Source organism: Ambystoma mexicanum, chromosome 2p, assembly GCF_040938575.1.
Source record: "Ambystoma mexicanum isolate Mex_15411 chromosome 2p, UKY_AmexF1_1, whole genome shotgun sequence".
NCBI lineage: Eukaryota > Metazoa > Chordata > Amphibia > Caudata > Ambystomatidae > Ambystoma > Ambystoma mexicanum.
This window is the reverse complement of record NC_090923.1, coordinates 671,774,366-672,927,798: the sequence shown is the minus strand read 5'-3', so window position 1 is coordinate 672,927,798 and position 1,153,433 is coordinate 671,774,366. Positions and strand designations below refer to the sequence as shown.

Genomic DNA, 1,153,433 nt, shown 5'->3' with positions numbered 1-1,153,433 from the left:
TCTACCAATCTTACAATGGGTGAGATATTTTTGCACTGGTTGTGCTATCATGTAAGCATCAACAGCATGTCGAATCTCTGTCCTATGTGCTTCTAAGATCTGCTGTGAGGATCCATGTAAGAGAATATCGTAATCATTTTGATTGTTATTTCGTTGAGTGGGCTCGGTTGGAATGTGCTCCATGTTGTTTGCAGATATCACAAGACCAGTTCCAGTTGATTTGGCATGAGGGTCATGTGATGATGAGTCCGCAATATTTTTGCTGTTAATATTATCTTGACGAGCTAAAGCTTGTAGACGATATTTCCTGGAAACAGCATTCGAAGCTAGTGCCGCACCTTTCTGAGGGGCAATCAGAGTGCTAATGAATCGCTTGGTTTTGGTTGTACAGTCATTTTTAAATGTGACCATATTTTTGTTTTTTTCGATTTTTTTCATTTGCCCTACAACCTTTTTCTGGTTTATATCGGATTTGAAGGCTAATACAGCCAATTCTCTCTCTGTAGTGGTAGGCTCAGGGTTTGCGTCTTGTTTTTCTTGTATGTCCTTGCGTTTTTCTATTTCTAGCCCATTTGACCCCAGACTTCTAAACTTGCCTGCACCAAGTTTTATTTCTACTACACATTCTGTTTTTTTTCCTGAGATTGTACTTGAGAGCTTTTTTAAAAAGATGGGGGCAATGTTTTTTATGAATTTTAGCAGCTCCAAGTTCCACTTCCATTATTGGAGTTGGTGTGGTCCTCGTTTTGGATCCTTTTTTGAGGAAGATGGGAGCTATTCGTATGCTCTCTTTTGGATGTGGTAGTGTTTTAGCTGTGATTTGCTCAGTCGTCACTTTACTAGTTTGTGAGCCTGTAGATGTCATATAAACCGCTTTCCTTTCACCCTCAGTGTCATCCTTGGGGGATTTTTCTTGATTGTGTTTATTATCTGGAAACCTATTCTTGGTCATCATGCGATTATTGTTTTTTTTCCACATTTCTTTTTAACAGCTTTTCCTTTTAGTCTTTTTTGTCTCCTGGCTTCTCTTTTTCTTTCCTTCTTACCACTGAACAACGTGGTTTGTTGTGAATCACGTGTTTCCTCTTTTGTTTGATTTTCATCTCGGGCTAGAGAACTGGTGGCTGAATGTGTGTTTATTAGATCTTCCTCTTGAAAGTCTTCACCCACGTTGGCCAGTCTTCGAAATTCCTCTAAGATAGATTTGGATAATGGTGTGTCGTCCATCTGTAAGTTCTCTTCTACTTCACTAGCTTTATGATGCAGTTCCAGTTATTTCCAGTTCAACAGTTGTAGTTGCATCAAAAGCTCTTGGAGTGTGGTTCTATTTGCCACCTCAAATGTGTTTTTCAGGGCAATGAATCTTTGGATAGCAGAGAGGTCCATGCCCTGTTTTGTTGATTCCACTTTCAGGTCTTGTATTTGTTGCAGAATGTTTATGTTAATGAGATTACAACATCCAACCACCGCCCCATCCAATGAGGCTACCTCTTTTTTCAATTCGAGCAAGGAACCAGTTTGAGATTGGACCTCACCCTTCAGCAATTCAAAGACAGATACCAACAAATTTAATACATAGTTTAGTGCGCTCCAGGTGTGTTCAGTTGGACCAAGTGAAGCTTGAGCGATTTCTACTTGCGGGTTCTTGTCCTCAGGATGTACCTGTGGTATTAACAAGTTCTCTTCCTGTTCGAGAGGTGATGATTCTTGTGTTTTTTCCATGTTAGAAAAGTCCAACTTCTCCAATGGATGATCGCTTGTGTCAGGGTTCAATGATATTATTGCGGAACAACGTTGGGTTCTTGATCTTTCACCGGGGGTCAACATTAAGGCAATTTCATTTTGAGAGTTTCTTTCTCCGAAGTGCTCTTCAATTTTCTTTTGTATTTCTGTTGTGGTAACAGTGAATTGAAGCCCTTTTTTCCAATTTTCGACCAAAGTGAGTCCCTCTTCCTGTGCTCCAATCGTTCTAGTAGGTGTAGAATTGAAGGAGTCTATGTGGATCTGCGCTGATATTTGTTGTCTACCAGCATTGAATAGCGTATCCCTCTCAGTCGTGTCTGAGGGGCGCACTGTGCCATCATTGAAACAACAATTAAGTACGTTGGGCTCCTCCCATTCTGGGGCTCTGAGATCATCCTCAGTAGGATTACTCCAAAATTTCATGGCCACTTATATTTTCACCTATGAGTGCGTTAACCAGTTAGTGATTTGCTCTTCTTAGTACAATGGTAAAGATCTGCCTTTATAAAGGAATAAAATTCTTCGCCTGGTTGGCAGAATCAATGGAACCTAGTTCCAACAGTCTTCAGCCGCAGAAAATGAGAGTGTTTATAACTCGCTTCTTGTGAAATATGCGGAGTAACAATTAAGAGCCGTGCAGCTCCAAGGCTAATAGCCCGCAGTCACTGCATGTGGTCTCAGCAATATTCAATGCTTGTAATAAACATTATAAATGTAAGTTTCAGAATAGCAGCGCAAAGTAATAGGGAAAAATAATAAGAACACTGACTGAGTTCACTCTGACAGATCGCTGCAATATAATGGATTCCAATACAAGTGTGTAATTACAGCGTGTTACCTTATGATTGCAGCCGTCAGAATCGTTATGCTGGACTAAGATGACATCCAACTCCAGGTCCAGCAAATCAGCAAACAGCTAAACAGCAGAAAATAATGCGCCCTTGACGAGGAAAGGCTGAACGCCGCAAGGGCGTCACAACGTTCCTTTTATGCTCCACTTCCTGGAGGGGGCGGAGACAGCCAAGACCATGCTGTTTAAGGCTTCAGAGCCCAAATTCACACACTGCACACCGGGGCCAGGGTAACAGCGTTCTCCAGGTGTTTTCTCCAAATGCAGGTGTCTTGAAGCTTCTTGAAGTAGTGATTAGCTAAACAGCAGAAAATAATGCTCCCTTGACAAGCGCAGGCTTAACGCCGCAAGGGCGTCACAACGTTCCTTTTATGCTCCACTTCCTGGAGGGGGCAGAGACAGCCAAGACCACGCTGTTTAAGGCTATAGAGCCCAAATTCACACACTGTCCACCGGGGCCAGGGTAACAGCGTTCTCCAGGTGTTTTCTCCAAATGCAGGTGTCTTGAAGCTTCTTGAAGTAGTGATTAGCTAAACAGCAGAAAATAATGCTCCCTTGACAAGCGCAGGCTTAACTCCGCAAGGGCGTCACAACGTTCCTTTTATGCTCCACTTCCTGGAGGGGGCAGAGACAGCCAAGACCACGCTGTTTAAGGCTATAGAGCCCAAATTCACACACTGCCCACCGGGGCCAGGGTAACAGCGTTCTACAGGTGTTTTCTCCTAATGCAGGTCTCTTGAAGTAGCGATTAGCTAAACAGCAGAAAATAATGCGCCCTTGACGATGCCAGGCTTAATTTATCAGTAATTTAAAGTTCACCCAAAGGTCTGCCTTCCTTTGTGTCTCATCCACATGCATGCAGCCTCAATTGTGAGATATACTGTTGCAACTTCAATCTTTCCTTAACACGCACCAGCCTTTCATGTTGCTCGCCAACTCACCGGCTGTGTGCCTGCCTTTCTTGTCTTTGCGATTTTAATTCACAAGTCAATGTTAACACCACAGGCTTGGCCTCGCCTCCCCAACTCTGTCGTTCATCCGGAAGGGTCGTTGGCGCCCTTGAAACACAATGCAGTCTTCTTGTTTGGGATTTGGCCTTCTACGTGTATCTTTCATGGCTTTTCGTAGGCAACAACCTCCTGCAGGGATCTCCTGGGTTTCTCTACCCTTTGCTCCCGTCCCTCTGTCAGTCGCTCTGCGCCAGTAGGTTCGCCTTTGGCCCCAAAGTTCTGCTCCTTCTCGCGTTCCACCTTGCTCAGTGTGTCTCTATGTTCTGCCTTTTGTCCTTGTGGGGAGAGCTAATTGGTATCAGATGTATGTAATTAAAGTCAAGTGCCTGACTTTGCCTGACCCAATTAGCGGGACATGTCTAATGAGATATGTAAGGGTTAGCCTCTTTACTCTCAGTCGCCCTCTTCCTCAGCCCAGTGTTTGTTTAGAAAGGGGGGCGGAGTTGGGACGTTGGAGACTCCTACAAAATAGGATGGGTCATGGGAATGGGAAAGGGGGTAATATCACGTCTCACCATCGGTTGTCTGACCCCCACTCCCTGAAGAGCCCTCACCCAGGTGATTCTCCCACACTGGTCCTCCCCAGGGTCTGAATCCAAAGGTGATGGCCGTGCCCTGATCACCGGAGGGAGAGATCTCCAGGGACTAGTAGGTGAGACACACTTTGGTTTCTTACAGTATATATATATATATATTTATTGAAAAAACTTTAGTTAAGGTGATTAGATTTAACGCAACAAAACCCTTGAAATTCAGCAGAAGTGGGAAGTGATGATCATCTTACCTCAGCGTCCCCCCGATGATGACCCATGGGGTCTAATAATGTTATTTATATAGATCTTACGTTGTAGCTTTACATAGAACACATATAAATACAATATCACCCAATTAAAGTTTGTACTCATTTATCGACCTCAGAAGAATGAAAAGCTGAGTTGGTCTTGCTGGGATTCGAACCAGGGTCCTGCAGATCACAAACAGATTGCAGCAGCGAGCACTCAACCCACTGAGCTATCTTGTCATTGTGAATCCCATCTGATATGTATGTGCTCATGGGCTTTGCAACAGGGCGGATGATCATCACTTCCCACATCTGCTGAATTTCTAGGGTTTTGTTGTGTTAAATCTGATAACTTTAACTGTCTACGTTTTTTCAATGAATTTCAGGAGTTTTGTTATACCATAGTTTATTCAAGGGCCACTAGCCATGACCTATGGCCATGGGCACTGTACATGTTGCACCAGTAGGTTTCATTAGGGCCACTAGCCACAACTTTTGGCTGTGGCCACTGTACATGTTCAACCTATAGGTTTCCTTGGGTCACAATAGCCAAAAGCCAAGGTCTTTGGACCTGCCCAGTGAGCACGGCCTTTGGCCATGCCCACTGTATATTTTAATGCACTAGGTTTCTTTCAAGCCCTCTTGTGAACGGTAGGTTTTCATTTATGAAAAGTCTCTGTTGCAAAGCACCATGGGAGATATAGCTACATATTATTGGGAGAAGGGGCTCCCTCTCCCCGTCAAATATTTTAAAAACTACTTAACAGAATAACCCCAAACCTGTCCCGGAAATTAAGTCAACACTTCATGCCCAAGTTGTTACATATTTGTTCCAATTCCCTCCAGCGTTTTTTGCGCTTTGGTTTAATAAAATGTGGACTTTTTCTCTAGTTCAAAATGAATGGGAGTAGGCCAAACAAGTAATCCAAATCAAAAGTTATTAGCAATAGAGTTTTCGGGTTTCCTATGGCTCATACTACACCCCTTAACTATAGTGCGGTGACCGCAGCACTATTGAGGTGCCATGTATTTACCAACAAGGCCATGATTGTTAGTTGAAGTAGTGTTTCGGGGAGTCTGGAACTCATTTCATGGTCTCCTTTATCCAGTAGCTCCTTTCTGCCAAAAAGTGTTAGTTAACATGTACTAAACCCCATGAGTTTCTTATTTTTGTCTTGTAGTCTTTGAAAAAAAGAAGTACATTCTGAGTGCCAGTAGCTGAATCTTGACAGATCTAGAGATCAATGCCCTCCCATCCAACACTGGATTTTTCCTTGGCAATCCACATCACCGTTTACTGAGTGCGGCAAAAAGCAAATTATCACAAGACCCAGGGATTGGCCTTTGACCAGTCCTGCTCTCGGGGCTGTGTGCACACTGTCAATTGCTTTTATTTCTTCAAGCTGCCTTTGGAAGGACTCATCCAATATTCTGAGAATCAAATGTTTCATCTTTTCTGATTTCAATCTCCCTGGTAATCCCAGCCCTTGTATTTTGTTCCGTTTCTCTCGTGAATTCCAAATCTAGTTGACCCATATTTTTCAACAATTGTGGTGGTCCTTTTTCTTGCACCGTGACCCTGTCCTACCATAAGCGAGATTCTGTTTTTGGCCTCCTCAATTTTATAAGCGATCGCAGACAGTTCTGCGCAGGCTTTTTTCTTTTTTGCCTTACTGGGCGTAACATCTTGAGCCATATTATGAAGCATCGAAATGTATGGGGGATGGATCAGTGCTCATAGAGTCGCCTGATTTATCTGGTAGGTCATTGTCAGATATTGGTGCCTTGGAATGTTTGCTGCAATTTTTCTGGGTGCCTCCCATTGCTGGTGAGTCTTCAAGCGTCTAGTCCCTCTTCTTAACCACCTGCTGCCTTCCCTGCCACCCGTCACACCCAGTTAGAGTACCGTAATATGAAGAGGTGGATCTTGTGGCAGCCAGCGAGAGACAGATACAAAATATACTTTTCTTTTTCCGGGGGATGGGTAGCAGTCCCCTCGTTTCTCTGGGTAATAGTGTAGATATGTGTGAGGTTTCCCTGTTCCCCAGTGGCCGAGGCTAGGCTGGTCCAAAGTTTAGTCTTTCATCAACACTATCAAGCAACGATCTATGTCCAGCTTCAGTTGCAACACCCCATTCTAGTTCTTTATCCCAAGTAAGTGTGCCTGTTTTGCTGTAGCTGGGGGACCCCTTTAAATCTGGTCAAAGACTTTGAAACTCCAGGTCCCTATCCACATAGGGCACTGCGCAAATCAGACCCCCTGAAATGATGCTAAGGGCCATACTGTCACTGTGTTCAGGCCGCAGGTGCCCATTGAGCGATACATTTGTATTATATTGTCTCAAGAACACACCAGCTTTCGAAGACAGTTCAAAGGTTATTGTTTGTTTTGTAATGTAGGGCTTTCTAACAGCCACCGCTCTTTATAAGTAGGCTAGAAACGGGCGTTCCCTCACTAACCCAGGCATTCCTCCACCCTGGGATCGGTAACCCTTACTATCAGCCATAAGCATGATGGCCTAAAGCCAAATGCCTTATCCATCTAGGACTCCCTCAGGCAATGTGGTCCCTGCTCCAAATTCCCCAATGTAAGTTATGGGTTTGTGCCTCTCAGATACTCAGGCTCCACTTGATGTAAACCATTCGCGCTCTGCTGTTCCTCTCCCTAGATCTACAGCAAAACAAGAGGTGATGGCTGGAAGGTTTAGAATTAATCTTAACCTCTGGCCTTGCTCTGGGCAACCCTCCAGACCATCATTCGTAGCCTGCCAAGCCATTACAAAAGGGGAAAGACCATATGCAAATCAGGCTTGTTCCCACCCCAAAAGGGGCAGTCCAACCCGAACTGCTTGGTCACATCCCTTCTGCACGAGACCACAAGCATCCCAAAACATGTTACGAACTTGTCGGGCCTCATCAAGGAGAGAAGTTTGGGTCTCTGGGGCCAACACTGCTGCCTAGGAAGGAAGCTCTTTAAAAAACTCTGCAGTATAAATTCAGAAAATTGGTTACCAAAAAATGGTTAAACCATCATATATGTACCGCGCTGCGAACCTGCAACATACTGGCAATAGTTATATTGAGGCAATATGCCCCTCTGGAGGTAATGGCCCGCTGCCCAAGTTAAGGGCCCAAGCACAGCAAATATATATATATATATATATATATATATATATATATATATATATATATATTTTTTTTTTTTTTTGTAATAATTAAAAAAAAGAAACATACTTTTCCTTTGGCCCGACCGGGTTGCGGAGTGCTACTGAAAGCTGCAGTTCGTTTTCATTGTTGATGACTGTAACGTCATCAACATGAAACGGGACTGTGAACAACAACACTGCGGGGCCGGTGCCGTACAGGAAAGGTAAGTTTCTTTTTAGGGGACAACAAGACACCATTAGCACCCGTGTAGCAAACTACACGGGTGCTAAGGTGAGTGGTAAGGGGGATTGAGGAAGGGAAGCGCCTGACACGTAATGAAAATGCTCGGAACGCAGGCTTACCTTTGGGAATATAGCAGGCCACGTTCCGAGCATTTTCATTGGCTCCGGGCGCCTCGCAGGGTGCTAATGTTTGATAAAACGTGGGCAAGATCCTTCAATGTATCAGAGCTCTGTATAAACAAATAGACAATTTATAAAGACAGCCGTCTGTGAAGATAAAATACAATGCCATATTACAAAGCTTACATTAAATCTGAAGTGTTTAAGGTATAAACTTGAGACCAAAATTGGAAAGTTCTGATACCATCATGAAAATGGGAAGAGGAAAGACTAGATAATGTGTGTGGGTGGTGCAATGGCATGGCAATCAAAAGACAATTTATCAAGCAAATGCCAAGAGGAGAACCGAATTGCAAAATTGAAGTGTGCAATGTTATCATGAGAACATTACTCCCTTAGCTGCCAAGATAGGCTATGCCCAGTGGTTCACAAACCCAAGTAAAAGGGCAATTATTTTTTGGGCCTCATTACAAGTCCGGCGGTAGCCTTGCCGCTAAAACCGGCAGGCTGCCACTGGACTTGCTCATTTTTCCAGCGCATGTCTAGCCGGAAACACCAGGGGATTATGACCCCGGTGTTCCTCGAAGTCAGGTGCCGGAAAAATGTTAATCCCCATTCCCATTTGAGTCCGATAGGAGTGGGGATGATGGAAGTCTGTGGCGGGGAGCCGTCCCGCCTGCCAGGTCTGACCTGGCGGCCGGGACAGCACCCGCCCGCAGACTCGTAGTGTGCTGGTCCGGTAACAGTGCCGGTAGGCTTACCAGCACCATTGTTACCAGACCAGCACACTTGTAATGAGGCCCTTTGTCTCAGAACAAACCTACTCTTCTCGCTGCCTCCGTCTCCCTAGAACAGAAGTGTGGCATGGACAGAGAGATGCTGTCACGGCTGACTTTCCTCTCCGGCTCATAGCCGGCAACTCCTCAGTAAAACCAAAGAGGTTTGTGGTGCAACTTTCTGACCGCAGGGCACGGCCTCACAACAAAGGAGCACATTGTCCTGTTAGGGACCAAATGTGAAGTTTTACCAGCCGGCACATAGGAACTACAAACCTCAGGCTTTTGCTGTAAGCGGGACACCTGCGCCAAGCAAACAACATGTGAAGCAGAGCGGCACAGACAAACTAACTGCAGAACCCTGCTGGAAGAGGACAACTTGCCTGCCGGAGTCCACAAGCCCTGAGATGTATTCAGGACTGTTAAAGAGGGCTGGAGCCCTGCTTTGGAGCTGACAGGGGGGTGGGGGGGACAGGGTCCGAGTCCCAGGGATAGCAGCCGCACCTGCAGGGTCCACCAATAGGAGCCCTGGAAAGGGGGTACTCCCAACACGGCGGCGTAACAGTAAGCCTGAAAACTGACTTAGTACTATCAACAAAGTCAGCATACCTGAGAAGGGTTTCAAACAGCAGGCACACAAGGAAGATGGCTCCCATCAGAGAAAGAGTACCAATGCTCATATAAACCCCTGCAGGGTCCAACTCCCAAGCAGGAACGTGAAGCGAGTCATGGGGTAGCTTATGCCGACATTGCAGCTAATCCCAGACACACAAGGAAGGTGAACCGAGCCGTGGCGGTGCACAGAGCTTTCAGTGAAAGGTACACAATGGGGATTGATTTGCCTGAATGGATATGGAAAAAAGATTTGCTTCTGTAACCACACTGTTTAGACAATAGTTATTAGCACTTGGCAGGAAAAAAAGATACTGAGTTGACTCTTCCTCGAAACAGTGAATCAGAGATAATAGCTGGTAGTACTGTATAAAAAGGGGTAAATCAAAGCACCCAAAGATAGGCAACTGTGCTTTGAGTATGAGGAAAGGGGATGTGAATTGCCGCCCTTGGCATTGAAGAAACTACTAGTGAGTAAGAGGAAAAGACATGGGGATGTGGATTGTCCCCCTTGGCACTGGAACATTAGTCAACAGGAGAGGAAGTCCTTTCCCTTAACAGTAAAAAGAAACCCACCAAGTTGTCCCTGACTTGGTGGAATGTTTCATTAAATTAGGAACATTCTGCATAGTATTTACGTTACAGTGCAGGACTTGCAAGTCGCAGCTTGTCGCAAGAGGAGAAAGACTGCAAGAAAGAAGCCAAGTGCAACGTATTATTTAACCTAGTCGTTTTGCAGCAAAGCGAGGGTCAGATTAGGGTTTTGACACAGGACATTGGATATTATTTTGGACATCCTGATAATGGCTGGTCTATTAGTCAGTTTTGTTGAGGCAGGGAAACCCCTCATAGAGTTAGGGATAGTAAGGAATTGTTCCCAACCCTTTTATAATAAAAAAAAAACATTGGTAGAACCACCACCTGTGTCAGTATCTCCTTACTCTGGCCCCTCACAGTAGCCAGTTAATGTGAACGGAATCCTCCATGTGCTGCTGATTTTAATGTTGTTTTACCCTATTTGATTTCTTTTACATATGAACTGTTGTGGTTGTATTGTGCTTATATTGTATATTCTTTGATGCAAATTACTATTTTCCAAATAAAGAAAGATTAAAGGAAAGGAACTTGAATTCAAAGGTTAAGGCCATTGTCTTTTATTAGGAATAATAGATGAAGGATTGGGTGTAACTGAGGCGGGTCGATCTTTCTAAAGATCATGGTCATTGGTCCGCCCTTCTCTACCTTGGGCAGCTCCACCTTCTTGACAGGGAAAACAGTCACTTTTTGCATGTCTTATCTTACTGGACTGGTATAGCAGCCTTGCCACCCCTGATACCATGGTCATCTGAACAGGAGTCTGGCACTAGATGTTTGCAAATGTTGGACCCCCTTGTTTTCAGACTTTACGCCCCCTTTTCAGGCTGTCTTGGCCTTTGTTTTACTCCTCCACCAACTTAAAAGTTCCTCCAGGACTTTGGTCTATGTCTGGTCTCTTACTGCTGTTTTTTACTTGCCATTCCTACCCTTTCTCCCTTTTCCCATGTCTTCCTCTCTTAGGTCTGTTCTTGCACACCTCCTCTCTTCCCTACTTCGCTTTCTTCCGTTCCTCCTCAATGTTAGGCCACACCCTAATATCCTCCTCCTCTTCTGCTCCACCTCTCTTTGTCTTTTACCCTTGAGTTCCCCTTCACCTCTGCTCACCTTACTCGCTCTCTCTCACATTTAACTCTTCTTCCTTGATCTCCTCTCTCCTTTCTCTTTGGGGAACTTTCGAGAGTGCTTGGTAGCTACTCTTCTGGTCTACAGATTCAACAGGTGTCAGTACTTGGCAGGTAGTCTGCTAGCCAAAGGGACAAAGCATCCATCTGCCAATTTGGTTTTAATTCACAGGCTACCATTGCCAGTGAAGTTTTCATCTTCAACTATTCGATATTCATGTAAAGGCTTTGTTTCCTGATGTGTCTAGTTTTGGGCTGGTGAGTGCCTTTGAGACCTGCAGCAGACTCTCTCGCTGTGAGTTCTTGTTTCTGTTGGAAGGTTTATGGGTGCTCAATATGGCCACTGTGGGAACCATGTGATCATTTACCGAAACAGTGCTCTACAATGCTGACTACATGGAGGTCATGGGCTTGTGATGAAGAAGTCGGAAAGGAGGAAGAAAATAGAAATGTAAGCTCTGCAATTTACAACATTCGTGCAAGTCTTTGAAAGTTGCTAGGGGAAAAACAATGAGGAGGAGGACAAAATAGAATAGGTGGCTAGTATTGAAATGGCAGCAATAACCAGAAAAGAAAAGCATGGTCTCAGTAGGGCGCAGTTAAAAGAATGACCGCAACTGGGAATCTCATTCGGGCGGGGAAAGATGAGTAGTAGTTAAGGAGTTGTGATGTAAGCAGAAGCTAACTGCATTCATTGGCAAGTTTAAGGGTACTCATTCATAGAGAAGCAGGGTGGGTTGTTGATCCAAGTGGCGCGGAAGGGGAGTGAATAGGTCTGCACTGAGCGAGGAGATGAGTGGAGAATGTAGTGCTGTTATCATTTGGAGATATTGGGGGAGGGTATAACGCAAATACCTGCAGAAGGGATAAAGGTGATGCAAATTGACTGGGCAGACTCTCATAGGTAAGAAGATACTCTGGTTACCAGTAAAGAGTCCATCCTGTGTATGCAGTGTTTAAGAAGTAGAGCCTTGAGTCCTTTCCAGAACATGAGCAGTGACAGGGCCAGTTGAAGATTAGAGGGTATGGAGTTATTGATCTTTGGCGTGCTGCTTACAAAGACTTTATTTAGAATGTACTGTTTATTGAAGTTAGAGGTTTCTAGGAAAATAATCTGTTTGTGACCTGGTGTTCTGCTGCCTCCAGAGATCATGAGTTGCTCATTCAGGTAGTTATGGGCATTGAGATGGGTGGACATTTGTCAAATTAAAGGTTTTGAATGCAGGCTGAGTTTAATTTGGGAGCCAGTGAAGTGAGATGAAGACTGGGGTGATGTGATTTAATCAGTAAGTGCTTGTGAATAGTGTTGAAGCTGCCTGGTTTTGAAGAATCCAGGGGAATCATTGGTAGGCTGTTTGGTAGTGTAAAGATATCCCAGGGCTTTTACCACAGATTGGAGGTCTGGCACAGGCATGAGAGCCTTAATGTTCCTACGCACAGAGAGTTGAAATTGGGCACCTTTTGACCACGTTTTGATGGGTAGGACAAGATTTTTTATTGTTCGGGAAGAAGCCAAGCGATTGAATTTAATAAAGTAGGAGTTATTATGAGAATGGAAAGAACCTTTATGAATGCTTGATGTGTACTTAGTGGATGCTGCATAAAGTAATGGGAATTATTTTAAGGGTTACGTTTAAGATGGTGGTGTGCATCCACCAATGAGTTTCCCTTAAGCAGCCAGTGAGATATAGGATTTGTTATTCTGTGGGTATCTTGAGGAAATTAAATGTATAATCAACATACAGATGGATGGATGAATGTAGACATGTATTTTTTTTATCAGTTATCCTAGGGGATCTGTGTTGATGCTAAACATGGTAGGAGATCCATTCCTGAGGACTGCTTTAGGAGACGTTGGGCCTCATTAGGAGTTTGGAGGGGGTCCGAGTTCCGCAAAAGGGACTTACCAGGCCATTCGGACCTTGGAGGGCCCTGTAATTCCCTTTCATGGGACCCGGACCCGGTACATCCCCATTCCCATTTGAGCCCCCATAGGGCTCAATAGGAATAGGCAGGATGCTAACAACGGGCCCGTTGTTAGCATCCTGGTCTGCTAGCGGGTCCCGCTCTGCGTTCATTCCACGGCCGCCACATTCGTAATGAGGCCCATTGAGTTTTCCTGCTTTATCTGCAAGGTGTGAACCACTCAAGCGCGGTTCAATTGATGCTAAAGGAATAATTCATAGTGTCAAAGCTTCTGATGGTGAATTGTAGCAAATTCTGCAAGACAGTTTGAGGGGGATTACTAGAGAAGTCTCCGTTTTCTGCACTCAAGGGTGAAGCCTGGTTGATGTGTTCCCAAACCATCATTTTGGCCTCCTATCTGCTTTCAGCAGACTTAAAAAACAATATATAGAAGTAACTGGCCTGTTTTTAGGGTCATAACAAAAACACTTCGATACAGAGAAAAGCTGATGAGATGTGGCTAACTTCATTCACTGGGGAAGATAGAAGTGGATCCCCCACATAGGTTGAGTGTTTCAGTGCTGTGACTGTTTTTCAGAGACATTCTAGAGACATTGGGGAGAAATCCTGACCGCCAGTTTGGGGGTGTGTGAACAGCCGTGTTAACAAATGGATGAGTACAACAATAGTGGATATTTTGTCTAGACCATTCTGCAAATTCGGGACATTTTTCCTATGAGGGTGGAATATAATCTGGAAGAAGGGGGTGGAGGCAGACCTGACTACCTCCAAAACATTTTTTAGTCCTGTTTTTTGCAGATTCAATTTGGGCTTTGAGGTGTGATGTTTTCATGAGTTTATTTCTGTTGGGTCATAGTTGGCATCTGTAGGTTTTCATTTTTAATGCATGTTTGCTTTTTATTTTATAGTCATAAACCATAACAAACATTCACTTTGACATCACATATCGATGCTAATATCACTTTGGTATCTTGGATCCATATTAACCGATCACGTTCCCAACCTATTATTCAGACATAGAACATAATATAGTTCTTAATTCCCCTCTTCCCATTTGCACCAAATCTTTCTTGCTTTTTCGTGGAACCCTCTTCCTGTGTATATACGCTGTTCCATAAACCATGCAGATGTTTACTTCAGTAGTGTACATTGTGGCATGTCTGATAGTACAGGAAGATGTGTGTGTAGTGCGTGGGTGAGCCAGAGGTAATTATAATGTTCTGTGTGTGGGAGACCGAATCTGCGCCCCAGCTCTTCGAAAGGGGTGATTGTTTCCTCTGTGATCATGTCTCCAATCGTCAAAACCCCGGCTACCACCCATTTCGACCAGGCCGACATTTTGTCGATCTCTGGAAAGTTACCATTCTTACATAAGGGTTGTACTGGGGTCACATTTTTTTTCCAACCTATATGCTTGTGGGCATCCCTTCATATTGATGCAGTGTGTATCACCATCGTCTGGTGGGGAGATCTACCAAGGGGTTGGTATAGGTTCATGAGTGGTGACATATCCTGCAGCCCCAGGACCTCAGCTCGAACATGTGGCAGTTCCCGGCCGCTATTTTTTTTTTATTTTGCATTTTTAAAGCGCTCACACAGCCCGCGGGCATCGAGGCGCTGTTACAGGAATTGTTTGTTTTTTCAGTTGCGTAATTGTTTTTTTTTTGTTATCTTAGCTGCGTATTTATAACGTGCTTAAACACCCAGGGTTTCTAAGCGCGGACCCGGGGATCGAACCTGTGTTGCTTCGTGTCGTCTTGCTTCCAAGGCGCGCACGTTGCCGTTAAGCTATCCTCCCGGGGCTATGGAGGACATTGTTGAGGACCATCATTTGACTTGCCCAGTAGTACGATTGGAGGTGTGGTAGCCCTATAGCCCCTTCCCAAACAGAGCGTTGTAGTGTATGAATACCTATTCGTGGATGCCCCCCTCTCCACAGGAGACCACAAAGAATATCTTCTATATTGTGTAACTCCAGGTCTGGGATTCACAGAGGGGCATTTTGCATTATGTATGAGAAGCGCAGTAGTGCAAGCATTTTAAAAAGGGCCGCTCTATCCAATAGGGTCAATGGAAGCAGTGTCCAATGCCGGATATCGGCAGTGAATCGTTCAGTGACTGGGTATGGGATGCGGGTGAGATATTCAGAGAGATTCATTGCTGCTTGAATCAAGTAGAGGAAGTAATGATATCCAATACGGTATGGGCAACATGGGGGGAGTGCGTGATTCGCTCCTTTGATTGGGAAGAAGATCTATTTATTACTGTTAACCCGTAGTCCACTAAATGCGCCATACTGCTCTAACATTTGTGTGACAATTGGACAGGAGTGGGCCGGGTCGCTCAGGTATATCAGGAGGTCATCAGCGTATAATGATACCTTATTTTCTCCGCCCTCAGGCAATCGAAATCCCGCCCATGACTGCAGCAGCGCGGGAAGCGGTTTAATAGCCATTTCAAATAACAGTGGGGCCAGGAGGCACACTTGGCGCGTCCCTCTCACCAACAGGAAAGTTTTGGAGAGCCACCCGTAGACCATGACTTAAACCAGAAGAGACTCATATAATAGTTGGACCCAACCTAGAAAAGTGTCCCAAAATCCCATCTTTCGCAGAATTCCCCAGAGGCTCTCCCAAAGCACGGAATCAAAAGCTTTCTCAAAGTCACTGGCAAGTAGTGTAAGGGGTTCGCAAAGGACAGGCGCCCTCTCCTGCATCAGATGTAGTCTGCGAATATTCATGCATGTTCACCTGTCTGGCATAAAGCCACATTGATCCGGGTGAATTAAGGAAGGCATCACTGCTTGCAGTCTGGCTGCAAGTACCTTTGGGAAAATCTTTGTTTCACTATTGATCGATGAAATTGGTCTATAGGATTTACAGAGTTCAGGAGGTTTACCGGGGTTGTGGATGACCACAATATTAGCCTTACGCAGATCAGGAGAAAGGATTCCCTGTTACTTACAAATGAGGAACATTTTGTATAGGGGTCTAGCTATTGTATCCCTCCCAGTTTTTTCCATGTTTCGATGGGGAAGCCGTTAGGACCGGGATCTTACCAGAGTGTAATTGGGAGATGGCCATCGCAATTTCAGATTCTGTTATATCTTCATCTAGTGTATTTTTTGAATCTCGGATAGACGGGGAGAGTAATATTATCAAGCACAGTACTATCTATTTGTGCGGTCGGATTCTTATACAGTGCAGCAGAATAATATGTGAAAGCTTCAGCAATTTCACGGTCCCTTTGTCCTATCCCAGTTTGCTCCGTTTCTATTCCCCTAATGTGACGGTGTCCTTCGTCCTGTCGTTCAAGCCAGGCCAGTATCTTGCTAGCTTTATCCCCGGTTTCGTAAATGCGTGTGCACATTTCCCAATGGGCCTGTCTGGCATGGTCTAGGTCTACATTTCAAAGGCGTTCTCTGGCCGTTAGAAGGGACCGATGCGTTTCGGGCGACCCCATAAGTATATGCTTTGCTTCCCATTCTGCTGCCTCCTTTTCTGCTTCTGTTATTTTCTGCAGGTGCGTCTTTTTTTTAGCGGATATCCAGGAGATCATTTCTTACCAGAGCACCGCCTTCATCGCTTCTGGGCTATCTACGGTGTTGTTGTTGAGTTCTAAGTAGTCAGCCGTCTTCTCCCGAATATGGTTGATAAATTCCGGGAAGCCGATTTAGTAGTTGTTTGATTGCCATGAGGGGGTGGAGTGGGTCTAGTTGTCTTTATTTCTAGCATTAGGGGTGAGTGATCTGAGATTCCCCTGAGGAAGCAGGTTTGCAGTGACCGCCCTGTGTGCATCTGTTATCGGAAGAAAAAAATAGTCCAGCCTTGACATGGAGGCATGGACCCCGGAGTGATAGGAATAGCTGCGGTCCTGTGGATGAAGTTCACGCCACACATCACTCAGGCCTAGTGCAGAGGCTAAGGCTGCCAGTTTCATGCATATTTTGGGATTCCTCCCATGCATGTGTGTGCGTTCTAGTGTCACATCCATGACATCATTGAATTCACCATCGAGGACCCATAAATCTGGTTGCTGGTTCGTAATTAAGGGTATTATGTCATCGAGTAATTCTGCAGTGAGTGGTGGGGGGGGCATATACTGCCAGTATTCCTATGTTTTCTTCCCACATTATGCCTTGCAGCAGCACAAACCTACCTCTGGGATCTTGTTCAACCAAAGTTAGAGTGAAGGGAAGTCGTTTATGAAGTAAAATCAAGACCTCCCCTAGAGCCCATAGAGAAGCCTGCATGAACTACAGTGCAGTAGTGCGTTCTACGGAAGAGGGTGCTATTGTGCCAGCCAGATGTGTCTCGATGAGGAGAGCAATGTCAGGGGAGTGCCTGTTGCGGAACTGAGTAACTAGATTTCTCTTAATCCGAGAACCCAGGCCACTGACGTTCGATGTGAGGAGTCTTGGAGAGCTCATGTTATCCTTAGCCATTCTGAGTCTGGAGATAGAGGGTGTGTCTGATTGTCAGACGATACGTGGGGAGTACCGTATTTTTGTACACAGTGGTTTGGTTACGTGAATGTGTGGCCAACTCGGCCAAACTCCTATAAAAATAGGAACAAAAACAACAAATCCTCCCCCCACCCCATACTCTGCCCCAACCCGAAGCATTTGTCGCCCAAACATTTGGTGATAGCCAAAATAACCGGCCACCAGCATTGAAACTAAAACATGTTACACCCCAAAAAGATCTATGGTGTACTCCGTAGTCAAACTATAAACTGTATTAAGCCAACCAGTCAAACATGGGGGGGGGGTTCGTTGGATTGCGCAGTAATTGCCAAATGTTCAGCAACTCCATAGCCGTTCCATTGCAGAACATAGGGATTTGTCTGCCCATCAGCCAGGCCAGTGTCAGCGGTCAATTGCCAATCTTTGTCCGATTCACTTCGTTCAGGTGTTGTCTGTGGGTGTAGCTGAGCCTAGTTCTTGCATGTCCAATGGTTGTTCTGCAGGGGATCGCCCAGAGCGGGACCCAGGTTAGCTGTTCGCCTTCGACAGTCCCGGTCCCCAGTCACCTTCCAGATGTAGTTCGGCCTATTTCCAAGCCTCCCGGGGATCAGTAAAGTGTACTGTGGTGCCTTTGATATATTTTCAATTCCGCCGGGAACAGCAGGCCATATTTGACATTCATGGAATACAGGCGTCTTTTAAGTTGGTTGAAGGATTGTCTGGCGCGTTGCACCTCTCTGGTGTTATCCGGGAAGAAGGTGATCGGAGATCCCTTTGCCTGGGCCATTTTCAGTAATGCGTTGTGATCCCTGTAGTTTAGTATTCTGTTGATAACCGTGCGTGGTGCTGCGCCTTGAATAGGTCGTCCTGATGGCATGCAGTGAGCTCTTTCAAAAGAAAAGAAGTTCAAAATCTTTTAGGTGCAAATATGTCCACCGGCCATTGTTCAATAAAGAGCTCCATATTTGGCCCCTCTGCTTTCTCAAGCAGCCTCAGGATGCGTACCTTATTGCGCTGTGATCTGCCCTCTCAATCGTCTATATGGTCTTCCATTGCCTTCATGTGTGCCATCACTTTTGACATCTGCTGTCCCATTGTGTGGAGCCCATCCTCAGCCTCAGAGATGTGATGTTCTGTCTCTACTGTATGGGAGGATCATCCTTGGATGTTATGGCACAGAAGCGACACACCCCGACTAATGCCATCCATTTTCCCTTCCATGGAGGAGCGGGAGCTAGCTATGGCGGCCATCACGGCTTTTAGGGAAAGGCTCTCCTCCATTGTTGGACAGTATTGCATTGCGATGCTTGATCAGTGGGTACAATAGTGAACGTTGTCGCGTATTGATCCATTCTTCTCTGGGTGGAGGTCTTCTTTGATTTGTCCTTGACCATGGTGTGCATGTCACAGAGGCGGAGCAAGGCAAATGTTTGATTTATGAGGCCACTGCGGGTGCCCCAGCAGTCACAGAAACAGTCAATTACCTTTGGGGCATCAAATGTGTATACTGGGAAATATTATGTCCTTAGCGAGGGTGGTGATCGGTGCAATTCATGCTACATTTCCAGTTGGTCCAATAGAGCGTGTTATGAGGGGTCTTGCAGTCCCACAAATGCCCAGGATAGGGTTTCCCTCTGTAGTCCCGACAAAGCAGGTGTTATTGCAGAGTCAGTGTCGGCGGGTAGTGCAGACTATCTTGGTATCCCAGTATACAAATATGTTGGACGCGTATTGCAATCCACCGGGTGTAGCAAGCTTTCTGTGTGTGTACTGCAAGGTCTGGATGTAGGTCCCCTCCCAGGCGCAGCCTCCTTCCCATCATGGCAAAGAGGCCTGGGCCAGATGAGCCCCCCAGTCCAGCACGGCAGCAGCCCTTACCGGGTTAGTATGGCCTCTTCTCCAACAGTGACTGGGCGGTTGCACTTGGTCGCCGGACCGGCATCTTTGGTTTCCTCTGCAGCCTGTTTCTTTGTAGGGATCCGGGCCTAAGAAAGGGTTGTGCCAGGGGCCCTGCGGTCACACCGCAACTCTGGGCAGGGGCTTCCCTTAATGCAGCAGGTGCAGCAACAGGATTAACATCCACGAGTGTCCCAGGTTCCGAAGCATGGTATTGCACAAACCGCCTCTGTTCTCCTCACTCCAGCATGTAAGTTAAGTATCGTGAGTCGCTATGGTGCCAGAGGGTGCTTAAGTGTTGTTTCGACTGGCTCCCGGACTCGTGCTGTACCCGGATTCAGCCTCCTTTCCAGCAGGACCAAGTGTCCAGGCTCTGGTGCGCCCCCGACCTCAGCGCAGCAGAGGGTCTCTCCGGGTTGCATCTCTTCCAGCCGCAACCCGGCGGCTTCACCCGTTCACCGAAATGGCATCCCCCCTCACAACCACACCCACTGTGCTTACCGGGGTCTGGCCTGTGTTGTGCAATGGTCACCTTTCCTGAACACGTGATATGCCACCGAATCTAACACGGAAGGCTGTTTGTGTTGTTTCACCTGTCAGGGCTCCGTGCAGCTCTGCGGGTTGGCGGAAAAATGGTGGTTCGTGTCAGCTGATCGCTGCATTCCAAAAGAAAGGCTCCCTAATCTCAGCGGGGGACACACCGCTCTACCCCCCATCTGTTATCGCTTCACCAGCTGCAGGGTTGCACACTGATGGGCAGAAAAGTAGGATAAGAAGCAGGATATCTGAGGTTCCTACGGAGCTACCGACAAACACGCCCTCACTCTGCCATCTCGCAACAGCCTGTAGGTTTTATTTTTAAAGGGGATCTCCATCTCTATTCAGTTATGTGCAGAGAATGTCTTTCTATATTGATCTACTGAGAACAAAAGAGCGGTCTATTATTTTATTTAAGTATGATGAGACCATGGTATTGACCTCGCAATTTATTTTAGTGGCCTAGTTAGGACATGAAGCAATGTTCAAGATTAAGCCCAGCTCCTCTATGACTCTAACTTGCATGTGTTGCTTTTTTGGTTGACCAAAGCATTTGGACCTTTTGAGGTGTTAAAGGGAATAAGAAAATGATCTTACTAGCTATGGTTACTTGTGCCTGCCATAAGGATGAGGCCATGAGTTCAAGAATGGATCCTTTCTGTGTTTGATGCAGTGTTGAACAAGATCATTCTCCCGATTGAAGGTGTAGAATGAAGATACTTGGGCATGTGAGAAGTGAAACCTAAGGTTATATATTCTATGCTTATGATGTGATAGGTGTTGATGGTTGATGTGGTCAATGCACTTTTCCAAAAACACTTTATGATCCTTTGAAGTATACTAAAGAATGTTGATTCTAAGTGAGATCGGTGGGTAAGATTTTAACTCAATTACTTAACATAAGGAGGGGAAAGAATGTGAGTGAATCTGTCTGCACGTTGCCATTTTTAAAGATCAGAGCAACTCTGCCTGTTTTTTCTTTCCTTTCAAGCTCAATAATGTATAATCGCTGAAAGGGCAATGAGTCCAAAAAGGTCTTGGGGGCATGGTTGAGTAAAGATTCATTAAAGAAGAGGAGGTAGAGATTGTGTTCGTTGATATTTTTGACTAGCTTGATGTCATGTGCCAATGCTGGTATTCATTTGAAGAGGACGCAGCAAATAAACATTTACTTTGCTTTGGCCAATCTTGCATCTTGTAAGGTGTGTGATAGGAAGAAGTAAGAGTATTCAATTGGTATGTCAGTTCTTAGAATTTTTGGGGAGTGGAACTTTGGTTAGGAATGAGGGGGATGAGCTGAGTAGGGGTGTTATGCACTTAAGACATGAGTATTTACTCCCGAGTTTGATGTCACTCAGGCAAAAATGCAGCAGATGTGAGAATCTCTCGACCTTTGCATTGTACAGATGTGTTACACAGGTACAGATTAATGGATGGCTCCTGCTGATATGTACCTCAGCAAAGATCAATCAGTCATTAAGATGGGTTTTGCAAAATTAGAAAGTCTCCATCTCCCCACGTTATATCTGAGTATACTGATTTCACTGGATAAGGTAAAATAAGGGAAAGCTTCCCCCCTCTGAAAGTGCGATGCAGCATTGATTCTGCAGTGTTTGCATATCCACAAAGTCCTCTTCATACCCACTGTCCTTTGCAAACACACACTCACTTTCTGGAGGATTAATGTACCAGCAGTTGAAACATTGAACAGATTTATGTTGTGAAAATTGTAATGTTAGTATGATCTTCATGTGATAGTGTGAGGCGTTTCTGCTTTTGTGTACCAACAAGAAATGGTAACTTGCTTTTAAAGCAGATATATTTCCAGGCAAACCATAATAGAAATGAGGTTTGAATGTATTACTTGGTTACGTATGTTGGCTTAGACCTAAACTGTGCACAGTAGGACTGCCTTGCAGTCCATAAACCTTCAGTTTGGTGATACTATATTAAAACCCTTTCCTAAAACATCTTTGTCTAGTTACAATGAGAAATGCTTTATTGTGGGTCTTTCTCATTGTAAAATTGCATCCCATTTGTGTTATGTTATGTTGGCCTCAGCGCGCACATTGAATCGCGCCATCCAGACTTCATCTTGGCTATTTCGCGCACTTTCTGGGTTTTCATTCTACATACAGTAAAGGTTACAGACTCACAGCCTGGAAAGCTCTTAAACTTGTCTTTGCACAGAAATGCAAATAATGCTGAGCACATTGTTTGTCTTTAATTTAGGGCCTTGAAGAGCTGGCACAGGCGTAGATAATCAGTTGTTGATGTGCCTTCCTGGCTCCTGACTTTCTGAGGCTAACTGTGCGATTAGATGATTAAAAGGAGCACAATTCATGCCATGTATATTTCTGAAACCTGAACTACCGAGTCGAAATACAGACTGACCTTTTAGTTAGAAGCAACAAGTAGATAATGGGGCACAAGGAATGTTACCTTGTGCTAGGACATGATGAACTCCCACACTCTGCTCTGTTCTCAGACAGTAAATTGTCTGAAGAATGACGCAGAGCGATGCAGCACATGTTGCCATAGCAAAATGGCCACGTCTCATAGGTCATGAACTGTTAACACACGAGGAACTGGAACCGATTTGAAGCACTTTGAGAATGTATAAAACATGTCTGCTCCCCCATACCTTTGCTCATCTTCTCTATGGCTGTACACAGAGATGGTGGAATCTGGGTCCGCTTAAGCGGCAAATAAACCATTGTATATTTTTCTTGTGACTGGTGTGTCTTCATTTATTCACAGTAACTCAGATTTGGGAGTGACCGATAGCACCCAACGTGAGGCATCTTCCGATGATGACCCGTTGTGCTTTGCAAGGACGAAATGCGATGGACCGGGGGCACCTGCACCTAGAGAAGCGCTTCCTCGTAGACTGCTGCTTGCGATCTCTGCTCGCTCAGAGGTCATCATGGCAAGAGCACCGAACCGTATGCAATGACTGTGTTTTGTTTTTGGAAAGGCCACCAGCCACAAACAGGGTTTGTTTTCCATTGATGGGGGAATTTGAATTTGAAGCAGGTGACTGTGTTTCAAACTGACAGTACTTGATATTTGTTTTGGAAATCTGAAATATACTGTGCAGCATATTGGCAAAGTAATACCTGTTTTTCTGAAGTATGTCTGGTTTAAGTAAGTTGTCACCCTGTTGGGCAACGCTTGGTTGCAGGGGAAGACAACCAAATGGTTTGGAACATAGTCAACCGGCGCCACACGAAGGGTCACCGGCATATGACATGTATTTGAAGTTCGGTTTGGGAGCCATAGTGTTTAATAGTATTTGGCATCGCCAGACCAGAGATGAAGCGGAACTTCAATGGCCAGAGTTGGGGAGTTTTGAGATGGCTAGGATACAGCAATTAAAATCAGTGTTGTTGAGAAAGAAAGCGAGGCCTGCTGCCTTTGACGCCATTACGGATTGACAAAAAGAAGCCACCCAACGCCTCAAAAGTATAGAGAAATTTGCACGTAGACACAGACACATTACTCAAGCTGGGAAAGCTTTAGCTCATGACCAACAGAAACAAGAGGAAGCTATTAGGAATATGGATAGGGGGTTCCAATTAGAAGTGCAGAAAATATACCCTTCGAAAAGAATTGTATGCATCTGACAAATTGATAAAAAGAAATGACTGAATGAAAGGCGAACACCTCCTCCTACTCCACTGCCTCCATATGTTCACCTCGTACACAAGCACAGCCACTGCCAGCCACACTTTCTAATAATTTTCCTCTGCCACCGAGTGCACAAGATTTACTCCTCCTTTTGCTACTGACTACCTCTGCCACTCCACTTTTAGCACCTACAGACATCCCTAGTGATCAGAGAGCTGTGACTTGTAGTGCAGTACCTCCTGCATGGAAGAGAGGGTTGCGGAAATGGGCAGAAACATATATAGAAGATGGCGACGAAGCAGCCGCTTCGGGTTCTCTAGCAGATCATGGGGGTATTCCTGAACAGAAGGTGTTACTGGAACTAATGAGATTATACTTAGCCGAGGTTTGGGGCGATCTGTCTGACTTTGCTATTCCACAAGAATTGCAGGATTTTAATTTCTTGTCTTGTACTAGAGACACTTCACTGAAAGTGCACAAATACATGTCACAATTATTCTTCTTTAAACTAGAATTAGACCGCCTACACCAAATTAAGTTGAATAAAGATACCCAACAAGCATCATATGTACGGAAATGATTTTTGCCTGCACCGAAAATAGTGAAGAAATGTGCATGTGCACGAGAGACGCTTTTAGTTGGATCTCAGATCCCTCCATTTCTAGCAGACATTTTCCAGGCAAACCATAATAGAAATGATATTTAAATGTATTACTTGGTTACCTATGTTGGCTTAGACCTAAACTGTCCACAGTAGGGCTCCCTTGCAGCCCATACGCCTTCAGTTTGTCGATACTATACTAAAACCCTCTCCTAAAACATCTTTGTCTAGTTACAATGAGAAATGCTTTATTGTAGTTCTTTCTCATGGCCCTATGTTTGTTGTGCATTCTTTTTGTAAGCAGTGAAACCTTGTGATATTGGGCAACCAGCACATTTTGAGCTTTTCTGTTCTGTAAGAGGATTCTGCAACCTTTGGCTCTCCAGATGTTTTGGACTACAAATCTCACCACTCCTAGCCAGCTTAGTCAATGGTGAGGGATCATGGGAGTCATAGTCCAAAACACCTAGAGAGCCACAGGTTGCAGACCCCGTTGGGGAAGAATGCAATAAGCACGAGGAGGTAATGAGAATAGGTCTGGTGCAGCCTTGTAACGTTGGGAAATAGTATGTGGTGAAATTATGTCCCTTGCAGAGACAAGGGAAAGCTATGTTGACTTGTAGGTAGAATGGTCCATTAAAGAAAAGCATTGCAATCAGAGGTAAATAATATATTGTTATGTTACATGTTTTCGAAAACTGCTAAAATTCTGCCTCCTCTATGCCAAATGTATTTTTTCGATAGATAAATATGCTATTATAACTGAAAATATCAGTTCCAGGTCGATGTTTCGAATGCAAAAGATCGAATGACCAAAGGGTCGAATCAAAAGGTCCAAAAACCAAAGGGTCGAATTTTTTTTTTCTTTTTTGGGGGGTTCACCCCAACCCCCCTTTTTACTGGTAAAAACCACTTTTTTCCAAAACGGAAACCCCCCAAAAAATATATATAAAAAAAAAATTCGACACTTTTGTTTTAGGTCAAATTGACTCTCACCCTTGGCATTCGATCCTTTGGTACTTTAACTGGACACCAAAATATCTTGTTGTTTTGTGGGTTTTCTTATACTGTTTGTAAAGGGAGTGTTTATTCCTGAATGGATCAACTTTAAACATGGCAATATCATCCAGCTGGCCAGGCCACTTCCTCACTTCCGTAAATTGTGCTCATCAGACTGTTCCCCAATAAACATTCTTTCTGGATCCTTTGGGGGTCCTGACCACCCTCCCATGTTTCATCCGACCTAAAGATCTGGATGGTGTTATGAATGTACAGGTGCCTAAAATGTAAAGGGTTAATGTGCCTAGTAAGGAGTAGTTTAGGACTCAGGGGCACCCATGGTTCTGAATGACACTTGATATGAGGGCATATGCACAACTAGTAGGCAAGGTAAAGGGAAGGTTTCTCCATGAACCTTAGGATTACTCTCTTTGCCAACCTCCTCCCTCAACTTTTTGACCTATGGCTCAGGGTAGTGAAATAAGAAAGGCGGTAGTTTGTAGATATTGGCGCTTTATCACCATGTACTTCCGTTATAGTGATCTTGCCATCTCCAAAGATCAATGGCACATCTATTTAGTTAATTTTTTGATCAATGGATTTGAATGGTCGTGAACATACTAAAAAAAGGAAAGTGCCCTTGTTTTTTTTGGCTGTCAAGGGGAGACAGGCTAAGTGACAATAATCCAATCATCCTCTAGGTTTTTCATTGCTCACGTTTCTTCCTTATTTCTCTGTATTTTTCATTATAAATGGCCCCACTCATCACAGATTGAGGGATGTTTGATGTCACTCAGCTTCGATTATCCCTCAGCCCTATAAGGGGTAAGAGACTATTTGTCTACCAGGTAGATTAGTAAGTGGTTTATGAACTTTGTATGATTAATTTAATATTGGTATTTTGGAATTATCCAATACAGCCATAGTTTCATGAAGATCAAATGGTTCTCCTGTGGCAGCACCGGCAAGAGAACGGAAGATTAAATGATGGCATATGTGACAGATACTTTCAGTGCTCGTGCCAGACTCCTGCCTTATTGGGGCCTTGATCTGCATCAGAAGTTGTTCACGACTCCGGCATTGTAGGATACCATGGAGGTGCTGGCAATACTTTTTGGCATTGTTAGGAACATGAGTTATAGAGGCCCACGGAAAATAGGTCGCGGTTGGGGTGCAATCTGGGCTGAAAGCAAGATGTGTGGGTCTTTGCATTGTGTGAGGGTTTCTACTGGAAGCTCGTCCAATGAAGGGAAAGTATACCAGCAAGCACAAGAAGGTCTGTCCCTCCCAGTTAGGTCATTTTGGTATTAAGTAAAAGCAGAAGGGATTCTACAAGTAAGATCAAAATCATAAGGGATTTTGAAAACTGGGCCACAAAGGCTACTTACACACTTGTGATTGGTAGTAGGTATTTTTAAAATTTTAGAAGGGTAGAATGCTGGTTATCTACTCCACTACATTATTGCTAATATTTGGAACTGTATATTGTATATTCTATTTTTTATGCTCATGTATTCTCTCTACAAGAGAATAAATATATGTAAACTAGCCGTTCCCGGTATAACATACGCCGTTCTAGCATATCTTAAAGGTCAATATCGATTGGTAATTCATAGGACCACTTCTGTCCCCCTTCTTAAATATCGAATTACCAGCGATCGCTTCCTGGAAGGGGGCATAGGTCCCTGTGACTTATTAATGGTCATTGAAAAGGCTAAACGTATAGGTAAATGTCTTCTTTTGAATTTGAAAGGCATATTTGTATCAGATGTCATGAGAGGTCTGTGCGGTATAAGAACAGTATTTAAGTTTAATCCATCGATTACACTGGCCTCTATGATATTTCTTTGCAGACGCATACATTTGTCAACCTTGTTCATTGCAGAGTCCCTGTGTTGGCATATAATTGCGTAGTAGCATAATTACAGCACCAACTTTCAGTTTTACCTCATGAGGAGGCATTCACCCTACAGCGTTTTGCTCTTTAGACACTGAAATGCTGAGCCGATAATTAACTGTTCATTGACACTGGAACCGCCATGCCCTGTGTGAAGAGAAGTGGGGATGGAAAGAAATAACTTGAACTTACTCTGAATGTTTGCGAAATTGGAAGTGAATGTGACTGTGTCGAACCGTGCTCATTTAGTTTGTTAAAATGATAGCTGTTTTTGAATTGGAAGGGCACACAGAGGTCCACTTTTCCATTTGGACAGCAGAGGGCAACCTAACACTGATACATTGCATCAGATGAGTACGGAAACATACCTAAGCATTTTATATAATATAGATGCTAAACAAGAGTGAGCGCACTATTGATGTGTTTCTGTTTGAGTATAAAAGATACTATTTTGTGCAAACACTTGCTGGTTTAGTGATGAAACTGTGTAAGGAAGATAACATTTAAGGTTTATCAGACCATGGTAATAAGCATTGATACATATATACTCCCAGAAGGTGGACCCACAACAATATTGCTGTCCAATAGTAAGCTTGTCAGGTGCTCAGGCGTAGTAGTTTCTCTTGTAATAAAGTGCAGAGACCCAACTTTTTTCACAGACATGCTTCGGGGACAGCACTATTCTCTGCCACATAACCTGCCACAGCCCCATATGAGCATTTTAAACTGCCTTTGGGGTGGATGTTAGGTTCTGGCATGCAGGGTCTGATGAAACTCATGACACTTTGTCAGTCTCTCTCTGTCTCTGTCTTTCTCTTTGGGCATGTGTGTCATTGTGTCTTTCTGGCTGTCTATTTCTCTGTGTCTTTCTGTATCTGTCTGTGTGTCTTTTGTTCTGTCTCTTGGTCTCTCTCTGAGTATCTCTGTATGGCTGTGTCTCTATTTGTCTCTGTATGTCTCTCTCTCTTTCTCTTTCCCACTCTCACACTCTTTCCCTTACATTCTGCCTTTCACTCTGCCTCTTTCTCTGACTATGCCTCTCGCTGTGTGTCTCTCTCACTCTCTTTCTCGTGCTCTGTCTCTCTTGTGCTCTCTCTTGCGCTCTTTCTCTCTCACATGCTCTCTCTCTTTCACCCTTTGTCTGTCTCGCCTCTCTCTCCCGCGGTTTGTCTCTCTCGAACACTCTGGCTCTTTGCCCTTCTCTCTCTCTTGCCCCCCTTCTCTCTCTTGCCCCCTTCTCTCTCTCGCCTCAATCCTCTCTTGCCTAGCTTCACTCTCTCTCCTAGCTTCACTCTCTCCTACCTCCTTTCTCTCTCTCTTGTCTCCCTTTAATCTCTTGCCCCCTTCTCTCTCTTTCTTGCCCCCTTCTCCCTCTATCTCTCTCGTCTCCCTTCTCTCTCTTGCCTCCCTTCTCTCTCTCTCTCTCTCTTGCCTACCTTCTCTCTCTCTTGCCTCCCTCCTCTCCCTTCTCCCTCCTCTCCCTTCTCCTTCCTCTCCCTTCTTCTCTCTACTTCCCCCTTTCTCTCTCTGATGCAACATCTTTATTGTACGCCTTACAACATGCTCTGATCTTGATGATGTTGTGCATTACTTCAATAGCCTAGTGGCACAGCCATGAGGTTATGTAGTTGAGAACGTATTCTAACTTTCTTTTTATAGTATAGCAGTTTTAAGGCAGGGCCATCGCTCACATTTTCCAAGGACTCGATGACCCTGGTTGATCTCTCAAGGCTTGTGTCTCAATCTTCATTCTCTCTGAGTCAGGTTGGATGCCTAAAGTGCTTAGAAAAGGAGGCCCTACAATAGCCATAACCCGTTTTGTGAGTACACTCTGAGGCGCATCAGCTTAAGTCTAGTTGCCCATATTGACTGTTCTATTCATGGTTTGCTGTCTCTTTTTTGATATATTAATGCTAAGGTATGGGGTTTACCTTTTCTTCAGGTCATGTGGCAATCAACAGTTTTTAGTGGTATTACCAGGCATTGGATTTTTCATGGACTGGCCGCAGTGCCTGCAGTATTGCTAAAAAATGTAGCGGCAGTAGCTCATGTTCTGGCTAGCCGTGCTGCGCCCGGCTCCTGAAGGTTGAAATCCTTGTGGTTGGCGGTCTCAGACACGCTGTGCTTTCACAGTGTTTAGGTCACCATTCCTAGTGTCCGATGGCAGTTCGGCAGGACACCACAGCACACCAGAGTTGCCTGAGAAGGATTCAAGCAACTGCTTGAGAAACACATGGTGGTGCTGGGCGTTGGGGGCAAAGACCAGTGCTGGTGGATTTCCTCATGCAAGCAGTCATTATAGGCTGCACAGAAGCCCATTGTGCACTCAGCCATAAGTGTAAGGTGTTTATTGATTAAAATCACATTCTTGGCCAATGGAGTAGGAGACCCCCTGCAGGTTTCTGGCTCATTCATTGTTTGGTTCATGTGATACGTGAGACCCCATCACCATTCAACATAGAATGTTCTTTAACCATCTACTCACAGACGTTTATGGTTTCTCGGGGATTGCATAGTTTATTGTCACCCTGTTTGGCGGGTCAGGAATGAAGGTTACAACATCTGGTAAAGGGTGATTCTCCAAGATAAAAAAGCAAAAACAAATGACAGATGCTGAAATCTGTTATGGATTTGGCTCTGCTTCTGAAAGCATTGCACATATCCCAGTAGAGCTATCTGTGCTCACACACCTGGCACACCTTTGGATTCTGCATGCCCATGGGATTTTCGGAAGGCTCTTGGTGGTACAGTCCCAATTGCAGTCTGTGATGCACTCTGTCATTTATGCTGGCGCAGATATTCATGCTATCCCAGACATTGCTCTATTTGTGCCTGTTAGTTTGGTTATGATGGTGCTTTCATTGCTTTTAATTGTGCCTTCACCGAGGACTCCATTCCATCCAGATGGAGCGCTCTGTGCTTTGGCTCTTAATGTTTCGATTGGACTCTGATGATTGACCATGCTTCTTGATGGCCGTATCACACTTCTCACCCCTGCCATTCCCTTGATAAACTGTGCCATAGCTGAAGGCTTTGCACAGGTATTGATCAGGTAGCTTTGCTCTTTCTCGTGGAACTCTATCATTGGAGGTTTAGTGCAGACCTTGTTGATGCAAACTGCTTCTTTAGTCTCCCTTATGTGTTGAAGGTTTTGTTTGGTTCTTGGTTGGGTTATCTCCTTCAGTGTCCCACTGAACTCTGATCTTTCATTGACTGTTTAGTCATCTGTTTGTGGGTACCCCTTGGACACTCCTTTGTTGCTAAAGATTTAGTCTGGTGTTTGGTGAAGCAGTCATATGTTTCTTTTCCTAAGATTCCCTAAGACTGCTCTGTTGGCGAATCGTGGTGGTACTTTCTGCTTTTGTGGAGCTCTTAGTACCCTCTGCCCTTCTGATAGAGGTTTTGTGCGATTCTTGGAGTCACTACCTGCTTCTGCATTTCTTTTGAACTCTCCTCTGGCATTGAAGATTTTGTGCAGTTTCTACTGGTATGATGGTGCCTCATTAGGTTATGCCTGATGGATTGTTGAAAATTTAGTGTGGTTTCGCTTTGTTATTGAAGCGGATGGTGTTCTGGTGTTTTGGAGGGCTAATTAAACTCTACTCTGTAGTTGAGGATTTCCATCAGTTCTTGGTGAAGCTATCCCGGCTCGCACCCTCGGGTCTTCCTCAAACTTTGACCCCACTACTTGCTGGAGAGTTTGGCACGGCAGCCATGAAACTGTGGACTGGATTATGAACACGTGTATGATTTTAAAAAGAAGCAGAGTGAGGTCATCATGTTCAGTAGATTGTTTGAAGAGAATGTGTCAATATAACCCGTGCAGAACCTACATTGAGTTCCTGGTTTGCTGCAGGGGAGGAGGAAGGGAGGGGTGAGTCTAGGTGAAAGGTATTACAGAGGGAGGGAGGACTGGAGCAGAGCGTTGTGTAAATGTGGTTCAAAGCATCAAGGGACAAAGTGTTCTCGGAAATAGTGTTGAGGGATTGTTTTCATCTGAACATATTGTTAAACACAATTTGTTTTTCGGTTTAAAATTTCTCAGAAGCCTTCAGTATTTTAGAAGAAACGTTTTATCCGTGCAGTGGAAGAAATTAGTTCTGTGATCTGTTGAGTCAAACGTAAGGGCATTTTGACATTGTGATGCCTTTGGAGTTAAATGAACGTGTCCTGTTGCCCTGTAAACAAAATATCATGTTTATTATACTGCCCCTGGTTAGAGACCCTTTTAAGTGATGCACTAATTAAGACTTGTAGAAGTGCAAAGTAAAGTTCTGCGCTGTTGTCCAGTTTTAAAATTACACAAGAACCAGGTTTTGATACCTTTTACTGGACTAACTGATACAAACTATGCAGAGATGGAACACATTGTTAATTTTCTAAGTCCCCCCAGACTTCATCAGATGTACAGAGTGACATACCAGTCATTTCACTCTGCACCATCTGTAAGGCTGTGGGACTTTGAAAGCTAACGCTTTGTTCGATCTCTGGATAATATTTTCGTTTATCCCAATTAAAGGTATCACAACCTGCTTTTTTTGTAAGCCTTATAGACATCAGCATCGTTATTGCTGTCGAGTGCCCTCCCTAAGTTATTGCGTGAGGCGAAGCAGGAGCAATGGGCTGGGGGTGCAGGATGTTCACAAAATGACCCCTTCCTCCTCAAGATCTTTACGGTAGTTATCTTTTTTTGGGTAGGATCAAATAAGAGTCTATACCATGTCTGCTGTAAACCTGCTGCTAAAATCATATATTTGAACATAAGTCAACGACCTGTAATTGACTGTATTTTGAGCACTGTCCCACAACGAGGGTTCCTCATATGACCTGAGGCTCGTATACGTTTTAAACAAAAGGTTTTATTCAGACCAAAACCGGCGGGGTTGCAGTAAGGGTGTTAACCAAGCAAGCATGTGTGTAAAGGTTTAGGGAGATCAAAATAGGTCAGTGGAATGTTTGCATAAACTGTTTATTTACTGTAGGACCAAGGCACCCACTCCAAATGCTCTAACTTGTAGTTGTCCATGGTCTGGGTGAGCGTTCCTTGCACGATTTGCCAGTTCAGTGTGAACCCTTGCTCCTAGAGCTCTTTTGTAGAGGTTTCTGGAAAAAGCGGGCTTTCTTGGGCAATGGTTACATGGCTTTCAAGTGATCATTTTTCTTCCCCATCTCTCCTAACTAGATTGTCAGGGTGCATTCCTTATTCCTTATTCGAGCCCTGCATCTAAAGGCAGTGTTGGCTCTGATTTCTGCTGCCGGCTTGGGTCGTTCTTTTTCATTAGTTATCTCCTGATACATTTGCAGGCTCTTTGCTGGTTGAATTTCTGTAGGGAGTTCCCCAGGCTCAGGTCCTCCTAAAGCTCGCCAGGCACTCTATGAGCCCCTGGGATCACCACAAGTCCTCCTAGCCGGGATCAGACTCTTACTGGCTGGCTCAGATTCAGTTTGAGTCCTTTGACTTTAGTTTAAGAATTAGCTTCTCTGGATTGGATTCCGAGAGAGCCCTTTTTGTTTGTCACCAGAATCCTCCCTTCCCTTCCGTTCCTTGGTTGGGGTTGCATCTCTCCCACCTGATTCTGGACTGTAGACTATGGTTCCCAGCTGGGCTATGAATGTGTGTCACTCCCTCTTGCTAGTATTATTTTCCTTGGTGGGCTTTCCAGTCCCACCAGAATCTAGTATATGGTTACTGGTTTGCCAGTCTCTTTATTTCTATCTCTGTTTCTCTTGGGTCTTTAGGCTTTTACTGTACGAGTCTTTGGGCCGAGACAAGCAAGGCTTTCACCTTCATTTTCCCATGTGTCCTGGCTGCACCCAAGCTTTGGCCCCACTGTTCTCGCTTTTTTTCTTAGTTCCCCTTACAGCTTTGGGCTCCCTTAGTTTGGTTGCTGCTGAGACATTTTGGACCAATATACACTTCCACCACCTTTCTCTGTCTCTAGCCTTCCGCTGCCTCTGATGACCTCCTCCTTCCTTTCTCTCCTATTCCTCTCAAACCTCCTCCTCCATGAATTCCTCTCTACCTCCTCAAACTCTGTCCTGTGCCTGTTGCTCTCTCCTTCATCTTCTCGCCTTGTCTTGTCCCCTCCCAACTCTATCTTTTCACTTTTTTCCTTCTCTCTCCTAATCTTGTCCTACTCCAGATCGGTCCTTTGACTTCTGTGACAAATCACGGGATTCTGTCACTTCTCCCTCGGGGGCGTGGGGGTGTACATTTCCCTGTAAGGCTAGGGAGGTGAGCTCACTACACAATGCACTCCCTAGAGGTAGAGGCAAGCAGAACCTCACCAGGAGAGACTACCCTCTGCGGACAAGGACTCCCGCTCGAATGAGAACTCCCTAAACAACATGTCACCAACCTATTATCTGAAACATTTGATGGAAGACGAAACTAGAATCTGTTTCTGCCAGGAAAGCTCTTTGGTTGTACCTATAGAGCAAGGTGTATATGGTACTGAGAAGATGATTATTATTGGAGAAATACAGAGTCTAAAGCAAACAGAGACCTAAGTTAAGCGAGACCCTGGGAGGAAGAGCTGAAATATGAGAGTCCCAGCATATCGGACAGCCTGATGAAGTTATCCCTGAGTAATCCAGGTAACGGGGAGAACGGAAGACCCGGGAGTGTGACTGAAAATAATAACAGGGATACTCCTACTCGTCACAGTAAAGATGAAGTGCCATGAATATACAAAGAGAGTAAGAAACATTACTGGAACACTCATACTCATCCCATTAAAGATGAAGTGTCAATAATATACAAAGAGAGTGAGAATCATTACAGGGAGTCTCATACTCGTCCCAGTAAATACAAACTGTCAAAACTATACAAAGATAGTGGGAATCACTCCTGGAACCCTCATACTCATCTCAGTAGAGGCAAAGCATCAAGTGTATGTAAAGAGAGTGACAATCATTACTGGAACTCTCACACTCGTCCCAGTCAGCAGAAAATATCAAGGGTGCATAGAGAGGATCTTTGGTTTAAATAAAGAGAAAGGAAAAGAGATATCTTGTGGAAGGAAAGAGACAGTTGAGACCTTTAAGAACCCAACATCTGAACTGTATGATTTACTAGCTACAGTTGCCAAGAAATACCGAGGATATGCTATTGAACTCAACTAGGTGAAAATAACATAAATAGGAGAAGGGAGGCATTCCCCTGTGCCATAGTTGTTCAAATAGTGGTAGGGTCAGCATAGCTTAGTTTTGTACAGTGGACTCTAATTTTAATTTGGACTATCACGGATGATTGACGAGCACCATAGTTAGTTTGGTTAGGTAAGGGATACCCTAGCTTAGGTAAAGTTAGGAGTTTTCACCTTCCCTTAAAGAAACCATAATAGTGAGATTGGAAAACCTGAGTCTGTGTTCTTCTTCTGACCCGCCACACTTCTCATGTCCCCTTCTTCATCTCTCTTGGTCTCCAACACTATATTTTGCTTCTCTTTTCTTCCTCCTCCCACCCAGGCCTTCCATGTCATTTTCCCCACTCACATCCATACTGGTAAACAGTCCCAACCTTGCACATGGGTGCATTGGCAGTAGTTTTAGACAATGAGAATGTTGGTAGAAATACATGGGCTTGGTTATTTGCCTTAACTCTGGATTGGATGGTGGTAAAATAGCCCTCTCTTTTGTGGACCCACTGCTGTCTAATACTTGTCGCTGGCCCAGGCTCCGAGGCCATGACTTCATAAGGAGTGGAGGGGATGCCATCTGTAATCAGATTGCCCTGTCATGGCAGAGGCCTGATTCCGCCATGCTCCAACGGTGGGGCATGCAAGTGTTTTGCTCTCCCTGATCTGCTGCCCTAGTTTGTTTGTGGTTGCTTCTGTTTCCTGCCACTGCAATAAACCGCTGATATTGCAACTTCATCTGCAGTTTAGATTGTAACTCCCACCTGGCCGTCTCCCATTGTTCTTTTTCCTGGCAGGCGCATTTTATTCTAATTGTGTGCTTCGATTTTTTCTTTCTTCCCCCTGACAATCCCGCAGGAAGATGAAAATGATTTTACTCAAAAGGACCTTTCCAGCTCTCCCCAAATTAACCAACTAACAATTTGGTCCCCTTTCACCCTCACAACACTTACCATGATGTGAAACCACCCCAGAGGAGCCTAGAAGATCAGAAATCTTTAAAACATTTGATCTAATTCTTTTTCAAGAAACTTGGTTAACTTGTTTAGTGGGTACTCAATTTTTCAGCAGTTGGCCTTGGTCCCAGGGGTTGGTAGACCGATGGGGGGTCTTTTGGTGGCCTCTAGTAATGAGGTCTTTAAATCCTCTGTTATTATTTCAAACAGTACCCAGGGGATCCTTATGGTGAGACTGTCAAGAAGATATTCTATTGAATGTTCAAGTGGGATATTGGTAAATTTGTATTGGAACCCTGGTGTCCATTCACTATCTGAGTTCTTGCATGCCCTTTCTGATGGTTTACTTGATTGTTCCTTGCGATACCCGACGGATGACATTCTAATTGCCGGGGACCTCAATTCTCAATGTATTTCTACACTGGACCCTAGATCAGGTAACTTTAAACAGAAGTCCAATAATGGCAAAATATGGGTAGAGTTTATGCATGACTGGAATCTTTTTATGCGGAATGGAAATATTAGGGGGGATATTCCGAATGCCCCTTCTTGGCATAGAGGTCCCTCTTTCTCCACGATTGATTATTTTTTTGTCTCAAAAAATATTTTTGAGAATTGTTGTAGTTTGGTCGTGGGGGATGGGAACAATGATAACCATGCTATGCTGAAGGTGGCCTTGTCTTATGATTGTGTTTTTTTTTTTTATTTTAATGATTTTTATTGTTTAAATATTGAGTATGATACAGATGTCAACAATTTACAGACTTTGAATAAAACAAGAACCATAAAGAAATGACATAGTAAATGATTCTGGTCATTTGTAGAAGTGTTTCTATATAGCTAAGTCATTTGTTAAATCATTTGTTAAGGTCACTTGCTAATTTCATATGTACTATAGTAGTTATTAACCGCATTAACATAACAAGTAATCTAAAATTAATAGTAGTATAAGTCTGCAAAAAGTAACTTATATGTGATGAATATAGAGATTAAGGGGGAGACGTACCGGGAGACAGACAAGAGACATATAAGAATTAGAAGGGTAGAGGATAGGGGGGGGAATGGGTATATTGGATTATTTCATCAAAATTAAACTAATCATTTTGAATATTATTAAGTACAAACATTTCAATATGAGTGTGGAAATATATATAAAGATGCATATATATGGGTGTAGATTCATGTACCATGAGCAGTTGCATTAAAACAGTTAAGATAGCTGGTGAAGTAATACCATTTAGCATTATATTTGGGAATTGTGTTATGATTATTGGCCATGCACATTTCCAGTTTATGAGTGTTACAAATAGAGTTCCACCAGATTTTGGTAGAAAGCGAACTAGAGTCTTTCCAGTTAGCAGTGATGCATTTTAGAGCTATACAGATAAATAAATCATATAGTCTAGCAGAGTCAGATGGGAAAGAATTTGGAAACTACTTTTAATATACAACGAGCCCATAGGATTGGCCAACCCTCAGTCTCTCCCTCAGCTCGTCAGCCACCAAGAACGCTCATATTTTACCTTTTGGGATATTCTCAACTGCAACTTATCATCTCCACAGTTAAAGAACGCAAATCTCTAATCTGGCATGGCAGTAAGTTATTTATCTCACAGGATGTTGCCAGAAGTACAGCACAAAGAAGAAAGGTCTTTTTGGCGTTCCGGCCTGCTCTTAAACAACTTAATGTCCGATATGGCCTGTTCCACCCTTGCTCCTTTAAAGTTACATATGAAGGACGCTCTGCAGTCTATGATGATCCCGCTGACTTAAGGCTCTTCATACAATCCATCAAAAATGAGAGCATGGACACCTCTTCTCCAGCGGCGGCCTCTAATTCATCTACTACTTGAAACTGGATCTCCATCACATGACTTTTACATACATAAGTATCGAATTACCTAATGCTTTGAATTTACATTGATATTAACTATGTGGGGTGGGCGCTCTTTTGGGTCCATCTTCCACAGGTAGTCGCTTTTTCCTAGTTAGCGACTCGGTAGGCGTTTCCTATCCCCCATATACATCTCCCTCTAACTCCTTTTCCCATGTCCTGTTTGATCTCTAAAATTATTCATTCGCCAAGGTATACTTACCATCATAGCGTGATCAAACCCCTCTCTCCCCTCCCTGACCCCCAATGTTCCTTCCCTCTGTACAAATATTGGTGTAAATATAATTTCAATCGAATAACAATGGTATATGCTTTTTTCTGTACGATAGCCATAGGGTGTATGAATATCCAATTTACCCCAGCTAAATGATCTTTAAATGCATAACATGGAATATCAAGGGTTGCAAAAATCCTATTAAAAGATCCAAAGTATTATCTCACCTGAATAAATTTAAACCAACAGTAGCTTGTCTACAAGAGACACACCTATCTCTCAAAGAAACAATGAAACTCAAGTCTCTTTGGGTGAAAGAGGTGATAGCTAGTCCAGCTTTATCCAAGAAAAATGGTGTTGCAATACTAATTAGTAGGAAACAACCCTACAAAATCCTTGCTCAAGACGCAGACACAAATGGTAGATGGGTTTGGATAAAATTACAAATTGACACGACACAAGTATCTATTCTCAATATTTATGGTCCTACACAACCAGATCCATCCTTTTGGAATAATATCAAACAAATGATTTTGAAAAATGACTTCACTAACTTAATAATGTGTGGCGATGTCAATCAGGTTCTTGATCCTTTTTTGGATCGTAAATCCAACTGCCTATTTAAACCCAACAAAACACACAAATCCTTTATAAAATGTCTAGGGGAAACAGGACTTATTGACTCATGGAGGATATCTCATCCTTCACATATGGATTATACCTACCATTCCCCCCCACACAACACACTGTCACGTATTGACTATATTTTTGCTACAAAGACTTTATCTGGATCCATTATGATTGTGTTTTAACGGCCCCTCGCTATGATTAAGGGCTCTTTATTAATAATGCAGGAAATGTTATTAGAAAGTTTCCCAAAGGAGGTCAACTACTAAATAAGGAGCTGAGACTCAGGACGAGTCATTTATCTGTTCAGCAATTGTCTGAGTTCTGTACTCCTGGAGTTTTCTTGAATTTTCTATCTGACATGGCATCGGGGGAGGTTCCCAGGCAGAAATCTCACAAGTTGCATAAACACTCCTTTAATGTTCAAATTATAGCTCGAAAAACTGAATTGAGGTGTCAGAAATCTATCTTAAAGCGATCAGGCCTATGTGTGAAAGATTATGGGGAGGGACTAGTTAAGCTAAAAAATAATTATAGGAATTGGCTCCGTGCCCATAAGCATTTGGTAGTTCAACAGGATGCTGAAAGAATGCTCTGTGCCCTATCTCTTAGGAATTCTCGGAATTTTTGGTCAATGATGGGTTTGAATGAGGTAACTCATCACCAGAAGCAGGACTCTGTTATTCAAGAGGGTGTGTGGCTTGACCATTTTGCCAAGGTTTATGACTCTGAGGCTTCTATGTGTTCGGTTGTGGATATAATGGCCAATTGGTGTTTTGAATTTAACGTTCTGGACCTTGAATTGTTAATCAAGAAATCTTCGGCCTCAAGAGCGCCCGGTCCGAATGGTTTAACTAACTCGATTTTGAAATTGGATCCAGTTACCTGGACGAACGCCCTTAAGACTCTTTTTGATAACATCATTATCCAGCGGAGAATTCCAGATTCCTGGAAACAATCTATAGTTATACCTATCTATAAGAAGGGTGATAGGTTATTGGCCTCTAACTATCGCCCTATTTCTCTCCTAGATGCCGATAGTAAGATCTTTTCGGGCATCATTTTAGGGGAATTGGAAACCTGGGCTAAAACAAAGGGAATTATCCCTAAGCAGCAATCTGGTTTTAGAAAGGGCTTATCTACTTCATTGAATGGGCTTGTCTTGAGTTGCCTTGCTGCTAAGTCATTTATCAGGGGCGGCCCTGCCCTTTTTGGAGCTTGGATTGACCTATCCCAGGCATTCGATATGGTTGTGGTGAAAAATTGGATGCCTGGGGAATTCCTCCTGGTTTACTTTCCATTCTAAGAGAGCTGAACTCTAACAACTATATGCGGGTTAGACTTGGTAGATCGGGTTTGCTTTCTGGTCCAATTAGGATTACTAGAGGGGTACGATAAGGTTGTCTATTAGCTCCCCTGCTATTTATCCTCTTTTTGGCGGATCTATCTGACTGGTTGCAGGATATTGGTTTAATCTCTCCTTCCATTGGTAATGTAAAAATTAATTGGCTAGCGTATGTGGATGATGTAGTAGTCCTGGATTATTCACAAGTGGGGCTGCAACGTCTGTTGTCTGCGTTAGAATCTTATTCTAGGACCAATACATTAAGTATAAACCCCTTAAAATCCAAGATACTGCGAATTGTAGAGACCAAATAAAATAGTGAAGAACTTTGTGTGGAAGTTGGATCAGTCTCCGGTAGAGGTTTTTTCTGAATTAACTTATTTGGGAGCTGAATTGAGATCTTTTCCATCAAAGAATAATCTGTTGTCATCTATTGATCTAAAATTGGTGAAATTAGGTGCTCAGATGAAAAAAATGAACTCCAAGTTCGGCAAATTTTCTATCCTTCCCCTTATAAGATTCTATATTGGGAAGGTAGTTCCCATAATTTTATATGGATTGGATTATAATGCTGTAGCTTTGGAGTTAGAATGGGATGTAATAGAATCTAGGATTTGGAAACATACGTTGGGTCTGCCAGACTGTGTTCCCATTGTTAACTTGCGCTATGAACTTGGTCTCTTGTCACTAAGATCGTGGCTAGACTGGAAGTGGCTGACTCTCTACAAATTAATTCTAGATCCCCCCAAGAACTATGTCTTTGAGGAAGCAGCTATAGAGCTGCAATTAGGGACCAATGCTTTTCTGTACAGATTAAGGCAAAAATGTTTGGAGCTATTGTCTGGTTGTGACTGCGATGTCGAGTTGCTGTGGCAGAGCCCATCAAAAGTGAAAGAAAAAATGAAATTGGCTGATTGGATTCACACGATTGATGACATGCGAAGAACCAAAAGATCAGCCTCTTTGACACTGCTGGATAAACGTTTATCATTTGTGCCTGCTTATTTAAAGAAGTCCCCTAAACCTTGGTTTAGATCTACTTTTTTGAGATTCCGTTTAAACTTACTCCCTACTCTAGAATTATTAGCTATCAGAGATAAAGAAGGGGGGACTTTATCAATTTGTGACAGGTGTCCAAGTAATGAAGTCCAGTCTATTAAGCATTTATTTTCTAATTGTCTTGGGACCTGGAGTATCAGAGTCAGGCTTTTTGGTAGATTTATCTATGATGAGTCTCATCTTAACACTGATGATTTCTGGGCAAGATTATCTTCTGGCAATGAGACGGCTTTATCAATTGAGGTGGGAAGATTTTTAAGGGAATTGAAGTTAGTAACACATTGAACTTCTTGTGTTGATTTGTGTTGATTTGAATTTCTTTCTCATCTCTTCCTCTTCTTTTATGACGTGTGTTTTTATTTAAAACTTGTAAATTGATGGATGATATTCTCCTTTGTTTTAATTGTTTTATTTTGTATACTGTATGTTGAAATGTGTAAAAAGTCAACATTTTGGCTATTGCACTATAAATAAAAAAAATAAAAACAAAAAATAAACCACCCTTTTCCCTCCTACAAATATAATTTTAAGCACTTTTCTTTTCTGTGTTCCTGCTGGATTGATGGGGGAGGAAACACAAAATGGTGACTTCATTTTTTTAAAAGCCTCATGCTGCAATGCAGCATGGGATATATTTCAAATGTAATTTCGACTGGGGGTTCATCCCCTTTTATGTCAGTCTGTTTCAAAATTAATGGATGGATTTGCACCAAACCGAAACAGAGGACATCTGAAACTCTTTGTGCCCACCTTACTTCATATTTGGCGCAGGTTTGTCACACGGTTTTCACGGTGCACATGTTCAAATAAATCACCTTTTTCTCAATGGGACAATTAAATGGAGTAGGCCAAAAACTGCTTTTCTTCCTACACCTTATAACTTTTGAATCATATGAAAAATGTCCTCCAAAATGTCCAGTTTGGAGAGGCACTTGCAAGACAATTGTTGGGAATATTTCAAACAAGAATGTTATCAGCAATAGAATTTTCGGAAAGGTCAAGTGGATGGTGCATTGGGGGATTCCACAAAACAATGGATGTGGCAAGGAACCATCTTAGGGAGGGATACCTATGGGCAATATTGCAGTGAGAATAACTAGGGGCAAAACCATGGAGGACAACGTCACTTGGAGAGAAGTCTTGTTTGTCATGGAATGAGGTGGGCGTAAGTGATACAGAGAAAAAGGTCAAACTTGTGTCATCCTTTGAACCACACCAGAGGAGGCAGGCATGTTTGTCCCAGAATGCTACATCATAGTGAGGGCTAGAACCCGCACACCTTATATGTGTCAGTGTCGTCTGGCAGCGATACAGATCATAAGGAGAGGCTTGAAAATGGCATTGCCCTTGAAAACCTTGAACCTCTCCCTCTAATTCCCATGTTCTTAGGGATATATTGCTCTGTTCGCTCTTCAATGGATATAAGCCCAGGTCACGTAGTAACAGTTTCAGGACAGTTGACTTTATCAGCTGACTCGGGGCTTGACATCCTCCTTCTAGTCCTTAGCTACTGTAGATATGCCAATGGGCCCAACTGCCCCAAACTCCCCCCCCACCCCCCTATGAACCCTACAGTGGTCCTGCCAAGGTTTCTGAATTTCTGGTGGCCTGATCCTGCTCTTTCTCTGTGCTCCTGATAACTGTTGCTGTCACACTAAGCACCCTGGGATTTTAGGCCCTGTATTTGGTTTTTCATAATTAAAAAAAATAATTTCTGATTGGACCAATCACCACCAAATGATGTATCTCATTTCCCCCACCTTATGGCTTGTGAGTGCAATGCCGAAGCTATCTGAAATAGGGGTTGGGGTCACTGACCTAATCCTCCTCCTTAGGGATTGCCTGCTTTAACCTAATGAGAGGTCATAGACTGGAAGGGGGATTCTGACTCACATCTTGAGCTGCTTGCTGGTAGCTTGTGTCTCTCCCCTAATGGTCCTTTTAGGCTGGGTTTCCCAGGGTGGAGTTCTTGAGACTGGATCCAGGGCTTCACCTAGACTCACATGACATGGATGAAGAGCTGAGTCAGCCCTGCCATGATATAAACATGTGCCTGCATCTTTCACATTGATCCCTGGAGCGAACAGTTAACTCTCTGAAATCTGTCACCTGCTGTTCACAGACGAGAGCAAAAACATACACAACCTTAAAAAACAGACACCGTGAAAGAAAAGGTTATCCTTGCAGACCATTGAATGGTATTGTGATTTTTGTTCTTCCTACATAAAGTGTGTAGAGCCTGAGTGATTCACAGCTGTCCTTAAGCCAGGCCCAAAACCCAAATCTGGTTGAGATCAATCACACGCCAAATTTCTCACTTTGTGACGTCGGGCAAATTGAAAGGTTTATTTTTTGGTCTGTCTCTTAAGTGAGCTTAAGCACCACCTAAAAATGTTTTACAAAAAATTAAATGGGGTTCTTATATCACGCTTCATCCGGAAGAGGAGGTTAAAGTGGGCGGGAACGAAAGGGTACAACATTCCCTTTCATTTTTGGGAAATCAGTGATCGTTCCCTTACTTTATTTACCCCCGAGCACCGTTCCAAGACGGCAGTGATGGACACCTTTATTTATGTGTTTAATAACTTCTTTCCTACTGGGGATTTGAACCTGGGTTGTGTGGGTAACACTCCATTGGCACACCAGTCTGAGCTATCTTGCAGGTCCTGGCTTTCTGTTGTTCCTTTTATAGACATCCTTGGACATAATGCTCTTTGTCAAGCAGTCATAAAGCCCCTTCTCCTCACTGACATGTGCCTTCTGCAATTAGTCATGGATTGCTACAGACACAGTGTCTGCACAGGGGTGCGTGGCTTTAGGCCTAGGCCTGTCTCTTAAGAGGTGGGAATGGTGGGTGATTGGAAGGGGGAGGCTGCTTAAAGCCGGGGGACAATTACCAACTAATGGTGGTTATTTAAATGCTGCATTTTCTTTCTTTGTGTTCTCGCCTGTCTTAATAGTACTCTTGTAAACACATCAGTGTGGGTTTCAGTGGAGAAAAGGAAGACATGGTGTTTGCATTAAGGGTGGGTGAGTATGGGGTCACTAAGGAGTGGGGGCACGGGGACACTGGTGCAGGAGTAGAATGGGCAGGGTAAGGGAAACCTAGTTTCATTATGTTTTTTGTTTACACTTCGACCACTGTCCTGGAGTCCAGCCTCTAAGTGCAGGACTGGGTTTCAAATCTGTGCTTTTCGGTGTTGTCCTGCTACCATGACAAGCATGTTGCCCCTGAGCTATCCTCTCAGCCCTACAAGTGTACAAGAGAGTTCCAGATTGTCCTACACAAGAGCACTTAACGGGTTGGGGAGCAATCAAGACCTCCTAATGATATTCCTCTTCTTCAAGGAAGTTTACTTTGTACAACCGAGCTCAAGGGCTCTTGTGTTCACATCCTGGTCAGAAAGGCCAGCAAGCGTTTAATATAAAGTCTTTAATTTAGTCAAAATTAATGACAAAAGTATTATTTGTAATATTGTTTTTAGGTGCAGACAGCAAAGCTGTTATCAATTTATATGACTGTAGATTCTTATTTTGTCGTGAGGATTTGGAAATCCTTGGATATCATTTCACCTGCCTGTGAGAAACAAGGTTAAATGTCCCTAGTGGCTTTGCTCTAAATGATGCACTACCTGAGGTCGATGTGTTAGAATGGCTTTATAAACCAAACTGCTCTAAGGTGGGGGTAGCCCTTTTTTCACAGGGGGTATGCTGCCTATTTACCAGCACAGGTCTTGAAAGATCAACATATTCCTCAGATTTGTTGCACTTTTACTAAAACGGTTGCAACTGACTTACTCTCTTCATTCAGGCCTCATCATAATCCAAAGTTTCCTGGATTTTTAGAGCCGATTTGACCTAATTTCTTATACTATCTTGTCTAAAGTATATCTAGTGAATGATTTCATTAATTGGTTGGCAGACTTTTTGAATAAAAAAATCTGATAAAAAAAAGAATTTAGCCCCAACCCACATCATAGCCCACACCCTGGATGGCCTCTTCTTTTGATTCTAGTATTGGTATAGGCACTCCTCTACAACTAATCTGTTCATTTCACTTTCTTTATTGCAACCGAGATTTCAGCCTTTAAGGACCATGCTACCAAGCATCACACCCGCTACTGCCTCCTCGCTGAAATGGCCTCGAATAACCCCCCCCAGTAGATGTCTGATGCCATCTGCCTAAGTGATAACATGCCATCCCATGTACAGCAAGCTTTTGATTCCTTAAATAACCCTTACAAAAATCGAAACATTTAAAAATCCCAACCGTGGTATACCAAAGGCCTCACTGGAAAATGGGGAATTCACAGAACTGCAAGAAAATGGATTTTAAGTAAATTAAAATCGACAAATGCACTCCTAATTCCTGAAGGCCATAAGTAAATGATTCTGCCTGCCTGCAAAGAAACTATATTGTACTTTAGATGACACAGACATTTTGGTCAGGCTACATAAACTATAGCAATGGGACATACCTTTCCTCCTCTTGTATGCTAGCCGTTAATACAGTAACGGGTGAATAGAAATGTCTGTGCATGTAATACTTCGAAGGCAGTGCTCTTGCTCTCTGGCCGATCTAATCCACCTTGGGAGAATTTCTCTTGGCTCACAGCTCTTGGGCCACTACATGCAACAGTTATAGAAGGTTCTTGGAATTATATTTGATGCAACCTTGAAGTTGCATTTCATTATTCGTTTTCTTGTTCACTCCAAATAAAGAAGCCCCAGTCCTCCCTGAACATTTTATAACCACCCTGGTTACCCACTCCATAGCCAAGAAGTGCCAGATCTTATTTAACCAATCATGCAGTGTAGGGGCAGCATTGTTTTTCCATTTCTGGGCAATCACAAGTAGCGCTGCCATTATCAGGACTATGCATTTCTTGAAATGTGCCCTTCCTTGCGTTGCAGTTTTCTTGTCCCAAAGTCCCAAGAGGCACTCCTCTATCCCCACGGTTGAGTCCACCTTTATCACTTCCTTCAATACCGTGTGCACTTGTCCCTAAAATAGTCTCAGAGCCGGGCATTACCAGCAAATGTGCACCCAGTCCCCCCATCCTATACATCCTCGCCAACAGCTCAGGGATACCTCTGGGAACATAGACCCAAGCCTTTCTGGGGTATAATGCCACTGGGTGAGGACTTTGTACCACATCTCTCTTAATTGGATAGACTGAGTAAGTTTATTGATATTACCCCACAAAGTCTCCCATTCCTCCTGTGATATTTATCGGTCCAGAGTTATCTCCCACTTGCTCATGTATGTCCACTTCTTCCGCGTGGCCCCTTCTGTTATTAAAGCATAGAATGCTGAGATGAGAAGTGTGTCCCCTCAGTGTCATGTGATGTATTTTTCAAATGCTATAAATTGTCTGTATGCCGCTAACTTGTTGGGTGTTGGCTGTGTGCCACCCAGTGCTGCAGCTGGCAATAACGGAGTCTATCCTCCTCGGTGAGGTCAAAGGACTGCTTACACTCCTCAAATGTTTTGACTTCTTGGCCGTACATCAGATCTTTGAGCCTTAAACACCCAACCTCTTTCCACTTGCCAAAGATTCTCGCCGCCATCCCTTGTGTGAACTGGGGGTTCCCATATAATGGTGTAAATGGGCCCGTTAGCGTTGATATTCCCCCCTGTTGTATCAAATCATCCCACATCTCTCCTACCAGTGCCGTGATCCATGATGCCCGGATACTACAAGGTCGATTCCCCCTTAGCTAGCCATTATACTTCATCTCAGGGAGCCCCCACCACTGCTCTGTCCATGGAGATCCAAAGTTTATTTGTCCCCCAAGAGCCACTGTTTCAGCACCTGTATTTGGGCCGCCTGATAGTACTGTCTGAAGTCTGAAACGGCCAGTCCCCCCCTGCTCCTTGGGGTCATGAGAGTCCGCAAGGACACCCTCAGTCTTTTATTGTTACATATAAAAGCAGAAAGAAGCCGATTGAGTGATTTGAAGAATTTCCTATGTAGGGGAAGCGGTAAAGCCTGGAAATAATACAGAAAACATGGGAGGGTCGCCATTCTAATCGAGGACATCCAACCCATCCACGATATATGTAACAGGCTCGAACGTCGCCAAACTGCCTTAAGGGTGCTGAGTAATTGGGGATAATTGGCATTGTACAGTGTTGTCATTCAATTTGTTATGTGAATCCCTAAGTATTTAATGTTCTCTTCTGCGCACTGAAATGGGGTGCACCCCATTAACTCCCCTACTGTTTCCCTAGTTAATGTAAGGTTTAGTACCTCCGATTTATGTGTGTTTATTTTTAGTCCTGACACTCCTCCAAAAGATGTTACCTCCGAAGCCACCGCCCCCAAGGGACGCCGCCGGGTCCGAGAGAGCCAAGAGCATGTTGTTGGCAAATGCCATTGTTTTATAAACCCGCCCCCCAAATTGGTTGCCTTTCCCTCCTGGTGCTTCCTGTAAACGTTGCAGAAAGGGTTCTAAGAAGATAGCACAGTGCACGGGAGACAAAGGAAAAACTTGCTTGGTCCCCCTCTCTAGGCGGATGGGGCCAGAGAGCTGTCCATTAATGGACAGGCGCGGGGGGGGGGTTTCAATAGTTGGCTTGTATTTACTGGTGATAATGCTCTGCAAACCCCATATGTACCATGGTCTGAAAAAGAAACCCCTCCACCTAATTGAATGCCTTTTTGGCATCTAGAGCGAGCAACACCGGCTGGATCCCATGCCTATTGGCCTTCTCCACCAGATGACATACCCATCTTGTGTTATCGATTGTTTAACGTTGTTTAATGAATCCAGATTGATCAAGGACAATGATGCCTGGGAGTCTATCATCCAGTCTAGTTGCCAGGATCTTGGTATATATTTTAGCGTTGATATTAATCAGCCCTATCGGGCGCCATGACCCATAGCGTGTTGGGTCTTTGCCCGGCTTTGGGAATACAACAATTTAGCTAGTTCCATCTATTCTGTTATTTTCCCTGTCCTTTCAAATGAGTTATACAATCGCATTAAGTGGGGGGATGAGGATCATCCAGTATATTTAATAGAAGGTGGCCGTGAAGCCGTCAGCACCCGTAGCCTTGTGCAAGGGGAGTTTCCCAATAGCCACTCAAACCTCCTCTTCTGTGATATCCTCCTTCATTTCCTCCATGTCTCCCCTCGAAATCGTCGGGAGAGCTATCGCCTCCAGGTAAGCTCACTGTGGGTCCCCTTGAGGCCTGTTGGAAGAGTAGAGAGCCCCATAAAAGTGTTCGAAACACTGAATAATTCCATCCACGTCTACCACATTCCCCCTCTACTTCCCTCGTTTGGGCAGTGCACCTCTGTCTTAGTTGTCATGCCAGGAGTTTCCCAGCCCTATTCCCCCTCACATAATGTTGTTGCCTGGCTCTAAGAAGGCTCCTCTGTGCCTTCTTGGCCCTTAGTAAGTGTAACTGCCCTCGAATCGCTCTATATGTTTTCATCGCGTCTCTTGTTGAGTAGTTTCCCATTTTCAGCATTATATCCTTAAATTGTGTGTCAAAGTCCTCTGCCAATTTCCAACTTTGCATATCCCTAGAGGCCTCAAGTGCTATCAGTTTCCCCCTAACCACAGCTTTAAACCCGTCTCACAATATACCCGGGGAGGTATCCGACATAGCATTCTCTCTAAAGTAGGTCTGTAGCTTCTCGTCTATCGCTATCTACAAGACCGTATAGGCTAGTATCCATTACAGCAACAACCACTGCCAGAGCCCCTCCACCTATAGTTCATGTCCAACGTGGCGCCCAGGGGTGCGTGATCTGATAACGCGATCGTTTCCAGACACACTTCTTGGATTCGCCCCACGAACTGGGCTGATACCTAGATGTAGTCTATGTGTGATTGTGTTCTGTGTACATGCGAATAGAACGTAAATCCTGCTTCTGCACCTCTGCAGGTGTGCCAGACGTCCAGCAACCCATTCACTTACACTTCTCCTTAAGACCTGGGAACGGTGCCCCCTGGGGTGTATATCCCACTCTACATCTGTCTGCCTCTGGTGCCCAGGCTATATTTGTCACCTGTAAGTATAACATACCCCTCTGCAACATTTTCGAGTGCCGCCAAAGTGGCCCTAAGGGATCCTTCCTGTCCGGAATTAGGTGCGTACACCGTCTCTACAGTAAATATGTCTGCCTTAATGCAAAATTTGACAAAGAAGTATCGTCCTTGCTTGTCCTCTTTTGAATTTAAAACCACCATGTCAGGAATGTTTTTGAATGCTATCAGGACCCCTGCTTTCTTATCTTTTGCATTTGCCTGAAAGACCCAAGTGTACCCGCCAGTCTAATTCGTGATTTGTCTTTTTTGCATATATGGGTTTCTTGTCGAGAGAAGTCTGGTTCTCCCCCCTCATAAAGAGGTCCACCTTGCGTCGATTTACCGGTGAGTCCAACCGATTGATATTGTAGGTAATGATTTTAAATCCCATGGTTGTTCCCCGCAGTGCCTGTTTTTGTCACCTCTCTTTGGCCCCTTATCATTGCCCCTCATGGGGATTCCCTTGCGTTTGACCAACCCTTGAGTATGTGGGTCCATGTATCCTGCTATCAGTGCTTTGTCTCCCTTTCCCTCTTACCCACCCTTCCAGTCTTATCCTCCTGCCTTCAACTCACCTGTACAGCAGCTCCCCCTTCCATTTTCCTCCACCCCCCCTTCCCCTTGCAACAACCCAGGCTGGTCCATGGGTCCTAGAAACATCTTTGGGGAGTACCCAGACCATGCACCGGTAAACTACCTGGGTTCAACGAACTGCAGAGAGATTAAACTAGCCCTCTCCCAAAGATTCCAGTGAAGCCAACTTTCTCACCCCACCTGCCCCATTGTAACTACCTTTATTCAGCTAGCCGTGACTATCACCACAGCAATCCCCTTTTCTGTGTATATAGGATTTTCATCTCCCTTCCCCTATATCCCCCTCTCCACATCTAAGAGTCTCGAGCCCCCCGGTCCCCAGTTGGGCTAGACCCTCCTTTCATCACCCCTCTGTATGCAACGTGTCCGCTTGTTTTCCCCAGCCTCTTGGAGATGGGAACTGTATGTTTTCTCACATCACCATGGACCCCTCTCATTGCAACCTCCTCTGGATGATTTGGCCCCTATCCTCTTTGGCCACTGCCCTGTCACTGTTCTCGGGTGCCACTACATTGAGGCCCTCCTCGCATGTAGTCACTCTGCATTGTCTGCCCTTCCAGGAGAATAGCAAGCCAAACGGAAAAGTCCACTTGTATCGGACCTTCTCCCGGTTGAGAATCCTGGTGACCGGCCCCATCAGCCTCCTTTTGAGCAGAGAGGAGTCTACCAAGTCCTGAAAAGATGAACTTCCAAGCCATTATTAGTCAACGAGGTGTCCGTACATCCTGCCCTCAAGACTTCTTCTTTCTGTCCATAGGAAGTAAATGCTGCCAAAATGTCTCTTGATCGGGCTCCTGGTTCTCTCCTTGTTGGTCCCACCCTATGGATTCTGTTTGGATGGATTTCGTCTGGGGGAATTTCCAGGAGAAGGTCGACACAAAAGGTCTGGTTTGATTTCTTAAGCTCTTTGTCCACAATCTCTTCCAGGATAATCTTAAAGCGTATGTTTGCGCGCTGTCGCCTATTCTCAAGAGCCGCACACTGGAGCTCCAAATTGTAGAGTTTCATCATTTTTCCGAGAGCCAATTCTTGTAGCTCTCCCAGTTTCGAAAGCTCTACCTTGATTTCCTGTACTGCGCCTTTTAAGTCTAATTTCAGGGCGGAGATTAGCTCTTGAAAGGATTCTTGAAGGAGTTCTGTAAGACGCTTTTGGTGGTCTGCCAAGAACTGCATCAGTTCTTTATTAGTGATTGCCATGGTGTCACAAGCTATTGGTGTCTCGTCGTCTCCGACTACTGGTTGTGGAGATTGGGCAGACCTTGGAGCCATCTGCGCGTCTGCGTGCCAGCACCCACTAACCGTGCCATCTGCTCCCTGAGCGTTCGGCGAGGGGTGTGCTGGAGTGCACTTATTCCGTCCTTTTCCTTTGGCATGTGCCCCTCCAGAGGGTTAACTTCTCAATTGTCCTGTTCTCCCGCTACACACTGTCCCCACATCCAGCTTTGGCTCGCCTCCTTCTCTGTCCTCTGATCTTGCTGTAGTTGGTTTACTGGCGGTATCCTCCTAGATAGGGGAGGCACTCTCCTGCAGGGTACACCCCAGGTGTGCTTCACTCAGATATTGTGGCTGGTTGATCTTAGGCCCTGCTTCTTTGCTCGCTCTCTCTGATGGTAATTGCAGTATGTTGAGCATGCACATGCATTCCCTCTTCCGGGTTCCAGATGTCCCTATCGCCCCCTCCCGGGTGCAGTCAACGGGATCCCTCTAGACACCTCAGGAGGCTAGGGGGAAAGGGGTCCTCACTTGGATGTTTCCCCGCTATGGCAGCCCTCCACCGGTCCCCTTCACCGATTTAAGGGAGAGACTTTCTCTGTACTTCTTCCTCCTTCTTTGCAAGCCGGAACTGGATAAGTGATGCCGCTCAGCAGGAATCAGTTGGGGCCCGGCCCCATTGCAGATCTTTTTGGGCCTGGAAGTTGTCATCCACTGCGTGTCAGTGGATCCTCCCTGCCTACGTTTCCTGCTGCAGCGCCCTTCTCGCTGCGACGCAGGTCTGAGTTCTCGGCTCGCCTACTCCGACCCCCGCTGCATGTCTTCGGCAGTCAATGGCTCGCTCTCGCAGGGTGCACTGCCAGATCTGCCTTCCACGTCTCAAAGTCCGGGCCGGCTTGAGAGTTACTGCGAGCAGGGGGGCCTGTCTTCCCTTCCCTCGTCCTCAGCATCCACCTCCGGGGGCTCCCTCTCTACCACATACGAGGGGGGGGTTACATCTGCCCACAAGCTTCTCCCCTATATTTTCATGGGTGATGCTGCCTCTGAATGTTCTTTTGAGCACCTTTCAGAGCGAGTCGGGGCCGAGCTGCACTCAGCACGTTCCTACCCCTGTGGTCGGCAATCTTGGAATCCCAGACCATGTCTTAACGTGCACAGAATGCCCTCTATGCCCAAAATGTAACTCTCCGACAATGTATAGGCACCCAGCAACAGAAGTGTACACAGCCACTTACATAAGGACCCCTGCTTCCATTTCCATGGTTCGCAAACTCAACTGGTATTAATGACTCTTCTTTGAGGTTAAACAGCCCTTTCATTTTTCTGTGAGATAGATGGAAACAGAGAGATGGAGGGAAGCAGAAGGTGGTAATTAGCAGTGATACAATGGGGCAGACAGGGTATATTTGCATATAGGCTGGGTTTTGTACACTACAAACCTGATGCAGCCAATTGGTGTCCAACAAGGGGATGAAGGGGGGAATAATATGGACACAGTTAGGATAGACTATTAAAGGTATGTCTGGAAGGACATGGGGAAAGTGTCTACGTGACTCAGTCGGTGTATATTCCTGTCATTGTTCCAGGTACTGTAAGCAAGGCATGGCATTAAAGTAAGACTGACACAAGTGATCACAGGTCAAGGGTGTTCATTAAACTGTAAAATGAGTGAGGTAAACACCTAATCTAAACCTAAACTACGACCATCACATGATAATAATACAGTCCTATTGGAGTCTAGTCAAATAAAAAGGGCCTATCCTAAAAAACCTATTGCCAATCCAGAACATTTCTGTGCTCAATGGTTTAATGTACAAAAAATAATTAAAACAACTCAATAGCACCAAATATCAGTCTCAGATTTCACAGGCAGGTAGAAAGCAGTGTTTGCTCAAACACATTTCTTGGGGAGGCATGTTTCAGTTCGTGTGCCTTTGCAGAGAGGAGGCAGACGTTTATCTGACCAGGAGGAGAACTATTAGTATTATGGCTGTTCTAACAAAAACAAGTTTTCGGTTGGTTTAAGTTCAGAATTCTGACCATCAGGAATACAATTAATATCATGTTTGTTCCAACAGAAACAAACCAGCGGCTGCATGAAATTCAGCCCCATCAAGAAGTCCCAGATCGTTTAGTGAGCAGGGAGTCTTCGTGGTGTGGACAACGTAAACACAGCCGTTTTTCTAGGACAGAGGCAAGCATTCTGGTCCTTATACCCCTGAGAGGACAATTAAGTAAGTATGTTCTCTTTGCAGATTCTCCAGTCAACAAGGGAATCTGTGTGCAATTAATAACACATACAGAACACTACCCGCTGCATTGAACAGGGAAAGCTACTAAGAGTTGCAAAGTCTGTGCACTCCGATGGTCTGATTGAAGGAAATAGATATCTGTAGAATGACTGAGTTTGTGACTGATAGTAGATTGTTTGATTCGTTTTTTCGCCTCCTGGGGTAGCCTTATGAGAAGAGATGGGTCTACATATGGCATATATATATTTCAGTTTCATCCTGGGTTACCTGCTATCTGTACTGATGTAGGCCTAGCCAAAATTGAGGGGTGGTGAAGATAGAATCGCCCCTATAAGCGGCCGAAACACATGCCTGTCGTCCCTGTTTTGTTTGTATAATGCACAGTGCGGTTTATAGTGACATTTTCGAATGCCATATTTTCGAAATACGATTTTGTCAACACATTTTGATTTTTTTTTTAATTTTATTTTTGAAATGGGGGGGTTTCCACCCCAACCCCCTATTTTTTTTATTAACACTTTGTTTTACTTACAAAAAAAATAAAACCTATGAAATAAAAAATAATACATTCGGGATTTTTTTTGGGATTTTTATTTCCGACAAAATGGTATTTTGAAAATGTTTCCAAAAATTTAACTGGATACCCCATAGTGCATCAAACAAAATATATGCAAGTCTGAGGAGGAACACATTATCATGGTTTTGCCACTGTCATTTGGCCACAAGAAACCGAGTGGCCAAATAGGGTCTGAACTAGGGTCTGAACACTGTAATTGGGCAGCAGAAAAGCATTGAGGTGGTACGTCCAGACTGATGTCTGTGTATGAAGAAAAGTGAATTTGTTGTTAACTGTAATACTGCTGCTTTGAGCTTTTTTGAGTCACCTTTACTAACCCCATCACATATTTTTTGTGAACAATAATCCATCGAGAGTGGATATTAAACTGATATGTGGGGCTATTGAGATGTTTTAACATTTTTAGACAATAATACACTTTTTAATATTTTGTACATTAAACCATTGAGCACAGAAATGTTCCTGCAGGAAGAAAACGTTTTGAATGGAGTGTGACTAAGCGAGAATGACAATGGTTGATCTTTAGTCAGAGTCATGAGAAACACCTGTGTCTATCACAGGTGTTCTTTTTTTCTGGTTTAAGACAAGGCAATCATTGGGTTCCCATCCAAAATATATTCTTCACACTCATCCAGAACATATTCACCCTAATCCCTGATCGGTCCTACACTACTCTGACTGGTACAGCAGTCTCATGATCTCTTTAAGTCTTTAGGGAGCATGGCAGCACTGCTTTTAAACTGCAATGGCCAACCGCTTTTCTTTTATTTCCTTATTCAACTAACCAGTCCTATAGGCAGGGCAATTTCCGTCTTGTTTCGTCGGATAACCACACCTGATTTCCATATTATTCAATTTCGGTTTTCTAGATTCCAGAGACAAATATCAACTCCCCGTTTCAGACCCCACCGTACAAGGCATGACAGTATGTTGGCACAATTACCTGTGATCACCAATCCACAATTTTCCAATTGGTTCATTCTTCTGCACCTGCTCTGGCTGCCCTCCTTGGGCCTCCGGGCACTCCGGCCAGTTCCCCCTCTGATTTAATCGTCTCTCTTGGGCCCACAGGGATTACCACGAAGAGTGCCTGCCAGCCCCCAGACCTGGCCACAGAGCACCAGGAATCTGACATCTAACGGCACCAATCTTGTCGAGGAAAAAGGATCACTCGCGACTCTGGTGGATTGGGCAAAACTTTATTAGTAGAAGACAGTGACATCAAGAATCTAACAGCAACACAAGACACAAAGTGCAGAGCCCCCCTTCCCTCCTAGACCCCAAACCTTTATACCGATCAGGAAACCTACTTTCCCATAAAGGGGTTGTCCTAAAAGGTCAATGTTGCACACTAAATTCATCCTGCTAAGAAGTAAGCCTCATTATATCAGCCATTGACACCAGCTCCACTCTTTCATGTAATCCAGTGTTATGAGTGAGTCACCCTGTTGTAACTCATTTATTGGAGGTGCCTATACTCCTTAAAGATTCCCATGCACTTTGAGGCGAGCAAGAGCATTAGCGATGTGATGGCTTCCGCTCCCCTCTTCTGCTTTTCTTAAGACAGCGAGAGCCTAGATAACGCTTGTATATGCGAAAAGGGAAATGCGTCAGAAGCGAGAGATGCGAAAGCGAGCATTCCAACAAAGCAGGCAAAAGGCTTTCATTGCACAGACATGCACAGTACGTCCTACAGTGTCTGCCTCATGTAAGCAAGAAACGCTGTATAAACATGGCTAGTTCCAGGGCCTAGTCACTATAATACGTCATTGCCAAGCACAGTGACAACGTTTCATTTCCCGATTATCCTCCACAATACACACATATTACATTAAAAACAAACCTCCTGTATCCATCCTCCACATGCATCTACGAGAAGGAGCGGATGGTCCTCCCCTTCGATATGTAGATATTCTGCCTGACAGGAGAGGAGTCCTCAACAGACCCACAATGCGAACATGCTGACTGACAGGAGAGGACTCCTCTCCTGTCTGGAAGCGTGTCTATGATGCTAGCGCGCAATAATGAAAGCCAGCAGGGCCATTCTTCTGATGCCAGCAGGCGCTCATTATTCTGCGTTATATTTGTTGTGGAGCCCAAAGGAGCCTCTGCTAAGTGGCAGTCAGTGCATTCCTCAGTGAAAATAAAGCACACAGGGACTGTGCTGCATGCTGCTCAGAAGAGGAGACAGCTACTGGATTCGATGCTGTTCCTCTAGTTCAGGGTAAACGGTAGCTATGTTTGCAGAAATGTCAACAATTATATGATTCCTTGATGTAGCCCGAAATTCCTCTGGCCTACTGCAAAAACCCTACCACTTCTCAACTGGGAACCCTAAAGGTGTACCATCAACCCATCTTCATAGTAAATTCAAGGCTCTGCACAGTTCAGTCCCATCAGTAGAGGGGAAGGGGTTTGGCGTCCCCAAACATCACTTCTCTGTCTGCAGCTGGAGCCACATGTTATTCCTGACAATTTCCAAGGCTTGATTTTTCCATCACAGGTGTAATTTCTCTGTAATGTGATCTGTCTCGGAATAACTGACTGCAATGGTGACACAGCCTGTGCACACCTGGTCCTGTTTGCTGAAAACTAGGGACGCCCACAGTCTCCAGATAGGACCTTGTTCCATGCCCACTGCTTCATGGCACCCCGAGTCATGCACTGTACTTCACTTCTCCGAGAGATCCCTTTGCCTCTGGAATTAATAAGGACTTTAGCTTCCTGCTGGCAGCGTGGTTCTGGGCCCCCTTACCCGTAGACGCAGGCATCACAGCGACTCATGGAGAGGCACAGCTCAGCGCCCATAGGTTCCTGGGGGAATTCAAGCCTTACTAATGGGGGCCTTGGTAGCTTCAAAAACGTGAGTACTGGAGCTGATTCTTCAGGTAGCCATTCCTTATGTGCCCCTGCCAGTCTCCTCAAGTTCCCTTTTTATGACAAACTATTCAACTTTCCATTGTGCTTAAGCTTATGTCAGAGACCATTCAAAGATGGCCATGCCTCTACTAAAATGGCAGGTGGCTTTCTGGTTTGAGATACTTAAATGAACCTTTTATATCACCTCCTTCCACCGCCACCACACACAGGTGGCCTACGGTTCCACTCGGCAATGTGTAAGCTCAAGTCAAGGTAAGAGCCAGTGCGCATGCGCAAGGCACAGAATTCACAGTGCCCCAGCCAGCACATGTGAGAGCTGCTCACAGGTGCACCACGCCACGTGCAGCTCACTGAATAGATTGCAAACCTTCCACTCTCATCCTATGCACATCTTTTGTAGCACTCCCCAGTCTTCTTCACACCTGCGTTATCCACTCATCATGCAACAATGTAAAGGTGACAATTCAGTTTAACAGGTTAGCACTTTTTTCAGGAAAATGTCGCATTTATTGAGGACTAGATTTGGTTAAATCTGTGTATGGGGAGGACAACTATTGTGCAGGGCGTTACAAAACGGGACCAAAACATGTTGAAGGATACAACACAGCTTTGGAAGACTGTATAGGTTTTGAGCGTTCTTTTGGTTTATGACTAGAGGCATCGCCCAAATTAAAAGGACACTTCTGTAGGCATGGATTTGGGCACAGCGCATGCGTTTCTATAACGCTAATAAGATTGAATAGAAGGAGAAAGCAGTGAATGACAAGGACGTAGAGAAGCCGCGTTTTATATTAATCAAGCTAACCCCCCCTTCTCCCTTTGTCCCTCTTTCTATAAATCTGCATAGTTCTGTGAAGTTAATGTCTAAAACATAGAGGACGTTTGGGGGAAACCACACCTGTAGCAAAATAATAGGTCAGAATCTGAACACACTGTACTGCCAAAGACCCACAATTAATGGTCAGCACTTGAAATGGGTGTACACATGTCCATACTAGATGTTTCAGCATGAGAAACGTGATGTTGGTTATATGTCCCTATGAGTGAGCGGGATAATGAGCTTTAATTTCGAGGTCTATAAAATGTTGCAATAGGGATGACCTTAGAATTTGAAGCTCATCGTCACCCTGTAGGAGTTTCGTCTGATTGGATGGCCTTAGAATTTGAAACTCAGCGTCACCCTCTATGGGTTTCGTCTGGTTGGATGGCCTTAGAATTTGAAGTTCAGCGTCACCCTTTAGGACTTTCATCTGGTTGGTAGACTACTTGTGAGGCAGGAGGTTAGTACAATGACAGAAATAACAACACCACTGCCCTAGTTATGGGCAACTAATGATGTGTTGAGTGCGATCCACATTCCTTTGCAAGCCAGCCTGAACAGAGAGGGCTACTGCTCTTAGAAATGTGTGTTTCAAAGTAAATGCTCCAAGAAGGCCGGCTTTACCACAGGCTCCAAGAAAGCCTACTCTACGACATTCTAATGAAGAAAGAAGAGCTTCTGGGCCACATGACGAGTGCCAAATACATTACCCCTGGTGCAACCATAAAGCAGGTAAGGAAATACCGTGCAAGCATACATCGTGACTATTTACAATTACTGAATATATTATATGCAATATGTGACTATATATGTACATAATGTGTTCTACACACATCTGAAATGGCCTAAAAAGGACAGGAATAGATATGAAAACACAGGACCTCATTACGAGAATGGAACCCAGACCTGGTACATCCCCATTCCCATTTGAGCCCCCATCCTGGTCTGCTAGCAGGTCCCGCTAAGGATGCCTGGTTCTACCAGACGTCCTTTGCGGGACTCGCGAGCAGACCTCGTAATGTGGCAGTAGAGGGATAACGGGGCCAGCAGCTCTACCGGCGCCGTTATCCCTCTACCGCCTTCCTCGTAATGAGGCCCACAGTATTGTATTTGCAACGAAGGGAAAGAGAACATATAAATGATGACACAAATACGTGGGTACAGTAAAATGTGTATGTTGCATCCTGTGAAGACGAGCAGATGGAATATATATAATGGGCCTGCATGGATCTGAGTGGAATGCTGAGTGTTTCCTTCGTGAATGTTCTGTGAGAGTCATTTGGTGCCTGGAACTGCATGAGATGGTGTGCTCGGTTTGTCTTGGACTGATCTTTGTCCTTCTGATCAGTCAACCTTTACCTATAACCTATAACCCACGACATGAAACCAGAATTAAACAACTCAAAAGAAGAAGCTACATTTGGCAATAAGCTTGAAGAAAACCAATTCCTGCAATCAGCACTTTGTGAGGTGGCCGCCAGAGAGTCACACTGCCCCTCTAGTGAGGCACACCACCATCAACCATCCAACTAGTACTATCAAGGAGCTCCAGACCGTAGCATCTATCCAGGTATTTGTGTGTCACCTACTTTGTTCATGCTGGCGTGCTGCCTCCCGAGAGTGACAGGGGAAGAGCCCACCCGATTCAAGGTGAGCCAGCCTCCAGGAAGAAAAGACGGGGGAATGTCCACTCCATTCAAGGTTTGTCAGCTCTTCAGACAGGGTGGACTAGGGAGGGTCCACACCATTCTTTATATGGTTAGTCAAACCTTCATTGCACTCCAAACCTTCTAAGCGGAGAGTAACACTGTAACTCCACCCCCCCTACATATGGGAATGACATGAAGTGTCCACCCGCTTCCAAAAGAACAACCCTCAAGGGATTGAGGGCTAGAGAACAGTCAATCCCACTTTGAGGGACATTAAACCTCAGTCTAAGGTGTCGGTCAAAGGAGCACCCAGCCACTTATAAATGGACAAAATTCAAGGTGGCACTAGGCTGCTATCCATCCAACCTCAAATGTGATAAAGGTGTAGGGGTCAAGGGACATCCACACCACTTCAAAGGTCATGCAAGGACCAGCCTCTGCATCACTAGGATCAAGATACCATTACAAATCTAACAAAAGTAGGACCATCTTCCAGGCTCTGAGAAACAGAAAATGGTGTACAGTGCACATGCAAGCCTCAAGTGGTGAGAAGTGAAAAACACAAGCATTGTTGTACAAGGACAGAGAACAATGGTCTACAGATATAATTGCAAGTATGAGTTTTCTACTCATGCTTTTCTGTCACAGAACAGGAGACCATGACCTTTTTTGGCTTGTGGTCGCCTTTGAAAACCACAAGCCAGAGGTAAGGTGCAAGGGAATGGCTTGTGACTCTCGTTTCCATTCCAAGCTACCCCATTATTCCTGCAACATTTCTGCAGTGTTGGATAAAACTCCCGGCTTCATTGTAAAGCTGCATGACATGAGCCGCTCTGACAGGGGCTCTAGTGCTCTACCTTGCTGAATCTCTGCACCATTCACTTGATCACCTAGTCCACAGATGGACTAGGTGATCATGTAACAAGATCATGTGTCATCCCTTCTGATTTCCTAGGGGCGTCCCTTCAGGGGCGTCACACTTAAGGGCGGAGCAGTGAAGGGTGAAGGCCAGCCATTGACTAGCCTCTTTGCCTCTTCATCTATACTCTTTGCTTTTGCCTTGCTCCGTGCTGCATCTTTGAGTACCCCTAGCGTCCTAACTACTGTACTCTCTCTCCACACTGTGGTACTCACCTATAATGCATTCATTCCCGCCCCTCCTGCTGCTCCTCCTACTTCCCTTTCCACACACTTTATCCTATCACTCTACAACTTCCTCCCTATTATAAAACTCAAAACGTCCACTACTCTATCTCTCTTCTACCTCCTTCCAACAAACAAAGCCAATGAGCTAACCATACCTTCTCTAACATCTATCCACCTCGCCTCCCTTCCTCTGAGACTGAACTTCTCTACTCTTCCTTACCTCATCAACTGAATATATTGTACTCTGGAATGCTTAGTCTGTATGCAACAGAATGTCCTTTATCACTGACTACTTTCCATCCAGCTCCCCTCCCCTACACCTTCTTGTTATCACTGAAACATGGATTTCTCCATCTGCCACTGCCACTCTGGAGGCCCTTCATGGCTCCAAACTATCCTTCATTCACTCTCCTCGACTGATTGGCAAAGGTGGAAGCGTCGGACACCTACTCTCTTCCTGCCTCAATGCCTCACAAATCTCCAATGCCACGGCCTCTCCTACCTCTTTTAAATTCACCATCTCTACTATTACTCTGCCTCACTTGGTTCACATCATCACCATCTATCGACCCTTCTGGTCCCACTGGACCATTTTTTGATGATCTTGGGCAACACCTTGATTCTCTTTCCACTAAACATCACCTCATTCTATTAGGTGACTTTAACCTTCCCTCTTCAACCACTTCTCAGAAATCTGAACCTCAGTCTTTTCTTAGTGACCACGCTCGCCACTCTATTCATAACCTACCTACGTACCCGAGGTAACTATTCGGATTTCTTATTCAGATTTCTTATTAATCTCCACCTCTCTCTCAGCCAGTAATACTACTGTCACACCATCCATATCTGACCACTCAATTGTTTCCATCACCATCTCCTTTCCACCCTCTGACCTTTCCTCACCACTGACTAAAAATGTGGGTTGCCCCTTTTAAAGTGGTATAGCTATGGTGGGGGACTAATATAATGAAAAACAAAGAATCCAAAAAGCTGTATGATAAATCAGAAATTACATCCTCATAATTATTCTAGGCTGGTATCCAAAGATATCCTTATTGAATAGCCCTTCTGAACAAAACTTACTTATAAGAGCAAAATAGGGAAATCAAAAAAGAGAAACTTTGAAAGAATATAGTATTGTATATATTTTGACAATGAATACATAATCAAAAAGACAACTTCAGAACAGAGAACAAATAAAGTGCATAGTGATAAACAATACAAGTGTTGCAGCTGTGAAATCAATATGCAAATCCTGAGCAACAGAAAAAATACATTGCTAATTTAAATGAGTGTGCCTCAATACATCAGAAAAATAAATAAACAAAGCAAACAGTAAATGTCAATTAAACAAGTCTGCCAGTACATGAATGCTGAAAGATCAAACAATACATTTCAAATAACAAGTCTGCCTACGTAGAATTCTGCAGTAACTAGTATCCAAAACAATGTTGGAAGGTCCAGGATGTGATAAAATCAGGGAACGTAAAGAAAACGTTCCAACTATTAAGGACTTGGTTCATGTTTCGGCAGGCCACCTGTCAGCCTCGAAATCTGAAAAACGCCTTCCTCAGGGCAAAATGAAATGGAATAGTCCCTAGGGGAAGCAGACAAATACATAGTGAGTGTATTATGAAAATGAAAAATGTTTTGTTCTAAATTTCTCTCTTTTTCTCTCAGTGAGTTAGGTTAAGGCCTAAGAGCAACGAAACATATAACTTAATTTAACATTAAATGACTCCTGATTAAAAATAGATGTCTGGAACAGACCTTACCTAATGATACTAGGGGGAGTTCCCGGACTAAAATTACTCGACACAGGTCCACGTCATGGCAGGCAGGCGTGGCACATCAAATTCAGACGGTCTGGAACAGCGAGCAAATGCTCCCTGTGTGGACGAATGAAATGAAGCCATTGCATTGTAATAACCTGCATTAGAGTGATATGGAGGTAAATGAATTAGCTTAAGGGGCCAGTGTCCTACCTGGAAAATGAATCGGTGATGTACACAAATGGCCTGATTTAATCTTGCATCAAAGGGTGGAACAGCTCGAAAAACGGACTGCAATATACAACAGTCTGTGATCTGGCTGCATTCCAACAGTATTAATTCTAGTTATTTTTGTCCAACCAAAGTAGTTGCTGCAAATGCCACCACAAACAAGTGTTTAAAATTGAATTACGACTAGCAGATGCAAGTAAAGATAAACATAACTTACTTCTATTGCTGAAAGAAATAAATTCAATATCAGCAATGAGGTAACGGATCGCTACGTGTGCGGTATAGACTTCCGACGTACAGTAAGGGTCCCCTGTAGTCCTGATGACCTGAAATAACAAAACAAAGTGTTGGCTAGCACTATTCTGTCATGGGTTCATTCAAAAATTAGACAGCGGTCATAATTGGCAAATTGCGTTTTTGTTGCCAATAGAGTATTGTTGTAGTTCAGTTGCGTGAAATGTGCAGTGAACATAACCTATTGTGCCCACTGCTCATGCATGGCTGAAAAAGACCCCTATGCAGTTGCTTACCCGTGGTGCCAAAAATGCAGCCTACAAGGTCTGGCCGTGCAGCTTGGATGAAGCTGTGCTGTAGGAGAGGCTTGACGAGCGGCTGGATACTTCAAGGTATTTCCTGCTGGATGACGTTGCACCTGCTGATAGGATGGAGCAAGGTGCACCCTCCCATCAGTCAGTGTGCACGTTATGATTGGTGGCTTGGGGCGAGCCCTCAGTTTGTTCGCCTTGTGTGAGGCGGTATTCGCCAGTGCTGTATATTGTAGGTAAGTACGAACACATGTGTGAAGTGAAGTCCCGCTATCCTGGGTTGAGGCGAGACCTCTATTTAGTTTGCTTAAGGTGCGGCATTGACTGCTGGCTCTACATATTATCGGTGAATTCAGACACAGTATTCCCTGTTTGATGACGTGGCACCTGCTGATAGGATGGAGAAAATCAGACCCTCCTATCAGTCAGTGTGCACGTTATAATTGATAGCTGAAGACGAGCCCTCTGTTGGTACGCCTCAGGCATGGCGATGATCACCAGTGCTGCATGTAGTTCGTAAATGTGAACACTGGCGTCTTTGTAAGAGAAAACGCATGTGCTAAGTCACGCTATCCTAGGTTTAGGCGAAACCTTTGTTTGTTCGCTAGGGAAACGGTAATGGCCGCTGGCACTGCATATTGTCAGTGAATGCAAACACAGGCGTCTTCATGGGAATAAACGCCTGTGTTGAAGTACACCATCCTGAGGAGGAAAATGGGTAATGAATGACGTGGCACCTACTGAATTGATTGATGCACATCGCAAAGCTGCATATAGTTACAAAGATATGGTTTGAAAATGCATGTGCTTGCAAAAAATGGTTAGAAATGTGCCAAATGACACAGAATAAGTGACAAAAAACGGCACATAGCCACCAAAAGAGGACTGGTGAGCAGGTTATAGAAATGGTTCAAAAAGAGTTAAATAAATGGGAACCAAATCTCTGCCAATGGGGAGGGGGCTATTCTTTGTTTTTCACTTTCCTCACCACTTGCTTCACCTATTACTAAAAGGAAATGTAAACTGTCTGCCATTCCCCTTTCTCTCCGACCTATAGTTCTCACTTTTCTCTTTCACACCCAATGCCATAGCAATAGGAATTCCCTGGTTTGATAACACCTATCAAAACAAACGTCACGTGCAAGTGAATAGTCTTGGAATTTGTTTTTTGAATGAATAAATGTATGAAACAACAAAGTAAAGATAAAATGAGAAAATACGTAGAATATCAATTAAAGAAATACACCATGATTGCTACCTGAATGGTTCAATAAAACATGTTTCTGCTGAATTAGAAACATTGCACATATGAAATAATAATCACTCCGTGCATCATTTGATGTTAAACAACACAGAACAACATTTCTGTAAAGTGTGCAAAAAAAAACAAGTTGCATTACACCAACACATGAGTGTAGATAAACATTAAAGGCGATTGCTAAGATTGCAAAAAAAATCAATGAAGGCAAATGGCTTGGTTGATTTTAAAGGAAATGTCGTTGACTCTAGCCACTTTTCAGGCTAATTGGGTCATTGTGGGGGTGTTGTTCAGATCACCCGACATAGGCCATAGACAAGTGTTTCACCCATATCTAAACAGAAGTCAAGCAGGCCTGAGAGCATTTTGTTCCTTCAAGGTATGCTAGATTCTGAAGGATTTCACCTTTTTCGATTATGTTTTTACATTTTGAAGCTCTGACCCAAGCAGCAACAGCCCAGCCAGCAATTGCCACCTTGCCCCCTCTTCCCAGTCTGCCCCTGGCGCAAGTCCCTGTACTTCACCAGCGGTCAGTAATCTGTTAGGTTCCTTCATCCCACCTCACTGAATTGCAGGAGCATATAACCATCCATCTCTCACATGCCCCGGATACCACCCCGAATTCGCTCAGCTGGATCAGAGGAAGTGCCACCATACTTACCGGATATGCAAGGGTGAAGTCTACACAAAGGGTCCTAGCGATATGGGCAGAGATTAAACCCGCAACCGTTGCTGTCATCATATCATAAACCCAGCAAAACCACAAGGCTAACTGTTAATTCGGAAAAGTCATTTGTTCCTCTCCAGCCCAGCAGGGAGCACTCTGTGGAAGTGGGGGGCAGGCCGAATTGGGAGAGGTCATATGGGAGACCCCGGTAAGGTCCACAGTTTTGGACCAGGGTGTCAAGTCAACAGACCCGGTGGGGGTGCGTTGTGAACACAAACGGACTGGGTCCCCCCTCTGGCAGTAACAGGCAGACTACACTGAAAAGTGGGAACACAATGAAGGCACCAACGTCTTTGTAGAAACCTGGACAAGATTTATTACAGGAAGAGGAGCAGGCTCATAGTCAACGTGATAAGTTAGGCTCACTGGACACAGATGATTGTCTGCCCTGGGCAGTGCACACAAGGCAGGGCATTGATGGCAGGCATTCTAGCTAGGCACACCCACTGGAATTGAACCCGGGGTACTGGGGAGTACCCTTGAATTCAAGGGGGGCAGACGGGACCCCAAGGGAGAAAGGGAAGGGTTGGAGAGGGAGTTGGAGTTGGGGGCTGGTAGAGATGCTGATGGGGGAAAAGAGAGAGAGGCAGGTGCAGAGAGGCAGGGAGAGAGACGCACAGGGAGTGAGACACACGGGGAGACAGACATGGACACAGGGAGAGAGACACAAAGGGAGAGGGAGACAGGCACCAAGACACAGGGAGAGGGAGACTGTTACACATCGTGGGAAGTGGTCACTATGGGCTCGCAATCGGTTGTTTTGCAACCAGTTGTGTAGTAACATTCTCTACGCTAATCCCGATAATCCTTCTCAAGATGACTTCCGTTTTGAAAGTAGCGGTCTAGACTCTTCACGTTTCTCCGAGACGTTCCGGCTGGCTCACGTGATCCTTTATCAAACACGGAAGCCGGCGATTCCTCGCGTCGCTACTGTTCCTACAGACGCTCCGTGAGTTCGCCTCTAGGGATTTCTGAGCTCTACTTCTTACTGTCAACCTTTTGACTTACCCTGTAACCTATTTGTCTCTATAGTTCCCATCTCCAGGCTCCTGCTCCCAGTCCGGTCTCGCTTTCTCTCGGGATTTCTCATCACTTCCAGATATCCTTCGGCGTCTCGGTTTCGCCAAATCAACTTTCATCTTGCTGATACACCCGCTAGCTGTAAGTTACATAAAATCTGAATCCTGATCTACCTCTTTCAATTCAGATTCTGACCCAAGTCATATTTATTCCAGAGCTCTCATCTCCCGATCTCTTCTCCTTCGAAGCCTTAAATAATTCATCCTCTCATTCCCTCCGCTGGTGAGAACCTTTCACTAAGCCTTTCAATTCCACTTTTCATTCCCATCTCTCCTCTACTTCTCTGATCATTGTCCTCTCATTTCTCCAGACGAAGCCTTCCTGCCCACAGCCACTTGTTGAAGACAGTCATCTACCATCCGGATTCACAACACATCCAGATTCGACCAGGGTTTTCTTCCCCATTGAGGGTTTCCCTGGCTACCCTGTGCTCTCCCCTGGTTAATCTCACTCCGGGTCGGAGAGGGCAGGGCTGTCCTAGGGTAGCTTTCACAGCTGCACTTGATTGTTTCCTGGTGGTCTCCTCGTTCTGTCAAGGTGAGATTAATCACATTTCGCTTTCATTGTGGGAAACAGTATCGACTTTTCTGTCGTAGTTCTATAGCGTAACAGTTAGCGACGCCCAAAAGAATATTGACAGAAGAAGACCATTATGGAACAACAAATGCAGCAACTAATGGCCGCTATGCAGGCCATGTCTTTAGAAGTACAATCACTTAAGCAAGACAATGTACAATTACGACAACAGGTTGCTAGAGCTTTTTCCGATACCCCCCTGTCCACATTGCACCCGATAATGTATGATGGCGACCCCTACAAACTCAAAGAATTCCTAGATAGCTGTACGGTACAGTTTACACTTAAAACCCGTTTCTTCCCAACGGACAAAGATAAGGTGGGGTTTGTGATTTCTCACTTATCTGGGCCCGCTTTGGCCTGGGCCACGCCCTTAGTTACATCAAACAATGCTATCCTTGAATCTTACTCTGCCTTCTCTAACAGTCTAAAAGCCATGTTTGGGAGAAAAGAAATCACTGTATCCTCCCAAGAAAGACTCCTTGACTTAAAGCAAAGCGGAAAAGACCTATTAGGGTATATTACCCAATTTAAGCAGTTATCGTCAGAATTGGGATGGCCAGATGAGGGTCTTCTTACTCTTTTTCGTAGAGGATTAACAGACGAGCTGAAGGATGAGATTTCGAAGGTTCCTCGACCAGCCAACCTAGCAGACATGATAACGCTAACCATGCAAATTGAGTACCGGTTGCAGGAACGATCCTATGAACGAAAAAGAAGCAAGAGTACCAGATCCTTTAATGAATACTATCCAACAGGAAATAAACCTCACGTCCAAAATGAAGAGCCCATGCAGATTGGAGCAGTGAGAGGACCACTATCCACCTCTGAAAGAGAAAGAAGAAGGACAGGAGGACTGTGTATGTACTGTGGTTCTTCATTACATATTTTGAAGGATTGTCACCTGGTTCCTCCGCGACGTACCCCAAATCCTAAGTCGGGAAACTTCAAAGCCCTACCCCAAGGGGAAGAACGGTAGTGGCTTCAAATCCTACTTCCCCATACCGAATGGGAATGTCGCTTGACACAGCTACTTGCCAAACCATGGTGGTGGTATCTCTATCTATGATTCTTTCCGAACGAGTGTTGGCGGGTATACCAGCCTTGATTGACTGCGGGGCCGCTGGCAATTTCTTGGACAATGATTGGGCAACGAAACACGAGATACAGCTTGTTTCCAAATCCATCATTACTCCCATACAAGGAGTGGATGGAAACCCTTTGAGCTCTGGCCCGATCAAGGAACAGACCAAACCAATTACTTGTCTGATTGCCAATCATAAAGAAACTTTGGTTTTTGACCTCATTAAGGCAGCTCATTTCCCTGTTATCTTGGGTCTCCCATGGCTACGACTACATAACCCTTATATTAACTGGTCAGCGGGTACTTTATTCTTAGGGTCTGAGTTCTGTGTAAACCACTGTTTGTCCCAGGAGTCTGTGGGTGTTCACATTCCAACTGAGGTGTCTAATCTTCCAACCGGGTCCACCATAAACCAACTAGAGATCATCCCACTGTGCCATCAAGAGTTTCAGTCAGTTTTCGAGAACCCCAAATTTCCCACTCTACCTCCTCATAGGAGGGATGATTGTCATATTAACCTTCTTTCAGACCAACCCATTCCCTTTGGCAGGATGTATGTTTTGTCCCAAAAAGAAAAAGCAGTCCTTAAAGACTATCTCCAGACCAATTTACGCAATGGTCTAATTTCTGAATCAATCTCCCCAGCGGGCGCCTCTCTTTTCTTTATTCCTAAAAAAGACTCTGAGGAACTTCGCCCCTGCATAGACTATAGAGGTCTCAACAAGATTACCATTCCTGATAAGTACCCCATGCCTTTAATATCTGACATTATTGAGGCTGTCCAGGGGGCTTCTGTGTACACAAAACTCGACCTCAGAGGAGCTTACCACCTCATCAGAATAGCTCCTGGAGACGAATGGAAAACCGCCTTTCGCACACCATTCGGACATTTTGAATATCATGTGATGCCGTTTGGTCTTGTAAATGCTCCAGCAGTGTTCCAGCGATTTATGGATCACCTGTTCGCGGACATTTTGTTTCATTTTGTAATCATCTACCTGGATGATATTTTGGTCTATTCATCCAACCCGAAAGACCATGTAAATCATGTAAACATAGTCCTTGGTCGACTCAAGAAAAACCATCTCTATTGTAAAGCCTCAAAGTGTGTGTTCCATCAAGAACAAGTTACTTACCTAGGTTTTGTGTTATCGAGCCTGGGCATGTCTATGGATCCAAAGAAGGTATCCGCAGTCGTAAATTGGCCCAGTCCTTCCTGTGTCAAAGACATCCAGAGATTTCTAGGATTTGCAAATTTCTACAGGAAATGTATCCCCTGTTTTTCTGAAATTATTCTGCCTATCACTCAATTGCTAAAAAAGAACGTCACATTCTGCTGGAACGAAGCCGCCCAAAGGGCCTTTCAGACTTTGAAAGAAATTTTCACCTCTGCCTCTATTTTGATTACCCCTGATCAGACCAAGCCGTTTATAGTGGAGACTGATGCCTCTCAATACGCTATGGGAGCTGTGCTGTTACAACTCTCTGACCAGGGGGAAGAAAGACCCGTTGCGTATCTGTCTAGAACATTCAACGCAGCCGAACTGAATTATTCTGTTCTTGAGAAAGAACTGTTAGCTATTAAACGGGCTTTCGAAGAGTGGAGACATCTGCTCTTGGGGTCTTCCTTTCCTGTCACAGTTCGAACGGACTTTCTTCAAGAAGTACTGATTGCTACTAATCAAAACAAACTTCTATGTGAAAAAATTGCTACTACTCATCATCTCACTGAAGAAGGGGGCTATTATTTTCAGGGAGCTCAGGTTCTGCTTCCCACTCCATCGCTTCAGCAAGAAGTTCTACGAATGTGTCACGACTCCCGAGCAGCTGGCCACCGAGGTTACGCCTCAACCTTGGAGCTTGTTCAACGACATTTTTGGTGGCCGGAAGTAAAGGCAGACATACATGATTATATTTCAGCCTGCATGATATGCGCTCAGTCTAAGTCTCCTCGGATGTCTCCTTTGGGTTTACTTTCTAGAATGCCTATTCCAGACCGACCTTGGCAGTTTATCTCCACTGACTTTGTCTCGGACCTACCTCCTTCTGAGAATAAAACCACTATCATGGTCACCATTGATTATTTTACCAAACTGGCACACTTTATCCCGTTGGTTAAGCTTCCTGGAGCAGCAGATATGGCAAAAATCTTCCTTTCTGAAATCTTTTCTCGACACGGACTCCCAGATACTATTGTATCAGATCGAGGCCCCCAATATACTTCTCTTTTCTGGCAGAAAGTATGTAACATTCTGGGCATTAAGAGAGCCTTAAGTTCCGGTTATCACCCCCAGACCAACGGGCAGACGGAAAGATTAAACCAGACTTTGGAAGGATATTTAAGCTGTTTCATCTCTGCAGCTCAGGACAATTGGGTAGAGTTGCTCCCATTTGCAGAGTTCGCCTACAACAACGCCAAACATTCTGCTCTTCACACCAGTCCTTTTCATTGTTCTTATGGGTATCACCCTTCCTTTGTACCTACCGTTTCTGTCCCTGCTTCCATTTTCCCTGGAGTTGACAGTCTTATATCAGACATTCAAGAGGGACAGAAACTGGCCAGACTATCTCTTCAAGAGGCTCAAGATCGGGCTAAGAGGAATACAGATAAGCATCGTCGGGCAGCCCCTAATATCATCCCGGGAGATTCTGTTTGGCTGGCATCCCGATTCCTTCCCCGGCATCTTGTACCATCTAAATTGTCTCCTAGATATTTTGGGCCTTTTAAATTCCTCTCCTGGGTTGGTTCTGCTGCAATCATACTCGCCTTACCGGCTTCCTGGTCTCGGATTCATCCAGTGTTCCATTTATCTCAAATCAAATTGGTGGTTCCGGACCGTTTTCAGAGATTGGTGAAGCCTCCTCTGCCTCCGGTCTTGACGGCTACTGGATCAGAGTATGAAGTGGCCAGTATTTGTGACTCTCGTTACAAGAGGGGTAAATTGCAGTTTTTGATAGACTGGAAGGGTTACTCACCTGCTGAACGATCCTGGGAGCCTGCTTCTGCTGTGCATGCCCCCAAGTTGATTCGACGATTCTTTCTTCTTCACCCGGGTAAACTGGGTTCTCCCCCCAGGAGGAGGGGGTATACTGTTACACATCGTGGGAAGTGGTCACTATGGGCTCGCAATCGGTTGTTTTGCAACCAGTTGTGTAGTAACATTCTCTACGCTAATCCGATAATCCTTCTCAAGATGACTTCCATTTTGAAAGTAGCGGTCTAGACTCTTCACGTTTCTCCGAGACGTTCCGGCTGGCTCACGTGATCCTTTATCAAACACGGAAGCCGGCGATTCCTCGCGTCGCTACTGTTCCTACAGACGCTCCGTGAGTTCGCCTCTAGGGATTTCTGAGCTCTACTTCTTACTGTCAACCTTTTGACTTACCCTGTAACCTATTTGTCTCTATAGTTCCCATCTCCAGGCTCCTGCTCCCAGTCCGGTCTCGCTTTCTCTCGGGATTTCTCATCACTTCCAGATATCCTTCGGCGTCTCGGTTTCGCCAAATCAACTTTCATCTTGCTGATACACCAGCTAGCTGTAAGTTACATAAAATCTGAATCCTGATCTACCTCTTTCAATTCAGATTCTGACCCAAGTCATATTTATTCCAGAGCTCTCATCTCCCGATCTCTTCTCCTTCGAAGCCTTAAATAATTCATCCTCTCATTCCCTCCGCTGGTGAGAACCTTTCACTAAGCCTTTCAATTCCACTTTTCATTCCCATCTCTCCTCTACTTCTCTGATCATTGTCCTCTCATTTCTCCAGACGAAGCCTTCCTGCCCACAGCCACTTGTTGAAGACAGTCATCTACCATCCGGATTCACAACACATCCAGATTCGACCAGGGTTTTCTTCCCCATTGAGGGTTTCCCTGGCTACCCTGTTCTCTCCCCTGGTTAATCTCACTCCGGGTCGGAGAGTGCAGGGCTGTCCTAGGGTAGCTTTCACAGCTGCACTTGATTGTTTCCTGGTGGTCTCCTCGTTCTGTCAAGGTGAGATTAATCACATTTCGCTTTCATTGTGGGAAACAGTATCGACTTTTCTGTCGTAGTTCTATAGCGTAACAGAGACAGGCACAGAGACACAGGGAGTGGGAGACAGACAAAGTGACACAGGTAGATGGAGATGGATACTGGGAGAGGGAGGGAGACACTGAAACACAGGGAGATGGAGAGAGACACAGGCACACAGGGAGAGAGACAGAGACACAGGGTGTGAGAGAGAGCAAGGGAGACAGACAGAGGCAGAGAGAGAGACACACAGAGACACACACAAGACACACACACGGACAAAGAGCAGGACACACAGAGAGAGAGAGAGGCGGGGGCAAGGAGCCCTACTGGTGAAAAAATAGAGAAGGTTGAGGAGGAAAGGAAGGGAAAGATGAGGGAAGACATGGGTACCTGTGAAAGGGGCCTCCTGAGCTCTGCTGCCTCCTGTCAGCACACCACCACCACCAGCAACCAAAGAGCGAGAGAGCCCCCAGTCCTCTCTCCACAGGCATGGTCCCATCTACTCCAGGGCAAGCGCTCCACGCAGGAACACATGTGCAACTGGTTTGTTTGGCTGTTGCCAGGGACAGGCTTTTGTGTGGTTTCCAGGAGATGGGATGGAGGGCTGGGCATGCATTTTCAGGTATTTACAGGGTGAATCCCACCCCCACCCATTCCCACAATAGGGGAAACTAGATTCTGTGTGATTTCCAGGTCAGGGGAGATGAAATTATAGAGTGCAGGGTAATTGGTGTCCAGAGGGGAAGTTAATTGTAGGGTATGAGCAGATGAACTTATAAAGTGCAGGGTCTGGGACAAGTGGCTTTAAAGAGACTACCTCCCCAGTCATGATTGACACACAAGTGGAACTCATTTTGCAGGGCTCAGGGAGGACAGGACAAAGTGGGGATGGATATTACAGGGTAGGACAAGTGGGTAAAAAGTTCAGGCCAGATTGTTAGCTCTGGAATTCTGGTAGCTGTGTGGGGAACAGGTTTAATGATAGGGGTAACTGTTTTATTTGAGGTCCTTTCCCAGGGCTGGAGGAATTCCACAAGGGACAGAGTGGACAAATCCCAATGGCAGAAACTCAACATAGGGCCAGGGTCATATAGCAAGGCAAGGTCTAAACCAACCCTCTCCCTCTCTCCCCCTATCCCCTCCACCCCTCTTTTCCACCTCTCCCTCTCCACACAGGGGAACATTCAAGCACTTGAGCATAAAGAGCGCCGAAACTGTATTCCGGAGCGACTATACAGTCATATGCAATGCAAGGTGGGACATAAATTTGGAGAAACATGAAAGTCACACATATCCTTCTCTGAAGGACAGGAAACAAGACAGGAGGATTATGGGAAGGGGGGGGGGGCTTTATACCGCCCAGGATAAGGGGGTGACATCTCAAAAAGGTGGTTTTTGAAAAAGGGTTCCTGACCTGAATGTGGGACACCTTATAAAATAAGATCTAGGGTGAAGGAAAGGGACATGGTGGTGATTCTGAAATATTTTACATGTGCAAGCACTGGAAAATGAATTACTTCTGGGCTCAGCAAATGCTCCAAACAATAGCATAATTATTCACATGGCAGGCTCACATGAAGAAAAATGATTTTAAACATTCTCCAAGCAGGGTGGGAATACCACATATATGTATGGCCAATTAAGTCCAACATCTACAACCATTTACTGAAAACGATCTTCCCCCTTTAGTTGTATAACTAGTTGTCAGCCTCCTAAGCAGATGGGGCTCACCGAAGCACAAGACCCTATAAGAAACAGAGCAAATTACGTTAAATTGAGTGCTTTAAGTGCATCAGATATCAAGAGGGGCTCCAACAAGGGGATGTGTTCTAAGTATTCGGCATGGCCTAACCAGGGCCATGGGGCGGTTGGCTTAGGCAAGGGCTGCCTGCACCAAACAATACATCATGAGAGACATTGAAAATATGCTCCTGCACCCTGTATGGACATAGTAAAGTAATCTCTCTGGCATGGTTTGTAAGTAAATAACTGCCTATAAACAAATCACTATCACTCGGTTTATAACTAATTCACTCCTTTTATAAATACATCACAAATAAGAAAGTGGAGTGGCAAAACAGCTACAATGTGGGCTTCTGGCTGCTTTGCATGAACATGAAAGAGCATTTTGGAAACATAACAATAACTACAGATTTTTTACATTTGGCAAATAGGTCTGTCATAGAGATCCAAGCACACAGTCATTGTGAGTGTGTAATGTACAAAGGGCTTGGTGCTAATTTCATTTGTCACACACACCCATCATAACAGTAGCGAGTACCGCTTAGCCGCGTGGATTCCTGCTTCGCTCCTGTGCTCCTGTGCTCTGTTGGACTTTACTCTGGACGTTTCCTGAGGAGCCTATATTGGCGTTCACTGGCGTTCTTTGCACCGGATCTGTGCTCCCAAGCCCCTCCCCTCTCTTTGTGGCGATTGGCTGCTTGGTGAAGTCGCTCTTGCTACAAATTCCTTGCGCACGCGCACAGCGCGCGCGCACTCGGGCGAGTACCGGTTTGAGTACCGCTTAGCCGCGTGGATTCCTGCTTCGCTCCTGTGCTCCTGTGCTCTGTTGGACTTTACTCTGGACGTTTCCTGAGGAGGTGATACAAAAGTCCTTTTGCTCCTGGGGATAGAAAAAAAAACTTTATTGACATTTTTAACAAATGCAAGGACAGTGATACAGTGTTGTTTGTTTTGTCTTTTAGCCTATATTGAAGTTCACTGGCGTTCTTTGCACCGGATCTGTGCTCCCAAGCCCCTCCCCTCTCTTTGTGGCGATTGGCTGCTTGGTGAAGTCGCTCTTGCTACAAATTCCTTGCGCACGCGCACAGCGCGCGCGCACTCGGGCGAGTACCGGTTTGAGTACCGCTTAGCCGCTTTGCCGCATTGGCGCTGGAGGGGACCTAATTGATATCCTATTTCCTATCTCCTGTGTAAGTGTTTTTTCAAGTCCCTACAAAGAATATTACGTACAACATAGACCCTTTCCGGTGCTATATTTGAGGTAACTGGACGCTCAGTCGAGACACTGAAATGGCTACACGTAGCCGACCTTATTCCTTGAAAACTGATATGCCACCAATGCCAAATACCTGCCAAATACTAATTCACTCCTTTTATAAATACATCACAAATAAGAAAGTGGAGTGGCAAAACAGCTACAATGTGGGCTTCTGGCTGCTTTGCATGAACATGAAAGAGCATTTTGGAAACATAACAATAACTACAGATTTTTTACATTTGGCAAATAGGTCTGTCATAGAGATCCAAGCACACAGTCATTGTGAGTGTGTAATGTACAAAGGGCTTGGTGCTAATTTCATTTGTCACACACACCCATCATAACAGTTAAATGTCTTCAAACCATGAACCATGTATGCTCAATGAACAGTCTGTACTCTGGGTTGTGAGACTTTGGTTGTCCTGTTTCAGCAGAAGACAACTTCTCATTTCCCTAAATGCATTCCTCTCAGTTTGTAAATGGATTGCAGTGCACTTAGCAACAAGGCTGAGTCTCTTGACACACTTTCACCTTCCTATGCACATACAGGAGAAATTGTCTTGGGTGCTTACAAGTGTGAGACCAACGGAGCCCGGGTTCGTGGGTGGTTTTTGGAGACTGTCGGAGCTATGGCCCAGATAGCCCTGGCTCTCTTGAAGCCCTGATTATATTGAAGGTACAATAGACCCAGCACTGCCAAGAACTAAACAGTAAAAAAAGGGAGTTTAAAGTCAATGTGGGCTTTAATAAAACACTAACAGAGAGCTCTAGCCAGGGGGAAAGAGAGACACTTTTCCAAGTCTGACAAATCAAACTCTCTGTGAAGGTTGAATCCAATAAGAGTACTTACAGGCAAGCCATCTACTTTTGAATTCATGAGTGACGGGGTGGTGGTGCAGTCTGCTAAAAATGACATGGCAGGACTTAAAACACCTGAGACCAAAACCACTCCAGAGTTACCCCACTAGATCGAACAAACAGGAGATCGAATTGGAGGGCATGATCTATTGGGGTGCCGGTCTCAAAATGAGCTGCTAAAAAGATCCTTTCTGCCGATGCAAGATATCCTCCTACACTGCCAACAGGTGGTCTCTGGCGCACGTCTGGCATGGATACATGAGAGGGATGTTTATTATACACTAGTGTTATCAAACGGCGACTCCGTCCCTGAGGGCTGACCCAGGGCTATCTCCACCAGACCTAATGCTACCACAGCCTTGTGAAGACCCTTCATGCGTGTGGCGAAAAACTCCATGTGGATCTATCCACATCCTGTACAGGTACTGCTCCGATTCCAGCGCCGACGCATACAGGACAGTGGACAGGGCATCCCTTTCAAATCTGGTTAGGTCATTACCAGCTCCCCAAAGTCCCTTCATCCAATAATAGTTCGGGAGCATGAACATGTCCCTTCGATTGCTAAGTGGCCGCTCTGAGATAACTGTTACTTGCCACACCTTTGTGTTGAAGATGCCTGCGAGGTGGTGAAGCATCGTGTGAGTTCTTCTCCAGCTGTGAGGAGATGGAGGCCCGTTCAGTTGGAGGATGCTCATTGATGGTGGGTAAAGTAGTTTGAGGTGTTGCAATGGAGGGGAAGCATAAGATCAGTTACCCGGAAGTGAAATATGTCTTTCTTGTATATCCACATCAATCATAGGCACAGATTCAAGCTTTAAACATTATAAGGACACTTGATCATTCAGACCCTTCTGCAACGGCCAGTCTGCAAGGACCTGGTGTTACCTAATTTCACATGTGCTGGCGAGGCCATTGTACCAGCTAGTCACTGTCCATGTGCTAAATACTGGGTGGGTTCGTTGTTGTCGGTGATAGAAGATATGATGCAAGGCAGTGGCGGGGGCAGGGAGGGTGGTGGCCCCTCCCCTTGCTTCCCCTGGTGCGCAGCGCGCCCCCCAGCCTCCTGGCCCCAAAGGTTGCCTCCAGCTAATGACATAAGGAGCGACTCCAGAGACCAGCTGGTGTTGCGGCAGGACACATGTAGTGACTTGAAGTAGAAATAAGGTGATTCCGGTGGCAATGAGCCGTTTCTGGGATCATGATTGCATTTCATTTTAGGGATCTCGCTTTAGAAATGTTAGTGTAAGGTGTTACCGGAGGGTAGCTGTAAACTCAAAGGCACGGGCCGCGAGGCTCGATGTGGTCATTGCTACTGAAGAGAGGGAAGTCACTGAGAAGGCCACTTATGAGTTATGAGCCTGATGCATAAGAAAGCAGGGCTGGTGGTGATGCATTTGTTCAGTGGGGTCCCATCTTCGGGCTTCATCTTCGGAACAGTTTTTGCAGTGATCAGCTTCCATTTCATCAATGTTGCGTAATCTGCTGTTGCCGTTAGTGAGAGGATGGAGGCTGCCCTGGAGAGTGGTGGAGGGTTTACTGATGTTTGGACAGAGGCTGTATTTTTTCCCTTGTCATGTTGGACTGACAGCCTTGCTTTGGTCCGTGCTATTTTCCTTTCTGTTAAATGCGTATGTTATGCTGCTGGCTGATCTTATCCAGCGGCATGTTCTGATGTGTCCCCTTATGATTCCAGTCTTCATTACAGTCTTTCTCTTCGCAGTCTCCAGTGACAGCCTTCCAATACTACCCTTTCCCAAAAATGAACACAGAGGAACCCACCTGGCCTTGCCATAGTCCTTCCTTCATTTCTTTATCTGGTAACTATAAATAGGTCTTTCTCCCCACCCTCCACATCAAGGCCTGTTATTACACTCAGCTGGCACTTCACTCACGGTGGGGGTAGGGAGCCTAGTACTGTGACTAGGCAGACTAGGGCTCAGTGTAATGATGATTGGCACTAATCGGGCCATTACCTCCTCACCCATCTTACTCGTCAAAGACTCATAGGACTTGCCAAGCAATGTCCTCGCAGGTAAGAATGTCCACGCGACATTCTGCTGCACACACTGTGAATTTGATGTAACTGATTAGTGATACACAAAGAGAAGCGCGGAACCAAACATTGTGGATGGAATCCCTAAGCTTGAAGTACGTTGTGAAGTGGTGGGGACAGCTCAGGTCGCTGCCTGTCAAGTATCCTAAATTAAGGTACCAAAGGTCACAAATAGTGAATGACTCGACCGAAATAACTGAGTGCGGTCAAATTTAATTGCACAGAGCCCTGGAAACATCTAAAGAGTGTGTTCAGAGTCTTCTAGTAGTACTGGTAAGACCAAACCGTCTTGCTTTCTGTGAAATGAGGATATGACCTTTGGCTGGAGGAGGGCAGCAGGATGAGCATTGCCTTACCCTCAAGGAATTGTAGATAAGGTTCTTGTCTTAAAAATGTCCTAATTTCCTCTATTCCAGCAGAAGTCAAAGTGATGATAAAGGCAATTTTTGGTGATAGCATGGTGACGGCACGTTCAGATAGGGGCTCAAAAGGATCACTTTGAAGACACCTTAAACCCAGCGGAAAGTCAAGTGGGGGTATAAATGAGCAGGCATGTGCGTGCTTACCGATAGTAACTGTGTTCGTTCTGCTTCCCATCATAGTTTTGCATCCCAGTAGGGCCTACTCAATCGTTCATCTTGCCGATTTTGACAAATTGAATACCATTAAGTAGGATAATATGAGATCTCTTACTTTCCCTGCTTCAAAATGGAAACTTTGTTAGCAAGCAGTAAATAGAAAACAAGAGAATATTATTTGTTGTTTTTATACTGCGCCAGCTCACCACAGTAATAGTCTCAAAACACGTCAATCTTGTTCGAGTGAAGGTACGTTAAGTCCCACGCAGAGACAGTAGGACCTTAGTCTGCTTCGGAATACTTGACTGGAAAATGAAATAAGTGAGAGAGACATGTAAGTACAATCTGGTGTAGGGCATGAGAAGGTGATAAATAGGTGCAGATTGCAGTATTGTAAATGCATATGTAAACATCATACTACCTAACACGTTCAGTTGAGATTTGTTTTATGTTTTCAGGTTGATTTTGAATCTGCTTTGGTACTTTAAAAATCCACTTACTTCAACACAACCAACTGGTTCTTCTCAAGTAAGAAAGGAATGGGGACATCTTAGCATATTGTTGTAAAGCTGAAGATGGACTGAGCGGAGATGGCGTTTAGTTGTAATTTGGCAGCACGGACAATGGATCCATCTGTGGTCTGCATGCTTCAGGTGGGCTCCACAGGGATCTCCCGCATTTGCGCCGGAATGAAAGTCCATGCCGGCACAAATGTTGGAGCATTTCTATGGCGGAGAGGAAGGGAGGCGGTGGAAACGCAAGCTGCATTCCACCATACAAATGATTGAAAATGAGCCGTGGCGTGAATGGAAGGCGTTAAAGCCTTACTCAAGGTTTTTACTACTTCCATTTACGTTATGCCTCATTGGAACATGGGCCCCAGAGGGTGTGAAACAGAGATGGACACGGTGCAGGAGAGCACTAATATAACAGAATTCCTGTCATGTTGACGATCCCATAGTTACGTGGGGGGTGGGAGTTTGGGGAAGGGGAATGATGTGGGAGGAACGGGAAGTGATGGGAGGGGGAGGCGGGGTAAGGGCAGACCAGTTTGTATGTGAATAAAGAGAAGACGTGTTCCAGCAACTCTCCGCCTCCTGGTTCTCATTGCGCTACGTGCACGCACCCAGGCCTAGCCCACGCCGTGACACTGGCGATGAGGTGGGTGGCCTGCGAGGGCTCAGTGCGGATGGAGGCCACAGTGTGAAGAAGCAGCTTGCGGGTGTCGTAGGAGCGCCCGGGAATGCAGGGCAGCTCCACGTGAGGAGGAGGAGCCCAGGCGGCAGTACTCATAAGCTGCTAAGAGCGTGGCCATGTAAGCCAAGAATAAAGCGGCAGGCACGGAAAATCAGCTGGTGCCCCAACATTCCAGATGAAGCCTGAATCATGTGGTGACACAGGAAGGAAGCATCATCCAGGGCATCCCAAGGTAGGAAGGCCCAGGGACAGTGCACACAATGGATGGTGCTCGTGCCCAATGGAGGCGGCCATCCATGCCCTAGAAAAGGTAGGGGACAAAAGAAAGACCCCACCCAAGTCCCAGAAGGGCAAAGGAGATTAAGGAAGGAACCTGCATAATGCTGATGACGTGTTCCAGCATCTCTCCGCCTCCTGGTTCTCATTATTGCGCTACGCGCACGCACCCAGGCCTAGCCCATGCCGTGACACTGGCCGTGACACTGGCGATGAGGTGGGTGGCCTGCGAGGGCTCAGTGCGGAGGTGACCATCCAGCGCTGAGAAAGGCCAGGAGGTGGTCCACATTACACCCACTGCCGGGATCAGAAACCCGTAGCTATTCTGGACAATGTCGGGCCAAGACAATGACTAAGGTGCACAGGCACAGGGTCAAGGACAGCAGGGGCAAGGGCCTCAGGTGGTGGATCAAGTCCCATATATGCTCCTGGACATACTAGCGGCACAAATGCCTGGGGCTCTTGACGTCTTGGACACAAGTAACATGGGTCCCAGGTGGACCAAATGGATCAGAGATTTTGAACTATACATGGGGGCCACAGGTCCCATAGAAGATGTGCGACAAAAGTGTCTGCTGAAGCTAGCGATGGGCTCTGCGACATGTGACATCATCAATGAGCTACCCCCTGACTCCATGGACTCCCTTCAAGACTTGAAGGACGCGCTGGCTGCATACTTCACTCCCCACACCAATGTGGACTACGAGAGGCCTCTCTTCCACAGTACCAAGCAATGCAAAGGTGAGACCATGGACGCCTATGTCATGCGGCTCCGTACCAAGATGAAACACTGCGACTTCACCAACTATTCCAACACGGAGGCACTCAGATCCCAGATTATAGCGGGATTCGAGTTGCAGACATTTTGGAGAAAATTGCTACAAAAATAAAGAACTCTGGATGAGATCCTTGCACTGGCTAGAGCTGAACAGGCCATAGACTCCCAAGTTGAGACCATCAACAATCCAACCCCAGTAGAAAGCGTCCACCGGCTGCAACAAGAGAGAAGGACAGAGGAACTCTTTTGTTATAAGTGCGGGTTTGAATACCCGCATGAAGGGACCTGCCCAGCCATTGGTCAGCAGTGTGCTTCGTGTGGCGAAGAGGGTCACTTTAAGGCAGTCTGCAGACTATTTTGGAACAAAGGCAGGGAGAGAGCTAGAGAGTCACAGTCCCGACCCAAATCAAGGGCCAACCCCTTGGGGGGGAACCAGCCTAACATGTCTCCGCAAACATCGACAAACCAAGCACCTCTGGACCCAAGGGAAAGGGACTCCGGTGAGGACAGACAAGGAAGAGACAGGAGGGACAGAAGGAGGTACGTGATGCGTGCAAAACCAGAGCGCAGGTCAAGGCGCCACGTACGCTATTTGGTCGAACAGTCACCATCTGACTCCGATCCTAGCTCATTGGGAAGTGATCACAAGAAAAAGGCTTATGTATATGCGTTAGGTAACCCCACCGCCACAGCACATAGTCCGACCCTCATCAAACTGAATGAGCAGCCCACGGCGTTCCTCATCGACACCGGGGCCACAGTCAATGTAATCTCTGAGACTGTCTTCAAGAGCTACCCACACCGCAAAAGCTGTACCCGGGCATGGTAGACATATATGCCTATGGGGCCAAGACACCCCTCAAATGCCTGGGACAATTCGAGGGCATGTGCAGATACAAGGGACACGAGAAAAGGATCTCCTTCTACTTCCTGGCCACGGAAACGGACAGCGGATGTGTCCTGAGTTTCACGGCAGCCGCCGACATGGGGCTCATCCACATCCTATATAACATCATGGTCCACAAGTACATCGACCCCGTGGACATGATCGACAACCTCTACCCATGGATATTCAGAGGCATCGGAAAACTGAAGAATCGACCTATAATGCTGCACATAGATGACTCCCTCCGTCCCGTAGCCCAACACTATCTGGGAATCCCAGTCAACATCCAAAAGAAGGTGGAAGACGAGCTACACAAGCTACTCGAGCAAGACATCATTGAGCCAGTCACTGGGCCCACCACATGGGTATCCCCTATAGTGCCAGTGCCCGAAAAGGGGTTGGATGCCATCAGACTGTGCGTTGGCATGAGACGCCCAAACCAAGCCATACGGAGAGAGAGGCACCTGGCTCCCCGTATATCAGGCATGATTCACCTACTGAACGGGGGGGATCAAAAGTGTTCTCCAAGAAGGACCTGCAGAAAGGATATCACCAGCTCGTCCTAAGCCCAGACAGCAGGAACATCACCACCTTCGTCACGCATCTGGGCCTATTTCGCTACAAAAGGCTGAGTTTCGGTGTGTCCTCGGCTGCGGAAATATTCCAGGCCGAGCTGCACAACGTCATTAAGCAAATACCAAACTGCCTCAACTATAACAATGACATCTTGGTCTTTGGGGCGGATGCCAAAAAGCATGATGAAGCGCTAATGAAAGTGTGCAAAGCGTTGGAGACGGCAAACCCCACGCTTAACAAGGACAAATGCGAGTTTCGGAAGAGCACCCTGAAATTCTTCGCACATATATTCTCTGAAGCCGGCATGACCCCAGATCCGGAAAAGGTTGCCGCACGGCACCCCCGCCAACGTCTCAGAATTGAGGTCATTCCTAGGGCTCGCCAGTTACTGCACACGCTACATCAGAGACTTTGCGGTCGTAAGTGAGGCCCTAAGGCTCCTCACAAGACAAGATGCCACCTTCGAGTGGACAGACGAGTGCCAGAAGACCTTTGAGATCATCAGGGAGAGGGTGGCCAAGGCCGAGAATATGTCGTATTATGATCCAAGTCGCCAAATGGAACTGACGGTTGATGCCAGCCCCGTAGGACTGGGAGCCATCCTCGCCCAAGTGGACCTGAAGGACCCTGAGAGAACGCATGTAGTTGCGTAGGAGTCTCTCTGCCACCGAACAGGCATACTCACAGGCGGAAAAGGAAGGGCTCGCCATGGTGTGGGCATGCAAACACTTTCACCTGTTCCTATACGGCAAGTCATTCCGTGTCATCACAGATCATCGGGCACTGCTGTTCCTATATGGGAACCCACAGGCGAAGATGCCCCCGCGCATAGCCCATTGGGGTTTGAGGCTACAAGACTACGCTTTCGAGATCGTACACCAACCAGGTAAAGGGGAAAATCTGGCTGACTTCTTGTCCAGAAGGCCCCGGCAGGGGTGTAAGCCAGAACCCTCCGTAGTGGACAGATACCTCCGATACCTGATACACCAGACCACCCCTGAGGGACTTGACATTGGGATAATAGCTCGAGAAACAGAGGATGATCCTGCATGTCAAATCATCTGTGAGGGCCTCCGATCGGGCATGTGGAGGAGAGCCAGAGAGAGAGGGCGAGCCGCAGGCGATGTCGTACAGGGAGAAGTGGAACGACTGGTACAGTTGAAAGACGAACTCGCCCTATCAGACGAGCATCTGCTGTTGAAAGACTGCAAGTTGGTCATCCCACCCTCACTGCGAGTCAAGGTCATCGAAATGGCCCATGAGAATCATCGAGGGATGGTGTCAACCAAATGCATGTTGCGCCAGAAGGTCTGGTTTCCCGGCATGGACTCCCTGGTAGAGGAGGCTTTGAAATTGTTCCCCACATGCAGCCTCACCACACACAACCGCCATCCGGAACCTTTAAAAATGTCAGAACTTCCCCAGGGAATATGGGAGGCCATCGCCGCGTACTTCTTTGGGCACATTGAAGGAGGGAAGGCTGTGCTGGCAGTAATGGGCGAATACTCCAGATACCCAGAGGTACAGCTATATCCTCAATGGCGGCTCATCACGTCATACCGGCACTGGACTGCATCTTCTCTGCTTATGGCATTCCAAGGGTGCTTAAGACAGACAATGGGCCCCTGTTCACTGGGCACCAGTTTGTACAGTTTGCAGACTACCTGGGGTTCCATCACTGTAAGATCAAGCCCTTATGGCCCCAGGCAAATGGCATGATAGAGCGGTTCATAGCCAACCTGAAACAAGCTCTTCAGATCGCCAAACTCACGGAACAGCCATTCAAGCAGGTGCTTAATCAGCTGATGCGAGACTACCAAGGCACGCCTCACAGTACCATGGGGAAAACCCCTGCGGAAGTAATGTTCGGAAGAAACATTCAAATGAGGACTCTGCAAGCCCGGCCAAATGAGCCATGTGAAAACCACGATAGAGACATGAGAGAGCGTGATGGAACCGCCAAAGAGCGCATGAAAGAGTGCGGACCAGCTTTGCGGAGCCAGAGAACCCCGGCTTGAAGTGGGTGACATTGTTGCCGTACAACAACCTCAGACTCACAAACACATGTCGGCTTTCCAAGAAGAGCCGCTACTTGTCACACAGAAGAAGGGATCCATGATCACTGCCCAGAGCATGGAAGGATCTGTTACTCGGAACTCTTCATACTTCAAGGGAATTCCGTCCCTGGGATCTCGTCGACTGAGTGGGCAAGTGGTTCTTCCGATTGACTATGATTCTGATGACGCTTATCTGGTAGACCCAGGCGAAATGGATGAATCGGATCTGGAAGACTCTCCTCGGAGTGAAGCTTGTGGGAAAACTCCTGAACTTTCGAGTGCCCGTCCTCAAAGGGCCAGGAACAAGCCACATCGGTGGATTGAGGAAATGGGTTGATAACCCTCCTAGACACTCACCTCTTGTGAGGGACTTAAGTACTGCTTAAAAAGGGGGGAGATGTCATGTTGACGTTCCCATAGTTACGTGGGGGGCAGGAGGAACGGGAAGTGACGGGAGGGGGAGGCGGGGCAAGGGCAGACCAGTTTGTATGTGAATAAAGAGAAGACGTGTTCCAGCATTTCTCCGCCTCCTGGTTCTCATTACTGCGCTACGTGAACGCACCCAGGCCTAGCCCACGCCACGACAATTCCCAGCCTGTGTTGCTTTGACCTATTGAAAACCGTCTCCCTATGAGTGTTAGCGGAGATGTTTTGAATAAACATCCTTGGTTCTATCAACGGCTGAGTGCAGGAGCATCATTGGGGTGGCGTAATTGCTTATAAGAGCTAGAACACCACACATGGACCTCCCAGGCAATACTGAATAGATGACTTCGAGTCTGAGAGTTGGTTGTGATTGGTTTAGAATAGAGTTGAATGCATTTATTGACATACGTTCCTCCTGCTTTGTGGCCCATATGACCAATTGCATCGAGCTCTTTAATTACTTTTAAACTCGCGCGTTTTTTTTTTTTAACGCATAAGACGCTCCACCTTCATCTTTGTGCACTACTTACCGGTGTCCAATGTATTTTCTCGTCATGGCCTTTTGGGGCGTTGCAGGATACGGAGTCTATTGGGTATTGTGTGCCGTTTTTTTTTGTAGCCCAGTTAGACATACTGAACTTGGCCTCTGGAGGGCAGCATAGGATCATGGAATGTCCCGGCCTGACCGTGGCTGGGGCACCTTGAAAAGGTTTAGAAATCCCATTGGGAGGATTGCAGCAGCGAGGTCAGAAGTGTTATCAGCGACAGACAGATGACTTTGCGCTAGTTCCAAGTCCTCGGGGTGTATTAGGATGTCAGTCAGATAACGTTTCTTGTTTACCATCATGCAGTGGAAAGAAGCGTTCTCTTTTTAAACGCTAGTGGGCGTTTTTTCGCCCACTATTTTTATTCCCAATAGTATTATATTTTTTACAGATATAGACCATGCACGGAAAATCAGTAAGCACGTGTATACACGTAAATACTCCGTATTCGCGTAAAACAACCTTTCCCCATCTCCGCCTTAGAACAGACTGGGTTGTGAGTATTCGTGTGGGCTCGCGTCTGCTAAGAGGGCCCAAGAGTGTGATAATGCCGCGTGTGCCCAACTTTACAAAATGGTTTTTGCTGTAAAATCTAGATGCAGAGCCGCACCAGAAGTAGATTTTAGTGCACTCGGGCTGTGCAGGGTCACTTGTGCCCTTTTATCCACCTGTAGCTGACTTTTATGGTAACATTAGAGGCATAAGCATTTTAACCAAGGGTATTACAGGGTTTGGTGAGGACCAAGCAAAAAGGGTAGTAAGGCCCCCTTGCAGTGGCGTAACACAACATTTGGGGGGCCCCTTGCGATACATGGTGAGGGCCCCACCCCCCATCTCGGCAACAAATCATGGGTCGTGCCCCACTGTGGGTCGGGCTAGATTACCATGCTTGCGCAATACGTATGAACGTGCTGCTTCAGGGGTACACTGCACACTGTACTGGGAGAAGCATATTTATATATGTTTTTTTAATGCATTTTACAGCACACTTTCTGAGAAAAATTGGCTAAAAAGCCAGAGCGTTTTCAATTGTTTTGTAGGGTAACACCAGTCCACAAATCCAATACATGCAAGTCACCAAAAGTGCACAGGACCATTAATACATTTTATGCTTTGCTATTAAAAATGCCATGCCACAATGAACAATGTAAGCAATAGGTGAATAGCCAAGGCTATTTAGTCACACTCCTCTCTCTTCTTACATACATTCTTTTACATGGGATACACAAAAAGCAATTTTTATTTCACTTAAAAAACATGTTTTTTATGTTTATATCCACAGGTCTTGTATAAATCTGAACATAAAAGCCATACAAAAAAACAACTAATTCATATATACTCATTCATTGGCCAAAAATCAGGCCTTTGCACAATATTTTGCACATTAGTATCAACATTATACATTTCGTAGACACATAGATGAGACACTGATAATCTGCAGTGTCTTATTATCAAATTCTTTGCTTTGTTGTGGGGCCTGCCCTGCTTTTAGCAGTGCTGATAGTTGTTCTATAATCTGGTCGACACAGTGTGTTTCGGCTGTCTAGTCACCGGACTGCAGTGTTAAAGATAAGCAGCCTTCATCAGGATGGAGATGGATTAAGAAAGCACAGGCCAATGTGCGATGTGTCTAAACAGGGGGACAAACAAGAGGAGGTGACGTATTTTTTCGTGTAAGAATGTGTCACTATGTTTTAAAATTAGTTTTGAGCCAACAAATGGGTTGGCATCCTACCTGTTTTGGTAGAAGCCCGGTCCAATCCTAGCAGGGGGGAGCCCTACGTATGGAGTCCACTCAATGGAGGAAGTAAGCGGGACCCATCTGAATGATAAGGCAGTACTTAGTTATCCAATACAGTAAGGGTAACTAAAAACATTGTATATGAAAAATGTAAGTTTTACCCATCATACCTATTTACGGTGGGGATCTGCCCGATAGCAAGAAGAGGAATGAATCCAACAAGTAACTGGTCCAATTCAATGAATGACAAGTGGGACCTAGAAGTAAAAGGTGAGGGCTATCACCAAAAATGCAACCAACCGAAAATGCATTTTCTATAATTTCATCAATAAAGTCCGGCAACACATACCCCCAGGACATGGAGGATCACCTCTGTTAGGAAGTGCCATGGTACCCAGCATGAAGTAACTGATTTATGCTTGGCCATACTGTATTACACCATGTGTGCAGATTATTATTAAATATGGACCCTCATGTGCGCCTGCTCTGCAATAAGTCCAGTGACTGATTCACGTAGTCTAAAAATGCCCATTATCCCGGCTAGTAGTGTAAACCTAAAAGCATCATAAATCGCTCCGCTTCCGCTGTGCATGGTTGCAACGCTCAGTGTGTAAATGAGTGCGCGAGTACTTGCAGTATCTCGCACGGTCCCTGTGGACTCGTTGTAGTCGGGTGAACTACCCATAGTACATCGCTGCCCATGAGATGTAGGGAACCAGTGCCAGAGAAGTTTTGTAATATTTATAATATTGCACAGCAGAGCCAGGTGCTTACCTGTACTCATGGTTTTTGGAGACGAGTGGTCTGATTTCCTGGTTGCCGAGCAACCGCTCTAAACAAACATGCCTTATTTAAAGGGGCTACGAATCTGGCAGCCATCTTGGACTAACTAATGGTTTGACACGTGCTCAATGTGGGGTCTACTCTGAGTTCTGTGGTCGTGTCTAACTTTGCGCACCTATACACATAGTTGTTTACATACATACAATGATATTTGTACACATGTGCCCAAATATTGTGCAGTTCGATTTCGAACGTTTGTAACATTCTTGTTGATATACCAATCATTATACAGTCGATTTAGCAAATGCCGTTGGTACAAAAAAGTTTGGTAATTTCTCATATGGTGAAAAACGCTAGTGCATACACACATTATTGTTTTCATACATACAATGGTATTTATACATTTGATGTCATTTGTATCCATATATCATGCATGACGATCCCACGCGTTTATACAATTCTTGTTAATGTCCCAATCATGATGCAGTCGATACAGTGGATACAGTTGGTACCAAAACCATGATGGTAATTTCCCATATGGCACATTTGTCTATCTCCTGAGGCCGTGCAACATTGCATGTATATAATTAGGGATCTATACAGCAGTATGTAGATTGACATTATTTGTAGTCCACTGGATGGTCAGATGGGCACATGCACCATATATGTCTAGCTACACAGTTGGAGCCAAAGATCGTGCAATCAAGTACGCCTGATTAAAGGCAGCGCACTAGTACATGTACTAGAAGGACCAATGTCATAGCATAACATATATGTCTGCCTACACAGTTTTGTAATTTCTCATTTTGCCACGTATCTCTTACTCAGAAAACTGAATGTTAAGACATAACTTCAAGAGGGCGGCTAATACTGACTGAGAAGTGGCGCTTACCAAGCAGAACAGAGAAAAACAAGAAAGACTTGCATGCGTGACTATATTTGGACCAGCTAGTAATCAGATGAAAAGAATAATTTAAAAAAACTGCCTTTTGGTTAAACATCCTGATACTCTGAATAAAATACCACTGTTTGGCATAAATTGGCATTTCTTTTAAGGCAAACATTGGTACAAACATACAAAACAACTCAGGAAATCGAAGGTATGATGCTGCTTTGGGGTCTACCAGCTGTGAAGGGTCACCACAAATGTGCCGGCTGTGTAGCCTGCAACTTCACAGTTACAAAAAAAATTGTTCTCTTGCTCCCCCACGCCCCTGAAATTGTGGGCTATTATGGGAAATTATGGGCTATGTTGACTCGGCCTGGCTGACATACCAAGCCGTTGCCGGACAGAACAGGACACAGATGTTGAATGGCGCTTGTGTTCTTTGTTAACAAAGACCCGGCAATTACTAATGTAAAGCATTTCACTGTTAGTTTTTAGGCAGTTGAAATCGTAATGTGGGTTTAGTACTTGCATGCCATGGGAGTGACTGGGAGTGACTGGAAGGGAAGAGATGGGACAGGAGAGCACTCATTCTCACAGCTGTCCATAAGTGGGTGCTTTCAGACTTAAAGGAGAGCGTTAACTGCTTGTAACATTGAAGCTGTACTAAAATAGTCTAATTAGAATGCCTAAAGAAGTTAGATGCCCCAACACATTTGCCCCTCCCCCACCTCCTGTGAAGTTAGCGCCTCTCCCAACATTTGAAGGGTTATTGGCCTCCCAAAATGTAGGTTTTGTTGAGCCCCTGAACACAAGAACACACACCATTTACCATACACATACACACACAGATACCCAGCCACCCATACATTTAAGTGTGCACCTTTTCACCATACACTCACACACGCACATCCGGCCACCCACACATTTGAGTGTGCACACTTTCACCATACACTCACAAAGGCGTAACCAGGCCGCATCATGCACTCTCCAATTGATGCACATTACATTATATAGATACACACACACTAAAATGCACGCAAACACATTTAAAGAAAATACATTGTCTTACCTTTAATCCGTTGGTCCAGGGAACTAGGCCTTCAGCTCCTTGCAGCAGCCAGGAATGCTTGTCCCCGTCATGTGCAGAGGATCTGGAGCCCTCCGTGTCATGGGGTGGAGAGGAGCCCCATTCAAAAAGAAATGGTTTCCTGTAATAACGAGGTTCAAAGGGTAACTTTTAAAGCAAATGCCTTATTTCACACACGGCCCCAGCGCCGCTTTCCACCGTCCTCTGCCTGCCTCGCGCCTGTAGTCACTGAAATGTAAACACAGGTGCGAGGCAGACGTGAGACGAAAACATTCCACTGTATTTACTGCTCATGAAGAGCATTTATATCACTACATTTCTCTTTGAAGTTACTCTGACATAAAGTAATTATTTCCGTTAAAGAACCGAACCGGAACAGAAATAATTTCATTATGAAGGCAGAGTGACTTCAAACATAAACTATTTCTTTTTTAAATCATAGGGCAACCCTGCCCCATGACATGCAGGCCTCCAGCCTGTAGGCTTCCATATCATGGGGTGGGGGAGCCCTCGGACCTCATAAAGAAATAGAATTTTGTTCTGGTCACGCGGCATTCATGAAGAAATTATTTCATAATATCGCTATGGAGGCAGATTGACTTCAAAATAGCACAATACATTTTTTCAGTTTTGTATACATTTTTATTTTTTTTTTGTCTGAGGTGCCCCCTCCGAGGACATGTGCGGACCCCCTGCACCACGTTGTCTGTAGGGGCCCCTGTTAAACTAGTTCTCCCATGCTATTTTTTGCACAGCGAATGGGAGATATGAAAATGCTCCCTTTGAGTTTGTGTGTGAAGGAAATACATATGTTGATGAGGCCCTCTGGATGCAGCTGGGCTAAGCTAAAATCTTGCTGTTGGTCCATTGCACTACCATCAACAAACTGTGTAGGCTTAATTTGTGGAGACTGAACACACTCGCAAAGATCATGTAATTTTCATCACAATACCCCAGCCAGAAGCTTCCTGATTTCATATGTGCTTTGGCTTTCTCTAATGTACTATATCTGCAGAGGTCCAACTGGAGAATAGTGTTTGTCTATATAGGCCAGGCAGACTGAGTGCCCCAGACCCAGAGCTTTGAGGTTATTATTTCCTATGAACTTGATTGTTGTAGGTTTCTGAAGCCTATCCTTTTGTGGAAAATGCTCCATGTTTTGATGTCACTGTGGCCTAGAGTTTCCTGTATCCAGGTACAATAGCTGGTATTATAGCAAACGTTTGTGTACCACTTCATGTCTGACTCCTCCAAGTGTTTCCTTGCTTGCTTAGCTATTTTATACTGGCATGTCTGAAGCTAAAGGGGACAGGGCTATGAATGCATTGGCAGTCAGTTGGTGGTGACTTCACACAGCTTGCAGATAACCAACATCATGATGCTATATATATTTAATGCAGACTTTGTAAATGTTATCAGTAACTGAAATAGTCCCTCCCCCCCCAAAAGAATATAACACCTGGATACACCGCTATTATGCCCCTCATCCCATCTAGTGGTCACCAATCACATGAGAAATACCTGCAAGATGACTCCTATTTGCATGCTTCCTGCTAGAAACTGGAGAAGGCTGTTGGGTCTGCAGAGGTGGTCACAGACCGGATAAGGCCAGAGGTCCTGCAGGAAGCAGGCCGTCCAGGTCATTCAAGCAAGCTGCAGGGAGAGTCCAGGTGGCATGGAGGGGATCTGTGTGCATGACGAGAAAGGGGCACCATGAGAGCCACTGTCATGTGCCTCGTGTAGCCAGCCTTTACACTGCCACGTGGCTGATGGAGGGTGTTGTGTGGTGTTAATGGCAGACGGAGCGGACACTGGCTTAACAGCTTCAGCAAAAATACACACTATCGAAAGGGGGTGACGATAGCCCTCCCTGTGTGAGTCATGCTTTCCTAAAGCCTGGGATGATTGGCCCCCACCTACTCCCCTCTTCTGACAACCTTGATTTTAACAGATATACAGCATCAAGCAAATAAAACAGTCGGATTGTTATGCACTGTTAGGTTAGATTTCTCTCCTGCACCTGTCCTGGGATTTCAGAGGCCCTTTCTGGCAAAAGACATGCAGACCCTCTAATTTGCATGTGAATTGACATCAGAAGTGATGTCGCGGAAAAAGATATAATAAGGGGTGTCATCAGTCTTTAATACTTAGAGCATTATTGCTAGTGACCTTAAGAGAAGTTTCTATGTGTAAGGCAAGAGACTAATACATATATGAATGGGCACTATCATTGTATATGTAGTAACTATATCAAACCATGAGAGAGGATTTTCTCTAGTTAGCAAACACTTCTAAATGCTTCAATTCTGGAGACTCCCACACTTGCTAGAAAAGACACTGTAGGATCAAATAATGTACCCAGGATCACCCTCTTTGGTTAAGTGGTGGAATTGAGATTTACAGCCGGTGTGCGATTTGAGCATTTGACAAGATGTCTTCCCAGCTTCAGTTGATATAAGTATTAGTTAATATCTGGGTTTCAAGAGCTTAAATAATAATTCATTTTAAAGCAATGCCTCAAAGTACACAAATGGCATACGTAACTAACGGGACTATATATTCATTGTTATAGAACCATAACGAGGGAAATTAATGTTTAGATATTTACTTTCCCTATCCTGAACAGAAAATTTCAGTAGCATCTGGCAAACGTGTATGAAGATATCTAAATTTAGGTTTAAAGACTGTATTCACTGTAAAAGAAGATCAACACAACATTGAATTCTCCCATCCCATTTGTGCACCAACCATTCACACCTCTCTGGGGACACTAGCCCATACCCAGGCACTGCAATTACTATTATTCTAAAGCTCTGCTGATACAGGGTGAGAATTTAGGGGAAGCCACTGGGCTTTGTGCCCTAACTTTGAGCCAAGAAGGCTTTGGACAACTGATGTGGCAGTGTCAAAGTCAGGACTTTTCTCTGTCCCGCACAGACTGTGTGAGGGATGTGCAACACACAAAATACGGGACGGTTTACCACCAAACTTATATCTTCTATCGAGGGATGGTGAGAGTCAGAAAATGGATGCAGTCTAGGAAGGCCCATTTTATAAAATAATTTCGAATGGATTGTTTCCTCCCACATATTCCTCATCTTTGACACCTGTTGTCCAGCCTCAGCTGCTTCGGAAACATTTTTCGGCAGAGGGCGCTGTGCATCGATGGCGTTGAGTCGATGTCCATCGAAGGCCTCCGTCGATGATGATGTCATTAAAGGCATATATGCACGCGCAGCACCCATTGGCCTCAGTTCCGTTTTTCAGCGACAGCGATAGCTTCAAGCGAAATTCGGCACGTCTCGCATCTTGTGACGTCTTTGTTGAATATCTATTGATACTATGTCTTCATCATTGACACCGACGACTCCGAAGTCTGGTTTCAAGAAGTGTTGGGATTGCGGATCAAAAATGTCCTTCACTGATCCGCACCGTATCTGTTTGTGGTGCCTTGTAGCAGACCACGACACCTCCGACTGTTCGAAATGCCAGTCCAGTTCGAAAGCTTTGAGGGAACGGAAGGGAAAGCTGAAGGTAGGAAAAATCCCTAAAAAAATCTCCTACCCGATCCGTGAAACCTTCGACTGACGAGTCATGAGGCGACTCTCCTCGGAGGAAGAAGGCCAAGCGGTGCAGGTCGAGAAGTGGCCCACACCACTCTTCTTCGTCCTCGAAGAAATCGAAGAGAATGCACAGTAGGTCACCCTCATCGACTTCGTCGTCGGATACTTCCCCTGAAAGAGTTGCTTTCCCAACTAAGAAATCCACTCCAGCCGAGTGGGAAGCCTTCACGGGTGAAATGCTTCAGATTTTTGAAAAACAAAAAAGTCATGCTCCTACCGAGCCTTCGAAAGCAGCTGGAAAGGAAAGGAAAGGTCTCGTCCTAAATCATATGCACCTTCTAGCCTGGGAAAAAGGCCTGATCCACATTGTGAGCCTTCTAGGCCTCGATCCGATGTTTCATCAAAGGATCATTCGAGACATAAGGAAAAGTCGAGGTCGAGGTTGTCAACGCCATCGACACCTTCGACACCGGTGGTGCCTTCGATGCCCGCCAAACCCTCGACATCGACGCTGAAGCTTTCGACGCTAGCTGTGCCACCTTTGCCAGCTGTGCCATCGAGGCCGAGTACCCTCCTGCTACGGCGCCGATAAAAAAAGCATCAACGACTGCTGTGGCGTTGAAGCTAAATTTGCAGAAAACAGTAATTATAGACAAAATAGATGCTCCACTACCTAAGGAAGAATTCTTTAAATCTGTTACTTCGATTTTTGAAGAAGAGGAGCTGTCTGATGATGAAGCCCCATTTGGCCTACAAATTGGTACACACAATGTACCAGATAGTTTCATCTCAGAAGAGTCCAGAATGAAGGAACTCTATGACAATTTGCAAACTGCAAGTAGGGTAGATACCTCATCCAAACTTGAATTTGGGAAGCCGGAGGCTGGGGAGCATGCAGATTCATCCTACAGACAGCTCCTGTCAAAGGTGGTGGAATACATGGTTTGGAGTAGGCCTCCATTACCATATGAACAGAACGACATTACTGACATTCTTAACAAAGGTCCACAATCAGATCCCATTTTCCTTTCCATATGGCATTGCAGGAAAGGGTGGCTAGTAACTGGGAGACTCCAGAGTCCAATCCTGCAATTGATAAGAACTTAACTAAGAAATACCGCCCGTCCAGTAGTGACCCGACTACCTGTCAAAACACCCCACTCCGGAGTGTCTGATGGTGCAGGCAGCTACTACTACTTTCAAACAAGCAGCATACCCTACCATCCCTCCTGACAGGGACGACAAACGCGTAGATGGATGGGCAAGGAAAGTATTCTCTGCAGGGAGCATGGCACAAAAATCTGCCAACTCCACTTGTGCCCTCGCAAAGTTTACATACACTTTATGGGATTGTATTTCCATGGCGGCAGGGAACATTCCCGAAGGGGATGAAAGAGGCGGCTTCTTAGCTATTATTAGAGATAGTAAGGAGGCCATGTGCGAGTCTCTTCAGTCAGGTTTGGATTCTGTGGATAGAATCAGCAGAACCATGGCTACCAGCACCGTTATGCACAGATTTGTATAGTTGAGGAAGACGGGTTTTGCACATGTTGTGCAATCTAGACTTCTCAACATGCCTTTTGATGGGTCTCATCTTTTTGGCAACAAGGTTGCCGAGAGCCCTGAGAAGTTGAGGACCTCAAAGGCGGCAGCCAAATCTTAAGGCGTCGCTATTAGGCAACCTCTGCTTTTTCGTCCTAGTGGGCAACCTTCGTGGGGTAGATCTTTTTGCTACTACTCCTCATTTGGAAGGGCGAGAGGAATAGCCAGTAAAAGAGGCCAGAGAAGATTTCCTCATGGTGGACGAGGTAGAGGTGCAAAGCCCGCACAAGCAGCAGCCTCCTTACCATCAGCCTCTGCATCAGCTGCCACAAAACCACTCTGAGGTCTTGAGTCACAGTTCACCAGTGGGGGGAAGATTATCTCAGCATCTGGAAGAATGGCGAGACATTACTTCGGATGCTTGGGCTCTGGAAACTGCAGCCAATGGTTACTCCCTTCCTTTCATAAAGAGACCTCAGGACAATCCACCGAGGAACCGCTCTTTGAGGATTCCGGATTTGCTCCTTGTGCAGGAAATTTCAACCCTGCATGAGAAAGGTGCTATAGAACCAGTGCCTGTAGCAGAGAGGAACAAGGGATGGTACTCCCCTTATTTTGTATTACCCAAGAAGGACGGAGGACTGAGACCCATCTGATACTTGGACAAGTTTCTCAGGAAGGACAATTTCAAGATGGTCACACTTTCTCAGATCCTTCAGACGCTCCAAATCCAGGATTGGTTGGTGTCATTGGACCTTCAGGATGCTTATTTTCATGTGCCAATCCATCTGAAGCACAGAAAATAACTGAGGCTCGCAGTTGGAAGTTCTCATTATCAATTTCGAGTTCTGCCATTCAGGCTAACCTCTGCCCCAAGGGTTTTCACCAAACTGATGGCGGTGGTGGCAGCGAGTCTCAGGAGAGGGGGGATTCATGTCTACCCCTACCTAGATGATTGGCTGATCGGGGTGCATTCTCCTGAACAAGCCCGGGATCATCTCAACTTCACCTGCCACTTTCTTTACAGACTGGGCTTCTCCCTCAATTACAAGAAGTCCCATATGACACCTTCTCAGAGGCTCCAGTACAGTGGAGCTGTATTAGATACATCCTTGGGAAAGAGCTTGTCACCCGAGGTGAGGACTCAAGACATTCTTCAGATGGTTACCAAATTTCAGAATGCCCACAGTCTACCGGCCTTCGATTTATTGAGGTTGCTCGGCCTCATGGTATCCTACATTTTTCTGGTGCCAGAGGCCCCCCTGAGAATGAGATCCCTTCAATGGGCTCTAAGAACTCAATGGTCCCAGTTCTCAGGAAAGATGTTGGACGACTTCAGATTCCAACCAAGGTCTCACAGGATCTTCTGTGGTGGGCCTGCGAGGACAATATTCTGAAGGGAGAACCCATTTGGCAACCATGGCCGAAGATTACAGTAGTAATGGATGCCTCACTCACGGGGTGGGGAGCCCATGCCAACAATCTGACAGTCAGTGGTCTTTGGTCTCCATCAGAGTCCAAACTACACATCAATCTTTTGGAGCTGAGGCCAATCAGACTAGCGCTGAAGGCCTTTCTGCCCTCTGTCTGGGGAAAGAATGTCCTGGTAATGACGGACAACACAGTGGCCATGTACTACCTTAACAAGAGAGGAGGTTTTAGTGTCACTTTCACTGTGCAGAAAGGCAATGCAGCTCTGGTACTGGGCAATTCAAGAAGGAATCTCCCTATCAGCAGTTCACCTAGCCGGGGAGGAGAACACAGCAGTGGATGTTCTGAGCAGCCGGAGAACAGTCTCCCACAAGTGGGAACTAGCTCAGGAAGTCCTTCAAGAGATCTTCACCCTTCAGGGAACCCCTCAAGTTGATCTGTTTGTGACCGAGGTCAACTGGAAGTGCAAAGATATTGCTCCAGGGAATTTCCTCCAAGAGGAGCTCAAGGAGACGCGTTTGTAGTGGACTGGGAGTTTTCACTCCTGTATGCATTTCCTCCAGACCCTGTCATGCCTCATGTAATTCAGAGTTTGAGAAGGTTCGGGAAACACATGTAATTGCCCCATATTGGGCCAGGAGGACGTGGTACCCGGACCTTCTGGACATGTCCATCTGTCCTCCGATGCGTCTTCCCCAAAGAGAGGAGCTTCTCTCGCGAGAGGAGGGTTGGGTTCTCCATCCAGAAGTCAAGACACTCAACTTTCACGCTTGGTTTCTGAAAGGCTGAGATATAAGGACTGGGACCTCCCAGATGACGTAATGGAGGTGTTGCTTTCAGCCAGAAGGCCAGCAACAAAGTGTACTGTTGCCGTTGGAATACATTCTGCAACTGGTGCAAAGAAAATAATGTAGATCCTTTTCTATGTAAAACACCAGATGTTTTATCCTTTCTTCTATCCTTAGCTAATCTGGGACTCCAAATTGGTACTATCAAAGGTTACTTGGTGGTGCCGTCCATTTTTAAGCGCTAATCAGAGGAATGTTCCTATTTCAAAATTCCACTGGTGACACAATTTTTAAAGGGGCTCACCAATGTGTTCCCCCATCTCTTTTCCAGGTTCCAGTTTGGGAACTAAATCTGGTTCTAAAATTCCTAATGTGTGCACCCTTGAACCTCTGCACAAATGTCTTTTAAGATTATTAACCTTTAAAACCATTCTATTGGTAGCTCTGACTTCAACCCGTAGAGTGAGCGAGTTGCAGACAATTTCATCCAAGCCACCGTTTACTATCTTCCACAAGGATAGGGTTGTTTTAAAGGTCAAACCTTCTTTTTTGCCCAAAATCATTTCTGATTTTCATTTGGGTTAGAACATTGTTCTACCTTCTTTCTATCCCCTACCTCATCCTGGCAAGGAGGAGGAAAGATTACATAGGCTAGACCCCCGTAGAGCGTTAAGCGTTTACATTTCAAGAATGTCCAAGTTACGTATTGATGAACAAATCTTCATTGGATATACAGGACATAAGCTGGTTCAGGCAACCAATGTTACTAAACATACCTTATCCAGTTGGATAATTCTAGCAATATCAGAATGTTACAGGCTGGCAGGGAAAGAGGGGCATGGCTACATCTATAGCCCTGCAAAGGGTTATACCAATTAGAAACATTTGTGAAGCGGCAACGTGGTCTTCCATCTACACATTCACTAAACATTATTGCCTGGATTTTTCCCTTGGCCGGGATGGTACTTTTGGCAAGGCAGTCCTTCACTCTGTCCATGAAAATATTTGAAGTGTAATTCTCCTCCAAACCAAATACTTCTTTGGGAGTCTGTCAAAGATGAGGAATACGGGGGAGGACACAATCCATTCGAAGAGCAAGTTACTTACCCCTGGTAATGTTCTTTCGACTGGATGTTCCTCTCACGTATTCCTCATCGCCCTCCCATCCTACCCCTTAATTTCCTGTGCTATTACAGCTTCCGTTCCATCAAGGCAGAGTATGGTCACTCCCGTGTTTTGCGGGTATCTCTGCTGCTAAGGGGGAAAAAACAGAACTGAGGCCAACGGGCACTGCACGTGCTATAAATGCCTTCGATGACATCATCCTCGACGAGGGCCTTCGATGACATCATCCTCGACGAGGGCCTTCGAGGGACATCGACTTGACGCCATCGACGCACAGCGCCCTCTGCCAAATTCTTTTTCCAAAGCAGCTGAGGCTGCACAACAGGTTTCAAAGATGAAGAATACTTGGGAGGAACATCCAGTCGAAAGACCGCTACCAGGGTTAAGTAACTTGTTCTTTGCTGTACACGAACGACTTGCGAGGTTACTTATGTACTGCATCATTCTCAACAATAGCACCTAGTCACACAACAGTGTCAGTGGTCAAATGCATTTCACTAAATCTATATTAATAATAATAATGTATTTAAGTACACTGAAGTGCCCCCTTTAACCAAGTTTTCAGAAACAATGATGATTGCACAATTATTTGGATTGTTATATGTGCTGTTTTTTATTCAAACATGAATTCACGTGACGTTTGTTAATTATGGTACATTTGGCATTTTCCACTAATTAAACATGCAGACTTTCTTAAAATGTTATGCCCCATGTGGGTGCAACGCAAGTAACCATGTTAGCAAATGTATGTAGAAAGTTTAAAAAGAGGACAAATGAAGGAACATTAGCACATCTTTTAATATGTTGCAGTGACATCCTCATCGCAGCAACCGCATTATTTAACAATATAATAAAAGGCCAGATGTTTGTTTTTCCCTGTATGTGTGTCCTATGCGGTAGCTTTGCCTGTTGTCACCACTAGAGGGAGCTGTTGTCTTAGGATACATAAGGACAATGCCAATTCGCATAGCTTGGCCTGTTATAGTGGTCCAATTCCTTGTTGTCACCGCTAGAGGAAGCTGTAGGCATGGGATTGATAGTAATCCTAATGTGTCAATGAAAAGCTGCACTTTGGCCCGTGCACACGGTTTTGTACGATCGAACCTTTGTGGCATAGTGAGCGGGGTGTTGCGGGGCACACCCGCAAAAAAAAAAAAAAACGGGGCTGCAGGGGTGTCTCCCGCAACACCCCGCTCACTATACCTTACATTATAGTGAGCGGGGGTCTTGGGGCACCCATGCAGCCCTCTTAGTATGTAAGTGTGTTCGCATGAGAAAGGTGCAAACTTTTGGTAGTTTGCAACCTTTCTCAGGCCTGCACACTCGTTTAAGCTGTAATACAGAGATTGGCGGATTGTATCAGTTTAATAGCCCTGAGCACAGTAATTAATGAAGCAATAGAACCCGAGCGTCGGGGGCATTACCGAAGGCCCCGGGACATTACCAGAGTCGGTAATGCCCCGAGACGCGAGGGTTCTATTTCTATTAGTACCCCAGCCCACAAAAATTGCGTGACGGGGGCACTAAAAGCTTTTTTCTTTTGTCCCGAAACGCTGCAGTGTTTTGGGTGCTGCAGCGTTTCTGGAGAAAAAAGAAAAATAAGAAAATGGCTGCTGCCATGGAAAAGGAAAACGGAGTCCGTTTTCCCTTTCCATGGCGGCCATATGGAGCGGACGCGCTGGGAACACAAGTGTTCCCAGCGCGTCCGCTCCAGAAAAAGGATCAAAATGAAGGTAAGTGGGGTTGGGAAGGCGGGAGTGGGACCGGGGGGAAAGAGGGGAAAAAAAAAATTTACCTGCATCCCCGGCAGGGGACGAGGGAAGCCCCCAGCCGTGTGGAGGCGCAGAGCGGGGATGGCCCCACTCCGAGTCTCCACACGGCTGGAGGCTTCCCTCGTACCACGCCGGGAACGCAGGACCAAGAAGGTAAGTTGGGGGGCGGGTGGGAGGGAGGGAAGGGAATTTTTTTTAAAAAAAAATACTTACCCTAGTCCCCGGCGGGGGGCGAAGGCAGCCTCTCAGCCGCGGGGAGGCTCGGAGCGGGGATGGCCTCGCTTCGAGCCTCCTCATTGGCTGAGGGGTTGCCACGCCCCCCGCCAGGGAAAAAGGCCGTGGAATCCTGACAGAGGGATTCCCGGCCGGGTGGGGACCTGGCGACAGCCAATCAGAATGCTTGTTGCATTCAGATTGTCTCTCGCCGGGTTACTAATACCCATTACGGCCTGCCACTCTTTATTCTACCTGTTAGCACTTTCCAACATGCAGTATGCAGAGGACTTGGACATTGTGGACGTGTGCACTATTTGGAGCCTGTCCTCCATTAGGGTGGCAGCCATTGAATACAGGAGGATGGCGGAGTGCTTCCAGGAAGGCGTGCCAAGACCTCTCTGGAAGTGAGATGGTGGTGCCGGTGTTGGGGAGCAGGCTGGTGGGGAAATGGGCAGGGGGTGCCTGTTGAGATGAGAAAGAGGATTGACAGCCGGATTGGCCACTCCAGCCTCTGGAAATCTAGGCATGTACCAGGGGCTAATGTCCAAGCAGGCCCGGTGCTATGCTTGTTCATCCTTTTCAATTGAGATGGTCCTCAAGCCTCAGGGGGGCTGTCCTGTGACTCTAACACCGACAGTTTGATGGCTTTTCCTGCATGTTCAGTGAGTAATCCCCCTCACTATTGTGAGTGGGGCTTTAGATTCTATTAAAGATGTGCAGGGGAATATTATGCCTTAGCTTTCTTATGTTCTCATCCAGCAGCCAAGAAAAACATTTCCGAAAAACTTTTTACTGTGTAAGATTAACAGCTTTGAAAGGAGAATTGGGAGATGACCCCAGAACATCCAAAAAGCATCCAAAAAGCAAAGCTTCCAGCTCATGACCTGTGACAAACCAAATAGTGCCTCTTCCTTTTGTTCAGCTCTCAGAAAACCGCTCTTAATGTGTCTCCTCCGAACAGGTTCAGGAAAGCGAATGGTCCCACTGTCCATCATGTAGACCACGTGGAGTTCTCCAAGCCTTTTGCCACCTCGTCAGCTAACGTGAACCGACTAAAGACAAAAAACAAGCAGAAGCTTCAACTTGTATGTTCCCCTCGTAGGTCTAGTTACTTTGAAATTGCTTTGAAATAGTGGCATGTGAAGAAAAACAGAGTATTGATTACAACGGGGAACCCAACAAAAAGCAGCGTGGCCAGTTACTGATGGCAACAGAAAATTGGCTGAATAGACGGCATTGAAATGTAAAAATGCCTACTATCCTGCTATCCGTAGGAAAGGACACATAGGGCATCATTCACAGAAGCATTTTATAATGGCGCAATCCCATTGTAGAACGATTTAGGCCCCTAATATTTGGCGAGCATAGGCTACCATGAACATGAAATAGTTAACCTTGCACGGAGAAAATGGCGAGTTTAAAGCAAGGCATTGATAAGTGATCTTTTACCATTGTCATAAAGAGGAAGCATTCGAGAAAAAGAACCAGAACACCTTACTGTGAAGAAGGTAATGATCACAGAGGGGTGAAGGGTCCCTACCCGAGGAGGAGAGCCCCACTGGATCCGTTTTGCAGCCGGGGAGGGGAAACCGAACACTTTTCTTCTCTTGGAAAGGCATCCTTTATTTCTGATACACGACTATCCGCTGTAATGAGCTCCTGGCATAACGCTGTTGCTGAGATTTCCTCCTCAGTCTCTAGGCGATCTAGCAGATCTATAAAAATGACGTCATACAATGTACTTTGAGCCACTTAATTTATAAGCTGTGCACACACACTTGAATCTGTTCCTTTAAGTCCTCTTAAAAACAAGCATCAGCAAAGTCAACAGTCCCGCCTTTGTATAGGCACATGAACTGTAAGCCATTTATATCTGTGCTAATCCATGATGATGTGGGGGCCGGGGGAGATTCATACATTTCTCCCAGGCGACCCTGAGCATTAACATGGCCTTGCAAACGAACATGGGAGACTAAGGTTGATTCCTGCCAATAAGGTCCTCTGTGTGGAAAATGAAGTATTAGGGTGAGGGAGGCTTGGCCACTAGGCCAGCAGGACTAGAGAAATGCATTGGCCAAATAAGAGAAACACACTATGAGGGTGCATATGCACAGTGAGAGGGAGAGGATAGAAAATAGCCCTAAACTCCCTAAACACATGGGCTCTTAAAAGCCTACCTAGAAGGGAAAATAGCCAAGAAAACCTTTGAGCCCAGCTAGCCATTGGAATGCAGAATTTAAATACTTCACCCATACAACAGAGAGAAAACTCCAAGTTGAAAACAGGAAAGAGTCCTAGTAATGTGTATTAAAACTGAGGCGCATATTAGTAATTGAAATCGTCGATTGGAATGTGACGGAACTTGTTCATACTATTAATCGAGTAGCCCTTTCTCAAGCATCATCTAAAGAAAGGCAGGCATTTGTAATGTGGTCAATTCTGAGAAACAACATCTTTAATCCAACTTATTATTGAGCTGGGATTCTCATGATAACCCTACAAATCTAAAGTGGGTGGTCCTTTTACCGTGGCCATTTGATCCCTCACCCTGGGGACATATGTTGTGCATCTGTGATCAGATCAGTTGTTCCAACTTCAAAATGCTTTCACAAAACAACCTAAGCCTCTTTTAATATATATTAACATGCACCCTTAGCCCCCCACAGCAAAGGTACCGTAGAGAGAGGACACACTGATTCCATGGTCAGAGGAATCTATCTGAGAAACGAAACAAGAGGCGTTGAAAGCTCTGCAATTACAGGAACATGGTCATGCTTGTTCTGGGGAGGAAAAGACGTATAACTGAGAGGCAACAGAGGGGTGGAGACCCGTGTTCCTTTCTACATGTTCACATTTGAATCTGAACCCATTTTAAACTCTTGGAGTTTATTGTAGGAAGACAGATCATGGCCTCCCGGAAGGAAAGGGTGTCTCAAAACACTAACATTTGAACCACACTGGTGTATGCCCATTACAAAAAAAGTGTGTGGCAGGACAACCATCACCAATAAACCCTACTGCATACCTGCAGCTCCAGACCCAAAGGGAAAATAACAATTGCTACTAAAATCTGGGTGGGTGGAATGCGAGAATGCCCACCTCTGTGCCTTTAATAGAATATAAACCCACCACTAAGGACAGTGAGGGGGATTAGTCATTATATGTCAAGACTGGAGGGTTCCCATTATCCAAGTTTAAAGAATTGATATAAACGCATTTGTCACTTATTAGGTGAACGGTGATGGAAACCACAAAGAACTTGTCAGCGACCCGGGGCCAGATTGCAGAACCTTTGACCCAGTGCCAATGCAAAGGTGCGCGGTATTAGCACTGGACAAAGTTTGCCCTAGTGCAAAAAAGATTGGGGACCCATCAAAAAACCTTTGCACCATCACAAGTGTAATTTTGCATGATATTGGCACATGGGCAAAGTTTGCATGTGGCTCAAAAAATATTCCTTCAATGCATTTTTGCATCAGGATAAAGTATTCTCTATTTCTAACATGGAATGCTATTTGCACTAGGGCAAAATTTGCCCTGTCCAAAAATGCATTGAATGCACATGTTTTTTTAAACTACGGCCATTTTGTTCCCTAGTGCTGATATCCTGCAAAATTGCACTTGTCGTGGTGCAAACGTTTTTTTAATACAGCCCTAATGTTTTTGGCACTAGGGCAAACTTTGTGCTAGTGTTAATACCATGCAAAGCTTCTGTAATCTGTCCCCATATGTCCTACCTTTTATGCTAAATTGAGAAATGCCTGTTACACATTCCCATTCGGGCTGGTAAAACCTACTAGAGAAAGTACTGAAGGTGAGAACGATTCACTTGTCCTAAATCCTGCAATTACGAAGAAGTAATGAAGGGAGAACTATTAAAAAGTCAATAGTTTGTCCACCTCTGTTGCCAAGGTCTATTTAAGCAGGGGAAGGGAGCATGAAAAGCTGTTTTCTTTTACATTGGAGAATGGAACAAGTCCTGACAGCTGATGCAGACCCTTTTTTTGCTTCTTACATTGAAGAAAGAGGAGATTGTGCACCCATTAATGGAAAGAAACAACGTCTGCTAGAGTAGGAGTTAAAACGATGGAAGGTCGTGAGGACCTTCAGTCGTAAGGTTAACCTGGATCGTAGACAGGCCTTCTTACTATAAGCGACGTGGGTGCGTGAGCAACATCAAGCAGACGAGGAGAGGGATTACACAAATCTTGCATGAAAATGGGAGTGAGCAGCAGCTCCTCGCTCTTCTCTTCATTCATTTGAACTCCAGACAGGACTGGCAAATAGAAGTTGCACGGCTAATACTGATTGGTAACCTTCACACACGATTCTTGACCAATGCCATTAGGGCCAAACATTCCTGCTAGAGCAGCATTTTACTCCCACCTCCTGCAGCAGAGACAGCTGCACTGTGTAGACCATAACTGATGCATGGGCTTTGAGCTGGCCCGATGTAAAGGAAAGTAGAGGAAAAGGATTGGGGAAGCAGTCTACTACACTCTAATACTGAAGGATCTCTCGTGGAAATGGGAATGTGCCCTAAATCGACTCTGACAATCCAGGAATCTTACTATCACTTCAACGCGGTACATATATGCACACATGTGCAGTTAATGCACCAGAGTAGCGAGTACATCGTGAACTGGGCCTGTAGACTGCAATGCTCTTTAGGCCTCATCAGAAGGCCAAAACTTCTCTGTTGCGGCACTTAAAAGAAGCACGGTCGAGTTGTCAAAAAAATACAGCTTTTCCGTCTCTTGAAGGGGCTGAGTCAATCCACCAAGCAGGTGGAATGGGCATGGTTGTGCCGGTTATGCTTGAACTAAAATGGCGCTAGTGCGCAGTGCATTCTGGGAGCGCTCGGAGCCATGATGGATGTTTACTTCATGCCGCAGTGAAAAGCTGCACACATTTTGCTGAGTGTTAGATTCACGGTGCTGAGGAAAACATGCTTTCCAAACCTGGTATGCGGATTCAAGGACATTTCTGCTGGGAAAGCTAACTTTGTTATGGTTTGTTACTGTTCTCTGTGGAGCGTGTTTTTAGAGGAGGGAGGCACTCTGCTCCTTGAGGGTGGCTGTCGATTGACCCAGCTGGCAACCGACGGCTGCTCATCAACTGCGCAAGTGCCATTTCCAGAAGGTTCGAGAACCGCCACCCCTTTTCAGAGTGTGTATATATGCGGAAACCCAGAGGTGGTCAGGTGAGACTTCAGCCGGAGGAGGACGCTTATGTCCGGCATTCCTTTGAGCTGTGGTGCTCTCGGCCTGGCTGTTCCCGGGGTCTTCCAGCCGATTCTGGGCGAGATGAGGAATCCAGTTACGCTCACGGTGATGTATTTCCTTTTGAATTCTTTGTTTCTTCTGTGATTTATATCTATGTTACTGCTGTGAGTTATTTCTATGTAATTACTGGTTGCTTTTAAACTTTGAATAAATAGGCGTATAAGTGCTGATTATCTTCTAAGAGTGTGTGGTTGCGAGTTATTGCCTCTTTCTGCGTTCAAAGTATTGGCTCTATAATTGCATTTGGTGATTTATGTTTTTCCGTGCACTCTGGGGAGAGCAATACATTTTTGGCGTCACAAACAGGAAACTTGTGATGAGTTGTTCTGAGTATTCAAGAATCTGTTTGAACGTAGATCGGATTCGGTTATCTTGCAAGTGAAAGTAAGTGGGTAGTGAAGTTGTTTTTTTTCCCATTGCCGGTGTGTGCGTGCCTGTGGGAGTGATTGCAGTGTTGAGAGAAAAAATATATAGATATAAAGAGGTTTTGTTTTGTTTTGTTTGTGATAATGAGTAGTTTGTTCAGGAAAAAGGGCGTTACCGCTGGCGGTGAATGTTCTGATGTTGTTATTCCAGGATGGACTAAGAGTCCATATGATAAGTTGGCCCAGGCGTGGGCATGTGGTGCAGGTCTAAGTGAAACATGGGATCAAGGATTGGGAGATGCCGATCCGTCTGATGTAATGGTATGCTTGCAACAAGTTCCAGTAGAACGTGGCAGAGAATGTGCGGCATTAGGTAGGCGAGGTTGGTTTCTTTTGCATGCTTATAGGAAAATACATCAAATGAAGGTTGAAATGAAAAATTAGGTTTTGCGATTAGAGAGAGAGCTGGCTGCAGAAAGGCAGACTGCGTTAATGCAGCAGATTCAAATGAAACTGTTTAAAGATAAGGCTGACACATATCAGGCTGTGGCCGAGAGGGCAGCCGTCAGAGTAGCCCGGTATAAGTATAGGCAAAGACGGGGAGGGGTCAACAAAAAAAAGGTGGCAACTGTAATTGCTACTGGTGGTGTGGACTGGGATCCGGATAAGTGGGATGGTGATATTTTTGACTCAACCAGTCTAGAAAGTAGTTCCGCAAATGAGTCTGACCCCAAAATGGAAGTGAAACAGAAAACAGTGGCGGCTAAGCCCGTTAGAAGACGGCGAGACGGACCCCACCCGCAGAATCCTGCTGGCGGAATGGTGGATTTAACCACGCTGTAGGATTACACACAACAGGAGGTTGGGGAAATCATTACCCGTTTGAGGCAAAAATCAGGGGAAGCTTTACTGACATGGATGGTGAGATTGCTAGATGGGGGTGCTGCAGGGTTGTTGGTAGATTCTACGGATTACCGCGTTTTTTACCCCTGTCAATTGACACCAATGTACAGGAGGTCTTAAGGGCAGGACCGCCCCCTGACGCAAATGGTCAAGATACACAGGTGTCTTTGTTGCACCTGGTAGCCCAAGCATGTAACCGTAAATACCCCATTACCACAGATTGGCCTAGCGAAGAAACAAAGTGGTATACGTTGAGAGAAGCAATTCAAAAGGTCAAGAGCATGCTATGAAAGAGGCTATTCACATAGATGCTCCTGATCACATGGGAGCCATGGCGCTCTCAGTTTCAACTCGAAACATGGTGATTAGAACCGCGCCATCCGCATACAAAAGTGTAATTATGACTTTGCTCATAGGTATGATGAGCAAAGCTACTGATGATGCAGCAGATGCCAAAGGCAGGCGGCAAGATAGCAGAGACTCCTGAGTGTCCCGAAAAGACATGTTTTTGGCTTTGTTAAAAGATGGTGTGCCACACGAAGAAATTGATGGCATTGAAACCAGAGTAATGTATGAATTATACAAAAAATGAGGACTTGCAGCCAAAGAGCGCTATAAACAGGTTAAGAAACAGGTAGTCACCATGCCATAGGGGGATACATCACCTTCTGCTCCCCCTGCGGAAGAACAAGACGAAGGGTCTATGGGGACATCTTCCCCATACCAGCCAACATACGCTGATTTGAGAAAGGTGGTGAGTGCAATGTTAGAGGCAGAGTCGAGTCACACTCATTCGAAGTTTGACTAGGGCTTCGGCCAAGCTCCGGCGGCGTCTGCCCGCATAAAAGTTGATAGGCGGCCCCATGTTGATGTTAAGATTTTTTGGGGCCAGGAAATACACAAGGGGTGCGAGCATTGATAGACACCGGGGCGGAGGCCTCTTTGATTCATGGCAATCCAACACGATTTAAAGGCAAACAATTTACTATTACAGGTCTAGGGGGAAAGGAGACCCCCACAGTACAAAAGAAAGTGGAGATGAAAATAGGCAATTTGAATCAGCAAAAATACCAAGTGTTGATTGTCCCGATACCTGAATATATAATCGCTTTGACATTTTGGAAGGGTTAACCTTGGGACTTGGCGGTAAAACGTACCAGTTTGGGGTGAGTGCATTCATCTGTACACCCATTACTGTAGGCAAATTGAAGATGCCCCCAGTGCAAGTGCCGGTGGCAACCAAGCGGGTAGCAATGAAACAATACCACATTCCTGGGGGGCACAAGGACATTTCAGACACCATCAAAGAGTACGTGGAGGCGGGTGTATTGCACCCTATTACCACCGCATGGAACAATCCTCTCTGGCCTTTTAAAAAGGGAGATGGGTCGTGGAGGATGACGGTGGATTACCGGGAGTTGAATAAACACACTCCTCCCTTAGTGCCCGCAGTCCCAGATGCCATTACCTTGATTGAGAATGTCCAAAAGTTTGAGGGGACTTGGTATGCAGTGATCGATTTAGCCAATGCATTTTTCTCTATGCCAATTGCTGAAGAGTTTCAAGAGCAGTTGCATTTTCGTGGAGTGGACCACTTTCACGAGGCTACCTATGGGGTACATACATAGCCTGACTATCTGTCACCGGCTGGTTGCAGAGCACTTAGACATGATACCGTGTAAACCTGACATACCAATCTCTCATTACATTGATGATATTTTGATTCAGGGCAAGGATGAGCACAGTGTGCAAAGTCAGTTAGATGTCATTATGGAAGGATTGAAGAAGGAAGGGTGGGAGATTAACCCAAATAAAATTCAAGGTCCAGCTGAAACAGTGATATTCCTAGGGATTCAGTGGCATCATGGGCATCGAGAAATGGTGCCAAAAGCCCGACAGAAAATACTTGAATTCGCCACTCCAATGAACAAAAAGCAAGCTCAGCAGTTTATAGGGCTGTTTGGGTTTTGGAGACAGCACATTCCCCATTTAGGGCAGATATTGGCCCCCCTCTACAAGGTGACACGAAAGTAATATGAGTTTCAGTGGGGGAAGAGCAGCAGAAAGCCTTTGAGCTGGCGAAAGACACCGTGCAGCAGGTGCTTGATTTATGGCCATTGAAGGAAGGCGAAGTGAAATTAAATGTGTCTGTACAAGATAATGATGCTAACTGGTGTGTGTGGCAGAAACAAGATAGAAAACGTGTGCCATTGGGGTTTTGGAGCCGTAAGTTGCCCGATGCTGGTAACTCATACACTCCGTTTGAGAAGCAATTGCTGGCGTGTTATTGGGCCCTTGTTGATACCGAGCAAATGACGGTGGGCCATGATATATTAATGAGACCAGAAATACCAATGATGCAATGGGTATTGAGCTCACCTAAAACGCATAGAATAGGACATGCTCAAGAAGCCAGCATAATTAAATGGAAATGGTATATTCAAGACAGAGCCAAATCAGGGAAGGGTGGAGTGGCAAAACTACATGAACAAGTAGCCAACATACCGCCCTCAGATTACATAACACCGGAAGGGCCTGAAAAACGTGAGTCTCCCGTGAAATGGGGAGTACCTTACAGCGATTTCACCGTGGAGCAAACAGAGCATGCTTGGTTCACGGATGGTTCAGCTCGATATGTGGGAACTGAGCGGTACTAGAAATCAGTGTCGTACAATCCCTAGACAAAAAAGATGTTGACAACGTCAGGGAAAGGGAAGAGCAGTCAGTTTGCAGAGCTTTATGCAGTTTACCAAGCATTGAAACAAGAGACCCCTGGTCAATGTTATGTGTACACAGATTCATGGTCAGTGGCGAATGGATTGGCAGTGTGGTTGCCAACTTGACAAAAGAATGGGTGGAAGATTCATTCAAAAGAGTTGTGGGGAAAAGAACTGTGGCAAGATATTGCAGAAATGGTATCACAAAGTGAAGTCACTGTATATCATGTGGACGCGCATTGTGCCACAGATTCATTAGAACGTTGGTTTAATTCTGTTGCAGACGAACACACCAAGATTTCATCTGTGGATGCAGAGGCTCAGGAAGACGATTTGGAGGGTTTGGCCAAATGGGCTCATCAGAAATGTGGGCACCTTGGAGAAAAGGCTACTATCAGGTGGGCACAAGATCGAGGAATCAGTCATCCTTTAGAAGTAGTGAAAACAATCATTTTGCAATGTCCAGTGTGCCAACACCAACTGCATAGACCTATCCCTCCGATTGTTCGAGGTACATTGCAAAGAGGAAAATTACCAGGTCAAATTTGCAGATTGATTATATCGGTCCCATGCCAATCAGTAGAGGTTGTCAGTATGCATGCACTATTGTGGATAGATACTCAGGATATTTGATGGTTTTGCCGTGCAAACGTGCAACACAACTGAACACCATCAGGTTTTTAGATCAGATCATACTACATTATGGAGTGCCTTTGCAGATTCAAAGTGACAATGGGTCACATTTCAAAGGCAAATTAATTCAGGAGTATTGTCAGGAAAAGAGCATTGAGTGGTTGTATCACGTACCTTATTATCCAGCTGCTTCCGGGTTAATTGAACGAATGAATGGGTTATTAAAAGAACAGTTGCGCAAATCTGGAGATGGCAATTTGGCAGGCTGGCGTGATCGTGTGTTTGATGCGGTGCAAGTATTAAACAATAGATCTGTGAATGAGCATGAAACTCCTTTAATGCGATTAATGACTCCTACTTTACAGGTTCAACCCAATTCAGTCAGAGAAACACTATTGTACTGGGAAATTACTCCGGGTTCTTTAGCTCCCTATCGAGCAACTCCAGAGTCAGCAGGGGTAGACTTGCATTCCCATGAGGAAATCAGATTGGACCCGAGAGGGATGGTTATAATTGAAAAAGGGATTGGAATACAAATTCTCCCAGAGCATATGGGATGGATTGCCCCTAGATCTGGCCTAGCATTGAAGGGAGTTCAAGTGTTGGGAGGGGTAATTGATGCTGATTACCAAGGCAAGATTAAAGTCATCCTAATGAATAGTGGGGACCAATTGTTATCGATCCACAAGGGTGATCGAGTGGCCCAATTGATCATTATTCCCATTAAGTTGTCCATGATTAAGAAAGGGGAGCCTCCTACAGTGTTAACTACCCGTGGGGATCGCGGTTTTGGCTCTTCAGACAGTATGGTACCGGGTGCAAAGGTGTGGGTGGAAAAGCCAAGTGGCCCACCAGTGCCCGCAGATGTCATTGCATCGGGCAAAGATCAAGTAGTTTTAGTCATGGAGCCTGGTAGAAAGAAATGGCAATATGTGCCCGCAGACAAATGTTACCTGAGAGAGTGATGTACAACACTGATATCTCTTTTCTGGGTTTGCCTTGTAGATCCAGTGTCTGGCTGGTGTAATTGTGGTACTAAATGGACTCCATTTGGGAGAGTTAAACAGCTTGCTGCTACCAACGAAAAATGTCACATCTTTACCAGTGATCAAGGGGATACTGATAGTGATGAATAATGTTATCCCAAAGCAGCCTTATGCCGATGCCGAAAAGCCAGCCAGACCGAAGACATGGATTCGTGAAATGCGGCAAACACGTCAGGAGCAAGTGAAAACAACCTTGATACCAGTCATGCGAGAAGCATTTTCAGGACGGCAAAAACATTCTCCTATTATCACCCAGATGGAGAATATGTGGATATATCTGGCACAGCAGGTGCTCAACATATTGCACTTCTGTCTTACTGATGTGCCCAATGCTGAAGCTTTATTGACTACGTGCTTAGTAGCAGTGCCTACGCATGTTCCGGTTTTAAAGCATATCTTCGGCGTCACACACAATGATTCTTTGGTTCAAGATTCTGATATTAGGCAAGCTTTTTCCGTTTATGAGTACTGTAGGTTTTGCCAAGAAACCGATCGCAAATGGAGAAATTTGACACGTGTTATTACTTATAATATAACCCAAGGTGATGTATGTTATTTTATGACCTGCGATGCACAAGAAATTGGCAAATGCCAACAGATCGATTTAACCAAACAGCACAATCATACAAGGTTTGAGCAGCGACTGTGTTCGCGAGTGCCACGCACATGCACCAGTGTAAATAATACTATGTCTTGTAATCATACAGTGATAGCTGCCAGTCATTTGAATCATGTGAAACTTCCAACAGGATGGCTCTTTTCATGTGGCAACATCACATACACTTATATTTCAGCTAACATTTCCGGAGGTCCATGTGCTTTAACTCGATTAGGACTAATGATGTTTCCTTTACACCCAGCGATAACTCGAGGTAAAAGGTCCACTTTCGAATCTGTGGGTCTATCTCCTGATTGTGATTCACATGTACACTTGTTATCAGAAGCTGAGGTTCTAGCATTAACCTTTTCATTAGTGGGAGTTTGGGGTTTAGCTGCTGGGGGTTACAAATCTTTGATGAAATTAGCATGTTTAGTAGTCAAAAGCCTTAATCATACTTCTCAGGCATTAGAAGAATTACTCCTTGATAGTCAAGTTATTAGAAAAGCAACTTTGCAGAACAGAGTTGCTGTTGATTTCATATTGCTAAAGCATAATTTAGGGTGTAACGCATTTGAAGGTATGTGTTGTTTTAATTTAAGTGACCATTCACGATCCATTGAAAGTCATATTCGAGGTTTGAGGGATCTCATTTCTCAAGTGTCTCAAGATCATACTGGGAATTGGTGGGATTGGTTATTTTCATGGATACCTGATATTGGGGGTACACTACGTTACGCTTTTGCTTGCATTTTCATTATATTAGCTATCATAATAGCTTGTTGTTGTTGTATTCAATGTATTCCCAATTTAGTTTTAATGTTTCGTAGTTTTCAGAGACCGGCTCCTTTGCCACCGGGCTATGGAAGGTAAATATCCAAGGGTGGAATTGTTATGCTTGAACTAAAATGGCGCTGGTGCGCAGTGCATTCTGGGAGCGCTCAGAGCCATGATGGATATTTACTTCATGCCGCAGTGAAAAGCTGCACACATTTTGCTGAGTGTTAGATTCACGGTGCTGAGGAAAACATGCTTTCCAAACCTGGTATGCGGTCAAGGACATTTCTGCTGGGAAAGCTAACTTTGTTATGGTTTGTTACGGGTCTCCGTGGAGCGTGTTTTTAGAGGAGGGAGGCAATCTGCTCCTTGAGGGTGGCTGTCGATTGACCCAGCTGGCAACCGACGGCTATTCATCAACTGCGCAAGTGCCATTTCCAGAAGGTTCGAGAACTGCCACCCCTTTTCGGAGTGTGTACATATGCGGAAACGCGGAGGTGGTCAGGTGAGACTTCAGCCGGAGGAGGATGCTTAAGTCCGGCATTCCTGTGAGCTGTGGTGCTCTCAGCCTGGCTGATCCCGGGGTCTTCCAGCCGCTTCTGGGTGAGATGAGGAATCCAGGTACGCTCACGGTGATGTATTTCCTTTTGAATTCTTTGTTTCTTCTGTGATTTATGTCTATGTTACTGCTGTGAGTTATTTCTATGTAATTACTGGTTGCTTTTAAACTTTGAATAAATAGCCGCATAAGTGCTGATTATCTTCTAAGAGTGTGTGGTTGCGAGTTATTGCGTCTTTCTGCATTCAAAGTATTGGCTCTATAATTGCATTGGTGATTTATGTTCTTCCGTGCACTCTGGGGAGAGCAATACAGTGCCTAATCTCCATTGAAATTAAAATTATTCCCTTAATTATTGTTGTTGATTGATATAGAACTTGCTGTAGCTTATGGTAAGATTTGGCCATATCTGAGGGAGTTTAGCTGCCACCGGTACGCTTATCCGCACAGATCCATGCCAATCCACAGTGATGCAGAACAGTGTCACTGTGGACAGGAAAGGGCATGGTGTGAGTTCATGGTCTAGGAGATGGTTATGCATCAAGCACCATGTGTGGCCCCATTCTTCTGCTGTTGTCTGCAGTCACTTTTGCCTGCCACAAACCTCTGATCCCAAAGGTTTGGCCTCCAGGTACGTGGACCATATGCTGGGCCAGCCTGTCAACACTTGGCAGAGGCTGGAAGGCCCATCATCCTTAGCCTCCTCAGACCTGCCCAGTCCCTGAGCAGCCCTGCGGCATCAAGGGCTCCTCCGTACACCATTTAAGATGAGGACTCAGGTGGGATGAGGACGACTCTGCTGATGAGGGCCTGACCCTCGCCTCCCACCCAGGCCCAGCAGCCTCCCTGGATTCACCCACATCACTCCTATCTCAGAATTTAAGGCTTTAAGTGCACCATTAGCGCTAGGTCCCAAACTGGACAATCTGGGTTGAGCAGCTAGAACTGTATTTTGCTTGTATGAAGGAAAATGATGACTGAGCAAAATGATGACGAAGCCAAGTAGTCCGCCATGCTTTTCTACACGGGCATAGGCATGCTCCAAATGTTTAATACAATTGCCCCTCTAGACAATTCTTATGCTGCGGCAAAGGTGGCAATGGCTAATTCTTTCAGTTTGCAAGCCAATGATGACAGGCATGCCTAGCCGAACATGAGCCCATTGAGGCCTTCCACGCATGTTCTGACAACTGCTCCACCTGCACCCTCATCGACGAAACAGATGACGTATGTCCCCAGCTCATTCTCGGAAGTTACTCGACCAAGCTACAGCATCATACTGTTCTAGAATCTGAAGAGGTTTAAACACACTTTGAGACTGCGCCACCTCCTGTTGTCGTTTTGAAAAATAATTTTCCCACACTGTAGTAAAGTTTGAGCCAATTTAATCATTGATAGCTCTTACTGCCCATTTGACCATTGTTGACACGTGTTTCAGCCTCTCAAGGGCCTTTTTCAAAACAAAAGATGAATCTCAAGGGCAAGGTTATTGTACCAAAAGAATGTTTTCCTTTTCTCTAAATAACAAAAACAACACCAAATGTACGTATCATGAAAAAAATGACCACACACAAATAAACATAGTCACATATAATGAGTTATTCACAAAAAACGATTTGTAAAAGAGTACAAGGAAAAAATGGAGAAGGATGGAGAGAGAAAAGAGAAAATAAAAGAAAATTAGAGATTGTGCTATGAAATGCGCTTTCAAAACATTTCCACATGTATAAACCTCATAATTCAATTGCAATCCAACTTAAACCAATCTTTTTTAACATCATTTCAAAAATGTTGTTGTTGAAAATAGCAATCATATCAACCAGAGTGCACCTGCATAATATTATCCTTAACCTGCAGTATTGTAGTATAATTCACACACCACTGTTCTAATTTACCGCGTTTGTGCATCTGGGAAAAATATATATAAATTAACCTAATTGCGTAACCTCTATTCCACTCCCTTTCTGTGATCGATGTAGTCCACTGCTTATACAAAGTAAATATTCAATTCATGTATGAATAAATAGAGGCTTATCCGAAAAGTCACTTTCACAAAAAGTCATGGGTTAATCCCTGTGGAGCAAAAACAAAGGCGAGTGTGTTCAACTTCTTAACAAAGCATCATAGTTAGCGCTAAAAACCATTTCCAAGCCTTTTCTTAACTTAATCCTCGCTCGAGCAAAATATATCGCGTATCTAATCCCTATTTCATGCCATATTCTTACTCTTGAAACCCCCTACGGGCCGCGCACATTGAATGTATCTCCTCATCCCCTGTCCTCACTTACCGTTATCTCCCAGCTGCTATTCCTCGCGTCGGCGGGCAAACTGTTCCGAGACAGTGCCTAACGCGTACATAGATGTTTGTAGGTTGCCAAGGCAACCTCACTACTTAGTCCCTTGTTACTGTTACTCGCGTCGTATTTTATGGCGGCCATCTTGTAGTGGACCCAATAGCGGTGATCCCATATAATGTAGATGCCATCCCCGGTTGTTTAAACCTTCACATGTTTTGATTCATCTATGTTTGTATACTATTATGCCTGAATGCTGGATGAGTGTGTCTTAATAGCTCAATAAAGATCAATGTTAATATGCAACGAAAAATCTATAAGGATATCTAAAATTACGAATGCCAAAATAGCAAGTATTCTAATGCGTTTGTCAAGAGGTTAAGCATTAAGTCTAGTTATCAGTGTTCCCTGGTCTGCTACTGTTAGGCATATAAATTCGGGACTATATTGTCAAAAAAATGTCTTATTTACTCCTGACCCTAATTCGTGTGCGCCGCTGCGGCAAAGCGATTTAAACTAAGAATCTGTAATTCAAAAAGAAAAATTGTTGAAACTTTATGTTGCAGGGCATTATCCGATCTCCAAAAAGATAGGAACATAGTGATTAAGGAGGCGGACAAGGGAGGAAATATTGTTGTGATGGACAGGATGGACTATATCCGAATGGCTTCAAACCATTTAGAATTACCAGCATGCTATGAGAAGTTGACTACTAACCCTAAAAAAGAAATTCAAACTCAAATGGATGAACTGATAATCAATGGCACAGACAAGGATTGATATCGGATGTGGAAAAGTCAGCCTTAATGAACAAGTTTCCAACAATTCCAACTTTATATTTCCTACCCAAGGTACATAAGTCCTTTGAAAAAATTCTGGAGGGTCGGCCAATACTTAGCGGTATTGGATGGTTAACAGAAAGGATTGCTGAATACATCGACAATGCATTAAGACCTAGGGTATCAAAATTGAAAGCTTACATCAAAGATACCACTGACACATTAAAAATAATCAATGAAGTGATCTGGAATCCGCCATATATACTGGCAACCTGGGACGTACGCTCTCTGTACACCATCATTGATCATTCTGAAGCGATCAACACTATAGAATATGAGTTCAAAAAAGATACGGCATCACATTATCAACATGTACAAATGCTCAAGGAGATGTTGGCATTTACGTTGAATAATAACATATTCATGTTTGACGATTGTTTTTATAAACAAAAGAGAGGCATAGCGATGGGCACTAAACATGCCCCAGACTTAGCTAATCTGTTTATGGGGAAGTATTAAGAACAACAAGTATATTTGGATGAATCATATAAAAACAATGTAAAGTTGTGGATCAGGTTCATTGATGATGTCTTACTAATATGGGATGGAACCAGTGAGGCATTGAACAACTTCAAAACAAGAATGAACCAGAATAAACTTGGAATAGAATTCGTTGGTCATGAGAGTAAAACCGAAATTGACTTTTTAGATTTGACGATATTTGTAGAGGATCATAAACTGTCCACCAAAACCTTCAGAAAAGAAACAGAGGTGAACTCTACTTTACATGCACAAAGTTGCCATCACAAACCAGTGAAGTGGAATATCCCAACAGGGGAATTCGTTAGGGCCAGACGAAATTGCAAGCGGTCAAAGGTCTTCAAAGATGAATGTGAACTACTACAAGAGCGTTTCCAACAGAGGGGTTATTCGAAAGCATGTATCAAAAATGCACGTCAAAAGGCGACTAAAATGACATGGGAACAAACAGTGATGCCAAGAACGATGCCAGCGGGAACGGATATGAATCAGATTAACTTTACAACAACGTACAGTTACGAAAATATTCAATTGAGGAAGATCTTGAACAAAAATTGGCATCTATTGAAGCTTGATCCACATCTTACCAAACATATTGGGGACAAACCTGGGATGACTTTTCGTAAAGCAAAAACAATCAAAATGATGCTAAGCCCTTCACTTTTACCAGAAATGATTAATGAGACACCTAGAACATGGCTACAGGACAAACCCTTGGGGTTTAGGAAATGTGGGGGATGCTCAATGTGCATCTACGCTCACGAACCAACAACATTCTTCGAGGACAAAAGAGGAACACGAATGAGGATAAAGGACAACATTAACTGTCGCTCAAAATTTTGTGTTTACGCAGTAATATGTGTATGCAATTTAATATATATTGGAAGCACGATTAGGGAAGTAAGGACACGAATTCGGGAGCATTTTGGATCAGTTGGTAGCCAGGATCCGACTTTGCCACTGGCCCAACACTGGCAAACCGAGCATCAACTAGAAGATAAAAAGAATCTGAGATTTATTGGACTACAAAAAGTGAAGATGGGCAGGAGAGGAGGAAATTGGGAACAAAAATTGAGACAGACTGAAGCAAGAATTATTTGCAATTGGATTAAACAAGGACAATGAGATGGTGCATTTTTTGTGATGTAAATTTCAGTTTGAATTTGCCTAGGATTCTGTGTGGGGGGAAATGCATCATGTTAAAAAGTAAAAAGAAAAAAGGTTTAAAGGGGAGAGTTTTTTCAACTATGATGAAATCCATTCCATTATGTTTCAATGCAATGCTTACATATGAGTCTAGAGTATACGATGTTTGATACAGGTGGAATCCCGAAAGTCTGATGACTGAAGAAAGGAATCATGCAGCATGAACAGTAAGTCATGTACACTCTAGTGAGAAGCAACATAAAGATCCAACAATTTTTCTTTTTGAACTACAGATTCTTAGTTTAAATCGCTTTGCCGCAGCGGCGCACACGAATTAGGGTCAGGAGTAAATAAGAATCTTTTTTTTTTTTTGACAATATTGTCCCGAATTTATATGCCTAACACTAGCAGACCAGGGAACACTGATAACTAGACTTAATGCTTAACCTCTTGACAAACGCATTAGAATACTTGCTATTTTGGCATTTGTAATTTTAGATATGCTTATAGATTTTTCGTTACATATTAACATTGTTCTTTATTGAGCTATTAAGACACAATCATCCAGCATTCAGGCATAAAAGTATACAAACATAGACGAATCAAAACATGTGAAGGTTTAAACAACCGAGGATGGAATCTACATTATATGGGATCACCGCTATTTGGTCCACTACAAGATGGCCGCCATAAAATACGACGCGAGTAACAGTAACAAGGGACTAAGTAGTGAGGTTGCCTTGACAACCTACAACATCTATGTACGCGTTAGGCACTGTCTCAGAACAGTTTGCCCGCTGACGCGAGGAATAGCAGCTGGGAGATAACGGTAAGCGAGGACAGGGGATGAGGAGATACATTCAATGTGCGCGGCCCGTCGGGGGTTTCAAGAGTAAGAATATGGCATGAAATAAGGATTAGATACGCAATATATTTTGCTCGAGCGAGGATTAAGTTAAGAAAAAGCGGGGAAATGGTTTTTAGCGCTAACTATGATGCTTTGTTAAGAAGTTGAACACACTCGCCTTTGTTTTTGCTCCACAGGGATTAACCCATGACTTTTTGTGAAAGTGACTTTTCGGGTAAGCCTCTATTTATTCATACATGAATTGAATATTTACTTTGTATAAGCAGTGGACTACATCGATCACAGAAAGGGAGTGGAATAGAGGTTACGCAATTAGGTTAATTTATATATATTTTTCCCAGATGCACAAAAGCGGTAAATTAAAACAGTGGTGTGTGAATTATACTACAATACTGCAGGTTAAGGATAATATTATGCAGGTGCACTCTGGTTGATATGATTGCTATTTTCAACAACAACATTTTTGAAATGATGTTAAAAAAGATTGGTCTAAGTTGGATTGCAATTGAATTATGAGGTTTATACATGTGGAAATGTTTTGAAAGCGCATTTCATAGCACAATCTCTAATTTTCTTTTTTCTGTTATTTTCTCTTTTCTCTCTCCATCCTTCTCCATTCTTTCCTTGTACTCTTTTACAAATCGTTTTTTGTGAATAACTCATTATATGTGACTATGTTTATTTGTGTGTGGTCATTTGTTTCATGATACGTACATTTGGTGTTATTTTTGTTATTTAGAGAAAAGGAAAACATTCTTTTGGTACAATAACCTTGCCCTTGAGATTAATCTTTTGTTTTGAAAAAGGCCCTTGAGAGGCTGAAACACGTGTCAACAATGGTCAAATGGGCAGTAAGAGCTATCAATGAATAAATTGGCTCAAACTTTACTATAGTGTGGGAAAATGATTTTTCAAAACGACAACAGGAGGTGGCGCAGTCTCGAACTGTGTTTAAACCCCTTCACTTTGCAACCAAGGGAAGGAGGGGACTGGTCCTTCCCTACCAATTAACACACTAGCGCGACACCAGAGAAACTTGAAAGACACAGGTCGCTGGTTTAAAATAAGCCTCTACCACCCAAAACCCCAGTTAAATTTAGAACGTTTGTTCTAGAATCTGGCTTCACCCTGCAGCACATTCTGGAACTTGGTCATTCCCACAAGCTGACGGAAAGCAGACCAAAAAAGATGGAGGCAATCTTCAAGTATGTGACACTTATGCAGGCACAGGCTATTTCCAGAGGAAAGACCGGGAAAATCAGCGAGTGAAGTGACAGACACATCATGAATAATAAGAACACGATATTGTGACTACTGCAGTGGCAAGCTGACGCATGGGGCTGCTCTCCAGGCAGGGGAACCGAGTGTGTGAAATGTTGGCGACTAAACCACTTGACAAGCATCTTTCGACTTGCACACACGCCTCTCCATCGAGGACTTGAAGACCGTCAAGACAAGGGGTGTATCAGGTAGAGTCCATGCAAGATTGTGAGCCTGACGACTACGCTGTCTTCCTAATATCATCTCTGGGACCAGTGATCAAACAAAAGACACCAACCCAGTGCCTGTCGGACTCTCCCATGTCAGCCCTGATTGACACAAGCACATTCGTTAATGTTATGAGCAGTGCACATTTTCAACTCTTCCGGTCTAAACTCCAGTCAGATCCACGGGTGTCAAAATCTTCTGCTGCAGTGATTTGCTCATCCCACTAGAAGGCAATGCCCAAACAACCTTCCAACATTAGGATGTTGTGATGGAGAGCAAACTCTACACCACACCTGCCAACGCGGAAACGCTGATAGCTCTACTATGACTGATGACCTTGCACATGCACATCACATTTGGGGCACAAGAACAAAAAATGCAGACTTTCTTGGAAGCGTTCTGCGATCTATTTAGTGGAATTGGCTGTCTTTATTTGCACATGGTTTGCCTCTATATATATCGACAACACTATCCAACCTGTCATTCAGAAACACAGGAGGGTGCCTTTTCACCCAAATACACAGGTAGAAGATGAACATTGAAGATGCTTGTATCATTGAAAAGGTGTGTGGCTTCACACCCTGGGTATCGCCCATCGTTGTGGCCAGGCAACCAAAAGGACCCAGCCAAGTAGACATGTGCATAGACATGTGTATTCCCAACAGCGCCGTCAAAAGTGAACAATTCCCTACTCCAACACTCACGACCTCCTCACTGACATCCATTGTGCCATGCACTTTTCCAAGCTTGACCCAACAGTGGGATACGATCATATGCCACTGCACAAGCTGCACAAGGACAGTACATAACTACCATTCCTGCCCCATGTTGGCCTGCACTGCTATAAACGCCAGAGCTTCAGCGTAACCTCGGCTGACAAATTACCATTCCGGAGGGATCAACATCAGTGATTACATCCTTATCTTCGCAAAGACACTCACCAAACACTACCTCTGCCTAAGGGCCATATTACAATGACTTAAAGAACAGGGCCTTCCAGAACGGAAGGGGAATCGGCAGACCCACAGAAAATCAGGGACATCAAAGCAGCTCCGGCTCTGCAATATCAATCAGAAGGGAGAAGTTTCCTAGGCATAAAAAACTCCTGTGGTAGATTCATCCCCAACCTTGCCATGATGACACAACCATGGGAATGGGACCAACTCCAGTCTGCAACTCAAAGAAAGCATTGGCCAAAGACCCAAAGATGGCCTACTTCGACCCCACCTTGGCCACTGTACTGATCATGGATTCGAGCCCCCCCCCCAAGGTTGGGTGCTGCACTCACGCAGCAGACGCCCACTGGTGAAGTAACACCTTTTGCATTTGCAAGTAAGGCAGTAACACTGCACGTGCCGTGCTAATCCCAGATCAAAAAAGGATGGGCTTGCAACAAGGGAAGCTTGAGTGCCTCATGAGAGAACTCTGCGCACCCACAGTAGCTCCTCCTTCACGTGAGTTTTCTCCCTGAACTAGGGGTCTACAAAAAAAGCATTAGTCTGTGAGTCATGGCAAATGGAACTGCGAGTATCAAAATAACATGGTAAACTCTTTAGGGAGCCTTTTTTTCGGGTCGCTCTTTCAAAGCTGTTAATGTTGCACAGAAAACATATTTCTTTTCTTTGTTGCTGGATGAGTAGATAAATAAGATAAGCTTTGTGTTTTGACATAGGGCCTCATTCCGAGTAGGGCAGTAAGGGATACTGGGCACCATTAAGGAGACCGGTGGCGGTAATCCCTTACCGCCCTACTACGAGTTCCCTTAGTGGGTCCCTCCTTCAACGCCTGGTTTTACCAGGCATTATGGACGGGACCCGCTAAGGGACTTCAGAGCTAATAATGGGGACTTACCGGTCCCGCAAAGGTCGGACTACACCGGTAAGTCCCCTTTGAACGAGACCGGTGCGGTACCGTTATTGGAGGCAGTCATGGCCCAAATAGCGTCATAACTACCTCCAATCTCGGAATGAGGCCCATAGAATTAGGATTTCAGCTTCCTCGCTGGAAGTCATTTTATGTTGTGTGAAGGCCAATTAACCTGTACCCTGACAATCAACAGCCACTCAGCCTCGATCCCGATTGTTTTACCCTGGATTCTGGCACAGAATAAAGCCATAATATCGTGCTGTTGCTATGCGCACATTCCATAAGGAAGCATCCGTTTTCACAAACTCAATGCTGTGTCACTTTAAATGTGCATTTGCTGACCAAACACAGACCTCTCCAAAAGGTCTTGTATTATCAGGCACATGTTTTACCCTGCTTTCTGCTCTCTGCTCTCTGGTGTGGGGCAGTGAATATGATTGGAGATTGATGACGTTCAAGAGGGGTCATGTTCTATAGCCTCAATGATAAAAATAAGGTAATTGCCCATTACAATATGCTTTGGTAAACGTATTCTCCATAATAATCGATACGCCAAACAGCTGCCTCCCAAAGGAAGTCCTTTATCTACGTTGCACTGAATTCATTCTTCCCATTCCATATAATATATTGATTGAGTTATCAGATGTGTACCGGAGATACAGAATTGCACCAACTGAAACAGCTTGTACCTCACAAATAATTTTTAACAATTTTTCCACTTTCCTTTTGAATTTGAAAACCTTACACTACACCAACTCAGTGCAATTTTTTTGCAAACATTTGTAGGTAGGTTTTTCCAGCTGTTGTACCTGGGGCCACCAAACATCTTTTTGAAATGGGACCTCACACATTTTCTGCTGACCTTGGGTCTGAGCGTCCCAACTGCTTACCCACGCCCATCCCCAACACAGTGTTAATGGCAACCACTGGGACTTAGGCAGCCAGTAATGGCTCACTAGCCTGAGCTGACAGACCTGAGCATAGAGAGGGCCTTCAAAACTACATAGGGCCATTATGGGCTGTGTAAGCCCACTGCTGTGGCCATTAACACTGTTAGCACCTTGGCATCATGCTCATGGTGCTAATATGGGAAGTACAGCTTATGTTTCTTATGGCTGATGTGAACTAGCACTTGATCTCTTCACAGCCATTGGTGTTAAACCTCTCCTGGTACGGTGACCGTGTCAGAGGCGGAAGGGGACCCCTCTCAACCGTGGGCTGGAGGCCTACCATTGTGTTTGCCAGAATAAGTCCGGGCCCAGTGGTGAATTGGGTCAGATGCTTTTAGCGGGTGCCACCCGCTACTTAGGCAGCTCTCTCACCCGCCAAGCTCCCTATACGCCCATAGGAATCAATGGGCTTTCACCCGCCAAATGCAAAATCAGGTGTTTTCACCCCCCCCCCCCCCAAGGGCCATGAAAGGTTGAGAGCTATGTCCTACTGTAAAACATTCTGCCAATGTTTTCTCTCTTCAATTTCAGAACTGCCAGACCCATAAATCCTAAATCCTTGTAGTGGAGGACAGAACATTCAACCCACTGGCGCGAGATGCAGTGGCAAACCCAGAGCCAGGGGAATGGTTCTTGCTGCCGACCAGCAGTCCAGATGCTCATTCACAGCAAACACTGACATGGGCATTCACTGTATTGGGCCACCATTGCAAAACACTGGTGAACCAGTATGTGGCAAGGGTGCAGAGCTTAGAGGTTGCTTAATGGCTTCACACATGTGTAACATGGCCCCTAGTGGAGAGCAAGGTAGAGATTGGACCAGAGAACCAGGTGAGTCTGAGAGCCAATGGAAGGGACAGGAGGAATGGAAAAAAGGATGGGCAGGAGAGTGTGGGTTGTTTGGGTGAGGTCAAGGGATGAGGAGGCGGACCAAGAGATTAGGCGGCGGAGCATGGAGGTGATTAGCGCAGAGAGTCTAGAAGATGAGGTATTGGTTGGTGAGAGAAAGTAGCATGTGTGTGTGTGTGTGAGTGCATGTGCAGTGAGTATGGTGAATGAGTCAGACTTAGAATGAGACTAGTAAGTAATATTAAGTGAGCAAGGTGGCTGGGAGAGTGAAAGGGCACAGACATACGGCCAGCTGTGGCATGACCCTGAGCCACTAATGTGCAATGTAGCTGCACACTTGTTTTGAAAACAGGCCAATAATATTGACTTTAAAACTAGCCCTTTGGCTTAGACCTATGCCTGAATGTTGACTAGGCTAGTCAAAGCCTACTTGAACATTACTCGTCACACAGAAGGACGAAGAAGCTTGGTTCATGTATCCTCTGCTTCCAAAGTGGGTTTCTGATTGTATTTGTGCATATACTTCTCACCCAGAAGAGTCAAGGCCGTGTGTTCATGTAGCCCCTTGTACAGAAAGATACGACTTCGTGTGGCTCACTGAGCAGAGGGTGCAGGAACCATGTGCCCATATGCTCCCTCCTCATCATATGGGGGGCTCCATTCATGGATTGAGTTTGTGTCTGGACTGAGTTCAAATTACCCCCTCTTATAGGCTGTATTTATGAACTCTGTTCACTGACCAGGCCCTGTATTGTGTGCCCATGTACCCTCTCATTACACTGAAGGCTCAACACTGTCCACGTTCCCAATATGTAACCAGAAAGGCCTCTGCTGTGTGTTCATGTTCCCTCTTCTCTGTCAGGCGGACCATTTCTGTATGTTTATGTACTCTATCCTCACCCAGAAGTTGTGTCCATGGACATGCTCCTAACTCGACACTGTGCGATCATGTATCGTTTCCGAATAAAAGGCCCCAGGCTGTGTTTGTATATCCTGTCCACAAGCAAAGTGGTGGAAACTGTCTACTGTTGTACTCTCCTTGTCACAAGGCAGGGCTGCGGCTTTGTTCATGTTAACTCTGTTCCCAGCTCCTCCCTTCAGTGTTCTACAGGGAGGAACGCTTACATTTATCATTTGGTTCCCTTGGAGCAGGGGCTGGTCACAATGTACTCATACAGTGTATGTGTCCACTGTCTGATGTTTGCACACATCTCGTCTTTTCGTATGACATTTCATTTAGAAGCACTGCTCTGGGGCATTTATTTCCAAATGGTGCATATATTTTAAGAGATGCCTTTGTCATTGTTTGTTCTATTTAATTTAAACATGTCTGTAGGCCACAACTCTGTCCCCTTCTTTCACACTCCGAGTTTAGCAATGTGTATGTTGGTTTCCAGTGCTGCCTTAACACTGATCCATCAATAATGGGCCGGCAGTGGCTGCTCGGAGCACCACAACACCTTTGCACTCTTTATCCTTTTTGCCTTGCTGTAACTCTGTTTGCCTCCTTGCAAAGTCTATCGGTGGGGAGTGAAGTGTATGCTTTATTTACATGCTTGCCAGCAAGGTTGGAAATAGCAAGACTACCCTCTCCCTGTCCTTGTATGTGGTGATGCCAAGAAGTTCCCGAGACTAGGTAAGGTGTAGGTTCTGATCCCATATCTTTCTTCCCCTCTCTAACCTTTCTTTGCCTACTGGCCCTTCTAGTACTGCCCCTTTATCCTTTGCCTTTTGATGTGTGCCTTTGCCTGCATGGCCACCCACTCTTTGTCCCCTATTGCCTTTCCTACTTGCTAGGCTGTCACCACGAAGCCCAGGAGGTGGCAGAGTTTGCAGCTGCAGCCCTGGGCCATGCACATTAATGTGCCCGCCAGGATACCTGGCATAAAGCATGTAGAAGGCAATCTTTTATACTTGTTTTGTTTAAAGATCCCTTGAAGCGGGCATGGTTGGCGAATGTACAAAGAAACTTGACTGCAAACCCCCCATTAAAACATCACGGTGGGCAACACAGCCCCTCCATACAAGCTTCATCCAGGAGGAAATGACACTGCTTCCCGTTCTACCTCTTTTTTGATGGGACCGCCTGCCTATTGAATGAGAATCATAATTTCACTCCTCAAATGCAAACCAGTTACTGCTTACTTTACTGTGTGTCACTGAATGCTTATATTGCACACATCACCACCGTAGTGGTCTTACATCACCTGAACCTTGTCCGAGAAGTATTGTATTGTGACCTCTCCAAGGTGTCCCCAGACCTTAGTCTGTGGATAGTAAGGAGGAGGGTTGGGGTGGGATTCAGGTAAGAAAGGGAGGTTAGCAAACAGGCAAACAAGTACAGACGGACCAGTCTGTGCAAGGAACTAGATGTATTTGGTGGTGTGATGGACTTTAGATGTGATCAAGCTGGCCCATGTAATGTGGAGGATTTCACCAGAATAGTTTGTAAGAAACAATTATTGTGTCTGAGGAGAGAACTGTTTTGCCAAGACAGCTGACAGATTTGCTGCAAGAGTTGGATGTGTATAAAGGAATGTCTGGGGAAAACATGAGGTAAGCAGAAAGGCGGCGGGTAGAGGGGAGATGCAATCACCCTGAGTCCAATAGTACTAAATTCATAAGCTTTGAGTTGGGTATAATTCATCATAACTTCGAAGGTAGCTGGGGGCGCTGTTCCGCACGACAACAATGGCCGCCTGATTGTTGAGCTCCCGCTCCACTGAAAGATCCTTTGCATTAAAATCTGTCTCAGACCTGCCTGGTAAGCCTCGGACACAGGCATCGCTAGCCTGAATACCCGTGAACATCCGTTGGAATTCCTGGGCTCTGGCGCCCCGAGAGGCCCCAGATGGGAGGAGCCGAAGTCCTAAATCGGCTCCCGCTCTTCGTTCTAGAGCTGCGCCATTGGGATCGCTGGCGGATCTGGGGATCTGGGGAGACGGACTGAGGACTGGACATACGACCAAGGAGGTGCTTAGCCCGAAGGATCCTGAACTCTGGGGTCCGGAGAGAGACCCACGAACCATCGCCCTGCCAATTCACTCGGCGGGCGCCCGACCTGCATCGCGGTGCCCTGGGAACTGGAAGACAGCATCCGATGAAGGTGAGGTTGATACGAGGGAAACCGTGGGGGCCCCGGGATTTGGGGAATGCCGCTGCCTGAAGCAACTGTAACGCTCACCTGGCTCCCACGGAGGCGCTGGTCTAGTCTGGGTTGCTGTGGCCTCTTCAAGCGTGATGCGCAGAACTCGGACCACCGATTGAACAGGACCCCCAAATCTTGCTTGTCTGGCCCGTAGGAATATCCTTCTGCAGATGAGAAAGGGGATTAACTGTCTGCAGAATAGTGTGCTTGCTCCCCCCTTTCTCCCTTCGTTCTTCTCTGACTTCCTCCAAAACCCCCGGTTTAAGCTCACCTTATGGTTTGGAAGGATGAACTCTCCATCCTGCTTCTGGTGCAGGGGCGCGCGTTCGTCCAGTTACTTCACTGGTTTTCAGAATGGCGCTGGCAAAATCCACTTGACTTTTCTGAGCGATACGCCGTAAGTATGAAGATTCAAAAGTTCAAGTGTGAGCCTCTTTTTATGTTGTCTTCCTAACCTGTGATCTGTCCTTTATTTCAGGTGCAGAACGAAGGCGATGCATTGAGGGGTTAAATTGCCGATGGTAAAATCAGGGGAGTTAGTGATGAGGGCAACCCCTCTAAATGTATTTATAATTCCCCAGTAATGTCTTTTGTCCTTTCCCCATAGGGGCCGGGGTGCGGTACCTGCCAACGAAGCGGCGCCGACCCGAAATGTGGAATGGTTCACCATAAAAGCCAGTAAGTATTATGGCTGAAAATTCGGCTTTCCTCCTGTGTTCCCTCTGCTCACCTTTTGTCTCTTCTTCTCTCCCCTAGGTGCAGAGGTGTGGCGACCGGTGCTGACAGCCGCGATGGAGCCGGTAGATGTCTCGAGGACAGGTGAGTGAAGCGCGGCGCTGCAGCGAGCAACGCGATGCTTTGAAATGGAAGTCTTTCTTCAAGAATGCTGGCGTGAAGATTCCGGATGCAGGTAAGAAGTTTGAATATGTTCTTGGTTTTCACCTTTCTCTTCTCTTCTTTCCTTACAGGTGTTCCAGGTTCGAGGCGGGCGTGGCTGGAGTCCAGGTGAAGGAGCGGACACGGTGAGCGTTCAGCTGCTGGGATGCAGAACAACGCGAAGCACGTGTGGCTGTCCGGGCGTGGCTTAAATAGCCTTGGAAGAAGAAGTCCTAGGTAAGTATTCTTCCACAGCCCCACCCAAGTAACAAAATAGTCCCTTCAGTAAAATAGTCCCTCCTAAGCCTCATTTGGCTTGGGTCTTCATGCAGCATGGTCTGCATCAGGTGAGTATGCAGCATGGTCTGCATCAGGTAAGTGCACCAAACACTTTCCTTTATGAGCCTGGCGCCTGTGGCGCCAGGACTGATGTCCAACATGAGCCTGGCGCCAAAGGCGCCAGGACAGAGTCCAAAGAGCCCCTATAAGGGGCCGCTGGGCTTTTACCCGGGGGCATGATGCCTGCTCCCGGGGGTGCTGGGCCTGGCCTGGTGCTCCGGGGTTAGGCATCATGACAGCAACCCTCCCACTCCTACGGAGGGTTACCTGGGCTCCATATAGCCCCCGGTGGAACAAACTTGCCGGGCTGTGGCTGGCTCCCACTTGGAGATCCCAGCGCATGAATTAGGAGCCTGCTGGGAACCCCGGGAGTGAACCACACACCCTTCATCACATCCCACCCGGGGACCAGCAGATGCACGCATAGGCCGATTACGGCCTTGAGACTCCCATAGAATCTGCCATAAGCTGCCATACCGATAATACAATAAGTGGGAGGGCGCAGTCCACTCGGCCCAACTGAGTGGTCCCCCGGACGGTAGAGGTACACTCCCGCGTCCCGCTCCCACTCCAAGGCCCGATACACGCTGAACAAAACTGAGACAAGCGGAATACTCCCTTACCACGGCCGCCATAGCGGACACCACAACGGAAGAACCATCTAAGATGGGCAGGGGCTCTAAGACCCCGGGGAGCAAGAAGAAAGGCCCGATGGAGGCCTACGGGTAACCAAAACCCAACCACTGTGGCGGATCTGCATGCTGACGCCGATGAGGCCTCGAACCCGGAACCTGGCAATCAAGTGGATAAGCTAACGGCAATAGTGGATTCCTTTCTGTCAACACAAAGCTGGATGACATTGTTTCTACCATAGGCTCTCTTAAGGCTAGAGTGGAAAGGGAGAGTGTGTGCGTGTCACACAAGCTGAAAATAGGATAAGCACTAATGAGGACACCATTGCTCATCATACCCGAAACATTGCATTGATCAAAGAAAATTTTGTTAAATTACAAAACAAGTGCGAGGATCTCGAATCAAGATCAAGGAGGAACAATATCCGTGTAGTAGGGGTGTCGGAATCCTTTGGGAAAGGCCAGATGGAAGGACAACTGGAGGAACTACTCAAAACCCTGTTCGGGCGGGAAACATTCTCTGAGCATGTTCTGATCGAAAGGGCACATCGTACACTGGCCCCGATTCCTAAGCCGGGCGCCCGGCCACGCACTATAATTGCAAGACTCCTTAATTACAGGGACAGAGACACAATCCTGCAGAAGGCAAGAGAGGCGGGAACACTCCAGTTCGAAGAAAATCGTATCCATATTTATCCTGATTTCTCTGCGGGGGTGCAAGCAAGCAGGAGATCCTACGAGTCAGTCAAGAAGCTCCTGCGGGAGCGTCAAGTACCGTACGCCCTCATTTTCCCAGCCAAAATGCGGATCCAACACGCAGGCAGAGCACATTTTTTTGAATCTACGGCTGAGGCTACACGCTACATCGAAACCTCCATACCTCTCCCTCCTAGATGGGGCAGACCAGCACAAAACAACAGGCCCAGACCGGCGGACTGAAGAGGGAAAATAAACTCATGAGGCAAACGCAGGTACAACACAGGCTCTATCATAGGCCGTAGCTGGAAAAACATGTGTAACACTAATCGGCCCAGGCAATGTGTTTAAGTGGAGGCTGGGACCGAGTCGGCGGCCACGTGAAGCAACATGGAATATTCCACGAGTTTGGTTTGATGCATCGTCGAGTTGGGGGTGAAGATGATCAGGGGAGTTGGGATTAGACGTCACAGTCTTGGGCTGGCCCTATTGAGGCACAAAGTTGGTAACTGGGATTTGACATGTAAACATGTGGATGCATATGGACTGGCACTGACTAGAATTCACAAACATTATATAGTTGCTGTTCAAGTGGATGGCGGATATTTACTCATGATTCACGGTCGATGGTCTGAGGGTTAAACTGTTAACATGGAATGTCCGGGGGCTAAATAATCATATGAAAGTCAAAAAAATTGGTAACTACATCACCAGACATAGCCCCCAGGTGCTGATGCTTCAAGAAACTCACATGGTGGGGACCAGTAATATTCATATATTGCCTAAATGGGGCGCCCTAAGGTACTATACAGACTATTCGTCGCAATCTAGGGGTGTCATTACACTCATTCATCCAGGGTTGGGGTTTAGGCCGAAGAACCACCGGATTGACCCTTTGGGGAGATATGTTTTGGTATGGGTAGAGATCGCTTCACAGAGCCTTCTCCTAGTCAACACCTATGGGCCCAATATTGACGACCCCGCCTTCTACATAGAATTGTATCAGATAATTGTTTCACTTGAAATCTCAAGGGTCATCTGGGGTGGGGACTTTAATCTGGTCCTTGATCCGGTGCTAGATAGAGCTTCTAAGGTTGTCAGAGCTCCCAGTAAAGCAGCCCTAAATCTGGTACATATCCTGTCGCAAATTCTGTTGGTGGATTCCTGGAGGGAGCTACATCCTGATAGTAGAAGATACACATTTTACTCTACCGTCCATGACTCTGACTCCAGGATTGATTACTGGTTTATCTCTTCATCTATGACAACGGCACTGCAAGGGTGTGAAATTTTGCCTCGTACTATGTCAGACCATTCCCCAGTGTTGTTAGATCTATTGCTCCGGGGAGCGCCCGTGTCCGCTAGGAGGTGGAGAATGCCCGGTGGAATGCTTGCAGACTCCGGGGTAGTGGAAACACTGCATGTTGATATTGAAGAGTACTTTACAAACAATACGGGATCGGTTGACAACATTTCAACAGTATGGGAATCCTTTAAGGTTTGGATAAGGGGAGGTGCTGATATCTAGGTCTGTTGGTATGTTGAAAAGAGTGAGAACTGAGGTATCAGAGGTCGAAAGCAAACTTGATAGATTAGAAACAGACTACACGCGTACCCAAAATAAAGACTTATTGTCTGACATTCACACACACCTGCAAGAGTTTAATAAACTGGCCAGCAGAGAGATTCAATATATTGCGGCCCCCATAAGGGCTCGAAGATATGGAGAGGGGAATAAGGCGGGTAGATTGCTATCCAACTTACTCAAACAGGATAAACAACCCACCCTGATCACTAGTATTCAAACAGCGCAAGGCAATATACGCCTCACTGATACGGATATAAATGGGGAATTTGTGAACTTTTATAAACAACTCTATTCGAATAAAGATTTGAAATCACTCTCACTCCCTACACTCCCTGAGCGAGACCGTATGGTCATGGATCAACCAATCACCCCAGGCGAGATCATGGAAGCAATTAAAGCGCTGGCATCAGGTAGGGCACCTGGGTCGGATGGGTTGGGGGCCGAATTTTACAAAGAGTTCCACGAGGAACTTTTTCCAGTATTGATGCAGGTATGGGAAGAAGCTCTCGATAGTGACATTTTGCCCCCCACTATGAGGGAGGCTATAATAACGGTCCTCCCCAAGCCACGACGACCTCCACAGGACGTATCGTCGTATAGACCCTTGTCACTTATAAATACTGACGCTAAGATATCCGCTAAAGTCCTAGCGAACCGACTTCTCCCTGCTGTGCCTACCCTTGTACACCCTGACCAGAATGGGTTTATCCCCACAAGATCCACCGCTCTGAATCTCTGTAGGCTTTTTTGCATCATGGCACAGATAGACCCGGCGAGAAGTGCGGCAGCCATATCCCTCGATGCGGAAAAGGCATTCGATTCTGTCTCGTGGGTCTACCTCCTGGCGGTTCTGGAAGCATTTGGGGTGGGCCCCAACTTTGTAAAGTATGTAAGTTATGTAAGTTTATTATACACAAAACCTGGTGCACAAGTCCTAACTAACAGGACCATCTCTGATATGTTCCTACTGGGCAGAGGTACCAGACAGGGATGCCCATTCTCACCCCTGCTGTTCGCATTAACCATCGAGCCAATGGCGGCTGGGTCAGACTGAGACACACAAATCGAGGGATTCTGATGAAGGGGTCCACCCAGCTGATTTCACTCTACACACTATTGTATGTCAGAGAGCCCGAGGTAAATATAACACCCATAATGGAAGAAATATGGGAATTTGCAGAATATTCTGGGTACACTATAAACAAAAATAAACCTGAAATATTCCCACTTACCCTGGCCACTAGGTGTCCTCTCACCACAGGAGGGCTTAAATGGTCAGACCACAACATCAGATACCTTGGTGTTCTGGTATCCAGAGACAAACACACATTGTACTCAGATAATCAGGAAACTGTACTACGTACTATTAGCACGAAACTTCAGATCTGGGGACGCCTCCCAATCTCATTGGCGGGTAGAGTAGCGGTCCTCAAAATGGTGATCCTTCCCAAGTTACTATACCTCTTTGTAAATAGCACCATATGGCCGGGCAGAGTCTTTTTCACCAAACTCCGATCCATAGTGGTCACATTTCTCTGGGGCGGAAAAACGGCTAGAATAACCTGGGAAAAAAACAAGGAACCATATTCCACGGGAGGCATAGCCGCCCCTGACTTCGAGCTTTCCTATTATGTTTTCCAGGCAGAGTTTGCAAAACACTGGTATAAGGCCCCAGATAGTACACCCTATGCTTGGATAGAAGAATATACCACACACTCCACGAATATACAATCTGTCCTCTTTGATACAAAATACAGGGACACGTGAAAATATAACCCTGTAAACTGCACGGTAAGGGCATGGGAGGCAATATTCAAAAGACTGAACATTGAAACACCCTATAACCCGGAGATACCTCTGTGGAAATTCCCGGGCTTGCCTCCCACTCATGACACTAGCGTACAAGACTCGTGGGACCCTGACAGGGAAATGAAAGTGGGGGATATGTTTGTAGATGGGAAATTTGTGGAACTGAGGTTGCTCTTAAGGGCATTGGGAGATGGACCGCTCAAAACCCTCCAATACTATCGTATGAGGTCCGCATTTATCAGGAGGTGGCCGCTATTTCCGAACGAACCAGTGGTTCACCCGTGTATACAACTAATAACGACTACAAACGGTCTGGGGAGCTCCAGGCTGTACTCTCCGGTTCAGGCACACACCCCCACGCTGAATCGTGTTAGGGAGAAGTGGGAAGCAGATTTACAGATGTCAATTGAGGAAGAGAAATGGGCAAGGTATTGCATGCTTACTAAAAACGTCTCACTAAATTCTGGGCTGAGATTAATTCAATTCAAAATCCTTAACAGGCTACATTATACACCAGCCAGAGTTGCAAAATTTGCACCGGATGCCTCAGACTCCTGCCCTAAGTGCAATTCACCTCAGGCTGATGCTTTTCATATGTATTGGAAATGTCCGCTGGTGACAGAGTTTTGGAAAGAAGTGGCAGTATTGTTGGAAGAAATAACACAGATTCCCCCTGTGATGACCCCCCAGAAATACCTATTTGGCGATATTGGCAAATGTTCTGAAAAAATTCGTAGATTATTCAACATCACGTGTGCCATAGCCAAAAAATGCATACTTCAGAAATGGAAGAGTTCCGCCCCACCCAGTATGAATCATTTTTTGCAAGAATTGACACACATAAATGAGGCAGAAGAACAGTTTGTTATGATCCAACATGTATCATGCAGACCCAAGGACATCTGGGGCCCCTTCAGAGTCTATTTGTGCAACATGATTGAGAATGATAACATGTCCTTGTAACAGTGTAAATAGAATCAAATTAAGATGTGTTCTTGTTGTATATGCGAGTTGAAATGTGCTATGGTGCCGTTGTGCTTTTGTAACCACGAATAAAGAACGTTTTTAAAATTAAAATAACTTCTAAGGTAGCTGGTCAATATAGATAAGGACTGTAATGTCCATCTGTGCATTAGTGTTTCTTTTAAACCACTGGGCAATCCAGTCAATGCTCTCCTTCCCACCATAAACCAGCATTTTGCAGTAGAGCCTGAAAAGGCCACTCTGAAATCTTTCTGCTCTCATATAGGCACAGCCTAAACACACAGATATAGTATATATGATATCTATTCCTATGGTAGTGGCATGGATAGGGACTAAGAAAGCCTGGAAGCAGTAGTGCGACTAGTATTCATAGGTCAAGATATATGAAAACGAAAAATTGCAGAATACTCACTGGCATAATGGAGAGCTTGCACAGCAAATTAGATGCCTAAGTGACTGAGGATGTCTAAGTGAGATGTGCAGCATGTAAGCAATCTCTGTAATGCATGGCAATCAGCAAATGTAAGGTGAGGAAGTTATGGAATTTTATTAGGATTTGTACCGTGTACTGCTGCCATTAGCATGGCCTGCATTGTGTTCCCAACACCAGGCTCATGCAACCCGTGGTCGTCAGGACGCCGGACTCACAATGATTCAGGCGGACATGGAGCCAACTTGTAACACGTCTTCCTTTATTCTATCGCAGGTGTCCTTTATTCTGTTTCCTGTCCAGGCATTCCATGACAGTGAAAGTGGACTACACACTAGAACGCTACATCTCCCTCTATCATAAAGCAATACATATATTAAAGGCATGGTCTAGTAAACATTTTTATTGTCCCTACGGGTCAGCCATGTTTTTTTAAGCCTAAGTGGCTCGATTTTAGAAAACTTTCCTATGGACCTTACCCGAGTTTTCGTCCATTAAACGCACGCGAAAACAGGCACCAGGGAGCCGACATTTTGTGATAATCCTATCACTTGCCGCATCGCCCTGGCTGACCTGCTTCTGCGGCACTAAATCAATTCCCCCGCCCCTGAGCCTGTCATCAGTAGACTCGTACCGCCCATTTCCCAACGCCAAAGCACGTCTTGTGTCAACATTCGCTGCGCTTCAGCTAATGACGTGTCGCCATGGAAATGGAAGGACGCCTCTTTCCTCAATAAGTATAAACAGACCGTTTCACAACACACAGCAGCACATTTTCGATTCCATTCTTCTCTCTGTGTTACTTAGAGTAGTTTGTGACTCGTTTCTGTGCTCTGGTCAGCTACCTTCGCCGCTTGTAGCCCGTGTGAACACCTGTACCATCTCGGTAAATTATTTTACTTTGTTTACCACACAATGGCTACAATAATGCCCTACATATACGAGCCCGAGTATACCGAGGAGGAACTACTGGAAAGGGAAGCACGCGAAAACGATGGGGATTCGGACGGCAGTTGGCAGGACGAATCAACAGATGAAGAGCCTGGGCCTAGTCGCATGGACGGCGTCTCCACCTGGTGCACATGCAATCGGTGCGAGCTAATGCCAACCGAGGAGGAGAACTGCTGCTGCCGAGAAAACTCGGGATGCCTGGCCTACATTTTGGAAGGCGAGCCACGACCGCAATGCATCACCGAGCTGCCAGACTTCAGGGCAGCCTGCCTCACACGGGCTGTGTTGAGAATAATGATGGTGCTTATGCACGAACTTCGCGCAACTGTTCGTCCTCGTAATCCGAGTAACGAGTAAGTATACTCTGCTTGTCATGCCACTCCTATTTCATGTTCTTCTACTATATCCAAAATTACATCTACATATCATTGTAACGCATGTAAGTCGTTCAATAGTGTGCATTGTCTAGATAGCATTTGTCCGTGCAGAATGCCATTAGTTACAAGAATTGTCATTGACAACAAACGTTTATTAAACTTATCTTGGTCATTTAAAAACAGTTTGTTTCATTCCTTTTCACAGGTGGTACAGGCTGGTGGCCTACCTTTCCTTTACATGGTGGCTCCACGGGAGGCTTGGACACCGCGTTCGAAGAGTGATACCCGCCTGTGCCGTTCGTGCCATTAGAGAAACGTTCCCGAGTGACAGCGGTCGGTTCAGGGGATTTTATCTCGCTGTGCTGCAACCTGACCTGTATAATCTTTAAAGTCTTGTATTTTTGTGTCATGAAAATAAGATACAAAATAAAACACCACATATATTTTAACAACGGTTGTTTCAATTTTTTAAATGAATCAAGTGTGTGTCCATTCAAGGATGGACGTCAGACATCTGTGCTCTGAATGGGTGATGGTCTGGTCGCTGTGAAGCAGGGTGGTCACTATCTATCTAAGCTAACATAACATATTCTCGATAATGCATGCACTAAATAACACTTGTTCAAAGTCTTTCAGTAGGTTATGTCTCTATAAAAGTCACACATATATCTATACTAACAATTACCATTGGATTATACAGGCCTTAGGGTCTTGACCACTATAATACACCGGTTGAAGTGTGGGTCTGTGCTCACAAGAATCTCCGGTATGTGGCATTTGTTATTGATAAGCAACGATATACTATCAAAGGCGGTTCGCGCCAGTGGATGAGCGCTGGCATGGGGGGCTGTCAGGGGCGCGAAAGGCCAAGGTGCCAAACTGCATGTACACTTCAAAAGGTATCCCACGCCAAGGGGCCATCGGTCACATGGCCTCCTCAGACCCCGTGTCTCCAGCCAGGCCTCCCCTTGAAGCAGGCCGCCCCCCTGCAATCCACATGTGTGTCTCCATTCAGCAGTCTTCCTGTGCCTTATCTGCACGCCCCAGGCCCATCCATCCCACCCCCTCTATCAAAGGCGGTTCGCACCCAGGGATGCGCGCTGTCAGGGGCACGAAAGGCCAAGGTGCCAAACTGCATGAACACTTCAAAAGGTATCCCAAGCCAAGGGGCCATTGCTCACATGGCCTCCTCAGACCCCGTGTCTCCAGCCAGGCCTCCCCTTGAAGCAGGCCACCCCCCTGCAATCCACATAAGCAGTCCTCCTGTGCCTTATCTGCACGCCCCAGGCCCATCCATCCCACCCCCTCTATCAAAGGCGGTTCGCACCCGGGGATGAGCGCTGGCATGGGGGGCTGTCACGGGCGCAAACGGCCAAGGTGCCAAACAGCATGTACACTTCAAAAGGTATCCCACGCCCAGGGGCCATCGCTCACATGGCCTCCTCAGACCCCATGTCTCCAGCCAGGCCTCCCCTTCAAGCAGGCCGCCCCCCTAAAACCACAACATACATACGTCATTCATTCACAAACACACCCCTGTTTCTAATACTTTATAAACCACTTGATATGTCTCATGAGAACATCTTTGTGCTTTGCAAGTCAACTCCTGAACGTGCTACCTGGCAACCACTGAGATCTACGCTAATCTGCTCGTCGTCGTGCTATCCGTGAACTTCTGTGACCACTTAGAGCAAACCCATCAGTGTGCTACCTGTGGCCACCCACCTATTCTCCTGCAACATACTGCTCTGCTTGCTGAATCCAACTGTTTGTTGGTCAAGGTAAGGCCATGTATCCTAGTCATATTTCGCAGATTTTTAAATTTCTATCTATTTGCAAGTAGAGTACACAATAGTGCTCTGTTCATTGGTCTCATTGCTATTGACTTGAGTTTCCATTGCTATGCTATCAATAGATCTATTTATTTTCATCTGTGTCTATTGTCATCGAATTGCATCCTTCGGGGGTCCAGTCTATAATGTAAGCATGTTTCCTTCTCGTGCAAGACAGAACATCCAAGGGACGAGTCACATGTTCAGATTTTAGTCACATCATTTATACATTTCTGCAATTTATGCAAATACTAAGCCGCACATAATGAACTGGTATAGTTCCTGCGACCAGAACAAACCTTGCATTGATCATTGTATGATCCATTTACTTTTGTATCAAATCTTTATTCTTGAAGATTGTATAATAATGTCGATATTTACTTTTCAGATTTATCAACAATGCCTGCCTGTTCGATTAGCGGTTGCCCTTCGAAGACCCATGCGAAATCTGAAGGCACTACAATGCATGTATTCCCGAAAACTGTTGATCGAATAAGAGAATGGGTCAGACATTGCGGATATCCACTGGATGAGCTGGAAAGTAGAGTCCAACAAGTCTTACAGGACAAGAGGGGTGATCGATACCGCATCTGCAGCCAGCACTTTTCCTTGGACATGTACACAACATCTTGGGTAACAAAGAAGAATAAACGGCGAACGACACGGAAATTGCTCAAACGCTATTCCCACTCTATTCGTCCACGTTCCGCCACCGGTGAGTCAAGTGTCCGGATTTAGCTTTAGGCCTTGCGGTAGTGTGTAGGTAGCCGAATGTATTAATTGATATTGTAGGTGTTCTATCCCTTGTAATAATTTCGATATTGATATGAGTGTATAGTTTTTTGAATAATGACATTTATCAATATATTCTTTTTCGATTTCATAACCCACAAACGCAATGTATATATATGGGAACAGGGAACTGTGCTGTATTGAGCATTTTTCAAGTATTCTGTCACCTTACATGGTTATTTTTAATATTGGCATTTCATTATCAATCATTAATTTACCTTTACAACTTCTTGACTATCCCTTGAATCTGAAGCAAGAACATTCTACATCCTTGACGTGGTCGCAGTTATCAACCACTTCTAGCGCGTATCAGGTAATCTTACTAGGCTAATCCGCTACAGACTTGTTTTATGCATGTCAAGTAATAGTTTTATTCTATCGTGTAATTATTTTACCGAATGTTTGGTTAGTGCTTTCCAATTGATATACACCTTAGTTATCGTCCACTGGTGTTTGTTTTCAGTTATAATTAGTGTTATCCATACTAATGCAAGTACTGTCTTTCAGGGAGATGCTGAAGCGTCCGCCACATCTACAACATTTCTAGATGTTCTTCACCAGCAGGAGGTATGGATACTGACAGCTCCATCGAGCGTCATCATCAGAGCTGGAATTCTTGTCGTTTGATTGTTCTACACAATGTTTCATTTGTGGTTAGCCGTTTGATATGTACCTCTGCTGTCGACCCCAGGTGTGTGTTATGTTTTCACTATTGTAATCCTCACTAATGCAAGTACTATGTTTCAGGCAGTTGATGGAGCGTCAACCCCTGCACTTGATGCAGAGCCTGACATTCAAGTAATTCCAGGGGAAGTGGAAGCAGGACCATGCGTATACGAATCGGCGCAACAGCTTTCGGAAGTGCGCACTACATTTGCAACATCCATAGATATTCTTCAGCAGCACGAGGTATGGATACTGACAGCTCCATCATGCGTGATCATATAACGTGATTCCATTTGCTATACTTTCTTCCCTATTAACGCAAGTGCTGTGTTTCAGGGAGACGCCGAAGCTTCCACTACAATCACAACATCCAATTTAGATGATGCAGATCTAAATAAATCGGAGAAATAAGTCAATGAAATGTGATCATATTTAGATGTTCCTTGATTCTTTTAGACAATGCATCATTTGTGGTTATCTCTTTATATGTACCTGTGCGTTCGACCCCAAGTGTGTGTTATGTTTCCAATATTGAAAACCATACTAATGCAAGTACTGTGTTTCAGGGAGACGACAGAGCTTCCACTACAATCACAACATCCCATTTTGATGATGCAGATGTAAAGGAATCGAAGAAATAAGTCGATGAAATCTGCATACTTATATTTTCCTTGATTGTTTTAGAAAATGCATCATTTGTGGTTATCTCTTTATATGTACCTGTGCCGTCGACCCCAAGTGTGTGTTATGTTTCCAATATTGAAAACCATACTAATGCAAGTACTGTGTTTCAGGGAGATGCTGATGCCTCCTCTCCAATACAACCATTCATGGCAGTCCATGCAGAGCCAGAGGTATGGATACTGACAGCTCCATCGAAATAGATCATCACTGGTCGAATACTTGTCGTTTGATTGTTGCACACAATGTTTAAATCGTGTTTGGCTATTGAGATGTACCTGTGTGTTCGTCCTCACGTGTGTTTTATGCTAACAATATTTTGATACATAGTAATGAAAGTACTATGTTTCAGGGAGACGATGGAGCCTCATTCCGTGCTGTCTATGCGGATACAGAAAATATAGTCGTTTTGCAGCGCAAGAGGAAGGGAGGAGATGCGGAAACGAATCAGAGCTACAGCGTGCAGATGTTGAAGGTCGAGTCAAAAAAGTTGCAAAGAAAAAAAAAACAAAAACAGGTTAGTTACAAACAGTTCATAATTTAAAAAAAATGTTTGTGCTGGGGACTATTTTATGTTTTTTTCCAGTCAATTGGACTACACTTTAACTTGTGTTTAAACTGAACATCCCTTTTCCAATCTCTCCTCCAGTTACCCGTGGGTGTCAGAACTATACATACACAGATAGTGAAGCGAATGAGAGATGTTGCTTGCCAGACCATGTACACTATGGAGGAACTATTAATTGAGGCGAGGCGTGTTCAGGCTCGAGGTGCTCATGTCCAATGGCCAGAACATGAATTAACTGTGTTTGGAGAATACAGCAAAGTTGCATTGGACCATTGCTACAGTGCGACCGCACCACCACAAGAAGATGTTATTGAATGTATTGAAGATAGCTCTGAAGTAGTTGCAGATCAATTCACACAATCTACACCCGCCAAAAATTTGCCACCCAAAAACCTGTCGACATTTTTGTGTTCTCCCATCAATGTTGAAGTCGAAATGACAGGGAATGAACCAGCCGCAGCATCCATAGACGCATCAGAACTTGATATCAGTGATATTACTTTCCAATGTGTTGAAATCTCCACAACGTCACAGGCCGAAACAACGTTGACGCAGGATGACAGTCTAATGAAAGAGAGCAAATACATTGTATTCGACAGTTGTTTGATGGAAATTATAAGTATGCTGAAATGTGTGCATTCCGTTAGAGGGAAAGTATGTGAGAAGCCATTGATTAATGTGACTCGTCAAATAAAAGGCAGTAACGTCAAAATAAATGCCGCCTGTAGATTAAATCATAGGTTCTCATGGTCTGCACAAACGATGCTGGGGAAAATGCCAGCAGGAAATCTACTGTGTGCAGCTGCATCACTTTTTAGTGGCTCCAGTTTTAGAAAGTTAGAGGCTTTCTTTCAGTTTGTGGGACTCCATTTCATTTTTAAATCGCTGTACTACATATACCAACGTGATTATCTGTTTCCGGCCATTAGTGATGCTTTGAAAATTGAACAATTGTCTCTAGCAAGTACATTCGAAGGCAAACGATTCAGGCTATCTGGTGATGGACAGTGCGACAGCCCTGGATTTTCTGCCAAGTACTGCACCTACCACTTTCAGGACATGGATAGTAAGAAAATTGTGAGTTTGGTGGTCGTGCAGGTAACACAATGTACATCGTCAGTGGCCATGGAGAAACTAGGATTTATAAAATCAGTGGAATATCTACAATCAAGGGGAATGCACATCGACCTCATAGCCACGGACAGACACATTTCAATTGCCAAGACAATGAGAGAGCAGTTCCCACATATTAATCATCAATTTGACGTATGGCATCTTGCTAAATCAATCAGTAAGAAAATCTCGGCTGCAGGAAAAAAAAAGGTTTTGAAAGTATTTTGCAGTGGTCCCATTCTATCACCAACCATCTTTGGTGGAGCTCAAAAACTTGTGAGGGGTCAGTGGAAATACTACTTGAAAAATGGCGGTCACTGATGCACCACTGTACCAACGTTCACCGCTGGACAGAAAATGAACATTTCCACCAATGTGAACATGGCCCTTTGTCCCCAGAGGAGGCAGGGAAGAAGAAGTGGTTGATTCCATCTTCACCGACACACAAAGCCATTGAGAAGATTGTTTTTGACAAAACTCTATCAAGAGATTTGAGAGGACTGACAGAATTCTGTCACACAGGAGATTTGGAGGTGTTCCACAATATGTGCCTAAAGTACAGGCCAAAGCGCTTGCATTTTAGCATTCGGGGCATGAAACATTGCACTCTACTTACTAGCGGTCTTGGCCCATAACAGCAATGTCGGACGTGAACAATCTAGGACTAGGGGTAAAGTAAGGATGCCTCGCTACACTAAGGTGTTTTCAAAACGAAGTAAGCAATGGGTGATCAAACCAGTCTATGATGAAATGCAGTTCGACTTTGTGAAAGGCCTTATTGTTGCTGTGTTAGAGAAGCACAGATATGGAATTTTGGACTTTTCTGTGCAGAGCAGGGATCCATTGCCACCGAACATTGCGACTGTGCCATGCCCACCCGAAGCACAGCTGGTTGTGAAGTACAAATCCCGGTTTAAATAATTCCAATTCGATTGTCTTTTTGTAAATAAATGTTATTGTACAGTGTACCTGTAACCCTAACCCCTACCTTCACCATCATGGGTGGCGAACAAGCTGGGTGTCATCTTTGAATTCTCTCTATTCACCTCATATATGTGTATGTGTATATTTTTCTCATGTCTCATCTCATGTAAATGTAAATGCTGCGCACTGTTGCGCACTGTTAACGGAGGGGAGGCTTGCATATTGCAAATAATAAAACAAACAAACAAACAATAAATCTCACTTTTAACTCAACTCCTGTGGTGCTTTATACTTTCCCTGACCTTCCGCCAAAAATTAAATGTCTCCATTTGGGCTGCAAAGCTCGCAGACAACGGGGACAAAATTGGGGGACTTAGAACGCGGCAAGCAGACCGTGGCATTTGGGAGAGAAGCCAGTTCGCATTTGCACATTGAGGCGCACTACATAGAGGGATTCTAAACTTCAAGTTCTCACAGATGCCTTTACTACGTGATGTTGCAAATAAAGAATGCGAAGGACAGCGGCTTTGATTTTCAGCTCGCGCCCAGATGAGGCCCACAAGTCGCACTGGAAGTATAAGGGTCTATTGTTATTTTACCTTGAGACAGGGACCATGCCGAAAGAACTACATTTGAAGGGGGTACGCAATAACGTAAGAGACGATAAGGCAGAAAATTCAGAAACTAGACCGAGTTTCATTTTAGTTCAGTATACGAAAAATCGTTGTCAAGAGCACGGTCCGTTTTACAGACTGCATTACGAAGAGACACAATGGAAATTTCAAATATAATGTGAGTAAATCTTTACACGCTTTATACCGGAATGAAGATTTAATGAATGGATGCATGAATAAATGAATGAATGAAGAGCTAGGAAAAGCAAGGAAAACGTGTTCGTAGTGGGCATATGGGCATGCAGGTCCACTGGTCTCACCGATCTCGGTCCTTGGCCCAGCCACTTTTCCCTGCATTGCCTACCTGCACTACGGGACTGTCTCTGTATCCTTCAGCCCCTTCTCCCGGCATTTACCTTGCACTTGCCACCAGCTGGCCGTATTATTTATCTTGTATTCGACTAACCATGTACAGCACTTTTATTCCCCCTCCCCCCTTCCCCATGCGCGATCAGAAAGACACCTAGCCTAGTAGGATCGTTGTCTGTCTGCCCTTGTTCCCCACCTGCCTCGTCGCGCCTTGAAACACTTGAGTATAGGCGCGTTACAAATGCCATATCATGTATCATATCATTCCTCACGCATGTAGACTAACTGTCGTTTATCATTGTGTGTTGGCCTCGATTTATTTAGTTACTTTTCGCATTGATTTTAGAGCCGAACATACTCCATTGAACTATCCTTGCAAGCAAATAGTTTCTGATCGGCTGTAATAAATAAAATGAGTAATATTAATGAAGATCGGCTGGCGAGACTAATTATAATTTTTTTGTTTTCATAACAGGTATTTGCTCCCCTTCTGCTACTGCCATCGGTTTGAGACACCAGCAGACGGTTTCTTCGTGAGACACCTGCAGCTTCGTGTGAACAACTGGAGCACACTGACAATTTTATGGGACGATCGCCAAGGGCCCACATGCCCTTACGCTGTACTAGTGGCTAGAAGCAACATATCAACCTTTACGATGAACTAGTGCCTAGTTGATGGAACAGCCTTGCGATTCACCGTGCTTCCAAAGTGCTTCTTTTAACGAAAAGCAACACCCTGTGTACCATTGCGGATACAGATAAAAGAAAATAAATGGCTTTCGGAGTTCATATGGCAATTGCTGAATATTCTCTAAACATTTAATGTCAAATAAATGTACTTTACCAAATGTACCGTGTTGCTGTTTGATTTTAAAGTACAGTTTCATATTCCGAATTGTGGCGCGCTGTGTTGTGAGATGGTCTGTGTTGGTTTCCGGGTTCTGTGTGAAGTCGCGTAGAAGACGACAGGCCGCGTTTGCCTACGCAGCACAGTAACGTCACGGAGAGAGGCGGGGAATATGAATGTTTTGATAATGTCAGGCTCAGTGGCGGGGGAATTGATTTAGTGCCGCAAAAGCAGGTCAGCCAGGGCGATGCGGCAAGTGATAGGATTATCACAAAATGACGGCTCCCTGGTGCCTGTTTTCACGTGCGTTTAAACTCGGGTAAGGTCCATAGGAAAGTTTTCTAAAATCGAGCCACTTAGGCTTAAAAAAACATGGCCGACCCGTAGGGACAATAACATTTTTTACTAGACCATGCCTTTAATCACTCCATCTATTCGATTCATCTCGTGGGTCGACGCACAACGCTTTTAGACAGACTTCAGCCAAGGGGCTGCTCAGTTACCTCGCTGTCACTACTGTCTACAGTGTCCACTTCAGCGTCCATGTAATCACAGCAGCTGTTTGATGGATCACTTTCATCAGAGTCTTCTCCAGACGAGACCGCATCAGCGATGACCTGTCCGATCCTCCAAAAGAAAGAGGAGTTTTGAGTGATCAAATGACCTTAATTTTCCACTGACGCCAGAGTGCCCTTGATATCCGTCCCTCGTAGTGGCCTGGGATGGACGGCAGGCACCTCTTTCTGTGTTAGATCAGTTATGCGGTCCTATAAAGAGAGTGGAATCACTATTCTATTCTCCTTTAGTATTAACCCTTGCGTAGATGTGGACAACACATCCTTCATGAGAGCAAGTGTTTGCACATGTTTGCATCATCTTCTGCTGATCCTCAGCCAACTCAGACTCACCATTCTCCTTTGTACAACAGCACCCTGTGAGAATCTCCCTTTTGACCAGTGACAAGAGTGCATTGTTTCTTGTCTCTTGCACGATTTTCTGTATCGTCAGAGCTGCGGGGAACGCCTTGTCGAAGAGATAGTTGATGTATTGATCAGCTTTTGAGGTCTGCCCCTCCAGCTTGGCCGGAAGTGGACAATCTGGGGAGAAAATCATCCGGGCTGTTCACTTTCCCTGTTTCGTGGACATTATTGAAAGCATGCTCTGGCAGGCGAAGACCCCACAGGCTATGCGAGGAGGCATCTTTATGTTCGGTTTGCCATAGATAGTGGTGGGGGCCTGATGATCTGTCGCAATGTTGAACTTTTTCCTGTACAGGAACAGATGATAGTGTTCACAGGCCAACACCACAGCCAGACTTTCTTTTTCAGGCTGTGAGTAGGCACGGTCGGTGTTGGAAAGGCTTCTGCCGGCATACGAGACAATGCTCTTGGGCGAGCCGGAGCCCCGTTTGTATTGCGTCAGAATGGCACCTAACCCTACTGGACTTGCATTGACTGTCACCTCCATTACCAGGTCAGGGTCATTGTAAGCCATGCACGCGGCTGACGAGATGCAGGACTTTATTTGCTGGAAGTGGCCTCACACTCCTGAGACCAGAATAACTCTTGCCCCTTTTCTGTAAGGAGCTCCAGCGGCGTGCTGACCGATGCAAAGCCTTTGATATACCTTGTACAGTAAATGGTCATGTCTAGAAATGATCTCACTGCCGAGATAGAGGACAGAGTGGGTGTGTGGACCAGTGCCTTTACCTTTACAAGATCAAGTTGCAATTTATGACTTGAGAAGATGTGACCGACATTTTTTAAAGTGAATTTGCTGAACTCACAAGTGTTGAGGTTAAGGGTCAGGTTCCCCTGGTGCAATGCCATGCAGACCCTGCGTTTCGTGTCATCGTGAGTTTCTTGTGTGGCCTCAAATATTAAAATGCTGTCACTGAAGTTCACACACTGGTGTATGCGCTTGATGACCGGATGATTCTCATTTTGAAAGATTTCTGTGGTACAACAAAGCTTAACCGCTTGTATTAAAATAGTCCTACGTTGGTTGTGAACGTGTTGATCTATCGACTGTCGGGGTGTAATTCCAGCTGATAATAACCTTTATTTAGGGCCCATTTTGAAAACACTTTGGCTCTGTGCAACACGTGCATCATATCAGTCATTGTGGAATAGAGATCCCTTTCCCTTTCTATTGCTTGATTCGGCATCCACATCTCTATACAGAGGCATATATTTTCGCGGTTTTCTCTCTTGGGTACAGGCATGATGTGAGAATCCCACAGTGTCAGGCATTTCACATGTTCTATGATATCTTGTGCGAGTAGGGATTGCAGCTACTCCTCCACTTGCAACTGAGTATTTAGAGGAATGCCTCTGTAATGCTGGGCCGTCGGCTTGACTTGCTTGTTAATGTGCAGTTTGATTTGTTTGTTCTTTAGTTTACCCAAACCTTGAAAAAGTGACAGGAACGGTCTAGCACCTTGGGGCTAGAGGTGTAGGCCAACTTTATCCGATACTTGATGTGCACCAGACCCATCTTTATGCAATACTTGAAGCTTAGTATGCTTCCTCCAGGTACTTCACCTTTAATTCCGTATATCTGCGACCTCTCCCTTTTGTCCTTGTAGGAACAGTCCGACTCGAACATGCCTTTGCATGGAAGCGGCTTGTTTGACCCGTAGGTGCACATGTCAATGTCCGAGGCCTTCAGATTGGCAGGATGTTTTAGACTGGCATTGATCTCCTCGCTCATGACGTTAATGGTAGCACCTGTGTCAATGAGGAACTCTTGAGTGCTGCCATTGCCCTGCAGGAGCAGGGTTGGACTGAATTATGTCGCCATCTTATTGCCTATGGCATGTACATATCCCCTTTTTCTTTCACTGCTGGAGGAGGAATCCAACTCTGACGTCTGGGGGGATGTCTAAATGTAGCGCACATTGCGTCATGTAGACCTCCATTTGTAGTAGTCGAGCGTGGTTGATCAACAAGGTTAATAGCACCATCTATTGGTGCATTTTGGACTTCGGGGCGAGGTGCAATGACGTTTCGGGAGCTCTTACTGCTGCGGTGTGGGTCTGTCGAAGGCTCGGCCTGAGTATCTTCTCTCAGATTTTTGAAAACATATTTTGATGCTTCACACATGAACCTGAAGTGGTTTTTGTTGCTGCAACTGTCACACCTGTGGCCCATTGCTGGACATGCCCCTTCATGAACTACCCCCCTCCTGACCTTTCATGCAGGCCTTTTCAAATAACAAGCTTTTGTTTTCTGTCCAGTAAAATTCAATGGCACAATTTGTTTACATGACTATAGCTTCAAGTAGTCTTTTGTTCCACCTGTGCCAGGGTTCGATTCAGTTTGTTGTGTGCGCGCTTATAAATGTTTCAAATCTCAAACTCAAAACTCATGAGGAAAGTGGTAGACACACCTGTAACATTTAATTCGTTCTTTCTTGTGTGCCTTGTCAGAGGACTATATTTAGCACAGAGAGGCAGGAGCGGCGTGAGAGATGTGATCTTTCCCATGGACTCAGCTTGCCTTTCGATGGCCATGCTGGTCCTCGCCAGCATTGGAATGTCCTCCAGGGATCTCCTCTTCTGGAGTAGTTTCTTGCTAAATTCCACTGATATTCATCCGGCAATCACCTGGCAGCTGAGGGCTTCTTCAGTGGAGTAATTGTCAAAGTCACAATATTTCACCCTTTCTCTCTGTCTGATTCACCTTTTTCCTGAATGGTGGTGTAGAAATCATACCTCTTGTAATCAATATTTTGATGTCGAGTGAAGTAGTCATTGAGAAAGTCAATCACTGTAGGAGGCTGTGGTTTGAGTTGGCATCTCGTAAACCATGTGGTGCACAACGGGTCCCAACGTGTGCATTAATATACCCCTCAGGTTTCTGGGCTCCTGTACCCCCAAGGCATCAGTGTAGACGGAAATGTCCATGAGTCATCTAGCCCATGTAGGACCTAGACTGCTTATGTCTGTTGTATCGAATGGTGGCACCGCTTGCAGCTGCACATACTCCTGCTCGGCTCATGGTGGATGGGCATGATTGGGGAAAATAGGGAGGGAGTGACGAGCATGCACATTGTGGGCTTTTCCGATGACATGGTGAGAGTGAGTTCTCACCTCTTCTGGTCAAACTTGGATCCCCTCCTGCCCTGATAGACCAGCACGAGACTCCTAAGCCTGGCGTCCAGGGCACTCTTTCATGTAGGGGAGTACGTGCTAGCTGATGCTGCTGCAGCTCGATACTCTCGTGGAGTGGGTGGCACATTCTTTCAGGTGGCGCCTCAGCAATGGGCTGTAGTCGTCATGTCTCCGGGCCCCGAAGATGCGTTTTGAAAGCGGTCGGGTGAGGGCGTGCAGGCACAGACCCACACCCACGTTCTTCGTTGCCAATGTTGTTTCTCAACACTGGGCTCATGTAACCCACGGTTGTCAAGACTCAGGACTCACAATGATTCAGGCGGACACAGAGCCAACTTGTAACATTTCTTCCTTTATTCTATCGCACGAGTGAACTGCCGGAAACACTTACTGCTTGTTTCCTATCCAGACGTTCCTGGACAGTTAAAGTGGACTACACACATTTAAGACTAGAATTCTACAGTGTCAAGGCACTCTGGCTGAAATGAAAAAGAATGGGTGGTTATAATTAGTGGGGAAAAGGGGGAAGGTGTGGTTAATGGGTGGCGCTGTGGCAAATTCACTGACATGGCCCCGTGTCCATCAGAATCATTGTGAGTCCTGAGACCAGATTTTCTTTGTTACGTTACTCTGCTTATATTTATTTTTTTATTTTTCTATTTTTTATTGGTTTGTTCAACCTTTAAAAAAGAACGAGTTACAACAACAACGACTTCCCTCCCTCCCTCCCTCCTCTTTACGTTAACAAGTCAGGTTTATCTCACAGTGCTCCTTGGGCCACAGACTTTCTCAACCAGTTTCTCTACTTTTGCTTGAGCCCTCCCTTTACTTTCAGTTCGTCCAACCGGGATTTTATCACTTGAAGAAGGTTTATCAGAGCAAATAGTGCTGCTCTATTAGACCCCCTCAAAAACTACTGTCCACCACTCCTCAACACTCCTTGTTCGATGATCATTGATCACTGGGCCAAAGTTAAGTCCTCTTTGATGCTGGAGTTCCGGATATGACGTGATCAGATGTTTTAGGGTTTCCTTGGCGTTACTGCAAAAGCGGCACGTGAGGTCGAAATCGGTGTGCTTAGACCAAGTACCTAAGCGTTCTTTCGTTGGCAATGAGTTTAGCCTGAAGCGCATGTATAGGGCTCTTGCGTGCTGGTTTGGCATGCGAGTTAAGTAAGTGTGGCGTTGGCCGTAAGCTTTTGCTTCACCTGGAACCTTGTGCATCATTTTAGATTTAAGTCTTAAATCGCAGGTGTTAATCCAGTCTAATCTCCAGACCTTTCTCTTTGCCATATCTGGATTTTCTATTAACATCAAAAGAGTGATGTCGTACTCTTTTAGTAGATCTTGACAGAGATGGTTCCAATTGGAGAGGACAGTGTACTCTTTGTCTGTATCAGGCTTATACAGAATTCGAATATAGGCTCAGTAAGTATGTTACTCTGCTTTTGAACTGCTCCAAATCACCACCATAGTAGTTTCAAAGCACCAAATCCTTGCCTGATACATACTGTGCTTCTGCCTAGGTTCACCAGACCTTAGGTGCTAAGTTGAAACCAGGTATCTGAAACAATTCAGAACACAAATGGTTGGATGAAAACATCCAGAACTCAACAGCACACTGTATTTTGTAAAGTCAAAAAAATGACGTAAATAAACTCAAACCAAAAATTTGTCATGTCACGTTTTATAAAGAGTACCTTGTAATAAAAAGTTTATTGTAAACACTCCAATTTTAAAGAATACAATTATGGTGAATAGAAATAATTCCCAAGAGACAGTGTAATATTGAAAAATAGTACATAAAACACCCTAACGCCTATTGAACTACCTAAATGCAAGGATCCTAGTCTAAACTCTATGCGTTTCGAGACCATGTCCCATCTTCAGAGGTAATCCTTCACAATTCCTAGAAACAAAAAAAGTTCTACATGATCTGTTCACTGAGCATAGTTGTTATGAGACACTCTATAAAAGCACAAGTTTCAAGGTTATGCTACTTGGAATAATTTTAACTAAAACACTAACCTTTTCTCTAACGCCAATCACCAGATCTCCCTGTGGCCTTACAGACAGCTAATCACACGTTGGTCCATCACTTGCCTATCCATCTGCAAAACAGTATTCATAATATTCAAGGGTCCATTTACTCTAAGGACCGGGGAAATGTAAAATCCTTATGTGGGAATGTGGGAACGTACCTATAGTAAGGAACAGTGTAATCCCAGATCAACATTGATCCAACAGTGTAAGCATTCACCTTGGCTAGATGTATGAAATGACTGCATTCCCCACTTTCAGTTAAAATGTGATTTCATTACTTGTAGAGAGGCCATAGTCTATAGCATCATGTCATGGATCCTAAATTATATTGAGGAAGAAAGGTCCCTACGCAGATCTGTGGTTACCTGGAAGCGTTGATAAACCCAATCTTTCATTATTAATTAGTCTTCGTGTCTACACACAATATGTCAGCCTATATCGTGCACTCCTTTAGTAGTTCACTTTGTGCACTGTGGCATACCACAGAGGCACTATAACCAATTGCACTTAACACTTAAATCATGGTGGGTATACACCGTCCTCTGGTATCCAAATGCTTACCTTGTAATACAGCGTGAGACCGGGTCTCTGGTTTTTCCTGATGTAGCAGCACCATCTCGCTGGAAAGTCAGTGCCAGCCTCAAGACAAGGAGAGGCATCTGACGTCATTGCGGTCAATTCAATCAAGTAACGCCTGTAACTGGTAATGACAGCACTTCATTGTGGCTAAGGGCTTCCTATAGAAATCTATGATACTCATATTGGCTCACAGAATCGAGAAACAAACATCACCCTAAGGCAAAGTCAATATGTTTTGACACCCAACAGCCTAGAATCAGCATTTGAGCTAATTTGGCTAATCACTTCCTTGATTAACTCATTTATTACTTGAGACTTCATCCAGGTAATGATACAAAAAAGAGGCTCTTCTCTTGTAGCTGGAGATACTGGAACCTGAGGGAGTGCAGGACTTCAGAGAGTTAAAGGATTCTATGGCTTTGAACCCACTGGTTGGAGAACCATTCCATCTCTCATGTAAACATGGCGTTCACACACTGAAAGTATGCCCTGGCAATGCAGGATAACACAAATGTTGGATACTTTTCTGGTTCCATATGGGGAATATAGAGCTGCTAAGATATCCAGTAGAAGTAAGTAACATAGTACCTATCTGGATAGGTAGAGCATTCACAAACATTAATTCACAATAGCCATTGACAATCCTTTCACCAACTTTGTTCGATCCGGGGTGAAATAGCCAACTAGGGAACCACTACCTGGTGGAGAATCTGGTAAATTCTTTGTTCACCAAGAACAGGTTCACTGTAAAAAGTGTGAAAAGATGGATCACGTGCCCCCATTGTAGCGTTAATGCTAATCAGTTGTCCAGAATGCTCTACTGATAAATGAAATGCCAGTTTCTTTCTTTTCACTTGTAATTCCAAGTGAAAAAAAAGACTGAGGAACAGAGCCTTCTGAGAGTAACTGATCTGTACCCTTACAGAGGAATGTGCCCCAGGCAGCCACCCGCTGCACCCGTCCCAGGGAATCGCCTTGCACCCATGCCACGATATAGCATCTGTACTACTCCTTCAGGTACAGCGATTGACTAACTACCCTGCTATGATGATGTCAGTCCCTTGGGTTTGAACTGGGTCCCATGCACCACCTTCATGTCAGTTCTGTATCCGCCTCAAGATTCCTTTGATATCTCCCCAATGGTTTCTGATACACCAACCTGACCGCCCGACTTCCTGCACTTTTTCTAAATTGGAAAGATATAAAATATAAAATAGAAAGTACCAAAGATCGCCCAATGTTTTTATCACCTCCTCTACTTCAACATAGTGGGGCTGGATACACCTTGTCCATGTTAAGACAGTCCCACCCCTCAGCTGAGTTTCCTTTCTTCAGGATGTGAAGAATCCTTTTACTGGTGATATTGCTGCTTTTTGACGTAGGCATCTTTTCATAAGAAACCCAAGACCTTGCTCAACCCTGCTCAACCTCTGCCTTTATAGAAGCTCTGTACGCCTGAATCGAAGAGAAACATTTTGGATCGATAAACTCTGCAGTCTGGTCCCTAATGGTTTAAACGAAGAGATAAATTACCATTGCTATGTTTGAATTTTAGTCTTATACATACATACCTAGGATGATGCTTATTGTTGTTCCTGTTTTGCTTACACCACAATACAATTGACTAATATGTTCTTTAGATTCTGCACCACTTGGATTCCATGAAACCCATACATCAACCTCGCCTTATGTCCCGGACCCTGGTCTGGGACCCAAGGTGCCGCCACATTGGGGCGACACCACTTGTGACGAGGTTGTACTACACCTGCTACTATTGTTGACTCCTTGTAATTGCGAGCACCAGTATATCTGCAAATTTGTTGACTCCTTGTAATTGCAAGTACCAGTATATCTGTGAATTTAAAATGTAAAATATTGTACCAGCTAGTACTGCACATTATCTCCCAACACGAGTGACTTTAGCGCATCTCGTTGTAATTGGGTTTATGTCTGTTTTTGTTTCGTTGCTTATTTTACTTTTGATGTATTGTTTGTCACATTACCTTTTTCATACAGTACTCACTCGATGGTCTGTGATATTTGAGTATTTTTTCTAGTTCCATTAGCAATTTCATTTTTTAAGTTTGGGCTAAATTTTATTTTCAGAACATACATTACCTTGACATGCCCACAAATTATATTATTTATGTAATCATGCAGGCGGAGGCCTGCAAAACACTTCGACCGCGAGCATCGGCAACCCAATGCCGCTCGATGGTCACGTGTAGTATAAATGAGAGGTTGTCCTGGCAACTGCCTAACATGGCTCAGTGGAACTCGGTCCAGAGGCTACACACTGGAGCTTTTCTCCGCTCCAGATGTAGAAAGGTACGCGACGCGTTCTCAATCACTTTGAAACCTGTTGATGTGTAACTTTCTGTCGGTCACACAGCCCCACTCACCTCGATCTTTGTTTGTAAACAGATTTCGTCTTTAAACACACTTGTGTTAACATTACGGCTGCTTATTGCACGCCGCATCGCTGCACCCCATTCTCACTGTGGGCAGTGACAACGCTTGCTAGCACCCACGCAACACCATTGAGGTAATCTCAGTTCCCTTAACATATTTTTGTTGTCAATTTAATATATTTTTGTTGTCAATTTGGTTACCCCTAAACCACTCATTGTTGCATTGTATTTTTATTTTTTGTTTTCCACATTCCATTAATACTCTTGGACTTTCTACTGACTGGTATGTTGAAATTATTCTTATCATTGTATGAAATGGTCATATTTTCTATTGGTACATTATGTTTTCAATGTTTAACTGTCTAGACTGGCCCTGAAGAAGGAAAAATGTTCCGGAAATGCATTGGCTCTAGTCTGTAAAATGTATGGGTTGCGGCAAATGCTCCCTCACTAAGGAAATATTAGTGACAGCTTCATTTTTTGATAAATTTCAATTTGAAAATCAACCGACTACTTAATTACTATTTGTTGACCTGAAATCACTTCTTGATATTCTTAATGAGAATTACTCATGACTTGTTGCCCGGATCTGGGCCCCTTTTGAGAGCGGCTGTGTGACCTGGTATCCGTACCTGGTCTCTTGCTGTTGTTGTACTTTGAAGTCCGGGTGTCTCCAGACTTGTCGCAACCTCTACATTAACATTGATACGTAAAAGATTTTCAACCAGTGGTGCCCACTCACTTCCCTGTTTGATCCTTTAAGAGAAACCACCTTCTTTGCATTACCACGTTCTTCTGAAGCTAAAAAGTCCCATTGCAGCAGATTCCTCAGTGTGTCTGGGGATCAATTCTCGTCCCCCCTGAGTGTGTAGAATCTTTATCCTCCTACAGGCAAGGTCACGTGTGTCAATGTCTTAGAAATAAATGCAACACTGGGTGTTCTGGGCTTTATTCACAATACCATTGCAACGTTTTACACCACTAAGCAGGATACACATCACTTCCTCAAGCTTGTTCTCAATTGAGCTCTGAAAGCGGAAGCTACAAATTACCTTTGGATTGTTAGCCAACCATCAGTTGGCCGCCCAAAGCCAAAAAGCCAACATGATCAACAGGATGAAACAGGTTACCCGCAGTAGTCATTGGCAAAGCACAAGATTTGGCTCCTTCCTTGTGGTCCTGCGGGTGTGCCTACCATAGCTTTGTTTTCCACCATCCAACAGCGGATAAAGTGCTCTCTTTTCAGGACTGCTGTTGTATTTATTAGAGCACATTGCGGTTACAGTTGGCAAGGACTCAGAGTTTTGCCCAGGAAGCATTTTTGATTGATTTGTGGCTTACACAATGTTGCCATCTTCCTTGGTCTGGAACACTTTCTGTGTCAGTTTCCTGACCATTGGGCACAGTAGGCCGTGCGAGGCAGGGTAGCGTGTATACGTTATTGAGCCTCGAAGCCAGAATCATGTGATCCCATATTATTAGACAACACTCTGGCTTGTTGGTTTTGGAGCAGCAGACGTGTGTCAGTAGATTTTTGGGGGTGCCTTATTACATACTATCAGAGCAGCTACTACAGTAGTGTACATTGGATACCACTTTGCATACGGTATGTCACGATTGGTTCATCTAAGGGATGAATGATGGTGGCAAGTCAATCCTGACTCTGGGATTCGTGAATTTATTCAATTAAAGAGTTTCCCTTATCCATTCCTGAATGTCTATGATTTGATTTCCTGTTCCATCAGGGGATCTAGATCCTTTTTGCAAGTGTGTCAGACTGTGTTTGTCATCTATGTACACCTGAAAGGGGTGCTCATTGATGGCTATGGGGCCCATTGAACGGCTACAGGGAGAGAACATCACCTCTCAGGCGTTGGACAGAAAAGGTCCTAGTTTCATTTGTTGAAAACATCTTTCTAGATAATGTGCTGTTGAACTTCATTTAGTTCCTTGGACCCACTTGTAGGCCTGCAACTGCTGTACTACAGGGGACTTCCCAGGAGAGTGTAATTTTTGTTTGTATCAATTCTTTTAATGCCTTCTGACCTGCCAGGTGCTCCATTAATTATTTTTTATTTTGATATTGGATCGCTGTTGGAATGGTAGTATGGTATTCTTCACGAGGGCTTGTGCAGTGATTTCTTTCTGTAACGTGCACCACAATGTGCTGTTTTTCTGTCCTTTTGACGTTTTGTCGCCAATTCTTGGTGTAGATTTTTTCAAGCAGCTTTTTTTTTTTTATAAGTGTGACCTGAGGTCCATCAGCACCATTCTATTGGGATTTCATTTCTTCTGTTTTTGTAAAAACACTTGGACTTTCTTTACGTTATTGGGGCGAGTATGTTCAGGATTCTGTGCAATTCTTTGTCTAATCTGAATCGTAATTAGTGTGGGAAGGGTAGTTACTCTTGAGGGTCAAGGATAGCCGTGAAAGCTTCCTAGAACACTTCTGACAAAGTTCTGAGCGTTTTGCATATTGCAATGTAAATAGAGGATGGTTTGAGGCTCGTTAGGGGCAGTTTATAGGTGATCAAGGAGAGATACGCTCAGTTTTGCTGGATTTTATCTGAGGGCTCTATAAGCGTGTGACCTGCTGTATGAATGAGTTCATTCACTCGTTAGGAGAACTCGAGGTTTTGCTTATTGCTGATAATTTTTAGTTTGTAATAAAATAAATGCGGCTAAAGACTGCACCGTTTAAATCATGCAGCATTAATTCAGGAATCTGGCATATTGGCTACGTTGAGTGGATAATCCACGGAGGGCCATGGGCACCAATCCACCTTCTTTTTTCTTTCCTCTTTTTTTTAAACTACTTTATTTATTAATTGAAGGCATACCAAAACAATGCAGTGTTACATTATTCACTGATGGAACGTTATTGACTGGTAAGATATTGCGCATCACCTGCATTCTTGCTCTTCAGGGTGAGATTCGTCCGTAAACCTTCAAGTGTTTTCTGGTTAACCCCCCCCCCCCTTCCCTCTCTCCTTCCTCCACTATACCCTCTATTTCTCCAACGTTCAAACATAAACTTGGGATGTAGAGATCTAACTGAGTAAAGTTTTCATATGCGTTTGAGTCTTGGTTGTTACAAAGTAGTGGTTCATATAACGTGCATATTTCTGAGTAGTAGTGGCTTGAAATAATGGGCTTCTCTGTCCTTCACTAGGTCATGGAAGGGCGACCAAATTGTTAGGAACCTTAGGTATTTTCCGGAGTTGAGGGCGCATATGTTCTCCATGGCCATTACATTCCAGATCTTGACCCACCACCAGGCAGTTTGTGGACCTGTCTCGTTCATCCAGTTCTGTGCTAGGGACATTCTCGCTGCCGATAGCAGGTGAGTGATTAAGGAGGCTCTGGGCCCTGACATTGCATATATCCCTTCTATGGGCACTGCCAGCAGTATAGTTTTTGGGGACATTGGCAGTTCCGCCCCTGTAATGTCATTGATATGGCCTAATATTTCTTTCCAAAAAGTGTTCGCTTTGGGGCACGTCCACCACATGTGGATTAGGTCACCTCTCTCTCCGCATTTCCTCCAACAATTGGGTGAGTAGGACTTGTTAATTTTGTGCATCCGATAGGAGGTCAAGTACCACCTAAAGCATAATTTATATGCCGATTCTTTAATTGTGGTATCTGGAAGTACCATGTGCTCTTGTCCAGATTTGGTTCCATTCTTGCTTGGTCATGGGTTCATCTAAGTCTTTGTTCCAGCTTTCTTTATATGTGAACACGTCTTCCGATTGTGTATTGGAGAGTAATCTGTAAAGTCTGGTCACTCCCTTTGACGTTTGACCCTCCTGTAGGGTCAGTTCCAGGCCTAATGGTGTCCTTGTGCCCGCCTGCTTCACTGCTGGGTGAGTTATCCAATGCCTAATCTGTGTGTATCTGTATCGTTCTTTTTCTCCTAGGCCAAATTTCTGCTGGCATTCTGTGAAGAGCAGTGGGGTGCCATTATTGTATAAGTCTTGCAGGGTCCGTTTATCTGCGCCTGCCCATCCTTCCCAGAACTTCTTTTGAAGGCCCAGTGAGAACTCGTATTATGCATTAGTGAAGTGTTGGGGCCTAGCCCTCGTGAGATACCCTTCTTTTTCCGGGCTTTGTCCCAGTTGAGCAGGGACCATTCGGTCGCTTCCAGTAGTGGGGCCCCTTTCTCTCTGTCTCCAGTTTTCAGGTTTATTAAAGCTTTTAGAGGGGTTGACGTGGCCGCTTGCTCGATTTGACACCAGCCTTTGGGATTTTCGGGGTTTGCCCACCTTAACATAGGGGCTAGCTGAGCTGCAAATATATATCCGTTCACGTCCGGTACTCCTAGGCCTCCAAGAAGTGGTGGGCCAACATAATGCGTTTCTGGATCCTTGCTTTCTTCCCTTGCCAAATGACCTTGAGTATCGCGTTTTGTAGTTCTTTGATCTTGGCCGGGGTAATAGTCAACGGAATGGCTCCCACCATGTAGAGGAGTCGGGGAGGATAGTCATTTTTACTGCCGGGTTTCGGGCGAACGACGACAATTCCTGAGTTTCCCATCTGTGCATATCCTCCTGCAACTGTTTCCATTGGGGGTTTATGTTAATTTTGTGTAATTTGTTTGGATCGCGCGTTAGGCAGATTCCCAGATATTCCAGTGAGTCCTTTACCCATGGCACAGGGCAGTTCTTCTCCAGTTTCTTAATCACTTCCCTTTTCTCTGTGATATTCATTGCCTTGGATTTTGTGAAGTTAATGACAAATCCGGAGACCTCTCGGAATTCTTGTAGTTGTAACACATGCTCAGGGCATCGTTACTTCTGGGTCTCTCATGAAGAGCATGATGTCATCGGCATACAGTGCAATTTTATGGGTTGTCTGTCCGAATTTTGGTCCCCTGATTTCTGCATCTTGTCTAAACCGCATGGCGCATGGCTCCATTGCCATCGCGAATATCAGTGGGGAGAGTGGGCATCCTTGTCGTGTACCTCTGTGAACTTTAACATACTCCGTGCTTTGGCCATTAATCGTGAAGCTGGTGGACGGGATTTGGTAGTTTGCTAGTACCATTTTTGTACATTCTGGTCCACAGCCGTAGCCCTCCAACACCATTTCCAGATAATGCCAGTCCATACTGTCGAATGCTCGCCTTGCATCCAGGGCGGCTACCATGATCGCTTGTTGTGTCCGTCTCCCTGCTTCTAGTACATCTATTGCTCTTATAACGTTGTCCTGAGTGTGTCGGCCTGTGATAAACCCTGCTTGGTCATTGTGGATTATGCTCGGGAGGACCTTCATCAGTCTTGTTGCCAGGATTTTTGTGTATAATTTCGCATCAGTGTTTAGTAATGGGATAGGCCGACAGCTGGAGAACTTGTGGGGGGCTTTCCCTGGTTTTAGAGGAAGTATAGTCGTGGACCGTCCCATGTCTGGCATCATTCGCCCCTCTTCTCTGATTGTATTGAAGAGCCTTGTCAGTGGAGCTAGAAGTTGCGTACGGAAAGTTTTATAGTAGCCGTTGCTGAATCCGTCTGGGCCGGGAGCTTTCCTCGTCGGTAGTGCTGAAAATGTATCACTGATCTCCTGTGCTGTGATCGGGCTTCCTAGGTTCAGCCTTTCTTGTTCTGCGATCTGTGGCAGGGGAGTTGAGCGGATATATGAAAGTTGTTACTCCCGATCCAGGTTCTCTCTGCATAGGAGGACCTTGTAGAATTCCAACATTATTTCCAACTTCTTTTGTTCCGCTGTGTGGGGGTTGCCGCGCTTGTCGTGTAGTTGCGTCATGTAGTTTTGGGCCTTGCGTTTTCTTAGTTTAGCAGTGAGGAATCTATTTGCCTTGCCCCCGTGTGTATAATAGGACTGCTTTGCGTTTAAAAGTGTCTGGGCCACTCACTCTGCCATGTGGTTCTCAAGTTGAGCACGGATCTTCCTGAGTTCACGTAGGGACTTCCTTGTTTGCTGGGCCTTATGCTGGGCTTTGACTCTTTTCACCTCTTCATCTAGTTGTTGTGTTATGAGAGCTCTGTTCCTGTAATATGTTGCTGCTTGCGATATAAACTCCCCTCTAATCACTGCCTTCTCTGCATCCCATATTCCCCCCCTAGCTCACTTCCCCGTTATCATTTTCTTTAAAATAATTATTGATGGTGCTTTCCATATGGGCTCTTAAAGCTATATCTTTCAGGAGGAGTTCATTTAGTTTCCAGGGAGGCTTTTGCTTCCGCGCTCCCGCGTCCCAGTCCACCCCCACCATAACTGGGGCATGGTCCGAACAATATTCCACCCCTATTTCTACCTTCGTTATCTGGAGGATTAGCGTTGCCGATACCAGGATCATATCTATTCTGAAATAGCCTAGGTGAACTGCCGAGTAATGGGTATACTCTCTGATTCCCTCGTGGAAGAATCACCAAGTCTCTATGACCCCCAGCTCTCTAAAGAGGTGCCCTAGTGCCTGCCGATTCTTTTGGTCCGCTGATGTTGGGGGGGAGAGTTTTATCTAACGCTGGGTCCATGACACAATTAAAGTCCCCGCCTATTATCAATTGGCCCTTGCAACAGCTACCCAGTTGGTTTAGCAGGTCAGAGAGGAATACATCCTGCCGTTCGTTGGGGACATAGATGGCCAGGATTGTGTACACATGGCCCTTTATCGTCCCTTTGACCTCGAGGTATGTACCCCGCTGTCCCTGCGGAGTAGTTGTTTATTAAATTCTAGGTGTCGTCCTATCAGGATAGCTCTTTTTCCCCCCGCTAGAGGCATAATATTATTGAGGGAAGGCTCTATGGGCCATCCTCTTCTCATCTTTCGGGAGGAGGTGAGTCTCCTGTAGGATCCCGACTGATGTCTTCATAGCTCTTAACCTCTCCAGTATGGCTCTACGCTTTGTCGGGGAGTTCAGCCCCTGTGTATTCAGGGAAATTACATTAGACTCTGCCATCTTTTATCTGTGAAGGGTTGTCCCCCCATGTGGTCCATGCCTGGGTTAACTTGCTGTCACCCACATCTACTTTGTGCTGTTTTCTTCTACTCTGATTCTTTCGGTTGTAGCTTGTTCTGCCTTTCGCGACTCTACTCCCCCTGTCCCCCTCCCTTCAACCCCTCCCTTGCCTCCCCCCACCGCTCCCTCTTTGTGGCCCCTGTGACCGGGATTTCCCAGGTTCCCCCCTCTGGTAAATTGGGGCTTAGGGCCACTGTATAGGGCATTACTTCCGAGAGGTGTCCGAGAGCCTTGACTCGGTTTGGATTCCAAGATTCGTTACCTTGCTGCACCACCTTTGCAGGACTGTAAATGTGCGTGTATTCTTTTAGGGTGGTGTTGAAGGCTTCTTCAACAGGAGTCTCGAGTGTGCCCTGGGGGATCATTGTTGGGCTTCCTGCCGTGGTAAAGTATTAGCTGGTCCCCTAAGGTGTGGTTCTCTCCTGGGTCTACTCCTCCGTGTTGTGGACCACTCCCATGGTTTTACCTCGGTGGTCTGTTTGTTATGGACCCGGCCATTTTCTTCTCAATTTTGGTTCTCCTCCACTCCCATCAGTGCGAGGCCCTCGTCACACGTGCTGATTTTCCTTAGTCGCCCCTCCCAACTAAATGTAAGGCCGAAGCGGTACGACCAGCCATAGGGGATTTGTTTGTCACACAGAATTCTCGTCACTGGGCGCATTAAGCTTCGTTTGTGTAGGGTAGAGAGTGCCAGCTCCTGGAACAGCTGGATCGGGCTCCCGTTAATTGTCAGATCGGTGGTAGATCTGGCTGTTCTCAGGATCTTTTCCTTCATGGCATAGGATGTTAGCGCCACCAACACATCTCTGGGGCGAGCTCCAGGTTCTGTTCTTTGGGGCCCGACGTGGTGGACTCTCTCAAACCCTATTGTCTCCGGCAAGGTGTCTAGTAGTATGTTCCTGAAGGTTTGTTGTAGAGTATTGCGTAGATCCCCATCTGGGACCGACTCGGATAGGCCCTTAATTTGAATATTGGATCGACGTGATCTATTTTCAAGATCCTCTGCTTGGAGTTCAAGGTTATTCGTGGCTAGTGCTAATTGGTCCAGCAGCTGGCTGGCTTGTTTGGATTCTTCCAATAAGTTGGAGAGGCCACCTTCCATTGTGTCTACTCTCTCTCCCAGCTCATTGATCTCTTTCTGCACTTCTTGTAGTGAGGTTTTTAGGTCGTCCCGTAGCTGACCAATTTGGGTCTGGAATACCTTTGTCATTCTAGCCTCCATGCCTCTCAGACATGTCAGCAGGTCCTCCCTGTCTGTGTCTGTTGCGCTTGGGGTTGTATCTGGCATTGTCTCCGTAGAGTATTGTGGTGGCAGTGGTGTGTTTGTGTCTTGCTGTTGTTGTCGACTCCAACACCTGGCCAGTTGGTTTTCTTGGTTTTTGGGGGACTCTTTCACTTTTGGAGGTGTGCTATTCGTCCTGGCACCAGGCATCTAGACTGATCGCTGGTTTCTTTCCTATCTTATGTTCTCTGCCAGGTCTGTGCTGGCGCTGTGACAACCGAGTGGGTATTGGCAGGTTGTAGAATCCGGGGTCATCTGCTCGCCCTCAGGGCTCTGGCTGTTCTCTTCCGCTGGTGGGTTTGGGGGGGCGGGGTGCGGTCGCCCTGCTCGTTTGTGTTCAGTTGTGGCCCCCTCCCACTGTTATTTTGAGTTTATTATCTTTTATATTGCTGCTGGGAGGTTGTCCCCTGTCTCCTTGGGGCCTGACTGGCTCCAAGGGAGTGTCTGCCGAGCCTTTGACGCACTCCTGATCACCTTCCCATGGCCAGTTCCCGCTGGCCACCTGGTGTTGGTGTTTCCACCACTGGTGCATATCATGAGATGAGGTAGGGGCGAGATTCCTACCTTATAGCCCTGGTGTCTGTGGCTGCTGCTGGCTCTGTGTTCCACGTCTGGGCTAGTGTTTTCTGCGTCCTCTATAGGCCCCTTTGCGCCTGTTCCACTTCTTCTCTCATGATTGTTGTGGGGCTGCATTTTCCCCCCACCGTGTTGTGCCTTCTTTCGGTAGGCTTCCACTCCTCTATAGTTCGGGGTCTCATGTGGTGGGGTGTTTTATGTGCTCACATGTACTTTCTCACCCTTTACTGCTGTTATATTGTGCGGTTTCATTCTTCTTTTCCTACCGTGCTTGTTCAGACTTTTCGCTTATCCCTTGCTTGGGATATATTGCTTTGGTTGGTATTTTTCCCCTTACGCGGGGGACAGCATATTAAGGTGCGGGCATCTGGAGTGGGGTCCCACTGGCTGGCACGGGGTGTTTTCGCCACTGTGGGGTGGGCTGTGGTCTTGATTCCCAAAGGTTTGCTGCCTAGATTGTGTTGGTAATGGAGACGTTGAAGGCACTTTTCCGCAGCGCTGCTGCACTGGCTGCGGGCCTGTAATTATTTGTTTTCTAGCCTTGATTGCCTCAATTGAAGGTACGTATTGCAAGGAATGGGAGTGAATCAGTGTTATCTGGGTGAGTAAGCTTGTGTCAATACAGCTGTGACCTTTTTAACAACGTTAGTGGAGTGGCTTAGAGTCTGCTGTTAAATTCTTACTTGAATAAGTATTTGGTAGATTTCGGAGTGCCTTGTCTTATAAGGTGAGGATGTTATATGGCAGCTGCTTTGGGCCCCCTTCCTGCCGCGTGTGCTCGTTATTTCACTATGAGCATGTTGGGAAGGGGTGCGTTATATTGTTTTCCGGGACCAGCAGGCGTTTGCTTTTTGTTGCCGCAGATGGCATGGTGGGGGGGACTGCTGGGTTTATATGTATGTGTATGAGGCAGCAGGTGCGTGTTGCGGGCTTAGGCAGTGACCGTTAACCGAACACCTCTCTCAGAGTGTGCGCCGCTTGTCTTTAAAGCTGGAGGCTGTTGCCGATAGGGAGCAGCAGTTGGAATGAAGCCCCGATTGGGCAGACAGGGGTGGGGGGCGCAGCACTCTCCGCTTCCCGAGCGCTGTGCAAGTTATGCCCACGCCTCGGCTCTCCTTACCGGCAGCGCATGTGTGGTTTCGCAGTGAGGCTGCATGTCGGGGTGGAGGTCCAGGCTGTCTGCTCTGCCGAGAGGTCCATAGCCCGTGTAGGAGATCTGCTTTCCCTTCACCGCAGAGTATGCCCGTTATCCGCCATCTTGAAGTTGCCACCTTGGGGTCGGATGCTTTTCTCAAAGTCCTGTCCACCTGGCAGTATGCTGCGGTTTCTCTTCAAACTTCGTCATGGAGTGCCTTGGTCAAACTTGAAAGGGACAGACATGGTGCATGCGAAAAACAAGACCCTCAATCACTGCCAGGTGAGCTGCCAGTTGCGTTGCTCACTCACCTGCTGGCTTATTTTTACAGCACGCAGTTTGGTGACCTCCTATCTCTTATTCTGGCAAACCACCGGCTCTGTTGTGCTTCCTGGGGACCAGGAGCCCTGCGGCCCGAGGTGTTTGGGCTGTACTGTGCCCCCGGGCTCGGCCGTCTTCTCTCGTCACCTGTGCCGTTGTTCCCCCAGCTCCTCCGTGTGACCTCGCAGTCTGGAGTATTTGGGCTCGGTGGCGCTGCAGGGCTCAGTCAGTCTCCTTTCCCCTCTTCTGCCGGCAGGCGCACCACCTCACTGCGTGGTCTGAGGGACCTGAGGGTCACTCGGCCCGAGCTGTTGGGGCCAGGTGTGGGTGTCTTTTTTCGATGGGGCCTTAGGCTGAGTAGTGTGGGCACCCCGTCGCTCTTATTCCTATTACCCTATTCCCCCGAAAGAATAGTACAGACAGGTTTTTGTTTGTGGAAAAATTATAGGCCGTAGGCTTATTTATTTTCTACAGAAAATAACACCAAATAATAATCATAACAAACACAGAATAACACCAACTCGCTTTTTGGGCACTTCGTGTCCAGGGGTTGTAGATGCCCAGCCTTCTCCTCGGCTCGTCTTAGTTACCCTGGGGCATCCGTTCCTGGACACGTGCCGCCGCCTACGACTTTCTTCTACCGTGTACCGAAGAAAGTACTCGGCGTTCCTGTTCCTTGTTCTGTCTCCTTTCCTTGCCTTTTTTCTGCTGGGTGGGTTGGGTGGCAAAACGTTTCCTTCTCCCCCTTTTCCAGGCCCTGGGAGCTTACCCGAGTGAGGTGAGCTCCTTGCCTGGTTGTGCCTATCCTGCATTTGCTTGGGGTACTTATACCCCCCTGGCCCTTTGTTGTCCCTCTGGGGGGGCCGGACTTCCTCCTGCCCCCCTGTTGCTTTCCTCACACCTTTCCCCCCTCGTGTGGGGTTTCCCTAGCAACGCTGAGGGTGGGGGCGCCGCTTGGCTGCCCCTCCCCTTGTATTTCGCGCCGTTCTGTTTCCCCCACCCTGCGCCTAACCCCCCAGGCCCTCCATCGTGCCGTACTTTGTACTGCACGGGGCCTGGGACATAGGCTGAGTAGTGTGGGCACCCCGTCGCTCTTATTCCTATTACCCTATTCCCCCGAAAGAATAGTACAGACAGGTTTTTGTTTGTGGAAAAATTATAGGCCGTAGGCTTATTTATTTTCTACAGAAAATAACACCAAATAATAATCATAACAAACACAGAATAACACCAACTCGCTTTTTGGGCACTTCGTGTCCAGGGGTTGTAGATGCCCAGCCTTCTCCTCAGCTCATCTTAGTTACCCTGGGGCATCCGTTCCTGGACACGTGTCGCCACACCTGAGTGGGTGCCGCCTCGGCCGCTCAGGTCCCCCCAAAAACGTGCTCCTAACTGCATTCTCGCGCTGCTAAGGCTCTAAAAATATTATCTGAAAAATGCCCCATCCCTTTGCTGGATAGGTGTATGCCGTCTTGGTGGGGCCTCTCCGGAATGTCCTGTGATAAGCCATGCTTTATAAACTGGGGCCCTGTACTCCTACAATAACTTTCCACTGCCCTGTTTCCCACCTGCAATGAGCTATAGCCCTTGATGACTCGCACATGTTGCGCATCAATTCGCCCCTATTTGTTTTGGCCAGGTCACTACCCCCAAGGTGGATTACCTCAACCCCCCCAACCTTCTTTGCGCCTTTCGCTCCCAGGCCTCCTGCCCATGCTGAAGTGGCTGCCCCTGTTCAGAACGGGTGTGTCCCAAACTCCGCTGCATCCCACCCTGCTTTTGCAATCTCGCCCAATCCTTTATTGCATTTTTTATCCGTGTGCTATTTGTTGGGTCCGTCACCCCGGCCACCTTTGTGGTATATGCTACCGCAGACAAATGTGCTACTGCCCATCTTTTCCTTTTACCCTGGGAAAATGCTTTTTCAACAGAAATCGCACCGGTTGGCAATTGTAATTTCACCTACGTCTTGTCCTGTTTCTGCTATCACCTTATTCACATGCTTTTGTACTGCTTACCCGTTTTTGTACGTTCCTGTCCTGATTCTCTTTGACTCGCCCTGGTTCCTTTGGTTTTACCTATTTCTCGGACCTCTTTGTTGCTATTTTCGCTTCTCCTCCCGTGGCACCCATGCCTTTTCGGGTGTGGGCGTTAATTTCCTGCCATACACTTGGCCATATTTACCTTTTCCAGCCAATCCTATGGCTAACCCTTTCCTTATTTCCTGTGCTTATTCGTGGAACCCATGCCTTTCCCGGTATGGGCGTTATTTTCCCGCCAACGCCGTGGCCATATTTCCCTTTTCCAGTCGGCCTTGTGGCTAACCTTTTCATTATTTCTGATGTTTCTTTGGGGGACCCATGCCTTTCCCAGTATGGGCGTTATTTTCCTGCCATACATGTGGCCATCTTTTCCTTTTCCAGTCAACCTTGTGGCTAACCTTTTCATTATTTTCGGTGCTTATTCAGGGAACCCATGCCTTTCCCGGTCTGGGCCATACACCTGGCCATTTTTTCCTTTCCCTGTCAGCCTTATGGCTAACCTTTTCATTATTTCCGGAGCTTTATTCGTGGGACCCATGCCTTTCCCGGTGTGGGCGTTATTTTCCTGCCATCTCTGCGGCCATATTCTCCTTTTCCCGATGCTTATTCGTGTAAGCTTAATGGACACTTTGGCATTTCCCCTTTCCTGCCCTTCTTCTTCTGCTCCATGCTCCCAGCTATGCTTTCCCGCTATCTCCCCTGCCACCCCTTTTGCACCGTTGGTGGTCTGTTACTTTGCTACTCTGCCGTCCTCTCTGTGTCCCCTATTGACTGCCCCACCGGTTCTGTTCCCCTGACCTTAAATGATTCCTTGTCGTTATTATCGTATCCTGATGTTGTACCTGTCTTTGCTTCTATCATTATTTTCCCATTATGCCTGTTGCCCTCCCGACCCGTGGACCCTGTGGTCTCCTTTATCTTTTAATCCGTTAAACCCGTTTGAACATGTCTATTCGTTCAACGGCTGGGATTTGTAGGCCTCTCCTAGCTCAGTTTTTCATTACCCCTGTGGGTGGCGTCGTTGGCCTGATGCACTTTGCTGTACTACGATCTCCCCTACAATTCTCGCATCCGTGGCTGGGTTTGCCTTCCTTTCCCCAGTCACCTGGTATCCCATTCTTGAAAATTCGACCTTGCGCTGCCACCGTCCTTGTTGACCCATTATTTCCCCTAACACTCCCTTGGGCTGTTGGTAGTATGTTGTTCTGCCAACTACTCTGGGAACTGTACTGCCTGCTCTCACCACCTGATCCCTTGCTTTGCCGTACTTGTTCTTGTCTCTACTGCTATTCTATTATTAATCACTTCCGTAATCGTTTTGCCAATATTACCTTCTATGATATCTTCCCGCACTCTGCCCCCTGGTGCCCCATTTTAAAACATTGAATATGTACAGGTTGAATGTTTCTTCGTCCCACCCTATATCTGGGAAGCAAACCATTTCTTTCCTATATTCATGGTCATATTCTAACCATTCTTCCCCCCCAACTGCTTTGTAGACCTTTAAGACTCTCTGTTGGTATGTTACAAATGACACCCCGTCTACTGGGTATTTCTGCAAACTAACAATGGACAATCTTTGGAAAGCTACCATCCTATTATAAAAAAGTCCTTGCTACTGGTGTCCTTTTAATAATCCCTTCTCATCCTCCTCATGTCCCCTACTGATACGTTTGACGTCTCTTTTGACAATTCATTAATGAAAAAATATCAGTGCATTCTTTTCTCCATGTTTTCTCCTTCACATTCTCCTCAATATACCATGCTTGCGTCTTCATGGACCGGCCTTGGGTGTCCTTGCCGACTGAGGGGCCTGCCATATTTTGTCATTACTGCTTCTGCCCCTTGTATTGCTACAGTAGTGACCCCTCTCGGTGTCACCAGTAAGCTGGTGGTCGTTCCCTGGGGAATAGACCCTGGCGTACTTCCTTGTGCCACCCCCTGTGGTATGGGAACCATCGCCTGCACTTCCTACCCTTGCCCTTTTCTGTTCGTTATTGCTCACTACTCCCTTCCTATTCACTCATGCCTTTAAACGGGCCCCCTTTTTACCTTCACTATTTTCGTCTCTGAAGACGTTAACACTTGCTTTTCCCTGTGCCTCTTGTGCTTCTTATCCTTCCCTCCACAGGTTCTGGGCGACTTACCCTGAGCCGTGCTGCATGCCTTTAACCTTTTTTCCATTTTTCCCCCCAACTCTGTTATCCCTTTTCACAGTACCTTTCCTTTGCTTCCTCAACAGCGCCTCTGGCTGCTCCTGTGCCCCTCTTGGGTCTTCTCTCGACCTCCTTTGGCCTTGTGGCATTCTTCGCTGCTGCTGGAATCCTCTAGCAGCAAAGGCGACCTTGCCCTTGCCTTTTCATCCTTATTCATTACATCGAGCACCCATTGTGCTCCATGCTCCAAGGTTCTGGGCGACTTACCCTGAGCCGTGCTGCATGCCTTTAACCTTTTTATAATTTTTTCCCCAACTCTGTTATCCCTTTTCACCATACCTTTCCTTTGCCTCCTCAATGGCGCCTCCGGCTGCTCCTGTGCCCCTCTTGGGTCTTCTCTCGACCTCCTTTGGCCTTGTGGTATTCCATCTTCCTCTTCGCTGCTGTTGGACTCCTCTAGCAGCAAAGGCGACATTGCCCTTGCCTTTTCATCCTTATTCATTACATCCCGCACCCATTGTGCTCCATGTTCTTTCTCGATTTTCTTGGCCCATTCGCTGAAAACATGTTCTCTTCCTGCCCTTTCTTCTGTCATCCTGTGTGAATTGCCTCAGACTTTGCTCTGATTTTTTGCCTCCGAACTGTTAATTTCTTCTCCTCTCCTTCGAATAATGTGTTGGCACGCAAAAATCCTCGTGTGCCGAGTCGCCTGCTCCAAACATAATTTTTGTTTTAATCTTCACCCCCACCTGTGCCTTGGACCTGCGCCCTGGGGATATGTAGACAGTATAACGTTCGCCTGAGCTATCTCACAGGCTCTTGCCCCTTCTTCTGCCATCTCGTGAAACTTGCCCCCTCTTCTTTGACTATTGTGTGGGCCACTGATTGGCAAAATTAACTCCTCCGATTCCTCCTTCGAATGTTTGCTTTTCTTGCCTCTTCTTGCAGCCTGTGCCAATGTGTGGCCCCACTGGTCTGCTTCGTGCTTTTGCCTGCTTCCCGTGCTTGTGGCACATGAAGCGTTAATTGTGCCCTGCCCATGCGCTGGATTCTTGCGCTTTTTTGGCCCTTTCGTCTGCCATTTTTTGCTGATTCGCTTTTGATTGCACACTATTTTTAGAAAATTCAAATGTTTATAAATGGCTGAGTTATATGTGCCCCACCGCGCCTTGAACTCGCCACCTTCTGTTCCGTGACCCTCCGCTCTGCTTGTTGAGCCATAGGTGCCTATGCCCATCTCTGATAAGTAATTCTTGCCGTGCGGTGTCCCTTTAAGACTTGCTGCTGCTTCCTATCACGTGTGCTCTGGTAGCCACGCCTCTTTGCTTTCGTGCTCGTTCCGACTTTTCGCGGGCGTTACCACCCCATCCTGAACTATTACTTCGTTCCTTTCTCACCGTCTTCTGCTTCACCGACTTCCTCTGCTGCCTTCTTTGCCTCTCCGAACTGCCGTCCCTTCTTCTCCGTGCTCCTGCTGGCTTCGTGGCTCCCTCCCTCGCCTCGCCGACTGGCGTACCTTCTCCGTGCTCCTACTGACTTCGTATCTCCTTCTGTTCTCTGTTCCTCGCCTCCCGACTCAGTCACGGCACCTGATGCTCTTCCCGGCTCCTTTCCGACTGTCTCTCTCTTCCTCTACCGCCGCTGCCGTTACCTGGATCCTTCACCACCGTGGATTTCTTCTTCCACCGACCTGGACCGGATCACGTTCCTTCCAGTGCTGCGCCATCTATACGAGGTAAGAGAGTGAAAACGTGAGAAGCCCGTAGAGGCAAAACAACGTTTCCTTCTCCCCCTTTTCCAGGCCCTGGGAGCTTACCCGAGTGAGGTGAGCTCCTTGCCTGGTTGTGCCTATCCTGCATTTGCTTGGGGTACTTATACCCCCCTGGCCCTTTGTTGTCCCTCTGGGGGGGCCGGACTTCCTCCTGCCCCCCTGTTGCTTTCCTCACACCTTTCCCCCCTCGTGTGGGGTTTCGCTAGCAACGCTGAGGGTGGGGGCGCCGCTTGGCTGCCCCTCCCCTTGTATTTCGCGCCGTTCTGTTTCCCCCACTCTGCGCCTAACCCCCCAGGCCCTCCATCGTGCCGTACTTTGTACTGCACGGGGCCTGGGGCACTCTCTCTGCAGAGGTGGCCGTTCGCCGACGCGGGTTGCTTTGGGGTTGGTGCACAGGGGTGCCAGCAGATCCGTGGCGGAAGCAATCACCTCTATGTCACTGAGGCTCCCTTCTATGTGTCAGATAACTCGGCCGACCTGGCGGGGCCCGCCAGTGCACTACAGTCCTGCTGAATGTCCTGATGGACCCCACGGAAGTCGGGGCGATGCAGGGCCACTGTCTGCTTCTCCACTTCTCCAATTCACATCAGGGACCGCTGCCAGTGGGGGGTGCTCATTTTTGTGGACTGCAACAGAGGTTCGTTGCCCGCCAACTTCACCCAGGTGTGGGTGCCTCACTGCTCTCTCGCCACTCGCTGCACCGTTGGGGGGCAGTGGCTTCCTCTGGAGAGTTCTTCTCCACCCCCCGCTGTGGACCGCTGCTTTCTGGCGTGTTTTCGGTTTCTTTTGGTCTGCTTTCAACTCTTTTCAGTTCCCGCATGTGCGGGGCACTAGAGATGTCTTCTTTCCTCTCTTTTTGCAAATGATCTTCACTCCTTCCGCTAGGGGTACATCCGAGGTGATGATGTAATAGTTGACAAGCCTAGTTTCGATTGACCTAGGAATTTCTTATTTTTACTTAATCTTTGAGGTCACAGATGTTGGCAACATTTAGCACCTTCATGTTCCTGGGTTGTATTGGTTTTTTTGGATCTTTGGCAGTTCCTGTCATTTAATGTGAGGAAATGCCGGATGTATACGAATTGTTCGAACTACAATTGTTCGAATTACAATTGACCTTTGCACAATTGACCGAATTGTGAAGGTCAATTGTTACATATATGCGGGGGGAAACCCCCCGCAACCCCCCATTATATACATAAATATATATATATATATACATATATATATACATATATATATATATATATATATATATATATATATATATATTACCAAACCAATATATATATGTATATATATATATATATATATATGTGCGGTCAATTGTGCAAAGGTCAATTCGGACCCTCGACTTTCGGTCAATTCGGTAATTCGAACAATTGTGTTCGAACAATTTGGGTAATACCGGAAATGCCATCTGTCAAGGGCGTAGAATCCCTGTTTTTTATTTTCATTCAGTAATAAAATGATGAGGGTAATTCTATCTAAGAAACGGGGATCTGCTGACCAGCTCACCCGTTCATAAGCTCCACGACAAAAGCATAGTGTAAACCTGTGTCCTGCTGAGTCAGTACACTTATCTGCAGTGCCTGCACTCCAGTGGCACCAAGCAGGTTCAGAGGACACAGGTGCCCATTTGTCAAGCAACAGCCAAGTCACTGCAGCGCAGGGACTGCATTTAAGATATGCACATGTGTTCCAAAAACTACACAACTGTGAGAATGCTATCCTGATGGCACGTTCAGCTGTAAATATAACCCATTCAAAAAGGGAGTAGGTAAAACCTCCTTTGAACAACAGTACCAACAGCAACCCCAGACACGTGTTTCAGCCTTTTTGGGCCTCATCAGTGAAGTGGAGCTGTGCCTCTCTGAGCAGAGTGAGCAAGGGGTTCACGTCTGGATCACCCCATGTAATTTAGGGTGACCAACCCCAAGTTCCTTGGAAAAATACAAAATGGGTAGCAGGCGCCCCTCGCTAAAAAGAACATGGCATGATAACCTGTTCAGTGGTTTTGCCCACTTTAAGAGTCCGCAGCCATCGCTTTTTGATCACTGTACTTTTCACAAAGGAGGAATAGCCATTTGCATATCAGTCTTTGTCCCATTCACAAGGGCAGTCCAGGTCCCGAAATGGCAGGCAAACCTCCTTTGAACAAGAGTACCAACAGCAACCCCAGACACGTGTTTCAGCCTTGTTGGGCCTCATCAGTGAGGCAGAGCTGTGCCTCTCTGAGCACAGTCAGCAGGGGGTCCACGTCTGGATTACACCAGGTAACGTAGGGTGACCAACTCCAAGTTCCTTGCAAAAATACAAAAAAGGTAGCAGGCGCCCCTCTCTAGAAAGGACATGGCATGATATCCTGTTCAGTAAACCATACCTGAGTTAGCAGCATTATGGCTAACATCTCTCATAATTATCATTAAAATTTGTGATTAATTTGACAGCGCTGGGTACAATCGGAACATTGGGTGGACGGTAGTCAATGACCTTTGATTAATTTCTTTGTTTCAGGGTGAGTGATAAAGAGTAGATGGACTAGTTGTAGGCAGTTTTGTTTTGTATGTTAGTTATCACTTCAGTGCTTAGTTTTGTTTGATGGCATGTCTTCATTATGGTACTCACGCCATGCTAAGGACAGTTTGTGCCATCCTTGCTTCTGTTGACCTCTGAGCCCACTAGGCTACGGTTGCTGAGCGACTGGCCCTTAGCAAATGTACTGGCCTGTCGAGGCAGGATCTGTGTAGATGTATCTCTTGTAGCAAAGGAGATGGTTGGTGTGAAAGCTCTAATGGGAGGGAGGGAGCATCCTGTTGAATGGGTGAGTTCCTGGCTCCTGGGTGAGTTCCTGGTCCTAGTGACTGGGAAGGTTTTTAGCCACTTCAACTCTACAATGAAGGCATGGTTTTCAGACACTTCAACTCTACAATGAAGGCAGAATAGCAGTTCATAACTCCTTGCGCAAGAGGAGCAGCTCCATCCACTGCCCTTCAGCTTTCTCAGTAAGTACTCGGCTCGGTTATTTGCAGGTGGCGGGAACTGCCTACAGCCTATTTAAAGATACCCTGCCCATGTACACTGACCTCCCCCTATTTTTCAGATATCCCATGACAGAAACCAGGCAGGCACACTGCGTCCTTGCAAGGTTATACACAGAAAAGTCAACACTGGCATCTGATAAATGATTAACACTGGGGACACAGGCATGCAAGTGTTTAAACATTTCAATCCAACACTAGTTCTGCTCTTTTTTTCTATCTTTTACAGCTGTTAAAGCCTTTCAATTGAGTGTGTCCATCTCTTTGTTAGCATGACAAGTGAACCAAATACAAAAACATAACATGGGCAAAATGTCAAGTTGCAAGCTACTAACCATTAATAAAAAGTCACTGTACATCTCAATTCTATGCATGAACACAGCACACGATTTCATACAGGCCAAGAATCAAAATTCACTAGCCAATCGATAATGGTGAGTGCACATTTTGCACCCTGAAAGTTATCAAAGTGAGACCATGTTAGGGGTTACCAGGGGTCGCAACTGCGACCAATGAGGTCTCCCTTGCTACCTCTAAAAAAAATGTTTTTAAAAAGAAACTGTCATTCTTTTTCTTTTTTTTTAATGCAAGCTCCTGGCCTCTGGCCAGCGCCATGTGGCTTTTTGATTCTGCAATGGGCTGGATTTCTTGTTCAGGCGTCTTAAAAAAAATAAAAAAAGAACAGGGGTTCCACAAGTCTAACACTTTCAGCAGTGACCCTAAATAAGAAAGAATAGGAAGACCAAAAAATGTCTTTCTGGAATTCTATACAATAATTTCTAGACTCATTAAAGGTTTATTTCGGGCACACTTCAGGGGGTGAGCCACTGATTTACACCGTAATTCATGGATTATTTGCGCCGAAAAAAACAGGATTTGTGCGCCATTCTGCCCGCAAATGCCCATTTGTTAAACAGGGATTTGTGGGCAGAATGGCACACAAATCCCGTTTTTTCCGGCGCAAATAATCCATGAATTACCCCCTTAGTCTGCTCTTAAACACCTCAACTCAGCCTTTCATCCTTCTGAGGCCGATAAATGAGTACCAACACAGGTTTCGTGATATTGTATGTATATTTTCTCTATATAAAGCGCTTAAGCGTAAGTCTTTATAATAACACATTATTATCATTTGGCCATGGACGTCTGCTTGCATTCACAGTAATTTGGGCTTATAAACCCTGATCTTAATGATACATATGGCGATCCATTCTTGTATGAAATCTATATGACATTATAGTGATATCGTAACCATCTTTTTCGTAGTGTACTTAGGAACAATGCTATGTGATGCCACTTCCTATTTTGTCAAGGGATGAAAGGTCGTGTTCCATCGCTTCCCGCAATATCACTTCAGGGTGGGATCAAATGACATAACTTCCTGTGATGTCATCAGAGGTCAAGGGTCATGTGATGTCACTTGCGTTACCCCTGGAGTTGAGGTCAGTGTGCTCAACCTTTAATAATTTCTCAGTGTGGTTGAGTTTCTCTTAATATTAAGTTTATGTAACTTTGGGTGCAAACCCACTAAAAGAAGTGCCTCCGTGATGTAGCCCTATAATAGACAATCGTTCCAAGACCTTGGCTGTGAAGCCAGCAGTGTGGGCTGCACTCCCGTGACCACTACTATGTGGTGTCTCTTCACTTATACTAAGTGTATGTCCAAAATCAAGAAAATTAGCATAACCAGTTTGTTTTATGTAATTTGTCTGATTTTGTATTCATAGAATTCTGAGATAATAAATTCTCTATTCATGCAGATGGCGTTAGATGGGCCAATTCATTTTGGAAAAAACTTCCTTCATCAGGGCCTTATTCATCTGGTCTTCATATTCATAACACAAAACACTAATCACCAAAGTAAAACAAACCATTTTAGCAACCATATTGATTGTAGATCATAGATTGATATTGCACAAGTAAAATATTAACCATGTTCATTCAATGCGAACATTCCGTTATGTACACACAACATTTGTGACAACCATTGGAGTTACATCCCATAAATCGATGTTTTTTAAGCAAAATTGTCCCCATTCATTAAATATAGTCATCCCATATCACCAGGTAAATCGCCATGAATAGTATCAATAATGTGCATCAGTTATTTAAAAAAAATAAGTATTTTAGATGGACATACGGGTTGTGTTGGTCAATTGAATAGTTGTTCACATTATCACGGTAGCTGGAAAAAAAAAAGAGAGAAAAATAATACATCTAAATTAACACTTAGATCTGTATCAAATCAGGTCGAGTATATGTCCGATAATGCTGAAACTAACCTTTACTGTTACAATCGAGTAACTTCTGTGCGTGTGCCACATAGAAATGAAACATCAGGGGCTATGTGTGTTCGTAGGCGCTTAAACAATCTCTTGGACCGAATCTAAAAAGTGTTTAAAGTAAATAGTCACTATTCACAGTCAATATGTAGAGCCTGCAAAATTCTGTGATCTTGTAGTCTTGATCTTACCTTGTATCTTGGTAAAAACGCTGGGAAGCCGCGTGAACGCACGCTTCACTTGCAGTGGCAGTGTTGTTATAAGGTTGCTATAGCAACGCCATAGAGACGTGAAAGCAGTAAGTGACCATGGCAGCCATATTGTAATGTCAAAGCTAATCACTACGTGATGCCGTGCTGTGTGTGTTTCATGTATAACTGTAATAAGCAAAACTCAGCTGAATTTAAAAACCTAAAGAGTTAAGCACCAATTGGGAACAATAATAACAAAAAGGCAAATATCAAAGATTCTACGAGTTAAACTCGTTATTATAAATAAAGTATAATACTTACCATTTTGGTATGGAGTGCCGTATTAAGAGGGGCACTGAATACCAAATAGAAGTGTAATTCTACTATGATTCAATTAGCATGTACTCAAAGGTACCAGTGGTTATACTTGTGAAAACTATATTCGCTCATGGCATGTAGTATTGATACGGCGTCCCATGTTCAATAGCCACTAAATGGAAAAACGGAGTGTATTAAGATTCAATTAGCGTATAGTCATCTCTGATGAGCATATTCACGACTACCAACTACACAAATCTTTGTTGAGAAAGAATTAACAATTTCTATTTGTCAATAGTTATAGATTCAAATCATTGATAAACTCATTTACACCATATTCTGATCCAATATAGTTAATCAATAGAACTTGGGGGATTTGCCGTTATACTAATTGCTCATGACTTATATCTGTCAATGTGAAGCACACATCAGATAGAATATGTGTGGACATAATTCACGTCACTTCGGTTAATAGTTACTTGGCTTGGTGTAAGATGTTCAATTATAAAAAACAACTTAAATCAAACTCCTCGTTAATTCCATCTGGGGATAATGAGTCCAATTTGTCGATCCAGAAAGCTTCTTGCTGCGCCCTCGATTTTTTCATGTCTTTGTTTGATCCTTTAGTCGATTGTACTTATAGTACTGCAAACCTCAGTTGAGTAATGGAGTGTCCTTTAGCCTTGAAATGTCTTGCTACTGCTGAGGAAGGATTTGCATAGTGAGTGCATGATTTATGCTCATTGATCCTCACTCGTACTTTGCGTGCCGTTTCTCCTACGTAATAGATACCGCAGGGACACTTGATGGCATAAATCACGTTTCCAGACATGCATGTGGCGTGGTGCCTGAGCTTGATTTTGGCTCCTGTTTTTGGGTGCGTTATAGTGTCGCCCTTCATAACGTTATTACAATTGCTGCAGCTCATGCAGGGGTAAGTGCCTGGGTGTTTGTCCGGTTCTCTGATGGTACGTTTGCCTCTTGTGTTGACTAACATGTTGCGCAGGTTATTACTTCTTTTATAAGTGAAGACCGGAGGTTGTGGTAAGAGATCTTTTATTCGTGCATCGCTTGTCCGTATGCTCCACCTGTCTTTGATTATTTCTTTGATTTTCCTGCTTTGTATAGCATATGTTGCTATGAATACTAATTCTGGGTTTTGACGATCTGTCCATTTGTTAAGAAGCTGGTCACGTGTCCGTGCTTCTGTTTTGTCACGTGCTGCTTGTAGATCAGTTTCTGGGTAAACCCTCTCTTTCAATCGCTCTTGAAGTAATTACAGTTGTCTTTCACAATCTTCTGGGTCACTAACAATTAGTTTAATCATCAACATTTGTCCAAATGGTAGATTACGCAGAATATTTGGTGGATGAAAGCTCATGCGATGCAGGAGATTGTTCCGATCTGTTTGCTTTGTGTAGAGCGTTGTGTTTATTCTGTTTCCATTAATTACTGTCTGTACATCCAGATAGTGTATATTGGGATTTCCAATTTCTAAGATAAATTGCAGCTGCGTATCTATGCTGTTCAAGTAAGCTAAAAACACTTCGAAGTCTTTCTTATCTCCTGACCATACTCCAAAAATGACATCAATATAACAAACCCAAGTTTTCAAATATTGCTTCCATCTTGCGATTTCCAAGATATTTTTGCTTTCGAACTGATACATAAAGCAGTTGGCATAGGCCGGCGCCATGGTTACCCCCATGGCTGTCCCGGATATTTGTCTATAGTATTTTTGATCATACTTAAAGCAAGAGTGCATAGAAATAAATCTTAACAAGATCATCAGGAACTCTTTAATTGCTCCAATTTGCCCTGTTTGTAGCAGGAGAGTCTGGACTGCCTCTTGACCTTGATCAGGAGGAATCCTCGTATATAAACTCGCGACCCCTTTTTCCCATCTGAGGAGCAGGTGAGTGTGCCCCCCATCCGCGACCCCTTATCCTTGTTTTTTGGTGTTTGATTGCTGCCCCAGGCCCCGCGTTGCCCCGTGCTTCCCGGCCTCCTCTTCCTGGTTATCCCTCGCCCGCCCACCTCCCAGGCCGCCCCCCACCCCTGATTGGCTACTGGCAAGCCGCCTGGGTCTAGCGACCCGTTCGGTGCACCCACTCCTCTTTCCCATCTGAGGAGCAGGTGAGTGTGCCCCCCATCCGCGACCCCTTTTCCTTGTTTTTTGGTGTTTGATTGCTGCCCCAGGCCTCGCGTTGCCCTGTGATTCCCGGCCTGCTCTTCCTGGTTATCCCTCGCCCGCCCGCCTCCCAGCCCGCCCCACCACCCCTGATTGGCTACTGGCAAGCGGTCGCCTGGGTCTAACGACCCGTTCGGTGCACCCACTCCTCTTTCCCATCTGAGGAGCAGGTGAGTGTGCCCCCCATCTGCGACCCCTTTTCCTTGTTTTTTGGTGTTTGATTTCTGCCCCAGGCCCCGCGTTGCCCCGTGCTTCCCAGCCTCCTCTTCCTGGTTATCCCTCGCCTGCCCGCCTCCCAGCCCGCCCCACCACCCCTGATTGGCTACTGGCAAGCGGTCATCTGGGTCTAGCGACCCGTTCGGTGCACCCACTCCTCTTTCCCATCTGAGGAGCAGGTGAGTGTGCCCCCCATCCGCGACCCCTTTTTCTTGTTTTTTGGTGTTTGATTGCTGCCCCAGGCCCCGCGTTGCCCTGTGCTTCCCGGCCTCCTCTTCCTGGTTATCCCTCGCCCGCCCGCCACCCAGCCCACCCCCCACCCCTGATTGGCTACTGGCAAGCGGTCGCCTGGGTCTAGCGACCCGTTCGGTGCACCCACTCCTCTTTCCCATCTGAGGAGCAGGTGAGTGTGCCCACCATCCGCGACACCTTTTCCTTGTTTTTTGGTGTTTGATTGCTGCCCCAGGCCCCGCGTTGCCCCGTGCTTCCCGGCCTCCTCTTCCTGGTTATCCCTCGCCCGCCCGCCTCCCAGTCCGCCCCACCACCCTATCCTGGTCCCGCTCCCTCCCGCCTCCTGACCCGCCCATCGCGCCCTTCATCACTGGTCCTCCCAAGGCAGCCCCCTGCCCGGCAGCCCCCAGCGGCTAAGGGCCCCAAGGCCAAGGGCCGCTCCAACAGAGGCTGCTCCAGGAAGTGTCAGCAGGTGTCCGCAGGGGAAGCCAAGGAAGCCACCAGACACCGACAAAACCGTAAGTATTGGCTTGGGTGAGGGGTAGAGCAATTACTCTACTCCAGAAAGCTCCAGCCACTCTAACCTACCTTTGAATGGGCTGCAGCCTAATGTTAACCAGTGATTGTTAGCATATGCCACACTTAGATGGAATCTCTAATAGCCTCTCTGTGAAAGTTGAATTTAGAAGTGTACCCAATTGCATTTAGAAGTTGCGCCCAATAGCCTCTCTGAGAAAGTTGATTTTAGAAGTGTACCCAACTGCATTTAGAAGTTGCGCCCAACAGCCTCTCTGAGAAAAGCCGAATTTAGAAGTGCACCCAAGTGCATTTATAAGTGTATCCAATTGCATTAAGAAGTGTACCCAACTGCATTTAGAAGTTGCACCCAATAGCCTCTCTGAGAAAGTTGATTTTAGAAGTGTACCCAATTGCATTTAGAAGTTGCGCCGAATTGTATTTAGAACTGTACCCAATTGCATTTAGAAGTTACACCCAATAGCCTCTCTGAGAAAGCTGAATTTAGAAGTGTACCCGATTGCATTTAGAAGTTGCGCCCAATAGCCTCTCTGAGAAAGTTGATTTTAGAAGTGTACCCAATTGCATTTAGAAGTGTATCCAACTGCATTTAGAAGTTGCGCCCAATAGCCTCTCTGAGAAAAGCCGAATTTAGAAGTGCACCAAAGTGCATTTAGAAGTGTATCCAACTGCATTTAGAAGTTGCGCCCAATAGCCTCTCTGAGAAAGTTGAATTTAGAAGTGTACCCGATAGGATTTAGAAGTTGTGACCAATAGCCTCTCTCAGAAAAGCCGAATTTAGAAGTGCACCCAAGTGCTTTTAGAAGTGTACCCAATTGCATTTAGAAGTGTACCCAATTGCATTTAGAAGTGTACCCAATTGCATTTAGAAATTGTGACCAATAGCCTCTTTGAGAAAGTTGAATTTAGAAGTGTACCCAATTGCATTTAGAAGTGTACCCAATTGCATTTAGAAGTTGCGCCGAATTGCATTTAGAACTGTACCCAATTGCATTTAGAAGTTGCGCCCAATAGCCTCTGTGAAAAAGCTGAATTTAGAAGTGTACCCAATTGCATTTAGAAGTTGTGACCAATAGCCTCTTGAGAAAGTTGAACTTTGAAAAGTGTACCCAATTGCATTTAGAAGTGTACCCAATTGCATTTAGAAGTTGTGCCGAATTGCATTTAGAAGTGTACCCAATTGCATTTAGAAGTTATGCCCAATTGCCTTTGAGAAAGCTGAATTCAGAAGTGTACGCAATTGCATTTAGAAGTGTACCCAATTGCATTTTGAAGTGTATGCAACTGCATTTAGGAGTTGCACCCAATAGCCTCTCTGAGAAAGTTGAATTTAGACGTGTACCCGATTGGATTTAGAAGTTGTGACCAATAGCCTCTCTGAGAAAAGCCGAATTTAGAAGTGCACTCAAGTGCATTTAGAAGTGTACCCAATTGTATTTAGAAGTTGCGCCCAATAGCCTCTTTGAGAAAAGCTGAATCTAGAAGTGTACCCAATTGCATTTAGAAGTTGCGCCCAATAGCCTCTCTGAGAAAGTTGAATTTAGGAGTGTACCCAATTGCATTTAGAAGTTGTGACCAATAACCTCTTTGATAAAGTTGAATTTAGAAGTGTACCCAATTGCATTTAGATGTGTTCCCAATTGCATTTAGAAGTTGCGCCGAATTGCATTTAGAAGTGTACCCAATTGCATTTAGAAGTTGCGCCCAATTGCCTCTTTGAGAAAAGTTGCATTTAGAAGTGTACCCAATTGCATTTAGAAGTTGTGGCCAATAGCCTCTCTGAGAAAAGCTGAATTTAGAAGTGTACCCGATTGCATTTAGAAGTGTACCCAATTGCATTTAGAAGTTGCGCCCAATCGCCTCTTTGAGAAAAGTTGAATTTAGAAGTGTACCCAATTGCATTTAGAAGTTGTGGCCAATAGCCTCTCTGAGAAAAGCTGAATTTAGAAGTGTACCCAATTGCATTTAGAAGTTGTGGCCAATAGCCTCTCTGAGAAAAGCTGAATTTAGAAGTTCACCCAATTGCATTTAGAAGTGTACCCACTAGCGTGCCCTACTCAATCAAGTTGCGGCCATTAGTCCCTCTGAGAAAGTTGCATCTAGACGTGTCCCCAATTACATTTAGAAGTCGTGACCAATAGCCTCCCGGAGGTAAGCTGAATTTAGATTCATGCCTAATACCCTCCCTGTATAAATAAATTGAATCTAGAGGCTAATGTAGAAGCTAAAACGGCGAATAATAATCTAATACAAAGTTGATTCAGACTCATGCCTAATACCCTCCCTGTATAAAGGTGAATTGAAAGAAGTCCACCCACTAGCGTGACCTACTCAATCCTATTAGTATAACTAACAGTATAGCTGTGTAATGTAGAATCTAAAATGGTAACTAACTAATAATCTAATACCCCCTCTATGCAAATTGATTCTAGAGGCTGACCGAATATCTTCTCTGTGTACAGGAGAACTTAGAAGTGTACCTAATAAACTAATATCATCTCTGTCTACAATTGTATCTAGAAAGCACCAAATAGTCGTTGACCAGTTGAACCTGGAAGTGTGCCTAAAAGCGTGAGTCACCGATCTTAGAACTACAATCAGAAAACCCTCCAAAATCAACCCAAAGCTCGCACCAATCATGAGCGCACCCACTCCACCAGAGTCCCGTGGACCACCTCCACTCTCCGATCTGCCTTCCCTCCCACCCCCCTCCCATATCACCCCACCCTCCACCGCAATCCCGGCCATTACCCTCTCCAAACACCAAGCCAGGGGGGCACGATGGCGAGCCACTCACCCTAAGACCACTCATCCCCTGAACCCCACCGCTGACCCGCCAGCATTGCCCATACCCGCTCCCCTCGCTATCATACCTGGCACACCCCACCCTGCAATCACCCACCCCCCGCCTTGCCCTCATACCCCTGCCACCTTCCCCCCGACCGCACCCTTTCCCCTCCCTAAAAACTGCGCGCCTAGCCCTAGCAAGAACCGAAGCCGCTTCCCTCTTCCCCTCTGACCCCCCTACCCTCTCTCACACACCAGTCGCAACGAAACTATAGAGGAAACGTTCCTGGTCCCCCTCAACCTCTCGGCTCTCCTCGCCTCCCCTGTCTCGACCCAACACCTCTCTCCCACAATCTCCTCCTTCCCCCATGGCCTCTCCCTTCCTGAAACCCCTCTCTCTCGATTTCTCCTCGACTGCAACCGAAACAGTAGAGCTGATGAATAGTATGTTGAGCGGATGAGTGTGTAGACCGGATGAGTGTGTAGACCAGATGAGTGTGTAGATCAAATGAGCGTACTGAACGGATGGGTATACAGAGCGGATGAGTATACAGAGCGGATGAGTGCAAGGAGAACCAGAGTGTGTGAATATGTCGAGCAGACATGTAGGTGTAGGACAATCTTGAACGCCTGAAATGAACAAAAATGCATAGAACGGACCTGTCCGCACGGAATTGCGTGACATACATAATATGCTTTGGAATGCAGGGAATACTTCATACCACACCCCATGCTTACTCTCTCCCTTACACCACCACTCAACTAGAACACAGAGATACTATGACACCATTTGGTATAACTGTTCTCATATCAACATCTCCCGCTCACTCCCCATCACTCTAAGTAAACATTGCTGGTTTCGCACCCCGCCGGCCAGAGCTAACACATACTCCTGATCTCTCAACCACCACACCTACCGCTAAGAAGCAGCTACCACTTGAATTCCGCACCAGCTGCACACATACCTGGTGCGCACACGCACTTTTTGGACTCTCTCTACTGACCCGAACTTCGGTTCCCAAGGGCGTTCAACCTACCAGCACCTTCAGACCATACCAATGGTAAATAAGTCGCTATATAAATGCAAAATAACATAACATAACATAACATCAATAGTAAACAGAATATCTTGATCCTCCAATTCAATTTGGTTTAGTATTTGCAGGAAATGGGTCGTGTCCTTAACAAATGTCGGAGTTGCTTGAATGATAGGTTGCAGAAAATAGTCGATATATGTACCTAGCGGTTGCAGGATACTTTCTGTTGCAGCCACAATCGGTCTTCCTGGCGGGTTATCCATTCTTTTATGTATTTTTGGAAGGATATATACGTGTGGCATCTTTGGGTGTGATGTAAATAAAAAAGATCTGTTTTTTTCAGTGATCCAATTGTTTTACAATGCGTCATCCAGCAATGATTCTAACTCATTCTTAATTTCCATGGTTGGATCATGTGTTAGTAAAGTGTAAGTCTCTGTGTCAGCTAATTGTTTTAGGCATTCTTTGTGATAATCTTCAGAGTCTTGTATCACTATTGCACCACCTTTGACCGCCGGCCGGATCGTGATGGAGTTGTCTGTGAACAGGCTTTTAATTTGTGAGAGTTCTCCTCGGTACAAGTTACATTTTCTGGGTGTATTAAATTGTACTTTTGATAAATCTATGACTGGTATGTGAACTGGTGCACAGAAAGTGCTTTTCGGTTTAAATTACATATATTTGGTAGTTGTTTCAGGTATTGGTGCATTAGCTGTTTCTGCGAAATACGTCTTGAGTTTGAGTTTGCGCATTAGTTTGTACATTTCAACTTTCGTCTGGAACTTATTCGTGCTATGCGTGGGCACGAATTTAAACCTTTGTCCAATGTTTGGATTTCTTGCCTAGATAGGATTATTTTAGAAAGATTCACTACTAACTTCGATTCGTCTGTTGTCTGGGTTGCCTTCCTTGATATTTTTTTCTTCCCTCTCCTTGTCCTCTTCCTCTTTGTCCTAAAAACCACTCAAGGCTAAATCGGAAGGTTGAAGTTGTCTTGTATCTGCTTCTGAGCCGCTGGCCGATTGGTTTTCTGTACTTCGGTGTGTTCTTGATTCCATAGTATCTGATTCAGAGCTACTATTGTCGCTGCTTGGTTTGTGTGTTCTTGTGTTCTGTTGTGCGTATTTGTCTGCCCAGGTGTATATTTCATTATTAAGATAGTCGTACGTATCTCTCCAAAATTTCCTGACTTTTCAGGCTTCAAGGTCTTCTTCGTAGCTTTCAAGTTTTGTATTGATGACTGTAAGTATTTCAGTGAAAGGTTTGGTGTTGGTAATATCCGTAATTTCCTTGGACTCAATTTCATTTTCTAGTTGTTCTATGTTCCCTGAAAGTTCCTTAATGGTGAGCAATATCCTCAAGGGAGGATTTGTTAAGGATCTGCACGCACTTGTCAACAAAGTCTTTACTCTCTTTACATAAAGTAGGACGTAGCGGTATCCTGAGTCCTCTCGGAATTCTTTGAGCTTTGTGGTATCTGCTAAGAGTGACAGCATGCAGCTTTCTGTTGATTATCTTTCTGATTGAATGTTTGAGTTGTTTTATTTTATTTTGTGGACTGTTAGTTAGCACTATAAAAGACAATCGTTCCAAGACCTTGGCTGTGAAGCCATCGGTGTGGGCTGCACTCCCGTGACCACTACTATGTGGTATCTCTTCACTTATACTAAGTGTATGTCCAAAATCAAGAAAAGTAGTGTAACCAGTTTGTTTTATGTAATTCTTCTGAATTTTTATTTAGAGAATTCTGAGATAATAAATTCTCTATTCATGCAGGTGCTGTTAGATGGGCCAATGCATTTTGGAAAAAACTTCATTCATCAGGGCCTTATTCATCTGGTCTTCATATTCATAACACAAAACACTAATCACCAAAGTAAAACAAACCATTTCAGCAACCATATTGATTGTAGCACATAGATTGATGTTGCACAAGTAAAATATTAACCATGTTCATTCAATGCGAACATTCCGTTATGTACGCACATTTGTGACAACCATTGGAGTTACATCCCATAAATCGATGTTTTTTAAGCAAAATTGTCCCCATTCATTAAATATAGTCATCCCATATTACCAGGTAAATCGCCATGAATAGCATCAATAAGGTGCATCAAAGTTATTTAAAAAAAAAAGTATTTTAGATGTATATACGGGTTGTGTTGGTCAATTGAATAGTTGTTCACATTATCACGGTAGCAGAAAAAAGACAAAAGAGAAACAATTAATACATCTTAGTTAACACTTAGATCTGTATCAAATCAGGTCGAGTAAATGTCAGATAATGCTGAAACTAACCTTTACTGTTACAATCGAGTAACTTCTGTGCGTGTGCCGCATAGAAATGAAACATCAAGAGCTATGTGTGTTTGTACGTGCTTAAACAATCTCTCGGACCGAATCTAAAAAGTGTTTAAAGTAAATAAAAAGTCACTATTCACGGTCAATATGTAGAGCCTGCAAAATTCTGTGATCTGGTAGTCTTGATCTTACCTCGTATCTTGGTAAAAACACTAGGAAGCCGCGTGAACGTGCGCTTCACTTGCAGTGGCAGTGTTGTTATAAGGTTGCTATATCAACACCATGGAGATGTGAAAGCAGTAAGTGACCGTGGCGGTCGTTACTCCTGGCATTTTGGCTAAATGACGTTCCTGAGAGTCACCACCCAAATGAACTTGGCAAACCCTTCCATACGGCCCCACAAGGTGATCTCTACATTACCGAATACTTCGGATGAATGCACAAAATTGAATTTGTGGAAATGTCAAGGTAGTGCTTGTTAAGAAGGCTTACTTAGTTACATAACTGCATTAAAAGGCATACATACTTACATGTTGCTTCAAACAATTCCAATAAGTGCATAAGAGTGGTTACGTAGATTGGTGGGCAAGTATATGGTGCCAGCCACATCTTACACGGCGGCAGCTACATAAAGTTGTTAGGTCAGCATCGGTGGGCAAGAGCATGGTGCCAGCCACATGTTGCATGGCTGCAGCTACAAAGCAGTTGCATGGTCAAAATTAATTAGCCTACATTAGCTGCCAACCAAAATTTACAAGGCGGCAGCAACACATATATGCATGGTCAAGGTCAATGGGTAAATGCGTGGTGCCCGGCACAAAATACAGAGGAGATAGGCTACACAAGGGTGCATGGTTAGTGTCAACATAGAATAGCATGGGGCCAGTCCCGTATTGGACGGTGGCAAGTGCATACTAGTACATAGGTTTTCAATCAATGGGCACCAACCTGGAGCAAATCTCAAGGTATGACGGGCAGCTACAGACACTTACTGGGGTGGGGCAGATGACTAGGGGGGGTAGGTGGGGGGAGTACAAACAGGGGCGAGTGGGGGCGTGGGGAGTATAGACATACAGTGTCGCTGAGACATGCAGGGGGCGGTGGGGGGATGTTGAGACATACAGGGGGCAGCGGAGGGGTGGAGGGTGTTGAGACATACAGGGGGCAGTGCAAGGGTGGGTGGGCGTTGAGACATACAGGGGCAGCAGAGGGGTGGGGGGGTGTTGAGACATACAGGGGCAGCGGAAGGGTGGGGGCGTTTAGACATACATGGGGTAGCGGAGGGGTGGGGGGGCGTTGAGACATACAGGCGGCAGCGGAGGAGTGGGGGTTGTTCAGACATACAGGGGGCAGCGGAAGGGTGGGGGGGGTTGAGACATACAGGGGGAAGCGGAGGGGTGGGGGGTGTTGAGACATACAGGGGGCAGCGGAGGGGCGGGGGGTGTTGAGACATACAGGGGGCAGCTGAGTGGTGGAGGGGCGTAGAGACATACAGGGGGCAGCGGAGGGGCAGGGGGGAGTTGAGACATACAGGGGGCAGCTGAGGGGCGAGGGGGCATTGAGACATACAGGGGGCAGTAGAGGGGTGGGGGGCATTGAGACAGGGGGCAGCAGATGTGTGGGGGGCATTGAGACATACAGGGGGCAACGGAGGGGTGGGGGGTGTAGAGACATACAGAGGGCAGTGGAGGGGTCGGGGGCATTGAGACGGGGCAGCAGAGGGGAGAGGGGCATTGAGACATACGGGGGCAGCAGAGGGGTGGGGGGGCATTAAGACATACAGGGGGCAGCGGAGGGGTAGGGGGTCATTGAGACATACAGGGGCAGCGGAGTGGTGGGGGCATTGAGACATACAGGGAGCAACGGAGGGGTGGGGGCGTAGAGACATACAGAGGGCAGTGGAGGGGTGGGGGGTCGTTGAGACATACAGGGAGCAGCGGAGGGGTGGGGGGGCATTGAGACGAGGCAGCAGAGGGGTGGGGGGCATTGAGACATACAGGGGGCAGCAGAGGGGTGGGGGGGCATTAAGACATACAGGGGGCAGCGGAGGGGTAGGGGGTCATTGAGACATACAGGGGCAGCGGAGTGGTGGGGGGCATTGAGACATACAGGGGGCAGCAGAGGGGTGGGGGGTGTTGAGACATACAGGGGGCAGCGGAAGGGTGGGGGCGTTGAGACATACAGGTGACTGGCGTACCATGGTGGACAGTGGCAAACAGGGCCTTTGTTGTGGGCCTTAGGTGGAGCCAGCTTGTAAAGGTAAGACAAGACTAGGTGGTCATCTGCGGATGTGTGCCTGTTCACCTGCTCTGCGCGAGTGTAAGTTGTACCACGAGATTCAAACTAGCACCTGCAATTTGCAAATGGATAACTGCCCGAGATAATCAATCTGCATGTGAACTTAGAGTCACAACATGGATCTGTGTTAGGTATATCAGAGGATTCCAACTCACCTTGCTCGTATCCAGACACCTGGTGTCCCTGGCACACACTGAATCACTCCCTATTTGTTAACCGCTGTAAATATGTACATCATACATCATGTTTGATTTGGTGATCTATAATGGCACTCATAATCAACAAAGCGCGTATCCGAGCGAAAATTGAGTCTAAATAGAGAGGGCAGGTTCTAGAATTAACTTTGGGCAATTTGATGGAACCTAAAATAATCATGTCTTCAATTTCTGTCGAAATGCTAAAATATTTTGAGTCTACTGAGAGTGAGTTCCACAATGTATCAGCCTGCACATAAAATGAGGGCCATTGGCGTGGGTGCAGCCGTACCAGGGAACATAAATCAACAATTTACTGAGAGACCGAAGATATTTATTTCAGGTGTACGTTTTCAGGTGATGTTTGAGGTAATGTGGCATTGTTCCATAGATGAATCTATGCACAATGGTCAGAGATTTAAGCTTTACTGTCGCCTTGAATGGTAACCAATGTAAGCTCTGTAAAACTGAAGATATATGATGTTTCGGGGAATATTGGTGTTCATTTTTGCTGAAGAATAAATCAAGATGATTTGTTACATATTTGAGACCACCGAGGAATAATGAATTACTGTAATCTATTTGAGAACTGAAAATGGCATGCGCAATACGTTCTAGGTGATGCTTTGTAATGAAGGGTTTAATCTGAAGGGGAGCATGAGATATGTGGTGTTACTGACTATCTGATTGCCCGTATTGGCAATAGACAGCTTTGAATCAAAATGTTTTTACTTTATGTTGGAATTCTATGATATTCCCTAATAAGTCTGGTTTTGTACAGGATGCAATGGTCGTTTGTAGGTTGTTTCTAGTAGATACAAGGAAAGATCTGGTCTTGGAAGAATTCAGACTGAGACAGTTGTCTCTCATCCACGATTCAATTGGACCAAAAATAAAGTGGATTCTCTCCAGGACCTAGTTATATTTACCATGAATGTTAAAGACTAACTGCACATCATCATAGTTTTGAAAGGATACATTGTGGTTTAGCAACAGGCCATGTAGAAGTTTGATAGATATTCTAAAAAGGAGGGGGAAAGACTGGCTCCTTGAAATACCCCAAATTCAAGCAGGGCATCTTTTGAAGAAAATGGTCCCCAGTAAACTCTACTGATTCGGTTGCTAAGGAATGCTCCAATCCAATTCGCAGAGTGGCAGGTCATCCCAGCGACCTTGAACAGACAAGAAAGGTGAGTTGGGTTGACGAAGGTGTCAAATGTGGTCAATAGGTCTAAGATCACGAGCAATGCATCGTGGCCTCTATCAAGAATATAGAGGACTTTTCCCCTTATGCCTACCAGTGCTAATGCTGTACAACTATCTGAGTGAAAGTTTCCTAAGATATTGTTTTCTTCCAAATGTTCTTGTAGTTGGCTCATAGCAATTGTATCTAGTATTTTCAAGAGTAAATGCATGTTGACTATTGGTCTGTCATTAGAGGTTAGAGACTGAGCTAAAGAAGACTTTTTTTATTAAAAGTGGGAAATGTAGTCTTGGCTGAATAATAGTTGGCCACTACAGAATTCTACATCCTGAAGAAGGTGTGCAGAATGTAATATAAGTGTAATGAGCACCTCGATCATTCTCTAATCACTACTTATGCCTAAAAAAAGGATATTAACTATTCTCCTTAGTTGTAGATCTCCAGTTGAAGATTCACTAATTCACGCAGAGGATTCAACCATTTTTACCTCCATTTATTTCATTTGTTTTTTTCTGTTAAATATGTGGTCATCTAGGGCAGAACCAACATGTAGGACCAGGTCACTCGCACAAGCAGAAAAAATTACCCTGTACCAGAAAGTTAATAGTGTGGAAAGAGAAGCATTGGATAAAATCTATACTTACCTACTATTGTAAAATTCTTGCACTGACACTGTTTCCAGGAACTACATACCACCTGATTTTATGTATGTACAGGAAGCTGTCACAATGGCCTAAACACAGCATGTTATTATGTTCTCTGCACCTATGGGTGTATGGCATTGACTGTAAATGTGTATCTTCAGAATAACGCAATGTCTCAGAATAAGTAAAGAGACACACAAACAATTTCTTGCCATAGGAGGACCGCAAGTGTGCAAGGACCACCTTTGATCAACCCACTCGGCTTAATTGTGGGAGAAAAAACAACAAAGGATAATGGTCTAAAGTAATGTGAAAGGAGAAAAGTCTTTCGGAAAGAATGAGAAAGGTGCCATTCAAAATTATTTCAATTTTTTGGAGATTTCTGCTTCTTGCTCATTGCCATGCCTCTATTAAATGCAGATGCGTATATTCTTAGATATCTTTTTCAATACATGACAGTGCCAACAACAATGATTTTATTCTTTAAAAGGCATACATGTAATTTAAATATTTCTTCATTGATGCTAAGGACATCCAGAAAAATGCACAGGAAAGCCAAACTGTGCACATGTAAGACGTGTGTTTCTCACATCCCAGAGAAATTAGCAGGCCCAAAGACAGATATTCAGAGCTTGTGTACATCAAGGAACTCCACCTGTGCATTACAAACCTGTCATTTGTTTTAAATAATCGTATTCTGCATATGTTTTATTTAACTAGAATATTGAAAATGTATCATGTGAAGTTCCATTTTATTTTGCATTTCATGAACTTCACTTTGAATCACACTTTGTATTACAACTCCAAATGAACAGGCCCAAATATATTGCTGATGTAGCTTGGGATAACATAAAACATTTAACAAAATTGACTGTTCTAAAGCTTAACCCCATTTCAGGAATGCACATCACAAGACAGAGCACACACAGATCTATTGAGAGCTACCGAGTTTAAACTGGTTCTGAAAGCAAGGCCTCATAAAAGCACTGCCTTATGCTAGCTAATGCATAGCTTCAAAGAGACCTGTCAAATATATTGTTTCAGACCTTCTATAAAATCCATTACCTAAAAGTAATGGGATTGTTATCTCATTTCCATACAAAGGCAAAGGAAACCTTGCATTTACATGTTTTCATATTAAGAAGGAGAAGATGCATGGGATGCATCTGCAGGCCGAAGTCAGCATCTTCTTCATTAAAAAATGTAAGGAAAGGCTCCCTGTATGGCATTAAAAAGGAAATTGGAATTATTCAAAAATAATTTCTTTTGAAAGTGAGGTCCTATCAACATGTGGGTCCAGCTGCAAATCTTCAATAGAAAATGTCTTTTCACCCCATATAAAATCAGCATGCGGTGTCATGGAATTGACACTTATTTTAAGAGAAATGTTTATATGACAAAGACCTAGGTGCCGTGTTAGATATAATGTCCGATGTCTGCCATTTATATTGAAAATAAAGTGAAATTTCCTTAAAGCCCACTGAAAATTACACATAGGCAAATTGAAAGCGGTTCTGCATGCATATATTGACTGTTGCACACACATATATAGGCTGAAAGCGGCACCCACATGTTTATAGAAAATTGCCCAAACATATTCTGAGCAGACCGCGCACGTGTATGTTCAGATAAGAGTGAAACACCCACAAGAGCATTATTTTCTGAATCCAAACCTGCAGGAGCCAAATGCAAGCTGGCAATTGTCTAAATTTAACTGATTTGCACATAGCCAATACATTCACAATCCCACACTCATATATTGGAGAGACGGGGAAAGAATATGTGTTTTATCTGTTATTTGCTCAAGAAACGTTTCTCCTATACCATATATGTTTTGATACTGGATAAAATGAAGTGTTTTGAGAAAACAAATACAGTGGCCGAAAAGCCCCAATGTTATTATTGAAGAAATCTGTATTGCCTAGATAGAAGCCATCATAGAAGACATGTATTTAAAATGCCTAGTATCTTTAAGAATATAATGTATATGCAACAGAAATTAAGGTTTGTGTGAATTGATGCTAGCCTGATTCATGTAGACAGGTAAAACATTGTGTAGAGAAGCAGATGTACACGTCACTCATGGAGCCCACCTGCGCACCTCCGGCATATTGGAAGAACAGCAAGAAAGCACTATGCATGACAACTGGTATCATCCCAATACTACATCGAAGATATGAAAGCCTTTATGCACTGAAACAACTGTATCAAATGTATCCCCGAACTGACATGGTAGAAGGAAGTCTGCAGACACCACTGGACATGGAAGAACTATAAGTAAAGTCTGATAGATGCAAAGTGATGTCATGGAGAAAAGATACGTGGACACACTGAAGTGATATATGGATATCGAAAGAATGAATAGGTGACTGAAGTGACGAAGTAAACATGTATGCAAATATTAAGAAAACCATATACGCTTAGAAGATAAGTAAGAAGACAGGCAGTAGATGTATATACGGAGAAACGCAAGGTAGACAAGACAATGTAGAAGCTTGATAAAGTAGGGTATATAACGTGAGTAAAGCAGCCTTGTTGAGAAAATGGATGTCAGCATTGCATAATAGTATGCGAGAAGCCTCGAGGAGAGAGACCAAGGCTGCACAGCTGGCAGGCGCTGGAATACAGATCTCTGCAGGAACAAAGGATATTTGCTTGGCTCAGAATCAGGGATGCCGCAACAAGAAGCAACTGCAAGGCACAAAAGGAGTCAAAGAGGATAGGCCAGCTGTGTAAGACATATTTCTCTTAGATTAAGTAAAGGAGTGAATTATTGTGAGTGCCAAGTATTGAACAATCAAAGATGCAGCAAGCACATGCAAGACAGAGCAACCAAGTCTCCAGAGGCCAAGGAGAGTATTAACACCCAATATAATTGAATTAAATGGTTCTAAAGAGAAGGATAGAATGGACCAAATCATGGTCTCCTCACACGTGGTGTAAAACCAGAAGACAAGGCCTATTCATAAAACTCCAGGCGAAGATAGCAATGCACCTTCACACCCTTTAATGTTCCGGAGAAGAGAACAGTCAGCAGGGTCAACTAGAGAGAAGAAGCCTTGGCTTAGGGCCTAACTGATGAGAGATAGTAGGCTAATTAGCCAGGAAAGGCAGTTGTCTGACATTGTTTCCTCGCACCTGGGTTTCGTGGGTTTCGTTGCTTATGTGCTGCGAACGAGACGAATGTCCAAGGTTGGAAAAGAGTGCCAGCCAATCATGAGGACCTATTTAATGGTGGACCATTCATTGTTGCAGAAGCCTATCCGCTGCTATTGTCATTCTATTATCAGTATTCTACATAGTTAGAGGTTGGTTAAGGCGTGCCTACCAGATAAGGGGCAGCCAATTATGATATTAAAACCTATATGAAATATAGGTCTATGTGTCCCTTAACCAATTCCTCTGCCCAATATGTTTTTAATGTTTGCCACGTAGCATGATGTCATAGCTGACATACATCTAGGTAATGGAAATGTGCTGCGAGTGTGTGAGATACAATCTGGATGTTCACCAGGTTTCCCTACTTTATTGAACTGATAATAAAGTAGTATTCTGCTATATTCTTTGAGTCTGTGCGGTTATTTGGGCCTGAGATCGTTTATTTGATAATCCCATTCAGCACTTGGAACTCTCCAGGGACAATTTCACAATTGTTTTGTTGAACAATGGTTTTGGAACCTTTGTGGGGATTTCCATGTTGTAAAACTGGAAACCACTTTTTTAAATTTGAGTGATTTCTTTTAAATACATTTAGAGTTTTGAGAAACATACTGTCTGTTTTTCTTACCCGGAATTGTGGAGTGGGACTGTATAGTATATTAGTGGGCATGAAATCCATTGTGCCACCCTAACTGAATTTATTATTTAATATATGGTTTCAAACATTTCTACATAAGGTTGGTGTAGGTGTAGTATAGGTTTATAAAATCTGCCCTTTAATAGAGCCATGTGTTCGTCATAACCTTCCTCCCAGAACTGATTCTTAGTCCAGGGACCATATTAACCATCGGTCTTCGACCATATTCATCTGCTAATTCCTGAGTCACATTGTGGGACAGGGCCACCAATGTAGATTGTACCTTAGACTTCTTCTAGACAATGCTATGGTGCTGTGCATGTTTGTCTGAGCTGCCGCACTGAGGGCATCTCCCATCACTGTGTGTGACCACAGGCTGTTCGATTTTTGCCTGTCATGGGAAGGCTGTCCTATAATGTTATCTCCTCGTTATCTTTCATTGTATGGTGGGCCCTGAAATATTTTGAACCATCAGACATTCCTGGTCACCTGGATAGTTTCCCGAATTGTTGTCGTCATGCTACCTTTCTTAGCTGTGACAGACTTTCAAATGGGTTATGGAATTTGCATCCTGGATGCCTTTTTATCAGTCGTTAATCTATTTGTTCAATGATTTGGCTCCTATTGCTAGGCTTACCCTTTGGTTATTCACTCTCTTATTCGAAGTCATCTTGCTATGATCATGCATGCATACAGAGCGGGTGGGACAAAATGGTGCCAGTGACAGGCCGGATAAGAAGCATGGTTTACAGCCAGTGGATGTCTGTGGCATTGATCAAAATTGCTGCAGTAACTGGTATATTGTAAGTTCAGGTTTAGTGTGTTGTTGCACGGTACTCTGGAGTGTAATTTTGATTGTTCAAATGAAGCGTGAAGTTTACTGTCCCTTTCCTTCTCCTGGGTCTTTACCTTCTTTCTCCCGCTCAAGTTCCTTCTTACGTTCTTCTCCTTGGCATTAATTCATACTCCGGCACTTCACCTACGTCAATGCCTAGCCTGGAATGCACAACTGAAACCCTTATTTATTTATTTGTGTCTATAAGTTCTTTTATTTCTGAACGATGTACCACTTATATCATGCCCCTCTCCTTGAATCCCCCCCGGTCCCACTGAACCAGGAAGCAGGCTGGTTTGCAAAGTTAAAATACTTATTTATGGATTTTACAGTATATATCACACTGTTTTTAATGGGTATACAATAATCACCAATGGGGTGATGTCACACTAATCAATCTTTAACCATAAGGAGTAATGATGATCAAAACCAATGCAGCATAGAAATAATACTTTTGTGGGTTTGTTCAAATCAATAGCAATGTGATAACTATTTCCCCCTGCACACTCCTCAATCCCCCCAATATGCAATATAAAGAGAGAGAAGGAGAGAGAACAGGTTTCAGGAATGCAGAATTAAACAAAATATATCAATCCCAATTTCCCCCAGCAAACACCAAAGAGAAACAGGAATGATTGCAAAACTGTCAACACAGTTTTAAAGTTGGCTTTGAATAAATTGGGTAAAACACTGAAAATGGATTAAATCACTGACATTATTTAAATTCTAATGGGAGCCGCTTTATCTGGTTTCAGACACACACTAGCAATGATTTGAGAGTAATAAGCAAGTTGAAAACTTAATTTTGAGGTTGGGTGCAATGAAAAGCTATTTTACACGTTATAGATTTGCCAAAACGAAAAATTCACGGCAAACTTTTCCGAGCACGGTAAGCGCGATTGCGGAAAAACTATACATTTCGTTGCTAGCATAAAGTATGAAGAAGTTGTGGATGTTTTCGTGGAGGTCGTTTTTTTCAGAAAGAGGCAAATTTGTAAAACAAGGATGCGTGTTTAAAAATACAAACAAGGTTTCTTTACAATAGGGATGGACTATGAAGAAACAAACTACACAGATGCTCAGCCACTTGATCAAGGCAACTGCCAGCCGAGACGCTTGCCTTCTTCAGATGCAATATATCAGTGCAAAGATGATTATAACAATATTATTACAGAAGGACTATAGGATAAGAGAGAGAGTTCAGGCAAGACACAAAGGATTTCTAACAATACAGTTCTGGATATAATATAGATTTGATTTGGATAGGGATGACTATGGACAGTACATAGGCTAGTGACAATCCTATACTATGGATACTCATTACCAATGTTTTCAATGGACCATCAGGGATTCTGGTTCTGGTCAGGGATACTTTCTGGGACAGACTTCTGGGCACACCGGACTGGTATGGTTTAGCGATCAGCAAGGCGCTCTGGACACCGCACGGCAGGACTGGACAGCAAGGTGCTCTGGTCTACACTGCACAGCATGACTGGACAGGATCTGCAATGGCTCTCTTGTCTGCACAGCACGGCACCAGATTGGTGTTTAATCTGCCCTTGGTTATGAAGATGATTCTTTGGCAGGCAAGCAGTTACAGCACAGCCTGGCTGCTTCTTTGGGTTCCTCTTTAAGTTGAGGGATGGGTTCTGGAAGTTAGGCCCAGCTGAAAGTGGTTCAGCTATGCTCTGAGCCTTTCTGCTTGCAAAGTTTCTGTAGTCTGGAACAAGGAGTATGGATGGATCTCCTTCAAAGTGCTTCAAAGTGCTTCGCGAAATTCGAAAGTCCTCAGCTGTCTCTATTTATGTGTTTGATAAAGGGGTGGGTAAGCTGAATTATCCTAGGTGCACCACCTAGGTAGTCTATTGGCTAGAGTCTGCTCTCTCCCTTGAGTGGAGGAGAAAACAGAGTGTCATCATGATGATGTGGTTCATGATGCAAAACATCCTCCCCTTTGCCTTTTGCACATAAAATCTATTTTTGATATAATACATCTTTACATGTGTACAATCTTTATACCAATAACATACATAGATCACATATTTTGTGGAGCAAATATTCTTCCAAGCCTCGTTGCTGTGAGATCTTGGGTCTGGATTTGACACATTTTCACACTTTTTGTCGGGAACACAATATCTGATTTGTCCAAAGTTTTGTACATACGTGCGCATGGTATTTGGGCATAATCGTATGAAGTTTCATGCTTCTGACATAAATACAATGGCTACAAAACCAGAATTTTCACTGCGCCTTCTCAGAACATCGCACAGAGTTCTGGGTCCTCTTAAAATGTGCACAAAGAAATCACATTAACAATGCTGTTAATTCTATACATTTTACAAATTCACACAATCTTTCATCAGTCTTTTTCAAAAATATGCTTTCTGTGCTTTGTGAATCAACAAAAGTGTCTGTCCCCGCCTCCATCTCCATCTTGCAGCTCAAGAGCAACCTCCACCCTCTACCTCCTGGCAGAGGCCACTTTGACACTTTACAATCTGCGTATCCTTTCAGCCCAGGAAGGTCCATTGTCCACTTCTGCTGCAGCAGCCCAAGATCCCCTCCCCTGATTTAATCAACACAAAGGTGTAAGTTCCTGACTTTGGTGGGAAGCAGGATAGATGCCTTTTGTTGGGGGGAAGCTGGAGGGAACTGGTTTTAGTGACTGAGTTCAGCTTAAATTCACTGTCAATTTCTTACATTTTTCTTGGTTTAAAATAAAACTCGCAATTTTTAATCAGGCAACTAGAACACTGATTTAAGTATCTAAACCATGGAGATTAAATAGTTGCAACCTATATTACTTGTGATAACAGGTCACTTAATTTTCAGACATTTGATTTCAATTGCACAAGTTTAAGCTTCTGATGCAACTAATGACAGCTGTCATATAGGCGGCCGCCTGTACTGCACCCATATTTTGACAGATTTTCACAGGCAAGCACACTTTTTACTGTGGATTTTTTGATGATAGATTTCACTTTTCCTGGTATTGTTTGTTCATAATGATTCCTTAAATAAAGTGGCCGGTAACACCCAGCAAAGATATTGGATGTTTTGTGGTCTTTTGGACCAGTATTTTGTATTTTCAGCAACCCAGAAAAATTGATTTTAGAGCAATTTCTGTGTTGCTTTCAAGAAGGCACTGCCATTCATGCAGTTTCCATTTTTCCTTGGTAGGCAGCCCAGTGATGTGTTTCAGCAGTGAGGTCTCCTTTCCACTACTGACAAAAGGCAAAGTAGATTTGGCAGCCATCTTTTCCGGTTTCAAAGTGCAATTTTCATAGGTTTTGGCGCTCATAGGGCTTTTTGCAGCTATTTTGATGATTCTTGCACCATCAGCACACAGGGATGTCGCAGGGCAGAGCCTAGTGGGTTAAAACATCCCACAACCTGTGATGAGAAAATCTGGTGAGCAAGCCCTGTGGTTTGGGCATTGTGAGACGATTTCCATGCATTCCTTCATCTTGGATTTACATTCCTCATTGCTGTGACCTTTGATGAATCCTACAGATCCCCCACTAAATCCCTGCCTAAAGTCTCCTCCCAGGTGGCCAGAGAAAGGCAGACGCTTTCCTGTCCTGACCTTGGGGGGCGGTGTTCTGCGTGAGGATCACCTTGGAGGAGAAAATGCTCAGGAAAGTGAGAGGAATCTGTGATGTGAGACCCAGTATTTACCTTCCTTTAAGGAAAACATATCACGAATGTCAAAGTATATAATCACTTGCTGCCACAATAAACTAGCTGTTCGACATGTTGAACACCTTAATGTTGGTGAAATCAGCCTGACCTGTGGTATAAAAAGGAATAAAACCCCTTTTAAAACCCATAGAGCTAGAAAATTCTCTAATTCCATAGGGGATAATGAAAAGAAGTTTGTGAATAATAATAGCCAAAAGGCTAGAAAGCCTTATTCCTCTTTCCAAACAAGACGGATGAATAATGCGTGTGATACTCCTTCAATACATGTTGTAGAAAGCGGAAATGAAATCATCAAAGCAGAAAAGGTTAGAAAAATGAACTTTGTTGTCAGGGTCTTCAAGTACCATAATTCCCTCAGTCCTGGGATGAGGAAGAGGGATGCAGAGAAACACTGCTGTAAGATCTGTCAGCTAATTAGTGTAGATGACCTACACCTGAGGGAAACTGAGATGCTTTAAAAGCCCTTCAGGTGCAGGCATTGGAGCAGCAGGAGAGGAGAAAGCAGTGTGGGCTGTGCATGCAGTTGAAAGTGAAGCTGGAGGCGAGCAAAGGCACTGGGACCACTGCAAAGCCAAAAGCGGTGGTGGGTCCTGAGAGGGCCGTTGCCTCGAGATGCCCCTGTTTCAGAGGTTGCGCAGCAGGAAGCGTGATAAAAGGATGCTTGCCTGTTCAACCTCCTTTAACATATTTAGGATGTCTCTAGGCTAAAATCTGTAGACCTTCTCAAAAGGAGAGAAACGTGTGGTCACTAGCAGGGTTGTCCCAACAGTGAACAGGGCCCACATGACCAAGCCATTCCACTTCTTCCTGTCTTCATCAGCTGTTTGCCCAGGAGATTTTTCAAGGTTTGGTTGACGTGTTCTAATAAAGCATCTGTTTGGGACTAGTAAATGAAGGTGCACTGGGTTTGTATATTAAGGAGCATTGTATCCTCTTCATTAGGTGTGACACATATGCTTCATCTATCACTTGAGGAGAACCATCTCCGGTTCCGGAAGCACCTCAAATCCTTCCTCTTTGCTTCTGCTTTCTCTCCCCCTCTCCCCTGCTTGCTAAATTCCTGACTGAAATTGCAATGAATCTGCAACTGGGCCACTCTCACCGATCTCAGTCCTTGGCCCAGCCACTCTTCCCTTGCACTGCCTACCCGGCAACCCCTGCACTGCGGGACTGTCTCTGTATCCCTACAGCCCCCCTTCCCAGCACTTGTCTGCACTTACCTTGCACTTGCCACCAGCTGGCCCTTGTTATTTATCTTGTTATTCTACTATCCCTGTACTGCACTTTCCCCTCTCCCTTTCCCCTTGCAGTTTTCCCTTCCCCTCTACCTATGCACTTGTGTGATCTGAATGACATCTGGCCTAGTAGGATCGTTTTCTGTCTTGCCTTTGTTCCCCCACCTTGCCTAGTCGCGCCTTGAAACACTTGTGTATAGGCGCGTTACATATACCATATCATATCATATCACACTTTTCTTAGGGAACCCTTCTCTAGAGAAGGTGTTTAATGATTTGCTGAGTCGTGGTGTTCTATAGGAGGCAGGTCTCTTGGCCATCATGTGACATTATCAACTACCACCATCAAACACTTTTTGCATGCCTTAGAGGGGCTCAAGAGACCCATGATGTCTATCCCCCTTCATGATAAGGAAACTTCAATAACTGGCGGGGTTTGGATTGGAGCTTGACCCACATATACCCAAGGTGTCGCCAAATTTAGCAGGTCTCACAAGAGCACTTGCTGTGGGTAGATCCCAGCCCAAAAGAAGAGCTCAAGATGTATTCTTGAATTTTGCATTGCCCTGGTGACCAGAGGTAAGGTGAGTGTTGGCTAATTGTCAAAATGTGGTAACACCTTTTGCATTATTCTCCTCTTCATAGAATGGCCTTCGTTTACTCGCCCCTACCTCTACTGATACCTTTGGTCAAAGGCATTTTTAAGTGAGGCTTCAATATATTTGGTCACCACAAGCGGATCCTAACTTACGATTCTGCCACTCCCTTTCCCTTCATCATACAAATTCTACAGGATTTGCGCTGGCATAGATTTTCATACTGGTTGTGGATTACTTTGGAGTCTGCCTGATTTTTGGACTAGCAAAAAGCAGGCAGACTCCATAGGAATCCATTGTAAACGTGATTTGTCATGCGAACATGCCAGGCAGAGTTTACTTCAATTGCACACCGAAGTACAAAAGGGCAGTATACAAGTGTGTATGCCACCTTTTTACACTCACTTCTATACTCTGTCCTACAAATCTTGAAAATTCGGTTGCGGGACTTGTGTACACAAAAGTGCACACATAACGAGTTCCCGCTGCCGAATTACTCGAACTCCATTATGAGCTCCCTTCAGGGATGAAGGAGATGATCATTGTGGACAGTCGTTCGTAATTGATCCCACTGCAGGCACCATATGTCACAACCAAGGGATTGACAAAACACTCAAAGCCAACATCTATGTTTTAAGGGTTTCTATTACAAACAGCAGAAAGTAAGGGCTATTTTAACTCTGGTCACATGGTAGGATTTAAACAAAATATACACTATTCCGGCTTTTCATTAGGACCTTGTTCCCCAGACTTTGCCTCTCTCCTTAATTCTCTGCCTGTCTGGCAGACAAAAAGTAATACGTCTTGGGTTTTCTCTAATGCCCCACACTTCTTTCTTGGCCTTGCCTAAAGTGCTTAAATCTATCTCAACTGTCTCTTCTCATCGTTGCACCCCACCACCTCCTGCATGGTGGTCGTCTCTCATCCTCTGCCTGTTTATGATCTTCTGACCACCTCCTCCATAGAATTAATCTCCAGCGCCTCTCCTTAGTGCTCCTTTCCATCTCCACCCTCCTCCTTAGTGCTTTTCTCCCACTCTGCTCCTCGCACTCTGTACAGTTCCTCCACGTTGACTCAACATGAACTGCCCTTCATCTCATGTCATCAGCTCCTGACTACCACACCTCTCTGTCGTCCTTTGCACTTTTATGTATGTACAGGAATACCTTCAGGGCTCCCATCTGCTGGATCAGCCCCAACTGTGGGAACATGTTTTTGCATGTGCTGTGGTTGCAACGCTCGCTATGGAACTACAAACTCCTCAGCTGTGTCACATGGATTTGCATTCTGCCTCATAGCGGCTGCTCTCCAGAGGTCTGCCTCATCTTTGATGCAGTGGGCATGTGAGGAGTTCCTTGCCTTGCACAGGCCCGATACGGATGCTGGCAGACCAGGTTTGTGCATGTGGGCGCATCAAAGGTGCTGCAATGTGTTTCTGATGAAACTATTATTCTAGACCATTGTCTTGGGTTCTGCGGACACCTGTTGTCCACAGTCCTCAGGGACCTATATGTCGAATCCTTTTTGGTTTGCGAACATGTCATTTTTTTAAAATCAATGCAAAGGGCTTCATTACAAATACAGCGTTAAGTGGCAGAACTACCATTAATTGAATTACCTCCACTTTTACCACTCTGCCACCAGCAGAATTAGCACTGTAGGAATTACTGCTGGTGGAATTAGCACTGGAGGAATTACCACTGGTGGAATTACCACTGTAACCCAGTGGAAATACTGCTAAATAACACCAGAAATGGGTGGTCATTCTCTCAAACAATGGGTGCAGTTACCATCCACCAAACAGATGGAGGTCAATGCATCCAGATGAAGAACCTACAAATGCACCCAACCGATACAAACAGGGTTTATAAGGGACACACCTTTCCCTAAATCACTTCCAAGCACTATGATGGGGCTAACTTTGACATGCAGGGACTCCTACTCTCTATTGACCCACAGAGGATAGCACATTAGCAGCAACAAAGGAACCCACCAGGGCCAACGCAGAGAAGGCACATAGCAAGGAGGATGCCAATCCCCAGGTATCATAGCATGTGTTCCGAAACAGGAAACCGTACCATTCCCTGATTGTGCAATGCACATACAACACACACCTCACTGTGGCACACTGCTGCACCTGTTTCCCTGGTTCAAGTCATGACACCATGGTACTACGGAGCAGCACTCTGCATGCGTACATGGAGACCCACAGAGGAAAGCACACTTGGATCTTGGCTATGTAGCCACAAAGGTGAATGTGGAAGTGAATAGGGGGGGGTGCCAACGATCCACCATGCGCATGTAGCACAAAGTATCCTGGGGCGTGATCCACATGGCAATGCAAACACCCAATGCCATGCTCTCTCCACACTAAAGCAGTCGGGTGACAGGACCACAAGTCCTAGAATGCATAGGCCAGCATGACTGAAATGCATTTTAGTGGTATAGTGCTCCCTCTCTTACCCCTCAGAGTTGAAGTGTCCAGGTGGCCACCCTTGGAAGCAGAAAGGAAAGCACCCTACCATTCACAGTAGCACACAACTGCACAGAGACATACAATACGCCAATCTAACACACTGTCGTAGGCACACATCAAATGCACCACAATGACCAAGGAAAAGGCAGCACAGGCCGCAATATGCCATGTACACATCTGGATGTGCAGGGACAATTGCGGAATGCAGATTATGGGGGTACATACATATGCTGCAGAGTAGAATGGGTACAAGTTATTGTGCATTGTCTAATGCAAGGGAAACACACCCCGATGGCACTAGAGTGCTCTCACATAACTAACTGCATGGAAGTGAAAAACATGCATCACTTAGTCAGGATGGGATAAGCATGACCATTATCCACGTGCAAGTGACCCAGTCTCATTCCATTTGCAGGTGACTTTGGCTACCCACAACTACCATGGCTGATGACCCCAACAAGGTACCCTGCGAAGTGACAGGAGACTGTCTACAATGAGGCACACACAAGGATCAGGGTGTGCGTAGAGTGCACATTTGGACTCCTGAAAGGAAAGTTTCAGCCTCCACCGGACTGGTGGGACACTTATAAACCAGTTCCAAATGCCTCATTATGGGTACTGAACCAGTTGTGGATACTGTACATGTGGCACTATGTTTAGTTATGCGGGCCACACCTCGATCTGTGTACAAGTTCAAAAGGTACATAGGTCAAAAGATGCTTGCACGCTCTTTGCATTTCTACCTTGAGCTTGGTTGAGGTTTATTAGGATAGGGGCTGCCCTCAATTCGATATCAATACTGGCTTTCTTACCCCATTCACTTTTATTTTGTTCTTTCTCGCTCGTTGGTCCACATGTAATGTTGCTACCTATCCTCGTCTGGCACTGTGTTTCTCTATCAACATCTTCTCTTCCTACACTCGTTTGCTATTTTCACGCCTCTTGTATTTCTTTCCCTCTCCTTTTTCCACTTTTTCACTCCAAAGCTTTGGTCCTTTTTGTTCATTTTGGCCTCACTGCTTCAGGTATTCTTTTTTCCTTCAGGCTCTGTTTTCTTCTGTCCCTCTGTTTTCACATACCCTTCTCTTGTCCCCTATCATGTTTCGTCCCCTCTTCACTATCCTAATTTCCTACACTTAGACTGTTTCCCCGCTTTCTCCCACGTCTGATTCCCCCCTCACGTCATCTTCTCCCCTCTCTAATGTCTTACCCATCTTGCTATTAGATTGTCTAATTTCTCCCCACTGCTCTCTCCTTTCTCTTTCTAAATCATCTACTCATCCATATTCCTTTCTCATCCCCCAAACTCTAGTTTTTTCTTAAGGTTTCCTTATCTCTTCCATGCAAGGGGATCCTCTTATTTTCTCAAAAGCCGGTCTCACATTTGGGCCAAAAGGGATAACTGATGGAGGTGCTAGACTTGCTAGTGGGACGGAGCTCATATGATTGCTGAATATGCAAATCTTATTGTATATGTGCGTTGCATTCCTGTCCAACAGCCCAAACGCCAGTGACATCACCATGAGACAGTGAAAACGCAGATCTGCTCATGTGCAAAGATCTTTAGGGAGGCCAGGGGTGTTGCAAGGCCTGGAAAAGATCTGGGCTACGCTAATGTTGGTACTGTCGGGACTTGGGGCTACCTAGCCTTTTGGTTAGCCCCAGAGCTTCTATAACCAAAGACCCTGGGTTAGAGCCCCGCTAGCTCCCCCAGGCCCTCCTAGCAATGCCCCTGAGGGAGGCCAACCAGCCCTCAACTTCAGCGTAGGGCTCCTCAAACTCAACAACTACTCAATGACAGGGAACTCTGCCAGTTCCTAAATCAAACCTAATTAATTAAATGTGAACTCACATTATGGTACCTCCCTTAAACAACTTCAAATGCATCAGAAAATGTACGTACAGAGCGTCCACAAATGTCTAAAGTGCCTTGTAACACTGTCTCCTGAAAATCAACAGCATTAATGAATAAACACTAAGCTCTCTTTGTCCCCCAAAAAACAGACCTATAACTACCCTCTGTATACCTCCTAATTTTTACACAGCCACAGGAGTTTGTCCCCAAAGGTCACACCAGGGACACGCATGGACGTACAAAGCGGCACAGTATAGCCAAGGGGCAAACCTTCAACAAACTGGCAGCCAGTGTATGTCTTTCCAAGAGGCTACTCTGCCCAAACGCCCCTTTTTATGCAACTCCTTTGCCAAATGAACCGAACTAGAAAGGAACAAGCTACCCCTCCCTCTTGTGGGCAGGACTACAAGTCATGTGACATGTTCAGCGGCGTGTGCATAACAATCAGTGTTCATGTGTGAACATTGTCACAATGCTATGCATAACCTTGTCGGCACATAGTATGTCAAGATTCTCAATAATGTGTCTATTTGAACATGCAGTGCAGATATATTTCAGTGAATATTATGCACATTTTATGTGGAATACGTGTGTTTTACCCCGGTGTGTATGAGCTTTCAGTTTACTAAATGACTTATTTTTTTCTTTTTACCATGTGGTAGATGCATTTTAACAAAGCAATGTGTGTCTCCGTTTATAACCCAAGCAATTTCTCCGTCTACTCGTGTATGCATTTTAACATGCAGTGTAAATTATGGATTAAAATGTAACATACACATACCACTACATAATACATATAACTTGGGACAAAATGCATTTATTTGAAACTGCACTGTATGCATTTCAAAATATCAACCGTATGCCTCCCAATGTACAGCATTTATATGCCATTTTACCTGTAATATATTGAAGTATACAATGTTTATATTTCCATATATTATGTATGCATGCCACTGCTGTCACACTTAATAATAAAATAAATACATGACAGGGTCAGGGCCTTATTTTCCATATGTTAGGGAAACAAGGCATTGGGCCTCATTACGACCCAGGCGGTAGAGTGATAGCGGCGCGGTAGAGCTGCCGGCGCCGTTATCACTCTACCGCCTCATTACGAGGTCTGTTCGCGGGTGCCGGACTGCACATGTGGTCTGGCCAGACGTGCATACCGGCACCCGCTAGCAGTCCAGGATGCTTTACAACGGACCTGTCACTAACGGGTCCGTTGTTAGCATCCTCCCCATTCCCATTGAGCCCTATGGGGGCTCGAATGGGGATGTACCGGGTCTGGGTCCCGATAAAAGGTAATTACCGGGCCCGCAATAGTTGGAATAGCCCGGTAATTCCCTTTTTTGCGGGACCCGGAGCCCGGTTTGGGAGTAGCCATGCCGGTAAGAACAGCAGGGCTACCTCCAAACTCCTAATGAGGCCCATTGTATCCATGTTCCCATGTCTTTTTTTATTGTTTTTATTTGAATCCCTTATAAGTGTTCTCAGCCATACTACTAAGGCATGACATATCGTGTATGGTACCCTGTAGATGATTAGTAGATTGCAGTCTTACCAGCCTGCTTTACTCCGCCAACAAGCACTTGCAACCGGAAGGGCAGCCCTGCCTCCCAGGCCACAGCTTGATTAGCATTTCGGGAAACTGACCTTCAAGTGCAGCTCTCACAGACAGATAAAAAAAGCAGCACCAAATACTGCTTCAAAATCATTCTTTCTGTACTTAGGAAACGGAAAGGCGGATAGCACAGGAGAAACATGATGGCTTTGGTAGCAAGAGCACACGGAACAGAGGTTCGAATCGCGGAGTTGGTTTAGAAGCCGAAAGCGCGTTATAGACGCATACCAAAATTGCACTTGTGGATCATTTTTAAGACCTTTGGCATACTGCACCATCTTTTTTTGAAAATGAAAGCAAGAATGACATCTGTAACGAAGCACGCCTAAGAGAGGAATGCAATGAATAAACACAGAATGGCACGCCCCCTGTACCCAAGCATGCTCTGGGGTCCATCTCTATGGCTTTTGACCGCTTTATTACAATGGGACAAACGTAAATACAAATGTCCGCTAATCTGGCAACTTCTTAGCCCTTAGCCTGCAAGCAGTACAATGGGTGAGAAATTAAAGGTACTCTTATGTCCAGGAGCACCTTTAAGAAAAGCATGTATGCATGCCTGCCCCTGCACACACACGGTACCTAGCCACCTACTCCCACAAGCAATATGGTCCAAGCAAAAAGGGTGCACCCAGTGGGAGCGAAACTAATCGATGTGTCTTGACCCCTCAGGACATGAATGCAAGCATGCGAATGGGACTAATATCTCCGCGAGCAGTGGGCGCATCCGAGCATGACCTGAATGCCTCTGATTAGCATCCAGTTAAGAGATGTCCTTGGGTTCGCAAGCCCCCTGCTTTTCACCGCACCCAAGGGCCAACACTCATAGTCTCCCCTGCAGCATTTCCTAGGTTGTTGAAGGCTGAGGCTCAGATGCGAACCACATCCTCAAAGAGGGCGACTTCCCATCAGCGGGTTGCGCGCCAACATTCTTCTGTTTTTGTTCTTGCTTCATGTTCTTATCGTTCTCTCGAACCTGCCTGTGACTCAAGAACAGCTACGCCTGAGTCATTAAAAACATCTCTTAGCTATCGGGGATCTGCCAAGGCATCTTATCGGCTTTCAGCTCATGAGTCACAAGCAGTAGTGTGATATCTGGGAACTGGGCTTGTGGTGACAGGCTGCGCGTGTGCTGTTACACGTGCACCTGTGTATCTGTTTGGGTAGCTGCATCTGCGTGCCAGAATTCATGTCTGAAGCTTCAGCGTTTTTATGAAGGTGTTTGAATGCATAGTTATTCATCTGGTTATATGTGTCTTTTTTATGTTCTGCAAGATATTTTTGAAATTGAATTTCATTGTTTATTGTTTTGTATGGCACACATTCAAAAGCCAGTTATTCCAAAGTGCTCATTAGAAATGGGACTTAGTAAAAGAGCAATGGGTACAGAAAGCAGGGGGAGAAAGGGTAGTGCCGCATCCGATCAATTTGCAGTATGACAACAAGGCATAATTTAGTTTTAGTTTTCAAAAATTGATTAGCAGAGTTTGCTAATTGAAACCTTCTTGATTAGCAAACAAACATATTTGATTAGCAATTGTTTACTAATATTTTAAAATGTTAAATGTCACCAGAAGTTATGTGTACCCAAAATATGAAATGGGCAACAATAAAGATTTTTTTTGTATACCACTAAACTAAGACATTACTGAGGGCAGTGTCTGTAAAATGTGAAAGGTTAGCTGAATGAATTGACACAAATAAACATTATAAAAAAGACTCTAGAAACAGTTTTCAGGGCAAGGCTCTGTGCAGCCAGGTGCAGTCAGTGTTGACCAGGGCAGTGTCCCATATTTTGTATCCTTGACCCATCATTTGGTGTGTAAGGAGAAGTTCAGAAGTTTCATAAACAAAAAAGTTCACAATGTTTAAGTGAAGTCACAGCTTGAGACTAAGTACTTTGTATGGTTTTGCAGCAGGCAGGGTAATTGTCCCCTTCAGGAGGGCAAGATGGCCCTTACTATCATTGATGAAAAATGTTTGCAATATAGCGTTAGGTACCACTTTCGGGGGGAGGAGAGGGCCGGTAACAATCCTCAAACCCGAGTGATGTAGACACATGCATAGCATTCCATCCCTGGGCATTCATGAAAGTGGTATTTTCGCTACTAGCACTCAGTGCTGCCATCTGTGGTGCTGATACGTTTATGTTTGTTGTGAAGGGAACAAGGCTTTGAGCAATTCATGCTTCCCTTGAAAAGAAATTACCCATACATCTGCAATGGGAAATAACTGTTTCCAGGACTTGCAGGTGAGCAAGGAGGTGTGTGGTCAGGGCGTTGAGGTGTGGCTCTCCATTGGATACTTGGCCTGGGCCACTGCCTCCTAGTACAGAATGAAGGCTGGTCAGAGGAGCAGCAGCCTGGCATGAAATGCAGGCAGCTACTTGAGGATTATGTTTGCATTCACAACTCTGGATTGGCCACTTTTCTCCCAAAGGTGCTATTATATAATGCAATCATAATCGTAAGAAATGCAAGCTCTGGAGGCTACTGCAGTGTATGGTAGGGCAGTAGATCTGTAGATTTACAAACAGGATGGAACTATTGATCACTACTTTGTGTAAACATATAGTTGGTTTTGTGTATTCATTATGTAAAAGGAAAGAAACTAAGAGCAGAGTTTTCAACAAGTGGAGCCTGAAGAAAATGTGGGTGGGTGCACAAGAAGGGTATTTGTTCTTCCCAGAATACGGTGGAGCGACTGAACATAGCGAGGGAGCACAAAGCACCCAATGGGGATTGATGGGGGTTCTACCCCAAGAATTCTTTTTAAACAATTGGTTAGCATTGTGCATTTTACAACACAATTTCTGCAAACAATTGGGCAAAAAGCCACACAGTTTATAATCAGTTTTGTAAAATAAAACATGAAAAAAATCCATTGGATTACAAATCCCCAACAGTGCACAGCAGACTTTTCGTGAACTCTTTGTCCACTACATGCCAGTATAAAAATTATTTTCATGCTGTCTGTTCCTGTATGTGTCCATGCTGGCTGCACCAATGCATGGCGGTATTCTCACATAAAACATACTTGGTCCATAATGCCAGTACTGCTACATTAGGAAAACATGTTCATGCTGGCTCTGCCAATATATGCCACAATCCCCATATTAGAACATACTCTTGTTGGCTTTGCCCTTACAGAGAGTAAAAGTCTCATGTCACAGTAAACAAACATGTTCTTGCTGAATTGACAAATGCCCATCCCCACCATGTAAGAAAACTCATATTGGCTTTTTCCTTAACAATATTAAGAAATACAATGCCACTTAGGAAACATGTCCTTGCTAACTGCATGAATCAGCACTGTGATACGTACGGGTTTGGGCACTGCCTATAAATGCAACAAATAAAATGTATACCTCCCTCAAATGTAAGAACACATATGTTGTCTTAATGCCAGTAGAACATGTTATGCCACAGTAAGAAGAAGTCATCTACTTCCTGGCTGTACAAATGCCCCTCACCTTGTAAGAACCCTCATCAAGCTGACACTGCCCTTCGCACCAGTACAAAATGTAATGGCACAGTAAGGAAATATGTCATGCTGGCTTCACAAGTGCTCCTCCCCCATATAAGATCACACATTACTTTGGCATTGTCGTTAATACAATTTACAAATGTGATACCACATTAAGAAAACGTCCAAGCTGCCTACTCCATTGTAAAATTAACCCCCCACCCGAACCCCACATAATAACACTCCTAAAGTTGCCTTTGCACAAAAATGCTAGTAAAAGAAGCCATGATGTAAGAAAACTCCATGCTCCAATTCGCCCTGACCCCATCCATGCACGTACTTGCTGATTGAAATATACCTACCATTATTATCAGTATTTAGTTTGCGGATACTGAACTAAGGAGGGAAGGGAATAGTCTTAAAGAATATTACACTACTAAGGCACCCCTGCGGACTGCAGACTTACAGAGGCAACTGTTGTCCTTCATAGACTTAATTAACAATAGCATTAAAACCTCTCACAATCATATTTTGCCTACTGCAGCATTGTACCAGCACCCCTGTCCACTCCCTACAACCTTATCCATCTAACTGACCAATGTGCATTATGCATTCACCGACTGTATTCTTACACAGCTACCCCTTTCAGTTGCCTGTAGTCATAATACCATTCTGAGGGCACTTTGAAACCTATGAGGGTAAAGACTAGTTATGGATGGGACTCGGGGGGGGGGGGGGGTAACAAAGAGGGGATGCAGGCATAGTGGACAAGGGTGAAGGGTAAAAGGTTTGCGATGGGACTGGGAGCTTGGCTGTGAGGATCAGAGAGGGTCTTGCAGAGGGAAGAGAGGGCCTGGAAGAGTGGCCTCTAGGGGAAAGGTGGAAGGAGTGGGTCTATGAGGCAGTGGGAGAGATGCCATGGAGGAGTTGTGTTGTGCAGGAGAGCTAGAGTCTGCACACCAATTGCATGGTTGGACAATTAGGAGAACAGCAAGGAAATGGAGAGTAAAAGGGGCTCAGACAAAGATCTTCGCAAAGTAGAGCCATCTGGCAGAGCATGTTCACCCTTTCTTCGATTGCCAAATAAAAGCAAGATCCATGGAGATTTCCTGTGATGAGTTGGTGGGTGTGGTAAAGGAGTGGGAGCTGAAAGGGTAGGAAGGTCCAGTTGGAGTTCCAGGGATTGCTGCATCATCGTAGAAGCTGGGGGATGAGGTCTGTGTGGTTGCCCACGCAGCACAAAAAAATAGACAGAGGTGGGTTACCCAAAAAAACATGCATACGCCCCACATTAATAAGAATGGGGAATGGGAAGGTCCCAAGCCAGCATAACATGCACAAAAAGTGCATTGCTGTCAAGTCTTCTCACAGCCTCACGTCCAATCAATCCTCCTGCCCCTACTTGTTATCACTGTATGATGATCAACTTCTGAAATGTTGACCCAAGTAAACCATGCTTCCTTTTGCACTTTTATGCCAGTGGCACCTGGCAGCCAAAAGTAAGAAACCATTGGCCAATGAGGAATGCAAAATGGCTCTCCGGCCCTCTAACTGGCAGCCATTCCCTCCCCACTGCAGCCATACAAAGGTATTTAATGTAGGCCTTTCCACTCTTTACACAATCAACCCTTTACATACACATGATCCCATATCCATTACTTACTGTGCAACCTTCTCCTCTAAGAACTGCAACCTCTAGACTTCAATGCTCATAGTCATTCCCTCCATATTTACTCTGCACAAAGTAACTAATTAATGCACAGTCCTTACACACACACACACACACACACACACACACACACACACACACACACACACACACACACACACACACACACACACACACACACACACACACACACACACACACACACACACACACACACACACACACACACACACACACACACACACACACACACACACACACACACACACACACACACACACACACACACACACACACACACACACACACACACACACACACACACACACACACACACACACACACACACACACACACACACACACCTTCTCTCTCAATCCTTCACACAAGCACCCAGAACATCTGTACTGCATTCTCATTCACGCTCTCACACATACACACCATTCACTGCCCTCATTCAGTCACGCACGTGAACACACACCTTCTCACATGCATGCATGCACACACACATACACATCCAACACCCTCTCACGCATGCATTCACATTTTTGTTTATTACTTTCCCGACCAGCTCTGGACTCAATGCTCCTCTCCAGGCCTCAGGTTCCTGTGTTCTAGAGCGGGCATGCAAAGATTTTGGGTGGGCTTTGCCCACTCAGGCTGTACCCTGTCTACACCCCCTGACTAAGAGACTAAGCAGAGTGGGCACACTATGTGGAATATTGTAGTTTTGCATCCATCTCACTTTCGGGGTAACTGGTATAAAACAATATAACCCTGACTAAGAGACTAAGCAGAGTGGGCACACTACATGGAATATTGTAGTTTTGCATCCATCTCACTTTCGGGGTAACTGTTATAAAACAATGGGGTGATAAGATAGAGTTTGGGATCAGACCATGGGTTGAGCAACAGTTGCACAGATCATGCCATCAACAGGCCACAGAACTAGGTTTGCCATAAAAAGCATTTGTCCGTGCGATCATGTACATTTTCAAAAGTGTTCACTCGTCAAAATGACCCACTTTCACAACAAAATGAAATATAGCTTAAACTATGAGATTTAGATACACTAACCTACACTTTACTGAAAAACATTAAGACAATGCATTGGTTTAAAGTAGCAATACAGTAATTATGCATTATGTAACAACTTACATTTTTAAGAATGGAATTACAGGACTGTCTTTAAAAGGTAACGCATACTATTCTTTGCCAGACAGGATGTAGTTAGCTTAGTATAAATACCAGTATGGTCCAACAGCGAGTAGAGCGTTCTCTTTGGCATCTGTGCAGAGCTTGTTGATGCCGGTTCAAATCCCGGCAGGGCTAAACTCAGTCTTTCCTCCTTCTGAGATCGGATACATGAGCACCACACACCATGGGTAATAATAAGCAGCGCTCAGATACCTGAGGGTTTGTAGTGATATATAAATGCTACATTATTATTATTACCATCTAGATTACTTCTGGTTTGCAATTATTTGAAGAAAAAAAAAGAACTTTTCTTGCCTAGAATTCCCACACAGCCCTTTGGCACTTTTAAGTTCAGAGGAGACGATTACTGCTGCACTCTCTCCATTAGCACCTTTGAAATTGCAGTGAACAGATAAAAGAAGGCGGCGTGAGCCCTGAGAGCAAGAGAGGACTGCAGGGTGAACTGTGCTTTCATTGAAAAATGTAATTTAAATAGCTAGTTGTAATACAAAAGTGTCAATTTATTTAGCAAAACTACAGATTTGGGTAACAAATTGCTATGCAACACTGCTTATTGTATGCCTTGGGCAACAAATAATATTTTGGAATACTAACATAACTCATAACAATTGCCAATAATAATACTGTGAGAGGGGATTGTAAGACGTTCAGCTCTGAAGTGCTTAGAGGATGCAAGGGTACAGAAATGTCTAGAAAATGTGGTCTGTTTCTAAACCAACTGCTAAGTAGTTCTAGGGGACCCTGGGCTACACTGGAGATTTCCAGACATTGGGAGGTGACTAGATGGGGGTCTTCCATAAGTTACAAGTGTGGTCTAGGAGGTATGTGTATAGGTTATAAGGTTACCTGTAATCCCGAAGGCCCTCCATGTAAGCAATATGATACTAAACAAAACTGGACCTCGGTGGTGAGGTTGGACTGATACAAATAACAAATTATTTTGATGCAAAAAATGAATTTATTACAAAATATATCACAAAATTAAAACCGTAGCATTTATAAGACATATCACAGTTTTGACATCTAGCTCATTCCACCAATCATACCCATGCTCTCACACACACTAACAATCTCAACTTTAAACACAAGTAAAGGTCAGCACTTGCAAAAAACCTTTATCATGTATATCCACACAGTATTTAATTATTCACACCCATATCTCATAGTGGTATGTATATCTGTACAATAGCAACAAAAGCTTATTGACTACGTCTACATATGTTTCGGTCGGCAAATAGTGGCTTTCAATGACAGCCTGGAATTCTTCCGACCTTTTTCAAGTCATAGGTGAGGTATAAATCTTCCCTCACACACATAACACATTCCGGTGTAAGATGTCTTCCAATATTCACTCTGCATAAAACACAAATACAAACTCAAATTACAATTTACATTACAATCCAACCTCTTTTCATCACAACACGGCATATTTCAATTATGCTGGTAACTCTTCCGTTATTACATGTGTTTGCAGTGACCTCGAATATTAATTAATGGCGGTGGTGCAAACTAGGGACCAAATCCACAGTGCTCCAGGGGATAATTCTGCAAAGCCTGAAAACGACATAGGCACAGAGTGAATCTGCTGTTCTTTGATCACAATGATCTTCATAAGTTAGATTTGAGGCATAAAGCCACTTCTAGCCTTGCATCTATATCACAGCACAGATGAAACAGACACCTTTCTGCACTGGCAATAACTCGAATTTCCCAATCCTGGGATTTGTAGATGATATGATATGATATGACATGGTATTTGTAACGCGCCTATACACAAGTGTTTCAAGGAGCGACAAGGCAGGGATGAAGGGAAAACAAGGGGAAGACAGACAAACGATCCTACTAGGCCAGGTGTCATTCAGATCGCGCAAGTGCAGGGGTAAAGGGAAAAGGAGAAAGTGCAGGGGGAGGAGGTGGGGGGGAAAGTGCAGTACAAGGTAAGTAGCGTAATAAAATAATAAATAATAAATAAAAAGGGCCAGCTCGTGGCAAGTGCGAGGTAAGTGCAGAGCAAGTGCTGGGAAGGGGGCTGTAGGGATACAGTGACAGTCCCACAGTGCAGGGGGAGCCAGGGAGGCAGTGCAAGTGGAGAGTGGCTGGGCCCTGGACCGAGGTCACTGAGAGTGGCCCAGATGCAGGTTTAATGCAGAATTCAGTGGGGAGTTAGGCAGGTTTAGCAGGGGAGAGGGAGAGAGAAGGCAGAAGCGAAGAGGAAGGTTTTGAGGTGCTTCCGGAACCGGAGATGGTTCTCCTCAAGTTTCAGGGAGGCAGGAAGGCTGTTCCAGAGGGAGGCCCCTGCTGCGGAGAGAGATCTACCCCCAGCTCGTTGCTTAGAGAAGCGGCTGACCATGAGGGAGTTGGAGACGGATGAGCGGAGGGCTCGTGAAGGAAGATATTTAGGAAGAGAGAGTTGAAGGTATTTAGGCCCCAGGCCCCAGAAGGCCTTGTGGACAATGCAGAGGGTTTTGAACTTAATCCTCGCAGCCACTGGGAGCCAGTGAAGGGATTTCAGTCCTGGAGAGATACGGTCCCTGGGCTTGAGGCCAAGGACAAGTCTCGCAGTTCTGTTCTGGATAAGTTGCAGAGGGCGGAGAGTGGAGGCAGGCAGATTAAGATAGAGGCTGTTGCAGTAGTCCAGCCCTGAGAGAACCAGGGCTCGGGAGACAGTGAGCTTCTGGGGGAAGGAGAGGAAGGGAAGAATACCTCTGAGGAGGTGCAGCTGGTAGTGTGACTTCTTAGAGACGTCAGATATTTGAGGAGAGAAGGAGAGTGTGGAGTCGAAGATGACCCCGAGGTTTTTATCCTTGCAGGTAGGGGCAGGAAGGGGGCCAAGGGAGGCCGGCCAGAGAGCTGCAGGGAAGGAGGGAGTGGGTGTGCCGATGAGTAGAATCTCGGTCTTACTGGCGTTAAGGCAGAGGTCATTGGCGGCACACCATTCCTGGATAGCAGACAGACAGTCGGAGATGAGGGAAGGAGAGGAGGAGGCCGAGGGTAGCCTGAAAATGAGCTGGGTATCGTCCGCATAGCACTGGAAGTGGGGGCAGAGAGCGGCGATGCGGTGGGAAAGGAGTGCCAGATACTGGTTGAAAAGCCAGGGAGAGAGGTTGGATCCCTGGGGGACACCACAGGTGGAGAAAAAGATGTCAGAGAGGAAGGAGCCCATTTGGACCTTGGAGGGTCGACCGGAAAGGAAAGAGGTCAGCCATGCCAGAGCCTGACCAGTGATACCCAGGTTATCACGGAGACGGTTGAGCAGGATGGCATGGTTGACAGTGTCAAAGGCAGAGGAGAGATCGAGCAGAATGAGAACACAGGGAGTGTTGGAATCGAGGTTCAGGAGCAGGTCCTCACGGATATTCAGGAGAGCAGTTTCTGTGCTTCTGGCCGCTCTGAAGCCGGATTGATGGTCATGAAGATTACCAACAGATTCAGCATGGAGTTTAAGCTGGGAGATGGCCAGTTTCTCCAGGAGCTTGCCCAGGAAGGGAGTAATGGAGATTGGGCGATAGTTGGCCGGGCAGGAGGGGTCGGAAGAGGGTTTCTTGAGGAGGGGATGCACAAGGGAGTGCTTGAGGGGGGATGGGAAGACTCCAGAGGCGAATGAGTGGTTGCAAAAGTCAGCCAGGGCAGGAGCCAGGGAGTCGATGTGGTCCTTGATGGTTTTGGAGGAACAGGGGTGAACCTGTTTAGACGAGGCTTTCATAGATCGGACTTGTCTGGAAACCTCATCAGCAGAAAAAGGTGGAAAAGCAGAGAAGGAGGGCGGAGGGGCGGCTGCAAGAGAGCAAGAGGAAGAGCCGGGAAGAGAAGGAGGGAGGAGAGAGGAGGAGAGCGAGGACAGGATGTCCTGAGTTTTTGAGATGAAGTGCGAGGCCAGTGCAGTGCAGAGGGCCTGGGAGGGGACAGGAGAGGTAGAGACTGCAGCAGGGTTGGCCAGCTCCTTGCAGATTTTAAAGAGTTCGGCCGAGTTGTTAGATGCCTCAGAGATGCGGGCTTGGATAAGGGCTCTCTTCTTGGTGAGAACGGAGAGCCGGTATTGCCTTTGGAGCAGGCGGCAGGCCAGTTTGTCAGAGGATGAACATGAAGCACGCCATTTCCTCTCTGCCACCCTGCACTTGCGTTTTAGGGTGACGAGATCCGAGTCATACCAGGAGTTACATTTGGCTTTGGGCTTCAGGCGGATTCTCATGACGGGGCAAGGATATCGAGAGTATCAGATATAGAGGAATAGAGCATGGAGATGAAGTATTCACACTGCCTGTACACAACATATAAGCAACCTGTAAAACTACTGCTCTGGAATTACATCTTATCTCAATACATGGATAACTTCAGGCAACTTACTTCTAACAGTGCATCTGTGTGCTAGCACAGCTGAGGATAAACGCTTATTGAATAGGTCCCTCCCTCCCCAGCACTTCTGGTCATTTGTTTGATTAATCCACAGGTTGTTGGGCCTTAGTAAGGTTCCATGTGTTAAAATCGCGGCAAAAATGGCAGTGGGTGCAAAATATCGCTGCAAAAAGGCTGTGGTTTTGCCGCCACAATCCATGTAAAGGACGCAAGGGACACCCCCGCACCCCCGGACCCATTACACCATTTTAAAGGAAGCAGGCGACACCCCCGCAACGCCTGCTCCCCTTAAATGGTATAATGGGGTACATCTTTACCGGGTCAAACCACAGCATTTTTACTGCAATTTTTTGCACAGATTACATTTCTGCAGCAATTCTATCACTGCATACCCTTAGTAACTGGTGTCCTATCAAGGGTAAAATCTGCCAGGCATTCATCAGGGGCAAGATTATTCTGTGTCTTAACTGGCGATATATTCCAACCATCTATCCACCTGCTCTTTCTGAAGATCCTGAATAGGATAAAGACACAATTTTATTAGACTAATAGGGTCTCTTACCCTCACAAATACCCTTCCCCCAAGGGTTTTAGATATAAACCATAGTAATATACCTGTGTGGTCTGTCTGAAATGACTTCTATAGACCGACTGCAACCACTTGTGCTGCTTCCCCTGGCTTCCTCACTTTGAATACGCCAGGGTTTCTTCCTCTTGCTATCCTGGAAGACAAAACAATCCTTATAGTTGTGGATTCTCTCATTACCTGTTGTAACTATTGACTGTCATCACTAATGTCTACACTCTAATCTTACCTCAGATGGAATATGGGATCAACCTCTCTCTGAGTGCACTTCGCCTCCCAAATAATTAATGGATAGCTCTGTAAAATTTAAAAAGAAAGCAAAAACTACTAGCTTAATGGTCATTACAAAGCTCCACACACTATGGCACTATTGCCTCTCAAAATGTAAGTCTTTAATGGAAACCGCTGAAATGTCATCTCCATCTAATGTCTTAACTCACTTCCAGGCTGGGGGATTTCCTATTCCTTATAGGCCCACAGGAACACTCTCAATGGCGCCTAGTATAGAATGGTAGTATCTGAAAAGATCAAGACCCACTTACAATTAGAGTAGCTGAGCCTCAATCTAGTATGAAAAAGTAAAACCCACTTCTCAGAACTTCTATGTAGCAAACTCTCCTGTAGTAAACGTTTAGAATAATGCAGCATTTTCAAAATGTCTGCCACGTGTAAATACACGTGATGGTGTCATCGTCATCACCGTAGCAATGTGTCAGCGTCATCACCGTAGCAACACGGCTTAGAGCTTATATTGTCATCCCAAGCTTGCATATCAATATCTAAAGACTCTAATAACATTGTCCTTGTTCAAGACATGAATATCCTTATCTGTGGTGATCTTAACGCAAACTGTTTTGAGGTAAAGAGATCAATACAAAATGAAATATATCAAAAAAATGCAAACGTGGACAAATGTGGAATGACAAAATGGAAGCGAGGAGATTGCACAGATTAAATGGAAATATGAAGGGAGATATCCCGCCCACCAACGCCTGGACCAATGGAAAATTGAGTAATATACTGGACTACATGTTTGTCTCGGAACAACTTCTAACGAAAATCCAGAGTTTTCGTGTAATACCATCAATTCACAGTGATCACGACCCAATCATTGCCGTGTTCTCTCACTGGAAGACAAGTCTAAATCTGGTATGGAATGTTAAAATCGAGTTGGAATCTGGATGAAATCGCCTAAGGTTAAAAAGAAACAACTTCGATACTGTATTAAAAAACCTGGACAAGTGGCAAGCCAAAGAAAAAAGTCTGTAGAATATGACATGTCTCTACAGATATTCAAACAAAGCTCAGGAAAATATATGAAACCCAAAGTCAAAAAATTACACATGTATAATCCAGAGGTGATGACACAAAAGAAACAATTGTGAAAAGATCTATATGCATTAAAAACAGAAAATAGCAAAGAAACAAAAGACCTGGTCCGGAAAAGCACTTCACAAAATTGTTCAATGACACAGAAAAACTGGACTCCCAAAGTAATATAAACGAAAATGAAGCCGGATCTTGGGATATACCCTTCAACAAAGAAGACATAAAACTGCTAATTCTAAAAGCAAGTTCATCAAGAGCCCCAGGGCCAGACGGTCTATCGAATGCGGTGTTAAAAGAAGATCCAGAAAAATGGGCCACTTTCTGTGAAAGACTGTTTAAGAGAATAATCAAGCTGGGACAAATCCCAAAATCATGGAAGTCGGCCATCGTTGTTCCTATTTTTAAAAAAGGAAATCGGATGGATCCTAAAAATTACCGACCAATCGCCCTACTAGATTGTGTCTGGAAAATGTTTGCTACACTTCTGTTAAAACGATTAAAAAAGTGGATTAAAGATTCAAATATCTATGACAAACAGCAATCGGGCTTTGTCAAAAATGTAGGGTGTAGCCTAAACCTCCTGATACTAGGCTTCATGAAAAAAATAGCTTTCGCAAATAAACAAAAGCTATATACAACCAGCATTGACTTGCGCCAAGCTTTTGACAGTGTAAACAGAAGACAGCTTTGGGAAAAATTGGCCACTAAAGTTTGCCCTACAGATCTCCTGAAAGCAATCAAAGAACTGTATGCTGAAACCTCTATAAGAGTCAAATTGGATCAAGGTGGCAACCTATCAAAGGAAATAAAAACAACAAAAGGCCTAAAACAAGGCTGCCCGTTAGCCGCTACGCTCTTCTGCTTCTACATCGAAGACCTTCAATACTGTCTGAAAAATAGTAGAATTTTCCCACCAAGACTAAATGACATACTGGTCAACCATCTATTATATGCAGACGGCCTGATTATATTAGACCACACACAAATCGGCTTACAAAGAGCCCTAAATCAGGTTGAAAAATACATAGAAAAAAAGGATCTAGCAATAAATGCAGAAAAGACAGAAATACTATATTTGGGGACAAAAGATGGAAAAAAGGTAAGACCGAAGAATGGGCGGTGAATAAAACGCAAATAAAGCCGTGTAGCGAAATGAGATACCTGGGTATCCAATTAAGCGGGACAAAAAATGAAGAGCCCTGGAAAAGGATGCTAAAGACAAAAACAAAACAACTAATCGCGCAAGCGAATATTATCAACAAAAGATACAGGAAATTTTCCCTCCGACCAGTAATAACATTCTACAGGCTCAAAATAATACCAACACTAACATATGGAGTAGAAACCTGCATGAACATCCCAGAGGATTTCTGGAATGCCTTGGAAGGGCTATTCTGGAAAAATATCCTGCCGCTACCGAAAGCTACACCAATGACGGTAATTCGCCATGAACTCGGCCTGACTGCTCTATATGTACACATCCGCTATAATAAGCTGATGTTATATAGAAAAACAATGAACAACTTGTCGCCACATCAATTTCAAATACTCTGCAAAAATAACAACTTCACAGAAGAGGTTGTTGAAGATTGGAACAGAAAAAATGACTGCATTGTAAAAGAGTCAAGCCTAGAGAAAGAAACCTTGGCCGAAAACCCAAAAGCCGTCAAAAGAATGCAATGGGCTGAGGACTGGACCAACACTGAAACAAAAAGAGCACTGTCAAAAACTCATACACTCCTAAGAAAAAATTGTGCTGTGATGTCTATTATACCGGATTACTTAAGAAAATATCCAAATCGTAAGCAAAGAGATCTATTATTACGTTTTAGACTGAATGTTCTCCAAAATCAAACAACGAAGGCAAGATATACCAAAGAAAAGATAAGTATAAGGTGCAGACTATTGTCACGGTTCAACCGTGGAAAATATGGAATAAATGGCGGCTTCATTAGGCCACCGCGGAATCAGCAGCAGCATACTAGTGTTCAATGTGCCTTTTGTTTATATAGGCTGACACGCCCCCTTACCAGACGCGCTGCAACTCATTCGAACTGCCCGCGTCGGACCGCCCGGTGCTTACTCCGTGTGGTTTTTTCTCCGTTCCAACGCTTTCAGCCCTCTTACCTTTCCATACTTCTTCCTTACCTACGTTTGCCTTTTCCCCGCTACGGTCAAGAATATTTACTCTAATTTCTTTTTTTTTCTTCTTACGGTCGCGTCCTTCCGCGTACCGTGTTTTGCCTTCCATCTCTCTTTCCCCTCTCGCTGTTTGCCTGCTTCGCACGCCAGCGCTTCCTTCCTCCTTAGTTCCGTGCTTTCAGGGTTTATATCCCTTCTGTTCTTCTTTTCTTTACTTCCTCCACTCTTGCTCCTTGCCGGCTTTGCCTTTTGGTACAGTCTTTCTTTCTCTCTTACCTTCCCATCGTCCTTCTTTTCTGTTAGCCTTCGCTCTCCAGCTCCCCATATCTTACCTGCATAGGTGGCTGTCCTACCTTCAGAACTAATTGGACTCCGAGCTCTCAGGATTGTGCCTCTTCCAGGAGTCACAGCCATTACATTATTACGCCGTAGCTGACCTGGGTCCCACTGCATACTCCAGTTAAGGATTCGAACCTTTCTTCCGAAGCAAGACCTACATCTGCATGCTGATTCCGCTCAGGGTTTTTTGCGCCTTACCAGGCTTTTTCCCTGAATTTAGGGGCAAGCTCCCTTGGGTCCGCCTGACGATTCTCAAATCATTGTCAAGGTGGCCTCGGGTGGAGAGCGTCCTTTTCTCTACGAACGAAGGAAGGGAAAGAAGGCGGAAAAAGGTGAAGAAGTATGCAGAAAAGAAACAAGGAGAGACAGAGAGTCTACCTTAATTCCTACACCGGAGGTCACAGGTGAGGAGACACAGGGGGAGGCTTCTGCAGACTCTGACAGCTTGCAGCGCCCCTTAAAACCCATGGCGTCCCTTGAACAATTCCAAGAGATGGTCAACGCCATCCAAGGTCTTCAGACAGAAGTCCAGAATCTACGCGCCGAGAATCAAACTCCCCAAGGCTTATGAATCCGACCGATCCAAGGTGGGGTTCATTATCACGAACTTGACTGGAAATGCCCTGGCTTGGGCTACTCCTCTAATCACTCAAGAAGACCCAGCCATTAATGACTATTCTCAATTCACTCAACTTTTAAGATCCAGGTTCGGGCGAGCAGAAGTCCAATACTCTGCCTACGAGGCACTACTTGATATCAGACAGGGGTCACAGGATGTCCAAACTTATGCCTCCTCATTCAGTAGATTGGCCACTGAAGCAGCCTGGCCAGATTCGGCTCAACAGAGCTTATTTCGCCGTGGTTTACATGAAGAATTGAAGGATGAACTTGCAAGAATGGCCCGACCTGATTCCTTCAGAGACCTGGTTACGCTTACCCTTCAGTTAGAATACCGCCTGCAGGAGAGAAGACAGGAAAGACGAAGGACCAAGATTCAGTTTCCCTCCAGAATGACACCTATGAACCCTCCTGGGAAGACTCAACCGGAAGAACCCATGCAAATTGGGGCCGCAAGAGGTCCTTTAACTCCGGATGAACGACAACGCCGCAAGAATCTGGGGCTCTGCATGTACTGCGGATCCTCTAAACACCTGCTTCGAAATTGTCCCGAAGTTCCGCCCAGACGGTCGGGAAACGGATCTCCCCGGTCCTGAGCAGGGAAAGGATCCGGGCTGGAAGGACTAGTCCCTGCCGAGATAGCCAAGAGGACGTACCTACCGATGACCATCGCCTAATGGTTTTTTCGATCACTTTGATCTTTGGAGCCGACCCTCCGATTGAGACACTCGCTATGCTAGACTGCGGAGCCGCCGGTAACTTCATGGACACTCATTGGGCCTTGGAACACCGAATTCCTCTGCTGTTCAAGGAAAACCCCATCCCTGTTGAAGGGGTTGATGGCAACCCGCTATCCTCTGGACCCGTCTCCCAAGAGACCGATATAGGTCAGATGTCTCTTTTGCAACATCAAGAACAACTCTCTTTCGACATCATCAAGGCAGCTCATTTTCCCGTGATATTGGGAATCCCGTGGTTACGTCGCCACAATCCTCTGATTGATTGGTCAGCCAATACCATCCAATTCGCTTCCACCTATTGTACGCAGCATTGTCTCCCCGTGGCTCACCCAGCTTTTGCAGCTAGCCTCTCAATACCCGTATCAACCGCAGTGGTGCAGTCGATTCCCCCTTATTACCATCAGTTTATAGACATTTTTGAAGACAGATTACCTCGCTCCTTGCCTCCTCACCGGTCAGAAGACTGCAATATCGATCTGAGACCGGGAACTTCAGTACCGTTTGGCCGTATGTATCCAATGTCTCTCCCAGAAAGAAAAGCGCTCAGGGAGTATCTCGATGCCAATCTGCAGAATGGACTTATTCAAGAATCTCACTCCTCGGCGGGGGCGTCCATGTTTTTTATACCCAAGAAGGGAACCACTGAGTTGAGGCCTTGTATTGACTACCGCGGTCTCAATAGCATGACTATCCGAGACCGCTATCCCATGCCCTTAATAAAGGAAGTGTTGGAGGCGGTTAAGGGAGCCAGGATCTTTACTAAACTTGATCTACGCGGGGCATATCATCTGTTGAGAATCCGAGAGGGCGATGAATGGAAGACGGCCTTCCGCACTCCACTAGGGCATTTCGAGTATAGAGTGATGCCTTTTGGTTTGGTTAATGCCCCAGCAATATTCCAACGTTTTGTTGACAGGATATTCTCAGACTTGCTGTTTTCTTCGGTAGTGGTATACTTGGATGATATTTTGATCTTCTCCTCCACTCCAGCTGAACACAGAAGACATGTCACGGAAGCATTACAAAGATTAAGGGACCATCAGTTGTTGGTGAAACCCGAGAAGTGTGTCTTCGAAGTGTCTTCTATCTCTTATTTGGGCTTTATCCTCTCCCGAGTCAGGGGTACAGATGGACCCAGGAAAGGTTAAGGCAGTGCTGCAATGGCCTATTCCAAAGACCGTGAAGGACATCCAACGGTTCTTAGGTCTCGCTAACTTTTATAGAAGGTTTATTCCCAACTTCTCTGACAAAGTCCTACCCATTACTCAGTTGCTAAAGAAGGGAAGAAGGTTTGAATGGGATCTGGCAGCTGATCAAGCCTTTCAACAGCTCAAGGCATCTTTTACCACAGCTCCAATTTTGACCCAACCAAATCAATCCTTACCATTTATTGTTGAGACTGATGCCTCCGGAGGAGCAATAGGAGCTGCACTGTTACAAGAAGGAGAGGATGGCGAGGAGCATCCAGTGGCGTACTATTCCCGAACTCTCACTCCTAGTGAAGTAAATGATTCTGTGTTAGAGAAAGAGCTTTTGGCCATTCGTCAAGCTTGTATTGAATGGAGACACCTGCTTCAAGGATCCACTCATCCCTTTCAAGTACGCACGGATCATCGTAATTTACGAGTGCTGCAACAGATGGAGTGTCGCAATTCTAGACATGCTCGTTGGGCTTATTTTTTCTCGCAATATGATTTTGAAATCACTTACCTGCCTGGGAAAGAGAACGTATTGGCTGACGCATTATCCCGAAGTCTTGAAGAAGAAGATAAGGCTAGGGGTCAGCCGAAGGTAGACCATATCTTATCTGGAAAGAGATTCATTGGAGTTATTAATTCCTTTTTGCAGGAAGTGGAACAAGCCACTAAGGTAACGACTGATCCAATTTTACGACGAACTGACCTGGAAAGGAGAGGACCGTTCTACTTTTTCCAGGGTAGGCTGTACCTACCCGCAAAGGACCTGCAGGTACAAGCAATGTCTTGGTGTCACGATCTGCCATCTGTGGGACACAAGGGCCGTACCGCTACCTTAGACCTTTTGTCTAGGCAATTCTGGTGGCCTAACATGCATCAGGATGCTAAGGAATACGTGGCTAGTTGCCCAGTATGTGCTTCCAATAAATATTCAGCATCTAAGCCTTTAGGCCTACTTCAACAAGAACCGTTACCATCCCAGCCCTGGGAACTTATCTCTACTGACTTTATAGTCGATTTACCACCATCTTCTGGCTATACCACGATTATGGTCACAGTGGACTCTTTGAGTAAGTTGGCACACTTTTCCCCGCTCTCAAGCCTTCCTTCAGCTCCTGAAGCAGCAGCTGTCTTCTTGAAGGATGTTGTCAGACTACATGGTTTACCCAAGAGTATCATTTCCGACAGGGGGACTCAATTTACCTCAAGATTTTGGTCTGCAATGTGTAAATCATTGGGCATTAAGCGCGCCCTCTCCTCGGGCTACCACCCCCAGAGCAACGGCCTTACAGAACGACTTAATGCCACCTTAGAACAGTATCTCCGCTGCTTTTGTAGCCAAGAACAAGAGAGATGGGCGTCTTTCCTCTCTATGGCTGAGTTTGCATATAATAACTCAAGACATTTCGCTACTGGGGTTAGCCCATTTCTGTTCACCTATGGGTATCATCCCAGACACATTCCTTTCTTTGGATTGCCTACAACCACCGTACCTTCTGTAGATACACACTTGGAAGACCTACGATGCATACAGAGAGACGCCAGGCTACAACTTGAAGCCAGCAGATCTCAATACAAGAAACAGGCAGATAGCAGGAGGTTACCTAACCTCGGCTGGACTCCAGGTACCAAGGTGTGGTTGTCCACTAAGTTTCTTCCAAGGTGGACTCATGCTGGGAAATTCACTGCCCGGTACATAGGTCCGTATCTCATTGAACCCCAAGTCAACCCTGTGGCTTTTCGTTTAAGGTTGCCTCCTAGTCTCAAGAGGATACATCCGGTATTTCACACCTCGTTATTAAAAGCCTTCAGGCCAGACACTTACGGCCGCAAGAAGGTTCGACCTCTAACCCTCAAGAACCCGCCTCCAGATGAATACGAGGTGGAAAGACTTGTAGACTCCCGATACAAGCATGGAACCCTCCAATATTTAGTGCATTGGAAAGGTTATCCCGTGGAGGAACGCACGTGGGAACCCAGAAGGCATATTCACGCCCCCAGGTTACTCAGGCGCTTTCATCACCTCCACCCGGGTAAACCTGGTGGTAGTTTGCTGAAGAGGGGGCATGATGTCACGGTTCAACCGTGGAAAATATGGAATAAATGGCGGCTTCATTAGGCCACCGTGGAATCAGCAGCAGCATACTAGTGTTCAATGTGCCTTTTGTTTATATAGGCTGACACGCCCCCTTACCAGACGCGCTGCAACTCATTCGAACTGCCCGCGTCGGACCGCCTGGTGCTTACTCCGTGTGGTTTTTTCTCCGTTCCAACGCTTTCAGCCCTCTTACCTTTCCGTACTTCTTCCTTACCTACGTTTGCCTTTTCCCCCGCTACGGTCAAGAATATTTACTCTAATTCCTTTTTTTTTCTTCTTACGGTCGCGTCCTTCCGCGTACCGTGTTTTGCCTTCCATCTCTCTTTCCCCTCTCGCTGTTTGCCTGCTTCGCACGCCAGCGCTTCCTTCCTCCTTAGTTCCGTGCTTTCAGGGGTTTATATCCCTTCTGTTCTTCTTTTCTTTACTTCCTCCACTCTTGCTCCTTGCCGGCTTTGCCTTTTGGTACAGTCCTTCTTTCTCTCTTACCTTCCCATCGTCCTTCTTTTCTGTTAGCCTTCGCTCTCCAGCTCCCCATATCTTACCTGCATAGGTGGCTGTCCTACCTTCAGAACTAATTGGACTCCGAGCTCTCAGGATTGTGCCTCTTCCAGGAGTCACAGCCATTACGCTATTACGCCGTAGCTGACCTGGGTCCCACTGCATACTCCAGTTAAGGATTCAAACCTTTCTTCCGAAGCAAGACCTACATTTGCAAGCTGATTCCGCTCAGGGTTTTTTGCGCCTTACCAGGCTTTTTCACTGAATTTAGGGGCGAGCTCCCTTGGGTCCGCCTGACGATTCTCAAATCATTGTCAAGGTGGCCTCGGGTGGAGAGCGTCCTTTTCTCTACAAACGAAGGAAGGGAAAGAAGGCGGAAAAAGGTGAAGAAGTACGCAGAAAAGAAAGAAGGAGAGACAGAGAGTCTACCTTAATTCCTACACCGGAGGTTACAGGTGAGGAGACACAGGGGGAGGCTTCTGCAGACTCTGACAACTATGCAAAGGAAATGAAGAGTCTCTCAGCCACTTGATACTATTCTGCCCAAAGCTAAGAGAACTCAGAGATCTGTACTTAAACAGCAACATCATAGATCTATGTGGTTTAGACTCTGAGAAATGGTGGAGTCTAATATATGACTGTCGAACACCAAGAATTAACTTTGTAACAGTCAAATTTCTAGAACAAACCCTTAAAATGCTGGACCATCTTGGCGATGAGCATGCAAAGTAAAAAAGTAAATTTGGCCTAGCTAAAATGATGTAATGTTTTATGCGCCACCTTGTTCCAAAACTTGTTTTAATACCTATTAAGAAATGCTTGCTTAATTTTGGAGACTTCTTTTAGGTTAGAATTTTGTTAGAGGTTGTTGTTTGTTTTGGTTCTTTTAGTATTATGCATGATCTTTTTTTGTCTCTTCTTTTATGCATGATCTCTTTGTTGACATTTGTGAAAATTTGTGAAAGGTTTGTAATAAACCAATACACTGAATAAAATAAAAAAAATAACATTGTCCTTTCCAGTGGAAAATATGGAATATAACCTTATTTAATACCACAAAATTATTAAAAAATACAAATTTTAGATATCACCCGAAATAGGCCTATTTATCAGTGATGCATCTTACATTTTGGCTGAAGCAGGCGCTCCAACTCGATTTTCAATAAATATTGGGAGATCAATCCCATTCCTCCATCACACCAACTGGATACTAGTCTGTTACCTATGGCCGTCAGGAGCTCAAAAGAACTTGATAATGTACATGTGTATAAAGTAGTAAAAATATCATGGTGCCCTACTGGAAGGCTGCTAGTACTTAAATGTTTCCCTACTAAGGGATGACCTAGCAATTGTTACATATTGATTCAATAAGATACCAAATATATTTAACATCATCATAAATCTGATACCATCCACATGTTTTGTATCTTTAAGCTGAACACATATAGTGGGAAAACGAGTACAACACTGTCACAGACTCCCTTAAACCACAACCTTAAATATAATCATGGATCGAGCTAAACGTGGGTATAAATACCAGTGAGAGAGCCACACTCTCACATTAACATGCACACTTTTCTCTCACTCACACATGCGGATCTATACACTACAACACATGCACTCTTATTCACATGCATGCACATTCACATTATACAGTATATACATTGGATGCCTCTCATTCACATTTGCCCTTACACATAGACATCATACAGCCCCTCGCATGCACACATAGCATGCATAGGTACACATTCACAAAGAACCAACGCTTCTTTCCTTAACTGCATGATGCCATGGCTCCAGCTCGAAACTCCTGCCACATTCTGCTTCCGATATCCCTCCTGCGCACCCTTCAGACAGGAACCAGAAAGCATGGCAAGCTTCCTGGTTCCGGACATGTGGGGTGGAACTGGAGCACTACCATCTCAATTCCCTGGACCACACTAATGCGTGTGGAAGTGCCATGCACATTTCATACTTCAGTAGTGCAGCCTGCATCCCCAATGGGGCATGCGTGGTTGGGAAATAAAAACGCCCATTGGGTATTTGTGTTGGGTTACTGTAAACCTACTCAGAAATAAGCAAGCCCAGCAGTCCGCCCTCAGCTGCTTGCTGCAGCTGAAGGAGCACTCAGTGGGACTCATTACAAGTTTGGCGGTAGCCTTGCCGGTAAAACCGGCAGGCTGCCGCCAAACTTGCATTTTTTTCCGGTGCCCACGAATGGGAAATCACTGGGTCGTTACGGCCCTGTCGGACCTGGAAATTGCCCATTTGCGGGCGCCAGATTGAAATGCTGCCCAGGGCTCAATGGGAATGGGCAGGTCGGATGCACCTTGCTGTGGCCGGTATGGCCGCCGGGTCAGACCTGGCGGCTGTAATAGTACCCGCGAGCAGAACTCGTAGTTTGCCAGTCCGGGAACTACGGTAGCGGCAAGCTTACCCATACCATAGTTCCCGGTCCGGCAAACTTGTAATGAGGCCCAGTGTTTTTACTGGAATAACTTGCTTCTAGCTCCTCCATAATGGGGGGCTGTTTGGCTCCCCTGTCGGACATTATGGATGTGTGGCCCCTGTTCATCTTGGGTGCCTGACTGTTGAGTATATCTCAGACGAGCATGGTCTAAAGACCTCTAGCAAGGTTGCAAAGGGGGAGTTTGGTCTTTTTTGGTCATTGTGGGGGTTCTGGATTTCTTGCCTTTGTTTAGCAAAGAGTTGTCCATTTTAATTTTCAGAATTGTCTGTAAAAGAATTCGCAATCCTATCTACCATCTTTTGTTATGGTGCAAGCCCATGGACGTTTAATGGGGCTCACAGTTCCCTAAATATTGTACACACGCTGGAGGTATCCTTCACTGCTCGGAGACCCTATTTTGGAAAATAATTTCCTTTAAGGGAAGATTGCCTCTAGCCTGGATTTTAAAGAGGAGCTTGTCATAATGGATTCTTCTCCATTTCTTTTCTAGAATATGTGTTTGCCATTCACTTCATCAAACCAGCCATTAAATTGTTAGTTGACTTTGATTTTTTGTGTTCTCTTACGGGCGGCCAGAATGTCCAGGGAACATATCAGTTCTGCTTCAGATCTTCCAGCAACTCACCTGTAGTTTAATAAAGGGTCTTTAAGTTATTGTTAGTAAACATGCATGTAAATTACAATGGGACACTCCTTTCATATATCTCAGAATTTCAAAGTGGAGCTCTCCAAGTCTGTTGTCTTTGTTCAGGGTCTGAGGAGGCCAGAAACAGTATGGCTACATCAGGGATATTAGAGATCAGTGAAATGTCTAAGGGGTGGCCACCTTTGTGTCTGGGGGCTTAATCCAGTTAGTGAAATGTAGGTTACTCATCATGGAGGAGAATCCTGAGCTTGACTATTCTCATAGATATGTATGTTCTGCTATGGTGGGGTGTAGTTGAACATAACTGGGGGTAACAAGAACTGATGTGGTTGTCTTGGAACATGATAGTGTGGTTGTCAATGGTAATGGTGATCTTTTTCAGTGTATCATTCTGTAGAGTTGTGTTCCTTATCGTGCTGCCATTTACAGGTGATTGTACAGCATGAGCTGAGGGTTATCTCCCATTCATTAGAATTCTGGGAGAAAAGTAGACTGTTCTTTACTGTTTTTTCGAGTTAGAGACCTGGTAGTCGTCAGTGAAGATAGTGTTGGGTTGTTCTCTCAGAGTTTCTCTTTATTTTCTGTTTGGCCATTTTAGAGGTGGTGGACTGAGCGAGGTTACTATTAAAGCAACTACCGAAGGAAGGTGAGGCGTCTAAGGCCTTGATGCTTAAGATATAAAACAGTTCTTAAGTGGTCTTCACTGAGTGACCAGAGGGGATAGTTCTAATATGTGGGTCCCAGAAATGAAGTCGCAGGCCTAGGTGTGCAAGGTAAAGTTCGAAGATACACGCAAACTGATAGCGAGGGTTAAGGAGGTAAATTCACCTTTTTTAAGGGTGCCACATTGAAATCAATCATAGTGGCCAGATGTCAATTTGGAAACACAGAGAAAGGAACATTAAATGCCTCTGCAGCCGGACGTAACTTCTACAATGAACAACACAAGGAATACTGTCTGGGTGCAGCTTTTATACACCCATCACATGACCGCAGGGCCTCAGTTGCCAGATGTAACATTTTAAAATTCACTGCACATCATGAAGTCAAGGCCTTAGTAGTCGGTTGTAATATTTTAAATGCACAGTACATGAAATCAGAGCCTTGGTGGCAGGGTGCAACATACACAAGAGATCAAGGCCTGAGTAGCCAGGTGCAAAGTTTTAAATTGCAAAATCCTTAAAAAAGGGGTCTTACTAGCTAAAAGATTGGGCTGAATGCAATTAAATTCAGGGCCTTGATGGATGCCATTTATGAATGCACAGCACACAAACTCAAATTCTTAGCAGCCAGATGTAACATTTTAAAATGCATAGCCCATGAAAATAGGGCATTAGTGGCTAGATGTACATTTAAATGCATACAATATAAAAATCAATGCCCTAGTGGATGAATGGCTGAATGTAATGCACAGCACATGAAATAAGGGCAAATAAAATGAAGGGCTTGCCCTGGTAGCTGGATGTAAACTTTAAAACGGACACAACATAAACTCCAGGCCTTAGTGAATGGATGCAACTTATGAATATGTGACACGTGAAGTCAAGGCTTTTGTAGCCAGGCGTAAACATTTAAAATGCACAGCACAGACAATCATGGCATTAGTGGCGAGTGGTAACTGTTTGAGAAGTCAGTCTCACACATTCATTTTGGGTGATGGTAAAGTGTGGAATTGAGCAAATTTGCCTTATGCCCTAGCTTTCCCAAGAGTCCTTCTGTAAAGAAACCCCCTCCCCTCATCGTGCCTTCCTGATATTTATTTATTTATTTCTTCAAATCATATTACTCCCACATACATTTTATTGCACAGTACATGAAATCGGGGCCCTAGTTGCTGCATGAATGCACAACATGGATGCAATTTAGGAATGCGCAATGTATGAACCCCGAGGCCTTTGTAGCTAGATGTAAAACCTTCAAATTCACAGCACATTAACTCAAGGCCTTTGTATCCATATGTAAAATGTTCAAATACACAGCCTGTGAAATCGAGGGCCTTAGTGGCCAGATGTAAAATTGAACATGCCCAGCACATGAAATGAACGCCTCACTTGCTGCATTCCCTTTAAATACACAACACCGGGTACACCTTAGTGGCAAGCTTCAAATATTTTAAATGCACAGAAAGAAGAAAGCCATGCCTTGCAAAAGGAAAAAGCAGTGCATTAATAGTGAGAAGCACACATTGAGGGTCAGGATAGGTACAAACCAGGTTTGGATTATTTGTGTCTTTTTTCTGACGAGCACGGCGTGTAACTGGAACTCATGGAACGAGGAGGTATCATACTGTTGACATTTTAAAGTAAGGTTGATTTGGTCGGTTGTATAAGGACATGGTCCCTGGCACAAGGCTATATCAGACGCAAAGAGGACATCACCTACCCTGCCCTTGTTAGAGCAGCTTAGCCGAGTCACCCGTCTTGAAAACGGCTCAGGTGTGCTTATTTGGCTGTGCTCCCATGCTTTAAAGTCCCTACCGTGGCCTGCCTGACCTGCCAATGGTGGGGAATGAGACTGGTTTAGATGGCATGATGGAGGACTTCTTCAGGCCCTGGAGGCTCCATTTGGAAAGGAACACAACAGATCACCCTGGCCACAAGGGGGCCCCTTCATTGGAGTGGGGTATAGACAGAACCATAGCTGTCAACTGACCCACGGCTCCCGGGTTTGGACTGCAACAAAAACACCAAACCCTCGAGGCTGCAATGGTGTCAGGAATCCCAGGAGCTGGGAAGGCTGAGAACCAAGGTAATCCCGTTAATAAAGTAATATGATAGGTTATCTATAACGCGCTCAATACCCACCCGGTGATCGAATCTGTGTTTTTCGTGTAGTCTTGCTTCCAAGGCGAGCACTTGGCCCTGAGCTATCCTCCTGAGGCGAAAGTCTTTTAGATGCAAAAAAGCCTTTCATCAGCTGACAGTGGCATTACTGGGCCAGCTTCTCTTCAGACTGTCACAGGGCTTTGAACTCATGTGACCTCTTTAGCTTTGCAGACTTTTCCCTAAAAGAGCCTCTCATCATTCACCTCATCAAGAAAAAAAAGTGATTTATTTGTTATGCAGTCAGGTTCTGAAGTTGTTGGGGTCCCAGTTAAAATGAGAGCTAATTTCTGAAAGTAATAAATAGAACTATGTACTAGGGAGAACCAAGTTTGGTTTATTCCATTGCTACTAACAGTAGTTAACAATGTTTCAATGCAGTACAAAGTAATTGATAGTGGATGCAAAATACTAGACCAGTGTTGCCACTTCTGCTTTTAACTTAAGTTGATGTTTAATTAGAGGAGCCGAATCCGCACCTGAAAAACAGTACCCCAGATATTTAAAATCTTTTTGCAACTTAATGCGTTTTCCTTCGCAAAACCAGGTATATGAATCCTGCCTCTTGTTCGGTTTCCCCATACATACGATCATTGTTTTAGTAGCATTTATTTTTAGATGAAGAAGGTTTATGAATTGCTCAAAATCTTTAATGAGACGTTGCAGACCCACCTTTGTGTTATCGAGCAAAAGAAAGTCGTCCGCATACGCGAGCCACGATATAGAAACATCATTCAGTTTAGGGGAAACAAGACCCTTATTGGCAAACGCTGCTTCTGCTCCGATTACATATAAATTAAAGATATTAGGTGCCAACATGCGGCCGTGACGAAGACCATTCTTGGTCCCCATCTGCGAAGACAGACTACCCTCAGAATCCAATCTTATTACCAACCTGGTGTCTGTATATAGCGCAATCACAATTTCCAAAAGTTGTTTTGGCATCCCCAAAGCTTTTAGTTTGTTCCATAAAGTGGGCCTATCGACCAAGTCAAAGGCCATGCTGAGGTCCATCAATGCTACGAAAGTCGGTCTTGCACCCTTTACCATGGCTTTACTTTGAATGCATCTAAGGACAAGACCTCCACAATCAGTACCACACTTTTTCTGAAATCCGATTTGTTTGTAATTCAAAATTTGATTATTAGAAATCCAATTGTTGATGTCTACCAACACCAGGGAGGCAAAAATCTTGGACTCAGAGTCGGCAATGGCAATGGGTCTATAGCTTGTGGGGGACATACGAGAACCCTTTTTAAAAATTGGGATTACAATTGACACCCTCCATGACTGTGGAATGGTTTTAGTTAGGAACACGTCTTTGAATAAAATACATAGTATTCTTGCCCAGTACAGAGGGTTAGATTTCAGAACTTTGTTGGTGAGATTATTTAAGCCTGGCGCACCTGAGTTCTTAGATTTAATTATCAGACCTTTTACCAAATCACTGAGCATTAAATAGGCCATTCTGAGTCAGTCACACCAGACTGCACATAAGTCTGCTTTCCTGCACCATATATACTCGTGAAATGGCCTACCCATACCTCTTCGGGAATTGGATTGACCATTAAGTCCACCTGTGTGGGGTCAGTGCTATTTATCATCTGCCAGAAATTTGAAGAGGAGACGCCCCTCAGAGCCCTCAACATTTTTTCCCCGTCTAGTTGAGTGGTATTACTACGATGGCTAATCCGCCAATTCTTGTATGACTGTTTGAGTTTTTTAATTAAACCCATAGATTTGGAATCAAAGCCACATTGCTTTCGAATTCTCTGCACCTCCTTTTATAAACAAACTTTTCACTCATGAAGGTCATGGTCCACACAGTGTTTATGATTTACCCTTAAGCGACCACTGTTTGATAACTGCTCTTCCAACCTCTGAATCTGATTGCCAATATTCCTCTCAAAGTTTTCAACAGAAAACATGAGCATACGCTGGTTCAACAGGGTTTCCTCATATTCACGTACCATGGTTGCAGTAAACTTCTGTGTAGTCTTGTAAGACCACTTAATTCTGTTCCCTGAGGGATTTATCAAAGGTCCCTCATTATACACCTTATTTTTTCCTTGCAGGACCTTAGTTTCAATCTCCAGTATTACCATACAATGGTCATTCTCTGAAACCTCCTTTACCTCAAATTTTACAAGGCAATTGCTCAATTTTGCAGAGAGAAAAATATAATCAATTATAGAAGAGCAACCAATAGCCTTCGAGGTGAAATGATCATTGTATATCAATTCAAGCCCCCATAGATCACCACAGTTTAGCCAAAGTGCACCGCTTAGCTTTGCATTTCCTCCCATCGGGGATGAGTTGGCCCTATTGAGATACAGATCATCACCCACCGACCTGTCCAGCAAGCAGTCAGCGTTTAAATCACCAGCAATTATAATCTGACCCCCTTTGTTTTCATTAAACCAGAGCTCTAATTTAGATCCTAAACCCATTAATTCATTTTCCAACTGCAAGTCCGACAGCACATTCGCAATCCAATAAACATTTACTATTAACAGAGGATATGAATTCACCCCCACCCCCACCTTAAAGGTGGTCAATAAAAAAGCCTGCCCGTTATTCCAGCCACCTGTTTTCATGGTGGACTGAGTGTCTTTTGAGGCCGTAATCAAGCCCCCCTTAGGTCGACCCCTCAGCGCACAAATTTCATCCACTGCAAATCCCTCCCATCCCAACCTTGTGGTAGCCCAGGTTTCCTGCAGAAGAATTAAATCAAAAGTTAGCAGCTCATTCATTAGTTTCTCATTGTTGAGAAGATGATAACAGCCTCTGGAATTCCAACTAAGCAATTTCAAATTATGACTCCTTGCTAAAGTGGTTTTCCGAGCTGTTTTAGATTGTTAATCGCATCTCTCAAGGATAGGGCCAGCCATCTCCAATCCTGTTTGTCAAACCCATCATCGATTTTCGAGCTTACCTGGTCCTCCTTTTTTTCGTATACAACACCATTGGCTAAATACCTCCCCCTTCTAGAACCTCTGGTGGAGCTGTCTGAACTTTGAAAGGAAAGAGGTCAAAGCCCCTTCGTTGTAATGTTTCTGCCTCTTTCAAAAGCAGCGATCTAACCAGAGGGGAGGGTATCACCAACCTCACAAAATCCAGTCTATGCCTATGCACAATTTGGATATCGGCTGAGGATATAAAACTCAGTTCGGGTATCATTGCGAAAAGGGAAAGAATATAGGGCCTATTCAATGGTTGATTCCCCCCCTTCTCCAAACACAGAGCAGAGGATCAAACCTGGCTGATCAGGGTAAACTGGCAGTCTGAACTCATGCTCGTATCTGCCAGCTCCCTTTTCTCTTTATTCCCCCCTTCTCATTGTTAAAGGAGTGGGAGTTGGGATTAAGATAACTCACCCCCTCTCCTCTTTGTTCATTTTTATTGATTCTTAACTCCTCGAGCCTCCCCTTCTCTTTCAATAGTAAATTGTCAGTCATAATATCCTGGACGACCTTCAGCAGATCCTCCACTTTGCCCTGGGAAACACCGGGAACAAAGTTAGGTTTCTCCATGTATTTATTGGTCGATGCCATCACAGACTCCTTCCCCACCCTACCGCTGTTTGGATCTATTACACTGGTATTATTAGTAAAAGGCAAGGTGTTGCATAAATCGTTGTCCTTGTGAGCTAGGCCCTTATTAACAGTCTGAACCATTGGTCTATTCCCATGACTACTTAAAGGTCTAGCTTCCCAAAGCATATTGTTGTTTTCCCCTACTTCGGTTTCTCTAACCCTGCTAGCAACCATCCTAGGGTTACTCGGCCCTGTGTCCAATACCTTGTCTGAATTATTTGCGAAATTTTTGAAAATATAGAAAATATCATTTAAACCGCTTTCCATACTATTCAATTGCTTGTAGGCGGGGTCTTTTTTCTTTTTCATGATATCATATAGCCCATCCTCCCCTTCTTGATATTCACTCTGAGTGAATTGTTCAACAGAGTTTTTATCTTCGGGAGTATTAGTTAAATCCACTTTCTCATCTGAATGGCTCCATCATCTTTCATATCTGCCCGTTCATTTTCAATCTGATGTTTAAAATCAAGGTCCCTCAAAAATGTTCTAGACGAACTTGGGTGTATTTTGTGTTATCTTATGAAATTCCCAAACAGAAAGTTGCGTTCAAACTTCATTAGAAGGAGATTAAACTTGGTCCAATGCGGGGTAGTTCTAGAAAAGCGAAACCAAGGGGACAAAGCAAAAAAACTGTGTCTGATTTGCATAAACCATGCCAAGCAAACACTTAGGCATTTACTTATGGACTGTGAAGGCTCATGGATACATTGGACAAGACTAAACAGGAACTTTGCGTGCAGAGAGGAGGATATTATATCAGACCTCTTGTGGGATACACTAATTTATGGTACCAATGCCACATTGATATCAGCAGCTATCCAGGTGTTAATCAACTGTGAAATAACTATATAATCCCTACAGCCCAGGAAAATAGTCTACCACAATAATGAGCCCGCAGACGGTTCTGGATATTATAAAACCGGAAAGTATAAATGCCTTGAAAAGTGGCAGGGTCGGTAAAAAAAGGAGTATAAAATGATTCTTTCCCCTTGTCCTTTTTCTTTTATATTATTTTATATGTTGAGAAAGAATTTGTATAGATGTAAAGAAATTGTGTAATTTGTTTGTTTTTTGATCTGTTATTTTGTAAAGGCTCATTGAGCCAAAACAAATAAAAAAAATATATTTTTTCTAGATGTCTTATTCTTCTGCTCTTTTTTATTTATTTTGTTGTCATTTTTCTTTGCCTGTTTTTTGCTGTCTTATTATTAAGTTTGCTAGGGGTCTCATTCGGAACAGTAGCGGCCCCTCCTTTCAGTTCAGCACTTGGAGGAGCATTCCCCACTATCTTAACTACCTCCCCCAAGCATTTTGGCACATGAGTCAGCGCATTTGATTCCATTTCTATAGGGTGACCTAGATACTGAATTTTATTTTTCTCAGATCCCCTCCCTTCCATCAAAGGTCCATCTTTTATCCCTGTCCATAGATCCATGAGGGTCTCCTTCATTGTAGGAAAAAGTAAGTCAGACAATCGCACAGGTAACTCATCCTCATCCTTAGCAATCCTAGACAGAACCTCAGTTTGTTTCCTAAGGTCTGCCAGGATAGCCCTATTGAAGATCCCCAACATTGTTGTTAACATGCTCATGCGCTCAGGGGGCGCATGAGCATGGCTGCCTGGGCCAGCGTCTCCTCATTCAGGCTGAATCATTTTATATTCAATATAATTTAAACAGCAATTTTTCCCCTTTTCCTCCTGAGTTCCTGTTCCCTATTTACTGGGGTTCCTCCGACGGCATTTCCAACTGAAATCGGATCCTCCTTGTATGTTTTCTCGAGCTGAGGCGTGGGTCGGCCTTCTCCTACTCTGCCGTGGTCCGACCTTGCGAGATCCTTCCCGCCTTCCCGCTCTGCGGACACCCTGAGAGGCGAGCCTCTCATCCTGCCGTGACACACCTGGCGCCGGCTCCAACTCCCGGAGCCCCCACACTGGGCCCTTTCTGCCAGCCTCCACGTCTCACGTTGCCCTGGAGTACTTTCTTCGCAGTCCGGGCCCGAGTGAATTTGCAGCCGTCAGCAGAGCCTGCATTGGGACCTCGAGACCTCCTCTTGGCCCCTGGAACCTTCTCTTCGGAGCCTGGATGAGTTGGATTCGGTCGGAGGCAATGTCCGGGTGATCCCTCCTGACACCACCTCTCGCCACACTGCCCCCGGAGCCCCTCCTGCATCACACGCGGTCCGGGTGAAGCGGCAGCCTCCTTTTCACTCCGTGCTGCCAACGAGCCCTTCCTCCATCACACGGGGTCCGGGTGAAGCGGCAGCTGGCTCTCCACCTCACACTGCCCCCGGAACCCCTCCTGCATCACACGGGGTCCGGGTGAAGCGGCAGCCTCCTCTTCACTCCGTGCTTCCCCCGGTGCCCCTCGGGCATCACACGGGGTCCGGGCGAAGCGTCAGCCACCTCTCCGCTCCACACTGCCCCTGGAGCCCCACCTCCATCACATGGGGTCCGGGTGAAGCGGCAGCCTCCTCTCCGCTCCACACTGCCCCTGGAGCCCCTCCTGCAGCACACGGGGTCCGGGTGAAGCGGCAGCCTCCTATTCACTCTGTGCTGCCCCCGGAGTCCCTCCTCCATCACACGGGGTCCGGATGAAGCGGCAACCTCCTCTCAGCTCCACACTGCCCCTGGAGCCCCTCCTGCAGCACACGGGGTCCGGGTGAAGCGGCAGCCTCCTCTTCACTCCGCGCTGCCCCCGGAGCTCCTCCTCCATCACATGGGGTCCGGGTGAAGCGGCAGCTGGCTCTCCACCTCACACTGCCCCCGGAGCCCCTCCTGCATCACACGGGGTCCGGGTGAAGCGGCAGCCTCCTCTTCAGAGTGCGCTGTCCCCAGAGCCCCTCCTCCATCACACGGGGTCTGGGTGAAGCGGCAGCCTCCTCTCCGCTCCACACTGCCCCCGGAGCCCCTCCTGCTGCATACAGGGTCCGGTTATTCCTGTAGCCCCCTCTTTACTCCTTGCTGCCCCCTGATCCCCTTTGTTACACACTGGTCCTGGGCGAGTCTACAGCCATCCGTGTGACTGGCATTGGGACCTCCGGAGACTGACATCTGCCTATCACCCTTCCTGTGCCCAGACTGAAACGAGGAGACTCTGTGTGCCCCTGCTCCTGCTTTGGTATTGGCCCCCTCATTCACCATATGTGGTCCTGCCTGGGCTACCTTACCAACTTTTGAACCTACAGTCACTGTGGGTCTATACCTACAACGGTCCGGCCCGCTGGAGGTGTGTTTGTTCAACAATGCGCTTGGTCTCCTCCAACCATACCTACTAGTATCTACTCCCTCTGCCTCTAAAGGTCCTGCAGGTCATCTCTCAACTCTGGTCCCGTGATCACCTGGCAGCTGTCCAATATTACCACCTCATTTTCCTGTCCCAAGCACCTGGACTCCTCCAACTGCAGTTTCGAGTGCCTGCTCCCTCGACGCTTCTAGCTTCTTCCGGAGCACCTCTCATCACTGGACCTGAGTCTACTTTTGGCGCCATTTTGTACTTCGACTACTCCATTATCTATCCCGTGTGATTGCTCCCTCTGTCTCCTCTGTCCTTACCTAACAACTTTAATCGCCTGACCCTTGTCCACCTCTGGCGCCTTCCTGTATCCCCTCCTGTCACTTTGCACTCCCCCCTTTTACTCCTGGTCCTTCATTGCCCACTGCCTCACCCTTCTGTAACTGTCGTACTGGTCTCTAGCCACCACATTCCTGACTCCTACAACTACGGCCCTTCTCTACTTGTCCCTCTCCTTATTCCTTGGTATGCGATCTTCCATAACTCCCCTCCACCTCACTCTCCCCCTCTCTCCTCCCTTCCTCCTTCCCCTCTCCCTCCTTCTCTTCTCTCTCCTCCTTGTCCTAATGCCTAGTCCTTTTCACTATCATCACCCCTGCTCGTCCAATTACCCCCAGTCCTTCTCTCACCGCCCTAACCTTCTTTACCCTCCCACTGCCAACCACTCTGCCTTCATCAACACTGCTCTCTGGAACGCCAGATCTATCTGTAATAAAACTGCAGCTACCCTTGATTTATTCTTTCGCCTTAACCTTCATTTCCTCTGTTTTACTGAAACCTGGATTCCCCCTCATAACACCTCTGTTCCGGCATCCTTGACGACCTCCTCTTCCTCTTTCACTCACACCCCCTCCCCTTTGGCCGTGGCAGAGGCGTCGGTCTCCTGTACCATCCCAAATACATCTCCTCCTCTTCTTCTCCAACTCTGCCCTCTTTCCCTTCCTTTGAATTTCTCTACAAGTCCTTCTCCTCTCCCCACCCTGTCTCCTTCCTTATCATCTATCGCCCCCCTGGCCCTCTCTCTTCCTTCTATGAAGACCTAGATAACCTCCTCTCGCTTATCACTCACTCTCCCTCTCCTCTAACTGTACTTGGCGACTTTAATATCCTTCTTCCTTCACCCCCGCAATCTTCTCCCCTCCTATCCATCCTCGACTCCTACATCCTCTCCCCCCTTCCATCATCCCCTACTCATTCCTCCGGTTCAACTCTTGACCTTATCTTCAATTGCGTAGTGACCTTCGTAATTTTGACGCTACCCTCTTTTCTGACACTTGTTCAGCTTCTCTTCCTTCTCCCCATGACTTTGCTCTACTCTCTCCGGACGATGCTCTCTCTTCCTTTTCCTCTTCTATCTCCATTGCCCTGGATTAACTCTACCCTCTTTCTTTCGTCCTACTCGGAAGCCTTCTCAACCCTGGCTTACCTCCCATCTCCGTTCTATGCGGCGCCTTCTCTGGCGGTTAGAGAGACTTTGGCTCAAAACTCCCTCGCTTTCTAATCAAACTTCCTACTTTTCTTACCACACACTTCACAACTCTTGTCTTGCAGCAGCTAAATCCTCCTACTACTCTAACCTTCTCCAGTCTCAAGCCTCCCACCCTCGTCAGATTTTTCAAACTCTCTCCCGTCTTCTCTCTCCTCCAACTCCTGATCCCTCAACCAACTCCACACTCTCTCCTTCTGACTTTGCCAATTTTTTCTCCTCCAAAATCCTCACACTCCGGGAAAAAATTAACTCCCTCTCTGACTCCCCCTCTCCTCTTCCCCCTCTCCCCATCTTCTACTATGTCCCTCTTCTCACCTGTTTCCCCTTCTGAAGTCTCCTCCCTTCTCTCCAAAGCCCACCCCACGTCAGCCCCCTCTGACCCTCTCCCCTCCGTTCTTATCCCCAAGATATACCCTTTTCTTATCCCTTACCTTACCACCTCCTTCAACTCCTGCCTCTCCTCATCAACCTTTCCCTCTGCGTTCAAACATGCAACGATTATTCCTATTCTAAAGAAACCCTCTGCCGATCCACTTCTCACTGCTAATTACAGACCTATCTCTCTTCTACCTTTCCTTTCTAAGCTCCTTGAGCGTATTGCTTACTCTCAGCTCTCATCCTTTGTTACCTCCTCCTCTCTCCTTTCTCCCTTCGAATCTGGCTTCTGTCCCAAACATTCCACTGAAACTGCCCTCACCTCTATCCTTAACTCACTCCTCTCTGCCCGTCATGCTAAGCAATCTTCTATCCTTATTCTACTTGATCTCTCTGCAGCTTTTGACACTGTCGATCATCCACTACTACTTCATACTCTTTCCTCCCTCGGATTTAAAGGCCCTGTTCTAAAATGGCTATCCTCCTACCTCTCCTCCCGTTCCCTTGCTGTTTCGTGGGGAGGCCAGTCCTCTCCTTCCTTTCCTCTTATCTACGGTGTTCCTCAAGGCTCTATTCTTGGACCTTTCCTTTTCTCTCTTTACACCTCTCTCATTGCCCCTGTCATCTCCTCGTTTGGCATTTCCCATCACTTCTATGCTGACGATACTCAACTCTTTCTTTCTTTCTCCTCCTTCTCAGCTGACCTCCACCTTAAACTCTCCTCCTGCCTCACTGCTATTAAGAACTGGATGTCCTCCCGCTTTCTCTCTCTTAACACTGATAAAACTGAAGTCCTTTTCTTCCCCTCTAATTCTCTTCCTCCTACCTCCCCTCCTCCTTTCATTCACTTTCCTCGCTCTAATCTCCCGATCTCCCCTCAAGCTCGTAATCTAGGTGTTCTTTTTGATTCCTCTCTTACCTTCTCACAACACATTTCACTCACCTCCCGCACCTGCCGATACCACCTCCACAATATACGCAAAATCCGTTCCTCCATCACATTCCACGCCACCAAACTCCTAATTTCCTCTCTCATCTTCTCCCGCCTTTTTTACTGCTCTTCTCTACTCTTTGGACTTCCAGCATCACAACTTGCCCCTCTTAAATCCATATACCACTCTGCTGTCTGTACCCTCTGTCTCCTTACCTCCCGTGACTCCATCTCTTCCTCGCTCTCTTACCTTGGTTGGCTACCTTTCCACTCACAGCTTAAATTCTACTTTCTTTGCCTTGTCTTCAAATCCCTCCATGATCTTGCTCCTCCTTATCTCTCCTCCCTTCTCTCCTTCTACTCCCCATCCCGCTCCCTCCGCTCCGCTGACCATTTCCTCCTCACTGTTCCTCCTTCCCCCTGCGCTTCCTCCCGTTTCCACTCATTCCAGCTCCTTGCACCTTTGCACTGGAACTCACTCCCTCTCACAATCCGCTCTTCCACGACCTTCGCCTCATTTCGCACTTCCCTTAAATCCCTCCTCCTCCATTTTCCTCCTTGAAAACTTCCCCTCTCACCCTATTCCTCTCTCCCCCTCTCCTACTCCTCTCTCTTCCTCTTCCATTTCCCTGTCGTACACCTACTCCCCCACCTCCTCCCGCTCCCCTTTTCCACCCCCCCTCAGTTAATTGCTCTTTACACTGTTTTGTTGAATGATTCAAGATGTAAATTTGCTCACATTGTTAAATGTTATTGGTTCTTTGTATTTTGTTGTTCCATTGTACAGCGCCTTGGTGTAAAGCGCTCTATAAATAAATAAATCAAATCAAAATCAAACTTAGCTCCAATTGGTGACTCACCCCCCTTCCCCAAATGAATATCATATACTGGATCTTCGTATATATTATCTGAAATGAAGATCGCCGGAGTATCAACAAAAGGTTCTTCAATTCCCCTACCTTTCGGCAATTGTAAATCCTCCTTGAGATCACCACAAATCGGATCTTCCCCAAACAGGGGTTGGGAAGGATCCGCATCGATATCAGTATTTTTCATTTCCACTGAGCAATCCTGGGCACACTGCAGCATCTCCACCTCCTCCGCAGAAGGCACAGGAAGAGGAAGCGCCGCCACCCATGCCGGCTTGCTCTGCGCGTACTCACTGCGTGGAAGAAATCTGCCCCATGTTCCTTCCTGATAGCAGGCATTTTATTTCTCCTCCTACTGCAGGTACAGAAAACGTACAAAGGAACACTCACCCCTGCTGCAAATAATTGTTTATACACCAAAGGAACCCCACTTACCCCGGTTCCCCAACTTATCCAGGCCTAAGACCCCCCACCCGCGGGTGCATGAGGACCGCAGTGATAAGCTGTGCCGGCGTTTAGGGGGGCGGGGCTACCAAGACGTGAAATGTGAGTTTTTTGCAAAAATAAACAGACAAGAGAAGCTATCACCATGCACCTTGAGTCAGTCAGTATCACGCTATCTAGGAAGTAGGAAGTGCTTGCTGCAGGAAAATAAACACCAATGAACAGAGTTCCAAGGTAAACTTCATCCAAGTGGGTTTTGCCTCCTTTATCGGCGCTTCCTCTTGCGCATACAAGCTTCCTTCAACACAGGATCCAAACACAGAAGTCCCAAAAGTGTAGCGGGGACACCAAAAGCTCCTTCCTCATGCAGTGTACCCAGCCAAACAGACAGCTCACTTGCGGTCCTCTCTTCGGGTGCGCGTGCACGGGTGCGCGAGGACCGCAGTGATAAGCTGTGCCGGCGTTTAGGGGCGGACCTTCCAAGACGTGAAACGTGAGGTTTTTTTATCTGCGCTTCCTCTTGCGCATACAAGCTTCCTTCAACACAGGATCCAAACACAGAAGTCCCAAAAGTATAGCGGGGACACCAAAAGCTCCTTCCTCATGCAGTGTATCCAGCCAAACAGCCAGCTCACTTGCGGCCCTCACTTTGGGTGCGTTCATTATATACTTCTACGCAGTGATGCATATAAAGCGAAGTGATGCATACGCACTTCACCTGTCAAGCTAATGGCAAATCATGGTCAAATACGGAGCTGTCATTCTTTTGGTGAAAATACTATAGCCTTATAGACTGCGGGAGGGGTCGTTATCGCAGGATAACTACATGCAACCAATTTATGAATCGAGGTGTAGCCGAGGTCCATCAATTGGGGAAGGGACATTATTCCAAGCGATAATGACCTCTCGCAAAGTGTTTAAGGTTATTAGCACGTGGTGGTAGTAGCCATACATGTTTTGGAGTTTTCGTGGTGAAGTAAAAAAATGGTGCTTTAAGACTAAGTAAAGTAAACAGACATACTTGAGCTCATTTTCAATTCAGCCGTAACGTCAATGGAAGACGTATAAGCCTTGTGCACCCCATAAATATCCATTGTAAACACCCACGTCATGTTTGCATGGCAGGCATCATTTCCAATTACAAATAAATGCTGTTTGACAGACTCGCATGTCAGACAGCATTTATTTTTCATTGTGAAGACTGCTTACCAAGTGAGCATGATAAACAGTGTTCAAAAATGAAAATTAGACGCTCTCCATCATGCAAGTATACCAGAGAGCGTTTAATTGCAATTGTGACTGCTGCTTGCCAATGCGAACAGGGTAAGGGGCACTCACAATCAAAAGTAAACTTTGCCTGCATTGCCAGGCAGCGTTCACTCACTTTGCACTGCAGAGTGCAAACGTGAAGGGCAAAAGACGGTGTCCGCCGCCTTTTGCCCTTTACATTTGCACTGCACAGTGCAAATTACCAAATTTGAAGGCAGGGACCTGCTTAGTGTAAACGTAAGGCTCCCCCCGTCAAATTATGATTTTAATGAAAATGAGCCCAAATGAGTCAGTGGTTTTATTTTGTAGAATTTAAATAACATGGTTGACTTCGTAAAAGGAAGCATTTTAATTACAACTTGGTTGAACTGGAACATGTTCAACATGAGCCTGCATTAGATGCCATGCAAAAGCAAACGGTTCTGTACAAAAAGTGAAAGCATTTGCCAATGTTTTCATTTTCTTTTTCGTGTGTTACATAGCATATTGCAGTAAAACAAAAGGTACTACCAGAGATGAAGGGTCTGGCTGAAAGAAAATCTTGCCTGGAAATTACTTTGTTGTTTCCCTGACTGCTTGTGGTGACGAATGTTCAGAATGCAGCCAATACCAGTAATTGGAACACTTTAGCGGGTGTTTCGCAATCCTGAATGTCAATCTCCCGGCTTTACGAACTGGCATAGCCCGCAGATTTACTTATAGCCTGCAGTTCGGGTTGCATTTACTCACCTGATGGCTCCACGCTGTCAGCAGCGGGCAAGCCTACAGAAGTGGATGCGTTGGTCGGCGTGTAAATTTCAGAACGGAGAGAGTTACTTTCCGTTCCGAATGACACGTTGCAAGACCAACGTGTGCCACGTAGCCCCGCCCACAGAAAGGAAGCCGAAGGAAACACTTTCCGCTTGCAGGTCGCAAATGAAAGCGTTTATATGCATTTCTGATTTTTACAGTAGCATTTGCAAAGTGTCACAGTTCACCCGCATTACAAAGTAATCGTGGGCCTGTCACTGCGAACAGAATCCATCCAATGCACATTGCAAACTGAGCCATGTGAGGCTATTCAGCCTTCCCTCAGGAAGACAGCTCAGAAGGCGAAAGCGCTCCTCTCAGACATCTGCATGGAACCTGATGCTCACATGTAGGCATCCTAGAACGTGACTCCGTTTGGAAGTAAAATGAATGCAGATAAAATGGGTAATTAAAACGTCTGCTAATTACCTTGCAAAGAGACAACATTCAGTGCAGTACAAATTGTTGTGGGAGTGTGGGTTTCGGTAATATGGGTAACAGGTACAAATGCAGAACGCAGAGGATCATAACATGGCTAGAGATGGTTTGGTCTGTAGAGTGAACTGCAATAGTGATATGAAAGCAACATTAGCAATAGCCTGGAAAGGCTTGCACAAATGAAGCTCAGCTTCCACGTAAACGAATGGTGTTTCTCAAATCAATACAGAACCGAGTTGGCAAAGCCCTGAATATGATGGGGCTACAATAGGACATATACACTACACCCCATTTACAACACTTAGGCACTTCCTGCATGACACATGTATTTACCATTTAGCAATTTTTTGTACTTCAATTAAACATGTCTCATTTATTGTTCCTTAAAAAAACACTGAGGGTGTTCTAATAGCTTTATAGACCTCCAGCTCAGACTGTACCGGGAGTTATGTTCCCTCATACCTCGTTAAAGGTATTAACTCGGTCTTCAGGGCCCATAACATCCGGTACTGCCCTCGCTGCAGGTCTATAAAGCTATATTATTGACTGCACTCTAAACATTCTGATTGGTTGAGAGGAGGTCAATAATGATTTGCATGTGCTAATTATCTATTTACACTGTTAAAAACTATTACAAAAAATAAATTAAAGTAAACTGTTCTTGTTTCTGATTCTAATGCAAATGCCTGCAGTGTGGGGGGTTCACAGCACAGTATGTCCATTTAGAGTGGTGGGTGGTTATATGCAAATTACCCACATATGCGAATTGTGTGAGGGAGGGCCATGGGAGCAAAGCACAAGTGACCGTCAAACCCATTGTGAAAAGTTGCATCTACGTAGAATGTATACATGTGCGTGTGTCTACACATGCGCCAGTAGTTGGATAATGAACCTGTTTGTTTTCTTTCCTTGCAAACGTTGGAAGTTACGTTCTTGATTGACACAATGTACATCTGCGTCTTCTTCCATGCATTCATGACAGGGTATGTTAATGCATTTCAAAGTACCTCCTGTGTATGTGTTGCGCCTGGATTTTTTTTGTGTGCAGTTATGCAAATGCTTTTCTGAGATTCATTATGCATGTGTGTGACGGTATGTGACTTAATATCTAAGATTCACAACTTTTCTTTCTTCCATATACATGTAAAATGTTATATAAATCTTTATCTGAGTACCACTGGGTATGCCAGGTCTTCTATGAATGTGAGTCGCAGTATGTAACTGCAAAATGGTATTGGTGGAGAGGGTGGAGATGGAGTCAGTCGAGTTTCCCTGGGGAAGATGTTGGCTGGTGGAGCATGTTGTGAAAGGTTTTAGTTCTGCTAAGGCCTAACCTTGGGGTGGTTCTCTTTTGAAAAAAACTGTACTGTAGAGGAGCAGTTACATGTCTCAGCAGGAAATCCTACCCCCTACTTCCTATATGTTGGAAGCCTGATATCGTGCTATGTTTGACACCAGCAGTTGTGCCAATACAGCAGCAAATATTCGAAAGAAGCTATCCACTGAGAAAACTCTATCGAATGTATTACCGAAGAGACAACAATCTAAGGGAGGAACTCCCTGAAGGAATATGAAAAGGAGCAGAGCAAGAAGCAAGTGAGATCACAAGAAACATGCGCGATGCCCCGAGAATACTGGCTAAAGAGATTGCATGGATTTTACAGAAATTGATGATGAAGTTAAGAATCGAGTAAACTTTCATATGCGAAAAGAAGATTGCACTTGTGCGAAGTGCTGCAGAAAATCAACCGTTTAATAATTGCACAGACGCTGAAACGCAAGTAGACCAAGTCATCATAGAAGCTGACTATATGTAGTGAATAGACTACAGGCAAAGCCGCCATTGTGTAGAAGTTGGACATCAGTGTCATGAATTTAGTAAGCCACGACCCATGGAGAGGAAAGTCTGCGAATGGTGTTGCAACAAGAATAAGCTCAGATCATGGAAGCGCATGATGAGGCTGTCTGGCCTGGTATCAATACCGAAGCAGCCAAGAAATCTATTCTTGAAAGCAATGAACATGCAAAGGATGAATCATCCCTTATTTGGTGCAAAGAAAGACCAACAAGTTTTATTCATTTAAGACATTCAAGGCATGGGTGTTGAGAGATGTTGGGCTAATTGGGTAGGGAGGTAAAGTCAAGTCCACCTCCTGGCACCTGGTTCTGAATTTACATTGAACTTAAGGCCCTGGCAGGTAGCGTGTCATGCAGTTGGATGGGACACAGAATAACTCTGTACTCAAAATAATCAAACCACTCAGGAAGATGGCAAAGTCCTTTTTGTGGTTTTATTATCAATTGTCTAAAACTGGGAGTTACAAGGACATCTACGTATGTTGCACAGCATTCACGAAGCATTTCATAAAAAAATCACAGTTGTATAATAAAAATGCATCATATGATAGGTCACACTACGTGGCAACTATGAAAAACCTACAAGGGATTCTGGTTGGTTCAAGGGGAACATCTAAGAATACTTTCTATAAGGGATCGGGTTGTGGTTGGGTCTCTATGGTCAGGTGGACAACTCATGGCCACCCCTAGTGGAAGTCATCTTCAACAGTTATTAGAGACAAGGTACATCATTGGCTCTCGAACTATAAGGCCCTTTGTTATATGGCCCTATACTATTGGTCGGCACACTCGTGCATGTCTCGTGCATGTCTGGAACATTCGGTTCGCTAGCAGCACGTAAGCTCATACCCCAGGTGCCAGGGGGTGAACTTGACTTCACCTCCCCACCCAATTAACCCCACATCTCTCATTATCCATGCCTTCTGCCATGCAGACTGTCTTTGAACTTGGCCTTGCAGTAGATTCTCTTCTTTGGGAATATAAGAGAGTATGGGCACATGCTTATCACAGTTCTGGGACTGCGTGCCCAACTGTATTTTCATCCAGGGCTCACGTGACAGGAGACCACAATTCAGTCTATTTTATAGCATTTAATTGTCTTGAATTAATAAGACTTGACACTCATGATGTTCCTTCTTTGCACCTTAATAAGGGATGTTCCAGCTTCTCACGTTCTTTGCCTTTGAGAATAGATGACCAGTTCTTGGCTGCCTTCAGTCTTGACATAAGGCCAGACAGCCCTTCTTGATTCCTTCATGCTCCCAGCTAATTCTTTGATGCCACTCAGTTTTCGATCCTTTTTTCTCCGTGGGTATGAGTTTACTACAATTGTGAGACTGATGTCCAGTTTCTACATACACAATGGTTTTCTTAATGGATACCTTTTCTCGAAGGCTCGACGTGGAATAGTCACAACTGTCGGTGTCAAGCATGGCACAATCTCAGGCTGCCAGCATTTAGCTAGTAGGGGGGCAGGACTTCCCGCAGAGACATTTGGCTGCTCCTCTACACTACCCCTCTGGTCAAGCCATCAACCACATCTTCATTATCTTCCACATTCTAATTTCGTCTCTTAAAGAAGTGCTTCTTCAGGGTCCAAATCTTCATCACTCCTTTCAGGGACCCTGCTGATTTTACATGTTCATCCACACCCCAGGTCATATAGCTGCACTGTCCATTAGGATTACAATAGGCTCCTCGTCCCATGTACCTTTTGTGATTCTTTTGGTACTGAGACTTGGTTCCTTCAGTACTACGATGCTGACCTCTATGTATTTTCTGATGTCTTCATCTGTCAACTCCTTAGGTCTCAACCCTGATTCAACATTGATCATGATCTTCATTCGTACTGCCTTCTTCGCTGTCTTCTTGCACTGTGCAATTATTATCCTGATCACACAGAATCCAAACCTCACCATCACCAATATTGCTCCAAGAAACTTGAAAATGTTCGCCATCCAATATGGAACCCATGTGAAAATGGACGCTAACCATCTATCATCTGTGATATCTTCTGTCTCATCTTCCATTTTGTCAGGCAGGTTTGTCAACAACAGTATGGCTTCTGTCAAGGTCTCATTCCCGTCAACCATGAGAAGGTATGAATGTGCAACATGATGGCCCATTTTGGCCCAAACTATTCCATCCATCACTGTGATCATGTCAAGGACATATCTGTTTTGCACAGTCATCAATCCTATGGCCCTCAATTCTCCTCTGATAGCATTGAATCGCTTTATGGTGGTATTGATGATCTGCAGAAGTTCCCATCTGGTGGTATGTAACCATTTGGCATTAGCCATCATCTGGAATCCATGTATAAAGATAACTGTGAATATTGAGGCAGTCTAGCTGAACAATCTGTGCTCATATGGGATAGCATTAAAGGTTTCTATTGATTTTGCCAAGAAATAATTCTCCCTTCATCTTCGATTGAGAAATTCAAACAATCTTCTTCTTCTTTTCAAATGGGCATCTACTTTTCGGAAATTCTCCAATGTTCAGATCACTCTGAAGAATCATTAACGCTGGAACATGGACGAGCACTAAGAAACCGTTCCTCCCCAGTCCTTGGGCAGCTTCATGTAGGTTCTGGACCCACAAGCCCAATAGTGATCCGTCAGGACAGCTGTCCCTTCCTTCATATCTGGAACATCAAAAGTTCAGCCACACTGGCAATTCTCTCCAACTTTACTTGTCCCATTATTTCTGAAACATAAGGAGGCATCCTTCAGGGGTAGTATATGCACTGGTCCTCCTTTATCGTCAACCCATGTCAACAATCTTGCAATCTTTGGCCATTGATCTTTGCATTCTTTTTCTACATTCATCACGGCTGCTTCCCACTGTCCCATTAATGCTATTGCTCTGCACACAGCCAGTCTGTCAACCCATCCTCCGTGAGTTAGCACTGTTCCTTTAATTTTCATTTGACCTCTTTCCCAACATTCTCGTTCCTTTTCTGCGTTCTTATCCTTGCATTGCAGAATCTTGTTTTCTTCAATCTTGATTCCAGCACCATTCATTCCAGGCTGTTCATATTTTATTATCTGATGCTTTGTTTCCGGCTTCAATCTTATCCTTAAATCTTGCACGTAATTGTCTCCTCTTTGAGATATTGCTTTATTCATCCACACCAAGGATGCTGTTCTTCTTTGGAACTGTCCTCTTGTCAGGCAAAGTGCGAAATGTGTTACACAATGGGCTTTTTTCACTGAAACGTCTGTGGCTCTGAATAGTTTAGAGGTTTCTAAAGCATAAGGTATTAGAGAACACACGTAGCAACCCTCATTAGAAGTTCTCTCTCCCACCTTTTTCATGTGTTGATACCACATGTTATTATTCAGATGTGCTGTATTGTCTAGATAGGCATTTATCCCTTCATTATCTACCTCTGCATTTCCCTTGTGTCTACCCTAACATATGGATTGCAGCCCATTGGAACAGCTCTAAAGCAGTTCTGTTCCTAAGTGACACCACAATGGGTCTTGTCTCATCACATCAATAATGGGTAAATCAACAGCAGTTCCCATGGTGGGGAGCACCAAAGGTATATCTGGCTTTTTTGTGTCAATGAAATAAAGAATATGGACCAAGAGAAACAGAAAGACACAAAGCATAGTTGTACATATGTATATCACGAACCAACATATTAACCCCCACCATTTCTGGCATTCTGGAATTGTTTGGGCTTGCTCATTCCCTAAAATCATGTTTACCTCATCATTCCTCATTTCTACTGTGATCATTTAAGGAAAAAGGAACACTTTTTTACTCCTGGTGTTGCAATATATATTCAATGATTACAAGTAACAACCTCCTAATCGCTGTGCCTTTTTTAGGATCCTGTAAAAAAGTGCAAATATCAACATTTCTCAACAGCAGGATAAGCTTGAAGAATAAATCCAAAAAGAGCAAGCACGACCCTATGCACATCCCTGTCAGTTAAGACCATACAACTAACCAAATAGATACTCAGTGAAAAAGGAATCATGGCATTGTTCTTGTTTCCAGTTCTTAACTGGATGCTGTCGTTTAGGCATATTCATGATACATCAATATTTCTCTAAAGTTCATTTTCAAAAGATTCCTGTGACTCCTGCCAAAGGTCTGCACTTCTGCTATAATATCTATAAAGAGTGTCCTATTGAGTCAATGTCTAAATGCAAAATCTGCATTTAACAGCTAGCTGGTTTATCGTCCTACTTCTTTGTCATCTATCAATTCTGCACATGCTGAAATTCTTCTTGTTGTCTTGCTTCTGGATTGACAATCGTAGGGGGGGAGTTGGAGGGCCGGTCGCGCTGCAGTACAGTTTTATGTCATTCAAACGAAGCCAAGCTCGCCTGCCTTGGACATTTGCTGCTGTAGGGGTTATATTTTCAACAACAAAGGGACCATTAAAGCATGGCTCATGTCACTTTCGGGTGAAACCTTTAATTAAAACAGTTTTACCAACAAACAGTTTGGGTGCTGATAAAAGTTCAGGAGACTCAGTTGCTGGATTGATTTCCTCTTTGTTTAAAGACCGGCCCCTCTGGCGCTTGAATTGATCTGAAATGAGAGAGATGCTAGAGGTCATATATGTCAAATAATCGTGCAATTCATCACCTAACACTTTCGGTGTACTGTGGACATCACTTCTATTCCTCGATGGAGGTGTAACAGGTGTTCTCATCCGCCTCCCTTTCACTAGTTTGTGCGGGGTGAGGTGGAGGCCTGAACCAGGCTGATTCCTTAGGGCATATAAAGCTAAGGGTAGGCAATGTAGCCATCCCTTCTTCAGAGTTAGCTTGATTTTGGTAATCCTTTCTTTAAGGAAGCCATTGAATCTCTCACATATTCCGTTTGCTTGCAGGTAATAAGCATAAGAAAATGTGTGCTTTATATTTAATAACAACCCAATCTGTTCGAACACTTCATTAACAAAATGTAGCCCATTCTCTGATCTCAGGACTTCCACACACCCTATCTTGGAAAGACTTCATGTACCAAAATCTTCACTGTGCATGGTCCTGCCTCGATCCACCTAGAGAAGGGGCACACCAGCACTATCAGGTACCTCTATCCATTACATACTTGCAGCATATCAACATAACCAATATGTAAATGCTGAAACGGACATTCGGTCGAGGTATTACTCCTCTAATCATTCTCAGTGTATGCCCAGCTGTACATTTTTGACACACAATGCAATTTACTACGAAGAATGCAATGTGTTCTAACACATTTGGAATAAACCAGTCTTCTGCAATTGTTGCAGAAAGACTTTCCCTAGTTACGTGCGCAGGGTAATGGAGTTGTTCAAGCACTACTTTTAACAATGCTACTGGCATCACTGGCTTTCCAGTGCCATCTTGTCACCATAATGCTTCAGTGGGGTATAAAGAACACTCACTTCGCTTCCATAACTCCTGCTCTTCTTATGGCACACTCCCTTGAATCTCCATTAAATGGGTCTTTGGCAAATGATTAAACCCTTCTTGTATTACCATAACTACTTTCTCTTTGACATTTGAAGTGTCAAAACTTGAGATATCTGGGGAATATGCAACCATTTTGGCTTCTGCATCAGCGATTCCGTTCCCGCAAGAGATAAAGTCTGTTCACTTAGTATGAGCGGCGCATTGAACGACTGCTATAGCTACTGGGAGTTGTAGTACCTTAATACGCCTGTCCAATATGGATGTGTGTTGCACTGGAGTGCCCTCCGCTCTGAGGCAGCCCCTCCTTTTCCAATGTGCTAGCCCTGCATGCACGGTTGATGTCACATAGGCGGAGTAACTGTACACCCTCACTTCCTACCCTTTTTGTTTCTCGAGCGCAACAATAAGCACTACCAATTCTGCCGCTTGCGCTGAAAAGTGAGACCGTAGTCTTGCACTTGCTACAATTTCAAACTTGCCATTTGCTCTATGCCTCACTACAGCTGCTCAGAATGCCTTTCTCCACTAGTTTATCAATTTTTGAAAACCATCAATAAAGAGAATTTCCCCTCCTGGCAAAGCATTTCCTTTTACACAAGGTATATCATCATAAAATTCAACATAATTGGCACAATCATGCACATGATCATCGTCTTCTACTGGCTAAGCTACAAATGTAGTAGGATTCACTATTTTACATCTGACAATTTTGATTTCTAGGTTTGAAATCATTACTTCATAGGCTGAGACTCTCTGAGACGTCAATGTACCTTTGGGTTTCTCTAAAATGGCAAACAGAGCATGCTCCACGAAGAGAGTCATAGAGCAGCCAATAACAATACTTGTAGACTTCTCAATTTCCAACGTAGTGGCTGCCAATGACTGTTGCCAAGGAAAGTGCCCTTTCATAACAGGGTCTAAAATCCCACTGTAATATGCTAGAGGCTTGTACCCCAATGTGGTCCTCTGTGTAAGCACTGCTGTCATGACTGTCCCATTTGTGTATGAAAATAAATAGAATTCCTCAGCATAATTGGAAATTCCTAAAACAGGGGCTGTACAAAATCACTTTTTTCAATACCTCAAACCGTTTCTCCATTTATTCAGTCCATTCTATGTTCACTTTGTCCACCCATGCTTTCTTTAAAGCTTGCAAAATGGCCCACGCATGTGAACTGTAACCAAACACCCAGCCCCTAACATAATTGCATAGTCCCAAAAATGGTTGTATTTGTTTTATTGGATGCGGTTTTGCAGTTTTCATGGTTGCCTCAGCTCTTTTGAGTGTCACCTTTTTTCCCATATGTGAAATCAACTGTCCTACATATAACGCCTCTTCCTGACAATATTGTAGCTTCTCCTTGTCGATCTTGTATCCTTTGTCTGCTAAGATATTCGTCAACTGAATCGAGTCCTGTCTGCACTCATCTTCTGTAGTGCTACAAATTAAAATGTCATCTACGTATTTTCTCACCACACTTTTCAAATCGACATTGTCCAGGTCCATCTGGAGGAGCCTGTTAAAAATTGATGGAGACTCGCAGTACCCTTGACGAAAACGAGTGTGTTTTAGATGGGTTTGGCGAAACGTACATGAAGTCAAGTCTTGTGAGTCCTTGTGCAACGGGATTGAGAAAAACGCATTCTTCAAATCAATCACAGTGAAATATCGAGCTTGTAATGGGATGCTGCATAGTATCATTGCCGGGTTAGGAACTAGAGGAAACTCTGCGTCTACAATCTGGTTAACCAGTCTCATATCTTGTATAGATCTCCACGACCCTCCCTTTGATTTTTTGATAGGATACACCAAAGTGTTGCACTACGATTTTGATGGCACCAGAATCCCTTGTTCCATCAGTGCTGAAATACTCTTAAATATACCCTCATCAGCCTCTCGAGACATGGGGTACTGTCTTGCTCGACGTAAAATTGCCCCTGGCTTCAGCTTTATTTTAACTTCCTCTATTGCCTTTAATAATCTGGCATCATATGGACCTGTAGTCGATAGGACAATGGACACCTTCTCCAAGTCCTCTTCAAAAAATGCTGGACGCTGCCGCATTATTGCCATTCGCTGTGGGATGTCCCTCTTCTCTATTTTTATCCAGTATGTAATGTTCATAAAGAACACTACTTCATCATCTGTTGGGTCTTCTCTAAACATAAAATAATCAGTAATATCAGTCAACCTATGTCCTTCTTTGAAAACTATTACTGTCCTCCATGGTCTACCCTCATCTGTTCCTTCAAGCATCGCCATTTCCCTTTGTACTATGACTGCTTCGAACTCTAGAGGGATAGTCTATCCCCCCTCTTTGTCCATAGGTATCTGTGGTCTAAACAAGAATTTGTCAGGTATCCTTACAGTCTTCCCAAATAAACCAGGTTGCCATGTTAATAAAAATGCTCACGCCATAAAGAAAAACCTCTGGTTCTATTGGAATGCCTCAGAGAGCCATTTGCCCTGTGAACACCAGTATGTATTCGCCCACATTTAAGTAGTGTATTCCAGGAGTGGAACACACTATTCCTTCATCAGTAAATGAAATCGTCATGTTAAGTTTTGTCATTAAATCTCTTCCCAAAATATTAACTGGTGTCTGTCGGGGATACAACAACGGAACAGACATGTCACATTCTCCTATAGAGACTGGTAATTCATCAGTAAAAGGAACTCTACTTGTAGCTCCAGAGAACCCTTGAGCATTCATGGCAATTGCCAACATTGGATACTTTCCCTCTCGTGTACATGAACGAGTAGCTCCAGTGTCTACTAGGAAAGTAAACGATTTGCTTCCTATCAACACATTAACACTCAGTTTCTCTTGGGTGTCTAGTGTCACCGATACTACTGAACACATCAAGTCACCCTGTGAGCTGTCCTATTGCCTGTACATACATACCCCCGTACCCGTGAAAGGATTTCCTCCTACGACAGTTGCACCTCCTATCCTAGGTGTCAATATTTGTCCTGTGTTTGCATACTGTTGTGTCTGCATGGGAACGTGTTACGACTTCCCTTGCAGTGGATTCATTTGTGCTTGCTCTGGTTGCTACGTCTGTTGCATTTGCAGCACTTTTGTCTGATACACTGTCTGATCTTGGGCAAAACTTTTGCTAATGTGTGTACTATATGGTGGCGGATAAGCTGTCCCCCCACTTGAGAATTGACCATTCTGTATATTCCCTTGATTCCCACATACGCGTGCAATGTGTCCTGTAATCCCACAAGTACAACATACAGCGGTAAACTGCCTGACTAGTCCCCCTTGGTTGAATCCTCCTTGTGCATTCTGATTCTCATTCTGCACATTTTGAAATCAACTTTGATTATTTTGGAATCCACCCCTTCCTCTGTAACCCATACCTCTGCTTTGTGGCATAAACCCATTCTTTCCTTGATCCATTGGGTGTTGATGCACCCACTGCTTGCTGCCTTTCCAATCCTTCTCTGTTTGTCAATACTGCCCCTTCTATGGCAAGTTTTGACATTTTTTTTCAGAACCAATTTGGCTTCCTCGATTTTCCTAGCCTCATCTTTCTTTTTGTTTTTCTCCTGCAACAGCCGACAGTGATGCATTATCGTCAACTGTATTTCAGTTCATTGCTTTCCTTCCATTCCTATCTGTTTCTTCAATTGTCTCTGTACAGGCTCGGGCAACTCCTGACAAAAAATGTGGTAAAATAATACCACAGTTTTTTCCCATGGCTCCCTCTTTTCAAGTTGCCACTGCTCTTGAATGTCCTGAATATAAGCAATAGGGTATTCATCTTCCTTCATTTTATGTGTCATCTTTGCACCCACATCTGATGTGTCAGGATACTGCACCTAAAGAGCCCTCCAAAAGTCTGCTCTGCAATTATTAAATGGCGCTCCATCATGCACTGTGTTTTGTGCTGTCACACTTGAATAGCTCTCCTGCAAATGACATCAGCTTTCTCCCGAAGAATGGCTGCCAGGAGACCCTTAATGTCCCATATAGCCAGCATATTTCCTCCTGTCATTTTTTTCGAATTCATATAGCCATTTGCCATCACCCAACGTCAAACTCAGGAGCTTGCACCTTAAATTATCCTTATTCCTCTGCGGCCATGTAATATACTGTGGTCTTGTTCCCTCTTTTTCCAATAAGGGAAACTGTGTAAACCCTAACCTGCAGTCGGCTCTCATTGTCAGCCTATCCATAGCATGGACAATCGTCCCTGATCGTCTACTTGCTGGAAAAGATCTTAACCTGCTCACATATGGCAGTGATTCTCTTTTTTCACTAATCAATCGTTCTCAGGGACGTTCTGGGTATGCTATAGGATCTGGTGTTCTATCCTTATGGTGTTTCAAATCCAACCATCTTACTTCCTTCTCTAACTGCAGGCCTCCTTCGGGGGTGCATACGCTCCCGCCCTCTTGCCTCATAGACATACTCTATATCCTCATCTGACATCTCTTGTCCCCAAGAAATACTTATACCCTCTCCTTCACCCTGCTCTAAGTTAAGCCTGCTTAAGGACAATGCCCTATGATGAAGATGGAATGGATTTTCTCCTCCACTCCGTATCTGGAAGGCTAGGGATTGATCCCGTCTTTCTCGACCTTCATAATTACTACCTTCCTTTAAATCTTGATAGACTTTATCGATCCTGTCTCTGATACTTCCTATATCAAAGTTTTCTTCTTCTAATGCTACTCTAGATGCCCCTGACGTTACTCCCTATAACGGAAGAAAATCTTCTATTCTGTCCAATCATATCAGTGAAGTCGGCCTTACTGGCTCGGTTCGAAAAAGGCTGGACTCGGACTCCCGCTGCCTCCTTCTTTGTTGTAACTCTTCATCTAATTCTCTTTGTTTTCTTATGTCCCTATTATCACTGTTTTCCTCCTGTTTCGCTCCTCTCTTCTCACTCCTGCCCTCCTTTCCTGTTTTCCTACTTTTCTCTTGTCTCCATATGCGTTTGTCCCTTAATCTTAGCGCTTCTTTTTCCTCCTCTCTTCCTCTTTCCAATTTAGCATCTTTTGCTACAAGCGAGGCAAGGGGAGCTGAGGGCTCAACACCTTCCTCCTTACATTGATTAAGCATCCACTCCTCAGGTGGCGCATCTTCCTTTTCTTCCTGGTACATCTTTCAAAGCTCTAAAATCTCTAATATTTTCTCTATTTTCTTCCCTTTGTACTCAGCGTGCAAGTATGTGGTCATGTGTTGCATGCTGCTTTTGACAGTGATCCCCCATGTGGCCACGGCATGAACATCTTATTTGCCGTGCCTTTCACCCATTTAGCACTGTTTGAGCTTGTGCATATGCTTTGGCAATGTCTTAAATAAATGCATAAGAGGAGTATCTCCCATTGTGACAAGTCTCAATTGACTGTCAATACTTACCAGATTTTATCAAATACTTTGACCACTTTCAATATTTTTAAAACAACAAATATTAGTGCGCTCCAACAATCGCCGCTCAAGCCTCTTACATCTCCAATTATCTATCTCTGTTTCTGGACTTGTACCAACCAATTCCCTAGATCGTCTCTTTAATTACTTAACTTTGTTTCAATTTCTTCACAACCCTTTATCACTTCTTCAACACCTCAATTCAACACATAAACTAGTTGACTTTGCACATTTACTAAAACATACTTCGTGATCACCTTTTATCTCATCGCCCCTAATTAAATATCCCGTCACAGGATGTAGGTTGTCTCCACATGTAAAACCTGTTTACATGTAGCCTAGAGACTGGAGTGTGAGATGACATCTTCTCGACCCTCTTGGGTCAGGTTTCTGGGCACTTCTATTTATCTCTATCTCCCCACAATACTTCCCATTACTTTAAAAATGACCACAATCCTATCCCCTTACTTTGCCATTCCCTTTAGTCTACTCACCATTCGGTCATTGTTTGACTCGAAGCCTTCGGTATTATCTCGTCCTCCAACCGACTACTTTCGCCTTCCGTCCACAGAGCGCCCATGGGAACCAGATAGGGATTTCATCAAAGAGGGACCATGCCCACCGTCTTGATTTTCTTGCAAGATTTCTATTTGGCTGCTCTCCACAGGAACCCACGCGACCTTCCGGCTAGATGGCGGAGGATGTCCGATTGTCTGAAGCTCTGGAGCTTAACTGATCGATGGGTCTTTAACCATCCGACACTGCTACCACGTGAACTTAAGGCCCTGATGGGTAGCGTGGCATGTAGTTGGATGGAACACAGAATAACACTGTACTCCAAATAATCAAACTACTCAGGAAGATGGCAAAGTCCTTTTTACTGTTTTATCATCAATTGTCTAAAACAGGGAGTAACAACAGACATCTATGGATGTTGCACAGCATTCTGAAAGCATTTCATAAAAAATCACAGTTATATAATAAAAACTCGTCATATGTGATGTCACACTATGTGGCAAATAGGAAGAATCTATGAGGGATTGTGGTTGGTTCAAGGGAAACATCTAAGTATACTTTCTATAAGGAATAGTGTTGTGGTTGGGTCTCTACGGTCAGGTGGACAACTCATGCCCATCCCTAGTGCAAGTCATCTTCAACAGTTATTAGAGACAAGGTACAACATTGGCTCTCAAACTATAAGGCCCTTCGTTATATGACCCTCTATAATTGGTTGGCACGCTCGTGCCACTTCTGGAACATTCGGTTCATTAGCAGCAGGTCAGCTCATACCCCAGTTGCCAGAGGGCGAACTTGACTTCATCTCAACACCCAATTAGCCCCCCATCTCTCATTAGCCATGTCTTCTGCCATTCAGACTGTCTTTTAACTTGGCCTTGCAATAGATTCTCTTCTCTGGGAAAATAAGGGAATATAAGGAAGTATGGGCACACGCTTATCACAGGTCTGGGACTGCATGCAATTTATTTTCATCTGGGGCTCACGTGAAAGGAGACCACAATTCAGTCCATTTCATAGCATTTAATTGTCTTGAATGAATAAGACCCGGCACCTTCCTTCTTTGCACCTTAATGAGGGATCTTCCAGCTTCTCACGTTCTCTGCCTTTGTGAACAGATAACCAGTTTTTGGCTGCCTTCAGTCTTGACATCAGGCCAGACAGCCCTTCTTGATTTCTTCATACCCCCAGCTAATTCTTTGCGGCAACACAGATTTTGATCCTTTTTTTCTCTGTGGGTATGAGTTTACTTAAATTGTGACACCGATGTCCAGTTTCTACATAAATAATGCCGGCTTTGCCTGCAGTCTCTTCACTACGTATAGCCAGCTTCTATGATCACTTAGTTCTACTTGCGTTGCTGCATCTGTACAATTATGAAGCAATTTACATTTTCTTCAGTGCTCTTCACGTGTGCAACCTTCATTTCGCACATTAAATCCTACTCCATTCTTTACCTCGTCATCAGGTTTTGTAAGGTCCATACATTCTCTTCTTCAGCAAGCCTTCTCAGTGTGTCACACTTATTTCTTGTGACGTCACCAAGTTTCTCTTTCTTCCTTTCTCATATTCCTTCAGGGACCTCTTCCAAGAGATTATCATCTCTTCGAGGATACATCATGTATGGTTTTCTTATTGGATACCTTTTCTCGATGACTCTATGCAAAATAGTCACAACTGTCGGTGTCAAGTATGGCACAATCTCAGGCTGCCAGCATATAGGTAGTAGGGGGGGCGGGACTTCCTGCAGAGGCATTCGGTTGCTCCTCTACAATGTGCTGCTAAGTGAACCGAATGTTCCAGACATGGCACGAGTGTGCCAACCCATTGTAAAGGGCCATATAACAAAGGGCCTTATAGTTTGAAAACCAATGATAAACTGTGTACTTAATAGTGTCGAAGATTACATGTTTTAGAAGTAGGCAAAAGTTGTCCACCTGACAGTGGGCAGCCAATCGCAATCCTAGTACCTATAGAAAGCATACTTAGATGTTCCCCTTGAACCAATTAAATCCCTCATAAGTTTTTCATATTTGCCACGTAGGGTGACGTCATCTCTGTGATTAATTTTTAGTATAAAGTCTGTTTTATGAGAAAATCGTTGAGAGCTGAGCAAACGTCTGTTGATAATCGTTGTAAACTCCCTGTTTTAGATAATTCTTAATAAAACAGTATCTTTGCCATCTTTCTGAGTTGGTTCGATTATTTGGAGTCAGTCATTCTACGTTCCTATCCATTGCATGCACATTGTTTGTTTGTCTTATTTATATAGTGCTCCACACCCAAAGGTATCTGGGTGCAAGTTTACAAGTTACACTTGGGTATATACATAGAATAAACATATAGAAATACAGGTGAAATACATTACATAGGATATGGCACATCAATTAGGATACAATTATAGTAAAAATGGATGAGGTATCTGGGCACGAGTTAAGTTGCACTTGGGTATGTACATAGATTAATCATATAAGAGTACAGGTCAAATACATTGCATTGGGTATGGTACATCAGTTATTAAACAATTATAGTAAACGTGGATGATAACAAAGTTTGGCGGTTTGTCTAGGTCAGAAACCTGTAAAGAGCAAGTAGTCCTCAGGAAGTGATCATGAGGCTAGGGCCAGGAGCTGTCTATGAGGGGATGGATTATTCTTGGGAGACTAGCCAGCTCTTTAGTTTATTTCGAAAAGTCCATTAGGCAGGCACAGTTCTTAGGTGAGCAGGCAGAGCATTCCAAAGCTTGGCAGCTAGGACCGGAAAGCATTTCCCCCACGATTTTTCAAGTTTGTATAGTGGTATGAGGAGTTGGTTGATCTGCGCTGACCTGGTGGGTCTGTCTGAGTGGCAGTTAGTGAATTTGCAATTTAGGTATTTTGGAGCAAGGTTGGCTAGGCACTTGTGGGTGAGGGATAGTGTTTTGTAGATGATTCTGTTCTTGACAGGGAGCCATTTTACATTCTGTCTGGCGACTGTGATGTGGTTGGTTCTGGGTATGTTAAGGGCGGCTCTAAGAGCCTTGTTTTGTAGAACTGGGAGTTTGTTGAGGTTGTGCAGACTAGTTCCATTGTATAATATGTTGCAATAGTCGAGTTTCGATAAGATAAGCGATCTGGCTTGGATAACACAGCTGTCAGGTGTCAGGAAGTGTCTGCAAGTGGTTATAAGTTTGGCTGTGTAAGCAACCGAGTAGGCTGTGGCATTGATTTGTTTAGTGAGGCAAGGGTTGGAATCTAAGTATACCACTAGAGTTTTGACTGATTTGGCCACATGGATGGTGTTGTTGTCAATGGTGAATGATTGGAATTGGTTAGTTTGTTCAAGCGGTTTTGTGAGCAAATTAATATCTCTGTTTTGTCATCATTCAGACAGAGGCCGTGAGTGGACATCCATGCTTGAATGATGAGGTAGATATTGTTCAAGAGGAGGGAGTCAGCGGTGTAGGATCCTGAAAGCGGGATGAGAATCTGATTATCATCTGCATAATTAGTGTAGGTGATACCTAGGTTGTCTAAGTGATCGAATAGTGGCTTTGTAAAGCTATTATACAAGTGGGAGGGACACACAAGCCTTGGGGAACTCCACATAAGACTGTGGCAGGGTTTGCTGTAGCTGTGGTAGGAAAGACTTGCATGGTTCTCTTTGAGAGAAAGGATTGATTCCAGTTGGTGGCTTTAACCGAGAAGTGAGCAGCAGATGTAAGGTGCTTGCATAAGACTTTGTGGTTGACCAGGTCGAAGGTAGCAGAAAGGTCAATAAGGAGGAGGAGGGCAATGTCTCCTTTGCCCTTTATCTCATCCATTTGTGTTTTGAGGTCGATGAGAGCTGTTTCTGTGCCATGACCAGGTCTAAAGCCTGATTGGCGAAGCCCAAGGAGGTTATTCTTTTCAAGGTGTTTTTGAATTTGGAGGTACGTTGCCCTGTCCAGAATTTTGAGCAGGAACGGTACCGTGGTGATGGGTCGATAATTGGTGGGTGTATTGGGGTCGAGTGAAGGTTTTTTTAAGAGTGGGTGGACCCAAGCATCTTTGAGGTCAGTGGGTACTGTGCAGGTTTCAAATGAGGAATTTATAAAGGTTGTGATGAAGGGTGCTATATCAGCTGCTACTTCTTTAATGAAGGTGGGTGGGCAGGAATATCCCTGGCATTTAGAGGGTTTCAGGCTTTCAATGATGTTAATGGTTTCTGACACTGAGACAGGAGTGAACTGAAAAGGAGTGGTGAGTTTGGAATGGTTGGCGTGTTTGGTTTCAATGGGGAAGCTACGTTTTGTAGTGTCTATTTTGGATTGGAGGAGCATGGTTTTCTCCAGAAGGGCTTTTTGGATGTCAGACTACCATTTGGTATCTTCTATGCAATGTTCATCAGGTGTCACAGGTGTTTCCAATTCTGGGAGAATAGAGAAAAGTTCTTTAGACCTGGATTTAGCGTTACAGATTCTCAAGTTATAGGTATCGCTTTTCGTTTGGTGAATTGCATTTTTGTAGTTGGTAGATGCTAGTGCAAATTTCTCTTTGTTGAGGGCAGAGGGATTTTTTTTTCATGCCCCTGCAGCTGCTCTTTAGATACTCCACTACTTTTTTTAACTAATGGTAAAGCAGGAGTTGAGGTGCACCGTTTGTTTGGCTTTCCGCATTTCTAGACGGGCTACTTCATCTAAGGCCAGAGAAAGGGCGTGATTGTACCAACATATCAGGGTAAATGTTGATATAGTTCTGCGGGGTGATGATGGGGTTGAGTAGTGGGAGCATCTTATCCCCAGTAATATTCTTTTTGTTTCTAGCTGGTGCTGGTGGTGCCATGCTGGGGCTTGAGGTGGTCAGAGCGGTGTCCTGAATGGTGAAGGTGATTACATGGTGGTTGATCCAGGCACATGGTGAGTTAGAGAGGATCTTGATATCGCAGTTAAGGTCCACGACCCAATCAAGTGTTCTGCCTTTATTGTGCGGCGTGGGGCTACTGATGCGATTAATGAAGCCCAGTTCTGTGATGATGTTGGGTAGCGGCAAGGCATTAGTGCCATTAGGGTCGTTAAGGCCCAGGTTGAGGTCACCTAGCAGGATGGCTTTGGACCCTGGTTTGACGTTATTAGTAAGGATTAGAGTGATCTCTTCTTCTAGGTCGACAACCGGACCTGGGGGACGGTAAATGATGGGTGTGGTCAAGGTAGCTTTGGAGGAGAGGGGTATTTTAACTGTGAGAAGTTCTCCCCGAGGAAAAGGGTATGAGGGTGGGTGCTTCTCTAACACCCAGATGTTTTTTGCGATAAGCGCTACACCTCCTCCTCTGGTGGTTTCCCTGACAGTGTTTAGGATTATATAGTTGTTGGGAATAGCTAGTGATAGAGTGCATAAAGCTGCGACGTGTAGCCAGGTCTCAGAAACTGCTAGGAGGTCTAAGTTGTTGGTGAGGATTAGGTCAGTAATGTCTAATGCATGGAAATTGAGTGATCTTACATTGATGAGTGCACACTTGAGGGGCTGGCACTTGGGATGAGAGGTGTCCAATTTATTATGAGCCACAGCTTGTTTGATAGTGGCAATGGTAGGTGAGCAGGGGGGCTGAGCGAGCGGCTGCTTATCTCTGCAGCAATTGCCTTTGGTGGATTTATGATGGGGTAGCTTTTTGTGCTTCCCAGGAGGATTTGTGTGAAGACATGAGTAAAGGTGAGAATCAGGGGACACGGTTCTTCTCGATCTCAGTCTGTGGTTCCTCAGGTCAAGTGGGCAAGGGATGTTACGAGTAGGCCGGGATGCATATTTAATGATCCATTCAATTGGAGAAAGGGTCGCGTGGGAAGTTGAAGTTGACATTGTAGTTTGGTTAGCGGCTTGCCAAGAAGGGGCATCCTTCACCGGGCAAGTGCGTCGAACAAGATGAACGTGAGCGAGCGTGGGGCAGTGCCACTTAATAGATAAGTGCGTGAGAATACTGAGTCTCCTATGAACCTTGCTCCTAAAAGAGGCTGGATCATTGCAGAAAAATGGGCCTAGCCTATAGGAACATTCCTGAAATAATTTTTGAGTCCTCTGAACTGGTCATGGAGTGTGCAATCTTAGCTGGTTTTAAGTTGGTAAAAACTGAAGGCACAATTCAACTAATATTGATTAATGTTTATTGGAACAGTTGCATGGTCAAGGATGATCAATTGGTAACCTTTTTGTTGGATTTAAACACGAGAATTGGTGCAAGGTTGGATGAGCACCCAACAGCTGAAATCATAATTGCAGGTTATATTAAACGCAGATTGCACCATAGGTAAATATGAGATGAATACTTTATTGTCACACTATCGAATGGGAAACCAAATTGATGCTAGCAAAAAATTAAGAGGCAGTTTGTGGGTAGAATTTGGTCTATGCTGGGGCCTGTCTCCAATGTTTAATAGCAAGCCCACCTGGAAAGCCAGAGGTGCACACTCTATCATAGATTATATTTTTGCTAGCGATAACGTAATAACATTAAGTAACAACAGAGAGCTTATTGATCAATCATCTAGTGACCATGCAGTGCTTTGTTTGACCCTGCCCTGGAACTTAAAGCAAGCAGAACCGGTCTACTTTAAAGAAGCGGTTGAAGTTACAAAATCATGTAGAAGGGTGAAATGGACCCCAAAAAGATTCGAGCAATTCAATACAGTACTGAGTCAAGATTATGCCTGTTCAAACTATTATGGTAAAACAAGCATGTATTCAGTAATGTTATTCACTGATTACATTGATATAACACTACAAAGAAGTAAAGTGTTGAACATTGGGTATTCTAGCAACATAAAAGAACATAAACATAGCTAGAACCATGAAGTAAAGGCTGGCAAAATTATCTTAAGACAAGATATACGAGCTTTAAAAAAGAGCAGCGTTGACATAGAGGCAAACAAAATTAAGATAAAACACTGAAAGCAAACATACAGAAATTGGAATGTAGCACATAGATCGGTGCTGTCCCAAAAAGATGGTGAAAAGATGCTATTGGCTGTGAAAGAGAGTAACTCAAGGAGTTATTGGGCTATCATTAACGGGATGCAAGTCACACAATTTCAAGTTCAAACAAACCCTATATATGGCACTGTTTGGACGCATTTTTTTGGCAACCTTTTAAAAAAATCTGATTAAACGTGGGATGTTCAGAATGATCTGGAATTGAAATGGGTTTTGGATGTTTACACAGAAAAAATAGGGCAAGCCATTAGGAAAGCCAAACCAACAACAACTCCAGGTCCGAACCTATTGTCCTTTGTTACTATGAAAAATAATGTGGAAATCTGGTCTATAATACTTAATGTCTTATTTGTCGATATATGTGTGAAAAAGAAGATACTGGTCTTCTGGAAAACATCATATGTTTTGCTCATATATAAAAAAGGGAAAAGATTATGTCCAAATAACTAAAGACCGATCAGTCTTATGAATACAGAGTCTAAAATCTTTGCTGCCTTGGTGCTGGAAAAGTTAACTTCATGGATAGACCAAAATGCTATCTTAGATAGAAGACAGATAGGCTTTAGGAGTAAAACGGGTACTGATGTGGGTGGGCTCTTAATGATGCAACTATTGAGTCATACTAGAACAAAATCCATGCTCAATTTATATATAGCTGCAATGGACCTTACTAAAGCATTTGACCTTGTGGATAGACCTAAATTATGGCAATCCCTAATCGACCTAGGCATTGAGGAAGGGCTACTTAATATAATAATTGCTTTATACACTGACACTGGGCCTCATTACATGGATGGCGATAAGGGTTTACCGGTACCGGTATTTTACCTGTACCGGTAAATCCTTACCGCCTTACTACAAGGTCCCTTTGCGGGTTTGGGAATTTAACACCTGCTTTTTGCAGGCGTTAAAAACCAACCCGCAATTTGCGGTACCGTAATTAGCGCCTTCCCCATTCCCATTATGCCCTATGGGGCAAAAATGGGAATGGGGAAGGGCAATGGTGGAAGGGGGAATTACCGCCCCGCCAACCTTGGAATGGGGTGGTAATTCCTCTTTCCGCCAAGGCGGTGCCGGTATTTTACCTGCATGAACCATGGCGCTAACAGCGCCATGGTTCTCCACCATCCGTGTAATGAGGCCCACAGTAATGAGAGTTAGATTGAACAATATGGGCCTGATGTCAAAAGAAATACAAACTCAAAATGGCTTGCAACAAGGGTGCAGATTAGCTGCAATTCTGTTTAACATCTATGTTTCACAAGCCGGAAAGTTTCTAAACCAACAAGGGCTATTAGCTCCAAAAATTGGAGGAGAAGCGATTCAATGGGTAGCATACGCTGATGACTTTCTCCTGTTGGGTTGTAATAATATTGGTTTACAGAGACTCATAAGAGCCTTTGAGGATTTCATATTAGAAAGAAAATTAGCAATCAACCCAAGCAAAACTATTATCTTCTCTGTTAGTAACATAAGAACAAAGCAATCCTCAATGTCCTGGGTATGCTGTGGAGAGAGAATTAAAGCACAATCAACAATGCGTTATCTGGGTTATGTCTTTAGTGGTGGGAATACATGTATGATCCATACAAATGAATTGATGTCAAAAGCCAAGGAATCGATCAATCAAATAAGTGCTATTGAAAGAAAATTTGGCAAATTTACACTTGAAACATGTATCAAATTTTATCAGTTAAAAGTGATTCCCAGATTGACATATGGCATAGAATTTTGGCCTATAGAGTTTAGTTCATACCTTAGAAAAATAGAATCCATGATATGGCAGAAAATATTGTATTTTATACCCAAATGTGTACCTCTAGACCTAGTTAGATATGGATTGGGGTTATATTCAATTCTCAGTATAATGTATACAAAGAAACTAAATCTGCTGAGAAAATGCTTACTGGCAGAAAAAGACACCCTGTATTTTTATTTAAATACTGAGACAAAGGATACATTTGTGGTTACATTGAAAGAAAATTGTGTGAAAATTCTATCAGACTTGGGTCTATCCTTAAAAACTTTGAACGGTAAGCCAACAAAGGTTAAAGAAACTCTGAAAGGATATGACTGGATAGAAAATAATGTAGTAATTTTGAACTCTAGAATATACAGTCAAGCTATATCCTTTGGAAATGGTGCCCATGCCCAGAAGCATATCTAATGAAATATCCTTCGAGACAATATATAAATTGGGTGGTGCGCTTTAGATTTAATGTGCTAAACACAAATCAGATTATGAGTATCCGCAATGCCAAGATGTTGAAAATGTGTCATTTTTGCAAAGTAGAAGACTCAATAGAAACCTTATTACATCTGATTTTAGTTTATCCAACTCTTTTACAACAGAGAATACAACACTTTGCAAAATTGGTTAGCGATCAATCAGCAGTAGATAGAGAAAAGCTTTGGGGAGAGATGCTTCATGGGAACTCAGTTCCATTAAAAATAAGTGTCATCAATTATCTAATGAATGTATGCTCCTTAACTTGAAATTGTTTGTCTCAAATGGGAGAAGTAATGTCACAATTCGGAAACAAAAGGTAAAGAATTTGCAAAATGATTTAAAGAATGATCTTAGATGTAATGCTCCATGTGAACTTAGTTTTGCTAAAAATAAGGGTTATTGTATATTTAACGTATGTAAATATCTAAATTTGAATAAGGTGGTTTTAAATGGGAGCAGTAGTGACAAAGACTGGAAATAAAACAAGAAGTATTTGTGACTGTTTTAAAGTAAGGTTTTAGATGAAAAATTCTTGAAAATGTTCACCTTTGTACTGTACAGAAATTGTAAATGTTTGTAAATATTTTAAGATGATATTATTGTTTATACCAAGTGTCTTAAAATGTAATGTAAAGATATTAGTATAGTGTTCAATTTTGTAAAGGTTTAAATAAACCAAAACAAAAAAAAACAGTTTTTTTTTTAATAAAAAAAAGAGTCTCCTATGCTTGGGTAGTAGGGCAAGGGGAATTGAGGGGGTGAAAAGGCCATCATCTCACATAGTAGCAGTGCAATGGTTAAAAAAGATCCAAACTATTTCTGCTCCAGTGTTTGAAACATTCTGGCATCCTCCGCCATTAGCTGGAAGATCGCGGGGTTTCCTGTGGCGAGTGGCCGATAGAAATAAATTTGCAAGAAGAACCAAGATGGTGGGCAGACCCCCCTTTGATAAAATCCTTCCCCGGTTTCCATGGGTGCTCTGCGGATGGAAGGCAAAGTGGTCTGATTGAAGGAGGAGTCGATACCGATGGTCTCGAGTCGATTAACGAATGGTGAGTAAACTAAGGGGAATGGCAAAAAAAGGGCATGGGATTGTGATAATTTTTTGAGTAGCTGGAAATATTGTGAAGAAGAAAAGGTAGCACCTAGGAATCCTGACTCAAGGGAGTTTAGAAGGAGACGTCTCAAATCTCAGCGGGGGTAGAGTGAAATATAAAGCACGTTATCAGGATTACATAAGGTGACGTCTCAAACCCTGTATAGGGTATAAAGTAAAGGCGAGAGAGATACAGTGATCACTCTGTTTATAAATGTGTAATGTTTGACTAGTCTGAATGTTGTTTGTCGAGTAAAAATATCGAAGAGCGATAGAAGTTGTGAAACAATTGAAAAAGATGAGGAGCAACAGTGATCGAGCAAAGCAAAGTGATTTGTGCCAATCAAGAAAATAGATATATCGAATCAAAAAAATAGTTAAACTATTGAAAATAGAGGCTTGAGCAGCGATTGATGGTGCATACTCATATTTGTTGTTTTAAAATGTTGAAAAGTGGTGATGTAAGCAAAAGTATAAAGTTTATTTAACAGTTTGGTACGTATTGACAGTCAAGTGAGACTTGTCATTATGGGAGACACTCCTCTTATGCACTTATGCAAAACATTACCAAAGCACATGCCAAAGCTCAAACAGTATATAGTGCGGAATGCGTGAAAGGCACGGCAGATAAAATGTTCATGCCGTGTCCACAAGGGGATCATTGTCAAAAGCAGTATTGCAACACATGACTACATACTTGCATGCTGCGTACACGGGGAAGAAATTAGAGAAAAGGTTAGTGCTTCTAGAGCTCTGGAAGATGCATTTCTAGAGCTACCATGAAGAAAGAGAAGACCCGCCACCTGAGGAGTGGATGCTTAGTCAGCGTAAGGAGGAAGGTGTTGAGCCCTCAGCTCCCCTTACCTCACCCAAAGCAAAAGGTGCTAGTACAGAGGAAATAGGGTTATATCCTTTAAGGGAGTTGAAAGCGGCAACTGGGTATAGTAATCCGATCTACGAAGACCCATTTTACAGTAGTGATGATAGTCCAGAGGAGAATAAAAGAAAAGAAGTGATCTATAAGATCACACAAGACAAAGAAGAAAGGAGTGAGCGGTCAAATCTGTCAACAGAAATAGACAGGGAGATTCACAGATGGAAAGGAGAGAAGGAATAAGCTGAGGAGATAACACTTGTGCAGAACGAATGGATGGGAGGACAGATATTTCTTAAAATAGATGGGAAAAGTATTGAGGAAGTTAGGCAAAGAGAAGACAAGGATGAACAAGAAAGAAAGGATAAAGAACTAAGAAGAGATTGAGAGAAGACGAGCAGAAAAGAAAGAGCAGGGAGCGACGAGAGCAGATATATCAGGAGGAGCAAGAGAGAAAAGAAGAACAGGTGGAAGAACAAAGAAAGTACAACAATAAAAAGAGAGGGATAGAAGGGAAAGGAAGAGAGAAGAGGAGGAAGCACAAAGACTCAGGGAGAAAAGATTACAGAGATGAAGGGAAGAAGAGGAAAGAAGGGAAGGAATAAGGAGAGTAGAAGAAGAAAGGCAAGAGGAAGACAGAATCAGAAGGGATGGAGAAAGCAAAGAGAAATAGACAAATAAATGGAACAGTGGTCTGATACCAGTCTCATTCATAAGGAACCAGTAGGGCCAAGTCCAGAAATATGATGGGATAGAATAGAAGAGTTCCTTCCGATAAAGGAAGCAACGCCAGTGGCATCTAGAATAGCATTGGAAGAAGAAAGATTTAATGCGGAAAGCATTGGAGAAGGGATTGATAAGGACTATCAACAGTGAAAGCAAGGTAGCAAGCATGGAATTCAAGGGAAAAGTGATCAATCCCCAGTATTTCAAATACAAACCAAAGAAGACAATCTGTTCAGTAATGGACGTAGAGCATTGTCTTTAAGTAGACTGAATCTGGATAAGGGTGAAGGGGATGATAGTCACACTAGTTGGGGACAAGATATGTCAGACGAGGAGAGAGAGTCCGGTCTCAGGGTAGGAGCAGGGAACGCGCGTGCCCCTGAAAGAAGCCTACAAATGGATAAAGAATTAATATGGTGTGATCTGGAACAATCTCAAGATAGAACACCAGATCCTATAGCGTATCCTGAGCGTCCCTGAGGATGATCGCGCAGTGAGAAGGGAGAGTCGCCGGCCATATGTGAGCAGGTTAAGGTGGTTACCCACACAGAGACAAACAGGGATGACCGTCCCTGCCATGTGTAGACTAATAGTGGGATCTGACTCTGGGGTAGGGTTTACGCAAATTCCCTTATTGGAAAAAGGGGGAGCAAGACTGCAATATATTCCATGGACACAGATGGACCAGGATAATTTAAGGTGTCAGGTCCCGAGTTTGGCTTCGGGCTCTGGGAAATGGACATACGAACTAGAAAAAATTACAGGAGGAAATGCGTTGGCCATAGGGGACATAAAAGGTCTCCTGGCAGCTATTCCTGGGAGAGGGCTGATGAAATATTGCGAAGAGCAGAATGTTCAAGTGTGACAGCACAGAACACAGCGCATAATGGAGCGCCGTTTAATAATTGCAGAGCAGATGTTTGGAGGGCACTCAGGGTACAGTATCCTGACACATCAGTTATGGGTGCAATTATGACACGTGAGATGAATGAAGATGAAGACCCTATTGCTTACATTCAGGATATTCAGGAGAAATGTCAACTTGAAACTCGTGAGCAATGGGAAAAGACAGTGGCATTATTTTACCACATTTTATGACTATGCCAGGGATTGCCTGAGCCAGTACAGAGGCAGATGAAAAAACAAGTAGAGATGGAAGCAAAGCCATGGGCTGAGATACAGCTGACGATAGTACACCATTCTCCGTTATTACAACAGAAAAATAAGAAGAAAGATGAGAATAGGAAAATTTAGTTCAGAAAAAATGGTCTAAATTTGCCATAGAAGGGGCGGTATTGACAAGCAGAGAAGGATTGGAAATGCAGGAAGCAATGGGTGCATCGCAGGCGAGTAATCTGCACCCGGAGGATCAAGGTGGATATGGGTTTGTGCCACGAGGCACAGGTATAGGCCATAAAGAAAGTGGAGGTGGATTCCAAAATAATCAAGGTGGGTTTCAAGGTACACAGAATGAGAACCAGAGTACTCAGGGAAGATATAGCCAAGGGGGGCTTGTCAGACGGGCACTTCCAGTATGTTGGACTTGTGGTATAACAGGGAATATTGCACGCGTATGTGGAAGCTAAGGGAATGTACAAAATGGCCAATTTTCAAAAGGGGGAACAGTTTATCCCTCACCATATAGCACACAGACTAGAGAAGGGCTTTGCCCAAGATCATACACCTTATCAGACACAAGCGCAGCAAGTGCAGCAGGTACAACAGCAATAATGAGTGCGAATCCACCACAAGGGCAGTCGCAACAAGCCCCTATGCAGACACAGCAGTATGCAAATACTGAAACACAGAATAGGAAGTGTCACTGTGGTAGGAGGAAATCCTTTCACAGGGATGGGGATGAGCCTGTACCCACAATAGAACAGCTCACATGGTGACTTGATGTGTTCAGTACAATCTGTGACACCAGACCCCCAAGAGGAACCAAGGGTCAATGTGACAATAGGAGGCAAATCCTTTTCTTTTCTTGTGGACACTGGAGCAACTCGTTTGTGAATACGAGAAGGAAAATATCCAATGTCGGGAATTGCCATGAATTTTTAAGGGTTCTCTGGGGCTAACAGTTGAGTTCCTTTTACCAATGAATTACCAGTCTCTATAGGAGAATGTGACATGTCTGTTCCTTTGATATAGTCACGACAGACACCGGTAAACATTTTGGGAGGGGATTTAATGACAAAATTGAACATAACCTTGGCACTCGCCCTTTTCCTTTTTGGTCAAAAAACAATTGAATACATACACAACATTTTTTGATCCCATTAATGGGAGAACCTTTGACATTTTTATGAAATGCAATGAAATACACTGATCAATAAAATAGGTTTTTCACACAAAAAGATTGTTTGCAACAAAAACAAAAAACATACAGAATATAATCACAAGAGTACAGTGAATGCTTGTGTATCAAGACAAGAGTTAATGCCTTGCTGTCACGATCAACTGAATAGCATTACAGTAGATGAAACTGAACATTTTTTTACAACAAAACATAAAAACAATGAAAACGATGATGAAGAAGGACGATAAAGCAACCAGCGGTTAATACAGATTTTTTATTGGACTGGAATTCAGTGGACACTTCTTATAGATATTTTAGCAGAGAGTACAAAGACTTGCAGAAAAAGCCAGGAATTTTGAAATTAACTTTTAGAAACACATTGAAGCATCACAGTTATGCCTAAATGTCAGTTCCTGATTAGAAATTGGAAACAAGATTAGTATCCAGATTAATTTTGTGGAGAATATCTGTTCTAAGCAGTTAAACGTATGATACTTATAGTAATATTGACGTTCATCGGCTTGTGCTGGCTGTCTTTGTGTTTATACTTCAAGCTTACCCTGCTCTTGTGAGAAGATATGTTGATATTTGCACTTTCTTGCAGGCTCCTAAAAATGGACCAGTGATAAGAAGTCTTCCTATTGCTATAATCGAACAGATTTTACAGTTACATGTACAAAGAAATTTGATGATTGTATTAAAAATGAATTGTATTAAAGAGGAAAGTGGCACAGTTATAGGCAAAGAACAAGTGCAACGAATAGTAAGATGGCGCAAGAGATGGATGCCTATGTTCTTATGCATAATTTATGCTTGCATGATTGTTCTCTTTGTCTTTCTGTTCTTCGTCTTTCACAGTCTGTATCATGTTAGCAGTTCCAATGTGGAAGAGGTCCCTATGGTTCTTCCTACTATGGGAACTTCTTTTGATAAATTTCATGAATGGTACATTGCCTCTACAAGATATTAGAGATATGCAGAGAAAGATAGTGGGGGGGATAAATACCTATCTTGATAATGCAGCACACTTGGGGAATAACATGTGCTACCAGCACATGAGAAAAGTGGGGGAAAAGACATCTAAAGAGAGTTGCTATGTCTACTCTCTCATAACCTGTGCCATGAATACAGTGCAGACTTTTGTTGCCAGAGAAGTTCCAGAACATGATGCTAGGTGCCTCAGCCATCTTGCAGCATGCATGACCAGGGGACAATTTCAAGGAAGTTGGACCACTTTGCGATGGAGATCGAAATGGTTGTTTCTATACCAGGATGACTACATCAAGACTACACAGATGGAAAATGAACCTGGGTGGAAGAGCACGATGCTTGTGTATCCTGCAACAGGACAGGATCAGGTGGTAATTGAAGAGATGAAGAAAATGAACTGCCCTGATGTGACAGAAGTAGCTGGATCACGTGGATGTTGGGAGCAAACTCAATTGTTAGTCTGTGAAGGAGTGAAGTCCAAGAAGGGATGGGAAGAAGGAGTGATGTCCTGTGCAGCTCATTTACTAAAGCCAGAAAATGTGCAAGAGGTGCAAAGGATGAACGATGGGTGTTTGAAGTCATGGGTTAAACAAGCCAAACAACTGACATGGGTAGAAGACAAATCAGGTCCAATAGTTGTAATCCCATTGGCTAATGGGACATTGTGCTACCGAATTGTATTGTATTGTATTTTATTTATATAGCGCGCCGAGCCCTGAGGCAACTGGGCACTTTCTTCTTACAAATACAGGAATAGTACATTGCATCATATAGAGTCATAGACACAGTAAAAAACACCTCCTTTGCAGTCCTAGAAAGTCATATACAGACATAGAATGTACAGAGCAGTAGGTATATACAGTGTATAAGGTAGCTGGGGGGCTGGACTTTCTCTAATTTAGGCAGTGATAAACGTTGGTGAAGAGGAGGATTAGTTTTCGTTCAGGCAGAGCCAGGATTTGGCCCCATGTCGGAATTCATGGAAGGAGTGTTCTAACCTGATGTTGGGAGGTAGTGCATTCCAGGTTTTGGCTGCTAGGACTGGGAAGCTTTTGCCACCTGCCTTTTGGAGTTTGAACTTAGGTATGATGAGCAGGTTAGAGTTTGAAGATCTTGTTTGTCTTAATGAAGGCTGGCATTCAATTTGTTGCAGAGGTATTTGGGAGCTAGATTATGTACACATTTGTGTATGAGGGAGAGAGTTTTGAGTTTGATTCTTTGGTTGATAGACAGCCAATGAACACTACGTCTCAGCTCTGAAATGGCAGGTTTTCTGGGGAAGTTGGTGGCTGCTCTTAAGGCATTGTTTTGATAGATTTGTCATTTCTTTTTATTATGCTGACTAGTACCTAGGTACAGTGCATTGCAGTAATCTAGTTTGGTTAGTACGAGCGCCCTGGCCAGGGTAATGCAAATTTGCAGTCGTCAGAAAAGGTCTGCATGCGTTGATGAGCTTACATGTGTAGGCAGTTGTGGAGATGGTTGCGTTAATTTGTTTAACGAGAGAGGTGGAGGAGTACATGCCTAGTTTTTTAACGTCTTTAGAGACTTTGATATTATTGCCGTCAATGATGAAGGTGTTGAATTTGACGTCAAGTTTGTTGAGTCTGGCTTGAGTACCCACAAGGAGAAGCTCAGTCTTATCGTCGTTGAGGCAAACTCCATTTTGTGCCATCCAAGCTTGCATATTAAGATAGATGTCATTGAGTCTTTGTGTGTCTAAGTCGTGGTTGCCTGATAAGTGTATTAGGAGTTGTGTATCGTCAGCGTAGTTAGTGTAAGATATGCCCAGTTGGTCTAGCTTGTAAAAAAGAGGTTTTGTGAATATGTTGTAGAGTGTGGGGGAGACACAGGAGCCTTGTGGAACTCTGCAGGTGACAGATGAGGGGGGTGCAGAGGCCGAGGGTGCGAACACTCTGGTTCTTCTGTTATTTAGAAATGATTGGATCCAGGTGATTGCTTCATTGGAGAAGTGGGCTGCTGAAGAGAGGTGATTGCAGAGGATTTTGTGGTCGACCAAGTCAAACGCCACTGATAGATCTAGTAAGAGAAGGATAGCCAAATTGCCTGAGTCCTTGATGTTTTCAATTTGGGTTACTAGATCTATTAGGGCTGTTTCAGTTCTGTGTCTAGGTCGGAATCCAGATTGGCGTAGCCCTAGCAGATTGCTATTTTCCAGGTGGTGCTGGATCTGCAGATAGGCTGCTCTGTCTATGATTTTCAGGAGGAAAGGTACAGTGGTGATAGGTCTGTAATTGGCAGGATTGTTAGGGTCAAGTGATGGTTTCTTAAGGAGGGGCATGGCCCATGCATCCTTCAGGTTTGTAGGGACTGTGTTGGATTTGAAGGACGCATTGATAAATGAAGTGACAAATGGTGTGATCTCTTTTGCTGTTTCTTTTATGATAGGTGCTGGGCAAATGTCGCCCATACATCTGGATGGTTTGAGACCTAACATTATTTCTTCTACTTCTTTAATGCTGAGTTGGGTAAATGTGAATAGGTTATGTTGGTCAGAGTGAGGTATAGTTATGGTGAGAGCAGGCTGGCTACCAGTTAACGTGGCTTTTTTATTTTCAATCTTTTTCTGCAGGAGCTCAATTTTGTCTGATAAGGCCTTTTGGATGTTCTGACACCAAGTGGTGTCCTTCAGGCATGCTGTAGGAGGGGGTGTGGGTGATTCTAATTCTTTGAGAATGTTACACAATTCTGTAGTGTTGGATTTAGAATTTTGAATACGTTTGTTGTAGGAGTCTGATTTGGTGAGAAAAATGGCAGATTTATAGGTAGTGGAGGCTAATCTAATATGTTCTTTATTATGAGGTGATGTGGTGTTTCTCCAGCTGGCTTCCGCTGTTCTTTTGTTTTTTCGCAGGGTTCTCAATTGTGGGGTGAGCCAGGTATTAAGGTGGGCGTATGACTTGGCTTTGCAAAGCTTTTGTGGAGCTATTTTGTTGATGGTGTTAAGTATGGTCGTGTTGTAGAGGTTTACTAAATGTGAGGGGTGTTCACTAAGCTCGGAGACTAAATTTCCTTTAGGGAGCGGTTGTAAAAGTGGCAGTATGGTGTCCGCTGTTATATTTCTTGTGTTTCTTGCTAGTCTCGAGGGGGGCTATAGATTTTTCGTGGATGGGAGTGTCTCTTGGAATGGAGAAGAGGATAGCATTGTGGTCAGTCCATCCATGCGAGAGGGTGGTTAGACATGATAGCAATGTTGCAATTGCAGTCTGCAATCCAGTCTAATTTTCGCCCTTTTGCATGTGTGGATTCTGCAAGCCTTTGTGTGAGGCCTAGATCGGTTATGTTCTTGCTGATGTTTGTGGCATTTTTGTCGTTAGTGTCGTGAAGCCCCAAGTTAAAGTCTCCAAGGAGGAGAGTTTGTGAGCTAGGTTTAGCTTAATTAGTGAGCAGCAGTGTTAGGTCTTCTTCGAAGGAGGAGAGTGGGCCAGGGGGTCTGTAGATCAGATGGGCTGAGATAGTCTGTGTGGGTGATAGTGGTTTTTTGAAGGCTAGGTTTTCGGCAGAAAGGAGGATTTGGATGGGGGCTTGTCTGATGTCTAAGGAGGACTTAATGATGATAGCAACACCACCCCCCTTGGAGGATGTTCTATCTTGTCTGATGATTGTGTATTGGTCTGGGATGGCCATTGATAGGAGGGGACCTGATCCAGGGTGGGGCCAAGTCTCTGTGATGGCAAGGAGGTCGAGGTTGTTGGCTGTTATGAGGTCATTGATGTCCAAGGCGTGGGCTGTTAGTGACCTTGTGTTTATGAGGCTGCCTTTCAAAGTAGAGGTATGATTGGCCTGTATTGGGGACACAGAAAGAATCATGTGGGAGATTACAAGGAATGCAGAACTACAGTTGACATTTCTAGGATGGGAGAAGGGACAGCTGTCTTAATGGATCGATATTGGCCTTGTGGGTCTAGGGCCTACATGAAGTTGCCCAAGGATTGGGGTAGAGTATGCTCCTTGGTGCTCATCCATGTTCCAGCATTAGTGATTCCTCAGAGTGACCTGAACATTGGAGAATTTCCAAAAGTAGATGCCCATTTGAGAAAAAGAAGATTGCTTGAACTTCTCAATTGGACCAGAAGGGGGAATTACTTCTCAGCCAAATCGATAGCAGCATATGACTCCATTCCTAATGAACACAGGTTGTTCAGCAAGACTGCCTCACTATTTACGACTATATTCATGCCTGGGATCCAAACGATGGCCAGCGCCCAAGTGGCTGCAGAGTGCCAGATGGGAGCTTCTGCAGACAATCAATACCACCATAAAGGGATTCAATGCTATCAAGCAAGAGCTGAGGGCCATAAGGCTAATGAGTCTGCAGAAGAGATATGTCCTTGATATGATCACAGCGATAGAAGGAGGAGTTTGTGCCAAAATGTGACCTGCCTGTTGCACGTTCACCCATTTTCATGATGAGAATGGGACCTTGACAGAGGCCATAACATTGTTAACAAACTTGCATAACAAGATGGAAGACGAGACAGAGGACATTGAGGGTGGCAGTTGGTTTGCTTCCATATTCTCATGGATTCCGTAGTGGTTGGCAAACATATTCAAGATTCTTGCAGCAATATTGGTCATGGTGATGTTTAGATTCTGTGTGATGAGGATAGCAATTGCCCAATGCAACAAAACAGCAAAGAAAGTGGTAGGAATGAAGAATACAAGTCAATGAGTAATTTGAGTCTTTAGCAATCCAATAATACGAACTGATCTCCTTTTCCTAGCCACTTAAAGATGTCCATTAGGAGAAGTTAACTTCTTCAGGATGATTTATACAACACACCGTTACTTAGTAGCGTGTCTTTTTCAACATGATATTTATGACGGATGTAATCTGTTGATATACGTACATGCTATGCGTAAAGGTTGTTATTGCATTGCTAAGATTTATTATTGGTATAGGACCTAATTAATCTCTCCAATCATTTGGAGTCTAGCAATCAGGAGTTTGAATAGGACCCTCAATCAGGAGTTTGAAAAGCAACATCTGCACTCGAGCATCGTCTTACTTTGATCAGACAAACCAACGTTAATTTGTGTGACATTGAGAAATGGCTGTCATTCCAATGGAGTTTTCAGGACGAGTTCCACCATACACACGTGACTTAGTCTGCATTCGTACTTAGAAGAAATGCAAAATGCAGTTGTAATCACTTTGGTTTGTGAATAGTTTCTCCATGACTGCACTCGGCGAACGTGAAGGGACACTGCACATCATTCAAAGCTCCTATACAGGTATGTAACATTATAAAACCAGTAGGCTCCAGAGCACAAGTTTCTCAAAACCCGCAACAAGTACTCTTTCTAAAAATTGAGACATAAATTAATACCAAGCCAAACACTAACTGGATCCCCTGTTGTTTATGTTCTTTTTATGTTCTGGCGCTGTATTTCACTTCCTCTTTCAGATACAATACTGACCTGAGACTGCGACTGCTGCTCTGTTGTCTTCAGTAAATATTCAAGTCTTAGTAGACCCTATTTTTATTTCATGGAGAGAATTCAAACTATGTCCATGTATTTGCACAATTAACATTGACAATGCTTTAATTAAGTGTAATGGTGGTATATTCTTTTTCTTTTCATTCCCCCCTTTTTCTACAGAGATATATATCTGGAAGGAAAAAAACAAGAAAATGTTCCTCCACAGAATACATCTATCAACACTTTGTAACAAGTTCATGAGGAGTGACTGTAATTCAAGTTAGTGATGTCTAATGAACACATTGTATTGTTTTTGTAAAAATAAAACGTGGTCTTCTTGAGTATGTATTTTAGTGTTTCCACACTGGTGACACAGTGGTGTACTTTCACAGGTGTTGTCTGCTTATCAGACGCTTGATTTACCACTATATGCACAGTCAAGTTGCCAGTGGTAAGCATAACTTAAATTACAAATTTTTGTTAAGCTATGCTAATGTTTTCTAATATATTAACTATATAGAACAGCGTTAATTATAGCTGTTTCTGCACTGTATTTTAGGTGACTACACGTCAGAAGTGAGACTCATCCTTCCTTGAATACTATTATGAACACTCACGACACTAGAGAGAGTTTTTTACAGAAAGCTATCCCACTGATTAATGAGATGTGTCCCCTGAAGAAGTTCTATCCCTGATGCAATAGCATAAGGAACAACGAAACATGTTGGGCTTTATTGTGCTATATTTCTAGAACAGACACATTACCTATACATTGAAAGTTCTTGAGAACTATATAATAATAGTCTTTGGTATTGTAACAAACCTTTCACAGACAGACGCAATGTGAAAATCAAGATGTGTCCTAAAACGTAGACTCTGTATGTTTGATAGTAGATATATGTGAGCATTCTCTGACAGTTTGCTTTACATCTTATTGAATTGTAACATTCTGTTGTGATTAATGAACGTATTTGTTTAAAGATTACTACACATGTCACTTTATTGGTAGCACAAGTAACTTTAAGGTGACTAATAATTACTACTTTTGAACTGTGATAATGAATATATATTTATATTTGTATACTTATTTTTCGTGAAAATTGTATATCAATAAAAATTGTTAATGGATATCAACTCACCTGGTAAGGTCAACTCAATGTTTGATTTTGTAAAAAGGGGTTATATTCGTTTGAATCCTCTGTGAGTCTTGAAACTGTTTCAAGTCACCTAACTAGTGCAAAGGTGATTGGGTCTCTTCTTCATTAAGGTTTGTACAATTCTAGGTCGACTCTTTTCAACTTCTCCTCATGGTGTCTCTCATATGTATTGGTGCAGTCTGAAATGGGCCAGCTCAAGTACTGGGGGTATTAAAACAGCAGCAGGCCTGATACAGAGAGGTATGTGGATCATGGTTCGGGTGGACAAATGACAGGAGGCAATTGTGTGGAGGAACAATGATGTAAAAAGGGGTGGTTAACACTAATAGAATGCTTACTTAAACAACAGTATATCCCTCCCTCTCCTGACTCTACTTAATATGTCTACACTGTTTTTATCACCTTATACCGTTCGTTCTATTGTCTCTGTTGCTTTCATGTAACCAGCACTGAGATGCGTATGGGCTTGCACGCGCTTTATAAATGCATGAAAAAATATATGAGAAAAGTTAGTTGTTAACAGCAGCAGGAGGCCAGTGAAGGAGAGATCGGTGTGTGTGTTGAAGTGGAGCAATGGCGTGGAGGAGGGCTGCAGGGCATCCAGGTGCCTGCCATGCTTCATTTTCTGTGCAGAGCTGAGGCAGAAGGAAGCAGGACTATGAAATTAAACTTTGGGAAGAAATATGGAGTGGAGAACAAAGGTGAATTGGTTCAGTGAACCAGGAAGGTCAGGAAAGGGGTGGGAGCAGAGATGGAGTTGAAGCAAGCAACCTTGGACAAAGACATGGAAGTTCAGACTTGTTAGGACAGGAACAAAGTGACAGCAAAGTGAAGTGGGTATCAAAGTAGAGACTGATGGTAAAGCTAAGGTTAAAACATAAAACCGTAGACATATGGAGAAAGCTACCACTGCACTGGGCCTGTCGGGTCTCCTATGCATGTGTGAACCGGGATGTGAACAGAGGATTGGCTGGGTGGGGAGGGTAATGATGGTAGAGACTCATAGTAAAGCCGAGGTTAATACATAAAACCTTAGATATATGGGGAAAGCTAAATGGCTGGGGGCTATCACATGGCAAGAGAGGAGTCATAAACAATTGGAAAAGAGAAAGCTGCCTCTCGTGAAGCTGGGAAATGCTTCCATAAATGGGGATCACTTAAGTGCTGGCGATATCCCACAACTACAAAGTCATAAGAGGAACAGGGAAAATAAAATGTGGTCATTCTACAAGGTTAAAGAAGATGTTACAATATAAAACCGCCATACATAGTGTAGAACAAAATTCCATGTGTGTGGTTCCTGCTGACTCCATGGCTGCTGACTCCATGGCTGCCTACGTTCGGGGCTCCATTACCGGCTTCCTGCAATGGAGACTTACCGGGTTACTCGGACATAGGAGGACCCAGTAATTCCTCCTTGTAGGAACCCATACCCATTCCTATTCGAGCCCTAATAGGGCTCAATGGGAATGGGGAGGGAGGTAATAACGGGCAGATTACATCTGGCCCGTTATTGCCTCCCTCTTCCCTTCACGGGACCCGGAAAGCATGCCTGGTTTGTATATTGAATCTAAATTGGAGCGCACTCTTTGCCTTACCAATACATGTTCTCCTACCCTAATTGTATTATCCTTTGCTCTCCTTTTGTAATCAGTCCACTCTTTAATTTCTTTTCTCCTTATTTCATCCTGCTTCCTTATCTCTTCATCTTTTTTAAGTGTGTAGCCACTAAACTGCAGGATACGAGTTTGAGGTCTATATCGGATCATCAGCTCAGACGGCGAATATCCCGTCATCTCATGCAGAGTATTCCTGTAACTTCTAAGCTTTTATGAGACTTCCTGAGTCATTGACATCTCCCCCACTATAGCTCTTTGCCTCGTCTTTTTGAGATTAAGTATGAATTTCCCAACCATTCCGTTAGTTTGGGGCCATAATCGAGTAATCTTCTGGTGTTTAAACCCTAAATATGCTGCAAATCTCTCAAACTGATGACCTTGAAACGGAGGCCCATTGTCCGTCTTCACTGTTTTGGGAATTCCCCACTCACTGAATACCTCATCCAAAACTCGCACCACATGATGGAAAGCCATTGATATTACATGTTTTACTAGAGGGAATCATGAATATTCATCTAATATCTTCCAAGGGCCCATAAAAATCCATGGATACTCTACTCCAAGGTGCATCAGGCAAAGGAACAATCTGAAGCGGACAAGCATTTACTATCCGATGCGGATACCTGACATGGAAAGCACTTCTTTACAACATCTTCAACCAATATATCAATCCAGGGGGACCACACTTGATTTATCAGAATTTTCTTCGGATTTTCTTCGTATTAGTTATTACTCTATGGCCCTCATGTGCCAACATCACCAATTCCTTCCTTAGACTTTTAGGTGCCACCAATCTATTTCCCCTCAGAAGCATTCCATCAACTGTTGATGATAACTCTCCACTGATTCTTGCCATCCGCTGGAGCTCTTTTATATCTGCTCGTCTTGTCGCTTCTTGTTCCTTCAACCCCTTTTTCCACTGACCAGTTGCAGTTAAATGTATGGCTGTTTGAATTGTCAGATCACTCTTGCTTTTTTCAGCAAAAATATCTCTCAATATTGTTGGTGGCAGGGCATTAGTAGATAAGTATGACACATAATGTTCTGCCTCCATCTGCATTTTATCATTATTCTCTTTTGTAGGATGTCGAGATAAATACTCAGCCGGGTTTGCATCTTTTCCAGGTTTGTGCACTATTCCTGTAGGCGTGTGCCCCATTTTTCAATTCGAGGGGGCATCTTAACTCTTGGATTTCCAAATAGTGATATTAGAGCCTGATGATCAGTGATAAGCGTGAATGGCCTTCCAATTATGAAATGATGGAACTTTTCACAGGCCCATACAGCGGCTAAACTCTCTCTTTCTGCCTGTGAATATGCTTGTTCAATTCTGTTCAGCGTACATTATAATAGGTCTTTCATCCTCTTTTCCTGGTTTACTTTTTGCCAGAATTGCACCTAGTCCCACAGGGCTAGCATCTACAGTGACTTCCGTTTCCCAGTCTGGGTTGTAGTAGGCTAACTGTCAACCATTTGCAAGTTCCCTCTTTATTGCCTCAAAACTGTTTCTACACTTTCCATTCCATATGAACACTGTCTCTTTTTTCAGCAGTTGTCGTAGTGTAGCAACCTCAGGCACATAACGAGCACAACAGCCCGTCATTCCTAAGAATGATCTTACTTCAGTCACATCCTTTGGTGGTTCCAACTCAAGAGTGGCGTCTACTTTAGTCGAATCAGCTCTTATTCCTTTTTCAGAGAATACATGTCCAAAGAATCGTAGACTTTGTTTATTTATATCACATTTGGATTTGTTCAGAGTTAAGCCACTATTTTGCAAAGCCATGCACACTTCCTCTAATGCCTCATTGTGTTGATTTTGAGTAGTGCCATACACCAGTATGTCATCGCTGTAATTAGATGCATTTTCTATGGGTGCAATGACCTTCCTGATTGCCTCTTGAAATATTTCAGCGGCCGATGATATTCCAAAGCTAAGCCTTTTATACCTCTACAAAACTTTGTGCGTTGTAAATGTGGTTATATATCTGGACTCAGGTTCAATTTCTAGCGTGTGATATCCTTGATTCAAGTCAAGCTTAGTGAATCTCGTTGCCCGTTTTAATCTAATTATCATATCCTCAATACTAGGTCCAGGATGTCTCTCTCTTTGTATAGTCACATTGGGGATTCTCATGTCCACACACAAACGAATGCGTCCATCAGCCTTTGGAACTATAACTAACGGCGATATCCACGGGGTTGGGCCACTCTCCACCTTTTCGATTACATCATTAACAATGAACTGCTTCAGCTCTTTGGACACTTTTTCTTGAAGGTGAAATCCTATTCTCCTTGGATGCTGGGGAACTGGCTGAACTTGTGAATCAATTTGAATGATGTATTGCATCCCCTACTAACTTCCCTACACCTTTAAACAAGTTGGGAAATTTCTTCTTGAGTGTTTCCAAGTTCATTGTGCTTTCTGTTATGGTTTGTATATCTAGCCTTTGAGGAGGCATATCCCTTATCATCTCTGATTTGTTGCAGTTCATATTGATAATTTTTTAAATTGTCACAGTTTTGCAACTAATCGGGCATCTTCCTTCTAAGGGACGGTGTATAACAAACATTTCAACTGGCATACGAATGTCTTTGTGTACTAGATCGCATGTGAATTTTCCTTTTACAGTTAACGGGCTTATGGCTCCCCGTTGAAATATGTTTGCCTTTGTTGGTCGTAATGGGTATAATTGTGCTATCTTTTCATATATCTTGCTGCTCATTACATTTACTGTAGCACCAGTGTGCACTAAAAATGGTATATCTTGATCTCCCAGACTTACAGTGACTTTTATGTCTCTGTTTCCATCTGATACATCATATATTAATCTCACATATTCTTTGTTATATATGTCGTAATCCAGATATTCATTGTTTGTATTTTTTGTTTTCTCAATTGGTGGGTTTTCGTAAGGATCATTATTGAGTTCATTTGTGTATTTTTGGTCAATGCTTGCCTGTGGCACGAACATTTGTTCACTTTCCACTTGTCTGATTTCGTTATCTTCTAGAGTATCCATGCTTCTTACAAATCCTGGTTGATTTGAACTTGGTCTCCAACTGTTGTTAATTCTTTCTTTGTTGCTCTTGCACTAAATTGTCGTTGGTTCTCATACCTTCGAGGCGTAATTGTTTGGGAACTTGATTTTTGCATTGGTGTCCAGGTCAATTTTTCACTGCACATATTCTGGAAATTATTTTCCTGTCCACATCGCAAACACATGTGTCCTAATGCAGGACACTGACCCCTATGTGGGATGTGAGAATTCGAAACCACATTTCTTTCTCCACCAACTCTACGACCATTGTTCCAATATGAATCATTGGGACTTCTTCTCTGCCATTGCATATTTTGTCTCTGGTTTATTATAGCAACGGTATTCAGCCCCTTGGGATTTTCTATATTGGCTGCCTGTGTATCCACCCTTTCATAGATTCGAGCCAGCTTAAGTACTTCTTTCAGAGGAAGAGACTTTTTCAACAGATGTTTTCTAAACTGTGATGATAAACATCTTTCGATGATTCGAAATCTAGTTGCCTCATCATCATTGAAATGTGGAAAAAATCACAATATGTCGCTTTCCGTTGTAAACATAATGCAAATTGCGCAATAGTTTCACTTGGACTCTGAGTGCACTGATTGAATATCCCTATTTGGTGGTACAACAATTCTTGTATTTATTGCAGATATCAGCAGTTGGTAGGTAGATTTTTCCTCTGGTGGCATTGTTTTAATAATACTTTTCATTTCTCTGCCTACTAAATTTGTGAAGATGTCCATTTTATCAACTGCATTCTGATTTCCCTACTGCCCTCAAAAATTCATCGAATTCATCAAGCCACTCTTGCCACCTTTGTCCTTGATCCTCCTGTGTCTCCAGATTAAATGGAGTGGGTTTCCTCAAGTAATTAGTTGGGTTTGTTAATATGGCTAGGTTTATTGTTGTGGCCTGTGAGGAGGCACCTGTATCGCCACTTGCCTTGTCAGATGACATGTTTTTGCTTCATTGTACACTGTTTGTAGTGTGTTGTGCAATAATATGATACTTGTTGAGTTTTCCTTTTTTTAAATTTTATGTTGCTTATAAATTCACCTCATACATGTAATTATTGTTATGAGTTATATTTACTAAACTCATAATTTGGGGTATGCATTAGAATGCATTTTTACATATTATGCTCTGTTTCGTTACGTGACGGTGTTTTCTCTGCCTCCGTACGATTGCCAGCCTCTGGTTGTTATGGCAATGTTGCTTAGTAATGTAGCCCCTCAAAATGCCGTCACGTTTTCAGCACGTCTTTAGGTGACCTTTTCTAATGCATCCCTCTCGATCGGCAGGCTTGCTGATGTTTTCACACGCGTGCACTGCCTCGCATACCACTCCTGTGTCGTGGGATCAATATTTAAATAGCGCACTGCTTATTGTCCTGAGCGCTTTAATGCTGCCTCCCACGTATGTTCCTTATTGTTATATTTGATAGCGCTACTGCTAATTAATTGTCCTACCGTATATGTTTGTCTTCCTGCTTCGTTTCTCCGGCTTAGCTTCTGATTTCAGTTGTTTACATCCGCTTTTCACTGTTCGTCATGACTCCGCTCCATCTGCCGTGCATGCGTTGCATGTCACCTCTTGTTTATCCTCGTCGCCAATTGTTTTGTTGCTTTAATGTCAGTAATATTCTAGACCGCACCAATAATGCTGGTAACCATTTACAGCTACATCATACTCCTTTAATTTTCTCGCAATAACTGAATTTACATTCCAAAGAATCTCCCGAACATTCCCCCATTCCATTCCATGACTCTTGACATTCCATAGTCCAGTAATCATTCACAATACAACAGCTGGGTTCCTCCATCTTCCTGGATTCACCTCTGTCTCTGCTTTAACCTCTGGATGGTGGGTACTCCTTCGGAGAAATCTTATTATTCTTTTGGGGCCATCAGGATCATCATTGGCTCAGGGTTTCAATCCCTGGGTGACCGTATACATTTACTTGCCTGGCAAAAGAATAGTTTTACTTACTGGGTTTTCCGTCTTCTTGGAACAGTTTTTTTGGGAACCAGTGCCATATGTATTTATAACTAGTCCCAATGGGTTATATCTTAAACTTAAATTACTCACAGGGGTGTGGGTGTGTGGGTGGAGATCTCTGCCGTGATTCCCGTTGGCTTGCATTGGGGAGTAAAATCCTTCTGAGATTTGTCTTGTTCTCTGGTTGCCTGATATTCTTCCTGGTCCTGGATCTTTCTTTGGGGGTCTTCTTTGGGGGTGGCTGCTGCCATCTCCACACCTGTGGAGAAATCTGGACTTTCCTCGACTACTCTAGTACAGTAGAACAGCCAATTACTTTTCCCTGCATTTCTCCGGTAACTGTAAACACTTACCTACTTGAGTCACGTCTACAGGAATTGAAGCTATCAACTTGGACAGTGACATTTTATCTGGGTTCCCTACAGGTAACTGGAGTTTGTGCCCAAAGATTCATATTTCAGCCTGTGCTCCTGATTTTCTCTTTGTGTTTAATTTCCTTATCACCTTCCTGTAATAGGAATTTCCTTGGCACCCTGTTACTAGTGTGGTACAAAATGTATCTTTGTTTGCCTTTGACTATGATGGGTCCCAAGGACTAGCACTACTTGTGGTACTCCTGAAGTTATCTACAATTTAGAGAAGTCATGCCATATACACCTGCCACTGAACTGTATTGCTACTGTGTTACATTCACTTATATGTGTGTATCCGTCTATTCGGTAGTGTATGGAGACCTTGTGACTGGCAGCATAAGCCAAACTTGCTCTTGGATTCTGGTGTTGAGTTTTAATGTCTAACTCCCTTGAATTTCCTTCTATCTCAACTATGCTCCTATGTTTGAGAGGTTCTGGAATGGGCTGAACATTGTTTCCGTGGAAATTGGGGTACTGATTATGACTTTGTGAATGCCAGGTCCACTTTCTCCCCTGCCCATTTAGACTACATTTTTATATTTGGTTAACTGTGCATAAACTGATCTTTCCTACCAGCCCTACTCCCATCCTGAAGATAAACCTGACTGCTTCTGCTACACTTCCCACTTTTAGGTTTTGGCATCCATTTTGCTAGGCGTGTTGTTTCTGTGATATGGTTAGATGGTTGCCACAGTGACATCAATGAAAGTGGATAGCTTTGGGGTTTAATGGCAGCCCCAGGATGATCAAATGAACTAAAAGGCCATGTGTGGGATCCTGCATGATCTTATGTTAATGCTGTGAGTTGTCCCTGGAATGTGTGAGGTAATGCAGAATGTAAGGGGGCTCAGAGTTCTAGGTTTGACAGTTGGGGGCATCTTTCAGGATGGGAGCTGGACATGGAAGTATGTCAAAGCCTGCTTTCCTGCTAAACCTATTTCTTTGACCTGTAGCTAGCAAGGTACATATCTATTTGTACCTACCTTGTTCCTGCCTGGTGCCTGTCTCGTTGGCTGTCCATCCTGTGGCCCTGATACTGTACCATGTTAGGCCCAAATGTACAGAAATACATTCTGGTCATGGGAAGGCACACTGGCAGACAGAAAAGCCAGCCTCAAAACTTCAACACTGCTAAGGTTCCTAGTAAACTCAAACGTATCAACTTTTGCAGTTGAGGCAAGGAATATGTACAAATGAAACTGGACTGCAGAAGGGATTTATCAAGGGAATTATCAGGGCACATTGTGAGGTGACCGAAAAAAAGGCCTACTCTTCATTACCTGTTGAAGAAAAATGAAAAGCAGTATTTCTTTTTCAGCTGCCACATTAAAAAGACTGATTCAAATGAAGAGAAATCCACCTACTAATTGGACTTTGCACGTGATTGATAAAGCCAGACTTATTCTACATGGAAAGCATGGCATTTGCAAACAGAGAAACTACGATGCCTGAAAGTGTGTGCATTTTGCAGCTTCAAATTAATACATGGAGAAAAATGTTGCCTTTCTTAAATTAACATATAATGAGAAAATGAACAGTGATGGCGAGATGCAATTTATACAAATAAATAGAAGTCCCCATGTGTGGAATAAATGTAACATTCAAAGTGCATGTTTTTGTGCGTGGAGAACCACTCTGTGTGTAGCCCAGAATGACATTTCTCATGAGATTCGAAGGCCCAGGCAAAGAGACATTTCTCCATGCTCTTTGACGTTTCAGGGTCATGGGGAAGAGATGCATTCATGCATGACAGAGCCATTTATTGGTGTGCTGGGGCAGCAGAAAGGCCACTCTTCATGGGCTGAGAATACCCAAAATTCAAGACATTTTGTGGACCATCCCTGGGCTGACTGGGAATGGCCTGTCACATGATGCCAAAGACCCATCTGGCCAGAGAGATAAGATCTCTTCAGTATCCATTAGCCCGGCTTTGGCTTCACAAGAATGATTAAGTATTTGACACTAGGCTAAAATCAACAATTGAGCGGCAGAGACTGGAACAGATGCCTCGAACAAGAACTGAAATTTAAACTGTGAAATGAAAGTCAGAATCATATGTATGTAAATCTATGGCCATGGGTTTATATTAGGAATGACGTTCGGCCCATTAACTTTGGAATTGTGATATCTCATTTTAAAGCTTATTATGAGCCTGTTATGTTGATTCAATCCTTATCAAAATTCATTTTTAGGAAACCCTGCTACAACCTAAAATGTGTTTCAATATCCCCAAAACAAGTCACAAGACCGAAAGTTGGTGGTCACTTGGTGAATTATGTAACTGTCTGTAAAGTTTGGTGATAACTAACTTTTATTATTTGTGAGTAAAGTTTGAAAAACCGCTAGTCGGACCTGAAACTTCCTGCCAAAATGGGGGTCATGTTAATACGTCTGCTATGATAAGAGGAACCCAGAAATATAGATGTTATGTTTATTTGTAAAACACCCATTTTTATCATGTAGTGATATTTTAGGTGAAAAATGTAAATGTGTACAATGAAGACTCCGGTGGGTGTGTTCATCCTTCCCATCAATTCAACTTCATCACTCCGGAGGCCTATCCACAGAGAGGTGCTGTGCCTTGGGGAGGAGTGAACTGTAGGGGTCCAATGAAAATTCAGTCTAATAAGTTAACACCTCCTGATTTTAATATTTTGGAGGTGTGGCTTAGAGGGTAAAAGGCCTCACACAATGGGAAGGGAAAGAACTGACTAAAAATCATCTGGTGAATACTGAAAGAAGGTGGCAGAATTTAACCTTGCCAGGACACCTGCCTAAACATGATCTGGGTGCAACTATTGAAAGCTGTATGGAGGTTTCTCACTGCACGTTGTCCCTGGTGTAGTTCTTCTGGGGTTACCAGCATGCTTGCTGCCTCACCCTTACAGGCCACCCCTAGTTCCACATTTCAATATTGTCTTTTTGACTCCTACCGTGCAGAGTACTTCGTCTGCATGTCTGTCTCTCCACTTGCTATGTTGTTGGTACATCTTCTGCTTCTCTTTAAGCTACCTATGGCGCTTAATAGATATTTCTATCTTTTGTAGGATTGACCCAATGGTCTTCTACCTCCTACTATCTTTCAGTAGAGAGCACCCACAGGCATCAATTGAGGTACTTGTCCCCTCTTTTTATGATGCCACTGTTCATGAATTTTGAACTAACTGATGTAATTTGCTACTGATGAGCTGACTCTCTGCCTTTCTGTTTTTTAACTTGACAGATGCTATGAAATTCTCACTGTTAATTGTTGCCCTCCAATTGTAACTTTGTTACGTTGTCACAACTGTACCTCCTGATGAATGTTCCATACTTACCTTGAGGAACAGAAACATGTTGAGATATCACTCTGTATGATAGCCAGAGTTACAAATGTTTGACACATTGATCCTGATTGAAATAGGGTACTACACTATTTGTCTTATATGTACCCATTTGTGTTCATGTTGATACAGTGTTTTTAACTAGCCATCCAGCTTGTCACATAACCCCTGTTTTAGTTCATCTTTTATTGTATATCTTAAGTTTTGTACTGTGGACCACAATATTTAATTGGTTGTTTTCACCTTTGTAATTTACTATTAAAACTTTATACTTATCTTTTAACTGTGACTGGTCCCCTTGTCAGAGCACGTCAATCCTTGTTGTTCTGTATTTCTGGCATCTACACTATAGCTTTCTCTCTTTATATATTTGAATTATTGTCCTCCCGGACACAGACAAAGTATACATTGCTAACCCCCCTTAGTAAATTGTATACCGGGCTTCCTCCCTACATAAATTGGAGATTTAACATGCCTGGGTAACAGCCATTGGGAAAGACTAAATATGCTTGGATTTTCACAAAGGAGAGCGCAACAGAGGGAAGAAGGCTGGCGGCTATCCTTGACTGAAGTCCCTGACCAGATCCCTGTGCATCCCCAAGAGAGGGTTCTGAAACTCTGATGTTTTGTTCCTGATTGCTTTACCCAAAGATTTCCAATGTGAGTAGGTTGTCCAACAGAACCAAAGCACTGCATATGTGAAATTGCTTTTAAAAACAGAAATCTAAACCTTATCAATGAAGGCTAATGGCCGTGAGCTTGTCATTTTCTACAGTATTTTTTATTTTTGATATAAAGGGTTTTGTGGGACAGGGGGTTTGAGACCCAAAGTGAAATCCCATAAAGGTGAGTTTTTGTATTGAAGCTTTATTTTGTGCCACAGAGAAGGTGGAGTGTGTAATCATTTTGTGCAAATATTTATTGAACCTATTATTGAATAAATGCATATTCTTTCTGTTCCCCAGCTTGGTTCTTAGCTTATTGGCGGCACACAGGGAGGGATCTACGTGGCTCTATACAGAGCTAGCTTGAACAAAATAAATTATATATGGTGGGGTGCTTTAACTGGGGGAAGGAACGAACTCCCCATGTAAATTCCCATCCCAATTAGCAAAGTGAAAAATCTGGGTGTCATTCTTTCTGCCTCCCTCTCTATGTCCAACCAGGTGACCGCTGTATGCCAGTCTGCCCACCATCAGATCAGGGTCCTCAAGAGGGTTTTACCTATGATCCCAGAAGCCATCCGCCCCCCTGTGGTGGCTGCGTTAGTCCTTTCGCGGCTGGATTACTGCAACTCTCTATACCTGTCACAACCGATTGGCCTTACACAGCAGCTTCAACGCATGCAAAACCTGGCGGCCAGGTTAGCCACTGGCTCTCCTTACAGCGCTCACATTTCGCCAGTGCTCCATCGACTCCTTTGGTTTCCGGTGGCTCAGCGTGTCCATTTTAAGTTGCTGTGTATTGTCCACCGAGCAGTCCATGGCCAAGGAGCTGAGTTTCTGCAGTCCAAATTCTCTCGCTATATTCCCGAACGTGACTTATGCTCCTCCACCACTAACCTAATTACTGTTCCAAGATTTAACCGTGAAAGGGTTGGTGGCAGGGCTTTTTCCATTACAGCTGCCAAACTCTGGAACAATCTTCCACTGTCACTCAGAAGTACTTCCAACCATTTTGGTTTTAGAAGAGCTCTTAAGACCTTCTTATTCTAATCCTCCACTCTCACTGGTTTTCCCCTTCTGTAAGCAGTCTTTCCTCTCTAGCGCCATGATGCCTTTGGGCGACCGTGCGCTTTACAAATTCAGGTAACATAACGTAAGGGTAGTCTCTAAATATATTGGCCCTCATTCCGAGTATGGTGGTAGCCATGGAGCAATTAGCTCCATGGCTGCCTCCCATACCGGTACCGCCTCCGGCGTCGTTCAATGGGGACTTACCGGTCCATTCCGACCCTGGAGGGACCAGTAAGTCCCCATTGAACAAACCATTCCCCATTCCCATTTGAGCCCCCATAGGGCTCAATGGGAATGGGGAGGGCGCAAATAACAGGCTCGCGAATGGCAAACCTGTTATTTGCGCCATTTTCCCCTAACAGGACCCATAAGGTACGTTTGGTCCGACCAAACGTACCTTACTGGTCCTGTTAGGGGACCTCAGAATCGGGCGGTAGGGGATTATCCCCTACCGCCCGACTTGGAATGAGGGCCATTGTTACATAGACAAACCACTCTGAAACATCTCATGACTTCAAAGATATCTGAAAAGTGTTTAAAGATAAGCTGTGCCTTCTGAAAGGAGTGGGAGGAGATGGAAATGGTAAAGAACAGGATACAACTGAAGAGTAAAACTCATATATATGTTAACTTAACTGCTGAGGCACATCCTGCTAAGACAAAAGAAAACCTTTGGAAAGAAGATTTTGTTAAGCATCTCAAGATGAAATAAGCATTACTGCTGCTCTAGAGCATGCAATGAAGGACATGTATGTGGACAAGCTACTTCCAATGGGATGTTTGGGTCTTGAGATTTTTTGGGAGTGGGTTATCAGAGGATGAAATCTTTTAGTGTTTCGGTTATTCCTGTTTGATGGTAAGATTGGCATGAGACGGGAGTATTGTATGCATTTGCATAAACTTATACGAGTTGTAGGAAAGTGAGGGGTATCTTTTGCACTGAGAAAGCCTCCTGTCAAGCAAAGAAGTTGATGCTTTAGGGATTGAGTTGGACTCAATGAAATCTACTCCAGGCTGCCTTGTAGAAAGGTTAAGGGTGATTGCAGTTGCAGATGATGATAGAAAAGGGTATTTGGCACAATACAAAAGTGGAGGGATTGCCTGGAATATCCTTTTATTTAGGAAGGACTTTTGGTATTAGGAGCAGAAGAGGATGTTGAAATGTTCTGAAATGACTAAGCAAAGGGAAGTAAGGGTGAGGCAACAGATTGCAGGTACTTTTTTGAGGGATCTGGTTGTAGGTGTTGTGCATGCTGTGTTAATGATGGCTGGACCGAAGTAATACAAAATCCATCTGGGAACCCGAGCAGTATAATCAAGGTTGCCGGCCAACCAGAATCAACAGCATGGAGTGCAAGCATTTATCTCATGGGATTTCAGTGACTTCTGGATGATTTTGGTGAGCTTCGGTATGGAGTCCATGCTGGTGCATGCCCAGCAGGCCTATGTTGACTCCACACTCTCTCTCCATGAATGGACTTGCGGCTTGAGCCTTCAGACTGTAAAATCACTTGCTGATGGTGCAAATGGTAAACCCTTCTTCTGTGGCCTATTTTCTCACAGAATATCATCTGTGAGAGTGGAATAGCTTTAGCGTTTTGGATTTGTATTCATAAAATGAAGCCAGTAACTGTGTCTCTGAAAATGAAGTCTGCTAATCGACTTCCCCCTTTCAGAATGCTCCATGTTAGAAAAGCAGAAAGGAAACATGAGACATTGCTGAGCTTGTCTACTGACACCTCTCAGCAGATGACTTGTGGTTGGGGAACATGGCAGTCACAAAGTGACATGTGCCTTTCTGTCAACAACTATTGGAGCTAATTTAGGCTGGATCTCAGAAAAAGCCTTTATCTTCCCTGGGAAAGGGTTGTCACCTCAGAAGAAGGCAGGAAGGTTCTCCAGGGGACAGTGAGAGGTTTGGTGTTTTAATGGCCAGGCTCTGCCAGGCCAAAGGATGTCACGCCAGTATGGTAATTAAGTGAGTCCTTTTGATGTATGCAGACAGAGGAAAAGGACAGAGTAGAGTAGCTCAGGGTAGGACATCCCAATAACAGAATGATTCCACCATTTTAGGGAGAACAGAGTGGAGAGCAGTGTAAAGGAGAGTGGAAAGTAGTAAAGGGCAATGGAGAGTAGTAGTAGATGGAAGAACCTCAGAGGGATAGAAAGAGGAGAGTGGGAGGAGAATGAGGGATAGAGTAGGAGGAAGGGAAAGCACATTGGGGTAGGGAGTAGAAGAGCCTGAGAGGCAAAGAAAGATTGTGACCTGGGTAACTAGAAGGCACAACTTTGTAAGACCATTATGTTTGTGGGATCCGAGGTTACAATCCAGCTAGAAGATCTCAGAGGGAGTAAGAGAGATACAGTGGTTGCCTTTTGACCCTCACCACTATCAAGCTAGATCTTAGATACTATGGGTTACCAATCTCTAGTGACCGCCCTGTGGTTTAGTGATGTCTGGGCTAGGGAGAACAAAGCCCGTGGGAGATGAGAGAGGTATGGCCCTTACTGAGACCATACTCAAACATTTTAATAAAAACCCTTGAACCGTCTTTACGAGTTGGTATGTACGAGGTCATCCATGTCACTACATAGTACAGTTACATTAGCCAGCCTCTAAATATTCCATGACATGGACCAGCCTGGTTTAAACCTGGCTTGATCAGTGGATACTATTCAAGCTATGCACGGCTAACTCCTATTGGCTAACAATGTTTCTGTCAGCATTGATTAAGGATAATGGACTTGGAGACGCAAACCAGTTTGGATCACTACCCAGTTTTAGATGCACCATTATACTTGCCACAGCCATTGATTCCAGTAGATGTCCTGTCTTAATCAGTTTTGCATACACTCCTAATAGCTTCAGCCTAGTATGTCAATGTAGTGTTTATAAAACTTGGTGTCTAATCCATCTAGCCCCGAGTTCTACCTGGAGCTCAGTGATTTAATTGCCACCCTCCTCTACTTAATGGGCATAGAGGAGCCTGAATTCTTAGCCACTTGTCTCTCCAGCCGCACCAACTCCACCTCATTAGGAATCCTTGCTATTCCCTGGGAATACAATTTCTGAAAAAATACCCCAAGCACCTCATTGATCTTTTGTGTGTCCCTATGGATCACATTACTTTTATCTGTGATCCCTAGTATTTGCGACCCGTCTCCTTCCTTCCTAATGGCTCATGCCAGTAACTTGCCCAGTCATTCTCCCTGTGCATATTTCCTGCATCACATATTGTGGGATATGCATTTCTTCTCCCACAGTGCTGTGTTATCAAACTCTCTTAGGTTTTCTGTCTCCACTAGGGCGTCCTGTCTTGTGCAGCCTTGTGATATTATTTGTTCTTAGACTGAGTACTGCTTCAAATCATTCCTAGTCCCCCCTCGCCACTTCCAATTTTCCAACCTCCCTAGCTAAACATATGGCTCTAATAAAAACTTTAAAGGCTTTCCAGATGGCCAGGGTATCAACCTCAATGTTCCAGTTCACCTAGAAAATTCCCTCACTAGTAAGACGCCTCAAAATGTCATGGCTGTTAGGGCATCTGCCTTGAATCTCCAATTGGTCCCATGTCTATTTTGTTTCTGCCCTGTTATCGCTACTATCACTGGCAAATGATTTGATATGATCCTTGGTAGGATAACACAGGCTCACTACCTGTATTTCTTCACTGCGCAGTAATATGTCTGTTCTTGTATATGACTTATGAACTAAGGACAGACATGCACATTCTATGACATTTGTATGCAGTCTTTTCCAAAATTCTATCAATCACTTCATGGAATACCACACAAAGAGTCCTACACATGGTCACATTGCTGAGCTGAAAATTCTTAGAAGATCTATCTATTCTTTTTCCAACATTAAATTGTAATCCATGGCCACATTAATTACACATCCTGAGTCATGACATATATGAAACTGTTCCCCATAGAACTTCGCATCATCAACATTCAGCTTAAACGCATTTACCAATTCTACTCTTTCACCACCAGCCACCTCACAATAATGCCTGCTGTTTGCTTCTCATGCTTGAAGTTCATTGATTTGTAGATCAATATTACAACCCCAATGGCCCTGAATGTGAAAGAAGCAAACTCCTATTGCATCAACTACTTATTTCACACTTTGCATGTTGGTAGTTCTTTAGATGCATTTTCTGCAGCATTACAAGGTTTAATTTATGTCTTACTACGTAGTTGAGGACTTTCCTTTGTTTAATGTTAATGTGTAAGCACCTAACATTCCAAGCCATTCTTTTAACGTCTAACATCCCCATCACAGGTTCTATGGCTTCCACTTCCCCATTGCCTCTCCCATCTTGAGTACTCTGTGAATCTGTTGGATTCCCTCCTCCCAATCCCCCACTTTTATCCTCACAGCTATTGTGGTGAGTTTTTTAAGAACTCCCACCTTGTCATGCAAGGGGTTGAGTTGCCATGGACTGGGTTAGCCCAGCCACTAACGGATGTCCCGCCCAGTGGGTTAACGGAGTAGGATCCCACAGGCATGCCACCCTCACAGAGGCAGGGTATTGCACCCACAAAGAGGTTACATATTCCTACTTTTAAGGAATAATATTGAGGATTTCTGTACAAGAATTAAAACCCAGCTCTCAGGCAAATTCACTTAATATTTATTTACAATCCGGAAGGAAGATAACAAGAGCCACTGCAGACTATGAAAGAACGTTCTCCAGGCCAACAGGCATAGCATTGGGAGATGGGTGCTCAATCTCTCTGTGAAAGCTATAAAGAAGTTTTAGGACCTACAACAAGAAGAGTCTGGATGACTGCTCCTTGCGGAGGGGTAGAGGTGCATCAAGGGGCTGCAGCTCACCAGACAGTGCATTCAGAATGCTGCAGACTGCAGGAACCAGAGAATTACAAAGATGGCAGTGATGATCCATTCCCTATTTTTGGAAGCAAGGGCACATGTGAGAGAAATCTCCCAAATAACCAATGTAAAGCGAGTTCATCACAGATATTCAAATGCACTTTAGGGAAAGTACAAGCAAGAAACAAATGCAAACCCCTGAACATAAACCATGATGTCCTAGCCAATAGGAAGGGTCCAAACAGGTGCCAAATCCCAGGAAGCACTATAAAAGAGGGGAAAGAAGTAAGGAAAGGGAGGAGAAGTTCTGATGGAAGCAGTTGAGCTTCAAAACCATCCCTGGAGATGGTTACATGGAGACCAAACTATCAGGGAAGAGGTAGTCCTAGGGTTGGCCACAGTGCAGCAGTAACTCTGAAAAGGGCTAACTGCTGAGAGCCCTACATGCAAGAGGACAGACTTCTCCAGGTGATGTGGACCTAGTGGGTGAGGCAGTGTCAAGAAGGGGGTGGCCCAGAGGTGAAGAGCCTTCTTAAACAGAGAGGCCCTTAGTAGGAGGGTGACACAATATTGTCTTCCTGAAATGGACCCTTAATGAGGGCAGGGAGAAATACTCAATGAAGAGAGTTGATCTACAGTTAACATTTCTGAAACCCAAAATCTGAGAGACCGACTCTGATTGTTGCTGAAACCCACGTTCTGGGAGTGAGCTCCTGTGGAAATTGCTGAAGCACAAGGTCTGGGAATGCCCTACTGTGGAAATGTCTTGAAACCAAGGTCTGGGAGAGACATTCTGTGGAGATTGCTGAAACTGGAGGTCTGAGAAAGACAAGGTGATGAAACCCAAGGCTTGGGAAAGACCTACTGTGACAATTGCTGAAACCCGTGTTCTGGGAGAATTGCTGGAACTCAAAGTCTGGAAAAGAACTACTGTCTGGAACTCAAGGTCTGGAAAAGAACTACTGTGTAAGTTATTGAAACTGAAGATATTGACGAGACCTATTGTGAAAGTTGCTGAAGCCTGAGGTCTGGGAGAGATCTGTTTGTGAATGCTGAGGACCCTAAGGTCAGGGAGAGGATTACAGTGTGTGTTTAGATGAACTCTGCACCCACTGAAGAAACCAGAGGCCAAGTGAAAGCCTCCTAAAAGGAACCCGATACAAGGAACCACAGAACCTGTGAGGGATCTTCAGAAAGTAGGGAAAAGCAGAACAGTTGAACAAGAGTCTGAATTGTGAGTAAACTCTGGAAGAGCCTTCCCAGGAGTAATAGTTTGTTTGCTTTACTTTAGGGCTGTGCCTCCCACCCGGCTGGGTCCTCAGAGAAATCTTCTCTTAGCTGGGCCCTTAATTAATTAGTCTTTTATAACGCGGGGGGCTGGGATTCAAAGCTGAGTTTCTCTGTGTTGTCTTGCTCCCAAGATAAACAAGTTGCCCAGAGCTATCCTCCCAGCTCTTTCTATGTAACCCATGTAATCCAAGGCAGCTGTATCATTTGTGAAGCAATGTGGTGTCTCTGCAAGTACAATCATCAGCTTTGCTGCCGGCATTATAGCAAACCAGTCTCCTCCCTTATGCAGCTTCCTCATTACCCCAGTAAATGCTTTGCAGGCTTGCTGGATGGCATGCGTAAAGTTGTGGTAATAACTTATTCTACTATTGTTGTAGCGCACCTCACATTGTTCGGGGGGCTGGTCACAGAACCGTGCCCCAATCTCTATAGTTCAGGACGGCTTGTTGTTATGGATGGGTGAGGCGCGAGCCATCTCAATGACCATCACATTGGATAGCTGTACCACTGGACTTGTCTTTAGTTCCTCCACAACATCTCCATGACTTTTATGTTTGTTGATTCTGAAACCCCAAATATGCAGAGGCCACTCCGCTGGGCTGCCCCCTCCTGGTCCTTTAGCCTTACGCCAGCAATTGCAGTATCCTTAGTAAGCGTTTGTACCTCCTCCTTCAGTATGTTAACAGATCCCTGTTTTGGTTCCCGTTATCTTGCCTGCTATTTCAATGTCACGCTACAGAAGATCTAGCTTTATGACTATGCTACACATTTCCTTACAATAGTGGCTTTCATGGCCTGCACTTCATTTATCAGGTCCCACATGCTTTGGGAGTCATCTGCCTGCTTTTGGCTAACTCCTCTGCCACTTTGGCTTTCTCATCGGTCACTCCATTGCACTGCACTAATGTGGACCTTGTAGCTGCAAACTACCCTATCTTTTTCTGATGCTGGGCTCATTTTCATATTGTTGCCGAGAGCAGTAGACCATTTCTCTGAAGTCTCTGCAGCTTTTAGCTGCTTTATGACTCCTATGTCTCCTATGCTGTAAATGAGCAGTTTATTAGTGAGGTGATCAGAACTCAGTGATAAGGCTGCTGCTTCTGAGCTCGCCGCCATTACATAACCACTATTTTGGGTATGTATTGAGTGAAAACCTAAAACGTGAACCTAGCTTCACAGAATGTATTCCCTGAAGCAGAGGCAGAAGCAGTGACCCCATTTGATGAGCTTTTCTCAGCTGTCACTTTGACGAATCTAGGGTATACGTCCCTTCTCCCATAGGGTGAACCACCCCCTTTGAGGCTAGGGAGATTAACCCCCAAGCAAAACTCTGCATTGGGGTTTGGGAAAGCAGGACCTTACTGGGGGTGACTCCCCATCATGGGACAAATGCTCCCATTAATGTGGGAGACTCCCTATACCCAGATATATGCCTACGTGGAGTCAGTAATACTGATAATACATCCATGTGTGTGGCTCAAGATGATATGTGCAAGACCTCTCTGTGCTTGGCACAAGGTAATGATGAATTTTACACCTGTTCGACAACCTGTGGTGAACGTTACGTGCTCTCTCATTACTGCGGCGAGAATGAAGGGCCAACAACCCTTGAGTGGAGGAGGAGAAACCACACGCAGAGGCGAGGCTCTGATGTGAGTACATCAGTAGGGCGCAGCCGTGCTGCACAGCGAAGCTGGCTGTGGCGCGGAGAGAGGTGAATGCTGAAAGAGGAAGCCATTGTTCTGCTACAGAGGGATACTCGGGCTGAGGAGCCAAGAACAACCAAATTGTAACTTATCTGGAGGTGCGAAAATGTCAAGGAAGTAGTTGGACCAGAGCCTGCAAATGAACACCGAAACAGGAACCAAGGGAGGAGGAATCCTCAACTCCAAACGAGAAAGCAGCAGGGCATGAGAATGCCACATCAATTGGAGTCCGAAGGTCGCTCATATCCAGTCTGGAAGACGGGCAGGCGGACAGGAGCACTGCCACTGCCCTAGAGACACACCCTCACTGGAGCGGCCCCTGCAACTTGGAAGGTAGGTGGGTTGCCCATGTCAAGGGGGAACAGAGAGTGCTAAGTGAAAAACAGGGTCACAGAGGCAATGAGAGAAATATAAGGGTTATGATAGCCTGAGAATCTTGAGGATAAACCTTCAAAAGGGTCACAAAACCCCACAATAGTTTAGAGAACCACAAGTAACCGAGAGGGCTAACAGATACCCTAAGGAGTTAAGTGAAGTATTGGGACAAAGGAACCCAAGAGAGCCAGAGAGGCCCAATAAAGAGAGTGAAAATATTGAACAGGAGAAGGAGAAGGGTTACACAAACCCGAGAAACTCGACCTCCAGAATGGTCACAAAAAAAAGAGAACATCTGGGAGAACCACAAGTAGAAGAGAAGTGTTACAGATATCCCAAAGAGCTGAGTGAAAAAGTGGTAAAAATAAACCCAAGGGAGCCAGAGAGGACCAATAAAGGAAGCAAAGAATCAACATGATGGGACCCTGGAGGCACCCTAACCCTGAATACAGTGGGGGAGAGCAACACAGGTGGTGGAGAGGGATCAGCGGACTATCCTTCCATCCAAGGAATTTTGGTCACATGGTTTGTTTTGGAACTTAAGAATTATATTTGTTATTTGAACTTTGGATACCTGAGGAACTTTGACAAACTACCAGGAACTGTGAACTTTGATAAATGGCAGGTACTGTTAAATTGACATATCCCAAAACGAGCAGATATTCCTGGGAAATATTATAGTATCCAAAAATGAGTGCAGGGCAATCCACCTAACTTTCTTTTGTCTTTATCTAAGTGGCAGGGCAGTTTAGTGCATAGGTTTGGATGGAGGACTATTTTTCTTTTAACTATTGACAAGCAGCTTACTTTCGTTTGATAGGAAGGGAATTCCAATTTTGCAGTAGGGTTAGTGAGACATTTTTCTTTAAAAAAAAGAAAATTGGTTTTATTGACAGTTGTGGCATTGCAATTTTAAATAAAATCACAATAGTTCTTACATAAAAACGCCACAGCCACTTGGTTTAAATTGTTTTCTCCCCAACCCAACAAAAACTACCCCTGCCTCAACTCCTACCCTAGCCCAAAGGTAGCAATCCAAATTGTCTTATAAATCCAATGTGTCTCCCTTCAGTGTCTGTATAATCAACGCCATGCAGTGAGGAAGTGCTTTCTGTGTGCAGAACTGGAGTCCAGCCTGGGATATAACCAGACCTTCTGACTACAGCCCAAGCTCCTTGTAATTGAGCATCCTTTTGCATTCAACAAATGGCGACCCTTATCATTCAGCTACCATGAGGGCCCTTTTTCTCATGCACTTCAATTAGAACCCTCCTGGTCCACTGGTGTGTCCTTCGGTAGACCATATTTGCCTAGGAACACTCAGGAGGACCGCTCTCTTCCACCCTCCCGCCAGACATTCCTGGGCAGCTAGCAGCAGAAAGTGCACCATATTAGGCAACCGTCTCCACTCTCCCGCTTTTCCCTCCATCCCAAACACCATTAACATGGGGTCCATATATCTATCCACTCCATCGAGGGCTTTTATCCACCCCAGGACCTCCTTCCAGAATCTCTGGACCTCCTTACAGTCCTACCACATATGCCAGTAGTCCACCCTCAGGCCACAGCCTCTCCAGCATCTGGGATTGATTCCCGCAGACATCTTTGATAATCTGACCGGGTCGCACTGCCATCTGTACAATAGATTGATGCCGTGGAGCTTGTACTGGCGTGCTATTGATGTTCAATGGGCATTCACACACATCATTTTCCATTGCTCAATGTCCAATTCGGTATCCATGTCCCTTTCCCATCTTTTCCTATATGTGTCAATCTCCCCCAGCTGTGTTGACAACAGTGCCTGATACAATATTGATATTAGTCCCCTCGTCACTACCGCAGTTCTCAGCACATTCTCCGTGACGGTCAGCTCCCTCTGAGACATTACCACCCCCTTGAGCTGAAGATACATGAATACCGAGAGTGACCTTATTCCCAGGCACCCTTCCGACTCCTTTATGTCCACAAAGTCCTTCCCCTTTACCAGCTGGCTCACTCTCTCCAAGTCGGCATCAAACCAGGCCGGCCTGTAATCTGGCATGGTCAGTGATATACTCTTTAATCGGGGGGCCCATATGTGGCTCAGTGGGGATGGCCAGGTGGGGACCCCGACCACCTCTCTTTTGACCCTTCACAGGGCCAGCAGCGGGCCCATTATGTGATGTGTTTTCACTATCCTTGGGTCGGTGTTCGGTGGCGCCCAGAGCCATTCACCCAGGGTGGCTGGTCTCCACAGGTAGTTTTCAATCTGCTCTTTAGGCTGCACCAAGACTTTATAGGAGACCCTTTGCTTTTGCCCTTGCCATATACATTTATTTATCCCCTGTGTCAGCTCGGCAAAGTGGGTATCTGGCATTTCAATGGGGTGTGCTTGGTATAAGTACAACTCTCGGGGGACCAATGTCATTTTCACAGCATTTAGTCGACCTAGCCATGATAAAGTAAGCCTAGACCAGGCCTCCAGATCTCTGAATATCCTTTGCAGTAGTGGAAGAAAGTTAACCTTGTACAGTTCGCTCAGATCCCTGGTTACTCACACTCCAAGGTATTTAATATTGCCCTCCTCTACCGGGATTCGGAGGTTCTGCCATTCTTCCTTACGTCCCTGCACATCTTTGCCTATGGGAAATAGGACCGGCTCTGGCAGAGTCTGAGGAGCGATTGCCAGTAACTCTACTCTTTCTACTGTGGGAGTGACTTCAAAAGCTGACGATCCCCGCGGAGCGGGCGCAGAGTCTGGCAGAGTCTGAGGAGCGATTGCCAGTAACTCTACTCTTTCTACTGTGGGAGTGACTTCAAAAGCTGACGATCCCCGCGGAGCGGGCGCGGAGTCTGGCAGAGTCTGAGGAGTCCGAGGAAGTCCGCGGAAGCTCGGCCTCCCCCTGTGGCCTCTCCCCCCCTCTGCCCCTTCTATCTTTCTATCAGATCATGAGGGTGAACATGGCCGCTATTGCAGCCAAAGGCAAAGCTGCGTGCCCATCGATGAAGACACGAGCCCAAAGGAAGCGGGTTCGTGAGTCGCCGTGCACGGACTTGGATCGATCTTGGACATCGGCGGCTTCTCCCGAACCCCCTGATGCCCCTCTGAAGATGACTCCTAAGGAGGCACTTGAGCCTGCTTTGGCTCCACTCACAGCTGAGTACAATCGTGTCCCAGAAGACAAACGAACGACGCCGACGACCTCGATGACCTCGAATCAGACAACAACACATCCCACAAAAGTAAGTGAGTGTGTGAATATTCCATCTATACAAGTGTTGGTGATACCTGCGGCTTGTACCTCGTCAAGGGGCAAGGTCAGTGACGCTAGAGGCATGGGTGGTAACTTTGTAGCGGACTCCTCCGCACCTTCCACACAACCGAAAACGCACTCTGCCTCTATTGTTGCGAGCCGCGTTACGCAAGAGGTTTTATCTACCTCTTCGACAAACGGAAATTCCACTCAAGATAAAGCCAGAGAAAACGAGTTCGACATGGTCACAAGTCATAGTCCCATCAAGTTGATTACTGGTACTCCAACAAACGTCCTGAGTGATTGGCAATCTGAGTCTGTCCTGAGGTCTGTACCCACAATGTCAAAATGTAAATCTACTGGCGATCAAGCTCAGAAATCGAGTGCATGTGCGCTGAACAAAACAATCAATACAGCTCAGGAAGAGATAAGTACGGGCTCGTGCCGATCTAGATTCTTCACTGCGTACGACAATCTAATACCTTTGTCAGCCACATCTCCCAACAGGACCCAGGCTGAATTCCCTCGCAGCGCTGCTTCCTCACACATGGACGCTGCGGAGAATGTCTTTGAGACGTGCCTAGTGGCCTCTAACTGCCTCTCGACTGCAGGAGCTGTCTGGGAAACATCGAAGCCATCGGAAGACAAGGTTGTCACTAACCGCAGAAACTCTTTAGATATCGTTAACAAGCTCTTAACAGATCTGAAACAGATAAATAAAGAAAGGCTCCCTATCTCACCCACAAAAGACAGCACAACGGGAGACGTGGATACAAGGGAGGCCGTATTGCAACTTATGCACACGGCAAACACACATGTATCTGAAGCCGTTACAAATGCCAATCCACAGGCGGAAGTAAGCAAATGCCAACTGCCGAGCCCTCCTACAAACAATTTGATAAAGAGGCGAAGAGTTTATTCGAGTACATCTCCGAACATACAATGCTCACAGAGGAAGCTCTCTAAAATAGGTCTCACGGCTGTAACGCAAAAGCAAATCTGCTCATCGAACACCGCACGGAAGGATGTGTGCGGCTCTCCATTGAATGATGGGTGTGCTAACTCTACAACCGACTCTTCATCCTCTGATTCATCCCTGATGGAGCGACCCTTTCCTAAAATCAGACGACTTCCGCTAAACAAAAAACGGCAAGTGAGTCACACATCAGAGTCAATTGCCAACGCACGTCATTTGCCAAACATGCAAGATCTACAGACCATCATCATGTCGTCAACAACGTTGTCGTTGGCACCTTTTTTTCAAAATGTATGAACATTTGAACGAAAGCTTAAAAGATCTATCAGTAGCTGTCTCTGGAATGAATACGAAGATTGCTATGCTTGAAAATATGCAGACGTCCTTTATGGACGTAGTGCTAAACACCACCAAAAAGGCTGAAATGGCTCTGGGGGCCCTAACAGACTGCAACAAAAACGCCTATTTAGACAGAAAATTACTGGCAGAGGTGGCAAAACAAGCCCTCAACCTGTTTCAGCAAAAGTCAGTAAGCCACCCGTGCATTGGCCTCTTGGATGACAGAAGAACAGAGGCCTCTCACAGTTCTCACCAGTCTACATTTGGTCTCCCTAGTAGTCTGTCTGAGTCCTCCTGCGTGCAGCCCGTGGAGATCCCTGCTACTGTTCACACAGGTTGTAAGACTCCCACGACTACAATGGAAGAAGCTCCTTCGACAAGTATCCAAGATCTAATGACTGTGGTGGAGCTCTCTGCTGGTAGGCAACCCGGGGTTCAGACAAGTAACGAGCCTCCAGTTTCAACCGGGCCTAACCCAAGCAACCCTACACAGTTTCAAGACGTATTGTTGGTAACTCAAGCCGCTGGAAACTTGGCTTTATTAGATCCTCAACCGGCTTCCTCATCGTTTCGGACCCAAAATCGAAACTTAATCGGCGAGGAGCCTATACTCCTATCAGAGGAGGTGTGTAGCGTTGCCTCGGATGTCTTTGAGATTTTTAAATCTGCCAAGAAGGATCTTCCGGCTGGACCAAGTGCTAATATCGGCAGAGGAAACGGGCTGAAAAAATCTAAAAACATGCCCCTCAAAAAAACAAAACGAGGCAACGACTCGAGGAAATTTCTGAGAAACCTGAAAACAGTTAATGTAACTGTCAACAAGACGGCGCTAAAAGAAAAAAGTGGAGTGCTGGACACCAACTCTAGAAATGTTGTCACTGAACTGGACCTACCGACTGGAGCCATAACCCACTCCGGAAAGGGCGTCATTGAACAGGACCAATCGACTGGAGCCAAAATCACCTCATGTGACTCTTCCGGAGAACTACTCAACATGTCAGTATACGAGGATGTAGAGTCTGATGATCTGGGTGAGGTTGAAGATACAAAAATCTTGCACAATAACTCTGCCAAAGTTGTCGAACCTGCAGAGATCAACTCAGATTTTGTGGCAGTGGGCTGTGCAAACTCAGAGATCAATGGAGCCGCAATTGTAAGCTATCCTTGTTTAAACATGGCATCTCGGCCATTAAACAGAGTGGTCACACTATGCGAAATCAGAAAATCTAAAATAGCTCCAGCGGACAGCCTGAACTGTCAAAAGAAGGCTTTCTTGACCCTAGAAGAAAAGCGTGCCAGGCTGGCAACAGTATCCCACAATCTGGTTGGTCAACCAGTCGAGACAAGTGCCGAGTCAATGTCGGATAAGCGTGAAAAGATGCCAATATCCGAGGCTGTCACTTTGGTCTCAGCAAACAATGGCGCAAGGGCTTTCACTTTGCCCACACTCCCTCAATCGACCTCAAATGTGAATCCTTCAACGAGACCAACAAGATGTAACCTAATAAATGTTTCCAAAGAGGGCAATCCCCACAAAAAAAGAAACGATCCATTGCTTTATCAGGTGCTCTTGGAACGTATCGACTCTGCGGATGATTTGATCCTGAATCGGCACAACATTCTATGGTTATGCCATCTCGTCCCAAGTCTTAGAGCAATTGAATCCGAAGACCTAAAAATAGTGGAATTCTTCGACGAGACGAAAAATGACGCAGTCATTTTACACGTGCAGTCCAAACTGATAGTTGACACACTTCTCCAAGCCGGTCCGGTGCTATTGTCTTTGGGTTTCGACATCTCCACGGCACCGGCCCGCACCCTTACTGGCGTACCAAAAGCAGTTCTCAACATGGTACATGACGATAAAGCAAATCAAGCTGATAACATGAAGACTAATGATTTTGTTAAAACGACGTCTTGTGTTAAATCACAATGTCCTGCAGCAAATAACTGGAAGCCAGCCTTCGATACATCTAGTAACAATCGGATAAAAATAACAATTCAAGGTTCCAAGCTAACACATGCTAAAGCTGAAGCAATTGATCCTTGCTTGTCGCACAAAACGAGAGGAAACGACTGGTCCTGGCTCGCTGAAACTTTAAACAACGACCAGTCACGCTAACGCCAGGCACCTTCTTCACGAAAATATTACACACTACGATCCTGGAACACCAGAGGCTTTAATCATCTTTTCAACACAGCGTGGGCCGCCGATTTGGACATTGTTTGCCTGCAAGAAACATGGCTTTGTGTCAAGCCAATACTGTAAGGTTTCGAACTTGCCCATAACCCTGCAATTAAACAGAATAAAGGCAGACCTATGGCAGGTTTGCTGGTGGCAGTTAAGCTCGATTCAGGCTTTCGGATACTAGGTTCTACTAACATTTCTCCCTTTATCCAAGTGGTAAAGATCGCCTCTGGAAAGGCAGCCGACGGCTTGGCTAAAAACCTTCACATTATCAATCTTTATTGGAACCACGAAGCTGCTGAGTCGAAACACTTTATAGACGAAGTTACAACTGCGCTGGATGAGATTCTGGAAGTTGGCCCTCCACATGAGCTGATCATTTGCGGCGATCTTAACATCGACTGTCTTAATTTCTCAAATCTGTCGGGTTATAGGAAGTGTTTAAATAACTTGGGTCACCAATTGTCATCTCAATGGTGCTTAGAAATGGAGTTACGCGATTTGACAATGCTAAATGGTCAAACCCTTGGTGATATTCCAGCGGCTCCAACCTGGAGAAGAGGTGATCAAAAGTCCACACTTGATTACATCTTCGTATCTCCAACGATTCACAAAAGAACTGACAGGTTTAATGTCATCAAAATGATTCATAGCGATCACGACATGGTGGTACTGAAGTTTACTTCGAACTTTCACCCTTTCCAGGACCTATGGTCTTACTCTGTTCGAACAGGAACTGGCCGTGTTCGTTTAACTCTTGAACCAAGTGAGGTGAACAATATTCTAACGAGATTCCAGTCTTCCGACTCTCTGGAGTATGACCACTTGCTGACGCAATACCAAGAACAAAAAAATTCACTAAGAAACACCCAGTTTATACCTAAACATAAATTTGATCTTGAAGTACAAAAACGAAAACGCCTACTACGCCGACAGTTGAGAATGGCACAAAAAAAAACCCCAACAGATGGTGGAAGTCATGCTCAAAAGATCAAACAGGTCTATAAGAACTGGTTAAAGTCCCACAAAGCTATAATGCTGCAAAATGACGCAGAGCTCATGCTGGCAAAAATGGAGTCCGCTAATCCAGCTGACTACTGGAGACTCATAAATGACCACCTTGCTCCTCAACATGCCCTTCAGGCCAACCTGGTGTCCGAGTCAGAATGGATAGATTTCTATGCTGATCTATTTCGTAAAGGTATTCATAATCATATCTGGAAGCCCTTAAATTTACCACACTGGGATCTTGCTTTTGGATACGAAGACATCCTGAGAGTCATCAAGAACGTACATGACTCTAGAGCGCCTGGTCCTGATGGACTAACTAACTTTACGATTAAGCACCAGCCCGAATATTGGGCAACTTTCTGTGAGGCACTGTTCAAAAGGTCCATTGAGTGTTGCAAGACCCCCAGCTCATGGAAATCCGCAGTGATCATCCCTATCTTCAAAAAAGGAGATCGCAATAATCCGAAAAACTATAGACCTGTTGCACTCCTTGACGTGTTGGGAAAGGTGTATGCCACCCTGCTTCAGCAAAAACTGCTGGAGTGGTCTTCAAATAACCAGCTTGTAGACCCTAGACAGACTGGTTTTGTAAAGGGGGTAGGTTGCTGCGTTAATCTCCTACTGCTGAACCTCATGAAGATGGAAACGCTTTGCTCAAGCGCCAAGATCTATCTCGCGTTGGTGGACTTATCCCAGGCGTTCGATAGCATAAACAGAGAGTTACTATGGAAAAAAATGTCCAAATGGGCCTGCCCGCCTAGTTTGTTGGACGCCATTTGTGAACTCCACACAAACACCTCAATCAGAGTGCGATTAAATCAAAAAGGCAAGTTATCAGCACCTATTAACACCTATAGAGGCGTGAAACAAGGCTGTCCCCTTGCAGCAAGCATCTTCAACCTGTTTATATCTGACATCAAAGACGCTTTCGACGGTGTACGCACGTTCCCACCCAAAATTCACGGCACACACGTAGACTACTTAATCTATGCGGATGACATCATCTTGCTAGATTTAACTCCTATAGGTCTACAACGCAAAATTACTGCTGTGGCAAAATACTTATCAGAGAATGGTCTAAACATCAACAGGGGGAAATGCGAAATCATCGTCTTTGAGAAACTGCAAGGTGCAAAAACAAATAAGAGGACATTCAAATGGTACATAGACAAAGAACCCATTGGGCGTGTATTAAACACCCGATATTTAGGGATGCGTCTAAGTGCAAGCAGGAATGATGCTCCTTGGGTCGAAGAAGCAAAGAGAAAATGCCGCCAACTAGCATGTCAAGCTTCTCTAATAAACAAAAAATTTGGAACATTTTCCTTAAAACCGACCTTATATTTTTTCCAGCAGAAGGCTGTTCCCTCTCTAATCTATGCTGGTGAAAATGCCTTTGGCTGTGGGAACGAAGTGTGGAATACTCTTGAAAATATCTTTTGGTCCAAAGTTTTACATCTCCCAAAAGGTATTCCGACGGTCTGTATTAGATATGAGCTTGGGTATATCTCTCTACACGCAAGGGTTGCTTGGAATCTGCTAAACCTTTATAGGAAGCTAACACAAACAAAACCTATGCTCCAAACTGCTATCCTCCAAAACCCAGAGTCTGCCAATGCGCCGTCAATGGTCCATCAATGGAATGAGCTATGTCAGGAGGTTCTTATTTCATACGATATTACGTCACAACTATTGTTAGAAAATCCTGATGCAGCCAAACTGAAACTCTGGAGAAATGACTGGATAAACACCTGTGCCCAAAGAGCAAATTCAAGGTCTATGCAAGAAGTTCCGGGAGAAGCTAGAGCCTATGGCTGCGTGCCGACCTACTTGTCACGGTTTCCGGATCAGTGGTCACGTTCTCTATATCTACACTTCAGATTGAACGCTCTGCCGACGAAGGAATGGCTAGGTTATTGGTCCCAACAACCTCACTCAGACCTTAGATGTCGCCTCTGTAACAGCCCAAATGAAACGCTAAAGCACTTGACGATGTCATGCTCTGGTCTTGAGAAAGAAAGAAATCGCATTTTTAGTACAATTACAATGAACTTTAAATGCTTAACTCGTGACGATTGGTGGAAAGCCTTGTTTGATGGTTCTAACAAACATGTTTTGTATGCTTTGGCATCTTTTCTTCAGGATGCTAAAGCTCGCCTATTGGCTATGACAGCCATAAAAAATGAGGATTAGCCACGGGGTGGTCATGAGTTTGGGGTGTAGTCACTCATACTAAACCCACAATGCAAAGTTATGAGGGAAGTTTTGGAAAGTCTTGTAAAATTGCTCCTATTTTTAAAGGTTTGTATAAAAACCAAATAAAATGATTAAAAAAAAAAAAAAAAAAAAAAAAAATAGGACCGGCTTGCCCACATTAACCTTAAATCCTGACACACGTCCGTATTCTTATATGGTTTGGAGTGCGTTCTGGGTTGAATCGACCACCCTCAAGATATGGAGAAAGACATCTTCCGCATACAAACTGAGCTTATGTTCCACTTCCCCAACCTTATACCTGTAATCCGCTCATCCCATCTTATTTTAATGCTCAATGTTTCCATCGTTAATGCAAAGAGCAAGCGGCACAACGGGCAGCCCTGTCTCGTGCCTCTTTTGAGTATAATAATCCTAGACTTCTTCCAATTCACCACCACCTGCGCCGAGGGTTCTGCATACAGTGCTGCTATGGCACGTTGTATTCTCTCCCCAAATCCCACTTTTCATAATACTACTGACAGAAACCCCCATTCAACTTGATCAAATGCCTTTTTGGCATCAAGGCTCAGAAGCACATAGTAACCTGGGTCTCCAGAGACATGTTCCACGAGGTCCATCTGCTCTCTATCTTCCTGCAATAAACCCGGTCAGGGTGCACCAGGCGTGGCATCTTACCCTCTATACGCGCGTCCAGAACGCGGGTGAAAATCTTCTAATCTACGTTCAGCAGAGAGATGGGGTGGTATGAGGGGCAATGTGTTGGGTCCCTCCCCTCCTTGGGTATAACCGTTATCAGTACCTTGCTAAAGGATGCAGGGGCTGTACCCATCTCCAGTATGTTATTATATACCTTCACCATGTGGCCTAGGAGGACCCCTGAGAACCTCTTATAGAACCCAGTTGTGTAGCCATCTTCACCCAGGGCTTTGTCATTTGGGAGGCAGTTGATCGTCCCCAGTACTTCCTCAGGTGTACCAGCAGGGGCGCCAAGCATCGGATGCCTGATCCGACGTCTCCCTGCATCAGGCTGAATCACCCCTTCTGAAAGCTGAATAATCAACAATTTAAATTTGCAAAAGATGCCTATTTTATTCTTGAAAGCCTTGTGCTTCTCTGGATTACATTATTTCCTGATAACTCATCCCTTTTCCATTGGATTGCCTCCTTGCACTCCTCCCACCCGTGGGCGGAAACATGGCTCCCTTGTCCTGGTTCCCTTGAGCCTCTCTGGGTCCCCTCTCACTTGGACTCCTGGAGACTGCTTCCTCTGTCATCCTCTCCTGGTGCTGCTCCAGCTCGCATCATCCGCTCTGAGCTGCGGTGCCCTACCGCCCTCAGCCTGTGCACCGGATTGCTGGCGCGGCTCTCGCCACCTACCCAGGACCACGCAGGCTGCCCCCCAGCGACTGTCTGCCGTGGCTCTCGCCGCCCTTCCAGCACTGCGCACGCTGCTCTGCCGCCCTCGGTACCGGATTGCTGCCACAGCTCTCTCCGCCTCAACAGGACCACGCGGGCTGCCCACCAATGACTGTCTGCTGTGGCTCTCGCCGCCATTCTAGGACTGCGCAGGCTGCTCTGGCCACCCTCGGCCTGTGCGCTGGAGTGCTGCCCTCCACAGCTGGCTGTTGCGGCTTTCTCCGCCTACCCAGGACTGCGTGGGTTACTCCTACCGCCCTCCGCCGGCCACCAGTCTCCACGGCTGTCTCTCGCAGCTTTTGCCGCCAACCCAGGACTGTGAGGGCTGTTTCTGCTGCCCTCGGCCCATACATCAGAACGCTGCCTCCGATTGGGCCCTTCCTCCTCTAGCCCACTCCTAAGGCGGCTGGCCTTGCCATCACATTCTGGCCTTCTCCAGGCGGCCCTTATTCATTGTTGCTGCTCCATGCTGCATTCTACAGTCCTGCTGCTTTCTCTTCTTCTGTTCTGACCTGAGGAACAGCCTCCATTCTGCATTCTCTCACAGCCTCTGCCACTGTCTTCTCTGCTGCTCCTGCTGGCGGTGCATCTCTCCCCCTGATGGCCCTGCATTACCCGGCCCAGTGGCTGTCTACATGAGATACTAGCAGGGGGCGCAGCCTCCATCCAACATTCTCGCCGTCACCGACTCGCCGCTGTCTTCTCTGCTGCTCCTGTTGGGGGAGCGGCTTTTCCTCATTGACCCTCCTGGTTGCGGCTGCTCCTTACGGCATTCACCGGCCCTGCGTCTATCTCCTCAGCGGTCCTGCCCGTGAGTCTGACATTCACTCTGCTCCTTTGTCTACTACTGATTGTACACTGCATCCTCTATCTCCTCCACGGTTCCTGCTGGGGGTGCAACCTCCTTCCTGGACGCTCTTGACTATACTGCATGTTCCACTGATCCACCTCTCATACTCTCTTCAGGATCCTGCTCCCTCCGATCGTCAACGGGCATCCCGCATCAGTGACTCAGTCCACCTGCTTCGTGTTACAGAGCCCACTGCATCGGACTGCTTTACCCTCACCCACCCTCTGCAAAAGGCGAGCAGCCTGCTGTCTTCATCCAGCTCCTCTTTCTGTCCGGTGGCCGGGCCCTCCCTCCATCGGCCCACTCCTGAGCATCCTCCCAGCTGTTACTGACTGTTCTCCCTCACCAACCCATCCTGGACACGGCTGCCCCTTGCTGCTTTTTCCAACTCTGCAGACTTTTCCTTCTACTGCTTCCTCTGTTGGCCATCCTCCATCCTATGTACTCTGGACAGTGGAACCTGATCCACCCTACCCTCTGCTCCCTCTCCAGTTCCTTACACCATTGCCTTGGACTTCTTGTCCCCGGAGAGCTCTAATCTACAGTACTCATTCCACCCGACCTTCGGTGTCCTCTCCATCTCCCTCCTCCAGCACTTTGAACTTCCTGCCTCGTTATACCACAGCCTGTGAAGCCTGATCCACCTGACCTTCAGGACCTTGGACTTCCTGCCTCATTGTACCACAGACTGTGAACCCTGATCTACCTGACCTCTGACCTTTGCTTCCTCCCATCAGCACCTTGCACCTATCACCCCTGTGTGCTACCGGCTGCTGAGCCTGCTCTCACATCCTTGGCCCCTCCTCCCAGCGCTTTCTATTTCTTCTCCCTCACCCATCCTCATTCCACTACTTCCTCCGATCCCACCATCTAACTGTATCTGCCTAACAGGTTGCACCACCTGCCCACTACCAGCTCCTCCCACACTTTCAGGCCACCCCCTCCACCTGTCTCATCTCTGTAAGTGTCTACCCTGGACCCGGTAGCCTCCTGGCCTTAAGAGTGCTCCGCCTTATCATCTTATCATCATCTGCTCCTCTGGTACTTTTCACCCGCTGCTCCTCTGATACATCTGATCTTCTCCACCTCCTACCAGCCTCCTTCCCTCTCAGGAATACTCCCAAAGGCAGCCTCACAACCATCTAATCAACTCCTCGCTGTCTTTTATTCCCTGTTATGCTCTGCTCCCTCTTTCAATCCCGCCCCACTCCCCTTCCCTCCCCTCTTCCCCCTGCCCTCTCCCCCCTCAAAATGTTCTGCCTTTGCGTCATGGCCAACTCCTCTCTCAACCTCCCTCCAACCCCCCCATACTCTTCCCAGCTCCCAAACACCTCATTCCAATGTCGCAACCTCATCTACCCTCAAATCACTAATTCTTCCAATGCCTTTGACGTTGCCCTCTGGAACACCAAATCGATTTTTAACAAAACCACAGCTGTTCTTGACCTTTTCTTACGCCTCAACCTCCAATTTCTCTGTATCACAGAACCTTGGATCCTGTCCCACAGCACCTCGGTTCCAGCTTCCTGCACCTCATCCTTTTCTTCTTTTGAACATGTCCCTCGCTCCTCTGGCTGCAGAGGCGGCCTAGGCCTTCTCTTTCGTACACACTTTACCTCCTCTCCCTCTCCTACTTCTCTACCTACTCTTCCTTCCTTTGAATTCATGTACAAAATCTTTAATTCTCCTCATGCTATTTAATTCCTCATCATCTACCGCACCCCTAGCCCCGTCGCCTCTTTCTATGAGGACATTGACCATCTCCTCAGGCTCATTGCCCCAAGCCCCACTCCACTGCTTTTACTTGGCGACTTCAATCTCCATCTCTCTTCTAACCCTCCCTCCTCTCCTCTCTTATCCATCCTTGACCCCTACCGTCTCTACCCCCACCCATCGCCTCCTACTCATCAATCTGGCTCCAGTATTGACTTCATCTTTACTTCCTCTTTCTCTGCTTCTCCTATTTCTAATCTACCCAACTATCTATCCGACCACTCCTTACTCTCTTTTTCCCTCACCCCCCCCTCTCCTTCTCCTCCCTCCCCTCCACCCTCCACCCTCTTCCTCCGGTGTGATCTACGCAACTTCAACACTTCTCTATTCCTTGCATCCTGCTCTTCTTCCCTCCCCCCTCTCCCACTTCTCTTCTCTTTCAGCCACAATGCCTCTTCCGCCTTAACTTCCTCTCTCTCTTCTACTCTTACCCCCTCTCCTCGTTCCACCTTTCTCGCCGACCTGCTCAACCTTGGCTCTCATCTCTTCTTCATGCACCGCCTTCTCAGGAGCCTTATTTATTTATTTATTTATTTATTTATTTATTTATATAGCGCAGACCAGGCCCAAAGGCAACCGGGCGCATATCTTGACAGAAAGTTACAGGTATGACAAATCATCGCACTGGTACCAACAGATTGCGATCAGAATATACAGAATATACAATTGACGTTTACAAAGCAAAGCAATGAGCGGGACAGTAATGTCGGAGCAAAGCAAAGCCGGATGGTCCGTCAGAGTCAGTGAGATGTAACTAGCCAAAGCTTGGCTTTGTGTTTGAATAGGTTGAATGACGGTAAGGTTCTGATGGTGAGTGGTACAGTGTTCCAAAGCTTGGCTGCCAGGACAGGGAAGCTGGCACCACCAGCTGTGTGAAGCTTGAATCTAGGGATTGCAAGACCGTGGGACTGTGCAGATCTGAGTACTTGCGTTGGTATATGTTGAGTGAATCGAGAGGCTAGATATGAGGGGGCCTGTTGGTTGACACATTTGTATGTAAGAGTGAGTGCTTTCAGTGAGATCCTTTGGGCGACGGAGAGCCAGTTGAGGTTCTTCCTTGTTTCTGAGATGTGGGCAGATCGAGGGATATTAAGGGCCGCTCTAATGGCATTGTTTTGGGTAGTCTGAAGTTTGTTGAGATTGCCCTGGTTAGTGCCTTGGTACAATGTATTACAATAGTCCAATTTGGACATAACCAAGGTCCTGGCCAGGGTAATGCAGTTCTTGGCGGTGAGGAATGGGCGACAGGCTGAGATCAATTTGCAGGTGTAGGCAGACGCGGCAGCCACTGCATTGGTTTGTCGGGTGAGAGATAAGGAGGCGTCCAGGTAGATACCCAGGGTTTTGGTATCTTTAGATACTTTAATTAGATTACCGTCAATGTTAAAGGAGCCGAACAGGGGACTTAGTTTGTTAAGTCTCTGTTGCGTGCCTAAGATGAGAAGCTCAGTCTTATCATCGTTGAGGCACAGCTCGTGCTGGGCCATCCAAGCTTGAATGACAAGGTAAATGTCATTGAGGGCTTTGGAATCAGCAATGTAGTCACCAGTGATGGGTATGAGTATCTGGGTGTCATCGGCGTAGTTCGTGTAGGTGACACCCAGATAGTCAAGCACATCAAATAATGGTTTGGTGAAGACATTATAGAGAGTAGGGGAGACACAGGACCCTTGCGGGACTCCACACGGGACTGGTGTAGGGCCGGCCTTGAACGTCTCTGGCTCAAACACCTCACCCCCTCCAACCAATCAGCATACTTCTCCTATCATACCCTCTACGACTCCTGCCTCAACTCCGCTAAACGCACCTACTTCTCTGACCTTCTCCAGTCTCAGTCCTGCACCCTCACCGCATCTTTCAGACCTTATCCCGACTTCTCTCTCCTGCTACCCCTGATCCTTCCATTGCATCTCCTCTTTCTGCTTATGATCTTGCCTCCTTCTTTTATAACAAAGACCTCAATCTCCACCAAACTATCCTTTTCTCCCCTTCTTATTCTCGTCCTCCACATCCTTCTCCTCCCCCACCCTCTTCCATATCCTCATTTACTCCTGTCACTCAATCTGAAGTTACCCTCCTTCTATCTAAAACTCATCCTACTGCGTCTCCCACTGACCCCATTCCCACCCCCCTCATTCCTAAAATATACCCCCTCCTCATAACCTATCTCACCTCCTTTTTTAACATCCATCGACTTCCACCTTTCCTACTCCTTTTAAACATGTGACCCTCATCCCCATTCTCAAAAAACCTTCTGCTAATGCCCACCTTGCATCCAATTATCGCCCCATCTCTCTCCATTTCTTGCTCTCTAAACTTCTGGGACGTATTGTCTATTCTCAACTTTCTTCCTTCATCTCTAACCACTCCCTCCTCCCCTCTACCCAATCCGCTTTATGCCCACTGCACTCCAGTGAAACTGCCCTCATCTCTGTTCTTAACTCTCTCCTTTCTACACGCTACTCTAGCACTTCTCTATTCTAATTCTTCTCGACCTCTCTGCTGCTTTTGCTACTGTTGACTATCTTTTTCTCCTTACTTCTCTCTCCTCATTTGGCCTCAAAGACTCTGTCCTTAACTGGTTCTCCTCTTATCTTTCTAACCACACCTTCGCTGTCTCCTGGGGTGGCTCCACCTCTCCCACCCATCCTCTCAGCCACGGCATCTCCCAAGGTTCTGTCCTGGGCCCCTTTCTCTTCTCACTTTACACTTTCTTCTTAGTTCCTATCATCTCCTCATTTGGTGTCTCACACCATTTCTATGCTGATGATACCCAGCTCTTTCTCTCCTTCTCTTTCTCTCCAGACATCCACCACAAGCTCTCTTCCTGCGTTTCTGCTATTAAATCCCGGATGTCCTCTCACTTCCTTAATCTTAATGCTGACAAAACTGAAGTCCTTTTCTTCCCTGCCAACACATTCCCTCCTCCCTCCCCTCCCCCTTCCATACTCTTTCCCCCCTCCTAACTCTCCCTCACTCCCCATGCCTGTAACCTTGGTCTTCACATTGACCCCACCTCTCCCTATCTCACCACATTGCTCTTACTGCCAGATCTTGCCGCTTTCACCTTTACAACATTTGTAAAATTCGACCCTTCCTAACCTTTCACGCAACTAAACTCTTAATCGCCTCCCTCCTCTTCTCCAGACTTTTCTACTGCTCCTCTCTTTTCTTTGGACTCCCCTCCTCTCACCTCTCCCACTCAAATCTGTCTACCACTCTGCCATATGCTCCCTCTGCCTTCTCTGTCTCCTTCTCTGTCTCCTCTACTCTCACCTCTCTAGGCTGGCTCTCATTTCACTCCCAGCTCAAATTCAAGTTCCTCTGTCTAGTCTTCAAATCCTTCTATGATCTTGCCCCCCCCCCCACTTCTCCTCCCTTCTCACTTTCTATACCCCTTCTCGCACTCTACGCTTTGCTGATCTTTTCCTACTCTCTCCTCCTTCACCACCCTACGCCCCTTCCCGCTTCCGCTCTTTCCAACTACTCACTACTTTCCACTGGAACAGCCTCCCCCTCCACATCTGCTCTACTCCATCCTACCCTACCTTCCGTACTTCTCTAAAATCTTATCTCTTCCATTCACCTCCCTAACACCTTAGCTTCCTCTCTTATTTCTGCCCTCACTTCCTATTCCCTCTCTTACTTCTGTACCCCTTCACCCTCCCCTTCTTCTCAACTCCCTCCTACCCTACTTCCTGCAGTTCTCTAATCTTATCTCTTCCATTCTTCACCCTTTCACCTTCTCGCCTCCTCTCTTACTTCTGCTTCTACCACTACTCTTACTTACTTCTCCCTTTCACACCTTGGTCCCTCTCTACTCTCCCCTTACCTCAGCAATATTGTAAATTGTTCCTTGTACTGTTTTCTGGTTGTGATACAATTGTCATTTAATGCTTGTTGTATTTTTCTTGTTCCTCTTGTAAAGCACTTTGGATTAAAGCCCTATATAAATTTAATAAAATAAAATAAAAATAAAAAAGATAATTGGATCCTCTAGCTGATCGACTTCTATTTCTGTGAGTTGCACCACGTGTATCCCCTCCAAATATGCGTCCCCTTCTCCTACCATATCTGGGCAGTCTGTCTTATACAAGCCCTCATAATAATTTGCAAAGCCCACTGCTATTTCCCCCAGTGTGGTCCTGGAGATCCCCCTTGTCTCTTCCACAGAGGTAACCCATCTTTCTGCCCTCTGTGATCCGAGCCTTGCAGCCAGAAGTGTGTCTGCCTTGTCCCGTTTTTCATAATACTGCTGTTTAAGATATTTAAGTTTGCACAGAGTTTCTCCCAGTTTTAGGTCCTTCAGTTACGCTCTTTTTGCCAGTATTACTTCCCATAGTCCTTCCCCATTTTCACCCCTGCATGCATCAGTGCCTCTCCTTCCAATATTTCTAGTTGAAGCTTATCTTCTTGGAGCTTCCTCTCCCTTTTTTTCTGTGCCCTTTCTCTGATTAAGAAACCTCGCCATGTGGCCTTTCCGGCCTCCCAGACTTAATGTCGATTTCCCCAGTGTTGTGTATCTCAAAGTATTCCGTTATATCCTCTGTCAGCTGGTCTGCGAATACGGGGTCTTTCCTGAGGAGTTTGTTACACCTCCAACGACTGTCTGCCCTGTATATTTGCCTTATGTCTAGCGTCATCTACACCATATCGTCGTCTGTCCACCCCACCAGTCTTATGTGGCAGTCCAGCAATCTGCCACCCTGATCGCAATTCAATATCTGAAAATCTATCCTGGTATATGTTAAAGGCGGGGGTGAGAAGAAGGTATACCCCCTTTCATTTGGGTGCTTCATTCGCCACACATCAACCAAGCCCCTCACCTCAATGGCTCATCCCAAGTGTCCCATGCTCCCTTCCCCTTTCCTCACCCATGTCGTCCCTGTCTCATGGATTTTCTGTCCAGCACCTCATCCGCCCAGGCCCACCTGATGATACATAGATCTGCAGGTATTGCCTGTATGTGGTCCAAGGCGCTTGGTATGATTAGGGACATAAAGGGCCGCCAACACTATACGTGCCGCCTCTAGGGTGCCTTGCACTATGAGCAATCACCCCTCCAACAATCTATTCTCCTTTGGGTCCTGCAGTATGCATTTTCTGTGCAAGATTATCCCCACCACCCCTTCTTCACCAACATGGAAGCCCAGTAGGTCCGGCCAGTGCCCGCACCTCTCAAATTTCAGTCATCACCCATAACCTGGTGGGTTTCCTGCAAGAACAGTACGTCTAGGGTGGCATCTCTACGAATTCCCTCGCAACTTTGGATCTTTTCGTGTGTGAGATTAATCCCTTCCCATTTAGTGTTCCCACCCAGACTGCTGCACTGATCATTTGGCCTCATATCCCTTCTCCTCCCACACTCCCTTTGCCTCCCTTCTTTCTCCTCTTCCCCCACTGCTTCCTATCATTCTTTTCTCGAAGCGGGCTACTCCCTGAGCAAACACATGCTACCTGTAAACTTTTTCCCACAACCAAACAACCAAAAACACAAAAGTGTGCAACAGTCCACAGCATGCTGCAGAGATTTTATAGACGCCCTCCATTTTGCCGAGGACCACCAAGGGAGTGGTATCGTCCCTCTGCCAGCTTTCCACCAAGTAGCTTGTCGATCCACATGTTCAATAATCAGTGTGTGCAATTAGTGACCTGGGTCCTTGCAATGCCGTCACACCATGACTTTTGAAGCATTCAAGTTATTTCGCATGGTGAAGGTCCATTCAGGTGCATGTATTTTCACCCTGCTTCTCCCTTTCTTCTTCTCTGCGGCCGGGGGGCTGTAACTGCCGGACCCTATTCATATCCTGTCATCCATCGGGTTGTGGTCAGCCACTGCATCAAATGTTAGGTGACCTAGCGCCTGCTCTGCCTCTTCTGCTGAAATGATGCGGTAGTCCATTGCGTCCACCTCAAATTGCAAGTAGAATGGGTATCCCCATCTACATTTTCTCCTTTTCTCCATTAGCCATCTTGTGAGAGGTCTGCAGTCTCTCCTCCTTGAGAGCGTCAGGTTGGAAAGGTCCTGATATATCGTGATCTTGGACCCATCAAAGTCTATTTCCCTTTGCTCTCGCGCCCGGGCCAGAACTTCTGTCTTGTCCCTGTATCACAAGAACTTAGTCACAATGGAGCGCGGGCAGTTTTCATATGGCCTGCCTTTGCTGTGCACCACTACTTTACCTCCCTCCGCCTCGCAGAGGTGATTGACAATGGATTGTTCCTTTTCCGCCACCTGTCTCTGGGTCTCTGCAATAATTTCTTTCGGGCCCAGTATCCGAATGTTGTTCCTCCTGTCCCGATTTTCCAAGTCATCTATCTTCAGGGTGACCTCTTCTTCGCGCAGCTCCAGCACCATCATCCTTGCGTCCAGGTGCATTTCCACCACGTCTGTGTTGAGTTGGTTATTCTCCAGTCCCTCCACCTTACTTTCTATGGTGCCAACTCTGCCTGTGAAGTCTGCCAAGGAGGCTTGTATGTCACCCCTAAGCACCTTGATTTTGGAGAAGATGTGCCCAGAGTCCTCCTTCGTGAGCACCCTGCCCCCTGGGCCCTTTTTCGACATGCCCCCCGATGCTTCTGCCTTTCTGTCCGCCATTTCAAATCCCACCTGTGGTGGGTTCAGCACAGCTCTTTCATGTTTCCCCAGCTCCTTTGGTTTACTTCCCATCCTCTTAGGACAGCCCCTGCGGTCCGGGGCCAGTACTACTTCACAGGGTACCTGTAGCTATGGTTCCCCCCGGCTGCATGGGTTTTCACAGTTTTTCTGCACCCTTACTCTGTGGGGGATTTTCCCGGGGCTGCCTCACTGGCTCAGTCTCGAGACCCGCTCCTTTCCCTTCCTGCAGTGCGTGGGGCCAGCTCCCCTTCCATGTTACTAACTTTACTTCGGGGCACACTCACCAAGCCCCAAGCCGGATCAGCTGGGCTCTGCCTCTGCTTTTTACCTCTGGGCTGCTGCTACGGCTCACGGCTCCTCCTTTGTACATCCGGGGGATCCGTGCATCACGAACGGTCATGCTCTCTGTGACGGTCTTTCAGGCTTCAACCCCCATCATGGATCTACTGGGGTGTGGTGCTCTACCTCCTCCTTTCTCGTTAGGGCTATCAGGTCACACGAAGGGATCATCTTCCTTTTGGGGGTGCGGTTATGTCCCGCTCCCTGTGTATTCAGCTGTCTTCAGAGCACAGTCTAGCAAGCCACTCCGGTGCTCGGTGTGCACAGCACAGCCTCAGCTTTTCTACAGTCGGCAAGTGGGTTTCTGTGCCACCCTTATCCTTCTGATCTTTGAGGGTGCCGAGCAGTTTCAAACGCCTTCTCCAGTTAAATTCAGGCGGCTGGCCGATGTACTTCCGCTCTCTATCGTCTCCTTGCTGCTGGCTGCGGCGGGAGCCGGTAGTTAGGCCGCCATGTTGTTCTACGCCCCCTGGTGGTCTTAGCGTTTTTCTTTTAAGTTGAATAAAGATACTTGAACAGTATTTCCTCTAGTCTGAGTTCTTCTTCTGGCTTGCCACACCACCCATGCAGTAAAAAATTTCTATCTTACCCTTTTGCTATAGGGATGTTCCCTACCTAACATAACTAACCAAGGTGCCCATCTGTCATCAGGAAGTCCAACACAAAAACATTCCCTATATCTAAAACCTAATCTACCCAACCAGATGACTAATAGTGGTATCTAAAGTCTGCCAAAATAATGTCTCTCTCTTGATTGCTTGCCTTCAGCTTCGGTCTAGGGACTTTACTTCAAGGCTCATTTAGTTCATTTATATATGAGATATCTAGAAACAAGTTAATTGCGATATTCTCTTCTGGTTCTCAGTGTCTGATTTATGAGTTCCTGTGGCTCCTGCCAACTAATCCTAGTGCTGGTTTTCCAGATGGTGTACTGCTTAGTATTCTCAGTACTTTTCTTAATTGTTTTCTTAAAATAGTCTCTTACAGTTCTTCCTCTGACTTTTTCACTCTCGTTCCACTCGATCCTTCTGGACTTTGCGATATCCTTGTCATGGCTGAGACACCACCACTCGCGGGGTCATATACTATGCCAATACTAGGCTCTTTCTCTGAGCCCTGGGTCCAACATAGAAGTTTAGCTCATATCGCTTCTTGAAGTCTTTCATTAAAGGATTCCCCCACTCTTCAACATCTAACTTTGTCCACTTCCTTCATAGGATACTCTTTGCGGGCCTTCTCAAAACCTCATGCTTGATATGACTAATCGCTTTCCTTAGTTTCTTGGGATATATAATATATATATATATATATATATATATTTTTTTTTTGTTTTTAATGCTTTTTCAGTGTCCAACATCAATATTTTAGGAGTTTCTTGTCTTAAGGTATGTTCCCCCAGTGGCCTCCCCCTTCTCCATTCCTCCTGTGAGAAACCTGAGGCCATTCTCACAAGTAGTCCACAGGGATCCATTGTTCAGGTGGCATGGGTAGGGCCATCACTCTTGGATCCCAACCCTGGGGTGGGCAAGCGAGGGAGGATCACCTGGGCAGGGGGTCCTTGGGGACTGTGGGTAGAGCGTCCGAAGGCGAGACATGGTTTTTCCCCATTCCTTGTCCAAATACATCCTAACCTCCCTCTTTGTTCATGGGATATTATCATCCAAGTCCCGTCCTACCCCTTGACCTTCCCTCAAGAAAAGGGAAGACAAAACATCTTGGACATCTAGGGAGACCAACCCCTTTCTCAACCCTTGACACTAACCTTGTCTCTCCTTCCTCACAACCCTGAGGGTATGCTGTAAACCAACCTTTTCCCTCCCAGTTATCCCCCTTCAGTAAAAAAAGGGTTTTAGAACCAACACACCAGTATTACTATTACCCCAAGAACCCAAATAAAGAAAGGTGGAAAACATTGCCCACTCACCTTAATAGGCCCCAACAAATCCCCACACCTAGTACTGAAAAGAGGATGAGAAACGCCAAACCTACTCTCCCTCAGCCTTTAGTTTTTTTTTTCAATCACACCCCATTTCCACCTCCCCATTTCCAACAAACACTGAAACGAGGAAGAGGCAACTGGGAGCAGTAAAGATTACCCACAGAAACAACACGGGGAAAGTAAGGGAAACCGGCTGTGGAAAGAACTTAAATTGTCCTGTTGATAGAGTGGACGTTGTCTGGACTAGAGAAGTCAAGGAGCAGAGAGCAGCAGGATCTACCACCCAGAGGAGAACAGTGTGCTGCGATGCTGGCCCAGTGTTTGCAAGGGGCGGCAGCGTGACTAGGGAGCTGTGTCTCCAGGGAGCCGGAGCGAAGCACCATGCAGGCTGCTATTGGCGGTTGGAACGTTGCTCGTTCCCTTGGGAACTGTGTCGGCCCCAATGGTGTCTGAGGACAGGTGGTGAGACCCTGACCTCAGGCCCGCACAACCAGAAGGGACCGCTTGTCAACGTGCTGCTGCCCGGGTGAGTCGCATGAAAGTAAGAGAGAGAGAGAGAGAGAGAGAGAGAGAGACTGAGGAGTATGCGGCTGGCTGAAGCAGAGTGGGCAAAAGGAATGCATAAAGCAGCATAGAGCGGAAAAGAGGAAAGAAATGAAAGAAACTAGTAAAGCAATATAGAATGAAAGAAGAGAGACAAGATCAAGAGAAAGTAAGAGAAAGCAAGATAAGCAGAGCACGCAAGCGGCGCCCAGTGAAAGAACTGTAACAAAGAGGACGCAAACAACCTGAAATGAGAGAGAAGGGTCAAGTGACGGGGCAGAGTGGAGAGAGAGTGCAAGTGTGAACGGGAAAGCTGGAGAAAGTGCCAGGGGCACAAGAAGGACAAAGAAAAGTAAGTTAAAGAAGGTGCCAGTGGGTACAAGAAGGAGAGGAAGGTGAAAGTGTGAGGGAAAAGAAAAGAAAGGTCCCAGTGGGCACGAGAAAGAAGTCAAGAAAACAAAAGGGAACAAAAAGGGGGTGCAGAAAGCCCCTGAAGGCAAAAGGTTAAGAGGACGAGCAGAAAATAAAAGAGATGGGTTAAAGCTTGGAATGGTCGCGCTTAGGTGGAGCAAAGAACCTGGCATTTTCAAAAGTCTCTGAAAGAATTGTATATGAAAGAAAGGTACATCCTTACAAACTGAACTTGGGTTTTTAAACTCAAGAGGAGCCTGAGCTTGGGGAAGGTAACCCTGAGAGGCCTAAGAGCTGAACATGTCTGTATTTGAACCTGGAAGAGCACTAAGCTTGAGGAAGGGAGCCCTAAAAGGCCTCTCAAAGTGGAATCTTGATTATTTTGTGTTACTGAAGAACTTGAAGCATGGGGAAGGCAACCATGAGATGCTTAAAGAAGAACTGTGTTTTTTTGGTTATGTTTTGAACTTGGAAGGACTAGAGCTTGGGGAAGGGAACCCCAAGGCATTAAAGACATTGGGCCTCATTACGACCCAGGCGGTAAGTTACCGCCTGGGTCGTACCTTTACCACCATGGCGTAAACTACGTTTACGCCATGGTGGTTGGCGGACTTACCGCCCCATTCCGAGGTGAGTGGGGCGGTAAGTCCCCATTAACCCATTTACCCTTCCCCATTCCCATTTTTGCCCCATAGGGCATAATGGGAGTGGGGAAGGCGTTAATTACGCCACCGTAAATTACGGTGGCGTAATTAACAACAAGGTCCCTTAGCGCCATGGATTTTGACACCTGCTAAAAGCAGGTGTTAAAACCTCCATGGCGCTAAGGGACCTCGGAATCAGGCGTTAAGGGTCGGCGCTGTTTACGCCACCGTAAACCCCTTACCGCCTGGGTCCTAATGAGGCCCATTGGGCCTAATTAAAAGTTTGCGGGCAGCCTTGCCGGTAAAACCGGCAGGCTGCCGCCAAACCTCCGAATATTTCTGGCACCTGCGAATGGGCAATTACCGGGTTATTACGGCCCTGCCAGACATGCCATTTGCCCATTTGCGGGTGCCGGAATGGAATGATCCCCATTCCCATTAAGCCACATAGGGCTCAAAGGGAATGGGGGGGTTGGATGTACTGGCACCGTTATAAACGGTGGGCAGAAAGTCACCCACAAGCACAACTCATAGTTTGCTGGTCCGGGAACTACGGTACCCACAAGCTTACCGGTACCGTAGATCCTGGACCGGCAAACTTATAATGAGGCCCATTGACATTGTTTGAACTATGGAGAAGGTCCTATGAACAGTCCCTTTTGATTGAACTCATTCTTTTGAAACTGACCAACCTGCACCTGGTGAGAAGACCACCTGAAATCAACCCTGGTTTTCTATTTTTTTTTTAACCACCCCTTTTTGCTTTTTGTCAAAGAGTGACAGCAACAATAGGTTTAGACATAGACAGATTTTTATTTTGGAGTTCCAAAATTCGACAGCCCTAACAGACTTCAGTTAAGGGAACCATCCCTTTAGCGTTAGGGCCCGTTAGGCATTACACCAACCCAGGAATTTTTGTAAATAAAGGTTTTTAAAACAACATCTTTGAGTCTGTGTCTCTCTTGATACCATGCCTGTCTAAAACACCCCAGTACCTCTGTTTGTTGTGGGTGGTGTTTTGGGGTTTGGTGCTCTGCTGATTCGGTTGGTTGTCTCTGCACTCCAGGCTTCCCAACCACTTCTCTCTTGGAGTCTGTTTGGCTTGCCGTGCTCAGCGAATGCTTGCTGATGTGAGGTTTCAGGTTTCCCTCTTCTATGGGTGTTGGCGTCGTTAGACGGGCTCCAGAACCCACCATGGTGCTTCCGTGGTCACGCCACCATGTCGGATGGTTCTTCACGCTTTGTCCTAACAGCAGCTGTTTGGCTGTTCGGGTTGCAGGGTCTCCAGCATCTCGCTCTGGCGTTCTCTGCTTCTTCGGTTGCCGCGGGCTCCGCGGCTCCACTCTGCTCTGCCCCCCACGGCATAGCTACGTCAGAGGGCTTCCCCTTCATATGGATGTGTCTCCTCCCTTCTTTACCACTTGTCCTTGTTACATACAAGTTCACTCTTAAAGAGATAATCCCTTTTCCTTCAGGTGTCGTGGTTGATCTAGCATTGTCTTGAGCCAAACATAAGGAGGACATGTTATTCATTACTGGAGGCAGTCCCATATATGCAGATAAGGTGGCTTGCACAGGGAGTTCCTTGTGGGAATGAGAGTCCTTGTCTGCTATGGGGGAGTCACCCCCAGTGAGGTCCCACTGCCCAGACACCTAGGGAGGGTCTTGCGGGGCAGGCTCCCCTCCATAGCCCCAAAGAGGGTGGCTGCCTCCTGGGGAGAAAGGAAAAATAGAATTGATTCGTCCCAAAAGGCAGAGGCAGGAGCAGTGAACTCATTGGAGGAGTTTTTCGGTGCTGCCACCGGTGAAGTCTCGGCTGAAGTTGAAATATATGTAGAAATCAGGGTGAGAGTTTACACATCAATAAACTATAACATATTCATCAATACTGTCGGTTGAGAAGAGGGAATAGATCACAAACATGTCTCACCACACTATATCTAGTCGGAATGACCGACACCACACGCTTTCTCATTTCGTGCCTTGATTACACGTTCCTGGAGTTATCCTGCACTATGGATTTGGTTCCATTTAATGGGTCTTTTTTGTCTCAACCCGCACCCTCAACAAATGAATGATATACATTCTCTAATGTATACTGCGTCGGAGTGCTCTGTTATCACCAATATTGATAACTGTCAACTTTACTCGATTCAGTGACTTACTATACCTCCCTCTCCACAGATTTCATGGGTTAGCTGATAGACTGTACAGCATTTGTCCTCAACCATTTTGGCAGCATGTCACTGGGACAAGACCCACGCGCATGATATCTCTTTAGAGGCAAGACCCGAGACTTATTCCACACCAGTCCCCCTCATTTTAGTCTAATGAGGCCACTTCTAAAAGCATTATATGGTTTTGTGTCGTTACTACAGGTACTCACTACCCTGTCACGTCCATTTTGTTCCTTTTTCCGCAAATTATACGCCGGATCTCACCTATGCTAGAGTGGTCCAACGCACTTACCATTGGACTAGTTTTGTCTTAAGGTAAGACCCTCGCTGTGCCATCTTAACATAGTGTTCCCATGTTACCATATTTAGGCATTGTTAAGAGACATTTAATTAATATACTTAGTGTTTTCCCGAGGTTACAACATCTTCATTCATCAATTTTACCTTTAATACTTGTAGGCTGAATAGCCTGGAGTGGGATCTACCATCCTTCCACACGTCCTGATGAAGGCCTACACACACGAGCGTTATTGAACAGCTTCACTTTAAGGCAGAAACTCCACGGTGTCGACGATTTCCTAATCGTTCCGGTGTTGATACCACACACTGTCATCATTTTTATGTTATGTTCACTAAACGTTTTTTCTGTGTTCTCCATGTATTTATAAAACTATATGTTATTGAATGTAAGCAAGACATCAAGTTCGTTCATTTAAACCCAGCCTATTTGACCGGGTTGTACCCATTTGTATTGTATGCTTTGTTTAAACAGTTTTGAATACCTCCGGATATTTTGTCTCCATATTTGTTTTTAAGGAAAATGTTTACATTAAACACACCAGGTAGAAGCACTTGTTTGTGATCTATTCCCCTTCTCAGCCGACAGTATAGATGCATATGTAATAGTTTATTGATGTGTAACCTCTCACCCTGATTTCTACATATATTAAAACATATGCCCACCTGGGTTGGTCAGGGTATAGCCAGGTGCCCTTTATATATTTTCTGCTGAAGTTGAGACAGAAGCAGTGAGCTCATTTGCAGAGCCTTACTCTGCTGCCCCTCAAAAAGTATTTTCAAAAGCAAAGCAGGTCTTTTGACCTAATTTAAGGAGCCTTTCACTTGTGCCCACATGAGGTCTGTGCTAAGGCACAAGCTGGAGCAGTGACCTCATTTAAGGAGTCTTTCTGTGCTGCCATCTGTGATGTTTCTGCTAAAGCAGAATGCAATAGCAGGCTCTCCTAATTCTGGAAGAGACTACCCAGGCTCAACTCCACAAACATTGTAATGTTTATAAAAGGAAAGATTTAATGATTCAGCATCAATTTGTAAATACTGTTGCCAATAATAATTGGAATAATTTATATTTACAACGTATCAGAACATGTGCATTTCAATAGACTTAATCATCTCACTTAAACAGAGTCTTGAAGTTATCAATTTGTGCTGTATGCATTTTGGCCTATTTACCTTCTTCAGACACATCATCAGGCTACAAATAAAACCTTAAAAAAGAAGGTAAAATACCTCAAATGAAGTAGGACACTATAGAATACATATGTTTATGTACCTAAAGAAATATACATTTACATATATTTTAGGATTTAAACTTTTGGATATTATCATAGCATGCCCATACGCCCCAGTTTCAGTTAAACTGAAGGAAATTACCTTCATGTTCAAAACTATGTTCCTCAAACAATGTGACCATAACCTCCCTGGAAAAACAAGATAAAAGGATTCATGTAAATAGATCAGAGCATCTTAAGAGTTCCTTCATTTAATGTACAAAAAACTCTTTAATGATACAAAAAATTATTCTTTTACCCCACTTCAATGCACAATCCTATAAATATTCCTTACTAGCTGTACAAGGTCAGGAGGATTGCAACAGATTGCACATCGTTTGCAAGGTGTATGAATCCGTAGATAAAATGGCTTTATGCTGTGTGATGATGTCATTGCAGAAAGACACAGTGATGTCATCACACTTGGCGCCAAGATGTGATCAGCAACAACATGGTTTGCAGTACAATTTGGACACATTATGAAAAAAGCATAGCCCATGGGGCTAAAGGCACTTACTGTTTTGGTCTCGTAGGCCTTGATTCTCACTCCGGTGAGCGCTGCTGGAGGCCTCGCCCCCTGCTCATCGTCATCTGGAGGAGCGCCACACTTAAAAGTGGCACCGGGCCACCCTTGCTGTGAAGCCTGTGAGGCAAAGGCCACTTACTGTTTTGGGCTTGTACCGGTGAGCGCTGCTGGAGAACCTCATCATCATCGTCGGGAGGAGCACTTGCGGCAAAGCCCATGAGGTAAAGACCACTTACTGTTTTGGGCTGTTTGGGTATGATTAAGGCTTGCTATTGGTGTCACCCAGTGTGCTCCAAGCCGTATTGATACGTGGGGTCTAGGGAGTATATCCCTTGTACCGAAAATATCACATAGCTGATATTGATGCTAACCGCAAAAGGTAGCTCATCTTAGCCTGTGTACAGGCTTGGAGCACGGGGAGTAAGCCGCCCGAGTCAGAGACTGGGATTGGAATTGTGCAGCTGCCACATCCTACCTTTTCACGTGGATCTTGTTGGAAAAGATCTAGTAAGGAGCTGGTTGTTGCTGCTCACTTCATCGCCATTGGATTTACAATCTGCAAACTGCTCCATAGAGGAGAGTTAAGTAAAATTTGGCCACAGTGAAGAGGACTGGTTTTACCCATATGGGAGGTGAACTGCTGCTATGAATGATCTCTGCAGTCTGCTTTTATCCTGCTACACATGCCTTACCAAGCCTCACATCTAAGGGACGTTGACCCTGTGGCTGTATAATATTTCCCCAACCTATCATTAAAGGAAAGGAGGCTAGCAGACACATAGGGCCTGACCCTCAACCTGCTTAGTTGTTAAATTTAAGTAGTCATCTGAGGAGGGGAGTTGGACTAATGGGTGCCCTTCAAGCCGTCGGATGTACCCAGAGAACTGCAACACCAGATAGAGGCAGGGTAAGATATTGCATTTGGTACTAGTTTGTGCTGACTAAACTTGTTTATTTGAACAGCCGTGGACTTGCCAATCCTGGTGGGGGGCGTGGGAATCTGAATAAAGGTGCCCCTTACATTGTTGGATGTTCCCAGCACTGGACATGGGACCTAGTCTAAGTATAATGCAAGCTTTAGATTAACCTACCCTAAATCTAAAAAAAATTAATGTATGAAGTTAGAATTGTCCAAACAGCAATTTCTCAATTTTCCATTGGATTAACAGTTGGAATCTTGCAGCCTTACATTTTATTGTTGTTGGATATTCCAAATGGTTGTATTTTTAATTATTTAATCTCTTTTTATAAAAAAAGATTTTAATATAGACATGCAAAGTTGTTTAGAAACTCTGTAACTGATCTCTTGTATGTCAAGAGAGATCCATCGTTCTTAGAGTATACTGGATGCCTAGAAGGTGAGAGTGTTAAATATTAACGTTTTAGTTTAATTTAATTGAATTGCACTTTAATTAGCACATTTCTGCATATTCCTGCACATCATTATTTGCCATTGTATCTCAGAGTGTAGTCATTTAATTGTTTCTGGACATATAACTATATGACTTCTTATCCTTGGGACCCGATTCACATTAATTTAAGTGCTAAATATGGATAAAAGAAAAGCCACAAAGTATCCCCTAATTTCAAGGCAGTGAAAATATCTACACAGTTCACAAAACCATTAGATGAGACTAATCTATTGATATTTGAGGTAGAGGGTCTTTTAAGTGATATTAACCCCCCTGGAACACAGTACTAAAGTTAGCAGAATTATGGCTAAGGAAGGGAAATCCATGCTTTTGATTTGTGCATTTACCCCCATAATTGATTTCCTTGCAATAGGACTATCTAATTCCCAAGAAACCCACAGCTCGACAAATAAAGTAACTACTAAAAAGACTACTAACAGACAGGTTTTGAAACGACATGAGAAGAATCACCGTCCAGATGGTAACCTCTCCCTGCCAGCTTTACTGGATGTGGGTGAGGCACTATCAGGGATTGAAGTCCCAAAAACAGTAACCCAAATTGCGGGAAAAAACTATACTGTACCAGTTGAAATCAATGGCATTGATGCAAGAGTACGGACAGAGGCAAGTGAACAAAATGGCAAGGGAAGCAATAGTGATATTTTACCACAGGACACAGTAGTTTCTTTCCACCTGTGGTTAAAATTACTAAAATATTCCAACCTTTTACTGACAGGGAATGTGAGCCAATGGTGCTGTAACCTAGTCAACTAACCAAGCAGGGCCAAAGAGGACTGCTAGTGGGCCAGATAGCAGAAAGATAGCAATTGAGGTTGCTTGCCAGAGTCTCCAAATGCCAGAGAGTTGCATCAAATGATGTCATCTAGTAGAAATTTTGAAGTCTGCTATCACTGCCCTCCATAATGACATAGATCACCTTAAGGTATGTGCTCCAGGGAATATGCCATCTTTAACTAACCCAGAGCTTGTGGAACATCAGCCTGGTGGAAAAAGTGTAATCATACCCCAAGTACACCATCAAATAATGAAAATGTCACCTTGACCAATAAAATGTTTAAGGAAATAGATCATTTTATTGCCATAAATCCACCTGGCTGCAAGATGAAAAAGAATAGGCGGGTAATAGGTGAGCTGGTTAATGAGCCCAATAGGTTGGATACTCAGCAAGTGATAAAAGCTAAAACACATGTGGATAGGGCCAATCAGGCAAGTTCTCCAATTACTGACCCCCCACTTAGCGTAATCCCGGAATTAGGGGGAGAATATGTTTACCCTGTGAATGTACCCAAGTTGGAAAAAGAGGCCAGAGAATATGGGGACTAATAAAACAATCCACTGAATTAGAGAAACAAGGGTCTGCTGATCAATTATTCGTGAAGATATAGTACATTGTGAGCGCTTACCGACACTTGATAATAACAAGGACAATGTACACATTCCATTTAGAGATAGAGATTTAATGGCAGGGCTCCTTTCTATTGAATTCAGATCTTATCCACTGAAAAGCATAGAAATGTGGATCAGACAAAGGCCAACAGTTGGAGAAAGTGAAAAAGAGTTGGGCAGTACAAATAGCGTAGTACACCATAGGGGAAGGGTGGCAATTATAAATAGTAAGGCCCTGCAGCGACAGTCTGCCACTGGTAATACCTACAAGTGGTGTCCGACCAGTTACCATCATAACCCGCCAATCACCAGTTATGACACCACAGGGAGACTAAGTGTTACCTTCCCAAGTAGGGCAAGACATCTCGTCCAAACAAAAGTCCACCCTAATGGTAACATCGGAGGTCAGTCCTCAGACCACATACAAAGACCTCGCCATAAATGTTGAGTCCCTCAATAAAGATATTATGACAAACAAGGAGAGACTGAACTTTGTTGGAGTTCGACATATAGGGACAGAGCAGGAGATATCACAATGACAGGGTGAGTGCCTTGATTGCTGGGTAGAAATTCATGGTACTTGTGGTGATGATCTTTTGTTCCTGTAGGTGCATTTGGTATCCGGGAATATAGATGGCCTTAATAAAAATCTATGTGATGATGCTTGTGACCATGGGGCCTTAATTTAGGTAGTGAGTCATGCAGGTGGATGGGAACAGAATAACTCTGTACTGCAATAATCAGACCGACTCAGGACGAAGGCAAAGTCTTTTTACTGTTTTATTATCAATTATCTTAAACAGGGAGTTACAATGCACATCAACGGATGTCGCACAGCATTCTCTCTCTCAAAAAGCATTTAATAGAAAACAGTAAAAACTCCTTATACATGACGTCATACTATGTGGCAAATAAGAAAATCCTACGGGGGATTGTGGTTGGCTCAAGGGCAACCTCTAAGTATACTTTCTATAAGGGGTCGAGTTGTGGTTGGGTCTCTACAGTCAGTTGGACAACTCATGCCCTCCCCTAGTGCAAGTCATCTTCATCAGTTATTAGAAACACATGGCTCTCAAACTATAAGGCCCTTGATTGTATGACCCTCCATAATTGGGTTGCACGCTCGTGCCCTTACGGAACATTCAATTCACTTAGCAGCATGTGAGCTCAGACCCAGGTGCCAGGGGGTAGACTGAACTGTACCTGCCTGCCCAATTAGCCCATCATCTCTCATCACCCATGCCTTCTGCCATGAAGACTGTCTTGAACTTGGCCTTGAAATGTATTCTCGACTCTGGGAATATGAGGATGTATGGGCACGTGCTTATGAAAGTTCCAGACTGCATGCCCGCTCTATTCCCATCTTCAACTCACGTGACAGGAGACTGCAATTTGGCCCGTTTTATAGCATTTAATTGTCTTGAATTAATAAACTTGACACTCATAGTGTTCTCTCTTTACACCTTAACGAGGGATAATTCAGCTTCTCACGTTCACTGTTCTTTGAGGATAGATAACCAGCTTTTGGCTGCCTTCAGTCTTGACACCATGCCAGATAGCCCTTCTCGCTTCTTCCATGCTCCCATCTAATTCTTTGCTGCGACACAGTTTTCAGCCCTTCTCTTCATGGTCTGTGCTTAATACAATTGTGACACCAATGACCAGCTTCTATATAATGGGCGGCTCCGCCTGCAGTCTATTCACTACGTATAGCCAGCTTCTATGATCACTTAGTCTACTTGCGTTGCTGCATCTGTACAATTATTAAACGGCTTGTATTTTCTTCAGTGCTTTTCACACGTGCAATCTTCGTTCAGGCTTACAACATACAGGTAGTAGGGGGTGGGACTTCCTGCAGTGGCAGTTGGCTGCTTCACTACACTCCCCCCTCTTGTTGATCCATCAACCACACCTTCATCGGTCTCTGCATCTTGATTTCTTCTCTTAAAAAAGTGCTTCTTCGGGGTCCAAACCTTCATCACTCTTTCAGGGATCCTGCTGATTTTACATGTTCATCCACACTCCAAGTCATGCAACTGTACTGTCCATTGGGAGAACAATAGAACCATCATCCCACGTACTTCTTGAGATTCTTTGGATATAGGAACTTGGTTCCCTCAGGTGCTACGAGGATGGCCTCTTCCTGAAATCTTCATCTGTCAACTCTTTGGGTCTTAACCCTGATTCGACATCAATCATGATGTTCATTCCTACCGCCTTCTTTGCTGTCTTTTTCCACTGCATAATTATTATCCTCATCACACAGAATCAAAACATCACCATCACCAATATCACTCCAAGAAACTTTAAGATGTACGCCATCCACTGTGGGACCCATGAGAAAATGGACACAAAACGTCCATATTCTATGATGTCTTCTGTCTCGTCTTCCATCTTGTTGTGCAGGTTTGTCAGCAACATTATGGCCTCTGTCAAGATCCCATTCTCATCATTTTGAGAAGATATGAACGTGCAAAATGATGGCCTGATTTTGGCACAAACTCCACTTTGCATTGCTGTGATCATGTCGAGGACATATCTGTTCTGTAGGGTCATCAATCTTATGGCTCTCCTCTTTTCCCTGTTAGCATTGAATCGCTTTATGGTAGTAATCTGCAACCATTTGGCATTGCCCATCGACTGGATCCCAGACATCAAGATAGTTGTGAATGCTGAAGCAGACTTGCTGAACAACCTGTGCTCATAAGGAATATCCTCAAGGGCTTCTATTGATTTTGCTGAGAAATAATTCCCTCTCTTGGTTCGGTTGAAAAATTCAAGTGATCTTCTCCTTCTTAAACGAGCATCTACTTTTGGAAATTCTCCAATGTTCAGGTCACTCTGAGGAATCACTAGCGCTGGATCATGGATGAGCACCAAGGAACACGTCCCTCCCCAAACCTTGGGCAGCTTCATGTAGGCTCTGAACCCACAAGCCAAATAATGATCCATTAGGACGGCTATCCCTGCTTTCATGACTGGTACATCAAAAATTCGGCCACACTGGTGATTCTCTCCAACCTTCTTCATACCATTATTTATGAAACATAAGGATGCATCCTTCAGGGCTAGTAACTGCAATGGTCCTCCTTTGTCGTCAACCCATGTCAACGATCTTGCAATCTTCTGCCATTGATCTTCGCATTCTTTTTCTGCATTTGCCACAACTGCTTCCTACTGTCCGGTTTATGCTGCTCCTTTGCACACAACCAGTCCATCAACCCATTCTTCGTGAGTGAGCACTGTTTCTTTAATTTGTAGTTGACTTCTCTCCCAACATTCTCATATTTCTTTCCCGGTCTTGTCCTTACATTGCAGAATCTTGTTTTCTTCAATCTTGATTCCAGCTCCATTCAATCCAGGCTGTTCATATTTTATTACTTGATGCCTTGTTTCCGGCTTCTCTCTTGTCTTTAAATCTTGCACATACTTGTCTTCCCTTTGAGATGTTGCTTTATTGATCCACACTATGGATGCTGTTCTGCCTTGGAACTGTCCTCCCATCAGGCAAAGTGCAAAATGTGTCAGGCAATGGGCTTTTTTGCACTGATACTTCTGTAGCTATGAATATTTTGGAGGTTTCTAAAGCATAAGGTATGAGGGAACACACGTAGCAACCTTCCTTAGATGTTCTGTGTTCCACCTTTCTCATGTGCTAATACCACATGTTATTACCCAGGTGTGCCGTAATATCCAGATAAGTATTTATTCCTTCATTATCTTCCTCTATATTTCTCTTGTGTCTTACTTCTACAAGGTCAGTAATCGCATAATAATCATGAAGCCAATAAAAAAGTGTCCTTTCTATGGGGAAAACCATAGGCGCTTCTGCTTAGTGGAAGTGAGCGGATCAAGAGAAATTCCTGCAGTAGGAGAAATGATAGTGGCCTCTATTTTAACAGAAGCATCAATATAATAAGGAATGCTAAACAGTAGAAACAGAAAGACACAAAGTATAGTTGCACATACGTATATCACAAACCAACATATTAACCCCCACCATTTGTGACATTCTGGAATTGTTTGGGCTTGCTTATTCCCTAAAATCAAACTACCTTCAACATTCCTCATTTCTACAATGATCATTTAAGGAAAAAGAAACACTTTTTACTCCTGTAATTGCAATGTCTCCTGGTATTTTAGTATATGCTCAATGATTAAAATTAATAACCTCCTAATCAAAGCGCCATTTTTAGGATCTTGTAAAAAAGTGCAAACATCAAAATGTTTGTGTAGGATAAACACAAGAATAGCATGCACAAGTTGATGCACATCACTATCGGTCAACACCATGGAATTCGAATACTTAAAACAAATATGCACCAAGAAATTAGTCTGGATACTCTGCTCTTTTCTAGTTTTCAACGAGAAACTGTCGTTTAGGCATAACTTTGATATGTCAACAAATATCTAAAGTTCATTTTTCAAAGGATTGCTAAAACTCTTAGCAGAGGTTTGCACTCCTGCTATAATACTTATAAGGAGTGTCTGGTCGACTTTTAGTCCAAATGCAAAATCTGCATTAATCAGCTTGTTGATTTATCGTCCTTCTTCTTCGTCATTAATTGAGTCTGGAGACAATGAAATTCTTCTTGTCTTGCTTCTGGATTGGCAACAGTAGGAGGGAGAGTAGGAGTTGGAGGGGCGGTCTCGCTGGTGCACAATTCCACGTCGTTCAAATAAAGCCAAGCTCGCCTGCCTTGCAATTTTACTGCTAAGGGGGGTTATATTTTCAATGATAAAGGGGCCATTGAAATGTGGCCCCTGCCACTTTCGGGTGAAATTCTTAATCAGAGCAGTGTCACCAATAAACAATTTAGGTGCTGATAAAAGTTCATGAGGTTCGGTTGCTGGCTGGTTTTCATCTGCGTTCTGAGACCGACCCCTTTGGTGCTTGAGTTGATCTGAAAAGAGAGAGATGCTAGAGGTCATACATGTCAAATATTCGTGCAGTTCATCACCTAACAATTTTGCTGTACTTTGGCATCACTTCTACTCCTCGATGGGGGTGTAAGAGGTTTTCTCATTCACCTCCTAGTCACTAGTTTGTGTGGGGTGAGGTGGTGGTCCGAACTAGGCTGATTCCTTAGGGCATATAAAGCTAAGGGCAGGCAATGTAGCAATCCCTTCTTCAAAGTTAGCTTGATTTTGGCAATCCTTTCTTTAAGGAGGCTGTTGTGTCTCACATATCCTGTTCGCTTGCGGGTCATAAACAAAACGTATGCTTATAGGAATGGTTCGGTCAGAAATATTAATTGATAAAATGGTTAGCAATAGTCTAAAACATAGTTTAGACATATTTTGAATGGAAGTTCCTATGTAAACACTTTGAGAAAACGGGCTCAAAGTGTTTACATGGGAGTATCCATTTTGTGATTTCAGGCAGCCTCCTCAGCTCTGCCCTTGCGGCACTAAACAAGCAGCAAAAGCCCCCTACTGGGAGCTTTTGCTTACTGCAGCCAGAGCAGAGCTGAGGAGGCTGCCTTCACTTTCATTTTACGTTTTCTGTGCTCCCCAAGCCCAGGGAAGCACAGAAAACATAAAATGAAGGCAAAAAGCCGAGGCGCGGCAATTAAAAATAGAACGTTGTTGTTCTGACAGCGGCAGCTTTCGCGTGGAGTCTCCTGGGCTCCCCCCAACCCTGAGGGAGTCCAGGAGACTCCCAGCGAAAGCTGCCGCATTCAGAATAACAATGTTTTTGGATTTGTAAATACTGCAGCATTTACAAATCCCAAAACGTTGTATTTCTCACTGCGGCAGCTTTCGCTTGGAGTCTCCTAGATTTGGTTGGGGAGCCCAGGAAAATCCATGCAAAAGCTGCCACAGTGAGAAGCACTGCGGCGTTTCAAAACACCCGCTTTGTGTTTCCCCCTGGGGAGCCCGAGAGCCCCAAAGTGAAAGCTGCTGTAGGCAGAAATACTGCAGCATTTCAAAACACCCGCGTTGTGTTTCTGCCTGCAGCGGCCTTCACTTTGGAGCTCTCGGGCTCCCCACAGGGAGCCCGAGAGCCCCAAAGTGAAAGCTGCTGTAGGCAGAAACACTGCAGCATGGAAAAACAACACTATTGTGTTTCTGCCTGCCTTGGCTTTCACTTTGGGTCTCCGGTGCAGCACCGGAGACCCAAAGTGATAGCCACGGCAGGCAGAAACACAACACGGTTGTGTTTCAAAAACGCTGCGGTTTTTCTTTCTAAGTTTCTCAGGCTCCTCCGGGTCGGAGGAGCGCGTGAAACTTAGAAAGAAAAACCACCGCGTTTTTAAACACAACAACGTTGTATATATGTTTGCGGTAGCTTCAGCTTGGAGCCTAAGGGGCTCCAAGCTGAAGCAACCACAAACATAAATACAATGTTTTAAAAGCTGCGGTTTTATTTCTAGGTTTTCCGGGCTCCTCCAGCCCGGAAAACGTAGAAAAAAAACTGCAGCTAGTGCTTATTTTTGAAAAAAATAGCACTTACCGAGATGCAGCTGCAGCTTTCCTACCTGTAGTCTCTGGTCTCTGTCCTCCGAGTCTGGCACCAATGAAGCAAAAGCCACCCAGTGGTAGCTTTTGTTTACTACAGCTGGCTGGCTTTTGCTTCATTAGTGCTGCAAAGGCAAGCACAGGCAGCATCCATTTCACAAAATGGATGCCCCCTAGTGCTTCCCATTTTAAAGTTTGAGCTTCATGTGCTCAATACTTTACATAGGGACTTTAAAAAATATATATTTTTTAGATATTTATTTTATTATTGGTCATCTTTTTGGCCAAATATTTCTGACCGAACCATTCCTTTAATACTGAATAAGAGTCCTATCCGTTCGAACACTTCATTAACAAAATGCGGCCCATTATAGGATCTCAGCACTTCACTCACACTGCATCTTGGAAGACTTTACGTACTAAAAACTTTCCTGTGCAAGTAGCACCAGGGTGTGTACACAGACCTGCCTCGATCCACCTAGAGAAGGGACACACCACCACTATCAGATACCTATATCCATTACACATTTGCAGCATATCAACATAATCAATATGTAAATGCTGAAAAGGACCATTCGGTCGAGGTATTACTCCTCTAATTGTTCTCAGTGTATGCCCAGCGGTAAACCTTTGACACACGATGCAATTCACCACAAAGAATGCAACATGTTCTAACAAATTTGGAACAAACCAGTCTTCTGCAATCGTTGCAGCAAGACTTTCCCTAGTTACATGCGTGGGGTAGTGCAGCTGTTCAAGCACTACCTTTAACAATGCTACTGGCATCACCGGCTTTCCAGTGCTACCCTGTCGCCATGATGCTTCTGTAGGGGATAAAGAACACCCCCTTTGTTTCCATAACTCAGGCTCTTCCTGTGGCACACTGCCTTGAATCTCTATTAATTGGGTTTTCAGCAAATGATTAAACCCTTCTTGTATTACCATAATTGTGACTACTTTCTCTTTGACATTTGGAGTGCCAAAACTTGAGATATCTGATGAATACACAACCCTTTTGGTTTCTGTGTCTGCGGCTTCATTCCTGCAAGAAATAAAATCTGTTTGCTTAGTGTGAGTGGCGCATTTAACGCTATGGCTACTGGGAGTTGTAGTGCCTTAATAAGCCTGTCCAATTAGGATCTGTGCACTGGCGTGCTGTCCGCTTGGAGGTAGCCCCTCCTTTTCCAACGTGCAAGCCCTGCATGTACAGACAACATCACATAGGCAGAGTCACTGTACACTGTCACTTTCTGCCCTTCATGTTTCTCGAGCGCAACAATGAGCGCTACCAATTCTGCTGCTTGCGCTGAAAAGTGAGACGGTAACCTTGCACTTGCTACAATTTCAAATTCGCCATTTGCTCTATGCCTCACTACAGCTGCGCTAGAATGTCATTCTCCACTAGTCTGATCAATTTTCAAAGAACCATATATAAAGAGAATTTCCCCTCCTGGCAAGGCATTTTCTTTCACGCAAGGTATATCATAATAAAATTCTAAATAATTTGCAAAGTCATGCACATGATCGCTGTCAGCTATTGGCTCAGCTATAAACGTGGCAGGATTCGCAATAGCAGGATTCGCCTGCAGTCTATTCACTAGGTATAGCCAGCTTCTATGATCGCTTAGACTACTTGCGTTGCTGCATCTGTACAATTATTAAACGGCTTGTATTTTCTTCAGTGCTTTTCACACGTGCAATCTTCGTTTCACAAATGAAATTTTACTTGATTTTTTACTTCAACATCAGTTGCTACAAGGTCCATGCATTCTCTTCGTCAGCCATTCTTCTCAGTGCGTCACACTCATTTCTTGTGACAACACCAACTTCTCTTTCTCTCTTTTTCATATTTCTTCGTGGATCTCCTCCAAGAGATTATCACCTCTCCTAGGATACATCTGATAGGGTTTTCTTAGTGGATACCTTTTCTCGAAGAATCGATGCAGAAAACTGCTGGTGTCAAACATGGCAATATTTCAGGCTTCCAACATACAGGTAGTAGGGGGATGGGACTTCCTGCAGAGGCAGTTGACTGCTCCTCTACACCTGGATGGAATTCAGACGAATGCATCAGATTGTCTGTCTTCAGGAAACATGGGAATCCTCTACCATTAATATACAGGGATATGCCACTCATGATATCTTGGCACACAAAGGTCGAGGGGGGATCCAAGCTGGTGACTTTTAGTGTGGATTGACGCTAGCGTAAAAGCCACTATAGCTGCAATAGATTATGATTGCAGGGGCTTTTTGGAGCTACACTCGAAATTGGTTCCACATGATAATGTCCCTTGGAAAAAAGTCACCAAGTAGGCAACTTTTTCCCTGCACCCCTAAAAGCCTTCCCCCACCTATTCTAGGGCAGGTACATTTTTCTGTTCTAACCCCAGTCCTTGAATATTGGGGGAAAGTGCTTGATTTTCATGCGAGTACACATTTTGGGAAATGTCACCCCCTGCCGTTATGTTTTAATACTGACAATTACTTGATTGTTTATTCTGTGGCAAAATATCTGCAGAGTGAGGTTGAGGAGGCAAATTATAGCAACATTTTAATTGGGCTTACCTACGTGCACGTTTTTAAAAACAATGATTTCTGCAAATGTGTATTTTCACTACTTGTTTCATTAATTTTAGCACTGATATCCTGAGGACTGGACTCTATATTATGAGTCTATAATATAAATATGTGTTTTTATATATTGTGGACCGAATAATGTTTTTTCGAAAAAAGGTCAATAAAATGAAATTAACTGAAGAAAACCTAGTGATATCAATTCATTGTGAGAACAGAAGGAATAAAATCATGCATTGGGAAAACTTCAATAGAACTTTGGCATGAGTAATAGTAATGTCCAATACCTAAGAGGGCATTTAAATAAAACACATTGTATACCATCTTATTTTGATAATTCATCGATAGTATGTATTACATATTCATTTTCTAATTTTTATGAAGTTTATAACTTACAATGATCCATATGCTATTTGATATGGCAAAGATATCAAACATTTGGTAAAGGTATGAACCACATGTAGAAAACATGTTTGTGGATAATACCCTAACACATATGGAGTTCAAATAATCATATCTCATTCTTAAAGGAAATGCTGCATTTCAAGGTTGTCATTTAGACCATTGGGAATTAAAGTGTCTAAGAAAAGGATCCAAAATGCCTCCGGATGAGACCAATGTTTTTCATAGGGCCTCATCACGAGTTGGGCGGTAACGCCGGCGCTATTAGCGCCAGCGTTAATACCCTACCGCCAAACCCACGGCGCTAATATCGGGTTTGGCGGAACGGGTATAGCCCATTCCCCACTTAGCCCGTTCAGGAATTCCCCATTGGGCTCAATGGGAAATTTTCGCGCTCTTACAGCCGGCGGATTTCCCACTGGCGGTAATAGTGCGAAATTTCGGCAGATTGCCCCCCAGCTCAGAGCTGCACAGAGCTGGGGGGAAATCTGCCAAACCCGTGATTTGGCAGACCCTTAAATGCGGCGGTAATATCGCTACCGCCACATTTAAGTGTTACCGCCAAACTTGTGATGAGGCCCATAGTCTCCATCTCTCTTACCTTTAGCCACAACTTTTAATACACAGTTGTCTTTCACATAATGCAAAGATAGTGGAGCGTTGACGTTTTTTGGTCTAATGACTGAGCAATGTTCGTTCCAGCTGATCTTAAATTTACAAATAGTTTTGCCCACCTAAAACCTCCAACTGGGGCATTTGATGGCATGCATGACACCCTGAGAGCCGCAAGTAGCAAAGTGTCTTAGAAAAATATGATGTCCTTTAAAAGGATGATAAATAAAGGGCCTTTCATAATATAATGGAGTGACAATTTCCACAGTTCAAACAGGGTTATGTACCTTTCCTTGCTGAGCTCCCTGAAGTTTGGAAATCTGAGCTGGTGCGTTCGCCCATTGCCAACTCCTGCTGTAAATTATGGCTCCTTTTATATGAAAATATTGGAGCATCTGGAAACATGTGGTGTGGAAGTCTGTCTTCTAAAATAACTGACCAATGCTTCTTGAGGCTTTTCTGTAACATACTTTGTTTAGGGAATCTGATAATATAAATAAGATCTGGGGATGATTTAAACTCAGTTGGTGTTAATGCAGATTTTCTCTATAGAATCTTGGCATTTTGCCTGTTCAATACATGTGTTGTTGTTTGAATCTAGTAGGCATGACGTCTAGTTGTTTAGTTAATTCACCCTCATCTGAACAATCTGTTGTAGTTGTAATAATTGACTATAGGGAAGATGTTTTTTAACCATTGGGGGTGGGAACTGTCTTTAGCCTAGTCTTTAACCTAGTAGAAAGAAACAAACAAATTCAGTGTGCATCTCACTCTAGATAGATCTACTAAGGCAGAGCCAGGATCAGTGACCTCATTTGAGGAGTCTTTCTCTGTTGCCCTTCATGAGGTCTCGGCTAAGGCAGAGGCATGACTAGTGACCTCATTTGAGGGGTCTTTCTCTGCTGTCCCTGAGGGGGTTCCTGCTAAAGCGGCAGAGGCATGAACAGGGAACACATTTGAGGGGCCATTCGCTGCTGCCCCTCATGAGGGGCCCCTCATGAGATCTCCGCTAGGGCAGAGGCATGAACATTGACCACATTTGAGGAACATTTCTCTCTTGCCCCTCATGGGGTTTCTGCTAAAGTGACAGAGGCATGAACAGTGACCTCCTTTGATGAGTATTTCTGTGCTGCAATTTGTGGCATCTCTGCTAACGCAGGGCCAGGAGGAATGATCTCATTTGTGGAGCCTTTCTCTTCTGCCCCTCATGAGGTCTCTTCTAAGGCAGAGGCATGGGTAGGGACCTTTTTTGAGGAGCCTTTCTCTGCTGCTGCTCGTGATGTCTCTGCAAAGGCAGGGGCAGAAGCAGTGATGTCATTTGAGGAGCCCTTCTCTGCTGCCCCTCGTGAGGTGTCTGTTAAGGCACAGGCAGAAGCAGTGACCACATTTGAGGAGTCTTTCTGTGCTGCCATCTGTGATTTCTATGCTAGGACAGAGCCAAGAATAGTGAACTCATTTGAGGAGCCTTTCTCTGTAGGTCTTTCTCTGTTGCCAATGAGGAGGTCTCGACTAAATTAGCGGCAGGAGCAGTGACCTAATTTAAGGAGCTTTTCTCTGCTGCCCCTGTGAGGTCTCTACTAAGGCAGAGGCAGGAGCAGTGACCTCATTCGAGGAGCCTTCCTCTGCAACACCTCATGAGGTCTCTACTAAGGCAGCAGTTTGAGCAGTGGCCTCATTTGAAGAGCCTTTCTCTGCTGTCCCTCATGGGGTCTATGCTAAGGCAGGGGCAAGGACCTCATTTGAGGAGCCTTTCTCTGCTGCTATTTTTGATGTATCTACTAAAACTCAGCAGTGACCTCATTTCTCTGCTGCCGCCCATAAGGTTGCTATGCTAAAGTAGAGATTAAAGTGGTAATCTCATTTGTAGAAGCTGCTGCTCGGGACCGTGAGGTCACTGAACAGGAATACCAAGATGAAGGCAGTGACCTCAGTTAGGGTGGCGTGCGCCACTGCCACAATGAGAGCACAGATTACCTCCCTCCAGTGGGTTTGATTAGGACTCCCACCAAGCGGGAACGCTGGGGAGATAGGAAGCTAGCAGATCCGAGATAAAGATATATGTAGTAATAACCTAACCTGGTCGAGCGATGATTGTGATCCTTGGTATATTGTTGCTAATAAGTGTGTTGATCTACATGTGATACTCCCAAAGTACATATCGGTGAGATGGAAAACTATGGTGTTGGTGATGTCTTAATTAATGTTATCAGTGAAAATGAAACTTTAATTATCCTGAGGCTATCATTTGACTGGATCATTACCTTGCAATTAATTAAAATCGTGTATCTTCATTGTTTATTTTGTTTGTATATACAGCAGGAACAATGTTCTTTTGATCACAAAAGAACGTACAATAGGTAAGAAATCAGATTTGATGGGAAGCAGTGAACTTCTCACAATGGGGTGACTTTGAGGGACATTCTGGCCAGTTTGTGGAGGGGAGTAAATGAAGCGGTCAGGTCCCTGGGGACAATACATGAGTGGACAGATATAAAGGGACATATATAAAGGACAACCAACATCAGACATTTTTAAGTGCAAGTAGGCGGTACGGCCAGCTGATCTTGGGATGGGACCGTGATGGGTGAAGTGCTAGAGTGAAGGCAGAGGAAGTGACAGACTGAGGCAGGTTAGAGGCGAGGGAAAAATGTTAGCTAGAAGGCAGATGAGAGGTACCTAAGAGGCAAGGAGGTGGGCTTTTAGTTTGGTTTTGAACAAATAGGTGTGGACTGTTTCTGGGATGTTTATGGAAAGAGAATTCCATGCAAGTAGAGCAAGAAGTGAGGAAGAGCGTAAGCCGAAAGGAAGCCCAGGGACTGTAATAACCTGATGTGTTGTGCAGTAGGAGTGTATGCTGGGGTCAGGTGCACTCCTCGCACTTCCTAGAGAAGGCCTAGCTGCTCAGCCATGATTTCCATCAGAGAGTCAAAGGGGGGTGGGAGCAGCAAGCTACCACTGTAGCCGCCATCCAAGTCAAGAAGAGGGGCTTCCTCCTTCCTTCTGGGTTGTGGGTGTCACATCAGTGAACAGTTTGAACTTCAAGGACTATTTCAGAAACTCCCAAATATCGTTTGCAAGGGCTACTTGTTTCTTTCAGAGCCCACAATAAATTATGTACCAAATATTGCATATTCATTTTCTGTTGGACTCCATTTTCTACAAAAAAGGCCACAGGCTACATCTTGCCATCACCCTTTATTAATTACAACAGACGGTGAACTACCGGGCTTTTCGAGACACCCGTTTCCCCCCAAAAATACTCTTTGAGGGATCGCTTGCAGTACTGCTGCTGAGCAAAGGACATCATCCTTCAGTTCCTGTGAAGCCTATTGCACTCCGTGTCACCAATCAAACTGCACATTTGTTCCAGTACGCATGGTTAATGTAGAGATCAACATTGAATAGCCAGGAATACATTTTGTTTAATGTTTTGAAAAACGCAGGTAAATTCTTACCCGTGCTCTTTACGATTGCAGACTGAGGGCCTAATTCACAGAAGGGTTTTATAATGGCGGCCCCCTTTGGAAAACGCTATGTGAATTAGGCCGTCAGACTGTATGCATGTGTGAGTGAACGATTGTATGGCGGTGATGACGTGGGAGGTAGAGCCAGCCTTGAAGGAGGCATAAGCTTCATCAGGGCTGCGGCCCTGATAAGCAAAACAAAGAAAAGGCAGGAAGCCCGCGAAAAAATAACTGATGCCATGGAAATTGGAGTTGGGGTCTGCAGCCGGAAGAGATGGGTGAGGGTGAAGGCAATTGGCTGCAGGAAGGGGAAGAAGAAAAGGCAGCCAATAGCGGGCTTGTCCTGCTCCAATTATAAAAAGGGGTCCCGCCTCTACAAGACCATTTTTTCTGTTTTTCGTCCGCCAAAAAGGCAAGTAGGACACAGTTAAAATCTATTGGGCTTCAAATTTCAGGGTATGTGCTATTATGACAAATGCCTACCATGGGTTGCTCGATATCTTGCACACTGTTCAAGAAATTTAGCAAGTTCCTAGAATGGGCCCTAAAGCAGAGGCCTAAGGAAGGCAGAGTCACACTATCTAGATGACTTTCTTTTCATTGTTCAGGGGGAAGTAGGCGAGTGTGAGGCTTTGATGAACTCATTTCTGGAATTGGCTGATGAGCTGGGAGGGCCTCTAGCCAAGGGAAGTCTGTGGGTCCCATCAGCAGGTTAACATTCCTGGGGATAGAGATAGATACAGTGGAAGGAATGACCAGACTGCCTCTGGAGAAGGTTTAACATTTAAAGAAAACAATAGGCCCCTTGCTGGGGAAGAACAAAGCCATGCTAAGAGAGTTGTAGTTCTTAGCTGGAAAACTGAATTTTGCTGGCAAAGTAATATCCGCTGGGAGGGTTTTCGCAAGGAATATTGCTATCATGACAGCGGGACCGCAACATGCAGCATACCATGTATGCATGGGCAGGGCAATAACGAAGGATTAAAAGATGTGGGGCATGTTTTTGGACAAGTTTAATAGCGTGAAGGGGACTGTGGGCAAGAGGTGACAGTATAAGGCTCTTCACTGATGCATCTGGCAGGAACAGGTTTGGGGCGATATCGGGGAATGATTGGTGTGCCCAGGCATGGCCAGAGGAATGGCACAGTAGGGGTATCTCAGCAGAAATCAAAGCTGTTGGAACTTTTCCCCATCATTGTAGCCTTTCACTTGTGGGAGGACCAGCTCAGGAACAAAAGGGTGATGTTTTTGTCGTAAAACTTAGCTGTCGTTCAGGTCATATATAGAGGACACACAAGTGGGGTTAGGGTGCTACGTTTACTCAGAGAATAATCAGCGAGCCTCCTCAGATTAAACACATAGATGTGAGCCAGGCAAATCCCCAGGGTGAAGAACATAGCGGCTGACGCTCTCTCTCGTTTAAAGTGGACACAATTCAGGGAGACAATGCCAGAAGCAAACAAGTGAATGACCCCATTCAAAGAGCATCTTTGGGAAGCAATTGGCAAGCTTTCCCCCCCTCATCGACAAAGCCCTAGCGCAAAGCACAGCAAAAAAGTACAAGACCTGCTTGGACACGTTTGGGAGCTTCAAGCGAGGACTGGGAGGGAAACAAGCAGTTACACCAGTAAGAACATCACGTGGGCCTGGCGCAGCCACAAGTCCTGAGTGTGGACAGTATATCATCTGACCACGATTGCAGATTACCACAAGCTGTGGTGGGGGGCTTACCCCACGAAAGAGCATTACGTAAGGATGGTGATTAAAGGAAGGGCAAGACAAATGTGAAAGAAATAGGATTCTAGGTGCCCCATAGAATTGGGGAAACTACAGGATATGCTCAGGGCGCTGGAGAGGGTGTGCAAGGACAGCTTTGAAACCGTCATGTTAGAGACATCCTTTGGCTTGGCATTCTTCGGAGCCCTCAGGGTTAGCTAACTGGTACCGTGCAACAAGAAAGGGAGGAATAGGCTCCCTGAGAATGGAAGACGTAGCAATTTCAGGGGGAACAGCGCAACTGTACTTATGGAGATCAAAAACAGACCAAGATGGCAAAGGGAGGAAAATAACCCTCCACTGCATCAAGGACAGATGTGTTGCCCGGTGTGCCATTTAAAGAAGTACTTGACGAGGAGACCCTCCAGCATCAGTGGTGCCCCTTTATTATCACAAATGGATGGCTCGGCGCTGAGTAGGTTTCAGTTTAAAGGGGTGATGGATCTAGCGCTTGAACAAATAAGAATCTCAGAGAGGATCTTCAGCACACACTCCTTTAGGATCGGGGCCACCACATGCGGGCGTGAGCATGTGTCCAGAGTGGATTTAGAGAGAGGGAGGTTGGAAGTCAGACTGTTATAAGAGATATGTGGGGTTGAACAAGGTTTGGATAATGTGCCTCTCCTCTTCCCTGCACCCTCCTTCCCAACATACAGGAATGAGGAGGAACAGAAAATCAGTGTGGGTGGTTGGCCACTCGTTTGTAACACGGGCAACGCAAAACGGACAAGTCAGAGGGAGGAGATCACATTCAAGGTCCAGTGGTGGGGGAAACCAGGTGTGAGATGGGCGTGACTGGTGGAGCAGCTTGAGACCTTATTACAGATGCAGAGCAAACCTGATGCTGATCATACACCTAGGCAGCAACGATATAACCAGCGTAGGGATCGGGATACTATTCAGAGACATGATGGGAACATTACAGAATCTGACAGATTTTGTGGTCGTAAATAGTACCGAGATTAGTAGGGAAATGGATGGATTTGCAGCAGGCGGTCAAAAAATCCTGGAAAAAATTGAATAAAGCAACGGTGAAGTTTTGCAAGGCAATGGGATTCACGTCGATATGCCACGGGCTGGTTAACTTGCAGACAACCGAGTATTTTGAAGGAGATGGGGTGCACCTTTCCAAGAAGGGCATGGACCGTTTCTTATGTTGTGATGGGAACTCATCATTGGGAGCCAAAGAAGGGTGTAGACCCCTCTGTGGTGCGGTGGTATGCAAGCAACTAGTTGAAAGACTACGAAGTCAGCTAGGTAATAATCAGTAGGGGTTTTCGCCCCTCTCGTGGTGAGCCTCCCTCTGAGGCCCAGCGGCAAGTGGGCTTTTATAGAGAAATACAGCTCAGCTCAGCTTCCCCCTTCAGAAACAGTGCTCCTTCAGCCCAGGATCTCCTGCAAAGGCAGGCAGACCGATGATAATTTTGGTTGGGGGAGCTTTCGCCTAGTAAAATATGGCGATGATTCGAAGGGGAAGTAAGAAAATCTTGATTTAGTCCGCTGGTCGCCGCACAATGAGAAATGTTTCTATTGCAAATCTAATGTTTGACCCAACGTGTAATAATGTAACTAAAGTGTGATTTTGCAGTGTTGGCAATCATGAAGTAGAATTGAGTACGGTTGATTGGTGTGCACATGAAAAAACCTGCAGCCTTTTAAGCCACAAAGAAAAAGTTGGCCCTGGACAATTGTTATTATGCTACAAGGCTGATGCTGCAGGTACTATTCGTAAGGCGTGGTTACCAGAGAATTAGGCTGGGGAGTGTAGGAGTCTAGAAGTGGCAAAGTAGCGTGACTGCATGCATGACCTAATTTCAGTGTTGCCTTCTATAGCTTCATGGATGTTGAGTGCCATGTTTATTTAAAACACGTGACAAAATGGTGGATCAATTTGCACGTTTTCCGTTTGTATGATTTTGGATGGCTGCATGGTTGAGGCGCGTGCGTGCCTGTGTGCAGAACTAAGTGGCTTAAGGCACGCAGTGGAGTGTATTGTGGGCCTTCCTTCGTGGGGTTTCCGGGAAATGAAAGGGGTGGGGGCGGGGAATCGCTTCCAGCTGCAAGCCGGTGCTTGGCAGGTTTTCCTTCTCGGAGATTCCAGACGCTGGGAGATTGGCGAAGAAGGGATGAGTGGAGGGACGCAGTTACTTCTTGGCGGAGCAGAACTGGATGGCGGTGTACAGAATCCCCCTTTCGGAATACCCCTGATTTGTACAAACCTGCCCCCTCATTCTTACAAGAATGCCGGGAATGGAAGAAGCCGCCATATCTTGGTCACAGCTGAATTGGGGAAGTCCATAGTTCATACAGCGGCAGCGCAGCGGGGAAAGCAGGGAAGCCGCCATATCTTGGTCACAGCTGAATTGGGGAAGTCCATAGTTCATACAGCGGCAGCGCAGCGGGGAAAGCAGGGGCTGAGAGCGAGAACTGGGCAGGATGGGTAACGCGATGGAGCATCTATCTATTCCCAGCTGTCGCCCTTCCTGATCCTCGGCACCTTGACTCTGCGATGATGAGGATTGCTTTAATGCAGTGACTCATGCACTATTTGATTAATTACAGCTGCTAGGAAAGGAAATTGGGGTGACCCACTTTCGTGTCTATCCTCACCCAATACTATTACTTTCCCTTAATTACAAACACACCCTAAAAAATAAGTATCAGATGGCCAGAGACTCATTTGCAGCACGTCAGGTCTCCAATATAACACGCAGTGGGCAGAGGTTCAAACGCCTGGAGTCAGAAATGACCTGAAGAACTAGTATGTCTGGCCACTGAAGGCCTCCCTCTGCATGCTTGTAAAATGGAGTTTTACCACCAGGCACGCAATCGCGGACTTCCAAAATGTACGTCATGCATTTGGCAAGAGCAATGAAGCTTGCAAAATGGATGTTGTACGTTTCGGAGTTCCACGGTTTCATGGCTGGAAATGGGCCGATGTCACCCGTCTCCTAGTTCCAGAACTTCTTTGTTTTGCCAATATAGAGTAGCAGCACACAGTACTCGTATGCAGGGCAGTTTCTAGCCAACTTGGTGCCCAGGGTGACACATCAGAATGCGCTCCCCCGCCCGCCACTGACACACATCTCTCCCAAAGTACACCTCTGTTGTGCGACAAACCCCCTCCTCAATATAAATAAATAATTGCTATATAAATGAAGCTGGTTTCATTACATTGTTATTTAAGTACTTTACAGAAGAATTCTAATGTGAAAACACAGCTGTTGCTGCCCAAGTAAATAGTTTTTCTGTCACCTGCTCTTAGGGAAGGCCTTGCCTGAATGCAGTTTCAAACTGCCCGTACTGGCACACTGCAGCGAGACCAGCCTACTGGGGTCTGAGGGCCCACTGTCCACTGGCCCCATGTTGCCGGTGTTCTGTTCGTACCACCTCACTTATATTTCGCAATGGCCAATACTAGACTAACCATATGATTTATTTTCTAATAGAAGGTTATCATTCCAAGATGGACAGTCTGTTACACTCTTATTGTACTCTTTCAAAACACCTGTCGGAGAGTGGGAAAGATGACAAATAGCACCAATGAGGATTCTTGTATGCTTTGCAATAAATCACAGAGCATTTCAGGACTATAAAAGTGATCATAGAGCTCTACATTTGATAAACAAGTCAGTGATAAAATGATTGTATGTGTGAATCTCTAAATTCATAACTGATGCATGGCTTGGTGCTCACATCACAGGTCGCATTACGCACACTTACATTAACATGTTTGTAACCATGAACCATGCATGCTCTTTTGGACAGCTTACGTTTTTCGATGTGAGTATAAAATGGCTGCAAGATCAGCCACTCAAATGGGGTAACAAGGGCTCTTTTGGATCTTGTTTCTGAAGAATATTAGATGAGGAAGGGCTGGGTTGCAAACTTCTTTAGGGAATTGTATCTACAAACAGGACAGGATACCGCACAAGAGATACCCAATAAACACTGCACAGAAAGGCTACACAGAAAGGATTGTACGTCTTACAAACTTTAGCCTGCCCAATAATTAACTGATGAAGCGTTTTAAATACAACTGGATTCTAATGCATGGTAAAGGGTCCACAGTTTCTCAGCCACTACCTCCTCACTATTACGCAGGCCTCAGGGGTTATTTCGGCAAACAAGAACAGGCCCATGCTCTATCTAACAGTGCTGGAATTAGCATGTTTTTAGTAGTGCTGGCCTGCAGCTAGTGAACATCATGGTGTGGCAGTGCAGAAAGGCGTTTGGCCTAGTGGATGTACAATTTGAGGCAACTTCTTGGATTGCTTTATGTGTTTGTGTGGGCACAGTATGGCAAGCTCGTCAGAGCCACATACACACAGCATCCCAGTGTGCTATTGTATGGACATTGTACAGGTCAGACAAAAACAGGCGTATGTGCTGTTACATGCGGCAGCGTCACATAGACGCCATTAACCAACAGGGTGGTGGCTTGTGCAGCACGCAAAACATTGCTGCACACATATCATTGCATGGATTTGCCATGGACTACTGTCTGCATGGTGACATGCAATGAACTCTACTTTCTTAATCAAGGTGCCAAGTCACAATGAAGTGTCATCTGGTGTGTGCGCTAGGCAGTGGTTGGCTTGTTTAATTAAAAGACCTTTGATGATAAACTGATGCATTTAGTTCATGTCCCAAAGCAGCCACTCGAATACTTAAGCAGGAAAATTACAGTTAAAGAGACATGAAAATAAAGAAAATAGTTTAAAACATTTTCTGTGTGGCACGTTAATTGTCTTTGAAGACTGCATAGGTTTGGTCAGCTGGTACTTGTGCTAGCCTGGTGAAAGAAAATGCCCCATGTTCAGTTCTTAACACTGAAATGTTAAGCACATACTGTGCAAAAACAATGGCTTGTTAAGTGAGTCATCACTTATAAATTGCCCCACTTGAAAGGCTGTCAGCACAAAGAATGAGGGGCACGGGGTGTATGACGACAGAGCATCTCACCTGCTGCGTTTGGAATATGCATTCCTTTGTTTGCATATTCCAAATGCGTCGCAGTCACCTACAAGTCGGCAGAGCGCAGCAGCTACACAGCGCAGAGGAGCACTCACCTGCACAGCAGGCTGCTCAATCTGTTGTCCGGCAAGTTTAGAGTCAGCTTCCTGGGTGGGCCCCTTACTGCGCCCTCCTCTTGAGCTATTTACAGGGCTGCTCGTATGTGTCCAGTAACATGCTATGAAACTGTTCTACTAATGCAATGCATAACTAAGCTCCACCGGCCATCGTGGGCTTGCTCCAACCTATCTTTCTACAAAGATTGCTGCTTACCATCCAGATCGACGTCTTCGATCCTCAAGACAACATCTTTTGGTAGTTCCACCATCAGGATTTTTCTCTTGGGGTGATAGTTGCTTTTCCTATGCAGGTCGCGAGCTTGGCATCTGTTGCCATTTAACTTTAGGGAAATTGAATCCCTTTCTGAATGTCGAAATAAATAGAAAACGTATCTGTTTGGATAACTGATTGTGACTGTCCCAACTCTCTGTCTCCAACATTATAAGATCTAGGCCTGGATGCAATTTATTTGCTTGGTTCCTATGGATATGCGCAATATAAATGTTGTAATCAAAATCGAACAAAGCATGCCCACTCACACCTCCCCTTTGCCCCTGGCCACAAGGTTCCAGCATTTACCTTCTCACCCAATCTAAAAAATAAACAGCGAGCCCAGCATCCACCTGGTATGCTTGCATGCATGTGCTCCTGGCCTGCTGCCTTGCAGGTGTGAGTCCTCGACCTCTAATAAGACACCCCCCTGCAGCGTTTCTCTTCTTTGAATGGTATGAGTGGACCCAGGGAAGTAACTAGCCCTACATGTACTCATGTTTTGCAGAGAACACTTAGATCACATTTTCTGTGATGGAAAATATTCAATGACAATTATTAGGATGAGTATGTTGGCTGCCCATGTGCCACCCTCCATCTCATAGAAGGGCCTGCATCATTATATTTTAGTGTGCCATGATCAGGCTTGAATTAAAAATCAATCCACCGGCGAGACAGAATAGGGACGAGACAGGGTAAGGGAGGAACGAAAAAGAGTGTGAACATAAGGAGAACAAGGGAGCAAAAGCGTGAGAGAGAGGCATAGTCCCCACAGAAGGACACATCCAGAGAAACCCAGAGAGGGACACAAATAGTGAGACAATGAGAAGGGCATAACAAGATACTTAGATAGAGCGCTACAGAGGGGTACACATGAGCAGTGAGGCAAATAGAGCCTCAGACAGTAAGGGATATACACAGTGAGACAAATGGACATGAGGACACATAGACATTGAGACAAAAAAGGTGCACATCCATGGGAGCACAAATACAGAGGGACACAGAGAGTCAGACAGATAGCCCGACACAAGAAAGGCAACACAGAGAGGGGGACAAATAGCGAGACAAGGAGACAAATAGCGCCACAAAAAGAAAGAGGGACACACTTAGACAGGATCATAAATGGAGAGCATCATAAATAGTGAGCAAAATAGACAGGGACACAAACAGAAAAAGCAACCTAAATAGTGAACCAACTACACAGGGACACACATAGAGAAGGGCACAAATAGAGAGCACCATAAATAGTGAGCAAAATAGATAGGGACACAAATAAAGAGCAATCTAAATAGTGAGCCAATTACACAGTGACACATATAGAAATGGGCACAAATAGACAGGGACCCAAATGCTGAGCAGCATAAATAGTGAGCAAAATAGACAGGGAGACAAATAAAGAAGAACCTAAATAGTGAGCCAAGTACACAGAGACAAAAATAAAGAAGGGCACAAACAGACGGGGACACAAATGGAGAACAACATAAATAGTGAGTAAAATAGACAGGGACACAACTAAAGAGCAATGTAAATAGTGAGCCAATACACAGAAAATGTGAGCGATACAGAGAAAGCATGAACGAGTGGCAAAGATGGAAAAATGGCACCTAGGAAACAGAAGGAAGAAAGAGAGAAGAGCTTCAGTGAGAAATGGCTCACAGGGAGGGTAACAGAGAAGCCCAGAGAGAGCCTAGGCGGCCAAGGGATCCCAGAAAGAGAGATGGGACGTGAAACACATCCACTGAAAGAGACGGAGATCAAAAGAGAGAGCACACGAAAGAGACTTGGCGGGAAAGAACCGGAGAATGTAAGACTTGACCAAAGGGGAGGACTCACAGAAATGGTACCCGCAAGACTCAAAAATAAAAGCGAGTGAAAGGGTAACGAGGCAGTGGATGATCATATTCGGCACTATTTATTTTGTTTAGTTTGCTCACCACAAAGGGTAATATGGCATCTGTTCAAAGTGTCGACTGCGCATGCGTTTACACAGAGAAATGCGTAATCCTTACCGAGCACAAACTCAAGTGCCTTACAATCTTTGCAACACACACCAAGCTTCCACAAAGCCAGCCTTGACTGGCGAGAACCTGCACCTCTTTTTTCCATATCAAACCCTGTACATGATTAACGTTTTCCAGTGTGGTGAAATCTTCAGACGAGCTTTGCTGTGCCAATATGACTAACTCGGGCGAGAGCCAGCAATCTCGGGCTTTACCGCCGCAGCAGAACTTGTAAACAGGTGATCTTTGGCCGAAAGCACTTGACAGACGTTCACAGAGGCATTCCTGGAGACTCAAACCTTTCCCAATGTCTATTGTCTGTCAGTGCTTTAAGAAATCGAGGGGGCCCTAACGAGTGTCAAAACTATGTTTCGGGGCGGGACCGTTGAAGTGTCTTGACGTGGCCTAAGACTTGCAAGTTACAAATTAACCTTTAAAATATATGTGGTCTACGTAAGTAAAAGAGTGACCTTATAGATGCAATAAAGTTTTCGTAACTTGCATAAAAGAGTTAAAAATCGCTTTTAAAAGTTGTTAAAATGAGTATAACCAGCAGTCAAAAAATCAACTAATGTAACATAATACAAATGTAAACATCAAATCAAAACAAAATAGGTAATTGAATGTTCCAAGATCAGTTATTTTGAAGGAAAGTGTTCATGATTGTTATATATTCATTCATTTTATTAAATAATTCTAATGACAAGAACTCATTATAGCAGTGTATTCTCTTTATTACATTTGCCCTTCTGCTTATTATAAAAACAAATAATCTAACTCCAAATATCTCAACCTGATGATGTGGTCCTAAACCTGTTCAATAGTGACACCTAGAGGTGAAGAGCAGTATCGTCACTCAGGGCCTTTTCATTGACTATTACCACAGGGAAATCAGTTTAGATAGCCCTTGCTGAGAAGCAATTTTTGGATCCCAACAAGGCCAATTCCTGCCTATACCCACCTACTTAAAACCATGACATCTTTATTATAAGGATTTCTCTATGATGGCGTCCTTCTCCTCCCCTCCCCTTAGATCCGAACATGCTTGACTAGCCAATGGGCAACACCTGCAACATTCCTTGCCTTATGCTTTGTGCAGTTGGATGGGGAAGGGTAGGCACCAAAGTAGAATGTGATGGGCATCAATGAGAGCGGATGTACCCACTGGAACAGGGCATTATGGGGAGCATGTCAAGGGCATCAATGAAAGGGGAGACAGACCTCAGATGAGAAGAATAGGATATGTGAGTGAGGGGCAGTATTTAGTGGTCAGTACTGACCTGGCCAGGGCAGGAGGAGATGTTGGAGACAGAGGGTAGTGGGACGTCGAACTCGCCCTAAGCAACACAGGACAAAAACGTGTGTGATTGTACGAGCAACTACAATCGGAACGACAAAGATCATTCATAGTGGTTTTTCTTAAAAAAATATTTTTCTTGGTCAGGATGGTAAGTAAATGTTCTTGAAACTGTTCATGTCCACAACCAGAGTCATGGTTTGCACAGACCGTAGGAGTTAACCTCCAGAATACTCTAGTTCTACGTGACCTTTTTTCTCAGTGTCTCACTAGTAAATATGTGCCAAAATGTCCAGAATGCAACATTTATCTTAATCTCAATGTTTCCGTAGTTCCGCTTCACTACAATAACCAGCATGCAATATTTCTCTTATTCTCACTCTCTACATAGTTTGTTGCACTTGAATAACAGGCCGGACACATTTCTTTCATTCTCAACGCCTCTGTTGTTCGTTGCACTGTGCCTTTGTAACCTATATGCAATATTTCTATTTCTCTTATTCTCAATGTCTCCTTCATGGTCTCCCGTGGCTTTACTCAACCTTAGATGTTTTAACAATGCATGCAAACTTGCACAAGTTTCACCTTTCATTATTTTTGTTGCATTCATCAGTTTCTTCAGTGGTATTCTCCACCGTGACTTTTTGATTCTGTTTCCAACATACCTCTTTCTTGCCTTCCGGGCCACCTGCCTCATGGACTGAGCACCGTTATTGTTCGTTGATTCTTTCACCCAGTCAGTTTGTTCAGCTTCCTTTCTCGCATCCCTGTTTTCAGTCATTTGACCAATTTTCTTTGGCAGTTGGTTGGCGTTTCCAAGGCTGGTTTCTCCTATGCATCGTTGCTTCTCTGTGCTCCTGCTAAACCTCTGTGTCGGAAAGCTCAGGGCTTCGATCTTCTGGTTCCACTCCCTGTTTTTCCTGCCTCTTCCTTCGATCTTCTGGTACCACTCCCTGCTTCTCCTGCCTCTTCCTTCGATCTTCTGGTTCCACTCCCTGCTTCTCCTGCCTCTTCCTTCGATCTTCTGGTTCCACTCCCTGTTTCTCCTGCCTCTTCCTTCGATCTTCTGGTTCAACTCCCTGTTTCTCCTCCCTCTTCCTTCGATCTTCTGGTTCCACTCCCTGTTTCTCCTGCCTCTGCCTTCGATCTTCTGGTTCCACTCCCTGTTTCTCCTGCCTCTGCCTTCGATCTTCTGGTTCCACTCCCTGTTTCTCCTGCCTCTTCCTTCGATCTTCTGGTTCCACTCCCTGTTTCTCCTGCCTCTGCCTTCGATCTTCTGGTTCCACTCCCTGTTTCTCCTGCCTCTTCCTTCGATCTTCTGGTTCTACACCCTGTTTCTCCTCCCTCTTCTCTCTGGTTTCTCCACACCTGCCAAACCTATGGCTTTCCTGTACTTCCTTTTCTTGGCTTGTTCTTCTGCTTCATTCACACGCACACCAAGAATCTTGCTCTTCCTCACTACTCCCAAGTTGTCCCAGTTGTCAATGGTTCATGTAGACCAAGAATCGCTCCGCCTACCCTCTCATATGGTGTTGTAGCAGCTTCAGGATTCCGTTTCTTCTCGCCAATCACCCACTCTTACAGAACTCTTATCAGTCTCCGCCAGGTCTGCTAGCTTGGACACCTGACAGACTTCAAGACAGGTGAAAGGGGCACCTCATTACGCATTACGGAGGTAAGTACCTAGTCAGTGCATATGGGTATGGTGTGAGGGACTCAGGACAGCCACAAGCAGGAAGGGCTATCATGCCGGTTACTTTGAAAAATGTGTTGAAGGGCTCCTGTGTCTCTTGCCATGCAGATGCATGAAAAGCTCTGGACTTGGCATGGGGGCCAGAATAGTTAGTGCCCACCTGCGTTCTAGAGTCTGCAGTTGCACACAGTTTGCCTGTAATCATGCCCAGCAGAAGAAGGAAAGCAATGGCTTGGAAACAGCATGCAGGGAAGAACAGTGCGAAGACTGATCTCAGAAATCTAGAGTCCTACTTTTAGAGTAGCGTCTCAGACACAGTGGTTTCACATTGGCAGGCTGGTTCACATTGGCAGGCTGATTCACATTGGCAGGCTGGTTCACATTGGCAGGCTGGTTCACAATGGCAGACTGGTTCACATTGGCAGGTGGGTTCACATTGGCAGGCTGGTTCACATTGGCAGGCTGGTACACATTGGTAGGCTGGTTCACATTGGTAGGCTGGCTCACAATGGCAGACTGGTTCACATTGACAGGTGGGTTCACATTGGCAGGCTGGTTCACATTGGCAGACTGGTTCACATTGGCAGGTGGGTTCACATTGGCAGGCTGGTTCACATTGGCAGGCTGGTACACATTGGCAGGCTGGTTCACATTGGTAGGCTGGTTCACATTGGTAGGCTGGTTCACAATGGCAGACTGGTTCACATTGGCAGGTAGGTTCACATTGGCAGGCTGGTTCAAATTGGCAGACTGGTTCACATTGGCAGGCTGGTTCACATTGGTAGGCTGGTTCACAATGGCAGACTGGTTCACATTGGCAGGTGGGTTCACATTGGCAGGCTGGTTCACATTGGCAGGCTGATTCACATGGCAGGCTGGTACACATTGGCAGGCTGGTTCACATTGGTAGGCTGGTTCACATTGGTAGGCTGGTTCACAATGGCAGACTGGTTCACATTGGCAGGCGGGTTCACATTGGCATGCTGGTACACATTGGCAGGCTGGTTCACATTGGTAGGCTGGTTCACAATGGCAGACTGGTTCACATTGGCAGGTGGGTTCACATTGGCAGGCTGGTTCACATTAGCAGGCTGGTTCACATTGGCAGGTGGGTTCACATTGGCAGGCTGGTTCACATTGGCAGGCTGGTACACATTGGCAGGCTGGTTCACATTGGTAGGCTGGTTCACAATGGCAGACTGGTTCACATTGGCAGGTGGGTTCACATTGGCAGGCTGGTTCACATTGGCAGACTGGTTCACATTGGCAGGTGGGTTCACATTGGCAGGCTGGTTCACATTGGCAGGCTGATTCACATTGGCAGGCTGGTACACATTGGCAGGCTGGTTCACATTGGTAGGCTGGTTCACATTGGCAGGCGGGTTCACATTGGCAGGCTGGTTCACATTAGCAGACTGGTTCACATTGGCAGGCGGGTTCACATTGGCAGGCTGATTCACATTGGCAGGCTGGTACACATTGGCAGGCTGGTTCACATTGGTAGGCTGGTTCACAATGGCAGACTGGTTCACATTGGCAGGTAGGTTTACATTGGCAGGCTGGTTCACATTGGCAGACTGGTTCACATTGACTGGCTGGTTCACATTGGTAGGCTGGTTCACAATGGCAGGCTGGTTCACATTGGCAGGCAGGTTCACATTGGCAGGCTGGTTCATATTGGCAGGCTGGTACACATTGGCAGGCTGGTTCACATTAGCAGGCTGGTTCACAATGGCAGACTGGTTCACATTGGCAGGTGGGTTCACATTGGCAGGCTGATTCACATTGGCAGGCTGGTACACATTGGCAGGCTGGTTCACATTGGTAGGCTGGTTCTCAATGGCAGACTGGTTCACATTGGCAGGTGGGTTCACATTGGCAGGCTGGTTCACATTGGCAGACTGGTACACATTGGCAGGCGGGTTCACATTGGCAGGCTGGTTCACATTGGCAGGCTGATTCACATTGGCAGGCTGGTACACAGTGGCAGGCTGGTTCACATTGGCAGGCTGGTTCACAATGGCAGACTGGTTCACATTGGCAGGCGGGTTCACATTGGCAGGCAGGTTCACATTGGCAGGCTGGTTCACATTGGTAGGCTGGTTCACAATGGCAGACTGGTTCACATTGGCAGGTGGGTTCACATTGGCAGGCTGGTTCACATTGGCAGGCTGGTACACATTGGTAGGCTGGTTCACAGTGGCGGGCTGGTTCACATTGGCAGGCTGATTCACATTGGCAGGCTGGTACACATTGGCAGGCTGGTTCACATTGGCAGGCTGGTTCACATTGGTAGGCTGGTTCTCAATGGCAGACTGGTTCACATTGGCAGGTGGGTTCACATTGGCAGGCTGGTTCACATTGGCAGACTGGTACACATTGGCAGGCGGGTTCACATTGGCAGGCTGGTTCACATTGGCAGGCTGATTCACATTGGCAGGCTGGTACACAGTGGCAGGCTGGTTCACATTGGCAGGCTGGTTCACAATGGCAGACTGGTTCACATTGGCAGGCGGGTTCACATTGGCAGGCTGGTTCACATTGGCAGGCTGGTACACATTGGCAGGCTGGTTCACATTGGTAGGCTGGTTCACAATGGCAGACTGGTTCACATTGGCAGGCGGGTTCACATTGGCAGGCTGGTTCACATTGGCAGGCTGGTACACATTGGTAGGCTGGTTCACATTGGCGGGCTGGTTCACAGTGGCGGGCTGGTTCACATTGGCAGGCTGATTCACATTGGTAGGCTGATTCACATTGGCAGGCTTCTTCACATTGGCAGGTGGATTCACATTGGCAGGCTGGTTCACATTGGCAGGCTGGTACACATTGGCAGGCTGGTTCACATTGGTAGGCTGGTTCTCAATGGCAGACTGGTTCACATTGGCAGGCGGGTTAACATTGGCAGGCGGGTTCACATTGGCAGGCTGGTACACATTGGCAGGCTGATTCACATTGGTAGGCTGGTTCACATGGGTAGGCTGGTTCACAATGGCAGGCTGGTTCACATTGGCAGGTAGTTTCACATTGGCAGGCTGGTTCACATTGGCAGGCTGGTTCACATTGGCAGGTGGGTTCACATTGGCAGGCTGCTTCACATTGGCAGGCTGGTTCACATTGGCAGGCTGGTACACAGTGGCAGGCTGGTTCACATTGGCAGGCTGGTTCACAATGGCAGACTGGTTCACATTGGCAGGCGGGTTCACATTGGCAGGCGGGTTCACATTGGCAGGCTGGTACACATTGGCAGGCTGGTTCACATTGGTAGGCTGGTTCACAATGGCAGGCTGCTTCACATTGGCAGGTGGGTTCACATTGGCAGGCTGGTTCACATTGGCAGGCTGATTCACATTGGCAGGCTGGTACACATTGGTAGGCTGGTTCACATTGGCGGGCTGGTTCACAGTGGCGGGCTGGTTCACATTGGCAGGCTGATTCACATTGGTAGGCTGATTCACATTGGCAGGCTCGTTCACATTGGCAGGTGGATTCACATTGGCAGGCTGGTTCACATTGGCAGGCTGGTACACATTGGTAGGCTGGTTCATATTGGCGGGCTGGTTCACAGTGGCAGGCTGGTTCACAGTGGCAGGCTGATTCACATTGGCAGGCTGGTTCACAGTGGCAGGCTGGTTCACATTGGCAGGCTGGTTCACAATGTCAGACTGGTTCACATTGGCAGGCGGGTTCACATTGGCAGGCGGGTTCACATTGGCAGGCTGGTACATATTGGCAGGCTGGTTCACATTGGTAGGCTGGTTCACAATGGCAGGCTGGTTCACATTGGCAGGTGGGTTCACATTGGCAGGCTGGTTCACATTGGCAGGCTGGTACACATTGGTAGGCTTGTTCACATTGGCGGGCTGGTTCACAGTGGCGGGCTGGTTCACATTGGCAGGCTGGTTCACATTGGTAGGCTGATTCACATTGGCAGGCTCGTTCACATTGGCAGGTGGATTCACATTGGCAGGCTGGTTCACATTGGCAGGCTGGTACACATTGGCAGGCTGGTTCACATTGGTAGGCTGGTTCTCAATGGCAGACTGGTTCACATTGGCAGGCGGGTTCACATTGGCAGGCTGGTTCACATTGGCAGGCTGGTACACATTGGCAGGCTGATTCACATTGGTAGGCTGGTTCACATGGGTAGGCTGGTTCACAATGGCAGGCTGGTTCACATTGGCAGGTAGTTTCACATTGGCAGGCTGGTTCACATTGGCAGACTGGTTCACATTGGCAGGTGGGTTCACATTGGCAAGCTGGTTCACATTGGCAGGCTGATTCACATTGGCAGGCTGGTACACAGTGGCAGGCTGGTTCACATTGGCAGGCTGGTTCACAATGGCAGACTGGTTCACATTGGCAGGCGGGTTCACATTGGCAGGCGGGTTCACATTGGCAGGCTGGTACACATTGGCAGGCTGGTTCACATTGGCAGGCTGGTTCACAATGGCAGACTGCTTCACATTGGCAGGCGGGTTCACATTGGCAGGCTGGTTCACATTGGCAGGCTGATTCACATTGGCAGGCTGGTACACATTGGTAGGCTGGTTCACATTGGCGGGCTGGTTCACAGTGGCGGGCTGGTTCACATTGGCAGGCTGATTCACATTGGTAGGCTGATTCACATTGGCAGGCTCGTTCACATTGGCAGGTGGATTCACATTGGCAGGCTGGTTCACATTGGCAGGCTGGTACACATTGGTAGGCTGGTTCATATTGGTGGGCTGGTTCACAGTGGCAGGCTGGTTCACAGTGGCAGGCTGATTCACATTGGCAGGCTGATTCACATTGGCAGGCTGGTTCACATTGGTAGACTGCTTCACATTGGCAGACGGGCTCACATTGGCAGGTTGGCTTACATGGTTTCAGTTATTTAACTTCTTTGTTGATCCCGCAATTAGCCTTTCAGGTCCACCTCACCCTAGTCTGGTTTCTTCAGCTATTCGCATGAGCGAGACACCTGGACCTATGATGGTAGTCGCAATATCCTTATCCCCGGACTCGACCCAAGACGTCACCCATACCTTCCATCAAGGAATGTCACAATTATTTCTTGCACTGATCTAATTACCTGCTGTGCCATTGTCGCCTGGTGCCATGCGAAATGCTGAATGCGCTTTAGGCTGCCATTAGGACCCTCTTTAGCTCTCAGGTTACTAATTCTTGTGATCTCAAATACTGTTTTGTACCCGTAAAGCCCCCTGCAGCAGTATTCCTGAATCTGTTGTGTCGCCAGCTGGAATTGTGACTTGCCAGCGTCTGTCTGGCGTGTGCTCTGCCACACTTCTCTAATGTCATTCTCAGAGGTACAGGCACTAAACCCTCTCATGAATTTTACTTCTTGTTCTGCATTCCCCTTTTAATCTTGTGACTATGAGTTACTGACATGAGGAAATACGTTAGAGGTATCACAGATTCTGTTCCATGTATGACATTTGCTCCTCTGTCTTAACCAACCATCCGACTCACAACCTCACCTGCCTTCTCCACTACAACACTAGAAGTGGGCATGAGGCAGGCACGAGCCCAGTCACTAGGAGCAGAATCCTGATCTAATCTTCCCTGAAGAGATGCTGCCTGGCAAAAAGGGGCATATGAGCCTGGACATTAGATTGCATGGAAGGCAACAGGGCCGCACATTTAAGAGGAGGCATTGCCAGGAATGGTTGCTGGGCTCTTTCCTTGTGTGACATACATGCTCCCCTCTGGATTTTAGGAACGATTGACTACCACACAGCAGTGGATTCAAAGCATGTTTAGCTATCGAATCCCCCCTACTTGCAGCCAGTCTATAGGAAAGCGGCCGGTACAGTAGGGGCTAGAGTCTCTATGCCATTATGCTGAGGGTCCAGAGCTCTCTGGATCAGGTTGGGTCTGCAAGCTGCGGCCCTCTAGTTGTTTTGGACTAAGACTTCTCTGATCCCTCACCATTCACTATCCTGGCAAGAGCAGGTGCACTCCAAAATATCCGGTGAGCCAGATGTAGCTTGTTACTGAGATGGAGTGGCTGCATTCCGGTGCAGCGTGTTGGGCATCCAGGCATTGGCTACAGCGGACTTAGAGGTTCCCATGAGACAGTGAGTGCAGTCCTTGCATGCGTGTTCAATGAGCCATGCCTGGGAACACTTAAATGCTCTTTCAGCTGAAGTGGTAGAGAATATCACAGGAATCCCTTCAATAGACAAAATAATGTTAACCTGTGAAAAAAGGGTCACTTATACCAAATCATAAGCAAATAGTTATAATATTGCTTAAGTAAAAAAGCAGGACAAAGATGCACATTTTCTCTAATAAGGGGTTATATTAAAACTTGCAGCCAGACTAAGTTTAACTAGGTACAGAAAGACCAGGATCGGGTTGAAAGCCTGCGATCCAAATGTTCAATGGAAAAAAGATCAAAGATTTTTTTTCCGAAATAATCTCTGGTCTTTTCCCCCCTGAACATTTACAGCTTGGCCCCAGCCCCCACCCGCACCCCCACCACACCTCCGCCACACCCACACCAGCAACCCCACCACACCCCCCCACCCTTACTTACCTTGTGTCCCTGCAACACATGTTCCCTTTCACTTCCAAGATGGAGAACCGGTGCTGCAAGGTCGTTTTGTTTTTTTGGGATGTCTGTGGGGGACCCCCCCACCGGACCCCCCCACCCCCCCGCAACCTCTGCTCACAATATAGTGAGCAAGGGTGTGGGGGACACTCCCGCCTCCCCTGGCACCGAATGCGTGATTTGGTCAAACTTTGCGGCCGCTCAGAATTTTCGAACAGCCGAACTTCATCCAAATCACGCATTTCGGCTTTTAAGCGCTGTCATTTTGGCCAGTTCCAAAGAGCGCATGTAAGGCAATTTTCTCCTAGGGGTCTCTTTACCTGCCTCCCTCAAAATGATCAAAGACTAACCTTAGTAGTAAATCCACACTCCGGAGGCTCTCGCAAGGTTACTGTCAACACGTTAATAAAATCGAGAGAGTGACATTTTAAAAGGCTTGCGAGCGAGTGCTAATGTTTCCAACTTTGTTAAGAGAGAGACGTGCCTAACGCCCTTCACTTCGACGTGAAAAATAAGGTTAATGATTAATGTTGCCCACTGCAAATAATACCTCTAGGCTTATTACCCACTAGGTACTCCATTTATGATAATGATATAGGTTAGTCAACTTCGCTGCCGAAGAGGTTTTAGTCCAATGCACTGTAAAATTTGTTAATTTCATGAATAATAATTAACCAAAAGAGCATTGTTTTTTAAAGTTTTTTTAAAACGTATTTTTATTGCATATCATTATCAACAACATTTGGACCAAACATGTCTGTAACAATCCCCCCTCCCTGATTATTGAAATTGTTTAACTTAATTAGTAAAATCTTTGATAATACTTGAAATCCATAACACTTATAATAGTTGCCAATACCTACTGCCTATTCCTACTTCCTACAGAACTCCTTTCAGCCGATGTTATACAGCACATTCCTATTTTTACAACACATGATTTTGAAGAGGGAAAATCTGAACATACCTTCCCTCCCGATGGACCACCCAACCGGAAGAAGTATCCACGACAAAACGACAACCGACCGTATGAGTTTGCACCAATCCCCACTTCTCCTACCATTGGCATGCACCACGAAAGATACCCGGTCAGCCGACCATACAAGTCTGCAGTGGTACAAACCCTACCCAAAGTGTGTGAGGAGAGGCAAGACCGAGCTAGAGAAGACTACATGGACAGAATCGACTAACAACACCACAAAAGCCATGCTGCAAACCGCTAGAGACGTCATGACGACATAGCTACGTTAGACAGGAAGCACACACTCCGCACATTCGGGACATTCACACATCAAACTACACAAAGAATACATGGTTACAGTTCTATGAGATAGAGGACGGTAACATATATATACTGTCTGCACGTTTATTATTTTGCAACTTAGGCCACTACAGCACTGCAGAAACGCAAGATGCCAGAAGAGATCAGGTACATGCTTGCAGATGCTACTTGCTATTAACCCTATGGAAGGACAGGAGCACTCGAAGGACCTGACCGACCATGTCTTATTCTAACCTATGGACATTATGCAGAACACCTATTCAGAGCCACAGCAGGCCTCAGGAAAATCCAGCAAGCCAGGATCATCTCACAGAAACCTTAAGCAGCGAGATGCTGCGCAAGCAGAACCGCCATGGCAGATGCAATGGCAGCCAATGCCACGATGTTGCAAATGACATTCCACACACACGAGCCAAGGTGATATCGGTCCCAGCAGGGACTCGTCCATGCAAAAAACAAAGCAAATCGAAGTAATTCAGCCTCACACACGGTGGCCTCACATGTGACTCGGCCAAAGCTGATGTGATGCCAAGACCTGACAGCAGTATACCCACACCATTGTTACTCACTGTCACATAGTCACACATTGGTGATACACATTATCCATGGCCAGATGTCTTGCGGGTTGGGAACAAAGTTTGTCCCAGGCTTGGGGGCCTGCGGCCTGGCCAATCAGAACACTTGGTGCTAGGGGCAGGTGGTGGGATTCACTAGCCAATCACCGGGATGGCTAATGTATCACTTCCAGAGTAACCATTTTTAGGAATGATCCGAGCACACCACCTGGCCCAGCGGCCTCCACTAATATTGTGCACTATATGTCCCCATACTGGACCCACCACTCAGGGAGCCAATCCTGTGTGGCGTTAGGTTCAGGGCCGGTACTCGCTGAGTGACGCAAATAACAACGTCATTTTCCTGCAAAACCGGCCTGCGAGCCAGAGTATGTGTGATTTGCCTGGAGTACTCCATGTAGATGATCCCTGTGGTTTGTGCTAACAAACAGCAGAAAAGCTTGCTCCTTGTGTGGACCTCGACTTCTTTGGGACAAGGGAAGGAGTCAGGGCCTTCCATGAACCAGAGGTCTGCGCACCTCTGCGGACCTCTGGTGCGGCTCTGCCGGCCCACAAACTACCCTAACAATTTCCAACCATATATAAGAAATATTCTCCATGTATGTGCACTAGAAAAGTCTTGAAACATGCATTGATTTGGGGAAAAGAGACAAAAGAAAAGTAATACAATTAATCATAAAACATGGATGACAGCTGCCAATTAATGTTTTCCATTGAATCACCAGTAAGTATAAAAAAAGAGACACTATTCAAATTTGCAAATTGTTAATTTCCAGATGCTTCTTCAAAAGGAAGTACCAAAGTGATTGTGTTGAATGTATGCCTGTATCCATGTCTCGTTTACGCTACTAACTAGGCTTTCTGCATTTGTAAATTCATTATCGCGCCAATAGCAATTTATTGGTTATGCAAGAAAAGCTAGTCCATTAATAATTTCTTGAGTATGCCACGATTGGTTCACTATTTGTAACGCCAAAATGAGCTTCCCTATTTTGCTCCTGTTGTTGGATACTTGAGATCTTTGTCTCCTGGTTTTGGTATTATTAATCCTTTTTACCTATGTAGGGTATTTAAACAACCTGCTTACGACACTCTTTGGGCAACAATGGGAAATTATTTGTTATACATATTTTTGAGATTTAGCTTACCTAAATCTGCATGCGATTTATCTTTGTTTCAAACTTCTTTTTATTCTATTCACCCCTTTAGCCATTGTTTGTTGAGCATTTTCATCCGACTCAATCGGTTTTCGTGCTGCAACTATGTTCAAATTCCAAAAGATTACTAGTCACTATTGGAGAAAGTGTACTTTAAATATTACTGTAAATGCCATGATTATATAGATTACATTTTATTTTATGAAAAGATTCATAATTAATTCTCTGAAATGTATATCTATTGATGTTTGATAGGAATGCAATTTGATGTATTTCCCATTCTCTTCTTACGTAGTAATCAATTCTGTATAACCATTATTGTTGGTATGTGGTTATCTGTTATTCCCTTGTCTATTTGTAAATTCATATTTAATTATATGAAGTATCTGCTTGCTATATGTTCCCTTCTTGATTTATTTATTGGACATTTGCATGGCGCCTATACACAGATGTATCCAGGCACCACAAGACAAGATGGGGGGGGGAGGGGATATAGTACATCACAAAAATACATACAGCAAAAAAACGTTATATTGGCCTTGTGACAATCCTAGAGTGCAAGTGCATGGATCTACGTTAAAAAAACGAATCCTAAAAGCTTGAGTTACAAAATTGCGAAGCCGACTTGTTCGCATTTTGAAACTCAAGCTTTTGGGATTTTCTTCATTTGTCCCCCGCTTTACATTCAATTTATGCAGGGGACTCCTCCGCAACCCCCGAACCCATTATACTATGCAAGGGGAGCTGGGAATACCCCTGTTATCCCCGCTCCCCTTGTACAGTATAATGGGAATTCATAATTTTCGTTTACTGCCGAAAGCGCATTAAACGTGCATTCGTTTTTTTTGTTTGTTATTTTGGTATGATACCCAAGTGCATGACAAGGTGATAAGTGCAGGGGGGTGGGGGTAGAGGGAGAAGTGAAGTGCAGAAGTGAGGTATCCCTGCAGGTGGTGGCGGGGAAGTGCTGGTCGGGCCAAGGCGGCAAGTGCCAGGGTAAAGAGGGAGGAGGGGAGGAAGAGTCCCGTGGACAGGGAGGACTAAGTTGGGATAGTCCGGGGAAGAGTGCCCGAGGGCAAGTGCTGGCAAAGGATGCTGGAGGGGACTGGTGGGAGAGGTGTCTTCCCTGTATAACTCTGTAGGGACCAGGCCCCAGTCGCAGCGGCAGATGAAGAGTTTAGCACGGGAGAGGGAAGGAAGAGGAGAAAAGGAAGGTCTTGAGAAGTTTCCAGAATTTAAGATCTGTCTCAAGTCTGAGGGGGGAGGGAGGCTGTTCCAGAGGGATGCGCCAGCCAACGAAAGGGATCTACCGCCCACTCTCTACTTGGAAAAACTTTGACCTGTAGAGAGTTGGAGCCAGAAGAGAACGCTGGGTGTAGAGAGGTCCCAGGCCCCAGACAGTCTTGTTGATGATGCAAAGGCTATTGAATTTGATCCTAGCAGCACCAGGAGCCAGTGGAGAGACTGTAGGGCTGGAGAGATGGGGTCCCTGGTCCAAAGAAAAGTCTTGCAGTCCTATCTGGATTAGTTGGAGAGGTTGAAGGGAGGAAAGAGGCAGGTTGAGGAAGAGGCTATTGCAGTAGTCAAGCCTAGAGAGAACCGGTGGCAGTGGCTCCCACATAGAGTGCTTGTGTGCCCAAGGGATAATCTTTGCACCCACCATAGCATGCGCCACAGGGCAAACGGTACCTGGAGATATGCAGACTGCACCAGTCTGGTGGTGACTGGAATTAGGAGTTTGGGAGAGCAGCATCCTAAATCATACTGGAACTGGAACTTGTTTGAGTTGCGCCCTGTGCATACACATAGGTGCGTGTGCACTCTGGCACGTGGGAAATGCAGCCTGCACATGTGGGGAGGTGCCTGTGCGTTCAAACACGTGTAATGTTGGAAAGCCAGAGAACCATGAGCGAGGAAGAAGGAGACTCTCAGGTGGAAAGTCACAACCCACCGAGGCGTATATCAGTACAAGCGCCTCAGCTTCGCGGTATCCTCAGTGGCTGAGGTGTTTCAGAACGTGATTCGAGGGGCCTTGGTGGGGTTAGAGGGTGTCATCAATCTGAGTGATGACATACTTGTTTTTGCAGCTTTGTAGGAAGAACACATGAGTAGACTAGAAAAAACTATGGAAAGAATTCAACAACTGGGCATCACCCTACACAGGGAGAAATGTGAATTCTTGCGACGGCGAGTTCTTGGGTTCATTTTTCATGAAGGTGGCATATCGCCCCACCAATGTAAAGTTCAAGACATTCAAGAAGCGAGTTCACCAGGAAGTGCGTCAGAAATCAGAAGCTTTCTGTGAAATGGTCACATATTGTGGGCCTGTCATCCCGAATCTTGTGACCATATCTGAACCCCTCCGACTATTACTCACCAGGAAGGACAAGGCTTGGGAGTGGACCCAGAGAGAGCAAGAGGCGTTTGAAACAATCAAGCAGGCACTCACTGGAAACAAAACCATGGCTTTTTTTGATGCACAGAAGGAGTCTGAAATCGTGATAGATGTCAGTCCGGTGGGATTGGGGGTAGTCCTGTCACAACTAGACTCGCAAGGACACGTGAGACCGGTGGCATACGCAAGCAAGGCCCTGTCCAGCACAGAACAACAGTATTTCCAAATTGAAAGGGAAGCGCTGGCGGTCCTGTGGGGGTGCCGTCACTTCCGAATTTACATCCTGGGCAAACGCTACTGTTGCCATTCATGGCGGGCTTGTCATCAAAGCTACCCCTGAGAATTGAGCAGTGGATGCTTACACTGCTGGAATACGGAGTACAGGTGGTGTACACACAGCCCTGCAGACTACCTCTCAATACATCCCAGGCAGAATGAGGGCATAGAGAGCACCGAACAAATTGCGGCGGAAGACCACGTCCAGCGTGTGGTGCCCGTCTGCAGCATCTGCCAATAGACAACCATGAATCTAATCCATGCCTTGCAGCGCCTAGTTATGGGATGTAGTACACACAGACTTCAGCTCCACAGGCCGAGGGACACACTTTCTTGTAATGATTGAGTAGTGGTCCAGGTATCCGGAAGTTGAACTGGTGGAGTCCACTGTGTTTGAACAGGTGGCGCAGGTGATGGAAAAGATTTTTGCAACGCACGGTTTTCCAAGGATCATCTGTTCGGACAATGGACTCCCGTTCCAAGGGGAGTGCTTTGCCAAATTCTTAGATGAGTGTGGGATCACGCATTGCAAGATAACACCGGTCTGGCCGCGTGCCAACGGAGAGATGGAGCGTTTCATGCACACTATAAATAAAATGTTCCGCATTGCTCAAGATCAAGGGAACTCTTTAAAGAGGACATTGCACCAATGTTTACGGGAGTACAGATCCACTGAAGCTATGTTTCAAAGATGGTGCGATCACGTGATACACAATATTAAGTGATCACGCATTCGCACAACAGTAAGCATAGGGAGAAATAATTAAAAGACAGAAAAAAAACACCATAAAGCCATTTAGATGCATTACTACGCATCTATAATAAAGGGTTCATGCAGCAGCAAGAAGCACTGCATTGTTCCGAAACCAAAATGGAGGATTAGCAATCACGTGATGTAATCCATCACGTGACCGCGACTCATTAGGGAAAGGAAGAAGGTAAGATCAACAGTTATCAGGCCATGCGATTTCGCGCACATAAGGATCGACCACAGAAATAAGCGAACGTTAAAGCAATAAGGATAGAAGGTAAGTGCAATAAGAGGCAACGCTAAGGAAGCAGATACACTTTTAGATCCAGTTTTAAAGTGTTAGAAACTAGGTGAACGCTATAACAAATTTATCACATCTGGTGTTCCTCTCTCCCCAGCCTTACTAAAAATTAAAAAATTGGGACAGCAAAAGGCGAAAACGTTGCTTTAAGCGAATACAAGACACATATAGAAGTTTGGGCAAGAGAGAAAAAATTGCAAGTGAGTGCACTTAAGTGTTTAAAATATGTGTACCAAACTGTTATTTGTTTTGTAAAAGAGCAATTAAGATCACAAAGGTTTAGAAAAGTAAAAATTGTGTGAAAGTTAACGGCACTAGAAGTGCTTGCAACACATTTAAAGGACACTAAGCAAAAAAAGTTCTTTATTTTTAGACAAATAATTCTACTGTTATGATATCAAATGTGTCAAGAATGGATTGAAAAATATGATACATGAGTCAGAAAAATTGATTTGTTATTCTCTCCTGAAGATCTGTCTGGCAACCTAAGACAGTGAAACACGTGTAGAGGGCATTGATTCGTGATCATTGATTTATTATTTTGAAAATAAACTTCGCTGAGGGCGCAAGACATTTGGTTTCCGTCTTTTTTCTTAAAAAGACAATTTGTTGCATTAAGTTTATAGTCTGACCAGCTTCAGACCAAAAGAAAACCAAGAGTGCTGCCCAGTGAACAGGTTTGCACAAATCAATATAATCAACTATTGGAAAAATAAGTCTCGCCAAGGAATTGCACAAAGCTGAAAACAAGGGACCAATTGGACCCTAACCTCACACTGTTCTCACCCCAGTGATGGAAGGACAGGTCCCTGGGACCATCAATGATGAAAGAGTTCGAGGACCGGAGAATACACAATGAGAAAGAGAACCTGCTGAGACATTTGAGACCACCCGACCTAGCAGTAAGAGACACTGTACTGGTCAAGAACAGACATCATGATGGGAAACTTTCCCTCACAAATGAACCCTGCCCCATGGACGTTATCCAAGTAAAGGGATCCATGGTTACTGCAGCAGATGCGAGAGGGACGGTGACATGCAATTCCAGTTTCTTTAGACGGGTGGGGGGAAATGATGAAATGCCGGAAGAGGTAAGGGAGAGATCACCGATCCAGAGGCCGGTGAGAAATGATGAACCTGGGGACACCCGGGAGTGTGAGACTCCAAGCCTGGTAAGTGAGTGGGCAGTGGGACAGGGCAGAGGAGTCCGATATCCCAGTCAGGAAAATCGGAGGTGCTCAACACGTTTCGAGGACTATGTAATGTCTGAGTAGTGTACTTAGATCATCCAGACACCCAGCCGGATACTCAGGGGAATGTTCTGTTTAAGCCACTGTATACTGCTACATTTGAGGCCATGTCATGTTCATTTGCCCACGTTGGGGTAGCCAGCACTGAGTTTATGTTTTACAACCATAATGTAATGTGTTTTGAATTGTTTCCTATAAAAAAGGTGGAATGTTGTGTATTCATGTGACAGTGCGAAACGGGAACGTTAAGCCGTTGCACGCTCAACAATAAAAGGGGTGTTCCCGTGCATGGGGTAAGTGCGCGCCCGTAGCCTGATGGCGACAGACCTGTGTCTGAGTGGTTCTTTACCAGGTCAGAAAGGCCTACCTTCTGGAGCTCCAAATGTGGGCACAAGACCCTTAACAGTCACTTCCTCAGTATGTCAAAAACAGCACTCAGCAGGTAATGGATTATCCTCCCCTAAAACAGTGCCGCCCTGGATGTGTGTTCTGCCTCATGCCAGGGAGGCCAGCGATGTTGCCAAACTCTGTTATTTCCACTCACAGGACCTAGAGAACTATTGATGCTTGGATGATGTAAGAAGGTCTAAATGATCAGGCATGGCAGCTAGGCAGTCAGCAACCACTACCCCTCAGACACTGGCTCAGTGGTAGTGTGGGAACCACCCGTGAAGCTCTGAACAGGGGAGACTGTGTGAACACTAGTAGTGATGATCCCTGACATGGTCCCTTGCTTAAAAGGCCTAACAAATTCTAGGGGAAGCCTGACAGAAAGGCAGCGGCTCAATCCACGTTCCCCCTTTCCTCTGTCCCAGCAATTGCTTCCTTAATAATTCAAGCATTCTAGCTATCCGACGGTAACCACAATCACCCTGCCATGGGGGAAATGTTTGACTGGCCCGGCAGGGGCGCCCAGGACATGGGTGCTCCGAGGCCTGCCCCCCGCCCCCAGGGGGAGGGCAATTGCGTGGAAGTTCCCATATGTTACAATGGGGCTTTTTCTTATTTTGCCGCCAGCCCCCCGCATCCCGTGCCGGGAAAAGCAAAAGGCTGCGCCTCTGTGACCAGGTTCAAGATGTTCCAAAAGAATTAATATTTCTTGTGCATAAATGTGAACATACATTCAATGCAATTGTGATACATGTTTAATGCTGTACAAGTACACCACACTTTCGTTCCATTTCGTTAGAGCCTCAAAGTGGTTTAATAACTGCTGGTGATAATTTTACACATACGTATAAAAGTTAACTGTGGTACCTTACAAGTATCACAACTCCCCAGCTTTTCCTGGCAGGGCACTACGCAGTTCAGGGATGGTTTTATATACTCAATAATATTTGTACAAGGGGATGTCTCCTTTCCACTGTCCCAACCATTTGTTCCTCCTGCTTTCCTTCACACTGTTTTACGCACATTTTGCAGACCCCTGTCCTAGACTAACTGATCTCAAACAGGAACAGTTTTTAAGACAAAGGACGACCCTAATTCAGAAACGTAGCCCACCTGCACATATAAAGTGCCATTGGAAAACAAATAAACCCTAAAACGCCAGATTCTCCCATTAATGAGCTTCTCAGAAACTAAAAATGTAACCTTTTATACATTAGAAAACAGTGTATATAGATTCCAAACATGACAATACAACATAAACAAGGTACCATTAACAATAAAGTGCATTAGCAAGCAGTGCTGACCCCCGACGCAGCTCCATGCTGATACGAAGAGATGACAGGGATCCGCCGTTGAGGAGAGCTCAGGCCGGTCAGGCCTGAAAGCTACGGAGGACGCTGCCTCCCTCGCTGGACCCAGACTGCTTAGCCCTGATACAACGTGGGTGAAATCCCTCTGACGAAGAGCTCGGACAGCAGGCAAAACGAGGGCGTGATCCGGGAAGGTGGGCAAAGGCCTGGACCAAAATACCAGAGTTCAAGTTTTGAGGTTGGGTCGTGGGTGAGCAGCCCCTGCACCATCACCCACCTTGCTGTTGGCGGAGTACATCAGGTGCTCCACCGGAAACATTCCTACTGGCAATCTTGATGACCTCTGTGAGTTGTGTAGGTTGAGCGCATTGACTTGGGATAAGGACGGAGGACGGAGGAGCAGACCACATGGCCACATGTGGAAGCAGCAGAGCGAGTTGGTTGCGTCTCCTCTTGCGGCAGGTAGGCATGAATCACCAGTGGAGGAACTAGTGGGGGATAGGATGCTTCCCTATCCAGAAGACGGACTAGCTGTTGCTGCTTCGCTGACACAGCAGAAGAGCCTGGGGTGAATAGTATCACACGCCTTTTGGAGGGGGTCGTGAACCCTTTGGTCTTTCTTCAACTAAGCCTGGATAAATGGGCTCTATCACTCCAATACAACAAGAGGAGTGTAGGGGGTTGTGGCGACACACCCTGTTCCTTGTGCTTTACTGAGCAGAACGGGGCCTAGGACCCGTGAAGGGCAAGGCTTCTCCCTATTTCCAGGTGACCCCTGAAACTATTGAATAATAAAGGGGTAGCTGGACCAGGCAGTGGTGGGTTCCAATGTCCACCAGGCAGCACTTGTAAAGCCTGGTCTGTGAATGGGAGTAAGGTCCTGTGGTTGCTGGACACCTGGGGATCCCCCAGATTATTGTGGTGTTAGGTCCCACATCTGCTGAACATTGGAAGCATCTGGCTCCCGGCATGTCAGCAGCCCTTTCAGGAAGAGCCTTTGCGGCTGTCTCTCTGACCCACTCTGAAGTCCTGGCCCTGCAGAAAGGTGCCCCGATTCTGCTGAGTTCCTGCTTGATGAGCTGGATGCTGACCCTGCAAAAGTTTCATTATGGGGGTAAACAAAACTATACCACTCGCCAAGGCGGAGTCAGTGCCAGACGCAAGGTCCACAAAGAGATACTGCTGCATTGCTGGAGAAAATCAGAGGAATCAGAACTGACTTTGGCCACAGATTGGAAAAAACTGGACCCGATAGAGGACAAGAGGCATAACAGACTACAGGGTCTGAAAACCAATCAAACATTTGTTGATATCTTGGAAACACAGACAAAAGGCTTTCTGATGTGGAATGATGTGAAGAGAAAACAACTCTTAAATTGGATATTTCAAGAATAGGGAGAGCAAGAATAATATCAAGTTCTTTGGGTTCCCCGAGAAAGAAGGGAAGATGGAGCGAGACATAATCCAAGCATTGAATGATATGGTGAAGCTTTTATTTGGAGGTGACGCAACCAACAAACCCACATGTGCTAGATCCCACAGAGCAGGCGACGGTGGCAGGGCTCCCTGCTCGATCCTGGTCCGCTTTTATTACTACGCAGAAAAAGCTAGAATTTTGTAAAAGCATACTCCATCTCTTATAATGGCACTTCGATCATGATCTATCAAGACCTCTCCTTATATACCCTGGTGAGATGTAGACTGTGTTGCCCCCCTTACGCAGTGGCTCAGAGGGAAATGGGTGAGATACCGTTGGGGTTTCCACTTCTCGCTGGCTTTTGAATATGGAGGCCAGAACTATAGATTGGTAACAGAGGAGGAAATTTGAGGGGCTAAAGAGGAGCTGTGGGTAGGTCTGGAGAGGGTCACGACTCCGATGAAAAAACAAAGGAAGAGCCGAAGAGAACGTAGCAAAAGGACCCAGGCTCCAGGAAATTTAAAAAACGTAACACTCCCACTGTGGGAGGAACCTGAACGCCCCAGTAGAAGAGGAGCATTTAAAGTTTGTGTGTCCTATGGGGTGCCTCCGGGTCCTTTCAGTTTTGGTTGAAAAGGGTGCCGAGTGGGGTTTCTTGTAGGGGTAAGGACCTGTATGATTCGCAAGGGAGGGGGACTTGTGGTCTCAATGTGTTATTACGATCTTGTGAGGAGACTGGAGGGTTTGATGGAGTTGTTAAAGCGGGGAGTTTAAAAAGGGGGGCTCAGGAGGGGGTGTAATGCGGAGAGAATGCCCTGTGGCTCAGGTATTTCTGGGGGTTCAGTTGGGATCGACTCTGGCAGTAGTTCCTAGCTGGATGCTGGGGTAAAGAGCAGGGGGTTGGTTGCCCTGATGATTAGCCCACTTAGGTGATGACTACAGGGACCCTGAATGCTAGGGATGTTAATTCCCCAACTAAAAGATCTCTGGTGATCTGAGAATTCACACGCTCCAAGCTAGACTTGATTTCCTGCAGGAAACCTACTGGTTGAGGGGGAAAGAGCCAAAACGCTGGTCAAAGAATAATGAGGAAGTCCACCAGGCAGCGTTTACAACAAAAAAGAGAGTGGTGTCCATTGTAGTGTCCAAGGGCTTGGGCCTTGTAGTGGAGGCTGTCCTCAGAGACCCAGAGGGTCACTATCTGTTTCTGAAAGGAAAGATTCAGGGGAAACCTCTGACAATAGGGACAGTATACTGCCCAAATGAGGGTCAACCCACCTTTTGGGCTGGGGTGAAGGAGAAAGTTAGACTCTTTGTGGTGGGCTCCATTATAGTAGGAGGCAACTTTAGTATGGTCCTTGACACATCTAGAGACAGGAAGAGGATGTGTACACAGAGGTTGACCCAGCAAGCAACGGGGTAGCGAAGAACTTTCGTAGGATTAACCAGGAATTGGGTATGGTGGATTCCCTCAACCCCCACCCCTGATTTCTGTAGATCCCCGCTTTACATGTATTCTAGGGTCCATGAGGCATTTTCGAGACTCCACTATATCTTAGTAGAAAGTAGTTTGATTGGACATGTTTCGGAATCTCACGTGGAACTGTTACCATGGTTGGACCATGATTTGGTACGTATAATGGTGGGAGAGGGAATGGGGGTAACACGGAAAGGGAGATGGAAATGTAATGATTCACTCTTGAAGTGAAGGATGCCTGATTATTGCTTGTTGTATCAAAGAATACTTTTAATTGAACCTTAATGGGGAAGTAAGTCCACACATTTTATGGGATGCCTTCACTGTCCGGGTTTTTAAAAAATTTGGATTGGTTCCCAAAGGAAGAGAGTGAGGTATGAAGAGGAACTGGGGGTTAAAACTGTGGCGGTTCAGCCAGGGAGGAACCGAAACAGTTCCATGGGCCTCATTACGAGTGCAGCCGTAACCCTGCCGGTGCTTCTGTCGCGTTGCCACCGGACTCGTAACATTTTACCAGCACCTAGCTTCCCGGTTCCACCGGAACATTACAAGTCCTGCGGACCGGGATGCTAGGTTCCGGAAAATGTTCGAATTCCGAATGGGTTCACAGAAGCACCGGCACCGTTGCTAACGGTGCCAGTGCTTCCGTGACGACTCTGTCTACTGGGGCCGATGCGGCCGGGAGCATCAGACCTGTCGGACATAACCACCCCGGCAGGCAGTCTTGTAGTGTGGCAGTCTGGAAACAAAGGTGCCGGTGAGCTTACCAGCACCCTTGTTTCCGGTCCACCACACTCATAATGAGGCCCCATGTCTCGACATCAGGAAAGAAAACTCAAGCTCTACAAGGCCCAAATTAAGGAACTTATGTTGCATGAGACAGAGAAAAAGCTGCTGTTTCTCAAACAAGAATATTATGAAAAAGGGTACAAGGCAGATGGGATCCTAGCCTGGAAACTAAGGGAGAATCAGAAAAATAAAATGATGACGGACATAAAATTAGAAGACGGGGTGACACACAATGATAGAGACTTAAAGAATTATTGAGTGTTGCCTATAGAGGGGATATCTACGGAAACTGTCTCTGAGATGGAGGCCCCCATAAACAAGGAAGAAGTCATACAGAGGATCAGAGTAATGAAGAGGGGTATGACACCTGGTGACGATGGGTTCACGGTCAAATTCTACAAGATTTAGAGGTCTATCCTGGCTCAATATTAGTCTATGGTTTTAACAGGGTTTTGGAGGGGGGTTCTCCCAGAATCAATCATGGGATCCATTATTGTGGTGATCCCGAAAGAAGGCAAGGCTTCGAGCAGGTGTTCATTGTATCAGCCAATTATTCTCCTTAAAACAGATATGAAAATATTGGCAAAGTTATTGGGGGAAAAGATTAGAGGGAGTAATGCCGACCTTGGTACATGGTGACCAAGTGGATTTTATCAGAGGGAGGCAAGGCCCGGATAACATCCGCAAGACACTTGATTTACTGTATTTTGCACAGGAATCTGGCCTGGACGCGTGCCTACTCTCCCTAGATTCCGAGAAGGCTTTCGATAGCGTAGAGTGGAAGTACATGGCCATGCTTCTGGAAAAAATGGGAGTGGACGAGAATTTCAATAAATGGGTTGAGGCTCTATATAGAGTGCCATTCGCTCATGTCCAGGTCAATGGGGTTCTTTCAGAAAAATGTTGATTGTCTAGAGGCATGAGACAGGATTGTCTCCTATTCCCATTGTTGTCTGCACTTACGATGGAACCCCAAGCGATAGCGATTCGAGAACACCATGGAATAAAAGTCATTAAACTGGGTGAAGAAGAGTTTAAGCTTTCGAAATTTGCTGAAGATATACTGGTTTATTTGGTATACATCCACACCTCTCTTCCCAAATTACTTTCCCTTATTGACACTTTTGGGGTCTTCTCTGGGTTGGAAGTTAAAAAAACGAAATCTTCCCTACTGCCGATGTGTGTATCAGACTCCTGCCTGGACCAGATGAGACTAGTGTTAGGTTTAAAAGTGGAGAAGACCTCGATTAAATATCTGAGTTTTGCTACCTAGGGCTTAAGCCAGGCTTTCAGAGATCAATTTTGACCCTGCTTTTTAAGACCATTAAATCGGATCTAGGTAGGTGGGCCCCACTTCCATTGACTTGGTGTGGGCATTTGACAGCTGTAAAATGTATGTTTTCCCTCACTGCCTATATTATTTCATGGCTCTGTGCATTGGGCACCCAGAGTTTTTTTAGAGACCACCAGGGAGCAGTAAATAGGTGTGTGTGGCAAAACAAGTGCCTGAGGATTAAAAGAACCACTCTCACTCTTCCAAGGGAGGAAGGAGGTTTCTGGATTTCTCCCTATATCGCAAAGCAGCCCAATCGAGAGTGCTTCTGGATCATATTAGGCATGACCTGGGGACATATTGGACATAATTAGAGGACATGGACACACCCCCAGCGGTGGTTAGCGACTGCTATTGTGGTCACTATGGAGGAAGAGCACATTTACTGACAGCCTCTTTTCGTGACACCCATGACTTCGGTTTGGGGTCTGGTCATAGACCTGGGGGGGCGGGGCTTTCGCAATACGCAAGAATGGTCAGATAAGGGCTTGGAGAGAGCTGGGCAGTTATTTGCAGACAAGGTGTTTTAGGATCATGAGGCAATTAAAAAGGAGGTGGGCTTTGAGAACATTACTATCTTTGAATGGCTTCATCTTAAAGGGATATTTACTGACCAGAAATGGGGTGATAAACTGAAATGCGCGCTCACACCTTTTGAGAACATCACCAATACCTCAGGGTCTAGTAAGGGAATCGTATCAAGGATTTACAAGGTGTTGAATGTGGCTGATATGAGGGGAATACAACATTAAAACAAATATTGAAATGAGATGACATATCGGACTAGCCTTGGGACAAATATATAAAATTATGTTTCATGGAAATCTGTTTACAGCAGCGATGGAGCATAATTTTAAAATGCTACAAGGCTGGCAGAGGACCCTTTGAAAATATCCAGAATGTTTGTTGGTACTGCTCTGCTCTTTCCAGGGTGGTTGTGGTCAGGTGGTATCCAGAGCACACATGTGGTTGCACTGCCCACAAGCACAATAGTACTGGAGGGACCTGGTGGGATGGATGAAGTCATAGAGGAGACTCTTCCACTGGATCCCCTCCAAATGTTGCTAGGGCTCCCTCCAGTTGGCAGTGATCTATCCAGATATCCTTGAATGTGGGAGGACATGTTTAGGGCAGGGAGGGTGGCAATGGCACAGAAATGGAAGTGCTCAGGGCTGCCTGTTGAAGCGGATTGACTTCTGAAACTGAAGGAAATGTAAACGATGGAAAAATGAACAGCGTCATTCAGTGACTATATGGGATCCTTTAGAGAGGAATTGGAACCAGTGATACGCAAATGGGGATGGGACGTTCACTGCAGGAGTCCATGATGGAGCCACACTGCACACCTCCCTTATTCTCCCTCATGTTGCAGGTTAGGTGAGGGCTGGATGGAGGGTAAGGTGGAAACGCGGGGGTAGTGGAAGGGGAAGTAAAGGGTGCAAGCACGATGTGTTACCCTATCGAGGAGTCAGGGCCTTACAAATGGCATAGGATTATTAATAAAGTTATAGATGCCTATTTAACACACCATTGAGATCTAATTGCCAGTAATCACTATTTTGTGTTGGGAGGTGTGGGGGAGAACGTGGAATGTTGATTTGTGGTGAGTATTGTTTTGATATGTGTTTGTTCTGAACTTTAAAAAAGAGAAAAACAGGAAAAGTCAAAAATCTTCCTAGAAGTAGCTCTGCCTCACCCTTTAGAAGCAAGAAGCAAAGGCAAGACTTAGTTTGAGGATGGACTGAGGAATGCTGGTAGCAACAATTCAAAAAACAATGAAAGTATGGGTTGACCTACATTTAAGTGCAAACTAAGTTGCTTATGAAAACAGTAAAGCTGCTAAGTGATTACTACTAAAAATGTAAAGAACACAAAATGTAAAAAGAAAAAGAACACAACCAGACATTCCCTCTTTCCTCTCCTCTCTGTGTTGCTCTCTTACTGGGTTGGGTGCGCTTTGTTTCCACTTCCTGTACTCTTATTGCCTTCTCCTTGTTCTGATGTACTTTTGTCCCCCACTCCCATTTGACTCCTCCTTCTCTCTGACCGCCTTACCTTGTTATTTTCCATCTTCTTGTCTCTGCTCCTAGTCTCCCGGGTCTCTCTCCTCCCAGCCCCCTGGGCCTCTCTTCTCCAAGCCCCTGAGCCTTTCTACTCCCAGCTTCATGGGTATCCATCCACCCAGCCCCCTAGTTCTACTTTCACCCATCCCCCTGGGTCTCCCTCCTCCCAGCTCTCTGGGTCTCCCTCCTCCCAGCCCTTTGGGTCTCTCTTCTCCTAGCCTCCTGCGTCTTTCTTCTCCCAACCCCCAGGGCCTCTCTCCTAGACTCCCGGGTCTCTCTTTTGCCAGCCTCCCAGATGTCTCTCCTCCCAGCCTCACTGGTCTCTCTCCTCCTAGCCTCCCGAGTCTCTCTGCTCCCAGTCTCCTGGGTCTCGGACCTTCCAGCCTTCTGGGTATCTCTGCACAGCTTCCACTGGGACTCCCTCCTCACAGCCTCCACTGGGTCTCCCTCCGCACATCCTCCTAGGTCTCCAGCCTTTATTGGGTCTCCCAACTCACAGCCTTCTGGGTCTCTCTCCCCACAGCTTGCTTGGCCCCTCCATCCCCAAAGCCTCCTGTTTCTCTCTCTGCAAAGCCTCCTTCACCTTCATTCTTAAAGCCTCTTGTGGGACTCCCTCCTGACAGCCTCTCCTGGGACTTCCTTCTCGTAGCCTATCCTTGGTCTCCCTCCTCCTCCTCCTCCTCATAGCTTCCTGGGTCTCACAGCTCTTCCTGACAACCTCACTGCTTTTCCACAAGTTACTTACTCTTCCATACCCTATCAACATCTCTCCCCCTATCTAACTTCTTCCAAAACAAGCTCCTTCTCATCTCCAGCACCTTCCTTCTCTGTGTCCTCTGCACACTCTCACATTGGTCTGCCAAACCTGACCTCTCCTATAGGGCCAAGGCCCCTCCACCTCTGCTTACTAACGGGTGTGTTGACTCACTGATTGTTGCATTGCATTGATATACCTGAATGTGTCTGGGCGGTACTTAGTCCAGTTCCATGGCTTCTCCTTTTGCTGTGCGGCTCCATGGAGTGAGCTGATATCAGGGCCAGTCACCATCCTGCCGGTGCATGGGTGTTGTGTACTGCTCGGAGAGGCGTACTTCATGGGGTTGCTATGTTTGTGAGTTCTGACACTCGAAATATGCTTGCTCAGGTGCAAGGCCAGAAAATGTCATCTAGGTAAGTGTGCACCTGGATACATACCTGCCTAGTCTCCGGGTTACATACCTGCCTAGTCTCTGGGTTTATCCCAGAGACTCTGGGTTTTTACGATCTTCGCTGGGTCTCCGGGGAAGAGCAAGGAGTCTCTGGGATTTCTGCCATCTGCTGGAAAGATGGTTCTAGCCTGAGCTCGGCTGGTGACACGTTTGGGTTTGATGTGGGAAGCATGCTGTTGACCCTGCTGCATGCAGTGTCTGTGCCGGCTCCATTGTCCTGCTGTCTATTGAAAGAATCCTGAAGGTGTCTCACCCGCTAGTCTGCAGGGATCTGTCATCCAGGTGACCAGGACACGGCCATTGCTTTTGGATCCAGTTCCTCGGAATGGACCTGTGTGGGAGGACCAGCTGGATGAGAGGTACACGGGGAGTGGAAGTAGGACACCGGAGGGTGAGACGCGGTATTCCCCTTCACAATAACACCTTTTCCACATCCTACCATGTAGGATACCTAGGAATTCAAACCCCCCCCCCTTTCCAACACTTTCTCACGGACAGTGCACCGTGAATGATAACGGACTAACACTAGAGCCGTATACCTGACATGTCCCAACACCATGAACAGGCAAAGTCAGGCAATTACGGATTATTACACAGACCTGACTTCCATCACACTTCTGCACACGGATAAAAGGCGTAGCACGAAAGCACACTCTAAGCGAGGCAAAACACACGAGGAAACTGCAGAAAGATGGCAAGACCAGAGAGAGTCGCAAGGAGGGAAGTACCCGTGACCTCTAAAGACTGTTACTTTCGTGAGCCTTGGAAAGTAAGAAACCGAAGACCAGGAACTAAGGCTGATCAAACCTGACAGTGTGTCGGGGATACTTGGGGCTCTCCTGCGTCGATAACCAAGGTGGTGAGGAGCGATTGCCGCTGTGGTACTGTCCTTGGCTCCTACAACAAAGCAGCGTCAGAAAAGACAGCACAGCCGGTGAGTCAGAGAGACTGATACCAAACCAGATTGTGGTTTGAACCAAGGTTGCAAGCACCGACTTTATATAAAGAGAATAGTGTGTGAGGTGTTGGTGATGAGCGACACAAGGATAATTGGAACCAAAGAAGTAATTGAACTTTGGGAGAAAAAATACCATGGACAGAGCGGTACGGCACCACGTAGGTTCTCATTCAAAAGTCTCTGTTAGGTATCCAACTGATGCTGAATGTGAGAAAAAGGAATATTGAGATCGAAATGGTCATGCAACAGGACAAGCCAAACCCTATGCACATTCAAAAATCTTCGATAGTTTAATGTACATCACAATTGGTCCCAGCCCGGCTGAAGAAACTGAGTGAAAGAAAGGGATTTGAGCCCAGCTGAGGTGGATCCGGGGTGAACCGTGAATCACCCAAGAAAGAACATTTTGAACTACTGTTTTGAAGGGGATCTGAGCCCGGAAGTGGGGGATACATCGTTAAACCTTTGTTTTGAAAGGGATCTGAGCCCGGCTGAGGTGATCCAGGGAAAATAGCTGTTTATGTGTTGTTTTGTGTACACCAGGTCCACTGAGTCAAGCGACTTGCAGGAAGCAAAGAGACTTGGACACAGGAGGTCCTGAACTGTGAAGATAGAACTGTATCCTTGTGCCGCAGAAGCCAGAGTATTTGCTTGGCTCTAGTGAACCGCCTTGCCCCGTGCTGAAAATGTGGGGAAGAGAGGCCAAGGGCCCAATCATCCTGACTTATCATTTTGTGAACACTTCTTTCTTTTTCATGAACTTCACCCCAAATTATTTGTAAATTAGTAGTAAGGAGTGGCAATAGTTTTTTTTAGTATAGGCCCTTTTTTAATTTGACAAGACTCCACTAGGACTGCATTATTATTATTGGATGGTCGTAGCTTGCTCCCATCTGTAGATTTAGGTTTAGATAGGCGTTTATCTCACCCTTGATAAAGTTCAATAAACACCCTTGAAATGTGGTCACTTGTATCTGCTTACTGTTGATACCATGCCTTCCTTACACTATTGAATAATAATAATCTCGGGTCCATGCAGCCGTTTTCCTGACACAGCTGTCAGCCTGCAGTGGTAGGTGTTGAACATGCCATCTCTTGGAGTTCTGCAAGCCACTGGGCCATTTTATCTTTTTCTATTGTGTTAGTAGAAGTTTTGCTGCCAGTCCTGGCAGAAAATTTGCAGGGGCCCATTTCAACATGATACGTGCTCATATTAATGTCATTTGATATCAGGTTTTTTTTTTTGTGTAGAACATGTGGGCAGAGTCTTGCTAAAAGGGCGTGGCATTGGTGACATCATTCCCCAGGTTTCTCATTTACAAATGTAGGCAAGTATGCCTGGATATCTCATCCCTGCAGGACCAGTCTATCCACAGGACTTGCTCATGCATTTCCCTGGTGATTCAGAGGCTGACATGCGTCTGTTAAAGGGGCCCTGCCTTTAGTTTGCCCCATGTGACGGGCCCCTGTCATCCTCGTGGGAGACAGTGGAGTGGACGCAGGGACTCTCCCTGTGCCATCCCTGGTACCTGCATCATGTAGTGGATGTCGGTACCTAGGCCCTTTGGTCAGACCATCTCTGTATCTCAAAGAAAGGCAGGGCACTTTGTTGCACTATGCCCCGTGGCGTGTCCGCCACCTTTATTCCCTGAAAAAAGGGAAATACTCCCAATCTAAAAATATCCCAACAGAAACTAGCAAAAAGCGGACACCAAGGGTCTCAAATCAGCCTCTCCTGCTGATCCTATTCCTCTCGCCATTCTTAAAGAGGTCATCCCTTCTATTTCTACAACTCTAACCTTGTCAGTCAACACGTCTTTCTCTTACAGCCTGGTACCTGCTACTCTTAAGCACTCTCTGGTTATTCCTTTACTCAAGTAACCTCACTTGGACCCTCTGCCTCCTTCTGATGTACACCCCAGCTCGCTCCTCTCCTTTCCCATGAAACACCTGGAGTCTCTGGTTACCCCTTTGCTGCACTCTTTTCTTGAGGATTCTGGGTTTCTCAACCCTTTTCAGTTTGGATTTCGACACAGTCGGAGTACTGAGTCTGTGTTGGTTTATGCTGTAGATGACCTGGCCCAGATCTGGGTCTTGTCAGTGCGATGATTTTATTAGATGTTTCTGCCGCATTCGACACAGTCGACCACACCATCTTGGTCGACAGGGTCACCTCAGCGGGCATTGCAGGCTCGGTCCTCAACTGGTTTCGCTCTTTTTTTTTTTTTTTTCGATCGCTCACAGTCCATTTTTCTCTCCCTTTTTAAGTCATTTGCTATACCTATCACCTACGGTGTACCTCAGGGTTCTGCTCTTTCCCCTCTTCTTTTCAATTTGTATATACAGCCTTTAGTCAAACTGATTCACTCTTTTGGGTTTCAGTGGGTTTCAGTGCTACTCTTATGTGGATAACACTGAGATCCTGGTGCGCCTTGATCTCTCCTTTCCTCCTACTTTCTATGTCTGCCGCTCCTGCTTGCTGGTGGTCCATACTTGCATGTCCAGTAACTGGCTCCATCTTAACAGTGATAAAACAGAGGTGCTCTTGATAGGGTCAGACACGGATGCCCCTCTTTGGCCTGATGATTTTTGGCTGTCAGATTTAAGCCCCTTGCCAATCCCTAGCTTGCCTGTTAAGGTTCTGAAAGTGAAGCTTTCAGCTTCACTATCCATAGAAACACAGGTAAGTGCCACCTGCCTTGCTGTCCATTTCAAACTTTCAGACTCTTCGCCAGGTTCTACCATTCCTGCCCCTGCAGCTTCGCCTGGTGGTAGTTTCGGCCCTAACTTCTGGCTCATTGGACTACTGCAACGCACTCTACCTGGTACAACAAGCCTACCTTCTTCAATGGCTGCAGATTTTGCAGAACCCTGCAGCCAGGGTGGCCTTGGGTGCTGCTCGCCTTACTTCGGCTACCTTCCTCCTAGACTCGCTTCATTGGCTCCCGGTACCCAAACAGGTAAACATCAAGGCCTTGTGTATCATCCATCGGACTTTCTATAAATCTGGCCTGAGAATCTACAGGCAACATTTTGCCCTTATGTCCCAGCACTGCCTCCACTCTCTGGCAGCCTGCTGTTCAGCTGTCCCTCGCTTCAAGCGGTCCGGCATTGGTGGGCTCTCCTTTTCTGTTGCTGCTGCACTGCTCTGGAACACTCTTCCTTTGTCACTTTGAGTCATACAGGATCATTTGGCCTTCTGTCGCGCTCTCAAAACCTTTCTCTTTGTTCTCCTTTGTCCTACTGGTCCCCACAGCACCAAGATGCCCTAGTTGGTGTTGGTTGTGCTTAAGAAATATTTTAACATAACATAATATAACACTGAATGCTTCCCCTGCGTCTTCCTACACAGCTGCACTGGTATGTTTGGATCAATGGTACTAGCAGAACAGTGCCAGAGGAAGGAGCTCACATATTATTACTGCCTCATCTGAAGAGTAACGTTAAGGTAAGTATGCATCTTTTAAATGTGCATGAACTACAGCTGCAAAGAAGACTGGATTACAAAAAGATACCTGTTTTAGTGTTTACATATATTTCTACTTGCTTGAAAATTACCCCATTTGGCATGGAATTACTTTTTAGGTCCCCGAAAACAATTATGCTACTCTCACCTTCAAAAAATAGGAAGTAAAATACTCCCACATCAAAATACCAGGAGTTTTGATGCCAGTACTTCCACTGTAAAACACATATCCATGACGCTTGTGCCCACACTATATGCCACCAGGTGCACAGTCAAACACATTTTGAGAATGCCTAAATGCACATATGCCTAAATTGCCCTGTAAAACATATTTCCATGCTGAAAGTGCCCCTACCTGCCACTTACAGACCCATGCGTACCTCCTCCCCAACACACAAACTCTTACAAACGGTCACTATTCAAAAACACACACACAGACCTGGACTCAGACACATATATACACTTGTTCTCTCTCTCACACGCGCACAAAAACACACACAATAAAGAAACCTATCTAAATGCACTGCCTGTAATCTCCTCTTCGCTCCCTTTAGCATGCCGGCAGGCACATAGAGGTACTCTATTCCAAGACTTTTGGGCAGTGCTAGACTACCATCCTTGTCTAGAAAGGGATTGGCCTAGCACAGGTTGCCTCCCTTAACCCTTTACTCTCCAGGAGCCCAGTTTGGACGGGGTCAGGAGAATGATTCCACCGCCAGCCTGAGTGAAAGACATGGTAAAGATTGGTCACGGTCTTCATTTGCTAAAAGGATGCATCCATGTTAGCACCCCTCGGCTACTGTTTGTCTGCGGCTTGTGCTGCAATGTTCCACAAGCACGGGACAAACCTGTACTGCACTTGACTGCAGGGGTTTGCTCTGCCAAACATCCTCATACACAGCGACCATAACCAGGGGCGGGGGAGGCTTTGGTGGGTGTCCTGCCCCTCATGCACACACTATTGGTTACTTAGTGGTGGCTGAAAGGAGGTGGGACATTTTTCCCTCCGCCAAAATGGACAACTGACCCTGTAGGAGACGGTGAGGCCAGTGACAACACAGTTATAGCGGTTTATTTGTAAGAACCACATTCACCTGGGTGCTGGAGATCTAATCATTTAGTTGTTGGAATCATCTTGAGTTTATCAAGCAAAAAATTAGAGGTCATGTAGCTTGGGTTAAGAGTTTAGCAGTGGTTTATTAACACACAAATGCTGACACGTGTTTCGACCCAACAGGGGTCTTTCTGAAGGCGTATGTTAGAGAGCAAGAAGGTAGAACTAGTGAGATGATGAGCTCCAGAATGATGGCTCTGCTGAATAGGCCAGCGAGGCCTCTGCAACAAGAGGAGCAGTCACAGCGATCTTTCGAAAGACATTGTGTTACATTTGACCCAATGACATTACATTTTGATTGGAGAAGATGCGTTTGATCCTGGCAGTCCCTGCAGGACAATTTCTCACCTGAAGTTAACCAATCATCAGGAGAAACGACAGCCCATACCACCCCGTATTTCATCTGCCAACCAGGAAATATATTTTCAAGTAAACAAACCTCTTTTAACAGGTAACTGCAACACAAACTCTCTATTAAAACCGGGAAGTTGATTAATGTAGTCTGAAAAACAAGATAACTGCTGTCAGATTCATCAGAGTAGGGAAGAAGATGGGAAAAGAATGTGTCAGATAGGAGAGGATGCACCCGACCCCAGGTTGTGCAATAATGGTGCAGCTAGCATAGTGTCTGTCCATTTGACTCAGAGCAACTCCACTCCTCTATTGTGATGTGCAGGGGTGCCACACCTAATCATCAGTGCTGGTCGAGCAATGACCACTGAGACCAGTAGACTTGCAATGGGTTTTCTCCGGAAAGATGAGGTCCCTTATATTAACATCAGGCGTCATGTCTGCCGAATGACGCAGAGTTGGTGCTGTGACATCATAACAATCCTCCTTACACCAAACAGGGATAATGGCATTTAGGGTCACATTGAAAGACCCTTGCTCCCTTGGGTCTCTGGTAGTCATAAATGTCTACTGGAACCCAACCTCATCCAACTTTAGATTTTTTTGTTATCATTATCTGACCTTCTAACTACGATTAAATTCGTATATGGCCCAGTTGAAATAATAATAGCGGACGATCTAGGTCAACAAAAGCAGCTGGTTCATCGAGCCACAAAGAACCTACTGTCAATGGAGAAAGGTGGTTAGCATTTCTGTCAAGCTGGGACCTGGTTTTAGCCAATGGCAATGGTAAGTGGAGACCTACCACCTGTCTTCACATGGCCTGGAGGTAGTTATGGTTCTACAATTGACTGCCTAATAATTTCAAGAGATTTGTTTGCTGACTGTATGGACTTTCGAGTCCTCAATAAGGGATCTAGTGATCACAAAGCTTTGGTGGCTCTTTTTTGTTTTTGCGTGGTAAGGGGGAGGGAGTCTACAATGAGAACCTAATGGTAAATCATATGAAGAATAGAGTGATTAAGTTCAGGCAAAATGGAACCTGCTTGAACATTAAACTTTTGGGGGCCAAGTGTACTCTCTCAGCTAAGGAGCTTGAGATTATTTGCTCTCCTCTAAACGTCATTGATTATCTCTGGGAACTGGATCCTCTGGCTACCTTATATAATCCTTAGTATAGAAAACATCTGAATGCTTATAGTGAAGTTACCAGGCAAAGAAAGAGAGACCTGAGATCTGCCCTTAAAAATCTGAAATGTTCTTGTGGAACAGATATGGAATATAGTTTGGAGAGCAGGATATTGAGGTACATGTATAGAAGCTGGTCTCGCCGAACAGATACTTACAGATTCAGCAGGATGCTGAACTGATGATGAGTACCTTAGCCCATAGTAACTCACTCTGTTTTTGGGCGCTAGTTAACAACACAAAGTGCTTCAAAAACCAGGCACAAAGTAATGTCATCTCAGAAGCAGTCTTGTGCGAGTATGTTAGCAATATGTACAAAGCAAAAGCAGGGAGAGTCTTTCCATTTGACAGTGAAGCAAAATGGGACCTCCCGTTGGACGAAGATTTCATTTTGGATCTTATTAAAAAGTCTTCAGCCTCGAGGGCGTCTGACTCAAGTGGCCTAACAAACTCAATTTCTAAGTCTGATGCACAGTTCTGGTTGAGGATCTTGCTGTCTTTGTTTAGCGAAATCCTGAAAAAAGGATTCCATCCTCTTGGAGGATGGTGGTTGTCATACCTATGTACAAGAGGGGCGATCATACAGATCATGAAAATTATCGTCCGATCACCCTTCTTGGCGCATACAGCATTAGTTGCACACGGGCCTTACTGCGAGAAGTAGAGAAATGGGATGATAGAGAGCAGATTCTTTCTTAATTACACACATGTTTCAGGAGGGGTTTTTCCACCGCCCTGAACGGTCTAGTACTGTCTATGGTGTCAATTGTGTCTTGGAAAAGAACGGGCCCCATTCCTTATGAGGTCTGGTTAGATCTGTCGCAGTCTTTTGACACAATCAGAAGAGACCGCCTGTGGATGAAATTGGAACAGTGGGGAATGCATAGATCACTGCTGAATATTCTAGTTAGTTTGCACAATGACTCGAGACTGAAAGTTAGATTGAACAATAAAGCAGATTTATCGAGGGCGGTTAGGTCTAAAAGGGTAGTCAGATAGGTTTGTATTGTCGCTCCCAAAGTATGGCTGATCTGGCCCAAGCCTTGAAGCCTCATTCACTTGTGAGTCCTAAGATTGGCAGCCAATCCATAAATTGGATTGCGTACGCTGATGATACTGTCTTACTCAACCATTCGTCAGTCGGATTGCAAGGCTTGTTGAATGCTTTTGACAAATATGCCAAAATAAATGAACGTTTGCTAAATCCCCATAAATCTAAAATAACTGTGTTTAAACAACCATTGAAGATCGCTCATAGATGTAATTGGTATCTACCTGGTCTTCTGGTGCCTTGTTTAAAGGAATTGACCTATTTGGGTTCAAAAGTTCGTCCTTTTCAAACATTAAAACAACTGCAACTTGACCTCGACTTGAAATCAGTGTCACGGGTGGCTCAGTTAATAAAACTCTTATTGTAAATTCTCAATAGTACCCTTTATAAGATATTATAAATTGAAGATTATTCCTTCTATTCTATATGGTTTAGAAACATCGCAGCACTCACGGGAGTGAATTGGGCTAGGATCGAGGGTAAAATATGGAAGTGTGCCTTGAACCTCCCAGTGAGCTTGCCGTTTGAGATAGGAATTGGATCTCTACTCCATGAAATTTTACATGGATTGGAAAATAATTTCTTTGTATAGATAGAGTATGTGTCCACAGGTGCGCTCGCTTTACGAGCAGTGAAACCTAGAATTGATGAAAGGAACATGTCCTACATTGGCCCATATTAAACTTTTTGCAAATATCAAATTACTATACTGTGGTCGCACTATTGAAGATCTTATTACCAATCCGATGGGAGTTAAGTTGGCACTACTAAGTTTGGATTGGATTGAAACAATTGACTAAATGTGAGGCTTAGTGACATCAAAATCCTGGTCTCAGTATGATAAAACGTGTAGCTTTCTTCCAAAGTATTTGACCCGTTTCCCTGATAGAGTAAGTAGGATGGATTTCTTAAGGGTGCGTTTGAACATAGTTAATACAATAGAAATTCTAGCCATCAGGGACAAGTAAGGTTCCAGTAACAACATTTGTAATATATGTAATGAACAGGTCGTCCAATCAGTTGAACATATTCTGATCGATTGCAGGAACACCTATACAGTAAGATATTCAATTTTGGGTAGGTTTATTAATAAACTAGCGTTGTTGTGTACAGATTCATTTTGAGAGATGTTAATTGCTGGACATGAAACTAGTCTGACAGTACAGGCTGTAGAGGTTCTGAGAACCTTGTTTTTTTTTTGGTGATAGGAACTTGAGGTGTTAATTTGCCTCCTGCTTGTTATCTAGTCTTTCTGTTTGCATGTTATCTTTTAGCTTTTTCTTCTTTTTTTTTCTTCTTTTCTTTTATGAGTATTTTAATGCTAGTTGAATGTTCAATTTGAATGTACTCACTATTCGATTTGTATATATTTTATAGTGAAATGTTTGTATTTCTTATTTCTGGATGTGTAAAGTTGCTAGTACGGCTACATCACAATAAAAATAAACAATTAACCATAACTTCAACTTCATGTTCAAGTGCCTTCTCTAATATCATGGAAATGGGAAGGGTTTATCGATCTATCAATTACATAGGGCTTCATTACGAGCATGGCGGTAGCCGTGCCTGTATGCCATGCACAGCTACCGCCATGTTCGCTACCGGCACTGCCTCCCGCGAATGGGCAATAACCGGCCCATTACGAGATGAAGGGGCTGGTAATTGCCCATTCGCGGGAGGCGGTAAAGACAGGCTCCCAATCCCCATTCTGCCCCATACGGCACAATGGGGGTTGGGAGCATGGTTGCACTGGCACCGTTTATAACGGTGCCGGTGCAATCCCGAGTTCTGCTCGCAGGTGCCGCACAGCCCATCAGGTAAGACCTGGTGGGCTGTCAGGAACCTGCGAGGGAAACTCAGAATAAGACGGTACGGTATGGACAGTGCCAGTGCCATACCGGAACCGTCCATACCTTACTGTCAGGGTTGTAATGAGGCTCATAGTCTTTGAGGCTGAGTGTTGCTCTCCTCTGCTACTGGTGTGGGTACCTGGTCAGCTGTGAAGAATCTAATACCTGGCACTCCAGCTGTGCTTCTTTAGTACTGGAATGTCTTCTATCTTCCTCTTCTTCGGTACTGGGCAGGCCCGCAGAGTTTTCATGGACTGGCAAGGGGTGTATCTCACCCATTCAGTCATGGCCCTTATCATGCTGCTTACTCCCATGTCTATTAGGTGTCCTTCCAACTTCAATTTCTGTTTATCTCTCCTTGGGTGTTCCGTGCTGTGATCATTGACTTTTTTCTGCCAAACACTGTCCAGGGCTGAAACTCTTCTGCATGTGGATACCCCTGTTAAAGTTTCCTATGACGTATGATAGACCGTGGGGAATATTGCCAGTGCCCCTTCCATCCATATGCCCCTATCATATGCGATGCAGAAGGCCCTGTTCAATGTATGAATTAATCTTTCTGTATCCCCGTTTGCACTGGACCAGCAGGGTGTGATGCAGTGGTGATGAATGTCATAAAACGTTGTGAATTCTACCCATGATCAGACTTGATAGATTCCGGAATTCTGCAGTCCAGGAAGAGGTCTTCCCTGATGGGAATTACTGTATCCACTGAAAGGACTGTGCCATGATGATGGATTCCAATGGCGGGGGTCTATTCCAATGGAGGGAGTCCACCATTTTATTGTTGTTCTGAAAACTACACATTTTCCTTTAGCAAGATTTTGGGCCTCATTACGACCCTGGCGGAAGACCATGGTGCTAGCACCATGGTGCATGCCGGTAAGTTACCGACTCTGCCATGGAGAAAGGGGGAATTACCACCTCATTACAAGGTTGGTGGGGCGGTAACTCCCCCTTCCTCCATGGCCCTTCCCCCTTCCCATTTTTGCCCCATAGGGCTCAATGGGAATGGGGAAGGCGCTAAGTACGGTGCCGCAAATTGCGGCACCGTAATTAGCACCAAGGTCCCTTTGTGGGTCCCTACTTTAAAGGCTAGTCTACACCAGCCGTTAAGGTCGGGTCGCGCGAAGGGACCTCGTAATTAGGCGCTAATAGGTTAACGGCGCTGCAGCCTTTTACAGTGCCGTTAACCCATTAGCGCCTGGGTCGTAATGAGGCCCTTTGTCCTGCTCTCCCGTGTGTGCTATTTGCACCACTCTCTGCACTTGCGATGGCACGATGACCAGCCTTGTTCTTCTCATCAGTAGGGCTCCCTCTGTGCCCATGTATAGCTCATTCCTCATGCGCCACAAACCTTGGATCCGCGGTGCAGTGTGCTTGATCTGCGATGGAAAACCTCCTTTGCCCTCTTTGCAGTTGTTCCAATGCCTTCTTCATGCCACTATGAGTATTTGAGCTTTGATAATATCCTTCAAGGGTATGATTTTTGGGGCCGCCAACAAAGTAGTCATATGGCTGGCCATATTAGATTCTTCCGCAATTGCCTCTCTGACGACCACAGGGAACTCGGGGTGACAGGGTAAGTAATTCGCCGGATTATCAGTACCTGCTCTGAACTGTACGTTGATCCCATGATCATAACATTTCTTTCTAGCTAGATTTGATGGTTGCAGAGCGGATCTTTGTAAAATAGGGATTAGGGGCTTGTAGTAATGGGATTATCATAAATGTAGAGGTCGAAGTGTTTGTACACCCAAAACACTGCCAGGAGCTCCCTCTCAATTTCACAGAACCATTGTTCCATCGGTGTGAGAGCCTTGCTCGCAAATGCTATGAGGTTTCGAACTCCCTGTTGGTCCAACTGTACCAATACAATGCCGTAGTGGCTTCCACTATTATTTCTGATTCTCTCGTTGGGTCGAAGAAGGCCATCAGGGGCTCTTCTGCAAGAGCCTTTTTCCTATTTTCAAATGCCATGTGCTCTCTCGGCCCCTGATTCCAGGCTTGGCCTTATTTTGTTTGGGTTTGCAGAAGATTGTTTGGGATGAAACTTCTGCAAAAGTTACCATGCCTACAAAGCTTCATATTTTGTACACTGTAGTTGGGGGTGGGAACACCTTGATGTCCGCCATTTTGCTGGGATCTGGCAATAGTCCTGACCCTTGGAAAACAAATCCAAAGAAGTAAAGATTTTATTGAAGAAAACTGACGCTATCTCATTTGTGGAGTATATGAAGATGTCATCACTCACACTGAGAACACCATCCAATCCTCTGTCGATGCCAACATTGAGTATTTGGAAGTGGAAGAGGCACAGATGGGACATTCTCGTGGAGGGCCAGCTGGGGATATCCTGATCTCAAATCAGTTATCGAGATACAGATGCCCCATGGAGATCTGCTAAAATGTCATCTAGCATGGGCTCTTGGTGCCTCTCCCTTCTGATGGCTTGATTTGGGAGACTTGTATCCACACATATGCAGACCTCATCAAGTGGTATGGGTTTCAGTGCTACCACTATGGGTGACAGCCTAGGAGGGTATCCACTGACCCTTTTTTATTTTTTCGGCATCTTCTAGCTTTTCCAGTTCCTGTTTGACTTTCCCACAGAGGTAGAAACTGATTCTCCTGTGGTGCAAAGCTACCGGTTGTATCATGGGAATCATGTGCAATTAAATCACCTGATTGTTGAGGCTGCCGACCCATTGAAAGAGAGATTGGTAATTCAGCAAGAGGTTGTCAACAACAGTCTGATATACATTAAAAGCCAAATTTTATGTTTTGTTATGTTGATTTATTCCACACACCGCTACCACCCAAGGGCAATCTCCAGACACTCACGGGACTCTGCAAGAGAGGAGAGCTGGGTGTGTTAGTGGGGATAGAATGATAGGATAGCTTCAGAAGCAGGAGGATCTGGCGTATGTGAGCATTGTCTTGCATGCAGGGTTTGGGAGGTCCTGTGTGATGTAAACATATGGGTAAGACTCAGTGCCTCATGTATGTACTAGTGTTTGTGTTGGGTGTGTGTGTCGTGTGATGTTACAGTGTGGTGTGTGGTCGTGCGCACTGGTTAGTTGTATCCATATGGGGTCCAGAGTTGCAGATGGCTGTTATGCATTCAATATATAATGTTGGTGTGCATCTGTGTAGAGTCGAGGAATTAATGGACTATTTGCAGGGATGTTCACACTACTGTTGTTTCCAGAGTCTCAGAGGTATGTTAGGGTGTGAGCAGTAGATTAATTCTCGCTGTGTTAATGTTTAGTGTTGCTAGCTTCTAGTCATGTGTAGTGGTGTAGGTTATGTTTGGACCAGTCCTAAGTCCCCTGGTCCTTATAAATGGACCAGACCTAAGTCCTCTGCTGTATCCTTCGCTGCCTTCATCACATAGAATGTGGCTGGTGTGGACAGTCTATTGTGACCGACTCTTGTTTGAAATGCCCCTTCCAGGGGCAGTGGTTTTGATCTGCTCTACTTGAATATTCTTATCTTTGGAATTGCCAGGTGGTGTACAGGTCTGAGCTTGTGACATTGAGCACAGGACATGATGTTGACTGATGCACCAGTATCAGTCAATACAGGCACTTGTTCTGAGAATACTGTGATAGCATACTGGGATTTCCACCATCAACCTTGGGCCCCTTGACATATAGCTGACATGAAGAAAATGTCTTCCACCTTATCTATGTACTCTGTTTCCCTTGGCTTGTCTATCTGATCCTGTGTGATGACTGCCACTCTGGCTTGTCGGTTCCACACAATGGCTTGGTCTCTGGGTGGGTTCGTAGGTGGCCACATTGCCCTGCAAATCTTAGCCAAGTGGCCCATGTGGCTGCAGCGAGCACATTGTTTTCCAATTGCTTGGCATCCTTGCACATGCAGGAGAGCCTCACTACACAAACCACAACGCTGTTTTGGTGTGTCAGGAGGATATTGGTTTGGTGAATTGGGTGTTTCTAGGCAACATTGAGTCTGTGCTTGACCACAGCCATGCCCTCAGCCTCATTGTGTCTGTTGAGACCATGTCTGTACAGCAGGCGCTTTTTCAACTTTGAGACCCTGCATGGATTCTTCCATGTGAGCAGAGAGGGATGCCTCAAGTCTGTGCACCCTCCCTAGTTCAAGGATTCATAGTAAAGGCAGGCCCGGCCCTTTTAAAATGTGTTTTCTCCGGTGTGATGAGTGAGATTTTTGAATATGTCCCCTAATTTCCCACTCTTCATTGGGTAGAGGGCAGGTATCAGCAAGGTTTCTTTATCACATGTAAAAAGCATCTAGGGAGTTAGTAAAGCTCTGTCTTTCCTGCCTGAGTTGGAATCTCTCATAGTTAATGTTGACCATTGGCATAAAATAGGTTGTGAGAGTGTCCTTGGTTACCTATAGGTAGAGTTTTGTGAAGTCTTTGCACTTCACTTCCTGTGTAAAACAGGAGCATTGTCTTATGGACTTTGTCACCTTTCTCCCTGTACACCATGAAAAACATTTCTATGCATTCCGTCCATAGTGCACATCGATGGCCAAGACTGTCCGGAGAGCAGTGAATGTCAGCTTCCTGCACAGAGCATGAGTAAAAATGCTGATGCTGCTTGGGAGGTGCTTCCTGTCTTTGGTCATGTGCCCTGACTGTTCCCCTGTCCTGGTTCCATGGGCTGGACAAGGAGGAGACCTCATCGCCCCCACCATAGTTGCTGGTGCCATGAATGGATTGATGCGTGGTCAGACCACTACATGGATGTGGATTTAGGGAAAAGCATGACACATGAATGCCCACTGGCCATGTCATTCACATATGTCTTAGTCTTGGGAGGATAGCTCAGGGGTAACGTGCTCGCCTTGGAAGCAAGGCGATGCAAAGTACCACAGGTTCGATCCCCGGGACCGCGCTTAGAAACCCCTGGGTATTCAGCGTGTTATAAATAACCTATCATATCATATCATATCTGGGGACTAGGAGTGAACAGACCTTTGTTGAGGTAGTGTAATATATTTTCTAGATAATAAAGATGAGACCTAAAGTTAAATAAATGAGAAAGGCCTTTCTGGCAAGAGCAAGTGAAATAAGATATACCAACATTGGCGCTTGTTAGGGATTGTTTGCTCTTGCTTGCTAAAGTGTTAAAAAGGCAGCACATTTCAAATTATGGACCACGGCCAAAAGTTGGAAAATGAATGTTGAAATAATGTATTTACAAAGCCAGACTTCACAATAACAATGTACAGTGGCATATTTTCTTTCAGCCATTCTGCACCCCACAGAAATGCATTTCCATAAATGTCCATCTTGTATATGTATTCTGGAGTACACAAGCCTTCTTGGCAAAGCATATCTCTGTCATGTTTGAAATCCTGAGCCTAAAACATCAAGAACAGAATTGGATTCATTTGAGGGTGAGCAAAGAATACTGTAAGGTTTAAAGTGTTCCAGGAATTAACCACGTTACATGTGAAAGGCAGGGCCAGAGTTCAAGTAATTCCTGTGCAGGGAATACTGCGAGCCATTTAATCAAAGGTTATACTCTGATTTATTCATGTGTCTTTCCAAAGTGAACAGCATATGTAAAGATGATGTCATTACAGCAAAATGTGCATGCCAGTCAATGTGAGAATATATAAAGTGTTCCTTCATTCTGGCATGTTAGTAATGTATTCAAATGATATTGTTTGGAACTCAAGCAGAGGAAAGGAAATGCAATTAACTTCCTTTTGCTGGGTGATGTGCATTGAAGGGACGAGTCTGTATTTATAAATGGACAGATAAATCCTAAAAAGCTGAAGTGAAAAAGCAGAATCAAAGTGCATTTTTAAGTTTCTATTCTCACGTGTGGGCATACATGAAAAGTTCAGGGCACTAGTCCAGTTGGAACTAGATAGAAAATAATTACAGGTTATGGCCAGGCTAGATAGCTTTTAACGACCACCATGAGATGCTTGAAATGCATTCCAGACAGGCTTTCAAAGCATGAAAACACCATAAATTGTTTTACAGGTATTCACTAATGGATCCAGGCTATTCTTCAAAGAGATCTCAGATGCTTTATTTTACAGCAACCCATGGACTGAATCCTTTAGCCTAGAAGTCAGCAGATGAGGTCAGTGACATTTAGATGGACGGCATCTGCCAGCTGCCTTGGATACGTTAAGGTTAAAGCTCATTTATAATATGTACAATCAAGACCAGTAACTGGTAATAGTGAGAACATGAAGAAAGAATATTTAGACATCTTGTCATCTCTTGAATCTGTCTAAAAGGATCGTTAGTACAAGCAAAAACTAAATCCTCCAAAAGAAACTCAATCGTGTCCCAACATATAGCTCAAATCCTTTTGACACCAAAGTGGAGATCTTCAAATTCACATGGAATCTGAAGCTTAAGGCATTTTTTGCTAACTATCTGTTCCCAATGTAACATACACTGTTCTAGCATATCTTAAAGGTCAATATCTGTCGGTAACTCACAGGGTCACTTCTGCCTCCCTTCTTAAATATCAGAATTATCACTGTTCACTTCCAGGAAGGGGGGCGTAGGTCCCTGTGACTTATTAATGTCATTGAAAGGCTAAGCAAATAGGTAACTGTCTTCTTTTGAATTTGAAAGGCGTATTTGTAGCAGATTGAATGAGAGGTATGCTTGGTATAAGAACAGTATCTAAGTTCCATCTATTAAACAGGCCTCTATGATGTGTCTTTGTAGATGCCTAAATGTCAATCTTGTTCCATTGCAGAGTCCCCATGATGGCATAAGATTGTGTAGTAGCATAATGATAACACCTACTTTCAGTTTTAGCTTGTGAGGAGGCATTCGTCCTACAGCGTTGCTCTCTTTAGAGACTGACACGTTTAGCCAGTAATTAACTGTTCGTAATTGTCAACCTTGTTCCATTGCAGAGTACCTGTGATGGCTTAAGATTGCGTAGTAGCATAATTACAGCACCTACCTAGTTTTAGCTCGTTAGTAGGCAATCATCCTACAGCGTTTTGCTCGGCGAGCTGGTAATTAACTGTTCATTGGCACTGGAACCGCCATGTCCTGTGTGAAGAGAAGTGGATGTGGAAAGAAGTAACTTGAAATTATTCCAAATGCTTGCGATAGTGGAAGGTGAAGGTGACTATGTAGAACTGTGCTCATTCTGTTTGTTAAAATAATAGCTGTTGTTGAATTGGAAGGGCACACAGAGGTGCAGTTTGCTATTTGGACAGCAGAGGGCAACTTAACACTGATACATTGCATCAGCTGAATACGGAAACATACCTAAGCATTTTATATATATAGATTTGGATGAGGAGACAGACGGTTCGCAAGACTCAGAAGGCTATCAATACCTTGTCAATACCTTGAACTTAAACCAAAGGGTAATTTCATGACCCCGCTTCCACATGGCACGATTGGGATCAAATTCAAGACACCTAGCTTTAGGAATATCAGCAGAAGTGTTCTCAACATAATTAGGATACTGTATGAAGATGATTCTATCACCATAAGACCGGTGGACAAAGGAGGGGCGCTCGTCATCCAGAACACTGATGATTACGAACAAGAGTGCAGCAATCAAATGAATTACTAGAACATTTATGCGGTCCTCAACCACGATGCCACAAGAATGATCATGGATAATCTACAAAACTTCCTAGACCAGGCTGAAGGTTTTGATTGGATCAACAAAAAAAACAAAATGTTCCTGTTTAATGCATATCCGAGGTATCTTATTTCTATTTGCTACCTAAAGTACATAAGACTCTTGATAAGCCGCCAGGCAGGCCCATAGTATCGTCAACAAGCGACATTCTACAACCTTTGGGCACATATGTGGACACCATTCTGCAACCATTAATCCCAAAATTTGACACACACATTAAGGACACTACTCATTTTCTGAAAATTCTAAGCTAGATAACCATAAATGAAGGAGAAACACTGGTGTCAATAGACGTTAAAAGATTGTATACTTCAATAACCCACAATTTAGGACAAGCATCGGTCGAATGAATACTCCTCAGAAAAGAAGAATAGACGTCTCTGAAGAATTCATCATTTGTTTGCTTGATTTCATAGCACAAAATTCATATTTTAGACACAAAAATACATTTGACTTACAGACAAGCGGCACAGCCCTATGTGCCACCATGGCTCTCTCATACGTGAATACGTTCATGCTTAAATTTGAAAATGACCACTGTAAGGAAGGCATGGTATCAAACAGTAAGACAGATACAAGTGATCACAGTTCAAGGGCATTTACTGAACTACAATTGGGTTTCAAAAACACCTGTCTAATACTAAATCTAAAGATGGGAGCAAGCTATGACTATCAAACAATAATGACCTGGGCTGCGTCACGCACCCTCTGCCTTGCGCCCACGGCTCCTTAGTCCCAAGCCAATTCTGCTGCTACTCAGGAGCTGCACGTCCTCTGCTGCCCCGGGAGCGGCGTGGGCGCTCCCAGGGCTTCAACTCTACTGATGCTCCACTATTTACCAGGGCAGGGTACAGAGCCTAGCTATCAGGCATCCATATTGCCTGTGCCCCCTGGTGGTTCTGCCATTTTTATTAAAAGTAAAGAGGGGTAAGATAACGCCTATCAGTCCCTATCCTAACAAGAATGTTCCTACCTAGCAATCTAAAACTAAAGAAAGATGACCTAGTATCCAAATGTATCTGACCCTCACACTAATACATATAACCAAAATGTGCAAGGTAAATGTAGTTGACTTCAGTTTTAGAAAACAGTGCAAAAGTTCAAACTTATAGTTCTTACAAACTACTCCTTGTGACCAGGGTTTGACTCCCTTCCCCTGGATCAATTAAGGAAAACCCTTGAAAAAGTTCTGATTGAACCATGTTCTATACAGCTCAACACAAAATGGACCTCATTACATGTTTGCCGGTCTGAAAACAAGGGTGCTGGTAAGCTCACTGGCACCCTTGTTTCCAGACTGGCAAACTATAAGTCTGCCTGCCGGAGCCACTGTGCCTGACAGGTCTGACCCTGCCGGGCGCAGCGGCCACGGTAGGCAGACTTGTCACGGGAGCACGGGCACCATTGTTAATGCTGCCGGTGCTCCTGTGTCCCCACTTCCATAGAGTCCCATAGGACTCTATGGGAATGGGGGTTTAACAAATTTACCGGTGCCTGACTTCCCGGACGCCGGACTTGTAATAGCCCGGTGGCACCGGGAAGTCAGGCACTGTGTAAATTATTTCGGGCCCAATGTCTTTTCCATACAATGCGTCCTTCCACTTGGTAAAGTAAATGGCTCTTTCACAAAACACTAGTTAAAAAACCAAAGCAATTGATTTCATCCACACAGTATTCTTCCTGGTAAAGTAAATGTCTCTTCCACAAAATACCAATTCATAAATCAAAGCAATTGGTTCCCTCCACACAGTGCCCTTCTCAGAATGCACAGCAGATATTAGAATATCACAATAATTTTTTCAATGAAATACTTTTCTGAGGATAACACAGCAACTGTATTTTGTGATGCAACAGTTTGTCAGGATGGTAAAAGTGAACAGCTTCGTTCCACAACACTTTTTTACCACAGCCACCTTTCTTCAAAGCCACTGTTTCTTTCCTGGTATACTCGTTTGCCAGGACTAACTACAACTGGTCCCTTTCCTGGTTTTCTCACCTTCCAGGAAGAAAAAACTCCTGGTACTACAATTGGTCTCTTCTGTTAGTGGCAATGTTTGTTCCAAGGTTCTCCACACCAGTATCCCATGTGAGGAGGGTTGAACAATAAATGCCTATCTTGAAGGTCTCTTAACTGTTGGCAATTTGGGTTACAGATTTCCCCAAACTGGTGTCTCAGGAAAAGAGAACTGCACCTGTTTTGCCCCTTTGTCTCCTTGTTATAGTCTCTTGGCTTTTGGCAATGTGGGTTACAGATTTCCCCAAGTTGACATTTTGTAAAAGGAGAATTGCACCCCTTTTTGCCTTTTTACTTCTTCTTTATGGCCTCTTGGCTTTTGGCAATATGGGTTACAGTTTCCCCAAGTTGACATTTCATAAAAGGAGAATTGCGCCCTTTTTGCCTTTTAATTTTGCTTGCTCTGTATTCGGAATGATCTAAAATTAGTGAATCTTCTGCTCTGAATGCCCCGGGATTACCTTTTCCTGCAGGCCAAATCACCAGCTCATTTTTGCGGCTCCACGTCACTTTTTGCTGCTGCGGTGGACCTTCAGCGGATCAGCAATCCCACAGACAGCTCTCCTGGTTCTGCCACCCCCTGCAGAGCCCTTCTTGGGAGCTCCACAGGCTCTGTCTTGTCCCTGTATTTTCAAGCACCATTGAGTGACTTGCGTCCTCACAAGAAGATGAACACAGCATCCCTCCCAAGGGAGTCACCACTTCCCCCCGACAGCCATCTCCTCCCATGTGATCCTCCCTCATGATGCCATCCCCAAGGTCAGGATCAGGTTGCAGCTGCCTTCCCCATTCAACATGGGAGATTTTAGGCTGGGGTTCAGTGATGACGCTGTAGGATTCATCGCAGTATATAATCGACCACACTGCCCGCTCTCTGGCAAGTGTCTTACAGACCACAACAGCTGTCCGTTTCAGTTTGTAGGTAAGCATAGTCGGAGCCCCGCTTTGATTGGCAACAATGATGATGAGACAGTCTGCAAGCTGAGACTTTCTCACACTCCCATTTTTTCTAACTTTTTAGATCATCACAGTGTCGCAGTGGGCACGGTTTGACAACAGTACAAGCTTTGTAATCCACAGGCCCAATAAGGTATGCGATTCACATTTTTGACTTTGAAGGAAATCCACGATTTCATATTGGCAGTAGTAAGCATAGTAAGCAGGAGCATAGCAAAGTTATGTATAGGATTCTAAGATGTATTTTCCATGTTTATTTTTAGGATAACTGTTGCATCTGGTTACTGAAGAAGACAGAGGCACTCTCTCTTATTAGGAAGGAGCTATTTCCCCTAGTGGACAGGTAGGAAGTAGATCCCTTATAAACATTTAGTAGACACAACATTTATCTCAGGGCATGAACAAATTGTACTTACATTCTACCTGCATGTTTTCACGGGCAGCCGAGAAGGCACTTGCCGTAGAGGTTAAGAAGAGGCAGTAAGGCATAGTGTACACTGCAATCTACATTAGCACAACATTGTAGCTTTATTGCAATTGTTAATACTTTGAACTCTTGTCACTAATATACATTATGTATGTTATTTTGCCCTGACAATGAACCGAATGGGTCTGAAATGCACTGACAGCAGCCACTTCTCCTCTGTCAAAGATGAAGATGAACAAAGGATGTGTGATACATCAGAAAACATTTGTCGTTATGTGTATGCAATAGTTATAACTGAGATATAATCATTAGTAGTGTTTAATATGCATAAAGCATCTCCAGATCTGGTGTAGATACGCCGGAACAATTTTTCTAGTCTTGTCATCTCTTCCCTCTTGTGGAGAAGAGCTGCAAGTGCACACCAAAGAAACCAATGCATTTTACATGAACAGAAATCTTACGTACACGTGTAAAATATAAATCTAGCGCTGCATCACAACGAAAAATCTGATTGACCCCTTATTTAGACAATTTGTAGGTGAAAGTAAGCTCTAGCAGACTATTCAAATGGATTATATGTTGCCATTTTGTTAAAAATTATAAGAATTCAATACATTAAACTGTCCGCCTTGGTGTGCAGAAACTAAAAATATAATTATTAATTAATCTTTTATAATGTGCTTAATACCAGAAACCATTCTCTATATGCAGGACTGGGATTCAAACCTGTTTTGCTCTGCGTTGTCTTGGTTCCAAGACATATGCGTTACTGTTAAGCTATCCTACCAGCCTATGTTTTATCAAGGTGGCACCAATGAGTCAGAAGATAGAGCATAAAAACAAAATTAGCTTCTCCTCAGAAAGAGTAAGGTCTCTCCACCTTTAGTCATGTGGAAAGCAAACCAAATCTCTGACCAGGTGAAGGCAGATTAGAGGGAATATAATGGCATACACATAGTTCAGAGAGAGAGAAGGAACAAAGTCTTGGTTATGGAATATTGGGTGAGGAAGAGACAGGAGGGAATCAACTGGAAGATTGCAGAGCAAGATAACTGACTTTTAGCAGATGGCAGACCAGCCCCTGAGTCCTGTACATTGAGAAGAAGGAAGCCAGAGCCGTCCATGGAGGGATGGCACCTGCTTGACTGGGTCTCCAGCTGGTTTTCCCCAAAACCAGAAGTTGCATCTCAAAAGGTAAATAAAAAAAAACCCTATCCATTCCCTAAAATTATCAGGGTAAAATCTAGGAAGGGAAAATGACAATGGAATGCAAACAGGTGTAATTTGAAATTACGACACAGGTTCAAATACTCCAATGTTTGTGTTCCTTTCATATATTAAATAAAAAGTGAAATATGGTTTACTTTACGCCAGTTCAACTTACAGTCACAAACAAAATTCAAAACTGAAAACATTTTGGCTGCCACTTTAAAATGTGATTTACTTTAGACAGTTAAGTATGAGTTGTGAATATAGGTAGTGGGTGGTGCTTAATCACAGTGGGGCATAGTGCCCTGCAAGTTCTATCACCTGGGATGGTATCATGCAGTTATTTATTTATTTATTCTTTCTAAAAAACAGTACTAGGAGAAGTATTTACAAAATGACAAAACTCTCATCCTACTGACAAAACGTACATACAGGCTGTCCCTACTAAGAAGAACACTCTGACCCTATTCGGAGTATCTCTCCCTAGGTGTTCGGTGGTGTGCCGCCTATCTAAAAGGGATAGCCACAGCAAGTATGGGTTTTTCCACCAGCATCCTACAAATGCAGGAAACATGGGATTCATGTGGGTTCAGAATGGAATATATAGATTACAGAGGACAGTATTTGTGAATGCAAATTTACAAGTTGCCTTTTGCATTTAATGTAATAGCTTGACAAATAGCCCTATGCTAGCCGGTCCTTGTCTATATGTCAAATGGCCCCTACATAACAAAAATATTTGAACAATGGAGTTGGTGCCTAGATATATTGCAATGCAAGTAATGTCAATTTCTCCAGCATCATACTTGCCGTGCTGTCGGAGAAAATCAAATGATTTAACCATATTTTTCTGATATGAAATGTTCCATTAAAAAGAACAGATGTTCATAGAGAAGCCCATGTTAAGTAGCATGTTAGTATGTTTGGTGTTTATTAGAATATAAAGGACCTGATTTATAAAAAAGCCCTATGGTTGCGCTAACTACTTTGCATCAGAAAGAACATTGTATGGACAAAAAGAATAGTACAGGGAATCAATTCATAGAATCAAAAGTACAAAGAAACATGCAGCACAAAGAATAACGAGTTGCTGCTGGAACACCCGATGTACCTTGTGCTGGCAACAATGTGTGACTATGTGTCATTGGAGGACAATGGACAGGTCTTACTACTTGCTGTTAGAGTGCTCCTTTCCCATCGCTGCCGGTGGCCAACTTGTTACTTCTGAGTTGCAGGCTGGGTTCTAGATGTGAGACCCCAGAGTTTCTTTAGTCCTTGGAGCTTGGCATCGTATCACGTCGGCCTGGTCATGTGTTGAGAGACCGTGGCTGAGGCAGAATTACGGGGATTTGATTTGTATTTCTGCTCCGGGGAGTCTTTAGCAGGAGCAGATGTGAACTTGGCATCGAGAGCGCAGCATGTTGATTGCAACTTCGCGACCTTGGCTGTGGGGCTCTAGTCAGGGTTGTGCTGCATGATCAGCACCTTGTAGCTTCGTCTGAGCTGCTTAGGCTCTGGGCCTCTGGTTTGCGGCCTACCTTTGGCCTGGTTGTGGCGGTATAAAACTCATAAGGCGAGGGTTGTGAGGGTGCAGATTGGTTCCTTATACATCAGTCCATCTACAGGGTCTTATCTTCAGGGTTTTAGTAGCATGAAGTGTCTGCAAGCATATACACGAGCTCTTCTGGTGTCTTGCGTTTCTGCCATACGGTAGTTGGCCTATGTAAAACATAATAACGATGCACGTCTGTGGGTGTGCACGGTCCTCTATGTCATAGCACTGAGAGTGTTCTTCGTGTGGGTTGGTGTGTGTCTGATCCAGGTGCCTGGCAGCATGTGTGTTTCTGTCCGTCGTGGCTATGTCGTTATGTAATCGCTAATGATGGTGGTATTGGTTGGTTATGTTTAGTCGAGCTGGTCCATACGGTCGGCCTCAGCTCCACCTGGTTTCCCAGCTCGTGCTCTGGATGCGGTGCGACTGGCTGGCGGGGGTGGGGCGTGGCCACGGTGGATCTTGACGTCTGGGGCAGCAGACAGAGGGTCAGACTCATCCCGCTGCGGGTGCTTGGGTCGTGACGTCATTGGCCATAGTTTGTATGGGGGTCTGGGGAAGGGACTGTCCCATTTCCCCTCTTCATCTCCTCAGCCTGTAGCCGGGCCTCTGTTGTTGCATGGAGGGCTTGCAGGGTGTCCAACAAATGCATCTCTGCTGCCCTGCAAGATTCCCCCAGGATGGCAGCCTGCCCCCTTGCCAGCTTCTCCTCCACCTCAGCCATGGCCCTTGAAATTATTGTATCCCGAGTCTGCTGCCTCTTCATCTCCTGTTGCCTCGCATACCGAACCCAGGATGACACCAGAGCCCATAGGTGCTTGCGTGTCTCCTGTCTAACATTTGACAAGTTCGTGCCAGTTTGCCTTCTCCAGATGGCAATGCCCCTCAGTATCTGCCTTCTTGCTGCCCGCATGTGCTGCATCTGGCATTGTGTGCTCTGCAATTGTACTCCCTCTGACTGGATGACAGACATTGTCGGGGAGTATGGCACATGCATTGGCCTCAAGTGCCTGCTGTCCCTCCACTGTCTGTTCATGTGTGGACTCCTGGGCATGCTCAGTGACAACCACATCTGCCATTGTAGGGACTTCCACCTCGACCAGGGACAAAGGCACATCCAGACTGGGCGATGGTGGGACTGGTGCACAGTGGGCTGTGGTGGTAGATGGTACGGAAGCCTGACTGGAGGATGACTGAGGCACAGATGATGAAGAGGTCGAGGGGGTCATTGCAGTGGCCAGCCCCAACAGGCTACCAGAAGGTAGTGCTGCTGCCAAGTATGTCAAGCAGATGACCCTGGGACAGGAGGTTGTGCCAAACCCTCCACAGTGAACTGCACATCCTCTTGTCTCAGGGCCAGGTGTGCAGCCTGAAAATCTCCCTATGTGCCCCCACCTGACCCCATGGGCTGGGCTGCAATGGCCTCCTCCTCTTTCTCCACCTCCATCAACACAGATTACTCCATAGAGGCCCCCATCCTTTTGGGCCCCTGTGTGTCTATGGCACCAGCCTGTCCCACCACTGCCAAGGTGTATCCCACATTGATCACCTCCTCTGATATACCCTCAGCAGCTTTGCCCGATGGAACTGATGCTTCCCCAGCCATATTGCCCTCTGAAGAGCTGGTGTCAACTTGGGGTGGCCTGAGTACGCGCCTTGGTCTGGAAGCCTTGCCCCTAGTTTCTGCTCCACAGCATTACTTCTGCCCTCTTCGCCAGCTGCAGCAACTGTGGAAAAGGGAACAAAGAACATTGTCATCAGTCAACAGTGACAATGCGTGTGTGGCATACACAATAGTAACAGTAGCATGAAGTCGGCATGAGTCAACCAGCAAATGCCACACACACATGCCCATGCAATCAATATGAATACAATCACACAAGTGTAGGGAAAATGATGAGTCACAATTACAAGACGTGCACATGTCAACCCAGCACATTGATGTCTGGCCACATGCACATGGTAACAAATCATTCCAAATCACAATAACAATGTTGCAGTGACCCAAGTGTGACCTTCAGACAGGGCTATGGGAAGTACACCTGGACATATGTCTCAGTACCCCCATAACATGGCGTGCAATATCACCTCCACCCTTGGCTTGCAATATCACCTCCACCCCTAACGGCCAGGGCATAGGACAGGGACAGCTATGGCCTAGACAGCGGCACACAAGTGTGGGGCTGCATCACTGCCATCCAGGTCTATCCCTTTTATTCCCTAGACCATTTTCCTTCCTAGAGGCCAGGTGATCCCGACTGCCTTGCGGAACACCAGTAGCTCTTCTTTGGGACTCCCACCAGAGCTTGTGTCCTGCCTAGGCCGTCAACTGCTGACCTTGCTTAGCCACTCCCACTGTATCCAGGCCTGTTGCTAGACACCTGCTGTGGTGCCCCAGTCCCAGCACCAAGGAGCCCCTCCAGATCCCATGCCACATGCCCCTCCCACAGGGAGACACTTCCCACATACAATAATGCACGCACAAAGTGTGGTCCATGAAGCTTAGCTGCAGACAAATGTGGGGCACAGCCGGGCCAACCACAACCAGGAATGATAGCCATGAGGGTGTGCCAGCCTAAGGGCCTCCATCCAGGCTCCTAGCCTTAAGCAGGCAGCACTGTGCTGGAGTTCGCAAGTGGCATAACCGTGTCTGTGGGTTGAGCCTGATCAGGATGACTTATGCTTGCTAAGCGATGCTGGGGAGTGGGCCACTGTACCTCACATTCCCCACGTCTCCTGCCGGTTGGACATTTTGCACAGGGCATGTCCCAACACACTTGCTGTTACTGACGGACCTCTGGACATTTAATTTTCCTCCACTCAATAATATGCCTATAACTAACGGTTAGAGAAGCACAGGTGGCTGGGCTCAGGGTGACCTTCACACTCTCGGGTGCATGTCATATGTGCTTCAATGCTTCAATGTTTGCATGATATGCTGTCAAATGTTGTGGTACAGTTGGCTGGGGTCCTCCTCACCCATCCATGGGTACAGTAGTAGTTTGTGGGACTTGAGTGTCAGTGCATGCACCAACACTGCAGGTTGGGGGCCCAGTCTGTTCCCCAATGGCCAGTCGGACATGCGGGCCCCAACATCACAGCTGGAGGGGTGGGAGGGAGAGGCTGGGCTCAGGCACAATTTGTGCAAGACAGGGGTGGTTGCTCCACATACCTCCACCACCAGCATGGGGAAGCGTGGGGCAGCACCCTGAGCAACGGTCTTTCGACCCAGACTGCTGTGGAAAAATGAGCTTGGTGGAGAAGTGCAAAGTCATTGCCTGTAACAACAGCTGAGGCTGGAGAAACAGACCTACCCTAGATGGACCAAGTGTGCCAAATGATCTGGTGGACTGCGAGGCAGCAGATGGACAGGCTGCCTTGACGTTGAGGTGCAAGTTGTCAGAGGTTCATTTGTTGGCGAGGCACCTTGCTGGACCTTGGCGTGTGGCCGTCTTGGGGATGAGGAGTGGATGCGGAGGTGGAGCGCAAACAGGACCCATACACTGTCTACAGTAAGCCAGAGGAATGCAACTATGCCTACTTGAAATCTGTGTACTCTTGGTGACAGAGGAGGAGGTCTGACCAAAAGTGTCCTGCCTCCTCATAGACCCAACAGGAGTATATTTCAGATTGTAACCTATCCAGACTTCCATAGCTGGCCAACCATCTGGATCTTTCATACATTCCTATGGTCAACTACAAGATGGCCATGCACGGAGGGCAGCCAACTGAAGTATAAATCATCACAATGGGCACAGCCTGTGCCCCGGGCCTTCTATAAAAGACCCCCCGCAGTGTGCAACTGAGAGGAAATACACAGGGGTAGGGAGGAAGCAGGGTACTTGTCAGGGTGGGCAAATGGTAAATGCATGGGACCATAGCTGGTCCGGGGGGACAGCCTCGGAATAGCAAAGTACACTTCTGGGTACACCATAGCTGTCAGGTTACCCTGTTCCATGCAGCACCACTCGAGCCAGTCCGTATTTGATTCCGGCACAGCAATGCCATGTGAGCGGGCAGAGAGATCTTGTGATACTGGCTTGGCCACACATCCATCCAATCACATCTAGCAAAATGCACCCCTGGCAGTCCAACATGAAAACATACAACGCGAACAGGCACCCATTGCTGAGGATCAAACAGCAATGCTACTGCTCCCAGCTCCAAAAAATACCATGATGACACGTCAGGCCTGGCCCTTCATGCAGTGGGCAGACAGATCACACAGCCGTCCCTTTGAGTCCAGTTATCCATACACATGTGTCAGTCTCTGGCCCTGAGTGTGAATGATGCAATCATCATTTGCAAATGAGCAACCCATAGGGGTATCGTGAATGTAGGTCCCTCACATGTCCCCAACATCTCAATCTGGCAACTGAACCTGTATGACTGCTTGCTGTCATCAACTCACATTGCATGCACATGAGTACACTTTGTGACCAAGAACTGACAGTTGACATATGTACGCTTGTCCACTTCAAAGATGTCTGCCATCACAAACGCTCAGCATCGGCATGAGGCTGCATGCTGGTGAAGATCAGTGCAACTCACATGCTGTGTACTGAAGGGATTACCTCAAATCATGCATACCTATGCAGAACACACAAACACTGTAGAGTAGTGCACCATGTGAGTACTCACAAGCAGCTTGGATCTGTGGCTGCAGGTCAATGATATGGGTGTGGACTGCTGGAGTGACCCTCTTCATGACCCGAAGGCGAAGGGGTGACATCCGACGGCGGACTGCATGTTGCACCTCCATGGTGGCACCTGCCTCGAGGGCTGCCTTTGCCTTCTCCTGGCTCTGGTGCCTGAGGTCATCCCAGCTCTTCTTCCCATGGTCCACGTTACATACTGCCACCTCCTCCGTGTTGATGGCAGCCATGATGTCTTCCCAGATCTTAAGACGTCCGATGGTCCCAAGCTGTGTCTGCAGGTTGAAGAGGACATCATAGTTCAGCAGGACCTGCTCACCCAGGATGCCAACTTAATTGCTGGTGAAGCAGGCAGCCCTCAGCCTTACCTTGGGGGTGCCGTTCGATGGAGCAGAAATGAAGTGGACATGGCAAGCCCTGAGGCTGGTATGGTGCAGCTGGGCCCTGATGATGTGCTGTGGAGCTGTGGTGGTGGAACAGAGTGGCGGAAGTCCCAGGATGGCAGATGAGGTGGTCACAGAACCTTAGATGTGAGTCACAGGGAACAGGCAATGGAGGAACAGCAGGCACTCCAAGGCAGTTCTGGTGGTCAGCAGAGACTTACACACTACCAGGCAGAAGCAGAGGCAATACACGGCAGGAGGAGGCAACAAACGGCACGAGGCAGGAGGAATGGGTGTCTGTCATGGAATCATGGAGGCAGCAGTGTGAACATCATAGGAAGGGGCCTAAGCGCATAGACTGAGATATTTAGGGGGTTGAACGCCTACTCAGAGATGGATACATTTCGTATCACACGTGCATTTCATGGAGCAAATTTCTTTGGTGGTGTCTCGCGTAGCCTATTTATTAAGTTGTGCATTGCATGGTCTATTCATATTCTTGGGGGTGCCTCAGGGAGCCTATTTTTTGGTGGTGCATGGCAGATCCTATTTTTGTGGGGGTGCCACGCAGATTTCTAGGCCATTTTAAAGGCTACCTTGCACTGACTGCACCATGAGTGGGAGGGCTCCGCAGAGGGGAAGAGGATGGGGAAGAGAGCAGGAAAAGGAGAGGTTGCTCCTGCACCACCAAGGTCCACTAGGGGCAAGAAGGGCCAGGATGCAGAGCAGGAAGAGCATCACTCCAGGAAGAGCACAGATGAAGGAGAAGGAGCCACCAAGGAAGAAGTGGTTCAGTGACCAGGAGTTGACAATCCTCATTGATTATGTCGACAAACACCAGGTCGACCTGTGCCCTTGGGTTGGCAGTACCCTTACTCAGACCCAGTGGATGAGGATGTGGCATAAGGTCACAGGTCTAATCGATTCCTGTGGCGTAGAGAGGCGCACTGCATCACAGGTCCACAAGTGGATGGGGGGCCTAATGCAATGGACCACAGAGAAGCTCGGTGGCAACCTGACCTCTTCCCAGGCAACTAGAGGCAGATTGCCACAGGAGGAGGAGCTGTCTCCATTTGATGAGGTTGCCAGTGGACTCATCAGCAGTGAGCAGGTAGTGGGGTGAGATGCATGGACACGACACCTATGCAGCCACATCAGGTAAGTGCCATGTGTGCATGTCATATGTGCTTCTATTTTCGATGATATGCTGTGAAATGTTGTGGTACAGTTGGCTGGGGTCCTCCTCACCCATCTGTGGGTACAGCAGTAATGCTACCATGGTCACTTTCATCACATGTTCTGCATTCAGCGAGGTGGATGCGTGATGTCGTGTGCGGTTCACATTGATCTCACAGTAAACATCACTATATATAGGATGTCACTGCCATGTGTGAGAAACCTGAAGGTGTCTCACCCGCTAGTCCCCTGAGATCTGTCATCCAGGTGAGCAGGACACGGCCATCGCTATTGGATCCAGTTCCTGAGGTTGGACCAGTGGGGGAGGATCACCTGGGCGAGGGATCTTCGGGGAGTGGAAGTGGACACCGAGGGTTGCGATGCAGTATCACCTTCCCTGTAACACCTTTTCCCCATCCTACCCTGTAAGATATTTAGAAGCTCTACCCCGCCCCCTTTCCCTACATTAACCCTTTCTTGCACTGTAACAGACAACGGACTGACACCAGAGCCATTTATGTGAAATGTCCCAATACACGGGTCAGGTAGAGTCAGGCAATTGATAATAATCACGCACACCTGGCGACCCTTTACCTTCCACAGAGGGATAAAAGGCAGAGCACGAAAGCACACTTTGAGCACGGCCAAATGCACAAGGTGACAGCTACACCAAACTGGAAGTACAAAGGAAGAACAAAAGTGGTGCGATCTGGAAGGAGAACAAAGGGGGAATTGCCCTTGCCCTTTTCAACTCAGACCTGCGAAGCCTCCAGAAGGGAAATCGTAAAACCGGGAGTTATAGCTGGCGTGTGGAGCAACAGAGATAAATGGTACATGGGGGTCTCCCGCTTTGATAACGCAGGCAGAAAGGCAAGCTGGCTCCAATGGTACTATCCTTGACTCCATAGAACAAAGAAGCCAATGGTTTCAGCACAGCCGGTGAGTGTGGAGAAGCTGATATCAAACCAAACTGCGAGTAGCAACAATTTGAACGCAAGAAGAAAGAACTTGTGTGTATGTGTGAACTTTAAATAAAGCCCAGTTGAGGTCCAGGTGAAGTGGAGTCCGGCACCACATGGGCACTCATTCGAAAAGGCTCTGACCAGGACCTGTTTTGTTTGAAAACTACAGCAACCAGGAGGCCCTAGGAAAGGGTAGCGTGAGGTGTCAGAGTGGTCCTATGAGGGTTACACCAAATCCCTTATACAATCGAAAGTCTCTGACCCGTTGCCAGAGGAAAGCTAGGGGAAGGGAACCCCGCTTTCCACAACGATTTTGAACTGTGATAATTGGCAAGTGCGAACCCGACAGAGGCATGCCAAAAGAAAGCTAAAGAGAAGGAAACCCTGCTTTCTGATCAAACTGAGCTATACATGAACTGTATAAGGAATACATAAACTGTATATAATAAGGGGGCCATAGTGAACCCAACGGAGGGAGGCCCATTTGTACAAGAACGATCCGAGCCCAACAGAGGGAGATCCCAAGAGTGAGTTTGTACAAGAAGGATCCAAGCCTGGCACACGGAGATACCAGGGGCGAAGAACAATCACCCAAGGTACAAGAGTACTTAGGAAACCTTTTGTTTGTTTGTTTGATTGCCATTGTGAAGCACCAGAGGCCTTCTGAGGCAAAAGACTTCTGCAGGAAAGAGACTTGGACTAAGAGGTTTTTTGATGTCGTTAAACTGAGCTGTGAACCGCGTGCTGACAAGGATAAAGAGTTTGCTGTGCTCGAGAGTCCCGCCTTGTCCTGTGCTTCAAACGTGGGGAAGGGAGACCCAGCCTCACCATCCTGATTTATCATTTTGTGAACACTTCTTTCTTTTTGGGTGAACATTATCCCACGCTCTTTTTGTAATTTAGTAGTAAGGATTGGCAATAGTTTTTTTTTTTAGTATAGGCCCTTTTTATTTGACAAGATGCCACTAGGACAGCCTTATTATTATTTGATGGTCGTAGCTTGCTCCCATCTTAGATTTAGGTTCAGATTAGGCATTTATCTCACCACATTATAAAGTTCAATAAACACCCTTGAACTGTGATCACTTGTGTCTGTCTTTATTTTTGCCACCATGAGTTCCTTACATATGGTGTAAGGAGTGCAATGTGACTCAATTGAAACAAATTGGGTAACCCCACAATTTCAAAAACCTAGTCATTGAGCTTCTAGCCCTTCTATTGCCACAAAAGAATCGATAGGTTTCGATATTTGTAGCAGTAGGGAAGCTACGATTCTCGTTGGGAAAAGAGGAATGAGTCCTACTGATTTGGTTCTGATACCCCCTCCATAGTGTTACATCAGGTTAGCACCAAAACCTGGCCTGGCATGGAAGTCTATTATAGACGTTTTAGCAGGCGTCATCGACCCCGACTTCCGAGGAGACGTAAAGGTTCTCTTACAGAATCATGGCGAAGTCCCATTTGAGGTATATCGTGGAGATCAAATTGCTCAGGGCCTTTTGGAAAAGGCCTTATTTCCTCACTTACAAGAAAGCGAACCAGATAAAATGGAAAGGGGTGCATTAGGCTTTGGGGAAGCTGATAACCCTTCTGACATTGAAAGCATGAAGGGAGAGGAGCCTACCATCTATCCCGATCTACCCTTCGCCCAGCGAAACGATCCCGTTCTTGCTGAGGCCTTCATGCAGGGTATTCCCAAAGGAGAAGGTAGAGAAAAAGGAAGCCTCTTTTTCTTCTTAAAGCATGGGTTGCTTTACACGAGGGAAATATAAACTAAAGGATTGATAAAGACACAGTTGGAGATCCCCAGGACCCACTGAAAGGTTGTACTGGAGATCGCACACTCGCATCTTACCGGGGACAAACGAAAACCCAAGCACAAACCAGTGGGAAGTTCTACTGGCCAGGTATCTATGCCGATATAAAAACCTTTATCCAGACGTGTGAAATCTGTCAAATAACTAGTACCCATGTCCCCTTGCCTGCCCCTTTGAGTCCCTTACCCATCATAGAAGTCCCTTTTTCAAGAATTGAAATGGACATTATTGGACCTCTAGAAACATCCAGATTAGGCAACTAATTGTTGATTATCCCACTAGATACCCCGAAGCATTCCCAATGCGAAATAATACCACACAGCAAACCCTTAAACAACTCCTACTGTATTTTTCCAGGGTTGGATTTCCCAAGGAAATATTGACCGATCAAGGTTCAAATGTTATGAGCAAGCTCATGGCATAGGTCAAAGAGCTACGCCATATTACCACCCTGCGAACTTCTGTGTACCACCCCCAAACTGATGGCTTGGTAGAAAGAATCAATAAAACCTTAAAATTAATCCTATGGAAACTAGTAGATAAAGACGGCAAGGACTGGGAACAAATGATCCCGTGGGCACTATTTGCAGTGAGGAAAATCCCATAAACCTCTACAGGATTTTCCCCTTTTGAATTACTTTATGGCAGAGAGCCCAGAGATGTCCTGTACATGCTCCGAGAAACCTGGGAGGAATGAAAAGAGGCACCCATCCCCATCTCGCAAACCGCTACCGAATGTGAGAACATATGAGACTTGTCCGAGATCTAGTCAGCACTCATATAGAAAAGGCCCAAAGTCAACAGAAATCCAACTACGATAAGAAAGTAAGCTTAAGATCATTTTCTATAGGACAAAACCTATTGGTCTTATTACCCACCTCAGAAAACAAGCTTGTTTCTAAGTGGCATGGGCCCTATGAAATAGTGGACCGAATGGGAACCTGCACTTATAAAGTAGCCCAACTGAACCGAAAACAGAAAGTCCATTTATATCACGCGATTCTCCTAAAGTAGTGGAAAAAGAACCCGTCAGCCACCCATGCCAAAGTACTATCTTGTTTGGTTCCAGAAGATTTAGACAAATTTGAACTAATCCCCTCTGAGTTGCTTATCCAAAAACAAGATCTAAAAGATGTAATCACCTCTTTCTGCGATGTATTTTCAGGCAAACCAGGAAGAATCAAAGGCACATACCACTATATTAGAACTCCTAAGGGAAAAGTGGACCATTTAAAACCCTGTAGACCCCCAAAGGCCCGTAAACAGATAGTGGTCAAAGAAGTAAACAAAATGCTGCAAGCTAATCTCATTGAGCCCTTGTTGAGCCCATGGTCCTCCCCTATCGTGTTAGTCAATAAACCTGACAGTACCTGGAGGTTCTGTATAGATTTCCATCAAGTCAACGCAATATCAGATTACGATGCCTATCCCATGCCACACATCAATGACCTAACTGATAAACTCGGAGCAGCGATTTTTCTTTCCACCCTAGACGTAACAAAATGGTACTGGCAGTACCAGTGTATGTGGCAAATAAAGAAAAGACAGCATTTTCAACAGCCTTAGGACTATTTCAATTTAAAGTCCTCTCTTTTGGCTTACACATCGCACCAGCCCCTTTCCAACCCCTAATGGATAAATTCCTATGCCCCTATTCCTACTTCTGTGGAGCTTACATTGACGATATCGTCATCTATAGTAAAACCTGGGAAGACCACCTTTTCCACCTTCATACTATTATGAGAGTCCTCAGACAAGCCGGCCTAACTGCTAATCCATCTAAATGCAGATTGGCACAATCAGCTGTAAAATATCTGTTTTTTTTTGTAGGGAATGGGAACATACAGCCCCAACATGAGAGAGTGAGAGCCGTCTTAGATACACCTACACCCAAAACTAAAAGGGATTTGATAGCCTTTCTAGGGTTAATATGATATTACTGCATGTTCATCCCTAATTTTGCAGACAAAACAGCAAGGCCGACCAATAAACTTAAGAACGCTGAACCACAGAAACGTTATTGGTCTGAAGAGGATGATATATGTTATAACACCTTAAAGTAAACGGTGTGCCAAAACCCAATCCTGAAGGTAGTAGACTTCTCCAAAGACTTCATATTGGAGACAGACACCTCCCTTACTGGGTTAGGAGCAGTCCTATCTCAAGTCTGCGATGCATTAGAACATCCCATTCTCTTTACGAGCCACAAACTCTTCCCACATGATTTTTTTTTATATGTGCTGGAATTAGAGGCCCTGGCCATCAAGTGGGCCATTATCCACCAGCAATACTACCTCTTAGGAAGAAAGTTCACCTTAGTCACCAATCATTCTTCCCTACAGAGAGGGATCATACAGGAAAAACAATTCTCTAGCAATCACAGCTCTTGGGCCCGTCTCACAGGCTTTTGATACCAAATTGTGTCACAACTTCTGACCTTTCCCCAAAAACCTAAGAGCCCATTCTATTAGGTAGCTGGGGTGGTAGTACCTATAGGTATACCTATAGTATAGGCGTTTGTCAGGCGGTTAGTGCTGGTTTGTGCAAGGTTGTGGCCTACTGCTCCTTACCACGCATCTGCTCTTACATACTTGCTGCTGAGCCCTATTCTACTGCCAGGTAAGTCCTACTGCACCTTATGATGGAAGCAGTCTGCACACACTCGGTACCTAGGACCCGCAACCATTGTAGAACGGCGAAAGACATGGCAACACAAAAATTACGGACCCCGCTTCCCGTCCCTGTATCATGCGCCGACACAAAAAATATAGAACAGCCTTCCCACACAGTACGATACCAGGAAAACCAGGGACAAGACCAGGCTCACAAATAATAAAGTCACTAACAACGTTGACGCTAGAAATACAGAGAATCAACTAAACACCACACTAACCATTTCGGGTAACATTGCTCCTAATCTCCTGCAGGGTAATTTACTATCCATTGCATTGTTAAACACACGGTCACTGGTACAACATGGTACGGAGGTTGCTGACCACATTGCCATGTATAAACCAGATCTATTCTCAATCACGGAAACATGGTTACATGATACCGCCCAACAAGCAATAGATGAATCAGTCCCCTCAGGTTATAAAATACACAGGATAGACCGTACAGACCACCGATGGGCGCGGGGTTGCACTTATCACAAAAAACTCTTTTGACTGTCATACTGTTAACCTACCCAATCTAGAGGGTTGTAAAAAATCTTTTGCTGAAAATGAAAATCAACCCGAATATCTCACTATGTATACTTACACTCTACAAACCACCCCAGAACCTATCTCCCTTTGAAGAACAATTCAACACCTTACTAAATAACATCACCAAACCCAACTAATTTTTGATCGTATTAGGTGACTTTAATCTATGGGCAGAAGACGCCTTCGATATTAAAGTAAATTCATTACTATCTGCCATAAGGACTACTGGCTTCACTCAAATCATAAATAATCCCACACACCAAGGCGGTCATACCTTGTATTAGATAATGACACACAAATTCGAATGCAAGATGGTTAATATCTCACCATGCCCATGGTCAGACCATTTTCTGATTAATATATCCATAATTTTACCAGCAGCCCCCAAAAAACTTGATATGAATTTGAGCATAACAAAGAAATGCAGAAATGTCAAGAATGTTTCTCCCCATGCCTTTTCAACTTCACTAGGCAGTAAATTAAGCAATGCTGAACAATTTGAGGAAATGGCTGACCTAGTGACACACCTTTCCTCAGCCATCAATACAACATGTGACATATTGGCTCCGGAAAAAATCAGGATAATAAAATCTGAAGTCGTAAAAAAGTAATGGTTTTATGAAAATGTCATTACAACCAGAAAAATTAAAAGAGCATGTGAGCGAGAGTGGAGAAAGAATCCCTGTCCTCCCGCTCCAAGCAAATATAAGGAAGCAGCTCATGCCTTCAAGAAGAGCATTATTAAGGCCAAATCGGAACACTATAATGCCCAGATTAATGGTGCTAAATCTAATTGCGGTGAATTATTCAAAAGCCTTAAACACTTTGAGAATCACACCTCTTCTTTTCATCACAGAAAAGCATGGTGCCAATCCATTCAGAAGGAATTTTCTGTTAAAACATCCAGTCATAAAACAGCCATTGCTAAACAACAGTCCAGCTTGGTTTTTAAAACCACTAAAGCCCCTGTAGACATCACATCTGAATGTGATAAAGACACCGCCTCCCCCAGATTTGCATTTCAAAGTTGCTCAGAACAAGAAATCCTGGAAATAGTTCAAATGAAATTGACGTCTTGCCTTGGGGATTTCTGCCCTGCTGACATCCTAAAGGGCTCCTTGGACGTCCTAGCTCCCTGGATTGCCAGAATGGTCAACATGTCACTTAAGGACGGGTATGTCCCAGCTTCACTGAAGGATGTCTGGATTACTCCCCTCCTAAAGAAAACCACGCTTGGCCCAGCTATTGCCAAGAACTATAGACCTATCACAAACGTCCCCTATCTATTAAAGATCATAGATCGAGTTGCTTATTTACAATTGAACATATTTATAGAGGAAAATAAATTATTGAATGTCCACCAGTCAGGCTTCAGAGCACAGCATGGAACTGAGACGGCCTTACTGGACCTTAAATCTAATATCAAAGGTATTGTAGAGCAAGGCCACCCAGCCCTTCTTATGCTGCTGGATCTATCTACAGCTTCTGATCTTATTGATCATGATCTGCTGCATGAGAGGCTCAAAAGCATTGCCAACTGCTTAGAGGGGGCATGTCACTGGATAAAATGTTTCTTGGGCCCAAGAACATCTAGAGTGGCAGTGGAAAATGCCCATGCTCTACCAATCCTATCCAATTGCAGAGTCCCACAGGCCTCCTGCATGTCCCCAATTCTCTACAATATTTCCATCAGGCCTCTTCTTAACCTCTTGGATGGACTGGGTGTCAGTTATGCAAACTATGTACACCCAGGTACTTTTTTAACTCACACGGACATACTCACAAGACTTCAAAATCATGAATGAAGTCTATCGAGAGATTCAATCATGGATGCTCTGAACTCTCTAGCATTGAAAAAACAGAGCTTCTCATCATCGCCTTTGGCCACCGTATAAAAAGACATTGATGATCTTTATGCTCACTTCCACATATCTGGTATCCAAATTCCAGTTAGTAAAACTGCTAAAACATTAGGTGTTGTTTTAGATCATGAGCTCTCAATGAAAGAACACAAGTCAGATGTCCACTCTTCCTGAGGCCATGTGATTAAACTCATCCATCATGCTTGTCCCTATCCTTCCATCGAAAATAGATCACTGTTGGCAACCGCACTAGTCAATTCCCGCCTCGACTACTGCAACAGCCTGCTGGCCGGTACCTCAGAGGCTAATCTGCAGTACCTGCAAACTTCTCAAAATGGTGCCATCATAGCCGTCTATGGACTCTCTAAACGTGAACACATCTCTGCAAACAGAAAAGATCTTCATTGGCTTCTGGTGAAACAAATAATTAGGCACAAGATCTTATCTTTGACTTCCAAGTGCCAACATAGAGTAGCCCCTCAATATCTTTTGGACAGAATATCCACCAAACAATCCATTCGGTCTCTAAGATCCAGTGATACTCTCTCACTCAATCAACCACGCTACCGCCTGGAGTAATTTGGTGGCAGAAGCTTTGAAATTCAGGCACCCAGGGAATGGAATTCGCTGCCGGAGAACATCAAAGCATCTCCTTCGCTGACCATCTTCAAGAAATCTGTGAAGACCATTCTTTTTAACCTAGCCTAACCGCTCTTTCTCAGTTCAAACCCTTTCTCTCTTCTCTCTTCTCTCTTCTGCGCTCTGAGGCCCAAAGGCGTGCAGCGCATAAAAAGAATTACAAATAAACAAATAATGAGTTAGGTAACTGGTCCTTCCATGTTCGGTGACCTCCACTGAGACTTCACATAAAACTATCTATTACATTGTTGCTGGGTCGCAGGACTACCTTTGGCCCTTGCCCATTACCCTCTACCTCAGGATGTGTGCTCCCTGATTGATTGGAGTGGGTCTCCTCAGGCCTGGGAACCCGCTTTATTGTCAGCGCTCCGTGTACCTTTCCAAGGTAATGAGAAAGACTTGTGTCCCAATTGTTGCAACTGGTATAGCCACGTAGCCTGAGAGAGTGCCTGTGGATTGCAATGTTTGTTGGGCAACACATGTATTAGATTAGTTCTTGTCTACTGGGAAGAGCTCCTCTTCCCACCACGGGTAAATGGCTATTGTTTGGCTCGGCCGAGTCACGTGTGTGAGGACCGCAAAACTGAGCTTTTAGATCTGTTATTTAGTGAGGATTTATCCTGTTATTTTGCAGGTGGCTTCCTGTCCCTGGATCCAAGAATGTTCTGCTTGCCTCTGACCTTGGCTGCGAGCACCAGTCCTGGACACTGAGCTGCTGAATCTGCTTCCCTTCGTCCCTTATCATGAGGCCTGTGGCTTTATGTGACTTCACTACAGTAATTCTATGATTTCTTTACCTAAATTTGTTTTAGTGCAATGGAGTCTGAGTTGTGGTCGCCAGTGATGGGAACAAGAATTTGGATGTCGTCCGCATAGTTTGTATAGGGGATGCCCAGGTTGTCCAGAAGGTCGAAGAGTGGCTTAGTGAAATTATTGTGCATCGCCGGTGAGACGCAGGAGCCTTGGGTGACCCCACTATAGATGAGGACAGGAGGCTGCGGCAGTGTTAGAGAAGACCCTAATTGTGTGATTTAAGAGGAAGGACTCTACCCAGGTTATTGCTTTGGGAGAGAAGTGTGCGGCTGATGAGAAGTGTCGGCATGGTATTTTGTGGTCGACTAGGTCGAAAGCAGCTGAGAGATCTAACAGGAGTAGGATTGCCAGCTTCCCGCTCCAATGGATTTCGTCCATTTGGATTTTCTTTAGATCCAGGAGTGCTGTTTCGGTTCCATGGCCAGGGCGGAAGCCAGATTGGCACAGGCCAATCAATTTGCGCATTTCCAAGTATTTCTGGATTTGCAGATATGCTGCTCTATCTAGTATTTTGAGAAGGAAGGGCACTGTCGTAATGGGGCAGTAGTTAGTTGGATTGTTTGGGTCTAGTGTGGGTTTCTTTAGGAGCGGAAATACCCAGGCATCTCTGAGGTTGGTGGGGATGTTGCCTGAAGAGAAGGACTTGTTCATGACCGATACGATGAAGGGGGCGAGTTCGGTGATGCAGTTATTAATGAAGGAGGAAGGCAGATGTCACCTTGGAATCTTGATGGCTTAAGGTCTTTGATGATATTAGCAACTTCCGGCATGGTGACTGGGTTGAATGTGAATGGCTCGAAGGAGTGGGCAGGCGGTAGCGGTGGACTGGAATGTGTATCAGAAAGCAGTCGTTTTTAGTTTTTATTTCGATTTTAGATTGGATAGTGGCAATTTTGTCAGAGAGTGCCTTTTGTATGTTGGTGCACCAGGTGCGGTCTTTCGAACAACTGTCAGGGGAAGTGATAGGGGCTTACAGTTCTCGCAGGATGGCAAAAAGTTCTCTAAGACCCGAGATGGCCTTTTGTATTCAGGCGTTGTAAGTTACACTTTTAGAATGGAGGATGGCCTGTTTGTAAGCTTTAAATAAAAGTGTGTGTCCCAACAGGAAAAGGATTTAAGGAATACCAGTCAAACCAATTAACTGCATCCTGTCTCTCTATATGAGCAAATCCCTCCGAACACTCTCCTAAATAGGTGTGTGGTATAATTTCTTAATTTTAGTTGCTAGAACATGAACCCTTTTTCACCATATATGTCGAACAGGGGCCCGTCTCATGTGTTGGACAATCATACACTCTATATTTTCAAAACAAAGGTACATTGATTCATACAACGTATCGTATTAAGAAACATGTACAACTCAATAATCTAGAAAGAAATCTGTATCACAATTTATTAGAACAACTCAAGAAATACACAAACAAAAAAGGGAGTTTTTGTTACTTCAACATAAATTTGAGTTACTAAAATGAAAACCAGAACGTAAGCAAACATTTTTAGCATGAAATAATTTGACATATATAAATTAATTTAATACAATTGAACTGCTATTTAGTCATTTATAACAAATCCATATCTGAAAATGCAAACAATACAACACAATGGTTACATTTATTGCCAGATGGTATAAATTATTCCGACTTGAAAAGAAAAAAATGTTCAAAATTGTGCTTGATGATCAGAAAATCTACACGGGGTCTTATGCACAAAAAGTGAGGAATAAAATAAAAACTGAAAATTAACATTGAGATTGTGTCAAAAATAGTTTAAAACAGGAACAACTAGCTACTGTGTAGAACGTCAAGCGGATTACACAGTCTGTGTTGGAGCCAGTGCTCCCCAGGTGATGAAGGTGGTATAACCACGTATCCACCTCAAGGTGAAAGGATATTATAGCGTGTCGGTAGATATACTGCACACCATATACCAGTAAGCACTAGGACACAGGCAGTCCAAAGAATAAAAAAAAGGGTCAGGTGAAGAGAAAAAGAGAGGGCTGCATGCAACCGGGCAGTCTGGCTACATCAACAAGAGTTAAGTAGTTTGAATTCCCAAAGTTCACTTGGACAAATTAACAAAGTAGTGACTAGGGAAAATAACCCGTGCTAAGACATAAGAGTAAATAGCTCCAAAATGAATGTAGCAGCAGTAAACTCACGGCTTCTAATTCTGCCGGGCCCAGAAATGAAATATAGCGGGTCTAGGTCATAAATGTGTGGACTGTAGTTCTCAAATCGATGAGAGGAAGAACTGGAGCCGTAGTCCCTTGCTGCGGAGGGGAGCACTGGGACCCCATATCCTGTTAGCAAGCAATACAATATAAGGAAATAGGGCTAAAACCTACATTAACATACCAGTCCAAGTATCTACAAACTGATAATCATAGAAGCAAAACCAAATGAACACTGTATATCACCCATCATGTACCTGTACCGCGTGGATCGTTCCCAACGTGTACAGTAGAGCGGGGTGGGCTGCAGAAATGAGCTGCCGGCAAACATTACAGTTTAAGACGCGTAGACACGTCCGTGGGCGTGATCCGAATTGTTGTGATCACGGCTGTGGGCTGAAGAAAGGGACGGGAAATCAATGAATATGTCCCTATGAGTAAGTATACCCAGTGTGTTGCAGGATCTTATGAAAAAAACGTACTTCTTCGTGTAAGCGGACACCTCCATACTGCGATGTTTGTAAGCTTTGGCTGATGAGGTGAATAGTTCTTTGTTAGTGGCTGATGGGGATTTTTTCCAAAGGGTCTGAGCAGCTTGCTTGGAGGAGCATAAGCCTTTGAGATTAGGGGTGAACCATGCGCTCAGGTGCATCTGTGGTTTTGGTTTGCGCATCCTTAATGGGGCTACCTTGTCAATGGCTAGAAGGAGTGTATGGTTGTAGAGTTCCACCATAGAGTCAGGCTCGCTGTTTGTTGGTAGTTAGTTAGAGGTTGTAGTAGAGGTAGCATGTTTTCTGGAGCAATAATAATAATAATAATTTTGCATTTATATAGCGCTACAAACCCTCTGAGCGCTGCTTATTATTACCCATGGTGTATGGTGCTCATTTATTGACCTCGGAAGGATGAAAGGCTGAGTTTGGCCCTGCCGGGATTCGAACCTGCCTCGGCAGGCTCTGCAGGATGTTAAAGTGAATGCTCTACTCGCTGTGCTATCTGACCGGCTTTGTGTAAAATTCTAGAGCGGCAGGTAGGAGCGATTGGCGAGGTTGTATTTAGTAAGTTATTCCTGCGAATAGAGAACATGGTAATGTTATGGTCAGACCATGGGCATGGGGTGTTTAAAATGATGTTGGTGTTACAGTTCGAATCTGCCAGCCAGTCTAGTGTGCCACATTTGTCGTGGGTGGGGTCTGTAATGCAGTGGGTGAGGCCCAGTGGTTTCAAAGAGTTGGCTATGGTCAGCGCTTTCATGGCTGCAGGGTCGTTGAGGCCTAGAGTTATGTCTCCCATAAGTATTATCCTAGAGGCTGGCTTGGTGTTTTTGGAAAGAAGGTTTGCGATGTCCTCCTCAAAGGAGAACAGGGGATCTGGCGGTCTATAAATGATGTGGATCGTTAGTGTAGCTGTGTTAGATAAGGATAGTATGATGGAGAGCATTTCTCCCTAGTGGAACAGTTGGTCTGGCAATACTCTGATAGTTATGTTTGTTTGGCTATTAAGGCCCTTCCTGGAACCCCCCCCCCCGTGCTTTATAATTAGGCAAGACTTCTCTAAGCACTAGAGCACTGAGAAAGCTTTTTTCATGTAAATATACACACAGGTGTGTCCAGGCACTAAATGAAGATACTATTTAAATATAAGGTGTAAATAACTATTAGCTGAATATATTTGCAAAAATGTTAAATTGTATTTAGTTTTTCTCAAAGCACTGTAAAGAGCAGCAGGCTCTGTGCCAAAAGGAAAGCAGTCTGTGCTAAAAATAGACTTCAGGCATTTCCGTGGTGCTCTGCTAGCGCTGACAGGCCAGTACGGAATATAGCAGCTGTTTCCTGTCCATCAAAAACCCAGGCAGGCTGGGGCTCATGTACACAATGTAAAAGTATGGGGAAATAAGGTTTTATGGGGAATTACTGGATCAGATAAAATATGAGTATATTGAGTGAAGCATGGAGAGTATGACGGGAAAATGTGTTTATAGATAAATGTTTATAATATAGCAAAATTATGATAAACAGGAGCTACAATGTATTCTTACAAGCTAGCAATATGCTAAGCAGTTTGTCCTAAATGGAAACCCGGCCATGCAGGAAGGAAGACTGCAGCATCCCTTGTAAGGGAAGGAGGACAGTTTTTGAATGAACCATGCGAGTATCCAGTAACCAAGTTAAACAGTATCTAAGGCTCCTGCTTGACACCAGTCTGCAAGAGCTGGGAACGGCGAGGGACAGAATGCCGTTCAGGAGCAGAGTTCTTTGCCCCCTCCTCATTTTCTGTAAAGATTACATTTGTTATCCTTGCAAGATAAGACTCTTGGCCTTAATTCCGTAGAGGGGTGATCTTTAATCTGGTGTGAGCGTGATTAGGAGTCCCTGTATACTTAAGAGGTACCCTGTAAATTGGGCAAACTTTCAGTGGTGACCTTTGACGTGATCTTAGCTTCTTGCCCCTGTACTTTGTAAAGCCCCAGGGCAGTCAGTCCCACCCAACTATGGTGACCGGTCCCCTTAACTAAAAAACACGTGTTTCCTTCGCGGTTTTAGTAGAAGCCATTTTAAAAGACATCCTCTCAGCTCACTGAAGCAGGGCATGGCTCCAGAAAGACAGGCCAGCATGGGGACTTCGTAACGGAGGAAAACTCAAGTGAAACACTTATGTGAGTATACTCTTGCAAGTGATAACAACATGCATGTGTATGATAAGTATGGTGATGTATATTATATTATGGTGGTATGAATGATAGTATGGTGATGTGGATGATGTACAAGGTCAATAGAATAGATGGAATAAAACTTTTTGGTGATGTATTATGGAATAGGACTTTTGGTGATGTATTATGGAATAGGATATTTGGTAATGTATTATGGAATAAGACTTTTTGGTCATAAGGAATAGATTGGATAAAATTTCAGGTGATGTGTTAAGGAGTAGATTGAATTGGAGGTGGGTTATGTACTGAAATTGTCGCGTATTTCTGTTTTTCTACTTTTTATAATGGAAAAAGGCAACCTCAGCATATAAAAGACTGAGATGAAAGGGAACCTCAGCATATAAAAGACTGAGATGAAAGGGAACCTCAGCATATAAAAGACTGAGATGAAAGGGAGCCCCAGCTTATAAGGACTGGGAAGTAAGGGATCTTCAGCCATAACAGGTTGAGAAGGTAGTACCATGCATTATTATTTTATGACGATAGACGCAAAAGGTTGTATTACAAAGGATATAAGGAAAAACAGCAGTGGCTCGGTATAAGGAATGGGCCTGGATTTTCGCCAATTGTTTTTTGTATATTTTCTCTTGCTGTGTTTTGTGGTAAAAAAAGGAACAAAGGTGGATGAGTCACAATGTGTGTATGTGTGTGTAAATGTGTGACATCAAAGTGGAAAAGTGGAAAGAGGGTGGGGGAAAAAGTGGGTTAATCTGTATTTTTGTGTAAAAATCTGAAGCATGCATAGCAATAGGGTCTAAGTGAAGTGTTAGGGACGTGCGCAACATCATGGAGGAAGAAACCCAAATAAAACACATGCATAGCATTCTGCCACTGTATTGTGACAGAATAAATAAGCAATGGATAGTAGAAACAAAGGAAGGGGGGGTTCCTGCAAGAAACATTTTTCATCTTTTTAGCAGCAAAATACAAAGGGAACAAATCCCAAAAAAGAAAAGCTATTCTAGATCTCTGGCAAGAATTTGAGGATATGGAAGATCAGGAAGTTGAAAAAGAGATCCAATGTAAGGGGATATATCCTGTAACGCCTAAACCTGCAGTTGGGTATACAAACCCAGTCTATAAGCCTCCAGTGGTAGAGAGAGTGTCAACAGGATTATCACGATTAGCAACTAGGGGGGGACTCAAGAGCTTTTGCACCTCCATATAACTCATCCACAAGCGATGATATGACCATAGCGTTGGTGTACCCAGAGGGTCCACAAGTAGACATAGACAAAGAATTAAGAGCATTGCGGGAACGGTTGGTCAGGTTACAAGAACCTGAAGAAGTATCACCATAAATAAGGGTACCAGTGCAGAAAATAGGGGATTGGAAGCCTGGAATTGTTTGGTTTAGCTTTAACCCTGGGGCAACAAGAAAGGTTTGTGTGGAAAAAGACGATGGGCAGAGGGTATGGACAGTCCTGGGACAAGAAGTAGAAGAAGCAATGGATAATGGAGGGGAAGATCAAGGTGGTAGAAATAATGAAGAGGCAGGGCAAGACGGAGATCAAGGAGAGGAGGTGGCAAGAAACCCGTCCCTGCCACAAGAGGCAGTGAGGAGGGACAGACCAAGAAATAGACCAGATTTAAGGGTAGTAGTACAAGATTAGACGAAAAAAGGGGTAGAAGACAAAATAGATATGCAAATGCCTCTTACACATAAATGAGTTGGGATTACGCAGTGTGTGCCATGGTCTCAAAAGGAAAAATAATTTGATTAAAGCTCTCCCCCAGCTAATAGCCGGAGTTAGTAAATGGATCTATGAATTTGAAAAACAAACCGCAGGAGTAGCCTTAGCACTAGGAGATTTTAAGAGTTTACTGGTCGCCATAGCTGGGGACCAGGCTGGGGACATATGGGCAAGGGATGGTTACTCTGGAATAAGTCTTGCAGATAATGAACATGATGGAGCAGCCTTTAATTAGGTAAGGGCAAGGGTATGGGATGCCCTGCGAAGGATGTACTCAGATACCCCTGACTTACATTCTTTAATGCCGTGTACAATGGGAGATGAGGAGGATTCAGTTAGGTTTATTCTTAAGTTACATGAAATGTAGAGATTTGAGACAGTACCATTTTTCTATTTTATCGTACAGAGGGGATTACAAAAAGAGGTCCAGAAGGCACTTGATAAAATTGTGGGAATTGAAACCAAAGGGTGGGAAGAGATACAACGTATAATAGTCCACCATTGTAACAGAATCGAGGAGCAGGACAGGGAGACAGCAAAGAAGCGGCAAAAGGCTGAGGCAAAACTAGTGGAAAAGAAACTGAATAAGGTTGTCGTCCAAGCACTGGTGACGGCACCGGCTCAGGGGGAAAGGAAAGGAGACATGCAGCAAATTGAGAATGCCACAATTGCAGCACTATGGGGTGAAGGAGGACAGGGACAATGGGATGGGGGCACAATACCCCAACCCACAGTGGCAGTATGAAGGAGCACCAAGGGGAAGAGGAGAAATTCGAGGAGCAAGAGCAGGAGGCTTTGGGAGGATAGGGCACCGGGGAGGAGGATTGGCAATGTCACAGTGCTGGTATTGCGGGATATTGTGGCATTTTGCAAGGGAGTGCAGGAACAGGTCTGGGATGGGATTTAATTATGGGCCATCACCTCCAGGGCAAGGATGCCAAGGGCCTCAAGGAATGGGAAAAGAGCAATTTGGGTGAGGGAGTCAAAATCAGTTCCCTGTAAGTCGGGCTACCTTTCACTACTCCACCTCCTCTGGGAGAGGGTCTGTCCTTATGGTAGATGGTCTAGTTGTCAGGGATGGCGAGAGATAAGGTGGGACCAGCTTTCGCATGGAGCCAGGTTTCCGTAATGGCTAGAATGTCTAGCGTGATTGCCGTGATGAGGTCGGAGATATCGAGGGCGTAGGCAAGGAGGAATCTTGTGTTTATGACGCTGCTTTAAAATGCTTTAAAGTTGCCTCTGAATGAGTAGTGCTCTTAGATCTGACGGTGTTGGTCGTGGCAGTGAAGTTTCCAGCCTTGTTTGCTGTGGGGTGTTTGCTAGCCATGTCATACAGTCCGACTGACGTGGGCTTGGCTAAGGCATTGGTTGCGGCATCGGATGCGCTGTTCACCGGTTGAGGTGAATCGGAAAGTTGTTTTTAGCATGGTGCAAAGTGTAATTTACGCGCAAAGTGACTTTGCGCCACGCTAAATAGTTTGTAATTTAGGCCCAGTATATTTTCATAGAGATTGTTGTGATTGAAAGTAGATACCTCTATGGATTTATAATAGTGAGATTCATATAGAAAGGTAACATTTCGAATTTGTCTAATGTTACATATGTATTATATATTGTAGTGGGCTCCAGGGTAAAGCTGTAAATGCAGTCCTTTAAAATTGGCCTACTTCTTTTAAATACATTTTGAATACGCCACTGTCTGTCCTTTATCCTGAATCGTGGGATGGGATTGTATAAATGGAGGTCGGTGGGTGGGCAAAACATTGGCATGTCACATCTATGTGAACCTAGCCAAAATGATATAAAATACACTTGCAAGAGGATCTGCCATCCTGTAGGGGAATCCGTTTCCCAAACAAATTGTATCAGGTCCCTGGTGCTGTGAAATAGACAGCAGCTCTGTGGCCACTTGAGGAAGCCGTGGGGGCGAGGCGATACCCTCAGCGTATCTGTGCCGGCTTTCTGAGCCACACCGTTATGAGGGGTTGACTACATTTTTTGACAGTTATTGTGATGTGAGAGGATTACCCTTAAGGACACTTGGGCCCTGATTCACAGAGCGTTTTCAATGGGGTTTTGCCATTGCAAAACAATCTGTGAATTAGGCCCTTAGACTCAACGACTGCAGAGTGGCCTGGGCTATGCTCCACGGGGTATGGGAGTGAGCAGATGTTTCCGAGTAGAGACTAACGAGGTGGGCTAGGAGCATGAACGGATTTTGCAGGGATGTTATGTGAACCCTCACCTGGTTGTACATGCCCAGGACGGCAAATGCCCCGGAAGTAATTATGACCTGAAATGCATGTCCCTGGACGTTGATATCTGGAAATGGCAAAGAGCCACCCAGACGTAATGGTTCACAGGGAATCTAGGCAGTGGAAGGTTCACCTATAAGTTGATTAAACTGTGGCCTGTTTTTACTCCTCTCATATTTGGTGTCAATAATTAGTTATCCCTCCCATGGGGCCTTTGAGGGCGCGAGCCGTGCTATGGAATGCCCATGCCAGCTTCCTTCTTCTGCCCACAACTCAGAATTTCAAACACACACTCCAAAGATCATTCAGAGAAGAGCTTACAATACAAATGTAACAACTTCTGAGATAACCTTGCATGCTGGGAAGGCAGTAGGATCTGTTACTAGAATCTGCAAGTGGCAGGACTCGTTAAACAACAGTGGCAAGTATACGAGAAATGAAAACGGAAACACTGTCAGATCAGTTCAAGAACAAAAACAGAATTCAAATTTACTTTTCACGGGGGTTCTGTTCTCAGACTTAACTGTAAAGTCTCTTTGGTCTTGAGTTGGTTCCCAGAAGGCCAGTCATTGCTGGGGAAACCAGGGCAGAAGAGAAGGGCCGGTAGGCGCTGCATGTTCGTGGAAGTGACAGCAGCGCAAAGGTCTTTCCATTCTATGCCCGGCCCGTGCACTTCTCTGTTCCTCCTTCTTCTCCCCCGGGTCTAAAGATGAGTCACTGCCGCACTCTCGCCCAGCAACGAGAGCAGCAGCCCCAATTCCTGACAATGCAAAAGCACGCCTTGCCCCCGGTGGAGACAGAGTTCTGTTTCGTGGGACTCCGTGCCCGCTTAGTCCCACTCTCATACTGCGACCGGCACTGTAGATGGAGGTGGGCCTCCTCTCAAGGGTTTCAGGCCTCTCCCATGACGGATCTTCTCAGCGGTTTGGTGTTTTATTGCCTAGCTATCTGGGTCTCCCATCTGCCACATGTTGCATGTATGGTGTTAATGAGAGCGCCGACGCTCTCGCTTCAGCACTCAACACAATATTACAGAACATATGAAACAGTCATTGTACTCCAGGTATGAATGTTACAGAAACAGGCCCGTGGGCCAGGTCAGAAAAGTGCTACACGCATCCTTCAAACACCACTTCTTGCAGTATTCTGTTTGTGCAGTAATTGTGGAGGGAATTTTTTAGTACACCTGTGGCAAATGATTTTAAAGCACACAGGCTGAGTACTATTGCTCACAACTGGCTTGTATCTTAAGGTAATTTTACAGGTGGGCGTTGGGGTTCATACCCAATAGCAGTTAGCAAAGGTTGCGGCAAGTGGGACATTTTAATCAGCAATATTTCTTATTACTGGATGCTATTTGTAGACCAATCTACAAGCGGTTTGGTGATTTTATCCTAAGGAACGTTTAAGGAAGGACGGCTGTGGCATATAGAGCCTTTTAAACCGCGCTGGGCCAGTGAGTTGTGCTGAAACAGGACATATTCTTAAAAACAGCTATGTAGGGAAGTGTTTAGTCATGAAAAATTAACAGAAAAGGGGCATTTTGAAGGGCATTCATTTATCCGGACACATCAACAGTAATAGGGTCTGGTTCTAAAGGGGGCTCGAGCTAGATAGCCTAATATGTGTAATTGGAGCAGGTTACAGGCAGTTTCCTCCACTGTGCCCCTTAATCTGTGCTAGTGACCACCAGTACATCGGGCAGAGATTCGCATTGGCCATTTAGTGCAGACGCACCAAAATGAGTGCAAATTGCCCTTTGCGACAGCCAGTTTGTCACATCATTTATGTATGTATTTATTTATTTATTTATTTATTTATATAGCGCACAAACAGCCCAGAGGCATTGAGGCACTGTTGCTTGCAAGAGCTTAGTTACAAAGGTCCAGGAATGGTCGCAGATCACAATGGCACCCCATCACCAAATGGCTCCCGTGCATGCAGCAGCTGTACTTGGCAGCAGCTCAGTACAACAGATTCAAAGGTTAGGGCCTGGTCTATCTTTGTTTTCAAAACGTGTGCCGTGGTGCTTCAATGTAATGTTGGTCTCACCCATTCTCGCTGCAGTGTTCTCTGGGGGATGTGTGCTGTACAGCCACTGCAATTCCTTTTACTAAGAGCCAAATGCCATGAAATTTGATACATGATGGTGTGGATGTACATCCCTAGATGCTAACCATGATTTTATGTTATATCATTGTGCCTTTGTATAGTGCCTTGTATAACATTGGTATGATCTCAAAGTGCTGTGGGTTGCACGCCCTCTGGACTGTAGTCCAGGTCAGTGGAGAGAGTAGGGTAGTAAATAGTGCTTTTGTGCACTCAGTATGTGTGCAGCCAGTGCGGTTTACGTGGTGTGTAGCTGCACTCGAATGCCAGATGTGCTGCAGTGGTTGTGTGAGGTCAGTAGAATGTGTGCAGCAAGGCCGTTGACCGCAGAGTATGCATTCTGGCGGTGGCGGAGCTTGTGTATGAGATTACGTGCGCAGCAGGGCCGATTTGTTTCCTGGGGTATAGCTGCGTTCTAAAGACTGTTGAGCAGGGGAGTTGCTAGGTCTGGAAAAGCCCCGGGGCTAAGCTGATGTCGGAACTGTTGGGACTGGGGGCTAGCTAGTTTTTTGGCTGTAGCTCCTGAGATTCTATAAGGGGCTACAACCAAAAGATCAGGGGCTAAAGCCCCCTTAGCCTCCCTAGCAACGCCCCTGCTGTTGAGGTGTTCATAGAGGTGTGTATGTATGTGTGCAGCTAGGCCAAAATTGATGGAGGGGTTTAGCTGAATTCTATTGTTTGTTGGTGTAGAGGAGAGAGTGAGCATATCAGCTGTGTGAGTGTAGGTGCGGATTGGTGGGAGAACCCTATTTCAGATTACATTCCAGTGCACCACTGAGCTAATCGTATCTATTCTAGAGGTTCGGAGCATTGGTTCTCCGAGAGAGATTCTCAGTCTAGTGCAGAGTTTGTTCTGATTACCAGGCTGTGGTTTGTCTTTCCCTGTTTGGCAGTGTCATCAGTGTTGAGTGCTCTTATTCCTAATTTGTATTGGGTTAAGTGAATTGCACTTTGGATGGTATCCATTTCACTCCCAACTTAAATTTTGCTTCCTCTGTCTTGTTTTTAAATCTCTTCACAATCTTGCTCCACCCTATCTTTCCTCTCTCCTCTCATTCTACACTCCCCCCGCTCCCTCTGATCTGCTGATCTCTTCCTACTCATCGTTCCCCCGTCCCATCTACCTGTTCTCATTTCTGTTCCTTTCAGCTCCTTGCCCCCCTACATTGGAACTCTCTACCTCTCTCTATCTGCTCCATCCCCACCTAGTCCCCCTTCCACACCTCCTTGAAATCTCTTCTTCTCCATTCCCCGGCCTTACTTCCCTCATTACCTCCCTTTAATTTTCCCTTACTTTCCTCTCCCTACCCACTCCCTTTCCTCTTACGCTTCCCCCCCTCCCCGTGTAACTTCATTTTTCTTTCCCTGTCCTGACTCCCTCAACTCGCTTGTGGGATGTTTTTATCCACGCATCCAAGCCCTACCTCAAAACTGTGCAGTACTGACATGGAAAACATCATGATGGCCAGAGCTTCCCAGAAAATGCACAGGGAAATGCATGAAGAATAGGCTGCCACTCATTTTTGCCGATGTTATGGGCACAGAAGGACACTGCCTAAAACCACCATTGGACTACCCACACAGTAGTCTGAAACCATTGGGAGTGGCAATGCTGATTGCCAAAAGCAAACCCATAACTGTTGGGAATTCATTTTCTTAAATCCCAAAAAGGGGTGCAGTACCAGTACTCACCACTATCCAAAAGCCGGCGTTTTAAAACAACACCAGATTTTACTTTTTGTATAAAACTGAATAAATGAACCCAAAGCAGGCCAAAGAAAGACTTACTGAGAGGTGGATCCAATGTAAAGTTATATTCTGAAGTGACTTGAAGGTTTATAACAAGACTGGCTGAGCTGTGGATTTCAGCAGTTTAAGTAAATTTGGACTGAAAGACACTAAAAATCTAAATGTTTAAATTGACTGAGTGACCTAATTTTGAGTGTCACATAGGTTTCAATTGTTTAAATGTTATAGTTTTAAACTTAGAATCAGCATTCTAGCTGCATATGTAAAAATGTTTAGTTTTATTTGAATGCAGAAAACTGGGGAACAGAAATGACATGTAGCTAAAAACTGGCTTAAAGAGATTCCAATTTTGCCTGGCAACTACCCCCCATCAGGAGTGAAACTTGAGTCACAGCTGTGTTCCCAGGCCTATCTGCCTTTTGCTGGCCACACTAAGGATATGCCATCTCTCTGATAATTGAATTAAGGGGAGCCCCCACAGAATACAGGAGCTCTGAACAAAGCCCTGTCCTGACTCAGGCAAATGTTTTATTGGCGGGAGTCGTAAATGGAGCTTCCTCCTGGAAGGACAGGGGAGGGGCACTGCCTGTGAGAGCAAGCTGGCTTGGCAGAACTGGAAAAACCAGAAATTGAAACCTTGTGCTGGGGGGAAACCACACCCCTTTGGGGCCAGAACATAACTCTAAAAAGATGAATAACTCATAGTACGGACTTGTGAAAATTATTTAAATGACACCATAATTCTTGTGATTTTTCTGCCCACATTTTAAGACGTGTTCGGACCCGGTGGTATGTTCAGGGGGGTTTTAGCGGAAAAGAGGATATTACTCAAAATGTGTGCATGTGAAAAATCTGACACTTCATCAACTAATGTCCATACTCCTTGCGCACATGTGTGTAAATTTGGGGTAATGTCCGGTATTGCAAACCAGTTAAAAAGTGCAAAATATTGCCATTTCTGAATGCAAGCTCTCAGGAAGAGCAGATTTGGACAGGATATACCTCCTGTAAGGCATGATGGGTGCGTGTAATTTTAAAACAATATGTACCTCTGCAAATATGTATTTGGTTCAAATCTAGATTTGTGTGCAAGTTGACAGGAGGAGTGGACTTTCTGCAGGCTGTAAAATGACATCACTCTGACACAACTTAGCTCCCCCAATCAGGGGAGAAATGAAAGCTTGGCCAATGATAAGTGGAGAGGGGTAGAGCCTAGTGATGCTGCACACACCCCCATTTTCAAAACACATAAAAGCAGACAGACAGGACAGATAGGGACCTTTAAATCCATTTGCTGCGGGACGCTCTGCTGGAAAATCCATACTTTACCTCCATCAATCTCTAGAGAAAGCTGTGCAGAAAGATCCAGACTTCAAATCTATCAATATCCAGATCCAGAAACCCAGACCAGACCAGCAGAGCAGAGCTGACCCAGATCACTGTGAAGAGACCCAGACCAGACCGGAGTCCAGTCCAAAACCTGACCAGATCCGTGGCGAGGCCCATCTATTTCAAAAATATATTGTGAGTACCTAGCAGACTGTGCAGAACCAATCTCTTAGTTAAAATAATATAATTCAATCCTATTTTAATCCAAGTAGAACTGTCCCCTAACTGTCACCTGTCATTTGTAAAGCTGTCACTTGTCATTTTCTAGTTGCAAGCTGCACTTGTCTTTTTGAACTTTAAAATTTCAAATCTGAAAAACGACCTTTATTTAATCGCTCATATCTCTGTGACCGTTTGTGCTAGAGACTTGCAGTAATTTTCCTCAGAAAGCTTAGAATCGTGGCTTTCCTACGAACCTAGAACCACATTCCTATAGTTTTGCCGTAATCGCGAAAGACGCACTCGCGAATTTGCCGCGATTTGCAAATTTCTCCACGTGTGAAAACAGAAGCTTCTTGCTTTCATTTGCCAAAAATTTGTTTAACCTACCAATTACTCCTAGATCCTTGCTAAAGTGAGCCTGGACTAATGTTAACTTGATTTCACTCACCCTGAACCTCCTAGAGGGAATTAAAAGTATTTTAGTATATTTTTCACTTCATTGCCAGCACATATAAAAGCATTTTGGGCTTGTGTTTAAAACTCCGATCTGTAACCTAAGCTTGCTGGGGTGAACTGAATTACATTTGATTGCATTTCTGAGAACTGTGTGCTTTCCTTCCATTTCCCTGCATTGCATAAAGGGGGAAGGGAATTGCCAGAGAAAAGTGATTACATTGTTTTGTTGAAATCATATTGAGTATTTTCTGTATTGCATTTTCATTCAACATTACATCCATCTGAACTGATATAAAGCATTCTCTACCACCTTCTTCTTCTGTTCCTATTCACAAGTGTGCTAGTGCCAGATTCTCCGTTGTTAATCTTTATCATATCAGATTAAGTGTGATATCCAATTATTCATTTATTATAAAGTGTGATATATATCTATATTGTTTAAATTCTCAAATATACCTTTTAACTTGCAAAACAGAACTACTTCTTGGCTCAGTGGGGTCAGGGGTATTCCAAGGGAGGGGTGTTATATAGGGGTAGTCATCCAGAACGCATGAACTGGACATAAAGATATATCAATAAGGGTTTCCATTCAGCATCCCAGACTAGGCATTGACTTAGCTGTAGTGTTGAATTGAATCCTCTTACACTCCCCCTTATTCCTCCACCTTTCTTCTCGTTTTTTGACCAACGCACATTTTTCTACATATTGTTTTATTGGTTTGTTTCATTTTTGTAATTTGCTTCTATCTTTTATTATATTCTATGTATTCTTGTTATAATTTACAGCTCTTTGGTGTAAAGCGCTATATAAACGTAATACATACAAATACAAATGCAAATCCCTGTGTCTCGTTGAGTTTGCCATTGCTTATTAGGAAGATACCTTCTCATACATCCAGTTACATCCAGTTCTGTTCTATCAGACTTATGAGTCCTAGCTAGATATGAACTGGTGCTCAGTGGCCCCAGTGACTAGCAACAGCCACTATGGTCATCTTTGTATCTTGCTGGGTATGTATATATGTATAATCCCAATATATAACAGCTCAAATGTGAGGAAATGACAGCTCAGTCTGTGTTATGACTTTCAAAATATTTCACTAATGATCACTTGCCAGCAGGAATACATAAATGTTGCCTAGTGTCCACAATTTAACAGTAATACACATTTTGCCCAGAGGTCCACAATGCCGCAGTAATGCACATTTTTCTCCAGTGCCAGCAATGCAGCTCTGATGTGCACATGTTCACAGTAATGCACAGATTAACTCAATTTTCGCCATGCACATTAAACTCACATTACTTTCTTTCACACACATACAGGGCCACAGGCACCAGGACACAGGCAGTTACAGATGCAGGCCCGCACATACCGGCCTTTCCCCCTCAACCCACTCCGCAGCACCTAAAAGGCTGCAGTCTGAGTACCTAGCACTATCCTGTGGATCCTGAATACAGCTGTCTTGTTAGACTACGCGAAAGGGCCCTGCGGAGAACGAGCCACGCTGAAAGAGTTGGTGCCGGAAGGTCCCCGCGGAGTGTGCAGATTCAAGCCAGAGGATAGCCATCTGCAAGCCTAGCATTGCCATTCACCTGGAGCCTGAGGACAGCTGTATTGTTATGGTATGGTATGTTCTGTTGATTTATACCGAGCACCGCTACCACCCAGGACCAGTCTCCAGGCGCTCCTTGTTACCTTGCACTGCTCTGCCCTGGAGCCTGGTGCTAGTTTTATAGTTACTGTGCATTGCCAAAGCCACCCAGCATTGTCCTGCTCCACCGAAGGAAAGCAGCTGTTCCAATATTCAATTTTACTGTTCACTTACAGCAGGAGGGCAGTTGTCAGAATCCCAAGCACAGCGCTGTACTTGGAGCCTGCATGCTCTGTCACAACAGCCTACTGAATGTCCTCCTCAGTCACTCCTGGATCCCTGCAGGTGAAGCTTTTCACAAAAGCCGGCAGCCAGCACTGCCCAGTAAATTAGCTGCAGCCTAAGACTCATGCGCCCGCCTTGGATATGTTGTGTCTGACCTGCAAATGAGGAATGGCAGGCACAAATGCAGACATCCAGCCTTACCCACCTAGAGCAAAAGAAAAGGAAAATGAAACTCGGCACACCAGCATCTGCATTATTTATTTATGCATTTGTATAGCGCACACAAACCCTCAGGCATCAGGGCGCTTGTGGACAACCAGTTGTACGTGGCCCACTGGAAGTGGTGTGGATACATAGATAGATAGAGGCACATGTTCAGATACATGGAGATACATATAGGATGAAAAGAAAGGCAGGCAGTTTATTCAGATACATAGAGATACATATGAATGAACAGACAGCTCATTGGACTCCTAAAACCCAGAACTAGTATCGACCAGTTCAATGTCACCATGTCCTCAGTCCGGTATTGTGACATATGTGACATCCTCTGGAATTTGTGCATCTCTACCTTTTGGTTATTTGGGATTCTCATGAACCCATTTCCCGCGCACCAGGAGAGCACTGCTGTCCCAAAAGGAGAGATTAAGTCTTTACCAGGGGGTGTACTGGGAGAAAGGGTGGTCAGAGAACAACATTTCACAGAAACTGAACTTTTGGGATTGTAGACTTGCTTACATTGAATTTAGTCCCCTATACCAATGTGTTAAAAAAAAACAGAAATGGGGCAACTGTGTCCTGGTGACACTGAATTGGCTGCACAACTTCGGCTCTACCCTCACTGATGCAGCCCTCAATGCAGTGCCCAGAGTATCCCAGCCAAGGCTACTATCAGTATGCTGCCTCCAGGAAGTGCTGCCCCCTCTTGGAGATGCATGTGGCCTGCACTTGCATACAGTGGGCCTGAGAGAGGAGCCAGGGGCTGCAAGCTTTCTCTGTTTCCTCAGCCGGTGTGGACTGGCCTATAGGGAACTCTGGAGATTTCCTGTAGGCCTCTGCACCCTGGGCCTCTTTTGTGTGGTATTTCCAAATGTTCCTATGGGAAAAGGGTTGGACTTCCTAAAAATGTGTAATATGGGACCACTTTGAAAATGATTCCCTGGGCCTTTTTTTTAGCTCCCAGTCCGCCCCGATTCCTCAGCCTGCCACCCACGCAGACTTACCCACAGACCAACCTGTTAGGAGTGGTTCTTGGGGGAATCTTGCCTAGTGCTTCAATAGCTCAGGGTCAGGCATCCACGGGTGGCTCAGAACTCATTGAGGATCACCGCCATTTTGGGTTGCAAACAGCCAACTTGCATCCAGCATGACTTTGCTGGCTGACGCGTGCCTACCACTTCAAACTCTACTATCACGCAGCTGTTCCTTCAGTAAAGGCAATGGTTCAAGTAGTTTAAGTGCAGCACGCGGTGGGAATTGGATTAGATACAAAACTGAAATCAGTATCATAGAGCATGCAGCACACATGTGTGCAAGGCACACACACATACATACACACACGTGGGTACCTGGTTCATGCTCATCTACGAGGGAGCCGGGTCTGCTTTGTTTATGCACGTTCTCCTTGCATGCAATCAGCTGCCACCTGGCTCAGGCAGCCACATGTGTGCATTACAGCTTCGCCTGCACACTTCATTTGAAAACCGACTCACACTATTAACTTCAAACCCGCCTGACCAGTGGTGGAAGTGGAAAAAAGCAACTAATGGTACCCTGGCTGTGTGGGATGGCCGGACAGATGGCGGGAGGTGGGTGGTTGGGGGGGATGAAAGGGGAAGGCGAAGGGGGGTCGGGTTGGGGTGCGGGGGTGGTGCAGATTTGGGGCATCCAGGATCACAAACCCTGGCTGAACGTGAAGCAGAGATGTTAATCCACTCTACACATTTGACCACATACCTTCCAAGCTTTTCTCGGTACAAATAGTTTGGATTTCAAGGCCTACAGTAATATTGTCTTATAGAGTGTACTTACAAAAAACACAACTTGCCTAATGAAGATACATGACAACCTGTAAATCGTTATAGTAACATGCTAAGCCAAAAGAATATCATTGTGGCTTTAATTTTCACATCCTGAATGTTAAACTATAAGTCCCAGAATGCAAGATAATGCCAAACTGAAAAATCTAGTTAACCCCACTGTACTTCCATTGATTTAAGACATGTAATAAAAGAAGTTGTGTAACAAACTCAGATAAATATGGATATTATTTGCAACAGCCCTCCAGCTCATTGTTATTCATGATGTTGAAAACATTTGATTAGTCACATAAAGCAACTTTATTTTGCATGTCAAGATAGTAGACATCATGGATATGCATTTTTAAATGGGTGCTTTGTGTTGCTCACTTTATCACAGATTTGCTATATAACTGTATAACTGGTGCTTTGTAAGGTCTTTGAGTTGGAAATGTTCCATCATCCATATGAAAGGCTTTTCCACTGATAAAAGAAATGTGTTTGCAAACTGAGTACTTAACGGCCTGCAGAACGACTGATGCTGCGCGCGTGTGTTTGTGTGTGTGTGTAGTGCTTGAATGTGTGTAGTGCTTGAATGCTTGTAGTGCTTAAATGTCCGATTCTATAACTGACTCAGGAGAAAGAAACAGCATCCAAACGCGTTTCTTGAGCCTTTGGACTAAAGGTACGCTCTGTAAAAAGCAAACAAACTAATGGTATGGCTTACCACAGATTTATGTTACACTTCCATCTCTGTGGCTGACACACGGGCTTATCTACTTATTTATTTAGTTTATTTCTAAAGTGCTGAACAAGAAGCCCTGAGGCAGGAGAGCGCTCAGACTGACAAACAACGAGAAACATATAACAACCAGGGGATAATCTGTAGACAGGTAAACACAATACTGTTTGAATTTATTCAAAAAGGAAGGTTTTCAGATTGCGTTTGCAACAGGTGAGACTCGGACTCAGCCTCAAGTCAGGGGGCAAGGCATTCCATAGTCGTGGTGTTGAGAATGGAAAGCATCCATTTTTTACATGTGACAGTTTTGCTTTCGGCTGTTGCAGTAGACCGGTGTTATTCGATCTGAGGCTGCGTCTTTCCGGTAGCCTTTTAAGTTGTGCTACCAGGTAAGTCAGACTTTTTCCATAGAGACAGGAGTGTGAAATGCACAGGGTGTGAAACATGACCCTCTTAGCTATAGGAAGCCAGTGTAGCGATTTCCATGCTGCTGACACATGATCAGTTTTGCGCAGGCCTACTACCACCCTCACTGCATTGTTCTGAACAACTTGTAGGCGGTTGATTTCACCCTTGCACACGTCCAGTAGGATGCTTGTACTGTAATCCAGGCGACTACCTATGATAGCTCTGGTCAAAGTAGCACAGCTGGACACTTCGAGATAAGGTCTAAGTTGTGTCAGAAGCTTGATGTAGTATGACGAGTTAGACACTAAGCAGCAAATGTGAGCCCTCATTGAGAGCCCTTGATCAATAGTAACTCCCAAGGTCTTCACTTTCTTGAGGGCGGGAAGAGGACAATCTGCAATTTGGAAGGAAGAGTAGGCTTGTCTAAATGACGCATTTTAGAAGAGGTGCCCAAGATTAGAATCTTTGTTTTGGAGTTGGTCAGAGCAAGGCCATTGTGCAACATCCAGAGATTAATTCTGTTGTATGTGGCGTTGATGACCTCAGTGTCTTTGATGTAGTCCCCTGAAAGCGGGACAAGACACTGAGTATCATCCGCATAGTTTGCGTAGCATGTACCTTCTGCATCCAATTGATCAAAAAGTGTGAGCATGAATATGTTAAAAAGATTGGGTAACAGACAGGAACCCTGCGGCACTCCACAGTCTAGAGCATATCCCTCTCAGATAGCTTCCTCATGGAAGACCTTGGCTGTCCGGTCTGACAGGAAAGAGAGTACCCAACGAGCTCTTTCCCTGGAAAAAGAGGACCTCTCAAGTAGTTTGCTGGCTAAAATGGAGTGATCAACCAGACCGAATGCAGCTGTTAGGTCCAGGAGCATCACTAATGAAGCTGTGCCCTTATCCATCTGTTGCAGAATATTGGTCTTCAGGTTTAGTAGTGTAGATTTGGTGCTTTGAGAGCTCCGAAAACCAGATTGCTTGGGCCCTAATAAGCTGTGTGAACTCAGGAACGCCTGGATCTGTTCATGTGCAATTTTGTCCAGAACTTTCAAGAGAAAAGGGGAGTTAGTAATCGGGTGATAATTGCTCGCCACCCCAGGATCCAATGAAGGCTTCTTCAGAAGGGGGGTTATCCAAGCTTGCTTGACTTCTTTTGGAACTAGCTTTTCTTTGAACCATGCATTAACACACTTTGTAATGAAAGAGGCCAGGGACAGGGCACAGGCTTTGACTGTTTTTGCATGGCAGATACCCTTACAACTCGTGGGTTTTATCCTCTTCAATAATCCCAGTACCTCTGCGTCAGTCACCTTAAAGAGCTTAGGCTGGTCTGCTGGTGCCGGGCAGAAACAGTAGGAGTTGGGGGATTCAGTTTGGCTAACCTGGATTCAACGTCCCCTTTGATCAGACGGATCTTGCTGGACATGGCATTTCAATTTGAAGTAAAGAACAAAGGATTTAGGCTTCTCCACCTGTCTATCACTGGCCTGGTTGTGGACCCAGCACACTTCTTACAGATCACTGCAAATTGTCTGTACATACGAGAGACGTGGTAAAAAATAGCATCGCATCGCTATTAACAGAGACGAGAAAAACAACACAAACGTTTTGCTTGCCCGTGATGACCGGGGTTATTAGGTATTGAAGGCATATTAGTTGACCTCATACATTTATTCTTAACAATCACTGCTTTCTGGTGGGGTTAGTAAACAACAGTGACTTAGAATGTGGTCCGGTTGACCTCACATCTGTCTAGTCGACACTTCAATGGTGTTTCTGGCACTCAGTGGCTAGTGGGATACTGGTGCCGTCTTCAGGACGAGTATAATGGACTTTAGGCTGTCACTTGATGTACCGCTGTATGGGGCATCTAAAGGCAAGTAAAAGACAATATAAAATATAAAGGCTGGGTGGGGAAAGATCCTGTGAATAGAGTGCTGGATGATGTCCTACCTGTACAGTGGAAGCAAAAAGATAAGATGCACCTGGCGTCACAGAATGACCAGAAACTGTAATTATGATGGGCGTAGCATATGTCACGTTTTCTTGCAGATACTAGTAAACATATATGTAACAAATGTTCAATACACGTCAACTGCCATATAACAACAAAACGTTGAAACTCATGTGTATTTGTATAGTACAAGGCACGTACTCACATACAGCATTCAAAATAACAGGGTGCTGTACAATCAACACACTAATCACTGGCGCATGCGCGCCTTTCTGCTGGGCGCGCAGGTACGAGTGATGCGAGTTCAAATAGATCTTGCGCATACGTGCGACTACAGACACCGACGACTTGTTCAGTGAGCTGTGGCCACGACAGACGCAGGTAAGGAAAAATGCTTTCACGAAGCGGTTAGCCGCTCACACTAAGCATGACCCAGTCTTTAGCCACAAGGAGCACCTGTCCCAGCCCGACACGGACCCTCCACGGTGAGAGGCAAACTAAGTAACTCACCCTTCACCTTGGTGCTACGCACTTAGTGTAAACACCGATCACAAGCATGCAACAAGAAATGGCACACTTTTCTCCATTAGTCATCATCACGGCCCCATACGCGTTAGATGTACATGACAGAGAAGCGCAACTACGCGCCTCTCAAATTGAATATTCGATATTTTGTTTTACAGCCACCAAGCTGATTACGACATCCTAAACAATCAGGATTCTACCATACCTAGCGCACGGAAAGGCGCTCCAAGCAAGGAACCTTCACCAGATTCCACGTTTACCTGTCACACAGAATAGCTACGGCTAATAGCGGGGGTCTCTCAGGTGGCCAGTGTACGGCAATCGCCTTTGGACCCAGACTCTGGGGGTGGACCAGTAAATGAGGATTACTTGCGGGAGTGAGAGCGGGACACCTGATAGCGAGACGTGGTAGTCCCTCTCCCTGTAACACTTTTACCCCATCCTACTCGGTAGGATATTTGGGAACTTTACCCCCCCCCGACCCCCCTTACCTTCATAAACACTTCCACACGGACAGCCCGCTCTGGGAGAAAACAGACTCAAGCATTGTACCTGACATGTCCCACTGCAATGGTCAGGCAATTACTGGTAACCACTGACACCTGACTTCCACTAAGCTTCCCCACACGGATATAAGGTGGAGCATGAGAGCACACTCTGAGTGAGGCAAAGCACACAAAGGAACATCATATTCCAGATGGCAGCTGAACGTGGGAAGAGTGAGATACCCTTGACCTTTCCGGGGCGAAACGGTTACTTTCCAGAATTCTTCAGATTAAAAAGCATAAGGCTAGGAAACCAGACTGAAGAATCCTGCATTGTGTGTCAGAGATACCCGGGCCCCCCTGCATTGCTGACCGAGTCGGGGAGGAGCAGCAGCCGCCGTGGTATCATCCTTGGCTCCAGGATCAAAGCAGCACCAGAGAGATCAACACAGCCAGTGAGTTGGGGAGACTGATGCAAGACCAGTCTATGTTGAAGTCAAGGTTTCAAGCAGCAACACTGTATAAAGAGTGCAAGAACGAAGATTGATAATGCGTGTGATGAATGATGATAGAGGAAAGCTTAATTGCTGATGGTTGTTTGAACTTTAGCAGAGAAAGATACAATACCAGTGACATAGTGGGTCGGCACCGCGAGTGTGCTCAATCCAAGGTCTCTTTGAGGTATACAGCTAAGAAGTGGCAGAAATGAAAGTAAAAGATGAGAGTGAGAAAAGAAGTGAATCAAAGTGGTCCTGCAACGGTTGAAGCAAAATCCATTGTACAATCAAAGTCTTTAATTTTTGATACAAAGAGGAAAATGGAGAAAGTGAGATTACATGGTCCGAGCCCAAACAAAGGAGACCCATTGTGAACATTGTGCTAAAAGGGTCAGAACTCAAACGAGGGAGATCCGTAGTCTGAGCCTGAATGAGGGAGACCAATTGTGAACATTGTGTTAAAGGGGGTCCGAGACTGAAGGATGTAGACCCACGGTGAACAGTGGACTCGAGAACTTGTGAATGTGAACATCCTGACAAGAAAGGAACTTTACTGATTGTTTGTTACGCCTGGCCCTCTGCAATAAGAGACTGGTATTGGGGGAGAGACTTTGGCAGTAGGCCTTGATGCCTATGTTATGAACTGTATCCTTGTGGCAGAGAAGACAGAGTGTGTACGAAGCTCGAGCATGCTGCGTTGTGCTGTGCTGAAAACGTGGGGAAGGTAAGCCAACTGCTCAACCATCCTGACATATCATTTCTTGAACACTTTTCTTTTTGCATACATTGCTGTCCCACACCATTTGTATTTAGAAGTTAGGATTGGCAATAGGTTTATTAGTTTAGGCCTTTTTATTTTGACCGCGACTCCACTAAGACTGCATTATTATTATTTGATGGTCGTAGCTTGCTCCCATCCTTAGATGTAGGATTAGAAAGGCGATCAACCAACCAACTGAAGTGCAATAAACACCTCTGAACTGTGATCACTTGTGTCTGTCTTCACTGTTTGATACCATGCCTTCCTTAAATGGGGTCTCAGGAGTGGGATGCGAATCAATTGAGACAAATTGGGGGACCCTAAAATTCCAGAAACATAGTCACAGAGCCTCAGATCCCTCTACCGCCATGAACGAATCCATATGCTTTGATATTTGTAGCAGCAGAAAGCTACTATCACTCCAGAGAAAAGAGGGATGATTCCCAGGGACTTAGTCCTAATATCCCCCGAGGGTTAGGGTTAGAGAGCATTCAACTAACCCACTGAAGTAAAAAAAAACTGGACATAAATCCTCCCCTTTTCCTCACAAAATCATCAGAATAACTGATTTTGGAATTACCACTTGTGGTAATTCTACCAAAATCTCCCTGGTGTCCTATGGACTCCAGAAATGGGTATTTACACCGCCTTACCAACACTTGTAATCCCATGGTAAATCCGCGGGAGCAAGTGGTGGTAACAGTAAGTGAGTTTGCCAGTATTTCGGTGGATTCACTGGTGAAATCCTGCCAAACTAGTAATGATGCCCTAAGTCTCTTTTCTATTTCTATGGCAGGCCAGCATGGATGGAGCATGAAGCCCCAGGCAATAGGTAAGCCATTGGAGGGGAGGGAGGAAGGCGCGATGTCTTCAAGGTCCAGGGGGAGGGGACGTGCCAGAGAAGGAGGTAAACAAATTGCAGCACCTGGGAAAAGGGTGCGGGTGGCTCTGAGTATGTTGGAGGACACTGGAAGTTTCCATCTGTGATTTACAGCCACTTGATTGGTTGAGCACCCTTCAGTGGGTGCAAATAAGTAAGCTTCTTATCTGCAGTGACTTCAGCTCAATTTTCCCAGTCTAACCCATCTAACTCCAATAAGAATCTAGCATCTTTAGGCAGACCAAGTAGGGCGATGTGGGACTCGTTCCCTACCAGTGACTGGGTATTTCTGCAGTGGAAAAGCTTTGATGCATCCCATTAAGGTGGTCACCATCTGGGTGGTAGGTGAAAGCAAGTGTTCTTGTCTTGAGGGGACTTTGGCCCAAAGGATTTGACCCTGTACTTTTTATAATAATGGGCTGTTTACAGCCTTCTTTTTTTTAATCCTATAGCAAGTTGTAGTGTCTTTATTGTCTATGTGTTCAGGTATTTTAGCGTCCAAGTTTGTGTTTGTGCGTATGAGTCTGTGGGGGTCATTCCGAGTTTGGAGGCAGCCATGGTGCTATTAGCACCATGGCTGCCTCCAAACCCGGGTCCGGGGTCTCTGAATGGGGACTTACCGGGTCATTCCAACCTTGGAGGACCCGGTAAGTCCCCATTCAGAAAACCATTCCCCATTCCCATTTGAGCCCCTATAGGGCTCAATGGGAATGGGGAAGGAGCTGGGCCCGTTATTAGCTCCATGGTCCCTTAACGGGTCCCGCTAAGACAGTCTGGTAAAACCAGCGGTCCTGGTGGGACCCGCTAAGGGGCCTCGTAATAGGGCGATAGGGGGTTAATGGCACCGGCATCCTTACAACCTCGCAGGTGCCGCTCTGCACGCCTAGTCTGACCAGACGTGCCGAGCAGCACCAGCAAGCAGAACTCGTAATGCGGCGGTATGGTAACAACGGCGCCGGTAGCACTACAGACGCCATTGTTGCCTTACCGCTACATTCGTAATGAGGCCCAATGGGCCTCATTACGAGTTTGGCGGTAGCCGTGCCCGCATTACAGGCACGGCTACCGCCAAACTCACATCTGGCACCGCCACCCGCGAATGGGCGCTCACCGGCCCATTACGAGGTGAATGGGCCAGTAATAGCCCATTCACGGGTGGCAGTAATGCCGGGCTCCTCATCCCAAATCTGCCCCATAGGGCAGAGTGCGGATGAGGAGCATGGATGCACCGGCACCGTTTATAACAGTGTCGGTGCATCCATGTATTTCCCTCGCGTGTGCCGCACAGCCTGCCAGGTCAGACCTGGTGGGCTGTCAGGGACCCGCGAGGGAAACTTGGAATAAGACAGCACGGTATGGACAGTGCCAGTGGCACCGTCCATAACGTACCGCCAGGGTCGTAATGAGGCCCATTGTGTTTCGGCGGACCCACACTTTTCCCAAAAGTAGAGAATTTCCCACTAGATTTGGATATTGACACTAGCGAGCGCAGAAATCAAAGGACCATGATCGCGGACCACCAGGGAAGCACAAGTTGTTAGAAAGAGAGGTATCAAGCCATTACAGTCAATGGATCAGACTGTGATCCAATCTCAGTCTTACGAAGGGTCCGTTGTGACGGGAGAGGCAAGAGAACCCCTAACTATATGCAGTACTGGCATACAGCAACATAGGGAGAGTAGGCAGCATGCACATTGACCTAGGGAGACCTTTTGGAATCAGACAGCCGCCATGACAGGGTTGCCTGATTGCAAGATGTCAGATGATCTAGAAAAACCTCAGCTCCTGTAGCTGTGTACCAATCAATCGCAGCATTAGTTACATCTGTGAGGGAGGGACGAAGACTCATCATCCATTAGCTAATCAAACACATTCCCAGCCAAGTGCCTCCGGTGTTTCCAGTCAGACCATCATTGCCCCAATCCTAATCACTCAGGGTATAAAAGGCAGTAGCGACAGATCCAAGGCGTGGGACAGAGGTTGAAAACAAGGAGCAGGATGAAGCAACCTAGAAAGAAGGAAGAAGTAGGAAGAAGCAGGAAGAGGACGGAATAGGAGAAGGGTGAGATCAGGAAGGAGGGGGCAGTAGAAAATAACCGGGAAATGCTGTGGATGGCAGAGGTTGAAGGAGAGGAGCTGAGAAAGGAGGAGGTTGGAAGAAAGAAAAGGCACCAAAGAGGGAGAATGAGTATGAGACAGAGGCAGAGACAGCCTGAGGCTGGGACTCGCTAACTAACTAGGAGCCATAATCCTGATTCTGATGAGATGCCCAAACCACTGAAGATGATACCTACACATTGATCGTAGAAAAGCATAGCTAGGGTGCTTTTTGAGCATCTAGAACCAAAACAACTCAGAGAGAATATGAGCCAGGAAGGCTCTCCAAAGGTCCAGGGAAGAGGAGTTTACCAATAATGCAGAGCCTGTGCTGGGCTTGTGGGACCACTGAATCTGACAGGCTCTTCATCAATCTGAGCTGGTGTTTAGCTCAAAGCACTGCATATTGTCCTTAGGCGGAGGATGAAACAATCATGACTGTAGCTTAAAAATTCACACAGGAAAAACAGACGAAATTAACGGTAATCTGAAGCCCAGGCAACCAATTACCAGGAGAACCAGTGTTCTCCAGCAGCATCTACAGAAGGGCCCTGGACCTTGGGTGACCCCACAAGAACTGAGAGTGACTTCTTATGATTCATTCATAGTATTCAACCCTGAGCATGAACTGTGGTGGACTAGGACATTTGGACTTCAAGACCACAGATTAGAATTTGGCTTTTAAATATCCCTCTCGGCTGGTTTGTTCTCCCTTGAACCTTGTAGCATTAGACAGAGGAAGTCTCCTTGTTTGGTTATCTCCTTGCGCCCAATTCGTATGTTTAAACTGAATATAGGCTTTTTCTTGTACCCTATTTGAGGCTCAAGTCATGTGTGTATCACTCCGTCTGTGCCTCCCTCCTCTTCCTACTTTGGATACTGTGCGGTCTATCCACCAGCCTTTCCTCGTCCTGCATTAAGAAACAATGCAGTCTGAACAATAGCTTCACATCTTCCCACACTGCTCAATTTCTTAAGCAGCCTCTTCTCTTCCTATATTAGATAAAGTGCAGTCTGTTTATTATCACCATGCCTTATGTATTAGATGTTGTTCATTCTGACAGCAACCTCTCCTCTTCCTGTATTAGATACAATGTTATGTATTAATGCCCACCCTCTACTAAGGTGCATTTTGTATGGAAACCTCTCCATGACCTACATTTGTTAAGGGGTAGGTAGTCCAATAACCTCCAAACTTCATATATCAGATTAAGTATAATGTGTGTAGCTGTCTCTCCTCATCCTGCATTAGGTAATGTGCAGAATGTATAAAGACCATTGATCTGAATATCATACATTCCGCACATGTCCCAGGGATTCTTTTGAAAGGGATAGATAATGATTTGGAGGCTATTTTTTGCACGACCAGAAGCCAGAGAAGAGGAAGATGTGCTCCCTGAATCTCAGTATCTCAGTCTGAGAAGTGTGTGGGCTGTTGTAGACTGTACTCGCATGTATCACAATTAAGTAGGCTTGAGCACCCAGGTATAGGCTATTTGTGTAGTCCAGACACAAAAGTACAATTGCGTCAATAGCTATTTTGTTATGTTAAGTCGAATTCATAGCATGCACCGCTGCCATTTTCATGGTCTCTGGGTGCTCACGTGGCTCTGCATGGAAAAGTGGGTTGGGTTGGTTAGTGAGGGAGAGAGGGATATGATAGAGGTTGTTCTAATCTGATGATGAGAGCAGAACCAGGAGCAACTGGCATCTGTGCGTGTGCGCTTTCTGGGTGTGCTTTGTTTTGTGCATAGGGCTTATTGTGTCTGGAAGGGCTGACTTGCCTTTGACTTGTTTGTTGTCTAAGGTGGTTGGGTTTGTAGCTTGGTTATTGTGATGTGCAGTTTTCATGGGGTTCATTCACTAGCCCTCTAGGCATGTGTTGTATGTGAGGAGTGTGGGAGAGAAGAAGTGGTTAGTGGGTTTTGGGTGATCTCTGGTTATTAGTATTTATGTTATTGCTTTCCATTCGAAATGTGTCCTTTGTTTTCCTTTTTTCCGGGTAATGGTTTGTAGATGCAGGGATGTAGTGTGGCTAAATTCAAAAGCAGCGTTAACTAAATCCGTACAGGTCTTGTATGGCTAAATTCAAAAGCAGCGTTAACTAAATCAGTACAGTTCTTGTATGGGTAAATTCAAAAGCAGTGGATGCCAAATCAGCACAGCACGAGTGTGGCTAAATTCACAGCTGGCCTTTCGGCAGAAAAGCAGGGAGGGCAGAGTTCTTCTCACTGATTTGAAGCATTCTTGCTTGCTGCTGCAGGTTGTGGTCCCAAATAATAATTTGTTTTTTATATAGCACTTTAATCAGGACATATTTACATACCTTATTACTCAATCAAAATGGGTACTCATTTACCGACCTCAGAAGCACAAAAACGGCTTAGTTGGCCTTGCCAGGATTCAAACCTGCTTCCTGCAGATCAAACACAGATCACAGCAACTAGCGGTTAACCTACTGAGGCAACTTACCGGATAGAATCCAAGAGGGCAAGAGCACAAGCGTGAGCGTGGAACTCTGGAAATAAACTAGCCGGGTGGAACACAGAGCAGGTGTCCCAGTCTTACCCCTGCATTCCTCATTTCTGGTTTAAGTAAACATATTTTACCCAGTTATTTTCTATTAAAACAGTGACTTTATGCATGTTCAGAGTATGTTTAAAGACAGTGAAAATGTTGCATCAAGATATTATACACCCTAAAAGGGAACTTATGTTCAACTGTTTCCAAAAGGCTGTTAAAATAAAATTGCACTCCAGTCAAACTAGTTCAACGGTCTTCCCTAAAGTGTCCACTCAGTGCTTCAAACCGATAACTCATAACAATGTTGTATCTAGTCTTTCCGTTATTTCAGGTTAAAAATAATCATAAATTGTGTTTTAATCTTCATGCCGCACATCCCCCTTATCTAAGTACTGTAATAAGTATTATTACTAACCAATTTAATGGTAATGTAATGTCCATTGGTCTAATACAGCCCATCTTGGAATGTGTGGTGACCTTGAGGCCTGTGGTTCTGCCAGGAAAGAGGGGGGTGGTTATAAGGGAGAGGTCGGGGAGAAAATGCAGCATTGGCGAGTGTGGTCCAGAGGTACCAGGGTCTGAGTGCCTGCATTCTATGTGGTTTGTGGCATTGACACTTGTGTATGTGTTCTATACATAGAGGAAAAACTCAAGCTCTAATAGAAGACAGTGCTGGGAGACTGGAATAGCCCCTGGGAGCGCATAGTATATGAAACAGACAATGATATTTTAGGCTGTACTATAAGCTCTGAGCTGCTCCCGTAAAGTTCCTGTGTTTGGGTTGGTGGTAGCAGGCAAAAATGTTCCTGTGTGTTGTTGCCATTGTGTGTAGTGTAAGGGTGCTAGGAAGGTGAGCTGACTAGTTGGGGAAAGGGAATGTGGTTTCAGGCTCTTGATGAGTTCTATTGCTAGAGTTCAAGTTGTGCTGTTAGCCATTCTGATGAGATGCTGTTGCTGTTCTGGTTCCATTTTATGATTTCTTATGTTAGTTTGGGTGAAAAAGATGGGGGGACTAACCCAGTTTGGCTATGATTTCCAAAGTGTTTTTGATTGAAGTGTTGTGCACAAACCTATTACAGAAGGCAGTGAGGCTAACCCAAACGAGACAGTCTCTATTCATCCCGGTTTGCCAGGTCTGTGTTCTGATTGGTCTTTGTGTCCAGATTCCTTTTTTTAATTTGCTTTCAATAACAAAGAAAGAGCTAGTACAGTGAAATACACATCATGTATGGCAGAACTTCAAAAATTACATAATTTCCCTTCCATGCTCAGTGTCTCTACATGGGTGTTTATCCCGTCTGTTACTGTTCCCATCAGGTATGTACATCTGGTGCTTACATCAAGTCTGGCACAATCCTTGTAAGTCCGCTAGTAGGTAGCCAAACCAGGTCCGAGGACCTCAACAAAGTAATAACTTTGAACCTAAACCTGTGCATGCTCCAGTCCAATCTACCCACTTTCCATCCCCCTTTCCCTTCTTGCCGCCCTAACCCTACCCATCTCAATTCCACACCATGTTCCTGTACTGCCAGTACGACCGCTGTGCTGGTATCACAGAGTCGTGTCTTCTGAGGGTGTAATGCATTCCATGCCGCCACATCATTGGATTGTAGTCTGTTTGCCAGGAGCGTGGTGAGAATTGTGCAGTCCTTGCTAATCATCGAGGGCGTTCTGTATGAGCCGCAGTCCAGCGGTGGCTTGCCAGGTATGAGTACCAGCACTATTATAGATTCCCTCAAACTGGCAGGCAGTTGATCCGTTTCAAAGACCTCCTCCAGCATCAGCAGGACTTTGGGCGCAAGCTCACTGGTGTATTCTTTATAAAATTCAGCAAGGAGGCCATCTGCCCTGGCGTTTTACCAGAAGGTAGCAGCAGTATGGTCTCCTTCCAATTCGTCTTCAGTCAGTGGGGCGTCGAGCATTGCAACCTGCTCCCATTCCGAGCGGGGCGGCATGATCTGTGACAGGGCGTCTGCCATGTCACTTGCATTGCCCTCCGTGTTTGTCCCATATGGCCGCTGGTAGAACCTGCTGAAGACTGAGTTCATCCAACTTTGGGCCCGCCATTTCTCCCCACGCTCATCGTTAATGGAGCTGATAATTTCCCTCTTCTCCTAAACTCGGCACAGCTCGGCACAGCCAGGCCAGTATCCTCCCAGGCTTGTCCCACTTTCATGTAGTCTCTCAATGTATCTTGCATAGTCATATTTACCCAGCTGCTCCCAATCCTCCACATATGCCTGTGTCAGCACTGTAATCCTCCTCTCATTTCCTGCAGTTTGCTCCCCTTCATTGGCCAATTATTCTATCTCTTGTTCCTACCTGGAAATGCTGCGCATCAGGTTCTTCCATAGTCCCCCCATTTTACTGATCGCCTCCCCCCTCATCACTACCTTGGAGGATTCCCAAAGGGTACCCGTGCTGTCCACACTCCTAGAGTTAAGGGCGAAAAACACCTTGATTTTGTCTCCCATATGACCCCTAAACCTCCATGTAGGGATGTCAGGATTGGGGTTTTGTCTACCGCTCTCTGACTTTTCATTCAGCAGTGACAAATTCACCCAAGGATTCAGAGCCTGTGAGCTTGTAGTCGATTCATGTATGGTATCCTGTGCGTATTGGAATTACCCCTCCTGCCCCCGTGCAGCCGCCTCCAAATGTCTCCCACCCCCAAATCCTGCAGTAGGGTATTTAATGTCTTTGCCAGGGGTGCTGGCTTCATATGTATGTTGTCTGAACTATCCAACCCAGGGTCCAATATGCAATTGAAGTCCCCGACCCATATCCACAAAGATCCCTGATACGGTGCCAATCTAGGATACAGGGACTTGAAAAAGGAGGTGGCATCATGGTTAGGGGCATACGTGTTAATGATGTAGATCTCTCGTTGTTCCAGAAACCCATGCACAATAGCCATTCTGCCCTCATTATCACACCTAAATCAAAGCAACTTAAATGGCACCGAATGGGGCGACCCACCCAAGGATGCGTCTAGCATATGCCGAAATAGGCAGATCCATGCATGTATCCCCGACACTTTTTGATAAGTGTGGTCTGTCTAGCTGCAGTGAGTTGTGTCAACCACAGTAGGGTTAGGTGTGCTCCTTCAGCCCTCAAGTAGGCGTGAACCCTGTTCCTCTTCATAAAGCTGTTGGGCCCCCTAATGTTCCATGAGACTATCTTAATGCTACTCATCCCGGCTCAGAAGTTCCCAACAGCCCTCGCATCCCACTCGCCACCCCACCCAGCTCTCTTTCCCCCATCTCGTCAGGTTCCAGCAAAACCAACAGTCTGCAACGTACAGCACAGGGGCCCGCTGCACATTTCCACAAAGCAGCCCTCCCCCACTCCATCCAGAAGACTGCAGCATGCACTTTAAAACAACCCAACATGTACACCAAATGCCCATAATCCCCAATAATTACCCAACGGTCACCAGCGTGTTCATGCGCAGCCGCTTCTCACGCTCAGCCAGTCCTCCACTTCCCAGATTACCAGACTCACGTGCAGCAGCTGGGTACTGTTAACTAGTACCCAAAAAAGGGTATAAAGTTAATGGGGCGGGGGTTGCAGTGATAGCGGAGGAGCTGCCCACATCGCAGTATCAGGGACTGCCAGTCACGCCCCTGGTACTGCTGCGAAGTGCCTTCCTATCTATTTCAAACTTCCTGGTACCCTGTTGCTTGTTTTCCAGAGGCCGATAGCAGCATCACCTCTGCCGTCACTCAAACCGCTGTGTCAGGCCGCCTTTGGAACGGGGCCACCCCATCCTGTCAATCCAGGAATGCACACCATCTGTGATATTGAAGTCCCATTATGGAGGACCTTTAGCTTGACAGGGTAAATCAGCATGTACTTCAGCCATGCTCGTCTGAGTCGCTCTTTTGTGGGACCAAACGCTGCCCTCTGCTTCTGTACTTTCAATGTGTTATCTGAGTACACCACTATTTTCACCAACCCCCTCTCGATGACCCTCCTTGTCTGGAGAACACCAGGATCGTTTCCCAGTCCCTGTAGTTTAAGATCCTCGCTATCAATGGCTTCGGAGGTGCTCTGAGCAGATGGCTTCCTGGTTCGGGACTGGTGGGCACGTTCCACCATGAAGCCCGGCGACTGGGTGCTCGGCCCCACTTCCTGCAGCAACATGTTTTCCACATATGATGTGGGGTCACTCCCCTCTGTTCCTTGGGTTAGGTCCAGGAGTCATATGATATGATATGATAGGTTATTTATAACATGCTTACTACCCAGAGGTTACTAAGCGCGGACCTGGGGATCGAACCTGTGGTGCTCTGTGTCGTCTTGCTTCCAAGGTGAGCACATTTCCCCTGAGCTATCCTCCCGAGACTGTTCCGTCACGCAGTGGCGTAACACAAAATGTGGGGGCCCCCCTGCGAGCCATGCTGAGGGGGCCCCCCAACTCGGCAACAAATCACGGGTTGCGCCACACTCTGGGCCGGCCTAGACTGTCACGCTTGCACAATACGCATGAACGTGCTGCTGAAGGGGTATGCCGCACACTGCACTAGGAAAAAGATATAAATGTGTGTTTTAATGCAATATACAGCACACTTTCTGAGATAAATTGGCTATAAAGCCAGAGTGTTTGCAATTGTTTTGTAGGGTAACACAATCCAATACATGCAAGTCACCAACAGTGCACAGGAACATTAATGCTTCCAACTGGCTGCACAATGTAGACCAGTGTAAACACGTAATAACATTATAGTACAAAATGCCAGGCCACATTTAGACAAACCTAGACCTAGAATTGTTTTCAGCAAAATGCCAGTCAAAGCAATAACACTCATCAAGAAGAGAGCACACAATAAAGCATGTGTCTCCATGGCCTCGAACAACATGGCCAAACTCTTTAAAATCTGCAAGGAACTGGTCAATCCTGTTGTGGTCTATACCTCTTCTGTTCCCTCCCATGCCCTCTGTACAGCTCTGGCCTCTCATTTCTCTGCTAAATCTCAGGACATCCTGTCCTCTATGTCCTCTTCCTCTCTCGGCCCATTTTGGCCATCTCTTCTCTCCTCCTCCTTTTTCCTCTTTCTCTCTGACAACACCTGACAAGGTTTCTAGACAAGTCCGATCTATGAAAGTGTCGTCCAAACAGGTGCTCCGCTGCTCCTCCAGAACCATCAAAGCCCATATTGACACCCTCGCTCCAGCCTTGGCCGATTTCTGTAATCACTCTTTCGCCACTGCAATGTTCCCCTCTCCCTTTGAGCACTCCCTTGTGCACCCACTCCTCAAGAAGCAGTCTGCTGATCCTACCTGCTGGAAAACTATCGCTCAATCTCCACCTTTCCTGAGCAAACTCTTGGAAAAGCTTGCCATTTCCCAGCTTACTCTCCACACTGAATCTGTTGGTTGTCTCCATGACCATCAGTCTGGCTTTAGAGCTGCCAGAGGCATGGAAACTGCTCTCCTTAACACCTGTGCTGCTCTCTAACCTTGATTCCAGCATTCCTTCTATTCTCATCCTTCATCTTTCCTCTGCTTTCGCCAGGGTCAACATCGCCATCCTGATCAATCGACTCTGTGAGAACCTGGGCATCACAGATCAGACCCTAGAGTGACTGACCTACTTCCACTTGGACCGCCACTCCGCTCCCAGGTCGATCGTGGTCCCATTCTCTCCGCCACCTCTCTCTACCTGTGGCATTCCCCAGGGCTCTATCCTCTCACGCTGGTTTTTCAACCTCTACTTGGCCACTTTGGCCTCCCTGATCTCTACCTTATCCTCTAACTTTCAGTGTTGTGCAGATGACTCAGCTTTCCTTCAGGCTCCCCTCATCCTCCTCTCCTCTCTTGCTCATTCCTGACTGTCTATCCACGATTCAGGATTGGTGCGCCTCCAACAATCTCTGCCTTAATGCCATTAAGACAGAGATCCTTCTCATTGGGACCCTTGCCACTGTGTTTCCTCTCTCACTATAGCAGACCACCTTGGGCCCTCTTCCTTTGCCTTCCTGCGAGGCAGAAAACCTTGGTGTCATCTTCAACGCCACACTCTCTTTCTCTCCTAACATCTTGGACATCACCAAGAAGTCCCACTACCAGCTGCTCCTCCTCAAAGGGACTCTTCCCTTTCTCACTCTCCACCAGAAGCTCACTGTCTCTAAGCTGGACTACTGCAACAGCCACTTTCTCAATCTGTCTTCCTCTAGTCTCCTTCATCTGCAAATAATCCAGAACAGGACTGCAAGACTTAGCCTTGGCCTCAAGCCCTGGGATTGTATTTCTCCAGCCCTGAAATCTCTCCACTGGCTGCAAGGATCAAGTTCAAGAACCTTTGCATTGCCCACAAGGCTTTCTGGGGCCAGTGCCAACACTAAATCCAATGCTCTCTTCCAAAATACCTTCTTTCTCTAACCCTTCACTCAGCTACCTCCAACTCTCTAAGGCTTAGACATTTCTCCAGGCAGAGAGTGGGGGTAGACCTCGCTCCTCTGCTGGTGCCTCCAACTGGAATGGCCTCCCTGCCCCTCTCAAACTTGAGGCGGACAACCTGAAGTTTCGGAAGCAGCTAAAAGCTTTCCTCTTCTCTGCTGCTTTCGCTCTCTCTCCCCCCCTGCTGACCTACCTGACCTACATGTCTGCTGTACTGACTGGCTGCTTGGCTACCCTCAGAGTCTCTCTGAGTCCAGGCTCTTTCTTGATTGGTCACCCTTGCACTGCCTCCGGGCCTACCATGCACTTAGGGGCTGTAACTGTAACCCTGCAGTCCATTGTTCTCCTTGCACAACCAATAGCTGCTCTGCCCTGGCTGCACTTACTGAGAGCATTGCTGCCCTGTTTTCCCCTCCCCTCTCACTTGCACTTCCCTGCTCCCTTTTCCCTTGCACTTCTCGTTCTCACAATGACACAAGGCCTAGTGAGATCGTTTGTCTTGTCCTCCCTCTATCATCCCTCCCTTGTGTACACTTGTGTACAGGCGCATTATAAATGACTTGAATCACATCATATCATTTTATCACAGATGCCCAGAAAAATATACAATGCCGCAGTAAGAAATGGCTAGACTGGCAGCACCCAAATGCCAATCTAGCCAGGTAATTAAAGTTAGCAGGACTACTTTATCAGAAATGTCCAGTTAAAAGAAAGTCATACCAAACTGAGGAATGACTAGACTGGCTAAATCAAAATGCCTCTCTAGCCACTAATACCACATATCATGCCTGCTTAGCCTGGACATGGACAACCATTATGATTTATCACACAATCCTGCCCCCCCACACATCCACTCTCCCTCCCACCCACCACCCCAACCTCCACAATCAGCTCCTTGGCCCAGAATTACCTCTGCGTCCCTCTTCCTTGTCCCAGAGCTTTCGTATGAGGCTCCTTGCCTCATAGGTAAGTACTGGGATGAGGAACAGTGGGACTAGGAGTGATGAAGATTACAGGTAGCTAAATCAGGCATTACCTCCATGTACCTCTACCTCTTCCCAGTACTTTTGTATGAGGCAGAGTGCCTCAAACACACGTACTGCCTCGTATATAAGTACTGGGACGAGGAAGAATAGGGCTAGGAGTAAGCAAGGCATTAAACACAAGTAGTAGCGCAACACCATTGAGTTGACTGGGCTTCAGCACTACCCCCCCTGACATTTTGGGCTATATTGACTCAACTTGGCTAACCTTTAGAGCAGTTGCCAGACCGAACAGGACACAGATTTTAAACGGCACCTGGTTTTTGCTGTTAACAAGAACACAGCAATTACCAACGTAAAGCATTTCACTGTTAGTACCTGCATTCAAATTCCACATTGTTTAGGTGATTGAAATCGTGATGTGGGTTTAGTACTTGCATGCCAGGGGAGTGATTGGAAGGGTAGAGAGGGAACAGGAGACTTATAGGAGAGAGTTAACTGCTTGTAACATTGAATCTGCACTAGAATAGTCTCATTAAAATGCGTAAATAATTTGGATGCGCCCACACAAATAAGTTTCCCCCTCCCCACTGCATATGAAGTTAGCGCCTCTCCCAACATTTGAAGGGTTAGCCCCCCCGAAATGAAGGTTTTCTTGTGCCCCTGTACACAAGCACACACGCCATTCACCTTATACACACCCAGTCATCCACACATTTAAGTGTGCACCCTTTCACCATACACATACAGGCAGCCGGCTATACATTTGAGTGTGCACCCTTTCACCATAGACTCATACACGCACACCTCATGGAGTTGAGGGGGGGCCCTATTACTTAAAAAAGAAATTGGGGCTCATTACGGGTCCAGCGGTAACCGTGCCGGTGCTACCGGCGGGTTGCCGCCAGACCCATAAAAAATTACTATGGCCTGACTTCCGGGTGCCACCGTGCTATTTAAAGTCCAGCGGCTGGGAAATCAGGTGCCGGTAATTTCGTTAAACCCCAGACTCCACGGGAATGGGGACACAGAAGCACCTGCACCATTGTTAACGGTGCCGGTGCTTCCGTGACAGGTCTGCCTACCGTGGCTGCTTTGCCTGGCAGGGTCAGACCTGTCGGGCACGGCAGCCCCACCAGGCAGACCTGTAATATGCCGGTCCGGAAACAACAGTGCCTGTAAGCTTACCAGCACCGTTGTTTCTGGACCGGCATGGTCAGAATGAGCCCCATTGTTTCTTTTTTAAGTCACTACAACTTCATTAAGAAATTATTTCAGTTAAGGACCGAACCATAATCAAAATAATTTCTTTATGATGGCTGAGTGGCTTCAAAAACAAACAATTTCTTTTTGAAGGCATAGGGTCCCCCCCCCCCACCCCATGACATGGAGGCCTCCAGCCTAGGGTCTTCCATGTCATGGGGTACGGGGGCCCTCAGACTTCAAAAAGAAAGTTTCTTTTTGTAGTCACTCTGCCTTCATAAAGAACTTATTTCAGTTACAGAAATGTTCTTTATGAATGCAGAGTGAATTTCAAAAGAAACTTTTTTTTTTTAGAAATTTTTTTTTTTTTTTTTTTTTTTTTTTACTGGGGCCCCCTCCCAGCCATGTGCTGGTGGGGCCCCAGACACCGCGGGCACCCTCGCACCGCGGGGGCTGCGGGGGCCCCTGTTACGCCAGTGCCGTCACGCTCTTACTTTGACATTCTCAGCTCTGTTCTCCAGCGCTGCATCCTTAATTTTCAGTTTCCGAACCTCCGACAGGGCGCCTGTAATATGTTGCTTATTTTCACCTGTTTGTGTCTCCACAGTACGCACCCTGTCAGCGAGCGCCCAGACACATTGCCTTAAAAGTCAAACATCAATTATGACCATGTCAATCTTCCTCTCCAGTGTGGTCGGGAGCACCGCGATGGCTTTTAAAATGTGATTTTCCTCTACCTGCACACCCGGATGTGAGAGCACCTGTGCTGCGCTGCTCCCCACCTGGGACGCGCTTCCTTCCTCTTCCTTGCGTGCAAAGGCGCCCATCCTGGTCTGCCTGGATTTTCCCCTGTGCTGCTTGTCTGGCATGTAAACAGGAGTGTGTCCTCGTGGTGCAATAGCATTGAGCAGCCACACTTGCAGTCCCATGCTCAATGTATGGTCGACCAGTCTCTCTGTTCAAAGCCTAGTGCGCTGGGTTTATCTATTGCTTATAGGGATGCCGCCGGATGTCACGTGCCTTTGTGCGAGAGCCACCTCCTCCACAATGGCCTACAGTGGCAGCCCCCCCCCCCAGCCAGAGTCTGGTGAGTGCAAGTGCGTATAAATTGCATGCCAATCATGCCTTCCAACGGACACCGCCCGACCATGCAGCGCAGCCAGTGGGTGCCGCAGCAACAGCCTTCATCCAGCCTTCCCTGCCGAGGAAAGTACAGGGTTGCCCCTATGCCAACCACGTGCCCATGTACGTCCCCATTAGGAAGTTGGGAAAAGACCTGTATGTCTGCCCTCAATCAATGCAATATCCTTCACCTTGTCCAGAAGCATTAGAACCCAAGACCACAATTGGAAACTATTTCCCACGTGCATCCGGTGTGGATTTTTCTGTTTCCTCCCTAGACCCCCAAGAGGATGATCTGGGCAATGCCTGTTCTCCCGCTTAGATTATCGATCAGATCATTGAAAATCAAGCCACATCACCAGAAGCGGAGGGAGTGGGCGCACCGTTGATTCCTACAGATTCCTCCTATGAATTAAATGACAAATCTGCCATTTGGGAAGAGGTGCAAGGAGCAAAAGATTGAGTGCCTCAACTATCTGAGAACCATGAAGATGCTCCTGTTAGAGGCATTTCTCCGGTGGTGCGGAAATACCAGGGCCTGGGCTCTACTTCAATAGTGACCCTCAATTTCGTACTCAGCTCTTTGGTTAAAGTTTTTAAAAATATTAAATTAGAAGTCCAGCAGCACTCTGGAATTCTGTTTGAAGTGACAAAAGAATGACACATCGATCGTCGCTCTAAAAACGGCAGTAAACGAATCCAAGGGGGAAACATTGACGCTTATGACCTCATTGTCTGAGATGCAAATGGGGAAAATTGACTTATTAACCAACCAATGGGCTGAATTAAAAGATGAGATGGACAAATTGAACATCGAAATGTATGAAACAATAAAGGTTAATACTCAGAACGGCTGCATACATTGTAAACCTCCATCGGTGTCAACTACTCCGGAACATGCAGCGGACGATACGCCTCTCTCAATATCAGTAATGGAGGAATTTACACGGCTAGCCCAGCTGGCCGAATGTGAAGTTGTTCCTATTGCTGAACAACTCGACTAATCTCTTTCTTAATAAATTGAGATCTAGATGTGATGAGACACTTGCTCTTTTGGATAGTAACATTGCTACCCTCACTCAAAATCCATTGAAAACAAAGGAAGGACTGCACCGTATGGACTGGATTAGGACTATAGAAAAAATGAGGCTGCCTAAACTCTCATCTCCATTGTTAATTGACAAACCCAGATCATCTGTTCCTCAATATCTAAAGAAAGTTCCAGACCCAGCAATACGGATGGATTACCTAAGGTTAAGATTAAACCTGTTACCAATTTTGGAAATTCTTCATATCCGTTATGGTTACATTTATGCAAGTGACATTTGTGATAAATGCACTGCAACCGTAACTCAAACCATTTGTCATCTTTTGATAGAATGCTCTGGAACTTGGCCCCTTAGAGTATTAAGATTTCAGCGATTTTCAGATATGTTTTGGGACAGATTAGTTTCAGGAAATGACGTTTTTCTTACTTTTGAGGTGGCATCTGTCCTGAAAGAACTTAACCTTGTTACAAAAAAGGGAGGGCCTATCAGTTCTCCAGTAGCTCCATGACAATAGTTCTGCACAGATCAATGGCCTTTGTTGTATGTTTTGAGTATACTGGGAAAGTACTTTTGAAATTAATTACTTGTTTTTTTGTTGATTGTGTAACTGTATTCGTGATTTTATCATGAACTGTGTAAAAAGTCATGTTTTTTTGGCTAATGCACAATAAATAAAAAAAAAAGAAATTAGAACCCAAGTCCGCACTGAGAATACATACAATCCAGGACCAGGTCCATGTCCAGAGCCAAACCCTGGACCTATGCCTCCTGAAGCAGAGCCGGTCAAGTCCTTCAAACCCACGTGTAGTGGCAGCACCCGCTCCACTGGAAAGCCAAGAAGCTCCCTGTCCTGAGCAGTCCTGTCACATCTCCCCGCTCCTGCCACAGCAACATAGCTGCCAGCCGACGGTGTGCAAGGTAGCCGGTCGTGGTTCCCAGCTGCCACAGACCCCTCGTGAGGCCGTCCCGCCCCTGACGCAGCAAACGAGGCTAACGTGCACCCGGCGGTGCAGGGTCCTCTTGCACCGCAGTCCAGGTGCTCTGGGCTGCACACCCCCCCCCGGTCGGACCCCGTGTCTATCCAGTGCCCCAAAGACACTGGGCCAGAGTTCTCCACTCTTGCTAGTGCTAGTGAGGCAGAGCGCATGCGGATCTGCCCTGCAGCCGGCACAGGCACCAACAGTGCTCCCGGCTGCCACTTCTTCCCTAAACTGTCGCCGCCATTTTCTCTCCAGATCTGTCACTGTGCAGGGCCACTATTCTGCAGCACTACTGGCGTCTCTGCGACACAAGCCGCCTCCAATATCTTCCGCTTTCTTCAACCACAATCTCAGTTGCATTCAGCTCAATTTCAAGGATATTTGAAAGTACAGGGCACATCATTATCCCGGATCAGGCAGGAGCTTGCTGCAAGAGCGTCTTCACAGCATAGCTTCTGACCACCCAACCCCTCTCCCACCCTTTGTGTCCAGATTTCTAATAGCTATTACTGTAAAATGTGAGTGATCCATACTTTTGAGGCTGCAATACCATGCATACATGTGTGATAGTTACCAGATCTTAGTTATTGTTTGATGCAGGCATGCAGCTTGTCATTATGCATGATGTCATCTCATTTAAGGTATGTTGTCTCTTACGTATGTTATGTGTGACCATTCCAAGTGTGTTACCCTTTTAAGATGGTATGTCCCTCCCATGTGTATTGCCCTTTTAAGATGGGCCATGACTGTGTCATGGCCTGCCCGACCTAATAAAAGGAGCCCCTGCCTACACGTGCCTCAGAACGGCTGCAGACTCCAACAATGGAACTGCTGACTCCATCTCTCATTTCGGGCCTGCAGGCCCACTCCGTGTGATCACGGTCCTGCAGGTCCCTGCTGGTCTGGGCCCCCATGGTGCCCCCAGATCAGCCTGGTGCCCTGGGTCCACCCCAGGCACCCTCCATCTAGGATGCTCCAGGCATCCATGGTGCCCCTGGCACGCAGTCCGTGCCCCCATGACCTGTCACGGTCCCGTGCTGTAACAATCATAAGTCATGGGTGATCCTGGTAATCCCAACAGGGTCCTGGGCCCCCCAGCACCTGTGAGGCCAGCCGTGTGCCCACAGCCAGCCCCACAATAACGTATATGCACATCGCACATTGTTTAACCACCTGAGTACGCACTCAGGAAGAGACATTGTGCTTTTTTTCTAAAACTAACATCACTCATAGTTCAGCTTCAAATAATATGTTGTCACAGTTTAACAGAAGAGATATCACCCCCAGGCATGCATACAGTTGGTAAGCAAGGGGACGAACAACCTCACTGCCCCGACCACACCCCACTTTCTCCCTGTACAGATGTTTACAGTTTTCAGTTTCTGACTGTACATCCAACATGAGACTGTGTGGCTGGAGATGAAACATTATTGGCTGTGCTGGTGGCAATATAGTGATTTTGTAGCACAATTGGGGATCCACACCCAATGTTGAATTTTTGGAAAGTTGGCTGATGGGTTCTAATGCATAAGGCTATGAAAGTAGCTCAGCAAGTTGAGTTACTGGGATGTCATGTGCTTCAAACTGCATGTAAATCCTATGTTTTTTTTGCAATCTGTTCTAAAATGTGGGCACTCTAAAATGTACAGTCCAATCAGGGGAGGGCTTGGGCTGGTTTCTTATATTAGGGTGGATGGGAGGGAATTTATGCAGCGTAATGAAAATCAACAGTTGTCTGCCATGACTCTGGGGTTCAGTTTCCTAATGACTGCCCTCAGCACAATACAAGTATTTAATTTCGATTGAGCAATTTGATAAGTCAATATATGAGAAGTATACCCTGTGATGAAGGGAAGGGGTACAAGAATGCCAGGGTTGTGTAAGGGTATCCCTGCATTATCACAGAAAAACGAGGCACAGATTAAAGAAATCAACGGGTGTCTTTAAGTTTAAGAAAGTTTAATTCTGCCAAAAAGGTTATTCTAAGGAAGTGGAAGGATGTGGAAAGACCAGAGTTTGCAGAATGGGTTTCATACCTGAGACAAGTGGCCAGAATGGAGAGAATTATCCTCTACAGAAACAAAAAGATGAATACATTTGATCAGATTTGGGGTAGGTTCCTAGATCTGTTTGCATTAAGTCTTTTAAACCTCTACCTTTTACCTGGCGATTTTTAACCTACTGTGATGTATCTTGAGATATTTTGTTAGTATTGTTTTTGTTTTTTCATTGAACTGTTGTTTTCTTGTTAAATGTTTATTGCTTATTGCTTATCTTTTATACTTCTAAATCTAATAAAAATGTAAATATAAAAAAAGAAAGTCTGTTTAAGAAATGTATTTCGCTATGGAAATTTATTTTTGATTGCTTCATATTAAATTGCAAGCACGCCATTTAGCAAAGCGTGTGCCCTGCATGTAGGAATCCCCATTTTAGCACAGCAGCGATGACCCCCTGCTGCAAAGATATTCATGGCCCGTTTACATACTTGCCAGCATTCTGTGACCAAAAAGATGTAGGAATTTTCAAGTTTCAAAACGAATACAATAACATCACAGGAAAATACAAAACATACAATGTTGGCAACATTGTAAAATACACAACCCTTGAAACAGCACAACATGGAAAGATGTTCAAATGTTAAAAATGTATAATTGTGAATGGTAACTTAACATCAAATTCAATGACCTAACTTCACAGAAGGTAATCCCACAGAGCTGGTAGGCAACGCTTATCACTGCCCTGTAGCAGCAGCCCGGGCAGTACCTATTTATTGGCAGTTTAACACTGAATGACATGGCGACTGATATCCCCTTCAGTCTGATAGGCAGATGCTGTGTGATGGTGTTACACTCTGCCACTTGCCTTCACTGGTGGTTCACCTAAGGGTTGTCCCGGCAAGAGTGCAGGACAGAGTCAAGTAGCCGTCGGGTCAGTGGAATGGTCTGAGCCCAATCGAAGGAATCGCCTACCAGGCCTCTGCACAGACAGACTCATTAACGTGTTGCATGCTTTGTCTTGGAGCCTGCCTTAGAGTCACATACATTACTTGCACTGTAAAAAGCAGTAGGATTTGTCAGCGTTAGCCAAATCTGTAGGCGGTAGGACACCTTAAAAAGCAGTACCCTACTGCGTAAATCTGTAGGCTTGGCAAGTATGCGTTTATCCAAACAAAAGAGTCTGCGAAGCGTGATTGCCAGCTCGTCAGGCTGGTCGCAGCTGCACCTTTAAGACTGCTGAAAAGTGTCCTTATCATACTGAGGAGGAGGTGCCAAACCAAGGCCCCTCTGCTGGTAAAGTACAATGCTCAGGCAGGTCAGGCAGGCATGCACCTCCCCACCAATCTACATTGCGCTACTTGAGTCAGCATGGCCTGCTCATGAAGTTCCGTTTAGGTACTTGTTTGTTACTTTGTGAGAGCGGATGACTCACCCCTGCACAGTCATCCTCTGTGAGCAGAACGTGAGCCAGCCGTAGGGGACGGGTGGGGGTGCGGTGTGGGAAGTGTGCTCATCCCCTGGCCTGCACCGACAGCTCCCTTTGCTGACTGGCACGAAGGGCTGTGTTTATCTATGCCCCTTTCCCTCTTTCTTTTCCTTTGTGGCCTAAGGCCTGCACTCTCAAACAAAGTCCTAAAAAAATCCTGACAAGATTTCAGAAGGCACAGGAAGTTTTGATATTGGCGGGAAGAAGGGTCTCTCACTTAGGACATGTAAGATAGCTTCTAACCACCTTCTTAGAGTATCTCTCACACGCCCACGGCCACCTAGTCACTCTCTCACTATTCCACATCAGTAACCTTTCCACTGCTCGACTTCCATCTGAAAAGCAAGGGTATTATGAAAGTGTTAGTTCTGGTTGACTGCATTTAAACAATTTCAATTTAAGCACCCTTGAGGGCTTCACACCCGAGCTCACCTGCTGTGCCCGGTACCTCGTGTTTCACATCGACAAACACGTCACCTTCAAGACACACATAGCCAGTGCTCCAGATAAGATTTTGAAATGGGAGTACTTTACTCCCTCATTTTTAAAGTTTGGAGTAAAATGATTTTTTAGGGAGTAAATATGTATGTCCATTTCCCTATGGGAGTATTTTATAAGCAAGTAAATATATGTTTTAACTGGGAAATGGAAATGTTTTTGTAATCATTATTTCTGTGTACCTAGTTGTGTATACGTATTAAAAGATACATGTTTACTTCTTCCGATCACACAGTAATAATAGCAGTTTCTTTCTGTGGTACAACGTGCACTGCTGGCCCAAACACATCCATGGAGCTGTGTGAGTGAAAGCAGGGCCACAAGGTCATATTAGTCAGTTTCCCATTTTTTGTTGGGAGTATTCTTACTCTCCACCTTTATTTTTCTGGGGTATTTGCCTATTTTTAGAGAGTAAAAGTGGCTAAAACACCCCTTATCTGTAGGGCTGCAAATAGCTAAGAAAACTCAGACAGCTTGGTATCAGCTCTCCCTCCTGCGGAAAGTGAAGCCTTCCTCCCTCCGGACAGCTTTAGATACACCTTTCAAATACTGGTCCTATCCCACCTGGATGGGGGCATGCCCTGCTCAAAGGCCTCCCATCGTCCTCTCTGGAGCCCCTGAGAAGTGGCCTAGACGCGGCTTCACGCCTCATCAAGGGGCTACGCAGATACAGCATCACCCCAGCACTCCTCGACCTTCACTAGCTCCCACTGCATGCACAAATCACCTTAGTCTTGTTGCATCATCTATAAGATGACCGCTCTTAAGTCACCCAGCTATCTCACTGAGAAACTCAGCATCTCCGGCGGGCAGCGCACCACCAGAAGCCAGGACAGGTGCAAACTTGAAATCCGCCGCTGGAAAAAGGAAACTACCAGAAAACAAGCTTTCTATGCCTATGCCCCAAGACTATTGAACCTGCTTCCTGTCAGCATCAGACTTGCCCACACACTCTGACAATTCAGAAAAGAACTCAAGACCCACCTGTTCAAGGAATCTCTCCTCCTCAACACCTAGGCCATCACAACACCCCCCCAGAACCCCACACTCACGCCACCTGACTTGCTAGATGCTGTCTGCCTCTCTCCTCCCCGCCACTCTGTACAGCTTCACCCCTCCTCGGTGTCCCTCTGTATCCTACCCCCATTGTATATATGTTCTGTTATTACCTCTGTAAAGTGCTCCATTGCTTCTCAAAGCTAGGTACGCGCTCTATAAATACAATAATAATAATGATGATAAAAGCACTCAATCTTCATTTTATTTAAAAGGAAAGCTAGGGGTTGGGAAAGTAGTGTGCCTGTGAGGTGGAGGCGTATAGCTTCCATTCATACTAGATTGTTGTATTAGGGTTCTTCCATTAAGTAAGTACCAGAACAGTCCAGAGTACGGTAAGTGCCTTTATTCCACTGTACAAGTTGAGACCTTAAAAGTAGTAGTAGAGGACAATATATCACTGGACATCCAGCACCCCATCCTGCTCTCTCCACCTACCGATAAGTGGAACAATCAGCACCAGGCGCACTCAATATTCTGTCGGCCTGCCTTTAGCTGAATGAGGCTTTCAGTCGTTCCATGTAGTCAAAGTTTGCATCTCCTCCCTCATTCACTTCAGTGCAGCTATAGCTTCCATCTTTGTTCTTATGGCTTTCCATGTTAGTTGCAATTAAGCATGTGCAAGCTGGATACATGTATTCTTGACATCTTGTGGTTTCTGCTTTGGCAAAGGATATATATATATATATGTCCGTCATGTGTCCGTCATCTACCTGCGTGAGTCATAAGCATCTGTTTTGTATCTATCTGCAATAGTCTAATGTTTGTTCGTGTAACTTCATGCGTGGATGCCTTTGTGCTTCATTTCTACATGCACCTATGTCGTGATGTCAGTGATGACATCATTAACATCTCGAGTTATAGTTAGTCAACCTGTTCGATTGCTGATAACTCCACCTCCTCCATACCGTGAGTCGGGTATGGGTTGAATGGCTGTCTGAGAGAGAGCATCGTTCCTCACGTCTGCGCTACATGACAATGGTGATGAAGGGCCTAGAAGTGATGCACATCTGTCATTTCTCTGTCATCCAGTTGCAAGTCGGGTATGGCTCACGAGGGCCACACTTGGACCTCCGTCTTCAGTTCCTTTGGGTATAAGTTTAGTAGCTGGTTCCCCACAAAATGGCACATCCTTGGCCTCAAAAGCTCTTAATGGCACTTCCTTTTCTTTAATCTGGGGTCAAAGGGCGTGAGATGCCACTTCTGTTACGCATATCTGATACTGGTAAAAATGAGGTTTCGACGTGTCTCAGGCGAGGTAAAACTGTGCAAACGGTTACCGCATGAGGTCATGATATGATTTCAGAGGAGGAGGGAGAATAATGGACAAGTTTGTTCTACTGAAAGCACAGCCAGTTCTTAAAGCAAACGGGCGGAGTGAGGCTTGCTGTTCAGGTGTTTACAGTATGCCCTAATCTGTCTTCGAAAAAAAATTGGAGAACAGAAGCCGTGTTTGTAGCAGCTAATATCTACAGCAGTGACCGCCCGACTTTCAGGGGTGGATACAGCTGCTAATTGTTGGGGAGGCTTAGAGGACAAGTTAAACTAGCGTAGCGAGTGATTGCAAGAGATTGCATAATGCTCCGTTGGAGTGTCAAGAAACATCAGCTTAATGTTTCTGTTAAGTACCCTCATATACATATGTTCCACATTCCCATAAACCAACATACATGGCGGGGGCGCCTTAACATGCCTGTTGTTTTCCAAACATCAGCAATAGGGATGTTAAGTGGCATAATAGAACTACTGAATAATACAATTCAAAAGCCGGCAAATGCTAGTGATGCCCACGCAACAATGTCCACCTTTGTTGTTGCCTAGCATAACTAGCAGCGAGAAGCAGATGGCGATGAAACAGATTGAAAAAAAGCCCTATTATGTAATCGTGGCATTTTTTCCAAAACTACAAATACCATGGTCACGGCTTTAAGTGGGCTGGTGTTAGCCGGGACCAAGCCCTGGAAGTCTCCAGAAAGGGCTCCCGAGCCGGGGCCCTGCTGACGCCACCCCCCACTAGCCCCAGCCCTGCCGACTCCTGATGCAGTATGTGTAGCTGAAGCACTGTGCGGTTACACAGGCTGCCTGCAGGTGTTAGCACTTCGGATTAGAAAAAAGAAAAGACATCACCTTTTCTTTTTTTCTAAACTGAAGTACTGACACCTGCAGACAGGCGGTGTAACTGTGGCTTAGGCTACATGGTCAAGCTGATGACTCTGTACTCAGGTTGCCTATATAGCCTAAGCCGGGCCCTCCAGCCCCCCGCCTGTTTCTGAGTACAGAGCCAAAACGCAGCAGACAGACCGTTCCCTCAAGGAGCCTGTGGTTTTTAACCAGGTGGCTCCTTGAATGAAAAGGCTGCCTGCAGCGTCTGATAGCTGGGGCGCACTGGTGTCACACCTTTGGTGCACGCAGCCCGAGGGGGTGAGCGTACCAAAGGTAAAAATGCCAGTGTGCCCCTGCCCCCGTCCCCCTTATTCGAGGGGGTCTCTCATGAGGGGCCCCCTAACGAGAGCCACCCCCTCGATTTAGCGTTGCACTTAAAGCACTGAGCATGGTTCACGATGAAGTGAGCCTAAAAATCAGGACTGATTTATCAATTCACAGCCCCTGCGGGTTAATCTGAGATTGCTGCAAACTGCTCGATGGGTTATCCTACTTTTAAGATATAAAGCCATCAACAATTAATAAAAGCGCAACTGGTCACCCATTAAGGTCTCTCTCTTACTTCAATTTTCTTCCACACTTGTGGAGGCGTCTGACACAGCCCTGTATTACAAAAGCACTTCTTAAAATAGAATTAGTGTAATTCTTCCCTTTGCGAGTGATGACGCCAGGGAGCCGGACCTGGCAGGGATGGGACTGCTCTGCTCCGGCCTTGTCTGGCATCATTTTGTAACACTTTGAGAAGGCTTTGGCCCCCAATGCCCATGGCTGACGCCACCACTGCCCACGCTATCGTAGTTCTGTGCTGTCTAACTTAGTGAGGAGAGTATGCCACTGAAGGCCCATTATCTGTGAAGGAACCATGACACAACACACCCCATCCATGTCAGTCTAGGTGTGTCCATGCTTGGTATGTGCGTGAGTGGTGCTCATTTTCTCCATTCCCATAAGAATGCCGCAATCCCCACGACAAAAATTCAGTCCAGCTGCACACATAATGAGTCTCCTGCTCTCACATACTCTCCAGACTGCCTCAGCACCCGCCCACATGCCAGCCTGATCTGGGTAGCTAGCAGGGACCTGGCCTCTACTACCTATCTTTGTAGTGGCTAAAATGGCCACTCGAATTTCCCATATCTGAGGGCGTTCTCCTAGAGCATTTTGACACCATACATGGGAAAAGGCGCTATCCAAATGACGATTACATTACATTTGTCCCATTACATTACCTGTCCCATGTCTGCACTGCTAACTTAACCACCCTGCCTACGATCTCTGTAAATATTGTAAATTATTGTAAATAGAGACTGTACGTTCCTTATATGATGTACAATGCCGCCATTTATATGTCTTCTGTAACCACAAAATATGCGCCCAGGTGCCCGAGGGCAAGGCACGCTTTACAAATAAAGAAATTGAAATTTCTGTTTAAATAAATTAAATAAACCCGTGCAGCAGAAGAGCCTTCGGAGTCGGAAGTGCTCATTGATTGGAATCATCTCTCTAAAGTACCTTAACAGAACACGACAACCTGCTATCGGGCGATGTGCTTCTTCTTTGCACTCTGACGGCAGTCAGGAAGGTCTGTTTGCTTCCTCGGCTGGTGGTGTCTTACATTGCTCCCCTGCACACATGAACGTAGCCACGGGGCAGCAAATCACTGGCTTAGCCAGCACGCGTGCAGTAAAGTTACGCATGACATCTCTCCCAGCGGCTCTGGGTGCAAAAGAAGTGCTCTTCGTCATGATCAGCACCCTTTTGTATCCCACAAATGAATCGGATTGCACGAGTATATCAACCGCAGAGTGGATATTGCAGGGTGGATTGTGAATCGTTTACATGCTTACCTCAGCCATGCAACCTGGCTTCAGTTCGCAAGTCCGAATCGCCAGCAGGACCAATCAGAGCGTTTATGCTTCTGAGGTCAATACATTGATCACTGTTCATTTGGGTAATAACCTGTATTAGCACATGGAGATCATTGTTAACCTACTCTCAACCAATCAGAAAGTTCAGAGCGCTTTCAAGAACTACTGATATTGACTGCATTCTAAACATCCCAACTTCAACAGCTGACAGGGAAACCACACTGCAATTTCCATGCAAGGTTTCTTTTCCTCAAGAAACTTTCTTTCGGGGAGGACCTTTTTTTGTTTCAAGATCATATTTAATACACCAGAAAAAAAGCTAAAGCATGGAAGTATGGTTTCTCTTTCTTATCGACAAACCGTTTAGTAGTATCCTCAGGCTCACACAAAATCAGTAGGTTACATTAAGATAATACAGGGATAACTCCGATATAAGCACTGGCTCCCATCACCCAGGCAGGGGCTCTCCAACTGCCTGTCTCTAGAACCTTGACTGCACACATTCTCTCATTCACAGCCAACATACTCTCCTACATCCAGGCTTCCACAACCACTCCAAGCACTACACAACATTTAGCAACAAGATACTTCATTTAGGAAGACAACCTTGTTATTTAAACACTACAAAATAAAATCATTTACTGACTTTGCCTATTGAATACACACTATTAAAGTAACGTTTGCATTTCACCACCAAAACTGCAAAACATGTATTGGTGCTACCACTAGGTGCTAATAGCCCCATAGACCTCGGGAGGGGCCATTATGACTTAGGGCAGTGCCCATTCACCAACGTATGGCCCAAGGACCACGATAATGACTCCTCCCTCAGTCTATAAGAATGTATTATTGAACCACTGCATAGGACCATGAGGACTGTAACATGAAACACTAAATACAAAAACCTGATTTGATTATTACTATAACAAATAGGCTCCCTCCCATGCAGTGGCGCCCTTAGACATTGTTAATGGGGGTGCCTGATGAGGTCACTAGGGGTGGCACATTCATTGGCCACTATGAGGCTCAGGTGGGCCATGCGTGGGGGTAGCGTTTTTATTAGGGTGGCCGTGGCTCCCCTTGCCCCCCGCCCTGGCAGCACCACTGCTCCCACGCTGCCGGAGTGGGGATGCACTGTCCGGGGGCAGAGCAGTTGGACCCTTACTAGAGTAGTTAGGCATCTGTTTGAGCCCAGGGTGAAGCTGCCCAAAGCACGCGAGAGCGTCATTCAATACTTTGCCAGATCTCCGATATAGATCATTGAATGGTAAACATGGTGCGCAGTCCTGTGGAACCCTGTGACGTGGAAGGATCGCGAAGAGGAGGATCCTGAGAAGTTCGGGCAACAAAGGCGGTTGGTCTGGCGGACGGAGAAGAGGGACGGCAGAGCTCTGTATTCCACATGCTTATAGGTAGATATACATGTAAACACGGGCCTATCTCTTGTTTCATGCACGGGCGAGGCTTGGCTGGGTCAGAATAGTATTGCTCCATTGGAAATTGGGAGATTTACCTACAGGCTGGTACCCCCGAAAGGACGGTAGGCCTGTGGAAGAGTCTGGTGTACGCCAGGCTGGACTGACCTCTGGGCCTTTCTGAGGTACTGGTCAGGTGGGAAGACATCTGATTTGTCATTGGGCCATTTCCCATCTACATTGTCACACCAAAACTAAGCTTCCAACTGAAGTTGTGATGTAGCGTAGACATTGTGCGCCGTGATTCCTTGCATGGGATTTATATGGTGTTTCAAGCGTAGTGCAGTGTTTGATGGAAATGAGCACATAACACTAGGATAACTATGGCATTTGTGTACTTGGCAAATGACAGGCAGGTTTGGCGCTGGAAAAAAGTATTGAAAAGGGTTGACAATGCTAGCAACAGAAACAAGCGTGCACTATAACACTGGCCACTTTGAGTGAAAACATGAGTTGGGTGCATTAACACAAACAAGCCTTCTTAGCTGGTGCACCATTGCTGTGATTTATGGCAATAATGACAGAAGAGTGCCGCCACAACCTGATTCGGGCCCAAGTCTGACGTTTGTCTTTTTTTTTCATTTGAAATCCCCCTCTGGACAGACCTTTGCGGGTTACTGTGGACACGTGGGCCAGCAGCGAGTTTCCAAGACTCGAGAGGTGGGGAGTGGGCAAGCTTAACTCGAGCGGCTGCAGACAGCTCTTGTTTTTGACTTCTGGTAACCTCGGCCTTTCGCCATGGCTCTGCAACGCATCCGGGAGAGAGCGCATGGGATTCCCCCCTGATTTAGGCGCAGGATATGCTGCAACTGCCTCGTGCCTCCAATTATTTCTCGACTTATTTTAAGTCTTGGCCGCTGTAATTAAGGGGTGGAAATTTACGAACAGCTCCCTGCTCAGATCAGGGGCACTTCGAAACTGTAACTCCCTCATTGTTGTAGCCCTCTTTCTAGGCTCTATCAGCGAGCCCAACGCTGAGTCACCCCTCTAAAGATATGTAAACTAAATCATGTTAAATAATCCCAATCAAGGAGCCAGATGAGATTTTTAGGTGGGAGTATTTTACTCCCTGATAGAAGTTGAGATTAAAATGATCTTTCAGGGAGTGAAAACCTAATTCCAATTTCAATCGGGGTATTTTTTTGAGTAGTACAGGCTTCTTTGTAACTAGTAGTTCATAAAAAGTAAAAGATACTTTGCTAACTTTCAGATCAGGGAGTAATAGTGCAGCTCCTTCCTGGGACACTGCTCTGCTTATTCCACTAGTACAGCTCCTTCCTGTGACACTGCTCTGCTTATCCCACTAGTACAGCTCCTTCATGTGACACTGCTCTGCTGATTCCACTAGTACAGCTCCTTCCTGTGACTCTGCTCTGCTCATACCACTAGTACAGCTCCTTCCTGTGACACTGCTCTGCTTATTCCACTAGTACAGCTCCTTCATGTGACACTGCTCTGCTGATTCCACTAGTACAGCTCCTTCCTGTGACTCTGCTCTGCTCATACCACTAGTACAGCTGTTTCCTGTGACACTGCTCTGCTTATTCCTCTAGTACAGCTCCTTCCTGTGACACTGCTCTGCTTATTCTTCTAGTACAGCTCCTTCCTGTGACACTGTTCTGCTTATTCCTCTAGTACAGCTCCTTCCTGTGACACTGCTCTGCTTATTCCTCTAGTACAGCTCCTTCCTTTGACACTGCTCTTCTGGTTCCACTAGTACAGCTCCTTCCTGTGACACTGTTCTGCTGATTCCACTAGTACAGCTCCTTCCTGTGACACTGCTCTTCTTATCCACTAGTCCATCCAGATCAGCGGAGTTGTACGAGTACATGCAGGCTCCTAGGTTTGTTCTCTCCGGTTTTCTGTTGGGGTATTTATACTACCCATTTTTTTTTGTTGGAAGCATTTGTCTGTTTTTAGGGAGTAAAAGTGGATGGTAATTCTCTTATTCGTAGACACGAGCCCAGTGTTAATTATCGGATTCCTTTTAAAATATTAAAAAATGTATTTCATGTGTAGATATGACAAAGTAAGCAGGTTACAGGTTTAATCACACACAATACTTTATCTTGCATGTGATCCGTTTAATAAGAACTATGGCACTTTCAATTAAAGGCTGTTAGGCCACTGGCATGTAATTACCTCTCTTCTCATTTTCCATAACACGTATGTCCATGTCAGAGGCCACATACAGAGGATTTCTTCACTGTGTGAGTTAACTTACGTGACGACTCTGAGTGGCCTTAAACTACCCGCCCTGGTAGTAGGATGCTGTCACGTTAATCTGCAGGCCCTGCAGTAATTCGTTTCTTCCAGCCACTGGCACAACGGTATTACCTGGCCATAAAATGGCACCAGCTGATTCAATGCAAGAAAGCATAGAAACTAAGTGACTGAAGGCACTGTTGGTTAAGATATTTTGATTACACCAGTAGTACATTTTAAAGTGCAACTAAGCCATTAGCAATCTACGTACCGACCTTAAAATGGCCGCCGCATCTGATCCAGCTTCGTGGATCTGTATTGTTGCTATGGTTGCCTAGCAACTAGCCCAGGTGGGCTATTTGACCAATTGAGACCAACCAGAGGCGGAAGCCGGCCTCTCTCAACCAAGGCTGACTAAGGCCATTTTACCTGTCTATGCCTGTCGTCTGCCTGCGGTGCCAAGGGGCCATCCATGCTGCCCGTTCGCATACGGTAACAGAGCGAAGGTCACTATTACTGCCTCACCACCTATGACCTACCCCCGACCTATCTGGCACCCTGGAGCTAGTGAGTCAACATTGAGCTGAACCTTTGAACATTGCTCTTCGGCGCAGCGAACTTGTAGCTCACCAGAACCTCACGCCGAGCGATTCAATCTATATACTCAAACAACACCTATTGTATGCTTAGAACTATTTCGTGCTGTGGCGCCACTCCCTGCCGTGGTTCTACTATCGTAGTAGCCCAACGCTAAGCATGCTAACCTTTCGCTTATTTCAGCCTATGATATCTTGACGGGCCTCGACCCTCTGCCTTTCCAAATATCTGCATTATATAACACTACTGAAAGATTCCAATATGGCCCTCGCCAGTTGCATTCACCCTTAGTCAACCAGGGGCACATTATATCTGCATGACCACCCCTATATGGGCAATTATCCACATACTAAATTCTCAGATTGTGCCTACATCCGAACTAGTTCATCCTGGTGATCTGTACACCTCTCTGCTTGTACATACCTATGCTCATACCAAACCTACTTACAATGCCAATGTATCAGCCCTCTACTGCTTGTTCATGCTAACCAGCGGCCCAGTCCATCGATATATCCTAGCCATGCTAATGTTGGACCAGCCTATTTTGTTAAAAGTACTATTGATATATCCTAGCCATGCTAATGTTAGACTAGCGTATTTTGTTAAAAGTACTATTGATATAGCCTAGCCATGCTAATGTTAGACTAGCCTATTTTCGCTAATCTAGAACTGTTAATACTCTAGCTCTGCCTAGCTTATTGACCTCACCTATCCTCCCTATTCCAGCATGCTGACTACAAGTCACATCCTTAGCGCACTTGGCCTCCTACCGCCACTGATTCTCCTACCGTGCCTGACCAGGCTCTCTCCTATACACCCCCGAACCCTACCAAATCTGACCAATATGAACTTAGTCAACTTACCCATCGTGGAACAACCTAGCATCCCTACATCGAGTCTAGTCCTAAGTCTTCCGTGTTACACAGTCTCAAGGAACACTAGACTCTGATCTAGATTAACGAAAATCTATGAACCTCCTACTGGGTCTCTGCCCTTCGCTAATAAGAGACCTAATTTTTGTCAAAAAATTTAAAGTACTAATTCCACCTTCAACAGGCCACATACCCACCCCACCTTCAAGACAACTCACAGGTATCTCCTGCACACCTATTACCACTGCCCCTAACCTCACAGGCACCTTAATAAATGCCAGATCATTGCTTGCTCATGCTACTGAGATATCCAACCTTATCCAGACTGGGAGCTATGACTTCCTGGTCCTCACTGAATCCTGGCTATATGCCGCAGCAGGTCCTGCCCTCATGATAGCTATTCCCAATGGATACACTATCTTAAGATCTGATAGAAATGAAGCACACGGAGGCGGTATAGTCCTTATTGTCAAATATAATATTTCAATAAGACTAGCTCCACCCCTTGATATTAAATCACATGAAAATCTCACAGCTAAGCTATCTATCAATAACTCCCAGACTCTCACTAGCCACTTCATTTACAGACCTACAGGCCCTATTGGTACCTTTGATGAGGACATCTCCACCATTGTGTCCAATAATTTTAAAACACTCCTCCCAAGTCATTTTACTAGGTAGGGGACATTAACCTGGGCTTCAATGACCCTAAAGACTTACACGCATCAAGAGTGGCCAACACCTTGACTGAACTTGGCCTTACCCAGAGAGGGCTCCACTCTACTCACAACAAAGGGAGAATACTCGACTGGGTGGCAGACTTTAACTGCAATGCCTCTTTTTCGTTGATCTCCCCCAGATCTGGACAGATCATCACCTTCTGACATTCTCTCTAGCAACTAAAAGACCATCTACCATGCCCACCCAGGTAGCTCCGCCCATACCAACAAGAAATAAAAAGAACATTACCTCTGCCAACCTACTCCCTTTGATTTTACCTACCCTCAACGCTCTACCGGAAAACGTGGGCCCTGAGGCCTTAGTGAATGAATATAATAAAATGATGTCCACTTCACTCGATTCTATCGCGCCTCTTAAAATGAGACTAAACAAGCCCAAAGCCCATCTTAACTCATGGTACACACCACACCTAAAAACATTATGCTTGAAACAAAGACAATGCGAGGCATCTTGGAAAACAAAATCAACCTCCGCTCCATAACTGCTCTATACAAAAGTGAAATATTTTTAGTCAAACGTGAAACCTATAATACTAGAATATCACAAGCCAATTCAAGCATGAAGGAACTCTTTGTTATCCTGAAGGAATTAGAAGCGCCTGTCCCAGTACCTGACAACTGTGTAAAAGATAAACCATGGTGTTCGAACATACAGCAAGCATTAGCTAACAAAGTCACGACTCTACAAGCCAAAATTGCCATGAAAAAAACATCACTTATCCCTACCACTACCCCTAGAATCTCGCCCCAACGACCATAAAATGCTGCCTGCCCTCACGCTTTGGTTTTCCAAAGTCTCTATCATTGAGACTGAAAATAATTATACTGTCGCTCAAACCTTTTCATTGTAAGGGAAATCAATGCCTAGTCCAATTGATAAAGGACGCACCCTTTATCTCGAAAGTCATCAACACTTCATTCTACTTGGGCACTATACCAAGCAACCTCAAAGAATCTTGGATGCTCCCACATCTTAAAAATGACGCTAGACCCTGTCATCCCTACCAACTACGACCAATCACAACAGGGCCTTTTCTTCTGAAAATTATAGACAAAATGGCCTACCTACAAACACAGAAACATCTGGAATCTAACCATCTGATAGGCACTTGCCAGTCAGGTTTTCGGCCCCAGCACGGGACTGAAACAGCTCTAATAGTCCTAAAAGCCCAGATTGATGAGCTCAGGGAGAAGGGGAAATCAGCCCTACTCCTTCTCCTGGACCTATCGGCTGCATTTGACCTTGTGGATCATGGGGTCCTTTGCAGCCTTCTGGACTTGGCAGCTCACTTTTCTAAAGAAGCTATAGTATGGATAGAATCTTTTCTAAATAATAGGACTATGAGAGTCTTCTCCCCCTCTGCGGCTGCTGACCCTATCCCCATCACCTGCGGCGTGCCCCAGGGCTCATGCGTCTCACCCACCTTATACAACATCTTCACGTAGCCCCTTTTTGATGATCTGGACCATCTTGGTATCACCTACACTAACTATGCAGATGATACTCAGATTCTCCTACCACTTACTGGTGATTATGACAAAGATTTGGCCTTGGTGAACAAGGTATATCTCATCATCCAGGCATTGATGGTCACCCATGGACTATGCCTGAACGATGACAAGACTGAGATTATCATCCTGGGCACCCCCTCAACCCTAAAAAACTGGGCCCTAAATATTCTACATTCAACATTGACAATAACCCTATCACGGTCGCTAACAAGGTCAAAACCTTGGGATTCTTCCTGGACTCCACCCTCTCCTTCAATAAACAGGTCAATGCAATGGTATCTGCCACAGCATATACCTGTAAATTGTTCAGAGCAGGTAAACCCTTCCTTTCTAACAATAGTTGCCTTACCTTGGCCAGAGCACTTATACTGTCAAAGTTGGACTACTGTAACTCTTTACATTGGGGCTAACAAGGAAAGTATCAAGATAATCCAATTCCTCCAGAATAACGCTCTTAGAGCAGCACTTGGAATTGCGAGGAGGGACCATATCTTTGAAACCAGAGCATCCAACAATTGGCTCTCAACATATGATAAAATCCAGTTGAAAGTGGCATCTCTCACGCATAAATGTCTAAACAACGCGGTACCCTGTTATCTTTCAGAGAGACTTATTAGAAAAAAAAACACAAGACTCACCAGACCATTGAACACCAATTGCCTTTCAGTCCCAAGATTTAAACTCTCCAGAGTCGGGGGACGCAGCTTCCCGGTCAAGGCAGCTCAACTTTGGAATTCATTATCCCCTCCTCTCTGAGTAGATCAATCTAACCCACAATTCCATCAGAACCTTATAAGATGGTTCAAAGACTCTGACAAGAATTCCTGCCAGCTTTCTTTAGACCACCTCTCTTCCCTCCACAGTTTTAAAAAATATATTATCGTATATTATCTCTATCCTTAGAATATATACAGCCGGCATATGGAATAACACTGTAAATAGTTGATATGTTTCTGTTATGTAAATATGCTGTATTTTTTTATGTGTCTACACTGATCTGTAACCAATCTGTAAGTCATCATATGCTATGCGCCCTGATACCCATGGGTCTGGAGCGAAATACAAGTAATAAAACATACAAAACAAGCACTCATCATTCTGCTTATAAATAACATTAGCATGTCAGAGTTTGATGATACTGCTTGATTCAGCTGTCGCAAAGAGGACCCAAGAGGATGAGTTTTGGGTGGCAAGGGGAGCAGGTACTGGGTGGGAATGGCCATAGGGATGGACATGGCCATGGGCAGTCAATAGGTATTTACATCTTGAAACAACACATACAAGCTGTGTATCCCTCCTCACATGTCATCTCCCTTCTATTACTTTAAAAAAGACATTTTTGCAGCCTCCCAACAGAACACCCACTCTGGTGAGCACCTTCATCTCTGCACATTTCTCCAGCTATTCTTGAAATCATGTCCCTCTTTCGTCTCCGCTCTTCTTCCCCGCTTCCTCCTTCTACATCCCACCTCCTGCCCTCCCCCGGCCCGCCCATGGAGCCCTGATTGGCGCCGGGACCACGGAAGTGACCTGAAGGCTAACCGAGCACTGCAGTGCTATCTCAGTGTTGAGAGGACACGCAATCCATTTTGAGCAGCCTCCCTTGCAGCAGAACACTTGTTCTGGTAAGCACCTTCATCTCTCCGCATTTCTCCAGCTCTCCCTGCAATCCCACCCATCATTTGCCTCTGTTCTTCTTCCCCGCGTCCTCCTTCCAAAACCCACCTCCTACCCCCCCCATCTGCCCATGGAGCCCTGATTGGCGCTAAGCCCCCCACGTGACGGGAAGGTTAACCAAGCACTGCAGCGCTATCTGGGGGTCGAGAGGGTGCTTGATCCATTTTGAGCAGCCTCTGTTGCATCAGAACCCTCGCTCTAGTAAGCACCTTTATCTCTGCGCTTTTCTCCAGCTCTCCTTGCAATCCCACCTCTCTTCCGCTTCTGCTCTTCTTCCCTGCTTCTTCCTTCCCTGATTGGCGCACGTGACCAGAAGGCCTTCATTTTTGACTCGCTTGCAGGGAGGCCTTAACCAGGCAGCCGGTGAAGGGCCAGAGGCACAAGACTGCCCCCTAGGGCACTCCCACCCCCCATTTTCCCATGGACACCTGATGTAACATCTGACAGCTACAACCAAGTAAGGTGGTAAAGTTGGGGATCCATTACTGTGCTCCATAAAAGCGCTGCCACTTCTGTCTGTATACCACTAATACCCTAACATAGTACTGTATCCCACTGTTTACTGAAATGTTTACTATGCTGTACCTTGAAGTGTCCCCTGGTTGGCCGCTGGGTCAAACTCTGCTGCGCCTGCACTTCCATTTAAGGTGAATAAGGGCGAGTCTCTGAAGTATAGACACTTCTAATATATGTGAATTGCTTAAACAGATCCTCTGCAGCATATCAGCAGATCCTACACTATCTCCACCGTTGAACACAGGTTGAATTCTCCGTCAGTCTCTGGTAAATCTAGGTGCGATATCACAATGCAGCCACTGTTTCTTCTAAGTGTATCTCACAACAGAGTTACTGTTGAATCTGGGTTTATCACACAGTATAGGCATTGTTGTTAGAACCCTGATAGAAGTAGGTTATGCACATGGTTTGAATCTAGCTTCATTTTGGGTACTGCATATATATTGAACTTAGCTGTATTTTAGGTACTGCATATATATTGAATCTAGCTGCATTGCGGCTACTGCTCTTGTTTTGAATCTAGCTGCATTTTAGGTACTGCACATGTTTTGATTGTACGTTTTGAATCCAGAGGCATCTTATGATAGGTTATTTATTTATTCATTTAGTTACTGCACATGTTTTGATTCTGGCTGCATTTTGGGTACTGCACATGTTTGGAATCTAGCTACATTTTAGGTACAACTGGCTCAGAAGAATAGGCACTACATACAGTGATTTTCAACCCCTTTTGCATTAAGACCAGTAAAACTCTGATTCTGATTCCAGTGTACAACAGAGGCGATTCTAGTGTACGACCGAGGCGTCGCTAGTAGGGAGCTGGCGGCGGGCTGTAGCCTCAGTTCTTTTGGCCGTAGCCCCATATAGAAGCTAAGGGGCTTGTGAAGACATCTTGGAGTAAGACACAGACAACAGATTCTGAATTAACAATACAACTTTATTAACTTAAAAGTCAGGATGGAAAAAGGCCTATCTTGCAATATACTATGGTGGGATTTCCTTACCAAACCAAAACTAAGGAAAGTCAAAGTCCAAGAGTTCAACTTAGGAATCTGTCTGTATCCAACACCTATACATGCCCTCACAACTAATCTATACAAAGTCCAGGGGATGTCAGCATCAAACAAAACAGTGTTCAACATAAAGTTCAGAGCTATGCCCAGCTCACAGCTTTTTTTCAGCTCCCTTCCCCAAGTATAAAGTAGTTCCAACAAAAGTCTCAGGATTGCCTTAAGTTCAGGATGTTATGGAACTAACCAGTACTCGGGGTTGCCTTCCCCAAGTTCCGAAACATAGTTCAAACACACAAAATATCTTGGGGCCATGGGTGTTGCTAGGTCTGGAAAAGATCAGGGGCTAAGCTAATGTTGGGACGTGCTAGTTATAGCCTTTTGGTTGTAGTCCCTGAGCTTCTATTCGGGGCTACAACCAATAGACCCGGGGCTATAGCCCCCTCAGCCCCCCTAGAAACGCCTCTGCTTGAGGCTTTGCCCTCAAGTCAATAAGTAGTTCAAATCTCAGGGTTCCCGTCCCCAAGATGCACTTCCAATGATATTTTGATATAATAGCGTTTCCCAATTTTCTTAAAGTTTTGTGCTATATTTGCATCCCCTGCATATGGTTAGTCTTTGTATAACAAAGATGTCTTGGCTGAAGAGTGCAGTTAGTTTTGGCTCACTTGGTAAAGTTCCCCTCCAAAGTTCCATTCACTTTGGAGTCCAATATACATTGAGTTCAATTGCATTGTATAAGTTCTATTCACTTTAAGGTTAAACATTTATTGGTTTCTTGAATTCAAAGTTTGATTGACTTGTAGATTAAATATATATGTGAACTTTGCTTGTATTTGCTTTTGAACTTGGCACACAATGGATTTATTTAAATTGTAAAGCTTCATTCCTTTAAAATCTTCATATGTAATAGTTTTCTTTCAGTGCGGTATTCAATAAATATGAAGATATATTTTTTTAAGCTGTGCATGCGTTTCAGCGTTCAATAATGGTTAAAGATTTTCATTTAAATCACTTTGTTGTTATATTCAGTTCATTCCGTTGTAATATGTCTTTGTATTTTGCCTTTAAACATGCCCAGCACTCAGACACTTTTGATACCATGCTTTCATGTACACGTGACCACTCCGTAACAAAGTATTCTCAATTGTTCAGTGATTAACAAGTTCTATTGTTCATTGGTTAGCAAGGATTCGGATCGGAGACCTTTATTCACACAACCACTCTGATACAAAATAACCTTGTACGTAAGATCAAACAATTGCATACCGGGTCTCTGCTTTCATAGAAACTCACTGGTTGCTTTGTTGCGACTTCCTGCAGCGCAGCTCTCAGGGCTCCACCTCCCGCCCCTCAGGTACTCCTGGGTCAGCTTCTGTCCCCAGGAGAACGAGCACTTTGATCACCAGAAAAAGGGGCGGCTTCCCTGCACGGCTCCCTTTACAAGGTTCATTCGGTTCCACAGAGCCCCAGCTTCGGGGCTGCTCTGTCCTGAACCGTTGGCATGCTCCACACGTACAGCTTGCCACTGCTTCTCTTGGCCTCTCTTCTGCTGCTCCACCTTCACCACCAGGGCTTCCCTCGCCACTGCTTCTCTCCTTGACATCCCTTGATTGGGCTTTTTATACACCTGCAGCCCTTTAACAGGCTGCAGGTGCAAATGCACAATTAGCCTTGCCTGACCATCATTAAGGGGACATGCCTGACCTCTACAACTCTCAGCAGGTCTCTTCCTCGTCCCAGAACCAGAGTGGTAAAAGCACCTATTCTTCATTACTCTTTGTTGCCTCTTCTTCGTCCCAGTACTTTTAGGAGTTATATATGAGGAAGTCAGGGGAGTTCACTCATAATAGCCCATGAAGGCAGGGGAAGGGTTGGGTTGGTCATTAGTAAGAAAAGGGGGATACCATGTCTCTCCCAAGGACATCCCACTCCCAGTCTCAAAGACCCTTCACCCTTTTTATATTTAACTCTTCTTATTTTGTTCCTAACCTCTCTGGATTGAGATTATCTCCTACCCTTTTTCCGGTCAATGGGATATGGATAACAATATCCCATAACTACCCCTGGAATAAAGTTTTGTCCTTAGAAGGGAAGTGGGGAATACCGCGTTTTACCGAAAGGTACCCCAGTTCCAGTTCCTAAGGATCTTCCTCCTAGGTGACCCTCCCTCGCTTGTCCAGCCCCAGGGTCAGGATCCAAGAGAGATGGCCTTTCCCTGGCCACCTGTGCAGAAGGTCTTAAGGGAGTGGAAGTGAGAATACCCTCAGGTTTCTCGTAGGTTACAACCAAAAGGTTAGCTAGCCCTGACAGTCCAAACATTAGCGTAGCCCCAAATCTTTTCCAGGCCTAGCAACACCCCTGGTGTATAATAAGGACATTTTGTATTATTTCTAGCTGAATTTGAGTATTACACCTGCCCTGAATGATAATCATACCTGTGCAGCTCAACACAACACTTACGTACACCATCTCCACATCCATCCGAATTCTTCCAGTCTTCCCTGCCATCACACTGCACCTGCCTCTATCATGCCTCCTCAAGCAGAGATACAGAACACTGCCCGTGGCTTCGCTTGATTTAGTAGGAAGTTTTACTAAACAGGGCACACTGCTTAACTCACATTGTACTATGCAAAACAAGGGGACAATTCCAGGGAAGTTTGGCTTCCATAAATTGGGTCACAAAGCAGATTCCATTTATGAACTTTATTGATGAAAATAGAATTTCTTCATGGCTCATGGGCATGGAGAATGTGGGTGACCAATCAACCACTAAGATAGCTAAGTGTTCAAATACTGGAAGAGCTGACTCTAACTTTTATCCTTCCAAGCTTGTTAAGAAATGTTCTAATAAACTTGGTAATTATATTAATTACCATCCTACATCTAACATCTCATTTATAGCAAAACATTTAAAAACAAATCCACCCAACTAACACTATACAATGCAGAATGCAACTTACTCCAGGAAAAACAATCTGGTCTCCTGTTATTGCTCCCTCAAAACTGCTGCGCTTCGAAGCAATGTTTCTGAGAGTTGGCGAAAAAAAAAAAAAGAAAAATGAGCACATAACACCTATTGTTACAGCTTTTGGAAGCAATGTAATATTTATTGTCATTTTTGTTATGAGCATCATGCACAATGTTGTGCTGCGCTGGTGTTACTATGGGCCTCACTCATTACGACCCTTGCGGTCCCGTAATGAAGGGTGCTGGTACGGGACCGGCACCCTTCATTACGGGAGCGCTGATTATGAGGTTCCCTTTGCGGGACCCGGAACAGACATCTGGTAAAACCAGACGTCTTTTCCGGGTCCCGCGAGGGGAAGAGGGAGGTAATAACGGGCCATTTGTAATGTGCCCGTTATTACCTCCCTCCCCATTCCCATTGAACCCTATGGGGGCTCAAATGGGAATGGGGAATGGTTCCTTCAAGGAGGAATTACCGGGTCCTCCAATGTTGGAATGACCCGGTTATTCCTCATTGAAGGAACCCGGTAATGGAGCCTGGTTTGGAGGCAGCCATGGTGCTAGTAGCACCATGGCTGCCTCCAAACTCGTAATGAGGCCCTATAAGTGTTTGCTTATCATTCTCTGTGTGTTCCTGTTACTGTGCAGTTACCACTATGTGTTACTGTATGTCAGTCACGCTGACTGTTGATGTGCCTACCGTTGCTTTCTCAGTGTTTCAAAATGGCCACCATGTCATTTATGTGCTTGGTCAAGCATACCACCATGTGATCCGGGAGCAAACGCTGAGAACCGCGCGGTTGCTGGAACTAACAGCAACAAGTAAAACACTAGAAAAACAATAATGGAGGTGGTACTTGGGCTGTTGAATGTACACCCCTTTCTAAGAGAAGTGTCTACCCCAAGGTAATGAATAACTTAAATTGACGTTGACTCTATACAATCTGTCAGAGGTTGTCTAATTTGAAGCCCGGTCGATGTATTACTTCCATACGCAAGTGTACAGAGAAATAGAACTTCACGGTGCACACCATTCTCTTTCATTACCATTTGGGAGGCCTGTGATTATTTTGGACGTTGACGTGTGTGCCACAAATCTCAGGCCTAAACCCCTACCCAAATAACAGTAAAACATTCTGCCTTAATTGTTGCCCAACTCCTACCTTTGGGAAGCAGCTCTCTCCTGAGCCAACCCATACAAACATTTCTTATTGATTTTCTTGTAAGGATCTTATCAGAATCCTACTTCAAATGTATACGATTTTGTAAGAATTCAATAAGCATTCGGTTGTCATATACGTTTTTATTATTGTTCCCAAAATCCCACTAGTTCCTCACAGGTTTTTTGAAGCTACTTATGAAAATCTTATAAGGCCTATTTTTGTATAGAAAGCTCTGAATTGATAATAATATTAATAATAATACTGATCTTCCCTTTCCTAATCCAGTTGAGAAAGCACAGTCCTTACTAAGCCTGTGCTCATGTTCTCAGACAGACATCCAGTGAGCTGGATTAAGAAGTGAAGTGTTGCCCTTAAGAGATGTTCAGACCCTGCCGTCACACGATTAAGCATGATAGGGCTGACTCAGCCCTTCATCCTTTTATGTTGATGAAATGAGTAGCGTTACATTTGGCAACAATAGCAATTATAATCATGACGTGAAACTCCCTTGTGCTCTGCGTAAAACATATCACTATTATAATTTCATCATTAACTAATGAGCAATTCTGAGTGATTCAACGTCTGCAGAACTGCAGACGCTTAGGCAGCTATGCTAAAGCAACCAGGAGACTGTTGAAGCACTTACAAAGCTTGTTAGTAAAAGGATATTAAAAAGAAACAGAGTATTAAACGAAGTGCTTTTAAACAAGGTTTATTTATAAGTACCTGGTCCGATAAACCCCTGCTTGTCAGAACATCTTAAGAATGCATGGGATCTGCTGAAAGTAACCCTCAAGTATTTTAGCGGGATAAGCCCCAACAGCGGGCTATTAAACAAAAAAACGTTGTTAACGGGACATTATGGTTCGAAGTAAAACCGAAAAACACTTGAAATTCGCCAGTTATGGTAAGCTAAGCAACCATAACTCGCGCCACCACTGTGCACTGCTAACACTAACACCCAGGACATCAAAGATGACATCAGAAATGTCATTGATGACATCACTAATAACATCACATGTCTGGCTCCCCCTTTTTTTCCATTACTGACATATCTAGGTCACATGGTTTTCTTCAGTAACAGTCAGGAATTAAAAATATAAAAGGTACTATATTTCTAGACTAATCCTTCAAGTATGTTCTTACAGTAATTCCCTTGGGGTCCAGTCAGATCATGTGATATTTATGCATATATATGCATAGGGTAAGTAGCACCTTTGAAACAGAGCAATCATTTATCTACATAAAGATAATCATTTAGGTTATGAACACTTACTGCTACTACTGCTGTTTTTTTCCTTACTTCAATTTTCGTGTATATACTCATATTTGTATGTGAGGTTGTCTCTTTGTGTTTTGTCTATAATAATGCCATTATGTAGTAAGTGGGTTTTATTATCTACTTATCACATGTTTCACAGTACCCAAAACTCTAATAGGAAAACAGTTATCATTTCACTGTTCAACATGGCAACCTTATGAATATTGCACCTCCATCATGTATGCTGCACACAATGCCTATGTTTCTACATGAGTACCTTAGTATGCTGCATAGAACTTCATAATAGAATGGTACGTATATCAACGCATTGCTTAATGCACTAATTAGCACTTGATATTTATTCCAATGATCCTTGACACTTTTTGATCAACATTATAATAAGAATACATTCTACAGTTTTCATTCAAAGTAAATGTACATGTGATGTCATCAGTGATGTCATCAATGACATTTCTGATGTCATCTTTGATGTCCTGGGTGTTAGTGGTAGCAGTGCACAGTAGTGGCGCGAGTTATGGTTGCTTAGCTTACAATAACTGGTGAATTTCAAGGGTTTTTCGGTTTTACTTCGAACCATAACGTCCCGTTAACAACGTTTTTTTTAGTGATTTTCATAGGTTTTTAGTAGGGCAACTTAATCATAACATCGCTTTCACAAAGTTTTTTTGCTAAAGTTGATCGGTTTGTAGTAGTAGCACATAACCATTTTGTAAAGTAACATCTGACTTCATTGCACACCTTGCGGGGAATGCCACATGACCATATACTGGCGCACAGCACGTTGACATGTCCGAGAATCCGTACACACTTAACAATAAGATGTATGCCTCGTGGTTAGTGTGGAAATACATTTTTTACTGATGTAGGAACTTCCACCTTCAACATTTCCCTTGCACAGCTCGAACACTTATTCATAGTCAACCATTAACAATGTAGTACACAGTACATACTTTTAGCAAAAGTACTAGTTATCGGAAAACGACATGAGCTAAGGCCATCCCTCCTACCCAAGAAACAGCACCACTGCTGTAATGAAGGAGCATGAGAAACACTACCCCTACTTTACAAATAACACACACACAACATTTTCCCCCGTCCACCTACCCCCCCATATTACTGTTTGGTGCCTCTTTGCTCATTTCCGTCTGCAACTTTCCTTCTTAGCTGTCCTTCCTAAAAAAAAGCCATCCGTAAACAAAGTAAATGTTCCTTTAAGAACCACCTTTCACAGTTTAAAAATATTTTTTAAAAGAAATCGCATACACTCTGTCTACTTTATATTACTCAGTAAAGGACATAGACGCAATAACATTTTCCATTAACAATCTAGATTTACAAAGCAGTAATGTGTGCTACTGAAAAAGAGGATTTCTTTTCCAAGATGGCCACCATAGAAAGGGAAGGCGGTTGTTCCATACATGGCCCCTCTTCGCTTTCCATGGCAGCCTGCAAAAAGCAAAAAGGAAACACTGTTAACATATTACCACCACCACTTTTTTTCTTCCCTTTCAAATGTATCGTAATGTCGAACAACCTTACCACAAAGCCAGTCCCAGGTGGGCATGGCCACTGTAATCCTATCTTTTCCCCCTTCTGGTCATGGTCAGTAGCCACATTGTGCGGATCATGACCTTGTACCATGACCCCGACATTCTGCCCACTCCCCATGGCTGCAGCCTACCCCTCAGTCAATAAACATATACCGCTATGTTTTTTAACTACATTACGACACTTGTGTAATATGAAAACACTCCCAGATCTCGTCACATAACCAACCCTAATGATATTGTACACTTTTTTGGATGACGTTCCTCTCCAGCATAGCCAAATGCGCCCATAAGCACCTACGTGCCGTGACGCAGAACCTGCAAATGAACACACAGCGACGTACAGCGTAGCATGTTACATTTTGAAATAATAAACTGTTTTTTAAAGGAAAACATTAACAATTTTAGAATTTGTAAAGTACTTTAATTTCACAATAAACTGTCTGAGACCATCGGACTATTCCCATTTTCAATCAAATAGTAACTCTGTTTGTTCCGTCGTCATCGAAAATGTTAATCGTGAGGTACACGTTGATCTTTTCGCAAACACAAAGTATTTGCTTTCGATAAAACAACCGCTGCGGTCGCACAGTGATTTCTAAGACATCGGCATGAACTTTGGATTACACCACCATAAAAGATGTAATGTTACTCCTAATGGCCACTCCAGCGTATGGACAAATGGGGCCGGGCAGGTTGTACCACAATACAGTGACAGTTGTTAGGGAGCCGGTCACGAGTACGTGCATCTGACGTGCAAAGAACCCATCACCTGGAGTCCATGGCAATCACAGTACGGCAGAATGTAGCTGTCCGGAAAACATAACCTCTCACCTTGGCTGGCTACCTTTCCACTCACAACTAAAGTTCTTCTTTCTCTGCCTTGTCTTCAAATCCCTCTATGGTCTTGCTCCTCCTTATCTCTCCTCCCTCCTCTCCTTCTACTCCCCCTCCTGCTCCCTTCGCTCCGCTGACCATTTCCTTCTCACTGTTCCTCCTTCCCCTTGCGCTTCCTCCCGTTTTCGCTCATTCCAACTCCTTGCACCCCTGCATTGGAACTCGCTCCCTCTTACAATCCGCTCTACCACAACCTTCACCTTATTTCGCACTTCCCTTAAATCCCTCCTCCTCCATTCTCCTTCTTGAAAACTTGAAAACTTCTCCTCTGCCCCCATGCCCCCCTCTTTTTACCCTCATCTGATTCCTCTCTCCCCTCTCCTCTCTTTTCCCCTTCCATTCTCCCTCGCCCTGTCCATCTCCTACTCCCCCCACCTCTTCCCTCTCCCCTTTCCACCCCCCCACCTAAGTTAATTGCTCTTTGCACTGCACTGTTGAATGATTCATGATGTAAATTTTGCTCTCATTGTTAAATGTTGTTATTTTGTATTTTGTTGTTCCACTGTACAGCGCCTTGGTATAAAGCGCTATATAAATAAATCAATCAATCAATAACAGAAAATACATATCAATACCCAACCTTTACCAAACAATTTAAAAAAAGACAAAAAGAACGTGGAAACTGATACACAAATCGATGTGGTCATACATGACATTTTAAAGAAATAATAGCGTTGAACATGGGTGAACCTAATGGTAGCCTACAAACGACGAGAATCTGCACTCTCCATAAGTTTTAAAAAAAATGACAACTACACAGAAAGATAGTACCTCAGTTACAATGCCAAAATTATTGTTCTGGTAATAAAAAATTAAAACTCGTTCCAGTGTAGAGTCATCAAAAGTAAACTTACATGATATTTACCGTCTCCATTGTCTTTGTTAAACCCAGACAGCAATGTACTTGCAGCAAAGAATCTTCTTCAACTGATGTTACATGTGTCTTACAAACGTTTTGAATACATAACGTTATCAAATGGTAATTTTTCCAAACTTGCACTCCCTGCATTCTTAATGAATTTTCCCTTTCGCTCAAGGACAAAAAACAATTGACCCTTATGGGTTCAGTCAGATGCGTGGGCCTACTGAGCTCGCAACCAAAAAAGCAAACCAAGTGACTTTCACTCAGAATGAAAATACATTTTGACTTTGCAACAACATATCTGAATGCATGCATGAGAACTGCTACTCCCATACATTTGCAGAACTGCTGTTTCCATCAAACAGTGCAGGTGCCTGCCTCGGTTAAGAAGTGCAATGGTGTGTTGTTTTATATGTGTTAGCGGCGATGTCCGCGTACACCAAAAAACATCCAATCAGTGAACACGCCACAGGTCCGCGAACATGACGCTACGGATTAGCCAATCTGCATCTTGTCCGCGGAGCGAACAGGGACGTGTGTCCGCGGAGGGGACATAGATATCACAAATTTTTTCAGACGTACTTTTTGGTCGTTTTAAAGAAAACTACTGGATGGATTGGCTCCAAATTTACAAAAGCACGCTTTCGGGACCAAGCTCCTGCCGCAAATTTGGTGAAAATCCGTCCAGCGGTTTGGGCTGTAGATGTGCGCAAAGTTTTTCCACCCATTCAGTCTATGGGAAAAAAAGACATTTTGAGACCTGCCCTATAACTTTTCCCCCCTGGACCAAACATCACCAAAATTCGCAAACAAATTCACAGTGGCCCAATCACCTTTTTTTTGCAAAGTTTGGTGTGGATTCGTCCAGGGGGAGCAGAGTTATAAGCCGCCCAAAAAGTGCTCTTCCTGTGGAAGCAGCAACTTAACCATAACTACACGGCCACATATATAAAAATAAATATATTTTCGTGCTGCCTGGACTTGCTATCATGCCTCTTTCTTGCAGAGACTGGACGTCCATCTCCCAGCTGCTCTCGGGAGTGCAACCCGCTGCATTTACCTTTTTTCAAAGGGCATTTTTCCTTTCTTTTGAAAATATATATATATATACTTGCCAGAAACAAACCTTTTTGTCAACATAGTTTAGGCTATAACACATCCACTACACAAGGCAAATTTGCCTCTTACAAAATGGCCGCCATGTTCTTTCTCTCTATTCACTGAAGCTATATGTAAAGCTGGCACTATGAAAGCGACAAAGGACAAATGGCACAAAGAACCATAGAGACTGGTTAATTGTTTGGAAACCTATATTAACACAGTTGGTTATGGGTTTCACTTGTACGTGAACAAGCTGCGAGTAGGCGGCGAAAAGCGTTGTACCGTGCACTTTTTAATCTGGCAGATGCCTAATAAACTGGATAATGAACTTAACCCTACACTGCATTGGTTTTTGACTTGAGGAAGCAACTGACACCAGCGGTTTGTGTGTTGCCGCGAGTGCCATCCCTCCCTGGGAGAATTGGAAATTCTTTTTCCCGGCTTTTGCAAATATATATATATATATATATGCAACAAATTCACAGTGGCCCAATCACCTTTTTTGCAAAGTTTGGTGTGGATTCGTCCAGGGGGAGCAGAGTTATAAGCCGCCCAAAAAGTGCTCTTCCGAGAGCAGCTGGGAGATGGTCTCAGCAAGAAAGAGTCATGATAGCAAGTCCAGGTAGCACGAAAATATATTTATTAGTTAAAGTGCTTCAGGGAAGCTGGATAGCAGATGACGCGTTTCGCGGTATTCTAACTTCTTGTTCACGTAGGTAGGGTGTAATCACAGAAAAATGACTCTTTTTGAATGCTGTCCTCGTCTCTATGGTAGGTGCACAGAGTGTCCCAAGCCTGGTGTCAGTAGCAGTAGAAAGCGTCTAGCAGCCATATTTTAACATGCTCGGATGACACAGTGTAATATGTCTTGATACAGCCAAAAGGCCCCAACAGTCTCCAATAGATTAAAATAATGCAAAGTAGTTCAAAATATTTGAACTTGTAAACGGACGCTGCAATTACACGAACTTAGGAGGAAAAAGCGGAAGAAGGCGGAGGTGGGAAAAAAGGCACAACGCTGTTAAATAAACAGTATGTGTGAATAATCACGTGCATTGATGGCTAAGCTATACTAAAATAATATGTCAATGGGTATTAATGTCTCAAAATTACAATAGCCAATTGGAAAACCGCCAGAATGGTGTAACTCATACGGGCAAAGCTCTCTGGCTCTGGCCTTTAAAGAATAACAAATGAATATGCATGTAGAGAAAAGCCTAGCCAGTAAGCACCGACCATATCAATACCCCATCTATAAGGGGGAATGGACAAACGCTAATTAAGCAGCCATTTCCTCTACTCAGTTTAATAATGCAGCGGTCGTTTACACTGTTTTAAATGGCTGTTAGGAAATGCTATGTTGTCACCAGAAATCGCCTTTATGCATGGTCACAGCGTTGTGTTAATCTAAATAATGGTATGCACGATGGACATAGCAGCATTGGTAATACAATATGATAACAGTATAAGGTGCATAGTTCCTAGCAGCAAATAAAGTGCATAGTGCCTAGCAGCAAAGGGTACTCTCAGCAATGATAATAATGTGCATAGTGCTCTCTGTTCATGTATGACAGTATGTATAACAAAATAGAGTGATTTATGTGTCATGGAACAATTCAATAAATTACCAGAAAACACAATAACAAATAAAAAAAATGTTTTTTTTTTTGACATAGTAACAATATATAAGAAATACTCAAATCTCTAAGGTACGATACATAGAATAAAATGTGTATGCATGGACTGCTGGAGAGTAAAATGCTAAGTGCATGTAAACAATCTCATATTAAAATGCCAACGCTCATGGCAAAACTGCTATGATAAAGTGCCTAGTGCTGCATGTTAGAAAATATTATCTGTTGGCATAACCATGCCAATAAATTATAGTGGGCTGGGTGGACACAAATAGGATCAGACAATGTCTGTATAACCTGTAAAACCATAAGTGGTGGCAGTTACTGACAAAGAGGACAAGGGAGGAAAGCATAAGGAATCAAAATCATTCTGTGTGTAAAAGCTTATCATAATGATATATACTTTAAAATCCCTCCTAAAAATCATGCTAAAAACAATTATCAACAAGTGAAGCTTCACAATCTCATAAGAAAACAACCTGAAATGTACGTCAAAAGAGAGAAAGGTATCGGAATAATGACACGGGTAATGGGAACATACTGTTGGACATATACAGGGTCATCAAAGAACAAGGAGGGGTAACAAAATTATTAAGACAAAACCGAAAAAATACTTTTAGGTGCTTAAAAACGTATAAAGTTCTTCATCAAGATTATGACCCCTGGGTCTTTTTGTCTCAAGGTCCAGGATGGATTTTGTTTCTGATTGTCTCAACAGTAGCTCCCGGTTTCCGCCACTCTAGGTGATTTAGGCACTGATCAGAAACCAAAAAAGGAAAAGCCCTCCAAATTACTGGCATGTTTGGACTGGAAATGCAAAGCCATCGGATAGTTAGGATCTACATTTTTTATGGCTCTGATCTACAAATCAGAGCCATACAAAAATGTAGATCCTAACTGTCCGATGGCTTTGCATTTCCAGTCCAAACATGCCAGTAATTTGGAGGGCTTTTCCTTTTTGCTCCAGCATTCTCAGTTTCAATTTGCCTCTCGTGCTCCCCACATACCACATGTTGCAAGGACAGTTCAAAACGTAAACCGCATATTCAGTATTGCATGTTATTCTGGACATGATCTTGATGTTATTACCCAAAATGGGATGTGTGTAACATGTCTTATTGTCAGCATAAGTACAGGCTTTGCATTTTGAACACTTATAAAAGCCCAATGGTTTAATGTTCATCCAACCACTAGTCAATGCATTGTCGATCGGCCTCATAAAACTCGGTACTAAAGTATCCTTAAACAAGGTAAATCTACGAAAAGTAATGTTAATACGATTTCCCAAAATGCTGTTAAGGTGTTCATCTGACTTAAGGATATGCCAGTGTCATTGCATGACTTGGCGAATGTTGTGAGCGCCTTCCCCATAGGTCAGAATGAGCTGTGTCTCGCTTGTGTCTGTGGGTGTATGTTTCACAGTGTCTGCTACCAGTAGTAGAGAGCGATCTGTGTCTCTAGCTCTCTGAAAGGCTCTCTCCAATACTTTTATAGGGTATCCACGATGCTTGAATTTGTGAGCCATGAGGGCACATTCGCAATCAAAAGTTTCAATCTTGGAACAGTTTCTACGTATGCGGATGAACTCCCCTTATGGGATACTCTATTTGAAGGCTGTGGGGTGGTTGCTTTTGTTAGAGCTTGTAGGTTTTATGTACAGACTAGTAGTCAGTTCATCTTGTGCCACAATAACAAGAATATCCAATTATGTGACAGCAGCCTTGCTGTGGCTCTCAGTGAATTGCAAATTGAGGTCATTAGTGTAAAGGACTGTAACAAAGTCTAACCATTCCAAGCTTGTTCCTTCCCAAATGACAAACAAGTCATCAATATATTGCAGCCATAAGGCAATCTTTGATGTATTTGACTGTTTCTAGGGTGCTGTACCACGAATTTTTTACACACACACACACACCCCCCCCCACACACACACACACACACCCCCTCCTGCGATTGGAACTTGTAATCTGCACATAGCCACCATCACCTCTCTGCAGCCGAGATATAAGCGCAGTGAGCTATTGTACTGGCATGAGATCTTATTAACAACTGTTTCCCCACACATCAGAGCAGCTGAGACTCATCCCAACGGGTTTATGCATCTGGATAGACAACTTGCTGATCTACTTTACTGCGTATGGATCCTGTAACTTGCAAGTTGCATACATGTCTCAGCTATTGCAGGGTAACCACATACGCATAGTTCCACACAGATCTCTACATCATGCATTCGACTCAGTTAACTATTTCACATGAATTGGCACCTCCGATCTGCAGGTTGCATGTGAGTCTCAGCTGTTGGTGTCTTAATCTACTGGGCTTTTGTTGAGGTGTCTTGTTGTCACCATCCTGTGACCTCACACTGGTGATGCTGTGGAACCCTACGACAGGTTGGAATGTAAGGGCAGAGTTCAGGGTTGTTCCATTCTAGGCAGTTGGGCTGTTGCTGCTGAGTTAGGAGGACCTGCCTGGGTGGTGGTGCTGGCTGCGCTATTAACATCTACTTGTACTGCCTGTCCTGCACTTGGTACAATAAAGGAGGCACTGCTAACACAAGATTGCCTGGAGTAGGCTTCTGTGTGTCCACATTCCACAGCTTCCTTTAACGGATTGAATCCTGTGACTGCGAAATGATGTGTGTGCACGCACACACATGCTGCCTTCTCCCCTTCCAACAGCTAGTGGCTAAGTTCAGTGAGCTATCATAGTATGACCGGACCCGTGGCCTGCAGGTCAACCAAAGCTGGAGCCTTAATCCACGGGCCATTTGTTTCTTGACCAACTAAGCTATTTTAAAGTGAAACATACAACATGCAGATCACACACTGGTCCCCGCAGATGACACACAGAAGCTGATTGGTCTCCCTAAAAGCCAGACAGGTTTGCCCTAGAGTATTGGGGACCAGATATCCCTGCATCACCTGTGTTAAACAAAACAATATATTACTGTGTCTAAGACTAGTAAAGGCAACACACAAATCATCCAGTATGACCCAAGAGGGAACTTGTAAGAATGTTCCCTATACTTATAATGGATAGGATAGGATTCCATGAACTGGAAGCCACCAGTTATAAAATGGGGGTCATTACAAGTGAGGCGATAAGGGGTTAAAGGCGCCGGTAAAGTTGCCGGAGCCGTCAACCCTTACCGCCTCATTATGAGTCTGCTCGCGGCAACCCGCTAAGGACGCCTGGTTTTACCAGGCGCCCTTAGCGGGTCCCACAAGCAGACCAGGGTGCTAACATCGGGCCCGTTATTAACAAGTCTGTTGTTAGCACCCTCCCCATTCCCATTGAGCCCTATGGGGGCTCGAATGGGAATGGGGAAGGGTTCTTCGAACAAGGAATTACCGGGCCCTCTAAGGTCGGAATGGCCCGGTAATTCCTCATTCGAGGAATCCGGACCCGGTACCCGGTAAGGGGGTAGCCATGCCGCTAATAGCGACATGGGTACCTCCAAACTTGTAATGACCCCCAATGTCCCTGAGCAGGCCATAACTGTCAAATGGTACCTTGATGATGCTCTTCTCATACCTGGGGAGACTAGAGGGATAAACATTTGGGGCTGACCCCCAACCTACGCAATTCAAAAACAAAAGAAACCCCTAAGTGTAAAACCTCACAGGTGATAGTCCAAACAAATTACACTATATTAAGTGGACAGCGTCAATGTAGAAATACTATTTTTTTTAATTACTACAAATCAAACATGTAAAAAAATAAATTACAAAATGACCCAAAACGATATGCAGCATGCACAGATAATCAAACTACAGATTTCTTGTATCAGCAAAACACTTTATTAATCGATCACTTTATTGCAATTGCTCTTGTGGCCTAACATACTCCATTCATTAAAAAAGCAGACATTTGTACCATTACACCCCCTCAAACAAATCCATCCCAACATGTTTCATCCCAGACAAAATGTAAGAAAAGTTTTTGGGAAAATTCTTCGGGGAAATAAAATCTGACACGATCTGGAATATTTCATATTAAATTATAAGAAGTCCATATCTAAGAACTACAAAACGAATATCTTTTCTTTCGTTCATTTCGCCATTGCGCAATACCAAATGCGACAAATTGATTTCCCAAATGTTTTGGCACTTGCTTCACTCCATAAGGTAATGAATTCACAATGAAGAAAACGACTTCCGATTTAGTTTGACATGTGTTAATCTTCCATCAACATACGCCTCTTATGGTGTTCAGAAGACGTCACCTGTGAGAGTAAACAAAAGTGGTTTAGAGAGTGTTTCATAAATATGCACTCACCACAAGCTATGGAGCAAAATTGCTCTGATAGCCAGAACGTACGCAGTATTCACCCTCACACCAAAGTACACCAGTGTGCTATAATTCCGATTAGCGTTTCAGAGTCAAAGGGCACCTCGTGATATCCAAATATGTCTCATTTTAGTGCATCTAGAAAACCGTAAAAGGAAAACAACTACTATATATATTACTGCATTGCTGGTCCACACTATCTCATTACCACCTGTGTATTCATTTTTAAACATTCATTACCTTAGAATATCCCTTTTCTTTCAAATTGAATACGTTATCTCATTTTGAAAACATGTCTTGTAATGGAAAACCGCTGCATCTAAAATGAGGTGATATTCTTGTTCAAAAATGCCATTGGCCGATTGCAGGGAGACCTGGAGCTGCCATAATTATATCGGCTACTCAGCTTACCAGTGTTAGATGGCCATCAACGAAAAACAAGTAACAACTTCAAATCCTTTGTTATGTGATCGCGACCACATCGATTTCCGGTCCCATCACTAAAATGACGTCTTAGGGCCCTTATCACTTACCCACACGCTCTACAATGTGTCCAGTCAACTTCATTAATAAAAAAACTTGAAATGGCTTACATTTTTTCGCCATTTTAGTGGATCATATATCTGGACTGGGACCTATGTTATTGAGGGCACCGCCTGGGCGTTATTTAAATACTTTTGGTCCCGACGTAGAAACGTCACACCTTTCCATACAGGTATTTACCTTGAGCAATGAGGAGTACTACATTATTCTTACTTGTTTCTGTGAAATGCCATCTGGAAATTGACTGTTGTGGTCGTATCAATGATCACACGCAAGCAGAAGATTGAGGGAGTGCTCATTTATTCAAGTGACACACATAACTATGGCTTCACCCCCAAGCTTCCTCCCAGCATACAGTGCAGTCATTATTTATGATGGTAAATGGTCCTGCTGCTGTTCCTGTATTTAGGTGAGTCAGTGGGCCCTCATGCAGGAGGTTGCAGGGGAGAGCGTTGGGCAGCCTTCCTTCCCTAGGCTTGCCGTGCTCGTAATGTAATTTGTGGGAATCCCCACTCGTAATCTCGTGGGAATTCCCGCGAGACCTGGCATGGGACTTCCTGGAAGTCCTTTACTCTACATTGACACCACTCTCTTAGTTCAGGTAACCTTTACCCACATATAACACTCGTTATTAATAACGGAGGATAGGACACCTTATCTTATCACCTTATTCCAGTCAATTCGCTCACTCAGGCCCTTTTCAATGCTTTGGGTGATGAAGATAAGTTCTTACCCTTTTTAAGAGTCTTTTCTTATCCATGCTCAAATCATTACCTGCCTTTACTTTGTAGAGCACAGTCCACCATATATCTTCTACTTTGTGTATTTGCTCAGTAAAATGTGCAACCATTGGTGAGTTATGAACTTGATTCCTTATGCAACTTTTATGTTCTATTATGCAGGTTTTAATTTTTCTCTCTGTTTTACCGACATACAATTTGTGACAAGGGAACCATATCGCGTAAAATAATCATGTTAATGTGTTAATGTTAAAGGACATTTGTACCGCGCACTATCGCCACCGGAGTGGTCCCCTGGCGCTCTGGCGGCTCTGAAAGAGGAGGGAGGGGTTGAGTTAGTGGGAGGAAGCAGGAAAAGTGCAAGAGAGCAGTGATGTGCTGTTGGCGTCCTCAGCCCGGTGGGTCCGTTGGCTGGGCCTGGGGTGTTTGCGGCCGGTAGTCGTCGTGTACTGTTGTGCAAGACTATGTGTGTTTTTGTTTTGTTGCTGCAATGTAGTGAAGTTTGTGCAGTTTGTTGTGCTGTAGGTTTTGGTTGTGTTTGGTTTGGAGTTTGAGAGGTGTATGCAGAAAGGGAAATTGTTAGTAGGGTTGGTTATTTTGCGTCTCCATCCCGAATTGAGGTGCTCGGTCCGCGCAGTCTCCTCCGATGCGGCCCTGTCCGGATCTGGGTCCGACTGGCATACAAGGTTCCTTACTCCTCTGGCCCCCACCTCTAACAAGCTCTCTCATAGCTCCCCTAGTCCTCCCTTCATACTCCTGTGGCCAGTGCACCTGCCAATGTCAGCCTCTCTGGTAGTGTGGTGATTGTCAATATCTCGACAATTCCACACCACTGTGGTACCTGGCGGTAACTAAGGGGCGGGCGAAAGTGTTGGTGGGATTGTCTGGGGTGGTTGACTCAGTCTACGTGCGTGCAGCCTGTGTTCCAGTCTATCTGGTGTCACCTGTCCAGATGCTGTGGGAGATACCCTCTTGGGTCGGGGATGTCCGTGTCCTTTCCAGTTTAGTCATCCTTTTTCTGGTTTTGGTTTCCAGGTTTAGTCTGTGGTGTTGAAGAGCCAGGTTTTTAGTGATTTCCTGAATTTTAGGTGATCTTCAGTGTTTCTTATTTCCTTTGGTGGATTTGCAATTCGTAAAGACAGTCTGTTTTCATGGTTGTCATAAACCCACTTCTCGTTCAGTGCTCCTGCTTGTGAGTTGACAATTAAAAAATGTCCTTGAGCTGGCCATAACTGTCAAATGGTACCTTGATGATGACCCACACACCTCCAAATAGCTGTTTCCTGGAAGTGACACGTCTCTGGAGGAAATCTCAGGGGCAACACGCTCACCTTGGAAGCAAGACGACACAGAGCACCACGGGTTCGATCCCCTCGTCCGCGCTAAGAAACCACTGGGTATTAAGCCCGTTATAAATAAGCAATTACAAAATTACACCTCTGGCCAAGATGTTATACATACACACATGCCTCTGTGGTCCGCGCCATTACCCCATGCGCTATTATTACTGAAACTCCAGATTATACAGACATTTCATAACTAGTCACACATATGCCCCATGAGCTTTTATTTTTATTTATTTGCATTTATAAAGCGCACAGCAGCCCTGGGGCATCGTGGCGCTATTACAGAGTACTTAGCTTGAAGCATTGACATACAGAGATGCATACATTATATATACAATTAACAGAGGCGAAGCGGCCAGCAGAGTGTGCCACTCAGCCCTAGTGCTACCTGCATTTTAGCGGGACTGGTCTGGCAGGAAATGTAGAAATTCCCTGACAGCCCGGCTCCTAGAAAGGCCGTTAGGGCAGATTAGTCACAACACAAGCATCAACTTGCATGCCTAACATATGACTGACTGCGCCTCAGGCATAAACACCTTTCGAATACACTGCCCTGTAATGAGCCTCGTTTTATCTTTGCCCATCGTAATTGGTTTATTGACCTCACAATGATTAAGGCTGGTCAGGTACACGTCACATGTGACTAAATCTACCAAGGCCGTTCGACCTTTTGAAAGCCACTATCCTGCAACGCTCACCGTTTATGTATACCCAATTCAATGTTATTGACATCAGAAGCATAAACGGCTCAGGCGGCCTGGAGTGAAAACGGTGACCTTCAGTTTACTTACAGATCCCTGCAGCAGCATTTACCCATTGAGCTATCATACTGCGATTTTTAAGGTGAATAGCACTCTTCTCTTCTCCACAACATGTTGTGCACCTCTTCTCCTCCAGTTTTAGGAACAACCTACCACCCAACTAGGTGTTATGCAACACCCTGGCCACGAATATAGAAGTTCAACAAAACACACAAGTACATTTTGATTCCCCTTCGGCCCTTTCCTCTTGGTGATTCTGTTTTCTGCTCTGCACAACCAAAAAGCACAGTGTCCTGCCTTGCCAATAAGTTCTCCAGAACATTGATCTGAAGAAAGCAGTGCTGTAAATCACGGCATTTTCTCAAAAAACTGTGCTTCCTCACAGAGGCAGCCAAGCTCTTAAGATCAAAGTTTGCCCTGAATAGCTTCACCCCTCCTACTCTTATTGCCTTCATTCTGCTACTGGCAGTTGTACTACTTCCAATAGGAAGACAGGACTGCAAATCCATGCAGCACCACAAGTCCAGAATGCATGGTAAAACCTGAGCTCCCTGGGACAGAGTTATCAACATTCCACAACCCAGATGCCAGGCCACCTCGCTGCCAATTGCAGGGCCCTAATGTATGCAAGCTACTGCCCCGGAGACTGCTGTTAACTTTTCAACGATTACATACCTTTTAGGGATCGTCAGATTTCAGACCTGAGAAGTGAATGAAGTTAAAGTACGAAAATGAATCATGGTCCTTGTAGTTCCCGTCTGTCAATCTTACGCATTGGAGGTACTTCACCAAATCGTTAGAATTGGGGTCAAGGGCCATTGTTCGCCCTGGTGCCCCCTCTATCTTACAGCAATTAAAATGGCATGCCGAAAACTTTAAGCAAAATGTCAGATAAGCTACCTACTGAAGAATAAAGTAAAATATAAAGCAGACATTGAAACATATGAAATGAATCAACAATCCATCTACGAGGCTAAAAAGGAATGTTGTAGTGCAGAAGTTGGGAAAGCCAATGCTCCATCCAAAAACTATTAAAAATAGGTGTGCCGAATCACCATCAGAATATGGCCGAGCAAAACGTTCTCTGTAGTCTTATTTAGAGCAACCCTTCAAAGCTCATACCATAAAAAATGCAACTCACTCGGGAAAAAAGGCCCGGCACACCTCTTGCAAGGAGAACAAGTTTTATTTCCACAAAAGATAAAGACGTGCCAGCAAAGAACTCTGCTGCCGTGGAGCGCTGTGCTAAAATCAGCGGAAGCAACACATTAAAAGGGCACACGGCATTATGTGTGACGTAAGTTACATAGGTTACAAATCCGAGTGGCTGGTTGGTACGACCCTATACATAGGCCATCTGCTAAGGTATGCCAGGCCATTGGTCCCAGCCCCTTCTATCTGTCTTCTTCTATGTGGGCTCCTTCTGGTACGTCATCGGGTGCAAAGCTAAATTTATTTGCCAATTAGGACCTAGAAAACAATGCATCCTCTATCTGTAAGCTAATGTGCACCTGGTTCTGCCGACATGTGCGCGCAGGATACTTCTGAGGTCACTATAACTTACAAACCCCAGCTCAATCACAGATGTGTCGGCGCCCTTCCAAAGCTCCCTGCCCTGGTTTTTAGGTTTGTTGCTTTGCCCCTCCCTGCACCTTGCAGCGCAAGTAACATTAATGGTGGGGGCAGCCGTCTCTGCTTTCTGATCTTTCCTGATCGATTGGTGACCTAACAGTTTTATGGTCGGTGTTCTGGAACTGGCTGATACTGGGGAATCCTGGGGTCTTGGGACGGGGGCATAAGGGCACCATAACTTAAAGATGGGACTTGGGAAGGTCAGAGGCTCGTGGCCACCTTCTTGTGGAATAACTTTACGCTGGGAGCTCTCATCTCCCTCATGACTTTGCAGGGCACATTCCTCATAAGATGTGAATGCTGGCAGCAAGAGACAATGGAAGAGTTATGAATCTATGCAATGCTGGCTTTTCTCACCGCCACCCATTTTACAACCTATTCCCTCATACACACATTCATTTCTATGTTCGAGGCATGGGCCTCCTGCCCCGACTGCAGCCCAGTCCTAGGCCTTGATTTCAGTATGGCTGCTATTTCTAAAATGACGGGTTACTCCCAATAAACATGTACTAACTTGGCCATGATGCAGCTTCTAGTAACACCCCTCTCCCCCCTGTAGTCTCCACACGCGTCTATAAGACACTTCGAGCCCTCTGCCTCACCCTGAACCTCTCGGGAGCCAGGGACAATCGCTCCCACTTCCCAACATTTTTTCCCCCTGTGACGAATCAACTTACGGGGCACACTCTGAATACTGACAGGAGGGTAGTTGGTAAATTAATCAGTTTTACTGTTCAATGTTTTTTGGTTTTAGCAACAAGGGGGCAAAGGGTTGTAATTGTCTCTAGGCGCCTTTGTAGAGATACCAGGGGGGCAGAACCACAATGTACCTGGTGCTGAAGAAGTTGTTGATGCTTGACAGCGTCGAGGCAGTTCGCGGGCGCTTCGCAACCCTTGAGACAGAGTTAGTGGCGGGAGACAGCTACAGGTACCAGGCAGCAGGCAGTTCTGCAAGCAAGGCTGTATGGATTTCTGCAGGCCATCTGGCGTGGCGGCTCAGGGCCAACAATCATTGTATCTGTGCTGGTTGGCGCCCTTAGCGGGTCCCACAAGCAGACCAAGCTGTGCTGCTTGGTGGATCTGGAATGCTGGTCGAGGTGGCCCGGAAGGCTCTATTGACTGCGGCGTGACAGGTCAGCGGTGCAGCCGGATGTGGTTCGAGGACTCGACTGTCTGGAAAATGTCCTTAAGAGATGGATGCTGGATGATGCTTGTGTGGCACTCCTCCTAGCTTCTTTGCAGGGCTGGTGTCCTTTCAAGGCGGACGGGCCAAAGCTCAGGAGAGTGATTGCAGGCAATGGCCGTGTCCTTTGTCCAGAGACTCTCCCGCACTTCCCACCTAGAAATGTTTAGGGGAGGGATCTTGCTTCCCTCTTGGAACTCCTAGCCTTCCTTCACTGGTGGAAGATGCAAGGTAGACTGTACCTTCAATTCGGGTCCACATGAGTCCTTCTTTTTACTTGTTTCAAAGTCTTTAGATGATCTGCTAAGTGAGGGATTCAGCACTCTCTTAAAGCCAAATGGGCCCCAGTGATTGGTGCAGGCTAAGCCCACCTTAATGAACCAATCCTGAGTCCCCACCAACAATCTTCTGTTATGCAGGAGGCCAGGACCAGACTGCTCTGCAACTGGACACAGAAGGGGGTGACAACATATACCTAAGTCCCACCCATCTCCCTGTCTGTTGTAGAACAAAGTGTCTCTTTGGTTAACTGAGCCCTCTGTGACTCTTGATTAAAGCGCAGGGTTCCCTTAAAGTTTGTGCTGGGAGCGGACTTCCTGTCTCCCCCAAACCACATACTTCTCCCCTCTGAAAGGGGTCAGCTCTGCAGGGGTTTGCCTATGGTAAATAGTGTACCGAGACATGCATTTCACTGCCTTTCATACAGAGGGGTGGGAACTAGCTTCAGGTTGACACATTGTATACCAGGGGAGATGCTAGGTCTGGAAAAGACCCGGGGCTAAGCTGATGTCGGAACTGTTGGGACTGGGGGCTAACTAGCCTTTTGGCTGTAGCTCCTGAGATTCTATCCGGGGCTACAACCAAAAGATCAGGGGCTATAGCCCCCTTAACCCTCCCCTAGCAACGCCCCTGTTGTATACCAAAGGGGTGTTAGCCCCGCCTTTCCTGTTGTCTATTCCGGCAACCAGGCCCCTTCAGGCTTGCTTCAATTGTCTCTCATTAGTATGCACTGCCAACAGCCAGAAGACAAAAGAAATGCAGATCCATGGAGCCTTTGATATTTAAATTAGGCTCGCCATGCTGGAGGAAGGTGTGCCTTCCCCCTCCTTGAGATGCGTTGATGTACCTAGGGCTCTCACATTCCAGCTGAATATGACAGGGGACGATGGCGCATGTATGCTGTGTCTTCCCGGAGTACATGTGACTATGCGTTTTGTGCAGGAAGCAGATGGACTGTGTACGGAATGGCCTCACACAGTCCTTGGAGGTTGATCTCCCATTCATTTATCAAAAAATCAAAACGCCCAGGCGAGCGCACTCTCCCCGTGCGGATTGTCGAATTCCTCATATCCCATGGCTGGTCATGTGATGAGTCCCACGGCCCTCCGGCTGCTTAAAAATACCTGAAAAGAGAAAGAGGCTGGCTCATCAATCACGTTGCTTCAGAGGTGGAGCTGTGCACCCTTGAGGGCAGTGTAAGGGGCACCACAAACACGAGAGGACAGAGGAGAAGACCCAAAGCAAGTTGTCCTGCTGCCAAAATCATTGGGAGAATCAGGTCTGAAGTGCAAGAGCATTTTTGATGTATGATACCAACAGGTCAGTTCAGAAGATGAGAACAGCAATTCCTGCTAATTGGGATGAAACCAGAGGACAGACCATGGCTAAAGAACTTGGAGACATAGATAGGGAGGTGATCCATGTGAGTGAAAGAATGGAGCAAAGCGGGTATGTGGGCAAACCACCAGAAAGACTCTGGTAAGAGAGTCAATGAGAAAGAATCCATATTCTGAGGAGTAAGGCTGCCCGGGGGCACCTGAACTAGGAGACCCGAAGCACCTCCAAGAACATGGATAGAAGGACGCCATTTTCTGCTTGCAAATGCTGTAGGCTGGTATACAACTCCTGGAGAAAACGGAGAGAAGCCATTTGCTGAGTATAAAGACTGCAGGCTGGGTGTGTAATCCAATTCTTAGAACAAACTGAGAAAAAGCCATTAGGAATTCAAACACTGCATTCTGGGATACAAAGTCTAATTCTCAGAACAAACAGAGAGAAATCCTTGTTTGCTGAGTGCATATGCTGCATTCTGGGATAATCCGTCCAATGCACCAGAGCAAACTAAGAGCCTCTTTCCTGAATAAGATCACTACATACCTGGACAGAGAGTACACATACCAAAATGAACTGAGAACAATCATTTGCTGAATGCAAATGCTGAATGCTGGGATATAAACCGCACTCTCAAAGCAAATCAAGAGCAGTAATTTGCGGAGCAACCATACTTCATGCCTGGATGCCGAGTTCAAGCCCCAGAGCATAACGAGAACCACTTTGCTGAATAAAAGTGATCCATATTGGGATACTGAGTCCAAAGCACAGAGCGACCTTAGAACAACTAATTTTGCTCACTATAAGAACTGCTTGTGGGCAGTGGCGTAACACAACATTTGGGGGCCCCCTGTGAGCCATGCTGTGGGGGCCCCCTCCAGCTCGGCAACAAATCATGGGTCGCGCCACACTCTGGGCTGGCCTAGATTACCACGCTTGTGCAATATGCACAAGCTTGCTGCTTCAGGGGTACGCCGCACACTGTACTAGGAGAAGAATGTATATATATGTGTTTAAATGCATTATACAGCACACTTTTCTGAGACAAAATGGCTAAAAAGCCAGAGATTTTGCAATTGTTTTGTAGGGTAACACTAGTCCAAAAATCCAATACATGCAAGTCACCAGCAGTGCACAGGAACATTAATGATTTAATTAATGTAATGCGTTGCTATTAAATATGCCGTGCCACAAATAAAACATGGCCAACTGGCTGCACATCTAGACACACATATCACAGTAAAGCATGCCAGGCCACATTTAGTCATACCTAGACTGGTTGCACCAAAATGGCAGTCGAAGTAATAACACTTATCATGGTTGTTTTATCACAGATGGCCAGAAATATATACAATGCCACAGTAAGAAACGGCTAGACTGGCAGTACCCAAATGCCAGTCTAGCCAGGTAATTACATATAGCAGAACAGCTTTATCAGAGAGGCCCAGTTAACAAAAAGTCAAGACAAACTAAGAAATGACTAGACTGACTGCACCAAAATGCCTCTCTAGCCAATAATACCACATATCATGCCTGCTTAGCCTGGACATGGATTCCCATTATGATTTATCATACAATACCTGCCCTCCACACACCCCCTCTCCCTCCAACCCCCTACCCCAACGCCCAAAATCAGCACATCGGCCCAGAATTACCTTCACGCCCCCCTTCCTTGTCTCAGTGCTGACGTATGAGGCACCTTGCCTCATAGGTAAGTACTAGGACGAGGAAGAGTGGGGGTAGGAGTAATGCAGATTACAGGTAACTAAGCCAGGCATTACCTCCATGTTCACGCTACCTCATCCCAGTACCTGTGTATGAGACAAAGTGCCTCACACACAGGTACTAGGACGAGGAAGAATGGGGATACGAATAATGAAGATTACACATATGTAATCATGGCATTAAATACAAGCAGTGGCACAACATCATTGGTTTGACTGGGCTTCAGTCCTCTCCCCCACCCCCTGACATTTTGTGCTATGTTGATTCGACCTGGCTGACCTACAAAACCGTTGTCGAACAGAACAGGAAACCTATGTTAAATGGCGCCTGTGTTTCGTCGTTAACAAAGGCCCAGCAATTACTAACATAAACCATTTCACTGTTTGTTTTTAGGCAGTTGAAATCGTGATATGGGTTTAGTACTTCCATGCCAGGGGAGTAATTGGAAGGGTAGAGAGCGGACAGGAGACCGCTTATTCTCACAGCAGTCCATAAGTGGTTGCTTTCAGACTTAAAGGAGAGGGTTAACTGCTTGTAACATTGAAACTCCACTAGAATAGTCTCATTAGAATGCGTAAAGAAGTTAGATGTCCCCACACAAAGAAGTGTGCGCCTCCCCCACTGCTGTTGATTTTAGTGCCTCTCCCAACATTTCAAGGCTTAGCGCCTCCCAAAATATAGGTTTTGTTGAGCCCCTGAACACAATCACACACACCATTCACCATACACATACACACACACACACACATACATGCACACCCAGCCACCCATACATTTAAGTGTGTACCCTTTCACCATACAGGCACACCCAGAAAGCCACCCGCACATTTAAGTGTGCACCCTTTCACCATCCAGGCACACCCAGGCAGCCACCCGTACATTTAAGTGTGCACCTTTTCACCATACACTCACACACGCACACCCAGCCACCCATACATTTGAGTGTGCACACTTTCACCATACACTCACACAGGCATACCCAGGCCGCATCATGCACTCACTCATTAATGCACATTACATTATATACATACACACACTTAAATGCACGCACACACACACATTTAAAGAAAATACATTTTCTTAACTTTAAACCGTTGATCCAGGGAACGCGACCTTCAGCTCCCTGCAGCAGCCAGCAATGCTTGGTCCCGTCATCTGCAGAGGATCTGGAGGCCTCCGTCTTATGGGGTGGAGGGGAGCCCCATTACTTCAAAAATAAATGGTTTCTTTTTGAAGTTACTCTGACTTCATAAAGAAATTATTTCTGTTAAAGGACCAAACCGGAACAGAAATAATTTCTTTATGAAGGCAGAGTAACTTCCAACAGAAACTATTTCATTTTGAAGCCATAGGGCTCCCCTGCCCCATGACATGCAGACCTCCAGCCTGGAGGCTTCCTTGTCATGGGGTGGGGGAGCCCTCGGACGTCATAAAGAAATAGAATCTTTTTCTAGTCACACTGCCTTCATAAAGAAATTTGATTTATCTACAGGAACCTGAGAAGCAGACAATTGACAACCATACTGCATGCTGGGTATAGAAGTTGCTTGCTCTTCTAACACCTGAAAAAGAGGCGCATATAGGAGACCCCTACTCCTCAAGCATCTAGGAAAAAGACTCAGGGCCTCATTACGAGTAAGGAGGCAGCCGCTAAAACCTGGTTTGGAGGCATGGCTGCATCCATAACGGGTTCCAGGTCCGGGTCCCACAAAAGGGGATTTACCGGGCCAGTTCGACCTTGGAGGGCACGGTAAATTCCTTTGATTACGGGACCGCCAGGGTCCTAATGAGGCCCTTGGACCCAACAAGCTACAGGCCAGTGATGAATCCAGTTATGAAGATGTGATCCAACCACACTATAGAAATTGAAAATAAAGGGTTGCTGAGCTTAATTCTTGTATTTTGTCTTCTCTTTCACTGAGTCTGTCACATAATCGACAACTTCACTGCACCACAGAATTTTTAAACCACTTGTGTGCCTTCAGCAGCACTGTCCTTGCCACAACCTCCATTCACAAAATATAATTAACATGTTAGGCTAATTGCATTGTAGTGGTCTTAAAGCACTGGGTCCTTGCACCTGAATGAGAACATGGTAACCTTGCCCAGGGTGTCAAACCAGACCGTGGTCTGTGGAAAGACAGGGAAGAAGGGAAATTTAAGGAATGGAAGGACAAAGCAGCCCAAATGGCTGGCAAGATAGACAGACTTGGTTAACAACATTAGGCTGAAATAAACACATGGTATAGTGATAGTGTACCCTGAGAAGAATGTCAGAAACGTGTTGGTGTTTGGTTATAGAGAAGGGGTACACCAGGTGAAAAAATGGGAGACGTGTCCCTAAGGGTATCCTCTCGTTTAGATGGTTCTTAATGTTTAAGTGAGACATGGAAATGTTTTAAAGTCTAGTTAAGGATATGTGATGGCTTTGAGATGTGCTCAACAGTTCCACTAAGTTGTGGTGGCTGTTAAAGCCAGGTAGTGATGTTGAAATCAATCTCCTGAAAAGCGCTCATGAGGTCTGACGGAAAGTAAGCCTATTGACAGAAGAGGTATGGCCATACAATGGTGGTGTCCAGGCAACTGCAAGAGTGTTACCAGAGCTGGCTAATGGGGCGGCTCTTGGTGGATCCGGGATCCGGAATAAGCTCTCTAGTGATATCCCGGGATCCGGCTTGCTTCTGCCCCAGCCCTGGCAAATAGGTGTGCTCGCCCAGAGCACATTAGATCACCAAGGCCCAGTGGCATACCGAGCGAGGGGGAGCCGCTGCGGGACATTCGTCAGTGGGACACCTCTACCGTTGGGCACCTCAATGAGGGTGCCCAACGGGAAGGGTGTCCCGCTGGCAGGACAATGTGTTCTGAGCAATTCCTGCTCAGCACGCTCATTGTCCTGGCAGCAGGACACCTTACCCTTTCCGAACAGGAGAGGTGTCCAGCTGCCAGGACAATGTCCCAAGGAGCTGCGGGCAGCAGAGGGGCTGTCACGTTTCTCTGTGTAAACAGAGCATTAGAATGTGAGTCATTAGGCACTGATGGGAGGGCCTATTAGCATGGACCTTTGTCGTTGGAAATGTGAATGGGAGGGAGTGATAAGTGTGCAAAATGTTGTATGTTGAAGAAATAATTACTATGGCTTTAAAACCCAAGGGGGATTTGTTAGGCTCACTTTGAATGATGGATGGGGAGAATAAAACTGAAACCATACTCGTATTGCTCAACTTATTTCTATGACAATGTATATAGTGTATAGTTAGTTCACCATGAAAGGCTAGTTTATTATGTAATGTGGTTTGGTTCTAAGGCTTTGTTATAAATAAAGTATAATTTAAGCACATGAAATGCAAAGCAAAACCTTAATAAATACAAATATCAACTAAACCATTAAACCAAAGTGTGTGATACTGGCCAAATCATGTAATCCCACTGTGTCTCATCTGCAGCTCTGTAAGTGATTCTGATTCACTTCATAGCTTATGTTAATATATCATGCTATTATAAAAAAAAGCCAAATTACCATAAAGTTGCTCCATATATAATAGTGCAATTTAGATATGTTGCACCACAAATGCTCCTTGCAATGTCCTTTTCTCTGAGGTCACTTCTGTTGGTACCAATCCATATGCAAATGAGGAGGTTTGCATGTATTTTGCCCCAGAGCGCCTGGACAGAGCCCTCTACAGATGAGTTTCCTGCATCTGTAATGACACTGCAGTTTTTTTTTGTTTTTTTTTGTTTTTTTTTGTTAAAATGCCATCTGCGACTAATGTTACCAAAAAAGTATAATGGGGCGGTGGTGTCCAGTTTGTAGGCACGAATGAGACCATATGGAATTGCGCACACTGCATTTGGGGGGAAAGTAGCAGGACTTTTTTTGTGGCACCCCCTCGCCCCCACTCTTGCAATGCTGGATACTCCCCTGCCGAGGACAACCACCAGGTTCGCGAGGGTCAAACACCCTGTGACAGAGCAGAAAGTGCACTGTGCACACAGAGCAGAATACATTTGGAAAACACAGTGATCTCCGTGTCCCCAGCTTCGCAGGCTCGGTAATGTTATCTGCTCTGTGCTCACAGAACAGATTACATTATCGAGCCTGCAAAGCTGGGGACTCAGTGATCATTGCCTTTGCCAAATTGATTGCGGTATTTGTAGTCTTGAGAAGATGGCTTGAAAAGTACACAAACCATACTAAAGTACACACAGACTTATCTTACTATGGTTTGTGTACTTTTCAAGCCATGAAAGTAATTGCACCATTCTTAAACTATTTCGAACATCTTCTACTCAGAGTTCAACTGCCAGCTCTGCCCCTCTGAACTCTGCCCCTCGTCCAAACTCTGCCCCATCCCAGCTGTTGTGGGACCCCTCCTTCAAATTGTTTCCATTTCCACCACTGAGTGTTACCCCTAAAATGAAAATACAGAACTACTTCATCCCCAATGAAAGTGATTGTTGGATTGTTCTCCCCCTATACAGGACTCTCAAATCTAGCTATGTTTTAGGATTGTACTGAATATTTCAATTGTTTATCAAATCCAGCGAAGTATGGTATTATACTCAATTGCTCTGTTAGGCGTAGGCCTCTCACCCACTATACAGGACTCTCAAATTCCAGCTGTTTTCGCACCATGCAGGATTCCCGAAATCTAGGCATTCAGCCATACTGTGAAGATCAGCTGCAAAACATACAACCCACTAACCAAAAAAGCTCCAACTTTCTGCATACTTAACTCACTCAAAAAACGAACACAACCACCTCTCGCACCGCAAGCCGCATTCACTTCACCATATGGCAACAACACATAAACCGCACCAACAGCACACGAGGACTGACATTGCTCCGTTACTCCCGCCAAAGCTTACCGCACAGTGTATACTGAGATGAAGCTGCCAACGGAACACCACTCCTCTCACAATCCTACTCCCTCTTCGCCATGGGCGTAATTTTAGGGGGGGATAGGGGTGTTTGTCCCCCGCCCTACTAGCCCACCCCGGCTTCTCGTTTGCAGATCCGCCAGAGGGCCTGGGGAACAACTCCGTTGGTGACGGTGCGTGGTACAAATACCTTTAACATTTAACCTTTCTATGTCCCGCCACACTGCAACTCAAGTGAGTTTACAGAGTGAGGGTCTTTCTTACAGCCAATCTGTGACACTGTTGGAGTTGCGGTGTGCTATCTTTGCAACTGCAAAGACTCTATACACGTAAAGGGTCTTTACAAATGCAAAACCTGAGGCTCCCTGCGCTGAAGCGCGGCTCTGCTATTGATGCATGAGCAGCGAATGCTGGCAGGAAGCTGAGAGCTGCCTACCAGGTGATGACATTGGCAGCAATATTCTCTGCCACGTGGATCCTGCCCATGCTGGAGAAGTGAGGCATCTCTCCCCGTTTCTGCTAGTCACTGGCTGGCAATGGGTAGACTTACTAAGCTCACCTCCAGCCTAATGCACAAGCAGTGACTGATTGGGATGCAGGGAGATACCCTGTGCTGGATAGCTCCCCTCTTGATCAGGGCTGTCCCTTTATGCCCTGCCCAGGAGAGATGTCACACGCAGCAAGGCTTGTCCTCAACGCCTGCCTGTGCGAGCAGCACTGGGGCAGAATAGAAACGTGTATTCCTGTCTGCAGTTCCACCTCGTGTGTACAATGAAATGGGGTCATATAGCCAAATAAGAGACCACTTAACACACGCGGACAGATTTGATAGTCTTTACGGATTTTTTTGCTCAGCAGTGTTTTTGAAAAAAAAAATGTTATATGCATTTTAGAGTGACCTGGTGAAACAGAAAACCAGTGGAACAGTCCTTGCATAGAGGGAGTTTCAGGCTGTTTCCCATGTGTTAATAAGAACGCACACGACTGCAGCAGACAAAAAAACACCTCCAAGATGTCCAACCCCAGGATCGGACTGGGCCATAAAGTTGTCTCGGGCACCAATGAAAAACTGGCCCTCAGTTGCAAATGACGTTTATTTCCGTTTGTGACAGACTGATTACTACCCAAGGGGGAGGTTTTTGATAAAAATCTGATGCAAATTGTGCATGTTAAAGCATATTTATTCAGCATCACTGGTCAGACCTACTAGCCGCATAGTGTAGTAGCTCATCAAACTGGCCCACATTGGCCAAAGAAGTGGCCCACTTTGACCCAAAAAACAAACTGGCCCACACCAGCATTTTGTGGTTTTGGTTTGGCCATGGGCCTATTGCCCCATAGGCCAGTCAGACCCTGTCAAACCCTAAAGACTTGAGGTTTTAAACAGAGCCTTGGCTACCTAAAGTGTTATCACCCATTCACGAGCACAGCCAGTTTACCAGTCTTAACTTTTCTGACGGATCAGATTCCAATCCCACAAAGCCATTGGCTCCCTGCAGACTGAGATAGATGCTATATTGCAGGGTTGGTGTCAGTCTTAAGTTGGACCTCATGCAGATGAGAGGCCATGCAGCACACTTCATTCACCCAGGCCCCTCTTATCATACTCTTGCTATCCTGGCCATACCCTGGACCTTGTTGCCCTGGGGTCCTCACTCGTAATTGGGGGTTCTAGGTGCTCCTCTGCATTTTAGATTTTGTCCAGTAGCAATTGAATTTGATGCAGCTAGTGTAAGGCACACACAATTTGCTGCATCCGTTAGGGTGTCTAGGATTGGTACAAGAGCTTCTGACAACAATAGCGTAGCTTTAACCATAGGAAGAGGGAAACTGTTGTGTAGCATGACTTCATAGTTGAATACTCGTGATTTGTTGTCTCTCTCTGAAGGTGGGAGACTGCACTTTTAGACCAAGACGCAGTGCCGCAAAGTCATACCAATGACAGATGTGTGCTACGTAAACTCCGTTGGCACTGACATAGACTATAACATCTGTGAGATGGTTATATATGGTTGTTTGGTGTCCTTATCCGTGGCCTATTCTCTATAGTTGCCCCACATAGCCTATTGGCCCAAAGTGGCCTTGTTGTGCCACCATTAGCCACAAGCTTGTGAGAGAGCTCATTGAGTAAAGTGTTTGAAACTGTGATTTTTTTACAACCTGCAGTCTCTGACCCTGGCGGAGCCAATTGCATATTTATTTATTCATTTTTGCCTTTTTAAAGCATGCTTAACCCGAAGGCATCTAGGCGCTGGTTACAGGACAAGGTCTGGTTAGGGTCAGATTGGCTGATGAAGATAGACCCAGTCCACTTGGCGAATAGTGTCTTCAGAATATCCAGTATGAAGGTTCAGAGCAAAGGGAGGGCGGCAGAGAATTCCAAAGCTTTGAAGCAATGACTGGGAAGCTAGCGCCACTTGCCCTGGATCTCTTGTATCTGGGAACTGTGAGGCGGTGGCAGAAGGCTGACCGTGTGGGCCTTGTCGATTTGGCCTTTTCCAGCCTTTGTGAAAGGTATGCTCGGCCTGTATTAGTTAGGCACCAGTGGGTGATAGAGAGGGTTTTGAATTTGATGCGTTCACGAATCAGTAGCCAGTGCGCCTTTCTTCTGGCATCGCAAATGTGCTCATATTTGGGAAGACCAAGGGCAGCTCGTAGGGCATTGTTTTGGATGATTTGCATTTTATTGATGTTCTGCTCAGAAGTGCCAGTGAGTGGAGCGTTGCAGTAGTCTGGTGTTGATGCCATCATGGCTTGTGCAATAGTGATACGATTATTGATGAGAGGAAGGGTCTGCTGGCATTAATACATTTCGTAGGGCGGGCAGCGGAGGATGCAATGGAGCTGACTTGTCTCAGCATGTCTAGGGTGACATCCAGGAAAATTCCTAGTGTTTTCACTGTTGATTAGACCGGCATAATGAAACCATCTATCACAAAGGAGTTCTCTTGAGGAAATTGATATGGTCTGGGGCAGTGTGAGTGATAGGAACAATAGGGACAATAAGATACGAGATGGGCAGTTCTGGGGCAATCAACGTGGCATGAAGCAATTCTAGGATACATTGATATGGAATGTGGCAGTTCTGAGGCCATGTGCGCACCACAGAGTAGTTCTGGGGCAATTGACATGCTATGGGGCAGTTCCACGGGCATTTAACGTAGCATGGGGTCGTTTTGGGAGCAATTGATGCATCATGGGATAGTTCTGATGGTAATTAATGTTGCATGTAGCACTTTTCGGCCTTGTGCATATCATGAGGTTATTCTTTGGCAAGACATAAGATGGGCCAACTTTTGAGGCAACTGATGTGGTTTGGGGCATTTCTGGGAGAAATGTGAGTGATAGAGGCAACATTCATAGGCATTGTGAAGTGACAGGGGCAGTGGCCGTGGCATGTGGCTGTTCAGGGAAATGGCCTTGACATGCTGCTGTTCTGCAGCACTTGTGGTAGTTCTGTGTCCAATGGACAAGGGGCAAGTCTGCGAGCACTGATTAATATGAGGCAAAACAAAGCAACACTGGCAGTTATGGGGGCAATGGACTTGAGATGGGGTGGATCTGGGGCCAGATAGTATGACGTTGTCAAGACTGGCATTATGTTCGGGTGCAATGTAAACACCAGATTGACCATGATTTTACAGGAACAGCACATCGCGACTTTTTTGAGACTGGCATCACAAATTCCCGGGGGTTAATTTAAACACATCTACATTTCCCACAGCCCATTGTGCTGCCAGTTTAAAGAACGTCATAACACATATTACAGTGCCTAAACTGAGGGTCAGCAGTTGACTATCTTTTTTTAAAAAATACAAATAATGGTACAATAGTGCCTTACCATGGATAGATTTGTGAAGCAGGAGGAGAAATTAAATCTGGCCCTGATTTGCATTGTCACCTATCCAGCCTGGTGAAGGTATGAGAAATTTGGTATGAATTAAGGCAGTTCAAAGAGAGTCCTGGTAGCAAAGTTAATGTTCTTATTAAGGGGACAGAATGCATATTTTGGGAATCCCAAGAGGATGCTGACACAGTAGTCCAGTTTTGAGAAGGCAAAAGTGGTTAAGAAATGCTTGGCGTTGTTGAAAGGAAGGAGGTGCCTGATTTTCCTAATATTTAGGAGGTTGGGGCAAACTGCTGTTCCAGTTTTGGAGATAAAAGAGAAGGTGTGAGAAGGGTTTTAGATGACATCATAGTTTCTAGGTGAAGAAGAGTAGGGGAGAGTGTCAGGTGTGAACTGGATAGAGAGAGGAAGAGATAAGAGAGTGCTTTTTGCAGGGAAGAAGAGTTTTAACATCAGAGAGTGCAAAGCCATCCAATATTTAATGGCAGAGAGACAGTTGAACATTTTGATAGCGAGATATCAGAGGTGAGTTCTGGAAAAGAGAAGATTTGGCTGTCGTCTGTGAAGATTTGGTCCGTGAACCAAAAGGGGGCGATTAGTGCCCCAAGAGCAGAGGTGTAGAGTGCAAAGAGGAGTGGACCCAAGACAGAGCCTTGTGGAATATCAACAGTTAGAGGAGTGGGTTGAGAGTTATTGTTGCTCGAGGAGACATAGAATTGGCAAGGTGCAAGGTAGGAATCAATTCAGGCAAGGGCTTGATCACGAATCTCAAGAAGAATGAGAGTATTAAGGAGATCGGGGTGATCGACAGTGTCAAAGGCAACAACCAAGTCAAGGAGAATTAGAATAGAGGATAGGTTGGAGCGCTTAGCAGAGGCAATGAAGTTGGACACATTTATGAGAGCAGTTTCAGTGGAGGGACAGGAGTGAAAGCCTGCTTGTAGGTGTTCTTGAAGGTTGTGGATGTTTAAGAAACTAGTAAAATGGTTGAGCACAACCCTTTTGAGCACTGCAAAAGGAGAAACATAGGGCGAATGTTAGCCGGTAGGTTTGAGTCAGCCACTTACTTTTTTAGGAGAGGGATGACCATGGCTGTTTTGAAAACAGAGGGAAAGCAAGCAGAATCGAAGGACGGGTTGACAAGTTCAGCTAGGTGAAAGGCCACTAAAGGGGCAATAGGCTTGACTAGCTGAGGAGCAAAGGGGTCTGATGGGGCACAAGAGGGGTTAGCCTTCATCAATAGAGATAGCACTTTGTCAGTATAAGTGTGACTAAAGTGGGAGATAGAGGCAGGGGATGATGATAGAGTAAGCAGAGTTTAAAATATAGGAGGAGGGAGTGCGAGGAAGGTCAGGAGAGAGTCTCTATGTTCGCATTACATTCTGAAACGTATTGGTTCAAGTGGATCACAGATTATTGACCATGATGCACACTTGTATTCACTCCTCCATGCCTCTTCTTGTTATTCCTCAAGCTGCTGCATTCACCCCATGTTAATTATTTGGGATATTTATAGTTCTCTGTTTTCTTCGTTCCCTCGCTCTGCCATGTCAAAAAATAACAGAAAAAAGACCAGAGGCTTGAAAGAGTGCACATGAAGTGTGGATCAATGTTAACAGGACAAGTTCAGTTCTTCAGATATTCCAAACAAATGATGTGTTTTACTTATTTGCATGGGCGTAGAAAATGGGGGGCATAAGGGGCTACATTTCCCCCGCAATTTGAAACAGAGGGGATACAATATAATGGAGCAAGTGAAAGGAAAGGCTGTTTATTTTTCTAATTGGAAAGCATGACCTTCTGTTTAGAAGCCTGCCTTTCTGTTCCCAAGTGCTAGAAATGTAAACAGACTGTGATTTCATTCTTTTGAATTGCCCATTAAGGTGACTGTTCTGTGGAGTAGAGGGTGAGTGGGCGCATAGCTGAATGCGGTCTCAACCCTCCCACCTTCCTGTCAGAGGCTGGAGGGCAAACCTGAGAAATCAAAGGCATTCTTCGGAACATCTTTTCAAAGATAGTGAAAAGATTTTAATGTTAAGTCCACAAAGTCACTAAGTATATTTCTTTTTGTATGATTCAGAATTTAAAAGATATTAACATTCAAATAGAATGGCTGAAATTGTGTAATGTATTTAAAAGCAAATAGAAGCCATTTAACGCCTCCTCGTTCCTACCACATCCACTGTTCTGTGACAAAAACTCAGGCAGGCGCATCTTTGGAGTGTCAAATGATTTCAGATTGGCCTGCCCCCCATTTACCATTTGATTGCTTTATTTAGATTTAGCAAGATGAGAATTGCTCTTCTGTTAAATACATACTGGTTATTGTTTGGTAAGAGATGGGTTAGAGATGAGACCTGCACTTTTGTATCAGCGGGATACAGAAATGTCACACTTTAAGAAAGAGCATGCTTTGTTAGCCGTTCATGCTGAGGGCCTGACCAGAAATCTGTAGAAAACTGATATTTTACAGTTTGTCACAGAGAGAACTTGTGAAAAGTGTTACCGGAAGACACATTTATTTACAAGAGGGGTCACTTTCCCTAACCATTTTGGTTTGGAAGGCAACATTTCCTCGACAAATTACAACCCAGGTACAGAATGAAAGAACAGATACAAGACAGATGATGGAGTAAAACATCTTTCACCACCTGAACAAGAGAAGTCTTGGCTAAGCAGTAGTTTTCAAACCTGGACTTGAAGGAGCTTTTCAGTCCCCAGCCCTGGAAACACTACTTCTAGGTTCCATGTCCTACTGGACCTACTTGCTTGCCCCTGGAGGGGAGTTGCCGCCTGCTGACTTCGCCACTCACCCCAGAGCAGGGTTGGCATCAGCGACTTTAAATTTCTTCTGTTGAAATGTGCCATGGAGCTTTGGGTTCCAGGAGCAGGTGCCCTGGGTTGGAAGTCTTATGAAACAGAAACATATCCCTTTCTTTTGGGACATTAAATGTGTGCAGCAGTCACATTGCAAATGATAACCTCCCCCTGGCAGTCTCTAGGAATGTCCTTAGCACCTTGTTGCCTTTTTATTCAGAATTTTCCATCATTAGCATCCTGCTGCCAAAGAGCAATCAATAGCTTTTCAGGGGACATTTAGTGTTTCAGCTCCCTTCTGGCTGCCTTTCCTGTGATAATGTGCAGCTATTAACCACCTCACTGCATTATTTTAACTTTATTATACACCCCACTTGCGCCTCTGACTGTTTTTACCAGTTGTAAGACAAAGGGGGCCCTCAAACATCATGCTGGTGCTTCCCCGGAGCCCCTTGCCAGACTGTCCCAAATTCTACGGATCCCAGTTTTGCCACTTTGCTCATAAATACATGTATGTAAATACGCTCAGTAAATGTGTGCTTGTGCAATTTTGCTGGACATTTACTACATTGACATGATGAAGGTGGCAAATTAGCTTAGTAGGTTGATGCTAAATGTTGGCAAAGTGAAATATCTTTAAAAAGTTTGTGAAAGGCTTTTCTCTTTCGTTTATTAGGTAAATTGAATGGAAATGTTTTCTGAGATGTTTTCACCATTACGGACCTCCTTTAATTAGGTACAACATCCGCCCAAGTGTGCTTTGGCAGTAAACATGGCAGAACTGACCAGGGAGATCATAGCAGTGCACATTCGCAAACACCAACACCAGCTGACACAAGCCCCATGTCACGTACACACAAAAAACCTCCATAGCATTGTGTATACACCAAGCCACTGCAATACACAACCACATCGCCTGGCACTGCACATACTCCCTACTCCTTGGCACACCTGCATCACCTAGCACTGTGCATACACACCTCCACACTACACTGCACACTCCACTGCCAAGCTCATTCATACGCATTACCCACTGCACTGCACATGCACACACTGCTCTACATTCGCATCATCCACATAATAAATGAATATACACCACGCCAACTCTGCTCTTCACATACTTCCTCCTGCCATTCACTCCCACCATCCCCAAACTGTATGCAGTCTTAGAGCCCCAAAACTGCTCTTCACACACTGACACACAGTCTCAAGCACACATATACAGGCTCTTCCACTGCACAGAGTATTGCACTGTACACACAAATCAACCTCACCACCACACACATGGTCCCACAACTTCATTGTAGTGTACAAAAAAACACTAACCCCTGCACTGTGCACACACTCCCCTAATACTGCATGCACATACTGCCCCAACACTGCACACAAACTACCCCAACATTGATTGCACACACAGCACTGTTTCATCGTGTCCTCAGCACTAACAGGCATGCACACATCACAGGCCCAGCACTGCATACACACACACTGCCCGACTAATGCATACTGACAACTCACCCCCAAGGCTCTATACACACACCACCCTCAGAACTGCACTGTGCACACACACGTTCCAACAGTGCACTCCACACATCTCCCTGCAGCTCATTCTGTCCTAGCACAACACATATTCATCCCACTGCACCATAGACACACCTACAGGATATGCCTATGAGGGCTAGCGGACTTACTGAGGCCTGGGCTTAATGTGCTGGTGTTCATAATGGTATCTTGCTTTATTGTGATAAATACAAATTATGGAATTTGGCCTCACTGTGCTAACATAGTACATTTAAATCCACCATTGTTTTTGATAACTTGGCATATTGGTATCTGGCTTTTCTGTGTGAATTGGACATAATAGAAGCTGCCATTGATGTCCATGTTGGGTGTTATGGAATCCTTCACTGCTGTGGTATCTAGACATCAGGCAACCTGGCACTGCCCCCTAATTGGAATCATGGATATTGGCACTATTATACTAATTGTGCATAACCTTGACAATGGTGTGGGTACCTGGGTATTGAATGTATTTATTTATTTTTTACATTCGTAAAGCGCCCAAACCCTGGGGCACTAGTGCGCTGTTGCAACCAGTTACACGAAACAAGCGTAAGTGAGGCAATACATAGAATGCTGTGGACATGAGATAATAACAGAGGTGAAGTTAATACAGACCAAAAGTCAATTGTTCCTGCAAGGAGGAACAGTGTGTTAGATGAAGCCCCATGTTTTCAGCAACTTTTGGAAGGTCCAGTATGAGCTTTCTGATCTTAGGGCTGTGGGAAGGGCTTTTCAGTGGTTAGCTGCTACCGAGGGGAAGCTAGCCCCACATCCTTTAGGTCTTTTGAATTTGGGTAGGATGAGCCTGTGAGCTTAGACAGCCGTAATTGTTCTGTTTGGTGTTGCTCTTTCAATTTTCTGGGCTAGATAACGCGGGCGGTGTTGCTCAGACATTTATGAGTGATGGATAGAGTTTTAAAGATGACCCTTTCCCTGACTGAGAGCCAGTGTGCTTTCTTTCTTGAAGTTGAAATATGTTCTCTCCTCGGGATGTTTAATGCGGCTCTGAGGGAGCTATTTTGAATTAACTGGAGTTTGTTCATGTTTTTCTTGGAGGTTCCAGCGAACAACACATTGCAATAATCTACTTTTGCGCCTGTGGTGGCTCTTGCTTTGGTCAGACAGCTCTCTGGTGTCAAAAAGCATCTTGCTGCAGAGATGAGTTTTGCTGTGTAAGCTGCTGAAGAGGCAACAGCGCTGACTTGTTTGGTGGGGGATAATGCAGAGTCCAGGTGTACGCCGAGGGTTTTTACCATAGTAGAAACGGGGATCTGGAAGCCATCTACACTGAAGGATGAGTATTATGGGCTGAGTTTCTGCATCATAGAGGGTGATCCTGCCAGGAGGATCTCTGTCTTTTCGTCATTAAGACAAAGGAAGTGTGTGAGCATCTATGTTTGAATAGTAGAGTAGATGTGGTTGAAGGTGAGGCAGTCTTGTTCATAGGAACCTGACAAGGGGAGAAGGATTTGGGTTTCATCGGCATAGTTGGTATAGGATATGCTGATGTCAAAAAGAGGTTTAGTGAATATATTGTAGAGGGAGGGGGAGACACAGGAGCCTTGAGGGACCTCACCCGGGATGGGGGTAGGGGCGGAATTGGCAGTGTCGGAGAAGACTCTCATGGTTCTACCTTCTAGGAAGGAGGCCATCCAGGAGGTGGCATTGGTGGAGAAATGTGCTGATGAGGTGAGGTGGTGGCATAAGGTGGTGTGCTCAACTAAATCGATGGCGGCCGATAGGTCTAGTAGGAGCAGGAAAGCAGGTTTGCCATTGTCCCTGAGGGTATAAAGTTGAATTTTTAAGTCCAGCACGGCTGATTCCGTGTCGTGACCTGGCCAGAAGCCTGACTGATGCATGCCAAAAATATGGTTGGATTTGAGATATGATTGGATCTGGTTGGAGGCTACCCTATCCAGAATCTTGAGAAGGAATGGAACGGTAGTGATACGGCGGTAGTTATCGGGATATCCAGGGTCGAGTGAGGGTTTTTTCAGCAGGGGGTGGTACCAGGATTGCTTATGGCTGGCTTTAACAAGGTTAGTGGATAAGGAGGCATTTATGAATTCTGTGATGAAGGGGATGAGTGAATCAGAGCAATCTTTGATTATGGATGCTGGACAGGCATCTCCCTTACAGTTCGAGTGTTTGAGATTGTTAACCATGTTGCTGGTTTCTAGCTCAGATATTTGTCTGAAGTAGAAGGCAGGTGCCTGGTGTACTCTGGTGAGAGTAGGTGTGGTAGTGGGGTAATGTTTGGCTTGTTAAAGCTTGATTTTTTTCTGTAGCCGACATATTTTCTTTCGCATGGCATTCTGAGTGTTTGTGCATCAGGTCTCGTCTTTTTCAATAGCGATTGGGGCTGTGGTGGGTCTATCTAGTTCCCTGAGGATTTTGAATAGTTCCTTGGAATCAGAATTGGTGTTTCTAATTCTTGTGTTATGGATTTGTGCTTTTGCTGCTGTGATAGCTAGTTTGTATTATTTTGCTATTTTATTAAATGCAGTTTTAGGAAGATTGGAGGGGTCTTTTTTCCTGATGGCTTCTGGCTGACGTTTCTAGGTGCGCAGGTCTCAGAGCTCTGAGTTGAACCACAGGTTGAGGTGTCAGGATTGCTTAGCCTTTCTAGGTGGGGGGGGGGCACTAAGTTGACTACATTGGTAAGTGTGTTGGCATAGGGATCTGCTAGGGCTTGGGGGTCAGTTACATAGAGTGCTTCCCATCTGAGAGGTAGAAGGAAGGGGGAGATGGATTTGTTTGTGATGTTGCAGCCACTGCGGGCTGGGGTATGTGGGAGAGTGGGTAGGAGTGCTGAGGTTTGCTTGTGAGAGGAGAATGCGTACGCAATGATGTGCTGGTCAGACCATGGACAGGAGGTGTTAGTGGAGATGTTCACCTGGCTAGTCAGGTGAGCTATCCAGTCGAGAATCTTACCTTTGTTGTGTGTCGAAGAAAAGACACAGTGTGTAAAGCCAAGGTCAGTGAGAGAATTAGCTGTGATCTGGCTGCTGAGTCTGTTGGGTCGTGGAGGCCAAGATTGAGGTCACAATATATAAAACAAGTATGTGTCCTTGACCACTCGCGCGTACATCCCGATATTTATTACAAGTTTGTAATATCCTTTACACATTAACCATTTTAACAGAACAGCTAGAAGTTGTCAATTTGTCTTTTGTAATGGTGGTTTGCCGGTAGTGTGCCAACACGTGTTTCAACCCTCCAATGAGTTCTTGTTCAGGGTGTTTCTTGTTCTTACTGAATTCATGCTCTATGCAATGCTTAGAAAACTCCCTGGTTTATTCCAGCCAATTGCACATTTCCCTTCTGTTTACATGCACTTGTGTGCACAAATCAAATTAATACATTACCAACCGGATTTGCATACAGATTCCACCAAAACGTTACAGCATCATAATTTTCCAGCATGGGTTATAAAAAGGAACGAGATGAGACATAGGATGCATTGTTATACATGTATGTATGCCCCCAATACACTTTTTAAACCCTACACCTGACACCTCACCCTTATTATTCATGTTTCCCATATATGGCTCTACAACCCTTCACCTGCCACCATTAACACGTGTGCACCACAACCAAGCAACAAGATTTTGCGTGCCTAATCCATACCGCTATCCTACACCCATTAACTAAAAACCTATATGCGTGCCCAACCCTGTCCTTGGCACTTGGTTGTCCAATTGTTTATTACCGTTTCTTGTTCCTTACTCAATTCACGCTCTATGCCATGTTTAGATAATAGGGTCAGTTTCAAAAGGGTAGCGTGCAACCCATGTGGGGATCAGGGATGGCTATGGAGTAGTTGGTAGCCTGGGGCTGGGTTGGGCAACCATGTTTGGAGGTGGGATGCGGGGGGGGGTGCTGGCAGGTTGTGGTGAGATGACTCATGATAAGGGGTTAAGTCATAATGATTGGTATAGGGGTGGGGAGAGGTCTTGCATCTCAAGTCGAGGTGTGCGTTTCTGAAGAGGGTGGAGGCTGGAAGGTGGGTGGGGTGGTATGTGGAGGTTCATAGGCCAAGTCTGGTGTTTCGTATAGCAGTGCTCAATGGCCGTGGTGTGACTGTTTCTATGGATAGCCATCTTGATGCGTTAGTGTGCTTTTAATAGGTGGGTATGGGGCTCCTTGTGTGTGTGAGCCTGGGAGGGTTATCTCTGGCAGTAGGACATTGCACCCTGATGTGTTGTGAAGAGGAGATGCTTGTGGCGTCATGAAGAGTTTCGAGTGCAGGATAGTAGGCGGCATGAACTGGCTCTAAAATAGTGGAGGATAGATGTAGCGCTGCTCCTGGGATATGATTGGGATCCGGTCAAACTGGCAGCGCATGATGCGAGCAGCCAGTGCACGATAACTCTAAGTGGCTTTGATCTGGTTTATATTTGCGTTGGGTCGAGGCAGTGATTGGGAGTGGAGCGCATTGATCGGGTGAGTGCAGCTGCTCAGGGCTCCAGTACAGTAGTGGGTGGCTGCAGGGATTTGTTAATCTAAGGGGCCGTGAACTGTGAGCCTGGTTAGGAGCTAGGCATGGGCAGGGCGTATAGGCAGGCATGAGGAAGTGTGTGGGGCATGGTAGTGGGTGATGTCGCAGGCATTGGAGGGGGGTGGACAGATCAGAAGAAACACTGTAAGTGCCAGCGGTACGCAACAGTACCTCAGGCTTACCTGCAGCCTTGGAGAGATCGGAGATGCTTGTCACCGGTAGGGTCTCAGACAATTGCAGCAAGCAGCGGACAGCTGCAGACAACTCCTGCTGCCTTTTGAGTCTGTCTTGGGAGGATGCCGGCTCTACCATCCGGCGGACCTTGGCGAGGGCAATAGGAAGGAGTTGCAGCCAATCAGGCTGCTCGATGGAGGCATGCGCCTCCTCCAGGAGGTGCATTACCTCTGTTTTGGCTTCGGCCATCTTTGCAGGGGTGAATGTGACCCGAAATGGGTCATTTCTCTTGGAGGACGCATGGTAAACTTTTCTGCATACTAACACAGCGCAGCTGCAGACAGCGCCTGCTGCCTTTGGAGTCTGCTTTGGAGGATGCCGGCTCCACCATCCGGCAAACCTCAGCGAGGGCAATAGGAAGGAGTTGCAGCCAATCAATCTGGTCGATGGAGGCATGTGGTAATGGTGCAAGAACCTGGTTTATTGAAGGCAGTACCTAGTAATGGTATGCATACCTTGAATTTGGGTAAGAACATCTTAAAATGGTGCATGCCAGGGCTTTTGATGTCATTATCTGGTATAGGGTAGAAAGATAAGGTGCATGGTGTGAGTACCAGAGTATGTCATGACAATACCTGACAAACTGTGGTACTCTTTGGGCTCATGATGGAAATAGCCGGTAATTAGCATTACTGCTTAGATTTATGATGACAATGCTTATATAATGCTTAAAGATGAGCTAAAACTGTTGGATTCATAAATATCTGTTCTAAGTGGAGTCTAAAGTGTTACAGCAGGCATGGTGATAGACAAATGAGTAACTGGATCCGACAACCTTTATTGTCCTCATTATACAAAATTGGGTTCTTATATCGCGCTTCATGACGGAGTCCAGCCTCTAAGCACAGGCCAGGTTTTGAACCTGTGCTGCTCGACATTGTCTTCCTTCCAAAACAGCGTGTTGCCTCTGCGCTATCTTCCCAGCCCTAGTATCTGTGACTCCTCTCCCTTTCTCAAACACTTCTCCACCCAGATCGTCTTCATTTACCACCACTCTCACTCTAATTTGTTAACAACTTTCCTCTTGTCTACTCCCTGCCTTCACTCGCCCCCACCCCCACCTTTCGTTCTCTTCCATTGAACTTTTCCACCAACCAGTGAGAGGCTCTGAAATGATTGTCAAATACCCAGAAAACAAATATTTCCTGGACAATGATAACCTTATCCTGCATCAACAAGTATTCTTCAGTCTCAGAACTGGTAGAAATGTTTTGGAAGGATCCTTCCCATTGAAAGAGCTTTCTTTGCACATGTGAAGCCACTGCAGATACTCTTCACTGTTCCAGCTTTGTCCTGAAAGTTGGTGACGTCAGTGGTGGGAGGACGGGTCTGCCTTGATCCCCTTTCCCTCACCACGTGTTATTGCCAGTATTCTGAGTGAGCTTCCATCAGCAGTGTCCTGTTAGTGCTCTGGGGCCCTAGGACTCTGAGCTTGCCCCAGAAGTAGCACCCCATGCAACAGAAATCACAGTATGTGGGTTCCTTCCAACTATACCACCTTAGTGCTATAGGACACCCAGAGTGCGGCTTTCCCCACCAATGTATTGTCAGTGATGTAAGGCTTCAAAGTAGTTTGTGCAGCAATAGCGCTAAAGGAACATTTAAATAAAAAAAACACATTAGGATTATTTGATCTTTTGAGATAGAGATTTAAATTGATTTTTTGAGACAACCGTAAGCTTCTCTGTCAAGTGCCCTGTGTTACAGGAGTCCAGCAGTGCAGAAACATATCTCTGAACTTTATTTCCTCATTTGCAGGATCCTAATTCAAGTAGTGTCTTTTACCTTTTTTTGCATAAAAGACAACCAATTATTGTGACCCTCTACAAAACATTCTTCAAATCCAGTTGAACAATATAACAATATCAAATCATCACCCTCACTACAACTACATTGAGATCTTCAAAGAGATTTAGAGAACTGTTTCCTTAAAATCCCTTTGTTAGATTTCAAATGTTTAAACATTTGTTTTAGCAGTGCACACATACTTACTTTATTTCTGTTTTGATAAAAATTACAACCATCTTTACATTTTGTGCCATAGGTGAGAAATCTACAGCTTTTTTAAAATGTATCTGTGTTTTTAAAACTGCCATTATTTGGTGTTCTTTCTTAAAATAAATCTAACAACACATACGTTTATAGGTGCTTTAACGCTTCAGCACTTAGCCCTGTAGCAGTTTGGATTGCGTCTGTAGCAAAGTCACCAAGTTGTCCCTGGTGCCCGCCCTAGAGTTTGAGTGTTTCCTACGCCCTTGCTTATTTGCAAAGGCATTGTACTCTCTTATGAGGCAGTGCCCTGTAAACCGGGCATCACTATGATTATACAGGCCAGCTTACAAAATGCCATTCCAGGTCGTCCCAATTAAAGCACATTACCATACTAGTGTGATAATGTGGTTTGTGGGGCATCATAATCTCTCGGTGCAACGCAGATGATGGCATGATAATCTGTTTAATTTTGGCAATACTGGCACAGATGCTGCTGTGGAATGATATATAGCACATGATTAACTGGGCACTTTCAAACTCGACTGGAACAGTGGGAATTAGCATGGCAAAATTTAAACTGGCTGCCTATCATGTTTAGCTGAACTTTGGCATATTTAGTAACACAGCACTTGGTGGCAACCTCCTTGCAGATAATTCGGAATGTATTTGATGTTCTGTCAGTCCTGATTGCATTTCATTAACTAGCTAATCAAATTTAAAACATCTTAGAAGGTTTGAAGAGCATCACCTGTTTCAATTCTGTGATGGCCACATACATGATTAGCTCCCACGAAAAGCTGCTATGTACTGTTGTAGACCGGGCATCTGAAGAATTGCAATCGTGCATGTGCTTTTCTTCAAAACTCCCAGTAAATCTTAAGGCTTTTTATTTCATTACTACTTTTTGAGCGCTAAAATGCAAAAGTGTGAGCCTTTTTAAAAACATTTTCCTCAAGAGCAAACTCCTGCCTTACCCCTAACCCCCACAAGTATATCTCGGTCATGTATACCAATTTTCAGACATATTACCACACCACCCCACCTCACCTCACCAATTTAATAATTCAATCCCCACGACTAGCGAACAATGCCACATAGATGACATGTGAATGAATTCCCGATTGACATATTGGAATCAGTCCAGATACTTTCAGGAAAATTCTGCATGCTAAAACTCTCGAGCAGGTGTCTGTATCCTTTGGTTCTCCAAACATTTTGAACGGCACCCCAAATTGCCCTAATCGGCATTATGAATGGTGAAGGATCCTGAGTGTCATGTCCAAAACATCTGAAGAGCCACAGGTTGCAGACTCCTGCCATAGAGTCAGTAAAGAAATGCAAATACACATCATCCCTGGTAGACCCCGCTCAGACTTGGGGTCATTAAGTTGTCTGATGTTGGTATTTTCCCCTTATTCCACTGGCATTGCCAAATTCTACCTCGAAGATGGAGTAGTTCCAGACAATGTAGCAACGTACAAAGCACCCCACCTCTGAAAAGAGATCACCAGACCCACTGAAGCAGTACATTATTGGGCAATTCCCAGTTTTCTCATGATGAAGAAAGTCCAGAAATTAGGGATCAATGTGATCACTACGACCCCCAGAATTCTGACAGCTGAAAATGCTGACTTTTTTTTGTTAAACCCCTTTACACCACATACATATGTGGGGAGAGACTCCCCGCACCCTCCCATACTAGTATTATATCCTATACCCCCACACATATATGTGTGGTGCAAGGGGGGGGGTTAGAAGAAAAAGAAGTTGGAATTTCGGGAGTCAGAATTCTGATGGTGACATTTAGGGCCATTACCGAAATTAGTCAATTACTGAAATGAGTAGAGGTTCACAGTCTGCTCCGTACAGACCATCAAGGTTTTGTCTCAGTATGGTACTGAAACCAAGATGTTTGAAGACACACTACAGCACACACACCACAAGTTAATTTTGTTCCATCAACCATGGTGTACATGTTTATGTGGCTATAACCTTTAGGGGGAAATCAAGGCTGGCCCTCACATTACTCAACTCACGTTGGATGATATGACTCAACGTGTGGCAATGGGGGCATTTAACACGATCATTTTCTTATTTGTATTTCTTATAGAGTGGGACATGCTTCAAACAGAAACACTGTACAGTGAAGTCATATTGGCAGCAGTAGCAATCCCGTCGCTGGGTGGTTTACTACATCTCTGGCAACGTACAATGGATGATGCATAAACATTTCAGTGGAGTGGAATGGGCTTGTAACATTGAGGCTGACAGGTACACAACATGCTGAGAAGCTAACAATATTCACAAAATATAAAATATTGTCATAGTTATAGTAGAATCCATTGATCACTGGGGAGGAATCATGCTATTGCAGGCATAAGGAGGTGCTTCAAGTGAGAGTAGGTGCCTTTCACGAGCAATGTTGAAGCCTGCTATTGAAGGGGTCTTGTAGAAGCAGAGGGTTCCAGTGGTGGGAGGCATGAGAAAGAAAGAGCAGAAGAGGGAAGGGATGGTGTAGTTGAGAAGTGCTAGAGATTTTGTAGTGCGAGAGGGAGAGAAGCGAGCGAGAGAGAGCTAGGTATGGGGGAAGGGCACATCCATGGACAAAATGTAAAGACTATCAGAAGAAATGTAAAATGTGAGTGTCTGCATAAAATGTCAAGCATCATTGAGGCAGTGGAAAGATGTAGGGGAGATTGGAGGGAGTTCAAAGAGGGTGCTGCTGGCTGGCAAAGTTAAGAACTTTGCCAAGAGGGGAAATGGAATAGGGTGGGAGACACAGGAGGAGGCAAAATCAGTAGTGCAGTGTGCTGAGGGCTAGAGAGGATATCAGAGTGTTAGTCACCAGATGTTAATAACTGTGGAGTCTTTCAGGGATCTTATATTTTGGCCGTATTTAATATCTGCATGGCCCACTCTTGGCTCATATTAAAAAACAATGGCATTGATGAAGCTTGATACCAACATTCAAAGACATATGTCCAGTGGTCGAAGTGAACGGGAACAGTCGGGAGCAGTGTTCCAATACTTTTTATTTTTTACTGTTAACAACTTCACTACTTCTAGCGACCATTTTCACCATTCCGGAACTGTTCTTTGTGAAGTTAAAGGACACTTCTCCATTTTACCAACAGATATCAGTTACAGCAAAACTGAAATCCGTTTCAACTCAAATGGCTGCCAACCAGCATGACTGCAACCCTTGACAAATGTGTTGCACGTTGCTTCCTTCCTGCCTTCCTACTCGGTGCCAGTCACAGTTCCACTACTTTTTTGATACACTTCTATCACTGCATTTGTCTTGATGGGTCAGAGCATGTTGCAGTTAAGTCAATGTAAAGAGGAGTGGTGATCCTATGCCCAAATAAAATAGACTTGGTAATGTGAATAAAACTAAAAATATCTACAGTGCTTAGAACATTTAATGACCATACGTCTGCAATAAAAACCTTAAGAGGCTTAGCTCTTAATCGAGAAACCTGATTATTGAAATACCCTGTACAGTGCACCCCTTAAGAACAAACTTAAGTTTTTGGTGAACCTTTGCTGAGTCCTGTCTTTCCACGTTTGTCCACTTGTGTTTTTGTGAGCCCTGATGCCTGCGGGTCCCCGACGCTATATACATAAATGAATAAATAAATTAAATACATTAATTAATTAAAACGTGTACAATGTTTCAAATACTTGGTTGACTCTAGCAAATAGCTTGACAAAATACGATTGTGTCAGAGAGCAGACAAGGAAGCCAGCATCTTTTAGCATATGACCAAATTACTTTAAACATCTTGCTGCTTGAGTTACAAGCCCTGCACACTAGCTCCTCGTATGACTCGGGAGGATAGCTCAGGGGCAACGTGCTCGCCTTAGAAGCAAGTTGACACGGAGCAGCAATGGTTCGATCCCCGGCTCCGTGCTTAGAAACCTCTGGGTATTAAGCGCGTTATAAATGACCTATCATATCATATCACCAGTAAATCGTTAACTCGTCACTGTGCTCAGTTTTGGAACGCAGTCTATATATCTGTCCCTGAGATGGAGGTGACTGCAGATTCTCTGTGAAAGGCCATACACTGTGGAATGAGCACAAGGTAAGCTTGGCACATAGAGGCAATTCACTTTGTGCCATGCAATCACTGACTTGATCACAAACCGTTCCTGATGTATTTATGTTTACTATTAGTACTAGACCGCCACAAAAAATCATTCACATGGGGGAGCAATTTAGTCAGAGTATCATTCAATCTAATCAATAAGTGCTTTGAAATAATCAAAGCACCAAACACGAATGATGTCACATAAACATACAAACTATAAGAATACATATTTTTATTATGATATGTTAGACATGATTTTTGAACCAAAATGTATATATCGTACAAAAAAGTAAGAAACAAACTGGGGTTGGGAGAAAACAATCAAATGTATCGAATAAAATGTAGAAACATAAAAATGATTGTTCATTAGGACCAAACAATAACAATGTTTTGATTGATCATCTAACCTCAATTTGGTGGTACTTGGGAATCAACTGTTACATACTTGACCAAAGCAATGCAAACTATATTCATTATTCCAATTTCCAGAGCCAACGTATATAAGCAACATGCCAACCAATTCTGGCTAATTTCATTTTATATCATTCAAGTCTTCTTCAGGGAAGCAGTTTTCAATATAGTCTCACAGTGTTGATGTTCATGTTGTTTCTAGACCATTCTAAATGACGAAAACTGCAAATAGAAATCAGACCATGTATTTAAACTGACATGGAAGAAATTAACAATGACACATATTTTAATTTCATTGTGACATATATTTACAGCAATAAAGCTGTACTCATCATTAAGTTACTACTATTGTATTTAAAACAAACCAATTCATGAAAGACAGAAAGTATCAGGCATCATCAAAGTGGACGCAAGTAGGCAAACAGGGGTCAGCCAGCACCAGATACTAATTTCTTACATATTTGCTTTAAGACTGTTGTTTTACTTAGGCTCACATAGCATGCAAAAGACTTTATTAGATGGCTGCCTAAAGTAACCGTCCCAGCTCGCACATATGCAGATTCAATCACAAAATCCCAAATGCTAAAGACCACTACCACCCTTTGTTAATCAAATGCCCGGTATGAATCAGCAGTGTTAGTTTAAGGTTAGCCAGTGAGTTTATTTGTGGTAGCAACATATTCCACATGGTTTCCTGTAGGGAGAACCCTTTTCCCACTTAAGTTGACAATTGCATGAAATCGCATTCAGTTCTAAACATGTTGGTGTAAAACACCTATTTCAGTAATTATTGTATAGATTAGAAAGGTATGTGTACACATCTTACATCACATCCATTGATCTTTCTTGTAGACTAGGTTGCCTATTTGCAGTGCTCCTCTTTCAAAGTTAGAGCCAGATACTAACATTAGAATATGGCCCAAAAGGTGTTACAGGCCACTAGTACTACAAACCTCCTTAGATCATCTTTCTTCTATCAGGTGCATAGAAAACATTATACCTGCTTGTTTAATATGAGCCACATAATTAGGTAACACTAGTTATTTTCTAGTTAAGATATCCCCAGTAGAAAATGAAATGTATTTAAAAAAAGGAATGTAAAAACGCAATTGCAGTGTCTTGAGGCTCCGTAGTAGCTCCTAAAATCTCTCTTGTTATTGGCCACTAAATAAACAAAAACGGAAATGTATTCTTATCAGAAGATAATCTTTTCTACCTTTTAGATGTGGACTGAAAATCTACATCTACACCCTGGTACCAAACCAAGTAGTGTGAAGGGGGTATCTGCCATAGAAGTGTCCCTTGTCCCAATTCTTGTCAAAGAATTGGATAGTGGTAGTTTGTTTTTGAGAATCTGCACTGACTACACTTTGGCAAGTGACCTTTAATATCCAGGATGCTCAATTGTGCTCTAATAGTGCTTGTCTGTATATCTTTCATCTTCAGCAAAAATGACATATGATCGATCCTTCATGTTTTTACCCTTTCAAAGGCAAACATAGGTTTATATTGGACAATCTGTCGTCAAGGCCGAATTCCAATGTTTGTTGATCAATTTTGTGATGGAAATCGAGTACCTGGAAACCTATTAAAACAGATGAGTTCATCAGTTTAATCTGGATCTCACTGCTCCAATATTAGAACATGCTCTTTTCAGAGACTTAAGAGGCGATTTTCTTGAATAGTCTTTCACGAGTAGTCTTTTGTTCATATCAGTTACTTTTATAAAGTAATCTCTTCTTTCTAACCAGCATTTTTTCATAGCCTTATAAAATGGCCATATGGTATATTATAGCATTGGCTTCTTGGAGGTTGGCTACCATAATCCAATAGTGTTACTATCAATCGGCTTTCTGAACAAATTGGTATACAGGTGGCCATCTTCCACACCAGCAGGAAGATCAAGGTATGCCATATTCTTTGCTCATCAATTACCAGTAAACACTAAAGTCTCAGCGTTCTTTTGATTAAGTCAAGCTTCAGAAGATTTGAAACTATCCATGTTCCCTACCCATATCATGATAATGTTATCGATTAAACAATGGAATGTTATTAAAATCCATTGTAAAAAGCCCACAACCCTTCGAATTTGGCCACATATAAACTGGCCGAGCTTGGTGCTATTGCTACAAGACATGTTTATTCTTCTACACTGAGAACAACTTCCCAAGATTCCCCGTGTTGCTCACACGCCTGAAACGGCCAATAGAAGGATGTGCATGTTTACTTTAAAGCAGTCATATGCTGGTTACAACCCTGGATACTGCAGGCACGCTTGCGAGCTGCTCAAATCACATTTTGTATAGATTACATTGCAAACTATGTCCGAAATCCAACAAAGTCGTAAGGATGCAGTATGATACTCGTAGATCTGTTTTGCTGATCTCCTTCACTGAATCCACTTTAGATTCTGATATGCTATTGTATGCTCGTATTACTCAGACTAGCTGCCATGTTTGAGCCGCTTCATCACCTGAAATGCCCACGGCAAGGAGTTTGATGTTTATAAGGAGACCATTTGCTACCCGATTCCAACTGCGCCATCATAGATGCATCTACTCAAGACTTCACTAGCTTTGAACACGGGTGTGTGATTGCTATTACCAAAACACTACCACATTTCTAATTGTGAGTGGCAGGAGTGTCTGAATTTGTGGCCATGCTGCCGCCATTACCCCCACGCAGGAGTTCTGCAAGGACCTTATTGTTTCCTGTAAGTGCCAGGAGGGCTACATTTAAATAGGCAAATGCTTGCAAAGTGCTCTGAAGCATTTGGGTTTAACTCCATTCCAGACTTCCTCTGGATGACACTTCCAGTGCTCTTCTGCTAGTCTCTGGGACTTAATCCCTTTCAGACCGTGATAACGACTTGCAGATGTTACGTGTTTCTATTATACCTTGTACCCATGTCTTCGCTGCTGCAGTGAATACTGCACCACCCAATCTCCCTTTTGCTACCATGGACCTCTTTTGAGATTGACTCCTTTTCAAAATTGATCTCGTATCCCGGAAAGCCCTAATGATGCACTCTGGAGCGTCTGGTGTGATGTACTTAAAGTCTACTCACATCAAAGCAGAGGTTGACGGTGCCAGCTGCTTACTACATTTTCTTTCGGAATTACAAACTCCGGAGTTCGGGAACTTTTGTTTTTACTATAAAATTCAAGCAGTCTGGCTGGTTCTCTGGCCCCTGTGAATGACGTACGCGTTCTCTATAAAACGTACTTGAATCAGATATTCATTAAAAACATGCGTTTTTCCAGCACATGCCCCCATCTAGTTCTTGTTAATTCCTGGCTCGGCAGACATGCTTTTGCATTGAAGAGCCTGAAAGACATCAGTACAGACGACATTTCTCGGCTACTCCTGGGATGTCTTTTGCAAGAGTCCTGCAAAGGTGGCACATCCATTTACAAATCTTCTATAAAACACCATCATTGCCAAGAAAGGCCCTTGGTCGTTTCTGGACTTTTGGCACAAAGCATTGCAGGCAGTAAAACATATTGTCTCGCTATCAGAACCACTTCCCCAGCCCAACCGCTACAACATTTCCAGTTACACCGTGCATTCTCAACACTACAGTAAAAATGCCATGTTTCATTTCTCAGCGAAAAAAGGCACCAACTAGAGCGTGGGAGAAAGGGGAAACGAAAGAGAAAGATATGGGAGCAACAACTGCCATGAACCTCCAAGCAATGCCTTATAGCATCTATACCCCCACCTCTCCACAAAACAGCTGAGTACGGTCGAGATATCAAGTCGGCCAAACAAATATTCCGGGCTATCAGGTGCCATAAGTGTCCCCATCCTTCAAACCCTCTAAAACACTAAGGGTTTCATTACAAGTTGCCGGTATATTGGCGGGTACCGGCAAACTGAAATACTGATACCAGCACTCGGTCCAGCGGTATGACGCCAGATTATAAGTGCCGGTTTCGGGTGTAAATTCCCATTTCATGGAATCCAATTGGACTCATGGGGGATTTTGCTGGTATTACTGGCACCAGTGATACTGGTGCCGGTTATACCAGTGATTTCTGGAGATAAGGTGTCGTGGTTACCTCCAGCTTTTAGCTGGAGGTAATTCATGCACCTCACTGGCCAACTTGTAGTTGGCCGGTTCCGAAACGTGCCGTATACGCTATTACGGGCACGTAATTTCCACACTGGGCAACTCGTAATTTATTTATTTATTTGCCTTTTTAAAGCGCTCACACAGCCCGGGGGCATCGAGGTGCTGTGTAATGATGCGCTATATGCCTTAACTCAAGTTAAAAAGCTGTAAGCTCCTTTAAAACTCATGTAAAATCTGTCTTCTGTCCAACGTTACTTCTACAGTTCAGGACCCCCCCTCTTCAAGGAATGGCTCCTCCCTAACATCCAGGTCCATACACCATCCACTCCCCACCTTCCCTGAGACTGGGTGATCTGCTTCCCACCGTTTCCTTGCCTAGTATCTTGTAAATCCCTTGCTGCCTTATTGCCCACCCTCGCCCTCCTTTGTTATTGGCTTCCCGTTCCCTTGTCTTCTGCTTCCCTCACTGGGCTCTTCCCCCTCTGATTGTGAAGCACTCCACTGCTCCCCGAGGCTTGATCCACACTCAATAAATACCCTAATAATAATAATAATAATAATAATAATAATAATAATAAAAGGTGTTCCTAGTAACATCAGGGAACACAAGACTTCGCTACATCCATAGTCAACATGCCTTTTCCTGGCAACACTTTATAGGATCAGTTCTCTGGCTCCCGGATCACCCAAGGCTGCCAACTCCATCCCTCCAAGCCCGCGCCATCCCTAGTAGGCTTGATCCATGTTGCCACTTACTCCTTACTGTCAGGCAGCACTTTGCTGAGCAATTTATGCTGGAGGGAAAAATAGAGAAGATGGTTAGCATTTCTCACGTGAGCTGGGTGGCAGTAGAAGTTAATAGTGGAAACGTCTATGGTGGTATTGTGAGAAGACCAGAACAAATTATCTGCCAGCAGTTTGCGGCATTCAATGTTTTTCAGATCTAGGGAATATTGAATGTTTGGAGAATGAGTCTGAGGTCGCAAACTTGAGGGTGTTGTAAGTCTGTATTCAACATATATTGCCATCTAGGGATGAGTTAACATTTGGGTCTTGCAAATGTGGGAAAGCCAGATTGCCATAGTCGCAATTTTAAATTAAAACATGATATATTTATTGACGACTTTCATATATAAAACTTATAGCCATCAGTAAAAAACCAATACAAAATTCACTAAACCAGCACCTATGTGACTTGCAGCAATAAACGCAATTCCTTTGAACCAATCAAAAAATAATCAGGTTTCATCGAACCCCCCCCCTTCTTTTGAAGTATTTCTTTTAACAATGATATGGGGCATATGCACAATTCACACCCCTTGCCTCTACATGGCCATGTTTCTGTTCTGTGTTCCAAAATGGCGGTGACTTACAAGAGGAGGTTCAACACACTCCACTCTTTAATGAACTGGATCGTTGGCCTGGCTGCCTGTCACTAACCTCACTTAGTTGGTAAGTCTGGCGTTTACATTTGAAGTTGGTAAATAAGGGGTGTTACACATTCATTTTCCATGTGATATGTAGCATCACTTATGATCCGTTTTGCTTGTTTAAGAGCATCCCAAATGCCCTTAAGAATGCCCAAACTACAGAGATAGACCAAAGGGTTTTTATTTCAAACTCAGCCATCAATAGGATGGTTGGATGGCAGCAGGCTGAATTGTGGCACACTAGTCTCCTCTTTTGCCTCTTTTGTCTCCTGTGGGCATCCCACCTGACTGACCCAGGCTTCCCTAAACCCCAGGTTGAATACTAATGATGGGCAACATCTGCTAATATTCGGACTAAGGTGAGGGCCTTTTCTTTCTTTTTCCCTTCAGAAGATCACCTGTTTTTTGGGCCAATCTACCTTTCTGGTTTCGCATGGGTCCACCAAAGCAGCAGGTTTCAAAAACCTTTAGTAGCCCTCCCACTTCTCCCATGTAGTGCATACTGCAGTCTCTTTGTTGTGTTTTTGGATGTATGCTGCCAATGCAGCGATGCAGAGAGTCTGTATTTGGTGAAATCTCTTGCTGGACAAGCGTAGATTTGTTTGTTTCTTCAGCAGAGATGGCGGTTTCATTCCAGAGTGCGGCGAGCCCCTTTCTCTGCACAGTCTTCTGGGATGGATATTCCCGTAGGAATAGAGACAGAATTCCTGCAACGGGTGATAGATAATGGTACCTGCAACATGACACAAACTGGGTGGACACAGACTGAGACCCTCCCAACTAATTCACCCTGCATCTGGCACAGGACTGACTTTGGTGAAAACCATGGTAAGCCTTCTGCCCCAAGCTGAGAGGGGTTTCTAACTCCCCTGACAGGGTCATTCGCCTGACCCTGTCACAAGAGCCTGAGACACTTCCTAGATATTGGCGGTGTTCATCCCGTAACTGCCACTAAACATGGTTAACAAAAGAAGTGATTCTTCATCATTTTATTATACCGTCATGGGAATTCTTCATGAAAATAATCCTTCTCAACTGGATATCTCGGTATGTGACTGTGAAGGAGAACTCTCATTCCCTTCATCAATTAGGGCAATTTACTAGTGCCGTCTGTTGAGGTCTAAGGAACTCACAAAGTCGGCCTATGTCAGAACATTAAATTATCTACAATCCAAGAAGAATCATTTTCTCCATCCCCTTCAACTGCAGCCTCAAATCTGGTGGGCGTCTCCCAGGGCCACCACCTTTTCCACCTCATTCTTGATGCAGGATCTGATCATCTCTGACACTGTGTGTGGTTCGGACTTGGGAGGCATTGGGTATCCACGGTGTAAATCATGAGTTCACCAATTAGTCACACCTCTGTTGAGTGGGAAACGTCTGAGTACTTCTGCAGAGCTTGCCTACACTCTCTCTGATCAGTCAAGAGGTGCAATTGAATGGCTTTGATTGAGCTATGATTCCCTTCACTCCTCATTAAATCAGCGAGATTCTGAAACATCTCCCCTCCTTCTTTCGCTGCCTAGCGGTACCAAACTACATGTTTCACCGGCATGGAATTTGTGGAGTCGGAGAGTTCTCGGGGAGCCCCCTCCCTAGAATTCAGAAAGGTAGAGGGTACAGACAAAGACCATTCATTGGGCAACATAAAGCAAAGTGCTGCCCATAAGTACATGCCTACTGTTAAATTCATACATGGAGTCTGCAAAGTGATCCATGTGTACAGGGCCGTTTCTAGAGGAGGACAAACAGGGCAACGGCCCAGGGCACTGATGGGAGCAATGTCCCATGATGCAGCCAACAGCATAATACTGTACTTAGGGTTTGTAAGCAGCCTTCCACCTCCCAAATTAACATCTCTTTGTGAAACCAAACATCCTTAAACTGCACCACACCCTTAGAGAGTGTGATAATTGCTGCATAGCACTGGCACGCCAGAATGGAGGGTTGGGGTTTATGGTGGGCTTACAGTGTTTTTTTTTGCTCCCAGAGACTTCCTTCAGGTGTAGGAGGTTGTGTGGGCAGGGGCGGTAAATGGCCAAAGGCAGGCGTAATGTATAAGGAAAGGAGAAATTGGTAATCATTTGTGTTCTTATAGTTGGTGACTGGGCTCTTTTTCTTGGTTGTGGAATTGTTTAGGGTGACATATTAATGTCGCCATGCCATCTGAATACCACTGGGGATTATTTTGAAAATCATTGTGTTCTGCTATTTTGATCCAGTTGACATAAAAAAAGACCAGCTACCAGAATACATTGATCTGCTATATGAAAGCCCAGGAGGGGAGAACACGTGTTAAGGTGACGTGGGCCCTCATTACAAGTTATCATTTACGATGCCTGTGATTCCGCCAATCTGGTAGTAATGTTAAAGGATACTTGCATGGCGGAATCACCGGCAGATTACAACACCTCGGGCACTGGGATCCAAATAGCTGTTAAACTTAGAAATTGCCGCTGCCACCGTCTGAAAACATGGCGCTAACACTGGATCCGTTCCTGTTGATGCCGGAAACACCGGTACCGGAAATAGCGTCATAGCAGGAACTGGAAGTTAGCTGGTGGGCATTTTGGAAAACACAATCCAATTAAAATAGGGCATTTCCTGTAGCCATCCACACCAGGAAACACTGCCAGGATGTCCGTAAGCAGCAAGAGCAGGGTCCCAGAAGTCAGGCTAAGGAAGCCACATTTCTCGGAGGCAGAAATAGCGGCATTGACAGACCACCTAGAGGACAATGCAGATACCCTCTTTGGCAGGGACAACCGCTGCACCAGCCAGCGGCACAAGTCAGCCATATGGCTGGAGGTGGACAGTCAAGTCACTGCGGTGGGGTCCGTACCCCAAACATCCAGGGACTGCCCAAACGGTTGGACGACTTGCAGCTGAGGGTGCAGAACCTGCTAGCAACCCACAGCCGTGAATCAATGGCCACAGGAGGCAGGACGGTGTCACCCATCCGACTGATGCCCTGGGAGGAGTGATGCAGCTCAATCATGCATCTGGAGGGCATAGAGGGCGTCGGAGGTCGGAGCCGGTGCCCAAGGGGATGGCAGTGAGTACAACGAGCCACACCAGAATGCCCTGCACTACACAGAAGCTGCACACTAAACAGGCCAGGGAAACGTGCACAAGGAAAGGGACAGTAGCAGTGACATCTACATTTAAAGTCCCCATGCACAAATAGAAGACAGGGGTCGGGCCCAATCTAACACATGCAATACCATCGTACACAACAAGCTACCGTGCCCATGTGCACATGTCATGTGCACCGTGGCATGGCTGGACAGATAGGACTACCCCAATTAACACACAAAAGACAATTTACTGTGCCATGAGTCCAACCAAAACAGACAGATCCATAAATGTATGCATGCCCACAGCAGTGCACAATCCACTCCCTGTTCCCCATCTTGACCGGGTCAGGGAACATGTAGTGTCCAAGTAGTGTAATGCAAGTGCATCGAAGCCACACACAGGCCTCTAACTGCTATGTTTTCTCACCATAACAGGCACATCCACTGACAGTGATGGCGACGGTGCAGGTACATCCACAGGCCGTGCAGGGTGAAGCCAAGCTTCCCAAAAGCCCACCCATCAAACAACTGCGGCAACACCAGCCACACAGGCACAGCCAGCAGCCTAGGAGGCCCAGCCATCAGCCCAGGTGGCCCAGCCAGCAGCCCAGGAGGCCAGCCACCACAGCAGCAGGTCCAGCCAGCTGCCCCAGAACAGCAGCCTGCCCCACAGGCCTAGGCAGTGGCACACCCATGGCGGCCATCCAGAGCAGCCATTATCCATCATGCCCCTGCATCACATGGCACCACCTCGGATGACGCAGATGTGGCAGATGGTGGTCTGGACACGGATGAGACACCCCAGCACTCCACCTATCCCTCCCCCACTTTTAGTCCCTCCCACCTCCACAACCTGCCACGTCCACCAATGCCATCCATCAGGGAGATGGACGACTGCATCCGGCAGATGGAGGCCCGTCACAAGGAGATGCTTGACATACAACACCAGCAGCTAGCGGAGGCCTAGCTCATTAGGGAGGCCATACAGGCCACTGGTTGCCGCTGTGCCCATGCCTTGGGCCGTACAACTGCAGCACTTGTTCAACTAGCCCAGAGGCTCTGTGAGAGCAATGAGGGAGTGTTGGCATTGGCACGTCCATGGCAATGTCTATGTGGCTAACCTGGAGGACATGGGCGCTCAAGGGTCAGACTGCACCTCCAGCACCACCACCCCTGCCAGCTCAGTGCACAGCATCCCAGGTGCCGCTCCCAGAGACATTTGAGCGTTCCTCCCCATGGCAAGGGTCCGCATGCCAAGAGGCACAGGGAGTGAGACACTGTACTGGTCAAATAGACAGTTCATAGTGATGTATTTTGGGGAGGGGTTGGAGGGTTTATGGGGAGGGAGTGGTGAGTATGTGGGGTGGGGGTGGAGGGTGTGTCAGGAGGGGGAGGTGGGCGGGGTGTTTGAATTGTAGTATGTAGTAATGGTTAATACATTCAATTTTTCACTTGCATCAATGAGGTGACAGCCATTATTCGAGTGCCTGAATTGTATTGAGTGAGCACATTATTTACAGTGTCATATCATGGGTGGTGCACAGTGAGGTGACCTCAGAAGTAGTTGTCTATGATTTCCTGTTGTACCATACGCACATCTCTGGCCTCCATGTGCATGTGCCTATGCCTGGCTGGTGCTGCCTCACCAGCACTGCCATTGTCATTATCATCTCCACCCTCAGGTAGTGGCATGTCCGAGGTCTGGAGGGGGAGATATATTTCTCCTGATGCAGATATTATGCAACATTGCACAGGCCAGGACTATCTGCCCCACCTTTTCTGGCATGCACATAAGCCCCCCCCCACGCCCCTGACCGGTGTAGGCACCTGAAACATGCCTTCAGGAGTCCAAATGTCTGCTCGATAGTAGCCCTTGTTCGCACATGGGCGCGGTTGTATGCCACGTCCTCCGGCCACTGTGGATCCCTCCACAGTCTCATGAGCCAGGGCAGCAGTCGATATCCAGAATCACCTGCAAGGGGGTGGACACAAGGTGAGGCATGGCATGCATTTGGCTGGACTGACATTGTAACAGCTCATTGTTAGATACCCTGATACCCCATGCATCCAGTACCATGGTAAGTATATGAGTCATGCACTGTGAGGCACCCTGTGATGGCAATTGTGACTCATTTGCACTGGGATGTGTTGTAATCCATGGGGTGGAATGATGTGGGTGGGAATGCAATAGCCATCAACAGTCCCAGCATGTGCCATCGCCCATACAGTGTCTGCACACACCACATGACACCCATGCTGTGAACTATGCATGCATGCACTTTGCTAGATCATGCCTTCGTTGGCCTGGGTGGGACGGTGTACAGCAGGTGTGGACGTTTGGGAGTGGCATGTTGCATTCTGGTACCTGTAGCGTGTTGCTGGTTTGATTCCTCAGGGTCGATGTATGTGCTTGCCTTTGACTGACACAGCAACATTCTGGTGTTAAAGCCGTGCTTCGTGGACTGGCTTTTGGACATGCACTGGTCATACCCTCTGATGCTTGGTGGTTGTGGTTAATGAATTGGTATTATGCCCCCCCGGCCTGTGCACCATGAAGCAATGTGTGTGTACTTGTCCATGTACTCACTCAAAATCCAGGTCCTTTGTTCGCTGTACCGTGCCATGTATGCTGGCAGGGTGTTGTTCCGCAGAACCATGGAGACGTGGGTTGACCTTGGAACCTGTACACAGCAGTGCGTGATGGTGAGGTCAGCATCAAAGGTCATCTGTACGTTGGGGGAATGGTACTGTTTGTGGCTCCTGTACACCTCCTCTGTGGCGTGTGATAGCACAAGCTCCACATGCGTGCAGTCCAATGCTCCACGCACATTTGGCATGCCTGCAAGCACATAAAAGTAGCCCTTAGTGCCATTCACCTGTGCCAGGGTGGTTGGGAGAGCAATGTGCTGGACCACATGGCACAGAAGCACCTCCAGAATCTGCACCAGCACTCTGGAGAAGGCAGACTGCTATATGCCATGCAGCTGGCCCACACAGCGCTGGAACATGCATGTGGCTAGAACGTGCAGGACCGACACCAGCTTCATCAGCGGTGGAATGGCTGTCCGGATGCTGATCCTGCTCCTTATGTCTCCCTGGATTGGGGTCAGTAGTTCTTGTATTGTCTCCCTGTTTAGCCGGTACAGGGTATTTATCTGCCCATCTGTCAATGCCCAGGGTGTGGCCCTGGTGTGGGATATGACTGCTTGCCTCTGCCTAACCACATGCATCCCAGCCATCATCATCCTCCTCCTCCTCTCTGTGGCCTCCTGCTGCCATTGGTGCTGCTCCAGCTCATTCGCCTGCGCTGCGGCCTGCAGCACCTCCATGCCCATTGCTACTACTGAGACAAGCAGCCCCAGTGGTGGCACTCTCAATCTAAAGATGTACCCATGCTCGTCCCCATTTTTTGAAAACAGCCCCTTTCCTTGTTTTTTAACCTTAATTTTACCCACCCCCTTATTTCTGAAAACACGGAGCAGGTAACATCTGTTACACCACCCATATGCGTGAAAATGAGGTTGGTAACCGAGCACCAACTTGGCTGATAATGTATGTAAATAAATTCTCTGTAAAGTGCTTTGGCGAAAGGGTTATATAAATACCACATCATTCATGTTTCCTTTCTGCACCAGTTATTTCCCAGTTCCATTCCCCTCCAGCTCTGGAGAGTGGCAAATGACCAAACAACCAAAGCCCCTCTGTTCAGTCTTACAAGATAAAAACGTCTTATCTATATAGCGATTTTATACCCAAAGCACTTTCCATAAAACATATTTAAATACATTAGTATTACCCAATCGAAATTGGTACTCACTTTATCGACCTCGGAAGGATGAGAGGCTTAGTCAACCTAGCCAGGAAGTGAACCTACGAACAGAGATCACAGCAACAAGCACTCAACCCACTTAGCTACCTTACCGGTTAGAGATTTTTAAATCCTTCTTCACTTTTTTTCTCAGCTCCAGCCCAGTGCTCTGCATCGAAACGTTGCACCCCATATGCCGCATTCACGTGACTGGCCTGCCAGCTATATCACGAGAAAAAGCCCCATAAGGGACACCGGTACAGCCAGCAAGGACTCTTACACACCCCACTTGTCCCGAAAGGTACCATGAACTGAACACTCGGAAAAAGCCATTCATTGTCTGTTTAAAAACTGGTACGTCCGGTTCTATAGCATTGTACGCGTATGTGTTTCCATGTAAAGTGTCATTTAAGATACATGTGCAATTCTAATTCTGGAAACTGGCACTATATGTGAGCAAAGGTAGCTCTTTTACGGAGGTTTATCTTCCAGTCAGTCACGGAAAGGCAGCCTATGGCTGAGAGACGCGCCTTTTCTGGACAATGTACTTGTTCAGTACTAGAAAATGACTGCCCTTTTAACATAGTGCTAACTCGAAGTCTGAAAGTTTCCTTCTCTGTGATTTACATTTTAATAAACCTAGACGTACCTGCAGTCATGGTGACGCTTAGACATTCAGATTATCAGTGAGCTAACTTGTAGTTATCTGTCATCGGCATAGGCTACAGTCCGGGCCTACAGACACTGTTTGCGCCCCTCTAGGTCTGACCCCCTCCTGGGCCCACCCATAAATACCAAAAACACAGAGGGAAGAAAAAAGGCATCCTTTCCCTTGAAAATCGAGGAAGCACATCTCCTCGATTTCGAGTGGAAAAAGCACCCTTTTTCCACGTTTTTGGGGACGAGCATGCGTACCGTAAATATTTTTGAGTGCCACCACCGGGCAGGCAGCACACATGTGTTGGTAGAGCGTTCTGGGTGTGGTCCTTTTCTAGTGTTCCTGGTTGTATTGGGTACACCTGGGGACGGGAGGAGGGTGGGAATTGGTGCCTTTGAGGCCTATTTGGGCTCACCCGGGGCCATTTATTGCCTGGTCCTCAATGCCGATGTTTCCAGCATGTTTTTCCCGGTGCTACCAGCCTTTTTATGCCAGTGCAACCGATAATAACATGGGCTTAATAAGCTGATGGCTCCGTGCTGCTTGTGCTTCCGGAATGTGTCTTGGAGGCTGCCGGTAATTCCGTTGTCTTTGCCACCAGCACCAGTGGCACAGGATTTGCATCTATTAATGCCAGTGTTAGCGCCATTCTGTCTCGTAATTGTGCGGTCCGTACACATTGCTACCGGAAATGTATTACTGGACCGGCTAACTTGTAATGAGGGCCAGGGAGTCACCTTGCCAAACTATGCTGTTCACTGGGAGGCAAAGTTTGAACAAGTAGGGAAAAAGCAATAATGTTATCTTTTAAGTTTGTTGCTGCTCTTTAGGTTTGGGCAAATTGCCCAGAAGTTGGAAACATTTAAGATTTGAATGATGAAGGGACTGCACTTAAGGGTTTTTAGCTTTCTTTCTATGTGTGAAGGAACAATTGTGTAAGTGTTTGTGCTGCTTACTGTGAAGTTATTGTATGTGAAAAGGTAGAAAACAAGCATTAACAAATCCAACCGTTTTGACTTGTGGGTACTGAACATTTTTGCTTTGTTGCTAGGTTAGGTATCGATATCACTTACCCATTTACCTTCACATAGCTTCACGATTTGCCTAATGTTACAATCACATGTCCAGTTTATCATCACTTGATAGGTTTTGCTAGGATAACTTAACATTTCACCTATTATAGATATTGCCATCATACAGTACAGTATACAGATAATTGGCAGGTATGCACACAAATTGCCAGTTTGTGCCATCAGACAACAGCAACTAGCATAATTTCTAGGTATTTCAATATGTTGGCATTGCAACATATGGTTATAATTTGGTATATTTTTAGAGCTTCATGCAGACGGACCAATGACGGCTACTTGATTCATCGCCCTCAGAATGATGGAGGCCCAATCAAGGTTTCAAACCTGTCGCATGGTATAGTGCCATTCTCAAAACAAGCATATTGTACATGAGCTATCCATCCGTCATACAACTATTTGACAGAAGTTAACCTTCTGCTCAGTTACTCACACCATAAAACAGCTATTGCCATTTTCTAGATATTACCATCTTATACTCGGTGCACTCACCATATATCAGGCTTTCAAGTAATGCTCATACACCCATACCATTTGGCAGGTATTGTTATAATTTCTTTAGGCTCTGGGATCATATGGCAACATGACTGCTTCACCTCATCTCCTGCCTACTTCTCTGGTCTTCCCCAATAGTGTTTTCAAGTAGCTTAAAGGCAGTCTTCTGGGCCGGAAGGATAGCTCAGGGGCAACACGTTTGTCTTGTTAGCAAGACACACGCAGAGCAACATATATTTTAATCCCGGGCCCGTGCTTAGAGACTGGGTTCCAGTATTAATGCATTATAAAAGATGGATTCATTTTTTTTAATTTGGTAACCTAACCTTACTTAATATAGGTGGGAACTGCTTTCTTTTTCACAACCACCTTTCCCTTTTATGTCCCACTCACCTTCCATTCTTCCGCCGGAGCATTTGGAATGGCCTCTGAGCGCTGTGCTCAACAACTGAAGAGAGCTATTGGCCCTTGCAACTCTTTGAATTGGGAGCAAAATTGTTGGGAAAATAGATCACGCTGTATCAATAGATACTTTTGCAGCAGCAACAGCCAGGAGAGTGCCTCTGACTTAGCCAATGTACAGAACGTTGGGATAATGTAAATGAATTGCTGTTCATAATACTGTTGCATACGTTGTATACTTATTTATTTTAAGTACAAGTAAATAGACCCTTTTTTAAATTGCAATGCTTTAATGAATTGGAGGCATGTGCAAAGCTGTTCACAGCTTCTCGCACAAACCCACACTTCTTTCAGCATTGCGACAAAAAGAGCTCAGACTCAGTACAGTCCACCTTGCACTGTGTGCATAGTTGCCAACATCACTCTTTCCAATCTGTAGGTGCTTATCCAGTCCTGGTTTTTTCTTTGCATTCTACGAATTGTAGTCCAAGTTTAATAATGGGAAAAGTGGAACTACATGTCCCAGAATACAAAAGAAAAACCAGGACTGGATAAGCACCTACAGATTGGAATGGGTCATGTAAGCAACTATGTGGAAACTTTGTTCTGCTGGGCTTGTCCTGCTTTATTAGTGAAAATGTCATTCCGGCATGTGTCTTGCTGCGGTTTCCGTATTTTTGCTGATTTACTGGATGCCTGGAACTTTTTATTTATGGCTTCTTCAGGTGACGGCCTGCCAAAAAGATCCTTTGTGAAAGAGGCAGACATTACTTGAGGAATCCTGCGTGTATTGTGCATGGGTATGGACCGAGACTGCAGCATTGATGTCCCATGTTGCACCATGTTAGGCTTCATTCAGAAACCCTTTCATCTATTCTGCCGGCTTTTTCTTGAGAACATTGTGCTTTATGCTGTGGGTTGTGGCGTGGAATGTCCTCCCAGGCCTTCCTTCATAATAAATAGAGGACATTTAACTGTGTTGCCAAATATTATTTTAAGGAGCTGATCGACCCCCTTCAGTGGCACATTTCTGTAGAAAAGCAGCAAGCAAGAGGTGAGCACACATTGTTCTTGGAAAGGTTTCATCTATCCCAGCAGAGTATTTGCCTCTTTGTGAAATATCCCAGGGTTACAGTGGAAAGGGTTTGGGTGTTTCACATTCTCAGTTAGCCCGACCTAACGTAAGATGGTATTTGGGCACGTTTCCTACTATCCGACAGGGCCTTAAGTGGGCAGGAGGTAGCCCGGGTTCAACCCTAGCAGTTTCCAAATATTTCTCTTAAGCCGGGCCTCTGTAGGGCTCTACAAACTGACTTCCTCGGCCAAATCTCTAACATGCAGTGCAGCAATGTAAATACAGAGCTGAGTGACAATACTCCTCTTTGCCAGTATATGTCACTATCGGTCCGGTTTGTAATTACATCAGTGAAATACATTATGAATTAGGTTGCTTTCAACAGGTTTGATTATTGCATCACATTATGTTACTGTCATTAAAATGATGTTAATTAGTACATAAGAACCAATGATTTCTTTCAACGGATCTATGGGACTGCATGGCGCAGTGACCGATTTTGATTTGAAGTTCTATTTGATATATGAATATATTTATTTTGGTCAATATTTTAAAGCACATTTATTATATTGAATGCGTATTTTAAAGTGGAAACCACCCTCCATCCCTGCCCCCTGGAATCCCCACTCCTTCCGCGTTACCTGATATATGCCACGGTTACAGTGGAACGAGTACACTTACCCATCTGTTCCTGAACTATTCTGGAACTGCAGCTGCTTGTTTGTGAATGTGTTGCGGAACAATGTAGGGTTAAAGGGAACAGTGTGTGTCTTCCTAAATTATCTCTCAGTTACAGGGGGTCGTGTGTGGACGTAGGTATTTCGCAACGTTACAGAAGAGAAGACAGCGCATGAATGTCTCTTAAGTTATTCACGTTGTTACAGGTAGTGCAGATGCGTCCAGTGATTTAAACGGCAAGTACTTCCTGGGTCGCAGCACCGGACCAGCTGAGATTTTCTCATTTTGAGCACCGGAACGCCTCCATCATGGAGGAAATTACAGGTGCTCAAAACATCCTTTCGCATTTTTGAAGGATAACCACACAATGTGCAGTTAAGAAGAGACGATTTAAAGTACGTTTTTGAAGTAGAGTGCGGTTAGCTTGAAAACGTGTGCTTGATGCACTGTGTGGCGTTCGGATAACGCCAGGGTCCGCAATATGAATGGGCTTCAAACACTATCACAACACGCACCCAATAAGCTTCATTTCCAACCTATTTTATTTCCTATCTGAGGACCTCCTGTCCTAAACTTCACTTCCAGTCCCTTACGCCCTCACCCATACCCCGCCTCACATAACTTGGCTGAGGGTGACATTACATCTGCCCCTTTCTTAAAAACTGAGTCCATGTTAATCCATTGCTTCTATGAGTCTTACTGGTTTTATTCAGGTCCTCAAGGGGCGCTCTTCTTTGTGCTGTTCTGGGCTCTCTCCTGCACTGCTTTGTGTCACGACCTACCAGTCCTGGTCTGACATTTCACCATCACTTAGATACGAGTATGTGGACACATACATAAATTATGTCGTCCATCAGATGAAACACTTCCCGATCGACTGGGCAACCCTTCAAAAGAAATGTGAACAAGACCCAGCGTTGAACAACTTAATTGCCAGATGCCTAGCCAGAGGGAGAATGAGACATGCCAAGGCCTCCTACTATCAGAACACCATAGCGATTATGTTGTTCAACGCTGGGTCTTGTTCAAATTCCTTTTGAAGGGTTGCCCAGTCGATTGGGAAGTGTTTCATCTGATGAATGACATCATTTATGTATGTGTCCACATTCGAGTATTCTACCCTTGTTGATCCCATGAGGTAGCGGGATAAGTAATTCGCAGGATTCTCTCCGTTCCCCTGCCAGTGTTTAATTGTGAACGTATAGTCTTGTAGATGTAGGCTCCATTTTACGATCCTTGGCGGCATTCTGGCTTTCGGATTGCCATACATCGTGAGGAGCGCCTGATAGTCTGTGGCAATGATGAATGCCTTTCCATGCTTGTTCTGTGGTGGACACACTCCTGCTTGCATAGGCCACCACAAATCAGGTGTGAAGAGGGAGACCCAAACGTGGCCCTCGTTACACCCATCCCACTCTTGGCCCTGCGAGAGAGAAACGAGAGATGTACATCGCTTCTAGACCCTTCATCCCCATCATCTATGTATCGCAGGTGTGAGAAGCACTACTCACTCAGACAAACGTTCAGACCATACCCGGATGACAGTTTTGAAGAGATACAGCTGTCATCAATCGAACAAGTTGACTGACTGCAACCTCAAAGAATGCTGATGACATCACGATTGACTTCATGACATAGATACGTTAGAAATTAAGCACATAGACATTCCTGCACAAAGTTACGCAGACATTTAGCTTGTTGCTGATAGACATGAAGAATATGCTTATGACTCATATAGTTAGAGGACTGACACTCACATGTATACCTTTTGCTACATGGAAACCGCAAGATGCATAAGAATATATATGAACTGCTTGCTGATGCTTAACCGCAACTACAGGGTGGCCATGCGAATAAAGATGGAAGACATAGAGATATTGGAGTGAAGGGGAAGAGGAGGATGATCTCAAGAACACAGAGAAAGGCTGACAGACTGATCCTGCTGAAATATGCAGACCAGGCTTCCAGTGCGGACACCGTGCACAGCCTCGCCAAGGATACTGAGAAAAGGAAGGTTTCAAGTTAACAGAATAGATAGGACACTGCAGGGAACACAAGTCAAAAATCCTCATAATTGCAAGCAAGAGAGCTCCATTTCGGGGTCCCTACACAAATGGTCTGATCCTACAAGACTGAGCTTATTCATTCCAGCCAGACTGACTGGGGTGGTTGTTCCCAATGAACTAAAGACAGGAGGATATAAAAGTAATACAGGTTCAAGGCCTACGAGATAAGAGATGGTGATTTACTGGGAACATGCAGCACCTTTGGGGTCATTCCTACCACCTTGAATAGTTGCACTTGACCTGGTAACTGTCCAAGGCTCCAAGGCTGGGAAGACCCTTTCCATCCAATCCCTAACCACCTTTCAAGCTGAGCTTACACTGTGTTGCACTGGCCAATCACCTTTTGCTAACCTGTAACTTTGTATTCGCAACACATAGATGTGGTCTCAGGAGGGGCCACCACATATGTCTTGTCCAATAGTTGCATTAACCCATTATAGAATGTATATTTAGTCCACCTCGCTAACCAATCCCTTCCTCCGTTAGGTTTTTGGAGGTAACCTCATTTTTTTGATGTCACAGGTTAACAAAATGGGACGACATGCGCCTGGAGAGTGAGAGTGCTAGGAGAATGTTGCATTGTTCATGCTGCAATCGCTGTCATTGAATCTTTAATAAAGACAATGAACTTTGTCTTATGGCTGGGTCTTACGCTCTTGGGAGAGGGTATTTCCAGGGCCCAGTTCCTCTTGCATGTAAACGGGGTGACTGATACTAGTTCCTTTGCCACTATTTCAAGTGGTAGCAGAGGATGGTGGGCGGTCGCTAAGACCTCTCTGCAATTAATACCATCTTTATCCCGCCGCGTGCCTGGAGAAATGCGTCGCCACCTGCGAGGACAGGATTAAAAACCATGCATGGATCCAGAAGGTCATCAGGAGCCACCTTTGAGAAATTCCTGCCCCCTCCCCAAGCAGACATGATGGCAGTGTGGCAGATTGTGGGAGAGGCACAGCCCGAAAAAGCTTCAGGGGGTCCACAGATTGTAAGTATAGACTCAGCCATACCACAAATATTGGGGAGGGGAAATTGTTGTTTGTTTTGTGTTATTGTGAAGGATCCATGTTTCCAGGTGCATTACCTAGGTTACAGAAGGGAAAAGAACAAAAGACAAAAAAAGCATACCTGTATATAGGTGGTCACCTTAGCTTACAGATGAAAAAAAAGGATACCTGTTTTCTGGACAGTAGCTTGGTTTACGGATGATTTATGTATGGATCACTATGTCTAGGCACTAGCATAGCTTGCTTAGGTCGTGGAAGGTGTTTCTTAGTTTATTTGATGGAGATGTATTCCTATATAAGGCGGTGTAGAAGAAGGACCACATCATTTTGGTATTCACTGTGACTTGAAGGGCAGGAAGACGGCTGTGTGTCATGTCATTTTAGTTGTTGTGTCTTGGGATGTTGTAACACTTGGTATTTATACTTGAAGTGTTGGGATTTTTGCCTTAAGCTTGTGATGTCACACATGAGGTTGTTGAATAGGACATGGTGTGTTGATATGAGAGAAAAGCCCATAGTAGGGGCACAGACATTGGAGTAAGAGAAAAGGGGAAAAAGAGAGAAGTATAGGAAGTATTTGGAAATACAACACAGTGGTTTCTAGCTTGATGAGGTGATCTTTGGATTATCAAAGAGTGGTATGCCATTTGGGCTGGGCTCGAAGAGCATGTGAATGATTTGTGGTTTGGCCTTTAAGGGCGGAGAATACACTGTGGGCGATGCGCGGAGCATGCTCTTGTTGACGGTGGTGAGCCAGAGAGACAGGTAGAATGTTTAGAGAATTGTTACAGTTTTGAAGAATTTGATTGAGAATTGATCATAATTGTGAAATATATGAATTGACAAAGTGTTCAAATGTGTCGAAATCCCAACTTGAGGTCAAGTGGGTATCGTCAGTCAGAAAGGGATGTGCCGCCATTTGGGATACACCCCTTAAACATTTGTGCAAGTCCCTTTCACGGTATCAAGACAAAATACAAAAGTATTGCGTGCAAAGGATTTGTATTTGCATGCTTCCTATAAGGGGAAGAAATTGAGTAACAGATTAGATATACTGGAGCTATGGAACATGTTTCAGGACGGGGAAGAGGACCCACCCAAGAAAGAGTGGATACTGAACCAGAGTGATGTGGGTGGCGAAGCGCCCACAGCTCCTCCTCCCCCTCCTCAAACCACAGACCCCACAACAGAATGTCAGGGATTTTACCTACTGAAGAAACTAAAAGCAGCAGCAGGATATACCAACAACGTTTATGTACCACCTGCGTATAGCAGCGAAGAAAAGCTTTGTGGCGCGAAGCAGTCAAATAGGAGATAGATTATATAAATAATGAACGCAGGGAGCGCAGTGGTCTGCAAGCGAAAGTGAGGGGAGAGGACGAAGGGATATCGTGACGTAGTGGGGATAACAAAGCGACAGTCCCATCAAACGAGTGGGGAGGGGGACAGATAGTGCTCAAATTGGATGGAAGAAATCCAGCTGAGCATAGAAGTACGAAGGAGGAAGTTCAGAAGCGTAAGGGGACAGAAGAAGAGGACAGAGAATGGGCAGAGATAATGGAGGAAGTGAAGAGAAGAGAGAGGGACGAGAAGGAGGCACAAGAGTGGCTGGATAGGTAAAAAGAGAAGACAGAAGAAAAGGAAAGGGAGGAGAGAGGAAAAAGTGATAAGAAAAATAAAGGAAGAGAAAGAGAGGCAACTGCAAGTGAAGACAGAGAAGAGGAAGTTGGACATCGAAAGACTTGTTGAAGAGCGTTGAAGTAGGAAAGAAGAAGCGAGGGATAGGAGACAGGAACTGGAAAGAGATAGAAGTAGAGAGAGACGCCTCAGGGTGGTAGCAGACATCGTGATAGGACCAACACGTTCAAATGACAATGATGAAGAGGAAATATGAAGGAGAATAGGGATAGTGTATAGGAGCAAGAGGTATAGCGCCTCTGCCACGAAGACAAGCAGGAGTATGGCAGGGTTTCCATTGAGAGGGAGAGCAACTCATTAGAGGGAGTAACAGGGAAACAACCAGGGAAGCACATGTTACAGAGGCTTAATTTTGAAGATGAAGGACAGAGACGACAGCATCGGAACCATGGGGTCAGATGAGGATTGAGGGGAAAGTGACAATGATGAAGAGGGGTGGTCTAGCCACCCATTCAGGGAAGTAAGCATTGACAGGGAGACACTGTGGGGTGGAGAGGAAGACACTTAGAAAAGTAAGGTAGAGCCCAAAGCATCCAAAAGGTAGATTGCATAGCGCAGACAAATTTACTCTACAAGCACAGAGGCTGAGAGACTTACCGAGATGGAAAGGAGTGTATGACGAGGGCATTTACACCAACCAGAAACATAGGGAAGCATGACAGTGGAGTACAATTCACACAGTTTTCGTTCCTGGAAAAAGGTGGCGGATGACCACAATATATGCCTTGGCAACAGATGGACAAGGATATTCTTAGGTGCAAGTTGCCCTTGTTGACCACAGGAGCGGGCAAATGGATATATAAGTTAGAATGATTGACGGCAGGGACTACAATGGCAGTGGGAGACATGAAGAGCTTACTCTCAGCCATTCTTGGGAAGGTAGCCAATGATGTTTGGAAACGGGCAGGGTATCCCAGAGTGATGGCACAGAACACCGTGCACAATGGTGCACCATTTAATAACTTCAGAGCAGCCGTATAGCAGGCTCTGAGAGTACAGTACCCTGACATATCTGACATAAGCAAGATTATGGCACGTAAAATGCCTGAGGACGAAGACCCACTTCAATATATTCAGGAGATACAAGAACGTTGGCATCTCAAGATGAGAGAGCCGTGGGATAAAACAGTAGGATTATTCTATCACATATTAAGCCAAGGGCTATCAGAGCAGGTACAGAATCAATTAAAGAAATTAGTGGAAATGGAAGTGAATCCATGGTCAGAAATTTAGCTAACTATAGTACATTATTGCAGACTAATGGAGGAAAACGCGAGAAAAGGAAGCAGGAAGAAGAAAAATGAATACAGAAGAAGCTATCAAAGTATACAATGGAAGGGGCAATATTGACAAGCATAGAGGGAGTTGTTACTCAGAGCGCACAAAATTTACACCAGGTGGCAGGGGTCAGCTTTGTTGGAAGAGGAGATGCCAATTATTGGTCACAAGGAAGGGGAGGAATGCCACAGGATGAGGGCTTGGACACCCAATTCAACAGGGTGGAGGCAGGCTTAACGGAGGACAGCAGAGACCCATGGGAGGTCCACCACAATGCAGGACGTGCGTTAGAGTAGGTCACATATCGCGACTGTGGTGGAGCAGGGGTGGAGCACAGAAGAATGAGGGGTGACATACCAGCCAACATATCAGATGGAGTAACCAAACTATTATGCCGAAGATCACACACAGACATATGCACAACAAATGGCACCAGCACAAGGTGCACCGGTGCAGTCACAACAGCCAATGGTGTACACACCACAGATACAAGAATACCTGCAGCAACCACAACCAGCACAGCAAGCACTATCACAATGGAATGTTGTGGCCACGAGCCACACAGACTCTACAATGCAGACTCCAATATGAAAACTAGTGGGAGCCACCGTTGTGGGGGCAACTCCTTCACAGGGACAGGGATTACTCTATACCCACAATAGGACAGCCCACAGATCGACCTGCTTTGTTCAATCCTATCCGTTACATCCGACTTCAACGGGGAACCACATGGTGACCGTAGGTGACATGACATTCTCATTTCTTGTAGGTATGGGGGCAACCAGATCCTGTATTATGGAAGGGAGATACCCAATATCAGGCATTGCCATGAATGCGCAGGGATGCTGTGGGGCTACAGACTTGGTTCCTTTCTCTGATGAGCAGCCACTTTTGCTCCCTAAAAATAGGCAAATACCAAAAATTAAAATAGGGAGTACAAATACTCCCAACAACAAATAGGAAATGGACGCATAGAACCTTATGCCCCTGCTCTCATCCAGAGAGCTCAATAGATATGTTTGGACATGTAGCTCATATTGTACCACAGGAAGAAACTACTATTATCACTGCCTGTCCAGAAAAAGTAAACGTATATCTTTTCATGTGCATTAATGATTAGATGCAAATAAAGCATTATTACAAAAACATTTCTTCTTTCCAGTAAAAATACATATTTTTGCTCACTTTTAAAATACTCCCATTGGGAATTGAACTTACATGTTTACTCCACAAAAATAATTTTACTCCCAACTTTAAAAAATAGGGAGTAAAATACACCCACATCCAAATCGTATCTGGAGCACTGCTGATGAATTTCCGATTTCTATAGGGGGCCATGACCATACCATGCCGTTATATTCCCAATAGACACCAGTCAACATAATGGGTAGGAACATGGTGAGCCGACCTAACTTGACCATTTTGCTCACTGAAAAGGGGATAGTATGCTCAAACCAAGGAATTCACTATATGAACTGTGAGAAACCTGAAGGTGTCTCACTCGCTAGTCGCCAGGGATTTGTCATCCAAGTGGCCAGGACACGGCCACTGCTATTGGATCCAGTTCCTGGGGATGGACCAGTGTGGGAGGATCACCTGGATGGAGGGTCTTCGAGGAGTGGATGTGAGACACTGATGGGTGAGACACGGTACCCCCTTCCTTATAACACCTTTTCCCCATCCTACCCCATAGGATATTTAGAAGCTCTACCCCCCCTTTTCGACACAAAAACTTTCTTACACCGTGAAAGAAAATGGACTGACACCAGAGCTGTTTACCTGACATGTCACAACACAAGGGTCAGGCAGAGTCAGGCAATTGACAATAACTACACATACCTGACAGCCCTTTCCCTTCCCCAAAGGGATAAAAGGCGGAGCACGAGAGCACACTTTGAGCAAGGCAAACTGCACAAGGAATCAGCTTTCCAGGACGGCAATTCAAATGGAGGAGAAAGGTGGCAACACCTGAAAGGACAACAAGGAGGGAAGTGTCCTTGCCCCTTTTGACCCAGACCGGAGAATCCACTGTGAAAGGAATCATAAGACTGGGAACTACAGCTGGCATGTGGTGTAACAGATGTCAATGGTGCACAGGGCCCTCCCGCACTGATAACCAAGGTGGGGCTATGCGCTTGCTACCGTGGTACTGTTTTTGACTCCAGAGACAAAAAACGCCAAGGAGTTCAGCCCAACCGGTGAGTCGGTGAGAGAACCGATAGTAAACCGGACTGTGTTGAGCGAAGGTTGCAAACGGCAACAGGATATGAATTGAAAGAACTTAGGAACAAAGAACCTGTGTGTTACTTAACTTTTAAAGCCCAGGGAAAGACCAGCTGTACAGTGGTCTGGTGCCACGTGGGCGCTCTTTCGAAAGACTCTGACTGATCACCTTTTGTTGAAACTACAAATACCAGGAGGCCCTAGGAGAGCCCGGTGTAAGAGGTCAAAGTGGTCATACAAGGGTCGGAGTGAATCATGCATGGTGATGAAGAAAAGTGAATTGTGTATCTGGCAAATGTGAACCTGGCTGAGGGATGCTTCAAAGTTGGGGTGAAGCATAATAACCCCATGAACATTATGTTGACAAGAGTGAACCCGGCTGAAGGATGTCCACAGTGAATGATTGTTTAAAAAGACATTCAGGCTCATGAGCACAACAGGTGAAACTATATTGAGTGAACGGTCGTAGTGAATCCGACAGAGGGAGGCTAACATTCGAAAAGGATTGGAGCCCGGTTAAGGGGGATCCAGGGGTGAAGAGTCATCATGGAAAGGAACTTTTTGATTTTTTATTGTTGACACATCAGGCCCTCAGAGGTAAGAGACATTGTATGAAAGAGACCTGGCCACCGAAGGTCCTGATATCACTGAAAATAACTAACCTTGTGCTGGAGAAGCCCAGGTGTGTGTTTTCTTTTATTATAGGCCCTTTTTATTTGACAAGGCACCACTAGCACTGCCTTATTGTTATTTGATGGTTGTAGCTTGCTCCCATCTTAGATTTAGGTTTAGATTAGATGTTTTTCTCGCCCATTTATACAGTTTAATAAACACCATTGAACTGTGATCATTTGTGCCTGTCTTTAATGTTGCCACCTCGAGTTCCTTACAGAATATTCAAAAACCTATACAGTCACTTTGAGGGCAGACTGTACAGAGGGCGGTGCCAGTGGACCCCAATTTATTCTAATATGGAGTGGAAGTACTATTAACATGGCTTCCAGGCATACAAGGCAAACTGCTTTGTTTACCCAATTAATTTTTGTAGATCCGACCAGAGTTCCCCTTGGACGAGAAGGAGGGAAAAGTGTTTCCACTAGACCACGAGACAGTTATAGTGTGGGACAAGAGGATAGTAATGCACAGGAGCAATGATACAGGATGGGCATGGAGAACAGTAATCGTGGTAGGAGAAGGGCACAGACTAACTGGCTTGACAGACGAGGAATTGTTTCGAGGCGACTCTTCAGACCTTGAGACAGTGGGCCTCATTACGACCCTGGCGGTGACGGTATGAACAGTGCTGGTAAGGCACCGGCACCATTTATACCGTCGCGCTGAATTATGTGTTATGCTTGCAGGTGCCTGCCCCTCTGGGTGTATAGATTGACTCTGTACTTTATTGCTTGATCGTATGGATGTTTCCATTTCAACTTGTTCATTACTGAATTGTGAATTGCAGTCTTGATCCCTACATTTGTGGAGGTGTGGCGATACTCTAGCGGACTGTGACGCTTTGTTGAAGTATTGATTTCTCATTTGGAGGGAAACCAGCAAATTTGTCATTCTGTGACGTGCTTTGAAGTTTCACCATTTAAAGGCTTGGAGTTTGTTTTCCTTTTACCCTCTTGGGTGCCTGAATCTACCCTTTCAACACGGTGTGGAAGAGATTAGTGGATGCTTTTAAATTTATTCCCTGAAGAATGTTCGCCTGAACTGGGCAGTTAAGAACAGAAACATGTTGGGATGCTTGTTGTTTTAGTGACACATTGAGATTTTTTTGTGTGTTATGTGATGTCTTTTGTGTCGTATAAATAAGTTATTTGATGTTTTACATTTGTTTTATATTTGTTTTTTAATGTTTAGTACACTGTGTTAGGTGAGGGTAGCGTGTTTTGTTTAAATTCAGTTTAAATTATTTGAATAATAAACTTGTTATACATTTGTGTAAATCAGTTATAGCAGACGGTCCATTTTTTCAGGACTAGTGATGCTGGAAAACCTTATAGAGTTTTTGTGTGAGGGGGTTGGAGGCAAGTAAACAACACGTATCATCTTGCTCTTTATTGTATTACGTATATCTATATCCCCGTTGGTGGAGTAGGATGTTTTCATGTTAATAGGGATTCTTTATACCTATTTAAACATATTAGGTGCCTGACAGCCCACCATGCTTTACCTGGCGTGCTGTGCGGCATCTGCAAGCATAACTCATAATTGCGCCAGCACCGTTATCAACGGTGCCAGCGCATCCATGCTCCCCACCCCCATTCTGCCCTATAGGCCACAATGGGGATCGGGAGCCCGGCAATACCGCCACCCGCGAATAGACAATTACCGGCCCATTCAACTCTTAATGGGCTGGTTATTGCTCAATCGCGGGAGGCGGTGCTGGTAGCGAGCATGGCGAGGCGGTAGCCGTGCCTGTGATACAGGCAAGGCTACCGCCATGCTCGTAATGAGGCCCTGTGTCTTTATGAGCATTACCTATTGGATGAGAATTAATTATAGGGAAGTAACACAGAGAGTGGCATTACTGAAAAAGGCACCACCGCCATTTCTCGAGGAAGACCTAGCGTGAGTACCAAACGTCTATGGACCAACAGCCCATATGACATTGGCCTGCTAAAGGGAGTAGGCGCTGTTAAGATCAAGCTTAAGCCAGGGGCAAAACAATATCCTTTGTCCAAGGAGGAAGATAAAGGCATTTTTGAGACAATCTCTGTGATAGTGCAGCAAGGGATCTTGGTGCCTTCAGAGTTACGTTGTAAGACGGCTGTGTACCCAGTGAAGAAGGCGAAGGGGGGATCCTGGTGTTTTATTCAGGACTTGCGCCCATTGAAACATATTGTTGAAGCAGAGTTTCCATTAGTTCCAAATCCAGCAAAGCTACCCATTTTACGGTAATAGATTTGAAAAACGCTTTATTCTCTATACTACTTCATGAGGAATCACAGACCTGACATCATTTATATAAAAAATAAAAAGTGCAAACACACAAGACTTCCTCAGGGGTACTGTGAATCACCCTCTATATTTAATAAGGTCCTCCAAATGGACCTAGGGAACATATATCTGGAAAGCACAGTCATTCAGTATGTAGATGATATCTTGGTCTGTATCAGATCAGAGGAACAGTGTTGAAAAGATTCAGTACAGTTGCTGACAGTGGGCCTCATCACAAGTTGGGCGGAGTGGTAAAAATGCAGCGGTAACGCTATTACCGCTCTGCCCGAAAGTCGGCAGATTTACCTCAATTTCTAAACTGGAGGTAAATCTGCTGACTTTCTGCCCATTTTCAGCACAATTACCATGGCACAATTAGCACTGCACTAATTGCACCGAAAATGCCCCATTTGGTCCAATGGACCCGGTAGAAATAGGGACTTACTGCTGAAGCACAACCCAGGATCCGCTGTTTATAGAGCTGAACCGAGTTGCGGTAATGCTATTTACATTGGGCGGTATACCGGCAGATTTACCACTGGGAATTGCCCACTTGTGATGAGGCCCAGAGTTAGCAGAAAAGGGTAACAAGGTGGGCAAGGCAAAACTGCAATATTGCCAAAGCAAGGTGTTGTACATTGGACAGTTAATATCACAAGAAGGTAGGAAGGTAACCCCAGAAAGAGTGGAGGACGATCTTTAGAACACCACCACCATGGACGCTGAGGGAAATGCAGCATTTCTTCGGTATCAGTAGTTAATGCAGGGCCTGGGCATTCAATTATAGCACATACACAAAAGGCCTCTTAAGCAAGCTGCGGGATACCCAGAGGGGTGCGGCAACCTGACATAGACACACAAGATGACTGAAGAATTTGAGGATTCGAAAGGAGCAATATGCACGGCCCCACTGTTAGGGATTCTCGATTACAGTGATGGATTCTATTTGTTTTCACAATCCACCGGAAACGACCTTAGTGCACAAAACAATGGCTTACTATAGTGGACATTTATGATAATGAGTTTGTGTTATGTTATAATCGTTTGTTGGTGCGCTTTAGCCCGTTAGGTTTCGTGGATTGGCTAGCTGTGTCCCCAGCATTGGGAAGTATTACCCTAAACCTCTCGCAGTGAACATTTAAATGGAGGTGTTGTGCCTGAGATTTGTGCTTTACCAAAACCAATTTCTTTGTTGTACAATACAATCATTAACAAATTCAAATTCGATTGTGCTTAGGCACACACGAGGGGGACATGATCTGCCACGTTAATGAAGCTGCAGAAAAGCAAAGCGAGCAGCATACTTTACATAAATAAATGAGTTTGATACCTCATCTAACACACGCATACGCATGCGTAACTTGATATTGAGAGAAGGGTATAGTTCACTGCCCGTTACCCAAATAGTAGAGTTTCAGGGTCAAGCACCCATAGAAGAGAAGGAGTTATCGGCAAAGAGAGGGTGTTCGATATCCCCTACAATATCCCTTCCTGATATTTGGAAGGTGTGAAAGTTGGACAAGTCTGGGACTTTGAATACTTGGGGGTCTTGATCGACTCTTCAAAAAAGAAAACGCTATGCAACAACATCTGCACGAAAAAATGCGAAACCTTATCTCCCAAGCCAAAATCCTGGACAAAAAATATGGCCGGTTCACATTACTCCCAATAATAAATTTCTACCGACAAAAGTGATCCCTACAATTACATACGGTGTTGAAGTTATGCCTTTCCTTCCTAAAGCGCTCTGGTTTACACTAGAAAGTCTGTTCTGGCGATCCATTCTTAATCTCCCGAAATCAACGCCTAGAGTGCTAATCAGGCGTGAATTGTGCTTAACATCCCTTGAGGCAATTGTAGCGCGAAACAGCACTATGCTGTATTGAAAAATCTTGGATCCATCTAGTCTACCAATATTCACCTTAGTAAAAGAGGAGATGAGTCTAGGACAGTGCAAAATTCTGTCTCTTTGGGAAAACAGCTGCAAAATGAACCTGGTCGAATGCAGCAACTCAATTGAAGAGCATATACAGATTCCAACCAAAACAAAAAAAACGTTTAGATGAGATGGACTGGATTTCCACCTTAGATAAAGTTGCGAATTACAAACTGACTCTCCACTTGCCTCCAACGGTCAGAAAACTAAGCGACCTACAACCGTTCCTTTTGAAACATCCGAACAGAAAACTTCGATCAACTCTCCTGCGGGCAAGGTTGAACTTACTGCCATCAAATGAGATTAACATAAGAGGAATTTCACCAACTAACAGCTGTTACTTTTATAATACAAACACAAGCCCAGAAACGCTGCAACACCTGTTACTATCATGCCCAGGAACCAGGCATTGCAGAACGCTATATCGGATATCGCACTTGGCCAAAGGATATTTGGCAGAAGAAGAGCTGTGGCGGGCCCGCTTAATAGGGGGCCTCATACCTTCATGGGCGATAGCCGCAGCAAAAATCTTAGACTTGATTTTTATCAATAAGGATGGGAGTCCTTGCCTGGGGCCAATAAGTCTAGAGGGTTAAGTGTCTACGACCTTAATGGCTGAATGTCTTTGGAACGAGTGAACTTTTCAGGGCTCTCCAGCGCCAACTTGACTTTTTTTCTTTCTTTAATTTTTCTTGTGTATGACTCTACTGCTTGTTGCTTGTAAAAATCACTTCGGTGATTCAATCTCATAAATAAAAAAATAAAAAATATATCCCCTACAAATGCATTGTGGCAACAGGAGAACACAGGAAAGCTGGTGATTCCCATGACATTGTTGCACATTGCACTCACACAGCTGCACTACCCCAATCACCTTAGTAAGGATGTCTGTCCAAAACCTGGCAGAATATATAGCCACTTTTATGGATACTTGAATCATATGTAAAAAATGTAATGCAGGTCACACGCTGCGAGTAGTGCACGGAGCAATACCGCGCCCTAATGGCCCCTTCCAACAACTCCACATAGAGTATGTAGACATGATTCACTTGTGTCAAGGGTATAAGTATATGATCGTGGTCGTATGCCCTTTTTCTCGCTGGATCGAAGCTGGTCCATGCTCACACCCTGATGGCTTCAGTGCAGCGAAATACCTCGTCAGAGATGTGTTTCTATGATGGCGGGTGTGCGAGGTCCTGGGGTCAGACAATGGGCATCACTTTGTAAATGAAACCTTTCAGCACATCCCAGTCCTGCTGGGGATTAAGCATCCGTTTTCCAGTGCTTATCACCCGCAAGCGACTGGGCTTTGTGAATGCCTCAATTGGTTGTTGAAAGAAAAAGTTTACAAATTAAAAGCAACATTAAAGAAGGGATGGTTACACTGCCTGCCCTTAGCCCTGTTTGCATTGCGCAATCAGCCTGGATCTGACCACCATCTGACCCCTCATGAGGTGGTGACAGGACAACAGATGCGACTCCCGCTTGCTCCTCCCACTAGAGCATTGACAGATGCCCAAAGTATGATATGATATGATAGGTTATTTATTACACGCTTAATACCCAGAGGTTTCTAAGCGTGGATCTGCGGATCGAACCTGTGGTGCTCTGTGTCGTCTTGTTTCCAAGGCGAGCACGTTGCCCCTGAGCTATCCTCCCGAGACTGCCCATGAGCTATCCTCCTGAGACAGCCACTGTCCTAGGTGATGAAATGCGTGAATATCTAGCTTCAATGATGCCCAATGCTTGTTTTATCTCTCGACAGCTTCAGCCCTGGGGTGGAGGTCGAAGAAGCATGTGGAAGATAATGCACCAGTAACAGACTCTGAACTGCTTAAGCAACCACCTCTTTATCCCGGAGATCAAGTGTATCTATGTAATTTCATCATGTCCTGGTACAAGCCCAGGTTTGAGAGTCCCTAATCTGTAGAACAAGCAACAGACAAAGTAGTCAAGCTTGTGGGAAAGAAGGCATGGAACTTTCTTGGAGACATCTAGCCTTGCAGAGGTGAGACCCACTCGGCCCAACACGTAGAAGATTTGATGCAAGAAGAACAGGAAAAGGAAACATTCTGGCAGATACAAACCCAATCAAAGACTAGAGCTAGACAAGAACAAAATGAAAATGTAGATCGGCACACTGTCCTTTTCACACATACACACCCATCATGAAAGTTTGGATAGATTCTGGCTAATGATTCTATTCCTGCACACACTTTGAGAAGCACTTTCTTTTCCAAACTTGTGGACACATCCGGACAAATGATACCACCAATGGTGTTCTCTTATGTGTTTCTTCTTTATGTGGCACACACTTATCCTATGTTAACCGAAGGTGATACACTTGTAATTTCATTACTTAATAGTGCCAAAGTGCAGTATGTCTGGGAGCGATTGTTTTTTGCCGCACTGGCTCAGTATTGCCGGAGGAGAGCTTGACTAACACAACAAAATTGTAGAGATGAATTTCAAAGATTTCTTCAAGTGGCCTTGTGGACTCTATGGACTATATAAAAGACATCCGGCATTACATTACAGAACATGGAAGCTGTGGCGAAATATATTGTGTTGATATTTTTTACTGCCAGCTGTCTCTATTTCTTTGCCCTCTTTGCAGCACAAAAGGTTGTATTGTGTCATGCACACGCTTTGGTATGTGTTAACACAACCCCAATTCCTGCTTTCACTGTAGCCATATCTGGGAGGGTAATCAGCACTTCCTGAGAAGTAAAAAGACTCAGGTAAAGCACAGATATAATAATAATAATAATAATAATAATAATAATAATAATAATAATAATTTAGCATTTATATAGTGCTACGAACCCTCAGGCATCTGAGCGCTGCTTATTATTACCCACAGTGTGTGGTGCTCATATAGATTTTTAACACGTAAACTCACTGTTAGCTGATTCGGCCCACATGTCTGACCAAGGTGGGGAGCGAGACAACAAGGGAGAGCTACTGTGTGTGTTCTCTCATTCCCTATAACATGAGTACTTCTAGAACGTTCATAGCAACAGAAATACCACCTGCCAGAGCACAATGCCTCATGCATCTGTCGCGCTTCACGACCCAAGGCCGATTCCAAGGAAGATGGGCCACACTAAGGTGGATGTCACAGAAGACATTCCTGTATGAAGATAGCTATATCAAGAGGAAATGATAGATGACTATTGTAGCACTGACAAGATAATAGAGTATGTACCCGACAGCCGAAACAAAGGAGAAGCAAGAATAGTGACAAAAAGGAGTTGCAATGCCCAACGATGGGACAAAGAGAGATATGGGGAATGCCAGTATGCTGGGAAAGGCCTTGGCTACTAGTATACAGACACATTCACAGGAGAAGGATGGAAGGAAGGAATAGCAGGGTGCAAATCACCTGCACACCTGAAAATTCCAGTAGAGATGGTGCAGAAGGAAAATGATGATTGCCTAAAGGAGTGGGCAGCAAGTGCAAAACTACTCACCTGGGTCAATCATACCACTCGAGAATACTTCCTTGTGTTTCCAGAATGATGCTACAATAAAGGTTGGAGAGGGTGAAAACGAATATCGAAGATAGCAGGCATGAGGGTTGATAACGCAGTTCTAATGGATCACTACTGGTCCTGAGGGATCAAAGGCATACATGAAATTACCACCAATCTGGTGAGGGATATGCTCTCTTGTGCAACTGAACACACCTGCCTTGGCAGTGTCTCTAAAAGACATGCAAGTAGATGGGTTCCCCAAAATGAATACGCACCAAAGGAAGAAAAGATATGTGTAGCTAATAAGAGTAAAGAGAGGAAACTAAAAAGATGGTAAATGCACTAGGCGTGATACAACCAGAACACAGATTATTCTGCAGGACAGGAATGTTTTTGCGTTGATCGTTCCAGGAGTCCAGGCCAATGTCAACGCCAAATGGCTCCAGATCACCAGATGGGAACTGTTGCAGACGATATACTCAACCATCAAGAGCTTTAATGCTATCAAAGAAGAGTTGAGAGCTGTCAGATTGATGACCTTACAGAACAGATATGTTCTGTATCTCCTCATGGCTATGGAAGGAGGCGTTTTCACCAAGATCGGGCCTTCCCTGCTGCACGTACGGCCTTCCCACGATGGAGAGAATGGGATACTAACAGAAGCAATCATACATTTATCAGACCTGCCAGCTAAAATGGAGGTAATGACAAACCGAATAGAAGAAGAAGAAGAAGAAGATTGGCTGACGTACATCATTTCCTGGATACCATCATGGATGTGTAGAGGACTGAAGGTGTTGATAGCAGCCTTAGTGCTAGTATTATTTGCCTTCTATGTTATCAGAATAGCTATAGCGCAGTGCAAGAAGACCATTGAAAAGATGAGAGGAATGAAAATATTACCGGACGTACTGACAAAAAGATACCCAGATACCTCTGGGTTTGGTGCACTTTATACATAAATGATGAAGAAACACAGCATCTCGGGTGCTGCAATCACACCTGAATCAGTGTCCTCTGTTCCCACCAGGTACAAGGTTCTCCTTTCCCCGGCTCCATGCAACTATTGGGGAAGATGGGTGTGGTGCAAACCCGACTAAGATTGCTGCTTCGTGACCTGGAGCTTAGATGAGCATGTGAGATACCATGGACATCTGGGAGGAGTGGCGAAAATATGGATCCCAAGGACGCACGTCAAAAGAGAAGGTTGTCAAGGAAGTGTGGTCGACTTGTCAACCAGAGGGGGGATTGAAGAGGAAGACCCAAACGTGGCCCTCATTACACCCATCCCACTCTCGGCCCGGCGACAGAGAAATGAGAGATGTAAATCACTTCTAGGCCCTTCATCCCCAACACAGATATATTGCAGGTGTGAGAAGCGCTACTCACTGAGACCATACCCATATGACACTATTGAAGAGATACAGCTGCCATCAATCAAACAGGTTGAGTGACTGCAACCTCGAAGAACGCCAATGACGTCACGACTGACATCATGACATTGACACGTTAGACATGAAGAACATAGGAATCCCAGCATGAGGTTATGCAGGCATTTAGCTTTGTTGCTGATAGACACAAAGAATATGCATATGACTCATATAGTTAGAGGGCTGACACTCATACATATCCCTTTTGCTACGTGGAAACCGCAAGATGCATAAGAATACATATCAACTGCTTGCTGAAGATTAACCACGACTACATGGGTGGCCATGTAGAAGAAAAAGGTTCCCTTTGAACTGACGATAACTATCTCATCCACTCCAACTGTACTGGCGTCGCGGAACATTCTAATCTAAATAACTACCATTTCAACATACATGGCCCCTGGCCACATCCTGAGTAAATAATTGAATCGCAAGGAGTATCAGTCACTTTGGCCTCGAGCATCGCTTAACCCCACGCTTATTGCTGGTCAAAATCAAATAGCTGAAAACCTCTGTCAAGGTCTGATGCACTTAGGAGATTACATCTTGTTTCTGCGATACTACCAGGCCATGAAAACCATGGCCGGTTTCTTTAGCTGAGCTGACCGTCGGCTAAGGTTGAAGTTACTTATTTACCCGTCCTCTGGCCTCTGAAACTCTGCAAAACCAGTTTCTCAAAGTCAAACCATGACTGCTGCATTTTAATTAATTTATTTTAAAAATCCCACTACATACAGATACATAAATGCACTGCATATGTATATATGATACGATATGATATGGCATTTATAACGTGCCTATAAACAAGTGTTTCAAGGCACGACGAAGCAAGGGAACAAAGGGAAGACAGAGACAACGATCTTACTAGGCCAGGTGACAATGAGATTGCGCAAGTGCAGGGGAGGGAGGGGAAATGTGCAAGGGGAAGTCGAAGTGCAGTACATAGGATAACAGTAAATACATAAAAATAATGAATAAGAACAATAATAAGAAGTGCAGCCAGCTGGTGTCAGGTGCAAAGGTAAGTGCAGACATCAGGTGTAGCGTACTGGTAGGCGGTGTAGGGATACAGAAACAGCCCCAGAGTGTCACGCTCACCTGATTCCCACGGAGGCGCAGGTCTGGCTTCGAGTGCTGATGCTTCTTCAATGGTGAAGCGCAGGACTCTGAAGATGGACTCACTGGCTCGCAGGAATATTCCCCTGTGCGTGAAAAGGGAGTATTACCTACTGACGGAATAATGCTCAAGCCTCCCACTCCCTTCCAACCCTCCACGATACCCTTCCTCGATTCCCCGTGAAGTCTCACCTTAGGGTCTGGAAGGATGAGTTCTCCATCCTGCTTCTGATGCAGGGGCGCGTTGATACCCAGTTACTTGACTGGATTGAGGTTGGTTGGGAGTTCAAATAAACTTGACTATTCAGGTAAGGCGCTGTAAGAGTTCTGTAGCAAGTTCAAAAGTTCAAGCTTAATAATAATGTTCATTGTCTTATTGCAGCAAGCGCTAACGCTTATGTCTTTTTCCCCTTAGGGGCCGGGGTTCGGAATGCCGGATGGCGCCGACCCGAAGTGAAACGTGCAGTTCCAGTAAATGGCAGGATGAGCGTTCGGGTAATGTCTTTGCATTCACTCATTCAATGTCTTTGTCTTTTTTCCCCATAGGGGCCGGGGTCCGGAATGCCAGGAAGCGGCAGGACCCGAAATGAAATGGGAATGACCCAACAGGTAAGTCTTAGAAGGAAACTGAGCTTTTCCTATTCCCTTCCTTCTCTCACCTTGTGTTCTTGTCTTTTTCCCTCTAGGCTCTGGGAAGTGGCTGCGGATCCGGATGATCGCTGCTGAAGATGGAGGTGCCCAGGAAAGGTGAGTGAAATGCAGCGCTGCAGCGATCGAAGCGAAATGCTTTTAAAATAATGTTATCCCTTTCAGGATCATCGGTGTGAAGTCTCCGTGATGCAGCTTTAGCAGGTAAGGTCTTCTTTCTCTCCGATTCTCTCTTAGCAGGTGACCCAGCATGCTGACAGGCGTGGCTGAAGTCCAGATGCAGGAGCTGACACGGTGAGCGTCCAGCTGCGAGGAGCAGAACAACGCGAAACGTGAGTTGCTGATCGGGCGTGGTTTAAATAGCTTTGGTAGAAGTTCCAGGTATGTATCCTTCCACCGATCAGGTATGTATCCTTCCCAGACCACACCCAGGGGAAAGTAGTTCCACAGGTAAAGTAGTTCCATTCAGGCCTCAAGAGGGCCTGGGTGTAGCAGCATGGTCTGCATCAGGTAAGTGCACCTTACAACACTTGAACACATGTCTAGCTTTATGAGCCTGGCCTCTAAGGCACCAGGACAGGGGTCCAACATGAGCCTGGCACCTAAGGCGCCAGGACTGTGTCCAAAGGGCCCCAGCTTGGGCCCGCTGGCACTTCCCTGGGGGAAATGATGCCTGCCTCTGGGGTTGCTGGGTCGGACCTGGCTCCTTGGAAGTAGGCATCATGACAGTACCCCCCCTCAAGGCCCCTCCCAAGGTTGTTCCCTCCAGGGGTTTTGGCTTGTTCGGAAATCTCCGGTGGAACCTTTGTATTAATCGAGGTGCATGAACATGGTTACTAGGCTCCCACGATCTCTCCTGAGGTCCATATCCCTTCCAGTCAACAAGATAGAAGAGTTTGGACTTTAACACCTTGGAGTCTAAAATGTCTTTAACTTCGAATTCTAATTCCCCTTCAATTTGAACTGGGTCTGGAGGCTTGGACAGTCGGGTCCCTGGTTGTACTGGCTTCAGAAGTGATGCATGAAAAACTGGATGAATACACATGTTAGACGGTAAATCCAGTTTAAAGGCCACGGGATTGATTATAGCCTTGATGGGATAAGGTCCTATGAATCTGGGATTGAAGGTTCGCGGGCCCTTGAGGGGTAAATGTTTCGTTGCTAGCCATACCTGATCTCCTACTTGGTAAGGACGAGTTTTACTTCGGTGCAAATCAGCGTTTTCTTTATACTTTTTCTTGGCTTGCTGTAAATGAGTTGCAGCTTCTTTGAAGGCTCGGGTTATTGTGGAATGCAGATGATTTACTGCGGGCATTTCCAGGGTCAGAGGTGGATCTAGATCAGAGGTCCGAGGATGGTGACCATACAAAGTATAAAAAGGAGTTTGTCCGGTTCCAGAATGCACTGAATTGTTGTATGCATATTCTGCGATCCAAAGGATGTCTTTCCAATTTAACTCGGATTGGTGTAACATGCACCGAAGAAATTGCTCGAGAGTCTGATTGGTTCTCTCGGTTTGTCCGTCGGTCTGGGGTTGGTGGCTGGTGGATAGCCGCACATCTATTTGTGCTAGTTGGCAACACTTCTTCCAAAAATGGGAGATAAATTGACTTCCACGATCCGAGACTAATATGGAAGGGAAACCATGTATGCAAACTATATTCTCCAGAAATTCCTTGGCCAAGGTGGAAGCTGAAGGCAAACCTTTTAAAGGGATAAAGTGGGCCATTTTGGAGAATAGATCCACAATTACAAGGATAGTGTTGTAACCAGCACAAGGAGGCAGGTCAGTTATAAAGTCCATTGACAAGGTGTGCCATGGTGCCGGTGGAATATCCAAGGGTTGAAGTAGGCCGGCTGGCCTTTTCTTTTGACCCTTGTTTTGGGTGCAAATTCCGCAGGACAATACAAAAGACTTTATGTCTTTTCTCCAAGAAGGCCACCAGAAGTGGCGTTTGATTTTTTCCTCCGTTTTAGCGATACCAGGGTGTCCTTCCATTAATGATTCATGATGATGGGTAATAACAAGTTCTTGCAATTCTTTACTAGGCAGAAACAACCGCTCCTGGAAGTAGGGTAAGTCATCCTTAACGGTGTAATGAGGACCCTTTTGACTCCATTCCAGTAAGGCTGAAGAGTCCAGAAGTTGTTTTACTTGCGTTTGGATGTCCTCAATAGTTTGCAATGAAGTTAGGCCTAAGATTCTTTGTTCAGGTATGATTGGCACAGGTTCTAAACTCGAATTGGGTTCTTCCATGCCAATCCGGGATAAGGCGTCCGCTTTAGCATTCTTGCAGCCAGGGCGATAGGTAATTACAAAATCAAATTCCGCAAAGAATAGAGCCCATCGGAGTTGTCGTGAAGATTGAGCCTTGGCCGTCTTTATATACACTAAATTTCTGTGATCCGTAATTACGGTGATGGTGTGTCTTGCCCCAAGAAGGTAGTGACACCAAGCCTTGAAAGCAGATTTAATAGCCAGTAACTCTTTGTCGGTAATTGCGTAGTTGATTTCAGGAGGAGAACATTTCCTGGACCAAAAGGCCACAGGGTGTAGTTGGTTAGTTTCTGGGTCTCTTTGCGACAGGACAGCTCCCATGGCCGAACTGGATGCGTCGGTTTCCACAATGTAAGGGAGATCTGGGTGCGGGTGCTTCAATATAGGTGCAGAGGTTAATTTGGTTTTCAGGTCCTGAAAGGCTTGTTCGGCCTCAAGAGTCCATTCAAAGCATTTGTTTTTCTTTAGGAGAGCTGTGATGGGTTGGACTGTTCGGGAAAATTCTGGGATGAATCTTCGATAGAAATTGGCAAAGCCGAGCATGCTCTGAACTCCCTTCACCGAGCTAGGAGATGGCCATTTGAGGATGGCGTCCACCTTTCGCGAGTCCATTCAGACTCCTTGAGGTGTCAGGATGAACCCGAGAAACTCCACTTCTGTGGTATGAAAAACGCATTTTTCGAGCTTTGCAAATAGTCTGTGCTGGCGCAATTTCTCAAGAACTGCCCTAACATGTTTTCTGTGATAGGATTCTGAAGAGGAGTACACCAGGATGTCGTCAATATAAACAATGACACAGACGTCGATAAGTTCCCGAAGAACATCATTCATAAAGTACTGAAAGGCGGCAGGTGCATTGCACAAACTGAAGGGCATCACCTGATATTCGAAGAGCCCAAATTTGGTGCGGAATGCAGTCTTCCATTCGTCGCCTTCTTTTATACGCACCAGGTGATAAGCTCGTCGAAGATCTAACTTGGTGTACACACAAGCGTCTTTCACCTGGTCGATAAGCTCAGGGATCAGGTGCAGAGGATAACGATTCTTAATCGTTATTTGATTTAGGGCGCGATAGTCTATACATGTTCTAAGGTCGCCCTCTTTTTTCGGCACGAAGAACAGAGCTGCGAAGACAGGAGACTTGGACGGGCGAATAAAACCATTGGCTAGGTACTGATCTAAATACTGACGCAAATGTAGGTTCTCAGGTTCCGTAAGAGCATAAATCCTACTACAAGGTAGTTGAGCATTGGGTACCCGATCGATTTGGCAATCATAAGACCGATGGGGAGGTAACGCGTTAGCCTGTTCCTTCTGAAAAACGTCTTGGAATTCTTGGTATTCTGACGGTAGCTGTACAGGGGTGGAAGTTGCTGAGGCTAGACCCATCACTGGATTTCTTGGGTAACAAGTTGGTTCACAATCAGGAAAACTTATCTTCTTTGCTCGCCAGTCAATTCTGGGATTATGTGTTTCTAACCAAGGAATTCCAAGAATTACTTGAAATTGTGGGGCCTTGATCACATCAAACACGATTGCTTCCCGATGTCCATCCTGACCCACCAGTGTCATTTCAACAGTGGAATGCAATACAGGCCCTGAGGCTATTTCGGTTCCATCTACTGTAGTAATGACATCTTGGGTTACTTTTGGGCGGAGAGGGAGCTTAATCCTGGAAGCCAATTCACGGTCCATGTAATTTCCAATAGCTCCACTGTCGATGTATGCTTTTATTGCATGCAACAGCTGAGGCTGTTTTGGGTCCACGAGCACCATTGGCATGACAAAATGCGAGATCAAAGAGTTTGTTTTCAAGCTCGGCAAGCGGACCCCTACGCTTGTCGGGCTAGGTCGTTTCCCGAATCAGGTGTCAATAAATCGTTATCAGTGGCTCCAACCACCTTCTTAGGTGGTTTAACCGGACAATTTCGAAGAAAGTTACCGGAAGTCCCGCAATACAGGCAAAGTTGCATTTGCCGCCTTCTCTCTCGTTCCTTCTGTGTTAATGGTCCTTTAACACCGCCGATTTGCATAGGTTCGGATACGATGGTACTCTTGGAGTTAGCGTGGGTTTTGATCGGTACTCGGGTTTCGTACTTGAACCAATCTGCTTTTCTATTTTGAAGTCTGTGATCAAGTTGAACCACCAAGTCTATGTAGTCTGCGAAGACCTGGGGTGGATCTACTATCTGAGCTAGAACATCCTTAAGCTCTGCGCGCAGGCCTCGATGAAACAATGTGATCCTTTTGTTTTCTGGCCATCCAGTTTCCACAACCAGTCTATTAAAGGTGGCAACGTAGGACAGGAGATCCTGATTACCTTGTCGTAAGGATAGCAGTTTGTTATCAAGGGCCCGTCCTTGAGAGTGTCGAGCAAACAATCTTTCCATGCTGGCCTGGAAACCCTGAAAATTCTGGAGAATGGGATCATCCTGATTTACCAATGGAATAGACCAATCGGCAGCACTGCCACTGAGGTAAGACAGTATAAAGGCAACCTTGGTCTGGTCGTTAGGGAAGGCCCCGGGTCTGCATAGAAAGTGTAAACGACATTGGTTCATAAAGACGGCATATTTCTTGGGATCCCCCGCAAAACGTTCAGGCGGGGCCAAAGGCATGTGTCCAGGTAGATTGATTTGTACCGGGTTATTCAAACCCATTGATGTGGAAGTATCTCCAGAATTAGGTAAAGGAGTGTGCCCTGCTTGGGCCTGCAATAACCTTTTGGCCAGGTCATCTGTTCTTTCCTTGGATAGGATCAGTTCTCTTTTGAGAGCATTAGTCTCCTGGCGGGCTGAGTGCACTTCTGCCAGTAATTCCCCCAAAAGCTGGGCCAGCTGATCTGTCTCGGAAGTCTCCATAGCGCCCGGGTGGGAAATTGTGGGTAGGCTTCGCGTTCTGTCACGCTCACCTGATTCCCACGGAGGCGCAGGTCTGGCTTCGAGTGCTGATGCTTCTTCAATGGTGAAGCGCAGGACTCTGAAGATGGACTCACTGGCTCACAGGAATATTCCCCTGTGCGTGAAAAGGGAGTATTACCTACTGACGGAATAATGCTCAAGCCTCCCACTCCCTTCCAACCCTCCACGATACCCTTCCTCGATTCCCCGTGAAGTCTCACCTTAGGGTCTGGAAGGATGAGTTCTCCATCCTGCTTCTGATGCAGGGGCGCGTTAATACCCAGTTACTTCACTGGATTGAGGTTGGATGGGAGTTCAAATAAGCTTGACTATTCAGGTAAGGCGCTGTAAGAGTTCTGTAGCAAGTTCAAAAGTTCAAGCTTAATAATAATGTTCATTGTCGTATTGCAGCAAGCGCTAACGCTTATGTCTTTTTCCCCATAGGGGCCGGGGTTCGGAATGCCGGATGGCGCCGACCCGAAGTGAAACGTGCAGTTCCAGTAAATGGCAGGTAAGTTCTGGATGAGCGTTCGGGTAATGTCTTTGCATTCGCTCATTCAATGTCTTTGTCTTTTTTCCCCTTAGGGGCCGGGGTCCGGAATGCCAGGAAGCGACAGGACCCAAAATGAAATAGGAATGACCCAACAGGTAAGTCTTAGAAGGAAACTGAGCTTTTCCTATTCCCTTCCTTCTCTCACCTTGTGTTCCTGTCTTTTTCTCTCTAGGCTCTGGGAAGTGGCTGCGGATCCGGATGATCGCTGCTGAAGATGGAGGTGCCCAGGAAAGGTGAGTGAAATGCAGCGCTGCAGCGATCGAAGAGAAATGCTTTTAAAATAATGTTATCCCTTTCAGGATCATCGGTGTGAAGTCTCCGTGATGCAGCTTTAGCAGGTAAGGTCTTCTTTCTCTCCGATTCTCTCTTAGCAGGTGACCCAGGATGCTGACAGGCGTGGCTGAAGTCCAGATGCAGGAGCTGACACGGTGAGCGTCCAGCTGCGAGGAGCAGAACAACGCGAAGCGTGAGTTGCTGATCGGGCGTGGTTTAAATAGCTTTGGAAGAAGTTCCTGGTATGTATCCTTCCACCGATCAGGTATGTATCCTTCCCCGACCACACCCAGGGGAAAGTAGTTCCACAGGTAAAGTAGTTCCATTCAGGCCTCAAGAGGGCCTGGATGTAGCAGCATGGTCTGCATCAGGTAAGTGCACCTTAAAACACTTGAACACGTGTCTAGCTTTATGAGCCTGGCGCCTAAGGCGCCAGGACAGGGGTCCAACATGAGCCTGGCGCCTAGGGCGCCAGGACTGTGTCCAAAGGGCCCCAGCTTGGGCCCGCTGGCACTTCCCTGGGGCAAATGATGCCTGCCTCTGGGGTTGCTGGGTCGGACCTGGCTCCTTGGAGGTAGGCATCATGACACAGAGTGCAAGTGTTGCCCAGGGGGCAGTGCAGGCGTGCATCTGGCGGGGAGGGGACTTGGGCCCAAGAACAGAGGGTAGCCAGGTCACCAGTGCAGTTTCAGTTTCAGCCAGAAGTTCAGCAGGGGAGAGGAGGAGAGAAAGCAGAAGCAAAGATGAAGGTCTTGAAGTGCTTCCAGAAGCAGAGATGGTTCTCCTCAGTTTTCAGAGAGGCAGGGAGGCTGTTTCAGAGGGAGGCCCCAGCCAAAGAAAGAGATCTACCACCAACTGTTTGCCTGGAGAAGCGACTGACCCAGAGGGAGTTGGGGTGGATGAGCGAAGAGCTCGATAAGGAAGATATTTAGGAAGAGAGAGTTGAAGGAATTGAGGCCCCAGGCCCCAGAAGGCCTTGTTGACAATGCAGATGGTTTTGAACTGAATCCTCGCAGCCATTGGAAGCCAATGCAGCAATTTCAGTCCTGGAGAGATACGATCCCTGGGCTTGAGGCCAAGGACAAGTCTCGGAGTCCTGTTTTGGATGAGTTGCAGAGGGCGGAGAGTACAGGAAGGCAGATTTAGGAAGAAACGGTTGCAGTAGACTAGCCAAGAAAGAAACAAGAGCTCTGAAGAGAGTGAGCTTCTGGGGGAAGGAGAGGAAATGAAGGATACCTCTCAGTATGCATGCATGTTTAATAACTGTCATGTTTTCTTCACGGTGAGTTCTGTATGACCAGTCCCCTTCCTAGCATGCACATTATGAAAACTCCGTGTTGCCCATTTTCCAGGTACTTCATTGCACATTATATCTGGATCGTGTTTTGTATTTCATTTGGTTGTTTTGGCATTTATCTTTCTACATGCGTTCAAAGCTAATATATATCAAACTAACAAAAAGTAACACTAAAATAACATATTCCATTCGCATTTAACTACACTGGATACATATAAAAAATTGCAACATCACACTAACTTTGCTGCCTCCCCAGTCACAAATCTGGTGTGCGCACCATGAACCTCTCTTCATTGTTGGGACTTTTCCTGACCACCTCAACAGATTCAATTTGTTGTTTTGTAAAATGTGGTTGTCAAATGGGGAGTGTGGGGGCTTTGAGAGGAAATGCATATACTGCAGTGTCAATGATTCAAACATTCACACTCGCTAAAAATAATTCTCAAAGGCAAAGATGCAAAATTCACTACATCACAGTAAGTATCAGTAGTTTCACAAGATTTTCAATAACACATTTTAATATTACCCAACTAAACAGTATTCATTTTATCGACTGGATAAAGATAAAAGAAAGTGCTGGCCATGGGAGAATTAAAGCAATTGCATGTTTTGTCTTCTGCTGCTGATCAGTAAAATGCATTCAAAGTAAATGCTGAATATCAAAATTCATACACCTGCTAAAGGTAGATATGCAGAAATATCACAATCCACTTTTCTGACCTAACATCATTCCTTTATCCACACTCCTGTTTCTTAAAATTATGTAGAAAGAGGGATCTCAAATTATGTTGTAAAAGTCCCTGAATTTATTTTGAATGCCATTTTGTAGTCATGTACATGTTATAAATTCAGGACGGCATGTACCAGAATGCAATATGAAGTGAACCTAAAAGCCAGAAATGGCTTATTTCACATCTGAAGTAGCACCCATTGAGATCTCTGCAAACTACCATGGACATTGGTATACTTCTTACAGACCTAAACACAACCCAGAAGAGTCGGTGGGATCATCACCCGCTTGCAGTCATTGCTTGGCATGTGCAAGTGTTTTGGTACTATACATAGTATGCATAACATATGTAAATCTTACATGTGTTAAATATCTTGCAACAGATGGCCAGCTTCAGAGATGGCAATATCACAGATAATACTGACTTTATTTATGTCTGCATTACCAATATGGACTTTCTGACAAGTCTCCCATTTCTTTCCTTTACGTTAGTTGACTCCATGTAGCAAAAGCTCTATAAATGGATGCAACGCTCCTGTGCACACCTATACAGTGTAGCATGAAAATCCAACATCCTGCAGCTAGAGAAGAGAAATACTTCACAACAGGATGTGTGTTTACTTCTTTGCCCAGGCTCCATTGGCATCCAGAGAAGGCACATACTTTGTTGAAATGACTGTATTTTATGTAATTGAGTAAACAGAACTACAGACAGACCTCTGATGTTCATGGGGGATCTGATAGTTTATTCCTCTTTTGTGCTACCATAATTCCACTGTGCGATTGTGTCTGAACAGTTTACCCCTGAGCCAAAAGAATGAGGGGTCCCTAAGACTCTCTGGTCAGGCACACCTCACCCCTTTGTCGCAGTCACAACCCATTTCATAATATGTTTCCCTAATAGCAAATAAATTAAGCATGAGAAGTCTCTCCATGCCTCCTTACCCCCTTCACTCATGCTGCAATGTGAATAATAAAGAAGTGGCATTTCAAGAGCAACATCAGCAGTCCACAATGATGCTACAGGACACATGTTAACAAAAGCAGCGTCCGGCAAGGTATACAGGCTGTAGTATAGACACAGGACGCAGATGGATCAGCAGCCTTATGACAAAAGTACACATACCCCAGCCTATGTATGGAACTCAGGTCAGCAGACTCACAGAATGCGCAACTGCTGAAGCATGGACAAGGGAGACAGGTTTGAAGCAATTAGTAATGTACACATACCACTGCATAGCTAGCATACAGATTAGAAGTTACCATGTACCATAGGATGGTGCATGCACCAGATCAAAGACTGAGATAAGAAGAGACTATGGTTTTATAAGTGGAGGTCCATGTGTGCAAAGAAACACATTGTGATGTGCAATGGTCATTATTGTTATATACAAAGCAAGACGATAGTCACTTAAACCAAAAGTGTGGCTTTGTGGAAGAGCAGACCATCAGAACTAAATCCATTTAAGGGGTTTACCATTTTGAAATAGTAGGGACTGTCAATATTTAGTGGTTGGGCACTATGAGATTAAATGATTTGGCCAAGTCTGCAATTGTGTCACTTAACTGCATTATTTCCCAAAATCTTTTCATACAGCAAGGTGCAATAATTTTTGAAAGTATGAATTTCATGAACTTGCAAAAGTATGCTGTTTGGTAGACCTGCCTTGGAAATTACACAAATCACATGATAAAAAAGCATGACAATATACATTTCTTTTAAATAAATCTGTCGTCAGAAACATGCCATGCAAAAGGAAAATAGTTGTAGCTTTATTTTATCCCTCATAAATGGAAGTCAACATTATAAGAATACTAATTGATGTGAAACTAAAATATCACCATTTGTGTTGTCTGTTGCATTTTAAGGCTTTAAATGTATCCAGCAAATGAAGGTTTGTGATAGGTTTACCTGCTTGTAGTCATCATTTGACACAGACTTACTGATTGTTAATCATGATTTGAAGAACATTTACAATTGTAGAAGAAAGCAAACCATTTTTGTGTTAAATAAACAGACCTTAAAATCAGCTTTGTATCTCTCCACTGAAATGGCCTACATGAAAAGAAAGCAGGCAATGGGCTAAACAATTATACCACCATGTGAGACTGCGACCATTTTGCTGAAGACAGCACAGTGTTATACTGTGAAAGAAGCATTAGGCGGAAATGCGGCATAAGGGCCTTGACAATTTGGTTCCTCTGTCTTCAATTTGGCTACAAAATTATCTCTCATGACTGAGTCATTATGTTTTTCATTGGGGTGACTACACGGTTTTTACAAACATCGTTTGGAAGGAGCAAGCTCTAGAGCTGCACTATACTGATTTTATAACTAGTGTTTTCTGGCGCTGGTATGTTGTTTTGTAGCACAGTAAGTGTTAATATCGCAAAGTTTATAAACCCAAGCTGGAGAGGAAAGGCTAGTTCTGCCTTGACGGGCTTTGGAACTAGGATCTGGCATATAACCTCAGATCTCTGGAAAAAAAAATGCTTGCCACGTATTCTAAAGCATTCTGTCATTCAACTCATGAACAATCATTCCAGATTTAGCTACTGCATTGGATCTATATGTTCCCAAAACAAAAGAAAGGTATGTCGAATGTACAGTGAACAGGATGTATTGATCAATTCAGGCCTTAGTGATCAACAACGGCCGGATGTCACGCTCAGCCCCTGAGCTGCACACTATACAATATGATAACTTGTATTTATTTTTATTAAAAAAAATATGCACTGACGTCTTTGCAGCAGGCAACCAGCTTGGGGCCCCTCCCAGAGTGGTAAGTGTATTCACTTTTCAGTGCATTATGATCAGTATTCCAGTTAACTCATGAGCAGCTGCAGCTTCCCTCTTCACCCTGACCCCCTCCCCTGTATTCAATGCCACAGGGTGTGCTCTGGGGGATCAGAGGGTGGGCCTTGCCCCTCAGGCCAGAGCCTGTCTCCGCCACTGTGTGGTGTGTTTCTCTAGCTAATGCGAGTGATGCTGTTCGCTTTGGGTGACTGTGCTCGAAGACGTGCCGCTGCCTGAGTATCTGGTTGAGCCTGATAGGGTGACTTTGCACGGTGGGTACATGTGGCTGATGGATGATTATTCCACAACACTGCCTGCTGGGATGACGAATCCGCAGAACTGTCTCGCAGTAACATCCCAACTTAATCACTGGAAACAGTAAGTGCAGTGTCACAGAAATGTGGGCGGCGGAAGCCGCAATTTATAATTTACACATACATTTATTCACTACCCATGTTAAGTGCCTGGGTTACTTTTTAGATTTGGAACAGGCAAAAACCTTTTGCTGTGGGGTATCTAAAAAAGGGACGGGCCGCACACCAACACCCGATGGCCTGCTCCTTAGCTTCTTACCAAAGGCAGCAGTGGGAAGGCCTCATTGCTGCCATGTCCCTCCGCCCAAAGAGTTCCCTGCCTCAGTCAGCTGATGCACGAAGTGCAGGGGGGAGCATTCACTTGAAATGTATGAGGGGACAGGGCTTCTGGGTAGGTGAGGCTAAGCATCTGGTAATTTGTTACAGGCTCTGTCATGTTAACACAGCTGCAAAGGTGTGAGGTTGCAACGGCCAGGGCTCTGGGGAGAAGGACACGTTGAGAGATAGCGGGGTACTGGGCATGTCCCCAAGTGTGCAAAATGTCAGCCTTTAGGGTTTCTGACTAGGGGCAATTAAGGTGTCGTACTCCAGAAATCAACTTGCAGGCTACAACACTCAAGATATACCGAAATTAAAGTGACGTCGCCAAGAAGCTGCATTGGACTGCTTGATTGTGCTCGGGGTGAAATGAGTGCATCTGGCGTGTTCTCGAGAAGAGATCATGGAATAATGATGGGGAGATGAATGTAAAGAAGTAACCTGAGGTGCATGTGAAGGGATGTGACTTGAGAGTCACATCCCTGGATGCCCGAGGGCTTTGGCGCTTTATAAACACACCTATTTAGATATACAGAAAGAGTGAAGCATAGCGCGTCGGGTTTGGGCAGTTCTTAACCTATTTATCTTATTATAACAGCTAGCTGGGGCCCTAGGGTCCCTTTGATCTAGGCAGGGCTTCTTCTTCTTATTATAATTATTTAATTCTTGTTCTTGTAACGCGCCAACATGCCCATGGTCCTCAGGGCGCACAATCCTATACACAAGTTAAAGCTTCAGCTAACCTTTTGGCAGAGCATGTTACATTATGCCTGGTCTCAAATGTTGGAAGCCAGTGCATTTTTTTCTGACTGACTGCTGCGCACAGACACTGTGTGGCCTGAGAAGGCAAAGGTGCACGCCCGAGCACAGCTGTGCGCTGTGACACACACTGCGATGCAAGAATAGCTCCCGGCTCCCAGCCAGGCCTCGCCTGAGATGGGTACAGGGGTGGTGGTACTAAGATGCCTGGCGCTAGCGTGAGAATCCCAGTGTTGCTCTCGACCACTGTTCCCTGTCTCTGTCCTCGCTCGTTGAACCCTCATCCTTCACTATTTGCTCCTCTGTCTGCCCTTGCCTTTTGCCATTCACTCTGTCCTCACTCTTTGCCTCTCTCTCTGCCATTACCCACTGCCCCTCATCCTGTCCCTAACCTTTGGCCTTCTCTCTTTGCTTGCCCTTTGTGCGTACCCTCTCTTCCTTTGTTCCTCTCTCTGTCGAAATGGGCTATGTGGAATGCTGGGGTGGAGCCAGTCTCAACATACATTTTGGAGTGGCTGGATGGCAGTTGCGAGAGCTGGAGGCAAGTGGCACCATTAACCTCTTTGCGCTGTCCACCTTCCCCCTTGCTCTGAGCTCTGGACGCTGAATAGCTATTACACCTTCCTTTTGCCCATTGGATGCATCTTTCACCCCAATGCAGAGGCTGTTTCGTTTCACAGTGATGCTAATCATTGGAGCAGTTAAGCTTTTGGCTTAATCACACGGGGTCTGCTGGTATGGGTTGGGCAGGCTTTTGCCCTCTGCCACTATATGCTTGCTGCTGCTTTCAAGTTAATGATGGTTTAAACATAAATAAATAACCCACTCTCTAAGTTGAGAAATGTGACCTTTGCTGTCGGAGTCAAGGGCACCATCTACCTCAAAGTGGAAGGGCTTCAGCCCTCCCTAGTCAGGTGCTTGTGCCGCCTATGGTGGAACAACTGGTTCAAATGGTGGGGCAGCATGCCATGCCTGTGGGTGCAAGCACTGAAACTTGAAAGAGCCCTGTGCCTTGCTGTTTATACAGGGCATCAGATGTAAGAGGTCAAGGCACATGGGACTCACTACTCACAAAAGTATTTCTAGCATCTGAGCAGCTGGACACTGGAGGGGTCAATGACATAGGCAGTCAAATGGCAACAGAAGCAGAAAAATCAGATAACCTTGTGGCAGCAGGCATGCGTGGGGAGCCATTAGGCAGCAGTCAGATCCAGATATAAGGCAGCGCTATTACTGTTTCATGCTGCAGAGAATGCGGCTATAATTGGGAAATTAACTTTCAGGATAGCCTTGCTGGTCTTGTTTCTCATCGTAAAGGCCTCCGGATAGAGGGTTGCATAGTCAGCGATAACTACACTGTATTAATTTCCTGTCCGTGAGGGTTCTAGTGGTCCAACCACATCCATTGAAATTCGATGGAATGGCACTTTGATGATGGGCAAAGGTTGAACAGGTGTCTCATTGGGAGAAGTCTTTTGACAGGGCAACAGAACCAATGGCAAATAACCTACCTCACCCGCTATGGCTTTGGGTTTAGAAAGCTTTGCCTACCACATCCTTTTCTTTTTTACACTTTGGAGTTTATTTTATGAGTTTCTAGCTAGCCCTTACTCTACCCGCCTGTGCATCCCACTCCTTCCAACTCATGAGCGGCTCCGCCAACCCTCCACCTCTGATTAGATGGTAGCCAACATTGCCATTGCATTGCACTTGAAATGACAATTGCCCTGGCAGCCGGCATCGCTTCTGCCTCTCTTCATTCAGACTCTGAAGACGGCCAGCAGGTCTGCAGGGAACATCGCAGGTAGAACGACTCTTCTAATTGGTCCTGTCTGTAAATGATGCAATCATCTCCTAAAACCATTATCATTAATTGAATGTATGCCATGCCTCTTATTTATACCATGAATAAGCCACATGCTATTTGTTTTTAATAGAAAACCTCCAACTTGGTGCGTAAACATCCCATTACATATTATGTACACATGTCCACCGCTTTTTCGTTTATACGAATACCGTACCTTGCTTACTAGTTTTTCTTAAACTCAATCATGCCCATTTTCCTTCACATAATGTTAACGCTAACGTACTAAGACGAATGCATTATGAATATATACTACACATTTACACTATAAGAAGACAAACCGGCCTTGTCGATGTTTGTTTCCTATTTCGAGAACGAGCGTGTGTTTCTGTCTTCCTAGAATATCCCAGGGCTACAACCGTCTGTGTGTGGACTGGCCCCTCTCTTCCCGAAATATCGCGGGGTTAGCGAGGACAGCGTGCGTGGGCGTCACTCCACCGCCTGAAATATCCCACTGTGACAGAGCCGGGCTTGCGTCATGACGCATTTGAACACTCCATTGTGTGCGCGGCCTAGCACTTCTGCTGTCTGAGAGATTAGTGGCCTTTGTTTCCCGTCCCTGAGGAAGTCCTGATGTTGCTAGAATATGCTCGAAGGTGAACTGTTGCCCAACGCGAGCGCGATGAGTCAGAGTCTCTTTTCTCGCTCCGCTCCCTGGGCGCACACATGATAGGACACTTATAGTTACACAATGTCTTCTCTACTGGTCTGCATTGTGAAATCATCCCCTGCTTTGGGCATTCACGCCTCTGGTAGCTGCGCATGCACGTACGCGCCACTCCTCGCATGTCCTCGCAGACGCTCGGCTCTTACACTCTTCAGGTATGCCAACCAGTGCCATGCACACAGCTCGTCTTTCAGTACATGCCAGGGTTATGAGGGACACCTTGACAGCGGTGGACTGGGAACCAAAATAGACCCTGGAAATAATGTTCAAAGTTGTTCCATGTTACACATTTTCAGCAAGCCCAAGCCTTTTCCTATGAGAAAATATGGAAATACAATAGCCATACAAAACAGACAGGCCCAGGGTGCAGAGTCCTACCAGGATATCTTCAGATTTCTCTATAGGGGGCCGATCCCGAGCAAGCCCCTGCTTTTCTCTAAGGATTCTCTTTAAAAGTATGGGAGCGAAAAGACACGATGACTCACGGGGCTACACGAGGCATGTGGCCTATTACACCTATGCCTTTAACTGTCCCTGCTTGTAACACATGTGATGGACACCTGTACACATTTTGTACAAAATCCTGAAACGTGCGCACCATGAGGCATGGGTGTGCCTTTTCATTTATTTCAGAGCAGCAAGGAAAAAAGATTCCTACTTTTCGCTACTGCACAACTTCTTAATGAGCAACTGGACAGTGGTGGGATTCTGTGATGCGTTGAGAGAGAAGGGGTTTTATCTTTTTACAGCCAGTAGGGACGGGTGTGTAACGTTGGTTGCAGCCCCTGCTGTACAAGAAGGTGGATGGTCGGTCCTATAGCCAGCAGTATATGATTGTGCGGTCGGGGCCCCGGTCAAGGGAACAAAATAACATTTGAACTATTAGGTAGCGGGCCCCCTGTTCTTTCCCACGCCCGAGAACATTCTCTAAAATATTGTGCAAATGTATTTTAAGGCATATTTTTCATTGTATATTGGCTTTAAAGACTTTGGTATTAGAAATGGCATTAATGGTAAATTAGAAAAAACAATCAAACCATGAGTGCCACTGTTGTATCGTGCATACACTTCAGCAGAAAAACCTTTACCCGGCTCAGCATAAATAATGTATGTGCATCCATGTATTCTTATGTAGCAGGCACATACACCACCCAGTATACATAATACCGACCTGAAACTGGTGTTACAGAACAAATTCCAACCATATTAACTAATGGGCCCAGGGACAGAAAACCACCGTCCACCAAGTGCCGCTAAATTGCATAAGAGCACCATCTGTTATTACAGATATTACAAGTGGGAACGATCCAGCATGAAGCACTGTTTAAGAATGCAATTTATCATGTGACTGACCGAAGAAAAGAATGTGTCATATAGAATAACATGCCATTAACACTTCTTGTGCCAGAAGAATGTATTTCATAATCCATGTACCTGAAAATGCATCCACCAGGATTCCTGAGCCAGTGAAAATAGCACTTGGAATGCCTGTACCACAACCACACGCGTCAGAGTTTAGCGCCCAAGAACAGATTGTTACACCATTTCTGCTTATAGAGTTATGTAAGAATTTTGTGTACACACAGTCACAGTATAAAAACAGTTGTGCAATGCTAAACTCGTGCAAATATGCAAAAATCTAGCGCAGAATTGGTACTTCATCCACGTGAGGTTCTCTTTGGGCCAATCTAGCGGCTCTGCCCATCTCCACAGTTTAGCCATTCAAATATGTTCACACGCTATATACACCCATTAAAAAGAAATGGGAAGATTATGAAGGACAGTGAGTAGAACATGTCTTACCTCAGTGTTGTGCTGCAGTGAAATCAAAGAGCAAAATCTAAACGGCACGCAGAATGGTAGATGTCTCCTGCTGTGAGATTGGGTTTGGGGTGGAGTTCAGATAAGAGCATACGGGCCTGTCTCCTGTTGCTGTTGTGAGCATTAAAGGGGCCCAGGTATTTAGTCATCTTAAAACATGGTGGGAGAGAGGGAGCAGTATAGGGAAGGGTGTTTTCTGTAAACATGCAGTCAGGGAATAGGGGACATCCGAGAGGACACACTGTTGCTTCAACGATCCTGGCAGCTGAATGCACTGGCAATAGGCGTGACCACACCTGTTGACAAGATGACGACTGCATCCTAAAGAAGTGGATCCTTTCACCTCTTAATCTGAGCCACTAAGCTCCTCGGATTCGACCACATAGGACCCTCCACTCGTAAAGACACTCCTGTCCTGATGAAGGCCTACACCATTAGAGCTCACCTAGCTCCACGCAAAATGGTGCAAAATTCTTTTAATCCTTTATCCTCTTAGTGTGCAGATTTTCTTAATTCTTAATTCTCAATCCTCAATTCTCAATCCTCTACACGTGTTTTGCAACTTGGGTGTCGCTCTTCAGGAGGAATGATAACGTTAATTATATAACTTGATTCAAATTGATTATAGCTGATGGTATTCAGAAACGTTTTCATAGTCATTCAATTGGTTTTAGTTGTATTTTTGAGCATTCTGCTTTGTTATTGCAGGTAATGCCTTGGATCACCAGTCTTAATTTTTTCTACAGCTGTGGCGTGCTCATGAAGGTTCTCCAATTATTTCTCGGATATTTCAAGATGCAGAAGCATGTGATAGTCCTTTCCGAATGGGCTGTGACATATTTGTGACTCAAGCTTCCCTTATACCCCTTTGACAGATAGAAGGAAGCTCTTAACGAAAGCTGGGGATTTAGGTATCTGTCCTAGCAATGCAGGTTAGTGCTTTATAGAATGATCCTGGGAGGCCACACCCCCTTTACGTCCGGAGTCATCTAGAGGCGAGATGTTGTACACATCCAAAGTTTTGAAGGATTTGGTCTTTCCAATGTGTTGAACCCTTATGAAGTTGATTTCGTGTCTCAGGTGCATATATTCACACTCTGTAGAAATGCGTTGGCAGAAGATGCCTGTGCATTTGCCCTGGGGCACTCATGTTCCATTTTCTTGCTTGACCGACCCCCTGTAATTTCTTTTGCCAACCATCGACAGCCCCTTGGTCTATAGTCTGGGCCATTGTTCCACTGAAGGGCAAGTCACCTATAAAATCCTGCATAATTCTAGGCGGATAGAGTAACTGGCTAAAGTAATGACGTTACTGGGTAATCAACGTTACTGGGTAATCTACCTTTAACATTGGAAATGAATGGTTCTTAAAATCTGACCATTGGGGATCGATTAATAAAATCTGCCTATAGAAAAGATTCTGCATCCTTAATACGCAACACAACCCCCCCCCCCCACCGCCACTGTTTGTATTAGGTATGCATCTGTCTGACTGAATAACCATTGTTTGCTCAGATCCAATTGCTCGAGGTATCTTTCTTTAGTCATGCTAGTGCAAATAACTCTCTACAAGGACTATCCAATACCAGTGACAGATATTCTGTACTAAGTAGCAGAGGCCAGAAAAGTAATGACCTTTAAACATTTCCCCTTTGCTTGGCACGATACAGGCCAAATACTTTACCAATCACACGTGCAATATATGACTTATAAACATTAAAGTTACTTAAGGGACTCCACCACCCATCCCCGATCACCAGACCTAAGAAATGGAGCACAAATGCCAAGATGTTAAATAGCAATGACTGCTTCCACTACAAGACCACCGCTCAGCACTGCCAACGGATAAAGTGCAAATGCAAAATGCAGGAATATTTGGTGTTTTGGGAGATGTTCACAATCTCAAATGACCTGCTTCAGGGTCTCCAGGGCTCAGAGATGCCTGTTTTTAGATTATTATCAGGATAGAGTCAACCAGATATAATTGATGAAAGGTATTAACGTCAGTTCAAGAAGATATGATACAACTCGCTGTTCCAAAGTATCGGGACCTCGGGTCACCAAAGTGTAGTAATAAGACACTTTAATAGCCAGACGCCACAAAACAAGGGATGAAGTGCAAAAGGCAATATATATATATACATATGATCACTGTCCAATCACAGTTGCAGTACATTGATTGCTCCAAGGACTTAACGCCCACTCCCATGCGTAGACAGGCAATTGGGAGGGGACAGGAATTGGGGCCCTCTTAAATTCCACCATCTGCTTCTGGGCTAATACTGGCTTTTGCGTCCACCCTGGTCCGCCTCCCAGGCCGAGAAGGTTTCCTATCCCCTTTTGACAGGGTCAAGCTACTGACCATGACACACAGCTAACAGATTGTGTAATTACCTATGCATCTGAGAGCAGTGCCTGACAAATCCTATCTGATACTTATGCGCAGGCCAAAACTGTTGAGTCTGTCAATGCTTGTTTTTGACAGAACTTTTGAAAGCGATGTAAATCAAGTGGATGAAGGCACACTTGGTAAGATATTTTTATTACACCATTATCACATTTACAGCTGCAATCAAGCCTTTAACTCTTAGCAAACTGCTTAGAAATAACACTGGCAGGACAAAGTTTTATGCTACTTCTTAAAAGAGCCATCAAAAGAGGTACCAGGAGGATGTCTTTTTGGGTGGGGTGGGGCAGGTAGTGGGTGGCAATGGGTGTAGGGATTAGCATGGCCATGGGCAGCCTGTGGATGGACAAATAACTAACACAAACTGTGTGTTCTTCCTCGCATGTTATCTCTCTCCTAGATTTACTACAATGCAATAGTGTTTGCTTATAGGTGATGCTTACGCACCACCAAATAGCAGAAACTGAAAATAAAGTTGGACAGAGGATCAGCTGAATGCCACATGCACACACTCATGCAAACACGCTATAACGAGCTGAATGCCAAATGCACACACTCATACAAACACGCTGTAATGTAAGTTTAAACGTATGGCCTACGCTTCAAGTTTTCTCTCAGATCCGGTCGGCGCTGTTGAGGGGCAACAGGACTTGACTCGCGATCAGGCTGAAGGATAGCAGGAAGCAGCGGGAGGAGGAGAAATAGCATTTTACCACCACGTTCTGTGTGGTGGTATACAGGACAAAATATGGACTTTCAGGACTGTCCTGCGAAATTCATTCCGTACTAGGCAAGAGCAAAGTGCATGAATGTCCAGTGGAGAGTAAAGTACTGTAACGGCTCCACAAGCAGGGGATATGATGCAAGTCACTGCCATCGTTACAGTCGGGATGCTAGGAGTGGCTCCAAGCCCTGGCTTCCCCACCACCACCACCACCACCACTAAAGCATGATGTGTCCATTTCCAAGCTAAATACTCCAGGATAAATATCCAGTGCACAGGGCAAATGTAGATACCAAAGATACCAAAGTACCAAGGTGCAAACGTGCGTACAAATAATCACAAGCTCAGTCATAGTCCGAGTGGATGTAATGACTTAAAGGGCTTCATTCCGAGGTGGGAGCAAAGGGATACCGGGCACCGTTAAGGACATTGGTGCTGGTAATCCCTTTGCCCCCTACTACGAGTTCCCTTAGCGGGTCCCTTCCTTAACGCCTTGTTTTACCAGGCGTTAAGGACGGGCCCAGCTAAGGGAAAGCAGAGCCAATAATGGTACCGCAAATTGCGGTACCGTTATTAGCTACTTACCCCTTCCCATTGAGCCCTATGGGAGCTCAAATGGGAATGGGGAATGGTTTGGTGAATGGGGACTTACTGGTCCCACCAAGGTCGGACTGGACCGGTAAGCCCCCATCTCACCAAACGGACAAGGTACCGGTATGGGAGGTAGTCATGGCACAAATAGCGCCATGACTACCTCCATACTCGGAATGAGGCCCAAAGTCTCGGAAGGTCCAGTTTCTTAGGCCTCCCCAGTGACCAAATCAACAATTTAAGTATTTTAGTGCAGGTGATATGTTCAGATTATATTGAGGCAATTTGAAGCTCCATTCCTCTCTTCTTGACAGAGCCCTTCTGAACGGCAAGCTGTTCTGGGAGCAAGCCCCTACTACCGACTCGGCCTGGCAGCCCCCGCCATGCTTTACAGGACGCAAAGTGGCCGGGATGGGGAGAGGTCTCAAAAGTGCATCGTCCCAAAGACAGGACACCTGGGACCAGATTACAGAAACTTTGCCTCGACAAGTGCCGTTTAGCATATTAAAAGCACCAGGGCTAAAATTGCCCCAGTGGTAAAAATATACATTTTGGATGCATTTGTCTATCAGGGCAAAGTTTTCCCTAGTGCTAATACCATTCCGCATTAGCAATAGGGCAAACTTTGCCCTGGTGAAAAAATGTTGTGAAAATGGATCATCTTTGCACTAGGGCAGTTTTTGCCCTGGTGCTTTTAATATGCCAAACTGCACTTGTCGAGGTACAATGCTTTTTTAATGTTTCCCAGTGTTTTTACAAAATAGGGCAAACTTTTCCCTAGTGCTAATGCCGTGCAATGCAAACTTTGCACTTGCACCGGTGCAAAGTTTCTGTAATCTCAGGTGTCACCAGAAGATTAGGAAAATGAAGCGTAATGCTGGGCACGAGCAGGTTGTCGACCCTCCCCACAAATCTAATTTCCTTCCCTCCTCCTGAGATCCCCAACTTCTAAAGGCTCCCTGCGACAGCGACCCACTACACTGGTGCACCATGGTGTTTTCAACATCTTTACAGGTTTAAAGCGACCTCTCCCCTGGGTCCAGGATTCACCCTGGTTATCAAAGGGCTGCTGCAGCCACTGCCACACGGGACACTGAGCAACTATCGGGGGGGGGGGGGGCACCGCAGACGAGCCTAAACCCCAGGATGGCCACTAGAGATCAGTGCTCCCTACTGTGTCTATCCACTGACTGGCTGGTCGCGATGGCCTAGGATCAAATGCCCTTTCTCTCTCTCTCGCCCTCTGGCAAGAACCCAGGTCATTCGTCTTCAAATGGTGGACCTTTCCCCTCCAGGGGAGCCTAAAGGATGGGGGGGGGCACATCGCTCTTCACTAAGGGATTAGAGTGACTGTTTTTAATAGAATATATAACTATTTAATAGAAAATATAAGCAGTTATAGCTTGAGGGGGTGAGTCAGGAAACTCGAAGGTGGGCTAAGAATAAAAAGGTTTGAAGACCACTGATCTAGGTGAATCCTAACCTATGTCCCACGGTACAATTGGTACAAGAAGAGATGGCTCAGGTCTCACTTGACTTTTCCTTGCACACTTGTGTACTCCTCGCCCTGATGTTCCATCCTTCCTCTACTCCCTTTCTTCCTCCCACTCTCTATGGTGCCCAATATGTTTTCTCTATCCTTAAGTATGTTAGTGCGAATGCATACTAAATAATATATATGCCTTATTGAATGGGGAGTTTGGCAAAGGGAATGTGTTTTATAAAGTAAACGTTTCATCGTTGATTTATGCATTAAGATACTTTCGGTGACTTGTGCCATTCATGCAACTCACTCTTTTGAAGAGCACTGGCTGCACCTAATAACAGGTTACTTAAGTGTTAAAGATGTATTGTTTGTTGTGCGCTTGCATACATGACAATGTTTTGGCTATTTATAATGTTCTTATTTAGTTGATGTTTGCACATTCCGAGCCACTTTATACGGTGGGGCAAATCTTGAATACATTTTCATTCTTTCGTAGTTTTTTTATTTATGCAGAAGGGGCATGACAGGAGTTGTAATGACCAAGACTTTCCCGGTTCTGAGGCTACACAAAATATGTCTTCAGAGTAAACACTTTCCTTTTTAAAGGTATCATAGTAAAATTGGTAGTTAGTTTTATTCTTTGCATTTTGGGACTTGTAGTTTTGCCTGTCCCATTTTATTGTAAATTCAACACTGCAAGTCCCAGAATTAAAAACAAATTCTGGATGACCTGCTCACGAATGCCACAGTGAAGCTTGAAAGCGTTGCGTGTAGGTGACTGAAGGTGTTGTTTTATGGTCTACTGTTAGCGAGAACCTCTGGTGCAGCAACTGTGCTATTTAGGGTTAACGTCGATTTTGTTTCAACTGCATTATTTTTATTCTTGATAAAATATTCTCTATTGTCTGGGGCATTCACAGGCCTGGCATCTAGAACCATGGCAGGCAAGCGTAGCCTATCCATTGCCGTTTGTTCCTTTGCATTAATGGTTTGCCAAACTGCAAGTCCCGCAATGCAAAGAAAAAACGCCCAATAAGAAAAACTATCCCGACATGGGTCTATTTAAGAGATCTGGAATTAGCCTGGGAATTAAATGTTGTTAAAAGTTCAGCCAAAACATTCTACGTCTACGCCAAACATTTTTATGTATACACCAAGACTTAATTTCATAATGTCACAGATGGCCTCAAGAACACACCAACTCTCGAAGACAGTTCAAGGGTTCTTATTGAAATACTGGAAAAGGGGCTCACTAAAGGCTGTCCCTCACTCGGTGGATAATTCCCTAGCCCAGGAGTTCCTAAACCCCCGGATGGTCACTAGAGATTGGTAGCCCCTAATATCTGTCAACTGACAGGCTGGTCTTGATGTCCTAAGGCCAAACGCCCTTTCTGTCTCTCTCCATCACTGAACAATCTAGGCGAATGCTAGCCTAAGTCCCACAGCAAAACAGTACAGGAAGGAGTCCCATCCAAAACCTGGTCCTGGGTCTTTTGCACTCTTTCACTCCTTGTCCTGGTAATCTATCCTCCCTTCTCTTCCTCACCCCCTCCTTCACCCCTCTCTCTTACTCTATCCCTCTGTCCTGCTGATGCTCTCCTTCTGACTCCATTGTCCTCCACTCTCTGCTACATCTATCCCCTCTCCACACTACCACTCACTCCCTCCCCACACTACCACTCTCCCTTCTCCACATTTATACTCTCCCTCGCTCCACAGTACTACTCTCCCCTCTCCACACTGCAACTCCCCCTTTTTACACTACTCTACACTCCACCCACACCTGCTCCCTCAGGCACCCTCTTTACACTTTCTCACTCACCTTCATAGTCACTCTCATTCTCCCTCTAATCTCCCTCCATTTGCCACACTCACACCCAAGCACCGCTTTCTCAGACCAACCAACGCCTCACCTAGCACACTCCTTCAGCAATCCCTCCATGCTTATCTGTACCATCCTTCCTCTTCCTGGTCTTTTGGTCCTCTTTCCTCTCCCTTGGCCTTCTCCTAAACAACCCAACACTTCCTGTTTACTGTGCCCCGGTTTTTAGTCTCTCCCAACCCTCTCCATTAGTTCTCTCCCTCAGCAAGTTCCTCGCACGCACCGCTGGCTTTCATCTTCCCAATGGTTGGGTTACAAGTAATCAAACACAAGGGAGTAGTTTCTTATCTGTAACTCCATTTCTCCAGCGTTGGTATCTTTTATGGATTCACATGCTGTGAATATTTCTCGTCGTCAGGCTGGGAACCTCGGTCATTTTTAAAATAGCGTTTTCCTATGGAAAACTTCAACACTTCAGTGTCCTATCAACGTCCTTTTTGGGTGCTTTAGCCACCACCAATAGGACGTAGGGTATAAATAGTCCCGCCCCCACGGCTTCCCTTCAGATTTTAACCTCCAAAGTAGAGCAAACCCAAACCAGGTTTGCATGCAGGGGCGGCCGGCGGGCGCATGTGAATCCATGAAAGATACCAACGCTGGAGAAATGGGGTTACAGGTAAGAAACTACTCCCTTCTTCAGCATTGGCTCTTTCATGGATTCACATGCTGTGAATAGATTACATAGCAGTATTAATCATGCATGGATGTGTGCAATGCAAACCTATACATCACAGAATCACATAAATGAGACCAGAAAAAAACAGCAGTGATAACGTTCAAATAGATACCCCGAAGCTGCGGGGCTTACCTTATTGAAACAGGCGTTGCAGGACTGCACGTCCCACCTGTACATCCGTATCCTGCTTCTATTCCAGACAGTAATGTCACGTAAAGGTATGCAGTACCGACCAGGAGGCCACCTGGCAAATGTCCACCAGCGCAATCCCTGACCATAATGCAGCCGACAAAGCCGTAGACCTCGTCGAGTGTGCCTTGGGTCTTCTCTGTAGAGGCTTTCCCGCCTTAGTGTGGCAGAGTGAGATAGACGATGACACCCAGCGAGCCAGTCCCTGCTTGAATATTGCCTGTCCCTTGACGGAGGGTCGATAAGCCACAAACAGCTGTCTAGAAAGTCTGAACTTCTGAGTACAACTCAGGTAAAGTTTCAATGCTATTCTCACATCCAGCGTATGCAACGCTCTCTCTGCTGACGTGGAGGCGGAGGCAAAGAACGATGGTAACACAATCGAAGAAAATGTATGAAAAGTGGTTGGCACTTTTAGAATAAAGTGCGGGTTAGTGGCCAACACCACCTTGTCCTTGAAGAACCGTAGGTATGAAGGATCCACGACCAGAGCTTGCAATTCAGATATTCTCCTTGCTGAAGTAATGGCCACCAAAAACGCCACTTTCCAAGACAAAAACTGCAAGGGCGTCGACGACAGAGGTTCAAACGGAGGCCTCATCAGACCTGACAGCACTACATTGAGACTCCACCCCGGAGGGAACTTCTTGACCGGAGGAACATTTCGAAATGACCCCGTCAGAAAATGCTTGATGTGACGATCACTAAACAGAGGTGTAGCATGCCGCTTCCGAGTGAATCTAGAAATCGCTGCCAGGTGTACTTTTATGGAGGAGAACGCCAAACCTTTATTCGCCAAGTGCAATAAGTAGGGTAGAAGTTGTTCCGGTGAAATGTTCAACGGGTCCACACCAGGCTGGTCTTTACACCACACACAAAACCTTTTCCATTTACACACATATGAGACATTAATGGACGGAGCTCTAGCCGCCTCCAAAAAGCGTCGACAATCACCAGAAAGGTTCAGCAGGCCAAACTCGGAGAAATCAGGAGCCAAGCTGTCAGGCTGAGAGACCCTGGATCGTGGTGCCAGACAGCGCCCTTGTCCTGAGACAGAAGGTCCGGCATCACTTGCAACCTAACTGGCTCTGCCACTGATAGATGAAGCAGGTCTGAGAACCACGTCTGCCTGGCCCAGTACTGGGCCACCAGAATCACACGGCATGGGTATCTCCGAATCCACTGGAGGGTCTGCCGAATGAGTGGAAAAGGAGGAAACCCATAAGCAAACTGGTCTGTCCACGGGAAGGAGAACGCATCCCCCAGCGACCCGGGCTGTGCCCACCTGCTGTCAAACTCCTTGCACTTCTTGTTCTCCCACATTGCAAAGAGATCCATTGAAGGATGACCTCATTTCCGGAAGAAAACCTGTTGTTCCTTCAGCTGCCATTCTTAAAGTTTGCTTACCTCCCTGCTGAGCAAGTCCGCCTGCACATTCATCACTCCTGGCAGGTGAAACGCTACAATACTGATGTCGTGTAACAGGGCCCAATCCCAAAGTTCTTGAGCTTCTTTCGAAAGCACTCTGGAATGAGTGCCACCCTGTTTCCTGAGGTAAAACATTGTGGTGGTATTGTCTGTCAACACCCTTACCACGGGGCCGCGTATGTGCAGCCGAAACGATTTTAGGGCCCAATGCACCTCTCTCAGTTCGAGCACATTGATGTGAAGCCTCGACTCCTTCCGAGACCACAGACCCTGGACTTGGGAGTCCTCAAGATGCGCCCCCCATCCTGTTTGAGAGGCATCCGTCACAACTGTAACCTGAAACTCCAGCTCCAGCAACAGCATGCCCCGATCCAGATTGTCCGAGCACTGCCACCATCGAAGAGCTTCCACTAAGTTGCCATTGACCACCACCTTGTTGGACCACGATCTGCGACTCTGAGCCCACCGGTCTGCAAGGAACTCCTGCACCAGCCTCATGAAGAGAGGACAGTTCTTCACCAACGGAATGCACAACGCCATGGCTCCCAGCAGTGACATGTATGTCCTGACCGACACTCTTGTACCGACCTTCCAGTCTGCCGCTTTCTGGATGAGCTTTCGAACTCTCTCGACGGAGGGCCTCACCAGGCCTAGTTGAGTCTGAAATTCTGCCCCTAGAAACACCAAGTTCTTGGAGGGAGATAGAAATGACTTCTCGAAGTTGACGGCGAAGCCCAGTCATTGCAACAGCTGCATGGCAGCGCTGAGACTTGCCTGCGTCGCTCCCGGGGACAAGCCTCGTACTAGCCAGTCGTCCACGTAAGGGTAGATGTGATGACCTTCTCGCTGGAGCCACACCGCCACCGGCACCAAGCATTTCGTAAACATCCTGGGGGACGATTTTAAACCGAACACGAGCACTCGAAACTGGTAATGATCTTGACCTACTACAAACCGCAGGATCTTGCGGTGTCATCGACCCATGGGGATCTGGAAATATGCGTCCTGTAAATCCAACAAGGCCAGAAATTCGCCCGGCTTTACCGACTGAATGACTTCTTGAAGTGTGAGCATCTTGAACATCAGGCGTTGCAGAGTCTTGTTGAACGCCCGAAGGTCCAGAATGGGTTGGCACTTACCGTTGGGTTTCTTCACCACGAAGTGATAGGAGTAGACCCCCTGGCCTTTTTCAGCCACTGGAACCAATTCTATAGCCCCTTTCTGTAGCATAAGTACAACCTCCTGTTGTAAAATGTGAAGATGAAGTTGCACGGTATACATGGGAGGAATGGGAACTGGTGAGCCCTTGAATTCCAGAGAATGGCCCAACCGCACCGTGTCTAATACCCGGCGGTCTGATGTAATTTTGTCCCATTCGTCCACGTGTAGAGCTACTCTGCCCCCCAGCACATTTCTCCAAAGACAGTCATTGCTGTGACTTAGTTTGTCTTCCTTTGGAGGAAGAGGCCTGTCCCCCTCTTCTTCTGGATGCCTGAAAGTCTCGGCTCTTTCGCGTCGATTCCTCCGCCCGTCCATACCCCTGTGAGGAGTATCCAGACCAAGCATAACCCCGGTCTCTTGAGGAAGCAAATCGGGTGTTTCCTAAATGCTCCACGGAAGGGATGAAAGGGGTGAAACGAGCGTCCACTCTGCAAAGCCCCCAACGATTTTGCCGTATCGGAGTCCTCCTTCATACCCTTGAGGGCCACATCAATTTTCTCCCCAAACAACTGCTCCCCCTCACAGGGCATGTCCAAAACCTTGTAATGCACCTCTGGCCGAAAGTCTGTGCACTTTAAGCCATGCTTGTCGACGTAATACCACCCCATTGTTAATTTGTTTGAAACCAGACTCTGCTAAATCCACAGTGATGTTATTACTGTGATTCGACGCCTCCTCACCTTCATGCACCAACAGCATGGCTGCTTTACAGTGTTCCTCAGGTAGCTGTTCCAACAGAAGGGCCAGCCGATGCCACATCTCGCGATCATAGCGAGCCATGATCGCCAATGAGTTGGCCGCCTTCACTGTCGTCGCTCCCACAGTCAAGACCTTCTTTCCGAAGGCATCCTGTTGTCTGGCGTGACTATCAGGAAGTGTAGCATACTTGTGCTGGGTTCTGGTTTTTCGGCTAGCCGCCTCCGACACCACCGATTCAGAGGTGGGCTTTGAAACCAAGCATTTCGGTGTAGAGTTCGGGGCCTTAAATTTCTTCTCCAGCCTCCCTTTGACTGCTGGTTCTGAGAAGGGATGGCGCATTGTCGTAGGCCCTCCTGCCATACATGGTCCAGGATTGGAACGCCGAACACCGCCTTCCGTCTCTTTCCCATGTGGTCAAACAGGAATCATTCCTTTCGTTCCTCCTCCGGAGTCAGACCAAATTCAATACAAGCCTTTGCCATCATGGCATGGAAAGCCCCCACATCATCAGGAGGAGATGGTTGCACTGGACTACGAGGCGTTTCCATTTCCACATCCGAATCCCATGTAGGATCTCTCGACGGTGACAAAGAGACATTAGACACAGTGTCCTTAGGCACACAGTCCAAATCAGAGTCTGGCAGTTCACCCTCTTCAGGATAGGAATGAGGGCGCTCTTTGCTCATCGGCCGAGATTTCGGCAACTCAGTCACAGCCGTCGAATGCGGAGGAACACCTGCCGCGTCGACGGTAGGGGCACCGGGGCCACACTCAGAGGAGGCAATCTTGAATCTAGTTGACCCAACAATGACTGTAGTGTAGACAGGACCTGGAGCGACAGCATCGCCTTTGGGTTCACCAGAGGGTAACTGGATGGACCAGACCCCACTCCCATCGACGTCGAAGGGCCAACACACTGCAAGCCAAGGCCCGTCGGATTGACCACGGCTCCCGTTCATCCTCCACCGATGACACTGAAAGGGCCGCCTCATGCTGTAGAAGAGTGTCAGGCAGAAGGACGTCAAAAGCAGAAGGCTGCCATGCCCCACCTGACGGCAACAAACTGTCTGTCGACGACAAGAACTTTGGGCCTTTTTCAATCGCAGCCGACGGAGCTGAAGATCCAACCGTGGAGGCAGGCACTGTAGCTGGCACCGAAACCGCCGACAACGGGACTCCCGTCGACGATGACGTAGCTGGAACCGCCACCTGTGGCGTAGTTTTTTTCAGGCGATCCCACCCGTTTGGTCCCACTGGATCGATGCTTCGATGACTCTTTACTTGGGGATGACCTACGATGGTCTCCTGAAGAGGAGCGTTTGGAAGAGTCCTTCTTGTCTTTCACCAATGAAGATGTTTTCTTGGGCCTTCCCTCTGACCCACAGGACTGGTCCGAACGACCATGCTTGGAAGATGACGGCGCCCCCTTCGGCAGGTATTTGCCCGAAGAGGCGAGACCATACTTCTCCGTACCAGAAGGCCGAGACTTCTTAGTCGGTGGTTCAGCCGATACCGACCGGCGAGGAACCGCTTGAACAGGTCTCTCAGACGCCAGGCTACGAACTGATCCCACCTCAGATGAAGGGTAGGTACCTTCATTCAGCCAGCACACCAACCGCCGATTGCGGTCCTTAAGCGTTTTCTGAGAAAATCCTTTGCAGATGTCGCAGGAATCGACGGAGTGATGAGGGTAGAGGCACTATAGGCAGTCCATGTGCCCATCCCCCACATACACCTTCTTTAGGCCGCAGGTCGCGCAGGGCCGAAACAAAGCTTTTCCCAAAGACATTGAGAAAATAACCACAATACACCACACGTGTACAATCAGAACGAGCACGAGGTGATCCCAACACTTTGGAGACGGTTGAAATCTGAGGGGGAAGCCGCAGGGCGGGGCTATTTATACCCTACCTCCTATTGGTGGTGGCTAAAGCACCCAAAAAGGATGCTGATAAGACACTGAAGTGTCAAAGTTTTCGATAGGAAAACGCTATTTTAAAAATGACAAAGGTTCCCAGCCTGACGATGGGGAATAATCACAGAATGTGAATCCATGAAAGATCCAATGCTGGAGAAAGGGGGGGTTAAGCCTGTTCTCTTCTCTGCCTGCGTTTTCCCGCCCAAACTTGTATTAGCGTCAAAAAGATTATTTGATATTCGGTTTGATATTGATGGCGCTCCAGGGTCCTGCTGGAAGTAAAACTGGCAGATGGCTGAGGCACAGGGTTCAACAATCTCCAGGTCCATTAACTAGTATAATGATCAGAATAGACACAATATTTCACATTCCCGACCAGCCTTCTGTATTAAAAACCCAGCCTACATTATAAACGGGCACACAGTGACACACCCTTGGCCCCCACTGGAATCCCTGACAAGTTATCTAAGATGTTATTGTTGGCCCAAGATGCATAATAAACTGTAAGAATTAATATCTGGGTAGCATTGCTATGGCTGCAAATCCCTAATAAAAGACTCAATTGCAAATTTTCCTTTGAGGGCCGATCTGTCCTTTCTTGATGATGAGCATGTTTCGGAACAGTTGTCCATTCTCCAGTGCTCCTGGGACCACCCAAAAGCACGCTCTACTGTATGGAATATGTTTTTACTATTCAGGCGCTTCATTAGCATAATGTCAACATTTGGTTGTTTTCCCCTCCCCCATGCTTCGCCATCTCCACTGACTTCATTAGAGGTATTACATTTACCCTGGACTGTTTGGTCATTAAAGCTTTCCATCTGCCCCAGTTTACAGTAAACACGCTGAAAAAGTACAGCTTCTGTGGTTCTTGGGCCTCATGCAGTCAGTCCTCTTCCCAGTTGGAAATGCATCTAGTAACCATACCTTTAGGTTTGACCTCCAACTCTGTCTTTTCAGGGGCAGCTCCAGGCTTTTGGGAACTCTTTGCCTGTTTCCCTACGCCTTCTCTCCTGCACATCAGGAGGAAATTCAGAACTTGGCTTGTTCCCCAATATTTGAACAATTGCTGATTGTTTTCTCCTCTAGAATTGAATTAAGTGTTACTTCTTTTGAAGTATTATAGCTCTTGTGGTAAAGGTTTTTATTTTTTTAATGGTTTACTGTTTGATTGTCTGAGTAGTTTTTTTGCAGTTTTCTACTTTGCCAATAAAGCCACATGTGGCAATGGCTGTGTGTAAAGATGTACTCTTGTGCGGAAAGAAGTACTCCAGTTCCACCGCCAGGGAACACGCTTCTTTACTAGATTCCGGGCTACAAAGTGACACAAGAGGTACGTTAATGGGTAAGTAAATAGAAGGTACAAGAAGGATACACAGGAAGACATCCACCGGCCTCCACTCTCACAGGCAGGTCCCTCTAACTGACATTCATGGAACCCACGGGGGCCTTCACACCACAACATTCCACAGCTAACATTCCATAAGGCATGATGACATCAGGCATTCCATCAAGAAAGCATCCACACAGGGCCAGAGCAAGGAGACACAAGACACAACACTCTGCTAGATCAAATACAATATATACAATTAAAAGAAATAACGGCACATTGCATCCACTGTCTCTTGGGGATAAGATTCGCACTCTTGAGATTGTACGTACAGCGATGGAAGGAACTAAGGACAGTCCTTTGTGATATTGCATGAAGATGCAAGGATCCTGATAGTGTACGCAGAAGGCCTGTTTATTAATCAGGTCCTGCTTCCATAAACATCTCTTGTTATGGTGTCTCCCAAGAAGTCTTTTACACAGGATGGCGCTTCAAGGATAATTCAACGCAAAGCTCTTTCTGAGCAGTGGATTGTTTGCCCCCAGAGAGATGTGCCTTCTTGGCTTCTGCTAGGTGGGCAGAGGCCAGGGCTCTGTGGACAGCCCACTAAGACAAGCAGACCCATTATCCGCGCATCCCTTTCCATTCCTCCCTGGAGCATGGAGGTCCAGAACATGGAAGCTTAGCACGGCCACAAGTTGTAATATTTTATGTAGACCTAACATGCTCCCTCCTGACTGCTTCCAAGGGCCTGGAGACTGCAGGATGCTGCAATACTAGAGAAACGCAAGAAAAACTGCACCGTGGAGGCTTTTATAAAGGAATTCATTTCCAGGCGTGCTACTCGCTGCATTGTATTTGCCCAAGAAGGAGCTTTAGAAGCCACAGACGGCATGAGCCTACTTAATCCACCAGATTAAATATATATATAACTATGTGAGGAACTTTCCTTTGTTAGAGATGTGTAAGGCCGATGCATGGGCATCTTTATAATGTCACGGCTTAGGCTCGCATGTCTAGGTCAATATGTGTATGTGGTGAAGATGCTAAACCGGTTGTTTGTGGGTAACTATGGATCTTGAAGTCTCGTGCTTTTTGCAGTTCGTTCCTCCTCCCCCCCTCGCCCTCCCCCCTTGCCCCCCCTGCCCACTACCTGGACAGCTCTGTGGTTCTGGTCTAAGGGAAAACCATTGCATACAAAACGAGCAGCAGAAAATCACAAGTTGAACGTGCAGCCTGAATGTCCCCTGCCCAGGGGATAATACAGGATGTCTGTTTGTTTATTTATATAGTGAAAACCCCGAGGAATCTATGCGCTTAAATTTAAGAGATTAGTTTCAGCGCTTCGGGTTACAGAAAAGGAAGCGTAAGAGGTGAATTACGGCATCAGGGTGGGTTGTGCCAGAACAGTCTGAAGGAAAAAAGAAAATTCAGGAAATCGGATTGCTGAAATGTATTCGTTTCTGCTCCAGACCATTGTGAACAGTCTCTGTAACCAGGGAATGTAACTTACGTGGTACTGTGGTGGGTAAGGGCACATGTTCACATTTGACAGGTAGGAGGTTTGAAAAGTGCGACCCTGGCTGCACCACTGGGCTCTGATGTCCATAGTTATGGGTACGTGGCTTCTTCATGGGCAGTTTATTGAAGATTGACACCCGCCCCCAAATGGCCGCTTACGTTTTTAGTTTTGGCTATAATGTGAGAAGGGGGACACAGTTGGTGGCTGTTGGGTTATTTACTCATCCATTGGCTGCCCCATGCCATGCGAAACCATATGCCAATTCCCACCCATTAACTGCCCAAAACACATCCTTCTCGGATCTCTATGAGAGCCAGCTCCGTCAGGCAGTCACATCAATCAAACCTTTGCCTGCTAGTGTTATTTCTATGCAGACTTCTGAAGATTAATTCCTTAATTGCAGTTGAAAATGTTCCACTTATATAATACAAATGTATTATCCAATTGTGCTTGCAGCCACTTGATTTATATTTGCTCCTTGTACAGAAATCCTGTTAAAACATGAACTGACAGAGCCAATTGTTTTGCATTATGTATACATGATAGAAATGTATTTGCTAGACACTGCTATCATATGCCCAGGTAATAACACAGTTTCCCAGCTCTTGGCACTACAATCATAGAGGTGCCTGGCAGAGGCATATCCCATGTCTACAGAAACGCCCAAACGGTTGGCTTTGCCAATGCTTGTTTCGTTGTTGCTTGCCAGGTCACGCCTCAGCCGTTTGACCCCTGTAGTGTCGAGCAGCGTGAAATGAATGGCAGCGTTCCCGATTGAAGAACGCACACTGTACTTTCCAACGGCCAGAACAGGCGTATTTACAAAGTATTGCTAATTCTGGGAATGCCATTGCAAGGACGGATTCTGGTCAGCCCGGTTCCCCTCATTTGTTCAGCTTTCCTTATGAAGGAACGTACTGTTCTGCTGACTGTAGGCGCCCAGCAGCGAGAAGGCACACGAAAGGAATGCATGTTCATGTCTTATAATGTACCTATTGATACTACAGGGTGTATGTAGGACAGCTGCTAGAGCGTCCATCTACTTATGTCATGTGACATTTCTGTAGTGCTTAAGTGGCCTTATGTCCTTTTGCGCATTGCGGCGCTTGGTTATTCAGTCTCAAATTTTGCTGAAAGGTGCCTGTTGGCTCTTGCAATATTTCCGTGTTGTTTTTGATGCACTTTGGTTCTTGCAGTTTATTTTATTCCGCCACCGAGCACATTGACATCAAATGAATCTTCTGAACTCATCCATTTCTCACACCCCTTTAATGGAAGTAATGGAAGAATAACTCCCATTGCAGTATTTCGTTTTCCCTTTTTCTTTGAGGGACCCCATTTAAAATGATGAGACCATTGTACCACTAGCACTCAGGTCCCTGATGGCAGGCTTCACGATCCAACTGCCTGCGAGACGCTTTCTCTTATGATTACCATTTTCTGAAGTCGCAGATTCACTGCAGAGCTGGTGAAATGAAGGAACTTGTATGTGTCTCTTGCTTTGCCACTGGAAGTCTCGCGACTGTGGCTGCATCCTTTATCGTCAACTTTTCTTTCCCAGTCTTGCGTTTCCTCTCTGTTTTCCGGAGGGCCCTGGCCATGGCATGACTGCTAAGATGACAGAAGCATAACCAAGCACGCATCATGCTTCTTCCAGTTTTGGCTCACATTACCACTTGCATTCAAGAGACTGACAGCTTTTCCAAAGTACTCACATGCCTGGGCTCAAAGTATAATCCAAAGCGTGGTTCTGGGAGCCAGGGAGTAGATGCAGCCTGCCGAGGATTGAGGAAGAGATCTTAATTGGAAAAATGTTTGTGATTACCCTCTAGAAAAGTTAAGGAAGCTCTACTAGTGAGACTTTGGACTTGGTGAACAGCCATGCCTTTCCAGATGAATATACCAAGCAGGTGGGTCTTTAAACTGCCTGGCCCTGCTTCTCTACCTATCCTACCACCATGCAGTTCTCCCCTGTACATTTATTGTTGAAGAATGTCCCCACCTCTTTGTCAATCAGCAAGTCACACAGAAACCAAGTATTGGTACGTATATCCCTCTTGCCTTACTCTCTATTTAGAATGGTAAATATTGTGATTATACTGCCTCATCTTTCATATTAGTGAGATCATGTGATGGATTTCACTCTGCCAGGAGAAACCCATTCATAATGAAAGTCACGTTTGCCAATCAACCTTTCATACAGCGGTGAGTGCTTGAAAATGCGGGGCTGGTGGCCTGAACATAGACTGAGTAACTGAAGTACTGACAACACTGTAGACACATATGTATATTTTATTGTCACCGTTTATTTAACCTACCCACAAATGGAGGGCAACATGGACAACTAACAGGCAAGATACGCAGAGCGAAAAGCTGAAACAGCATTAGAACTATTTATTTATTTATTACATTTATAGAGCGCACAAAAGCCCTTGGGCAGCCTGGCACTGTTAGAAGAATACTTTCTTAGTTAGATACGGTGAGAAGTGCTTATTCGCTCAAAACATAACATGGGGAAGCCTACCTCCTTTGAAACACCATCTGCCTTTAGGATAAGGAACTTTATTATATGCAGTTCTTAACTGAAACCTCTGGTAGCACCAACATGATCTTACATTGAATGTATAGTGTTACTTTAAATGCTTGCAACGCACAAAATCCATCCTGCTAAGCACAAATGAGTTGCAAACATTCAGCCGGAAAGGAATAAAATACATTTTGATATAATTGTCTTTGTCATAGTTCCTAGCAGCTCGAAAATGGGTGGTTAAGCACTTGGCAACAATAAGCTGTTTGCCTTCTAAATTTGCCTCCTAACTAATGAATCTATATTATCTTGAGATACACAGTTATGGTCAATTTCAGTTAACCTTTTAAATGTGCAAATGATAAAAACCTGAAGATATTTTTCATGCTAACGTCTTTTAAAAACCCTACCGGATCTAGTGGGACAGGCTACAAACATACACCTATCTGATGGCACCATGAACCTTAACCTTGTTAAACATTAGTGATAGGGTTGTGTGAGGGGTCAGAAATGAGAGCTGGACACAAAGGAGCCATTTTCTCAAAATCAGACATTTTATTAAAAATCAAAAGGGGTTGGGATAATACCTCTCTAGCCCTATTTCTAAAGAGAACTTCCCTACCTAGAAACTAAAGCTAAGGGTCTGTCTGCGGAAGGATGTCTGTTGGTAAAGAAAGCCGTCCTTGTGTCCAAAAAGTCCTATTCTGACCCTCACACTAAAACAAAATAACAATAGGTGCAAGGAAATGTCTTTGTCTGAATGCTGGCCGGATGTGTTCAAAAGCATAAACAATGACTCCAACAAAAAGGTCCTCCATGGTAAGGACACTTGAATCTAGAGATTTCTCCCCTTCCCCTGGATTTGTAGATCAACTGGAAAAATGTCTCTTTAGCAAATAGTCCCTTTGTGTCTTCACTGAACTCACAAAGTTCTTGTTCAAACAAATACATTCTGTAACAGTCTTTCTTTAGTATTTGTGATACTTTGTAGACCACCTATTATACTGCCCTGCCAGGAATCTTCATATAACTTCAGCTGCCTGGTGCACTTTCCTGCCAGGACTTTTCCTAAGGTTTCTCAGATCACCTAGTATCCTCCCCTGTCAGGAATCCTCATATAAATTCAGCTGCCTTGTATACTCACCTGCCGGGACTATTCTTAAGGTTTCTTAGATTACCTGGAATACCCCCTGCCAGGAATCATCATACAATTTCATCTGCCTGCTATACTCGCCTGCAAGGACTTCTTTATGTGTTTCAAAACTCCTTTGTTATCCCAGTTCCTTAATTATAACACATCAGCATATACTGTGCAGTGCATGTTATAGTTGTCTATAGTAATCTCTAGTCAATCTCCTCACCACATTGGCATCTCACGTATCTATACTTGCTTGGGGTTTGCGTTCATACTTTGTCTTGTCTGCATTTAAACATTCTTCTTATTGAGTATTGAATTTATACTTTGTCTTGTCTGCATTCAAACAAACCTGGCCTTTGAACTTTGCCTTGTCTGCATTCAAACATTCTTCTTATTGGGTGTTGAATTTGTACTTTGCCTTAACTGCATTTAAACAACCTTTGTGCATTTTCTGCGTCATCAGTATTGTAGCATTCAAACACTTGATGGCGCGCTTGTCGGAATGCCACAGGGTCCCTAGCTGCTTTGGGTAGAATTACTGGTTCCTTCCAGCATCTGCGATGCTGCTCGTGCCTCTGCAGTGTGAATCCTTCACCCGCTGTCCAGTTTGGAGTGTGCAGATGTTTTTCCTGCATCCTGCGCGGGTCCACGGTCACATGCCAACTCTCCTGATTGGCCCGGGCTCGAGAATGCTGTTACGTGATCCGCCAGACCTCATTACGAGTTTGGTGGTATCTGGGTGCCAAATCTGCCCAGATACCACAAAACTGAATTACTTTTACCACCACGTGGTCCGGCGGTATTACTGGCAGTTTACAAGTGGCAGTGTAAATCCCCATTTTTGTTTTAGTCCATAGGACTCAATGGGGCTTTTTTGGCAGAATTACTGCAGCAGTAATTCTGCTGCAGTAATTCCGACGATTTTGCAATTCTTTGGCAGAGAGTTGGAGGATTTACCTCCAGCATCGTGCTGGAGGTAAATCCTCCACTCCGTGGCTATATTCGCAGTATGGTGGAGCAGGAACATTGGTGGTAATTCCGTTACCGACAATATTATCCCGCTCCGCCATACTTGTAATGAGGCACTTGGAATTTTCTTAGCATCCTTTTCTGACCGTTCTGGTATGCACAGTCAATCAGGAACACCGATTCATGTAAAATTCCAGTCCAAGCCCTAATCTTCAGTAGTTGCTTGCATAATCACATTCCTAGGCAGCTTAGTCAATCAGAATGGCCTTGGTGGCTTCACCCTTGCCACACATCATCTTCTGATCCCTGTGACAATTCACTTTTCATGCAAATTGAAAACACCAGTTGGTTTAGGCTAACAGAGATCATGGACTCTTTTACCCCACAACATGCACAGTTTTCCTCCCTGGTTGCATAGAAACACATGTCTATAGAATAGTCCAGATACCTGGGTCACTCACAAAATACTCTTAATGTGCAGAACTGTGCAGCATCCTGGACATGACGGAACAATTTAACTTCCCAATATACTTTGCATGGGTTTTACTTTATAACATGTAGCACCTTGAAACCCGACCGGATTATACGCTTGGCAATACACTTTGCATGAAGTTTAATTTAAATAACATGCAGCACTTTTCTATTAGCAATAGTAATTTCGCAGATGCAGGGCTCTTATTTTTAATCTCGGGGCACACTTGGCAATGCTAACTATTTTTACATGGAACCCTTCTTTCTTCACCATGATGCAATGAAGAATCTCTCTTCTACTAGGAGTCTCTTTCTCACTCTCTGTATAGGGTATGCTTTTAATCAGGGACTTCACTTTATTGAATTTGGCAAGACACTTTTCTGCCCCAGCACAAACCCACATATTCAGTTTATTATGGAATCCCATCTGCGTTAAGGCAGGGTCTGGCGAATGGGGAACAGTTAGGATTTCTTTTTTTTTTTTTTAATTACACCACTTCGGTTTAGGAGATTTTGGAGTTGGCCACAACGAGGTAAGGAATACACACTTATTTTAAATGAGTATACCTTTAATCAGCACTAGGAGAGATATCTGAGGTTTTAAACTACCCAAGCTCACCCATAGTTCTTGGACTTAATGGGAGTTAATTAAATTATTACTTAGTAAAAATGCTAAGGATCTACTTGGTCGGCCCACCGAATCAAGAAGGGGAAGATTTTAAATTAAATAGATCCCCAGAAGACTTGGTTTGGTTGAACAAGTTACTTACATAGAATTTCTCTGGGTTTTGTGCTCAGGAAACAACATTACCTCCTGGATAATCTCATGGGGAAAGGACAGGGATCTAGTCAGAGTCCAACCTCAGTCATGGATAACCTCCAGTATCAATCCCCCTTGATTTGCCTCTTCTTGTATGGATCCAAGCTTCTGTCTTTCCCTGGTTTCCTCTAACTCCCAGGCAATGTTTGTTCTCCAGCAATTGTTTTTAGCAGTTCCCACTCAGATGATTTCAGAAAGCTCTCCCCTTTTCCCATTGTGCATCTCCTTATAAATATTTAACCAATCCCCCAAAATATCCAAATTAGGAGAGATTGGCTATTAATATCAATTGGACATCTATTCCCCCGCCCCTTACCCAAGTCCTAGCCTCATTTCTTTGGATTGTTTCCTTTAGTTACTAAGCCTCAATCCTTGAGAGTTATCACTCCACCCCTTTGAATTATCTTTCTGAACAATTTTACAGTTGCAGCTAAAATGTACAATATGGTGATTTTTTTCAAGTTACAAATAAGCATCATAAAATCTATATGTCTGAATTTGTCTGACCATGCCAGACTTAATGAACTGTGTCTAGCGCTGGCACAATGTTGCAGGTTCGAATAGCAGATTTTTGTAATGCATCCAACAAATATTGCAGCTATCAAAATACGATTTTCTATACACGTATCTACTTCAATCAGGTATCATCTCCCCAAACCTCCACTTTGTGACATTTTCTGGGAAGCTATCATCACATTTCAGCTCATGACACCAGTTCCCAAGGTCCTCCTTCCCTCTCTTCATCCTGTGCTAAACCCCCACAGTCACTGTGATTGGTAGCCTGGGCCCTTATGTGTCCTTTTGGGTCCTGGCCTTCTGTCCAATTGCCTGCAGCATCCACCCTCCCCTGCACTTGCCTTCAGACACGAATTGGCATGTGGTGTCTCACAGGCCTGCACTTACAGTATTGGCTGGTGACCTCTTGTCCACCAAGTGGGCACTGCGTGGCACTTACCTGTTGCTTTGCAACTGGCTCATTGGCACTTCCCCTCTATGACACCTCTAGTCCTTACCCCCTGCCCTCTCCCTTCTCTCTCTCTGCACTATCACACACTGAATGTTCACAAGGCCTAGTAGGACTGCTATTATATTCTTTCTCTTTCACTGTTATCATATTCCATTGTCTTGCTGTTCCCTTGTTCCCTTCGCCCTGTGGGTGCTTTGAAACACAATTTATTGATGTATAAGCGCCTTACAAATTCCCAATAAAATAAATAAATGAGGGTTCAATCAGTGGATGGAGCTTTCCGTGATCTTTTCATAGATATTTGAAGAATTTCTGTGAGAGTTACGGTTCCCGAGATATTGGCCAAAGTATGATCCTCCATCCAAACCTACGTAACAACAATGACATGCATGATTTTAACTTCAATTGCACATAACATTTCTTTTCTTCAAACTTGGACATCAGTCTGGGCCATCTGCTTCTTTGTTTATTCTGACGGTGTTGAAGTCCTTTACATTCTTTTCCCAGGGCTAATGCCCATTTGGGTCCTTATCTTCCTTGAGCAGAGGGTATAGCTCCACCCCTTACTCATGTGGCAGTCTCTGTAACATATCAATTGTCAGTCAGATCCTGGACTTCACCAGAAATCCAATTTTAATTCTCTGTATTTTTAAGCGTTCACCCCTATTAGCTGGGTCTTATGTTTTCACAGTGGTCATCTGTTCACCTCATAAAACTTTAGTCCAGCACAAGCTGCGCCCTAAAGAGAAGAGCAGCCTTACCGTTGAATCTGATGGGTGAAGGTGCGCAGTTCTGGACCTTCCAATCTCATGAGAGAAATGTCTTTTGGGCTAAGCACAGCTTTTCTTCATGCACAGAAAACTGGTATTTTTGAATGTTGAAATTCCTTTACACATAAGGCCTGTTTTAATATCTCGTATCAGGCCATCAATGCCCAGCTTCCAATTTACATTTACAAAAGTGAAAATGTTCGGGTTTGTTTGCGGCAGGCACGTACATCTGAATGTTCTCCAAGTCATAGTTGGCCTTGAAACATGGCCTGGATGTTATGGCAGGTGTTAAAGACCCTGACTACTGGGGAGACATAAAAATCATGCTTCATAATAATGAGAAGCAAGCATATCATGCAAGAACAGGTGAAATGATTGCACAAGGGATTTTGGAGTGTGCAGTCTTTCCCAAACCATTTGAAGGCTAAGAGCAAGAGCAGGAAATCAAGTCACTACAAAGAAGAGTTGATAAATCCTTAATTCTGTTGGTTGCAAATCCATGGGTACAGCGTCTTCTAAAGAACTTTACAAAAGGCTGTCCAGGAACAGTCTTCAAAACTCTTCCAGATAGACCAGGAGAAGGAAGTCATTCTCCTAGTTTAAGAGTATTTGGTAAATCATACCCTATTGCAAGAAACTGCTGTTACGTCACCTTAAGACTGGATTGTTCCACCTGGAGAAGGGAGGCATTCTCCTGGTAGCTTTGATAAGACGTTAATTTTACCCTTTTTGGTTTATTTCTTAATGGTAGGGATAGCGTAGTGGGTTTGGACAGGGGACGGTATTCTATTGTTTTTTTACTTACATTCTGACGAGACCGGGTTATTCTGTCTAGAAATAGGGAAAAGCAGGTTCACTTTTCATTTTAATAAAAGTTTATAGCTAAAAGGATACCACTTGTCAGCCTCCTTACTGCATTGTGCCAGATTACCTCTCCAAATAACATGCTTTTCATTAGGGGTGGCTGCCATATATTTACAACCCGTGTCTGGAAGATCCATGCCTTAGACCTGCCCCACACTGATGCTATTTGTTATTCCTTGCACTTTCTAATTAACCTTCTTTGTTTTGTAGCACAGTAGGTATCACTAGCATGAACGCTTGCATATTGAAGTTTATCAACCTCATATAGAGGAAAGGCTGTGGTGGCATTTGGTATTGTGAGGTGACATATGAACTCTCTGCAACAAGTGCTTAACACACTAAGCCATCTTCTGGACCGTCATAGTACTCACTTATCAAAATGCGTTTCAGCTCAAGCTATTTTGCCTGATCAATATTTTCAACAAAGTTGGTCGAAAACACCATGCAAGTTGTGCTATAGTGAACACAAAATATGTACTACAGTGAAAACACAACACATTAGAGGATTAATTTATCAGAACTTAGTTGGCAACAACAGCCCGGCAGCTTCATCAATGCAGTTAATTACATGACATGTTATTTATGTTGTGTAAAAATAACTTGCACCAATGTTGCATCAAGCAGCCATGCGGAGACCCCTTTTGCCCAGCATCCAGTGATAATCTTGCAGCAAAAAAACTGGAGTATAAAAGGACCATTTTCTTTCTGATGCAATTTTTAAGTGAGGGGTGAGTTATAGTTGATATGCCCCTCATTCCACCCCTGGGACCCTAAGTCCCTGACAAAAGACAAGACATTCCAGAGGTGATTGTTTAAATGTCCTTGTTTTTCCGAATGTTTTCTATCTGCACCTGAAGAAGTGATAATCAAAAGCCTGCAAATAAATGACTATATTCAGCAAACGAAGGCGTCAATACTCATTTTTGCATCGGCACTTTTTATATTGACCTTGGCTAACACTTATAAGCAAACTGAACTGAATGCATTGTTGTGGTCGAGACTCTATAGTTCGTTACATGGCACTTTACATAGGAACATGAACATTGGTTCCTCTGTATCTTATGTTCTCATCCTAAATGTGGGTAACCAAAACACCCACGCCAAATGTGGTGAAGTTGCAAAAACCTGTAGAAAATGTATTGGGTTTTCCAAATGCCCAAAATAACCACTTTCGGGATGCAAAGCTCGAAATTGTTTGATTTGATTTTTTTCCCTAAAGTTTTTTGCACCCACCTGCACTCATCTGGTAAATGCAACCACTATCAGTGTTGATTTCATAGCTAAAGTTAACAACATTTGGACTATGCAGATTGAACTGACTGTTGGCAGCGGGATGTTCTCTGTGATTCCTGCAGAGAGGTGAGACCCTCAGCAGCCTTATTTTAACTTGGATGCTGAATTAATTTGCTATAGGAGGGGTCATGATAAGTGCCACTCCCACATCCAGCATAGGATAAGGGAACACCCTTAATACACATCTACAGTAGCATATGGCTGTTTACTGCCATCATATGCCAGTTACAGCCTCACAGGCCGGGTATCGTTATATTCTAAATAAAGCTGCGCATACACAGGTGTATATGCATTTATGCATGTATGTATGCATGATATTTGCACACCTAGCTGGGAAGCAACATAGTTCTCTTCAAAGGGTGTGCACTGATGGAAGTTATAGTAAGAGTGAGGTCCCCTGTCGCTAGATATTTTGTGGAGAACAGACACTCAGTTGCTCAACTGCACTGTGCGATCTTTGAGGTGGTCCGAAGGCCACAGAGAGGAGGTGATTTGAATACGAAATTGGCACTACGTGAACTGTTTTGGATAGACAAGATGGACTAGGTACATCCAAGAGGCTTAAACGAAGATTCTTACCTTGGGTTGTTCTTGTAGGAACCACTGAAAGTGTACAATTTATGCTTCGATATTCTTTGGTTTATTATTTCCGTGTTGATACCTTTTTCTTGCTGCTTTAACATGTGCACAAACTTTGCCCCAGTAGAGGCATCTGATTATTATCACTATTTTTGGACATTTATTTTAAATATGACAGTCTCTGTTTCTTCAGTGTGTACATTAAGGTACTGTAGTTTTGGGTTAGGTGGATCTACATCTAAATCTGTGCTTGTGCATTAGGGACGATGAATGTTAGTTCTTTTGCTAATTTCTTATACAATGGTTAAATTGTGGTCTGATATTTACAAACAAATGTACGCAGGAAATATCAATGAGTTTTACCTCTATAACTCAATGACCATATTCTCTTCATAGCAGGCGGGATGGTCTTTTTTCCTTTGTATTTAATGAATTAAGTGTCTTCTTCTTGAATCTGCACAATCTTTATTATTAATCATCCTCTATGACATTAGTCTTTTTCTGGCCATTTCTATTTTTTAATTATTACTGTCTAGTTGCTTTTTTAGTCTTTTTTGCATTATTTTCTTGCATTGTTATGTTATTTTCGATTCCATCATTTATTATTTGTTTCACTTTGTTGTGACAATTTGTATTTGTTTACTTTGGTTCACTTGGTGATGTATTGTACTATGAGGTACCGGGAGGTCGATAGTGACTGAAGTTACTGAATTTCCTCTATGTCTATGATGTTGGTACGTCCTGCATGTGACACGGGAGTTTTACTTGAAACTTTAGGAATGGGGGCCATCTTGCATGGACATGGACATACGGACGATTGGCGTTCTGGCTACAGATTATCATGGTGTAAGTATTTTCTGTGAAAACTTCTGTTATTTTTGGACTCGAGTCTGATTATGGCACTCCATTTATCATACTACATCTTTTTGATTACGCTCTGCCGTCCATTGTCGGTGACATTGTGGATCTTTTACTGTTGATACCGTTCAGGTATTGTAAACGAGGGATTCGTTTAACTATTTTGGGCAAGCGTTTTTCACTTTCTAACTTTGTTTATGTTGGCTCATTACTAGGACTACTTTTGGAGCCAGTGCACCGCACTCTTCTTCTAATGTGTTTTACTTTGAGAGATATACTCAGTGGTTATGTATGTTTATATATTGGTTGACCACATTCATTGTTAGAGTAGGACTGTAGGGTTACCAGAAGAGTTGGGCCAGGTCAGGGGATCCGAGGGAGCATGGAACTGCAGGGGGAGATTAAGTTTGAGTGATGCGATCATCGATTGGCGAGAAGTTCTTTGGAAACTAGGGTGCTCATGTCCTATCTACAATGTGGGATGAAGGGGCCAGTCTGTTGGTAATTTGTTATAGATACAAGGTGCACAGTAATGGATTGCATCTGAAAAAAAAAAGATAAAATCCATAGCCTTTAACATAAGCATTTGAAAGTAAAATGTGTTGATCATTTTCTTTTTGCACATTAAAGAAGTGGTTGGTGTGGCTTTGAGAGGTCAGATGCAGACATAATGACAAGTGTAGACAAATATATGCAAAGACTGCCATCTTATGCCATTTAATGTGTTACAAAAAAAGAGTAACAATAACATGCCAGGTACAACCTGACATGTTCAGATGATCCCATAATGCGCCAAGTGCAGCCTGAAATGGCCCAGTAATGCCGCCCAATGTCAGTTAATGTCTGACATACCTGATATAGTCACCATATGTAAAAGACAGCTTCACCGGTCTAATTGTTGCCATCGTCTAAAAGCACTACTCCAAATGTCCCGTTAATGCCATCCAATGCACTCAAGGTCTCATATGCTATCACATGTAGTGTTCAGTCTCACGGGACTAATTTCTCCCATCATATGCTAAGAAAAGCCGCTTATGACTTTTTGCTGTAATCATATGCCAAACAAAGACTTGGATTCCCCTGTAATACAATCAAAGTTTTATTTTGGATTTCTCCATTAACAATGCACATACAAAACACAAGAGATCAACAAGATAAATTCATCATAAAACCCAATTTAAAATCTTCCATCACCAGATATAGATGTTTAAAACAGACAGTTTAATAAACTCCATGGCTGATAAAAGCATAAGTCTATTCACCCGCATTGAGTGAAATATGCAATCTCCGGTCTAAAGCTCTTTTTAAAGATTCAGCCGGATCATACAAAAAGGAAGTCTCCTCCGAATTTAGGACAGTATACATTGCTTCCCTAACAACCCTAATCTGCACACACCTAAAGTGTGGTTTTAACAATTCCTTCCTCAAATGATGATAGTGTGACAGATGAGAAGAAAATATGCCAGATCCTCTTCTAACCCTGTCTTACAGTCACATTTACCAGAGCCCTTCATCCAATTCAACCTTTTAGACAGAAGCAGTAGATTTAAACACGCCAATATCAGCAGCCTTCTGCCTGCTGGGGAGTTGATTTTAGAAATGGGTCCTGGGCCCAACTTAAACACTTTCAGATCGGAATACTATGCCAATGATGGTAAGGATTTAGAATTTGCCACCTCTGAGTCGAGGGCCTTTCCCTTTAGCCAGGAGAGAATACTTGCTTTAGCTTGCTTCAGTGTGCCTGGGTCACAGGATTCCCCCGAACCTGACCGCTATTCCTGCCAGAGGCTGTGGCCGGTTCTGAACCACTCATGTTTCATTGCAGTCGCAGAGGCCTCTAACTCTAGGAACCCAGCAGCCACGCTAACGTTACCAACAAAGCCTAATTTGAGCCTTACCCAGTCTGGATTGTACTAAACAGTTAACGCCCTGAAGTCCCAACTCCACCCTCAAGGTGCCACTTGGACAACTAAGCAGCAGTCCGAGCAGCTGTCTCAGAAAATGGTTCTGAAAAACCTCCAGGGGCTTACAATCCTGATGGCCCAAGACTTCGCTTCCATGGAACATTAGGGATGCAACCTTCAGCTTATAAACCTCCAAACACTTAACCAGTGTCCGGGCCCCATACAGATGGCAAAATCGCAATAAGCCCCTTAACCTGAAGGCGACTCTTTCTGCGTGATATTGTATGTGGCTATCCCATCTATCAGTTCTGGAGAACAATAGGACTAAATACAAATATGTATCTACTTCTTCCAGTTGCTCCCCATTTATATTCCAACTACAAGATGTGGGTCGCTTGCCAAAAATCATGATTTTAGATTTATTTTTATTTAATTTGAGTCGGTTATTCTCAAAAAATGTATTAGTATATACTAAACACAATTTGAGGGAGCTCGAAGTAAGAGCTGGTAGCAAGGTGTCATCTTCGTAAAGTGATGTTCTGTGCCCCACTCTTCCCAGCTTGGGAAAGAGGATTTTACCATCTGCTCTGCCCGAATCAAAATCAGCCATAAACAGGGTGAACAGTAGAGGGGCTAGTGGGAAGCCTTGTTTTACCCCCTTATTGGTGTTAACCTTCTCCTTGCCTTGTGCACCGGACTGCCGCCTTGTTCTCCCTGTAACTGACCTGAATCAGTTTCAGCAACCGCACTGGGAACCTCATTCTGTTCAACTTGTACCTGAGAGCCGCCCTGTCGATTGAGTCAAAAGCTTTCTTGAGGTCCAGGAAGGCTGCATACAAGGTCCCCCCTGACATTGCAGTATTTACTAATAATTCACCTCAGAACAAAGCATTTTTCAATGGTGGAAAAACCCTGTCTGAAACCTGCCTGGACATATTGCAAAACATTGTTCTCTCCAACCCAATCCTCCAGCCAGGATAGAATACATTTAAAGAAGATTTTTAGGGAAATGTCAAGTAGGAAAATAGGTCTACAACAGTTTGGGTCATCAACCACACCCTTTTTGAAAATAGGGGCAATTATACCACACCTCCAGAGGGCTGGCACCCACCATTCTGACCAAAAATGTCAGAGGTCAGACCATCTGGGTCTGCAGATTTGCTGTGTATCATTTTACCAATTGCCCCTGACATTTCTACATGCAAAAACGTTGTTTCTCCGACAATATCTTCCACTCTGCCGTTGGGGTCGCTGCAAGACTTGTCAAAGAAAATCCCTTGAAAATGCAACATCCAAGTATCTCTGGAGAGTGCCCCTCGATCGACTCTCTGTCCCATGTCGTTACCTCCCGCCACCAGTGACCATTATTAGAGACCGCTGTTGCCAAGAGATGCCACTGAGTCTCTATATAATCTTGCCTTTTGTTTTTAATACATTTTTTATGTACACTTTTAAACAGGTGGATTCGGCCTGCCAAAATATTGCTGCTCCTGATTGCATTGTTTAGGATGCCCTTTCGTTTTCCGCAGTCAGCATCAAACCAGGTAGCATGTGCATAAGAAGAGGAAGAACTGATTAAGTTCCCCTTGTGTCCTCCACTGAGTTTACCATGGATCCTCTCAGCCAAGCAGGAATATTTTACAACCAACTCCTCTCCCTTAACCTTGTCAGAAAGTATTGAATCTTAAATAGCTTAGATGTCACCCGAGGCTACACACTTTCCCACTTGCAAGCTAACTGGCTACTGTCTCTATCCCCTCTCCCAATGATCAGATAGATCAACAGATAGGGTCAGTGGGCAATGGTCACTTTCTGACCTATCAGACACCCTAAAATCACTAACCCGATTAAAAAAGAAACAGCCAAACAAAATATAATCTAAAACTAATGAGTATATCCCTCTTCTAAATGTGGACTTGGGCGCAGTATCGCCATTAGTCATCCGTTCCGTTCCACCAGAAACAACTCATCCATCAAATCGACCAGGAGCCTACCCCCCGGTCTGGGGTATCAAAAACAGCACTTCTCCCTGGAACCCCACATGATTCTTCCCCAAAGCGTGCTTCCTTATGTCTTATGTGCATGGAACCAAGTTTCATGCTCAAATCCCCCATAATGAGTAAATTACAAATGCCCCCCCTCAGTCGAGACCTGGGTTAAAACATTTCTCAATTCCCTCTGCATGATAGCATCCTGTTTTGGCAGTGAATAAATGTTTTCCACAAATATCTCGGAAACCAGCTTCATATCACCATAGATCGCAAATTGGAGTAACACTTGCTTATACGTAGCTCATACTGCCCCTGGACCAGGGTGATTAGACCTTCCTTATTCCGACTTTGCACACTTTTTTTGGCCTTCAATGCATTCCTGTGAAACCCTGCCAGGAGAAACTCTCCTGTGAGCGAGGTTTCCTGTAGGCAGATGATGTCGAATTTCATTAAATAATCCACCCAATTTGTATCATATAGGGCCTCATTACGAGGTGGGCGGAATGGGATTAATGGCACCGGTAATGGTGCCGGCGCTGTTAATCCCATTCCGCCCTATTACGAGGTTCCCTCACGGGATCCACTCTGGACATCTGGTTTTACCCTGCGAGGGGACCAGGGAGCTAACAACGGGCCCGTTATCAAAGGGCCCATTGTTAGCTCCCTCCACATTCCCATTGAGCCCTATGGGGGCTCGAATGGGAATGGGGAAGGGCCGGGTCTAGGTTCCCTGAAGGAGTAAATACCGGACCCTCCAAAGTCGGAATGGCCCGGTATTTCCCCATTCAGGGAACCCGGACACGATTTTGGAGGCAGCCATGCCCTTATTAAGGGCATGGCTGCCTCCAAAGTCGTAATGAGGCCCATAGTTTGCTGCCCACCCCTGCTAAGTTCCATGAGACTACCTCAAATGTCCCACCGTTTTTTATGACTATTGGCCCCCTGTGGCAATCAAAATGCCAGCTAGTTAGAGGTAAGATGGTCTTTGTGCCATGCTACCAACATAAACCCTATTGGTCGCACGTTTAGACAAGACCACTTTGTGTCTGAACTCACAATTTCTTGCATCTGGGTTAGTTAAATCAATAACACCCTCTTCATGCACAATCGAGGGTGAAGCAACCCCTAAAGGTTCATTGCGGCACTCACATACCATCTGGGTGGAGGCTAATTGATCTGCAGTTATTTGGATAAACCATGACTCATGGATATGACAGCGCATAGCCTTTACGTCAAGGAAACATTTCAATTCCTTTCTCGCCAGAACATCTCTACACTGAATTCGGCAGGCTCAGAAGTGTGAATTGTTAAAACCAAAACAAAGGTTGCTCCCCCACAGTACACGCAATCAGACAAAATTCGAACATGGGTGACAAGTCCGTTTATAGAGGTTTTGGTTCCCATGATTGTGGCCTTTAAAGGTCACAATTAGATTCTTCTTCCTCCAATCCCAGAGTGGGTCCGGACTCCCGTTTGATATCAGACTTGGGCTCTTGTTTCTCACTGGGGGCTCAAAGGACTCTACCCTACGGGGAACTAGCTTGGGCTTTTCCAGAAGTATTTTGTCTCAGCATCTTTGAGTTTCCAATATTTCCAGCAGGATGCTAATTGACTTTCTCCTCTGCCCTAATAGTAGGCCATATTGGCCCAACCGGGTCCAGAACTCCATCAGCATTGAAAATTCCTTGTTCTTTTGTCGAGCCATTACCACAGTTTGTAATCGGTTTCTTTAGTTCATCATTCCTAAGCACATTGTATGCAACTTCCAAATGTCTTCGGTGGGATTTATTAGGTCTGTTTCCCAGCTTATATGATAGATGTCTTCTCCATGATGACCTGTCACTTCTGGCCATAGGTAGATCCTTTGGGGGGATTGCAAACCCCTTACTGGATATGCAATATTTCCACAGCATTCCTCTGTCTGTGCATTTCCCGTCACGTTTCTCGGCATCCACTCAGCGAACAGATGCAACGACTTAAGCAAACACTGCCTAATCAAAAGTGTTTCTTTTCTCTGGGTAGATATCAGTTGCTTCAGCTCCCCCAGGGAAGATTGTATCCTCTGCACGTGCTGCTATAATTTGTCCTGCATGACTCTCTTGAAATTGAATGAGATGTTGTGGGAGGACTGCTGGGAAGACACTAGACTCGAGACCTCCACCACCTCCTCCTCTTGATCTATCAGACTCAAGGGAGGAGCATCACCCTGCTCCTCATGGGGACACCCAGAGTTGCTTAGTTCCTAGAAGGCTGTATTTTTTAAACTGCATGGATTACTTGCGTTTGCCGTGCTCCTAATGTTGTGGCTTGCAGCTCTTATATTGCTCCAGGGATCTAATATATATTTTAAAAGAGGAAATCCAGGATAACTATTTGCCCGTCTTCCCCAGACTCTGTTAATATCCCCAGATTCAATTTGTCCATCTTCTCTGTGGCTTTTTTTGCCTCTAAACGAAGACAGTTTTCTTCATAGAGCTTATTAATCGACGTCTCGAGAGCCCTTACAATTGACCTATACGATATATTCGGGGACTCAAAGGGATACGACCAGACCTGTAGATGTTGAGACTGAGATATAAGAGATGGGTTGTGTACCAAGTCTGACACCGTATGTAATCCGGCTATACGAACTGTTTCATGACACGTGAGGGCCCCATCTCCTTATCTCCCCCATCCGGCTCTCTGTAATATCATCAGGTGTAGTTAATGCCTCATGTGCAGGGTACAAGACACCCTATATAATGTACAGCCTCACATGTTTAATTGCTGGCCGAAAGAACATCCAGTGCACTTAAGGCCTAATATGCATGGTATTTGTCAACATATGTCAACATATGTAGTACTCCATCTCCCAAGCCGGATTGGAGCCATCATATGCCAACACAGCTGCAAATATCCAACTGCTGCGGTCATATGGCAAGTGCAGCTTCAAATGCCATCTAATGGAGGCAATTCCTCGAATCCATGGTGTAAGTCACCAGATGCAAAGTACATCCTTATATGTCTAATTGCTGCAACCATATGCCAAGTTCAACCTTAAATGCCCCTGTAATTTCATACACTACAGTCAATGCTTCATATGCACGGTATACATCGCCATATGCTGTGTGGCCTCACGGGCAGTACCCAAAAGCAGTTGCCAGTGGCGCACATTTATCTTGCAGAAGGTCCCCAGCCGGGAAGCATTTGCCACGGTTCAATTTCTTTGCTTTGGCAAAGCCACTAGGATCTATGCTTCATCTAATACTCCTCGGCACCTTTTCTGGAAATCGCCACGTCGGCCTCATTCAGCTGATGTGGCAGGGGTTATCGGCCATTAGTACCTGGCACTCATGTCTGCGGGATTACACTGAAAGGTCATTGGCTCATTTCCGAGCCCTACCTCAGTGTAATCCCTTGGACGCACGTACGTGCCGGTGTTCGTTCCCTGCGGGGGGCGTGGCAGCCTCTTAGCCAATGAGGAGGCTCAAAACGGAACAATCCCCGCTCCGGTCTGTAACTACGGCCCTGGGGCATTACCTGGGGTGGTATTGGCCCGCCGTCGAGGGGCTTACTGGCACAGTGGTGACTGGAGCTCAGAAGAGCGGACTTTACGTTAGGTTTGGCACCACCTCTGAGATTCTAAACCTGGGGTGGCCCTGCTGGGAGGAGCAGCTACTACACAAGGCAACGCACAGATGCCATGCCTAGTTTTAATGGTAAGGTGAGTTGATTTGATTCACGCCTGCTATTGGGTCGATGTTGGAGCTCTAAATCCATTCCTTGAATGCCCACCTATTGTTATGACTACTTGCTATTTTTCTGTTGAATAAACTTGTTAAGGTCCTGTACGTTTTCCACAAGATGTTGACTTTCATTCGCCACCAGCTGCGCCTGGATAATAGGCCTAGAGGCTGGATGCCTATGTGGAGTGCAGCATTAGTCAAGATGCAGGCAACCCCGCTTTAGGATTGGAATTTAGGGTGCATAGTCCCGAAGATACTTGAAAATAATCCAGTCTTTAGTGTGATTGAAGTGGCAGGAAATGGAAGGTGAACTCTTCAGCTTTGGAATATTTATTGAGCACGAACCAAGCTTTGGAAAGCAACAAACCACTTTTCAGAGTATTTGGGGAAACTACAGGAAGGGGGTAGGGGTAGTAATAAGGAGCAGGAACTAAGCAATGAAGAGGGGGGGAGGATCCAGAGATGTAGGCAATAGTACACTGGCGCCAGGTGAATGTAGGAGCAGCCGGGCAGTTAACATTGAAGAGGGTACAGCAGGGGTAATGGGGAGCACAGACGAGGGCTACACAGGAGGAGGTGAATGTTTGCACCTACCGCTGGGAGCGGGGAGGGGCCATTATGAGGGGAGCGGGCCCAAGGTTCCGGTCTGTGGGGCAGGGGTGTTGCCATGTCTGGAAAAGATCAAGGGCTAAGCTAATGTCGGGACTGGCGGGACTCGGGGCTAGGTATCATTTTGGTTGTAGCACCTGAGCTTCTATTCGGGGCTACAACCAAAAAGACCTGTGGCTATAGCCCCTTTACCCCCCCCCCCACCAGCAACGCCTCTGCTGTGGGGCAGAGCAGAAGTGAGGTCCTAGATGCTGAGACAGGGTAAGTCCTGGAAGAGGAAATTCTTGAACTCCTCCCTGAATTGCAGAAACATGGTGGCAAGTCTGATGTGGAACGGGAGGCCACATCCAACTTCAGACATGCCAACCCTCCCGATTTAGGCGGGTAACACCCGATTTGTTTATTAAAAATGTGGCTGTTTTTTGCTTTCTCCTGCCTAAAAGAAGTAGTACCCAAATGCAATCCAATGGGATAATTACATTGTCCCACTTTCTGAAGCAGCATCCCCCTCCAAGGCGCTGTAAAGTGTTGGCATGAATACAGCTTGGTGTTTTTAATCATGGCTCAACATTTTGCTTTTGGTGTGTAGAATCCAGATTCAGATGTCACATCTAATAATAGATAATCATGTTAACATCTTCCAAGTAGTGTTGAGCAAGTCTAACGTTCTGTGTGACTGAATTCTAAATAACTGGGGAATCTGATGACAGGTATATATATTAACAAAAAGACAATTGTTGAACCACTGAAAGGGCCATTCAGAGCGGGAATCCTACCCTCGCCATCAGAAGATAGTCATTTACTTCTGCTTAAGCGAAGGGCCAATGGGGCGGCCACCCCTTTTTATTTTCCAAAAGCTGGGCAGCCCAAAAACAGTGTCAATAAATTCCAGTTTTATTCTTCTACCCATCCCCAATGTACATACGGGCACTGAATTAACATTTTGCCATTGAAAAAAGTGTTACTATAGCATGACATTTAAAGTGGGCGTAGGCCTATGTCATTTATGGGCACCATGCAAACACTCTTGTCGCCCATTTTTTACAATATATTTCGGAGTTGGAGTAGAGCACACAACGGCTGGCTTTTGACAGACCGAAAAGTCATTCCACTAGACACTGGTTAAACGTTTGATTACCCCGCTACGCACTGCATGCGGAAGCTGGGCAGAAAAGAAAAGAAAAGGAAAAAGAAAAGAAAAACTGTGAGATGTTAGATGAAACATTCTCTTTTGGGAATGCCAGTGGATTTCCCAGAACACCCCAATGGTGCCCTTTCCACAGAGTGTAAGGGGTGGCAAACACCCACGCTCACAAAACAAGTTGCTGCATATACCATACATGCCAACCCTCCGAAATGCCAATTACAAATATTGCTATTTTTCCCATTCTCCCGCCTAAAATAATTCTAACCCCAATGCATGCCTATGGGAAAATTAATTTCTCCAGCTTTCCTTGACACGGTCTCCCTCCCAGATGCTTCAGAATGTTGGCATCCTATAATATGCAAACGCTTGCTTAAATAGGACTTTGTGTAAACAATCCAGGTGCGGGAGTGAACAGGTTCCACCAGGAATTGAATGGAAGTGTTTTGGAGGCAGTTGAAATTATTCTGTACCCACAGCTCGCAACAATGACTTGATTGGAAAGTACAGCAGGTCTAATGGTTGAGCTGGAAAGAGCCTGAGTCTACAGCGCACACAGATCTTTCCGGAAATGATGGCCGCTCTCTATTCTTTGCCGACTTCCAAGATCTGCTGATGGGTAGCCTACGCTTCCAGCATTCTGTCTTTGACAGGCCTTGTGCAATCTTTGTGGTGAGCCACGGGGAGTGTGTGTCTTATGCAAGCGCTAGCACATGCCCAGGGCACGCTGAGATGCTGTGACTGCTGCCGCTCAGGAAGTCGAGTGTGGGCGGAACACACTCCAGACACCTCAGAACTTGGACTCGTTGCCCTGTGTGAGAGAGGGTTAACAAGAAGCGACGTGCACAACGAGTGCATTGTAACTGCATGATGGGTGGACCTGGGGGATTGGAGGGGGATTTAGGGGGTTTCTTGGATCCCTTTCTCAGGAGGTTATGTTACTTTTAATAGATACAAAACTTCACTGGAGTTAGTCTCTGCACAATGTCCACTTTCTTTTTCAATATGTGATATCTATATACATATTGACGACCTCTCTGGCCATTGTGAAAGACACAATTCCTCTCTCCTTCCCATTGTGATAAACTGGGAGAGATGTCTTATTGAACCTCCTGGGTGGACCTTCATAGTCTCTAATCCACTTTGGACTGGATTAGAGACTGTGGCAAATTGTTAAGGGAGGGGGAGAAAGCAAATGTTTTCCCACCCCAGTGGGTTGCCATCCTTACTTGCCATCAGTGATTGAGTCATCTCTTCTTCTATCCAGTCTATGCCCCTAGGACCACTCCCTCAACTTCAACCAATGGGTTCTGGGTTGCTGGGATTGTCGGAAGGACTAGGCGGACTGAAAACATACATTTTCCTTCTGCGGTTCTTCACCCTTTTCTCAGAGGCAGGTTCATTATGGGATATGTAGTCATGTGTGCTGTGTCTACTTGGGGGGGGGGGGTGAATTGGGGGTAAGTAGGGAACTCTGTTTGGTCTGGAACCGGAATCTGTACTTGTGAGAATTACAGCGCATTGTACTGTCCTAATGGAAGATTAGGAACCAGAACCTGTTCTTTTCAACACTACATTTGTAGCAGTTCACTGTGCCAGTCTATTTGAAGACCTGGAACAGGCACATGTACTTTTCAACAAATGTTCCCCACAAACCATAGTACTGGTCTTCTGGAAGACCTAGAACCCTAATATCTAGTTTGACACCTTTCTAATACGGTGATGGGAGAGCTCGTGCTGAAAAAATGACTTCTCCCTCATTGCGCTGTGTTTATTTCTGGAAGGCTGGCAACCCAAACAAGTATTTCAGGTCCTTCCCGATGCTGTAATGCTGGGTAGAACGGATCTAAAACGTACCTCTCCCAAGACGTCACTGACTGAGCTACGGCCAGTTATTGTGATTAACCATGTACTTCCAGACAATCACATTAATAGTGTGAAACAGTTCCAAATTACAGCGTTAGGTTGTGGAGGGGGAACCTCTGCAAAAATGCCCCCAGCTCATTAATAACTGGCTCAACCAGAGCTGACCCCCTGCACCAGGCTGATATTAGACCCTCTTTGCCACCAGTTCATGTGTTTTTTGATTCCTGATGAAAACATCTCCAGGGCGTAGTTTCTTCTTTTTTTGTGAAACTGCTAGCAGCAGCGTTTTCTCATTGGAAACCTGTTTTGCTGTCTTCTGCTTTTAAAATGGCTTTAATACTGCACTTTGATTCTCTAAACCGAACGCTGTATTTTGTTCTCTGGAGGTTGGTGGCTACATTTTGTTTTTTTATCACTGAGTTGTTTTTTTTTGCTCTCCAGAAATTCCACATTTTGATGCCATGCTTAACCCTTAAAAAAATCCTGGTGGTTTGCTGTGATCTACTAGCTAATTATTCATGGTGTCTTGGAATGCTATTAATAGAAAACTACAAGTACCAGAATGCAACCTGAAAACCAGGACTGGTTGAACTACTCACACCAGATAAGAGATAAAGTCGTGCTGTATAGGATTACTGCTACTTTCAGCAAAACTCATAGTAAGCAGAGCTCTTGAAGCTTCCCCTCTTAGTTTTAAGTATCTCATTCAGTCTTGATTGTACTTGGTCTTATGGGACTTGTAGTTCTTTATTTATAATGGGAAAAGCAAAACTACAAGTACCAGAGTACAAATAAAACTGTGCTTGTTTAAATATCTCATGCCTGGCCTGGGACAACCTGGTAGAGCTAGCGTAATAATTTCCCCCGAAACCGACAAACTCTAAAAAATGAAGATTTCACTTGGAAAATGCCAACTTGCAGCTTACTCTCTAATGGTGGGGCTCCTTTTAGCTATCCAGTGATGTTACCGAATACGTAAACAGAGAATTTACTTTTTTTACCTAAACGAAAATACCGAAAAAATACCGACTTTTTGAATAAAATGTACCAGGGGGTTAGGGAGGGAAAAGGGGTAAAAAGTGTTGGAGTGTTTAGAAGGCCATGGAAACAGGAGGATTGGAGGCCAAAACAAATGCAATAAAAATGTGATATTTATTCGGTAAAGCAGGTTCGGTAAAAAAGTATTCTCTGACATTTCATTCAGTGAAATCCCATAGATCCCTCCTCTTAATGTCGGACACCCTTGGTCACATTTATTGGTTTGCAGGTGGCTACCCACGGCGATACAAGTTTTGCTTTTTAATTGTCCCTCCCTGGAGTTGCTGATCCAGAATGGAGTGCTTAATTCTAGAAACCTGTCAGGTCAGCACACAGGCCTCCGTTCACTCATTTTGTATCCACATGAGATGAAAAGCCCCAATTTATACTTATATTAGCAGGAGATTAATCTTTAGTTGCTATTGTGTGCATTTTACATCTGTGACATTGTGCCCTGATGATGTTGGCTGGTAGTTTCATTATAATTGTCTGGTTAGTGATGGTATTTGATTCCTACCCACAATGGTAATCCCCATTCAAATCAACCTTCTAAAATAGAAGAGACAGCACAGATCAGTGCATCTATGCCTATTTAAAACTGTAAGAAGCTATATTTCTCCTTTACCTAAAGTTCTGACAATTTAAGACTAAAAACAGGTTAGTTACTTCTAGGCTGCAAAAATGATTTAAGGGTAGGTTTATAAGTATTTACTTTCAACTAGAATCTCACAGATAAATGGGCTTTCTCCTTTGCTTTCCAGTGGAAACTTCCGATTTGGAGCACATATCTGAAGTTGGTAAAGTGTAGATGTGTGTTGCTTAGCCTGCACTGTTTTTCTAAATTTACTTTTCCGATTAGAAAGGCTGCACATCAAGTGTGAAAAGGCAATGAAGAGCAGAACATCGCAGACACAACATAGGATAGCATAAGCACTGTGATATAATAGAACCTAAGCTAAGCTCAGAGACCTCGAGTTGCCCTGTGTCAGGTGTGAGCTGCTCCACCCGTCCTGTCGTTTCCTCTGCATTCGTGGTATCAAACGTATCATGAGGTAGGGGGGAATGAAATTACAAACATCAGAATCAGGGCTTTCAAATAGACCCACTTGGTGCGGGTGCGGCCCTTCAAGTCCTGTTTTTATGCTTTCTCTTCTGGTAGTTGTAGGTTTGAATTTTCCATCATAAATGCAGGACTGCAGGTCGTCGTGATATCCAAAGACAAGAACAGGACTGGGTGGGTTTATTTGAGAGCTGTACCAGAATGCAAAGGAAAATCGAGGACTGTATAGGACGAGAGAAACGGAAACGCTTAAGGCGTCAAAATAATGACCTATCCAGTGTCCACAGTCTTCTGCTAAGGTACTTTCCATGTATTGTCTTCCAGAGATGACCAAACAAGAAAAAGAGGTGTAAATCTCCACTTCTACTAGAACGCTTAATTCTGGTGTTTTGAATGGTTCCAAGTGAACGAACATTCTCTCAGCTCCAGGAACAGAAGTACAGGGAGATGACACGATTTTCCCAGGATATTGCAATGTGCCCTAATGTGAAATGCTAGGGACTGGGCTTGTGTCTCCATTTTTACAGGCTGAAATACCCAATCCATAAACACATGTCTTCCAGAGCATCCAAGTAGTCCGATGTCATGCAAAGTGTTTGCCTTTGCATTCTCTGACCTGTGGTGCTACATTTAAAATAGGATCAGCAAAACAAGACCCATAATGAAAAGGAGAAAAAGGTAGAAAACAGGACTACTCAAGCCTGAGATGGAACCATGGACAGAGTGTGACCTCTACTCCTCATGCTTTCTTAAAGTCTGTTTCTAGATTGACTAACCTCTCAACTAATAATTTAGGTCTAAGAACCACCAGACATTATGTGACTGTCTTTTGGTACTCTGCCGCACGGTTTTAGTGGTGATTTGGTATATCTTCTTCAATGATGGTATCCATATGGAAGAGGTGGGAAAGAAGGAAAATGATGTCAGCTGATGGCTGCTCCCTTGTGCCTTGCTAGACCAATTCCATTTTCTTGTAAGCCTCTTTGTCTGGCTCCTAAGCCCAAACAATCGCCTCCAAGCCTCAAACTATTAGAGTTTGAAGGATCAGTATGAGAATGCCGCTGGTACAAATGTTACCACCGATGACAGTCTCCTGTGCTCGCCCTCCTCCACCATCTATACCCCTGCCTTATGCCTTCCTGTATGGGTGCGGGTAGTAAAAGGGAATGCCACCACCAGCATTTGTATTGCCAGCTTGCATTAAGTCCCAGGACTGAGTCTGGGTGAGTTGGCTGATGAGAGGACTAAAAAGCTGAAAACAATGGAATTGGTTTCAGTGTTCAGCTTTGAGATAATTGCATTATTTGTATTTATTAGGCTTATATAGCGCTTTATACCAAAGCGCTGCGCATTTACAACAACAGGGTACATCTAACATAACAAAAACAGTAGCAACAGAAGCAAATTACAATCTTGAATCAGTGACCAAAACAGTATGTAGAGCAATTAGACAGAGGGGAGGAGGAGAGAAGAGGCGTAGAGCTAGGTTGAAGAGTGAGGGAGGGTAGGAGGAGGAGGAGGGAAAGGAAGGGGTGAGGGTGAGGGTGAGGATGGGGTGGGGGAAAGTGAGGGAGAGGCTAAGGGGGGGAAGTGGGGGAGAGGCTAAGGGGGGGAAGAAGGAAAAGGGTGGGAGAGGGGGAGCGAGAGGAGGGAGGGCTGTCATGGCGGGGAATAGAGAAGGAGAGATTTAAGGGACGTGCGGAAAGAGGAAAAAGTAGGAATAGAGCGGATAGAGAGAGGTAAGGAGTTCCAGTGGAGGGGGGCGAGGAGTTGGAAGGAGAGAAAACGGGAGGAGGCACAAGGAGAGGGAGGAACAGTGAGGAGGAAGTGGTCAGCGGAACGAAGGGAACGAGAGGGAGTGTAGAAAGAGAGAAGGGAAGAGAGATAAGGGAGAGCAAGATCGTGGAGAGATTTGAAGACCAGGCAGAGAAAATGAAATTTAAGTTGAGAGTGAAAGGGGAGCCAGCCAATGGAGGATAGGGAAGCAGAGATGGAGTCTCGGGGGGAGAGGAGACAGAGGGTACGGATGGCAGAGTGATAGATAGATTTGAGGGGGGCAAGGTGTGAAGTAGGTAGACCGAAAAGTAAGGAGGAGCAGTAGAAGAGGCGAGAGAAGATTAGGGAGGAGATTAAAAGTTTAGTAGCATGGAAAGTAAGGGAGGGGCGAACTTTGCGAATATTATAGAGGTGGTAGCGACAGGCACGAGAGGTGAGAGAGATATGGTGGGAAAAAGTGAGAGAAGAGTCGAAGTGAAAGCCTGGGTTACGAGCATGGAGGAAGACAGTAAGATTAGAGGGAGGAAAATGAATGAAAGGGGGAGGAGAGAGAGGGAGGGGGAAGGGAGTTGGATGGGAAATTATGGGACATGTAGTCATATTGCAAGCAAACTACTGAGAGTGGTAGAATGGATCCTGGTGTATTCCTTATGGGACTCCTGTACTTTGTGAGTCAAAATCCATTTTCTTGACAATGTTGTGTGGCGAATTCTGAGGTGTTGTCACTTCTTTAGATGGGGAAGCCCCTTTCCATGAGGATCTCACGGGGAGGGAGGACTCCATTGAGAGTAGTTTCTATTTTGGGAGAATGCAGTTGTTATGATGTTAATACTCACCTCGTGCTGTTCTGGAACCAACCCAGGATGGGGAACAACACAAAGGAGAGCCGTTGTGTGTGAAACAGCATTGTGGTGTTGTGACCTCTGGTGCTCGCGCTTCTCTTTCAGCTCATTAAACTGCATTCACACATTCACTTACTGGTCTGCCTTTGTGTGCACTCATATGACATCTGGCAACGAGGATACGATCAAAGGAGAGAGTCCCCCGATGTTAGACTTCAGTGCGTAGTATCATCTGAAACTGTGCGCAGAGCATTAGCTTCTGGAACTGCATGGAAGCATCACCCAGCTTGCCAGGTGAGCACTGCTCTCCGTGAGTAGTGGCCAAGATTGGGACACTTTGAGCCCCCAGCCCCATCAGCACAGGGTGTGCGAGCCCTGGAGTTGCACCGGCTCTTGCGCAAGCTCCTTTTCCATCAAGCAGAGCCAAACCCAACATTTTGGGAAAGGGCTCGGCAACGTGCTTGTACATGCGGCCATATAGTTGCGAGCATCAGCGTAACCCGGGAAACCAGCCTGACAACTCCCCTGAGGGTTCACACTCACCGTTAAGCATGCACAATGAAGAAACTGTTTGGCCACAGATCTTCACAGGCATAATTAAGAAAAATAGCAGTGTGGACAACACTTCAACAAGGAACAGTAACAGCTTAACAACAAAAATTAAGTAGAAGTCAAGATTCACAGCACACAGAAGGAAAATAAAGCCACTCCATGCACTCTGCAAAGAAGAGCAACAACTTAGCAAAATAAAATATACATAAATAAAACACTGCAGTGCACAAAGAAAATAGAGAATGCCAAGTGTGCCACATCAAAAAAGGGAGGGATAGAAACCGACACGGATAATTCAACTTTGGACAAACTAGAGAGTTCAAAAAAAATTTGACGCGACGATGCATATCATTCCTGCCCCTATGGCATTTCTTGCTTCTCCCGGTGAACCCCCTATACTATGGGAGCAATGGGTTGATGCATTCCAAGTATATTGGTGCACCTTAGGTGGAAGCAAGTTCAATGATGACATGAATGAGGCATCCCTACTCAATTGCATTGGCATCAAAGCCATGAGAATATTTTGTACGCTCCCCGATATCATCTGCCCAGAAGGGGCAGTAGACTCTGGCTCCACTACGTCTACCAACAAATATGAATCAGCGCTAGCTAAACTCGGGAAACATTTTGGCACAAAACAAATGATGTAGTGTTAGAAAGTTAATATTTCTTTTCGTGGAAACAAAGCAAAGGAGAATCAGTTGATAGCTATATAGCTGCCTTGAGGGGTCTTATTGCGCCCTGCAAATTTACTGGCGTCCCAGACGAATACTTGAGGGGTCAGCTTGTACTACATACTGCGGATGCTCAAACCCAAAAAAGACTGGCAAGCCAAGGATCCAACACTGGAACAGGCCATTGACATTCCAAGAACAATTGAACTTGGAATAAAGTGGATTAAAGGTGCGCAGCAAGAGATGGCTACAGTGTGCAGAGTGGAAGAATGTGATGACGATGGCGACGGCCTCACTGTCTCCCTAGTCAGGAAGAATTCAACGCCCATGACAAGGCGCAAGACCAATGTGGTTGACAGAACAGATAAAAGAGGCAGAGAGAAGTTTTCTGATGAGAGTGAGTGTCCCCAATCTAAGTGTTACAGATGTCGACGAACGAGACACCGCAATGGTGAAAGGGAGTTCCCTGCTGCAAATGCTGAATGCAATAGGTGTGGTATGTTGGGACTTTATGGAAGGGCATGTAAGAATCCCAGAGCTAAGGGACGTCACATCATAAGGGCCCTAGAAGAGGTGGGAGGGCCCAGCCCCACGATCATAGATGCAACAAATTAAGAACCAGTATGCATTCTTACGATTGATGCATCAAGGAAAAGAGGACTTTGGGAGTGTGTATTAGTAAACAAAGTCCCGCTGGAAGTAATGGTAGACACTGGTTTGCCCTATACCATGGTAGACATGCCTACATTTCAGGACATAATGGGTGGATCCGCAAAAGATCCTCAATTCTCAAATGTGAGAACCACTGGCTATGGCCACAGCCCCATAGAGATCCTTGGATTCAAATGGGTGCACCTTGAATTCATGTGCAGGGAAACTTATTGCAAACTGTTTGCGGCTTGGAAAGGATTGTCTGTTCTCGGCTGGGATGAACAGTTGGCACTACAATGCGAAATTCACCCCAGAGAAGAAAGACCCATCTTGAGCGTCACAACTCATACCTTCTCGTCCAATGAAGAGCTGGTGAATCAATTTCCACAGGTCTTCAATGACTACATCGGGAGACTCAAAGGATTCAAACACTGTATTGTTCTAAGGAGGAAAGTGAAGCCAACTGTACACAAAGTGAGGAACATTCCTGTGGGCATGAAGGAAGCGCTGCAGAATGAATTGGAGAAACTCTGCAGACAGGACATCATAGAGCCCATTGAGTGTTCTAATTGGTTGTCTCCCATTGTCATAGTTCAGAAAGGTTATGGCTCATTACGTATGTGTGTGCATCTCAGTGACCTCAATTCCAACATTTGGGTGGACAGACAACCCCTACCCAATATTACTGAGCTAATAACAACGATGAGGCCAGCCAAATACTTCACCAGATTGGATTTGTCATCTGCCTACCATCAGGTCATATTAGATGAAGGTTCTAAACATCTGCAATGCTTTGTGATACCTTTGGGAGCGTACAGATATGAACGCATGCCTTTTGGATTAGCTTTGGCTGCTGCAGTTTTCCAGAGGCTCATGCAACAGTTGTTTGGAGGATTGGAAGCAGTGATTTTTTTCCAAGACGACATCTTAATAGCGGCATCGAGAGAAAAGGAACATGATGCAAAACCTCTCGGGGTATTGCAGGTAATAATGGAGAAAGGGCTCACTCTCAAAATAGAAAAGTGCAAGAAGTTATCTACCTAGTACATGTTATCAATGATGATGGGATCAAAGCAAAGAAGGACCTGGTGGAGACAATAACTAGTATGCCTGCTCCCACTAACAAGGACCAGCTTAGGTCCTTTTTAGGATTAGCAGAGTACTACTCAAAATTTGTTCTGTGTTTCACTGAGAAAACCCAGAACATGAGGTTGCTCATGAAGAAGAACGTAACATTTGAGTAGTCCAGCCTTTGTCAGCAGGAGTGGGAGACCACAAGAGCAGATGTCAGTAGAGCACCAACCCTCACAATGTTTAATATCACTGCTACCAGTATAATCACAGTTGATGCAAGCAATGTGGGATTGGGGGGAGTGCTCACACAGATACAAGAAGGTAGAGAGGTTACCACCGCTTTTGCCTCTCGTGTCTTCAAAGGTTCGGATCAAAACTACTCCACCATCAAGAAAGAGGCTTTGGGTGTAAAGTGGGCGTTGGAGTATTTTAGAACACTTATTTGGGGGTTGCCCATTGTAATCAAGACAGATCACAAACCACTAATCCACATAATTAATTCTAAATGCCCACATCTGGTGTCCCCAAGAATCAGCAGGTGGATGTTGGAAATCATGCAATACAATGCCAAAGTTGTGTATACTCCATGTAAGGGAAACGTTATTGCAGATTGTTTCTCCAGATTACCCTGGGCTGAAGGATCAGAGCAAGATATAGAAGGTTGTGGGGAGAACATAATTGCCCAGGTTCAGCCAAGTATAGCAAAGTAAGATTGGATTTGAGCATTGGCCGAAGACCCTGAACAGTGCTTGCTGAGGCGAGCTCTTCGTGAAGGTTGGAAGAGTGTGGAAAATGCCCTTCCAGACTTTGATCCATTTCATGATGAGATTGCAGAAAGCACTGAATGTGTGGTGAGAGTAGATCACATAATTCTACCAAAGTCCTTGAGGGGGAAGATTCTTGATTTGGCACATGAGGGCCACTTATGAAGGAACCACACCAAGAGAAAGGTGAGGGAGAATTACTGGTGGCCTGGAATGCTGAGTGAAGTCAACAACTTAGTGACGTTATGCCAGACCTGTGCAGTTAGCAACTAGTCCAAAAAGACAAATGTAGCACCTCTCCAGCCAGTACAAGTGCCTGAGTCCATATTGGAGAAACTGGCAGTGGATATTGCTGGACCCTTTGAAGGTTTGGAACCATGCAAGGTGTACATAGTGGTCCTCGTGAATTATACATCCAAGCGGGTAGAGTGGTGCGTCATGGGGGAAATCGTGATGGCCCCAACAATTGTGAAGTTCCTGGAGACCGTGTTTAGCATACAGGGGCACCTAGAAGAGTCAATTGTGGATAATGGGGTGCATTTCCTGTCGGAGTGCATTCAGAGGTTTTTGAAGGATCGTGGGAACAAACACATATATCCTTATACCATCCCATGGTTAATGGACTGGTGGAGCGCATGAATGGTTTTATGACGGGATGATTCAGTTGGCTGTGGTGAACTCATTGCCCTGGAAGGAGACACTGATGGACTCACTGAATAAATATAGGATGACACCACATTCTGTGATTGAAATTGAACCTTTTGTCATGATGAGAGGAAGGGTGCCGTGTAGTAGGCCGAGTCCTTTGTGATTGATAGAAATAAATGTCAAGAAAGTAGATAGGAATGAAATCCTTCGGAAAGTGAGGGAAAAACAGAAAAATACAAGGACCACTATGACTGTGTCAAAGCTACTCGTGAAGTTGAAGGAGGGAGACTGGATCAGAGTTCGCAAACATCAAAAGGTGATGAAAGGAATGTCTAAATTCAGGAAACCAGAGAGGATTGAGAGCGTGTGGCACTGCTGTTACAGCAGAAGTGGAGGGATCTATGTGATTATTGCGACGGCCGAAAATGCCGACTTTTTTTAAAAACCCCTTTACACTACATATATATGCATAGGGAGACCCTCCCCCGCATCCCCCATATTAATATTCTATTCTATACCCCCACATATATATGTGGTGTAAGGGGGTGGTCCAAAAAAATGCATTTTCAGCCATCGTAATTGTGAGGGTGACATTTTGGTACGATTCCGAAGTGGAGCCCTATCCCAGATGTGGTTGTAGGCTGTGTTTGGCTCTTTATAAGAAGAGGATCTGGCCCCAACACCATAGAGCACACATGAAAGACAGTTGTGTCCTCTGCTGCGTGGCCCTTCAGCTGTAGTGTATTTTCGTACAGGTATTAATTGATGCACGGCAATGAGCCAGGCAGTAGGTAAAGCTGTTACTTGGCTGTAAGAGCCAGGTGGGCCCAGAAGAGTCTCAGAAACAGCAGTGCCACACTAACAAGTGGCATCAACTGGAAAGGTTGGTTTACCCTCTGGGTAGCTAATGTGCCACCTTCCCACTCTACCTTTTCTCATACATGCCAACTCTTTCCAGGTTCCATTTCTTTCCATCTTGAGTGCACACATGATTTAAGCCTTTTTGCATAACTCTGATCGGTTTGCTGAATCTTGTACCCGTGACTTTATCCTTGTGGGGTAGTCAAATGTTGATAAAGTCTCCTTCCTATACTTCTGTTCTGTGAGCTACCCTTCTATCGTCACTCCTTCTCTTCCTGGTTGCCTTACCTCTATGTATTCTCCAAACAACATCTTCCATGTCCACCACTACATCCTCCCTCACTCTATTACTCTATGCACCAACGTGGACACCACCTTTCTGTCCCGCATGTGAAATGGAGACACATTCGTGGCCCCGTTTGGGGTAAGGCGATGTGACGCAATGGCATCTTTTACTATTTTGTATGGGTCCATACCCGAGGGCACCCTTGATAAATCTGTTGGTCCTTCCGACCAGTCCATTTGCCTGGGGTTGTTATAAAGAGCTTTTAATCGGTTTGATGTTATTACCCATTAGGAATTTCTCAATTTCTCTGAATACCAACTGGACCCCATTGTCTGTCACTATCTCCTTGGGTAAGCCTTCTCTTTGAAACACTGCTGTTATGTAAGAATTGGTGCAGCCACACTGACTGAGACTACACAAGACTTATCTGCTTCGTATTAGGTAACCCAACTTTTGGTATAGGTCTGTATTACATAAGTTGGTAGTGTGACTAAGCAGCCAGGCCTATCTCAAGAGAGATATGTGTGGGCTGTAGAGCTGTACAAATGAAATCCGTCAATACAAGTAACCAAATAACACATACTTAAGGTTTTGGTTATAAATCATTATTTATTTATTTAACATCAGTTTTAAATAAGCACTCTTTAAAAAATGCAACTCTTTCTAACAGTTCAAGTAACATGTGCCTATACTTTTCAGAATTAGTCAAGCTGCTGAATACTCTGAGTATGCACAATACACTGAAGTGACTTCAATTACAATGATAGTATTTGCATTTATAAATCACACCAATATACCTTTTAGACTGTGAGTTGCAGAAAGGAAGAGTTAAGGAAAATAAAAAGGTTAGAACCGTTTCTTAAAAAGGGGAGGAGAACGGAATCCTCCAATGAAGTTTAGGGAAGCCTTTCCCAGCAGTAACAGTATTTAACAAGCTACACCCTATGAGATAGCAATGCCAAAGTCAATGCATTTCAAATAGTGCCTTTAGGGAGCCAGGACAGCCAAAGCCATTTGGACAAAGTTTAGAGTCTGATGCACTTCTTGGATAAAAGTCTTCCACAAAGTCAGATTGTTTAAAAGGAAATCATTGAAGACACACAAGCTGTTAGGCCTGTGCAAAGGGGAGCTGAAATCAACTCAGAAAGTTAAGCAAGTGTAAATCTCAAGGGGACAGCATGACTTAAGGCAACAAGCTAAGTGCCTGCAAGCCCAAATAGTACCTCTGGTTAGAAGAAGTGGTCCAGCTGGATGCCGCCTTGCTACAGCTATGTAGACCCTGGTTCCTGAGCCTCAGTCGTGGGGACAAGAGGGAGGACGTCTGGAGGGCTCCTGCGGCAGTACTCAGGACCGTCATCGGCAATTATGGCACTCTTCGATTCAGCTGCACTTCGTGGTTTCAATGCTTCGCAAACAGCACTGATGCAGAACAAATCTACGGCAGGACTTTCCTTGCTCCCTCAGTCCTGGACTCTGGTGAGGGGACTCTGGATTGGGATTTCCTGCTTCTGGAGTGTCCTTAGGAGCCTCCTGGAGCTTCTGAAGCCCGCCTAAGGCGAAACCCACAAAGGGCTCAAATCTGAATGCACAAAGTAAAAGCCAAGAAAGACCTCACAAACACAAAATGTCAAAAAAAGAAGACAGGGGCCATTTTGACAAAAAGGTCACCCATGGGTGCTGTACTGCAGCTGCAGCTGAGGATTCAGCCTGCGGTAGAAAAGCACAATGGTAGGAAAAAGTAAACCACTGCCACCAGCCATTTGAAGTAGGGAGAGTAACACAAGAATGTTACATGAGAAAGTAGGATAAGGGGCTACTAATTAACCCCCCAGCACTCTACATAAGATGGTGTGTGCTGGACCTACAAAGAGAAAAAGTAAGTAAAGTCAATTTCACTTTACTATTCGTGGGAACTGTAGTTGACCCAAGAAAAGGTATTTAAACCTTAAGAGAGTTCCAAAGGATTTCTCAGTGACACTGCACTGAAGGTGCTGTGTGTGACCATACCATACAAATTGCAGATGCATATGGAGTTTGTCAGTCTCCAAAAACAGTGAAAACATAAAAGCTTAATCAGGGAAAAACACATGAGAGAGTGAGAAAAAGGTCCTACTCACGCAGGAGTTAAAATTAAAAAGTCCTAAGTCCAGCAAAAGAGCTGGGGGTCTCTAAGGTGGGAGGATTTTTGCACAGAAATGAAAATTCTCCCTGACAACCGCAGTGAGAACTTCTTTCACGGTTTCTATGGTATTATCCAATACCAATTCTGCTTCCACCCATTTGGACAAATAGTTGATCATCACTATTCTGTATCTGTGGTCCAGCAACATGGCCTCTAATGGTCCAATGAAGTCTAGGCCCAATTCGTTCCACACCCCTTCTGGTATCTCTGTGGGAATGAGTGGTGCCTGTCTCACTTTCAGATGTTTATCACTGTTTAAATATTCATGAAAATGCTCCATCATTATGCAAATGTTATGATACATACATGGCCACTAATATGCATCTCTCACCGTGCACCGTGTCATGTTGCTCCCAAGGTGTCCCGAATGCCCACTGAGGGAATAACCTAGTTGCTTCGTAATAGTAACCCATCAGATTCATATATCTCCTCAGCTACCTTCCAGTATCGTCTTAATCCCTCTGGAACAGCTTTCTCATTTGGCCATCCTTTTCTGACCCACTCAGTTATCTTTTGCATCATGGAATCCTTATCCGACTCCCATCTCCATAAATGCCTGGCTGCTCGGGTCACCGATTGATGCTACCACACATTCATCCTTTAAGAATATGGCCGCTGAATCTCTTATCCAGGTAACCTCCACAGGCACAGATTGGGCATTTTTTCATCCTGCAATGTTTCCTATTTCATAATTGTATTCCTGTATCTTAGCCGCTGTGTGTGCTAACCTGGGAGTAGAAGTCTTCTTTCTGCCGGGGTTTAACATGTGTATGATTGGTTTGTGGTAAGTTAGGAGATAAAATTTTGGGCCACACGCATATGTACTAAAATATTCCACAGCTCAAGGACATGCCTGCCTTTCTTTCTCCACTGTCGGGTAATTATCTTCTGTGTCGGACAATCCTTTTGATGCGAATGCTATGATTTGTTCTGTGTCACCCTTCTTCTGGGTGAGCGTCATTCCTAATCCATAAGCACTGGCGTCAGTGGTGATGAAAGTCGTCCACTCGGGATTGAACGGCAGCAGACATGGTGCCCTCAGTATTTTCTCCTTCACTTCTTCAAATACCTTTTGCTGTCCCTGTCGCCACTCATACTCGGCTTCCTTCTTTAATAGTTCACTCAGGTGAGCCATCATCTCTGAAAACCTGTGCATAAATTTGGTGTAATGTTCAGCCATCCCTAGGAAGGATCTTAACTCATCCTTGTTAGTTGGTGTGGGGGCCTTCACTATGTCCGGCAGCAAGTTTTTCTTGACCTGATTCCATTTGATGATATGGTATAACCCAAGTACCCCACTTCCTTCACTTGAATCGCACACTTCTCAAACCAAAGCCACACTTGTAGTTTGCGCAGAACCTTCTTCAACACTCTGTCATGTGTTTCCACATTTTCTGCATGAATGAGGATGTCATCTTGAAAATGTGACACATTCCCAATGTTTCTCAATAGTGAATCCATCATCCTGTGGAATGCCAATGCGTCCGAGGACAACCCAAACGGTATCCTGGTGAACTGGAAGGTGCCAAACAAGGTTATGAATGCCGTCAATGATCTAAATGCTTTGTGTAGGGGAATATGATGCATCCTGCATGGCCAGCTAAGAGAACACCTTTGCTGCCTTCGTCATCAATATGAGTTCATTGATGCTAGGCAGCAGGTAACCTGAAGTGTGTAACCACTTCAAGGTTCAAGCTGCGTAAGTCGGTACACACACTTAGATCATTTGAGGATTGTTTCTTAATTAACACCACCGGGCTCAGCCATTCCGACAACTCTACTGTCTCTATGGTGCCCTCTTTGACCATTTTCTCTAACTGCACATGTAACTCTTGTCTTGCTGTAGCTGGCACAGGTATTACTTTATGCTTCACAGGAACTGCATTCTGCCATAGTATGATTTTGTACACATAGCTTTTTGATTTTACCTGGGTCACTGGAGAATAATCTTGGAAACTCCTTCATTAATGACAGTAGCTCCTGCTACTGCTACTGCCACTGCCAAGACTTCTTCCATGCTGGGATCCAGTTTAATGTTCAGTTTTGCCTTTTCATCCCACCCTAACATATCTGGACCTTCTTCTGCAAAATATGCTCTTGTGTGTGTCTTCCTGTCTTTACATTCTATTGTGCTGCTTATGTACTCCAACAAATGAAAGGACGCTCCTCTGAACACTGTGGGTCTATGCTTTGTTCTCTTGACTTCAACTGTGCTCTTGCCCACCATGTCCTTATAGGTGCGAATCGGCAGAATGGTAAAATCTGACCGTGAATCGGCCATGACTTTGATTTCATTTCCATCCAAGCTAATGACACAGTATGGCTTCTCTCTACTTGTGAAGGGGGACTGTTGACCATTATGACGGTGTGCGCATCCTCCCCTGACGATTCCACTGCTGTGATTTTCTTGCCTATCCACTTGCAGACAACCGCTATTTGTCCAAACCTCCTGTTTCTATCATTTGCCAGATGGCGAGTGCTGGTGCACCTGTGGCACTTCAACGGTTCTTTTTTCCAATTCTATCATCCCAGCCATCCACCGCGGTTTCTCCATGCTTCCTCAGTATTGGACGGCATGCACTTCTGGAACCGGTGCACTACCCGACATTTCTTTGTGTCTGCTAGTGGTTTCTCCACAGCTCTAGCAATCTGAACTTCCTTCTTTTTCCAAAATGATCTTGTCTTGTACTTTCCTCGAGTTGAAATTATTCTCTAGCATGTTGCAAATTACATTCCCAGTGTTATTGGCAAATTCCCACAAATCTGCCAATTCACTCAGCCTTGTGACATTGTCGTCCACTAATTCAGATGCTTCTTTCATCCTGCTATAGAATTTGATAGGGTGTGGGACTGTTGGGAACCTGCTTAACAATGCCTTGTATGGCTTCCTTGAATACATCATCCTCATCATCTACAGTTTTGGGATGGAGTCCAGCAGAAATCCTCTGCCCTCCCACCTCCATGGCATTCAACAACATGGCTCTCTTCCTGGCCAGGGATTAGTCTGTACCCCAACCGCAGTATGTAGTGAACAGGGTTTCCCATTGAGGCCAGGGGATATGATATGATATGATATGATTTGGTATTTATAACATGCCTTTACACAAGTGTTTCTAGGCGCCACAAGACAAAGGAGGGGAGACAGAGGGATAACAAGACAAATGATCTTACTAGGCCTTGTGACATTCAGATCATGCAAGTGCAACGAGAAAGTGCAGGGAAGAGGGTGAGGGGAGAAGTGCAGGTAAGGGGGAAGTGCAGTCAGGGCAGCAGGGCTCTAAGTTGGTGTAAGGATGGCAGAGAACTACAAGGGTGCAGTCCCAGACGGGAAGTGCTGGGTAGGTCAGAAGGCAGTGGAGGGTGACTGGTAAAGGGTGGGGGGGGCGTTGCACCCTTTGTGAATCTGAGGGCAACCACGCCACCAGTCAGGGCAAGCAGACATGTAGATTAGCAGAGGAGAGAGAGAGAGAAAAGGAAGAAGAGAAGAAGAAGGTCTTGAGCAGCTTTACGGAACTTCAGGTGATCTGGCTGAGAGGGCCAGGGAGGCCATTCCAGAGGGAGGCACCTACAGAGGAGAGAGATCTACCCTCCATGCTATGTTTGGAGAAACATCTGACCCGCAGAGAGTTTGAGGTAGGTGAGCAGAGGGCTCTAGAAGGAAGGTATTTAGAAAGAGTGTTGGATATAGAGAGGACCACAGCCCCAGAAAGCCTTGTGGGTGATGCAGAGGGTCTTCAACTTGATACTCGTGGTGAGCGGGAGCCAGTGGAGGGATTTCAAAGCTGGAGAGGTGCGGTCCCTGGGCTTGAGTCCAAGGAGAAGTCTTGCAGTCCTGTTCTGGATTAGTTGAAGAGGGCGAAGAGTTTAGTTAGGAAGATTGAGAAAGAGGCTGTTGCAGTAGTCCAACCTGGAGAGAACCAGAGCCTTGGAGACAGTGAGCTTCTGGGGGAAGGAGAGAAAAGGTAGGATAACTTTGAGGAGGAGCAGCTTGCAGTAGGCAAGGCCTGTGATGTATGGCGAGAAGGAGAGAGAGGAATCGAAGATGACGCTGAAGTTTTCTGCCTCACAGGAAGGTGAGTGGAAGGGGCTCAAGGAGGGCAGCTGGAGGGAGAGAGGAAAGGTGGGATCAGGGGTCCCAGTGAGAAGGATCTCTGTCTTACTGGCATTAAGGGAGAGGTCCTTAGAAGCGCACAATCCCTGAATAGCGGCTAAACAGTCAAGAATGAGCGATGAGGGAGAGGAGGCTGAGGCTAGCCTGAAAGAGAGCTGTGTGTCATCTGCATAACACTGAAAGTTAGAGGAGAAAGTAGAGATCAGGTGGGCCAGGGGTGCCAGATAGACATTGAAGAGCCGGGTTGAGAGGATATAGCCCTGGGGAGCGCCACAAGTGGAAAGAGAGGTGGTGGAGAGAAAGGAGGTCAGCCATGCCAGAGCTCGACCAGTGAAGCCAAGGTTCACACTTAGGTGGTTGATCAGGGTGGCATCATTGACCATGTCAAAGGCAGAGGAGAGTTTAAAGGAGGATAAGGATAGAGTGAGAGCTGGAGTCAAGGTTGGAGAGCAGATATTCACAGGAGTTCAGGAGAGCAGTGTCCGTGCCTCTGGCCGATCTGAAGCCAGACTGATGGTCATGGATATAACCAGCAGATTCAGTGTGGCGGTTTAGCTGAGAAATGGCCAGTTTCTCCAGGAGGACCAGGAAGGATCAGCAGAAGGCTTTTTCAGCAGGGGGTACACAAGGAAGTGCCTGAGAAGAGAGTGGAAAGAACATGCGGCAAAGCAATGATTGCAGGAATCAGCCAAGGCTGGAGTGAGGGAAACTATGTTGTTAATGGTTCTGGAGGAGTAGGGCAGCACCTGTTTGGATGAAACTTTCATAGACCAGACTTGTCTATAAACATCATTAGATGTTATAGGAGAGAAACTAGAGAAGGAGAGAAGAGGGAAAGGTGGCTGAGCAAGGTAGATGGAGAGAGCTGAGGAGAGGAGGATAGCCTGGATAGGATGTCCTGTGTTTTAGTGATGAAATGAGAAGTCCTGGCCAAACAGAGGGCCTGGGAAGGAACAGGAGAGATAGAGACTGCAGGCAGATTGGCCAGCTCCTTGCAGATTTTAAAAGGTTTGGCCATGCTGTTAGAGGCCTCGGAGACGTGGGCTTGAATATGGACTCTCTTCCTGGAGAAGATGGAGAGTCTGTATTGCCTTTGAAGCAGGCACCAGGCTAGTTTGTCAGAGGATGTGTCAGAAGCCCTCCACTTCTGTTTTGGCAGCTCTGAACCTGAGTTTCAGGTTGGAGTCATACCAAGAATAGAGAGGGAGAGAGAGTCGCAAAGGTTGCGGAAAGGCCCAAAGTGGTCAAAAGTGGATGTTGAAATCCCTGAGGAAGAGAAACTTAGATGCAAGGAGAGAGGAGGAGAGATCAGCCCATTCAGAGAGGAAGAGGGCGACCTGGCCAGGTGGGCTGTATATGGTGGCCTAGGTTAGAGAGAAGCAAGGAGAGATAGAAAGCCTGCAGACCAGGCATTCAAAGGAGGTGTATGCCTGGGTAGGAATGATAGCGGCAGGGACCCACTCAGGAAAGATCAGGGCCACTCCACCTCCGGGCCGATTGGTCCTGGGTTCGGAGAGGATCTTGTAGCCCTCAGGGAGGAGAGTGTCAAAACCCGCGACAGAGCTGGTCGTGAACCAAGTCTCAGTGAGAGCGAGAACATCCAGATCAAGGTCTTCAAGGAGGAGGAGGAGGCAGATGTCAGAGGAGTGTTTGACAACAGAGTGAGCGTTGAGCGTAGGTTCCCGGACCAGGTTACCACTTTTGAGAGACTTCCGGGGTGGGGTACAGGAGAGAGGTACACCCAGTGGAAGAGGCAGGGGCAAAGGGGCCCAGGAGAAGGCAGCATTAGAGCGTGCATATGAACCACAGAGGAGGAAGTGGAGGGTGCCAGAGAAGGGACAGCGGAGGAGAAAGTGAGTGGCAGAGGAGCCAGAGCGGTAGATGAGGAAGGCGGCAGAGGAGGCAGAGAGGTGGTAGAGGTAGCAATAGTTGACAGAGGGCCCAGAGAAGAGGCAGAGGGGAGGGCCTAAGAGGAAGGCAGCATAACTGGAAGGTAGTGGCAGAGGAGCCAGAGAGGTAGAGGAGGAAGGTGGCTGAGGGGCCAGAGAGGTGGTAGATAGCGTAGCAGAATGAGGGATGAAGTTTATAAGATGTGGAATATGCCTATCCTGGAGGAGGAGGTTGGGTGAGGCTAGATATTAATGATGGTTTTGGAGGACAGGAAGGAGGTCAAGAAGACCTTTTCTTTTTATCCAGCTCCTCGTCCGTAGTGGAGTGGAAGAGGTCACCCCCTTCGAACGACAGGTCCAAAACGCATTCTTGAACATCCGAGTTGAACTTAGACGCATGGAGCCAGGCCATTCTTCTCATGTCCGGGGCAATGCAAATGGCCCGGCCAGAGGTGTCAATGTTGGCCACGGTGGACTCCATGATGTCTTGTGCCACCAAAGCCTCCGATTAATGGCTGCCAGCATGGCATCCGCGTTTGCTTGATGAAGATGCAGTGAAGCGTTGGAATAAAGCTTCTTCCCGTTTGCCTCCAAGATCTTCTCCTCCTTGCCTAGCAGTGCTGCTAACGAGGAGGCCGAGGACGACTGAGGCCGCAGCGATCCCCAAAGAGTGTGGCTAAGGATGGGCCGATAGCAAGAGTGTATCCCCCTCCATTTGCCTGTACTTGGTGTCCAGGCGTCGACTGACCTCCCATCTTGTGCCACCATTAATGAGAGATGAAGAGAAAGGCGAGAGGTCCATAGGCCAGGAGATGGAACGACAAAGAGGATGCTGTGAGAGTCTGTCTGAAGGAGGCATGGAGGTCGGTGTCAGTGATGCGAAGGCTTGGGTTGGAGGCCAGGATGTCCTTCTTGAACTTCTACCTGCCAGACTTTGTAGGAGGGATAGGATAGGTGATGGAAAATCAGTTAGAGAAGATGGGTGAGACTGAGAGCACCATAGAGGGGTGTAGGTAGAAAGGAGAGGGAGAAGCGAGAGGGATACGAGAGAGAAGAAGAAGCACAGCACAGAACTATGCAACACAGAATGCATTGGGTGGGGGATTTTTGGGGGGGCAACATAGAGGGAGGAACAGTAAGGAATGGACTGAGAAGCACAAGCGCCTAGACTCAACAGTGGGAGCGAGCATGCAGGGGAAAGGGCAGAGGAGGCAGACAGGTAGAGTACAATCAACAATTACCAACAGTAAACACAGAGGAGGGCACCTAGAGAGGGAAAAAATACCTAGGGGGCACAACAGAAGCAGAATGTAAAGTACAACCAACAATTACCAACAGTAAACACAGAGGGAGGAACCTAGAGAGGGAAAAGGCCTAGATGGCTCAACGGAAGCAGAGTGAAGGTAACAGCGTGGGAAAAACACAAAAGAAACAGCAAGGAACACAAAGTGAGGCAACGGTGAGAGAGGAAGCTGAATGGGTGCATGGAGACAGTGAGCATAGAGCCAAGCGTTTAAGTGGAAGTACGTGCGAAGGCAGAGCAGTTTAGTAGAGAGCAGTAATGGCTGATTCCACTGCTCGCACCTTTCTTACTGTGCAGTCGATGCTGGTTGACTGCTGCTCAGCGTACTCACACTCTGGGCTGCACCCCTTCATTGCCAAACACCTGCTTTGCTTACATTGGTAGGCTTACCTGGAGAATGTAGAAATGCAGCAGGTGCCGTCGCTCCCTGCATCTTGAACACGTGAACTACGCTCTGTAGTCCTCATAGCCAATTATGTTGTGTAATGAGGAGACTTTACACTGAGGCAGCTGCAACAGGTTTAATGGTGGCTGCTGGAACTTTTTAGAGGAAGCAGTTACTTCACTGCTTATAATGTTTATAACATGTGATATACCTGTCAGTCTTTGGTTGTCTACAATGTCATAATGTTTCTTGCTCTGGTCGAGCACCGGGAAACCGCTGTCCCGACATCTCTGTGCTTTCGCAGTCTTTTCCATGACACTCCTTGCTCCTCATGTACATGTGCTCACGAATCTCACGCGAGCACTGTCATCGCCAACCCTCGTGGGACTCTGTCTCCACAGACAGCAACAATGCTGTAAGATAGCATGTACTGGATGGGGGGGATTATTTGTATTCACTGATAGCAGGCCTTAAAGCCGACGTGGGTGTTTATGGGACTGCAGGAAGAGGCCCTGCTGGAGATGAGGATTGAAGCCCCTCCACAAGTTTGGTGACAGCAGCCATTAGGCAATGCATGGGGTTGCGTCTGACAATAAAGATTACAGCCTCCCCATGCACCGCCTGGCCTTTCATTTGTAGGCCTTTCTCTGCAGCCTTTTGGTAGTATGTGACAAAGCCATTGGTTGCAAGGACTAAGGGTAGTAGGCTCTAATGAAGAGAAATGGGGGGGAGACGGACGGCAATGGCTTCAAATATTCAAATCTCACTATTGAACCCAAATTTTCATCTGCATCTGCTGTGTTCTTAGCATGTATCCTTTTCTGTCCTGCCTTTACACTTGGCTTTCTGATGGGTAATAGATGGAAACAAACAAATTGGTGTGAACATGGTCTAACCCTTAGTTTCTAACTGCTTAAGAACATGTTATGATGGTGGAAGTTCTGTGGAGCATGGTCACATGTGAGGGTGAACGCATCAATAAAATGGCCGAGTGGTTTCTGCTCGGCAGTTGCCTACCCGCTAAAACCAGTGCCGGTGTCTTTCCTTGCCGTGCTGTGCAGTGCACATGATGGGCCCACCGGGCCACTCCAACAGCTGGGGCATCAATATAATGCAGGGACTGGAGATCCCGGTCCCCCATAACATCTGGCAACAAAGGTAGGATTGGCTATATGCCGATCCCAGTTAAGAGGAACCAGCCCGTCACCACCACACCGCTGCTGTGCGGCGAAGCTCGCTCCCGCATGGGGAGCTCAGCATGTCACACGGGCCCGGCGAGCCCTGTCGGTGCGGCCTGGTGAGCCGCCGCCCTGGATGGGCGAGTCCCGCTGCCTCTATTTCTCCTGACTTGGGGAGCCCAACATGGGGAGGGAGGGGCCTATGCCTGTCGCCGTTCCGGACGACAGAGAGCACGATCACCGCACATGTCCCCCCCACCCCACCGTCTCATGGAAATGTATGCTCCTTCTACACCCGGGCCCACCCGGATGGGAGGCCCGGGGCCGTGAGCTGGGAGGTGGGGGATTTGTGCGAAGTCCGGTGGGGCAGCGCCTGTTTGGCGCTGCCCCACTTAGCATGCACATGGTGGGGTCGGGCTGCTGGGTCCCTTAACAATGGGAACCCAGACAGCGCGTCTCCAAGACAGGAGGGTGAGGTGAGAGGGGCAGGTGACAACCGGTAGTCGCTGCCCCCTGTCACCTTGCCCTCCATACCTCAAAGGCCCCCCTTCCCATCCTGCGGATGCTGAGCGGGGGCCTTTTGAAGTTCAAAGAAGGGGCCGCCTTGCCCCCAGGCCGAATTTTGCCTTTATCTGGCGGGGGCAAGGTGGCCCTTCTCATGCTTCCTCCCCGTCAGCCACGAACAGCAGCAGGACGGCTGCAGGTCTAAAAAAACCATCCCTCCCACCCTGCAAATAACTGTAAGGAAAAGCTATAGCGAGGGTCAGGTAGAAGATGGAACACAAGCATATCATTAGGGGAGGCTAAAACGCCTCATTTTAAAAAATAAACATAAAAATTCAACTCCAAGAGGGGCCTTTTTTAAAATACTGGGGGGTCTTTTGTCTATTAGTTAATCTTCTAGGAAAATACAGTTATAGAGGACCCAGGCGCTCAGAATCCACCAGAGAACATCAATACAGGTGGGAGCTCTAGGGGTCTTACAAAGCTGAAAAGGAGAGAGGAACTTGAGCAGAAACATGTACTAGTAAGCCTCAAGTATCCACCTCCATGCATGCAGAAGGGGGGGTCTCACCACAAGTGGATCAGGAGCAGGGTAAGTTCCTAGTAAGGCTCCGGAACCCACCCCCTCGCATTTTTTATGCAAGATAAGCGCACTGGGGTACACAAGTGGATCGTGGGCAGGGGAAGTTCCCAGCTAAGCCCTTAGAACCCACCCCAGCAGCGAAATAGTACAACACAAGTACTGAAGGGGTTTCACGACACAAGTGGATCGGGAGCAGGGTAAAAACCAGTAAGGCTCTTTGAACCCACCCCGGCTGTAAAAACAAGCAGCCTAATGCGCAGAAGGGGTCTCGTAGCACAAGTGGATCAGGAGCAGGGAAGACCCTAGTAAGGCTCCTAGAACCCAACCCACCCCCGAGGAAACAACTAGCCCGCAAACGGAGCGTGGGGGCCTCAAAAACTCAAGTGGATCATGTGTGTAGAAAGTGCCAAATTCATCTCCAAAGAGTGGACCAAGAGGCTAAAACGCCTCCATCTGTGGAAAAGTACAAAACACATGACCAAATAAATCAAAATGGCTCCAAGAACACATCCCGCGGAGGATCAAGTGAAAGGCTTCACAACGCGGGGTTTTGTTTTATCAAAAAATACGGATCAAGAGCCATAACTTCAGCGAAAATCACCCTGTGAGCAAGAGAGGGCGCAAGTGCTAAACCTGGTCAGATTGGACAGCAATGAAAGGCACACAAGCGCACACCTCCCCACCTCACTTGGAAAGGACAAGAGAAAGCAGGATGAACCTGCTCCAAAGACAAGCAATTATGAACATGTCACAGCTCACACGCTGGGGCCAAACAATTGTCACAAGCTTTCATGAATGGCGGCGGGGATCAGCCTCGAGCGGGCCCCTAATTGGGATTAGGGCCCCCCGCTCACCTGTTCCCTCTGTCCCCAAAATATAGTATTGTTATCCTTATGTGATGTTATGGCTGGTTTTTCTTTTGCACCATGGCTGGTACTAAAATAAAGCTTTTGGCCAAAGTTTTTTCCACCTCACATCCTGGTCGTCAGTCTCCTCATTCCTACAACTGTCATTACTGTATTGCCTGTCTTGTCACACTTGTCATCCATCCGTGTCACCCGCATGCCACTCCCCAGCACAAAAACACTTCCAGGCTTACTGGGAGCGAGATGGGTGGCGCGGCAAGGGCCACCAGGACCAAAAACAACAAAAAACAAAGACTATCTCTCACCTGGGGAAAATAGCAGTGCGTCCGCTGCATCAAAAATAAACAATTCTGTGGTCAAGCCTCCCGCTGGGGGAGTGGAGGATCGGCCCACCACTGTGGGACCATCCTGCGCTACGTATGCTCCTGCCTGGGAGAGAGATGCTGCGAGGCTCTCTGCAGGCGTAGCGAATCAAATTAGAAAGAGCTTCTGCCTTGCCGGAGCCGCAGTGGGGAAAAAAGCATGTTGCTCCCTCATGGCGGAAAGAATGCAGCGCGCTCACTGCCAACAGCAGAAGGGACTCATAAATCTCCCGCCTGGGTAGGGGCAGCATGTGTCGCGGCTCCTGCGTGCACCGCAGAGAAAACAAAACAATGCTATACTCCCGCATGGGGAGGGAGTGAGCAGCCTGCATACCGCCAGCAAAGAAACAAACATCTCCTGTCTGGGGGAAAGAGCATAGCCTGGCGAGGGCAATAGAGAATAGTGAATGGAAAAAGGGGCTATGCTGCTCCATCATTGGGACACACTACTCCTTGGGGAGAAGAGCAGCCAATGCTGCTCCAGAAAAAGGACATATTCCTGCCTGGGGGAGAGCAAGCGGACCACACTGCTACAAGAACGTTTGATACTCCTGCCTACGGGAGAGCAGGCGACCCATGCTGCCACATTAATATTCTGTACTCCTGCCTGGGGGAGCCACCACAACAGCTGGAACTCCTGCCTGGGGGAGACTAGTGGCCCACGCCATATGACTTTTAAACTGCAGGTGGCCCATGCCGCTACAATGACCTTTGGCATGTCTGTCTGGGGCAGAACTGGCGGCCCATGTTGCCACAAGGACTTTTGGTACTTGTGCCTGGGGAGAACTGGCAGCCCACTCCGTGACAGCACTACAGGCCCCTGCCTGGCGCAAAAGCAAGAGGAGCACCTTGGCCCACTAGACACTCAAAGCAGGCGCTCCCATCAGGGGGAGAGGTGCACCACCTCTCGAAGCAGGCACTCCCATCAGGAGGAGAGGGGCACTGCCTCAAACAATGCACTCCCATCCAAGGGGAGTGTTGCACTACCTAAAGCAGCTCTTGCCTGGGGGAGAGGCCTGGGAGAAGTGTGGCTCGGCAAGACCAAGCGCTGCCACCACTGTGACTCTGCCTATCCTTGCTGCCAATGGGCCAGGATCAGGTCATGCATTGGGGCATGTCTCAACACTCAATGGTAGACGAATGGCACGCCAAGAACTGTTACCACAGTGGTTGTACACCAGAGCCCATCACAGTGAGGGAGGGAACACTCCTGCCTCGAAGGGAGCCCGCAGATGGCATGAGATAGACTGCTGCCCATACTTCACTCAAGCACCACGCATCCCTGCCACAACGCTGGCATGACTGCAGCTCTCCCCAGTGAGAGTGCTTGTGCGGTAAGGCAGAAGGTGAGCATGAAGGTGAGTCTGGACGAGAAGGTTGCCGTCAGCCTCTGCCTGGGAGAGAAGAATGGGGCAGCAACAACTGGCACCACAGAGTCTTCATGCAAGCCGCCACAGTGACTGCCTATCTTTGCAGCCGATGGGCCAGGAGTGGGTCACGAAGCGGGGAACGTCCCTGTCACCACCAACACCAGAGAGCAGTGCGGCAAGCTCTGCCGCTGCAGTGGCTGTACACCAGAGGTAAGCCAGAAAGAACTCCTGCCTGGAGGAGACAAGTGGACGCTGTTCATAACCAGTCCGCGGCTCTCCCCAAACAGAGTGCTTGTGCATTCAGGCAAGAAGCAAGCCAGGGAGAGCCCCTGACTGGGGATGCCTGGCCACCGCGTGGCCGTTGCCGTATCAACCCAAGTACAATTGAACAGGCAGTGGGAAGAGCTGAGCACTGCGCACCCTCAGTGGCTGCATGCGCAGACTCAATCAAAGGGAACCTCAACAGGAAGGGACAGCCACCACGATGGTAGCAAGGAAGAATTCCCATCTGAAAGGGGAACCTGGGTATCTAACAAACTCAACCAGGACATTTGAAATTTGGAAATTCCTGATTTCTCGCTCTCCCACAAAAATACTGTTTTTTCAGTTTCCCATTTATTTTTCAAAACCTTTTGCCTATACATTTTTGTTACTTTGTTCAATTGTTTTAATAGTGTCTTTTCATGTACATATATTATGATTTCATTTTTTCTGTGTACATATCACTATTTTCAAAAATGTTTTCTTATACCAACTAAAAAAATGTTTTTGTTGTTAAAAAACGCATTAACACTTTCTCTTTGAAACTGAATAAATTCAGTTTATAAAACAATCTTTTGATGGCTTCCAGAATGTAAATTGGCTCTTATCAGAATCTTAATGGATACACATATTACTCTAAGTGCATGATTTATTGAATTCACTTTTTCAAAACGGTGGACCACCCTACAGCAGATGGGCCCGAGACCTGCTAGCAAGACGACAGCCGATGTGGCCCCCGGCATCCCTGAGTGCGGCTTTGCCGGCTAGTGGAGCGCAATCCATCGTGGATGAGCAGACACAGAGGGATTGCCCTGTGACCATCTGCCGATGTGGCCCCGGGTGTCTCTGGTGCGGCTTTTCCAGCCAGTGGGGCGACCCCCACTTTCCATATTGGACTAATAAAGCTCAAAGGGTGTTGTACCCACCAATGTACATATGTGCAGAACAATATTTCCTAACGACCCACAAGGTCGGAGCGAGTTCTGGAATTGTTATAATAGATGCCATCTTAAAGGTTGAATCATTTTTTTGTCTTTACCGTTGGCATGGGATGTTGGGATCTCAGCACAACACCATGAGGTGTGTGCTGAGTCACGTGTGCATGGTCACATTTGCTGCGACTGCATCAATAAAAGGGCAGATCGGTTTCCCGTTCGGCAGTTGTCTACCCGCGAACACCAGTGTCGGTGTCTTTCCTTGCCGCGCAGTGCGGATGATGGGCCCACCAGGTCACCACACCAGCTGGAGCATCAATATAATGTCAGGGACCAGAGACCCTGGTTCTGGGCAATTCTGTATGAGCATCCCAAAAGCGAGGCAGGGTAACTGCTGTTACCATCGGCAGCTGGGAGAGGGGCAGCCCCGGCCTCCCCTAGCCTGCTCCTCTCCTCCCCCCCAGCTACGGAGACACGCAGTCTCGGCAGCTCCAAAGCCAAGGAAGGGTAAGGTGCGAACAGTCATCACACCCTTCCTCCAAACAGCAAGGTGCTAAGCGCCATAAGGAAAACAACCATCAGGCAGGGCCCAGGTTCAAAGATCTGCCCCCACCAGGGGGTCAGACAGTCGGCTATCCGGCCGGGGGCTGCGACAACAGCAGCCCCCATCACCTACACAACAAAGACCCAGGGCCTCCCTGGGTCCTATAAATGAGAGCAGCATGCTCAGAGAAAACACAATCTGTTTGTGGACCCTGAACGGGGACCCAAGCAAACAGGAGGTTCACTGTTTACTCAGTGTCTTCCAAATCTTCTTGCTTCTTTACCACAGAACCCGCCCACCCTACAAAAAGGGGAGAAGAGCAAAAAGAAGTATAAGGCACTGCACGGTGCCCACAACAAGTCGTGGGACACAAGAAGGCGGCACGGGTCTGAGGGGGTAACCTCAGGACCCGGTGCCCAAAAGTATGATACCATCATGATATGTGATATTGTTATTGTCATAACCCATATCTGTACAATAAAATCCTACACCCTTTTATTACCAACACTTGATACAAGTTGTGAGCCTATCATTATGGGAGAGGGTTTGGGGTTCGGCCATTACTAATGCATGCATATGGGTTCAGCAGTTACCCATAACATGTGGAATGGCAGGGGGTCCACACAGCAGTCACTGGCCTCTTGTGTCACCTATCACACAACAGTTTGGAAACCTGCAAAAATGAAATCCAGTCCCAGAGGAGAATCTTCTCAGTAGGGCAGATAAAAAGTATGAGCATTTTCTGTGATATGTTCCTAATGGATGGGGCGCCTGAACAGTAAGAGGGGGTCGGGAGCAGTCGCATCAGGCCAGGCTTTTTGGTGACTGGACTGTGTCAACTTTCCTCAGTCACAAGATTTTTTGACACACTTCCGGTAGGCAGTAACATGGAAAGCGAGAGCACACGTAGCTCCATATACAAAACCCAATCTGTCACCTTTACGTTTACAGCAATGATCTGGGATTAATGTTCTGTACTCTTTTTTCACCACCATCACATAACCCCATATTTGTTGTTTGTGAGAGAGGGATTGCGAAATGAAAAAGCCCGTGTGCTTCTTGCATTAGTTCCCAACATACTGACGTTTGAAACGTCAATGGCTGTAGGTCTCGTGCGCTCGAATTTTGAGAAAGGCCGTGTTGCTGAGCGAAGTAGTTACGGTTACACAATTTAATCCACTGCACATCTACCGGAAAAGACAAGAAAACAGCAAAACAAAATAAAGGCAGAACCAGCGACTTGAGGGAGAGACACGTCACTGAGACTTCCTGTAGGCACCAGAACTTTCCTTCCTGGTAACCTTCACATGTGAGCAGGAAGTTCACACGCCCAGCTCGTCTCAAAAACAAGAAGTGTCTCGTGATGAATGACGAGTCCTGCTGCTCGATTACCAACATGGGCAGGACGGCGTGGGACGCTCGCGGCGGCAGACTTCCTCAGTTTGCACATGCTGTGCAATTTTGTGATTTATATTTTTGCAGACAATTTCCTATCAGTGTTTCCATGCCTAGTTGCCTGTTATTTTCTGTGCCCGTGTGCATGTTTGTATTCGTTTCTTGTATTGTGCTTAATACTGACTTCTGGACATTTCAAATTACCTACCCTCGCCTCAACTATCTCCTTCTGGTGTCCTATTTGTTATATTGCAGGGAGGGGGCGAGGGGGAGGCAACCTGAATGAAAGGCTCTGCTGGGCAGGGCCTCTGACTTAACACACGTGTCACATTACACGTGACCTTCGCAGAAGCCCAGGAGGGGCTTAACTTACAACATCCCATGCCAAGGGTAAATGTTCAAACAAAGTGATGTTACACTCGGTATGGTTTCAAATGCATTCTGAGTAGCAATGTGTAACAGGATGTCAAACACACAACTCATGCAGTCATACATTTACATGGATGCGGACAACTGTTACTTTGATTATGGCCATTTTAATCCTAATAGACTGGCGGGGGCACAGCATCAAGATTTAGCGTTGTCCAATGAGTGACTGGAGACACATATGACCAGGGCATTCTTGTTACTCTTGAATTACGTACGTGGCAAAGCCGTCCCTTACTTGAGAACGCATTATGATTCGGCATTTGGGCACCGAATGTCACAATCATTTAAACCCAGCCCGTGGGCCCTGGGTGTTACACGCTTTATTAGTCCAGGGAGAGGTGGCGCACGCCTGACAGATGCTTACACTGGATCCATTTTTAGCATTTTGTTGTCATAGACTGAAACACAACTTGTGCTGGGACTCCTTCAAGCATGTTGAACATGCAGGGCCCCAACATGTTGCTGCGCCCATTGAATCCATCAGGCACATGCAGGATCACAGCTTGCATCAGCACGTTACAGTCATTCTTCGCTGGTCTAAGGGCAACGTGGGCGCCAGTTCTTTCTCCCTCGTTCACCGCCAGGGTGGTTCTCACCCACGCAGAAGTCACCATAAGTGGGGAAGCGCAGGCAGCGTTTCCCCTCATTTAGTCAGCAACTATATTTGTCTGTGGCAGCAGCGGCCGCTTCCATTCACACAGACCTTTCGCTTCACTCGATGTGGCAGCGGGCAGGTGACCCGACCCATTTGCCTGATCGCACAGGTACCCTCTGGTACGAGGGCCGTGGCCAGGGTGATGTTGGCGGGTTGCTGCAGTGTACGGAGAACTTTCTCTACCTCCTTTTTCTCCTTCATGTGTGCTGTGCGGCCTCGTGCTGCCTGGTACAGCATAGCTGCTTCATTCCTTTTGTTACTCCCCCAGGTGTGAGGTTTTTCCTATCCTGGTGAGAGGGGGCACACGATCACGCTCAGGCTATTGCCGCAGTGTGGCAGTGGGGGCCGCTTCTCTCTTTCCGACGAGCTCGCCCACGACACCAGTTCTGCTTCGGAGGCCGTTCTCGCCCTCCGCTCTCACACCACGGTACACCCCGTTTCGGCGCCGCCGGTTCGGCACGGGCCGATTCAGCGCGGCCAGTTCGGCGCTGGGATGTTTTGGCGCGCCAGCACCGAACCGGCCGCGCCAAATCGTCCTGCTCTGCAATCTTCCCACAAAAACAGCGTCTGACCTGACAGCAAGCAGCTATGCAGACATAGCACCGGCAATAAAGAATGCTGAGTGATAACGGCAGTTTGGAAAAGTTATAAAATGAGGGCCGCTGTGCACGAGCAAGTAAATCGTGCTCCTGTGGAAAGGAAACCATAAAAGGCACAGGTCTTTTCCTTCCCCTTTTATTCCCTCCCCTCACCGCTCCCCGAAACCCCACTTTCTTTGATATGAAATTAATGTCTTCACCTGTTAATAAGTACAAATGCACGATTATTTGTTTTCATTCTGCAAGATTTCGCTGTTTTTCACTCCCGAAACGAGCCATATACACGCAGTCTTTTTTCATTCGACCACAACTACAACTGCAAGAAAATATCAACATGAACACCCCATTGCAATCAGTGGTGGAAATGGAAAAAATGTGGTGGGGGATCCCACAAGACCCGGGTGGGGGAGGAGTTGGGGAAGAGGGGGCGTGGTCTAGAGGGGGCAGGGTTGGTAGTTTGCCAGCCGATCAGATAAATACTTAAAAAAAAGAAAAAAAAGCACCCACAAAGGCAACATTGCCTTTTACCACAGGGCTTTAAGTGGGATGGGGCCTGCCGGGGCTGAGCCCCGGCAGGCTCCGAAATTTCAATTTGAGTCGGGGCCCTGTGGGGCCCACTGATCTCCCCTGCCAGCCCCGGCCACTAAACGAAAAGGATTTTTTTCTGAAGCCTCAAGCTCTCGCTCGTGTGCGAAAGCTTCAGGCTCCAGAAAAAAATGCCTTTCAGCCATAATGGTGGCGCCGCACCTGCGAGCCATCCCTTTAAGCAGGAGATGCCCGTGGGCCGGTGCCACCATTGTGGAGAGAAACGTGAGGCCACTGGAAGCTGAGGCCGTTTTCCTGAAGACAAAACAGCCTCAGCTTCCAGTGGCCTCACCCTTTCAGCCTTAATGGTGACGCTGCCCCTCCCCAGCTGCCGAGGGGAAGCGTCACCATTAAGGCTGAATAGGCGAGGCGCTATCCCTTGCCAGGCAAGCCTATAGAAAGTAAATGCAGAGATCAGCACCCTCTCTCCCATGGGAGAGGGTGTTGATCAATACAAAAAGGATGCCTGGCAGGGGTGCCAGTTGCCCATTGAGCCGGGGCTCTTCAGGGGGGCGTGGCCTAACGGGCCAGCAGGACGCCTGCAGTTAGGCCAGGCCCCCTTGATGAGCCCTGGCTCATTTTGTTGTGCCAAAAAAAGAAGAAAAAAAACGCCCCCGAGGGCAGCATTGCCTTTTATGTGGCTCTGGCACCGGTGTGTAAAGCACAATGCTTGCTACATGTACAACTGATTCCTTTCAGTTGTACATGTAGTGAGCATTGTGCTTTACACATCAGTGCCAAATGCGCGGTAAATGGCAATGCTGCCGTCGCGGACGCTTGTTTTTTTTCTTTCTTTTTTCCTGCGTGGTTCATGGGCTTGGGCGGCTGACTCTGGCCGGATCCCGAGATCCGGCTACACATCTGGTGCCGGATCTCGGATCCGCCGAGAGCCGGCCCAATGACCAGCACTGATTGCAATGCTTCTGTTGCTTTCAGGAAATAGAACAACGCGATCCCGATAGGGCAATGGTTGTTTTGGAGTATACTTTTCCCACAAAATTCCTCGCAACTGGGCAGTGCACTTCTCCCTGCCAGTGGGCTATTGCTAAATCTCGCTAAATCTCGTGCCCTCAGTGGCAAACTCCTTACACGTGGGTTCACTGGCGTAACAGGGGCCCCCCGCAGCCTCCGAGGTGCGGGGGGCCCCGCTAGCACATGTCCTGGGAGGGGGCCCCACTTGAAAAAAAATGAAAAAAAATCTTTTTGTCAAAATCTTTTATTTATTTATTTATTTTTTAAATCACTTTGCCTTCATAAAGACATTATTTCTGTAACAGAAATAATGTCTTTATGAATTCAGAGTGACTTCAAAAAGAAACAATCAGCCTCATTACAAGTTTGGCTGTAGCCTTGCCGGTAAAACGGCCAGGCTGCCGCCAAACTTGCGCTTTTTTCCAGCATTCGCAAATGGGCAATTACCGGATCATTACGGCCCCGCCGGACCTGGTAATTGCCCATTTGCGGGCGGCGGAAAAAAATGCTCCCCATTTCCATTTGATCCCTATACTGTTCAATGGGAATGAGGAGATCGGATGCACCAGCACCATTCATAATGGTGCAGGTGCACCCGACATACTCTGCTAATGGGTGCCGGTACGCCCGCCAGGTCAGACCTGGCGGGCGGGAAGGCACCCTCGAGCAAAACTCATAGTTTGCCGGTCTGGTAACAACAGTACCAGCAAGCTTACCGGTACTGTTGTTACCGGACCGGCAAACTTATACTGAGGCCCAATTTCTTTTTGAAGTAATAGGGCTCCCCTCAACCCCATGATGTGTGTGTGTGAGTGTATGGTGAAAGGGTGCACACAAATGTATGGTTGACTGGGTGTGCGTGTGTGCCTGTACGGTGAAAGAGTGCACACTTAAATGTAAGGATGGCTGGTGTGCATGAGTGTATATGGTGAATGGTGTTTGTGCTTGTGCTCAGGGGTAACAAAACCTACATTTCAGGGGGCTAATGCTTCAAATGTTGGGGGAGGCGCTAACTTCACGAGTGGTGGGGGAGGCAAACTTTTTTGTGGGGACATCTAACTTCTTTACGCATTTTAATGAGACTATTCTAGTGCAGCTTCAATGTTACAAGCAGTTAACTCTCTCCTTTAAGTGTAAAATCACCCAATTATGAACTGTTGTGAGAATGAACGGTCTCCTGTTCCCTTTCTACACTTCCAATCATTTCCCTGCCATGAAAGTGCTAAACACACATCACAATTTCAATTGCCTAAAAGATTTGGCATTTGAATGCAGGTACTAACAGTGAAATGCTTTACGTTAGTAACTGCTTGGCCCTTTTTAACCCAGGTGCCGTTTAACATCGGTGTCCTGTTCTGTCCAGCAACTGCTCTGAAGGTCAGCCAGGTTGAGTCAACATAGCCCAAAATTACTGGGGGCGAGTGCTGCAGCCCAGTCAACTGAATATTGTTAAGACCCTAGTTGTGTTCAATGCCTTAATTACTTATTGGTAATCGTCATTACTCCTAGCCCTATTCTTCTTTGTCCCTGTAATTGTGTATGAGGCAGCACTTGCCTCATACACAAGCACTGAGATGAGGTAGAGGTACACGGAGGTAATGCCTGACTTAGCTACCTGTATCTTCATTACTCCTAATCCCACTCTTTCTCATCCCAGTACTTATCTATGAGGCCAGAAGCCTCAAACGTAAGCTCCAAGACAAGGAGGAGGGACGTGAAGGTAATTCTGGGCCAACGAGCTGATTTTGGAGGTCGGGGTAGGGCATGGGAGGGAGAGGGCATGTGTGGGAGGTGGGATTGTGTGATAAATCATAATGGTTGTCCATGTCCAGGCTAAGCAGGCATGATATGTGGTATTAGTGGCTAGAGGGGCATTTTGGTTCAGCCAGTGTAGTTATTCCTCAATTTGGTATGACTTTTTTTTAACTGCGCATTTCTGATAAAGCAGTCCAGCGAAGTGTAATTACCTGGCTAGATTGGCATTTGGGTGCTGCCAGTCTAGCCATTTCTTACTGCAGCATTGTATATTTTTTTGAGCATCTGTGATAAAATGATATGATAGAAGTCTATTATAACACGCCTGTACACAAGTGATTCTTGGCGCGACAAGCAATGGAGTGAAGATAGAGGGAGTGACAAGACAAATGATCTTACTAGGCCTTGTGTCATTCAAATCGTGCAAGTGCGAGAATGAGAAATGCAAGGGGAAAGGGAGGGGGGAGTGCAAGGAAGAAGGGTGGGGAAAACAGGGCTGTAATGCTCTGAGTAAGTGCAGCCAGGACAGTGCAGCTCTGGGTAGTGCAAGGAGAACAAGGGACTGTAGGGTTACAGTTACAGTCCCTAAGTGCGTGGTAGGCCATCGGCAGTGCAAGGGTGACTGATCAAGAAAGAGCCTGGACTCAGTGAGACTCTGAGGGTAGCCAAGCAACCAGTCGGTACAGCAGACAGGTAGGTCAGGTAGGTCAGCAGGGGAGGGAGAGAGCAAAAGCAGAGGAGAAGAGGAAAGTTTTGAGCTGCTTCCGAACATCAGGTGGTCCGCTAAAGTTTGAGAGGGTCAGGGAGGCCATTCCAGAGGGAGGCATCTGCAGAGGAGAGAGATCTACCACCCCCACTCTCTGCCTGAAGAAGCATCTAGCCCTTAGAGAGTTGGAAGTAGCCGGTGGAAGGGCTAGAGAAAAAAGGTATTTTGGAAGAGATCGTTGGTTGTAGTGTGGGCCCGACCCCAGAAAGCCTTGCGGATTATGCAAAGGGGCTTGAACTTTATTCTTGCAACCACCGAGAGCCAGTGGAGAGATTTCAGGGCTGTAGAGATATGATCCCTGGGCTTGTGGCCAAGGACAAGTCTCGCTGTCCTGTTCTGGATAAGTTGCAGAGGGCCGAGAGTAGAGGAAGGTAGCTTGAGAAAGAGGCTGTTGCAGTAGTCCAGCCTAGAGAGAAACAGGGCTCTGGAGACAGTGAGCTTCTGGGGGAAAGTGAGAAAGGGAAGAGTCCATTTGAGGAGGAGCAGCTGGTAGGTAGTGGGACCTCTTGGCGACGTCCGAGATGCGAGGAGAGAAAGAGAGAGTAGAGTCAAAGATGACACAAAAGGTTTTTTTCCTCGCAGGAAGGCGATGGAAGAGGGCCCAAGGTGGGTGGCCAGAGTGAGAGAGGGAAAGCAGGGGCAGGAGTCCCAATGAGAAGGATCTCCATCTTAATGGCACTAACGTTGATATCGTTGGAGGTCTACCAATCCTGAATCACGGATAGACAGTCAGGAATGAGCAAGAGATGAGAGGAGCCTGAAGGAAAGCTGAGTGCCATTCGCATAACACTGAAAGTTAGAGGAGAAGGTAGAGATCAGGTGGGCCAAAGGGGCCAAGTAGAGGTTGAAAAACCAGGGTGAGAGGATAGAGCCCTGGGGAATGCCACAGGAAGAGAGAGAGAGGTGATGGAAAAAAAAGGACCAAGTTGGACCTGGGAGGGGCAGTCCAAGAGGAAGGAGGTCAGCCACTCCAGACCCTGATCCGTGATGTCCAGGTTCTCACGTAGTTGATTGATCAGGATGGCGTGGTTGACTGTGTCGAAAGTCGAGGCAAGATCACGGAGCATTAGGACAGAAGGAATGCTGGAATCAAGGTTAGAGAGCAGATCATCACAGGTATTCAGGAGAGATGTTTCCGTGCCTCTGGCAGCTCTGGAGCTAGACTTATGGTCATGGAGACAACTAACAGATTCAACATGGAGAGTAAGCTGGGAGATTGCCAGCTTTTTTCCAAGAGCTTTCCCGGGAAAGGTGTGATGGAGATTGGGCGATAGTTTGCCGGACAGGTAGGATCGGCAGACTGCTTCTTAAGGAGTGGGTGCTCAAGGGAGTGCTTAAGGGGAGAGGGGAACGTTACAGTGGTGAAAGAGTGATTACAGAAATTGGCCAAGGTGCAGCGAGGGTGTCAATATGGCCCTTGATGGTTCTGGAGGATCAGTGGAGCACCTGTATGGACGACACTTTCATGGATTGGACTTGTCTTAGAAACCTTGTCAGGTGTTGTCAGAGAGAAAGAGGAGAAAGGAGGAGGAGAGGTAGAGATGGCCAAAGGGGGGTCGAGAGAGGAAGAGGGAGAGGAAGAGGAGATAGTGGACAGGCTGTCCTGAGTTTTAGCTGAGAAGTGAGAGGCCAGAGCCATACAGAGGGCCTGGGAGGGAACCGGAGAGGTGGAGACCGCAACAGGATTGACCAGTTCCATGAAGAATTTAAAGAGTTTGGCTGTGTTGTTCGAGGCAGCAGAGACCCAGGCTTCAATGTGTGCTCTCTTCTTGATGAGTGTTATTTCTTCGACTGGCATTTTTGTGCATCCAGTCTAGGTCTGTATAAATGTGGCCTGGCATGCTTTACTGTAATTTCATAATGTGTCTACACTGGTCTACATTGTGCAGCCATTGGGACATGTTTTCAATGTGGCATGGCATTTTTAATAGTAACGCATTAATGTTCCTGTGCACCATTGGTGACGTGCATATATTGGATTGGTGTTACCCTACAAAACAATTGCAAACACTCTGGCTTTTTGGCCAATTATTCTCAGAAAGTGTGCTGTATATTGCATTAAAACACATATTTATATCTTTCTCCTAGTACAGTGTGCGTCATACCCTTCAGCAGCACGTTCATGCGTATTGTGCAAGCGTGATAATCTAGGCCGGCCCAGAGTGTGGCACGACCGTGATTTGTTGCCGAGATGGGGGGGCCCCCTCAGCATGGCTCGCAGGGGGGCCCCCACATTTTGTGTTACGCCACTGAATGGGTGGTTGCTATTCTGATAACGGCGCATAGGAGCGTTCAGCTCACCATCACATAATAACTGCAAGAAGTAAAGCAAGGTCGTTCCATTAACGTTGCCACAGGATATAGCGCCAAACAGGGGCCAATAACAGGTGCCCAGAGTGGGTTTTCTGAGTTGCACTGCCTGTTTGGGTCCTGAGGCCGTGTACGCGGCCATTCCATCGCAGTACACTTCTGCACTCCCGAGTGAGGTTTTCCAGCACTGCACTAACAACAAAGCTGTATTTTCACCTACATTTCCCATACTCACTCCCCTCCCGGCCCCTGCACGTTCCCAATACAAATATTCCAATGCAGTGTTGAGGGAGGGCTGTAAAGGCATTCGGGACACACACTTACGCTGCTGTCTGTGGCGGTCGGTGCTGCTGGGTTCGCCTCTCTGCTCCTGTGGCAGATGTTGCACTTCCCCGCAATGTGCCACCTCTAGTGGTACACTCCCCTTCCCCATTCCCTTACAACCCCCAGGCATATCCTCACAATGTGCTGCCTCTTATAGGGGGACACCCCCCTTCATTATTCACTAATAACCCTCAGGCATATCCTCACATCCTTACGTCCGTTTTACTTTCCCGGACGATTTGGCGCGGCCGATTCGGCGCGGGACGATTTGGAGCGGGTTCTGTGCGGCCAGTTCGGCGTGGGCTGCAGCGCCGAACCGGCTCCCGCTGCGAACCGGCCGCGCCAAATCGTCCCGCGCCGATTCGGCCGCACCAAATCGTCCTGCTCCGCTCACTCCGTGGGCAGGAGCGATCGTTGAGGGGGAGGGGCCATGTCACAGGCAGCCCCTGAAGTATTTATTGAAGGCACCATTTAAAGCCGCAATGACAGGATAACGGATTTGGCGCCAAGCCATGTCAAGTCTCCCCAGGCAGGAGCTGTTGCGGGCAGGGTCCCGGCCACAACATGATGGTCTCCGCTAGGCAGGAGTAGTTTTGTTTGTTGCATGCCGGGGAGGGCGGCAGACCTTTAGTGCACCGGGGAGGCCAGCAGGTCTGTTGTGTGTTAGGGGCTTCGGCGAGGCCACACCCATCGTTGTGGCCACCATCTTGGCCCTGAATGCCATGCACACCACAGGTTCACCAATGCCGTTGGCACGCTTCGCCATGGTGGTCACGTGGCAGGGGCAGGCTGTGTCCCTTCTTGTGGCCACCATCATGCCCCTTACTGCCAAGCACACCATGGCTTCACCAAAGCTGTTGGCATGCTTCGCCGTGGCGGTAGTGTGGCAGGGGCAGGCTATGTCCCTTCTTGTAGTTCCAGCACCTGCAGGAGGCAGTCTAGCCCCTTTCTATTGGGGATCGGCAGGCGCCGCATCCCATCCTCGTCGCCAGTTGTTATATTGCCGGGGGGAACTGCCAACCTGAATGAAAGGCTTTGCTGAGCAGGGCCATTGCCTTAACACGCAGCGCTGGCGTGCGCTGAAATGAGACAAAGAAGGCAGGAGTTATGGTGGTGTAAGACTGGCGCATGGAGTGATTATCCTTGGACAGTGGGCAAGATAACCCCTTAACTTTTTATTTATTTATTGTTATACAACTTAAATTGAAACCTTTTGCAATATAGAACCAACATTACCAAATTACATTCTTTTAAAATATTTTAAAACAATGTCTAAAAAATGTATACAGCAATACTCAATTCAGTTCTTTGACAGTTTAATATACAGTGAAAAAATATTCTGCTGAATAACAGACTCCCAACTTTACAAATTTCAGAAATATGTGTCTTCTCAACAAAAGCATACACCAACTATGCTGACAACACCAAAATCCTGATCCCACTCTCAGGCAACCACACACATGACTCCAACACCCTCAACAAAATCTGTTCTACAATACAGGCTTAGATGGCAGCAAACCATCTTTGTCTTAACAGAGACAGAAATCTTAATTGTCGGCTCACCAAATGCCCTCAAGTCTCTCAACAATCAATACACTGCCTTCCAGATTGACAGCTGCTCAATTCCCGTCTCGACCACGGTCAAGACTCTAGGGGCCTCATTACGACCCTGGCGGTAAGGGGTTAACGCCAGCGTTAGCTGCGCCGACCCCTTACCGCCAATTACGAGTTCCCCTAGCGCCATGGTGCTTTTAACACCTGCTTTTAGCGGGTGTTAAAATCCATGGCGCTAAGGGACCATGGAGTTAATTACGCCACCGTATTTTACGGTGGCGTAATTAACGCCTTCCCCACTCCCATTATGCCCTATGGGGCAAAAATGGGAATGGGGAAGGGTAAATGGGGATTGGGGACTTACCGCCCCGCCAAGGTCGGAATGGGGCGGTAAGTCCGCCAACCACCATGGCTTAAACGTAGTTTACGCCATGGTGGTAAAGTCACGGCCCAGGCGGTAACTTACCGCCTGGGTCGTAATGAGGCCCTAGGAGTCTAGCTTGATGCCTCTATCATTCTGACCAGACAAGGAAACTCCATCGCCTCCTCAGCAGCTTGCGCCCCCAAGGTCCTCAATGCTGCCAGACCCTTTCTCTCCAAAAATAACTGCTTTACCATTGCCCGTGCAATCATTGGCTCCAATATGGACTACTGCAATGTCTTATTCACAGGCACCTCCTTTGGAAACATCCATAAACTCCAAGTCATACAAAACAACGCCCTGAGAGGAGCCCTTAATATTCCAAAAAAGAGAACACATCTCCAAAGCCAGGAGAGAAGCGCACTGGCTCCCTATCCGGGAGCATATCACCTTTAAAACACTCTCGATTGCCCACAAGTACCTCTCCAATTTAGCCTCCCCCTACCTCGCCCAACGAATCACCAAAGCTCACTGCACAAGACCCACGAGGGCTCCCTACACTGATCGACTCATCCCCCCAAAGTAAAGAGATGCAAAGCCAGTGGCTCAAGTTTCCCTTACCTTGCAGCGAAACTCTGGAACGACTTCCCTCCTTGAGGGCTGAGAAATCTTATTGGATCGTTCGTAAAGCTCTTAAAAAGCAGCTCTTCTCCTAAACAGTAACTCCCACCATGCTAACTCGCCAGACAAAAACCCTACAACACCACTATACTGCATGCTAACATGTATGACAATGTCTTCTATTTAAAGCAACTGTGTTACCCTTTTGTAAATGCATATATGCCACCACTGCTTGTTACATGACTCAACATCATTGTATGACATAACTCGACTATTTGACTGGCACCTGTAATAGCGCCTCAGTGCCTCAGGGTTGTATGTGCGCTATACAAATGAAATAAATAAATAAATAAAATCAGCTGGGAACATTCAATTACTAGGTGTTTCAAGGTCTGCACCTCCGCCTGGCATAATCTACAAAGTCTATCGATTGGGCACCATAGATAAAACTCGGGACATTTTTTGCAAAACTGTGCCTCTGCACTTTTTGCCTGAGCCATCTTACCTCGCAATATGTCAGAATTATTCCTAACTTCATTAAATATCACACCCAAATATTTAAACGCTTTTACATTTAAAATCTTTGCACCATTTAACATAAAGTTAACGTTATAACTTCAGTTGACAGCTTGCCTATTGGGTTTCATTATCATCACCTTTGATTTTCAAACATTTGCTGTCAAATCCAAATTATTAAAAAAAACGAACCACAGCTTCAAGATCCCGTTGAAGTCTGATTGCAGTTAGATCACATACAATAATGTCATCTGCGTATGCCATATTCGGTAAATGGAAATGACCAAGTCACAGGGGGTGTGTATTTACATTATTAAAAAGACTTCCAATATCATGAATATAACGTTTTTTCAAAAACGGCACCAAAAACGCAGCCTTGCCTTAGACCATGACCAGTCGATATCCGTTCAGTAAAATTACCATTGCGGTTCAATCTGCTTCGAATCTTGGTATTGGTATGCAGTGTAACTAGGATATTGGCCCTCGTTACGATACCAGCGCTAAACCATGGCGCTATTAGCACCATGGTTGGTGCTGGTATCGTAACGTGTCCGCCATGGTGAAATGGGGAAATACTGCCCCATTCCAAGGTTGGCGGGGCGGTATTTCCCCATTTCCCCATGGCCCCTCCCCATTCCCATTTTTGCCCCATAGGGCATAATGGGAATGACGAAGGCGCTAAGTACGGTACCGCAAATTGCGGTACCATACTTACCGCGAAGGTCCCTTTGAAGGTCCCTACTTTAACGGCTGGTCTAGACCAGTCGTTAAGGTCGGGTCCCGCAAAGGGACCTCGTAATTAAGCGCTAATGGGTTAACGGTGCCGCAGCCTTTTACGGCGCCGTTAACCCATTAGCGCCGGGGTCGTAAAGAGGCCCATTAAGTAAATTGGGTATTTTACATCTCTCACCTTTAACAACTTATTTCTGTTTACGCAATCAAATGCCTGGGTAAGATTAAAAAAGGCAAAAAATATCAGCTTTCGATAAAAACAAGATATCATAGATAAAAGCTGTCAAACCAAAGAATTTTGTGAGGTAGCTATACCTTTTCTAAACTCTGCCTGCAAGACATCCACTACTCCAGCTCGACTTATCTATGCTTCCAACTCTTTGAGCAGTATAGCAGAAATGGTTTTACTGCTCGCATTCAACAAGGAGATGGGTCGGTAGTTTGCCGGGAGCATTCTGTCTCCCTTTTGAAAAATCACCACAATGTGGGCACCTTTCCACGAAGGCAGGATAGTGTTGGAGTGAATTATGCTCGTAAATAACCTCAATAAAAAAGAAGACCAGATTTCCATATTGGATCTGAATGTCATATTTGATAAACCATCTGGCACGGGGGCTTTAGAGGCTTTACACGTCTAAATGATATCATAAATATCCTCAAGTTCAAACTCTAGGAACCAGGATGTAGCAGGCTCGATCGAATAAGTCAACTGAGACACGCTTGACCCATATGAAGTCCTCCACCCAGACCTGGTCCCCAATTAGAATAGCTTGCAAGGAAAGTTGCAGCACAGGAATTTTTATTAAAGCCCAAAACGTACCCAGTTCATTAGTGGTAATAGCACTAAGCATTGCCTCAGAGTAATTTTGGACTAAAATACTTCTATGACTTCTGAGCCAATTCTTGTATGCCAATTTCAGCTTACAAACTTTATGAAGGTAGTACCCCAATTTCTAATTCTCAGGCATCTTATCTTTCCCTGTAATACTTTCTTTTTGGTCTGTATTTCATTATCAAAGACATGCACACATCTATTTGTAAATTAAGCCTTATTTGACAATCTAAGTAGAGTGGAGCACACAGCCCCTGATCCAACCGATAAGGTGATGGGTCAACGGGATAAATTAGTCTTTAGCTTTAATTGTATCTCAGAAGAAACCTTGGCTAATATGATGAAAGAAATGAGACCTACTATTTCTGTGGGGTAAGTTCTCTCTTCTAAAATCATTGTTACCAACAAGGAACCATTGCTCCCCTTCCTTGTATGCCTCACCAATGCAAGCTGTAGGAAAAGTTGCGTCCCTGAGCCACTGAAGAAGGACTCTGTGACCCCTATGTTAAAAAAAAACAGGTTTGGATCCAAAGGTCTACTCCAACTTCAGACCTATCCCCAATGCTCCTTTCCTGCTAATAAATGTGGCTAATGTAGCTATTTCCCAATTTCAGGACTATCTAGAAGTATCTGGAGCCTTACTCCAGAGACAGTCGGGTTTCAGAGCTTGCTATGGCAAGGAGAGTGCCCTACTGAACATGCAAACTGAAATGCTCCAAATTATGGACAATGGCAAGGCGGGGCTGCTGATGTTGTTAGATCTGTCAGCAGCCTTCAACCTTGTCAATCATGATAAATTGTCATGTAGCTTGGCAAAGGCTGGCAGCTACTCCATTAAGGCCATAGCCTGGATTAAATCCTTTTTGACTGGTCGAAAGTCTAGGGTTGTTTGGGGTAATGCATGCTCGCCTGATGAGCCGCTGAAATCTGATGTGCCGCAGGGTGCTTTTTTATCCCCCTCTCTCTTCAATGTCTACTGCCGCCCACTCTTTGATCTCTCGGATAAGCTGGGTGTGCATTTTACTAATTATGCTGATGACACGCTCAGCTTGTAAACAGATGATGTTGAGTGGATTCATAAAATGTACACTATATTACAGAACTGGATGGCTAATAATGGGAGGTGTCTGAGTGCCACGAAGACTGAGCTCATGCCGTTTGGCTCATCCCAGGATAGAGCTTAACTCAACAGTCAGGATGTCGGGTTTACCATAGAAAAGCACTTGGTTAAGGTAGTTGGCAAGGTCAAGACACTTCGTGTTACCTTTGAATCGTCCTTGAGCTCAGATGCTCACATTGAAAATGTTAGAAACAAAGCCCAGTACCTTCTTAGGCTCTTGAGACTAGTTAAACCCTGTGTCTCAGAAGTTAACTGTGCTACACTTGTCCGGGCACTAATAATGCTGAGGATTGACTACTGCAATGCCTTAATGACCCCCAGTTCGGCGCATTACAAGTGAATAAATAAATGTGGATCCAAGTTTCCAATAAAACAGCCGAGCAGTATCTGCACCACGTCTGGATAACAGTAAGGGTCATTTAAAACCATATCATTTGTTACTAAAAGCAAAGTCACTTGGTGATTAAAACAGGTTCCATTACTTGGCTACCAGACCAGGGCCTTGTCTCTTTCTCTCACTTCAACTACAAGTGGACTGCTAGACATTTCAACATTTGTTGTTAAAAACACAATTTCTAAAGCCAGAGCATTATGATCACTGGCATTTGACTCTCTATTCGATAGGCTTAAACAGTTTGATAACATTTCACGTTCGACAAAAAAAATAGTCGAAAGTCGACTTACAATGAACAGTCTTGCATGTAAATTAGGGTGGGCAGTCCCCAGTGATACCTCCGTTCAAGGGGCACATATCCCACAGCTCCAATTCCGCTCGGATCAAAACACTGCGATCTCTTAACAATGATTTTCTATTCGAGCACGTGCTTTGTGAATACCAAATTTCATCTAAACATACGCTGTTAAGCTCTCCCACAAACAAAAAATGGGGGTTGCATTCTACTACCCAAAATGCAAACGCATACACTAATTCCACTATACACTTCTCTATTGAGTTATTCCTCTGATTAAAATATGCATTTACTAGAATATAGGTATTGCTGGTCTTACAAGTGAAATTGGGCCCCACCAACTTCACGATTAGGATGTCTGTTTTATTTTCACTCTATTTTTGTAACTGGAAAACCAAGATTATTTCTCGCGGCACATAGGAGGCCCCCATACAGTCGCCTTTTTGGGCCCTGCTGTGCCGTGACAGCACAAGTAGTGAATCAATCAACTGCCGGGACCCCTTCCAACCAAGTTTCCTGCAAGCAGAGATGGAAGTGTAATATAAATCATTGGTACGCCGTACCACTAGTTCTTTTAATTTTTACAGAGCGTACCTTTAGTTCAAAGTCTCAAGAAGCGTGTCCTTGAAGCTTTGCCTTTATACCGAGCCAAATATAGAATCGGCTCAGGCCTGACATTCAAGCACTGCCAGCTTCCCAAGTCACAGCTTGGCAGACACACACACATCATCCGTGACTCGGCAGGTTGTTAAGTGCTCAGGTTGCAAACACATTGGGGGTCATTACGACCTGGGCACAAAGGGATACCGGGCACCGGTAATGACACCGGTGCCGGTAATCCCTTTGCGCCCTAATCCGAAGTCCCTTTGCGGGTCCCTCCCTTAAAGCCAGGTTTTACCAGGCGTTATGGACGGTACCCGCAAAGGGATGCCGGAGTCAATAACGGTACCGCAATTTGGGGTACCGTTATTGACGCCTTCCCCCTTCCCATTGAGCCCTATGGGGGCTCAAATGGGAATGGGGAATGGTGTAAGAATTGGGGGAGGCACTTTGAGAGGTTATAAGGTAAGTTTATTTCAACGGGGCCTGCCGTGCCCATCCACTCAACATCGTCTCCAACGGTTAAATGGCTCATGCGAACCAAGCTCCGAAAGAATACAAGGAGAATGGTTTGCGTGCCCAAACATCCCAAATACATATCTCTACACACCTTCCTCCTTAAAGAAAACAAAACCATTTCCAAAAAAAATTAATGAAACTAAAATTAACATCACTACTATCAACGTAGAATAGAGAATAACCACATATGGTAAAATTTTAAATTAAATTTAACTCCTACACTTGTATCATGATGATACAATTAACCTTTGTCAATACCAAAAGATTAACAATTAAAACGCAGATGACACTTTCTTTCATTAAGATGTATAGTCTTCCATCCAAACTAGTTAACGATTCTAAACACTGTTCACACATTCTTTCATTATGATGTATAGTCTTTCATCCACACTGGTTTAGACCTGGATCTCTGATAACTACCGGAACTGTCCTGAGCACCTCCACCTTGAACACTTTCACCCCCACCTTAAACACTTCCACCCTCTTCATCCCTTTTCCCTTTGCTGTCGTTAGATTCACTTGTTTCCACTCTCCTATCCATGCCATATGCTTTTGCAATTTTTCCTTTAGACCAGACTTCTCTTCCTTCTAATATAACCACACTCTTCCTTTCTGCAGAAATTCTCTTTGGCCCCATAAATTTGCTGTCCAAATATTTGTTCACTAATCTGGGATTCTTTATATACACCATATCTCCTACCTTCCACTCACGCTCCTTCACTTTCTCACGAGCATCAAAACTCAATTTATTTCTCTCCTGGCTATCCCTGATACATTTCATTATCTGTTCTCTATCCACTTGAACTACTCTTGCTACCCCCAACCACCCTGGACACAATTTAGTTCCTGGTTCCCTTCCCTTGAGAGAAACAAATGGTGGTATCTTTGTCACTGAATGCGGAGTAGTGAGATAATTCCACGTCATTATCTTTAACATCTGCCTCCATGGCTGCTTCACCCTCATAGCTAATTGCAACCCTTCTTTTAAAAAACGGTTGACTCTCTCCACTAGGCCATTGGCCTTTGGGTGATATAACGCAGTTCTAATATGTCTAATGCCATAACTGCTGAGAAATGTCTTCATTGCCAATGAGACAAACTGAACCCCATTATCCGAAACAAGTTCAGTGGGCACACCCTCTCTAAAGAAAATGTTCTCTAAAAACGCAATAAGTTCCCTAGCTGTTACCTCTCTTACCGCTTCCCATTTAATCCATTTCATGTGAAAATCCACCAGCACAAATAAAAACCTCAATCCATCTCCCAAACCCATAATGGGTCCCATAATATCAACAGCAACTTTAGACCACGGCTGCTCTGGCACTGTGTTAGAAACTAAAGGAGTTTCCCTTGTCACTTTAGTTTTGTCACTCATTTGACACTCCATGCAGTCCTTCACCCACCTTTCCGCCATCTTATCTATGCGCAGCCACCAGAAATTCTGGGGTAGTTTTCTCTTCATCGCTCCTTCCCCTGGGTGACCCTCATGAACCAGTTCCAAAACAGTCTGCCTGATTGACACCGGAGGTACAACACATCATCCTCTCCTCAGTCTGCCCTCATGTATGTTCAACTTCTCCTTGACTTCCCACCATATGTCAAAACTCCTATCCAAACTATTCTTATGGGGCCATCCCTTCACCGTCCATTCTTTGATCAACTTGAGCTCTTCATCAGAATCTTCCCCCTGCAACCACTTCTCTTGAGCAACTGCCTCATTAACTTCAGCTACCACCAATTCTTCCATTGTCTCATCCTCCACCACCTCAGTTTCACTTAACGGCATCCTCGAAAGGCAATCTGCCACAACATTTTTCTTCCCAGGCAAAAAACTCAGGTCAAAATTATACCCTTGAAGACCTAAACCCCACCTGCTTATCCTTGGCGAACCCAGAGCCCACCTTCCTCTCTCAAACAACTGCACTAATGGCTTATGATCAGAGCGAATTACAAATCGCCTGCCCCACAAGAAAAATTATAAAGTGCATAACAGCCCAGGACATGGCCAATGTCTCTCTCTCGATCACTGAATATTTGGACTCTGCCCCCTCAACGCTCTTGAAGCAAAGGCAATAACTCTCTCCTTATTCTCCTTATCTAATTGTACCAACATGGCTCCCAACCCCATCAGACTAGCATCCACAATCAGAACTGTTTTGTCCAAGGGATTAAACCTCCCAATAGATGGTGCTTTACTGATTGCTTCCTTGATACTTTCAAATGCCCTACCACACTCTGGAGACCACTCAAACCTCGACCCTTTTTTGAGTATCATTCTTATGGGAGCCGACACTATAGCAACATCTTTCACAAATCTATGGTAATATTCCGCAAGGCCTAAAAAGGACCTCACTTGGTCTTTGTCAGTTGGTACAGGGGTTTTTTCCACAGCCTCCACCAAACACCTTTTCGGTCTCACACCCAGTTCATCGATCTCATGTCCCAGATACTCCACCTTCCCCACCGCAATCTTACACTTGTTCCTTCTCACAGTCATACCAGCCTTTGACAATCTTCCCAACACTTGCCTCAAAACCTCATCATGTTCAGACTTAGAACTCGCAAACACAAGCATATCATCCTGGAACACAAGAATTGATGTCCCTCATATCTACACACAGTCTTATATCACCATTTGCCTTGGCTACTACGACGAATGGTGATAGCCATTCTGAACTCTCACTGTCTTTAATAATCCTTTTCTGCAATAAGGACTCAATCTCAGTCTTTAGACTCTCGCTCTCTCAGGTTAAGAGGAATCGGCCTCACTTTATGCACTTTGGGGACTGCTCCTGCCTTCAAGCGAATCTCATGCTCAAAATCTTTAACCATCCCCAATTCTTCCTTAAAAACTGTCGGGAACTCTTCTTCCCACTTATCACGAATCTCAGCTACTGAAACTGGCTCTTCAGCATCCCAAGTTTGCGCTGTTCCTCCCAGCTTAACAAAGACGAGCCCTCCTGTGTGACATATACCTCTGAATCACAACTCCTGCCTTTATACTTAATCACTGCTTGGAATTTGCCCAATACGTCTATCTTGACATTGCCATAGGCATATGGCTCTATGCTGTGCTCCTTCAGTTCGCCCACACTTCTTTGCAAACAAACTTCATATGTCTTCCTTGAAATCAGAGTCCATGGAGAGCAACTATCCACTTTCAAAGCCACCACCCTTCCGTTCATCGTAAATACATCGGTCGGTGCACTACTTTTGCCGGACACTTCAGAGACCTCTAGCACATGTTTGGCCTGAGATAGCTGAACAATATCCGCGTTTTCCTCCTGCTCCGAGATCCTTGCACCTGAACCCCATGTATTGCACTTGCCCTGATTCTCTGGCGAAATGCCCTTTCTTCTTGCACTTCAAGCAGAAAATGTTCTTTGCAGGACAAAACGCGCTTGTAGAGATATGGCGATTGCTGCCACATTTGTAGCACTTGACTTCTTTACTCAAATTCATTTTTTTGAATACTCTCACAGCCGCTACCTCACCCTCTGGTTTATCACTCTTCATTGTGTACATGTATTTGTGGGTCTGTTCCATGCCTCGGGCAATCTCAATTGCTACTTCCAGAGACACATCCTTGGTCAACAACCTCTCCTGAAATTACAACGTACCAATTGATACTGTATTAGTGAGTCGGTCAGCACTCCGAATTCACAAGTGTGACTTAAGGATCTTAGCGCTGCTACAAAGTTTTCCACTGGATCCTGTGGTTCTTGGACTCTCTGAAAGAATTTGTGTCTTTCAAATGTTGTGTTCTTTTTTGCCTCAAAGTGAATTTCTAGTTTTCTTTCAGCTATTGTGTACTGGTCCACGTCACCTTGACCCTCTAGTGGGGGCTGAGGCAAACCATCATAGACACTATGACCCTCAGTGCCCAGGTTGTGGAGGAGAATCGCTTCTTTCCTTCCCGCAGCAAATGTGTCGCCCCCAATTTCCACCAGGTAGGTATCAAAAATCTTCTTCCACCTGTCCCACCTTATGGGCGGTGCTCCCGGCTCAGATAAAAAAAGGCGGGGGCGGGGCCATGCTAGCTGCAGCCATGATGAATAAAAAGTGTCACTTGTTCCACCCAGCAAGTCTTGAATTCCCTTGTCAGTTCTTTCCTGCCTGACTATTTTGCAATTGTCTCTTAAATGCCAACTCTTCAGATTTGCTTGTCTGCACTAACTTCACAGCACTGTTCCTCTATGCATAATCCTTTGAGGTTCATGTGCCATGATTATGCCTGCTTAAAGTCTCCTGGCGTTCAATTATTATTATTTTGTTTTATTTCTTGTGCCGGTTGGGCTTGTATTTCTTTTATGCTGAGGGCCGATCCACTATTTATCCTGAGCTGCCACCCTGTGTCAGCCCTGGCCTCCCCTGTCTCTCCTTACCTCTCTCTTTGCCTTCTTTCTTCCTATGGGAGATATTCGGCCAGGGGAGCGCGGCTGAATCTACAACCCTGCGCGGCTTCGGAAAGCGTCTCCAGCAGCGTCACCGCTCCACACACTCCCGGTCCTTCAGCTTTCCGCGCTGGCGAGGCCTTTGAGGGAGGGGCTCAGGTGGCGCTGCAGCTGCTTTTAGCGAGTTGGCTGATCACTCGCCGCGGATCGTGGACTGTCCGAGTGCTGTGGCGGGCCCCCTCATCTCGTCGCCAATGTAAGAATTGGGGGAGGCACTTTGAGAGGTTATAAGGTAAGTTTATTTCAACGGGGTCCGTCGTGCCCATCCACTCAACATCGCCCCCAACGGTTCAACGGCTCACGCGAACCAAGCTCCGAAAGAACACAAGGAGAATGGTTCGCGTGCCCAAACATTCCAAATACATATCTCGTGAAATAAAGCAGTTAGAGCTGCGGAGTCCTCTTTTTTAGGGGGCTGTGTGGCAAAGGACTAATATGAATCTATAATGCAACAAGAATACCAGAAAAACAGCTACCCGCCTAGACACGTGCCAGGTGTGTCTAGTTGCACACGTGCTACCTTTCATGTCGATCAATTATTTGCGACAGAAAACATAGAGAAATACATATTTTAATTCATGGATACAAAACACTTAGAAAAATTAAAAACAGGAGAGACAAAAATGCACATAACATTCCATAAGAGAACCTATACTGAAAAACAATTGTCTTGACCAGTTGGTTTTAACTGAACACATTCGTCAGATACTGGTGATGTAGTGAGGTTAGTAAACAAATAAGGTGACATCCTATTATTAAATGAAACCTTGATGCAATTCACTATCCTTGACTTTGTTAATTTTTCTGTCCTTGACTTTGTCGACACCAAAGAGTGTGTTTCTGGGTCCTGGCAAAAGATGGTTAAACAGGCTCAGTAGCTAGTTATTTGATGGTATCAGGCATGCGTTCGACCCGTCTTCAGGACTTGATTTATATAGATCTCCCAAATTGGGATTTCAGAAATAGTTCATTGGTAAATTTCCTAAAAACCAAACGAAAAAACCGTGTTGGTAACAAGATAAAAACAAAGTGTAGTGTCTCTATGTGTGTGCACATGCAACTAATTCAACTAACCTTTTTGTGGTTTATTTGGCGTGTGTGGCCTTGATTTTAGAACAAATGCGGACAGGATTCACTGGTCCCAACTGTGATTTCTTTTCAAAGATTTTGAAACTGCAACAAACGAAAATGATTTTTATGAAAAGTTTGTTTTTTCTTTTGCGCTACATTCATTAGAAGGCAAAAGTTCAAAAATGACTGACAACAGAGCCACCTAAATGAGCCAAATCGAGTTCATATTTAAAGCGGTACAGACTGCCTTTGAGTGTTTGTCATTTGTATTACATTCGTTAGAAAGCTGGAGTTCAAAACGAAAATGGAAGTGAAATAGCAGCGAAGCCTACTAAATGGGCCAAGTTAAGTTCGTACCTAAAGTGATACAAACTGCCTTCAAATCAATTATGTTGCACTATTGTTTTGAGCATTTTTTAATAAAATACTACATGTTTTTTTGAAAAGGGAGGAACATACCTCTTGATCCAAGCGAAGATATTCTACGATATAGCTTCATTTGCAGACACACATGTCCCGTATGTGATGTTTTTCGTATTGTAAATTGAAGTTTACCTAATTTGTTAAAGGAAATACGGAGATGTAACAGTCCGTATTTAGCTAACAGAATAGTGCTGTTTGCATATCACAAAAGCGCAATATGAGTGCTTACAATTGCTGCTTTTCAAGGAACTTACTTGATCACAAGCATTGTTGCTTCCACTCGAAACGAACGCGGGTAGTTACTGCCGGGTTCGCTTTCACTTACGTTAGGAAAAGGCTAGACTTGCTGTATTTATAAATTCATCTAATCGCGACCGCCATCTTGGAAGGAACAATGGCGGACGCGGCCAGATTACTAAAGGGCTGAAAAAAAGTATGCTGCACAAGAATGGGGCATCCTAATTGCAAACATTAAATAAAATTATACTTTGGTAATATTCTATTTGATATTTCAAAGGAAATGTGAAAAAAGTGGTCAATACATATTGTGACATTTCCACCCAATAATGTGCACTGAGGGCATTAAAAAGCTGTGTTGTAAACATGCATATGTGATGGCTCAGCATGCACTAATGAATGTTTTGCGTGTGCTTCATGAATGTCACTTGTGCAAAGGAGTTACTTATGTAAAAACAAACTCCATTCAATTCCGATGTTAAGGCCAGCCTGAACAGTGTTTAGATTGTAAATCCACTTCTGTTCAAGCTGCCTCAGCTTTCGGTCGCGGTCTCCCCCACGAGGGTGTGATGGAACTATTTGAATAATATACCACTCAATATCCTCACAGGTGTGTTTTGCTTTTACAAAATGAGCAACTAAAGGTTTCTCCGGAACGGAATTTTTAACACATGACCTGTGCTCGCAGATTCTCTGCTTTACAGGTCTTTTTGTCTTCCCGATGTAAATTAATTTGCACGGGCAGATGATAGCATAGATTGCCCATGCTGTGTTGCAATTGGTGAAGGCTTTTAAGTGCCATGTTAGACCCTTTAAGTTGACAGTTTTTACGTTTTTTGTCAAACAACACACCGAACAGTTACCACATTTAAAGTGACCGCTCACTGGTGGCAGATGCCACAGTGTAGCTTGTTGTTGTACTGACGTAGTTTTTGGCACTTGATATGTATGTACCAATTTGTCTCGTAAATTGGGCAAACGCTTGAACGCAAATCGGGGTTTGTTTATAGAGAAGTCTTCAGTTTGAATTAAAGACCAGTTTTTTAGGATGCAGCGACGAAGGTCGTTGCTAATTGGAGAAAACGTGGAGACACATGTTATTTTGTCTTCTTGTACTCTATGGCGTTTCTCCAGACATTGGTCTCTGTTTGTGTTCCTTGCTCTTTTAAGTGATCGGCGGATCACGTGAGATGGATATCCTCGTTCTTTTAGTTTTTGCGACAGGTGACTACTATGCAGGTCAAAGTCTTCCTTAGTGGAGCAATTACGCCTGATGCGTAAGAATTGACCAAAGGGAAGATTTTCCCGCAGTGATTGCGGATGAAAACCTTTGTATGACATGTGGTTTTATCTGTTGGCTTTTTGTATAGAGTGGTTTTTAATAAGCCTTGAGATGTTTTATAAATTTCTAAATCTAGGCTATTTTCTGATGATTGAAACTCAGAGTGAAATTTATGCATGGGCTTTGTGTGTTTATCCACTCAAGAAATTCTGTCAAAGTTGTTTCACTTCCATGCCATAAAAGGAACACATCATCTATATACCGATGCCAAGCTTTGATGTTTAACTGGAAAGGGTTGTTTTCATGATACACAGAATTTAATTCTAAGTTGTCCATAAATAAGTTCGCTAAATCAGGAGCAAAGGTAGCACCCATGCTTGTTCCGTGTAGTTGTTGGTAAAATTGATAATGGTTCAAGTAATTAACCAATGGCGGCTACTATGGGGCGCCCTGGTGGTTGACTGGCATCTTTATGAATTTTAGGCAAACAATATAGAGCTGGAGTGGTGGGTTGATTTCTAGTGAGAAAAGCTTTTTCTTCCTCATCTATCCATCCCTCGTGTAGTGCTTAATGACGAATAGGTAATTATTTTCTAAATTAGCAAGAGCTAGCTTTTCTTCTTTTGATAAATTGTTGGTGCATCTGTTTTTAGTTTTAACTAGAGTTCTCCTCTCTCGAAGGACTTTGCTCTCGAAACTGATGATTTCAGGCGAAATCATTGAGATTGGTGGGATAAAGGAGGACGGAGGCTTGAGGCCAGTGGCACTCGATCGCTTGTCCGATGTAGATTCTTTGTCACGGAAAAAGTATTTCAGTCTTACAATGTGAAAGAAGTTGCGCATCTCTGTTTCTGTTTTAAACAGATCAGCATTATTAGTAGGCACAAATGATAAGCCTTTACTAAGAAGGCTGGTTTCAATAGGTGTGAGCGTGTGTTTACTCAAATTGAAAATTGGAATTCCCAATTTTGGAATTACCAAGTTTGAGGTGATGGTTGCCATTGGCGAGTACGCATTCCATGATTGCCTGGCTGGCGCATTCTCCCTCGTCTGCCCTGTCCTTGAAAAAACTGGCCTCGTGGAGGGCCGCCTCCCCTGTTGGGAACATTATTCCCAGAATCTGAACCACTACTATTGCTAGAATTTGAGAAGGAAACAAATTTTTTGTGTTGTCTAGGCCAAATCGGGCCCCTTGGGAGGCCTTGATTCGCGTTCATTGATTGGTAAAAACCTGGAACCAAATATGGGTAAGTAATCTCTTCCCTATAATTTTGTATATCTTTTTTCAATTTCCACATTTTTTTGTCTAGGGTGAATGTTTTAAATTTCACCATTTCATCTTGTAATTTGTCAAGCAGTGTTTTAGTTTCTGGGATCACAGATTCATCTAGGATCTTTTTTTCTAGGATAGCTAAATCTTTTTTCTGTTGTTTTGCCTCCTCTTATGCCGTCGAAATAACTAGAATGACCCAGTCCCTTGAGCATTTTTTGCCCACCCCACTAACCCAACCATAAACTTCGGGTTATCTAAAAAGACCCTGGAGCCCCTCTGGGATGACCCCCGCTTTTAGGTACTCAACCATAAGTTGGCCATGGGACTCAGTTCTAATGAGTTTCTTTTTTCTTCTTGGTGTCTCACTAGAAGTCAACCCACCACTCCAGCTCTATATTGTTTGCCTAAAATTCATAAAGATGCCAGTCAACCACTAGGGCGCCCCATAGTAGCCGCCATTGGTTCATTACTTGAACCATTATCAATTTACACAGATTCATTTCTTAGACCCTTTGTACTAAAAATGAGGTCGTATGTTCAGGACACCACAAACATGATTAAGATCATTGATGAACTTGCCACGGATACTAACGATATTCTGGTCACTCTAGATGTAGAGTCCCTCTACACCAGTATTCCACAATTACAATGCATTCAAGTCATTTTTTTGTATCTCGAAACCAGAGAAGACATTTCAGTCCCGTCTGAGTTCATTTGCGAATGCATTCGAATAGCGCTGGTCAATAACCTCTTTATGGTGGAAGATAAATTTTACCAACAACTACACGGAACAAGCATGGGTGCTACCTTTGCTCCTGATTTAGCGAACTTATTTATGGACAACTTAGAATTAAATTCTGTGTATCATGAAAACAACCCTTTCCAGTTAAACATCAAAGCTTGGCATCGGTATATAGATGATGTGTTCCTTTTATGGCATGGAAGTGAAACAACTTTGACAGAATTTCTTGAGTGGATAAACGCACAAAGCCCATGCATAAATTTCACTATGAGTTTCAATCATCAGAAAATAGCCTTTCTAGATTTAGAAATTTATAAAACATCTCAAGGCTTATTAAAAACCACTCTATTCAAAAAGCCAACAGATAAAAACACACTGTTGTCGTACAAAAGTTTTCATCCGCAATCACTGCGGGAAAATCTTCCCTTTGGTCAATTCTTACGCATCAGGTGTAATTGCTCCACTAAGGAAGACTTTGACCTGCATAGTAGTCACCTGTCGCAAAAACTAAAAGAACGAGGATATCCATCTCACGTGATCCGCCGATCACTTAAAAGAGCAAGGAACACAAACAGAGACCAATGTCAGGAGAAACGCCATAGAGTACAAGAAGACAAAATAACATGTGTCTCCACGTTTTCTCCAATTAGCAACGACCTTCCTCGCTGCATCCTAAAAAACTGGTCTTTAATTCAAACTGAAGACTTCTCTATAAACAAACCCCGATTTGCGTTCAAGCGTATGCCCAATTTACGAGACAAATTGGTACATACATAACAAGTGCCAAAAACTACGTCAGTACAACAACAAGCTACACTGTGGCATCTGCCACCAGTGAGCGGTCACTTTAAATGTGGTAACTGTTCGGTGTGTCGTTTGACAAAAAACGTAAAAACTGTCAACTTAAAGGGTCTAACATGGCACTTAAAAGCCTTCACCAATTGCAATACAGCATGGGCAATCTATGCTATCATCTGCCCGTGCAAATTAATTTACATCGGGAAGACAAAAAGACCGGTAAAGCAGAGAATCTGCGAGCACAGGTCATGTGTTAAAAATTCAGTTCCGGAGAAACCTTTAGTTGCTCATTTTGTAAAAGCAAAACACACCTGTGAGGATATTGAGTGGTATATTATTCAAACAGTTCCATCACACCCTCGTGGGGGAGACCGTGACTGAAAGCTGAGGCAGCTTGAACAGAAGTGGATTTACAATCTAAACACTGTTCAGGCTGGCCTTAACATCAGAATTCAATGGAGTTTGTTTTTACATAAGTAACTCCTTTGCACAAGTGACATTCATGAAGCACACGCAAAACATTCATTAGTGCATGCTGAGCCATCACATATGCATGTTTACAACACAGCTTTTTAATGCCCTCAGTGCACATTATTGGGTGGAAATGTCACAATATGTATTGACCACTTTTTTCACATTTCCTTTGAAATATCAAATAGAATATTACCAAAGTACAATTTTATTTAATGTTTGCAATTAGGATGCCCCATTCTTGTGCAGCATTCTTTTTTTCAGCCCTTTAGTAATCTGGCCGCGTCCGCCATTGTTCCTTCCAAGATGGCGGTCGCGATTAGGTGAATTTATAAATACAGCAAGTTTCCTAACGTAAATGAAAGCGAACCCGGCAGTAACTACCCGCGTTCGTTTCGAGTGGAAGCAACAATCCTTGTGATCAAGTAAGTTCCTTGAAAAGCAGCAATTGTAAGCACTCATATCGCGCTTTTGTGATATGCAAACAGCACTATTCTGTTAGCTATATACGGACTGTTACATCTCCGTATTTCCTTTAACAAATTAGGTAAACTTCAATTTACAATACGAAAAACATCACATACGGGACATGTGTGTCCGCAAATGAAGCTATATCGTAGAATATCTTCGCTTGGATCAAGAGGTATGTTCCTCCCTTTTCAAAAAAACATGTAGTATTTTATTAAAAAATGCTCAAAACAATAGTGCAACATAATTGATTTGAAGGCAGTTTGTATCACTTTAGGTGCAAACTTAACTTGGCTCATTTAGTAGGCTACGCTGCTATTTCACTTCCATTTTTGTTTTGAACTCCCGCTTTCTAACGAATGTAATACAAATGACAAACACTCAAAGGCAGTCTGTACCGCTTTAAATATGAACTCGATTTGGCTCATTTAGGTGGCTCTGTTGTCAGTCATTTTTGAACTTTTGCCTTCTAATGAATGTAGCGCCAAAGAAAAAACAAATTTTTCATAAAAATCATTTTCGTTTGTTGTAGTTTCAAAATCTTTGAAAAGAAATCACAGTTGGGACCAGTGAATCCTGTCCGCGTTTGTTCTAAAATCAAGTCCACACACGCCAAATAAACCACGAAAAGGTTAGTTGAATTAGTTGCATGTGCACACACATAGAGACACTACACTTTGTTTTTATCTTGTTACCAACACGGTTTTTACGTTTGGTTTTTAGGAAATTTACCAATGAACTATTTCTGAAATCCCAATTTGGGAGATCTATATAAATCAAGTCCTGAAGACGGGTCCAACGCATGCCTGATAGCATCAAATAACTAGCTACTGAGCCTGTTTAACCATCTTTTGCCAGGACCCAGAAACACACTCTTTGGTGTCGACAAAGTCAAGGACAGAAAAATTAACAAAGTCAAGGATAGTGAATTGCATCAATGTTTCATTTAATAATAGGATGTCACCTTATTTGTTTACTAACCTCACTACATCACCAGTATCTGACGAATGTGTTCAGTTAAAACCAACTGGTCAAGACAATTGTTTTTCAGTATAGGTTCTCTTATGGAATGTTATGTGCATTTTTGTCTCACCTGTTTTTAATTTTTCTAAGTGTTTTGTATCCATGAATTAAAATATGTATTTCTCTATGTTTTCTGTCGCAAATAATTGATTGACACGAAAGGTAGCACGTTGTGCAACTAGACACCTGGCACGTGTGTAGGCGGGTAGCTGTTTTTGTGGTATTCTTGTTGCATTAAAAATACATATCTCTACAAATGGCTTTTCAAGCTAATAGCGCCATGACTAGCACCAATCTCGGAATGAGGGCCAGAGTCTTATATGCATGAAGGAACATTAACTCAAAGAGCTCACAAAACACCAGTTACCTTGCAAATCTTTGCTAGTTAAAGTGAGCACCACAAAGCACCCATTTAAAGATGTGCTTATATCCATGACGTCTACTAACTTGATATGCAAAACCAATTTGCTTTAAGTCACTAATCAAATGTTTTCAACATCATGAATAGCATCGTGCAGCAAGTATATGACAAAAAACTGCACATCTGTCTTTGTTTATTACACAACTGTTATTACATGCCTTAAATCACTGAAAGTACTGTGGGGTTAACTAGATTTTTCAGGTTGGAATTATGTTGCATTCTGGGACTTATAGTTTACCATTCAGAAAGTGAAAATTAAAGCCACAATGACATTCCTTTGGCTTAACATGTTGCTATAAGGATTTACATGCTGTCATGCGGCTTTATTATGCAATTGTGTTTTTTGTAAGTAAACTCTATAAGGCATTATTACTGTAGATCCTGAAATCCAACTATGTGTGCCAAAGTTTGTGGTCCTGGTCACACCCCCCCACTCCACTCACCACATTCCCCCCCTCCCAACCATCTGTCCGACTATCCCACGCCCTCCTTTTTGGATGCAGCCAGAGTACCACTAGTTTCCTTTTTTCCACTTCTACCGCTGCCTGCAAGCATATAATGTCATATGTGTCAACACCAAAACTGTTGAAAGATGAAAACATAAAATGTGAGTGCCCACCAGTATTCCCACATACCAATTTTAGCAGTCTTATTCACTGATACCTGCTGACCCACTTGCATGTAAGGATTTTGTAATTTAATCCCAGGAATCAGCTTGCAGTCTCATGTCCACTTGTACGTTTTCCATATGAGTGACATTGAGGCTATCCGCCCTGTCTTTTGACATGTAAATTCTTAGCAGTACTTTACCTGCTACACTAGCAAGAGAGTCCGTCATCTTATCAGAAGCCACGATCCCAGTTCCCAAATGGTGACCCAAATACTCAAACACGTTGTATCCTGTTCCGTACAGGTAATTAGCCTTCTCCAGCCCTGGCATTCTTACATACGAGAACCAAAATACAGTTGAATTAGATCAATCCTATCTTCACTTATAAATTCGACGTGCATGATGTCTGATGTTCGCAATGATCCAAGACGAGGTATCTTGTTGAACAATGCCAAAATAAACTGTCTGCCTAAAGGAGACCAAGGGGGTCATTACGACCTTGCCGGTAAGGGTTTAATGGCACCGGTAATGGTGCCGGAGCCGTCAACCCCTTAACGCCCCATTACGAGACTGCTCACGGGAGCCGCAAAGGGCGCCTGGTAAAACCAGGTGCCCTTAACGGGTCCCGCTAGCAGACCAGGGAATAACGGGCCCATTGTTAGCTTCCTCCCCATTCCTCTTGAGCCCTATGGAGGCTCGAATGGGAATGGGGATGTACCGGGTCCGGGTTCCTCGAATGAGGAATTACCGGGTCCTCCAAGGTTGGTATGGCTCGGTAATTCCTCTTTTAAGGAACCCGGACCCAGTACCCATTAAGCGGGTAACCATGCCGCCAACTGCGGCATGGTTTCCTCCAAGGTCGTAAGACCCCCCCAAGACTCTTACACAAAGATACTCTCCATATACAATGTTTATGTTTGACTCCCTCTGTGAACCTAGTGGTTTACTCTCCAGTCGATGATCAGTGGAGTTGGCCGGTGGAACATCACTACTCTTAAATTTTCCCTGTGCCTGCCACCTCTTACCTGATCACTCTTCATCTGAATGCACACCCCTGAACGCTCACACCAGGCAAAATACAACCCGCTAGGGAAAAAAGGCCAAAATATTCTTTCAAGGATAACACGTTTTAATTATACAAAAGATAGATGTGCCAGCAAAGAACTCTGCTTCCCCCTAACATTATGAGCAAAAAGGGTGCAAGCAAAAGCTTAAAAGGGGGCACAGCATCATCAATATATAGTAAAAACCTGTGCAGCTGGTTGGTGAGACCCTATATATGGTCAGCCTGCTCTATAGGAGATGCCAGGCCATTGGCCCTAGCCTCGTCCGTCCGTCTTCTACCACATGGGGTCTGCTGGGCTCATCATCTCCAGGGAACCAAGGTCAGGTTAGCAATTAGTTACAATATGAGACAATGCTACTCTATCATTATGAAGTGCTCCTGGGAGGCTCAGCGACTGGCACAAGGGGAATCGTAAGGTCAGGCTAAACCACACATCCTTCACTCATTCCATATTGCACTATCCGCACCCAAGGCCATGTTCTTTAGATCTTTTATGGCCAGTGGGTTTATGGTTGGTGGTCCGGGGTCATCTACTATTGTGGAATTCAGAGGTCTTGGGACTGGGGCAGTCAGAGGGGCTGTAACTCATAACTGGCTGGGTGGGGGTCTGGTCCTGCGTTGGCCTGGCTGTTGTAATAGTACATGGCGAGGCACCTGGTACTGTCTCATGGCCTTCTCTGGATAACATGTATTGGGAACAGTTGCAGGACAAAGGGAAGTTTCTGTGGGATACTAACAGCGCGGGTCTCTCTCTCATCTGCGCTTGGGCCTATTCAGGTTCCTTCATTAAGTGTGTGGTCTGTGTCTACTGTGCTTCCATGCAGGCCCCAATGTTCCTACCATATTTACAAAATGACACCTGGTCACTAATTCTAAGCATCTACAGTTCGCATAATGTTGTGTTCGTGCCCCTGCTACATCACAGGTGTCTTCATGGGATTCGCCTTACCCAAAAGTGCCTAGGGGGTGGGATAGGTTAATTTCCTTCCCAACATTCCCTCCTTTCGTGACTTTTACAGTAACAAACTCCCCTGCATGGATGCGTCCATTTTGTCTTCTCCTTGCATCCTCATATAGTGGTGTCCCCTTTATTGGCATCCAGGCCTTACATACTGACCGCACACCTTCTCCTGCTTGTGCATATTCTTCAGGAGTGCACGTCATATAAATGTTTCCCCCATTTCCTGCTAGATCAACCCATACTTCCTCATAATTTTTAGGATGGGGATTGGACAATGATGGTGTGATATAAGTGGTCTACATTATCTCCATAGGGGATAGGGAGCATTCGGGGAATGGCGTGGTCTGTTTGTATTTCAACCTTGTTTGTATGGCGAGGTACCTTTGAAACCCCAATTGATACCATCATCATTGCACTTCTATGCATGGCTTTGGCACAACATTGGAGGCCCATTTGACAGTTTCAGAGGATAACCAGGATGAAGACGATGATGGGCACCAGCATTTTCACTATAGCTCCCAGCCAGGATGGGGCCCAGTTGAAGGCGAGATCAACCAATCACTGTGCTGCATTCCTCCTTCCTTTTTCATGCATACTCCTAGGTTGTGCACTGCTGTAATTATGTGAGATAGGGACCCATGTTCTGCTTCTTCGTGGGGCACGAATGTGCAGCATGAATCCCAGATCTTGCAGCAAATGCCTCCTTCCACCGGTGAAGCAGATTGAGGACATAGTGGCTCTGCAGCGTCATCAGTCTTAGAGCCCGTAACTCAACTTTTACGACGTTGAACCTGTGTTCAATGTCGTTTGCCAGGTGTATTAGTTCCCATTGTACAATCTTCAGCCACTTTGCGTTATTGACTGCATAAACGCCGGGCAGCAATCGTGAGGTAAAAAACATCTCTGCTGAACTGAAAAGTCTGTACTCATCTGGTATTTCAGCAAGCATTTCAGATGAGTCTTTGGATAAATAATTCAACCTTTTCTTCCTTTTTAGTTTCTCATGCTGCCCTCTTCTAGGTAAGATGCAGAACTCAGGCAATAGTAGTGGCTTTTGCTCTTTCAATGCTGCAGGAACAGTTTGGGCAGTATCTGGTATCAGCCCTTCTTGGTGTTGTTCTGGGACTACTTATAGTGCTGAGTGCAGCATGTCCAGTGAGCAATAGCCTCTCCGTTATGGTGGGAGGTGCAAGTACGCTTGTTGGCCACAGACCCAGTCATAGTCCATCACTGCTGCTGTGCTCTTTTTCAAGTCTAGAATCGAAAGAGTTCTGTTGCTTCATTCGTTAGAGCCGATGGAGAGAGTTCCTTCACTGTGTAAGCAGAGTTCATAAGTCTCTTCCCGGTGCACTTTCACTGGCTTCTCCATTGCTGCAATTCATGTCACTTTTGTGATGTATTCTGTCCATATTTGTGTGCAGGTTCTTTCCACTAATGCTAGGAAATCTTCCTTGTATCCCAGAAGACATTCTGTGAGGCAGCTGAGCATGGTTTCTTGCCATTTGCTGTTTATATACTTGAGTCCTTCAATAACGAGATACGGTTGCTTTAAGCAGTTGAGGCCTCTTGGATTGTTTTCGCACTGCAGGGGGTCCTGATCCACAAGTTCTAGTGTTACGGTATGTGTCTGGAAAGTACCTTTTATTTTACACAGCGCTGGATGGCCCAAACATTGAGCCTCTAAAATTGGAACTTCTTGTGGTACTAATACCTTGGGTGCCCCCAATGCCTACGGTATTAATAAGCATATGTAGCAGCTACTGTTTACGGTCTGCCTTCTTACCGCACACATATCAGTGTACCAGCTGTTGGACATCTCAGTATGTCTCACATCATCAATAGATAACATCTAGGCCCAAGCCATGATATGCATCATACTTCTCTCTACGTGCTTGCCTTCTCATTTTATTATGATGCAATATATGTCTTCTCATTTGTTTCTTTGCGCTAGTGTTATTGGAGCTACTTGTATTACAAAAAATATGCATAAAATACTTGGAAATAAGGTCTCTAATATTCTACTGGCAGTAATACTCTTGCGTACAGATATATTGGTTATGGTATTATAGCTGGTATTGCTCTCACATATGTTTCTAAGCATATTTACAGTAACATTGGTAATGTAACATGTGTACTTCCCTTTCTGTTTCCCCTCTTCCCTTGCCCCCTCTTTTAGATGGCTCTCCCAGATAAAATATGTTCCCCAATATATTCCTAACATAAACATTAAAACAGTAAAGAGTGCTGCACTAAAATGCATTACACACGCATAAGAATATGAGCATCTAGGACTAACATCATATTTATCTATCTTTGGTTGGTACAATGAATGATCTGAGTTTGCTGGTTCCATTATCGAAACACCTGCATAGAGGCTAAAAAGGGGGTTGGAGAGGGAGGGAGAGAGAGAGAGACAGAGAGAGAGAGAAAGAGAGAGAGAGAGAGAGAGAGATTTTTATAAAGTGATTGTAGCAGCAAAATATTCTATCAGTAACTGGTGAGGTAGATAGATTATGGTTGATGGCTGTTATTTGGGTTTGCTTTGCGAACATCAGAGAGGTGTATCCAATGGCGAAGTCCTTTCACTTTTACAATGAGAGGGGTGGGAAACACCACTTTGTAAGGTGTGTGAAATCTAGGATTGTTCCATTTTCGAATGGAGCTCTTTACGTGAACAAGGTGCCCGGGCAGCAGTGGCTGTGCTGGAGTAGAAACAGCTGTTGCCGTATTTGAAGTGTTTGGGTGGTACAATTTGTTAGTAGTCACATTTAATTGCACGTGTGAAGGTCATCAAGTAATCTTTGAATTCTTCTCCTAAGACCACTGCTGCCCTATGGGCATCTGATGTCTTTCTAATCGGGGAGATGGGCATGTGCATGTGTCTGCCAGTGACTACTTCATGGGGTGACAGGTGGTGGTTTTTGCTGGGTTGTGTGCGTAAGCTGAAGAGGGCCAAGGGTAAGCAATGCACCCAGTTTTTCTTTAACGTGGTGCAGAGCTTGGACAGTTTGCTTTTAAGGAGACCGCTGATATTCTCTACATTGCCATTGGCTTGGGGGTGGTAATCTGAGCACATTCCGTGTTTAATGCCAAGTAGTGCTGTGATCTCTTTGAAGAGTTAATTGAAAAAGTTTGTGTCTTTGTAGGACTTTAGTACATTGCACATGTCCCATTGTGGAAAACCCTTGAGCACCAGAAGTTTTGCATCGCATTTGGCATCCGAGTGTGCACAAGGTCTGGCCTTAACCCATCGTGAGAAAGGGCATACCACAACGATCAAGCATTGAGAATCATTGCATCTTTCCCCCATGTCCGTATAGTCTATGTGTAGCTCACGGAACGGCCCAATAGGGCGGGCAGAGTGCCTCGTATTGTCCTGAGCGTCATGCTAGTGTTGAAAGTTTGCAAGTGGTGCAGTATACAATTATGGTTGTGAGATGCTCTTGAATATTTGGTGTAAACCAATCCTTTTGTTTGTCGGCTGCAATGTGCTCCTTTGAGCTGTGGGATGGATGGTTTAGCTGATCAAAAGCTAAGAGCTCGACAGGCATAACTGTCTTGCCAGTGCCTTCTTCTCTCCATAGTAAGTCAGTAGGAGACTGTTTACATCCCCTTTTTGTCCAAAGTTATTTTTCTTCTCTTTGTGCCTGGGACTGAATCTCGATGAGCTGTGCTATAGCCAGTGCTGTGTATGGTAGGTTTTCTATCATGTGTTGACATACTCAAGAGATTACTGGAACGGGAAGGTAGGCCACTATTTTGGAAACAGTGTCTGCTGTGGTGTTCCCTTACGAAATTTCATCTGTGTTATTAGTGTAGGCAGCGCATTTGACGACCACCACCGAGGGTTGTGATAACGTGGAAATCAACATACCTAGCAGTGCAGCATGTTGTACTGGGGAACCGTCTGCTCTCTGGAAACCCCTTATTTTCCATCGTGACAACCCAGCATGCACTGTTGTAGTGACATATGCTGAATCTGAATAGATGGTCACGTGGAAACCGTGTGATGCATGTAGCGCTTCGATGAGTGCTATAAGTTCTGCTGCTTGTGCTGTGTGATGCATGGGTAGTCTTTTTATTACTAGTATCTCATATTCACATTCTTCAAGGTGCACTACTGCCGCACCTGTATGTCTCTGTCCCATCTCCTGGTCAATTGTCGCTGACCCATCAACAAAGAGCACTTCCCCCTTCAAGTGGGCTGTCCTTGCTTTAGGAATGTCATCCTCCTCCCCTTCATATGTGGCATGGCCATGTATTTCCAGGTCTTTGTCTGTACATACTTCTGTCAGAAAAGTGGCGAGGTTCACTGTTCTGCATCACCCAACATGAATGTTTGGGCTTGTGATGATAATCTTATATGCTGATGCTCTCTGTGTTTTTAGGGTAGATTTTGACCTTTCTAAAATAGTGAATGTTCTATGTACAGAGTTACTGAGCAACCCATTATGATCGTGGATCTTTTTTCTATTGCAAAGGAAGCTGCAGCGAGTGCTTGTTCACATGCCAATTGCCCTTGTATAACTGAGTCAAGTGTACCACTATAGTAGGTCAATGGTTTCTGGCCCTCAGTACCTTTCTGGGTCAGAATCGCAATCATACGTTTGCCATTTGAATGTGAGAATATGTAAAATTCTTGCGCATAATCTGGGGTAGCGAAAACTGGGGCTTTAGATATTACTTTCTTCAAATCATCGAAATTCTGTATCATGTCTGCTGTCTATTCGAGGTTGTGATTGTCTTTCTGTGCCTCTTTGAGGCCCTGTAGGAGCATCCTGGTGTATGCTGCATAATCTAAATCTATAATGCATGCTCTGCAGTAATTACACAACCCTAGGAGCTTTTGCATGTCTTTCACTGCCACAGGTCTGGGCATGGCACACACGATTACTGCTCTGTCTGGTATTATTCTTTTGCCATTTTCTGATATTCATTGACCGAAGTACAGCACTTCTATTTGGCAGCACTGGAGTTTGGCCAAGTCAACCTTCTACCCGTTGTGGGCCAAAAGTTGTAGAAGAGTGATGGAGTACCTTCTGCAGTTCTGCTCACTGTTGCTGCACACAAGCAAGTCATCTGCATATTGGATCACTGTACTGGGCACTTGAATGTTACCTAGCTCAGCGTGTAGTATTCTGTTGAAGATGCTTGGGCTCTCGCAGTACCCTTGTGGCAAACGAGTGTCTTCGTAGCATTCCGCCATTCGTAAAGGCAGTGAGGTACTGTGAGTCAGGGTGTAAGGGTATCAAAAAGAAGACATTCTTTAAATCTAGCACAGTGAAGTGGGTCACTTCTTTGCGAATAGTACCCAAAATGGTGGCTGAGTTGGGAACCACAGGACATTCTTTTTGTACCACATCATTCAGTGGCATAAATCCTGGATCGTTCTCCAGTTGCCCCCTGTGACCTTTTTGACAGGGTAGGTTGCGGTATTGCATGGTGAGGTCGATGGCATTATTATCCCTTGATTTAGTAGGGCCTGTATTCTGTCTTTTATGCCCTCCTCTGCCTCTCCTGATAATGGGTACTGTTTTACACAGGGTGATACTGCTCCAGCCTTCAGTGTGAAATGTACTGGGGTCACCTCCTTTAAAAGCCCAATGTCATGTGGATTTGTAGTCCACAACTGTGCGGGCACAAACTCCAAGTCTACCTCATTGAAGGGAGGTTGCGCCACAACGGCCATCAAGGGGCACCATACCTTTCTGTACTGAACCATGATATCACAGCGGATACAGATCTCTAAGATCATATCTCCATCATTATCATTGTTTTGAGTAACTCTGAGTCTGTTACCTCATTGAGGGGTACGTTGAGGTTGATGCAAAGCACTGTATGCCATTCGCAACCTTGTCTGTCTGTTCCTAGCACAACCATTCTTTTCGCCAACACCATCAACCCGTGGAGATCTAGAGACAGGATTGTACCTGCTACCAACTCTGGGGACACTACAGGGTGAAATATTAAATCTGTTGGCACTCTACAACATCGCTTGGCAATTTGGGGTACTGCCTCCATAAGCAGGTGTTCCTCAGACCACCCACACCACCTCACCTGCCATCGCGTGTATTATCACCATTGCTCTCATTGCACACATCCCTGGTGTGGGGCAGGCAATGCTGTGATCAGTAAATGAGATTGTCATGTTGAACTTGCTAAGCAGATCCGTGCCGAACAGGTTGACAGGAGAACTCTCTGAGTACAATAGGGAGGAGCGCACCACCCTTCCCCCACCCTTACGTCCAAGTCTTTAGTGTCTGGAACCATAGAAATAGCCACAGAGAATCCCTGTGTGCCAAGAGTTTTGACAGATAATGGGAAGTCCCCTTCACTGATGCATGATTTCTCAGTGCCTGAATCAACCAGAAAAATGAATTGCTTATTTCTATCTCTGCTCCCACCAAGGGTTCCTCTTCAGGGTTAAGGGTCATTGCCAGGACTGGACATGCAAGATTACTCTGTGGGCTGTCCTAATCAGGGTATGTATTTGTCCCAGGAAATGAGAAGGGTTTACCCCATACCATGATTGCGCCTTGAAATGGGCCGACCGGCCTATTCGGTGTTCCATTAAATAGATTTGTGCCACCTGCCTGTTGGAAATTGATCTGGGGCACATATTATTCAATTGCCTGCTGTTCCTGCTGCTGTAAGGGTGGGCCTGGCATCTGTGGGGACAGCTGCGTGTATGCCTGGTGTATTTCGTGGGGTATGGAGGTCATTCTGGGCATCGACCCCTGGGGGGCCCCTTGGGGTTGAGGACCATAATTCTGTAGACCATAACTGTACCCATCCCTTGTCTGCATCTAGATTCCCTGGAAAATGCCCCACTTTCCACAGTTCCAACATTGTGAAGGTACCATTCCTTCCCCCTCGGTCCCATTCCTCCAAATCCCCCCCCCCTCGACCTTCTTAACCCACCTTTTCCTCGCTGCTGTCCTTCTTGCCACTGTGTATTCCCGGCCCACTGTCCTTGTCCTCCTTACGACCACACTGCAGCTAATCTAGCGTTGGTGAAACTCGAGCATATTCTGCCACTTCCGTCTGTGCTGGTGTCACCACTGATGCCTCCACTGCAACTTTAGCGAGTTTATTCTGTACTAGTTTGGCTTCCTCTACCTGCTGCCTCTGAGTCGTTTCCCTGTCACGCTCCCTAATTCATCTACAATGGCGTATTATTATGCTCTGTATTTCAGACCATCCCTTTGCTTCAACCCCCACAATTCTGTCTAGTGCCTTCTGCACTTCCTTGGGTAGGCCCTTTTTAACAATAAAATAGACGAAGGGTATTGATTGATCCCATTAATTACCAGTCTCCGCTCTCCACATCTCCTGAACCTTAAGAATGAATTGAGCGGGGTCTTCATCATCACCCATAGTACATTGCATGATAGACTGTAGGTCGGTGTGTCAGGAAATGCTTGCCATAGCGCATCCCAGAGTTTTGGTTGGATCTTATTAAAGGATGCACCATCATGTGCATCGTTTCCCAAAGTTACTCCCAGGTACCCTGCTTTCACCCATACATCGGCAGCCTGATCTCCAATAGTAGCTACCAATAAGCTTTTGATGTCCCGACTGCTAAGGGCACTCCTGATGTCTGTTATTCAAATGCATAGATCCACTTACCCCCGCCTGCCGTAAGGGCCGGGAGCGCTTTTATTAGGTTGTTTTTGTCCATCTGTGCCTATGGCACTTAATGAGGCCTGGCGGCTCCCTTATGTATCAGAGGCATTTGCATTTGTACTTTGTTCCCCTCGACCTTCCTCCCGCTTTCCTTTTTCTTTGCTACGACCAACCTGCCAAACCTATTCCTTAACCTCCCCATAAATCTTCCACCCAAGGAGTCTGTTCAGGTGCTTGTTCTGCTTCCCCCTCAGACTCGTCGAATGTACTCCACCCATCAGCATTGTCATATCCTAGACTGTCTGCCCGTTCACTCCTTCCTTTTCCCCAAAAACGTTTTTTATGGGTGTATTATCTATCTTCAATGGGAAATGTTCTGCTTTCCATTAATCTGGTACTTGCTGTACTTGTCTGTCAGCTTTCACTTTGTTTTGCGCTGTTTGCAGTCCATTCAATTCTGCTCTTGCTGAGGTCAATGCCACCTCTAAATCTCTCTTATTGACATCGGCAATCTCTGGGGCGTCAGGAGGGGACACATATGAGGCGGTGGGGCTGCCGCTGCTGTGGATATATATGTTGGGTTGGTATAGCCCACTGCAGGGCAGGCTGTCAGTGGGTATATCCCACCGCACTCTATCGCTGCCCCACCCTCTCTCTCTGGGCAATTGCCATTTTTACCCTCCTGTCTGCCCTCTTCCTTTTAACTCTTCCGTGTCTTCGAACATCTTCCAATGGTCTAATATTTCTTTCCTTCTTTGTAATTGTTTTTCCTTATATTTAGCTGCGAGAGATATGGACGTGTGCTTTAGCATACCCTTGTTATGGGACCCGTGCTGTGACCACAAGCGGGGCATTCCCCTTCCTCTTGTTTCCGTCACTCACTGCTTATGGTACTTCTCAAATCTGTCTTGCTACTGTGGTAGGGCCTTACACATGTACTCTATTGGGATTTCTCCTCCCATGGTAATGTTGGTCACGTCCTTACTGTCCTTACGCCTGTGCTAACGTGCTGCACACACTGTTACTGTTTTGTCAAAAAACAGTCACTTTTCCATCAATTTCCCATCTCCCACTCCTGTCAAAAATTTCAAAAATATTCTCCCCCCTCTTCCCTTTCCACACTCCCGCCTACACACTCAACACACTCAAAACATACCATTAGCCACACCATGCCCCTCCATGGGCCTTCATCCGACACAACAAAAAACCCAAATCAAAAAAGCTAAAATAACAAGCTAATATAACGACTACTATTCCCGAGCCCTCTAATTATACAGGGCTCCTGTTTATTTCCTTTTTTCCTCCATTATATGATGCTTGTGGTACCACCTTCTCCTCTTTCTATGGGAGGCTCCTTACCATTCAATTTTCCTTTCCTTAATATTCTCCTTAAAAAATTAATAATACCAAACAACAAAATAAGCCACACCCACAACACACCAACAATCTCCTCCGCACATACTCACAGTTTTTACACCCTCCCATACATTTACCCCTTTCTTGTTATCACTTGCAAGGCTATACTCACGTGTGCATGTTCAACCAAACCCCTCCGTCACAGGGTTCCAACAACATCTGGCTGCACTCTCCTCAGAGCCGTGCCCCGCTCCAACAAGCAGGCAGGAATTCTGCAAAGACTGCTCCTGCACAGCCACTGGGGAATATGTGTTTTTGGGGCTGGTCACTGTAGGTGGGCGCGGCCCCTTCAAAGAAGCTGCCTGCACAACTCCACAGGGATGGGGGCGCGCTGGGATCACGTCAGGGACACCAAATGAAGACACGCCCCTGAAGCTCACAACACAAAAAAATGCAACCCGCCAGGGAAAAAGGCCAAGAGATTCTTTGAAGGATAACACGCTTTAATTATACAAAAAATAGATGTGCCAGCAAAGAACTCTGCTGCCCACGAACGTTCTGAGCAAAAAGAGTGGAAGCAAAAGCTTAAAATGGGGCCAGTATCATCAATATACAGTTAAAACCTGCACGGGTGGTTGGTGAGCCCCTATACATGGTCAACCTGCTCTATAGGATATGCCAGGCCATTGGCCCCAGCACTGTCCGTCCATCTTCCATCACGTAGGGTCTGCTGGGCTCATCATCTCCAGGGAACCAAGGTCAGGTTAGCAATTAGTTACAATATGAAACAATGCTACTCTATCATTATGAAGTGCACCTGGGAGGCTCAGCAACTGGAACAAGGGGAATCTTAAGGTCAGGCTAACCCACACATCCTTCACTCATTCCATATCACACTATCCGCACCAAAGGCTTCCACCCTCGCATTGGACTGTAAGTTATTCCTGCCTGTACCTCGCATTAAAGATCTTGTTATTATGAAATAAGGTGGAATGGCCGTGTTCTTTAGATCTTTTATGACCATTGTTTTCATGGTTGGTGGTCCGGGATCATCTACTATCGTGGAAATCAGGGGTCTTGGGACTGGGGCAGTCGGAGCGGCTGTAACTCATAACTGGCTGGGTGGGGGTCTGGGCCTGCGCTGGGCTGGGCTGGCTGCTGCAATAGTGCATGGCAAGGCGCCTGGTACTGTCTCATGGCCTTGTAGGGCCCATTCCTTCTCAGGATAACATGTATTGGCAACAGTTGCAGAACAAAGGGAAGTTTCTGTGGGATACTAACAGCGTGGTTCTCTCCCTCGTCAGCGCTGGGGCGTAGTCAGGTGTCTTCATTAAGTTTGGGGTCTGTGTCTACCGCGCTTCCATGCAGGCCCGAATGTTCCTACCATAGCTACAAAATGGCATCTGTGTATATGCGCGCACTAATTTATTTCATTTATTGACAGCGCCAAACCCACAGGTATCACAGCGCTAGTACATCTTAAGATAAGGTAAGTTACAGCAAGTTTCAAATGCAGCAACACAGGGCTGCCAAAGTCAAAATTAGGTATGTTACAGCATGTTCCATTAGCAGCACCCGGCTGGCAAAATCATAGTTAGGTAGGTTACAGCATGTTTGATTTGCAGCACAGGGCTGCCAAAGTCATAGTTAGGTAGGCTACAGCATGTTCCTTTTGCAGCACAGGGCTGCCGAAGTCATAGGTAGGTTCCAGCATGTTGCATTTGCATCACAGGGCTGTCAAATTCGTAATTAGGTAGGTTACAGCATGTTCCATTTTCAGCACAGGGCTGCAAAAGACATAGTTAGGTAGGCTACAGCATGTTCCTTTTGCAGCACAGGGCTGCCAAAGTCATAGTTAGGTAGGTTCCAGCATGTTCCATTTGCAGCACAGGGCTGCAAAAGTCATAATTAGGTAGGTCCCAGCATGTTCCATTTGCAGCACAGGGCTGCCAAAGACATAGCGCCTCATTCCAACTTGGGCAGTAAGGGATACCGGTCACCGGTAAGGAGACCGGTGCCATTAAACGCTTACCACCCAATTCCGAAGTCCCTTAGCGGGAGCCGCAAAGGACGTGTGGTCTGACCACACGTTCTTCGCGGGTCCCGCTAAGGGAGCAGGGTGCTAATAACGGGCCCGTAATTTACGGGCCGGTAATTAGCACCTTCCCCATTCCCATTGAGCCCTATCAGGGCTCAATGGGAATGGTTGGTTGAATAGGGACTTACCGGGTCCGCACAGGTCGGAATGTCCCAGTGAGTCCCCATTCACCCAGACCGGACACGGACCTGGGTTTGGAGGCAGCCAATGCGCAAATAGCGCCATGGCTACCTCCAAACTCGCAATGAGGCCCATAGTAGGTAGGTTCCAACATGTTCCATTTGCAGCACAGGGCTGCCAAAGTCATATTTAGGTAAGTTCCAGCATGTTTCATTTGCAGCACAAGGTTGCCAAAGTCATAATTAGGTAGGGTGATAATTAGGTTGCAGCATGTTCCATTTGCAGTACCACAGGTCTGCCAAAGTCAGAATTAGGTATGTTACAGCACGTTCCATTAGCAGCACCCGGCTGCCAAAGTTATAGTTCGGTAGGTTACAGCATGTTCCATTTGCAGCACAGGGCTGTCAAAATCATCGGTAGGTTCCAGCATGTGCATTTGCAGCACAAGGCTGCCAAAGTCATAATTAGGTAGGTTCCAGCATGTTCCATTTGCAGCACAGGGCTGCCAAAGTCATATTTAGGTAGGTTCCAGCACGTTCCATTTGTAGCACAGGGATGCCAAAGTCATAATTAGGTGGGTTACAGCATGTTCCATTTGCAGCACATGGCTGCCAAAGTCATAATTAGGTAGGTTACACCAAAGTCCAGTATCAACACAGGGCTACAGAAAGCCATTATTATATAGGTAGCAACTGATAATAGATGGGTTGCAGGTTGGTAGGATGTCAACAGTTCGCATTATATTGTGTTTGTGCGGGGTCTCTTAGCATGCCCCGCTCACCCCTGGTACATCACAGGTGTCTTCATGGGCTTCACCTTACCCTAAAGCGCATAGGGGGGTGGGATAGGTTAATTTCCTTCCCTACACAACCCTTCACAAAACTCCATTTTGGAAGAGAGCAGCCGCTCAGGCCCTGTATTAGGGGGGTCCCATAATTTTCACGCCACCTTCTTCCAATGTGAGGAGTGGCTGAGTAATCTTGGTTTTCATCTTTTTGTACAGGCACAGGTAGATAACAATTTCTATTTGTAGGTTTAGCCGATAGCCATTTTGTCTTTTTCCCAGTGGAAAGATGGTAATAATACACTGGTCTTTAACAGGCTAGGTGCCTATGCTGGCAACAGATAGTAATTGGGAGACCCCCTCTTCATTCTGAATCACACAGTTGGAATGCTGGACAGGGGTTAACAAAACAAACCCTCTCCCCTCGGTCACTCATCATCTGGATGGATGGTTAATATACTTAAATCTAATGATAAGTTAGAGGGGTCTTTATATATTACAATGGGTTTCAGAAAGTGGGTGTTGGCTTGTTTTCCTGTCAGCGGTCGAAGTCCTTTCTTTACCCCCTTTTTATTTTTTGAATTTGGCTCTTTGGTAGGATTTTTGCACATAGTGGCACATCCAAAAAGATCCTCCCACCGTCTCCCATCAACTGAGGCGATATGCTCCTCATTACCCAATCTCTTCCCACTTCTTTATCCGCTGGCTCAGGGTCCTCCGATCTAATTCAGACTGAGACCACATACACGTTTCCTCGAGCCTTTGTTCTTACTTTGTATTATGTTTTTCATATTTTTTGATTTTTGAAGGGGGACTGCTTACACTTTGTTGTTGTTGCTTAAACTTGGTAACCAATACGGGTACCAAGACAACCCCCTCAGGACCAGTATGTTCAGGCCTTCCGGATTCACCTGCACTCCCTGCTGAAATAACCGTAGAATTATGCAAATCCAACACCACAATGCTAACCTGATCCGCAGCGCTTAGGTCAAATGCATTATTATTTGACCGCCTGCTTGCCACACTGGGCACTACAGGTTCAACCATGGATATGTCACAAACAGCAACAGACAGTTCGTCAACTGCTGAGATCTCTAAACAAGCCAGCGGCCCATTCCTTCTGACCGCAAATATAAATTCTTCCAGATAGCTCAATTTCGTCAATATGCTCATCATATTTACATCCATGTTGTTTGCATCATTGTGTAAAAACTCATATGACTTAACTATGTTCGGTAACGTATAATTCAGAGGATACGGTACTGGCAACATGACCGAATCTTTCGCCTCCATCGATGTAGCAAGTGGGAAAAGTCTTACTCTATGGCTATTAGTTGATGTTTAATGGGAGAACACACAGGGGTCCTCCACCTTAGAAGAGTCAGAGGTATATGATGGAGAACATGATAGCCGAGTCAATGGAAGATCAGCAGTGGGCGGTATATCAAAAGCTTGCGGCTACAGTGCATTTCCAACACCCCCTTCCTATTGTGCGGATCGACGGAATAGCCAACATCGCAGAATCTGTAACAATCTGTGCAGAAAATAACCCCTCACCCGCTGTTAAAGAAGGCTCAGCCGCCCGAGACCACTCATTTGTTAGCTTGGTACAAGGGCGTGCAGACTGCCGCCGCCACAAAGGCAGCTTCTGGTCTGCGCCAAAGCAACCACCAAATGAGCATCTGGGAAATTGTTGGGGTCAAATGCCACTTTGCTTTGCAGGGCATACATACCTTCTGCCAATGCCAAATGTGCTTTAACAGACGAGATCTCACCTTCACATCACAAGATGTAAAAGACTGCAAGCCAAAATCCTGGGCTTGCCGGGCCCACACAGGAACACCACAAGTCTCTCATTCTTTGCTGGTCCTGCGCTAGGATACATTTTTTAAGAATAAGCACCTCCTTCTTCTTAACAGCAACTGAAGATACACTCCACAAGCCAAACACACAGAGCTTCCACTGTAACACTGTAGCAGTAACGCACACTGCGCACACCCTGAAATGATGCAGCACTCCCAGACTCCATGCATTTATATCCTGTGGTCCGCTCCCCTGCGTCACCACGTGCGTGTGCATGCTTGCGTGTGTGCACATGGCTCGTGCTATCAAAGCACTGCCGCGTGATAACACTAGAGCACTCTGCACTCCCAATTTGCATCTCTTATCTGCTTACATATCCCTAACACCTACCCTTTCTCCCTCTCTCCTTTCACTCTCTCTATATCTCCCCCTCTCTCTCTTTCTCTTATCTACCACTCTGTCTCACCATTTGCCTTGTTGTCAGTCTCCATTTGAGCTCATTGGGCCTCAATACAAGTTGGCTGGTGTGGGATTAACGAGCTGGTATTAACGTATACCGGCACGTTTCCGCACCGTACAACTACAAGTTTGCCGGTAAAGTGCCGAAATTAACTCCAACTAAGAGGTGGAGATAATTCTGGTACCTTACTGGCAGAAATCGACAGAATTTCAGGTGCCGGTAATACCGGTACTTGTAATACCGGCAAATCCCCCATGGAGTCCTATAGGATTCCATGAATGGGGATTTACACTGTCAACTGGCACTAGTAATCTGGCAGTAATACCACCAAACCAAGTGCCAGTAACAGTAATTCCATTTGTTGGTATCCTGATGGATTTACCATCAGGATACCGGCAATGTTGTAATGAGGCCCAAATTGTCTTTCCCTGTTGTCATGGTCTAGGTATTAACAAATGATTTGTTCAAACAGGTTTATTTTGCAAAATAAATGTGCCATGGGTTTGACTTTGCCAGCTAGCAGTGCAGTGAAGTGGTGCCATTGTTGCCGTACCGCCATACTTGTAATGAGGCCCATTGCCATCCTATTTGACTCCCACTCAGTCCCAAGTTGCCAACCAGTAATGTAATGAGAAATGGTCTTGTATAGTGCAACGTTCCACCATTTTGGCTGCCTTTTGTGTGCTTCTAGCTATTTCCTGGTGATCATCCAGAGGGTTTCTTTAAATCTAGATGGAGAATCCAAGTGCTGGTGAACTGCTTCATTCGTTACCATAGCAGGTATAGCAGGATAGCCACTATGCTGGACGACGATGATGATGATGATGATGTCGACGATGACGACAACGACGACTCCTTGTGGGTTAGGGGCACCAAGCATTGCTAAATTGTGCAGTGAGAGCTCTTCTCTGCTCAGTGGTGTGATAAGATTGTTACCAAGCATTTAGGCTGCAGTGTGTATGGGGACATGTGTATGTAGTAATGCAAGGAGGAATGGAGAGGGAGGCACTACTGAGTACTTACTGAATAATTACTAAGACTCGTCAAAATAGCTTGGGGTGATTTTGTCAGCAAGACTAAAAGATAAGTGTAAAGTTAGTATATGTAACTTCGTCTTTGTTATGTTGTGGTTGAATCTGGTAAGAAAGGGAGATGTTATATATAGTCTTGTACTTTGTCACTGGCCTGGAGTGATTGCCAATAGAATGTGATGTATGATGCAGCCAGGAGAATGTTGAGTGCATCAGTGTATGAATGTTCTGAGTGAGTCAGTTGGGGGCCTGAGCTGGAGTGAGTGGATGGCCGGTGGGTCTTCTCCTTCATGTGTACTGTACTACCTATCCCTGTCCTTGTCCTGTCATCCAGACTACTGTAAATACATGAGAGTAACTGGAACTGTACATATTGTACCAATAAAGCATACCTGGAACACCATCAGTCTCCACAGCTGGTCTGTGTGTCCCTTGTGACTAATAAGAGACTTTATTACAGTCTTCCAGCTTTGGGGGCTGATTCAGTTTAAACATATATTCATACAGTTCAAAAGTAAAAACACCAACAGTAGCTCAGTTGTGCTGAAAAGGTACTCAAACAGACTTTAATTTATACACAAATTATACCAAGAAATTAATAAAGTACAATACATCAGTGCCATCGTGATAGGGGTGTTCAAATTTAGAAAGATAACCACATTTCTATTTTTATGAATCTGAGCAGTCCGACTTATTCTGCTCAAAGGTTCCTAAAGACACACATAAGAGATGATATGCGCCAACGCATTTCGGATTAAACCTAATCCATCTTCAGGGCGGGATGTGCATTAGTTTCAACAATGTTCGAAATAACTTTCCTACAATATAAAAAGTATACTAATTAGATCTCTGTAGAGTTAAGGGATTTATAACTAATAACTTTCATATGATTAAAAATACACTAAACAGATTTGTACGGTAAGCACAGAGGATTCGTTGTCACCTGTGTGGTAAGTGCAACAAAATACGCTTCGTAAGTAACCTCTCTTGGGCAAGAGTTTTACATTAAAGAGATCCATGTAATACTCTAAATAAACTCACCCGGTCAAAGGACAAACTCGTCTCGCCGGGTGCTGTGATTGTGGCGGGCTGTGAGGCTCAATGTGAGCGGCTAAAAGCAGGGAGAGATAGAGGGTATAGCTGTAATGTCCGGACTGAAAGTCTCATTACTTTCATGTAACTGTCAAGACAAATCCCGTCTGAGGTTAAGGTGGATATAGTTAAATTAATGCTTGCTTGCGAAAACTATAAATGAAATATGGGAGTTGGAAATCTAACCATTAGTTACGCTAGTTGTCCTTGGCATACCTCATACAGGCAACTCAATATTTCCGATCACGGAAAAGTATTCGCTCGTTATCAGCGGGATGAGGAATCGTTCACGGACAGTGTGTTAGATTTATGAGGAGCAAGGAACCAAGTTTCTGCATAAAGGGACTTACCTTAGGAAGCCGCGTTCACTCGATACGAAGAGCAGCCAATCACTTGGACGCGCTGCTCGTCTCTTCCACAGCATTATGAGTTGCCATGGGAGCAGCGCATACGTGTGTACCGGCTCCGGGTGCCATCTTGGTGTGGGATAATGCATATAGTGTACACTTTACGATTATGAGGCATAAAGTATACTAATAAATATTGATACTCTTATTGTGCCTAAAATGGGCATAAGTACCTGCAAACCCACAGGATCCGTGTATCATAGATAGCATAGAGTGGCATCTAACTATAAACCGTGAGCTTCAGGTGATTGCCCAGGCCGTGCTGTGCATGTGCGTCGCGACCTTGGTTTCCAGGGACACTCATGCGTATACGTTTCTCGTCAGTATAAGGTAGCAGAAGTGTAAATCCGGAATGCAAATATCCTGATTCTGGATGTGATCAAGTTGTCCAGTACTAAGTACTGGGATTATTGATGTGTTTAGACAAGTGAGTAGTAAATTTGTTGCGGGAGGATGGGCACCCAACGCAGTAAAATGCTGCTCAGTGCCCCTGCCTCCCGCAAAATTAGGGGTGAACGGCGGGCATAAATTGGGGATCAACGCTTAGCCTTCTGCAAGTGTCCCCTGCTGCGTGAGGGTCATTTACTTGGTAGTGTGATACTTAATCTTGAGGGTGTTCACAATTTACAACCCATACGTGTTTTACCATATTACTGTGCTTTTGTTACTCACAGAGGCAGCTATGCACCGACTGCAGAGCTCAAATTATACCCAACTCCTGGTTATTTAAGCACACACTGTAGAGCTTAAATTGTATACAACTCCCGGCTATCGGGCCGTTCACATTCTTAATCACTTTATAGAATAAGACAATAGTTAGATACCCTCTCAGAAGTGACTGATACGCAGAAACTGTTCAACCTCCCGGACCTAATGCCGTTCACATTCTGGATGGTCATGGCCACATTTAAGTAGTTAAATAATTTATTAAAAAAATAAAAATTAAGAAAAAAATGTACTTCACAGCCAGCTGTAGCATATTCATGTTCAATTCTTTGGTTACGGTGAGTCTTGCTCTGATGAGTTGACCCTCCAGTACAGGTTACCCGCAATTGTATAATTGTAAGCACTGTAAATACACACTACTGAAAAAAAGTACTACAAGAAACACATAAGATCGAATTCACAATTCATACCTCTTGGACTGAGACAATCTAGTAGATCAATCCAGAAAATCTCCCTCTGTAGTCGTTTATTATGAATATCACCCCCTCTTGGGCTCAGTCTCACTTGCTCCAAGATCATACATTTTAGTTGGGCAATGGAATGCCTTGCTTCTAAAAAGTGTGTTGACACAGGTGATCTAAGACTTTTTGTCCGAATATTGGACTTATGCTCAGTCCAACGCAATTTAGCCTTTCTCATGGTGATCCCAACATAATAAAAGCCACAGGGACATTTAAGAGCATAGACCACATTTGTGGAGTCACAAGTACACGAATGTTTGAGCATAATGGGTTTCCCTGTATGTGGATGTGAGATTGTGTTTCCTGGTAGAATGTTACTACAATGCTGGCAGTTATGGCAGGGTTGTGTCCCCTTGTATCTAATGGGTGGCCCTTGGGCCCCGGACAAATCTGCTCTGACTAAACTGTTCCTCAAAGCATTGCTATTCCTGTAAGCAAAAATTGGCAGTTGTTGGAAAAGTGGTTTTGATAAGGAGTCCATTTGCAACATTGGCCAATTTCTTTGGATAATGTGCCTGATTCTCTTGCTCTGTGCGGAATATGTAGTGACATACACCAGGGAGTCCTCTTTCTTTTGGTCCTTTGGGGTAAGCAGAGTATCTCTCTCAATGGTTGCCACTTTCTCCTCAATTTGGGCTATTGTGGTTGAGTTATAACTTCTTTCCTTGAACTTATTGCATAGAAGCGCTGACTGTCTTAGGTATTCTGGGCCTTCTGAGATATTCCTCCTATAACGTAGAAATTGGCTTAGTGGGACGCTGTCTATCGTCCTACGGGGATGAAAGCTTGTTGCCAGCAGGAGGCTGTTCCTGTTAGTGGCCCTGGTGACGATCCTTGTCTCCAATTTACCTCCTTTCACGTAGATTTCAACATCCAAGAAATGAATCATAACTTTGCTTGTCTGAGTGGTAAATGTAATCCTCGGGTGCATTGAATTAATCGTAACGAAAAATTAATTCAATTCATCTTCTGGGCCTGACCAGATGCCAAACACATCATCGATATATCTCACGAAAATGGTCAGATGTCGTAACCACCTTGCAGATGTCAGAACATGTTCTGTTTCTAAATGAAACATATACGTGTTGGCATATGCCGGGGCCATTGCGGCCCCCATGCTGGTTCCTGATACTTGTAAGTAGAATTTATCTCGGAATTTAAAAAAAGTTGTTCATCAACACTAGTTTGAGCAAGGTTAGTATAAAAATCTTATCACCTTGACAGTTGTCGCTCCTAAGTAGTAAGCATTCAACAGCTTCTAGGCCAGTAGAGTGAGGTTACGTCCATCGTAAAGAGGATGTCTCTTTCGTTAACAAACTCAACCTCCTTGAGTTTTGTCAAAAAGTGGGTCGTGTCCTTAATGTATGTTGGGGTTTCTTGTATGAGGGGTTGAAGAATTCTGTCCAAATATTGAGCCAATGGTTCTAAGATGCTGTCCGTTGCCGCTATGATGGATCGTCAAGGCGGATCTGCAAGTCTCTTGTGTATCTTGGAAAGGATGTATATCACAGGGGTGATGGGATGTGTCTTCTCCAGGAATCTACACGTTTTTTCGGAAATCACCTCTCGTGTTTCAGCCTCTTCCAGAACCTCCTTTATCAGGTTTCTAACCTGTTCAGTTGGATTACAGTCGATCTCCTGATATGTTTCTCGATCCGCTAGTTTTCTTTCAATTTCTGCAATGTATTTGGTCTTGTCCATCAGAACGAGGGCGCCTCCCTTGTCAGCTGGTTTAAAAATGATCTCGTTGTTATCAAATAATCTTTTGAGAGTTTGACGTTCACTCTTCGTAAAATTCCCTCTCTCCTTTGTTCTGAATGGAATTTTCTTAAATTGATCCAAGACAGTTTTTTCAAAAACTGCCAGTACGTGGTTACTGATGGGAGGATTGAAGACAATCTTGGGTTTTAGTTCAAGAAATTCTGAAGGTTCTCTGGTATCCTCCTCTTCTATGAGCTCATTGAAGAAGACTTTCAGTTTCAGTTTCCTCATCAGTTTAAAAAAATATTTTTTTCTCTCAGTAGATTAGTATTATACTGAGGTACAAATGAAAGGCCATTATGCAGAACTTGTGATTCAATACGGGACAATTGGTATGATGAAATATTGACCACTATGTATTTTTACCGGGTTGCTTCTTCCTCTCTGAATTTTTTCTTCCCTTGTCCATGTCTTGTTGGTCTTTTTGTAAAAAAGGAGTTTTGCCAGATGTAGTCTCCTCAGCCCTTGACGTTGATGGTGTCGCTGCTCCAGTATCCGTAGTTCCTTCAAGTTCCGTGCTGGAAGCTTCTGAAGAGGCGATATCTATATTCGAAGATCCGGTCCTCGGCGTGTGTTGTTGGAACGGTTTGGTTGTATGTTGACTGTAGTATTCTTGCCAGGTATATACTATATCAAGTTTATAATCCTGGGTGTCACGCCTGAATTTGCGTACCTTCTTGATTTCCAGTTCCTGTTTGTATTTGGCTAATTTCTCATTGGTTTCATCCAGTAAATGTTGCAGCTGATCAGCAGTGAAGCTCTTACTCAAGGTGCTTTTAATAGTGTCAATTTCTTCTTCGAGAGAGTTATGTGAGAGTTCTTCAATTGTCAGCAAAATAAGATCAAGCAAGCACTTATTGAGGATCTGTCTCCATTTTTTCACGAAGTTAGGATTTTCTTTGCACAGAGTCGGTTCTAAATTCACTCTCAATCCTCGTGGAATTCTTTGTGCTTTATAGTAGTGTGCCAGTGTGGTTGCGTGGAGTTTGTATGTGTATGTAGTGACAGCTGGGAAGAGAAGAATGTAAGTAGATTACCAAGGGGAACCAGAGTCCTGGATTGAACATTTATAAGTAAAGGGAGTTATGACTGTCCGCCGTTTTGTTCTTATGATCATTGTTTGGAAGGTTGTAGCTCCAGTTTCCTCATCCTTGCCTGGTGAGTACTCATGGCAAGGTCTTGAAGGCAGCTGTCTGTGGTGGCTGAATGAGACAAAACCAAAAGAGTTTGGCCAGTGGTAGCATTGGGTAGGATAGAATTCAATGGATGAAATCTTAGTAGACGTCTCAGTTTCTAACTATACATTTCACTTGGGGCTTGAGGGTGAGAAAGTTGATTGTGCATGCATTCAAGGGTTTTGACTCTCAAGCTCGGCTGTAGGCAGCTTTCCTTTTCTTCTGGCCAAGGAATGTTTGTGTGGTGGCTTATTTTGGATCTGATGGGTGGACTGTTTTTAGTCGCCTGGCGTGCATCGATGCATCCTTGTAAAGCAATTGCCAAGTTTCCACGCATTTTGAATGAAGGCTTTCTTAAGTTTGTAGATTATGAACACTGAAGGTCTAATTGTAGCAGCTGAGCCTGCATTGCTGATGATTTCTCCTAGTGGAGTCATGCTAGCGGGCGGAATCCATAAGGTACCCCAAATGTGATATTTTATCAGGTAACTTGAAGGGGGCTATATACCTGGCCCCAGTTATGCTAAAACATTATCAACTGTAGAATGGATTTCCCCAGTCCAATCTTCACCAGGCATTGTAGGATGCTTTTGTGACAGATGTTGCCAAAAGCTACCTAGATATTCAGCAGGATGAGTTCTGTTGGTGTGTCAGAATTGTTCTTTAGTTTCCTAGGTGGATGAGAACATTGATTCACTTCCTCTCATTGACTTATATCTATGTTGTGCCTCAGGTATGATGTTATTGCTATTATTGTTATTATGTTATTTATTGAGCACAGACCTAGATTTGAGAAGCAACAGAGTGCTTTACAGAGGTTTACAACAATACAGATACATAACAGAGCGCTTTTCAGAGGTAACAACAGAACAGTTATACAGCGGGGTAGATACAGAGCGGCACAGATGAGGGGTACAGCTGTACAGAGTGGCGGGGAGGAGTGGGGCAGATGACGTCTAGTACGTAAGGCACAGGGGCGACGAGATGGCCTAGGTGTTGAGGAAGATAAACTCCTTGTAGAGGGAGGTCTTGAGTTCTTTTCAGAATTGTAGGAGCATGGGGGTGAATCTTATACTGACAGGGAGGAGGTTCCAAAGTTTCGGGGCATAGTTAGAGAAGGCTTGTTTTCTGGTCCTTTCCTTTTTGCAGTAGCAGATTTCAAGTCTGCACATGCCCTGGCTTCTGGTGGTGCGCTGCCCACCAGAGATGCTGCGTTTCTCCACGAGGTAGCTTGGTGACATGAGAGCGACTGCCTTATAGATTATGCAGCAAGATTTGAAGGTGATTTGTGTATGCAGTGAAGGTTGATGAGGGCCGGTTGATATGGTTGTATCTGCGTAGACCATTGATGAAGTGTGCAGCCGGGTGTAGGACGCCTCTCAGGGGCACAATGGAGGATGACAGGAGGCCCTCAAGGAGGGCATTGCCCCAATCCAGGTGGGATAGGATCAGTGCTTGAATGGTGGATCTAAAGCTGCCTAAAGCAGGCTTGACCTTTCACAGGAGGGAGAGCTGATACCAAGCTGTCTGAGTTTTCTTAGCTATGTGTGTATCGGAGGAGAGGATTTTGTCAATGTGGAACTTGAATGTCTTGGCGCAGGAGGTGAACTCAGGTGTAAAGCCCTCAGGGTTCATGGTTGATAGCCAGGTCTTTATGTCTGGGTGTTCAGTGTTGTTGGTGTGGAGTAGGAATTCGGTCTTGGAGGAGTTGAGCTTCAAGTATGCAATGGCTATCCAAGAATTAATCGTTTTTCAGCCTGTGGATTTCCTTGATGGAGTCGATCTTGAGGTATAGCTGTGTGTCGTCAGCATATTGGTGGATGTGGATGTTGTGTGTTGCTAGGAGGGCTCTCAGCAAATCCATGTATATATTGAAGATAATTGGGGAGAGGATGGAACCCTGCGGGACTCCACAGGTGACGGCGATCTAGAGGAGTGAATCTGAACAAACTGCTGGCGGTTGGCAAGGTAGGACTTGAACCATCATAGGACAAGTTGGCTGATCCCCATTCACTGATGTAGGGTGTCCATGAGACCCTGGTGGTCTACTGTGTAGAAAGCGGCCGAGAGGTAAAGTAGAACCAGGAGGTAGAGGTGGCCGTCGTCAAGGATGTTGTGGGGGCGTCGTTGACCACCTGCATAGTTGCTGTCTCTGTGCTGCATCTGGGTCTGAACCCAGATTGGTAGGTTTGAAGGAGATGGTTGGTGTCATTGTGTTGCTGCAGTTGCACGGCTACCGCATTCTCGATGATCTTACCTAGGAAGGGAAGATGGGTGATGAGGCGATAGTTACCTAACTTGTCGGGATACAAGGTGGGTTTCATTAGTAGAGAGAGGACTTGTCCAGTCTTTAGGGTCATTGGGAAGGTGCCTAGAATTAGGGAGCTGTTAATGATCTTCAGGTAGGGAAGTCAGGCAGCAAACATCACTATAAACCACAAGCAGATGTTCATCGAAGAGGAGTCCCTGGATGGAAGGTGGGTTCTCGAGTCTGGCTATCCACTAAACACCTCCCAAGATGGGTTAATCTGTCAAAGCTGTCTCTGAGATACATAGGTCCCTTTACCATCACAGCTCAGAGCAATCCTGTCGCGTTTAAATTGAAACTGCCAAGAAACCTTCAACGCATACATACTGGCCCTCATTACGAAACTGGCGCTAAACCTTGGCAGGTATCGTAACGGGTCCGCCAATGTTCAATGGGGAATTACCACCCCATTCCAAGGTTGGCGGGCGGTAATTCCCCATTGAACATTGGCCCTTCCCCATTCCCATTTTTGCCTCATAGGGCTCAATTGGACTGGGGAACGCACTAAATACGGTACCGCAAATTGCGGTACCGTACTTAGCACCAAGGTCCCTTTGCGGGTCCCTACTTTAACGGCTGGTCTAGACCAGCCGTTCAGGTCGGGTCCCGCAAAGGGACCTCGTAGTAACGCGCTAATGGGTAAACGCGCCGCAGCCTTTTACGGCGCTGTTAACCCATTAGCGCCAGGGTCGTAATGAGGCCCTATGTGTTTCATTCTTCTTTGTTACGATCTTACATCCCAGATACTTACCAAAGAAGGAAGAACCAACCCTTCTTCTGTGGAGTTTGAAGTCAAGAGAATACGTGATTCTAGGTACCGGAAATATCTAGTTCAGTGAAAAATGATATTCTTCAGCGAAGGACACACATCAAAGCTTCAAACTTGATCGAAAAGTTTCATCGCCTGCATCCAGGAAAACCTGATCCCTTACCCATAAGAAGGGGCATACTGTCATGAACAAGCATTGATGGAAGGTTTGGAATAGAAGGAAGCGCCGCCATTGAAGCGTCCCCACGTTAGAACACCAACATGAAGTCTTCGGCATTGCCTTCTAAACCGCCTTCCTGTGTTTCCTTATCAATGGCTTGCTCCGCCCCCTTCCTCGCGTTGCAACCCTTGTTTTTCTCTTTGGGTCTAGGTGCTGTTTTTCTGCCTTCTGTGCTTCTCCTGGATTCCTGGGCTGCCCCTCCTGCCTCCCGCTGCTTACCTTGGTCTATGCTGCCTTCCTTGCTTCTATTTATTTCCTTCAGTTCTCGCTATCCTCCATTCCTCTGCAGTATTACAAAATGGATCGGACCTGGTTATCCTGCTCACCCTGCTTTAACAACTGCTGGTGTGTTTTATGCCTCACAGCTTATTCCCTGCAATCAGGCTGATTCCGGGAGGTACGCATCTAACCCCCTTTGTTCTACCCTCAGGGCGTAGTGGCAACTTCTGGGAACAGACCCTATCTCTTTGATGAGAAGGGAACATCCAAGAATCAAGCATCGAATGCCAAGTAAAGCTACACCGACCAATCCTCCTCCTCCTCCTTCTCCTCCTCCTCAGGTGAGAGTGAAGGGGAGTTACCTACGCTGTATAGATCTCGTAAAACGTTTACAGTGTGTCAAAAATGTAAATGTGTTGTGTCTATCTAGTGATACATGTATCAATAAAATACATTTTTAAAAATCAACAAGCGTCATGTGTTATTAAACATAATGAAAAGGACTATGTAATAAAAGAATCAGTTCGCTTTATGATTTGAAAACAAGTATGTATTAAAAAATATAAAAAGACATATTTAATACTGAAATGAAAAAAGTTATACCATAAACATTTAAATACAGAAGTAAAATAAACATATACATTCAGACAATGGATGGCTAGCATTAATCAGATAACCAAGTAGGCCGGACGTGTCTCCGGCGAGGCCTCGACATTTCGGAGGTTTGGGTGTCGTAGATTTGTGAGGGTGTAGATAAAGTCTCTTTCACCCATCGGATGTTCCACCCCTCTTCGGGGCTGGGGCAATGGGGACAGCTCATACGGGTATCTAGAGGGCTGTGTTGTTGGCACAGGGTAGCTGGGGTTCCAGTGTTTGACCTCTCAGATTGCACCGTTGGGTGACATTACCCACAACGGATGTCGGGATATTTAAATCAGCATCCGCTTGCATGAACTCGTTCCATCTGATAGCAGCATCTATTATAGAAGTGAGCTGTCAATTCGTAAGACCCCGTACCAGATTGTGCAGTCCGACACCCTTACAATCCTGCCTCTGTAAATAAACTCCCCCCTATCGGTCCATGCAGTCATATCCTTTCTAAGTTCCATCTTATGTAGCAATAGTTGTGCATTAAGTTTGTAGCGTTGACTAAGGGTATTCACCACGTCTGCCACAACCGGGTCTGCCCCGGCCGGAGCCTGCACATCGCTAGATTCTTTCGGCGGCATGTATAAAGTTAGTTTGTTTTTATCTACATCGCCACACTTACCGTGGTTTAAGGATTTATGCAGAATAGCCATATATAAGGCAGCTTTATCATGCACTGGTAAAACAGGTCTGTTTATAAAACATCCTTCATTTCCGAGTCGAGCTGCATGGTGGCAACCTTCCATATATCCCAATCCGAGTGTGGTGTGGGAATAGCCAGACTTTCTATCTGCCACTCGTCTACGAAATAGATTTTATGGGTGTGCACCATCACTTCCCCGAACAAGCTGGAGATTAGCAGCAGGGCTGTGCCTATCAAAGTTTCTATGAATCCACAGGCCAGAGGGCCCTTTTTTTTTTGCCCGTAGCGATATCCACCTTTTGACCAATTTCTTGATGATACCCTTTTTCTTTTTTAACACACTTACTTGACGGTGTGCTAAGGGGATGTGCCCCTTTAAAGTGTTCTGGTCAATCTCTGGAATAGCAGCCACCAGATCGTCAGAGGCCGTGGCTAGAATGGCCTTGCATTGTTGAGGGTGGCATATACAAGCATTTTGAGTAGTGCAATGTTTCTTCGTATGCGTGTCGACATGGTCAAAGCACAACTGGTTACTTTTAGGAAAGATTTCACTAAGTGCAATATTCACTCCATATTATGAATCCCCCAATCCTTCTGCTTTCGTTTGGCTGACCTAACCTGACTTTTTGCCGTGGAGCACAGCCTTAAGCTGCGCTCCCCTGGGCTTTTGTTCATTTGTTATGGGGAAACTGACACGTCCTTCAGACTGTCAGTACTGGGAAACTATGTTTCCCTTAGTCTTTGACTTTGTTGCCATTTCTTGCTAACTTTTTAACTGTGAGCCGCCAAGTACCTTACTGTGCCGTGCACAGGGGTCTTTTCATTTTATGGCCCTAGATACCCTCTAAGGATTTTTTGGTGGTGAGAAAAGTAGGCCTTGGAAGAACTGGTGGCAGCCGTTTGCTTTACTAGTATTTTTACTTCTTTTTAGCGTACCATACCGCATTTATTGCGTTTGGGTGCTGACGATGACCAGTGACAAAAATGGCCATGCCACCAACTCTTTTTGTTCTGTCCTTTGGCCATCTTGTCCCTTAACCTTCCTCAGGTCGGGCTGACCCGGGACTTCCTTATTTGGGCATGCAGCCTCCTGCGAAAACAGCATCTTTCGCAGGCTCCTGCAGATCACGTATGCTAGCGCCCAGGAAGAGGGTTGGGACTGTCTGGTCCCAATCCACACTACTGGTGCCAGGATGTCTGATGTGCCTGAATGTCTGAGACCACTGTGGGCCGTGATTGGTCCATGCCTGGTGTGCGTGCAAGAGAGCAGATCTTCGATTGGCTGTCCAAATCCGAGCACGGCTTGAACCTTGGATAAGAGAAGCGGCACTGCATCCATTCCAGGTCAATCTACCGTGGTTCACACTGAACTACGAAAGGAGCCAAGTATCCTGTAAGCAGAAGCAGACCTGTGGACCCGCTGGAGACGCGCTGGAAGGTTTGGCACCCTGAGCCCACTGCTGTCCTTTCGGACCCCTGCTTTGTGGTCCATCCTAGAAAGCCTAGTGGGAACAACTACTCTTGGCACCTCCTGATTTCCTGCCAAAAGAGCCTTCACAGAAATGTTTCTGGGCCGTCCGGGGAACTGACCAGCTCTACACTGATATATCGCACAGAGGCGCTGCTGTCCTGAGTTGAGACTCGGAACTTGGGGAATTGCTAGCTTATGGTCCTCAACCCTTTCCCGCCAAATTTCTAAGGCCTATCTCGTCTGGGTTGTGAATTAGGAGAGTGCACCACACTGCGAGTCTGTGAGGTTCCTGTGTCCCTACGCTGTGGTGACGATCACTGTGGGTGTCTTACCTGCCTGCTCCCCTGAGTCCTGAGTCCTCCTGCACCAGAGTTTTCTTCATTCTCCCTTTGTGAGAGGAGTAAAGGCTACTGTCCCGTTATGGATGGCCGTCCTGTCCCGCAGCCCCCGGGTTTGAACCTACCTGCAACCTTGACTGAACTGGCGAAGTTTGGTCCAGAGTGTGCCGAGGGGTGGTGAGCACTTGCTTAACTTATGGGTGGCCCCTGGCGCATCCATTGTACTTTTACACACAAGGATTCCTTAAAAGATCCTCACATTGGCTGCGATAGCCTGCGCTCTCTAGGTATTCCCGAACCTCGAATGTTGCTCCGCCTGCAAGAGGAGACCCTCCTCGAATATTAGGACTTTATTTTTATCACCTCAAGGCCCTTCCTGATCTAGTACAGCCCCCTGAAGAGGTACCGTTTTTGCTCCTTACGCATGATTGCGTGTTGTAAGTGCACTGCTGTACTTTTCAGCACAAATCTCCCACCTTGTAGGGTTGGACTGTTTAAGTTAGGGTTTGGATTATGAAGTCTGCCTAATGCAATAATTGGGTTAACCCCCTTCTGTTACAGGTTGTGTATGTGTTTTCCCCCTTCCTGCATTAGGCTAAAAGTGATTGTATATATGTCAAATAGTGAAACGCTTGTGTGGTAATTGTTTCCCTATTACTGTGGTCATTTGTGTTTGATTATAAGGCATATAATGAATTTGTATGTATTTTTGATATGCACCTGTCCAAGAGTATTCTGTGGCTTGTTACTGTGTGAGCTCATTGTGGGCTTCGGATCACTCTCAACCCTCATGAGACCTAGGGCCTCATTCCGAGTTTGGAGGCAGCCATGGCGCTATTTGCACCATGGCTTCCTCCAAACCGGGGTCTGTGTCCGGTCTGGGTGAATGGGGATTTACCGGGACATTCCGACCTGTGCGGACCCTGTAAATCCCCATTCAACCAACCATTCCACATTCCCATTGAGCCCCTATGGGGCTCAATGGGAATGGGGAAGGCGGTAATTATGGGCCTGCTAATAGCACGTCCTTTGCGGCTCCCGCTAAGGGACGTAGGAATTGGGCGGTAAGGGTTTAACGGCACCGGTCTCCTTACCGTTGACCGTTATCCCTTACCGCCCAAGTCGGAATGAGGCCCCTAGTCTTGACCGCCAGTCAAGCTACCTTGATTTTGTCTGGCTTGTCCAGAAGGTTCACCTGTTTCATTAATCTAGGGTGGCCTCCTAAACTTCTGCCCACCAGGTCAGAGTTTAGAAATCCATCTTCAAAAATTGGTGCCAGTGGTGGGATAACATCAGAGGTACCCAGTGTTGCGCACTGGTAAAGGACCTGGATTACACTTACACAGGAAACATAGTGACGTGTAGTTAATTCGTAACTGTAAGCCACCTGCCTCACTTATAACATGGAATCGATTGCTGACATTATTTTGAGTGTCTCAAGGTCTGAGACACTAAGAAAGATCTGTTCAGAAAGAGGCCTGTTGGCCACCGGCACAAAAGCCGAAATGATCCAAAAGATCATGGATTGGCAAGAAAGCTCCATTACAGCTTTACCCTACTGTGATAGTGCAGAAGATGCTGCGGCTGCTCCCAGTAATAGTACTGAAATAGCTGTTGCTAGCATCATAGAAGGGGTTGGTGTAAATAGGAATGATATAGATTCTGAAGTCTCTTTTGCTGGCTCGGAGGCTGAGGCCCTGTTGGACCTCAAGAGAAAAGAACTGCAGTTTAAGCATGGAGAGCTTGAATTCATTATGGCTAAGCTGGAGTGAGAGAAAGCAGAAAGACAAATTGATAGGGATCCCGAGTTGGAGCTTGCAAGGCTACAGGCTACCAATGGGTCCTCTAGAGGATCTGGCAACGGGTTGGCTCCTCCTCTTATCCAAGTTTTCAGAAAGATCTTCATTTTTTAATTTTTTAATTTGTATACGGTTCTACCATGAACCTTTACAAAAAGTACAAAAAGAAGACAGGAAAAAAACAAAAGAGCAATACATCATTCCATAAAAACTCTTTAAAAAGACAATCGACTTCTAAAGATACATTATTCACAACTACAGACACCCACCCTCTAGCGCAGGGCACCTATGGTTGATACTACACGACCCCCCTGTGCACATATACATACTTAAACTCAAGGTAAACTAAAACTTCACCAATTACAGTAGCCGGTCCGAAAGAAGCTATTCAATAATTGTACAACGTTTTAGGACACAAACTACCAAGGCTGTTAGAGCAACATTATGTCCAGTGACGAGTCTATCCCAGTAATATACTGCGATGATCCCTTCTTCATGAGATACAAATCTCCTAACTAGCATTTTTAGAACTGCCCATGTTCCCTCACACGGTATCAGGTAATATTATCCCCATATATATGGTCGCCGTAAATAATATCGCCGGGAAAAGGTCGCAGCAAAATTATATGGGGGACCATATATATGGGGACAGGGTAAAGAAAAACATTTTTTCCATGCAATAATGTCGCCACAAAAAACGGCCATTTTTCGGCGATATTTTTGCATGGCGAGATTTTAGTGGTGACATTATTACATGGAACCCCTCACCCTCCATCAATAAGTGCATTAATGTTTGGTTTGATGTAATGTCGCAAACATTACACAGTTTTATAGCTGTATCTCCTTGCTGTCGTCTTGCCAATACTTCTCCACAGTTCACCAGATTTAATCTAATCCTTAGAAAATTATTCCTTAAGACCCCATCAGGAAACTTCATAAGATAATGGGAAGGACAGCCAAGCTTTTTCCCTGCCACAAGAAAGGGGTTAACACGGGAGGACTCCCTTAACTTTGCGATTTTTTCTATCCAATCAATAGCTTCAAACTTACTCTTGACCTTCAATGGATTTGTTAGGAGGGTGTCAACCCCCAAGTCTACTTTCACGAACATCACCCTCACTCTTCTTTCTAGATCGGTCAGCACCGGTCAGCATAGGAGATTTGGACTGTTCCAAATGATGCCTAATGTCTCCATATAACGAGGAGCTCTGTCCAGTGATAATTTCCCGGTAGAGTGATACCAATTTCCAGTTTGCCATACATTCTAACGATTTTAGACCAAGCTCAAATCTGAGGCTCCAACCCGGAGTACAGATAGGGAGACCCAAGGTCTTCTTCTATAGTTGTCCCTATACTGCACTCCAATCCATAAGCCAAAGAAGGGGCTTCGCTTTCAAACCATAAAGAATTATGGGAACCGCTTTTGCCAGATAAAATGTTATCAGTGGTAAAACTGTAATATTTAGCATTCAGTTTAAGCATTTGTGAAGCAATCTGTGATGTTTTTGTGACCAAATCTGCCGCCACTTTATGGCATGCCATAGGGGGATAGATGCTGTAACCTAGATATTTCACCTCCTCGCCCCTTTGAATCAAGTGATGTCATCAATGATATTTGTGATATCTTTGATGTCCTAGGTGTTAGTCTTAGCAATGCACGTAGATGATGCGAGTTATGGTTGCTTAGCTTACTATAATGGGGGAATGTGCAGTGGTGTTTGGTTGCACTGTGAAGTATAACATTCCTTTAGTATTTTTTGTTTACTGAATGCACATATATATGTATGGCAGGGAAGGAAAAGAAAGGGGCTAAACAAGTGATGTCGTCATTGATGTCAGCATTCACATTTGAGATGACATCTTTCATGGTCTGGGTGTTAGTGTTAGCAGTGCACAGGGGTGGTGGCAGAGTTGGGGGCTTACTTTACCATAACTGGCGAATTTCAGGGGTTTTTCGGTTTTACTTTGAACCATAATGGCACATTTGAATAGGTTTTGTAGTGGAGGGCACAGGTTTTTGGTAGGGCAACTTAACCATAACGTCCCCTTATCAAAGTTTTTTTTAGTGAATTGTATGGGTTTTTAGTAGGGCAACTTAACCATAACGTCCCTTTAACAAAATGTTTATTGTAACTGAATTTCACAAATTTACTGAATGGGAACCTAATCATAACAGCACGTTAATGACGTTTTTATGCTAAATATACACTATCAGCATGTGATCTTGCAGATATGTAGTATAGTTTGATTACTTTACAAACATATAATGTAGACCATACAGAACCTCCTCGCTATCGATATTCTGAAGGCACCAGTGGCGTAACACAAAATGTGGGGGGCCCCCTGCGAGCCATGCTGAGGGGGCCCCCCCATCTCGGCAACAAATCACGGTCGTGCCACGCTCTGGGCCGGCCTAGATTATCACGCTTGCACAATACGCATGAACGTGCTGCTGAAGGGTATGCCGCACACTGTACTAGGAGAAAGATATATATATGCACACTTTCTGAGAATAATTGGCCAAAAAAGCCAGAGTGTTTGCAATTGTTTTTTAGGGTAACACCAATCCAATATATGCACGTCACCAACGGTGCACAGGAACATTAATGCTTTGCTATTAAAAATGCCATGCCACATTGAAAACATGTCCCAATAGCTGCACAATGTAGACCAGTGTAGACACGTTATGAAATTACAGTAAAGCATGCCAGGCCACATTTATACAGACCTAGACTGGATGCACAAAAATGCCAGTCGAAGAAATAACACTCATCAAGAAGAGAGCACACATTGAAGCCTGGGTCTCTGCTGCCTCGAACAACACAGCCAAACTCTTTAAATTCTTCATGGAACTGGTCAATCCTGTTGCGGTCTCCACCTCTCCGGTTCCCTCCCAGGCCCTCTGTATGGCTCTGGCCTCTCACTTCTCAGCTAAAACTCAGGACAGCCTGTCCACTATCTCCTCTTCCTCTCCCTCTTCCTCTCTTGGCCCCCCTTTGGCCATCTCTACCTCTCCTCCTCCTTTCTCCTCTTTCTCTCTGACAACACCTGACAAGGTTTCTAAGACAAGTCCGATCCATGAAAGTGTCATCCAAACAGGTGCTCCACTGATCCTCCAGAACCATCAAGGGCCATATTGACACCCTCGCTGCACCTTGGCCAATTTCTGTAATCACTCTTTCACCACTGTAATGCTCCTCTCTCCCCTTAAGCACTCCCTTGAGCACCCACTCCTCAAGAAGCAGTCTGCCGATCCTACCTGTCCGGCAAATTATCGCCCAATCTCCATCACAACTTTCCCGGGAAAGCTCTTGGCAAAAAGCTGGCAATCTCCCAGCTTACTCTCCACGTTGAATCTGTTGGTTGTCTCCATGACCATAAGTCTAGCTCCAGAGCTGCCAGAGGCACGGAAACATCTCTCCTGAATACCTGTGATGATCTGCTCTCTAACCTTGATTCCAGCATTCCTTCTGACCTAATCCTCCGTGATCTTGCCTCGACTTTCGACACAGTCAACCACGCCATCCTGATCAATCGACTACGTGAGAACCTGGGCATCACGGATCAGGGTCTGGAGTGGCTGACCTCCTTCCTCTTGGACTGCCCCTCCCAGGTCCAACTTGGTGCTTTTTTTCCATCACCTCTCTCTCTCTCTTCCTGTGGCATTCCCCAGGGTTCTATCCTCGCACCCTGGTTTTTCAACCTCTACTTGGCCCCTTTGGCCCACCTGATCTCTACCTTCTCCTCTAACTTTCAGTGTTATGCGAATGGCACTCAGCTTTCCTTCAAGCTCCTCCCATCTCTTGCTCATTTCTGACTGTCTATCCGTGATTCAGGATTGGTGGACCTCCAACGATATCAGCGTTAGTGCCATTAAGATGTAGATCCTTCTCATTGGGACCCCTGCTTTCCCTCTCTCACTCTAGCCACCCACCTTGGGCCCTCTTCCTTCGCCTTCCTGCGAAGGAAGAGGGCCCAAGGTGGGTGTCATCTTTTGTGTCATCTTCGACTCTACTCTCTCTTTCTCTCCTCGCATCTCGGACGTCGCCAAGAGGTCCCACTACCTACCAGCTGCTCCTCCTCAAAGGGACTCTTCCCTTTCTCACTTTCCCCCAGAAGCTCACTGCCTCCAGAGCCCTGTTTCTCACTAGGCTGGACTACTGCAACAGCCTCTTTCTCAAGCTACCTTCCTCTACACTCCGCCCTCTGCAACTTATCCAGAACAGGACAGCGAGACTTGTCCTTGGCCACAAGCCCAGGGATCATATCTCTACAGCCCTGAAATGTCTCCACTGGCTCTCGGTGGTTGCAAGAATAAAGTTCAAGGCCCTTTGCATTATCCGCAAGGCTTTCTGGGGTCGGGCCCACACTACAACCAACGCTCTCTTCCAAAATACCTTTTTTCTCTAGCCCTTCCACCGGCTACCTCCAACTATCTAAGGGCTAGATGCTTCTTCAGGGAGATAGTGGGGGTGGTAGATCTCTCTCCTCTGCAGAAGCCTCCCTCTGGAATAGCCTCCCTGCCCCTCTCAAACTTTAACGGACCACCTGATGTTCGGAAGCAGCTCAAAACTTTCCTCTTCTCCTCTGCTTTTGCTCTCTCCATCCCCTGCTGACCTACCTGACCTACCTGTCTGCTGTACCGACTGGTTGCTTGGCTACCCTCAGAGTCTCACTGAGTCCAGGCTCTTTCTTGATCAGTCACCCTTGCACTGCCGATGGCCTACCACGCACTTAGAGACTGTAACTGTAACCCTACAGTCCCTTGTTCTCCTTGCACTACCTAGAGCTGCACTGTCTTGGCTGCACTTACTCAGAGCATTACAGCCCTGTTTTCCCCGCCCTTCTTCCTTCCACTCCCCCCTCCCTTTCCCCTTGCATTTCTCATTCTCGCACATGCACGATTTGAATGACACAAGGCCTAGTAAGATCATTTGTCTTGTCACTCCCTCTATCTTCACTCCATTGCTTGTCGCGCCAAGAATCACTTGTGTACAGGCGTGTTATAATAGACTTCTATCATATAATTTTATCACAGGTGCTCAAAAAAATATACAATGCTGCAGTAGGAAATGGCTAGACTGGCAGCACCCAAATGCCAATCTAGCCAGGTAATTACACTTAGCAGGACTGCTTTGTCAGAAATGCGCAGTTAAAAAAAAGTCATACCAAATTGGGGAATAACTAGACTGGCTGCACCGAAATGCCCCCCTAGCCACTAATACCACATATCATGCCTGCTTAGCCTGGACATGGACAACAATTATGATTTATCACACAATCCCACCTCCCACACATGCCCTCTCCCTCCCATGCCCTACCCCAACCTCCAAAATCAGCTCCTTGGCCGAGAATTACCTTCACGTCCCTCCTCCTTGTTTTAGAGCTTACGTTTGAGGCTCCTGGCCACATAGATAAGTACTGGGATGAGAAAGAGTGTGATTAGGAGTAATGAAGATACAGGTAGCTAAGTCAGGCATTACCTCCGTGTACCTCTACCTCATCCCAGTGCTTGTGTATGAGGCAAGTGCTGCCTCATACACAATTACAGGGACAAAGAAGAATAGGGCTGGGAGTAATGACGATTACCAATAAGTAATTAAGGCATTGAACACAAGTAGGGTCTTAACAATATTCAGTTGACTGGGCTGCAGCACTCGCCCCCAGTAATTTTGGGCTATGTTGACTCAACCTGGCTGAACTTCAGAGCAGTTGCTGGACAGAACAGGACACTGATGTTAAACGGCACCTGGGTTAACAAGAGCCAAGCAGTTACTAACGTAAAGCATTTCACTGTTAGTACCTGCATTCAAATGCCAAATCTCTTAGGCAATTGAAATTGTGATGTGTGTTTAGCACCTTCATGGCAGGGAAGTGATTGGAAGTGTAGAAAGGGAACAGGAGACTGTTCATTCTCACAACAGTTCATAATTGGGTGCTTTCACACTTAAAGGAGAGAGTTAACTGCTTGTAACATTGAAGCTGCACTAGAATAGTCTCATTAAAATGCGTAAAGAAGTTAGATGTCCCCACACAAAAAAGTTTGCCTCCCCCACCACCCGTGAAGTTAGCGCCTCCCCCAACATTTGAAGCATCAGCCCCCTGAAATGTAGGCTTTGTTGCACCCCTGAGCACAAGCACAAACACCATTCACCATATATACGCATGCACACCAGCCATCCTTACATTTAAGTGTGCACTCTTTCACCATGCAGGAACACCCAGGCAGCCACCCATACATTTAAGTGTGCACCCTTTCACCATACACTCACACACACACATCATGGGGTTGAGGGGAGCCCTATTACTTCAAAAAGAAATTGGGCCTCAGTATAAGTTTGCCGGTCCGGTAACAACGGTACTGGTAAGCTTGGCGGTACTGTTGTTACCAGACCGGCAAACTATGAGGTTTGCTCGAGGGTGCCTTCCCGCCCGCCAGGACTGACCTAGCGGGCGTACCGGCACCCGTTGGCAGAGCATGTCGGGTGCACCGGCACCATTATGAATGGTGCTGGTACATCCGATCTCCTCATTCCCATTGAACCGTATGGGGATTAAATGGGAATGGGGAGCATTTTTTGCCGCCGCCCGCAAATGGGCAATTACCAGGTCCGGCGGGCCGTAATGACCCGGTAATTGCCCATTTGCGAATGCTGTAAAAAAGCTCAAGTTTGGCGGCAGCCTGGCGGTTTTACCGGCAAGGCTACAGCCAAACTTGGAATGAGGCTGATTGTTTCTTTTTGAAGTCACTCTGACTTCATAAAGACATTATTTCTGTTACAGAAATAATTTCTTTATGAAAGCAAAGTGATTTAAAAAAGAAATAAATAAAAAAAAGATTTTGACATAAAGATTTTTTTTCATTTTTTTTCAAGCTGGGCCCCCTCCCAGGTCATGTGCGTTTCCTTTTGAAGTTACTCTGACTTCATAAAGACATTATTTCTGTTACAGAAATAATTTCTTTATGAAGGCAAAGTGATTTAAAAAAGAAATAAAAAAAAAGATTTTGAAAAAAAGATTTTTTTTCAAGTGGGGCCCCCTTCCAGGAGATGTGCTAGCGGGGCCCCCCGCACCGCGGAGGCTGCAGGGGCCCCTGTTACGCCAGTGGAGGCTGAGACGGACGTGGACGAGGTCATCACTACCAAAACAGTCAGGTGCCATCTGAAATGCTTGTCGTACCAAAGCTCTACGCACCAGGTCTGCCACGATTCAGCACTCAGTACTGATGTGTCACACAAAAAATGTTCAACTTTGAGAAAAGACACAGAAAGACATTATAATTACTAGTAAATAAATAGAAAAACCTAAACTTCTGAAACAAAAACCATGCATTTAATGAACATGTAGAATGAAATGGATTGTACCATTAAAAAAAAGGATGACTCCAACGTAAGTACCTCACAGAAATTCTGTAGGCAGGACCGACAGTAGACGCACGCACTTCAATGAAGACAAATTACAGCAAATAAGTATGCTAAGTTCATTTTTCTTATATAAGTGTGTACTTTTTTTGGTATAAGGGGCAGAAGAAATAATTTCTTTCGGTTCTTTTCGTACAGAAATGTGCAGTACTTTGGAGTGGCTGGAGGAGAAAATCCCTACCTTCGCACATTCTCATTTGCATGCATCTCCACCCCAAAATCCCAGTTGGTAAAAGGCGGTGCCTGCAAATTACTGCCATGTTCGCGGATACGTACAGGAGCAGAGCGTGACAACTGTACATTTAAATATTATTCCCCTTTTCCCCATGAAGGTGGGCTCTGAAAAGAGCCGTTGTTTTTTTTTTGCTTTACAGACACCTGTTATTTTTCTTTTTTTGTGATATTTTTTGTTCTTACTTTACTCCTACAACCATTACAGAACCTTCTCCAAAGCAAGCCTCACATTCCAAAAGAACATGGCATTTCCCAAAGAAGATAACGCAACACCATCTGCTTCGAAATAAGCCGCATTACTGGGAACAATGTTCTCGTGGCTGCAGAAAAACATACCAGCACGTAACATGAAAGCACACATGCCACGATTAATGTTACACCTCCCAATACGTTGATCGGGACAGAAAACAGAAATATTGTCCCATTTTCCTCTAGGAAGTAACCCAGCAAAAATTATTTTTGCAGTTGGAAAGATGTTCATGATTGCCTCAACCAACTGTTCCAAATCTTTCAACAAAGTATGTGAACTCACGTAGCGCAAATGGCAAGCACCATAGTGCAAAAGTATCACATGAGGAGTGGTCATCGTTTGCATCTCGGTGAAAACTTGGAAAAGTGCCGCAACATTGCGATCAGTCTTAGCGCTCCACACCACCTCCACTCCTCTCACATCAAAATGATGTGCCACATGCCTACTTTCGGCATACAGCTGTAAACCTTGGACAAAAATGTCTCCAAGGACCAAAACCCTGACCCTCTGCGCCTCTGCCATCTTCAGTATACGCAATGTATTTCGCCACAAAGGAACAATGTGAACATCTGATTGGCTGATGCCCACAGTCCCCTTTCCATGCTCGATTTGCTGTAGATACCGGTATGTGACACGCCCTACCCGCGGACAAGTGGTGGCTACGTGCGGCACGTAACTCTTAGCCAGTCCTTCTACCCTTTCCCCATCACGCGCAATTCCATTTCCTCATTGGAGACAGCTAAGCAGTCACACAACCATCCACCAATCACATTAATCATCCCTACATCTAACTCAGTCATCAAAATTTTGCACTTCAAATGTACTATTGATCACTGTGAATGCAAGTCGCATATCATTCCAAAGCACCAACTTCAAAAACTACTGTGCAAGTGTCACGATTTCTACGTACAGCTCCATCCATGCGCATATGCATGCGTATAAACTACAGGTATGCATATTTTACTCAAAGAACATGTGCAACCCTTATGATTTCATTTAAAGAAATGATTACCACTATGGGGGTAATTCATAGAATTCAGTGCACAAGTGGCACACGCGGCTGGCGCACAGTGGCACATCGACCCTGCAGCAGCGCCAGTTGCGCCCCCAACCCCTCCCTGTGCGCCATGTACAGCGCACAAATCCTGTACATGGCGCACAGGCTCACAACCTTGAAAACGCCTGTAAAACTCCCCGCGCACCCCTCTGAATACACATACCCCGCTGCGCGGGTAGTCTCACGCGATTGGCCGTGTGCGAGCGGGGTATGTGTATTACTGGGGTTCATGGGAAGTTTCACATGCGATTGGCCATGTCCGAGCGGGGTACGTGTATTACTGGGGTTCGCGGGAAGTATCACACGCGATTGGCCCTGTGCGAGCGGGGTACATGTATAACTGGGGTTTGTGGGAAGTTTCACACGCGATTGGCCCTGTGCGAGCGGGGTACGTGTATTACTGGGGTTCGCGGGAAGTTTCACATGCGATTGGCCCTGTGCGAGCGGGGTACATGTATAACTGGGGTTCGCGGGACGTTTCACACGCGATTGGCCCTGTGCGAGCAGGGTATGTGTATAACTGGGGTTTGCGGGAAGTGTCCCACGCGATTGGCCCTGTGCGAGCGGGGTACGTGTATTACTGGGGTTTACGGGAAGTGTCACACGCGATTGGCCCTGTGCAAGCGGGGTACGTGTATTACTGGGATTTGCGGGAAGTGTCTCACACGATTGGCCCTGTGCGAGCAGGGTTACGTGTATTACTGGGGTTTGCGGGAAGTGTCCCACTCGATTGGCCCTGTGCGAACGGGGTACGTGTATTACTGGGGGTTGCGGGAAGTGTCACACGCGATTGGCCCTGTGCGAGCGAGGTACATGTATTTCTGGTGTGCGTGTGAAGTTTCACACGCGATTTTGCTGTCAGAGCGGGGTACGTGTATTTCGGGGGTGCGCGTGAAGTTTCACACGCGATTTTGCTGTCAGAGCGGGGTACGTGTATCCAGTGTGGTGTGCAGGGAGTCCTACACGTGAATTGGCAGTGTGGGTCCTCCCAGGTGTCCCCTCTACCCCCTCCATGGACCCTGCAGGCAGCCCACACCACAGGGGACAACCCTGCACCCCATGTCATGTCCCGCAGGCAGCCCATCCACCATGGGCATGCCCCCCAGCCAAGCCACATGTCACCTTGCAATATGATCACCAACTCATCTCCCCCAGCACCCCCACCCCCCAGCAGTGAGGGGAACCTGTCAGCAGCCCCCCACTCATGTCCCACCCATGTCCCCCAGCACCCCCACCCCCCAGCAGTGAGGGGCACCTGCCAGCAGGCCCCCACTCATGTCCCCCAGCACCCCCACCCCCCAGCAGTGAGGGGCACCTGCCAGCAAGCCCCCACTCATGTCCCCCTGCACGCCCACCCCCCAGCAGTGAGGGGCACCTGCCAGCAGGCCCCCACTCATGTCCCCCTGCATCCCCACCCCCCAGCAGTGAGGGGCACCTGCCAGCAGGCCCCCACCCATGTCCCCCTGCACCCCAACCCCCAGCAGTGAGGGGCACCTGCCAGCAGGCCCCACTCATGTCCCCCTGCACCACCACCCCCCAGCAGTGAGTGGCACCTGCCAGCAGGCCCCCACTCATGTCCTCCTGCACCCCCACCCCCCAGCAGTGAGGGGTACCTGCCAGCAGGCCCCCACTCATGTCCCACTCATGTCCCCAAGCACCCCCACCCCCCAACAGTGAGGGGCACCTGTCAGCAGGCCTCCACTCATGTCCCCCTGCACCCCCACCCCCCAGCAGTGAGGGGAACCTGCCAGCAGGCCCCCACTCATGTCCCCCAGCACCCCCACCCGCCAGCAGTGAGGGGCACCTGCCAGCAGGCCCCCACTCATGTCCCCCTGCACTCCCACCCCCCAGCAGTGAGGGGCACCTGCCAGCAGGTCCCCACTCATGTCCCCCTGCACCCCCAACCCCCAGCAGTGAGGGGCACCTGCCAGCAGGCCCCCACTCATGTCCCACTCATGTCCCCCAGCTCCCCCACCCCCAGCAGTGAGGGGCACCTGCCAGCAGGCCCCCACTCATGTCCCCCTGCACCCCCACCCCCCAGCAGTGAGGGGCACCTGCCAGCAGGCCCCCACTCATGTCCCCACCTACATGAAATAAAGATGCATAATCATGGCCCACTTCTACACCAAAATACCACAGCACGCCACCCCATTCTTGAGACACAATGATTTCCCAATCCACCCCACACTGACATGCCTATCTCAAGACACAAAACAAAAGTCAACTATGTACATCAACACATGTCCGTCACACACACACACTGGTTGGCATTGATTGTGTAAACCCACATTTTCACATGCATTAACCCAATGAGCGAACCCCACACATGGAACTAAAATATCAAAATGTATTATGTACAAAAATAAAGCAATGAAATGAAAGCATAACAAAATAGAAAACATGAAATGAAAAGCATGTGCAAAAGATGAGTAAATGAAAATTATAACCAATCCAAAGAAATCCGAAAGAAAAATAGTCCAAACTCTCCCTCCACCCATGCAAATCCAAAGGAAACGTAAAAAGAATAATCCATTGATCCATGGTGAAATCAAAAGAAAAAGTTCATAATAATCCATTGTCCAACTATGTACAATCCATTGTCCAAAAGAAAATCCATTAATCCATGTTCAAAATCAAATAAAAAGTTCAAATAAATCTATTGTCCAACTATGTACATTCCATTGTCAAGGGTCCATGAGCCCAACGAAAGAAATGAAACCTACCTAAGAAACTACCTAATAAAAGAACTACAAACAAATGTGTGTGGCATAGTCCATTCACCACAAATCAAAGGAAAAGGAAAAGGAAACCTAACTCTAAAAACTATTTACAATGGCAGCGGGCTAGTCCGACGGCTCACTTCCCGATTTCCCGGGCCAGGGCATCATCGAACTCCTGCTCGATGTCCCAGAGGCGGTCCTCTTCCATGGCCCCGAGGGTTCGCAGGGACGATGACATGTGGACCTAACAACTCCCTGCGAATTGCCTCGAGGCACTCGGGCTGCCTCAGAGCCCTCCACATGGAATTCTCCGCCCTGACCATTGTGAGCCGTGCCTCTTCCGCCCGCTGCCGCTCCGCATCTATGGCCTGTCCCAACCGCTGCCCCACGGAAGACACATCCAATCCTGGGTCCTTCTGCCCTCTGGCCGATGCCTGCCCCTCCGATGTTGAAGGCCCCGAGCCATCATGGCTCCCACCTTGGTGCTGCTGCTGCTGTGCCTGCGCCTGTGCCCTGACTCTTGCTGCCTGCATGTCCTCCTCCAGCTGGGGTGCAGTTGTTGAGGTAGCCACCCCTGCTGGACGTCCGACTCCCGACTGTGGCAGGGATGTGTCCTCCACCAGCCTGGCCGCAGGGTCAGAGGCAGCTCCACAGGGTACCCAGGTGATACATGGGTGGGAAGATGGCATGGAGGACGACTGGCGCATAGGGGGTTCAGGTGAGGAGGGGGTCGGAACAAGGTCCAGCAAACGGAGGAATCCGGCCCTGGTGACCCGTCCCAGTAGGTCAACGCGGTCAACGAGGCATTCAAGATGATGTGCAGTGTCCTCATGAAAACACTGCAGGTCACCTCGCATGCCCCGTTGACGCAACGCCATCCCACTCAGGGCAGGCTCAACCTGGTCCCGGATCGCCACGTCCGCAGGGAGAGGAAGGCCAGTTGTTGTAAGCTGATCCCCTACCTGAAAACGGGTCTGGACATAGGCATCCCTGCTGGTGCAGGATGATGCAGTCACAGGATCGGGGACAGGATGACACACAGGCACCTCCGCGGCGGCCTGTGCTGCCTCCTGTCCCTGCCCCTGCACTGCACCACTAGCACCAGTGGAATCCCCACCTCCAGACCACGTGTCGGTCCCTTCCACGGCCTCCTCCTCCACCAAACCCCCCACCAACCTGAATGACTCTGTGCCATCTTCCTCCGTCGGACCCTCTGGGGTCGCAACTCCGACCTCTGCCTCTTGGACCTACCCTCGGCAGCCGCAGCATGGGACGCGGCACCGGACTCCTCACTCCCTGACGAGATGACAACCTGGGAGGGGAGCCAGGCCTTGCATCTCCGGCTGGCGGTGCGATCCCTGCCGCCTTGCTCCACAGCACCCTCTCCGCCCTCTTCATCAGTTGACGCTGCAGACAGGGAAAGATAGAACACAGGAATCAGGGCACTGTACAATGGACTGATACACACATGACAGTTGTACATGAGTGGCAGTGTCAAACTTCAGACATGGCATCACACTCCCTAACACAAATGTCATTTCTACTCACACACATGAGCAATTCCACAGCAATATTGCACCAGGCAGCACCATCCATACACATACAACAGCATCAGCATCCAAAGGTGAGCCTGACATCACATGAAACACGGGGAGTACACAACACATGCACACAACTGAACACACTTACATGCATGTGTGCATGACCACCAACTGTCAGAGTGATGAGATCGCCATACATGTCACATCTGGCATTCAGCCTTCTACAGGTCGGTGCCACATGCATCCATGTTGCATCACAGTTGCGCACTTGTCAAATACACACACATGCACATGTACACAGTGCAGATACATGCAGCTGGAACCAACATCCATGTGTGACACCACGCATGCCAACGTACATACACAGTAATTCAAACATGTGTGCTCCCACATCTGCATTTGGCCGGCATGCTTACCCACACATACACCATCCATGTGTCTCACACATGCGAGGACTCGCATGTGTCAGCCGCACGCCCCTGTACATACACATCCATACATGGCTCTACAAAAACACATGTGCAACCTGCACACTACTGGCACACCACGACACGCACAGCGTCCAATCATTATGCATCTACACTTACCGCTCGACTCCAGACTGGTCTGCCGCTCAAGGACCGGGACGTGGAGCGCTGGGCATATGCGTTCCAGGACCCTCATTTGGTGGTCGGGCAGGTGGCTCCGGCGCCCCTTGGCATCCGCTGCCTTCAAAAGGCGCCAGGCCTTGTTGAGGGTCCTGGACCTGAAGTCCTCCCAGCGTTTCTTGACATGTTTGATGTCGCGGACTGCCACCCCCTCCGCGTTGATGGCAGTCACAATGTCCATCCAGATCCTGGTCCGTCCTTCATAGTCGGCGCGAGAACTTCCAAAGAGGGCATCATACTGCCCCAGGACTTGCTCCACTAGGACACCAACTTCCCTGGCACTGAAGCTGGTGGCCCTCTGCCTCTCTGGCTGGGGGTTGCCAGTGGTGCCAGATGGTGGTGTGCCGACATGGCAACCCCAGAGGCAGGTGTGGGTGGGTAACTGGGTCCTGGGGCTGGGCTGTGGAGTGATAGTATCCCAGTCAGGAGTCTTCAGTTCCAGCAGGGGTGTCACAACAACTGCACCCCTGCAGATGGATGATGTGCAGGCAGCAAATAGCAGGGCACGTGGGCAGCAGTCAGGCAGGCAGCAGCAGTTGGCAGGTGGGAGCGTGCTCGGGGCTCTGGGGGAAGTAATTCGGCCTTCTGGGCAGGAGCGTGGTCTTCTCTGTGTTGTTGCGTGGCCAGCTTGATACGGAGTGATTTGGCACGTGAAAATCTTGCACATCAGCGTGTAATTCGAGGAAAGGCCCTTAGCACATAAGCGCGTCAGCACACGTAGGCGGTTTCATTGGACCAAAGGCCCTTAGCGCGTAAGCGTGTCTGTGACGTGATGCGCTCAGGCGTTTCCCTCCTGACGTGGGCATAGTGGCTCATGGCGCATGAAAAAACTGCACATCCGCATGTGAATGCGTGTAATCTGAGGAAAGGGCCTATGCGTCTGTGACGTGACGCGCGCGGGCGTTTCCCTCGTGACGTGGGCATAGTGGCTCATGGCGCATGAAAAAACTGCACATCCGCATGTGAATGCGTGTAATCCGAGGAAAGGGCCTATGCGTCTGTGACGTGACGCGCGCGGGCCTTTCCATCGTGACGTGGGCATAGTGGCTCATGGCGCGTGAAAAAACTCCACATCCGTGTGTGAATGCGTGTAATCCGAGGAAAGGGCCTACGAGTCTGTGACGTGACGCGCGCGGGCGTTTCCATCAACACGGGTGCATGTTCATCGTACACGTCCAAAAACTGCACGTCCGAGTGTCAGCTCGTGTAATTGGAGGAAAGGGCCTTAGCGCGTACACGCGTAAGTGATGTTGTACGTGTGGGCCACTTTAAAAGGTACGTGTAGGACCCCATTTCCTTGTACGTGCTTTTTTCGTGGAGAGCGAGTGGGTGAATTCTGTACTTCTTGTCGGTTCACACGCGATTACTTCATAGCGTTTCAAGTTCGTACTCTCTGTTACCTCTGACAGCGTTCATTTTTTTTGTTGGGCCTGTTTCCTCAAACAGCGTTCACTTCTTCTTTTGTCCTGTCTCCTCAGACAGCGTACAATTCTTCTTTTGGCAGGGGTGTTGCCAGCGCGTGTTTTTTTCACATTCTTTTTCCAGGCAGACGGTGAGTCGCGCACCTATTTACCAACTGTGCTTGCCCTGTGTGTCGCGTACCCCTTCAGAGGTCAGTCTAGGCTGCGTGTAACACGCGTATGCTTATTTTTGTGTTCCTGGGTGCCACAGCGTAGTGCGGGTTCATTTTTCCATGCACGTGGTCTATGAAGGGTTGCATGCACATTATTTTTTGTTTTCGGGTGCCTATGCTTTTGCGTGACCCGTCATCTTCCCCCATGGGTCACAGACAGCCTTGCTAGAGCACTAGGGTACGTATTCCATCTAGTACCCTACCCCTTTCACCCCCAATTGCCCAGGACAATCGTTTACTGCTACTCCCATACGCACAACAACATCAGGGCCATGGTTTGGAGGCTACCAAGCTGTAAGGGAGGCATAGGTTGTCGACCTCCAAAAGGTGGGCGTGGTGGGTGCGGTATGGGATGTGGCCAGGATTTGCAGGGTGCCCCTAGACCCACAATGTGTGGAGGACCAATCAGGGACACCCATGCCCCCCCATGGTTGTGGGAAACGTAGCCGACACCATCCCAGCTCAGCCCTTGTTGGACCAGCCCATTGTGGCACCTGAACCGGCACAGGATGACTCCCAGGCTGACTTCCAGGTCAGCAAGTCTAAGCCACGTCTGGTGGTGCAAGTTGGTGTCACCAGGCCACGTGGATCTGGGGCAGCGATGTCATCTGCTGCCCCAAGTAGGCATGGTGGGGAGGCTGCAGGGGCAGCTGCAGCTCTAATCACCCCAGCTCTGAGTCTCCCAGCCGGGACAGTGTCGGTCCAGGTCCATCAAACCGACGTTCCCCCTGCCAACATCACACTTCAGCCAATGCCTGCACCAATACCTATGGTCATTGTGCATTTGCACACTCCTAGTACGCAGTCCACCGGCGCTTCTGCCCCTACTGACCAGAGCGGCGTAAGCCACTCAGGTTCCGCTCCACCTTTCAAAAAGAGGAAGAAGGGTGCTCTGGCACTACAGGCTGAGACCCCAGACACGGCTACACACTCAGGCACGTCAAGGAAGCCTAGCTTTAATGACGCCGAACTTGATGTACTTGTGGACTGTGTGTCGGCACATAGCCGCGAAATGGTTGTGACTGCAGGGTGCAAGACCACACCTGGTCAACTTAGGGCACACTGGCAGACCATCGCGGACCGCATAAGTGCCCTTGGATTTGTGAGGCGCAGAGCTGATGATTTCTACAAGCGGTGGAATGACCTGAAACGCAGAGCAAAGAACAAGCTGGCCTCAAATCATGCCGCTGCTCTGGTGACTGGTGGTGGGTCTCCACCAGAGGACAGCGAACTCACTGAACATGAGTCTGTTGCTGGGACCTTCGTCACAGAGGAACAGATCCAAGGCGTGGGAGACCTACCTGATTACGACGTATTGTCCGGGAGTGCCCATGCATGTGTGTGTGATCCATGTGTATGTTGTTTGGGTGACGGGTTCTGATTGAGTGCCAGGTGAGGGTGTGTACTCCTGAGTGTTATGGGTCACCATGTGCTTCCTCCGATACATTCACATGCCTTTGATTTGGGTATGACAGTATCCCTTCTGCCCACAGTAGCCAATTAGCCCCACATTACTGCTGTTGCCCTTGAACTATCATCTTGCAACAACATTGTTCTGATTTTTTCTGTGTTCATTCAGGCTGATTGTTTAGATCATCCCATTTTTCATATGCTTTTTTCATCACTAATGCCACATATGTGACATGCTTCTGTCATTGTTTACACCCCACATTGTGCCACATTTGTTACCTGGTTATGTGAATGATTAGACCACTCAGAGCGAGAGAGTATTGGCCTGCTGAAATTTATTTTTAGGGCCTGTTTGGTTTGCATGTGGAACATGATAGTTATTTCCTTTCATGTTGAAGTGACCAACCATTGATGTGTATATCTGCCTACAATCACTGTATTATTGTACACTGGATGTGTTGCAGTGTGAGGCACATGCATATTTTGCAACACTATACGGCATTAATCTTCTCATCATGTCCATGTGACATGGATGTGTGAGAGTACTCATTCACTGACATATCGCTGTAGTTGTCTAATTTACCATGGCTATGCTACATGACATCTGTGTGCTGGCATGTGTCATGTATGTGTATTGGACATGCCACTCACAGGCTGATGTGTGATGCCAGTGCTATACAACATGCTGCAAATGTGTTGCTTTCCCATCTTGGTGTCCTCATTGTCTGCCTTTTTGACTCCCCTTCAAACTCATGTACAGTGCATGCATGCCAGGGTTATAGTCATGTGGGACATGTGTAAACCATGTACAGGATCTCTGTCTTGTCAGGCCTATGTGTGTGCTATGGTGCTCATGCCTGTTTCCATTTGTTGTATTTCATGTTCACGTCCAGTGGGAGACGTGGTATGGTGTGGTGTGGTGGTGGGTGAAAACACTTTGGTACTGCAGACCATACTGTCGAGGGGTGTCTCTGGGTGCAGCTCCCCAGACCTCTATTCAGGTGCTGAGTCGGATGATGAGACTTATGTGCTGTCGCAGGTCAGTGCTTCTGGCAGGGATTCTGTTCTGTCCAACCCACCTGCACCAGGGGTAGAACCCTCTATGGGGATGTCAGAGTTGGTAGGTCTGCCTTTGGCAGTTACAGATGCAGGGTCACACTCCACAGCATCTGATCCTGTTCCTGGGCCAGCAGATCAGAGGGGGAATGCCGTCCTGCAGCCTCAGGCAGTGCCAGCACAGCAAGGTGCAGATCGCCTTGCCCCAAACAGGTGTGGGGCCCGCCGATGCAGTGGCCGTGCGGCACCAGGCAATACTGTATGGGAAAACTCCATGTAGGGTATGGCAAGCCAACAGGCAGCATCAATAGAAATGATGGCTCAGGCAATGGAGAGGGTGGCCACTTCCATTATCCCCCCTGAATGATGGAGCAACAACAGCAGGCAACAGACTCCATTTGCCAATCACACAGGGAAGACATGTTGGCGTCCAACAGGGACCAACGGGCGGCACTGGAGACTCTGTGCGAATCCATATCAATAGAGTCACAGGGGCACAGGGAAGCCCTGAGGGTATAACTCCATAACCTCAGGAAGAGTCTGCTTGAACTTGAGGCTTCCCGAAATGTTAGGGCAGAACAGCAGCTGGAGCAGCTCACACGTTCGCTCTCAGCTGAGATGCAGGCAACACGTGAGGAGATCCGGGCATCACGCAAGGCCATGCATACAGAAGTGCAGGCAACCCATGAGGTGCTGCATGGGGATCTCCGCACTTTAATCCTCCAGAATCAGACCTTCCAGACCCGCATGCTTGCTGCCATGGAGGACCATACCAGGGCTTTGCGTGGGCTGCCTCCCATAGTGCCACCACCTCCTGATGCAGCAACGGAGGGTGAAGAGAGCGACAGCATTTCTCCCACAATGGCGTAGCCGTGCAGGCCATGAGCCCATGGAGGTATTTTTTTTCGCAACATCCACGCAGGTGGGTGTTAGTGTGCACCCTGTCCTTGAACCTCCTGGGTGGCCTCTCCCCCCTCCCCCATGGCCCCAACATGGCCATTTTTTTTCCTTTTACAGTGTGTTGCCTTGTGTGGCTCCCGTGGGCATCCACTGTATTCTGGCTGGGCACATGCAGGCTTGTCCTGAGTTTGGGTTAGATGCTTGGGTTCATGACACACACACCCCTCCTGCTTACCGTTTCCATGGGCTTGCAAAGGGTGTGACCAAGTAACAGTGACTTACACAGTGACATTGGGCTCCCATGAGCTGTGTAGGCATTCTGTAGTCAATACTGTGTGGACATCCCTAGTGGGTATTGTTGTAGTATTGTACACTGCATGGTGTCTTGATATGTGCTTGTGCATCCATGTCTTCATCCTAATTTACAGGTTCCTTCCTCATGTCTTCACAAGGCCGTCTCCTTTGCAGATGGAGTTCATGTTGTATGCAGTACACTGACACATTTGTGTGGCAGCAACACTCTGGAGTTGGAAGGGGTCGATGTGCTGGCTTATTGAGGTTGTATGACTTACATTACTTTGAGTTTGTACTGTCATATTTTGGCGATGTTTCATGCTGTGTTGCTGTATTGTGTTGCTGGTAAGTATTTGGTCATGTATGCTGTTTGTCATTGATTACTGGGAGCATATTGTCTGTGGGCAGTTTCCATTTGGGACAGTGCACTTTGTGACACTTGTGTCATGTGTTGTGCATTGCTTTGTTTGCTTTCACATTGCAGGACATGCCATGGTGTGTTGGGTGGCGGAGATGGGGAGGGGTTGGGTGACATGGCGCTATTTTCATGTTGTATTTTGAAAGGGGGTAGTCATTCATGCAGCATAAATCTTTTTGTGACACAACATTGGTTGTCTTTCGGTAGGTAGGAATGCACATAATGTAACACTTCCAGGTGACCAATCTCAGGGTGGTATGGTTGTGACAGTTGACTGTACCTTATGTCATCATCATTGATTGTCAGCTGGTATGTGCCAGGGCTGTGTGCACTCCACAGGGGTGTGATTTTAGGTGAAGTAATTAGCCACCAGCTGCGTATGGGCTGCCTCACCACGTGCCCTTTCCCCTCCCATGTGCAGCGGCCGTGCTTGTGGTTGGGGATGTGGGGGCACCACCATGTCCACCGGCAGGCCCCGGCACGTTGCAACGTTGTGCAGGACACATGCTGCCACTATGATCCTGCACACTACTGGCGGCGCATATGGCAGCTGCCCACCAGAGCGGTCAAGGGTGGGAAAGCGTGACTTGAGCACTCCGAATGTGCGCTCCACTATGCCCCGGGTTGCAATATGGGCTGTGTTGTATCTTACCTCGGGTGGTGTGGTGGGGTTCCGAATTGGCGTCATCATGTGGGTGCTCAGAGGGCAGGCACTGTCCCGTGGGGAGATGTTGATGGGTATCATTAGTGGGGTTGTGACATTACTCTGTATCTGACATGCATGCATGTCCAGGGGCATTTATACTCACCAAGCAGCCATGTATCACCATGCCGCCCAGCTTCTAGGTCCCAGTTTAAGGTTGACATTCTGTAAATGAAACCGTAATGGGTGGACCCTGGATAGTTGGCATATACTGATGTGATGATTCCCTTGGCATCACATACTACCTGCACGTTGATGGAATGCCAGTGCTTGCGGTTTCTGTAGATGTGCTCAGTTGCCCTGGGAAGACGTAGAGCCACATGGGTGCAGTCACTGGCACCTAGCAATTTGGGGAAGTGTGCCACCCCGGTGATCCCGTAAAAATCCTGGACGACAGCCTGCCTTTCTGCAGGTGTTCTGGGCAGGTATATGTGCCTGCGGACTGATGGGTGTGCAGTCATGATGGCCAACACCTGGTGCAGGCAGCGTGACTGTGTGGCCTGTGACACCCCCCCCCACTATGGCACTTGTCCGCTGAAATGAACCAGTGGCGAAGAAGTGCAGTACATTAAGCACCTTTTCCAAGGGGCTCAGTGCTTGGGAGCACAGGGTAGGTGTGGTCAAGTATTATGTGAGGTGCAACCCTGTACCTCCCATACACCTGGTCATCAGGCATCCCAAAAAGGCTGGTTCTGGGTGTAGAAATTCTGGCCCTGACTATCCTCCTCCTCCTCCTCCTGCGGTATTCCACGACCACTGCTGCGAGGCACGGTATATTCATCTTGGCGTCTGAGCTTGTTTGTTGTTTGCGCGCACTTTTATGCTGCGTGGTTCCAGGTACGCCTGCTTCCTGCTGGTGTACGTGTTTCCGGATTAGCGCGTCTTTTTTTGTGCACGCGTTAGCCCCGTTCAATTCCATGAATACGTGTTGTAGGCGTGCGTGTGGGCGTTCTGCGCATTTGCCTCCTGTACTTCCCCTGTGACGCCCACATTTTCACGCTTTGTTCCCCATTCCGCGTGTTACGCCCGGTATTATGCCTACTTTTGTTGTGTGGGCTTCGCTATGTGCGCTTTCGCTGTGCGCGTAGCGCACGCTGTTTGAAGACGTGTGTGCCAGCGTGCACCACGCAGGATTTTAGCACACATCCATGGATTTACACACGCGCGTACTTCCATGAATCGCTGTGCGCGGGTTTCTCTGCGATTTTCACACTTGCGCTGCGATTCTCATGCTTTGGCACGCTTGCGCAGGAATTTTCAGCACACATTAATTCCATGAATCGGTCTGAATATCTGCATAGGCAATACATACCAACGGTCGTCCTTTAAGTACAAGATGTCCGATTTTCATCAACAAACCGCACTACTTCTTACTGTCTCCCGCGTAACTTATACATACGTTACAACCCTCCCTTTTTAGTGAGAAACTCGATTTTCCATTAGAAAATGGCACAATTTTTGTAAATGCTCCCGATTGCTATGGTGACATCTCCCTTCGAGGGTCTCCCGATTTTTCGAAATCGTACTTACAATGTGAAAGTACAGATTTTTTCCCCATTTACTATACTGACCTATAACTTACAAACCTCTCTGCCGTAGATAACACAGCTTAAAAGAAACAAGACATTTTCGTAACCTAAAAAGTGTACGCATTTCTGAAGCACGAGCAACTCACATACTGCAAGTAACATAGAAAGGCAGCACATAGTGCAGTGAAAAGCACACATGCACTGTGTCCAAATGTCAAAGAAGAATACTGCGACGGAAAATACAACATTAACGTGTACTGTAACATCACAGCTTTTAACACACACAGTTACTAACTTCTTCTTTTTACAATCGCAGAGAAGACTACTCTCCTGAAAATCAACAGCGTCTAAACTGCAAATAGGGTATACTGAAAAATGTGTCCAGAGGTTTTTTTTAAAGGAAGAAAGGGCGAAGGAGAGGCGAACTGTGCCTGGGAAATAGCAGGGTGAGATAACAATGAAATTTTGATCCGTGCAAGTTGAATTATTATCTACTTCGATGGCACACGTGGCATTTGTAGGCTCAGTTCTGGAATATCTCCGACATCTGACCCGGGATCTGGAATCCTTCTGAACTCGTTTTGAGTCATATTTTGGGGCTCCAACCATTGAGAGCATTTGACACTGGAAATCAGTTGTCATATTGCAATAATTGGTTTTCCTGATGAAGACGTTGGTTTAATTATCCTCAAACGTCGAAACCGGTAGAAGAACATTCGGGGATGGGATCTGTCATTTTTTGTTGAATGCACCCTCTCCGCGGAATAGAGCACATTTTGGACAATTATTGTGCTAATACATACTAAATGTGGATGAAATGAAATGTCAAAGATTATGTGGAGCTAATCAACGAAGTGCTACTACACATATATATTACACCAATTGTTTGGTCCAAATTTTTATTGTGAATGAATGAGGTTGATTGATTTGAGGTACAAATGATGGTTTGATTGTTGAAGAATGTTGGTTGTGTTAGGTTGTTTTAGAATCTGGTGTATCATGCTCTCCTGCAACATTTATGTAATTTAATATGTATATTAATAGATGATTAATTCATTGAAAAAATAATGTATCTTAGTAAATAAAATTTGATACCTTTATAAAATAAAAAAAAAAACCTCTGGACACATTTTTCAATATACCCTGTTACCTAATAACCTGGTCCAGGGTGTGGGGTGTTCCTGCGCCTTTCAGTACGCATCTAAACTGCAAATGACATATCTGAAGAAACCTGGTCATTCTGCAAAATAAAGTAAGTACAGTACGACCTTTATATTCTTACTATTCCTCAAACAGACTGTGTGGGTTATGTATTTAATTTGTGCACCAAAGCAAACAGTGATTTCTTAACCATTCTACCCACAAATCGGCATTTACTGAACAAAGAATAACAGGCAGAATGACTCACAAATCCCCGTATGTTTGGAACTCAAATAACATACAAATCCCTTAGAATGTTAGTACTAGAAAATAAATAGCTGTTTCAATTTGATGCCAGTACGTTCACTATTAATGCTTCTCCTCACCACTAGCCCACTTTCTACTCTCATCTGAAGCACATAGTAGTAGTATGCAAACAGAAAAGTAGACTTCCCATATCATTGTAAGAGGCCAATGCACATTCACACACCACCACAAAGTGCTTACCCATCAAACTCATGCACGCAAGCACACAGAACACATACATTGTACAACAGACCAAACCATGCCTTTTTTTCCAACAGACCCCAAAAAATGCCTACCAAAAAGCAAGTGTGTAGAAAGGAACGCAGAAGTAGCGCAAAAAAAATAAAAGTTTCCAACCTGAGCATCCATCTGTACCAGAGTTTGTAGAGAACGTTGGAACAAAACGGCTAATACATTCGTTGACCAAAACAAAGTAACCCTCAACTACCGAAACTTTACCTCCTCCAACAAAATGTGGCACGAAGCACAAAACTCTTCACAAAAAATCAGCTACCAGTACCGCTAACAATGCTCCTAATAATCCTGATATAGCAACAAGAACCAATAGTAAAAACAATATTTCAGCAAAAATGTTTCGCCACAGAGTCCTTCAGAATCTAATAAGAAGAGGACCGAAATCATCCCCACCCCTTAAAACCTACTGTAAAAAAATAATCCTACAATCTCTCGTGGACAGTGCAATCATTCTCAAAAGGAAGTTGTTTATATTGGTGTTAAATAGAATGAAACCACTAACAAAACTAAGTACCAAACTGAAAAAGAAACTTATCAATAAACGGAATTTGAACAAAAATAACTTCTTACATATTTGTGGAGGTGAATGGAGTCACACTACAACCACAGAACCATATTTTAATAGCAGTGGAAGAGGATATGAAAAAAATCAATAATACCATCATGGAACAAGAAACACTGCTTAGAAAAGTATCCCCTGAAAACTCAGAATTACCTCTCGATTCGACCGAATCGGACCGCCCAGTATACAATGGCTGTGCACGTCAATGTGTGCCATTCCTAACAAATCTTTCAAATCTTTACGTCAGTTCCTCAATCAGTATGTGAAAGGTATAGACAAAAATAAAATGAAAGTGCTGCAAAATATAGATATCTGTCCAGTCCGCAAATATACAGGACTGCAGGGACATTCATTAGCCTGCAGTTCTGGACCTATTTGCAAAAGCACCGTCCATGATATCAAACGGATATCAATACATCATTCAAAAGTAAGAAATCTAGTATATAAAATATAGTATGCTAAAAGTCCAGCTTCAGAATTAGCCAATTTAAATAACACTCTTCTGCATGGTACACCCAAGTATCTACAAGAAGAAATTGACTGTATACAGAGAAAATATTTTGGAAGTGAAAGTCGCTTATAAAATGCAATAGTTTTAGAACAGACTACCAACATTTATGCACATAGCAACCTTCCATTACACACATACAAAAAAGAAATACTAAAATTTCAAAGTGCATCGGCTGAAATACCAAACCATGTGTGTGTGTGTCGCCGAAGAACGTTTTACAAAAGGAACACAAAAAATGTAGACATAGCATACAAAATAGAAGACAATGAAGATTCCAGTGGTTTGAATTAGCTCTGTACCTTATAGCAGAAAACAAATATGAAATAAGTGAACCCCTAGTATGTTGTAGTTACTGCACTACAAAACTAGACAACAACCAAAGTCCTTCACGTGCTATCACAAATAATTTGGAATTGTTCCCACTACCAAAAACCTTGCAACAACTCAATTTGTACGAGAGCATCATAATTCAAACAGTTCTGCCATTTCAAGCAATTATACGCCTTCACCCAAAAACAGCAAAATGACCTCCCTCTGATTGGTGAAAGGTATTCATAGCAAAGTAGTTTATTTGCCTTTAGATCTTACAGAAAATGTGCACACTCTAGGAGTGCAACGTTCAATAGAGCATTCTTTAATTATGTTGCTAAATGGTGTATCAACCAAAGACAAAAAAAAATTGGCAACAACTTATGGACTTACATAAAGTTAGACAAGCCTGGCAATATCTAATAGACAATAACGAATACTACAAGGAAATAAGTATTGAGGAAAGCTTGAGGGAAACAACTGCAATAATTGAACAGTCACCAGAAACTCGACAATTTCAACTTCTGGATCCTGCTGCAGTATCCACTCTTTTGGACCAGTACACAATTCATCCATTGCATTCCAATGAAAGCATAGATGATGCACTATAAACTTACCAAATGGGACAAACCAAAGGTTCACCAATGAGCATATGGGAAAAAAGTAAAGAAGCACATGCTTTTCCACTGCTATTTCCTACTGGCAAAGGTGGAAGGTACGATGATAGACCCACTCAAATTACAGCATCAGAATACCGCTCATTACGAATGTGTTCGCAAGATCCCAGGTTTAGACAAAATGTGGAATACATATTCCACCTACACTTTGAAAGTGAATTAGCAACCCTATGTTATGGAGTTGCACACATTTTGAAATCTGGAACCCACTTTCAAAATATGTCAGCTACACAATTAATACAAAAAGTACAAGAAAAGGATGAAGGTTTACAGTCAAGTATAACAAATTTGTTTGCAAACATGCGTGGTACAAAAGAATACTGGTTTCCGACGGCACGGAGATGGACGTTGTATGATCAGAAACCTTGGACCACCGACTTGGTTTGTTACACTAAGTTGTGCCGAATATGCATGGGAAGATTTACATGAGTTCCTACGCATATCAAACAACAACAAAACCAACATAGATTTATTAACACCTGGAGAACTTTGCTCTCTAGATCCCGTTAATGTGTCAAGATATTTCCACCATCGTTTCATTGCTATGCTACACTTTATTTTCAATAAGACTGTTCCTCCCCTCGGAGAAGTGCAGAACTTTTTTTGGAGAAAAGATTACTAAGCGAGAGGAGCACCACATATTCACATGCTTTTATGGATCAAAGGAGCAACTTAAGTTGGTCAGGACACTGATTCCACTGTTTTGCAATTCATCCAAAAATATGTCACTTGTGAAAGCCCTTCACAACGGACACATAGTGACCTGCACGGGCAGATTTTACAATTTCAAATACACAAATGTGGCAAATATTGTCACTGCAAATACAAAAACAAAGGGAAATACTACACCAAATGCCAGTTTGGTTTCCCTAGACCAGTTACAGAAACAGGTGAGGTGAACAACTTCATGTCTTCAGTTCGACATAGTGTGAAAAGTAAATCACCTAAGAACACGTACTACATAAAAAGAACTGAAGAATATAAATATATCAATGATTGCAATGCAATCATTGCCCTCTTATGGAATGCAAACATAGATGTGCAGTACAGTGCAGACAATTCCATTGCTGTTGCACGATATGTTACAGCCTACTTAACAAAAGCTGAAAAAACAGAGCTTTAAGACCTCTGGGATGACTTATCATCAGACAAAACACTATCTCAGAAATTGTACAGCCTAGGCATAAAAATGCTCTCTCATAGAGAATGTGGCACCTATGAAGCGGCAGATCGTTTAACTGGTACTGCTTTGTACGGAAAACATAGTATGGCTAAGTCTTGGTCCTGCTAAATCTAGAAAAAGAGTTCTGAAATCATGTGAGGACATAGAAACAATTGCCAGAAATGATCCCAACAGCCAAGACATTTTACAAACAATTTACTGGACACATACTATCCGAACAGTAGTAGCACTTTGGAGAGCATGTGTCTATACCACATCGTTCAAAACTTTGCATACAAAAATAATATAAACCCTGATGAAAGCAAAGGCAGATATACAGTCACAGATTGTGAAGGCAGCTTAGTGAAACCTACAAAACGAAGCTTAATTAATCATGTTAAATTGGCATTAAAAAGTCCTCAACAGAAAGACCTTTATTACATGTCTCTACTACAACTTTTCAAACCAGGGAGAACAGAGGAAGAGATACTAGATAACTATGACTGCTATGAAGATGCTTTCAAAGCAAATGAAAGTACTATCACCGATGTGAACTTCACGCAGTACAAAGCAATGTTGCACAATGAACAGCAACACGAAGAAGAACTTCAGGCCCAACTAGATAAGGACTCTTCCAACAGTAGTCAACCTTCTGTAACAGGAAGTCAAGAACCACTAGGACAGCCACTACTAGCAAATGAGGCAGAATTAGCTATGACAGAAGTGGAAAACACCATGTGTCACTATCAAGAAAATATAGAAGACTTAACTGTACAACAAGCAAAGCTTAACAAAGAGCAGCGCCCCATTTTTGACGACGTAACAAAACAGATTGCACATGGTGTACAACACGAAAATAAAGAATGTACCTGCCAAAATTACAAACCAATACTGCTGTATATCAGTGGTGAAGCTGGGTCAGGAAAAACATTCTTAATCAAAATCATCAGCAAGTTCCTTCAGCAATTGACAAACAACAAACTATCAGCTGTTGTAACTGCCCCCACAGGTTTAGCTGCCTACAACATAGGTGGTGTCACTTTCCACCGATTACTACTTCTTCCAGTAGAACACCAAAACAAATTAGAGTACTACAAACTTTCTGCAGAAGCTGCAATGGAACTACCCAGAGTATTAAAGCAAATGAAAATGCTACTAATAGATGAAGTGAGCATGGTCTCCAACCTAATGTTGGCTTTGATTCACCTCCGATTGCAAGAAGTACTTAAAACAAACTACAAAGAACTCTTTGCAGGGAAACACATTATCGTTTTCGGAGATCTTCTACAATTGACACCAGTGAAAGGGGAGCCTATTCTTAAAACCGTAGGACAAAAACTCTGCCGTAAAACTGTTGGCAGTATAGGAAATGTCAACCTTTGGCAACATTTCCAATACAGAGAATTAACAGAAAACATGCGGCAATCTGCAGATCTCACTTATGCCAACATCCTAAAAAGTATTAGAGTTGGTGTACTATCTCAGGTATCACAAGCAATATTGAAAAAGCTGCACATTCATGCACTTTACGGTGATAATGCATGTGCTACTGATGTTATGGAACAATTAGCGGACAAAAATGTCAATTGTATGGCCTTAATGCCAACTCTTGCAAGCTGTGTCAAATTCAATGAAACAATGTTAAATAAAGAAATGCAACCAATATTTGAAATTTGCGCCACAGACAAACTAGACATACATGGAATGACACTACCCATGTGTGAGCAAGCCACAACAAGACTAAATAGTTTAAAAAATTCAATATCCAACACAGCTGGGTTGGAAAAACATTAAAATAATCCTTAAATTGTAGAGTAATGCTGAAAAGTAACCTTGACGTGGAGCAAGGGCTAGTTAATGGGGCACTGGGTACAGTTGTTGGCTTTCAATCATACCCATGTGACAGCAACATTCAGTTTGTCAATATTCGCTTTGACAAACTTTCAGAAGTGAAAAGGATAGGGCACTCAACTGCTCGATTCCTTCTGTTCAAAGACATGTATGTACATAGAGAACAATTTTCTCTAACTCTTGCATATGCAGCCACCATTCATAAATGCCAAGGTCTTACCCTAGACAAAGCATTAATAGATATAGGAAACACAGTCTTTAAAGAAGGCATGAGCTATGTAGCACTATCACGCTTGCGTACAATTGACGGCCTATTTCTAATCAACTTTGATGCAAATAAAGTGACCGCTGATATTCCTTGTATCTTGGAACACAATAGACTACAGTCACTGTACACCCCCCATCTGAAACAATATCCTGTTCCAGAAAAATTAAAACGTGGTAAAAGAAAAGTAATTCTATCAGAAATGCAACAGAATCTGATTGCAAATCCTTCAAAGAAAAAAAAGGAAGGAAAAGGTTCATCAATTACCACAAGCAAAGAGGAACCTATTAGGGAAAGTAAACCAGGTACTTCTTCAAAAAAGGAAGAGAAACTCGAAAAAAAGCATTCTGAAACGGAACTAGCTGGTCCATTCAAATTTTCAAATGAAAGTGTTGTAAGTAGCTATGCAAATGTAGCAATGAATATTCTATTTCAGTTGCCACCAATGGTTAACAATATTTACTTACACAGTACAGACCAATTGTGTTTGCAAATGTTAGTCCTTCATAGAAATGCAACAAACAATCCTGACAACACGTACAGTGTTCATGGAATAAGACAAGAATTGAACTACTGTGCTGGAATGGTGAGATTCACTATAAACACACAGGAAGATCCACAAGAATTTCTAATGTACTTACTGCAAGTACTGGAAAACAAAAGCATACCTATAAATGAAATCTTCCAGATTTCATACATGTGGAAACATACATGCACTCTCTGTAGCAATTTCATGCAGGAACAAATCCCAAATAAGCGATCTGTGTATGTATCCATACCTAATTGTGAATCCATTCCATTTCAGCAACTAGTACAGAATGCAAACCATGCCAGATTATCTACTATGTGCAATTCAGACACCTGCTCCACCTTAGTGATACAAACTCATAGTAAGTACATAATACTTATGCTGCTATGTTATAATGCAGAAGGTACCAAAAACAACTGCAAGCTCACCGGATTCACACATGGTCAAGTGTCACTGCGAAAGAAAACTTTTACAACAGTAGGTATAATCTGCCATGCAGGAGCTACAACCAATACAGGTCACTACACTGCATACATTAAGAAGAAATGTGGATGGATGGAATGTAATGATAGCACCATTACTCTGAAGCAGAGATTGCCAGCTAATCTTACAAATGTGTATTTAATCTTCTTAAAGCTAAAATTTAATGACTAATGACTACTTCAACATTACCAAAAAATGAAGGGAAAGCCTACATACAGTTAGAATACGCCAATAGGTATCTAACTGCCCAAGAGTGTAGAACAACAACACAGATAAATGAATACCACAGAAGCATAACAACAAATGCACAGTTAGAATACGCCAACAGGTATCTAACGGCTGTTAAAAATAGCAACAAGGCTACAAGCATAACATAAATCAAAAAGAACAAGGAAACACTCAAAGAAAGCAAAGAAATAGTTTGTAGCTTAGCAAATGAAGGTTTCTTTTAATCCGACAAGGATTTTTTTCTCCCAGACCCAAGGATTTCAAAAACAAACACAGAAACTGAGCACAATGCAGAGTACACTGGTTTGTAAACTAAGTATGAGGGTAAAAAAAACAACTAAACTGTCTATTATACAATGTAAGAAGTCTTCATAAAATGCAAACACTAACATGCTTTTTTCTTTTATCACAGAAATTAGGCTAGGTGCGGCAAGTACTCCAGTCATGTAAAACATATGTGGATTCTGCACAAATTAATCAGTAAGTATAATTATACTCATTTCATACATATGCAAATCAACACGGCTAATCTATAGCAGTAATATGGTACAGTGACTATAAGCAGGACCTAGCTTTTTTGATGTATAACCCAGCACCTACACCCTACGGGCAAGCACCCCACCCTATAGGTCCTAACCACAAACATTGCTACATATGAAAATCATGGTGCTTCTAATTTCACTACTTTTAAGGTTAGTTTTGCGTGCATGGTCTGCAGCCATGCAACCAAGACACTAGAACATGCACACAAACACAACACCACACCACGGCCATGTTCACTTATACCCTCATTCCTTATCACTGCAGGCTTGGGTGCATAGCTTGTGGCCATGCACCCAAGACTCAGGGTCCTGCCAGAAACAGTAAAGCATATCGCAACCATTGTGGCTTCTAATTTCATTACTTATAAAGTTGTTTTTGGGAGCATGGCCTTGGGTCATGCTCCCAAAACACTACGTCCTCCCCACAACCACCTGACTGATGTTTCATAGTATGAGTGTACCTATACCTGTTATATGCTGTGGTAGTTATGGCCACAAGCTACAGACTTGGGTGTAAGCCCATAGATATTTTAATGTCTGGGTATGCAGTGTATTAAATCCATAGTGGCCGTCAGCTGCAGTGCTTATAACTTTGTTTTTGGGTGCATGGCATTTGGGCATGCACCAAACACTGTAAGTCCTCGTCACAACTACCACACCATATCACGGCCATTGTGGCTTGTAACAACACTTCGGCCATGCAGCCAAGTATCTACACACTATCCACAACCATTTGACCCATAAGCAATACTACAATTGTATCAATTTCTGTAATATGCTGCAGTGGTTGTGGCCAGGGCCTAGAGTCTTGGAAGTATGGTCTATAGCCATGCATCCAAGACTCTACACCCTGGCCACAATCACCGCAGCATATTACACCCATGGTCGCTTACAAAGGAGTGACACACTCATACAATGAAACATTATAAGTGTAGCATGTACTCAATTTGTACCCAGGACTCTAGGCCCTGCCCACACCTGCCAGATACATAATGGAATGTGTGGCTGAGATGTATGACTGTGATATCCTGCACTACTTGTGAGCAGGGTCTACACTCTTCGGTGTATGGCCTATAGCCTGCAGCCATGCACCCAAAACTGAACGTCCTGCCCACAACTACCGCACTATGTAAAATTCATGTTGGCTTATAACTTATGAGTTGACAAGTGTGTTCTCAGGTGCTTGGCCTTTGGCCATGCACCAAAGACTGCAGATCCTCCCCACAACCACCTGAGTGATGTGCGGTAGTAGAGGTGCAGCAATAGTTGTAGTATGCTTCAGTGGTTCTGGCCAGAGGCTAGACTCCTACCTGTATATCCATACCAATTACAATTTATGGGTGTGCAGTGGCTAATACCGCCAGTGCTTATAATTGTGTTCTTAGGTGCATGGCCTGTGGCCATGCAGCCAAAACTGTACACACTCCCCACAACCATCTAATCGATAATCAATACTGCAGGTGTATCCATGGGTGTGACATGCTGCAGTGGTTGTGGCCAGGGTCTACAGTCTTGAAAGTATGGCCTTCGGCCTTCGGCCTATGGCCATGCATCCAAGACTCTAGGCCCTAGCAACAACCACCACAGCATGTCACACCCATGGCGGCGTACTAATCAATAGCACACCCATCGGAGCAAATAATGTAATAACGACATATACTCAATTGCAATTTCCGCTAACACCACGCGAGTCCTTACAACAGTTTCAAGGTTCCTGGGCGCAGCACGGACTGAAATAATACCCCTATTAAAACCCTCATTTTCTGTACGCACAAACATTCCGAACAAGGCGTGCATAGAGAATACAATATTAACACCTACTGCCTGAACAAATACATTTTTTCACACATCTCTTACAGTGTGAACCACCCCAAGCACTATGACACAGCAAAATAGGTTTCGAAATAGAATGTTGCCGCTGGTCGCCGCTGCGCTGTCGGCAGATCCAAGATGTCGGGCGCATCCAAACAATCTGACGCGCAACACGTCTCACTGCAGCCAATCGACAGAGACGTCGCGTGTCCGTGGTCATGACGCCAGACCCTTAGCCAATCGGTATCTTGTCCGGGGAGCGAACAGGGAAGTGTGACCGCGGAGCAGACATAGATATTACACATTTTGTGAGACCTACTTTTTGGTCGCTTTAAAGAAAAGTACTGCACGGATTGTCACCAAATTTACAAAAGCATGCGTTCGGGACCAAGGCCCTGCCCCTGCAGCAAATTTGGTGAAAATCCGTCCAGCAGTTTGGCCTATAGCCGTGCACAAAGTTTTTCCCCCATTCAGTCTATGGGGAAAAAAGACGTTTTTGGATCCCCCCTATAACCTTTCCCCCCCGGACCAAACATCACCAAACTATATATATATATATATATATATATATATATTGGCTCCACCGCCTGCAATTTATTCACTACGTATAGCCAGCCTTCATGAAATCTTAGTCTGATATGATATATGATATGATATTATTGGTTATTTATAACGTGCTTAATACCCAGAGGTTTCTAAGTGCGGACCCGGGGATCGAAACTTTATTGCTCCGTGGCGTCTTGCTTCCAAGGCGAGCACGTTGCCGCTGAGCTATCCCCTGTGATGCGTTAGTGCATCTGTACAATTATAACATTATTTTGCATTTTCGTCCGTGCTCTTTACATGTGCAATCTTTATTCTGTATGTAAAGGGTCGCTCAATTATTTACTTCGTCATCAGATTCTATATGGTCAATTCACCTTATCTCTTGTCATCTCTTTTTGACGTGTCACCTTGCTTCATGTGACGTGACCAGTCTCCTCTTCCACCCGTCTTCACATGCTCTTCAGGGATCTTTCCCAAGAGACTATCAGCTTTTCGCGGATACACAAAGCATGGTTTTCTCAATGAATACCTTGCTTCGAAGGCTGCTCGTTTGATGGGCATCATTACATGTCGTGCTTGACACTATTTTCGGTTCCCAACATATAGGCAAGATAGAGGCGGGACTTCCGATAGATGCCTTTGGCTCCTCCTCTATCGAAACTTAGGATTTATTGGGAAGGTGGGATCCTGTAAAGTGAGCCCACAGAGTCTACTGAAGGTGACCGTAGGAGGTTGGTGGTCCTCCTTCAAGTAAGACCCTTCCTCCTAGAATTGGCGCATTAAATCCCCCTTGCTGGTCACCTTGGGATCAAGAGAACTAAACAAAGGTTATCCATGCATTTCTAATAGCCCTAGATGGGGTCCAGGTAGAATGCCAATGTAGGAGTTGTGACACATGCCAGATTTCTGTAAAGAGTGGTACAACAATCCAGGCTACATTGGTGCCTCTCCCTGTTGTGGGAGTGCCCTTTGAGAGGGTAGGGATCTACATTGTTGGTCCCCTTGACCCTCAGGTTTATTTTGGTGTTGGTTGACTATGCCACCAGATATCTTAAGGCCATCCCACTGAAGACAGTTACTGCCAAGTCAGTTGCTAAGCTTTACTTGGAATCTTTACTAGGGTTGGCTTCCCTAAAGAAGTTGTGTCTGACAGAGGCAGTAACTTCATGTCCAAGTATATGCAAGCCATGTGGAAAGAGTGGGGGGGTCACTTATACATTTCATCTGCTTATCATCTACAAATCAATGGCTTAGTTGAGAGGTTTAATAGAACTCTCAAGGGCATGTTGGGCCACTGGGAGAATCCCAAAGGAGTAAGTGGGATCTCCTGTTATCCTGCTTACTCTTTGCTTACTGAGAGGTACCTCAAAACGGTGTTGGTTTCAGCCCTTTTTAGCTTCTTTTTGGTCACCCTGTAAGGGCGCCACTGGCCATAGTCAAGGAATGGTGGGAACTCCTCACTCCTCCTATCACTATCAATGTAGTGGATTATGTGCTAGGTTTAAGGAAGAGAATGGTCCTCCTGATGGTGTGGGCAAGTTGAATGCTGGTCAAGCATTGGTCAAGCATTGGTCAAATATTGGTATGACGAGAAGGCTCTCTTGTCCACTTTACCCCAGGCAAAGAAGTCTTCATCATGAATCCTATCAGGCCTAGAGCCGTCTGGGATAAATGGTCAGGCCCTTACACAGTTGTGAAGCAGCTGGGTGAGGTACATTATTTAGTGGACCTTAGGATGCCTGGTCAACACCCAAAGTGTTCCTCATAAATAGACTGAAGGCTTTCCTCCCTAGGGTTGAAATAGCTGCACTACGTCTGGCATCAGACCGAAAAGAGGAAGAATCAGAACCTCTTCCTGACTTATTTCAGGGCAGCCCTTCATTGAGGGTGTCAAAGTGGCCCCTCACCTGACTCCTAATCAAGAAGAGGAAGTAGAAACTATGCTTAGGCAGTTCTCCCCATTGATCTCACTTACTCCAGGTTTGAAACCTTTGTGCAAACATTAAATTGACACTGGAGATAGTGTACCTACCAAAGGTAGGGGTTACAGAATGTCAGATAAAGTGAGATCCTACATCAAAACAGAGGTCAACAAGATGGTGGAGCTTGGGGTTATTGGGCCCTCCAGTAGTCCACGGACCAGTCCTGTGGTTCTGGTACCAAAGGCAGGTACTTCTGAATGGAGGTTCTGTGTGGATTACAGGGCCCTGAATGCTGTCACCTGGGCAGATGCTCACTGTCTGCCAAGAACTGATGAGTTGGTGGAGATGCTGGGTGCTTCCAAGTACCTCAGCACTTTTGACCTCACTGCAGGTTATTGGCAAATTGCAGAACATACCAAGGAGAAGACCGCATTCTCAACTCCAGAAGGGCTTTACCAGTTCAGGGTAATACCATTTGGGTTGAAGAATGCAATTGCCACTTTTCAAAGGCTAGTGAATCCTGTTCTAAATGGGTTAGATGAATTCTGCTTGGCATATCTGGACGATAGTGCAGTTTTCAGTGCCACCTGGGAAGAGTTTATGAAATACCTGGGAATAGTTTTGCAGGCCCTCCAGAAGGCCCACTTGACCATACAGGCCAGCAAGTATTAAATTGGTCAGGGTTCAGTGGTCTACCGTGGGCATGAGGTTGATGGAGCGAGGATACAGCCTATACCCAGTAAAGTACAAGCGTTACACGAATGGGCTACCCCCACTACCCAAACCCAAATGAAAGCCTTTTGGGGCCTCACTGGGTAGTACAGGAATTACATGGCAGACTATGGGACCATAGCTGCCTCTCTGACTGCTCTCACTACTCCAAAGAAACCCAAGTTAATCTCTTGGTCTGAGGAGTGTGGGAAGGCCTTTCAAGGCTTAAAAGTCTCCCTGTGCCAGGCCCCTGTTCTCAGGGCCCCTGACTACAAACATTCTTTTGTTGTGCAGACAGATGCCTCTGATGCTGGGATAGGTACTGTTCTATCACCGGTAGATGAGAAAGGCAAGGAACACCCAATTGGATTAATCAGCCGCCAGCTTAAAAATAGAAGCTCAGGTGGTCCACTGTAGAGAAATAATGTTTCTTTGTCATGTAGGCCCTAAGGATGCTGTGGCCCTATCTCTATGGGATCCACTTAACTGTGCAAACTGACCATAAGCCCCTAAAGTGGCTAATGACAATGAAGGGAGGGAATCAAACGTTGCTCAGGTGGTATATTAGCCTGCAGGGCTTTGACTTCACCATTGGGCACAGGCCAGGTTTCCAGCATAGCAATGCTGGTGGATTGTCCAGAATGTTTACCCGACCTGAACAAGATGCCTATCCAGGGGTTGATTAGTTCCCTGTTGTCCTTGGTCTGAGGGGGGACCAGTGTTAGGAAAGATTTTCTAAGTGCAATTTTCCCTCCATATTATGGACCCCACAAACATTTTCCTTTCGTTTGGCTGTCCCAACCAGACTTTTTCCAGAAGAGCACAGCCTTCAGATGCGCTCACCTGGGCTTTTGCTCATTTGTTATGGGGAAGCTGACACATCCTTCAGGCGGTCAGTACTGGGAAACTATGTTTCCCTTAGTCTTGGACTTTGTTGCTACTTCTTGGTAACTTTTTATCTGTGTGCCAAGTACCTTCCTGTGCGCACAGGGGTCTTTTCATTTTATGGCCCTAAATACCCTCCAAGGAATTTTTAGTGGTGAGATAAGTGGGCCAAGGAATAACTGGTGAGAATAGTTTACTTTACTGATATTTTTACTTCATTTTATCGTACCATAATGTGTTTATCACGTTTGGTCCCTGACGGTGGCCAGTGCCAAAAATGGCAGTGCCACAAAGTCTTTTGTTCTGTCCTTTGGCCATATTGTCCCTTAACTTTCCCCCGATTCGAGCTGACCTGGGACTTCCTTATTTGGGCATGCAGCCTCCCACGAAAACCGCACCTTTCGCAGGCCCCTGCATGTCTGTCATGACCCCTAGCAGGATATAGGGTGCACCCTCACATAACAGTAGGAGAGGCCTGAACACCACAGGGAGGGTGTGGACACTAAAGGTCACAGCCTGGCCAGATATCTGTTAACAAGCATTGGCAACCCCTACCAAGATGGCCGCCAGGTTAAGATGCAAGGTAGAAATCAAGATGGTCCCCAAATGGCCCATGCTTTCAGTAATCCTGGTGGTCTAGAAATGTAGGGTGCAGCCCAGGGCTCTGGCCACACCCTGTGCTTAGCATTTCTTCTGCTGACCTACAAGCAGTGTAATGTGCACCGCTCCATCTTGCTGACTCCACGTGCACAGAGAATTCCTGTTTCTCCAATCCGGCTACTGCCCTGATCTCTGCTTACCTGTTTCGTGCTCCGGAACCTCTACCTACATGATTCCATCTCCTGAACTGTTGCGTGAGCTCTGGTCTTGAACTTCCATACTTACCCAGATCAGTCTAAGGGTCACATTCCTCACTGCTCCAGTCACACTCCTAGCTCTTTGGCTCAAGTGGAACACGGCATTCCCGCAACTGCTGAGGAAGGCAAAACAGAGACATGAACATTTGAATTGCGATTGCGCCTTGCATCACAGCCGCTCCAAGATAAGAAGGACATTTGCAGCACTTCAAAGACACTTACCCCTGCATTTAGCGCAGCGGAACACTTACCTGTGCATCTCGTGCACCGCAGCTGGACTGGGCCACCAACCACCAGAACCTGCACCAGATGCATATCGGGCACTTGGGTGCCCAACTACAGTATTTAAGGTGAGCCAAATTGCTTGCGAGTCCAGCTAGCCAACATTGGGGGCACAGGAGGGAGGTGAGGGGTGAGCAGGCAGACAGGTACTGATAGTCTTCCCTTGTTTGCCCATGGGTTATGCTACAGGCTATACTACCGGCTGTCCGACAAACACCGCAGCAGTATTGGGAATCCACCAAACCACTCCCAACCGCACTGCACACTGGGCTATTGCCATTCAGTGGAACAGTGAGAAGGGAGTGGCTTGGATTGCACATCCCATCACAGAGGGTCACGCTTCCGACGATCCAGACGAGGCACTCATGCAGGGCATCAGAGGTAAGCATTACAATGTCACGTGTGCTTGCGCCCAGGAAGAGGGTTGGGACTGTCTGGTCCGAATCAACACTACTGGTGCCAGGATGTCTGGTGTGTCTGAATGACTGAGACCACTGTGGGCCGTGATTGGTCAACGTCTTGTGTGCATGCAAGAGAGCCTTTGGAGTAGAGGGTTGGGACTGTCTGGTCCCAATCAACACTACTTTTGCCAGGATGTCTGGTGTGTCTGAATGACTGAGACCACTGTGGGCCGTGATTGGTCAACGTCTTGTGTACGTGCAAGAGAGCCTTTGGAGTAGTGGAAGCAACTACTCTTGGCACCTCCTGATTTCCTGCTAAAAGAGCATTCTTGAAAGTGTTCCTTGACCGTCCAGTGAACTGACCTGCTCTGCCCCAGGATATCTCACAGGAGCACTGCCGTCCTGAGTTGTGACCCGAAACTTGGGGAATCACTAGCCTGTGGTCCTCCACCCTCTCCCACTGAATTTCAAAGGCCTAGCTCCTCTGGATCACAAATTAAGAAAGTGTGGCACAACACAAGCCTGTGCGGTCCCTGTGTCACTATGCTGTGGTGATAATCGCTGTGGTGTCTTACCTGCCTGCTCCCCTAAGCCCAGAGTCCTGCTACACCAGAGTTTTCTTCTCCCTCCCTTTGTGAGCAGAGTAAAGGCTACTGGCCTGCCAAGGACGACCGTCCTGTCCCGCAGACAATGAAGGCTGAAACGACGAGCAACTGCAGGGTTTAAACCTACCAGCAGCCTTGACTGAACTGGCAAAGTTTAGTCTGGAGTGTGCCAAGTTGTGGTGAGTACTTGCTTAACTTACCGGTGGCCCCTGGCACATCCATTGTACTTTTATGCACAAGGATTTCTTAAAAGATCCTCACTTTGGCTGGGATAGCCTACGCTCCCTAGATATTCCAGAACCTCAAAAGTTGCTCTGCCTGAAAGGGCAGACCCTCCTCAAATATTAGGACTTTAAACTTCATCACCTCAAGCCCCTTCCTGAACTGCTAAAGCCCCCTGAAGAGGTGCCATTTTCACTCCTTACGCACGACCGCATGTTGTAAACGCACTGCTGTACTTTTGAGCACAAGGCTTCCCACTTCGTAGGGTTGGACTGCTTAAGTTAGGGTTTGGATTCTGAAGTCTGCGCAATGCAATAATTGTTAACCCCCTTTTGTTACAGGTTGTGGATGTGTTTCTTCCCATCTTGCATTAGGCTAAAAGCGATTGTTTAAATATTGTATAGTAATATGCTTGTGTGGTATCTGTGGTTATTCGTGTTTAATTATAAGGCCTATAATAAATGTATATGTATTTTTGATATACACCTGTCTAAGAGTATTCTGTGGCTCATTACTATGTGTGCTCATTGCAGGCTTCCGATCACTCTCATCCTCCTGAGACCTAGGATGGTTGCCTCCAAACCGGGCTCCATTACCAGGTTCCTTCAATGAGGAATAACCGGGTAATTCCAACATTGGAAGACCCGGTAATTCCTCCTTGAAGGAACCATTTCCCATTCCCATTTGAGCCCCCATAGGGCTCAATGGGAATGGGGAGGGAGGTAATGACGGGCACATTACGAATGGCCCGTTATTACCTCCCTCTTCCCCTCGCGGGACCCAGAAAAGACGTCCGGTTTTACCAGACGCCTGGTCTGGGTCCCGCAAAGGGAACCTCATATTCGGCGCTCCCCTAATGAAGGGTGCCGGTCCCGTACCGGCACCCTTCATTACGGAAGCGCCACCCTTGTAATGAGGCCCCTAGTCTTGACCGCCCGCCTAGCTACCTTCATTGATCTGGCTTGTCCAGAAGGTTCCCCTGTTCCACTGAACTAGGGTGGCCTCCTGAACTTCTGCCCACCAGGTCAGAGTTTAGAAATCCATCTCAACAGCTACTGACACGGTATTGTGATTAATGTGGTTTTTTAGCTGTCTTTTTAGGTGTATAAACAGTGGTAGCCCTGGCAGGGATTTTTCCGGGAGCAATCTATAATATTCTAGAACGGTTGTTTTAAATCAACCAGCAGATATCTGTAGGCCTTACTGGTCACGTCTTCAAAAGCCAGGTTTTGCACGATATAACAAATGCTTAGATTGCAGTGTTGGGAATATTGAGTAAAGGCTTTTTTCTAGCTCGCTGCTCTGCCCCCCCGGTCATCAAATCATCCACGATGATCATATTCACCATGCTCGATGGCAGTAAGCGATCATCGTTGAGACTGTCGGGCATACCCTCTACAAACCAAAGATGATTAAACTGTTGTTGCAAGCTGGTATAAAGACATTGCCAGCAGCTGTACAACCAAACAATATTATTGGGAACAAGGCTCATCACAGTGTGGGCCTGTTCTAGAAGGTTTCTGACAAAGTAACACTTACCGCAGCTTGAAGGCCCTGCCAGCGCACACGTGAACGGTTGTTGTAGCATGGTATCCATTATGCAGAATACTTGAAGGTTAACAAACCATATATAGTCGATGTGTTTACTCCCTGGCAGAGGGTTAACTCACCACCGCGGCAGCCTTTCAACCTTCTGGGGTTGCTAAAGCAAATGCTGCTGTTCCTCTGTATCTATATTCAGCATTTAAGTGCCCTGTGGAAACCTACAATTGAAATGCATGGCCTTCTCTATCTTACCTAGAAGCGGTGAATAAATACATGCCACAGTTTTGTATATCTTCTTCAACTATACCTCTTAAAGACTGTATAAAATCCATACACACGACATACCTTACCTCATTCGAGATATGGCGCACTATCCATGCCCCCTGCAAGACAATACTTCAAACTGTAGTAACCACAATAACCGCGTGTAGTGCCGGTTATTGGTGTTGATGTCATGACCTATAGCATGCCATGATTGTTGCCTTGATAGCGACAGTACCCCAGATGCATTACCCAAGATAATAAAACCATGGGCACTGTTGCAGGCCCTTGAACCGCTTGATAGGTCTCCTTTTGTCGAGACATTCCCGAAGCCCCTGTTGTTGATGTCCATTAAAGAACCAGAAAAGCCACTCTCTGGTGCGTAGGGGCCCCACCACCCATTGCTACATCTAAAGAACACATTTGTTGCGTAGGAGTCCCCATGATCCCTATGGCCCTTGCTGGGGGAAACAATCCAACCATGCTCTTTTTGCATCTGAAAAACAAATCCATTGCGTAGGAGTCCCATGATTCCTTTGACCATTGCTGGGGACCACAATCCATCAACGCCCCTTGCCACATCTGAAGAACAAATCCATTGCATAGGCGTCTCTATGATCCCTGTGACCCTTTCTGGGGGCTGCAGCCCATTACTGCCCCTTGCTGATGCAGCAAAAACATGTGATCTCATCCTCGGGCCCCGAAAACAGCTGGGGTATGTTGGAATAGATGTACAAATCTCCATGTTCACAGCGTCCAACGGTTGTCGGGGTCTGCAGTCTATTTCCTCAGCTCCTGCATGCTGAGCCATCCAGCTGTTGGAATACATTGGGCCTCATTACACGGATGGCGGTGAGGATTTACCGGTACCGGTAAAATACCAGTACCGGTAAATCCTTACCGCCTTACTACGAGGTCCCTTTGCGGTTTGGCGGATTTAACGCCTGCTTTTTGCAGGCGTTAAAAACCAACTCGCAAAGGGACCCAGGGAGCTAATTACGGTACCGCAATTTGCGGTACCGTAATTAGCGCCTCCCCATTCCCATTATGCCCTATGGGGCAAAAATGGGAATAGGGAAGGGCAATGGTGGAAGGGGGAATTACCGCCCCACCAACCTTGGAATGGGGCAGTAATTCCCCTTTCCGCCAAGGCGGTGCCGGTATATTACCGGCATGAACCATGGCGCTAATAGCGCCATGGTTCTCCGCCATCCGTGTAATGAGGCCCATTGTGTGTATAAAAAAAAGAATATAGAATGAGAATAGGACATCTCTTCCACATCCCCAATCACATGTTTCATAACATCTTAAGACCAGTGTAACACCCTGGCACTTGCCCTCTTAAATAATTTCAACAATTTAAGCAGTTTGTATGAAAGAATCTTGAGTACAGGGCTTCATCAACATGTGTGCTCTTTGACAAGCAACTCAAACCCCACAGTGCCTGGCCCGCCAAAATCAAAGTTCACAAAACCCAGCATCTTTCTTACACAGCAACCCCAAGGGTCTCTTATCGGGTCATAATCAGTTTGTGATTAATATTTTGCACACTTAAAATGTTTGATCAAGTTTATTTCCAAGGGGACTAAAACAATACATTGTGGGTGCGTCGGTCTGCCGATATGCAACCCCACAAAAAGACAATTTTGTTCCTTGCCTTTAAAGGATGTGACTTGAGCAAGTACAATTAGGGTTTAATCTGTGGAAGACTTTACATTTTACAATGTTTAAAGCACATTTTTTAAACATGCCCAGTATTTGAAGTCATGCGAGCGGTGCTGCCAACTGAAAAAGAGCTGCATTGCCTAGGAAGTGCGTATGTGTGTGCTTTTATGTTTGTTTGTGTGTGTGTGTGTGTGGACCCTCGCAAAGATTACATTTTGCTCTCAAAATGTAATCTCTGCAGGGTGCAAGGTTATAGACTTGGAAGGTCTGAATTTGCAAAGAGCCCCCATTATTTGAAATAACACCAACCCCCATTTTGTACACTTAGAGCAGCATAGGCTTAAATAATTTCACGGGATCACATACTTTGGGTAAATGGCGAAACCTGGATTTTAACTCATCAAAAAAGCCCACGTTCATTATCAATTTCTTCATAAGAGAGCCCCATTGGAAGGGGGGGCAATTAATATGTTTAATTGACAAAATTCATCAATGTAAATTGGAACAAATCTAGCCCAAAATAATCTCACATCACAGGCTTTCACACAGCATCAACGAGTGCATTGCTGCATTGCTGAAACACAGTACATACATCATAGCCTTTATAGAGACCAACCTCATATTTGTTCTTAAGCATGCTTTACCCATCGCAAATGAAAATGGTGAAAAAAAACTGTTGCCACCCAGCGCGGCTTAGCATTGGTATTAATAATAATATTGTTTGTAGATGAACCTTGCACCGTCTTTTAAAAAACCTTCAAAGCCTATGATCCTCTATATAGAGTCTTCCGTGGGCTGAACCATCGTCATGCGCAGCCCTGCTCAACTCCATTTAGGGAAAGGGTCGCCAGCTGTTCTAAACATGTACAACTTTACATACAAAAAACAGAAATGGCCTAACATCTAGAGTCTTATAGTCTTGTGTTGGAACTGTCTTTTATCTACATGTCAGACTAACAGCCATCCAGTTGTCCAACACAGCAATAGAATATATAAAACCCCTTACATTGAAACACAGTGCATGTTTAGTTTGAAAATAAAAATAAACAGCTCACCTTTTTCTCAGTGTCAATCTTCAAGCAGCTTCGTAAACACAGGGGCTTGTTTTCAATCAAAGTCCCTGAAGGGGTTCACAGTCCTCTGTCCCAGGTAGCCCTGAGCCAAAATAAATACAATTAGACACAGATAGCAAAGTTTCTCCACAGGGCTGAAATCAACTCCGATCAATTAGTGGCACAGCAGGAGACTCCAGCACAGGGGTTTGGCAGAACCTCAGCTCCAGGCTAAATCCACACAACTCCCAGCAATATTCATGCGGCAGTCAGAAGTGCCCCTTTTAAGCATTAATGGCCCCACCCCAGTGCTGTTTTCCTGGTCACGGATGCCCTTGTATCTACAATTTTCCCTACCCCCATGGTTTCCTATTTACTTTGCACAAACTGGGGTGCCTGTGTCCTTGCAGCAAAATCTAATTTTAGCTGTATTCTGTTGAGTTCAGCAGATCTAAATATAGAAGCCCTTACCAGACCACCCATGTACATCCTGTTGCTGGCGCAGCAAAAATCCAGAAATACTGGTGTGTCATCAGAATTCTTGGCATTCCACAGGCCCCCTGAGCAGTGTATTGTGTTATCTGTGCCTGCGCTTTGCAAAATCCTGAAACCCGCCCCACTGCAGTTCTGGCTTCATGTTTGCGTGTCCCCCACCAACATAGTCATTTATCTGCTGTATGCAACATATGTCACTGTAAACAGAATTTGGCTTTATGAAGGCTGTGGGAGACTGATATACCTCAGTCATTCTACAGGTTTCATGGGTGTGCATTGTGTTCCTTTAAAAGGAAACAAGTATTGCCAAAAGCCAATAGTTGGGGGTCTTTTGTATTGAAGCAGTGAATCATTCTTTGCGTATAAAGGGAATTCACATAGGATTATTTTGGCAGCCTCCCGCTCCCATGGTCTGTGGTTGGCATGCCGGCATACATTTATACTCTATATAAAATATATATCAAAGTGTTATGTTACTACTTGAAAAAACAAGCTCAACTCTTCAGGGCTATTTTTTGACACCATAGTGCCACAACGTCATCTATACTATATATAGACTTTATATCCAGTTCATATAATATTGATATACATTTTATATTAAAACGATATCAAACATTTTGGGAGGCGAGTACATTTTTTGGGGGATCATGAAATTAATTTTATATCAAACAAAATATTAATTTTTATATACATCTTATATGAAAAAATATATTCATGTTATATTGATTTTTATATAAATGGTATGTTAAAAATAGATTAATTTGTATATTAATAATATATAAATTGTATAATGTTTACATAATTTTATATTAAAAAATATATACATGTGATATTAATTTTTATATACATTTTAATAAAAAAGATATGAATACATTTTGATATCTCTTTTATATACATTTTATATTAACTTTATGTCAAATCGATATCAAAAGGATCAGGTTTTAGACTGGAAATGGTGGGCGGGACAAATGTTAAATTTAACATTGATGATTTTTTTACCCCTTTGTACTACTCGCTTGTGCACAACACTTAAATCAAGAACACCTTGGGGATTGGAAACCGGCCAGACTCCCCAACTTTTTTTTCTTATCAGACATAAAACACTGAATCCACCCCACAATCATCATTAATTACAGCCCAGAACATTAACAGCACTTCATCAAGATGGATAACAACACAGCTTGAACTCCACAGATTCAGTATGACCTGGCCTCCAGATAAGGGTTGTACTAGGCCTTTTTACACATGAAAATCTTGTAAATACGACAGCTTTATTATGTTCCTGCGTACATTTGTGCACAGGTTTAGTGCAGAGGGCAGTGCAAAGGTCAGTTTACTTGAGAGAAACCAGAATGCCTCCTTTGCTTTTTATCTACATGGATGCAATTACAAGCCATGGAGAAAAGCTTCTGAAAGAGAACTTTTTTTTCTGAAGCCTTTCAAATACAAAATCGCACACCGTAATAAAATGAATGGTTTCTTTCTGTTCCGCTTCTGCTGTGTTTGGTGTAGATACTCATGGAGCAAATAGAAGCACTGTGCATTTATATTTTCCAAACATTTTAGGATTGTGTCATTAATAAGATGGAAAACTAAGTTGCAATTGAGAATTCATTTTATGTAACAAATTATGTTTTTGCCCAGTGAAAGCAAAGCAGTATTGCCCAATTTTATTTTTCAGATTTCCTGTGCTGTGGACATAGTCATGAAGAGGCAGATAATTTTTACACTTATAATTTAATGTACACTCTAATTATATAAACAGTGTGTAAAATGATGAGTATGCACGGTCTAGTATACATACATTCAACCAGTCAATGGGGTACATTACTATAAATGGTCAGTGGCAGCATAGTCTTTGCTCAAGGGTGAGTGATTGGCATTACACAAATCACAGGTGATTTTGCAGCCTGACGCCTCCCAATATGCATGCACCAATAGCCATTTTTGAACCCACACTGTAGCTGAGGGAATTCTGTCTTTCTTTTATGTACAGATAGGGTGGATTGTCTCAGCCCACTCCCCAATTAGGCGGGCCATTTTGCAGCCTGATGCCCCCTTTGTAGCACTCTCTCTTGCTCCTAATCTGCAGCCAGTGATCATTCAGCAACAACTTTTGGCGTGAAAAGAGGACTGACTTCCTGTTTTCTCTTTATGTCTGCTTCTTGCTGAAGTGCTTCTGGGTTACTTTGGAAATTGGAGCACTTTCCTTATGGTGTACAGAGCAAAGGGCAGAAAGAGCAATGGGCAGAGAGAGCAAAGGGCTCTTATAAGTATAATTTCTCTATTTCATTATTTACCATCTGATAGCACCTGTTTGGCACTGGGTGCCACTAAAAAGCACCAAACAAAGCATATAAACAACATCCAAATCAAACTCCAACACAGATCTCCATTGAAACAGCTAATCAAATACACCTGTATCATGCTCAACATCTACTGTGCACCTGCGCACGTGCGCACACACACACACACACACATGCACACAAACACACACGCATGGCTGAAATCGCACCACACACCTATTATCCCTGACATGCTTCCCCCACACTACTCATCCACCACAGAGAGTGCCCACACAAACAAGGTAGTGGCATTGAGATCATGTATAAAGAGTAACTCACAGTTAGCAACCCCACACCCACACACTTCCTTTGAAGCACTCTCTAGCAACTGCTCCCCTCAATCACACCCACACAACACCCTTATTCACCTCATTTACCACCTCCCAACACACAATCCCATCTTCCAGATGGACTGGACTGACTTCACAACTTACATCCACAGCTCCACCTGCTTCAGCATCTGTTTGTTTGTTTGTTTATTTATTTGTAGCGTGCGCCAGACCCGCAGGTATCAGAGGGCGAAGGCAAGAATACTTTAAGCTTACAAGTTACAATTACAAGTTACATAGTTGCATAGTTACATACTTACTGATTATTGGTTACAGTATGATGAAAACAGTACAGCAAAGAATATATTTACAAGTGTATATATTTACAAATAGGCAGAATATAGCAGGGAAAGCAGGGTATTGATTAAGATATGAATCAGCTGATCAGAAGGGCTATATCTTATCGGTCAATTTCTTTGAGCTACTTTATGGTGTTTAATCTAAAGTGAAGGTATGATTGGTCAGACCTTAGAGTGGTAGGCAGGGAGTTCCACAATTGGGCGCTTTGACCGGGAAACTATTTCCTCCGGTAGTGGTCCTTTTGAATGGGGGCACAGCTTGGCAGTTGGTGTAGGCTGCTCTCTTCTTTTGAATCTATCTGTTAAGTATTTAGGGGCTAGGTTATTGATACATTTGAATGTTAGTGAGGCTGTTTCCAGTTTGATTTTGTCAGCTGTAGAGAGCCAGTCGGACTGTCTTCTGACTGATGATATATTTTCTGTTTTAGGGATTCCTAGGGCGGCTCTGGAATTATTTTGCAAAAGTTTGATTTTTTTGCGTGGTATGTTTGTTCAAACCCAGGTAGAGAGCATTGCAATAATCCAATTTGGATAGCACAGGTGCTCTTGCCAATGTGAGGCAGCTAATAGTGGAAAAGATATGGTTGGGCTCCTCTGATCAGCTTGCAGGTGTAGGAGGTGGCAGAAGCCATTGTGTTGACTTGCTCTGTCAAGGTAAGGCAGGAGTCGTGGTAAAAACCTAATGTTTTGACCTCGTTAGCTACTTTGATGGTATGGCCGCCTATAACAAAGGAAGGGTAGTCTTGGTTCAGTTTTTTGATGTTTTGTGCAGACCCCAGGATGATGAGTTCTGTTTTATCATCATTCAGGCATAGACCGTGACGAGCCATCCATGCCTGGATGATGAGGTATATCTTATTCACCCAGGCCAAATCCTGATTGTAGTCCCCCGAAAGTGGGATGAGAATCTGGGTGTCATCTGCAAAGTTAGTGTAGGTGACACCCAGAAGGTCCACATCATCAAACAGGGGCTTAGTGAAGATGTTATACATGGTGGGGGCGACACAGGGTCCTTGGGGTATGCCTCATGTGATAGGCACAGGGTCCGCAACTTCTGAGGTAGAGAAGACTCTCATCTTTCTTTCACTTAAGAGTGATTTAATCCATGATATGGCATGCGAGGAGACGTGTGCAGCTGAATCTAAGTGGGTACTTTGTGATCCACCAGGTCAAAGGCTGCTGGGAGATCTAGTAGGAGGAGCAAGGCAGTTTTTCCCTGGTCTCTAAGCTCATCAACCTGTGTTTTAAGCTCAATGAGGGCGGTTTCGGTACCATGCTGTGGTCTAAAAACTGATTGCCGGGTGCCTAGGAGTTGATGCAGCTCCAGGAATTTTTGGATCTGTAGGTAAGCCACTTTATCTAGAATCTTTAGCAGAAATGGCACTGTGCTGATAGGCCTATAGTTTGTGGGTATGGTAGGGTCTAGGGTTTGCTTCTTAAGGAGAGGGAGGACCCATGATTGCTTAAGATTACTTGGTATCGTACCTGAAGAAAATGAGGCATTAATAAGTTTGGATATAAATGGTGATAGATCTCTATCCACCTCTTTTATTAATTGTGCTGGGCAGATGTCACCTCGGCAGTTTGATGGTTTGAGCGAGAGTATTATTTTCTCAACCTCTATGATAGACACTTTAGTGAAGTTGAATCTTAGTTCAGGTTTTGAGGTGATGGGTGGTTTGCCCCTCTGATTAGTGTCAGAAGGTATATTTTTTGGTTTTTTTGTCCATTTTGAGTTGGAAGGTGGAAATTTTATCATTAAGCTCTTTCTGAATAATGGAGCACCATACTTTATTTTTGTCACAGTTATCTGGAACTGGGATAGGGTTCTCTAGGTCCTTTAGTATTGTGAATAACTCCATGGTGCCAGATTTTGCTTGCAATATTCTACTGTCAAAGCTTTCTTTTTTGGCTTTCCGTATTTCAGTTTTGTATATAGTAGAAGTGTTAATGAGGGCTGCTTTATTAGCCTGTGATTGTGTCAATTTCCAAGCTGATTCGTACCTACGTTTTTCATTCCTTAGTGACTTGAGGTAGGGCATGAACCAAGCATTTAGATGTGCTCTGGGCTTGCTGTTTTTCAGTTTCAGTGGGGAAATAGTATCCAGGGCGTTAGCCATGGCAGAGTTAAATTCGTTGACTAATGATGTTGGGTCTAGAGTGTCAGGTAGCGTGTTTAAGGTTGGGAGGATTAATGGTAGTATCATGTCAGTAGTTATGTTTTTTTTTGTTTCTTGTTGGCATAGGTGGCGCTGGCATATTGTCCTGAGGTTGGGTAGTTTTAGCGTTTATGGAGAATGCTATAAGAGCATGATCAGTCCAAACTTGTGGGCTGATATCGGTAATTGTTATATTACAATTGTGATCAGCTACCCAGTCAAGTATTCAACCTTTCTTGTGTGTAGGCTGTGATACTCTCTGGGTAAATCCAAGTTCTGTAAGGACATTTGCTATATTAGTTGCCTGCGGATCTGTGTGGTCATTGAAGCTAAGGTTCAAGTCATCTAATGATGTGATGAGTTCTTTAAGTTGTTTGAGAGGATCGTAGATATGTCCTCTTCGAATGAACCAATGGCGTCAGGTGGTCTTTAGATGAGGTGTATGTTAATGGATTGGGACAAGGATGTTAGGAGTTTGACTGTTAATGACTCACATGAGTTGGTATGCAGAGGTGTTTCTACTTTTATGGTTAGGTTATTTTTAGTGATAATGTCTATGCCACCTCCTCTAGATTTGGTTCTATCTTCTCTGAAGATGTTGTAGTTAGGGGGCACGGCCAGCATCAGGGCTGGGCCAGCCTCTTGGTGTAGCCAGATTTGGTTATAGCTAAGAAATCATAATTACCTATTTGGATGATCTCAGCAATTTCAGTTGCATGGGCTATTAATGACCTGGCATTAATAAGTGCCCCTTTGATGAGAGTATTCAGTTTAGGTGGCGAGGGATTGGTAAGTCTATTCTTTTTAGTTAGGTTGGTACGTAGTTTGCCATATTTAGTGGTCTTAAGGTTAAGGTTGATGTCAACCTTAGTAGCGGGGATGTTGTGTTTAGTGGTAGTCTTGTGACAGTTTCTACTGTTGCGGTCAACAGTAAGATGCCTGGCTAGTGGTTCGTATATTTTGGGTAATCTTGAGTGTAATTTAGCATTTCTACATGCGAAGTCACATGGAATGTAGGTTATTGTAAGGTTTGGACTGAGTGACTTTTCAGATGGTTGGTCAAAATCTAGAGTGGTCACATGTCGACTCATATCCCTATGCAGCATTGTGGTAGTCATATCTTGACGTGGGCGGCTAGTTAGCAGCTTTGAAGACCAAATAATGGATAGATAGAAGAGAGTGATGAGCATTCTGTCCTATGGGAGAGTAACTGTTTCTAGTGGTGAGTGGCAGTGCAGGCTAGAGAGTGCCTGGGCAAGTTTAGTTTGGCACGGTATCTGGCAATGTGATAGTAGGCAATATCTTGGCTAACTATGGTACGTTTGGTAGTTCACTAAGTTAACAACAAGCAATTAGCTGTAAGTGTCTAATAATGTGATAACTGCTCCTATCATAAGTACAATTCATGTTTATTGATTGGCAGACATTCAAAATCTAGTCGATAAATAAAAGGACTGTAGCGTAGGCTAGCTATGTTTTGCCTTTTTAGTGGGCAGGTATTCTTCAATCAGTTTCAGAATCTAGAATAAAGGCAATTCACGTTTAGACTACATTCTAAGGCATGCTAAAGTAGTAGTAAATTACATCAGTAGTTGCATTATAAATAGAGCTGCAAGGCAAGGGTACATGGAAGTTACAGTTGGTACAGTATACATGGGGTTACAGGATTTTGAACATGGTTCGATAGCCCTGTGGGACTTGCAGAAAGTTTATGGGCCTCATTACGACCCAGGCGGTAAGGGGTTTACGGCAGCGTAAACAGCGCGGACCCTTACCGCCTGATTCCGAGGTCCCTTAGCGCCATGGAGGATTTAATACCTGCTTTTAGCAAGTGTTAAAATCCATGGCGCTAAGGGACCTTGTTGTTAATTACGCCACCGTAATTTACGGTGGCGTAATTAACGCCTTCCCCACTCCCATTATGTCCTATGGGGCAAAAATGGGAATGGGGAAGGGTAAATGGGGATTGGGGATTTACCGTCCCGCCAACCTCGGAATGGGGCGGTAAGTCCGCCAACCACCATGGCGTAAACGTAGTTTACCCCATGGTGATGAAGGTACGACCCAGGCGGTAACTTACCGCCTGGGTCGTAATGAGGCCCTATGTTGGAGTTTGTACTTAGCGTGCACTTACCGGGTGCCAATATGGTGGCACGTGTAAAAAGCGGGTAGTACTCGAGAGCACCTAATTGTGTGGATGGAAGGGTGTGCACAGACCTAGGTATACATAAACAGTGCTAGTAATCAATAAAGTAAGTGATTGTACTTGTTTGATTTTATACTTTCACTTCATACCCTTGAAGTGAAAGTTTCTACCTTTGGGACTTGAACCCTGGTAGTTCCCATCCAGACACCGACCCCATACTAAGCATTCTCCTATATCCACTCACTACCTATGACCTCACACAACTCGTCACCTACCCCACTAACATAGCTGACAAACACCCTGGACTTTTTGATTTCAAACACAAATCAGGTTTCTGTGCAAAATCGATTCAGGGTCTCATGGTCTGACCTCTTTGAAGACCCATCCATGCTCACTCCTCCACACAACATCCCCCTACCTGTCACTCATCCCCCTATCCACCATTACAGACACAGCCTTAGTACCACTCATACCACCCCTTTCCCCCACACACTCACTCAGCCCCTATCCACCATTACAGACACATCCTTAGTACCACTCATACCACCCCTTTCCCCCACACACACCTCCCTCCAGTCTCCTCTACAATTACAACACCCTCATCACACCGGCACTTGACAAAATTACCCACTACCACTATAAATCATGGTTATACAGTTCCCTCCTCTCTATCATATAAAGTATACAAAATTCCTGTTTTACACCTCTGTAGTTTTAGCACTTTAAGCTACACACTAAAAGAAATTGTGAAGTAAGGTCACCTGGGTATAGAGATTGTTTGTCACAAACGTCCAGCTTGTTGTTATTCATGATATTAAGAACACGTGACGATGCACGTAGAAGCAAAGCCCTTTTTCATGTTAAGATAGTAGACATCATGGATATAAATTCATTTTTTAAAGGAGCCTTATGTGTTAGACACTTTGGGCCTCATCAGAGTTGTGTGCTAACCCTGGCGGTATTACCGCTGGGGCTATTAGCACTACCGCCAAACCCCCAGGTGCTATTATCGCCGGATCACGGGTTTGGTGGAACGGCAAGCCCCCATTCCCCATTGGGCCCATTCGGGAATTTCCCATTCCCCATTGGGCCCAATGGGGAAAGTTCGGCGCTATTACCGCTGGCGCTATTACCGCCGGAGGTAATTGTGCAGAAAATCAGCAAAATCGCAGCAGATTTGCTCCAGCTAAGATCTGAGGGTAAATCCGCCAAGCCCGTGATTTGGCGGACCCTTAAATGCAGCGGTAATAGAATTACTGCCGCATTGAAGGGTTACCGCCAAACTCATGATGAGGCAGTTTGTCTTGGAAGCAGGCATAGATTGTGTAGGTAACTGGAGCTTTGTTGAGTCTTTCAGTTGAAGCTGTCTTACGACAGCGCCAGTCGATACAAAATATGCACATAAGAAAGGTGCTGCTGATAAGAAAAGAATGTTTTACAAAGGTAATTGCAAATCCGTGCCACTCCATGGAATTAGCTTCTGGAGCTTCTTCAGTCGCTAACATGGTACAGTTTGGTAAACAAAGGGATAGAAATGTCTGTGCATTTTTTAAATTTCGTATAGGAGCTTATTTAAAAAAATGATTGTAATTGTCCAGAGGAGGCCGCTTACGTTTGCGCTTACGTGTAAACAAGTCTTCTCCGGGCAATTTTGTCATTTACACTGCAGAGTGCAAATGAGAAGAGTAAAGAGGCGGCGGATGACTGTTTACATGTCTCTATGTGTGTTCGCAGTGTAAATAGAGTACATTGGGCCTCATTACACGGACGGCGGTAAGGGTTAACGGTCACCGTTAATGGCAACGGTGACCGTTAACCCTTACCGCCGTACTACGAGGTCCCTTTGCGGGTTGGAGGAATTAACGCCTGCTTCTTGCAGGCGTTAAGTACCAACCCGCTAAGGGACCTCGGAGCTAATTACGGCACCGCAAAATTGCGGTGCCGTAATTAGCGCCTTCCCCATTCCCATAGAGCCCTATGGGGCAGAAATGGGAATGGGGAAGGGCAATGGCGGAAAGGGGATTTACCGCCCCTCCAACCTTGGAATGGGGCGGTAAATCCCCTTTCCGCCAAGGCGGTGCCGGTAATTTACCGGCATGGTCCAGGGTGCTAATAGCACCCTGGATTACCGCCTTCCGTGTAATGAGGCCCATTGTGTTTGCCGTGTATGCATGACAGGCAGCGTCTGCAATGATTTCCTATAGAAGCCGTCTGCTTCTTGCTGATGCAAAAAGCAGGCGGTTTCCATAGGGAATCATTGTTCTTATGTAAGCATGAAAATCTCACACTGGCGTAAAACGAACTTGTTTTGAAGATGGAGGGGAAACGGCAGGCAGAAACGTAACTCCCGTTCGGCCCTGCCCTCTGCCTTAAAAAATAATTCAGAAACTTCTGTAGCGTGAATGGAGGCGTGCATCACATGAGCGTAATTTTAAGGGGGTCAAGGATGATTATTCCCCCTCAACTTTCGTGGCACACCATTTTGTCCCCCTCATTTGGGAGAGGCCCCTTTCCTTTGGGTGTCATGACCCCCCCCCCAACATTATCTGCAAAGTTACTCCACTGGGCGAGAAGACGGGAATAACACCATTACGCCTGTCTTTAGTGCCTCCCTTTCCGCTCCAGGGACTTGGACAGTGGGGGTCATTTCGAGTTTGGAGGCAGCCATGGTGCTGTTAGCACCATGGCTGCCTCCAAACTCGGGTCCGTGGTGTCAGAATGGGGATTTACCGGGACATTCCGATCTATGCGCACCCGGTAAGTCCCCATTTCGATAACCATTCCCCGTTTGAGCCCCCATAGGGCCTAATTGGAATGAGGAAAGAGCTAATAACGGGCCCGCAAATTGCGGCCCTGTTATTAGTTCCATGGGGCCTCATTACGAGGTTGGAGGCAGCCATGGAGCTATTAGCTCCATGGCTGCCTCCAAAACTCTTCCTACTCCGCCCTGGTGAATGGAGCAATTACCGGTCCATTCTGAGGTCGGAGGGACCGGTAATTCCCCATTCACCAGGGCCATTCCCCATTCCCATTTGAGCCCCCATAGGGCTCAATGGGAAGGCGCAAATAACGGTACCGCAAATTGCGGTACCGTTATTAGCTCTAGAGTCCCTTTGCGGGTCCCGTCCTTAACGCCTGCAAAAACCAGGTGTTAAGGAAGGACCTGCAAAGGGAACTCATAGTGGGGACGTAAGGGATTGCCGGCACCGGTGCCCTTACCGGTGCCGGTAATCCCTTACCTCCCACCTCGTAATGAGGCCCATGCTCCCTTAACGGGTCCCGCTAAGGCCGGCTGGTAAAACTAGCTGGCCCTGGTGGGACCCACTAAGGGACCTCGTAATAGGGCGGTAGGGGGTTAACGGCACCGGCATCCTTACCGGTGCTGTTAACCGCTTACCACCAGGGTCGGAATGGCCCCCATTGAGCTCCCTGGTGTTTGAGGGTGACGAAAGGACAGAGCAGCCTGGGGTTATGATTTAATCCATCAATTCAGGGAGACAGAAAGGTTAGAAATGCTTGTGGTGGTTATTTATTCCCTGATGCGGTACAGAGATAAGAAGTTGATAGAAGTATATGTTCCGCATTTTGATATCAATAGCAGAAATGCCTGTGTATGTGCTTCATTCCAGAAGGCAATGCAGTGTGATAGAAATTTCCTGTGGGTATGATTTATTTCCTATGGAGATTCAGTGTGATGGGAGTGACAGAAATGCCTGTCGGTGAGCTGTATTCCAGAAGGTAATTCAGTGTGAGATGAGTGTCAGAAAAGCATGTGGATGACCGGTATTCCATGAGGTGATCAGTGTACTAGACATGATAGAAAGGCCCAGTGCTTTAAGTGGGCCGGGGCCTGCCGGGGCCGGGCCCCGGCAGTCTCCAAAAAGTGAGGCTGAGCCGGGGCCCTGCCGGGGCCCTCCAGCCCCACCACACCATGGCAGGACGCATTATCCCGCCGCGGCCGCAGCCGCAACGAGAGATGCGCCCGCCAGTTAAACGTCAGGCAAGCTGACAGAAGTGCCAGCCAGCCACAGCGTCGCTGTGACTGGCTGGCACTTCCGTCAGTCTCTGTAACTTTCTCTGATGACCCCTCATCTGAGGGGCCATCAGAGGAAGCTACAGTCCCTTAGTTCCCCTCGCCAGGTCACTGACCCTCAGCGAACCCGCGGGCTCCGTGATCTAATATGTAGATAAGATCACGGAGCCCGCGGGTTCGCAGAGAGTGAAAGACGCCTCGGGGTCAGTGCTCTGAGCAGAGATCACTGAGCCCGAGGCGCCTTTCTCCTTTGGCAAGGCTTTATAAAAGATGCCTTCAACTGTGTACGTTTAAGCCATCTTTTATACACGTAGAAATATTTCTATGTTTATAACAGATGGCTTGAATCGTACACAATTCAAAGCAACTTTTATAAAGCTTTGTCGACGGACAAAGCCACCTTGGGTTTTGTCCGTCCTCAACGCTTTATAAAAAATGCCTACGTTTCAAGACGTCTTTTATAAACATAGACATATGTTACAAATGTCTATGTTTATAAAAGGCAGCTTGAATAGTACACAAACCATAGTAAGGTAAGCACACAAGTGTGAGTAACTTACTATGGTGTGTGCACTTTCAAGCCACCTTTTATAAACATAGAAATATGTAACATTGCTATGAATATAAAAGAAGGCTTGCAAAATACACAAACCATAGTAGTACGCAAACAAATATATAAATGCTCAAATACATTTATATATTTGTTTGCGCACCTTACTATGATTTGTGCACTTTTAGGCCACGCCCCCAATGGAGGCCACGCCTCCAAACGAGGGCCCCCCCTCAATTTCTTACCCCACTTAAAGCACTGGAAAGGCCTGTGGATTCGGTGTGATATAAATGCCTTTGGGTGAGCTGTGAATAATAAGGCAATGCAGTGTGATAGAAGTGACAGAAAAGCATGTGTGTGAGCTTTATTTCATGTAGAGATTCAGTGTGATAATAGTGACATAAACGCCTGTGTTCGTGATAAGAGTGAAAGAAATGAAATAAGAAATGCATGTGTGTGAGCTGTTTTCTGTAAGGCAATTCAGTGTGACAGGAGTGATATAAATGGCTGTGCGTGAACTGCTTTACATCAGGCAATTCAGAGTGATGGGAGTGACAGAAAGGCCCGTGTGCGATCTTTATTTGATACAGTGATTCAGTTTGATATGCGTGGCAGAAATAAACGCCAGTGGCTCTGCTCTATTCCATGCAGTGAGAGAGCAGTGCCCCGGGAGAAGGATGCGGCTTCGTCGGCACTGTTTTTCCATGTGGGGGGCGGTGGGGTTGGGTTAATTCCGTGACAGAGTCTATTTCGGGTCCTAATCCCTCTTGGCGCGCTCTGATTGCGGGGATTTCCCACTTGATTGGCATGGTTTCTAACTTGGCTCGTGCGTGTCCCGTGCTGCATGTGTGGAGAACTGTTGGCGGTTGCAGGCGGCAGTAGGGGACTTCCCGCGCTCGCATGGGGCGGTAGGCAGATGTCATTGAACACAAAGATCTTTTGCTTTTTCTGGCCTGCAGTCCTGGCTCCTCCACCCACACAGCCCGTGTGTGTGCCTGGCATCACATTTCCCAACTGAATTCCCAGCAGAGGCAGAAAAAATGCTTGGAACGGCAGAAGGATGGAGGGAAACTTGCCGCTGTCATGTTAAACTTTTGAAGCCTGCAGCTGCGGGTTGTCAATGGCCCTTTTGTCTGTTCTCGCCCTGTACACCCATGCCAATTGTATGTGGCCTTAGTTAATCTGTTTTTGGTATGGTGACCAGATTTTGAAAGTCAAAAAAGTGGGGCAGGGCAACTAACATAAAAGTAGGACTAGTTGGTGAAAGTGGCTGTAAAGGCAATACACTTCAGTAGCCATTGGAACAGAAGGGGGTTTGAGTGTTACTGTTCAAATAAACACATAATATAAATGATTTATCACAAACTAACATCTTAAGTTGTACAATGCAAGACCTATTACCAAAACCTGGACCAATGCCATTTCCCTGGCGGTAGCCGTGGTGGGAAAAACGGCACGGCTGCCGCTGGAATCGTTTTTTTTTTCTGGCGCCTGGCAATGGGGAATTACCAGGGCATTACAGCCCCGGCAGTCCCGGTAATTACCCTTTGCCAGGCGCTGGAAAAAATTACTCCCAATTCCCATTCGAGTCCCATAGGACTCAATGGGAATGGGGAGCATGGAAGCACCGGCACCGTGTGCAACAGTGCCGGTGCTTCCAGGTAAGTCTGCGATTGGGTGCCGTCCCGCCCACCAGGTCAGTCATGGCGGGAGGGACGGCACCCGCCCGCAGGACCCACAGTATGCCGGTCCCGTAACAACGGTACCGGTAGCTTACCGGCACCGTTGTTACCAGACCGGCATACTCTTAATGAGGTCCATAATCTTGAGAAAGGGGGACAGAGCAACAACTTCCAGGGACATCTGGTCACCCTAGTTTTTGGGAACATCTTTTGCACTCCAAGCTGTCTGTCTCCTCATGGCCTGCACCCCCCCCTGGAGCCTACGAATGATGCGTCTTCACCAGCGGTGGCAATGGTTCAGCAGCGCAACAAAACCTACATTTCAGGGGAGGCTAATCCTTCCAATGTTGGGAGAGAGAGGTGCAAACTTCAGAGGCAGTGGGGGAGAGGCAAAGGTATTTGTTTGGGGGCATGCTTTACGCATTCTAATGAGACTATTCTATCTAGTGCAGCTTCAATTTTACAAGCCGTTAACTCTCTCTGTTAAGTCTGAAGGCACCCACTTAAGGACTGCTTTGCAAATTTTGCGGTCTTCTGTCCCCTCTCTACCCTTCCAATCGCTACTCTGGCATGCAAGTACTAACTCCATATCACAATTTCAATTGCCTAAAAATGTATGCATGTGAATGCAGGTGCTAACAATGACATGCTTTACTTTAGTAATTTCCAGGCCTTTGTTAACAGCTAGGTAGAGTCAACATTGCCCAAAATGTCAAGTTGGTGCAGCAGTGGTGGACGGGATGGGGGGTGGCTGAAGCCTAGTCAGCTCAATGGTGTTGTGTCCCTGCAATGGTTGCCTAATCCAAGGGAAAGCCGTAAGACTGGAAGTGTTTTTGTGCGGGGGAGTGGCATGAGAGGTGTCTTGGATGACAAGTATGACATGACAGTAATGACAGTAATGACAGTAACAGGAATGAGGAGACTGAAACAAGGATATGAGGTGGAAAAACTTTGGCCACAAGCTTTATTTTAGTACCAGCCATGGTGCAAAAGAAAACCAACCATAATATCATCATAAAGAGAATAACAATAGTATATTTTGGGGACAGAAGGATCAGGTGAGCGGGTGGCCCTACTCCCAATTAGGGCCCGCTCGAGGCTGATCCCTGCCGCCCTTCATATGAATGCTTGTGACATTTGTTGGACCCAGCGTGTGAGCTGTGTCTTGCTCAGAACATGCTTGTCTTTTGCAGCAGGTTTTCCCTGCTTTCGCTTGTCTTCCCCGTGTGAGGTGGGGAGGTATGCGCTTATGTGCTTTTCATTTGCATCCAACCTGACCAGGTTTAGTACTTGCACCCTCGCCTGCTCACAGGGTGATTTTCAGTGATCTTATGACCCTTGATTTGCTTTTCTCTGAAAAAACAACCCCCCTCTGTGATTTCTTGCATTTGAGAATCCTCAGAGTGGGTTCTTTGAGCCATTTGAGTTTTTTGATCATGTATTTTGTAGTTTTCCATGGAGTTGTTTTAGCCTTTTGGTGTAACCTTTTGGAGAAGAATTTGGCATTTTTCTACTCACGTGATCCTCTCGGGTTTGTGAAGCTCCAAAGCTCCAACGCTCTGTTGTGGGATTGTTATTTCTTCAGGGGTGGGTTCTAGGAGCCTTACTAGGGTCTTCCCTGCTCCTGATCCACTTGTGCTATGAGACCCCTTTGCGCTTTTGACTGGTTATTTTTCAGCCGGGGTGGGTTCTAGAGCCTTATTAGGATTGTTCCCTGCTCCCGATTCACTTGTTGTGAGACCCCCTCAGTGCTTGTGTTGTACTATTTTGCCTCTGGGGGTGGGTTCTACGAGCCTTACTGGGAACTTCCCCTGCTCATGATCCACTTGGGTTTGGGCCCCCCGTGCGCTTATCTTGGATAGTTTATGCATGGGGGTGGGTTCCGGAGCCTTACTAGGAACTTACCCTGCTCCTGATCCACTCACGGTAGGAACCCCCTGTACATGCGTGGAGGTGGGTTTTTGAGACTTACTAGTACATTTTTCTGCTCAAGATCCTCACTCCTTTTATGTTTTGTAAGACCCCTAGAGCGCTACCCTGTATTGATATTTAGCTGTAGTGGGTTCCTTGAGTCTTACTAAGAAATCCTTCCGGCTTGTGATCCACTTATGTTTTGAACGAAAAAAAACCTGTAGGCGCTTCACTTGTTTAGCTTCCCTCTAGGGAGGGTTCTTGGAGCCTAACTGATTTCCTCTCTGCTCCTGACCAATTCTTTGCAGGTCCCCTCTGAGGTTTTAATTGCCCTGTTATCCTAGGCAGTGGCTTCTGTGCACCTGGGTCTTACATGACTGAGTATTTAAAAAAAAAAGAAAAAACTGGTGTATTTTAAAGCCCTTCCTGGCATTGAGTTTTGTTTTCTAGCAAGGCGTTTTAGCCTCCCCTTGTGTTTGTGTCCGTTCTAGAATCTACCTGGCCCCCGCTAGTGGGGGTCTTTGAAGCTATTTGGAGTGTGGGAGGGAAGTATTTTTTCTTCGTGCAGCAGTCCTTGCTGCTGTCGCCGTCCGATGGAGGGGGGAAAGAATGAGAGGGGTTACCTTGCCCCCCGCATGATAAAGGTACATTTTTGCCTGGGGGTAAGGCGGCCCCACTCTGATCTTCAAAGGCACCAGCTCTGCATCCGCCTGGATGGGAAGGGGACCTTTGATGCGAGGTAACAGAGGGCAGGGACTACCTGTTGTCACCTGCCCCCGTCACCTCGCTTTTCCTGTAATGGCGTCCTGCAGTCTGGATCCCCTTTGTCTTGGGGACCCAGCTGCCCGCCCACCAGACTTGGCACAAACCTCCCACCTCCCATCTTATACCCCTGGGCCTCCCATCTAGGGGGGCCCAGGTTTATAAGCCTAAAAGTGTTTTTGTGTGGGGGAGTGGCATGCAGGTGACAGGTGTCATGGATGACAAGTATGACATGACAGTAATGACAGTAACAGAAATGAGATGACTTAAACAAGGATGTGAGATGGAAAACCTTGGCCACAAGCTTTATTTTAGTACCAGCCATGGTGCAAAAGAAAACCAACCATAACATCATCATAAAGAGAATAACAATAGCATATTTTGGGGACAGGTGAGCGGGGGGCCCTACTCTCAATTAGGGTCCGCTCGAGGCTGTTCCCCGCCGCCACCCTGAGGGGATGCTGACTGGCGGGCACCAGGTCCCCCCAAAATAGAAGACATAATTTATGTACAGCAACTGACAGCCAGGGTCCAGAAAATGTTCCTGGTGAAGACGTCCATGCCTTCAATGGACAGGTGGACACCGTCACTGCAGAACATGGCCTGGTTGTGCACCGAGATCCCATGTTTAATGAATTTGAGGCCTGAGGAAAGGCAGAAATTGGCCACTGCTTTATTCAGTTTGGAAATGCCCCACAATCCATGCCGTTTGAGACAGGACGTTGCCTGTGATCACAAGAGGGAAAGAGGAGTTGGGGAGACTATTAGATCAAGTCTTTCCTGATGTATCTTTCGTAAGACCCCGATTTCCAGCTCCCAACCCCCCTTATGGCTTTTTCTTTCAACCCCCCATCCAGGCAGAAGTGGCTGCTCCTATCCTAAAGGAGTGGGATCCAAACTCATTAGGATTCCACCCTATTGCTATTATAGTCTTTTTGAGTACAGACTTCACCTGAAATCTACTGAGGGCAGACCTATTTTTGTGTGTGAACAATTGCCTTCCCCCCGGCCGGGGTGTTTGCTCAGAAAAGCCCTTGTGGTGCAGATGGGGCAGTACTCTGCTTCCTCAATGCAGAAAAGGTTGATAATCCTCCCTTTTCCGAATTGGTCAGTTTTGGATCTATTGAGTTTTACTGCCATAGAGTCCTTCCCCAGGTGGATGTCGCCTACATCCAGCCCTTCCCCTGATCCTGTCTTTTTGGAGGCTATCTCGCCAATCCTGAAAGCCCCAAAGTAGTTGAGTGTGAAGGCTGCTCTAAATAGGGTGGTCTTGTAGGCATTGTTGCATACTGCAGGGAGGGTGTCACGCAGGATTTTTCATTTTGCAAAATTGAGGGGGTGCCTGGTGTCTGTTTTGACCCCTTCCAATTTGGACCAACCCTTGAGTGCATATCTGGTTAGCGCGCCGTGGGTGGGGTCGGGTGCCCCTGCTAATCTAGTGTGGTATGATACTGCTGCCAGATGGGATGAAGCCCATGCCTTCTTTTTGCTCTGTTTGAAAGCCCACTCCATAAAGTCATTGACATGGCTCTCCTGGATGTCCCTGATATTGGTGACTCTTGTGATGTTTCCAAAATCTGTCAAGCACTTGTTGTACATTTTGGCTGTTTTCTGTGCCAGCGCCTTTTTGGCCCGTTCCCCTAAGACCTCTTTAGGCTCACCTGTTGAAGTGTGGTGCCGGGAAGGGCACCCCCTTGCCCGGGTCCGGGGGGGCGGGGTAAAGCTGGAGGAGGGAATCTCATGGGAGAGCTGTGACTGGATGGCTGCCAGGGGTTGACCTGTTTATTTCCATGAAAATACGGTATGTGGAAGTGAAGCCCTGGTCAGGAATGCGCACAACTGGATTTTCATGAAATGAAATGAAGTAAAATTGTGGTTAAGCTGCTGTCGTGTAGGTAGTGAGATGATCCTCCACTATCACCTTGAAGTATATCAAATTATTGTGAATTACTATCTACACAGGCTGCGCTTGGTAACCAACGTAAAAGCACTAATATGGAAAATCTAAACATAAATGATGGGGAATTAATCACAGCGATATTCAACTGATTTATTAGTGACAAAGAACAAGGTTGTTTATTCCCAGGTAGAGTGTAACACATTAATTGTGTTAAATAAATCAAAACTTGGAAAAATTATACAGTGTATTTTTGTAAAAGGAAATACCAAGCGAAAGTCATACAATGTGTTGAGTACTTCAACAACCAAATCTTGAATATATCACATTGTTTGGAATAGGCTTGGTCAATACAACACCCACAATTTATATGCAATTGCGCAGCGTATTTGTTGAGTACTTCAACGACCAAAAACTTGAATAGATCACATTGTTTGAGAAAGGCTTATTCGCCAAATCACACACAATTTATATGCAATTGCGCAGCTTGTTTAACATTAAAGGAAAGTCAAGAATTTGCCAAAACATGCCAACACGTGTTTCAACCAAAGAGGTCGTCCTCAGGGCATACCAGTGTATTTTACCATTTGCATTAATCTGTAATTATTGAACCTTGGCTTAAATGTAAGGGCCCTCAGTATTGAGAAACAACCGGCCATTGAGCACATTAACTTCTTGGATCGTATGCCGATTACGGCCGAACTTAAAGGCAAGGTATGCTAAAAACGGGCGTTACACTTCAATTATACTGCACCAGCGGCACGTCAGTCGAGCGACAACTATTACTTGTTTGCAAGACCGACCCTGTCCAGTCAAGCATGTAGAAATCACCAAATTTCTCAACTACTGAAAGTAGAATCAAGTATTAGGAAACCTCAATTACATAAACAAGCTGCGCAATTGCATATAAATTGTGTGTGATTTGGCGAATAAGCCTTTCTCAAACAATGTGATCTATTCAAGTTTTTGGTCGTTGAAGTACTCAACAAATACGCTGCGCAATTGCATATAAATTGTGGGTGTTGTATTGACCAAGCCTATTCCAAACAATGTGATATATTCAAGATTTGGTTGTTGAAGTACTCAACACATTGTATGACTTTCGCTTGGTATTTCCTTTTACAAAAATACACTGTATAATTTTTCCAAGTTTTGATTTATTTAACACAATTAATGTGTTACACTCTACCTGGGAATAAACAACCTTGTTCTTTGTCACTAATAAATCAGTTGAATATCGCTGTGATTAATTCCCCATCATTTATGTTTAAATTTTCCATATTAGTGCTTTTACGTTGGTTACCAAGCGCAGCCTGTGTAGATAGTAATTCACAATAATTTGATATACTGTTTATTTCCATGACAGCCCAAACCTCCTCTGAAACTGCTGTCCTCATGGCTTCTGCCTGTGGATTTAGTGCTCTGAAAGTGGAGAAATGAAAACGGGACAGAGCGTCAGCGGCCTTGTTATCTTTGCCTGCAATGTGCCGTCCAATTATTACAATGTTGTGTTTCAGGCTGACCTTTGTCATTTCTCTCAACACTTTTAGTACCAGAGGGCAGGATGCAGAGCCCTTATTTAAAACGTGTTCGACAGCCATGTTGTCTGACCATGTGACAAGTTCTCTCTGCCAACAGGTCCCCCCATAAATAGAATGCCAGCCATATGGGGAATATCTCTAGCAGCGTGATGTTCCTGGTCCAACTCTGCTTCTTCCAGCAGGGAGGCCAGTGGCCAGCGCACCACTTGTTACCAAAACATATCCCAAAGCCCCTGCTGCCAGCTGCATCTGTGAACAAGGACCCTTTGTCTGCCTCATTCATGGGCTTGCGCCATATCACCTGGCCATTGAAATTGCTAAGAAATGATTCCCACATGGCTAGGTCTTGTGTGATTTCCCTGCCGAACCTGATGTGGTGGTGTGGCTTTGTAACCCCCCTCATTTTTAGTTCCAGGCTCCTGTGGAAGACCCGGCCTTGGGGCATGATTCTGCTAGCAAAATTGAGCTTCCCGGCGAGGGATTGTAGTTCCCGAAGGGTCACCTTGTCCCTGCCTGTCATCAACATTATTGTTTTTAAAAGATCCTCTATTTTTTATTTGGGTAAGCGGTATTCCCCCTTGGAAGAGTCAATCTCGATTCCTAGGAATTACAGGCTGGTGGTGGGCCCTACCGTCTTCTCAGGGGTCAGTGGGACCCCTAATACCTGCATGGTTTCACTACATTTTTTGATGGATGAGCTGCATAGAGGAGACCCTGCTGGACCAGTGAAGAAGAAATCGTTCAGATAGTGTACCATTCTGGCTCTGGCCATGGCCTGTTGGAGTGTCCATTGTAGGAATTAACTGAACCGTTCAAAGTAGGCACACGCGATGGCGCAGCCCATGGGGAGGCATTTATCAAAGTAGTATTTGTTGTCAAAGTGGAAACACAGCCACTGGTAGGTGCTCCCGTGCACGGGCAGCAACCTGAATGCTGACTTAATGTCGGCTTTGCCATGAGAGCGTGGCTACCTGACAGTTTCACTAGGTCAACAGCGTCCTGCACACAGCTGTAAGAAAACGCTGACTCTGTAGCAGGGATGCCTTCATTAAAGGAGCTCCCGGGTGGGTGGGATAAGTGGTGGATCATCCTAAACTCCCCTTGCTATTTTTTGGGCACAATGCCCAGGGGGGAGCATAAAAACTCTGTGAAGGGTGGGTGTTGGAAGGGTCCCTCTATCCTGCTCAGTTTTAGTTCTTTAGCAATTTTTTCTCTTATTATGTGGGCTAGGGATGCAGCAGATTTTAGGTTTTTGGGTATGATGGGGGATTCATGGCCCCTGAATGGGATCTGAAAACCATCTTTGAAGCCCTGACCCAAGAATTTTCTAGCTGCTGGGTCGGGGTAGCTTTCTAATGTTTTTAGTAGTTGGTCAATTTTTATTAGAGAGGCCCCCATCTTATAACTAGTGGATGTTTTTACCCTCTGTGACTTCAAGGCTGGGCCTGGAGGGAGAGGCTTTTGTGCAGTTGTTGCTGCTGTGGCCTCCATTTCATGTGCTGCATTGGTGCGTGTACCTGCACTCAGTGCCCTAGTTGCAGGACCCTCTATTGAAGTACCAGCAGATCCCCAGGTTGCTCGCTTTGGCCCAACTGGTGCTGCGGTTGCCGAACTGCCCTTGAGTTTGCCCCGCTTTCTGCCCCCCTGGGGGCGGTCTTGGAAAGGGGGGCTTATTCTTGTTGGCATGTGCACTGTCTTGTTGGTGCCTGTTCTGTTTGTTCTGCCTGTTTCTACCCCTTCTGTTACTCTGATGCTCCTGGTCTTTATTACTCTGAGCATCTGAGGACTCCGAGCTGAGTTTTCTTTTAAGACATGGAAAATATACAATTTGGGGTCTTCCTCTTCCCAGCCCAGCTCAGGGAATCTCTGCATCTCCTTCCTGAACTCCCTATCGTAGTTCAGCCATGATTCTCCTTCAAAAGTATTATGAATCTCCAGAATTATGTGGTGGTAGGCAATCAGTGCAGTGCCCTCTTCTGGGAATTTCTCTAAAATGATTGTTGACAGGATTTGAAAAGAGGTTTCCCAGTTCTGAATGTTCTTTTGCAAGGTAGGCCACTTCGCTCTCTCTTTTTCTTCCTCTTTCTTATCTCTTTTGGAAATACCAAAACCTAATTCTTCATATTGCAATAGGCAAAAAATATCAAAGAATTGCTTCTTCCAAATTTTTTTCTTAATTTTGTGCTCAATGTGCCATGCAATAGTCTTTTTTAAACTTCTATTCACACTTTTGCTGACTGTGCGCCTCCCATATTTAGTCATTTGTGGGCTTGGGGACACAACATCAATGCTAGGCCCAACCCAGGTGGCCCTGGTCATCCTCGCCCCCAGAATTAGACCTTGTGTCCGTGCTGTCACTCTCGCTGTTGGAGCTGCTTGAGTCATCCCTGTGCCTTTTCTTTCTCCCAGCACCCCCATCCTTGTGCCATTTTAAAAATTGTTCTAACATTGGCCCCAAAACATTGCTTTTCACAGTACCTGATTTTGCTTTTCTTTTGGTGTCGGGGTGGGTGTCGGAAGAGGAGGGCATGCTTCAGACATCAAGGCACTGCTTCTTCCTGGCCGGCTGTTCTTTTTCTGCTGGCTCATCATCGCTGTCGTCCTCATCCTCAGGTGCATCTGCGTTGTGAGCGTGGAAACTAGTGGATGCAAGCTCTGCCATTCTTCCCCGCACCACGTCCATGCCATGGACTGCTTCCGCTGCTTTAGCCCATTCCAAGAGTAGTGTTTCCTTCAGGGATAGGATGTCAGCCATCTCTTTCCTCTTTGGACCTCTGTGTGCTGGCTTGTAGTAGACAGTTCTTGTGTTGCACACTCAGCGTGCCATGCCCCGCGTGCTCGCTGTGTCCAATGCTGCCGGGGGTATTGCGCCACAATATGATTTATGGCATATTTTATTCTCCTTTGAGGTACTTGTGGCAGTTATGATTATTGCTCTGTGTCTTCCTGCTTCCAAAATGTGCGCCTCTCCCAGAGTTGCGCGCTGCAGGTGTTCTCTCTTTTTTAAATTTTTTTTAAACATTTTTATTAGTTTTCAAGGTAGAAGTTTGACAATCATTTACAGGCATTTTCCACCAACAGGTCATATATGAGAAATTTCACAGAATTATAAAACATATACGGCCTAATTACACAGACGGCGGTAAGGGTTAACGGTCACTGTTAATGGATCCGGTGACCGTTAACCCTTACCGCCTTACTACGAGGTCCCTTTGCGGGTTGGAGACTTTAACGCCTGCTTTTTGCAGGCGTTAAAAACCAACCCGCAAAGGGACCAGGGAGCTAATTACGGTACCGCAATTTGCAGTGCCGTAATTAGCACCTTCCCCATTACCATTATGCCCTATGGGGCAAAAATGGGAATGGGGAAGGGCAATGGGTGAAGGGGGAATTACCGCCCCACCAACCTTGGAATAGGGCGGTAATTCCCCTTTCCTCCAAGGCGGTGGCGGTATTTTACCGGCATGGACCACCGCCGTCCGTGTAATGAGGCCCATAGTGTCTATTGCAAATCGCATACATTTTCAATAAAGTCATCAAACCCAAATACCCTCACCCCCTATCCCCTTTTCACATAATACCATCTGAAGGGATAGAAGAGACCAAAATATACATCCGAACCGATTTTAAATTTATGACATAGGGCACATGAGCATAAAAGATCCTGCAAGTTTGATATAGCAGACAATGTCAACCACTGATTAGATTATCTTTGAAATGTAATAACGCTTTGCACACATTCTTTTTATGTCACATATTTAGCACAAAATTCTGACCATGCATTCTCAACTGAGGTGCGATGCCCGTGCAGGGCTGCAGTCAGGTTATCCATTCTATATATATTCAGGGCAACACCCAACCATTCAGTTTTGCTAGGGAGCCTGGCTCTCTTCCACACCATGGTGAGACAGGCTCTTGCAGCCATCAGTAGACCTTGTATCATTTTGGGTGCTTTCATGGTCGTGTCATCCGTTTCAACCAAGCCAAACAGGATCAAGAGTGGTTGTTTCTCTCTTTCATCATCATCTAACTCCTTGATCCAGCTGAGAACTTCTGTCCAGTAGGCTTGGACCACCTCAAATCCCACCACATATGCCAATAGTCGGCCCGCTTCCCACAACCCCTCCAGCAATATGGGCCTACCCCTTGGTACATTTTGGCAAGCCAGATTGGGTCATATTGCCACCTATACAATAACTTGACGGCATGTCATTTGTATTGGCAAGATACAGAAGATTTTGCCGTTTGTCTACATATTTGGAGCCATAATGTTTGCGGGATCTGCCTGCCCATGTCTGATTCCCACCTGTTCCTCAGTGTGAGGGATGGTGTAATATCGACCTCAATCAGCGCAGAATAAATTGCACTTATTAAACCCCTAGAGCTCGTACATGTGTTAAGAATTCTTTCAAACGGGGTGAGGTCCCTTTGTAACTTGTCTTTCCATATCGCCCTTGTCATCACCCCCTTGAGTCTCAGGTATAGGAAGACCGAAAGTGGGCCTATGCCGAGTGCCTCCTGAAGGTCCTGAATGGTGATGAAGGTGCTGTCTCTCCAGAGTTGACCAGCCCTTTCTAATCCCCATCGTAGCATGTCTCAAAGCTCCCTGGGTCCGGAATTGTGTCTCGGATCCCTGGTGACCATATATGTCCCAGGGGAGAGGGCCAGGTCGTAACTCCCATCATTTTCTTGCCTGGTGTCCATATGGTCCATATTGTTCCAATAATGGGGTGACTTTTGACGCTGTTTTGTAATTGGGGCCCCGGAACCCATAGCCATTCACCTAGGATGAATGGTCGAAGATGATAGTTGTCCAGGGCTATCCACTGTGGTTCTGACTGCTGCCTGACGTGCGGGACGAGGACACGCAGTTGGGCTGCCCTGTAATATGTTTCTATGTCCGGGAGGCCTACCCCTGCATTGTCCTTTCAGAGCTGGATCAAAGTTCTGGAGACTCTAGGCTTTTGGCTTTGCCACAGGAAGGTTAAAAGTGATTTTCTAGTATTCGTAAAGTATTCTTGGGTCATTTTAATGGGAAGCATTTGGAACAGATAGAATATTTTGGGGAGAATCACCATTTTTATTGCATTTAAACGGCCCAGCCAGGAGATGGTGAGTCTGGACCACCTTTGGTTATCTTTTTGAAGGGCAAGTGATAGTGGGGGGAAATTAGCTTCGTAAAGGGATTCAAGGTCTCGAGTTACATTGATGCCCAAGTATTGGAGCGTGGAGAGGCTGACCTTTACTCAAAGGGGAGCAAAGCATTCCACCTCAGAATCTCTACTTTTGTCAATTGGAAGGAAGATCGAATTTCCGGTGTTGATTTTCAGGCCAGCCAATTCTCCATATTTTTTTGATTATGCTGATCGCAGCCGGGACAGAATTTAGGGGGTCAGTTAGGTGTAATAGTATATCGTCAGCATAGAAGCCTAGTTTATATTCGCATTCTCCCACTGTAATTCCCTTAACTCTACCATCCTGCCTTAGTTTCTGCGCCAACGGTTCAAGGGATAGCACAAATAGTATCGCTGACAGTGGGCAACCCTGCCTTGTTCCCCTTTCTAAAGGAAACCATCGTGAGTAGCCTCCGTTCACTGTCACTAACATTGTAGGAGATGTGTACAGTGCTGTAATGGCACAGCGGAGCTTCGTTCCCAACCCGTTACAAACTAGTACCCTTTCTAGGAAGTCCCATGCCACCCTGTCGAAGGCCTTCTCGGCGTCTAGTGACAGAAGGGACGGATCCCCTCCCATTCCCAGTGCTTCATAAATTAAGTGAAGTGTTTTTCTCATGGTGTCTGCACCCTGTCTCCCAATGACAAAGCCAACTTGATCAGAGTGTATTAGTCGTGGTAAGTACGTTTCAAGTCGGGCAGCAATGACTCTAGCATATATTTTAGCATCAATGTTAAGAAGAGAGATGGGGCGATAAGAGCTACAACATGTGGGGTCTCTCCCTTCCTTTGGAATGACAGCAAGAAGGGCCTGGGAGAAGGACGGGGGCGCTTGGCCTGTTTCAAAGATGTGATTGAATAAGGATGCAAGGAAGGGGGCGATGAGTGCAGAGACCGTCTTATAAAAACCGAGCGTAAAACCATCGTCTCCCGGGGCCTTTCCCATCTTTAGGCGTTTTATGGCTTCCGTAACTTCTTCTTCTGTGACTGGTGTGTCTAAGGATTCGGCCTCTATGGATGTGAGTGTGGGGATCCGGACCTCTTTAAGATATGTGTCAATGCTTCCTAGGGGAGGGGGGGTCGCATGTATATAAATCCTCGTAGAAGAAGGCAAATGCTTCTTGTATACCTTCCGGCGATGTTACTGTGAGGGTGCCATCAGTCCTTTCGATAAGATCGACCCATCTCTCTGCTTTCTGCGCTTGAATGCGAGCCCCCAGGAGGGCATCTGCTTTATCGCCCTTTTCATAATATTTTTGTTTTGTATATTGTAGGGTTTGGGCTGTTTTGCCCATGATGAGTAATTTTAGTTCTTCTCTGAACCGTCTGGCTTCGGCCATGTACTTGGTTCTATCACATGGGGAAGACTGGGGAAGTTTTTGGGCTGTATAGAGCTTTTCCCTAATGTTCTTTTCTATCAGGGCACGTTCTCTTTTTTTTGGGCCCCTTCCCTAATGAGCACCCCCCTCCAAGTGGCCTTAGCTGCTTCCCATACGGATGCTTTCCCAATCTCTCCTGTATCATTGGTAAGAAAAAATTGCTCGATCTCAGTTTCAAGAGTTTCTTAGAAAACCGAGTCAGCCCATAGGGAGTCGTTGCATCTCCATTTAGAGTTCCGAGGGGCCAGGTCTTTCCAGCACACATCCACCATAACCATGTCATGATCTGACCATGCGGCGGGGTATATATTCGCCACACAAAGTTTCCGCAGAAGGCCATAGGAAAGGAAGATATAATCAATACGCGTAAGCGTGTTGTGGGGGAGGGAGTGGAAAGTGAAGCCTCTATCCGCTGGGTGCAGGTGGCGCCATCTGTCAGTGAGGCCATATAGGTCAAGGGTTATTTTGATTTCAGCTTCATCTCGGGAGGTGGGTGGGTTATGTGCATCTGCCCTAGGTTGTCTGTCCACTGAACTATCCATCCATGTATTGAAATCTCCACCAAGAGCTATGTGTCCCTGTGCCATGTTAAAAACCTTCTCAGTAATCTTGTGAAGTAAACCTATTCTGCCCTTGATTAGGTGCATAGAGTGTGGCAAGAGTGACAATTGTGCCGCAAATGTTTCCCACCACCACGAGAGCCCTTGCCTCGCTGTCCGTCCATGACTCGAGAGTTGCCATCCTGAGGCCTTTGCGAATTAGAATCCACACTCCCCCCTTTTTTAAGATATTAGAGCTCCAGAAGGTAAGGCCTACCTCACGAGATGGAATCAGTTTCTCCTCCCCTCTTCAGTATCGTGTTTCTTGGAGAAATAGAATATCTATGTTTGACCGCCTTAATTCTCTGGCCACCATGGAGCGTTTTGTGGGGGAATTCAAACCCTTCACATTAAGTGTGCATATGCGTAATGTGTCGTAGAGAATGTAGGTGACATCTCGAGCTTCGTATGAATATTTAAATGACCAAATCGTCTGCGTCATGGCCCATGTCATGTTTGGTAGCACAGTGTGTGATTCATCCTTTTTGAATTGGGGCTCAATAAGTCCTGAAGAGGTCAAGGATTGACCCGTCCAGTTCGCATCTCGTCCCTTCATGGTCCCGTTTCGTGTTCTTCCTCCTCCCAGGTCTGCCTTCTGATGTATTATATGTCGTTCTACCATCCCACCCTCCTGCCCCTCCCCTCAATACATTTGGCGTCCGGTCTGTCCAGGTTAGCATCACCAAGTCGGCCTCGGACCACCAATGGAAACCGCGAAACAAGCGGTCCTATCCTAATGTGAACATTTTTAACAGTGAGCCCCCAACCGTGTGCTCATAGCTCAACAAAACCAACTTGTAAGTATAAATTCTGACCCCCATCTTGGGCATCGTTCCATTGTCTATTTTACCACATAAGTCTATCAGGCACCCCAAACATACAGGTCCAAATTCGTCGTTTGTGTGACTGAAATTAAACAATTAGACATGAATTCTGACCTTGGAGTCGGGTGCATCGTTGGCGTATACCGAGCATAAGTTCCCAATCAAATGCACCCAAATTACTCCAACCACTGTCGGGTGGCGTTCAAACTCCCAGCTTCAGCCATACCATTCACCCCATCGTTTCTTTGCATCGTGCGGCCTGATGTGACACTCTGGGAACTGGATTAGTGCTCCATGTCCTGAGAATTGTTCATCCTCTGGAATTTTCTGGACCCCTGAATCCTTCTCCGCCGCGGGCCCTTGGTGCGCCACTCACCCTCCTCTCTTTTTGATTCACCAAGGGAGGATCCCTCCCCCTGCGGACCTATCACGTCCGCTATACAGTCTACGATGTCCTTTTCCGAAACAAGTCTCATTGTAGAGCCCTCCCACTAAAAGGTAAGCGAGAACAGGTAGCCCCATCGATATCTCATGCCTTTGTCCTTTAGCATCTTCGTGATTGGGGAGCACATCTTCCTCATTGGCAACGTGAGTGATGATAAGTCTTGGTAGAGTGAAATATTGGAGTCACCCAGTGAAAGTTGTGGAATGTGTCTGGCCTTTTCTAGGATCCGTGCCCTGTCCGCATAATTGTGAAATCGAGCTAGCACCGATCTTGGGCCTCCCGGTCTGCCTCCAGCTCTATGAATATGGTCAATTTTGGGTTCATCCACCAATTCAACTTTGAAGAGGAGCTTCAGAATAACGTGCAGGGTTTGCTTTAAATGAAATTCGGTTTTGCCTTCTTTCTCAGGAACGCCAAATACCCGTATGTTGTTATGGCGCTCCCTGTTTTCAAGATCATCAACCTTGAGGCGTATTTCCTCTTCTCTGTGTTCTATCTCCGCAATGCGATGGTCCATTTGGGCCTCCAACATATTCAGGGAGGTTTGATTATGCTCGAGCTGTTCCAGCCTATGTTCCATTTTGTCCATCCTTTGTGTAATTTTGTCTATTTTGCTGCCTATGTCGGCTCTCATGCTTCTCATCTCAGTAAGTAGGTCAGCGACATCCGCCTTGGTTGCAGCTGCATCAGACCCTGCATTGGACATCTTGGACTCATTGAGTGATTTCAGGGGTTCGCTGGTTGCTGTGAACTTGTATTTCACCAGTTTGCCCTTAAGGTCCATGGGCGGCGGGTCTCAACTGCACGTGGGAGGACTACAACGCCGGGGTGGTTATTTGAGAAATATGTGCTTGTGTATGCACGCTTTGTCCTCCGGTGGCCAAGCGTGGCTGAGGCAAGATGCTTTGGAAAGCTCCCTTATCAAGCAGTGTCCTGCGTGTGACCAAGCACCACTTGGTTCTTCTTATTTCTTTTTTGTTTTGTTTTGATGGGTACTTGCCTGAAATGTAGCATGTCAGAAGGCTCCGGGATGGTTCCCCAGGGAGAGGGACATCAGTTTGCGGCCAGCGTGCGACCACCTTAAGTAATCTTCATGCGCACGGTCCACACCAAGCGGAATGCTGGGGTCCTGTTCTTAAGTCTGGTGAGCTTAGATGTATATGTGGGATCTGAGGAGGGCACACGCCCTGTCCGACAGGGGCCCAACCCTCAGTCCTTTGTTGCCTAAGTGAGATCTACTAGTGCCCTTTATTGCATAGGACCTATGGCGCTATAGCTTCTTCCACCTCTTCGGGGTTCCGGTATCGTGATGTCAGGCCCAGCAGGCAGTTTTGTCCCTCACGGGTCGAGGATCAGGGGCAGGACGCCGAGAGGGAGAATGTGTCATGAACGGCTCTGCGCTGATCAATGTACTCACTTCCTGTGTAGCCGTCCGGACGTGCTGACATCCAAGAGGGGTCCCGCTGTCCGCTTTGTACGTAGCGTTCAAGAAGAGTCTACATATGATGAGCTGCTAGGACAACTCGAGCAAGTATGCTGAGGGGAGCCAGTACTGTGTTGTTCTGGGGGAAGGATGATTCCATACTATGCGGGAGCGCGTAGTCTCCACTCGGGCATCTTCGTCTACCGTGACCGGAGTACGCGCCCGTGGTAAAAGCAACAGCGGAGACCGCTTAAACTGCAGCTCCCTCAACAGTCTCCTCGCGGTCGTGTAGGGATGGTGCTGGCAGCACCCGATGGATGAGCGGACCTCTTCCAGCTCCTTCGGTCTCGGGGGTGGGGGTGTTCACAACCTCCTGAGGGCCGTGAACATTTCAGGTGGGCTTTATTGGGTCGAGCGCGTCTTTGCACAGTACCTCTAGAAGGGCCCTGGAAGCGACACACGTCGCTGGGCACGCCCTGGTCCTGCGCGTATCACGGCTCCGTAGTTGCTCAGGAGTGCGGCGGGAGCTCACAGGCCTTCTCTGCCTTTGTGCGCCAAAATATGCTGAGGGAGGTATCTCCACGAAAAAAGCACCATTTGAGGTCAGGTTTTTCCACAGTGCGTCGCGGACACCTCCGACGCCAAATTCTGTAGATATTCTGGCTGGGGGGGTCTTGTGGTGGGGGCTCACTCCACTTTTCGAAACCCTTGCGCGGAGCCTAAATGGAAAGTAAACCCATCCGTGCGCCCCCTGGTGGCCGAATGTAGATGTTCTCTTTAAACGCCTGCCGGTGCCACGGTTTGGAAAAACAACCCCAGAAAATACACCGTGGGCTTGCTCTGTGATGGAGTGGCCGGGATGCAGGGGGTTGTGTAAAGCTGTTTGCTCCCAGTCGTTCGGCTTATTGTTTGCGCCTTGCTCAACTCCTCCTGGAGTGAACTGCTCTCTTTCTGCTGAGCTGACTTAGGTAAAGTGAGCTTGTACCAATGCGGAAAGTTCAGTGTCAAAAACAAACAATTTCTTAAACCGCTCGAGTTCTCCCCCCCCTCGAGGGTGCTCTGCTTCGACCTGCTTCCAAATGGATCCTTTGTAATTATTGTTCCGGTCGCGAGCTGCCTGATTCGTTTTGTTTGGGCAGCTTTCACCGCGGATGTTCCTGCGCTGCTGGCAAGCTTTTCGGCTGTCAGAGGGGCCGGGGAGAAGTCCGCACTTCTGCTCGCCTCTGGGGCTGCAGGTGGCTGCCTCTGTCAAGGTCTGCTTCTTGCGTGGGACTGCTTGTGCCCAAGGAGGTCCTTTACAATACCTCACATGGGCCAACGGCAGTGTTAGCCAGTCTTGGCCTTTCTGCGGTTGTGAAAATCCGGCTTTGCTGACAAATGAAATGCCTGCTTTTTGATTGCAGCAGTCGGTGGTGTTTTCTCCCCTCTCCTTTGCCACTTCTTCGGGTGAGCTGCCTGGTCACTGCAAGCCCTGTATGCAAATCTTAGATATGGCAGTAGCAACCCGATCGCCTCTGTGGCGTTGCCCCTTTAAGGGTACGCACGCGACGGAGTGACGTTCACTCCGTCGCGTGCGCTGTTAAATAAACGGGGCGGTTCCTGGTGACGGCAGATCACCGGGGAGCCCACACCGACAACATCACTGTCTCCGTGTCTTACTATCACAGGGGTGGGGGGCTCACGGAGGCGGATCACCGGAGACCGCCAACAGTGGCGACGAGGCCCGGATCACTTCCTGGGACAGGCGGGGAGTTTCGTCGGGAGCGCAGATGATCGCATGTGAACGCTCCGACGAACTCCAACCGCAGAGAAGGAAGCGACGCACGCGGCCGGCGGCCATTTTGATCAATAGGCCTCGGAGACTCACGGCTTCATAACGAAGCGTCGGTGAGCCATCCGGCCACAATTTTTGGAAATTTCAGCGGCGGATGATCGCTGAATACAGCACACGTCAGTTCCAAAAGGAAATTTTGACATTGGGCCTCATTACACGGAAGGCGGTGAGCCATGGCGCTATTAGCGCCATGGCTCATGCCGGTAAAATACCGGCACCGCCTTGGCGGAAAGGGGATTTACTGCCCCATTCCAAGGTTGGAGGGGCGGTAAATCCCCCTTCCGCCATTGCCCTTCCCCATTCCCATTTCTGCCCCATAGGGCTCTATGGGATTGGGGAAGGCGCTAATTACGGCACCGCAATTTTGCGGTGCCGTAATTAGCTCCGAGGTCCCTTAGCGGGTTGGTTTTTAACGCCTGCAAGAAGCAGGCGTTAAATCACCAACCCGCAAAGGGACCTCGTAGTACGGCGGTAAGGGTTAACGGTCACCGTTGCCATTAACGGTGACCGTTAACCCTTACCGCCGTCCGTGTAATGAGGCCCATTGTCACTGTTATTACCGAGCAGAGGCACGGAGACTCCATGGAAAGCCTGCTGTTGCACTAGGGGTCTCTTCCTCTACTCAACTTTTGGACACCTCATTGTCTGCATGCCGGCTGGAGTGACACCTCCACGAAGATAACAGCTGGTGGTGAGTTGCGGCCCTTTTCTTCTCAATCCTTTGGGGTGCCTGTGCGCTTTCCACCATGGATCAGGCTGCTGCTGCTGCTGCTGCTGCTGTGGCTCCTGTACCTCCGCCTGCTCCTCCGCCAAAACCACCGGGGTCCCTACAGCCAATGCCTGAGTTTGATATCTCGGGTGCTCCATCAGGCCTGGGACAGAGGTGGAAGATGTGGATGGATAGGCTGGAGATGCATTTCAGGGCCACAATGGAGACAACGGACGACGGCAAGCTGGCCACTCTCCTATACTCTGCTGGTCCTGCGGTGCATGAGGTATTTATGTCCCTGCAGCCGGTGGACGGATCGTTTGCGGCGGCGAAGGAGGCACTCCACAATCATTTTCTGCCGATGGCCAATGCGGACTATGAACTTTTTCTTATGGGAACGGCTCGACAAAAAGATGATGAGACTCTGGATGTGTTCTTTAAGCGGCTGCGGCGATTGGCAGCACCTTGTGCCTGGAACGACCCTGAGGTTATGATTCGGAACCAACTCATTCAGGGGTGCAGCTCTGGGAAACTGAGACGCCAAATACTGCGAGAGCCGGGCATCACCCTCCCTCGCATCCTAAAACTGGGTAGGTGCCACGAGGTCTCGGAACTGCGGGCAACCAGGATGGAAGCGGGTGCTCGCCCAGCCAAGATGGAAGAGGTCTGCGCGGTCGGAAGAGGCCGCGGGTTAAGGCGCCCCATGAACACTCAGAGCCAGCGCGCGCAGGGGTCGAATGCCTCGTGCCCGAAGTGTGGGTACGATCTCCCGCACCCCGCGGAATGCCCTGCAACGGGAGTCAAGTGTGGCAGATGCGGAGGCCCTGACCATTTCGCCAGAATGTGCAGGTCTGCCACCCCCAAGATTGTGCCGAGGGGACCAGTTCGAGCTGGCTTCTTCCGGCCCCAGAGGACCTCCAACGTTGCCCAGGTGGACCAGGGTGACGAAGGGGCCCCTCAGGATGAGGTGGAGGAGGAAGAGGACGAGGAGAACGTGTTTTTCGTGTCCAGTGTGAGCGTGCTCAAGTCCCGCTCCAAAAGACAGCCCAGGTGCAACGTGCTGGTTAATGGAGACTCTGTGCCGATGCTAGTGGACACTGGCGCATCCGTAAATGTAATGGCCCGCCAGCATTATAAGACCATGCGGGCCCCGCCCGCGCTGGCTGCGCCGAAGGCACGCATATTCGCCTTCGGCGGGGACCGGCCTTTGCCTCTAGACGGTGTGTTCGTGGCTGATGTGCAGTATGGTGACTCACACATACGGGCTAGGTTCTATGTCACACCGGTGAGCGACAACACCCTGCTCTGCTGTGCCGCGGCGGAGGCACTGGGTATCGTCACGTTCGCCTACTCAGTGTACTTAGATGACATCCAGGTCCTCCTGGCCAAACATGGATCCCTGTTTGAGGGCATTGGACAGCTGGTGGGTGAGCCGGTCCGGCTCCATATCGACGAATCTATACAACCAGTGGCGCTGAAGCACCGACGTGTTCCTTTCCATCTCAGGGATCTGGTAGATCGCGAACTTGACAACCTCGTGGGGCTGGACATAATTGAAAAGGTTGAAGGCCCCACCCCCTGGGTGTCCCACATCGTCATCGCACGCAAATCCAAGCAGCCAGATGCCGTGAGAATCTGTGTGGACATGCGGCTCCCCAATAAGGCCATAAAGAGGGAGCGACACCTCACCCCCACCATCGATGACATTATTGCGGAACTGCAAGGTGCGAGGTTCTTCTCCAAGCTCGACCTGAGATCGGGTTATCATCAGGTGGTCTTGCACCCAGAATCCCGCTATATTACTACCTTTACCACACATCGGGGTCTCTATCGATACAAGAGACTGAGCTTTGGGGTGTCCTCCGCAGCAGAGGTCTTTCAAAACATCATAAGGGGTGCACTGGCGGATCTTGATGGCGTCAACAGCCTCCGTCTGCTGTGCGCTTCTCCTGCTTCGTTGAGGACTGCGGGGCTGGGGAGAGACACGTTCAGTAAGTTTTTGATGCCAGTGTTTTGCAAGCCGGCCATCCTCTGCTAGTCCTGCTCGGCTGGAGTCATCTATAAATCCCCTGTGTTTGGAGCTCTGTTTTTTTTCATGCAGCAGTGCTTGCTGCTGTCGCCGTCCGATGGAGGGGGGGGGAAAGAATGAGAGGGACTACCTTGCCCCCCGCATGATAAAGGCATATTTTTGCCTGAGGGCCCCTCTCTGATCTTCAAAGGCCCACGCTCTGCATCCACCAGGAGGGGAAGGGGGACCTTTGATGCGAGGTGACAGAGGGAAGGGACTACCTGTTGTCACCTGCCCCCGTCACCTGCTTTCCTGCAGTGACGTCCTGCAGTCTGGATCCCCTTTGTCTTGGGGAGCCAGCTTCCCGCCCCACCGGACTTGGCACAAACCTCCCACCTCCCAGCTTACGCCCCCGGGCCTCCCATTTGGGGGAGGGGACCAGGTTTATTAATCACGGCTTTCACCCAGCCATTTGGGACCCAGAAATGATTGATTTGATTTCCGCTGTGTCAGGAGAAATATTGGCCCTCGTTCATAAAAACGAAAATGAAAAAAGCACAGAGGAACTGCTTTTTTCACCTGCGTGATTTGACGGAGGCACTGCTCGAAGTATTATTCATGGAGGAGACCTTTGGGGGGACATTTTTTCGGGGGACATGCCATAACACAAATGACATACTGGTCAGCTCCTTTGCATTGGTTTTGCGTGTGCACCTAACCAGGGCCATCTTAAGCACTTTGGGGGCCCGGGGCACGTACACCTCTGGGGCCCCCTCCAACAGACCAAAGGAATTAAGGGATATAGGGCCTCATTACAACCCTGGCGTTGGACCATGGTGCTATTAGCACCATGGTCCATGCCGGATTCCGCCATGGTGGATGGCGGATTTACCGCCCCATTCCAAGGTTGGCGGGGCGGTAAATCCCCATTCACCATGGCCCCTTCCCCATTCCCATTTTTGGCCCGTAGGGCTCAATGGGAATGGGGAAGGCGCTAATTACGGCACCGTAAAAATTACGGTGCCGTAATTAGCACCAAGGTCCCTTAGCGGGATGGACTTTAACGCCTGCAAAAAGCAGGTGTTAAAGTGTGAATCTGGCGTTAAGGGTTTAACAGCGCCGCAGCCTTTTACGGCGCCGTTAACCCCTTAACGCCAGGGTTGTAATGAGGCCCATAGAATATCTAGTGTGCCCCACCCCATCTCACGATAACAACCCATAGCTTGATATGCTGTCGCAGAGATCAAAGTAAGCATGGTAAACTTCCTTTCAGATACCTTACACTCTTCATTCATGTTGTAATCAGAGTGATTAACAAGTTGCATTTCAAGGACAACATTAGCAGTCTATGCGAGGGTACTTGTGTTCAAGCATAGGTACAGCAAACATTTAATCAATAGCAGCCACGTGGAAGGTATACTGGACATAGTATACCTGCAGGGCACAGATTTTATGACAAAGGTACACAAAGGTACACAAAACAAAAGTGCTCACGCATCGATACAGATGAAGAATGGGAAGCAAGAATCAAACTACGCATACCATACCATAGCATAGAGAGTGGATGACGATTTGAAGATACCAGGAAGTCTCTGTATCCAGACAAACTGAGATTAGTAGTGGGACATGGTTTTCAAGCAGTGTCGCAGTTCGAGAGCAAAGAAACAGGTGGCTCTGGTGTGCAGTATATCAATGCTCACTATCATTATAGAGCAAACAATGCTATATATAGTCGGTGAAACCATGAATGAGTTTTTTTTATAGATCGTACCCTGAGAACGAAATCACTCTGAAGGGCTGACAATTTTGAAAGGTTTAGGGACTTGCAATTTTGACAAGTGAGGAAATACAAGATTCATTGAGATACCCAGAATCACACATTGATTAAGAGGTGAATCTGGGACTCGTACCCACAATTTCTGGTCTTACCAAATTATTTTCTAGTATTTACAGAACTGAATTTGAAAATATGAAAATCACATAACCCAATATAAACATTTAAAAAACAAAAAATTATAGAAACATGTTATTAAAAATTGTAATGATTCTAGCTTCATTGTCTCCATCATCAACACAAGTATATAAATACCAGCATACTAATGGATGTGATATTAAAAGATCTCAAATTGGTTTCTCTTTTGTATTGTAAAGTTTTAAATAGACCCCAAACACGGGCTTGTGCAATGGTATTTAAAAATGTGCAGACAAACCGTTTTGTTGTCACATAGGCAAACCTTAAAATATGCTGGTAAGAAGCCTGCAATATCTGGTCTGCTCTCTTCTGTCTAGAACTCCCTCCACTCAAATGGCCTACTTGATAGGAAAGATCAGGTAATTGGCCAAACAATGCCACCAGTATGTGAGAAGAAAACCTTTTCATAGAAGGCAGTACAGTACTGTCAGTGATATAAGATTTGTCCAGGATCACTGTATCGTCTGCTGGCAAAGCTAGGATCCAAGCATGAACGCTTTGGTTTCACAGTCTGGAATTCGGATACTTAAACACCTCTAACACTTTATTGTCATCATTGGTGGTGCCTGCCTAGGTTTTACAACTCCCCATCTGAACAAACCAATTTCTAGACCATCACCATATTGATGGTATGTTAGTTTCTATAGCAACCACTATCTAGTGCAGGTACATTGGTGATGATAACACCTTTGGTGCTATTGAACAATGTACATTTACATGCAGGATTAACAACTTCATACATTGGAAGCGCTGAGTCGGCCTTGCTGGAATTTGGTATTGTAATCTTGCATGTGAATGCATATCTCTTCAATGAGTGCTTAACACACTGAGCTATCCTCTGAACCATCGGGACACTCAACTGTATCAATATGTATTTCAACTTTGGCTATTGCACATGATCAATATAATACTCAAAGGAAGGTGAGAATGCTACAGTTACCCACACAAACTATGTATACCACAGTGAACATAGCATTACAGGATGAAAAGATTTGAACAAAATGCACTTGTCAACAACAGGCAGAAAATAAGTTTAGCCTTAGCAGCACACCATAGAAAATCCTGATGTGGGATACTTAATTTTGTCGATTTAGGGAAACTGACTTTTTTATTTTATTTCTTGGGGCCCCCTCCAAGGTGGGGGCCCAGGGCAAGTGCCCCTGTTACCCTCCCATAAACACGTCTCTGCACCTAACACTAATGTATTGAAGGCTTACTGAGAGTGCGCTTTTTCTTGAGTGAGGCCTGTCACTGCAAAAAAAATAAAAGGTTAAAGCATTTCTATTACATTTGAAGTGATAGATTGTTAGCAGGATAGTAGCAGTTCATTCCGCAGCTCTCTGGATAAAACATAAATGTACAGAAACAGTTCTCCTATGCATTGCGCATCCTCTGGCGCGGTTTCAACCAGGCAGAGGGGGTCAACTGTATTTTCATGCTTTTTTAAAACACATACTCTTGTATCAGGATACGCTTTTACAATTAGGGCAAACATTCCCTTGCTCCCCTGGTTTGTGCTATTGCCTACAGGAGAGAAAAAGGGCATCTACATTTGTGCATTATTTTTTTTATTTTTGTATTTGTATAGTGCACGGCCGTGGGCATCGTGGCGATGTTACATAGGTAGTTAGGTTACTTTGTAACAAAGGTAAGACATAAAATCGATGATGTACATAGTTCGTTGGGTTACAGTGAACATGAGTTCATCAGAGTAAGAAAAGCAGTGGTGCAACATAACATGAAGGATGTAAATCGGTTTTTCGGTTACAGAGAGCGTGACTAGACAGGGAAAAAGAGAGAAACGGGTGTGTGAGGTTAGTCAAACAGCTGGGTTTTAAGGGTTTTGGAGAAGGCAAGGTGTGAGCGTTAAATTCTGAGGGTGAGTGGCAATGAGTTCCATTGCCTGGCAGCAATGAAGGGGAAGCTGGCACCGCCTGCTTTGGCGCGTTTGACTATGGGGATAGTGAGTTGGTGGGTGTATGGTTTTCTGATGGGTCTGGAGGAGCCCGCTCTGACCACTTTTGAGGAGAGCTAGGGGGGTCTTGTGAGTGATGCACTTATGATGGATGGCGAGGGTTTTGAATAAGATTCGTTCTTTGACGAGGAGCCAGTGAGCTGCACGTCTTGCTGCATTGATGTGTTCTCTTTTGGGAATGTTGAGAGCAGCTCGGAGAGCATTATTTTGGATTATTTGGAGTTTCTTTTGTTTTTTTGCTGAAGTGCCAGCAAAAAGGACGTTACAATAGTCCATTCTTGAGCCTACTGTTGCTCTGGCAATGGAGAGGCAGTTCTCTGTAGATAGGAATGTCGAATATGCAGCTGAACTTGGCGTGATATAGAAAGAGTGGCATTCAGGTAGACTCCTAGGGTTTTGATGGAGGATGAGACAGGGATCTGTATGTTGTCAATTGTGAAAGTGGTGTAATGACTAGTGATTTTTTTTTTGAGGTTTCCTTGGGACCTACTAGGAGGATTTCATTTTTTTCACCATTCAGGCAGAGCCAATTGGCTGCCATCCAGGCCTAAATGGTGAATAGACAGTGTCAAAGGCCTTTGCGTCTGTTTCATAGTTACCAGAAAGCAGGAGGAGGACTTGGGCGTCATCAGCATATTTGGTGTAGGCTATGCCGATGGAGTCCAAGATGTCAAAAAGTGGCTTTGTAAAAATGTTGTAGAGGGTGGGAGAAATACAGGATCTCTGTGGGACTCTGCAGTGGATGGTGGCCGGGGCTCCACGGGCCTGAGAACACTCTCATGGCTCTTCCTTCTAGGAATGAGGTGATCCACGTTGTGGTTTAGGGGGAGAAGTGAGCTGAGGAGGTGAGTTGCTGACATAGAATTTTATGGTCCACTAAGTCAAATGCAGCTTATAAGTCAAGGAGTAGGAGTAGTGCTGGTTTACCTGTGTCCTTAATCTCATATAATTGATTTTTTACGTCAAGCAAAGCCGATTCGGTGCCATGACCAGGGCAAAAGCCAAATTGAAGTAGACCAAGAATGCGATTGGTTTTAGGAAGTGTTGGACCTGTATGTGGGCTGCTTTGTCGAGGATTTTTAGATGGAATGGGACTGTTGTTATGGGCCTGTAGTTGTTGGGGGAGGCAGGGTCAAGTGAGTTTTTATTTAGAAGAGGCCATACTCAAATTTATTTGAGACATGTGGGGACCAGTCCTGAAGCGTAGGCGGCATTTATGAATGTGGTGAGGAACAGCGCCATGGTGGCTGCACAAACCTTGATGATGGTGGCTGGGCATACATCCACTTTGCAGTTAGAGGGTTTGAGCTGTTTCAGGAGGGTGTGAACTTCAGGTTCAGTGCCATCCTTGAATGAAAAGAGTGGGAAGTCCTGGGTGGAGGGGTTCGTGGTTGGAGTGATAGGTTGGTGAGGTGTAGTCATTACGTTGTGGTTGGTTATGATTCTGCTGAGCAGTAGGTCTAATTTGTTAAGCATGGCAGTTTGCATGTTTGAGCACCACGCTTTGTCTTTGGAGATGACCTGTGTAGTGGGAGCCGGTGTTTCTAATTCCCTAAAAATGGCGAAAAGTTCGTTAGATTCAGATTTTGCATTGGCAATCCTATTGTCGAAGGAGGCGGTTTTGGCTAGGATAATACCCTTTTTGTATTGGGCAGCTATCTTGTTGAAGTCTCTTTTAGTGGATTCTAGGGCGCTAGATTGCCACATGGAAAGGGCAGTAAGTTTTAATGGTGTGGAGTTCAAGTAGTTCTGCGGTGAACCAGGAGTAAGCGTGTCTTACAGTTTTTGCTTTCCTTGCTGATAGTAGGGCTATTATATCGACAGACTTTTAAGCATATAATTGTAGATCTCAGCTAGCGCTTTGGGGTCATTGGAGAAGGTGGGTCCAAAGATAGGGGTTTCTAGCTATGGGAAGAGATGCTCTTTGTTTAGCTTGTGTTTGCTTCGAGGTAGAGCAGGCGGTAGGGGAGTGGTGAGAGGTTTTTGTTTTGTTGTTTTAGGGATGGAGAAGAGGATGACATTGTGGTCTGTCAAGGGGCACGGGGAGTTGGAACTGATGGAGGGGGAGCAGTTGTGGTCCGCTATCCAATCCAGGAAGCAGCCTTTGGTGTGAATAGGGTTTGTAACCAGTTGTGTGAAGCCCAAAGTGTCTAGTACTTTGGCGAGGGATTTAAGTTGTGAGGCTTTGGGGTCATTGGGGTCATTGAGTCCTAATTTGAGGTCTCCACGTAGCTTGGATTTGGTGGGTATTTTTAAGTTGTCGGATAGGAGATGGAGGAGGTTCTTGTAAAGTCCACTGTGGGGCTGGGGGGCTGTAGACAATGTGAATTGTGATGGTCCAGTTAGGGGATGTAGTGAGTTTGAGGGATAGGGTATCGCTGTTGCCTTCTAGAGCTTTGATAATCTGTCTGAGAGGAAGGGATTCTTTGGCTACGAGGGCTACTCGACCTCCTTTGGTGTGCTGGCGGTCCTGACGGTAGGTGGTATAGCCTTGGGGAAAGGCTAAGGAGATGGCAGGTCCAGGTGCTTTATGGAGTCAGGTTTCTGAAATGGCCAAGAGCTCTAGGTTGTGGACAGTGAGCAAGACGCAGATTTCTAAGGCATGTGCTGGGAGGGAGCGAGCATTAATGAGGGCACATAGAAATGACGCCGGAGGTTTGGGAGCGTTCTTCAAGGAGTGGCTGCTGGGCTGAGCGTCGTCAAAGCTATTAGTCACAGCTGGGGTAGTAATGACTGGAAGGCTGTGTTAAGGATTTCAATCAGGCACACACCCAGGTCTCGCCTAGCATGTAGTGCGTAATGAAACATTTATTTTATTTGTGTCACAAGTTCAATATTCGGAATGATACAACTCATATCACACCCTTCTCAAAATACCCGCCAGGCCACACTGAATCAGGAATCAGGCTAGTTTGTAAAGGTAAATATTTATTTATTTATTTAATATTCAAATCACACATAAATTAAATATATATATGTATATAGGACAGCAATCACCGAACGGTGACAATATGATTCCGAAAATAAGCAAAGCAATTGAATTCACTTATGATGATGCAAAATAGAAAACGCAGGAAAAAGAACAGTTTTGGTTTGTGAACAGATAGCGTTTAGGTTAATATTCCCCCTGCAAAGTGTTTTTAAATACAAATGAGCAATCCTACACAGATGTAAGTAATCAGCAGGTATTCAGGAATGAAAGACAATGGGCCTCATTACGAGTTTGGAGGCAGCCATGCCGCTATTTGCGGCATGGCTGCCTCCAAACTCGGGTCCGGGTCCGGGTTCCTTGAATGAGGAATTACCGGGCCATTCCAACCTTGGATGACCCGGTAATTCCTCATTCAAAATACCCATCCCCATTCCCATTCGAGTCCCCATTGGGCTCAATGGGAATGGGGAGGGAGCTAATATCGGGCCCAATGGCTAGAGTTTAAATGCAACCTTCCCTCCCCAAACAAGAGAGAAAACCCTTTTTGGAAAACGACACTTTTAAACTGACAGGTGATGATTGCTTTGTAAAATAATGCAAAAGAGTGCAAAAATACTTAAATGGATAGCAATTCTGAGGCAAGCAACACTAACCAGGTCCTAACACACAATAGCTATAATATAAACAACAGAACACACTTTAGATCAGGATGGGATGGAAAAAGCACTTTGAAATGGGAAAAAGACAAGTGTAAACTTTTGGAAACTGCAAATTCGTGGCAAACTTTTAATTGAAGAAAAACGCGGTTTTTAGTTGTGGATATAGCTAAGGGTCTTAGGTATCAGTGAGAGTTGAAATGTATTTTTTAACTTTAAAATTGAAGAAGTTATGGAGGTTTTAGTGAGAGGCGTTTTTGCAAAATAGGTGCGAAAATGAAAACAGGAATGCGGTTTTACAAATGACAGATCAGTTTGATTAAACTATATTATGACTATGAAAAAAAGAATGCCACACATGAATCTTCACAGCTACGTGGCCAGCACAACTATTCACGTGGTGGATACTCAATTTCGTTCTGGGATTTACTTTAGTTACTCAAAATCGCTAAGGAGTTATGGTTTTGTAACACAGATGAGAAAAATCAGCACAAGAAGGATTTTATCGATACTTGGGTTCTGAATTTAAAGGTGGGATGGATTGAGATTGGGATAATACAATGCAGTATATACTATGGGTCACTGTTCTTCCTATTAATAATTACAGTCCTTTGTAATTAAATTAGACCATCCAGTTCTGGTCATTGGATCGGTTCAGGTCTACCGGCAGCAGGGCACTTTTCGAGGGATTGGATCAGCGGGCGGTTCTGGTCCATTTTGGACTGCACCTCAGACTGGATTTAGATGGGCCCTTCTAGTCACTGGACATGGTAGATTACAGGATGCTAGTTTCAGTGGGTAAGCCTTAAAGATAGCAAGCCAAGCTGAATCAGAATTATTCTTTTAAGTTTTGGGTGTTTTGAAATTGGGTCTAGCTAGCAAGAGTTCAGCAATGCTAAAGTCTAGAGTCTGCAAAGAAATCTGGATCTTCAAAGAAGTCTGGAGTCAGCTACAGGATGAAGAGTTCTGGATCAAGGTACTGCGCGGAAATCTGGATGGTTCTGGAATCAGAGTGTCTCTATGTGGAGTGAAGTTCCAATATTTATACTATCAAATGCCATCACCTAAGGTTATGATGTGGGCAGAATTTCAAAAAACACCCCCACGGCTGTGAGTGGCTGTAGGCACATGCTTTGTTTTGGTTGGCAGTCTGAACAGAGCTTTCATCTTTATGATGCGATTTAGGAACTCCCACATTGATTTTGACCACAATTTAGCTTTCCCATAAATACACATTTTTACAATTTTGCCCTCTACTAAAATCAGACTCATGCATTACATTTTTTATGGTTTATCCTGGCGTCCAATTCCCATCTCTGTGAGAGCTGTCTTTCTCATTCTACGAATTTTTATCAATTTTAACCATAACAGTTTCTAACAGTTTCATAATAATTTCTAATTCGGTACATCTCTGGGCGCTTATCAGTGGATCATGTACATACAATCTTAGGTTTGCAACATTAATCGTTCTGCTACAATGAGAATTTTTTCATAACTTTGGTTCCTTAAATGGTACAGGTTTCATCAATGTCTTAAAAACAGAAGCCTAAAATTAGGTTAACATCTACCAATTTTCAGACTTATCCTTCTTTAGTTTTTGTTTCCTTTCAACAAACAACAGCTGTCAGATCCCTTTGATCCGGGTGGGGTGTAGAGGGAAGCATCCTGCCCCTCCCCTGCAGAGCCTGATCTTTGTTCTTAGCTCAGCCACAAGACGAATGTCTAATGAAGTTTCATTGTGGTCCTTGTTGTCAATATGCCGGAACCATTAAACAGCCATTCTTTCCCAGGCTGGGCTGTCAGATCAGAATTAAATAGTTGATTAGCTCCAGACTGGGTTCCTTTAAATTAAAGTCTTTTCATTTCACACATATAAAAAATAAGCACAGTTTATAAGGGATTTGGACATTCTAAAAGAATTAGCCGTTCACAAACATGCTTTAAATAGGCGCATTGTGCAATCTTTTCAGGAAAAAAATACAAATTCAAACTGGGTTTGACAGCTAATTTTTGGATGCAGCTGTCAGTCAGTGAGGCCTGGATTTCTCTGACTGCACTGGAGAATCTATGATTTCAGCACACTTTTCCTTTCAAAAATTCACAGGGAGAATGACTGAATTTAGTGCCAAAACAGCACTTTGAAGGTTGCCATTGATTAGGCAGCTGTATTTAAGGGCATTTTTGGATTTTAGCCCACTTTTGTGGTCTTTGATTCCTGTAGCAGGTAACAGCACTCAGTGGCATTCTACTGCAGGGAGTTTTGTTTTGACCTCAACTTTGACTGTGTGTGGCGAGGTGGCGCAGCCTTCTTGTGTGTGCGCACAGGGGTTAGCACCTCCATTTTTGGCAGTTTTCTTTCCCCCATTGGCAAAGGGGTGTAGTAGGGTGCATTGGCATGGGTACAAATATTCCACACATCCCCCCTGACTCCAGTGTGTGTGGGATGTACTGACCCACTCCGCTATGCTATGTGGCATCACCCTGCCAGTTATGGTGAAAGAAACTGCAACAATGACAGCAAAAGCGTGTGCGCACCAAAAACCTACAAAAACCGCATTCTCAAGCCCACAAAAAGATCGATGTCCAACCAGCCACCCATGGTACATGTGTGGTGGAATAGAGCACACCCTGCAGAAAATGTGCCAGTGGGCTCCATGACCATCAAACAGAGTGCAGAGAGAGAGAAGCGCCACTTTGCATGTGAAACCCCAAAAGGTGTCTACAAATGACATTTGCTTTCTTGCTAAAAACTCCAAAATGATTATAACACAACACTCCTCAACATTCAAAATCTTTCCTGGTGCTAAAATTCATGTATCTAATGAAGCATTGTGAACATACAAAGTCCTAATATGAAGAACAAAACATTCATCAGACAAACTGGATTGTCTGTAAACTGACAGCCTCTGTCAAAATCTGGGTGCAGTACCCTGGGCTACCTGAATGACAGCTGTCAGATGAGTTAATGGTGAAACTTTAAAGTGAGTTAAAACTAAAAAGTCTGCTGGATTAGCAAACATAAAAAGGATTTTTGCTAAAAGGAATACAGATCTTAGTTGTGTTTTGATCTCCCAGATGTAAAGCCAAGAAAGTAATGTATTTATGTTTGATGCAACAAGTTTGGGTTTTGCTGGATTTAAGAAGTTAATTAGCCTGGCTGAGCTGCAAGAACTGGAAAAGCAGGTATCTCCCCGGGGGAGGGATTTTCTCTCAGCAGAAACTCACAGAGAGGTTCTAATTACGGGTTAGCCAAGACTTTTGTCTATAGAAAGAGAAGGAACAATGACAGGCTCTTCAGCCCAGGAAACAGATGTATGAAGGTGGTCGTAAATGGCTCCTGGAAGGACCAAAAAAGGAGGGGGCTGCTCCTGGACTGCAGGGAGACAAAAAGGGGTGGACCATCTGGTGCTAAACATGAACAAAGAACAATTCTTAAAGACGCATAACCTGTCATCCAAAAGGGTGAAAAATATACCAAGGAAAGAGTTGTGAATCTAATTTTTGGCATTTTTGTGAAACTTTACACGCACATCCCTATGTTAAACACACACATTTGCATACATTTGCATAACATTTGGAAATTGTGTTCATAGTGAAAAGGAAAACATTCTGTAAAGAGTTGAAACAAGATTCCACCGCTGCGGGATTTGGAGGAACAGATGCTACATAAAATATGGCATCTTTGTGTGTGATTTGTATAAAGGTGACAAATGTAGAAATGTGTGTTTAGTATAAAATCCGATTTTGAGACCAGTGGCTAAAGGGAGGTCTCTGAGGACTGTAAAGCAAACCATAAAATGTGACATCATCCGGCCTTGGTCCCATCACTCAAATGCAAGGTGGAGATGAAGTTTTGGTCCAATCCCAACTCACAGGGGCAAGCTTAGCTAAGCCTGCCCATACACCCACTTTGTGATGTCATTTTAAAGCATAAATAGTGACTGCTGATAACACATAGAAACTCACAGATCCACTCACTTTCCTGATTCCGGCGAAGCACTCTGATCGAGCATTCTACATCCAGCTGTCACATTGTTCCAGATCCAGACGCCAAAACTCATGCCAGCAATAGCAAACTATTGATTTCAGCAAGGCCCACATTCTCCAATTTATTCTCTCCACCCAGTGAAGCGCTGTGTGGTGTGAGAAGGCCTTTTGAACCAGTATCCTGAAATTCTCTGGCTTGCCACCACTAGGCTTGCCTGAGGAACTCGCTATCCAGCTGATTGAAATATCCACAAACAAGAAGGATAGATCCTGTGCAAAACCGGTGACCGGCCTAGCTGATCCAATCCCGTGCCTGATCTGCTGTTCTTCCTAGACCAGATCCAATCCATGACCAGAACCGACGGTCCAACTTAATAACTTATTTTGTGAGTATTAATAGGAAGAAAAGTGACCTCTAGTATCTTTGCATTTCCTTATCCCAATCTCAACCCATCCTATTTTTAATTCAGAATCAGTCTTGTCAGAACCTTTCCTGCGCTAATTTTTCTCCTTTGTTTATAAAATCATAAATCATTAGTGATTTTGAGTAAGAAAAGTAAATCCCAGAACAGAAACTAGAGTATCACACATGAGGGGTTATGCTGGCCACGTAACTGTGGAAATTCACGTGTGACATTCTCTTTTTCATAGTCATAATAAAGTGTGATCAAAACCATCTTTCATTTTCAAAGTGCATTTCCATTTTCCATTCTCGTGCCTAATTTACAAAAACGACCTTTACTAAAACCTCTATAACTCCCCCAGTTTTCATGATAGAAACGACATTTCAATTTCTACTTGTACCTAACATCCATAGCTATCAATAGAACCCAAAACAGTGCAATTCTCCCGTTAACGCGAATATCACGCAAGGAAAAGTTTGCTGAAAATTATAATTCTGAAAGAATTCTACACGTGTGAAATAGCTTTAAATTGTTTCTGACCTGGACTTTGAGATTTCAAATGCTTTCTTTGGACTAAATCATTGTTTGTGATTGTGTGCAACTGTTCAAAGCGGCTCCCATAGGAATTTACATTTTAATTATTTTTGACCATATTTGGTGTTTTTACCCAGTCAATTCTAAAGACAATTTTAAAGCCATGCTGACAGCTGAAAAGTCAATTCCATTTTGCTCTTGTGTTTGAAGGGGGAAGGGGGACTGATATTCTGTTTGATTTGTGCTATTACTCAATACCTGCTCTCTCCTCACATCTATTTAATTGCCTATTGGGGGGTTGAGGGGTGTTGCAGGGGTAACCTCTAACCATAGTGCCATCTGTCCAAACCAACACAAAAGTATTCTTTTCTGTGCTGCATATGTTTTTGGTGCTCATTACTTGATTCCTAGTGTATTAAAAGATATTATTCTGTGTTCTGTCACCCCATTGGTGATTGTTGTTTACCTATTAAAATATAATGTGATTACATTTTGAATACATAAATAAATATTTACCTTTGCTAACCAGCCTGATTCCTGGTTCAGTGTGACCGGGGGGATGGGGGCCTCAGGAGAAGGGTGTGATATAAGTGGTATATCATTCAGAATATTGAACTTATAGACAAAAATAAATAAGGGCTTCAATTGCGCACTACATGCTGGGCGAGACGTCCAATCGTGGGGGAGTCGGGCATGTGGGATTATTTCTCCTTCGGTCCATTTGAAGAAATCCGGTTGCTTCTCCCATCAGCGATGGATGCGACCCGCTCTCCTCGTTGGTTCTGGTTGGAAGTGTGGAGCGACACTGCAGATCTCTTGTTTTATTTTTCTCCTTGTCCCCGAGATGGAGTGTTGGGGCGTTGGCTGGTTTGTGGTTTTTATTGGTATTTCTATTCTCTACCGGTTTCTGCACTTCATAAATGCAAGTCGCCTGTTCAATGACCCAGTCTAGTGATCTCTTCTCATGAAAGTCCCTCAACAGCTGGATAATGATGTATTTAGGGAGTGCATGAAAGAAGGTATTAATGAACTACCTACTGCCTGTGCGCACCCTCCTGATGGTCTGCGCAAAGGCACGTTTTAATTCTTGCACAAATTCTTTTGGGGCCTGGTCTTCCCTACATTGGTGATTAGGTGGTTTTTAGTTCCAGTACTAGAAAACAGAACATAGCATGGTTTTGGACATTTCCCCACTACTGTTCCCCGAGGGGTGAAGTGGGGTGGATGCCTGCATTGAATAACAATTTACAATATTCCCCGCCTATATTTAATAATGGTCTTAACACTCTTTCCTAGTACGTACTCAATGGACATTTAATAATCATTTTTAGATCTCTGGATTTTCCCCCTCTGGGTTTCCGGTCGGCTCTTCTATTTACTGCAACGTAGGCCTGGGATGGCAACATTTTAGCTGATGGAGGGGGATCAACTTGTCTTTCAGCCAGAAAGTTAAGTCTGGGAAGATGGATTCTGTAGGTGAGGCCTGGGATGGTGACCTCTCCTCCATTTCTGAAATTTTATTTCCTACCATAGCACTAGTGCTGACCGGAAGGCTTTCTTTAGGTCTGCCAGGACCCTGAGATTTACTCTCCAGTTGGGACCGGGCTTGGCAATAACTGGGGTCCAAATTAATTTCAAGTTGGTTGAGGAGGTGACGGCTCATATAAAAGGCGGAAGGAACACCTCGCACAACCCAACAAGTATGTACTATGCTTTTGTCATCCCTAGAAATTTTGATCATGCAACTGCTAAGCAGAGGATGTTTGGAGTGAGGCATTTCCAGGCTCCATACCCATTGCTGCACTGACTCTACGGCGGGTAGGGTCTGGTCTTTTGGGAGTTTTTTTAATAATACTTCGCTGATGAAGCTTTCTTCGCTATTCAAGTCAACTGGGGTGAGGACAGACTCCTTCCCGTCATTTAACTGAATCAGAGGAAGAGCTGTTCACCCTTCTTCAGAATGCCAGCTAAGTTTTGTGCTCGTTTGATATTAATTTTGGCTATGGACTTGGGTTTTTCTGATTGTACATTAGTATAAAATTTCAATGTATCGCCTTCCAGGGTGGAATGCCACTTGAGACTGGAAGGGAGGTTGATTTGCAGTAATGGAGAGGAGTTCCCATCACCAGTTTGTTGTCCCACAGCTATGATGGTGATGTCGGGTATGTCATTGTTTTGAAGGTAGAACTTAATTTAGTCCTGTTTTTGTTCAACCATGTAGCATGTGCCATTTAGACTAACATGGTTGACACTTTGTTTTAATTTAATTGGCCTGTGAGTCTGGGTCCAGAGTACCTTATTCACACAGTCTATTAGGGGAGACAGCCTGGGGAGGATGTCATTCCCTAATAGACAGGGGGTTCCCTCTGGCACCACGACTAGGACCGGGTGCTTCATTTTGTGTCACCCAATTTTAATTTCCAGCTCTGCAGACCCTTCAACAGGAATTTCCTTCCCGTCAAAGTTCTGGAGCTGTCCAGCAAGAGGGGTGAGAGGAATTTGGTATCGTCCCCCACTTCCTGAATTCAGCTGCTCAAAGATCCTCTTTGACAGCAAAGTTGCTTGCGATCCAGTGTCCACCAGTGCTGGAATTGCACATTGCTCTTGCACTTGGATGGAGGCGTAGAATCTACCTTCCTTCTCCTCCAATGGGCAAAGGTAATGGGTGTTCTTGGTAAGCTATATGGTCAATTGACTTATTTCTTACTCTGACACCAGGGTAGTTGGGTCAAGAGACAGTGTTGGAGTTGGGGAATCTGGCAAAGAATTTGGACACACCGCCATTTGGGGAGTTCTGGGCTCCCCTTGTTCTGGTTCTGGGCTGCTCCCCCTTTCTGGAGGCAGTCAACAGAAGTGGTTGGTGAGGTTTGGGGTTCCTCTTGTGCTGGTTCTGGGCTGCCCCCCTTCTAGGAGGCGGTCCCCAGAATGAAGTTGGGTGGTTTGGGAATCTAAACCGACAGTTTCACGCTCAGTGATTCGGGGAGTCTCGGGCTCCTCCTTTTCTGATTCGGGGCTGCCCTCCCTTTTTGGAGGCAGTCCCCAGAATAGGTTTGGGCATGATCCTGTGTGGGAACTTGGGGATTTGCAAAAAAAAAAAGGACAGTTGGGTATTGGGGGAGATTTGGGCTCGCCGGGTTATGATTCTGGGCAGGCCCCCCAACCCCCCTTTTTGGAGGCAGTCACCAGAAATGGTTTGGGCAGGGTGATTTTCTGGTTTGTCATTCTGGGGTTCAATGATGGGCGGTTTTAACTCAGCGCCCACATTTACCCAGTCTGGATTAGGATCTCTCTGGACCCATTCTTCTTTGGGAGGAGTTCCCCCACCCCTGAAGGAGAAGATCCTTTTCCCAGAGTCCTCTGAGGACCCCTCTCCTTCAAATTGGAAGACTCTAACCTCCTCCACAAAATGGGTCCTTTTAGGCCCTTTATTTTTCCTACCCACCCTCTGTTCCTTAGGCTGCAGACTTTCGGGGGCAGGAGATTTTGGTTCCTTTTCCTGGGTTTCCAGGGGCTTTTCACAAGAGGGGAAGGAAGCTTCCTCTAAGGCTTTACACCCCCCTTGCCCCTGTGCCTCCTCCTTTGGAACCGGTGGGTTATCGGGGTTCTCTCTCCGTCACTGCTCTGGAGTACGAGACCCTTGATTTGTGGAGTTCTGAGCACGCATGCTCATCTGAGGGCTCTGCTGAGCCCTCAACATGCAACCCAGATCCTGTGACAAGTTCTGGACCTGGCGCTCCAGTTGGGACACCCGCTCTGGCTGGTACGGGGGTCTCTGTTCCATCCTAGGTGGATCACGGGAAGGGTAACTTTAGTCCCTTCTCCCATAATATCCTTGGTTGGGATAGGTCTGGTAACCATCCACCCTTGGCCTCCTCTCTCCCGGATTGGGCTGTCTGGGCTCAGGAAAGTAGGGAAAGAAAGGAGGGTTGTTTTGGGGGTTGATGTTTGGCAGGTACCGGGGGAAGAAGCTCAACCCGGCATTTTGGGGATTACTGCCCTCCTGGGGAAAGTTAGGAGGGAAGTTTCCTGGGTTGGCAGCTACCTGGTTGGATCACCCCACCCCTTGGGCTGAGGGGTTCCACACATAGCCCAGGATTGGTCTGTAGCCCTTGTAACAGGGGCTTATATAATCATGGGAGTTAGAGGTCCTATTTGTGGGATTACCTCCCTGGCTACCTGTTTGGGATTGGCCTGAGGGCCTTCTGGGTCTTTGGTTAGGAGGATTTTGCATGGGAATATTTTTAGCCCCCCCCCCATCTCCAGATCTAAAATGGGGGCAACCTTCATCTCTGCCAATTTAGCAGCAGCTGGGGTGTTGGCTGGTTTGTGGTTTTTATTGGTATTTCTATTCTCTACCGGTTTCTGCACTTCATAAATGCAAGTCGCCTGTTCAATGACCCAGTCTAGTGATCTTTTCTCATGAAAGTCCCTCAACAGCTGGATAATGATGTATTTAGGGAGTGCATGAAAGAAGGTATTAATGAACTACCTACTGTCTGTGCGCACCCTCCTGATGGTCTGCGCAAAGGCACGTTTTAATTCTTGCACAAATTCTTGTGGGGCCTGGTCTTCCCTACATTGCGGGCTTCTTGGGGGTTCTTATGTACAGAAAAATGTTCTAAGATGGCCCCCCTATGGGGGGACCATCTTGAGTGGTTCTGATCCTCCAGCCCCGCAAAGAAGCTGGAGTATTCTGGGGAAAATGTCCATTTGACATATTGGATACAATTGTGGCTATCATTCAGGTGGAAAGTATCCACCATTTGCTTGTATAACTCAAGGTGCTCCGAGACTGAATACTTGGCATTTTTATGATAGGGAGTTATGACGCTCCTAATGCCTTGATCTGTTTCAAGGATCTTTCAGTAGGGCCCTCTTAATTTTGTCGGCCTTTTTTTGTCTTAATCACCCATGTCCATTCATCCTCTGACTCAAAGGAACTGCTACAGGAGGTGGCTATCCGATCCTCTAGGCTGTCCCTGATTCTGCAAGCTTGGGAATGGCTTGCTGAATGTGGGGGCCTAGTTTCTTGAGGCCTGTAGCGCTCAGAAGAGTCTTCTGACTCTCCCTTGCTCCCAGGATTGGCTGAGTACCATCCCCCCACTGCCCTAGCTGGGAAGAGGTCTTTCAGATACTCTTTGTGGGCCTAGTTTCATGGAGTTCCCCACCAAATTTTACAGACTGATCCTTTGGTAGGCGGTATTTTTGAGGATCCAGTTCCCTGATTCTCCCCTCACTGGAGTCTTCCTGATCAGAGAGGCTAGCCCTAACTTGGGAATCTGTACAGAGATGCCCGCCCATCCTTTTCTGGGAGGTGCTGATCTGTTAATCCCATGTTGCTAATTCTATTGAAGTCTACCATCCCCGTGGCCCTTGATTCATATGAGCCAGTGGACATGAGGGCGGCAGAGTCCATGGTACTGAAGGGGTTAAAGTCCCTGATGACAGGGGTCCTGATATTATGCTCAGGGGTTTCTCTGTCCCTTCCTACCTCATCTCTTTCAGCCCCTATTCCCTGGTGACATGCCAAATTCTGACTGCTCCTCTATTAAGGCCTTACTGGTCTCAATGATTTGCTCTTGCATGGTTATCTGTTTGTGGATCCTATCATTCTTTTCACAGAGAGCCTCATTGTCTCTCTGTGCTTCCTGCCTGGGTTGGAAATACTGGGCCAATTTTTGCTACAGGTGACTCACCTCCTGAGTTTTGTCATTATTGGTCTGAGTGTTCTTTTCCAGAGCAACCTTCACCCACCTGGCATGCTCTAGTAGCTTCTTATATTCATTTTTAACTTCACTAAACTCCTGAAGGGCCAGCTTTCTTTCGTCTAACTTAGTTTTTAATTGGCTGACTTTCTGGTATAAGGCGTCCCTTTCCTGACTTAGAGTGCCCCTCTGCTCAGCCAGGTCACCCCTCTGTTTTTTAAATGCACTAGATTTGTGGCGCTCCTCATCAAATTCCTCTTGAGAGTGGATGTCTTTAACCTTTTAACTGCCGTGGGTTTTCCCCCCCAGTGCCAAGGACTTTTTTGGTGATTTCGGTATTTCACCATTCAATGCCTTCTAACATGTTCTCCTTCATTAACCCCTTAAGTGCCAAAGATGAGCTATCTCGTCCTTGGAGACAGGGAGGTAATCCCAAGGACGAGATACCTCGTCCTTGGCACTTAAGGGGTTAATAATTAATTTATTATTTTCCTCTTTCAAGGATTCTATGTGGTTCTGTAGTGTGACTATCTGTTCTGCGCAGACTCTATTATAATTTAATTGATGCGCCAGTTTCTGTTGACTCTGTTTTAAACAGTCAACCCTTTCCTGATACTCACCTTGCAGTGTCTGTAATTTGGTATCTTGCTCCGCCTTCTCTTGCTGTAAGAGAGCCAGATCTTCCTTTAGTTTGGTAATATACTGCCTAGCCTCTGTTTCTGATTCTTGGCTCTTCTGGGGCCTTAGTTCTGCAGAGTCCAGATTAGTTAGGATTTTCTGCTGGGTTTCCTCTTGCTTCTTTGCCAGATCTATGTCTGCATGCTTTTCCTGTATTATTCCTATGTGGAGGTACAGGTAGGCCACTATTTTGGCAATTTTACACTGCTCCTCTTTTATTTTTGGGGCCACGTACAGTTCGCTAAGCGCTTGGTGCAATAGACCCTTCTCCTGCCATATATCTAGGTCTATGGCAGTGACCTCTTCTTTTATTTCCTGTAACCATACCTGTTCATCCTGTTCGAGCCACTCACCCCTGACAAACAGTTTGTGCTGGAAGTGTTCCCTAGCAATATTAATCTCTACTGGGATCGCCATTTCAGAAATATCAATTTCCTTCTGACTTATTTCAGGGTTAATTTACTTTTGCAAACAGGCCTGATTTTTTTTGGAGTATTTATTTTGAGAGGTGCTTGTACAGTGTAGCACAGTACCACAACCCAGCAATGTGTCTGTACCCTGAAGGCTAGTATGCTGTGCTAGACTGTCACAGGTGGCATTTCAAATTCAGAATCCCAGACGAGCCCCCAAGCTGTTAAGGATTTCAATCAGGCACACACCCAGTTCTCGCCTAGCATGTAGTGCGTAATGAAACATTTATTTTATTTGTGTCACAAGTTCAATATTCGGAATGATACAACTGATATCAAACCCTTCTCAAAATACTCCCCAGGTCACACTGAACCAGGAATCAGGCTAGTTTGTAAAGGTAAATATTTATTTAATATTCAAACCACATATAAGTTTAATATATGTATATATGGGACAGCAATCACCTAACGGTGACACAATTCAGAAAATAAGCAAAGCAATTGAATTCACTTATAATGATGCAAAATAGAAAACGCAGGAAAAAGAACAGTTTTGGTTTGTGAACAGATAGCGTTTAGGTTAATATTCCCACTGCAACGTGTTTTTAAATACAAATGAGCAATCCTACACAGATGTAAGTAATCAGAAGGTATTCAGGAATGAAAGACAATGTCTAGAGTTTAAATGCAACCTTCCCTCCCCAAACAAGAGAGAAAACCGTTTTTGGAAAATGACACTTTTAATGCAAAAGAGTGCAAAAATGCTTAAATGGATATAAATTCTGAGGAAAGCAACACTAAACAGGTCCTAACTATTACGTTCACCTGATTAACACGGGGGCGTCGATCTGGACTGGCCCGCTGTTGCTTCCACCAGAGTAACACGTAGAGCCGAGATGACAGACTGAACAGACCCACTTAGCTTTGTTTGTTGGACTCGTACGAATATCTTTCTGAAGACTTGGAAAGATGAGCTCTCCATCCTGCGTCGAGCGCAGGGGCGCGTAGACAACCAGTTACTTCACTGGCGTGGAGGAATTGGTGAGTTCCAGTATTGACTCTAAGTCCAATTGTTCGTAAGAGTTCAAAAGTCTGATCTTCACTCCGCCAGGTTCCTTGCAGGTTGCGGATTTAAACCACCAGAAGAGTTCCAAGTGGCAATTGGTAAGATACTGGTAAATCAATTGTGGTTCTCCCCTTTGGGGCCGGGGTACAGCAATGATGCAGAATTAACTGCGCTGACCCGAAATGAGGTGAGTACCCCCTGTGGTAAATCAGGTAAGTCTTTGGGGTTAGGTTGTATTGTCCTTGTTTTTTCCCCTTAGGGGCCGCGGTGTGGCGGTGATGCGGAATTGACTGCGCCGACCCGAGATGAGGTGAGTACCCCCCTGTGGTAATCAGGTAAGTCTTTGGGGGTGATTTGTATTGTCCTTGTTTTTTCCCCTTAGGGGCCGGGGTGTGGCGGTGATGCGGAATTGACTACGCCGACCTGAGATGAGGTGAGTACCCCCCTTTGGTAAATCAGGTAAGTCTTTGGGGGTGGTTTGTATTGCCCTTGCTCACCTATCTGTTCTTGTCTCCCCCAAGTGTTGAAGAATGGCCTGGAGATGCTGGATTCACGATGGAGTAAAGGAATGCAGCCTCGGTTGGTGAGTTCAGCGCGGCTCTGCGAGGTGAGTGACAATGCACCTGAGAAGGCTTCTCTCTTCTAGATCGACGATGTGCTGGATCAAGGATTCAGGTAAGGGTTTTGTTCTGACCTCTTCTCCTTCTCCTTTTCTTGTTTCAGGTGATCCAGGGCTGAAGCGGGCGTGGCTGAAGACTGGAGCTGCTGAAGACACGGTGAGCGTTACGCTGCAGCAAGCAGAATAACGCGAAGCACGTGTGGCTGTCCGGGTGTGGCTTAAATAGCCTTGGAAGAAGTCCCAGGTAAGTATTCTTCCACAGCCCCACCCGAGAGGAAAGGAGTCCCTGAGGTAAAGTAGTCCCTTTAAGCCTCATTTGGCTTGTGGCTTCGTGCAGCATGGTCTGCATCAGGTAGGTATGCAGCATGGTCTGCAACAGGTAAGATTTCTGTAATGAGCCTGGCGCCCATGGCGCCAGGACTGACTTTATTCTTATGAGCCTGGCGCCATAGGCGCCAGGACTGTAGCCAAAGAGCCCCTAACTGGGGTTTTTGGGCATGCTTCAAGTGGCATGATGCCTGCTTCCGGGGTTGCTGGGCCTGGTCTGGCTTTCCGGGGGCAGGCATCGTGACAACACTCCCCTTCAAGGCCCCTCCTAAAGCTGTTCTCCATCTCGGCCTTGGTTTGTCTGGAAATTCTTGGTGGAACCTTTTCACTAATTGAGGTGCATGCACATGATCACTAGGCTCCCAAGATCTTTCTTGTGGACCATACCCTTTCCAATCAATGAGATAGAAGAGTTTTGATCTCACCCTTTTAGAGTCCAAAATATTCTTGACTTCGAATTCGGGTTCCCCGTCTATGAGGATAGGTTCAGGTGGGGTGGTAAGTCTAGTTCCTGTTTGCACAGGCTTCAAAAGAGACACGTAAAAAACAGGATGAACACGCATATGACCAGGCAGGTCCAACTTGACGGCCACTGGGTTAATAATAGCCTTAATAGAATAAGGTCCCAAGTACCTGGGGTTAAAAGTCTGTGTTCCCTTGAGTGGTAAGTACTTGGTGGCTAACCATACTTGGTCCCCTACTTGGTATTGCGGTGCTTCACTCCTGTGTTGATCAGCATCCTTCTTGTATTTATCCTTAGCCTTTTGTAAATGTGCAGTCGCTTCTTTAAAGGCTTGTGTGATAACACCGTGGAGATGGTCCACCGCAGGCATCTCTAAATGCTGGGGAGAATCTAAGTCTGAGGTTCGAGGATGGTGACCATATATGGTAAAAAAAGGGCTTTGTTTAGTTCCTGAGTGTACAGAATTATTGTATGCATACTCGGCGATCCAAAGAATGTCTTTCCAATCCTCCTCAGATTGATGTAGCATACAACGTAGGTATTGCTCAAGAGTCTGGTTGGTTCTCTCAGTTTGACCGTCGGTCTGGGGATGGTGGCTGGTTGAAAGCCTAACATCAATGTGTGCCAGCTGGCAGCACTTCCTCCAAAAATGTGAAATAAATTGACTTCCCCGGTCTGAAATTAACACGGAAGGAAAACCATGTAGACGGACAACATTTTCAAGGAACCCCTTGGCCAGGATTGAAGCTGAAGGTATTCCTTTTAAAGGAATGAAATGGGCCATTTTAGAAAAAAGATCTACAATAACTAGAATGGTGTTATAACCTTTGCACGGGGGTAAATCCGTGATAAAGTCTAATGACAAGGTATGCCAAGGAGTAGGTGGTATGTCTAACGGTTGTAATAATCCAGCAGGTTTTTTCTTTTCCCCTTTATTTTGAGCGCAAATGCCACAAGACATGACAAACAACTTGACATCGTTTTGCCAGGTGGGCCACCAAAACTGTTTCTTGATTTTGGCTTCAGTTTTAGCAATGCCAGGATGTCCTTCCATCAAGGTGTCGTGGTAATGAGAAATGACACGTTTCTGTAGTTCCTCTAGTGGCAAAAATAGCCTGCCTTGGTAATAAGGTAGATTGTTGGTGACAGAATACTCTGGGCTTTTCCTTGCCCAGCCCTGTAAGGCATCGGAATCAAAGAGTTGATGGACCTTTTCTTGAATGTCCTCCAGAGAGTGTATGGATGTCAGACCAAGGATCCTCTGTTAAGGAATTATGGGTACAGGTTCTAAAGTTCTTTCAGTTTCTCCAATTCTTCTTCAGGACAGGGCGTCAGCTTTTCCATTTTTACAACCTGGTCGATAGGTTATTACAAAATCAAACTTGGCGAAGAACAATGCCCAACGGAGTTGGCGTGAAGATTGGGCCTTGGCTACCTTTAGGTATTGTAAGTTGCAATGATCAGTGATGACCGTAATGGTATGCCTGGCGCCCAGCAGATAGTGCCGCCAAGCCTTGAAGGCGGACTTGATGGGCAACAGTTCCTTGTCGGTTATAGCATAGTTTAATTCGGGAGCCGAAAACTTTCTTGACCAAAACGCCACTGGGTGCAGCTGGTTAGTTTCGGGATCCTTTTGAGAGAGCACTGCTCCCATAGCTGAACTGTATGCATCTGTTTACACTATGTAGGGAAGCTCTGGGTGCGGGTGTCGTAATACAGGAGCGGACGTGAATTTCTTTTTTAACTCTTAGAAGGCGTTCTCGGCTTCTTCTGTCCATGTAAAGCGTTTATTCTTTCGCAATAGTGTTGAAATGGGATGTACAATGTGTGAGAAGTCCGGGATAAACCTACGGTAGAAATTAGCAAAGCCGAGCATGCTTTGCACTCCTTTGACTGAGCTTGGCGAAGGCCAATTAAGAATTGCGTCCACCTTCCGTGTATGCATCCGGATTCCTTTCGGGGTCAGAATAAATCCAAGAAACTCTACTTCCGTAGTGTGAAAGATGCACTTTTCCAGTTTAGCGTATAACTTATACTGGCGTAACTTTTTTAGGACTGCTCGGACGTGCTTTACATGATCGGATTCTGATAGAGAGTATACTAAGATATCGTCGATGTAAACGACTACACAAACATTGATGAGCTCTTGGAAGACATTTTTCATGAAGAACTGGAAGGCTGCTGGTGCGTTACACAGTCCGAAAGGCATCACCTGGTACTCAAATAATCCGTACTTGGTGCAAAAAGCAGTCTTCCATTCGTCACCCTCTTTGACGCGTACCAGATGATATGCCCCCCGAAGGTCTAGTTTTGTGTATATACAAGCGTTCTTTACCTGGTCTAGTAGTTCAGGGATCAAAGGCAATGGGTACCGATTCTTGATAGTTATCTGATTCAGCGCGCAGTAGTCAATGCATGTTCTAAGGTCGCCTTCCTTTTTTGGCACGAAGAACAAAGCGGAAGATGCAGGGGTCTTGGACGGGCGGATGAAGCCATTAGCAAGATACTGGTCTAGGTACTGGCGCAAGTGGAGATTTTCAGGTTCCGTGAGGGCATAGATTCTGCTGCAAGGTGGTTGTGCTCCTGGTATGAGATCTATTTGACAATCATACGATCTCTGCGGCGGTAAGGTGTTTGCCTGCTCCTTTTGAAAGACATCCTGAAAGTCTTGGTATTCAGCAGGTAATTGTATGGCAGCTGGGATTATTGGGGCCAGTACTGAATTTAGAGTTCTCTTTGGGTAACAGGTGTTAGCACATTCTGGGAAGGTTAGTCTCTTCTCTCGCCAATCAATACAGGGATTGTGTTTTTCCAACCAAGGGATTCCCAGTATCAGGTGAAACTGTGGAGCCTTGATTAAATCAAACACCATAACCTCTCGGTTTCCATCCTGACCCAGCAAAGTCATCTCTGCAGTGGAATGAGTTACGGGCCCAGAGTCAATTTCAGTTCCATCAACAGTGGTGACGACATCGGTAGTGGTCTTTCGGGTGAGAGGTAGATTCATCCTGGAAGCCAATCCGTAGTCCAAATAGTTTCCTATGGCTCCACTATCTACGTACACCTTTACTGCGTGCATACGTGATGGCTGCTCTGGATCTATAAGGACCATGGGTATGGTGAAATGCGAGGTCAGAGTGTCCTTCTTTAAGCTCGGCAAGCTGACCTCTACGCTTGCCGAGCGTGATCGTTTCCCGAGTCAGGTTTCAAGTGGTTTTCGTCTGCTGCTCCTATAGTTTTCTTGGGTGGTTTTACAGGGCAGTTCCGAAGGAAATGACCAGTAGCTCCGAAATATAAACATAATTGCTGTTGGCGTCTTCTTTCCCTTTCCTTCTGGGTTAAGGGTCCTCTAACCCCCCCAATTTGCATGGGTTCTGAGGCATCTACCCCCTTCGAGGGTACGTAGGTTTTAACCAAGACCTTGTTTTCAAACTTGGTTCGATCAGCCTTTCTGGTTTGAAGTCTGTGATCTAACTGGACCACAAAATCTATATATTCAGCACAGTCTAAAGGCGGGTTCACGAATTGGGCTAAAACATCCTTGAGTTCTCCCCGAAGCCCTCGATGGAATAATGTAATTCGCTTGGCTTCAGGCCATTCGGTTTCCACAACTAATCTATTGAAAGTTGCAATGTAAGATAAAAGATCCTGATTACCTTGCCGTAAGGATAAATGTTCGTTATCCAAAGCCTGTCCTTGGGAATGTTGAGCGAACAGTCTTTCCATGCTAGTTCGAAAACCTTGGAAATCTCGAAGAATCGGGTCATCCTGATTTACTAGCGGAATGGACCACTCTGCTGCACTGCCACTGAGATATGACAGTACAAAAGCTACTTTGGCTTGATCGTTTGGGAAAGCTCCTGGTCTACATAAAAAGTGTAAGCGACATTGATTCATGAATATAGCAAACCTTTTAGGGTCTCCGGCAAAGCGTTCAGGCGGAGCCAAGAAAAACGGCTCCAGGAAGGTTTATCTGCACAGGGTTACTCGGTGGCACCGGAGCTGGGCTGGCCCCGAGTCCAGGTAGAGGTGTTTGTCCAGCCTGGTTTTGTAATAGCTGTCTGACCAAATCATCAGTTCGTTCTTTTGACACTATCAATTCCCTCCTGAGGGCATTGGTTTCCTGGCGGGCGGAATGCACTTCGGCCCTTAGTTCCCCTAATAATTGGGCCAACTGATCGGTTTCCGAGGTCTCCATGACGCCCAGCTGGGTATTTGTGGGTAGGCTTTGCGTTCTATTACGCTCACCTGATTCCCCCGGGAGCGTCGATCTGGACTGGCCCGCTGTTGCTTCCACCAGAGTAACATGCAGAGCCGAGATGACAGACTGGACAGACCCACTTAGCTTCGTTTGTTGGACTTGTATGAATATCTTTCTGAAGATTTGGAAATATGAGCTCTCCATCCTGCGTCGAGCGCAGGGGCGCGTAGACGACCAGTTACTTCACTGGCGTGGAGGAATTGGTGAGTTCCAGTATTGACTCTAAGTCCAATTGTTCGTAAGAGTTCAAAAGTCTGATCTTCACTCTGCCAGGTTCCTTGCAGGTTGCGGATTTAAACCACCAGAAGAGTTCCAAGTGGCAATTGGTAAGATACTGCTAAGTCAATTGTGGTTCTCCCCTTTGGGGCCGAGGTACAGCGATGATGCAGAATTAACTGCGCTGACCCGAAATGAGGTGAGTACCCCCCTGTGGTAAATCAGGTAAGTCTTTGGGGTTAGGTTGTATTGTCCTTGTTTTTTCCCCTTAGGGGCTGCGGTGTGGCAGTGATGCGGAATTGACTGCGCCGACCCGGGATGAGGTGAGTACCCCCCTGTGGTAATCAGGTAAGTCTTTGGGGGTGATTTGTATTGTCCTTGTTTTTTCCCCTTAGGGGCCGGGGTGCGGCGGTGATGCGGAATTGACTACGCCAACCCGAGATGAGGTGAGTACCCCCCTTTGGTAAATCAGGTAAGTCTTTGGGGGTGGTTTGTATTGCCCTTGCTCACCTATCTGTTCTTGTCTCCCCCAAGTGTTGAAGAATGGCCTGGAGATGCTGGATTCGCGATGGAGTAAAGGAATGCAGCCTCGGTTGGTGAGTTCAGCGCGGCTCTGCGAGGTGCGTGACAATGCACCTGAGAAGGCTTCTCTCTTCTAGATCGACGATGTGCTGGATCAAGGATTCAGGTAAGGGTTTTGTTCTGACCTCTTCTCCTTCTCCTTTTCTTGTTTCAGATGTTCCAGGGCTGAAGCGGGTGTGGCTGAAGACTGGAGCTGCTGAAGACACGGTGAGCGTTACGCTGCAACAAGCAGAATAACGCGAAGCACGTGTGGCTGTCCGGGTGTGGCTTAAATAGCCTTGGAAGAAGTCCCAGGTAAGTATTCTTCCACAGCCCCACCCGAGAGGAAAGGAGTCCCTGAGGTAAAGTAGTCCCTTTAAGCCTCATTCGGCTTGTGGCTTTGTGCAGCATGGTCTGCATCAGGTAGGTATGCAGCATGGTCTGCAAAAGGTAAGATTTCTGTAATGAGCCTGGCGCCCATGGTGCTAGGACTGACTTTATTCTTATGAGCCTGGCGCCATAGGCGCCAGGACTGTAGCCAAAGAGCCCCTAACTGGGGTTTTTGGGCATGCTTCAAGTGGCATGATGCCTGCTTCCGGGGTTGCTGGGCCTGGTTTGGCTTTCTGGGGGCAGGCATCGTGACACTAACACACATGAGCTATAATATAAAGAACAGGACACACTTTAGATCAGGATGGGTTGGAAAAAGCACTTTGAAATGGGAAAAAGACACGTGTAAACTTTTGCAAACTGCACATTCGTGGCAAACATTTACTATGCGATATTGAAGAAAAACGGGTCAAATACACTGTTCCACAATTTTTAGTTGTGGATATAGCTAAGGGTCTTAGGTATAAGTGAGAGTTGAAATGTCTTTTCTATCTTTAAAACTGAAGAAGTTATGGAGGTTTTAGTGAGAGGCGTTTTTGCAAAATAGGCGCGAAAATGAAAACAGGAATGCGGTTTTACAAATGACAGATCGGTTTGATTACACTATATTATGACTATGGAAAAGAGAATGCCACACATGAATCTTCACATCTACATGCCAGCGCAACCATTCACGTGGTGGATACTCAATTTCGTTCTAGGATTTACTTTAGTTACTCAAAATCACTAAGGAGTTATGGTTTTGTAACACAGATGAGAAAAATCAGTGCAAGAGGGATTCTAACGATAGTAGGGTTATGAATTTAAAGGTGAGATGGATTGAGATTGGGATAATAGAATGCAGATATACTATGGGCCACTGTTCTTCCTATTAATACTTACAGTCATTTGTAATTAAATTAGACTGTCCGGTGCTGGTCATTGGATCAGTTCAGGTCTACCGGCAGCAGGGCACTTCTGGAGGGAGTGGATCAGCTGCGCGGTTCTGGTCAATTTCGGACTGCACCTCAGGCTGGATTTGGATGGGCCCTTCTGGTCACTGGACACGGTAGATTACAGGATGCTAGTTTTAGCAGGCAAGCCTTAATGGTAGCAAGCCAAGCTGAATCAGAATTATTCTTTTAAGTTTTGGATGTGTTAGAATTGGGTCTAGCTAGCAAGAGTTCAGCAATGCTAAAGTCTAGAGTCTGCAAAGAAGTCTAGAGTCAGCCACAAGATGAAGAGTTCTGGATCAAGGTGGTGCGCGGAAATCTGGATGGTTCTGGAAGCAGAGTGTCTCTATGTGGAGTGAAGTTCCTATATTTATACTATCAAATGCCATCACCTAAGTTTATGATGTGGGCAGAATTTCAGAACACACCCCCACAGCTGTGAGTGGCTGTAGGCACATGCTTTGTTTTGGTTGGCAGTCTGAACAGAGCTGTTACCTTTATGATGCAATTTAGGAACTCCCACATTGATTTTGACTACAATTTAGCTTTCCCATAAATAGACATTTCTACAATGTTGCCCTCTACTAAAATCAAACACATGTATTACATTTGTTATGGTTATCCTGGCATCCAGTTCCCATCTCTGTGAGAGCTGTCTTTCTTATTCTATGGATTTTTATCAATTTTAAGTATAACAATTTGGATTAATCATTTCTAATTCGGTACATCTCTGGGCGCTTATCAGTGGATCATGTACATACAATCTTAGGTTTGCAACATTAATCGTTCTGCTACAACGAGAATTTTTTCATAACTTTGGTTCCTTAAATGGTACAGGTTTCATAAATGTCTTAAAAGCACAAGCCTAAAATTAGGTTAACATCTACCAATTTTCAGACTTATCCTTCTTTAGGTTGCACAGTTAAAGAGTTGCAAACTTAGCCACAAATACAGATTTAAACACCAAGAAGTTCAAAGTTTTTTTTCTCCTTTCAACAAACAACAGCTGTTAGATCCCTTTGTTCTGGGTGGGGTGTAGAGGGAAGCATCCTGTCCCTCCCCAGCAGAGCCTGTCCTTTGTTCTTGGCTCAACCACAAGACGAATGTCTAATGAAGTTTCATTGTGCTCCTTGTTGTCAATATGCGGGAACCATTAAGCAGCCATTGGCCTTCCTGTAGCAAGGGGTTGTCAAACTGAAGTGTGAATCTTTCACATGCTGGGCTGTCAGAATCAGTTGATTAGCTCCAGACTGGGTTCCTTTAAATTAAAGTCTTTTCATTTCACACATATAAAATATAAGCACAGTTTATAAGGGATTTGGACATTTTAAAAGAATTAGACCTTCACATACATGCTTTAAATAGGCACATTTGGCAATCTCTTCAAGAAAAAGAGCATGTTTAAACTGGGTTGACAGCTAGTTTTCTGATGTAGCTGTCAGTCAGTGAGGCCTGGATTCCTCTAACTGCACTGGAGAATCTATTATTTCAGCACACTTTTCAGCACACTTTTCCTTTCAATAATTCACAGGGAAAATGACCGAATTTAGCACCAAAACAGCACTTTGAAGGTTGCCATTGATTAGGAAGCTGTATTTAAGGGCATATTTTGTGGTCTTTGATTCCTGTAACAGGTAACAGCACTCACTGGCATTCTCCTGCAGGGAGTTCTGTTTTGACCTCAACTTTGCCTCTGTGTGGCAAGGTGGTGCAGCCTTCTTGTGAATCATGCGCAGGTTTTTTTCAGATTTAGCATGCACAGGGGTTAGCACCTCAATTTTTGGCAGTTTTCTTCCCCCATTGGCAAAGGGGTGTAGTAGGGTGCATTGGCATGGGTAAAAATATTCCACAGCTGGCAGAGTTTTCACTGATTAACTTGAAACATAAAGGTTACTGTTAGTGATGTCAAGGATTGGCAGAGCGACTTTCAAAATTGTAACAGCATTGAGGAGCAAGGGGTTAGCCGGTATGACATTCAGGTAGGGTGGGGCATCTTTTAGAGCTGCTGAATGTAGAGTTGGGTCATTGGCAGTGGGATTGTGGTTGGCAGAGTGCAGATTGCTAGTATCCGGATTAGCATGATTTGCTCTACCAATTCCGATTGGAAGGCCGGCAGGTGGAGCAGTTGGAAGTGCTACGTCTGTGTCCTGCATTGAAGAACATAGGTCATGGGTAGAGGAAGTGACGAATCGAAATGTGGATGCAATGAGTGCTGGGGAATTCTTCAGGGGGTCAGGGACAGAGGCTGCGGTAGAATCAGCAGTAAGTAGTTTACTGGAGGTGCTAGCAAAGGAGAATATGGGAGTGCCTGGGTTCATGTAGGTAGCGTTTCTGCAACCTTTCATTAATTTGGTTAGGGAGAAGATGACCTTTGGGTGAGTGTCAGCGGAGATGGCTAGGGTAGAGCCTTGGCTTGAGTGAGCATGGAGGGCTCCTTATTGGGCGCTATTGCAGTATTACTAGGATGCAGCATATTGAATTGTTTTGCAGTAGATTGGGTGTTTTGTTTCGTGTGATGCACGTGACATGCTTCTGTGTTCAGCTTGGGTGCTAGGTGCCCAGGGGGGTCGCATGACGCTAGTACCTGCGGCATGGTCGGGGAGGCGACGCGTGTGTCTTGGATTTGGGGGGCTTGGTGAGAATAGCACAGGTATTTTTGGAGGCTGATGCTTGGGTGCGCAGGACGATTATGCAGTTTCTAGAGGATGTTAGACTTGGGCGTGAGGGCCAGAGCGTGGGTTTAATGCAGGCCTGGAGCATTGCCAATCTCCGGTTTAGAACTTTCTGTGAAGGCGAGGGGACAGATCAGTGAACTGCTAGGTGTCTAGCTTTGGGGGTGTTGGTGGGGGGTGGAGTGAGGGGTGATGGTTCCTGCAAGTACAGCTTGCATGATGAATTGTGGAGGAAGATGGGGGACAGCGTGTGTGGATTTGCTGGACTCGGCTAGCCGAGAGGGTAAGGGCATGATTGCGTGGAAAGGATGAGCAGTGCTTGTCGGGGTTGGGCGAGGGTGGTGTTGTGTGTTGATTGTCGGTGTGATAGCAGGCGGATGGGCGACTGGTAAGAATCTGGTTGGCTCTGGTGTCGCAGGGTCAACATTACAATAAAGTCTCCCATATTTTTTACTTTCAACCAATGTCAAGCCTGGACCGTGCATAATAGCAGGCGGCTTACCTTCCGGGTCTGGCAGCGGATAGCTGCAGAGAGCTCCTTGTGGAGCCCTTTGTCCTGGCCTTCTGGACTGGCCGCCAATTCGAATTTTGCGCATTTCCTGTTGTATCCATCCAATGACCATTCTGATGCCCCTTCTGAATTTACACATGTTTTGATACATGTAAATGGAAGCGGTAGTGCACCCATCCACTTGCTCCAAAAATATTTTGCAAAGTGGATGCATGAAACTTGATTTGCTAATTTGGATGACAAGCACAGTTCCCTACCTAATCTTACTACTCCGATCTTATGTGGCCTCCTACTGTGGACTTGCTAGTCTTTTTCTATTGCTGCCTCTTTTTTGGCCCAGACTATTCTGAATGGATACTCTTTAACGCACCCCTCTCTTGCCCCTCCCCTTCTTCTTGGACGCTGTTTCATGCATTGACTGTTTCTTTAAAAAACTCATTTTCCAACACACTCATGAACCTGTGCCCTCCAGGACATCCATACATCTGACCTCATATAATACATTTACCCCTTCTGGTACTTCAGCACCTATCACGCTCCCCTGTTTATCCTTTCCTCCAGTGTGTGAATATATTCATTCTTGAGCCTTTCATCCTAAGGTTCATGGGGCAATCCATTCACCATTTGCGTAGCCATCTCTAGCGATCTCCAGTGTCTCCTCATCCTGCTGCTGGATACTTCTCCAGATGAAGCCTTACAACTGAAGTCCATATATTACAAATGCAAGCTCTGCTATCCGTACTCTCGCTCTAACAGTATTCTTACCCTCTACACACGGTTTGTTCACTTAAGTTTATCCAAAAGCATGCCTGGTGATCCTTCCATTTATTTACAAATGAAACCTCTCCCCATCTTGCACTGTTCATCGGGAGTTCTCTGCCTTGAGTGTATGACTATGCTCTTGGCTTAATTACAAACCTCCATATGCTCAGAGAGAGTTCTCAGTGTACAATGTTCATGCTAGACCTACCATCAGTAACCCCAGCGGGTGTGGAAGCCTATCGGGTTGCTCCAAACCCTCGCTGAATCTACTGATGCAAGCCCATGTTCGGAGTAGCTGGAGTGCTCTGCACACCCACCCTCCACCAACGCTACTGTTTTCCCTCCTCCTCTGCCTCAAGTGCCCAAATCCAGCCCCTAACCCCATCCAACTTATTTTAAATCGCCTCCTACGCCCGGTTCCTCAGCCCACTCTGCTTCATCAGCTTAGCTTCCTGGTAAGCCATGAAAATGGAAGAAGGACTCAGACCAGAGACACGCCTTCCATTTACATGGCAACCCTGACTCTCTGCAGCCACTGCTGCGAACGAATCACCATGGGTGTTTTTTTTTTCAATTGGTATTAGCAGCTCAGGGGTTTGCCTCGAGATGCTAATAGCAATAATCCTGCATTCTGCAGGCCGCACCGGCCCGGTAACAGCACTGGGGCCCATGTTAAGGCTATGGCTTTGCTGTGGCCTGTAATTTGGACCCCAGGCCGTTACCAGCCAGTGGAGCCCAGAGAATGCAGGATTATTGCCTAAGTATTGCCCGCAGATTGTTCCGAGCACTGCATTGCAATGCTACTGGAAACACAGGGGTGCCCAAAGCAAATTTCCTGTGACTGCCCAGGAAAATTTGAATACTAACAACTTGCATGTAAAGAAATATATTGAGTCAAAATCACATTTTATTTTATTATTCACAGATGATGCAGCCCTAATTTCAAAACACCTATAAACCATGGCTACTCATTATGAGTCCCTCCAGAAGTTTTGGACTACAACTTCGCTATTGATTATACTGGCTAGGAATCATGGGAGTTGTCAAGAGCAACGTGGGCTATAAAAGATTTATAGACCCCAGCCTAGGGATGTACATGGCATTATGGGCCTGTACACCTCGTTAAATGTCCTTGCTGTGCTCGGGCTTTTAATTCGGTCTTCAAGGCCCATAATGCCTGGTACCGTCCTGGGACTGGGCCTATAAACCTTAATTAGAACATTGGAATGTTGGCAGTTCAAATGCACACAATATATTGCCAGAGGTCAGTAATGTTTGGCATAAGTGATTTATCCAAACATTCCAATGTTTCTCCTTTGTCTCTCTTAGTTTTAAACAAAACCTTCTACCCTCATTGGGTGGAATGCACCAATAGCAATAATGAGCCATTCCTCGGGCCATTACCAGGTTGCAGCGTCGGTATTGCCCCTCCACCATTTATCCACCCCTTTCCTTTAACTTGGGCTGAGGACCATATCACAAGTAGCGTCTTTGGAAAGCAGCATTATTGCTTTAAAAACTTTTTTCTGTAGCAACTAACTCTTAATTTTCAGAAATAAGCTTATCAGGTATGAACACCAGGAGGTAAAGCAGATATCTCTAGTTCTCATGGAATGAACACCAAGGGACGAGCAAGAGAATCGCCCAGAGTATCCAAAAGTTGCTCCTTCCTTCCCTCCCTCCATCCCTCCCTCCCTTCACTCCTCCAAGGGGTCACTCGTGTACATCATGTGGCCTCTAGATGTAATGATTGAAAAGAGGCCATTCAGAAGATTTCCTCGGAAAGCCAACGGTAATCTTGACTTCCCTTTACTTGTCCAAAGCCGACCGAAAATTGTGCCTGTCTGCTCCCTACTAGGCAATATAGGGGAGAAACATGACTTGAAAAATGCGTGGGCGTGGCAGCCATACTACATAAGGGTAGATTGCTCACAAGTTGAGGGCTCACCTGATAAACGGGCCCGCCAGTCCTTGCCAGGTCTAATCCAGTTTCAGGGCCACCTCATCCCTTGGCCTTCCTTAGGTCGAAAAAATGGGGTACCAATAATTAGGGTATTAGTAACACTTGATGTTACAGCACTTGGGTCCACCAGCTCTTGCCTGATCTAGGAGAGGAAGGGTACACTACTCAACAGGATAAAAGGCAAATCTGACAACAAAATCAGAAAGCTAACAAAATGCAATGCTAAGAGAAATTTGATACCTCGCATTATTAGCATATACTGAAGATTGTTAAAAGCTGACATATAACTAATCATTTTTTCTTGGAATAATAACCTCCAATTTTCAAACGTTTTTGAAGACCAATGTACTTGCACATGTGTGAAACCCAGATGCTATATTCTATTTGCATACCCTTCATATGACTAACGAGAGCAGGGGTGTTGCTAGGTCTGGAAAAGATCCGAGGCTATGGTAAGGTTGGGACTGTCGGGACTCGGGGATAGCGAGCCTTTTGGTTGCAACCCCTGACCTTCTATCCAGGTCTAGAACAAAAAGACCAGGGGCTACAGCCCCCTTAGCCCCGCCCAGCAACGCCTCTGAGAGAGGTTCCTATCCTGCACCATTATAGCAATATAACCCCGTTCTAGATGCTGAACCAGGTGGTACTGGCACGGGCTCAACTTAAAATACAAGAACAATGAAGGCCTTTAATGAGCGACCCTGAGTCGCTACCTCCAGTTGCAGCCCAAGAACAGGTGTCTGTTGATATAAGCATTCCAAGGCACACCCACAATATGCTAAGGGCTGCGTACTTGTCAGAAAAAATGGGCCGGCGGCGCGGTCACACAATCTGTTATTTCTGACAAAGACCTCCTCACTTTACATAGCTGCTATGGAAATGGAGGGCAGTGTAGCATCGAGGAGGTTTGGAAATGTAGTTACAGGAGGGGTGCGACCAGGGTCGGACTGGCCTATAGGGCAATAGGCCCATGGCAGAACTAAAAATACAAAATGCTGGTGTGGGGCAGCTTTTTTTGGTCAAAGTGGGCCCGTTTTTTGGCCAATGTGGGCCAGTTTGATGAGTTACTTCACCAGGTGGCTAGAGGTTTTGACCAGTGTTACTGAATATTCTTTAACATGAACAATTTGCATCACATTTTATCCAAAACCTTCCCCTTGGGTACTACTCAAACAGTCTGCCACAAAAGGAATGAATTGTCATTTATAACTGTGGGCCACTTTTCCATTGGTGCCCGAGACAATTTTATGGTCCAGTGCGACCCTGGGTGGGACTTGGGGAGCGGAGTGGGAAGTGACGCAGAGGAAACACAGGGAAAATGTAGTTCCTGGCAGATGATGGAATAACGAGTTTGCATACATTACATCGGCGTCCGCATCTTCTTTACGGCGACGCAGTGTGGGTCCCTGAGTCACGGGCTGCCCCTGTGTACTCGACAGGCAGGGCCCCTTGCAGATCCCCTCTTCCTTTTCCACAGCAGCCAGGGCGGGCAGTGTGGTGAGGTATGGCGGCAGTGCGGCTGTGAAGGTAAGTGTGCGTTTTGACGGGTGAGGGTGAACATGGAGCCGACAGTGGAGGCAGTGGGGAGAGGGTGGGGGAATATGGCTGGTTGGTGTGCCCAGCACAAAGGTTGTGCCAAACCCGGGTTTGGATCGTGAGATTCAGTTCCGGTTTGGATCAACCTGATTGGCTGACTCACCTACCACATTTACAGAAGATTTTGTCACATTTATGGTGCTAAATAAGCTCCCAGAATTCACCACACAAAATGGCAACCATGGGAGATTATGAGACGTACAGACTCTGTCTCTTCTCTGGACACACCAGGTTACTTGATTTTCTCTACTTTATCCCTTGCTTAATTTTTATCACTTTATTCTGACCTTAAATGGGTTAACTAGAACTGTGCACCCCTGAATTTTGCCTACCATGTGCTCTTTTTCCAGAAAGCACCACCTCACACGCGGGGCCTAGAGGCACCAGGTACACTTTCTTAGCTTTCCCCCACTTTTACTGCTTTCTTCACCCACGTATACAGCATTATTATACCCATTCTGCCTCTGTCTCCTTTAGCACATTTTATTAAAATCACAGTCCTGAAGAAGTGCGCCGATAAAGCATGAAACACGTGTAGCCTGTTGGACTCTACCATCACCTTTGGATTTGTTCTTTATTGGAGTTACATTAAATCATGAATCTGCATAAATATGCTTTGGGTCTCCAAACTACAAATGAACGTTCACCGATATTCAAAGCAATTGGCAGACTCCGGCAGCCTTAATCGACTCACTGCACAGGCGGTCCGACTTGCTGCTAATAAACAGGAAATCAACATGGGATGGAGCTTTCAAAGCCAGGGCCTTTCACCACCTCTGCACACACCAATCGTTGAACTCTAGAGCACGAACGCTGTGTGATAGTCCAACCTACAGCTAAGGGATGCCCTGATTGCAACCCAAAATGCTTGTTTCCTGACTGGTGCCCTCGGGCAAAGGCGTCGGTGGTCGACATGAGGACTTGTACTCAAACCAAGAGTGTATGTTCACGAAAGATGAGCAAATTTCAGGAAATAGCAAGCCCCTCCCGTAGAGACAGACTGCATGTTATGCTCCGGCTTGGAGAAAGTGTTTAGAAGTCTGAGATACGCCCTGTCCCCTGACAACCTATATTATGTCTAAGCTTGAGGAAAGGCTTGTTTAGGTCATCCAGTCCACCTACCCCATAGATAAGAGATGATTTTGCAAATGCAGACAGTTGTGTGCGGAAGCCACAGGGGGAAGCCCCAGCCACATTAACACCCATGAAGAGAAAGGTTTATTTAGGTCAGAGGCAGCAGTTCCTCAATAGGGACCTAAGCTGGTTTGATACACAGAGAACGCCCCTTTCAGTCCAGGGAAACCCTGCCAAATGAACAAACTCTGGTCTGAGCAAAGCTCTTTTGTGTGCCCCACACAGGATCGGACAAAGATACAATGGACAAGACACTGCATGATGCTTTTGTAGCCAGGCTTGGCAAATTATGAGCAAGGACCCATGTGGTGTACTGCGGAGGCCAGAGAAGGAGGGCTTTTCCCATCATGACAAATAAATCAAATAAACCAGGCTCAAAGGGGTGTCCCCCATGAATACTAAGAACCATGCATGATGGCCCTAACCCCTCCAATAAGAAAAATAAAGGACAATGGTTGAAGTAGGCACCCCCCTACCATGGGGATATAGAAGGAGCCAGGACACGTCTGGCCATTGCACAAAAGGACAGATGCAGCACAGAAAGGAGGGGAAAGTAGATGCAGGTGGGTGGGGTCAGCCTCAGGTAGTACCCAAGGTCAGGGGGTACCTAAGGTTGTAAGGAGCCCGAAGAGTGACAAGAAGATCTGTGGAAGTCACTAGCAGTAGGACGACTCCAACATTTTCCACACACTCAGCGGATTGAGTGTATTTGGGTCATTGCACGCTCAATCCGGCTTGTCAAGCTTTGTTACGGGTAATGACCACTCTGAAAATACACTGCTAAAGTCACTTAGGCAGCTAACAGATGTATACGTTTAGCTGCCAAGACAGTTGAGTTGTGTCATGGGAGCTAGCCTCTGTGTCAGCAAGCGACAGAACCAGCACATCGGATGAAGGGTCCATTAACCGAAACGTTACATAAACAAGCTAATCCGTCTCTATTTTGAAATGCTACAATGACTCTGCAACCATCTATAAAGTCCAGTAAACAAGGTATGCATTGACATACATATAGTCATTCCAATTAGGGCCTGGAAAATTGAACTGAAGGCAAATCGTACAGGAACTAATGAGAAGTGAATTATGATATTCATAAATCTTATATTTCCACTGTCACAGATGGCCTCAACAAACCCAGAATTCAAAGGATGCTTCATGGGTTTTTATAATCACATAACAAGGTTTTCTTATGATGGTCGTGATCTGTTGCAGGTTGGCCAATCTAGTGAGTTTCCCTGTCTGGCTCCTTGACCTCTCGTGCTCTCCCTCCATCCTTCCCCAGGGGTCCCTAACACCCAATGAGATTCTCAGACTAGAGATTGGTAACTCCTACTCTCTATTCTAGCCTAAGCTTCAGATGAGGTCCTAAAGGCTGAGGCCTTCTCTGTCTTACTCAATGAATTTCTAAGGGCCCCCTGCACTATTGTTCACCCTGAGTCGCATCAATATGATTTGTGCCTGTATCAGACACTCTCCCTCTTTCTCTCCCCCTTGCTCTCTTTCTCTCCTCTCTGTCACAGATGTCACAGATCCTTGCTTTTGCTATGTTCCCCTCTACTACTCCCTCCTTCTAGCAGTCTCTCTCCCCTACCTTTGGTCTTCCTGGGTCCCATCTCCCTGTCTCTCTTTCTCGCTCTCTCTCCTTCCCCCCTCCAGTCTCATCCTCTCTCACTTTCTCTCCCCCGTTGATCTTCTCTTTCTCTATCCCTCTCTCTACCGCCATCCTTTCTCCTTTCCTCTGTCCCCCTCATCTTCTGGCTCTCTTTCTCACACTAGCTCCCTCCTCCAACCAATTCTCTATCCTGTCTCCAACCTCGAGCTAATCCCTCCCCCCTTTTCTCTCTCTCCTCCATCAACTACTTCCTCTGATCGCCCCTTCCCTCTACTCTGACTACCCTCACCTCCTCTTCTTCACCTTGCTGTTTTCACTCACTCGCCTATCTCCTACACCCTTCTTCCCTAGCACTTACTCCAACACACACTCTCCTCCGGCACTAAATCCCACACATACTTTGGCTGTCACAGCTTCAATCTTAAAATGTGGTACCACTCTCTTATATTCAATACCTTACCTGCAATCGTATTCACCAATGCCACAGACTCTGCTCCACCTTTCGGTCCTCCTCCTGGTCTCTCAGCCCACCTCCACACCACGTGATCTCAACCGAACACCTTTCACTCTCTTTTGTCTCCATGGTGCTTTATACACATGACTTCCTGTTTCCAATGTTCCTACCTCTGGCATTGGCTCTGTGACTAACCTGACTCTAAGTGCCAATCGGAATGTTCATTTCTCCCTGAGGGTGGGCCAACACAGACTAACATTTCATAAACCCCTTTTAGTCCTGCCCCTCTTCATGTGCGGATTGTTGTGTGGCCCCAGCAACTCTCCCCGTTTGGTGTTCACCCAAGAGTTTGCTTCTGATTTTGTTGCAATAAGTGATATTCGGTTCCCACACCCTGGAGGCTGATAATGGAGATGCATGGGCTTCGATGACGCGTCGCTGCATGGCATTCTGGTGCTTGAGGTCCTCCAACAAATAAGAGGGAACTCCAGCCAGAACTGAGCTTTTGGTACTAGCTTTTGTTTATCATTCAAGGGACATTCAGGAGGTTCAGGTACTGGAGCCCAGAAAACTCTTTCACCTCACCTCTTGGGGAGAATCAGCTCTGGCATTCTACCTGGTAGGCCGCCTACCCTAGGTTAGGAAGGGACCCTAAAACCCCCTGGCAGGGTCAAGCCTCTGATCCGTCACACCATGCTTAAGGGAAAATCCTCAGTACAACCTTAACTGTTAGAGTGCAGTTAAGATTGGACTTTCTTTTGAAGAAATTGTTAAGGTTTGAAGGAGTCCTTTGTCACATGCTGAAGGAACACACAAATACTGACTCCAGAATAAGTATAAAGGGGTTCATTAACCAAAAGTAAAATGTAAGACTATTGCATGGAAATAGGTTCTGGATGGCTGTAATATCAGGATTCTTGTGGGACATATGCCTTGAACTCAGGATTATAAACGAAGGACAGCAAACAAAAAAGCATTCAGAAAGTTCTTGACAGGAAGGTCTCGTCTTAAGGTCAATATAGCACTCAGTCCTTATCACGTCTTCTGGGGACCACAAGGCCATTCCGCTTCTCACTCCGCCTCTCTCAAGATTTAAGGCTTTCTCCCTTTGCCAAGTGTCCAAAAAGTCTTCCCCATCACTGGAGCTCTCCTTCTCTCTGTGATTTTTTCTCATCTTTCAGGGTCAGGGGGCTCTCCTTGTCTGTTGCTTTACTCGGAGGATATGGCGCACTGCTCAACCTTCCACACCAAGGGATATAGTACTGTGCTCACTAATGCACTCCCAGGGATATAGTGCGCTGCTCACCCTCCAAGGTATATAGTGCCCTGCTCACCTTCTAAGGGATACAGCACCCTGCACACTCTGTCTCCCTTCACTCTAGCACATTCCTCTTCTAGATTCCAGGGGCTCTCCTGCTCTTTTACACATCCCCTCTTCTGGGATTAAAGTCAATCTATCTTTTACTACTTCTCACCTCTCCCTTCTTTTGGGTCAGGGGGTCTCTCTTGTCTGGTCTCAAGTAGCTCTCCTTCCCCTTACTCGAGCCCACCCTCTTCAGGTGTTCCAGAGAATCACCTCTTCCTCACAGGAACACACCTCTCTTATGGGGTTCAGGGGGGTCTTGTCCTCTTCACTGGAAAACACCCCTCCTTTGGGGCTCAGAGGACTCCTCTCACTGTAGGACACCCCTCTTCTTCTGATGTTCAGGGTCTCCTCTCAGCCTCACTGAAGCAGACCCCACCTTTGGGGTTCAGGAGGGGATACTCTCCCCTTCGCTGGAGCACATCCCTCTTCCTGGGTTCAGGGTGCTCTTTTCCCCCTCCACGAAGCAGACCCCGCTTCTGGAGATTAGGGGACTCCTCTCCCCCTTAGTGAAGCAAACACCTGTTTGGTGGTTCATGGGGGCCTACTTTCTATCACTGTAGCACGCATCTCCTCTGGGCTAAAGAGGCTAACTTTCTTTGGTGCTCTCCCACTTCCTCAGCAAACTCCTTTCCTCAGCTCCCAGCCCAAAGGCTCAGGCAACATTTTGAATTCACTTGTAAAATGGCTTTCTATTCCAAGCCAGGAGAAGGAATTCTTTCAAAAGCTTGCCATTTTGGACTGCTTTCAGTTGGCTTCCAAGTGCGTGAGTTTGTGTTTATTTGATACTCTGCTGCCGACTTGCCTTCTGGGTGCCCTCCTGCACAGATGTTCGTTTTGTGGGTTTCTGGTGGTTAACAGCCCATCCCAAGAGGCAGGAGAATCGTTTTCCATTTAGGAAAAGGGAAGTAAGTATTTCTCTTCCAAAATGCTGCATCTTCAGGAAGGGAGAAAAGCATTCCCCTTGATGAGCGTTGCTGTCGGGTGGGGCGGGCAGGTGGAGTTGGCATAAAATATTTTCCCTTTGAGGATCCACACCTTTTGTCTACGGGGGCTCCTGGGATGTGCTAGTGTTTCCCCATAGCATATGTTCTCCTTAATCGGGTTTTGGATTTCTAAATCTGATGGATCTTGGGAGATGCAGTCCTGAATACCATGTTTATTTGGGTCCTGATCATTTCTAAATAGTTGCTCTCTCAGGGGGTTTGGGAAAGGTTCAGCTCTGATCCTATCAGTCCTACTAACAGACGGACCAGTGAGTGAATGCCATATTGGCACTGTGACTTTGCACAACCTTCTCGAACCTTCTCCATACGTCCCCACATTATATTGAGTATGGATACAGAGAAAGTCCTATATTATCTTTTGTTAACACCCATTGGGCCTCATCATGAGTTGGGCGGTAACCCTTAATGCATTTAAGGGCTGGCCTGATCACAAGTTGAGACCCAATGGGGAATGCGGATTTACCATTACTGCCCAACCCGTGATCCGGTGGCAATAGCTCAGACCGGGTGGCGCTAATGCAATTAAAGTTGGGTGGTATTAACGACGGGATACCTCCCAACTCGTGATGAGGCCCATTAAAACAGATATAGTGGACTTTCAGGTCTAGTTGGGGAAAAATGTGGCAAGTGATAGAATGCATTGGTCTGTGAGCACCAATTGGAAGATTGATTCATTTGGACTTTGACCCTAGCAGAACCTTCACTCACTCCGGCCGTGAGATTACAATCTTCACTCACTCCGGCCGTGAGATTACAATATCAGAACTGCACTATATATTCGAGGGCATTTTCCAAACCTGCTGGAAGGCAGCAAGGAGGAGTTCATAGTCCTAATGGGGAAGCAAAGACCACATCCTAGATCATTTGCATTTAGCAGCTGCCGCCTATTACTCATTATTGGAAGGAGCCACTCGACCTCACATAGTCGTTTTAAAAGTACCACTGAAGTTGCACCGTTGGACCAAGGACGAGCGAGTCCTGAGCTGTGTAAGATTTTGATATCTCAAAAGAATTTCTACTCCACATTCAAAGCCTTGCTTTTTGGGGCGGGATTGCTGCGCAGGCTTCTGTGATAGTGAACTGGTCACATGAGCCAAATATAAGCAAGCAGGGAGGGCAATGCAAGTTATTGCTCGTCACCTGGAACCATAAGCTGTAACAATACCTTTTAGAGGTGAATGGCTTACCAGATACGCCAAGGGAAAATAATACGATTAAACATATTTGGTCGTGATAATTATTGACCAGGTGCCAAGCTGGGTATGTATTTGTTTATTCGAGCCTCATTCCACAAACAGCTGCCGGTTCACTTAGACACCCACTTCAGAATCTTTGCATTCAAAAACTATTCGTTGGAATAGGTCACAAACGTTTTCCTTTTGAGAACAACTCCTGTCAGTGCAGCAAACCTTGTGAATTCATTCTAGTGAGCTATGAAGGGCAGACATGATTCTATTAATGGCATTGAGGCGAGTATTATACATACAGCTCTTTTCATTTATTTTCCAGCAGTGAGAAGTAAAGATAAGAAAACAAATCTTCTATAAGTCTTAGTACAATACCCATGGGTTCCAGGGAAATGCTCAATGATCTGGTCACTTATGCAATCCCGCAGTTCCTTAGATCATAAAAAAGGCCCCACCCGCCGCTCCTCTTAACTTACTGTTGAGGAGTCCATACAGATACATTTCCATTCACTGATATTTGTGCCTAAGGGTTCTGGGTTTTACAGATGCAATGTAAATACTTATGTTATAGGTGAGGAGGTTTGGCAGCACTTTGGGGTGTGCCCCTTCGAATGGGAGAGGCTTGGTGGTCTCTTGCATGCGCCTTTTGGGGTTTTCTTTGAATCTTTTTTAACTTAGTAGGAGCAATGTGCTCATAGCACCCCAAGAGCTTCTACTTCACCTAAAGAGGCAGTTACAGCCAATAACCCTGCCTACGACCCCAGTGAAAGGAGAAACAAATGTATAGGTTTGTGTATTGCTGAACTTTCGCATCAGTGAATTCTGCTTTTCATAAAACGCTAGACACTCTTCCTCAAGGCTTTAACAGTTGAATGGATAGGGAAGTTCTATGAATTCCCTGCAGGGTTTAGTAGCCCCATGGGTGAGGGAGGCCTAGATCATAGATGTGAGGTTTAGTCCTTCTTATTGAAAGGGCTATGACCATTCATGGGACATCGTCACTTCTCCCCACAGCGGAGTCCTTCCTTGAGAGCTAGGGAGGTGAGCCCGCTACGCAACATTCCCGCAAGGTGTGGGGGTCAGCGGAACCTCACAAGGAGAGACTCTGCTCTTGGGTACAAGGGTTCCCGTTCCGTGAAGGAACTCCCTGCCCCAATTTCCTATGAAGTCATCAGACCATCACGGCCTCGGAAGACACAACCTGAACAGACCACTGTGTGCTATTGTGATACCACTTCCAATGCTAGAACCCAACACAAATCCACTCAGAATAAGAAGAGTGGAGGAGTAATGCTGATCAGTCTTCTATGGCAAATAGAGAATACTGCGAACAGCGGGAACTATAGAGTACAAATGAATACTCCAGAGAAAGAGACGCAGGACAATGATCCTCCACTGGGGAGGACCCAGCTAAGATGAATAAAAACCAAGGACGGACTTGCATTAAAGAGTCGTGTTCACCGAGCAGGTGAAGCCTGGGAAGTTCGAGCCTGCTAGAGTGAAGCCAGGGCATTTCGAGGGATCCTCAGTCGAGAGTATGTGGAGAACAAAGGGGGAAAGCAGTGCAGGAGCCGGCAGGGAGCTGACTCATGTGTGTGGAAAGCATTCCAAGGTGGTGGCATGACCTCAATGAGGTGGATTGTGTGGTCCGACATCGACATCGAGACCATCCATCAAGATACTCTGTGGAACTTCAGAGACCTAAGCAGAGAAGGAAAGAAAGAAGCCGGAAGCGTCCATCAAGGTGGCGTGACCCCAACCCCAGAAGAATAACCAGTGACGCCAACCCGACAAGCTAGAGGTAATAGAAACAGCAGGAGACCCGGGGGAGGGGTGTATGGGCAGATGCTAAACAGCAGCATATATCACAAATACCAAAAAATGGATCATACTCATCCCAGTACCTGTAACAGTAGCAGTAAAGAGTAAAATGAATACTGAGATACTCATTATACTCGTATCAGTAACAGTAAAAGCATCAAAGAGTATAACGAATACAGAGAGACCCATCATACTCGTCTCCCTAAATGTAAAAGCAGCAAAGAGTATAATGAATACCTAGAGACTTATCATACTCGTCTCACTAAGTGTGAAAACAGCAAAGAGCATAACAAATACCTATGGATTCCTTATGCTCATTCCAGGAAGTGTAAAAGCAGCTGAGTATATATCGAATCCAGAGGGACTTCTCACATTCGTCCCAGTGATTACAAAAGCAGTAAATATAGTAAAGAGATCCAAAAAACTGGTCATACTTGTCTCAGTGGTTGGGAAGTCCAAGACAATAATAAAGAGGAACAGAATAACCTACATGGTGCTTTCCAAAAAGCAAAGTACAAACAAGGTAGCAAAGTGTTAAAAGAAACTGGGGACACTGGTCTCTGGGGAGTGAGAGACTGTGAAACAAGCACAAGAGAAAGAGATATATTGATGTTAAGGAAATCCAGAGAAATAAAGGTCAAGAGCCTCAAGTAGGAAAACAAGGGACTGTAAATAAGTTAAAAGAAGGGATACCTGAGAGAAGTTGGAAGGGTCCCCTTGATGAATTAAAGGAACTGATTAACTACACCTCAAGGAACTATCTCAGAGTAGACTATTAAGGCTGAGAAGGCCTGTCCAGGAGAGTCATTCTCCTGGAACCCCTTTTTGCTTTGTTAGTTGATAATTAGTGGTAGGGTCAGAGAGGGTAGTTTTTGGACAGAGGAGAGACTATTTTGATATGGATGACCTCACTGATGACGAGCACCCTAGTTAGAATCTGCCAGGTAGGGAAAATCCCTTAGGGATAGATAAGACTTTTGTTTATTATTTGAATACATTCAAAGTAGAAATGCCACCTCTTTGTCCATCTCTTCTTCTGACCTACCAAATCCCCCACCAAAAAGCAGCAACTGGAGCATGAGTGGGGTGTGTGTATTTTTATTACTTATGCCTGCCAACCCCAGGACATTGACAGCTGCAGGACTGTCTACTAATAACCTGCTTGTGGCATGATCTAGTCACTCTGGCCAAGAGGAACTAAATAACATGGCTAAGAGAACCGAATCTGAGCCTTTCAGAATTTCAATATGCGATGGGTGCCCAGATGTTTCATCCTAAAACTTTAACTCATCACAAGTCTAGAGAATGGGCCCTTCTTCAGCTGGTAGAAAAATATACCAAGTCCCTCATTCTCACCAAGTTGTACCCCGGTACCCGTATCAGAAAGAAAGTGCAGTGTCCCCACCCTAAACTACTGGGGATGATAGTATGGTAAGAACCTGTCTAAGGAGAATTATTGTGCCTGGTATTCTTTGCCAGGATAGAGTGATTAACACCTCAGAGCCACTTGTTAAGATATTTAATTTAGCTGACGAGGCTAAGCTGGATGTTCCATCCTAGATCTGGCAGACATCAGCAGCTGGGCTCAATGGGCACCTTGCCGTTTGGGGTATGCCTACTGTGATACTGGAAATGCCTTATGGAGGGACACTGCCTTCTAGTGTGTTGAAAGGCTGGGTGCTTACCCTAATCCACATTCCTTGTTTTGGGTGTCTGGGTGGAGTGAATGGCCTGAATGCCTGTGAGCCTGATTGGCTGCCTGCCTGCATAAATTCCCTTCTGCGTGATTGGTTGACTGAGCCTGGCTCAGCCTGAGTGAATGGGGACCAAAAGTGTATAACAGGGGACCACTCAGCTGAAGTCGAAGCTGAACCAAGAAAAAGCTGTTCCTTGTAGCCCAGCTGGAGGAGAAGTCTGCTGCTGCATTTTCTCTGTGTGATCCAAAAACTGCTGTGTTCTTCCAAGGACTGATCCAAAGAGGACCTGTTTAGGAGCTCTCTCCCCACGCTATGAGGGTCACTCGTGCAACCTGCTGCTCTGCATCTGAATTCTCCTGGAAGCCAGTCCTGTGTGCCTGCTGTCCGGAGAAGAGGTCTTTGTGAGTCCTGAAGAGGAGTGCCTGGATCTCTCAAGTCGAAGAAGTCCATTGGTGTCACCCAGGGTCCGGAGGAGCGTTCATGACTGCTGGAAGCCCGTTGCTGTCTATCAATCAGAAGAGGGGGTACGCTGGCATTGTGCTGCTTGACATCTGGAGCTTCAAAAGTTCCATCCTGCCAAAGAATACTTCAAGGGACATCCTTGCCATCATCACTGACCACTTTTTCTCACCGGAGAAGGTACAGGGTCGCTGAGTGCCGAGGAGGGTCCACCGGTGTTTACCACAACCAGAATCCAACAAAGAGGTCCTGAGGGTCCAGACTTGATGAGGGTCTGTGGTCCACTCCAGTGGTCGAGTCCAGGTTGCCAGAAGCCATCCAGAGGCCTGAGCTGTGGCTGCAGGACCGAAGAACCGAAAGCCAGAAAACCGTGAAATTCCGAAACCCGACACCAAAAGTGACCTATGCACCCATTGCTACCAGAAATCATTGAAGGTTCCCAGGGGTCTTATTCTCACCTGCCAAGCCTTTAAGGAACATAAAGCAAGTTTCATCTTCCCAGGACTTCTACAGTCGGAGAAATCATTGACCAATGGAGAGCACCGTGAAGAGCAAAACTGCTGCACTTCAGAAAGACTTCAGCAACCCAGTGGCTTCTTCTTCCAAGTGGCATCCATCCTCAAAGGGAATTGTCGAGTGAAACCGAGAAACTCTGCCACTTCGCTTGCCAATGCACCAAAGATACGGTGACTAGGAAGAAGCCTCTTCTAGCCTCAGGAGTCGTCCAGGGGTCCCAGATTCGTCTTGGATCCTGTTCTCCTGCGGCTTCACAGGTCCTTTGGGGTGGTAGAACCTTTAAGAAGAAAGTAGAGGGTTATTGAATATTTTTGTACTTGGCTGTAAAAGACAAGATAGGTTACTCCCTAACCTTTCCCTTACAGGTTGCCCAGGTGTGGGGGATCCTCAATCATAATTGTGTATCTAGTCTAAAGAAAACATTCTGCCACTGTTCAAAACTAACAAGCCTTTCTTCCCTTATCAATTCTGTTACACCTCATTTAAGCATTCACATCCCTATTTGAAACTGTCTGCGGTTGGTTCATTTATTACTAAATTTAAGTATTGTGTGGTACCACATATGAGTGTACATATTTGCCATCCTTTGAATAGTATTGCCAGAGTACAAAGTGTATTATTTATATGTATATGTTGGTAGCAACCTTCATTTATATAAAAAAGCTGTGTTATCACTTAACATAGTGTGTGGACATTACTTTGTGGGGGCTTGGGGATTACCGTCACATACCGATGGAGACAATTGCTCAATTGTGAGACATGCTACATCTGAGCAAATGGCTTTTCAGGTTGGATGTAAAAGTTGTAGCCGATTGGTGGGCATTCCGTAGGTAAAGTTTCAATGCCTTCAGGTGATCCAGAATGGGGCGGTGAGAGTAGTGAAGGGCCTAAGTAAAAAAGATCACGTATCAGAAGCTAAAAGGAGCCTTCATTGGTTACCGTTCAGAGCAAGAGTTCTGTTTAGGCTTCTCCTCATTACTCACAAATGTATTAAGGGTCAAATGCCATTATACCTGAAGGAAGCCATTGTCATGAAAGACAACGCCAGGATCTTAAGATCTGATAATACCAACCTTCTTAGAGTTCCACGCAGTAACTCTAATAAGGCAAGACAGGGGTCATTTGAAGCAGCAGCTCTAACCGCCTGGAATGCCCTGTCGCCCATGCTAAGAACGATAGCCTCGAAAGAACTGTTCAAGAAGCAGCTGAAGACCCTGCTTTTTTGCTAGAGAGTTCCTGTAGTTACATGTGCTTTAGCTTCTCAATACTCTGATTTCTGTCACGTCTTCCTTTTGTTCTTTGTTTCCTGTCTGTAAGTCTGTTTCCAACAGCCTTCGGGTACCAGGTGCGCTTTATAAATTCCTAAACATAAACATGTGAAAGGATGGCTACCTGACGGTGCCACTTTTCGAGGCACACATGAACTTCCTTAAGTTTTTATGAGTGAGGACGCAGGGTATCCATATAAATGATCGAATATAAAAAATCATAAGGAGAAATCACTGAATTGTTTTACCTATATTTTTCGACATTTTGGGTCATTTCTGGTAAAATATAGGTGTGCGGTGGGGCCAGGTTATTAGTTGAGGTAGGGGAAAGTGCAGGGATTCTCCCCCCGCATTATTAGAAAAAAAAACAATTCGGTCATTTCTCAGACGATTTCTTACATTTGATTATTTCATGGACATCCAGGACACAGCACTGGTTTGCAGTGCTCTCATTATGACTGCTGGTAGCCTACCACAGAAGAAGCGTGTGCTCCTGATTTACCTGGATGATTTCCTGATCATGTCCGGGTTCAGGGAGGGGGTCTAGTACCATCTATGGGATCCCCACTGTACCGCTTGGAGTTTGCAAACAGCTGGGAGAAGTCAGAGGTATTCCCCTCCCAATATCTTCTAGGATTTCTGGTAGATTTCCAGAACATCACCTTGCGCTTTTGACCTTCCAAGTTGAAACTTTTATGCCTGTTCTATTAGTCAAGTAGCCAGACAGGATCATAGGCCTCCTATCCACTTCTATTCAGGCAGTCTTTATGGCACCCCTCTATTATAGAGCCCAGCAATGGCCAAAGGTTCCGGCTTTAAGAGGAGGATTTGACTACTCAAGATGGGTGATGCTTTCAGGAGAAGCAAAGAGAGAGGTGGCCTGGTGGCTGACAAATCTAGAGGCCTAGAATGGCAGAGGCATCTTTCCTTTGGCCTCAGTCACTTACAATCCAATGCAAGTCAAAGAGATTGAGTTGCCAGGTAGGGCTCAGTCTGGACTGGTGGGACATAGATTCAGGAGTCATTTTGGCACATCAGTTGTTTAGAGATGAGGGTAGGTTCATTTGCTTTGCACAGCTTTGCAACCATGTCAGATGTGGCAGTGGCCTTCTGGTAATTCTGCTTCAGATACTTTTCAGGGCCTGCCAATTTGGTGGTGGACTGGTGCTTCCAGCCCTGGGAGCACTCCCAACAGCTGGAAATTCCACAAGTCACTGCAGCTGCAGAGGAGCTGGGGTCTCTTCCAGACAGACTTCTTTGCTTCCAGGCTCAACAACCAACTACCCGTGTACTACAGCTCACTGTGGACCCAATTGTGATGACTACGGATGCCATCTTTCAGATGTGTGATCCTGGTCCTCATTATACCTTCCCATCATTTGCAATGGGTGCTTGGACATTGCTCCATGTCCTGATCACTCCATGCAGGGCTGCTCAGACCTGGATCTTGGTGGCTCTGGCATTGACTTGAGATGCTTCAATTCTATTGCCTGTCCACCAGGTTCTGCTGCTGAATGACCAAGGGGACCCTCACCCGTGAATTCTTGCAGATTCCCTTTGTATGATGGCTTGATGCATATTAGGGGCAAATAGGCACAGGTCGGCATTTCACCAATACTATTGAGTTCATCAATTGGGTTTGGGCCTCAATAACCAGATTTGCATATGTGGCAGCTTGACATGTCTGAGTTTGCTGGTGCAGCGAGGGAGGTTTGGATCCTGTGAAAGCTAGCATGACCCAGGTGGTACATGTTCTTGCTTCTCTCACTGTTTCCTCTGCCTAGCTCACTATCAATCTGGACTGTTCTGCCATTTCTTCTTTTCATGATTTCCTGATCATGGCATTATTCAGTGGAGGGCTTGCCAATTGGAGCTCATCCCATAGTTTGTCATCTCATAAATTGGATTCGCGTGGTGATCCCTTTAAAATGAAAGTATGGGAACTGCGACAAAAAGTGCAGTCTGCTGAACAAACTCACCTGACTTGCTTTGTCCACAGCAGGCTGTCTTCATTGCAGCACCTGGAAACCTGCACCAGAGGAGGTGAAAAGCTTGGTTATAAAGCCCAATCAAGCACGGAGCACCACAGAAAATGCAGTCTGCTGCAGTTCATGGCGAGTCCCAAAGTCGTGTAGGGTGATCGCTTGCCAATGCTATCATCCCCTTCCTCGGTAGTGAGATTACCCAATCTCCAACTATTGTGTGCATACATTTTATGACCCTTTCGACCACTTAACTACTTTTATGGCAGTGACTGCAGGAGTACTTAATCTGCCTTCAAGCATCCCATAGGGCTATACTGATATACATCTTTAGACATTTTTTCGCTCCAATCCTCCAAACGGTAGTCCCATGGCTGTGTGCTAGAGCGACAAATAAGTAAAGCAGATAAACTGACAGCAAAATGTATGTGTTGAGATGTGAGAGTGTGAACCCTCCCCCTATTCCGGAGGTACTGAGCGTCCCAGGAGATATGGATACTCTTGAAACTCCTGGTAGCTCGACATCACCTCACGCAACCAATATTAGCAAGATTTGCCTGTAAAGGTTTGGTGATACCTAAAGGGGATTTAAGAACCATCATGTTTTTCCCTAAAAATGACAAAGAATTGCAGTCGGCAAACGTTTTCTCATCCCCCGAGCCTTCAAGCTTGTGATAGCAAGCGGATGATCCGTTGTGTCAATGAGGAGGCAATAAGAATGAGGCAACGAGAGGGTTAAATGTAAACTGTTTGGTATCCCTTTTGTCAACAAATATGGAGGCAAACATTGTTACCGAAATTCCAGATGATGATCTACTTAGCACCATAGATAATACATCAGCAGAGGCGCCTGATGGTGTTCAGAGCTTGACGTCCAAGATGTCTGCCAATATCAACTATAACATTTCAATCCCTAGCATTCCGCCAGTGGTGTTTATGTCTCAGGGAACTCCCAAAGTGGGGGGTCTTTTTCTCAACTCACCCTTTGTTCCTGAACATAATAGACGGCTCACTGGGCCCTTCTTCACTGGTAGCCCTAAACTTTGTTCTGAACTCCTTAGTCTAGCTGTTTGAGAACATAAAGGACTGCCAGTAGGATCAGAAAGCTTTGTTACAATCTGTGATGCTGGAAATGCATCGGAGGAACAGGGCCTCCGTATCCTTGTCCTTTATTGCTATTGATCGTGTGTTCTGTCGTGTTTTCCGCACAGGATTCCATGTGGGACTCCTGGCGGTGCAGCTCTCTCCTTTGGTTTTGGTGAACAGACCCCTGGGATACCCCTATGGCACCCATGGATATGGGTGCAACCCTGTGTCCCTAGTGTATGTTTTTGGGCACCTGTGTGTGACCCACAGAGCAGGGTACGGGCTGGTGGCAGCTCCGTGCTGAATTGACTGGTGCCCTGAGTGTCCTCCATTTTGGGATGCCCAGGCCTTGTCATTGGAATCGGTAGATTCCTGATGGAGACAAAACAGCCCCCGTGGCTTCTTGCCTTCCATCGCCTGTTACCTTGATCTTCCTGAAGTCCCTGGAAGCCCTGACTCTGTCCCTTCCCCCTGACTGGCCGTTGGGTGGAAGTTCCATATATGGTAGTGTGGGGAAGTGCTGACCAGACTGGCTGGAGCCTTCCCAACGACCGTATGTTGTGGGTTACGCCTGTGGGTAGGACCTGGGGGAATGGAGTGTGTGACGAATACACATTCTGTGTTGTGGGTGTCTAGTATCTGGTGTTTGACACAATGACTGAGACAGCCCTGCCCAAAACCGGTATGAATGCAGTGTGGAGTGTTGAATGTCTGGGTACTTGTCCCAATACACATAACTAGTTGTGAGTGTCTGGAGAGAAGTGAATGGCCTGAATGCACCGTGTGCCTGATTGGCTGCCTGCCTGCATGAATGCCCTTTGCCGTGATTGGATGCTTGAGTATGACCCAGCAGAATGAATGGGAGATCAACAGTATATATGGGGACCTCTCGCTGCTAGGAATCGTGTTCAGAAGCTGAAGTCCACTACAACGAGTAACTGGAGTAACTGAAGCTTGACCTTGAAGCCCTGCTGGATGAGAAGAATTGCTGTTGCTCTCCTTCACAATCTGAAAGCTGCTGTGCCTCCAAGGACTGACCCAGAGCGGACCTGGTAAGGCGCCCTCTTCCTGAGCTTCGAGGAACCATCATGCACCAGCTGATCTTTGCCAAAGCTCCCTGTTAGACAGACCTTCTTCGACAGGCTGCCGATCCGAGACGGGGACTGCTGCGGAATCCCAAGGAGAAGTGCCCGGACTGTTGTCCGCCACTTTCGACGACCACCATCGCCGACCGGAGCCACCGTGCTCCCGTTTGCCTAAGAACTTCAATTGATCCAAGGACGCTCTTGTCTGCATCGTCGCCGCTGTATCCTGCTGGAAAAGGCCTGACCTTAGACGCGCAGAGGAGCATCCACCGGTGGGTTTCCTGCCACCCAAGGACCACAGAGATGCTGATGACTCAACGCCCTTGCCGTTCTTCAAACTCTTTGCGGTCCAGAACTATCGACACTGAGGTGCCCCGCAGACCTCTTCCTGGCAGGACTTTTACGCTTCCCGTCAACTGCTAGGAACGAAGTTGCCCCCTCACTGTTGTAGCTCACCCTTTTCTCTGTCGGACGTTCGATGACCCGTGATTCCTGCCTTAAAGGGAGGGCACTCAAGAAGAGCCGTCGATTCCCCACCGAGGAACGCTACAACGCCAGGTACTCTGGGGTTGCAGAACTATTGGGAAGTCTGTTGTGAACAATATATGGACTGGGCTTGTATATTTATCTTACAGGTTGCCCAGGTGGGGGATCTCCACACAGAACTGTGTCTAGTGATACGGGGCCAGCATTCTGCCAATTGTTCAACCATCTTGCTTTCCTTCCTCTCTCTACTGCTGGTTTCCTCTTTATTGATGTGTGTGACATTTTGACAGTATAGATGATGCACTTTAATGAGATCTGATAATATTTGTGGTACCACTGTAGAACTGTATATGTTTACCATTGTTGATTTTCTGAGCACAAAGTGAGTTATTGTGATAGTGTACATAACCTTGAATATTAATTATATAAAGACTGTATTTTAACCGATAAAGAACCAGCCTGCATCACCTCCTGAGAAGCTAGGCCACGATTGCCCGACTACGTTACCAATAATAGAGAATCTTGGCTGGGGGTCCTCTGTGCATCTCCTCTACCATATAGAGAGCAGAAGTACAGACGCCCCCCTCCGGTCCTTTACACAATCAATGAATTATTTGATCTCTTTCATCGAAGCATATATTTTGGGTGAGAATAGAGCATCAAAAACCTAGAAGCTGCCTTATTCATATCCCCAAGATAATCAATGGAGATACATCCAAGCCGAACCTAAGAGATTAAACCAGGAACAGCATTAATCAGCCAACCCTGTAATTATGCAAGATATGGGGCCTACTGGAAGCAACCAGCCACAATTAGTGGATGGCATCTTGGAAGCTGTCATTACAGATGATGAACCACAATATCCTTTTGAGCCTGCTCTTATGCAGGATACCAGTTTAGTCGCGAATAATCAGCGGCTATTGGAGGTTGACCCAACATGTGACTTCGAAAATACAACCTCTCCCTGTCTGGATTCTGAGCCTGCAAATGACTCTATTTTCTACCAAATGAAAACGAGATGATTGCTTTTGAAAGTCAAATCTAAAACATCAAGGAAAAATATCCAAAAATGCAAAAGGCAATAAGAACATGAATTCCTGTGGCTTCCGTAAGTTCCTTCGAAACCTAGCTGACTCTATGATTCATCCCGCGACTGACACAGATCTGCAAGTGAAGAAGATGGCAACGTAATATAAGAAAGAAAAAGAAATGCACCATTAGGCCCCAGGACAATTCAGTGTTAAAATATCAAATTTTGAGCACCGAGACTGATAATTTGACTCACAATAATAGTGTGCACCCTACAGAAGATAGGGCCCTGTTATTGAACTTGTCAACCTATTCTAAAGAATATCAGACAAACTCAGATAACTTGGCCATGGAACTGGGGCACAAAGTCAATGCTAGAGATCACAGTTACTTTAAGTCGTATATAACGTTATCCTTTGTGAAGTTATAGAACTTTATTACTCAGAGAACTGAATACAAAGAACATACTCAAAACTAGAGAAACAATCCTCCACTTTTGGCACAAACATGTATCATTGAACATCACTTAAAATAAAATGAAAACATTGACGTACTTTACTGGAATATTTATTATAATCCAATGTATTGCTACATTGTAAATTGTCATAGCAAAGCTCTAAAAACATTGCAATTAATAGAAGAAAAGCAAAACCATATTTTTACAGAATATACAAACACACAGTAATAAATTGCAAGTGCAGACTCCCTACGTAAACAACAAGCTTCACGTTCAACCCAGCCATCACAATCATAACCACAGGCATACCACGGTTGCTTGTGTAAAAAACGGAAAATACAGAAATAAAAAATAAAAAAGTAGACACTCAAAAAAGCCCAACATGGAACCCAAATATTGTCCCAACACCGGTTACCCTTACTAGCAGTTCATAAAATTTGCTGGAGAGAGTCAGTTGTGTTTAATTTACATTTGTTCTGGCTATATTTAACTTAACATTTTAAAATGATTGGCACAACATAACGATTTCCTTGTCGACTCGAGTTTCGGCTCCTGGGGTCTCTCTTTTCAAACCGACCCAGCCTCTTCAGGGCAATGCGTCTTAAGTCACAAGGCAGAGTATCTTGTCATCTAAGCATTGGCCCCCACCACAAGACAAGCCAATAGGGGGTCTGAGTTAACATACTGCACATAAAAGGTCAATAATATTAAAACATGCAAGGTGCTCACAGACTCGATTAGGTTTGGAAAACAATGATAGATTACTAATCTTGAATTAAAGCCATGCAGGACACATGCCCATTTTGCAATAAAAGTGCCACCTTGATCCGTAACCATGCAACCACCAGCCAGCAACATGTCGGAGATGGGAAACCACAAGAGCACCCCGAGGCACACATGTGGCCCATTTCCTGAGTGATGCATATTCACTGTAGTAACAACCTAATGAAATAATACCTTAGTTTTCGGACTGCATGACATGCAAGGCTAATTGTAGACTAATGCAGAACAAAATGGCATCAGCACTCCAAGGCAACATACAAATGGTTGCTTGGTGTTGCTCAATGTCTTACTTGGTGTCCATCTGGCGTACAGTTGCGTTCTAAAGCATGACGCCCTCAACTTTATGCACAACCCGCATCACATGAGAAATGAATAATGCACATGCACGCGTTCCAAACGTTTTCAGGGGGAGGACGTCAATCCTACAAAGTGAAATAGAATAATGGCTTACTTGTAGGCAACAAGCGTAGTGCGTAGGTGTCAGCAATATTAGGATGGATCGTTGTGTCGTCCATTTTGGGAGAGTAATTTAGACCATTAGGTGCTAAAAGAACATAATACCTTCTGTTACATTTACACGTCATACCCCTTTGTGTGAACAACCTGCTCTATTTCGGCTTATGCTTGAAATGGTAGTGTTTTCAGAGGAAGAGGTGATACTCAATCGGTCCAATGTTCTCTGTTTAAGTTGATTCCTGGGGCCTGATTTACAAAAGCGATTTTCAATGGCGCAATCCCATTGAAAAACGCTTTGTAAATCAGGCCATTAACCTCCAGCAAAATAGAATGAATCCAATTTTTGGACGATTGTGCTTTTTTGACTCTGTGTGTCCATATGATGTTAGATCTAGGATTACCCTGATGAGAACTCCATTGACGAAAACACCTGTGACAAGTGACTCCTAACTCCTCACCAACCTCACAAGTATAAAATCGTGGCCCCATCAAATGAGATTGCCACAAGAACACTGTCCCTATTCCTGTCTACCAAACAAGAGTATGTCAAACAAAGGGTTAGAAGATTAATACTCCATCAAAGCAACCATCATCTGTTCTGATGAAGGCCTACCAAATACATCATGAAAACCTTCTTAAGGATGGGTCTTATCCAAAGATAATAGGCCGAAATGCAGTGCGTTCACATATTCTTTTGAAATACATCCAATCTGAACTGAAAATATACAGAAGTAACAGACACTCAGTACTTCAAAGGGACGTAGAAAAGCAATGAAGAGATAGGGGTATACAATTATCAATACACTTTCCTCTGTATAAGAAAAATAGATAAATGGGGTTCAAATTAGAAAGTGACCTTTGATGTTAAATATCGCACAGTGTGTAAATACCCACTATTTTCTAAGAGTCCTGGAACTGGAACTGCTCTTTACAAATATGTTTAATAACGAGCCATACGTGTTTGGGAAAAATACTTCTTGTGTTGTAGAATTCATGACCAGATGAAATAATGAGAAAGCCGGTCTGTGTTTCTTTGTATACTAACCCATCAAGAATAATATTTTGTTGTATGTATATGTGTGACAAGTATGTTGTCAATCATGTTTTTTAGAGAAAATATTTTGCAATGAGGAAACTATCGCTTTAAAATAAATCCAAAGTTCCTCGTACACAACTGAAACGGCTCTGAGTTGTTTAGTTACCTGATTACACTGGTCATCTGTGAGTCACTGTATATGGTCTGAATATTAGTAAAATAAAGGAGAAGGGGGTAGTCTGTGATTCACACGTGCAGTACTTGCAGATGCATGAGGACCAGAGAGCGACTCTGAGAATGCACCAACATCAATTGTTAATTTCCATTTGGACGCACCACAAGGTGGGTTCCTCCCCGATCCTTGGCTAGAAGGGCGCTTTGGACCATGGACTTGGTGGGTATCGACATTTATGTCCTTGGGTCTCATTCGGCTAGGGATGCCATGGTGTTATGTTATGTTAGGAAAACTTGTAGAGCGCACGGTCACCGTAAGGTATCATGGTGCTAGGATACTAAGGACGGACCAGCCCATCGTTCTAAAAGAGGAGAGTTTTTAAAAGGCAATGAAATTGCAGGCGGTTCTGAATGCTCCATCTAAGTGTCTGGAGTCTAAGACCTATTGGTCATGAGGCCAATCTAGCCTAGGGAACATGTTTCTCACATGTATTATTGTAAGCCAGCGATTCTTGCTTCTAGGGTGGTTATCACAAGGGTTTGAACTTGCATATTAAGAAGCCTCCGCACCATGCCACAAAATGTTGATGGTTCCTAGTAAGTTATGAAGGAGAGTCGATATTCTATTAAAGACACAGATGCGAGAATTATAGCTACCTCCCTGTCTTCTCTTTTGTGCCTACTAGCTAATGCCGGAAGCCTACCTGGACCAGCAGTTTTTTTAGGTATGGATCTAGTGGTGCTGCGGCACTGAGATGCATCTGGCCTTCAGTGGCTATTTTGCTGTTCCTACTGAGACTGCTCTTATGAACAACGCTCTGGTGAAATGATGAGTAACCAAGGGGTGGTGCTGTGTTTATGATGCAAGTAACTCATGGATTTGATAAGAGACTAGACCATTCAGGATTGACCTGGGTCTTGTGGGACTTGCTGTATGGATTTATAGAGGATTTTCTTTTTGTGTGTCTGTGCATTTCTTACTGTTGTAAAATAAATGAAAAGCATTATCTGCATTATACTCGCCTCCAGGCCATTAATAAAATCTTGATGTGCAATCTGACATAGGTGGCATGTGGCAGACTGAAAATTTGAGGTACTTGGTTAGTAGTGGGTTTTAGAGTGTGAAGCCGGGGGATCAGTGGCAGAAGTGGGGATGAGGATAAATGGGGGAGCCACCCTCTTGGTGTGGAAGAGTTACAGAGCGATCCTAGCACAATAATTAACAGCTGCGGCTACTATAATTGGGTAATAGTAGATCTCCCTCCCCAACCCCTGCCTCCCGAGAGGTCTGTGCAGCTTTGCTTTATGTAAACAGCATTACAATGGGAGCAATTAGGCATTGGTGGGAAGGAGGGGGGCTATTATCAGGAACTTTGTCCCTTCTGAAATGTGACTAGGGTGATGATAAATTGAAAGAGTGCATAATGCTGCATGCAGTGTGAAATAACACTGGTTTTAAAACCCAAGTGAGATTATTTTGTCTCACATTACTTTACATGGTGCCATGCATGATGGGGAAAATACAGCTAAAGACATGCTCTTTTTGCTGAAGGTGTTTCTATGACAATTTATATAGTGTTAAGTTTAGTTTATTATGACATGTTTATTATGTTGTGTGTGCTTTTTTCAAGGTATTCCTTTAAACAAAGCCTTAATAAATATGTATATCAGCTCAACCTGGAAAGATATGTGGTCAACTGCTTACATTTCCCACATCCTGTTTTTTCCAAAGTGTGTGATCCTGGGCAAATCATTTAATCTCACTGTGTCTTATCTGGAGTCCCTGTAAGTGATTCAGTTCATTGCTTATGTTTTTGTATTATTATGTTACTATAAGCTATTATTTCAAAACAAAAAAACTCACTCGTGGTTTAATGACTTAGAATTGCGTAATACAGGGGTCCCCAACCTTTTGTACACAATGGGCAAAATATGCATAGAAAATGAAATGGTGAGCAACATCCATTTTCCGACTAGATATATCGGCGCTCAGTTGCCAAAAAAATGATTGCAACACGAATTAGAAATGTAAAAAACTTAAGACTGCTAATATAACATTTTAATTTGCAGTACTTCATATTTATCTATTCTAGACCATGTGCAATTCTTGTAAAGGAAGGTTGCAAGGCCTTTAACTTAATTTGACATTAAGTGCTTGTTTACAGGAAATGTTGAGGGAATTGAGTGGTCAGTAGTCAAGTTGTTCAAAAATATATTAGGACTCGAGTAAAATATTAGAAATCTAGTGCAAATGTTTGGACAGTAAAATTGGTCACAAACGGAGCACTGATTTTCATGTGTAATTTGGGATTCTGGCCAGGGATTTTCACGGATCTTTAATGGCAAATGGTGCATTCTGTGGCATATTTGACCAGCAATATTGTTCCTCGGTCGTAGATTACTGTATTGCGGACTGTGTTTTCTTCGGGAATGTTATGAATGTTTGCATTTTTGATTCAACAGAGAGTGATGACTATCCTCTTGAGTTAATTTTCCAAAAGCCAGGGGTAGGCATCACAAAGAAAATGTCCGACAGCCAGAGGGGCTGGTTGGCGATGCCTACGCTGGACAAGGAGGCATTGGAAAGAATTACTAATTCCTAAAAATTAGATATTCTCTTAAAACTGTTAAAATAATTCACAGGCCACAAAGGAAAGTATCAGTTTGAGTTTTTGTTTGAGACTATCCGGACAGAGCTATTGGCAAACAGCATCCCCAAGTCTAGGAGGTCCAGGTCATCGTAGAAAGGGATGCCCCATGGTTTGATGCAGAATGCAGAATATCAACAAGAAAATTAAACCATGATATGATATATGATATTTTATTCATAGCGCACCTATACCCAAGTTTTTCAAGGTGCGACGAGGCAGGGGAGGGGAAGAAGGGGGGACAAGGCAACGATCTAACTGGGCCCAGTGACACTGAGATTGTGCAAGTGCAGGGGAGCAGAAAGGGGAAAAGTGCCAGAGGAAGGGGAGGAGGAGAAAGTGCAAGACATAGGATCGAAACATCGGGAAAAAAACAAGAAGTGCGGCCAGCAGGTAGGTGGCAGTGCAGGGGTTAAGTGCAGACAGCAAGTGTTTGAGAGTGCAAGTAGGGAGACTGTAGGGTTGCAGATACAGCCCCAAGTGCACGGTTGCCAGGAGACAGTGCAGGTGAGCAACTGGGAGGGCAGGGACCTGGGCCAGTGGTTCAGAGGGTAGCCAGGTAGCCAGTGCAGTATCAGGCAGGATATCGGCAGGGAAGAGGAAGAGAGAAGGCAGAAGCAAAGAGGAAAGTCTTCAGCTGATTCCAGAACCGGAGATGGTTCTGCTCAAGTTTCAGAGAGGCAGGGAGGCTGTTCCAGAGGGAGGCGCCAGCTGAAGCGAGATATCTGCCCCCAGCTTGTTGCTTGGAAAAGCGACTGACCCTCAAGGAGTTGGAGGTGGAAGAGTGAAGAGCTCGAGTAGGAAGATACTTCAGAAGAGAAAGCTGGAGATGTTTTGGTCCCAGGCCCCAGACGGCCTTGTGGACAATGCAAAGGGTATTGAACTTGATCCTTGCAGCCACTGGGAGCCAATGGAGAGATTTCAGTGCTGGAGAGATACAATCCCTGGGCTTGAGACCAAGGACAAGTCTTGCAGTCCTGCTCTGGATGAGTTGCAGAGGACGGAAAGTAGAGGCGGGCAGATTTAAAAGGAGGTTGTCAAGCCTAGAGAGAACCAGAGCTCTAGAGACAGTGAGTCTCTGGGGAAAGGAGATGAAAGGAAGAATACCTCTGAGGAGGTGCAGTTGGTAGTTTGACTTCTTAGAGATATTGGAGATGTGAGGAGAGAAGGAGGGTGTGGAGTCGAAGATAACCCTGAGGTTCTTAGCCTCAAAGGTGGGAGCAAGAAGAGGGCCAAGGGAGGCTGGCCAGAGAGTGAAGGGAAAGAGTTGTGCAGGTGTGCCGATGAAGAGGATCTCTGTCTTGCTGGCATTCAGGCAGAGATCATTGGCGGCGCACCACTCCTGGATTGCAGACAGACAAACCGGGATGAGAGAAGGAGAAGAGGTGTCAGAGGGGAGCCTGAAAGCGAGCTGGGTGTCATCTGCATAGCAATGGAAGTTGGAGCCGAGAGCAGCAATGAGGTGGGTGAGAGGTGCCAGGTATTGGCTGAACAACCAGGGAGAAAGGTTAGACCCCTGGGGAACACCACAGGTATGGAGAGAGATAGAGGAGAGGAAGGAGCCAAGTTGAACCTTGGAGGGTCGGTCCGAGAGGAAAGAATTCAGCCAGGCCAGAGCCTGATCGGTGATACCCAGTTCATCACAAAGCTGGTTGAGCAGGATGGCATGGTTGACCGTGTCAAAGGCAGAGGAGAGATCAAGTAGGATGTGGACAGAGGTGAGATTAGAATCAAGGTTAGAGAGCAGGTCTTCACAGATGTTCGAGAGAGCAGTTTCCATGCTTGTTGCTGCTCTGAAGCCAGACTGATGGTCATGGAGACAATGAACAGATTCAATGTGAAGATTAAGCTGAAAGATGGCCAGCTTTTCCACGAGTTTGCCCAGGAAAGGAGTGATAGAGATCGGGTGATAATTAGTCAGAAGGGAGGGGTCGACTGAGGGTTTCTTGAGAAGAGGGTGCACAATAGAGTGCTTCACAGGGAGGGGAAGGTTCCAGAGGCAAAAGAGTGGTTGCAAAAGTCAGCCAAAGCTGTAGCGAGGGTGTCAATGTGGTCCTTGATGGTTTTGGAAGAACACGGAAGAACCTGTTTTGATGAGGTTTTCATAGATCACACTTGTCTAGAAACCTTGTCAGGGGAGAAGAGAGGAAAGGCAGAGAAGGGAGGAGGGCTGGAGGAATAGGAGAGACTGGAGGGAGAAGCAGGAGAAACCGAGAGGGTGGACCGGATGTCTTGGGTTTTAGAGATGAAGTGAGAAGCCAGGGCTGTACGGAGGGCTGTGGCAGGATTGGCCTGCTCCTTGAAGATTTTAAAGAGTTCGGCCGAGTTGTTAGATGCTGCAGAAATGCAGGCTTGTATGTGTGGTCTCTTCTTAGTGAGGACAGAGAGTCGGTATTACCTTTGGAGCAGATGGCAGGCCAGTTTGTCAGAGGATGTACAAGATGCCAACAATTTCCTCTCAGCCACCCTATACTTGCGTTTAGGGGTGACGAGATCTGAGTCATACCAGGAGTTGCACTTGGCTTTAGGCTTCATGCAGATCCTCGTGACAGGGGCAAGTGTATTGAGAGTAGCAGAGATACCAGAGTGGAGCATGGAAAGGGCTGTGCCAGGGTGTGAGTCAGCAAGAGGTGCAGGAGGGGGAGAGAAAGAGGCAGCGAAAGCCTCAACTGATGCACGCTTCATGAGTCGAATGACTGAGAAGGTGGGTGGCAGTGTGGGGGTAGGCTTGGCCTGAGGGGTAGAGAGAGAGATGAGATGAGTGGAGAAGAGGAGTGGTGAGAGTGTTATAGAGGGGGAGGTCTGTGGAGATAAGAACATAGAGTGTGCCCTGCAGAATGAGTCGGGCCAGAGGGTAGAATAGAGTAGAAAAGAGTCCCGAGGTGGGACAGGAAGCCTCCAGGTGGATGGTGAAGTCTCCAAGGAGGAGGAGTTGAGTGGTTGAGGCCAGGAGGGAGGAAGAGAGGTCCGCCCATTCAGAGAGGAAGGGGCAGGTCTGGCCAGGTGGCCAGTAGATAGTAGCCACTGTGAGAGAGTGTCCAGGAGAGAGAGAAAGCCTACAGACCAGGCATTCAAAGGAGGAGTAGGCCTGCATAGGAATGATAGAGACAGGGATCCACTCCGGGAAGATCAAGGCTACACCCCCACCGGAACGATTGGATATCGGCGCAGAGAGGATCTTGTAGCCATCGGGGAGAAGAGTGTCAAGGCTCGTTACAGAGCTGGCTGTGAACCATGTCTCGGTGAGACCAAGGACATCAAGGTCGTGTTCTTCCAGGAGACGGCAGATGTCAGAGGAGTGTTTGACGGCTGAGTGAGAGTTAAGAGTTGCGAGATTAAACCATAATTTAATGAGTAGAGTGTACAGGGCTGGTCAGATTTATAGTTCCATACAGTCATCATTTCAAAAGGGCATATCAAAAATGCTAAAAGACAAAATTAAAGGTATTGAGAACCAATGGGAGCTTTTTTGAAGGACACCAAATTGTTTTATGTTTATTGCAATTGTCAAAATAGGCATTATGCTATCTCCTTGGACAAGTAGTCCATGGACCACCAGCCCCCCACGGTCATAGGCCAATTTCTTTACTGGACATTGCCAGCTATGATATTCTCCAAATGTGTGTTGCTCAAAGTAACGACATCCTAAAGCCCTCTCAAGTGGGGTTCAGAGGAGGGCTTAGTACAGTGGACCACTGCTTCACTCTGAGCACCATCATGGAGAAAGGTTAAGGGAGGGAGATTGTTTGATTGATTGCTAGAAACATATTGTGGCTGAATTTATATTTTATTGTGGTCCCTAATGGTTTATTATATCTTACCCAACTGTGAAACGTAGACATCTCAGTGTCTGTCTGATATACAAGATCAGGGAATTATACTTTGTATTTCCATACCAATAAAGGTGAAAAGCAGGGATATCAGTTGGCCCCAATGTATTCCTTTCAGACTTTAGCTCTAGTACTTCTCTTAGGAAAGTAAATCTACCCTCTATGAAGGGTACTTTTTATAGCATGCTTCATTATGCGGATGATAAAGCTATTTTGGACATAACCACGTCAGGTCACCAACAGGGCATGCTATACACAAGCGACTAGTTTGAAATTAAATATGATAAAAACAAAAATGATGATGTTCGGGAAAAGGGTGAAGCCTTGCAGCTGGTTTTTAAATGAATGTAGATATGAGGAGGTAGTCTAATTTTATTTCAGCCCACTCTTTTCAAAAAACATCATTTAAAAAGACAGCTGAAAGGACGTCATTAAGGATTAAATAGCTTTTTTACATGTTTATGTCAAGCTTGGGGCATTCAGATTGGACAAGTGCCTGGAAGTATACAAGGCAAAGGTCTGTTCTGTGATTTTTTTTTATGGCAGCAAATTCTGGCATGGTTCGAACTGTCATGTCCTGGAGGGGCTGTAAAATAAATTCCTGTGCCAAATAGCAGGTCTCCCTCCAGGTAAACCTGGTAGCACATTATGAGCTGAATTGAGGGTGTTCAGCTTGAAAGTGTCAGACCAGTTAAAATATTTTTAAAAGGACATTGGGGATTTTCTGCTAATCAAAAAGTGAATTTCAGTGTAAGTGAGATTGCAGCATCCACTAGTAAAGAAAAATACTTGTGGTATGGGGGTTATAGGGCACTGTCCATTTGGATAAGGGAGAGGGTTGGGATACAACTAAATTTGTCACATTAAGTTAACTCAAAATAGCTCTTAAAACAAGAGCTTGTCTGATGGGGAGAGAGGCAGATGTCCAAAATATACAAAAGCTGCCCTGTTTAGCTTTATATGCATACTTACGTACACATATAATATGGCAAGGAGAAATATGTGAAAAAGAATCCACAGAAAGAAGGAGGCTGATCCTAATGGCACGCTCGTCAATAAATGAAGGCGTGTAGGAAGAAGCACAAAGTGTGCCTGCAAAAGTGGAGTCGATGAAGATTTGGTCCATTTTCTATTAGTTTATTGTTGTTTCTCTGTTTAGCGTAAGCTTGGACATGCATGGAAGCTATGTTTTATATAATTAATTGTAATGAGCAGGATTATATATATATAGTTTGTTCAATATGTTAAAGCTGCTGTTTTTATTTTGGACTTCACTTTTATGAAATATACATGTTTTTAAATGTTGCAAACTTAATGAAGAAATATGATTAAAAGCATATTGATTGAGTAATACTGGTCATTAGTACCCGGCGGCTACATTCCATGGGATACACTTAACGTTTCTGAGCCATATCACAGTGTAATCCCGTGGACGCACTTACGTGCATCGCGTGCCAGATACACTCTCTTATTTTTTTTTCTTTTCTGGCGACCATCGAAAGGGAGAAGGGCCCACACGTAGTTCCTTCTGTCTTTTCCAAGGTGGCCAGTTTCCTCCCATTCATTAGTATAGAGTAAGTTGGGCCAAAATGGCACCCTGTTGCTCCGTACTAATGAACCATTACGTGTGTTCTAGTGTTCCTAGAAATAACGCGCACTGCGGCGACACCTTTTCAAATGGCGAAAGAAATGCCGCTTGAAAAGATTTTGTCAGTGAATTAGTGTTCCGGGGCTGCAAACTCGGGAAAACTAGTATCCCGAGACTGCAGACCCCAGAATTCTAATGGCAATAACTGCCTCGCCGGCGGGCCATTACTGCCTCAAGGTAATACCCCCGGGGCCACCGTTAAGGTCCTCGCTATACTCTGGCTTGTAACTTCAGGCCCCAGCGGCATTACCTTACGCGGTAATGGCCCGCTGGCTTGGCGGTTATTGCCATATTACATGGTAGGCTTTAAAGATCACTTCACTGGGGCTTTGGAGGTTACCTTTTAAGAATTATTTTGGCATGTAATGCAAAATAGTGCATCTCAAAGCACCTGAGGTCTGTTACATTGGCAAAAAAGTGGTTAGGAATAAGAATATTTTACTGAAGCATTTGGAGCCTCTTTTTTCTGCCAAAAAGGGATTTCACACAAAACTTAGTGGCAAACATTGGTCAAAACTTTGAGCATTTGATGACCACTTCATAGTGGGGTGTGGTGGTGTTAACTAGGTATTTGGATTAATTAATTGGCTTGTTAATGTAACTTTTTTTTTAACAGTAACTTAATTTGATTTGAATATAGCACAAATTAGTTATGAAAAATGTGGCGTGAATTTGCCTTATCTGTCAGTTACCTACGTGCCAGATGGGCAGAGTATCAAACAATTACCATTTTTCCACTAGGACACTCATAATAAATATAGGGGGCACTAAAAGTGATATTTCTGATCAATGTAATGCCTGCTGGCATCAAACTCAAACCTTACTTGTACAAAAACTAGGGCATGCAAATTATTTAATAAAAGAAAGTTGGGAATGCATGCCACTTATTTGTCCATTATGCTCCTACTGCTGTACAAAGGAACAGAATATGCCAATTTTCTCCAGGACACAAACATGGTTCAATTATTGTGCGCATTAATACATTTGTCAGCTGGCAAAGTATCTGAAGATGACAGGGTTTGAACAAGGACACTGCTATAATAAGAAAGAACATTTACTGAAAATAATTTGCACTGTGGCAGCAAACTCAAATGTTGCATGTACAAAAAGAAGCCAACTGGAACCAGAGCAGGCTCATTGGCCAACATTCTCAAACAATCCAGGACTCGGTCCTGGCTATGCTGCTAGTGAGGTCTCACCTCTTCAGAATCTCTCTAGGCCTCCACACCATGGCCCAGAGCAACTGGCGAGCAACAATTTAGTGTGCTGCCAGCAACATGCTGCTCCCAAGCTACACGTTGGGGATCACTGGGAACTAAAACATAATAGTATCATTTATGTATTTCATGCTACGAAGTTGTCACTCAACATACCCATGGCAACATATTCTACAGCCACTTCCCATGGTGCCTCGAAGTATCAAAGAATGATGATGCTTCTTGCAGCGCCCTTTCTGTGAAGTCACTTATGCTGGTGTCAACACTCATGCAAATGTGGCTGTTTGCATAAATGTTGGCTCACGGTGCCTATACAAAGCTCTAAAAGATGAGTGTCTTGCATCCAAAACAGTCTTGCGGGGTTGTTTCCTGCTGTGTATGAGTCAATATGCCATCGGCCACTAATGTACCAAAAAAGTGGATGAGAGGGAAGGTGTGAATCACACCAAATGGAACTGCACGCACTGCAGCGTGCTTCTGATGTAGTAGAGCTAGGGTGGCCCACTTTACAAAACTTTTTTTCCCAGGACACTTTTAGACGTAGTAAAGTGTCCTGCGAAACCATGTTGTAAAGTTGGGCACCCCAGCTCTAATACTGAGGGCAGCATTGATCTATTGCAGAGCCGGTCTTCCAGGCATGCACCAGGCAGTGCCTGAGCAGAATGATGAAGCTCATGGAAACTACCCACCGGAAGTGACCTCTCACCTGGGAGGAATGTGTTTCCTGCAATAAAGACGTTCACCTGCAAGCAATTCATAATGGTGTTCTTGGACTTGAGACCCCTCACCTGGACGTAAATGAATCGAAAAGGATGTTCAGATTGCCCACACACTAACTGGAGAATATGCATCCTGCGGCGCAGCTAAGGCGAGCGTTGCTTAACGTTTCTCATCTACCGCTGCGTGATACGCATGCACTGAAGGGCTTGAATGCTGAGTTGTGCGGCTCGCTCCCCTGCGCTGGTGGGCTCCCCCTTTCTCCCCCCTGCTGTAACCGGTCCGAGCACTGCGGGCTGCAGGGCGCACACCCCGTGTTTCCTGTGTGAGCCACTGCAGAGACAGGCACCAGCTGCTGGTCGGGGGGTGGAGGTGGGGGGAGGGGAATCAGACAGCCGCAGAGTACAAACTGTACAGCTCTGCTTCCATCCGTCAGGTGGAGGGACTTTTTGTACTAACCGCAGAAGAGGGGGTCGTCGTTGGCAGGATTTCCGAGGGCCCTGGAGCGCGCACAGGGGCGGGGGCGAGCCCCCCGCCGAAAGACAGGTTTGTGAAATTCGTCGGTACGACTAAAGATACACTTGGTCGCGCCCACCCACCCTTCAGCTCGGCCTCTAGAGCTCTCACTTCTTCCTGCCCCCTGTATTGTTTTTCTTTTTCTTTGCATCTCTCCTGTTTCGTTTTTCTTTCTCGCCTCTTTGCACCGCCCCCCCTCTTCCGTTTCTCCCCATCAGCTGTGTTCCGCTTTCCTTTCTCCACCCCTCCGCCCTTTCTCCACTGCTACCCACTGCCTGTTCCTGTTTCCCATCTCCCCTGCACACCGCTGTCCTGCTCGTTTCCCTCACTCTTCTCCCTCTCGCTTCTAACTCTCCCTAGCTCCCTTGCTGCGTCCCTCTCAGGTTTATCGTTTCCTTCTTTCTTGTTGCATTTTTGCCCCTTCTTCCCCATTAGTATCTCCTTCTCTTAGCATCCCCCCATGTTGGTCTCACCTCTCTCAGTGGTTAACTTTTCTCAATGCACTGCCTTAACCGGTCTCCTTTCTGCAACACTCTGACTGGTGCCTTTATCATTTCCGTTCTCCCACTTTTCATCTGTCCCTCCTCTGTGCTTGCGCTGCTCTCCATCTGTTCAAGCCACATTCCATCGCCGTGTCCTTTTTTCTTTCCCTTTCTCTGCAACTCCCGTTGTCGTTTCCTTTCTCCATCTCTTCTCATTTCCATGCCCCTTTTCATTTGCCCATCTCTGTACCCCTCTATGTCCATTTCCTTTCTCCACCGCTGCACATCTCCTTTTCATTTCCCCATTTCTGCACCTCGTTGTCTTTTCCCTTTAACCTTCTCTGCCCATCTACCTGTTCTTATTCCTTTCTCCATCTCTGCACGTGTCCTTGTGCCTTTTCCTTTCCCCATCTCTGTCCTTTCTCCATCCCTGCACATCTCCACGCCCCTTTTCCTTTCCCCAACTTTGCACCCCTCGTGGTTCGTTTTTCCATCCCTGCACAACTCTTGTCTGTTTTCCTTTCCCCATCTCTGCACCCCTGTTTCTTTTTCCTTTTCCCAACTCCGCACCCCCTTAGTCTTTTTTTTCTCCTTCCATGCACATCACTGTGCCTCTTTTCCTTTCCCCATCGCTGTACCACTGTTTCTTTTTCCTTTCTCCATCTCTGCACATCTACCTGTCCTTATTCCCTTCTCCGTCTCTGCACATCTACCTGTCCTTATTCCCTTCTCCGTCTCTGCACATCTACCTGTCCTTATTCCCTTCTCCGTCTCTGCACATCTACCTGTCCTTATTCCCTTCTCCGTCTCTGCACATCTACCTGTCCTTATTCCCTTCTCCGTCTCTGCACATCTACCTGTCCTTATTCCCTTCTCCATCTCTGCACATCTACCTGTCCTTATTCCCTTCTCAATCGCTGCACATCTACCTGTCCTTATTCCCTTCTCCATCTCTGCACATCTACCTGTCCTTATTCCCTTCTCAATCGCTGCACATCTCCTTGTCCCTTTTCCTTTCGCCAACTCTGCACCCCTCTTAGTCCTTTTTTCTCCATCCCTGCATATCTCTTGTCTTTTTCCTTTCCCCAACTCTGCACCCCTGTTTGTTTTTCCTTTCTCCATCTCTGCACACCTAGTTGGCCATTTTCCTTTCCCAATCTCTGCACACCTTTTTTTCTTTTTCCTTTCTGCGTCTCTGCACCTCGTTGTCCCTTCCCTTTCACAATCTATGCACATCCCCTTGTCCTTTTTCTTTTCCCTTGACCTGCACCTTTCTTTGTCCTCTTCCTTTCCCCATCTTTTCTCCTCTTTGTCCTTTTCCTTTCTTCAACCTTACACGTTTCCTTGTCCCTTTTGCAATTCTTCTTTTAAATACCCCATCTCTGCACCCCTAACCACTGTTCCTCTCACATCTTCTCTTCTCTGCACCACTTTGCTCCAGGCCGAACGATTCCCACGTGTTCTTTAATTTCCCAAGCCTGGCGAGTAGGTGTTTCCTCTTCATATGTACACATAGTGGGCTTCTTGTATTTTGCCTTTTCGGTTCTTTGTGAGGTGTGTGCCTGGATGAAGTGTTTCTGATTGTGTGGGAGTATGTGTTCTTATACCTTTGTTTGGGGTGTGGGGGTGTGTGTAGCATATCTACGTGTGCAATAGGGCATGCAGATTTCTGTCCGTGAGTGACAAAGTGCGAATATAGTTGCCTGCAGGAGTGTTTGCGAGCTTGTGGATGTGTGTGCCATTACACATGCACATGAGATTGTGGCCACATTTATGCAATTGAGCATGCATATGTGAGCACATGTGTCATGGTAGAAACACATGTGCACATGCATAGGGAGGGCATGTTTGTTTATGCAATATAATGAAAAGAGGTCTTGTATAGTTCACCAGTGTCATTTTCACGGCCTCGTTGTGCGTGGCCCTGCAAGAAAAGAGTCGGGCTGGGGATATTACTGGAAAAAAAGGGGGAGGCAGGTCGGAGCCCAGTATGGCCAGTGCCGGTATGGCTACATGAGGTTTGGCTGTGACACTTGGGTTTGTGCTTTATCTGTAATTATAATCCGGCTGAGAATCCTTCGATTCACGCACATAATGTGGGCCGGGGTACTAATAGCAATATGACCCTCGCGGTGGGGGCATTACCGACTCGGGTAATGCCCTGGGTTCTTTGTTAAGGCCCTCACTTTGCTCGGGCCTATAACTATGGGCACCGGGGCATTACCTGAGTTGGTAATGCCCTCGCCGCTCGGGTCATATTGCTTAATTGTAATTGGTTATTTATAACAGGCTTAAAACCCAGAGGTTTCTAAGCGTGGACCCGGGGATTGAACCTGTGTTGCTCTGTGTTGTCTTGCTTCCAAGGCGAGCATGTTGCCCCTGAGCTATCCTCCTGAGACCATCTGGAAAGGAGAGCCCAAAATCTGATGAATGACAGCGCTGTCAGACCAGGTGAGCTGCTGGCTTGGGGCGGTTGTGAATAAATCTGTGCTTTGCAAAAGCTCTGGCGAGATTTATGTGGTATTGGTAGACCTGGAACTGATGTGTGTGAGATGGTCTTTGTCTGTATTTTAAGTTAGGTGATTTAGCAGCAGGTCGGTTTGTTGGGGGAAGAGGTGTTTGATGTATGAGAGGACTTTATGAATGGCAGGACATGACTGAGTTGCTCCATCAGAAAGTTGGCAGATACGTAAAGATTGACTTGTATAAGAAATGGTCCCTGCTGCTGATTGGGTGCGTGGTGGTGTGGTGGAGGGGGAAGAAGGGGTTTTGCAGTTTGCAGATGTTGATTTCAGAATCCCGAATATTTCTGCAGCTGGTGAGCCCCTAAGGAGTGCGGCAGAAGAGGGTGCCAGAGACAGACTGAAACAGGGTAACAGGGATAGAAGCACTTGGCATCTAGGGACTGCTATTTCAATCAAAGGACATTCAAAGGCTTTGGAGTTAAAAGAAATTATTATTATGGTATTTATTGAGCACATACCTAGTTTTGAGAAGCAACGGAGAGCTTTACAGAGCTGTACACCAAAACAGATACATAACGGAGCGCTTTACAGAGGTATAGAACAGATATATAGTGGTGGATGTGATACAGAGAGGAACAGAGGAAGGGTACAGCTGTACTGGGTGGTGAGGATGAGAGGGGCAGGCGGCGTCTATCGAGTCAGATGGTGCAAGGGGCGATGTGATAGCCTAGGTGTTGAGGCAGTGAGATTCCTTGAAGAGGTGGGTCTTGAGTTCTTTTCTGAATTGTTGAAGCATGGGGGCGAGTCTAATGCTCACGGGGATGGGGTTCCATAGGCTTGGGACATAGGCAGATAAGGCTTGTTTTCTGGTCCATTTCTTTTTGCAGCGGCAGATTTCAAGTGTGCATGTGTCCTGGCATCTGGTGGAGTGCCGTCCACCGGAGATGATGAGTTTCTGTTGCTGGGTGACTGTGAATAATCAAATTCCAGGGCCCAGGGATGAATATCTGTTTCTAAACCATCAGTCAGCCCCACACCTTTAGTACACCAGAAGGGATCTGAACAGATTTAAAACGCAAGCAGATTATAAACCTCCATGTCCAATATTTTGTAACATGGATGGAACAGCAGGCTTTTCTATGTAAGGTCGTGGATTGTTGGTTAGTTGCAAAAAAGCGAAAATACAATTATTACACAATTATGAAAGGAACTGTCCAGTCAAGGTTGTATACAAATATCTACTTTACTATTATTGTTGGCGAGTAGACGTACACATCCGGAGGAGGTCTTACCCCCCTATCTCACCTGTATTGAAGACATGAGACCATGCTCACTGCTCTTAGAGAGGCACAGCTTCACCTCACTGATGATGCCCAACTAGGCTGAAACACCTGTATGGGGTTGCTGTGGTACTCTTGTTCAGAGGAGAATTGCCTAGCATTTCGGCGCAGGACTGCCCCTGGGCAGGACAAAGACTGATATGTGGGGACATTTCTTCTCTGTGAAAAGAACAGTGAGCTAAAGACTTGGCTGAGACTCTCCCAGGGGCCATCCACCCAAGAACAAGTCAATGGGCTTTGTTCGTGCCAGTAGAGAGTTTCCAAGACCCCCCCTCTGTTTTGCATACCAAGTAACTTTGGGTCTCACCCTAAGTTACCAGGGGAATCCAGACGTGGACCCCTTGCTCACTGCTCTTACAGAGGCACAGCTTCACCTCACTGATGATGCCCAACTAGGCTGAAACACGTGTATGGGGTTGCTGTGGTACTCTTGTTCAGAGGAGAATTGCCTAGCATTTTGGTGCTGGACTGCCCCTGGGCAGGACAAAGACTGATATGCGGGGACATTTCTTCTCTGTGAAAAGAACAGTGAGCTAAAGACTTGGCTGAGACTCTCCCAGGGGCCATCCACCCAAGAACAAGTCAATGGGCTGTGTTCGTGCTTGTAGAGAGTTTCCCAGACTCCCCTCTGTTTTGCATGCCCTGTCTAACACCAGCTATTGTACCAATACTACAAGTATTTGGAAGACAACATCCATTAAGACAACCGTATTGAATGTACCCTCGAGTTGATGACAGAGCGCAGGAGGAGATTCCTGAAGGAATATGAGAAAGAGCTAGGAAAATGGACTGATGACATCATAAGAAAGTATGCACAAAGTCCTGAAATACTGAATGAATACAATGTATGCATCCGAGAGGAGGAATTACAAAGTAAATAATCAAGTGAACCTTAAAAGTGTAAAAGAATATTACACAGTAAAAAGTGCTGCAGAAATCAAAAGTACATACACTGAAAGGCAAGATAGATCAAGTCATCATATAGGCTACCTACAAGTAGTGAATAGAATGCAGGCAGAGCCGCCATTGTACAGAAACTGGACATTGGTATCATGAAATAAGTAAGCAAAATAATTATGGAGAGAAAATGAAAGGCTGTGTCGCAGTAGAATGGCAGGTTGTTGGAGCTGCATTGGAAGGCTCTCTGGCCTGAAGTCAAGAAGTGAGAAGTCTAGGTCAGCTATCTACGCTGAAGAAGAACATGTGTGTGGAGGATGAATCCTCTTATACTAAGGTACAAGAAAGAACACAGAAGAATGCAAGATCACAGAAGATGCCAAGTCTTAATTCATTAACACATTTAAAAGCTTGCAGAATGAACAGAATCATGGTCTCCTGTCACATGAATCGAGGCTGAAAAGAAGGCTTGAAGTTGGAGTTCCAGACACAATAACGAGTGCTCTCACTCCGGTTGCATTCGTGGACAAGAATACTCTGAAAGGTCAAGTTCAAATAGAATTTAATGGCGGAAAGTCTGATGATGACAGATGTTGGGCTATTTGGGTGGCAGGGCAGCTTCATGTCCTATCAACTTGCACCTGGGTCTTGGTTTATGTGCTGCAAATTGAGCCGAATGTTCCAGACATGGCACAAGCATGCCCAACCAATTGTTTTAGTCCATACAATGAAGGACGTTACAGCTTGAGAAACCAATGAAACACTGTGTAACTGATTTTTCTTAAATGACACGTATGAGGAGGTAGTCATAAGGTATCCACCTGATATCTGACAGCCAACAACAAACCTAGCGCCTATATGATTGTATATCTAGATTTGTCTCTTAACCAATCCCAACGGTTTTTCACTATTGCCACATAGCATGATGTCATTCTGACAACCAAAAAAGTATACATTTGTATTTCATGTGGAAATCTCTGAGAATGAGCGTACGTCCATTGATGTTCATTGTAAACTCCCTGTTTTAGATAATTGCTAATAAAACAGCGACTTGCCATCTTCTTGAGTTTATCCAGTTATTTGGACTCAAAATTATTCTGGTGTAATCCCATCCAATAATAGATGCACGTTTCCAAGAGCCATTGCTCATGTGGTAGCAGTGCGGATGGTTTCAGTCTGAACTAGTTTAACTTCCGAGTTTCGGATGATCGGGCATCCTTCGCCGTTAGCTGGAAGATTGTGGAGTTTCCTGTGGAGAGCGGCCGATAGAAATACACTTGCAAGAAAAACCGAGACCGTGGGCAGGTCCCTCTTTCAAGAAATCCACATTCGGTTTCCACGGATGCTCCGCGGATTGAAGGTGAAGTGGTCGGATTGGAGGAGCAGTCCATAACGAAGGCCTCAACTCAATGAAACGGATGTAAGTAGACTAAGGAAAATGGCAATATAAAGGGGTGGGATTATGATATTTTATGAAAATAAGTTGGTTAACAGGAATTTTGTATAGATAAAGGAAAGCCTAGGTAATCCTATTACAAGGGAGCCAGAAGAAGACATCTCAAATTCCAGTCGGAATATTAAGAGAGAGGGTACCCACGGTCAGGATCGTGGAAAATGACGTCTTAAACTCCATACAGGGTAATACAATGGTTGTATACTAATTGACCTTTTCCCAATTGACCTTGGGAGAATTGACCTTGGGAGAATTGACCTAAGTTAGAAGGTCAATTAGGACATATAAGCGGGGGGAACCCCCTGCAACCGTACACATAATCCAAACCCCCTGCAACCCCAGCCAATCCCCTTATATTATTTATCATTTTATTATTTATATATAAAATAATATAAAGGTCAATTGTGCAAAAGGTCAATTGTAAAAGGTCAATTTGGGTAATACCAATACAACTGGAGTCATAAGAAGAATACCTCTTACTATAAATGTTATAGGGAAAAGAGAAGGTGATCACGGGTATTTAATGTGTACTGTGTTATTATTTTGATTATTATTTGATGTATGAAGTTCTGAAAAGTGATAAATTATGAAATTTGGAATTTAAGTTATTTTGAGCTAAGTGTAGTAAACGATTGGTGCCACTCAGAATACAGATAGGGTATTGAGATAAAAGAGGATTGAGAGACTATTGATGGTGCTTGCTCATATTTATTGTTTTTGAGATTAAAAGTGGTGAGCAATACATTTTGAGATAAGTAGAGATGTATTCAGTATAACAAGTTAACGATCTGGGAAGTATCAATAGTTAATTATAACTTAAAATGCAAGTTACCTAGTTTGACTTCAGGGGCTGTTAAATGGATACATGAATTAGAGAAAATGACAGGGGGAAATACGTTGGCCGTAGGGGACATAAAAGGTCTACTGGCAGCTATTCTTGGAGAGAGAGCTGACGACATTTGGAAACAAGCAGGATATGCAAATGTGACAGCACACAATGCGGAGCATGATGGAGTGCCAGTTAATTGTATTGCAGATGTTTGGAGGGCTATGATACATCATATATGGGTGCAATTATGACACATATAATGAAAAACAATGAAGACCCTATTGCTTATATTCAGGATATTCAAGAGAGGTGGCAGCTTGAGACAAGTGAGACTTGGGGGGAAAAAAACATTATTCTATCATATTTTGTGTCGGGATTGCTACAAAAAGTACAGAGACAAATGAAAAAAGAAGTAGGAATGGAAGCGAAGCCATGGGCTGAGATATAGTTGACTATTGTTCATTATTGCCGATTGTTACAAGAGAAGAATAGAAAGAAAGATGAGAACAGGAAGGTTGACGAAGCCAAGTTAGTTCAGAAGAAATTGTCAAAATTTGCTATAGAAGGGGCAGTATTGATAAGTGGAGAAGGAGAAGGAATGCAAGAAATGTGTGCATCACAGGTGAACAATGTACACCCAGTGGATCAAAATGGGTATGGGTTTTGGCCACGAGGAAGAGGTGGAGGATTCAGAGGAAGAGGAGGTGGATTTCAAAATACCCAGGGTGGAAGCCAGAACACTCAGGGAGGATATAATGGTGGGTTTGCCAAGGACCACTCCCATTGTACTGGTATTGTGGGATCATAGGCATATTGAGTGTGTATGTAGAAGCCAAGAAACATGCAACAGAATGGACAAAATTCAAGAGGGGGACAGGTCATCCACCGTCATGCAGCACACACACACAAGAGTGCTGTGCCCAGGATTGTACATCCTATCAGATACGGGCGCTACAAGCACAGCAGGCACAACAACATGGGCCAGTGCAAATGCACAGACCGCAAGGGCAGTCGCAACAAGCACCTATGCAGACACAACGGAATGTGGACACAGGGCAAGCACTAGCACCTAGGATAGGAAGTGTCACTGTGGTAGGAGAGAATCCTTTTACTGGGACACGGATGAATTTGTACCCTCATTAGGACAGCTCACTGGGTGGCTTGATGTGTGCAGTATTATCATCAACACCATACCCCCAGGAGGAACCAAAGGTTGATGTGATGATAGGAGGCACATCTTTTATTTTCTTGTAGACACTGCAGTAACTCGCTCCTGTATAAGGGAGGGAAAATACCCAATGTCAGGTATTGCCATGAATGCTCAAGCGTTCTCTGGAGCTAGGAATGTAGTTCATTTTACTGATAAATTACCTGTTTCAATAGGGGAATGTGACATGTCTGTCCCCTTGTTATATTCACGACAAATGACAGTTAACATTCTGGGAAGAGATTTGATGATGAAACTTAACACTTTTTCATTCACTGATCAAGGAATAGAGTGCTCCCCTCCAGGAATACACTATTTAAATGTAGGAGAGTTTATACTGGCCTTTACAGGACAAGTGGCTCTACAAAGTGTTCCAGTACATCTGGGGTAAGAATTTTATTAACATGGCTACCTGTATTAGTAGGGAAAATTGTGAGGATACCTGATTTAATTTTTATTTAGACCACAAGTACCTAAGGATGAGGAAGAAGGGCAGATTATTCCTATAGAATTGGAAGCAGCTATAGTACGAGGGGAAATAGAAGTGCTTGAAGCAGTAGATGACGAAGCCAGAGCATGGAGAACAGTCATAGCTCTTGAGGAGGGATACAGATCGACTGATCTGACTGATCTAAGAGATGAACATATGTTCAGAGATGAACAAATAGATGATGAGATAGTGTTTTTATAAGCATTACACATTGGAGAAAGATTGAGAAAAGGGAAGTCCTACAGCGAATGGCACTGATACGGCAAAGACCATCGTTCTTTCAGGAAGACAGAAAAGCTGCTAAGTGTCCTTTGCACTACAGGCCCATATGACATTGGCCTATTGAAGGGAATAGGGGAGGTTAAAATAAAACTTATGCCAGGAGCAATTGTACCCCAAGAAAAACAGTACACCATGTCTCAAGAAGCTGATTAAGGCATATTTAAGACTATGGGCCTCATTATGAGGCGGGCAGTAAGGGATTACCGGCACCGGTAAGGGTACCAGTGCCGTTAATCCCTTACCGCCCTACTATGAGTTCCCTTTGCAGGGCCTCCCTTAACGCCTGGTTTTTCCAGGCGTTAAGGACGTGACCTGCAAAGGAACTCTGGAGCTAATAACGGCACCGCAAATTGAGGTACTATTATTAGCACCTTCCCCATTCCCATTGAGCCCTATAGGGGCTCAATGGGAATGGGGAAGGGCCCTGGTGAATTACTGGTACCACCAACCTTGGAATGGACCGGTAATTGCTCCAATCACCAAGGCGGAGTCGGTAGGGTTTTGGAGGTAACCTCGTAATGAGGCCCTATTTCTGCATTGATGAAATAGGGAATCCTATGGCCATTGGACGCCTCATGCAATACTGTAGCGTATCCGATAAAAAAAATTCAAAGGGGGGTTGTGGAGATTTATCCAGGACTTGCACCCTCTTAATCAAATTGTAGAAGTGGAATTACCATTAGTTCCGAATTCTGCGACAATATTGTGTAGCATCACAGTTGATGATAAGTATTTCATGGTGATTGATTTGAAAAATAAGTTTTTCTCAATCACGTTGCACAAAGACTCAGAAGACCTTACTTTCTTTAAGTTCAGGCAAAAAGACTAAAACATACTTATTTGCCTCAGGGGTACTGTGAGTCTCTGTCGATTTTAAATAGGGCCCTATAGATGGATTGAGGTAATATTGAATTTAAGAGTGCAGCAATTCAGTATGTAGATGACCTACTAATTTGTAGTGAAACAGAGGATGAATGTAGGCAGGACTCTGTTCAGTTGATGACTGCATTGTCAAGCAAGGGATACAAAGTAGATAAGGATAAATTGCAGTATTTTCAGGAAGAGGTGTTGTACACCCTAGAGAGCAGAGGTTATCATGAAAACACCAAAGTCAAATACAGTGAGGCAAATGTAGCAGTTTCTGGGCTTATGCAATTATTGTAGGGCATGGGTGTTCAACTACAGCACATACACAAAACCACTTTTGCAAGCACTTAAGAAAGCACAAGTTGCTAAGGATAAGATAGAATGGACTGAAGAAATGGTGGAAAGATTTGAGGAATTAAAAGGAGCAATTTGTACAGCTCCAGTTTTGGGAATTCACAATTCTAGTGAAGAGTTTTATTTGTTTTCACACACCAATGGATAAGTAATGACATCAGTACTCACTCAAAGAACAGCACTAGGGTATAAACCTTTGGCGTATTACAGTGGGATTTTAGATCCAGTTATGAGAGGACATTTTCCATGCGAACAATCTTTGGCTGCTGCTTCATTTGCAATTGAGAAGTCCACAAGTATTACTTTGGACTGTGCAATGACGTTATGTGTGGAGCATGGCTTATTTGCCATTTTAGAGAAACCCAAAGGTACATTGATGACACAAAGAGCTTCTGCATATGAAGTAATGATTTCTAATTCAGTGATTCAAATTGTGAGATGTAAAATAGTGAATCCAGCCACATTTGTAGCTGAACCTATAGAAGAAGGTGATCATGTACACAATTGCACTAACTATGTTGAATTTTATGATGATATACCCCATGTGAAAGAAAATGCTTTAGCGGGAGGGGAGATTATTTTTACTGTTGGGTCATATACAAAATTGAGCAGACTAGTGGGGAGAGGCATACAGGATCCGCAGTTGTAAGATACAGATTAAATGGTGAATTTGAGGTAGTGGCGAGTGCAAGACCATCATCCCATTTTTCAGCACAGACAGCAGAATTTGTAGTGCTTCTTTTTGCACTCAAGAAACACAAATATAAGGAACTGACGGTGTACAGTGACTCTGCCTATGTGACGTCAACCGTACACCAGGGCTGTCATGTCAGAAAAGGAGGGGTTATCTCTGTGCAGACGGCACTCCAGTGCAACATGCGTCTTTATTGGACAGGCTCATTAAGGCACTACAACTCCACTATCCCCCTGACCCTCCTGCCACCCTCCTGTCACCCTCAGGGGGGACTACAGTCCCCGGTACCCCTCGAGGAAGATCTTCAAAGATGGCAAGCTTCTCCACATTGCCACTCTCAACACTCGCTCGGCAGTCAAACATTCGTCTGACATCTGCAATCTCCTCGAACTCATGTATCTAGATGTGCTCGCCATCATGGACCTGGTTCAAGTAGAGCTCCATCATGAGCTTTGACACACTCCTCCCTGAAGGCTACAAAATCCTTTCTGTGCCTAGGCCTAAGAAGACCGGTGGGGGAGTGGTGCTTATCTTCCCAGAATGGATACCTGTATCCATCATCCCTACTCAGTCCTACTCCTCCCTCGAGTGCCTAGTTTGCAGACTCTCACTCTCCCCTAAACCTTCTCTCACTATGGCCACCTTCTATTGGCCACCAGAACAGTACACTCTCTTCCTCTCAGAATTGGCTGATTTGGCTTCCTCTATACTCTCCTCCTCTCAAATCCTCCTGATGTGTGATCTCAATATCCACCTGGACTCTCCTGACTCCTCAGGACCTTTCCGCAACCTATGTGACTCTCTCTCCCTATCTATTCTACCCTCTGGCCCCACGCACACCGCGGGCCACACCTTGGATGTTCTCATCTCTACTGACATCCGTCTCTCTACCTCTCTCTCTTGGACCAACTACTCTCTTCTCTAAACACTCTCCTCATGCAGCAACACACCCGGCACTGCCACTCGGCTTCAAAGTCGCCAGACCCATGAAAAAAAGTGACAGTGGCTGCCTTTGCCTCCACCTACTCTCCTCCTCCCATTCCTACAGCTGACTCCAACCCTGAAACAGCCCTCACTAACATCAACCTCTCTATCTCCAACACTCTTGACACACTTGCCCCTGCCATGAGGATCCGACTGAAGCCTTTCAAAAAGTTCAACTCTTGGTATGACTCCGATCTAACTGCCCTGAAATGCAAATGTGGGACAGCTGAGCGGAAATGGAACTCATCTGGCAGACCATCTGACAAACTGGCCTGCAGCCTCCTTCAAAGAGAATATCGACTCTGCATCCCTTCGAAGAAAAGAGTCTATATTCAAGCCTGCATCTCCGCGGCATCAAACAACACGTCCAAGCTTTTCAAAGTCTGCAAGGAACTGGCCAATCCTGCAGCAGCCTCTTCTTCTGTCACACCCACCCAGGACCTTTGCTCGGCATGAGCTGCACAATTCATCACAAAAACCCAAGACATCCTTTACTCCCCCTCTTTCACCCCACAGTATACACCAACACCAGAGCCTCCCTTGGGCTGCCCTCCTTTTACCCTCTCCTCTCTCTCACCCATCACACCTGATGAGGTCACCAGACAAGTCCGGTCTATGAAGGCCTCATCCAAATAGGTGGACCCCTGCCCCTCTAAAACCTTTAAGAACAATATTGACTCCCTCGCCCTAGTCTTAGCTGATCTCTGCAATCTCTCCTTTTCCACTGGAGTTTTTCCAACTGCCCTTAAGCACTCCCTTGTGCACCCTCTGCTCAAGAAACCATCTGCCAACCCCTCCATTCTGGCAAACTACTGCCCTATCGCCATCACTCCTTTCTTGGGCAAATACCTGGAGAAGTTGGCGTTCACTCAGCTGACCCTCCACACTGAATCTATGGGCTGCTTCCATGACCAACAGTTTGGCTTTACAGCATCCAGAGGCACGGAAACTGCTTTTCTGAACACCCGTGAAGACCTGCTCTCAAATCTTGACACTAGCACTCCCTCTCCCCTCATTCACCTTGACCTCTGTTAACCACAACACCCTGATCGCACGTCTCCATGACACCCTGGGAATCACAGGTCAGGTTCTGGTGTGGTTAATCTCCTCTCTCTCCGACTGCCCATTCCAGGTGGAACTGGGAACCTTTCTCTCGACTATTGCTCTCTCAACCAATGGCATTCCACGGGGCTCTAACCTCTCCCCTTGGTTCTTCAACATCTATATGGCTGCCTTGGCACGTGTGATTGCCACTTTCACCACTAACTTCCAGTGTTACGCGGATGACACGCAATTGTCTTTCAGGCTACCCTCAGCCGGCTCCTCGCTCCTATATGACTGTCCACTATTCAGTAATGGTGTGCTGAAAATGACCTATGCCTCGGTGCCAGTAAGACTGAGATTGTTCGCATTGGGACCCCTGCTCCTGCTTTCCCACTTTTGCTCTGCCCTGCCTCCCTCGGCTCTGCGCCTGCACCCAAATGCAAGGCAAAAAACCTCTGAGTCATCTTCAACTCCACCCTCTCCTTCTTCTCTCACATTTCTGACAACTCTAAAAAGTCTAACTATCAGCTACACCCCCTCAGAGGTACTCTTCTGTTTCTCACTTTCCCCCTGCGGCTCACTGTCTCCAGAGCCTTGGTTCTCTCTAGGCTGAACTATTGCAACAGACTCTTCCTCAACCTCCCTTCTTCTGCCCTGCGCCCTCTGCAACTCATCCAGAACAGAACCATAATTCTTGCGGTTCTGTTCTGGATGAGTTGCAGATAACCTTGGCCTCAAACCCATGGGCTGTATCTCTCCAGTGCTGAAATCTTTTCACTGGCTCCCCGTGGCTGCAAGGATCAATTTCAAGACCGTTTGCATTGTCCACAAGACTTTCTGGGGCCTGGGACCTACCTACCTTTAATGCTGCCTACCTAAATACTGTCCCTCACAAGCCTTCAGCTCATCTACCTCCAACCTTCTGCGAGTGAGATGGTTCTTCAAGCAAAGATTTGGAGGGAGATCCTTATCCTCGGCAGGTCCCTCCCTCTGGAATAGGCTCCCTGCTGCCCTCTGGCTTGAGCTTGACCTTCTTAAATTCCAGAAACTTCTCAAGATTTTCCTCTTCTCGTCTTCCTTCGCTCTCCCTCTACCCTGCTAACCTAGCCCTCTGCTCTCTCCATCTTTCATTTCTCTTCCTTACAGCTTGCTGACGGGATGCCTGGTGTACCTCAGAGTCTCACCGGTCCCGGGCACCCCTGCCAGTCCTTTCTCGCATTTGCCTGAGGGCCCTACTCCCACCCACCTTCACTACAATTAGAATAACCCAAGAGAGTGTCTCTCTATGCACTTACCCCAATCTCCACCGACTAGGTGCACTTGGGCCTCGCCCTCCCTGTGACCTTCTATGCACTTGCACGACCCAAATGCAATGTGCCGGATGATTGTCTGTCTGTTCTCCCTTGTCTTCTCCCCTTCATTGCACTGGTAAAATTGCAGAATCGCTGTCAGGCCTATTTGCTGTGTCTCAACTGTTAAATGTATTTTACGCACTTACTTTGCCTGTGCAGACTATTATCGTCTCAGAATTTCAAGGGCTCTGAGTGACTGTTGTTTTTCCTCTTGTGCCCACCCTCCTTGAGCGCTTTGAAACACTTTCATATGTATAGGCGCTATGTAAATAAACAGTACAATGCATACAACTCCCAGAGGCCATAGCGATCATAAAATGCACACCGCATACTAAACAAACAAACTTTATTCCTCACGGAAATAAAGCCGCAGATTAAGAAGCTAAAAGGTTTGCGTATTCCTCTGAAAGTTTGAGTTTCGAAAATGAAAATGTCAAAGAAGTATCAAATAGAAGTATGTTGTTATGAGAGGGGTTTAATATGCTGTCAAATACGCAACTAGTAGAGATACAGGGTAGAGCCCCACAAGAAGAGCAAGAGATATTATCCCCCATACCCCCATTGAAACACTATGGAGACAGGAAAGCACTGTAAGGCCAGTGATGCGAGCAGCATTACTAAAGGTCACACTTGAGCATTACCACACTCATATAACCCGAGAATGTCTTGCTGCCACTATTGCAGAGGACTGGTTTGTTCCCAATGTATTGTATCACGTTGCAGAGTTCATTGTGAATTGCATTGTGTGTCAGGCGTTAACAGCTGGGCATACGTTAAGAACAAACAGAGGAGAAATACCTAGTCCAAATGACCAGTTTCAGCATTTGCATATTGACTACGTTGATATGCTGCAGACATGTAATATATATAGGTATCTATTGGTGGTGATGTGTCCCTTTTCTTGATGGATTGAAGCCAGTCCTTGTACACATCCTGATTCCACCTGCACAGTGAAGCTCTTAGTGCAGGAGGTATTTCTGAGATGGGGTGTGTGCGAAGTATTAAGGTCATTTGAACATAAAGCAAATGTTTTCTTCTGCTTATCACCCACAAGCAAATGGGATATGTGATAGACTCAACGCCTCCTCAACAAAAGAACAGCAAAGATTAGATGAACTTTGAAAAAGGGATAGCTATATTGCCTACCACTAGCCTTGTATGCTTTTCGAAATCAGCCAGGTTCAGACCATTACCTTATGCCCCATGAATAAGTAACAGACTGCTGCATGAGGGCGCCCCTCAAGCCCCCATCTAGAGTAAGAAGTGATGCCCAGAGTGTAGCACAGACTTTAGGTGACAAGATGCATGATTATTTGACATGAATGACTCCCAGTATTTCTTTCATCTCAGATCAAGTCAAGCATCAGATGGAGGGGTTGAGGAACATGGAAGAGGGCGGCCCAGTAACTGATCCAAGTGAATTATTGCTACCACGAAAGTTGTATGTTAGAGATCAAGTGCTTATCAAAAACTTTACATGCAGATGGCATGAGCCAAGGTTCAATGGACCATAGCAAATAGAGCAAATTTACCCTACTCCAGTTAGGGTGTCTGGAAGAAGAGCATGGTTACATTTGGGCGACATAAAGATCTACAAAGGTGAGACCCCCCTCTAGCACCCGCTGACTGGGAAGCAAGACAAGAAGAAGAATTGCTGAGTGTGCAGATTCAATCAATGACCAAGAAGAAGAACAATAAAGCAAGTGTGTGCTAAAAATACATTTATATTGGACTGGAATTCATTTGACACTCCTTAAAATACTAGCAGGAAGTGCATGGACCTGCAGAGAATTCCAGATCTTAAACATACTTTTTAGAGATTCTTTGAAAAAGTAAAATCATATCGGCACTATGCCCAAGCATCAATTCCTTATTAAACACTGGAAGAAAGATAAATACCCAGATTCATTTTGAGAAATACATTGCACAAATAACATGACACCATCCGATAGTGACACACATAGGGTTGTGGTTGCAGTTTTTGTGTTTATACTTCATTCATACAGATTAGTGTTTTGGGATATTTGTCGGTACAACCTCTCCTGTTGGCGACCTAGATGGGTTTAATTTAGCCTTTTAGCCGTGTCGCATCCTATGTGGCATTTGTTGGAGGAACCAATCCCCTACCTCCTTGGTTACTAATATGAATAGATAATCTGCCACTCAAGAATTGCGCCACACTTGTTAGTTCAAAAACTTCAAAAAAAAACTCCTTTATTCCTTATTTGCCCTTTAATTCTTGTTAACACGTGTTTCGGCTACTCAAGAGCCTTTCTCAAAACAAAACAGGGCTTGATAGGGTACACATCATATTCCGTCTTATTCCATAAGTCCCGGGTAATTCCCTTCTGCTTAGTAACAATCCGTCTCCTCGGCCTCGAACAGTAATCAAGCCTGTTTTGTTTTGAGAAAGGCTCTTGAGTAGCCGAAACACATGTTAACAAGAATTAAAGGGCAAATAAGGAATAAAGGAGGTTTTTTTTGAAGTTTTTGAACTAACAAGTGTGGCGCAATTCTTGAGTGGCAGAATATCTATTCATATACTTCATTCATACACTACCCTTGTTAGGAGAGCTGTTAATATGCTCACCTTTCTCTAAGATCCAAAGAACAGCCCAGTTACAAGGAGGCTTTTGATTGCAAAAATCGAGCAGATTATGCAACTGCGAATGTGATTTGTGTACATGTATTCAAAATTGATTCAGGGCGTAAAAAATGCAGGTGCAAGAAGGCTAGCAAATCAACAAGGAATGGCGTGGCACACAAAATGTTTGTCTAAACTCTTATGCATGATATACATATGCATGTGCTTTCTTTTCTTCTTTTTGTATTTTATATTCTGAAGTATTTATCATTTTGATGGTTCAGTTGAAAACACAACACATGTGATTTTTCCCAGTATAAGTATAAATGATGATCATTTCTTTTACCCATCTGGGCATGTCAAGGGACATAAGAGGGATGCAGGCGATAAATACCTATCTTGATGATTCAGATCACATGTGGAATAATATGTGGTACCAACATATGAAAAAGTTGGGCAAGAGTGTATCTGATGAGAGCTGTTATGTCTGCTCTCTCATCCCCTATGCAATGAGTACAGTAAGAACATTCATTTCAGAAGAGATGCCGGCACATGATACAAAGTGCCTCAGCCATCTAGCAGCATGTACTACCAGAGGACAGCTCCAAGGAAGCTGGGCAACCCCACGATGGCAATCAAGACAGACATTCCCATACCAGGATGATTATATCAAGACAAAGCAAATGGAAAAAGAACCTGGATGGACAGACAAGACGCTTGTGTATCCTTCTGTGGGACAATACAAAGTATTAATTGAAGAAATTAAGAGTATGAATTGCTCTGACTAAATTGAAAAGATTGGAATGCCTGGATGCTTGGAGCGCTCACAGCTGTTAATCTATGGACAAGTGATTACGACCACAGGATGGGAAGATGGGACGCTGTCCTGTGCAGCTCATCTATTGAGGAAGGAAAGAGTGCACAAAGTGCAGAAAGTGAACGATGAGTACCTAAAGTCATGGGCCAAGAACTCTAAACTGCTGACATGGGTGGATGATGAATCAGGACCAGTGGTTGTAGTCACATTGACTAATGCAACAATGTGCTTTCGAAGCAAAGCTAAAGTCTGAGTTAGAGAGAATAAAGGGCACAAGAACATAATTGATATCCCAGGAATGAGGAGAGGGGCTTCTGTCCTAATGGATCGATATTGGGACTGTGTATCCAGAGGATATATGAAGTTGCCCAGTAACTGAGGAGGAGTGTGTTACATTGTACTCATCCATGTACCAGCTTTGGTGATTCCCCAGAGTGACCTGAATATGGAGGGATTTCCAAAAGTGGGTAAGCACCTGAGAAAAAGGTTACTTGCACTCCAGCGGATGAAGAGAGAGAATTATTTCTTAGCTAAGTCATTAGAAGCTTAGAATGAGATTCTAGATGAGTACAAGTTGTTCAGCAAGAATGGGGGCGTGGCCAGCCAGCCATGGAGTAGGACGTGCTCCGGAGTGGCTGCTCCTAATGATCCGATGTCGATCTGAATGACAGCACTTATGCGGACTGAAAGCTGCTGAAAACGGAGGTGGAGGCGTTGGAAGGTGTTCCCTACCACGGCAGCAAAGGACCTATTATTTGTGGAAAAGATGCCCGAGATATGAGCTCTGCAGGGATTTGCTGCGTGGAATATGAAGTCCAGCAAAATGGCGGTGAACAAAGGCATCGGGCCCGGAAAACACTCCGATCGTTGGAACGATTGAACCAGGCTGTCAGTTGCGTGTGAAGGGCTCGCTTTGAAAGGCAAACTGAAGCGAATTCCTAAATCCGTAAAAAAGCTTCATGCGACGAGCTGCACCGTGAGGCGAGCCTGGGAGAGTAGGCGCATAAGATACATTGATGCGAGCGGCCACCAATGGCAGCGCTCGTGAGGCCTACGTTGGCTGGGTGCCCGGCGGATAATCGGATCTGCAGAAGAATATTTGGTGTGGTGCAACATTGTATAACAAGGCTCGGAAAGGCTGTCTGTTGACTGCAGCGGCTCGGGTGCCGGCGCGCAGAGACTTAAACAGCTGACTGTAATAACGCTTGGTCTCGGCGAGGCAAACCCGGGAGCAAGAGAATGCTGTGGGCCGAAGCGTGAGTGAGGCCCCCGAGTACAGCGACAAGTTCACAACAAACGCCTGTGGCCTTTGTTGTGAACTCTCAGAAGTTTGGCCGTGGGTGTGGGAGGCATCGATAACAGTGCACTGATCTGGTAGCATAGCTTGCACGAATAGCGCACTTGAAGTAGCAAGCGGCGGCTCATGAACAGTATTTAGCGGCCGGAACGTGCAATTTGGTAGTTGCGGCCTCTGGGGGATACTGCTGAGCTGGTGCAGGCAGTGGTGATCGTGCTCCTTGCAAACATTGAGAGTTGGGGACACCCTGTACAGAGCCGTAGATCGGAAGCCAACACAGGGAAGGAGGCAGGCGGGGACACGGCGGGACCTCCTCGGCGGCAAGCCGCGGGTTCGCGCTGAGCTACGTTGGCCCGCGATATGGACTGCAACATAGGCGGGCCGACCCGGAGAACAAGCGCCCAGAAACAGCAGGGCTCCGATGCGAGGACGGGCGTGCAGGGCTGAGTAATCCCTGTCTGCATGCACCGGGTGCCCGAATTGCACACAGCGTGCGGAACAACTCTGGGCGAAATTTGACTGGGGGCACAAGATATGGCTCTGGCGTGAGGTGCGCGCCCAAGCAGCACGAAGCGGAGTGCTCTCCGCGCAGCGTTATCGAACTGGAGGGGCCCTATTATGAAACACAAGGAGCGCCCGCCCGGCGCTGCTTAATGAACATAGACTGCTGGGACAGACGGCAATAGGAGCACGGCGGCCGCATACAGAGCGCCACAACAGCCCACGAGAGTGGAAAAGGACGCCTAGCAGCAAGGCCCACTGGAACACGCAGGGGACATTCTCTAAACCGGCTCTGTTGAAGGACTATTGGGCTCCTGACAAAAAGGTACATCATGATGTGGGGAGCTGATGATATAATGGAGGGTAACAAGATGTAGCTGTCCCCTGAGAGGCCAGGGGGTGAAAGGAGGATCTCACCACGTAGAAGCACGATATAGAAGACGAGCTCTAGAGGAAGAAGACACAGACAATGACGCACAGACTACCCATGGCCTGTCAGTATGGCGGCCACATAAATGGAAAGTGTGGTCTCTGAGACCCGGTGAGACACTCAATACGTGGGAAGACACAACCCACTCTGAATAAAGGCTACTCTGCGGTAATCGCCCCATGGCTAGGAAGACGCAGTGGCGCAGAATCGACACAGGGAAGCAGGACTGCCACACCGGAGTTCCGGCAACCTCAGGCACGCGACATAGGCCTCAGAATTGCAGCACGAGGTGTAGCGAGTAACAGCAAGAACAAGCAAGCTACAATGGATATTTTTGCTAAAACACAAGAATTTCCCGCAGCCGTAATGCCCATAAGCTCGATAACAACAGCGGAAAGCGCAGCAGTAACCGAAAACCATCACATATTAGCGGACATCACGGAACTGAAAGACTCATGGGGGATAGCAATGTCAGACCTACGCACTTCCTTGGAGGCTAAAATAGACGCGGTAGGCATAGAGGTCACCCTGCTGAGACAAGATGTCAGGGGACTGGCAGAATGGACAAGCAACTTGGAAAGTGCGGTGAAGACCAACACGGACACCAGCTCCAGCAACGCAAAGGAGATCCACGTGCTCAAACAACAGGTAGCCAACCTGGAGTCTCACGCGGAGGAAGCGGAAGGGAGAGCGAGAAGGAACAATATCCGCGTGGTAGGCCTGCCAGAGGGTGAGGAAGGACGGGACATGACAGACTACGTTGAGAACTTACTTTTACAAGGAATAGGAGCTGAAAAACTCTCGCAAGGATTCGCAGTGGAGCGAGCACACAGAGCCTTCATGAGGAAACCGCGACCAGGGGCCCCTCCCCGTGCTATAATCGCCAGAATATTGAACTATAAAGATTGCGAGAAGATACTGGAGTACTTCTGAAAAGGTGGAACAATTGAAAGGGCTTCAAGCACCATTACGGCATATCCGGATTACACAATGCTGGTCCAGAGACAACGGTACAGCTACGTGGCAATCAAAAGGAGGCTATGCACGGCTGGGATAAAATATTTGCTTCTGTACCCAGCTAAACTGAAGGTGGTGCACAAGAGTAAAATGTTTTTTTTGACAATCCGGAAGATGCAACGACATGGCTGGATCTGCAGGGTTTCCCGGAAGGAGATACGGAGGAGGCCCGAGAGGAACATGATAAGTGACTGGGATATTGTATGTACAATGTCAAGGTGTAAGATGGGCACCCTACGAGTGACTAGATGAAAACTGAGATTAATGGGCGTGGCAAAATGATGCTGTATATTTCGATAGATGGCCGTCACTGTAACGAATTTGAAGGACTGGAATATAGTAGTGCGTATACATACACAAACTGTGTAGCAATGTGCAGTCAATCTGAAGTTCAATAGGAGCGGCAGGGCGAAAGCACCCTACTCCCCGATTTATAGTTGTAGTAGTAGTAGGTGAGGCACTAGGGCGACCTCACCCTGCGGTGCTTCGAGAACAGGCGAGTGCCAGAAAGAGCTAGATACGGGGGAGCCTCAGATCCAGGGATGGGGCTGGGCAACAGTTGAGGGGAGTGATGTTGGGAAAGGGATGGGATGCGGGAGGGGCGGGGAGTGGAAGTTTGGGGTGTTTTTGGTTAAGGGGAGTTCAAAACGGGAAACAAACCTAAGTAGATTGGATTGGAATTCAGAGCCAGACTGCACCTGTGGGAGGAGGAATGGATCTCGCACAGGCCATGGGTGACCTTAAAATAGTTACATGGAACATATGGGGGCTTAACAGCTACTTAAAGAGAAACAAAGTTATGTTGTACCTGCGCAGGCATAAAATAAATATTGCATTATTGCAGGAAACCCACCTTACACGGGAGAAAATGGGCAAGATTGCTGGGAAATGGAAGGGAGTGCTGTTGGGCTCAGTGTACCCTGCTTATGCTAGGGGAGTGCTTATTTGGGTGGCGCCACATGTCCCTTTTCAGCGACTGCAAGTGGCGGCTGAGGCAGACGGGAGGATGGTTGTGCTGAGGGGACTAGTGGAAAATAGGGAGATAAGCATAGTCAATATGTACGCCCCAAACCAGAACACAGCGGCGTACATTAAAACATTGTATACTAACCTGAGCGCGGTAATCTGGGGGGGAGACTTTAATTGCGTATTGAACCCGAGGGTAGACAGGTCGGATGGAAAGACGGATAGACCTACCCCTGCAGCTAAAGCGTTACAGTTATTGCTGAGTGAGTTTGGCATGGAAGAGGCTTGGAGAATGATACACCCCCAGGAGAGACAGTACTCGCATTACTCTGCCCCACAGAAGTTATCCACGAGGCTGGACTATATCTTCACATCACCCGAAATGGTAGCGGAGATTACACAAATAGATTATAAAGCCAGGGTCCTTTCGGACCACTCGCCCCTGATTCTTGAATGTCAATACTGCCCCCCGAGAGCGAGGATCCCGACATGGCACCTATGAGCAGAAGCGCTGAGAGACCCCTTTTTTAGGAAGGACCTGAGGGAGGAGATTGTAAATTATTTTGAAACGAACACTGGGAGTGTGGACTTGGCGGGAAAATTATGGGAGGCTTTTAAAGTCGTGGTGAGGGGGGTAGCTATAGCTAAATCTAAAGGGCTACAAGGTGGGATTGTGGCTGAACTGCAGAGGGCGGAGGAAGAACTTGAAGAGGCTTTAAGGGGTGGAAAGGATATAGCAGAGAACCTGGAATTGACACTCAGGTTACAGCAGAAATGTGCAGAATATTGGGATAGACTGTGTAACCTTAACTATAAAAAATACATAGAGAGACAGCATGCGGGAGGGGATGAACCGGGGAGGCTTTTGGCGTGGTTATATAAAAGAGAGACCCCCAGAGTTACAATCAGGACTATAGAGAGAGAAGACGGTAGTGTCGAAGACACCCAGGAGGGAGTTAACCAGGCATTTGTGGATTATTATAAGGTACTATATGGTGACGATGGGGGAAGTAGCAGCATTGAGATGGGTGAAACGCTGGAGGATATAGGGTTGCCCAAAATAAGTGTTGAAGAAAGAGAGGAGCTAGATGCCCCGATTACCTTGGAAGAACTAGGTGAGGTGGTGAGGCAGCTGCCTACTAGCAGAGCCCCTGGGGCAGATGGACTCCCAAGCGAGTTTTACAAGGCATACATGGAAGAGGTCCTCCCCCCACTGTTATAGATGTTCAACGAAGCGTTCAAGACGGGTACCTTGCCAGAGTCGTTAAGAGAGGCTATCAAAGTACCGCTCCCCAAACCTAATAAACCCGGGCACAGCTGCAGCTCCTATAGACCTTTATTGATGCTGAATCAAGACAGTAAGATATTGACTGCTGTCTTAGCAAATAGACTGAAAAGGGTTATTGGTAAATTAATACACCCGGATCAAACGGGCTACGTCCCAAATAGGAATATTACCAATAACCATAGAAGACTCCAGAGGATAATTGAGTGTGGCAGCGAGAAAGAAGACGAAATGGGGATTGGTCTTTGGACGCAATTAAGGCCTTTGATTCAGTCAAATGGCCATGGCTGCTCGCGGCCTTGGAGAGCTAAGGGCTGGGGCCTGGATATGTAAGGTTGCCAAAAATATTAAATAGCAAACCACTGGCTAGAGTAAAGACAGGATCTGATATATCGGGAAGGTAGCAGCTCAGCAGGGGTACCAGACAAGGATGTCCATGGTCTCCTATGCTCTACATACTGGCCCTGGAGCCCTTGGCAATATACCTGAGGCAACAATATGACACTATAGGCATTGAGGTGAATGGAGAATGACACCTGATATCCCTATACGCAGACGACATGCTACTGTACTTGCAATTCCCAGTACATCTTAGAGGTGATGGAGAGATACATTGAGTTGTCTGGAATAGCAGTAAATCCCCAGAAGTCCAGCATGTTCCCACTAGGGGGGTATATGGGGATACCACTGGAGCGATTACCTGTATTGCAAGTGCCGTGGGCGATTAGCACATTCCGCTACCTGGGGATAAATATTTACCATACCGTGGAAGATGAGCATAAATGCAATACAGAAGTAGCCATCAAAAGCATCGAGAAGTGCATGCAATTTTGGGCAAAACTACCCTTGGCAATGATGGGGCAGGGGGCAATGCTCAAGATGGTGGTCCTGCCAAGGCTCCTACACTATTTTGGGAACATACCGTTCCTTATTCCCCGGAAGTTCTTCACCAAACTGAATAGTATGTGTAGGGAATTTTTATGGCACGGCACGCGAAACAGAGTGGTGTTATGGAAGTTACAGAACTTCCATGACAAAGGAGGGATAAAACTGCCTAACTATGAAGTGTACTACGTGGCGAGCCAGCTACAGTACGTAGCCAAATGGCTCTCTGATGAGGAGACCTCAGAACTTAGGCTGCTAGGGCGTGATTGTGCTCCATTTTATTTGAAAGAGATGATGTGGGTACCCAGGGCGGAAATGATAGGGTGCCCTAAGATGATGGTACTGGGGTGGAAAATGTGGTGCAGGGCATGCCAAATGATGGGGAACCTGACCCCATGCTCTCCGCAGATACCATTGGTTCCATTAATGGGTACAGATGTGCAGCTATGTAGGATACTCAGGAACCATTGGGAACCGGTTCGGGAGGCAACAATGGCAGACATTTGGCGAGAAGGCTCTGGCATCACCTTTGAGGGGCTGCAAGAAGAAACTGGGTTGCACGAGGGCCAGTACATTACATACCATAGAATGGTACAGTGCATCAAGAGAACATGGCCCTGAAAATGTGCTGGAAGAGGAAGCAGACGCCACCATAGATGTGATATATAACTTTGCTGATGGTGGCCACAAGATTTCTAGACTATATGAAATGCTGATGCACAAAGTGGGGAAAGAGGTCACGCAGCTGAGATTAGATTGGGAAACGGAAGTGGGAGCCCCGATGGAGGATGGGATGTGGGAACAGGTGCAGGGATATCATAAGAAGGTGTCCAGAAATGCTAGACTGAAACAGATTCAACTGTATATAACGCATAGGGCATACATGACGCCTTGGAAGATATCGCAATTTGCAAATACGGACGGCAAGCATGCCCTAATTGCGATGAGGAGAACGCGGGCATGGTGCACATGTTCTGGTCATGCCCGGTCATAGAGCGCTTTTGGAGTGAAGTGAAAGGGAGACTGGAAAAAAGGGGGTCAAGATCATAGTGGATACGGTGTGGGCCTGTTTCCTGGGAAAGTTCGCAAGGTCACATAAGCTCAAACATGTGGGTAAATTGAGGGATCTGGCTTATGTGCTTGTAAAAAGGAGAATTGCCATGGGATGGAAGACGTGCCACATGCCAAATGTGGAGGTGTGGTGGAGAGATCTGCAAAAATGGGCAGAAGCAGAAACCATGGCATGGCAAGACGCGAGTAGCAGGGGTGGGGAGGAAGAGACTGAGTCCCTGATGGCCTGGAAACTATTGATAGCCGAACTGTTTGGGTCTATAGATGACCCGGCGGATCCTGTAGATGATGAGACTGTACCACAGGCTGCGCAAACAGAATGTTTAAATCATTAGACTCGTATAGGGGGGTTGGGAAGAGGGAAACAGTTACTAGTAGTTGAGAAGTATAATGAAACTGTTGAAATATGTACTGCTTGAGAGGTTTGTATTGTTTGGTTGTGTTTACAAATTAATATAAATTTAAAATGTTTTTTAAAAAAAAGTTGTTCAGCAAGAATACCATGATAATTTATTTATTTACATTTATTTCGTTGCATTTTTATAGCGCTCATAAGCACGTTGCTGCTGAGCTATATTCCCGGGACATCTATATTTATGCCTGGACTCCAAGCAGTAGTGAATGCCAAATGGTTGCAGATCACCAGATAGGAGCTATTATAAACAATCAATGCCATTATAAAAGTATTTAACGCCACAAAGGAAGAACAGGTATGTCCTTGACATGATTAAAGCAATGGAAGGAGGTGTTTGCACCAGGGTCGGGCCTTCTTGCTGTACTTTCACACCATCCCATGATGATGAGAATGGAACTGTGATGTATGCTATAAACTATGTTGACAGAACTGCACACGAAAAGGGAGGAGGAGACAGAGGCTATTGGAGATGACAATTGGTTCTCATTTCTGTTTGCATGAATTTCCGACAAATGTGTTCAAGTTCATTGGATAATGTTCTGATTCTGTGTTATAAGGATAATAATTGGATAATGCCAGAAAACAGAAAAGAAAGCAGTGGGAATGAAGATCATGATTGATGTGAAGGATGAAACAGAAGACAACGAGCAGAGTGACAGTACCATTAGAAATCACATAAAAACAAGTATTGTAGCATCTGAAGGAACAAAATTCCTGTACCCAAGAGATCATAAGAATTATGTGGGATGTTGGGTCTTCTGTACCCCAAGGGGAGAATGCAATTGCATGACCTGGAGTGTGGACGAACACATCATAAATGCAGACATCTTGAGGGGAGGGGGGGTGACGAAGATATGGATACCAAAGAAACTCTTCTTCAAAAGAAGATTCAAAGATGCAGGAAAACTTCAGGAGGTGGTCAAGGACTTGACCAGAGGGGGAGAAGTAGAGGAGCAGATGCACACATCCACAGGAGATCCTACCCCCTACCTCCATTTAATTGGAGATATGAGACCGTGCCCTATCTAACACCACAATTGTACCAATACTGCAGAGAGTATTTGGAAGACGATATCCATTAAGACAAACATATTGAATGTGCCGTCGAGTTGATGACAGCCTGTAGGAGAAGATTCCTGAAGTAATATGAGAAAGTGCTAGGGAAATGGACTGATGACGTCATGAGAAAGTGTGCACAAAGTCCAGAAATACTGAATGAATACAATGTATGACTCCTAGAGGAGAAATGATAAAGAATCAAGTGAACCTTAAAAGTGTAAAGGAAGAAGATTCCACAGTACAGAGTTCTGCAGAAATCAAAAGTATAATGAATGTACATACGCTCAAACGGAAGATAGATCAAGTCATTTTATAGGCTAGCTACAAGTAGTGAATAGAATGCCGGCGGAGCCGCCATCATACAGAAACTGGACATTGGTATTATGAAATAAGTAAGCTGAAGAATTATGAAGAGAAAATGAAAGGCTGTGTCGCAGTAGAATAGCAGATTGTTGGAGCTGCGATGGGAGGCTATCTGGCCTGAAGTCAAGAACTGAGAAGTCAAGGTCAGCTATCTACGCTAAAGAGGAACATGTGTGCAGAGGATGAATCCTCTCACATTAAGGTGCAAGAAAAAACATAGAAGATGACATGTCTTCATTCATTAAAACATTTCAAAGCTTGCAGAATGAACAGAATTGTCACATGAGTCGAGGCTGAACATAGGGCTTGCACTTGGAGTTCCAGGCACAATAGCGAGTGCCCTGACACTCATTGTATTCTTAGGACAAGAATACTCTACAAGGACAAGTACATGGAAGAAGGCATGGGTGATGAGTGATGTTGGGTTAATTGGGTGGTAGGGCAGCTACATGTCCGATCTACTTGCACCTGGGTTTTGGCCTCTGTGCTGCTAGTTGAACTGAATGTTGCAGACATTTGATTTTGATTTTGATTCATTTCTTACGCGCACCAAGCAAGCAATTGCATTCGGGCACAGATTTTAACTATATGTTATATATTTAGCTGTGGGATGTGGGTTCACCATAGATACTTAAGTTCATTTGAATAAGAATGTTTTTAATTCTTTTCTAAAGGTTGCCAGTGTAGTGCATGAGCGAATGCCCAAAGGCAGCTGATTCCACAACTTGGGGCCGAACACAGAGAACCTCCTGTCTCCTTTAGAGGTGTATTTTGTCCGGGGGACACATAGCAGGAGTTTATCTCCTGAACAAAGGTCGCTGGTAGGGTAATATTGGTGGATTCTCGTGTTCAGGTATCTGGGTGTGAGTTTATGGTAGCATTTATAAACTAAACACGCCACCTTGAATTTAATACAGTCCTCCACCATCAGCCAGTGGAATGCTTTCCGAGATGCAGAAACGTGATCTCTTTTGCCCAGATGGGCAGTTAACCTTACTGCTGCATTCTGGGCCTTTTGGAGTCTTGACATTTGTTTCATAGGAATCCCTGTCATAAGACTATTACAATAATCAAGATGGGCATTTACCAAGGCTCCGACCACCACTGGCTGATCTTGGGGAGTTAAAAAAGGAAGTACATTCCTAAGCAGGCGCAGGGCGTAGTAGACTGCTTTTATTTTTGCCCCAACTTGTGCTTCGCTGGCCAAATTTTCTTGCCAGATGCAACCAAGATTTTTTACTTTCCTAGAGAACGGGATGTTTTCGCCTAAGATCTGTGGAGTTATGCGGGTTCCTTCCTCTCTATTTTTGTTCTCTGGTCTAAACAGGATTACCTCCGATTTGGCTGCATTAAGCTGTAACTGGTTTCAAGCCATCCATTTTTTGATATCCTGCATACACCGGTCTATCCTTTCGAATGCCTCCGGCAGATCATATGTCTCCACATAGATCTGCGTATCGTCGGCATAAGAGTGGAAGTGTAGACCGTGTTTCCTCAGGATGTCAAACAGTGGTTGAATATATAGATTAAAAATCAGAGGTGAAAGCGCTGAACCATGGGGGACTCCACATCTCAGTTGTATTAACTCTGAGAGGAAGGCTCCCAGGGCCACCTGTTGAGTTCTGTCTTGTAGGAAGGAATCGAACCAATCCACCACAACTTTAGCTGCTCTGCCTATACTTCCAATCCGTTGAAGTATAATTTTGTGGTTGATTGTGTCGAATGCTGCCGACAGATCGAGCATCAACAGTATTGTGTTGCTTCCTCTGTCCGCGGCTTCTAGTAGGTTATCCTGGACTGCCAGAAGGCAGTCTCTGTCCCGTGATTAGGGCAAAATCCTGATTCATGTTCGTCCAAAATGTCTCTATTATCGACGAACTGCTGAAATTGGTTACAAACAATTTTTTCAAGAATTTTAGTGGGCCAGCATAGATTAGCCACAGGGCGGTAATTTTTTAGTATCATGGGGTCTAACTTGAGCTTTTTTAGTAGCGGTTTTACTACTGCTCGCTTAAGTGAGCAGGGGACATAGCTCTCTGATAGGGATTTATTTACAAAGGTTGTTAAAAAAGGGGTGAGATTGGCTGCTAAACGAATAGTGGTACATGCTGGTATAGGAAAGGCCAAGTCCTTGGTGGGTTTTAACTTGAGTATTAAAGCTTCTATATCTTCTCAATAGGTTGGAAGCAAAAGTTCTCCTCGGTCTCCTGGCTTTCTACTACTTCTCCCTCTTCTCCAGATTCTCCCCATTCTTCCACAGTTATTAATTCCGTAATGCTTTTCTGGATGTCGATGATTTTTTTCTCAAGAAAATCATTAAACTTATTTGCCTGTTCCTTAGAGTCGGTGGTTGGTACTGCCATACATTCTGGGTTCCTAAACCTTGCCACTATGTTAAAAAAGGGCTCAAGCAAGCCAAACCAATTGTATTAGCCCATATAACACAGAACCTTATACCTTGAGAACCCAGTGAAACACTTTGTAACTGTTTTTTCTTAAATGACACGCATGAAGAGATAGTAATATGTTATCCACTTGACATCTGACAGCCAATAACAAATCTAGCTCCTATATGATTGTATATCTAGATGTGTCCCTTAACAAATCCCAACCCTTGATAGGTTTTTCACTGTTGCCACGTAGCATGATGTCATTCTGACACACAAAGAAAGTATATCATTATATTTCATGTGGAAATCACTGAGAATGAGCGTACATCCGTTGATGTTCATTGTAAATCCTTGTTTTAGATAATTGCTAATAAAATCTTCTTGAGTTTGTCCGGTTGGTTTGGACTCAGAATTATTCTGGTGTAATCCCATCCAGTATCAGATGCACGTTTCCAAGGGCCATTTGCTCATTATCACAACAGACAGTTCTAGCACACTACAAATTGCCACCCACCCTGTAATGAAATGCAGAGGACAGACAGTTTCAAAGAAGGAAAAGGGATGCACTCTGGATACTGACCGGAGGGTAGTTGGTAAACTAATTAATCACAATAGTTCATGCAGACTTGGTTTCAACACAAAGGGAGCAATGGGTCGTAAAATGTCACTAAGGTCATTTAGAGAAGGACCAGGGGGAGAGAACGACACTGTAACTTCTGCTGTAGGAGTTCTTGGTGCTCGACAGGGTCGAGTCAGTTTCAGGGCAATTTGCAGCCTCTGCAACTGAGTTCAAGACAGCTGTGGGTATCAGGCGAGCGAAGCTGGATGGACATCTGCAGGATGGCCTACACGGCGGCTCAGGGTCATGAAGCGTTGTCTCAGTGCTGTTCAGCAGTTCTGAAGCACTGGTCGAGGCGTCTCAGACGGCTTTAGCAACGGCAGCATAACAGTCAGCGGTGCAGTCGGTTGCAGCTCGAGGAACTCGACTGGCTCGAAAATGTCCTCTAAGGTGGACGTTGGTAGATGCTTGTCGATGCACTCCTTCTAGCTTCTTCACTGGGCTTGTGTCATCCTTTAAGGTGGATGGTCCAAAGCTGAGGAGAGTGTTGCAGGCAGCTGCTGTGTCCTTGGTTTGGTTCATAGACACGCTGGCACTTCCTACCTAGGAGGCCTGCTGCAGAGCCTAGCAGGGCACACTGTGTGCTGGCTGGGTACCAGATGTGGAGCTCCTGGATGGTCCTGTGGATTCAGTATCTCGCTCTTTTCCCTGGGGGATGTTTAGGGGAGGAATCTTGCTTCCCTCTTGGAAATCCTGCCCTTCCTTCACTAGCATTAGCTGTAAGGCAGACTATACCTTCAGCCAGGGTCCAATGCTGAGTTCTTCTTGTTACTCCTTGCAAAGTATTTAGATGATCTGCCAAAAGAGGGGCTCAGCCCTCTTTTAAAGCCGAATGGGCACCAGGGATTGGTATAGGTTAAACCTACCTTAATGAACCAATCCTGGGTCCCCAACAACAATCTCTGTGAGGTCATAACGAGTGCTTTGCAACTTAAATGGTAAAGGGGTGAAAACTTGTAATACTAAGTCCCAACCATCTTCTTGTCTGTTGTGGATCAAAGGGTCTCTCTGATTAATTGAGCTCTCTGTGGATCCTGATTAAAGCGGCAGGTCTCCCTTGAAGCTGCGGCAGGACCAGACATTCCTTCACTGCCAAACAGCATACTCGTACCTTCTGAATGGGGTCCACCTGCGGGGATGACTACTGTAAACAGCTGTCCCAGACATGACAGGTCACTGCGGGAGCTGGCTTCAGGTTGACACAGTGCATATCAAAGGTTGCTGGGGTTTTCCTGTCTTTTGTTAGTCCTGCGACCAGGCCTTCCGTGGTCCTGCTTGAATTAACTCTGATTAGTATGCAAAGCTGCCACCAACCAAATAACAGGGAGGATCCTTGGAGCCCTTGTTGGCTAATTAGGCTGGCTATGGCAGGAGGAACATTTTGACTTCCCCCTTCTGAGATGCCTTGATACTCTTGCCTGTCATATTCCAATTAAATATGACAGGGAGGATGGTGCCTGTAGACTATGCACACCCAGAGTACACATGTTTACATGTATGTTGTGCGGTAAGCATAGGAAAATGTGTGCAGATTAGCTCCACACATTTTCCGGAGGTTGATCTACCATCATTCAATTTCATTTAAAATTTCAAAAAAGCCCAGGCAAGCGCACACCAACCATGTGGATGGTCGAATTCCTCAGAGTGACTTGAGGGTGACTGCCTCATAGATGATGCAGCATGATTTGAAAGAAATTAATTGCACAAAGATGAACAATTATTCTCCTGAAAGTTTTAGTAACTAAGAAAGGTTGAGGGTGGCTCTTGAGGGTTTGCCCTGGGATGCACAACAATTAGATGCATATGGAGAGAAAATTGTTCCAATAATTTGGTTCCACACTTCAAGGCCAGCCCACTGAGTGCAAGGGAAGAAGCTCAAGTCTCAATATAGGTTATCGTGAGAGTGTAATGGGCCTGCGAAGCATGACAGACCAGAGGATCCAACTTTGGAGATTGTTGATCCACACAGTTCTTCACAGGCTTGCACTTCATCATCGTCATCATCATTTATGCACGACCAGAGTGGTAACTATTGCAGATCTCGGAAGATCTGGTTGATGGAGACCTGAAGTGGGGTGCATATTTATTCCAGATAAATACACTCAATCTGGACATCATGAAAACAGGGTCCTTTGTAGCTGCTTCCAAAAAGGATGAATTGTTTTGGTGTTGTGTGATTCAGAGAAATGTGCATGTCACCTTTTTCACAAGGTGGCCAACACCTTTTTTGGCGACCTTGTGCCAGTGTAAATGATGCACTGGCTGGTCCTCATTAAATGATTTGCGCCAGGAATGCTCAATACCTGACATGGTATGTGGAGCGCATTTCATCATGACAAGCACCTAAATGCGTATCATCTGGAAATGCGAAAAACATCCCTCTTTTTCTTTTTGAGGCATAGAAATACAATCTTCTGAGCATTGTACATGCCCAGTGCATGCTCTGAAACAAGCACAGTGTTTTTTACACACATTTAGTAGCCTACCGTTTTTGTGAATGAAGATATCATTTATAAGCATGCACAATATTAAAATTATTTATAATAATGAAAAATACATAGCAATGAAAAGACATGACATAGGCATTTGGACCAGAACTAATGAAGACATTGCGATAAGTATAGATCAAAAATGGGCGTGGCTTGGTGGCCGATGTAGTGAGACGCGCTGCCGAGGAGCTCCGGAGTGATCCTGACAAAATCCAATAAAAACTAGCATAAATTGGTTCCAGAAGACCGCCAAAGTCTCCCCACAGAGACAGGAACACCTGCTGCCCACCCGGCGAAGCCCCCCGAGGAAACCGGGTGGTGGAAAAGGAGATAGACCGCCGGAGGGGAATCGTTCTGCGAAATCAAAATGGCGGACGCGCGAGCTGTGGGAGGACCTTGGCCGCGTAATACGGAATGAACCGGTGAATCCACAAGAGAGGGACACATCACGCGCATAACAAAGAAACCAGTGCGGGGTAGACCCGAGCCTAAGTCAACCCTGACTCAACCCCACGACGTGGAGATCGGCGCGGCCGGTGGAAGTGGGACGTGGAAGCAGGAAGGCCCCTGACACGGTGAGGTGACATAGGCAGCAGGCACGGGAAGGCCCGAGCCCGAAGCGAAGCCCGCAACGAGGGTCTAACGAATACACCCGCCGGAAGAGAGCAGTAATCCCAATAGGAGAGACCCGTAAACACCGGGAGCAGGGCGGCGGAAGAAGCAGGGGCTACGGCATGTGGAGCGCAGCCAAGACTGGTACCAGCGACGCAGGCAGAGGGCAGCTCCCCCGCGATGCCAATCAAGAAAGCGGAGGGGAAAACCAAGCAAGTAAGCATGGAGACCTTTACAACGGCGTCCGGACACAAACTGTCGCCGTCAGCGGACAAAGCAGCAGCCGTGGATGACACGTCGCGCCCAGTGGAAGCCGCCAACGAAGGCATGATACTGGAAGCAATCGCCTCCATGAAAGAATCGCTCGAAAACAAAATGGACACAGCAATCGGGGCCCTGAAAGCATCTCTAGAAAATAAACTGGATACAGTAATGGTAGATGTGGGCCTCCTCCGCCAGGACGCGAGGAACCTAACAGAAAGAGTGACGGCGATGGAACAGCAGGTGCAGCAAAATACGGCGAGGGTTGCGGTAACACAGACACAGACACAGATGTCAGAGGTACTACAGAGAATTAAGGTTCTAGAAGGGAGAGCAGAAGAGGCAGGGAGAGAGCGTGGAGGAACAACATCTGCATAATTGGAACTCCGGAAGGAGAGGAGGGCAAAGACCCCACTGAATACATCGAGAACATGCTCCTCCAGGAGGTCGGAGTAGGTGCACTATCCCAGGGCTTTGTGGTAGAAAGGGCACACAGAGCCCTGACTGGAAGACCCCAACCAGGTGCCCCCCTGAGAGCGATGATCGCTAGGATCATGAACTACAAAGACAGGGAGAAAATACTAGCGTTCTCAAGGAGAGGGGGGGAAATCATCAGGAACTCCTCCAAGATCACAATGTATCTGGACTATACAGCCATGGTACAGAGGCAACAGGCACAGTTCGGCCCAACAAAAGAACGCCTCAGGACCGCGGGGGTGAGATACCTGCTCCTGTTCCCCACTAAAATTAAGGTGATACACCAAGGCAAAACATGTTTTTTCGACTCTACTGAAGAGGTCCACAGTTGGATGGGGGTCACAAGGCTTCCCCCAGCTGAGGCAGAGAAACGCTAACAATCCTGGAAATAGACCCCGATGAGAAGTAACAAAGGCAACCTGGAACAAGAAAATAAGCATTACGTAAGTTAAAAGAAGCTAGCAGTAAGCATGGAGGAGCAATCGGCCCCACTTTAGCTGCATTGGCTGAGAAAAGCGGCACCCCTGGGAAGAATGAACTATCAGTTTGGATGTCAGTTTTAAGGCATCAAGCTGCGGCGAGTCTGCGCCCATCACAGGAGCATGGCGAGAGAAGCGGCGGAGCCCAAGCAGGGGGAGGGTGGCTGGGCGTTAGTGTTTTTGTTTTTGTTGAAGTTATGGACGTTGAATGGAGTGAATGGGCAGTACAAGGCACAAATTAGGACTATTGTAAAGAACACTGAAATAATACAGACAATAAGCGACCAGAGCAACATGGGACAGGACCCATGTGACAGCAGCAGCCGCTGCATCAAGAGGCATAGATCCAGGACCAGGACACCGAGGGAGATGGGCACGAGGAGAATAAAGCGCAGGGTGCAAGGGCATGGCAGTGGGACAATGAAGCCAAGCAACAAAGGAGATCATGGGACCGGATGAACTGACGATAGCCACCTGGAATGTGAGAGGACTCAATGCGTATGTCAAGAGACTTAGGGTTTATGCCTGGCTAAACCGGATGAAAATCAAGATAGCGATGTTACAGGAGACACACCTCACAAGAGACAGGCAGGCCAAGGTGGACAAGAAATGGGGAGGACGGATTTACAGCGCCACATATTCAAGTTACGCACAAGGTGTACTAATATGGATTTCCCCGGGGGTCCCGTTCCAGCTACTCAAGCAGGAGACCGACACAGAGGGACAGCTGGTATTGGTGCATGGCATGCTAGAAAACAAGGAGGTATGCCTGGTCAACACCTACGCACCGAATACTGATGCAACAGACTTCTTCAGAAAGCTAGCGCCCAAGTTAGCGCAATATAGGGAGGCGACGTTCATCTGGGCCGGTGACTTCAACTGCACCTTGAATCCCCTCCTCGACAGATCTGATAATAAATACAAGAAGCCGGCGCCTCCAGCCAAAGAACTGTGTAGGATCCTGGAGCAGCTACAGCTAGAAGACGTATGGAGGCAGGTACATGGGGAGGGGAGGGGTTATACACACTACAGCGCACCACATGGAACATTCACACGTATAGACTATATATTCGTGGGCAGGGAATCACTACAAGATATCATGGGAATCACCATCAAAGCACACACACTCTCTGATCATGCCCCAGTAGTGGCGACATGGGCACACATCAATAGGAAAGCCCCTATCCCAATGTGGCAACTTCGAGCAGAGGCCCTGAGGGAGGGTGAGTTTGAGGAACACCTCCATGAGGTGATCAATGATTATTTTGAGCAAAACGAGGGCAGTGTTGAGAGTGGTGCCATATTATGGGACGCATTCAAGGTGGTAATAAGGGGAGCGGCAATAGGCAAAACAGGAGGATTGACGGGGGCGGCCATGAGGGAATTGAATGAACTCGAGAGGGTGATCGAATTGAGAGAACAATGAGCGGGACTAGAGGGGGAGGAACCTGGAGAGCTGATAGAGCTGCGGACTAAATGTATGTTGCTCTGGGAAAAACTAGGGAGGCTAAACTATGGGGGGTACCTACAGCGGTTACACGCGGAAGGGGATAAACCTAGCAGGCTCCTGGCCTGGCTTACCAGACAGGAGAATAAAAAAGATCCCATAACGGTGTTAGAAGATCACACCGGGACAGAGATCAGGGACCAAGGGCACATTAACACAATGTTTGCGCGTTTGTAAGAGCAACTGTACGCCTCGAATCCGGAAATAGACCCGGAGGACATAACAGATGCACTGGTAGAAATAGGGTTGCCGAGGCTAGAGGAGGAACAAGCTCAGCTGCTGGATGCACCCCTCACGGTGGAAGAAATAGAGATGGTGATCGCAGAGCTTCCCACCGGCAAAACCCCGGGCCCGGATGGGCTTCCGAGGGAATTCTACAAGACGTACAAGAGCGCCATTGCCCGAAACTGCTTGAGACATTCCAAGACGCATATGAGACCATGTGTCTCCCGACAAGCCTGTCAGAATCGATAATTGTCCCGATTCTCAAACCAGGGAAGCCCCCCAGGAAATGCGCCTCCTATAGGCCAATATCCCTTATTAATCAGGATGCCAAAATACTAACGGCAGTCCTAGCCAACCGCTTAAAACAGGTAATACCCACGCTGATCCACCCGGACCAAACAGGCTTCGTTCCGGGAAGGAACACGTCCTGGAACCTCCGTAGACTTCACCATGTGATAGATGAGACAAATCGACTGCAAGACGAGAGTGTAATAGTGTCTTTGGACGCTGTCAAAGCTTTCGATTCTGTGCGTTGAGAATGGCTGATGGGTGTACTCGCCCACTTTGGTATCGGGGAAGGGTACCTCTGGTGGATCAGGTTACTATACAAGGAACCCAGAGCAAGGTTGAAAAGGGGGCGATTCATTTCCGAGGAGTGGAAGATACATAGGGGAACCAAGCAGGGGTGCCCGCTATCGCCAATGTTATATATCCTGGCTCTAGAGCCATTTGCAGTATTCCTTAGAGCAGAATATAGAGACACCGGACTGGACATAGATGGGGTGCTCCACCAAATCTCGCTATACGCAGATGATATGCTCCTATTCGTACGTGAGCCAACCACTAACCTACCCTGCCTCCTAGAGGTGATCGGGGCGTACACTAGGCTTTCGGGCATAGCGATCAATAAAGAGAAGTCCCTCCTCTTCCCCTTGGCAGGACTGAAACACGTCCCCCCCATTGTTTGCCGGACCTGGGTCTGACGTGGGCGCCCCGCACCTTTAAATATTTGGGTATAGGGGTGCATCATAATACCGCTGATACCTATGCATCCAACACGCTTGTCGCTCTAGAGAGAACGCAGCGGTCAATGACTTTCTGGGGGACACTACCACTGGGAATGAAGGGAAGAGCAGCCCTCCTGAAAATGGTGGTGCTGCCTCGCCTATTATACTTCCTCACGAACATCCCATACAACATACCCAGGGCCTTTTTCACCAAACTAAATACAATAACGCCTTCATTCCTGTGGGGTGGGGGGAGAAATAGGATCGCAATAAGGACCCTGCAGAAGGACTACGAAGAAGGGGGTATCAGACTACCAGACTTTGAGAAGTACTATTTAGCGGGGCAGCTGCAATTTGCAGTAAAATGGCTGGGGGAAGACGAAACAATAGACACTCGCATTTTCCAACCTGCACTGAAACAGTATTACCTAAGGGAAATGCTATGGTTCGATAGACCCCGGCTCAGAACCCTGCCGAACATGCTTAACATCGCAGTGGACTTATGGAAAAGAGTATGGAAATTCCAAGGGATAAAGGATCCGCAGTCAACGCAAATCCCTCTAGCGGGTCTCCTGGGAGGGAACACAAATACATTAGCAACATACCGAGCACACTGGGAGGCTAAAGGGGTAGCACAAATTGGAGACCTGAGAAGGGAGGGAAGGTGGGCGGACTTCCATGAAATGGTAGATGAATACGAAATACATATGGGTCAATTCATCCTATATACTGGCATTCTGAGAAACATCACGGGAAGATGGCCAGATTGGGAAGACCAGGACGAGGAAACAGCATTAGATGTATGGTATGACATTGCAGAGGGAACGCACACAACCTCCAGGTTGTACGAACAGCTACTGAAGGCCAAGGACCCACAGGAACAACACACGAGGCAGCGTTGGGAGGAAGAGTTGGGGAGGCCCTTCAGTGATCAAGAATGGACTAGGGCCTTACGATACCCAAAGAAGGTATCCAGAAATGCAAGATTTAGGCAGGCGCAGCTATACGTAAAGCACAGAACGTATCTCACACCCAAGAAGATGAATAAAGTCCATACAGGATCTCAGAGCGGGTTCCCCCGCTGCTTGTCAGAAGAAGCGGACCCGGTACACATGTTCTGGTCCTGCCCAGAGATACAGGAGTTCTGGGACGGGATCAGACTCAAGATAGCGGGAAGTGGACTTCAAATCCAGGCGGAACATCCCGAAAAGTACCTACTGGGCCTCTTCTCGAGAGGGGGTAAGCATGATTTGCATCTTTCAAAGATGAAAGATTTGATAAGTATACTGGCCAAGAGACGGATAGCAATGACATGGAAGTCAAAGGAGGGCCCGCGTGTGGAGGCATGGTGGTCAGACCTTCAGAAGTGGGTGCAGGCAGAGACAGTTTTGTGGACAAGAGAAGTGACAAGAGGGGAAGGTGAAGCTGCGCACAAGTTGTCTGCATGGAACACACTAATACAAGACCTCCTTGGCCACCCGGAGGAAGGAAACTCTGAAGATCCCTCGGAAATATAGGATCCGTAGGTGAAATAGTAAGGCCAGCACGAAGCCCAAGAATAGAACATTGTGCGTACCAGACCTGGTGCTCGACTCCACAGAAGGTCCGGACCGAACTGATAAGGTCGATGGGGAAACTATGAAACCACAATGGAAAGACAAGATCCGTACGAAGTGCCAATAAGCCATCTATGTTAAAGTTGTTTGTATGTTAGGTGTTTGTTGTTGTTTAAAAAAAACAATAAAGAAATAAAAATAAAAACGTATAGATCAAAAATAATATTAGGATACTTGTGATTATATCTTCCTTTTTGCAGCATTTGCGCTTCTCTTTTTTGCAGTTGATGCTTCTCTTGGAATGGGTCCGTGGCATCTGCTTCTCATAGCAGCAAGCAGCAGCCTGTGTCTTAATGGCAGCCATTAAAACAAAGGTAGCCTGGAAAAAAACGGTCAATGTACTTTTCAGAAGCACATCTAATCGGTGCAAAAGAATGAGGAAATCTTGATCCATTGTTGTCCAACTCCAGATCCATACTTGTTGGCCAAATCCATGTCCGGTTTTCAGTATACCCCCATTCATATTCATGAGATGAATTTGCATACAATTATTCTAAACTTATGCACATTTTTCCACATGAATATTATTGAGGGATATCCTGAAAACCCGCCAGGATCTTCGCTCTCAAGTCCTGGAGTTGGACAACCCTAATGGGTATTTCTGGACCTGAAATATTGGGGCTCGCATGATCCTGTTTCCATCAGAAATTGCCAACTTATCCTCCAGATAAACTGGTTGGGCCAGTTAAGCACCTTGAAAGATATGAGAAGAGTATGACCGGCATCCAGCCTGGCTGACACCAAAGGCTAGACAAGTCAGAGAATGGAAGAAGAGGTTGCAACAAAGCCAGTTGATAAAAGTAGGCTTCATCAATATTTTTCAATTTCGGGGGTTAACATTTTAGGTGGGAATTTAAAGTGAACTCCAGGTATTTCACCATGGGAACGAATATTGGAGACAATCCAAGTGAGGATCAGGGGGAAAAGTCACTCTTCAGCATCTAAGATTGTTGCTAGATTAAGCTTCAAAGAGTGGAAATGAAATGAAATGAAATGTAAGACACCAGCCACTGATGGCACGTGCAGACTGTGTTGGTTGTCGGCCACATACTGGCTGATGGAGGTGCCTAAGTTGGCCACCACTTCTTCCAGTAGCTTCATGTCGATGTGAAACAAACTCTATAGTCCACGTGCCTGCACCACATCATGGGATGCATACATGGACTAGAGCAGGGTAGGACTGGGGCAACAAAATAGGCCTTTGTAGTGAAAGAATAGGTGCACATTTGACAATTGCTTTTCTTTACTTTTCTAAAAGGTTTAGTTGTGGGTTACCTGGGAGGAATCTTGGGGGGAAATTCATAGCATATGGTGCACATTCAAACATTGATTGAAAGTACCAGTTCAACAGAATACAAACTTATCAAATTGGGCCACATTGGTCTGTTGAGCCAACTCTTTGGGCACATCCCTATAGGCCAGTCCCAGACTTGCCTACCAACCAACCTGGATGAACTGAGTCTGCCCAGATTGGAACATTGAAAACAGATCGAGTTCACCATGCACTCCAGACAAGTGGATTAAATAGTAGACAGGAGTGTTCTATGGCCGACAATATACCAATCTGCGAACTGATCCAGTAGAACCAGCTGACATGGAGTCCATGGAGCATCCTCATCACACTGTCCAGGCCCTATAGGTAGGTATCTCGGTGCTTCAATGAGGGCAAAAACCTGATTAGTGAGAAGGTAAGAAGACTGTGCTTGGGGGTGTGATTATGTGGTTGTATTCATTGAACTGCACTCAAGGAGCTGGTCCAAAAAAGGAAAAGCAGTAAAATTCCTGAAATTAGCCAGATCGCAGGGATGCCGGGAAGCTTTTTTAAGCTGGGAAGCAGTATCTAACTTTCTGCGGACCCAAAATTCACAGCTGGATGTAGGTAGAATTAAGAATAGGAAGCCATTACCCAAACCATGGTGTCTGGAATAGATGTGAGAGCAACTAGAATATGAGGACCGCTTCATAGAGGCCATTCATGCCACGCTCTGATGACCTTTGTGAAAAGAGCTTGTTTTGCCCGCTTGATGTGCCGTTGCCCTGAAAAGGCAACACATTCTAGCTCTGGGCAAGGTTACACGCCTCAGGGGCCTTCTGATTGGCTAACTCACAACATGTCTGACAGTGAACGGCGTGTTTGGCTATGGGTGTCTAAGCCTGACGCCACGCCAGTGCATCCTCACAAATACTTAGTGTCACAAAAGGTTGTCTTGAAGGTTGGCGAGTGTTTTTCTGTTAGGCTTGGTCACTGTAATTCTTTTATGATGCCATTTAGTACAGCCCAACCCTTCTGGGTGCAGTCACTGGGGAACAGGAGAACAGGTCAGAGGCTCTTTCATCACTAACCTACTTGTTATTAGAGTAAAGATCAGAATTCCAGGTCCTTTTTGGGAGTGCAATAATCTTCTTGAAAATTGAAATCTATTGCTCGGTCCAACATCACAGCCATGTGCAAAATTTTCTAGCAAGAAAAACGGACATTTTGTGGCATTCGTCTTAATATTTTGCAGCATTAATGTCTCATCGAAGGGTGGCTGCTGAACATGCATACCGCCACTGCGCATGTCACTATTGTGCTTCCCTGACTTAAACTTGTGATTTGCTCCTCCAGGGGGAGATGCTTAAGCTCATGATGTGTGCATCTCGAGGACACTGGCGTTGTAGGAATAAGAACATGCTGTACAGGATCATTGAAATGAGTGGCAGATGGTTATGATACATATTTTGAATCTTTCAAGTTGCATTTTGAAAATGTGACAGCACACTTGAAACAGGTTCTCAATTGTTTGTTTCTTTGCAAGTTCATCAAAGCATTTTATGGTGCATTTGCGGGGAGAGGGGCAACACCTGTGTGATAATCTTTCACCCTTCCAATCTTCCACTCAGTCTGAGTCCCCCGGGCCATCAGATAGTATCAGGTAATAATGTCCCCATACAGTAATTGGCAACATTATATATGGTGACATTATGCATGGGGACGGGATGCGGGGATGTCCCCTGCTCCACCTGTAAAAAATCAGGGGTTGCAGGGGTGTTCCTCCGCATGTTCAATGTAATAATGTCTGTTCAAAAAACAGCGACTTTTTTGTCCGGAGACATTTTTGCGGGGACATTATTACATGAAGCCCATCAGACTTGTTTCCAGACCCTGGCTTCTCCTAAGAATGGGGATTCTGTTGACCACACTGTGATCCTGCTATACAGAACTCACCGGGGATCTGGTGCTTGGGGAAGAAGTTAATTTATACACAATTGTGGTCACGCATATGCTTACAATCGCACATTGAGATAAAAAGGGCTTCTAGCCTGCCCACCTTTCACATACGCCTATGCCCATTCTCCAGTGGTCTTACCTGCATAGTGACACTGCAGAGTATTCCTGTAAAAGGTGGCATCCATCACCCGGGTATAAATATAGATACTGCAGAGTGTGCCTTCTTATTATGCCCGAAGGCTGAATACAGTCAGTGTCACTGCAGGGAATGCATCGAACGTGAGTGTCTCCAGTGGACTTGCATGCATATGCACACCGCAGTGCATGCCTGCCATTGATAGCCTCCAGCATCCATGCATACACACCAACAGTGTAGGGTATGCCTCCAAGCCATGACTTCCAGAGGCCTTACCTACATGTTGAGGAGGCAAAGCACGCCTCCAAGTGATGGTATCCAGCGGATTACATGCATGGCTCCGCTGCAGTGTAGGTATCCAGCAAACTTGCATAGACGGTGAAGTGTTGAGTAAGCATGAGAATGACGCTCCTTGGTGGCCTTGCATACACGTTGGAGCTGCAACGTTTGCCTCTGTGTCCCAGGTATGGCCGTGTCGGACCTTCGTGCTCGGTGACATTGCAGGGTACTACTCCTCCACATGATGGACTTCAGTGACCTTACATGCATTGAAACTGCATAATGTGCTCCCGATTCATGCCCCAGTGGACCACAACCGTTTTACATGCTGGACGGTCACGTGACCTTGGTCCTCTGCACCAACACCAACCCCTCAGGGTAGCCGGCCAAGGGCAGTGGCTGTGGGCGGTACCTGCTGCCTGTATGCTTGCTCCCTCCCAGCCTACCACCCTTTCTCCTTCCTGACTCACTACACTGTGGCCAGGGAAGCCACAAGAATCGCCACCAGTCGAATTGTTATTTTGACTGCAGGCAGTAAACCTCTCCCACTACCTGATTTTCTTCCTCGTGATTGCATCCCACAATATATTGTCCCTTGCAGTATTATGTTTTATTCCTTTTCTCCCATCCTTTGTAGTTGTTTTGCCACATTTGGTGCTTTTTTGCTCCCGACTAGCCCCCTGGAACTTTCATTGCTCCTCGCCAATCTTCCATCTAGGCTACATGCCATATTTGCTAATGTTCGTGTGGCACCTGGACATGTGGTCTATACGTTGCATAATAACTGCTCATTGACGTCATTGCCACTGTATATTGCATACACCCAGGGATAGCTTGTTCCTGTACAAATTTGGCACCTTGACCAGACCTTGCCAAACACAGTCCACTCTCTTACAGGTCCACAAGCACCAAGAAAGCATGACAATGACAGCAGTTGCTCTATATAAAACCGAATAACATAGCACAAAATGTCATTCTCACATCACCAGCCTGCAGTCAGCCCCTAGTGCTACAGTGCAAAGTGCTTACATTTCACATTTTTAATTGGAAGGAGTCAGTTTGATACTTTCAGACCCATGACCTTTAATTCCTTCATCATTTCTTCAATTATCCAGACCTATAACTAAGTAGCAGTAATTTCGGCCTCCTCTCGCTCCAACACCGCTCATTCTTTCCGCTGCTGAAAAGTGCCACGGCAGCGGGATTGTGGTTCAGACAGTGCCCACCGGCGGCACTCTTTGGTGCCTGTCAAAGCTGGCCAGGGCAAGGGCTGGAAGAGACACCCTACCGCAGATACAATGAAGCAGCATCCGTGTCCTCCTTCTGCTGATCTAAGGAACTGACCACATCAGCAATGCCATTAGATAACACCACAAACACACCCTGCCGCTGGGTGTGCTATTTATAACCGACACGCAATCAGCACAACCTAACCACCATTTAAATCCTGCAAACATTTGATCTTTTCTGTAATGAACACTCTTTTTGAGGCTGCCCACTCCACTGCCACACTTGACCTCATTGCAACCTGTATCATGCTGCTTTTCCTCTCTTCTTGAAGCTGGGTTCAGTGAATCACCCTGGCCCAGTCACCCCCACCTGGCTGCTGAATGCCTGCTTTTAGCGCATAACATCAGCTGCAAGTAGGCCAAGGGGGTGGAGTAGCAGTTATTTTTAATGACAAATTCCAACCGCAGCCATTTCATCATCACTTTCACTTGTTTTCAGACCCACTAAGCAAATCAGCTTCACCAAGACGGGTTTACTGACAAAGGCAATCGATGGGGAAACCCCTTATGTAAATTGCAAAATAATCAGGCCAAGTTCAAAGCTGACAAGACTAAAAGCAGACTACAACCAATAAGGAGGTCGGCCACTTATATCATCTTCAAAACCTAGAAACGTGTCACTGAAGTAGAAGCCTAATAGCCTTGAACTCGTCCAAAGCCATCTTTTAAGTTTTAAGAGAGCTAGTATGCCTACCTTACCAGTGCAGCAAGGCCCTGAATACTACCACACCTACTGTATGTTTTGGAGACAATCTTTCCAATTTCTCTGGTATAGAAATACATCAATGCAGTCGCCATTGATGTGTATTTAATTTGAAGAACACGGATTTCAGTTTTGATCAGAAATGCCTTACAATAACACATTTACAGATGGCGAAGGCATTCCCTGAAGTGGTGCCTGTACGATGGTAACAGGTGGTGATCCAGATTTCTGGTTTGGGGGGGTGAACTAGGTGGGAAATAGACCAAGGACAAACCAAAACAAAAAAACTTTCACTGAGTGGGAGCACCTGCTGCAACTAAAAAGTAGTAATGTACAAATATACTAAATTACATTATTACTTGCACCGCTGGAAGTGGTGGGGAGTACAGGGAGCACCCTCTTTGGCCGGGAAGTGAAGTTTAAGCCGAGCTTCAAAGATATCCACAGTTGGGCTGGCTTTGATTGCGATGGGTAACGCATTCCAATCAGATTTCACCTGCAATGTACTTTGACATTATTGACAACCTTAGTGGACCTGCAAAACAACATTTCAGTTTGTCCCTTTGGCATTCGCACGCTGCCTGGTGCAATGAACAAAGCAAAATTGACTAGGCCTTACCGCCTCTATTACTGAATTATCGATGGAACAGAAGGACAACCACCAATCACTTTCCTCCTTCCAAATCTATCCCTGTCTGAACATTACCACGATCTACTCTTCTCTAGCATCCAGCCTCTGCAACCGTCAAACACGCATGGAAACTACTGCCATTTTACGGCTTTCAAAAAATGTATCTTACCGCAGAAGATGTCGTTTCTGCCAAAAACCTCTGTGCTTATCTTCACACAAGCAAATCAAATTCAAAGAATCATAAACATGTCTATGCTCATAAAGAGCACGTTTTTCAAAATCCCAAATATCTACTATGAGAACGCAGTTTGGGATGGTTGGATCCAAAGTTTGGAACTCCTTCACCATCACTCCAAGAACTCTCTGCTCATGTTCTTTAAAATAGAAAGAGGAATTATCTAACCCCACCTCGTGTCTCACCACTGTGAATGCTCCGCTACAAGATAAACTCAAAGTGACCACATGATCTAGTGCAATTTAAGTTCTTATGAAATTACTCACAACTGATCGTACCTATTACGATACCTCATATGTCCGGACACCACGGGAGGAAAAAAAGCATGGGCAAAGAAGAAAGGGGAGGCTGACGGAGAGGAGTGAGGGTGAGGAGATAACTGGAAGACATCAGGGGAAGCCAGGTAAATGAAAATCACAAGTAATTGGTGTCATATATTTTGGGCTGCTGTTATGGCAAACTTATAGCAATTGCAAAATAGGTTAAGTTCTCCTTGGAACAGGACTGAACACGTTGGTTGCTAGTTTGTCCGCCTTGAAGAATTCCCTTGTGTTGGCTGGTCAGTTTCTGCAGTCTCATCTCAGAGATCCCCTGAAATAGATTCTTAATGACCATTGGGAGTTTATTCTAGAGCAGAGGGCCCTCGGAGAACAAAAGTCTAAATCCAATTCGGGCTCTCTTCATCCAGTGGGCCATGGCTGGTGAGTATTCAAGTGTTTTTGCAGCTGATGGAGGGTGAAATAGGTTGCACAATATCTGAATCATTTGTTCTGAAAGGTCTTGCGGTTTAAGCAGACAGATTTGAGGTCAGTCCTTTGCTGAAACGACAGTCACCTGAGACCTTGTAGGGCCGGCAAAATGTGCTCTCTTCCTTGGTTTCAGGCCTACAGCCATTCTTGCAGCTTTATTCTGGACCATATGTATTGGTCTGGTAGTTCTTATGCATAGACTTGAGTAAGGTCTATTGGGAGCATTGTCCCAACCCTTCTGTGCAGGACAAAGAACCCACACCTAGCCAGACGGGTTGCTCCCTTGCTTTCTGGCTCCCTTGGAGATAAACGTGGATGACAAGTCGAAGCTTACCTCTCCGAAGAGGAGCAGGGTGGAAAAAAGGTAAAACATCAAGGGAATAATAATACATTATATGTGCATTTAGAATAAATGGAAATGCAACTTTTAACAGTTGAGAATTTTATTAGGAACAATGGTAAGTGCAGCGACTTCCACAAAAGTTTGTCAAATGTTCAAGGGTTCGGTTTTGAGTATGGAACCAATGTTAAATGTCATCACCTTGTCCTTGGAGGCAGGGCCCCAGGCAGAGTCTCTGGAGAGCCTCACCTCGACCATCCTGCCACACCAGATTCCCCCCAGCAAACCCCTCTGTCTACTCACCTGCACTCCTCTTTGCCCACTCCCAGGTGCTGGAAATAGTTATCTCCATATGTGGACGTATGTGTAATTTCTTAAAAGAGATGCATGAATTGCATAACTTCTGGTTTCCTTAAAAACAACCAAAAAGTATAAGCAGGCCTGATGGCAGTCCAGATTGTTGCGCTTAGACTGCCTGGCTCAGCTTGAGGGCCATTACCGACCCGCCCTCCCCCAAAAGGGCTATTTAATGCTATATTGAAAACAAACAGTTGATATCAATGACAGGCAAGGGCCATCTTGTCCACCTGAAGTTGACAATTATCCTGCCTGCCGCAATACTATACTGCATATTGAAATTATGGGGCAGCTCTACAAGATGTGTTCATTCAAGAAGGTGGGAGATGCTTGCCTTGGTGCATCAATGTAAAAACCCTATTATTGAATCTATGGGTTGGAAAGATCAGAATAAAATCAATAGTAAGATGAAAACTGTTATTATAGCCGAAATACGAAATAAAGATTTGGAAGTTACAAGGGCTAGGAGCCAGAGCTTGCCTTCTCTTGTTACCTTTTGGGAATGCAAAACCTCAGTAGGCTATGAGCCATATTTGGATTACATAAACCCCAAAACAGCACATACTCTTTTCTTTAAACTTAGAAGTGGAATGTTACTACTAGCTATATGCACCTTTAATTGGGGTTTGACTACATCGGATACCTGCCCACATTGCTCAAATACATTAGAAAGAGGCACTCATTTTTCATTATTCTCCCCCTTGTATAATAGCCTACGGAAGTATATCCATAAACCCAGGTTCATTGACGCTAACATAACCACAGTAGCTATCATAGCTTGCAAAAGAACTGTTAATGCCAAATGTGTATTAGCTGTGTCTAATTACATCCTTCCGCATGGATTGCTAAGAAAGAATTTGTTGAGTAAAATTGATTATGTGCCAATTTTGCTCCTTGAATCATAATATATGTTAGAATGGATTTCTAAACTTTGCTCTGGTGAACAGAAGTTTGGGAGACCACCCTTTGTGAAACAAGGAACACTTCTGTGAAGTTAGCCAGGACAATTCATGGTATAACACAAGAGAGGTAGCCGCCAGTATTAGTTTGATCATACTAACAGTTATGTATGATTTCCTTGTCGTAAAGGAATGTGTTGGCGTTCAAATAATCACCAAGGACCCTATCCTGTGGTCTGAGGTAAAGGTACAGAGGCAGGGTTACAGTAAAGAAATGAAGCAGTCTGTAACAATTGCAAAATGAAGCTAGCCTTGTTTCATTGGCTATAACATGGAATTTATTTCATGTTCATCACAATGCTGGTTGTAAGACATTAAAGGTGATACATACCAGTGTATTGGATATAAACAAGTGTGTCAAAGCATGAGTCTCATAATTATAATGAACAACATTTTAGACAAACAACAGTCTGAAGCTCCACATTTGATTGAAACACAGTTCATGTGGAGACAGGTGCATAACATAATTAAACACAATAGTAAACATATACACATACAGAATAAACATAATGGTAAAAATACAAGCAAACAGAGAAATCTATGCGAAAAAAGGGAGAAAAGTGTGTGTCCTCAAATAAGCCCCACAGAATGTAGGTCTTGGTGCAGTTAAATGGAGAAAATAAACCAAATCAAAAGGAGGACTATTTTAGGGGAATGTAACTGTGTGTTGCCCAATTTCGTTTTCACACTAATAATAACACAGTCCTATCGATTGTAAAGAGTTTGTCAAAGAAAAGCCAATATGCCTAATTGCGCTTTCCGAATAGTCTCTTAGTGCACTGATGTTGTGCTAAAAGACACATGCTCCACCACTTAGGCTTTGGCATGTGTTGGCTGCCCCCCAAATGAAGATAAACATTAATTTTATTGGGTTTTCTCTGGGTAGGAAGGTGCAAAGATAAGTTAGTTAAAATTGTGAAGAAATTTCTTCAACAAGGGTCTCTCTTGAGGTAGGACACCTCAGATTGAGAAGGGGTCCCTGGATGCTTTTAGCAGGGTAGCCTCAAATTGAACGAACAAAGACTGTGCGGTACGTATTCAGCACTAGGTTAGAGTCGTTCTCTTAGCCGACCGGTTTCTGTGGTGCAAATAAGTGGGCCACATTCATCAGGGCTTATGCAGGACATCTGCGTGTGTGCCTGCTGTGAATCTCATAAAGCAGCACTGTCTGCATATCTTAACGTCCTCTCCCTGTAGGGGTGACAGGAGGGGAGGGGGAAAGAGAGAGGGAGAGCAGCGGTAAATATCACATGCTGTCAATTCGAACTTATTAGAAGACATTGCACTGGTGTTTCAGGAGGGGGAAGAAAAAGGCTTACCCGCTCCGTGTGATCTGATGGCTTAATCAAGAACGGTGAGACGGCCCGATACCTGGGGGCCAAAGGACAATAATTATTGTCTTTTTTGATGTCTAAGTACATCGGATCGGAAAAGAGTCAGTACAAAAAGTTACTTATTCTTCTAACCAAATTGAGTAGATCTCCTGTCTATCGCGGCACGTGCTCGGCGTTGTCGCTACACATTTAGCAAACATATATTTAACATACTTCAGGACATCCCGGGTGCCCACGAAGGCGTGGCAGCAGCGGGAGAGGGCCATTAGTGGGCCACAGGGGGCTTGCCTCTGAGCAGAGTTCAGTCCGTTTCACAGGCCGCGCGCGAGAGGGTTGGGTCTTCGCGGGCCGTGTGACTACACTGTTTATGTTACCAAGGATTGGCGCGCGGTCACGTGATCGCACGTGCCTGACTCTGGGATGGCCGTCCACAGTTGGAGGCTGCGGCCATCACCAGGTCAGGCACCGCGGACCGCGGGTCCCCAAGAACTTAGCATCAAGTGTTTTGAGTGAAAAAAAGTCCCCAATCATTTTATCATGATTATTGCTGATGATGCCTGCATGTATCATCCTAAACAGCCATTCATACATACAGCACTCATCACGAACACAATCAGGAGCGCCACTCCAGGGTGCACCAGAGTCAATCAGTCAAAATGACAGTTAAGTTAGACAAACTGGCACTTTGGTTCATAACGTTGCCAGAGTTTGCCAGCTGGTTGCTTCATTCAGTCCGTCTTTGTCTGTTTTAAGCCGGAAGATCCAGAGTTGTTCACGTTTGAACAGTAGATTCTGTAGGTTCCCACCTCTTGTGGGGATAGACACTTTTTCAATTATAGTCCATGTAAAGTCTGCCGGGGTGTGTTTGGCAGCTAGAAAGTGTTCTGCCATGGGTGCCGTGATCTTCTTCATGCGGATGCAGGATCTATGTTCTGCAAGGCGTGTTTTTATAGGGCGTGTTGTCATGCCTATGTAGCGTTTGTCACATGGGCATGTGATCATGTAAATCACGTTGCTACTGTTACAGTTGGTCAGGGTTTTCTGGATCCACGGGTAATGCCACCCTATGTTAATGGAGGTGGTTCTCTTGGTACTTGAGCAGGCATTACATGAGCCACATGGAGTGTGGCCAGTCGCTAGGTTCTGCCCCCACAGTGTGTTCAATCTGTGTTCTTTTTCTCTGTATGAATGTACCAGGGCGTCACGTAGATTCTTCCTTCTCTTGAATGCAAACCTCGGGATTTCGATATTGTACTGGCCCACATTCAAAATTGGCCATAGTTTCACGATCTCCTTTTTGATTTTATTGGCAATTGGGGAGAAGCTCATTACTGCAGTTATAGTGTTCTCGGCTTCATTGGGCTTGACATGCTGTTCCATAGTGACTTCTCGTGGGATGTTACTAGCTCGTTTTCGTGCCTGTTTGATAATTCGTTTAGGATAACCCCTATTACGGAGTTTATCTGCAAGGTTTGCTGATTGTCGGATGTAATCTATTCGTGTCGAGCAGTTTCTCTGGTATCTAAGGAATTGTCCAAATGGTAGATTCCTTCTGAGACTGGTGGGGTGGAAACTTCCATATGTAAGAAGTGAGTTTCTGTCCGTGGGTTTATTGAATACTGTACTAAAGATGGTTGCATTCCGTATCTCCAAAGTGAGATCTAAGAAATGTACAGATTCCGTGCTGTGTATCTCTGAGAATTTAAGAAAAGGATTCTGCCCGTTGAGCCATAACATGAACGTTGCGAGTTCTGGCTCGGTACCTTTAAAAATTAGTAACACATCGTCAATGTATCTGGCCCAAAGGTCCAAACTGGGTAGCCATGGATTGGTTGGGTTGTAAATGATTGCCTCTTCAAAGTTTGCTACATAAAGGTTCGCAAGACTCGGGGCAAAGGTGGCTCCCATTGCGGTCCCAGAGATTTGTTCATAGAACGAGTTCTCGTAGATGAAGAAGTTTTTTGTTAGGGCAATTTCTGCCAGTTGCATCACCAGGGAGACTGGGGTTGTCATCGGAGGGTCTCTTTCCCGTAATATTTTGTCAATGACTCTGAGTGTGGCCATTTGCGGAATCTTCGTGTAGAGTGATTCGATATCTAGTGTTACCAAAATGTTCAATGTGGGATCAAATGGTCGGTCCTTAATGAGTTCCAACACAGCTGTGGTATCCTTCAGGTATGAACGCATCTTAGTCACTTCAGGTTTCAAAAAGTAGTCTACAAATTGTGACAGGGGTTCAAGGATTGAGCCTATCCCAGATACTATAGGTCTGCCGGGTGGTGGATTCCTTCCTTTATGTACTTTGGGGAGGGCATAGAAGGTCGGTTTTTTGGGGTGTTTCGGATTGAGGAATTCATATTCTTTGTTGCTGATGAGTTCCTCAGCGTGTGCTTCCTTGAGAATTGGTACTATCAACTGTCTGATAGCATCGGTGGGGTCCATGCCAAGTTGTCTGTAGCTCACATGGTCTTGAAGGAGCTCCATCACCATGCGGTGGTATGCCGTGGTGTCCATTATTACCGTGGCGCCCCCTTTGTCTGCTGGTTTTATGGTAATGGCATCATTGTTGGATAAAGACTGGAGTGCCTGTCTGTTTTTCTTGGAAAAGTTCTTAAATCCTGGCATGATCTCTCGTTCCAATTCCTCCAGTTTCTTAAGGAGCGCTTTCTCAAACGTGATGGATTCTGGTGTGATAGCATTGGGTGGAGGGTAGAATGTGGATTTCCCTCTTAGGGTGGTGGCCTTCTTTTCTTCCAAGAATGTCATTTGTCCAAAGTATTGTTTCAATCTGATTTTTCTGATGAGTTGTGCAATTTCAATCCTGGTTTGGAATGGGTCATGCTCGGCTGTAGGTACAAATGAGAGTCCTTTCTCAAGTAGGGCTTCTTCTTCAGGGGACAGATTATATTGTGAGAGGTTCATCACTAGGCTTTCTGTTCGAGTAGTGCTGTCCTGTGACCATCTAGCGAATTGGTGGTTCATTCGTTCGATGCTAGTGCCTGTCCTTGGCCGCGTCCTTTGCTGCGGGTGACTCGAGTGGATGGGTTCTGCCATTGCACTTGCGGTTGCCAATTGCCTCTCCCTCTGTTATTTGCTTTTCCTTGCCCTCTTGGAAAAAAAGGTCTCGATGGACCATTATTGTTTGGGGCTATTCCCCCCAGTGAGCTATTCGATCCTGAGGTGTTGGAACCACTCACTGAACTTCCACTTGAGAATGTCCATTGGTTTTGTCTTGCTCGGTTATTATGAATTCTTTTTCTGTTGTGTTGATTAACTTGTTGGCCCGGCGTAGAGGTATTATTAGCAATCTGGTCTTCGTAGTATGCATCTGTGATGTAGGGATAGATTTTCTCTTGTGTGTAGGCTGCCAAATCTTTCTTCGGTTTGGTGACTTTCTTGTTAAGATTAAAGTCTCTAAATTCTTTCATTGTGGCCTCTAGGTCCTCCAGGCTTTTCTTATATTGAGCAAGGACGTTCGATGATTTGAGGCTCTCTTATTTTTCTTCTATCTCCTTCATTAATTTTTCGGACACTGATTTGGCTGTGCTGATGATTAGTATCAGCCAATCCCTGGTGCATTTATTAGAGATGTAACTCCAGTCCTTCCTGAAGTGTTCCAGGAAGATTCTGGGTTCTATCCGGATGATCAATCCTAAGGGGGCTGCATGGGCTCGTAGATACTCAGTCATTATTGCCCCGTGCAATTCGGTTCTTATCAGCTGTTTTTTCAGGACCTCCAACTCATTCCATTCATTGTTTACCATCCCTGGTGTAGGAAGGGATATTTCATCTCCCAGGATTGAAGGGATTGCCAGTATGGTGTCTACCAGTTCTTCGGCGAAAGCTAGGCATCTCGCTTCAGCCATCATTGTTCTGCGGTGGAGTGTGGGTCGGGTATCTTAATATGTTTGCTAAACAGAAGGCAGGCAAAATGGTGTGGGTACTTGAATACTTCAAGCTCTAGTCCACAGCCCGTGGCTGTAAGAAGAAAATAAACCAAATCAAAAGGAGGACTATTTTAAGGGTAATGTAACTGTGTGTTGCCCAATTTCGTTTTCACACTAATAATAACACAGTCCTATCGATTGTAAAGAGTTTGTCAAAGAAAAGCCAATAGGCCTAATTGCGCTTTCCGAATAGTCTCTTAGTGCACTGATGTTGTGCTAAAAGACACATGCTCCACCACTTAGGCTTTGGCATGTGTTGGCTGCCCCCCAAATGAAGATAAACATTAATTTTATTGGGTTTTCTCTGGGTAGGCAGGTGCATCCAGGGACCCCTTCTCAATCTGAGGTGTCCTACCTCAAGAGAGACCCTTGTTGAAGAAATTTCTTCACAATTTTAACTAACTTATCTTTGCACCTGCCTACCCAGAGAAAACCCAATAAAATTAATGTTTATCTTCATTTGGGGGGCAGCCAACACATGCCAAAGCCTAAGTGGTGGAGCATGTGTCTTTTAGCACAACATCAGTGCACTAAGAGACTATTCGGAAAGCGCAATTAGGCAGTTAAATGGAGACCAATCCTAGGTCTATGTCGGGAATGGGATTCCCTAGATTTAGTGTGGACGAGCTGTTGAAGAGCCAAGTCCTTGGACGTTTCGGCTCCCAATTGTGGTGCCTTCTTCCAGGTCTCAGATTTTGTCTCCCTTAAAGAGCAACAGAGACGCTATGCGTTTTTTGTCCCATGCTTGCACATGCGCATTAGTAGAGACACCTTCATTTGTAACCTGCCTCTGTACTTTTACCGAAGACCACAGGATAGGGTCCTTGGTGATTATTCAAACGCCAACACATTCCTTTACGAATGGGAATCATACATAACTAGTAGTATGATGAACCTACTACTGGCGGCTACCTCTCTTGTGTCATACCTCTTGTTCCACCCCTAGGTTCCGCCTTTCAGGGCTGTCCCTCTTGTTACATTAGAACAATTCATGGTAGCTTGGAGAGCAGCAAAGGCTAATTCTCAGGAGTAGTGGGGTTGATCTGAGGTCTTGGATGAGCACACATGTAGGACAACAAGAATTACCCTTAGACAGTGGTATATCAAAAATACACAATTTATTATGCCCAGAACAAACACTGGAAAACACAGTAATATCACTACTTAAACACACACAATGTAAAATATATGTACAGTCACTTTTCGGTCAATTCGGTAAAGTGCGGAATCTCGCCAAATCCTGAAAGGAGGGAAAGCAGACAAACGTTATCACTTTGGCAAAATTCAGATGTGGGTAACCTTAACTTTGTAAGTCCAGCCCTACGAAGATTAAAGCCATGTGCTCAGTGTCAGATGGGTGCGTAAAAGCACTCGGTCATGCATAAAGACACAAAGTACAATATTCAATGGGGTGGAAAAGTTAGAGAGAGGATTCTGAAGTGTAGAAATTTGGTTCTGAGAGTCAGGGGAGGATCTGCTCTGTAGAACGAAGCTATTCCCAACTTTCAGATGGCTTTAGGAAGCAGAGGCCACCCAAGCCTAGGCAAGGGCCACAAGGCATCCCTTGTGCATAGAAAGGGTATGGATGAACTAGGGGCCACTGGTAAGTGGTATGATTACTCACCGCCCTTAGCTCACTCCGGGCCCAAACGTGGCAGGTCTGGAGAGGGTAGCCTGGAGTACGAAATCTCACCCTTGGTTAAGCTTCGAAGTGCACAGGCACTGCAGGTGCCGTTGTCTTGATTGCAGTACAAAGAAAGCACCAATGCAGCTGGTCTCAGGACACGTGAAGAAAGGTGGGAAAGTCGTCAGCAGTAACCGCCACAGTCGCACAATGATGCAGGGACACCCAGGTCTCACGGTCTGACGCACGCGTCTCTCTCACGACCCAAAGCAGCGTGGACAGCAACATTTGGCAAGAAGATGCTTTGCAGTGTGAACTAGGATTCCCCCAAAGCTTGAGACAAAACCCAATGAAACAACGCTCCATTATAGGTGCCAAGGTACAAGCTGGTCAGTCCACTGGAGGCTTGTTTGTAGGGCAACAAGAGGTGCCGAGAGTGATGGGTCTCATCACTCCAGGGGGTTGAAGCTCCTTTGCAGGCCTACTGAGATTGAGCACAAACCAGGGCTCTACCTGGACAGCAGTGGGCTCAGGGTGCCAATCCTTCTTCTGCGTGGTTCCAAATAGTCCTTGGGTCTGCTTCACTCTCTGGATACTTGACTCTGTTTATAGGTCGATTTGGACCTATGGGTGATCTACGGATCTGCATTGAAGACCCCTCCTAATATCCACAAGCCCAGTGGGTGCTCGAACCTAGCTGGCCTTATGCACGGCAGCAGTGGTCCGATCAGTGACCATTGCAGCTCTCATGCTCTCATGCACACGAAAACATCCAGGCACCAGTATTGTGGATTGGGACCAGACAGTCCCAGCCCACTTCCTGAGTAAATACACTCCTGGCATGCATGAGCCAGCGAAAACCGGCAGCTTTCGCTGGTCAATGCATGCCCAAATAAGGACTTCCCTGGTCACAAAGATCAGGAGGAAGGCCAACAGACAAAATAGTCAAAGGAGAAGACAAAAGATCTCGTGGCACAGCCATGATGGACACCAGCCAGAGTCATGAGCCAAACGCGGTAAGCATGGTATGGCTCAGTAAAGGTTCCTAAAAATACATGAAAAAGCTTCTGCTGCTGCCAGTCTACTCCTAGGTACTGTGTCCAGTTACCAAAAAACCCTTAGTGGATTACTAGGGCCCAAAAACACAAGGACCCCATTGTGCGATACTGTAATGTACTGACTGTCTGAAGGACACGTCACTTCCCCATAACATGAGCAAAAGCCCAGTGCAGTGCAGCTGAAGGCTCTACTCCACTGGCAAAAGTCAGGACAGGAGGCTGAAACAAAAGCAAAAGGTTTGAGGTGGGGGGTCATAAATATAGAGGTAAAATAGCAGGAAGTGACATTTTACCTAACAATATAATTTAGTCCATGCATCAGTCAAAACTGCTATTGGTAGATAGCTACAATGAACTGTTAAACAGGAGATGTCTCACCAAATTTATTGTGTTAGGCTTAGCTTCATTTATTCTACACAATATTTGTCCATATGGAACTGGCTTGCAATTGAGTACTTGTAGTTTATTGTAGGTTTTATAAATCCTGATAGCGTCATATTTGTATTTATTATTGCATGACACATTTTAAATATTTTTTAGTTATTGCCAAATGCTGTTTTATTAAGTTGTGCACATTACTGTTTGTACTGTACAGCACAATTGGGTTATAATGTAATGTATTTTTCCCAAAAATATTTTGATTGAAATTGTGCTCACTCTTTTTATATGTATATTGCTGTGTTATGTTTTGCCTGCAATTTTTATCATATTGAAAGATAATTGTTTTGCTATATGAACCTTTATGGCAATTGCAGAAATAAAGTATGATGATGTACCCAGCTGCGCAGAGCCTTGCACTGTAAACTGTTTTCAGAGCCTTTTAATCTCATATTTTTATATATTTGTGTCGATTCATGCAGCTAACGTTTACAATTTACAGACACTCATCTCACTAATGGGTCACTTCAGAGGTGCACAAAAATGTTGCATTTAATTATTTATTTATACACATTTTTATAAAGTGCCACTAAACTAGAGGCCTTGGAGAGAGGTATATCCTGGGTACATATAACCTTTGGTGACATTAACAATATTAGTACAAAATTGGCAGTCAAATACGTTTTTTTCAGCAAAGTCTGCTAATCAATTTTTGAAAACTAATGTATGCCTTGGAGTGGGGAGTAGAGTAGCAGAGTGAAGAGAGAGGGGTGTTAGTATTAGGGTGGACAGGAGAGAGTAGTGGAGGGGTTGGAGCATCGTTTGAGGGAGTGAGATCAGAGGGCGGAGATTGATAGCAGTGAGGAACACTGAAGAGTGAGAGTGGGGAGTGCATGGGCAGATAGGATTAACAGTGAATGGAGGGGAAGGAGAGGAAAGGGGGAGTGGCAGAGACACAAATGGAGAGGAAAATCAGAGCAGGGGCGGAGAAGACCAAGTGGGGATTCAGTGTCTGGAACGCACAAACCAGGTTTATGGTGTTTGTAAGGCACAAACCCAGCGTTAATCACCTTTGGGAAACTTTGAGTAAGAACCCCTAGATTGTTCCCTGAGGGAGTAAGACGGATAAGACGCTTGCCTTTCGGCCATCACCTTGAGCTAGGCAGTTTTTAGACAGAAGGGGTTACCAATCTCTAGTGACCATCCTGGGATTGAGAACGCCTGGTTTATGGAGGGACCACTCATCCCGAGGTTAGATAGAGAGGGAGGGCCCTTAAAGAAACCTCTTCTACAAGTGTAATAAAAACCATTAAACTGTCTTTGGGAGTTGGTGTGTTCTTGTGGCCATCAGTGACACCTCTTCCCAGCCACAGTTAAGGTTTTAAAAATCTACACGACCATTTTGAAGTGAGGCTGTAGCTGCTCTGCATATAAGCATCATACTAGGCACTTTACTCCCTAAAGACGTGAAAATACTAAATAGGGAGCAATAATACTTCCAACAAAAAATAGGAAATGACCTACACATACGATGGATCTTTTAATGTGCATTAATCACTAGGTGCAAAGAAATATGGATTATAAAAATATGTCTGTTTCAGGGCTAAAAGAAATGATAATGTGTCTATAACATACCCCCTTTGGAAATGAGAATTACCAATTACTCCCTAAAAACCACTTTACTCCTCCCTTGGAAACATAAGGAGTAAATATTCCCTCTTCATGTCTGGAGTCCTGGGTGGAAGTGTTGCAGCTGTGCGGCTCCAGGGTACAGTGTTCTGCACTGGCACCCACTCCCCGATGCTCCATTCCTGCACACCGAGTGGTGGGTAGCTATTTGCCTTAGTCTGGATGAGGGTAGAAGTGTTGTGCCTGATTTTCTCTCTCTCCTACCCCACAAAACAGTATTTTCCTGAGTCAAGGGAGCCAATCTAGCTCTACCCAATGCAAGGAATGTTCAAATAGTCATTCCCCGGAGCGAAGGGACTGTCATGGGGGAGGAGAGGCCATGTTGGGGTAAATGATGAAACCTGTTCCTTACAGCTCTGACCTGATTTACATGAAATCTGTCCGAATCAAAGGCAGATATCAAAGACAGCCCTGTCTTTCTCCTCTCCTGTCCGTGATTGTGGGAGAAAGAGTGCACGGCATATATTCCAGGGGTTGTGTTGCAAAATGGATTGGGAATGGGTTCGAGATACCACGTATCCCACTTGCAGGTAACACTTCAACTAGCGGTTTTTAAAAACAATTCTATTGCACACTTAGCAGGACCCACAATAGCAAATTATTGTGAAGATTTGGGGTCTACATAAGATTACCGGCCATTACAGATGTGCTAACCGTATTTCCTGTGAATCGAAACTTGACATGAAAGACATTTATTTCAGAGGTATAAAAAGAAAGCTTCATTTTCATACAATTTTCAATAGTCACACCGTAACTTATGTTTTACCATGTCAGTGCAATCTCATCTATGTGGTACGTACTTAGAGGAAAATAAATATTAGGTTTGGAGAACATGTGTACAGAATTTGAGTAGGAACTCCAAAGATTAACTTGATAGAACACTGTACCCCCTTACAGCATACAGAAACATATTTAAGATGGTTTGTGGTGGATACATTGAATATATCGAAACGAAAGCGCAACATTAAATGAATGATGGCCTTCTTGGATGGTGTTCCTCAAAGAAATAGAGGAAGGACTGAATGAGCTTTTGGAAGGACTAATAACATAATAATGTCCACCTGTGTTGAGTATTGAACGAAACAGCCATCAATTAACGAATATTGGCCGGAGCTGTTGTCTAAGAAGATTCTTATGAGCCTGTCAGCCTGATGTATTAGCTAGAACAAAGCACGGTCACTTAAAGGGGGTTGCAGAATCCTAAGCATCCATATTGCCATGAAGCTCAAGGGCAACATAGCTATTAGCAACCAGCCGCTTTCCTTGGGAAAGGAGAAAGAAAATATAGAGCTCCATTATGGGATGGTCACTGAAAAACGGACCTCGGGGACCTATGGGCGTAAGTCCCTTTTCTATTTCCTCAGGAGGCAGAGGAGGAGAAGTTGCCCAGTGACATTGCACATGATTAGGGAAACAATGAGGAAGTGCAGAGAAGGACAGCCGGTCAAGGAAGCAGCAGTGGCAGCCAGAGATAAGGCCTGGTGAGAGGCCCCCACAGTGGACAAGGCACAGGTGCTGGAGTGGACAGGAGAGGAGAGGATAGGAATGCAGATGGAGTGGATCGAGTGGCAGGCACATAGCGTGATGAATGGGAGAGGAGGAGGCACACTGGCAAGTAAGGGGAGGGTGGGAGGGAGAGGTGACTGTGGTAGCACCTGGGTGCACATGGATCCTGAGATCCATTAGCATCCATGGCCACCCCAGCATTTCTTGCCTTGAAACTCTTGATCCTAATTGGCTCACAGGATTCCAACATTCCACCCTGGGTGCTAGTTGTTACTTTTATTTAGACATAATGGCACTAGAATCATGTATGGCTCGTTCACAGAAGTGTACATTAGATAAGATTAATTTCCATTATGATCCAGTACTCCATAAGAGCAGGAGAGTTAAGAGATGGGGCTGCTATCAAAATAATTAGCTCAACCTCAGTTACAAACATGAAGGGTGGAGCCTGTTTCTGTATAAAGGGAATTTGTTGAAAAAATGTAGAATTTGGATTTGGGACTGAGGGGAACACTTTGCCTAATCATCCAAGCCTCATGATCGGCTTGGCTGCATTGGCAGGAGTGTTGCCTGGAGACTGCTGTCTATGGAAATGACTGTCTGCCTGCTAACCCCGAGACTGGTTACCAGGATGGCAGAGAAATTGACAGCACACCTGCCTGCCTTGCTGTGGGAGTCAGCAGTGCCTAGAAGACTCAGGACCAGTGGGCGAGTGCCAGTGTCTATAAGCGGTAATGAAAGCCCTGGGAACATTCACTATATCTGACCCAAGGCATTGCATGCTGACTTATTGACTGATTTCTTTTCCTGCAACTAATTATGCACTTGTCTCCATATGTATGTGTTTCTCCAAAAATGTGTTTTGATATACCCTTGTCCTAGTGTGATATAAACTGCTCATGCTGTTCATCATTGTTTAAAAATCACCTCTCTGTGGGAAGAATCGACTGTTTCGGACCACTTGCAGTGTCCTTTAAATCGTGTTGGCATCAGGGTCTTCCATGTAGTTCTAAGATGCCCGCCTGATATGTATGGAAATAAGACTGTCACTGTGTGATTGCCATCTTGAAATGCACAGATCAATAAGCCGCCTGTCGCCCAAGGGAACAGCATCTGATGTTATTTCTTTTATCCCAGGGCCAACCTCATAGTTAAAGAATTCTGTTATTGTAGGTCAGCAGTATTCAACAGCTTTGACGTCTATCCACATACAAGCACCTTGTTTTATAGGTCCATCTAATGCCGCTCGTATCTCCAAACCTAACTGGAACAGATTATTGTCCATTTTGTACTTCTTGCGACAAATATAATGGCATTTTCCTAGTATAAAACCAACATTGAATATCTGTTTCACCTCCCTGGCTATTGCTTGGAATCATAGCATGTATGTCCTGTCCTGTATAATGTAACACTCTGAAGTATCTTGTACACATGATGGCACATTACAACACACCAAATTAAAAACAGTAGGTATACCAATATCAAGTGTGAATCCTCCTCTCCCTCTTTCAAATACTCGTTCAATGTATGTCCGGATATGCATATTATGTACCTCTGTCAACACCAAGTATGACATCTATTTTTATATCCATTCAGCACTGTCTCCCTCCTTCTCTGTGTGTCGCATAGTTAGTCCACCTACCCATTTCCATATTACAGTAGTCTTCCCTGATGTTTAATACATACATACCGCCTTTGACCTGTGTCACTAAAAAATGCACTTTGACCTGCACAGAGCTCTTTATGCGGACATTCCTGCCTACCAAAGACTCAAGAGGATAGAAACTGCTGCTGGCATTCTTTTCTTTGGGCTAAAAGACAGCAATCTAGCTCTTCCCAACTATGATGCAGGTGTAGACTCCATTTAGGCTTCAATTATATTTATTTTATTTATGTATTGTGATTTGTTTTAACCAGGTGGCAAAATTTCAAGTTTACTAGCCATGCATAAAAAGTCACTTGCCACCTCAATTCTTTTTTTTTACCAACTTTATTTAATAATTACACAGAAAATAATACAACTGAGTAACATCAGAATGGGAACAAGTGAAAGATTACTCCATATACATCAGTGCAACAAAATGCAAATTACTACTAAATTAACAGCAATTCAAAAAGAAATCAGAAAACATTACCACCCTCCTATCCCATAGCAAGACGTGACAGCACAAAACACAAAAAACAACAACAGGACAAAACATACACCCCTACCAACCCCCCAACCTCAAGATCCATAAAATAAACCAAATCCTACACCTCATCCAAATAAATCATTGAATGACCCTCATCTTTCATACTCAGTTTCCCGATGTTGTCCAATTGCCTGAGTCTTCTCATACCAAGAGAGTGTCCGCATATCCGACACCCAGTTCTCGCAATGTGGCTTTTTCCTGGACTTCCACACCCTCATTATTGGTTTTTATGGCCATCAACAACACTCTATCAATCCATTCCAAACAATCCCACATCTCCACACTTTGACTATCAGTTGAAAGGAAAATCACTGATAGAAAAGTATGAGGCAATGTCATACCAGTTACCATATCGATGCAATCCAAAACCTCTCTCCAAAAGTCCAGCACTCTACTACACTCCCAGAGCATATGTAGATAGGTCCCTCTCGAGCCTCCACACCCCCAGCACAGATCCACATCAGCCAAGCCTCTCTCCATCATTTTCACTGGTGTCCAATAAATACGGCCTAAAAGACGTTGGTGAACATACCTCAGATTTAAATCAACCTTGGCCCTCACCGAAGCCCTCCAGCTATTATCCCACAAGTCATCAGAATGATCAGTTTCCAATTCAGAAACCCATTTCATTTGCAACTGTTCCAGGAATTCCTCATACAGTCCTGCAAAGGCATCATCTTAACATATGTAGAAACTGTCCTAGGAGATGTAGCGAAAATCTCACAAATCGGAGGACTACCACTCAAAGGTCCACTCAACATTTGCAATCTATCCATCAGCAATCGCTCCAAAATCCCATATTTACCCGCCTCCCTATTATGCAGACTATAACAATTAGCTAATTCTTCAAACAGAACCATCCTCCCCCTCTCCATACATCCCCTATCTTGAGAATGCCCCTGTTAGCCCAACCCCTCCAATTTAGCATTTTATTATTAATTTCTAAACCCGGGTTCAGCCAAATAGAGGCCGAATCATACAAATACAAGGATTGCCCACACCCCAGAATCCAAGTAACCAACACTGACTTAGAAACCACTAGAGCCGCCAATTTAGTACCAGAATTCGCCAACCTCCTATAAGAATATAAACAGTCCAGGGAAAAGGGATGCAGCAGTTCCCTTTCCATTGTAAGCCAATAAGGGTCTGATCCCCGCCCCTCCGCAAAGTAATAAGAAGCCTTCTTTAATAAAAAGCCTCTACAATAATTCTCCAATACCGGATAACTAAATACCCCATTTTTAACTCTAGGCACCAAAATAAATCAATTCTACACGTACACACAGCACACCATTTCTTACTCGCAAAGAGTCAATTATCATTAGCCAATGGCTAGTGGAGGGCTCCCATTTTGAGCCTGGGTTTAATAATTGAAACCTTTCACGAAGACAATAATAGTCACAGTAACAAAAACACCACTTTACAACACAAAACAGTACACATATAAATATTGCATTGTTAAACAAATCCCATATTGATTGAAAATAATTTGTCATTTAAATGGGTATGCAACTAAGATTAGAATAAATATACATTTACATAGCCAATAATTCATTATTCTTTCAACAATCAAAATCATGCTAAATTTATCACAAGGGAGATCTGATCACCATCCATGAATCATGCCCGTATGCATTCTCCTGCATGTACCAAATCAAAATTGGTATATCGAGAAAAATCAAAGGTTCTCACGTTTTCTGTTGCAGGACAATAGATTAGGGCAATAGATCACTAGATGTTTAATTGATTCTGCATTGCTAACGGACTTACACAGTCTTCGGGTTCTGTCAGATCTTTTTAGGCCCAACCTTGGGCCTATGATCTCCAAAGTGGGGACCAAATTCACTTTGTACCTCATGTAAGTAAGTCTTGTTCTCCTGCAAGAAACAAGTTGTATGCATTTAGTATTGGTCCTGGCCCCACATTTTATGACTATTCTGAGTAAAGGGAGTGAGTGCCCAGCTGTTCAACAACAATCCTCCAATCCCTCTCATACAGTTTCCTCTTTGCCCTAAGAAGATTGTTGATTAATTACCCAATATCAGATTTGATTTTTTTTCAAAAGATCCCTTTGCACAACTTCAAAGGCCGTGAGTGAAAGAATAGATTTATCTACCAATCCATTGTTAAGCTCTTCCAAAAAGGGAATTAGAGGGGGTTTGAGGATTTTTGCATATAAGGATAGTTTTTCTCCAAAAACCTAGGACTCAAGAGAAATGAGTCCCAGATTGTGACGTAAAACACAGTAGGATAACCGAAAGCGAAGTTTGTTTTCCATAGAATACCTTCTAGCGAATTAAGAAAGGGACCAAGATTATATGGTGTGATGTCTAGTGAATAGATCAGAGCTGGAACTATTTTCATTGAATAATATTTTAAAATAGGTATTCATGAAAATGTTTATAGTCTTGAGTAAATGCATTTGGGTTGGGCAGCCATAGGGTTAAATTCCTCCTCCAACATTCTTTTACAGATTTTGGAGGAATAGCATTAGCTATGGTAAAACCTAATAGAGGTGGAACCCAACCTCTCCATCAGGATTCCAGAAACAAACCAGCTCATAGTCTGTGGAACCTTCTTTTTTTGATAGAGGAAAGATTTTAGATTTGTGGCCATTGACTAAAAGATTTTTTGACTCAGCATATGTTGAAAAGCTCCCAATTTGCGTTGGAGCCCTATTGTTGCAAGTCAACAACAGAAGTATGCCATCCACAAATTCAAGCCAATGCTTGGAAAAATTACCCACTTTTCCAGGTAAATAATGTATGTGCCCCCATAGCTCAATGATGTCCTAGATGTGGAGGTTGAATAGGATTGGAGCTAGTATGGAGCCCTGTCTGAGCCCTACACGCGAGCCAATGGGTCGACAAAGGGAACCCTCCCTGTTCAATCGAACCTGGATTTGTGTGTTTTCATGTAAGAACATAATACATTTAAGTAGTCCCTCTGGAATACCCCACCTTTTGAGTTTGTGCCATGGTCTCTCTCTGTTAACCCCAACAAATGCACTGGATAGGTCCATGCTGGTGATATATATCATTAGACTGAATTTGCAGTGACAACAAGATTGTAAGTGACTTAGGTATAAGTCACTAACATGGTATCATAAATATAGTAGTAAATAGTAATATAGTAAAGATATTTCTCCTCTGCGAAGGGTGAGTGAGCTAAAAACCTGGTTGTAGACCCTCCTGAGTGGAAGAAATTCCATAGAACAGGGTATTTGACTCCTGTTGGTTCTCAGTAGAGGGGCTCCCACACTCCTTTGTAATTTACTAAATATAGTAAGTATACTAAAATAACAATAAAGAGTATTGCCAGAATGTCTGACCAAAGTTCTGTATTATGCTTAATGTAATAGGAGCTAACGCATCAGGTCCAGGAGAGCTTGATGATTTTTTTGGTTGTTGTTATTAAAAATGTATTGAATCAGGTGAAACAACAATTTCGTTTCCAAAGCATTGGTACCAATACAGTTTAAAAGTTACAGAAAAGCTTAGCATTGTTCATCGATAAGTTCCCAGCCGATATTGGCTGTCAGCCAATATAGTGCTGTACTGCACCTGACCTTTTTGATGATTTTATTTTTTTGATCACATTTAGAATATCAACCTTCTTGAAACTGCCTTCCCATTTAATGAGGTTTACTTTTATTAGAGGCTGGATAAGGTCTGTTTGAGTAGTTATGGAGTACAGTTTTGAAAAAGGAGCAAGCCATGTAGGTTTCAGTAGAATTACTGGTGATTGAAACACCCAAATGGCAGTACCAATGAGAACCTCCCAGAAATTCGAGGTGCTTTTTCTCTCAAAGTAACACAGTTTCTTCCGGCTGTCCTCAACAGATAACATTTATTTATGTCTTTTACGCCAGTTTGGATAGTTTTGACACATAATTCTCCTTGCTAACCCATATAGTTGAAGGTCGCTGTCAAAAGTGTTCCTTAGTGATCTTAATTTTGCACTTTTCTCCTTTTTAGCTTTAACCAGCTCGGCATTATTTGTAAGATTGGTCTGGCCCTGCCTAGAAAATATGGCTTTACTGGTCATCTTCTTCAAGCAGTCATCTACCGTTGTGTTTATCCGGGTTATTGTGAACAAGTCTCCTTGAGGATCTTTTCCAATTCTACCAAACAATTCATTCATAGGACACGTGAACTTCCATAGGGCTGTAAGGTTCAAGCATACTCCCCTTCCCCTCTTCAGTGTGTGACAATTTCTAGATGCCATTCCCTCTGCATCTTAGAAGACAAATCTTTAAGCTAAAAGACAAAGTGGTCCATTGAAGGACAATCTTTTCGGAGACCTTTTGTCTGACAATACTTTAGATAAAAATACGTGATCAGTTTTGAGTGAGCAACTTAGAAAAGACCTAGAACTGACCCTATTGCTCCTGAACTGACTTTTAAGAGATCACCAAGCAGCAGACCATCAGGCACAAGCCATAAACACGGTTGATGCTGTAATTCCAGAGGGCTTTGTCCATTTTCCTCTTTCATAAGAAAAAAAGCAAGGTTAAAGGAAAACGGGCGGAATGAGCCATGCCCATTAATGCAGTTGGCAATTGTAATTCCAGGCTTAAACAATATTAGTACCCGGCGAGGGAGAATCAGAATGAAAGAACCATTCTCATTGGCCCTCGCCGAGGTATTACCTGGCCGGGAATCCCTTGTATTTCATACCTTTGTCCCCGGCGGGGACGTGGCAGCCCCTCAGCCAATATGGAGGCTCCGACCAGGGCCATCCCTGCTCCAAGCCTCCACGCGGCTGGAGACCGCCTTCGTCCCCCGCCGGGGATTCAGGTATGTTTTTTTTTTTGTTTTTCCTCCCCTCCCTCCCAACCCCACTTACCTTCATATTTCTTCTTTTTCGGGAACGGACGCGCTGGGAACAGTTCTATTCCCAGCGCGTCCGCTCCCGATGGGCGCCATGGAAATGGAAAACGTACTCTGTTTTCCCTTTCCGGGCGGCCATTTCCTTTGATTTTTTTTTTTTTCGTTTCTGTTCTGAAACGCATTTCGTAACAGAAAAGAATGCTATTAGTACCCTGGTCTTGCGGGCCGGGTTACTAATAGCAATATGCCCCTGGCAGCAGGGGCATTACCGAGTCTGGTAATGCCCCGGGGCCTTCGTTAAGGCCCTCACTTAGCTCAGGCCTATAACTATGGGCCCTGGTTCATTACCTCACTCGGTAATGCCCCCGCTGCTCGGGGCATACCGCTTAAACATTGGCCTAGGGGCTTAGACGACGATTCTAAAACATGAAAGATCCCGTAGCTGCAAAAACGGTGTTCAATAACATTTCACATATACTTGCAAATTAAATCGAGAATGACTGATGGGTACTGCAAATAGTCTCTGAATTTAAACGTATAAAGCACTTTGTGGCAAATCACTGTCTCCAAATAGCTGTCTCAAACAACATGTTTCAATCTAAAGGAAACAGATGTGTATTTACTGTTTTACGGAGCCATTTTATTATTAATATTTGTGTCTCTCGCCGCATCGAGGGGGTTTCTTAGGCCACCCTTTGCCATCAAGTTCTATTTGATAATGTGTTAATATCAGAGCAGAGACCGCTCACTGTGAGTGAGATGCTGCTCTGTTTTATCCCAAATCACTGGCCAATGAGTGAGCCTCTGACTTGGTGTGCCCCCAAGTCCGAGGTCCGCTCACCTGGTGAGGTGGCCTCTGATTAGGGTTCCGGGGGGTGCATTTTTCACACATTCACTCAGCACCCATACACATTCACTGTCTCATTCACTGGCTCACTCACACAACATACACTCTTTTATTCATGCGCGCACCCAAACATATACTCATTCATCACGCACGCAGTCACGCACACATTCACATATTTTGTTTTCTTATCTCTAGCCACGGTCCATAATCTGCCCTACCAGGTCTCTCTCTCCGGCTCCCTGGATCCCACGCAATATGAACAGGAAGCATCGAGTGCTCTACAAGGACACAAATGGGAATAAGCATTGGCAATGCCAACAGATTTGGCTTTTGTGTAGGTATGGGAAATGCATTTTTTAGGCACTCCCATAGTGGTATCAACTGGCTATCGATGATAGCAGCTGTAAAATGGCATGAGTACCTGAGCATGTAATGGCAGTGGCTGGCAAATGCCTAATACTTCTACACAAATCAAACCTTTTGGTGGCAAGAGGTTTCCCGCTGCATTCCTCGTTTCAGCAATAGTGAGATCCACAAACCACTGGACCCCCTGCTTGCTGAGTCTTTGCAGCATTTATTAATCACTCGAATGAGAGTACTTTTCTAACCACGGCATACTCGCCTTCAGAACTGGCCGTTAAAGCAATCATTGCCAAAGTACTGGTGGATATTTGCTTCCACTCTAGCTCTCTCCTTTTTCTATATCTATAACTACAGTTACAAAGAAGTAAAGCCTCCTCTCGGCTCTCCTGCCAATACCACGACTACTTGGAAACAATCAAGTGCAAAAGCAGTTAGCGATCTAAACACAACTAGGTACTGAATGCTAAAAATTGAGAAATTAGTCATTGAGATTTCTTTTTCTACTTTTCTTACTCTGTCCACTATTAGCTAAGAGGCCCACTAGCACTGCCTAGGGATAGTACTATAGAGAGGTAGGGTTAGATAGAACCTTCTCTGCCCCCCCCCCCCTTTTCTCTCTTGTTGTATGTACAACTGCTGATTAGTCTGCAAGTCATAATCAGTCTAAGTAGACACCCTGTTCTCCTAGTCACTTTACAGGTGTGACCTGGTTGTTCTTGCTCTTCTCACTCTGGAGACAATACAGTATATTTATCACTGAGGAGCATTATACATGCTCCTCACACACAGACTACTAGCCTTGTGGGTGGTTTGCCCCCCTGCTCCCTTCATGTTATAAGACATTTTAATTACAACAGTCGCATGTTTACAGCTACAATTAGTCATTACCTCTCCGAAGACTGCTTTGAAAGAACACTGACAGGCCCTTCGAGCACAACATTTGATGGTAAGGCTTGAAAACGGTAGCTCAAAGAGATCCCAGGAAGATGTGTTTTGGGTGTGGCGGGGCAAGCAGTGGGTGGAAACGGCCATGAGGATTACCATGGCCATGTGCAGACAATAGCCGAGTAAATAACCAAACAACACCTACAAGCTTTGTGTCCTTCCTCATATTAATTCCTCCCTAGTTGTACTCTAATGCAGTAGTTTCAGCTTATAGGTGGCCCAACCTAACAGTCATAACTAAAAAGGCCCCTCAAGCAGCCCTGTGTGGCAGAAAGGGTGTTTCTTGTTAAAGTGAATTAACAGAGCAACTTGTAATCAGCCATGTTGCCAAATCATTTCAGATAGGCAGGGATCATAGCAGAGCAGACTGGTGTACGAAATCTAACGGGACTGGCAAGGAGACAGCTCTACAATGACACAACTGGGAAAAATGAGGAATGGAATGGGAGCGAAAAGTCAGAGCTCTTCAAGTCTGTGTTTGGGAGTGGAAGTGCAGCACCCCTCAGGGATGTTTCACTGGCACATCATTTTGCCTCAGAGGCCAACGGGTTTTCACATGTGTTTTCTATGTTTCGTTCTTAAAATAATGCGGGGAGCAGACATGTTGCCACCAGAAGCAGCTTGTTGCATAAAAGAGCAACGGAATTTCGCTAACTGCGACAGACCATCAAGACCCACTAAAACGCCAGATGATCTTCTCCCATGAGCACACTATCTGCAGGCATCCGAATAATCGATGCTTGAGGGGTCATCCCGTTTTTCCCTGGAAAACATAATCATTTACCATTTAAAGCTTACATTGGGTGAAATGTCGTCGAGCAAAAATACGGTGCAGTACAAGGGTGACTAGATTTTGAAAATAAAAAATCGGGACAGGTCACAAACATAAACGTAGGGATTGCATATTGAAAAAAATACCATTTCCAGCACTTCTCCTGTACAACAACTGTGTGGCATGTCACCCCTGCTGGGAGACATGGTATATCCCAGGGTTGTTGTCCTGGGGGAACCACGTGACCAGGTTAATAAAAACAACAATCCGCTTCCGGCTGGTCAGTCGCTCCAACTATGGCTCCGGTGTCATTTCTGTAAAGCACCATGCTGGTGCAACACCGCCTGCTGTGTGCCCAAGGACGAGGCCCAGCACGAGACGGTGCCCCTGCTGGGCAACACCGTCCCTTGTGGATGATACGGCCATGTGACCACGGCTAGCGATGCAACCCCGGCCTGGGTGTCCCCACTGCTCTGGGGCGGGCGGGGTGCTCCCTGCTCCTTTGTCCGCTGCATGAGCGCTGCACTGCTGGTACGTGTCGGGTGCTCCGGGCACACACAGGGGCCCGCCCGGTGATCCGAGGTAGGCCCCCAACAATGGTGACGAGGGCTGGAGCCCGTGTGCGCATGGCGCCGTTGGGTGCCGCTGAAGGAAGTAAGGCTGTTGACTGTGTCTGGTGTCTCTGCAGGGGGCCACCATGCAACTGGGCGGCCCCAATAACAGTGACATAGCCGGGTTCAGGAGGAAGCTTCGGTATGGTCCAGGGCCCCGCGTGTGCTCACACGGGCTGCCTGGTACCCGAAGTGCGGAGGCGTCATCCGCCGAGAAAAGCTCTGGGGTGGTCCGGGGACCCGTGTGCGCTCACACGGGCCGCCTGGTGCCTGAAGGGAGGAGGCGGCATCCGCCGAGAAATGTGAGGAGAGGAGAGCCCGCCCGTGACCCTCCCTGGCCGCAGTCCTCTGCGAGGAGGGTGCTCGTGCACCCAAGGGGGAAGTCAGCCGGCAGTTCCCCGTGGCTGTATCTGCCATGGGGAAGTGAATGATGCGGCCGTGAGGAGGAGGAAACATTGCAGCCCCGCCATGACGCGGGAGGCAGACAGCCTGCGGCAGCCCCGGTGGTATCTGCTGTCATGTGGGTGATGGAATGGAGCGGGCCTCGCCCCGCAGACAACATCACGCTCCAGTCAGGAGCGAATGACAGGTGGCCCCGGCGGGCAGTGGCACGGATTGCTGTTGTGCCACCGTCGGAGCCCCCACAGTGGCCGGGCCCGTGGCGGTGAAGAAAACTAAGAAAATGGGGCTGCCGAACAGCTGAGGCAGCCCCAATGACAAGCGTTGTCAGCCGCGGCACTGAAGGAGTGCAAGGGCCGCCAAACTTCTGAGGCAGCCCCCACACAGAAGGCGGGCCCACCACCATCTGGGCCCGCGAGCCGGAGCGCTCCCAGAAACAAAAACCCACGAAGTACACAGAGTCATGCGGTGCCCCTGACCGAACAAAGGAAAGGGGCGTGGCCGAGGCAATCCGGGCCCGCAGCGGTGGAAACAAAACGAAATAAGCAACGTTGGACAATAGTGGGATGCAGCCCCTGACTCACAGTAGTACTGCAGGTACCCAGCCCGTACCATCAAGGTGGGAAGGTGGGTGAGGGTAATGTGAACATGAATGCCTGCAGCACCTCCTCCATTTGCCAGCATGAGAGAGCGAGGCCAACATCAAGGAAGGTGGGGAGGCATCCAATTGAACATGTGGGCAGGCCAGCAAGGGGTATCCTGAAGAAGGAAGGCAGAATGCACTGTGGTCTCACGGCAACAAGAAGGAAGGCCAGGTTGAAAGCACTGCACCACTGTCATCTTGCGAGCGCCCACAGTGCAAGGAGAACAGTGCTGGTGTATGTGCGCCCTCCTAGGCCTGCAGCTCAGGCACCCGGACACCGGTGTCTTCCTGCTATCCGACCCATGAGGGAGAGGAAGTGTTATGAGTGGCCTGCCGCCATGGTGCCAGTACTCTATCGCAGGTGCCCCCCTAGACTGTGGACCTGGCCGATGTGGCCCCTGGGGCATCCCATGTGCGGCTTTGCCAGCATTTGTCAGTGGCGTGACTGTCCGAAATGAACATTGGTGAGGAAGCAAACTGGTTTTCTGCTACTCCATGGGTGTGCGAGATGGACACCACAGACATCCCCATGAAGGCTGGGACCCGGCAGACTTGGACTTGCTGAAGATGGCCCAGTCAGTGGGCAATGTAAAGTGGTGAACGTCTGGACATGTGGAATGCATTATGTGGTGCCAGGAGCCCTCATTGATGCTGTTCAGTGATATTGGACCCACTCACCCAGATTAATCAAGGTTGCGTGTGTGTTGGATTTATGGTTTGTAGGGTTAGTGTGTGTATCATGTTGTGGTGTTCCATTTATTTGTTGTTATGAAAAAGGAGGAGTGTTGCATGTCACCCCTGCTATGGTATATCCCAGGGTTGTTGTCCTGGCCACATGGGGGAACCATGTGACGAGATTAATAAAAAGAATGAGCCGCTTCCAGCTCGTCATTCGCTCCAACTATGGCTCCGGTGTCGTTTCTGTAAAGCACCATGCTGGTGCAACACTGCATGCTGTGTGCCCAAGGACGGGGGCCCAGCACGAGGATGGTGCCCCTGCTGGGCAACACCGTCCCTTGTGGATGATACGGCCATGTGACCATGGCTAGCGGTGCGACCCTGGCCTGGGTGCCCCCAGAGCAGGGGCTGCTGTGAGCTGGGAGCCCCCAGCCACGTGGTTGGCTCTGGTGCTCCGGGGCGGGCGGATTGCTCCCTGCTCCTTTGTCTGCTGCGTAAGCGCAGCACTGCTAGTCCGTGTCGGGTGCTCCCGGGAAAACACGCAGTGGCCCGCCCGGTGATCCGAGGTAGGCCCCCAACAAACTGCAGATCTGGCTGTGACAGCGAGCATGTTAAACATAAAGGCACTTTTGATTTGATTGTAATTACAGGTCTTGCTAGGTAGGTCTATCACCGAACCTCAGTGGCACAATCATTTAATGCATGTGGCTGGAAACAGAAAGGATGGGTGTTCCAGCAGGCCCTTGGAAGTTAGAGATCTGCTTTACTGCTTATTATGTCGAAATGTCAATTTGTTTGTTACATTCCTACAGTGGTCACCTTCCCTTTGCCAAAACCAGGATGGGGTTTTTAAATTAAAAATAACTCTCGGGACAGGGGGGCAGAGGGCCCAATTCTGGGACAGTCCTGGCAAAACTGGGACGTCTGGTCACCCTGTCCAATACAGAATGGAGCATTTGAAGGAGAATCTGAAAAGCGGCCATCAGTGGAAGCAGAACTGAAAAATGATAGAAAAATCCAGGACTAGAACGGCAAACCTCGAGAGGGAACCTAGTAGAGCTTTACTGTGGATTAGAACAGCTTTCCTCTCTGCTGATATTATAAAATGCAGGCTGTTTGCATAGGCCTCAATGCAACAGTACCATGGCTGGGTGAATCTTATGGTCTGCTTGTAGGGTGCACGTGTAAATCCTAGTAACATAACAACATCATAAGATAACATAAGAGAATAAGATAGAAAATGGCTAAAAATGACCTTTGTGAATCTCCTCTCCCTCCCAGTGTCATCTGAAATGTATGACGTAAGGGCGAAAATGAATGATATGCAACGAAACCAAATCAAAGTGTTAGCAAAAGAGATTCTTAAAAAAAGTCATGGCAAAATGATTCCATTTTTTAAAAAAAAGAAGTGATTGCGCAAAACAATAAACCGTCTCTTTAAAAAAACATCAGTTTGTGACAAAAACTGGAATCTGACTGAAAAATAAGCGAATCGTGTTTGCTTAGAAGTAGCAATGTCCTACTCGACGAGAGATACGTTCTTGCCGACGGCAAGCTACTAGAACACCAGATGTGTGACATCCTGGTGGCACTTGTCACATATTGCACTGTACTCAGATCCAGTGGAGGCTGTTGCAATTTTACTATAGTTGAGAGTAAATGTTCTGTCCGATGAGGCACAATTGCAGTGGACAATCCCAAACTCACCCTATAGGGTTTACAGGGATTCTCCCCTAAGAGATTTTTTTGTTGTTGGTCTAAATGGTGCTTTCTCTAGCTCAGGTTTTGATGGAATTAGATTTTAAAAATCCATAGGTCTTGCAAGAAATCTTGTAGTTGGGAACATATGTACTATTCCAGTATTTCCATTGCCATATCCCTTTGGCCTAAGATTTGCGGCTATGTTCTGTCAACTTTATGCCCCATTTGTCTCTGACTGTCCAAGTCTGACTGCCTCCGTTTTGTATCATATGTCTCGCACCGACCACATTTTGCTCCATTGTCCACCTGACTGCCCAAGGTCTGCCCCATGTGGTCCACAATAACTTACTTCTGGTCCATGTAGCTCTCACTGGCCATGTTCGTCCCACATAATATCACCCTAACTGCCCAGTTTCTGTCTCCTACAGCTTCCACTGCCCTTGCTCTGCCACAATGTCTTTTCTACTTCCACAGCTCTGCTCCACGTGGCCACCACAGCGAATGTTCTGCCCCATCCGGCTCTCAGTGTCTGGGTTCTTCCTCATGTCACACTCACTTACCCGTGTGGCTTTTACTAACTCACTTCTGCACCATTGCAAGCCCCAAGTGGCTTCTTCCCCAGTGCAAGCCAGTGCCCAAGTTCCAACCCATGTGCCCCTCACTGACCAGGGGTTGCCCCGGTGTCCCTCCCAGTGATCAGATTCTGAACAAAGGTGGCTATCACTGCCTTAGTTCTGCTCCATGTGGCCCACACTGCTCAAGTTCTACTACATATCACGTTCGCTGACCATGACACTGGCACTTGCAAAATTCTGCTCCATGTTGTTCTCACTTCCCCCAAGTGTCACATTGCCCACACCGGATCACCCTTGCAACGGGCACACACACAAACACACACGTTTTAATGTCTTTGTAGGCACATTAGGTGCCGGGTTTTCTTGGCGCCTTTTGTCATTCTTTTCTTTTTTTCCCTTGTAGACCTGTGGGTTTAAGAGTTGGCCTCGGCTCCCAAACTCCCTCTCAGTTTTCTTCTTTCATCCTGTGTTTGTATTTATTTGAAGAACAGTGATGTCAATTTCGGTCAGAAATGTTTTACCATAACGCATTCACTGATGGCAGATGCATTTCCAAGAAGAGAGCCCGTACAATAGCACAAAAATGAGAACAAGTTGTGAGACAGTTTATGAGGGTATAAAAAAGTGGGACCTATGCCAGGGACAAACAGAAAAAAAGATATACAAGTAAAGAGGTGAATTATAAAGGTGCTATTGACCTAAGGGTGCAAGTGCTTCAAACTAAAGAAGAGTGCTAAATTACATTATTTAGTTTCACTGGAGGGAGTGGTGGAGTCAGGTAGGAAGGGTGGGGGAGAAGGTATGGGGAGCTCCCTCTTTAGCACGCACGTAAAGTTAAATCAGAGCTATGAATAAATCCACAGTTGCGCTGGCTTTGATTGTGATGAGCAGTGGGTTCCAGTGGAGGGGGACAAGTAGGAAGAAGTGGAAACAAGAGGTGACACGAGGAGGGTATGGGACAGTGGGGCAGTGGGTAGAGTGGAGATAGATAGTGAGTAAACTGACATACAATCAGACAGGTACTGAGGAGCAAGACCATTGATAGCTTTGTAGATTAGCAGAAGGAACTTGAAAAGCCAGCGGTTGTGCATGGCTAGCCAACCAGAATGTTGTTGGTAGGTAGAAATGTGTGAGAATCTGGATAGGTTGTAGAGAATGGCAGTAGCAAAGTTCAGGACTTTGTCTAGGGGAACAAAGGAGTAGGGAGTAAGGCCAAGAAGATGGCTTGATCAGTATTCATGTTTTCTAAGCACGAGGGTGGAGATAGATTTCTTATAGAGTGGTTAGTAAGAAAATGACACATTTTCTGAGCATTGGTGAGGTTAATACAGCAGCAGAGGCAGTGGTAGTGATGTATTGTTGCAGTCAGAGGTTGCTATCAAAGAGGACCCCACGATTGTGAGTCTTGGTTATGGGAGCAAGATGTTCAGGCTGAAAGGAGATATAAGAGGGGACCTTAGAGATGGCATTGGAAGCTGGGAGAAAGATGATTTCCATTTCTGAAGCGTTCAGCATGAGACAGCGGAGAACCATCCAGTGACGAATTGCAGTGAGACAGTTCATAATTCATTCTGAGGTGGCTGGGGCGCAGAAGGGAAAAGTGGAAACCATTTCAGTGTCATCAGCAAAAAGAGATTTTAAAGGAGCAACTTTCCAGAAAAGAACCAATTCAGGCAAGAGCAGATTGGTAAAACCCAAGATCCTGGAGAGTGAGGAGGAGAGAGGAGTGGCTGACATAGTTGAAAGTGGCAGAGAAGTGCAATAGGATGAGTATAGAAAAGAAAAGAGAGTTTGGAGTGGTTCAAATCAACAAGAAAGTTGGAGACATGCATGATTGCATTCATGGGGAAGTATCTACTAGGTAATCTACATTAAAGTGGATATCCAAAGACATTATTCTCAAGATAGTTAGTGATCCGATTGAAGAACACCTACTCAAGGACCTTTCAAAAATGGGGAAGGAGAGAAAAAGCAATAGTTTACTGGGGTGTTGTGGTCAGCAGAGGGTTTCTTCACTAGGGGCAAGACAGTTGCAGATTTGAAGGAGGCAGGGAAGGACCCCGATTGAGAGAGGGAGAGAGGTGAATGAGGTTGGAGAGATAAGAGCAAGTGATTGAGACTAAGTTTTGATCATTTGGGAAGCAAAAAGGTCAATGGGACCACAAGATGGGTTGGTGCTGTGAAGAATGGGTGCTAATTCGCGAAGGGAGGAGTAGTCAAGAGTAGAAAGGCAGCGAGAGGAGTGTGTCACGAATCTGTAGGAATTTTAGAGGGATAGTAGTGTGGAAATTCATTAGCAGAAAGGGAGGCACAATGTATATTGACTTGGGAGGTGTGAGCAAAGCTTGGAGGGTAGATTCAAGTTTTCAGGGGTGATTGCGGAGCGCAGAGATTAGGTTTTCAAAGTCGAAGTTTTGGCAGAGTCCAGTGCTGAGGTGAGGGGAACAAGGGAATATTTGTAGGATTGGGGTTGAGTAGGGGTCCGCAAGTTGCAACAGCATCATAGGTCACTGCGGATGTTTGTTTTAAGAGTTTGAATTTCAGAAGCGATCCAATGCTGAGAACGTGGATAGGAAGGTATGAATATTTAATCACACTAATGTTGGTCAAATTGATTTGTAAGTGCAAAGTGAAAGTCAGAAAAAACACTTTCAATGGGAAACACAGTTTTTTTAGACTGTTATCTTAAGACATTCTGCAAATTGCACACTGGCTTATAATGGTCCCCACTGGTTGCTAGAGAATTGGAGCAAGCGGACTCATTCACTGGATCACCTGACTCTGCTAATTTTCTCTCACTTCTTAGGCCCCCACTTCTTGAGAAGGTGGATGCCTCAGGTGCAGTAACAGATCTTACCAGTAGATTGTGCTGTTTTTGCTTGTAGTTTGACTCATTATTAATGTAATCTTTTATTTTAACTGGATTACATTTCTTTGTAGGCACAGTAGGTGCCGGTGTTACCTGTCCCCTTTTATCATTCTTTTCTTCTTTTTCCTTGTAGACCTGCGAGTCGAGGGGTTTTTCTCGTCAACCAGGTCCCCTCTCCATTTTCTTCTGTCATTCAATAGGCAGACTGGAACATTAGGAAAATACATTTCATCCGGCAGAGAACTTTAGGATCTTCTACCACAATGGGCAGGTGTGAAACTCTCTTATGAATCTCTTCTTAACCCAAATTTGTTAACCACTCAGGTAACCTTAAGCATTTCCAACCTCCATTAATGGGGTATTTATTGAATGTCCAGTCCATTGAGAAAAATAAGGAACATATGATGGAATTGATTCTTTATTTTAAACCAGATTTTCAATCTGTCACGAAACATGATTTAATGACGATTATATATTCACTTTTAATATTAGTACTGAACCGGAAAGCTAGAACGGGCATAAAACTATGGGCCTTTTACATATTAAATGCAATCTTTCACATTATTCTGACTTAATTGCGGTCTATATGCCACCCAGACCGACTATACATGCCCAGTTTGTCTTGCAGTCCATGGTCTGTTGAGCCTCCGGAATCCATGAGGTCACTGTACAGTACCGAAAGCTCTCAAACATCCAATGGTTTTGCCACTTTTTTTTAAAAAAAAAAAGAGGCTGATCCTGTTGTCCCTGTGAACTTGCACCCCTATCAACACTCTTTTTATTGGAAAGTTATTAGAATTAGTGACAACCTATCAATATCTACGTATGTTGAAAAGACCAGGATCCTAGATGATAAACAAACTGGTTTTCTTTAGGGTCCAGTACTGAACGTGTGAAGGTATCAATGATCAATGACGTCAGGAGAAAGGCTGATGGAGGTGGTGTCGGAGAGCTGGTATTTCTAGATTTGTCAGCCTCTTTAGATACTATCAACCACACCATTCTCCTGAGTCGTTTGGAATATCTGATACAGTGTTTAATTGGCTGAACGACCTTTTGACTGATCATACTCAATATGTTCCCCTGGATACACTTGAGTCATTATCTATCCCATGTTCCTGTGGTGTTTCACAGGGTGCTTCAGTCTCTGCATTGCTTTTTAACCTGTACCTCCAGTCACAGGCAAAGCTTCTTCACTCATGTGACATGAGTTTTTAAACCTATGCCAATGATGCCCAGATTGTTGGCATTTGGACTGTCTTACCATCACCAAAAATAGATTTTCTCTGGGTATGTTGGCAGTCAGTAGTACTTAAGCAGCCCTTCAGCCTCTTTTCCTTTGCAGTTATTGAGCAGATGCAAATGGATCTAGGTCACCTGGCCTATGCCCCACCCACCTTCTTAGCACTGCCTCTTCCTTTCTACTTTTAACTCTTAGATCAAGGGTGTCTCTCGCCTGGGCGTCTGAAGTGAAGGGCAGATGAAGAAAAGGGCAATAGCTGTTTGCGCCTGTTACGACCAGGAGGACCCAGGGCTGGAACCCCTGCTAAGACAACAGGTAAGCATGAGCCGACACGTGTTTTCTCCCTTTGTCCCCACAGGCCATCCCCACCATCATCAGGCAATGCCAACTTCTCTGGTGCTGGGGTGAGTACAGGTGTTCCATGGCATAGTAAGTTGTGCATTTGTAAAGGTTTTATTCTTGCGCCACCGCGTGTGTGCCTGCTCCTGCCCTCCCTTTGACCCGGCTGCTTCCTTGTTGTTGGCACTCACACCTCCCTCCCTTGCTCCCTCCCTCCTACCATGCTCCCATTGGTTGGTGGGCCATATAAATCGGCCATCCAAGGCCCCCCTAGCATGGCAGCCAAGAGGCTAAGGAAAAGCTCCAGTGGTGTCTGCCAGTGTCCGTTGTGGTAGCACATAGCCTGCAGCCGTCAACCTGCTGGGACTGATCAGGTAAGTTGAATCTGGGTGTGTTGTATTGTGCTGTGCTACTTAGACTTTTTTCGCCTTCTAGGAAAGTCGAACCTGGGTGTGTTGTATTGTGCTGTGCTAAACAACATAGCCTTTTTCCCTCTTCTGTGAAAGTTGAATCTGGTTGTTTTTGCATTCCGGTAACTGTGGTATTGTTGCTGATTCTCTCTAGGCTCCCACCTAGATCCCCCACCCATGCAAGGTGTGCTGTTCATTGTTGAGAGTTACTTGATCCCCACCCCTGCAAGGTGTGCCGTTCATTGTTGAGAGTTACTTGTTCCCCTCCTATGTCTTTCTTTGTTGTGCCCCTGGCCCCCCTCCTCTTCCTCCCCTGCGCATTCTTTTTTTTTTTTTAAACTTTCTTTATTGGCATAGCGAAAGAACAGACAATCAGCAAAATTTACTAGGTGAATATGGTAGCAGGTACATGAGCGACTACAAATTGCATGGTAGATACAAGCAGGGGCAGATGCCCAATCGTGCAGACATATAAGGTTCAGGGAAGGACTAGTTCCCCTCACCAGGAGGGGGGGAAGACAACAGTTCTAGATCATCTTTGTTGTTCAGGTAGGTACAAAATTCTGGCCACACATTCTTGGGACGGGAGGTCTGCGGGAGGGTGTTAATGTAGTCCTCTTCGTACGTTTGAGTCCAGGTGAGGGCCCTCAGCCACATTTCAAATGAGGGGGGGGGGCAGCGTTTCCAACATTGCAATATGCATTTTTTGGCCACTATGGTGGCGACATTCAGAAACCTGGACATTTTCCCCAATTCAGGACTATTCCAGAGACCAAATAATACAGCTAATGGTTCCGGGGAGATGGGGAGCGCTGTGATTTCAGTGAGGGCGTCTATTATGGCCTTCCAGTATGGACCCAATGCATCACAGGACCAAAACATGTGCATATGATCCGCATCTAAAGATTTACATCTAGGGCAGGGGTGAGCCTGAGTGCGTGTAAACTTGTCCAGTCTGTGCGGAGTGTAGTACAGGTGATTTAGGAGCTTATATTGTATGCATCTATATCTGACATTAAAGGAAGTGGCGCGGGTGTGTACGCACATCTTCTTCCATATTGCGTCAGTGACCCCTGCAAGGTGTGCCGTTCATTGTTGAGAGTTACTTGTTCCCCTCCTATGTCTTTCTTTGTTTTGACCCTGGCCCCCCTCCTCTTCCTCACCTGCACATTCTTTTTATTTTTTTTTATTTTCTTTTTTTAAAACGTTCTTTATTGGCATAGCGAAAGAACAGACAATCAGCAAAATATACTAGGTGAATATGGTAGCAGGTACATGAGCGACTACAAATTGCATGGTAGATACAAGGAGGGGCAGATGCCCTATCGTGCAGACATATAAGGTTCAGGGAAGGACTAGTTCCCCTCACCAGGAGGGGGGGAAGACAACAGTTCTAGATCATCTTTGTTGTTCAGGTAGGTACAAAATTCTGACCACACATTCTTGGGACGGGAGGTCTGCGGGAGGGTGTTAATGTAGTCCTCTTTGTACGCTTGAGTCCAGGTGAGGGCCCTCAGCCACATTTCAAATGAGGGGGGGGGAGCAGCGTTTCTAACATTGCAATATGCATTTTTTGGCCACTATGGTGGCGACATTCAGAAACCTGGACATTTTCCCCAATTCAGGACTATCCCAGAGGCCAAATAATACAGCTAATGGTTCCGGGGAGATGGGGAGCGCTGTGATTTCAGTGAGGGCGTCTATTATGGCCTTCCAGTATGGACCCAATGCATCACAGGACCAAAACATGTGCATATGATCCGCATCTAAAGATTTACATCTAGGGCAGGGGTGAGCCTGAGTGCGTGTAAACTTGTCCAGTCTGTGCGGAGTGTAGTACAGGCGATTTAGGAGCTTATATTGTATGCATCTATATCTGACATTAAAGGAAGTGGCGCGGGTGTGTAAACACATCTTCTTCCATATTACGTCAGTGATAGGGTGTCCCAATTCGTCGCTCCATAGCTCGCGCGCCACACGTGGCAACTCTGTGGGGTTGGTCATCTGCATTTTATATAGGGAAGACACAATCCCTCTAGCCCCGGCTGAGTTAGATATATAGTGTATCTCTGTTGCGTCTGGGGGCTCATCAGGGTATTAGGGCCAGCAGGCTCGAAACGCTGCTCTCAGCCTGAAATATTGCAGTAGCTCTAGCGCAGTACCAGAGTGGCCCCGACGCCATGTTTGCGGAGTGATGAACTTCCCATCGGGATAGAAATCAGTCAAGGCCCGATATCCCAAGTCTTCCCAGTGTTTCATTAGGAGTTTATCATGTGTGGGGGTGAGGCCTGGGAATTGCCAAATGGGCAACCATTTATAATACGGGTGAAGGCCGGGTTGTGAGTGTAGTATTTGTTTCCACGCCATGATTGTGGCCGCCACGGGGTCGGTCTGGGCATCAGGATGAAATGTGTGGTGGAGTATAAGAGAGAGGGCGTTAACTACATCGCCAGCTAGCTTCTCGAGCTTCACATGTGGGGGGGGGGCAGGTCAGTGAACGTGTACGTACCAGTATGTGGCGTGTTGGGCCTGTGCAGCAGTCCAGTATTTTGCTAAATCAGGAGCGGTGAAGCCCCCTTCCTTGTATGGACGGGTCATATGCTGCCACTTCTTCCGGACCGCACCGGAATGCCACAAAAATTGAGCACAGAGATAGTGCAGATTTCTGAAGTATCGCCTTCCAGGCCAGATCGGCACATTGACGAAGACGTAGAGCAATTTGGGGACAGTTATCATTTTAATTAGAGCCAGCCTGCCCGACAAGGAGAGCGGGAGGTTTACGCTATCCCAACAGATGAGCTTCAGCAAGCTGCGCTACAGCCCCGTAATTGTCGGCCAGTAGTGAAGACTTGGTGAGGGATACCTGCACCCGAGGTATCTGATGCCCTTTGGTGACCAGCGAAGGGGGAATTCACATAACAGCTGTGTTGTGGTCGGTGTGAGTGGGAAAATGTCAGATTTGGCATAATTAATGGAAAAGCCTGAAAAAGTGGCAATTTTGGTAATGTCCCGTATGACCAGGTCCTGGTGGGTGGACGGGTCCCTGATATAAAGTAGCACATCGTCCGCATACAGCTAGATGATCTCCGGGGCGTCGCGCAGACGTATACCTCTACGCGTGTGTTTGTCCCTGACGCTGTCAGCCATGGGTTCGATGGCAAGTGCAAAAAGTATCGGGGAGAACGGGCAGCCCTGGCGGGTACCTCTGTGGAGGGTGAAGGGGGCCGAGGTCCTGGTGGTGGGGTCTGTGTAGAGCAGCTTGATATACAACATCATGCAAGGGCCAATTCCCATTTTATCGAGTACCGCCCACATGTATTGCCACAAAACCATATCGAATGCCTTCTGGGCGTCAAGGGTGACCGCTACTGCATTTGCATTGGGGTCAATTCTGGCCAAGACGTTAAACAAGCGGCAGATATTGAGCGCTGTGGACCTGCCGGGCACAAAACCACTTTGATCGGGATGGACTAAGTGTGTCATAATACAGAGGAATCTGTTGGCGATAATCTTGGCGAATATTTTCATGTCGGTGTTGATCAAGGAGAGGGGTCTGTAAGAGCCACATTCGTCCAGCGGTTTTCCAGGTTTGGGAAGCATGGTAATGAGCGCCTCACGCATGGATTGCGGCAGGGTGTGTAGGCTTAGTGCCTCATTCCAAACCTCCAAGAGTCTGGGTGCCAGGATTGCTACATGCTCTCGATAGAACTCAGCGATGAGACCGTCCGAAACAGGAGCCTTGCGATCGGGCAGTTCGAGATGACTGTGCTTATCTCGTCAAGGGTGAATGGAGCTTCAAGCTGGTCGCTAGTGGTGCGGGAGAGGAGGGTCATGGGTATTTGGTCCAGCAAGGCATCCGTGTCTTGTAAACTATGTTTCTGCTGGGGGCCGTATAGAGTTCTGTAAAACGCAGTGAACGTCGCGAGAATGTCCTGGTCAGACCAGCACAGGGTGCCGTCTGTATTTTTGACAGTCAATGCGAGTCCTGCCCCCCTCTGTGCGGACCAGCCTGGACAGCGTCCTCCCCGGTCTGTCACCCTCTCCATATTTCCTGGCCACTATGGGACGGCATAATACTGGACCTCCCTTTGGGCGTGGGACTCAAATGCTTCCAGTTCCACTCTGATCTGTGCCAGTGTGGTCGGGGAAGGGGCAGCATCATATTCTTTCTCAAGTTCCTTTAGTTTTGCCTCAGACCGTTGCAGGCTACATTTGATAGCTTTGAGAACCCCGACTTCTCTAGAAATGCACATCCCTCTAAAGAAGACCTTGAATGCCTCCCATCGCATCCCGTCAGAGGTATCCCGCCTGTTGTTGCAGTCAAAGAAGGTGTTAATATCAGCCAGGATATCCGCTTTGAAGACTATGTGCCGTAGGGCCTCAGCCTTGAATCTCCAAGAAGAGAGGGGGGGGGGTCTTGTCCCAGTGCTATGCATAGTGTCATCGGTGAGTGATCCGATAGTGTGCGCGGCAGTATGTTGGACTCCGTAACCCTACCCACCATGCAGCCTGATATGAGAAAGAGATCTATCCTGGAATGGCTATTGTGCACCGATGAGTAAAAAGTGTACTCTCTAAACTGTTGGTTGAGGGCTCTCCATACATCTGCAAAACCAAGTGTGTTCATGTGCGCCAGGAGCCTATGAGCCGCACGTGATGGGGCTCTGCGGGAGGTACCGGATCTGTCTAGGTCGCCATGTAGGATTAATTTCATATCACCCCCCCATAGGACCGGGATACCAATGTACTTTAGAAGTATGCTGATGATGGCGTCGAAGAATTCTGGAGCGTCAAAATTAGGGGCGTATGTATTAACAAGGAGGCATTCCATGTTGGCGAGCAGGCAGTGAAGTATTACAAATCTACCCTCGGGGTCAATATGGCTGGTGCGCAATGAGAACGGGACTGATTTGTGGATTAATGTCAGTACCCCCCTGGACTGGGTTGAGTATTTTGTGTAGTACCTGTTGTTGCCCCACGTCGGGGTGAGGTATGTCGCCAGGCGCCCCAGGGCGTGAGTCTCTTGAAGAAGGAGAATCTTAACGCCATGCTTCTGGGCATAGGCAGTTATCTTGCGGGCTTTGGTGAAGTTGCTCAGTCCGCGGATATTCCATGTCATTATATTAAGAGCCATGGTGTCACATTATGGGACATCCCTGCAGTAGTGTACATTCGCATGTCGTAGTCTGCGTTCACCACCCGCATAGGTGTAGTGCGCTGACGTCTTGCATCTCTCTGCCATGCCTTTTACTTTAAACACAACCCCAACTACCCCCCCCCCCACCCTCACTGCCCAACAACAGCATGCAGTGCAGCCCCCCACCCAAGAACACAAGAGCCTCCAACCGGGCAGAATCCCACCAAGAGGCGAGGCCCGAAGGACCAGATCCATCGTGGAACAGTCCACTTTCCCACCCAACAGGGGCAAAACATAAGGAGTAACCAAATGAAAACACACATTGCAATTGCAGCGGAGAGCGCTAGTTCCGTGCGGCCGGCAGCTTAAGCATGATGTGGGGCAGCATTGCCGTCCCAGTGATGTTACTGCGGTAGACAGATCTTTTGATCGGCCTCTGAAACCAGAGGACGCCCGCAGGCCAGGCAGCGAAGTAGGAGAAGGAGGGACGCAGGGCTGGCCCCAGGCACTAAGAGGAGTGTAATTCATCTAGGAGCCAGCCCGCAACCCAATGTACGTGATAGGAGGCCATATCTGCAGAGTGAACGAAGACTGGTTGCCATTAACACATCGAAAAATAAGGATCAGTGGACATGATGCGACATTCCGGGCCGTACTGTTCATGATCAGTCACCGCTGGGGGGGTCGTTCCTTGGGCCCTGTAGCGGTATCTGCAATTCGATGAATTTCACCGCCTCGTCTGGGACTGTGAAGAAATATAGCTTGCCATTGTAGGTAATTTTCAGCCTCACCGGGAACAGAATAGCGTAGGGGATGTTGCGCTCCCTGAGCAGTCTCTTCACGCCAAGGAATTGGCGCCTCTCCTGCTGCACAGCAATTGAAAAGTCAGGGAAGATTCTGATAGTGTGGGCCTCAAATCGTAGGTCTCCCTTCTCCTGGGACAGGTGGAAGATGAGGTCCCTGTCGCGATAATTTAGTATCTTATCGATAATGGGCCTGGGAATGTCGCCCGGTCTAGGGCGAGGCGATAGGGCCCGATGGGCTCGCTCCACAGTGAAATACGGTGAAAGATCAGGATTGTCTAGCAGGTCTTTAAGTAGTTTTTCAACTGCATCCTCCATTCGCCCATTAAGGGCGTTCTCGGGAACCCCGAGAATGCGCAAGTTGTTTCTGCGGGAGCGAGACTCCAAATCATCACATTTCGCCTTGACATTTTTCATTTCCCGCGACAGGGAAGCCACAGTGTCTTGGAGCGCATGGATTCCATCTTCGTTGAGCGAAATTCTATTCTCGGCCTCAGTGATTCTGGATCCCGCCTGGCCCACCCGAGTCTTAAGTGAGGCAACATTCGCATTCATGTCATCGAGCTTTTTGTGAAAAGCGACAAAGTTTTTGGCCATGGATTACATTAAAGTGGTGAGATCAGGCGGTGTGAGGGCCCGGGTCAGGCGAGGATGACGCTTGGTCTGACTTAGCTCGAGGGACCGTTTTGGCGAACTTGTCCATGGTGCCCCCGTGTGTAGTGCTCTTAGATCTGGCTGGCATTTGGTCGGCGTAGGTCTGGAAGCTGGAGAGGGACGCTGACGGGGGAGGGCGGTGAAGCGAGTAGGTGTAGGTCTTAGCTGGGCCCTCATCCAATGCCCCTGCCCCAGCCGTGCAGCCAAGCTCAGCAGCAAGGTGGTTTAGGGTGGGTGTCGCTCCTTGGCGGTTGCAGATTATAAGGTGGCCTGGCCTCAGTTAGTTTGTATGGGTGAGCCCCACACTTGGCAGGCTGGTATGTAGTGGGGCCCACATATAGCAGAAGAGGCGCCGCCGGGTCCACAATGAAGGCAGCGCACACAGGCGCACGTGGAATGGGCAGTCGCAGGGAGGATGGGGGAACGCTGCACTCACCACCCCCCCACTCCTCACCTGAATCCCTGGTCCGGGTGGAAACGACTGTCGCAGTAAATATGGGGCCGCGGGCAGCCCGATGAGGGATTCTCCGGAGGGGGGTGAGGGTGGAGGGCGCGCTCCAGCGCAGGCCCAGAACGCGCTATGTCCGCCGCAGCTCACCACCAGGGAGCACCCTTCGCCAGCAGTGTCGGGCTCCCGCGGTGCGCCCTAGGATCCTCGGCGATGTACGAAGGGAGGGGGCCGGGACCGCTCCTCCGGCCATCTAGGCGCGGGGCCAGGAAGGTGATCACAGCGGAGGGGGCCGACGGCCGCGCGCCGGCGAGGCCCACACCTGGCCAGCAGCTCCCAGGGGTCGCAGCTGGGTCCCCTAAGGTCGAAACGGTCCCAAATTCTCACAGAGCACGGCTACGGGTGTGCGCAGTGCCTCAGCGAAGTATCTGTGTCATATAGCAAGTAGGACCGCAGATGTTCAAGGATTAATGCCTACGCCGCACGGAGCCGAGAGGCTAGGCAGCCATCTTGGGCTGCTCCACAGCACCACCCAGCCTCCCCTGCGCAGTCTAAGTTGTGCACCACAGGGATGTGTGTCTCTCTCTCTTCTCTCACCCCCTTCTCCACCACCTACCTCCTTCACACCCAATATGGTGCTCTCTGTCACTCCCATCTTCTCTAACTGCTACTCTATCTCTTACCCTATCCCTCTGACTAAGTCTGGAAGGAAGAAGTTCAAAAGGGACATCCTGGTCTCCTACAGAGGCCTCTGTATAGCTGATACCAACACCAGTGCTTCCGCCAGACAGACTCTCACTGACATCCTCTTTTTCATACCCTCTTCAGACCTATGGACCCTTCATAGGGTCTCTGTTCTCTCTCCTTTTTCCTCCTCTCTCATTATGGTGGCATTAGTGGTAGGTCCTCTTGGCCCCCTTCCACTCCTCCAAGAACATCAGTAATGTCTATCTGAATGGCACCATCTTGATTCAGGGCCCTCAGCCCAATCTCCTCCTTTTTGATAGGCATTTCCTGCGTCTTATCAACTTCCTCCCTTCTCCTCCTTCTGCCACCCCTCTGGCACCCTCCTCTTCCTATTGTGCCCACCCTCGGGCCCCTCTACCACCTCTGCAGGGTGTACCTCAAGCCTGTACCCTCCACTGAATTCTTTCTAATGTGGCAACCTGCTGCACGTCGCTACTCTCAACTCTCGTTCTGCTGTCAAACAGTCCTCTGACATATGTCACCTCCTCAAAGAACTCGACCTAGATGTCCTTGCTCTCACAGAGAAATGGTTTATGGCCAGGTCTGTCACAAGTTTTTGACACCCCTCCCTGTGGGCTACAAGATCCTCTCTGAACCCAGAACCAACCGACCTGGAGGTGAAGTAGCCCTGGAGCTTTCTGGAGTGGGTCCCAGCCTCTGTCATCAATACGCAGACCTACTCCTCCTTTGAATGCCTGGCCTGCAGGGTCTCTATCTCTCCTAGCCTCTCTGTAACTGTGGACGCCATCTACAGGTCACCTGGCCAGGACACCCTCTTCCTCTCTGACTGGGCTGACCTCTCCTCTTCTCTCCTTGCCTATTCTTCTCAACTTCTCCTCAGAGATCTCAACATCCACCTGGATGCTTCTAATCCCTCCTTTGGGCTTTTCCACAACCTCTGTGACACTCTCTCTCTTTCCATTCTGCCCTCTGGTCCCGTACACTCTGCCAGATGTACTTTGGATGTTCTCATCACCTCAGACATCCCCTTCTCTAACTCTCTCACCACTCCTCTCTTTTGTACTAATCACTTTCTACGCTCCTCTCATCTGAAACTCTCTGTCCCTCAGACGAAGCCCCCCCACCAGCACTGCCACCTACCTTCTTGGTCAATCGGGTGGATAGCTCAGTGGCAGCGTGCGCGTCTTGGAAGCAAGACGACACGAAGCAACAACAGGTTCGATCCCCGGGTCCGCGCTTAAAAACCTCTGGGTGTTTAAGCGCGTTATAAATACGTAACTAAAACAAAACAAAAAAAAAACACAATTACGCAACTAAAAAAAAAAACAATTCCTGTAACAGCGCCTCGATGCCTGCGGGCTGTGTGAGCGCTTTATAAATGTAAAATAACAATAACAATCAGCCCATGAAGCGTGTGTCAGTGGATTCCTTTGCCTCTACTTTCTCTGCTCCTCCTACACCTGCGGCTGACTCACACCCTGACACAGCCCTTTCTAATGTGCATCTTTCTTTTTGCAACACCCTGGACATCTTTGCCCCTGTCTTGAGAATCCGGCTGAAGCTCTCCTTCAATTGCAACACTTGGTATGATCCGTCCTTGCCATCCTGAAATGCAAGTGCAGTGTGGCTGAGAGGAAGTGGAGGGCTTCAGGCACATCCTCTGACACAATGGCCTGCCGCCTGCTCCAATGGCAATACAGACTCTGTCCTGTCCAAAAAGAGAGCACACATTCAAGCGTGCATCTCTGCGGCCTCTAACAACACGGCCAAACAGTTTAAAATCTGCAAGTAACTGGCCAATCTTGTTGCAATGTCTACCTCTCCTGTTCCATCCCAGGTCCTCTGTATGGCTCTGGCCTCTCACTTCTCTGCTAAAACTCAGGACATCCTGTCCTCTATCCTCTTCCTCTCTCGGCCCCCCTTTGGTCATCTCTCCCCTTTCTGCTCCTTTCTCCTCTTTCTCTCTGACAACAACTGACAAGGTTTCTACACAAGTCCAATCTATGAAAGTGACGTTCCTCAGGTGCTCCCCTGCTCCTCTAGAACCATCAAGGACCATAATGACACCCTTGCTCCAGCCTTGGTCAATTTCTGTAATCACTCTTTCACCACTGGAACTTTCCCCTATCCCTTTTAGCACCCCCTTGTGCACCCCCCCTCAGGAAACTGTCCGCCGATCCTATCTGCCCGGCAAACTACCCATCTCCCAGTTTACTCTCCACATTGAATCTGTTGGTTGTCTCCATGACCATCAGTCTGGCTTCAGAGCTGCCAGAGGCACATACACTGCTCTCCTAAACATCCATGAAGATCTGCTCTTTAACCTTGATTCTAGCATTCCTTATGTCCTCATCCTCCTTGATCTTCCCTCTGCTTTTGACACAGTCAACCACATCATCAATCGACTCAGTGAGAACCTGGGCATCACAGATCAGACCCTGTAGTGGCCGACCTCCTTCCTCTTGGACCGCCCCTCCAAGGTCCAACTTGGTCCCTTTCTCTCTGCCATCTCTCCCTCTACCTGTGGTGATCCCCAGGGCTCTATCCTCTCACCCTGGTTTTTCTACTTGGACCCTTTCGCCAACCTGATCTCTACCTTCTCCTCTAACTTTCAGTGTTATGTTGATGATACTCCGCTTTCTTTCAAGCTCCCCTCAGCCTCTTCTCCTCTCTTGCTCATTCCTGGCTGTCTTTCTGTGATACAGGATTGGTGCGCCTCCAGAAATCATTGCCTTAATGTCAGTAAGATGGAGATCCTTCTCATTGGGACCCCTTCCCCTGCTTTCACTCTTTCACTCTGGCCGCCCGCCTTGGGCCCTCTTCCTTCGCCTTCCTGCAGGGCGAAAAACCTTGGTGTCCTCTCCGACTCGACTCTCTCTTTCTCTCCTCACATCTCGGATGAGGCCAAGAAGTCTCACTACCAGCTGCACCTCCTCAAAGGGACTCTTCCCTTTCTCACTTTCCCCCAGAAGCTCACTGTCTACAGAGCCCTGGTTCTCTCTAGGCTGGACTACTGAAACAGCCTGTTTCTCAATCTACCTTCCTCTATTCTGTGCCCACTGCAACTAATCCAGAACAAGACTGCGAGACGTATACTTGGCAGGGGTGGACTGGCCTTTAGGGAACTCTGGAGATTTCCCGGTGGGCCTCTGCACCCTGGGCCTCTTTTCTGTGGTATTTCCAAATTTTCTCATAGGAAAAGCATTGGGCTTGCTGAAAATGTGTCATATAGGGCCACTTTGAACTTTATTTCCAGGGCCTCTTTCGGTCCCCAGTAATTATTTCCAGGGCCTCTTTTAGTTCCCAGTCCAGCCCTGATACTTGGCCTCAAGCCCAGGGACCATATCTCTCCAGCCCAGACATCTCTCCACTGTCTTCCAGTGGCTGTAAGGATCAAGTTCAAGACCCTTTGCATTGTTCGCAAGGCTTTCTGGGACCGGGGCTCGCACTACATCCAACACTCTATTCCAAAATACCTTCTTTCTTGAACCCTTCACTCATTTACCCCTAACTCTCAAAGGGTCAGACGCTTCTCCTACAGAGCGTGGGGGTAGATCTCGCTCCTCTGGAGGAATCTCCCTCTAGAATGTCCTCCCTGCTCCTCTCAAACTTGAGCCAGACCACCTGAAGTTCCAGAAGCAGCTAAAAACGTTCCTCTTCTCTTTTGCTTTCTCTCTCTCCCTTCCCTGCTAACCTACCTGACCTACCTGTCTGCTGTACCGACTGGTTGCTTGGCTACCGTCAGAGTCTCACTGGGTACCAGACTATTTCGTGATCAGTCACCCGTACACTGCCTCCGGGCCTACCACGCACTTAGGGGCTGTACCTGCAACCCTACAGTCCCTTGTTCTCCTTGCACTACCCAGAGCCGTGCTTCCCTGGCTGCACTTACTCAGAGCATTGCTGCCCTGTTTTCCCCTCCACTCTCCCTTCCACTTTCCTCCCTCCCTTTCCCCTTGCACTTCTCATTCTCGCACTTGCACAATCTGAATGACACAAGGCCTGGTAAGATCGCTTATCTTGTCCTCCCTCTGTCTTCCCTCCCTTGTCTTGTCACACCTAGAAACACTTGTGTACAGGTGCTTTATAAATGGCTCATATCATAGCATGGATAGTAACATGTTGAAATGAAGGCCTAGATCCACCCCTGTGGGCCACCTTGGATTACATGGAGTCCTTCTTGCTGGCCCTGCACTTTAGGCAGTTGTCCACTGGCTTCTGAAAGATGCAAAATCTTGGAGTCATTGTGGACAGCCAATTAACCCTTTGCTCTGCGAGTAAATAAAGTGGCGAGCTGTTGTTCAATCCAATGCATTTGTGTCCTGCAGGCTTGATTTTAGTTATGCTGTGTATCTAGGGTACCTATATGTCTAGAGCAGTGCCTTCAACTGAGTCAAAATGCCCGTAGTTAGAGAGTCCTAAAGTTTCCTCTGCGAGCTTCAACTACATTGGCACTAACACATTTACTTACACTGGCTTGCTTCTAGTGTCTGGATGCAAACAAATCAACACACTTTGTAAAGTCCACAAAGCTGTTTATCAATATGGCCCAAAATGTATAAGGGACACGTTTAGCAAATACATTGCATGTTATTCGGTATGCTATTCCTAAATATCACTACACAAAATGGAGCAAACACTCCTATAAATAGCAGGCCCTCTCACTCTTGAACTCCATTAGAAAACTGGACACCATGGTCACATTCAGGAAATCATTAAACACCTTCCTTTTTCCAATTTACCGAGTTTCGTCTAGCCTGTATTATCGGTCAGCTATGGATTCGCATAATTATCCACTTAGCACCAGTATGCCCTTTAGGGCTTATCTGTGTTTTATAAAAGGAAATAAACTAAACTAAGCAAGGACCTGCTTTATTGGCGAGGACTCCAAATAAAAGCAAGGTTTGCTTGTTGTTGTACCTTGTGACTACTTATGTAGGTCCTTCCTAAAATGGGGAATGCAAGACCTGCCTTCGAATGTGTTTAAATCTGATACACACACACCATATGTCTTCGGCTGGATCCCTGGCTCTGCTTCTCCAAATCAGATGCCCGCCTGATCTCCAATGGGGCAGAGCTTGATGCCCACTTGGCCTCCAATGGGTCAGAGCTTAATGCCCCCTTGACCTCCAATGGGTCAGAGCTTGATGCCCACCTGACCTCCAATGGGTCAGAGCTTGTTAGCGCGATTGTCTGCCATCCCAGGTGTGGATGGTGCACTATCACATATGTGTGCCTGTAGGTGGTGCTGACATAGTGAGTTCTCTCCATCAAATATGCTGATGGATAGTACTCTGCATGACAGCAGTGGTGGCTAACCCATAATGGGATGGCACTTCCACAGCACCTATAATAATAATAATGAAACCTATGCATAGACATCCTGCCACTTCTCCGGTCCATGACAGGCCAGAGTCCAACATGAGCACAACAGGTGCATGTTCAGTGGGTTCTAATGATCAGAAATGTTTCGAAGCCTGAACTGAGGGCTGGGATTAGTCATACAATCTTGGAGGTGAAAAAAAAAAAAAGAAATAACGATCTTGGGCCAGAACCAGAAAAAACGCTCTTCTGCCAGATCTAACTCCTAACACCTGGGAAACAAGAAGAGCCGTGCTGATAAAGGGTTCAGGTGAAGCTTATGGCCATAGTATTGGAATTTGGTCCTCGAAAACTCTGAGCAATAAAGATGTACTCACATCTTACCTCGACAGCTATTGATAAATAGTTGAAAGATTGTAATTCGGGGAGCCTTGCTGCCCAATAATAGAAAGACGTGTGCTTCTGCATTTTGTAATTGATCTTAGTGATAAACTGGGTGCTTTATGTGTCTTAAAATCTTTTCCTATACATCTTGCCTTAGTTTTCCTCACTTTTACACATGCGAAAACACCGGGTTGAGCACAGCAATCTTGTGCTAACCTTATGCATTGATCCTTCGCCCTAAGTTCAAGTGACTTTGCAGCACTAAATCATATCACCCACCCCTGAAGCTGACATCACTAGATGCTTACGCCCCTTTTCACAATGACAATGCACATCTCGTGTCCACCTTCTCTGTCCGCAAGCTATTGACGTGTCTCCATGGAAATGCCAAGACACTTCTTTCCTCAACAAGTAAAAACAGACCCTTTCTGAGCAGACAACATTCCCTTTTCGATCGTTTCACTGTATTTAGTGTTGATCGCCCATGACTTGTTACTGCTCTGTTCAGCTATCTTTCTAGTAAGAAGCCCCACGAACAGGTACTTACTCTAGCACAACTGAGGTACTTTTGTTTTATTTAACTATTTGTCAAATAATACCAACAACACAGCCCTACCATTACGAGCCTGAGTATTCCAGAAGGGGAGCTAATGGAAAGAGAAAGAGAAAGAAGCAGAAATGATGGGGAATCAGATGACAGTTGGGAACGCAGTTGATGGAAATTCAAGGCAGTGCTCCACAGGAATAAAAGGAGCTATGGACACAGAGGGGATGTTCTTTATCCCCCTCTGAAGCATTGTGGCGACAGGACAGCACTGGTAAACCAGTGATGCCTGTAGCCTTATTGAGGGTAGCGTTAGAACAGCTACACTACCATGTGCATGTAACTAGGGAACGCCTCTCAGCAGCTATTGCGGAGGATTGGCTTGTACCGAACCTTTTAGAACACATTGCTTTTTATGTAGTAAATTGCATTGTATGTCAAAAGATTACCACTGGGCACACATTGTGAACAATTAGAGGAGTGATTACTCGACCGAATGGTCCTTTTCAGCATTTACATATCGACTATGTTGCTATGCCGCAAGTATGTAGTGGATATAGGTATATGATAGTGGTGGTGTGCCCCTTTTCAAGATGGATTGAAGCTGGTCCATGTACACACCCTGATGCCACTTGCGCTGCAAGGTTTTTAGTCCGAGAATCTTTCCCAGATGGGGAGTATGTGAGGTGCTGAGATCTGAGAATGGGCCCCATTTTGTTAATGAAGTGTTTGAACAAATCAGTCTATTGCTTAGTATTAAAGGGATAGTGCGCTCAAAAATGTTATTGTCCCAAGCGCTCAGGCATGTGTTTTTAAGCATACTGTGATCGATCGTAAAAAAATGTCCTATGCATCTTACCTTAGTTTTCCTCACTTTTACAATTGCAAACAAAATGGGTCGGCGCTGCCATCTTGTGCTAATCTTATCTGTTGCTGCATCGCCCTAAGTTTGAGTGCCCTTGCGGCACTAAATCATATCACCCACCCCTGAAGCTGTCATCACTATTCTAAACGATATGCTCCACCTATTTTCATTATGCTAGTGGGCACTGTAGCCAAACGCGCGCAGTCATCACCCACGTTACAACATCAGTTAACGCAGAACCCGGAAGATCAACACACACATCCTCTCACAGGGCGTCCCAAATCGGATTTGAAAACAATATTGTTAAAGGAAACATCATTTATCTGCAATTCAGCAAGTGTTTTTATTTACCAAAGAACGCTCCAAATACAACATTATCATGATCCGCTCATTTCGATTAAAGACCAATTGTATGTCCTTGGGTTAGAGCATCAAAACTTTATAATGACGCACATGCTGTTCCTTTCTGGAGAAGATGCGGATTGGACGCACCTTCAATCCCAAGGCTTTGGCCTCAGCTTCTTGCTAGACGTAAATGATGACAGGTTGCTCCTTGTCATTGGTACCGACAAAGGGAATATCGGTCCCGGTCTATTGTCCCACATGAGGGTGATGCAAATCGAGGCGTTTAGGCGTATCTGCCATTGTTGGGTGAAGAAACCGTCGCACGGCAGCTGGAAACTATGGCATTAGCAGAATGGCACAATGTATCTGTGTAGATAACATAATAAAAATATATTTTAGTCGGCGTTCTTTATTCAAATGTATCAATTTATCCTGTAATTCTGCACCAGTTGAAACCTAATAACGAACACAAACCACATATAATGAACACACACAGAGAACATGGGGTAGTATTTGAGACTACGATGTGCATAAAAGTTTAGCGCTGTGAAGAAGGTATAGCGCCCAATGGGATGGAGAAGCTGACGGATAAATGGAATAACAGATAGATGGCATTATAACGGCACTTGGAATATTATATATATCGAAAAGCCAACCAAGTTCCCTTGGAAAATGTTCTGCCCCTGGCACATCCAACATTGATAGCACGCCCTGATATTCCATGGAATGAAGTGGTTTAGATATCACTAGCCTGAATGCAGTTTGTGGTTGCCGCTCGTCGATGAATAATCATCAGAATATGCTGAAACTAATAACCCACAACAATTTCAGTAAGCAATACCGGTCAAAAAATCAAACCTTTACTCATTCCTCTTTAAACTATAAACAAATAACAATTATTAGTAGACCTATAAACAAATGGCGAGTTATGCAATTGGTTTTTTAAATATGGCGCAGTATAAATTTAATCAACTGAAGAAAGTATTTCCTACACTATTTTCATCAAATGGCATATTCGCATGTCGCTTAATTGTTCCATATGCATATAGCACAAATGCCGTTTTTAATCGCAAAAATATTATGGATAGCTGAACTTACATTGGGCCTCATTAGGACCCTGGCGGTAAGGGGTTTGCGTCAGCGTTAGCTGCGCCGACCCCTTACCGCCAACTACGAGTTCCCAAAGCGCCATGGTCATTTTTCCGCCCGCTTTTTGCGGGCGGAGAAATCCATGGCGCTATGGGACCTTGGTGTTAATTACGCCACCGTAATTTACGGTGGCGTAATTAACTCCTTCCCCACTCCCATTATACCCTATGGGGCCGAAATGGGAATGGGGAAGGGTAAATGGGTCAATGGGGACTTACCGCCCCGCCGACCTCGGAATGGGGCGGTAAGTCCACCATCCGCCATGGCGTAAACGGACTTTACGCCATGGCCGGAAAGTCCGTCGATGGCGGAAAAAATCCGCCAGGGTCGTAATGAGGGCCATTATGTTTGGTAGTTCCATTCTATTGACATGACGCAGAGTGTCCCCTCACAACAACGGTTTGCATGAATTGAAACTAAATTTCCCAATGTCCACTTTCAAAATAGTAAATGTTATCATATTAGCACGTATTCGACACCTTGTGTCCTTCGAGCACAGCAATTGTTCCCTTTCATCCAAGGTCAAATAACAATTGATCCTTGTTTTCAGCGTATATGCATAGTAGGTTTCGTTTTTGTGAAAGAATTCACAATAATAAAACATACCGGACAAGACGCGTCAGTGTGAACTGATTTATTTCTTTTATCCCCACAAGCATCATCTCACGAAGTGACCTTCACTCCATGGGAGCGATGAGCCCAGGTGACCAACGTGACATCTGAAATACGCCAAAAAAATAAACAAATTGTTTGCTGGCATCCACCAATGCCGCGCAATCATGAGTACAGTACTTTTTTACCCATCACTAGTGAGGGTTATGAACCTATATGCGACGTCATTCATGACACTGTGCACTTTCTATGGGCATTATCATTCATTCCGGAGTCTTAACGTTTTCGAAGAGCAGACACCTTTGAAGATTTTCTTTTACTTTGGGTAAAGGTTAACCTTGTTAAACCCTACAAGCTATCTCTTGACTTCTTTCCTGAGAGGTATGTATTCATTATGTTGTGAGCATAACAGGGGACAGCCCTCAATTTCACGCTGTCTTCTATAATTTATGCATGTCCATTCAGACTATCTATCCCACCTGAGGCAGCCCTGTGTATGTTCAAGTGAGGCAGGTTACACTGCTTTCCCAAACCAAGTTAGTTGCATTCATGATCCGACTAGGCCTTGTGTCAATCGGCCATGTGAGTGCATCGGGTAAGTGAGGATGAGCGTTAGACAATTTTTCTGATTTGTACCCTGATTTTCTGATGCAGACCTGAGAAGTCGGTAGGCTTGTGCTCAACATTGCAGTAGTGCACGAAAGCACACAATCTCGATGGTCAAGCAAAAAGCGTTTCTTCTTGGGAAGACGGTAGCAAGTCAGAAAGGGGCTGAGGCGATGAAGAATTGGATCCCACTATTCGAGTAGGATGTGCCCTTGGCAGCAGATCAGATATCAAAATGTGAAAAAAGCTGGTGAGTGCAGGCTAACCCAGCCAAATTTGAATTCCTTTACTAGACCCTATCCGTCTACCGTGACTCTGAGCAAGAAATCATATAATCTAATAAACAGATATAGTCTAATAAATGGGACAATACATTTTTTTCTTGTCTTCTGATGCTCATATAATAGGCACGGTATAAACCTATGAATTGTATTCTGGATAACTGTCACTCTAGGGGAGTTGGACGTTGGGGTGTATCATGCAATTACAGTTGCTTTTCGGTCCACAGAGTAGGGGAAGCAATTATTTCAAGTTAGTATTTGACAACAGTTACACTCAAAATAAGTAAAACCGATACTACAAGCCACTGAAAGGCTGGTGCAACCTAAGATTCCTTTTGTGTCTGTCTAAAACAAACCATGATATGGTATGATGATATGATATGGCATTTGTAACGTGTATATGCACAAGTGTTTCAAGGGGCAATGAGGCAAGGGAGGGGGAACGGAGGGAATACAGAGACAACGATCTTACTAGGCCAGGTGACATTGAGATCACACAAGTGCAGTGTAGGGGTTCAGGGGAAAAGTGGAGGATTAAAAGGGGGAGGGGGCAGTGCATAAAATAAACAGTGAAAATAAATAAAGACAATACATAAAAAGTGTGGCCAGCTGGTGGCAAGTGCAAGGGGAAGTGCAGACATCAGGTAGGGAGTTAGGGGGGTGTAGGGATACAGAAATAGATTATGTGAGTCCAGATGGAGGACAGGAAGCATCCAGGTGGATGTTAAAGTCCCCATGAAGGAGAAGTTGAGTGGTCGAGACCAGGAGGGAAGAGGGGAGGTCTGCCCACTCATAGTGGAAGGAGGAGATCTGACCAGGTGGCAGATAGATGGTAGCCACAGTAAGGGAATGGCCAGGAGAGAGAGAAGCTACAGACGAGGCATTCTAAAGATGAGGAGACCAGGATGTCCTTTTTAAACTTCTTCCAACCAGATTTAGTGAGGAGAGAAGGATAGTCGATAGAGAAGCAGTTAGAAAAGATAGGAGAGAGAGTGAGCACCATAGAATAGGTAGGGAGAGGAGAGAAGGGAAAGGCTGAGGGAGGTAGGCGGGTAGAAAACAAGTGAAGGACACAGGAAGGGATTCATGCAAAGTAAAACCCAGAGTTACACCGTATGGCAACCTAGCAACAACACGCATTTACTGGCAAAATGTTGACAAAGAGGATACATTTGAAAAGACAATTTGGATGCTATGGAAAGCTATGTAGAGCTATGGAGAAATACTCTGTCAGTATGTAAAAAGGTGCCTGCTCGCCGAGGTGTTTGAAAAAAATAATACACCGCCAATGCAAAATGTTCTTTTACTTATGGGGTTGACACAGGTCAGGTGATTGATCAATGCTATGAAAACCTTAGCCACCATAGGCCATCAATGCCAGTGCCATGCACTGCATGTGTGGATGTGGTTTGGGTCTAGCCGAGGGTTTGACAGACACCAAGCATCAGTGTACTTTGGACTGATGGCAAATATCCATTTGTCTATCAGTATTTCAGAAACCCAAATGGGTAGTGCAGCAGCGATGTGCTAGGGCAATTCTATTCAGAAATATATCATCAATAGCAACCACAGACATTTGTCTTATCAATCGAGGACTAGTAATATAAATGAAGGGAAGGTAAAAGATATACATTAATGAATCATGCACCTAATGAAATCTGCATAATGAAACACTTTTTAATACTTTATAGCATTGTTATTCATAGTAATAGCATTTGATTGTTGATGTACAATGTCCAAAACATTGGGGAACATATCGAAAATGTTGTTGTGAACACATTATGAACACAGCTACAAATCATTTAAATCTGAAAGTCATCTTTTCAATAAGTTCCGCTTTCGGTTGACAGGGCTCATTAGCAATGTTTTGTGGGATTGTATGTCTCCTAGGAACACATTCTGGATCTATTCCATGAGTATGCATGGCCAAAAAAGTTAATGTCAGATCTTTCACAAATTCGAATTCCATTTCCTGGTATATTTGCTTGGCCACCCACTGTTTACCTCTTTTTGAAAAGGGCAAGAGGAAACAAAGCATCCCGAAGTTTCCGGCAGTTTTCGCTTGTTCCCTCCCAACGTTCTCATTGTGCGCAAGTACAGCTATTATTGTTCTGGCATTCATACCGTCTATGCCGAAATGCAACCTTTTGGGCCTGTACTTTAGGCACATATTATGGAACACCTCTAAATCTCTGCTATGACAGAATTCTGTGAGTCTCTTCAGGTCTCTAGAAAGAGTTTTATTGTACATGATCTTCTCAGGGGCTTTGTGTGAAGGTGAACATGGTACCAACCACTTCTTCTTGTGTTCCTGCTACCTTGATAAAGGGCTGTGTGCACATTTGTGAAAATGTTGGTTTTCTGTCCATGAGTGCACGTGGGAACAATGGTGCATCAATGAACGCCATTTTTCAAGTAGAATGTCTTCAGACCCATCACAAGTTTTGGGGCTCCACCAAAGATGGTTGCTGATAGACTGGCACCACTTTAAAATAGTTTCCAACCCCTTTTTTTACCAGCAGCTGTGATTTTTTTATTGACTGATTTGGCAACGTGCCATACATCAAATTGATGACGAATGTGTGGAAACTGCTCTCTCATGGCCTTGGCTAGGGAAACATGCTGGTCAGTGGCTATGAAGTCGATGTGTATTCCCCTCGATTGAAGATGTTCGACGGATTTGATGAAACCATGTTTCTCCATGACAACAGAAGAAGTACATTCGGACACCTGCACAATCACCAAACTCACAATTGTTTTACTTTCCATGTCTTGAAAGTGGTATGTGCAGTACTTTGCTGAAAATCCAAGGCTGTCACACTGTCCGTCACTAGCTAGCCAGAACCTTTTGCCAGAGAATGTGCTTTCAATTGACATCTGTTCAATTTTCCAGGCTTGACTAATAGCGGGGAATAAGAATTCCCTTTGATATTTGTAGTACTGGGTTTTAGCAAGGAAATTAACAGAAACTGGAAATCTTACCGAAAGTCAACCCGCAGAAAGGTAAAGCTGCTGAACATAGTAGATTTCCAGCTGGCACTTTTCCCAACATCCATTGAGCGGACCATGAAAATATATTATAGAGGTCGACACAGCTGGCTTGGATTTTCAGGTTAGTGGCTTGTAATACACCAGACACATTTACCAATGGCTTGCCTGCATATGTTGCCCAACAATGTATGGACACATTTCAGCATCTGTGCAATCTCTAGCAGTCATCTGTCGAATACATGTATTTTTGCTCCTTTTATAGCCAATTGTCTGGCATGAATGTGGTTTGTGACTCAAGTGTGGTGGACAAATCACCCAAACTAGGCAAACTGAAGTTGAGATCTTTAGCAAGTTCCTCAGTCAATTGCATTGAAGCTTCACTCTCTGTTAGTTCAGGTTGTGATATTTGCACACAAATTGGAGAAACAGGTAACATCGAATGTTTCTTGGGTGGAAAATGTTTAGCGGGTGTAGATTGTGTCAAGGGGTCTGTGAGAATGGCAATGCATCTTCATTTGATTCAGTTTCATCTTGTCCAGCTGTCACATGGTAGCAATGGTCCATGGACACTTTGCACAGACCACCGGTCACATTCCTATCAGTTTCCGGCCATTGGGCATAAGCATCACAAGTCTGATTATTGACTGGACCACGCTGTGCCCCAATTAGTAGTTGCTCCATTGTGAAATATGTTTGGATAGCAAAATCTTTGCTTTCATTGGTTGTCTGTGTCTTTATACTTCTATGTCTTCTGGGCCTCTAAGAGATGTGTTGAAAAACAGGCTCAATGTATAGTACACATACAGCAGATACCACTTTAAAAACAAAAACATTATATGAATAAAACACCAGCCTAAACACTTCTACAAAATCAATTTGTTTGTTTGTGACCCTTGTTTTATTTGTTTTCTTTTTAAACCCAGGCTGCCAGAGGCCCAACAGGCCAAGTTTCATAAACCCAGCCAGAGTCAAGAGAAGGAGCGGAATCAAAACTCAACAAAGAGCGGCTCATGCCTAGGAAATCGAGGTCATCCAGAGAAAGGGAGGAGAGCGTCCGCTAACAAGACTCAAACTTCAGAGCATACCAGCCTGCCCCATGAAGGTCAAGATAAGGGGGCCCATGCAGGTGACGAGGCCGAAACAGAATTAAATACACTAAAAGCTGGAAACTGAAGCAGATTCATGGTGAACTAACACGTGATCAGCCAGGCGTGAAGAGGTACCACCGCCTGATGTCACCCAGAACCCGAGGATGCCATAACTTTTCCTGATAAGAGGCTACAGTTTCGAGGCCATACCCAGCCAACTAATTGATACATAGCCCAAGATACTAATTGATGGAAGGGAGGCAGGCTGAAACTTGCGACACCAGGCACCTGGGTGTCCATTCTGCATGCTGCTAATTAAAAGTAGAGATTTATGCCTAGGGGTGTAACCTGCCCAATCACAATGGACCAAGTTATCTAGGGTCCTATATATTGTAGAAGCAATGAGACGTTGTACTTGTAGTGATGTCTATCACGTGTGATGTAGAGGGAAGGGCGTAGACACCCACCCGATAAGAATTATCCAATCCGCATGCTCTATTATCATATACAGATATAGCACCTATACTTAAGTTACCTTTCCTAACCAATTATATTGCATGTCGAGTTTTTTGTAGAATTAGATGTCAATGATGACGTGTTTTATGCATAAAGATTGCTGTTCAACTGATGTTCGAGGAAGTTGGAGCAAGACAGGTGGTCGCAATGATGCTGATTCCCAACTGCTTCCCTGTTTGATGTACTTGTCATTAAACAGACTTCCCTTTCCCTTGTCCTCATTATTGAGTCGTGTTGGAGTAAGTGAATCCTGTACCCATCCCTCACGTGGTGCAGCTATCTTGTCTTACAAGTACTAGAGGGTGAGCACTGACCTATGGGCCCGTCATGGATATCTTGTCCTCTTTTACACTTGGTAGCGTGAGGATGGTTTCGGCCATCGAATTATGGATTATTGATTAATATAGTTGTAAAACACCTATAGACTGACGGCACAAAGTAATTCTAGGCCTTCAGCAATATCATGAGTCCTTTCGCCATTCTGGCTGAGTAGGCTGAGAAGCTTCCCGTGGACAATAATAGTGTAAGTCCATAAAAATCTCAGTTGGTCTGAAGGAACCCGCTTTTCCAAGCATAACCCTTCTCATTCCCATGGGCAGCCAATCGGAGGAAAAGACCGCAAGAGGCTGAAGAGGAAGGGGCAGTGATCCCGAAGCTCCAGAGAAGAAAAAGATGCGATCGGTGAGTGAAACAACAAACTTGTTACTTTGGCAAATGCCTTATAGGCATTAGAACAAGCAGGGGAAGGGTAACAGAGGGTGGCGGAGAAAAAATAAAATGGTCAGAAGTAGAGAAGACTGTATATATATTGTATATATAAGGGGTTAATAACTGGAGTATAAAAGAGAAAAATGTAAGGTTACCAGGGGGGCACCCGAGAGAAAAACTTAAGGTTACCGGGGGGGCACCCGAGAGAACAACGTAAGGTTACCGGGGGGGCACCCGAGAGAACAACGTAAGGTTACCGGGGGGGCACCTGAGAGAAAAACGTAAGGTTACCGGGGGGGCACCCGAGAGAAAAATGTAAGGTTACCGGGGGGCACCTGAAAGAAAAACGTAAGGATTCGCCTTGTTCCTGCGCTTTAATACAGCGGTCAGAAGAAACGTGAACTCAGAGCCCATATAATAAGGGACAATTAGACTACGATGACGTTTAAAGACGCAATAAAGGAGTTTGTTTAAACTCCATGACGGGGTATTGATTAGAAGGCAGGTATATGTATGACCAGCTGGTGTCCGTCTAGTCTGTCAAGTGTCTGTCCTATGTGTTCTGTTGTATGCTGAATGTAAGAGAACTGTATCGTTGATTGTGTGAGATGAAATTTGATTTTACGCGATTCTGTGAAGAAGAGGGAATCGCCAATGAATTGATAGTTTGGAGTTAATTGATAGTATACATTTTGGCGGGAAAAGATTGGATTGGAGCTTGCGTATCTGGTGCTTGCTCATACTAGTAGAAGGATAACAAACTGTATAAATATTGTTGGTAACAGAATTGAAATGGAGGAGGTCACCCCACTTGCGCATCTATGCAAGAAACTACCTAAGCATGCACCTAAATTAAAAAAGCATAGCACAGAGTGGGTTAAAGGTACTGCCCACAAGATGTTTATGCCTTGGCCACAGAATGGGTCCCTATCAAAAGCCGTCTTACAACACATGACGACTTATCTACATGCCAAATATACTGGCAAGAAGCTAGAGAAACGTCTTGCTGTTCTAGAGCTATGGAAGATGTTTGAGCAGACGAAGGAGGTAGAGCCTCCTGCAGATTGGATATTAAACATATGCACAGAGGGGGGTGAGATGCCTAGCGCACCACCGGCCCCGCCTGAGCCAGCCTTCGAGGGTAGTTAGACAGAGTGGCTTTACCTGTTACAAAAACTAAAGGCAGCCACGGGGTATAGCAACCCCGCAGATGAGTCGCCTACGTATAGTAACAACGACAATAAAGAAAAGGACCAGGAAATTAATCTTGCCTCTGCAATCCCGAGGGACAAGGAGAGACACAATGACGAAGGAAAGGATCAGGCACAGAGTTGTGCATCTCTCGTTAAGGAGAGAGAGGGAAAGAAACGAAAGGGAAACAAAGGTAGAACTGATGAGATAACATCCGCAAAAGACGAATGGATGGGAGGGCAGATATTGCTGAAACTAGATGGAAAAGGAAGTGATAATGAAAGACCAAGAGAGAGGTCTAATGAGACACCAAGGAGAGAGAGAGAAAAGGAAGGAAAAGGAAATAAGGGATGAAAGGACAAGAGTGAAGGATAGGCTGAAGCGAGAACAACTATATAGCGAAGACCAAGAGAAACAGCTCGATCGCAAACAGAAGGCAGCCTACGACCAGTACAAACAGAATAAGCAAAGGTTGGAAGAAGAGCAAAGGGTAAGAGAAAAGAGAATGAAGAGAAAAGAGGATGAGGAAATTAGAAGGGCAAAGGAACATAGAAACGAAAGGATGAGGGAAGTAGACAAGGCTAGAGAAGAAGTGAGGATGCGCAAGGAAATAGATGAGGAAGCAGAATGTAAGCAGACAGAGGGCACGAGATCTTGAATATTTGGAGCGGGAAGTTAAAAAACCCAATCCTGTTGTAGAATGGGAAGACATAGAAGAATTCTTTCCTGCACATGACTCAGTACCAGGTACGGGAGGGACAAATATTGAGGATGACTTCGACACCAGATGCATCGGGGAAACGATGGATAAGATATACGATGAGATGGGGCTAGAACGGAGATCCCATGGGGGAAGGGAAGATGAGTGCCTGGAGAGCACTCAGCTATATGACACAGAGGATGTCACCCGAAGTAGTGGGAACAGGGGACTGTCCCTAGAAAGACTGGAGATTGGGCAGGACGAAGAAGATGCAAGGAGTTGTGTGAACTGGGAGTATTCAGAATCTGACTTCGGTGGGGAAATAGAGGATGAAGCACACGAGGAAGGGAGACGGTGCGGAAAACAGCTCCCAGGGGACCGAGGGGTACGATGGTCAGATGCTAGCGAGTCAGCAAGTAGGACACCAAAGTCTGGCGCGCAGTCCAGCCGACATGAAGGAACACCCCACGGTCAGAAGAGGGCATCAGCACCTGCCTATGCAGATAGATTAAGGGCATTGCCAGGGAGACGGCAGGGTGGAAATGCCACCCCAGTGATAGACCAGAGAGCATTCCAATTCCCGCTGCTAGAAAAGGGGGGAGCAAGACCACAATATATTCCATGGCCACACATGGACCGAGAGAACCTAAAACATAAGCTTCCAATGCTGACATCGGGAGCCGGGAAGTGGATACATGAGTTAGAGAAAATGACGGGGGTATCACCTTAGCTATAGGGGACATTAAGGGCCTCCTAATTGCCATACTTGGTGAAAGAGCAGACGATGTATGGAAAAGGGCAGGCTACCCTAGAGTAACCCTAATTAACACCTCCCATGATGGAGCGCCATTTAATAATTGTAGAGCAGCAGTGTGGAAAGCACTGCGAACGCTATATCCAGACACTTCTGATATGGGGGCTATAATGGCTCAGAAAATGAAAGAGTCAGAAGATCTGTTGATTTATATCCAGAATTTTCAAGACGCGTGAGTGCTCAAAATGCATGAGTATTGGACGAAATCTATCCCTGTATTCTACCATGTATTATGCCAAGGGTTGCCTGAGCCAGTGCAAAAACAGCTCAATAAATTGGTAGGAATAGAAGCTAAACCATGGGCTGAAATACAGTTGACAATTGCACATTACTGTAGATTGTTGCAAGAAAAGAATCGGAAAAGGGAAGCAACTCGTAAGGGTGAGGAGGCGAAGCTGGTGCAAAAGAAACTCTCAAAGTATGCTCTCGAGGGAGCCATGCTGGCAAGCCCAGCCGAACCATGCGCACAGCAAGAGACTAACCCATCCCTGAATAATCAGGGTAGCATGGGATTTTACCGGAGGGGAAGGGGTTTTGGAGGAAGAGGATGGCAGAGGAATCGGGGTGGGTTTTGAGGTAACCAAAGAGGCTTTCAGAATAATCAAGGTGGCTTTCAGAACGCACAGATGGCCAGTCCAGCTATGCCAGATGGACAGATGGCCCGACCACCGCCAGTGTGTTGGCTGTGTGGAATGACAGGACATGTAGTGTTCATGTGCGGAAGCCAAGGCATGTGGCAAAATGGCCAAGGAATTGGAACAGGCATGGTGAATCAGCCTGCCGTCCCACACCAGGGCAGTGCCCAAAATCACACAGTGCAGCAGGAGGTGTCAGGCTCGCAACAAGGTGCGCAGCAAGTGGTTCAACCCTCGCACATGGGGAACGTACCGCAAGGACAATCCCAGCAGGCACCACCGCAAATGTCGCAGGGCACAACCTCCGGAGGGGGACTCAACCCTGGAAATGGGGGAAATCAGCAAGTATACAGTGGGACGAATTTATATATGAAATAGGACAGCTCACGGGGGACTCTGATGTGTTCTATCCTATCAGTGACACCAGACCCTAATGGGGAACCTAGGGTGAATGACGTCATAGGGGGTAAAGAATATTCCTTCTTAGTTGACACGGGTGCGACACGCTCCTGCATACGAGAAGGCAGGTTTTCCTTGTCCGGCAAGGCCATAGATACTCAGAGTTTCACGGGAGCTCACAGTAGAGTTCACTTTACAGACGCACTCCCAGTCTCTGTGGGAGAGCGCGAAATGAATGTACCCTTATTGTATTCACGTCAGACCCCAGTAAACATCCTGGGTTGGGACTTAATGACTAAGTTGAATATGACAATCTTGTTTACCGAGAATGGTATAGTATGCTCCACTCCAAGAATGCATTATTCAAACGTGTGCGAAATGATAAGAGCATACTCCGGACGTGTAGCCATGAGAGCTATACCATTGGAGCCAGAAGTTTTCGCATATGGCGTGCGGGTGCTCATGGCGGGAGTGCCAGGCCTCGCTGATAGAACTATGAGGACACCTGATGAGTTTCTATTCAGACCAAAGAATACCTATGCATGAAGAAGAGTGACAAGTATTTCCCTTAATGATACAATCTGCCGCAGTGCGAGGGAAAGTGGTATTGGTCGAAGAATATGACGACGAAGGCAGACAATAGTGTGCGATTATCGCCATCGAAGAAGGGTACCGAGTGACTGACGTCACTGATCAAGATCTGTTCGAAGAACACCCTGTCCTAGAAGAGACAAGGGTGGAAGTGAGTCTCATATTTTGGGTCAAAATTATCAAACGGGAGGTGCAACAGAGAATGATGTTGGCGCTGATATGTCCAGAATACTTTGATGACAACATGGCCCAAGTGCCTGCCGCGGTATGGACTACTATGACGTAGGCCTCCTGAAGGGGGCAGGTGAAGTGAAAATTAAACTGAAACCAGGAGCAATTTTACCAAGAGCACAACAGTATCCTATGTCTAGGGAGGCAGATGAAGGGATTGCAAAGACAATTTTCGCCATGATGGAGCAGGGCATCCTAGTGACACCAGAATCACCTTGCAACACAGTGATTTACCCTGTCAAGAAATCAAAGGGAGGGTCTTGGCGTTTAATCCAAGATTCAAGAGCATTAAACGATATAGTTGAAGCTGATTTCCCTCTAGTCCCTAATCCATCAATAATTATATGCAACATACCCACTGAGGCAAAATATTTCATGGTGATTGACTTGAAAAATGTGTTTTTCTCAATCCCGTTGCACTGTGACTCACAGGACCTGATGTCATTTACTTTCAGGCAAATGCGCCTGAAAGGCACGAGGCTGCCACAGGGGTACTGTGAGTCTCCATCCATTTTCAACAGAGTCCTGCAGATGGACCAAAGCAATATTGCAGTAGACAGTGTTGTTTTGCAGTATGTGGATGACATTCTGATCTGCAGCGTCACTGAGGAACAATGCAGGCGTGACTCTGTCCAGCTATTGACTATCCTGGCTGAGAAAGGATATAAAGTTGACAAGGAAAAGCTACAATACTGTCAGTGAGAGGTGCTGTACATAGGACAGCTAATCTCACATGAAGGGAAAAAGGTAACCCCAGGAAGGGCTGAAGCTATCATGAAGACGGCTAAACCGCTCACGATAAAACAAATGCAAAGCTTCTTAGGCCCGTGCAATTATGTCAGAGCATGGGTCTTCGACTACAGCTCGTATACCAAGCCCTTGCTTCAGGCCCTAAAGAAGGCCCAGGCGACAAGGGAAAAAATCAAATGGACTGAGGCAGTGGAAGAGGGGTTTGCAGAACTCAAGGGGGCGATTTATAAGGCCCCAGTTCTCGGGATTCCAAATTATGCAGAGGAATTCTACCTGTTCTCACAAACCGATGCTAATTCTATGACGGCAGTGCTCGCGCAGCAAACCTCACTGGGGTACAAGCCCCTAGCATATTGCAGCGGGAGTCTGGACCCGGTCATGAAGGGCCACTTCCATGCGAACAAAATCTAGCTGCTGCTGCGTTTCGCCATTGAAAAGGCATCATCCATTGTGATGGGATGCTCCATTACATTGTATGTCAAGCACTCGTTGTTCGCCATACTAGAGAAGGCTAAGGGCACGCTAACCTCACAGAGAGCATCCGCATAGGAAGTGATTATCTCTAACCCATCGATCAAAATAGTGCGATGTAAAACTGTGAATCCAGCTACGTTCATAGCTGAGCCGGTCACAGAGGGAGAACCCGTACATGACTGCGCAAATTATGAGGAATTCTATGATGAAATCCCCAGGGTAAAGGAAAATGCCCTGGCAGGTGGTGAGATCGTGTTTATTGACGGCTCATCAAGAATCGACCAAGAAGATGGACAAAGGTACACAGGCGTGGCCATGATAAAACACCTAGCGAATGAAGAGTTCCAGGTACTCGTCAGTGCACGAATACCATCTCACTATTCTGCGAAAAGCTGCTGAACTATTGGCGTGCTGGAAAAGGAAGGGCTACCTCTGAGCGGACGGCACGCCAGTGCAACATGCAGCCTTATTGGACAGGTTGATAAAAGCACTACAGCTCCAAGTGGGCATAGCGGTCGTGAAATGCGCCGCCCACACCAAACGGACAGATTTCGTGTCACGTGGAAATCATGAAGCGGACACGGAAGCCAAGCGCATGGCATCCAAGGATGAAACAATCATGGACGTAGAGGTGGCACGTACCCATGACTGTATGATGGTAGCAGGAGCCACACCAGAGGCCTATAGCAACATGGGACAGACTCAGCTAATGGAACTCCAAGGGAGGCACCTCAGGAGGAGAACAATTTGTGGAAGCGTCAAGGGTTTTTCCTTAAACCCCTCTGACGGGTTGTGGGGGCAAGACAGCACTGGTAAACCAGTAATGCCTGTCGCTCTACTGAAAGTAGCATTGGAGCAATTACACTACACTATACATATGTCAAAAGAAAATCTCGCTGCAACGCTTGCAGAAGACTGGTTTACACCGAATTTAACAGAGCATGGTGCGTTCTTCATGGTGAACTGCATAATTTGCCAGCAATTCACCGCTGGACATACACTAAAAGTAGTAAGAGGAGTTATCCCCCAGCCAAATGGGCCATTCCAGCACTTGCATATCGACTACGTTGACATGATTCAAGTGTTCAACGGGTACAGGTATTTAATTGTGGTGGTGTGTCCATTCTCTAGATGGATAGAAGCAGATCCCTGTGCACACCCAGACTCTACCTGTCCTGCCAAATTTCTAGTGAGGGAAGTGTTCCCTAGATGGGGGGTGTTCGAGGTAATGAGATCAGACAACGGGGCTCACTTTGTTAATGCAGTTTTTCGAGCAGATCAGCTTGTTGCTTGGTATAAAGCACAAGTTCTCATCGGCGTATCATCTGGAGGGGAATGGTATATGTGAGTGGCTCAACGGCCTGTTAAAGGAGAGGATAGCCAAGTTGAAGCTCACATTGAAAAAGGGATGGCTGCACTGTCTACCACTGGCATTGTATGCACTTCGGAACCAACCACGCTCCGACCATCATCTCACGCTGCACGAGATAGTCACAGGCAGAAGGATGAGGACCCGTCTTACCCCCCGAGATAGAGCTAGATGTGATGCCCAGCCAACAAAAGAGGTCTTGGGGACAGAGATGCAGGACTACTTGAATTGTATGACATCCAGCGTCTCTGTCATTTCAGGCCAGCTGCAACAACAAAGAAAAGGGTGCAGCGCAGCACAAAATGCAAGAGGAAGTGCTGAAACACACTCCGCGCAAGGTCTATGTGTGCCACCCGTCTTCCCTGGTGACGCTGTTCTCATAATGGACTTTACAAGGAAGAAGTGGGATGAGCCACAATTCAATGGCCCTTTCATCGTGGAAGACTGCACTCCTTCAGCCGTCAAAGTCCAGGGTAGAAGGGCATGGCTCTTCCTGAATGACATTAAACCTTATATAGGAGAGAGCCCTCCAGCTGCATCCAACCACAAAGAAGCCACAGACAACAGGGAAGAACCTCAGCACGTGCAGACAAGTTCCATGGCGAGGAAGAAGGACGCATTAGCAGCAAAACAATGACAAAGAACTTTGTTTTAATTTGTGACTTTTAAATAAGAACATTTTCCCAAACCAGAGAAAGGTGATAAAGAACAATAATACAGACACTCTGTGCACCACAGTTGCAGGATAAAGAAGAGAACTACATACACAAAGCCACAACAATGCTGATAAAACGAACTTTTGAAATAGCGTCACGCTCAAGTAGTATAAAGAATCAAGACTCTGATAAACTGAAAGAATAAAAAGACATTTCTTGAGAGCATAACACAGCATCCTGAAAGCAACCAGTGTAAAGACTTTGTTTACAGAACTTATGGTATCTCCCAGCAGAGACCTCAAGTGGGATGTACTAACCTACTTCCAGCTGGTGATAATATCCTATCCGTCACTCATAGGGAGAGAAACCAGTGTCACAGACTTTATTCAAGATCCTGCCAACAAGAAAATAATCAGGCAACTGCTGACTGTCATCACGGAAGCCTTCGGTGAGCTGCTTGAGCACAGTGAAAATGACACAAATGCTTCCACCACCAGCAGACATTGAAGAGCTCACCTTCACTTTGTTCTTTCAAATAATCGAGAAATGCCCAGGACTCGTCAGGAGAACAACTGACACACGTACTTTCATCAGAGACCCAAGAAACCTAGCTCAGTTGAACCAGCTGTGGACTAAACTAAATCACCTCGTGGTAGTCCACGCAACAGGAAGGTGCAGAGAATGCGCGAATCAAAAGAAAAGCCCATGACCAGGACCCGACCAAACAGGACAAATGTCCCTATCACCCGGGGACACCCGGCTGGCGCACAACGTCCTGCTTAGACTAGTCACAGACTATCCGGAAATGGTGGGGAGGCCTGCAGATGCTGACGTCGTCACCTTCCTTAGAGATCCAGCCAATGTCCCGCACATGGGCACACTCCTCCACGGCATAATGCTCCAGGTGGAGCTATCTAAGTTCCAGCGAGAATACTTCAGGAGGTTCCAGTGAGACTTTCCGCTATGGGACAGATTGTGGAGACAGAGAGACAGTGCTTAATCTTCCACCGTGGGACAGATCGTGGAGACAGAGAGACAGTGCTTTATCTTCTGCCGTGGGACAGATCGTGGAGACAGAAAGACAGTGCTTTATCTCTTCATCATGGGACAGATCAAGGACAGAGACACAGGTATTCAATTTTCCGCCACAGGATAGATCGAGGAGAGCAGAGACAAGAACTACACCATCTTACTTTTTCTTTTTACTTTTTCCTCTATTTTTCCTTATGTTTAATTTTCATGTCCACTTTAATTTTTATTTTCACAACATTTTATTTTTGTGTGATTTTTAGCAGTTCCACCTTTTCATTCCTTAGCATTGAACAGGTCCCAGCATGTTCTCAGAACAAAGGCAAATTCGAGGAATGCAATGGGACCTTACCTACTGTAAATATGCATTATGAATGTGATGTACCAGATTTGCTAGCCTAACCCTTTTCCATAGTCTAGCACAGGAACTGTACTGTATACCGAGAGCTTACCGACAGCACACGCAAGAGGGGGGACACATGAAAAGCACTCGTCACCTTAGTAGTAATGAACTCATGAGCTACGAGATCAGAGCAAGAAAAGGAATAAATAACTGACTATGGACTTGTTTGAAATGGGGGCACAGAACATTAATTTGGTTTTACCACCAGCAGAGGGGCGCCCCCGCTTCCATGGAAGGAAATGGTGCCATATGTCCTACAAGTCTATTATGTGTATATGCGTAGTAATTATCATTGTCTTTCTATCGTTGACTATCAGAACTGCTTTCTTTATTGGTGCGCAAAGTGTCCCAATCTCAGTGCACCCACCAGATAATGAACGTCTGGGGCCTACGAAAGCACCCAGACCCTATATAGTCATCCCAGTCCCAAGAAAACCTGATGGTAAAATCAACGAACTAAAATTAAATATAATTAGCAGTGATTCAGACACACTTGTGGTAACGAAAGATGAGAAAAGCTGGAGGCAGGGTCAGCACGGAAAGAATGAAAACGCGGCACTGACCACTGCACGCACCCACACACAGAATGCACACAGACAAGGGCAAGTGTCTATGGCTACGGGGCCTCCAACGAGGGCAGCAGTGAAGGGGAGACTGCCTGCCGAATAATCAGTTCCAGAAAATAGCGGAAGCAACCAAGGAGAACCAAGTGAGAAACCAATGAAAGAGGGCATAGCAAAATCCCTCAAAAGAACAGAATTAGCAACAAAGGAATTCACAGACAAAACACAAATGCTGATAGATTATTTGTTCCCATTTATAGTCAGAGCAAAGAAACTGCACGAGGAGCTGAAAAATAGAACTACAGAGACTACAACGGCAAGCAGGCCAGTTCAAACACTGCTAACAAGCACCAGACCTGCGACACAGCCGCACGTTGGGGAGTTGGTGAGCCAATGGCGTCCGAGAACCTCGATGAAAAATTACAAAAGGAAAGGAAGAGAAACGCAAAACCTTGTTCTATCACTGCGATACAGCCAAGGCAGCCCGCTCTACCAAGACGCACAGAGTGGAAAAGCAGCACAGATGCTTTTAATAACATAGTAATAGAAAACTACAGAAGAGCACTGAGAATCAAGAGAAACCCACATGAAGATGACAATGAGCTCAAAGATTAACTGGACAGCGCACCCCATCTCGGAAATAACATATGGTACCAGCACATGAAGGAAGTAGGACGAAGACAGTCAGAAGGAGAATGCTTTGTCTGTGCACTCCTACCATATAGCATGGGAAAGTCTAAGATCTTTGTAGCTGTAGAAATTGATGTCCCTACGGCACACTGTATGTCACACGTAGCAATGTGCAATGCCAGAGGGCAATTTATGGGAAGAGGCACCTCGGTGATCTCGGCCAACGAAAAGGATTACCCAGATGAAGATGGCTATGTCCAGGACATTAAAACAAGAAACAGGGCGCACACAAGGAATCACGTGATCAGATAGGAGAATCCTGATGTAAAAGGATCAGGAACACGTTGGGTAATAAACCCAAGATTGAACGTTCAAGGAAAAACTGTAGAAGAGCTCAAATCTGGAAGAACAGAGGCCAAATGCAGAGTAGTAATCTGCCGAGCTTGGATGGTCTTTGGAGCCTGCCGAGAAGCAATGGAGAATTTGCAGAGGTTATGCAAACCTCTATGGCCAAAGCTGCTAAAGCTGCTAACATAGGTCGAAGACAGAGGAGGACCCCTGCAGATAGTACCACTGGAAAGTCCAAAACTATGCTTCAGAAGTAATGGCACGAGGAAGATGGGAGAGAATGTAAACTGCGGACGAATCTTTGAAGCCCCAAGAATGACACAAGGAACCGCAGTTATTATGGACCATTACTGGGCATGTGAATCCAAGGCATACATAAGGCTGCCGAAAAACTGGGGAGGCACATGCACACTGCTGAACGTCCACGTTCCCGCGCTAGTGATCCCTAAGAATGACCTGTGTATTGACAGTTTCCTGAGGACAGATGCTCATCTAAGAAAAAGGTGATCTGCGGAACTGATATCCAGGATGAAGAGAGAGAATTACTTTTCTACCAAATCAGAAGAAGCATTCCATGTGATCCCTTACGAGCACAGACTGTTTAGCCTCACCTCAACAGTATTCACAACACTACTCCTGCCCCATGTCCAAGTTGGTGTAAATACGAAATGGTTGCAGATAACCAGATGGAAGTTATTGCAGACCATCAATACCACTATAAAATTATTTAACACGATCAAAGAAGAACTGAAAGCAATCAGACTGATGACCCTCCAGAACAGATATGTGCTTGACATGATCACAGAGATGGATGGAGGTGTTTGTGCAAAAATCGGAGAATCATGTTGCACATTTGTACCATCGCATGATGAAGAAAACGGAACCCTAACAGAGGCCATAAGTATGTTGACAAACTTGAAAAACCAGATGATTCTTGAAAGTGATGAGGTGGACGACGACAGTTAGCTTGAGCCCTATTCTCATGGGTCCCACAATGGATGGTGGATATATTCAAGTTTCTGGAAGCTTTACTAGCAATGGTACTGCAAGGATTCTGTGTTATCAAGATAATCATTACACAGTGCCAGAAAAATGCAAAGAAAGCCATAGGGACGAAAATAATGGTTGATGTCAACCAAGGGTGGAAGCCCAGAGACCTGACTGATGAAAAAATAAGAGTTTTTGTGAAGACCAGCAAATTTGTGCCAGAAGGAACAAAGTTCACATATCCTAAGAAACAAAGAAGGTATGAAAGAAAATCGATCTACTGCAGTCCAAATGGACAATGTCAGCTAATGACATGGAACAAAGACGAACATGTGAAAACAGCAGGGAGTTTGAAAGGGGTGATAAAAATATGGACTCCAAAAATCCCACACATTCACACCATCATGTACAAACCCTGAAGACAATGAACATGACACCGAAGAATCAAAGGAAATAAATGCAAAAGAGATCGCAGAAGTGGTCGATGAACCTACCAGAGGGGGGAGTGTAGAGGAGGTCCCAGACATGGCCTGCACCCCTGCCCCTCATTTCGAGGTACTAGGAGAGTACTCACCAATGTATGTGACGTATGAGGAGCAGATGAACCAAGAAAGAGCTGCACTGGGACTCTGCCCAGTGTACATCAGAAGATCCATTACTGTTGAAGTGCCCATAACCAGACAGCCCTGGGCAGCACAGTACCTTATTAGACAGCCGTACCAGCCGCTGAGACGAAACGAAGAGTACCTAGAGACGGTCCATGAATAGACCCAAACAGCCTTAATGGAAGGCCAGTGGAAATGACACAAGGGCCTGGACAGACTCGCGAATGAACGAAAACAGCTATCGAAGATAGCACGCCAGTGCGAGTAGCTATGAAAATAGATGTAATGGACACAGGAAAGAGACGATGTTAAAACGTAAGGAAACGTTGTTATGAGACAAGATGGAAGCAACCAACCAGTTAAACTCGTGTAAATAGGCTTGGAATGCAAGAAGCTAAGAAAACGATACTGCTTGCAATGCTTAGTAGAAGAATAGAGTGGCAAGCACCAACTATATCTACCTCAATAAGGCAAGCTATACAAGTGCGACTCAATTTTGTAAAGCAGAAATGTACCCAGGCTGCCAGAGGCCTAACAGGCCAAGTTTCATAAACCCAGCCAGAGTCAAGAGAAGGAGCAGAATCGAAACTCAACAAAGAGTGGCTCATGCGTCGGAAATCGAGGTCATCCAGAGAAAGGGAGGAAAGCGTCAGCTAACAAGACTCAAACTTCAGAGCATACCAGCCTGCCCCATGAAGGTCAAGATAAGGGGGCCCATGCAGGTGGCGAGGCCGAAACAGAATTAAATACACTAAAAGCTAGAAACTGAAGCAGATTCATGGTGAACTAACACGTGATCAGCCAGGCGCGAAGAGGTACCACCGCCTGATGTCACCCAGAACCCGAGGATGCCATAACTTTTCCTGATAAGAGGCTACAGTTTCGAGGCCATACCCAGCCAACTAATTGATACAATAGCCCAAGATACTGATTGATGGAAGGGAGGCAGGGTGAAACTTGGGACACCAGGCACCTGGGTGTGCATTCTGCATGCTGCTAGTTAAAAGTAGAGATTTATGTCTAGGGGTGTAACCTGCCCAATCACAATGGACCAAGTTATCTAGGGACCTATATATCATAGAACCAATGAGACGTCATACTTGTAGTGATGTCTATCACGTGTGATGTAGAGGGAGGGGCATAGACACCCACCCAATAAGAATTATCCAATCCGCATGCTCTATTATCATATACAGATATAGCACCTATACTTAAGTTACCTTTCCTAACCAATTATATTGCATGTCGTGTTTTTTGTTTAGACGTCAATGATGACGTGTTTTATGCATAAAGGTTGCTGTTTACTGAAGTTTGAGGAAGTCGGAGCGAGACAGGTGGTCGCAACAATGCTATTCCCAACTGCTTCCCTGTTTGATGTACTTGTCATTAAACGGACTTCCCTTTGCCTAACTATTGAGTCCTCATTATTGAGTCGTGTTGGAGTAAGTGAATCCTGCACCCCCATCCCTCACGTGGTGCAGCTATCTTGTCTTACAAGTACTAGAGGGTGAGCACTGACCTATGGGCCCGTCAGTGGATATCTTGTCCTCTTTTACAACATCATAAACCATTTACAGATTGTGTAGAAAAAGGATGCAAACCTCTCTTGCAAGGCTTGCAAAGTTGCTGACAAGGGTCCAAGACAGGGTGGGGGGGGGCGTTGAAGATAGTGCCTCTGGCTAGTGGAGAACTGTGCTTTACAAACAATGGCACATGAAAAGTTGGAGAAAATCAGCAGTGTGTTTGAATCTTCGATGTACCAGTAATGAAGGATGGGACAGTAATGATATTGGACCACTACTGGGTTTGCGGATCCAGAGCATACATGGAGCTGCCCAGAGATTGGGAAGGACTGTGTTCTATGATGATTGTTCATGTTCCAGAATCAGTTATTCCAAAGAGTGACCTGAACATTGGTGAGTTTCCAAAATTAGACGCTCACCTGAGAAAAAAGAGATCTACTGGATTCCTCAATCGCACAAAGAGAGAGAATTACTTCTCAGCTAAATTGATAGAAGCCTTTAATTCTATTCCGTAAGAACACAGGTTGCTCAGTCAGACTTCAGCAGTGTTTGCTACAATCTTAATGACAGGGATCCAGACGATGGTGAATGCCAAATGGTTACAGGTAACCATATGGGAGCTCTAGCAGACGATCAACTCTACCATACAGGGATTCAATGTTATCAAGGAAGACCTGAGAGCTATATGACTGATGACTCTTCAGAATAGATATGTCCTGATATGATTACAGCTATGGAGGGAGGTGTTTGTTCCCACATTCATACCTTATCATGATGATGAGAATGGCATCTTAACAGAGGCCATAACGTTGTTGACAAACTGGCATGTCAAGATGGAAGATGAAGTGGAAGACATTGCTGATGACAGCTGGTTTGCGTCAATATTCTCATGGATTCCACAATGGATGGCGAATATCTTCAAGTTTCTTGGAGCCAGAGGCGTTGCTAGGGGGGGGGGGCTAAGGGTGCTATAGCCCCTGGTCTTTTGGTTGTAGCCCAGGATAGAATCTCAGGAGCTGCAGCCAAAAGGCTAGCTAGCCCCCAGTCCCAACAGTTCGGACATCAGCGTAGCCCCGGGTCTTTTCCAGAACTAGCAATTCCCCTGCTTGGAGCCCTGTTGGTCATGATCATGTTTGGATTCTTTGTGGTCAGAATAATAATCACACAGTGAAAAAAGACTGCAAAGAAAGCAACAGGAATGAAGATCGCGATTGATGTTGAGTCTGGGTTTGGACCCAAAGAGCTGACAGATGAAGAAATCAGAGATTACGTCAAGGCCAGTATTCATGCACCTGAGGGAACGAAATTCCTGTATCCAAGAAACTGCAAGAAATATGTGGGAAGGTGGATTTACTGCAGTCCGAATGGACAATGCAATCTTATGACCTGGAGTATTGATGTGTTATTCTCAAACGGCAAATTCCATGCTCTATTGGATCCAACACACTTCTTACCACATGGATAAGATTATTAGTATACACAAAAGAAGGTGTAAACACAGTTGTCTATATCTACCGGGCTAACAAAGCAAGAAACAATTATTACCAAATATACTTATTGATACATATATTTATTTAATTTTAACACTCATAAAATGATCACATTACATAAAATTCATTGTCAAACACACAATATATAAAACATGTAAATGACTGTACTTGACAAAACACATAGAAATCCCATACTGTGGGTTGACTGTTGGTAATTTTTACTTGATTCCGTGTGGAACTCCACACTGGAGTAATTTCTCTTTTCTCTGAAAGCTATTAGTGTATTTTCAAACCCAACTTGTACAAGTTTCTGTCCTCAAAACACAGACAAATGTGGGACATTCATCAGGGGTAAAAATGGTATGTGCTTTTCAAAGATGATGGTATTTCCTTCCTAATACTTTCTTGCAGCCAAGAAACTTCTAAAAATGGGGAATCCTGTAGGATAAAGACAACGTGTATTACTAGATTTTCAACTGTTTAAGTCTTATTAATAGATTACAACATGAGCACTCCGATCCACCTAGGGTGTTAGGTATATATTTCTATTTACATACCTTACAGAGTGTGGTAAATAATTCCACAATCAGACACCAAATAAATTGGTATTGGTAGGGGCGATTTCCAAGTCGTTAAGGAAGATCACTCGAAAACTCACTCTCAAGTTCTACAAAAATATACAAAATACAAAGAAGACCGTTTTAGAATGGAGAGGGGGCCTTTCATGGTCATATATTCTTTTAACTCACAAAACCTTACTTACAGAGCCTGCAGAAGGTCAGTACTCATATATGAGGTACAAATCCGTCTTGAAAGGTGGTGTTTGAAGTGGCTCGTAAGGAGTTCTACAGGATTGAAAAAGGAATGCAAAGAAGAAAAGGGTGGTGTAAGAGCCTGGGATGTAGACAAGCTGAAGTTAAAGTGCATACACGCCATCATTTAGGAAAGCAAGACTTCCTACAATTCATCATGCCACTCTAGTGGGAATTGCACCATGTGCGCACAGACTAGAAAGACAGTTAAAGTAGATTTGGGTCTTGAAAGAGAATGGAACATTACAGAACACACTAACTGCAACACAGAAAATGTAGTACATGTAATGAGATGCCCTTGCCAATACATCTATATTGGAAAGACCAGTCGCAAATATAAAATAAGAATGACTGAGCATAAGAGTTGTATCAGGAACAAGCTAGAACAAGCACCACTTGTAAAGCATTTTTTGGAAAATAACCACAAGTGTACAGATTTCCATTGGACGATTCTGAAACATATGAAAGGTAAAACACAAGAGTCGATCAATAAGAAACATTTGAGCCTGGAACAAAAATTAATTTTTCAAACCAAGAGCCATATCCAAGGCCTAAATGAAAGCATAGAGTGGCATAATGCATAAAAGATATTTACCGGTTGCACAGTCATTCTTGTTACCTAATTATAATTGTACATATGGATGTAGAAGCAGAGTGTAGTCATTATTATGTTTGCAAGCTGTCTAAGAATGTTTCTACACATTTTGATAAAGTCTGTCCAGGCGATTGTAAGAAACACTATGCCTTTGATGTAAAATAAGGGCTTTGTGGCCATTAACAGATGTTAAATATTGATGTTTGTTTTGGTAGACACAATTAGAATATTGTAATTCTGGGAAACTCAACGTGTGGGGATCAGCAGGATATATTAGACATGGTAACAATACTATCAGTGTTGTAGTAGCACCATTCAGCATATTCTTCCAACTGTTTACCACCTTTTTTTGTAAGTGATTGTATTCGGGTCTGAAGTAGCTCTTAAGGCTAATCTATATAGCCATTGAAAGTATTTTTGTAAAGATCTCCACTTTATATCAGGCACATACATTATACAGGTACCCAAAGCACTGTTTTTTCCTATTTGATGGTATTTGTCTTCCCTCTTCTTGCGGGCACTCAGGTAGAAAGGATCTCCTTTGTTATCTTCATAGATCCTGTATTTAACTACAAATCCCATGGCGTTTTGGCACGCAGTTTCAGAAAAACAGGATTGTACCCAACTACAAATCCCATGGCGCATTTGTATGTAGTTTCAACATCGCGACGTACGTGATGACATCATCGTGCTAATCCGCGACATATGACATCATCACGGCACGCGTGATGTGACCGCGTCACGCTAGAAATATTTAAGGCGGCCATTTTGATTTTTTCAAATGGTGCATGCAAAATTGAACCCTGATTTTAGCGAGGAGAATTTTTCTGAACTGGAGGTAAGATGGGGACACTTTGAATTGATGAATAATATCCGTTGAAGCTGAGACAACTGTTGCTTTTTCATATAATTTTTGTGATGAGATTGAATATAGCCTCAGCTTTAGAGACTCACACTAGTCAGGCATGGAATTGTAGGAAGTCCTGCTTTCCTAAATGATGGCGTGTATGCACTTTAACTTAAGCTTGTCTACATCCCAGGCTCTTACACCACCCTTTTCTTCTTTGCATTCCTTTTTCCATCCTGTAGAACTCCTTACGAGCCACTTCAAACACCACCTTTCAAGAAGGATTTGTACCTCATATATGAGTACTGACCTTCTGCAGGCTCTGTAAGTAAGGTTTTTTGAGTTAAAAGGATATGTGACCATGAAAGGCCCCCTCTCCATTCTAAAACGGTCTTCTTTGTATTTTGTATATTTTTGTAGAACTTGAGAGTGAGTTTTCGAGTGATCTTCCTTAACGACTTGGAAATCGCCCCTACCAATACCAATTTATTTGGTGTCTGATTGTGGAATTATTTACCACACTCTATAAGGTATGTAAATAAAAATATATACCTAACACCCTAGGTGGATCGCAGTGCTCATGTTTGTAATCTATTAATAAGACTTAAACAGTTGACAATCTAGTAATACATGTTGTCTTTATCCTACAGGATTCGCCATTTTTAAAAGTTTCTTGGCTGCAAGAAAGTATTAGGAAGGAAATACCATCATCTTTGAAAAGCAAATACCATTTTTACCCCTGATGAATGTCCCACATTTGTCTGTGTTTTGAGGACAGAAACTTGTACAAGTTGGGTTTGAAAATACACTAATAGCATTCAGAGAAAAGAGAAATTACTCCAGTGTGGAGTTCCACACAGAGTCAAGTAAAAATTACCAAAAATCAACTCACAGTATGGGATTTCTATGTGTTTTGTCAAGTACAGTCTTTTACATGTTTTATATATTGTGTGTTTGACGATGAATTTTATGTAATGTGATCATTTTATGAGTGTTAAAATTAAATAAATATATGTATCAATAAGTATATTTGGAAATACATGTTTCTTGCTTTGTTAGCCCTGAAGATATAGACAACTGTGTTTACACCTTCTTTTGTGTATACTGGAGTATTGATGAACATGTGAAAACAGCAGGATGCCTGAAGGGAGTAACAAAGATATGTACTCCAAAGAAGCACTTCTTCAGATGAGGGTGCATGGATGTGGAGACTGGTGAGAGAGTGGTCGATGAATCGCCCAGAGGGGGGAGTGTAGAGGAGGAGCCATGTACCTCTACTGGAAATTCCGTCCCTATTCTGGCTATATGTTGGCAACCGGGAATTGCAACATGCGCAAAGCCAATAATGGTGCCTACATTGCGAAGAGTCCCTGAAACAAGGTATCCATTGAGAAAACCCTATATGTATCTGCAGAGAAAAGAGGGTCTCCGGAAGGGAATTCCAGAAGAAGTGTGAAAAAGAATGAAAGAGAAGACTGGTGACGTCACATGAAGCAGACGTGACGCACCCAGAAGAAATGCGAATGAAGAAAGAATATAGACCTTATATAATCTGATGACGAAGTAGTGAAGTGAGCAACATTTCGTGAGCGAAATGAAGATTGCATGTGCGGAGAAGCACTGAAGAAAATGCAAAACCATTTTACAAATGTACAGACACAGTAACGCAAGTAGACAAAGTAATCATGAGGCTGGCTATGTAGTGAATAAATTGCGGTGATGCACCATGTATACAATCTCGATGTTCCACAACGTATTTTAGCAAACTTGGACCCTGTGAATGGAAGAGCTGGGAGTTTGGCACAGCAGAATAAAAAAAGTTGTTGGTGAAGGGAGATTCCAGAAGGCTTGCCTAGCCTAGTGTCAAGAGTCGGGGCCACCGAGAGCCTGTGTATGTGCTCGAGAAGATACAATAATGTGAGAAGCAAGCTGGGCCCCTGTTTGAGGTGGAATGAAAACCATTGAGGGTGCCAAGATTTCTTTATTTAATAGTATAAAATACAACAAAGGAGCTCAAAAACATTGTCTCCAGCCATGTGGTCAGATGAAAATAGACTTTGGGGCGAGCTACACCGAGACCAGAAGATATGGCCATGCCACACTCCCTTTTATTCTCAGGCATAGTGAGCCTCTGCAAGGCCGAGTTCAAAGAACTAATTGAATGGCAGAGAGCAGGAATGATGATGGATATTGGGCTAATTTGGTGGGGAGGCATGGCCAGGTCAACCCCCCAGCACCTGGGGTGCCAGCTTGTGTGCTGCTAGCCAGTGGAATATTCCAAAAGGGTACAAGCATGCCAACCAATTGTAGAGGGCCACGTATTAAGGAGCACTATAGTTTGGAAGTCAATAGTATGTTGTGTATTAGTCGGACACAGAAGATGACTTGCACTTGGTGTGGGTGTTACTCACCAGATGGTAAATGACTGAGGCAGGAGACCACGTCTGTGTTGCCCAGGGTTGTTGATTGAAGCGCTCGGTTGGAGCCTCCACCCGAATCTCCTTTCTATGAGGGAAAAAATATATTTTCTATGATATGCTTCTTTGGTGTATGTAAAAACAGGTAAAGAGACCATTCACCTAAAAGAACGGGGAGAACGCACCGCCACGGAACCAGCTGAAAAGAAAGAACAGGCAATGAGAAACAGGTGGAGAAGGAGTGTTTACTATTCCCAAAACACTAAGAGAGTATACCTGAAAACCTCTTCTGGCTTATCAAGAAGGACACACATATGCTTCTTCCTACAAGTACAGAGTAATGTCATGAAGGCTTATCAAACAACCAGGAGAGAATTATGGGGAGAGGAGTTACTCTTACCACTAGTTGACTAGGTTTAGCTTCAAAGTAAAGAACAACGACAGTACAAAATTACAAACTGGGAGGTTAGTGAGGGTACTAGCCCCAGACGGCACGAGGAGCGCACTAAATACAGGTTGGTGCAGAATCTGCAAAGCGTCCCTCTGTGCACTTGAGGATATGTGGAGAATAGGCAGTCCCAGTACAGTGTATAGGTTTTAATGCAGAAATGAAGATTATGTCTTGTCCCAGGCAGTAGGGTTCAGAAGAGATGGCAGTAGACACTCCCCGAAGGCACAGTGGAATGAAAGTCACTGGATCACTAGTCAAAAGGGACCGTTTGCAGAGCAGACCAGTAGGAGCCCACCAAAAACACCAGAAAGAATGAATTCCGACTCACTGTGTTGGTGCGAGGTAGAGCGGTTCTCAAGGTAGGTCAAATCAGCAGGAGAGTCCGGAACGAGGGCAAAGTCCGGCATGCAGGCTGACCGGAGAAGGTTCACCGGAAGGCAGAAGGAATCCGTAAAGCAGGCAGGATGTTCGGTACACGGGCTGGCAAACACTGGTACGAAACGGAAGGCTAAGGCAGTTCCTCAAACAGGCAAAAAGGTTCTGGTACACGGGCTAGCAATTAGGTACAAAACAGGAGACTACAACAGTCTGTCATGAAGGCAGAGAAGTCCAGATAGCCAGGCAAGGGTTCGATACACGGGAAACAAAGCACAAGAAGGTAGGCATGAAGACGGAATTTTGGAGCGCCAGATTGTAACTTCAAACAGAAGCAGCGTTCGGAGGGTTACAGCTGCTTTTGATCAATGAAGAGACGGAGGCGGACGTAACCCGGAAGCGAGTCTCTAATGTGCCATTGGTGGATTGGCTCACGTGATAAACTGAGCCTCATGGGAATTGTAGTCTGCATTATCCCCTTCTCCACGGCAGCTTCCACTGAGCGTAGACTGGAGCTGTAAAGCGCCGCACACCATGACGGAGGGCAATGATCTTGTGCGCATTCTTCTGTAATTGAGTCTGCCTGCCCTGATGTATAGGAGGGTCCCAATGTGTAGGGAGGAAGCGGCGAGGTGTAACAGTGGGCTTAGTTGTCCATCTGATCTTAGAGACCCAATCACGACCCTGTATCCCATAGAAAGTATATGTAATGTTCTACGCAGATCAACCACAACCCATAGAAGAATCCGAAATAGCAGGATCGATCTGAAATCCTATGCGCTATTGACCACCCTCACAATACCAATAGTTCCAATGTTCAGGCACGGCAACAAATGCCAGTGTCCCACAGATCTCCCACTATGATCTGCACTAGAGTAAACATAGAAATTGAAATATGGATCAGGCAGGTTGCGCTCAGATAGATTAATCCAAGAATAATGGGCAATATAACAAGTAACAAAATTCAGTTGTGTAGAACAGTGCTTTAATCCACATATCAATTGGTTAGTACGGCCTGGTACAGTCGACACCTGTTTCGACCTTTACATGGTCGGTAATTTCATGTCATGACATTGAAACCAATAAATAATAAACATTAACAAACAAACAAATGATGGTGAGTATTGAAAGAAATATCACACATACCACATTTCAGGATGGGAGAGGATTGATGATTCAATAATATGGTCCAAAGAAACAAGATACAGATAGAGAATGTAGATTTTAAACAGTGCAGTATTATATCAGAACAAATAAAACACACCCCCAGTGAATAGTAAATCATGCCATAGAAATGTGTAACCCATGATAGCTTCAGTGGTTAATAATTCTATCATGAGGTTCTACACAACTGAATTTTGTTACTTGTTATATTGCCCATTACTCTTGGATTAATCTATCTGAGCGCAAACTGCCCGATCCATATTTCAATTTCTAACAACCCCTAGTAGGTTTTCTTATTTTGCCATATAGCATGAAATCACTTATGACGAATCTTTTGTATAAAAGAATGTTTTTATTATATGTTTTTGAGAACTCATTGAGCGAGGTGTGCGGCATCCGTTGATGTCTGTTGTACTCCCTGTTTTAAAGACTTTTTTATTAAAACAGCTTTGATTTGCCAACTACCTGAGTCGGTCTGATTATTGATGTATGTGTAAGATCTGCATCCCCATACATCTCAGCTACTGTTATCTCATCTTAAAGGACCCGTTCCCCAGTTCATTTTTAAGGTGAAACTTTGTAAATTGGACAAAAAAATAATGCTATATTGGGGTAAGTATGATATTAGTAAGTTGTAGGAAAATAGCATGCACTGGTAAAAATCCATGAAATTCACTGAAAAAACTTTGTTAAAGGGACGTTATGGTTAAGTTGCACTAATAAAAACCTATGAAATTCAATGAAAAAACATTAAGGGGACGTTTTAGTTACAAGGAAAACCAAAACACCTCAGAAATTCGCAAGTTATGGTAAGCTAAGCAACCATAACTTGTGCCACCACCGTGCACTGCTAAGACTAACAATCGGGACATCAAAGATGACATCACAAATGACATTGCTGACATCACTGATGACATCACATGTGAAATTAATTTTGATGAAAAGTCCTCACAAAATGTTGTGTTTATAATCTTGGTAACACAATGTCAGGGGTGATTGGGAGAGCTATCATGAACTACTTAATCTATAAAAGAATGTATTCATCTAAACAACATTGTATTGGAGTGTTGTTGTTAATACTGGAACCTAATCATACATTAACATAGGAGCATGCACCATAGTAGTACAATATGTATAATCTTGTAATTTTGGATTGTACAATAATGAATGCTACCCTATCAGAGTTTTGAGTAATGTTAAACATGTAATATCTAGCTAACAATTCAAGACTTCCTACACACTTGTGCTAGTGCAAACAATGCATCTGAAGACCCTCAATGCATACAAATCAGAGGCACATACAGGGAAACTAAAGTAAGGAAGAAAAAAACAACATCATCAGAACATTTTAATAACATTAAAGTTTATCTTCATGTATACAAATGTATTGTGTGTTTGAGGCCTGCTTATTTCCCCATGTATGTGCAACATGAGCTGAGACCAAACCCTAAGGAAATTACTTTAAGAACATATGACAAGGTTAATGTCTAGTTATATAGCACCTTTTAAATTTTAATATTCTGACTGTCAGTGAACAAAACCAACTGGCCTGGATATGTCAGTGAACAAAAACCAGTGGCCCAGATATGTGATGTCATCAGTGATGTCATCAATGACATTTGTGATGTTATCTTTGATGTCCTGGGTGTTAGTCCTAGCAGTGCACTGTGGTGGCGCAAGCTAGGGTTGCTTAGCTTTCCATAATTGGAGAAGTTCTGAGATTTTTTGTGTTTACTTGTAACCATAACGTCCCTTTAATAAGTTTTGTCATTATATATATATATATATAAATTCAGTGAAAAAACTTTGTTAAAGGGACATTATGGTTACAAGTAAAACCCCCAAAAAACAGAAATTATCCAGTTATGGTAAGCTAAGCAACCATAACTCGTGCCATCACTGTGCACTGCTAAGAATAACACCCATGACATCAAAGATGTCTCTTTTTTAAAAATGTTTTGCCATAACCGTAGTATTTGTAACCCCGATAATAGTAAAGTACTACAAATGACCCTGGTTATTCATAAAATAACCCTTGTTATTCATGTGATGAACTTTCATTCCCGATCCCGTTTTCTACTAAAACCCTGGTTATGCAAGAATAACCCTGGTTATGAGAAAACGTTAGAGCTCTGAACTTGGTCCTCACCCCGCCCACATCTGTAATTTCACATGGTGCTCTTTTTGCCCCCTCCCACACCTAGCCTGATGCCACTTCACCCTTGTTCCTCCTCCAAGTGGCATTTTTTCCACTTGTCGTTTTCGGCTTACCCTGGTTATTATGGAAATAAACCTGGATATCTCTTGCATCGAACAAAAACTAAAGGGAGCTTTTCCATTTCTGAAAAAGCCTCGCTGATGCATTGTGGGACACATAATCTATAATTTTGGGAGAAGGGGGCACCCATTCCCCCATCAAATATTTTAACAACTGCTGGACATAAAAACCCCAGACTTCTCCTGGAAATCGAGTCAATGCTTCATGCCCAAGTTGGTTCATACCTGGTCCAAATCCATCTGTCAGTTTTTGATGTGCGCTGTGGGGAAATTAATGGAAGTAGGCTGAAAACAGTGTTTTTTTTGCTTTCTTAATCATGTTTTCATTATTTAATAAAACTTTCCCAAGTCTTAGGGCGCATCCAAATCCATCATGCGAGTCAAAAGTTATTTGCAATTCAAGTTTCGGGTTTCTTGTGGACATACATACATATATATGCACGTACATCATGACTGGACACTAATCGAGAATTAAGTGATCCCACAAGACGATTTTCCATGGAATTCTGTTTTGTAGATAGCAGTAATGTGTGAAACATATCCCACGTAACATGACATAACAAAGCTATCCAAAGGGCTGGTTTCAGCCAGCTGCTTTTTGTATCACAACCTTGCAGGTACCAGGGTCCTGGTGTGAGAATTATGTCTGGGTTGCGCATCACTTGAAAGTCGACAGAGTGTGTTGGTGAGATGTAAGGCACATTGTGCCACTTAATGTGTGCGAGGTGCAACAGCAATACTAGCTTATAATGCTGCATGCATGCACGACAGTAGGCCTTCGATTCTTATTATGTATAAATGATTAAAGCAAGGCTTAGCATCTATGCCTGTTATAACTCTAGAATTTTGCTTGGGGATACTTACAGTGAGGGCTTTTACGGCAAAGTGGGAAGTAAATTAAACCCCGAAATGCCAATATTTTGGGGATTACGATGAAACGCCAACCCATTTTGTTAGTTATGTCCTCTATACAAACCATTGATGGGTCGATGGCTATAACCAACCCTGAATGCAAATGGCATCAGAACCGTTAAAGTAGGACTACATTTCTGCAATGTGCAGGGGGCCGAACATGACAGCTCATTTTCTGAGTGTCAGGTGAGATCAAGAAATATGCCACTAAGCAGCACCTAATGTAAAATCTTCTCTGTTATTATAGTAGGATTTCATGAACCACGGCCTTTAATGAGGCACTTTGTTCTTTAGCAAATGAGGACACTGTAAACCATATCTCCTATGAACATCTAAGAAGGAAATTGTTATGAACTGTATTGAAGACCTAAAGGGAAGTTGGATGTTTGAAATATACCGATTGAATAGTGCAATATTTCTTCACTGCTTAGAGGGACCAGGTTCTTATACCTTCTTTCACAGAGATATCTGTGTCTAGTTTTTATGTAATCATTGTGTGCATGTTTGATATATTGCACTTGAATGCACTTTGCTCTGATTACACTGTATTTCAGTATGCTATAGCAACAACGTTGCTGTTGTGCCATTATTTAAATGATCTTTGCTTTGTTTTATGGCTCAGCCGAAATAAACAACGTTATTGAACTCTGGTTTGGCACTGTGTTGGCCTCGGATCCACCTAAGAAGGCTGTCCCAGGTTTCACAATATTTTCAGTCGGTTTTACAATGGTTTTATAATTCCAAGATGGACACAATCCCTCAACTGAGTCAGATGCTTTTTACATCAGGGTTGGGGACAGGCATACCAGAAACCGTTTGCACACACATGTGTACTGTACGCAAGAGCTGGTATTTGATCCAGAAAGTACCTCTCTGGGAAGTTTCAGACATGTGGTTAAATGTATAGTGAGGCATTCTCCACAAGGGCTTGACACACAGCACCCTCTGAGCATGGCACTAGCCCGCAAGTGGCCTTTCAGCACTTTCTTTTTTTTTTATTATTAATTTTTATTGAAATTTACAGAAAACATACAAACATCAAACTTACCAGCATTGTAATTGTAGAATTCAACGCAAAGAATCCACACCCCCCCAAACCATCCCCAACCTTCACAGAATTAAAAATGCAAAACAGACCAACTTAATATCACATGCCTCCCAAAAACCCACCCCACATTTCATCAAACAATTTCATTTTTTTGGTTCTGCAAAGCATCACCTTCTCAATCCTGGCAACCTGCCTCAAGTCCTCCACCCATTCTGAATAGGTCGGCCTCTCCTCACATTTCCATTTAATCAAAACATTTTTTTTTGCAGAATTTGCAGCCCTAAAAACCAGCATTTCTGTGGATAAGTGAGTTCGTCCACGTTATCATCCTCACCCAAGATGATAGTGTTGTAATCAAAATCCTCTTGCAGCAATAGAACCTCATTAATCAGTGACCTTCCTCCAAAATGTGCTCAGTTCATAACAGTCCCAGATCAAGTGCTCAAAGGAGCCGACATCATGCTTACACCTCCAACAAGCCTCTGAGTCAATCATCCCTCTCGCATAAAGTCTTTGGGGGGGGGGTCCAAAACACTCTATTAAGAATTTTGATTTGGCGGCATTGTTCTCCAAGATTAATGGAAGTCAGAGTCACGTTTTTACAAAGATACCTCCACCTCTCCACAGTCATTTCAGAGCCAAGGATCTCGGACCACTTAGTTAACAATCCCTCTGCTGGCGTGTACTGGTGGCCCAGATTTCTATATACCTTGGACGCCATACCATCTAATGCCTTATATTCAGGTAGCCATAACTGCCAACCACCGCCATTAACAGTTCCTTGGTTCCGCACCCATTGTACAGTCTCCGAGATCTTTAATTTGTGCAAGTCTTCTATAGCTGATCCATTTGCCGTCTTCAATCAGATCACTCAGCCATAGTACACCACTCAGAAGCCAGTTCAACCACAATATCGGCTTCCCATTTAGCAGAATACCTGGATTCAGCCAGTTAGGGATGTAATCATTATCACATACCTTACGTTTACTCTTCTTCCATAGTTCCCTCCAACAAGTTCTCAGGAATTTCGTCGGTGGAAATGAGCGATAACCAGATCCATCCACCGTGGACAGCATGGCCCTATGCGGCAACGGAGAAGAACTACTTGATTCTGCCAGTGTCCAAACATCCTCCGAACTGGATGCCTGGCTCCAAAGGCCAAATGATAATTCTCAAAATCCGGAACCCCCAAACCCCAACAGTCTTGGGGCAGCGTAAATTTCCACAAACTGAGACGTGGCTGTTTGTTCTCCCAGAGAAAAGACTGGATTAAACTCTCAATTTTCCTCCAATGGCCTTTTTTAACTTCCAGGGGAAGCACACTGAGCACATAGTCGATTCGTGGTGTCGAAGTCATTTTGATGGCATTCACTCTTCCCCAGAGACTCAATTTAAGTGCACTCCATCTCTTCAAGTCAAGCTCCAAAGACTGAATCACATGTGTAATATTGACATCCATTATTTTCGAGACATCATTTGTTAGCCAAATCCCAAGGTATCTCATTTTGATCGGACACCACTTAAAGGGAAAGCCCTGCATCTTCAAAATAGTGCAAGTGGTTGATGCCGGCAGCGCTTCCGACTTCGTCCAATTGATCTTGTATCCGGAAACCTTGTTGAACTCATCGATCAACTCCATCAGTGCAGGAATGGAGCTCTCCACATTCTGAACCACCACCAACATGTCATCCGCATATAACCAAACTTTCTGGAGGGCGGCACCAAAGCGTACTCCCTCAATCTATCCTCTTCTCTTATCCTCACAGTCAGCAATTCCATGGCGATCACAAACAAAATCGGCGACAATGGACATCCTTGCCTCGTGCCTCTTTCAAGTTCAAATACACTTGAATTCATGCCATTAGTCCGAACACAAGCAGTTGGCCGTGAATACAGCAGTCTTATCCATCCGATCATGGTATCTCCAAAACCAAAGCCTTTCAATGTACTTAAAAGATATGTCCATTCAATACGGTCGAAAGCTTTCTCAGCATCCAAGGATAACGTCACCACATCCTTATGGTGTTCTTTGCTTTCATATAGTGTCAGCAACAATCGTCTCATATTTTCTGAAACATGTCTGCCTTTTACAAATCCAGATTGACTTACTTCTATGATATCCATCAGTGCATTCTCAATCCTCAAATCTTGTTGTCCGTGTTCAATAAGCTGATCGGCCTATAGCTGCCAAATTTCACCGGTGTTCGTCCCTCCTTTAGAAAAACAGAGATTGAAGCATGCCTTGTTGAACTTGGAAGGCACCCATTCCTTAAAAAGAGGCGCACAACATCTCTAACATCAAAGCAAACACCTCTCTGGGAACATTTTAAAAAGTTCAGCTGGTAGTCCATCCGGACCTGGACACTTCCCAGAATTCAATGCATAAGCAGCCAACCTGAGATCCTCCACACTCAAATCTCTTTCCATACACTCCAAAGATTCCAAACTCACTTTCTTCAGATGGCAGTCCTCAATGAATTGTCCAATTGTACGCTCCGCTAAGTTGGTTTCTGAAGAGTACAGGGTTTTGTAATATGACAGAAATGCTGCATTAATCACAGCAGGATCAAAAGTCACCGACCCATCCTGTCTTTCCACTGCATTGACAGATCTGCCATTATCCATAACCCTCAATCGATGTGCCAGAAGCCGATCACATTTTTCACCTTTTTCATAGTAGTTACTTTTGGTTCCAAAAAGCAACCACTCAGCCTTTGAAGAATACAAATCTTCCAATCGTCTCCTTTTCTGCATTAATACTTCTAAAGTCTCTCCTGAAAAGTCTTGCACATTATTTCAGCACTTTATAGTTAACTTGCAGCACCAAAGGGGGAAATACATGTTTCTTGCTTTGTTAGCCCTGAAGATATAGACAACTGTGTTTACACCTTCTTTTGTGTATACTGGAGTATTGATGAACATGTGAAAACAGCAGGATGCCTGAAGGGAGTAACAAAGATATGTACTCCAAAGAAGCACTTCTTCAGATGAGGGTGCATGGATGTGGAGACTGGTCAGAGAGTGGTCGATGAATCGCCCAGAGGGGGGAGTGTAGAGGAGGAGCCATGTACCTCTACTGGAAATTCCGTCCCTATTCTGGCTATATGTTGGCAACCGGGAATTGCAACATGCGCAAAGCCAATAATGGTGCCTACATTGCGAAGAGTCCCTGAAACAAGGTATCCATTGAGAAAACCCTATATGTATCTGCAGAGAAAAGAGGGTCTCCGGAAGGGAATTCCAGAAGAAGTGTGAAAAAGAATGAAAGAGAAGACTGGTGACGTCACATGAAGCAGACGTGACGCACCCAGAAGAAATGTGAATGAAGAAAGAATATAGACCTTATATAATCTGATGACGAAGTAGTGAAGTGAGCAACATTTCGTGAGCGAAATGAAGATTGCATGTGCGGAGAAGCACTGAAGAAAATGCAAAACCATTTTACAAATGTACAGACACAGTAACGCAAGTAGACAAAGTAATCATCAGGCTGGCTATGTAGTGAATAAATTGCGGTGATGCACCATGTATACAATCTCGATGTTCCACAACGTATTTTAGCAAACTTGGACCCTGTGAATGGAAGAGCTGGGAGTTTGGCACAGCAGAATAAAAAAAGTTGTTGGTGAAGGGAGATTCCAGAAGGCTTGCCTAGCCCAGTGTCAAGAGTTGGGGCCACCGAGAGCCTGTGTATGTGCTCGAGAAGATACAATAATGTGAGAAGCAAGCTGGGCCCCTGTTTGAGGTGGAATGAAAACCATTGAGGGTGCCAAGATTTCTTTATTTAATAGTATAAAATACAACAAAGGAGCTCAAAAACATTGTCTCCAGCCATGTGGTCAGATGAAAATAGACTTTGGGGTGAGCTACACCGAGACCAGAAGATATGGCCATGCCACACTCCCTTTTATTCTCAGGCATAGTGAGCCTCTGCAAGGCCGAGTTCAAAGAACTAATTGAATGGCAGAGAGCAGGAATGATGATGGATATTGGGCTAATTTGGTGGGGAGGCATGGCCAGGTCAACCCCCCAGCACCTGGGGTGCCAGCTTGTGTGCTGCTAGCCAGTGGAATATTCCAAAAGGGTACAAGCGTGCCAACCAATTGTAGAGGGCCACGTATTAAGGAGCACTATAGTTTGGAAGTCAATAGTATGTTGTGTATTAGTCGGACACAGAAGATGACTTGCACTTGGTGTGGGTGTTACTCACCAGATGGTAAATGACTGAGGCAGGAGACCACGTCTGTGTTGCCCAGGGTTGTTGATTGAAGCGCTCGGGTTGGAGCCTCCACCCGAGCCTCCTTTCTATGAGGGAAAAAATATATTTTCTATGATATGCTTCTTTGGTGTATGTAAAAACAGGTAAAGAGACCATTCACCTAAAAGAACGGGGAGAACGCACCGCCACGGAACCAGCTGAAAAGAAAGAACAGGCAATGAGAAACAGGTGGAGAAGGAGTGTTTACTATTCCCAAAACACTAAGAGAGTATACCTGAAAACCTCTTCTGGCTTATCAAGAAGGACACACATATGCTTCTTCCTACAAGTACAGAGTAATGTCATGAAGGCTTATCAAACAACCAGGAGAGAATTATGGGGAGAGGAGTTACTCTTACCACTAGATGACTAGGTTTAGCTTCAAAGTAAAGAACAACGACAGTACAAAATTACAAACTGGGAGGTTAGTGAGGGTACTAGCCCCAGACGGCACGAGGAGCGCACTAAATACAGGTTGGTGCAGAATCTGCAAAGCGTCCCTCTGTGCACTTGAGGATATGTGGAGAATAGGCAGTCCCAGTACAGTGTATAGGTTTTAATGCAGAAATGAAGATTATGTCTTGTCCCAGGCAGTAGGGTTCAGAAGAGATGGCATTAGACACTCCCCGAAGGCACAGTGGAATGAAAGTCACTGGATCACTAGTCAAAAGGGACCGTTTGCAGAGCAGACCAGTAGGAGCCCACCAAAAACACCAGAAAGAATGAATTCCGACTCACTGTGTTGGTGCGAGGTAGAGCGGTTCTCAAGGTAGGTCAAATCAGCAGGAGAGTCCGGAACGAGGGCAAAGTCCGGCATGCAGGCTGACCGGAGAAGGTTCACCGGAAGGCAGAAGGAATCCTTAAAGCAGGCAGGATGTTCGGTACACGGGCTGGCAAACACTGGTACGAAACGGAAGGCTAAGGCAGTTCCTCAAACAGGCAAAAAGGTTCTGGTACACGGGCTAGCAATTAGGTACAAAACAGGAGACTACAACAGTCTGTCATGAAGGCAGAGAAGTCCAGATAGCCAGGCAAGGGTTCGATACACGGGAAACAAAGCACAAGAAGGTAGGCATGAAGACGGAATTTTGGAGCGCCAGATTGTAACTTCAAACAGAAGCAGCGTTCGGAGGGTTACAGCTGCTTTTGATCAATGAAGAGACGGAGGCGGACGTAACCCGGAAGCGAGTCTCTAATGTGCCATTGGTGGATTGGCTCACGTGATAAACTGAGCCTCATGGGAATTGTAGTCTGCATTATCCCCTTCTCCACGGCAGCTTCCACTGAGCGTAGACTGGAGCTGTAAAGCGCCGCACACCATGACGGAGGGCAATGATCTTGTGCGCATTCTTCTGTAATTGAGTCTGCCTGCCCTGATGTATAGGAGGGTCCCAATGTGTAGGGAGGAAGCGGCGAGGTGTAACAGTGGGCTTAGTTGTCCATCTGATCTTAGAGACCCAATCACGACCCTGTATCCCATAGAAAGTATATGTAATGTTCTACGCAGATCAACCACAACCCCTAGAAGAATCCGAAATAGCAGGATCGATCTGAAATCCTATGCGCTATTGACCACCCTCACAATACCAATAGTTCCAATGTTCAGGCACGGCAACAAATGCCCGTGTCCCACAGATCTCCCACTATGATCTGCACTAGAGTAAACATAGAAATTGAAATATGGATCAGGCAGGTTGCGCTCAGATAGATTAATCCAAGAATAATGGGCAATATAACAAGTAACAAAATTCAGTTGTGTAGAACAGTGCTTTAATCCACATATCAATTGGTTAGTACGGCCTGGTATAGTCGACGCCTGTTTCGACCTTTACATGGTCGGTAATTTCATGTCATGACATTGAAACCAATAAATAATAAACATTAACAAACAAACAAATGATGGTGAGTATTGAAAGAAATATCACACATACCACATTTCAGGATGGGAGAGGATTGATGATTCAATAATATGGTCCAAAGAAACAAGATACAGATAGAGAATGTAGATTTTAAACATTGCAGTATTATATCAGAACAAATAAAACACACCCCCAGTGAATAGTAAATCATGCCATAGAAATGTGTAACCCATGATAGCTTCAGTGGTTAATAATTCTATCATGAGGTTCTACACAACTGAATTTTGTTACTTGTTATATTGCCCATTACTCTTGGATTAATCTATCTGAGCGCAAACTGCCCGATCCATATTTCAATTTCTAACAACCCCTAGTAGGTTTTCTTATTTTGCCATATAGCATGAAATCACTTATGACGAATCTTTTGTATAAAAGAATGTTTTTATTATATGTTTTTGAGAACTCATTGAGCGAGGTGTGCGGCATCCGTTGATGTCTGTTGTACTCCCTGTTTTAAAGACTTTTTTATTAAAACAGCTTTGATTTGCCAACTACCTGAGTCGGTCTGATTATTGATGTATGAGTAAGATCTGCATCCCCATAGATCTCAGCTACTGTTATCTCATCTTAAAGGACCCGTTCCCCAGTTCATTTTTAAGGTGAAACTTTGTAAATTGGACAAAAAAATAATGCTATATTGGGGTAAGTATGATATTAGTAAGTTGTAGGAAAATAGCATGCACTGGTAAAAATCCATGAAATTCACGGAAAAAACTTTGTTAAAGGGACGTTATGGTTAAGTTGCACTAATAAAAACCTATGAAATTCAATGAAAAAACATTGTTAAGGGGACGTTTTAGTTACAAGGAAAACCAAAACACCTCAGAAATTCGCAAGTTATGGTAAGCTAAGCAACCATAACTTGTGCCACCACCGTGCACTGCTAAGACTAACAATCGGGACATCAAAGATGACATCACAAATGACATTGCTGACATGACTGATGACATCACATGTGAAATTAATTTTGATGAAAAGTCCTCACAAAATGTTGTGTTTATAATCTTGGTAACACAATGTCAGGGGTGATTGGGAGAGCTATCATGAACTACTTAATCTATTAAAGAATGTATTCATCTAAAGAACATTGTATTGGAGTGTTGTTGTTAATACTGGAACCTAATCATACATTAACATAGGAGCATGCACCATAGTAGTACAATATGTTAATCTTGTAATTTTGGATTCTACAATAATGAATGCTACCCTATCAGAGTTTTGAGTAATGTTAAACATGTAATATCTAGCTAACAATTCAAGACTTCCTACACACTTGTGCTAGTGCAAACAATGCATCTGAAGACCCTCAATGCATACAAATCAGAGGCACATACAGGGAAACTAAAGTAAGGAACAAAGAAACAGCATCATCAGAACATTTTAATAACATTAAAGTTTATCTTCATGTATACAAATGTATTGTGTGTTTGAGGCCTGCTTATTTCCCCATGTATGTGCAACATGAGCTGAGACCAAACCCTAAGGAAATTACTTTAAGAACATATGACAAGGTTAATGTCTAGTTATATAGCACCTTTTAAATTTTAATATTCTGACTGTCAGTGAACAAAACCAACTGGCCTAGATATGTCAGTGAACAAAAACCAGTGGCCCAGATATGTGATGTCATCAGTGATGTCATCAATGACATTTGTGATGTTATCTTTGATGTCCTGGGTGTTAGTCCTAGCAGTGCACTGTGGTGGCGCAAGCTAGGGTTGCTTAGCTTACCATAATTGGAGAAGTTCTGAGATTTTTTGTGTTTACTTGTAACCATAACGTCCCTTTAATAAATTTTGTCATTATATATATATATATATATATATAAATTCAGTGAAAAAACTTTGTTAAAGGGACATTATGGTTACAAGTAAAACCCCCAAAAAACAGAAATTATCCAGTTATGGTAAGCTAAGCAACCATAACTCGTGCCATCACTGTGCACTGCTAAGAATAACACCCATGACATCAAAGATGTCTCTTTTTTTAAAATGTTTTGCCATAACCGTAGTATTTGTAACCCCGATAATAGTAAAGTACTACAAATGACCCTGGTTATTCATAAAATAACCCTTGTTATTCATGTGATGAACTTTCATTCCCGATCCCGTTTTCTACTAAAACCCTGGTTATGCAAGAATAACCCTGGTTATGAGAAAACGTTAGAGCTCTGAACTTGGTCCTCACCCCGCCCACATCCGTAATTTCACATGGTGCTCTTTTTGCCCCCTCCCACACCTAGCCTGATGCCACTTCACCCTTGTTCCTCCTCCAAGTGGCATTTTTTCCACTTGTCGTTTTCGGCTTACCCTGGTTATTATGGAAATAAACCTGGCTATCTCTTGCATCGAACAAAAACTAAAGGGAGCTTTTCCATTTCTGAAAAAGCCTCGCTGATGCATTGTGGGACACATAATCTATAATTTTGGGAGAAGGGGGCACCCATTCCCCCATCAAATATTTTAACAACTGCTGGACATAAAAACCCCAGACTTCTCCTGGAAATCGAGTCAATGCTTCATGCCCAAGTTGGTTCATACCTGGTCCAAATCCATCCGTCAGTTTTTGATGTGCGCTGTGGGGAAATTAATGGAAGTAGGCTGAAAACAGTGTTTTTTTTGCTTTCTTAATCACGTTTTCATTATTTAATAAAACTTTCCCAAGTCTTAGGGGGCATCCAAATCCATCATGCGAGTCAAAAGTTATTTGCAATTCAAGTTTCGGGTTTCTTGTGGACATACATACATATATATGCACGTACATCATGACTGGACACTAATCGAGAATTAAGTGATCCCACAAGACGATTTTCCATGGAATTCTGTTTTGTAGATAGCAGTAATGTGTGAAACATATCCCACGTAACATGACATAACAAAGCTATCCAAAGGGCTGGTTTCAGCCAGCTGATTTTTGTATCACAACCTTGCCGGTACCAGGGTCCTGGTGTGAGAATTATCTCTGGGTTGCGCATTACTTGAAAGTCGACAGAGTGTGTTGGTGAGATGTAAGGCACATTGTGCCACTTAATGTGTGCGAGGTGCAACAGCAATACTAGCTTATAATGCTGCATGCATGCACGACAGTAGGCCTTCGATTCTTATTATGTATAAATGATTAAAGCAAGGCTTAGCATCTATGCCTGTTATAACTCTAGAATTTTGCTTGGGGATACTTACAGTGAGGGCTTTTACGGCAAAGTGGGAAGTAAATTAAACCCCGAAATGCCAATATTTTGGGGATTACGATGAAACGCCAACCCATTTTGTTAGTTATGTCCTCTATACAAACCATTGATGGGTCGATGGCTATAACCAACCCTGAATGCAAATGGCATCAGAACCGTTAAAGTAGGACTACATTTCTGCAATGTGCAGGGGGCCGAACATGACAGCTCATTTTCTGAGTGTCAGGTGAGATCAAGAAATATGCCACTAAGCAGCACCTAATGTAAAATCTTCTCTGTTATTATAGTAGGATTTCATGAACCACGGCCTTTAATGAGGCACTTTGTTCTTTAGCAAATGAGGACACTGTAAACCATATCTCCTATGAACATCTAAGAAGGAAATTGTTATGAACTGTATTGAAGACCTAAAGGGAAGTTGGATGTTTGAAATATACCGATTGAATAGTGCAATATTTCTTCACTGCTTAGAGGGACCAGGTTCTTATACCTTCTTTCACAGAGATATCTGTGTCTAGTTTTTATGTAATCATTGTGTGCATGTTTGATATATTGCACTTGAATGCACTTTGCTCTGATTACACTGTATTTCAGTATGCTACAGCAACAATGTTGATGTTGTGCCATTATTTAAATGATCTTTGCTTTGTTTTATGGCTCAGCCGAAATAAACAACGTTATTGAACTCTGGTTTGGCACTGTGTTGGCCTCGGATCCACCTAAGAAGGCTGTCCCAGGTTTCACAATATTTTCAGTCGGTTTTACAATGGTTTTATAATTCCAAGATGGACACAATCCCTCAACTGAGTCAGATGCTTTTTACATCAGGGTTGGGGACAGGCATACCAGAAACCGTTTGCACACACATGTGTACTGTACGCAAGAGCTGGTGTTTGATCCAGAAAGTACCTCTCTGGGAAGTTTCAGACATGTGGTTAAACGTTTGAAGCTGGATGGCTAGAAGTGTGGAAGGTTATGTGTAGAAGGTGCCAATGTATAGTGAGGCATTCTCCACAAGGGCTTGACACACAGCACCCTCTGAGCATGGCACTAGCCCGCAAGTGGCCTTTCAGCACTTTCTTTTTTTTATTATTATTAATTTTTATTGAAATTTACAGAAAACATACAAACATCAAACTTACCAGCATTGTAATTGTAGAATTCAACGCAAAGAATCCACACCCCCCAAACCATCCCCAACCTTCACAGAATTAAAAATGCAAAACAGACCAACTTAATATCACATGCCTCCCAAAAACCCACCCCACATTTCATCAAACAATTTCATTTTTTTGGTTCTGCAAAGCATCACCTTCTCAATCCTGGCAACCTGCCTCAAGTCCTCCACCCATTCTGAATAGGTCGGCCTCTCCTCACATTTCCATTTAATCAAAACAATTTTTTTCGCAGAATTTGCAGCCCTAAAAAACCAGCATTTCTGTGGATAAGTGAGTTTGTCCACGTTATCATCCTCACCCAAGATGATAGTGTTGTAATCAAAATCCTCTTGCAGCAATAGAACCTCATTAATCGGTGACCTTCCTCCAAAATGTCCTCAGCTCATAACAGTCCCAGATCAAGTGCTCAAAGGAGCCGACATCATGCTTACACCTCCAACAAGCCTCTGAGTCAATCATCCCTCTCGCATAAAGTCTTTGGGGGGTCCAAAACACTCTATTAAGAATTTTGATTTGGCGGCATTGTTCTCCAAGATTAATGGAAGTCAGAGTCACGTTTTTACAAAGATACCTCCACCTCTCCACAGTCATTTCAGAGCCAAGGATCTCGGACCACTTAGTTAACAATCCCTCTGCTGGCATGTACTGGTGGCCCAGATTTCTATATACTTTGGACGCCATACCATCTAATGCCTTATATTCAGGTAGCCATAACTGCCAACCACCGCCATTAACAGTTCCTTGGTTCCGCACCCATTGTACAGTCTCCGAGATCTTTAATTTGTGCAAGTCTTCTATAGCTGATCCATTTGCCGACTTCAATCAGATCACTCAGCCATAGTACACCACTCAGAAGCCAGTTCAACCACAATATCGGCTTCCCATTTAGCAGAATACCTCGATTCAGCCAGATAGGGATGTAATCATTATCACATACCTTGCGTTTACTCTTCTTCCATAGTTCCCTCCAACAAGTTCTCAGGAATTTCGTCGGTGGAAATGAGCGATAACCAGATCCATCCACCGTGGACAGCATGGCCCTATGCGGCAACGGAGAAGAACTACTTGATTCTGCCAGTGTCCAAATATCCTCCGAACTGGATGCCTGGCTCCAAAGGCCAAATGATAATTCTCAAAATCCGGAACCCCCAAACCCCAACAGTCTTGGGGCAGCGTAAATTTCCACAAACTGAGACGTGGCTGTTTGTTCTCCCAGAGAAAAGACTGGATTAAACTCTCAATTTTCCTCCAATGGCCTTTTTTAAATTCCAGGGGAAGCACACTGAGCACATAGTTGATTCGTGGTGTCGAAGTCATTTTGATGGCATTCACTCTTCCCCAGAGACTCAATTTAAGTGCACTCCATCTCTTCAAGTCAAGCTCCAAAGACTGAATCACATGTGTAATATTGACATCCATTATTTTCGAGACATCATTCGTTAGCCAAATCCCAAGGTATCTCATTTTGATCGGACACCACTTAAAGGGAAAGCCCTGCATCTTCAAAATAGTGCAAGTGGTTGATGCCGGCAGCGCTTCCGACTTTGTCCAATTGATCTTGTATCCGGAAACCTTGTTGAACTCATCAATCAACTCCATCAGTACAGGAATGGAGCTCTCCACATTCTGAACCACCACCAACATGTCATCCGCATATAACCAAACTTTCTGGAGGGCGGCACCAAAGCGTACTCCCTCAATTCTATCCTCTTCTCTTATCCTCACAGTCAGCAATTCCATGGCGATCACAAACAAAATCGGCGACAATGGACATCCTTGCCTCGTGCCTCTCTCAAGTTCAAATACGCTTGAATTCATGCCATTAGTCCGAACACAAACAGTTGGCCGTGAATACAGCAGTCTTATCCATCCGATCATGGTATCTCCAAAACCAAAGCCTTTCAATGTACTTAAAAGATATGTCCATTCAATACGGTTGAAAGCTTTCTCAGCATCCAAGGATAACGTCACCACATCCTTATGGTGTTCTTTGCTTTCATATAGTGTCAGCAACAATCGTCTCATATTTTCTGAAACATGTCTGCCTTTTACAAATCCAGATTGACTTACTTCTATGATATCCATCAGTGCATTCTCAATCCTCAAATCTTGTTGTCCGTGTTCAATAAGCTGATCGGCCTATAGCTGCCAGATTTCACCGGTGTTCGTCCCTCCTTTAGAAAAACAGAGATTGAAGCATGCCTTGTTGAACTTGGAAGGCACCCATTCCTTAAAAAGAGGCGCGCAACATCTCTAACATCAAAGCAAACACCTCTCTGGGAACATTTTAAAAAGTTCAGCTGGTAGTCCATCCGGACCTGGACACTTCCCAGAATTCAATGCATAAGCAGCCAACCTGAGATCCTCCACACTCAAATCTCTTTCCATACACTCCAAAGATTCCAAACTCACTTTCTTCAGATGGCAGTCCTCAATGAATTGTCCAATTGTATGCTCCGATAAGTTGGTTTCTGAAGAGTACAGGGTTTTGTAATATGACAGAAATGCTGCATTCATCTCAGCAGGATCAAAAGTCACCGACCCATCCTGTCTTTCCACTGCATTGACGGATCTGCCATTATCCATAACCCTCAATCGATGTGCCAGAAGCCGATCACATTTTTCACCTTTTTCATAGTAGTTACTTTTGGTTCCAAAAAGCAACCACTCAGCCTTTGAAGAATACAAATCTTCCAATCGTCTCCTTTTCTGCTTTAATACTTCTAAGGTCTCTCCTGAAAAGTCTTGCACATTATTTCAGCACTTTATAGTTAACTTGCAGCACCAAAGGGGTGTGGGGGTCAATGTATGACCTGAGGATACCAAAGCAAGAATCTTCAGGGCGGAGTTAAAATGCAGTCGAGGATGAGTTTGAAGAGCTTTATTGCATGGCAGCAATATTCCACGGCCCATGCAAGTTGTTCCCAAACCTCATACAGACGATTTACCTATAATCCAAATCCAACATCCTTCTTGTGTATAACGTTTTTAAACGCTCCCTTTTGATCTTTTGTAACCCACTGTCGGACAGTGTCATCGCGCTATTGTGCGCGTTGGAGTGTGAGGCAAAGTGTCATTTGTGGCGTCCTGTGACCGGCTCCCGTCTCATTGCTGTTATTTCAGAAATCACTTTTCACAGCCTGCCAAACAACTGTCTAAATGGATTTAGCATATTTGGTGTTCTGCTTATCTGGCCTGGAGACGCTCAGCAGTTCTGTGCTCAGCACTACACCTTGATGGCAAACCACACCTACAAATCACCGCAACGGGCGTGTCAGCGTGTTCATCGGAGTGCGAGGCAGAGTGCCCTGTGCCTTGTGGCGTGGGTAACGAATTGCGAAGGACTTACTTTTTTTTGTTTTCAACTTTTTATTTGTTATTATTTACAACATTTAACCAACATACAACAACTTTCTTCCAGTCCTGCACACAGTTGTGGGAGTGTTTCCAGTTTGAGTTTCTCAGCGCGCGTTCTAGGTAATCTGTTCTCGCATTTCCTTATGTCCTGTGAGCATCTAAGTACTTCCTCCTGGGGTTCACTGCACCAGTCTGCGTCTTCCTGCCTCTCAGCGGATGGCAGCCAATATCATGCCCTCACTCTGCCCCTTCATTAGTGTCGACATTCTCTTGGTCCCTCTGGCCTTATGAGTTGTCCCTCTTTGTACTGCTGTTGTCCATACTACTGTTTCTGCTAGTGACAATTGTTTCAGATCTGCCGACCATGCCTTGAATGCCTGTCCTGTTCTGGATTTCCAGGCCATCGCTACTCAGTGTTTTTGCCAGGATTCTCATTAGGTCCTTCATTTTAGCCAGGTGTGCTCTTTGCTTGCCACCTCTCGGGAATAGTCCCAGCAGATAGGATTCTGGTGCCCAGGCTTGCATCTGTATTCCCCCTGCCACTGCTTTAGCTTTAATGTGGTCCCAAAACCTCCCTATCACTAAGCAGCATGTCTGCGTCTTCTGTTGTGCATCTGCGGCAGGGTTGCTTAATTTTGTTTCCCATGTTGGATATTCTGCTGGGGGTAAGGTATGCTCTGCACGTGACGTATATCTGTGCTTGTCAGAATCTCGCATTTCTGGAGACCTTTTTTGTGTACCTCAGTGCCCTATCCCACTCTTCATCAGTGAGGGTTCTTTGGAGTTCCTTTTCCCATTTGCCTCGTGCCGGCAGCTTTATGGTGTTTTGGTTACGCAGGAGCAGTTCTTGCAGTCTGGACACAGTGTGCCCACCCTCAGCCATGTCATACCATTCATCTAGAGCCTCTTCAATTCCCTCTCTGTCGCGCAGACCTGGCCACCTTTCGTATAAAGCTCTCACCATGCTTCTATGTAGCATGAATTGACTTTGGTGTATCGTTTACTCTTCCATTAGGGTTTAGAATTCCACCCATCGTCCTTCTTTCCATAGGTCTCCCACTTGGGCTATTCCTTTGGCTTCCCAGTATCTTCGGTACGCCCTGAGCATGTCTGTTTGGGTATACACCAGTCCTGCCAAAGGGAACTGTGTAGAGCAGGGGTCCGGGCTTTTCTGGATCTTCCACACTTTCCGTCAAAGGGTTAGGCCCAGTGTGGCTATCATTGAGAGCTTCTGGTGTAGGGGCTTCCCATCCATATGAGCTCTCTCAGGTAACAGTCTTGTAGTGCGGGCTGTAAGAGTAGTGTGTCTATGGAGGTTTCATCCACCAGCCAGCGTACCACAAACTGCAGCTGCCCTGTGCGATAGTATAGTTAGACAATTGGTAGTTTGATTCCATCTGAGTCGTAGTCTCTTTGCAGTGTGCCCAACGCTAATTTATTTCTGCCCCCACCCCACAGAAATTGCCTTGCTATTGTGTTCAGTTGTTTGAAAAATGTCTGGGGTATATTGTAGGGTATATTTGTGCAGTAGTACAAGAGGCGGGGTGCACTATCATTTTCAGCAGGGCTGCCCTGTCCATCATCCCAAGGGGCAGCGTGTTCCAGAATGCCATGGAATTTGTGATGTTTCCAAGTGTTGCCTGAAGAAGACTGCTAGTGGTTCCAGGGCTAGTATGTAAAGCATTGGTGACAGGGGACACCCCTGTTTCGCGCCTCTGTGTATTCTCCATGTCTCTGAAATGTGCTTGCCTGTCTTGCCTCTGACTCTGGGCTCCGCATACAGCAGCCTGATCCACCATATGAAGCCCTCTCCCATCCCAAAGTGTTCAAGTACGTGTAGAAGCCAGTTCCAGTTAACTGAGTCAAAGGCCTTGACCGCATCCATGGAGGCCACTGCGCTCTCCTCCTGTCTATGCTTCGTCTGGTCTATGACATGGTATAGTTTCCTCAGATTCCATGTGGTGTTCTGTCCCAGGACGTATCCCGCCTGGTCCAAGTTCACCAGGGTTTGTATGACCTGCTTAAGCGTGTTTGCTAGGGCTGCCATGAGAATCTTGCTGTCCTGGTTGATCATCAAGAGTAGTCTGTATGAACTGTAGTCCAAAGGCGATTTTTGGGGTTTTAGGATGGGTACTATACGTGATTCGAGCATGCTGTCCAGTAGTTGGCCCTGTCTATATGCCTCCTCATAGGTTTCCAGCAGTTTGGGTACTAGTTCCTGCTTGTATTCTTGTAGAACTCTCCTGGTAGCCCGTCGGTTCCTGGGGTTTTAGCTGTTGGGAGATTTTCAATGACTGTTTCTAGTTCTGCTGTTAATGGTGCTTCCAATGTCGCCGCTTGTTCTTCTGTTGGTTTTGAGAGTTTTATTTGGCTTAGAGCCTCCTGCATTTCCCAGGTTTCTGTGTCTGGTTCCAGGGAGTACAGATCTTTGTAGAAGTGCAAGAACACCTGATTAATGTCCTCCTGGGCCTTCAGCACTTTGCAGTCCTTATTTTTAATTACATTTATCGGGTCTCTTTGTTTTTCCTGCTTGGTCAGCCAGGTGAGGAGTCTGCCCGGCTCGTCCAATTCAGCGTGTAGTTTTTGTACGTATTTCCTATAATCCAATTTCCCCAGCTTCTCCCAGATGGCGGTGCACCGTAGTTTTAGGAGAAGAACCAGCCGAACTAACCACACTGTCAGTCCTGCCTGCTTTTCTGCCACCTCGATGTCTCCTTCCACCTCTCCGTGCTCCCTCAGCATGGTTCTTCTGAGTCCTCCTGATTTCCCTATTGCTGCTCCCCTGGCCACTACCTTAAAAGCATCCCATAGTGTTCCAGACTCGTCTACACTACCTCTGTTACCTTGCAAGTATTCCTCTATGGTCTCCTGTATATGTTCTTGGAATTCGCTGTCCAGCAGCGCTTCTGCCCGCAGCTGCCATGTTGGTATAGGAGCTCTCTTGTTTGTGTATCTCCATGTTGCGAGCAGCGGGGTATGGTCCGAGAGGGTGCTAGCTTTAAATTCTATGTTTGTGAATTCACCCAGGGTTTCCGTCCCTGTGAAGATGTAGTCTATTCGTGTATGTGTGCCTTGTGGGGCACTGTAATGCGAGTATATGCGCGTATAATTGTGTGTCTCTCTCCAGATGTCTTCCAGCTTCAGCTGTTTTAAGAGTGTCAGTAGAGCTTTCGCCGGTGGCACTGGTTTTCTGAATTTGTTGTCTGATCTGTCTAACAGCGGGTTGAGTGTGCAATTGAAGTCTCCTCCCCAGATGTACATTGCGCCCCTGTATGGGGCTAGTCGGGGAGTCAGTGTTTTGAAAAATCCTGCGCCGTCATGGTTTAGAGCTTATGTGTTCACTAGGCATACCTCTCTATTTTCGAGCAGTCCATGCACTATCACCAGCCTGCCCTCCTTGTCTTGCTCCACTGCTATGAGCTGGAAAGGGACATCCGGGGCCACCTACGTTAGTACCCCCCTGGAGTAGGTGGAGTATGTTGATCCGTATATTCCCACTCCCACACTTTCTCGCTATTTTGGACTGTTTGTCCTTCGTCAAATGTGTTTCTTGTAGCATCGCTACTTTTACCTTTAGCCTGTTCAGTCATGCGTACACTCTCAGCCTTTTAACATAATTGTTCAATTCTCGCACATTCCACGTGACAATGTTAAGTTCTTCTGGTCGCCCCATGGATTCCTTTATTGTGCCCCTTCTCTTCCCATAGGCATGTTTGTTTCACACTTTTGCCCTTAGGACTGTTTCTGTCTGGTTCTCTGCCTTTGTGTCTCATTCTGCAGTCTCCGCTTGCAAAGGACTTACTTCTTACATTATTCTTAGGCAGGGGAGTTGCTAGGTCTGGAAAAGATCCGGGGCTAAGCTAATGTCCAGGCTGTCGGGACTCGGGGCTAGCTAGTCTTTTGGCTGTAGCTCCTGAGCTTCTATCCGGGGCTATAGCCCCCTCAGCCCCCCCCCTAGCAACGCCCCTGTTCTTAGGTAAGCATTTGCTCGCCCTATATTCATATTTCATCACTTCCTCAATATGACTCACAAAGTCACGTTTTGCCGCGCTGTCATTAAAAACCCACGTACCATAAAGAGGGAGATGGTTAAGGCCAGTGTTGGGAAAAGGTCGAGCAAACCTGTGATTATTATGAACACGCCTCCCTCACAGCCAGGGATGACAGTCTTTTTCGCACCAAAACCCATCTCCAAAACACATAATTCGTTTGCAGTAGCAAGGGACTCTCCTGATCAGTCCTTGTTGAATGCCCTCGACAATAATAACTCATTACTGAAACTGGTGGTAAACTTAAAACGTGCTTCACTGGGCGACAGACAAATACTACCTATACTTAATTACGTGGACAATGTAATTGACATCGATCTGTCCAACTCGCCTGATTTGGCTGCCTTCGCTTCTCTCTCAGGATCATCGAGCAGCTATGATTCTAGGTGCGTAAGCGAAGTGCTTACTCGTAACGAAACAGACAGTTTGAATGTAATTCAACTTACAAACAGTATCAACGAAATCACTTTCAAACTTGAAGCACAGACTGCCCTTTTACTGACCCTTGTAAAGGAGCAACGCAAAGCTAAAACGGTCACGGCTCAAATGCTGGAAATGGTCTTCGCCCTGGCAACAAAAGAAACAATATTTCCTGTATGATACAAATCAACTAAAAATCAGGTAAAAACGGACAGCGAGTGAGAAAGCCTTTCCGGAAACGGTGCAAATGTTAATTTGAACTAATTTATTTCGCACCCCTTGGGCAAATCTAAAAAAGCTACATCTGTGGGGTGGGACTTCGAGGAAATCTACATTCCACCGCCCACTGAATAATAAAATGCTTTCTCATTGACACCTAAAGAGCAGCTACAGTTTTCATTACCTTACTGTTCGAACCACAATGAAGCCAACAGAGCTGTGATACCGAAGCAAACAGAACTTAATTTTGCCCTTTTTCGCAATCTCATGGCGAAATTGTCCATGCTTTCCCCTTTGTCTTTCGTAGATGTGTGGAAGGTTTGGCGTTCGTGATCTACATTTCTTAGCAGGCTAAATAATTATTCAAAGAGTCAATAATAGTTTAGAAAGTGTCAGTTGAGTTTGTCATTGCCTTGGGATCATGGAATTTCCCCTCCACACACTCCCTTTTGCCGGGTGAAGGGATGCCAGGTCCTTCACATACTGGACCTCTACTCTATTTGCATCGCTGCCTTTCCCCCGTAATGGAGGAGACCTGTTTCCTCTCTCTTCTTGTTTTCTCACACTATATTACTGTGATGTCACCTTTCCTCTCGTCAGAGGAAATCCCCCTGGCCACCTCTCTCTCTCTGTCTCTCTGTCTCTCTCTCTCTCTCTCTCTCTCGCTCTATATATTGTTCAGGACCCCCCCCCTTGGGGTCCTGTTTTGTGTGCTGTTTGTGTTTTTGCCATGTTTTTTACCTTAAATAAACTTGTTTCTTTATCTGGATTCAAGTTTGTCATTCTTGGGATTGTGTAGTGCCTCATCTCTTGGAGTGCGGTTTTTTCCTCTGCTGTTTCACGATATATACATTTAAAAAACACAAAATATTGCCACATGTTTTTTTTATCATCCACACACTCATAATCAACTCACTCCGCATGTACTCTCCTCTCGTTGTTTTCTCCCACAAAGGTGCACTTACATCTAAGTGTCTCCTGAGTGCCTCCTATACAGGGTCCCCGTCAATTTGTCTACACAACTGGACACAGCACCCCGCTCCAAGGAGCAGGCAGGCCTTCTGGAAACACTGCGTTTGCGAATCTCTCTGTGCTGACGTGCACCGCATCCCAGGATGCGCGGCTGGGATACCCCATGACCTCACAGAGATTCTGGGATCACTTTGGAGTCACCAATTTTGTGAAGAAAGACGTCACCCAAAACCTGTACGATATAGATAATCCAAGAAGCGAAATAACCACTGCAGCGCTTTGCAATGAAAAACAAAGTTTATAACATGCAAAAAGGTTTCAGATGGTTCCATAGAACCAAACTGACATGGACCTCATCACGCCCCAAGAAGTTACAAGTTATATAGCGGAAATCAGCATATTAGCATTTATTTATTTATTTGTATTCATTTTCACATTATAGCAGCATACAAACCCCAAGGGCATCTAGGCACTAGCTACATTGGAAGAGGTCACATCAGGTAGGCTGCAGAGATAATAAATTGTGTATGCAGCACATGTCTGCCAGGTCACATCAGGTAGGTTGCAGACATAATAAATTACGTATGCAGCACAGGGCTGCCAGGTCACATCAGGTAGGTTGCAGACATAATAAATTACGTATGCAGCACAGGGCTGCCAGGTCACATCAGGTAGGTTGCAGATATAGTAAATTACGTATGCAGCACAGGGCTGCCAGGTCACATCAGGTAGGCTGCAGAGATAATAAATTGTGTATGCAGCACATGTCTGCCAGGTCACATCGGGTAGGTTGCAGATATAGTAAATTACGTATGCAGCACAAGGGTGCCAGGTCACATCAGGGAGGTTGCAGCACAGGCTACATGGTCAAAATCAGAGGGTTACCGACAAAATTAAGTTACAAATGCAGCACAGGCTGAGGGTCTAGTTCAGTGTGTTGCAGGCAGCTTACATAAACCAGCTGCAACAGTGTAAGAACGAGTGTGTGTATGTCCAACACCCACACGATAACAGTGAGAAACATTAGGAGGAGTAACACCAAGGTGTAGTTAGCGTGAGGATTTTCACATAGTATATAGGGACCTGACAATGTTATTCAATAATTTCCGCAAGTCAACCGTGTCTAGGATCACTATATATGGTATAAAAAAGTGACTGCATGCTTTATCTATACATGTGGGTAGAATTAATAATCCATACATCGCTTTACTATATCTGTTTTGTATTGTGACTAAGCACTAGCATTTTTTAGGAGAGATTTCTGGTGTGATTGAAGTTGAATGAATGATAGTGATGTTTTATGTAAGAATAATAGTGTGACTGAATACGTCATAGGGTTGGCACACATGCACTTTTGTTCTTGTTTGGTGAATAAATTAACAAACATGCCCTCTATACATTAATTATGTGTCATGGAAAAAAGCAAATAATAAATAATATATATCTTTTTTTTTACAAACCAATGAGTTTATTTAATGGTGTTTTCAGACTTCATGAACTTCGAGCGAGTACATTGGTGGGCCAGGAGTATGATTGATGGCTGACCCATTTTTATATATTTGGAAAGTAGGGCATGTCCATCAGTCCACATGTGACACCATTCTGCAGGTTTTGTCTATGTTCTATTCAACAGGTGTCAGTGAGTGAAGGGGATTTACTGTCCCTTGTGTTTAGATTACAGTGCAGCACCTTTTGGAGCCATTTCCAGGTGAGAATTCAAGACTAATCACGGTGTGTCCTGCCTTGGAGTTTGTGCCCCGCGGTTGCCTTGGTTTCCTTGTGTTGTCGTATTTGAGTTTGGTCTTAACATGGCCAACTTGGACATTTTGCCTTTCTCTAAAAACAATTGGTGGAGGCTTTTAGAGGTCAATCGTTTTTTGGAAATGTGGATGTGATGAATCTATCAGTGTCCAATGTGAATAGTGACCCTCAATGCAAAAGGGATTTGTCTTGGGAATGAGTTAACAGAGCCACATCTCCACATCAGGGCCTTCATTCTGTTCATTGTGTAGTAGGCCTTAAAATCCAATATGGCGGCACACCTGCCGGCATGCTGACCTCTCTCTTACCACAGTACCTTTCTGACTCCATCTTCCACCCACTTCAGCTCTCTCCTCCCACCTTACTGAAGAAAATCACTTTGTGTAATACTTCTAAACACAGGGCATATAACATTGCCCTATCTATAACCTCTGCAACCAAAGCATTCATATCTTTGTTTCTCTGTGTTGTCTGTGTTGCTCTATGATGTATCTATTATGCGTCAAAACTAACTATAAGGGATTTGTGCAACTTCTACCATACAAAACGTAACCTGCTCACAATGTAGCATGTACTAATAGGTTTTTCTCAGCCTGCACCTTTTTCCCAGGCTGGGACGGTGGAAGTGCATCCCAACAGATGGCCATTCTGAGGCAGAAGGTTTAAGTAGAGGTAAGAAATGTAAGAAAGGTGTGGGGGAGAGAAGCCTTACTGCTCCCTACCAACCTTCCTGGTCTTTGCGCGTACTTCCACCTACAGTCTGACTTAACGAACGCTGATCCCTGAGCAAATTTAGGCTCTCCCCATCCAGCAGCTAGCCATACTTTGTGTTTCCTGTCTTTTTTCCAGCTCCCCGCTTGTGGTTACTATTTACTCTAGATCTGTGCCTTTGCCCCTCTTCTAGCCCACCCCCCGAACTTTGTAACTGTTTTGCTATGATCTCTGCTCTTAGGCTCTCTCCCACTCTCTAGCCCCCACCTTTAACTGTTTCTGTGATCTGTTTTCTTAGGCACTCTCCCACTCTCTAGGTAACCGTTACCGGTTAGTTACTGGTCTCCTCCCTTGCTTGTTCCCTTTTGTGTGTGACTGTTTTGCTGTGATCTGTGCCCTTAGGCTGCCGCCCACTCTCTAGCCCCCCCCTTTAACTGTGTATCTGTTTCTGTGATCTGTGTTTTTAGGCTCTCTCCCACTCTCTGGGTACCTGTTACCAGTTAGTTATATGTCTCCCCCCCTTGCTTGTTCACTTTTGTGTGACCTCTTACCCCTCCGGTGCATCCTGCCCCTGCCTGCTTGTGCTCCATTCTCCTCCTACTTTCCTCCTAGCACCCTCGATGGTGCTCTCTGTCTCTCCTATCTTCTCTAACTGCTACTCTATCCCTCTCACTAAGTCTGATAGGAAGTGGTTTAAGAGGCACATCCTGGTCTCCAACCCAGGCCTCCCTATCACTGATACCTACACCAGTGCTTTTTTCAGACGGACTCTTACCAACATAATCCTTGTCGTTCCCTCTCCAGGCCTATGGACCCCTCATACAGTCTTTGTTCTCTCTCCTTTTTCCTCATCTCCCAGTAATGGTGGCACTAGGTGGGAGGTGCTCTTGACCTCCTTCCACTCCTCCAAGACCATCATTAATGTCTATCTGAATGGCACCGTCTTGGTCCAGGGCCCTCAGCCCAATCTCTTCCTTTTTGATAGATGCTTGCCTCGTCTTATCAACTTCCTCCCTTCTCCTGTTAATCCTGCTGTTGCCTCTCCGGCATCCTCCTCTCCCTCTTCTTCTTCCTCCTTTGCCCTCCTTCCGGGCCCCTCTACCATCTCCACAGGGTGTACCTCAAGCCTGTAGCCCTCCACAGAAGGCATTCAAATGTGGAAACCTGCTCCACATCGCTACTCTCAACTCTTGTTCTACTGTCAAACATTCCTCTGACACGGTTCATGGCCAGTTCTGTCATGACACTCTCCTTGCCGAGGGCTACAAGATCCTCTCTGGACCTAGAAACAACCGTTCTGGAGGTGGAGTACCCCTTATCTTTCCAGAGTGGGACCCTGCTTGTGTCATCCCTACGCAGGCCTACTACTCTTTTGAATGCCTGGTCTACAGGCTCTCTATCTCTCCTGGCCTCTCTCTAACTGTGGCCACTGTTTACAGGCCACCTGGCCAGGTCACCCTCTTCCTCTCAGAATGGGCCGTCCCCTCCTCTTCTCTCCTTGCCTCTACCTCTCAACTTCTCCTACTCAGAGACCTCAACATCCATCTGGATGCTTCCAATCCCTCCTCGGGGCTCTTCCACAACCTCTGTGACACTCTCTTTCTATTCCACACTCTGCCGGGCACACCTTGAATGTTCTCATCTCTTCTGATATCCCCCTCTCTAACCCTCTCACCACTCCTCTCTCTTGGACTGACCACTTTCTGCTCTCCTCTCACCCGAAGTTCTATGTCCCCCAGGTAAAGCCTACCCCAGCACTGCCATCAACCTTCTCGGTCATCCGGCCCATGAAGCGTGTGTCAGTGGAGGCCTGTGCCGCTACTTTCTCTTCTCCTCCTACTCCTATGGCTTACTCACACTCTGACACAGCCCTCTCTAGCCTGCATCTCTCTATCACTAGCACTCTTGATGTCTTTGCCCCTGTAATGATAATCCACCTGAAGCGTACCTCCAAGTGCAACTCTTGGTATGACTCCGACCTCACCACTCTAAACCCCAAGTGTTGGGTGGCTGAGAGGAAGTTGAGGGCATCGGGCACATCCTCTGACAAACTGGCCTGATCCAAAGTCAATACAGACACTCTGTCCTGTCCAAGACGAGAGTCCACATCCACGCCCGCATCTCTTCAGCCTCTAACAACAAAGCCAAACACTTACAAATCTGCAAGGAGCTGGCCAATACTGTTGCAGTCTTCACCTTTCATGTTCCCTCCCAGGCCCTTTGCATGGCTCTGGCTGCTCACTTCACCTCTATAACATTAGACACCCTGTCCTCTATCTCCTCCTCTCTTTCCTCTTCCTCTCCCTCAACCTCTCCTGGCCTCCTTCTGGTTGCCTCTCCTTTTCCTCCTCCTTTCTCCTCTTTTTCTGTGATCACTCCTGATGATGTTTCTAGACAAGTCTGATCTATGAAAGTGTCATCCAAGCAGGTGCTCCCCTGCTTCTCCAGAACCATCAAGGACCACATCAACACCCTTGCTCCAGTCTTGGCCGATTTCTAGAATGACTCTTTTGCCAGTGGAACTTTCCCTTCTCCCCTTAAGCACTCCCTGGTGCACCCCCTCCTGAAGAAACCTTCTGCCAATCCTTCCTGTCCGGCAAACTACTGCCCGATCTCTATAACTCTTTTCCTGGGCAAACTCTTGGAAAAGATGGTCATCTCCCAGATTACTCTCTACACCGAATCTGTTGGTTGTCTCCATGACCATCAGTCTGGCTTCATAGCAGCCAGAGGCATGGAAACTGCTCTCCTGAACACCCGTGAAGATCTGCTCACTAATTCCGACTCTAGCCTTCCTTCTGTCCTCATCTTCCTTGATCTTTCCCCTGCTTTTGACATGGTCAATCATGCCATCCTGATCAATCGTCTCTGTGAGAACCTACGCATCATGGATCAGGCCCTTGCATGACTGACTCTTTCCTCCTGGACTACCTCTCTCAGGTCCAACTGGGGTCTTTTCTCTCCACCACCTCTCTTTCCACATGTGGTGTTCACAGGGGTCCAACTACTCACCCTGGCTTTTCAACTTCTGAATGGCCCCTTTGGCCCACCTCATCGCTACCTTCTCCTCTAACTTTCAGTGTTTTGCAGATGACACTCTCCTTCAGGGTCCCCTCTGCCTCCTCTCTCGCTCATTCCTGAATGTCTATCCGCCATTCAGGAATGGTGCGCTTGCAATGATCTCTGCCTCAATGCCAGCAAGACCGAGATCCTCCTAATTGGGACACTTGCTCCCGCTTTCCCTCTTTCACTAGGCCATCCTCCTTGGGCCCTCTCGATGTGCCTTCCTTTCAGGCAAAAAAACCTTGGGGTCATCTTCGACTCCACTCTCTCCTTTTCTCTTCCAATCACGGATCTCTCTAAGAAGTCCAATTACCAGCTGCACTGCCTCAGGGGTATTCTTCCTTTTCCCACTTTCCCCCAGAAGCTCACCGTCTCCAGTGCCCTGGTTCTCTCTAGGCCGGACTACTGCAACAGCCTCTTTCTCAACCTGCCTTCTTCTACTCTCTGCCCTCTGCAACAAATCCAGAACAGTTCTGCAAGACTTGTCCTTGGCCTCAAGCCCAGGGATCGTTTTTCTCGAGCCCTGAAATCTCTCCACTGGCTGCCGGTGGCTGCAAATATCAAGTTCAAGATCCTTTGCAGTGTGCACAAGGCTTTCTGGGGCCAGGGTCCGCACTGCATCCAACTCTCTCTTCGTAAACATCTTCCTCTCAAGCCCTTCGCTCAGCTACCTCCAACTCTCTGATGGTCAGACGCTTCTCCAGGTAGAGTGGGAGGTAGATCTCTCTACTCTGCAGGGGCCTCCTTCTGGAATGGCCTCCCTGCCTCTCTCAAAGTCGAGCAGGACCACCTCAGGTTCCCGCAAGTAGTGTAAGACCTTCCTTTTCGCTTCTGCTTTCTCTCCCTTGCTGACCTGCCTGTCTGCTGCGCTGACTGGTCGCCTGGGTACCCTCTGAACCCAATGGGCACCAGGCTCCTCCATGACCTCTAAGCAACTGCACTGCCTCCGGGCCTCTGTGCACTTAGGGGCTGTATCTGTAACAATGCAGTCGCCTGCCTCTGTGCACTACCCAGAGCCAGCTCCCCCGGCTGCACTTACTCAGAGCAATGTCTGCCCTGATCGCACTTCCCCTTTCCCTCCCCCTGGCACTGCTCCTCTCCCCTTTGCCCCCTGCACTTGCGCGGTCTGACTTACAAAAGACCTAGTAAGATCATTTATTTCGGCCTCCCTATGTCTGCCTACCTTGTCTTGCCTACCTTGTGTTGAAACACGTTATAAGTGATGTTTTAGGGTGTTTCCTCTCCTGTTACCTTGTGCATGGTTTCAAGGCTCAAAATGGCATTGTTGCAGGCTTAAACCCTGACCACCATTGAGCCAAACAAGAGCTAAGTCTTTAGAACATCTCACACAAAAGGGGTGCCTGTTCAGCCAATTTTTATCACTGTTTGGGTGGCCTCTAAGAACTTAATTATGCCAGCTCTTTGCAAGTACCGTTTGATTTTTTTTCTGAAGGTTGCCAACCCAACACCATTTTGGTTGCTTGCTTACTGGTCCTAGCCAATAGCCAAACACACATGGCACTGCCCTCTCCATCCATCTAGCTCCTTTGGCCTTCCATGCCTCCTGTCACCACTGCAAATGGCGGGCGAACGCGCCGACCACAGAGGCAAATGGCGGACGCCGCCCCTTAGGGGGGGCTCCCACTCAGCCAACCCCCAAAGAAACAATAAGGGCCAACTTGGGCCCAGAGTTGGGGGAGGTGGGGGTAGCACGTCACAAGGTTGCGACAAAGGGGAAGGGAGTGCGGGACCAAGAGAGAGGCGGGCTATATAAAGCCTGGTCGGTCGAGGTTCACTCTCTCGGTCCCTGCCCCCTCCTCACTAGAGTGGAAATCCCACCCACCCTCCCATTCCATATAAGTTATTACTGTCTAAATAATAAGTCTGTTTTCTGTTTCAGGTCGCCCAGCGGAGTTACATTGTGATCCACTAGAAAAGCACTGACAGATCCCGAGGGGACCACGCAGCCAATAGCTTAGAATTAACGGCGCACAGGAGTACTAGACTCAGGGGAGGCCCCTGGTAAATGGGCTAGGGTTTAGGGGGCTTGGAAGTCATTCCAACCCCAAATGCGGGAGAGGCGGGGAAGTGAAGGGGAATGAAAAATTGGGAAGAAGGGAAGTCGTGGGGAATGAGAAGAAGGTGTCACAGTAAGGTTTGGGAAAGAAAGAAGTAGGGGAGAGATAACGAAAGAAAATAAGGAAGGGAAAGTCCCTAGGGGAAAGGGAAGAGTGGGGACTGGAAGGGCCTTGGGAGGCGTGGGTAAGGTTGGCAGGGTGGGGAAAGGACTAAGTGGTTTGGGGAAATAACTTGCTGGGGGATGATGGCTAGGGCTAGAACTGGAGGGGTAGGGGAAGGGGCATGCAACGTGGGGAATAAATAGAACAGAATATGGAGGCAAGGGGCGGGGGAAAATGGAAGGAAACTAAAGGGGGAGGAAGAGACTCGGGAACAAAGGGTGGGGGAGAAGGATAGGTTTGGAATTAGATCGGATGTAAGATCAATGAAGACGGGTAGGATGGGAAATCAAGAACAGGGAATTGAATTAGAAGAGTAGGATACTAGACAGATCAGGGAATAATACATAGAAGGGAAGTAGTGAACACTAAGCGCTAGAATTAGAATGATAGACGAGTAGAACAAGGGAATAGAAATTAGAATGAAAGAAGGTACGTGAAATTGGGAACGGAAGTGAAGAGTAGCAGACAATGTGTACTGTGAATAAAGGCTCTGAAAAAAGGGCCTGGGGAAAGTGTACTGTGAAACAAACCAAAGTAATGGCCATGGGTAGAGAGAGAAATGTGTATGGAGGGCCAGACTTAACTGGATTTAACCGGCAGGGTCCTCAGGATGCTGAAGGTGGTGGAGGTCCTTAAGAAGCCACACCTGGCGTAGAATATCCCGTGGTGCGGTGGAGAAATGGATCACCTGTAAGATAACTCCTTGACTTTATGCAAATAAAGCTTGCTGTGGCATTGTGGAGGTCTTGTTGGGGTGGGTATGAATGAGGTAAGCGTGCGGTGTGTTTGGGGAGGCGCAGCTGTGGGATGTCCCTGCTATGGGCAAGTGGTGTCCACGCGCTGCCCATCTTTCTGTCCTGGCTGGATCCTCTCTGTGTTGACTGTATTTGAAACTGATTATTTTCTTGCATTGCAGTATTCACCAGTCTCTCTAAAGTGCTTGGAAGCAGCCAGAAGACAGCATGTTGGTGATATTTTAAACGTCAAAACAGTGTACTTACGTGCTGTCCTGAGACCGGTATATAGAACATGACGGTAGAAAAAAAATAAAGGCAACACGGCCAATCTGTTCTTCCGGTTTCACTATCAATGGCCTTTACCGTGGCTGCTAGACTCGGGCTTGGTAATGGGACAATGCCCGAAGGCCCACTTCGGCTGGCTAGTGTGGACCAGTTTGGTTGGACATCGTGGTCCACTTTGGCGAATTACACCACTGTGCAGCGGTTACGCTATAGACCGAATGTAAAAATGCACTTGTTTAGGTGTACATAGTTGTGTTATTGAATGCTTCTTAATTATTATGTTTTTGTTTCATGAGATAATTTGTACTGTATTATAACTTGTTAACTTGAAAATAGTTTAAAAAAATGTACTCGTTTCTACGAAACATACCAAAAATGTGCCCTGTCTGTGGCAACAAATCATGGGCCTCTTTTTCATTAATGCCCACTTTTATTCTTGGTTGCAGTCCTCCGCCCTGACTCCTGAACCCGCCGCACAAGTTTTCTAATCTCTAGTGCACTTCCCCGCTTGGCACAGCTGACGGAAGTCCAGGCACCGATTCTCGCAGGTGCCAGGCCCCGCCTGCAGCGTTGCCTGAGAACGCAGACACATGACGCGCGTCCTAATCTATGGTGCAGGAGTGCCAGCACAGACCAGGTCAGGGCAGAGATGAAGGCCGCATTGATGCCTCGTCCCCCTTCCTTGAGAAGGAGGAGGTCGCGAGCTTTCCAGTTCGATTGACTGGGTGCTCTGGCTGACTGGTGGTTGCACGCGGGATACACAGGATGTTGGGAGGCACCACAGCCCCCGCCCTTGGCTAGATTCAAAAGGCCCATTTGTTTCATGGCAGGGCCTGAAAGAACCCGAAATTCCTTGAAATTGCAGCTGCCAATGAACACAGAGCAGTGTTTGTCAGAAGGCGGGAGTGCATGAGGTTGAGAGAGTGGCAAGGAGAGGTGGCGGGGAAGCAGGAGGGTGGGGGCGAATAAACAGAGGAGTGGTAGAGAATTCGAAGAGGTGGGGGCCATAGGCGAAGAAGAGATTTAGCTGCCGGACAGGTATGGGCGTGGGAGGGATTAGAGAGGGATATGAGAGAGGGGGCACAGGGGAGAGTTGTGTAGGGGGGCTGGAGGAGGACTAAACTGCGGCCGAGGGATCAGGAAAGCGCAGTTTACTTTGGCAGATATTGCAAGGGGTGTCTAGTGTGAAGGCCAGGACTTGTTATTGCAGCTGGAGGAGGTGAGAGCAGGCGAGGGAGGGGCGAGGAACTAACACAGAGGGAGAAGGAAGTCGAGAAAATCCAAACCCACACAGAGGTTTACTTAGTCCGTCCAGCTTCGGCTTCTCTCATAGCTGTTGATATATTTATTTTGGATTTAGAAGGCACCATTCGAAAACAGGACTCGCTTCAGTCCCGTTGAGACCCCCCTTGGTCTCCAGCTTTACTCTGCCCTTCCATTACCAGTTTCTTTTTCAAATATCGGTAAAGATTAGAGTGCATCTATTCTGGAAAGCAGCCCTGTGCATTTACCACCTTTTAATTAATGTTGTTATAACCTGAATCCTTCTTTATTTGTTTTATATGAAATGATTTTTCCGCGGGGGAAGGGAGGGCTCCACCGGCGTTATATACATTGCAAATAGGAGGTTATGTTGATCACTGCTTCTAGAACCTTCTAAGATGAGCTAATCATGGAGGCGGGAAGGGATGGAGCTAGACGATGACGCAGTAGGAGAATAGACTTGCCTAGTGCCAAAGGTCGGGGTGACTGCACTAAGACACTCTAAGATAGCTCAATAAAAAGAATAGAGAGTGAGTGTAAGGGTCGTCAGGGACACACACAGGCTATGGTAGGAGGAGCAAAGGTTATGTTCGATTTGTAAAGCGCACCTGTGTCATTTACATGACCATGTGCTGCTTATGACCTTCCGGTCTGATCCCTGAATTCCTCAGTTGTGCTGGGAAGTCAAGGTGTGAGTGACTGGAATGTTCGGGGTGTGGGAGTGGGTGGTCTTGTATGATGGCCATCAGCCTCCAGTCCGGGTTTGTGAGGGACATGTTCTAGCAGGGGTCAAAAGCCCATAGAGGTCCTCACCTTTGCTTTACAATCCGGGTAGGTGACACAAAGAGCTTTTTAGGTGGCTGGATTGATCTCAGGGTCCTCTCTGTAACTTTCCAGTCCAATTTGTGGATGGGATGACCTGGTAGGGGTTTGAAACCCATAAGGCCCTTTCCAGTCGCCTCCAAGTCCAGGATTGGGAAGTGTAGGTACTGGCAGTTGGTCAGCCACACACAAGGGCCCTCTCCATCACATTTCAAGAAGGGTTTGTTGCAGTGACGTGTGTGTACTGCGTGATTCTTGTGTGGTGATGCCAGATATGGGCCTAAAGAAGAGTGGGATCAGGGGTGGACTGGCCTATAGGGAACTCTGGAGATTGCCCGGTAGGCCTCTGCATCCGGAACCTCTTTTGCGTGGTAACCTATTTTATTTCCACATGTTCTCATGGGGAAAGGGTTGTGCTTGCTGAAAATGTGTAATATGGGGCCACTTTGGACATTATTTCCAGGGCCTCTTTTGGTTTTCAGTCCACCCCTGAGTGGGATGCTGTGCCGCAGGGGTCAGAGGTTATTATTTGCGACAGGGTAAGAGGGCATTCTGGAAGGAGCTCGGGGTGACCTGTGGGGCTTCCCATTATTGTGAGAGTATCATCCTGTATGTCTGAGTGGTCTGCACACTAAGGAACCTTCTCAGAGGGACGTTTATGCTTTGCTGTATATTTGCAATGTTTGTAATGGGAAGGTCCGGGAAGGGGGTCTGAAGAGTGAAGACTGAATTACCCCTGCCCCATTACCTTTAAGTCTGGGATTGTAAGAATGTCTTTTTTCTCTGGCCTCTTCAGACAACTCCCATTACACTTGCTCTCTCTGCCATTGCCAGTCTCTCTCCTGCACCTTCTCAATCTCCTATAGATACATTGTACACGGGTGAGGTAGTGTCAGTGGTAGAGAGGGCATGGTGCTGGTGGCCTGCTTAGGAACACTCCTAATTTCGCTAACTGCAGGGCAAGGGATTCTGGGAGCCACGCACATTTGACTGAGAGAGACGGATCCTCAGGAAATAAAAAAGGCAGGGCCCTATTTCTCCTTTCTTAGTATGTGTGTATTGGGGTATGCTGGGAGCTCCCTTGGACCTATCCCTATTTCGGAGAGGTGATGTGTTCACTGGGGGCCTCCTGGGCCTTTTGCCCATCAAGCACCTCAGGTGATAAGAGCTGGGTCTAGAATCCCTGATCATTTACCCTAGAAATCTGCTGAAATGCCTCTAAAAAGCCATACACAACACCCACAATGTCCTCTGTATCCAAAGCAAATCCTTCTCATCCAACACAAGCAGCCACCCGCCAAATGATCATTCCATTTTCCTGTGGTGCCCTCACTAATCTGTCCTGGTATTAAATTCCTGGATGTGAGATGGCATCAGGGTGAATGGCACAGAGAGAAAAAGAGACAGCAGTGCTGGAGGATTTGGTAAGGAACAAGAGGGGAGACTGGTTGTTCAAGTGACCTGGTGGGTGGGCCTGCTCCTGAAATGAGTGCCAGTTGTTATGATAAAGAGGTAAACGGGCCTAACTGGGTATTAACTGGCGTGCTAACTTTAAGACAGGACTGAGAATGCAGGGGAAGCCATGCCCGGATCTCAGTTAGGGAAAGAGAGGCAGAGACCATCAATACAAAGATCTGAGTGGGGCTGGAAATGAGCAGGTACAGAGTGAAAACAGCAGGTGCAGAGTCAAAACAGCAGGTACAGAGTGAAAACAGCAGGTGCAGAGTGAAAACAGCAGGTACAGAGTCAAAACAGCAGGTACAGAGTGAAACCAGCAGGTGCAGAGTGAAAACAGCAGGTACAGAGTGAAAACAGCAGGTGCAGAGTCAAAACAGCAGGTACAGAGTGAAAACAGCAGGTGCAGAGTGAAAACAGCAGGTACAGAGTCAAAACAGCAGGTACAGAGTGAAACCAGCATGTGCAGTTGAAAGCCTTCCAAAAGCAGAGGAGCCAAACTGCTTCAAAAACGGACACCTCCACCACACAAATGCTACTAAAATGGATGCAGTCGGGTATAAGCAATAGCATTTCAAAAACATATTAAAAATTGCTTTAGAATCAGTCCTCCTAAGCACCAAAATGCCGCTAACATGATGGGAGTTTACTGAAAGTGTTAGCATTTAATCCAAAACCTCCCGGCCCCTTTGAAAACCCAAACTGTATGCAGCCGCAGTCATCATGCACACATTCAGAGCTCCCAAATGCTCGTAAAATGGCGGATGCTGTATGAATATTCTAGTATTCATCACAAAACATCACCATGTGCTCTGCACCAAAGGCCTCCTTTCAAGTGTAAGCTCCATGTGACCACAGCCATCATACAGACATGCAGTGTCCACATGCTCCTAAAATGGTGGGAGCCCTTTGTAATGTATCCCCCCAAAATCCGTATGGCTCGTGAATCCAGCGATTGAACAGGGGCGATTCCCAGTCTAACATATATCTATTTAAATGCTCTGCGCGTGGCTCATATATAATTTATTTCATACAAAAATACACATCAAAAAGTCCATATTTGGGTTTCTACATAGGTATAATCACAACAATAACATCAACATAAACAGTGCAACACAGGTCTATAAAGTGCGATACATTACATGTGTGCTCAGTTCAAAACTAAAAATGGAGATATCATCCAAAGTTCTACCACCTATCTCCGGTGGGGGAGAGAGGCTGGGGGGAGAGAGGCTGGGGAAGGCATACGGTGGGGGAGAGAGGCTGGGGAAGGCATACGGGAGCAGGAAGTAGTGAGCACCATGTCAACAGTAGTGTGAAACTGGGAAAATCCCAGTAGGAACAACTACGAGCAGAATAGAAGTGGGGCACCTGACAGCAACATCAGGGCTGGTCAAAATTACAGTGGGATAACTTGGAGTATACCCATTGTCATAAAATTGCAGTTGGGCACATGGGAGAAAAAGTACAGTGGGGCAGATGGGAGCAAATCTCAATGGGCAAAACCATAGTAGGACACCTAGTAGCAGAACTGCAGTGGGACATATCGGAGCAATATCTGCGGGATACCTAAGAGCAGAATTGCAATGGAATACTTGGGAGCACCATAGTAGAAGGTAGGAGGTATAATGGTGAGCAGCTTAGTGGGAGTACCAACAATGAAGCCACTGTGATGGGGCGGCTCACCACAAAGAACCACACATACACCTTCAGACAGTCCATGGGTGTTTTTTGATTTTTCAACAGACCAGATGACTGTCAGTTTCAGAATTAGATCTTTCAGGCTTACTGGGTTCTTTAGGGAAGTTGGCACTAGGACAGTCCCTCTCTATCTGTCTCCCGCCAGGATACTCCCTCTCTAGGCCAGGCCTCCTTAGCTGGGATGTTAGTTGCTATAGGTAAGTGCCACCTATTATCTTCTCTTTCTGAAGCTTAGGATGACTTCCCTAAGACGATGGCTGACTAACACCCTCTACATTTTCTATACTTTCCCTAGCGCATTCCGTTTAGTACTATAGGGAGTAAGAGAAGATGCCTTCTTTCGAACTGGTGTCAATCTCTCATCTTCCACAAGCATTCTTACTTGACCTTTCATTACACTGACTCCCTCTCCCTCACTCACTATTCCACTACTCCCACTACCACTATCTCCATGCCACACTACTGCTACCTCTACTCCCAGCTATTACTACCTCTGCGAATACTATCGCTAACACTCTGCTACTCCTAATCTACCTCTACTCCTCACACTTTTCACTCTCACACTCAAACACTCCACAGACCCCCTCTTAACAGCAGGCTCTGCACTCCAATTGCTCTCACCTCCTCTGGTCTCCTGGACACCTCCTTCACCACTTCCTGTCCTCTCCCTATTAACCCACACTCAACCATTCTCACGCATCTCCTTTAGTACCCCACCCCCTCCCAGGATTGGCCAATTTACCTTAGCAAATCACTTACCTGTCTTGAGGGGGTGTGACAGGCAGGCCATGGGGAGGGCTTAAAAGGGCTTGTAAGGAGATCCTCTAGAGAAGGCCTTTCTGGGCCTCTTTTAAAATATATCCCTGGTGGTTCAGTGGGATTATAATAATATTGCCTTCATAGAGGCCTTTGTTTATACTTGAAATCCCTGGTGGGCTAGTGGATTGGGTTTCCATGTTTGTGCTTGCTCCAGAAACTGCCTGCTGCTGGAGCCGTGTACCTATGCTGCTGCGGGTGTAGTAGTTGTTGCAGCACCCGCTGCTGCGGAGTACAACATTGCAGTGTCCTGTGACCAGTGCGGCCATGTCTGCTGCTTCCCGCAGCGTTGGTCATACTGCTTCTCCGCTCATTCTTGATGCGTCTGTTCTCACCAGAGCCCCGCCGCTGCCGTCTTTCATCCTGCTGCTGCTCTGCGTCTCCACTTAAATTGGAGCCACTGACAGGGCCATCGTAAGCACATTTGGGCCCTGGGGCACGGGCACCTTGGGGGGGGGCCCTCCATCGAGCCAAAGGAATTATGGTATCCAGAATATCTGGTCGTGCCTCCCTCATCGCAATCAAAATACGTAGCTTGGCATGTTACCTCACAGCGATTAAAATAGCCAATGGTACTCTCTTTCAGTCCCCTTACCGTCTTCATTCTTGCTGTAATAAGAATGATAAATAAGTAACATTTCAAGGCCAACATCAGCAACCCATGACAAGGCTACTTGCATTCTAGCATAGGTACTGGACACTCCTGATTATTAGCAGACACAGGGAAGGTACGCCAGTCACAGTATAAATTTAGGACATCGATCGTATGTAAAAGGTGCACATAATCTGGAATAGACAGACGACTCAGGTTAGCTCCCTCACATAATGCAAAAATGCTGAGCATGGATACGGGAGACCAATTGGAAGCACAGAGGAATATACACCACCAGAGAATAGATAGTGGATGAAGATTAGAAGCGACAAGGATGGTGCATGCATCCAGCCAGATTGAGGTTAGAAAAGGGACATGGTTTTCAAGTAGGGTTGCTATTAGAGAGCAAAGAAGCAAGTGGCTGTGGTGTGCAATATATCAATGCTCACAATTCCTATAGAGGAAACACTGCTAGCCCCTGAAACTACGAGTGAAGCTGTTGTGAAGATCATACCCTGAGAACAAAATCACTCAGAAGGGTGACAATTGTGAATGGTTTAGGGACTGCCAACTTTGACATACTAGGCAATGCAAAAATAAAATAAAATGCCCAGTATTACACATTTTCTGCACTTTACCACTTGCTTTCTAGTACTTACCATGAACTAAAAGAATCCCAATTTATAGATCTGACTTAGAAAGTAGACAAACCACATAACCTAACATGAGAATTTTAAAAACAAAATGTTATAGAGGCTTATTATGCAAAATGGGAATGATTGTAGCTTCATTGTCTCCATCATCAAGGCAAGTATATTTGTGCCAAAGTACTATTTGATGTGATTCTAAAAGATTACATCTGGGTTCATCTTTTGTATTTTAATGCTTTAAATAGGCCAAAAAAACAGGCTTGTGAAATTGTTATTTATAAACATACACAAAAACCTTTCGCTTGTACAAAAAAGCAACATTTTTTTTGTGCCAAATGAGCAAACCTTAAATTAGTACCCGGCGAGGGGCAATCAGAATGTAACAAACAATCTGAGTGCCCCTCGCTGGGTCGTTGCCCGATGCAGAATCCCTCGCCTTCATATCCACGGCGGTGAGGTGTGGCAGCTCCTCAGCCAATGAGGAGGCTCGGAACAAGATAATCCCCGCTCCGAGCCACCACACTGCTGGAGGCTGCCATCCTCCCCCACCAGGGATTCAGGTGTTTTCTCCCCTGCCCAAACAATCCCCTCCCCAAATAATCCCCTCCCCACCCTCCCAACCAAACTTACCTTCTTTTTGCTCCATTTTCGACTTCTGTCCCCAGCGCGTCCGCTCCTGATGGCCACCATGGAAAGGGAAAATGGACTGCTATTAGTACCCCGGTTTTGTGGGCCGGGGTACTAATAGCAATATTCCCATCGCCGTGGGGGCATTACCGAGTCAGGTAATGCCCCGGGGCCTTCGTTAAGGCCCTTGCTTCGATAACTATGGGCCCCAGGGCATTACCTGACTCGGTAATGCCCCTGCGGCTCGGGGCTTATTGCTTAAATATGCTTTCCAGAGGCCTGCGATATCTGATCCGCTCTCTTCTGCATAGGACCCCTTCTGTTGAAATGACCTACATAAAAAGTCAGATCAGGTAATGAATGGGCTAAACAATACCCCATGCATGTGAGAAGCCAACCTTTTCAAGGAAGACAGTACAATAATATCAGTGAAATAACTTGATCACTGTATCGTCTTCTGGCGAAGCCAGGCTAGAAGCAGGAATGCTTTGATTCCACAGTCTTGAATTTCCATACCTAATCACTTCTCGGATTGTCAATTTATAGTCTTCATTTGAGGTGTCTGCCTAGGTTTTAAAAGCTTCCATCTGCAGAAACCAATTTCTGGACATTCATCATACTGATGCTATATTCGTTTTTTTTATAGCAACCACAGGTACAGGTACACTGCTGAAAATAGCACCTGCTGTGCTACAAAACAAAGTACACGTACCTGCAATTTATCAACTTCAAACATAGGAAAGGCTGAGTTTGCCTTGCTGGAAATCGAGTATTATGATCTTGCATATGAACACAAATATCTGCAATTAGTGCTTAACACACTGAGCTGTCTTCTGAACCAGTGCATCACTCACATTTATCGATATGCATTTCAACTTTTGCTATTGCACATGATCAATATAATTCCCATAGAAAGGTGTGATTGCTACAGGAGTTGTTGCAGTGAACACACAAACTGTGTGGGACAGTGAACACAGAAAACATTACAGGATGCATTGATCAGAGCAGAAAGTATTTGTAACAACAGACAGGCAATAGGCTCCAAGCCTCAGAAACACACCATACAATAGCTTGACATGTGCTATTAAAGTTTTGTAAACAATGGTCACTAACTTCTTTAGATTAGACACTCTTGTGGGAGGCCTCCTCCAAATGGGGGACCGGGGCAAGTGCTCCTTTTGCCCTCCCATAAAGACGTCACTGGCCACTGATTCGGGTAAGGAAGGGCTACGAGGGGACCTGCCCTCACTCTGGCACCGGGGCAGCGTGCCTGGGCTCCAGCTTACTCCACACTTGACAGGTCCAGAACACTGGACCTGTCACATCAGATATAGCTAAGTATTACATTGGCACTGCAAGACATGAACATTACCTATACATGCTTAAGGAAGTGACTTTATAAGGCCTGACAAAGTAAAACAAGATGGTTTCCTGCCCATACTCCTACCACTGGCCTTTTCTGGTAGCTCCTATTTTACGTTGCCATAGTCAAACTCTCTCTATCTCTCTCTCTCTCTCTCTTTCCCTCTTTCTCTCTCTCTCTCTCTCTCCATCTCTTTCTCCTTCCCTCCTCCTATCTCAAGTTAGGGAAAATTCCATAAGAGATTCCAACGCAGTGCACTTAATCATCTACAAACAAATTACACATTACTCAGTGAAAAACAGGCATGCTAAAATAAGAGACAAAACTATGCACTCATGAAAGACTTGAATAACCATACCTTACCACAAGGGTCTGTAACCTGTGGCTCTCCAGATGTTCTGGACTACTACTCCCATCATCCCAACCATCATAGTCAATGGCAAGGGATCATGGAAATTGTAGTCCAAAACATCTGGAGAGCCATGCCTTACCACAACAAGTAGGGTGCTGCAGCAATGAATGGAATGTGTCTGCCTCAGAAAATGTTCAGACTTAACCCCATGTGGAAGATATACTATTTTTTAATACCTACACATTAGTGGAGTTTCTTACTTTGCATAACCACCTTTACAGTATAGGTGACTCTAGCAGATATGCATTGGTGTGTGTGATGTTACTCGGTGAGCACACGAAAAGGTAGACTCAGGAACTCTGTGGGCAAAGGGGGCAGAGGGGGTGAAGAGAGGGTCCCAGAAATGCCCCCCTCATCCCCATGATCACGACAACCTGAAGAGTCAAGAATGCCCAAAGTCCATCTCTATTTGGACAGCCCACAGGACGACCAGTGACTGACACCTATGCAGAAGATATTCTGTCAGACAGCCATTCAAACCTTATCCATTGAACGTTTTTTTGGATACAAGTGCTTCAACAGTGGTCATAGACCCAAATGCCTTGATGGATGACGTTGACTAAATGGCAAGAAACCACCGTGCTGATGTCATTAGGGGCACCACGGTATAGCCATGTTAGTCAACCATGCACAGTGATACACAAACACACACTCGTACACATGAAGAACATGCTTTCACAGTTCAGTAGATAGAGGACAGATACATATACGTACTGTGAAAGCTTTCATTATTTTTTCTCATTAGTCATGTGCAGAAAAACTGAACGCAAAGCAACCAAGAGATGCAGCGCAGGCTTGCAGATGCTTATAGCAACGAATCCTATGGATCTACAGGATCACATAAGAAGCCTGGCAGGACCAAGTACGACTAACCTAAAGGAAAGATAGCACAATATATCCGTGCAGAAATCATAGTATAAGTATAATGATAATCACATAAGGCCACAAGCCGCAGGAAAAGAGATGAGGAATGTGAACCCAGTTACCTAGGGGCCCTTTAAGACGATGTAGCAATACTTTGAGATAGATGGGGATGCAGAATTTACTCAAACATCAATAATCAAACTGACTCAGGAAGTTGGCAAAACTTAGTCTGTTTTATTTGCAATTGTCTAAAACAGGAAGTTACAATGGACATCAACGGACGTTCGCTCGATTTCTCTCAGCGCATGTTATAAAAAACACAACTTTTATGGTCAAAACACGTCATAAGTGATGTCACACTACGTGGCAAGCTACAAAAACCTACTTGGGGTTGTGATAGGATTACAGGTAACATCTAAGTATACATTCCATACTGACGGGGGAAGCTATTGGGTCTCTACTGTCAGGTAGACAACTAAGCCCATCCCAAGTGCAAGTCATCTTCCTTGTCATACTAATACTCAACACTTCATTTGTTATACAAACTATAGGGCTCTTTGATACATGACCATCTACTATTGGTTTGGCACTGTTGTACAACTCTGGGAATTTCCACACGCTAGCAGCTCGCAGGCTACCTCTCCAGGTGCAGGGAAGGTCGGCATGATCATGCCTCCCTTCCCAATTGGCCCAACATCTATCATCACTCTTGCAGTCTGCCACTCAATTAAGGCTTTGAACTCAGCCTTGCAGAAGCTCTCTCTGCCTGAGAAATAAAGGGAGTATCGTCTTGGTTTCGGTGTAGCTCGACCCAATATCTATTTTGATCTGATCATGTGACTGGGAGACCACGTTTCTGAGCTCTTTTCTGCATTTAATTCTATTAAATGATGAACTTTTGACCCCTTCAGTGTTTTTCCATTCCTCTTGAAACAGTAGTTTGTTTCTTTCTCACATTCGTGTAACTACTGGATGGACAACCAGGCTCACAGTGGCCTTGTCTTCTTAGTGCTGGTCCAGCCAAGCCTTTCTTGAATTTCTCCTCCGCCATCAGTAGTTTTCCAACTGCGCCACACTGAAAACTCTTTATAATCACGGAGTTTCAGGGCGTGCTAAAGTACATCTTGGAATCTCCAGGTTCTATACATTCCTATGCATATACATTGGCACATCGCCCCAAACTATTCACTATGTAGCCCGCCTTAAGATCACTTTGTCTACTTGTGTTACTGCATCTGTACAAGTGTAAACTGATTTGCATTTTCTTCAGTGTTTCTGTAGCATGTGCATCTTCATCTCGAGCCCGAAATGTTGCTCATCTTTATCGCCTCCTATTCAGAGCTTATAGAATGTCTATGTTCTTTACCTCGTGCATCTTTTCTGGGTGCCTCAGCTCCATTCCGCATAATGTCACCAGTCTACTCTTTTACTTATTTTCACACTTCGTCCGGGGCTCTGTCCAAAAGGACATTATTTCTTTGAGAATGCATATACGGTTCTCTCAATGGATACCATGTTTCCAGGATTTTCTGCAGTACAGGCATCCTCACTAGTACTGCACGTGTTACAATTTCTGGTTCCCAACATATAGATAGCATGGGGGCTGAGCTTTTGATGGGGTACTTGACTCCACCTATACAAATGCAGAACCAGGCTGCACGAAGCAGGAAGGCCAGGACCCACAACCAAGGTCAGAAACAAGCAGCACATTCCAAACCTAAAACGACAAGGGGTCCATCTGCAGAAAAACAGAATAAATCCTCATAAATTTCAGATCAGAAGAGCTAGATTGTGTGTTCCTCAACCACGTGATGCGGCCAAGCTAGACAATGGTCTTTCACCCACGGTCGGAAGACAAACATTTCTCAGCAACACAGACATGAAGTGAAACATGAACAAGTTACCTACGTTGCAACATGGAGACCACTCTCACAGGCAAACGTGGTATTGTTAGCAGATACATTGGGTACACATAGTCATTCTCATTACCTTGAAGAGGTGCACAGAGCGCTGAGAACAGAGCTGGGCCGTAGGCCTGGGGAGAGCAGTTCCAGCCAATCAGGGGACAGAAATCCAGGGGTGGATGGCAGGGGGCAAGGGCCAATGGTAATCCTGTGATGCTGCAACAATGTGATAGATAGTTTCTTGGGGAAGTGGCAGGCCAGCCACCTGACGTGGAAGGGCCAATTGAGTAGGATCTATAAGGGTAATTCATACTGTATACCACTCCAAGCACCCAACCAAAAAGTGTGATAGGTTTTTTGGGGATGGCCGACATTCTGTATGGTGTGACGATATTCTGTATCAAAAAGGGTTGACATGGGTTTGGGAATGGTGACTGATATTTTTGAGTGTCCTGTAATCCTTGTTGGTTTTTGTGATAAATTACTGTCTAACCTGCCCTTGGCTGAGTCCTCCATTTGTTCTGGGTGAAGGGTTGTTGGGCTCTTGGGAGCTGAACGGGTGAGCTCGTAGTAACCCCCAGACCTGTGGCATAACAGACCTCTCCAACGTGGGTCACTCAGTCCATAATGCAACCTCTGTCTGAGGTGTTAAGTGGGGGATTTTAGCCTTCAGGTCCATGGGCTGGAGGAGGAGGATTCCCAGCGAGGCACACGCCCAAGGGACAAAGCCTGATATGGATCGTGGACTTAGTTTTAAAGTAAAACATACGTCAGAGAGAGGAATCTGGTGTTTGCACTGGAAGTGCAATCACAAACCGCAGCATTCTGTTAAAGGCATAGTATCAGCAAGTGGGGAGCAAATTCTCCATATACTTTTCAGGCAGTGTGCTGGCTTAATAGAGACAGTTCCCCATGGTCTTGCAGACAGACCAATGGCTCAATGGCTGTCAGTAGAAAATTCCCCATACCTCATATTAAGGAATTTGGAAAATATGTTCACAAGCGTAGGTGGTGTCATGGAGTAAAGAATGGGGCACGGGACCCTTAAGAGGGAGTGGACCAGGGGCAGGGAGGAAGGAGTAGGGAAGAGGAACAAGTGGATAGAAAGTGAAAATAAAATAAAGAAAAACATTGAACCACAAAAGGGCTCCATGTGGTTTGTAGTTGTGAGGCGCCACAGTCACGAAACAACTGGCGATGAAGGATGGCCTGCGTTTGTCTGTCCTCTCATTCACCAGCCACCATCACAAGGACTTCCCAGCAGCGGGTCTGATGTGCAGGAGCTCACAGGAGACGACGGCGAGCATTGCCAAATCCACCGCAAGTCCCGGAGAGTAAGAACTTGGGGCTGTGGCAGTGAGGAGAACAGCGCAGAGCGGCGGGGAAGCCACGGTGGACTGCCTCCGTCTGGAGGAGAGATACACGACAGCAACAAGGTACAACATGAGCTGAGGAGGGGTACATGTGCAGTGCTGATAGCACTGTAACTGTTGTCAATACAAGGACAAGTAAAAAGGAGCTAGAACAGCCCCAGAGCAGACAGAGCGGCCATGTGGGTAATCAAAAGCAAGGCAGATGAAAAGAGTGGGCTGAGAGTCAGCAAGATCATTGTGAGTGAGACAGCAATGCACAGATAACATAAGAGGGGCTACTGTACAGCAGAAAATCTGAGGGGACTAATATCAGGGCTGCAAGGACACGGGCGACTGGAAGAGGAAGTCTATACCTCAAAAGGCAGGACAGCATACATAGGCAGTGTGGGTGAGCACCACCCACCAAGGAGCCTGAAGAGGAGGCCACTGAAAACAGGAAAGGGTGGAAGAGTGGAAGATGTGGGGAACAGCCAATAAGAGAGCATGGCAGAACAGCCACACAGGAAGCAAGGAGCCACAACTGACAAGCGTCACTGAGTGGAGAGGGTGGCCCGCCCACCGGTAGAGATGGTTGACAACGCCCAAGCGCCCCCACCGGCATGGGGGCACGCGGGCGTCATGGCCATCATGTCTACAAGGGTCGCTTTCCTAAGGAGACCCGGACCGCTCTCCCTGCAGCCTCAACACGATCATGGACAAAGATGGGAAGAGTGGATAGAGGAATTGAATGAATAACTTTATAAAAATTGACAGTTGCAGCGCTGAACAGGAGAATGATTGTGCAACCCAATCGAGATTACGAGAGGTACTCCTTCAACCAGTGTGCCCAACTGCCCCATGAGATGAGAGGGGAATTTGCCCTCTGACTTTAAAAAAATCACCTACTGCGACTTTGCAAACTTCTCAGACAACGAGGCCATCCGGCTCAGGATCACAAAATGTTGCACATCGTCAGTGTTCTGAAAGCAACTGTCATTAACGAAAATAATAGACCTGGCCTGGATGTATGAGAGGGTGGATGTCCAAGTTGCGGTCATAGCGAATCCCAGGAAACCATACAGAGTGTCTGTGATGCAGGCCATGTCGATGCCTGGGCTCAGGACCCTGGGTGGTCCACCCATGGCAGTGCAAGGTGGCCATACCAAAAACACCAAGGGGACAGACAATGCTACTGATGTGGTTTTGAATTTCTCCACAGAATACAGTGCCCAGCAATAGGGAAAATGTGCATGCGGTGTGGCTGAGAAAACCACTTCCAGGTGATGTGCAAAGAAAAGTACCTGCCCCTCATGGATACAAGTCGCCAATGGCGGGGTGTCAGGAATCGCCCTGCGGACCCAGCAACAGGATGTACCCAGGGCAGAACTTTCAGAGACCCCTACAAGGATGACCCAATGCACCCTTTATACCCCAAGTGAAGGTCATCAGAGCAATGGAAGATCTTAGTCTACAGATGCTGCCACAATACTCTGAGGAGCAGGATTATCTGTCAGGACCAGCAGAATCATATATACCATCCAGAGAAGTATTAAACCCGCATATGATGGACCCATATGAGAACCCGCCCATTAACAAAGAGGACGACGACTACACCCGAAACGACCTATACAGCAGAGAATATGTGCGACTGATCAGTGTGGAGGCCCAGGATGGCACCGGCCCCAGAGTGACTATCCAAATCATAATTATTATAATTATAATTGTTGTTTTATAACGTACTGGAGACCAGTTTCTAAGCACAAGACCAGGATTCAAACCTGTGTGCTATATGTTGTCTTGCCTCCAAGACAAATGCGTTGCACCTGAGCTATCCTGCTTGAAACACCACTTCATTCTTGATACAGGGGCCACCGTCAACATGATGAATGAAAATGTCCGCTAGCTGATCAGAGAACTCTATCCACTGACCCCTTCCCATGCAAAAATATTCCAGTGCGGAGCCAACTTTCCAGTCGGCCAGACAGTTTCATTGTGACCTACACCATAAGGGTTGGATTGTGTCGGCAGTCATCCAAGTAATCAGAAGCCCCATGGAGGGCAGATGGTTGCTGAGTTACCACACTGCCCGAGCTCTAGCCCTTATTGACATTCAATATGACCAATCAGAGGTTGAACGAGGACTCCCGGCGGGTGAGAGTCAGGTGGACATGATGGTGGACCAGCAAATGATACTCCAACGCATCATGGATCAATTGCCAACGCTCTTCAAGGGCATCGGCATGCTAAAGGACTCAGTCATTACACTCCATGTGGACCAGACGGTGACCCTGGTGCCACAACATTCCTGCAGAGTGGGGTTCCACCTGCAAGTGCAGGCATCCAAGGAGCTGCAACTACTCCTAGACAATGACATAATTAAATGGGTGAAATGCCCGACACCATGGGTGTCACAGCTGTTGATGGTACCAGAGGACAATGGATGACTGCGGCTGTGAGTTTACATGCGCATCCTGAACACTGCCATACAAAGGGAGAGGCACCCAGGTCCGAGCATAGAGGACATGATTATCTGGCTAAACCAAGCAGTGAGGTTCTTAAAGCTCGACCTCAACAAGGGCTATCGCCAGCTTTTCATTCACCAGACTCGGGGTCCATCACAACGTTTGCCACTCACGATGGGATGTTTCATTACAAGTGTCTCAACTGTGGAATATCGTCCTATGCCGATATTTTCCAGAAAACGATCCGCCAGCTGATCTCACCGATAACGGCGGCTTTTAATTACAACAATGATATCTTGGTGTGCGGCACATCCCAGGCACAATGACAAAGCGCTTATAGAAGTCTGTGTGTTCCTGCAGACAGCAGGCCTCACCCTTAATGCGGCCAAATGTGACATTAACAAGCCCAGTCTGAAATTCTTTGGGTACAATTTCTCTGGCCAAGGCCTGACAGCTGACCCGGACAAGATCAGCGCAATTGTGAATTTAGCTCCACCAGCAGACGTCACAGAGCTCAAGTCATTCCTATGCCACTCTCACAGACCCTCTCGGGAAGATGCTTAAGAAAGACGTGCTGTTTCAATGGAGTGTCGACTGCAGAGATGACTTTCAGACCCTCAAGCATGAACTTGCCACCGGCCCCCAATTGGCTTACTTTGACCCCAAAATGGTATATTGAAATAACAGTGGACGCCAGGCAGCCAGCCATGTCGGCCTGGGGGCCATCTTAGGCCAGAACAAAGCATTCTCACAGGCCGAGCGGGAGAGTCAAGCATCTGTGTGGGCCTGTGAGAAGTTCCACCACTTTGTGATCAGATGCCGATTCACCTCGATAACAGACCACCAGGCTCTGCTGTACCTGTTTGGGAACCTGAATACACGGATGCCCCCACAGATTGAACAGTGGAGCATCAGACTACAGGAGTATGACTTCCAGATTATTCACAAACCCGGGGGAAGTCAAACCCAGGAGACTACCTATCCAGACTCCTGGAAGGGCATGCGAAGAACACATTGGAAAAAGAGGCAGAATGCTAAATCCAGTATCTCTCAGAGAATGTTCTGCCCCTGACGCCCACTTTGGTGACATTCACCAATAAGAGCCAAAGCTATATCACTGTCAAGGCTTCGGTTCAGCTGACCAACGCAAACAAATGGAAGAACTTTAGACATGAGCTGCAAGAGGGCAAAGAGGTGGACATGAAAGAAATAGAGAGGATGGCCAAGATAAAGGGTGAACTGGCCACCACCGATCAAGAGGTTTTACTGAGGGGGAGTCACCTTGTGGTACCCAAAGCTCTGAGAAAGACTATTGTCAACCCAGCGCACAAGGGACTCCGGGGACTTGCCAATACCAGAAAGATACTACGCAACCAGGTACGGTTCCTATACATGGATGTGGTGGTAGATGACAAACTAATGCACTGTCAAGCTGTCAGCGAGCAGCAGCAACCAAAGCCCTTGCCCTCTCAAGATTGTACCGCTTCGCGAAGGCCCATGGGAGTGGGTTGCATTAGACTTCTATGAGCCCCGGGAAGAGGGAGGACATCTACTTGTGGCCATAGACACTTTATGGACGTGAAGCAAGGATCATCGACAGCATTCCACAGTATGGTGGGAGTTCTGGACGAACTATTCAGTGAGTGGGGCATGCCAAACATAGTGAAAACAGACAATGGACCCCCATTCCAGTGCCCTAACTTCAGCACGTTTATGGTACATCTAGGGTTCCAGCGCCAGAAGGTCACGCCGTTATGGCCCCAGGCCAATGGGTTGGTGGATCGCTTCATGTGCACCATCAAGCAGACCCGGAAGAAGGCGCTCATTGACCAGGTCCCATTGCCCCAGGCTTTATGCTAGATGCTGAGAAGCTGCAGAAGTAGCCCACACGAGGCCACCGGGAAGACCCCAACGGAAGTCATGATTCAATATAATCCCTGAACCCGCCTTCTACAATTTGAAGACTACACAGAGAAACAGGATGCAGAGATCATGGAAAAGATTGCTGAGAGGAAAAGGAAATCGAAAATATGGGCCGACCATCAAAGAGGAGTGAGGGAGGTACAACTGCCCATCGGAGAAGAAGCGCTTGTTTGTCAGAAACAGCAGAAGAAAACTGACACCCGGTCTGAGCTGTCCCATTTCAAGTAATGGAGGTCAAGGGATCCATGGTCATGACCACTAGGGATGGTCATGACATAACCTGCAAGGCATCATTCTTCTGCAAACTCCACACTCTTGTCAGGGAAACCAGGGAGCCACTGAAAGGTGATGAAGACCAGCCTAAGGAAAAGGATAGTGTACACAGTGATGGCCCCATGGAAACACTGGTGTAGGACCTGGTGACAACGGAAGGGTCCATTGCGGGAGAGTCACGAGAATCCCCTGGGTGACCCTGGCGGGTTATCCGGAAACTCCCAAGACTTATCAAAGAGATGTGAGATGTTTCATGATAAGCAGGGGAGGCGGGGAGCACGCAGGAGCATGGAGGAAGCGGCGGGGAGGAGGAACAAGGGGAAAGAAGGGAAAGTAAAATAATGAAAAGAGTTGATCCAAAAAAGGGCTCTGTGTGGTTTGTAGGTTTGAGGCGCCACAGCCACCGAAACCGGAGGTGGGCAATGGGGCCAGGAAGGAATGAGCCAGTCAATCAGAGCACATTTTGCCTCATTAAACTTATTTTTCACAGTGTAAAAGGTACCAGAAGTTTACGATCTTTGTGGGGGAGAGGATGGCTTACCCGAGAGCTGGTGTCAAAGAGGGAGCCTGGTGGAGGAGGATAGAGAATGAGAGGTTGGAGGGGAAGGGCAACTGAGAGCAATGGGAGGAGAAGCAAGGGAAGCAGGAGTGGATGAGCATGCATGACAGCCGGAGCAGAAGGTGGTGGAGAAGCAGGAGGAGGCGAGGAGGAGGAGAAAGAGTAAGAACAGGAGTGTAAATACCAGGAGAATCACCTGGTGGAAGAGCCAGGGACAAGTAGATGTCAACTCAGAGAAACAAAAGACGCCCATGGCCCAGATTAGGTATATGGGGACAGCAGCTGGAAGGGGCAAGCCAGAGAGTGCTATATCACCTTCACATTACGGAGAGAGTCAGGGGTGCTATATCCCCTAAATGTGGCTGACTCGTGCCTGACAAAAGGATCAGAATATTCACATGAAGTGGGTCCCTGTAAACTTATGAATCAAGCTAAAATCCTAATAAGATAGATTGCTTACCTCGTTGGGTTCCTATTGGAAAGCGGCGGTGGGACGGAAAGCAGCTAGCAAGCAGCCTCCCGTCCCGCGCCCGCCTTTCCTGTAATCCTCTCTCTCTCCAGAGATGTATTTCCTTCATGTCTGACCCCAAAAAAGCAGAGTCTCCCTTTCCCTTTTAGAAGTGCTTGATTTTATTAATAACATGTTTGGATTTAAATGTTTCTGCCTGGAAATGCACTGTTGATTTTTTTTAATTCTTTTTCAAAATCAAATTTTATTAACATTTTGTTAGAAGAAACCCTTTAACTGCCAGGCTATTATGCAAGTCTATGCAAAAGGGACGTGCATACTCGTCATTGGCACTTAAATTAGACACTTGAAGAAAAAGATGAAGAACATATACGTAATTGTGGTAACAGTTCCTCCCCTCTTGCAGACCTTATGCTTGGCCCCATCCTGCCACGCGAGAAGGGTCTATTCCGCGTCTCTCTGGTTATAGCGCAGCCAAGTCGAATCTTTGCATTCAGTTATGGGTTTAATATAAACGTCTTTAATAACTCACTTATAGGTTTACGGCCTGTGTACAATAATGCAAAGTTAATGGTTTACCTTTTAAGAATTATGTACAAACGTTTGTCCTCTTTAGGAGTGTTTATCTTGTTCTGGTTTTATATTTTATCGATGGTAATATGTGAATTATGGAATTTCTTTCAATACTTGTATTTTTTTATTTTTCTCTTCTGTATAATTGTAAAGGTTTATATAAACCAAAACAATAAAGATAATAATAATAATAATTTAAAAAAATAACTCACTTATGCTAAGTTCTATAGGACATGTTCTCATTTCTTTCTTGAAGGTGGTGCAGTCTGAGACGAGGCACAGACTGACAGCGAGGGAGGGCTGGGCTTTGAGCACATCCTGGGTATAATTGAGGGAGCGTTTTTTTTTTTCTTTTAGAACCTGGTTTTCCACGTGCAAGAAGGTTTGCACAGGAATGTGCTATTGTTTTAAGGAAAGGAGGATGTGCTATATTAGTAGTGATTGCCATGGGAAGTGGAGTTCAGTGACGTGACACGCTTTAAGGTACTAGCCATGGAATGACTGTACAAAATTGATTATACCAATCTGAAAACATTTCGACTTCACCGAATGAACACTTCTACAAGACCCTGAAAACCTTCTTGAGAAAGTCTGTGATATTGAAAAGAATGCTGCTTCTTCTCTTTAAGCAGAGGCACCCCCTCCATTAGGCTAGATGGCTTGATGCCAGCCGGGGTCGTTTGTAATCCATTTGGTGCCCTAATATCGGGACTGGCGGGAACAGGCTAGCTAGTCTTTTGGATGTAGCCCCTGAGCTTCTATCCGGGGCTACAACCAAAAGATCAGGGGTTATAGCGCCTTCCTCCCCCCTAGCAAAGGCCTCTGTTTATAACGTGCCCCCGTAACTCCCACACATCTTTCCCAATCTACACCCCCATTTACCGTAACTCTGCCCCATTGTAAAAAAATCAGGTCTGTATAAATGAAGCAGATTTTCATTACATTGTGATTCAAGGACTTTACAGCAATTCCTCAGACAATGCAAAGCGCCATCCAAATGTCCAATACATAAAATAAAATAAATAAATAAAGCATGCAAACAAACTACGGTTGGTTTCCAGTTTTTAGTCCATATTAAGGGCACTCGCCTTGACTTTCCTACATTGAAAGCATTTATTGATTCTGCGTAATCAATTTGTTCAAGAAGGTGTGTGATACAAAGACATTTATTTTGCTATGTACATTTCTGTGGGAGGAACCAGCGGGGGCACAAGGCTATGGCACAGATGACCTTTGAGGACATTTTTAAATCAGGAAAGACACCAGACTGGTGCAGCCGGTTCTGCAACCCTTTACCCCCCCCTCAAACAAATATTCCTGATTTGTTTTTAATATGCCTGCATACCATTGGCTGTGGTGGACCTTGCGTTTCACTATTATGGGAGTTTTGACTACAGGGGAATGAACTAATCGGAGTGGATATGTTATCAAGGGTCATGACTGGAACAGTGACTGGGTGGTGTGGGGTGGGGACAGAGACCCTAGCAGGTGAATAGCTCGGCCTAGGCCATGCTGCCTTCTGGAAACGCTGCCTGTTACCAACTTCTCTTTTTTGGTGGTGTTAGTCGTTCCCCTCTGGTTCATTAGGGCTTAAAAAACCATTGTAACCGAGACAGTGGTTGCCCATGGGTACTGTGCACCCTCCATTCCAACCTAAGCCTGGCTTAAAAGTACCCCTAACTAAATATTACAGCGACAGAGCTGGACCTGTGCTAAATCTGGTACTAAACGGAAAAGCAAAAGAGCACATGACAACAGCAGCAACACACATTTGGTGATTTGGACAAGAAAACATAGACAGCATGCCCATGAGTAGGCTACCCATATGGGCTCCAAGGTCCTCCACGCAGCTACCTCGCAACCCAGCCTCCCCAAAAATACTCTGCAGAGCAGATAGCAAAACGAGAAATACCCGGGCACAAGTCCTAAATTAAAAGTGGGGCAAGTCAATATATAATGGAAAGTGACATCAGAGGAAAGTGGATAGATGTTAAAGTGAAATACGCAACTTTCGTTCAATTGGTCTTTCCCAGCCGAATAAAGTGAACAGTACAAACAGTCATTTGCCTCTTAAAATATGAATCATGAGCACCTAAAAACGAACGTTTCCCAGGAGCATGTGTTATGCTGCAGCAAGGGATGAAAGGTGCGCGCCTAAAACGATGTATTTCTATATCATCTGCAGAGCACAATCCTAATGAGAAACTTCCCCTCTCCTGTGTGGACATTCATCGGGCCCTGCCGATAAGTGTTTGGGCCCTGACGCTAAACGTGAGTCAAATCGCGGGTTTGGCACTAAACCAACTTTCTTTTGTAATTCGTCAAACAGTCAAGGTGGGTGGCATCAGCCCTCTAAAAAAGGGGCGGACGCCGTCCATGTGCAGCATGTTCCCTCGACTTGAGCCCTGCACATATGAACGAATACCACACTGTGGTGTCACATGCCCGTTAGTTCCGGGTCACGTGACTCAGAAAGGAAATAAAGGAATCACCGGAACTGGCGTCAGCCAGCCAGTCCGGGTTTATGCAGCGAATTTGGTGGTCCTGTCTTTCTTTGGCTCGCGCGACCTGCCGAGGCCTACTGCTAGAGGTCGGGACAGCCGACACCTCGGCTCACCGACATCACACTGGCGACAAAGAGCAAAGAATCCATGTGCGCCCGCATTCCTGCCTCAACAAACGGCAGTTTTGACTCCGCGGTGCCGCGTAGTCACACGCGGACCACACAACGTTCCAGAGGACACGTATCAGCCGCTGCCACTCCGGCGCTCCGATCGAGTGAGACACCAGATGCTGACCTTCACACGCATGTTGGCAGCATACCACCCAACAGAAGGTATTTCCGCATTAACTCAAGCATTTTCAGATATAGACGTTCCGATTCTGACGCGCATCATACGCGTATGAGTCACGCTCGAAGACGCGTGTCATACGCGATCTATCTGCACGTCTCCGGCTCCCCAGGGGTCACAAAGGCAACTTTCAAAGCCACGTATCATACGCGCTCCACCCACACACCCCCAGCCCACACGTGTCTGCTGCATGGAGCCCTGCAGCCCACTGCATACTGCAACTGTGACCCTGAAAAAAAAAAAGGACGAAACAATCCGGCCTGTGATCCCTCAAGAGGAAACCAGACCTGTTTAACACCGGACCCCACAATGTGTCACGCCCTGCTTACCTGTAAAACGCAGAGAACAGAAAACGCCGGCAGGGGTACCCCAAAATTACCCTGAGCAGTCAACCTCATCATAACATGTCCAGCTCAGAAACCAGCCCCCCGATAACCAGCACGAGTTTTTCCTCTAGAATGAGCCTCACCACAGACCACCCTGACCCAACGATGACCACGTTAATGCCGCCATTCGACCCATTCGCCACGGGAGCAGCCATCAGGTGGGAAATTTGGCTGCAACAGTTCGAAATGCACCTTGATGCCAGAGACATCACAATAGCAAAGAAAAAACACACTTTTCTTCTACTCAACGTCGGAGCTGCTACCCTGCGCCTTTTCAACGCTGCCCCAAACCGCGGAGACAACAACAACTACGACGCAGCCAAGACAGTACTCACAAACATGTTTAAACCTGACCTTAGCCCAGACTACGAACGCTTCCATTTCTGCATGGCTAGGCAACGCGAGAAAGAGACTGTAGATAAATTTCATGCTCGCCTTCGCGAAATGGCAGTAGGCTGCGAGTTCCCGGACGAAGAATTTGCAATCCGCCTCCAAATAATCAACGGCATATCCTCAGAAAAGCTGAGAAGAGCAATACTCTCAGAAAAGAACATACGCCTGTCCCGCATCCTAGAAATGGCGTGCCTTCGAGAGCAGACAGAGGACCAGGTAGACAACCCTAAGCCGACAGAAGATGTTGCAGCCATATCAAAACACCAGAACCCGCGCATGAAATACGGCCAGAAAACACACGGGCAGCAAGAACGAAACAAAGCCTGCAAATGGTGTGGCGGCCCATGGCACAAAGGTGACTCCTGCCCTGCATGGGGATCCACGTGCAGGAAATGCAACCGTCTCAATCATTATGCGGCAGTCTGCCTCAACCCACCAAACTGGAGTGACAGAGAAACGGTGTCAAGACCGACACCAGAACGCCGGAAAAAGTTTGCACCGAGAGAACCTCCGCACCATCAAGATCGTAGAGGAAAAGCCACAGCCGTCGACGACTTCCAAAGATCCCCGGACACAAGCGATAGCGGTGACAGCGATGACAGTGTGTCTCCCGAGAGGAAAGAGAGACGGAAAAAAGGGAGCAAATGGACACACCAGGTACACCTTATATCGGCCGTCAAACCACACAGATCACGACAAAGGAAGAGGCCATCGTGTACTGTCATCTCCAACGGAGAGCCACTGAAAGTAGTCATTGACACTGGCGCAACAGTGAACGTAATGCCTACGACTGCGTTCAGCAAACTTCGCCCGAAACCCATACTTCAAAAGAAGAAAGTCTGACTATACGCCTATGGATCCAAGAAATCCCTACCCGTGCAAGGATCATTCAAGTCAGACTTCACCCACAAGAACGCCAACTGCCGGGCGCGCATCTACATGGTAGATGCTGGCTGTGAAACCCTGCTTAGCTACAAGACAGCAGAAAAACTAGAGCTAATCCACTTTGCATTCAACTTCCAACACAACGAGCTCGACGAACTACTACTACAACACAACAAACTATTCCAGGGCATAGGGTGCCTGAAGGGCCGAACCATCAAACGCCACATAGACCCCACCATAGAGCCAAAAGCTGTACGACACCGACGGATACCTTTCCACCTGAGAGAAGCCGTGGAGAAAGAACTGACCAAGCTCGAGGAAGCAGGGATAATCGAAAAGACATCAGGACCAACCCCGTGGGTATCGCCGATGGTAGTAGCCCAGAAACCCAAACAGCCCAACGCTGTAAGAATCTGTATAGACATGAGACTTCCCAATGCAGCGATTGGTAGAGAACGCCACATAACCCCAACTATTGACAAGCTCATTGTGGACCTCACCGGAGCGACAGTCTTCAGCAAACTTGACCTAAGATCTGGCTACCACCAGCTCAGATTAGCTAGAAGCTCAAGATACATCACCACGTTCTCCTCTCACCTTGGGCTAATGAGATATAAACGACTCAACTTCGGAATATCGTCAGCGGCTGAGGTATCCCAACATGAAATCCGCAAAGTTATCACCGGCCTAGATGGCACTACGAACATCAGCGACGACATTCTTGTGTACGCAGCAAACGAGAGAGAGCACCACAAACGCCTGGCAGCAGTCCTGGCCAGACTGGAAGCAGCAGGCTTAACGCTGAATGCAGAGAAATGTGAGTTTGCAAAAGAAGAACTCTGTTTCTTCGGATACATATTCAGTGCCGAAGGCGTGTCCCCAGACCCTTCCAAAGTAAACGACATTAAGAGCACAAAAGCACCCCAATCCGCCACAGAGGTGAGAAGTTTCATGGGGATGGCAACATATTGCGCGCGGTTTATTCCCGACCTCGCCAATATCACAAGCCCACTGACCAAGAAAGACCAGAAGTGGGAATGGTCATCGATCCACCAACAAGCCTTCCAGCAGATTAAGGACACCCTGTCAACGTACACAACCATGGCGTTTTTCAACGTAGAAAGGCACACTGAACTCCTAGTAGATGCCAGCCCAGTGGGCCTAGGAGCAGTATTAACCCAAACAGACAATGAAGGGAACGTGCTCCCCATTGCATTCGCCAGCCGTGCGCTCACCAAACCAGAACAAAACTATGCCCACATAGAAAAGGAAGCCCTCGCCATCCTTTGGGGGGTGCCGCCACTTCAAGGTATATCTGCTTGGCAAGAAAGCAAAGGTTTTGACAGATCACAAGCCATTGATCCCGATATTCAGAGGTTCTGCTCCCCATCCGCCCGCACACATAGAGAAATGGATGCTGCAGCTGCAGCCCTACAACATAGAGGTTGACTATCGTCCGGGGGCAGACAACCCAGCAGACTACTTGTCCCGTCACCCGAGACCTGCATCCGTGGAAGAACAACACCATTCAAAAGAAACCGATGAACACGTATGCCATGTGGTTGCCTGCGCCCGACCACGGGCTCTCACTATACAAGAGATAGCCTGCGAAACAGAGGCAGACACCATCCTGCAGCTCACCACTGCTGCCATCCAGTCAGACAACTGGAAGTCCTACCTCACGTCCATTACCCAACGCACCACTGCAGCTCAAACCAAACTCCGAGCATTGTTTGGCATACGACACAAACTCTCCGTCGCCCCCGAAGGAGTACTCCTCAAAGGCCACCGCATAATATTACTGAGTCTTTGGAGAAGAGAGCCCTCCAGCTAGCACACAGCGGACAACAGGGCATCGTCAAGACAACTGCATACCTCAAATCCAAAATGTGGATGCCCAACATACAACAAAGAGTAGTGCAGCTAGTGGAGTCCTGCGCTGCGTGCCAAGCCTCCAGGAGACCGGTGAACCCAAAGCCCATCAGTAGCGCTCCGAGAAGCAACACGTGGTGGGATGCAGTTAGCATGGACCACTGTACAATTGCTGGTGAAGGATACCTCCCCGTAGTGATCGACGAGTTTAGTAGATATCCGGAAGTAGAACACGTAACATCCACGAACGCAGAGTCCACGATCCTCACGCTGGAAAAGATCTTCGCGACACACGGGAATGAAACGTTGCTATTTTGCTATCTACTGTGGAAAGTTTAAGGGCAGCAGCTGTAGGGGGCTGTGACGCCGCAAGGACTCAAATTTGGGAGGGGCACAAAGGGGGCCAAAGACAAAAGTAGGGGGGCCACAGACAAAAGTGGCGGAGCCGCCTATGAAAGGTAATGTGTGTGACGTCATACCGACTACCCACACTCCACTGAACCCATCAGAATGCAGGCACTACACCATTCAGTGACTCATGGCCCATCATGACCAGTTTCGTGCATTACATTCTGATGGTAGGGGCTGCAAGCTGCTCTGCACACTATGGAGGTCGCTGTGCAGAATCCGGGCAGGAACACCTGAGAAGTGGCTCGTGCTCATGTTCATACCAATGCCAGAATGCAAACCAAGATCACTGCTAGCTTTGAGACAAAAGGAGAGTATTTGCCATGTGAACTGCAGACATTTGCCTTAGTGAGTGTCACAAATAACCTCACAAACAGAGAACACGGTCACTGCTCGCCTTAGGTAGGGGGGACAAGGGTGGGGCCCAGGATTTCAGAGGGAGGGGCACAGAAACCCCCCACACCCTAAGCGACGACTACTGGCGGGGTCTACTCAAGGGTCATCTACTCAGCAATGATGCAACCCCACTCTCTGCTCGTTTAAGGTTTTACAAAGAAGATAGCGAAATAACAAATAACAACATTTGAGATTGTCAAGACGGGTATTTGTAGCGCGGTTAAAAAAGCGTGAGCAGGGCAAGAGGGGCTGCTGGCCACAGACTGCTGTCTGCTCTATAGTGGGTCGGGCTGCTTGTACACTACGGGTAGGTTGGGCTACTGCAGCATACAAACGGGGTTGCAGAATTGTGCAAAAGCACAATTGAAGGCAGCACACTGGAAAAAAGTATGCAGAAAACAGACAGTTCACTAGAAGTGCCATGGGCCGAGCGAGCTGCTGTTTGGTGCGTTGGGTGGCGGTTTGCTGCTTTAAAGTGCTACACAGAAGGCTGCTATGAAGTAAAGGGCACCTGCCTCTTTAAGGGAAAGTGAAACCAGGAACGGGGAGTGAGGGGCTGGGGAGAGGGAAGCGAGAGTGGGAAGCAGTCAGTGATGTGAGAGAAATAAAGGAGTTAAGACGTGCCATCTTGTCCGTGCATTATTGTGAGAATGGGCCAGGGCTGTACACAACAACTGGCGACGAAGAGGAGGACCCACGACACTGTCCGGTGAGGAAGGGACACGGGCTGCGAGGTGTGCAGGAGGTGGGAAGCAACAGAGGAGGAGCCCGGCACAACCGAGGGAAGGAAGCCCTGCGAAGCTGCCTGAGTGCCGAGGGAAGGAGGTCCTGCGGAGTTGCCAGAGCGGAGGGACAGCGCACCAGCGACCACCAGACGAACGAAGTAAGCCCAGCAAAGCAGACCGACCGGCGTCGGACGGAGGAGTGCACCAGTGGAGCAGCGGGTGAGGAGAACCAAGTTGAAGAGACCCAGGTGGGACCCGTGGAGCTGCCGGCGTGGAAGACGGACCAGCCCACGAGGAAGAAGAGGCTTAGCAGTGCGTGCGGCAAGCCAAAGACGGACCAAGCAGAGCCGCCGGTGAGGAGAACCAAGCCATGGGGAGCCAGAAGAGGCACGTGAAGCTACCGGCGTGGAGGACCAGCCCACGAGGAGGAAGACGCCCATCAGCGGAAGAGGACCAGCCCAGAGTGGAGGACACCCGGAGTACGCGAGGATCACCATCAGGCTGCCAAGCAGAGGTACAGCAGTGAATGGAGGGGTGAGCACGTGGGCAGAAGTGTGAAGTGTCGCACGCCACTTGAAAGCGAGGAATGAGAGGCTACAGCGATAAAGCATTAATAAAGCCACTTGAAAGCGAGGAGTGAATAATCACAGCATTAATAAGACCACTTGAAAGCGAGGAGTGAATAATCACAGCATTAATAAAGCCACTTGAAAGCGACAAGTGCATGATCCCAGCATTAATAAAGCCCCTTGAAAGTGAGGAGTGAATAACCATAGCACAAATAAAACCACCTGAAGGTGAAGGTTGCCCATGAGGCCAACAGAACACACCCCTAGAACACGAGGACCACGCACAAGCCGAGAGTGCGCCACAGGCCACGAGCCACCACACCAGAGCATGCTCAACAAATGCACTCCACCAACTACAAAGGCAGCACCAGCTCACCAGATCAAACCTCACAATGTCGCAGTCAGGAAGCGCTGCAGTGGACAACGCAGCACCACCTGCTGCAGGAATAACACCCACCTACCCAATATCATTCCTACGCCGACCGAATCCCTTCGCACTGGAGCCTCAAAAAAACCAAGGTCAGACATGGCAAGAATGGATGGACAAATTTGAGGAATTCATGAGAGCTGTTGGAAATCAAGACGCACCAAACAAGCTAGACATTTTCACCAATTTAGTGGGCAAGGACATCAAGAGTGTCAATCACCGCAATCAACGGACGTCTAGTAGTGGTACCATACATAAACTATGAACGGTACACCTTCAAGCAGTGCACCCAGGCACCCATAAAACAATAGGCCAGTTCATTTTATGCCTTCAAAGGAAAATAACATACTGTGACTTTGCCAACTTCAACAATGATGAAGCCATCCGGCTGAGGGTAATAGAAGGTTGCCTGTCATCACAGTTTAGGAAACACCTGCTGAAAAAACCCCTTCCCCTGCAGGAAATAGCAGAACTGGCAAGGGTATACGAGCGCGTTGATGTCCAAGCTGCCAACATCTAAAACCCCAAAAAACTGGACCCAGTAGCCATCACCAACAACTCGCCATGGCAGACCCACCCGCTAAACAATGCGTCCAGACAAGACTTGTGTAACCAGACACGTTGAAATCAACCAGAGAGACAATGTTACTGCTGTGGGTTCAAATTCCCACACAAAGGACAATGCCCGGCAATCGGCCAGATGTGGATGAGATGCGGCCAGGAAAACCATTTCCAGAGCATGTGTCGGGAGATAGCACCCTTACTCCCAGCCTACCGCCCCCCGGCCCCCGGCCCAGGTGCAGCCAAACAGACGCTGTGACCCGCCAAGGTCATTCAATGCATGACCATACCCTGAGAGGGACAACACTAGAAACTACGGCCCCAGAAATACCACACACCCCGGATTCATCAGAGCCGTAGAGAACCTCAAATGGAACCAGCAAACGAGGGATACAATGACCTGGAACAAGTATACCAGGTACAGACTGCTCCCGAGGAAGATCTGAGAAGGGATTTCAATGCTCAAGACCCATACGAGAACCCTTTGGTTGAGGAGCAACCGCCTGGGATGGAACAATACCCGGAATATGACCGCTACAGCAGAGAATATGTCTGACTCATAGCTGATTCATCAGACGACAGCACATCGCCCCGGGTAACAGTCCACCTAGGATGGATAGACACACCGTTCCTCATTGACACAGGTGCAACGGTCAATGTAATGAACCAGAAAACATATGAGGTGCTCGTCGACGCCTACCCGCTAGAACCATCCCATGCTCACATCTTTCAATGGGGTGCGACCCTACTGCTAACATCCAAGGGTCAGTTCCTGCACGACCTAGTACACAGGGGCAGAAGAGCACCAGTGACCATACATGTCACCCACAGCCCGGTATCAGGGAGATGCCTCCTAAGCTACAAGACAGCTGTCGCGTGGCACCTGATAGACATAAGCTACGACCAGTCGGAGACGATCCAAGGATTCCCGCCAACAGCCCAATCCATACGGGCCATATCCCAGAAGGTGCTTGACCTGGAGGAATTGAGAGCCACATTCCCCAACTTGTTCAAGGGCGTCGGAATGTTGAAAGACACCGTGATCAAACTACATATCAACCCCTCTGAGCGGCCTGTACCGCAACACCCTAGAAGAATTGGGTTCCACCTACAAGCAAAGGTAACGCACGAGCTGCAGTTGCTACTCGACAATGACATCATTGAGAGAGCCGAAGGACCCACCCCCTGGGTATCCCCACTAGTAGTAGTTCCCAAAGCAGATGGATGCCTACGCCTCTGCGTGGACATGAGAATCCCCAACACGGCCATCCAACGAGAGAGAGACCAAGGGCCAAACATCGTGGACATGATGGTGAGACTCAACCAGGCCACCAAGTTCTCGAAGCTAGACCTGAACTAAGGCTACCACCAGTTAGTGATCGACCCTGGGTCCAGACCGATAACAACGTTCACGATGCATGAAGGCCTCTTTTGCTGCAAAAGGTTTAATTTCGGAATTTCATCAACAGCCAAAATCTTTCAGGAAACCATTCGAAGACTCATCAGCCTGGTGGCTAATGCCTTTAACTACAGAAACGATATCCGGGTCTTCGGAGTAACACAGAACCAGCATGACGAAGCGTTGAAGCAAGTATGCCACATCCTTCAGGAAGCCGGTCTCACACTTAACAGCCTCAAGTGTGAGGTCAACAAACACAGCCTGTGCTTCTTTGGGCACATCTTCTCGGACCAAGGTATCAGAGCAGACCCTGACAAGATCAGCACCATTGTCAACCTAACGAGCCCGAGAAACGTATTTAAGAAAGACCAGCCATTCACATGGGAGGAACAGTGCCAACAAGCATTCTCCAAGATCCAACAAGAGCTAGCAAGCAACCGTCAGCTGGCATACTTCAGCCCACAGTGGGACACGGAAATAATGGTGGATGCCAGCCCAGTGGGCCTAGGAGCCATATTGGCCGAGAGCAATCCCCAAAAGAACACGGAAACCCATGTGGTAGCATATGCCAGCCAGTCATTGAACTCCATAGAGCAGGCCTACTCGCAGGCGGAATGTGAGAGCCTGGCAGCAGTCTGGGCATGCGAAAAGTTCCATCATTTCATCATCGGCAGGACCTTCGTGCTGGTTACCGACCACCAAACCCTACTAGCCCTATTTGGAAACCCCAAGATCAAGATGCCGCCAAGCATTGAACGGTGGGGCATCTGCTTCCAGGAATCTGATTACACCATCGTCCACAAACCAGGAGGCGATGCAAATCTGGCTGATTACTTATCAAGACACCCAGTCAAAAACCCAGACACTGAGATGAAAGGCAAAGCTGAGGAATATATGGCCTACCTGTCCATGAACGCCCTTCCCCCACAACAAAACAATTTGTGGAACACAGCTGCGCTGACCCCACAATAAGGGCAGTCGTTCAATTAACAAACACTAGCAGGTGGTGAAAGGTAGCCACGGAACACTTTGAACAGGAGGGGAAGTAGATAGGAGAGACCTATCAAGAATGGCAAAGATACAAGGGCCACAACAAGCCAAGGAATGTTACTGAGAGGGAACAGATTAGTTGCCCCCAAAAGCCTCAGGAAACCCCTCGTCATGATTGCGCACGAGGGACACCGTGGCATAGCCAACACCAAGAAGGTACTACGTAATCAGGTCTGGTTCCCACACATGGACGTCTTAGTCGAGGACACGCTGAAGCACCGTAACCCATGCCAAATAAATGCGGCAAACTCGCCCCCATGCCCACTCCAGACAGTCCCCCTTCCCGAGGGTCCGTGGCAATGAGTAGCATTGGACTTTTGCAGCCCCCTGGAAGAATGAGGCTACCTCCTAGTAGCAATTGATGAGTACACATGATTCCCCTTAGTGAAACACGTGCAATCAATGGCATTCCATCAAGTCATAGCTGTGTCCCCAACATCGTGAAAACAGACAATGGCCCACCTTTCCAAGGGCAAGAATTCGGGAAGTTTGCAGCGCACCTGAGGTTCCACCACCAGAGGATCTCGCCACTGTGGCCGCAAGCAAATGGCATGGTGGAATGCTTTATGGCCAACCTCAAGCGGATGCCCCAAAAAGCGGCAGTGGACCAATCATCCATGCCCAAGCCATCTCCCAGATGCTGAGAAGCTATCAACACACACCCAATGACGCAACTGGACGGACCCCAGCAGAATTGATGTTCCGATACAAACTGCGGACCAGACTGCTGCAGCTGGAAGACTACACCCCAGCAGAAGACGCCGAAATACGAAGGCGAGAAGCTGAGAAAAGAAAGAAAGCCAAAGAGTGCGCAGACCAGAAGCAGAGAGCCCCAAATCCCCATAGGCAAAATCGTGCTGGTTAGACAAACCCAGAACAGAAAGACTGATTCCCGATACCGACCGGAGCCCCTTGTGGTGATGGAAGTAAAAGGGCAGATGATCACCGCCATGGGAGACCAAGGTGAAATAACAAGGAACGCATTGTTCTTCCGGAAGATGTTCCAGGAGAACCCGGAGGAAGGCGTAACCCTGGAAGAGTAGGAACCCGAACGCCAAGAGACACCCCCTGACCCGCCTGAGGACCCTCCACCACAGGCGCTGGACAGCAACCCCAGCGACTATCAAGGAAGCCTGCCCGCCTCATTGAAGAAATATAGGCCACGAACTTCCATGATAAGTAAGGGTGGAATGTCAAGAATTAAAGGGCACCTGCCCCTTTAAGGGAAAGTTAAACCAGGAACAGGGAGGGAGGGGAAGGGGTGGGGAGAGGGAAGCGAGAGCAGGAAGCAGTCAGTGATGTGAGAGAAATAAAGGAGTTAAGACGTGCCATCTTGTCCGTGCATTATTGTGAGAATGGGCCAGGGCCGGACACAACAAAGGCGCCTTGCGATAAGGCCGGAAGAAGGTATGGTACATTCTTTCCATCCTTTTCTGCTCCAAAACTGCAAAAACTGTGGAAATGGTGGGCTGGCTGGCGTGCAGGAACACACATCACAATTGCCACACAACGCCGGGTGACAAGTGGAAGAGGCAGCACTTACCGCCAGTATGTCCCACTGCCCTGAGGCAATTTTGGCCCTCCTTGGTGCGATTGTGCCTCGGGCAGCTGCCCGCTTCACCCACCCCAAAAAAAGGGACTGACAGCATCCTATTGCATTAGCTTCAAACCCATCTCAGAACCACACCAGGGCAATTCTGCAAGCGCCTGCTCTTGGGTGTTAGGCGCTGCCATCCCAATGATGCTGTATAAAGACGTAATGATCTATTGCTGTGACACGTGTACCTGTCGCGGACTCCTTGCTCTCCTCTGGATATGCGAATAAAGCAGTTAACACATCTCTGCTCACTACTCACGATCGCATGAAGTCATCTAAACAACAGTAGCCAACTACTCGCCCATTCTGAACCTACTACTCACCCATTCTGAACCTACGACGGCTTCTAACATTGCTCAGAGCAGTAGCTTTCTCCCTTCTACAAAAAGCATCGTGCCTCACCAGATACAGGGCACCAGCCAATTGGGATTTCAGCCGAGACGCAAAACAGAAACGGAATGAATCGCTGCCTGGGATGACACCCTAGCCATTGCCAATGAAGGCTACTTGCCCATTATCCTACTCCTAGATTGGTTAATGGCCTCAAATACAGCTGTTCATGCAGCCATTCTGATATGATATGATCTGGCATTTATAACGCGCCTGCACAGACGCGTAACTTGGTTGCATTGCAGGGTTCCTCAGCACTACTGGCGCTCTACGTCGCTCCTTCCCAAACAGGATGCTCTAAGTCATAGTCACTCCTTCCACTCTGTGGCGTGCAAAGGCGTCCTCTGTCTCCGCTGTTCTCTAGCATTTACGGGCACTCATTCCTGGAGATCCGGAGAGATCATGGCCTGTCCTTCTGCTCCCACACAACAATCTAGCTTTGTGTGGCTGTTAGTCTGCATCTCCTCCTGCAGGGCAGAGGGAGCATGCAGTCCATAACTATCTGATTATGCATGAGAATTACACACACACACACACACAAATGCGCGGCGCGTGCGCGCACACACACACACACACATCCTTAAAGCAACTGTTTCCAATATGGCATGGTTGTAGGTCCCTTAAGACCCCAACTGCAGACTATCGCACACCAACAGGATTGTTTCCCTACAGACATTGGCAGAGTTCAGATCAGATCTACCATTCCATCTGTTTGCTGATTGGAGGGCTGTGGCCCCATTCCCAGACTAGCATTAGGATTCTGCAGTGTTCTGCTAACAGGCTGCACGCGTAATTGTTATGACATGCTTCCACCAATTGGTCCTTCACATTCACATGCGTGATCCACCAAATGCACAATTCAGGTTCTCGTAGGTGTTTGATTTGATTCAGTCACTAAGTGCACTACTCATTCTGCCTGTCTTCATGTGATGCGTTGCCGTGTAAAACTGAGGGAAGGCCTTCAGTATCTGGTATACGCTGTGACACAGTTATCCCCTTTGTGCTGATGCTCACCTGCTCTGGGATGACTGTACCCTCGACCCTAGTGTGCTGTGGGGATCCTGCTGGAAGGGTGCTGATGGCCTTCATAGTCTATGTTTCCATCTGGCCTACAACATTTGCTCCTTTAGCCACATTTTTCATGTCTTCAAATAATTTTCAGGAAAAAAACCCAGATATACAGATATATTTAAAAACGGACTACCGCCTAAACCTAATCGGCTCCGTGGTCCAACATCTTAATATAGTTTTCAGACATAAAGATGCGCAGGTTCCGTGGCATTGCTTCATACAACATGGTATAGTCAGCTGCTCCCTTCCGTGTTCTCCACAAGATATAATGCCTCTTTCATGATCAGGATCAGCAATGGAGTCGGTGAAGCTCCGATAGACTTGGCAGGAGTCCACGGTGTAGTCACTGTGAGTCAGCTGCGCACGCCGTCCAATGGTCACAGTCATAGAACACGGGCCGGCCAGCACAAGCCGCCGCACATGTGGCGAGGGGACTCAACATCGTGGTCCAGCTGTGGACAGGCTTAGTTAGCTACCAAGTGGCCAAACAAATACGGTTTGTTGAAATGTGGTAACATTCCTGGACAGTTTTAATCAACTAGTGACTGCAGTGGGGTGGATTGTGATAATGGTCTTATGGAAATTACGCTAAGGAGTGCTATTTTTGGAAGACTATTTTAGTAAGAAGACCTTTTTGAAAGTGTCCTTTTATGGTGAGGCCTTGAGGGTCTGTACTTATAGTAATAGCATATATGATTGTGCAGGGTCTGCAATGGTATTTTATTTTATCTGCAGGATCTATGCAAAGTAAAGTATCTTTCAATGTAAGGCAGTTAGCATTTGATATGCTCTTGCACCTAATCAAATGTTATTTTTCTGAATTTTAGAAGTATGGTTATTATCGAGCAGGGACTATCAACACTTGTATTCAGTGTTGCATATATTTATCCTATTGAATTTTAGTTTTCTTTTCTTTTGTAGTGCATTTATTTTATGTTTGTCCCTTCTTCCTCTGAGAACATGTCTGTGGTTTGCTTGTTCCTGACATCAAAGTAATAACTGAACTGAACTTCTCTGAGCAGGGAGAGTGATATTTCTTTGTAAGGACTGTGTGCTGCTACTATTGAACAAGGACTGGGAAGGATGCATTTCACTTTCCCAAGGCTTTACACATATGGCTTCATTTTCATCTATAATGAAGACTCAGGGCCTGGCTCTGAGCACGTACAAAATATAGGGAGGAAAGCCGCCATTCTCCCCTCCAGTTTCCAGCACCATCATTCTGAGATGGGTGGAAATATTGGCAGGGAAATGTCGTGCTTTCCAGCAGCAAAAGCTGCTAAAATCTCCCGTCGTGGGGGAAACGTGCTGCAGTGGCATTGCGAGCATTTCTTTAAAGACTGCCACTTTTCTAATTTCGAATTTTAACTCCTTTCATTGATGTGCTAAACCAATGCTGCTGGGAGGAGAATCCCCTGCATGTGGCTGCCCTGCAGTCCTCATGGTTGCTAGGGCCGTTGTCAAGCCGTAAATCAGGCTCATGTGAGGCTTTCATGTCCCTCCACCACATTCTTTCCCTGTCAAAATATGGTGCAGTTAAGAAATGTGTTGTTACGTCTTGGAAAAAAACATTTCTATTTTTACACAGGCCCTCAGTGGCTCACCATCTCAACATTACTCAGAATAATGGCAGTCTTATCACCTCTGCCATTTGTGGGTCTTGCTAGTAAAATAGAATATTATTTAATAGTGTATATGACCTCAGTAATTGTGCTTGCATGAGTTGACGTTGGGCTCATGGGGTGGTGTGTTACATCTTGGAAGCGCTGTTGGTGAGATCCTTTCCTCTGAGTTGTTCTGAGAGGAATGGATCTCAGCAACAATGCTGACATGAGGATGAAAGGGAGAGGAACACATCACCCCGGTTCTCATTGACCTTCACTGGCTCCCACTGAACGCACAAATAACCTTCAAGTCTTTTTGCATCATCTATACGGCAGTCGCCATCAAGCCACACAGCTACCTCGAGGAGAAGCACAGAATCTCTGCGGACAGCTCACCACCAGAAGCCAGGACACGTGCAGACTTGAAGTCCTCCTCTGCAAAAAGGAAAGGACCAGAAAACAAGCCTTCTTTGCCTACACCCCAAGACTATGGAACCTCCTCCCCGTTGGCATCAGACTCGCCCCCATGCACCTACAATTCAGAAAATAACTCAAGACCCACCTCTTCAAGGAGTCTCTCCTCCTGAACACCTATGCCATCACATTGCCTCGTGACTCGCCAGGCGCCGCCTACCCCTCTACTCCCCGCCACACCGTACAGCTGTACCTCTCCCCTATGCCGCACTGTATCCTACCCCTTCTCTATATCTGTATATCTGTTCTGTTTTTACCACTGAAAAGCGCTCCGTTATGAATCTGTTATGTTGTACACCTCTGTAAAGCGCTCCGTTATGTACATGTATTGGTATATACCTCTGTAAAGTGCACAGTTGCTTCTCGAAGCTAGATCCGTGCTCAATAAATACCCTAATAATAATAATAATAATAATAATAATACTAATAATAATAAAAGGAACACGACTAAAGCGCTACAGATCCATGGCATTAGTTTTACTTCATACTTGGTTTCGCTAAAATGACATTAATGAGCCAAAGCTTAACATGGGTGCACAGGTATTCTTGAGCTAATGCTTCTTAACAATTGGGAAATCCTCAGTGAGGCATTCCATTTAATTATCATTACCTGTCTATGCTGTTATATAAGGGACTCTGTGATGTCAAAATCTGTCTTGACCCACTCCAAAAGGTTGTGGTCTAGCCCGAACTACTAGGTTGCATCCCCTTTACTCTGGAACACAGGCAAGACATGGTTTGGGCCTCATCAGCAAAGTGCAGATGCAATCCCTAGTCACAGTAAGGAGGGGACCTGCCCTGGGCACATCTCCTGACACTAAAGGTGATGCATGAACAGTGATGGAATGAAATGCCTGAGAGAAGGCCTCTTGGGGGAATATATCTGGGCAGCTTTGCATGCCATAACCAATGCAAAAGGGCATCAATGATGTGCAAGTAGGACTTGACCTAACCTCATCTTCCAGGTTGAACCGATAGTCCACAGATTTCTGCTGTAAACTACATTAACTTCTACAGACACATTCGAAACTTATTGGACCTCATCAGTAAGGTTCAGTTTTGTTTGTGAGGCACAGCGAACACGCCTCAAGGGAGAGACACCTAAGAAGGCAGCATTCTTTCAGACAGGCCCTAATCAGTCACTCCCACATCTGGCTAATGACATTACCTCTGTGTCCTGGATCATTTAGAGTTGTCCAACTGCTTGTAAGCAGTTGTTGAGATCCTGGCTTATGATTGATTCCTGAACTTACCATGTTCTCCACAACTAATGCTACAAGCCTGTGGGTATCTCTGTCCGACTACGTGGACCAATGTCCAGGGGTCTTAAAGGTCAGAGCTGAGGGTGGACTTACACCTTTGGTTAGAACCCATATTGACTCCAGTAAATTGTGCTGTATCCATCAGCTAATTACAAGTACACTATTCTCTATAAAACCCCTCAACTATGTACAAGTCTTAATAGATATTAAATAATGAAAATGCACCATGCTGTAAATCAAAGAAACCATTTAAGGAACGACCCACTCGGAAAGTAGTTTTTGGAGGCAGGGTTTTCTGTGTGCACTCACCACCAAAGCACATTGTAGAGAAACATCATCTAAACCGAGAATTGGTCACCTTTAGTTGGCCCACCCATATGTGTATGCACGGCCCACTGCGCTTAAAGGTTCTTACGGCCCTATAACGCAGGATACACCGATTTAAGCCCTTTATTCCTTTTACTCTCTCTGCGAGAATTTGTTTACCATTTCCAACTGTATTTCTACGTGGAATCATTGGCGATGGGGTAAGGAACCCTTTGCGATATCCCTATGCCCTTTGAGTATGTACAGTCATGCATAATAGCACAGGGAGAGGAGTAGTGCTACACTGTTTAAAACCCAGAGAGCAGTTTCACCGCTAATGTAATGCCCAGGTTCCATTTTCGAATTCCCTAAATGATATCCTGAAGACAAGAGGGATATGTTTACTCTAGACCCTAGGATAAAGCTAGCGACCGTGAATGGGCAGCCTTGACCTGTTTGTCCCCTATTTGCATTCAAGAGGCTCAAAATGCACAGTGTGGTTTTTCCGGTATGTCCAATTCCCCTTCCTACAAATTCATGGGATGTCCTCGACGCAGGGGACCATAACAGGAAATTCCTTTTACAGCAACATGAGAATTTCAATTTCACAATGGAAGTGTGAAGCGCATATTTAGCTACGTGTTCTTCACCTGCTGACGCCCCATTTCTGCGCCCTTCTGGGACCTCCCTTCACCAAAATGCCAGGCATACCGAAAGTTTCACATTGCACTCATGATATCACAGGAAGTTCTGTCGCCTGACCTTTGACCCTGAAGAAATCACAGGAAGTAAAACACGGAAATTAACTTGCTTAATGAAATACCACAGTTATTGAATCATACAAAGGACCATTTTAAATACCAAACATATTTTAACTAGGGTGGTGTCTTGGTATGACATGAGTGTTCGTGATTTAACATTGTTATTCCCAGAATGAACATAGTTCTGTGGGACCGCAGGCACCAGTTTTTTTCGTGTGCGAGAGCTTCAGAATTCAGAAAAAATGCCTTTCATCCATAATGGTGGCGCCGCACCTGCGAGGCATCCCTTCAAGCAAGAGATGCCTACCGGCCGGCGCCACCATTATGGAGAGAAACGTGAGGCCACTGGAAGCAGAGGCCTTGTTTTCTAAAACCTGAAGCTCCCGAGTATTCGCTGGAGTTTCAGTCTCCAGTAAAAAGGCCTCAGCTTCCAGTGGCCTCAACCATTAAGTCTTAATGGTGATGGAGCCCCTCCCCAGCTGGCAAGGGGCAGCGCCACTATTAAGGCTGAAAAGGCGAGGGCTGCCCCCTGCCATGCAAGCCTATATAAAATAAATGCAGAGATCAGCACCCTGATCTCTACAAAAGGCTGCCTGGCGCTGGTGTAGCCCATTGAGCTGGAGCCGTCAAGGGACGTGGCTTAATGAGCCAGGAGCCCCCCACCGTTAGGCCACGCCCCCTTGATGAGCCCCGGCTCATTGTGCAGTGCCACTTAAGGCACTGGTGCTGGGGCTGTGCAATGAGAGAGTTTCAAGGATAGCATTGAACATGGTTCCTCAGGAGCTTCTTGTCTGTAGGTTTGTGTTTGTCCAGGTCTGTCATGACTAAGTTGCATCACAGCACACCGCCATGCTTTCATTCACAGTGAATTCTGTCTTTAAAAATTAATTTTATTTTTCATCAAACTGCAATTTACTGTTCTTTTGACTGCTCTGCCAGCAGCAATACATTCGACCTGGGTTGTGATGTCAAGTTCCTTTCACTGTCCATTTTAAGCGGTGGGGGGTGTGGGGGAGGACCCCCCACCACAGCAGTAGAATATGTGGAAGAAATGATAAACAAAATATTACCAAACATATGCATGGTTACTAACGTATTTGACGATTAAAACATGATTACTTATTTTATGAATGCATACATTTTATTCACATAATGCATGAAAACCTGGTGGTTAGCTCCATCAGAGAATGAACAATGCACTTGATTTTCTTTCCTGTGGTTATAGAACCCACCGGAAAGTATACAGAGCTTTCAAGTTGCCCTGCGTCAGGGTCACCCCACGCTGCTTCCTTTGCTTGCGTGCTTTCTGTCACCAGCCCTGCATTTATAATGGCAAAGTATAATTAAAAGTAACAAAACGCAGAGAAGGAACAGTACTCGCACCCGACACGGGGCATAGATACACCTTTTGGGATATCAAAGGTCTGCTTGCATCATTATTGTAATTGCTTTCTGCACCATGATTTGTATAACCCATGCAGTCCAGGTTTTCCAGGTTTTTCTCTCTGTGTCCTGGTACCTTTAGTTTTGCATTTGCACCTGGTGACATAGGCATACAATCCAGGTGCATATGTGCAAAGAAGCAAGGCGGCATGTATCCTTCACTCCTGACATATGTCTTTGCTTCACCGCCAGCATATGGAGTCTGTGGAGGAGGCAGGTTTTGGTGCCAGTGGGTGTGCCGGCCAATACTATGTCACTTCTTTGTGAGTGGCAGAGGGACGAATTGGGATCCGATCGAAGCCTGGGGAGTTACCTTTCCCATAGCTCCACCCTTATAGGTAGTAGGAAAGTAGATGACATGCGGATGGTCTGTTTTGTCCATAGCACTGTACTGAGCCATGCACTAGTCATGAGGATCTGTAAGAAACCTGCCTCCAAGTGCTGTTCCTGGTCTGACTCCGACCTGGCAGCTCTGAAACGCAAGCCAGAGCGGTTGAGTGGAAGTGGCATATTTTCGAAGAAGAGGGCTTATATTCAAGCCTGCATCTCTGCGACAACCAACAACATGGCTGAACTTTTCAAAATCCGCAAGGAGCTCTCCAACCCTACTGCAGTCTCCACTTCTCTGCCTTCCCTGGTACTCTGCAATACTCTTACTTCATTTCTAAAACTCAGCACATTTTGTCCTCACTCTCCTCTACCCCTCGCCCTTCTCCCTCACTGGCCCTAAGGCGTTCCTTGGCCCCATCTGCCCTCCCCTCCTACTCTCCTCTTTTCTGCCATAACACCTGATGAGGTTTCTAGACAAGTCCGCTCTATGAAGGTCTCATCCAAACAGGTACTCCCCTGCTCCTCCAGAACTATTAAGGACAACATTGTCTCCCTTGTTTCAGCCTTGGTCGATTTCTGCAATCACTCCTTTGCCACTGGATTCTTCCCCTCACTCCTCAACCACTTCCTTATGCAACCACTCCTCAAAAAGCCTTCTGTTGACCCTTCCTGTCCTCCAAACTATCGCCCTACCTCCATTACCCCCTTCCTGGGGAAACTCTTGGAGAAGCTGCCCATCTCCCAACTCACCCATCACACTGAATCGGTTGGTTGTCTTCACAACCACCAGTCTGGCTTCAGAGCTGCCAGAGACACAGAAACTGCTCTCCTGAACACCCATGAAGACCTGCTCTCTAATCTTGATTCCAGCTCTCCTTCCGTTCTCATCCTTCTTGACCTTTCCTCTGACTTTGATTCTGTCAATCATCCACCCTGATAAATCAGCTCTGTGATACCCTTGGCATCAGAGACCTGGCTCTGGACTGGTCGACCTCCTTCCTCTTGGACCAACTATCCCAAGTTGGGTCCTTTTCTCTCCACCATCCTACTCTTGACCTGAGGAGTCCCTAAAGGGTCTATCCACTCACCTTGGCTGTTCAACATCTACCTGACTCTTCTAGCCCACTTAATCTCCACCTTCTCCCCTAACTTCCAGTGTTATGCGGATTAAATGCAGCTCTGCTTCAAGCTTCCCTCCTCTGCCTCCTCTTCCTCTCTCATTCCTGACGGCCTGTCTGCTATTCAGGCATGGTGCACTGCTAACAATCTCTTCCGTAATGCCGGTAAACAGAGATCCTTCTCATTGGGACCCCTGTTCCCTCTTTCCCTCACACACTCTGGCTGCCCTCAAGGGCCACCCTCCTCCAACCCACCTGTGAGGCAAAACACCTTGGTGTCATCTTCAACTCCTTTCTCTCCTTCCCTCCTCACATCACAGACCTTGCCAAGAAGCCCCATTTCAACTTCACCTCCTCAGAGGCATTCTCCCTTTCCTCACCTTCCCACCGAAACCCAATGTCTCCAGAGCTCTGGTACTATCCAGGCTGGACTACTGCCTAACCTCTACCTGCCTAACTCCTCCCTTCGCCCCCTTCAACTAATCCAGAATAGCACTTATTCTTGTCCTCAAGCCCAGGGACAGCACCTCTCCAGCCCTAGATTCTCTCCACTGGCTCTCGGTTGCTGCGAGAATCAAGTTCAAGATCCTCTGCATCATCCACAAGGCTTTCTTTGGCCTGGAACCCTTTACATCCAACTCTCGCTAAATATCTCCCTGCTAGAGCCGTTCAGTCATCTAGCTCTAACTCTCTGCAGATCAGTTGCTTTTCCAAGCAGAGAGTGGGCGTAGGTCTCTCTCTTCCGCAGGTGCCTTCCTCCGGAACGGCCTCCCTGCCCTCTCAAATTTCATGCGGATTGCCTTAAGTTCAGGAAGCTTCACAAGACCTTCCTTTTCTCCTCTTCATTCCCTCTCCCCCTCGCCCTGATACTGTCCCTGTCTGAAGGAACCAGGCAGCCAGTCAAGAAGCAGTCTTCAGGGCACCAGCCCCAGCCACCCATTCCAGTCTACCCCTGCACTTGGTCCCCCCGCATCTCCCACAACTGCACTTGTCCTTCTGAGCCCCTTCTCCCACACATGTCTGGCTGGGCCTGCAACGGTGTAGCTCTTCCAGCACCTTACCTCGCACTTAGCTTGTGGACCTTCCTCCCCCTGCACTCCCTGCTTTCCCCTGGCTCTGTCGACCTGGCCTCCCTTGGCACTCGCTTTTTTATTTCTAACGGGCCCTTCCGCCCTGACCAGCACTTCCCCTTCCCCTTTCCCCTGCACTTCTCTTACTGCACTTGGACGTTCCGAATATCACAGGGCCTAGTAGGATCGTTTTTGTTCTGGCCTTCCTGTTCGCCCCTCCCTCTTGTCTTGTTGCGTCTTGAAACACTCTGTGTATAGGTGTGTTATAAATACCCAATAATCAATCAATAAATAAATAAATAAATAAATACTAATGATTTGTATGCCCAGACTTATGGGAGAAAACAAACATCAACTCACAGAATGCAAATCATGACTGAAAAGCCAGAGCTAGGTGGAGGTGTCAGACATGTCATGGGAGCACTTAGTTGTTAATGTAAGCCTTGGTAGAATATAGGACACACGCTTCGGGTGGTCCAGGGTGCCTCTTGTCAAGTGTGATACTTCATCTATCTTGGTCTACAAGCCCATATCATCCTGTAAAACTGCTACTTAAAAGCCTGATTTAATGATGCTGATGACACCCCACTTTTTCTATCCTTCTCTTCTTTCACGTTGACTATTCACTCAAATCTTTCAGCCTGTCTTTTCGCGGATGTTGGACCATGTTCCCATTTTTAATCCATCTAAAACTGAAGTTCTCTTTTTTCCCGCCAATACTATCCCCCTCCTGTTTCCCCTTCATTTGTTCTTTTTTTCCCCTTTGCATCTGCCCTTTTTCCTGACTGCCCGCAACTTGGTCTTCATCTTGATACTAATCTATCCTTTGCTCATCATATCTCAATTACCAGTTCGTTCCTGCCCCTTTCATCTTTTTAACATCCAGAAAATTAGACCGCTCATTACCTTTAGTGCTACAAAGCTTCTAACTTCTTCAATAATTTTCTCTCGATTATTTCAATGTTCTGTTCTTCTTTTTGGTCTTCCCGCCTCCCGTTTAGCTCCCCTTAAATCTATTTTTAATTCCTCTATTCGTCTCTTGTATTCCCTACCTATTTGTGACTCCATTTGCCCTTCCTTGGCCTCTCTTCGTTGGCTACTTTTCACTCTCAGCTTAAATTCAATTTTCTCTGTATCGTATTTAAATCTCTTTATGGACTTGCTCCTATTTATCTTGCCTCTCTCATTTCCTTCTATGTCCCCTCTATGTCCCCTCTCGCACTCTTTGTTCCCAAACCCACTTTCTCTTAACTGTTCCTCGTCCCCCTGGTGCTTCCTCTCGTTTCCCTTCTTTTTCTCTTCTGGCTCCTCTTTACTTCCTCTCTCCCTCCGGTCTATTCAATCTTACCCCACCTTACCCCACCTTCCGTTCTGCCTTAAATACCTTCTTACTTCTGCTTTAACTGTATTGTAAGCTTCACTGTAAAATATATTGTGTTATTGTAACCACTTGCTCATTTCTTTTATTGTACTGTAAAATTGGTTTTGTACAGCGCCTTGGCGTAAGGCGCTATATACATAACAAATAAATACAAAATACAAATAATGGGGAAATTAAACTTCAATCGTTTATAATGGAGCACAAATGAAGATAGGCAAAAAAGAAGGGACCATCAGAACCTCTCACATCTAAAATGGTACAAAGGAGAGCTCTGTTTCCACATATATTTGAGAACTGAGTGTAAATGAAGAAGTGATGTGAGATGGTAATGGCAGTGCTTTGTCCACATTACTAGGTTTATAGGCTTTCATAAAGTTCTTACTCAAAAGTTACTTTGGATGCAGACTACTTTAGTTGGCCTAACCAATCCAAGGTGAACCACTGCTGCTATTTGGGAATCTCTGGCTATAAATATGGCTCTGGCAGTAGTTCATCACCCAGTAGACTGGGATTTGGTTTTCTGTGTTTTCCGATGAGTTCGTAGGATGTATGGCTTTTTAAGGTTTATAGTGGCAGAGTGTGTTATCTTTACAAACAGGCCTTATTATTGCTTGACATAATCGTTTTATTGACCTTGGGTGGATAAAAAACACTATGTCGACCCTACCAAGATTCAAACCTGTGAGCTATAGATTTCAGACATCTCTGAAGGAGGCCCTCAACTCCTTAAGCATGTTGCCATCATAGTTTTGCACAGTACATGGTGTCGTAGGCAATAGCTATTCCCTGTGGGCAGAACCAAATCTTTCTCCCTTATGAATTGGTTTCATAAAAACACTTGTCCTGACCTCCTCGCCCTCATTTCATCAAGAGGAATTCTTGCAATTCTCCTTTTGGAGATCCAGAAAACCATGTCCGGTTTCCATCACTCAGATCACATCAGTCTTTGTCTTGCTTGTTATGGTATTTGCTGTTGCACATATAGGAAAAATAACCACACTAGTCAATCACTAAATGGAATGGGGAAGTGGGTTTTTATCAGCAGGTACGCCAACTTGATAAATGGTCCTGCTCAATAAGTGACGGTCACTTTTGTTTAAAATCTATGCATTGTTTGCTTTCCTTGCATGGCATAATGCACTTTTACTTATTTTGCATATATGCTTTCCCTGTTCGCCATTTTAGAGGTCATCTTACTTATTTTGATTAACATTGTTCCAGAAAGATTTCTGAATTTCTTGATTTGCAATTTAGGTTGGTGATTTTATTTACTTTTCCTTCCTCTTTCAAACACGCTTTCATTCCTCTGATTCTCAAAAAACCTTCACTTGATCCCTCTAATCTAACTTTCATCCTATTTCTCTCATACCTTTTCTCTCTAACCTACTGGAGCGCATTGTTTATACTCAAGTTTCTTCTTTTGTTAACTTACACTCACTCCTTCCAATCTAGATTCCGACCTGCACTCCTGACTGTAACTGAATCTCTCCTTTCTGCACGCTACCAGAAGATGTCTTCTCTTTTTTTATCCTTGACTTGTCAGCCACCTTTCATGCGATTGACCACTCTATTTTTCTTTCCTCTATCTCATGTCTTCAGGCCGATTCATGGAATTAATGTGCGCTGAAAATTTCCGCGCACGCGTACGAAAGCATGTGAATCGCAGCGCAAGTGCGAAAATCGCAGCGAAACCCGCGCACAGCGATTCTTGGAAGTCCGTGCGCGTGTAAATCCATGGATGTGCGCTAAAATCCTACGTGGCGCACGCTGGCGCACACGTCTTCAAACAGCATGCGCTACGTCCACAGCGAAAGCGCACATAGCGCAGCGCACACAACAAAAGTAGACGTAACATGGGGCGTAACACGCGGAATGGGCAACAACGCGTGAAAATGTGGGCGTCACGGGGGAAGTACAGGAGGCAAATGTGAGGAACGCCCACACGCGCGCCTACAACACGTATTCATGGAATCTAACGGGGCTAACGCGTGTGCCAAAAAGACGCGCTAATCCGGAAACATGCACGCCAGCAGGAAGCAGGCGTACATGGATCCACGCAGCATAAAAGTGTACGCAAACAATAAAAAAGCTCAGACGCTAAGATGAGTATACCGTTCCTTGCAGCAGTGGTCGTGGGATACCGCAGGAGGAGGAGGAGGATAGTCAGGGCCAGAATTTTTACACCCAGAACCAGCCTTTTTGGGATGCCTGATGACCAGGTGCATGGGAGGTACAGGTTTCCACCTCACATAATACTCGACCTGGTGAGTGAGTGGGAGGATGACCTCACATCACCCACCCTGTGCTCCCAAGCACTGAGCCCCTTGGAAAAGGTGCTCAATGTTCTGCACTTCTTGGCCACTGGTTCATTTCAGCGGACAAGTGCCATAGTGGGGGGGGGGTGTCACAGGCCACGCAGTCACGCTGCCTGCACCAGGTGTTGGCCATCATGACTGCACGCCCATCAGTCCACAGGCATATGTACCTGCCCAGAATACCTGCAGAAAGCAGGCTGTCGTCCAGGATTTTTACGGGGTGGCACACTTCCCCAAAGTGCTAGGTGCCATTGACTGCACCCATGTGGCTCTACATCCTCCCAGGGCAACTGAGCACATCTACAGAAACTGCAAGAACTGGCATTCCATCAACGTGCAGGTAGAATGTGATGCCAAGGGAATCATCACCTCAGTATATGCCAAATATCCAGGGTCCACCCATGACAGTTTCATTTACAGAATGTCAACCCTAAACCGGGACCTAGAAGATGGGCGGCATGGTGATACATGGCTGCTTGGTGAGTATAAATGCCCCTGCACATGCATGCATGTCAGATACTGAGTAATGTCACAACCCCACTAATGATGCCCATCATCACCTCCCCAGGGGATAGTGCCTACCCTCTGAGCACCCAAATGATTGTGCCAATTCGGAACCCCACCACACCACCCGAGGTAAGATAAAACACAGCCCATATTGCAACCCGGGGCATAGTGGAGTGCACATTCGGAGTGCTCAAGTCATGCTTTCGCTCCCTTGACCGCTCTGGTGGGCAGCTGCTATACGCGCCCCCAGTAGTGTGCAGGATCATAGTGGCAGCATTTGTCCTGCACAATGTTGCAACATGCCGGGGCCTGCCGGTGGACATGGTGGTGCCCCCACATCCCCAACCGCAAGCACGCCCGCTGTGCATGGGAGGGGAAAGGGCACGTGGTGAGGCAGCCCATACGCAGCTGGTGGCTAATTACTTCACCTAAAATCACACCCCGCTGGAATGCACACAGCCCTGGCACATACCAGCTGACAATCAATGATGATGACATAAGGGACAGTCAACTGTCACAACCATACCAGCCTGAGATTGGTCACCTGGAAGCGTTACATTGTGTGCATCCCTACCTACCGAAAGATAACCAATGCTGTGTCACAAAAAGACACACATTTATGCTGAATTAATGACTACCCCCTTGCAAAATACAACATGAAAATAGCGCCATGTCACCCAACCCCTCCCCATCTCCGCCACCCAACACACCATGGCATGTCCTGCAATGTGAAAGTAAACAAACAAAGGAATGCACAACACATGACACAAGTGTCACAAAGTGCACTGTCCCAAATGGAAACAGGCCACAGACAATATGCTCCCAGTAATCAATAACAAACAGCACACATGAACAAATACTTACCAGCAACACAGCATGAAACATTGCCAAAATATGACAATACAAACTCAAAGTAATGTAAGTCATACAACCTCAATAAGCCATCACATTGACCCCAGAGTGTTTCTGTCAGGCAAATGTGTCAGTGTACTGCATACAACATGAACTGCATCTGCAAACGAGATGGCCTTGTGAATACATGAAGATGGTACCTGCGCATAAGGAGGAAGACAGGGATGCACAAGCACATATTGATACACCATGCAGTGTTCAATACAAAAACAAACCCCACTAGGGATGTCCACACAGTTATGACTACAGACTGCCCACACAGCTCACGGGAGCCCAATGTCACTGTGTAAGTCACTGTCACTTGGTCACACCCTTTGCGAGCCCATGGAAACGGGAAACAGGAGGGGTGTGTGTGTCAGGAACCCAAGCATCTAACCCAAACACAGGACAAGCCTGCATGTGCCCAGCCAGAATACACAGTGGATGCCCATGGGAGCCACAAAGGCAACACACTGTTAAAATTATTATTTTTTTTAAATGGCCATGTCGGGGCTAGGAGGGGGCACCCAGGAGGTCCGAGGACAGGGTGCACACCAACACCCACCTGTGTGGATGTTGCAGAAAAAACAACACCTCCATGGGCTCATGGCCTGCACGGCTAGGCTACTGTGGGAGAAGTGCTGCTGTCGATCTCATCACCCTCTGCTGCTACATCAGGAGGTGGTGGTGCTATGGGAGGCAGCCCACACAAAGCCCTGCTATGGTCCTCCATGGCAGCAAGCATGCGGGTGTGGAAGGTCTCGTTCTGGAGGATGATAGTACGGAGATCCCCATGCAGCACCTGACGGGTTGCCTGCATTTCTGCACGCATGGCCTCCCGTGATGCCCGGATCTCCTCCCGAGTTGCCTGCAGCTCAGCTGAGAGCGAACGCGTGAGCCGCCCCAGTTTCTGTTCTGTCCTCAAATTTGTGGAAGCCTCAAGTTCAACAATAGTCTCCCTGAGGTTATGGAGTTATACCCTCAGGGCTTCCCTGTGGCCCTGTGACTCTATAGAAATGGCTTCCTGCAGAGTCTCCAGTGCCGCCCGTCGGTCCCTGTTGGATGCCAACATGTCTTCCCTGTGTGTTGGCAAATGAAGTCTGTTGCCTGCTGTTGTTGCTCCATCTGCCTTTCAGGGGGGATAATGGAAGTGGCCACCCTCTCCATTGCCTGAGCCATCATTTCAACTGATGCTGCCTGTTGGGTTGCCATACCGTACATGGAGTTCTCTCATACAGTATTGCCTGGTGGCGTACGGGCCACCGTGTCGGCGGGCACCACACCTGTTTGGGGCAAGGCGATCTGCACCTTGCTGTGCTGGCACTGCCTGAGGCTGCAGGACTGCATTCCCCCTCTGATCTGCTGGCCCAGGAACAGGATCAGATGTTGTGGAGTGTGACCCTGCATCCGTAACCGCCAAAGGCGGAGTAACCAACACTGACATCCCCATAGAGGGTTCTACCCATGGTGCAGGTGGGTTGGACAGAACAGAATCCCTGCCAAAAACACTCAAATGCGACAGCACATAAGTCTCATCATCCGATTCAGCACCTGAATAGAGGTCTGGTGAGGTGCACCCAGAGACACCCCTGGACAGTATGGTCTGCAGTAACAAAGGGTTTTCACCCACCACCACACCACGTCCCCCACTGGTGCCCGGTCATGCCTGAGATTCCTCCTGGGTCTGCACCATCTCCTCCACCTCAACAGCATCAAGTGCGTCATCACCTGCAAAAACATGAAAGACAACAAATGGAAACAGGCATGAGCACCATAGCACACACATAGGCCTGACAAGGCAGAGATCCAGTACATGAATCACACATGTCCCACATGACTATAACCCTGGCATGCATGCACTGTCAATGAGTTGGAAGTGGAGGAAAAAAGCACACACTGATGACACCAGGATGGAAAGGCAAGACATTTGCTGCATGCTGGGTAGCAATGGCATCACACATTAGCCTGTGAGTGGAATGTCCAATACACATACATGACACATGCCATCACACAGATGGCATGTAGCATAGCCATGGCACATTCCACAAGTACAACCATATGTCAGTGAATGAGTACTGTCAGCCATCCATGTGAGATGGACATGATGAGATGAAACATGCTACAAAGTTTGACAAAATACGCATGTGCCACTCACTGCAACACATCCAGTGTACAAGAATACAGTGATTGCAGGCAGATGTACACATCAATGGTTGGTCACTTAAACTTGACAGGAAACAACTATCATGTACCACGTACAAACAGGCACCAAAAATCAATGTGAGCAGGCCAATACTCAATCAGCCTGAATGGTCTAATCATTCACATAACAAGGTAACAAATGTGGGCCAATGTGGGGTGTAATCAATGACAGAAGCATGTCACATATGTGACAACAGGGCTGAAAAATGTGTTGCAAAAGTGGGAGAATTGAAACAATCAGCCTGAATGAACACTGAAAAAATCTGAACAATGTTTTTGCAAGATGACAGTTCAAGGGCAACTGCAGTAATGTGGTGCTAAATGGCTACTGTGGGCAGAAGGGATACTGTCATACCCAAATCGAAGGCCAGTGAATGTTTTGGAGAAAGCACATGACTGACCCATACCACTCAGGTGCACACACCCTCACATGGCACTCAATCAGAACCCGTCATCCACACAACATACACATGGATTACACACACATGCATGGGCACTCACCGGACAGTGCGTCGTAATCTGGTAGGTCTCCCATGCCTTGGATCTGTTCCTCTGTGACAAAAGTTCCAGCAACAGACTCATGTTCAGTGAGTTGGTTGTCCTCTTGTGGAGACCCACCGCCAGTCACCAGAGTAGAAGCATGATTTGAGGCCAGCTTCTTCTTTGCTCTGCGTTTCAGGTCATTCCACCGCTTGTAGAAATCATCAGCTGTGCGCCTCACAAATCCAAGGGCACTAATGATGTCCGTGATGGTCTGCCAGTGTGCCTTACGTTGACCAGGTGTGGTCTTGCACCCTGCAGTCACCACCATTTCGCGGCTATGTGCCAATACATAGGCCACAAGTGCATCAAGTTCGGCGTCATTAAAGCTAGGCTTCCTTGACGTGCCGGAGTGTGTAGCCATGTCTGGGGTCTCAGCCTGTAGTGCCAGAGCACCCTTCTTACTCTTTTTCAAAGGTGGTGTGGATCCTGAGTGGCTTACACCGCTCTGGTCAGTAGGGGCAGAAGCGCAGATGGACTGGGTACTAGGGGTGTGCGAATGCACAATGACCATAGGTCTTGGTGCAGGCATTGGCTGCAGGGTGATGTTGGCAGGGGCAGCGTCGGTTTGATGGACCGGGACCAACACTGTCCCGGCTGGGAGACTCAGAGCTGGGGTGGATCGAGCTGCAGCTGCCCCTGCAGCCTCCCCACCCTGCCTACTTGAGGCAGCAGATGACATACCTGCCCCAGATCCACGTGGCCTGGTGACACCAACTTGCACCGCCACACGTGGTGTAGACTTGCTGACCTGGAAGTCAGCCTGGGAGTCATCCTGTGCCACAATGGGCTGGTCCAACAAGGGCTGAGCTGGGATGGTGTCAGCTACATTTCCCACAACCATGGGGTGGGGGGGCATGGGTGTCCCTGATTGCTCCTCCACACATGGGGGTCTACGGGCACCTTGCAAATCCTGGCCACATCTCCTACCGTACCCAGCCCGCCCACCTTTTGGAGGTCGGCCACCTTTGCCTCCCTTACCGCTTGGTCGCTTCCCAACCATGGCACTGATGTTGCTGTGAGTATGGGAGTAGCAGTAAACGATTGTCCTGGGCAATTGGGGGTGAAAGGGGTAGAGTACTAGATGGAATTTGTACCCTAGTGCTCTAGCAAGGCTGTTTGTGACCCCTGGGGGAAGATGACGGGTCCCGAAATGCACAGACACCCCGAAAACAAAAAATAACATGCACGCAACCCCTCGTAGACCACGTGCGTGGAAAAATGAACCCTCACTACGCTGTGACACCCAGAAACACAAAATTAAGCATACACGTAATACACACAGCCTATAATGACCTCTGAAGGGGTACGCAACACACGGGGCAAGCACAGTTGGTAAATACGTGCGCGACTCACCGTCTGCCTGGAAAAAGAACCTGAAAAAGACACGCATGTGCGCGTTGGCAACACCCCCGTCAAAAGAAGAATTGTACACTGTCTGAGGAGACAGGACAAAAGAAGAAGTGAACGCTGTTTGAGGAAACAGGCCTAACAAAAAAATTGAACGCTGTCAGAGGTAACAGGAAGTACAAACTTGAAACGCTGTGAAGTAATCGCGTGTTGTTAAGATGGATTTCTGAACTCTGTCCTGGAGGGGCAGAGGTTCAGAAGGCCAGCCTAGTTTCTTGGAACAGGGTAACCTCTGGACAAGCCAGACCAATCAAGGTAGCGATCGCGGCGGTCAAGACTAGGTCTCAAGAGGGGTGAGGGTGACTGAAAGCCTGCAATGAGCTCACAAAGCAAGGACGCTTACAAATTACTCCAAGCAGGTGTTATATTAAAAATATAGACACATTTATTACAAGGCCTTTGTAACATTGACCATAGCAAAGAATCACAATAAAACTCAAGTAAACCAACACATCACAATCAAATACTATATATATACAATTACCGAAGGGTCTAAAGAGTTAGAAGCACGAAATATGCAGACCACCTAGATGGGGAGGAAAACAGGCAGTGCAAGTAATCGTTAGACCCAGTTCACCTTCAGAGGCCACCTAACTAGAAGGAAGTCCGAGCCCTATGAAGAGAGGAGCCTTGTGCTCAAAAGTACCTGCACACGCTGGTGCCTATGGGCCAACGGGAGTCTCTTCCAGGAAGTCAGGCAGTTCAGAGTGGTGAACAAAGGAGGGCGTACAGATCTCCGCTACTCAAGCGCGGCCTCCACTTGCGGGCAGAAACAGAGCGCGAGTGTGAAAAAGGTGTGCTTTTTAACACAGCGAGGAAAAGCTACGGGCTACTGCAGGAGGGTAACCAGTTCCTAGCGTTGCTACTCACCGGTCCCCGATGCAGGCAGACCCAGGCTTCTCCGTGTCAGTTTCAGTGCTGGCCGGTTCAGATACGAGCAGGGGACGTCTCGGCGTCATGTAGATTCCGCGGCAGCAGAAGTTAGAGTTGAGGATGTCCCAAACGCAGTGAACCCGCACAGATTGTTACCACAGCAGGGCAACGAAGCGGCTGTGTGTATTTCAGCCCAATGTACACTTCTCACTTCAGACCTGGGAATGCCAAGTGTACGAATCGTGTGAGAGTGTCAAGGACTCGGAATACAGCAGCAACCTGACGGCGGTTACAGAGCAAGACTCCTGGGTAAGCTGGTCAGTCCACTGGATGGCCCAGAGACGCTTCTGAAGGCTTACGTGCAGGAGATGTTGAAGATGCCGAGAATAGTTGTTCCCACTATTCCAAAGGGTCGAAGTACCAGTACAGGCCTTCTCGTTCGATCAGAGGCAGTATAGTTTCACAGGGCGACAGCAGTGCAGAGGAGCAGTCCTTCAGCGGGTCACCAGCGATTCCTCGGTTCATCCTCTTAGTTGCAGGATACTTGGCTCCTGTATCCGTTGTTCGTGAGAACTCAGGAGATCGACATGGTAGTGGTGTTTCCAGCCTCCTCTTATCCAGAGTCCCCTTCGCGCCAAAACGGAGAGGGCCCAATGGGAGATCTGCTCACAAAACACTCACACCATACGTGGACCTATCATGGACCATGGTGGTCCCAGGCATTCAAGACACACTAGACTCTCTGGCACCCAGGATGTGTATTGGGACCAGACATCCCAGCCCACATCCTGGAGGCACACACAAGGCCTGTAGAAGCCCGCGAAAGCATCTGTGTTTCGCTGGAAAGTACATGCCCAAATAAGGATGGCCCCGGGTTGGCTCGACCTGGTGAAGGGGCAAGACGGTCAACGGACAGGACAAAGAACCTCATGGCATGGCCATTTTGGAAGCCAGGCCACCCATTTTGGCTGAACGCGAGAAGCGCGGTTAACAGGGAAAAAGGGAGTTCAAAAACACAAAGAAACGATCGCTGCCACCAGTCCCGTCCGTGACATACTTGCACAGTTTGTTTTAAATCCATCAAGAGATACCAGGGCCTGTAGAATGACTAGAGACCCAAGAGCGCGGTAATGTAAGTGCGAAAGCTGCAACATGAGAAAAGAACTACGGAAAACAACGTTTCCCGGTACTGACTGTCTTAATGGCATGTCAGTTTCCCCGTAAGAATGGAGCGAAAGCCCAGAGGAGTGCGGAGGAAGGCTGCGCTTCTCTGGCAAAGTCTAGATCAGGGAGAAAACAACAGAAAAAAGTTTAGGGGTTGCCACATGGAAGGAAAATTACCTACAATTAAGAAATCTTTCCTAACACTCGCCCCTCCCAGACTAAGGACAGGGTGAACTAATCCATCCCTGGATGAGTCTCTTGTTCAGGTCGGTTAAACATTCTAGAAAACCCATCAGCATTGCTATGTTGGACACCTGGCCTATGCTCAATAGTGAAGTCAAAGCCTTGTAGACTTATGGACCACCGAAGCAACTTTGGATTCTCTCCCTTCATGTTCATTAGCCACTTTCAGGGCTTATGGTCAGTTTGCACAGTGAAGTGGGTCCCATAGAGGTAGGGCCTCAGCTTCCGTAGGGCCCACACAACAGAGAAACATTCTTTCTCTACTGTGGACCATCTGAGCTCTCTGTCCTTAAGCTGGCGACTAATGAAACCAATAGGGTGTTCCTTACCCTTATCATCTACTTGCGATAGTACAGCTCCTATCCCAGTGTCAGAGGCGTCTGTCTGCACAATAAAAGGTCTTCGATAATCAGGGGCCCTGAGGACAGGGGCCTGGCACAAGGAGTCTTTTAAGCCGTTGAAGGCCTTCTCACACTCGTCGGTCCAAGTAACCTTCTTGGGTTTCTTCGGAGTGGTGAGGGCAGTCAGAGGGGCAGCTATGGTGCCATAGTCTGCCATGAAGTTGCGGTAATACCCTGTGAGTCCTAAGAAGGCTCTCACTTGGGTCTGTGTAGTGGGGGTAGGCCAGTCTTGTACTGCTTGTAATTTACTGGGAAGAGGCTTTATCCACCCTCCACCTACTTCATGTCCAAGGTAAACCACTGAGCCTTGTCCAATCTGGCATTTACTAGCCTTTTTGGTCAAGTGTGCTTTCTGAAGAGCCTGTAGCACAATCCCGAGGTGTTTCACATGGTCTTCCCAGGTGGCGCTGAAAACTGCTATAACATCCAGATATGAAAGACAGAATTCATCCAACCCATTCAACACATGATTCACAAGCCTCTGGAAAGTGGCAGGTGCATTCTTCAACCCGAACGGCATTACCCTGAATTGGTAAAGACCGTCTGGAGTGGAAAACGCTGTCTTCTCCTTGGCATGTTCTGCTAAGGCTATTTGCCAATAGCCCGCAGTGGGGTCAAATGTGCTGAGGTACTTGGAGGCACCCAAGGTATCCACCAGCTCATCTGTTCGAGGCAAGGGGTGTGCATCTGTCTTGGTGACAGCATTCAGAGCCCTGTAATCCACGCAGAACCTCAATTCAGAAGTGTCTGCTTTTGGAACCAAAACCACAGGGCTGGACCAAGGACTACGAGAGGGTTCAATCACCCCTAGATCTAACATTTTGTTGACCTCTGTCTTAATGTAAGACCGTACTTTGTCTGACATCCTGTATCCTCTATTTTTGGTAGGAACGCTGTCTCCTGTGTCTATGTTATGTTTGCACCCAGGTGTCAAACCAGGGGACTGCGAAAACAGGGGGGGAAATTGCCTAAGCAAACTTTTCACCTCAGCCTGCTGATCAGAAGTCAGGTGAGGGGCCACTCGGACACCCTCAAAGGAGCTATCTGAAGGACCGCTTTGGAACAGGTCGGGGAGAAGTTCAGACTCCTCTTCCTCAACATCTGAAGCCAGTCGTAGTGCTGCGATTTCGACTCTTGGGACGAAAGCCTTTAGTCTATTTACGTGGAACACTTTTGGAGCCTGTCCAGGCCTTCCAAGGTCCACTAAATAGTTAACCTCACCCAGGGGCTCCACCACTGTGTAAGGGCCTGACCATTTGTCCTGTAAAGCTCTAGGCCTTATGGGATTCATGATCAGGACTTGCTGACCAGGTGTAAAGTTGATGAGGGAAGCTTTCTGGTCGTACCAATGGTTCACCAGCGCTTGTCCTGCCTTCAACTTGTCACTAGCCAGACCCATCAGAGTACCATACTTTTTCTGAGCCCTCACAGATAGTCTACTACGTTGGTAGTAATAGGGGGAGTGGGCATCTCCCATCCCTCCTTGACTATGGCTAAGGGTCCCCGCACAGGGTGACCAAACAGAAGTTCGAAGGGGCTGAAGCCAACACCCTCCTGTGGTACCTCTCGGTAGGCAAACAGTCAGCATGGTAAAAGAAGATCCCATTTTCTTCTCTGAGGTTCTTCCAGAGCCCCAATCATGCTCTTTAACGTTCTGTTGAAACGTTCCATCAGACCATTGGTCTGGGGGTGATATGCAGAAGAGAACTTGTAGGTGACACCACATTCTTTCCACATAGCCTGCATATACTTTGACATAAAGTTGCTGCCTCTGTCAGACACAACTTCTTTAGGGAAGCCAACCCTAGTAAAGATGCCAAGTAACGCTTTTGAAACTGACTTGGCAGTTACAGTTTTCAATGGGATGGCCTCAGGATACCTGGTAGCATGGTCGACCAGCACCAGGATAAACCTATTGCCTGAGGATGTTTGCGGGTCAAGGGGACCAACGATGTCGATCCCTACCCTTTCGAATGGTATTCCCACAACTGGGAGTGGTACCAATGGAGCTTGGATTGTTGAGCACTCTTACCAGATAACTGTCAGGAGGCACAACTCCTACAGTGACTTTCTACTTGCACTCCCATCTTGGGCGAGTAGAAGTGCATGGATAACCTTTGCTTGGTCCTTTTAATACCAAGATGTCCAGCAAAGTGCACTTCATGCGCCAGCTGCAGGAGGAAGGGTCTTACAGCAAAGGGAACCACCAACCTCCTATGGTCTCCTTCTGTAGACTCTGTGGGCTCACTATACAGGAGTCCATCTTCCCAATAAATCCGATGCTTCCCAGGAGGTTCACCTTCAAGCTGGGAGCAGGCCTGTCTCCTTAGGCCTGATATGATATGATATGATATGGCATTTGTAACGCGCCTATACACAAGTGTTTCAAGGCGCGAGTTAACTTCCAGAGATGGGCACTCACGTTGGCCTCTACTGAATTCTTCCCTGTCAGGACCACCTTCTACTAACAAGTCTTTTAGTTCAGGAATGGTCATTGGGGTCAAATACTTCAGGTATTGCCTCCTCCTCGTCATGTCCGGGCGATTGACCAACTTCCTCCACCGCAGTGGTAGGTGAGTTTGGGGGAATATTTTCTTTCCCTCGTTTTGATTTTCTTACTCCTTTAGCCTTGGGTTTCCCCTTTGGCTGGGGCAGCGCATTGGTCTTGGCCAATGCTGCCCGTGTTTAAGACGTGTGCAGGGTCTGGCAGCAGTGTCTCCCACGAGCCCTAAAGCTCTGAGATCGTTGCCTAACAAGACCTTTCCTGGGACGTTTCTCTGAATGCTCACTGGAATCCTGACTGCTGCACCATTTAAAGTAAGATTTACAGGTATTACTGGAAACATGCGAGGTGGGCCGTCAGCCAACTTAGTGGGCATCAGAGTAGCTCTGGCAACTTCCTCTGAGTCTACCAAGGTAGAATCCACTACAGTTCGACTGCACCCACTATCCCTAAGAGCTGGAGTATCTACTCCATTGATCAGCACACTGTCTTTAAAGTAGTACTTGGTATTATCTGGAATCCTGGCATAAGCCTCTGCGACTTTAGGCTCCCAGGAACCCAGGGAAACTAAAACTACCTCAGCTTCTATCCCACTGGGGAAGGAGTCTGAGGAGAAGGATGCTCCTGTAATCTCTTCTTCCTCGTAGGAGGAGAAGGCCAGATTAGCGCAGTGGACTTCCAAAGGTTTAACCTTACACCGGGGAACCGCCTTCACATGGTCAGTTGCTCAACAAGCAAAACAAGATCCATTGGGTCTGTTTACATAGGGAGGCTTATTATAACCAGAGTTCTGTTTCGGAGGCTGACTTCCACTACCCTGTGAGTTCTCTTGTGTATTACCCTTATTTTTCTTTTTGTGGCCCTTTTGAGAAGAAGATTTATCAGATTCTCCACCCTCCTTATCTTTGGACTTTTTCCCTTCCTCCTGCTTACCAGGATGAGTTTTGTCATTATGGGACACTCGATGTGACACCCATAAATCTGCTGCAATGGCAAGCTTCTTAGGATCTATCTCCTTTGAATCTGCCAAATGCTGCTTAAGCTCAGGGGAAGAAGATGTAAAAATATGTTCCAGCATGACAAGACTTATCATACCTTCAAAGGTAGAAACCTTATAACCTTCGATCCAGCCAGTCAAGTTTTTTAAGGATTTGGTTACATAAGATACCCAAGTACCACCTTCTTTTTTCTTATACTCTCGGAATTGTTTTAAATATTGGGCAGGAGTCTTTCCAAACTTTAAAATGAGAGTTTGCTTTAAAATTGCAAAATCTGCTCGCTCAGCCTTCGACATTTCCATAATGGCACTACAGCCAGAATGGGGCAGTCTGCTGAGTAACCAGGCAATTTTATCAGCATTGTCAACTTGTTGAACTTCACATGCATACTCAAACGTATTCAGCCTATCCATAATGTCATTCTTTTCCTCATACACACTGAGCAGATCTTTTGGAAACCTTGAATGAGAGGAGGCCCCAGACCCAGACCCAGGACCCTTGGATCCATTTGCAACCTGAAGCTTGGCCAGTTCCAACTGGTGATCCCTGTCTTTCTGTTTTTCTGCTTGTTCGATTTTTAGTTTGGCCATACTGAAATCAAGCTCCTTCTGCCTAAACAGCAGCTCTTGCTTCTTGAATTCAAGCATGGCCTCCCCATCGACACTGGCAGAGGAAACATTAGACATCTCATCCTCCCTGTCCTCATGGTCGCGGTGGACCAGTGCAGCGGCAGAACCGTTGGTTCTACCAGTGAGAGCAGCCCCACCTCCTTCTGCACTGTCCTCGGAAGTTATAGCGTCAAGCTTAGTTTCTAGCCACGCCACGCCACGATTCTTTGGATCATATCCAATTTGGTGCCTTGAGAGGCACACATCTTTTTCAACGTTTCGGATTTAGAAGCATTTAACGTTAACAAGGTATTTGTTTCCATACTGTTAGATAGGACTATGGCCTTTTAAAAGTTATACTACTACAATTCACTACATGTCCTGGTAGGAATAACTTGAAATGCCTTCGCTTGTGCGCAACACTGGATACCTTCAGTCGTATACCACCGCTGTACACCAATTTGTCAAGATCGATTTCTGAACTCGGTCCTGGAGGGGCAGAGGTTCAGAAGGCCAGCCTAGTTCCTTAGAACAGGGTAACCTCTGGACAAGCCAGACCAATCAAGGTAGCGATCGCGGCGGTCAAGACTAGGTCTCAAGAGGGGTGAGGGTGACTGAAAGCCCACAATGAGCACACAAAGCAAGGATGCTTACAAATTACTCCAAGCAGGTGTTATATTAAAAATATAGACACATTTATTACAAGGCCTTTGTAACATTGACCATAGCAAAGAATCACGATACAACTCAAGTAAACCAACACATCACAATCAAATACAATATATATACAATTACCGAAGGGTCTAAAGAGTTAGAAGCACGAAATATGCAGACCACCTAGATGGGGAGGAAAACAGGCAGTGCAAGTAATCGTTAGACCCAGTTCGCCTTCAGAGGCCACCTAACTAGAAGGAAGTCCGAGCCCTACGAAGAGTGGAGCCTTGTGCTCAAACGTACCTGCACACGCTGGTGCCAATGGACCAAGGGGAGTCTCTTCCAGGAAGTCAGGCAGTTCAGAGTGGTGAACAAAGGAGGGCGAACAGATCTCTGCTACTCAAGCGCGGCCTCCACTTGCGGGCAGAAGCAGAGCGCGAGTGCGAAAAAGGTGTGCTGTTTAACACAGCGAGAAAAAGCTACAAGCTACTGCAGGAGGGCGACCAGTTCCTAGCGTTGCTACTCACCGGTCCCCGATGCAGGCAGACCCAGGCTTCTCCGCATCAGTTTCAGTGCTGGCAAGTTCAGATACGAGCAGGGTACGTCTCGGCGTCATGTAGATTCCGCGGCAGCAGAAGTTAGAGTTGAGGATGTCCCAAACGCAGTGAACCCGCACGGATTGTTACCACAGCAGAGCAACGAAGCGGCTGTGTGTATTTCAGCCCAATGTACACTTCTCACTTCAGACCTGGGAATGCCAAATGTACGAATCGTGTGAGAGTGTCAAGAACTCGGAATACAGCAGCAACCTGACGGCGGTTACAGAGCAAGACTCCTGGGTAAGCTGGTCAGACCACTGGATGGCCCAGAGACGCTTCCAAAGGCTTACGTGCAGGAGATGATGAAGATGGCGAGAATAGTTGTTCCCACTATTCCAAAGGGTCGAAATACCACTACAGGCCTTCTCGTTTGATCAGAGGCAGAATAGTTTCACAGGGCGACAGCAGTGCAGAGGAGCAGTCCTTCAGCGGGTCACCAGCGATTCCTCGGTTCAGCCTCTTAGTTGCAGGATACTTGGCTCCTGTATTCTTCATTCGTGAGAACTCAGGAGATCAACATGGTAGTGGTGTTTCCAGCCTCCTCTTATCCAGAGTTCCCTTCGCGCCAAAACGGAGAGGACCCAATGGGAGATCTGCTCACAAAACTCTCACACCATACGTGGACATATCACGGACCACATTGGTCCCAGGCATTCAAGACATACTAGACTCTCTGGCACCCAGGATGTGTATTGGGACCAGACATCCCTACCCCACATCCTGGAGGCACACACAAGGCCTGTAGAAGCCCACGAAAGCATCTGTGTTTCGCAGGAAAGTACATGCCCAAATAAGGATGGCCCAGGGTCGGCTCGACCTGGGGAAAGGTGAAGGGGCAAGACGGTCAACGGACAGGACAAACAACCTCGTGGCATGGCTATTTTGGAAGCCAGGCCACCCATTTTGGCCAAACGCGAGAAGCGCGGTTAACAGGGCAAAAGGGAGTTCAAAAACACAAAGAAACGATCGCTGCCACCAGTCCCGTCCGTGACATACATGCACAGTTCGTTATAAATCCATCGAGAGTTACTAGGGCCTGTAGAATGACTAGAGACCCAAGAGCGCGGTAATGTAAGTTACGGTGCACTCCTGTGCCATGTTGCGCGAAAGCTGCAACATGAGAAAAGAACTACGGAAAACAACGTTTCCCAATACTGACTGTCTTAAGGGCATGTCAGTTTCCCCGTAAGAATGGAGTGAAATCCCAGAGGCGTGCGGCGGAAGGCTGCGCTTCTCTGGCAAAGTCTAGATCAGGGTGAAAACAACAGCAAAAAGTTTAGGGGTTGCCACATGGAAGGAAAATTACCTACCATTAAGAAATCTTTCCTAACACGTGTGAACCGACAAGAAGTACAGAATTCACCCGCTCGCTCTCCACGAAAAGCATGTACAAGGAAATGGTGTCCTACACGTACCTTTTAAAGCGGCCCACACATACAACGTCACTTACAAGTGTACGCGCTAAGGCCCTTTCCTCCAATTACACGAGCTGAAACTCGGACGTGCAGTTTTTGCACGTGTACGATGAACATGCACCCATGTTGAGGGAAACGCCCTTGCGTGTCACGTCACAGACGCGTAGGCCCTTTCCTCGGATTACACGCATTCACACGCAGACGTGCAGTTTTTTCACGCGCGATGAACCACTATGCCCACGTCACGAGGGAAACGCCCACGCGCGTAACGTCACAGTCGTGCTTACGCACTAAGGACCTTTCCTCGAATTACACGCAGATGTGCAATTTTTTCACATGCTAAATCACTCCGTATCAAGCTGGCCATGCAACAACACACGGAAGACCACGCTCCTGCCCAGAAGGCCGAATTACTTCCCCCCAGTGCCCAAGCACGCTCCCACCTACCGTCTGCTGCCGCCTGCCTGCCTGCTGCCCACGTGCCCTGCTATTTGCTGCCTGCATCAGCCACCCGCAGGGGTGCAGTTGTTGTGACCACCCCTGCTGGAACTGAAGACTCCCGACTAGGATACCATCGCTCCACAGCCCAGCCCCAGGACCCAGTTGCCCACTCACACCTGCCTCTGGGGTTGCCATGTCGGGCACACCACCATCTGGCACCACTGGCAATCCCCAGCCAGAGAGGCAGAGGGCCACCAGCTTCAGTGCCAGGGAAGTTGGTGTCCTGGTGGAGCAAGTCCTGGGGCAGTATGATGCCCTCTTTGGAAGTTCTCACGCCAACTATGAAGGACGGACCATGATCTGGATGGACATCGTGACTGCCATCAACGAGAAGGGGGTAGTCCGCGACATCAAACATGTCAAGAAGCGCTGGGAGGACTTCAGGCCAGGACCCTCGACAAGGCCTGGCGCCTCTTGAAGGCAGCGGATGCGAAGGGGCGCCGGGGCCACCTGTCCGACCACCAAATGAGGGTCCTGGAACACATAAGCCTAGCGCTCCACGTCCAGTTCTTTGAGAGACAGACCAGTCTGGAGTCGAGCGGTAAGTGTACATGCATACTGATTGGATGCTGTGCGTGTCGTGATGTGCCAGTAGTGTGCAGGTTGCACATGTGTTTTTGTAGGGCCATGTATGGATGTGTATGTACAGGGGCGTGAGGCTGACACATGCGAGTCCTCTCATGTGTGAGACACATGAATGGTGTATGTGTGGGTAAGCATGCAGGAGAAATGCAGATGTGGGAGCACACATGTTTGAATTAGTGTGTATGTACGTTGGCATGGTTGTGGTGTCACACATGGATGTTGGTTCCAGCTGCATGTATCTGCACTGTGTACCTGTGCATGTGTGTGTATTTGACATGTGTGCAACTGTGATGCAACATGGATGCATGTGGCACTGATATATAGAAGGCTGAATGCCAGATGTGACATGGATGGCGATCTCATCACTGCGACAGTTGGTGGAGATGTACACATGCATATAAGTGTGGTGGCGTGTGTGCATGTCTTGTGCACTCCCTGTGTTTCATGTGATGTCAGGCTCATCTTCGGCTGCTCATGCTGTTGTATGTGTATGGATGGTGCTGCCTGGTGCAATATTGCTGTGGAATTGCTCATGTGTGTGAGTTGAAATGACATGTGTGTTGGGGATTGTGATGCCATGTGTAAAGTTTGACACTGCCACTCATGTGCAACTGTCATGTGTGTATCTGTCCATTGTACAGTGCCCTGATGCCTGTGTCCTATCTCTTGCTGTCTGCAGCGTCAACTGATGAAGAGGGCGGAGAGGGTGCTGTGGAGCAAGGCGACAGGGATCGCACCGCCAGCAGGAGACGCAAGGCCCGGCTCCCCTCCAAGGTTGTCATCTCGTCAGGGAGTGAGGAGTCTGGTGCCGCGTCCCAGGCCGCAGCTGCCGAGGGTAGGTCCAAGAGGCGGAGGACAGAGTTGGACTCCTTGGCAGCAGAAGGGGCAGCTGAGACCCCACAGGGTCTGACAGAGGAAGATGGCACAGGGTCATCCAGGTTGGTGGGTGGTTTGGTGGAGGAGGAGGCTGTGGAAGGGACAGACACGGGGTCTGGAGGTGGGGATTTCACTGGTGCTAGTGGTGCAGTGCAGGGGCAGGGACAGGAGGCAGCACAGGCTGCCGCGGAGGTGCCTGTGTGTAATCCTGTCCCCGATCCTGTGACTGCATCACCCCTCACCAACAGGGATGCCTACGTCCAGGCCCGTTTTCAGGGAGGGGATCCACTTACAACAACTGGCCTTCCTCTACCTGCGGACGTGGCTATCTGGGACCGGGTTGAGCCTGTCCCGAGTGGGATGGCTTTGCGTCAAAGGGGCATGCGAGGTGACCTGCAATGTTTTCGTGAGGACACTGCACGTCATCTCGAATGCCTCGTTGACCGCGTTGACCTACTGGGACGGGTCACCACGGCCGGATTCCTCCGTTTGCTGGACCTTGTTCTGACCCCCTCCTCACCTGAACCCCCTATGCGCCAGTCGTCCTCCATGCCATCTTCCCACCCATGTATCACCTGGGTACCCTGTGGAGCTGCCACCCTGCGGCCAGGCTGGTGGAGGACACATCCCTGCCACAGTTGGGAGTCGGACGTCCAGCAGGGGTGGCCACATCAACAACTGCACCCCAGCCGGAGGAGGACGTGCAGGCAGCAAGAGCCAGGGCACAGGCACAGGCACAGCAGCAGCAGCAGCAACAAGGTGGGAGCCATGATGGCTCAGGGCCTTCAACATCGGAGGGGCAGTCATCGGCCAGAGGGCAGGAGGACCCAGGATTGGAAGTGTCTTCCGTGTGGCAGCGGTTGAGCCAGGCCATAGATACGGAGCGGCAGCGGGCGGAAGAGGCACAGCTCACAATGGTCAGGGCGGAGAACTCCATGCGGAGGGCTCTGAGGCGGGCCGAGTGCCTCGAGGCAATTCGCAGGGAGTTGGAGGTCCACATGTCATCGTCCCTGCAAACCCTCAGGGCCATGGAAGAGGACCGCCTCTGGGACATCGAGCAGGAGTTCGATGATGCCCTGGCCTGGGAAATCGGGAAGTGAGCCGTCGGACGAGCCCGCTGCCATTGTAAATAGTTTTTAGAGGTAGGTTTCCTTTTCCTTTGATTTGTGGTGAATGGACTATGCCACACACATTTGTATATAGTTTTTTTATTAGGTAGTTTCTTAGGTAGGTTTAATTTCTTTCGTTCGGCTCATGGACCCTTGACAATGGATTGTACATAGTTGGACAATGGATTTATTTGAACTTTTTCTTTTGATTTCACCATGGATCAATGGATTTTTCTTTTTAGGTTTCCTTTGGATTTGCGTTGGTGGAGGGAGAGTTTGGACTATTTTTCTTTCGGATTTCTTTGGATTGGTTATACTTTTCATTTACTCATCTTTTGCACATGCTTTTCATTTCATGTTTGCTATTTTGTTATGCATATATTTCATTGCTTTATTTTTGTACATAATACATTTTCATATTTCCATGTGTGGGATTCGCTCATTGGGTTAATGCATGTGAAAATGTGGGTTTACACAATCAATGCAAACCAGTGTGTGTGTGTGACGAACATGTGTTGATGTACATAGTTGACTTTTGGTTTGTGTCTTGAGATAGGCATGTCAGTGTGGGGTGGATTGGGAAATCATTGCATCTCAAGAATGGGGTGGCGTGCTGTGGTATTTTGGTGTAGAAGTGGGCCATGATTGTGCATCTTTATTTCATGTAGAGGGGGACATGAGTGGGGGCCTGCTGGCAGGTGCCCCTCACTGCTGGGGGTGAGGGTGCTGGGGGACATGAGTGGGACATGAGTGGGGGCCTGCTGGCAGGTGCCCCTCACTGCTGGGGGGTGAGGGTGCTGGGGGACATGAGTGGGGGCCTGCTGGCAGGTGCCCCTCACTGCTGGGGGTGAGGGTGCTGGGGGACATGAGTGGGACATGAGTGGGGGCCTGCTGGCAGGTGCCCCTCACTGCTGGGGGTGGGGGTGCAGGGGGACATGAGTGGGGGCCTGCTGGCAGGTGCCCCTCACTGCTGGGGGATGGTGTGCGGCGGGACATGAGTGGGGCCCTGCTGGCAGGTGCCCCTCACTGCTGGGGGGTGGGGGTGCTGGGGGACATGAGTGGGGGCCTGCTGGCAGGTACCCCTCACTGCTGGGGCGTGGGGGTGCTGGGGGACATGAGTGGGACATGAGTGGGGGCCTGCTGGCAGGTGCCCCTCACTGCTGGGGGTGGAGGTGCAGGGGGACATGAGTGGGGCATGAGTGGGGGCCTGCTGGCAGGTTCCCCTCACTGCTGGGGGTGGGGGTGCTGGGGGACATGAGTGGGGGCCTGCTGGCAGGTGCCCCTCACTGCTGGGGGGTGGGGGTGCAGGGCAATATGAGTGGGACATGAGTAGGGGCCTGCTGGCAGGTGCCCTCACTGCTGGGGGTGGGGGTGCTGGGGGACATGAGTGGGGGCCTGCTGGCAGGTGCCCCTCACTGCTGGGGTGTGGGGGTGCTGAGGGACATGAGTTGGTGATCATATTGCAACGTGACATGTGGCTTGGCTGGGGGGCATGCCCATGGTGGATGGGCTGCCTGCGGGACATGACCAGGGGTGCAGGGTAGTCCCCTGTGGTGTGGGCTGCCTGCAGGGGCCATGGAGGGGGTAGAGGGGACACCTGGGAGGACCCACACTGTCAATTCACGTGTGGGACTACCCGCGCACCACACTGGATACACGTACCCCGCTCTGACAGCGAAATCGCGTGTGAAACTTCACGCACACCCCCGAAATACACGTACCCCGCTCTGACAGCAAAATCGCGTGTCAAACTTCACGCAGACCCCCGAAATACACGTACCCCGCTCTGACAGCGAAATCGCGTGTGAAACTTCACGCACACCCCCGAAATACATGTACCCCGCTCTGACAGCAAAATCGCGTGTGAAACTTCACGCGCACCCCAGAAATATACGTACCCCACTCGCACAGGGCCAATCGCGTGTGAAACTTCCCGCAAACCCCAGTAATACACTTACCCCGCTCGTACATGGCCAATCGCGTGTGAAACTTGCCGCGAACCCCAGTTATACACGTAACCCGCTCGCACAGGGCCAATCGCGTGTGAAACTTCCCGTGAACCCCAGTAATGCACGTATCCCACTCGCACAGGGCCAAATGCGTGTGAAACTTCCCGCGAACCCCAGTAATACACGTATCCCGCTCGCACAGGGCCAATCGCGTGTGAAACTTCCTGCGAACCCCAGTAATACACGTACCAAGCTCGCACAGGGCCAATCGCGTGTGAAACTTCCTGCGACCCCAGTTATACACATACCCCGCTCGCACAGGGTCAATCGCATGTGAAACTTCCCGCGAACCCCAGTAATACACGTACCCCACTCGCACAGGGCCAATTGTGTCTGAAACTTCCCACGAACCCCAGTAATACACGTACCCCGCTCGCACAGGGCCAATCGCGTGAGAAACTCCCCGCGCCGGGGTGTACATGTATTCGGAGGGGTGCGTGGGGAGTTTTACAGGCGTTTTCATGGTTGGGGGCCTTTGCGCCATGTATGGGATTTGTGCGCTGTGCATGGCGCACAGGGAGGGGTTGGAGGCGTAACTGGCGCTGCTGCAGGGTCGATGCTCCACTGTGCGCCACGGCTGGTTTTGGATGTTAAAATCCATGAATACGCTGTGCGCGGAAATGGATTTTAGCGCACGCGGCTGGCGCAGTCTGTCACATGCGCACACTGTGCACCAGCCGCGTGCACCACTTGTGCGCTGGATTCTATGAATTATGCCCCTTGGCTTTAGGGATTCTGTTCTGGCCAGTTATACACGTAACCCGCTCGCACAGGGCCAATCGCGTGTGAAACTTCCCGTGAACCCCAGTAATGCACGTACCCCGCTCGCACAGGGCCAATCGCGTGTGAAACTTCCCGTGAACCCCAGTAATGCACGTACCCCGCTCGCACAGGGCCAATCGCGTGTGAAACTTCCCGCGAACCCCAGTAATACATGTACCCCGATTGCACAGGGCCAATCTCGTGTGAAACTTCCTGCGAACCCCAGTTATACACGTACCAAGTTCGCACAGGGCCAATCGCGTGTGAAACTTCCTGCGAACCCCAGTTATACACGTACCCTGCTCCCACAGGGCCAATCGCTTGTGAAACTTCCCACGAACCCCAGTAATACACGTATCCCACTCACACAGGGCCAAACGCGTGTGAAACTTCCCGCGAACCCCAGTAACACACGTACCCCGCTCGCACAGGGCCAATCGCGTGTGAAACTTCCTGCGAACCCCAGTAATACACGTACCAAGCTCGCACAGGGCCAATCGCGTGTGAAACTTCCTGCGACCCCAGTTATACACATACCCCGCTCGCACAGGGTCAATCGCATGTGAAACTTCCCGCGAACCCCAGTAATGCACGTACCCCGCTCGCACAAGGCCAATCGCGTGTGAAACTTCCTGCGAACCCCAGTTAAACACGTACCCTGCTTGCACAGGGCCAATCGCGTGAGAAACCTCCCGCGAACCCCAGTAATACACGTACCCCACTCGCACAGGGCCAATTGTGTCTGAAACTTCCCGCGAACCCCAGTAATACACGTACCCCGCTCACACAGGGCCAATCGCGTGTGAAACTCCCCGCGCCGGGGTGTACACGTATTCGGAGGGGTGCGTGGGGAGTTTTACAGGCGTTTTCGTGGTTGGGGGCCTTTGCGCCATGTACGGGATTTGTGCGCTGTGCATGGCGCACAGGGAGGGGTTGGAGGCGTAACTGGCGCTGCTGCAGGGTCGATGCTCCACTGTGCGCCACGGCTGGTTTTGGATGTTAAAATCCATGAATACGCTGTGCGCGGAAATGGATTTTAGCGCACGCGGCTGGCGCAGTCTGTCACATGCGCACACTGTCCACCAGCCGCGTGCACCACTTGTGCGCTGGATTCTATGAATTATGCCCCTTGGCTTTAGGGATTCTGTTCTGGGCTGGTTTCAGTCATATCTTACTGACGGCACCTTTTCTGTTTCTTGGTCTGGCCAGTTGTCGCCCATTTTCACTCTTTCTCATGGTGGACCCCAAGACTTGATGCTCGGTCCATTTATTTTTTCTCTACACACCTCTCCTTTTGGCGCTACCATCATTGCACATAGTTTTTCTTACCATTTGTACACAGATGACTCTGAAATTCTCCTTTCCTTCTCCTTCTTTTCAGAGTCAATTCACTAATCTCTGCCGGCCTGTCTTCTTTCTATCCAATCTTGGATGTCCTCACATTTTGTACACCTTAATCTGTCAAAACACGAGGTCCTGTTCTTTCCTGCCTCTACTGTCCTCCCCCCCTAACCTCCCCTCTATTTCCTTTCCCATGGCTTCTGTCCCCCTGGCCACCTCTGCCCACAATTAAGGGGCCACTTTGACCCTGCACTGTCTTTCTCTTCTTATGTATCCTTAACTTTACCCTTCTGCCTTTTTCAACTCTTCAATATTCAGAAGGCTTGCCACTTCCTCACTTTCCAAGCTTCTAAACTTCTTATCGCCTCTTTAGTCTTTTCTCGCCTTTTTTACTGTTCCTGCTTACTCTTGAGTCTCCCTGCCTATAGACTAGCTCTTCTTTGTTCCATCTACCACTCTTCTATTCATATTCATTGTTCTCTTTCTCCTAGGGACTCCATCTCTACTGCTTTGAACCATCTTCATTGGTTATCTTTTGGTGCTCATCTTCTTTTCAACTTTCTATGTCTTGTCTTTAATGCCTTTATGGTTCTGCTCCTCCTTATCTTTCTAGTCTTATTTCTTTCTACTTTCCACTGCATGCTCTTCGCTCAGAATCTCTCTTCCTCTTCATCATTCCACCTCCATCCTTTGCCTCTTTGATCTCTGTCTAGTTTCTCTCTTTTTCAATCTAAACTCAAAGATCACCTCCTGTCCTTGTGATTTTCTTAACTAAGACACCATTTTCTACCGATTGCTGTATGTAAAGCACTTAGGAGATAGGCACTATATATATTAAATAAATAAATGAATACAATGTATAATACTCAGGCAGGATTGGAAAAAATGGCAATACCAGGCAGGATTAGGAATCATTTATGATATCACATGAAATTGACATAGAGATTGCAAATCACTCCTAATCAACATCAAGCTCAATGACCAATCCAGCCTACTGTTCCTCCTGATCAACACACAGCCATCCTACAACCCCACCTTTGCCACGAATCTCACTGACACCATTGCCAACCTCCACTTATCATGACAACATAAATGTTCTGGGAGACTTATCTCGTTTGGAAGAGAAAATGCAGCCACACCAAACTCCCTCAATGCCCTACTGGAAACCCTGCACTTCAACCAAATAGTAAACTGCCCCACCCACAGTGCTGGACACATCTCAGATGCAATCTTCTGCAGAGATGGACCCTCGACCGCTGCCCCACCATTACCAATCATATGGAGCGATCACCACATGATCCAATTCACCGCCAAAATCCCAAACCTCTGTCATCCACAAACCTAAAACTCCCTGTGACAAACAAAAAAACTGGAAGAGCATTTACCTGGAAATGCTAACAGAGCAACTGGAATCAACCAAACCAAACACCTCCCAGCGAAATAGAATGTCTCAGCGCAAGAGAAACTTGTCACTTGGATCACAGGTGCCCTATACCAATTAGCACCTGCAAAACTCTTCAAACCCACTCCAAAGACAATAATGGTTCACAGATGAACTGAGGGAACGCAAAAAAACAAACCGCAAACTGGAAAAACAATGAGGAAAATCACCACAACCAATCAGACGAAAACAAATACCGACAACAAATCCGAATTTACAAATCAGCAGTCCTGAAAGTAAAAAAGGACATTACATTACAAGAATCCAATCAGCAACAAATCCATAAAAGGAATTATTCAAAATCATCAAGGAAATTAAAACCCCAACCTCGTGCAACAAATGCCTCATACTATCAAAATCCCTTTGTGACAACATCACAACCCATCTAAGAACAAAAATAGAAGCAATAAAACAGATCAGCGATGCAAGCTGCCCTACCAAAAACACCCCCCAGAAAAGCCAGAAACCAGCTTGCCACCAACCACCACAGCACTCAATTGTTTCAAACCTATAGCCGAAGAAATTTTCAACAAACTAATAAAAGACACCAACCCTGCCAGATCCCCCAGTGTCCCATGCCCACCGGGCATCTTTAAAAACCTCCTCAACCACAGAATGCCAGCCTCATACTTCTGACTGCTAATGAACCTTTCCATAAACACGGCAATTGTACCTAAAACCTTAAAATCAGCATACATCAAGCCCCTCCTAAAAAACAAAACAGGAAATGCAGAAGACCCTACCAACTATAGACCTATATTGAATCAACCTTACCCAGTGAAAATCCTTGAGAACCACATCTACAAAGTACTACTCAACCATGTAGAAAGCAACAGAATACTCAACCAATCCCAAGTCGGCTTCAGACCCATGAGAGGAACTGAATCAGCCCTTCTCTCCATATGGGACGACCTAAAAATAAACTCTGACAACAGCACCCAATCGGCTCTCATACTACTAGACATATCAGCCACCTTCGACACAATCAGACACAAAATTAATAAAGAGACTTGAGGAATGCAGTATAAATAACGCTGCACTACGATGGCTGAAATCTTTCCTCACCAACCAAACAGAAAGAACACACTTACTGCCATTTACATCTTACAATCAAATCATCACCTGCAGCGTACCACAAGGATCAAGCATCTGCCGGCTCGTCTTCAACATCTACATGTCCCCCCAATGAAACTCATTCAAACCCATGAACTGACTGCCTACAACTATGCAGATGATACCCGATTCATCTTCAAGACATCCTTTGCCCAAGACCCAAACTACACTCTCAATAAATTCCTCATGGATATATACACCTGGATGACAAACAACAATCTCAAGCTAAAGCCGAGCAAAACAGAAATAATGATCTCCCCTCCAGAAGACAATGCAACACAGGCACACTTGAGCTGGCCATCGTGCATGGGAACCCAACGATAGACATCATCAGTGGGAAAAAAACTGGAAATACTCATGGACAACAGACTTTCCCTAGAACCATAAGTCAACGCAATAGCAAAAAAATGCTTCTACCTTCTGCGACTAAGAAGAGGGATACTTCCCTACCGCAACTTTCCACACAGAACACTCACAATCATTTCCTTGGTACTATCGAGATTATACTATGCAAACAGCCTCTACCTTGGAATGCCAGAACGCTTCACAAAAAAACTACAACACATCGAAAATACTGGAGCAAGACTACTGAGACTAAATAGAAGCGACCACATCACACCAGCACTGAGAAGACTACAATGGCTATCAGTAAAAAAATTGCATTAACTTCAAATCTCTCTGCATCGCCCACAAATCACTACACGGACAAGGAGCCGAATTTCTCCAAGCTAAAATCAACTGCTACTAACCAGGAAGAAACCTAGGATTGAGCAACAACGTCCAAATAGAAATGAAACACTACGAGAAGAGGAAATTCAGAGGAACCGCATTCTCTTATTTGATAGCCAAACTATGGAACTCGGTGCCGAAAAAGAAATAGGAGCGACAGAAAACCACCTAAGTTTCAGCCAATAACTGAAAACCTGCAAACATTGGATAATATGGATCAAATAAAACAAACCCACACCCAGAGCCAAATAGAAACCAACTAACCCCCCTTCCTGTTTCCACACCTGCATACACACACCCAAAAGGACCAGCAAAACTACACACAGAAACACACAACCCACACACCACCGCTAACTGATTATTCACCTTGCCAGCCCATAACATTGTTTGCATGCTGTCCGCTTCATTTTAGATTTGCTTAACTCTGATAGTACACCGTTTGTTTATCTTTAGAACTACTTTTAACACATTTCAGAGAATATTTTTTTTAATTACATCAATGTCTCCTAATTGTGTGTTATTGAATTGTGCTGATGTTCTTATCTAAAAGCACTTTACTTGTCTTTTTTGCACATTAGCAGCATTTGGAATACAAGTCCCTTGACCTTGCGCTATATTTAACTACTGCCAGGCACATCAGCGCCAGCGCATCAGGGCCAAGCTAGTCTGCACTTGTCTGCGCTGTTCGTGACTTTGTGGCTTCCATCTGTGCACACAGTCCCCCAGATAAAGATCTTCGACCATGCAAGCTCCTTTCTTTTCACTTTTATGCCGTTGCCTATGTGCGTGCTGCAAGTTGTAACATGGATCTACACCCTGGCCTTCAATTGCTGTTGTCCACTCGTAACTTGCCCAGGAGGCTATTGTCAAAATTACATTGGGCTCAAACTATTAGAGACTGAGACAATTACAGCATCTACTACAGCTGAACCTAGCATTAAATCAAATAATGCTGTAAATCAAAGTTCTAAAGTTAGGACCAACCATGTTATCTGTAATACGCCAGTAGTTCTGTCGAGTGAGAAGAATACTAAACCCCAAAATTAAGTTCAAGGTAAGAATATAATGCAGACAGTGGGGCCCTCTGAGCCCCATGCATGTTCAAATGCCTGCAATGAGACTGTAGAGAATCTGCCTGATCAAATAATCAGACGTGTGAACAAACCAGTTATGCCTTTTCCTAAGGATACACCCCCTGAGTGTAACAAGTAATTAAAGTATTCTTTAAAACACCCATTCATTAGGCAAACATGCAATCGATATTCATGACTATATCCTTGATAATGATATCGATCTCATGAAACTTGCTTAAAGTATTCTAGTGACAAATATCGGTTTAGCCACACATAAAAGATATCATTTCTCTGGCCAAAATCGGGATCAGGGTACCGGGAGTAGCCTTTATGGCAAAAGAAGAGCTGTGCTTTTTAAATCACCCATTGTCTTCGAAGGATGTGAAATTTTACATTTAAAAACTATTTCTTCTCCTACAAATTGTACAAATATTATCTTATTGCCGTCCCAATGATATGCCAGGCATTAACAAAGAAATAACTAGCATTCTTGCACGAATGAACAAACCTAATTGCTCTTATCTCATGTTGGGCGACCTTAACTGATGGTGGGGGAATACCTTGGACAATGTTTATCAGCTCCATGAACACTAACCTTATGTGTGGTCAGACCACCTCCTCGTCAATTTACAGATTACATTGCCTGGAAAATTGCACAGAGTACTAATATACCAAAATCATTAGCAGGAATCTGAGTAAGGTACATCAGGATGACTTAGATAACTGCATGCTTAGACTCATGAATAATACCACAGACTCTGATCCACTGCATATTCTGGCTGCATGTTACGAGAGACATCTGGTCAAATTGTTGAACAGATTGGCTCCCATGAAACGTAAAACAGCCAGCGATGGAATGAACCATCATAACTGGTTAACCCCCACGCTGACTAACCTTAAGCAAGACAAAAGACAGCTGAACATACCTAGGCCAAGAACAAAACGGATGAAAACAGAATGCTCTGGAAAACCTTTGAAAGAACATACAAACTAGAAATATATGAAGCCAAAAAGAACTTCTTCAATGAGGAAATTGGGAACTCCAATAATAATATGAAGAAGCTCTTTCAAATTGTTTAAAAACTAGGGAAGCCTCACATGCAGCACAAGTCATTTATTCCTACGGATGAAGACTGTACAAAAATCCAATAAGCCTTTGCTGAAAAATCAAGTTGGCACATTCCAGGATTGCCACAGACTTTGTCCTGGATGCACCATCTGATATTCTCAAAGCCCCTGGAATTGAAGCTCAACCTGTGGTCAGCTTTAATCCCATCTCTGTGCTCGAGATGGAAAAAGTTCTTAAAGGCATGCGCCCCACTTCTTGTCTTGGACACACAATTCCGTCCAAGCTTATTCTGGGCAACCTTAAATCATTTGCCCCTTTCCTTTCATGCTTTTCTTTATTGTAAAGAAGCGGCAGAGGCACTCTTATCAGTCACCCCGATTACCAGCAAGAGGGTCCTTGGGCAACAAATAAATCCATACCGCAAGAACGGAAGACTCAACCACGGGGAAAAGTTTACTATCTTTATTATCAATCGGAATGACAGGGATCGCACCAGAACAGCATTCTGCTCAGAGAGATATCACCATCCAAATGTGGGTTACACCGTTTTAAAGGCTAGTGATGTCATTAAAACAAGTTACGTCCCAAAAAACCCATCAGGGAAGGGGATTGGTTAGTCAAGGAGAACTATATATGTAATCCATAGGGATTAGTCTGGTAACTGGATTGCCATATCTGGTGGCTCCTCCTAGGAACACCTCTAAATGTTACAATTGCTAAGTTGCAGGTTAACAGGGAAATCATTGGCCACTGCAACATTGTGTGCTTAACGTGATTGGGCAGAATAGGTCTTCTCAGCCTTGGGACCTTGGACAGCTACCAGGCTGAGTGAACCTGCTCAAGGCAAACAATCACGAATGTGCTCTGTGTTGCCAATAAATTGCCATCTCTGATCGTCTAAGCCCTGAGACAGAACATCCAGCTTTGAACCTGTATAGTAATTGTATCTTTCTGCCGTTGGTTCGATGGGAACAGCTTCCCCCATCTGTCTCGAGTGACTAGGCATTGTTCTGTTCTTCCAGGGCACATGTGTACGGACCACGAAATTGAGCTCTCCTGCTTGTAATTATGAGGATTTTAGGCTATATTCCTTGCAGGTGTCTTATTGCCTTGGTAAACTGGAAACTTTCAGTCTCTGCTAATCCTTGGCGAGTATGTGCACCGTGTTCCATGCATACTGTGTCTGCACTGAGAGCTGTCTGTCTGCTTTTAGCTGAATCAGTCTGGCTGCCTCTCCATGTATTCGAAGTTCGTCTTGCTTTCCCAATTCACTTCAATGCACCTATGGCTGCCATCTTTGTTCTTATGGCTGTCCATGTTAGTCACAATTATGCATGAGCAAGCTAATGGTACGTATTGTTAGTGTCTTGCTGTTTCCACTTAGCAAAGGATATATATGTAGGTGTGTGTGTGTCAGTCCTCTATCTATATGAGTCATGAGCATTTGTTTTGTGTCTATCTGCAATAAACTAAAATGTCCTTGTAGCTTCATGCATGGATGCCTATATGCTTCATGTCTAACGCATCTACGTCATGATGTCAGTAGTGACGTCATCAGCTTCTCGAGATTATAGTCAGTTGACTTGTTTGATCAATTACAACTGTATCTCTATCATGTTGTCAGTCATGTATGGTTTGAAGGGCTGTCTGAGCGGACAGCACTTCTCACATCTGTGATACATCACCAATGGCAATGAAGGGCCGAAGAGTGATGTACATCTCTCATTTCTCTGCCTTCGGGCTGTGAGTTAGGTGGGGGTCACAAGGGCCACATTTGGATCTTCCACCTCAATCCCCCCTCTGGGTGACATGTCGACCACACTTCCCAAATGACTCTCTCTATTCACATACAGTTTCGGATCCATAACTTTGTTTTTCCTCCTAGATGTCCATGATATTTGCATGGTCGTCCAAACTCCAGGTCATATAGCTGCAATCTCCCTCAGGGTTGCACCATACCCATTTTCCCCAACAGTCAAGTGAGTTGAAAGGAAACTCGAACACTGTGCCTTGCAGGAACAGAGGACACTGTGTCAGTTGTGACTTCAGCGCATTATGTGTCTTTCTTTCTTCGTCCTATTCTGTCTCTAAGTCCAGTAATACTTTCATCCCTGTAGTCTTCCTGCATTGTGATATTGCTAATATGATGAAACAAAAGGCAAATAACACTAGTATCAATGCTGCTATCAGTAATTTTAATCCGTTGGCCATCCATGATAATGTCCAGGAAAAGATGTATGGCAACCAGTCATCGTCTTGCCCTATGTTATTCGTCTCTGCCTCCATTTTAGCATGCAGGTCTGATAATTGAGTGAAGGCTTCTGTTAGGGTCCCATTTTCTTCATCATGGGTGGGAATGTAAGTAGAGCAGGAAGGCCTGATCTTGGCACAAATGCCTCTGTCCATAGCCGTGAGAAGATCTAGAACATATTGGTTCTGTAGGGCCATCAACCTGCCAGCTCTGAATTCTTCTTTGATAGCATTGAACCCCTTCACGTTTGAGTTTCTCATCTCCATCAGCTCACATCATGTTATCTAGAGCCACCTGACCACAAAAGCGATGGGTGGAAGGTTTTGAATGAATCTAAACCACTGGCAATTGCTCTGGGCAACCTTCCACACCACCGTTTTTAGCCCGTCTGCGCCACTGCAAAAGGGGACCAGCTATGTACAAATCAGTCAGCAGCTGCCGCCACTGAAGGTAGCAGCCCAGCCCGAACTGCTAGGCCAGGTCCCCTCTGCACAGAAAACCAAGTAACCCAAGACATGTTTCGGCCTTGTTGGACCTCCTCAGTGAGGTGCAGCCTGATTCCCTGTGGCGCAGCGAGCAAGGGACCCACGTCTGGGCATACCCTCTCTCACAAGGAGAAACAAACTGACCACAAAAATGATGGGTGGAAGGTTTCGAATGAATCTAAACCACTGGCAATTGCTCTGGGCAACCTTCCACACCACCGTTTTTTAGCCCGTCTGCGCCATTGCAAAAGGGGACCAGCCATGTGCAAATCAGTCAGCAGCTGCCGCCACCGAAGGTAGCAGCCTAGCCCGAACTGCTAGGCGAGGTCGTCTCTGCACAGAAAACCAAGCAACCCCAGACATGTTTCGGCCTTGTTAGACCTCCTCAGTGAGGTGCAGCCTGGTTCCCTGTGGCGCAGCGAGCAAGGGACCCCGTCTGAGAATACCCTCTCTCACAAGGAGAAACAAACTGACCACAAAAGTGATGGGTGGAATGTTTCGAATGAATCTAAACCACTGGCAATTGCTCTGGGCAACCTTCCACACCACCGTTTTTAGCCCATTTCCGCCATTGCAAAAGGGGACCAGCCATGTGCAAATCAGTCAGCAGCTGCCGCCACCGAAGGTAGCAGCCCAGCCCGAACTGCTAGGTCCAACAAGGCCGAAACATGTCTGGGGTTGTGTAGTTTTCTGTGCAGAAGGGACCTGGCCTAGCAGTTCGGGCTGGGCTGCTACCTTCGGTGGCGGCAGCTGCTGACTGATTTGCACATGGCTGGTCCCCTTTTGCAATGGCGCAGACGGGCTAAAAAACGGTAGTGTGGAAGGATGCCCAGAGCAATTGCCAGTGGTTTAGATTCTTTCGAAACCCTCCACCCATCACTTTTGTGGTCAGTATCTAGAGCCACCTGGCATTCACATTAGTTTGAATCTCTGGAACAATGGACGCAAAGAACATCTCGGTCCTGCTGAACAGCCTATGTTCAGGTGGTATTGCATCCAGTGCGTCTTCCATCTTTGATGATGCATAGTTTCCTCTCTTCACTGTTGTCAGCTCTACAGATCTCTTCTTCCTCTGATGAGCATTCATCTTAGGGATTCCATCCACCTGTATGTCCTTCCGGGATACTACTAGTGCTGGTGTGCTTAGCTGTACTAGAGAACATATTCCTTCCCAATTCGCCAGCAGTTTCATGATGTCTTGGACCCGCAGGCCCAGTAGTGGTCCATTAGTACTGCTGTACCGACCTTTATGCCTGGTATCTTCGATATTCGCTGACATCCCTTGTTCTCTCCAACCTTCACTAGACCATCATGCTGGAAACACTATGAAGCACCCTCGAGCGGTAGAATTGGCATAGGCCCTGCTTCATTCTTTACCCAGGTGAGCAGTTTTGCATTTGGTTCTCATTCCTTGAGCCAATTGTCTTTTTCCTTTTGTACCACTTCTACTGCAACTGTCAGGAGCGCATGTGCTTTGCTCCCAACCATTCCCTCTTTCCACCGCTCAGGTGTGTAAATATGACCGTATATTAGTAATTGTGGTTACTCCCAGCATCCTGGCATTCCTCCTATCTCCTTTTGTCCTCTCTTGGGGCATTGTAATTCCCTTTGTGCCACTATTTTGACTTCCCCTTTGTGTGTAACATCAGGGATATACTGTATTGTCTTGTCAGTGCTCCAGTAGTCATCTATCATCTCTTGAGTTTTGATGTAACTGTGAAATACGGGAACGTCTTCTATGACATGCATCGCCATGTAGCCCGGCTCCCCTGAAATCAGTCTCTGGTTGTGCAGAGCGACAAGTGCATGTGTCATTGTGCTGTGGCAGGTGGATTTTCAGATGTTATGAGTGCTCTGGATTCACTCATGGCATAGGGCATGAGAGAACACACACAGAAGTTCCCCTTTGTATTTTCTTTACCCAACTTGGTCATGTGCTTGTACCACATGCTGTTGGCCATATGGACCGAATCTGTTATATATGAATTCACCTGCTGAAAGTCTACATTTACACTAAGTTTAAAGGGGGAGCGCACGCCCCCTTCCTGTGCAAGCAGTGATTGCTTGGAACAGCTTACCTGTTGACATATGTAAGGAGAGGAGCCTCTTCACCTTTCATAAACGTTTGAAGACAACTCTGAGTGAATTGAGCATTCATCCTGATAGTCTGTCTTTTTTGTTGTTGTGTCCTGTGTTAGCGTGCACCCGGATGCCTACCGTCTTTGGCACGCAATAAACAAATGCATAAATAAATAAAAAATAAATAACCACGCCACAAGACCAAACATTTGCAAACAACAAACAACTAAGGCACTGGACCCTACCCTTTGGGACACATCAAGCCTAGGGCACACCCAGAAAGCTTACATGCACAGACACCATTTTCTACTGGTTCTACATACATCAACAGAAGAGAACAACTTCTATCCTATCCCTCTTCCCTCACTAACCAACCCCACCCACTTTTCTCACAGAGCTACGTGAGCGCTTGGAGACCATGCACATGGCAGCAGTGCGCGGTATAAGTCATCACAACATAACCTACTATTAGAAATAAAGACCATAAAGCATCCCAGCCCCAAACTCTGCCCCTTTTTCTCTCTTTCTTCCCTTCCTTCCACCAACCCTGCTGGCTCTCCCCACTAGCGCCGTATGATTTGCATATGGAGTTATCGCTAACTTTGCTTGCAGTATCTTTGTCTATCTCCATGTGCATCCATTCCACCTTTACTAAACTGAGTAGCAAGCTTTACTACCCACCACTGGCAGCCTGGTATGGAAGTAGCCTTCTGTGCATCCAACTTCCATGCATCAGAGATGGCGAAGAAATACCCTTTACTCAAATGTGTTTTCGCAACTGAGCGGATGGAATTCCTATGATATCACAGATGGTTGGGAGACAGGCCTAGAACAGGTGGTGATGCAGGTAAGGTCTTCTTCCAGGCTGATTACCACCAATAGGCCTCTATTAGCACTGCATGTGAAAATGAGGTGGGGCTATGCTGCAAGTTTGACCACCAAGAGGTGGAGCAGAGACGTAGAGAAACTCTGATTCCCCCGGTTTCCTAAATATGGGGTTTACTGCACTGTGAAGTGGGGGGGTGGGCGGGAGATTAACTCATTTTACTGTCTCAATGTTCTTTAAAATACACCATTTCCAACAAACTGGCCAAAAAAGCCTCCCATACTAGTTTGTTGTGTAAAGTGATGAATTGTGTTTCATGAATGTGGGTTATGCCAACACTTCCTTAACTCACTAGGCAGGTACCCGCAACAGCAGGAACATTGCACATTGTATTTACATACTGAAAACACAACATATGCAGCAGAAGTTAAAACCTCCCTGTCATACAGTAAGAGTGCAATATGGGTAGCATCAGAGCAAGGGATCAACAGACAAAGAACAGGTACAGCACATCAAGCAGCACTGAAAGCTTTAATCACAAACTGGACAGGCACATTATGGAAGCAGCACTGCACGCTATTATCCAGACACCCATAGCAGTGGCTGCATAGGTGGCAGCACTGCAAATGTTCCTAAAAGTCTGAGATTTTCCTCACAAATTCAGTACATACAGTTACTACCTGGCAAGGACCAGCACAGGCTGTCCTCACAAAGCATGTGCAGGGTCACTGCAAGCTTCCTTAGCAACAAACTACAGAGGGCGCATTGGACAGGGCTAGTACAGGCTTACCCCATAAATAGGTACAGCATGGGCAGGGTGAGAACAAGCTCCTCCCAAAGGGCCAAGTGGAAGTTTTCTCACAATAAAGTAAAGCATGGGCATGGCCAATGCAAGCTTCCCCCACAAGTGGGTACATATATAGAATGGACAGGTCCAGTGCATGTTTCCATCACAAGCGGGTACAAGTACAGCATGGACAAAGCTCACACATATTTCCGTAACAAATAGGCACATGGACAGCACGGGTAGAACTAGGTCAAGTTTCCTTCCCAAATGGGCAAATGAACAGCACCTTAAAGGGCCAGTGTGAATGGCACACATAAACCAATACAGCATATGGAGGGTCGCTGAGGGCTTCCTCACAAATAGTGCAAGCTTGACAAGGCCGGTCCGAGATTCCGTGTGCGCAATAAGAGCGGGCACCACTTGGCGGAAATAAGTTACGAATAATTACTTCAGTGTATGAAGTCCACCAGTGACCCGAAATGCACTCTTTCAAGAAATAAAACAGTGGAGCTAAACTGATTATATTCATCGCCAGATCTGGAGACCACCCTATGCAGTAAATACTTCTGCATTCGAAATAAACGCTATAACAAAATCACAAGATGATTATTTGTACCTTCTTGCTGACAGCAATTAATGCTACATATTGTGCATCTTTAAAAGTGAAGTGGCAGAATTTTCTGACTGGAAGTCGACGATCAGGGCTAGCTTTGTCATTCCGGGCACTTGTGTCACCAGTAGTTAAAATCTTGTTGGATGTGATGGAGCACTTGAAATTGAAATAACTCCAGTCCGCAATGGACATACTTTTCCTCCAACTGAAAATCAGCAATGGTGTGTGAACCAGTTCAAGATTACCTCACAAACAGGTAGAACATGGGCAGGGCCAGTGCAAGCATCTATACTTGAGTACCGACACAGTATTCCATGTACAGTGAATCTTTCTGTTACATATAAGTAAAGTATTTGCAGGGCAACTGTACGCAAGGGCTTGTACAAACCTCTCTAATAAATGGTTACAGTACCAGTGAAGGTTTCACTCACACCCTGTTACAGGTAGAGTATGTGCAAGGCCAGTCCACTCTTCCCCTACACATGGTTACATGCTCAGCATGGTCATGACATTGGCCCTCATTACAACCCAGCCGTTAAGGGGTTAACGGCGCCGTAAAAGGTGGCAGCGCCGTTAAACCCTTAAAGCCTGATTACGAGGTCCCTTTGCGGGTGGCACTTTAACACCTGCTTTTAGCAGGCGTTAAAAAACCAACCCGCAAAGGGACCTAGGAGCTCATTACGGCTCCGTAATTAGCGCCTTCCCCAGTCCCATTGAGCCCTATGGGGCAAAAATGGGAATGGGGAAGGGCCATGGCGGCATGGGGAATTACTGACCCGCCAACCTCGGAATGGGCCGGTAATTCCCCATTCCGCCATGGCGGAGTCGGTAAGTTGCCGGCATGGACCATGGTGCTATTAGCACCATGGTCCAACGCCTGGGTCGTAATGAGGGCCATTGAATCAAAGATTAAAAAGGGGTACATGTATAGCATGGACAGAGTCAGGGCAAGCTCACCTCAACAGGCACAGCATGAACAATACCAGCAGACGTTTGTTTCATTTGTAAGTAGCTACCGCATGGGTGCTAGCTCCATGCAGCCTACTAGCTTCCAAGCACACAGAGCTCTCTGCTTTCAGATGCCTATCTCTGCCTCTGGGGAGAGGTGCAGGTGCAGCGGGCACACTATGACAACAGGCCTGACGTCTGCACTATGTCTCTATAGTTCACTGTCTGTCCTACTTCTTGTTTGGGAGTGGAAGGGCGAGTTGCAGAAAATGGGGCGGTAAGTACACACATAGATGGTCTTTTGGAGCACAAGTCAACTGCAGGCAAAGCCATACACACATCCGCTATATTCATTGTCACCTCATGTGGTCTGTTAGTTGCTCCGTCCCTTCTTTTAAGTGACCGCTGGTCGGAGGTGCAGACCTTTTTTATCCTCCAATTAACAGTATTCTCTTACAAAATGTTCAATTAGTTTAATGGCTTTAACGATCCACGAAATGACAGATTGAGCGCTATGCATTAACACTCAACATGCACCTATTCTGTGCGAGCATGCTTGTCTTGGTTTTCTAACCTGCATTAAACATACACTGACATACACAGTCAAGCCCTGACCATTTTGGTTCAGTATTGCTTAGAATGGTAGCACTGAAAATTAAAAATAAATTGGCCAGTTTTGTTTGCTGGCTTTACAAAAACGTTAGATAATTCTTGAAGATACGAATTCACCCACAAACTAAGTATGGCAACTTGAAAGTAGTTTCTCTTCCCAAAATATGCTTCAGCTGAGAGCAAAAGCCACAACAAATCAATCATGGGGTCAATATAGCTCCACCAGCATTAAAAAGTTATATCTGAACGGTTGTACATGTTAATAGAAATGTTTAACAGAAACTCATCATTATTACGTTTATTCGGCTGTAGGGCCATCAAAGTACAGCAAAAAACAAAACACATTTCTCAAATACATTTACAAAGACTCAGATTGTCTTCAAATCCCCCATGCAGTGGTGAAAGAACAATGTGTATGGAGGTTACAACCCCCGGACCAAAAGAAATATACCATGGCGGACTCTCTATTGACGATGGGTTTCCATAGCAAATTTCATTGTGATATTGAGACTTATCAGAAACAGTAAGGACTCCCCCGAGAGGTGGCAACACACAGACACTCCTTTCAAGAAGAAAGATGTTCTGGATTCACAGACTAGACTCTATGAATCCCACTGAACTCAATGAGGAATTCTCACTTACACCTTTTCTTTGAGGTTTTTATTATACTAGTAAAGCAATGGGGAGCAGTATCCTCTGTTGATATGCAGAATATTACAACAGTACAACTATGAGCTTTGAACGTGCAATGCCTTAGGAAATATACATGAACAAGATATGTTCTGTAACTATATGATAGAGAGCCCAGTTTTTGAGAACTAACCATGAGATGGACTTCTTGATAAGTCTAAATATCACAATAAAATTTGCCATGTAAATCAGTCGTCAATAGAGAGTCCACCATGGTATATTTCTCTTGACATGTACTCAACATTATGCATTGATATATATATTGTACAACAATGAACAAGATTGTGTATAAATGATTTTACATACATGTTACATTATCATGCATTGAAATTCAGCTATTGTAAAGAAATGAACTCGGATGATCACGCATTAATATGCAATGATAATAATACAATAATAATAATAAACAACATTTGTACTGAGCGTTTTGGCATAGATGTTACATTATCATGAGGTGAGAATTGAATGACAGAAACATCTTATATAACTTCCTGTAACAATGTACCAGTCTCTACAAAAAGGGAATGAGACAATTTAAACATTACAAAAAAAGAGAAAGACCTTAGCTATCCAAAAGAGCAATTTAGGAGGCTGATAATTCGCGTTTATGAAGGTAGTCATGATCTAGATTAGATAGAAGAAGGTCGGCACATGTGCAGTCCAACCTGATCCTGAGAGATGCTGAAAGACTGGGAGACCTTGAAACTGAGAGGTGCAGAAAGCCAAAGAGGCCTTGATTTTGAGAAAGGCTGACACCCTGAGAGCACTTGGACATGGGAGGTGCTGGAAGTGCTGAAACTCTCCTCAAACTGAACCTGCGAAGTGTTGATTGCCTGACAGCACTTGGATATGATCCTGAAATGTGATGAAAAGCTGAAAACGCTTGAACCTGAGAAGTACTGACCTGAAAGCTTTGACTCTGAGAGGTGATCAGATCCTGAAAGCACTTAAACCTAAGAGGTAATAAGAACTTGAAAGAACTTGGAGCTCAACCATCATGAGATGGCCTAAAAACGCTCCTGCACGCTGCAATGAATGACTGTGGTTTTCATACAGACTCCTTACTTTATGCAGTTATTTTTTAATACTGGGCTAAGGCAGAATCCCACCATGAGTGGTGTTGAATGGGAGTCCAAGTTTTTGGCCAGTTACAGCTTGTATCAAGTTATGTTATGTTTTGTTATTGGGACTTGTACCGTACACTGCTGCCATTTTTCAGGGTTTCCAGGCGCTCTGGCGGATCTGAAAAGGAAAGGGGTTGGAAAGGTTATTGGGGATCAGCTAGCTTCAGTTTGGAAAAAAACAGTCACTGCTAGTATGATTTTAGCGGATTGGCATTTCTATGTTTTATGCAGGAGTTTTCGGTCTGTGTTGGGTGTTGGGGAGAGAATGGGAGAGTGTAGTTTTGGTGTCTTGTGTCAGAGGTTTGTGTGAAGTTAGTTAGGTAATGGATGGTAGATGTGCTGAGTGTTCGGACGTTAGAGAGTTTTTAACAGACAATGCAATACATTGGCTCCCCTCAACATCTTCCAAGTGCAACACATCGGCCATCCTCGTATTTCATCTAAGTGCGGTGTGTTTGCTATCCTCCTAGATTTATTGTGTGCTATGTCTAAGCTAACTCCTCCATCTTCTAAGTGCAATACCTGGACACCCTGTACTTTTTCTCGAGTGCCAAGCAATGGCTAACCTACAAGACTCATCGGCAGCAGTAGAGGACTATCCTTCACAATTTATCTCAGCGCAATGCACAGGCTGGCCTTCACAGCTATTCTAGATGCAATACATAGGCTACCCTGCACAATTAATCTAAGCGCAATGCAAGGGCTGACCTTCACAGGTCTTCTAGATGCACTATATCGGCTAGCCTGCACTATTCATCTACATGCAAAAAATGTGCTAGTCTCCTTAATTATTAATAATTGCCATTGAGTCATATGCATTTCTAAATCCAAGTTGAATTTTCCATCTGCTGACTAGAGCATATTTGCTTATTTAGTGTGCAAAAACGTGCTTGCTGTACTGCTCGTTATTTTCACATCATTTATAGCAGCAAGATGCAAACCTGCCTTTACAATGACTAATTAAAAGCAGATTACTTCATCGTACAAAGTCTTCTTGGATGTGCCATTCAAAAGGTAGAACAGCCCATAGGGCAGATTACAACACCCTCCAATCCTCGCTTTTAGGCTCACTTCATATTACATTCTGGTAGTTGTAGTCATCTATTTATAATATGAACAGACTACAACTGCTATACAAGAATAGAAAATGACATGTGATTGAAGAGCATAGGAGTGAAGAGTGTGTATGCTTTCTGGGAGCTGTTTCATCACCATCTGCTTATCCGTAATGATGCTAGCAGAGAAAAGTGGCCACTGATTTGTTGGCTTTACTGAATTTTGTGGGCTTTTGCATTCTTATATTCAGTTAAGCTACTTCACTTGAGTACTACTGCTGTGCAGCAAGACATGGTCATCTTCAGAATGTTCATTTAAGATGTACTCTAAACCCTCAAAAAAATTGGCAGGTAGTTGTACCTCTGAGTCTGGCACTAGAGCACTCAAAGTCCAAATCTTTTAAAAGACTGGTAAAAAGATATTGGGAATGAGATATAGTGAATGGTGACAATTGAAGTTTTAGAATTGTATGTGTTTCCCTAGTCATTGAGAACACTCTGCCACCCTACCCTGAGTGGGATCTCCTGATGCAGCAGCCAGATGAACAAGTTACTTTCTTACCTTGTAACGTTCTTTCGATGGGATGTTCCTCCGACGTATTCCTTATCTTTGATGTTACCCATTCCAGCTTGCTGGCCTTGGAAATTTTTTCAGTAGAGGGCACTGCGCGTCGACGTCCCTCGAGTCGGTGTCCCTCGACAGCCTCTGTATCGGCGCCAACGTCATCATGCGTATAAATAGACTCGTGCAGCGTCCGTTGCTCAGTTCCGTTTTGAAGCTTAAATTTGCTTTGCCTGAATTGGTTATTAACATTGAAGAAGCGTAAGCTACAACTACAAGGGAAGTTTTACTGCAGAGTTGGATGGGAGGGGCGATAAAGAATACGTCGGAGGAACATCCCATCGAAAGAACGTTACAAGGTAAGAAAGTAACTTGTTCTTCGAAGGGATTGTGTCCTCCGACGAATTCCTTATCTTTGATAGACTCCCATAGCAGTAGTGTAAAGAGGAGGTGGGAGTAAAATTGAAATATTTCCCTTTAAGAATGTACAGAATGCAACACAGCTTTCCAAATTCTTGTCCCCTGGCTGGAGGAGGAACCCAGGCTGTAAAATTTAGTAAAGGTATGTGCGGACGACCATGTGGCAGCCGCACATATGTCTCTAATCGGAACCCCTCTTGGGAGAGCCGAAGAGGCTGCGATACCCCTGGTTGAATGAGCCCTAAGATGTTGAGGGGGTTCTTTTCCTGGCAATTTGTAACATTCTAGAATGGTTAAAATGATCCACCTTGAAATGGGTCTGTTTCATGATTGGCAATCCTAATTGTGTCCTAGCAAGTCTGCTAATATAAAAACTCAAGGCACGCCTTGGATCCAGCCTGTGTAATCTTTCTTCCTCTTTCCCTGCATGGGGATGAGTATAGAATGAAGGTAAAGTTATTTTCTGAGTAATGTGGAATTCAGAAACCACCTTTGGGAGAAAATTAGGCTTCACTTGTAAAACAACCTTGTCTTTATAAAGATTGTATGAGGAGGTTTGCAAGAAAGAGCTTGTAATTCGCTCACTCTGCTGGCAGATGTTAAAGCCACTAGAAAGACTGTTTTAAGAGTGAGAAATCTTAATGAACAGGAATGGAGTGGTTCAAAAGGAGTACCCATCAGAAATTTTAAGACTAGATTTAGGTCCCACAATGGAACTTGAAAAGGCTTTGGGGGATAAACATTAGTGAACCCTTTCAGAAATTGGATTACCAAGGGTAATTTGAAATTTGAAGGCTCCTCAGCAGTATGCTTAAAGATTGACAGCACTGCAAGATAGCCCTTGATCGTACCAACTTGGAGGCCTGAATTTGCTAAGTAAAGCAAGAACGATAACACCATTGGTGTATTGCATGAAAAGGGTTCAACATTCTTTTCTCTACACCAGCTGCAAAATTTGTTCCAACGGCAGCGGTATAAAGTTTTTGTTGCTGGCCTTCTGGCTGAAAGCAACACCTCCATGACGTCATCTGGGAGATCCCAATCCTTGTATCTCAACCTTTCAGAAACCAAGCGTGAAGGTTGAGGGTTCCGATGTCTGGATGGAGAACCTGACCTCCCTTCTGCGAGAGAAGATCCTCTCTTTGCGGGAGACGAATTGGAGGGCAGATGGACATGTCCAGAAGGTCCGGGTACCACGTTCTCCTGGCCCAATCCAGGGCAATTAGGATCATGGTTTTCCAGAATCTTCTCAACCTCCTGATCATTTGAGGAATGACAGGGACTGGATGAAACGCGTACAGGGGTGGAAACTCCCCGTCCACTACGAACGCGTCTCCTAGAGCTCCTCTCGGGGGAAATTCCCTTGACCAAAACTGGTCGCACTTCCTGTTGATGCTGGTGGCGAACAGATCCACTTGAGGGGTTCACCAAAGGGCGAAGATCTCTTGAAGGACTTCCTGAGCTAGCTCCCATTTTTGGGAAACTGTATTCTGCCTGCTCAGAGCATCTGCCGTCAAGTTCTTCTCTCCGGCTAGGTGAACTGCCGATAGAGAGATTCCTTCTTGAATTGCCCAAAACCAGAGCTGTATTGCCTCTCTGCACAGTGGCAGTGATCCTACGCCTCCTATTTTGTTGAGGTAGTGCATGGCCACTGTGTTGTCCGTCATTATCAGGACATTCTTTCCCTGTACTGATGGCAGAAAAGCTTTCAGCGCTAGTCTGATCGCTCTCAGCTCCAACAGGTTGATATGTAGTCTGGACTCCAATGGAGACCAACGACCGTTGATGGTCAAGTCGTTGGAATGGGCTCCCCACCCCGTGAGTGAGGCATCCGTGACTACTGTTATCTCCGGCCATGGTTGCCAAAACTATTGTCCTTTCAAGATGTTCTCCTGACAGGCCCACCATTGAAGGTCTCGAACTACTCTGTCTGGGACTTGAAAGTGATCTGACATTCTTCCTGAGAATTGCGACCATTGGGTTCTTAATGCCCACTGGAGGGATCTAATTCCAGTCGAGCCTCTGGCACTAGGAAGATGCAGGATGCCATGAGGCCTAGCAACCTCAAAAAGTCGAAGGCCGGTAGACGTTGGGCATTTTGAAACTTGGTGACCATCTGTAGAATATCTTGAGCCCTCACCTCTGGTCGCGAGGCTTTTCCCAGGGAAGTGTCCAGGACTGCTCCAATGAACTGGAGTCTCTGTGATGGATCTGTGACTTCTTTAAGTTGAGGGAGAAGCCCAGCTCATGAAGGAAGTGGCAGACATAATCTAGCTGGATCTGAGCTTGTTACGAAGATGCTGCTCTGATCAACCAATCGTCCAGGTAGGGGTAGACGTGGATCTCTTCCCTCCTTAGACTTGCAGCCACTACCGACATTAGCTTGGTAAAGACCCTCGGGCGGAGGTCAGCCCAAATGGCAGAACTCGAAATTGATAGTGAGAGTTGCCAATTGCGAACCTCAGGTATTTTCTGTGTTTGAGATGGATTGGCACATGGAAATAAGCATCCTGAAGGTCTAGAGATACGAACCAGTCCTGAAGCTGGAGGGCCTGAAGGATCTGAGAAAGGGTTACCATCTTGAACTTGTCTTTCCTGAGGAATTTGTTCAATTCTCGCAAGTCCAAGATGGGTCTCAGTCCTTTGTCCTTCTTTGGTCCTAGTAAGTAGGGGGAATACCAACCCTTGTTCCTCTCCGCTACGGGTACCGGTTCTATGGCACCCTTCTCTAGCAGGTCTACAATCTCCTGCATAAGGAGCGGGTCTGGAAACTTCAAAGAGTTGTTCCCCGGTGGATGACTCTGAGGGGTGTGTAGGAAGGGCAGGCAGTAACCTTGGGCAACTGTCACCAATGCCCAAGCATCTGGCGTAATAGCCTGCCATTCTGCCAGATGTTGGGTTAACCTGCCACCTACTGGTGTCTTGTGAGGGGAGATCTCAGAGGGGTTTTGAAGCGGCTGACGCAGATGCCGAGGGTAAAGTGGCACCTGCTGCTGCGGCTTTTGTACCTTTTCCCCATCCACCACGGGTGAATCGTTTCTTGCCCCTCTGCCTTTTCCGAATGCGGAGTAAAAGCGAAAGGACCTACCCCTCCTGGAAGCTCCTGAGGGGCGATTCGGAGTCTGCTGGATTGCAGCCCCAAGAGATTTTGCTGCTGCCTTGGATGCTTGTAATCTCTCCAGGCTGTCATCAGCCTTCTTACCAAATAAAGAAGTACTGTCAAAGGGCATGTTCAAAAGTCTAGTTTGTACATCTGGAGCAAAACCAGACTTCTGCAACCACGCAAATCTGCAGATTGTGGTACTTGCCGCCATGGCCCTGCTGATGCGGTCAGCAGAATCAATGCCTGTTTGGAGGGACTCGCACATTGCATCCTTTCCATCCCTGATGATGTTTAAGAATGCTTCCTTTTCTTCTCCTTCTGGGAGACAGTCAGCCGCAGATGAAGCAAACTCCCAAAGTGTGTGGCTGAATCTTGCTAGCGTGCAAGTGGCGTTTATGGACTTAAGCGCCATACTACATGCCGAAAAGACTTTTTTTGACATGGCATCAAATCTTTTATCATCCCTGTACTGTGGAATAGTAGGGTATGCCGACCTACTTTTTGATGAAGTTGCTGCTCGTACAACTAAACTCTCTGGAGTTGGATGCTTGCTCAGATATTCAGGATCTGAAGTAGATACCCTGTATTTAGCAGAAAGTGTTTTATTTACTGTAGGGATAACTTCAGGAGTTACCCAATTAGCAGAAATTTTCTTTACAGAGCAGTATGAAGAGGAACAACAGGATCCTCCTGTGGACCTTTATCTAAGATATCAGTAAGGTCATCCTGCTGAAAAGAAGGTGTAGGTGTAGACCACCCCATGAACTCAATTATTCTGGCCATCAGAATCCTATAAGGAGTCTCAGCATGCTCTCCAGGGTCTGGTTTAGCAAACTCTACTTCTGGAGAATTATCTAAACCACTTGCCTCATGTAGAGAGTCCTGAAGGTCTTTTAATCTGTTCTCCTCAGAGATTAATTCCTCTGGCATGGGTATTGTAGTCCTTTGTAAACCAAAGGGACTCTCATGGTCGGAATCCTTCCCTTCCTCATATATAGTGGACAAGGCTCTAAAGTAGTCAGACCTAGGATATGGTTTAAAACCCATTTCTAGGGCAGAAGGAGCCAAATTGGTTGTCACTGGCTGAGGGAACGTTGAGGTTGTCGACGTGGAAGTCAAAGGCTTCGACAATCCTAAAAAAGGCGTCGAGAAAGTTTGAAGGGACCTCGATGCACTCGAGAGGATCGGAATCGTGCTCGGCATCGTCAAGATTGTCAATGGCATCCTCGATGTCATGGTCGAAACTTTAGACACCTCTACTGTCTTTGACGTAGTGACAGTTGTAGGTTTGTCTTTTATCGGAGCCGACAGTGGCGTCGAAGACGGTATCGATGCAACCGATTTATGCATCGAGGGATCCTTCGACAAAGGCGTCGATGACGCAGATTTGTGAGTTGAAGAAACCTTTGACGACGGTGTCGATGAAGCAGTCTTACTGCTTTTACCCGAGGGTTCATGACGCTCTCGAGTAGTTTCTCTCGCCCGGCTCAACGACTCGCTGCGTTTTGATTTTTTGGGTCTTTCACCCAGGTTATCACCTTTAGATGTCTCTGAGGGGGTCGAGGCCGCTTTCTCGAAGACGCTAAGCATTTTCTTACGGAATTCCTCCCACTTAGCTGGTGAGCTGTGTTTCGTGGGGCAGGTGACCCTATCTGGGGACGTAGAGGAAGAAGAAGGAGATCTACGACACCTCTTCTTAGAGTGTTTTGATCTCGAAGACTGATGAGAACCGCTTTGAGATCTTGAACGGGAATGTTTATTTTGTCGATGAGGAGATGAATGTCTCAACTCAGCCGAAGAAACTTTCGAGGGAGTTGAAGTTTCAAAGCCCTTACCTCTTTCTAACTTCCCCTTACGCTCCTTCAAGGCTTTCGCCGTCATGGACATACAGTCCTCGTATTCCGAACAGTGATGCTCCGATCCCAGGCACCACAAACAAATCCTGTGAGGATCCGTTAACAACATTTTCTTCCCACAGAGTCACAACATTTTTTGAAACCGGACCATGGAGTCAAAGGTTCGGATGAAGAAGCCATCGTATTAAGGTAATACTTTACGAAGAATTTCCTGAGGAAAGGAACTGAGCGTTATGTTTCCAAGGCCCACGAAGCGCGGAAAAACGGAACTGAGCAACGGACGCTGTGCAAGTCTATTTATATGCATGATGACATTGGCGCCGATACAGAGGCTGTCGAGGGACACCAACTTGAGGGACATCGTCGCGCAGTGCCCAATACTGAAAAAATGTCTGAGGCCAGCAAGCTCGAATGGGTAACATCAAAGAAAAGGAATACGTCGGAGGACACAATCCCTTCGAAATATTCATTTGGATGATCATTTGTCCAAACAGGACTAGTCGACCACTCAGCCCCTGGAGAAGTGTCTGGGCTCTCCATTCGATGGGAGGAGTTGTTTGCAGCCTCCACAAATGAACAATTGATTAAGGCCAACTAATGAGTTCATAGCTAAGCCCCTGCTCATATTCCATACAAAACTTCTACAAAACCCTTTTCTGTGCTCCTTGGCTTCTAACTCCCAAGACAAAAGTCAAAATCCATGCAGGAACTTTTGGGTTTCTCCAACTGCCAAATAGGACAGATGTGGTATGAGAAGGAAGCTGGTACTTCTTCCGAGTAAAAGAAGCAAGTTCAATGACCTCCACTGTCAATAAGAGAACGTGTCACCCCAGTGTGTATCAAGGTGGAGTGGCCAACCCTCCTCTTGCCGGGAGAGTCCTCATTTATTGCTCATGCACACTCAATGATGTGTCATGGTCTCAGGCTCTCCTTTTCACCTACTCTCCTCCCTACTTACATTACTGTCTCATGAATCTCTCCTGAGAATTATAAAAGCTACATAGTGAACAGTACCCACTTTCTTTCAGCCTTTGGAACCTATATATAGCTGCACTGAACATTTCTGAGATTTGTTTCAGGGAGTGGGAGTACATTGCAATACAGAGTCACCCTGTTGGTGTAAGTTATGTGCCTTATGACTTCGATGCAAAAGCATCCATGTAAACCACTCTCCAGCTTCACAGAACCTACATCTATGCCTATTTGCATTGGTCGGTGGGGGAAGATGGCGGGTGGAGGATCCGGCCATCGGGCGGCTTGGAACATGATCTAACGCTAGCAGCCCAAGGAGCTAAAGGGTCATACGGCTCACATACCCAAATGTCAGAACCCAGGAAGCCTGTGTCCCAAGGTTTGACCACATGTAAGCATAAAATGCATTTATTGGATTGATGCCCTGGACAATTCACAAAAGGTAGCTTTGCCCCGTTAACTTGTGTTAAGGCAAAGGCCTGATGCTCAATAAGCCGTTTAGCTGATAAAGTTTCTGGGAACACAGTGCCCAGGTAAGAACACATTTATGACATTTTAAACTGCTCCAATTGTGCAAAATTAGCACCAAAGCACCACACTCCAACAATTAGAGCCTTCATTTTTATAAATGTTCATCAGAAGCATTCTCTCTCTTCCATAAACGCTGCAACACTGTTGATCAAACTCAGAAGAATTCAAGGGGTTCTTGCTAATGGAAAAGTGTCATCCGCATAACTGAGAAGATGCAAACTGATGTCCCCTGCGAGTCTGCGACTGGGACATCCAAATACTCCTTGACTAAAGTCTTTTCAAGTGCATTGGTATTAAGATGAAAAAAGAAGAGGGGCAAACACACAACCGTGTCCAGCCATCCCCTAAGCCCCCACAGCCGTAAAGAACTCTGAAGCTGCAACCTCTAAGCCTAACCCAAACCACACCCAGGGAGTTGTATCTAAGTGTGTTACCTTCAAAACAGCAAGCATGTCTTTTGCAACCCCCCTAGCTTCCAGTATTTCTGACAGCTTACTCCGATTCACCTGGCCAAACGCCACAGATAGGTTGATGAATGCCAGATAAACTATCAGCATATAAAATAATTTGCAGTGTGACTATGCCCTACTTGTTCTGGAGAATTTTGAGTGGGCACCACTTGATTTATATATGTTTGGAAGAATTTGTTGTTATATGTTGTTCTATAACCAAATAGGCCCCTTTTGCACCAGGGGCTGAACTATATGTCAACCAGGTCAATTCGGAATAACGCCTTGATGAATAAATCATAAATGTGTTCTCAGTGAATTATCTTCGATGTTCAATTTAGAAAAAATGAATGAAATAAAATTCAATGTGATGTGTCAATCATTCTGTGTATTAAATTCATTTAGAAATGTTCACATGAATAGAAAAACAAAAAACAGGAGGAAAATGTTGAAACTGGTCTAATGTATTTCGGACGATTGCTCTTCTTCAGGGAAGCATTCTGCCTGCTTCTTAGTCCATCTCATGCACCGTGGGTCTCTATGTTGTGCTCTATTTACAATGCATAGTCTTGTGGGGTGAATAGAGGCATTCTGAAAAGATTTTGAGAACCAAACTGGAGGCCTATGGAGTGCCTTCAATGTCTTGCAGTCACTTCAAACATTGGATGAAGTACACAACATTGCTGGATCTGCAGCTGGACGCCCCTTATGTCTGTATTGTTTGTCTGTGTGGAGTTGTTGAAGCAGATTTGTCATTTCCATATATGCAATTAAGGCAGTTTCTTTGAAAATGTATCTGAGACGATCATCCCTAAAAATATTGTTTGTAGGTCTTTAACATTAATATTTAGTTGTTAGAGCTGGGGAATAAATGGCAATTAGGGTTATTCATTGTGTATTTCTGCTTTCTCTGTATTGTAGCAGGTTGTCCCTGGGTATTTTCATCACACAATCACATTCCCTGTCAATGTGTCTGTATTTCAAGAAGGATGTACAGAGCGTGGCAAGTTGATTGTCCTTTGTCTTCCTCTTGGAGTATATGTGCTGGTTCTTGATGGCCTGGCTGTACATAAGAGTGTTTAGTATGGCTTGGATGGAAACTTGCTCTGTGCCCATAATAGTTCCTTGTGGGTTTCTTACATACAGTTCTTTCCTGGTTGCCATTCCTACCAGCAGAGATAGTTGTATCCAGGAACTGTATGCTCTTCTTGGAATATTCAATGGTGAAGTTAATACAGTGGTGGAAACCATTACGTGATTCATTGAATTATGTTAGAGAATCTTTGCCTTCTGACCAAATCAAGAAGATGTCATTGATGTATCGCAAGCTAGTGATTTTGGGGATTGTTGTTGTAAGAACTCTTGTTCGAGGTCTGCTATGAAAAGGATAGCATATTGAGGTGCCATTTTGTGCCCATGGCCATTGCGTCTTTTGTATTAAGTATCTACCATTGCAGCAAATATTGCTGTGTCTGAGTATGCATCTTATGGGATCTGTGAGGGTCCTGATTCAGGTGTCTATCTTGGTGTTTGCTTTTTGCAGGGATTGCTTGTTAGAAGCTATTTGTAGTGATTTGGTTTCCTTGTTGCTTTTGTAAGTATGTATGGAATGTTGGGTGAGTGACATAGAAGGCTGCCTGTGAGAATGTTGATGTTTGATTGTGAGTTCTGAGTAAGTCAATTGGAGAGATGTAGTTTACCTGAGAGGATGCCGGTGCATGTTGCCTTAAGCTCAGATCTACTTGATATAATAAATCCAATATAATGTACTGGAACTTCAATAAAGAAGTAACTGGACTATCATCTGATGTCAGAGTCATCACTGGGAACCCAGAGATTTACACTATTCCATCTTCATGTGGGATGCTGGAATAAAGTTATGTGACACCCATTGTGGGCCGGAGTGCATCCAGTAATCTACATTCTATCCCTTGAATCTTCCTGAAGAAGAGTGTTGTCTGTCACAGATGGCCTCAAGAACACACCAGATCCACCAGACAGTTCAAAGGTTTGTACTAAACTTATTGAGAAGGGGCCATCTGTCCCTCTCTCGTCTCCCCTAAGTGGTTCTCTCCCTAACCCAGATGTCCCTATACCTCAAGATTGTCACTAGAGATCTGTAAATGCTAATGTCTATTTACTCAGCGATTGGTCGTGATGGCCTAAAGTCAACATGTCTTATCTATCTCGCTTTCTCTGTAAACAATCTGGGTGAAACCTAACCTGGGTTCCCCAATAAAAGGGTTATCAAGAAGAGGTTCCTTCCAATCACCCAGGTCTCACTTGGTCCTTTCGTTGCAGGCTCCTGTACTACTCACCCTGGTGCTCTGTCCATTGTGACAGAGTCAGAGTTCTGTCCGTGTCTGGTGGGGGTAGGGATCCCTCTTATTTTGGGGTGGGTGGCCTATCAGGGTCTACACCAGAGCCAGTCCTATCTCAGAAGTGGTGTGTGGGAATTGGGAGGGCCCCAGTCCCTATCCCTTTCCCATGTGCCTATTTGCTTGCTAAGGGTAACACCTCTTACCTCACTGCACAATTGTGGCCAATGTCTTTCTTTTTGTCACACTGGGTCCACAATGGCAGCAGCAGTAACAACAGGGCAGCCATTGGTAGGGTGGGGAATAAGATGAGGGGGGGTCGATGAGAGCGAGGGAGAGAGACAGACAAGCAAGAACCCGAAAGTAAATAGCCACTATGTGACCTATGAAAGTTGAAATATCAGCACGACTCAGAGTGCGGAGTCGTGAGATGGATCAACCCGCCCGGGCAGATCAGCCGTTGCCAGAGAATGGTGGACCTGCACATGGGGGCAGTGATTGAGACCCCTTTTGAACATTCAGATGCTTGTAACACTTCCCCTGATGGGAAAAGGACCTGCAGTGGTTGGCCTAGGGAACCAGTTTAGGGACAGTGCCAATGGAAGGGGAGGTGGGATAATAAAAAAGAAGACAGGAAGGTGTGGTTTGTTCAGATGAGTTCAAGGGACGAGCAGGAGGACCAAGAAAGCATGTGAACAAAGGATGGAGCAGGGACCTATGGAAGGGATTTATTGCCAGAGTGTGCAAGGTGAGGTATTGGTTGGTGGGTGAGTGTGGTACTTGTGTTGAGTGTGAAAGTTGTGTGTGAGGGACAGATAGGGGCAGAGTAGGGAGTGATAAGGTGACTGGGGAATCAAAACAAGGCTGACTGTGGGAGAATGTGTGGGTGAAGGGGTGAGCAGTAGTAGTGTTAGGAAAAGAGTAGCACTGTGGGAAGGAGAGTAGTAGCAGTGTGAGGAGGAGAGAAGTAGCAGCGTGGGGAGGAGAGTAGTAGTAGTGTGTAGTAGTAGTAGCCATTTGGAGAGAAGAGAGGGAGCAGCAGCGAGTAAGATCAAATCGGAGGCAGATAGTAAAGAAAGAAACAGCGGACTGACAGAAAAGAGTGCATCAGGGAGAGGAAGAAGAGAGGGTTGGTATAGTAGTAGGGAGGATAGTATACCTAGATAAGGGAGAGTGTCTGAAAGATGCATGGAGTGTGGATAAGACCAAGTGGGGCCTGTGTGTCTTCAAGGCACAAAACCTTTACATACCATCTTGGGGAATCCTAAAGTAGAGAGCCTCTATATTGTTCCATGGGAACGTTTAGAGAGATGAGGCATTTGCCTTCAGGCCATCATCTTGAGATTGACCGTTTTTAGACAGTTGGGGTTACTGATCTCTAGTGATCCTCCGGGGTTGAATGATACTTGTGCTAGGAAGAGAAATGCATGTCTCTAGATGAGAGAGAGTCTCCTGTCTACGAATATAGTGAAAACTCTTGGACTGTCTTCCAGAGTTGCTGTGTTCTTGCGGCCATCTGTTGCACCTGCCTTCTACTCTCACTCCTTTCCTTCTCCCTCTCTCCTGCTCATTCCCTCACTTCCTATTGCTGTTCCTCCAATGTTCTCCTGTCTACTCCTACTCTCCTCTGCTCTCTATCACTAATCACCTCTCCCCTCTCTGCTCTACTACTCTCCCCTCTCCACTCGACTACTATCCGTTCTACTGCCCTCCCCTCTCCGTTCTACTACACCCCACTCCACACACACCTTCTCCCACAATCGTTTCCCTTTCACTCTCCCAGTCACCTTCCCATTCGATCTCATTCACCCCCTACTCTCCCTTAGTTAGTCTCACTCACTCACCTAGAACACACTCTCACGCCCAATTATCACTTCCTCCCACCATCCAATACCACACCTTTCACGCGCTTTCAGCAATCCTCCAGTCTCTTCTGCCCTGTCCTTCCTCTGCTTGGTCTTTTGGTCCTTCTTCTCTGCCCTTCACCTCACGCATTCAACCTACCCTGCCATGAATTTCCCATGCCTTTTTATCCAACCCCTTCCATTTGTTCTCTCCCTCATCTGGTTCCACAGGCCAATCACTGGGGCTTGGTTACTGATATGAAAACACACATAACAGGCTTTAAGCCACACCCCTTGTTGTACATGGGTCCACCATTGTTTGGTAATGGCGGTCCGCTCAAAGCAAAGTCAATTTCAGAGTTCTTCAGTGTTGTCGGCCCAGAGTGCTTATGTCCACCAGTGTTTGTCAGCCCATTAAGGTGTATTCACTTTCAAAGATTGTATCAGGATCATTTAGGGCCTCCAGATTGCCAGTTTGACATGCGACCTACTCTGCAGTCCTGCTGAAGATACAGTCAATTATACTGTGCATGTCTGTGTCCCATAGAGAGTGCAGATTGTCAGTTTGATGTGTGGATCACTCTGTGGTCTTGCAGTTCCTTGCAGCTCTCTCTAGGTTGGGTTGCTCACTTCTTCCTACACTACTAGGCCTTCTGGGTAATGTAGCCCTATGGGACAAAAAGAAAAAGACTGGCCAGCATTGTGCACAACAGGTATGGGGAAAGAAAGGGGTGCTACTCAGCTCCTTTAGCCAGGCACATGTAGAAGGGACAGAGACTGGGACCCTATCAACACCCACACCCTGTCTCTAGGGCATGACTGGGTCTGGAAAACACCCTGGTAGACCTGCTGGCCCAGGTGGAGAGGGTTCCCCATCCCCTCTTGACAGGGTCAGGTCTCTTACACTGTCACATGTGGAATGCACAAAGCTTGTGTGCATCATCAGAGGTTTATGGATGGATTCGAAATAACTAGTTATGCTTTGATTAATGTATTTTCTCCTAGAATGATCATGTGGCTCAGATGATCTGATTTGTGGATGTTTGGGAGCATAGAGAACATGCTAGGAGCTGGATTGTGTGCTATTGGATGATGCTGTTCCTCAATACTGCTCATCAATGATTTGTTCAAGAGTTTCTTTGTACTCCATGGTTGGTGTCATCACCAAGTTCCTGATAATAGTTTGTTTCACGGAATTGTGTGTATGCTTTCCTTTTCAAATATTGTGTATCCATGATGACAACAGCATGGTTTTATTCTGAATGCCATGTATGTTTTGCATGTTTGATTGCCCTTATGTCTTGGGGGTGATGTTCTGTTTAGTAATCTGTTGTTCATTGAGTGTGGTAGATTTTACACATTTGCTGAGACATTTTGTGGGTTTCGAGTTTTGGGCTGCAGCCATATGAGGGTGTCCAGCTCGAGCGTTTTTTGGGCCATCATATTCTGGGGCTGATCTTTGTTCATTGGTCCACCCTTGCAAGAATCATATGTAGTCTTCAATTTCTCAGCAAAGTTGAATTGTGTCTATTTCCTGTCTGGGGCAGAAGTTCAGTCCCTTGGAGAGTAAAGAATATTCAGCCTGTGTAAGTTCATGCAAGGGGAGGTTGATAACCAACAGTTGATTGTTCTTTAGGTCTCCCATCAGATTTTCAGTGTTGGTCGTGTTTCGCGCATGGATCATTGTTTCTGGGTTAGCCAACACCCTTCCCTCTTCCCGAACTGTGCCATGTGACACTCCAAGTAGTTTGTGGAGTTTCTTGTTCTTCTCAATTATTAAAAGATTGCAGTGTATTTTGATAGTTCTTTTTTAAACTCATGGTAAAGTTGTGGTGCTTAAACATGCATTCGTTCTGCGGCACAGTTGTGAGATTGTTTTTCTCATTATTTAATCTGGTTCTCTTGGAACAGGGCTGGTGTATGAGATGATTCCCTGCTTACTGTTTTCCTGCATTCCTGTTCAGTATATACCGTGTTCTGGGTAGTCCTGAGGTCATCTGAGATTGTGAATGATTTTGGTGTCAGGTTCTGATTTTTTTAGGCTGTCAGAAATGCAAGCCACTGTCCAGGTGGGCTACTATTCTACTCATATGGCAAAGATGCCACTGTCTCTGGGGCAGTTTGGGGCCCATTGTGCAATGGGAAAAAAAGTTCTGATGCTGTGTTAGTCAAGCTTCAAGATCACACAAAATGCAGGTTGTGACAAATTTCATTGCACTTACTGAATATATTATGCAGAGGCGAAACACTGCATATGTTTTCTAAGTCCCATAGATTTTTTCATCAGTTAGTGGAGAGGCAAATGAATAGCAAAGAAACGCACACTGGGCAATTCATTCCCCAAGCAAAATTATATGGATGGAGAGTCACAATGGTCATCATGAGGGTACATGGCTTGTAGCTTGTACTGAAGTCCCCTGCTTGGCTCTGAGAGCCGGCAGGGTGGTGACCTCAGAATCCAGGGCACCCATGTGGCCTTGTTATATACCAGGGGCTTGTTACATGGGGAATGCATCTCCCATAATGCCCTGAGAGTTATGTCAGAAGTCAGCAAGTTGCAACTTCTGACCTTTGCTATGCTCACCACCAAAGGTGACCTCCCATAGCTGTCCTTAAGAGCTACCCGGGAGATAGGGTCTCCCCTCATTGACTATGAGATTGATTCCAACTCTCTCCTCTACCCCTGTGGAACTAATAGAACAAGTAAGTGGGACACTTTAAGTGACTACGTGGTCCAGAGAGCTGCCATTGATTGAGCACATGGCTCCCCTAACATCAACACAGGAGCTGCTCTTAAATCTGCAAAGAGAAGACATGAGCCTGGCCAAGGAATTCGGGAGGTAGCCATCCAGCCGCAAGCACCACTTCAGAGCTGGAAGCCTCGGTCAGGGAAGGGACTGACAAACCAAGGCTTATACCAGCAACCGAAACAGAAAGTGAACATTGGGAACTTAAAGATGGTAGACAGTTTCTGGGGCATTGGTCCAGTAGACACTGGAGACCTGCCCAGGCCCATAGAATTGCAAATCCGAAAAACCTCATACCAAGCTCAAGATTTTCCTCTTTGCTTCTGCCTTCTATCTTCCTCTCCCCTGCTGATCTCCTGTTAGATACTGCACTGGCTACCTAGACGCCCTCTGAACCACGGGCCTAGGTCCCTGCCCTCCCAGTTGCACACCTGCACTGCCTCCTGGCAACCCTGTACTTGGGGCTGTTTCGTAAATCCTACAGTTCCCCTACCTACCTGCACTTTCTATCACTTGCTGTTCTGCACTTAACGTTGCACTGCGACCTGCTGGTTACACTTCGTGTTTCTTGATGTTTAGATACTATAGGCCTCATTACGACCCTGGCGGTAAGGGGTTAACGCCAGCGTTAGCTGCGCCGACCCCTTACCGCCAATTACGAGGTCCCCTAGCGCCATGGTGCTTTTAACACCTGCTTTTAGCAGGTGTTAAAATCCATGGCGCTAAGGGACCATGGAGTTAATTACGCCACCGTAATTTACGGTGGCGTAATTAACGCCTTCCCCACTCCCATTATGCCCTATGGGGCAAAAATGGGAATGGGGAAGGGTAAATGGGGATTGGGGACTTACCGCCCCACCAAGGTCGGAATGGGGCGGTAAGTCCGCCAACCACCATGGCGTAAACGTAGTTTACGCCATGGTGGTAAAGTCACGGCCCAGGCGGTAACTTACCGCCTGGGTCGTAATGAGGCCCTATGTCCTGCACTTGCTCCTCCTCCCCTTCCCTTGGCACTTTTCCCCTTCCTCTCCCCTGCACGAACCCGATAGTAAGATCATTGTCTTGCCCCCCCCCTTGTTTCCCCTCCCCTGCCTCGTTGCACTCTGAAACACTTGTGTATGGGCGTACTATAAATAAAATATAATATCATATCATATCAACCTGTACACAATCCCAAATGAATTCCCGGTGGCCATCCTCGTACACCTTAAACTTTAACTTATTTACATAAACCGACTCAAGTTGAGTATCTTTTTCTTTCTCTCAGAGCCTTTCTTTCATCATTTGTGGGGACAAAAAGTTCACATTCAAAGGGAGCACACCTCCGTTGTATTTGTTATCGATAACTTGAAGGCAATGCACATACAGATGCCCGATGATCACATGACCCTTCAGCAATTCATAGTTATTTTTTAAATCACCCCGGCAGGCGTCCCTGGCTGACTTATTTATGGCCCTAATAAGTGACTGGTCAAAAACCCTGAAACAGTAATCTTGGCCTTCTACATTTATTATTTATTTGTGTGTAATATTTAGCAAATGGCAAATGTAGCAGTATACACAATAGGAAAATGTACAATATCATCAGTAAAACGATCCAGCATCACAAAACAATAACACCACATTGTTACATATGGACACTCGGAAACCCCATTCCAAGATCCCCACCAACGAAAGCAATGAACTACGAAGATAAAACAACATCCTATATGTCCATCATGTGCACACGCGCAGGGACTTTCATGTCAACCAGCTGAAGCCAAACTACAGCAAGCATGATTAATGATGTCCGTGGTGACTGATGATGAGGCTGAGGAGAAGGACATGTACCAGACTTGTTACACTCGGAGTCCACAGATAGGTGCCTGGAGGGAGGGCAGATCTTCGCAGATCTAACAGATCAGCAATTGCAGCTGCTGGGCCAGTTTGCGGGTCTGTTCTCACTGACTCCAGGTCACATAGACTGGCGCACCCATGATATAGGCACTGTGGACAGTAACAGGTACAGAGCATAATTCATAGGAGTTCTGATAAGGCCAAGGTTACCATGAAGGAGGCAGTATCCAAGATGTTGGACTTAGGGGTTATTAGGAAATCCATAGCCCATGGACTAGTCCTGTGGCGGCGCTTGCTAAAATGTTCACCAATGGGAAGACTAAAATCCGCTTTTGTATGGGGACTAAAGAGGGCTCAATTCTGTCCCCAAGACAGATGGTCGGCCTATAGCTCATGCAGATTAATTTATGACAAGTTAGGCGCTCTAAAGTATATGGGTACCATTGACCTCATGGTTGGGTGGTGGCAGATTGGCCTGACTGATAGAGCAAAGGAGAAGTCAACAATTTCCACATCAGAGTGGAGACACACATTTCCTTTCATGCCCTTTTGGTTAAAAATTCACATTCCACCTTTCAGAGATTGGTGATCCAGGTCCTATCTGGCTTAGAGCAATTAGCATTGCCTACTTAGATGATGCTGCTGTCTTCAGCCATACATGGGAAGAACATTTATCCCACCTGAAAGAAGTACTTCAAGCCATGCAAGAGGGTAGCCTGACTATCAAGGATTCAAAGTGCCAGAAAGCGCAGGTTGCTGTGAATTACCTAGGAGACCAAGTGAGTGGTGGCACAAAAAACCCTCTTCTGTCCAAGGTACAAGCAGTGAAGGATTGGCATGTCCCCACCACTCAGACACAGGTAAAAGCCTTCCTAGGCATCTCTAAAGGTCTTTCATCCAGATGTTTTGGACAACTGCCCTTGCCTCCTTGACATCCAAGAAGTTACCAAAACTCACCTTGACTCCTGCCTGCCCAACAGCTTTCCAAAACATAAAATAAGGTTTGTGCAGGGCCTGCATATGAAGATACCAGATTATAGATAGGTATTCATTTTACAGACAGATGTCTGTAAATTTGTAATTGAGGCAGTGTTAGCCTAGCTAAACTCTGATGGGTTTGAACAACCATGCACCTATATTAGCAGGTGCCTAACAAAGTGAGAATGCAACTGGGCCACAATTGAAAACGAGGCATGCAAGGTAGATTGGTCAGTATGCACACTGAAACCCTACATTTCATGGTCTCACTTTACCATCCAAACTGAACAAAGTCCACTCAAGAGGCTGAAGGCAATGCAGGGAGAGAATCCCAAGTTGCTGCGCTGGGCCATATCCCTACAGGGAACGTATATGGTCATCCAGCATACATCTGGATTGTAGCACTCCAATGTAGGGCCTAATTGGGTGGGGTGTGTGTAAAAGAATACAATCCATTAAGGGCAGACTAGACCAAGATTTTTGATCTGTATTACATAAAATGATGCAGGTAATTCTGTTTCTGAAAGGGAGGTCTGCTAATCTGACCCCCCGTTCATAAATATTCCATTCCAGAATTATAGTGTAGACTTCTGCCTTTGCTCCGATAGTCTGCGGACACCATCAGTACCGGCTTTGCAGTGCTACATGGCAGGTTCAAAGATCACATATGCATTTCCAAATGACTTCTGAAACACACATTTCCTAAAGGCATGGGTGGCATTTTAACTAGCTGCACCCCATACCAAAATTATATATTAGTGTCGGTTTTACCTGTCGCCACAGCTTCCATGTGGGCAATAGCCAGACTACTTCCTTTGATCCTCCTGCAGGAAGGGCAGCACCTTTCTCACAGGGCTCACACCAGGTGAGTTTGTCTGTTCTCCACTCTCACTCCAGGGTGCTTAGTAGGCCACCAGACTAACCAAGGCATACAATTATTGGATTTGTAAACGGAGGTGCAAAAGATTAAAACCCCACTCATGCCTGCAGAATCATTGTCTTTCAGCAGCAGTCCGGAATACAGATGTGCCTGCCCTGTGCGACTGCAGAGCCGGAGGCTATCTCAGTGAAGGCACACATTTGCACTGTATTGTTTGACATGGAGAAAGTATGAAAGGGAGAGGGGTCTTGGGAAGGGTCTGATTGTCATATATTCCTTTCCGAAGTACCTACATTGTTTTATGTCAATAAAACAAAGAAAAGCTTGTGCTATCCTCCTGGCCTTACCAGATGGCCATTCTGTGACATCTCACCACAACACAAATCCTCTCAGCCTGCTTCAAACTGCATTGTCCTATCCTCTATGGTAGGTCAGAAGGAGACAGACCATTTTATGTTATTCTTTACACAGATATATTAAATGATAAGTAAAAGTCCTCACTGTCCCTAATCTATGGAGTTTCTATACCTAACAAAACTAACTAGGGTGCTCGTTGTCTGTCATGAAGTTCAAAACAAATAGTCAGTCCTCCGTGACAAAACTAAGCTACACTGACCCTGCCACTACGACAAATAACTAAAGTCCAGGAGAATGGCTCCCTTCTCCTGGTTAGGTTTTCTCAGCCTTCATATCTAATTTGTAGATATCTCTTGGTTATTTCTTGTATTAGGTTGTTCAATTCCTTTAGGGAACTTTTCCAAGTATTTGGTTCCCCAGTTCCTTGGCTTTGAACACTTCTCCATCTTGAGGTTCCAGATCTTTCTCTTCTTATGCTTCTCTCAAATGTCTCTGCCGGAATCTCTTTCTCTAGTAACGCTGATATAATCAAATGCCTCTTTATATTGTTCTGGTTTGCCCTATCTTTATGTGTCTTTAACTGTTCCTGAGTAAAATATCTGTTATCAGGATTGTCCTTCTCCTTCTCCTTCTCTTTGGGCCATGTATAATAGACTCAACTGCTATCATTGCTCCCTTGATCACTACTTGTAGTGCTGTAACGAGTGAAAGGAATTTTGTAATGAGTCTTATAAGCTTTGCTCCCTCTACATATTTTTACTCCCTCTGTCCCCACAGGCCATCCCGACCCCCTCTGTTCCCCCTGTGATGTTCCCTTGTGCCCCCCTTCCTGCACACAGGTGTTGCCTCTATTGCTTGATTCTTCTACCCTGCTCCCGCTTCCCCCCCTCCAGCCTACTTCTGCAGGAGTCTGTCCTGATATATTCTGGTTTCACCATCCCCGTCTTGTGGTCAATGCTGGATTTGATTTTTATGGACTTCATTGATTCACGGTGCATCACCCTTTCTCAACTCTGGACTCCCTTTGCATCTTCTACTCATAGTTGCCTTGAATCATGCTGTTCCCATCCTAATCTTGTATCCTGGCTTGCAATGTTATGTGTTACTACTGACTTCTGCAATTGTATTGGTTCTCCTCTCTTGCTTCTCCACTCTTTTGATTGCTTACTCTGTTCTCTTCTCCTCTCCCTTTCTCCCTTTTTCCTATTTCCTCCCCTCTTCGCCTTACTTTCTTCTATGCTCTTAATCTATCAGAATTGTCCCTGGACGTAGTATGATAGCAACCTCGTCTGTCTCCTCCCCTTACTTGTTTTTTTTCCCTCTCCGATCCCCTCCAGCACTATCTGAAATGTCGTCAGGCCTAGTACGATAGTCGCTTGTTTTGTTCCTCCCCTCCCTTTCTGCACCCCTCTCCCTCACCTTTTGTATTACTCCGGCTCTACTAGAAATGTTGTCAGGCATAGTACGGTAGTCCCCTGTTTGTTTCCATTTCCTTCCCACTCTCCCCCTCCCTTCCTTATCTATGTCTTAGCTCTTTCACTATCTGAAATGCCATTAGGCTGAGTGTGATAGTTAATTTCACATCCTTACTGTTCATGGCCTTTAAGAATGTCATTGTATTTTCCTTTGTTCCTTCCTTGCCTTGAAGCGCTTTGAAACACATTGTGTATAGGTGCTATATAAATAAACTATCATATCATACTCTTTATATGGTTCTGGTTCTCATTATCTTTCTGTGCCTTTGTCTGTTCCTGAGTAAAGTATTTGTTATCAGGATTAAACTTCTACCTTCTTTTTAGGCCAATTATAATAGACCCAATCGACATACTTGCTCTATTGACCACTTCTTGTAGTACTGTAATGACTGAGAGAAATGTCATACTGATTCTTCTTATCTTGGCTCCTTCTAGTATCACTGGGATGAGTAGGGCAGGTCCCATAGTACGTTTCAGTCTCTTGCTACATTATGCTCTCTCACGAATCACTGGGACAGGTATGAGGGGTCCTGTGATTTGTATCACTCTCTCGTGTATCAATGTGACGAGATGGACAGGTCCTGCAGTAGGTTTAGTCTCTTTCTTCGTTATGCTCTTTCTCGAATCACGGGACAAGTATGAGGAGTGCCATGCTTTGTTTCACTCTCTCACACATCACTGAGACAAGCAGGACAGGCCCTGTCGTACGTTTTAGTCTTTTGGTTCATTTGTCTCTCTCTCTCTCTCTCTCTTGTCTTTTGTCTCTCACTCAGACCACTGGGTGAAGTATGTTGAGTCCCGTGATGGGTGTTACTCTCTCGTTTATCACTGGGATGAGTATGATGAGTCCTGTGAGATAATTCACTCTCTTGATGTTCCTTTGTTACACTGCGACGAGTAGGATGCCCATACTCATTATACCCATTCTCCCTCCCGTGTCTTCGCTTCTCTCTACTTCTTCTTCTCAGATCAGCGGGACCAGCATTGCAGCGATCTCAGCATCGTTGACGGACTGACCAGTCCACACCTCATGGCTCACATCACCACCTATGACTGTTTCTTTTTCTAGGTTTTTTCTTCCCCTTCTCTTCTCGTCCAGCTCTCTTATGGCTCCTTGCACACGGCAGCTGGTTGCCTCCTCTCAGCAGAGGTTAACCCGGCCTTCTTCGGCTTCCAAGATGCTGCCGATTTGATGCTCTTGGATTTTGCGTCTCATTGGGAATGGTCCTTCTTTCCTTTTTATGTTCTGTTGCTGAATCCTCCCCAGCGGAGGATCATAATCCTTTTCCTCTTTCCACTGCGCATTCTTCATTATTCCCCCACTCTTCTTCGTTCAGTATTCTTATTTTCTAAGCACTGGGTGATCGTTATTAGTCGCTCATTCTTCTTCTCAGTATTTTTGCCAAACATTTATTCAAGTGTGACTCTGGAACTCATGGCACAATAACAAACAGTGGGTTTTTCTGTTAGGTCTTGTTGGAGCCTTGATGTTGCTGTTGGTGCAGCTGGAAGAGCTTTAGGGAGTTCCTCTGTGGAATGGAATTCCTTTTCCCCAAGTGAGGGATCTCCCCTAGGGAGAATATTGCATAGCGGTCTCACCTCCCTTGTCTTACAAGGAAAGGCTCCCCTTTGGGGAGAAGTGACTGAATCACATGATTCGTCACACCACACATTCTCTACCCCTCTCCCACATTCCCACACTTCTCTTCCTCTCATTGACACAACAAACACACATACATGTATATTTCTCTCAAGACCACCACCTTCTCTTTCTGTTTCTTCCACAGTCTTCTGACCCTTCCTCCTACACCCTTAAACGAATCCACTCTCCCATGCTCAAACACTTCCCCGCTCGCTTCTCCCATACTCTCCTTTACTTTTCCTTCAAACTCACCTTTCCTTCACATACACCCCACTTGTCAACACACTCCTCCTCCCCTCACTCATGTACATTCCTCTCAGTCTTCTTAATCCTTCCTCCCCCACTCGATCCTATGCACAATCAGTTCTCCTCTCCCCCCTCTGAAACAAAACCTATTTGCATCTCCCGCCTCACACTCCTTTTCCCTTCACTCCTTACTCAATCACACATCTTATCTGTAACCATACATATTGCTTTCACTTCCTCTCATTCTCATACACCCCTTTCACTTTCAGTCACTCACCATTTCCCTTCATTCACACTCTCCTCTTCCCCTTATTCACACTATGCTCTGCCTCTTCCTCTTACACAACACACCATGTGCACACAATTGAATTCCCTCTTTCCCACATCCTCGTTTCCATTGACACTCTTCTTACTCCTAAAATGGCATCATTCCCTTTACTCCAGCCCTCACAAACCCCTTTGCCTCACGGAATGCCTCACGGAATGATGCTGCCCTGCCTCTCATGCAACCCACTTCAAAACACAACCACACCATCACTTTTATCTTCACCTTGTCTTCCCACATGCTCTTTCCCTTTCTCCCATTTTCACCCGTTCTTCCTCACACTTGCATCATCCCTCAACCATCATACTCCATGCACAGAATCCTCTGATCTTTGCACCCACATAATCCTGATCATATCTCCCACACAATCCCAATCCTCTCTGCAACGCCCTCCTATTGCACCCACTCCTATATACGCACATTTCACTCTTCCCCTTACTCGCACTCCACCAATTCCTCTCGCTCAGGCACCCCCCCCATACTCATGTACTCTCAGTTATCTCACATGTATTACCTACTCACTTTTCCTTTGCTCACTCGTACATTCCTTGTTCTTTCTCACATCTTCCACACCCCTGAGGCAGCTCGTCCATAATGGGCGAGGGGGCACCAACCTACCAGAACCCTTGCTCATCATGGAGGAGCCACGACAGCCAAAGAGCACTCCCTCAGCTGCTTGTTGCCGCTGAGCAAGCGGTCTTGGGCTGGCTTGAATGGTCAAAGGGAAACGTGATTTCTCCTTGACAGTTCATACTCAAAGCAGCGTATGTCCAATGGGCCATGAAAGGCTGGGGGCGTTTTCCTTCCCCAACCTTGCATGGCCCATTTGGCATGCATAAAAACAGAGCACAGCATCATCAGCGCTCTGGCTCCTGTGCGCATGAGCAGGAACCAGGAAGTGCTCTACTTCCTGGTTCCTGTTTATGCTGTGTGGCAGCCAGACAGCTTTCTGGAGGCCGCAGCGAAGCTGAATCCGGAACGGAGCTGCATGCAGATAACATTTATATTGTGTATTTATTGTAATGTGTGAATGATTGAGTGTATGGGTCACGCAGCAACACATTTTTTGATGGACATCTATGCCCAGTAAAAAATCATCATCCTTTCGTTCATCAATCGACGGGTTGAAAAAAATAAAGGGTGATGTGTTATTACTTGGTTAAAGTGGCATTTTGGGGCAGCCAGTCTAGTGATTTCTTAACTGTGGCATGACATTCTTACTGGCTATCTATGAAAATGCAAACATGTGAAGTGTTATTATTTGACTAGACTGGCATTCTGGGGCCGTCAGTTTAGCTATTTTTCACTTTGGTAGGACATTGTTTACTGGATATCTATGTGAAAGCAAACAGGTTAAGAGTTATTGGTAGGTTGGACTGGCATTTTGGGGCAACCAGTCTAGTCCTTTGTCTTACTGTGGCATGACATGTTGTGCTGTGCATCTATGATAAACTATGTATGGTATGTGTTATTACCTGGCTAGCCAGGCATTTTGGGGCAGTCAGTCTAGTTCTGTGTTACTTTGGCATGCGTTTTATTTTTCTGGGCATTTATAATAAAGCAAGAATGGCATGTGTTATTACTTGGCTAGATTGACATGTTGGGGTATATCATTGTACACAATTGGTTATTTATAATGCGCTTAATACCAAAGAGGTTTCTAAGGCAACCCGGGATTCGAACCTGTGTTGTTCTGCGTCTTCTTGCTTCCAAGACGAGCGCGTTGGAACTGAGCTATGCTATCCGGTCTAGCCGTTTTGTAATGTGGCATGACATATTTTACTGTGCAACTAGCCATCAGGGATAAAACAAACATTAGTAATATTATGTGTCTAGACTGGACTACATTGTGCAGCCAGTTTGGACATGTTTCCGTATTGTGACATGGCATTTCAAAGGCAAAGCTAACAGGAGTATGTTCTTATGTGGGGATTCTGCCATGTATTGGCAGAGCCTGTGTGCGCATGTTTTCCTATAGTATTATTACTGTCATCGTGTGCAAAGCAAACATGAGTATGTTCTTAGGAATTCTTGCATATATTTTCCAGCACGGAAATGTATGGGCACAGCGTGTGTCAAAATTATTTTATACTGGCATATATTGTGGGCGAAGGCAACATGAAAATATGTTAGGAAATCCCAGAAATGCTCATGTTCACTGTTGGTAACTTGCATCTATTGCGCTTTTGGATTGGAGTTACCCTACGAAACCAATTATAAACTTTTTTTACCCAATTTATTCAAAGAAAGTTGTTGATGTTGGACTTAGGGGTTATTGGGAAATCCATAGCCCATGGATTAGTCCTGTGGGGGTGCTTCCTAAAATGTCCAGCAATGGGAAGACTAAAAGCCTCTTTTGTATGGGGACTAAAGAGGGTTCAATTCTGTCCCCAAGACAGATGCTCACCCTATTCCTCATGCAGATGAATTTATTGACAAGTTAGGCGCTGCAAAGTATATGAGTACCATTGACCTCATGGCTGGGTGGTGGAAGATTGGCGTGACTGAAAGATCAAAGGAGATGTCAACACTTTCCACAGCAGAGTGGAGACACACATTTCCTTTCATGCCCTTTTGGTTAAAAATTCACATTCCACCTTTCAGAGATTGGTGAACCAGGTCCTATCTGGCTTAGAGGAATTAACATTGCCTACTTAGATGATGCTGTTGTCTTCAGCCATACATGGGAAGAACATTTATCCCACCTGAAAGAAGTACTTCAAGCCATGCAAGAGGGTAGCCTGACTATCTAGGATTCAAAGTGCCAGAAAGTGCAGGTTGCTGTGACTTAACTAGGACACCAAGTGGGGACCCTTTTCTGGCCAAGGTACAAAATCCCGGAAATGCTCATGTTCACTTTTGGTAACTTGCATCTATTGCGTTTTTGGATTGGAGTTACCCTAGGAAACCAATTTATTCACAGAAAGTGTGCTGTATAATGCACAGGCTTAACCCAATATTAACCCAATATTAAAAATATCTACCCCCTTGATGGTTGGTATTCCGTCACTACGCTCAGTCGCGCTGGCATATGTGGGACATATTTATGTATATTCAGTTAAAAAATTCACCAGCCGCCACCGGGTCAACCGGCCACATTTGCCCTTTCTTTGCCCTCACACCCTTCCTCAAGGTGACGATGGAAAAAACCCAAAGAAAATGGAGGAGGCACCCCAGTAACTCGGGCAGGGTCCTCCTCGCCTCCCTCCCCCCTGGGTAAGGAGGAAGAAAAGGAGAAGCGCGCCAAGTGCTGGGAAAAGCCTGCGAAGGGCAAACAAAAAAAGGGGGCGGGCTAAGCCCCATATAAGCAGCGGGCAGCCTGGGCAGGGACTATCCAGCCCCTTCGGCAAAGGAGGTCGCCCGCTGCAGCAGGAAGGAGGATTTCATTTTTGTGTTGCGGTCCAGGTTGCTGTTCGCGAGCAGGAAGAAGAGGTGTTCCAGCCAGAAGATGAAGGGTTCCAGTTTTTGCTGGTGGTTCCAGCGAAGCAGCGATATGGTGGCAGCCAGTAAGGTGCGTCGGGTAAGAAGCAGGGAATGCAAGAGTTAAAAGTGGGAATCGGCGCGTGGTGCATGACGCTAGGTAGCGAGGGCTAGTAGCTACTAAAGGGTAGTAGTACATGCGGCGGGGGTAGAGTTGCAGAGAGAAGGGTGTTCCAGCAATGTCGAGGGGAGCAGGTACTTCAATTGTTTTCCCGCGGGTACGATGGGGCTGCCTGGCAGCAGGAGGTTAGTGCTGGCAGTATAGCGTTGTCCTATAAAACTAAGCTATGCGGTATACCAAACAAGCCAGAAACGCACTGTAAATAAACGATTATAGCCGTATGTGGGATCTGAAAAATAGACACCCTCGCATTGCCCATGATAAACACACAGGGCCTCATTCCGAGATTGGAGGTAGTCATGGCCCTATTTGCGCCATAACTACCTCCAATAACGGTACTGGCACCGGTCTCGTTAAATGGGGACTTACCGGTGTAGTCCGACCTTTGCGAGACCGGTAAGTCCCCATTGAAAAAACCATTCCCCATTCCCATTGAGCCCCTTGAGGGCTCAATGGGAATGGGGAAGTAGCTAATAACGGTACCGCAATTTGCGGTACCGTTATTAGCTCTGAAGTCCCTTAACGGGTCCTGTCCTTAACACCTGGTCAGACCAGGCATTAAGGGAGGGACCTGCTAAGGCACCTCGTAGTAGGGAGGTAAGGGATTACCGGCACCTGTCTCCTTACCGGTACCCGGTATCCCGTACCGCCCTACTCGGAATGAGGCCCACAGTCATTTATCCGTCCCAAGTAAATCCAACTGTATACGGCTCCAAATTGCGCAGGGGTGCTGGCGGCTGGCCTGTAACACGATTGTCTGCACTATAGGAGATCACAGTGTGAATGAACAGTGCTGTCCTTCAAGACGAGGAGGTACTAGAGAAGTTGAGAACGGAAATTGAATTTTTCGTGTCGAAAATCACACGGATGATTTCAGGCCAGAGATTATATGTGAAGCATTCAAATGTACCATGCGAGGCTATTTGATTGGTCTGACGTGTGGGGTAAATAGAAATTGTTACACTAAACAAAATGAACCTGAGAAAAAGATTGATGATATGACTAAGAAACAGATAGTGGATCCATATGACAAGGACTGTATGGCGGAGTTGTTGAAACTAAAAAAGAAACTGAAAAATATAATTGATGAACAGACGGAAAGGAGATACCAATACCAGAACTGTGTATATTTTGAAAAAGGAGAGAAGTGCGACAGATGGCTGGCTTACAGACTGAAGAAGAGGGAATCGGAGAGATCTATTACATCTATTCAAGACAGAGAAGGACAAGTCACCTTTCATCCAGAAGAGATCAACAATATTTTTCGTGAATATTATATGGATTTATATCAAAATGAATTTGTCACAACTACCGGAGGAAAATATTTTCTAGAGAAAGCAGAAATTTCTAAACTTACGGACTTTGATTAAGAATTTCTTGAGAGTGAGATATCAGTGGATGAGATCAAAAGGGCTATCAACAGATTGAATGTAGGAAAATCAGCAGGATCTGATGGATTCCCAATAGAATTTTATGGGTTGTTACCAGACTCGCCATTGCGTTATTGAAAGACATGTACATGGCCTCTTTGGAAAATGGGCTACTACTGACCACCACGAGACATGCTATGATTTCGGTATTCCCAAAAAAAGGGAAAGATTATACACTTGCTACGAGCTATAGGCCTATTAGTCTCATTAATACAGACAATAAAATCCTGGCAAAGGTCTTGGCAATTAGACTGGAAGGTATTCTCCCTACTTTGATCCACGAAAATCAATCGGGTTTCGTGAAAGGAAGGAAAACATCTAGTAACTTTAGGAAGCTTTTTCATATGATTTCAAAGGCAACGGATCCATTGGATAATGCTGCACTTCTTTCGTTCGATGCAGAAAATGCATTTGATAGAGTGGGCTGGGATTTCCTCTTTTCAGTCCTTGAAAGAATGGGTTTTGGTGAGACATTTAGGTCTTGGATTAGATTACTTTACACAGAACCAACAGCAGACGTCAATACAAACGGCTTACACTCAGAACCGTTCAAGCTAGAAATAGGGACGAGGCAAGGATGTCCTCTATCCCCTCTGGTGTTTGTTAATGCGATCGAATCCCTGGCTGCTTTACTTAGAGATCACCAAATATAAAAGGATTATCGTGCTGGGGTTGCAATAAAAATTGTGGCTATTTCACAAGTCCTCCGGATACAAAATAAATTGTACAAAATCGGAGGTGTTACCCCTGGTACCATGCTGTAGTAAACAGTTTATAACCGATCTGCGATTTAGATGGTGCCGTGGTAAAATGAAGTATCTGGGGATCTGGATTACTCCAAAAGTCAGTGATCTGGTGAAGATAAACATGGATGAGGTTTGTTCAAACTTTTAAAATGATTTGGAACGCTGTTGCCTTTTAAATCTTTCATTCTGGGGTAAGGTTAATGCTTTAAAAATGGTGTCAACCCCTAAGATCAACTATGTCCTCAGCATGACTCCGCTAAATGTCGATGCAAAATTTTTGAATGAGTTGGATAGGCTTCTTGTGGGATGGGAAACCCCCTAGATTGAAGTTGTGGAAGTTGCATTTACCTTTGGATAAAAGTGGAATGGGGGTGCCGAACTTTAGGGCGTATCATCTTGCCTACATGTGTGACTTTTTGGTTAAATTCCTAGCGCCGTCACCTGATGAGTGGGTTGTGGCAGAGATGAGCTATAATGGTCCTCTAACACCGAGGACGATATTGACTACAGAGTCTAGAACTAATTGTGTGAAAGATCCATTGACTGTCTGAGAAACTCATGGGAAAAATGGAATAAATTACTGAATGTGAATGCATTTAAAGATCCTGGGGCATCGATATGGATTAATCCTTACATTGAATTGGAGAACAAAACTTTATTTTGGCCGGAAGGGTTTTTGGAGGGAGTTAATTGGATTGAAGATCTCTTTAAGGAGGGAAAATGGTTGAATATAAGAGAAATAAAACAATATAGTATTGAACATTTCAGAGCCTCAGAGTACACGAAATAAAAAAATGCTATTGGAGAGATTGATGTGAAGGCTAGATTTAATCTGACTGTACTCACAAGAGAGCCAAAGGATGGGGAAGGTGGTCTAGCAAGCCGTGTGTACAACCTAATTGTGAACGAATATAAAGGAAATGACTTGTTGAGAAATGAATGGAGTCGCAGAATTGGATCTGAAATTACTGCGCAATCTTGGACGAGAATGTGTGAAAATGTTAAACTATGTTCCTTGGGATTGACTGAGAGGACGAGACAAATTAAGATCCTAAATCGGGTTTATTGGACCCCCGAAAGGTTATGGAAGAGAGGTCTGAAGGATGATCCAGGTTGTTGGAATTGTGTTCATGAGAGTGGTACATTGCAACATATGTTGTGGGACTGCAGGAAGGTGCAAGAATTTTGGACAGAATTAGGAGAGATCTTCGAGAAGCTTGTGAATGAGAGGATTGAGCTTGATTTTCAAACATTGGTCTTGGGTTGTGATGATAACTTGTTAGATCTAACACAATGCCAGAAGAAATGGTTATATAGAGGTGCCATGATTGGAAAAAAAAAATCATCTTAAGGAATTGGAAAACTGCTACTACCTTACACAAAGAGGTTTGGTTTCATGAAATGCATAGTCTGTCTGATGTGGAAACGTTTTTGTACAAAAGACAAGACAAGAAAGTGCTGTTTAATAAGATATGCGGAAGCTTTTTTTCAATATACTGAAAATGACAACTGAATATGTTCAGATGTGAATTCTAAGATTGTGGGGTTGGGTGGAATTTGTGTTCAGTGATTTGTAATCTTGTATGTAGTTTATTATTGTATTACCTTGATGTTTTTAATGTATTGTTGTATCGTTAAAATTGAAAATAAAATGTCAACAAAAACAAAAAAGGAGATCACAGTGGGTTAATGAAGTGCTTATAGGTCCGCCATATGCATGGTACAGAGTTCAAGCCATGTGGCAGGCATCCAGGAATAAAAAGTATCAGAGGGATGTGCAATTTTGTAGATATCAATGGACATCATTTCATCCAATACAGTCCTCCAATACAGTGGAGGCTGTGCTTAAGAAAGAGACCACGTCTCCCGAGAGCCGAAGAATGTGAGGCAATCAATCCATTTGCTGCAAGTTGCAGCATGATTGCATGCTATTTCCCCCTCCCCCTCCTTCTTACAGGCGTAATGTATTGAAGAGCTCATGGACTGTCTGAAGTTGAAACTTCGAGTCCCAAAATGCAATTCGTCTGGACTACTAGGATCCCATTAGCAAGTACAAACAGAGTTTTGTGGGGACACAGGGCAGTAATGGGGAGGCCCAGAAATTGACGAACGGGTATTGGCGATTGAAAAAGAAAGACGGTGCTTTAATGCAGCGTGTATGGGGGGCAGGCTTTCTATTCAAAGCCACCAGCAAGGTTAAGTGTACAGTGCAAGAGCAGTCACGCACGCGTAATTCAGGGCCAAGGGGTAAAACATGAGGTTCGCGTGGGGGAGATCCTGCCGAGCGCAATATCGGGGTGTGAGTAATAGGTAGATAATTGGAATGTAGGGGGCTTATATTATAATTGGGATTAATGGAAATCGTACTGGCAAGGGCTGCCTCAGGAGACAGGGATTGATAACGCAGGTACTGCGCTGAAAGCTCCTTGTTCTGGTTTTGGTGCATGTGGGGTACACGTTTGATACACCACCAGCTATGGGTCTCACAGGAGGTAAGGTTGAGGGTCGTAATTACTGCAGTATTGTGAATGCGAATAGTACAGTATGTTTCAGCTGATTTAACGGTCCGGTTCATCATTCACATGTTTGCAGGGTGTCCCACGAAGTAACCATACACCCAGTGGTTTATATAATCTATGTTCCTAGGAGGAGGTGTTCGTTACAGCTTTGTGGGGGTTGTTTCTCAGCCGAGCAGAAGGGAAATGGAAAGGGGCTTATCACTGGGGGCACTGCTATTGTAAAACAGTTCATAGGTTTTTGAAAACACTGTTGCACGTTGAGGCCAGGAAGGTAGGGCATGGCTTGACTTATCAAAATGCCCCTGCGCTATTGTATAATGGGAGTTTGTGGTGGTTACGGGAATGTGTGCGGCTGTTTTTAAATGCGCGTGGTTGCCGGACTCGTTTGGTAAGGGAAGCGAGCAGCCATTGTGGGGTGCGTGTGGCCGTGTAGAATATGGTTGGCAGTGGGCTTTGTATGGTGTGGGAAGATTGTTGGTGGGCAGCCCTGGGTGGGGCACGGATGCACTTTATGCAACAGGCAGAGTCCCAGGTAGCTCAATGTTTTCTGGACACAGGGGTTGAGTGCCAACAATGCAGGATAATGCAATGGTTTCATTTACACGAGGGGTGATGCTTACAGTTTGAGCGTGGACTGTCTGGTGGGCCAAACAACGACTCTCCAACAGGGTCTGTAATAGGTTATTGTTCTGGCCCCAATTCTTCATGGGAAGAAGACATTAGCAACATTGGTGTCCCACAATTTTGCGAACTGCCGCCATTTGGGTTTGGCGAGCAATGCAGTGTTCTTGCATGTGTCATTAAGGGAATATTCCATGTTTACAGCCAGGTTTCAATTTGTCTTATGTGCCGCTTTTATTTTGGCCAGAGGGGCAACCCGCTAGCAGCGAGGTGATTGTATGCGGCCAGGGGAAATATGGAAGGCTGCAGCCGTTGGATTAAAATGTGGAATTTCGGCGGCGGAGATACTACTAGATGGTGACTGTTTAAAACCGCAGCACTTTCCCCGCACAACTGCACACTAGAGAGTTAAAGCATTCGATTTGGCCACAGTTTACCTGGGCTGAGCGTTCCGTAAGGAGCATATAGGTTTCGGAGGTCAGAGAAGTAATTGGGCAGCTGTTCCGGGCCCAGAGTCAATATTAAGTTTCATAAGGGGACATGGCATTTGGCATGACTCTTTCCAGTGGGTGTGGGAGCGCCATGAGGAAAGTAATACAGAATGGCGCTATATGCAGTATTGCAGGACCCTTTCCATTATTTGTGGGAACACCAGGAGGCCAGTAGTACAAAATTGCGCGATTAGCAGTAGTGTATGACTCTTTACATTGTAGATGGGGTATAGATGAATGGCGCTATAAGCATTATTGCATCATGTTTCCATGATAAGGGGGGGGCGCCATGAGAAGGGTATGACATAACGGCACTATGAGCATTATGACCTGCCTCTTTGACCCAGAGGTACAGCACCCGATCCAGGGCCAGCCGCCGCGCTGTGCGTGAAAAAATGTATGAGGTAGGCAGCGCTTGACCGATGAGCATGTTCAAAGGGACAGCTGGCCAATACGGGGCCAATTGGGAAGGAATAGAGTGCAAGTGTAAGGGTATCGAATTGTGCAGGGTAAATCCAGGGAATAGTCACTAACCTGAATGAGATAGGGGTCAGTAGGGGAGGGGGCACAAGCAGACGATTTACAGGCTGTGTGAGGGGGCAACACTTGAGTAGAGACATTGGGGGTGCCCCACAGCATGCCTAGGCTAGTCTGCCCCGTGATGTCATGGGTTATTTAGAAGGCGCTTGATACCCAGAGGCTTCTAAGAGTGTACGTGGTGGGTGCACCCAGGCTGCCTGCCCATTCCCCGTTACATGCCACTATAAACCTGTCTGATCACGGGTCGGGGACACTGTAAACTAGTACACTTTCCTAGTCAGCATAACTGTAGTACGCTTATATCCTGGGCATGCCAAATGGAGACTGGTGCGCCAAGCTAGCATGACCCTCCCTCCTTCTCCTTTTCTCTCGGTCAGAGCCACATAACACAAGATGAAGCGCTTGATAGGTGGGGTAACTCCATAAGTCAACTCTGGGTGTCAGGGCTATTGCATACAACACGTTTTGGGTAAACCAGTACCTTTGGGCTGAAGGTTATGGGGACGGTTGTGGTGCCCAATTTTGGGGTAAACCAGCACCTTTGGGGTAAAGTAAAGGTGAGGTGGACTGTAGCTGTGCCCAGTTTGGGCACACAGCGGTTCAATTTGCTGCCGGGGTCAAGTCCTAATAATTAAAGTGGGGGGACTCATCAACAAACACAATGGGATGTGACATTGCCAGAAATTAGCAGGTCAAGGTCTAAAAGTGTTGTGGAAACACTAAAAGGTGTGCATTTTTAACCTCCAAGAACAAAAAACCAATACGAATGTTTTCCACGAAACTCGCAGTATCGAAAAGGGACTTTTCACCTTCACTTATTTGTAATTTTTCATCATGTTATATAGTGAAGTGGTGAAGTGTCTGGCCTGCAAACCTAACAACTGCGGTTTGAGACCCGAGGTCAGCGTTGATTCATGGTTTTTAAGGTTTTAAGGTATAAGGTGGTAAGCAAGGCAGCAGGTACAGTATTGGCGCTGTAGGTTGGCAGGGTTGGAGTGTGGTTTATCAGGTCAGCAAGTCCAACGCTGCCGTTCAGCCTGACAAAGGAATAGAAATAGGGAAGGGCCCAGCCTTCCCAAGACAGTAGCTGCACTAATTCCTGCAAGGGCAAGCAATCCACTAAGGAGTAGGGGTCGGGGGAATTGGGCCCACATGACAAGGAGTATGGAAAGGGATAAGAGTGAGTCAAGGGGCAATGAAGGCAAAGTTGGTTTTGGAAAATCAAGCAAAACGAATAGAGCTCAACCTCACCCGTCAGGAACGACGCTCTCCCAACATGGTAACCCCTGCAAGGGCAGGCAGAGCAAAGATAAGATGGTTGGGGAACTTTTGCCAAATAAAAGTGGTGAGGAACCTATTGCGGGTGCAGTAGGAGGAACATGTTGGAAGGTGGCAAGGGCAGAAGTGTCCCGGAGCAGGCCCGCCCTAGTTAAGGCAGAGCAAAATGGAAAGGTGGCAGGGGCAGAAGTGTCCCGGAGCAGGCCCGCTTAAGGCGGGACAGGGTAGAAAGGTGACAGAGGCAGAAGTGTCCCAGTGCAGGCACACCCTGGTTAAGGTGGAGCGGGATGAAAAGGTGGCAGGGACAGAAGTGTCCCGGAGCAGGCCTGCCCTGTTTAAGGCGGAACAGGATAGAAAGGTGACAGAGGCAGAAGTGTCCCAGAGCAGGCACGCCCTGGTTAAGGTGGAGCAGGATGGAAAGGTGGCAGGGGCAGACGTGTCACGGAGCAGGCCCGCCCTGGTTAAGGCGGAACAGGATGGAAAGGGGACAGAGGAAGAAGGGTCCCAGAGCAGGCACGCCCTGGTTAAGGCGGAGCAAGACGGAAAGGTGGCAGGAGCAGAAGTACATCAGACAAGGCCTGAACATCTTAAAAATCCACTGAATACTTTCTAAAAGATGGTGTTCATCTGTCAGCAATGGGAATAGAGCTTTTCTATGGGAATACATCTACAAAGCTATTGGAGCAATAAAAGGAAGCAGAGAGAGGGGGAGCCACGGTGGACGGTAACCCACCAAGTGGCGTGGCAGTGTTTGGGCGACCAAGCACAAAAGAAAGACTCCGAATGAGCCAGGAGGAAGCCGGAAGCATCTTTGCTCTTCTCGGACCAGCGCCTCTTGGGAGCCTAACGGCAGGGGCGTCTAGTGGTAACAATGAGAGGCTCAGCTTCCCCCCAACAAATGGCGCTCTCCCAGCCCAGGAACACCTGCAGGGGCAGGAGGGTCTCAGACACGAAGGGTTGCGGGAGTTGTGCCTACTATGGACTGTGTTGGGAAAAGGGGGAACCATGTTTTTGGACACGGAGCAGTCGCTGCACCTTCGGAGCTATCTTCACAGATGTTGGCTGTGTTTTATTATATGTGTGAAAATAAAATCTGCGGCCTTTTATGCCATAAAGGAAACATGTCTCATTCTGCACCTTACTGGTTGGCGAAAGTAAGGGGCCAAGAGAAAGGAACAAGAATAATATATATTGGCATAATAATGGACAAATGGGCTGGTTATGAAGGTGACGACGGAAAAAACCCAAAGAAAAAGGAACCACGGTAACTCGGGCAGGGTCCTCCTCGCCTCCCCCCCCCCCCTGGGTATGGGGGAGGCATGGGCGTAGGACATGGAGGGTATGGGGGGGACAAATCACCCCCACAATTTTAAGTGGGGGGGCTATAATAGCTTTTATCCCCCCCAGAATTTGTTTCTCTAGTGCAGCAGTCTATACCGAAAAATATACACTTTCTTAAGTTAAATTATTTATTGGTGTGTTTTGTGGCTATTTTCTGTGTTCAGGATCCGAACCCCGATTGTCCCAATTGCAGGCAGGGAACTTGGCTGCTGTGCCATGTGGAGCTGCTTGCAAACAGACAGATGCCAGTATCATGTTCTGCTTCTGCAGGCCGCCTGTAGTACCACAGTTGGCCTTGTGCGCCCCCACGACCCTGTCTTACTTAAGCAAACTGCTCTTGTTTGCCAGAGATGTCAGAGGGGCTGGGACAGGATCATTAGGACCATGCAAGGAAAATATCACAGTAGCACTGCCGCTCGCCTGGAAAAGTTCAAAATAATATTTAAAACATTGTGCAATTTCTTTCATGTGGCTTCTTTCCAAACTCCATACTGTACATTTCCACTTTAAATTACTTCCATGACACAGGTACACCCACTTTTAGTACATTAAGCGATCCATAGACACGCTGTACAGTAGAAGCCTACCAGGGTAGCTCAGCAGGTTGACAGACCGATACTGAGATGTTATATATTCAAAATTACAGGTTGTTGATAGTATGACTTTTAGAAATGCCTTATAAAAAAAAAGTATTACATAATGTGTTTGGCCAGAGTTTGGATTGGGCTGGTTGCTTGCTTATATTCGGGCGGAGGTGGGGGAATTTCTGCCCGTGTAGTGAAAATCAAATGTTGGCACCCATGAACCCACTTTAATTTCCTAAAAACTGCTGTCAGCAAGCATTTATTTGTGATTAACCAGTTTGACAAGCATATAACATCTTTATAAATATAACCTGTGCTAAAACACAGTGGGGCACACAAAATAACTGAGTATGTGTGGTGTCTGACAAAAAAAGCATTTCAAAGAAAACTAGTGTACGCAAGCAGCATTTTTCATTTTGGAAATTACTTTCTCTTTAATGGAGTGTGAAATGCACATTTGGAAAACAATAGTGTGCATAGCATGTAGAAAGCCTCCATAAAACGCATAGGAAGGGGCACAAAAATGACAGGATATTTGTATGGTAGTCGAACAAATATCTGTCTTTTTGAGACAGCTACTAATAAATATTAATGCAACCAAGAGGTTTTTAAAGTTCTTAATATAATTGTGAAGGCATATGTTATTCCATCTGTTTATAGAGGGGAAATAATCGGGCCAAAAATATATTGGTAAAAATTACGAGGTTCATAAATATTCCCACCCCGATATCACCCACTAGTATCTCTCCACTGTTGGCCTTCACTACAAGTAGCTCTAGCTAACGTAAAGGTTGGAGACCCCTGCTCTAGCGCCTTCACCTCAATGCCACGTTTGTGTGTCTCATTCCTGCAATGCCATAAAACACCTCACTGGGTCCAGGACCAGAACACCCCGCCCCTTGCCCGCAATAACAGAGCACGCCGGGTGTTCTCCCTGCTGCCCAGTACACACAGTGCCAGAACACACACACCTTTTCATCCGCTGTCTTGGTCGCTGTAGTCCTGGGTCAAGGGCTGTTGCGAGGAAGGGGGCGCATTGCTGACTGCCCCCCATTCACATTCGCTCTATCTTCCTTGCTCACATGCAATGGCAGACCACACCATATTTTTACCACCGCTTTCAGTGCCCCAACAAAAACCTATCTTCCTTTCCACAATGCATACAGTGCCAGCACACACACCATATAACGTTCTTCCCCCAATGCATTTAGTGTTAGATCACCCACAATCCCCAACATAATGCATGCAATGCCTAAAGAAAGCACCCCCAGAACCCACGTACCCTAGCTCACTTTAACACTTGCATGCAGTAATGAAACACAGCCCATCTATTTAACTGCGCCCCACTACACGCACTGTGTGAAGACACACCCTTTCTCTCCCCCCATCAAGCACAAGTAATGCCAGAACACACACCCCTCCGACTCCTTTCACCCTAATGCCCCATTTCGGGCCCTGCCTCCTCCCTTCACCCCTTGGCCACAATGCATGCACTGCCACACAAGGTGACTCGCCCACCGCTCCCCGCTGTATGCAGTGCCACAGCGGCAACCGTTTGCCCTCCACCTCCCTTCCTCTGCAGTGGTACCACCCTTGCCCCTCCCCGGGCTCTCCATCACCTCTGCATGGAGAGCTGCATGTGCCACTACAACGAATGCCCCCACTTCCTCGGCTGGTCAATGTCAAGGTACGCTCTTTGTTGCCAGGCCGCTGTGTCAGTGTTGCTGTCCCTTCTTGGCCACATCAGTCACCATGCCGGATTTTTGGAAGCATTTTGATAAGAAATTATTCACCTTGAAAGGTGAGCCTAGTCCCAAAAGAAAAAAATGTTCCCCGCATGGCGATATATTTTAGCGCTTTTGTATATTCCTGGCACTCTACAATACTCAGTCCAATATTTGGAGAACCAGCATACGCTGCCTGGTACAAACTGGGGCCGATACACGGTCGGGAGAGAGAAGCGGGGAGGGGATAATGGAACTACAGCCCAACGCTGGTAGGTGGAGGGGGTGTCGCATAAAATTGAAATGTGTGCATTTCTTATGCTGTCGTTGAAAGGCGGAGCTGGGGGAGTAGAGGCAGTCACGTGTCAGGTGGGTCGGGTGCGTCCATGCATCCTTCTGTGGGCAGTAAAAGAAAAACTGATTTATAATATTCCAGAAGTATTATAGATGCTGGTACGTCAGAGACTGTGCTAGGGCTGGGGCAGTTACATGTTGGTTGTGCCTACATAACCTTCTGTTCCTCTGACGGCCATCAAATGTCTGCTACGGAATTGTGTAATGTATGAATGCATGGGTTTTATAAAGCGTAAACCTGTGTGGAAAGCAGTCCCTGTACATAGGCGATGCACCCAGGTGTCCATTATTAAGCACTGGTCCCTCTTAAAGACCAGTAGAGAAGAGGAGTCAATCACGTCACATGTGCCCAACGAAGCCCTTTATCTCGCTTACAACAGTAAAATGAGAGACATTGAAATGGGGAACATTAACATCTGCAGGCTTCCTACAAGGTAGTACTTAAGGACATTCTCAAATGGTGCTGACTGGAATGGCTTCATTGCGCCCCTGACAAACTGATCAAAATATAATAAAGATTTCTCCAAAATGTGTTTACACAAAGCGCCAAAAGTAAGCCACACACCTCACACATCAACCTCGTTTGAGGGGTGCCACCCTCCTTGGGATCAGCTTCACCCTCACGAAAAACCAAAGGTTTTTCAAAATCTAGAATAGGGTGGGCGGACTAGTAATCCCTCATTAACGCCAGAATATATGTGATCCAATTTGCTTATAATGAGATCACCACTAACAATATCTGAATTCGCCCATCTTGAAGGCTCAGGTAGTTTAGCTGTCCCTGGAACACCAGGCAAGTATCTGGAGTGTGTAAAATACAATGTCAGCTTGCAAAAGTTAAAATAGACTATCTGCAACTTCTTTTGCGGTGCCCCGTGCCTGTGCATAATGAACGGGCCCAGGCCGGGGGACAAACTGCAGGTGCCATGCCTGCGCAGCGCACTGATGCGCAGCCTCAGCCTTTGTTTTTCCTGAACGAATGGAAGCCAGGCAGCGACAAATGCTCCAGTGACTCTGTGACAGCGTGTGTTATTGAAGGAGACAGAGTGAGACAGACTCCTAGTCCGACTGCGACTCGACCTCCACCTGAGTCCTCAGCTACCGTAAGGTAGGTCAAGTGGTGTGGCCCCCCTCTCCCAGGTGCAAAGAGGTCTGGGGAGGATTTATTAGAGGGAATGTGCCATTGCCAACATCAGGTATACAGTTTCTAAGCATGCGTGGCGCGTTGCAAAACTGATCAGGAATCCTGGCCTCTTAACGTTTCATGATGAAACTTTAAGAGGCCAGGATGACCTGATCAGTTTGCGACACGCTGCGCGTGTTTAGAAACTGTACATCTGACGTTGGCACACTTTCATGAATTGAAAAACCTGAGGCCCTGCCGCCATCAGGTTTTTCAATTCATGAAAGTGTGCCCCTGCCAAAGAGGAACATCACCTTGGAATGGCTCTTCCTTACTGATAGGCAGCCAGGGCTCACATTTAAGCTCCAAGCATTGGCCAACACGGGCGTGCAAGACTGCACAAACAAAATACAGAGGCCATTCACTGATACAGCGGAGGATCAAAGGTGCACAATGGGAGCCAGTATTGACATGTACATGCAGTTTCTATACAAATGCCAGGCAGAACACTGTTTAATATATTATGTATTGCCTTTTTTAAGGCGAAGGGCATGATGATTATTTTTGCTTCTTACACTAGTGCCCCTAAACCGTGAGGTTACTTTGAGATTGTTTCTAGTTTATTTCCCTAGAGTTGGATCAAGATGACCACACCTGACACGTTTCTCTGCAAAAAAAAACATTACAAATTCTATTACTGTATCTATAACTGCTTCCCAAAATGAGACCTCGTCCCTCAGCTGGAAGTGACATCTATTGCTGTGACACTTTGTCCCTCTTCGCACTCACTCAACATGCTTAGCATACATGGAGCAACAAGAAACTCTGTTAGAACATTTACGATTGAGGCATTTCGTTATAGTGTACATTGCCAACTGAGTCACTTCTAGGTGATCCCAAGTAAACATATAGAGAAACAAAATGTGCAGTAGGGAGGTCACACAATTCACCCAGGGTCACACAATCTGGCAAAGACTGGATTTTCTCCAAGATGTCCCTGTGCCCCAGGCCTGACTTGCAAAGTGCAGACACCACCTGAGATATCAGCCTGACATAGCATACGAAATACTCATGAAACCATATAAAGTCAAATGAGGATGAGCCAATCTCAAGAAGGGCCGCTACGTGGGATGTGTCCTCTTTTCCATAGTAATGTCTAAGGTAGGCAAGGGAAAACCCTTGATGTATACTCAAATATCAGTAGGACTCTCTTAAGGCACACCTCTCCACCTCTTCCCACCAACTCACACCGGCTTGAAGTTTGGATGTTACCACACGTAAAGCTTGGTCTCTGACATGAGGGCTACCTGCATTTCTCTAGTTCAAACCCAGCAGCAGTCGGGTCCACTTAAGCTTTCATAAATTCAGTACCGTTCAAATGAGGGTAATAATACCTGCTATTGCATTGCCTAGAAGCTGAAAGCATCTAGCATGAAGCTCTACGACCAAAGTGTTATTATATTGCATAAAACAAAATACTACCAGCACAGACCTGAACTCTAGTCCCTGCCCAAAATAAATCATTTGTTGGTGCCCATCCTGCGCATCTCTCAAAAGATATTAAGCGCAAACCTTCTGTAGGTCTTGGCTAAGCTTCACCCTGTTTATTCATCCTGGCTGTTTCTGTTAGCGTACTTGAGTGGTCATAGTGCAATCAGATTTTGGGGGTAGAGCCTCGACAGTACATGGATTTAGTGACTTCTCTGTCTGTCCCCCCTTTCAAATATCCATGCCATTGACTATTTCTTAAGAGATAATGCTTTCAGGTATCAATGGGCCCTTTAAAGGTCGTGGATTTGGCATGCCTGCTCCAGCTTATTCTAAGCTATGTGGAGTGGTTGGTCATGTAAGGCATGCAAGAGAAAACCTGGGAAAAGTAAGCCAGGATATTGAGGGTGCTCTGAAGACTGAGGAGAAAGTGCTGAGTAAGTGTACAGATGAGAGTTGTGGGGTGCTGGCCATGGGGGAATGGGAAGGGAGGGACTGGGGTGCAGTAGAGTGTGGGACTGCAAAGTGAAAAAGGGTAGAAAGGGTGCAGAGGACAGAAAAAGAGAAGAGCAAATGAGAGGAGCAATGGAAACAAGAATGGAGTGAAGATGAAAGATAGCGATGGTTTGCAGCACAGGGTGACCAGTGTGTGCAGGGGAGAGAGGGGTGCAGGAAATACCAGAACGCAGGGAGAGTGGTGTAGGGCAGAAATGGCATAGGAGGTGCTTTGGGTTTTGCAAATGAGAGAGAAGTACAGACAAGTGAGGAGAAAGTGCAGAGGGCAGTGTGTCAGAGGAGTGACTTGGTGTGGGGTGCAGGGAAGAGACCTGGGAGAAAAGGGTGTACAGCAGACAGGAATGTGGAGTAGAGAAGGGTACAGAGGGGAGATTTGTACAAGGAAGAATGGTGTCTCGCCTCATATTCCCAGATAAAGGGTGCAGTCAGGAATGTGTCTTCTAACGCTTGATCCAAGCTCACGAGGCCTGCACGAGGATGATTAGAAGTCGTTTGTGGAAATAATTGCAGATATATACACTACACTATACCTGTCTGCACATTCATTGGGCCTGATAATACACAGAGTGGCCCCCCTCTCCCAGGTGCAGGCCGGCATGGGGAGGATTTATTAGAGGAAACGTGGGAGCTTGGGCTCGACGCTCTCCCACTGCTCCAGTGTCATCTGCGCTCCTGTCTTGTTCCTCTCCAGGAAGAGACAGTCACAGCAGGCTGTTCCTGCATCAACTCCCTTTACACTCAATCCTACCTGCAGCCTAGGTCTGAAGTCAGGACTAACCTTAAATGAGGTATATATTCACCTCTGACCTGTCCTGTAGTGTGAGCTGGTGCCAGGGTGCGTGGAATCTTGTCTTGCGACGCAGCATCATGTTATTTTGGCTATTTTAGCAGCTTTCATGGGTTTTTGGTGGATGGATGTCACATGGGCCGCAGACTCCTTTTACGTCATAACCTATTCCTTTAAAAAACACTAGAATGTTCTATAAAGGGCACGCAAAATGCCATTTCTGATTTAGATAAAGCCACTGACTTAAGGGATGTTTACTACAGAGCCCTGTGTAGTTAATAACTTATTTGGAGCTGGGAACATACTAGTGTAATACAAATGTCTTAGCCAGGGATGCCTTCATCCACTCTATTGGCACTATGCATTTCCTTGACTGAAGTCCTGCTAAAAAACAGCAATGGCAATTGTTTGCTTGTGCATACGTATTGGGCATTTGCCAGGCACTGCTATTAAATGTCCAGGTTCTTGCACCGTTTTGCAGCTGTTACCATCAGTGGGAACCAAATAGCACTATGGCAGTGCTTGGCAAGTGCCTTTTCCATGCCTACATTAAAGCCCAAATGGTTGGCGTTGCCAATGCTTGTTTTAAGACTGCATTCTTGGTACCCACTACCAGCTGACTAATGCATTGTAGACAAGTTTTAATAGCGGACACCATAAACCATCTTGGTGACCCAGACAAAAATAAAGCAGAGCCTTGAGATTCAAAACGGCACTTGTTCTGCTATCCAGGTAAATCCAATGAATACCCTGGTGCTGAGGTATGATTGCAGCCCATCCACTGCTGTAAAGGAGCTCAAGTGGAATAGGATAGGATGGGCTGGCAAAAATCCATCAAGCATCTGCACTTAAAGCGCAGGTGAGAGTATTATAAAATGTCCATCGCTGGGAGGATTTTATATTCTGAACTGCTTTTCTTTTTTCTTAATTTTCTTCGGTTTTCTTTTCTTCTTTTCTCTTGTTTTATACATTGATGATGTATGTAATTTAATACATACTGTTATTTTAATTTTGTGAAAAGTCGAGTTCTTTGACTAAAACACAATAAATAAATTGAAAACGCAAAGTTCCCAAGGTGTACCCTGTCCCACCCCCAGATTTTATGGGTCTCCTAGGAACAAGGAGTAGCGCGCCAAGCACTGGGAAAAGCCAGCAAAGGGAAAACAAAGAAAGGGGGCGGGCTAAGCCCCATATAAGCTGCGGGCAGGCTGGGCAGGGAGTATCCAGCCCCTTTGGCAAAGGATGTCGCCTTCTACAGCAGGAAGGAGGATTTTGTATTCTACCCACCCACCCTACAGGAAGGACAGCTACGGCAAGGCCTAGCCGTTGACGTCGCAGGACGGCAAGGCAGTGTGGCAGTGTTTGGGCAACCAAGCACAAAAGACAGACTCCGAATGAGCCAGGAGGAAGCCGGAAGGGTCTTCGCTCTTCTCGGACCAGCGCCTCTTGGGAGCCTAACAGCAGGGGCGTCTGGTGGTCATAATGAGAGGCTCAGCTTCCCCCCAACAAACAGCGCTCTCCCAGCCCAGGAACACCTGCAGGGGCAGGTGGGTCTCAGGCACCAAGGGTTGGGGGAGTTGTGCCTACTATGGACTGTGTTGGGAAAAGGGGGGGAGCAAGTTTTTGGACACGGAGCAGTCGCTGCACCTCCGGAGCTATCTTCACAGATGTTGGCTGTGTTTTATTATATGTGTGAAAATAAAATCTGCGGCCTTTTATGCCATGAAGGAAACATGTCTCATTCTGCACCTTACTGGTTGGGGAAAGTAAGGGGCCAAAAGAAAGGAACAAGAATAATGTATATTGGCATAATAATGGACAAATGGCCGGGTTACTTCAATGAAACGCACTTTTGCTCCATTCCCTCGAAGTTCTCTACCTCCTAGTCCCAAATTGTGATTCCCGGTTTCCCTACTCAGTATTCCTTTGCCCTGGTTCTACGTCCTACATTTTCTTCACTCCCACAGCCACCCCGCCCCTCACTTCCAGATCGGCTCCTCTCAGAGGCGCGCCCTTTTTTTCTCCCCCCAGCTCTTGCTTCTTTCAAACGACCTCCCTTCCCTCCCACGTCGACGCACCGCCACGCGCTCGTTCCTCTGCCCCCTCCCTTGACAGTTGCCTGTTGCTTCTGTGCGCGAGGCTGGCGTAGGAGCATAGGCAGTGACGAGGCATGCTTTCGGCGAGCACCCCTCCCCCGAGACGCTTTCTCTCACCTGAGAATGTGCACAATGAGCTCATTGTTTTTGTGAGAAGAGCCTGAAGCGCTGACTCGTTGGCCGTGTTTTTAACTCCTGCTCTCCCAGGTAGCAGCTACTGTTCTTCCTGCCGCTCTGTTCTGTCTGCCCATAAGGTGCCCATACTGCCTCTCCAGCTGCCCAGTGGCACTTTCCAGACTACATGTTGTTCAGAATGCTGATTGCTGCTCTGCGTTCACTGCGGGACGGGACTTGAACCGTGGCCCTAACCCTTCACTACAAGATCACTTGAAGGTCTGAGGGGGAGCCGTGTGAAATATCTTGTCTTCATTGCACTCCACAAGTACATCTTTCAAGGTTTAAAAGGTGTGCAGATTGTATACTTTGCTGACATAAGAACCTGGACTATTTTCCAGGTTTTCATGACTCACATTCTTATGGGCTGAGAGGCAAATGTTTATTGGCGGCGGTCGGGAGATCCTACAGTAAAAAATATCCATGTCCAGCACTGTGTGCACTAATGCCCCTTGCCCCGTGCTTTACCTCCTCAGCGCAACCTGCCACTAATAACCACGATGTCCTATCTCAATATGCTTTCGCGAAACATATCGTCTTATTTGCTAAGGTTATTTATATAACGAGGACATGGCATGGTATAGTCAGCTTTGCAGCATGCAGACATGTCAGACCAAAAGCAGGTTTCTGAGAACTGCACTCACAGCGGTAAAATTGACCCTTTTGGAACCGAAAGTCCCCTGAGATCCTCTGGGGTCTTTCTGCTCGAATCACTCTGATTTCAGTCTGAATAGCAGCAGGGATGGGCCGGTAAAGGGGCTTTCGGTCGAGAATAATCTTCCCATTGAGCCTAGAACATAACCTAAATCGCTCTTTAAAGAATAACTGAACCCCTCCCCTTTTCAGCAATTTTAGAGTTAGCATTTTAGGTTTTCTACTTCTCCTCCCTATGAAGTTGCCCAATGTGCTCGTTTAGCGATGTAATTAATGCCTGTGGGTTATCTGCGCTGTATAAACATACACATGTTCTAGCCTTGGCTTCACATGATGGACTCTCCTTTGCATGCTGCAATCCACTGTAGTGCTTCTTGGGCTCTACCATACTGGCTCTACTATGTCATGTACCCTTTTTCCATAATCATTCCTTCCCTACTGCCTCCTTTGAGCCACTAGAAGTACCTCTTCTGTTCCTACGGCCATCAGGCTGAGCTTGCCCCTTCTATTAATGGCTTGTTCTGGATGTAGCCCCCTTTTTTCTAATCCTAGCTTCCTTTATCCCACTCCTTCTGGGACATGCCGCCCAACAGAAATCCAGACACTATTTGCAAAGTATCTGCAAGATCAGAAGTGGTCCTCAACAATTGAATGTATGTTAAGCGACCTTTGTAAAGTCTAACATTCGCCATGTCTGTGGCTTCTTGGCGCTTACGGCTGTTGCAGAGATAAGGGGTGGTTTCATCAGGGGGGTGGGCTGCCATCACAGAAGATTTCCCCGGGGACCGTGGAAATCAGCTTTGCTATACACCCTTGACACCCTGGAGTATAATGTGAGTAAATATTTGGCTGTATCTGGCAGCAAATTGGGAAGCTCAGAAGTGAATGGACGTTCAGTTACTTCTGTTGTTATCGGCCCGAGTTATGTAGATTGGCCATATGCTACACACGTGTAGACGGTTGACAAGAAACAACCACTCCTGTGACCTCATCCCATCTCCATACCTGTTTTAAATCTTAAACTCTTAGTATCCAGATTTGCCTTTGCTCTCCCACGACGACTACTCCCCTGTGTCTGTCTCAGGCCTTCTTGAACCCTGGTACCTTTTTGTATCCACCATTCTTGCTGTAAAGAAGTCCTTTTTTATGCTACTCTCAAGCCTTCCACTGGCAGCTGAGCATATTAGTTGACCCCCACCTAGAGGTAATAAGAGAGGAGAAGGAAACAGGAAGGAAGGAAGGGGCTTGCATAGGGTAAAAAGGATGAAGGGAACATACGGTTATAAGGCATAGCTGTTTCTGTAGCACTAATTCAACTTTTAGGTTCCTCAAAGTGCTGAAGGAAAGACAAGATGGGAGGGAGGACATAAGCGGGAAGGGGGGAATCAAGAAAGGGGAAGCAGTGGTCTAGTTGAATTGTTTCCGTGCTGGAGGAGTAGATGGCCCTTTTTAGCCTTGCCTTCCAATCCCTGTTTCAGAAGTGCCTTGTGCTTCATTCAATTCAGGTGTAGATAGTCTCTTCAAGGGGTGCATTGGCTTGAGCAGTGGTTTGTCTTCATGGGAATTTCATGGGAATTTCATGAGTGATCAGAATTTGAATTGTTTCAGGGTTGGCTGGTTCGTGAGTAGTTTCAGGAGTTGATGGTCCACGATTTGTTTCATGAGCTGATAGTCTTTGAGTTGTTTCAGGAGTGGCTTGACCACGAGTTGTTTCAGAAGCCAATGGCCCTTGAGTTGCTAATGAGTTGTCAGGCCTTAGAGTTGTTCCATGAGTGGATATTCGGTTAATTGTTTCAGGAATGGCTGCACAATGAGTTGTTTCAGGAGTTGATGGTCCATGATTTGTTTTTTCATGAGCTGATAGTCTTTGAGTTGTTTCAGGAGTTGCTCATGAGTTGACAGTCCTTTGATCCATGAGTGGATGGTCCATGAATTGTTTCAGTGGTTGATGGTCTTTGAGTTATTTTAAGAGTGGATTACTTTTGTATTATAATTATAAGTATAATTATAATTGGTTATTTATAACAGGCTTAATTCCCAGAGGTTTCTAAGTGCGGACCCGGGGATTGAACCTGTGTTGCTCTGCATCATCGCGCGTTGCCCCTGAGCTAGCCTCCCAAGACTTGCTTTGGAATACCTTGTTTGTTGGTCTCTTCATTGGTGGATGACCTTTGATTTATTTCAGTAGTGAACATCCCTGGTGTGGTTTCAGATATGAATGGACTATGATTGTTGTTGGTAGCAGATTTTCTGGGAGCATTTTCAGGGATTCGTGTTGTGAATAATCAACTTCTGGGGCTCTAGTGGTCCAGGGATGAATATCGATTTCTAAACCACCAATCAGCCCCACACCTCTAGTACACCAGAAGGAATCCGAACAGATTGGAAACACAAGTAAATTATAAACCTCCTTGTCCATTTTGGGTAACGTGGACAGAACAGCAGGCTTATCTCTGCAAGGTCGTGGCTCGTTGGTTAGTTGCAACACAGCGAAAATACAAGTATTACTCTATGATAAAAGGGACTGTCCAGTTACGGTTTATTATTACTACAACAGACAGTTCTAGCACACTACAAAATACAACCCACCCTGTTAAAGGAACACAGAGGACAGACAGTTTCACAAAGGAAAGAGATGCACTCTGGATACTGACAGGAGGGTAGCCGATAAAGCAAACAGTTTTAACTGGTGAAAGTTATTCGGTTTCAGCACCAAGGGAGCAAGGGCTCGTAAATGTCACTAGGGGCCTTCGGAGAAGTATCAGGGGGACAGGACCACAATGTACCTGGTGTTTCAGATGTTCTTGATGCTTGACCGTGTTGAGTCGGTTCCAGGACGCTTTGCAGCTCCTGCAGCAAGAGTTTGAGACAGGAGACAGGTGAGGGTATCAGGCCACAGGCAGTTCGGCAAGGGAGGCTGGACGGACGGCTGCAGGCTGGCCTACACGGCGGCTCAGGGTCAAGAATCATTGTCTCTGTGCTGGTTAGCGTATCTGGAACTCTGGTCGAGGCATCTCGGATGGCTTTAGTGACTGCAGCATGACAACAGTCACTGTTCAAGGGCTCAACTGCCTCGAAAATGTCCTTAAAGATGGACGCTGATTGATGCTTGTTGTGGCACTCCTCCTAGTTTCTCCACAGGGCATGTGTCGTCCTTTAAGACGGACATCCCACAGCTTGCAGGCAACAGCCTTGTCCTTTGTTCAGAGACTATCTGGCACTTCCCACCTAGGATGCTTGCTGGCAGAACCTAGCAGAGCACCCTGTGTGCTGGCTGGGTACCGGTTCTGGAGCTGCTGGATGATTCCTCTGAGTCTGGTATCTCCCTCGTTTCCCTGGGAGATCTTTAGGGTAATCCTGGCCTTCCTTCACTGGCGAAAGCTATAAGGCAGACTGTACCTTCAGCCGGGGTCCAAATGAGTACTTCATCTAACTGCTTTCAAAGTCATGGGATTATCTGCTAAGTGAGGAGCTCAGCCTTCTTTTAAAGCCAAATAGGCCCCAGTGGTTGGTACAGGCTAAGCCTACCTTAAGGAACCAATCCAGGGTCCCCACCAACAATCTTCTGTTGTGCGTGAGGTCAGGACCAGAGTGCTTGGGACTAGGAAAGGTAAGAGGTGACAACATGTAATCCTAAATCCCACTCATCTTCCTTTCTGTTGTAGATCAAAGTATCTCTCTAGTTAACTGAGCCCTCTGTGGCTCTTGATCAAAGCACAGGTCTCCTTTGCTGTTTGTGGTGAGAAGAGACTTCTGTCTCCCTCAAATCACATACTTTGTCTCTCTGAAAGGGAGTTTGCCTACTGTATACAGTTGTCCCAGACATTACAATCACTGCCCTTCATACAGAGGGGTGAGAGCTAGCTTCAATGTGACACATTGCATATCAAAGTGGTGTTCGTTTTCCTGCCCATTGTCAAGTTCTGTGACCAGGCCTATTCGCAGGCCTGCTTCAATTAACTCTCATCAGTATGTGCCGCCATCACACAGAACTTAGACAATAGAACAGGGAGGATCCATGGAGCCTTTGATATTTACTAAGGCTGGACATCGGAGGAGGAAGGTGTTGCTCTTCTACTCTAGATGGTTTTGTGCACCCCTCGCTATCATCTGTCAAATAAATGTGACCAGGAGGACTGCGTCTGTAGCCTGTGCCCCAAGAGTACACTGCACTATGTGTTTGTTGTGCGGCGAGCATTAGAAAATGTGTGCAGATTAGCCCCACACATTTTCAGAGGTTGATCTCCCATCATTTCATTTCCTATAAAATCAAAAAAATCCCTGGCGAGCGCACACTCCCTGTGCGTATGCTCGAATCCCTCACACAGGTAGATCATCTTTGATTTGTTCCAGGCATGTATGTTCTTTGAATTGTCACTGCCGTTGGGGATCCGAGTGCTGTTTTAGGAGTCAGTTGTATTTGAGTTGTTAGTGAAGGGGATTATCCTAAAGTTGATTCAGGAGAGTTTATGTTTATAAGTTTCATTGTTTTGTTGTTTCAGGAGTGGGGTATTGCTTGAGTAGCTCCATGAGTGGATTGTATAGGAGTTATACTAGAAGTGGATGGTTTTTGAATTGTATTTCACTAGTGGATCGGTTTTAAGTTATTTCAGTATCCGACAATAAAAACAAGGCTTTCGGGAAACCAATTCACAGCGCATTAAGTGACCAGTGAGGATAGAGGTTGTCTAAGAAAGGATCATACCAGGTTTGAGGTCGCCTTTGAGTTGTTAAGAGTGCAAGAACAGTTAAAAAAAAGTGATTTGGGTTGTGCGTGAGGCTATCACTACATAATACAGAGAAAAATGCAGAATACACGCTTTTTGCGCATTCGCAGTAAACGAAAATGTCGAATTCCTGTTACACCGCACAGGGGGATATGGGGATTGCGGGGGTGTCCCCTACTCCCCTTACACCGAAAAGGAGTTTGGAGTTGCAGCAGTGTCCGCCGCAGTGCCATTGTGGCATCGATGTCAGATCTATGTAATCACTGCGCGCCTGCATTTTTGCATTTGGAATTTCCGTTAGCGGTATTTTCAGGCATGCAGTGGTCCCAAAGATCCTGCAGGAGTACCCCACGGGATAGCCCATGCATCGATTGTGGAGCTACTGGCCAAGGGGGCTCATTTAGGGGGCGAAAGGACCATAATACAGAAATGACTTTCTTGCTAAAACGCCTCTTGTGTACCGACAGGCTTTTGCCAGGCTGTTTTGACTGCTGATTGACTGGAAGGATGGGGACTAAACAGGGTGCAACCGAAACTGCCATCAATAGTAATTGCTTTTCATACAAAAGGCGCCTTTGATTCGTTTGAAAGTGAAACACACATCTTGAATGTTCATGAACTAGCTCGGGACAGGGGTCTGTGGTGGGGAAGGGAGGGGCACATCGTCCAGCACGATGAGCATTGTTTTATACATTTGCGGTTTTCAACTGTTTATTTAAACCTTCTAAAATGGAAGCGCTGATGATCTTGTCGTGGTTCAGTTACAAGCTGGTGTTTTACCACATGCTGTGCAACATGCATAGTGGACACGACTGCTGCTAAGCGCATGCGCAGTACTCGAGCCTTGTGCCGCCCTGCATCACTGGACTGTGTGGTTAGGCCCAGTGGAGTAACTGTGCTGAAAATGTTGGGGGGAGTAGATAAGATATCTAAATGAAAGGGGCCCCTGACAAATGAGCGGGACAAAATGGTGTGCCACAAAAGTTGGGCTGTGACAAACACCCTTGTCCCGCCCATAAGGCCTGGTCTGAATGTGTCTATGGCAGAGCCCAGGTACAGAGTGGCCTATGGGCTGCATGGGAGCCCTGCCCTGGTGCTCTTTGGCAGCTGCCCTCCCTTGCCCTGGATTTTGCTTAACATTTGGCCTGGCAGCTCCCACGCCTCCCGTTTGTGGCCTGGTAGTAAACATTCGTGGAACTAACCGCTGGTGAGCCTGAATTGCCAGTGGCGCCCCATCTGTCCCGTTATTTCTGCATCCCGTAAGTGACAGTTTGCCGAGTCTGACGCAACTTCCTGTGACAATTCCCAGCCATGGTGTCAGTGTCAAAAAGTACTTAGCACGGAATGCTCTTACGCGGGTGTGTTTACTGCTCGGCCTGAATTTAGCCCCCAGACTGTTTATGAGAAGCGGAACTGCTGGTTATGTCCAAGGTATTTATAGAGCCCATCGCTGAGTCAGAAACATTGTGGCCCTGTAGGTACAGAAAATCAGTCTTATCTTTTTCAATCTAGGTCTTTAGCCTTTTCTGAATAACGCGACATGGTCCTGTTCGTTACGGAGAGTTGCTGGCCGTGACTGCCACATCGTACAAGCAGGGGTTAGGGTGACCAGATTCAAAAAGTAAAAAAACCGGGACAGGGCAACTAACAGAAAAGTAAGACCAAGGCCCTCATTACGATACTGGCGCTAAACCAGGGCGCTATTAGCACCATGGTTGGTGCCGGTATCGTAACGAGTCCGCCAATGTTCAATGGGGAATTACCACCCCATTCCAAGGTTGGCGGGGCGGTAATTCCCCATTGAACATTGGCCCTTCCCCATTCCCATTTTTGCCCATAGGGCTCAATGGGACTGGGGAAGGCGCTAAGTACGGTACCGCAAATTGCTGTACTGTACTTAGCACCAAGGTCCCTTTGCGGGTCCTTACTTTAACGGCTGGTCTAGACCAGCCGTTCAGGTCGGGTCCTGCAAAGGGACCTCGTAGTAAGGCGCTAATGGGTTAATGGCGCCGCAGCCTTTTACGGCGCTGTTATCCTATTAGCGCCAGGGTCGTAATGAGACCCCAACTCTTGAAAGGGGCCCTCATTACAACCCTGGCGGTAAGTGAAAAACAATGCCGGTCAATGATTACCGGCATCGTTTTCCGCTAGGTCCGATCATGACCCGTGACCGTGAACTACGATGCCATTAGCAGCATCGTACTTAACGCTGCCGCTAACTGCACCAAGGTCGCGCGCACGCGACCTGCCACGCCGTAAATACCGGCATGACGCAAAGCTACGCGAATCACGAACCAAGCGGACATGCTCGTAACGCCATCACAAAGCCTGTTAAGTACCTTACCCCCATGGTGCTAATTACGCCATCGCGAACCAACCGTAAATGGCCATGTGCAGTGTATCCAGCTGCCACAGGTGCACAGAATCAGCACAGGTGGAGGCAATACAGACTCAGCAAGTACAAAAAGAGCACACCTCACCCCTTCCCACACCCAGTCACACTCCGCAATGATTCCAATAGGACTAGCAATGTTGGGGCTGGAGGACCTGATAGCAATGCAAGTGCTACAACTACAACAACAACAACAGGCAGCACAGAGGAGACGCAGGAGGAGAAGGAGGGCAAGGCAGGGCCAGCAAGCCCCACCAGCACAGACAGTGCCACCACGCAGGCAGCCCACAATCCCACGCATCAGAGCCAGTCCATTCAACCTCACCGCTGAGCAGATCCACACCCTGTACCGTTTGGACCGGGACACCATCACCACCATCGTAGACATGACACACAACGACATCGTCAGCATGATAGAAACACCCACCGCCATCCCACCCCTACTGAAGGTAGTGTCCGTGCTCCACTTCCTGGCCACAGGCACCTACCAGCACACAGTGGGGAACTTGCATGGCATTTCACAACCATTATTCTCACGTACACTGATCCAAGTGCTCGATGCCCTCCTCAAGCACACAGACGACCACATCTCATTACCACGGTCTGACCAGGAGATTGCAAACACCAAAGTGGGTTTCCATGCACTAGCCGGCATACCTGGTTGCATTGGTGCCATCGACTGCACCCATGTGGAATTGGTGGTCCCACATGCCATGGAGGTACCGTACCACAACCGTAAACTATTTCACTCAATCAACGTGCAAATGGTCTGTGACTCCAACAGGATCCTCACACATTGTTGTGCCCGATTCCCCGGATCAACCCATGATTCAATGGTCCTGAGGAACTCCACAATACCACGCTACATGGAGCGACATGCAGGGCCAAGATCCTGGCTACTCAGTGAGTCTCATGTCATGACCATGGAAATGTGAAGTGGGTAGGTGATCGACGTACCAATGCATACTTTACCTGGATGAAAGGGGGGGGTGATGCATACTTCACCTGGCTGAAAGGGGGGGGAATGATGCATACTTCACCTGGCTGAAACGGGGGGGAATGATGCATACTTCACCTGGCTGAAAGGGGGGGAATGATGCATACTTCACCTGGCTGAAAGGGGGGGGTGATGCATACTTCACATGGCTGAAAGGGGGGGGGGGAATGATGCATACTTCACCTGGCTGAAAGGGGGGGGAATGATGCATACTTTAGCTGGCTGAAAGGGGGGGGATGATGCATACTTCACCTGGCTGAAAGGGGGGGGGTGATGCATACTTCACCTGGCTGAAAGGGAGGGGGGAATGATGCATACTTCACCTGGCTGAAAGGGGGAGGAATGATGCATACTTCACCTGGCTGAAAGGGGGGGAATGATGCATAATTTAGGTGGCTGAAAGGGGGGGAATGATGCATACTTCACCTGGCTGAAGGGGGGGGATGATGCATACTTCACCTGGCTGAAAGGGAGGGGAATGATGCATACTTTAGCTGGCTGCGAGTAGCAGAGGCAATGGAGCCAGCTCATACCCTAAAGCAACACAAACGTCAGCTGACACCTGTAAACATAATGCCTGATGTAAGCAGCCCTACCATGTGAATGAAGGTGTGTCCCAACCATGACACAACCATCTGAAAGTGCATTGTACCCATTCGGACCACATTGACTTCAACGAAATGCGCCTACATGCACGGCACCAAACACCATCAACTGAAAGCCCTGCCCCCCATAACTGCGCACAAAGGAGGCACATGACGGACAGAAACATCAATACACCATTACACAGACACCAAGGCCCACAAAATGTCCCTATCAACATCAGCAGTGCTCATTGGGGTCATTATGAGGCTGACAGCAATGTTGCAATGATGTGAGCGTTGATATCACAGGACACGTGCCAGGTCACCAAAACAAACGCCATGAACGAACACAGTGGATGGGAACTCACAAGGCACTTGACCCCCCTGCATACATTGGTGGATGGCATGCAAAACAGTCCATGAGAGCCATGAATATATACCGGTCACATAGTGTGAATCCATTAGTGCATTTGAAAGTGGTACAAAGTAACAGTTGAATGAATGCCATGGTGGCACGTCATGTTTTGAATTAGATGTCATGACTGACACATACATTGTTGCCCACATACAGGTGATGCAGGCTATCCCCTGAAGAGGTGGCTCCTTACACCAGTCCGGAACCCACAGAACCAGCACGAGGAGGACTTCAACCGTGCACATACACGTACCCGTGTGGTGATTGAGCAGGCATTCGGTCTACTGAAGGCACGGTTTCGCTGCATCAGCAGGTCTGGTGGGGCACTCCTGTACCGCCATGAGAAGGTGGTAAAGATCGTCATGGCATGTGTCATGCTACACAATATGTGCATCAGACGAAATGTGCCCCTGCCCCCTGACGAGGAACTGCAACCACCTGACGATGAGGATGAGGAGGGTGGGGATGGGGCAGCACCTCAGGGAGGCGGCAATGCACAGGAGGGGCGTGAAATGTGTCATACTCTGATCAACCAATGTTTCTAGCACACGCGGATGGGGGGTGTCACATGGAGATGACAATTGGGGCACTGTGTGTGTCTGTTATATGGACACTGGGGACTGTTCACCAATAAATCACACATACGCAATGAGCAATGTCCACACATGTGAATTGTGCAAAAAGGAAAAGTGTATTGTAAAGGTGATTTTGTTTAACACACCCACTCCCCCCTCCCCCCTGAACTCCCCAACAGACCCACTCCCCCTTCCCCCCCTGAACTCCCCAACACACCCCCTCCCCCTGAACTCCCCAACACACCCACTCTTCCCTCCACCCTCCCCCCTGAACTCCCTACAAAGGTGTGAGGAAGTCTGTGATGCAGTGGCTGATGTTGGATTTCTCCATTGGGCGGCCACTATTGGCAGCCCCC

The 1,153,433-nt window shown here is 45.7% G+C and overlaps 1 protein-coding gene and 2 long non-coding RNA genes across 3 annotated transcripts; 1 reads left to right on the top strand and 2 right to left on the bottom strand.

Moving 5' to 3' along the window:
* Positions 1-356,165: 356,165 nt before the first annotated feature.
* LOC138567782 (putative uncharacterized protein DDB_G0271606) lies at positions 356,166-523,904 on the bottom strand. The gene is made up of 6 exons (XM_069646274.1): positions 523,664-523,904; positions 409,220-409,374; positions 408,838-409,126; positions 405,760-405,923; positions 356,795-360,712; positions 356,166-356,750 (listed from the first exon to the last, which is right to left on the bottom strand). The coding sequence occupies exons 1-6, from the start codon at positions 523,902-523,904 to the stop codon at positions 356,166-356,168; spliced, it is 5,352 nt and encodes a 1,783-aa protein (XP_069502375.1).
* Positions 523,905-530,016: 6,112 nt separating this feature from the next.
* Positions 530,017-855,485, bottom strand: LOC138566682 (uncharacterized). The gene is made up of 3 exons (XR_011301991.1): positions 855,365-855,485; positions 754,009-754,108; positions 530,017-530,434 (listed from the first exon to the last, which is right to left on the bottom strand). It is a non-coding gene; the product is annotated as an uncharacterized lncRNA (long non-coding RNA).
* Positions 855,486-855,688: 203 nt separating this feature from the next.
* On the top strand, positions 855,689-957,427 carry LOC138566681 (uncharacterized). Its single transcript, XR_011301990.1, has 2 exons — positions 855,689-855,839; positions 956,538-957,427. It is a non-coding gene; the product is annotated as an uncharacterized lncRNA (long non-coding RNA).
* The last annotated feature ends 196,006 nt before the right edge of the window (positions 957,428-1,153,433 follow it).

Excerpts from the sequence above, each read along its gene's own strand:
- LOC138567782 (XM_069646274.1), bottom strand. The coding sequence starts at position 523,904 with ATGGCCGAAGCCAAAACAGAGGTAATGCACCTCCTGGAGGAGGCGCAT. Across the intron at positions 409,375-523,663 it reads CGATCTCTCCAAGGCTGCAG|GTTCTGTGACCACCTCATCT; the intron begins GTAAGCCTGAGG and ends CTCACATCTAAG. Across the intron at positions 356,751-356,794 it reads ATGTGAACCAGCCTACCAAT|CCTGCCAATGTGAACCAGCC; the intron begins GTGAACCAGCCT and ends CATGTGAATCAG.